The sequence below is a fragment of the Ambystoma mexicanum genome, chromosome 11 (genome assembly GCF_040938575.1).
Source record: "Ambystoma mexicanum isolate Mex_15411 chromosome 11, UKY_AmexF1_1, whole genome shotgun sequence".
NCBI classification, from domain to species: domain Eukaryota; kingdom Metazoa; phylum Chordata; class Amphibia; order Caudata; family Ambystomatidae; genus Ambystoma; species Ambystoma mexicanum.
In genome coordinates, this window is record NC_090934.1 from 844,657,825 (window position 1) to 845,811,257 (window position 1,153,433).

A 1,153,433-nucleotide genomic window follows, 5' to 3' on the forward strand; every position below is an offset into this window, starting at 1 on the left:
CCCACATATTCATGGCAAATGTTTATTCTCAAAACAAGTAGGAACGGACAGCTTCCGTTTCTGGATGAGCTCACTCACAAGACCCTTTCCGGGGTTCCAGGGTTCCAATCAATGCTCGAATTGGTTAACTCGTTATATACATTAAATTTGCTTATAAATCATAATATCACGATTCTGTGTATAATTTTTTGAGTATCGTTATTTATTCCTGACTCATCAGTGTCACATAATTTCAGCCAATGCATTTCGGACTTCCGTCCATCATCAGGGCTATTAACACTGCTACTTATTCATCAATAAAGATCCCATCATCAAAAAATTATACAAGGAATCGTGAAATGATTTAGAAGCAAATTTAATGCATAAAAGCGAGTTAACCAATTCGAGCATTGATTGGAACCCCGGAAAGAGTCTTGTGAGTGAGCTCACCCAGGAACGGAAGGTGTCGGTTCCTACTTGTTTGGATTTAGCCTTGTGCCTAGGCTAAAGGGTGAGCTCCCATAATAATTGTGAAAAATAAGTGGAAGGGTGAACTATTTAAAGATTAAGCGGTGCCCCCCAGTTCCTCAAATGTTTACTCTCACCCATTTAAAAAATTCACCAGCCGCCACTGGAAACAACACCAATTTTCCCACAAAACCCAAAATTCGACTGCTATTTCCTCCCACTTCGACCACTGGATAAAATATCAAATGCCCTTTAGAGTTTAGTGTTGTCAAGGTATGGGGCATTGTTCTATTTTGAGGTGAAGGGGCATCGGTAGTTAGGGAGAATGACAAGCCAACCTCTCTAGTCCTATTTGTTCTTTGTTTTTCAAATTTGTCTCTGTTCCTCTCTAATTCATCGTCTCATCTTTCACATTTTTCTTTCCTGCTGTCTTCTTCTCCTCGTTGCTCTACTCCATATTTTCTTTTCATTCTATACAATTGCGCATTACTTTTCAACACTTTTCCTTGTCATGTTTCACAATAATGTGTCCCCTTATTAACAGGTCTTCCTCCCTTCTTTTGTCTGTGCCCATTTGCCTTCTCTCGCCACCCCCCCCCCACTTCAGTCTTCTCTTCACCCCCCTTCCTTTCTCCCTTCATCGTCATAGTAAGTTTATTTGGAAACAGATTATCCATAAACCACAAAAAACATAGTAAAAATGCATAACAATACAAAAACCAATTCTTCATTTTAAAAGAGGCCATTTTCTCCCTTCCCCCTACCTCCCGTTCCATTGCCTATCTCCCCCCCCCCTTGTCCCCAGCCCACCACCCTGTCTCTCTTCCATTTCGTCTTCCTTCACTCCCGCATTATTTATCCGCCCTCCTTCTCCACCTCGTCCTTCCCGTGTCTCTCTCCTTTTTGTCTTCCTTGTTTCCTACTCACTCTCCGGCCTCCTTGTTGCGCTTTCACACCCTCCGTGTTCACCCTTCTGTAGCTATCTGCGTCACCTCACAGCTCACGCGGTGATTCCTTTGTTTTCTCTTGTTGGGTTTCACGAAGGGGTAAACGCGCGGGGTACATGCGAAGGGGAGGCTGGGACGCCACTAGGGAATTGGGGTAATTCCCGAGGTCGGATGAGACGGTGGGCCTGCAGGGGCAGGTGTTAAGGTTCGCAGCACTGGACATTAAGAAGGAAGACATTACTTGGAGCCTGCCTTTGAAATGGGCGACGGGAAGCTGCGCGGCTGTGCCCTGCGCGGTTGTTTAAGGTGTGTCAGCTGTAGAGATCACGTTACTGTAAGCGAGAAGGCGGGGTGCTACCTGGTACACCGCCGCGCCTCATCAGGTGTCTGCATGCCCATCACACCCACAGGGCACTGATCTCCTTTTCATAGTTTGCTGGGAAAATGTAATTGAAGTGGAAGCCCAAAACCCGAAGTTTATACTTCGGTGCCTTCACCCAGACACACGCACCTGAGAACACAGTACAGGGGGTCACACTGCGGAGCGGGGAAGCCGAGATGCCCCTGTAGAACACGCGCCATGTCCGGGACAGACAGACGCACACCTGGACGAGGAGTTCAGTGCCAGACGGTGACCGCTGCACCTCGGAGCGACAGCGCTGCTGCCACCAGAAGCTCCCACTAGCGGGGCGAGCCCCCCCGTCTTGTTCTTAAAAGGTACATGTACAAGCTAGCAGCATGGAGGGTTTTAGGACTGCGGTATTTACAGTCGCTCGTTTTTCCAAGTAGTCACATCGCGATCCATTGCACGCTTCATGGTCACCATGGGGGGATTGGGGATTTCGTATAACTGCGCCATGTGTGTCCAGGACAGACTCATATTCACTGCAGTGACCCCCATAAACAAACACGAGGGGTAGGGTACGAGGGGGGGGGGGGATGAGGCCAACATTAGATAAGGCGCTCGAGGATCATCTGTGCAGCGACTTTGTACACCCTCCATGCCCCGCCCTCCCACCACCACACCACGCCCCTTCTGACCCACTAGAGTTCTTTGATGTTTTGCCTGGGACCTCATTCACAGGGGCGCAGCGTCACCGATGTATTTGCTGCGCAATATCTGAGTTGTGTGCAATTCCTGCTAAACCCCCGCCGCCCCACCCCCACCCCCCAATTTTTATTTCAGTTCAGCTCTCTTCAAAGTTAGGTTCCCACCAGCACAAGCGCCTCAGTTCCCGCGGACCGCAATATTGCAGCTTTGAAAGTTGAACATCTTGGGGAACACCAGTAGCCCTGCTTCAAAGTTTGATATGAATTCTGTGTGTATGAACAGGTGGCGTTTCTATTCCTTTCAAAGAGTTCAGATACACAGGGCGAGGGGCCGACGGAGAGACGTGCAGAGAACAGGTTCAGCTGGCGATGTCTGTCTGCGAAATACACTCTAGCATGGCTATTCCACCTAGAATCCAATCTCGAGTTGTTATTGTGTAAGTGTCTGAGAAAGTGCAAGAGGTGTTTTGACGCTGTGACTCTAGGCATGAAATCACACAAAATGCATTTTTAATTCCTTTTATCCGACTAATGGCAAATATTATGCAGAGACGGAGCAATGCATTCGCTTTCAAAGTCCCATGCGCACTTCACCAGAGGGGGCGCTCTTTCCAGTTCCTGCAAGAAAAGGCACCGACACTTGGTTTTTAAGCGTCTATGGAAAAAGTCTGCTGGGAAGTGTGTCCTTTGAACAGAGCAGAAGAGTTCACACTATGCACTGAAATACAGGGGTTCACCTGGGCTGCTTTTTAGTTTTGGCTCATTGTGAGGCAACCATTGTCATGTGGGGGAGAGCTGGCATCCTAGTGGGGGCACACAGCCTGCAGGCGCTCTTTGGCTGCGGGCCCGTGCATCGGACGCCTCGGACAATGCCAATCCCTGCGGGCATTCCCACCCTCTCACTGGCCAAGCGATGACGCACACAGGGTCCTCACGTTTCAGGGGCGATCGAGGCTCGATGAACCCTCACAGGTTGGCCTTGGTGGCTACAGACGATGGATTTGCTTGACTAGTAGAGCTCTTCCTGTGTAAGGAACCTAGCGCCTCATTGTAATTGTGGCAGAAATAGCTATGCAAATATGATGTGATATGACATGGCATTTATAACGCGCCTATACACAAGTGTTTCAAGGCTCGACGAGGCAAAGGAGGGGTAAAAAGGGAGGACGGACAACGATCCTACTAGGCCAGGTGTCATTCAGATCACAGAAGTGCGTGGGAAGGGGGCAGGGAGAGTGCAATACATGGGAATAGTTAATAACAATAGGTAAGTCATAGCCAGCGTGTGGGAAGTGCATGGGTAAGTGTATACATCAGGTGTCAAGGGCTTGTAGGGGGACTTTAGGGATACAGAAAAAGTCCCCAAGTGCCAGGGTTGCCAGGTGGCAGTGCAGGTGTGTGACGCTGGCGGGGGAGGGACCTGGGCCCAAGATCAGAGGGTGTCCAGGTAGCCAGTGCAGTTCCGGTAACAGCCAGGATCTCGCAGATAATAGCAGAAATACCGCCAGGCTGTATTACTGTTATCGCTTGCAGTCCCAGTCATTTATCCGGCTATTTGGGGTTTCATTTATTTAATGCTATGAAGTCGCGGTAATTTCGTCTGTACGGTTTGCACTGCTTTTCATGGGGGTATTACAAATCAAGTGACACCATTTCCGCATTGCTCATGAGGCCTCAGGAGTTAATTCTGAGGTGAAAAAAAAAGATTTCCAAATATCGTTAGGCAGAAACAATGTGTAATTTTCATTCTGTGTTTTTAGAAAAAAACTATTTATGGTTATAACTGAAATGAAACATTAAGCATATGCCCATGACTGTCCTTATGTGATTCAGTGTTGGTCATTATCATGGGCGCACAAGACAACGTCACTGTTTTGGGGACTTGCTGGCTCACAGGAAAGGAATTAGGGTGACTCGTACATTGCGTACATTGCGTTGTCGTCGCAGTGCGAGACTAAGGAATGCCAACGACTTCTAGGGTTTGCGCAAGTAGAGAGCTACTTCTGCGAGCGATAGACTAATTACAGTGTCCCTCCGACACCGAGCGCGCCCTCTGTCATGAGTAGGGTGATTCACTCAATCATTGACCGCATTTGCATGGTCCTACTTCTGGCTTAATGGGCAGAGGCTCTAACCAGCTGACCCCAGCAGTGCTCATGCCCACTAAATCCTCTTCTGGCTGTGTTTAACATGAGCATACTGTTGTTATTGTTGATTAATCATTTTGTATCATTTTGTTTTTGTTGATTAATGATCACTTTTCTCTATTTTTCTTTTATGATTTTTTATTACTTTCAAAATGAAGTTAACTTGACTGAACAATTGTAATTTATTTAATAGCATTATTCATGAAGACCTCATGGAAATAGAGCTTAAATTACGTTGATTTTGTTGGTTTCATTTTCATCATTGTCAATTAATCTATTATCTTCAATTATATTGTATTCAATTAATTGTCATGTGTAATCTGAAACTAGATAGTGCTTTACTGCCAGATTCTCAAGCAGTGTCACAAGTGAAAAAAGCGCAGAGGATGCACCTTTTTCCTGGCACCACTTTAAGAAAGGGGCAGATCACCTTATTCACAAAGGCGACCTGCATGTTTTTTTAGGGAATTATAATTAAAGAGTGAGGCTGTCATTGGGTGACCAGATAAAAAGAAAAAAAAAGGGACACGTCATAGACATAGAAGTAGGACTTAAGTAAACACACATAAAACTGTAGTCCTACTTCTATGTTGCTAGTCTGTTGCGGGGGACGGGGGAGGTACTCACACTCCTTGGGGGAGAGCAGCTGAAGAGGGGAAGGGGGAGGAAATTCACACCCCCCATTCATGAGCAGGAAGAGTCATGCTGGGCCCGATTTCGGGATTTCGATATCGGGTGCCCGGCAAAAACTGGGACCAGAGCCACCCACTTTTCCTATCCCGGGACAGGGTTTATCAAATTCAAAAACTGCAGGGACACTGGGACGGAGGGCGATTTCCTGCTACTGTCTCAGGAAAACCGGGACATCTGGTCACCCTAGGGCCTAGGCTGTCGGCAAACACACAATATATAAAGATACCTTGCACAACCCAAAGCAGCTCAGGAAGGACTCAGCACCCACCAGTTGGCAAGCCCGGCCACGAACCGGCACAAGCCGGCTTACACGCGCCAGAGCTCTTGCGCCTGTTTAGGGATAAAGTGCCACGCATGGCACACTGGCAGATGAAGTGCCACCAATATTTATCAACAATAAGAAGGCAGGGACAGCATCCCCTGGGACCCTCTGCAGATAATTAGCTAAGGGAGCGGCAGGAGACCTAATAACTTCTTTGCAATAAGGATTTGTACAAGAAACAAACAAACAGAGCAAGAAGCTCAGCAATCAGGTAAAGCAATCAAAAGCAATCAGTGGCACTCCGTAGGGAAGAACGAGCAAAGAAAGTATAAGGGAGACTCTTGGCTTAAAGCAATCAATCATGGAATGGCTGTCATATCTAGAAATACAGAATGTAGTCCTTGGAATTCAGGGTGATGGGATAAATCAAGCAGAACTAATATTCCAATGCAATACAAACAGCAAATGATCCCAATCTCCCTTTGGCCATGAAAGAGAGATGGAAATGGCACAAATAAGTTGTGCACCAATAAGAAGCTCACTAATGCTTTGATTAGATGTGTGCTGACCACAGATCGGATTACATTACACCGTCAGTTTTGGTTGTTCAGAGAACTTGTTAAACATTAAGATCTGAAAACAGGACCTTTATTTTGGAGAAGAACAGAGCTTTCTGCAGCCCCAGAATGGACGTCATGACCAAACAGGGCTGAAGTCGAGGTACACGTGGGGGACTCAATACACCCACTTTATTCAGAGGGTGGACTCAGTCCCCCCCACCCCCCCCAAAGCTAAAATGGGAAACACTTCACCACTGCATTATATAACCTGACGAAAAATAACAAACAACTAAAGGTGAAATGTCCCATTTTGGTACGGCAAGTACCACGGAAAACATTTGTATTGGTTCATGGAGTTTAAAACATGCACACCTTTTAACGTTTTCAAACACCCTATTAGAATTAAATAGCCTCTCTTGGTTTTGTGTGTGTGTTAATATTATGAAAGGAAAATGCCGTTCGTCCTGTGCTATGTGGGTGGCTATGCAAACCAAATTTAATGAAATGTGCTTATTTCACATTGATAAGCTAATTTCTGGGGACATCACAGCTCATTGTGTTTGTGATTGAGTCTCCCCACTCAAATTTTTAGGACTTGACCCCTGTGATCAAATCTACTAAAGATAACGACGCAAAGATATTTTGAAGGTGTATGTGTAACCCATTTTCTCTTAAGGTTCGTGATAGCAGGGTGGTGGAACCGGACCATGAATCAAACAGTCGGGGAATGACAGGAGAGAGGATGCACGCTCAATGAGACCACATGAGCCCTTTATAGGACCAGAGATGGGCCTGAGATTGCTGGGCTCAGAATCTCCACCGGTGCGGATGTAACTTCACAAGGGATCTAAACGTAGATGCATACCCTTAAACCAAAGAACACAACAAAGAAATATTAGGGCATCCCCAAAAACGTTTAATTAAAAAATATATAGCCAGTTTCTGTGTCTTGAGCTCAATAGCTGCTCCTGGGTGTAGGTCTGCATGAGCGGAGCTGGATGAGCTGCAGGCAGAAGACTGGCAAGGCAGGGGCACAGCTTCATTCGACTGGCAAATCTTCTTCCTGGGCAGCTCTGCTGTTGCAGGTCACAGCGGAAGTTGTCTGGTACTAGGGGGAGCGGGAGAACCCGGAAAGGACAGAAAAGGCAATTCTACCAGGCTGGGAGGTCTGGGGTGCTGTGTTCAGCTCGCTTCTACCTCCAAGGGGAGTATCCTAAGCTTGGGCTGCATTTCTCTACTTGGCTTAGAGTGCGGGCCCAGCACCAAGGAATGGGCTTCTGCTTTTCATTTACAGTCTCTGAAGTAAATGTGGAATGGGCTAAGCACATATATTTTCACCGCGGAGAGCTACGCATGCAGCTTTGTTTTCCTGCTGTAGGATCTGTCCTTATGCGAGTAGATCCCCAGCCAGGCTGCCGACGAGCTAGCAGACCCGCAGCAGGCTGGCCTGGTGTCCTTCAATGCTTTCTTTAGTGAGGCAGAGGGAGGTGACCTGGATAACTAAGAATGCCTGGGGTCGGATAAGGGGGAGCGTTCTCTCCACTGGGACGCTCTCTGGGCTAACATGGGAAGTCCTAGACCACACTCTGCACTTGCAGGGACTTTTCTTTCTTTAAGGGGCACCAGGCAGACTTTATTTTTTCATTTCTTGGCACTGAGAGCAAGGACAAGGGGAACACTTTGTTTTCCTCTCTCCGGTTTAAGGGAGTGGTCATGTAACCTTATGAGTATCGGTTATTTTCCACGGGTGAAGAAACCCCGCCTTTCCTGTGTTTTTGTTGATTTTCAGTACTTTGTATGTGACATGGCTGAGGCTTGAGGGGCTGGGATAGCTACCGTCCTTTTGTGGTCCTTTTGTCGGTAGATATCGGCTGGTCTAGTGGGCCAGCTATATTAAGAACCCCTTTTAAGGGAGTTACAATGACAGAGACCTGATGAATTCCTCAGAGGGGTGATTGTTTATCTCATCACACATTTTCCTTTGACTGAAGAGCGAAACAGACTAAAGGTGAGGGTGTGCTCCTTTATCTATTTCCTATAAATGCTGATAGTCCTTACTTGGCATGAGACTGGTACGGCCTGCAGGGCGTCACTACAGGCTGCCAGTGCTGATCACCAGTGCACTACAGCTTGGCAACTTTCCTTAGCTCCTTTCCCAGGGAACAGGTGTCAATTCCTTTGATGCTCAGGGTGTGACAATAGTAAGGGGGGCTTTGAAGGCTGTACGGCACTCCACCTATCCCTCTTCGGGTGCTGCATGGATTGATGTGATCTCTGTTTCTTTGTTTCACTTAAAAATGTGTTTATGAGTGAAGAATACATCAATAGGCCTGGGCCATGGAGAAAGACCTGAACATCGGCCAATGCTCTCCTTTTTTCTTTTCAGAAGCTCTGACACATGCAAGCAGCCCATTAACCATGTGGTACCTTGAGTGAAAGGGTTGGCTGCTGTGGGTTGGTTCCTCACTTTAAGAAACAAAAGGTGAGGCTGGGCCCCAGCTCTCCTTCTATTTCTTAGTAAGAGAAGCTAACCCCCAGCAGGGAGCCATTACACTAAAGGAGCTGCATGGTTAAAGGGCTGCCTGTGGGGTCACCAATCCCCACGAAGCCATTTAACCATGCATATCCTTGAATGGAAAGGCTACATGCTGGGGGTTAGCTCCTCTCATTAAGAAAAGAAAGGAGGGCTGGGATGCACTGCTATAATACCTGTGGTGAGCCCATCCTCTTCTTTTGTTTCCTAATCACAGGCTCTGACCCCCCACAGGCAGCTTGTCAGTGGGGCTTGGAGTCCGTGATTAAGAAACAAAAAGGAGGAGCCTAGCACACTAAAGCTATGATACCAGTGCGCCCCACATCCCCTGCTTGGCTACCACTGCCTTGGAGCCCAGAAATTGCCAGGTGCCCCCCTCCTATAGATGAGGGGGTTCTAGTTAGAGGGCGTGGCCTAGGAGTGTGGGAGTGGGTTACCCACCCTCGCATACTTAGGCCATGCCCCTAACTAGAGCCCCTGCTCGATTCTGCTTCCCACTTAATGCACTGGTCCGAAGGCTCGGACATCAGGGCAGTCATCCCCTTTTAAGTACCACAAGCACAGAACGCAGAGTGCCTAGAAGCACACGACCTGCAGCTGTCTCTCGCCTCCTCTCTCTCTTTCTCTCCCACTTTCTCTTCACCAGGACTAGACGAAGTGCACAGAGGCTGTGGTACAGAGATCACTGCCCCATGAGGTGGGTGCCTTGTTTCGTTATCATTTCTTCCTTCACACGGCGTATTCAGGGTCCTGAGGTGGAGCACAGATTGCAGAGGAGGGCCCAAACCTATTGTAGCTTTGAGGCCATACAAGGCCTAAGACCGGCCTGATGACACACGTTACAGGGCTGCCTCTGGCAACAACCCAGCAAATGGCAGGATCCCCCCGGCTCTCTCTAGTTTTGCAGGCTTTTGTCCCAGGCACCTGTTTCCCACCGGATCTGCCAGGAAAGGGTACACTATTACCATCTATGCAGGCATATCTGCCCTATAACAATTGCATTAGAGTGGAACCATACATCTATATCTCGCTTAGTCAAGAGGCAGTAATACTGATGACTTTTTAAAATAACATTTTATTTGTGTTGTTGGTTTATATCAAACCTTGCATGATTATAAATCACAATTTACACATACATATATAATATTAAGATCAAATCAAACCATTTCATATACAATGCAAGTCTAAAGTTAAAACACATTATTAATAAAAAAAGCTTCAATACACTTGAAATTTGCATATACATATTACATCATATATAAAATATAATCAATGTATTCTTTTATCTCATACCACTTTCTTTAAATTGTCTTCAAGAAAAGCAACTAAAGCCACTATTATCGAAATCTGTCTCCCTTCTATAATTCAGACCATACATTCTCCGGTAGAACTGCGTCTGTGGAGTATTCAAACTTCCCTACGTGAATAATTCTCCTTTCTAGAAGAGCTGGGCATTTCATTATGAGATGGTAGAGTGTTTCCATTTCCTAATTTTTACAAAAACTACATGTGTGCTCCTCCTATGGGATACCTAATCTGGGCGCCATCATTTTAAATGTATGTATGCAGTTTAAGAGAAATCTACTATACCAATGTATAGTATGCCAGAGGACCGGGGGCTTGCACCACACAGCTTAGCAGAGTACCAAAGGCTCATCAAACCCTCCCCTGGCAATGACGGAGGACTCAGCCACGGGGCAAATTAGAACTGTCCTTTAATTTCCAAACAGGCAGGGATCATACAGGAAACATCAGAATCTCTGGCAATCACAGCTCTTGAGCCCACGTCACTAGCTTTGATCCTGTGGTTGTAAAGACTGGTAGGGGGTGTCTGTACTTCCGCTCTCTATATGGTAGAGGAGAGGCACAGAGGACCCCAGCCAAGATTCTCTGTTATTGGTAACGTAGTCGAGCAATCAAGGCCTAGCTTCTCAGGAGGTGATGCAGGCTGGTTCTTAAGTACAGTGTAGTCCCCAAACCCCCACAAAGGAATGTCCACACACTGTATTACTGAAAACACAGTCTTCATATAATTAATATTCAAAGATATGTACACGATCACAATAACGCACTTCGTACTCGGAAGTCAATAATGATAAATATATACAATTCTAAAGTGGTACCACCAATGTTATCAAATCTCATGAAAGTGTATGAACTGTACGGTTAAAAGGTCACACAGATCAATAACGAGGAAACCAGCAATAGAGATAGGCAGGAACGTAAGATGGTTGAAACAATAGTATTATTTCCTCCTATTAAGGTTTTATCCACCCCAATGTACCTGGTGGAGTAGAGTTCTCCGAAGATGCGTCGACCGATCCTTCTTGAGTGACTCCCTTTAAAGCAGGAGCTACGATCGTCGAGAGGCGTCGAGGAACTCGGCGTTCGGTGTCGGGGAATCGACGGCCCTTCTTGAGTGCCCTCCCTTTAAGGCAGGAGTCACAGGTCGTGGAACATCTGACGGAAAACAGGTTGAACTACGGCAGTGAAGTGGCAGCTTCGTTCCTAGCGGTGCTCTTCGACGACAGAGCGTTGGCGTCCTGCAAGGAAGAGGCGTGCGGGGCACCTCGGTGATGATAGTTCTGGACCGCAAAGAGATGATGAACTGTGGCCCAGCAAGGCCGTCGAGTCGTCGGCGTCGCTGTGGTCTTTAGGTGGCGGGAAACCAACCGGCGGATGCTCCTCAGCGCGTCGACGGTCGGGCCTTCTCCAGCGGGAGAAAGCGGGCGATGATGCAGACGAGAGCGTCCGATGATCAAATGAAGTTCTTAGGCAAACGGGAGCACGGCTGCTCCGGTCGGCGACGGCGGTCGTCGACAGTGGCGGACAACAGTCCGGGTGCTTCTCTTTGAGATTCTGTGGCAGTCCCCGTCTCAGGTCGGCAGCCTGTCGAAGGTCTGTCTATCAGGGAGCTTTGGCAAAGATCAGCTGGTGCACGATGGTCCCTTGTAGCTCGGGAAGAGGGCGCCTTACCAGGTCCTCTCTGGGTCAGTCCTTGGAGGCACAGCAGCTTTCAGATTGTGAAGGAGAGCAACAGCAATTCTTCTCATCCAGCAGGGCTTCAAGGTCAAGCTTCAGTTACTCCAGTTACTCGTCATAGTGGACTTCAGCTTCTGAACACGATTCCTAGCAGTGAGAGGTCCCCAGATATACTGTTGATCTCCCATTCATTCCGCTGGGTAACACTCAAGCATCCAATCACGACTAAGGGCATTCATGCAGGCAGGCAGCCAATCAGGCACACAAGGTATTCAGGCCATTCACTTCTCTCCAGACACTCACAACAAGTAATGTGTATTGGGACAAGTACCGAGCCATTCAACACTCCAAACTGCATTCGTACCGGTTTCGGGCAGGACTGTCTCAGTCATTGTGTCAACCACCAGATACTAGACATCCACAACACAGAATGCATATTCGTCACACACTCTATTCACCCGGGTCCCACCCACAGGAGGTACCCACAACATACATCACTGGGAAGGCTCCAGCTAGTCTGGCCGGGCCTTCACAACAACACCATATATGGCATTTCCATCCAACAGCCAGTCAGGGGGAAGGGACAGAGTCAGGGCTTCCCAGGACTTTGGGAAAACAAGGTAATAGGTAATAGAAAGCAAGAGGCCACAGGGGCCATCTTGTTTTTCATCAGGAATCAACTGATCCCAATGGCAGGGCCGGGATATCCTAAAATGGAGGATGCCCTGCGCACCTTTCAAATTCAGCATGGAGCTGCCACCAGCCCATACCCTGCTCTGCGGGCCACCCACAGGTGCCCAAAAACATACATTAGGGGCACAGGGTTGTACCCCCCACCCATGGGTGCCTTAAGGGTATCCCACGGGTCCGTTCACCAAACCAAAAGAGAGAGAGCTGCACCGCCAGGAGTCCCACATGAACTCCTGCGTGGAAAACACGACAGAACACATGAGAAAACGCAGTAAAGGACAAGGATACGGAGGCCCTGTCCCTCCGATGCATTTCCAGCATCACAGTAGTGATATCACAATCCCCAACCCTCACCAAACAACCTATGAACTAAACCCATTGGGCAGATCGGGCAGTAGCACCTATAGAGATCCCCTACATGAGTTATTCAATTTGTCTTCCCATGTCAAGTGGGTTCACTGGGACTTCCCTAAAAACAATCTATTACATTGTTGCAGGATCGTGGGACGATTATTGGCCATTGCACGATCATACAGCAGCCCAGGATTTGAGCATCTTGATTGGCTGGAGTGGGTATCCCCAGGCCTGGGACCCAGTTCTGTTCACAGCGCTCAGTGTACCTTTTCAAGGTAATGAGAAACACTGTGTGTCCCCATTGTTGCCACTGATATAGCCACCTAGCCTGAGAGAATGCCTGCATGTTTGTGAGATTGCGGCTTCGTTGGTCGCTATGGCGACAGTGGTGTCTTCCACTACATGCTGTTTTGTTACGTTGTTTTGGCAGCGGTCCAGTCTTCAACCAAGATGGTGCCTGTTGCTGCTCGCAATAGTTCAGTACAAGCATGGACCTCAAGTGCAGCGTGCCTCAACTTATGTGAGTACTGGCACTGTGCTTATTATTCCCATTCCTGCCTCTTCAGTCCCCTTGTCCTCTATTTCTCCTGTTGCTGTAATTCTCCTCCCGCTCTGATTTCCTTATTCCCTTCCTTACTGGGGGTTCCTGGATTCCTTTCCGGTCCCGTCCTGCTTTGGAGTTCTTCCAATTACTCCATCTACAGTGATCATTGCATGGAGCATTTCCATCGCTACACCTTCCTCGTGTTAATCCTTCACAAGCAGACTGAACTTTCCTTTGATCATCTGGGACCATTCTTATACCAGCACCAGAGTTTTTTTTTGTTTTTTGGTTTGTCCTTTTCTCTCTGTATACAGCGTGAAACCCTTGAAGCAGGTTCTGTTTACATCCAGACCCCATGTTCAAGGGTGAAGCGCTGGTTCCTCTTTCATCATTTACTGCTTCACGCCTTTACAGGAATAGCAGTAAGTGGGCTGGCTATGCAAATCTCACACTCTTGCAATGTTTGGTGGACAGCGCATGAAGTAATTCTGTCTGCTTCACTGGGAACGGCTTCTCTTCTCACCACAGGAAAATGGCCATTGTTCGGTTTGGCTGAGTCGCGTGGATGAGGACTACAGAACTGAGCTTTTCGGTCTGTAATTAGTGAGTATTTTATTCCATTATTTTGCAGGTGGCTCCCTGCCCTGGACTCAGGAATTTCCCCCCACCCTTGTCCTTGGCTGCGAACACTGGACCTGTGCTCCGCGCTGCAGACTCTGCATCTCTTCTTCCATATTTTGAGGCCGGTGGCTCCCTGTGAATTCACTACAGTCATGCTGTGTTTTTCCTGTGTATTGTAATATTTTTCTTTAGAGGTTAGTAGTACTTGAGCCCTTCCAGGTTTCCTATACATCCCTGTAGCTCCATATGATTAGTTGCAATTCTGTAGGGGATTCCTATGGCAGGGAGGCAGGCATAGGGTGGCAGTGGAAACTCTCCAAAGACCCTATGAGAGGGGTGGATTGAAAGTCCCCAACTTTGAGCTATTCTTCCTGGCAAGTCAACTGAGGCACGTGATGCAATGGATGGCCGATGAAACCACCACAGACACCCGACTTCTCCAACCAGCCCTGCCCCGACTGTTACTCAGAGACTTACTATGGGTTGAGAAGGGGGCACTGCGACATTATACATACCTGGTTAAGCTTGGGATCCAGCTCTGGAAGCAGGCCTGCAAAACAGTGGGGTCACCGGACCCGTTCTCTCCACAGATTCCCATCGCGGCAATCATGGCAAAGCTTTCTTGGGGCCAAATAGAAACACATACCCAGTGGGAACCCTGCGGTGTGGCAGTACTGGGTGACCTTACTCAGGAACAGGAGCTTATGACATTCACCGAACTCAGCGAGGCCACAGGTCTACCCACAGGCCAATTTTTGCTCCGCAGAGCATTAATACAGGCCATAAAGAATAGATGGCCGGAGGCCGCCGACCTGGTCATAGAGAACGAGATCATTGAGACAATGCTAGACACTGCCGAGGGAGGCCACGAAACCTCTACACTATACGAAGCCCTGATGCTGGGTATGACCAGAAACGAACTCAAATGCAAAAATGTGGGAGATTGAATTAGGCCTGGAATTCGAAGATAAAGCATGGGAGGAAATAACCCACTACCACAAGAAAACCTCTAGAAATGCCCGTCTACAACTCATCCAATTATACATCACCAACAGGGCTTACCTTACACCGAAGCCATATCCAGGTTCAAAGGTGCTGCAATCCAGACATGCCCCAAATGCAACGAGCCAAAGGCGGGAATGACCCACATGTTCTGGAGCTGTCCGGTGATTCGGGGGTTTTGGGCCCAGGTGAAGGAAAGGGTGGTAAACGCGAAGATTGAAGTGGATGTTCACGAGCCAGCAGCCTGTATATTGGGTAGATACAAGCGAAGCAGCAAGAACAAGCCCCTAAATAAACTCAGAGACTTGATATACATAACGGCGAAAAGACGCATAGCCATGGGATGGAAAAGCGCCTGAGGCCAGAGCGAGGCCCTTTGGTGGAGAGACCTCAAAAGATGGATAGCTGCTGAGACTGCTGCTTGGGAAACAAACAGCAATTCAGTTACAGAGGCTGGACTCCAGGGAGGAACTACTCCATTGGGTAGCGTTAACTGTGCCACTGCTCCACCCCGGGGCGCCGGACAGCGCCACGGACAGTATAGATAGTACCGGCCCGGCACATGGCCCAAAGAGGACTGAGGATTCAACTGTGGTCTCGGAGGGAGGGGGGAGGGATGAGAGGGATGGGGAATGTTCTTTGGAATTAAGCATATCCAGTGATTAACTGATGATTGTTTGCTATACTTTGTTAAAAAACCAATAAAGTAACTTTAAAAAAAAAAATGTTTAGTTGCAATAAAGTGGTTGCAAGCTTGCTCCTTGTCACCATTGCCTTCTTGCATTTCTATGGAAAAGGAAAGGATTCTGACAGCATGTATATATATCTGTCCTCTACCTATGGAACGGTGTATGTATGTTCTTCATGTGTATATGTGTGTGTCTGCGTAAATTCGTGCAGGGATGCGAGTTTACTTTGTGACTAAGGTTGCTATGTCATGTTGTCACTAATGATGTCAGCACGGCTGGACGTTATCATTAGTCAACCTGATCCAGTCATGAAACACCTGTATCTGCAAAGACATCATCTGGATAGGGTTTGAATGGATGTCTAAGAGAGTATCTGTTCCCATACATGGAATACACTGCCCCCCCTGGGGGTTGACCAAATAGCGACTGGCATCTCTCATTTCTCATCATCCGGGCTGACATGCACATTGGGGACACGAAGGCCATTCCGGGGACCGTCTCTTCAGTTCCCCCTCTGGTTGACTTGTCGTCCACTTCTCCAAACCTATTCACCTTTGCCCTCAGAGCCAAATCTTTGTCACTCCTCCTCGGTGACCATAGAATCTTGCATGGTCATTTAAGCAATCTCCTTCAGTGTTGCACTATACCCATTTTCCCAATATTCCTTGTAGTCGTTGGGGTCCTCGAACATTACTCTGGTCGGGAAGAATAGACTCTCTGTTATTTGTGTCCTTAGGGTGTCTCAAGCAACTATTCTCTTATCTTCTTCAGAAGTTGTTTCTTCCAATATTTTCATTCCTGCAGTTTTTTCTGTCGTCTTTTTGTATTTTGTGATGCATATCCTGATCATACACATTGTCAGTAGTATTAAAATGAATGCTGTTAGCAACACTTTCATCCATTTATGTATCCATGAGAAGATGTATGACAGCCAACCCTCATCTTTCCAAGCACCTTTTGCTTTTTCCTCCATTTTGGCTTGCATTTGTGATAATTTGGTAACTGCTTCAGTGAGTGTCCCATTTGCTGGAATCAATGTACAGCAAGACAATCTGATCTTGGCGGACACATCTCCTTCCATTCCTGTGAGGCGATCCAGAACATATCTGTTCTGGAGGGCCATCAACCTTACTGCTCTTTTTTTATGGTGTTGAAGCCATTGACAGTCGAATGTATTCTTTTCATCAGCTCCCACCTCGTAATCTGGAGCCATTTTGCATTTGTGTATGTCTGTACAGCGGGAACGATGGATCCAAAGAACATTTGTGTTCTGCTGAACAATCGGTGCTCAGGTGGTATGTTGTCTAGAGAGTCTTCTATTGCTGACGATATGTAGTTTCCTCTCTTCACCCTAGTTAATTTGACGGACTGCTTCTTTCTTCTGGCAGAGTCCATTTTAGGGAATTCATCTATTTTGATGTCCTTCTGTGGAACTACTAATGCTGGCATGTTGATGTGTGCCATTGAGCATAATCCTCCCCAAATGGGTGATAGCTTTTCGTATGCCTTGGATCCACAAGCCCAATAGTGATCCATTAGAACTGCTGTTGCAACTTTCATGCCTGGAGCTTTTACTATCTGCTTCCACTCCCTGTTTTCTCCAACCTTCACTGCTACGTCATTCTGGAAACATAATGCTGCCCCTTAAGTGGTATTATGGGCATGGCCCCACCCCTCATTCTCTACCCACATTAGTAATTTTGCATTTGCTTCCCATTCCTTTGGGCATTTGAAATATTCTTCTTGTACTGTATGAACTGGAATGGTTATGAGCGTATGCACCATGCTCCCCACTACTACTCTATCCTTCAGCTGTGTATACCTGGCCATATACAAGTATCTCTGGTCTTTCCCAGCATCCTGGTTGTCCTACTATTTCTATGGGCCTCTTCTTAGGACATGGTCATTCTTTCATCGTTATTGTTGTTGTCTCTCCTTTTTGTGGGACGACAGTGATATATTGTATAGCCTGGTCTTTTTTTCCAGTAACTGTCCATCATGTCTAGTGTTTCTATATAGCTGTCTTCTTAGGGAAATGTTGCCTTGGACATCCATCTTAAGGTTGCTGTTTTTCCTTCGAACCTTCCTCGAGTGGTACACATTGAGAGGTTTATAAGACATTGTGCTCTTGCTGGTGGTATTTCAGTTGCCACAAACATTCTAGAGGCACTCATGGTGTAGGGGATGAGAGAGCAGACATAGCAGCTCTCTCCAGTGGTCTGTTTACCGTCTTTAGTAATGTGCTTATACCACATGTTATTGGATATTCGAGTGGCATTAGTGAGATAGTAATCAACCCCTCCTACATCTATTTATTTTCATTTCGTTTTTGTTTCCTTTTTGTCATATCTCCATTTGTTTTTCTCCTTTTTTATCATCATTCTTCCTGAATTGCTCTCTCTCTTGACACTCTTTTCTGATCAATGTGATGAACAATTTCAGTATGATATTCTGTGATGTGTTATATTTGTTTCATGTTGATTGTGTTTATGAACAATTGTTATTGTTATTTTCAATTTGCAATAAATCTTGTAGATCATTCGATTGTGCCTTCAAAAGGACCTACATGGTCGAAACACGTGTCAGCACTTCTGGCTGTCTAATTAACATAATGAAAGAACTCTTGCGCTTCTTGATCTTGTATCAGTTTTCAATTCATTATTGTATTTTTTTTAAATTAAAATTCCTCAATTCATTATTGTTAAATGCCAGAGCATGCATACTGATCCATTGTTTTCTTTTTACATCCATATCTATATTTACATCTATATCAACACTGCGCCTACCTCTCCTTCCTGGTCTGGCAGTGCTGACCTCCAGACCTGACATGGTAGCCACACCTGCCGGAATTGGGGTTATGTTAGTAGGGGTCACAGCTTTGTTTTCTACAACGAAAGACATTCACAAAAAAATTAGGGCAAAGATGCCAAGACAAAAAAAAGGACACAACTCAACATTATCACACTTTTAATAATGACATTCATTACTTACCACCCTTCGGAACCTTGCGTAGCTTTGAAGAAACTGAACCACCTGAAATGCGCTAGAAATGCATTATTTTGTTGTTAGTACTTATTACTTTAAGCCACATGATTGTGATGTTGTTATACCGCAATAAGCAATAACTCTTCCCACTCAATGTGTATTCTAGGGTCACAAAGAACTTCAAGTCTGGAGAGATTTCCTTGATTAAGTCGTGTGTATGTTTGGAACAAATAGGCCAGGAAAACACAGACAATAAACAGTGAGAGGGTCTTCTTGCACGGTTGGATCTTCTAACAAAGTGGACAAATTGGGATGTGAAGGTCGCAGGGTGAGGGTCTTGGGGAAGCATGGGACAATGGATGGATAACAGTCACAACTTTCATGATGAATACTGTCAGTGTGAGAAAAGAAAAATAATAAACAAATAGTGTATCCTCACTCTGGATGTGTAGGAAGTTATTTCCCTATCTCTTTCGCTCTGGAGCAAGTAATCATGGGTTGGCCTCTGCTGGGCTGCGACTCTTCTTGGTGATCCGTTTATTCTTCCTTTTGCCTAACATTGGCCCTTTTGCTGTCATTGCTATCAGAGGCTGCTGCTCGTCAGGGCTTGATGTCCCCAAGGTAATTCCAAGCCTTCTTGCCTTTCAACTTCACTGCTCGATCTGTGACTTCCTCAATAGTATGGGTACCCGAGAATCTGGGCCTAACCCAGGTCCTGGTGAAGTTGTGCAAAAGAACCGTATTCCCCAGATAAAGTTGTGGTGGTTTCAGTCATTCTTTGTTTGTTTCTGTATTGTTGCCTTCTTCATTTCCTTTGGGCCTCTCCCATTGTGCCTGCAGTTGGTGAGAAATAAAAGAGGCACAAGCCATCAAGGCAGCGGTGTAATCATACATTTCCTGCCCAATACATTAGACATTGCTTGTGCATCTTTCAGATCCCTAGTGGGAGGAGCCAGGGGAAGTTGCATGCGCCAGCCAGTTACCTCAAAATGTAGGGTTAAATGGTGGTCAGGCCCTGGTTTGTTGCACAATGCAAATAAAGCTTAGGGCAAACAGTGTAGCCAGCTCTTATTCAAAGTTATCTTTAATTTGGTTATACTCTTCTTAAGCAACCCATTGAGACACCTACATATCCCGTTAGCTTGCAGGTGGTACGCACAGGATAATTTGTGTTGTATTGCTGGCAAAGTTGTAATGTGATGAAACATCTCATTGGAGACGTGAGGACTGTTGTCAGACCACATGACTTCACACATGCCCCGTTGTGGGAACATTTGTCTAACCAGGAATTTTGCTGGTTGTAAAGCATCAGGATGGGAAAAGAGGCCAGCTTCGATCCATCGGGAGAATGGGCACACAACTACTATCATGTAGTGGTAGTCCTGACATATCTGAAGCACGTCTACATAATCGACATGGAGGTTTTGGAATGGACCCAGTGGGCAAGGTGTAGTTCCTCTAACTACCCTTCATGTCTGGCCTGCTGTAAATTGATTGCAAACAAGGCAATTAGTCATATATTCTGCCACATGTTCTGCCAGGTTGGGACAGAACCAATCTTCTCCAATGTGAGCAGCAAGTACATCTTTCCCCATATGAATAGGATGATGTAGTTGTATTAGTGCTGTCTGTAGCAGTGATAATGGCATCCCTACCTTCTCTGTGCTTTCCTGCTGCTATAGGGCATTTGCTTCCTGCAATTCCATAATTTGCTTCCCATGTGATGTATTGCACCCTTCCTTCAACACCATTGTTCATACATAGTTATGGGCCTGGGATGCGGTGCTTCACTCTAGTGCCAGTATTAGAGCTACCAGCTCTGCAGCTTGTGCTGAAAAAATGTGATGGTAAGTGTGCGCTTACTACCACCTTGCTCGTCCCATTCACCTTTAGTCTCACTACTGCCATACCAGTATGTCTTTCTCCTGTGGTCTCGTCCATTGTTGACGAACCGTCAATATAAAGCACTTCTCCCCCATCAAGTGCATTCTCCATTACCTTCGGGATGTTGTTATGGTTTTCTATGTTTGTGGTCTAGTCGTGTACATAGTCATCCTCCTCTATGGGTTTGGCGCTGAATGTCGTCGGGTTCACAAGTCGGACCCTCACTACCTTGATACCTGGATTGGATAGTATCACCCCATATCCCAAAGCTCTTTATGATGTCAGTGTATTTTTTGGGTCACTCTAGTATTGGGAAGAGAGCATGCTCCACAAACAGAGTGGTGCTGCATCCCATGGTAATACTCGCTGATTTCTCCACTGCAGATACGGCAGCAGCTAGAGCCTACTTGCAATAGTAGTGTCCTCTCATCACTGGGTCTAGTTTCCTGTTGTAATATGATAATGGTTTGTGACCCATGGTTGTTTTCTGCGTAAGCACTGATGTAGTTTCTACTCTGTTGGAATGTGAAAATAAGTAAAACTCGTCCTGATAATCTTGGATCCCTAGCACTGGAAGTGTACATATTGCTGTCTTCAGCTCTTCAAATGCTTCGGTCATTTTTTCTGTCCGCTGCAATGTGCCCTCCCCTCTTTGTGCTTCTTTCAGTGCACTTAACAAGGGTCTTGTGTATGTGCTGTAGTGGAATACCCATTGCTCTGCAGTAATTGCAGTGGCATAAGAGTTGTTGCATTTGTCTTATTGTCATGGATTTTGGTGTCTTGCGAATTGCCTCTGCTCTTTCTGGTGTCACTTTCCACCCTTCTTATGATATCAATTGCCCAATATATAATACTTGCTTCTGGCGATATTGTAGTTTGGCTTTGTCTATCTCGTACCCCTTTTATGCTAGCACAGTCAACATGTGCATGGAGTCATTTCTACATTGTGTTTCTTTACTTTACTTTAATCAATTTGTATCGTGCAGTCCACACCAGCCCAGAGGCATATAGGCACAGAGGATGACGCCTAAAGAGAAAAAAGAAAAAAAGAGCAAAAAACACACACATGATGTGTAACACATAAAGCTAACCTGCCATAACAGAGCAAGATTGCTCTGATTACTTAAAAAGGTAAGTCTTCAGTTTATTCTTAAACCTATCCAGAGTCTTTTCCATTCTGAGCTCTGGTGGAATAGAGTTCCATAGTTTGGGAGCTGTAGTGTAGAACACACTCTTATTGGTTAGAGCCAATTTAACTCTTGGTACCACCAAACAAGTTGGAATTGTCTGATTTAAATTTCTGACCTTAGGCTTCTTAGTTATCCTTTCCACTAGATATTGTGGATTAAAACCCTCTAGACATTTGTGGACTATAGAACGCATACGTCTGAGGTTTAGGCTAAATGTATGGCCTACAATAAATATACTGTCCTGATGAGGGATTATTGCAAGTGCGAAAATGTATGCTGGTTCTGCACAGAATATATGCAAAAAGAAACCTTGCAGCATCTCCAAGTTGTATGTCCACCCTTGATTCAAACATGCTACAAGTACTTTAGATGGTTGTTTGATGATCATAAAATTAAATTGATTACAGGGGTGTGGACGAGTATATTCAGTACTAATAGCACATCGGTTACAATAGCAACTATACAATTTCTAGAGTCTCTTAATTTAAAGGAAACAAATATGCGAAAAATAAGTTGCAAAGGTCAAAAACGCATCTTGAAAAATATATATGGCCAAAGAACGTACGAGGAATTGGAATGAGTAGATCACATTTTTATATAGAATCCATTTATAGTACCGATGAGTATGATGGAATATTGGAATTTTAAGAATTTAGAGATTTTCTTCTAGGTTTTTGATGCTGCTTTGTTAAATAATAGTTTGAATGTAATTATTTAGTGTATAATGTATTTCTATGATATGAAAAAAAATCTTAATTTTTTCCAGTTGACTTATGAAATGATGTACAACTATGATCATTGTGTAAAAATTGAATATTATTTATATGTATGAAGATAAAATTGGAAAGGTTGATTCATCAGCCTAACAATGAAAAAAAGAAAGAAAGCATAAGTAAGTGAATCTTGGCTTCCACTGGGAGCCAGTGTAGACTCCTCCTAACTTCAGAGATATGATCATGTTTTCCAGACTACTGCAGTAATCAATCTTAGAGCCTATTATCGCTCTGACAATAGTCTCTGTGTTCTTGATGGTGAGGTATGGGCGTATTTGAGACAAGACTTTTATATAGGAGGATGAGGTAGAGACAAGGTTATTCACGTGCATTCTCATATTAAGGTTTGAATCCAGGTAACCTCCCAGCATTTTTATCTTCTTTTTAGTGGGAATTTTACAATGTGCTTTGCAAAACTCTGAGAATTCACTACCCAATCTGGGAATTCTGGGACTTGTCCCAATAACCATAAATTATGTTTTATCGTTATTAAATGCAAGTCCCTTTTCCGCCATTCACCGTTGGATGACATCAAACATCTCCTTAATCACAGCATGTCTTCATCATAGTTGCCTGATAGGCGGATGATACACTGCGTATCATCGGCATAGTTAGAAAAGTAAATGCCCTCATTCTGTAATAATTGACATAAGGGGGCCATGAAAATATTGTACAGCGATGGAGATAAGAAGGTGGTAGGACAGGACAGGCTTCTGCATCCTGACTACAGACCGTAACCGATCTGCCCTCCAGGAAGGATACGTATCCAAGCCACAGTATCTTCACTGAAGTTGGCGACTTTCTTCAATGTATGTAATAGGAGAGAATGTTCCACCAAATCGAAAGTGGCTGACAGATCCAATACCATCAGCAGCATAGTTTGGCTGTTATCCATATTATGCAGCATATTTGTCTTCAAATCCAGACGCGCCAGTTCAGTGCTAAAACCTGATCTAAACCCCAGCTGCCATTTGTTAAGGACTTCATGTTTTGTCAGGTGTTCCAACATTCGCTGGTAGGCCACCCTATGCAAAATCTTCAGAAAAAATGGGGAATTCGTGATGGGTCTATAATTTCCTGGTATATCTGGATCCAAGACAGGTTTTCTATGAGCAGCGTTATCCATGCGCTTTTAAGATCCCTGGGCATGTGGCATTCACTCAGAAAGGTGTTAACATTTTTTGTCAGACTGCCTAGAAGAGAGTCTGAGCAAGCCTTAACAAGAACTGCTGCGCAAATATCTCCCTTTCAGATTGTCGGCTTGAGCGTGCATGCTTAAAAATCATACTGAGTTCTTCTTCCATTTTCGTTCTAAAATTCAACTTGTGATAGCCGGTTTTTGTGCACCCGCTATATCATCAGTACTGCTGTCACATGATAACATGTCTAAAGCATCATACTTAGACCTATCCTTCTGGATCTTACATTTAATCCCTCTAGTTTCTTTAGCATGGCGTCCTGAATTGTGGTACGCCATTCTTTATCTTTCGCTAACTTTTCAGCGGAGTTATCCATGGGATTTTCCAATTCCTTCAGCATTGTAAAAAGTTCCTAGGAATCATGAAGTGCTTTCTCTATTTTTAATTCAAAGGAATCCTTTTTGGCCTATATCACCACCCTTTTTAATTTTTTCAGAATTACTGCTTTGTATTAGCTTATTACTATCTGATTGAGATTGTTTCCATATATAGTAACTTTTCCTTTTACATTTTCTAAGGGTCCACAACTCAGGGGAGTACCATGTGTTACTTTTTTTATGTGCCACTAATTTGGTTTTAAGTCGTGCTAATGCATTCATGGCAGTCTCCATTGACATTTGATAAGAATTGGTCAATAGTTCAGCAGTATGCAAGTTGGGGAGATTATTTATTAGCAGTAACATCTGTTGTTGCACATTTTCTGGCTTCATCTTCCCAATTTTTCCCAAAGTGATCCAGGATTTCACTTCTGCTAAAGGCTTTATTTTATTGGGGCAGAGTATGGTAAAATGAATAAAGAAGTGGTCAGACCATGGGCATGGTGTAATCGTCACTTTAATTAGTAAGATGTATGTTGTGATCCAGTCCAGTATGTTGCCTTTTGTATGTGTGACTTCTTCAACACACTGGGAGAGACCTATATTAAATAACATGTTCTCCAGTTCTAAGGCCTGTGTATCCATTTTATTGCCTTTCCACCGATTTAAACCACCCATCAACATAAATTTAGAGGACTGTTTATACAGTGTCAATTTCAAGCTGCCCAATTGGGTTATAAAGTCCTTCATAATTGTAGGGGGCCTGTATATTGACAGAATATTAAATGTTGTAGTGGCTTCAATTTGTAACTTTATCAGGAGGGTGTCACACCCCCCTAGGCTACTGATATTTGGTTCCCAGATATCCAGATGCAGTTTATGAATAAAGGCCACTCCACCCCCATTTTGGCCAGCCCTGTTTCTGTACCGTATAATATAATTATCAGTCGTAGCCATGATCATAGAGAGACCGTCTGCATCATGAAACCACATTTCCTTGATCGCACAAATGTCCACATTGTGTTCACTAATGTAGTCAGCCACTTCAGTAGCATGTTTAACTAACACTCTAGTATTGAGCAAGAGCACCTTCAGTTGTTGTTGTTTGGCTATAGTATTAAAAGCACCTGAGTTGTGGGTCCCTGCGTTGTTGGCTTTGACCCCACATGAGATAGGGGAATCAGCAACAACAATCTGTCTTGCTGCAGATCAGGATGTCATCCACGTTCTGTATGACAACACATTCTAACTGTACATTGGCTAAGTCCATCTGGAGGACCCTGTTGAATATGGAAGGGGACTTCTAGTATCCTTGTGGGAGCCTAGTGTGTTTCCATATTTTGTTTGTATATAGGAACAAAGTTAAATCTTATGAGTCTGGATGGAGTGGTATAGAAAAGAAGGCATTCTTCAAATCTATGACCGTGAAGTAAGTAGCTTCCATAGGAATGCTACTCAAAATTGTCGCTGGGTTTGGGACTAGAGGAAATTCTGCCTCGACAATATGGTTCAAATGGTGAAAATCCTGTATAAAAGGCATTGACCCCCCTGTTGCCTTTTTCACAGGGTACACTGCTGTGTTGCACAGTGACTCTTAGGGTATTAGAATGCCTTGACTAACTATGGCTGCAATGGTCTCGTCAAAGCTCCCATCTGCCTCCCTCGACAGAGGATATTGCTTTGCTCTTGGTAAAATGGCTCCTGGCTTGAGCTTTATCTTTACCACTCCTATTCCTAACAAAAAAAAAATAGAGTGGACCAACAGAACAGGGAATAGATATTCACAGCATTTATTTATTTATCAATACCAATAAATGTTCCATTTGTTGATTTCTAAAAACCTTTATTCAGATATCAAAATTTCATGAAAAATATAAAATCAAATATTTACACAAAAACAAATATCTGCATCACACATTCATACTGATTCACTCCTACCAATCTTTCCACTCTTTACTTTGTAATCACAGCCTATAGATCTTATTGTCTCCTGGCCTCCTTCATGGACAGCCTCCAATTTTTTGTTTACACAGTGGTCAAACACGTCCTCTATCCAATCATATGATGGTACTGCCTGCGTGTTCCTAATCACACAGACCTATGTGCTCCTATTCCTTTCAGAAGCCCCATGTCAAAGGGACTTGTAGTCCATAAGACACTGGGGTCCTTGGCCAAGTCTTCCTCAAGAAATGATGGTGATGCTTGCAGCATCATCGCCATTCTTTGCGGTGCCTCCCTGTAGTGTATTTTCACCCAGTATGTAATACTAATGTCCAATACCATCTCATGATCTGAGCGGTTGTCTTTGAACAAATCTTCGTCAGTCATGGTAGTCAAACTGTACCCTTCTCCCACTACAATTATTGACCAACATGCACGTCTGGTGTCATCTGTCCTGTGTACTGTTATTCTATCTTCTCCACTATTACTGCCTCTAATTAAGGTGGGATCACCGTCCCCTCTGGCTTGTCTAATGGGAGTTCTGGTCTGAACATGTACTCATTTGGAAGGCGCCACAGCTTTCTCTGAATCCCTGTGAGCCATGCTATTATTACTTCAACTCCATATTGGAATAGTTCTTCATCTGCTGGCACCCTCCTCTGTATTGTACGCCCACAGTAAGCTTGAATAATTGTCCTCACGTTTAGGAGGTGAATCCCAGGTGTGGAACACACTATCGTTTAGTCAGTGAATGAGACGGCCATGTTAAGTTTGATCATAATGTCTCTTCCCATTATGTCTACAGGTGTCTGTCGGGAATACAGCAAGGTCAGAGCTAAGTCATGCTTCCCTATACAAAATGTAAGATCGCCTGTAAGAGGAACCAGATCTATTGCCCCAGAAAATCCCTCTGCATTCATGGCATTGCCTGACATTGGATACCTTCTCTCCCTGATGGAGGATCTAGTTGCCCCTGTGTCTACAAGAAAGGAGAAGGTCTCATCACCTATTGTCACCCATGTACGTTGTTCCTCTGCCGGGTTGGGTGTAATCGATAGGATGGAACACATCAGGTCCGTCTGTGGGCTGTCCTATTGTGGGTACAATGACATTCCATTTCCTGTGAACGGGTTGCCCCCCACCACAGTCACCACCAATTTCTCAATGGGAGTCATTCCCATGGAGTCTGTGCGTATCAGTGTCCCATCGTTTTGCTGTGCCGTGTATGGTGACTGCGTATTATTGTTCATCTGCAGTGCAGGTGGTGCCTGTGAGTGTGGTTGTGGGGGAACCTGCATCTGGGGTGTCTGTGTCATGGGTTGGTATTTCTGTTGGTATGCGTCCGATGTCTGAACTTGTCATTGTGTTTGGTCCTGAGCATAGTACTCAGTTTGTTATTCCTGATATGTTGGCTGTTATTGCAGCCCCCATTCTGTTGCGTGACCCCCTGCTCCTGCATACTGGAGAAAAGTGCCCTATATGTCCACACACCCAACACTGGGGTGGTCCTCCCATCTGTCTCTGATATCCCCCTGAAAACCCTTCTTGCTGGTGCTGCATCTGAGACCTGTACCCTTTTCCTCTAGTGTGTACCCCTCTTCCTCTAAATTTGTGGTATGTGTCACCCCGCCACATGAAACCTTCCCCCGCAAATGGGTGTCTGTATTACGCATGCGGGGCACCTTCCATGCTTGTCAACACTGCCCCTTCCATCATGTATTTTGTCAACTTCTTCTCTACTAATTGTGCCTCTTCCTGCTTTCTCTCCTTGCGCTTCTTTCTTGAATTTTCTTGCATTGGCCTACAATAGTGCACTATAGTGAGTTGAATTTTAGAGGACGTTTTGGCCTCCATCCCCACTAACGTCTTGAGCTGCCTTTGCACCTGTTCCGGCAACCCTTGACATAATATATGATAGAATAATCCCACTGCCTTATCCCACGGTTCTCACATTTCAAGTCTCCATTTCTCTTGAATAGCTTAAATTTACTGCAAGTGGTCTTTGTCTTCTCCCATTTTGCGTGCCATAATCGCGCTAATATCTGAGGTGTCTGGGTAATGCACCTGTAGAGCACGCCACAGGGCCACTCAGCAGTTGTTAAATGGCAAACTGTCGTGCGCCATGTTGTGGGCAGTTACTCATGGGTAGCAGGCCATTTTCCATATGTCATCGGCATCCTCCCCAAGAATGGCTGAAAGTAAACATTTCATATCCCCCACCGCTAGTGTCATGCTTGCTGGTAGCCTTCCTACCTTGTATATCCATTTCCCTGCATCCGCAGTCAATGAGGGTAACTTACATCTCACGCTGTCTTTGTCAATCTGTTGCCGTGGTATGTATTGAGGTCACCCCCTCCCTTCTCCTATAGTGGACATTGCATCAGTTCAGTTTCCCTCCCAGTCTCCCGGTGTCTTTGGTGGTGGTGAATTCCCTCACTAATCCTCCCCTCCTTCATGCTGGAAGGTCCCTGAGTCTCTGTATGTATGGAGTGATGCTATCTGCACTGCGTGATATACCCCTTGAGTGATGTGTCATTTCCCCTTTGTCACCCCTTAGTCCAGCAGTGTTCTTAGCTACTCCCCACATTGGGTCTCAGTCTGGGCTCCTCCCCAGAGGAAGATGGACATATCACCCATCTTCCTCATCCTCACTCCCTACTAAGTCATCGTCAGACTCTGTATCTCCAACATCGCTGTCGATATTATCTTGGAAGCTTAGCCTCCTTAATACTGCACCTTTCTGCTGCCCTTCTTCTGTGTCAACCACGCTCCTGCACTCCTCCCACCTCATGGAGGACCTGTCATTTTCTCTGTCTGGCAGCGTGGCTGCCCTACCATGTATCCTGTGGCGGCCTGCCTCAGTCTTACTCTCCTTGCTCCTCTCTCTCCTAGTTGCAACAAAACCTTGTTAAATCCAACTTCACTCACGCTTCCCTCACAGGGCACTCATCCTCTTCCCTGCACTGTTGTTCTCTGAGGAGCCACTCTACTTCCAACTTCCTCTTCTCCTTCTTTATCTGTACTTGCTTTTCCCTATACTCTTCTGCACTTTTTCTTGCCATGTCTTCGAGCTCTCTCTGTCTCAGCGTTTCTCGCTGTTCGCGCTCTCGCGCCTCTGCCTTCTGTCTCTCCCTTTGTGCTCACTCGCACTCTGCCTTTTCCTCTTTTTCTCATATTTCTACTTCTTCCATTTATGCTGCACATTCCCTTGCTTCACATGTGCCCTTGCCACCCATTAATTACTTATTAGGACCTCACACTTCTCCCACTGTCTTCCCGTCTAGTTTGAGCAATATGTTTACACCTAACCACTCGTTGGATACTATACTCTCTGGTCCTTCCTGTCTCCCTTCCATCCCTATGTCAATCTCTTTTATGCATTGCTGGATCTAGTTAAGCTCTCCCTTTTTGCCTCTTGCATCTTCAGCTCCCTCAACTACTTGCCCGGTCTCGTCCTGCCCTTCCATCTTGCTGTATGCTGGAGGTGCAAATACTGGATTTGTGTACCATGCCGCTGATCTCAATTCCCACACTGGATATATCCCTGGACCCCCGCTGTTGCACCTTCGCCTTCATGTTCAGAAGGAGGGGGGTTAGGGGCTGAGGGTTTTCGCCTGCAGCCTCCTATTGGTTCAGCATCCAGTGATGCCGGGCCACATCCCCTCCATAGTCCTGGAACATTTTTCACAGTTCGTATAGAGCCATCCGCTTATTCAATTTCTTCCCCTTGTAGATCTTTATTGATATTGATATTTTATTTGTATTGCGCTCGAACACAAGTGTTTCAGAGCGCGACAAGGCAAGGGAGGGGAACAACAGAGAACAAAACAACGATCTTGCTAGGCCCAGTGACATTGAGAATGCGCAAATGCATGGGAGAGGGAAAGTGCAAGGGAGGGGGGAATGGAAGGTGCTGAGCAAAAGGAATACAAATAAATAAAACATGAATAAATAAATAATAAAAAGCAACAAACAGTGGTAGTGCAGCAAGCAAGTGCTAGGTTTAAGGAAACAGGCAGGGTGTGTCTGATAAGTACAGAAGAAAATGGGGGACTTTAGGGTTACAGATAAAGACCCAGTGAAAGGGATTGCCAGGAGGCATTGCGGGAAGTGGGGGAGGTTGAGCAGCTACCTGGGCCCGAAAGAGTCAGAGGGTGACCAGGTGCACGATGCCGAGACAGAACAGATGAACAGCGGAGAGGAGGAGAAAAAGCAGAAGCAAAGAAGAAGGTCTTGAGGTGCTTCTGGAACCGGAGATGGTTCTCCTCAAGTTTCAGACTGGCAGGGAAGCTGTTTCAGAAGGAGGCCCCAGCTGAAAACAGAGATCTACCCCCAGCTCATTTCTTTGAAAAGCTTGAGCGAGTAATGTTGAAAAATTCTCTGTTTGGCGTATTGGGATAATGCCACTTTATAAAGTGATAGCCTCAGAATATCCCTCTCATCCCTTATTCTATCACAGTTTCTCATTTACGAATTCACCCTGAACTGTCCTACCTCACCCAATACATTTACTTCCGACAAGAACACTTTGCATTCAATCTTCGGATCTAACAACAATTTGGACGATTTTTTTAACATCAACTTCCTTAATTCACCATACAAAGAGCTATCCATACAATCTCTTATTTTCAGACAGAGAGCAAATCTTCATCAATTATAATACGCCCACCAGGATTGCATGCATAGTACCAATATAATAAGGCTAATAGGGACAGATCGAAAAAGCCCCAACACTGCTCTCCAAATCGTCCCTTCCTGGATCTCAAACCACGTCCTGCATTTAAACTGTATCAATTCAATACCATAAATTGACACTGGTATAAACGTATCTCTATACAATTCAATCGGCAGCCAATTGGTGTCAAAATCTTGGTCTCTATTTTCTCCTTGTTCCGTTTTTTGTAAGATAAACACGGGGAACCAAATTCTACGTAAATACATTGTGGCACCACTTCTATTCTACGACCATTAATGAACCATACACATCATCTACATTTCAGCATCTTACTTGAAAAAGGTATCTTGTACTTCTCCAAATTCTTGGAAAGACCATTTTCTGCAATGGAATCTGCCACCCTGTCCAATCTGCACTGCAGGCCAAAAGAAGTCAGATCTAAAAGAATGACGTCATCAGCTTAAGCAAAACAGCCTAACCTGAGCTTGCCTACTCTAGAGAGGAATGCACCGGTTGACAATTCTGCGGCCGACCAATCCGATATAATAATGATGTCATATTGATGACTGAGAAATGAGTGGCAACATTTAAATGGGTCACTGCTTCCAAGTGGCTTGGCTTACCCCACTGCTTTATGCGCTGGACATAGTCACTCAACTGGCAGTCCTTTACATGTATTGCTGTCTTGCAGACATGTTGACAAAGCTAGAAGAAAACTGGTTAAACAAACACTACTGCGATTGGGAATCAGATGTTGTAATGTTGAGTTCTACTTCCTTATGTTGGCATTAGATGATGCCTTAGTAATAATGACGCCCGGGTATTTAAGAAGTGTCCTGATGACTTAGTAATAATGACGCCCGGGTATTTAAGAAGTGTCCTGATGCCTTAGTAATAATGACGCCCGGGTATTTAAGAAATGTCCTGATGCCTTGGTAATAATGACGCCCGGGTATTTAAGAAGTGTCCAGGGTAGCAGGAAGATGTTCTTCTGAATACAATTGGCACCCGGCTGAAGCTAGCGTGTGTTTTCTGTTTGAAAAGGTTAGACAGATTGTGTTGATGATTTTTGTTATTATTTTACTTGTCTGTTACATATGGATGCATTAAAGGAATAAGTTATACGTGCAGTGTGATGCTATTATGAAATTGTTACTTTTTGAAATACAAATTATTGAATGATGGATTGCGAGCAACCCATCAGGCTGCTCCAAATACTGGCAGTTAAACCCCTTATTCGAGACAGGCTGCAGGCCTCTTGTATGCATTCTTCGCCATCTCCCACTCCTCCAGGCCACCGTCCACTCTCGCACATCTCTCCCACATTAAAATCCACTCTGATCCTCCTGAAATATGATATCAGTTACCTTAATGGATGCCGCCTTGTCCTCACCAGCCCTGTCAGCGCCAGCTTTCTGCTCCCAACCACTAATTGTGATCACCATGGAAACGGAAGATGGGATCTGAATGAGTTCCCGCCTCCATTTCCATGATGGCCATCTTAGTTTTCTGTGAGCCATTACCGGCACTCACTTGTCATGGCCCGAGTTTCACTAAAAGAGAAATGGTCCAGTCATTTGTTAGGGTTTCTAAAAGTGTTAATGGCTGCTACAAGGGACTGACCTGACTGCTAATGAGCATAAGCCCTTGGCTAGCAGGCTATTACCAGCAAGGCCAGCACCCTGCAGCAGCCATTAGCGCTAAATGGTATCTTGTCATTTTGTATCTGATGGCTATAAAGCAGCAAATATTAGGTATTTACACTACATCACTGCTCAAATTGTGTTCGCTAATTGGATGGTCAAGCGCACATTGGGACAGTGATTACTTTGAATGCTTCAGTTGATATGTATGACAAAGTTGGATTCTTTTTTTGAAAAATCAATAAATTAAGAATGTTTTAATGTCACGAGTTACACATGAATTTACAGCATTTACTTGTTGCCAATACCACCTTCTCGCAAAATAAGCCTATGTCTGTGTCACTTGATATCTAACTAGTGGCATCACCAAGAAAGAACACCTTTATGTGAGGTATAATGCCCATGAATAAATTATTCTCAAACTTTACATTTATTTTGAAGTTACTTTATGTTGAGGCACAGACTGCGTGTTCCTGCTGAGAATCCCAGTGAAGTAAGCTCTGAAATTGTCTTTTTGTCTTATACCGTAGCTGATATTGCCACTGTGCTCACAGATTGACCCAGCAGAACGACATATTTAAATATTTAATTGTTTAGTTGTTGCACATGACTAGCGGCCTACTGTCCTCTCTGACGTTAAAAGAGTTTTCAACTTCAAGGAAGACAGCAGTTTCTGACAGTGAGCTCTCTCTTGAAGGGCGGAATTATATTGTGCTACAGAGACTCCCAATTCAAGCTAGTGGTTTTGTTCTGATACAGAGTCCCTACTTTCATGGGGCAAGTCTTATTCTGCTACAGAGTCTCCTGCTTGAAGAGGGGGGTTCTATTTTGGTACAGGTCTCCCACCTGAAGGGAGAGGCATGATTCTGCTGCAGAGTCTGTCCTTTAAAGAGGGAAGGTTTACACTGGAGTATTCTCCTTCAATAGGGAGGCTATTTCACATAGCTGCCCCCTTCAAGGGTGTGATTTTATTCTGAAACAGAGTCTACTCTTCATGTCTCCCACTTGAAAGCGAGGGGAGCTGTTCTGACAGAGTATCTCCATTCAAGGGACAATTCTGATTCTGACACAGGGTTCCTACCTTCAAGGGGGAGTTTGTTTGGCTCCAGGCTCCCGTGGGGTATTCTGCTACACAGCATCTATTTTCAAGAGGGATCATTTATTATGCTAAAGATTCTCACCTTTCAAGTCAGAGGTTATTTTCTGATGCAAAGTCCTCCTTCCCCTCAATGGGAGGTTTTATTCTGCTACACAGTCTCCACTTTCCAGGTGGAACATGTATTCTCACATAGATCGCAATTCACCAAAATGCCAGGGGTAGCGGAAGTGACACCACACACCTGATGGCATCATAAGAAGTAATGTCATATGTCCTTTAATCCTGATCAAATCACATTTTGAAGTGACGACGGTGTAAAAAAGGTATATAAACTGACATTTCAGAAAACACCAAACCAGTTCTAAAGCAGACATAAGACTTTTTAGCAACCAAACACAATTTAAGTTGGATGCTGCCTTGATATTTCATGAAGGGGGTCATGTTATGCCAGGGGTAGACCCAGAAGAATCAACATAGGCCAGGGACACTGTAGTGCATGTGCCTCGACAGCCTCATGTGGCCATGTATCACCATCTTATACCATTTATAGCTACATATGTCAAGTGCTGCCATAATACAGTATGTCAAATATGGCCTCTATTTGAGACTACTGCCATCTTATGTCTGACTTAATCTTTCATCATTGGGATAGCCAAAATATATTGGTAATATCTTTATATATCCAGTTGCATCTATCATATACCAAGCATATCCTGAAATCTTCAGTAATGCCACCCACTGACTGTTAATGCCTCATACACCTGGTATGGTCACCATATGTAATTGCTATCAACATATGATATGATATGGCATTCATAACGTGCCTATACACAGGTGTTTGAAGGTGCGATGAGGCAAGGGAGGGGAAACAGAGGGAAGAAAGAGACAGCGATCCGATTAGGCCAGGTGACATTGAGATTGCGCGTAGGGGAGGGGGCAAGGGAAAAAAAGCGAGGGGTAGGGGAGGGGGCAGTGCAGTTCATAGGAAAACAGTAAAATAAATAAAAGTACTGCCAGGAGGCAAGTGCAGACATCAGATGTCAAGTGCTAGTAGGGGCTGTAGGGATACAGAAACAGTCCCAGAGTGCAAGGGTTGCCAGGGGGGAAGTGTGGTGTGCAGCTGGCGGGGAGGGGCCCTGGGCTCGAGATCAGAGGGTAGCCAGGTAACCAGTGCAGTATCAGATTCAGCCAGGAGATCAGCAGGGGAGAGGAGGAGACAAAGCAGAAGCAAAGAGGAAGGTCTTGAGGTGCTTCCGGAACCGGAGATGGTTCCCCTCAAGTTTCAGTGAGGCAGGGAGGCTGTTCCAGAGGGAGGCCCCAGCAGAAGAAAAAGATCTACCACCAACTCGCTGCTTGGAGAAGCGACTAACCCTGAGGGAGTTGGAGGCGGATGAGCGAAGAGCTCAAGAAGGAAGATATTTTGGAAGGGAGAGTTGAAGGTATTGAGGCCGCAGGCCCCAGAAGGCCTTGTGGACAATGAAGAGGGTTTTGAACTTAATCCTCGCCACCACTGTGAGCCAGTGCAGAGATTTCAGCCTTGGAGGGATAAGATCCCTGGGCTTGAGGCCAAGGACAAGTCTTGTAGTCCTGTTTAGGAAGAGTTGCAGAGGGCGGAGAGTAGAGGCAGGCAGATTTAGAAAGAGGCTGTTGCAGTAGTCCAGCCTAGAGAGAACCAGAGCTCTGGAGACAGTGAGCGTCTGGGGGAATGAGAGGAAAGGAAGAATACCTCTGAGGAGGTGCAGCTGGTAGTGTGACTTCTTAGAGGCATCAGAGATATGAGGAGAGAAGGAAAGGGTGGAGTCGAAGATGATCCTGAGGTTTTTAGCCTCACAGGTGGGAGCAGGAAGAGGGCCAAGAGAGGTCAGCCAGAGAGTGACCGGAAAGGAGGGAGCAGGTGTGCTGATGAGGAGAATCTCGGTCTTTCTGGCATTAAGGCAGAGATCATTGGCAGCATACCTGGTTGGCGGACAGACAGTCAGAGATGAGAGAAGGAGAAGAGGTGGCAGAAGGGAGCCTGAAAATGATTTGAGTGTCATCCTCATAGCACTGAAAGTTGGGGCAGAGAGCGGCAATGCAGTGGGCAAGAAGTGCCAGGTATTGGTTGAACAACCAGGGAGAGAGGTTAGACCATTGGGGAACACCAAAGGTAGTGTAGCATCAAATGCTCCAGTAAAGGCATTCAATGTTTTGTTATGCATGGTATAAGGTACCATATGTGCAGCCTCAAGTATAATTGATTCCATTATGTGCCAAGCTCAAAGGCAAACGGTCCATTAAACCCCTTATTTCTAAACATGCATGGCAGCTTTCCCTTGGGTGATGTGCATCCTCAAACACCCCAGGAAATGCAATGAATGCTTCACGCAAATGGTAAATCACTGTAATGTAATGTGCAAAGCACTTCACATAAAACACTTGTATATAAAAATGTATGTTACCCAGCAACCAAAATTAACATTAATTTCTCGACCGTAGAAGAATGAAAGGTTGAGTAGACCGTGCTAGGATTGAAACCTATGACTTGCAGAACACACATAGATCTCAGCAGTGAGCACTTAACTGGCTTAGCTATCTTGCCAGCTATTTCTCCTTTTAAAGTGCATACCACAGCATTTAGTAATACCTTGGCTCTAGGGGGTTATGGTTCCTATTAGCAAAACGCTTGCAATTACATTGTTTAGTAGCAGGAGGAATATGTCACGCCCACTAGTAAACCTGATAATATAGTTATATTTGCTTTAAAGGTGTCTAGGGGGAACAGGAGAGGATGTCAGGGATGTCATTTCTGGGTCGCCAGGGGTCACGGCTCTGACCCCTGCGTTCTCCCTTGCTACCCCTGCAGTCTCCCTTGTTACCCCTGTACTCAAAATAAAATCCCATCGGGGTGAAGGCTGGGACGGGGCTTGCAGCGCGAGAGGGAAGCACCAACCCCTTCTTCTCTGACTTCCTCATGGCTCCTATACAGAAACAAGGCAGCTCTCCCAGCTTCCTGGTTCCTGTTTGTGAGCAGCACAGCGGAGCCAAGGGTGGCCTGCTGTGACAGACCGAAGCTAGAAAAACAGGTAAGAAAGCTTTAAAAAAAACGTGATGTGGATTTTACATGTGTGAAGTGCGTGTCAGATGTGTGTATGTGATATGGGTCAGTGAGTGGTGGGTGAATGAGAAAAAATTTGATAGTGTGTGTGTTTGAATTTTCGGCGGGATGGGTGTGTACCTGTATGGAGAATGCAGTGAGAGTGGATGTAAGAGAAGGTGTATGAGTGAGTGATTGGTGGGTGAATGAGTATGAGTGTGATAGTGTGTTTAAAGGTTCTGTATGGGTACATGTCTCTATTGAGAATGCAGTGTGAGTGGATGTGAGAGGTTTATGGGTGAGTGAATTAGTAGAAATGTGAGTGTGTTTGTGTGTGTGTGTGCAAATGTTCTGGGTGGGTGGGTGCCAGTGTGAATGTATGTGAGAGAAGGTAAATGGGTGAATGGCTGGTGGGTAAATGGGTATGACTGTGATTGTGTGTGTGAATGTTCTGGGTGGCTGGGTGGGTGCATGCCTGTGTGGTGAATGCAGTGGAAATGAATGTGAGAGGAGATGTATGGGTGGGTGAAATGGGATGCATGCATTTGTGGCTGGGACACTGTGGCTCACTAGATCATTTTTGACACATACCTTATTGACTTTGAATGTTTTACTGGTATTTCCCTGCAAAGTCAAGTTCATGTTTACCTGGCTAGACTGGCATTTTGGTACAGGCAGTCTCGCCATTGCTTACTGTGGCATGACATTTATTACTCAGCGTCTTTGATAAAGCAAGCATGATAAGTAGTATTATCTCACTAGGCTGAGGTTTTGGTGTAGCAGCCTATATATTTCTTACTGTAGCATACCTTTTTTATTAACTGAGCATCTATGATGAGTCAAGGCTATGGGTCTAGACTGGCTTACATTGGAACCAGTTTGGACATGTTTTCCTATTATGACATCTCACTGTGCAATAGCACCTTGAAGCGCTTATTATTCGCAGAATGGGATTACCATACTAAATTACGCCAGACGCAAATAACTGGACAGCCCCAAAGAATATGGCAAAAACTACTTTATTGTCAGTTCAAAATGAAGTAGGGCAATCTGGCGAACAATAAGCAGTAGTTTGCACACTCACATGATATTAATTACACAAATGCTTTATGCCTCAATATGCGTCAGCAACAACGCCAACCTATGTGGCAAACTTAAAACCTATTGAAGGTAGGGAACATATGTACCTATAGTATGTTTAAGTGTTAATATTTTCATTGCCTTCCCCTTATCTAGTAGGCACACCTTGTACTACTTCTAACTATGTTTAATACTGATTATAACAGAATACAGTAGCAGATTGGTTTGTGCAACTTTGTATAGCAGGTTGTTACATGAACCCATATGATTGGTTGGCATTCAATCCCAACCTTGGAATTTTGGCTTGTTAGCAGCACGTAAGAAAAATGAAATCCAGCTGCAGAGAACAAGTCAGACTGCAACCCACTTGCTCCAATTAGTCCATCATCCCTCATCAGTCAGGCCCTTAGCCAAACTTTCTCCTTTGTAGTTGACTTTGCAGACTGTTCTTTGCTCTGGGATCTTTGAGGGAGTGTGGGTGAACCCTTATCTTCATCCAGAGCTTAATGAATGGCCCTTGTTTTCACCCTCTGTGTCACGTGTGAGGAGACCAGGAATTTGCCCATTTCAACCTCTTATTTACTGCTATTTAAATTAATTGTACTAGGTGCTATTACTCCTCTTGGCCTCTGGAGATGTCATCACTCCATCTTACATGTGCTTTCTGCATTTTTAATTATCTAATACTTGGCGCTTGTGGATGTTTTCTTTTTAGCTTAATCTAAGTTAGATATGTGTCATGTCCATGGCTTATCCTCTTGACTCCCTTTGTACCTTGCAATTATTCCTTGATCGACATCATTGATCCCAAGCCAAGAGTCTCCTCTCCATTCTTCACACAAAGCTGTTTTCCAGCGTATCCCATCCCTGCAGCCTTGGTCTGTTTCTGAAGTAGCTCGGTTAGAGTCAATATGAGTCTGATGTCCATCTTTTTTCCCATGGCCGCTTTAGTCACATCATGGGTTATATGGCTGCAAACTTCTATATCTCGCCTCTACCTCGCGTTTTGCGCATATTTACATTTAATTATTTACTTCACCTCTTCTCACTTGTTTCCTTGACTCTTCAGACTTCATTACATGTTTCTCTTGTTACGTCAGTTACATCTTTTCATCTTTTGAATATTGATAAATTGTTTCAGTGAGTCCATGTTTCTTTACTTCAAGACATCACTCTGCAGCTGTTAGATTCTCTTTACAGTTCTTCAATGTTCATTGCGGTTGTCTGAGTGCATAATGTCTCTCGGACACTCAATGCGGCATCGGGACATACCTGGTGTCATTCATATGATTTTTCACTGTTGTTGCAACACGATGGAGATGAGGGGGCAGAGCTTAACAATGATGTATTTGTCTGCTGCTCTACGTTCCACCCTCTAGTCGAGTCCTCAACCACCTCCTCTTCCTCAATCTTCTTAATCTCTTCTGTGAATCTTGACTTCTTTGGGATCTACATCTTTGTCACCCCCCTCAGGTCACCTACATTCTTTACATGGTCATCCGCACTCCAGGTCCTGTGGCAACATTCCCCGGTGGGCTGGCAGAATATCCAACATCCAACTTAGTTCTTACAATCCTTTGGGTAGTAGAACTTCATTCCTGGGTGTGCCAGAAAACTTTATCTTTATGTTCTCATGGGTGGTGTCTTCAGTCTGCTTTGTGTGACCACCTTTCACATCGATCATTATCTTCATTCCAATAGCTTTCTTTGCAGTTTTCTTGCATTGTCCTATAAATATCCTTGTAAGACAGAATCCTAGCTATATCAACACTAGTATTGCTCCAAGGAGTTTGAAGGCATTCGCCATCCAGGTCCGAACCCATGAGAACCAATCATCTTCATCTAACTAGTCAGCTTCTTCTTCCATTTTTGTATGCAGGGTTGTCAACATAGTTTTCACCTCTGTCAGGGTTTGATTTTCTCCTTTGTGGTCAGGTGTGAATGTGCAGCAAGAAGGCCTGATTTTTGCGCATACTCCTCCTTCCATTGCTGTAATGCGGTCCAAAACATACCTGTTCTGGAGGGTCATCAGCCTGATTGCCCTCAGTTCTCCTCTGAGTGTGTTAAATCATTTTATTGTTATATTGATCATTTGTAGCAGCTCCCATCTAGTGATCTGCAACCATTTGGTGTGATGTCTGTAGTCCTGGCATGAATTAGATGTAAATATTACTGCTGTCCTGCTAAAAAATCTGTGCTGCACAAGAATGTTGTCAAAAGCCATCTTCTGATTTAGTTGAGGAATAGCTCTCTCTCTTTATTCTTTGGAGGCTAAGCACCTTCCGCTTCCTCTGGTGTGCATCCATCTTTGGAAACTCTTCAATATTTAGGTCACTTTGGGAAATCACCACTGCAGGAACATGTATGATCAAAATAAAGCATACGCCCCCGCCAATCTTTAGGCAGCTGCATTTAAGCTCTGGATCCACAGGCCCAATAACAATAAATTAACACAGCAGGTCCACCATTCTTTCTTGGTACTTCAAGCACGTGCTTGCATCCTTTATTTTCTCCAAATGGAACCGGGCCTTTGTTCCTGAAGCATATTGTCCCATTCTGTATTTGTATTATGGACACTGGTCTGCTTCATTGTCAACCCATGTTTGTAGCTTAGAATACTTGGGCCATGACTTTAGGCATATGTTGTTTACTATTTGCACTCTGCTTACTGATTCCTGCAGTGGATAATAACATTCCTCCTTCCCATCCTGTGCTGGTGGCAACTCGTTCATATACCAATAGCTGAGGCCTCTCCCAGTATCCTGGTAATCCTGGTTTTTATTGTATATCTGCACATTCCAGCCTCTTCATTTCCGCAATCCTTATTTGTTTTCTGGTCAAGGATGAATTTTGGAGCATTCTGCTCAACCAGTCTATGTCTTTCTCCATCTTCTGTGTTTTTGCATAAGCATCTTCATATGGAAATGAGCACATCGATCGCCATCGTAGGGTTGCCCAATTTCCTTCAAATTGTCCACTTGTTGTGCACACTGCTCGATGGCTGAGTCACTTCACATCGTATGCAGGTATTTCTTTTGCAATAAATGTTCTGGCTGCATTCATGGCATAAGGGGTAAGGAGCATATGTAGCAGCTTTCATATGACGTTCTCTCCCCCACCAACTTCATGTGCTGATCCCACATATTGTTCTTTAAATGGCTGAATTATCAAGATATGTATTTATTTTTTCATGATCTCCTCCAACATCTCTTTTGGATCGAGCAATTTGTTCAAATATACCAGGGAAAATATTACTCGTACCTTTGTTAGGGAGAGAAAGAGATTTCTCATTTTCAGTTATTTCACTTGACCTGACATAATGCGTAAATCTTAAAGAAATACATAAATGTCATAAAACAAAGTGCAACTAGAAGAAGCAATGCCATGTTATTCAAATGCCACATTATGTCTTGCGGAGTAGCTGGTCTCCTTGTCAATGTGTGCTTTATATACTGGAGAATTCCCATTTTTAATTCAGTTTATTCGCTTTCACCAATTTATTTGATTGTATATTTGGCAGTATCAAATACTCGATTCAAATAGCAACAACAATTTTGCGAACAATAGGACCGTTTTTAGGATCCTCAGAAAATGTAGCCACATCTCTGTGTTGTCTTATTAAAGCCGGATAAGACTGAAAAATATAGGTGTAAAGTACATTCAGAAAAGTGCATAATGTTACAATTCTGAGCTTCATGAAAAGATATATACAGATATAGTACTGCTTTCTTGTTGACTCATTGTTCTGATATCACTGTAATATCTAAAGCAGTGTAAGGTGTGCTCTGTAATTGTTATTTCTACTGGTTGTCACATAGCCTGTTTTGAAGTTTAATTGCCAATAAGTTTCTGGAATGGCGGCAAGGCCATTCACTTCCTACTTAAAATGTTAGGGAATGTCTCTTCATTCCAGAATGTTTTTTCTTTAATCTGTAAATTCTTTATCCTTTCTCTTGGTAACCGATCTGGTCTGTATGATCGGAAATTCTTTTCTTGCTTCACAATCAACGGCTGTCGGAGAAGTCAGGGTCTCTCCTTTGTAGATCCTCACGTCAGTCAGGTGTAACCAGGCTCTTCTTCCCTTTAGTTTGACGGCAGTGGGTGTGACCTCTTCTACTAAGTATGTTCCTTCGAAACAGGGCTCATTCTAGGTATAGACACAAAGCTTTGTGCAATCACCTGGTCCCCTGGGTAAAGACTAGGCTGCTTAAGTAAAGTGTCAATATCGCTGGGTTGGCTATCTTCAATCTTCTTCGACCCTTCCCTCCATTGTTTGATCTGTTGAGAAATGAAAGAGACACTAGAGGTCATATTTTTTAAATAATCATGCATTTCTTAACCTAAAGCCTTCGCTACACTGTGGGCATCAGTTTCCACTTGAGTGGGAGGAGCAAGGGGTGTTCTCATTCGACGTCCACTCATCAACTCATAAGGAGTCAGGTGGTGATAGGAACCAGGCTGGTTCCTCAGGGAAAACAAAGTAAGGCACAGACATTGAAGCCACCCCTTCGTCACCGTCAATGTAATCTTAGCTATCCTCTCCATAAGGAGTCTGTTTAATCATTCACAAATTCCATTCACTTGTGGGTAATAGGCAAAAGAGGATTTGTGCTTTATGCCTAATATGAGCACTATCTGCTAGAAACACTCATTTACAAAATGTGGTCCATTGTCAGACCACAGGAATTCACACACACCCATCTTGGAAATACTTTGCGCATGAGAAACTTGGCAGCACCTGCGGCATCAGGGTGTGTGCCTGCACCTGCCTCAATCTATCTTGAAAAGGGGCATACTACTACCAGCATGTACCTATAGCCATTGCATACTTGCAACATATCCACATAATCTATATGTAGATGCTGAAAAGGACCCTCAGGCCTTGGGATTGCTCCTCTCACTGTTCTTTTGTTCTTAAAGTGTGTCCTGCTGCAAATTTCTGACACGCAATGCAATTTACAATAAACTGTGCCACATGTTCCAATACATTTGGTGTGAACCAGTCTTCTGCAATCGTGGCAGCAAGACTCTCTCTTGTGATGTGCACAGGGTAGTGAAGCTGCTCCAGCGCCACCTTCAATAATGCTAGAGGCATAACTGACTTTCCAGTACTATATTGTCTCCACAAAGCCTCTGTGGGTGAAGAAGAACAACCCAATTTTTTCCAAAGATCCTGTTCTTCCTGTGGTGCACGACTGTGTAACTCAATTAATTGTACAATAGATAACATATTAAACCCTTTGTTGATTATCATGCACCGTCCTGACAATTGTTTCACACTCTCTGTTTCAAAATCAGAAATGGTTGGGAAATATGCTGCCTTTTTGTCTTCTATATCTGTGGCTTTGTTACCGAGAGAAATCATGTCTGCTCTTTTAGTATGAGTCATGGAGATTTATTTAGGACCTCAGCCCTCTTAACAATAATTTTGAAGCAGAGTTTCCTCTGGTTCCGAAACCAGATAAACTATTATGTAATTTCACATCAATAGCCAAGTATTTTACTGTATTAGATTTAAAAAACGTGTTCTTCTCAATTCCTCTCCATGAGGACTCACTGGATCTGACTTCATTTTCACATAAAAATAGCTGCTTGGAACATACTTGTTTGCCGCAGGGGTGCTGTGAGTCCCAAGTGGATATGGGTAATATACATCACTTCTGCGATAACCAATGGAAGTTTTATTACTTTAATAATCTTATCCAATAGCAGCGCATGTTGCATGGGCGAGCTGTCTGCAAGGAGGAAACCCCTACTTTTCCAATGTGACAATCCTGCATGTACGGCTGAGTCAGAGTAAACTGTCACTACCTCATCCTTGTATCTCTCGAGTGCATCGATAAGCACCACTAACTCTGCAGCCTGTGCTGAATAATGCAAAGTCAATCTCGCACATTTCACTACCTCAAATTCACCCTCCAGATTCAATTTCACTACCGTCATCACAGTATGCCTTTTGCTGGTTGTTTGGTCAAGTTTTGAAGAACCATCAATACATAGAACCTCCCCCGCTGCAAGAGCATTGGTGGGATATTAAATAATATTGCAGCTGGGTTCGGAACCAGCGGAAACTCTGCTTCATCAATATTATTAAGAGGGCGGAGGTCCTGAATAAATCTCCATGACCCCCCTTTTTGATTTATTCACAGGATACACAGCTATGTTTCATGAAGAGTCTGATGGTACCAATATTCCTTGCTTCATTAAAGCGGAAATGGTTTCAAATAGGCCATCATTAGCTTCTCTCGGACATGGGATACTACGTTGCTCGTGGCAAGATAGCTCCAGCCTTAAGATACATTGTGGCTTCTCCTATCCCCTTCGGTAGACCTACGTCATAAGGACTACTAGTCCACAAAATACTTGGTACCTTTTCTAAATCCTCCTAGAAGTATTGCAGATTCTGTCTCACTAATGCCATCGCTTGTGGGATGTCTCTGTTTTCTACTTTAATCCAATAGGTAAGGCTTAAGAAAAATACCAATTAATCGTCTGAATAATCGTCTCTGAATAATTCCTCGTCTGTCAAATCTGTCAATCTGTATCCTTCTATGAGAACTATTAATGCTCTCCATTCACTTCCTTCATCATCTGTCCCATGAACAACTACCCTTTCCGTGCAGGACAAGGCCTCAGTTTTGTAGGATGCAGGTACGCAGGAGACGTTGCCCGGTGACACGTAGCATACAATGCAACTTTCCACACTCCCGAGCCTTTAAGAACTGAGGATCAGACCTTCTTTGGCAAAGCCCTTGCAGGACAAGGCTGCAGTGTTGTGCGATGCAGGTATGCAGGAGACGCCGTTCAATGGCACGTAGCACGCAATGCAACTTTTCACATGCCTGAGCCGTTAAGAACCGAGGGTCAGACCCTCTGTGGCAAAGCCCTTGCAGGACAAGGCCGTGGTGATGTGTGATGCAGGTACGCGGGAAACGCTGCCTGTTGACACGTAACACACAACGCAACTTTCCACACTCCCGAGCCTTTAACAACCAAGAATTGGACCCACTGCGGCAAAGCCCTCACAGGACAAGTCCTCTGTGATGTTCAAAGCAGGCACGGAGGAGACGCTGCCCGGCCACACATAGCATGCAACACAACTTTCCCTGCTCCTGAGCCTTTAAGAACCGAGGATTGCACCCTCTGTGTTAAAACCCTTACAGGACCAGGCCACAGTGTTGTGCAATTCAGGTATGCAGGAGACGCTGGCCGATGACACATAGCACAGAATGCAACTTTCCACGTTCCTGAGCCTTTAAGAACCGAGGATCAGATCCTCTGCATCAAAGCCCTAGCAGGACAAGGCTGCAGTGTTGTGCGATGCTGGTATTAGGCAGCAATGGGGTAGTGGTGCAGATTGTGACAGTGGATGATTTCACCCTAATCTACATCCGCAAGGTAAGGAGGTGCCGGGTGGGAGAGTAGCATTTGCTGCATTCCACGCAACTCCCTGACCTGCGCGTCTGTCCCATTCTCCCTTTTCCAAACACACATCCACCTTGCTTCCTATGCCTGTGCATCCGACTTTCTGCCTTCCCCACGTTAGCTCCCTTCGAACTTAGGCCCTGCTGCCCCCGCCTGTGCACCCGTCCCTTCCCCCTTTCCCCATGTGCATTCCTTCACAACTTAGTAAGCGCTCCCCCTTCTAGCATGCCACATGCGCTCCCTCGCAACTTAGGGCCAGCTTCCCCAATTCTTTGTGCCACGTGTGTTCCCTCGCAATTTAGCCCCAGCTCCCCTGTTCTTCACGCCACATGCGCTCCCTTGCAACATAGGCTCTGTTCCCCATGTCTTTGCGCCGCTTGCGAACCCACATGCTACCTGTCCTTCTTCCCCGACCTAGCACATCCTGTCCCTGAATTGTTCCCCATGCAACTGCCCCCACTACCCTGGCCTTGCTCATTCTTCTCAGCAGTGCTCCCACGCAACCCAGTCCCTCTTCCCTCCTCTCCTTCCTCTTCAGGCTCCCTTGAGCCATGACCAGTGTATTGTTCCTTGTTTGTGTATCTGCATTCCATGCTTGTTCGTACTGTAAATATTGTATTGTCATTCCACTGCATTGCATGCATGTTCCTCTTACTTCCAGGTCTCCTTGGATTACTAGTGTTTGTGTATGTGTTTACAGTGTTACCATTGTATCATTTAAGTGCTGCTTCATGAGCATGTCTCTTCTTCCCCTCTAGGTCCCCTAGGACTGCCAGCGATGTATTCTGTTTTGTACTTGCATTCTCATGCACTTGAGTGCCATTGTAGGGTACGTTTGTTACTTGCACTGTTTTCTCCACTCACACTAGGGCCGAGCAATGTTCCATTATTCTTGTTCTGTGGTGTACTTACTGGTGCTCCCTCTATTGTGTGTGACCCACTGTGTGCCTCCCTCCTGTTTGCCCCTAGTGTGTGATCCCCTCACGCTCCTGCTTGGGCTATCCCCTGCCCCTCTCCTACTCTCCGCCCCCACCCTCTCTGTTGCTCTCTGTCTCCCCTATCTTGTCTAACTGCTATTCTATCGACTATCCTATCCCTCTCACTAAGTCTGGTAGGAAGAAGCTCAAAAGGGACATCCTGGTCTCCAACCAGGACTCCCTATCGCTAATACCTACATCAGTGCTTCCTCCAGACAGACCATCACTGACATCCTCTTTGTTGTTCCCTCTCCAGGACAATGGACCCCTCTTATGGCCTCTCTTCTCTCTCCTTTTTCCTCCTCTCCTATTAATCGTGGCACCCGGTGGGAGGCTCTCCTGGCCCCCATCCACTCTTCAAAGACCGTCATTAATGTTCACTTAAATGGCACCATCTTGTTCCAGGGCCCTCAGGCCAAAGTCCTCCTTTGCGATAGACGCTTCCAGTGTCTTATCAACTTCATCCTTCTCCTGCTACTCCTACCTACCCCTCTCTGGCTCCTCTGCCACCTCCTTCCTCTGCCACGACTCTGGCAACCTCCACTGATTCTTTGACTGATGGCCGCCTCCTTCCTCCACCACCTCTCTGGCACCCTCCACTGCTTCTTTGGCCGCTCAGCTGCCTCCTTCCTCCACCACCTCTTTGGCACCCTCTGCTGCTTCTCAGGCCACTCTTCTTCCTCTGTGCCATCTCCTCCTTCCTCCTCTGCCCATTCTTGGGCATCTTTAACACTTCTGCAGGGCCTATCTCATGCATATACCCCTCCACAGATCTGCTCCACATCACCACTCTTAACCCACGCTCCAATGTCAAACACTCCTCGGACGTCTGCTGTCTCCTCGAAGAGCTTGATTTGGATGTACTCGGTCTCACTGAGACTTGGTTCACGGCCAGCTCTGTCACAAGTTTTCACACTCTACTCAATGATGGCTTCAAGATCCTCTACAAACCCAGAACCAACCCTCCAGGAGGGGGAGTAGCCCTGATCTTCCCGGAGCGGATCCCTGCTTCTGTCATTCCCATGACGGCCTGCTCCTCCTTTGAATGCCTGGCGTGGAGGCTTGCTATCTCTCCTGGACTCTCTCTCCCTGTGGCCACCATCTACAGGCTACCTGGCCAGGTTTCCCACTTCCTCTCCTCAATGGGCTGACCTCTCCTCTTCCCTCCTTGCCTCTACCTCTCAACTTCTCTTCATTGGAGACCTCAACATCCACCTCGATGCTTCTAGCCCCTCCTCTGGGCTCTTTCCCAAACTCTGCAAATGTTTCTCACTCTATTCTTCCCTCTAGCCTGTCTCACTCTGCAGGGCACACCCTGGATGTTCTTATCTTGTCCGACCTCCCCCTCTACAACCCTCTCATTACTCCTCTCTCGTGCACTGTCCACTTTCTTCTCTCCTCTCACCTGTCACTCTCTGCCACTCAGACTAAGCATACTCCAGCAATGCCACCCACCTTCTCGGTCATCCAGCCCATGAAGCGTGTCTCAGTGGAGGCGTTTGCCACTACTTTCTCTCCTCCTCCAACACCTTTGCTTGACTCACACACTGACACAGCCCTTTACAAATCTACATCTCTCAATATCTAACACTCTGGATCTCCTTGACCCTGTCATGAGGATTTGTTTGAAGCCTGCATCCAAGTGCAACTCTTTGTACAATTCTGACCTTGCCACCCTTAAGTGCAAGTGTAGGGTGGCTGAGGGGATGTGGAGGTGAGTGTAAGGCCCTTTGGATAATGTGCATGCAATGGATGGGGATGCAGAATAACTCCAACACCAAATAATCTAACCAACTCAGGAAGATAGCAAAGATTGCTGTTTTAAAATCAATTGTCTAAAACAGGGAGTTACAACGGACATCAACAGACGTTTGCTCGAGCTATCAGCAAAATTCACATAAAAACACTTTTATATACCAAACATTCATCATAGGTGACATCATACTACATGGAAAATGAGAAAAACCTATGAGGGGGTGTTATAGGTTCAAGGGGAACACCTAAGTATACTTTATATAAGCGGTGGGATTGTGATTGGTTATCTACTGTCAGGTGGACAATTTATGCCTACCTCTAAAACATGTAATCTCTAACACTATTAAGTACACGGTATATCATTGGCTCTCAAACTATAAGGCCCTTCATTATATGGCCCTCTACAATTGGTTGGCACACTCGTGCCATGCCTGGAACATTCGGCTCACTTAGCAGCATGTAAGCTCCAACCCAGGTGCCAGGAGTTGGACATGACTTTACATCCCCACCCAATTAGCCCACCATTTCTCACCACCAATGCCTTGTGCCATGAAGATTGTCTTTGAACTTGACCTTACAGAGTATTCTTGTCTCTGGGAATATAAGGGAGTGCGAGCACGCTCTATCGCTGTTCTAGGACTCCAAACTCAACTGTGTTTTCATCCTTGGCTCACGTGACAAGAGACCACGATTTGGTCCATTTTGCACCACTTAAATGTCTTAAATGAATAAAACCTGGCACGCCTTCAGTTCTTTCTTTGCACCTTAACAAGGGATGATTCAGCTTCTCATGTTCAGCCCCTTCAAGAATAGATAACTGGCTTTGGCTATCTCAGCTTTGACACCAGGCCAGACAGCCTCGCCATTCATTTTCACGATCACAGCTTTATTCTTGCTGCAGCACAGTTCTCTGCCTTTCCTCTCCATGGGTCCAGGCTTACTAAAATTCATGACACCGATGTCCAGTTTCTATACAACGGCGGCTCTGTCTGCAGTCTATTCATTATGTATAGCTAGCTTCTATGATCACTTAGTCTACTTATATTACAGCAGCTGTACAGTTATTGAAAGGCTTGCATTTTCTGCAGTGCGTCACACACATGCGATCTTCTTTTCACATATAAAAGTTTATTTGATTCTTAACTTCATCATCAGTTTCTATAAGTTCCATGCATTCTCTTCAGCCAGTATTCTCAGGATGTCATGCTCGTCTTTGGTGATGTCATCAGCTCCTCTTTCACTCTTTTTCAAATTTCTTCAGGGAATTCCTCCCTCAGATTGTTGTCTCTTTGGGAATACATTTGAAGGTTTTTTTTCAGAGGGTACCTTCTTTCAAATATTAATCATGCTATGGTCACAACTGCTGGTGTCAAGCATGGCACAATCTCAGGCTTCCAAGATACGGGAGGTAGGGGGCGGGATTTCCCCCAGAGGCATGCAGCTGCTCCTCTACATTCCCCCCTCTGGTCGAGTCCTCGCCCACCACTTCACCGTTTTCCACATCTTGATACTTTCTCTTGGAGAAGTGCTTCTTCAGAGTCCAGACCTTCATCACCCTTCTCAAGGTGCCAGCTGATTTTACATGTTCATCCACACTCCACGTCATGTAATTGCACTGTCCATTTGGATTGCATTAGACCCATCATCCTACATACTTTTTACGATTCTTCAGATACAGGAACTTCGTTCCCTCAGGTGCTACGATGCTGGCCTTTTTTTTGGTATTTTCTGACATCTTCATCAGTCAATTCCTTGGATGCAAACCCTGATTCAACATCGATCATGATCTTCATTCCTACTGCTTTCTTTGTTGTCTTCTTACATTGTGCAATTAATATCCTCATCACACAGAATCCAAACATCACCATCTTGAAGATGTTTTCCATCCACTGTGGAATCCATAAGCAAACCAACTGTCATCCGCAATGTCCTCTGTCTCGTCTTCCCTCTGATTATGCAGGTTCATCAGAAACGTTATGGCCTCTGTCAAAGTCCCATTCTCGTCATCGTGAGAAGAAATTAATGTGCAACATGATGGCCCAAATTTGGCACAAATCCCTCCTTCCATCGCTGTGATCATGTCAAGGACATATCCGTTCTGTAGGATCATCAGTCGTATGGCCCTCACCTCTTCCTTGATAGCATTGAATCCCTTAACAGTGATGTTGATTGCATGAGTTCCCATCTTGTAATCTGCATCCATTTGGCATTGTCCATCGTCTGGATCCCAGGCATGAAGATAGTCGTAAATATTGAAGCAGTCTTGCTGACCAGCCTGTGCTCATAAGGAATGGATTCAAATGCTTGACTTGGCTGAGAAGTAGTTCTCTCTTCTGGCTCGATTGGAAAATTCAGGTGCTCTTCTTTTTCTCAAATGGGCATCTACTTTCTGAAATTCTCCAATGTTGAGGTCACTCTGAAGAATCACTGATGCTGGAACATGAATGAGCACCAAGGAGCATGTCCCTCCCCAGTCCTTGGGTAGCATCATGTAGGCTATAGGCCCACAAGCCCAATATTGATCCATCAAGATGGATGGCCCTGCTCCCATTATGGAAACACCTACTGTAGTGTTGCAGTCTTTGTTGTCTGCCACATGATTCGTTCCATGTTTTCTGAAGCATAATGTTGCATTTACCAATGGGATCACAACTATTGGACCCAATTCATCTTCTACCCATGTCAGTAGTTTGGCATGCTGTGCCCATGACTTCAAACACCCATTGTTTACTCTCTGTACCTCTTGCACATATTCAGACTTCAGTAGATGAGCTGCGCAGGACATCAGTCCTTCTTCCCATTTCTTCTTGGATTTCACCCATCCATAGACTGAAACCTGAGTTTGTTCTCAACATCCAGGCCATCCCTCTACTTCTGTTCTATCAGGGCAGTTAATTCTCTTCTTCTCTTCAATGACTACCTCTTCCTGCCCTGTCACAGGATACATAAGCATCTTGCTCTTCCATTCAGGTTCCTTTTCCTTCTGTGTAGTCTTGATGTAATCATCCTGGAATGCAAACGACCATTTCGATATCCATCGTAAAGTGGCCCAACTTCCCTGGAATTTTCCCCTGGTCATGCATGCTGCAAGATGAACGAGGCACCTGGCCAGCACGGACATGTTAGTTGCGCCATGCCGGTAATGTCCGTTACTTACCGCCAGGGTTGTAATGAGGCCCATGGTCACTAGGCAGGAGCCCAGCCCTCCACTACATACAGGGTCCCAATGGACCCAGTCTTGGCACCTATGGCACCAAGCTCATTTCAAAGTGTGCTCAGCACACAGTATATCAGGGGCACATGCATCAATGCCTGGCGGTGCCCAATTATTACAGGGAAGGCACGTGCAGAAGGCAGAAGGAGGAGCTAGGTGGGGCCATCAGGTGGAGCCTACAGGGAGTGGCTGGGGCCAGGCTATATAAGCCGGCCCCACCCGAATACTGTCACTTCGCGTTAGTTTGCTAACTGCAACGTAACTCCTACCGCCGACCAGAAGACTCTTAACTGATCCAGCACGTGTGCTCCCAGTCTCCGGAACCTTCACCACCTACCTGGTTCAACACGCGCACCTCCAGCCACCTCGACCATTTTACCTGGAACGCATCATCGTCGGGAGCATTGACACTCGCTTCTCCCTTAAGAGTCGCTGCACACGCCTTACCTGAGATCGCATCATCGTCGCAAGCACCGCCATCTGCTCCCGACTTGCCCGCAGTCATACTCACCTTCCCGGAGTCCTCGACAGGTATATCCCAGAAACCTTACCTGTTCCGAATTCTATCGACTCAGGACCCTCTTCGGATGCTGACTCCACATGGATCTTCACCTCCAACCACCATCAGGAGCCGGATACTCTCCTCCAGTCATCGCCAACCTGCCACACCTGCAAAGAGAGTATGAGACACAAGGTGAGCCATCGCACAGACCGTAACTCGCTAAAAACGGCATTATTTACGAACTTGGTGCAGTCTCAGAAACCACCCACATACCTACCAATGGTGGAAACTCCCGGAGCTGCTTCCTTTGTCATCACGCGCTCCTGGGTCATCTTCATTGCTACATGGGAGAAAGAACAATATACCATTACGAACAATATCCCTTGGGACAGTGTCGTTACAAGGACACGGACAATAAGAAAATCATAAACATTTACCTCCAAGACGGAATGGTCGCAACTGGTCTGGACTTCCGACATCAGGACCAGTGACGTAACTAGGTCCATCCGCAGCACCCCTGCTGAAGGAAAGCAGGACAGAGAGCTTGCCCTTAGATATTATCAGGTGAGCCTGCATGGGTAAACTTCTGTGCACCACATTTTGGCACGAAAGGGCGGAAGGGACCCGCGACTCCACTATGCTAGCCTCATTCTATCTCATCCTCTCACCGGAACAGGTCAAGTCTTCCATGCCCACGAAAAGGTAGCCATTGGGGGAAAGAAGCAACCAGAGGGAGTCAACTCCAAGGAGGGCTCCAACCGTGCCTCAATGCCCCCGCAGAGACCAGGTGAGCGTAACAATATGTTGTTACCCCTTTCCCCATGAATAGCTGCCAGGAGACCTTTTATGACCCCTGTTGCCAGCATGTTTCCTCTTGTCATTTTTTCTAACTCGTATATCCATTTTCTGGTGCCCAAAGTTAAACTCGTGAGCTTACACCTTAAATTATGCTTGTTCATCCGCGGCCATGAAATATACTGTGGTCTTGCACCCCCTTTTTCCAATAAGGGAAACTGTGTAAACCCCAACCCACAGTCGGTTCCCATCGTTAGTCTATCCATGGCAGGGACGATCGTCCCTCTCCACCTCCTTGCCGGTAGCAAAATTAATCTGCTCACATATGGCGGCGAATCTCCCTTCTCACTATGCGATCATCCTCAGGGATTTCTGGATATGCCATCCTATCCTTAGGTTGTTGCAGATCCAATCATCTTACTTCTTTATCTAATTGCAGGTTTCCTTCGGGGGTGCCTGCAATCCCTCCTCCTACCTCGAGGATGAACTCTCTTTTCTCGTCTGACATGTCTTGTCCCCAACCATTGTGACTATCATCCCCTTCGCCTTTGTCTAAATTCAGTCTACTTAAGAACAATGCTCTGTTTGTGACTGAATGGAATTTCTTCTTCGCTTCGTAATTGATATGACATGGATTGATCCCTCCTCCCTCGATTACCATAGTTGCTACCTTCCTTTAATTCTTGATGGGCCTTATCGATCCTCTCTCTGATGCTCACTGCATCAAAGTGTTCTTCTTCCAATACTACTGTAGATGTCCCTGATGTTGCTTCCTTTATTGGAAGGAACTCTTCTGTTCTATCCCATCATAGTTCTGGACTTGGCCCTACTGGTTCTTTATGAATGAGACTGGTATCAAGACCCTGCTGTCTTCTTCTTCGTTCTATTTCTTCATCTAGTTCTCTTCGTTTTCACACTTCCCTTCTAATTCTTTCTTCCTCTTGCCTTCATTCTTCTCTCCTTACTCCTTCCCTTCTTTCCTCTTCATCCCTTTGTCTCTGTATTCTTTTGTCCCTTAATTTTTGCGCTTACTCCTCCTCTCTCTTCCTTTCTCTTCTATCCCTGTTTTCTTTCACTCTCTGTCTATTGTCATATTTTCTTTTTTCTTCTTCCGGTTCTTCTTTTCGCTCTTGCTCCTCTTGATATATCTGTTCTTGTCGCTCCCTGTTCTTCCTTTTGTGCTCATCTTCTTTCAATCTTCTTTCTTGTTCGTCCTTATCTTCACTTTGCCTAACTTCCTCTATGCTTTTCCCACCTCTCTAAAGTAATATCTGTCCTCCAATCCATTCCTTCGGCATGAGCGCTATCTTATCGGCTTTATCCTTCTCTCCTTTCCATCTCTTAATCTCTCTTTCTATTTTGACCACTCACTCTTTTTTTCTTTGTCTTGTATATCTTACAGATCTCTTCTTTTCTCTTATTATCCTCTGAACTATCGTTGCTGCTATAAGCGGGAGGTTCGTATATTGATTTCTGTTACATCCAGGGTTCATTCTGTTCCTCACTGCATGCGGTATCCTCATGTTAAGGAATGGGTCTTTTTCCATAAACATCGGGCTTTGCCTTTCTGGCAACGTTGGAGGTTGTCCAGGAAACAGAGGTGGGTGTTCAAGCGTCATGTGATCCATAAACTGACTGCAACATGGACTTCCAAACTGACGCGGACCTCTAAGCCACACCCCTTACAGTAATAAAAGAACCCAAAGCATTTGCAGCGGCACTTCTAATTAGCGTTACTTTGATCCATTTCAACTTGCTTGCTGTCTTTCTCCTTCGTGTTTTGACCACAGACTTCCAAATCGACCTGTCTTCGCCTCTCCCTCTGGTTTTGTCCTGAACTGCTGTTGTCGACCCGGAACGCTGAACCAATCCTCTACCTCCTACCGTTCTTTGATACTGTGGACCTGATTACTGGCTAAATTTAATACAGAGCCTGTGTATTCCACTATACGCCCTTTCCTTTAGCTACTTATTTTTGTTTGCCGGTTGTCAATTGAACACAGAGCGTCTTCCCCGATTCAGCTGACACGGTGGAGTTTCTGCTGGTTGCTTCTGTGTACATCTGCAACCGCTTTGTTCACCTGGGACTCAGCTGCACGTCACTCTGTCCAACTACCCGGTAAGCCAAAGTCTATTCTAATTACCTATTAAGACATACTTACTTTCAGGTATCCATCCTTAAGCCCTCAGTCTTAGAATAGAGCTAAAGAGATTCCTATGCTTTTCCCTTGGCTCATCCCTTATTGTACCAACCAGCATCATCCAGGTAGTTATTCTACCAGTAGATTAATAATTGTGCCATGTTATTTCCGGAATCAATTGTTTGCATTTTCTTCGCAGCTTGGTGTAGTGGTGTGGGTGTTCCACACTCTTTTGGGTAATCTATCGCTCTGTCTGTATTCACATACACAGCAGAAAGGTCTATTACCAAGAAGAGTTTCCTCAGTTAGAGGAGGTCTGGTCTGGGTTATCCCTTAGGGGGTACCTTCCCAGCAGTGGCTGAAGTATTGAGTCTTGAGAAGCTTACTCTCATAGAATTCTGAGAAATGCCCTGGCCTGCCTGCACAGTGGTGTGTAACAGAATTAGAAGTCTCAAGAAATATAGTATCAATGGAACCCGCAGAACCCTTGTCGCCAATCTTGCAGATGGTCTCTGATTTAAGGGCAGAGATGACCACTGCGCAAGAAACTCTCCATCAACGAATCGATGCAATCCAGGCTATGGTGACTACATCTGGAGTGCAAAGAGCAGAGGCATCAGGAGCTTCTGCCTCTGGCTCCAGTTTTCCACCATCTAGGCAGGATCCTACCACTGTAGTAGTTTCCACTCAGTTTCCCCTTGCTCCTCTGGAACGTTTTCTGGGGATCCGAAACAGTATCGCACTTTTTTCAATCAATACAAGAAGGGGGTGAGATGAGACCAACACTCCCTCCCTTCGTCTCAGACTCTTCACTTTCATCCGGCTCTGTTCCTGAACTGATGCAAATCGGAACCATTAAGGGTCTGTTCACACCTACTTGGAGGAAACATCACAGAAAAAACAACCTCTGCATGTATTGAGGGTCCTCAGACCACCTATTACCTGAATGCACTAAAAAACCCCAGAAGAAGGCGGGAAACGCCAAATACCAACAATAGACAGAGTCCCTATGTCGGGAAGACCTGTTTTGAACTCATTTATTGCCAGTCCGCCTTAATTGTTTCATCTTATGGTTACCTTTTCAATGGCATCTGTTCTTTCATTTCCTGCATCTGCCATCATCGATTCTGGAGCCATAGGAAATAACATAGACTATGAGTTTGCCACATCCTCAGGTATTGCACTTGTCTCCAAACCCCAGCCTGAGATGGTCAGTGCAGTAGATGGTTCCTCTCTTATCTACGGTCTGGTGACTCAACACACAGTACCTCTTACTATGTGTACTACAGACGGACACACTGAAGAATAACATTCAATGTTATTAAGGCTCCAGTTTACAGAATCATTCTAGTTATACCCTGGTTATAACAGCACAATCCTGCGATCGATTGGGCTCTGGGTGTTATTCAATTCCCCTCTGATTTTTGCAATGGTCAGTGTTTGACTACCCACAGGGTTACAACAGTGCCGCCTAGCCAGGCTTTAGCTACTGTTTCAACCTCTATTGGAGCTTTATCGGCTGGACCTATCACACAAATACCTCCTGAGTATTCATCTTTCTCCGATGTATTTGACGAGAGAATGGCCGAGAAATTACCACTGCACTGTATCTATGATTGCCCTATAGAGTTGGTCTCTGGGACAAAGGTTCTTCAGGGATGGTATATTCATTATCCTTAAAGGAAGACAAAGTCCTGAAAGAATACCTGGACAAGGCTTTGGCTATGGGTTTTATTCGTCCCTCTACATCGGCCGCTGCCTCACCACTCTTTTTTGTGCCTAAGAAAGAGGGTGACCTCAGGCCTTGTATAGATTACAGAGCCCTTAACGTGGTTACTATAAAAAACCAATACCCCCTCCCGTTGATCCTGTTTTTGCTCGATCAATTGGATAAGTCTAAATTCTTCACCAAATTGGATCTCCGTGGGGCGTATAACCTAGTGTGCATGAAAAGCGGAGACAAGTGGAAGACTGCCTTCAAGACTCGTTTTGGTCTTTTCAAATACTTAGTGATGCTCTGGACTTTGCAACACACAGGCAACTTTCCAGGCATTCATGAACAATGTTTTCCATGACATCCTAGATCAATATCTAGTAATATATCTGGATGATATATTGATCTATTCCCCCTCCATTACTGAGTGCATTCCACAAGTTTCTGCGGTGTTGCAACGTCTCAGAGATAGCCAACGGTTTGTGAAGGCAGAAAAGTGCATGATTCATGCTACAGAAGTCGAGTTCCTTGGATTTAACCTTACCAACCATGGGAACCAAATGAGCTCATCCAAAGTGAAAGCGGTACTAGACTGGCCTCTCCCTAAATCAGTCAAAGCTTTACAATCCTTCTTAGGATCCGTGAACTTCTACAGATGCTTTATACACTCTTTCTCCTCTATAGCAGCCCCTCTTACAGCACTAACAAGCGCTATGGTACCATTTACTTGGTCTGAGGAAGCCCAAGGGGCATTTGAGCAACTGAAAGCCGCCTTTACCACAGCACCCGTGTTACAACATCCTAATCCTGATCAGCCATTCCTTGTGGTGGCTGATGCCTCGGGATTTGCTATTGGTGCCATACTTTCCGAGGCTTGCTCACAATCTGGGGACATACATCCAGTTGCCTACTTTTCTCGAAAACTCACCGCATATGAAAAGAACTATGCAATCACGGAGCGGGAACTGCTGGCGATAAAAGAAGCCTTCGTCGATGGAGGCATCATCTTTTAGGAGCCAAGCATCAGGTTACAGTGTACTCCGACCACAGGAGTCTCTTGGCATTCAAATTCATGAAATGCCTCACAGCACAGCAGGCTCGCTGGCATGTGTTTTTCTCCCAGTTTCATTTTACTATAACATACCCACCTGCATGGCTACAAGTCTCAACAGACACCTTATTCCGTTTACATACAGATGAACAACGGTCACTCAATGAACCGATCCCTCCTTTCCAGAGCAATGTGATTTGTGGTTATTCTGTCCAACCCTCGCTGCGTACTCTCCTTGTGGAATGGGTTTTGTCAAACCCCACCGAAGTAGCAAATCTCAATCTTGACGTCTTACATGGTCTGCCTTTTATCCAGGGAAGAGTTTTCATTCCGCCCGGGCAGGCACGCACACATGCTATACAATGGGCCCATGATTCGATGGTCGCTGCACACCCTGGCCAACAGAAAACAATCAAATCTTTGCGTCGATGGTCATGGTGGCCCTCCATGTCTCAGGACCTAATTGACTATCTAGCTTCCTGCGTCATCTGCGCCCAGTGTAAAACCTCCAGGGACAAACAGATAGGCTAATTACAACCTCTTCCGGTTCCCTATAAAAAATGCCAAATGGTAGCGATGGACTTTGTGGTTGAGTTGCCTAAGATGAAGGGGTTCAACACCATCCTTGTGGTAGTCAACTACTTTGCTAAATATGCAGTATTTATTCCATGCTCGGATCTTCCTACTGTGCCTACTCTGGCTGATCTTTTCTTGACTAACATCTTCAAGTGAATTGGTCTGCCTTCTATCGTGGTTTCTGACAGAGGGTCCCAATTTACCTCTCGGTTCTGGAAGGCTCTTACTGTTGCCTTACTTATTGATGATCGGTTCTCGCCATCTTATCATCCACAAATGGATGGCCAGACTGAGCATACCAATTCGACTATGGAACAATACCTTTGTTGTTGTGTCTTCAATTTCAGCAGTCATGGTTGACGGCATTGCCACAGGCTGAGTTTGCGTATAACAAATCTATGCACTCAGCCACAAAGGTCTCTCCGCTCTATGTGCTTTATGGCTATCATCTGTGTTCTCTACCACTGGACCCTACCTTGCCTGTTGACAATCTTGCTGCCCTCGCCTGTGTGAGAGACTTGGACCAGTTACATTGAGATATACAATCTTATCTGTTACGCGCTCAAGTGAGGGCTAAGAAGTATGCAGATGCCCATCGTACCCCAGCTCCTGTATATAGCGCAGGGATGTTTGTGTGGTTCTCTGTGCGCCATCTGCGCATTCCTGGAAAAAGATTGCTGTTGCCCCGTTTTGTGGGTCCTTGCAGGATCGAATCCCTGGTTAATCCAGTGGCTGTTCGCCTGTCATTGCCTGTTACCTGGCGTGTTCACCCGGTGTTTCACATCTCTTTATTGAAACCCTGTCCAATTGGAACCCATCTTCCTACGTGCCCAGTGCCTGTTCTGGTTGATGGGGAGGAAGAGTTTGAGGTGTTGCGTATTTTGGATGTTGAGGTGTCCAGGGGTTCGGTCTTCTATCTGGTTGACTGGAAGGGTTATGGCCCTGAGGACCACACTTGGGAACCTTTGGCTCACATTTATTCACCTGACCTCTTACGTGCCATCCATACCTCTAGGAGGTTGCCGCTGTCTTTGGAGGCGGATGCTGTTACATCCAGGGTTCATTCCATTCCTCAGTGCTTGTGGTATCTTCATGTTAAGGAGCGGGTCTTTTTCCATAAACATTGGGCTTCTCCTTTCTGGAAACGTTGGAGGTTGCCTAGGAAACGGAGGTGGGTGTTCAAGTGTCACACAATCCATCAGCTGACAGCAACGCGGACTTCCAAGCCGACGCATGCTTCCAAGCCAAACCCCTTACCGTAATAAAAGAACCCAAAGCCTTTGCGGCAGCGTTTCTAATTCGCATTGCTTTGATCCATTTCAACTTTCTTGCTGTCTTTATCTTTCGTGTTTTGACCTCAGACTTCCAAACCGACATGTCTTTGCCACTCCCTCTGGTTTTGACCTGAACTTCTGTTAACGACCCGGAACACTGAACCAATCCTCTACCTCCAACCATTCTTTGATACTGTGGACCCAATTATTGGCTGAGTTTAATATGAAGCCTGTGTATTCCGTTACACGCCCTTCCCTTTAGCTACTCCTTTTTGTTTGCCGGTTGTCAATCGAACACAGAGCTTCTTCCCCGATTCAGCAGACCCGGCAGAGTTTCTGCTGGTTGCTTCCGTGTAGATCTGCAACTGCTTCATTCACCTGGGACTCAGCTGCATGCCACTCCCTCCAGCTACCCGGTAAAACAAAGTGTATTCTGGTGACCTATTACAGTGTTGGAACCCGACATCTATCTCTTTTATGCCCTGTGGAGTGTTTACTGTGAACATTTGATTTGGAATTCTACTAGTGCATTCTCCGAACGCTTTGCAGTCTAAATACACCACCCCAGACCTAGTTGCGACCCCCGTTCCACCTGGGGAGGCACCCCATACTAATCATCCTGTTTGTTATTTTCTCCTGTCATTTCCCTTCATTCAAGGATTTCCTTTACACTTTAGAGGGTAAGACATATTTACTTCTAGATATCCATCCTTAAGCCCTCAGTCTTAGAATAGAGCTAAAGAGTTTCCTATCCTTTTCCCTAGGCTCATCCCTTATTGTACCAACCAGCATCATCCACGTAGTTAGTATCCCAGTAGGTTAATGCATATGCCTTGTTATTTCTGGTATTAATTGTTTTCATTTTCTTTGTAGCCTGGTGTAGCAGTGTGGGTGTTCCCCGCTCTTTTGGGTAATCTACCGCTCTGTCTGTATTCACATACACAGCAGAAAAGTCTATTACCAAGAAGGGTTTCCTCAGTTAGAGGAGGTCCGGTATGAGTTATCCATTAGGGGATACCTTCTCAGCAGTGGCTGAAGTATTGAGTCTTGAGAAGCTTACTCGCATAGAATTCTGAGCAATGCCCCGGCCTGCCTGCAGGGTGGTGAGTAACAATTATGATACCCTGTCACCGCTTTCAACTCCTTTAAAGGATACAATCCTACTTCTTCTATACTAGCACCTTTTACTTTAAGCGAGGTAAGGGGAGCTAAGCGCTCAACACCTTCCTCCTTACGCTGACTAAGCATCCACTCCTCAGGTGAAGGGTATTCCCTCTATTCCTGATACATTTTCCAGAGCTCTAGAATCGCTGATTATTTCTCTAATTTCTTCCCCGTGCACAGAGCATGCAAGTATGTGGACATGTGTTACAATACCGCTTTTGACAGGGGATCACCCTTGTGGCCACAGCATGAACATTTTATCTGCCGTGCCTTTCACCCATTCCACACTATACTGTCTGAGCTTGGGCATGTGCTTTGGTAGTGTCTTGCATAAGTGCATCAGAGGAGTATCTCCACTATTGACAAGATCGAATTGACTTTATTTAATTGTCAATACTTACCAGACTTATAAAATAACCTTTATACCTTTGCTTAAATCACCACATTTCAACACCTTTAAAACAACAAATACAAGCACTCACCATCAACTGCCGCTCAAGCCTCTAATGTCTCAATTTGCTATCTCTACCTTTTGGATTGGTATCAAGCACTTCGCTAGCTTTAATAACTATTGCTCCTTGAATTTTTCTCAATCGCTTCACAACTTCTATCGCTCTTCGATATTTTTACTCAACAAACAATATACAGACTAGTTGACTTTACACATTAATAAACACTGTGATCACCCTTTTCTCTCTCGCCTTTACTTAGTACCCTAAACAGGGTTTAAGACCTCCCCTTACGTGAACCTGTTCACGCGTTATATATTTCACTCTTCTCCCATTGGAGTTTGAGACGTCTTCTTCTGAACTCCATTGTGTTAGGACTCTAGGCAATATCTTCTCTTCACACAATATTTCCCATTACTCAAAAATGATCATAACCCCATTCCCTTCATTTACCATTCCCCTTAGTCTACCACCATCCATTCGTTAATTGACTCGAGGCCTTCATTATCGACTGCTCCTCCAATGCGACCACTTTGCCTTCCTTCCACAGAGCGCCTTTGGAAACCGGGCAGGGATTTCATCAAAGGGGGACGTGACCACCGTCTTGGTTTTTCTTGCAAGTTTATTTCAATCGGCACAGGAAACACTGCGATCTGCCGGCTAATGGCAGAGGATGCTCGAATGACTGAATGACTGAAAGACTGGCGACAAACCAGTTTCGATCTTTAAACCATCCGCACTGCTTCCACATGAGCATAAGGCCCTTTGGATAACGTACATGCAATGGATGGGGATGCAGAATAACTACAAAGCCAAATAATAATATATGATAATATAATTAAAAATAATTGAAAAGATTACTGTTTTAATATCAATTGTCTAAAAACAGAAATCAACGGACGTTCACTCGAGCTCTCAGTAAAATTCACATAAAAACACATTTATATACCAAACATTCATCATGGGTGACGTCATACTATCCGGCAAATGAGAAAAACCTACGAGGGGTTGTGATGGGTTCAAGGGGAAAATCTAAGTATACTTTCTATAAGAGGTGGGATTGTGATTGGTTATCTGCTGTCAGGTGGACAATGTATGCTTACATCTAAAACATGTAATCTCTAACACTATTAAGTACACGGTATATCATTGGCTCTCAAACTATAAGGCCCTTCATTATATGGCCCTCTACAATTGGTTGACATGCTCATGCCATGTCTGGATCATTCGGCTCACTTAGCAGCACATAAGCTTCAACCCAGGTGCCAGGAGGTGGACTTGACAATACCTCCCCGCCCAATTAGTCCAACTTCTCTCATCACCCATGCCTTCTGCCATGAAGATTGTCTTTGAACTTGGCCTTGCAGGGTAGTCTTGTCTCTGCAGATATAAGAGAGTGCAAGCATGCACTATTGCTGTTCTAGAACTCCATGCTTACCTCTATTTTCATCCTTGGCTCATGTGACAAGAGACTACAATTTGGTCCATTTTGCAGCATTTAAATGTCTTAAATGAATAAAACTTGGCACACCTGTTGTTATTTCTTTGCAGCTTAACAAGGGATGATTCAGCTTCTCACATTCACTGCCTTCAAGAATAGATAACCGCCTTGGCTGCCTCAGCTTTGCCACCAGGCCAGACAGTGTTGCCATTCATTATCACAATCCCAGCTTTATTCTTGCTGCAACACAGTTCTCGGTCTTTCCTCTCCATGGGTCTGGCCTTACTAAAATTCATGACACTGATGTCTAGTGTCTATACAATGGCGCCTCCACTTGCAGTCTATTCACTACATATAGATAGCTTCTATGATCACTTAGTCTACTTGCATTACAGCATCTGTACAGTTATTGAACAGCTTGCATTTTCTGCAGTGCGTCACACATGTGCAATTTTCTTTTCACATATAAAAGTTTACTTGATTCAATAAGTTCATCATCAGTTTCTATAAGGTCCATGCATCGTCTTCAGCCAGTATTGTCAGGGCATCACGCTCATGTTTCGTGACTTCACCAGCTCCTCTTTCACTCTTTTTCATATTTCTTCAGGGAGTTCTTCCATCAGATTGCCATCTCTTTGGGAACACATTTGATAGGGTTTGCTTAAAGGGTGCCTTCTTTCAAATATTCACTGTGGTATGGTCACAACTGCTGGTGTCATGCATGGCACAATCTTAAGCTTCCAACATACAGGAGGTAGGGGGGTGGGATTTCCTGCAGAGGCATGCAGCTGCTCTTCTACAGAGGGCATCCGGCTCATCCTCTGACAAACTGGCCCACCGCTTGCTCCAAAGGCAACACAGACTCTCTGTCCTTTGTAAGAAGAGAGCATACATCCAAGCCTGCGTCTCAACAGCCTCTAACAACTCGCGCACATTTTTCAAAATCAGCAAGGAACTGACCAATCCTGCTGCAGTCTACACCTCTCCTGTTCCCTCCCAGGCCCTTTGCATGGCTCTGGTATCTCATTTCACCACTAAAATTCAGGATATCCTGTCCACTTTCTCCTCTTCAATTCCTCTCTCTGACCAAATCGCCTCCTCCTTTCTCCTCCTTCTCCCTGTTCATTCCAGACAAGGTTTCTAGACAAGCCCAATCTATTAAAGTCTCTTCAAACAGGTGCTCTCCTGCTCCCCCAGAACCATCAAGGACCACATTTACACCCTTGCTCCAGCCCTGGACAATTTCTGCAGTCACTCTTTTGCCACTGGACCCTCCCGCTTCCACTTAAGCACTCCCTTGTGCACTCCCTCCTTAAGAATCCTTCTGCCGATCCTTCCGCTCCGTTAAACTATCACCTGATCTCCATCACTACTTTAATGGGCAGACTCCTGGAAAAGCTGGCCATCCCCCAGCTTAATAAACATAGTGAATCTGTTGGTTGTCTCCATGGCCACCAGTCTGGCTTCACAGCAGCCAGAATCACATAAACTGCTCTCCTGAACACTTTTGAAGACTTTCTCTGTAATTTAGACTCTAACATTCCTTCTGTCCTCATTCTCCTTAATCTATCCTCTGCTTTCGACACAGTCAACCACGCCATCTGGCTCAATCACCTCTGTGACAACCTGCGATCTCTGGTCAGACCTTAGCTTGGTTGACCTCCTTTCTCTAAGGTTGACCCTCCCAGGTCCAACTTCAGTCTTTCCTCTCTTCTATCCCTCTCTCTACTTGTTGTGCCTCCCATGGGTATAACCTCTCTCCCTGGCTCTTTACCCACTAACTGGCACCACTGGCTCACCACATCTCCACAGTATCCACTGCTCCTTCTCTCATACCTGAATGTCTGTCCGCAACTCAGGAATGGTGTGTTTCCAACAATCTCTGCCATAATGCCAGCAAGACAGAGATCCTCCTCATTGGGACACCTGCTCCCGCCTTCCCTCTCTCACTCTGGCTGCCCACACTGGGCCCTATACCTACACATTCCTGTGAGGCTAAGAATCTTGGTGCCATCTTCAACTCCACCCTCTCCCTCTCTCCTCACATCTCAGAGTTATCTAAGAAGGCACACTATCAGCTGCACCTCTTCAGAGGTATTCTTCCTCTTCTCACTTTGCCCCAGAAGCTCACTGTCTCCAGGGCCCTGGTCCTTTCTAGGCTGCAAGACTGTAACAGCCTCTTTCTAAATCTGCCTACCTCTACTCTTCGCTCTCTTCAACTAATCCAGAACTTGACTGCAAGACTTGTCCTTGGCCTCAAGCCCAGGGATCATATTTCTCCAGCCCTGAAATCTCTCAACTTGCTCCGTGTGGCTGCAAGGATCAAGTTCAAGTCCCTCCACATCATCCACAAGGCTTTCAGGGGCTGAGGACCACACTGCATCCAACTCTTCTCTTCCTACACATCATCCTTTTTCAACCCACCGCTCATCCACCTCCAACCCTCTGAGGGGTACACGCTTTTCCAGGCAGAGAATGGGGGGTAGATCTCTGTCCTCGGCTGAGGCCTCCCTCTGGAACAGCCTCCCTGCCTCTCTTATATTTGAGCAGGACCACCTAAAGTTCAGGAAGCAACTCAAGACCTTCCTTTTCGCTTTAGCTTTTTCTCTCCCTCTCCGTTGCTGACGTCCCCATATGCTGCGCACACTGGTTACTTGACCACCCACTGAATTTACGGGACCGGGCTCCCTCACAACCAGTTGCCCTTGCACTGCCTCTGGGCCTCCCAACCACCTAGGGACTTTATCTGCAATCCTACAGTCCCCTGACTCTCTGAACTTATGATCCACCTCCCTGCCAGTACTTATGAATTCCTTTTCACGCCCCCCCAGGCACTTCTCCCCCTTCCGCACCACTGCACTTGCACGATCTGAATGACACAAGGCCTAGTAAGATCATTGTTTTTTCCTCCTTCTGTTTTCCCTTCCTTGTCTTTTCGTGCCTAGAATCACTTGTGTACAGGCGCGTTATAAATTACGTATTATATCATATCATTTCTGACCACTGCTGCTTCTAACTCTAGAGGAATTATCTGCTCATCTTCACTCTCCATAGGTATTTCTAGTCTGAACAAAAATTCATCACTTATTCTCAATATTTGACCCACTACTCAGGGGAACCAAATTAACAGGACAGTTACTCCATACAAAAATACTTCTGGATCTAGAGGAACTCCTCTCAATGCTTTATTTTTGCAAATGCTAATATAACTTCTTTCATATTTCTCAAATATATTCCTAGAGTAGAACACACAATCCCTTTGCCCGTAAAATATATTGTCATGTTTAATTTCATCATTAAGTCACACCCTTATATGTTAACTGCCATTTACGTCATGTTCTCCTATAGAAATCGGTAACTCATCAGTGAAAGGAACTAAAGTTGTCACCCCAGAAAACCCCTGCGCATTCATGGCAATGCCAGACATTGGTTATTTACCCTTTTGAACACAGGAACGAGTCACTCCAGTGTCTACAAGAAACAAAAATGTCTTGCCTCTTATTGTAACCTTGACCCTTAGTTCCTCTTAGGGGTCTGGTGCCACTGATAGTACTGAACACATCAGGTCATTCTGTGAGCTATCCTATAGTGGGTATAGGTTCATCCCAGTACTCGTGAAAGGATTTCCTCCTACCACAGTCACACTCCCTGTCCTGGGTGTAGGTGCCGGTGGAGCCCCTGCATTCGTGTTTCATTGCGGTGCCCCTGTTTGCTGAGTCTGTGTTTGCTGGTTTGTATAAGCGCTTGCTGCAGATACCCTTGTGGCATCCACACTTGTGCTGGGCTTTGTTGTACTTTCTGTATTTGCAGCATATGTGTCTCATTCTGTGTGTGATCTTTGGCATAATATTCTTGTGGTTCTGGATTATACTGTGGAGAGTAGCCCAGACCCCTCTTGGAGCCTGCCAGTTCTGTTGCATGCCCCCTTCTTTTCTCTGTCGCATTTGGGCTATATGCACCCTTCTCCCACAATTCTAACATTGCTGAGGCTGTCCTCCATTAAAGCTTCCTACTCCTCCTTGAGAGTTCTGAAATCCCCCTCGCCCTCCTCTGAATGCATTCCCTCTTCCTAGTGGCCGAAAGTTATATTCACGTTGATCCATAGGATACCCCCACATTACCTGCCTGTACTGGCTGCACCCCTTGTGCTACCACACTTTAACTACTTGTCAATACAGCTCCTTCTTTGCCAAATTGCAGACATTTTTTCTGGACTAACTTTGCTTCCTCTTGCTTTCTACCTTTAGCTTTTTCTTGTAACAATCGACAGTGATGTAAAATGGTCAGTTGTATTTCGGGCCAAGGATTTGCATCCATTCCCACCTGCTTCTTCTGCCTTTGCACTGGCTCAGGCGGTCCCTGACATAAAATGTGGCAGAGAATGGGGGGTAGATTTCGGTCCTTGGCTGGGGCTCCCTCTGGAACAGCTTCCCTTCCTCATCAAACTTGAGCAGTACCACCTAAGGTTCAGGAAGCAACTCAAGACCTTCCTTTCTCTTCAGCTTTATCTCTCCCTTGCTGATGTGCCTATCTGCTGCACACAATGGTTACCTGGCCACCCACTGAACTTGCGGGACCAGGCTCCTGCCTGACCAGTTGCCATTGCACTGCCTCCAGGCCCCCCAACAATTTAGAGACTGTATCTGCAACCCTTCAGTCCCCTGACTCTGCACTTATGAGCCACCTCGCTGGCAGCACTTATGAATTGCTTTTAATAACGCCACTGTTTTGTCCCACAGTTCACGAGTCTCAATCCTCCAGCATTCTTGAATCTCTTGAATAAAGGCAACAGGGTCCACATCCTCCCCCATTCTTCTAGTCATAATTGCATCTATACCGGAGAGACCCCCGGCCGGCCCATAGGGTCAGGGTTTTCTCTGCAGTACTTTAAGACAAGATAGCTGCACCTTGAGATGGATGGGGGTGCATGTTTTCTTACTCCAACACCAATCAATAAGGACAACTCAATGGTTTGGCAAAGGGGAGTCCATTTAATGACAGGTACAAAAAATGGGGAAACATGGAAATCAACAGTGATGCGATAGCCCGTCTCGCTTCAACTCCCTCAAACTTCATACAAAACAGTAACACTCATACCCAAAACTCATCATCATTGACGTGTAACACTCAAAAGTTAACATGCAATTCTATAGGTTAGGAAAAGGTAACTTTACTATAGGTACTATATCTGTATATGGTAGCGGAGTAAGAGGATTGGATAAACACTATCAGGTGGGCATCTAAGTCCTTCCTTCTAACATTACTCTAGTAGGCGTCACTATGAGTATGATGTCTCATTGGTTCTACTATCTACAGAACCCTAGATTATTTGGTCCATTGTGATTGGGTTGGCTTCAACCCCATGCATAAATCTCCACTTTACTTAACAGCACGCAGAATGGTCAACCAGGTGAAGGGTGCCCTAAGATTCACCCGGCCTTCCCTCAATCCATCATTACTTTAGTGGCTATGTGTCAATTAGTTGGCTGTGGTCGGCCTCGGAAATGTGTCTTCTTGTCTCAGAAAAGTTCTGATATCTATGTCTCGGCGGATGCCAAGTGTAGGTCTGAAACTGTGCCTCTTCTCGCTTGGCTGGTCATGTGCCAGCATACCATGCATTTACCTCATTTCTTTCAATTTGTGCATTTGATTTTCATTTCACTGCCACCTGCCTCTGCCTTCTTATCTCGATCCTTCAGTGGCATGATATTCTGGTCTTAGCTTCAATTAAAGGTAGCTACTGTTCATAGCCTCTATTGATATGACCTGGGCTTCCCCGGCACAAGATGCCTCTGTCGAGTTTCGATTCAGCCTTTTTCCTGGTGTTAATATAATATGAAATTTCTTGCGTTTGGCCTATAATAACTTGGGTTGGTTCTGCTTTTTATGTCAAAGTGGACTCGCACTTGTATAACATGATTCATTTTGAGGTAGATTGTGTACAATGGTGCTTGCCACTCTATTCTTCTACTTAGCATCGCAAGCCGCACTGTTTCCTTAGCTTTCTTGCAGTTACAAGCATATGTACAGGCATTAGTTGGTTGGATATCTTCATCCTGCTTACAGTTTAAGCTCCTTTGTATTCTAACATCGCTTTCTTCTTATAGGTTCATGTGTCATCCTTGGATCGTCATATTTTCTATGGGTGTGTTAGTCCAGGCCCTCGTGATGTCACCATTCATCTTCCATTAAGGATTTTTTGGTTTCTTCCTGTACAGTACTTAAGCAATCTTCATTTCGTTTCATTTGCTGGTAGGGTTTTCTTAGTGGATACCTTACTGTCCATGGTTGTCTGGTTATTGGTACTTCAATAGGTATTGTTCTTCTGATAGGTAATGGGCAGAGCCCTACTGCGGCTCTCTGCTGACTTATTTGCTCCTCATATGTCACATATCTCGGTGTGAACATTCCTGGTACTTCAAAATGGGCGACTGGAGTGCAGGCTTTATTTGGGACCACCTCTACACATCCATATCTGATGTGTCAGGGTACTGTATTGTAAGTGCTCATCATATGTCTGCTCTAGAATTATTGAATGGCGCTTCGTCATGTGTTGTGGTGCTGTTAGGCTTGCATACCCTGCTTGCTTCCAAATGTCATCAGCTCTCTCCCCTAGAATCACTGCCAATAGACATTTTATGTCACCCAGTGCTAACATCATTCCCGCAGTAATTCGTTCTAACTCATACATCCAATTTCTTGTGTCTGCCGTCAAACTAGGCAATTTACACTTTAAATGTTCCTTATCTATCTGTGGCCACGGAATATATTGTGGTTGACCTCCCCCTTTCTCTAATAATGGGAATTCTGAAATCCTTTCCCCATGATCATAGCCACCTACACTCTTCATTCTCCAGTTGGGGTTAGTTTCGTCTATCTGTCTTCGGTCTGGCAGTGAGCTTAATTGGCTAACATATGACAGTGATGTATCCCCTGCACTGCGCAATCATGCTGGTGGTCATTCAGAATATGGTGTTGGTTCTGGTGTTTTTACTTTGGGGTCTTCGAAATCTGTAAATGTTACCCCTTTTTCCATGCTTGGCTCTATTGAAAAACGCCATGCACCTTCTCTTGTGCCGTGTTATTTTCTTCCCTCTCTTCATCCAACAACATTATTCCCCAACTCGTATGACTTTCATCCCTTTCCTCTTCATCAAGATCCAACCTGCTTAAGGATAATGTCCTATGTTCATCTCTCACTTTGTCCCCCAATCTGCTTCATGTTCCTTCCGGCAATGACCTTCATTATTTCCCTTAGTTTTGTAAAAATTCTTGTCCCTCATTTGACTATACAGATCTGCAATCCTTTTCCCTATGTCTTCTGCCCCAGGCTCATCAGCCCATGTCTGTATTCTTGGTATATATATTATAAGGGTACCTGTAATACCACAAGTTCTCCATGTAAGTAGTACAATAATAAACACAATGGACCTTGGTAATGAGGTTGGAAAGATATTGTTAACAACAAATTATCATGCAAAAATATTCAAAAACATCACATTTATTGATAAAACAATTGTTACATTTTTCAACACTGTTTGCTCATAGAGCACATGAATCCATATACAATAGACATCATCAGATTCATTCCATCATACACACTAAGGGCCTCATTATAACCCAGGCGGTACAGGGTTAACGGAGCCGTTAAAGGTGCCGCCAATAGCGGCATGGCTACCGCCGAGATTGTAATGAGGCTCAAAGTCTCACTCATACACATCCAATGATCTGTTCAAACAAAACAGCGGGTTTACAAGACCCTTCATAAAACACACATCAGTGTATAATTTGGTTACACCTAGATCGTCTAACAGTATCCATTGCCGATCAATAGCACCTCGGCTTATTATTACAATCTACATATGTTTTGGTCGTTGCACAATGGCTTTTCACAATTAGCCATACATTTCTCAACCTTCTTCAGGATATGGATAGATCTTCAATATTGCCCAACCCAGATAACATCGTCCAATGGAAGTTGTTTTCCAGAAAAAATCTAAAAACAAAATAAACAAACAATGCTCAACATATTACTAACCAACCTCTTAATTCTTTAGACATAGATAAGTTATGTGTATAAATCTTGATTGATTATACTAGTTCACACTCACATCCAAACACAATTTATGGGGGTAGTGTCAACTGTGGAACTAATCCTCAATGCTCCCAAGATATAAATTCAGAGAAGCCTGAAAAAAGAGAGGAGACACAGGTAAAGAGTGAACGAGGATCTCTCTCTCTATGGGTCGAATTTCTGCTTAGGACATCGAGATCTATCCCATCCTCTATGGTCCCATCACTTACTTTTGGTGGAACAGGGTCTATTATTCACATTACTTTCATCCGTCAGCGTCACAGATCGCCAATCCGCTGATTTTACACACGTGCATCACATGCTGCTACTCATAATCTGGTTCCCTATAAAAAAAACATATGATGGGCACAATTTTAAAATCCCAGAAACCATACATCTTCATTTCTGCACAACCACAACCGTTTTCCCAGTAAATTCGGCCATTTCTATGACTTAGCAAATTACATATCGGGGATAGAGAGGTGATTTACTCACCGACATCACAGTATAAGTCCCGATTTCCGGTGTGTCTAGCTTTTCTTGCTGGCGCAACAATCGTCTGCTATAGCAGTATTGTTTTCTTTATTTTCTACACTTCCATGTGTTCAGCTCTGCTGGATGGAAGACAGAGTTAGCACATCTAAAAAGATGTGTCCTAACATTCATCTCACCCCATTCGCATAATTCAGAGCTCATACTATTTCCTAGGAAAGGGCGTTCTTTCTACGCGCTGTTCCCCCATCCCGTCAATGTTTACGGCTAGTGGCGAGTATGCACTTGTCTTTTCCTTCATATATAGAGACTATGCTGGATGTTAACGGAGTGTTGAAACATGATCATAAAATATTGCTTAATCAGTTCAGCATTCAACTTCATTATCCATGACTCATATTTGATCTTCCCAGTATCTTACCTCCGTGGTACAAGACCGCTGATTTTTCTCTCCCTTGGTTGTAAGTCCGTGCAGGGCATACCCCTAGCCCTGCCACGGCTTAATACATGCTGTGGGTCTATATAGAACAGCGTGGACACGGTACAACCGCAAAGTGCTAAATCACTAAAACTCACGCAGAACTTCATCAAGTCTGACCGAATCCCCCAACAAATCCGGGCGCATTCAAACGAAACTTACCTGAATCATCCCTCCTGCTCCTAATAGCGTGTTAGTCCCAGTGGCCACGTTGGGTGGTTCGTCAAGTGCCCAAGTGAAAAATGTGCCTAGGGGAACGTCAGGACTGACTGTTAGTGGCAGTAGAAAGAAGACTCCATTTCCACCATAGGATCCCTGATTGGTGTGTACACATGTAGGTTTAATTCATGCCCGATCCATGCGGGATGCATTTGTCAGGCATCCTAATTGGGAGGAACACTCCAGCCTCCCATATTTTGAATACCCCTAGATAGGGGCCATTTATTTAATAAAGACCATCTGCTACCAAATATTGAATATTGTTGTCACGCTATCATCTATGCAGACGTTGGTTCTGTTGACTTATAGTGGCCCACACTCATTACCTCCAGTGTAATAGGAAATTACATCTCTTATCCGCTCAGACTCTAATATGCAGTCCATCGTGCAGTGAGGGATGCACGCTCCCATTCATGCATTCTTGGTCCCACATATTTACCGTTCGACAACAAGTTTGTTCCACTCAACGGATACGTTGAGACCACATCTTACCGTATCCAGTGAATATATCCACCTCTGCTCAACTTTGTGCAACATGGTGGATACATCCCCTCCCCGCGTCAGTGTCTTTATGGTCTGTAGTACAAACTATTTCACATCCCGATCGTTATGGCCAGCTCTGCTGAAGTGTTTGACCAGGGGTTTGTCTTGTACTCTATTTCTTATGTGATATGATATGATATGGCATTAATAACGCGCCTATACACAAGTGTTTCAAGATATACAAGATATACAAGATCGATGTTCGGAAATCCTTTGGCTAATTGTGAAAAGACCTTGTGTAACGACTGAAATATAAGGCCTGATAACTAGTTAATTTTATTACTATTGTGTTATGTGTCTTAGTTTATACACAATAAATGTTTTATATTGACATATGTATAACCCCAGAACTTCTGCACTTTTCTTTTCCTCTGATGACTTTCCTCTACCTACCCTCAGTAGATGTATCTCATCTAATTCTTTTACTCCATTTTTGAGTGTAATACGTAAGCTTCATATTGGCAGTCAGGAATCCTTATCATATACTCTATTTGGAGTTTGGTGTGTATTCTTTGGTTCGTCTTGGGACCTGTAATCGAGTTATCTATTTCTTTAAACACAAATTCATTTATTATATAATTACACTTATAATATGGCTCCTCCCCTTTGTTTGCCACCTTCAATGCTCTACTTACATCTATGGCTCAGCTCGAGTCCCTTGGCATAGACTCTCCTCCAATTGACCAGTTTGCCGTCAGTCCGCGAGGCACCTGCGAGGACCGGGCAGGGATTTCTTCAAAGGGGCCCATGCCAACCAATTCTTCCACATGTGTGATTATATGCTGATCTCCACAGGAAGCTCCACGATCTTCTTGCTAATGGCGGGAGTCGCTGATCGTCCGATCGTCTTGCTCTGGGCCTAGGTCTTGAACAATCCGCAATAGCACCTTGAAGCATTTATTATGCGCAGAATGGAATTACCATACTAAATGACCCCAGACTCAAATAACCGGACAGACCCAAAGAATATGGCAAATATTACTTTATTGTCAGTTCAAAATAAAGTAGGGCATTCTGGTGAACCACAAGCAGTACACTTCTCTCCACACTCACATAATCGGATCAAGATTAGACTACTGTAATGCCCTCTTCCTAGGAACTTCCAATAAAAATCTCTCCAAACTACGGACAATCCAGAATAATGCCCTTAGGGCAGCCACCGGCATCTCCAAAAGAGAGCACATCTCTGACACAAGAAAACAAGTCCATTGGCTCCCCATCAAGGAGAGGATAGCCTTCAAAGCCCTGGCCATAACACACACATGCTTCCACAACCAGGCACCCCAATACCTGGTGCAAAGGAATGTTAAGCAAGAACCTACGAGACCCACCAGATCAGCCTATGCTAACAGGATATCCGTTCCTAAAACAAGGAGAGCGTGAGCAGGAGGATCCAGCTTTCCAGTTCTGGCAGCAACACACTGGAATGCCCTCCCTACACACGCTAGGAACACTGTATCTCACCTGGCATTCAGGAAACTAATCAAAACCCTGCTGTTCACCTGAGCCCTCCTTAGATCACCTGACTAATGCACTCTATAACCACAAGCTAGTGCATTCTCCTGTACCAATTTCTCCACTTGTAACTAATGCAACATTGTTTCTTAAGCTCAATGTAACCTAGAGCTAATTATTTCTTCATAACTAAGCTAAATATGTGCACATAAGACAATCTTTGCAACAGCGCCTCGATGCCTGCGGGCTGCTCGTGCGCTTTACAAATACAAATAAATAAATAAATAAATAAATACATTTTAATGATTTTAACTACACAAAGGCTTTATACCTCAATATGTGTCAGCTATGACACCATCCTATGTGGCAAACCTAAAACCTATTGAAGGGAGGGGTTGGTTAAGGGAACATATGTACCTATAGTATGTTTAAGTGTTAATAACTTCATTGGCTTCACCTTATTTAGCAGGCACGCCTTAAACTACCTCTAAATACTTTTAATACTAATTATAACAGAATACAGTAGAGGATTGGTCTGTGCAACTTTGTATAGCAGGTTTCTACATGGACCCACATGATTGCTTGGCATTCTCTACCAACCTTGGACTTTCGGCTCATTAGCAGCATGTAAGAAAAACAAAACCGAGATGCAGAGAACAACGTTAGTTTACAACCCACTTCCTCCAATTGGTCCATCATCGTGTATCGGTCAGGCCCTTAGCCAAAGTTTCTCCTTTGTAACCTTTGTAGTTGACCTTGCAGCCTGTTCTTTGCTCTGGGATCTTTGAGGGAATGTGGGTGCACCCTTATCTTCATTCAGAGCTTAATGCATGGCCCTTGTTTTCACCCTCTTAGCCATGTGTGAGGAGACCAGGAATTTGCCCATTTCAATCTTTTATTTACTGCTATTTTAATTAATTGTACCAGGTGCTATTACACCTCTTGGCCTCTGGAGACTTGATCACTTTGTCTCACATATGCTTTCTGCATTTTGAATTATCCAATACTTGGCAGTTGTGGATGTTTTCTTCTTAGCTTAATCTAAGAGAGATATGAATCATGTCCAAGGCTTATTCTCTTGACTCCCTTTGTACCTTGCAATTATTCCTTGATCTACTTCCTTGATCCCAAGTCAAGAGGCTCCACTTCATCCTTCACACTAAGCTGTTTTTCCAGCGTCTCCAGTTTCTGCAGCCTTGGTCTGTTTCTGATGCAGCTCGGCTAGATGCAATACAAGTCCGATGTCCCTCTTTTTCCCCATGGCAGCTTTAGTCACATTACAGGTTACATCGCCACAAGCTTCTATATGTCTCCTCTACCTTGCGTTTCGGCATATATTCATTTAGCACACCTCTTCTCACTTGTTTCTTTTATGCTCATGAGTTCTTCAGACTTGATTACATGTTTCATTTGTTGCTTCAGTGACATATTTTATTCTATTGAATATTCATAGATCGTTTCAGCGCGTCCATGTGTCTTTACTTCAAGACATCACTGCAGCTGTTAGAAGTTCTTCAATGTTCACTGTGGTATGTCAATATCCATCTTCTGTCTCAGTACAAAGGTACATCCTGTAGAGGAGCAGTTACATGCATCTTGAGGAAATCCCGCCCCTACCTCCTTTATGTTGGAAGCCTGAGATTGTACCATGCTTAACACCAGCAGTTGTGACCATACCACAGCGAGTATTCGAAAGTAGGTACCCACTGAGACAGCCCTGTCGAATGTATTCTGGAAGAGATGATAATATGAGGGAGGAACACCATGGAGGAATATGAAAAGGAGCAAAAAGAGAAGCTGGTGACGTCACGCAAGATGAGCATGATGCCCCGAGGATACTGGCTGAAGAGAATGCATGGATGATACAGAAACTGATGACGAAGTTAAGAATTGAGTTAACTTTCATATGTGAAAAGATTGCACGTGTGCGAAGCACTGCAGAAAATGCAAGCCGTTCAAGAACTGTACAGATGCTGTAATGCAAGCAGATTAAGTCATTTTAGAAGCTGGCTAGATGTAGTGAATAGACTGCAGGCAAAGCCGCCATTGTGTAGAAACTGGACATCAGTGTCATGTATTTGCCAGGACCCATGGAGAGAAAAGACGAGAACTGTGTTGCAGCAAAAATAAACTGAGATCGTGGAATCATTGGCGTGGCTGTCTGGCCTGGTATCAAAGCTGAAGCAGTCAAGGTTGTTTATCAATTCTTGAAGGCTGTGAATGTGCAAAGCTGAATAATCCCTTGTTAAGGTGCAAAAAAAGAACACCAAACATGCCAAGTTTAATTCATTTAAGACATTTAAATGCTGCAAAATTGACCAAATCGTGCTCTCCTGTCAAAGGAGCCAAGGATGGAAATAGAGTTGAGTGTGGAGTTCTAGAACAATGATAATGAGTGCTTGCACTCTCATATATTCCCAGAGACAAGAATACTTTGCAAGGCCAAGTTCAAAGACAATCTTCATGGCAGAAGGCATGGGTGATGAGAGGTGTTGTGCTAATTGGGTGGGGAGGTAAAGTCAAGTCCACCTCCTGGCACCTGGGTCTGAGCTTACATTGTGCTAAGTGAACCCAATGTTCCAGACATGGCATGAGCGTGCCAACCAATTATAGAGGGCCATATAATTAAGGGCCTTATAGTTTGAAGACCAATGATAAACTGTGTACTTAATAGTGTTAAAGATTACATGTTTTTAGAGATAGGCATAAGTTGTCCACCTGTCTATGGGCAGCCATCACAATCCTAGTTGCTATGCAATGTATACTTAGATGTTCCCATTAAGCCTATCACAGCCTTTGATAGGTTTTCTATTATTTGCTATGTAATATGACATCACGTCTGATGTATTTTTTGCATATAAGGATGTTTTTATGAGAAATGCACTGAGAGCTCGAGCGAACGTCTGTTGATGTCTGTTGTAACTCCCTGTTTTAGATAATTGTTAATAAAACAGCACCTTTGCCATCTTCCTGAGTTTGTTTGATTATTTGGTGATGGAATATTCTGCATCCCCATCCATTGCATGCCCATTACTAAAAGGGCCATTTGCTCAATTCGATACGGTTGTCTGAGTGCATAACGTCTCTCGTACACTCGATGCGGCATCGGGACAATGACTGGTGTCATACATACGACTCATTCACTGTCGTTCCAACATGATGGAGGTGAGGGGCGGACCTTAACAATTACGTATTTGTCTGCTCCTCTATTTCACTTTTAATGATCAAACCAGTGGGAGTATTTTCTTACATAGGAGTACTGGCATATATTGGCAGAGCCAACTTTGTGCCTAGTTCCAGTAATGATACTATAAAGACATCCCAAAGCGAACATGAATATGTTCTTATATGGGAAAAATAGCATATGTTGGTGGAGCCTGCATGGAAATCTATGGGCACAGCCAGAATTAACATGTTTTTTTATACTGGCATATATTGAAGGGACCGGAATGACAATGCATTGGTAAATGTGCTTGTTCACTTTTGGTAACTTGCATCTATTCTACTTTTTTATGAGTTACCCTGCACCCTACAAAACCGATTGCAAACTTTCTGCCCTTTTACCTACATTTTCACAGAAAGTGTGCTGTGTAATGTACCATTTTAACCCATTATACAAAACATTTTCTCATGGGAGGGGGAGGAATCCCCCTGATCCTCCCAAACCCATCTTCGTTAGTTCGAGCCTCCTCGCTATGCTCGGTTGCAGTCGCATACTTGTGGAAAATATTTACACCCTCCTATAAAAAACTCACCTACCACCACTGTTGGCTGGTATATTTGGGTGACGAGGCACTGTCCCCTTCTTTCTTCGCTAGGTGAAACATTTAAGCTTTGATTAAAAAACATATTTACTTTTTTCACTTGGAGTAGAGCATGCCCCTGCAGTGGCATAATCTTCATGGAAATTGCACACATGTGGTGGTCTGGGCTGGCCCTGGGTGTGCCCTACCCTCTGCTTTGTTAAGGCGCTTGGGGGGAAAGGGCACTCAAATTGAGTGCCACGACACTGATTGGGCCTTCGCACCTTGAACAGATTCAAGTGCGATGTGTATGGTTGAGAGGGGCCGCAAAATCAAATAGGAGCCTGCTCTGGTGCAACACTGTTTAAGAATATAAGCCCTGGACACGGATGCTCAGAAGTGAAAGAGCCATAGAGTGACCCACCCCTCCCTACTCAAACTCCTTCTTGGAAAGGGCTTTGTGGAGGCTTCATTGACGGGCCTTTCCTGGGGGGATCATTGAATAACGAACCTTCCACATAGAATTCTGAAATCGTAGCTGCATTGAGCCCCACTCTTGAGGGAAGTGCAACCACCCTCCCTACACCTCACCCCGTTAAAAAAGATTGAAGAGGGGATTCCAAGATAGCAGCTAGCAAGGGAGGACCTGTGTGATCGTTGCTCCCCATTGGGCCGCAACAGAAGTCAACAAAGAAGCTACGTGTGAGATAATGAGGGACACTAACTTCCCTCTGCAGCTGTAACAGGGAGACGGAAGCCATACACAATCAACCCATCGAGCGACCGAGCACAGAGCAATGATGTAAAATGAGGGCAAAGTATACCGCTGTACGCAAGGAGCAGCCGGAACATCTTGCAAGCAAGATTTGCACCCAGAAGAGAAATACCGGTGGAGTGGAAACAGAGACACACGAGGGCTGCACAAAGGTGAGAGACTTCTGCTGCGCGGCAGAGAAGGTGACCGCGGAACAGACCCAAACCAGAGGGAACGTCACAGTGGACACTGGCAACAGTGCGGCAGGACCAGAGAAGGAGGCCCCATCAGCAAGCACACCAAGGGGAGGGGAAAGAGTCCAGGGAGCGGAACCGTAACAACGAGGCCTCCTGGGCACAGCAACACTAGGAGAACGTGGGAATATATTTTAAAAAATACCGGAATATACAGAGCTCATGCAGCAAGGGTAAAGCCTCCAACACAGTGTTAAAGGAGAGCTGAGGACATAGTACCACAAGATCTAAGGCAGAGGGAGACCAGTCAAGGTCAAAGGCAAAGGAGGCACCCCCCACCCAAAAGAAAGAATCAAAATAGACTCTGAAAAAAGAAAGTAGAGTACCCCGGAGGGTCCATGGCTGAAAAAGACGGGGGCTTGTAACCAATCAGAATGAATACCCCCAGGAAAAGGAAAACATTAAAATAAGGGAATCACAACAGGGGGCAGGGACGGAGCTGACCATCAACAAGACCACCGAGTTGGGCATTAAACTAGAGAGCAGAGAAACAGTAAAAGGGCCCCAAAAATGCCTACATGGCCAAGACAAGGGAGAAAACAGTATCACCAACCCAACAGACACACCAGGAAAAGCAGGAAACAAGCATCAAACAACTGTGGAGCTTGGGAAACACAAGCCACCCCAGGAGAGGAGAAAGAAGTCAGAACCCACCCACACTGGCAGGCAGAGAAGAGGGAGCAATGGCATATAAAGAAGATAAGCAGAGCTGGTTCAAAAAGTTCCAAAGCCAATTCATGGCCCCCTTCCAGACACAATTCGGGTGTCTGTAAGACAAAATGAAACAATCATGTCAAGAAGTGAGAATCGATGTAGCAAAACTAGAGGAAAGAACAGATACACTGGAAAAGGCAGGTCAAAACCTAGAAGAGGACATGAAAAAAAAAATAATGAAACATTGGAACATCTGGCACATATGTCATAGAATCTTGAGATCCAATGTGAGGACCTTGAAAATTGCTCACGGCGTTGAAAATATTTGGATAAATACCTATCAGAAAAAGTGGACAAGGATCTGAAAGGTACAGCCCAGTAGCTTTTCGCAGAAATGTTGGCAATAAATAAGGAAGAAATAATCCAGGTGTACAGACTACACCGAGTGGGCCCACGGAGAACAGGAGAGCCGGTCACATGACTGAGGGATGTGTTGGTGGCAATAACATCTTATGGCCAGAAGGAACAGATATTACGGAAAGTGAGACTAGCAGGGCAAGTGCGGATAAATGGAGAAGCGGTGCCAAGACCTTGCACAATCCACACTCACAAAAGGAGGTGGATGGGCCTATTGGCGAAATTCCTAGCGACAAAACAAATAAGATAGAAATGGACGTTCCCTTGGTCTACTCTTCCCATGGGAAGAACGACAACACAATATTAAACCTACAAGGAGAACTTGGAGAAGAAAACAAGGAACAAAGGAGGGGGAGAGAAATGATGTAAGAAACTATGTGGATGGAAAGCAGTGACTAAAAAGGTCAAAGGTGGAACCAAGACCTGAAAGAGTAGCGCGATAAACGAGGCCGAGATTGAGAACAATGGAAGGGAAGTGGACCATAGTAGGAGGAGAAGTGAACATAAGACGCATCCCGGAAAAAGGGGTAAGACTGAATCACGTAACATAGGTTTGCAGCCCAAGGGACTGAGAAAGGAGGCCGTAGCTAGGAGTCCTTAGTGGTGCTTAGTACTCCCCACAATGTTTTCTGTGGGATGGTATGAGGGCCAGACGCGGCTGACACATCGTCCGAGCGACCATAGGAACCTGGGTCCTCCTCAGGAAAAGGGAGGGATGGGATGGGGCTGTTCAAGGTGGTTGTGTTTGTTGAAGGTTGGGGGGAGGGACACAGAAAGGGGTGGGAAGGGGGAGTCAGTGTTGGGAAAACAAGGGGGTAAGAACCCGAGAGTTAAGGGGTAAAGGAAAGACAGGCACCAAGATGAAGGATCTTAAAGTGTTAACGTACAATGTAAGGGGACTCAAGAGCCCAGTAAAGAGGAAAAGTGTGGAACAATATCTGCTGTGAAAATAAGTAGACATTCTCATGTATCAAGAGATGCACATATGTAAACTAGACAAGAGGAAACTTAAAATTAAAGGATATGCACAAATATACCAAGCAAACACGCGGGAGAGGAAATCAGGGGTCCTGATTGCATTACACGATAGGGTTGGAGCACAAGTAACAGACTCCATATCGGACAAGGAAGGAAGGTACTCATTTCTAAATGTTGCCATTGGAGACCAAATAGTCACACTGGTGTTGATATACGCCCCAAACATGGGACGGGACAGCTTCTTGTGGGACATCCTGTCAAAATTAGAGAACTTTGCAAAATGGGAAATCATCCTAGGGGGAGACTTCAACATGGCATGGGTCCCCTGTTAGGATAGGAGTGGGAAAACAGTACAAGGAACACAACCCCCATCCAAAGCATTATGGTGGAAGATGGCCACATTGGCCCTCCAAGATGTCTGGAGGGCAATAAGTGGGGATGACCAGGGATTTACCCACTACTCACATGTACATCCCTCAATGTCACACATAGATTATATTTGGATCTCCACAGGGCTACTGGGGAAAGTAACAAACATAGAGCTAGGATCCATTACTCTATCAGACCATGCCCCGATATGGATGAACATTACGGTGGGAAACGGGAAGGGATGACTATGGAACTGGAAGTTCCCCACAGACATCCTACACTACCCGGTACAGGCTGAAATAATCAGGGAAAAGATAGAACAAAATTTTTGAGACAATGAAATAGGGGACACACCACAAGAAATGATATGGGCCGCTTTCAAACCAGCAATGCGGGGACACCTTATAGTGCTAAAATCAGGGAGGGATAAACAGAGATGGCAATGGGAAGCAGAACTGAAGGTGAAGCTAAGAGATATACAGGGGGAAATATTAAAAAATCTGAATAATAAGCTAAAAAGGGCATTTAGACACCTTCAAGGACAACTAGAGGCTGTTAGAACGAACAGCATTATTACACTTGAAGCAATGGCACTGTGTCAAAGCAACAAAGCAGACAGAGACCTAGCCAGACAATTAAAAGAAAAAAGGGGACCCAAACAATCATAAAACTCTGAAATAGCCAAGGGCAGGATAAGACGGCAAACGAGGAATTTTTGGGAAATATTTAGAGAATACTATCAGTCTCTACACAAATCAGATAACCAATTGGAAAGTAAACAACAGGAATATCTAGCAAAACGTCCTCTCCCGCAGTTATTGGAAGTAAAAAGGGCATATCTAGATGAGGAAATGAGGGAACAAGAAGTACAGAATGCCATTTAGAATTTACCAAGCAACAAAGCTCCGGGGCCCGACGGATACCCGGGCAGATTTTATAAAAAATATAAGGATATACTGACCCTGATCCTCAATAAATTATACAACACATTTAAAACAAAGGGGGCAATCACGCATTCCATGAATGAGGCAAAACTGAAAGTGTTCCACAAACAGGGTAAGGACCCATCATGGCCAGGATCATATCGTCAAATAGCGCTGATAAACCTGGATGCAAAAATATACACCAAAATATTGGCAATCAGGTTAACTGATCTATCACTGAAATTAATAGGGCAGGACCAATCAGACTTCATACCATCAAGGCAAACATTTTACCATGAAGGCAAACATTTGGCAACACCCACAGAATATGTCATCCAATAGAAAAGATGGGGATAACACAAGACCCTGCAATACTAATTTCATTAGATGCAGAAAAAGCTTTCAACAGAGTCGAATGGTCCCTACTATATATTGGATTTGGCATGACATTTCTACAGATGGTGCAGGCAATCTACAATTCATCAACAATACATATAGCCCTCAATGGAGTAGTCTCAGAAAAAGAAACTCTAGGAAGGGGTACAATACAAGGCTGCCCACTATCCTCGCTGCTACATGCAATCTATCTATGATTAGGATTCATGAACTGGAGCGACTGACAGGAACAGAAATGTCAGGAGAGCCTCATAAAGCAATAGCATTCACCTACGACATGCTAGTAGCTTTATCGGATCCGGAAAGATCATTACCAAAATTAATGAAAGAATTGGAAACATTTTGGCCGATATCACGACTAAAAATCAATAGGCAAAAATCAGAAATCTTAAACTTAGCAGTGGCCCTGTTACGCTCACCTGGCTCCCACAGGGGCGACGGTCGGAACTGGATAGCTGCGGCCTCTACCAATGTGAATTGTAGTGCAGAGATGACTGACTGGACTGGCCTGCTCAATTTCGTCTGCTTGACCCGTAGGAGTATTCTCCTGAAAGCGGAGAAAAGGAATTAGCCACCCGTGGATTGAGCGAGCGCTCCCCCCCCCCATTTTCCCACTAATCACCTCCGATATTCCCTTTCACCAGCCTCACCTAATGGTTTTGAATGATGAGCTCTCCATCCTCCGTGGAGTGCAGGGGCGCATAGATAACCAGTTACTTCACTGGTCCGAAGCAATTGGGTGAGTTCCAGACAAATATTGATTCTGAGGTAAGTGGCGAGGAGCCGTAAGTATTTGGTTCTTAAGAGTTCAAAATGTCTGTTATTCACTTTTGTCCGATTCCTTCCTTTGTCTTGCAGCTTGATTCGAGAGGAGGTTGCCTCGTAGCAGCTGATTGCGTTTAAGTAAGAGTCTGTGTTACCCAACACTGTCTGGTAAAAAATTCCAGTGCTTAACCTGCTGCTTTCTTTCTCCTTACAGGTGCAGCGTAGGACGATGTGGCGTGTAGAAGAATAATATCTCCGGCGATAACTCGGTAAGTCTATAGTGATTATAGAAATTGTCTTTGTTGGTTTTCTCAGCTCACCTTATTGTCTTTCTTCGTCCCCTTAGGTGCTGGGAGTTTGGCGATGAATGATGGAGCAGCGCTGGGTCTAGGAGATGCTGTGAAGACTGGTAAGTATAACGCGGCGCTGCAGCTGGTGGTGCGATGCGCACAAAATAAAGTCTTTTTCCTTGTTTGGATGCGCGAAGGATCCAGGATCAGATGAAGATTGAAGGCAATGTTCTTGCTCTAACCTTTTCTTCTTATTTCCCTTCTTTCTAGGAGCTCCGGATTCGAGACGGGAGTGGCAGAAGACTGGATGCTGGACTGACAGGCATGGTGACCGTTACGCTGAAGGATGCAGAATAACGCGAAGCGTGTGCTGCTCATCGGGCGTGGTTTAAATAGCCTCCAAAGTAGTTCCAGGTAAGAAGTTCCCCAAGACCACACCCGAGTAAAAAATAGTCCCTGAAACAAAGTAGTTCCTTCCAGGCCTCACGTTGGCTTGGATTCTTTGCAGCATGGTCTGCATGAGGTAAGTTTCTTCATATGAGCCTGGCGCCAATGGCACCAGGACTGATCCCATATATGAGCCTGGCGCCTACGGCACCAGGACTGAACCCAGATAGCCCCTAGCAGGGGGGGCCTGAGTTTTCAATAGGCGTCTGGATGCCTGCTCCCTGGACTGATGGGCTTGGTCTGGATGTCCGGGGGTAGGCATCATGACAGCCCCCCGACATGATAAAGAGACGGGGTGGCGGGAATGCAATAAAAATTGGTGGAAAAAAGGTATAACTGATCTAGGCATAACTCTCACAAAGAAAATAGAGCAAATGTACAGAGAAAACTACTCTTAGTTGCTAGATAAAATAAGAGCAGATCTCATGAAATGGAACCCTCTTATAATCACATGGTGGGGGAGAATGTGACGGTAAAAATGGTGGAACTACCAAGACTTCAATAATACTTTCAGGCACTATGCATCAGGATCCCCAAAACCATTTTTCTATCTCTTATTATAATCATTTCATCATACATCTGGAGAAAAAAACTCCCATGGTAGCAATGACCTCATTTACAGCCCCAAAAAACAGAGGAGGCCTCACTTTCCCTCACCTCTATAAATACTACGAGGCGGCCCATTTGTGGGTCCTCGGGAAATGGTTATCCGGAGATCGACATAAAATATGGGCATGACAAGACAGAGTGGTGGCAGGATCCACCCTCTCAGGGCTTATGTGGCTAAATAAACACAATAGATACCCTAATGTAAGGATCAGTGAGATACTGGGGGTAGTGGTGGAAGTATGGGGCACAGCCATCGAGCGGGGGACACCGACGGTGAAACCATCTCCATTCTAACCAATGTTTGGGAATCCAGAATTCCAAACGGGGATGGAAAAAGATGGCATTCAGAAAGTGGCAAAAGGTGGGCTGCCAAAAGATATGAGACATGCACCACTTTCAGACCATTAAATCGTTTGAGGAATGTGTTCAGGACATAGGCCTGAAGGAGAATGACCGATTTAAATATAACCAACTGAAACATTGGTTAAATACCCCAGCTACTAGCGAAGCGGCCACAAGACAGCTGACACCCTTTGAACAATACATAACCACCCACTCAGGCTCAAAAAGACTGGTCTCGAAGCTGTATAGATTATTGAGAGATTAAGATGAGCAGGTTCAATGGAGCTATATGAGGAAATGGGGAAACATTGGGGCAAAACATCACAAAAAGACAGTGGAAATATCTATTGTGAGTAATACCAAAATGAACATGCTCCATCCAGGTAAGGGAGATGTGGATCAAGGTTCTTCTACAATGGCACTATACACCACAAAAGATCCACACAATGTTTTCCCAAGCATCAGATCAGTGTTGGAGGGGATGCAAGGCGGTGGGAGATTGGTTACACATCTGGGGACAATGCCCGGTGCTGCAACCATTCTGTGTGGAGGCAAAGAACCAAATGCAATAAATGTCTCAGGGATTAAAACAAATGGGGGACAAGATCTGGATGTGTGGGATGTGGGATGTGGGAGCCGGGCTTGAAAGACACAAAAACGAGGATTTATGGTTCTGTTGATAACAGCATGGCTGGCAATAGCCCAAAAGTGGAAACAGCGAACAGCACCAGTGATCCAAGACTGGCTGCAAAAAGTCCGGAATTTTGTAGCACTCGAATGGGTGACATATAAAATACAGGGGAATCAGGATGCATTCAAACAGAAATGGGGCACAGTAATTACCTACTTACAGAGTGACTATATGGCACAATGGTGGCCACATAGGATCAGAATATCTTGGACTTACTGTGAACTTAACAAAGAATGAACTAAGAAAAGATCAATCTCACTTCTGGCTGGGGGGAGGGACAGAGTGGGGAGTTGAAGTTGGGATGTTTGAATTGATATTGCTAGATTGAAGAGCAATCACGTATCAAAGTCTAGGACATTAAGGTGTTATGTTCGGCTATGGGTTGTGGGAGACAACATGTGGTTGCTTGTCACAAAGCTTAAAGGTAAATGCACACAGAGACAGATGGCCTCACTTTACACCGCACAATAGGTTTCTTCTACTCATAGATATATTTATAACCAGGGATTTTGTTGATGATTAATCCTGATAATTTTCAGGCCTTGCTCCTGCACCATTTTGCTCCTGGGTAAACAGATAGCGTGCGCCTCGCCAGGTCAGTGCTTTGTTGGCTTGTTTAACACATCAATGCCACAGATAACGAGTACTTCTGTGTCCATTGATCTATAGATGTTTAATACACTAGCTGTAGTCTGCGTTAGAGAATTCAGTACCCCTTTTACTAGTACTGCATTATGTATGTTTTACAATTACGCCCCACATCGAATCTGGAAAAGATATTCCCCAAATGTGTGATTGTGGACAAATCATGCTGCCCTCTCTGCCTCGGTTCTTATATCTGACTGAAATTAGAGCGCCTGGAAACAAAGATGTTAGAATCATCTGAAGGTCATGTGCCAACACTTCATGTGATGTCATCAGAGGTCAAGGGTCATGTGATGTCACTTCCACTACCCCTGGCATTTTGGTGAAATGACGTCCCTGGAGGGTGGTAGCAAGATATCCTTGTAACATTTTTTAACTGCACAATTAATTAAACAACATACTGTGTCACAATTGCACAGCTCAGCAAATTAAAAGCTCAACTCTGGCATGTGCCAGCCTGCACTTTCCAAATTCATATTTCAGCTGGACTAAATCAGCCAATATCATGTTTACAATCTAGGCCACAATAACTTCAAAAGCAAATATTTTCACACAAATGTATAGACTTCACAAACATGAAACAATCACGCTAACTCGAAATGGGAATCTCTGGGTGTGGGACACACAATCTGCAGTTTCTATGTTAAAAAAACCCTAATCTCGAGCTGCACGTTTTGAAATGCAGCCAATACAGACAGTTATAATTCACAGAGTGACTTCCAAGTATAAAGATGACTCAGAGAACGCTCTTTATTTTAATTTTAGTTTATTATGTTGAGTTCATTGAGCTTTCCACAAAACATTTACAATCTTAAAATATATGTACAAATATACAAACAAATTAACATCCATTCAGATCCATTAATTTAAAAAAATCTATTAGAGTCCATTACAATTAAAGTCCATTATATTCAATTGAGGTCAATTAAAATCAAAATCAAAGTCTGAGTCAAAATTAATCTTCACCCAGATTGATGTATTTCATATTTTCAACAGTTTTTTTTTTTAACATCCAGCCATATACGATATACAGCGTTATGCAAGGAAGTGTTCCCTGAGTACAGACAGTAGGTCCAACATTACCTGGTTTTAATCGTTTCGGAATCACAGACAAACTGGTCTAAATTGTATATGTATAAAGGACCAAGCATAACGCATTCTGTCAATAAATGTTTAGCAGTTTCTAACTTATGTGCTAACTTGCAAATCCGACAGATTCCTTGCTCAGCAGGTATATCTAACTGAAGAGGCATACTGTAAGAACAGGGAGCTGGTTAATGCGCAATAGAAGAATTAACTTGCGGACGGCCTGGCTAGGGCATAGTGTAAGATAGTACTGTACTCTCTTGAATTTATGCACTACTGCAGATGTATTTATAGTTATGTAATTTTGATAGGCGTGCATAATTGTGATTCCAGTCCCATATATCTAACTTCTTTTCTTAGTAAAAACGTCCTTGAGCAGATGGTAGTTATTCTCATTATCAAAGTGAAGTTCCCAATTTATACCAAGTGTAATTCTTGGTTTGACTCGGACCTAGCTGCACTCAAAAGCAAGCGTAGGGAGGCCGAGAGGAAATGGAGGGCCTCTTGCTCATCCTCTGAAAAACTGGCCTGGCGCCTACTCCAACAGCACTACCGTCTCTCTGTACGTACCAAGAAGCGAGTCCATATTCCAGCCCGTATCTCTGCGGCATCCAACAACTCGGTCGAATTCTTTAAAATCTGCAAGGAGCAGGCCAACCCCGACATAGAATCCACCCCTCCTCTCGCCTCTCAGGCTCTTTGCAATGACCTTGCCTCACACTTTATCTCTAAAACCCAGGACAACTTGTCCTCACTCTCCTCCTCCCCTGCTCCTCTCCCCTCTCCCTCTCTGCGTGCTGACCCACCCTCAGCTACCCCTCCTCCCTCTTTCTCTGCCTTTCCTCTTTTCTCCCCCGATGAGGTCGCTAGACAAGTCCGATCCATGAAAGCCTCCTCAAGACAGGTCCATCCCTGCTCCTCCAAATCTCTTAAGGACCACATCGATACCCTTGCTCCGGCCCTTGCCGACTTCTGCAATCTCTCCTTTGCCTCTGGAACTTTCCCCTCCCCTCTCTAGCACTCCCTTGTACATCCTCTCCTCAAGAAACTAACAGCTGATCCCTCTTGTCCGGCTAACTATCGCCCAATTTCCATTACTCCCTTTTTGGGTAAGCTCCTGGAAAAGCTTGCCATCTCTCAGCTTAACCATCACTCGGACTCAGTTGGCTCTATCCATGACCACCAATCTGGCTTCAGAGCTGCCAGAAGTACGGAAACTGTTCTCCTGAACATCCGTGAAGAACTGCTCTCCAACCTTGACTCTAACATTCCCTCTGTCCTCATCCTACTTGATCTCTCCTCTGCTTTTGACATGGTCAACCATATCACCCTGCTAAATTGTCTCTGTGACAACCTGGGTATCACCGATCAGGCTCTGGCCTGGCTGACCTCTTTTCTCTCTGATCGACCCTCCCAGGTACAACTTGGGTCCTTCCTATCCTCCATCTCTCTCTCTACCTGCGGTGTTCCCCAGGGGTCTAACCTCTCACCCTGGCTTTTCAATCAATATCTGGCAACTCTTGCCTACTGCATTTCCATTTTCTGCTCAAATTTCCAGTGCTATGCTGACGACACCCAACTCATTTTCAGGCTTCCCTTGGCAACCTCCTCTCTTCTCTGACTGCCTAATCGCCATTCAAAATTGGTGTGCTGCAAATGATCTTTGTTTAAACGCCAACAAGACTGAGATCCTTCTCATTGGTACACCCCTTCCATCCTTTCCCTTCACTCTCTGGCCAGCCTCCCTTGGCCCTTCTCCTGCCCCTACCAGCGAAGCTAAGAACCTTGGGGTCATCTTTGACTCCACACTTTCCTTCTCCGCACACATCTCTGATGTCTCCAAAAAGTCTAACTTCTTACTGCGCTTCCTTAAAGGTACTCTTCCTTTCCTCTCCTTCCCTCGGAAGCTCCTTGTCTCCCAAGCTCTGATTCTCTCTAGGTTGGACCACTGTAACAGCCTTTTTCTAAATCTACCTGCCTCCACTCTCCGCCCTTTACAACTAATCCAGAACAGGACTGCGAGACTTGTCCTTGGCCTCAAGCCCTGGGATCGTATCTCTCCAGCTCTGAAATCCCTTCATTGGCTCTCTGTGGCTGCTAGGATTAAATGTAAAACCCTCTGCATCGTCACCAAGGCTTTCTGGGGCCTGGGTCCAAATTACGTTCAACTATCCCTCCGTAAATACCTCCCCTCTAGAGCCCTTCGCTCCTCTACCTCCAACTCCCTCAGGGTCAGTCGTTTTTCAAAGAAACGAGCTTGTGGTAGATCTTTGTCTTCTGTGGAGGCCTCCCTCTGGAACTGCCTACCTGCCACCTTGAAACTTGAGGAGAACCACCTATGGTTCCGGAAGCTCCTCAAGACCTTCCTCTTCGCCTCTGCCTTTCCCTCTCCTCTCCTTTGCTGATCTGCTTTCTCTCTCAGCAATACTGCACCTGGCCACCGTCTGCCCTTCGTCCCTGATCACCATGTCGCCCTCCTGCACTGCCACCTGGCCACCCCTTGCACTGGGGCCTTTATCTGTACCCATACAGCCCCCCCTCCACTCTTCGTCTGCACTGATCAGATACTCCCTATCTGACTAACCTTGCACTTGGCCCGCACAGGCTTGCACTACCACTGTTTCTGACCACCGTATTTATTTATTTATTTACTTATTATTTATCTTGTCCTCTCTTATGCTTCTGCACTTTCCAATTTCTCCCCCTCCCATGCACTTTCCCCTTCCCCATGCACTTGCACGTTCTCAATGTCACTGGGCCTAGTAAGATCGTTGTGTTTGTTCTCCACTGTTCCCCTCCCTTTGCCTGGTCGCGTTCTGAAACACCTGTGTATGAGCGTGATATAAATAAAATATCATATCTTATCATACGTTCAAAGAGTTCTCTATGTAGATCATCGTGATTGTTGCACTTGTTGGTAAGCTCAGTGTCGTAATTTGCACCTATTCCTGACAGCAAGGGACATATTGGCGAAGTTCTGGACTTGATGTAAAGCCACCTAGCATTTCAAAGGCCTAGTCAAGTAAATATATTCACCCCAGCTCTAATCTAAGATATTCCATGCAGTGGCTAATGGCACATTTAGAACTTTACACCAAAACTGCCCTTCAGGCATGTTCAGCCACTGGGTATCTCTCAGTGTTAGAGCCTCAAGTCCAAATAGTACTGCAGTACAAAAGACCTCTAGACTGTATCCAGCCATCTGGTTTCCAAAGCTACAGAATAGAGAACCAAGTTGGCTCGCCTTTGTACTTTTAGCAGCTATCATACCTGCATAATCACCATGAAGGCTTATCTCTAAACCTAAATAGGGATAGCTATTTGCATATTCTATTATACCTGCAGACACAACCACAGAGAGCCTATTGATCTTTTCACGTGCAATCAGCATTTTACCTAGGTTTATTGCCAGGTCGTCATCAGCAGCAAATAACAAGGGGGGGTCCTGGGAGACTCTGCCAGACACGAGTCCTGGTTACCCAGAGTCTTTAGCTCACTATCTTTCACAGAGAAGAAATATCCCAAACATATCAGTCTTTGTCCTGCCCTGGGGCAGTCCAGCACTGAAATGCTAGGCAATTCTCCTCTGAACAAGAGTACCAACAGCAACCCCAGACACGTGTTTCGGTCTGGTTGAACCTCATCAGTAGGGTGTAGCTGTGCCTCTCTAAGAATAGTGAGCAAGGGGTCCACGTCTGGATTACCCTAGTAACTTAGGGTGAGACCCAAAGTCACTTGAAATATGCAAATAACAAGGGGGTCCTGGGAGACTCTCTGCCAGGCATGAGTCCTGGTTACAAGAGCCTTACCCAGAGTCTTTAGCTCACTATCTTTCACAGAGAAGAAATATCCCAAACATATCAGTCTTTGTCCTGCCCTGGGGCAGTCCAGCACTGAAATTCTAGGCAATTCTCCTCTGAACAAGAGAACCAACAGCAACCCCAGACACGTGTTTCGGTCTGGTTGAACCTCATCAGTAGGGTGTAGCTGTGCCTCTCTAAGAATAGTGAGCAAGGGGTCCACGTCTGGATTACCCTAGTAACTTAGGGTGAGCCCCAAAGTCACTTCAAATATGCAAATAAAAAGGGGGGTCCTGGGAGACTCTCTGCCAGACACGATTCCTGGTTACAAGAGCCTTACCCAGAGTCTTTAGCTCACTATCTTTCACAGAGAAGAAATATCCCAAACATATCAGTCTTTGTCCTGCCCTGGGGCAGTCCAGCACTGAAATGCTAGGCAATTCTCCTCTGAACAAGAGCACCAACAGCAACCCCATCAGCAGCATACAACCATAAAGCATGTACTGGTCTCTTCATTCCCATGAAAGTGTGGTCGAACAGGGCCAAGTCATCAGTATATAAAATGCTGGCAATACATTCCCCAGCAATCTTTGGCAGACAATTTATTTATTTTTATTTATTTATTTATTTGCATTTGTAGAGCGCACTTGCAGCCCATGGGCATCGAGGCGGTGTTACAGGATTATGTGAGAATTTTTGAATAAAGTTACAGGCAACTAGAAGTCTCTTGGTTACAGAAAGCAAGAACAGTTTGCGAAAACAACATGGTTACAAACAGAGGCATATGAACAGTGGTTGAATATACACCTGCATGAGGACATAGGTTTTTAGATAAAGAGTTTAGTTTTGATGGCCTTCCGGAAAGCTTGGTGGGAGTCTATCATTCTTAGGTGGGAGGGAAGAGCATTCCAGTGAGTGGCTGCTGGGGGGGGGCTAGATCCTCCCGCACTGTCTTTCCGAGTTTTGGGCGTGATGATCATGTTATAGAAGCACTTCCTGAGGGGTCTTGTGGTGGGTGCTTGGTGATTCTCTGAGCAAGGTACAGGGGTGCGAGTTCATGTAGGCATTTGTGCGTGATGGCTAGGGATTTGAAGACAATTCTTTCTTTGACAGGGAGCCAGTGGGCCTGCCTTCAGACTTCGGATATGTGATCTTTCCTGGAAGTTCCTGTAGCTGGCCTAAGGGCGCTGTTTTGGACAAGCTAGAGTTTGCCACATTTTTGCAAGATGTCCCTAGGAGGAGGGCATTGCAATAGTCCAGCCTTGAGCCAATTATTGCCCTGGCAATTGTGAGGCAGTTCTGGCGTGATAGGTAAGGTCTGGCTGCGTTGAGGACTTTGGAATAATAGGCTGATGAGGCTGCGATGGCATTCACCTACCTGTCTATGGTGAGGTTTGAGTCAAGGTATACTCCAAGTGTCTTTACATTGTTTGAGACCTTGATGGAGTTATTATCAATAGTGAAGGATAAGTACTGTTCATCAAGCTTGCTGAGTGTGGAGGGTGACCCTATGAGCAGGAGTTCCATTTTTTCACTATTGAGGCAGAGCCAGTTATCTGCCACCCAGGATTGGATAGTAGAGTAGATGGTGGTGAGTGTTTTAGCGTCTTCCTCATAGTCCCCAGTGAGTGGGATGAGCACCTGCGTGTCGTCCACATAGTTGGTATACGAAATGAGCAGGGAGTCAAGGATACTGAACAAAGGCCTCGTGAAGAGGTTGTAAAGTGTGGGCGCAATACAGGAGCCCTGTGGCACACTGCATTTAATGCGGCTAGGGGTAGCAGAGGCTGAGTCAGAAAAGACTTTCATGGCCCTTTCTTGGAGAAAGGAGGTAATCCAGTCACAGGCTTTAGGGGAGAAGTTAGCTGCAGTTGCCAGATGGTGGCACAGAGTGTTGTGATCCACTAAGTCGAAGGTTGGGGATAGGTCAAGGAGCAGAAGGAGTGCAGGTTTGCCTGTGTCTCTTAGATCATCCATTTGATTCTTTCGGTCCAAGAGAGCCGTTTCAGTGCCATGTTGTGGGTGGAATCCAGATTGCTGCAGGCCGAGAATCCGGTTGTCTTCAAGGAAGTTTTGGACTTGCAGGTAGGCTGCTTTGTCAAAGGTTTTAAGTAGGAAGGGGATGGTGGTGATGGGCCTACATTTCCCAGGGACCAATGGGTCTAGGGAAGGTTTTTTTAGGAGCGCTGTTGCGCCGTAGCGCATAACCTAGCAGGCAGGTCAGCGAGATATAAGTTATACAACAGGGGAGCCAGCAGAACGCCCTGCTTGCCTCTCCTGTTGACCGATATCGGTGAAGAAGGAAGACTTTCACTACTCAAGCAGACCTGCACCTTTCTATCACAATGCAGTAGTTTAATTAGTTGCAGTAGGCTTCCAGGACAGCCCATTTTCGCCAGCTTGTACCAAACACTGCCCGAAAGTCTACATAGGCTATATACAAGGAAAGACTCCCCTTCCTGCTTGCCCTAATAATTAGCCTGTCTAATAGCCTTATATTGTGCACCGTGGAGGAACCGGGTCAAAATCCGCTCTGAAAGGTCTCTAAGAGGTTATTTGCTTTCGTCCAATTTTGAAGTTCTTTTAGTACGAAGGTTGCGAATATCTTCCCTGAAATATCCAGCATGAACAGTAATCTGTAATTGGCCGGATATGTTCAAAGGCCTTTTTGGTTTTGGCGCTTTTTGGCATAATCCGCAAATATGCCAAAACATTGCTACTGTAATGAATGGAGAAAGGGGAGTTTGGGAACTGTGTATGGCATTGTCATGGCAACGTTGATGCTCAGCGATGAAATGGCCGAAGAACCAGCTGGGCTTTCACGCTCTCGCTTACGTCTGCTGGCCTTCTGCTGTTGCCGGGGAGCTGTGTGGCACTCTGAAGTTGGAGCAAAATAAATGCACAAAACTAGATTACTGTTATAGTTTTTTGTTTAGTATGCACCAATGGTTAATGTTAGTTGAATTTATGTCGGACTGTGTCCGCTGCGGATTGATCTCTTTTCAAGCCGAGCTGAAGCTGCAGCCATTTGCAGCCTGTCGCTGCTGCAGGATATCAGTGCAGAGTTTCTATTGGCTGGCGGCACGAAACTCATTCAATTCATTGGTTGTTCCTGAGAATGTACCGCCTTTTCTTTTGGTGTCTGATCCTGTTATTTGTCCTAGTCTGACTCTGCAAGCTTCCGAAGAAACAGGGGAGTGATTTCACGATTTCAAGATTGTAGGCCTTAGCCACAAAGCTAGGCACTTCTTTCCATACCAGAAGACCTTTGGTCAAGGCCTTTGGTCAACCGCCAAAAAAACCTATGGGCTTTCCAACACCCAAAGCCCATGCATCTTACTGAACCAAGCTTAATTTCCTTTCAAAGCATGGCACTGGCACCGAAGGACGGCCATGCCCAGCACCCAGCGTTTGCTAATAGCAATATTAGCTGGACCACCTGTGTAATACTAATTGTTAGGAGACAGTAGCCCTCCTTATATGCCCTAAATTCACTTGGCCCATAAATCCAGTTGTTGTGCTCTAAATTATGAGTAATGGGCACTATTACTTAACTGCATGTCTACGGGAGATTGAGATTCTGTATGCATTTGTTGGTTTTGCAATCACTGCATTTAGGTTTATGCACTTCACTATTTTATTAAAAACAATTTATTCTGAACCAAATAATCTGCTCTTTTTTTGCTATAGCAACTGCCTGTGTGCTTCTTTTAAGTACACGTGACTCCTCAGGACCTTTCCACAACCTATGCGATTCCCTCTCCCTCTAAATCTTACCTTCTGTTTTCACACACATAGCGGGACACACTTTGGATGCTCTCATCTCTACCGACATCCCTCTCTCTATCCCTCTTACTACCCCTCTCTCTCTTGGACCGCTCTCTTCTGTCTTCACACTTAAAGCTCTCCTCTCCTCTCCTCTTGCATCGGCACAGCCAGCGCGGCCACTCAGATTCAAAGTCACAAGACCAATGAAAAGAGTGATAGCGGCTGCCTTTGCCTCTGTTCAGGAGGAGAGGAATTCTCTGACGGGCCCACAGGTCAGCGCTCACCCTCTAGGACTTGTAAGACAAGATAGCTGCACCATGTGAGGGCAGGGGTGCAGGATTCACTTACTCCAATATGACTCAATAATGAGGACTCAGTAAGCTGGCAAAGGGAAGTCCGTTTAATACAAGTACATCAAACAGAGAAATAAATGGAAATCAGCAGCATTGCGATCACCTTTCTTGCTCCGACTTCCTCGAACTTCAGTCGAACATTCATTGTTATAGGCAAAACTCGTCATCACTGACGTCTAATTCTATAAAAAATCATCATGCAATATAATTGGCTAGGAAAGGTAATTTAAGTATAGGTGTTATATCTGTATATGATAATAGGGCATGCGGATTGGATAACTCTTATCGGGTGGGCGTCTACGCCCCTCCCTCTATTTCACATGTGATTGATGTCACTACAAGTACGACGTCCTATTGGTTACAGTATCTATATGACCCCAGATTACATGGTCCATTGTGATTGGGCAGGTTACACCCCTTGACATAAATCCCCATTTTAATTAGCGGCATGCAGAATGGACACCCATGTGCCTGGTGTCCCAAGTTTCACCCTGCCTCCCTTCCATCAATCAGTGTTTTAGGGCTATGTGTCAATTAGTTGGCTAAGGATGGTCTCGAAACGGTAGTCTCTTATCAGGAAAAGATATGGCATCCTTGGGTCCTGGATGACATCAGGCAGTGGTACTTCTTCGCGCCTGGCAGGTCACGTGTTAGTTCACCATGAATCTGCTTCAGTTTCCAGCTTTTAGTGCATTTAATTCTGTTTCAGCCTCGCCACCTGCATGGGCGCCCCTTATCTTGACCTTCATGAGGCAGGCTGGTACGCTCTGAAGTTTGAGTCTTGTTAACTGACGCTCTTCTCCCTTTCTCTGGTTGACCTCGATTTCCTAGGCATGAGCCGCTCTTTGTTGAGTTTTGATTCCGTTCCTTCTCTTGCCTTTGGCTGGGTTACGAAACTTGGACTGTCAGGCCTCTGGCAGCCTGGCTACATTTCTGTTTTTACAAAATGGAGTCGCACTTGTATAATGTGCCTTATTGAGGTAGATATACGGTTGGCACTTGCCGCTCTAATCTTCTACTAAGCATTGCAAGCAGTATTGTTTCTTTTGCCTCTTGCGTTCCAAGCCTATTTACACACGTTTGACAGGTGGGTTGCTCCTATCTTGTCTCGTAGCAACGTTTCCTCACGTTTTAACATTGTCTCTTCTCTGTGTCCATTACATTTATTTTCGTAGTTACTCGCTCTGGCGTGCCATCTTCGATAGCTGCTTTTGTTCATTCACGAGTCTGTTCAGGCCCTTGAGTCATTTCCACTGGCCTTCCATTAGGGCTCTTTGGGTCTCTTCATGGATCGTCTGTAGGTACTCTTCGCTTCGTATCAGTGGCTGGTACAGCTGTCTGATAGGGTACTGTGCTGCCCAGGGTTGTCTGGTTATGGGCGCTTCAACAGGTATGGATCTTCTGATGTATACTGGGCAGAGTCCTAGTGCAGCTCTTTGTTGGTTCATTTGCTCCTCATACGCCACATACCATGGCGAGTATGCTCCTGGTACCTCAAAATGAGGGGAAGGGGTGCAGGCCATGTCTGGGACCCCCTCTACATTAGCTGGCCTTTACAAAGTCTCTTATTTCTTCATCAGTCATGTCTCTGGGCTTCCACCCTGGCTCGACATCAACCAATATTTTCATCCCTATGGCTTTCTTCCCAGTTTTACTGGCACTATGTAATGATTATCTTGATAGCACAGAATCCTAGCAATACCATTGCTAGTAGAGCTCCCAGAAACTTGAATATATATGCCATCCATTGTGGGACCCACGAGAATAGGTCTCCAAACCAGCTGTCATCGTCCACTTCATCACTTTCATCGATCATCTGGTTTTTCAGGTTTGTCAACATGCTTATGGCCTCTGTTAGGGTTCAGTTTTCTTCACCGTGTTATGGTACAAATGTGCAACATGATTCTCAAGCACATATCTGTTTTGGAGGGTCGTCAGTCTGATTGCTCGCAGCTCTTCTTTGATCGCGTTGAATCTTTTTATAGTGGAACTGATGGTCTGCAATAACGTCCATCTGGTTATCTGCAACCATTTAGCATTCACTCCAACTTGGATGTGTGGCAGGAGTAGTGTTGTGAATACTGTTGAGGTGAGGCTGAACAGCCTGTGTTTGTACGGGATTGCATGGAATGCCTCTTCTGATTTGGGAGAAAAGCAATTTTCCCTGTTCATCCGGGATACCAGTTCCACAGATCTCCTTCTTCTTAGATGAGCATCTGCTTTCGGGAAGCTGTTCAACTTCAGGTCATTCTTAGGGATCACTAGCGTGGGAATGTGGATGTTCACTAGTGTGCATATGCCTCCCCAGTTTTTCGGCAGCCTTATGTATGCCTTGCATCCAGACGCCCAGTAATGGTCCATAATAACTGCGGTTCCCTGTGTCATTCCTGGAGCTTCAAAGATTCGTCCGCAGTTTTGATTCTCTCCCATCTTCCTTGTGCCGTTGTTTCTGAAACATAGTTTCGGGCTCTCCAGTGGCACTATCTGCAGGGGTCCCCCTCTATCTTCGACCCATGTTAGTAAGTTTACTAGCTTTGGCCATAGGGGGTTGCACAGTTTTTGAGAGATTTCTATTGCTTCTTTGCAGGCTCCAAGGATCATCCAAGCTCGGCAGATTACTACTCCTTTTTCCCATCCATTTGGGGAAACCACTGTTCCCCGGATCTGCATTTGGCCTCTGTTCTTCCAGATTTGTGCCTCTTCTGCAGTTTTTCCGTGAATGTTTAGTCTCTGGTTTGTCACCCATCGTGTCCCTGATCCTTTGACGTCAGGATTCTCGTATCGGATCACGTGATTCCTTGTGTGCACCCTCTTTCTTGTTCTAATGTCCTGGACGTAGCCATCTTCATCTGGGTAGTCCTTTTCGGTGGCCCATATCAGTGAAGCGTCTCTTCCCATAAATTGTCCTCTGGTGTTGCACATTGCTACGTGTGACATACAGTGTGCTGCAGGGCCATCAATTTCTACAGCCACGAAGATCTTGGATTTTCCCATGCTGTATGGTAGGAGAGCACAGACGAAGCATTTTCCATCCGACTGCCTTTGCCCTACTTCCTTCATGTGCTGGTACCATATATACTCCCCCTCTCTGCTGCCTTCGTTGGAGGCTCTGTAGCCATTGACACTTGCCGTTGTCTGTGTGCATCCTGTGTGTGGGTGCGTGCAGTGGTCAGTGCAGCGTTTTCATTCATTTTGTGCTGACCCTGTCTCCAGCTTTTCTCTTCATTTGTGACCTCAAATGTGTCTAAATTACTGCTAATTACATTTAATTTTAGTTTGTTACTTTTATCATCAGGTTTTCTTGGGACTGGAATGACTATATAGGGTCTGGTGTCATGCGACGCATTGGACACTGGCGCCTGTGGCCCCGTATGTGTCTCCGCACTTCCTGATTCCCACCACCCCTTGGTCTACGTGCACCCAGCAGTCTAGTTCTTTTTCCAACCGGATGCACGTAGTCCTATTTTAGACACACCCCCGCGTACAGTCCTTGCGTTGCAACCTTTCGGTCAGCTGTTTTCCTTTGCTGCCGCAGTTGCGCTATGCTTTATCGCTCGGTTTCCTCTCGGAGTAGATTTTTCTTTACTCCTTTCTTGTCCACTTTTACCCTTCCCTTCTCTCCTCCATAATCCCTCTCTCTCTTTGTCAGCCTTCCCATATGTGGCATTGCGCATATAGGCCTTTCTTTACGAGCGGTGCTTCAGCTTCCCTTTTTCCCCTGGCTCAGTTCTACTACTACTCCTTATTCCCGCCAACCCTTTGGCATACCAGCCGGAGTACCTTCTGCTCCCAGTACCTCTACCCTTGGTGGTACGTTTGTGATTTGACCATTTGGATTCCATTGCTGAATACTCACCATACTCTGCAGTCAGAGACCATCTTTTGTACGGAGTCCTGCTGTACACCGGTCAGAGGTTTTTGGACTACACATCCCACAGATCTCTGAGCCCAGTGTAAGAAGACGCGGATTGCACAGGTGAGGAGGTGGAGGAGGGAAGCTGAGACATTCCACACCAACAGGATAAGGAACCTGACATCTGGGTGCTTTCGTAGGCCCCAGACGTTTATTATCTGGTGGGTGAACTGAGATTGGGACACTTCGTGCATCAATATAGAAAGCAGTTCTGATTGTTAATGACAGAAAAACAATAATAATAACTATACATATACACATAATCATTTGGAATGACAATTTGCAGCATTTTCTTCCAGGGAATTGGGGGCAACCTTCTGCTGGGGGTAAGTTACTGTTCTGGGCACCCATCTTGAATGAGTTCATAGCCAGTTATTTATTCTTTCTCTTCCTCTGGTCTCGTAGTTCGAGAGTTCATTACTATTAAGTGAGGAGTGCTTTTCCAAATGTCCCCCCTCATGTGAGTGATGACGGTAGTCTCTGGGTATTCAGTACAGTTCCTGTGCTAGACTATGGAAAAGGGTTAGGCTAGCAACTTTGGTACATTACATTCATTATGCATATCTATAATAGGTAAGGTCCCAGTGCACTCCTCAAAGTTGCTTTGGTCCTGAGGACATGCTGGAACTTGCTCAATGTGAAGGAATGAAGAGATGGAACTGCTAAAAATCACACAAAAATAAAATGTTGTAAAAATAAAATAAAATAAAAATAATAGTGAACATATGAAAAATAGGAAAAAATGAGAAAAATGAAAAAGGAAAATAAGATGGTGAAGTTCTTGGGTCTGCTCCTTTCGCTCGGTCTCTCGGCGACAAGTTGAAGAACAGTGTCTCTCTCCCCGATCTGCTCCACGGCAGAAAGATGCCGAAAAAGGATAATAAGAAAAATAGAAGAAAAAATAAAAAATAAACTAGGAACAAGATGTCCTAATCCTCATTTCTGCTCTTGTCGTTCTGTCCTCGCCGGAAGAATGAAGAACTGTGTCTTTGTCTCCTTGATCTGTCGTCGGCGGAAAGTCTCACTGGAATCCCCTTAGGAATTCTCGCTGGAAGTTGGACAGCTCCACTAGGAGCATTATACCATGGAGAAGTGTGCCCATGTGTGGGGCGTTGGCCGGATCTCTAAGGAAGGTGATGACGTCAACATCTGTTGGCCTTCCTACAATTTCTGGATAGTCTGTGACTAATCTAAACAGGACATTCTGTGCCAGTCCGGTGTCCTCGGGTGATAGGGACATTTGCCCTGTTTGGCTGTGTCCTGATCACAAGCTTTTCTTTTGATTCGCACAGTCTTTGCACCTTCCCGTTGCATGGATTACCACCAGATTGTGTAGTTTGGTCCACAGTTGAATTAAACGTTCGATATGTCTTGGGGCCCTGATGAACGTATGGGTATCAGTTGTTCTTCCAACGAGTCCTGGGCAACTTTCAATTATGCGGAAGAACAATGCGTAGGTGAGTTCTTCAACGTCTGTTTGCGGTGGAAGCATTTGTGTCCTTCTCACTATGCTCTGGTAACTCAGCAAAGACCTCTGCGATGATGGTTAGCAGCCGCCTGATTACTTTTTTGTTAGCTGGATCTTGAATAAAGTCTGTGACACTGGCTCCTCTCCCTATGAGTGATGGGTATGATAACACCACAAGTTGAAAATAGGTTAGCACATCCCACTTGAGACTTCTGCTGGAATGTACCATAAATTCTGTGAACAAAGTCTCAATACTGGTCGCATCAGGATACTGTGTTACACTCTCAGAGAATATTTTGTTTACAGTCTATCAGAGTCTTGATTCTTTGTACTACTTGGCATGACGTGCTTTCAAAAGTTTGTTTCATCAATGTTGTTGTGGCTTTGGATGTGCTTCTCTTTACCCTGCAACTGGGATGTACAGAGTGTTCGTTATGTCCTTATCCCCCTTTGCTTGGGGAACCTGTCCAGTTTCATGCCCCAACTTGCATCCGGGTTCTTTGTCTTGGTTTTCATGTTCATGCGTCCTTCTTCCTCGCCATGGATTTTTTCTGCACATGCTGAGGTTTTTCCCCGTTGTCTATGGTTTCTTCGCAGTTGGATGCAGCAGGAGGACTCTCCCCTATATACGATTTAATGTCATTAATGAAGATCCATGCCCTTCTGCCCTGGAACTTGACGGCGGACGGGGTGCAGTCCTCTACGATGAAGGGGCCATTAAATTTTGGCTCGTCCCACCTCTCCCTGGTAAAGTTCTTCACAAGCACTCTGTCACCAGGGAAGATGAGGGGCACATGTAGACTTTGTGCGGTGTCGGCTTCAGCACTTCCTGATGTGTTTTGTGCTGCACTGTCCCCTTTTCGCCGTCACTGCAGCTGGCCTGAAATGACAGAGGCGTTGGATGTCATACAGTTAAGGTACTCCTGCATCTCTGTTCCCAGAACCTCTCTAGTTGGCTGGGCATCACATCTAGCTCTATCTCAGGGGGCAAGAAGGGTCCTCATCCTTCTGCCTATAACTATCACGTGTGGCGTAAGATGATGGTCGGAGCCGGGTTGGTTCCGAAGTGCATACAATGCCAGTGCTAGACAGTGCAGCCATCCCTTTTTTAATGTGAGCTTCAACTTGGCTATCCTCTCCTTTAACAGGCCGTTGAGCCGCTCACATATCCCATTCCCCTCCGGGAGATACGCCAACGAGAACTTGTGCTTTATACCAAGCAACAAGCTGATCTGTTCGAACGCTGCATTAACAAAGTGAGCCCCATTATCTGATCTCATTACTTCGCAGACCCCCCATCTAGGGAACACTTCCCTCACTAGGAATTTGGCAGCACAGGTAGCGTCTGGGTGTGTACAGGGACCTGCTTCTATCCATTTTAGGAATGGACACACCACCGCAATTAAATACCTGTACCGTTGCACACTTGAATCATGTCGACATAGTCGATATGCAAGTGCTGGAAGGGCCCATTCGGCCGGGGGATAACTCCTCTCACTACTTTTAATGTGTTCTCAGCGGTGAACTGTTGGAAGATAATGCAGTTCACCGTGAAAAATGCAACATGCTCTGCTAAATTCGGTGTGAACCATTCTTCTGCGAGCGTTGCAGCAAGATTTTCTTTTGACATATGGATGGGGGTAGTGTAGTTGTTCTAATGCTACCTTTAGCATGGCGACAGGCATCACTGGTTTACCAGTGCTGTCTTGCCTCCACAACCCGTCAGAGGGGTTTAAAGAACACCCTCGACGCTTCCACAAATTTTTCTCTTCCTGAGGTGCCTCCCCTTGGAGTTCCATTAGCTGAGTCTGCCCACGTTACTATAGGCCTCAGGTGTGGCTCGCGCTACCATCATCCTCTCATGGGTACGTGCCATCTCCACGTCCATGATTGTTTCAGTTTTGGATGCCATGCGCTTGGCTTCTGTGTCCGCTTCATGGTTTCCACGTGACACAAAATCTGTCCCCTTGGTGTGGGTGGTGCATTTCACGACCTCTATGCCCACTGGGAGCTGTAGTGCTTTTATCAACCTGTCCAGTAAGGCTGCGTGTTGCACTGGCGTGCCGTCCGCTCAGAGGTAGCCCCTCCTCTTCCAGCGCACTAGACCTGCATGTACTGTGGACGTCACATAGGCGGAGTCACTGTACACAGTAACTTGCTGATCTGCATGATTCTCAATGGCGAGTATCAGCGCCAACAGTTCTGCAGCTTGCGCAGAATAGTGAGACGGTATTCGTGCACTGACAAGTATTTGGAACTCTCAATTTGCTAGGTGTTTTACCACGGCCACGCCTGTATATCTTTGTCCGTCTTCTTCATCGATTCTTGAAGAACCGTCAATGAACACGATTTCGCCACCTGCCAGGGCATTTTCCTTTACCCTGGGGATTTCATCATAGAATTCCTCATAATTCGCTCAGTCATGTATAGGTTCTCCTTCTGCGACTGGCTCAGCTATGAATGTAGCAGAGTTCACGTTTTACATCGCACTATTTTTATCGATGGGTTAGAGATTATCACTTCATATGCGGATGCCCTCTGGCGTCGGCGTGCCCTTTGGTTTTTCTAATATGGCGAATAACGAGTGCTCGACGTACAATGTCATGGAGCACCCTATCACAATAGATGACGCCTTTTCAATGGCGAACGCGGCAGCAGCTATATTTTGTTTGCATGGAAAGTGGCCCCTCATGACCGGGTCCAGACTCCCGCTGTAATATGCTAGGGGCTTGTACCCCAGCGAGGTTCGCTGCGCGAACCCTGCCGTCATAAATTGACCATCAGAGTGTAAGAACAGGTAGAATTCCTCTGCATAATTAGGAATCCCGAGAACTGGGGCCTTACAAATTGCCCCCTTAAGTTCTGCAAACCCCTTCTCCATTGCCTCAGTCCATTCAATTTCTTCTTTTGTTGCCTGGGCGTTCTTCAAAGCCTGAAGCAGGGGCTTAGTATACGAGCTGTAGTCGAACACCCATGCTCTGACATAATTGCACAGGCCTAAGAAGCTTTGCATTTGTTTTATCGTGAGTGGTTTAGGCGTGTTCATGATAGCTTCAGCCCTTTCTTGGGTTACGTTTTTCCCTTCGTGTGAGATTAGCTTGCCTATGTACAGCACCTCTCGCTGACATTATTGTAACTTTTCCTTATCAACTTTGTATCCTTTATCAGTCAGGATTGTCAGTAGCTGGACAGAGTCGCGCCTGCATTGTTCCTCAGTGGTGCTGCAGATCAGAATGTCATCCACATACTGCAAAACAACACTGTCTACTGCAATATTGTTTAGGTCCATCTGCAGGACTCTGTTGAAAATGGATGGAGACTCACAGTACCCCTGTGGCAACCTAGTGCTTTTCAGGTGCATTTGTCTGAAAGTAAATGACGTCAGATCTTGAGAGTCATGGTGCAACGGGATTGAGAAAAACACATTTTTCAGGTCAATCACCGTGAAATATTTTTCTTTATTTGGTATGTTGCACAGAATTGTGGATGGATTAGGGACTAGAGGGAATTCGGCTTCAACTATATCATTTAATGCTCGTAAATCTTGGATTAAACGCCAAGACCCTCCCTTTGATTTCTTGACAGGGTAAATAACCGTGTTGCAAGTTTATTCTGACGTCACTAGGATGCCCTGCTCCATCATGGTGAAAATGATCTTTGCAATCCCCTCATCTGCCTCTCTGGACATGGGATATTGTCGCGCTCGTGGTAAAATTGCTCCTGGTTTCACTTTAATTTTTACTTCACCTGCCCCCTTCAGGAGGCCTACGTCATAGGGCCCTGTAGTCCATACCGCGGCAGGCACTTGGGCCATGTCGTCATCAAAGTATTCTGGACGTATCAGCGCCAACATCATTCTCTGTGGCACCTCCCGTTTGATCATTTTGACCCAAAATGTGAGACTTACTTCCACCCTCTTCTCTTCCAGGTCAGAGTGTTCTTCGACAGATCATCATCAGTGACGTCAGTCACTCGATACCCTTCCTCAATGGCGATAATAGTGCACCATTGTCTTCCTTCGTCATCGTATCCTTCTACCAGTACCACTTTCCCTCGCACTGCGGCATATTGTATTATTAAGGAAAATACCTGTCCCTCCTCTTCGTGCATAGGTATTCTGGGTCTGAATAAAAACTCATCAGGTGTCCTCATAGTTCCATCTGCGAGGCCTGGCAATCCCGCCATGAGCACCCATACCCCATATGCGAAGACTTCTGGCTCTAATGGTATAGCTCTCATGGCTATATATCCGGAATATGCTCTGATCATTTTGCACACGTTTTAATAATGCATTCATGGAGTGGAGCACACTATACCATTCTCGGTAAACGAGATTGTCATATTCAACTTAGTCATTAAGTCCCGACCCAGGATGTTTACTGGGTTCTGACGTGAGTATAATAAGGGTACATTCATTTCACGCTCTCCCACAGAGACTGGGAGTGCGTCTGTAAAGGGAAATCTACTGTTAGCTCCCGTGAAACTCTGAGTATCTATGGCCTCGCCAGACAAGGAAAACTTGCCTTCTCGTATACACCCGTGTCAACTAAGAAGGAATATTCTTTACCCCCTATGACGGCATCCACCCTAGGTTCCCTATTAGGGCCTGGTGTCACTGATAGGATAGAACACATCAGAGTCCCCCGTGAGCTGTCCTATTTCATATATAAGTTCGGCCCACTGTATACTTGTTGATTTCCCCCATCGCCAGGGTTGACTCCCCCTCCGGAGCTAATGCCCTGTGACATTTGCGGTGGTGCCTGCTGGGATTGTCCCTGCGGTATGTTCCCCATGGGCGGGGGATGAACCACTTGCTGTAGGCCTGGCGCCTGCTGCTGCACTGTGTGATTTTGTGCAGTGCCCTGCTGCGGGACGGTAGGCTGATTCAGCATGCCTGCCCCCATCCCTTGGCTATTTTGCCACATGCCTTGGCTTCTGCACATACGCGCCACGTGCCCTGACATTCCACACAGCCAACACACTGGCGGTGGTCGGGCCATCTGTCCATCTGGCATAGCTGGACCGCCCATCTGTGCGTCCTGAAAGCCATTTTGATTATTGTGAAAGCCTCCCTGGTTACCTCGAAACCCTCCCTGATTACTCTGCCATCCTCTTCCTCCAAAACCCCTTACCCTCAGGTAAAATCCTGCGTTACCCTGATTGTTCTGCGATGGGTTAGTTGCTTGCTGTGCGCTTGGCTCAGCTGGGCTTGTCAGCATGGCTCCCTCGAAAGCATACTTTGAGAGTTTCTCTTGCACCAGCTTTGCCTCCTCACCCTTCCGGGTTGCTTCCTTTTTCCAATTCTTTTCTTGCAGCAGTCTACAGTAGTGTGCAATTGTCAATTGTATTTCGGGCCATGGTTTTGCTTCTACTCCTACCAATTTTTTTAGATGCTTCTGCACCGGTTCAGGCAATTCCTGGCATAATATGTGGTAGAATACAGGGATAGAGTTCGTCCAAGACTCATGCGTTTCGAGCACCCACGCATCTTGAAAATTCTGGATATAGATCAACGGATCCTCTGACTCTTTCATTTTCCGAGTCATTATAGCCCCCATATCAGAAGTGTCTGGATATAGCATTTCCAGCGCTTTCCACACTGCTGCCCTACAGTTATTAAATGGTGATCCGCCATGGGAGGTGTTAGTTAGGGTTACCCTAGGATAGCCTGCCCATTTCCATACATCATCTGCTCTTTCACAAAGTATGGCAATTAGGAGGCCTTTAATGTCCCCTATAGCTAAGGTGACACCCCCTGTCATTTTCTCTAACTCATGTATCCACTTTCCGGCTCCTGATGTCAGCATTGTATTTTTAAGGTTCTCTCGGTCCATGTGTGGCCATGGAATATATTGTGGTCTTGCTCCCCCTTTTCTAGCAACGGGAATTGGAATGCACAGTCCTCCTTTTCCGTCCTCATAGCTCCTCTGTCTACTGCTGGGGTGGCATTCCCGCTTGCCGTCTTCCTGGCAATGCCCTTAATCTGTCTGCATAGGTAGGTGCTGCCGCCCCCCTCTGACCGTGGGGTATTCCTTTTTGTCAGCCGGACTGCGCAGCAGACTTCGGTGCCCTACTTGTGGACCCGCTAGCATCTGACCATCGTAGCCCTCGGTCCCCTGAAAGCAGTTTTTTGCACCGTCTCCCTTCTTCATGTGCCACATCCTCCGTTTCCCCACCGGAGTCAGATCCTGAATACTCCCAGTTTACACAACTCCTTGCATCTTCTTCATTCTGCCCAATCTCCAGCTTGTCTAGGGACAGTCCCCTGCTCCCACTACTTTGGGTGACATCCTCAGTGTCATATAGCTGAGTGCTCTCTAAGCGCTCATCTTCCCTTCCCCCATCGGATATCTGCTCTAGCCCCATCTCATCGTATATTTTATCAATTGTTTCCCCGATGCTTCTGGTGTCGAAGTAATCTCCAATATTTGTCCCGCTTGTACCTGGTACCGCATTGCTTGCAGGAAAGAATTCTTCTATGTCTTCCCATTCTACTGTAGGATTGGGTTTAATGACTTCCCGCTCCAAATATTCAAGATCCCGTGCCCTCTGTCTGCGCTTACGTTCCATATCCTCATTTACTTCCTTGCGCTTCTTCTCTTTTTCTCTAGCCTTATCTACTTCCAGCATTCTTTCGTTTCTATGTTCCTTTGCTCTTCTAATTTCCTCCTCTTCTCGTCTCTTTGCTCTCTTCTCACGTACCCGTTGCTCTTCTTCCATCCTTTGCTTAGTCTGTCTGTACCGGTCGTAGGCTACCTTTTGTCTGCGATCGAGCTGTTTCTCTTGCTCTTCGCAATATAGTTGTTCTCGCCTTAGCCTATCTTTCTTTCTTATCCTTTCATCTCTCACTTCCATCACTTTCTCTCTCTCTCTCTCCTTTGCATCTCATCAGACCGCTCCCTTGGCCTCAAATCATCACTTCCTTTTCAATCCAACTTCAATAATATCTGACCTTCCATCCATTCGTCTTTCGCGAATGCTATCTCATCAAGTCTACCTTCATTTCCCTTACGTTTATTTCCCTCTTTCTCCTTATCTGGAGGTGCACAACTCTGTGCCCAATCTTTTCCTTCATCTTTGCATCTTGAGACCGTGGAGGCGATATTGTTTTCCTGTTCCTTTCCCTTATTATTGTCACTACTGTACGTAGGCGACTCATATGCGGGGTTGCTATACCTCGTGGCTGCCTTAAGTTTTCTTAGTGGGCAAAGCCCCTCTGTTTTACTCCCTTCAATGACTGGCTCAGGCGGGGCTGGTGGCGCGGTAGGTGTCTCACCCCCCTCCCGTCATACATTTAGTATCCAGTCTGTGGGTGGTTCTTCCACTTAGTTTCTTCAAACAACTTCCACAATTCTAGAACCCCAAGACGTTTCTCTAGCTTTTTGCCTGTATATGTGGCATGTAGGAAGGTCGTCATATGCTGTAAAACAGCCTTAGAAAGGGACCCATTCTGTGGCCAAAGCATGAACATTATGTGGGTGGTACACTCAATCCACTCTGTGCTATACTTCTTAAGTTTTGGTGCATGCTTAGGTAGTTGCATGCACAGATGCGCAAGTGGAGTGACCTCCTCCATTTTTGATTCCACCACCAACAATGTTTATACAGTGTTTTATCGTTCCAGTAGTATGAGCAAGCACCAAATGCATGCTCCGATCCAAGCTTTTCCCGTCAAAATGTTATACCAACAATTTACTCAAAACCCATCAATTCAATGGCGATTCCCTCTTAGTTACAGAATCGCGTAAAGCCAAAATGCATTTCAAACAATCATTTATACAATTATTTTACATTTGACATACAACAAGACACGTATTACAGACACTTGACAGACTGGATGAACACCAGCTGGTCATACGTATACCTGCCTTCTAATCAATACCCCATCATGGGATTCAAACGAACTCCCTTGATGACGTCTTTAAAAGTTACCGTAGCCTAATTGTCCCCCCACTGTGGGCTCTGAGTTCACGTTTCTTCTGACCGCTGTATTAAAGCGCAGGAATAAGGCAAATCCTTTACGTTTTTATTTCAGGTGCCCCCCTGGTAATTCTTACGTTTTTATTTCAGGTGCCCCCTTGGTAATACATACGTTTTTATCTCAGGTGCCCCCCTGGTAATCCTTAAGTTTTTATCTCCGGTGTCCCCCCGGTATCCACTCTTTATCTCTTATGCTCGAGTCATTACCCCTAAATATATAGAGTCTTCTCTACTTCTGACTATTTAATTTTTTCTCCGCCACCCACTGTTACCTTTCCCTTTCTGGCTCTAATGCCTAGGACATCTGCCAAAGTTACAAGTTTGTTGTTTCACTCACCGATCGCATCTTTTCCTCTCTGGAACTTCAGGATCCCCGCCCCTTCCTCTTCCAGACTTTTAAGGTTTTTTCATCCGATTGGCTGTCCGTGGGAATGAGAAGGGTTATGCTTGGAAAGGCGGGTTCCTTAAGACCCACTGCAGATTTTTTATGGACTTACTCTATCATTGTCCACGGGGAGCTTCTCAGTCTACTCAGCCGGAATGGCGAAAGGACTTGTGATATTGCCGAAGGCCCGGAGTTACTTTGTGCCGTCAGTCTAAGGTGTCTTAGTATTATATAATCAATAACTAATGGCCGAAACCATCCTCACGCTACCAGGTGTTCAGGAGGAGAGGAATTCACTGACGGGCCCATAGGTCAGTGCTCACCCTCTAGAACTTGTAAGACAAGATAGCTGCACCATGTGAGGACAGGGGGTACAGGATTCACTTACTCCAATACGACTCAATAATGAGGACTCAGTAAGCTGGCAAAGGGAAGTCCGTTTAATGACAAGTACATCAAACAGAGAAACAAATGGAAATCAGCAGCATTGCGATCCCCTGTCTTGCTCCGACTTCCTTGAACTTCAGTCGAACATTCATTATTATAGGAAAAACTCAACATCACTGACGTCTAATTTTATAAAAACTCATCATGTAATATAAATGTTTAGGAAAGGTAACTTAAGTATAGGTGTTATATCTGTATATGATAATAGGGCATGCGGATTGGATAACTCTTATCGGGTGGGCGTCTACGCCCCTCCCTCTACTTCACACATGATTGACGTCACTACAAGTACGACGTCCTATTGGTTACAGTATCTATATGACCCTAGATTACATGGTCCATTGTGATTGGGCAGGTTACACCCCTAGACATAAATCCCCATTTTAATTAGCGGCATGCAGAATGGACACCCATGTGCCTGGTGTCCCAAGTTTCACCCTGCCTCCCTTCCATCAATCAGTGTTTTAGGACTATGTGTCAATTAGTTGGCTAAGGATGGTCTCGAAACTGTAGTCTCTTATCAGGAAAAGTTATGGCATCCTCGGGTCCTGGATGACATCAGGCAGTGGTACTTCTTCGCGCCTGGCTGGTCACGTGTTAATTCACCATGAATCTGCTTCAGTTTCCATCCAGCCTCGCCACCTGCATGGGCCCCCCTTATCGTGACCTTCATGAGGCAGGCTGGCACGCTCTGAAGTTTGAGTCTTGTTAGCTGACAGTCTCCTCCCTTTCTCTGGTTGACCTTGATTTCCTAGGCATGAGCCGCTCTTTGTTGAGTTTCGATTCCGTTCCTTCTCCGTTCCTTCTCTTACGAAACTTGGCCTGTCAGGCCTCTGGCAGCCTGGGTACATTTTCTGCTTTTACAAAATGGAGTCGCACTTGTATAATGTGCCTTATTGAGGTAGATATATGGTTGGCGCTTGCCGCTCTAATCTTCTACTAAGCATTGTAAGCAGTATTGTTTCTTTTACCTCTTGCGTTCCAAGCCTATTTACACACGTTTGACAGGTCAGTTGCTCCCGTCTTGTCTCGTAGCAATGTTTCCTCATGTTTTAACATCGTCTCTTCTCTTTGTCCATTACATTTATTTTCGTAGTTACTCGCTCTGGCGTGCTATCTGTGATAGCTGATTTTGTTCTTTGGGTCTCTTCATGGACCGTCTGTAGGTACTCTTCATTTCGTATCAGTGGCTGGTACGGCTTTCTGATAGGGTACCGTGCTGCCCAGGGTTGTCTGGTTATGGGCGCTTCAACAGGTATGAATCTTCTGATGTATACTGGGCAGAGTCCCAGTGCAGCTCTTTGTTGGTATATTTGCTCCTCATACGTCACATACCTTGGCAAGTATGCTCCTGGTACCTCAAAATGAGGGGAAGGGGTGCAGGCCATGTCTGGGACCTCCTCTACACCTCCACCTACTCTCTACCTCCTACTCCTGCGGCTGACTCCCACCCTGACACAGCCCTCGATTACTTCCATCTCTCTCTATCTCCAACACCCTTGCATTCTTGCCCCTATCATGAGATTCCGACTGAAGCCTTACAAAAAGTGCAACTCTTGGTACGACCCTGATCCAGCTGCCCTTAAACGCACGTGTAGGGAAGTTGAATGGACATTGAATGCGTCAGGCTGGCACTCTGAAAAACTGCCCTGCCATCTCCTTCAAAGGCAATATCGACTCTGCATCCGCACCAAGAAAAGAGCCTTTATTCAAGCCTGCATCTCCGCAGCATTAAACAACACAGCCAAACTTTTCAAAGTCTGTAAGGAACTGGACAGTCCTGCAGCAGTCTCCTCTTCTGTTACACCCACCATGGACCTGGCTTCTCACTTGTCTGCAAAAACCCATGAGATCCTTTCCTCTTTCACTTCCACACCACATCATACGCCAAAACGCCTGGAACCACCCTTGGCCCCTCCAACACTTCTCCTCTCTTCTCTCACTCCCATCTCACCTGTTGAGGTCGCCAGACAAGTCTGGTCTGTGAAGGCCTTGTCCAAACAGGTGGACCACTGCCCCTCCCAAACCATTTAGGACAACATTGACTGTCTCGCTCCAGCCTTGGCTCATCTATGCAATCTCTCTTTTGCCACTGGAGTTTTCCCAACTTCTCTTAAGCACTCCCTTGTGCAACCTCTGCTGAAGAAAACCTTTGTGAACCCCTCCATTATGGCCAACTAGCGCCCCATCTCTCTCACCCTTTTCCTGGGAAAACTCCTGGAGAAGATGGCTATCTCCCAGCTCACCCTGAATCTGCTGGGTGCCTCCACGACCATCAGTCTGGCTTTAGAACATCCAGAGGCTCGGAAACTGCTCTTCTGAACACCTGTGAAGACCTGTTCTCAAATCATGACACTAACACTCCATCTGTCCTCATTCTTCTTGATCTCTCCTCTGCCTTTGACATGGTAAACCACAGCATCCTGATCGCACGTCTCTGTGACACCCTAGGAATTACTGGCCAGGCTCTGGCATGGATAACCTCCTTCCAGTCTGACCGCCCATCCCAGGTGGAACTTGGTACCTTTCTCTCCACTATCACTCTTTCAACCTGCAGCATACCCCCAGGGCTCTAACCTTTCCCCCTGGTTCTTCAATGTCTAAATGGCTGCCCTGGCACGTGCGATTACCAGTTTCACCTCTAATTTTCAGTGTTATCCGGATGACACGCAACTCTGCTTCAGGCTACCCTCAGCCACCTCCTCTACCTCGCTCATATCTGACTGTCCACAATTCAGGCATGGTGTGCTGCAAACGACCTCTGCCTTAACGGTATTAAGACTGAGAATGTTTGCATTGTGACTCCTGCTCCCGCTTTTCCACTCTCTTTCTGGCCGGCCTCCCTTGGCCCAGCGCCCGCACCCACATGCGAGGAAAAAAACCTTGATGTCATCTTCGACTCCACTCTCTCCTTCTCCACTCATATTTCCGACATCTCTAAAAAGTCCAGGTACTCTTCCTTTTCTCACCTTCCCCCAGAGGCTCACTATCTCGAGAGCCCTTGTTCTCTCTAGGCTAGACAGCCTCTTTCTCAACTTCCCAGCTTCTGCTCTGCACCCTCTGCAACACATCCAGAACAGAGCTGCAAGGCTTATCCTTGGCCTCAAGCCCTGGGACCTCATCTCTCCAGCACTGAAATCCTTCCACTGGCTGCAAGGATCAAGTTCAAGACCCTGTGCATTGTTCACAATGCTTTCTGGGGCCTGCAACCCACCTATCTTCATGGATGCCTTCCTAAATACTGTCTCTCCCGAACCCTCGGCTCATCTACCTCCAACCTTCTGCGAGTGAGCCAGTTCTGTATGCAGAGATTTTGAGGGAGATCTTTATCCTCAGCTGGGCTTCCCTCTCAAATGGCCTCCCTGCCACCGTCCATCTTGAGCCTGATCACCTTATATTCCGGAAACTACTTAAGACATTCCTCTTCTCCTCTTCCTTCTCTCTCCCTCTGCCATGCTGACCTCTCTTTACGCTCTATCCCTATCTCCCCTCCATTTCCATACAGTATGCCGACTGGCCGCCAGGAGTACCTCAGAGTCTCACAGGTCCCTGGCACCCTCACCAGTCCCCCAGCAGTTGCCTCAGGGCTTGCACTTGGCTCTTTGCTGCTGCACTCGGTCAACTATACATTGAGAATGGCATCTCTCAGCATTTACCCAGTTTCTGACCAACTGGGTGCATCTGGATACCCCTGCCACCCGCACTTGTCCTCCTCCCCCTCCCCTCTCTTCCTCCGTCTGCGCACTTGCAAGATCTGAACATCCCATGCCTTGAAGCTCGCCTATTGTTTCCTCCCAGTCTCCCTTCCTGCTTGGTCGCGCCTCTATGCTCTTGGAAAAACTGCAGAATCGTTGTCAGACCTATATGTTGTTATCTACACTGTTACTTGTATTGTATGCACTTACTCTGCCTGGCAGACCGGTTATCATTCAGAAACTCAAGGGCTCTGAATGAATGTTGTTTTTCTCCCCTGTTCTCTCCCTCCTTGAACGTCTTGAAACACAGGCCTTGTGTATAAGAGCTTTACAAATAAACATTACCATTACAATGTAGGTTCTACTGTTGCTGAACACTCATGCGAAGGGTGCTAATCAGTGTGCCATGCAGGGGGGCGCACAACACTAGCGTGCACAGAACAGGTACCTCATCCGAGACACTTGAACTCCGACTTGGGCTCCGAAAATAGGAGAAACACTCATTGCAGAGAAATCCGAGGAAGTCAGCAATTAGGACTAATTGACCAAGAGTCTGCAGACAACGTGTTCAAATTGCATAATTAAACAAAATTAACCTTACGCACAATGGCATAATATTTGAATAATTACATTTCTTAGGTGAATGTTGTACTTTTTTTGCTGATAAATGGCAAGCGAGAGTATCTCCTGGGGTCACTTTGGCATTCGGGGGACTTTTTTTTTTTTCCATTACCACAAAGACAATGGGCCTCATTACAGGTCGGGCGGTCCGGAAATAACAGTGGCGGTAAACCCGCCGCCACTGTTAATTCCGGACCGCCCGATCCCGAGTCCTGCAGGCGGGAGGTGGCGTTCACGCCAGGTCTGACCTGGAGGGTTTACCACCGCCCGCCTGCAGGCGGACGAGGAAAAACTGGCACCATCACGAGATGGTGCCAAGTGTTTCCATGATCCCCATTCCCATTGAGTCCCATAGGAATCAATGGGAATGGGGATTTACAACATTCCGCCTCCGGAATTCCCGGGACACCGGGGTTGTAATGCCCCAGAAATTCCGGGAATCACAGAGGCGGAGTGGTAATACGAGTCCGGCGGTAACCGAGGCGGTAAAACCACCTGGTTACCACTGGACTCGTATTCTAGCTCCTTACTTATTGTGCAACATTGGGCCTCATTACGAGTCCGGCGGTAACCGAGGTGGTAAAACCGCCTGGTTACCGCCGGACTCATAATGAGGCCCAGTGTTGCACAATCAGCGCCTTAGCAAGTGAACAGGATATAAGGAGCTAGAATAGATTCATGAAGGAGATTACTGACAAGTGTAGGAATGAGAAAGGGAGTACTGCAGGGCAGGGCGGTTCACTGGGCCTCATTACGACCCTGGCGGAAATCGAAAAACGATGGCGGAAATGCAATACCGCCATCGAATAGCGCTCGGTGCGACTATGACCCGTCACCGCAAAGTACGATGCCATTAGCGACACCGTAGTGAACGCCAACGCTAACTGCACCAAGTACGCGCGCGCGCGCCATGCCAAACCGTAAATACCACCATGGCGCAAGGGTACGCGAATTCCGACCCTAGCGGACATGTACCTAACGCCATCAAGCACGGCGGAAAGTACCATTCCGCCATGGTGAGAAGTACGGCATCGCGAATCAACCGTAAACGGCCCCACTGAGTGCCTGTACACCGCTCCCTGCCCACATAGTACAACTCCCCGTAGGTGCAATGAAGTCACAATGCAACCAGTGAAATGTACAAGTCACCCATGCATGCCAACGAACAAAAGAATCACAAGAGGGGCCAATGGGAGCTGCAGGGCACAGATGGCACGAATACAGAAGCCATTCCAATGGACATGACCACAGTCCCCCACCAAGAAACGCACGCAAACACAGGCACCTGTGACCAGCAATATTCCGAAAATCACATCATTCCACCAGTCCACCTGGCTGACCGGCATCTGTTACACAAAAGCTAATCCCCCGCCCCTGAGCATGACATCATTCAAACAGTCATATTGGCAGCCCTCATCCCTGACCTCACTGGGCTTCGTAGGCAAACGCGCCCAGCACAGTACCATGCAACTATACTCCGAAGCTGGAACCCAATGCAGATCTCCTCACAATACATCGCTCCCCAAATAGGAATATGCCACATCACTTGCAAAGAAGAACGCTACACGGCCCATATCAGAATAGAAATTTAATGCACAACAAAATCACCAAGCCCATACAGCCATTAGGCCATGAACTCCAAAACACATTTCACCATTGTGGGCTGCATCTGCAAGAAATGACCAGCCACTACTTGTGTGACGCCCTGTTCCATCATGGTACACAGAGCCACATTCACGTACGAAAAGGCAACATGGAAGCGCACAGAACCGCAGGGCCGTCCCAATGGGGAGGCACTAGTCCAGCTGAAAGGCCGAAATGTTGCTCCGAGCCACTAGTACTGCGTAAGGGCATGTGGCCCATTGGCGATCGTCCCATAAGATCGTAATGCTGCTCCACTGATTAACACGAAGCAGCAGGTGTCGGGAGTAAAAGCCATCTGCAGGAGTGGCATACAGATGGCAGTGGCAAAAGGGGAGGAGATACCTGTCAACCAAAAGAAAAGAAAAAGAACAGAATGGCCATCAGAACTACATTCGAACAACTCACTTCAATGATCACACTAAATCCACAGCCATATGCATGCTAGCCCACTCCAAACGATCATCACCACCCCAAAACCACTTGCGACTCATAACTATCTATATCGAGGTGTAAACACCATCACAAACGAGTGTACCTGTGCATGCGTCTGTGAAAACAGAATCCATCTGATGGGATTGTTAACGTGCATGGACACAAGTGTCTGAAGGCGCGTCGAGACAGGGAGGGCTCAACAAGGCCAGATAGACGATGGTCCCACTATGGCAGCCCTGCATCACATAGCGCAGGGGAGGCGGACAGATTCCAAGAAGCCCTGTACATGGCAAACTCTGTATCAAATCATCTGCCCATGCATCCATTCATCATTCCCTCATCCCGGTATAAAAACGCCTGAATATTTACTCACATAACATTAGAAATATCCATTGAGTCTGTGCGTTATGCAGCCTGCAAAATCCACAGTGCCCCAGCCCGTAATTCCAGTGTTGTGAAGTAACATGTATTTGGGAACGTCCAGCCTCATCGCCCACGTCGCTATTGCGCATCCCAAACTATTCATATCAATCATTGCATCCTCGCCATGGCCCCTGTCTCAAGGACATTGAACAATAGAACGTTATATTTGCAGTCAGACCTGTGGGCATCTCCTCGCCGCTAGCTGATAACCGAAAGCGCCGCCCTTCGAATTCCTCATTTGCAACATCACGTCGAAAAGGCATCTGTGGCCGCTTGAAATCACAAATTAATCCATCTAGTGCGGCTGTGTGTGAAAATGGCAACTGCCTTCACTCACAAATGGGACGCCCCGCCCGTCGGTGCAACTCGGTACAGCGATGCATGAGGGTCCACCGTTACTCGAGTACTACGTTCCACTGACCCTTCACAAGTCTGTTCGCGACTGCAAAGATTGTATGTGAAACAATGGGACCATAGCCGAATGAACATATCAACCAATGTTACACGGCCATCGGGTACAAATACATGATTGCAATAGCAAGATGCCATTCCTCGAATTGCAGCGTTGTGTGCGGGACGTGCTCGGCCAAAGGGGAGAGCAGCTTGCGCAGGTGGAATGAATCACCACAGGTGGAGGCCATACAGCCTGAAAACACATAAATTGCACACCCAGTCTCCTCCCACAACCACACCCACTCCGAAATGCTACCGGCAGGACTCGCGATGTTGGCCCTGGGGGACCTGATAGCACTGCAAGTACTCCAACTCCAAGAAGAAGACGAACACCAACTACAACCGGCCGCACGGAGGAGACGCAGGAGGAGGAGGAGGCCAAGGCAGGGCCAGCAAGGGCCGCCAGCACAGCCACTACCACCACGCAGGCAGCCCGCAATCCCACGCCTCCAAGCACATCCGTTCAACCTCACTGATGAGCAGATCCACACCCTCTACCGTTTGGACCGGGACACCATAGCCGCCATTGTGGACATGACACAGGCTGACCTTGTCAGCATGATAGATAGCCCAACCGCCATCCCACCCCTACTGAAGGTGGTGTCTGTACTCCACTTCCTGGCCACAGGCACCTACCAGCACACAGTCGGACAGTTGCATGGCATTTCTCAGCCACTGTTCTCACGGACACTATTGCAAGTGCTCGATGCCCTCCTGCAGCATGCAGACGACTACATCTCTCTACCACGCTCGGAGCAGGAAATTACCAACACAAAAGTGGGATTCTATGCACTTGCCGGCATACCGGGTTGCCTTGGTGCCATCGACTGCACCCATGTGGAATTGGTCGTCCCACATGCCATGGAGGCCCAGTACCGCAACCGAAAACAATTTCATTCTCTGAATGTACAAATGGTGTGTGACTCCAACAGGATCATTACACATTGTTGTGCCCGATTCCCTGGATCAACCCATGATTCTATGGTCTTGAGGAACTCTACTATACCACGCTACATGGAGCGACACGCAGGGAACAGATCCTGGCTACTCGGTGAGTCTCATTTCATGCATGATGATGTGGGGTATGTGATTCGGCAATGACCTGGCAGGAAGGGGGGGGGGTGTGTGCGTACGTAGCAATGGCATTCCACATTATACGTTTATCGTCCACATACAGGTGATGCTGGATATCCACTGAAGAGATGGCTCCTCACACCAGTCCGGAACCCACGGGACCAGCATGAGGAGGACTACAACCATGCCCACTCACGTACCCGTGTAGTCATTGAACAGGCATTCGGCCTACTGAAGACTCGTTTCCGCTGCCTCAGCAGGTCTGGCGGGGCACTCCTGTACCGCCATGAGAAGGTTGCAAAGATGGTCATGGCATGTGTCATGCTCCACAACATGTGCGTACGTAGAAATGTGCCCATGCCCCCTGACGCAGAACTGCAAGCACCTGAAGATGGTCATGATGAGGGTGGGGATGTGGCAGCACCTCAAGGAGTCTGCGAGGCACAGGAGGGCCGTGACATTCGTCAGCATCTCATAGATGCATGCTTCTAGCACTCACGCCTGGTGGCTGATACATGGACACGGTACTCGTGGCACTGTGTGTGTCTGGTACATGCACAATATGGACTGTACGCCTATGATGGCCTAGTACACAAAGATCATTGTCCACACATCTCATTGGTTGATCGTGCATTGTTTATGGCATATGTGATATCATGTTAAACACCCTATCGACCCGCCACCCAAGTGAGCCCATCACACCCCCTCCACCCTCCTACCTCCCCCCCGAACACCAGTGTCCAAAGATGCTCATTGTCAGTGGGCAGTCGCTATTGCAAGCCCCCTCTGCGGGTATCAGGGGCACCCCTGCCTGTGGAGCGCAGGTTCCTCCCAGATCTACGTTGGGGGCTGCCCTGGACGGAACTTGCAACGGATGATGTCTCTGCCTGCTCACGTCCATGCATGTCCCTAAGGGTTTGTGAGAGCTCAGTGAGCACACGGCGCACTGCGGCAAGTTCGGCACATACGTCTTTGGACGTCGCATGCAGTTCCCCCCTCAGGCTCTCGGTGCTTCTCTCCATTTGGACTCTCAGGCTCTCGGTGCTTCTCTCCATTTGGACTCTCAGGCTCTCGGTGCTACTCTCCATTTGGACTCTCAGGCTCTCGGTGCTACTCTCCATTTGTGCCCTTAGTGTCTCTGTACTTCTCTCCATTTCTGCCCTAAGTGTCTCAGTTGATGTTTCTATGTCTGCCTTAGTGCCCCCACATTCATCGGCATGGTCCTTGAGGAGCGTGGCCAGTTGCTGCTGTTGCACGATTAACTGGTCGAGGGACTGTTGCCTCTGCTGGGCCATGGCCATTTGCGGTGGTGTCACAGAGTGGCTGTTCGCCTCATGTTGCCCTGCCACAGGGCTTGTGGGGGATGGCCAGTCGTCGTCTTGTGGGTGCCCCTGCGTGGTATCCTCATGTTGTACGGGATGGGACAGACAGGGGGATTGGGACAGGTCATGGATGGATCTGACTTCGACATCCCCGTCTTCTGTGTCGGAGCATGCTGCCATCAATGGGGTGTCACCTATGGTGCTGCTGCCACCAGAGGCAGTGCCTTCTGTGGCATCCATTGGGGGGACCTGTGGTGCTGCTGTTGTGGGCATGCTGGCTGCTGGGGTGCCTGTTGATGTTCCCTCCTCTGTGCTGCCACCTGATTTGTGCTGCTGCCGTGTCTTGATGCGTGCAGCTGAGGTGGAGGGTCTTTGGCCGTTGGTCTTGGCCCTCTTTGCAGGTGTGCTGGTAGGGGTGTCCTGAAGCTCGTCGTTTGGATCGGACCCTGTGGTGGAGTAAAGGAGGGCGAGGGTTATTTATGGGTCTGTGGGAATTGGAATGGCATTGTATCACATGCATTGGGGTGGTACCTGAGGGTGATTTGGGTCGGGGCCTTGGAGGTGCTTTCATTTGTGTGTGGAGTGAGGGTGCAGTTGTTTGGCAGCCTGCAGTTAGGGTGTGCCTGCTGCACGTGTAGTGGGTGTTTTTGGGGTTTTTAATTATTTATGTATTTATTCTGAGTTTTAAAGTGCGCTATCAGGCCAATGTGTGTGAACGTTCTCCTGGACATGTGTTTCTGTTGCACTATGTGGACACATGGTACTTCACATGATTGGACATTGTGGATTTAGCTTTGTTTCATTTGGGCCACCTACCTGATTCTTCGGATGTCTGCACTCCTTTCTCCATCCCTCCGACTCCCTCTATGCTCTCCATTCCAATGGTGGAGGCACAGATTTCTTCCCAGGGGGTCAACTTGATGGGTGATTCCGATCCTCCCCCGGTGGCTGTGGCAATGTTGCGGTTGGCAGAAAGTATGCTACGGACGCGTATCCGCAGGTCGTCCCATCGCTTTCTGCATTGCTGTGGGTTGCGGGGTGCGGTCCCCACCGCACTTACCCGCTGTGCCACCAGAGCCCATATGGCCTTCTTGTTCGCAAGTGCCGTCCTGGTCATTTGCGTGGAGAAGACGGCGGCGGCATTCTCCTGGAGGGTCTCTGTTAGCACGGTGAGTTCCTCACGGGAGAAGTGGACCTGCCGCTTGCGGTCGCACGCTTTCTTCGCTACTTTTCCCATTTTTCTTGGTTTCGCTAGGGTGGATGACGGGTTGGGGTGTGTCTCAGGGTAGTGTTTTTAGTGGTTGTGTGGATTTTGTGGTTTTATAGGTGTACGGCGGGATGTTTCCCGTTCCGGGCCCATGTTTTTACTTCCGTTTCCGTATATTTACGGTCACCGTACTTTCCGGTTGGCGCTCACTGCGGTGTCCGCTAAGATGGGTGGCGGTATTGCACCTAGGGCGCCGTACGGCGGCGGTGTGGGCCGTTTTGGGGTCATTTCCGCCATCGCGGACTTTGCACTTCCGCCATGGCGTGGTGCTCGTGCCCGATGGGTCGGAATGAGCCGCACTTTGCTCCATCGTGCAATGGCGGAAACGCTATTTACGCTGTGGCGGTCCGGTCAGTCACTTTCCGCCAGGGTCGTAATGAGGGCCACTGTGTCTATAGCGCTTCAAGGTGCAAGCCTCCTGCTTCTAAGTGCTGTAATAACAGGTGCTGTTATTGTCTAATGTAATTGTACTCAATGTATCGTCCTCAGAAGGATTTGGAACCGATGGAAGATTGCGAAACAGGCGAAAACATCTCAAAATTGGGATTCAAGATTCACTATATTGATAATTGGAGACATTATACAAGGCGCGCAATGCCATTGAGCTAATCAGGCTCCAGATCCCCCCCTCCCGCTCCCCACCGAAATGCGCGCTTCTGATCAATCCTGTGGCTGGGATCCCAGGCATTCACCACAACGCAGACTGCACCTCCTCTTGCCTGGCATAGGAAAAACAGGCACAATGCATAAAACAGGCCAGTACACAGGGATCTGAAGGGCGTGAGAACTTCCTGCGTGCTGCAGACACCTTGCGTGGGAACCACAATGGAGAGATCCTGTGCAGTGATCTTGCCTCGTGCAGGAACTCTTGAGGCTTCACCAGAAAGACAATGAACAGATACCAAGGAAAAAACAAGGACAGCACCTTTTGATCCCACTTTGTCTACCCCACACACTCTGTCCCCACTATCTCTACCCCATTCGCCCACCCTGACCCCACTCTCTCTACCCCACCCACCCTATCCCCACTCTATACCCCACACACCCACCCTATGCCCACTCTCTATACTTCACCCACACTACAACCAACCTCCCTACCTCACCCACCCTACCCCCACTCTCTCTACTTCCACCCACCCATCTACCCCCACTCTCTCTACCCCATCCACCTGCCCTACATCCTCTCAGTCTATCGCTACCCCTGCTCTACCTTCACCCATCCTATCCCTTTTTTCTACTCAAGCCTAACCCCTCTCTCTTTACTCTCACCACACACCCTATCTCCCCCTCTCTCTCTAGCCCCACCCTATACTCTTTATTCCCCAACAACCCACCTACCCCACACCCCCCTCTCTGTTGCCCCACTCACTTTCCCCCTCTATTCACCCCTCTCAATCTGCCCCTCAAGCTCTCGCTTTATTTCTTACCCTCTAACTCTCGCCCTTTCTCGCTCATGTTTCATCAATGGCACCCTCTATCAATGGCTTCCTCCCTTGCTTGATTCGCCTCTCATTCTATTGCACACCTGCACCCCTTATCGCATCCTCCTTTAAACCTTTGCACTCTCCTCCTTGCACCCTCGTGCCTAGCAATTCAAAATGCAATGAACATCAGTAAACGCCAAAACTATTGGCATTGCCAATGCTTGTTTATAGATTGGAATTAAAATGGATTCCCGCCATTAGTCAGGGATAATACGTCTTGAGCAAATGTTTCGTAAAGAAGTTGAAGTAGAATAGACCACCCCTCAGGATCTTTCTTAAGCACCATGCTAGTTAGCCTGTCAGGGCTCGCGCTTTGGAACTTTTTGACATCATTATGACATTTCTGATGCCCTCCCGATCTGCATGTATAGGCCAGCAAACCACAGTGCTACAGTCTCTTCCCACAACAGGTTCAGATACACTCATGTTCACAATTGTATGTCTCTTCCAGTCTTCCTCGCTGTAAAGACTGGAGGGGGTGCTGTACTTCGGCTCTCTATATGGTAGAGGAGAGGCACAGAGGACCCCAGCCAAAATTCTCTATGTGGTAGCTATGGTCGAGCTTCTCAGGAGGTGATGCAGGCTGGTTCTTAAGTACAGTGTAGTCCCCAAGCCCCCACAAAGGTTTGGCCACACACTGTATTACTGAAAACACAGTCTTTATATAATTAATATTCAGGTTATGTACACTATCACAATAACTCACTTTGTGCTCAGAAAATCAACAACAGTATATATATAAAGTTCTACAGTGGTACCACAAATATCATTAGATCTCATTAAAGTGCATCAACTATACTGTCAAAATGCCTAACAGATCAATAAAGAGAAAACCAACAGCAGAGAGACGAAGGAAAGCAGGATGGTTGAACAATTGGAAGATTACTGACCCCTACCAATAGACACAGTTCTGTGTGGAGATCCCCCCACCTGGGCAACCTGTAAAATAAAGATATAGCACAAGCCCAGTCCATATATTAATCAATAGTCTTATTTTCTCCTATAATGTTTTTACCCCCCCAATGTACCTGGTGGAGCAGAGTTCTTCGAAGAAGTGTCGATGGATCCTTCTTGAGTGACTCCCTTTAAAGCAGGAGTCACGGATCGTCGAGAGGCATCGAAGAAGGTGAACTTGGTGTTGACGGCGTCAATGAGAAGTTCGAGGGTGCCGAGACCACGGCGTCGATCCAGGCGGTGCTCGTCGGCAACGTCCTGCGAGGATGAGGTGTGCGGGGCACCTTGGCGTTTGATAGTTCTGGACCTCAAAGAGTTTCTGAAGACCTGTAGGCCGTCAAGGGCGTCGAGTTGTCGAAGTCTTTGTGGTCTTCAGGTGGCAGGAAACCCACCGGCAGATTCTCCTCGGCGCGTCAGCGTCCTTGACTTTCTCCGGCGGGAAAAAGAGGTCGACGGTGCGGACAAGGGTGTCCTTCGATTCAACAGTCTTAGGCAAGGGAGCAGGCGGCTCCGGTCGTCGGTGGCACGGCGTCAAGCGCTCCCCTCTACTGAGGCAACATGGCTTTGATGGGCCTCCAGCAGTTACGGCGATACTCCGAACCCTGGGCGACGGCAATGGACTTCGACGACGGTTGCTTCACTTCGTTTTCCTCGGCGGTCCCCGTCTCCGGTCGGCAGCCTTTCGAGGGTCTGACTTCCAGGGAGCTTCGGCGAAGGTTAGCGGTGCTTGATGGTCCCTTGGAGCACGGGAAGAGGGCGCCTTACCAGGTCCTCTCTCGGATCAGTCCTCGATGAATTCGGCAGCTTTCAGATCGGGTCGAAGCAAATGCAGCAGCAAGTCTTCTTCTTCCAGCTGGACGTCGAAGATCAGCAGTTCCAGTTACTCTTCAAGTGTAGACAAAGCTTCTGAACAATTTCCAGTGGTGAGAGGTCCCCAGATATACTATTCTGTCTCTCATCCACACTGCTGGGTCACACTCAGCAGCCAATCATACGGAAGGGCATTCATGCAGTCAGTCAGCCAATCAGGCATACAGTGCATTCAGGCCATACTCCTCCCTCTCAGACACTCACAACAAGGAAGGTGTATTGGGACAAGTACCCAGCCATTCAACACTACACACTGCATTCAGGCCGGTTTTGGGCTGGGCTATCTCAGTCTTTGTCTCTCATACCAGAAACCAGGCAGCTACAACAAGAAGTACATATTGGTCACACACTCCATTCACCCAGGTCCCACCCACAGATTGTACCCACAACATACAGTCATTGGGAAGGCTCCAGCCGGTCTGGCCTGGACTTCACAACAACACCATATATGGAACTTCCACCCAACAGCCAGTCAGGGGAAAGGGAAAGAGACAGGGCTTCCCAGGACTTTGGGAAAACAAGGTAACAGGCAATAGAAATCAAGAGGCCACAGGGGCCATCTTGTTGCCTATGAGGAACCAACTGATTCCAATGGCAGGGCCTGGGTATCCCAAAATGAAGGATACTCAGAGCACCTGTCAATTTCAGCATGGAGTTGCCACCAGCCCATACCCTGCTCTGTGGGCCACACAGAGGTGCCCAAAAACATACACTAGGGGCACAGGGTTGTACCCCCACCCCTTGGTGCCATAAGGGTATTCCATGGGTCTGTACACCAAACCAAAAACAGGAAGAGCTGCACTGCCAGGAGTCCCACATCGACTCCTGGGCAGAAAACAATACAGAACACACATGAAAAAGGACTACAGGACAAGGACAGGGAGGCCCTGTCCCTCCAATGCATTTCCAGCATCACACTCGCTAATAGGATTTACAATGAAAATGAGCTTTTGCACCCTTTGCAGTATCCAATAGCTGCTATATAGAGTGAGTATTTAGACTTTTTATTACAGATAGCATACGCTGCCATTGAGGCCCCTATTCTGAACTTGGTGCAGTGAAGGTGCTAAACAGCATGATTCACTGTGCCAAAAGAGGACGCCCAGTCTCCACTAGTATTCTCAAGTGGGCCTGGGCGTCCTCGTAGAGCACAACACTGCACTGTGTGGATTGCACCTGTTTTTAGTTGTAGCGGGTGCAATCCAATCTCGGCAGCATTTTTGTAAAATAACGACTATGCTGCCGAGAACACAGGTGTGTATGAACACGTTTCTATACACCAAAGTGAGCAGCTTCAACATTGCAGGATGTTGAAACTGCTTATTTTGGTGTATAGGAAAGTGTTCATATACACCCGTGTCTATGAACACATTCATATACAACACACGGGTGTATATGAACACTTTCTTTTACACCAAAGCGAGCAGCTTCAACGTTGCAGGATGCAGGTAGAAGCTGCTCGGTTTGGTGTAAATTAAAGTGTTCATATACACCCGTGTGTTGTTTATGAACACTTTCATGTACGCCAAAGCAAGCAGCTTCAATGTTGCAGCAACCTTGAAGCTGCTTGCTTTGATGTACATGAAAGTGTTCATATGCAACACGGGTGTATATGAGCACTTTCGTTTACACCAAACAAGGCTTCTTGTGGCACTCCTCCAGTTTAACGCCACCAAAAGGGTAACGTATACGTGCACTAGTTTAGCGCACATATTAAACTGGCAGAGTGCCACAAGAGTAGGCTTGCAAAAAGCCAGTTTACGAATGTGGCAGTTGCTAGGTTGGTTTCCAACCCATCCCAGCAACTGCCACATGTATTCCGAAAGTGGGGCATTCCTTCAGACTTCGGAGAAATGCGCCACTTTCAGAATAGGTCTTAAGTACCGAAAAGGTCGTTAAGCCTTTTAACGTCCTTTTCGGTACTTAACACTTGGATGTGAATAGGTCCCTGAGTGGTCACTGTACTCACTAGAACACATTTCAAATTCCCTTAAAAGTTCTAGTAAGTCATTGCTACCAAAGAAGTAGACAAGGGTGGCCTGATTGCATCCACGCCTCCAGGTGTATTTCTAACGTCAATATCCCTTGGTCCGACCATTTAGTAAAATCAGTTCCCTGTCTTTTAAGCAATCTACCCACAATTTACCTTGCAGATTAGAAATTTTCAGAGTCAGAACACTATTCTCCCTAATGTTCTCAAAGGTGGCACGCAAATCATCAATCTTGCATCTCGCATTTAAGTCACCCCCAAGCGCAATCGCTTTGTGTTTATCAGTTGCTGCCCATTTAGTCATAATCATGCCAATATATTAAAAAATCGCATCGGTTTAAGCAGCACCAAGAGGATCATACACATTCAGTACTAACATACGCTTTGGTACATTACCAGATCTAATCCTAACTTCAACTGCTACTACATTTCCAAAGCTGTCTCTGGGAACTATAGCAGTACACCTCAAACCATGCCCTAATCCAATCAAGGAGCCTCCATCGGTTCCTGGCATAGTTGTTATCCGCTGTTATGAATGGCTGTGTTCAGCCAGGTCTACTGAAGCAAAAATATACAATGGCTAATCAAGACATGAAAGAACTCAGCTTTGGATACAAACTTTGGATAACCTCGTGTGTTCCAGGAAGCAATTCTACATACTGAGCCGTTGACAGATGGCAGTGCTGGTGAAAAGCCAAGTAGCCACTCCCAGCCCTGCTTGTTTTAATTTCCAACCAGACTCTGAAACACTTGCGTACGAGTGCGATATAAATAAATTATCATATCATATCATATCATATCATATCATATCATATCATATGACTAGGTGCTATCACTTTTTTTTATCTTTGTTAGAAAAGGCCTTCAGCGCTCCTGAACATCTATCACAGTACGCGGGTGCTGCGGAGCCACTCAGTTTGAAGTCCAAGGAGTATCTGCCATAGTTCAATGGATCCGAGAAATGTTTTCTCCACCTTGTTCGAGAGGCTCCACAAACACAAAATCACTCGAGTAGAGTACTCTCAATGTGGGAAATATATGCAACAAATTGAATACGTCTGAACGATGAATTTGCCTTTTTGTCTGGTCAATTGAGTAAGACTTAATTGTGAATATCATAGCATCTAAGGCTGTAAGTTCAGTTCTCAAAGACATGTTCTTTCCATCTATCAGGGGCTCCTCCGTCTTATTCGATTTCACTGGCCTGATACCTTTATTGCAGTTTGCAGACAAGGTAACAGCAGTGACCGGCCCAGGTGCAGGTGGACTTGACATCTCCTCTTCTTCGATTTCACCTTCTTGGCCTGCAGCACCGTCTTTCAACAACCAGCTGGTCAGAGTTCCTGTTATTTCTGGTAACCTCTTTTTGCGCTGGGACTCCCTCTTTCTCAGTTTCTTTGTATTTTTCTCGGTTATAGTTGTAGATATAATAGTAGAGTTGAATGGCTCTGTAATCATATTTTTCTTGCAGACATTCATTTTTTGAACCTGCTGTAGCTGACGTCTCTCCTTATGTGTTAATAAATACATGTCTACTGATTCCAATAAAAAAAATAAAAAAAATCTCCATTAAATTCACCAGTTGTGCCACTGATTTACCCTGAGTTTTTAAATCCTCTTGAACTCGAAGTTTTAAAAGTATTTTAACTGCAAATTGCAATACACCAATGCTAGGATTAATGCTTGCATTCGTTGTCTCAGTTATTGTTTAACAATCAATAGCATCTAACTTCTCCTCCTCTGGATCTGGATATAAGTTAGGTGTAGTGGTCATGCTGTGCGGTTTTTCCTGTCCAGAAGGCAGAAGTGCTTTGTCAGCATGTGTGGGAGGAGTGGGAATTACAGTCGCATTACAATTGGCAGTTGGTACAGCCGCTCAAAACCAGGAAGAGGGATTTGGACCTAACGGACAGGGAATAGCCGCTTAGTACATTTATTTTTTCATAAATACCAATAAATGTTCAAATTTCATTTCTAAAATTTATTTATTTTTATAAACAATTCATATATAATGTTAAAATATTTAAATAAACAATTCAATATCAATTCAACTCAGACTGATTCACTCCTACCATTCATACTGTTTTTACTTTTTGGAACACACTACTAACATTTATATTATAGCCTTATATAAAAAAAAATATAGTAGTTGGTACAGCCGTGCAATTCCACGTTACCGAACTCTATTTCTTTGGGGGAGGCATGCAGCGGATCACATCTGGCCAAATCACTAACACCAGATTTTAAGTTATGGTCAGCCTTGCAATAATGCTTTGTTTTCCTTAACTTGTAAGTCCTGGTCTCGATGGTAACCTTTCGGGTATTTCAGTTTTGTTTGTAGCTGCTTACCACCAAATGATTAAATGTTCCACCACACTGCGTACAACAAACGCAAGCCAGCACCCACACTCACTGCCGAGCTACCGAATTGTGCTACACCTGCACAGCACTTGCTTTGGAGTGCGTCCCCCGTTAATGAAACTGTAAAGTCTTGGTGTAAGCCTTGTCCCACAAGCAGGTAGGGCAAGCCTTTACACAAACATCAAAACATCAGGTGGGAAGCCGGACCTATAACACTAAAGTAGGCTGCTTCAGACACACGAACACATAAATGAGTTATCCTTTATACCACTGAAATGTGGGTATTCTGAGCTTCCTGCTAAATGCCCACGAGTTGAGCTCAGAACATAAAATTCGGCGGAAACAGAATATCAACGGAGAGAGCAGAACCACTACTCCGTAGCAGCAGCTCTTGTCCCGAAAGGACACGCTCAGAAAGAGCTTGAATAGCGGACTGTAAGAATTTGTTTATCGCCACCTTTGTGTGACTATTTTTTGGGAACATTAGGCCTTATACTGCACTAAGCACACCAAATTCAATACTGACTGCACTGGAAACATCAGACTTCAACAATATATATTGTGAATTAAATAGGCCACACAATAACAGACTGCTGCAAAACATTTAGTTTCACATCTTTATATGCACATCTTACAAAAACGTCACCACAATGAGAGACGTTTACATGCACTACATATTTCAAATCCATCACCAAGACACCACTTCAACCATGCATTTTGTTGTAAAAAGAAAACAGAACATGCAATTTCACACTGACATTTTCTTTGGGTTTTAAAAGCATTTTATAGTTTATAGTTTTTTTATTGATATACATATAACAAAACAAATGTTTTATATATCATTGCTTTCACATGTACATTTTAAAAACAGACAGTTGATCTAACATTATTACAGTTAAAAACATCTCAGTTGCTATTACATTAGCCATTCAAAAGTACATTTGGATAGTACGAAATACATATAGTGTCACTTAAAATTGTCTCACATGATCAGACAATACACTGTATAATTAAAACAATTTTAGTATAGAATAGCACCATAAAATACATTAGGTTTATATCGTTTCCACTCATAAATAGTGACCATAATGTCTCAATTTCATCAGACTTAAAAGTGTTATTATATGATTTCATATGTCGATACCGAAGGGCTGGTAAACTTTCACACACAATTAACAAGTGGTGTAACGTCTCTGTGACATTATTACCACATAAGCGGCAATATCGCTTGTCACAGGGAATACCGAATTGAGAGCCTTTTACTTCCAATGCCTCGGATATATTGAATTTCAATAAGAGATATTGCCGTACTGTTTGTGGACTGGGGTAGGCATGGATGTAGTTTGGAGTCTGACCTCGAGACATGCGCTCATTGCAATAAGTCCCGCTGTGAGTTTTAGTCAATAGGTCAGACAGCTGTTGTTCATAGCTTACATCTTTCAATATATTTTTCAGGGTGGATTTCACAGAGTACAAGCTCATTTGACTAAATGAGGGAATTGAACTGGTCCACTTATTGTGAAGTTGTTTCAACTCACCCATTGTTCCAAAAGCATTGATGTTCACGAGTTTCATGTATGCTTTCACATATCGACAAGTGATTGTATCAGTCTTGATACGTGACAACTTTTCATAATTTAGTACACAATGGTTAATGAATACATGCGATAGACCTATCAGATTGAATTCTAGGTACATATATTCGACACTTACACATTGTGGAAGACGAAACAGTTTCCGAAGTAACAAGGCTTCAAACCGCACAACCAATTTAATGAAGTTGTGCCCCCATATTATAATGGCGTACAGTAATATTGCTCTAATCTTAGCAATGTAAATAGTCAATATCGCAGATACCGAGTAGCCGCTATTTCTTCCAATGAAGATACTCAGAGCGTTGGTAGCAACCAGACAGCGGGCCTGTAGTGCGGACCAATGAGCGTGCCATGCTAGGCGATCATCAACGATGATGCCTAAATATTTATAGGTTTTAACTTGTTCTAATGGCTTACCGTTCATTGACCACAATTATTTTTTGGGACACCGTTTCTTAGTGAAAACCATTACCTTACTCTTGTTGATATTAATAAGCAAACCATTGAGAGTGCAGTAACTGCTGAGTGCCTCTAACATTAGCTGGAGACAGGCAGGTGTATAATCAAGCAAAATAAGATCATCGGCATATGCCAGCCATCCGATAATCACCTCCGAGATCTTTACGGGATTTGCCGCAGCAATATTGAATACATTATCCATATCAGCCAAATACAGATTGAATAATATTGCTGCAACCATACATCCTTGTTTAACACCACTGGATGTCGGCATTGGCACAGACAGTCTACCTGCAGCATTCAAACGGATGCGTACGGTGGTGTCTAAGTGCAATAGCATCAACATCCCTAATAGGCCCAATGGTATACCCCAGTCAGACATGTTTTTCCATAACCTACCTCTCTGCACTGTATCGAATGCTGCAGAGAAGTCGATATATGCGCAATACACATTAAGGTTACGTCTAGTCCATGAGTGTTCAATTGCAGTAGATAAGAGCAAGAGCCCATGCATTGTACTAGAATTTGCACGGAAACCGATTTGATTCGGGGGTAGTATTTTTTTCTCAGTAATCCACAGATTTAATTCTAGTAGTAGGACTTTTGCAAATATTTTCGATGAAGTATCTAACATTGCAAGCATCCTAAAATTACCTGGACAGTCCCATGCTCCTTTTTTATGGACAGTTAGTATGTGACTAGATTGCCACGACGGAGGTATTACACCTGCTGTACCTATATGGGTAAATAATTTGTATAGAGCAGCGGCCCATAGGTCAGGTTGTTGTTTTATTAGTATGTTACAAATCCCATCAGGGCCAGCAGCTCTTCAGTTCTTCAGCTTAGATATAATCACTATTATATCTAGTACATCGGCTCAACACTCCCACGGCACGGTAGGAATGCATATTACAGTCTCTAAAGAGATGACCCGACCTAAAGTGTTGCTAATATTACATTGCCATTGCGCTTCGGTAATACAGTTAATGGTGAGTGGGCGCTGTTTAGACTGTCGGAGTAATTGCCATATACCGCCAGTGTCACCAGATTTAGCTTTTATGGCAATCTGCTTCCACAAGTGGGCACCACATGCCGACCTGTGTGCGGATAGCCATTTTTTATATCTCCTTTTGACAATTTTAATTTGCAAGGAAACACCCTCTGGTTTAGGATGAGTAACATTCTCCACTAACACAGTCTTGATTTCAGTTCTCATTTTTGTTTTTGCTGCGCTAATTGCGGCATCAAAACCAACACTTCGCTTAAACGGTATATTGGATTGCTCACTCATGCCGGTGTGTCTATGTTATGAGCATTTTAGTATTCATTAAAAACGCCTGCAGCACAGATTAACATCCCTTACCATTTCTCCCCTGCATACTATTAATAGATTGGGGCATGCAGTTCAATGGGATAAGTTACCTTTTATGAATAAGCCCCACCTACTGTCTACCCCTTACCCTTTTAGTCAAATGTCAGGTTACTCTGATATTAGAAATAATGGGATCTTTTGCAAAACATAATTATTTTCATAATCAATTTAGATTAAGAAAGCTTCAGTGGTTTTTGGTTACCATGAAAAACAAGGACATTCCCTTAAAGGTCAGTTTGACCTGGCCAAAACAAGATTCCCTTGCAATACATCCCAAAACAATACTTTGGTGATCTATATTTATGCTTACTCCACTTAAATTGAAACTCTCTGCGACCCAGCTCTGCTGGCCTGCCTGCAACTCGGGCTCCCTTCGGCAGCCACTCAAGTATATTGGGACTACTGGCAGCCTTTAATGCCTCTGCCAGGCTTGGCACAATACCTTAGGCTCCGAGGACACAGTTACGGCTTGGCTCTCACACACGAGAAAAGTCTTTCAAAAATTTAAAAAACATGACTCCAGGATTTTGCTCAAAATCAGGCCTAGTAAAATCTGAAGACCTGCTCTTTCCAAATCCCAGCAATGCGGTAGACAGAGGAGGCTCTGTCGAAACCTATGTCATAGGCTTATGAAGGAAGCCTGAGTCAAAAGTTCCCCATGCAAAATTCACTGGCCCAAAAGCCTCGCGAAATCCGTAACTTGCAACAACTCCTCATGGAATCCACACCAGACAAAAAGCCAGGAAGGCAAATGTTTTGTGTAATCAACAAATGGCCACAAGCCCCACCTTCAAGCTTCCAGTTCCTCTTATAGCTTCTCCCAGATATCCATCCCTTCTCCTATATCACATATGGAAACTGCACATTTCACCCATCTATATCGGTATCACTTCCTTCAGTTCCAGCCCATAATGACACTAAACACGTGACAGACCCTTTGGGAATATTCCATTGTCCTCCAGGCCCAATCTCACCCTCCTATGGCTTTTGGCAAATTGCACCCATCACTTCCAGCGCGGCGTAAGAAAATGTTACATACCATACTTTCTTCCTGCATTTGCTCTGCAAGAACAATGGACAATTATTTTTCAAGGCCCTCACATTTTGCCACTCTGTGCAAATCACCCTTTAATTTCTCTGCTTATAGTTTCTGTTTTTCTCAGACTAATCCTCGCAAGTAAACTGTTTTTACAAACAAAGCTGTCCATGCACATGCTGAAATGTTAATATGTTAATGCTTGAAGCCGCCAAATCAACCCCACCTTTGGTTTACCCTTAGTGCCACACATCAGTACTAGTATCCTAAATCACACACCTAACACATGCTGCAACGTTAGCATCATTTGAAACTGGTGCAAACTGTCTCTGTTGAAATCAGTGACCCTGTTGAAATGAGTGCACAGTTGATATTAGTGCACTGTTTATCTAACATCTCCCTGCTTCTTATACATAAGCCTAGTTAACAAAGGCCTTTGCAAAAGCATGAATCCTAGATACACCTCATCAAACCATGTGATCTTCGTCTAACAATGTATGTGTTTTGCAATTTCTTTTTCTTTTTTTAAAAAGAAATTGATCATAAATTAAAAACAAATTAGCAACAATTGTCGATAGATTAAATAAAGCCATAATTCCCAAATGTTCATGTCATTAACCATGTGAGTATGTGATTTGCTTAATATTGAAGTCTCAGCAAATGAGTTTTAAAAAAAACAAAATAATAATTGTTCACATATTTCAAAAATTAGCAACAATTGTCCATGGGGTAAAGGTAGAACAGGAACGAATATAGAGAAACAAGAGAACAAGAAAATGAATGACTCTTCAGAGTGGATGTGACATTTTCTGCAGAAAACACTGCACAAACATGGGTACTTCGCAGAATGCTAATCTCCATGCCTCAAAAGACATGCACTCCACTCAACTGAATGTTTCCTCTGTCAACCCCCAACAAAGCAAAAGCCATGACATGCAACCTGATCGTCGTGAGCACTATCAACCACACAAAGATGGATGCTATGGACACACCTACGATCACCAAACCGTCCTCTCTGCAAGTTCCCCACGTGTAAACATCACCATCTGTCAAGGCGATGTCACTCGTTGTGGTGTTGTTCTAACAGATGTTTAGTTTAATTGTATGCACATTTTGGTGCTTCAATAAATACTCAATGTCAGTATCTATGAGAACCCTATTTCATTGGAGAATTTCAATATTTTGCACTTTACCTTCCCACAAGTCCCCATTGACATGAAACAATGTTAACGCTCCCCGACTGTCACCACAGTGTCTTTGGGAACCGACAAATAAAAAACATTTTATTCTAATGGCTTGCAAACAAACAAACCATGATTCAGATGGGTGACTCTAACTCATCAGGTTTTGGGCTACTTATAGACACTGCACACCCTTCAGAAATGCCCTGAGCCGCCCACAATCCACATATTGCACTTGTTGCATCAGGTAAAAATGGTTTCCCAGAACATATATAGTTTTGCTCTTTGAATTTTATACATGTATCTAACTTTGGGTTTAGATACAAATAAGGCTCCCAGGTTTGAAAAGCCACCATTTCAGGAGTACAATTTTGATTAATAGAAAACCTATCTCCATCCGCCCCATATGTATATACAGGGGAGCTGCACTCCCCATTTCAAATGCAATTTTCTCTTGAATTGTTTCCACCTATCTTTGTCTGATCCATGCCATCATTTGACGGATGATGTCAGATGACACAAAATACAAAGGAATGTGACCATGTAACAGTTGAGCCCCGCTTTGAAAGTCTGGTTAAGAATTAGAGACAAGGCGCGCACTCTGTTGTCAGTCAAGCTTTCCTGCATTGACTTCTCCTCCAAACGCAAGTTTTCATGACTGCATCAATCTTCAGGGAGGCTGTATTTCTTTACCTTTTCAGGCGTGTCTTCATTTCCTTTTCAGGTGTAGCAGATTAATTGACTATAGTGACTCTAAGGATTCTGGTACTTGTATTTTTTGCACGCACTTTATTTCTCTTGCAGGGGACTGGAAACAACTCCCTCCATAGCACAAATCTTACCCTTGATAGGGGAAGGGGAAAGCCATGTTTGTGGCTCTCCATTGTAAGGCATGATGGCCCTGGTGCTGCAGCCTTTTGAGCCCGGGACTCCTGGAACATAATGTTTAAGAATTAATGACAAGGCACGCACTCTGTTGCCAGTCAAGTTTTCCTGCATTGGCTTCTCCTCAAAACGCACATTTTCATAACTGCATCAATCTTCAGGGAGGCTGTATTTATTTACCTTTTTAGGCGTGTCTTCATTTCCTTTTCAGGTTAGCAGGTAACTTGACTATAGTGTCTCTAAGAATTCTGGTACTTATAAATTTCACACTTTATTTCTCTTGCAGGTGACTGGAAACAACTCTCTCCATAGCACAAATCTTACTCTTGATAGGGGGAGGGTGAAATCCATGTTTGTGGCTCTCCATTGCAAGGCATGATGGCCCTGGTGCTGCAGCCTTTTGAGCCCGAGACTCCTGGAACATAATGGTTAAGAATTAGTGACAAGGCGCGCACTCTGTTGACAGTCAAGTTTTCCTGCATTGACTTCTCCAAACACACGTTTTCATGACTGCATCAATCTTCAGGGAGGCTGTATTTCTTTACCTTTTCAAGCGTCTCTTCATTTCCTTTTCAGGTGTAGCAGGTTAATTGACTATAGTGTCTCCAAGGATTCTGGTACTTGTATTTTTCACACTTTATTTCTCTTGCAGGGGACTGGAAACAACTCCCTCCATAGCACAAATCTTACCCTTGATAGGGGGAGGGGGGAAAGCTATGTTTGTGGGTCTCCATTGTAAGGCATGATGGCCCTGGTGCTGCAGCTTTTTGAACCCGGGACTCCTGGAACATAATGGTTAAGAATTCGTGACAAGGCGCGCACTCTGTTGCCAGTCAAGTTTTCCTGCATTGACTTCTCCTCCAAACGCACATTTTCATGACTGCCTCAATCTTCAGGGAGGCTGTATTTCATTACCTTTTTAGGTGTGTCTTCATTTCCTTTTCAAGTGTAGCAGGTTAATTGACTATAGTGTCTCTAAGAATTCTGGTACTTATAATTTTCACACTTTATTTCTCTTGCAGGTGACTGGAAACAACTCCCTCCATAGCAGAAATTTTACCCTTGATATGGGGAGGGGGAAAGCCATGTTTGTGGCTCTCCATTGTACGGCATGATGGCCCTGGTGCTGCAGCCTTTTGAGCCCGGGAATCCTTGAACACAATGGTTAAGAATTAGTGACAAGGCGCGCACTCTGTTGCCAGTCAAGCTTTCCTGCATTGACTTCTTCTCCAAACGCACGGTTTCATGACTGCATCAATCTTCAGGGAGGCTCTATTTCTTTACCTTTTCAGGTGTGTCTTCATTTCCTTTTCAGGTGTAGCAGGTTGACTATAGTGTCTCTAAGGATTCTGATACATGTATTTTTTGCACTTTATTTCTCTTGCAGGGGACTGGAAACAACTCCCTCAATAGCAGAAATCTTACCCTTGATAGGGGTAGAGGGAAAGCCATGTTTGTGGCTCTCCATTGTAAGGCATGATGGCCCAGGTGCTGCAGCCTTTTGAGCCCGGGACTCACTGGAACATAATGGTTAAGAATAAGTGACAAGGCGCACACTCTGTTGCCAGTCAAGTTTTCATGCATTGACTTCTCCTCCAAACGCACGTTTTCATGACTGCATCAATCTTCAGGGAGGCTGTATTTATTTACCTTTTCAGGCGTGTCTTCATTTCCTTTTCAGGTGTAGCAGGTTAATTGACTATAGTGTCTCTAAGGATTCTGGTACTTGTATTTTTCACACTTTATTTCTCTTGCAGGTGACTGGAAACAACTCCTTCCATAGCACAAATCTTACCCTTGATAGGGGAGGGGGAAAGCCATGTTTGTGGCTCTCCACTGTAAGGCACGATGGCCCTGGCGCTGCAGCCTTTTCAGCCCGGGACTCCTGGAACATAATGGTTAAGAATAAGTGACAATGCGCGCACTCTGTTGCCAGTCAAGTTTTCCTGCATTGACTTCCCCTCCAAACGCACATTTTCATGACTGCATCAGTCTTCAGGGAGGCTGTATTTCTTTACCTTTTCTGGTGTGTCTTCATTTCCTTTTCAGGTTTAGCAGGTTAATTTACTATAGTGTCTCTAAGGATTCTGGTACTTGTATTTTTCACACTTTATTTCTCTTGCAGGTGACTGGAAACAACTCCTTCCACAGCACAAATCTTACCCTTGATAGGGGAGGGGGAAAGCCATGTTTGTGGCTCTCCACTGTAAGGCACGATGGCCCTGGCGCTGCAGCCTTTTCAGCCCGGGACTCCTGGAACATAATGGTTAAGAATAAGTGACAAGGGGCGCACTCTGTTTTCAGTCAAGTTTTCCTGCATTGACTTCCCCTCCAAACGCACATTTTCACGACTGCATCAGTCTTCAGGGAGGCTGTATTTCTTTACCTTTTCTGGTGTGTCTTCATTTCCTTTTCAGGTTTAGCAGGTTAATTTACTTTAGTGTCTCTAAGGATTCTGGTACTTGTATTTGTCACACTTTATTTCTCTTGCAGGTGACTGGAAACAACTCCTTCCATAGCACAAATCTTACCCTTGATAGGGGAGGGGGAAAGCCATGTTTGTGGCTCTCCATTGTAAGGCACGATGGCCCTGGCGCTGCAGCCTTTTCAGCCCGGGACTCCTGGAACATAATGGTTAAGAATAAGTGACAAGGCGCGCACTCTGTTGCCAGTCAAGTTTTCCTGCATTGACTTCCCCTCCAAACGCACATTTTCATGACTGCATCAGTCTTCAGGGAGGCTGTATTTCTTTACCTTTTCTGGTGTGTCTTCATTTCCTTTTCAAGTTTAGCAGGTTAATTTACTATAGTGTCTCTAAGGATTCTGGTACTTGTATTTTTCACACTTTATTTCTCTTGCAGGTGACTGGAAACAACTCCTTCCATAGCACAAATCTTACCCTTGATAGGGGAGGGGGAAAGCCATGTTTGTGGCTCTCCATTGTAAGGCACGATGGCCCTGGCGCTGCAGCCTTTTCAGCCCGGGACTCCTGGAACATAATGGTTAAGAATAAGTGACAAGGCGCGCACTCTGTTGCCAGTCAAGTTTTCCTGCATTGACTTCCCCTCCAAACGCACATTTTCATGACTGCATCAGTCTTCAGGGAGGCTGTATTTCTTTACCTTTTCTGGTGTGTCTTCATTTCCTTTTCAGGTTTAGCAGGTTAATTTACTATAGTGTCTCTAAGGATTCTGGTACTTGTATTTTTCACACTTTATTTCTCTTGCAGGTGACTGGAAACAAATCCTTCCATAGCACAAATCTTACCCTTGATAGGGGAGGGGGAAAGCCATGTTTGTGGCTCTCCATTGTAAGGCACGATGGCCCTGGCGCTGCAGCCTTTTCAGCCCGGGACTCCTGGAACATAATGGTTAAGAATAAGTGACAAGGCGCGCACTCTGTTGCCAGTCAAGTTTTCCTGCATTGACTTCCCCTCCAAACGCACATTTTCATGACTGCATCAGTCTTCAGGGAGGCTGTATTTCTTTAACTTTTCTGGTGTGTCTTCATTTCCTTTTCAGGTTTAGCAGGTTAATTTACTATAGTGTCTCTAAGGATTCTGGTACTTGTATTTTTCACACTTTATTTCTCTTGCAGGGGACTGGAAACAACTCCCTCCATAGCACAAATCTTACCCTTCATAGGGGGAGAGGGAAAGCCATGTTTGTGGCTCTCCTTTGTAAAGCATGATGGCCCTGGTGCTGCAGCCTTTTGTGCCCGGGACTCCTGGAACATAATGGTGAAGAATTAGTGACAAGGTGCGCACTCTGTTGCCAGTCAAGTATTCCTGCATTGACTTCTCCTGCAAACGCACGTTTTCTTGACTGCATCAGTCTTCAGGGAGGCTGTATTTCTTTACCTTTTCTGGTGTGTCTTCATTTCCTTTTCAGGTGTAGCAGGTTCATTGACTATAGTGTCTCTAAGGATTCTGGTACTTGTATATTTGTATTGTTCGTGAAAGTACCACAGGAACTATGTTAACAGACTTTTCTGTATTCATCACATTCAAAATGTCTTCTAATACCCTATCATATTAACCATAAAATTGATGCTATGATCAAGTATTGTTGATTGCTCATTAAAGGTCAGGATGTTTTGATTTATGTATTGAACCACCTCTTTCTGTTCAAACCTGATTTTGTCCAGCCTCTGTTGGATTAGTTTCAAGCCTTGCCCTAACTTTGGGCTTTGTCATCCATGTTCACTGACACTGCATTAGCTGTTCATTCAGTTGTCCCAACAATGAACTCCATTATTATCACAGCAATTGCTGCAATCAGATAACCAGCCATTCTTCACCCCCTCTTCTTTATAGAATGGGATGCATTTATAAAAGTATTTTCCAACTGCAACATGATCTCTTTCACTGCTCTTTGAGCCCCTTCGCAACACATTTGCACCCATTCACTTGGGCAGACTTAACCTCTGAGGCATTAAAAAATATTTCCAGGATCAGATCCGGGTCCATACTTTTGTAAATGTTCGGTTATAACATTCTCGTGTTTCCTAAAATGAAACCATGGGCCTCCTCTACTAAAATACCTGATGCAGGTCCCTGTTCTAACAGCACTTGACAATTTACTGCCATAGCATATGTCGCGGTTAAGAAGCATATCAAAAGCAAAATGTTTTTGAATAAAAGGACGCAATGTTTCTTCCCACATAATATGGGCTGCTGTGTCGTCATCTGGATTTCTCTCCTTCACCAGTGAGTATCCTACTGTTTTTTCCACCTTTTCATCCAGCAGACTTTACCTTTCTCCGCCTTGTATCCTCCTATGTGGACATCCTGCTACAGATACCCCCACGGACCACTGATAAAGGAAATGAGTTAGAGAATCTAAACAAGATGAGAGGTTAAGTACCAAGCAAAAATAACTTTTCCTTTAAAACTCATCTTATCTTTTAATTATCTGGAAATAAATATCTACATTATCTATATTTATACATTTTGAATATCAGCATACTTCTCATTCATACCGCCAGGCACACCACATGGTACACACCTACTTACTTGCTCCGATGAACCCCTTTCTTTCCTTGTACAAGTTAATGACCTTTTTGCCGTTCACTGACTTACCTTGATTTTAATGCGACTGTTCTACCTCTCATTCCCTACTGGTTTCTCCAGACTGTTCCAAACTTTGAATCTAGTTTTTCAGGTGAGACGGTGGTTTGATCTGGTTCATTTGAACACATTTTCCACAACTAGGTTACAGTCCTTAGTCAATATTCTGTACACAGCAGGCACATTCTTGTCCACAATTTTGAATGGACCACTCCAGGATGCTATAAATTTGACCTTTCTTATTTTTTCCTTTTGAAAAATTGAATTTATACAGCTGATCACCTACTTCATACTCCTTAATAGATGATTTCCTGTCATAATCTGATTTGGCACCCGCACCTTCCCTTTACAAATTTCGCTCTGCAAACGAAAATGCATGCTGCAAATACTTTTTCATTTCTTACACATATTCATGAATTGTCAACAAATTCACCAAGACTTGCTCATTGCTTCTGTACAACAAATGTTGGGGCAAAACCATTTTCCTGCCGGTCATGATTTTATGTGGACAGAGACTTATAGACTTTGATGGTGTTTCCCTAACGGCCATTAATACCAAAGGGAGTCTCAAATCCCATTTAGGCCCTGTTTCAACAACACATTTTTTAAGAATATTGATTATTGATTGGTGGCAATGCTCCACACCACCACTAGAAGATGGCCGGTGGGAAATATGTAGCTTCCTTTTCACTCCCAAAATATGCCACATCATAGTCCTCACTGGGCTAGTAAAATGACTTCCACTGTCTGATTCTATTCTTTAAGGTAAACCAAAGCTAGAAAATATGTGATTCACCAGCAAAGTAGCTGTCGTATGCACACTACAGTCAGGTGCTAGTATGTACTCCAACCATTTAGACATTAAACAGGTAACTGTTAACATTTACTTATTTCCTTGTGATGATATTTGAACTGTGACCATGACATCTATTTGTAAATCTGGCCGGGGTAGTGTCCAATCTCTTTTCATTAATGGTGCCCTATGTGTTGCGGAGGCAGGCTGAAACTGTGAACACACAAAATACCCCCAAGTTTACAACTCCACATCTTGCGACAAATGTGACCAATAAGTATATTCTTTCAAAATGTCCAATTTTGTCTGTGAACCTCTGTGTCCCGCTGTGATTGCATCATGGGAATGATGTAGCATAAACCCCCAAAATTACATGGGGACAACCCAGGGTATCTGACCTGAAATGAATTGTTGGACCAACAGTTGATCTTGCTGTTGAAATCCCGTGTGTATCCTTTAACAACACTGTCAATACTTCACTTCCTTTGCAGTCCTCCTCCATTAAAGTATTTTGCACTGCATCTGACAGATGATTGTACAAGAGCCTATGATTGGGTCTTCCCTCTGTGCCTTGATTAAGTCCTGATTAAGTCCTGGTCAGGCATATCAAAGCACCATTGCACCACCAGTTGATCACTTGTTCCCTGACATTTGGAACATGTTACCACATCCACTTGGATCTAACTGAGCAAATGCTCAATGAGAAACAATTACCCCATCGCTGCTCCAATTTTGGCCAAGTTTTGTCATTCCCTTCCTTATCGTTCACAGGTATTCTGGAGTGCCCTTGTATCTTCGTCCAGTGAATTTACATCACATTCACTGAAACAAGATTGTCAATTGCCTGAATACATTTTCCATGTCTGAGTGTTTTTGTTACTTGTGACCGACCATTCCACTCAGCTTCTACCCTGATAACTACTCTACAAAACTGTTCCGGGCATAATCAGAGTCGCTAATCATAGCTATTTCTTTTCATTTGTTTTCCACTGTTGTGGATATTGCTTTGTAAATTTCAGTCAATTCTGACACTTTACTACTTGCGGGACATGTACGCATGCTAACTCTTGGTATACCATCCCATTTGACCCAAACATTCCATATTCCTGCCACCTGTTATTTTTCAGGATCACCCCCCACATGATATGCACATCTAAATACATACACAGTTGGGAGATTCCTTGTGGTGTGATTGTTCATATTCAGTCAGATTTGTTTATATTTCTGTATCATCTGTAGCACCCACAGCTGCATAGTCATGTACGTCTGCCAGCCCCTACCCTACAGGACTCTTTATATTGTGCCCATATCTCACTTCACTGGGAATCCGTTTAATCCAATGTCATGATGTAATTCTTGGCTGGACTAAGTTCCCTGATCAGATCTTATTCTTTCACTCTGCACGAATTGCAGGGGCTGATGATTAGTTTCCACAATCACACGCTCCCCTGAATAATGGGGTGGAAATATTCTAAAGCCGTACAGTAGTCAAAAGTGCTTTTTCACATTCATTACATTTTGTTTCAACCTGTGACAATGCTTTGCTAGCATATGCAATGGTTTTGTTATTTTAATCATGCTTTTGATATAAAACCGCTGACATACACCGATCTGTGAACCCTATCTCCAGAAAGAAATCTTGGTTCTTCTTTGGATAAGCCAGGCATGGGGACTTTATTAGACAATCTTTCAATATGGCTACTGATTCACATTGCTCCTGCCCCCATTTGCAGGGCACTCCCTGCTTTTTGTAATGTAATCAATGGTTGTATGATTTCTGCATATTCTTTAATGAATTTCCTGTTGTAACTTGTCATCCCTAACAAACACTGCAAGCCCTTCAGATTTGTGTGATCTTTTAGTTTTTGGATGACCTCTACCTTTTTCTTTTGCAGGGTTAATCCTTGCTCTGTAACTTCATGTCCCAAGAAATGTACCCTTTTCCTACACCTCCGTGCCTTCTGTGATGACACTTTTGCCCCAGCCTTTTGCAACGGGCTGAAAACATGTCTAATTTCATTTAAGCAGCTTTTTATATCTTCATTCACATAGCCCACAGCACCCCTCTCAGCTGCATCTGGGAGTGCTTTGTTCAGGAAGATAGCAAACTCACTATCATTATTGATGAAACCAAATGGAGTATGGCTCCATGCAATTGAGACCCCTTAAACAAAAAGACAAATAGATTTTGAATGTCTTTATCTAGGAGCACACACCACTATCCTGCAGTTAGATTTAAGGTAGTATAAACCTTTGACCCATGGATCTGTGTAAGACCTTGATAAATAAATAGGAGCAGCCACCTTGACACAGTCACCTTCCTATTTAATTTTCTCAAGTCTTCATACAAATGCCTTTGCCCATTGCGCTTTAGCACACCTAACATGGGCGTGTTTGAGGTACTGTGAATGGGTCTAATAATTCCTCTGGACTTATTATTTCTGCCGAGGACTCAAAAAAGGTCAAGGTATTCTATATTGTTGCACAAATACAGGTTCAGTACCATAGCCTTCTGGCAGTGTAGCAACATACAGACCAGTACGCCCACAATCTTAGGCGTCTTTGAAAATGCCTCCTTGAACACATGAATACTTTTCTCAATTGGTATTTCTCTTCTTCAGCCGATGGGGAGCAAGTGCAGGTGCAAGTGGATCTTGGTCACCTGGCCTAAGCCCTGCCCACCTGGTGCCTTCCTGGTTGCCGCTCTTTTTCCCCACTTACCAAGCCCCACCCACCTGGTGCCTTCCTGGTTGCCACTCTTTTCCCTATTTAAGGAGCCCTCCAGCCTCTTTTTCTTTGCAGATGGGGAGCAGGTGCAAGTGGATCTTGGTCACCTGGCCTAAACACCGCCCACCTTCTTAGCCCTGCCTCTTCCTTCCTGCTCTTAACTCTTAGATCAATAGTGTCTTTTGCCCGGGGCATCCGAAGCGAAGGGCAGTCAAAGAAAAGGGCAATTTCTGTTTGGACCTGTTCGGACCAGGAGGATCCAGAGCCCGAACCCCTGCTCAGACAGCATGTAAGCATGCACCAACATGTGGTTACTCCCTCTGTCCCAACAGGCCATCCTCACCCCTCTGGTCCCCCTGTGATGTTCCCTTGTGTCCCCCCTTTTTGCGCACAGGTGTTGCCTGTTTTGCTTGATTCTTCTACCCTGCCCCCCTCCTCTAGCCTTATTCTGCAGGAGTCTGTCCTGATACATTCTGGTTTCAGCATCACCATCTTGTGGCCAATGCTGGATTGGACTTTTATGGACTTCATTGATTCACTCTTTTTGACTGCTTACTCTCTGTTCTCTCCTCCTCTCCCTTTCTCCCTTTTCCAATCTCCTTCCCTCCTCCCCTTACTTTCTTCTATGCACTTACTCTATCAGAATTTTCCCTGGACCTAGTATGATAGCCACCTCGTCTGTCTCCTCCCCCGTCCCCTTACTTGTTTCACCCCCCCAAGCACTATCTGAAATGTTGTCAGGCCTAGTACGATAGTCGCTTGTTTTGTTCCTCCCCTCCCTTTCTGCACTCCTCTCCCTCACCTTTTGTTTTCTCCAGCTGTACTAGAAATGTTGTCAGGCCGAGTACGGTAGTCGCCTGTCTGTTTCCATTTCCTTCCCACTCTCCCCTTCCCTTCCTTATCTATGTCTTAGCTCTTGCACTATCTGAAATGTCGTTAGGCTGAGTACGATAGTTAATTTCACATCCTTACTGTTCATGGCCTGTAAGAATGTCATTGTATTTTCCCATGTTCCCTCCCTTGCCATGAAGCACTTTGAAACGCATTGTGTATAGGCGGTATATAAATAAACTATCATATCATTAGTGCAGCTATCTGCCATCTCGACTTGCTCCTCTAGCATTTTAGAAAATTCTGGAAAATCCTCCGAAGGAGGAATTTCTTTGCTTTCTTCTAACTGTATGACAGTATCTCTTTGGAGAGATGGCACACTCAAGTACCTTGGCACTTCAGCCTCCTCCTCAATTTGCTGTTTTTACTTCTCATGTTCATCTACCTGAAATAAGATGCAATCGTCCTAATAACAAAAAATCACATCTTTTGGTTCATAAGAGTATACTGACTGAATTCTGAAAATCCCTTTTGGTTTTCAATTCAAAGACTCAGGCAGTTCACCCTGTGAGGGGACATAACTTTCAGGAACATTCCTAATAACTGGGTTGTTTAAATCTGCCTTGAAGTATGATTCCTGCATTGCCATCCCAATGGTATACCTTCTTCCAAGTAAAAATGTCCTGACATCCTTTGTTATTCACCAGTATTTCAATGGACCATCCCCAACTTTCACTAAAGGAGTGTATTCACATTCTGGCCCCTGCATCCTCCTGCATTCATTGAGACACACAAATGCATCAGGCTCCTTGAATTGTTGTCCCTCCCTATACTTCAATGCCATTGTGAATTGACTGGTGAATGCGGAAATGGTAACATCCTTCTTTACTTGAAGCTCAATTGCACAAGGCATCATTTGCGCACAATGGTTGGCTTGCCATCTATCCTCAAATTCAGGTGCTCCTCCACCCAGTCTGGACCAAACTTTTTGATTCATGAAATCTAAAACCATACGCATTCTATGCATGTGATTTCCCAAACAGAATTTGGCTTTGTTTCCAATCAGAATCCATATGTTGTGATTAATTCTTTTGGACCCTATTGGGTAAACCATACACTTGCTGATATTTAATTTTAAAACTTAGTACTTCTTCTCTGTAAAGCATTTGTTTGAACATTAATACAAAAAAGGCAGCAAGCACCCCTCTTTAGAAAGAACATGGTGTGATAACCTGTTCAGTGGCTTTTACCCACTTTGAGAGTCCGCAGCCGTCGCTTTTTGCTCACTGTACTTTTCACAAAGGAGGAATATCCATTTGCATATCAGTCTTTGTCCCGCCCACAAGGGCAGTCCAGCACCGAAATACCAGGCAAACCTCCTTTTAACAAGAATACCAAGAGCAACCCCAGAAACGTGTTTCAGGCTTGTTGGGCCTCATTAGTGAGGTGGAGCTGTCCCTCTCTAAGCACAGTGGGCAAAGGGGTCCACATCTGTGTTACCCAGGTAACTTAGGGTGACCAACCCCAAGTTCCTCGCAAAAATACAAAAAAGGTAGCTGGCACCTCTCTCTAGAGGGAAAATGGCATGATAACCTGGTCAGTGGTTTTTGCCCACTTTGAGAGTCCGCAGCCATAGTCCTCCTTTTTAAAAAGTACAGTGAGCAAAAGGTGATGGCTGCAGACTCTCAAAGTGGGGAAAAAAACCACAGAACAGGTCATTTCTTGCCATGTTCCTACTAGAGAGCGGCGCCAGCTACCCTTTTTTTGTATTTTTGCAAGGAACTTGGGCTGGTCACGCTAAGTTACCTGGGGAACCCAGACGTGGACCCCTTGCTCACTGTGCTCTGAGAGGCACAGCGCCACCTCACCTCATTGTTTTGAGCTCATATCCCTGGGGAATAATGCCAATGGGGCCTGTTCTGACAAGAGCAAATGCAGTCCCATTGGGGGCAAGTTTGGCAATGCCCTCCCTGCCTATGGATATTAATCATTGATATGGCATTACCTAGATGTGGCAGTATTTGTTTTGCCCTGTTTCACTTTGATTCCAAACTTGTTCAAATTATCATTTTGTGTTTGTTACTTGATGCTTAAAATTGTGTTGTGAAAACATTTATGGGAATTAGCTGAAATAAAGTTGACGAATGAATGTAATGTTTTTCTATTTTCACCTTTCATTTAATTAATTTTGGTTTATTTTATTGCTGAGGCTTTCAGTGCACCATTAACCCTGTAATGGTCTACTTGGCCACTAACTATCAATTGTGCAAAGGTGTTTTTTTAGATTGTGTTTGACCCTTTGCTCTTTGGGTTCTTCCTGTGCCTTTCTCTTTTCTTCTTCCTCATGTTTACACATCTGAATGGTTTGGTTTAATTCTAAATGAAAGCTCACTCCTTTCTTGTGTGTGTTTTTGTTTCCTATGTTATCATCGTTTAGTTGTTTTCTTAATTTTGAATCAGTAAACAATTCAGTTTGTTCAGTCAATGGTGGATTATTTGTGCTTTCAGTGTAGGAAGCCTGGCTGATTAGTCATTTGTCATTAGTCATTTGTTTCTGCATTGTGCACTGTCACTCTTATGTTCTGCATTCTCGCTCAGCTACTGTTTTTGCCCTGTACTCAGTCTTCCTATCGGCTCAGCTAACAGTTTCCCTTGTGCCTCTAAGCACTGGAATCTGTCCAGATTCCTAAAAGTATCACCCTGAATTCTAAGCCGGCACTGGTTGGATTAATATTTGTCAAACCAAATCTGGTTTCTTTCAGGAGACTAATTCCTGTTGGTATTTCCCCTGAACTCCCGGGACAGAGGAGGTGGGGAGCATGGGATGACTGTTCTGTGGCAATGGTCTCCCTGTGGGGGGGCCTGAACATAGGAGAGAGGGCTATAGGTTACATTTGGTCTCTCATTTGATTGATAATGCTCACTTTGCTGTTTTCCGTTTTCAATAAATCTATCTACATATCTTGGCCCTGTTTGATTTCATATATCATTGTCACAGGGTTATCCCAAACCTGGGCCCCAAATGCCTGGTAGGGTCCATTATGCATTCGACATTGGGTGTAATTAGATGTAATTAGGTCCCACCATATCATATTGTCTTTTGCTTTGATTCCTTGCTTTTAACCTCACTATGTGAAATGATCTAAAAAATATTGGTTGACTGAATCCACTGCAGGCTTTTGTCACTAGTGAATTCACAAGCTAACTGGGAGGCCACCTCTTGCTGCAGGCCGTAAACAAACGTGGTTTTGAATTCTACTGAGTTTACATCACAGATTATGTCAAATCGTGAGAAGGCTCATTTTGGGTTTTGCGAGAAGTGTCGTGCTGATTCATCTGGCTGTGCTGTCATAGTATATTCCACCTTTTTCTCATCCTGAATGGACCGAAATGGAGAGAAGGGTTTTCAAATCTCCCTCTCTAAGTCATCCCATGGTCAATTTTCCTGTTTATTCAGGCCCCTTATATAACTAGCAGCACTCACATCTGGCATGAGATGAAAAAACCTAACATACTGAGTTTTAGGGATGTCCAAAGTGCGAAATAATTATAGGATAGATTCCAAATGTTCTTCAATAGTCACACCCAAATCTTTATTAAAAGGTTTAATCAGACTCTTAATATTTTTCAGGATTTTAAGTGGATTAAACTGTACCTCATTTTGACTCATCTCTCTCTGCTTCGCAGAAGTGGGCCCAGTCTCTAGCACTGGACTGTAGCCAGCTCTTGCCGAGCGCACATCAGCTGACAGAGTTCCCAGACTGTCGCTTGGCACAGCCTCAATGACAGTCATGCCCTGCTGTCCACTGGGTCCTGAGAAGAGCTCGGGATTTCTAAAATTTACATTTTGTCATTTAATGTAACTCTTGTGTTTCTTTATAAAATGCAGAGCTTTCTTACTCAGTTTGACTATTAACTCATTCATATCTGTGATTTGAATTTTGTAATCATTGATTGCTTTTAATCTTCTATCATCTTCAGGCATTGACCTAAATACCTCATCTTCTAAGGATTGTAGTTCCCTAGAAGATTGAATACTATGTTTGCGTAGTGCCTGCACCTCAGAGAAAGCAAGATCTCTGTCTGCCAGATACTTTCTAAAACTGTTTTTAAATGGTGAATTTCCTCTTCGATTTGCATTTTGTAATCATTGATTGCTTTTAATCTTCTGTCATCTGCAGGCATTAACCTAAATACCTCATCTTTAAAGGACTGTAGGTCTCTAGAAGATTGAATACTATGTTTGCGTAGTGCCTGCACCTCAGATAAAGCAAGATCTCTGTCTGCCCGATACTTTCTAAAACTGTTTTTAAATGGGAAATTTCCTCTTCACATTCCCCCACTTGCCTCTCTCTTTGCGCAATCTCCAGATTTAAAGTATAAAATTTTGCCTGCAATTGCGCACTAAGCTCTCCCTTTTCTTGGCTCTCTTCTAATTGAGATACTTTTTCACGCATGACCACCAACTCACATTGCAAGCCTGAAATTTCTTCCTCATCCTACATTCTCAGAAAAATGATCTTGTATAAAATTAACCATGTCTTCACTTAAAGGCGAAGTAAACAGTCATGTTGTGATTTTTGGTCCTTGGAGTGAAAGCGCCTAAGTAAGCATGAATGAGGTACAGTAGCCTCAGCAAACAACTGCCCTGGGCATTCCTTTATCAACTTGCAGCACTTTTCGCTCTTGACATCGCTAGACAGTTTCTGATGTCCAAGTTGCTAGAGCAAATAATGTTGCTTCCGTGTATATACAATGGTTACTAATTTTAACCTCTGCCATGCCTGTAGTGTGCCAATGTTACTTAACCCACAGTACCAGCAGCGGGAAAATATTAATGAACACACAGTACCACTAAGAATTATTCACCAGTACAATTCAAAGCGTGCCAAGCACACCAGAGTATGACCACTATGAAGTACCATGCTTAACAAATGCACTTAGCCAAACCTGCCAGCATTCTCCACCAAAAGGTAAGAATTTGTTTATCGACAACTTTTTGTGACTACACTTTATTTTGGAATCCTTGGCTATGCCTCATTAGGCCTTATACTGCAATACGCACACACCAAATTCCACACAGACTGCACGGGATACACCAGACTTCATTACTGTGGCCCTCATTACGAGTCTGTGGGAAACCCGCCAGTGATATCAGTGGGTTACTGGTAGACTTGCCTTACCATTACCGGCGCCCAATATCAAGGTGTTAGCGGAATATTACGGGTGCTGGCAATGGAAGTAGTCCCATAGGACTCCATGGAATGGGCTTGCCCCTATCACTGGCGCCAGTATTAACGGTGCCAGTGATAGAGGCAATTGTTTGCCAGTAGGGGCCTGAACTCCTGGAAGGTCAGGCCTGCCGTTAGTTCACTGACCCTACCAGCAAATTCGGAGTCTGCCTGTTCAAAAAATGCCGGATGCGGTATTACCAGATGTTTTACCAGCATTTTTCCTGGACCGGCATACTCATAATGAGGCCCATATATATTGTGAATTAAATAGGCCTCACAAAGACAAACTGCTGCACAAACCTATATCTTCACATGTTTGTATGCACATCTTAAAATATCTGTCACCACAATGAGAGTTGCATACATGCACAACATATTTCAAAACTATCAGCAAGACATCACTTCAACCATGTATTTTTTTGTATAAAGAAAACAGAACATGCAATTTCACACTGACAGTTTTCTTTGGGTTTTAAAAGCTTTTTATTATTTATTAATACCGCCTGCAACATACATTAACATCCCTTACCATTTCTCCCTTGTATACTATTAATAGTTTGGGCCATTTTTTTTTCTTTTATTATGCATTTAGTCACAAAAATTGACTTTTTACACATTTTTTATCAAAACATTTTACAAATTCTTTAACTCTTTAGTTACATTTCAGTAAATCGACTTTTGAAAATAAATTAATACTAAGATTATATCTCTATTACTCAACCCAAAATCATTTAGAACATATTTGCAAAGTAACAAAACATTTCTCTCGTAATAACATAGGTACACATATTCCACAACATTTGTTTCTTCTTCTTGCTGTATTATAAAGGAAGAGATATGAAATGTAATTTGTTCAATACCCTTAATAAGGCAATAGACAATGAGACTCACTTTCCTGATGATAATCTGTACCAAAATTCTTGTGTTGAGATCCATCCGATATTGTGTACACGTTTTGCAAAATATTTTTCTCTCCGAGTAAGGGCGGATGAACAAAAAATCAATATATGACGTACGTCTTGAGGATCTCCCTCTCCACATAGGTTACATTCACCCATGATGGGATCAGATTTGCTCCAAATTTGTTGCGACTCTTTAGTTTTTACTAGCCCCAGACGAAATTGCAACAACTCATTTCACCACTTGGAATTTGGAAACCTTCTAATGTATGGTAACATGTACAAACTTGGAGGCCGATTCATGGAATTAATGTGCGCTGAAAATTCCTGTGCAAGCGTGCGAATCGCAGCGCAAGTGCGAAAATCGCAGCGAAACCCGCGCACAGCGATTCATGGAAGTCCGTGCGCGTGTAAATCCATGGATGTGCGCTAAAATCCTGCATGGCGCACGCTGGCGCACACGTCTTCAAACAGCGTGCGCTACACGCTCAGCACACAACAAAAGTAGGCGAAACACGGGGCGTAACACATGGAATGGGGAACAGCGTGTGAAAATGTGGGCGTCACGGGGGAAGTACAGGAGGCAAATGCACGGAACGGCCACACGCGCGCCTACAACACATATTCATGGAATCGAACGGGGCTAATGCGTGCGCCAAAAAAGACGCGCTAATCCAGAAACACGTACGCCAGCAGGAAACAGGTGTACCTGGACCCGCGCAGCATAAAAGTGTGCACAAACAACAAACAAGCTCAGATGCCAAGATTAATATACCGTTCCTCGCAGCAGTGGTCGTGAGATAACGCAGGAGGAGGGGGATAGTCAGGGCCAGAATTTTTACACCCAGAACCAGCCTTTTTGGGATGCCTGATGACCAGGTGTATGGGAGGTACAGGTTTCCACCTCACATAATACTCGACCTGGTGAGTGAATGGGAGGATGACCTCACATCACCCACCCTGTGCTCCCAAGCACTGAGCCCCTTGGAAAAGGTGCTCAATGTACTGCACTTCTTGGCCAGTGGTTCATTTCAGCGGACAACTGCCATAGTGGGGGGGTCTCACAGGCCATGCAGTCACGCTGCCTGCACCAGGTGTTGGCCATCATGACTGCACGCCCATCAGTCCGCTGGCACATATACCTGCCCAGAACACCTGCAAAGTGCTAGGTGCAATTGACTGCACTCATGTGGCTCTACGTCCTCCCAGGGCAACTGAGCACATCTACATAAACCGTAAGCACTGGCATTCCATCAACGTGCAGGTAGTATGTGATGCCAAGGGAATCATCACCTCAGTATATGCCAACCATCCAGGGTCCACCCATGATAGTTTCATTTACAGAATGTCAACCCTAAACCGGGGCCTAGAGGCTGGGTGGCATGGCGATACATGGCTGCTCGGTGAGTATAAATGCCCCTGCACATGCATGCATGTCAGATACTGAGTACTGTCACAACCCCACTAATGATACCCATCATCACCTCCCCAGGGGACAGTGCCTACCCACTGAGCACCCACATGATGACGCCAATTCGGAACCCCACCACACCACCCGAGGTAAGATACAACACAGCCCATATTGCAACCCGGACCATAGTGGAGCGCACATTCGGGGGGCTCAAGTCACGTTTTCGCTCCCTTGACTGCTCTGGTGGGCAGCTGCTATACGCGCCTCCAGTAGTGTGCAGGATCATAGTGGCAGCACGTGTCCTGCACAATGTTGCAACACGCCGGGGCCTGCCGGTGGACATGGTGGTGCCCCGACATCCCCAACCACAAGCACGGCCGCTGTGCATGGGAGGGGAAAGGGCACGTGGTGAGGCAGCCCGTATGCAGCTGGTGGCTAATTACTTCACCTAAAATCACACCCCTGTGGAGTGCACACAGCCCTGGCACATACCAGCTGACAATCAATGATGATGACATAAGGGACAGTCAACTGTCAAAACCATACCAGCCTGAGATTGGTCACCTGGAATTGTTACATTGTGTGCATCCCTACCTGCCGAAAGACAACCAATGCTGTGTCACAACAAAAAAACACACATTTATGCTGCATAAATGACTACCCCCTTGCAAAATACAACACGGAAATAGCGTCATGTCACCCAACCCCTCCCCAGCTCCACCACCCAACACACCATGGCATGTCATGCAATGTGAAAGCAAACAAAGCAATGCACAAGACCTGACACAAGTGTCACAAAGTGCACTGTCCCAAATGGAAACAGGCCACAGACAATATGCTCCCAGTAATCAATAACAAACAGCACACATGAACAAATACTTACCACCAACACAATACAGCAACACACCATGAAACATTGCAAAAACATGACAGTACTAAGTGAAAGTAGTGGTAGTGTTACAACCTGAATAAGGCAGCACATCGACCCCTTCCAACTGTAGAGTGTTTCTGCCACACAAATGTGTCAGTGTACTGCATAAACATGAATTCCATCTGCAAAGGAGACGGCCTTGTGAAGACATGAGGAAGGAACCTGCAAATTAGGAGGAAGACATGGATGCACAAGCACATATCAATACACCATGCATTGTATAATACAACAACAATACCCACTAGGGATGTACACACAGTATTGACTACAGACTTCCCACACAGCTCATGGGAGCCCAATGTCACTGTGTAAGTCACTGTCACTTGGTTGCACCCTTTGCAAGCCCATGGAAACGGGAAGCAGGAAGGGTGTGTGTGTCACAAACCCAAGCATCTAACCCAAACTCAGGACAAGCCTGCATGTGCCCAGCTGGAATACAGTGGATGCCCACGGGAGCCACACAAGGCAACACACTGTAAAAAAAAATTAAAAAAAAATATCAAAAATGGCCATGTGGGGGCTAGGGGGGGAGGCCTCCCAGGAGGTTCGAGGACAGGGTGCACACCAACACCCACCTGTGTGGATGTTGCGAGAAAAAAAAATACCTCCATGGGCTCATGGCCTGCACGGCTATGCCATTGTGGGAGAACTGCTGTCGCTCTCTTCACCCTCTGCTGCTGCATCAGGAGGTGGTGGCACTATGGGAGACAGCCCACGCAAAGCCCTGGTATGGTCTTCCATGGCAGCATGCATGTGGGTCTGGAAGGTCTGATTCTGGAGGATTAAAGTGCAGAGATCCCCATGCAGCACGTCACGGGTTGCCTGCACTTCTGCACGCATGGCCCTGCGGGATGCCCGGATCTCCTCACGTGTTGCCTGCAGCTCAGCTGAGAGCGAACGTGTGAGCTGCTCCAGCTGCTGTTCTGCCCTAACATTTTGTGAAGCCTCAAGTTCAAGCAGACTCTGCCTGAGGTTATGGAGTTCCACCCTCAGGGCTTCCCTGTGGCCTTGTGACTCTATTGATATGGATTCGCGCAGAGTCTCCAGTGCCGCCCGTCGGTCCCTGTTGGACGCCAACATGTCTTCCCTGTGTGATTGGCAAATGGAGTCTGTTGCCTTCTGTTGTTGCTCGATCTGCCTTTCAGGGGGGATAATGGAAGTGGCCACCCTCTCCATTGCCTGAGCCATCATTTCTACTGATGCTGCCTGTTGGGTTGCCATACCGTACATGGAGTTTTCCCATACAGTATTGCCTGGTGGCGCATGGCCACCTCGTCGGCGGGTACCATACCTGTTCGGGGCAAGGCGATCTGCACCTTGCTGTGCTGGCACTGCCTGAGGCTGCAGGACTGCATTCCCCCTCTCGTCTGCTGGCCCAGGAACAGGATCAGATGCTGTGGAGTGTGACCCTGCATCCGTAACCACCAAAGGCGGACCTACCAACACTGACATCCCCATAGAGGGTTCTAACCCTGGTGCAGGTGGGTTGGACAGAACAGAATCCCTGCCAGAAGCACTGACCTGCGACAGCACATAAGTCTCATCATCCGACTCAGCACCTGAATAGAGGTCTGGGGAGCTGCACCCGGAGGTACCCCTCGACAGTATGGTCTGCAATACCAAAGAGTGTTTTCACCCACCACCACACCACGTCCCCCACTGGTGCATGATCGTGGCTGAGAATCCTCCTGGGTCTGCACCATCTCCTGAACCTCACCAGCATCAAGTGAGTCGTCACCTGCGAAAACATGAAACACAAGAAATGGAAACAGGCATGAGAACCATAGCACACACATAGGCTGCATAGGATCCTGTACATGGTTTACACATGTCCCACATGACTATAACCCTGGCATGCATGCACTGTCAATGATTTTGAAGGGGAGTAAAAAAGGCAGACAATGAGGACACCAAGATGGAAAAGCAACACATTTGCAGCATGTTGTGTAACACTGGCATCACACATCAGCCTGCATGTCCAATACACATACATGACACATGCCAGCACACAGATGTCATGTAGCATAGCCATGGTAAATTAGACAACTACAGAGATATGTCAGTGAATGAGTACTGTCACACATCCATGTCACATGGACATGATGAGAAGATTAATGCAGAATAGTGTCGCAAAATATGCATGTGCCGCACACTGCAACACATCCAGTGTACAATTAGACAGTGATTTTAGGCAGATGTACACATCAATGGTTGGTCACTTCAACATGACAGGAAACAACTATCATGTTCTAATGCAAACAGGCCCTAAAAATAAATTTCAGCAGGCCAACACTCCCTAGCCCTGAATTGTTTAATCATTCACATAACCAGGTAACTAAAGTGGCACAATGTGGGGTGTAAACAATGACAGAAGCATGTCACATATGTGGCATTAGGAATGAAAAAAGCATATGAAAATATGGATATTCTAAACAATCAGCCTGAATGAACACAGAAAAAACAGAACAATGTTGTTGCAAGATGATAGTTCAAGTGCAACAGCAGTAATGTGGGGCTAATTGGCTACTGTGGGCAGAAGGGATACTGTCATACCCAAATCAAAGGCACGTGAATGTATTGGAGGAAGCACATGGGTGACCCATAACACTCAGGAGTACACACCCTCACCTGGCACTCAATCAGAACCCGTCACCCAAACAACATACACATGGATTACACTCACATGCATGGGCACTCACCGGACAATGCCTCGTAATCAGGTAGCTCTCCCACACCTTGGATCTGTTCCTCTGTGAGGAAGGTCCCAGCAACAGACTCATGTTCAGTGAGTTCATTGTCCTCTGGTGGAGACCCACCGCCAGTCACCAGAGTAGCGGCATGATTTGAGGCCAGCTTGTTCTTTGCTCTGCGTTTCGGGTCATTCCACCGCTTGTAGCAATCATCAGCTGTGCGCCTCACAAATCCAAGGTCACTTATGCTTTCCGCGATGGTCTGCCAGTGTGCCCTACGTTGACCAGGTGTGGTCTTCCACCCTACAGTCACCACCATTTTGCGGCTATGTGCTGACACATAGGTCACAAGTGCATCAAGTTCGAGGTCATTAAAGCTAGCCTTCCTTGACGTGCCGGACTGTTTAGCCGTGTCTGGGGTCTCAGCCTGTAGTGCCAGAGCACCCTTCTTCCTCTTCTTCAAAGGTGGAGCAGAGCCTGAGTGGTTTGCGCCACTCTGGTCAGTAGGGGCAGAAGCGCCTACTGACCAGAGCAGAAGCGCCGGTGGACTGGGTACTAGGAGTTTGCGAATGCACAATGACCATAGGTCTTGGTGCAGGCATTGTCTGAAGTGTGATGTTGGCAGGGGCAATGTCAGTTTGATGGACCAGGACCGACACTGTCCCGGCTGGGAGACTCAGAGCTGGGGTGGATAGAGCTGCAGCTGCCCCTGCAGCCTCCCCACCCTGCCTACTTGGGGCAGCAGATGACATCGCTGCCCCAGATCCACGTGGCCTGGTGACACCAACTTGCACCGGCACACGTGGCTTAGACTTGCTGACCTGGAAGTCAGCCTGTGAGTCATCCTGTGCCGGGTCAGGTGCCACAGTGGGCTGGTCCAACAAGGACTGAGCTGGGATGGTGTCAGCCACGTTTCCCTCAACCATGGGGGGGGAGCATGGGTGTCCCTGATTGGTCATCCACACATGGGGGTCTAGGGGCAACCTGCAAATCCTGGCCACGTCCCGTATCGCGCCCACCACGCCCACCTTTTGGAGGTCAGCCACCTTTGCCTCCCTTACCGCTTGGTCGCCTCCCAACCATGGCACTGATATTGTTGTGTGTATGGGAATTGCAGTAAACAATTGTCCTGGGCAATTGGGGGTGAAAGGGGTAGGGTACTAGATGGAATTCATACCCTAGTGCTCTAGCAAGGCTGTATGTGACCCCTGGGGGAAGATGACGGGTCACGCAACGCACAGGCACTGCGAAAACAAAAAGTAACGGACACGCAACCCCTCGTAGACCACGTGCGTGGAAAAATGAACCTGCACTATGCTGTGGCACCCAGAAACACAAAGATAAGCGTACGCGTGTTGCACGCAGCCTACAATGACCTCTGAAGGGGTACGCGACACACGGTGCAAGCACAGTTGGTAAATGCATGCGCGACTCACCGTCTGCCTTGGAAAAATAACGTGAAAAAAATGCACGTGTGTGCGTAGGCAACACCCCCGCCAAAAGAAGATTTGTACGCTGTCTGAGGAGACAGGTGAATGCTGTTTGAGGAAACAGGCCCAAAAAAATAAAGAACGCTGTCAGAGGTAACAGGGAGTACGAACTTGAAACGCTGTGAAGTAATCGCTTGTGAACTCACCCACTCGCTCTCCACGAAAAGCACATACAAGGGAATGAGGTCCTACACGTACCTTTTCAAGCGGCCCAGACGTACAGCGTCATGTCACTTACACACGTAGGCCCTTTCCTCAGAATACACGCATTCACACGCGGACGTGCAATTTTTTCACGCACGCTGAACCACTATGCCCACGTCACGAGGGAAACGACCGCGTGAGTCACGTCAGAGAAGCGCTTACGCGCTAAGGACCCTTGGTCCAATGAATCCGCATACGTGTGCTGACGCGCTTACACACGAAGGACCTTTCCTCGAATTACATGCTGATGTGCAAGATTTTCATGTGCCAAATCACTCCGTATCAAGCTGGCCACGCAACAACACATGTATGCCCAGCGCTCCACGCCCAGATCCTTCGGAGGAAGACCCGTCTGGAGTTGAGCAGTAAGTGGACAAGCATTGTTGTGTGAGACAGGGCACGTTGCAGTGTGCTGGTAGTCTGATACTTTCCTGTATGTGTGACATGAGCCATGTATGGATGTGTGTGTGCAGGGACATCATGTTCATGCATGTGAGACCAGTAATGTGTGAACCACATGGTTGGTGCATGAGTTCCAATGCAACATGGGGAGCTGTATGGCAAATGCACACATGAAAGCATGCCAGTGTCTGTTCTTGCACATGGTGGGGGTGTGAGGGATGGGTGCTGCTGTCATGTACATGTATGCTGCACATGTGTGTGTGTCTGAGAAGTGTGTCTGTGACTTTGATACGCCATGGATTCATGACACATGTGCGTGATGATGTGTACATTCACTCATGCAGTGCGGTCACCGTTGTATGCACTGTTTCTATCCAATGTGTCTGTGATGTACAAGGCATGATGCATGACCCTCCGGTGATGTGTATGCATGGGATCAGTGTGAGCCATGATGCATGTGAGTTTGAAGGCAACATTTGGATTAATAGAGGCCCTTTTACATGGATGCTCATGTTGATTGCAGGCGCCGTGCCTGTTTATGCATGTGTGTTGCGTGCATTGACCCATGTGTTGTGGAGTGACAGGATGAAAGTGACGTTAGACACTGCCACTCATGTGTTATTGCTTCCTGTCTAGGTGAATATTGTACTGTACCCTGATGCTTGTGTTTTATGTCTCCCTCTATGCAGAGTCAAGTGAAGAAGAGGGCGGAGACGGCGCTGTGGAGCCAAGCGGCGGGGATGCCTCCACTGGGCGGCGACGCAAGGCCCAGCCACCCTCCCAGGACTGCCATCATCCGGGAGCGAGGGGGCTGGTGCTGCGTCTGCCACTACGGCTGTGGTGGAAGGGCCGGGTGAGCCCCACAGGGGCTTGCAATGGTGGAAAACGGTACAGAGACATCCAGGTTGGTGGTCTCCACAGAGGAGCAGGAGCCCGCTACTGAGCCACACATGGGGCCTGGTGGGGGTAGTACCACTGGTGCAAGTGGTGCAGTCCAGAGCCAGGGTCAGGAGGCAGCACAGGTCACCGCGGAGGGGCCTGTGCTTGTCCCTGTACTTGACCCTGTGACTGCACCACCATGCACCAGCAGGGATGCCCCGTCCCAGGCCTGTCCGAGGTAGAGGAGAGTGCCATGTCATCTGCCTCTCCACTACCTGCGGACGAGGGGTCCAATGAACATATGGGCTCCGTCCTGATTGGTGTCGCGTTGCGCACTCATGCAATTCGTGATGACATGCGTTCTTCCTGGGTGGAGAACGCACGCCATCACGAACAGCAGCGTCGCGACGTGGCACTGTTGGGAGGGGCCCTGGTTGGTGGGTTCCTACATGTGATGCCCACTCTGGCAGACCTCTCCTGCTCTGTGGAGACTATGCGCCAGTCGTTCTCCCTGCAGTCTTCCGGCCCAGATTCCACCAGGGCCCCCTGTGAACCTGGCCTGACCAACACAGATAGCTTGGTGGAGATCCCATCCCTGCTACAGTCGGGAGTCGGCGGTCCAGCAGGGGTGGACACCACAACTAGAAGCTGGTCTCTATGATGTGCAGGCCTCATCGGACAGGGCACATGGACAGCAGCAGCAGCACCAGCAGGAGCAAGCTCTAGGTGGGAGCAATGATGGCTCGGGGCCATCGACATCAGGGGGGCAGGCATCGGCCAGAGGGCAGGAGAACCCTGGAATGGATGTGTCTTCCGTGTGGCTGCAGTTGGGCCAGCGTATAGGTGCGGAGTGGCGGCAGGTGGAAGAGGCATGGTTCACCATGGTCAGGGTGGAGTTCTCCATGCTTCGGGCGTTGAGGCGGGCAGAGTGGCTTGAGGCGACTCGCAGGAGTTGGAACAGGCCATCAGTGCCTCCCTGCGAGACCTCAGGGCCAGGAGAGAGGCCCGCCTCCAGCAAATAGACATGGAGTTTGATGATTCCCTGGCCGAAAACATCACTGAGTGAGCCGCAGGACTTGCCCGTCGCCATTGTAAATAGTCTATAGTGTTAGGTTTCCTTCTTTTTTTTCTTTATTTTGGGGCTTTTGGACTATGCCCCACACTTTTGTAAATAGTTTTTTTGTTAGGTAGGTTATTAGATAGGTTTCATTTTTTCGTTGGGCTCATGGACCCTAGGAAAGTTGATTGTACATAGTTGGACGTTGGATTGATTTTGATTTTGGACATGGATTAATGGATTTTTCTTTTGGACAATGGATTGTACATTGAGGGAGAGTTTGGACAATTTTTCTTTAGGATTTCTTTGTATTGGTTATACTTTTCATTTACTCTTCTTTCGCACATGCTTTTCATTTCATGTTTGCTATTTTGTTATGCTTTCATTTTATTGATTTATTTTTGTACATAATTTTCATATTTTCGTTCCATGAGTGGGATTTGCTCATTGGGTGAATGCATGTGAAAATGTGGGTTTACACAATCAATGCCAACGAGTGTGTGTGTGTGACGGACATGTGTTGATGTACATAGTTGACTTTTGGTTTGTGTCTTGAGATGGGCATGTCAGTGTGGGTTTGATTGGGAAATCATTGCATCTCAGTAATGGGGTGGCGTGCTGTGGTATTTTGGTATAGAAGTGGGCCATGATTGTGCATCTTTATTTCATGTAGGGGGGGACATGTGTGGGGGCCTGCTGGCAGGTTCCCCTCACTGATGGGGGGTGGGGGTGCAGGGGGACATGAGTGGGACATGTGTGGGGGCCTGCTGGCAGGTGCCCCTCACTGATGGGGGGTGGGGGTGCAGGGGGACATGAGTTGGTCATGTGTGAGGGCCTGCTGGCAGGTGCCCCTCACTGATGGGGGGTGGGGGTGCAGGGGGACATGTGTGGGGGCCTGCTGGCAGGTGCCCCTCACTGAATTGGGGTGGGGGTGCAGGGGAACATGTGTGGGGGCCTGCTGGCAGGTGCCCCTCACTGATGGGGGGGTGGTGCAGGGGGACATGAGGGGGAGGGCCTGCTGGCAGGTGCCCCTCACTGATGGGGGTGTGGGTGCAGGGGGACATGAGTGGGACATGTGTGGGGGCCTGCTGGCAGGTGCCCCTCACTGATGGCAGGTGGGGGTGCAGGGGGACACGAGTGGGACATGTGTGTGGGCCTGCAGGCAGGTGCCCCTCACTGATGGGGGTGGGGGTGCAGGGGGACATGTGTGGGGGCCTGCTGGCAGGAGCCCCTCACTGATGGGGGGTGGGGGTGCAGGAGTACATGTGTGGGGGCCTGCTGGCAGGTGCCCCTCACTGATGGGGGGGTGGTGCAGGGGGACATGAGTGGGACATGTGTGGGGGCCTGCTGGCAGGTGCCCCTCACTGATGGGGGTGGGCGTGCAAGGGGCCATGAGTGGGACATGTGCGGGGGCCTGCTGACAGGTGCCCCTCACTGATGGGGGTGCAGAGGGACAAGAGTTGGTGATCACTTGTGCAACGTGACACGTGGCCTGGCTGGGGGACATGGCCATGGTGGACGGGCTGCCTGTGGGACATGTCCGGGGGTGCAGGGTAGTCCCCTGCAGTGTGGGCTGCCTGCAGGGGCCATGGAGGGGGTAGAGGGGACACATGGGAGGACCCACACTGCCAATTCACGTGTAGGACTCCCCGCGCACCACACTGGATACACGTACCCCGCTCTGACAGCAAATTCACGTGTGAAAGTTCCCGCGCACCCCAGTAACACACGTACCCCGCTCGCACAGGGCCAATCGCGTGGGAAAGTTCCCATGCACCCCAGTAACACATGTACCCCACTCGCACAGGGCCAATCGCGTGGGAAAGTTCCCGCGCACCCCAGTAACACACGTACCTCGCTTGTACAGAGCCAATCGCGTGGGAAAGTTCCCACGCACCCCAGTAACACACGTACCTCGCTTGCACAGGGCCAATCGCGTGGGAAAATTCCTGCACACCCCAGTAACACACGTACCCCGCTCGCACAGGGCCAATCACGTGGGAAAGTTCCTGCGCACCCCAGTAACACACGTACCCCGCTCGCACAGGGCCAATCGCGTGGGAAAGTTCCCGCGCACCCCAGTAACACACGTACCCCGCTCGCACAGGGCCAATTGCATGGGAAAGTTCCCGCGCACCCCAGTAACACACGTACCGCGCTCGCACAGGGCCAATCGCGTGGGAAAGTTCCCATGCACCCCAGTAAAACACGTACCCCACTCGCACAGGGCCAATCGCGTGGAAAGTTCCCGTGCACCCCAGTAACACACGTACCCTGCTCGCACAGGGCCAATAGTGTGGGAAAGTTCCCGCGCACCCCAGTAGCACACGCACCCCGCTCGCACAGGGCCAATCGCGTGGGAAAGTTCCCGCGCACCCCAGTAGCACACGCACCCCGCTCGCACAGGGCCAATCGCGTGGGAAAGTTCCCGCGCACCTCAGTAACACAAGTACCCCGCTCACACAGGGCCAATCGTGTGGGAAAGTTCCCGCGCACCCCAGTAACACACGTACCCCGCTCGCACAGGGCCAATCGTGTGGGGAAGTTCCCGCGCACCCCAGTAACACACGTACCGTTCCCGCGCACTCCAGTAACACACGTACCCCGCTCGCACAGGGCCAATCGCGTGGGAAACTCCCCGCGCCGGGGTGTACATGTATTCGGAGGGGTGCTTGGGGAATTTTACTGGCATTTTCCTGGTTCGTGGCCTGTGCGCCATGTTCCGGATTTGTGCGCTGTGCATGGCGCACAGGGAGGGCTTGGGGGCGTAACTGGCACTGCTGCAGGGTCGCTGCGCTACTCTGCACCACGGCCGGTTTTGGATGCTAAAATCCATGAATACGCTGTGCGCGGAAATGGATTTTAGTGCACGTGGCTGGCGCAGATAGTCGCACGTGCACACTGTGCGTCAGCCGCGTGCACCACTTGTTCGCTGAATTATCTGAATTACACTGTTGATTTCTCCCACAACGGGAAGTTTTTATTACTTTTTAAGTTACCAATCAATGATCTTGTCTTAATCCAATCTGAGCGCATTAGCGCTTGTTTCACTTTTTCTGTGTTTTCCATGAAATTTTGCGGTGTGCATTCACATTGTGCTAGAATCTTTTCAGCATCATCATGTAAATTGTTAAGAATTTTTTTTTGGGGTGTTTATTAAACATTTTGGTATGTCGTCATGCAATGACCAATCTAGTGGAATTAGGATCAATCTTCACATAGTTAATATTTTTCAGTAATAGTGTGATGGTAAGGAATGTAGTCTGAGTTCATATCATAACTTAATAATTGGTAAGGATTATGGGAGATTTAATGTTTTTTTCCATAACCTGCCTTCCAAGCGATCCCAGTTGATGTTACACGAGTGAGAAGTGCACTCCATTTCATATAACAATGCTGGAATCATTTTTCCTTTATATTGTTTAATTAGAGGTATCAAGGAGAAACAGCAATATGTATTTAGTCGTTTTTTCCATACATATTGTTGTACTTTCTAAGTCTTAGGTTAAAGCTTGTAATGATGGCTGTGATCTAAGATGAAATCCCAAATATTTTACATCTTTGACAGTCGGAATCGCTTGTTGTCCTATTTGCCATTTTACTTTTTGCCTTATTATTTGCTTTTCCAAAGATGATTAGATTCGATTTTGTTGAATTCATTTTTAGGTCGTTTACCATGGCATATTCTCCTATAGCTAAAAGAAGGTGTTTTAAACCTAAAGGGGGGTTATCTATTAATGCTATATCATCGGCGTAAGCAATAAGATGGACTTTACAATTTCAGATTGTGGGAGATGCAAATATGTAGTTTTTTGAAAAGGGAACCAGATCTGAAAGATATAGTTTAAACAGTAGGGCTGCTAAGAGACACCCTTGTTTTACTCCATTGTTGGTGGCAATATTTTAAGGGAGATCTCCCTGTAGGTTAAATCTAACTCAGATCGAAGTCTCATTATGTAGTGCAATCATTATTTGTAGTAGGCCTTCTGGAATATTCCATGATTTTTTATTTTTGCCATAGCATAGTCCTGTTCACTATGCCAAACTCCTTCCATAAGTCAATAAAGGCTATGTAAGTGGGAAGAGATTGTCTTTCTTGGCTTTGGGTTTGTAGAATGTTTATCACTAACCCACTTAAGATGGTTGATAGGCCCTTTCTAATTCCCACTTGGAATTTAGATAGGATTTGCTGTTTTATGACCCAATTTTGTAATTCCTGAAGAATGACATGAGCAAAGATCTTACTATCTCAATCTGTGAGAGCAATTAAGCGATAATTTGCTGGATCAGATATAGTGCCCTTTTTGTGAATTGGAATAGCTATGGCTTGTTTCCAGGAGTTCGGTATTGTTTTGCTTATTATTATTTTCTTAAACAAATTCTTAAGAAGTGTAGACCAACTGTGATGGTCAAGTCTGAACATTTGGTCTGTTAATCCATTAGGTCCGGCAGCCCGGGATTTGGAGGAAGTCATTATAAAGTCTGAGCTATCTTCTTTTTCAAATTGCAGGGTCCACTCAATTAGATTATCAATATAAGAGCAGTTTGATAAACTCTTAATTGTTTGGGTTTCATAGTAAGTCTCCCATAAAGCCGATGGAAGATTACATATTTGTTGGATACTTTGGGATTTTTTTTATTATTATCACTGCCCAGAAGATATTTGTTTCTCATGGCAGTAAAGTTTTTAACATATTCTGTCCATCATTAATCTTGCGCATTAAACAATATCGACAAGACCAGTATTTGTAGTTCTTTTTTTATTTCATGTTTTCAATATTCAAAGAGATTATGTCACTTTCCTTTTTTTTATTCTCTCAAATTCCTGCCCAACTTTTTTTTTGTATGTAAGTTTGTTGATGAAATGTGTTTGTATGATTATTTTATTGATGCAGTTATTTTCTGTGGTGGGTTTAATTTCCACAAACATTCCACATATGTACTTGGTGTCCTTAATGTATTAATTCTCTGTGTTGAACCTTGCACTAGTAGATTTTTTAATTTTTGTTGAGATCTTGACCTTTATTTGTAAAACCAACTATGTGATTTCCTTTAGCATTCAGGTGCAATATGGCATCATAAGTCCCATTATTTTCGTATTTTTCTAGAGATAAAGTGATTTGTAAAGCATTATGATCACTTTGTCTCCTGGGAAGGACTCCAAAACATATGCACTGGTAAAATAGTTCTGAAGATGCAACTAAGTAATCTATTGTGGAAGAGTTTGTCTTATTTGACCAAGTTGTTGCAGCAGGGCTATCAGAACTAATATTGCTGTTTATTATATTTAAGTTTCAATTGTTAAATAATTGCTCCCATGACGAGGGCGCTATAGGGCTGACCAAGATGGCCGCTCCCCTGTGAGCTCCCGGCTGCCTCCCGCATGAATCTTGATTAATCGTGGCAATCCTATGGTGAAACCACTAAATCTGCAAAGAATAATATATCCTAGCACGGCATCTCATCCCTGTCGAAAATTCGGAGTGAATCGGACTCGCCTTCCGTGAGAAACTCGCTGCGTAGTGCGGCCTGCACAGCCACGCCCTGCGTGGGGCCTAGGAAACCCGACCCGCCTGCCCAAAATCCTTTGCAGATGGACAAGTGCCACCCGCGGGACCTGTCGCGGCCACCTCCAGCGGAAAGCGGCACGGGGTGAATCGCGCGGAGTCGGGGCGCACACAGCCAGCACGGGGACGGTGGTGGAGCGAGACACCTGCAGGTGGGGAGCGGGAGGCACGCGGAGACCCACAGAAGCACACAAAACAGGCGAGATAGCGAGTCTACGTTTCGCCAACAAACCGGGGTCGCTCCGTGGCGTCCCCGCCATTTTGACCCATAGCGTCTCCCCGCGCGTCTGGGTCTCGGCCCCTCGCACACCTTCAAGAGGCCAAATCTGATTGCCTCGCCCGCGCCTTGTCTACACCCCTACACCGTAGCCAAGTTCAAGATGGGGAAGCAGGACAAGTCCCAGAAACGACTCAATTTTGATGCAGGCCCAGCGCCTAAAACACCCAGGCCGGAACACCGCCCAGAATCCCCGAACAACCAGTCGGAGGCAGAATTGCAGCAACAAACGGACATTAAGGAAATCCTGATGGAATTAAAAGCTGGGATAGGTGGCCTGGACAGCAAGATAGACTCGCTCTCGTCCAAGGTGGACCTGTTACAACACCGGCTCGACAAACACAGCGACAGGCTCGACTCGAACAGAGAGTGTCAGATATGGACGACGGCACATCAGCACTCACTTCCCGGGTCTCCACGCTTGAGGGGCAAATGAAAACTGTACTCACCAAAAACGAGGACTTGGAAGGCCGCTCCAGACGAAATAACATCAGGATAGTCGGAATCAGAGAAAGACAACTACCAGTCAGAATGGAAGAACACATCGAAAAATTATGTACAGAGCTTTTTGGTCCCACAGTCCTATCGCAAATGTTCGTAGTGGAAAGAGCTCACAGAATCCCTGCAACAAGACCGGCGCCGGGAGCCCCAGGCCACCCGCGCCCCGTGCACAGCACGCATTATGTTCCAGTTGGGGGGGTGTTCCAAACGGACGAGTTGGAGGTTGTCCGTGTAAGGAAATTGGTTTAATTGTTGTTGTCGTTAGAAACGCGCTCAATACGCCACTGCCTAACCGCGGGCCTCACTCAGAGCCCCGCCACCGTCCCTCTCGAGCCCTCCCGCCTGACGCTGCTCCATGCAATCCAGCCGTCCCATGTGTCCGGACTCCGACTCCGATCTTGCTGCAATCCGGTGTCATATAAATCATCACTGGCACATTCAAAGTAGCTACCTGGAACATTAGAGGGGGCAACATCCCGGCTAAGACACGCAAGATCCTGCAATTACTTAGACGCCACAAGGTCTAGGTGGCAATGATTCAAGAAACCCACCTTTTGCCGCAAAATGAGCACCTTTGGGCCCGCGGCTGGGGTTGCCATTGATGCTTCTCTTCATATTCATCCTTCCTATGCCAGGGGAGTCGCTATTCTCCTTCACTCTTCACTGGGGTTTTGCCTGATCCAAACAGAAAGAGATAACGAGGGAAGGGCTCCTTTGGTTCGGGGAATAGTGGAGGGAGAGAAGGTGGTGTTCGTCAACTCCTACGCCCCCAACACAGACATCGCAAACAACTTTGACTGGGTGCTATCCCGTCTCTCGCAAGTGCGAAACGCTACCATAATCTGGGAAGGCGACCTGAATACTCATCTCGACCCACAAAAAGATAAATCAAAGTTAACAACAGCACACCCGTCCAAAGCCAGCCTACAAGTGCAGGAGATCTGCAAAGCGTTTGACCTATCGGACATTTGGAGGACCCAGAATTGGGAAGCCAGAGACTACACATACCACTCAAGTGTTCATAATACGAACTCTCGCATTGACTATCTGCTAGTCTCCGCTCACAGCAACTGGCAATGGGGCGCATGTCAAATACTCCCCAAATCCTTCTCAGACCACGCCATGGTAACACTTGAATGTCACCTGCCGACCACCAGGCCACAACCTCCACAATGGCGTTTCAAACCCAGATCCCTCGCTGATCCGACATTCGCCACTGAGCTAAGCGAGGAAATCAACACCTTTCTTGACATTAACCAAGGCACCGTCAACTCTGCCGGAGTGCTATGGGAATCTTTCAAATGCTACGTAAGAGGCGTCTGTCTAGCCAAGGAAAACGGAATCCTGAAACTTATCAGATGCGAACTAGAGACCTGCGAAACGCACCTGAAGGCATTGGAAAAGCAGCAAGCCGCACACAATTCAGTCCAAATCCAGGCGAGGTTGAAAGAAGAACTTCTGAACTTTAGAAAACTGGCTGAATGGGAGATTACATTTCTGGGGCACAATCACAGAATTAGACAATACGGCGAAGGCCAGAAGCCTGGAGCCCTTCTTGCTCGCCTTATAGCGGCAGACAGGAGGCCGACAAGGGTGGACAGCATCCGGACACCGCAGGGAAATATGCTGCACAAAGAAGCAGACATAGTCGAGGTATTCAGGGCTTTCTTCCAAGACCTATACAGCGCCGGGAAACCAGCAGACTCTGATGCGATCCGGAACTACCTCAACAACACAGAACTTTACTGGGTGGAGGGGGAACTCCGTGAGCCACTGAATGCGCCCATAACGCTGGAAGAGATCCAAGAAGCCATCAAAAGTCTACCGCCTTCCAAAGCCCCGTGGCCAGACGGGCTAACTGGTGAGTTTTATAAACACTTTGCCCCTCTCATTGCCCCTCTCCTGCTAAATGTCTTTGAAGAAGCGATCGAATCCGGCATTCTCCCACAGACACTAAGAGAAGCTAACGTAATACTACTACACAAAAAAGACAAGCCTCCCGAAGATTGTAAGTCCTCTCGCCCCATATCATTAATTAATCTGGACAACAAAATCCTGGCCAAGATCCTCGCTATTAGGCTTCTCCCATTAATGCCTGCACTGGTACTCGCCGACCAAGCGAGATTCGTGCCTGGCCGAAACACCACATTCGGGATGCGCAGAATGTTTGGGGTTCTGGCAGCACTTGACCCTGATCAGCAGGCAGTGGCGGTGCTGCTGGATGCCGAAAAAGGCATTCGACTCTGTTGAGTGGCCCTTTATGTTTGCCGTGCTACAGCAGCTCGGACTTGGGAAACAGTTTATCAAGCTGGTTTCACTCCTCTATAACCAGCCCCTTTCAGCAATCACACTGGGGCCGACTCTCTCGGCACATATCAACCTCCAGCGTGGCACTAGGCAGGGATGCCCACTATCCGCCATGATATTCGCCCTTGTGATGGAGCCCTTAGCAGCGGGCCAAAGGGAACGTCATATCCAGAGAGGTCTTAAAATAGGACCTCGACGGCTAATAATATCACTCTATGCCGATGACATAGTCCTGTTCATGCAAAACCCCTGCGAAAACCTTAACTTTAACCTTAACCTTAACCTTAACCTTAACCCGATCATGCGAGAAATAATTAAGTTTGGGTTGGTATCTGGCTTGAAAATTAACCAATCGAAATCAATCGTCTTTCCCTTAAATACAAAAACCAAAATAGTCCAAGACGATTTTAACTTCCAGTGGGAGACAGCTCACATCCAATATCTAGGAATTAGAGTGTCCCTAAACCTACAAGATATTTTCAGAGACAACCACGAAAGCACACTGAAATTATTAAGAGACAAGGTAAACAGGTGGAAATCGCTACCGCTCACTCTCTGGGAGAGAGCCTCATTGGTAAAAATTATAATCTTACCCAAACTCCTGTACCTTTTTCGCCAACATCCCCATCCTGCTGTCCCGGCACTTCCTGGGTAATCTGAGAAGCCTAGTTCTGGAACTCATATGGTCGGGCAAACCTGCAAGGGTGACTTACTCATCCCTCGTGCTTCCTGTCAATAAGGGTGGCCTAGCTCTACCCGATCTAGAACGGTACTACTGGGCGGCACAAGCTCAGTTTCTCAGTCATTGGTACGAACCCCAATTCGTAAGACCGCATGTACAGGTCGAACGGGCACTAACCTCACCCAACTTGCTAAGGGCCGTGATTATCAGCAATCAAGCTGTGCCCCACACGACGCTGAACATAGTGCAATCCACTTTCACAATATGGCGGAAAATGGCCCAAAAGTACAAGCTTCAGCTTAGATACTCTCCTCTTCTACCCGCGAAATTCATTCCCGGAATCCCACTCACCGCCGAGAAAGTGTATCTGATCTGGGCAGACAAGTGCAAAATAAAAACACTTGGCGACTTCTTCATACAAGACACCTTCATAACACCCCAGCAGGTGAGGGAAAAGTGAGGCACGTCCTCCCTTGACATCTTTTTGTACTTCAGAGTGCGGTACACCTTGCAGGCCCTCATCCCAACATTCCCACAACAACCTCCCACCTGGCAACTACTGCATTGGACCATTCAGGCACAAGGGGAGGGCAAACTAGTCTCATCCATCTACAAAACCCTGCTCACAGACACTCTTCCCTCGAACCCCAAAACAAAGACAAGATGGGAAACCATGCTTCAAACCCCCATTCTCGATGAAGACTGGAGCTATATCTTACAACAGACTCAAAAAGTGGCACTCAATTCCCACTTCAAACAAATCCACTTTAACTATCTGCATCAAACCTATTATACCCCTAAAAAGGGAAACAGACACCACCATGGGTCCAATGCATCTTGCGACCGTTGCGGGTCCCCGGATGCTGACTTCCTGCACCTAGCGTGGAGTTGCCCGCCAATGTCTAAATTCTGGTCAGATGTGCTGGACGAAACTGATGCAATAATCAGCTAGAGAGTGGGACACTTACCACTGGTGACGCTCCTCGGCCTAACAAGACCCCTGTCCTCACACGTCAGGAAACTGGCAAGCATGTTATTGGTTTTGGCACGTAGAAGAGTAGCCATGGCGTGGGGGCAAGGCACACCCCTCACTCTTGCGAACTGGAAGAGGGACATCACATACAGCCAAGAAACGGAAGCAGAATTCATAAAGACACTTCCCCACCACACAGACCCCCAGATATATGGGGCCTGTACATCTCGCACCTCCTCTCTAGCGCAGCACCAACCGAGACAACTGATCAGCCACCACAGACTTCCGTGTAAATGTAAATGCGTTAACTGCCCGTTGTGTGATGGGACTGTCGGAGGGTGGGGGGGCGGGTGTGAGAGGGGAAATCGGCGGCATGTTAGTAGCCCACTGTTTGGGCTTGTTGGTACACATGTTTACTAAAATGCAAAAATAAAGTTTTAAAAAAAAAGATCTGGTGGCTGACATCAAAGCATTACATGCCGATATCTCCATTCAGGTGCGCCTGGACCAGAAGGGTGCCCTGAGTGAGCCCATAATCACGACTAATGGCTTAAAACAACGGTGTCCGCTGGTGTCAGTATTATACCATTTTGATATGCTCGATATCAAAGAGAGAATGGAGCCACCAAGAACATGCTCACCGAGACTAGCTGGGAATGCCATTGGACATCTATTATATGCTGACTACCTTATTCTGCTAGATACAACGGCAGTTGGTCTACAGCGAAAGCTTGAAGCTCTTGAAAAATATGTAGAAAAAAACAAACAAAAGGTAAACGCAGAAAAATCTGAAATCTTAACAATCAAAAGGACTCGAGCTAGGGTGAAAAAAACGTTCAAATGGTGTCTTGGAGATAGATCTATACCCATAACGAACAGTACAAAATACCGAGGTCACATAATTAGCGCTGATTGGGGAGATAAACCGTGGATTGAGCATTTGCAACTAATAACTGACCAGTTGACGGCGCATACTCGAGAAGAAATTTTGCAAATTCAAGATAAAATCATTACTGGACTTTTATAATGCAAAAGTAATGCCAACAATAACCTATGCAGCGGACACCGGTTTGAGAATCCCTTGGAAAACATGGGATAAACTTGATGCAAGGGTTTGGAAAAGAGTACTGAGAATACCAAATGCTGGAACTGGGCCTTCACTCACTGCATGTACAAGTAACTTGGAAAGCACTCTCTACATTTAGGAAAGTCGAGTGTTCAGACTGTTCTGCCCAATATAAAATCATGAAGGAGGAAAATGAAAAAAATGCCTATTGGCCTCTAAATGAATGGAGAAAAGATGCATTGAGATCCTGCACAACATAAAGGCGTAAACACAGATACCCTGTGCAGTAACACAAGGAGGGTAAAAAGGTTACTGCTATCTGTAGACTGCGCCCAATCAGAAACTGCATGGTCGATTTCCAAAACTCATAATTTATCAACAAGGATAACTAATAATTCTGGAATTTTGCTGACATATCTCAGAAAGAGTGTAAATCCAAAACATAGAGATCTGGTCCTACCATTCAGACTCAACATTCTACGCACGAAAAAAGAATCTACTAAATTATGGGCTGGAAAAGGATAACATCTGCCGCCTATGTAATCAAGAGGAAGAATTGTTACGGCATCTCATATTGTTCTGTCAAGAACTAAAAACGGAGAGAACAAATCTATTATGTAAGATGTTAAGCCCTGCGTGTGACCTTGATGGCAATTTATGGTGGGAAGCAGTGTATGACGATCCTAATCAGAGGACAATTAGAGCAGTAGGGACCTTCCTAGAAGTGATGTTAAAAATACTATTGGGCCCGGAAGAAGATTTTCTAGAAAAAACTTGATTAAACTTAATGACAAACCCTAGACCCAGAGCCAAATTGACAGCAAACCTGGCCAGTGCTACAAAGAAGAAATATGGATGGTTTACAGAGACTGTAAATGACAAACTGGGAAATGTGACTCTTTGGAAATTATGTGGCTTGGCCAGGCTTTGTATGGTGGGAAATTTAAAGCAAAAGTGTGTATGTATTTACAGTGAAATTTAAAAAAGGGTCACCTTTGTGCTTTATCACTGCTGCTGTCCTGCCGTCCTCTAATGTCACTGATAAGTATTTCATTGTTGTGCCAAATCGAAGTGCTCTGTTTGCAGAACTAATCCTGACACCAAATTTGACCACTGCACCTGAGAGTTCAGAGCTTCCTTCACCGCATCCCTCAGTCAAGTTTCCCTTTGGATCCTATGTCCTCCAACTTGTTGTTTGCTGATTTTTTTATGAATTGTTCAATGTTATTAACAGCTTTAACACTTCTCTCAACAAGTGGATGCGTTGTGTCCCTACTGCAGAGTGTGTACTACTGATTTTAATGTTTTTGTCTCTTTTAGAGGCCTTTTTGTTTTTATATGTACTGTTCATACGTTCTAAATTACTTGTATTCTGGGGATGTTTTGTAATGCCTGGCTTTATAATAAAGGGTATATTTTTCGATAAGTGTAAAAAAAATATATAAATAAAAAATAATTGCTCACATAATTCACCATTACCATTGCTAATTCTAGATTTGGAGAGTAGTCTTGCGGCTGATGCAAGGCATGCATTAAAGTCCCCACCTGTGATAATTAGATCATCCAGGAATTTAATGTTTGTTGCAGTTAGAATTTGACAGAGAACTTCAAGAAAAGGTGGTAATTTGCAAGATGTGTGATTCCAATAGATATTAAATATTAGCCCTTTAGATGTAGTTTTCCACTTTATGTTACATCTAGACAATAGAATGCCTTGTATTTAATTACTGATGCATTCAACATTATAAGCTATTATATTTTTCACTGCAATCAACAAACCCTCTGATGGGCGTCCCTGAACAGAACCAAAAGCCAATTGAGAAAGAATTGAAAAACCATCAAGATGCAAATCAGTTGTAAGCCACGTTTCTTCAAATAATACAATGTCATAGTCTTTCAATATTATTTCAGCAATTTCCTTATGCTGGAATGCTAGGGGACCTCGAATATTTCATCTTAGTAATTTGGGAAAAGCAGTTCAAATGTTATGGCAGCAATTACCGTTTTTGAATCAGCCCCACCTACTGTCTACCGCTTGCCCTTTTGGTCAAATATCAGGTTAGTCTGATGTTATAAATAAAGGCATCTCTTGTAAAACATAATCATTCCCATAATCAGTTTAGATTAAGAAAGCTTCCATGTTTTTCTGGTACTGTGAAAAACAAGGAAATTCCCTTCTGGGTCAGTTTGACCTGGCCAAATCAAGATTCCCTTTCAAGAAACCCTAAAAACAATTATTTGATGATCCCTATTTATACTTACTCCACTTGAATTGAAACTCTATTCGACCTCAGCTCCATTGGCCTGCCTGCAACTCAGGCTCCCCTCGCAGTTACTCCCTACTTCCAACCAAGAACTCTTCAGGACACCATAGCTCGGAAATCTGTCACATTTCCAGACACATAGTTATTGGGTCTGTTTGCAGCCTTCAATGCCTCTGCCAGGCTTGGCACAATGCCTCAGGCTCCGATTATACAGTAACGGCTTAGCTGTCGCACACAAGAAAAGCTTTTCAAACATTAAAAAAACACAGCTCCAGGATTTTTCTCAAAATCAGGGCTTGTTAATCTGAAGCCCTTCTCTTTTAATACCTCAGCATGCTAAATACAGAGGAGGTCCTGTCAAAACCCATGTCATAGGCTTCTGCTGAAAGCCTGAGTCAAAAGTGCCCCATGCAAGATTCACCGGCCCACAAGCCTCGTGAAATCAGCAAACTGCAACAGCTCCTCATAGAATCTGCACCAGCCAAAAAGCCAGTAAGGTAAAAGTCTTGTATATTCAGCAAACGGACAAACGCCCCCCCCCTTCAAGCTTCTAGTTCTTTAAATAGCCTCTCCCAGAAATCCATCCCTTCTCCTATACCACATATAGAAACTGCACATTTCACCCACCAATCTCAATGTCGCTTCCTTCAGTTCCACCCCATAGTCACAATAAACATGTGACGGATACTATGGGAATATTCCAGAGTCCTCCATGCCTCATCTCACCACCTCTGGCTTTTGGGAAACTGCACCCATCTCTTCCTGCACTGCGGAAGAAAATGTTACATAGCATATTTCCTTCCGGCGTTTGCTCTGTTCGAACAATGGACATGTATTTTAAAAGGCCCTTACATTTTGCCACAGTATGCGCAAATCATCCTTTAATTTCTCTGTTATTATTTTCTGCTTTGTTTTAATCCCATCCTCGCAAGCAAACTGTGTTACAAGCAATGCTGTCCTTGCAAATGCTGGAATGTTAATATGTTAATGCTTAAAGCCCCCAAATCAACCAGCCTATGGTTTACCCTCAATGCCACACATCAGTACTAGTATCCTAAATCACAAACATAACACTTGCTGCAACGTTAGCATCATTTGAAACTGGTGCACACTATCTCTGTTGAATTCATTGGCCCTGTTGAAATTAGTGCACAGTTGAAATAAGTGCACTGTTTATCTTACAGGACCCAGAAACATATCAAGCCGCACTGCAAAACAATAACTCAATTAGTACTCAGCTGTTTCCGGCACAGCTTCTGGGAAGATTCTGTGAACTGCTATTTATTTTTGTTTGCACGCTGCTTCTGCAATCGTTGACCACGGGTCGGAGAGGCAGTGACAGAGGTTGCAGAAGACGTACATGTATTCCTGTACTGAGTCTTTTCTTCATGTGGGAGATCTTATTGTCATACAGTGTTGCAACCTTCAAGGGGGAGAGTTTATATTCCTACAGAGACTCACGACTTTAAGATGGATTTCCTATTCTGCTATGGAGCCTACTGTTGTGAGGTGAACAGTTTATTCTAATGAAGACACTTCCCTTCAAGTGAGATGTTGTGTTTTAATACAGTCTCAGTCTCTTTTTTATCTGCTACAAAATATCTCATTGGGAAACAGACCCGCCCTGCCCCCCTTTAAGGGAGGTAGATTATTCTGATAAAGAGCCTCAACCCTCTAGGGCAAGGTAGTATTGTGCTATAGTCTCCCTTTTTAAGGGTAGGATTTATTTTTTTATACAAAGTCTCTCCTACAAGTGGAGGATTTGTTTTGATACAGTGTCCCTACCCTGAATGGGAGATTGTATCCAGCTACACAGTCTTCACCTTCATGTGGGAGTTTTTTCTGATGCAGAGTCTCTCCAGTCAAGGTGGAGAGTTCATTCTGATACAAGGTCTCCCCCATCAAGGGCATGGTTTTATTCTGAAATGCAGTCTTCCTGTGAATAGATTATTCTGTTACACCCCTGTGATTAAAGAATGTAATCTAATACAGAGTATCTGCCTTCAATAGGGATGTTTAGTCTGATACATTGTTCCCCCTTCAAGGGGGGGGCAGGTTTTGGGTACGGAGTTTCAACCTTCAAGGGGGAGAGATTATTCTTGTACGTAAAACCCCCTCAAATGTGAGGATGTATTCTGATCCAGAGTCCCTCCCTTTAAACATGAGGTTCTATTGTACTATAGAATCTCTGAGTCTAAGGGCGGGATTGATTATTCGGACAATCTTTCCCTTCAAGGGAAAGAGATTGTTGTAATACTACCATTTAAAAGGACAGTCAAATCTAATACACAGTCTTTGCCTTCAACAGAGTTTTTCTTCTGCTACATTGTACACCACCCTCAAGGGTAAGATATATTCTGCTACAAAGTTTCCTCATTGAAAGGGGAGGGCTTATTCTGATATAGTTTCCCCTTGAGGCGGAGGTTTCTTTTTGATCTAGAGTTCCAGTCCTGCCCAACTCGTAAGGGCCAACTTAACACAGCGGGTTTGTCAAGTTCTTCATGGCATTGTTAAGGAAGTGTGGGATTTTGGTATTTTTTTTTTACATTTTGACGGGTCATGGGTGTGGGGTATGTGAAGCTTTCCCTCCATGAAAATGCTGCAAAACATGTGGGGAAACAGCTGCAATGAGTTGCCCACCTATGAGTTGTACCAGATCCATACAGTTCCTGTGGGCTCAATGGGAAGGGGGAAGGTGGCAATAACGGTACCGTAAATTATGGTACCGTTATTGACCCCGGAGTCCCTTTGCGGGTCCCGTCCTTAACGCCTGCTAAAAGCAGGCGTTAAGGAAGGACCCGCAAAGGGAACTTGTAGTAGGGCGGTAAGGGTTTAACGGCACCGGTCTTGTTACCAGTGACCGTTAACCCTTACCGCCCTACTCGGAATGAGGCCCAATATCTCTTATTTCGAGGGGGAGAGTCTCTCCTTCAGTAGGGACATTTGTTTCTGCTACCTAGTCTCCCCCTTCAAGAGGGACATTTTACTCTTTTTATTCTGATACAGAACCCCACCTTCAAATGTCAGAGTTGATTCTTATACAGAGGCTCGCCCATCAAGGATGTGTTCTAGTCTAATACAGAGTCATCTCCATCAAGGGGTAGGTATCTATAATGATACAGAAACTCCCCTTCAAGGGAAAGTTTTTTATTCTGACAATGTTCCTCCCTTCGTGGAAGATGTATTCTGATTAAAAGGCCATACCTTCAAGGAGAGGTTTTATATGGTAAGAAAGAGGTTAGTGGATCATTTCTGAAACAGAGTGTCCTCCTTCTAGTGGGAGGTTTCACTCTGCTACAGAGTTTCCCCTTTCAAGGAGGGGCGTTTATTCTGATACAGAGCCTTCCCTTCACCTGGGGGATCATGTTCTGATGCAGCATCCACACCTTCAAGGGGGAGAGTTAAATCTGCTGGAGTATGACCCCTACAATAGAGACCAATCGTATGCATTCCAAAGAGAGACTGTATTCTGATACAGAATTTCCCCTTTCAAGTTGTAGTTTATTTTATGACTCTGAGACTCACCCTTCAAGGTAAATATTTCAATCTGTTACAAAGTCTCGCCTTTGAAAGATGGACATTTATTCTGATACAGAGCCTTCCCTTTAAGCAGGCGATATTGTTCTGATAGAGCCTCCTCACCTTTTAAGAATGAGAGTTTATTCTGATACAGACACTCCTCCTTCAAGTGGGACCTTATATTCGAATACAAAGCCCACCCCTTCAAGCGGGAAGTTTTAATTTGCTACAAAGTCTCCTCCTTAAACAAGGTTTTATTCTGATAATGAATCGACTCCTTCGAGGAGATGGTTGGATCTGAAACAGAGCTCTCTCCCCACTTAAAGGGTGTTTCTATTTTGAAACAAAGTCTCCTCTTTAATGAGAGAGGTGTTATTTTGCTACAGAGTGTATGCTTTCATGGGGAGCATTTATTTTGATGCAGACTGTACCCCAGCAAGAGGTAGATATTTTTCTGATAGAGGGTCTCTCCCCTTCAAGTGAAGAGCTTTTTTAATTCAGAGGCTCTGCCTTCAATGGTGCGGGTTTATTCTGATACATAGTCCCCCCACTCACTGGGGGTATCCTGGTACATGATCTCCCCTTCCAGTGGGGAGGTTATTCTGAGGAACAGGTTATACCTTCAAATGGGATTGTTTATTGTGCCCTCAGCGGGGGATTTATTCAGACACAGCCTCCCCCTTCAAGGGGGACCATCTTGTGTGCTACAGAATATCCCTTATGAAGAGGGTACTTTTATTCTGATAGTCCCTACCCTCAACGGGACACGTTCATTATGATACAGAGTCTACCCCATCAAAGGGGAGTGCTTATTTAGTTACAAAGTTTATCCTTGAAGGTTTTTTTTTCCTGACATAGTGTCCCCTTTCCGGGAGGAGAGTTTATTCTGCTTGAGAACCTCAATGGGAGGTTGTATTCTGCTACAGCATCTCCTCTTCAAGGGTCCTCCCTACCTGTAAGTGTGGAGTCTGCTCTGCTGCTGTCTCTGCCTTCAAGGGCAGAATATATTCTGACACAGCAGCTCCCAAAGGGGAGAGTCAGTCACCTCTGCTACAGAGGAGGAGGTTTTATTCTGCTACAGGGGACCAGATTCTGGCAAGTGAGAAGATGCGTTAGCACTTCTCTTGTGCTAAAAAAAAAGGAGCCGTTCATTTCCCTTTCCCCCTTTGAACATCTGCACAAATAATGGTGCATTTCTTCACATTTAAAATTGCATCCCGAATTCACAAACGGGATGCACCTTAAATGCACAGAAATGAGAGTCATCCCCCAGCAGCTGTTGGGAACAGGCCCATGGAGAGGCGCAAATCATGCTATTGTACAGCTATGTACAGCTATGCAAGTCACCTTCGAGAATAAGGGGACCTGTGAGCTTTTCAGGAATGTCTGTTACGTCAAAGGGATTATTTCATGACACCCGCGCATTCCCAGCTCTACCTTGTTCCACCAGTATGGAAAGCAGTCCCTCATTGCAGGGATGCCGCGACAACCTGCGGAACGTGTCCTGGCGTTATGTTGCTTCATCTGCTCTCTCCTCTGGCTACTGATTTGTTGTGAGGAACCTGCTCTTACTCATGCCTGAGGCCTGGGGCCTGTCAGCGCTCCTGGGGCCTGTGTGCTCTTCAGTGGGGAGTAGCCGTGTCTTGGAATTAAGAATTACCCGAATACCCATGGAAGAGCTCCATCCCCTGGCTGTCCCAGTGCCATGATCCTCGAACATGTCACAGGCCGGCCTTTCTAAGCCTACCTCAGCCCAAGGTGCGCAGTCGCCTCAGACTTTTTCCTGACCAGTTATTTTCCGGCTGGACACAGGCCCCCTCCATGATAAAATATCCATTGCCCTTAGTGTTGTGAAGTCGTGGAACGCCGGTTACGTGAGCAGGAGTCAATGGAAAAAGTGAGTTAATTGCCTATGTACTCTCTTTCTTTCTTTCTTTCTTTCTTTCTTTCTTTCTTTCTTTCTTTCTTTCTTTCTTTCTTTCTTTCTTTCTTTCTTTCTTTCTTTCTTTCTTTCTTTCTTTCTTTCTTTCTTTCTTTCTTTCTTCCTTTCTCTCTCTCTTTCTCCCTAAATGTTCCCACATTCATCCCTTAGCTCTACAGTCCCGTATTTGCAGGTGTTTATTTCCCCCTTACCTTTATGTGTCGCTGTTTTCCCTTTCGCCTGATTTGCTCCCTTCTATGTACGATCTACTCCACGTAGCTTGTTCTATTTTGAGGTGGAGGGCGTGGATAGTTAGGGAGAACGACAAGCACCTCCCTAGTCCTATTTGTTCTTTGTTTTTCATATTGTTTCTGTTCCTCTCTAATTCATCGTCTCATCTTTGTCACCTGGTACACCACTGTGCCCCTCATCAGGTGTCTGCATGACAGATCACAAGAACAGGGAGCTGGCAGAGATGTCCTTTATGTTGCATGGGGGGCCTGCTATGGGCAACCAGCAGGCCCCAGGTTGCTATGGGGCATCTGCACCTTAGAGGCCCAGTGCGTCTGGAGTTTAGGTCTGCTATGGGCATCTAGCAGGCCCCAGGGTGTCATGGGCATCAGCACTGGAGAGGGTTGCCGTGGGACACCTGGTCTTGAGTGGGGGCAGAGCGAGACATACCTATGGCCATGCAGACCTCAGCCACTGTACTGGCACAAGGGTCCCACAGCATCATGGCCTGCAGGCCCGTACTCACATGGTGTGGGCCTCCAGGCCTAAATGAGAGACGGACCAGTCGTTCCTCTTTGGGAGTCTGCAGCCATTCTCATGCACGTGCTTGCACGGGCTCCTTTTAATAGCTTGAGCCTTGACACAGTCATGGCCCACATTAAAAGGGCCATACACATGGGAGGGACACTTTCCCTTAAAGGGGCAACACAGTTGGGAGGGTCATACACCACACTTAACACAGGTTGCCTGGAAAATCTAATTGAAATCGAAGCCCAAAAACCTACGTTTTTACAATGGTGCCTTCATCTAGACTCACCTCTGAACATAGTACAAGGGGATTACACTGCAGAGCGCAGCAGCCCAGATGCCCTTGTAGAACACACGCCATGTCCGGGACAGCCAGACACACAACTGGATGAGTAATTCACTGTCGGACGGTGACTGCTGGCAAAAGAGGATCCCATTAGCGCTGCCAGCTCACCCTTGTTCTTAAAAGGTACATTTATAAACATTCAGCAGGACACACAAAACATAGATGAGGGGTAAGATATAGTAAAACTGTGGGGGGGGGGGGAGATGCCAACATTCAATAAGGAGCTTGAAGTTCATCTGTGCTGCGACCAGTGGTTAAAGTGAGAGGGAGCGGTTGGGAGCGGTTCTCCTCTACTTTTTTAAATTAGGTTTTACTGTTCCTATACATTTATTTTGAAAAGAAACCATTCTGAATGGTTTGTTTTAAAATAAAAGTGTAGGAAGAAGTTGAAACTTGCCCTTTCAGTGCTCTGCACTGAAAGTTCCCTTAAGAAGCAGGCATATGTGTTTGAGGGGTTGTATTGTATGTGGGAGGAGGCATGGCGATGGGGTTTGTGGGGAGCGGAGGCAGGCCATAGGGAACATAGTTCCACTACTTCTTTTGAATACACTTCGACCACTGGAGGCGTCCTTGTACACCTCTCCATACCCCACCCTCCCACCACCATGCCACACCCCTTCCGACTGAATAGGAGAACTTCCACCCCTTTAAGACGGGTCAACAATACATTTGAGAGGAATGGGGATGCAGAGGTTACTCAAACATTAATAAACAAAATGACTCAGGAAGTTGGCAAAAATATAACTGTTTAATATCAATTATCTAAAACAAGGATTACAAGGAACGTCATTGGAATTATCATAGCAAGGTCTCTCCGAACTTTATAAAAAAGCACACTTTTAAACTAAAATCTCATCATAGGTGACGTACAACCTGCATATTACTAACGTCATCCTACGTGGCAAACTACAAAACCTACTAAAGAAATTGATAAGGTCTAAGGAAACATCCAAGTATATAATCCATACTCGTCTAATGGGCGTGAGAAAGGTAATAGATTTCTTAACATCAGGGGGGGCAACTTAACATCAGGTGGGGCAACTAAGCACTTCCCTCGAAAAAGGTCACTACGAGCGTCACTAAATACACATCCTCTATCATTGGTTGGCTTCTAACCTTCGTCAGCATCCTTCAGCCTACGATATCCGCATGCAGGCCAAGCTTCCAGCTGCTGGTGAGTTAGTCTTAAACATCCGCTTCCCGCCCTCGTGCATAGGTGTGACCATCCTGCTCGTCCAACTCCTACTCCCCATGTGACTGAAGACCACGAAATTGAGCTTTCAGTGTATTTAAAATGCTATTTTCTAATAGACTTCTGATATCTTCTTTGTTCTCTCCAAGCTTCTGAACAGGAGGTTCATTCCTTCACAAGATTGTAACTAATTTCTGTTCTTCTCAGCCGGATACAACCTTGGATTCTTGGCTCATTCAACGTCGCCTTTCTGAAATTCGCTTGTAATTCATTTGTTTTCTAACTGCGCCTTGCTGAAAAAAGTGTCCTTTCTCCTTTATCTCAGCTCTGCTTATAGTTCTTAATGGGACCATCCATTCTTTACTCATTCCTATGTATACATAGATTGGTGCTTGCCGCAAACTATTCACTATAAAGCAAGACTCATGAAAACTGTGTCTGCTTGCGTTACTATGCATCTGTACACGTGTGAACTGGCTTTAACAATTTCATCATTTCTGTAGCATAAGCCTCTTCATCTTGAGCCTAAGATGTTGCTTATCTTTGATACTTCTTGATGCCTTATAGAATATCTGCATTCTTTCGTCTCTTCATCTCTTCTATGTACGTCAACTCGACACAGTGTGAAGTTACCAATCTGCTTCATCATTCAGGCGTCCTGCTTCTTCTGGGATTTCGTTTAAATAGCTATCATATTGTCTTGAATTCAGGTATGGTTTCCTCAACGGGAACCTTGCCACCAGGATTTCTTTTGGCATTGGTTGTTTCAATTTTTCTGCATATGTTACATACTCTGGTTTCCAACATGTAGGCATTCTGGGTAAAGTGGTTGGGGTCGGGGTACCTAGCTCCTTCTCTACACTCCCCCCTCTGTGCGATTTATTGATCACTCTCCCTTTCTCCTTCGTATCCAAACATCCTCGTCTAAAAAAATGTTTCTTCGGGACCCATATCTTTATGAACCTCCTTCAGGCATCCAGCTGTCTTCACATGCTCATCCTTTTTCCAGGTCATAAGCATGCACTGTCCACTTGGACGGCAGTAGATCGTTCTTCCCACATACTTCTTATGGTCCTTTGGACACAGGAATTTCGTTCTCTCAGGTGCATGAATACTGGCCATCACAAAGTCTCTGATTTCCTCATCTGTCGAGTCCTTAATGTTCCATCCTGATTCAACAGTGATCCTGATCTTCATCCCTATGGCTTTCTTTGCTGTCTTCCTGCATTGTGTGATTATTATCTTAATCACACAGAATCCTAGCAACACTAACAAGAATGAGTGCTCCAATAAACTTGAACATATCTGCTATCCATTGTGGAATCCAAAAAAGAGTGCTCCAAACCAGCTATCATCAGCAATATCTCCTACTTCCTCTATCATATGGCTGTGGAGTTTTGTCAGCATTTCTATGGCCTCTGTCAAGGTGCCATTCTCGTCTGAAGAGTCATCAGTCTTACAGCTCTCAATTCTTCCTTGATAGCATTGGATCCCTTTATGGTTGTGCTAATCGTCTGCAGCAATTCCCATCTGGTAATCTGCAGCCATTTGCTATTTGCTCCAACCTGGATTCTCGGCATGAAGATCATTGTGAATACTGAAAAGGTCTGGCTGAACAGTCTGCGCTCATAAGGAATAGAGTCAAAGGCTGATTTAGCTGAAAAATAGTTCTCTCTCTTCATTCTACTTGTCAGCTCTACAGATCTCTTCTTCCCCAGGTGGGTGTCTGCTTTTGAGAAACTGTCAATGTTCAAATCACTTTTTGGAATCACTAATGCTGGAACATGAACATTCACCAGTGACCACATTCCTCCCCAATCCTTGGGTAGCTTCATATAAGCTTTGGCTCCACAAGCCCAATAATGATCCATGTTCACTACTGTCCCAATTTTCATTCCTTGTGCATCAAAGATTCGATCACATTCTGATTCTCTCCAATTTTTCTTGTGCCATTGTTTCTGAAGCACAGCTTTGCATTCTCCAACGACACTATTTGCAAGGGTCATCCTCTATCTTCGACACAGGTCAAAAGTTTAGCAAGTTTCGGCCATAGTGGCTTGCACAGCATCTGTGCATTCTTAATAGTTGGCTGGTAGTGACCCATTATTATCCAATCTCTGCAGATTACCACTCCTTCTTCCCATCCATTTGGTGAAATTACTGATCCCCAAATCTGCATCTGGCCTTTGTTTTTCCATTTACGATTCTCTTCTGCATCTTTTCCTGGATTCTTAACTCTTTTGTTTACTTCCCATCTGATTCCAGCCCCTTTTACTTCAGGTGTTTCATATCTGATCACGTGATTCTTAGTGTGCTCCCTATTTATTGTCTTCGTATCCTGGACATAGTCATCTTCATCTGGATCTGTCCATGCAGTTGCCCATATAAGATAGGCTGTTCGTCCCTTGAACTGGCCTCTTGTACTGCAGAATGCAAGGTGCGATATACAGTGTGCAGTCAGGACATCTATTTCAATAGCTATGAAGATCTTAGACTTCCCCATACTGTAAGGCAGGAGCGCACATACAAAGCATTCCTCCTTTGATGTCCTTCTTCCTACTTCCCCCATATGCTGATACTAAATGTTATTCCCCAAATGCGCTGTACTGTCCAGATAGTTATTCAGCTCATAATCATCCTCCTTAGTATTTCTTTTTGGTCTTACTTTTTCCATATGGGCTTCTATTATCAAATCATGAAGCATTTCAGTATAACTCTTCCTTCGATGGAGCATTTGTCAGTGGACTGGGTGCGTTTAAGAGTGGTATCTGTGTAGGGGAATGTGCAAAAGGCCTCTCCCTATCCTGCTGATTGTCTAGCAGCAGCAAATGATGGCCACACAAGGTCTGCAAAAACTTCCATTTGTGTTATCTCTACAAAGGGTAACTTAGGTTCAATTATCACAGGATCAGGTTCCTCCTCCTACTTCCTGTCAATTATGTTAACAAAATGCGCACTTCATAGTGAAAAAACATCCAGTTTTTTAAAGACATCCCTCGTGTGCCCACTCGTCCCATAAATGCCATAATAAACTCACTCATGCTCAACCAGTGTATTCCTAATATAAAAACACACCATACTATAATTAGTAAAGCAAAATCATCATGTTCAACTTTTCTGCTACTAAATCTCAATCTATGATACAGATAAGTGTCTATCTTAACTATAACCGTGGCACAGACATGTCACACTCTCCAATAGAGACTGGCACATCTTCAATAAATGTAACTCTCCTTACAGCTCCTATAAAGTCTTAAGTATTTGTGACATTTGTAACATTTCCAAACATCAACATGTCCCCTCTCTGGTACATGTGTGTTTTGCATCGGTTTCTTTCTTAAAAAGAGTGAAAAGTTTTTACTTCCCAAGTCAATGTTGACACCCCCATTATTCTAAGAATCATTAAGCGTCCTGTACTTATGCTCTGCAGCATCTACATGGGTGACTGCCGTGGCTACCTTTATAGCAGTGTCATTGCCATCTGTCTTTTCTAAAGCCTTGTAGCATCCTCTGCACTCGCTTTTGCAGCACTGTCTGACCCTGAGCAAACCAATTTCCATTTCTGCTGAGAATATGCATGCAGGCTTGTCGTCCCCCCTCTGTCTCCCTTCCTTAAATGTTTTTATCGTCGAGTGTTTGAGCACAATCTGACCACCTATCCTTCATCATGTATGGGTGCTGACCCATCAGTCCTTATTCTTCGTTTTCTCCTGTCGCTTTATTTCTTATCTCATGTCTGAGAATACACTTGTCCTATCGCCAGTCGCTTATCTAACTTTGTCGCGTATATGCAGCATGCAACCATGTTGTCATGTGCTGCAAAAAAATTACTTTCAATCCCTTCTATGATCACGGCATGATCATTCGGTCTGTGGTCTCTTTACCCCTTCTGCACTACACTATTCAAACTCAAGTGTATGGTTGCAGCAATGTATAAATGGAGCAATGCTCCTCATTGTTGACTCGTCATTCTTGACAGTCAATACTCACCTGTACACTTTGCAATTTCATAAAAATAATGTGTTTTTCAAAAATATCATAATATGAGTTTGCACCCATTGTCGCATTCTCCAATCCTATGTACGTTAAATTTTTCTCGTTTACTCTATGTTGCCACTAAGCACCATCAATACAATATCAGAAAATAAACAGTTTTAAATCACTTTATCATATTCTAATTTCCTTATCTATCAATGTCTCCATTAGTTTTTCACCATCTACATACTCACATAAAACGAACAGAAAAACAGACATACTTGACTGGTCACACATATCAGTATATATTTTTAAGACGCATCCTCATTGTACCCCTAAAAAATACTCTGGTTGAGTGTGTCTGCCCTGTTTAAACTGTTCTTTAAAACAAGATTGTTTTCTACGTCACCTGTAATAGGGCTCTAGGGACCAGATCCTGCTGACGTTCTTTAAAATTCAGGAAAACTGGGCATAACCCACTGTGACGAACCTCGTCCCACAGGGTTTGTTGCTTGACACTCATAAGTCTCAACTCAACTGTCTTAAATAACTTGACGCTCTCATCGTCTCGAATCAATTATCCCCATTAAACTCAGCATTCATCGTCTCAAGTTGACCATCCCTTTCCAACCCGCCATTACTCATTTTTCCCCTTATCACTCTTCTTTCCCACTGCCCATTCATAACTTTTTGCCATCTTGCTCAGTTTGTACTCTCCATTCGTATGTTTGGCTTCCGGCCATCGGGATTGCAACGCCACCTTCTGCAGCTTCTCCAACCTTCTGTTCATTCAGCTTCCTGTAGATGCTGGGAGGGGTTATCGTGGAAACCGGGGAACCCATCACACCCACGCTTGTACAAGCCTTAACTTATTCTAAACTGCTATCCACAGGGAGCTTCACGTCCTTTCAGCCAAATGGCAGAGGTCGTTTGATATTGCTGGGGACCCCAAAGCTTACTTATCTCGATGAAAAGCTAACCATCCTCTCCACTACCATGTGAACTGGAGAACTTTCAGCCCTTTAAGACGGTCAGCAATACATTTGAGAGGAATGGGGATGCAGAGGTTACTCAAACATCAATAAGCAAAATGACTCAGGAAGTTGGCAAAAATATAACTGTTTTAATATCAATTATCTAAAACAAGGACTACAACGAACGTCATTGGAATTATCATAGCAAGGTCTCTCCGAACTTTTTTAAAAAAGCATACTTTTATACTAAAATCTCATCATATGTGACTTACAACCTGCGTATTACTAACGTCATCCTACATGGCAAACTACAAAAACCTACTAAAGAGATTGATAGGGTCTATGGGAACATCTAAGTATATAATCCATACTCGTCTAATGGGCGTGAGAAAGGTAATAGGTTTCTTAACATCAGGGCGGGAAACTTAACATCAGGTGGGGCACCTAAGCACTTCCCTCGAAACAGGTCACTACGAACGTCACTAAATACACCACGTCCTATTGGCTATGAAATTATAGGACCCCTAATCATGCGATCCTCTATTATTGGTTGGCTTCTAACCTTCGTCCTTGGGAGTGTTCTTTTGCTCTGGAAGGTACAGGGGAGTAGAGGTGTGCTCTGTGCTCGTGCGTAGGTGTGACTGTGATGCTGGAAATGCATTGGAGGGACAGGGCCTCCATGTCCTTGTCCGGTAGTTCCTTTTCAATTGTGTTCTGTATTGTTTTCTGCCTCAGAGTCCATGTGGGACTCCTGGCAGTGCAGCCCTTCCTGTTTTTGGTTTGGTGTACACATCCATGGGTTACCCTTATGGTACCCGTGGGCGGGGGTACCACCCTCTGTCCCTAGTGTATGTTTTTATGTTTTTGGGCACCTGTGTGTGGCCCACAGAGAAGGGTATGGGCTGGTGGCAGCTCCATGCTTAATTTGACAGGTGCTCTGAGTTTCCTCCATTTTGGGATACCCAGGTCCTGCCATTGGAATCAGGTGATTCCTGATAGGAAACAAGATGGCCCCTGTGACCTCTTGCTTTCTATTGCCTGTTACCTTGTTTTCCCAACGTCCTGGGAAGCCCTCACTCTGTCCCTTCCCCCTGACTGGCTGGTGGGTGGAAGTTCCATATATGGAGTTGTTGTGAAGTCCAGGCCAGACTGGCTGTAGCCTTCCCAGTAACTGTATGTTGTGGGTACACCGTGTGGGTGGGACCTGGGTGAATGGAGTGTGTGACCAATATGCACTTCTTGTTGTGGATGTCTGGTTTCTGGTGTTTGACACAATGACTGCGACAGCCCTGCCCAAAACTGGTATGAATGCAGTGTGTAGTGTTGAATGGCTGGGTACTTGTCCCAATACACATTCCTTGTTTTGAGTGTCTGAGAGGAAGGAGTATGGCCTGAATGCACTGTTTGACTGATTGGCTGACTAACTGCATGAATGCCCTTCTGTATGATTGGCTGCTGAGTGTGACCCAGCAGTGTGGATGAGAGACAGAATAGTATATCTGGGGACCTCTCACCAGTGGAAAATGTTCATAAACTGAGTTGACACTTGAAGAGTAACTGGAACTGCTTATCCTTGACGCCCCGCTGGAAGAAGAAGAATTGCTGCTGCATTTGCTTCGACCTGATCCTAAAGCTGTCGAGTTCATCAAGGACTGATCCGAGAGTGGACCTGGCATGGCACCCTCTTCCCGTGCTCCGAAGGACCATCAAGCACTGCTAACCTTCGCAGAAGTTCCCTGGAAGTCAGACCCTCGAAAGGCTGCCGACCGGAGACGGTGGCCGCCGAGGAGAATGAAGTGAAGCACCCGGACATCGACGCCGTCGAAGTCCATTGTCGTCGACCAGGGTTCAGAGTATCACGTAACCGCTGGAGGCCCATCAAAGCCGTGTTGTCCAGAAGAGGGGACCGCTTGACGCCGTGGTGCCGACGATCGGAGCCGCTCACTCCTTTGCCCAAGACTGTTGAATCGAAGGACTCCATTGTCCGCACCGTCGACCGCTTTATCCCGCAGGAGAAAGTCGAGGCTGCCGATGCGCCGAGGAGAATCTGCCGGTGGGTTTCCAGCCACACAAAGACCACAAAGACTTCAACGACTCGACACCCTTGTGGGGCCACAGTTCTTCAGAAACTCTTTGTGGTCCTGAACTATCAAAAGCCGAGGTGCCCTGCACACTTCATCCTCTCAGGACGTCGCCGACGAGCACCGCCTCGATCGACACCTTAGTCTCGGCACCCTCAAACTTTTGATCGACGCCATTGACGCCAAGATTACCTTCTTCGACGCCTCTTGACGATCCATGGCTCCTGCTTTAAAGGGAGTCACTCAAGAAGGATCCATCGACGCCTCTTCGAAGAACTATGCTCGACCAGGTACATTGGGGGGGGGTAGAAACATTATAGAAGGAAATAAGACTTCTGGAACAATATTTAGACTAGGCTTGTCATATCTTTACTTTACAGGTTGCCCAGGTGGGGGGGATCTCCACACAGAACTGTGTCTAGTTGGTAGGGGCCAGTACTCTGCCAATTGTTCTAATCAACTGCTTTCCTCCTTTATCTATTGTTGGTTTCCTTTATTAATTTGATCTGTGTGACATTTAACCAGAGTACAGTTGATTCACTTTAATGAGATCTGCTAATAATTGTGGTACCACTTAGAACTTTATATATTTGCCATTATAGATCTGCTGAGCACAAAGTGAGTTATTGTGATAGTGTACATAACCTTGAATAATAATTATATAAAGACTGTGTTTTAACCAATACAGTGTGTGGACATTCCTTTGTGGGGGCTTGGGGACTACACTGTACTTGAGAACCAGCCTACATCATCTCCTGAGAAGCTAGGCCTTGATTGCTCGACTACGTTACCAATAATAGAGAATCTTGGCTGGGGTCCTCTGTGCCTCTCCTCTGCCATATAGAGAGCAGAAGCACAGACACCCCCTCCAGTCTTTACACTGGTGGCATCGATGGGATGCTTATGGTTTTAAGAATCAGTGTATAACTGTGCCACTTACAAAATATCTGCACTTTGTTAAATTGAGGTTTAGTTGTGTACAAGATAACTACATTACATGCAATGGAGTCTATTGCAAATGATAAATTGAATAGGATGAGCTTAGAGGCTCTCCAGAGTGCTTGTGAAGCCAGGGAGTTAGCCTTTGTGGATAAGTCTAGGGCTGAGCTGATAGCTGCCCATATGGACTACCAGACTGATGGTGAAACTCTTGAAGGGGGGATGCAACCAATGAGGACTCTGCCCCTGGTGTTTTTGCTGAATCCGATTCTGGGAATGCCACCCTTCCTGCTGCCTCTGTTCCAACCTCCAGCAATGCTTCTTCAGAGAATGCCTTGGAACTTGAGTTATTAAGGATGAAATTGGCCTTTGAATACCACAAGTTGGAAATAGAGGCTGAGCTTAAGAAAGAGGAGTTGGCACAACAAGTGGAGCTCAAGAATAGGGATCTTGAGCTAAAAATAAGGACCTTGAACTCAAGAACAAGGACACTGATTGTCAGAGAATCCAGCTAGAGAAAGCTAGAGTGGAGACTTCAGCTAAGCCGGTTGAGAGTGTCAGGTCCCCAGCCAGCAAGTTTATGAAAGATTTGGTTGGTGTGTTTGTCTAGGGTTCTGATATCCTCCAGTGGATTTAAGCTTTTGAAATGGCTTATGCAATTCATCATGTGGATAAGAGAGGTTGGGCTAAGTGTTTGTTAAGCAGAGTGCCTCAAACTGGATATGACTGTATTCTGAAACTGAGCGTGGAAGAAAGGGGTCAGTATGAGTGCATTCAGTCTGCTTTAATTGCCAAGTTTGGCAAGACACCTACCCAATAGCTTAAAAGGTTCAGAGGTTTTAAGAAAAGAGAGAATGTGTCTTGGGTTGACTGGGTGAGTGCTGCGCACATGAACATGATGGGGTGGACTGATGGTTACAAAGTGAAACCGTTTGTTGAATTGTCTCACCTTTTGTTTTTTGAGCATTTTTCTGAAACCTGTTCACCAGAACTGCATCAGTATGTTGCTGACCGGAACATTTTGGATCCCTTTAAGCTGGCTAGGTTGGCTGACAAGTGGGTCTCCCACTGGGTGTCCCCTAAGGACTCCAGTGGGAAGGACAAGGACAAAGAAAAGGAGACCTCTCAGAAAGCTGAGGACTCCCAAAAGCAATCACAGTCGAGTAAACAAACACCTTCCTTTCCTAAAACCCAAAAATCTAGTGGGGATAAGTCATCTGTGGGTGGAAATAAGAGTAGTGGTCCACCTGCTGCAAAGCAGGCTCCAAGTACTGTACACCACATTCCTGGCACCTGTTGGGAATGTGGGGCTCTGGATCACAAGAAGGGTGACTCCAAGTGTAAAGGTAAGGCACTTGGAGTACAGGCTGTCAGCCTGAGATACCCTTACCCCATGTCTGAGGTGGAGGCCACTGTCCTCCCCTCCTCCACAGGGATCACCTTCGGTGCTCCTGTAGAGATTTCCTTAGTGTCCCTTGGGGCCTGGGACCAGTACGCAGAAGTACTGGTGACTATCCCACAGAACACCCATAGGTTTTTGAGAAGTGTCCTCTTGAATGGCCAGCTTTCTACTGGTTTGAGAGAGACTGGGGCAAGCATGACAGTGGTGGACAGGACCCTGCTTAAGCCAGAGGACTATGTAGGTGCTCCTCTGACAACCACCAGGTTAGCTGGTGGGCCTCCCAAATGATCACTTGTAGCCTTAGTCACATTCATGATTGGAGACAAGACAGCAAACCTTCCTGTCCTGGTTCAGGACAATGTCCCTACTACTATTCTGTTAGGAAATGATCTAGTGGAGTTTGGGTGGATCTCGGATGGTCTCCCCCTGACTGCTGCTGCAGTCACTAGGTCACAGGTGACACAGGGTCTGGCTGTGAGTCAGGTACCCGAGCCAAAGGCGAGGCCTAAGGCAAGAAGACGGAAGGGCAAGAAGGCCACCCCTGCAAAGGGGGCTCCTTCTCTTCCTGCTTTTCCTACAACACCCATTGGGAACCATGCTCTGGACAGGCTGGGTCCAGTAGAAAAACCAAACTCAACTCCTGAGGGAGAAGAGACAGAAAATTCTCCTGTGGGAGAGGTTCTCAACCCGGAGGATCATCCCGACCTTCAATGTTTGTTAGCTGAAGTGGGAGCCTCCCAGGCGGACTTCTGTAAGGGACAGAAAGAGTCCCACTCTCTCGAGGGTCTGAGGAAACAGGCCCTGTCCCAGACACAAGGAGAAGTGCCTAGGACCTTCCGAATCTATTGGGATGGTGAGCTCCTTGTTAGTGAGCCCAATAAGCCTGAACCTGGTGCCCTCAAGAGGTTGGTGGTACCCCAGGTTTACAGGCCCTTCCTGCTGCAGTTGGCGTATGAGGTGCCCTTAACTGGTCATCTTGGTACCAAGAAGACTAAGCAGAGGCTCTCTGGCCATTTCTACTGGCCTCCGTTGGGAGTAGAAGCGGAGGTCCCACTGCAGGAGCTGCCCAACCTGTCAGTTGTCTGGCAAGACTGGGGGCAGTGTCATTGCCCCACTACAGCCATTGCCAGTGGTTGACACACCGTTTGAGAGGGTGGGCATCAACATTGTTGGTCCCCTTAACCCTCCCACTTCAGGTGGACATCGGTTCATCCTGGTCTTGGTTCATCATCCCACCACGTACCCTGAGGCTATACCCCTTCGGACAGTTACTGCCAAGGTGGTTGCCAGGGCTCTCCTGGGCATTTTCACCTGGGTTGGATTCCCTAAGGAGATAGTCTCTAACAGAGGATCCAACTTCATGTCTAGTTACATGAAGACCATGTGGAAAGAGTGTGGGGTAACCTACAAGTTCTCCACCTCTTACCAACCCCAGACCAATGGTCTGGTTGAGAGATTTAATACAACTCTCAAAGGCATGCTAGGCGTTTTGGAAGAGCCCCTAAGGAGGACATGGGATCTCCTCCTGCCATGCCTGCTGTTTGCTTACAGAGAGGTACCTCGAGAGGGTGTTGGTTTCAGCCCCTTTGAGTTACTCTTTGGACTTCCTGTGAAGGGTCCCCTTGCCTTGATCAGAGAAGGTTTGGAAGCCACCCCTCCAGGTCCCGCCAAGCAAGTGGTGGACTATGTGTAAGGCCTCAGAGGGAGGATGACACTGATGATGGGTCAAGCAACAGCGAATCTGAAGGCCAGCCAGGAATTAATAAATACTGGCATGACCTTAAAGCCTTGCAAGTGGATTGGACTCTGGGACAGGAAATCCTTGTGATGGAGCCTCCCAAGCCTAGAGCTTTGGCAGACAAGTGGACTGGACCCTTCAGGATTATCTCTAAGATGTGCAAAGTCAATTGTCTAGTTGACATGGGAGTCCCTGGGGTAGCCCCAAAGGTATTCCATGTTAACAGGCTCAAGGCTTTCCAGGCGAGCAGAAGTCTCATGTCTCACGCTGGCTTCAGAGCAAGAAGAGGATGAGAGTGAGCCCCTTCCTGATTTCCTGCATAGCAACCCTCAGGATGGCTCACTGGAGGGAGTGCATCTCTCTCCCGATCTGACGACAGAGCAACAGAAGGCCTGCAGGGCTTTGCTCCGGCAGTATGCCTCTCTTTTCTCACTGACACCAGGCCTTACACCTAGGTGTAGGCACGAAATTGACACTGGTGACAGTGTGCCTGTCAAAAGCAGTTGCCAGATACCGTTAAGAACCACATCCAGGCTGAGGTCGCCAAGATGTTGGATCTGGCTGTTATTGAACCCTCAACCAGTCCCTGGTCCAGTTCAGTGGTTCTTGTCTGCAAGGCAAGTTCCCAGGCAGGTACCAAGGATTGAAGGTTCTGTTTGGACTACTGAGGAGTCAATGCCGTCACCAAAACTGACGCACACCGATTTCCCAGGGTTGATAAGCTTGTGGACACCATAGGCGCTGCCAAATTTGTGAGCACCTTTGACCTTACCTCAGGCTATTGGCAAATGGCTCTGACGGACCATGCCAAGGAAAAGACGGCGTTCTCAATACCTGACGGACTCTACCAGTTTAGGGTCATGCCTTTTGGGTTGAAGAATGCCCCTGCCACCTTCCAGAGATTGGTCAATCATGCACTCAGTGGGCTGGAGGCCTTTTGTATGGCCGACTTAGACGACCTTGTCGTCTACAGTTCCACCTGGGAAGAGCATTTGACACATCTGGATAAGGTGTTGCAGGCCTTGAAAAGGGCTAACCTCACTATCAAGGCCACCAAGTGCCAGATAGCTCAGGGGAAAGTCACGAATCTTGGTCATGAGGTAGGAGGGGGTCAAATCCAACCTCTCCCCAGTAAAGTACAGGATGTACATCACTGGGAGACTCCCACTGCTCAAACCCAGGTGAGAGCCTTTTTGGGCCTCACTAGGTATTATCACAATTTCATGATAGACTATGGAACCATAGCAGCCCTTCTGACAGCTCTGACTTCACCCAAACAGCCTAGGAAGGTTAATTGGATGGAAGACTGTCAGGGCCTTTAATGGCTTGAAATAAAGTCTGTGTAGGGCACCTGTGTTGTTTGCGCCTGACTACAGCAAACCATTTATCGTCCAGACAGATGCCTGCAACACCAGGATTGGAGATGACTTGTCCCAGTTAGATGACAAGGGAACGAACACCCGATCATATTCATCAGTAGACAACTCAAGGGTAGAGAACGTAGGTTGGCTACTGTTGAAAAGGAGTGTTCAGTATAGTTTGGAGCCTTAGGCGTTTTAGGCCCTACCTTACGGGGTCTACCTTCAAGGTCCAAACAGACCATAAGCCCCTGAAGTGGCTTATGCAGATGAAGGGTGAGAACCCAAAACTGCTCAGGTGGTCCATTAGCCTGCAAGTGCTAGACTTCACCAAAGAGCATAGACCAGGGAAGAGTCACGATAATGCAGATGGCCTTTCCAGAAGGTATGTTGCCCGTCTGGATGAGGGTGTCTATCTCGTGGGAGATTAAGCACCCTAACCTATGTCTGGGGGGGGCAACTGTGATGCTGGAAATGCATTGGAGGAACAGGGCCTCCATGTCCTTGTCCTGTCGTCCTTTTTCATTTGTGTTCTGTATTGTTTTTTGCCCTGGAGTCCATGTGGGACTCCTGGCAGTGCAGCTCTTACTGTTTTTGGTTTGGTGTACAGACCCATGGGATACCCTTATGGCTTCTTGTTGTGGATGTCTGGTTTCTGGTGTTTGACACAATGACTGAGACAGCCCTGCCCGAAACTGGTATGAATGCAGTGTGAGTATGGCCTGAATGCACTGTATGCCTGATTGGCTGACTGACTGCATGAATGCCCTTCTGTATGATTGGATGCGTGTGACCCAGCAGTGTGGATGAGAGACAGAATAGTATATCTGCCAGCCCCCCCACTGGAAATTGTTCATAAACTGAGTTGACACTTGAAGAGTAACTGGAACTGCTTGTCCTTGACACTCAGCTGGAAGAAGAAGAAATGCTGCTGCATTTGCTTCGACCTGATCCGAAACCTGTCGAGTTCATCAAGGACTGATCCGAGAGAGGACCTGGCTAGGTGCCCTCTTCCCGTGCTCCGAGGGACCATCGAGCTCTGCTAACCTTCATCGAAGCTCCCTAGAAGTCAGACCCTCGAAAGGCTGCCGAATGGAGACAGGGACCGCCGAGGAGAACGAAGTGAAGCACCCAGACATCGAGGCTGTCGAAGACCATTGCCATCGACCATGGATCGGAGTATCGCCGTAACCGCTGGAGGCCCATCGAAGCCTTGTTGCCCAGAAGAGGGGACCACTTGATGCCGTGCTGTCGAATCGAAGGACTCCCTTGTCCGCACCGTCCACCACTTTATCCCACCGGAGAAAGTCGAGGACGCCAATGCGCCGAGGAGAATCCGCCGGTGGGTTTCCCACCAACCAAAGACCACAAAGCTTTCAATGACTCAATGCCCTTGTTGGGCCACAGTTCTTCAGAAACTATTTGCGGTCCTGAACTATCAAACGCCAAGGTGCCCCGCACGGATCAACGCTGTGGTCTCAGCACCCTCGAACTTTTCATCGATGCCGTCGACACCAAGATCACCTTCTTCGATGCCTCTCGACGATCCGTGGCACCTGCTTTAAAAGGAGTCACTCAAGAATGATCCATCGATGCCTCTTCGAAGAACTCTGCTCTACCAAGTACATTGGGGGAGGGGGGAGAAACATTATAGAAGGAAATAAGACTTCTAGAACAATACATAGACTGGGCTTGTGATATCTTTACTTTACAGGTTGCCCAGGTGGGGGGATCTCCACACAGAACTGTGTCTAGTTGGTAGGGGCCAGTATTCTGCCAATTGTTCTAATCAACTGCTTTCCTCCTATATCTATTGTTGGTTTGCTTTATTAATTTGATCTGTGTGACATTTAACCAGAGTACAGTTGATGCACTTTAATGAGATCTGCTAAAAATTGTGGTACCTCTTGAACTGTATATATTTGCCATTATAGATCTGCTGAGCACAAAGTGAGTTATTGTGATAGTGTACATAACATTCAATATTAATTATATAAAGACTGTAGAATTGTGAATATTGGCCTGTGTCCCATCTAGATAGGACTTTGAATGTTAGCATGACCGCACCTAGGTGAAACCTGGAGACTGGCACGTGGCACACTTGGAGTTGTGAACATTGGCCTGCGTCGCATCTAGATAGGATTGGGAAGGTCAACAATTGCCACACTAAGACAACTGTAAATGTTATCATATTAAAGGTCAGGTAACCCACTAACCAATATAAGCTCAAACTCTGCCTACTTATCTCACTCAAAAAACTCACACAACCATTTCTCGCACAACAAGCCGCATGCACTTCACAACACTGCAACAACACATAAGCCGGAGCACCCGGTGTATACTGAGTTGAAGCTGCCAACAGAACACCACTCCTCTCACTATCCTACTCCCTCTTCACCTTACTAACCCATCCCACCTTATCATTTACAGATCCGCCAGAGCGCCTGGGGACCAATTCTTTTGGTGACGGTGCCAGGTACAAATACCTTTAACATTTAACATTTAACTGTGTTTTAACTAATACAGTGTGTGGACATTCCTTTGTGGGGGCTTGGGGACTACATTGTACTTGAGAACCAGCCTGCAGCACCTCTTGAGAAGCTAGGCCTTGATTGCTCGACTACGTTACCAATAATAGAGAATCTTGGCCGCGGTCCTCTGTGCCTCTCCTCTGCTATATAGAGAGCAGAAGTACAGACACACCCCTCCAGTCTTTACAGTGACCATCCTGCTCGTCCAACTCCTTCTCCCCACGTGACTGAAGACCACACAATTGAGCTTTCAGTGTATTTAAAATGCTATTTTCTAATAGACCTCTGACGTCTTCTTTGTTCTCTCCAAGCTTCTGAACAGGAGGTTCATTCTTTCACAAGATTTTAACTTATTTCTGTTCTTCTCAGCCGGATACGACCTTGGCTTCTTGGCTCATTCAACCCTGCCTTTCTGAAATTTGCTTGTAATTCTTTTGTTTTCTAAATACTACCATGCTGAAAAAAGTGGCCCTTTTCCTTTAGCTGAGCTCTGCTTATAGTCCGTGATGGGACCATCCATTCTTTACTCAATCTATTAATTCATACATTGGCGCTTGCCGCAATCTATTCACTATAAAGCTAGCCTCATGAAAACTTTGTCTGCTCGCATTACTTTGCATCTGTACACGTGTGAACTGGCTTTAACAATTTCATTGTTTCTGTAGCATAAGCCTCTTCATCTTGAGCCCAAGATATTGCTTTTCTTTGATACTTCTTGATGCCTTATAGAATATCTGCATTCTTTCGTCTCTTCATCTCTTCTATGTACGTCAGCTCGACTCTGTGTGATGTTACCAATCTGCTTCATCATTCAGGTGTCCTGCTTCTTCTGGGATTTCATTTAAACAGCTATCATACTGTCTTGAATGCAGGTATGGTTTTCTCTACGGGAACCTTGCCTCCAGGATTTCTTTTGGCATCTGTCGTTTCAATTGTTCTGCATATGCCACATTCTCTGGTTTCCAACATATAAGAATTCTGGGTAAAGTGGTTGGGGGGGGGTACTTTGCTGCTCCTTCTCTACATGACCATTAGAGTTTTTTGATGTTTTACCTGGGTCCTCATTCACAGGGGTGCAGTTCCAGTGATGTATTCAGTGTGCAATATATGAGTCGTGTGGAATTCCTGCTAGATCCCCTGTCCCAAAATATGATTTCAGTACAGCTCTCTTGAAGGCGGATCCCACAAAGGCCATTGTAGGGGCGGAGTTTGGAGGAGGGGTGGAGTTACGATGAGGCAGAGTTCAGAGGGGCAGAGCTGGCAGTTGATCTCTGATCAAAGGATGTTCGAAATAGCTTGAAAAGTACACAAACTATAGTAAGGTACCCACACACATATAGGTGTGCGTATCTTACTGTGGTTTGTGTACTTTCCAAGTCATCTTCTCAAGACTACAAATAACAGAATCTGTTTGGGAAAGGCAATGATCACCAAGCCCCCAGCTTTGCGGGCTAGATAAAGCACTGCTCTGTGTGCACGTTGTGCTGTCACAGAGCAGTTTACCTTACCGAGCCCGCGAAGCTTGGGGCTTGGTGATCATTGTCTTTTCCAAATGGATTCTGCTCTGGGTGCACAGTGTGGGTTTCATTTATTTCATGCAATGGAGTCGCAGTAATTTCATCTGTACCGTTTGCACAGCTTTTCATGGAGGTATTACAAATCAAGTGATACCATTGCTGCATTGCTTGTGGGGACAAAGGAGCTAATTCTGAGGTTAAAAAAAAGATACCAAATATCGTTACACAGAAACAAACAATGTGCAATTTTCATTCTGTGTTTTTAAGAAAATACCTATTTATGGCAAGAACTGAATTGAAACATTAAAAATATTCCCCGATGACACTTCTTATGTGATTCAGTTTTGGTCATTATGTTGGACACAAGACAATGACACCGAGCGCTCCCTGTGTCAAGAATAGGGTGATTCGCTGTAACAATGACCACATGTGCATGGTCCTACATCCGGGGCTCTAACCAGCTGCCCCCATCAGTGCTCATACCCACTAAATCCCCTTCTGGCGGTGTTTAACATGAGTATACTGTTGTTAATTTTATTATTGCTTGTTGATTAACGATCACTTTTCTCTATTTTTTCTTTTATGATTTACTTTTTACTTTCAAAATGAAGGTAACTTGACTGATTGACTGATATACGCATTTGGCACCGCTAAACAATAGTCATATATTTAATTACATTATTCAAAAAGTACTCTTGGAAATTAAGTTTAAATTACATTGTTTTTGCTTGTCTCATTGTTATCATTGCCAATTAATCTATTACCTTAAATTATATTTTATTCAATTAATTGTCATGTATACTCTGAAACTGTATAGTGCTTTACGGACAGATTCTCAAGTAGTTTCATAAGCAAAAAAACGCAGAGGGTGCACGTTTTTCCTTGCGCCACTTTAAGAAAGGGGCGGATCACCTTATTCACAAAGGCGACCTGCATGTTTCTTGGGGACTTGAAAATCAAAGAGTGAGGCTGTCAGCAAACACGCGATATGCAAAGATACCTTGCACAAATCAAAGCAGCGCAGGAAGGACTCAGCACTGACCCGTCGGCACGCCCGCTCATGAACCGGCACAAAAACGGCATACACGCGCCAGAGCCCACACGCCTGTTTAGCGATGAAGTACCACGCAGGGCACACTGGGAGATGAAGTGCTACCAATATTTATCAGCAATAAGAAGGCAGGAACAGCAACCTCTTTGACACTCTGCAGATAATTAGCTAAGGGAGCGGGAGGAGACCTAATAACGTCTTTGCAATAATGATGTCTACAAGAAACAAACACAAACAGAGCAAGCAGCGCAGCAATCAGATAAAACAATCAAAAGCAATCTTTGGCACTACTTATGAAATACAATTGCAACCGAAATTACACAATTCAGGAAGTTTTGAATCTCCCATATGAACTAACGAGTAAAGAAAGAATAAGGGAGGCTTCAATAATGGAATGGCTGTCATACCTAGAAATATACCATTCAGCCTTTGGAATTCAGGGCCATGTGATAAATCAAGCAGAACTGATATTCCAATGCAATACAAACAGCAAATTATCCCAATCTCCCTTTGGCCATGAAAGAGAGACGGAAATGACACAAATAAGTTGTGCACCAATAAGAAGCTCACTAATGCTTTGATGAGGTTTGTGCTGACCACAGATCTGATTACATTAGACTGTCAGTTTTGGTTGCTCAGAGAACATTTAAAAAAATTAAGATCTCAAAACAGGACCTTTATCTTGGATAAGAACAGAGCTTTCTGCAGCCACAGAATGGACGTCATGATCAAATCTGCTAAAGATAACAACTCAAAGATATTTTGAAGGTGTATGTGTAACCCATTTTCTCTTAAGGTTTGTGCTAGCAGGGTGGTGTTGCATGTGTGAGTGGGAACCGGACCATGACTCAAACAGTCGGGGAATGACAGGAGAGAGGATGCACGCTCAATGAGACCACATGAGCCCAGTATAGGACCAGAGATGGGCCTGAGATTGCTGGGCTCAGAATTTCCACCAGGGATGTGGTGAGTTCTATCCAAACGTAGATTCATACCCTTAAACCAAAGAACACAACAAAGAAATATTATGGCATCCCAAAAAAATGTTAATTCAAAAATATATAGCCAGCTTATGTGTCTTGACTGCAACAGCTGCTCCTGGGTGTAGGTCTGCATGAGCGGAGCTGGATCAGCTGTAGGTAGATGACTGGCAGAGGCTGGCGGGGCAGGGGCACAGCTTTATTCTACTAGCAAATCTTCCTGGGCAGCACTGCTGTTGCAGGTCACAGTGGCAGTTTTCTGGTGCTAGTGGGGCGGGAGAACCCTGAAAGGACAGAAAAGGCAATTAAGACAGCTACAGTCTTTGGAGGGGAAACTGAATTTCACTGGTAAGGTTATTCCAGCGAGCAGGGTGTTTGCCTAGGAGTATTGAATTGAAGACAGTGGGGCTGCAACAAGCATCTCAACACGTCCGTCTGGGCACGAAAGTAAAAGAGGATCTGAAAATGTGGCAGGGTTTCCTGGACAGATTTAATTGGGTACTTCTCTGGAGGGAGCAGTGGGCAAGTAGCGACAGTATGAGGCTTTTTACAGATGCATCAGGCGCTCACAGGTTTGGGGTGGTCCTGGATAAGGATTGGTGTGTGCAGGCCTGGCCAGCATTATGGTATGAAGAGGGTGTGACCAAGGACAACACGCTGCTGGAGTTGTTTCCTATCATAGTGGCTTTTCGGCCATGGGAGACGTCACTGGCCAATAAAAGGGTGATTCTGTGGTCAGACAACCTGGCAGTGGTACAGATAAAAAATCAAGGGACATCTAGCAACTTGAGGGTCTTGCGGTTGCTCAGGGAGCTGTCAACGAGCTTGCTCACTTTCAAAGTGGAAGTGAGAGCAAAGCACATACCAGGTGTAAAGTACGTAGCAGCTGACTCTCTCTGTCGTTTGCAGATTCCAAGGTTTCAGGAAGACAGACCAGATGCAAACAAGAGGATGACCCCATTCAAGAGCCAGCGGTGGGGCATGATTGGGAAAATGTGAGTACACTGATCAGTGCAGCCCTTGCGCCAGGCACAAGGAGGTGATACAAGGCGTGCTGGGCGAGATTCCTGAGTTTCAGGGAAGGTTTTCTGGCTGAGCACCGGGGAGGATCTGTAGTGCACGCCTTCATTGGGTGAGTTTGGCAAACACAGAAAACAAGATCCTGGGTAGCTTTCCATCTGGCACCAATAGCCCACTATAACAAATTGGCAGGGAAGCCAGATCCCACCAAGGAGCACTATCTCATGATGGCAATGAAAGGTTGGGCTAAGCGCACAGAGAAGAAAGAGGATCCCAGGCACACCATGGACATGTTGAAGCTTCATAGCTTAATAGGAATACTGCCAAATACATGCAAGAATGACTTTGAGGTTGCCATGTTCAGGGTGGCGTTCACCTTGGCCTTCTGTGGGGCTTTTGGGGTCAGCGAGCTGGTTCCAGAAAACAAGGAGGGCCAGAGGAAAAGGTTTTTTGTGGCTGGAAGATGTCATGGTAGCAGAGGATTGGGCAAGTTACACCTCAGGAGGTCTAAGACGGATCAAAATGGGAAGGGGAGAACAATTACACTCTACTGTGTTAAGGGGAGCCCATGCTGTCCAGTAGTAGATCTAGCTACATTCCTTAGCATAAGACCTCTGGCAGGAGCGGATGCAGCTCTCTTTCTGCACAGGGACGGGACAGCCCTGAGCAGGTATCAGTTCAAAAGTGTGATGGATTTGGCATTAAAGGGCATAGGTGCGACAGAAGGGTTTTAGGAACCCACTCATTCAGAATTGGTGCAGCTACACTAGCAGTGGGGCTGTGCATTAGGCTGGAAGCAATTAAGTAAATAGGGGGATGGAAGTCTAACTGTTTTAGAAGATATATAAGACTGGACAACATTTGATGGTAATTTAGCCCATTCTCATCTCCCCCAACAAACAGCAGCCATAAGGAGGAAACTGTCAGTTTGGGTGGTGGGGCGCTCCATCGTAACAAGGGCCAAGGATAAATGAACCCCATAGAGGGAGAGGATGATGGCAAGCGAGTTTAAGATCTGGTGGCATGGTGTGACGGAGATGACATGAGGTCAGCTGGAAAGTCAGATGCAAATGCTGTTGAGGAAACACCCCAAACCCGACGTGCTAATAATTCATCTGGGCCGAAACGGCCTCACAAATTTGGCTATAGGCTCACCAATGAGGGAAATGATGGACACCCTGCACAAATTGTGGCCTCCCGTTAATGGAGACGGAAATCCTTTGGTCAGAGGTCATACCGAGGCAAAAGTGGAGAGGAGCTGAGTGTCATTCAGCCGTGGAAAAATCAAGAAGGAAGTAGAATGGGGCAATGGCCAGGTTTTGCAAGGGCAGAGGGTTCACCCAGGTCAGGCACTGCTTGATTAACTTAAAGTCACCAGAGTATTATGTTGAGGATGGGGTGCATCTGTCAATGGCTGGCATGGATTTGTTTTTCTGGAACCTGTGCACAAAGCTGCTGGAACTATGAGGCACGGATGGATAGCCATGGATGGGTGTGGAGCCATCAGTGGCGTGGTGGTGTGTTAGTGAACAGTGACACTGTAGGTATTACAAATGAGCTATAGAACATTGAGATATATAACAATGAAACTGTAGGTACTACAAATGAGGTTGGGAAAGCGGTAGGAGTTTTCACTCCTCTGACAATCAGCACTCCTCTGAGGCCTAGCGGCAAGGGCACTAGGGGTATCTAAAAGGGCTTTGCTTCCCCTGGCAAGAACGGCACTCCTCCAGCCCAGAATCACCTGCAACTGCAGGTGGAGCACAGACAATAACGGTTTGAGGAGCTTAGGCCTCAAGAAAGCACCCTGATAACGTGGCCACGTACTCTATTCCCCCGTGATAGGGGGGAGTGGGCGAAAGCCTGTGAAATTAGGCCACCAGCCCGCAAAAAAGGAAGGGGGCGGGATGCCCGCAAAAATGGGCAGCAAGTCTTTGAAGGGAGAACAAAGGGGAAGAGGGGTGATGCAGGAAGTATAAGGAATTGTACCTCCATGCAGCACCATCATTTGCAGCGACGGTGCTGGAAGGAAAGAGTCCCTGAGCTGTTTTCCCTCCCACCCACCCTACATAAGGAAAGATACGACGAAGGAACTCAGAAAGTCTTCACTGTTGCAGTTGCAGGACGGTGGGGCGGTGTGTTAGCAACCAGTGACACTGTAGTCACTACAAATGAGCTTGGGAAAGTGGGAGGAGTTTTTGCTCCTCTTGCGATCAGCGATCGTCTGATGATTAGCGGCAAGGGCGCTGGAGGTATCAAAGAGGGCTTGGCTTCCCCCAGCAAGAATAACACTCCTCCAGCCCAGGATCACCTGCAAGGACAGGTGGAGCACAGACAATAACGGTTGGGGGAGCTTTGGCCTAGAGTGGAATTGGTTGGAGATGTGGAAGCAATGTAGAGATGGGGAAGTCGGCTGGTCGCCGCAACTTGAGAAAGATTTCACAAAGAGTGTTTCACAGTGATGACAAACATGTAGTGTTTAGTGATTTGTGTGATAATAAACCATGCAGCCTTTTATGCCAACAAAGAAACAAATGTCTCCATCTGCCTTTTCATATATAGTGGGAGGCAAGTGTATCAAATGGAAAAGCGATTGTGTTGGTATATTCCATGGACAAGTGCCCAGGTTATCCCTGAGGCCGGACAAGGGGGAGCTTTTTTTATACTGGAACTCCCTCTGTGCTAAGATTGGAGGTCCTAGATCACACTCTGCACTTGCAGGGACTTTTCTTTCTTTAAGGGGTACCAGGCAGACTTTATTGTTTCTCTTCTTTGCTTATGGAGCAAAGAAAAGTGGTTAGTGCGAAGGGAGTGGTCATGCGACTTTATGAGTGTGGTTTCTTTTTCTCGGGTGAGGAAACCCTTCCTTTTCTGTGTATTGGGTGATTTGCAGTACTTTGAAGATGGCATAGCTGAGGCTTGAGGGGCTGGGCTAGCTACCGTCCTCTTGTCCCTTTGTCGGTAGATATGGGCTATTCTGGTGGGCCGGCTATATTTAGACACCCTTTTCACAAAGTTATTCTGATAGAGTCCTGATCAATTCCTCAGGGGGGTGATTGTTTAACTCATCACACATTTTCCTTTGACTGAAGAGCGAGACAGACTAAAGGTGAGGGTGTGCTTCTTTATCTATTTCCTATAAATGCTGATAGTCCTTACCTGGCATGAGACTGGTACGGCCAGCAGGGTGCCACTATAGGCTGCCAGTGCTGATCACCAGTGCACTACACCTTGGCAGCTTTCTTTAGCTCCTTTCCCAGGGAACAGGTGTCAATTCATTTGATGCTCAGAATATGACAATGGTAAGGGGGGCTTTGAAGGCTGCACGGCACTCCACCTATTTCTCTTCGGGGTGCTGCATGGATTGATGTGCTCTCTATTTCTTTCTCTTAAAAATGTGTTTATGAGTGAAGAATACATCAATAGGCCTGGGCCATGGGGAAAGTCTGAACATCGGCCAATGCTATCATTTTTTCTTATCAGAAGCGCTGACACATGCAAGCAGCCCACTAACCATGTGGTGCCTTGAGAGAAAGGGTTGGCTGCTGTGGGTTGGTTCTTCACTCTAAGAAACAAAAGGTGAGGCTGGGCCCCCAGCTCTCCTTCTATTTCTTAGTAAGAGAAGCTAACCCCCAGCAGGGAGCCATTACACTAAAGGAGCTGCATGGTTAAAGGGCTGCCTGTGGGTTCACCAATCCCCACGAAGCCCTTTAACCATGCAGATCCTTGAATGGAAAGGCTACATGCTGGGGGTTAGCTCCTCTCATTAAGAAAAAAAGGTGAGTTGGGATGCACTGCTATAATTCCTTTGGTGCGCCCAGCCTGTCCTTTTGTTTCTTAATAACAGGCTTAAACCCCTGACTGGCAGGTTGCCTGCGGGGCTCGGAGACTGTGATTTAGGAACAAAAAGGAGAACCTTGGCACACCAAAGGAATGATATCATAGGGCCCCAGCTCCCCTTGCTTAGCTCCCAGAAACTGGCACTTGCCCAACCACCCCCCAGGGGTGAGGGATTTTCTAGTCAGGGGTGTGACCTAAGTATGGGGGAGTGGGTTACCCACCCTTACATACTCAGGCCATACCCCTAACTACAGCCCCTGCTTAATTCTGCTTCCCACTTAATGTACTGGTCCGAAGGCTGGGGCATCAGGGCAGTCATCGTCTTTTTTGAGTACCACAAGCACTGAAAGCAGAGTGCCTAGGAGCACACTACTTGCAGTTGTCTCTCGCCTCCTCGCTCTCTTTCTCTCCCACTTTCTCTTCACCAGGACTAGACGAAGTGCACAGAGACTGTGGTACAGAGATCACTGCCCCATGAGGTGGGTGCCTTGTTTCGTTATCATTTCTTCCTTCACACGGCGTATTCAGGGTCCTGAGGTGGAGCACAGATTGCAGAGGAGGGCCCAAACCTATTGTAGCTTTGAGGCCATACAAGGCTTAAGACCGGCCTGATGACACACGTTACAGGGCTGCCTCTGGCAACAACCCAGCAAATGGCAGGATCCCCCCGGCTCTCTCTAGTTTTGCAGGCTTTTGGCCCAGGTGCCTGTTTCCCACCGGATCTGCCAGGGGAGGGTACACTATTGCCATCTATGCAGGCATATCTGCCCTATAACAATTGCATTAGAGTGGAACCATACATCTATATCTCGCTTAGTCAAAAGGCAGTGAGATTGATGACGGTTGTTTTAGATTGTATTTGCGTGGATGGTTTATATCACACCGTACACAATTAAAAGCACAATTTACTAATACATATATAATATGTTAACATCAAATCATTTCATATAAAATGCAAGTCTGAAGTTAAAACATATTAATAAAAAAGACTTCAACACACTTCACATTTCCAGATATATATTACATCACATGTAAAATACTATTAATTTATTCTTTTCATTCATACTCAAGTCCTAAAAATGTCTTCAAGAAAAGCAACTACAGCCACTATTATCGAAACCTGTCCCCCTTCTATAATTCCACACCATACATTCTCCAGTATAACTGCGTCTGTGGAGTATTCAAACTTCCCTACGTGAATAATTCTCCTTTCTAGAAGAGGTGGGCATTTCATTCTGAGATGGTAGAGTGTTTCCATTCCCGCATTTCTCCAGAACCTACATGTCTGCTGCTCCCCTGGACTCCTGATCTGAGCCCTATAATGTCAAGCGTATGTAGGCAGTTTAAGCAACATCTTATATATCAAGAACGTATTTTCTCTGATGGAAACTTGAGCGAGTAAGGTCTAAGAATTCTCTGATTGGTGCATTGGGCAACACCATTTTATAGAGTGATAGCCTCAGAAGATCCCTCCCATCCCTTATTCTATCAGAGTTTCTCATTGGAGATTTCACCCTGGACTGTCCTACCTCACCCAACACATTTACTTCTGTCAAGTACACTTTGCATTCAATCTTAGGATCTAACAATAATTTGGACGATTTTTTTTAACATCAACTTCCTTAATTCACCATACAAAGAGCTATCCAGGCCATCTTTTATTTTCAGACAGAGACCAACTCTACGCCACTTATAATATGCCCACCGGGATTGTACGCATAGTTCCAATATAATAAGGCTAATAGGGATAGATCGAAAAAGCCCCAACACTGCTCTCCAAATCGTCCCTTCCTGGATCTCAAACCACAGCCTGCATTTAAACTGTAGCAATTCAATACCATAAATTGACACTGGTATAACGGTATCTCTATACAATTCAATCGGCGGCCATAACGAATATGCGCATTTCTTTTATTTTAATCAATTTCATAAGAGAAATAGGTGTCAAAATCTTGGTCTCTACTTTCTCCTTGTTCCGTTTTTTTTCTAAATGAACGCAAAAATAAAAATCCTAAATAAATATTTTGTGGCACCACCTCTATTCGGAACCATAAAAGACATCTACATTTCCGCTTCTTACTTAAAAAAGGTATCCGGTACTTCTCCAAATTCAGGGAAAGACCATTTTCTGCAGTGGAATCTGCCACCCTGTCCAATCTGCACTGCAGGCCAAAAGATGTCAGATCTAAAAGAATGACGTCATCAGCATAAGCAAAACAGCCTAACCTGAGCTTGCCTACTCTAGAGGGGAACGCACCAGTGGACAATTCCACGGCCCACAAATCCGATATAATAATGATGTCATATTGAAAGTGGTCGGGGGCAGATGGGGGCGGTGCTCCTATACTTTTTTTTAATTAAGTTTTACATCTCCTATACTTTTATTTTGAAAAGAAACCGTTGCGGAACTGTTTCGTTTTAAAATAACAGTATAGGAAGAGGTTGAAACTTGCACTTTCAGTGCACTGCACTGAACATTCCCTCGAACTGCAGGCAAATGTGGTTGGGGGTTTGTATTGTGTGTGGGAGGGGGCAGGGCGAAGGGGATTGTGAGGAGCAGGGCAGGCTAGCAGGGAACATAGTTCCACTAATTCTTTTCTGACACTTCGACCACTGCATATTGATGACTGAGAAATGAGTGGCAACATTTAAATGGGTCACTGCTTCCAAGTGGCTTGGCTTACCCCACTGCTTTATGCGTTGGACATAGTCACTCAACTGGCAGTCCTTTACATGTATTGCTGTCTTGCAGACATGTTGACAAAGCTAGAAGAAAACAGGTTAAACAAATACTACTGCGATTGGGAATCAGATGTTGTAATGTTGAGTTCTACTTCCTTATGTTGGCATTAGATGATGCCTTAGTAATAATGACGCCCGGGTATTTAAGAAATGTCCTGATGCCTTAGTAATAATGACGCCCTGGTATTTCAGAAATGTCCTGATGCCTTAGTAATAATAACGCCCGGGTATTTAAGAAATGTCCTGATGCCTTAGTAATAATGACGCCCGGGTATTTAAGAAATGTCCTGATGCCTTAGTAATAATGACGCCCGGGTATTTAAGAAGTGTCCAGGGTAGCAGGAAGACGTTCTCCTGAAGCTAGCGTCTGTTTTCTGTTTGAATGTTTTTATTTTTTTTTATTTTGGATGACGTTTTGGATTTTTCAAATATTTTACTTGTCTGTTACAGATTGATACATTAAAGGAATAAGGTATATGTGCAATGTGATGCTTTTATGCCATTTTCTCATTTTGAAATAAAAATGATTGAATGATGGATTGCGAACAACGCATCAGGCTGCTCCAAATAGTGGCAGGTAACCCCCTTATTTGGAACAGGCTGTAGGCCTCCCATACGCACTCTTCTGCATCTGCCCTTCCTCCTGGGCACCGCCCACCTCACAGCAGCCATTAATGCTGAATGCATGTTATCTTGTCATTTTTCATCTGATAGCTATGGCACAAACACATATTAGGCATTTGTAGTGCATCACTGCTCAGATTATGTTCTCTAATTTGATGGTCAAGGTCACAATGGGACAGTGATTAATTTCAGTGCTTCAGTTGATATGTATGACAAAGTTGGTCTCCTTTGTAAATAAATCAATAACATAAGAACGTTGCTGTGTTACAAGCTACACATGAATTTAGAGCATTTACTTGCTGTCAATTTCACCTTCTAGCAAAATAAGCCTATGTCTGTGTCACTTGATACCTCACTAGCGGGGACACCAAAAAAGAACACCTTTATGTGACGTATAATCTGCATGAATACATTATTCCCAAACTTTACATTTTTTTAAAAAGTTACTTTTGTTGAGTCACGCAGTGCGTGTTCCTGCTGAGAATCCCAGTGAAATAAACTCTGAAATTGTCGTTGTGTTTTTATACCGTAGCTGCTATCGCCACTGTGCACACAGATTGACCCAGCAGAACTACATATTTAAATATTGAATTGTTTAGTTGTTCGCATGACTAACAGCCTACTGTCCTCTCTCGCTTCATAAAGAGATTTCAACTTCAAGGAAGACATCAGTTTCTGACAATGAGCTCTCCCTTCAAGGGGGGAATTATATTGTGCGACAGAGACTCCCAATTCAAGCTAGTGGTTTTGTTCTGATACAGAGTCCCTACTTTCATGGGGCAAGTCTTATTCTGCTACAGAGTCTCCTGCTTGAAGAGGGGGGTTCTATTTTGGTACAGGTCTCCCACCTGAAGGGTGAGGCATGATTCTGCTACAGAGTCTGTCCTTTAAAGAGGGAACAATTATTATGATACAGGACCTCCGCTTCAGCAGGGAAGTTTCACTCTGCTAGAGAGTTTCCCCCCTCAAGGAGGAGAATGTATTCTGTTGCAGAATATCCCCATTCAAGGTAAAGGTTTTGTTCAGATACAGAACCAAGTCTGCAAGGGAGAAACGTCCCTCATTGCATGGGGGAGGTCTTAATCGGCTTCCGAGTCTCCCCTTTGAAGGGGGAGGATCTATTCTGATACAGAGTCTCCCCCTTCATGGCAAAGTTTCATTCTGTTACATAGTATCCCCCACCAATGGGGAAGTTTATTCTGATGCAGAGGCAAGCGATTCACGCGTAAGGGAATATTTTTATTTTCCCCTTCAATGGGAGTTTACACTGGAGTCTTTTTCAATAGGAAGGCTATTTCTGAAACATAGCTTCCCCCTTCAAGTGTGAGATTTATTCTAAAACAGAGTCTTCTCTTCATGTCTCCTCCTTGAAAGGGGGGTTATTCTGACACACAGTCTCTCCTTTCAAGGGAGTAGTATTATTCTGATTCAGGGTCCCTACCTTCAAGGGGGATCCTGTTTAGGTCCAGGGTCTGTTTTCAAGAAGGTTCATATATTTTGCTACATATTCTCGCCCTTCAAGTCAGAGGTTATTCTCTGAAACAAAGCCCCCCTGCCCCTAAATGGGAGGTTTTATTCTGCTACTTTCGAGGAGAAACATGTATTTTTACAGAGACCTCAATTCAACAAAATGCCTGGGGTAGCGGAAGTAACACCACACTGTCAAATGGCCTGTCATCACTTCAAGTGACTGACGTGTGTAAAAAAGGTATATAAGCTTGCATTTAAGAAAACACCAAACCGGTACTAAAACAGACAAAGGACTTTTTACAAACCAAACAAATTTTAAGTTGGATGCTGCCTTGATATTTCATGAAGTGGGTCATGTTATGACAGGGGTAGACCCAGAAGAATAAAAAGGGACACTGCATGCATATCCTACTACAGCCTCATGGGCCCATTTATCGCCATCTTATACCATTTATAGCTACATATGTCAAGTGCTGCCATAATACAGTATGCCAAATGTAGCCTCTATTGGAAGCTACCGCCATTTTATGTCTGTCTTAATTTCACAGCATAGGCACAGTCAACATATATTGGTAACATCTTTATATATCCAGTTGCTTTTATCATAAGCCAAGCATAGCCTTAAATCTCCAGTAATGCCACACACTGACAGTTAATGCCTCATACACCTGGTATGGTGACCATATGTAATTGCTACCAACATATGTGAAGTGTAGCCTCAAGTGCCCCAGTAAAGCCATTCAATGTTTTGTTATGCATGGTATAAGGTACCATCTGTGCAGCCTCACATATAATTGATTCCATTAGGTGCCAAGCTCAAAGGTCCATTAACACCCCACAGTTCTAAACATACATGGTATCTTTGCCATGGGTGATGTGCACCCTCAAACGCCCTAGGAAATGGCAATGAATGCGCTGTGTCATGGTCAATCACTGTAACGTAATGTGCAACCCCATACCCAGTTGCTGCCGTCCTATGACAATGAAATGCCCCATGGCATTTTCTTGACCACCAGGCGTCTTCAGCCTGTGGCTAATCAGATCAAATCAGATATTTTGGCCCATGGCTTCCATGCTCCCTCGCAATTAACTATGCTGTATAAGGCTGATAGGAGATGCAGTACAAAACACCAGGAAAGGCAAAGGTGGCATTAAAAAAGTTAGCACAACATTGAAAAAGAGTGTAATATATTTCATATACACTCTTGTCCATCCCCGTCTTTACGGCTCTGCCCTTCCTACCTGAAATCTGCCATCTACCATTACTCCCCAGCTAGGTTGCTGCGCTCATCTGACCTTCTACACATTTATTGTCCTGCATTTAAACATTCTAGAGGTCTATGAAGATCTTTTCCAGTTCGTGCTGCCCAGCTCTCTAACTCCCTCCCACCTAAACTGAGACTTGAGGAAAACATGTTCATCTTCCGGAAAGTGCTAACAGCTTTGTTCCTCAAACAATAGGTTTCCATAGTTCAACCATTTCTGCACTGTACTGACCTGAAAAGTCCTGTCTTCCTCTTGTTGTCCTTGTGAATTTGTGTGACCCGATGCCTGCAGGCTGCTGGCGCGTTAGAAATAAACAAATAAAATAAATAAATAAACGTTGTTAAAGGGACGTATGGTTACAAGTAAAACCAAAAACCACCAGAAATTCGCCAGTTATGGTAAGCTAAGCAACCATAACTCGCGCCACCACCGTGCACTGCTAAGACAAACACCCAGTACATAAAACATGACATCACAAATGTCATTGATGAAATCACTGATGAAATCACATATCTGGGCCACTTGTTTTTGTTCACTGACATGTGTAGGCTAGTTTTCCTTTTTATAAAAATTGAAAAGGTGCTATATACAAACATTAACCTTCTTATATCTTCTTAAAGAACTTTCTATATAGTTTGATTTGACGTCATAGTGCACATACATGGGGCAATAAGCAGGCCTCAAACACACAATTAATTTGTGTACAAGGTAATCAACTTTAATGTAATTGTCATTTTTTGGTGCTGTTGTTTCTTTCTTTCTTACTTTACTTTCCCTGTATGTGGCTCTAATTTGTAGGCATTCTGGATTTTTATATGTATTTTTTGTACTAACACAAGTGGTTCATAAGTTTGAAATTATTAGCTATTTATTCAATGTTTAACATTATGCAAAACTTTGATAAGGTATCATTTATTATTTTACTATTGGAAATTACCAGATAATATTGTTCTTCTTTGGTACATGCTGCAACCATTGCCATGTTTATGTATGATTAGGTTCCTGTATTAACAACAAAACTCAAATATAAGGTTTTCTTTAGATGAGAACATTCTTTAATACATTAAGTGCTTTTTGATGTAACTCCCGATCACCCCTGACATTTTGTTATTTATTTATTTATTAAACTTATAGTGCGCTTTACTCCAAAGCGCTTTACATTACAACTGTATGCATGGAATAAGTGGAAGCTAAAATGCAAAAAATGAGACAAACCATCAAAACAATATACAGAACAATTTGTCTAGGACAGTAAAAGGGAAACAGAACAGAGGACAAGAGAGAAGAGAAGATGTTAACATGGCGGGGAAAGGAGAAGGTGAGATTTCAAGGAGGAGCGGAAGGAGATGTATGAGGAAATGGAGCAGATTGAGAGAGGAGAAAGTTCCAGTGTAGGGGGGCAAGGAGCTGGAAGGATCAGGGGAACAGTAAGAGGGAGGAAGAGATCAGCAGTACGGCGGGGGCGAGAGGAAGAGTAGAATGAAAGGAGAGAGGAAAGGTAGGGAGGGGCGAGAATTTCAAGAGATTTAAAGATGAGACAAAGGAAGTTGAATTTAAGTTTAGAGGGGAAAGGAAGCCAGCCAAGACGAGAGAGCGAAGAAGACATGGAGTCATGAGGAGAGAGAAGGCAAAGGGTATGGATGCAGAGTGATAGAGGGATTTGAGCGGAGCAAGATGGGAGGCATGGAAGCCAAAGGGGAGTGTGGAGCAGCAGAAGAGACGAGAGAAGATGAGGGAAGATATTCATAGTTTGGTGGCATGGAGGTGAGAGAGGAACAGATTTCGCGAATATTGAAGAGATGGCTGCAACAGGCACGGGAGGTAAGAGAAATGTGGTGGGAAAAGGAAAGGTAGGAGTCAAGGTGGAGGCCAAGATTGCGAGCGTGGTCAGAAATGGGGAGATTAGAGGGGGAAAGAGAATGAAAGGAGGGGGAGGGGGAAAGAATAAAACTTCAGTCTTGTCAGTGTTGAGGGAGAGGAAGTGGGATGACATCCATTTTTTTATAGCAGTGAGACAGGAAGAAAGATTGTGGTGGATGTCAGGTGTGAAAGAAGAGAATGATAGAAAGAGCTGGGTGTCATCAGCATAGAAATGGTGAGAGATACTGAAAGAATAGATGATGGGGGCAAGAAGGGCAGTGTCAAGAGAAAAAAGGAAAGGACCCAGTACAGAGCCTTGGGGTACACTGAAGTCCAAAAGGAGAGTAGAGGAGGTACGAGCACCCCAAGAGACAGCGAAAGAACAGTTGGAGAGGTAGTATGAGAACCAGTTAAGAACAGGGCCTTTGAAACCAAAGGAAGAAATGGTGTTGAGAAGCAAGGGGTGGTCAACAGTATCAAAGGCAGCAGAGAGGTCGAGGAGGATGAGGACAGAGGATTGCTTGGAGTATCAAGTGGTAAGGAGAGAGTTGAGAACAAAGGTGAGGGTGGTCTCAGTGGAGTGCTTAGGGCGGAATCCAGATTGAAAAGACGGGAGAAGAGAGAGATTGGAAACAAAAGCTGAGAGTTGAGAGTAGACTAAGCATTCGAGATGCTTAGAAAGGAATGGAAGGAGAGAGATTAGACGAAGGTTGGAGGCAAGGTGGGGGTAAGCAGAGGTTTTGTTTTCAGGATAGGGATGATAGTGGCGTGTTTGAAGGTGGAAGGGAAGGAGGCAGAAGAGAGACAAATGTTGAAGAAGGAGGTGAGGTAAGGAATATAGGTAAGGGTATATTTTGGATATAAGAGGGGTGTGGAGAGTGTCAGAAGGGCAGCGGTAGGGTGACTTCTGGACAGGAGGAGGGAAACATCAGAAGGAGTAACAGGGGAGAAATTAGACATGTAGGAAGAAGGAGTGGTAAAAGAGGGGGGAGGAGGGGAGTAAGAAGGGGAGCGAAGAATGACTTGCCACAGAGTGAGAATTTTGGAAGAGAAGAAGTTAGCGAAGTCGGAAGGAGAGTGAGGTAGTAGAATGGTCAAGGGTTGGTGGAGAGAGAAGACATTCTCAACATTATAAACACTAAAGAGACTGTTCATCAAAATTATTTTAATACTAGCTGTCCACGGCCACGTGTTGCTGTGGCTCAGAATGGTTAAATGGAAAAGAAAGAAAAGAGAAAGCGCACGTTTCTAATATGTTTAATTTCACAATGCTTGTGGGTATACACTATGTTTTGTTGTTCAGTTGTTTGTGCAGATGCAGAGATTGTCTGGTTTGCCGATTGTAGAACACGCAACATATAATTGTCCATGTGAGAAGCAATCCGTGTCTATATCTAAACCGCAGAATTCCAACAATTGGCCTTGAGCTTTGTGGATGGTGATTGCAAACGCAAGTTGGCATGAATTGAGTTGTTACGATTTCTGTGCCGAACAACGTCATTTGGAAGCATGAGTTGTATTTCCTGATGTTAGATAGGGAATGCTTTGATTCAGCGGTATATCCGGCAAGCAGAGTTTTTAATGGCTGTGGCGGTTCTGCAAGTTGAGGCAGTTTAATTTTCCCAGCGGGGCAACACATTCCTTTCGTTTCTCCATTAAATTTCAAAGCCTTGCAATAAGGATACACTTCAGTCATGGTGCCGACGATGAGAACATGCTGGTTTAAACTATAACCATCAGCTGGGTTGTACCGGAATGCAAGGCGATTGTAATCGCGTGATTGCTGAGCACAGAGTTGTGTTTGACACTGATCTGCTGTTTATTGTTGACTTCTTTCCGCCACTCTCAGCCTGTCGTGTTCATTCTGTTGAGAACGAAGCAGATCTGAAGTTGCAGAACGTGCTCGCCACGCTCGCCACCCTACATCCTGAAGTCTAGGTGCACGTCGCTCTGCTGCTTCCTCGGCACGTATTTGAGCCATTCTAAATCGGAAACATTGAATTAGAATCGTAAAATATTCAGTATAGCGTGTGTTGCTTTTACGTCCAACGGATGCTGTTTTTCAGTAAAATATTTAGTATAGCGTATGTTGCTTTTACGTCCAACAGATGGCGCTGTTTTTCAGAAAAGGCATGTTTTTACCTGTCACAGGTGTGACATCTATGTATAGCAGGTATATAAAAACACGTGCCTATTCGAATGCAACATTGTGTCAAAATTTCAAAGCAATCGGTGAAGAACTTTCAGAGATTTAAGATTTTGAACAAACATTTACATTTTTATTTATATAGATGTGATGTCATCAGTTATGTCATCAATGACATTTGTGATGTCAAGTTTCATGTATTGGGTGTTTGTCTTAGCAGTGCATTGTGGTGGCACAAGTTATGGTTGCTTAGCTTACCATAGAGTAAGATCAATAGCTGAACAGATCAGTCTGGACACAGTCTCTTTGTTAGTCTTTTAATTGAACTCAGCGTACAAGATCAGATATAGTAATATTGCAGGAACGATATGTAGGGGAGAGGGACATCCACCAGCCCCTCACTCTGGGCAGGTCTTAATCAACTGTCAACCACCAAACCCAGAGTGAAGAACGTTCCAACACATCAACATTCCATTCACATAGGACTTACCCAAACAAAGCTCAGTTAGAATATAACATATCGTCCCCCTTTAAAACATTGAAAAGATAGACCAAACAGACCCTCAATGAAAACCACCTAAAGTAACATACAACCAGCTACACATAACCTATAATAAAATTCCCCCCAAAACTTGCCACCTTCCACATCCAAGCATGCAGGCCCTGCAGCCGAATCGCCCCGAGGAGACCAGCTCCAATCCATCTCTCACAACCAACACGACCAACCACTTCAATCACCAATAATCAACCAACCCCACTACCAGACAGCAATTCAATCTCCACACTGGGGACTGACCCAGCCATCCTGAAATATGCAGCACTTCCCTCTGCTGCACCACAAAATTAAACACTCAGGACCCAAGCCGGCCATTCTGGAAACTACAGCACCCTGCCCACACCACAATATTAAACACTCAGGAACCAACCCGGCCATCCTGGAAACGGCAGTGCACCACACCATCAAACACTCAGGACCCAACCCGGCCATCTTGGAAACTGCAGCACCCTGCTGTACCACAACATCAAACACTCAGGACCCAACCCAGCCATCCTGGAAACTACAGCACCCTGCCACACCACAACATTAAACACTCAGGTCCCAACCCGGCCATCCTGGAAACAGCAGTGCACCACAACATCAAACTCCCAGGACCCAACTTGGCCATCCTGGAAACTGCTGCACCCTGCTGCATCACAACATCAAACACTCAAGACTCAACCCTGCCATCCTGGAAACTGCAGCACCTAACTCTGCTGCACCACAATATTATACACTGAGGACCCAAACCGGCCATCCTGGAAACTGCTGCACCACTACTATTCCCACTGTGGCACTTCACAGCAACACCTCACTGCATCTTAATCAATTCACACAGCAAACCAAAATCAGTAAATTCCCAACACCATTTTCTATAGTCTATAAATTACTCGACGAACCTGTTAATAATTGTGTCATTAACAGAACCCCATACACCTTAACTAGAACAGAGGTCACAACATACAACCCACACCATCCTCACTCTGGCACAATTCGCATATGCACAGGTTGTATTATCAATTTCAAGGTACACAGGCCTCACATCACAAGTCACGCATAGCTGTACCTAAGTCAAAATAACAGCAAAAATCCATTTAATAGCTCGGAAACTACTCAATGCTAATTGCTCTTTTCGCCGAGAGGAAAATTCCCTCGTAAAATAAAACAAATGGCCTAGACTTCACATAGCAATCAACCTCGCTGTGACTCCTCCTCCTGCCAGATCTATAAAAGTACCTCTGGAGACACGCCCCCCTCGCAAATCCCCATGTCCAATATGATTTCTCTTCAGTGAACCCTTTATTGTCCTGATGGCTTACACACAGCTCTGCGCAGCAACCAACCACTAAATTATTTGTCCCAAGTTGTGCAAAACTACTACATTACATCCGCTGTCTGCTCCCTTTCGTTAAATCGTTATAATGGACATCATCACGCCGCATATGCCACTTGTAAATACGAAACATCAGAGGAAAGAACCTCAGGAAAAACGGACGCAAAGCTCCAGGAATGCCGTAATGCATACTTGCCAACCCTACAGATTTAGGCAGTAGGCTACTGCTTTTTAAGCAGTCCTATCACCTACAGATTTGGGCGACAGATCCTACTGCTTTTTACAGTGGCAGGTGATTTATGTGACTCTAAGGCAGGCTGCTTGAGGCTAAGCCCAGGACAAAGCATGCAACACATTTATTAGTCTATCTGTACAGTGGGCTGGTAAGTGATTAGTTTGATTGGGCTCAGATCAATCCACTGACCTGACATCTATGTCACTCTGTCCTGCATTCTTGCCAGTACAACCCTTAGGTGAACCACCAGTGAAGGCAAGTGGCAGAGCGTAACAACATCACACTGCATCTGCCTATCAGACTGAGGGGGGTATCAGTCTCCATGACATTCAGTGTTCAACTTGCACTGCAGGAATACATATGTATTACCCAGTCTGCTGCTACAGAGCAGTGGCAAATGTTGCCTACCAGCTCTGTGGGATTATCTTCTGTGTAATTGAATTTAGTGTTAATTTACCATTCAGAATAATACATTTTTAACATTTGAACATCTTCCCATGTCGCGCTGTTTGATGGGTTGGGCATTTTAGAATGCTCAAGTGGTACCAACAATGTATGTTTTGTATTTTCCTGTGGAGAAATAGTTATGCGAAGCATTATTTTTGAAATTGGAAAAATCCTACATCTTGTTGGTCACAGAATGTTGGCAAGTATGCGTAATGTCGCAGGGTTCTTTTCTTCCCCGCAATGGGACCTCTCCTCCCACTGCTGCCAGACACCAAGTCCCAGAAAACACACGATCGCAACAGTGCCCCACCTCCAATTCTTCAGGAGCATGCATGCAGCTCCTTAGACCACATCCTCTGCCTCACTGCTGACAGGTAAGGACTGCTACCACTTGCTTGTAATCTCTGTCAGCACTACTCTCTAGATAGCTCCAGTCTGGATGCTGATTGCTGCGCTGATGTCCCTCAGTGCTGTTTCACTATTTTTTCTCTATATAAAAGAGAACTGTGCACCTTTCTGGAAGCCGCTCTATCTATTCTTAAGCCGCACCCCCAAATGCCCCTAGTTGCTTAGGGCCCACTCTCCCAATAGTCAGGTGTCTTCTCACTTTTGGCAGCCTGGGGTCGCTCACCTTTGGGGGCCCTAGGGCCAGTGGATGTCTCCTCCTTTTCCCTTTCGTCCTCACCTTCGGCACTGCCCACAGCTCTGCTGTTTTTTTCCTTGCTGTTCTCAGTTTCTCTTCCTTTTTATTTCCTCTGGCCTCGTTACACTGTTCTTACGAATCCTCATCTCCACTGTAAGATCTATTGCTGAACAGGTCAGTCTGGACACAGTCTCTTTGTTAGTCGTTTACTTGAACTCAACGTGCAAGATCAGATATAGTAATATTGCAGGAAGTAAGCTATATAGGTGGGAGAGACATCCACCAGCCCCTCACTCTGGCCAGATCTTAATCAACTGTCAACCACCGAACCCAGAGCGAGGAACGTTCCAACCCATCAACATTCCATTCACATAGCACTTACCCAAACAAAGCTCAGTTAGAATATAACACATAGCTGGCGAATTGCTGATTTTTTTTGTTTTACTTGTAACCATAACGTTCCTCTAACAAAGTTTTTCATAGGTTTTTATTAGTGCAACTTGACCATAACATCCCTTTAATTAAGTTGTTTCAGTGAATTTCCTAGGTTTTTAGCAGTGCACCCTAACTTGCTACAATTTACTAATATCATACTTACCGAAAATATAGCAACATTTTTGTCCAATTTAGGAAGTTTCACCTTAAAGCTCTGCCATTTCACACCTTCTAGCATCATTTTAACCCCCCTAACACTTTTTGCAACTTTTTGCAACTTTTTGCACTGCTTTTGTGTTTGCTGATGTTTGTGAACATGTGCCATCATCGCGGACTATCCGAACAGTTTAGTTTAGTTTATTATTTGATAATGCGCTCCAAAACCCAGGGGTAGCCGGGCGCAGCAGTTACAAGAATACTTAGGCTTAAGGTTGCGTACATACAAAAGGATACATACAGAATATGCATTATATGAGTTATTAACATATATACAAAACCAATGTCATGTGACCATGCACTCACGCACAGCATTCAGCAAATCAGGCTGTAGCCGCAAGCAGAAGATTTCTTCCGATTCAAACCTAGGGTTCGGCCATGCTGCATGCCCCAATAATGAAATCAGAGTACACTGTTATCAAATAATTGCAGCACAGTAGAATGGGTAGATCACTGTGCTTCATCTATTACTTTAAACAGATTACTGCTGCTAATGGGGTTCTTTTGTGAAGGTGCCCTTCCTTCTCAAGTGTTAGGTTTCGAATACGAGAGTGACCCCTGTTCACCTCAGCGCTGAGTTATTAAATAAGTAACTGTAGTCGTAACGAAGCAGTCTTCCAAACCATTCTTGATGCTATATTTATTGTTAGAAGTCAGCTGACACCTGATTCGACTCATTAGGGTCTTTCTCAAGGCATGGGGATTGTGGGCCAGTCATTGCTGAAAGGTTGTGGAAATGAGTACGGCATCCAATTCCAATATCTTGTCCCACTATGGTCGCAAATAAGGGTGGTTAATGATTTCAAGGGGTGGCTTGGTGACCATGTGGGCACCTGGTTTGTCGTACCTGGTAATTATCTGCTGATTAGTATTGTCTCGGAGTGTATGCCGAGGTAGTCACAGCGATCTGTTAATGCAATCCTGTACAGCATTTTTAGCCACGGGCAGAATTTATTTTCCCATTCAAACCTATCCCGATTTTGAAAAACATAACCACATTGACAGTCCCTGTTGACCATGACCACATTAACCCCATTGCCAGTGCCTCATGGTCATGGCCAGTAGCCAGATTATCCTGCCCATGGCCACAGGCCATGCCTCGAAATGTCTGGCCACTGCCCATGGCCACTGGCTAAACCTAAGTCACCAAAGTTATATCACAATGTTTTGTACTTACATGATGACACTTTTCAAAAAATAAAACACAGACACATTTGCAAAACCATGCTTTCAAGTCCTTGTCAGTGCTCCTTGCACAACTTTCCTGCAAATCCATCAATATTTTATTTTTTGAAAAGTTTCAAAATGTACATACATAAAATAGTCATATAACTTAGCTCCCACTTGACAAAATCCATTCAGACTTCACAGACAAATTCAAGGTTCAGTCTATAATCATTCTAAAATCTTTTGTGCACATTAATGAAATGGTAACAAAGTTATAACCTATCTAAAAATGTTAAACCCCCCAATAATTTAGCCCGCTCTTGACAAAATCCCACCAAACTTTGCAAAAGTATTCAAATATGGGTCTTAAATCGTTTTGCAAAATGTGTGCAGATTTGGGACACCCCCTCTAATTTTGTTCCCTCTTGGCAAAACAGATACGAAAGAAAGAAGTAGATCCAAAATGGCAAGCCTCCCATCCCTTGCACACTTTCAATATCCCATTCCAAGACGGTTAAGCATTTCATATTTAGAAGTGTCAATATATATCATTAAGTGACAGTTCAAAGAAAACAGTTTATTTAAGTTAAAGAACACAAATATTTAATCACTGAGCAATTTCATCAACTAAGTTACATATGAGAAAGTCCACAATATGTGGCTGACACGTTTCGAGATTGCATTCTCTTCTTCCTGAGCCAAAAATGAACTGTGGACAGACAATATTGATGAAAACAATGTGAGAATGTTTCCCTTCAAAGAGAACACATCTAGAATAATTCAGACCCAGTGGGCCTTATTACGAGTGTGGCGGTAAGGCGTTAACGGCGCCGGTAAGGATGCCGGTGCCGTTAACCCCCTATCGCCGCATTCCGAGGTCCCTTAGCGTGTCCCACTAAGGCCGGCTGGTTTTACCAGCCGCCCTTAGCGGGAGCCGCTAAGGGACCAGGGAGCTAATAATGGCCCGCTATTTGCGGGCCTGTTATTAGCTCCTTCCCCATTCCCATTGAGCGCTATCGGGGCTCGAATGGGAATGGTTTTCAGAATGGGGACTTACCGAGTCCTCCAAGGTTGGAATGACCCGGTAAATCCCCATTGCGACTACCCGGACTCGGACACGAGTTTGGAGGCAGCCATGTCGCTAATAGCGCCATGGCTACCTCCAAACTCGTAATGACCCCCAGTATCTTAATAAACACTACAATTGATTGCCCAATCTAAGAGGCTACTACATACTCTGAACCTGGGCCTCCTTTTGTAAGTCAATTAGTAAATATACAATCAGTGAATATGCAATTAGTAATCCTCCAACCAGAGAAAGATGGCAACCTATTCTGGATTAATGTAACCTTGAGAAATTAGACAGTTCATAATGGGTAACATACTTCTCATTCTGAATATATTAGAGTTATGAGTTCACCAAAATGGATGTACCTTAAATCGATCTTGTAATGCTACTTCTAATCAAGGGTAGACGTTTTGTGTGGCGAGTAGAGTGGATATATGCACATTAGTTTCTGCCATACTCTTGGCAAAACAGGATCAAACTTTGTAGAACCATTGAAGGTCATGTCTAGAATGATATCACAATATTTTCATTGAGTGGCGCCAAAGTTATACACCATCCAAAAAACTGCTTTTCACCAACCATGTAATGCAAAAATATAAAAAAATGTCCTTGAACATCTGAGATATTTGCGAACATCACAGGGCTGTCCCTGAACTGTTCGCAGACACCCGAGATGAGAAACCACCAGTTTTTGGCTTTATATGGCCATATCCCATCCCATCCTCAACACCCCTCACCTCCCCAGATATTGTTTCATTAGTTTGACAAGTGCAATGTTGTGTTTTTAAATATGTTTTTACCTCGATGATCCAACATGGCCGGAGTATCCCAAAAATATGATCCACCTCATGCTTTTCACCATCCAATCACCGGGTGCATCCGATTTATCAGGACAAAGCTGCCACTCCTGGTGCAAATTTGGTGAAAATCCATCCAGCGTTTCGGGCTGTAGGCGCAACCAATTATTATATCCATTTCATCTATGGGAAAAACCACACATTTTGGGACCGCCCCTATAACTTTGTCCCCCCTGCACAAAGCTTCAAAAACTTTGATGAATCAATCTGACAGGGCCATATACTATTTTTTCAAAGTGTTGTGAGGATTCGTCCAGGCAGAGTAAAGTTATAAGCCGCCCAATAAGCGCTCTTCCTATGTGTTGAGCAACTTAACCATAACTACACGCTGCTACCGCAGGCCCTGTAAAATACATTATATATATATATACATATATATATATATATATTCAGTGAAAAAATTTTGTTAAACGGACGCTATGGTTAAGTTGCACTATGAAAAACCTATGAAATTCAGTAAAAAAACATTGTTAAAGGGACGTTATTGTTCAAAGTGAAACCGAAAAACCCCTGAAATTCAGCAGTTATGGTAAGATAAGCAACCATAACTCACGCCACCGTGCACTGCTAACACTAACACCCAGGACATCAAAGATGACATCACAAATGTGAACCATAACGTCCCTTTAACAACATTTTTTTACTGAATTTCATAGGTTTTTCGTAGTGCAACTTGACCATAACGTCCCTTTAACAAAGTTTTTTCACTGAATTTCATAGGTTTTTAGTAGCACAACTTAACCATAATATCCCTGACTTCATATAGAACATACTGAACCCCCACGTAGTGATTATGATGTCCGTGGACTACCGCCATGTCCGCGGACATATCGAGAATCTGAGCGTGGTGAATGTAAATTTAAATAGTGTGCCCCATTTCCCCTTTGAAGTTGGCTCTGAAAAGAGCCGTTTTTTTGTTTTTTTTACAGATGCTTGACAGACACCTGTTATTTTGTATTTTTTTTCTTGTTTTTTTTTCTTACATTACTCCTAAAATCTTCACATAACCTTCTCCAAAGCAACCCTTACATTCCAAAATAGAAAGGCATTTCCCGTAAAAGATAAAGAGATGCCATCTTCTTTAAAATTAACAGTATAACTGGCATCAATATTCTCATTATTACAGAAGAACATACCAGCTCTAAGCATGAAGGCACACATGCCTCGGTTGATGACACACCTAGCAATGTTTTGCTGAGGACAAAACATTGAAATATTGTCCCATATTGCCCTAGTTAGTAATCCAGAAAAAAATTACTTTCGCATTTGGAAGGATCTTCATTACGGCTTGAACCAAGCGTTCCAAATCAGCCAACAAAGTAGGGGCACTGACGTTGCCCAAATGGAAAGCACCATAGTGCAAAACTACCACATGCGGACTGTTCATCGTGGCCATATCCTCACAAACTTGTACAATTCCCTGTAAATTACAATCAGGCTTAGTGCTCCACACCACCTCCACTCCTTTCACCTCAAAGTTCTTTTCAACATGCCTGCATCGAGCGTACTGTTGTAAACCATGCACAAACATATCTCCAAGCACCAACACCCTGACTTTCTTTACTTCTGCCATCTTCACCACACACAGTCTCTTTCAACACAAATCCACAACCTCGACATCTGATTGGCTAATCCGTACAGTCTACTTTCCATGTTGGATTTGCTGGAAAACCCCGGATGTAGCACGCCCTGTCCACGGACAGCCGCGGTGTTCGCGGACCGCGTAACTCTTCGACACCCCTTCTACCATTTCCACTTTACTCTCTGTGCCATTCCCTCATTGCATACAGCTAAGCAGTCACGCAATACGAAGAACGTCCTCAGAACACTCACATTTTGTTTATTTTCAAACATTTCAGGACAATTATCATTTAATTATTTAACATATTAACATTACAAATATTATACTTTCATCTTATACGCTGCACACAATGCTATGTTTCTCCATTAGTAGCTAAGTATACTAGATAGAACCCCATAATACAATGCTATTTATATCAATGCATCGTTCAAAGCACTAATTACGGTATGATATTTATTGCAATGATCCTTGACACTTTTTTCGCAACATTATAATAAAAATCCCTAGTACACAAATTTCATGAAAAGTAAATGCGCATGTGATGTCATCAGTGATGTCATCAATGACATTTGCAATGTCATCTTTGATGTCCTGGGTGTTAGTCTTAGCAGTGCACGGTGGTGGTGCGAGTTATGGTTGCTTAGCATACCATAACTGGCGAATTTCAGGGGTTTTTCGGCTTTACTTGGAACCATAACTTCCCTTAAACAAACTTTTTTTATTAGCACGCAAACAATATACAAAGATGTAGTGTAAACAGCAAGTTCTCAAAGATGGCTTTACACAGAATGTTGCAAAGTAAGCATTTATGCTCGTTCACAGTGAAGGTCAGCTGCTTCCATTTTTTTCTCGCGGCCCGGAGAGGCCCACGACTCCCAGTATAAGGTTCTATTTTTTTTTTACCTTGACAGACAGAGATTGTGCTGAAAGACTTCTTTTGAAGAAGTGTGGCAAAAACGTAAGACACGATAAAGATGACATTTCTGAAACGAAACCACTTTTGTATATTATATCACTTTGAGAAAAGATCGTTTGGCACACGCGGAGTCGTATTTTGGGACTGCACTACACTTGGACAATGTAAAATGCAATTGTAATGTAAGTAACCCTTTAGATTATTTTATACCGGAATATAATAACAATAGCGTGGCATTAAAGCCCGGTCAAGTTGTACTTGTTCGTTCAATGTGGCATATTGTTTTCTACCGCGCACTATCACTGCCAAATTGATCCCCTGTCATTTAGAGGGCTCTGAAAAAGGCAGACGACACAGGGTGGGTTAATAGAAATAATTTAACCAGTCTGTAGCCGGTCAAGTGCTCTACTCGCTGTGCCACTTCACTGTAGCCGGTCAAGTGGCACAGCGAGTAGAGTGCTCGCTTTGACATGCGTGCACAGCTTGCTAACGCAGGTTCGAATCCCGGCACGGCCAAACTCAGCCTTTCATCCTTCCGAGGTCAATAAATGAGCACCACACACTGTTATCATTTTATTATTAACATACTCCGTTGCACTATCTTCGCTAGAAAATAGTTTCATGCCCTAATAAATAAAATGAATATTTTTAATAAAGATCGGCTGGTGAGACTAATTTAGGTTTTTTAAAACAGGTATGTTGCCCCATTTTGCCAATGTCACGATTTTCAGACTCCAGCGGATGGATTTTTCAACTGCCAGGTGCAGCTCCATGTAAGCAACTTCATGACCCTCACCATTTTATGGGACAATCGCCAAGGACCAATATGCCCTTACGCAGTACTAGCGGCTAGAAGCAACATACCAACCATTATGGTGGTCTAATGCCTCGTTGTTGGAGCAACCTTCCGATTATCAGTGCGACCATTTACTGCTTTTATCATAAACCAACAGCCTATCTACCGCAAAGGAACAGCGCGTGGCTCAAAATAAACTTTTGATGATCGACAGCAGAGACAATTGCAAATCGCTAAATATTCACTAAACATTTCATGTGAAATAAATGTACTTTACCAAATGTACAATCTTGCTGTTTACTTTTAAACCACAGTTTCATATTCCGAATTGTGGTGCACTGTGTTCTAAGCTGATCTAACACACTCTGTACTGCAAAGGAACATTGTGTGGCTCAACATGAACTTTTGCGGATCGACAACAAAGACAAATGCAAATCACTGAATATTCTCTAAACATTTGATGTCAAATAAATGTACTTTACAAAATTTACAATCTTGCTGTTTGCTTTTAAATCACAGTTTCATATTCCGAATTGTGGCACGCTGTGTTGTGACATAATGTGTGTTGTCTTCCGGGTTCTGTGTAAAGTCGCATAGGACTGGAGACGACTGAGCGCGTTTGATGACGCACCCTGTAACATCACGGCGAGAGGCAGGGAACATGAATGCTTTCATAATGTCAGGCTTAGGGGCGGGAGATATAATTTAGTGTCACAAAAGCAAGTCAGCCAGGTCAATAGCGCCAGTCATAGGATTATCACATAATGTCGGCGCACACCAGCCTGATTTATCGTTTCTTTAGTGGACAAAAAGTCGGGTGAGGCCCATAGGAAATTGTACTATCAGCGGACAAAAGGAGGGTTCGTAGAACACTTTCAACCTGACAATGAACAATAAAAACAACGTTCTCAGAACACCCCCATTTTGTGTAATTGCAACCATTTTGGGACACCGCAAGTGTTCTTAGAACACATTCAACTTGACAGATTACAATATGGACAGCGTCCTCAGGTCACCCCCAGTTTGTGTATTTATGAACATTTAAATACACTGCGAGTGTTTTTAGCTCAATTTTACCTTCCTTGTGAACAAAAATGACACATACTCCGTCCACTGAACACCCCACCATTTAGTTTATTTACAAAATGTCAGAACAGCCGTGTTCTCCGCGGACAAATCGAACACAACAAAAGCGTATAGCACATAAAAAAACAAAACATTGAACCTATCTCATACTCCCCCACCCTCCCCAAACACTCTTACACACAATACACTCCACTAAATACAATTATTAATCCCAGTTTCACTGCGCTGTACGCGGTCTACGGCGAATACAAGATGGCGGGCGCCACAGAAAATCTGACGCGCTCCACGCCCCACGCCATCCAATCTGCAAACACGTTGCATGTCCGTGGACATGATGCAAGCCCATGGTCCAATCAGGGTGCTGTCCGCGGTGCGAACAGGGAAGTCCGTCTGCGAAGCGAACACAGATATCACTATTTTTTTTGCCTTACATTTTGGTCATTTTTAAAAAAACTACTTGACGGATTTACACCAAATTTGCAAAAGCATGCTTTCGGGAACAAGCCACCGCTCCTGCCGCAAATTTGGTGTAAATCAAATATACTTTTTTTGCAAAGTTTGGTGAGGATTCGTCCAGAGGGAGCGAAGTTATAAGCCACCCAAAAAGTGCTCTTCCTATGGAAACACCAACTTAACCATAACTACATGGACGCTACCGCGTCCAGTTAATATATATATATATATATATATACACACACACACACTTATGAGATGAGTGTTCTTCGTCTGGGCTTTAATTAGAATGCTAAAACATCTTGCATTCTATTTAGCTCTAAACTTTTTTTCTAATTTTTGGCTGTCTTTGACTATGACTTTCGGGGAATTGGCACTTACCTTTGCTGCTTTTTCGTCATATTCTTCTGACCTTGTATTTGGAGTTATCTACTCTCTACTCTCTGTATATAACTTTTACACATCGGTGTCTTCTTTAAGCACATTTCGTCTAGGGAATTACGGTGCTATAGTTGTACTGTTAACTACTATTCTGTTGTTATTCAAGACCAGTAGTTACTCAGGTGTATGTATCTCTTCATGGGCCTTAAAATCATTGATTGATTATTATCTTCACCTGTATGCGACTACTGTACAGTCGTCATTGTAGTGTGTTTGAGTGTATGCACACCCAATATGTTTTGATCTCCAGATGAGATAATATGATCTCCCTTGTACCTGTGTATTCATACTGTACTTTTGAGCTTTTATCAACATTGATTGCATTTATATTTCTATGTGACCTAGGCCTCTATGACTACAGGCTTTGATGTTATGCTGGTATATTTGCCACTGTGGTCGCACTTTATCTTTGGGGTCGCTTACTCTGATTGCATTTGCACTTTATACAATGCATCATGGATCTACAAAATATGTTGCTATACTCGCCACTATGTTTGCGATCCTTGGAACCGGCAAGCCTGATTGCATTTGCATTTTATATGATATATTATGGATATATCAGTATTTTAACTTCGATTCGGCATCACAGTTCCAACTATGCATTTGCACTTTAATTTTAACTAGGGTTGTATCCATTCCACCACTTACGAATATACCAATATGATTTGATGTGTTTGTGCAGCATTTACGTATTTAATCTTGGACATTTACAATGTTATTGTATTCTGCCTCTATGTTGCCCTAACACAGTCTCAGCTATTTTTGTGCACTATGCACTGGTTTTCGTTGTTCCCACTTGGGCAGGCTGGATATTATTATGATTTGCACTATGTGTATTTTAGTCCATGTCAAGATGGCTGCCATGCCTATTACACTGCGATGCAGCCTGATGTGAGAGTGGACGAAAGAGTAGAAGGACTACATGTCATGCTTATATATAATTCATTTCCCCGTACGTGATCAAGCACTCAGTGTAGCGTGAAACACGTTGTGTTGCAGGACTTGCTGTACAGCATTCTGCCTCTGTTTGTTGCTGTCCTGTGTTCTAGTTTTTTTTATTTTTTACACCAATAACACCAATAAAACTTGTATCTACCATGATGTGTTTCTTTTTCCTTTTCCTTTGGAGATGTTCTTTTGGCTCGCGGGGAGTGCAGTTTCTTTTCCGTCTTGTCTTCTGATATATATATATATATATATATATATATATATATATATTTCAGTGAAAAACCTTGTTAAAGGGACGTTATGGTTAAGTTGCACTAATTAAAACCTGTGAAATTCAGTGAAAAAACGTTGTTAATGGGGCGTTATAGTTACAAGTAAAACCGAAAGTCCCCAGAAATATGGCAGTTATGGTAAGCTAAGCAACCATAGCTCGCGCTACCACAGTGCGCTGCTAAGACTAACACCCAGGACATAAAAGATGACATCACAAATATCCTTGCTGAGATCACTGATGGCATCACATATCTAGGCCACTTGCTTTTGTTCACTGACATATCTAGGCATGGTGGCTTTGTTAATTGACAGTCTGAATATGACAATTCAAAATGTGCTATGTTAGATGATTGTCGGAAGTGGCTGACTCACTTGTCTGTTTCAGTTTGTCAGTGCGGCTTGACGATCAGACGGGTGTTGCGTAAGGTCCTTTCCTCTGGTCTACTCCTTGGATTCAGAAGTCAGAGCAGCGCCAAAAGCTGAGGACGAGCTGAAGACGTGATTGATCGGAGCAGAGCGGCACACATACGGTTGAGCATCATTCCTGCAGTCAGCTGCCCGCGGAATTGTCGTGTCTTGGACTTTCTGGGGGTCCTCCTGCACCTTGTCGGGCTTGTTTGGCGGTGGTGCTTGGAGGCAGCGGGTTGGAGCTGGTAAGTGCGGGGGGAGAGGACCATTGGCAGCACCTGCAATTTCAAGCTGAGCAGTGCTAGATAAATGCAGGCAATGTGCTGCACACTGCATGCGCTGTATGTGGTGATTAAGCTATGTATTGTTCAAGTGGTGCTCAAGTGGTAAAAGCAATCCACAGCAGGAGACGCTGCTTGATGTCCATGAGTATCTTTTGGAGCCGGTGTGTGCACTGTCATTAACATTTGACAACGTGTGTGTTTTACACCGTGCCGGGGACGCAGTGTTGAGAAGAAGAGCTCCATCCCCCCAGGGCTCAACAGGTGGGACGAGAACAGGGACTGCAGGGCTGGGCCCTTTGACCCGGATCGTAACTCCACCTGAGAACAGAGTTCTTTGTGGTCGTGGCTCTTAGTAAAGGACTGATAAAGTAGTCCATCTAGAGATGTGCGAACAAGAAACTATACAAACAAGGAGACTGACCGAGGTGCTCCAGCCACTAGATCTCCTATTCACATTGGTCATTCTTCACCATCGGAGCCTCCGCTGGGTGAAACTGTAACCTGTGCGGGTGGGGTGTAGAAGTACAGGTCAAAATAGGAGCCTCCACTGCCTCATTTGTGAATACACTGGTGCTGGAGCGGCGTCCTCCAGGGGAATGCGAGACTGGGGAAACTTTAAGGGTGGGAGGGGCAGCAGCGCCAAGATCCTGCCCCTCCCACCCTACCCCTAGTAATGGATTGTGAACTACTAGCTGTGGATGTGCCTTCACAGCTGCCCTCAGAGGTTGAAGCAACGAGGTTGACCAATGAGACCAAAGGGCACAGAGCTCTTGATTTGCAGGTGTTTACCTGCGGTGTCTCTAAGAACACTAAGTCACCAGTAATAAGACAATATCGGCAAGCCATGCTCAAGAAAGTGTGGCACCGCAAGAGCCTTATGGTGGGTCCCCTATCAAAACAAAGGTTCTTTTTATAGAAAACCCGAAACGTTAGGGGAAACAATAGGGGAGATCTGTTTGAACAAAACAAGAAATGTGGGGGTAGCACCTCTGGCTACCACTACCATCCTCCACAAGAGGCAACAAACCATGGGAGGCCCCACATCGATTGAGACGGAGGACAAGGAGGCTACCAACTTAAATTGCCCCCCTCTTGCCGGCACTTGGTAGAAATGGTGGGGCTGTATGTGCCTTAAGCCAGAGCTTGAGTGCTGAGGGGGAGGGCTTTGTTATGCAGAGCCCCGTTCAGGGCAGGACGGGTCAGTGGGATTACCTACAACGGGGGAATGTTCCTGTGCAGGACGCATTTGAGGAATGGGCAAAGGACATAGAACTCTCGAGAAAAAGGGCACGTCTAGTTCTGCCTGAATTATCTACGTCCATGCCAGGAATTGGTAAGAGGGAAAAAACAGGCCCGGACAATCATTTCAAGAGTCAAACAGGTGGAGATGGAAGGCCTGGCACAATAGAACTTGGCAGACATTGAGTTGGTCATCGATAGCATGCCATCGGACGAGGACCTTCTGATGGACATGGCGGTGGCCCAAGTTGAAGACAAGCCTTTTAATATGCCTCCCTCCAATTCTGGTATTGACGCAAGTACTGTTGCTGCATTGGCAGTTACAATGATTCCCTTCATAAAGTGATATGAATCTCTTAGTGATACATTGAAGGACCAGATGACAGTCTTAGCAATGTTGCACTCCAAGATGATCATTGTGCAGGGCTTCATATCAGCCTTGCTCTGTAACCTGGACAAAAATACCGTCCAGATTACTGAGATTCTTCACTCCATCATAGATCCTATCATCAAGGATAAAGACATTTGAAGGCGGGATAGAGTTAATGGTATGCCTGGAGCAATTATAGCCAGAGAAGAAATAATTAACAACGAAACCTGCCCAATGACATTTGTGATGTCATCTTTGATGTCGTGGGTGTTAGTCTTAGCAGTGCACGGTGGTGGCGCGAGTTATGGTTGCTTAGCTTACCATAACTGGCAAATTTCAGGGGGTTTTCGGTTTTACTTGGAACCATAACGTCCCTTTAACAAGTTTTTTTCACTGAATTTCATAGGTTTTTAGTAGCGCAATTTTACCATAGCGTCCCTTTAACAAAGTTTTTTTCACTGAATTTCATAGGTTTTTAGTAGCGCAACTTAACCATAACATCCCTTTAACAAAGTTTTTTTACTGAATTTCATAGGTTTTTAGTAGCGCAACTTAACCATAACGTCCCTTTAACAAAGTTTTTTTCACTAAATTTCATAGGTTTTTAGTAGCGCAACTTAACCATAACGTCCCTTTAACATATTTTTTTCACTGAATTTCATAGGTTTTTAGTAGCAAAGACTAACAATAATAACTTTGACTTTATGTACATGTAATATAGAACATACTGAACCCCTTCTACTGAATTTGACGTCCGCACACTTTTTTGATGTTCGCAGACATGTTTGGACAACAGTACACCTGCCTAAAAAGTCTGGGGGGGGTATGTTCAATTGTTATATTATAACATAGTAACATTTAAAAAATTCACAAAGTAGCACACATACATATTATATGTAGTAATACATAAGAAATGTAACCCATATATGTGACACACTAACCATTCATTTAAATACAATATGTTCTAAAATGGAATATACCAAATGAAGAAAAATTGGCTTCCAACATAATTACCTCACAGACACTCCACAACTAAGAGCAAGACCAGACCTACAGAGGACTCAGAACATATATTACCTGACATAGTAAGTGTACTTCATTTTACTCATATATTTATAAACTTTCTGTATTAGATTAAAAAAAAATATATTATCTTTTTTTTTTCTCACAGAAATGTCTAGTACTCTGGAATGGTTAGAGGAGCACTTCCCACATGACGAAATGTCAGAAAATAGTGAAGCTAATGGTAGACACTTTACAATATAAACCATTTACTTATTATCATATGATATATATTTAACATATATATACTCTTGGAAACATAAAAGAAAAAATGGATTTATTGTTGACCAATTTTAATCATTTGAAAACTTTTGTTGAGGATTATTTTAAAACAAAAACCTCATACCATTGTCCCACATGTACTTGTCCCCCTCACCATATGCCAGTCAATTAACCCCAAACCCTCTTGATAACCCAAAACGTTTTGATGAGACTTCCATCCCTTCTTCACCTGATACCAATCATGTTGAAAACCCTAATTCTCCTGTTTTTGTTTCCGTTTCTGCCTCACCTTCTCTGTCATAAATTGTAAATATATTTTAAATAAACTTACATTTTTATATTGTGTTGTAATTAGTTTCAGTTTTAAAAAAAACAACAATTTAGGTGTCCGCGGACAGCGCGGTTGTTCTGAAATGTTTGTAAATAAATGAAAATGGAGGTGTCCTAGAGAACACTTTACCTGTCCGTAGTGTTCGCTAGCAAGTTAAAACTGTTCTAAGAACACAAGTGGTGTCCTGAAATGTTCGTAAATAATCGAAAATGGAGGTGTCCTGAAGAATACAATACCTGTCCGTAATGTTGCCTAGCATGTGGAAACTGTTCTAGAACACACGCGGTGTCCTGAAATGTTCTTCAAGAAACGAAAATGGAAGTGTCCTAAAGAACACTATACCTGTCCGTAGTGTTCGCTAGCAAGTTGAAACTGTTCTAGAACACACGCGATGTCCTGAAATGTTCATAAATAAACAAAATGGGGGTGTCCTGAAGAACACTATACCTGTCCGTATTGTTCGCTAGCAAGTTGAAACTGTTCTTAGAAGACATGTGGTGTCCTGAAATGTTCGTAAATAAACGAAAATGGAGGTGTCCTGAAGAACACTATACCTGTCCCTAGTGTTCGCTACTAAGTTGAAAATGTTCTAAGAACACAAGCGGTGCCCTGAAATGTTCGTAAATAAACGAAAATGGAGGTGTCCTGAGGACGCTATGTCTGTCCGTATTGTTTGCAAGGAAGTTAAACTGTTCTAAGAACAAACGGTTGTCCGTAACTGTTCGTTTGATGTGTGACGCACTTTTAATTACTTCAGGACCCGACCAGTGTCCGTAGGACATCAACACGCATGGGCAAACCAATGTCCGTGCATTTGGTGTCCTGCGGACAGCCGCTTCCTTCGCGAACATGTTCGCGGAACGATCATGTGACCGCGCCCCAGCTGATCGCGTGTTCTGAATGCGGACACTGTTCGTGTCCCAGAACAATTTAAAAGTACATTTTCAAGTAATCCAAAATATTTCTCAATAAAAACTCACCATAGCACAAGTCCCACGTACTAATCCTGAGTTTCTACATACTTTTTGAAACCTTTTGAAACTTTTATTGTGTTCGATCTGTCCGCGGACATGGTGCATGTCCGCAAACCGCGAACAAGCACCCCTATAAATGACCACGCCCTAGAGCTTATTCTCATTGTGTTTCTGGCTATTCTTCAGAACACAGTGATTTTTGCTGCCACCTGCAGATTACACCATCATCGAGATGGCATCCATGGCTGAACTACTGCCACCTGGTGCTGCACCTGCTTCAGCACCACCCCCACCCCCTCCACCACCACCACCTCCCCAAGGGCCTGAAGAGGGGAACAGGAGTGAGGATGCAGAGGAGGAAGAAGAGGATGACGAGAATGAGGTAGTGGAAATCCCTTCTACCCGCACTTGGCGTGAATCTTGGGTGTGGCGGTTTTTTGACATTCATGGGAATGGTCCATAGGCTTGTGCGAACCGAATCATCTGTAATGAGTGCAAAATGGTACTCAGTCGCGGGAGGCATGGTTCGTACAGCTTTGGGACCACAACCATGAAGTGACACCTCAAGTAATTTCACTCTGGGGCCATTCGCAGGGTTGTACCTTGCGAGGAGCGTAGTAGGTTGATTTCCTCTACTTCATCCTCCGTTTCCGATCCTGTCACCACAAGGGACACAGCGTCTTCTTCAAGCTGCCTCACAGGCCATACATAATGCTGATGACCCTTACCTTTCAAGGGTCACAGTTGTGTGTATGTACTGCGACACAGTACTCTGCAGGGGGGAGCGACTTCGTAGTGCTTTTGAGACTATCGTCTCAGAGCACGAGAAGATCTGCTCACTACCCAAATAAAACCCACTCTACATCTTCCTCTCTCAGCTCGCCCTTTCTTATCCCCGTGGTTGATGTCCCCCCATTACCCTCGTTTCCCCTCCTCTCCTTGTGTGTCGTGTATAAAAAACCAAAAAAAATAAAATAACAAAAATAAAAAAAATAAGGCTCTTTTCAGTGCCGCCTTTCACAGTTAAAAAGTAGAAGTGAAAATAAATGAAGCAGGGCCCTTTGTATTTCTTTGAAGTCCGCGGACAGTCCGCGGACATCTAAAATTTTGGGGTGCTACCCTATCATAAGCATTGCAATTTTCTCTGGGAGGAAGTGGTGGCTCTGAAAAGAGCCTTTGGGAGGTGTTTGTGTTTCAAAAAATATAAATACTCAACAACTACTTCAAATGGATGCTGTAATTCTAAAAAAGGTTGCAATGCATTTTGTATGTTTCTTAGAAAAATCTGATTGCCAGCATAAGTTAGATGTACTCCATCTCCGCGAAAATTGTTATTACTACGAAACATAATATTTTCATTGTGAAAAGAGGACATGCCAAAATCTCTTAAAAAGGCACAAACAGCCTTATTGACATTGTGCCTTGCTTTCTCCATTTGTGGACCAAATGAAGAAGAACAAAGCCACATTTGTCTATGCGCAATCCGTGAAAAAATTACTTGAGAATTTGGAAACATGTCCATGACCTTCCCAAGTCCTTTTTTGATTGCAAATTGCAAAGAAATTCCAGACACATGACCTAAACTGTTCCCTGCACAATGCATTATAATTATATCTGGATGTTGCTCTGTCTCCAAAGTAGCACAGAGAGGCAACAAGTCCAACCACTTCATTCCACGTACTCCATGCCAGTGTACTTCCACATGTGGGAATCCAAGATCTACAGTTACTCCACAGGTTTCTGCATGCACCTTCAACCAATGTATCCACAAGTCTCCCAAAATCCAAACAATCTGTTTTCTGAAAAACACAAACATAGCTATCTGTTCTTCTCTCAGCAAAAAGAGTATCTGAGAAACTCTCTCCTGGCACAACACACCCGCTAAATGTCCTGACCAATCCCTTTCAGTGCTCATTCTCATTTGCATGACTTCTGAACCCAAAAATCCCCGGATGTAACACCCGATGTCCGCAAACTACTGCCATGTCCACGGACATATCGTAACATGAACAGCCCTTCTACCATTTCTACTTCACTCTCTATGCCATTCCCTCATTGGACGTAGCTAAGAAGTCACATGTCCTTCCACCAATCACATTCAACACCTCTACATCTAACTGCATCATCATAGATCAGCACTGCAAATGTACTGTGAATCTCTCAGAGTACAAGTGTCATATCATTGGCAAGCACCATCTACAAGAAATACTGTACAAGTCTCCAAGATTTCTACTTGCAGCTCCATGCATATCCATATGCATGAACACAAACTACAGGTATGCATATTTTCTGTACAGTATATGAACACATTTTCTAACTGACTTTTAGCTTGTATAATCTGTAAAATGAATTTACTGTCTTTTTTTCAATCTCCTAAAATCAACTGTCACTTACAAACCTTTATACTATTTAATTTCTTTATACACACACACACACACAAAATCATGTTAAACTAACATTTTTGAAATTAAATATATAGACTACATGTAGTGAAACAAAATTGCATGCACACTCTATATTCAGATCTCAAATAATAATACTTGTACAATTACATATTTTTTAAATTTCTTTATTTACTTAGTTACTTACATTTATATAGGACAAACAGCCCATTACACTGAGGCACTATTACTTGTAAGAGCTTAGTTACAGGAATAATGGTATTCAGTGCTACATTATAAATTTCACAAGACATAGTAAAGATATTTTGTTGGCTACAGTTAGTAATTGAAATACAATTTGTTCATTAAGAACATATCAAATGCTTTCAACTGGTGCGACGTATCTTATGTAAATAAGATAGTTTTAATGGTTTTGAGAAAGGCGCTGAGGATGCCAATTAAAAATGAAAAACAGTGCTATATACAAACAAAATCACTAATTTCTTTCTTTTACAATTGCAGTGAAGACCATTCTCCTGAAAAGAAGCAGCTGAATTTGAAGTACAAAAAAGAACTAAGAAGTAACCTGCTCATTTTAGAAAAAAAGTAAGTAGAATATCACCATCATATTTGTATTATTACTCAAACACACTGTAAGGTTAATTCATGCTATTTCTGTGCCTGAAAATAGAGATTCTGCACCATTCTGTCCACAAATCCCCATGTCTTAAACAGCGTCTTACAGTCAGAATGGCCCACAATTCCTATTTTTGACACACAAATTACCCAACTCAACTGCTACAATTTAGAATTATAGAACAAACAACTGTTTAAATTGTATAGCATTAGATATACTATTTATACTTCTCCACACCACTAGCTTACTTTTTTCTGTCCTCTGAACCCCAGTTTAGTAACACATTAATTCAATACACCCATCCCTACTAGTTGTAGTTCCCAATGCACAATCACACACCATTACATACATCTTTATCATCTTACTCACACTCATGCACACAGCACACATACATTGCAAAACACCCCAACCCATACCTTCTTTATTTTTTTCAACAGACCCTAAAGAATGCCTACCAAAAATCAAGTCCGTAGAAAGCAACGCAGAAGTAGAGCAAATGAAAATAAAAGTGTCCAACATAAGCATCCATCTCTAGCACAATTTGTAAAAAAAGTTGAAAAAAAACATTTAATACAGTCATTTAGTGAAACAAAAGAAGTTTCAAGTACAAAAACTTTGCCTCCTCTATCAAAATGTAAACCAAACCAAAAAACAATTAACAGAAAATCAGCTATCACTACAGATAAAACTGCTTCTTTAAATCTTGATATAGTTCAAAGTAATCATACCAAGAAAAGTATTTTAGCCTAAAAGTTTCAACTTGCTAGCGAACAGGGCGGACAGGTATAGTGTTCTTCAGGACTCCTCCATTTTCATTTATTTACGAACATTTCAGAAAAACTGCGCTGTCCGCGGACACCTAAATTGTTTTTTTTTTTTAAACTGAAACTAATTACAACACAATATAAAAATTTAAGTTTATTTAACATATATTTACAATTTATGACAGAGAAGGTGAGGCAGAAACGGAAACAAAAACAGGAGAATTAGGGGTTTCAACATGATTGGTATCAGGTGAAGAAGGGATGGAAGTCTCATCAAAACGTTTTGGGTTATGGAGAGGGTTTGGGGATAATGGACTGGGATATGGTGAGGGGGACAAGTATATGTGGGACAATGGTATGAGGTTTTTGTTTTAAAATGATCCTCAACAAAAGTTTTCAAATTATTAAAATTGGTCAACAATAAATCCATTTTTTTCTTTTATGTTTTCAAGAGTGTTATCCGTAATAGTTTCTTCAGAGGTATTTTCTATTTTGGTATGCTCTGTACAAAAAAAATATATATGTTAAATATATATCAAATAATAATAATTAAATGGTTTATATTGTAAAGTGTGTACCATTAGCTTCACTATCTTCTGACATTTCGTCATGTGGGAAGTGCTCCTCTAGCCATTCCAAGGTACTAGACATTTCTGTGAGAAAAAAAGATAATATATTTATTTTTTAATGTAATACAGAAAGTTTATAAATATATGAGTAAAATGAAGTACACTTACTATTTCAGGTAATATATGTTCTGAGTGCTCTGTAGGTCTGGTCTTACTCTTAGTTGTGGAAAGTCTGGGAGGTAATTATGTTGGAGGCCAATTTATCTTATATATATAAATATTGCATTTTAGAACAAATTGTATTTAAATGAATGGTTAGTGTGTAACACATACATTTCTTATGTATTACTACATATAATATGTATGTGTGCTACTTTGTGAATTTTTTTTTTAATTTTTTTAAAACTTGTATTTATTAGTTTTACATAGATATTACATGAAAAAAGATAACATTGAATCTTATAACATTCCCTTCCCCCTCCCCCCTCCCTCCCCACGGGTCGGATGGAGTCATTTTGTCCAGGGATCCTGTTATGCGTTGAATATGTCTGAGATTTTTATGTTATGGGGGCACCATTGTTCCATAAAGTCTGACTGGAGGTATTGCAGGGTCCCTTCCCATTCTTTTACAAATTTGTCTCCTGTTCCTTGAAGTTTGTGAGTAATTTTCTCCATTGTTATATGGGCCCATACTTTCTGTAGCCAGGTGTAGGTCAGTGGGGTATTTTTATTTTTCCAGTTCTGTGCAATGGTGGTCCAAGCTGCTATGAGTAGTCCCATGAAAGATCTCCATTGCGTTTTGCTGTATTGCCTTGCTGTATCATCTCTGATTCCACAGAGCCACACCTCCTCCCCCATCAACCCCACATCCGGGAATATTTTGCCCATCTCGTTTTTCACTTCTTCCCAAAAGGGTCTAATGCATTTACAGTCCTGCCATATGTGTCTCCATGTTCCCACTTCGTCACATCCTCTCCAGCAGTGGTTGGATGTGTTGGGGTACATTGAGTGGAGCCTCTCTGGAGTGTAGTGCCACTGTGTCATAACTTTGACCCACATCTCCCTAGTTTGTGCCGAGCGGGTCATTCTGGGGATCTGTTTCCATAGGTCTTCCCATTGTTTATCCGTTGGTTCCACCCCCAATGTTCTGCCCCATTTTATTCTGTATGACCATTTAATGCTTTCCCCTTGTGAGTTTATGTATTTGTATAAAGTTGATACCCACTTTTTTTCCCCCGTGTTGGATATGATGTATGTTTCGAACCCTGTAAGGTCCCTGGTTGCTGCCTCGGTGATTATCGGAGAGTTTAGCCAGTGCTTTAGCTGTTCATATCTATATCTATCGATTTTAGGGATTCTCGTGCCTGCCAAGCACGACTCCAGGGAGATGATTTCCTTGTCCACAAACATCTCGCCTATTTTAGTAATGCCCACCTTCTCCCAGGTGTCATATGCCCCTTGTTCCATCCCCAGTGGAAATAGTGGGTTTCTACAGATGGGTGTAAAGGGTCCAATCGCCGTGGTCATTATGCCTTTTTTTGTTTGGCTATCCCATGCTTCAAGCGTGGTTTTCATAATTTCGCTTAGCCTTAGATTTTCATGCCTGTGCTGCCTCTGTTTCCAGAGAAGTTCTACCAGTGGGGTCCTTGCTACTGCTCTGTCTTGTTTGGCCCATATCTGTTGCGGATCCTCCCCCACCCACTCCCTCAGAACTTTAAGCTGTGCTGCCTGGTAATATTTTCTAAAATGGGGGAGCGCCATTCCTCCTTCTCTGGTTGGGGCCGTGAGGACCATCCTGGCAATTCTCGGTGTTTTCCCTTTCCATATGAAGGACGATACCAGTTTTGTTAAGGTTTTGAAGAACGTGTCTGGGACCCCCACCGGGAGAGCCTGAAAATAATATAGTGCTTTTGGGAGGATGGTCATCTTGATTGATTGTATTCTACCCCACCAGTATATCTGTAGTGGGTTCCATCTATTTAATTCCCTTCGGATGTTTGTAAGTAGCGACGGGTAGTTTTCCCCGTAGAATTGTTCTATTTTTGGGGGTACATTTATTCCCAGATATTTAATACCTTTCTGTACTATCTTGAGGTCTAGTATTTTTGCCTCCCTTTCTATGTTCGTTCTATCCCCTGCCAGGATGAGGATCTCTGATTTTTTTCTATTTATTTTTAGGCCAGAGATAGTCCCATAGTTTTCTAGTTCTTTAACTATAGCCGATAAAGTGGATTCAGGGTCCTCTATGGTTATTAGCATATTGTCCGCATACGCAATTACTTTGTGTTGCTGACCCGCCATTTCTATCCCTTTAATGTGTATTGACTCCCGAATTTTAATTAGGAGGGGTTCTAAGAAGAGAGCGTACAATAGTGGTGATAGGGGGCAACCCTGTTTCGTTCCTCTCGTTATCGTTACCTTGCCAGTAAGCTCTCCATTAATGGCTATTCTACTAGATGGGGAATTGTAGTTTGCTCTAATACTCGCGATATATTGTTCCCCAAACCCCATGGATTCCAGAACCCTAAACAGTATTGACCACTCCACTCTATCGAAAGCCTTCTCGGCGTCTACTGACAGTAGTATCGCTGGGGTGTGGGTTATCCCTATTTTTTCGACCAGGTGGGCTAGCCTCCTAGTGTTATCGTGGGTTTGTCTGCCGGGAATGAAGCCTGATTGATCCTCACTTATCAGTTTAGGGAGGAGCGGGGATAACCTTGTTGCCAGGATTTTCGTATATATTTTTGCATCTAGATTGATTAGGGAGATTGGTCTGTATGATGCAGGGTTAATTGGATCTTTGCCTGGTTTGTGAAACACCAGCACCTTCGCTTCATTCATTGTGGGGGTCACGTTACCGGTGTCCTTGAATGAGTTTAGGAGTTTTGTTAGGATCGGAGTCAATATGTCTGCATATTTTTTATAAAATGGGGCCGTGAACCCATCCGGGCCTGGAGCTTTGTTACTTGGGAGTCCTTTTATGGCTTTATTGACTTCCTCTTCGCTGATAGGGGTCTCTAGTGACTGTTTGTCTTCTTCTGAGATTTTCAGGATCTTTAGGGCCTCTAAGTATGAAGTTTGGGCGTTTATATCGGGGTGCTCTGTGGAGTAGAGCGTTTGATAATATTGCCTCAGTGTTTCCCCCATGTCGTGCGTAGAGGTTTGAATGACCCCTTTCGCATCGCATATGGCCTTAATCGTTGTTTCTTTTTGTTTCGCCCTTAATTGTCGCGCCAGGAGTCTGTCTGCTTTGTTCGCTCTTATATAATATCTCTGTTTCAGATAGAGTAGATTCCTTTCTGCGCCCTTTGTACGTAACATCTCTAGTTAGCCTTGTGTGTTTTTCAGTGTTTTTTTTAATATCTTTGTGGGTTGAATCGTCAATTTCTCTTGGATCTCCTCAATTGTTTTTTCCAGCTCTTTTTCCCACTGATCGCTTTGTTTATCTCTCGTGATTTTCATCGCTATCATCTTCCCCCTCAAGACTGCTTTAAACGCATCCCAGACTGCGCTCATTGCGACCTCCCCTGTGTCATTTTGTATGAAGTATTCCTCTATCATTTCCCTTATGGCCTCCCCTGCAACTGGGTCATGGATCAACTCCTGCGGTAGTCTCCATTTCCATAGCCCACTCTTCCTCCCTGGGAGAGTCACGTCCAACCATAGAGGGGCATGGTCCGAGAGGGTTATAGAGCCCTTATCTAGCCCTTGTATCTTTCCCAGTAGTCCCACTGACACCCAGAGATAGTCGATCCTGGACATAGAGTTGTGAACATGTGAGAAATATGTGTACCCCCTCTGTTCACCTTTCAGTTCCCTCCAAACATCATTCAGAGCCATTTGGTCCATTTGCTGTTTCAGACGTTTTGATGGCGCTCCCTGTCCATGTGTGTTTCCTGTGCTCCTATCTAGCTTTGGGTTCCACGCCAAATTAAAATCCCCCCCCCAATATCACTTCCCCTCTAGCGAAATCTTCCAGTTTCGATAATGCGCTTCTGAGAAAGCCATCCTGTCCCTGATTGGGTGCATATATTGAGGCGAGTGTTATGCGACATCCTTCGATTTCTACATTGGCAAAGGCGTATCTCCCTTCCTTATCGGTTATAGTGTCTAGTGGTTTTATGTTCTTTCCTTCTTTTATCGCTATCAGGACTCCTGCTTTTTTCTCTGTTGTCGTTGCCTGTGCCCATATTTTGTATCCTTTTATCCGCATTTTGTGCTTATCCTTAGTTTTGATATGGGTTTCCTGGAGGAGTAGTACATCCGCCTTCCCCCTTTTGAATTGTTTCTCCAGTTTCGCTCTTTTTGTTGGGTGGTTCATGCCCCTAATATTGTAGGTCATAAAGCGTATCATCCCCATTCTATTTTGTTTGTATGCCATTGCATCCGGTCCCCTTCTGTTCTCGATTCAACTCTTTGATTCTTCCGATCCCTTCCCCTCCCTTGAACTTCCCTTCCCCCCCAACTTTGAACTTTAAACCAACCAAACTGTCCCCCGAGTAGGGCGAGGGTTCCTATTGACGCTTGGGCGTTGCGCCCTTCGCTCCCTGCCCTCCATACCCTCGGGGGGTATGTTGTGGGGATTCCTAAACCCCACTGAACCATTTGTCTTTACCTGGTTCCAGACCGTTGGGTCTCGACCAGACCGCCCTCCGTGAATTGTCCGTTCCGCTCCGTTCCCATACTCCCCCCCGACTGGGTCTCAGTGGCAGCGTTTTCGTGTCTGTCCCCCTGGCATATGTTTTTCTTGTGTTCCTCATGGTACCTTTCTCCGGGTGTCTCTCCCTGGATTTGCCTTCTTCTGCTTGCTGGATTCCCAGCCCATAGGTTTTCTCGTTCATTCTCTCCTGTATGTGGCCTCCCCCTGCTCCATCTGCTCCATCTCTTCATCTTGTAGTCCCATCGTGCTGAGGCCTTCTTCCAGCGTGGTCACTCTTTTCTGTTTTCCTTCCCATGTAAACAGTAACCCAAATGGGAAGGTCCATTTGTAGCGGATTTGTTTTTCTATTAGCACTTTCACCAGTGGGGCCATTGCTCTTCTTTTTTGGAGGGTTATTAGTGCCAAGTCCTGATACAGTTGGATGTCTTGCCCATTCATTTTAATATGTTCCAATTCCCTGGCTCTCCTGAGGATCTGTTCTTTCTGCGGGTAGGAGGATAGCGCCACAAGGACATCACGTGGTCTTTCCCGTGGGGCCCCCGCTCTTTTCGGTCCCACCCTGTGGATTCTGTCGACTCCGATATCCTCGATGTCTTGTGTTCCCAGAATGTCTCTGAACACCTCCTTCACCGCTTCCTTCAGATCTTTGTCTAGCACTGATTCCGCCATGTTCTTGATTCGGATGTTGGAGCGTCTAGAGCGGTTCTCTAAATCCTCACATTGTAGTTCCAAGTTGTGAGTGAGTGTCACCAGGTGTTCTTGCGTTTCGCTTGTTTGTCTCGTGTCTTCTTCAAGACTTTGCACCGTTTTTTCCACTATATCTGTTCTTTCTTCTAGGTTGTTCATGTCAATTCTCATGTCTTGTACCGCTTGTTTCATTTCGTTCTTCATGTATGTAAATTGTTCCTGGACTGTGGACATGAACTTTTCCTGCAGGTCCATGAACCAGGTTTGCATGTCCTCCCTGGTCAGTGGTTGCTGTTGTTGGGATAGTGGTTCTGCCTCCCCCGTGGAGTCTCCCTGGTTTCTCCCTCTCGGTTGTGGTGTCCCCTCTGTTGACCACATTTGTAGAATATCGGCCCCTTGTTTCGCTGTTTGGGGAGTCTGCTGGATGGGGTTCCCCTTTCCTTTTGCTCTAGACATGATAGGGCGCTCCGTCAGATAGTCTATGTGGCTCCTGCGCCCTCTTGTAGCCCTCCGATGGGGCCCCCTCGCTTTCTTGTCCTCCGAGATGTTCTTAACTGTTGGGGGTTCTGCGGTAATGTGTTTCTCCTTCCTGAGTTTCCCCCCTTTCCTCACCCCTGTCTTGTGGGCCTTGGATCCAGCCTGCGTGGGTGGGGGGGGGGACTTGCGAGGTGACTCCTTGTGTCCCAGGGGAAATCTAGTTGATGCCCGAGAGAGGTTCTTTTTTTTTTAATTTTTTTTTATTTTTTTTGTGAGTCCCCCCCCCGGGGTGTGTGCGCACGGGCGGGCGCCTTATTTCTGGACCTCCCCCTGGGCCGGCTCACCTTTAACGCTACGTCCTCTTGTGTGCTCCGTGCAGGGCGGCCCCCGCGGCTCCTCTCCTGCGGTCCGCCCTGTCCGCACTGTTTTCTCCCGGCGCCGCAGCTGCTCCGCTGCACGCCGCTCTCCCCTCACCTCGGGGCGGCGTGAGGGCGGTTCTGTTCTTCGGGTTCCGCTGTGTCCCTGATCCCGCTCTCTCGCTGGCCGGTGCCTCCCAGTCGCCCAACGCCGCGCTGGACGGCCCCCTGCGACGCGGGAGAGATTCCTTCGGCCCCGATGGGGGAGGGGGCGGTCTGCCTCGCTCCTCGTGTTTTCTGCGGCGCACGCTTTCCCACAGCGCCTGCTTCCTCGCTGGGGGGGGGGTGTATGGGGGGCAGCTTGGTAATCGGGGGGGCCGAAGGACGGTCCGTCACGGCTTCGGTCGTGCTATTTTCGGCGGCCCGGGCGGAGTGCGGTTTAGCTGCGACTCCTCACCCCGGCGGCCATCTTGGAATAACTTTGTGAATTTTTTAAATGTTACTATGTTATAATATAACAATTAAACATACCCCCCCAGACTTTTTAGGTAGTGGTACTGTTGTCCGAACATGTCCACGGACATCAAAAAAGTTCGCGGACATCAAATTCAGTATAAGGGGTTCAGTATGTTCTATATTACATGTACATAAAGTCAAAGTTATTATTGTTAAGCTTTGGTACTAAAAACCTATGAAATTCAGTGAAAAACTTTGTTAAAGGGACGTTATGGTTAAGTTGCGCTACTAAAAACCTATGAAATTCAGTGAAAAAACTTTGTTAAAGGGACGTTATGGTTAAGTTGCGCTACTAAAAACCTGTGAAATTCAGTGAAAAAACATTGTTAATAGGATGTTATAGTTACAAGTAAAACCGAAAGCCCCCAGAAATATGGCAGTTATGGTAAACTGATCAACCATAGCTCGCGCTACCACAGTGCGCTGCTAAGACTAACACCCAGGACATCAAAGATGACATCACAAATATCTTATATGAGATCACTGATGACATCACATATCTAGGCCACTTGCTTTTGTTCACTGACATATCTAGGCATGGTGGTTTTGTTAATTGACAGTCTGAATATGGCAATTCAAAATGTGCTACTTTAGATGATTGTCGGAAGTGGCTGACTCACTCGTCTGTTCCAGTTTGTCAGTGCGGCTTGACGATCAGACGGGTGTTGCGTAAGGTCCTTTCCTCTGATCTACTCCTTGGATTCGTAAGTCAGAGCAGCGCCAAAAGCTGAGGATGAGCTGAAGAGAGTGATTGACCGGAGCAGAGCGGCACACATACGGTTGAGCATCATTCCTGCTGTCAGCTGCCCGCGGAATTGTCGTGTCTTGACTTTCTGGGGGTCCTCCTGCACCTTGTCGGCGTGTTCGGAGGAGGTGCTTGGAGGCAGCGGGTTGGAGCTGGTAAGTGCGGGGGGAGAGGACCATTGGCAACACCTGCGATTTCAAGCTGAGCAGCCCCAGATAAATGCAGGCAATGTGCTGCACGCTGCATGCGCTGTATGTGGTGATTAAGCTATGTATTGTTCAAGTGGTGCTCAAGTGGTAAAAGAAATCCACAGTAGGAGACGCTGCTTGATGTCCATGAGTATCTTTTGGAGCCGGTGTGCGCATTGTAATTGGGAATAACATTTGACAACGTGTGTGTTTTACACCGTGCCGGGGACGCAGTGTTGAGAGGAAGAGCTCCACCTCCTCCAAGGCCCAACAGGTAGGACAAGAACAGGGACTGCAGGGCTGGGCCCTTTGACCCGGATCGTAACACCACCTGAGAACAGAGTTCTTTGTGGTCGTGGCTCTTAGTAAAGGACTGACAAAGCAGTCCATCTAGAGAGGTGCGAACAAGACCCTATACAAACAAGGAGACTGACCGAGTTGCTTCAGCCACTATATCTCCTATTCACATTGGTCAATCTTCACCATCGGAGCCTCCGCTGGGTGAAACTGTAACCTGTGCGGGTGGGGTGTAGAAGTACAGGTCAAAATAGGAGCCTCCACTGCCTCATTTGTGAATACACTGGTGATGGAGCGGCGTCCTCTAGGGGAATGCGAGACTGGGGAAACTTTAATGGTGGAGGGGTGGGCAGCAGTGCCAAGATCCTGCCCCTCCCACACTTCCCCTAGTAATGGATTGTGAACTACTAGCTGTGGAGGTGCCTTCACAGCTGCCCACAGAGGTTGAAGCAACGATGCTAACCAATGAGACCAAAGGGCACAGAGCTCTTGATTTGCAGGTGTTTACCTTCAGTGTCTCTAAGAACACTAAGTCACCAGTAAGAAGACAATATCGGCAAGAGATGCTCAAGAAAGTGTGGCACCCCAAGAGCCTTATGGTGGGTCCCCTATCAAAACAAAGGTTCTTTTTATAGAAAACCCGAAACATTAGGGGAAACAATAGGGGAGACATGTTTGAACAAAACAAGAAATGTGGGGGTAGCACCTCTGGCTACTACTACCATCCTCCCCAAGAGGCAACAAACTGTGGGAGGCCCCACATCGATTGAGACGGAGGACAAGGAGGCTACCAACTTAAACTGCCCCCCCCCCTTGCCGGCACTTGGTACAAATGGTGGGGCTCTATGTGCCTTAGGCCAGAGCTTGAGTGCTGAGGGAGAGAGCTTTGTTATGCAGACCCCCGTTCAGGGCAGGACGGGTCAGCGGGATTACCTGCAATGGGGGAATGTTCCTGTGCCACACGGATTTGTGTAATGGGCAAAGAACATAGAACTCTCAAGAAAAAGAGCACGTCTAGTTCTGCCTGAATTATCTACGTCCGCGCCAGGAACTGGCAAGAGGGCAAAAACAGGCCCGGACAATCCCGAGAACATCATTTCAAGAGTCAAACAGCTGGAGATGGAAGGCCTGGCGCAATTGAACTTGGCAGACATTGAGTTGGTCATCGATAGCATGCCATCAGACGAGGATCTTCTGATGGTCATGGCGGCGGCCCAAGTCGAAGCAAGCCTTTTAATATGCCTCCCTCCAATTCTGGTATTGACGCAAGTACTGTTGCTGCATTGTCAGTTACAATGATTCCCTTCATAAAGTTATATGAATCTCTTAGTGATACATTGAAGGACCAGATGACAGTCTTAGCAATGTTGCACTCCAAGATGATCATTGTGCAGGGCTTCATATCAGCCTTGCTCTGTAACCTGGACAAAAATACCGTCCAGATTACTGAGATTCTTCACTCCATCATAGATCCTATCATCAAGGATAAAGACATTTGAAGGCGGGATAGAGTTAATGGTATGCCTGGAGCAATTATAGCCAGAGAAGAAATAATTAACAACGACACCTTGGAGGGCCCGGCCAATTTGAGAAAGGATACAGTGGTCCCTGATCAGAGGGCAGAAGGAATGGAACGAAGGGCAAAAAGCCATCTATCCATTGATGCATTTAAAACATCCCTAGAAGTTATGAATGAAGCTGCTCACGATGAGGGGATGACATCTACTGGAGCTCAACTCAGGGCGGATCAAATTGACCCATCCAAAGGTATGGGGCCGATTCAGGCCTATCATCCCCAAAAGGTGCCAAGTGTGTTTAAAGACCCAGGAAGGAACATTTTTCAGATCTTCTCAAAACTAACAGAAGGAAAGGAGGCTACATCAACTATGGACCTTTCACCGCAAACTAAAAGAAAGGCCTTAAAATTAAGATGGTCTAATAATAAGAAGCAGGAATTAAAGTTGCTGGCAGTAAAATCCTTTGTGTTCCAGGGCCCTTCAACTAGGAACAAATTTCAATTCTGGAACTTGGCTTCCACAGTTTCTAACAATGAGACCTCAAGGGGAGCCCCGCCCCCTCAAAGTCTGTATTCCTGGGGTAGTATTACCTGCGCGACTTCCCCAAATTCCTCCTCAGGATACTGGTAGGATGGAACAACAACCTGACGATGACGTCAGCATGGATTTGATTAATCTTTCAACATACTCTGACTCTGATGTGGAATACCTTGATGAAGTGCATAGGGCAGTGATCGATTTGCCGCCCCAGACAGGGGGGGTCAAACAAAACTTTTGATTATCACTTCTCAGTACAACAATGGGGAGGTGAGCCCCTGGGACGTGATGAATATGGAGTAAATCTGTCAAACTTAGAAGAGGCGCCCAACAAAAATGGAAGGATAGTCTGTTTACAGAAAGGGACTCCCGAAGTAAATAGAGGCTGACAAAGCTTTATGAATACACGTCCTCCAAGACTCTGTGACACCTCTGGATATATATATATATATATATATATATATATATATATATATATATATATATATATATATATTCAGTGAAAAAACCTTTGTTAAAGGGACGTTTTGGTTAAGTTGCGCTACTAAAAACGTATGAAATTCAGTGCAAAAAACTTGTTAAAGGGACGTTATGGTTCCAAGTAAAACCGAAAAACCCCTGAAATTCACCAGTTATGGTAAGCTAAGCAACCATAACTCGCGCCACCACCGTGCACTGCTAAGACTAACACCCACGACATCAAAGATGACATCACAAATGTCATTGATGACATCACATGTCTGGCTCACTCTTTTTTCTTTTGCTAACATATATAGGCCACATGGTTTTCTTCAGTAATAGTCAGAAACTAAAAATGTTATTTTATTTGTAGACATATCCTTCAAGTAGGTTCTTACAGTAATTCCCTTAGAGTCCAGACACATCATATGAAACATATACATGGCGGAATACAAAAGCTTGAAAGACAGCAATCCTTTTTGTGCATAAAGATAATCAATAGACTTATCAGCACTTTCTGATAGCTCTGATGTTTTTTTATGGCTGTACTTTCCCTGTATATGGTCATATTTGTATACATTGTACTCACACTACTTTCCTTAGGGTCCAATCACATCAAGTGATACATATACATAGAGTAAATAGCAGCTTTGAAACAGAGCAATCATTTATTTGCATGAAAATAATCAGTTAGGTTATGAATTGTTTCTGCTACTACTTGTGCTTTTTTGCTAACTTCACTTTCCCTGTATATACCCATATTGGTATGTGTTCTTGTCTCTTTGTGTTTTGTCTATAGTAATGCAATTATGTAATACATGGGTTTTATTAGCTGCTTATTACATATTTCACAGTACACAAAAATCTATTAAGAAAATAATTATCATTTCATTATTCAACATATTAACATTATGAATATTATACCTTTATCTTGTAAGCTGCACACAATGCTATGTTTCTGCATGAGTAGCTTAGTATACTAGATAGAACCCCATAATAGAATGCTATTTATATCAATGCATCGTTCAATGCACTAATTAGGGTATGATATTTATTGCAATGATCCTTCACACTTTTGTCGCAACATTATAATAAGAATCCCTTGTACACATATTTCATGAAAAGTACATACACATGTGATTTCATCAGTGATGTCATCAATGACATTTGTGATGTCATCTTTGATGTCGTGGGTGTTAGTCTTAGCAGTGCACGGTGGTGGCGCGAGTTATGGTTGCTTAGCTTACCATAACTGGCAAATTTCAGGGGGTTTTCGGTTTTACTTGGAACCATAACGTCCCTTTAACAAGTTTTTTTCACTGAATTTCATAGGTTTTTAGTAGCGCAATTTTACCATAACGCCCCTTTAACAACATTTTTTTCACTGCATTTCATAGGTTTTTAGTAGCGCAACTTAACCATAACGTCCCTTTAACAAAGTTTTTTTACTGAATTTCATAGGTTTTTAGTAGCGCAAGTAAGTGTACTTCATTTTACTCATATATTTATAAACTTTCTGTATTAGATTAAAAAAAAATATATTTTCTTTTTTTTTTCTCACAGAAATGTCTAGTACTCTGGAATGGTTAGAGGAGCACTTCCCACATGACGAAATGTCAGAAAATAGTGAAGCTAATGGTAGACACTTTACAATATAAACCATTTACTTATTATCATATGATATATATTTAACATATACTCTTGGAAACATAAAAGAAAAAATGGATTTATTGTTGACCAATTTTAATAATTTGAAAACTTTTGTTGAGGATCATTTTAAAACAAAAACCTCATACCATTGTCCCACATGTACTTGTCCCCCCTCATCATATGCCAGTCAATTATCCCCAAACTCTCTTGATAACCCAAAACGTTTTGATGAGACTTCCATCCCTTCTTCACCTGATACCAATCATGTTGAAACCCCTAATTCTCCTGTTTTTGTTTCCGTTTCTGCCTCACCTTCTCTGTCATAAATTGTAAATATATTTTAAATAAACTTACATTTTTATATTGTGTTGTAATTAGTTTCAGTTTTAAAAAAAAACAACAATTTAGGTGTCCGCGGACAGCGCGGTTGTTCTGAAATGTTCGTAAATAAATGAAAATGTCCTGAAGAACACTATACCTGTCCGTACTGTTCGCTAGCAAGTTGCAACTATTCTAGAACACACGCTGTGTCCTGAAATGTTCGTAACTAAACAAAAATGGAGGTGTCCTAGAGAACACTTTACCTGTCCGTAGTGTTCGCTAGCAAGTTTAAACTGTTCTGAGAACACAAGTGGTGTCCTGAAATGTTCGTAAATAAACGAAAATGGAGGTGTCCTGAAGAATACAATACCTGTCCGTAATGTTGGCTAGCATGTTGAAACTGTTCTAGAACACACGCGGTGTCCTGAAATGTTCTTCAAGAAACGAAAATGGAAGTGTCCTAAAGAACACTATACCTGTCCGTAGTGTTCGCTAGCAAGTTGAAACTGTTCTAGAACACACGCGATGTCCTGAAATGTTCGTAAATAAACAAAATGGGTGTGTCCTGAAGAACACTATACCTGTCCGTATTGTTCGCTAGCAAGTTGAAACTGTTCTTAGAAGACATGTGGTGTCCTGAAATGTTCGTAAATAAACGAAAATGGAGGTGTCCTGAAGAACACTATACCTGTCCGTAGTGTTCGCTACTAAGTTGAAAATGTTCTAAGAACACAAGCGGTGCCCTGAAATGTTCGTAAATAAACGAAAATGGAGGTGTCCTGAGGACGCTATGTTTGTCCGTATTGTTCGCAAGGAAGTTAAACTGTTCTAAGAACAAACGGTTGTCCGTAACTGTTCGTTTGATGTGTGACGCACTTTTAATTATTCAGGACCCGACCAGTGTCCGTAGGACATCAACACGCATGGGCAAACCAATGTCCGTGCATTTGGTGTCCTGCGGACAGCCGCTTCCTTCGCGAACATGTTCGCGGAACGATCATGTGACCGCGACCAAGCTGATCGCATGTTCTGAATGCGGACACTGTTCGTGTCCCCGAACAATTTAAAAGTACATTTTCAAGTAATCCAAAATATTTCTCAATAAAAACTCACCAATGCACAAGTCCCACATACTAATCCTGTGTTTCTACATACTTTTTGAAACCTTTTGAACCTTTTATTGTGTTCGATCTGTCCGCGGACATGGCGCATGTCCGCAAACCGCGAACAAGCACCCCTATAAAAGACCACGCCCTAGAGCTTATTATCATTGTGTTTCTGGCTATTCTTCAGAACACAGCGATTTTTGCTGCCACCTGCAGATTACACCATCATCGAGATGGCATCCATGGCTGAACTACTGCCACCTGGTGCTGCACCTGCTTCAGCCCCACCCCCACCCTCTCCACCACCACCACCTCCCCAAGGGCCTGAAGAGGGGAACAGGAGTGAGGATGCAGAAGAGGATGACGAGAATGAGGTAGTGGAAATCCCTTCTACCCGCACTTGGCGTGAATCTTGGGTGTGGCGGTTTTTTGCCATTCATGGGAATGGTCCATAGGCTTATGCGAACCGAATCACCTGTAATGAGTGCAAAATGGTACTCAGTCGCGGGAGGCATGGTTCGTACAGCTTTGGGACCACAACCATGAAGTGACACCTCAAGTCATTTCACTCTGGGGCCATTCGCAGGGTTGTACCTTGCGAGGAGAGTAGTAGGTTGATTTCCTCTACTTCATCCTCCGTTTCCGATCCTGTCACCACAAGGGACACAGCGTCTTCTTCAAGCTGCCTCACAGGCCATACATAATGCTGATGACCTTTACCTTTCAAGAGTCACAGTTGTGTGTATGTACTGCGACACAGTACTCTGCAGGGGGGAGCGACTTCGTAGTGCTTTTGAGACTATCGTCTCAGAGCACGAGAAGATCTGCTCACTACCCAAATAAAACCCACTCTACATCTTCCTCTCTCAGCTCGCCCTTTCTTATCCCCGTGGTTGATGTCCCCCCCTTTACCCTCCTTTCCCCTCCTCTCCTTGTGTGTCATGTATAAAAAACCAAAAAAATATAAAATAACAAAAATCAAAAAAATAAGGCTCTTTTCAGTGCCGCCTTTCACAGTTAAAAAATAGAAGTGAAAATAAATGAAGCAGGGCCCTTTGTATTTCTTTGAAGTCCGCGGACAGTCCGCGGACATCTAAAATTTTGGGGTGCTACCCTATCATAAGCATTGCAATTTTCCCTGGGAGGAAGTGGTGGCTCTGAAAAGAGCCTTTGGGAGATGTTTGTGTTTCAAAAAATATAAATACTCAACAACTACTTCAAAATGGATACTGTAATTCTAAAAAAGGTTGCAATGCATTTTGTATGTTTCTTAGAAAAATCGGATTGCCAGCATAAGTTAGATGTACTCCATCTCTGCGAAAAATGTATGTACTACGAAACATAATATTTTCATTGTGAAAAGAGGACATGCCAAAATCTCTTAAAAAGGCACAAACAGCCTTATTGACATTGTGCCTTGCTTTCTCCATTTGTGGACCAAATGAAGAAGAACAAAGCCACATTTGTCTATGCTCAATCCATGAAAAAATTACTTGAGAATTTGGAAACATGTCCATGACCTTCCCAAGTCCTTCTTTCATTGCAAATTGCAAAGAAATTCCAGACACATGACCTAAACTGTTCCCTGCACAATGAATTATAATTATATCTGGATGTTGCTCTGTCTCCAAAGTAGCACAGAGAGGCAACAAGTCCAACCACTTCATTCCACGTACTCCATGCCAGTGTACTTCCACATGTGGGAATCCAAGATCTACAGTTACTCCACAGGTTTCTGCATGCACCTTCAACCAATGTATCCACAAGTCTCCCAAAATCCAAACAATCTATTTTCTGAAAAACACAAACATAGCTATCTGTTCTTCTCTCAGCAAAAAGAGTATCTGAGAAACTCTCTCCTGGCACAACACACCCACTAAATGTCCTGACCAATCCCTTTCAGTGCTCATTCTCATTTGCATGACTTCTGAACCCAAAAATCCCCGGATGTAACACCTGATGTCCGCGAACTACCGCCATGTCCACGGACATATCGTAACATGAACAGCCCTTCTACCATTTCAACCTCACTCTCTATGCCATTCCCTCATTGGACGTAGCTAAGAAGTCACATGACCATCCACCAATCACATTCAACACCTCTACATCTAACTGCATCATCATAGATCAGCACTGCAAATGTACTGTGAATCTCTCTGAGTACAAGTGTCATATCATTGGCAAGCACCATCTACAAGAAATACTGTACAAGTCTCCAAGATTTCTACTTGCAGCTCCATGCATATCCATATGCATGAACACAAACTACAGGTATGCATATTTTCTGTACAGTATATGAACACATTTTCTAACTGACTTTTAGCTTGTATAATCTGTAAAATGAATCTACTGTCTTTTTTTCAATCTCCTAAAATCAACTGTCACTTACAAACCTTTATACTATTTAATTTCTTTATACACACACACACACTCAAATCATGTTAAACTAACATTTTTGAAATGAAATATATAGACTACATGTAGTGAAACAAAATTGCATGCACACTCTATATTCAGATCTCAAATAATAATACTTGTACAATTACATATTTTTTAAATTTCTTTATTTACTTAATTAATTACATTTATATAGGACAAACAGCCCATTACACTGAGGCACTATTACTTGGAAGAGCTTAGTTACAGGAATAATGGTATTCAGTGTTACATTATAAATTTCACAAGACATAGTAAAGATATTTTGTTGGCTACAGTTAGTAATTGCAATACAATTTGTTCATTAAGAACATATCAAATGCATTCAACTGGTGCGACGTATTTTATGTAGATAAGATAGTTTTGATGGTTTTGAGAAAGGCGCTGAGGATGCCAATTAAAAATGAAAAACAGTGCTATATACAAACAAAATCACTAATTTCTTTCTTTTACAATTGCAGTGAAGACGATTCTCCTGAAAAGAAGCAGCTGAATTTGAAGTACAAAAAAGAACTAAGAAGTAACCTGCTCATTTTAGAAAAAAAGTAAGTAGAATATCACCATCATATTTGTATTATTACTCAAACACACTTTAAGGTTAATTCATGCTATTTCTGTGCCTAAAATAGAGATTCTGCACCATTCTGTCCACAAATCCCCATGTCTTAAACAGCGTCTTATAGTCAGATTGGCCCACAATTCCTATTTTTGACACACAAATTACCCAACTCAACCGCTAGAATTTAGAAGTTATAGAACAAACAACTGTTTAAATTGTATAGCATTAGATATACTATTTATACTTCTCCACACCACAAGCTTACTTTTTTCTGTCCTCTGAACCCCAGTTTAGTAACACATTAATTCAATACACCCATCCCTACTAGTTGTAGTTCCCAATGCACAATCACACACCATTACATACATCTGTATCATCTTACTCACACTCATGCACACAGCACACATACATTGCAGAACAACCCAACCCATACCTTCTTTATTTTTTTCAACAGACCCTAAAGAATGCCTACCAAAAATCAAGTCCGTAGAAAGCAACACAGAAGTAGAGCAAATGAAAATAAAAGTGTCCAACATAAGCATCCATCTCTAGCACAATTTGTAAAAAAAAGTTGAAACAAAACATTTAATACAGTCATTTAGTGAAACAAAAGAAGTTTCAAGTACAAAAACTTTGCCTCCTCTATCAAAATGTAAACCAAACCAAAAAAAAACAAATAACAGAAAATCAGCTATCACTACAGATAAAACTGCTTCTTTAAATCTTGATATAGTTCAAAGTAATCATACCAAGAAAAGTATTTTAGCCTAAATGTTCCGTCACAAAGTCCTTCAAAATCTAATAAAAACAGGAGAGAAACCAGGTTCAACGCTTAAAACCTATCGTAGGAAATTAATCTTAGAAGCATTGATAGACAGTGCAATTCTTCTCAAAAGAAAGTTATTTATTTTAGTGTTAAACAAAATGAAACCACTAACAAAACTAATAAATAAATTACCAAAAAAACTTCTCAATGAACGAAATGTTAAACAGAAAGAACTTCTTAAGTATCTGCGCAGGTGACTGGAGTCACACTACGAGCACAGAAGTGCACTTTAATGAGGAAGCGTACACACAAAAGCAAACAAATACAATTGCCATGCATAGCAGTGGTTGAGGTTATGAAAAAGTTAATAATACCATAATGGACCAGAAGTACTCCTTACAAAAATATGCTCTAAAAACGTACCCCTCCATTCAACTAAATCAGAACGTCTAGTGTACAAATGGACATGCACGTCAATGTGTAACCATCCCAGACAATTTTCAAGTCTTTACGCCAAGTCCTTAATCAATATGTGAAAAGCAAAGACAAAATCAAAATTAAACTACTGCAAAATATGGATACCTGTCCAGTACGCAAGTACACAGGACAACAAGGACATTCATTGGCCTGCATTACAGGACCTACTTGCAAAACCACCTTCCATGATGTCAAAAGGATATCAACACATCATTCAACTATAAGAAATCTAGTTTATAAACTGTACTATGCTAGAAGTCCTGCTTTAGCACTAGCCAAATTAAATAACATTCTTCTACATGGTACAGCAAAAGACCTACTAGGAGAAATCGACTATATTCAGAAAAAATATTTTGGAAGTGAAACCCACTTACAGAATGAAATAGCTGTAAACCAAATTAGTAACAATTCTACACATGGCAACCTTTTACTACACACATACAAAAAAGAAATTCTAAAATTTAAAAGTACATCAGCTGAAGTACCAAACCATGTGTGTGTATGTTGCCGCAGAACTTTTTATAAAAGTAACACAAAAACTGTAGACCTATCATACAAAATAGAAGACAATGAAGGTTCTAAATGGTTTGAATAAGCTCTCTACCTTATAGCAGAAAACAAATACGAAATAACTGACCCCGTAATACTTTGTAGTTACTGCTCTACAAAACTTGACAACAACCAAACTCCTTCACGTTCTATCACAAATAATTTGGAATTATATCCACTACCAAAACCCCTTCAACAACTTAATTTATATGAGAGCATCATAATTCAAACAGTGCACCCATTTCAATCAATAATACGCCTTCAACCAAAAACTGCAAAATTACCACCCTCTGAATTAGTGAAAGGTATTTGTGGAAAAGTAGTGTATTTACCATTAGATCTAAAAGAAAATGTGCACACTCTAGGAGTGCAACGTCCAATGCAACAAACTTTAATTATCTTGGTAAATGGAGTACCTACAAAAGACAAAAAAAATTGTCAACAGCTGGTAGATTTACATAAAGTTAGAGAAGCCTTGCAATATCTTAAAGAGAATAATGAATATTACAAAGAAATTAATATTGAAGAAAACTTGAAGAATACAACTGAAATAATTCAAGAGACACAAGAAGCTGGTCAATTTGAGCTACTAGATCCTGCTACAATATCAAACACTTTAGACCATTATACAATTCATCCATTGCACTCTAATGACACATTAGAAGATGCACTGGAAACATACCAAATGCGTCAAACAAAAGGATCAACAATCAGCATATGGGAAAAAAGTATAGAAGCATGTTCTTTTCCTCTACTCTTTCCTACTGGCAAAGGAGGAAGGGACGATGATAGACCATTCAAATATCAGCATCAGAATACCGCTCATTACGGATGTATTCTGAAGATCCCAGATTTAGACAAAATGTGGAATACATATTCCACTTACTCTTTGAAAGTGAACTAGCAACTTTATATTACGGAGTTGCACACATATTAAAATCAGGATCACACTTTTAAAATATGACAGCTTCACAATTATTACAAAAAGTGCAACAAAAAGATGAGGTTTTACAGTCAAATATTACAAATCTATTAGCGAATATGCGTGGTACTAAAGAGTACTGGTTTCGACGTCAAGGAGTTGTATGTTGTATGATCAGAAACCTTGGGCCACCCACTTGGTTTGTTGCATTAAATTGTGCAGAATATGCATGGGAAGATTTACATGATTTCCTACGCATATCAAACAAAAACAAAACAAACATAGACATACTAACACCTGGAGAACTTTGTTCTCTGGATCCTGTTAATGTTTCAAGATATTTTCACATCACTTCATTCCTATGCTACATTTTATTTGTAATAAAACTGTTCCTCCACTTGGAGAAGTTCAACACTTCTTTTGGAGAAAAGAATACAAAGCCAGAGGAGCACCACATATCCACATGCTTTTATGGATTAAAGATGCTCCTAAATTTCTGTCAAAACAGTGATGCCACTGTTTTACAGTTTATTGAAAAATATGTCACTTGTGAAATTCCATCGGAATCCAAAAATAGTGATCTTCATGCACATATTTTACAATTCCAAAGACACAAATGTGGCAAATATTGTCGTCGCAAATATAAAAACAAAGGGAAATACTACACCAAATGCTGATTTGGTTTCCCTAGACCAGTTACAAATACAGGTCAAATGAACAACCTCATGTCTTCAGTTAGACATAGTGTTAAAGGTAAGTCACCTAAAAATACATATTACATAAAAAGAAAAGAAGAAAAATATATCAATGATTACAATGCAATCGTTGCCCACTTATGGAATGCAAACATAGATGTGCAGTACATTGCAGACAATTCTACTGCAGTTGCACGATATGTCACAGCACACTTAACCAAAGCAGAAAAAACAGTGCTGAAAGACCTCTGGAATTACCTGTCATCAGATAAAACAGTATCTCAAAAATTATACAGCTTGGGCATAAAAATGCTGTCCCATAGAGAATGTGGATCCTATGAAGCAGCTGATCGTTTAACTGGTACTGCATTGTATGGTAAATCTGAAAATATAGTATGGCTAAGTCTTGGTTCAGTTAAATCTAGAAAAAGAGTTCTAAAATCATACAAAGATATAGAAACAATAGCCAAACATGATCCCAACAGCCAAGACGTTTTAAAAAACAATTTATTGGACACATACTACCCAAACAGGAGTACCACTTTGGAAACCATGTGTCTATACCACATAGCCCAAAACTACACATAAAAAAATAATATAAAACCTGATGAAAAAAAAACGTGACAAACTGTGAAGGCAGCTTAGTAAAACTCACCAAACCAAATTTAATTAATCATATCAAATTGTCAGAAAAGACCCCTCAACATAAAGAAGTATATTACATGTCCCTGCTACAACTCTTTAAACCATGGAGAAAAGAAGAAGAAATACTAGATAACTATGACTCATATGAAGACGCTTTCAAAGCAAATGAAAGCACTATAACTGATGTAAACTTTACACAGTACAAAACAATGTTGCACAATGAACAGCAACACGAAGGAGAACTCCAGGCCCAACTAGATAAGGACACTCCTGACAGTAGTCAACCTTCTGTAACAGGAAGCCAAGAACCACTGGAGAGCCACTAATAGCAAATGAGGCAGAATTAGCTGTGACAGAAGTAGAAAACACCATGGGCCTCATTATGACCCAGGCAGAGGACCATGGTGCTACTAGCACCATGGTCCATGCCGGTGTCCGCCATGGCGGAATGGGGAATTACCACCCCATTCCGAGGTTGGTGGGGCAGTAATTCCCCATGCTGCCATAGCCCTTCTCCATTCCCATTTTTGCCCCATAGGGCTTAACGGGAATGGGGAAGGCGCTAATAACGGTACCGCAAATTGCGGTACCGTTATTAGCGCCGAAGTCCCTTTGCGGGTCCCTACTTTAACGGCTGGAAAAACCAGCCGTTAAGGTCGGGTCCCGCAAAGGGACCTCGTAATCAAGCGTTAAGGGTTTAACGGCACCGACACCTTTTACAGCACCGTTAAACCCTTAACGCCAGGGTTGTAATGAGGCCCCATGTGTCAATATGAAGATAAAGAAGACTTAACTATACTACAATCAAAACTAAACAATGAGCAACGTAGCATTTTTCAAGAAGTAACAAAAGAAATTGCACATGGTGTACAACATGAAAACAAAGAATGCACCTGCCAAAATTACAAACCTATACTATTGTACGTCTGTGGTGAAGCTGGTTCTGGCAAAACATTCCTAATCAAAATCATCAGTAAGTTCCTTCAACAATTGACAAACAACAAACTGTCAGCTGTTGTCACAGCCCCCACAGGTTTAGCTGCCTACGGCATAGGTGGTATCACTTTACACTGATTACTACTCCTGCCAGTAGCACACCAAAACAAATTAGACTATTACAAACTTTCTACAGAAGCTGCAATGGAACTACGCAGAGTATTGAAACAAATGAAAATGCTACTAATAGATGAAGTGAGCATGGTGTCCAACCTAATGTTGGCTTTCATTCACCTCAGATTACAAGAAGTACTCAAAACAAACTATGAAGAGCTTGTTGCAGGAAAACACATTATTGTTTTCGGAGATCTTCTTCAATTGACACCAGTAAAAGGTGAGCCTATTTTTAAAACATTAGGACACAAACTCTGCCGTAAAACTGTTAGCAGCATTGGAAATGTCAACCTTTGGCAACATTTCCAATACAGAGAATTAACAGAAAAAATGCGGCAATCTACAGATCTCACTTATGCCAACATCTTAAAAAGTATCAGAATTGGTATACTTTCTAAAGAAGCAGAAGCAATATTGAAAACCCGACACATTCATGCACTTTATGGTGATAATGCATGTGCTACAGATGTTATGGAACAATTAGCCCACAAAAATGTCAATTGTATGGCCTTAATGCCAACTCTTGCAAGCTGTTTAAAATTCAATTAAATAATGTTAAGTAAAGAAATGCAACGAATAATGGAAATTAGCGCCACAGACAAACTAGATGTACATGGTATGACACTACCCATGTGTGAGCAAGCCACAACAAGACTAAATAGTTTAGAAAAATCAATCTCAAACACAGCAGGCTTGGAAAAGATAATAAAATTATCCTTAAATTGCAGAGTAATGCTTAAACATAACCTTGATGTGGATCAAGGACTAGTTAATGGAGCACTGGGTACAGTTGTTGGCTTTCAAACATACCCACGTGACAACAAAATTCTGTTTGCCAATATTCTCTTTGACAAACTTTCAGAAGTAAAAAGGATAGGACGCTCAACAGCTCGATTCCTTCTCTTCAAAGACATGTATGTACGCAGAGAACAATTTTCTCTAACTCTTGCATACGCAGTCACCATTCACAAATCACAAGGTCTTACCCTAGACAAAGCAATGAGAAACATTGGTAACACAGTCCTTAAAGAAGGCATGAGCTAGGTAGCACTATCACGCTTACGTATACTTGACAGTCTATTTCTAATCAACTTTGATGCAAGTAAAGTAAACGCTGATATTCCTTGCATTTTAGAATACAATAGACTTCGCTCACTATACACCCCATCTAAACACATATTCTGTACCACAAAAAAGTAAAACGTTCTAAAAGAAAACTAAATCAAATAGAAATGCAACAGGATTTCACTGCAAATCCTCCAAAGAGAGTAAAAGAAACTAAAACTTCATCAGGTACCACAAACATAAAATAACCCATTAGGGAAAGTAAACCAGGTACTTCATCAAAGAAGGAAGACAAACTAAAAAAAATCAATCAGATACAGAACTACCTGGTCCATTTAAACTCTCAAATATAGTTGGAGTAAGTTGCTTCGGAAATGTAGCAATGAATATTCTATTTCAATTGCCACCAATTGTTGACAACATTTACTTACACAGTGCAGACCAATTGTGTTTGCAAATGTTAGTACTTCACAGAAATGCAACAAACAATCCTGATAACACGTATAGTGTTTATGGAATAAGACAACAATTGGACTACTGTGCTGGAATGGTTACATTCACTATAAACTCACAGGAAGATCCACAAGAATTTCTAATGTACTTACTACAAGTACTGGAAAATAAAAACATACCTATAAATGAAATGTTCCAGATTTCATACATGTGGAAACATACATGCCCTCTTTGCAACAATGTGACACAAGAAGAAATCCCCAATGAACCCTTCATATATATATCAATACCTAATTGTGAATCCATTCCATTTCAGTAACTTGTACAAAATGCAAACCATGGTAGATTATGTACTACCTGCAATTCTGATAATCGCTCCACGTTAGTAATACAAACACATAGTAAATACCTAATACTAATGCTTCTACGTTACAATGCAGATGCTACCAAAAACATCTGCAAGCTGACTGGATTCACACATGGTCAAATATCACTTGGTAAGAAAACCTTCACAACAATAGGTATAATCTACCACGCAGGAGCCACAACCAATTTAGGGCACTACACTGCATATATACAAAAGAAATGTGGATGGTTTGAATGCAATGATAGTACCATTACTCGAAAGCAGAGATTACCAGCAAATCTTACAAATGCTTATTTAATGTTCTTAAAACCAAAATTTGATAACTAAACTGTACTTAAACCTTATGTTAACTTGTAGTAAAACAATATAAACTGTTAAAATATTCCAAAAGCTATCTAACTGCCCAAAGATTCCACAACAACTAATCAGATAAATGAATACCACTAAATTAGAGCAAAGAAATAGACAGTTAGAATACGCCAATTGGTATCTAACTGTTCCAAAATTTAACAATATCCAAACATGTAAATCAATACCACTAAAATATAAAAAAATAAACAGTTAGAATACGCCTACTGGTATCTAAGTGCTCCAAAATTTTACAATATTCAAACAAATAAATAATATGTTACTGCTCCAAAAAACCGCAACAAACCAAAGTATAAAGCATTAGCCAGAAACAAGTGAACACTGAAAACAAACAAACAAATAAACTGTAGCATAACAGAAAAAGGTTTTTTTTTTAATCCAACATGGTTTTTTTTTTCTCCCACAGACCCAATGATTTTATCAACAAACACAGAAACTGAGCAAATTGCACAGTACTCACCTACTGGTATCTAACTGCTCCAACATTTTACAATATCCAAACAAATAAATAATATGTTACTGATCCAAAAAACTGCAACAAGCCAATGTTTAAAGCATTAGCCAGAAACAACAAGTGAACACTGAAAACAAACAAACAAATAAACTGTAGCATAGCAGAAAAAGTTTTTTTTTTATCCAACATGGATTTTTTTTCTCCCACAGACCCAATGATTTTATCAACAAACACAGAAACTGAGCAAATTGCACAGTACTCTGGTTTGTAATCTACTAAATATGAGGGTCCATAAAAAAATGTTAGTTATACAATGTAATAAGTCATTACAAAATACTATTACTAACATACTATTTTCTTTTATCACAGAAATGAACAAAAAAATACATGTACTCCAGTTACTAAACCAAACAGTAAGTATATTATAATAAGTACAACCATCGCAGCATATCACACCCATAATGGCTTATAACTTTGTTCCTTATAAATTTCTTTTTGACTCAAAGATATAAGCAACTATAAGTGTGATATGCTGTGGTGGTTGTGGCCAGGGTATAGAGTCTTGGGTGCATGGCCACAACCACCACAGCATATCACACCCATAGAGTCAAACATTTCAACTATGGAGTATGGAAACTTTAAATGTCCGCAGACATTATCAGTGTTCTTAGAACACTTTCAACTTGCCAGCGAACAATACGGACAACGTCCTCAGAACACCCCCATTTTTTTATTTGTGAACATTTCAGGACACCGCGAGTGTTCTTAGAACACATTCAACTTGCCAGCGAACAATACGGACAGCGTATTCAGGACACCCTCTACGAACATTTCAGGACCCCGCGACAGTTCTTAGAACACTTTCAACTTGACAACGAACAATATGGACAGCGTCCTCAGAACACCCCCATTTTGCTTATTTGCGAACATTTCAGGACACCGCGAGTGTTCTTAGAACACATTCAACTTGCCATCGAACAATACGGACAGTGTCCTCAGGACACCCCCTATGAACATTTCAGGACACCGCGAGTGTTCTTAAAACACTTTAAACTTGACAACGAACAATACGGACAGCGTCCTCAGGACACCCCCATTTTGTTTATTTTTGAACATTTCAGGACACCGCCAGTGTTCGTAGAACACATTCAACTTGCCAGAGAACAATACGGACAGCGTCTTCAGGACACCCGCTACAGACATTTCAGGACACCGCGAGTGTTCCTAGAACACTTTAAACTTGACAACGAACAATACGGACAGCGTCCTCAGGACACCCCCATTTTGTTTATTTACGAACATTTCTGGACACCACGAGTGGTCTTAGAACACATTGAAATTCCCATCTAACAATACGGACAGCGTCCTCAGGACACCCCCATTTTGTTTATTTATGAACATTTTAGAACACCACCAGTGTTCTTAGAACACATTCAACTTGCTAGAGAACAATACGGACAGCGTCCTCAGGACAACCCCATTTTGTTTATTTATGAAAATTACAGAACACGAGTGTTCTTAGAACACATTCAACTTGCCAGAGAACAATACGGACAGCGTCCTCAGGACACTACCATTTTGTTTATTTATGAACATTTCAGGACACCGCGAGTGTTCTTAGAACACATTCAACTTGCCAGAGAACAATACGGACAGCGTCTTCAGGACACCCTCTACGAACATTTCAGGACTCCGCGACGGTTCGTAGAACACTTTCAACTTGAAAAACGAACAATATGGACAGCGTCCTCAGAACACCCCCATTTTGCTTATTTGCGAACATTTCAGGACACTGCGAGTGTTCTAAGAACACATTCAACTTGCCATCGAACAATACGGACAGTGTCCTCAGGACACCCCCTATGAACATTTCAGGACACCGCGAGTGTTCTTAGAACACTTTAAACTTGACAACGAACAATACGGACAGCGTCCTCAGGACACCCCCATTTTGTTTATTTTTTAACATTTCAGGACACCGCCAGTGTTCGTAGAACACATTCAACTTGCCAGAGAACAATACGGACAGCGTCTTCAGGACACCCGCTACAGACATTTCAGGACACCGCGAGTGTTCCTAGAACACTTTAAACTTGACAACGAACAATACGGACAGCGTCCTCAGGACACCCCCATTTTGTTTATTTACGAACATTTCAGGACACCACGAGTGGTCTTAGAACACATTGAACTTCCCATCTAACAATACGGACAGCGTCCTCAGGACAACCCCATTTTGTTTATTTATGAAAATTTCAGAACACCACGAGTGTTCTTAGAACACTTTAAACTTGACAACAAACAATACGGACAGCGTCCTCAGGACACCCCCATTTTGTTTATTTACGAACATTTCAGGACATCGTGAGTGTTCTTAGAACACATTCAACTTGCCAGAGAACAATACAGACAGCGTCCTCAGGACACCCCCATTTTGTTTATTTACGAACATTTCAGGACACCACGAGTGTTCTTAGAACACATTCAACTTCCCATCAAACAATACGGACAGCGTCCTCAGGACACCCCCATTTTGTTTATTTACGAAATTTTCAGAACACCACCAGTGTTCTTAGAACACATTCAAGTTGCCAGAGAACAATACAGACAGCGTCTTCAGGACACCCCTACGAACATTTCAGGACACCGTGAGTGTTCTTAGAACAGTTTCAGCTTGCTTGCGAATAAAACAGACACATATTGCGTCCTCGGAACACCCCCCCATTTAGTTTATTTAGAACATTTCAGAACAGCCATTTTGTCCGCGGACAAATCGAACACAACAAGAGCGTCTACCACATAAAAAAACACAACATTTAACCTATCTCATACTCTCCCACCCTCCCCAAACACTCTTACACACAAACACACTCTACTAAATACAAATTTTAAACCAAGTTTCACTGCGCTGTCCGCGGACGTCCGCGAATCCAAGATGGTGGGCGCTACCGAAAATCTGATGCCTTCCACCCTCTGCGCCGTCCAATCAGCGAACATGTCGCATGTCCACGGACATCACGCAAGCCGATTGGCCAATCAGGACACTGTCCGCGGAGCGAACAGGGAAGTATGTCCGCAGACCGAACACAAATATCACTAATTTTTTATGACCTACTTTTTGGTCATTTTAAAAATAACTACTGGACGGATTTTCACCAAATCTGCAAAAGCACGCTTTCGGGACCAAGCCGCTACTCCTGGTCCAAATTTGGTGAAAATCCATCCAGCGGTTTGGGCTGCAGGCGGGAGCAAAGTTTTTTCCCCATTCAGTCTATGGGGAAAAAATGTTTTGGGACCTCCCCTATGACTTTGCCCCCCTGGACGAATCCTCACCAAACTTTGCAAAACAATTCAGAGTGGGCCATATACTTTTTTTGCAAAGTTTAGTGAGGATTCGTCCAGGGGGAGCAAAGCTATAAGCCGCCCAAAAAGTGCTCTTCCTATGGAAACAGCAACTTAACCATAACTACATAGCCACTACCGTGGCCATGTAATTCAGTGAAAAAACTTTGTTAGGGGGACATTATGGTTAAGTTGCGCTACTAAAGACCTATGAAATTCAGTGAAAAAACTTTGTTAAAGGGACATTATGGTTCCAAGTAAAACCGAAAAACCATTGAAATTCACGAGTTATGGTAACGTAAGCAACCATAACCCGCGCCACCACCGTGCACTGCTAAGAATAACACCCATGACATCAAAGATGACATCACATGTCTAGCCCCTTCTTTTTTTGTTCGCTGACATATCTAGGCCAGGTGAGGTTATTCACGGACAGTCAAAAACTTAAAATTCAAAAGGTATTACATTTGTAGACGTTGCTATTCTCACATGTTCTTACAGTACTTTCCTTAGAATTCAATCGCATATTATGATGCACATGCATAGGGGAAGAAGCAGGCCTGAAACACAGCAATCATTTCTATGCATAAAGATAATCATGTTGGTTATACACAGTGGCTCATGATACTGCCTCTTGTTTACTTACTTTACTCTCCCTGTATTAGCCCCACATTTGTATACATTGTGATCTTTTAATGTTTTGTGTGTAGTAGTACAAGCATGTAGTAAGTGATGCATTATTACCTACTTATTATATGTTTCACAGTATGCAAAAGTGTGATACAGAAGCATTCACCGTTTTACTATCCAACATGGGAACATTTTAAATATTACATCTCTATGGTGTATGCTGCAAGCCAATGCCTATGTTTCTATTCCTGTTATAGAAACAACACTGCAATGGAATGTTCTTTGGAGCAATACATTGCATAATCAAGTATGTAGTTCATCACACATCTCCAGATGACCCCTGAAACTTTTTTTCCAACATTACATTCACAACCCCTTGTAGGGACTTCCTATGAAAATTAAATGCACATGTGATGTCATCAGTGATGTCATCAATCATATCTGTGTTGTCATCTTTTATGTCATGGGTGTTATTCTTAGCAGTGCACAGTGGTGGCGCAAGTTATGGTTGCTTAGCTTACTATAACTGGCGAATTTCAGGGGTTTTTCGGTTTTACTTGGAGCCATGACATCCCCTTAACAAAATAGCTTTTTAGTAGTGCAACTTAACCATAATGTCTACAAACATCTGACTTCATTGCAGACCATCCGGAGAGTGTCACATGACCGTATGCTGGCGCGCACCATGATGACGTGTCCGAGAACCCATGCGCACTTCACAATAAGATCTGTGCTTCGCAGACATTTTGGAACTACATTTTCTACTGATCTAGGAACTTTCAACTTCAAAATTTCCCTTGCACAGCTCCAACACCTATTCCTACTCATCCATTAACAATCTAGTACACAGTGCATACTTTTAGCAAAACTGCTATTTATCTTAATATGGCATCAGCTAAGTCCATCCCTTCTCCCCAAGAGACACCATCACTGCTGTAATCAAGGAGCATGAGAAATACTGCCCCTACCTTAGAAATAACACACGTGCAACATTTTCCCCTGTCCACCTGCCCCTCCATATTAGTGTCTGGTGCCTCTTCCCTCATTTCCCTCCCCACATTTCGTTCTAAGTTCTCCTGCCAAATAAAATCCATCCAAAAACAAAATAAATGTTCCTTTACGAACCACCTTTCACAGTTAATAAATAGCACTAAAAAAAACGCCTAGACTCCATCTACTTTATATTTCTCAGTAAAGTACATAGACTCAATAAGATTTTCCAACATTTCCATTTGCATTTTGTGTTATACTAATGGGAATATTGGGGCGTTCATCCTCCATTCCAGGGACTGGAACGATGGATGCCAGCCCAGCAGCCCAACCTATCAGCCCAAGCGAAGCGAGGGTGGATAACAAGGTCTCTGAACCATTATCTTCCCATTCCAGCCCCTGAAATGGGGTATGAAGGCCATTACCAGCCTGTGGTACTAAAAAAGAGGCGTTCCAGTTTAGGAAGGAAAATCCTTTTCCAAGATGGCCACCACGGAAAGGGTGGGCGGGGTTCCATACAGGGCCCCTCTTCGCTTTCCATGGTAGCCTGCAAAAGGCAAAAAGAAAACCCTATGACCATATTACCACAAGCACATATTTCTTCTCTTTCAAATCTATCCTAATTTCGAATAACTTTACCACAAAACCAGTCCCAGGTGGACATGGCCACTTTAATCCTATTTCTTGTCCCTTCTGGTCATGGCCAGTAGCCAGATTGTCCGGATCATGACATTATTCCATGACCCAGACATTCTGGCCACTGCCTATGGCCACAGGCTGCCAAGTCACTAAAGCTATACCGCTATTTTTTTTAACTACACTATGACACTTGTCAAATAATAAAACACTGCCACATTTGTAAAACCATGCTTTGTAGATCCTTACCAATGTGCCGTACGCAAGTTTGCTGGAAATCCACTCACGTTTTATTTTTTCCAAAAGTGTAAAATAAATGCACATACAATCGTCATATAAGCTACCCCCACTTCACAAAATCCATTCAGACTTTACGAAAACATTTATATCTAGATCTATAATCTTTTTGCAAACCTTTGTGTACATTTCTCAAATGGCACCACATTTATAAGCCTGTCCCGAGGGTTCGGGCATGTATTTTTATACAAAAGTTGATCTATCCCACAAACATTTCCAATGCACATTACCTGACTTTTCCTCTTTTATAAACATGCGAAATCTGGCAGCAGGGCGCGGCCATCTTGTGCAAATCTTATCCATTGCTGCATCAGCCTAAGGTAAACTGCCCTGACGTCACTAAATCATATGCCCCTCCCCTGAACATCACATCACCAAACCCAGTGATATTCTCCACCTTTCTCTATGACGTTCCTCATCAGCGTAGCCAAACGCGCTCATAATAACCTACGTGACGTGACGCAGAACCTGAAAATCAACACACATCGACTCACAACATACCATGTCACAATTCGAAATATTAAACCATACTTTAAAAGGAAACAACAACACTGTACAATTTGTAAAGTACTTTAATTTCACAATAAACGCTCCGAGAACATCCAATTATTGCCATAATCAATCAAATTGCAAATTTGTTTCTTCGCTCGCGATCCAAAATGTTTATCGTGAGGCACGCGTTGTTGTTTTTGTGTACACAAGGTGTTCGTTTTCGGTAAAAGAAGTGCTTGGGTCGCACAGTGAATTCCAGGGCTTCTGCATCAACTTGGGGCTAGACCACCGTAAAGGATGTTATGTTGCTCCTAATCGCTAGTACAGCGTAAGGGCATATCGGCCCTTGGCGATCGTCCCAAAAAATAGTCACTGTGATCCAGGAGTTCACAACTATGTTCAGCTGCCGGTTAAAAATCCGTCAGTTGGCATCTGGAATCTATGACAATCGCAGAATGGCAGAATGTACCTGTTTCAAAAACATAACAGAAATATGTCTCACTAGCCGATCTTTATTACAATTTATCTATTGACTTATTAATGCGGCATAGAGTTTAAACTAACGATTAGCACAGACATGAAACAATCTCAACAGAGAGAAAACAACGTGGAAAGTGGTACACAATTCGAGATGGTCATATTATGGCATTTTAATGAAATATTAGCGTTGAACCTGGGGGAACTGAGTGGTGGTCTACATGCACCTACATAGATCCTCAATGCCGTAAAGACCACTACACACAAAGGTTGTACTTGCGTTTCATTGCAATATGCCACACAACACAAACAAATACAATGTAACCCAGAAACAATGTTCAGATAATAATAACTTAATGCTCATTCGGTTGGACAATCGTCGAAAATCAAACTTACATTATATTCACCATTTCCATTCTCTGGGCGTAACTCAGTCCGTAATGCACACTGCAAAGGTAGCGGGCACCCCTCTCTCGATAGAACAAGGCTTGATAACCTGTTCAGGTTATGAAGCCTTGTTCTATCGTGAGAGGGGCGCCCGCTACCTTTGCAAACCAAATTTCAAGGAACCTGGGATTGGTAACCCTAGGTCTCCTGGGGGCAACCAGATGTGGTCTCCCTCTCACTGTGCTTAGAGAGGCATCAGCTTCACCTCACTGATGATCCCCAACAAGGGTGAAACACGTGTATGGGGTTGCTGGTGGTACTCTCGTTCAGGTTGGAATTGCCATTGCATTTCGGTGCTGGATATGCAAATGGATATTTCCCATCTGTGAAAGGCACAGTGAGAAAAAGCAGTGGCTGTGAACTCTCAAGTGGTTAATAACCACTGAACAGGTTATCAAGCCTTGTTCTATCGAGAGAGCGGCGCCCGCTACCTTTGCAAACCAAATTTCAAGGAACCTGGGATTGGTAACCCTAGGTCTCCTGGGGGCAACCAGACGTGGCCTCTCTCTCACTGTGCTTAGAGAGGCATCAGCTTCACCTCACTGATGATCCCCAACAAGGGTGAAACACTTGTATGGGGTTGCTGGTGGTACTCTCGTTCAGGTTGGAATTGCCATTGCATTTCGGTGCTGGACTGCCCCAGGGCAGGACAAAGACTGATATGCAAATGGATATTTCCCATCTGTGAAAGGCACAGTGAGAAAAAGCAGTGGCTGTGAACTCTCAAGTGGTTAATAACCACTGAACAGGTTATCAAGCCTTGTTCTATCGCGAGAGGGGCGCCCGCTACCTTTGCAAACCAAATTTCAAGGAACCTGGGATTGGTAACACTAGGTCTCCTGGGGGCAACCAGACGTGGTCTCCCTCTCACTGTGCTTAGAGAGGCATCAGCTTCACCTCACTGATGATCCCCAACAAGGGTGAAACACGTGTATGGGGTTGCTGGTGGTACTCTCGTTCAGGTTGGAATTGCCATTACATTTCGGTGCTGGACTGCCCCTGGGCAGGACAAAGACTGATATGCAAATGGATATTTCCCATCTGTGAAAGGCACAGTGAGAAAAAGCAGTGGCTGCGAACTCTCAAGTGGTTAATACCCACTGAACAGGTTATCAAGCCTTGTTCTATTGAGAGAGGGGCACCCGCTACCTTTGCAAACCGTAATGCACACTGCGTTCGCACCAACGATTCTTCATAAACTGAATTTACATGTTTCTTAGCCTACTTTTGTAATGCATAACCTTATCATATCTTCATTATTACAAACCTCCTTTCAATCAATTCCTTTCGGAATGGTCCCTTTCTCTGAAGGTCAAAAAACAATTGAACCTTATACTGTGTGTCCGATGCGTGGGCTTCCTTAGCTCGCAAGCAAAAATTCAAAGCGGGTGACCTTCACTCAGAATCAAAATACATTCTTACTTTGCAACAACTTGCCTCACCGCATCCATGAGAACTGTTATTCTGATCCGTGTGCATCAGGCACTGCAGGTGGCTGCCTGAGGTGCCAGGCTCTAGGGGGCGCCAGTCTGACTCCGTTATTATTTTAATTACATTTTAACACGAACATGAATAGCCCTTTATTTGCCGTGCTCTGGGTGTAGCACCAACACATCAATTTATAAACATCAAGTGTTTTAATTAAGAGTGTAAAATAACCTGAAATGCTTCTATTTAATATTAATAAATATTGGGCAACCAATATAAACAATATAGAGGAACTGGCATTCGTAATGTAGTATTACTCTGTAATACCAGAAGGTAAGGTTGGGGTTGCAGACTGCAGAAGCAACAATGTATGTTTACAAATCCACAATTCCATAATTATCCATCTCTATCCCTTGAATGCCAAATTGCAATCTCTTTCGCCTGTACTTTAGGCACATATTGTGGAACACCTCCAAATGTACAGTTTGACTTTTGCGACAAAAAAACACCCGCCTTTTCCTTCTTGCAGCCATATCTGATCCCATCCTCATCACCCCTCACCTCCCCAGAGATTATTTGATAAGTTTGACAAGTGCAATGTTGTGTTCTTTTAATTTGTTTTTACCGTGATGTCCGCGGACACCAAACACGGATCCAAGATGGTGGGCGCATTGAAACAATCCGACGCACCTCACGCTTCATCCCAACCAATCAGCGAACACGTCCCATGTCCGCAGACATGACGCAAGCCGATTAGCCAATCGGTGTCCTGTCCGCGGAGCGAACAGGGAAGAGTCTGTGCGGAGCGGACATAGATATCACTAATTTCTGTGACCTACTTTTTAATTGTTTTAAAAAAAACTACTGGACGAATTTTCACCAAATTTACAAAAGTACGCTTTCGAGACCAAGCCGCTGCTCCTGCAGCAAATTTGGTGAAAGGTTTTTTCCCCATTCAGCCTATGGGAAAAAAAAAATGTTGGGACCCCCCCCTACAACTCCCTCCCTCCGGACCAAACCTCACCAGACTTTGCAAAAAAATTCAGAGTGGGCCATATACTTTTTCTGCAAAGTTTGGTGAGGGTTTATAACGTTGCTCCCTATGGAGGAATCCTCCCCAGACTTTGCAAAGAGAGTAGTTGGCTCACTCTAATTTCTTTTGCCAAGTTTGGGGAGGTTTCGTCAAGGGGGAGGAAAAGTTGTAGGGGGTCCCAATTTTTTTTTTTTTTCATAGACATAATGGGAAACAAAATTTGCTCACACCTACAGGCCAAACCGCTGGACGGATTTTCCTCAAATTTGCGGCAGGAGCGGCAGCTTGATCTCAAAAGTGTGCTTTGGTGTAAATCCGTCCAGTATTTTATTTTAAAATGACAAAAAAGTAAGTGAAAAAAAAATAGTGATATCTGTGTTCCATCCGCTGACACATTTCCCTGTTCAGTCCGCGGACAACACTACGATTGGTCCAGCGCCTGCCGTCATGTCCCGGACACCCGACGCCGTCATTGATTGGCTGGAGGGAGGCGTGAAGGGCGTAATCATTTTGAGAAACACCCACCAACTTGTGCCCGGAGATATCCGCAGACAGCGTAGTGGTGAAAGGGCCTTAAAAACATGTTTTAGGTCATTTCGTGTTGGGAAGGATGGCTGGAAAGGGTGGAGGAGTGAAAGGTGGATCATAAGGTGAATTTGTTTAAGTGCGAGACGGCACTGTTGTGTTTGCAGTGTCTGTCGACATGGCAGATGTCCGCAGACAGATCCTCAGGCAAACAGTTCCTTTAGTGATTGTAACAGGCTTTATTAGGTTATGGGAGTGCAGTATATGGTTTAGGTGTTTGTACTGTGGTAAGTGGGCAGATATTTATTTGTATGGCTGTATTATGCTGCGGTGGTTGAGGTCAGAGCCTGGAGTCTTGGGCCGGAGGCCATGCACCCAAGACTCCAGGCCCTGATGTCAACCACCACAGCATAATACAGCCATGTAGGCAACATTTTCATGCTGGTATAAGGATTGGAGAATTATATGTAGAGAATGCATATTTTGAAATTATAAAGAAGTGTGACATCATTAATTGTATACTCATTGTTTTGTTGAGGGTCTCTGCCTTAGGCTGTGAGACTCGTCGGAAGTGGCGGTAGCTCTAGGCTAACGTGCGGCTTGACGTTAGGTTAGGTCCTTTTCTCTAACCTCGTCTTTGACAGCGGTGTGTTGTATGCACTGCGCGCCGGCCGGGCGCCCACTCTCGGATACGGCTGCGGGTCTACCTCAACCTAGAAGGTGAACCCGGGAGAGCCACGGAGTGTTGAGCGTGAGAGAAGGCAGGAGTCTTCCCGCCGCCTTTCATACAGCCCAGCCCAGCTAGGCACCCGCCAGGAAGGAGTGCGGCAGAGCAGGACATTTCTTCGTGGGGTGCTCGCGGTGTCCTGATGTGGCCCGCACAGGACGGTGTCCTGCTGTGGTAAGAACCCCAAGCGGATTTCTCCTTTGGGACCATAATACCTCTACAATTCTTAATACCTCCATAATACATAATACCTCCACAAAGGAGGGTTGCTTTAGGACTGTCTATATGTGTATTATCACAGTCAGAACTTAAGATGATGAGAATCAAGTGCACATTTTGCATCTAAATGAATACTAGAATGTTATTTAAGAAGAGGCGAGTTAACCACATTACAACATTGGACTTGGGAGTCCCAGTGGTCTCTATGGCCTCATCACCAGGCATAAACAGAGACCGGGTATCAGAGGTCTTAGTGCTCAGTGAGCGCAGGAGACTGAGGGTGCTTAATAATCAGTCTAACTTTCTTGTGTTAAAAATGTCCTACTCCAAAGACCCTGTTAAGCCCTCCCTTCAAGAAGCAGGATGTTCAACCCAGGACAGGGTGACCTTACCGGTGAAGTGCAGTCCAGCAGCCCAAGCAGCCCAAGTACCCTTAACTAGCACCACGGAATGCATGATGCCAGATCCAACTGCAGATGTCTTACCCACGGTAAGGCATGAAATGTCCATCTCTCCGAAAATCCCTGTTCGCCTAGGAAGGGTCTTGCCTAATCTAGTGCAGGCTGATGCTGTTGGCCCACTCCATTGGCCTGAGCTTATGGCCAACATTGCAAAGGAACTTCTTTTATTTAAGGACCCATTTGATCTTGGCATTTTGGCCAATGCCATGAACGATCTTGCTCTGAGCCCACGGCCTACTAAAGTGGACACTGCCTCGCAGACAATTGAGCTCATTAGGTCATGTACACCTTTACAGTCTGTTGGAGTTGATGTGGCCTGTCAAGCCCTCACTCAAAGGGACGTGGTATACCAAACCACTCAAACTCATCTGTGTAGGGAGGAAACATTGATACCTTCTGAGTCCTGTACGACTCATAATAAGAAAGCCTGCACCCCAAAAATAATGGGAATACAGAAAACTCCCCCAGTGCTATTGCCATCTGAGACTAATTGGTCTCTTAAAGAGCCCAAACAGATCACAACAATGAATTCCAAACTGATGAGGGCTCTGTCACGGAACGTTCAGGTAAAAAAGTCACAAATGCCATCTATAAAAGATAAACACACATCTGACTTTATTATGGATCAGAGAAATCTCATCGTAGCCCACATTCCAAGAACTGGAACCAAAGAGTCGAATGAATCCCTGCGCAACAAGGTACTTGCCTGGATGCGGCAAAGGACAGGGCAAGGGATGGTCAGACGGACTGACCTGATAATCATTCGCAGGATAGATCTGAGTGACTGGTGCTCGATTCCCGAAACTGACTGTATCATAGTGGGTGTGGGGCTAGCACTTTACCTGATTTTCTTAGAAACTGTAATTATATGCCCAAAGGTGCATCTCACTGTAATTTAATTACTTAAATACGCTAGGTACCCTCTTCTCGACATTTTTACCCTCAATCATTTTTTTGTTTAATTGCCTGATGAATGTCACCTGTTGTTTATGTTTTTGTTGTTTTGTCTTGTATGCACCATCACACCTGCGGGTCCATTGAGCGCTTTACAAATATAATAAAGTAAAAGTAAAGTTATTTTTCATTGTTTTACACATTTTACTTGTTACTCTTTGTTTCAGAGTAATGGACGTATCATTGCATTCAAACCATCCACATTTCTTTTTAATGTATGCAGCATAGTGACCTGCATTGGTTGTGGTGCCTGTGTGGTAGATTATGCCTACTGTTGTGAAGGTTTTCTTGCCAAGTGATACTTGCCCATGTGTGAAGCTAGTAAACTTGCAGTTATTTTCGGTACCATCAGCATTGTAACATAAAAGCATTATTATTACGTATTGGCTATGCGATTGTATGTGTAAAGTGGAACAAATATCGGAATTGTAAGTAGTAAATAACATGCCGTGGTTTGCATTTTGCACCAGGTGTTGAAATGGAATGGATTCACAGTTAGGTATGGATACATACACAAAGCGCTTGTTAGGGATTTGTTCCTGCACTACATGGTTGCAGAGAGTGCATGTACATTTTCACTTGTATGAAATCTGGAAGATTAAGAGGCCGATTCATGGAATTAATGTGCGCTGAAACTTCCCGCGCACCCCTGAAATACACGTACCCAGGCCAATCGCGTGTGAAACATCCCACGCACCCCCGTAATACACGTACCCCACTCGCACAGGCCCTTTCGCGTGTGAAAGTTCCCGCGAACCCCGTAATACACGTACCCTGCTGAAATCGCGTGTGAAACTTCCCACGAACCCCAGTAATACACGTACCCCACTCGCACAGGCCCTTTCACGTGTGAAACTTCACGCGCACCCCAGTAATATACGTTCCCCGCGTGGCATTTGCTGTTTGGCAGCTCTGTAAACTGGTCCAGGGTTAGCGCAGCCCTTTGCGCTGAATTTGGAATTTTGATGGCTTTTCCTTGCGCAAGGGCGTTCTTGGGGTCGTAACTGGCACTGCTGCAGGGTCGCTGCGCCACTCTGCGCCACGGCTGGTTTTGGAGGCTAAAATCCTTGAATACGCTGTGCGCGGAAATCGATTTGCAGTAAGTATATTAGACATTCTTGTGGATCCTTTTGGGTGTTTATTGTGAATTTCACCATTCCTGCACAGTAGTCTAATTCCTGTCTTATTCCAGAAACACTGTAAATGTTGTTAGGATTGTTTGTTGCATTTCTGTGAAGGACTAACATTTACAAACACAACTGGCCTGCACCATTTAAGTAACTGTTTTCAAGAATTGGTGGCAATTGGAACAGAATTTTGATTGCTACATTTGCATAGCAATTTACACAAGTTGTATTGGAAAATTTGAATGGACCAGGCAGTTCTATGTCTGTGTCATTTGATGGAAGTCCATGAGATTTGTTTGCAGAGGTAGTTTTTGTTTGAGGAGTTGGGTATGTATTTGATTTTTCAGTATATCCTTTTGTGGTTTTAGTAGATGGACTATTAGCTGATTTCAATTTCTTTGGTTGTACTATTGGGAGATCCTGTGTAGGTTCTGATTGCTTGAGTTTTCTTTTACAAAGTTTGTATTTTTGAGGAACAGGGTACATTTTGAGATGGGATGTGTAGAGTGCACATAGTCTATTGTACTCTACGATACAAGGAATGTCAGCATTGACTTTACCTACATCAAAGTTGACTAGAAATAGCACTTCAAGTGTACGTAGGAGTGATAGTGCTAAATAACTCATGCCTTCTTTTAAAACAGTGCTGCAAATATCAATCAATGCTTGATCTTGAGTTAGACCTTGAGATTTATGAATGGTGACTGCGTATGCTAGAGACAGAGCAAACTGTTCTCTGCGTACATAAATGTCTTTGAAAAGAAGGAATTGGGCTGTTGAGCGTCTGATTTTTTTTACTTCTGAAAGTTTGTCGAAGTGAACATTGACAAACTGAATGCTGTTGTCACGTGATATATTTGGAAGCCTACAACTGTACCCAGTGCTCCATTAATTACGCTTCAACATCACTCTACAATTTAAAGACAGTGCTAATATTTTGTCTAAACCAGCTGTGTTAGAAATAGAGGTTTCTAAGGTATTTAGTCATGCTGTGGCTTGTTGACACATAGGTAGTGTCATACCATGCACGGCCAATTTGTCTATGGTGTTAATTTGTACCAGTGGTTGCATTTCTTTTTTCAGCAATGTTTCATTGAATTTTGCACATCTTGCAAGAGTTGGCATTAAGGACATACATTTTATATTTTTGTGTGCTAATTGTTCCATGACATCAGTAGTACATGTGTTATGGCCGTATAGGTCATGGATGCATTTAGTGTTCAAGATAGATTGTGCTTCCTTAGATAGTACACCAATCTGAAACATTTTCAAAATATTGGCATAGGTGTGGTCTGCAGGCCGACACATATTTTCTGTTATTTCTTTGTATTGGAAATGTTGCCAGAGATTTACATTTCCTATGCTGCCTAGAGTTTTACGGCAGAGTTTGTGTCCTAAGGTTTTAAAAATAGGTTCTCATTTGACTGGTGTTAATTGAAGAATATCTCCAAAATAATAACAAGTTTTCCACCAAAGAGTTGTTAGTAGTCTGTTTTAAGGACCTCCTGCAATCTGAGGTGAATCATAGCCAACATTATGTTGGAGGCCATGCTCACCTCCTCTATTAGGAGCATTTTCATTTGTTTTAAAACTCTGTGCAGCTCCATAGCAGCTTCTGCAGAAAGTTTGTAGTAGTCTAATTTGTTTTGGTGCTCTACTGGCAGAATTAGAAATCGGTGGATAGTGACACCACTTATCTTGTAGGCTGCTCTGCTAAACCTGTGGGACAGTTACAACTGCTGAAAGCTTGCTGTTTGGTAATTGTTGGAGGAACTTTTTTGATGATTTTTATTAAGAATGTTTTGCCTGAACCATAGTCTCGACAGGTACAAGTTTTACTTTCATGCTGTATACCATGTTCAATTTCTTGCTAGGCTGCTGATTGTTTAGTTGTGATTTCATTCGAGCAAAGTTTTCTGTAGATTGCTCATACTGATACATGGTGTTTTCTACTTCTGGCATGGCTAATTCTGCCTCATTTGCTATACGTGGTTGTCCAAGAGGTTCTTGGCTTCCTGTTAGAGAAGGTTGACTGCTCTCAGGAGTGTCTATATTTAGTTGTTCTTGAAATTCTTCCTCAAGTTGGCGTTCATTGTCTAACATATGTTTGCACTGTGTAAAGTTTATGTCTGTTATGGTGCTTTTAGTTGCATTAACAGCATCTTCATAGGAGTCATGGGTGTCTAATAAATATTCTTCCTTTCTCCATGGTTTAAAAAGTTGGAGTGAGGACATGTACTATAGTTCTTTATGTTGAGGAGTTTTTAAAGATAGCTTCATATGATTAATGAGGTTGCTTTTCTTAGGTTTAACTAGGCTGGCCTCACAACCTTTTACTTTGTATTTACCTTTTTTCTCATCTGGTTAAATATCATTTTTGTATGAGAAGTTTTGGGCTATATGGTTTAGGCACATGGTTTCGAAAGCAGTACTTCTCTTTGGGTAGTACGTGTCTCATATGCCGTTTTTCAGAATGTCCTGGCTGTTGGGATCATTTTTGGCTATTGTTTCTATATCTTACTTTGATTTAAGAACTCTTTTTCTGGATGCAGCAGGACCAAGGCTGAGCCAGACTATGTTTTCAGATTTCCCATACAAGGCGGTGCCGGTCAAACGGTCTGCGGCTTCGTAGCAGCCACATTCTCTATGGGAGAGCATTTTTCTACCGAAGCTGTACAATTTTTGTGTCAGTGTTTTGTCAGATGATATGTCATCCTAGAGGTCTTTTAGCTCTGTTTTTTTTTGCTTTAGTTAGGTAGGCTGTGACATATTGTGCAATTGCAGTGGAATTTTCTGCAATGCACTGCACATCTAAATTTGCATTCCATAGGAGGGCAATGATTGTATTGTAGTCATTGATGTACTTTGATGCTTCAGTTCCTTTTATGTTGTATATGTTCTTAGGTGATTTACCTTTCACACTTTGTCTAGCTGAAGACATGCAGCTGTTCACTTGGCCTGTTGCTGAAACTAGTCTAGGGAAACCAAAGTGGCATTTGGTGTAATATTTTCCTTTGTTTTTATGTTTGCGCTGGCAATATTTGTCACATTTGTGTCTTTGAAATTGCATATTTTGGGCATTTAGGTCACTCTGTGAAGTTTCTGAATGAATTTCACGTGACTTATTTGTGAATGAAGTCCAAAACAGTGGCATCCCTGTCTTGACCAAATTTTGGTGCACAAAAGCATGTGGATGTGTTCTACTTCTCTGAGGGGAGGAATTGTTTTATTACAAATGAAGTGGAGCATGGCAATAAAGTGATGATGGAAGTACCTTGATACGTTTACTGGATCTAGAGAACAGAGTGTTTTTATGTCAATACCTGCTTTATTTTTGTTAGCTATGTGTAGGAAGTTCTATGCTGGTGGTGTGACAACCCTCACCTGTGCAGATGTTTCCAAAGTTATTTCTGCTGATATTGCGTTTGTTTTGAAGTAGTTGTTGGTGGTTTCATTCTGTTTGAAGTTAATATAAAAATGTTCCTTTTCAGCAACATTGCACTGTCTACAAGAATCAGTTTTCTGCTGTAAGTTTTAAGGGTTTAGCGTGGCTTTTTGCCTGTTTTTAAAAGATTCTGAAGGACTCTGTTGTGGAACATTTTTTGTAAAATTAATTTTTTGGAATGTTTTCTTGAAGCTATATTAACATTGGTAAGTGCACTATTACCACTAGTGGTTGTTGAAAGCTTCTTAGTGAATTTCTTTTTAGTCTTACATTTTGAAAGAGGAGTCACAGTTTCTTTCCTGCAAGGTGTTTGAGCTTGGCTTAGAGAATGAAATAGCTGTTTTGTTTGAACCTTTTGGATAAATTCTTCTCTATTTTTGCATTGCTTTCTACAGAGTTGCTTTTTGATGGGCATTCTTTGGTGTCTGTTGGAGAAAACAAACAGTGGGGTTGGAGGTTGTGCATTGTATATGTGTGCACTGTGTATGAGTGTCTCAGTTTGAGAGTAGGCATATATGTAGAGGTCCGTGCTTTTGCAATAGCCTGTATAGGTTGGGAAGGCTGTACTCGTATCTGTATGTTACTATGCTGGTGGTCACATGATAATACAAAGTGTGCACCTGTTGAGGTGCAATTAGTAATACTGCATTAAATAAGATTTAGTTTATACAATTGTATGCCTTTCTATGTCTTGCAATAAAAGAACAGGACGAGGTAGAACAGTACAATAGTGTTGTACTTACTTTGTTGGCTGTAAAAGGGAGGTTTCTTCTGGGTTCTGTTTTGCACTTGAGGCAGCACTGGCCTTTAGGAGTGTGGTCTTCACTGTAATTGCAAAAGAAGGAATTAGTGTATATATATATATATATATATATATATATTCAGTAAAAAAACTTTGTTAAAGGGACGTTATGTTTAGGTTTCGGTACTAAAAACCTATGAAATTCAGTAAAAAAAACTTTGTTAAAGGGACGTTATGGTTCCAAGTAAAACCGAAAAACCCCTGAAATTCGCCAGTAATGGTAAGCTAAGAAACGATAACTCTCGCTACCACCGTGCACTGCTAAGACTAACACCCAGGACATCAAAGATGACATCACAAATGTCATTGATGACATCACTGATGTCATCAATGACATCAGTCTGTTTTCTGAAACACACAGCCATAGCTATCTGTTCTTCTCTCAGCAAAAAGTGTATCTGAGAAACTCTCTCCTGGTACAACACACCCACTAAACTTTACTGACCAATCCCTTGCTCTCCTCATTCTCATTTGTTTGCCTCCCCATCCCAAAATCACCGGATGTAACATGCGATGTCCGCGGACTACCGCCATGTCCGCAGATATATCGTAACATAGACAGTCCTTCTACCATTTCCATTTCACTTTCTGTGCCATTCCCTCATTGGATATAGCTAAGCAGTCACACGACCATCCACCAATCACATCCAAGACCTCTACATCTAACTGCATCATCATAGATCAGCACTTCAAATGTACTGTTAATCTCTCTGAGTACAAGTGTCATATCATTTGAAAGCACCTTCTTCAAGAAATACTATACAAGTCTCCAAGATTTCTACTTGCAGCTGCATGCATATCCATATGCATGAACACAAACTGCAGGTATACATATTTTCTGTATAGTACATCTACAATTCTTATAGATTCATATAAACAAATTAACTGACTTTTAGCTTATATAACCTATAAAATGAACTTACTGTCATTTTTTCCATCTCCTATAATGAACTGTCACTTCCAAACTTCCAATCTGCTATTTAAATTCTTTTTACACGCACATTTGCAAAGCATGTTGAACTAACATATTTAAAGTACAATATAAAGAGTTAACATACTCAAACAAAATTGCATGCACACACTATGTTCAAATATCAAAAAACATTACTTGTACAAAAACATAAAAATCAATGAATTAAAATCAGTGCTATATACAAACAAAATTAGTAATTTGTTTCCTTTATAATTGCAGTGAAGACCACTCTCTTGAAAAGAAGCAGCCAAATGTAAAGTACAAAAAACAACTAAGAAGAAACCTGCTCATTCCAGAAGAAAAGTAAGTTAAATACCACCATAATATTTGTACTATTACTCAAACACACTGTAAGGTTAATTCATGCTATTTATGCGCCTAAAAATAGAGATTGTGCACCATTCTGTCCACAAATCCCCATTTCTTAAACAGAGATTTACAGGCAGAATGGCGCACAAATTCCCATTTTTCGGCGCACAAATGACACAACTCACCCCCTAGAATTTTGATATTATAGAACAAACAACTGTTTTAATTGCATACCATTAGATTTACTATGTGTACTTCTCCACACCACTAGCTTACTTTCTACTGTCATCTGAAACCCAGTTTAGTAGCACATAAATTCATGAATACCCATCCCAACTAGTTGTAGTTGTCCAATGCACAATCACACACCATCACATACATCTTTATCATCATACTCAGACACTCATGCACACAGCACACATACATTGCAGAACACCCCAACCCAGACCTTCTTTATTTTTTTCAACAGACCCTAAAGAATGCCTACCAAAAATTAAGTCCGTAGAAAGCAACGCAGAAGTAGAGCAAATGAAAATAGAAGTGGCCAAAATAAGCATGCATCTGTAGAAGAATTTGTAAAAAAAGTTCAAACAAAACAGCTAATACAGTCATTTAGCGAAACAAAACAAGCTTCAAGTACAGAAACTTTGCCTCCTCTATCAAAATGTAAAATGAAACAGAAAACAATTAACAAAAATTCAGCTACCACTACTGATAAAACTGCTCCTATAAATCTTGATATAGTGCCAAGTAAGCATACCAAAAAATGTATTTTAGCAAAATTGTTCAGTCACAGAGTCCTTCAAAATCTTATAATAACAGGTGAGAAATCAGGCACAACCCTTAAAACGTATCATAGGAAATTAATTTTAGAAGCTTTGATAGACAGTGCAATCCTTCTCAAAAGAAAGTTATTTATTTTAGTGTTAAACAAAATGAAACCACAAACAAAACTAATGACTAAATTACAAAAAAAGACTTCTCAATAAACGAAATGTCAACAGAAATAACTTCTTAAATATCTGTGGAGGTGAGTGGAGTCACACTACAAGTCACACTACAAGCACAGAACCATATTTTACAAACAAAAGCAAACAAATACAATTGCCATACATAGCAGTGGACAAGGTTATGAAAAAGTTAATAACACCATAATGGAAAATGAAATACTGCTTACAAATATATCCCCAGAAAACTTAGAATTACCTCTCAATTCAACTGAACCAGAACGTCTAGTATACAAATGGCCATGCACGTCAATGTGTAACATTCCCAAAAAATCTTTCAAGTCTTTACGCCAATTCCTCAATCAGTATGTGAAAGGCAAAGACAAAATCAAAATTAAACTACTGTAAAATATGGATACCTGTCCAGTGCGCAAGTACACAATGGAATCAAAATTATGAGCAGTGCATAATGTAAAATTACAGAATGTAATAGCTTTAAAACAAATTAGCAACAATTCTATGCATGGCAACCTTCTACTACACACATACAAAAAAGAAATACAGAAATTTAAAAGTACATCTGCTGAAGTACCAAACCATGTGTGTGTATGTTGCCGCAGAACTTTTTATAAAAGGAACACAAAAACTGTAGACCTAACATACAAAATAGAAGACAATAAAGATTCTAAATGGTTTGAATTAGCTCTCTACCTTATAGCAGAAAACAAATACGAAATAACTGACCCCTTAAAACTTTGCAGTTACTGCACTACAAAACTTGACAACAACCAAACTCCTTCACGTGCTATCACAATTAATTTGGAATTATTGCCACTACCAAAAAACTTACAACAACTCAATTTATATGAGAGCATCATAATTCAAACAGTGCACCCCTTTCAAGCACTAATACGCCTTCAACCAAAAACAGCAAAATTACCTCCCTCTGAATTGGTGAAAGGCATTCGTGGCAAAGTAGTGTATTTACCATTAAATCTAAAACAAAATGTGCACACTCTGAGAGCGCAACGTCCAATGGAGCAATCTTTGATTATCTTAGTTGGTGTACCTACAAAAGACAAAAAAAAATTGGCAACAACTGGTAGACTTACATAAAGTTAGACAAGCCTTGCAAGATCTAAAAGACAATAATGAATACTACAAAGAAATTAATATTGAAGATAACTTGAAGGAAACCACTGAAATAATTCAAGAGTCACCAGAAGCTGGTCAATTTGAGCTTCTAGATCCTGCTACAGTATGCAATACTTTAGACCATTATACAATTCATCCATTGCACTCTAATGACACCGTAGAAGATGCACTAGAAACGTACCAAAAGCGACAAACAAAAGGATCACCAATCAGCATATGGGAAAAAAAAGTATAGAAGCACGTGCTTTTCCTCTACTCTTTCCTACTGGCAAAGGAGGAAGATACGATGATAGACCGATTCAATTAACAGTTTCAGAATACCGCTCTTTACGGATGTATTCTGAAGATCCCAGATTTAGACAAAATGTTGAATACATATTCCACCTACTCTTTGAAAGTGAACTAGCAACATTATGTTACGGAGTTGCACACACATTAAAATCAGGACCCCACTTTCAAAATATGTCAGCTACACAATTATTACAAAAAGTGCAACAAAAAGATGAGGTTTTACAATCAAGTATTAAAAATCTATTAGCAAACATGCGTGGTACTAAAGAGTATAGGTTTCGACGTCATGGAGATGTGCGTTGTATGATAAGGAACCTTGGCCCACCAACTTGGTTTGTTACATTAAGTTGTGCAGAATATGCAATGGGAAGATTTACATGATTTCCTACGCATATCAAACTAAAACAAAACAAACATAGATATACTAACACCTGGAGAACTTAGTTCTCTAGATCCTGTTAATGTGTCAAGATATTTTCACCATCGCTTCATTGCTATGCTACAGTTTATTTGTAATAAAACTGTTCCTCCCCTCGGACAAGTGCAACACTTCTTTTGGAGAAAAGAATACCAAGCCAGAGGAGCACCACATATCCACATGCTTTTATGGATTAAAGATGCTCCTAAATTTGGTCAAGACAATGATGCCACTGTGTTACAGTTTATTGAAAAATATGTCATTTGTGAAATTCCATCAGAAACACCAAATAGTGATCTTCATGCACAAATTTTACAATTTCAAAGACACAAATGTGGTAAATATGGTCGTCGCAAATACAAAAACAAAGGGAAATACTACACCAAATGCCGCTTTGGTTTCCCTAGACCGGTTACAATAACAGGTCAAGTAAACAACTTCATGTCTTCAGTTAGACATAGAGTTAAAGGTAAATCACCGAAAAATACATATTACATAAAAAGAACAGAAGAAGAAAAATATATGAATGATTACAATGCAATCATTGCCCACTTATGGAATGCAAACATAAATGTGCAGTACAGTGCAGACAATTCCACTGCAGTTGCACGATATGTTACAGCATACTTAACCAAAGCAGAAATAACAGAGCTCCAAGACCTCTGGAATGACCTGTCATCAGACAAAACACTGTCTCAGAAATTATACAACGTGGGCATAAAAATGCTCTCCCACAGAGAATGTGGCTCCTATGAAGCAGCAGATTGTTTAACTGGTACTGCTTAGTATGGAAAATCTGAAAATATAGTATGGCTAAGTCTTGGTCCTGCTAAATCGAGAAAAAGAGTTCGATATAGAAACAATAGCAAAACATGATCCCAACAGCCAAGACATTTTAAAAAACAATTTACTGGACACATACTACCCAAACAGAAGTGCCACTTTGGAAACCATGTGTCTATACCACATAGCCCAAAACTTCACATACAAAAATAATATAAAACCCGATGAAAAAAAGGTAAATACAGAGTGTCAAATTGTGAAGGCAGCTTAGTAAAACTCACCAAACCAAATTGAATTAATCATATCAAATTTTCATTAAAGACTCCTCAACATAAAGAACTATATTACATGTCCCTGCTACAACTCTTTAAACCATGGAGAAAAGAAGAAGACATACTATATAACTATGACTCCTATGAAGACGCTTTCAAAGCAAATGAAAGCACTATAACTGATGTAAAACTTTACACAGTACAAAACAATGTTGCACAATGAACAACAACACAAAGAAGAACTCCAGGCCCAACTAGATAAGGACACTCCTGACAGTAGTCAACCTTCTGTAACAGGAAGCCAAGAACCACTGGGAGAGCCACTAATAACAAATGAGGCAGAATTAGCTATGACAGAAGTAGAAAACACCATGTATCAAAATGATGATAAAGAAGACTTAACTATACTTCAATCAAAACTAAACAATGAGCAACGTAGCATTTTACAAGAAGTAACAAAAGAAATTGCACAAGGTGTACAACATGAAAACATAGAATGCACCTGCCAAAATTACAAACCTATACTACTGTACGTCAGTGGTGAAGCTGGTTCTGGCAAAACTTTCTTAATCAAAATCATCAGTAAATTCCTTCAACAATTGATAAACTACAAACTGTCAGCTGTTGTCACTGCCCCCACAGGTTTAGCTGCCTACAACATAGGCGGTGTCACTTTACACCGATTACTGCTCCTGCCAGTAGAACAGCAAAACAAATTAGACTATTACAAACTTTCTACAGAAGCTGCAAAGGAACTACGCAGAGTATTAAAACAAATGAAAATGCTACTAATAGATGAAGTGAACATGGTCTCCAACCTAATGTTGGCTTTGATTCACCTCAGATTACAAGACGTACTCAAAACAAACTACGAAGAGCTCTTTGGAGGAAAACACATTATTGTTTTCGGAGATCTTGTTCAATTGACACAAGTGAAAGGTGAGCCTATTTTTAAAACCTTAGGACACAAACTCTGCCGTAAAACTGTTGGCAGCATTGGAAATGTAAACCTTTGGCAACATTTCCAATACAGAGAATTAACAGAAAACATGCGGCAATCTGCAGATCTCACTTAAAAAGTATTAGAGTTGGTATATTATCTCATAAAGCACAAGCAATATTGAAAACCTGGCACATTCATGCACCTTATGGTGATAATGCATGTGCTACGGATGTTATGGAACAATTAGCCCACACAAATGTCAATTGTATGGCCTTAATGCCAACTCTTGCAAGCTGTTTCAAATTCAATGAAACAATGTTAAAAAAAGAAATGCAACCAATAATTGAAATTAGCACCACAGACAAACTAGACATACATGGTATGACACTACCCATGTGTTAAAATTCAATCTCCAACACAGTTGGATTTGAAAAAATATTAAAATTATCCTTAAATTGCAGAGTAATGCTTAAACATAACCTTGACGTGGATCAAGGACTAGTTAATGGAGCACTGGGTACAGTTGTTGGCTTTCAAACATACCCACGTGACAACAACATTCAGTTTGTCAATATTCTCTTTGACAAACTTTCAGAAGTGAAAAGGATAGGACGCTCAACAGCTCGATTCCTTCTCTTCAAAGACATGTATGTACGCAGAGAACAATTTTCTCTAACTCTTGCATACACAGTGACCATTCATAAATCACAAGGTCTTACCCTAGACAAAGCATTGATAGACATTGGTAACACAGTCTTTAAAGAAGGCATGATCTACGTAGCACTATCACGGTTATGTACACTTGACGTTCTATTTCTAATCAACTTTGATGCAAGTAAAGAAAATGCTGATATTCCTTGCATTTTAGAATACAATAGACTTTGTTCACTATACACCCCCATCTAAAAACATATCCTGTTCCACAAAAAGCAAAATGTTCTCAAAGAAAACTAAATCAAACAGAAATGCAACAGGATGTAACTGCAAATCCTCCAAAGAGAATAAAAAAAATGAATACTTCATCAAGTACCCCAAACAAAAAAGAAACTATCAGGGAAAGTAAACCAGGTACTTCTACAAAAAAGGAAGACAAACTAAAAAAAAAGCACTCAGATACAGAACTACCTGGTCCATTTAAACTTTCAAAGTTACTTTTTGTAAGTTGCTACGGAAATGTAGCAATAAATATTCTATTTCAATTACCACCAATTGTTGACAACATTTACTTACACAGTACAGACCAATTGTGTTTGCAAATGTTAGTACTTCATAGAAACGCAACAAACAATCCTGACTACACGTATGGTGTTTATGGAATAAGACAACAATTGGACTATTGTGCTATAATGGTGAAATTCACTATAAACTCACAGGAAGATCCACAAGAATTTCTAATGTACTTACTACAAGTACTGGAAAACAAAAACATACCTATAAATGACATCTTCCAGATTTCATACATGTGGAAACATACATGCATTCTCTGCAACAATGTGACACAAGAACAAATCCCCAATGAGCGCTTTGTGTATGTATCAATACCTAATTGTGAATCCGTTCCATTTCAGCAACTTGTACAAAATGCAAACCATAGTAGATTATGTACTACCTGCAATTTGGATAATCGCTCCACCTTACTAATACAAACATATAGTAAATACGTAATACTAATGCTTCTACGTTACAATGCAGATGGTACCAAAAACAACTGCAAGCTGACTGGATTCACACATGGTCAAGTATCACCTGATTAGGAAACCTTCACAACAATAGGTATAATCTACCACACAGGAGCCACAACCAATGCAAGTCACTATACTGCATATATATGAAAACAATATGGATGGTTCGGATGTAATGATAGTACCATTACTCTAAAGCAGAGATTACCTGCAAACGCCTATTTTATCTTCTTAAAACCAAAATGTATTAACTAAACTGTACTTAAACATTAACTAAACTTATATTAAAAAACTATAAACTGTTACAATATGCCAACAGCTATGTAACTGCCAAGAAATTGTACAACAACTAAACAGATAAATGAATACTAGTAAATTATATCAAAAAAATAGATTTTAGAATACGCCAACTGGTATCTAACTGCCCCAAGATTTTACAATAACCAAACAGATAAATCAATACCACTTCATTATAAAAAGCTATAAACAGTTAGAATACGCCAACTGCTATCTAACTACCCCAAGATTTTCAATAACCAAAAAGATAAATTAATACCACTACATTATAACAAAGAATAGACAGTTAGAATACTCCAAATGGTATCTAACTGCCCCAAGATTTTACAATATCCAAACAGATAAATCAATACCACTTCATTATAACAAAAAATACACAGTTACAATATGTCAACAGGTATCTAACTGCTCCAAGAATCTGCAACAAGCCAATAAATAGAGCATTAGCCAGAAACAGCAAGTGAACACTGAAAACAAACAAACAAATAGACTGTAGCATAACAAAAAAAGGGTTTGTTTTAATACAACATGGATTTTTTTTCTCCCACAGACCCAATGATTTTAGCAACAAACACAGAAACTGAGCAAATTGCACAATACACTGGTTTGTAATCTACTAAATATTAGAGTAAAAAAAAAAATGTTGATTATTCAATGTTATAAGTCGTTACAAAATACCAATACTAACATGATCTTTTCTTTTATCACAGAAATGAACAAGAAATACATGTACTCCAGTTACTAAACCAAACAGTAAGTATATTATAATAAGTACAACCATTGCAGCAAATCACACCCATAGTGACTTGTAACTTCGGTGCTTATAAATTTGGTCTTGTCCATGCACCCAAGACTATAGGCCCTGCCCACAACCACCACAGCATATCACACCCATAGTGGCTTATAACTTTGTTGCTTATAAATTTGTTCTTGGATCCCAAGGTTATTAGCCACTATGGATGTGATATGCTGCAGTGGTTGTGGCCAGGGCATAGAGTCTTGGGTGCATGGCCATATGGCCATGCTCGCAAGACTCTATGCCCTGGCCACAACCACCGCAGCAAATCACACCCATAGAGTCAAACATTTTAACTATGCCATATGGGCATTTTTAATGTCCACGGACATGATGAGTGTTCTTAGAACAGTTTCAACTTGCCTACGAACAGTACAGACAGGCATAGCGTCCTCAGGACACCCCCATTTTGTTTATTTATGAGCATCCCAGGACACATGATGTGTTCTTAGAACACTTTCAACTTGCCAGCGAACAATACGGACAGCGTCCTCAGGACACCCCCATTTTGTCCATTTATGAACATTTCAGGACACTGCATGTGTTCTTAGAACAGTTTCAAATTGCCTGCGAACAAAACGGGCAGGCATACCGTCCTCAGGACACACCCATTTAGTTTATTTTTGAACATTTCAGGACACCGCGTGTGTTCTTAGGACAGTTTCAGCTTGCTTGCAAACAATTCGGAAAGGGCTAGCATCCTCAAAACACTCTCATTTTGTTTATTTACGAACATCCCAGGACACTGGATGTGTTCTTAGAACAATTTCAACTTGCCTGCGAACAGTACGGACAGGTATAGCCTACTCAGGACACCCCCATTTTGTTTATTTACAAACATCCCAAGACACATGATGTGTTATTAGCACAATTTCAACTTGCCAGCGAACAATACGGACAGCGTCCTCAGGACACACCCATTTCGTTTATTTATGAACATTTCAGGACACCGTGAGTGTTCTTAGAACAGTTACAGCTTGCTTGCGAAGAATACGGAGAGATGTAGCGTCCTCAGAACACCCCCATTTTGTTTATCTACAAACATCCCAGGACACTTCATGTGTTCTTAGAACAATTTCAACTTGCTTGCGAACAGTACGGACAGGCATACCGTCCTCAGGACACCCCCATTTTGTTTATTGACAAACATCCCAGGACACATGATGTGTTCTTAGAACAATTTCAACTTGTCTGCGAACAAAACGGACAGGCATACCATCCTCAGGAGATACCCATTTAATTTATTTTTAAACATTTGAGAACAGTTTCATCTTGCCTACGAGCCATACGTACAGGCGTAGTGTCCTCAGGACACCCCCATTTGTTTATTTAGGACATCTGTGTTGTCCGCGGACAAAGCGAACACAACAGGGGGTTCTACCACCTAAGTAAATACAACATTTAACCCATCTCTTACTCCCCCACCCTCCCCAAACAGTCTTACACACCAACACACTCTACTAAATAGTATTTTTCCACCAGGTTTCACTGCGCTGTCCGCGGCGGACGTCCGCGAATCCAAGATGACGGGCGTTCCCGAAATCTGACGTGCTTCATGCTCTTCACCGTCCAATCAGCGAACACGTTGCATGTCTGTGGACATGACGCAAGCCGGTTGGCCAATCAGGAGCGAACAGGGAAGTGTGTCCGCGGACCGAACATAGATATCTCACATTTTTTGTGACCTACTTTTTGGTCATTTTAAAATACTACTGGACGGATTTTCACCAAATCTGCAAAAGCACGCTTTCGGGACCAAGCCACTGCTCCTGGTCCAAATTTGGTGAAAATCCGTCCAGCGGTTTGGGCTGTAGGCGCGAGCAAAGTTTTTCCCCCATTCAGTCTATGGGAAAAAAATAAGTTTTGGGACCCCTCTTATAACTTTGCCCCCCCTGGACCAAACCTCACCAAACTTTGCAAAAAAAAATCAGAGTGACCCATATACTTTTTTTGTTTGGTGAGGATTCGTCCAGGGAGAGCAAAGTTATAAGCCACCCAAAAAGGGCTATTCCTATGGAAACAGCATCTTAACCATAACTACACAGCCACTACCGCGGCTGTGTAACATATATATATGTTAATTGTGAAATAATTGCTTTTGAAAAATAGATGAGTTACATTTTAAGAAAGATTTATTGTGAAGTTGAGGTACTGTATGTGTTAAATTATGGAGGTGTATATATGAATGGGTAATTTGGAGTTCTAGTATCATTGTAAGGTAGTTAGTGTTGTTGCAGTATTTATTGTGTAAATATGTTAGTGGAAGTGGTAGGAGGGTGAGAAAAAAAGGTTTAGAAAGATATATAGATAAACATGGATTCATCTTTCTCTATATATATGATTTCAATAATGGTGCATTTTCTTAGTTGTGCAAAGGTCTGGTTTATTAATATATATGTAGTTTACTTTGTTTAATAAGATACAACTTGTTCCCAGTTGCATGTCTATTGTATCTATTTGATTACATCTGTTTAAAGGAGTAAGTGGTTGTGAAAATGAGCAATAGAAAGAAGAAAAGTATAGTTTGCATATTACAATGAGTGATTTTGGTAAATGCGAACTAGTAAAACAGATAGATTTGCAAGTGAAACTTGATGATAGGATGTGAGAGAAAATACAGTATGTTTTTTTGTTGGTTTTGCAGGGTAATGGCAGGTATTTTTTTATGTGCATTTATAATAGAGTTGCAATTCTAATATACAGAAAGTGTTCATACCTGTATTTTGTGTTGATGTATGTAGATGTAGATCAATCTGGAAGCAGAAATCTTGGAGAGTATTACAGTAGTTTTTGCTGTAGGTGTTTTCCAGTGACAGAAGACTTGCAGTGAAAGTATTCAACAGTAGATCTAATCTGCTGAACTGTGATGATAGAGTAAGATATAGAACGTCTTGGATGTGGATGGTGGATAGTTGAGTGACTGTTTAACAGTAGCCAATCCAAGAGTGTTGTAGAGAGTGAAGTGGAAAGGGAAGAAGGGCTGTCTCTGTGTTATGATGTCCGTGGACACTGCGGGAGTCTGCGGACAGGGCGTGCCACATCCGGGACTTCTTAGTCTCCCGTGCGTGAAAATGGGAGTATATTTGAGGATTGGCCAATCAAATTTTAACACGTTGTTGTATAGGAAGGGAGGGTAGTGAAGATGACTGGTGTTGAAGAGAGACAGAGTATTACTGTTTGGATAGAGGGAGATATTTTTGTGCATTATCTGAAGAGGTATGCTGAGGGAAGAGGCATTTCTGGAGATCTTGGTTTTCCTGGTGTGCAGGCTTTTTGGAATTTTGTGCCAAGCCGTAATTTGCAGGCTTTGTTTGATTTGTGCAGAGATATGGCTACTGTTGGTAGATGTTTTCAAACTGCACTGTCGAGGAGAGCATTTGGGATATATTAGTGCAGGAAGTTTGCTTCTCGACTTAAAGCAGTTGGTGTAGCAACTGATCTTGTTGTTTCCTACTGTGAAGGTGTTTTTTTTTATGGAACACCTAGAGCACTATGGACTAATCCAAATGTACTATGTCCCCAGCAAAATGTTGCAAGCAGTGTTGTTAACAGGGGAATGTCTGCATTTGTTTGCATGTGTGGAATTTTCTCCTGTGACAATGACAACATTAATCCTCAGAATTTGAACTTTTTCAGTGCAGATGGCATTTCTCTATCCACTATTGGGAATGCAATTTGGTTGTACAATCTAAGGGATGCTTTCAAAAGGCTCCTATAAGTCTGTGGAAATGTGAAGAGAAAAATATGAAAACATAAAAAAGTAAAGGTGTTTGTTTACAAGTACCTTTAAAAAAGGCTCTTTTCAGAGCTACCTTTACATTTAAATCTCTTCCCCTTTTGAACTATGTATCTCTATTCCCACAGATTGCACGATATGTTCCGTGGACAGTACGGTAGTCCGTGGACAGCACGTGTTGTGGTTGGTAGGCATGGATATGGGACTCTGCATGTTGGGGGATTGGTGAATAAGGTTTACTGGGTGTGGTTTGGAAGGAGAGATTGTGTCAGAAGATCTGTTGCTTAGAGGAGAGCAGATGCCTATGACTATGGCTATGTCTTTTAAGAAGCAGAGTGTTTGGATTTTGGGAGACTCGTGGGTAAATTGGTTGGAGGTGCATGCACATAAATATGGAGTGGCTGCAAATTTTGGATTCCATCATGTGTATGTGCAGTGGTACAGAGTGCGCAGAATGAAGTGGCTGGATTTGGTCCCTCTTTGTGCCACTTTGGTGACACACCATCATCCAGACATTATTATTATTCAGTTTGCAATGAACAAAGGACTTGGGAAAGTGATGGACATGTTTCCAAACTCCAGAGTAATTTTTTCTCGTATTGCGCAGAGACAAATGTGGCTGCGCTCTTCTTCATTTGGTCCGCAAATGGAGAAAGCGAGACGCAATGTCAACAAGGTTGTTTGCGCCTTTTTGAGAGATGTTGGCATGTCCTCTTTCCACAATGAAAATACTATGTTTCTCAGCACAAACATTTTTTGCAGGGATGGAGTCCATCTGACTGATGCTGGCAATCAGATTTTTCAGTGAAATTTTCAAAATGCATTACAGACCTTTTTGGAAGTATAGCAACCATTTTTGCACTAAGAGTTGACCAATTAATCTTTTCTAAAAACAAACACCACGAAAAGGCTCTTTTCAGAGCCATCTCTTTGACCTTGAAAAACAGTGCAATGTTTTTGATACCCTTGCGGCAAATTGTTTTTAAAAGTCAGCGGACTGTCTGCGAATGTTTAAAAATGCATAGGGCCCTGCAGCATTTCATTGGCACTTGTATTTTTAAACTGTGAAAGATGGCTCTGAAAAGAGAAGTTTTTTTTGGTTTTTGTGAGTTTGTATTTTTTGGGTGTTTTTTTACATGACACACAAGGAAAGGAAAGGTACGGAGGGTCGGGAAGGGACACCAACCACAGGGAAAAGGCAGGTGGAGATAGGAAGATGTAGGGTGGGTCTTACTTAGGTAGTTGGCAGTCTTTCTCATGCTTCCGGACTACAGCCTCAAAAGCATTTTGAAATGACTCCCCCCTTCAGAGTACTGCGTCGCAGTACATTTATAATACAGTGACCCTTGAAAGGTAAGGGTCTACTGCATCATGTATGGCCTCCAAGGCTGGTGCAGGGATGCGCTGCCCCACAGGAGTGTCTCTTGTGTTGACACAAGCAAATCCAGAGGATGCTGTAGAGGAAATCAACCTACTAGTTCTATTTTAGGGGACAACCCTCCGAAGCGCTGCCTTACGGAACGAGTTTAGATGTCGCTGCATGGTAGTGGTCCCATAGCTATACAAACTTTGCCACGACTGAGCTCCGTCTGGCACTCAGTGCAGTGCACCTTGTTTGCACGTGCCTTGGGTACCCCTCCAACGGAGGTAAATAACCTCCACACCCAAGACTCACACTGGCCGGCCCTAGTAGTTATTTCCTCTACCTCATCCTCGTCTTCCTCTTCATCCCTCTCTGTATCTCCATGCCTGTTCCCCTCTCCAGGCCTTTGGGAAGGTGGTGATGGTGGAGAGGATGGGGGTGGTGCTGAGCCAGAAGCAGCAGCAGCAGCCATGGATGCCATCTGCAAAGTTGTCAGGAACCACCAGGAAATCAGCAATCAGCAGACAGGAACGAGCAATCCAGCAATGTGGAGCAGTGTCTGTTCTGGAAGTCCAAAAACAGGATGAGGAGCAGCTCTGGGGTGTGGCCTTTTATAGGGGTCCTGGGGAGCGCTTCACAGACAGTGACACTTCATACACCAAAAAGGGCTGAAAAAGTTCCAAAAAGTATCCAGATCATTAGGGGCATGGTCTGTGACATGTGCAATGGTGAAGTTCCACAGTAAAACACATTGGATTGCCCAAAAAGACACTTTTTTGGTGCCGGGGGCCCGGACAGTGTTTGCGAACAGGGCCTATGCTCAGCGTGGGTGCGGTCACATGATGATGTCGCAGACACGCTCGTGAGTGGGGTGTCTGTCCGTAGGACACATATTGCGCAGCATCGGTTGTACCTAAGCGTCCGGGTGTTCTACGGACAGGGTATGGGTCCCCGAACTATTTAAAAGTGTGACACACGTGCAGTGGACAGTTACGGACAGGTGCAATGTCCATAGGACCCCGAGGGTGTGATGCGCATGCGGACAAGTGTCTGTGGATGAGGTTGTGGTCCCCGAAATAATTAAAGGTGCGTCACAATTTTGCAGACATTAGGACAGGCTCTGTGTACTACGGACACCTCCATTTTGATTACGGACAGCACAGACAGATGAAGTGTTCTTAGGACACCCACATTTTGGTTAATTATGGACAGGCAAACAGGTTATGTGTCCTACAGACACCCTCATTTTGATTGTGAACAGTATGAACAGGCAGTGTCCTTAGAACACCCCCATTTTTGTTAATTACGGACAGGCGGACAGGTTATGTGACCTACGGACACCCTCATTTTGATTACAAACAGTGCGAACAGGCATAGTGTCCTTCGGACACCCTCGTTTTGGTTAATTGTGGACATCCCAGATAGTCGCGCTGTCCGCGACTCCCAAACGGCCTTTTAAAAAAAATGGAGTGTTTTTTCACTGAATGAATATATATATTTATTCACAGAAACAACTTTGTTAAAGGGACGTTATGGTTAAGTTGTACTAATAAAAACCTATGAAATTCAGTGAAAAATCTTTGTTAAAGGGAGATTATGGTTACGTGCACTAATAAAAAGCTATGAAATTCAGTGAAAAATCTTTGTTAAAGGGACGTTGTGGTTACTAGTTACAATTAAAAGCAAAAAACCACAGAAATTCACCAGCTATGGTAAGCTAAGCAACCATAACTCGCGCCACCACCGTGCACTGCTAAGACTAACACCCAGGGCAGAAACAATTACATCACAAATGTCATTGATGACATCAATGATGGCATCACATAACTGGGCCACTTGCTTTTGTTCACTGACATATCTAAGCCAGATGGTTTTGTTCACTGACAGTCAGACTATGAAAATTGAAAAGGTGCTATAGACGTTACCCTTCTTGTATGTTCTTTAAGCACTTTCATTAGGGTTGGTCTCAGCTGATGGCGCAGATGTATGGGGCAATAAGCAGTCCTCAAACACGCAATTCATTTGTATACATGATAATGAACTTTATGTTATTGACATTTTCTGGAGATGTAGTTTCTACCTTATTTTAGTTTCCCTGTATGTGCCTCTGATGTGTATGCATTGTGGGTCTTCATATGTACCGTTTGTACTAACGCAAGCATGTCGTAAATCTTGAATTATTAGCCATTTATTCCTTGTTTAACATTATTCAAAACTCTGATACTGTAGCATTAATTATTTTACTCTCCAAAATTGGCAGATTAAAAATATTGTTCTTCTATGGTGCATGCTGCAGCCATTGTCTATGTGTATGGATGATTATGTTCCTGTATTAACAACAGCACTTCAATATAATGTTTTGTTTAGATTAGTGCATTCTTTAATACATTGAGTAGTTCATGATAGATCTCCCGATCACCCCTGACATCTTGTTACCAACATTATTAACACAACCCCTTGAAGGGACTTTTCATTCAAATGAATTTCATATGTGATGTCAACAGTGGATGTCCTGGGTGTTAGTCTTAGCAGTGCACGGCGTTGGCACGAGTTATGGTTGCTAAGCTTACCATAACTGACACATTTGAGGGGGTTTTCAGTTTTACATTTACCAATAACGTCGCTTTAACAAAGGTTTTTCACTGAATTTCATAGGTTTTATTAATGCAATTTAAACATAACATCCCTTTAACAATGTTTTTCACAGAATTTCATAGGTGTTTATGAGTGAAAATGTTTCATGATGTTACATCACTGTATATAAGTTATTAATTATTGCTCTTTTAACATATATGAAGGAACTGTAAACCTCCTTTAACAAACATATTTTTTGCAACGCATCCTGATTGTGTGTCGGTATCAGCAGCGCATGCTGGGGATGCAAGTCATGGTTGAATTACCTAGGGCTTGCGGCTCGACCATGACCCCAGCCCCACCAACCCACCCCCGTTATCCACTCCACCTACCTTGCATCCTAGTCCAGTGTCCACTATACCCTCATAATGTGATTAATGACCAGTGCTTATGGCTTGCAGCAATGGCCAGTTTCCACAATCCATGTGCCATGGGCTTCAGCCATGCCACAATCCCCAGTAAGCAAATCAGAGTAGACATTTGTCCTTGCTGAGGGACAGGCTCACTGCCCAGGCAGCAAAGTTATATCACTATTTTTTGTAGTTACTTTCTGACACTTTCAATAAAGTAAAACACAGGACAGATTTGCAAAAGCATGCTTTCTGGTCCTTGCTGATGCTCCTTGTGCAGGTTTGTTGTAATCCAGTGCAGCAGCACTTCATGCTGTAGCCGCAAGCAGGATAAATTTTCGCATTCAAACCCAGAGCTTCTGCCATGCTGTATGCCCCAATAAACAAATCAGTACACATTTGTCCTTGCTCAGGGCCAGGCCCATTGCCCAGGCACCAAAGTTATATCATCATTTTTGTGCTTACATTTTGACACTTTAGAAAAAATAATACACAGGCCAGATTTGCAAAACCATGCTTTCAGGTCCTTGATAATGCCACTCATGAATGTTTGCTGCAATCCTGTCCAGCACTTCGGCTGCAGCCACAAGCAGAATTCTTTTTCCATGTCAAACTTATCCCGATTTCGAAATACTTTACCACATAGCCGGTCCCTGGTGACCAGATTGTCCAGGGCATGGCCTATGGCCGCAGGCTATACTGCAATCACCAAGGTTACATCACTATTTTTTGTACATACATTATTACACTTTTCAAAAACGAAAACACGGACACATTTGCAAAACAATGCTTTCAGGTCCTTGCCAATGCTCCTTGCATGATTCTGCTGCAAATCCGTCCATGTTTTATTTTTTGAAAAGTGTCAAAATGTATGTACATAAAATAGTTATATAACTTAGCAGCCACTTGACAAAATCCATTCAGACTTTGCACAAACATTCAAGGTTGGGTCTATAATCTTTCTGAAAAGGTTTGTGCACATTCGGCAAACAGCAGCAAAGTTATAAGTCATCTAAAAATGTTGAGACCCCCTCTAATTTTGCCCCTCTTCATAAAATCCCACCAAATTTGCAAAAACATTCAAAACTGAGTCTTAAACTGAGCAGATTTGTCAAATGACACTGCATTTATAAGCCTTTCAAATATTTTGTCCCCCCTCTAATTTTGCTCCTTCTTAGCAAAATAGCACCAAACTTTGAAGAACCATTCAGGATCAGGTCTAGAATGATACTGCAAAGTTTCATTGAGTGGCGGCCAAAGTTATAAGCCATCCAAAAACTGTGTTTCACCAACCCTGTAATTCAGAAATAGTCATGGATGTCCTGGAACATCTGAGATGTTCGCGAACATCACAGGACTTTCGCAGACATCCCATCCTTATCACCTTTCACCTCCTCAGAGATTGCTTCATTAGTTTGACAAGTTCAATGTTGTGTTTTTTAATATGTTTTTACTGCTTTTTGCCATCTGGGACTTCACACAAGGCCCTGATAGGTCGGGAGGGGTGTCCGCGGACTGAATAGGGAAGTGAGTCCACAACCGGACCCAGATATCAATAATAATTTTTTACCTACCTACTATATATATATATCTATATATATATAGATATATATATTCAGTAAAAAAAACTTTGTTAAAGGGACGTTATGGTAAAGTTGCGCTACTAAAAACCTATGAAATTCAGTAAAATAAACGTTGTTAAAGGGACGTTATGGTTCAAAGTAAAACCGAAAAACCCCTGAAATTCACCAGTTACGGTAAGCTAAGCAACCATAACTCGCGCCACAGTGCATTGCTAACATTAACACCCAGGACATCAAAGATGACATCACAAATGTCATTGATGACATCACTGATGACATCACATGTGCATTTACTTTTAATGAAAACTCTGTACAAGGGATTCTTATAATGTTGAGCAAAAAGTGTCAAGGATCATTGGAATAAATATCATGAGCTAATTAGTGTACTGAGCAATGCATTGATATAAATAGCATTCTATTCTGAAGTTCAATCCAGTATACTAAGCTACTCATGTAGAAACATAAGCAGTGTGTGCAGCATACATGATGAAGGTGCAATATTCATAATCTTTCCATGTTGAATAGTGAAATGAATATCTGCTTTTTTATTAGAGTTTTGTGTACTGTGAAATATGTAATAAGTAGCTAATAAAACCTACTTAATACATAATTGCATTATTAAAGACAAAACACAAAGAGACAACAACACATACAAATATGAGTATATGCAGAGAAATGATTGCTCTGTTTCAAAGCTGCTACTTACTGTATGTATGTGACTGGACTCTAAGGGAAGAAGTGTGAATACAATGTATACAAATATGGTTATATACAGGAAATTACAGTATGAGAAAGTACTGATAATCCTAATGAGTATCTTCATGCACAGAAAGGATTATTTTCTTTCAAGCCTGTGTCTTCCGCTATGTATATGTTTCATATGATGTGACTTGAACCTAAGGGAATTATTGTAAGAACGTAATTGAAGGATAAGTCTACAAATATAGTATATTTTCAATTTTTAGTTCTTGACTGTTACTGAACAGAACCATGTGGCCTAGATATGTCAGTAAAGGAAAAAAGGGTGAGCCAGACATGTGATGTCATCAGTGATGTCATCAATGACATTTCTGATGTCATCTTTGATGTCCTGGGTGTTAATGTTAGCAGTGCACGGTGGCACTGTAACACACTAACCATTCATTTAAATACAATATGTTCTAAAATGGAATATACCAAATGAAGATAAATTGGCTTCCAACATAATTACCTCACAGACACTCCACAACTAAGAGCAAGACCAGTGGGGAGGGAGGGGGGAGTGGGAAGTGAATGTAATAAGATTCAATGTTATCTTTTTTCATGTAATATCTATGTAAAACTAATAAATACAAGTTTTAAAAAAATAAAAAAATAAAAATTCACAAAGTAGCACACATACATATTATATGTAGTAATACATAAGAAATGTATGTGTAACACACTAACCATTCATTTAAATACAATTTGTTCTAAAATGGAATATTTATATATATAAGATAAATTGGCCTCCAACATAATTACCTCACAGACACTCCACAACTAAGAGCAAGACCAGACCTACAGAGTACTCAGAACATATATTACCTGAAATAGTAAGTGTACTTCATTTTACTCATATATTTATAAACTTTCTGTATTAGATAAAAAAAAATATATTATTTTTTTTTTTCTCACAGAAATGTCTAGTACTCTGGAATGGCTAGAGGAGCACTTCCCACATGACGAAATGTCAGAAGATAGTGAAGCTAATGGTACACACTTTACAATACAAACCATTTAATTATTATTATTTGATATATATTTAACATATATTTTTTTTGTACAGAACATACAAAAATAGAAAATAACTCTGAAGAAACTGTTATGGATAACACTCTTGAAAACATAAAAGAAAAAATGGATTTATTGTTGACCAATTTTAATAATTTGAAAACTTTTCTTGAGGATCCTTTTAAAACAAAAACTTTATACCATTGTCCCACATGTACTTGTCCCCCCTCGCCATATCCCAGTCAATTATCCCCAAACCCTCTCCATAACCCAAAACGTTTTGATGAGACTTCCATCCCTTCTTCACCTGATAGCAATCATGTTGAAACCCCTAATTCTCCTGTTTTTGTTTCCGTTTCTGCCTCACCTTCTCTGTCATAAATTGTTAATATATGTTAAATAAACTTAAATGTTTATATTGTGTTGTAATTAGTTTCAGTTTAAAAATAGGTGTCCGCAGACAGCGCGGTTGTTCTTAAATGTTCTTAAATAAATGAAAATGGATGTGTCCTGAAGAACACTATACCTGTCCGTACTGTTCGATAGCAAGTTGAAACTATTCTAGAACACACGCGGTGTCCTGAAATGTTCGTAAATAAACGAAAATGGAGGTGTTCTGAAGAACACTATACCTGTCCGTATTGTTCGCTAGCAAGTTGAAACTGTTCTTAGAACACATGTGGTGTCCTGAAATGTTCGTAAATAAATGAAAATGGAGGTGTCCTGAAGAATACTATACCTGTCTGTGGTGTTCGCAAACCAAGTTGAAAGTGTTCTAAGAACACAAGCGGGTCCTGAAATGTTCGTAAATAAAGGAAAATGGAGGTGTCCTGAGGACGCTATGTCGGTCCGTATTGTTCGCAAGGAAGTTAAACTGTTCTAAGAACAAACGGTTGTCTGTAACTCTTCGTTTGACGTGTGACACACTTTTAATTACTTCAGGACCCGAACAGTGTCCGTAGGATATCAACACGCATGCGCAAACCAATGACTGTGCATTTGGTGTCCTGCGGACAGCAGCTTCCTTCGCGAACATGTTTGTGGAGCGATCATGTGACCGCTCCCATGCTGATCGCGTGTTCTGAATGCGGACACTGTTCGTGTCCCCGAACAATTTAAAAGTACATTTTCAATTAATCCACAATATTTCTCAATAAAAACTCACCATAGCACAAGTCCCACATACTAATCCTGAGTTTCTACATACTTTTTGAAACCTTTTGAACCTTTTATTGTGTTCGATCTGTCTGTGGGCAGTGCGCATGTCCGCGAACCGTGTACAAGCACCCCTATAAAAGACCACGCCCTAGAGCTCATTCTCATTGTGTTTCTGGCTATTCTTCAGAACACAGCGATTTTTGCTGCCACCTGCAGATTACACGATCATCGAGATGGCATCCATGGCTGAACTACTGCCACCTGGTGCTGCACCTGCTTCATCACCACCCCCACCCCCTCCACCACCACCACCTCCCCAAGGGCCTGAAGAGGGGAACATGAGTGAGGATGCAGAGGAGGAAGAAGAGGATGACAAGAATGAGGTAGTGGAAATCCCTACTACCAGCACTAGGCGTGAATCTTGGGTGTGGCGGTTATTTACCATTCATGGTAACGTACCTAAGGTGCGTGCGAACAAACTCTTCTAAGAACACAAGCTGTGTCCTGAAATGTTCATAAATAAACAAAATGGGGGTGTCCTGAGGACGCTATGCCTGTCCGTATTGTCCATAGGCAAATTGAAACTGTTCTAAGAACACATCAAGTGTCCCGGGATGTTCGTATATAAACAAAATGGGGGTGTCCTGAGGACGCTATGTCTGTCCGTATTGTTCGCAGTCGAGTTGAAACTGTTCTCAGAACATACGCAGTACCCTGAAAAGTTAATAAATAAACAAAATGGGGGTGTCGTAGGACGCTAGACCTGTCCGTGCTGTTAGTAGGCAGGTTGAAATTGTTCTAAGAACACATCAAGTGTCCCGGAATGTTCGGAAATAAACAAAATGGGGGTGTCCTCAGGACGCTATGCCTGTCCATATTGTACACAGGAGAGTTGAAACTGTTCTAAGAACACAGGCAATAGCCTGAAATGTTCATAGATAAACAAAATGGGGGTGTCCTGAGGACACTACCTGTCCGTACTGTTCGTAGGCAGGTTGAAACTGTTCTAACAACACATCAAGTGTCCCGGGATGTTTGCAAATAAACTAAAACGGGGTGTCCTGAGGGCGCTATGCCTGTCCGTATTGTTCGCAAGCGGATTGAAACTGTTCTAAGAACAAAAGCCTGTCCGTAACTGTTCGTTTCACTTGTGTCGCACTTTTAATTAGTTTCAGGATGCGAACAGTGTCCGTAGAACAGCAACGCGCATGCGCAAAACAGTTTCAATGAATTTGGTGTCCTGCGGACACCCGCTCCCTTCGCGGACATGTTTGCGAAGCCATCATGTGACCGTGCCCATGCTGAGCGTTCGTGTCCCCGAACAATTTAAAACTACCTTTTCAGGCAATCCACACTATTTTCAAATAACAAATCACCATAGCACAAGTGCCAGACAGTACTCCTGACTTTCTACATACTTTTTGGGACTTTTTGAACCTTTGTTTGGTGTTCGATCTGTCCGCGGACAGCGCGGGTGTCCGCGAAGCATGCACAAGCACCCCTATAAAAGGCCACACCCCTGAGCTCATCCTCATTGTGTTTCTGGCTATTTTACAGAACACAGTGCATTTTTGCTGCCAATTTTCCAGATTTATTTCTGAAACCTGATGGCATCCATGGCTGCACTATTGCCACCTGGTGCTACATCTGTCTCAGCACTACCCCCACCCCCTCCACCACACCATCTCCCCAAGGGCCTGAAGAGGGGAACCGGAGTGAGGATGTAGAGGAGGATGAAGAGGATGACGAGAATTAGGTAGTGGAAGTCTCTACTACCAGCACTCGCCATGAGTCTTGGGTGTGGTGGTTATTTACCATTCATGGTAACGTACCTAAGGCGCGTGCGAACAAAGTCACCTGCAACCAGTGCAAAATGGTACTGAGTCACGGGAGGCCTGGTTCGTACAGCTTTGGTATGACTACTATGAAGCGACACCTGAGGTCATTCCACGGTGGGGCTGTTCGCAAGGTTGTACCTTGCGAGGAGCGTAGTAGGTTGACTTCCTCTACTACATCATCCGTTTCTGATCCTGTCACCACAAGGGACACCTCTGTGGGACAGCGTCTTCCTCAAGCTGCCTCACAGGCCATACATAATGCTGATGTTCCTTACCTTTCGAGGGTCACAGTTGTGTGTATGTACTGCAACACAGTACTCTGCAGGGGGGAGCGACTTCGTAGTGCTTTCGAGACTACGGTCTCAGAGCACAAGAAGACCTGCCCACTACCTAAGTAAGGCCTACCCTACATCTTCCTCTCTCCACCTGCCCTTTCTTATCCCCGTGATTGGGCCCCCCTTACCTTCCTTTTCCCTCCTCTCCTAGTGTGTCGTGTGTAAAAAAACAAAAAAAATAAAAAACAACAAAATTTAAAAAACGCTCTTTTCAGAGTCACCTTTCACAGTTTAAAAATAGAAGTGGATAATAAATGGAGCAGGGCCTTGTGTATTTTTTAGAAGTCCGTGACAGTTCCTGGACTTCTACAATTTTGGGGTGCTGCCCTATCATAACCATTGCACTTTTGTCTGGGGGGAAGTGGTGGCTCTGAAAAGAGCCTTTTGGTGGTGTTTGTTTGTGTTTGAAAAACTTGAAATGGTCAACACCTACTGCAAAATGGATGGCTGTAATTCCAAAAAGGGTTGCAATGCATTTTGTACATTTATCAGAAAAATCTGATTGCCAGCATAAGTAAGATGGACTCCATCTCTGCGAAAAATGTATGTGCTACGGAACATAATATTTTCATTGTGAAAAGAGGACATGCCAACATCTCTTAGAAAGGCACAAATAGCCTTATTGACATTGCGCCACACTTTCTCCATTTGTGGACCAAATGAAGAAGAACGCAGCCACATTTGTCTCTGCGCAATCCGAGAAAAAATTACTTGAGAATTTGGAAACATGTCCATGACCTCCCCAAGTCCTTCTTTCATTGCAAATTGCAAATAAATTCCAGACACATGTCCTAAACTATTCCCTCCACAATGAATTATCATTATGTCTGGATGATGCTCTGTTTCCAAAGTAGCACAGAGGAGTAGCAAGTCCAACCACTTAATTCCATGTACTCCATGCCAGTGCACTTCCACATGTGGGAATCCAAGATCTACAGCTACTCCTCAGCTTTCTGCAGGCACCTTCAACCAATGTATCTACGAGTCTCCCAAAATCCAAACAATCTTTTTTCTGAAACACACAGCCATAGCTATCTGTTCTTCTCTCAGGGAAAATAGTATCTGACAAACTCTCTCCTGGCACAACACACCCACTAAACTTTACTGACCAATCCCTTGCTCTGCTCATTCTTATTTGCATTCATCCCCACCCCAAAATCCCTGTATGTAACACATGATGTCCGCGCACTACCGCCATGTCCGCGGACATATCGTAACATGGACAGCCCTTCTACCATTTCCACTTCAATCTCTGTGCCATTCCCTCATTGGATATTGCTAAGCAGTCACACGACCATCAACCAATCACATCCAAGACCTCCACATCTAACTCCATCATCATAGATCAGCACTTCAAATGTACTGTTAATCACTCTGAGTGCAAGTGTCATTTCATTGGAAAGCACCTACTACAAGAAATACTGTACAAGTCTCCAAGATTTCTACTTGCAGCTGCATGCATATCCATATGCATGAACGTAAACTACAGGTGTGCATATTTTCTGTATAGTACATGTACAATTGTTATACATTCATATAAACAGATTAACTGACTTTTAACTTGTATAACCTATAAAATGAACTTACTGTCATTTTTCCCATCTGCTATAATCAACTGTCATTTCCAAACCTACCTTCTATTTAATTTCTTTTTACACACACTTTTTCAAAGCATGTTGAACTAACATATTTAAAGTAAAATATAAAGACTGCACATAGTCAAACAAAATTGCATGCACACAATATGTTCAGATATCAAACAAGAATACTTGTACAAAAACATAAAAATCAATGTCTAAATTAACATCAGTGCTATAAACACACAAAATTACTAATTTGTTTCCTTTACAATTGCAGTGAAGACCACTCTCCTGAAAAGCAGCAGCAGAATTTGAAGTACAAAAAACAACTCAGAAGAAACCTGCTCATTCCACAAAAAAAATTAAGTTAAATACCACAATAATATTTTTACTATTACTCAAACACACTGTGGGGTTCATTCATGCTATTTCTGTGTCTAAAAACAGAGATTGTGCACTATTCTTTCCACAAATCCCCATTTGTTAAACAGGGTTTCACAGGCAGAATGGCGCACAAATCCCAATTTTTTGGCGCACAAATGACATAACTCAGCGCCTAGAATTTTAATATTATAGAACAAAGAACTGTTTTAATTCTATACCATTAGATTTACTATTTGTGCTTCTCCTCACCACTGGTATACTTTCTACTGTCATCTGAACCCCAGTTTAGTAGCACATAAATTCAAGAATACCCATCCCAACTAGTTGTAGTTGCCCAATGCACAATCACACACCATCACATACATCTTTACCATCATACTCAGACACTCATGCACACAGCACACATACATTGCAGAACAACCCAACCCCTACCTTCTTTATTTTTTTCAACAGACCCTAAAGAATGCCTACCAAAAATTAAGTCCGTAGAAAGAAACGCAGAAGTAGAGCAAATGAAAATAGAAGTGTCAAAAATAAGCATCCATCTCTAGCAGAATTTACAGAATTTAAAAAGTTCAAACAAAACAGGTAATACAGTCATTTAGTGTAACAAAACAAGCTTCAAGTACAGAAACTTTGCCTCCTCTATCAAAATGTAAAACGAAACAGAAAACGATTAACAAGAATTCAGCTAACACTACTTTTAAAACTGTTCCTATAAATCTTGATATAGAACCAAGTAAGCATACCAAAAAAAGTATTTTAACAAGAATGTTCCACCACAGTGTCCTTCAAAATCTTATAAAAACAGGAGAGAAATCATGCACAACCCTTGAAACCTACCGTAGGAAATTAATCTTAGAAGCTTTGATAGACAGTGCAATCCTTCTCAAAAGAAAGTTATTTATTTTAGTGTTAAACAAAATGAAAGCACTAACAAAACTAATGACTACATTACAAAAAGACTTCTCAATAAACGAAATGTCTCAAAAATAACTAATTAAATATCTGAGGAGGTGAGTGGAGTCACACCACAAGCACAGAATCATATTTTAATGAAGAAGCATACAAACAAAAGCAAACAAATACAATTGCCATATATAGCACTGGACGAGGTTATGAAAAAGTTAATAATACCATAATGGAACAAGAAATACTGCTTACAAAAATGTCCCCAGAAAACTTAGAATTACCTCTCAATTCAACTGAACCAGAACGTCTAGTATACAAATGGCCATGCACGTCAATATGTAAAATTCCCAAAAAGTCTTTAAAGTCTTTGCGCCAATTTCTCAATCAGTATGTGAAAGGCAAAGACAAAATCAAAATTAAACTACTGCAAAATATGGATACCTGTCCAGTGCGCAAGTACACAGGACTACAAGAACATTCATTAGCCTGCATTTCAGGACCTACTTGCAAAACCACCTTCCATCATATCAAAATGATATCAACACATCATTCATCTATAAGAAATCTAGTCTATAAACTGTACTATGCTAAAAGTCCTGCTTTAGCACTAGCCAATTTAAATAACATTCTTCTACATGGTACAGCAAAATACCTACGTGAAGAAATTGACTATATCCAGAAAAAATATTTTGGAAGTGAAAGCCACTTACAGAATGCAATAGCTTTACAACAAATTAGCAACAATTCTACGCATGGAAACCTTCTACTACACACATACAAAAAAGAAATACTTAAATTTAAAAGTACATCTGCTGAAGTATCAAACCATGTGTGTGTATGTTGCTGCAGAACTTTTTATAAAAGTAACACAAAAACTTTAGACCTAACATACAAAATAGAAGACAATGAAGATTCTAAATGGTTTGAATTAACTCTCTACCTTATAGCAGAAAACAAATACGAAATAACTGACCCCTTAATACTTTGCAGTTACTGCACTACAAAACTTGACAACAACCAACCTCCTTCACATGCTATCACAAATAATTTGGAATTATTCCCACTACCAAAACCCCTACAACAACTCAATTTATATGAGAGCATCACAATTCAAACAGTGCACCCCCATTCAAGCAATAATACGCCTTCAAACAAAAACAGCAAAATTACCTCCCTCTGAATTGGTGAAAGGCATTCGTGGCAAAGTAGTGTATTTACCATTAGATCTAAATCGAAATGTGCACACTCTGGGAGTGCAACGTCCAATGGAACAATCTTTAATTATCTTAGTAAATGGTGTACTTACAAATGACAAAATAATTTGGCAACAACTGGTAGACTTACATAAAGTTAGACAAGCCTTGCAATATCTAAAAGACAGTAATGAATACTACAAAGAAATTAATATTGAAGGAAACCTGAAGGAAACCACTGAAATAATTCATGAGTCACCGGAAACTGGTCAATTTAAGCTTCTAGATCCTGCTACAGTATCCAATACTTTAGACCATTATTCAATTCATCCATTGCACTCTAATGAAACCATAGAAGATGCACTAGAAAAATACCAAATGTGACAAACAAAAGGAGCACCAATCAGCATATGGGAAAAAAGTATAGAAGCACGTGCTTTTCCTCTACTCTTTCCTACTGGCAAAGGAGGAAAGTACGATGATAGACTTATTCAAATAACAGCATCAGAATACCGCTTGTTATGGATGTATTCTGAAGATCCCAGATTTAGACAATGTGGAATACATATTCCACCTACTCTTTGAAAGTGAACTAGCAACTCTATGTTACGGAGTTGTACACACATTAAAATCAGGAACCCACTTCCAAAATATGTCAGTGAAACAATTATTACAAAAAGTGCAAGACAAAAATGAGGTTTCACAATCAAGTATTACAAATCTATTAGCAAACATGCGTGGTACTAAAGAGTACTGGTTCCGACGTCATGGAGATGTATATTGTATGATAAGAAACCTTCGCCCATCCACATTAAGTTGTGCAGAATATGCATGGGAAGATTTACATGATTTCCTACGCATATCAAACCAAAACAAAACAAACATAGATATACTACACCTGGAGAACTTTGTTCTCTAGATCCTGTTAATGTTTCAAGATATTTTTACCATCGCTTCATTGCTATGCTACACTTTATTTGTAATAAACCTGTTCCTCCCCTCGGAGAAGTGCAACACTTCTTTTGGAGAAAAGAATACCAAGCCAGAGGAGCACCACATATCCACATGCTTTTATGGTTAAAGATGGTCCTAAATTTGGCCAAGACAATGCTGCCACTGTGTTACAGTTTATCGAAAAATATGTTACTTGTGAGATTCCATCGGAAGCAACAAATAGTGATCTTCATGCACAAATTTTACAATTTCAAAGACACAAATGTGGCAAATATTGTCGTCGCAAATACAAAAACAAAGGGAAATACTACACCAAATGCCGCTTTGGTTTCCGTAGACCTGTTACAAAAATAGGTGAAGTGAACAACTTCATGTATTCAGTTAGTCATAGTGTTAAAGGCAAATCACCTACAAATACATATTATATAAAAAGAACTGAAGAAGAAAAATATATCAATGATTACAATGCAATCATTGCCCTCTTATGGAATGCAAACATAGATGTGCAGTACATTGCAGACAATTCCACTGCAGTTGCATGATATGTTACAGCATACTTAACCAAAGCAGAAAAAAACAGAGCTTCAAGACCTCTGGAATGACCTGTCATCAGACAAAACATTGTCTCAGAAATTATACAGCTGGGGCATAAAAATGCTCTCCCATTGAGAATGTGGCTCCTATGAAACAGCAGATCATTTAACCGGTACTGCTTTGTATGGAAACTCTGAATGTATAGTATGGCTAAGTCTTGGTCCTGCTAAATATAGAAAAAGAGTTCTGAAATCATACAACGACATAGAAACAATAGCCAAAAATGATCCCAACAGTCAAGACATTTTGAAATACAATTTGCTGGACACATACTACCCAAACAGAAGTACCACTTTGGAAACCATGTGTCTACACCACATAGCCCAAAACTTCACATACAAAAATAATATAAAACCTGATGAATAAAAGGTAAATACAGAGTGTCAAATTGTGAAGGCAGCTTAGTAAAACTCACCAAACTAAATTTAATGAATCATACCAAATTGTCATTAAAGACTCCTCAAAATAAAGAACTATATTACATGTCCCTGCTACAACTCTTTAAACCATGGAGAAAAGAAGAAGAAATACTAGATAACTATGACTCCTACGAAGATGCTTTCAAAGCAAATGAAAGCACTATAACTGATGTAAACTTTACACACTACAAAACAATGCTGTACAATGAACAGCAACACAAAGAAGAACTCCATGCCCAACTAGATAAGGACACTCCTGACAGTAGTCAAACTTCTGTAACAGGAAGCCAAGAACCACTGGGACAGCCACTAATAGCAATTGAGGCAGAATTAGCTATGACAGAAATAGAAAACACCATGTGTCAGTATGAAGATAAAGAAGACTTAACTATACTACAATCAAAACTAAACAATGAGCAGCGTAGCATTTTTCAAGAAGTACCAAAAGAAATTGCACATGGTGTACAACATGAAAATAAAGAATGCACCTGCCAAAATTACAAACCTATACTACTGTACGTCAGTAGTGAAGCTGGTTCTGGCAAAACATTCTTAATCAAAATCATCAGCAAATTCCTTCAACAATTGACAAACAACAAACTGTCAGCTGTTGTCACTGCCCCCACAGGTTTAGATGCCTACAACATAGGCGGTGTCACTTTACACCAATTACTACTCCTGCCAGTAGAACACCAAAACAAATTAGACTATTACCAACTTTCTACAGAAGCTGCAATGGAACTACTCAGAGTATTAAAACAAATGAAAATGCTACAAATAGATGAAGTGAGCATGTTCTCCAACCTAATGTTGGCTTTGATTCACCTCAGATTACAAGAAGTACTCAAAAGAAACTACGAAGAGCTCTTTGGAGGAAAACACATTATGGTTTTCAGAGATCTTCTTCAATTGACACCAGTGAAAGGTGAGCCTATTTTTAAAATCTTAGGACACAAACTCTGCCGTAAAACTCTTGGCAGCATAGGACATGTCAACCTTTGGCAACATTTCCAATACAGAGAATTAACAGAAAACATGTGGCAATCTGCAGATCTCACTTATGCCAACATCTTAAAAAGTATTAGAGTTGGTATACTATCTCAAGAAGCACAAGCAATATTGAAAACCCGGCACATTCATGCACTTTATGGCAATAATGCATGTAGTACGGATGTTGTGGAACAATTAGCACACAAAAATCTCAATTGTATGCCCTTAATGCCAACTCTTGCAAGCTGCTTCAAATTCAATGAAACAATGTTGAAAAAAGAAATGCAACCAATAATTGAAATTAGCACCACAGACAAACTAGACGTATATGGTATGACACTACCCATGTGTGAGCAAGCCATTACAAGACTAAATAGTTTAGAAAATTCAATCTCCAACACAGCTGGGTTGGAAAAAATATTAAAATTATTCTTAATTTGTAGAGTAATGCTTAAATGTAACCTTGACTGGATCAAGGACTAGTTAATGGAGCACTGGGTACAGTTGTTGGCTTTCAAACATACCCACCTGACAACAACATTCAGTTTGTCAATATTCTCTTTGACAAACTTTCAAAAGTGAAAAGGATAGGATGCTCAACAGCTCGATTCCGTCTCTTCAAAGACATATATGTACGCAGAGAACAATTTTCTCTAAGTCTTGCATACGCAGTCACCATTCATAAATCACGAGGTCTTACCCTGGACAAAGCATTGATAGACATTGGTAACACAGTCTTTAAAGAAGGCATGAGCTAGGTAGCACTGTCACGCTTACGTACACTTGACCGTCTATTTCTAATCAACTTTGATGCAAGTAAAGTAAACGCTGATATTCCTTGCATTTTAGAATACAATAGACTTTGTTCACTATACAACCCCCATCTAAAAACATATCCTGTTCCACAAAAAGTAAAATATTGTAAAAGAAAACTAAATCAAACTGAAATGCAACAGGATGTCACTGCAAATCCTCCAAAGAGAGTAAAAGAAACTAATACTTCATCAAGTACCACAAGCAAAAAAGAACTTATTAGGGAAAGTAAACCAGATACTACTTCAAAGAAGGAAGAAAAACTCCAAAAAAAGCACTCAGATACAGAACTACCTGGTCCATTTAAACTTTCAAATATAACTGGTGTAAGTTGCTATGCAAATGAGGCAAAGAATATTCTATTTCAATTACCACCAATTGTTGACAACATTTACTTACACAGTACAGACCAATTGTGTTTGCAAATGTTAGTACTTCATAGAAACGCAACAAACAATCCTGACAACATGTAAAGCATTTATGTAATAAGACAACAATTGGACTACTGTTCTGGAATGGTGAAATTCACTATAAACTCACACGAAGATCCACAAGAATTTCTAATGTACCTACTACAAGTACTGGAAAACAAAAACATACCTATAAATGAAATCTTCCAGATTTCATACATGTGGAAACATACATGCACTCTCTGCAACACTGTGACACAAGATCAAATCCCCAATGAACACTTTGTGTATGTATCAATACCTAATTGTGAATCCGTTCTATTTCGGCAACTTGTGCAAAATGCAAACCATTGGAAGATTATGTACTACCTGCAATTCGGATAATCGCTCCACTTTACTAATACAAACACATAGTAAATACGTAATACTAATGGTTTTATGTTACAATGCATTTGGAACCAAAAACAACTGCAAGCTGACTGTTTTCACACATGGTCAAGTATCACTTGGTAAGAAAACCTTCACAACAATAGGTATAATCTACCACGCAGGAGCTACAACCAATGCAGGTCACTATACTGCATATATAAAAAAAAATGTGGATGGTACGAATGTAATGATAGTACCATTACTCTAAAGCAGAGATTACCAGCAAATCTTACACACACTTATTTAATCTTTTTAAAACCAACATTTATTAACTAATCTGTACTTAAACATTAACAAAACTTCTATTAAAAAACTATAAACTATTAGAATATGCCAACAGCTATCTAACTGCCCCAGGATTCTACAACAACTAAATAGATAAATGAATACCACTAAAATATATCAAACAATAAACAGTTAGAATATGCCAACTGGTATCTAACTGCCCCAAGATTTTACAATATCCAAACAGATAAATCAATACCACTTCATTATAACAAAAAATAGACAGTTAGAATATGCTAACAGGTATCTAACTGCCCCAAGATTCTACACCAACTAAACAGATAAATGAATACCACTAAATTATATAAAAAATAAACAGTTAGAATACGCCAACTGGTATATAACTGCCCCAAGATTTTCAATAACAAACAGATAAATGAATACCACTACATTATAACAAAAAATAGACAGTTAGAATACGCCAACTGGTATCTAACTGCCCCAAGATTTTACAATATCCAAACAGATAAATCAATACCACTTCATCGCAACAAGAAATAGACAGCTAGATTATACCAACAGGTATCTAACTGCTCCAAAAATCTGCAACAAGCCAACATATTGAACATTAGCCAGAAACAAGTGAACACTGAAACCAAACAAACAAATAGAGCGTAGCATAACAAAAAAAGGGTTTTTTTAATCCGACATGGATTTTTTTCCCTCAGACCCAATGATTTTAGCAACAAACACAGAAACTAAGCAAATTGCACAGTACACTGGTTTGTAATCTACTAAATATGAGGGTAAAAAAAATTGTTGATTATTCAATGTTATAAGTCATTACAAAATACCAATACTAACATGATCTTTTCTTTTATCACAGAAATTAACAAGGAATATATGTACTCCAGTTACTACACCAAACAGTAAGTATATTATAATAAGTACAACCATCGCAGCAAATCACACACATAGTAGCTTATAACTTCAGTAATTATAAATTTGGTCTTGGCCATACACCCAAGACTCTAGGCCCTGCCCACAACCACCGCAGCATATCACACCCATAGTAGCTTATAACTTCAGTGCTTATAAATTTGGTCTTGTCAAAGCACCCAAAACTCTAGGCCCTGCCGACAACCACCACAGCATATCACACTCATACTGGTTTATAACTTTGTTGCTTATAAATTTGTTCTTGGGTCCCAAAGTTATAAACCACTATGGGTGTGATATGCTGTGGTGGTTGTGGCCAGGGCATATAGTCCGTATGGCCATGCATCCAAGACTCTATGCCCTGGCCACAACCACCGCAGCATATCACACCCATAAAGGCAAACATTTAAGAAAATGTTTAACTTGCCTGCGAACAGTACGGACAGGTATAGCGTCCTCAGGACACCACCATTTCATTTATTTATGAACATTTCAGGAAACCGCGTGTGTTCTTAGAACAATTTCAACTTGCCTACGGACAATACGGACAGCATCCTCAGGACACCCCCATTTTGTTTATTTATGAACATTTCAGAACACCGCGTGTGTTCTTAGAACAGTTTCATCTTGTCTGCAAACAATACAGACAGGCATAGCGTCCTCAGGACACACCCATTTCATTTATTTACGAACATTTCAGGACACCGTGTGTGTTCTTAGAACAGTTTCAGCTTGCTTGCGAACAATACGGACAGGTCTAGCGTCCTCAGAACACCCCCATTTTGTTTATTTACGAACATCCCAGGACACATGTTCTTAGAACAATTTCAACTTCCCTACGAACAATACGGACAGCGTCCTCAGGACACCCCCATTTCGTTTATTTACAAACATTTCAGGACACCACTTGTGTTCTTAGGACAGTTTCAGCTTGCTTGAGAACAATACAGACAGGTCTACCGTCCTCAGAACACCCCCATTTCATTTATTTACGAACATCCTAGGACACATCATGTGTTCTTAGAACAGTTTCAACTTACCTATGAACAGTACAAACAGGTATAGCGTCTTCAGGACACCCCCATTTTGTTTATTTACAAACATTTGTAAAGAATGATCAGAACGAACACAACGGGGTGCCTGCCACCTAAATAAATACAACATTTAACCCATCTCTTACTCTCCCACCCTCCCCATACATTCTTACACGCCAACACACTTGACTAAATAGTATTTTTCCACCAAGTTTCGCCGCGCTGTCCGTTGATGTCCGCGAATACAAGATGGCGAGCGTGCCCAGGACATCTGATGCACCACACGCTCTCAACCACCCAATCAGCGAACACGTCTAATGCCCGCGGACACGACGCGCATCGCCCAGCCAATCAGGTGCCTGTCCGCGGTGTGAACAGGGAAGTGTATCCGTGGACGGAACATAGATATCACTAATTTTTTGTGACCTACTTTTTGGTCATTTTAAAAAAAAACTACTGGACGGATTTTCACCAAATTTGCAAAAGCACGCAAATCCGTCCAGTGGTTCGGGCTGTAGGCGTGAGCAAAATATTTCCCCTATTCAGTCTATGGGAAAAAAATAAGTTTTGGGACCCGCCTTATAACATTGCCGCCCCTGGACCAAACCTCACCAAACTTTGCAAAAAAATTCAGATTGACCCATATACTTTTTTTTTGCAAATTTTGGTGAGGATTCGTCCAGGGAGAGCGAAGTTATAAGCAACCCGAAAAGGGCTCTTCCTATGGAAACAGCAACTTAACCATAACTACACAGCCACTACCGTTGGCTGTGTAATATATATATATATATATATATATATATATATATATATATATGACACGGCCCGCGGTAGCAGATGTTTAGTTATGTTTAAGTTGCTAAACTCATAGGAAGAGCACTTTTTCAGCGGCTTATAACTTTGCTTCCTCTCGACTAATCCTCACCAAACTTTGCAAAAAAAGTACATGGGTTGCTATTTTTCACCATGTTGGGTGAGGTGTTGTGCTGGGGGGGGGGAGTTATAGGTGGGGTCCCACATTTTTGTTTTCCCATAGATTGAATGTGGAAAAACTTTGTGCACAGCTACAGGTCAAACGGCTGGATGGATTTTCACCACATTTTCGCCAGGAGCGGGGGCTTGGTCCAGACAGCTTGCTTTTGTGTGTTCGTGGAAATCAGACCTGTACATTTGTTACAAAACACTGAACTGTACGTCCCAAAAAATGTGTGATATCTGGGAGTGCTCCGCAGACCCATTTCGCTGTTCGCTCCGCGGACAGAAGTGTCAATGGATCGTGGTACGGCTTGGTGTCTGAGAAGTTTGGACGCAGCCGATGGTTGGCTGGAGGGAAGCGTGCTGTGCATCAAAGTTTTTGGGGAAAGCCGCCATGGTGTATCGGAGGACAGTGCGGTGGCAGCAGGGTCTGGAAAATATACTGTACGCATTGTGTTGGCGGCCATAAAGGAAGAAATGGCTGGGGGAGTGAGAAGTGGTTTATATGTGACATATGTAGGCTAGTATTTTCTGTGGTGATTGGCGGCAACTGTCGTAATGATCCCTTAGCTTCTGCTGCAACCTGTTTGCAGCAAACTCTTTTCGTGTTGAGTGGTGGCAGGTCATTTGCAGATGGGGAGTGAATTGCACATGATATAGGTTGGGTGGGAGCGCTGGTGGCGGTGCGCAGCAGATGGAATGCATTAGTTGGGCACATGGAGGCATGCATGGGTGAATGAAGATGCAGTGGGTCTGTGGAAGGATTACACTATTGGGTGCATGGCCGAAGCCCGTAGGCTGTAGGGCATGCACTCAAGAGCGTAAGGCTGCAACATACACACCGCAGGAAGGCATGTTTCAGTCTGCATCCGGTACAACGTCGTACTTGTGCTTGCGTTGTTTGCCGATTGGTTGGAGTAGCGTTAGTGCTGCAAACTGAATGTGGGTAGGTTGGCAGTGACACAGTACTTTGTGAATGGGAGTGGGTATGCCTATAGTATGTGAATTCAAATGTATTGGGGTGCAGGAGAGAGTGTTTTCTTTCTGCATTGTTTTACCTGTTGCAATTTGTTGCTGCATAGCTACATGGTGGTGCACAGGTTGGGTAGGACTGCTGGTGGCAGTGGTGTGTATGTCGATGGTCGTAGTTGGTGAAATGGTGAAATGCATGGCAGCATTACATTGCGGTAGGTGTGTTCAAGGCCTATGCTGTGTGCAGAATTGTTGAAATAGTCTGAATGTTTTTAAAATGTTGTGGTTCGTGACATAATACTTTGTGAATGGCTGTGGGTAGAGGTGGTGGAGGATGTGGTATGTATGTGCATTCTGGTAAGTGCGACCTGTGTTTGTGATTGGGTGTTTACGGTGTGGGGGAGTTGGGGTGAAGTGCTGCTACCTACGAGTGGCACGTTTGTGCAAAATGGTAGCTGCCCACATGGCCATTATGTTAACTGTTGCCATTTGTTGCTGTGTAGCACCATGACGGTGAACAGGTTGGGTATGAGTTTTGGTGGCATTGGGGTCTATGTGGATTGTCGCAGATGCTGATATGGAGACATACATGATGGCATTACATTGCTGTGAGTGTGTTCAAGGCCTAGACTATTGGATTCATGGCTGAAGGCCGTAGGCCATGCATTCAAAAGCCTAGGCCTTGAGGACACGCATGCCAGTAAAGCATTTTTCAATGTGCATGAGTTAGATGGTGGTGACATGTAAGCAATGGGTGTGGAGCCCATTTAAAATAGATTGTGGGTAGGTTGGCAGTGGCACAATACTTTGTGAATGGTAGTGGGTACGGTGAATGGTAATGGGTACGCCCATAGTATGTGATTTAAAGTGCACAGGGTTGCAGGAGAGAGTGTCTTGTTTGTACATTATGGTAACTGTTGCAATTTGTTACTGCATACGTCATGAACGTGGACCGTGTCGTGGTGCACTATGGAAGTGCATAGTTGGGTTACATGTCATGTGGATGATTAATCCGTCTATTGATGAGGTTGCTGACCGCAGTGATGCATATTTTCCCTACTGCAAGGTGGTTTTCTCATGCATAGCACCAAGAGCAGTGTGGTCCATGACGGTGTAATTTGTCCCCAGCCAGCGGTCGGAAGGTGTGTTATAAACAGAATTATGCATCAGTTTATCAGACTGCTGGCATGTTCTCCACCCACTATGAGATCATGAGGTCGCACAATATGCAGTGGTTCCGTAGAAATGGCATTTATTTGAGCGCCATTGGCAATGCCGTTTTCTTTCACACTTTGCAAGAAGGATTGACCAGAATGTTGTAAAAATGTGAGGACAGGCAAACAGAAACGCATATAAAGAGAAAATACGAAATGAATATGCTTGCAAGCGTGTAAAAAAAAAAAAACACTTTATACATATACGCTGGAAGATTGAATCCCCTGCCTCGTTTCATATTGTTTACCTGCCACCCCAAACTCCCCCAACCTTCACTATCAAGAAAAGGTAATGGATTATGCTGGAACTAGGATGTCACGTGCCACATCCTGGGTAGCTATGTGGATAGATGCGGATGGAGAAAGTGTGCATACTTTCATTGAACTTTGTAGTGGACGTGCTTTGGAATGGCACATTTGTACTGTAAATGTGCAACAGTACATTTCAAGTGTTGTACAGCAGTGACAGTGTTCGATGATGGCGGCTTTAATGCGATTGGTGGATGCGTGTGTGCCTATTTACCAGTAACCTAATGAAAGAGAGCTGCAGAGAAGATAGTGCAAAGGAAAGAAGGACTGTTCCAGTTTTACAGGGGTGCGGCCCACACGCTACTTTGGGAGGCGCACGTGGCAAAAGCTGCCCTTTACACCACCTTGCCCAATTGCCATGGCAGTGTGGGGATTAGCCAATCAGATAGTGTGGGTGTGGTTAACAGGAAGGGGAGGTGAAACGGTTGCACATTATACTCTGCGTTCTGAGGGTGGCTGACATGGCAAAACGTATTGTGTTGCCTCTAGGTGATCCCTTTGTAATAGGTGTGCACAACTATGCTCTGCAAAGAAACTTTGACGGCATTTCTCGTTGAAAGGAGTGGATGCATTGTGGAACGCTGTTCATGAGTGCCATTTCGTCGATATGCATGCACTTTGCAAAGACCTCGCCACGTTTCCAGTAGTAGGTGTTATCGTACCTCATTATGGCAGCATGTATGTGGGTTACCTGCCTTACTACATTTGTCCAGTAGACTGAGCAGGTTGCTGGATGTCGTGAGAAAGCTTTTTCCCACCGCCAAGGTGCTTTTCTCATCTATAATACCATGAAGAGTATGGCCTACTGCTCATGGATGTTGTTCTGAGCCAGACGAAGGAATGATCAACAGAAGCATGTATTTTTTTTAGTCCGCTCATGGAATGTTCTTCTTCAACACTGACCTTATTACTTGTGGGCATGCAAAGTGTTTCCAAGAAAATGGCATTTTGTAGTCATCCATTGGCAAAGTAGTTTTGTTTGCTCGTCTACAGGATGCAGTGAAGAGTCTGCTGAACTAATGTGTGTAGAAGAAAATACAAAAGCTACTGAAAACAGACAAAAAAAGTGTTTTTGAGGAAGGATCTACACACACACAAACAAAACAGACTCGTTTAAGAGTCACCCCTTACTACAAACTCACTTGCTCTGGTTTCAAGTTATTTCCCCATGACCGCATGCAGGGATTTTGCGGGTGGGGCGACGAAAATGGAACTGTGGGGATTGTCCAATGAGTTGCTTAGGATGTGCGGCACTAGGAAGAGGGACTACTGCTGCACTGGGGACTGGCCCTCAACATACTTGGGGACCCACACGTGCCTCTTTCGACGCTCATCACCATGCTGTCCTATGGAAATGGGACTCTAGCGATTGTCCTGTCATGTGCTGCTCAGGGTGTGCGTCAGAGGAAATCGCACCAATAGGAAGAAGGACTCCTCTGGCTTTACTGGGGTGCAGCCCTGGTGGTACCTGGAGAAAGGCACATGCCACATTCTGCGTTTGCGAGCATGCTGGCCAATAGAAATTGTACTATGCCCTTTGGCCAATTAGGTGGTGAGGGTGTACCTCACAGAAAAGAGCACCAACAGGGATAAGGAGTCTTCCTGCTTCACCGGGGCACATCCCTTGTGGTGATTGGGGAAAGGTACGTGCCACATTTTGCGTTCTCACCATGTTGGCCAATGGAAATGGGACTATGGCCTTTGGCCAATCAGGTGCTCTGGGTGTGCATCACAGGAAAGGGAGGCATTCACTTTTCCAGAACTTTGTGTACTGCGGCTGGCAAACATGGCAAGACGCACAGTTCTCGTTGAGGGTGAAAACTTTATGGAAGATCTGTGCGTGTATGCCCTTCAAAAAGACTTGTCTAGCAATTTAGGTTTGTAGGGAGTGGACATTTTGTGGAGTGGTATGGAATCGTGCTGTTTCGGCAGACTGCTTCTAGAATGTTGATGCGTGACCTCTTCGGCAACTGTACATGTTGTGATTGTGCACTTTGGAAGCTTCTTTTTGGGTTCCATGCCTTGTTCCTGTGTGTTCAGTCAGCTGAAGATTTTGATGAAAGCAGTGCAGCACATTTTTCCTACTGCGAAGGTGCTTTGCTCATGTATACTGCAGAGAATCACGTGGCATTATTCCAATGCTTCCTGTTGCCAGCGAGAGGTCGGAAGCGGTCTCTTCAACAGAAGCATGTTTGACTTCTTGAGTACTGCTGGGATGTTCTCCTATGAGAATGAGAACATTGGTTCCCGATACATACACCTTTCCAAGGGAAATGGCATGTCTTTGTCGGCCAGTGGCAATGAAATGTTTGTGCACAATCTACAGACTGCACTAAAGACCCTACTTTAAGAATGTGAGCTGAAGTTGAAAACACACATTCACATATGAAAACCGCAAAGAAAATGTTTCTAGAGAAGCATCTTTAAAAAATCATTTTAGTTTTTTAAAACACAAAAATAACGAAGGTTCTTTTAAGAGCCACCACAAACAATGACATGCGCACCCCTGGTACAAAATTATTCCCCCACTCCTGCACACGTGCAGCACGAAAGGTCAGCGAATATCGCAATAGTTGCAGGGTGGCACGTGGTACATCCACCCCTTTTGCAGGTGATGCCCATAGAAATGGGCCTGCCGAGGCTACGGGATTGGGCAATAAAGTGTGTGGGTGTGGTGTGTACGGACCGACGGAGCTACACTGTGTATTTGTTCACAGAAATGCAGAGGATGTCGTTATGGGTGTGTGTTTTACGAGGCACAGCGTGCAGATTTTAGGATATGCCAACATACATTCAGTGAAAGTAAATGTAAAACACTGTGCACTTGCTACTCATTTACCAATTTATGATGTGCATGTGTAGTGCTATGGACTAGGTACAATGAAGAACCTGATTTTAGTTTGTGTGTGTGATACGCAATAATGACGACATTATTGTTGTTCATTGTGCAGGGAACATTGCACAGCATGTTACACGGGTTTCAGTGCCGTTTGCGATGAAGGAAGCACTGGCCCAGTTCATGTGTTTCGTTCCGATCTCTTGCATAACTTTCTATCACAGTATGCCGCTACCGATGTGGCAGCATCATTTTCTATTTGGTCCGTCAATGGATACAGCACGGTACATTGCAAAGAAGTGTATTTGTGCATTCATTTGTCACAACATAACATATGCCAATGGCATACTTCGCCCATGACATTATGACGTTCACAGCACAAATACTTTTCTCTACCTACAACGTTCATCTTACTGTGCCAGCTATCTCAATTTCTGCACACCCCATCTAAATTGGCTTGGTGCCTTTCTTGTAAGTAGTGATATTTTCTTGTAGTTAAGTGTTGTGCAGTGACTCACTTGAAAATGCTCTGCAACACGCAAAGAAACCTCTTTATACAGCTCACTCCTTTCTAACCAACTGAACTGCAGTGTTCTCCACAATGCCACGCGTCCCACCCTGATCCGTGCATTGGCAATTCTGTTGTTCATCTGTGAAAGGTGCTTTCTTTTTTAACTTTTTTTGTTCCCTGGTGCATCTTTATTTATTATCGTGTTCTCACACACGCCACAGAAGGAAAGCCAGGAAAGGTCCAGTACAGAAGGGGCAGCACCTGCCTACATACTATAGGGGACGTACCGGGAGACGGAATTATTGGGTGGCCCTCACCTATATAGGCGGCACTCATTGTAATGCTCCTGTAACAGCCCTTGCAATGCACTTCCAAGTACCTTCCCTGTGTACAGTAGTGCATTGCACTACATTTACAATACAATGCCCTTTGCCGGGTAAGGGTCTGTAGCACAGCACATGCTTCGGAAATATTGTTTTACAGATGTGCTGCACTACAGGAGTGCCCCTCTTGTTGCCCTCAGCAAATGTGGCAAATGCTGTACATGAAAGTACCCAACGTCATACTTTGAAAGGCGGTAGCCAGCCCACTGCTCCTTTGACCTTTAATTTGAGTTGTCGTCACATGCAGTACAAACACTTTATGCTGCGCCATTACTTTTAACGGTACCAGGGTTTCTTTGAGAAAGGGGGTTGGGGGGCGCTCTTTTTTGTTAAAGGGGGCCTGAGTCATGAGGGTAAACACACTGGGCAAAGAACTGGGGGGACTCGGGCTACCTCTCCCTCTAAACATTTACAGGTGTATTACACAACACATCTAATAGATTTTGAAAGGATTAATCTGTATTTTCATTCAGTAGATCACCACTTTTTTATGGTACAGAACGTTTACTTTATTTTCCAAAACAAGGAAAAAAAGATTTTTTGCCTTAAAAACAACCTTGTTAGGAGTTATTTACATATTGTGTATATTTTATCAAACTAAACAACCAAAAGGTTTAGTGCCCATGTTTTTGCATTATATTATACAATCATATAATGTCACTGCGGTATAACAACAGACAGTGTGAGGGTTAGTATTGAGTGACTTAGAGTGCAGTTCTTATAGTAATACACCTATCAAGTGAACACATTTTGTGTTTCCAGCATTGAACATAACCATTATGTTGATGAAGTTGTAATGTTCATAAGCTTTCCTCAGGACTGGTATGCAAAAGGGGCACTGAGTGGTGACTGGCTCATCCACACTTTATCTTGGTTGAACACAGGACCGTATGGGTCAAACAAAGTTAAAAATTAGGTGTATCTACATAAAGGTGAAGACTCTTTTCTGCTTTGTGTGTTGTCAAACATACCTGTTTTAATTACTTTTGTGTTTCGGGTCTGTGACTGATTTCTCGGGTCCTGGCGTGCCTTGTCTGCCGAGGGTGGGGAGCTGTTCTATAACTCAGGTTGCTGTCATCTTAGTCGATCTGCAACACATCATGTTATTTTGTAAATGTCACAAGTCAGCCTATATACTAATGGCTGATATCAATTACTTTCAAACTTGCCGGGAAAAAACCTGTGCGCTTTTGCAGCCTATTGCTGCCTAGGTCTATGTGAGTAATAGACCCAGCATAACGCCGTGTACGGCGTCCAACATAATGCGAAAAACATGGCGTGAGATATTTACACGTGTTCATGCAAAAAAACATTGCGTGAGATATTTACTCGTGCTCATAGAAACCGCTCGTAGTCTATCGAGATACCTTGGCGGTCGCTTCGTTATTGCATTTGCTTACCTCTTTTCGCTGCTTTACTCTGCGAGAGAGCTGTAGTCACTGGAAGCCTCCGTCCGTGTACTGCCATGCGTACTATTGGACATAGGCTACGTGACAGATTTTAGTAATGAAATGGTGTGTACATGTTGCTAGGCAATGGTACACTGCTTAGCTGTGTTGTGCGCATGTGTCTTAGTGCTGAGGGGTGTGTATGCTTGTGGGCTTCTGATTGGGTGCCTGGCTAGTGTATCTCTGTTGATGATTCGGATGTACATAGGGGGATGCCTCCTCTTATTCTGGGTGGGCGGAGCTTTTGCTGTGATATTGGATGTTGTATATACAGTACTTATGAACCATGTTATAGATTCTTACATACATTTCTTACCAAAATAAGCATTTTTTACTGGTTTTCACCCATTGAAGGATAAAATCTGCCACCTCAGATTTCAACATACATATTTCTTTTATAAGCAATTTTGGCATTACAAATAGACACATTTCACTTTTTGCCAACACGTGTTTCATAACTACTTGTGATTATAAATCTCTGTGATGCTTGTTTGGTGCACACCTGAAGCTACAGATGCATATGACTTGTTACAGAATTTCAATTCATATTGATGACCAACTGATTTTTGTGGTTCGACTATATGGGGCTAAGGGATATGGTGCTGACACAGAAGCTCTTTGTTAGAAAAAATGTTCTCTTTTGTTGCAAATTCTATGTAACTTCTTTTAGTGGTCAGTGTGTTGCTAGAAAAAGTGTGTTACTAGAAAACAGTGTGTTACTAGAAAAACAGATTCCACTCTATGGAAACATTAAGTCAATTTTTTACCGTATCAAGCCAGTGGATCCATTTCTGCTCAAGCTTTCTTAATGCCAGGTCTCGGTCTCCTCCTCTGGCTTTTTTGCTGATTGCTTGGATGATAAACCATCGGAGTTCAGTGTATTTATGTTTTAGATTTACGAAATGAGCCACGATGGGTTTCTCCTCTATTCATTTTTTTTTAATTTTTTTTTTTTAGGCAGATGCATTGTCTGATGGGCATCTTATTGAATAAATGCTCCATTTTGTGAGACAGTTAGTAAAAGTTCTGTGTTTCCACATAATACCGTTTAGGGAAATTTCTTTTTGGTCCTGTGTTAGGCTGCACACTGAACATTTCCCACATCGGAAATGTCCGATCACTCGGGGTAGGTTCCACAGGTTGGTTTGACCTCCTCTTGCTGGGCCCAGTTCTGGGTATGTATGGACCAGGCGTCTCTCAGGTTTTGACCTTTTAAAGGCGAATCTTGGTTTTTCTGGGTGAAAAGTATCAATTTGTAAGAGATTCCAATTTGTCAGGTTTACTTTTCTGATGTCATTGCTGACTGGTGTAAACGTGGTGACACATGTCATTATTTCTTTGTGCTCTTCTCTTTGGTATTTCGTGAGGCATGTTTCTCTGTTAGTATCCCTTGCTGTCTTGCGTGCCCTTCGTATGATTTGTGATGGATACCCCCTTGCTTTCAGTCGGTCTTCCAGTTCTTTTCCATTTCGGTGATATTCTGGCAGTGTGGTGCAGTTTCTTCTTATCCTTAGAAACTGACCGAATCGTAGATTTTCTATACAATGTTGTGACCAGAGTGCCATTGTCCATTGCTTGAATGTCTAAATCAAGGATGGGAATGTGGTGCTTATCCGAATGCATAGTGATCTTTATGCATGGATCTATTTTGTTGAGCCACATATGGAATTCTTGTAGCTGGCCTTCCGTTCCTCTCCAGATTGTGAAAATATCATCAATGTATCAGACCCAACCAATCGTTTTCTTCTTGTATCTGTTATTGTCATTGTATATGTGAGTGGTTTCTAGGTGGTCCATATACAGATTTGCCACATCCGGTGTGAAAGTGGACCCCATACTGGTGCCTCATACTTGTTTGTAGAAATGGCCTGGACACATAAAGACATTTTCTGTAAGTGCTAGGTGTATGCACTCCAAAATGATGTGGGGGTAGTCTGATCTGCCCTTTTGTCCAGGTAGATCTTAGGTACTTCTATACACTCTCTTTGTGGAATACTTGTATAAAGTGCTTCCACATCAAAGGTGACTAGGATGTCGCTTTGTTCCATTTTCAATATTGGCTAGATAGTGAATCATTGCTGTCGTATCTTGGATGAAGGACTTCATTTTCTTAACAAAGGGGCATAGGAATACATCAGTATAGATAGTTAGAGGTTCAAGGAATTAGCCTATCCCTGACACTATCGGTCTTCCTGGGAGTTTTGTGGTATGTTTGTGTATTTTCGGGATGCAGTAAAAAGCTGGGGTGACCGGATGTTCTTTGGTGAGCAACGATTTCTCGTCTTCATCTAACCATCCCTGTGTTTCAGCATAAATCATCAGGCTTGTGATTTCTTCTGCTATGCGTGTTGTCGGATTAGTATCTAGGTTTTTGTAGAAACGTACATCGTTTAGTTGTTTTTGTAGTTCTTCCTCATACAATTGATTATCCCATAAAACTATTCCGCCTCCTTTGTCTGCTGGTTTTATTAGGAAGTCTGCATGGTTTTCCAATTTGTTCAAAGCCATTCTCTCCTGTTTTGTGAGGTTATCCCTGTAGTGGTTTTTTGATTTAAAAATAGCCTCCAATTTCCCTCAGGATTTTGTTTTTGAACGAGAGTATCTCTGGACATATCATCAACGTCACCAGTGTGAAGGTGGCTTTAGGTTTTAGTCCAGTTATGGTAGGGTCTTTGGTTTCCCTTGAATTTAATTGCGGAAGAAATATTGCAGGCGTATTATCCTGAAGAATTTCCTCATTTCAACTTCTGTGGTTAAAAGGTCTGCCTTACTTTTTGGTACAAAGCTCAAGCCTTTACTTAGTACACTAATATCGTCCGGGGTGGGGTTGTAGTTGCTCAAGTTGAAAACTGGTATTACCAAGTTTGTTGCTGTGGTTGAGGTGCCCACTGTCATGTTCTCATGCCGTGGTGTCCTTGCTGGTGTGGTCTGCTTTGTTTGCCATGTCCCTGAAAAAACTGTCCTCTTTTAGCGGTACCATTCACGGATATACATACATTGTGGAATACAAGAATGTTTACAACAGTGCTTTTCTAAGCATTAGTAAGTTAGTTTGCGCTCTGCATATACTGCTGTTTCCTTACTTGCCATTACATGCACTAGTATGTGCATGCGGAAGGTTCACGTGCTTTACAATTTTGCAGCCTTACTACAAACTGTCCCACTTGCAGTTACATGTTTTCTTCAACTATATAACCGGCATGCAACCTGTTCATACTTTACATAACACTGCTGAGTGCACCCACAATGGATCAGTTTCACGGGTCATGGAAAGGGAAGCAGCAGCTAAATCAAAGTAATGCCACATTTAACATGCCCACATCACAGTGCAGGTTGCTGTTCTTTGTTTACCAGTGGCCGTTATACAGTTAGGAGTTCTTAAGCCACACATTGCTAAGTTTGCAGAGCCTCCCATGAAGTGGACAGCAATACTTTAAATGCGGTAGCCTACTGCATGAATACGTAGAGCTGGCGACAGGGGAGCTGTTATCAGCATACAATGCATGATCTATGCATGGGTCTAGGTGTGGAACGTAAACACATTTGCTTCCACAACTACTTAAAAGTGCATTTGAAGATGCGGACATACGGACACAAATGTAGTCCTACGGATACTTGCCGTGTAATTGCACATACGCCTACCAGGTGAAGTCTATACATCTTACTAAAAACCTTTTCCCTTTACTGAAAAAACTACCCTAAATCAATATTATGCTTAAAGTGCCCTACTAAAAACATATGAAATTCACTAACAAAAAAAGGTTGTTAAAGGGACGTTATGGTTAAGTTGCACTACTAGAAAACCTGTGAAATTCAACGGAAAAACGTTGTTACACGAATGTTATGGCTACAGGTAAAACTGCAAAAAAAACAAAATTTGACAGTTATGGTAAGCTAAGAAACCATAACTCGTGCCACCAGTGTGCACTGCAAGGACTAACACCCATAACATAACATAAGATGCCATCACAAATCTCATTCATGACATCACGGATGAAATCACATGTGCATTTAGTTACAATTGGAAGCCTCCACAAGGGATTGTTATTGTAATGGTGGGAGAAAACTATCAACGAATATTGGAAGAACTATCATAAGAGAAGTAGGTCATGGAGGAATGCATTGCTATGCATACCATTGTATTACACACTTCTTGACTGCTCATGAAGGAACTCATGTGCAAAGGTAGTCATTGTCTGCACCATGCCGCCTCCCCCTTCTCTCGTTTTGATTCCCCTACCCATCATTACACCTTCCTGTCGCTTATCCTAATTCGGCCCTACACTTTTCACGCTATACCACAGCACTCAAGTTAATTGTTGTAATTTGATGCATATAATGTTTTGTGTTACTTGATTCACATATGTTGCAATGCTTATTGTATTCTATATTGTCCTCTTGTAAAGCGCTTTGGCGCAAAGCGCTATATAAAACTTTTATAAATACAAAATACAAATGCAGTGAAATCATGAATGCATTGGTTTTAGAGTGTCGGGGACTGTGAGACATGTAAGAAGTAGCTACCATTGCCTTTATAATTACATAATTGCACTTCTGCAGAGGAACCATACAGACACCACAATGCATACAAACATGACCATATACAAGGAAATTAAAGTCAGCTAAAAAGGAGCAGTATTACCAGAAAATGTTCCTAACATAACTGATTATCTTCATGCACAGAAACCAGTGCTGTGTTTTACGCTTTTCTCTTCCCCTATATGTATATGTATCATATGATGTGAGTGAACCGTAAGGAAAGTAGTTTAAGAACATATGAGAAGGGTGCTGTACAGAAATATAGAACCTTTTGCATTGTTTGTTCCTGACTGTTAGTGAAGAAAAGCACCTGCCCTACATATGGTAGTGAACAAAACAGAGGGAGCCACACATGTGAAGTCATCAGTGATGTCATGAATGAGATTTGTGATGGCATCTTTAATGTCATGGGTGTTAGTCCTTGCAGTGCACACTGGTGGCACGAGTTATGGTTGCTTAGCTTACCATAACAGTCGATTTCTTTTTTTTTTTTGGTTTTACCTGTAACCATAACGTTCCTGTAACAACGTTTTTCCATTGAATTTCACAGGTTTTTTAATAGTGCAACTTAACCATAACGTCCCTTTAACAAGGTGTATATATATATATATATATATATATATATATATATATATATATATATATATATTCCTTATTCTAATGCATGTATAACCCTGTCTAATTAATAAGGCATTAATAATAAGCCATTACTTATATTGCACTTTAGCCAAAGCACTTTACATCAAACACTGTTATGTAAAAATGTATGTTACCCAGCAAAATAAATTGATATTGTTATTAATTTGTCAACCTCAGAACCTCAGAAGAATTAAAGGTTGAGTAGACCTTACTACAATTGAAACCTATGACCGGCAGAACAAACATAGATCTTATCAGTGAGCACTTAACCCGCTTAGCTATTTTACCAGCTATTTCTGCATACCACAGCATTTAGTAATGCATTGACTCTAGGGTTTATGTTTCCTATTAACATAAAACTTATAATGACATTCTTTAGAAGCAGGAGGAATATGCCATGGCCCTCTAGTAAACCTGATAACATTATTGTTATATTTGCTTTAAAAAGGTTTATAGGGAACAGGAGAGTATTAAAAGCTGAACTCTGATATTTGCCAGCCTGCACTTTCCAAGTTCATATTTCAGCTGGACTAAATCCGCCATTCATATTTCTGAGGTTGATAAATGAAATACTATTATATTTCGTGCCAATAACACCTATTTTTACAGCCCTTACAAGCAGGAGAAGTCAGGAGTAAGGCATGAAGTGCTATACATTAAACTATGATATTCATTTTATTTATTGTAATGTGATATGGGAAAATCTAGGCCACAATAACTTCAATAGCGAGTATTTTCACACATACTTATATGCTTCACCACCATAAAACAATCAAGCTAACTTGAAAAAGGAAGCTCTGGGTGTGGGGCATACAATCTGAAGGTTCTATATAGAAAAATACCAATCACCGGCTGCACTTTTTAAAATCCAGCAGATGAGAGACACATAAACTTCACAGAGTGATTTTTGTAAGGTGTAATGTTTAATCTGATTCAGTCTCTCCCCTTTAAGTGGGATGTGGTGTTCTAATACAGTATCCCCATGTTTTTGTTTGATACAAAATATTTAATTCTGAAACAGAATCCCCCTCCCTCCTCAATTCAGAGAGTTTATTCTGATAGCAAACTTCCACTCTATAGGGAAGGTTTTTATTGTGCTACAGGGCTGTATTATAAGTGTGCTGCTCTGGAAATAGGGTACCGATAGCAACGTACCGGCACCCTTTCCGAATACCACACTCCGACTCTGCGGGCAGGGACCATTATCAGACCTGCCGGGCGCAATGGCACCTACCCGCATAGTTGACACAGAAGCACCAGCACCGTTAACAACGGTACCGGTGCTTCCATGAACCCATTCCCGTGAGGACTCCATGGGAATGGGGACTTACAAAATCCGCCGCCTGACTTCCTGCTCTGCTGGGACTTGTAATGTCCGCTGGCACTAGGAAGTCAGGGGGCTGATTTGGTGTTACGAGGACAGCAGAAACCCGCCGGTAGAACCAGCGGTTTACAACCATCCTTGTAATGGGGCCCTCAGTCTCCCTTTTCAAGGGGGAGCATTTATTTTTACACAAAGGGCCCCATTAAAAGTGTGGTGTTCCGGAAATAAGGGTGCCAGAGCAACGTACAGGCACCCTTTCTGGACCACCACACTCTGACTCTGTAGGTAGGGGCCGATACATCCAGCAGGTCTGATCTGCTGGGCGTAGCGGCACCCGCCTGCAGAGTTGTCATGGAAGCACTGTTAACAACAGTGTCTGTGTTTCTGTGAACCCATTCCTGTGACGCCATCGAAATGGGGACTTAACAAATCCGTTGCCGCTCCACAGGGACTTGTAATGCCCCGGTGTCACTGGGAAGTCAGGCAGCAGATTCAGTGTTACAGGACGGCGGCAACCAGTCGATTGCACCAGCGGGTTACTGCTGTCCTCATAACGAGGCCCAAAGTCTCTGCTACAAGGGGAATTTTTCTTTTGATATTGTGTCCCTATATTGAATTGGAGAGTGTATCCAGCTACACAGTTTCCACCTTCAAGTGGGAGTAATTTGTTCTGATGCTGAGTCTCTCCAATTAAGGCAGAGTTTATTCTGATACAGGGTTCCCCCATCAAAGGCAAGGTTTTATTCTGACATAAAGACTCCCCATGAAGAGATTATTCTGGTACACCCTTGTGATTAGAGATTGTACTCTAATACAGAGGCTCTGCCTTCAATAGGGAGTTTTATTCCGATAGATTGTTCCCCCCTTCAAGGGGGGGCCTGATTTGAGAATCAAGTTTCACCCTTCAAGGGGGAGATATTATTCTTGTACATAAAACCCCCTTCAAAGGGGAGGTTTAACTCTGATCCAGAGTCCCTACCTTCTAACATGAGGTTCAATTGTGCTACAGAGTCTCTGCGTCTAAGGGGGATGGGAGGTTGATTTTTCTGACAATCCCTCCCTTCAAGGTGGAGAGATTATTATAATACTACCATTTAAAAGGAGAGTCAAATCTAATGCAAAGTCTTTGTTTGCCTTCAACAGGGAGTTTTTTCTTCTGCTACCTGGTACACCACCATCAAGGGGAAGGGTTTATTCTGTCTCAACTTTCAAAGGGCGCGGGGGGCTTATTTTGATATACAGGTTCCCCTTGAAAGGGAGGTTTATGGGAGGTTTATTTTTGATGCAGAGTTCCAGCCCTGCCCAACTCATAGGGGCCAACTCATCGCAGCCATTTTGTCACATTTGTCGTTGCATTCTTAAGGGAGGGTGGGATTATGGTATATATTTGTTTACATTTTGGGGGGGCATGATGGGAGTGGGGTATGCAAGGCTTGCCCTCCATAACAATGCTGCAAAAAAATGCAGAAAAATGGCTGCAGTGAGTTAGCCACTTATGAGTTGTACCAGAGCCGTACAGTTCCTATCTTCGAGCGAGAGTCTATTCTGACACAGAGCTCCTACCTTTAATGGGGAGAGTTTATTATTATACAAATAACCCTCCTTCCAGTGGAAGGTATTATTCTGATTCAGGGTCCATACATACAAGGGGGACTATTTATTCTGCTTCAGAGTGTCACGCTTCAAATAAGATGCTTTATTCTGCTGCATAGTTTTTCCTTTTGAGGAGGGAGAGTTTGTTCTAAAACAGTGTCTTCCACTTCAAGGTGGGTTCTATTCTGACACAGACCCACCCCACACCAAGGGGGGGTCTGTTATTTTGCAGTCTCTCCAATTAACTCTGCTCCATTGTAAATAACTTGCTCACTTCAGGCACTTTCCCAGTGGCCTTCAAAACCTTTCATGTCAAGCCACTTCTCAAAAAACCCAGCCTCAACCCACTCTCTCCATTAAGCTACCGCCCAATCTCCAATACCCACTCCATTCCCAAAGTAATTGACTGTGCCGCATATAAGCAACTTGGCCTTTTCACAGAACCCAATAGTCTCCTTGACCCAGCTCAATCGGGGTTCCAGAACCTCTGTGGAAAGGAATCTTCTCTGGTCTCCATCTGGGATGAACTGAAAAGAACTTCAGACTCAGAGGGGTGTGCCGCACTCATCCTCCTGAATCTATCTGCGGCCTTTGACATAATCAATCACACAATACTAGAGAACTGGCACTTCTTCACCCTAGTCATCAAAGACTCTGCCCTTAATTGGATCACCTCATTTATTTCTAATTGCTCACATATCATTCCCCTCTCCTTTCTCCTCTGCCCCTCGCCCAGTTACAAAAGGTGTTGCCGCAAGGAGCCTCCCTTAAACTACTCCTCTTCAACCTCTACATAAGCCCACTGCCAGCTCTCATCTGCTCACTACAACTATGTAGACAATACACAGATCTTTTTTTTTTAACCCAAGATCCAAGCCATCGCACCTCCCAGCATCACCTCCCATTGGATGACTAACATCCACCTAATTCTCAATCCAGACAAATCAAAGATCCTAATGTGTGGCAAAACTGCTCTGATCCCCCAAGTTTTACTGTGGCCAGTTGCCCTTGGAGCCTCACCTGCCGCCTCCAACTCTGTCAAAAATATTGGATGCACCAGGAACGCAGGCCTATCCCTCCCCAAGCACATCAACTCTGTATCCAGCTGCCACTTACACTTAAGCATCCTGCAACAAATCTGCATAAAAGTAAACGACAAGTGTGTGAATTCTTCAAATGTCTGCCCACTTTTCTTAATCGAGCTCTCTGAAGCTCTTGAGATACTGTTCTTCGGTTTTACAGCACTTCCTGATGAGGTCTGCCTTCATGCTCTCATAAACGGGCCTTTCCTCAGTAGTTAAATGAAGAATTGCATCAGTCCCCGGTGCCGGTAAAGGACTCATCAGAACTGAACCCCACAGTACCTCATCCACCTCCTGTAGCTGGAATGCCAGCTTGAGCGCTTCAAACCAGTCGGAAATATCCATCCCCACCTCCTTAGCCTGTACTAAGTCTTTGGGGATGTGCATTCAGGGCTTATCTCGGGCACTCTGGTTTGAGCCACAATGGTTGTTCTTGCTAGAGGCGGACCTGTTGGCCTCTTTCTGCTCATCAAGTGCCAGCTTGCGCAGCTCTATGATGACCATGTCCCGAAGTTTCTGTTCCTCTAGTGCTAGTCTCCTCTCCTTGAGCAGGAGCTTTCTAGCTGCTACCTCATTAACAGTCAGAACAATTATTGGGCCCCTTATAGACTGTACTGAGAACTGGGACCGGCGGGATGCCCCACTACCCCCTGTCCTCACTGACAATCTTGAGTGTTGAGAAACCACACTTGCCCCCCGGCAGGATGATTGGCAAGAAACACAGTTCATGCCGTTGTCCTCGTCATTTACCCCCACCGGAAGGTCTTGTACATTCGGGTACACAGGGCCTAGCCCGTCCCCTGGGGTCTTCTCTCCAACCACCCTCGCTTCTACCCAAGCTTGGAGGCTGCTCAGCAACTCAGGTTTATTAACCTTAGTGCTGTGGTGAAGTCCCCTCTCTTGACATAAGGCGCGCAGGGCATCCTTGGTCATGCCTTTTACAGTCTCCATGTCAAGCTCCATGACTATTACTATTACCTAGCAGTGACTAAATGTTGCCTGCAACAGTACTTTTATCGTTGGGTGACTAAGCTGTGCACAACGCTCCAAATGATCCGACCGCTTGCCACCAATATGACGGATCAACGTCAGGGCGCCAGTGGTCCAGGAATATATATTCATTTCTAAACCATCAATCCACTCCACACTTCTAGTACACCAGAAAGGATCTGAACAGACTGGAATACAAGTGAATTATAAGTCCTCCTTGTCCAATTTTGGTAACATGGTCAGAACTGCAGGCTTATCTCCGCAAGGTCGTGGATCGTTGGTTAGTTGAAACACAGCGAAAATTCAATTATTACCCAATGATAAAAGGGACTGTCCAGTCAAGCTTTTATAAAAAGATCTACTTTATAATTCTACAGCAGACAGTTCTAGCATGCTACAAAATACAACCCACCCTTTAAAGGAACACAGAGGACTGACTGTTTCACAAAGGAAAGGGATGCACTCTGGATACTGACAGGCGGGTAGTTGGTAAAGTAATCAGTCTTACTATTCAAGGTTATTCGGCTCCAGCACCAAAGGGGCAAAGGGTTGTAACTTTCTCTAGGGGCCTTCGGAGAAGGACCAGGGGGGCAGAACCACAATGTACCTGGTGCTGAAGACGTTCTTGGTGCTTGACAGTGTTGAGGCATTTCCAGGGCACTTTGCAGTCCTTGAGACAGAGTTATTGATGGGAGAGAGCTGTGGGTGCCAGGCAGCAGGCAGTTCTGCAAGCGAGACGGGACGTCTGCAGGCTGTCCGGCATGCCGGCTCAGGGCCAAGAATCATTGTCTATGTGCCGGTTGGCAGATCTGGAATGCTAGTCAAGGTGGCTCAGATGGCTCTTGTCAATGCGGCGTGACAACAGTAAGCGGGGCAGCCGGATGTGGTTCGAAGACCAGACTATCGCAAAAAGGTCCATAAAAAATGGACGCTGGATGATGCTTGTGTGGTACTCCTCTGAGCTTCTTCGCAGGGCATGTGTCCTTTCAAGGCAGACGGCCCAAAGCTCAGGAGTGTGATTTCAGACAACAGACTTGTCCTTTGTTCAGAGACTCTCTGGCACTTCCCAACTAGGAAGCTTGCTGACAGAACCTAGCAGGGCACCCTGTGCACTGGCTGAGAACCGGTTCTGAAGCTGCTGGGCGGGTCCTCTGAGTCCAGTACCTTCTCTGTTCTCTGGGAGAGGTTATAGGGGAGGGATCTTGCTTCCCCCTTGGAACTTGTGACCTTCCTTCACTGGCAGAAGATGTAAGATAGACTGTACCTTCAGCTCAGGTCCAAATGAGTCCTTCATCTTACTCCTTTCAAAGTCTTCAAATGATCTGCTAAGTGAGGGGTGCAGCCCTCTTTTAAAGCCAAATGGGCCCCAGTAATTGGTGCAGGCTAAGCCTGCCTTAATGAACCAATCCTGGGTCCCCACCAACATTCTGTTATGCATGAAGTCAGGAGCATAGTGCTCTGCAACAGGACAGAAAAGGGGGTCATAACATATACCTAAATCCCACCCATCTCCCTGTCTGTTGTAGAGCAAAGTGTCTATCTGGTTAAATGAGCCCTCTGTGACTCTTGATTAAAGTGCAGGGTTCCCTTGAAGTTTGTGCTGGGAGCAGACTACCTTTCTCCCCCAAAGTTCAAACATTTCATACCAAAGGGGTGTTAGTCTTGCCTTCCTGTTGTCTACTTCAGGAACCAAGCCCCTCCAGGATTGCTTCAATTATCTCTCATTAGTATGCACTGCCACCAGCCGGAGGACAAAAGGAATGCAGATCCATAGACCCTTTGGTATTTAAATTAGGCTGCTCATGGCTGCAGGAAGGTGTGCCTTCCCCCTTCTGGAGATGCGTTGATGTACCCGGGACTGTCATATGACAGGGGAAGTCGGCGCCTGTAGGCTGTCTTCCCAGAGTACATGTGATTGTGTTTTGTGCGGGAAACAGACGAACTGTGCAGAATGGCCTCACACAGTCCTCGGAAGTTGACCTCCCATCATTCATTTTCATTTATCAAAAAGCCTAAGCAAGTGCATTCTCCCCATGTGGATGGTCGAATTCCTCACATACGGAAAACAGGGAAATTGTAACGATAGTGGTCGAAGCATCGTTGTGTGATAGAACCACCACCATCGCAATCGTACAGATTTGGATGCATTGTGGGGTATTGTCATGGGCAGCCCATGGTAAAGGTGCTGTTCACGTATTCTATGTCTACTGACACCAGACTAAGCCTCATTACCTCTGACAGCAGAATGCAGTTCGCACCTATGACAAATTCGGGCACGCTGAACACATAGCGAATCTCTAGCACTGACACCACCCCGACTCCTCTCAACACCCATCCACATGCCTGACTGCATGGGTGCTTCTCTACCGGAGCCTGGCCAGTCCTGCTAAGCCAATTTTGGCAAAATGCATAAATGCATCCTAATCGTACTCCATGACCTACAACACTCTGGACTTCGGTCCTCCAAGGGCGTTCCCACTAACAGTGCATTGAGACTCTAATATTGGTAAAGGGCGCTATACAAATGACAAGTACAATGGAATACAATACAAGTAACAGATTTCTTTTTTCTGATACATAGACTTCTATTTTGAGAGGGATTATTTTGACACAGACTGTCCCCAACAAAGGGTGTGTGTGGTCTTATTCTGATACAGAGGGCCTAATTCCAAGTTTAGTGGTGCAGGAAAAAAGTGGAGGTAATTCTGTTAAGTCCATTTTTCCCGCACTGAAACCACCAACGGAATTACCAGGTGATAATATGCCAATTTTTGGATGGAAAGTGGAGGAGCTACCTCTAGATCCTCCACTTTGCACTTAAAAATCAGCAGTTTTACCACCTGGGATTCCGCTGGTGGTAATACTGCCAAAAATCCCCAATGGAGTCCAATGGACGCCATAAAATGGGGATCTACACCACCAAACCGCCAACTGCGGTGGCATCCAACAACTCGTACGAACTCTTTAAACTTTGCAAGGAGATGGCCAATCCTGCTGCAGTCTTTACCTCTCCTGTCCCCTCCTAGGCCCTTTGCACGGCCCTGGCTTCTCATTTCATCTATAAAACTCAGGACATCCTGTCCTCACTCTCTCTTCCTCCACTCCTCCTCCCTCTACTCCCTGCTCCTTCGCTGGCCCTCCTTTGGACAACCCTCCTCCCCCCTTCTCTGCCTTTGCCCTGTTCTCCTGATGAGGTTTCTAAACAAGACCGATCTATGAAAGTCTTGTCTAAACAGGTTCTCCCCTGCTCCTCTAAAACCATCAAGGACCACATTGACATCCTGGCTCCTGCTTTGGCCGACTTCTGCAACCACTCCTTTGCCACTGGAGTTTTCCCTCCCCCACTGAAACACTCACTTGTGCACCCTCTTCTTAAGAAACCCTCTGCCGACCTGTCCTGCCCAGCTAACTATCGCCCAATCTCCATCACTCCTTTCCTGGGCAAACTCCTCGATAAGCTGGCCATCTCCCAGCTTAATCTCCACACTGAATCTGTTGGTTGTCTCCATGATCATCAGTTTGGCTTTGGAGCTGTCAGAAGCACGGAAGCTGGTCTCCTGAACATCCGTGAATACCTGTTCTCCATCCTCGATTCCAACACCACCTGTGTCCTCATCTTACTTGATCTCTCCTCTGCCTTTGAGATGGTCAACCAAACCATCCTGCGCAACTGTCTCTTTGATAACCTGGGTATCACTGATCAGGCCCTGGCTTGGCTGACTTCTTTACTCTCCCATCGACCCTCCGAGGTCCAACTTGGGTCCCTCCTCTCCTCTATCTCTACCTGTGGTGTTCCCCGGGGGTCTAACCTCTCTCCCTGTCTGTTTCACCAATACCTGGCACTTCTTGCCCACCGCACTGCTGTTCTCTGCCCAAACTTTCAGTGCTATGTGGATGACACTCAGCTCATTTTCAGGCTCCCTTCAGCACCTCTTCACCCTCTCTCATCTCTGACTGCCTGTCTGCTATCCAGGAGTGGTGTGCCGCCAATGATCTCTGCATTAATGCCAGTAAGACTGAGATCCTCCTCATCTGCACACCTGCTCCCTCCTTTCCTGTCACTCTCTGGCTGGCCTCTATTGGCCCTCTTCCTGCACCTACCTGTGAGGCTAAAAACCTCGGGATCATCTTTGACTCCACACTCTCCTTCTCTCCTCACATCTCTGATGTCTCTAAGAAGTCCCACTAGCAGCTGCACTGCCACAGAGGTATTCTTCCTTTCCTCTCCTTCCCCCAGATGCTCACTGTCTCCAGAGCTCTGGTTCTCTCTAGGCTGGACTACTGCAACAGCCTCTTTCTAAATCTGCCTGCCTCTACTCTCCCCCCTCTGCAACTCATCCAAAACTGGACTGTGAGACTTGTCCTTGGCCTCAAGCCCAGGGGGTGCATCTCTCCAGTACTGAAATCTCTGTACTGGCTCTCAATGGGTAAAAGGATTAAGTTCAAACCCCTCTGCATTGTCCACAATACCTTCAACTCTCTTCCTAAATATCTTCCTTCCCGAGCCCTTCACTCATTCGCCTCCAACTCCTTCAGGGTCAATCGCAGCTCCAAGCAATGAGTTGGTGGTAGATCTCTTTCCTTGGCTGGGGCCTCCCTCTAGAACAGCCTCCCTGCCTCTCTGAAACTTGAGGAGAACCATCTCTGGTTCCGGAAGCACCTCAAGACCTTCCTCTTTGCTTCTGCTTTCTCTCCTCCTCTCCCCTGCAGAACTCCTGACTGAAACTGAAATTGCACTGGTCACCTGGCGACCCTCTGTTCTTGGGCCCAGGTCTCGTCCCCACCAGTTGCACATCTGCACTGCCCCCTGGCAACACCCCTGCACTTGGGGGCTGTTTCTGTATCCCTACGGCCTCCTACCTGACACCTGTTGTCAGCACTTACCCCTGCACTTGCCACCACTTGCCACCACTTGGCTGCACTTCTTATTTATTGCATTAATTGGTTTTATTTCTTATACTGTTATCCTATGTTCCGCGCTGCCCCCTGTCCTTTCCCCTCGCACTTTTCCCTATCCCCCCTCCCCTGCACTTGCACGTTCTCAATGTCACCTGGCCTAGTAAGATCGTTGTCTCTGACTTCCCTCTGTTCCCCCTCCCTTTCCTCGTCACGCCATAAAACACTTGTGTACAGGCGCGTTATAAATGGCATATCATATCACTTGTAATCCAGCAGTATTACCGCTGGAGGTACTAGTGCCAGTGGTAATACAGCTGGACCAAGTGGTGGTAACAGTAATGCCGTTCGGTGGTATCTCATTGGTATTACAGCCGAGATACCACCAAACTGGTAAGGAGGCCAAGTATCTCTTATTTCAAGGGGAGCAGTTAATCTGTGATGTTATATTATGATACAGAGGCTCTCCTTCATTAGTGACATTTATTTCTGCTACCTAGTCTCCCCCTTTATGGGGGAGATGTTACTCTTTTTATTCTGATACAGATTCATACCTTCAAATGTCAGAGTTCATTCTTATACAGAGGCTCACCCATCAAGGAGGTGTTCTAGTCTAATAAAGAGTCATCTCCATCAAGGTGTAGGGGTCTATTATGATAGAATCTCCCCTTCAAGTGGGAATTTTTATTCTGACAATGTTCCTCCTTTCATTGAAGATTTATTCTGATTAAGAGGCCATACCGTCTCCTAGGTAAAGTTAGTGGATATTTTATGAAACAGAGTGTCCCCCTTCTAGTGGGAGGTTTCACCCTGCTACATAGTTTCCCTTTCAAGGAGGGGCTTTTGTTCCGATGCATAGCCTTCCCTTCATCTGGGAGATTACGTTCTGATGCATCATCCACACCTTCAAGGTCGAGGGTTAAATGTGCTGGAGTATCACCCCTACAAGAGAGACCAATTGTATGCATTCAAAAGAGAGACTTTATTCAGAATTTCCCCATTCAAGTTGGAGGTTATTTTCTGACTCGTCCTTCAAGGTGGCTATTTCATTCTGGTTCAGAGTCTCCCGTTTCAAGGAGGGGCATTTATTCTGATACAGAGCCTTCCCTTTAAGCAGGCGATGTTGTTCTGATGGAGCCTCCTCACCTTTAAGCGCAAGAGTTTATTCTGATACAGACACTCCTCTTTCAAGTGGGACCTTATATTCTAATACAAAGCCCACCCCTTCAAGCGGGAAGCTTTAATTTGCCACAAAGTCTCCTCCTTAAACAAGGTTTTATTCTGATAGCGAATCTACCCCTCCGAGGGGAGGGTTGATTCTGAAACAGACTACCCCCCCTTAAGGGGTGTTTCTATTTCGTTATTTCGATACAAAGTCTCCTCTTTCATGGGAGAGGTGTTATTTTGCTACAGAGTGTACACCTTCAGTGGGGAACATTTATTTTGATGCAGACTGTACCCCAGCAAGAGATACTTTTCTGATAGAGGGTCTCTCCCCTTCACGTGACGAGCTTTCTTAATTCAGAGGCTCTGCCTTCAATGGTGTGTGTTTATTCTTATAAATAGCCCCCCCCACTCACTGGGGGTAGCATGGTACATGATCTCCCTTTCCATGGGGAGGTTATTCTGAGGAACAGATTATACCTTCAAATGGGATTGTCTATTCCGCTTTCAAGGGGGATTATCCTAATACAGCCTCCTCCCTTAAGGGGGACCATCTTTTGTGCTACAGAATATCCCTCATCAAAGCAGTGATTTTATTCTTTTAGTCCCTATCATCAATGGGGCAATTTTATTCTGATTCAGAGTCTCCCCTGTCAAAGGGGAGTGCTCATTTAGCTGGAAGGTCTCACCTTTAGGTTTAATTCTGACATAGGGCCTCATTACAAGTGAGGCAGTAAGGGGTTAATGGTGCTGGTAAGGGTGTTGGCGCCATTAATCCCGTACCGCCTCATTAGGAGGTCCCCTTGCGGGATCCGCTCTGGATGTCTGGTCAGACCAGACGTCTTTTGCGGGTCCCGCGAGGGGACCAGCATGCTAACAACGGGCCCGTCATGAATGGGCCCATTGTTAGCATGCTCCCCATTCCCATTGAGCCCTATGGGGGCTCAAATGGGAATGGGGATGCTCCGGGTCTGGTTCCCTGAATGGGGAAATACCGGGCCCTCCAAAGTCGGAATGGCCCAGTATTTCCCCATTCAGGGAACCCGGACCCTAGTTTGGAGGCAGCCATGCCCTTTTGGCTGCCTCCAAACTCGTAATGAGGTCTAGGGCCTCATTACGAGGAAGGCGGTAGAGGGTTAAAGGTGCTGGTAGAGCTGCCGGCGCCGTTAACACTCTACCGCCTTATTATGAGGTCTGCTCACGGGTCCCGCTAAGGACGTCTCGTAAAACCAGGCGTCCTTAGCGGGACCCGATAGCAGACCAGGATGCTAACAACAGGCCCGTTGTTTGCAACCTCCACATTCCCATTGAGCCCTATGGGGGCTCAAATGGGACTGGGGATGTACCGGGTCTGGGTCCCAGGAAAGGGAATTAATGGTCCCTCCAAGATCGGTATGGCCCAGTAATTCCTCATTCCTGGAACCGAGACCCGGTACCCAGTATGGGGGTAGCCATGCCGCTAAAAGCGGCATGTCTACCTCCATACTCGTAATGAGGTCACAGTCTATGCCTTCAATATGGAGGTTTGCATTCTAATATAAAGCCCTCCACATCAAGGGGGTGGTCTTATTCTGATACAAAGTGCCCCCCCTTCAAGGAGGAGATTCTATTCGTGTACTCTTCAAGTGGGGGATTACCCCCATTCAAATCCTCCCTACCTGTAAGTGTGGAGTATGCTCTGCTGCCGTCTCTGCCTTCAAGGGCAGAATATATTCTGACACAGCAGCTCCCAAAGGGGAGAGTCAGTCACCTCTACTACAGAGGTTTTATTCTGCTACAGAGGACCAGATTCTGGCAAGTGAGAAGATGCGTTAGCACATCTCTTGAGCCAAGAAAGGAGCGGCCAATTCCGTTTCCCCCCCTTTGAACAGATGAACAAATAATCGGACCTTTCTGCACATTTAAAATTGCATCCCGAATTCACAAACAGGATGCACTTTGCACAGAAATTAGGGTCACCCCATGCAGGTGCCCGGAAAAGGCCCATGGAGAGGCACAAATCATGACGAGGTAAATTCTAACACTATTGTGATTTTTACTTTCAGCGTGAGAGCCGCTCTTTAAAAACGGCTGTCAGGGACATCATTTCACCAAACTGCCAGAGGTAGCGGAAGTGACATCCGACGACCTTTGACCTCTGATGACATAACAGGAAGTGATGTAATTTGACTCCCACCCCAAAGTGACATCAAGGGAAGCGATGGAACACAACTTTTCACCCCCTAACAAAACAGGAATTGACATTGCATATCATTGTTCCTAAGTACACTACGAAAAATATGTTTACAATATCACTGTAATGTGATATTTCATACAAGAATGAATCACCATATGTATCATTAATATCAGTGTGCATAGGCCCACATTACCAAGTTACTGTAAATGCAAGCAGACGCCAAAGGCTAAATGATAATGATGTGTTAATCTATAGCACTTACGTTTAAGCGATTTATATAGAACAAATATACATACAATATCACCCAACCTGTGTTGGTACTCATTTATCGACCTCAGAAGAATGAAAGACTTAGTTGAGATGTTTAAGGAACAGACTAAATCAGTAACTCACCCCCTGAATTGTGCCTGAAAAAAACCTTTAATGAGTCTAGCAATTATTAGAAAGAATTCCAGTAAGACAAGTTATTTGTTATTCCAATTCTTTCTTATTTAGGGTCACTGCTCAAAGTTTTACACTTGTGAAACCCTTGTTTTTTTTTTAAGAGGCCTTAGCAAGAAAGTCAACCAATCCAATAATAAAGAGCGTTCACATTTATTTTATTTTTTTAACCGTTTGAAAAAAAAAACTTTTAGGGGTAGCAAGGGAGACCTCAGGGGACGTAACTGCGTCCCCTGGTGACCCCCAAATGACATTGCTGTGGGCTGTTAGCTTCTATTTCCATCGCCCAATGGCTGGAAATGCTTTTTTCCTGAACATTTCACAGGGCAGCCCCTAAGGGCCAGTCTCTGTGAAATGCGCTCCAAGCAAACGCGTGGCTGCAGGCAGACTGTCAAGCATTAGTGTCGGATGTTAGGGGGCAGGACAGCGCATCTTTATGCTGTTGTCCAGCCCACCCTGAAATGTGCAGTTCACCTTCGAGAATAAGGGGACCTCTTAGCTTAAATTTCAGGAATGAGGGCAAATCAACAAAGCGCATTCTCGGTGCTTTTTCCACTTGCGCTCCTTTTGAGCATCTGCCCCGGCGCCTGTCCCTTTAAAGGACGAAGAGGAAGGTATTTGGAACCAGAGACAGCACTTTTTGGGATGAGCTTTTTTTAACACTTTCACAGGAAGGGGGAACTCTTTATTTAAAAATGACACACGAACGTGGATTTTAAATAGACGTTTTTTTATTTTTTATCAGGGGGCATTTTTCTCAGGGTGATATTCAAATTTAGAATACATTGTCCCAAGGAGACTTCAATTAAGAATAAAGTCTCCAGGATGGGCTTGTTACGTGAGAGGGTTTATTTCAAGACACCCGCGCATTTCCAGCTTTACCTTGTTCCACCAGTTTGGGAAGCAAGCTCTCTTTGGGAGGGATGCTACGGCAACCCGCGGAACGTGACGTGATGTTACGTTTCTGCTTTCGCATCTGCGCTACTGTTGTGTTGTGAGGAACCTGCTCGTCCACATGCCTGGGGCCTGTGAGCTCTTCAGAGGGGAGTAGTCGTGTCACTGGCCGCCAGCCCAAGTCCACCTCAGCCCAGAGTGCTTTGTCGTCTCAGTGTTTTTCCTGACCACTTATCATTTCCCGTACATAGCCACCCTCTATGATAACATCAGTGATCAAAGTGAGCAGGAGTGCTGCTCTACTTTTATTTTTCAAGGGTCACCATTCTCATACTTTGATTTTAAAATGAAACTGCTCTGGGACTGTTCTTTTTAAAATACAAGTATAGGAAGAACGAGACGTAAATTAGCACGTCGCCTGCAGCAATGTAAAGGTCACGATCACACAGTGCTAATCCTTGGCCAACGCCTACGTATTGAGCTTTGGTGACTCTGCCCCTCGCCAGCTGGGGAGGGGCGGCGTCACCATTAAGGCTGAAACGGTGAGGCTGCTGGAAGCTGAAGCCTTTTGTCTAAAGACTGAAACTCCCGCGAATACGAATATGTGGGAGCTTCAAGATTAAGAAAGCAAAGCCTCGGCTCCCAGAGGCCGCACGTTTTCTCCATAATGGCGGCTCCGGCCCACGGCCATTTCTTGCTTAAAGGGATGCCTCACAGGAGCGCTGCCACTATTATGGCTGAAAGGCATTTTTTTCTGAAGCCTGAAGCTCTCGCACACGAGCGAGAGCTTCAGGCTGTCGAGAGCTTCAGGCTGTAGAAAAAAAACCTTTTTGTGTAGTGGCCGGGGCTGCCAGAGCAGATTAGTGGGCCCCGGCAGGGCCCCGCCTCAAAACAAAATTTCAGAACCCCGGCAGGCCCCGACCCACTTAAAGCCCTGACTGTGGGCCAAGTCTAAACAACGTGTTAGGACTTCAAAGAAATCGAATCGATCATCAGGTCTTTCACACAAGCCCTACACAGCCAGGTACATCAATGTGTGGCCTGGCCGACCTCCCTGTATTGATGGGTGTGACTTTTTTGTCCCATGCTGCGCAGACATCCTGCGTGACGCAAGAGTCCCACGTTTGCTTCAGGCGGCAGGCCTGGCCTAATGGAAGCCTTTTCATCTCTTCAGCTCGTGTTTGACCTTATCCCCCCATTTCGCCACCTACTGCCATCATTGTATTGCCTTGTAAGGTATTACCCAAATTGTTTGTTTACAATTGTTCGAATGAACTATTGACCGGGCCACAATTGACCTTTTCACAATTGACCGAATATATATATATATGTATATATATATATATATATATATATATATATATATATATATATATTGAAAAAAGAGAAGAGGGGCGCACTCCAGTTCCCTGCACAGTAAACCTTCTCAGCTACAGGTGTTCTCCTCCGACCGGTTTCTGTGCCAATACACGTCATCAGGGAGGCTGTCTTAACTTGCAGCTCACAGCAAGTGCAGGTGTTAACACTTAGTGATGATTCTGCTGCAAGGACTTCTGGTAGCTGTAGTCATCAGGTTTGCAAGGAACAAACTCACACCCAATCCCATAAATGGGGAAAGGGGGGGGAGTAGCCTACAGTGAGGCACTCCAAAGTTGGGCATATATTACCCCGGTGCAGCACCCTATAAGATTTCTGAAGATTCTACCCTTCAGAAAACTTGCAAATGTGTTGAAAAAAGAGGAGAGGGGCGCACTCCAGTTCCCTGCACAGTAAACCTTCTCAGCTACAGGTGTTCTCCTCCGACCGGTTTCTGTGCCAATACACGTCATCAGGGAGGCTGTCTTAACTTGCAGCTCACAGCAAGTGCAGGTGTTAACACTTAGTGATGATTCTGCTGCAAGGACTTCTGGTAGCTGTAGTCATCAGGTTTGCAAGGAACAAACTCACACCCAATCCCATAAATGGGGAAAGGGGGGGGGGAGTAGCCTACAGTGAGGCACTCCAAAGTTGGGCATATATTACCCCGGTGCAGCACCCTATAAGATTTCTGAAGATTCCACCCTTCAGAAAACTTGCAAATGTGTTGAAAAAAGAGGAGAGGGGCGCACTCCAGTTCCCTGCACAGTAAACCTTCTCAGCTACAGGTGTTCTCCTCCGACCGGTTTCTGTGCCAATACACGTCATCAGGGAGGCTGTCTTAACTTGCAGCTCACAGCAAGTGCAGGTGTTAACACTTAGTGATGATTCTGCTGCAAGGACTTCTGGTAGCTGTAGTCATCAGGTTTGCAAGGAACAAACTCACACCCAATCCCATAAATGGGGAAAGGGGGGGGGGAGTAGCCTACAGTGAGGCACTCCAAAGTTGGGCATATATTACCCCGGTGCAGCACCCTATAAGATTTCTGAAGATTCCACCCTTCAGAAAACTTGCAAATGTGTTGAAAAAAGAGGAGAGGGGCGCACTCCAGTTCCCTGCACAGTAAACCTTCTCAGCCACAGGTGTTCTCCTCCGACCGGTTTCTGTGCCAATACACGTCATCAGGGAGGCTGTCTTAACTTGCAGCTCACAGCAAGTGCAGGTGTTAACACTTAGTGATGATTCTGCTGCAAGGACTTCTGGTAGCTGTAGTCATCAGGTTTGCAAGGAACAAACTCACACCCAATCCCATAAATGGGGAAAGGGGGGGGAGTAGCCTACAGTGAGGCACTCCAAAGTTGGGCATATATTACCCCGGTGCAGCACCCTATAAGATTTCTGAAGATTCCACCCTTCAGAAAACTTGCAAATGTGTTGAAAAAAGAGGAGAGGGGCGCACTCCAGTTCCCTGCACAGTAAACCTTCTCAGCTACAGGTGTTCTCCTCCGACCGGTTTCTGTGCCAATACACGTCATCAGGGAGGCTGTCTTAACTTGCAGCTCACAGCAAGTGCAGGTGTTAACACTTAGTGATGATTCTGCTGCAAGGACTTCTGGTAGCTGTAGTCATCAGGTTTGCAAGGAACAAACTCACACCCAATCCCATAAATGGGGAAAGGGGGGGAGTAGCCTACAGTGAGGCACTCCAAAGTTGGGCATATATTACCCCGGTGCAGCACCCTATAAGATTTCTGAAGATTCCACCCTTCAGAAAACTTGCAAATGTGTTGAAAAAAGAGGAGAGGGGCGCACTCCAGTTCCCTGCACAGTAAACCTTCTCAGCTACAGGTGTTCTCCTCCGACCGGTTTCTGTGCCAATACACGTCATCAGGGAGGCTGTCTTAACTTGCAGCTCACAGCAAGTGCAGGTGTTAACACTTAGTGATGATTCTGCTGCAAGGACTTCTGGTAGCTGTAGTCATCAGGTTTGCAAGGAACAAACTCACACCCAATCCCATAAATGGGGAAAGGGGGGGGAGTAGCCTACAGTGAGGCACTCCAAAGTTGGGCATATATTACCCCGGTGCAGCACCCTATAAGATTTCTGAAGATTCCACCCTTCAGAAAACTTGCAAATGTGTTGAAAAAAGAGGAGAGGGGCGCACTCCAGTTCCCTGCACAGTAAACCTTCTCAGCTACAGGTGTTCTCCTCCGACCGGTTTCTGTGCCAATACACGTCATCAGGGAGGCTGCAAGTTAAGACAGCCTCCCTGATTACGTGTATTGGCACAGAAACCGGTCGGAGGAGAACACCTGCAGCTGAGAAGGTTTACTGTGCAGGGAACTGGAGTGCGCCCCTCTCCTCTTTTTTATCATATATATATATATATATATATATATATATATATATATATATATATATATATATATATATATATATCTCGGTTTGGTAATATATATATATATATGTATATATATACACATAGGGGTTTTGGGGGGTTTGACATTGGGTGTGGGGTTGTGGGGGGTTTCCCCCCACATATATGGTACAATTGACCTTCACAATTCGGTCAATTGTGAAAAGGTCAATTGTCATTCGAACAGTTGTAAAACGAACAATTCATATACAACCCCTTGTACATGTCCCTCTCTGCCTTTCACGTTTATAGATGTTTCCTTCATGCCATGTGTCCATTTGTGTCTTTGCATTTCTAGTGCATGGTTTCTGGTTGCCCTCTTTGTCTGTTTGTTTGTTTGTTTGCGATTTCCTTCGCCCGTCCCTTTGTCCCCATTCCTTTCATTTTATATGTTGTTTTGCTCCCTCTTTCTTCCCTTATTATTACTTTGCTATTGTTTGCTCCTTTCGCTGTTCAATATTTTGTTTCTGAATATTTTGTTCTCTCTTGTCACCTTTGTGTTAATTCTATTTTTCTGTGTTATTTTGAGTGGCTTTCATAACACGCACGTACACCATAGGCAATGTCTTTGCTGTGCAAGTTTTCTTTTGCTCTGCTTCCCACCGTCATTTGTATTGGTATTCATCCCGTCGTTTCTTCCTCCCTCACTTCCCTTTCTCCTTTGCATCCTACCGTGCCCGATCCTGTTCCAGTGGCATTGCTTATGCTCAATCTTCTTCCAACTCTCCCTCCTCCTTTACCTGCACAGTGACCTATCTCCCTCTTTCCCATTCAATCTTTGCTTCTTACCTGCACACCTTCACCCCCCTTTTTTTACCGTCACATTTCCCCTCTTCATTCCCTTTTCATTTCTTTCACTATATTCTCTGCCTCTTTTCTCTTGTACCCTCTCCATTCCCCCTTTAATGTTGCTTCCATAGCACCTTTACTTGCCCCGACTTTCGTGTGAAAGTAGGAGCTAAGCAGGGCAGCAGAACGCCACTCCCCTGAGTCTGCAATGCATCCATGTTGCTCTGTGTCAACACAGCATTAGAATGAGAACAATTAGGCCCTGATTAGGGAGGGAGGGGGTACTGTTAGCAGGGACTTCAGCCCTTAAGAAATGTGAAGGGTGCAGAGCCGGCCTTAGGGCAGGGCAGGCCGGGCGACCGCCCGGGGTGCCATGCCCCCCAAGGCCTAATTAGCACCCTGCTGCGTCAGCTCGAGGGAGTCTTTCAAGGGCTTGCATAGTGGGAGAAGGCATGGCAGGTGCCCCTTTGTTATTAAATGTGCCCTCGGCGGCAGGTTGCATTTTATAACAATAGGGTGCTGATGCTTTGCATCAGAACCCTATTCAGTGATTACCTCCCAACTCTGATGCATCCCAATCCAGTTTTTAACTGCCTTCCAGGTGCCGGAGCAAGGAGGTCGATAAAAATGCGGCGCATCCTGAGCCCCCCAAGCCCATCCCCCCGTTGAAGCTAAATTCATACTATTTTTCTTCAACATGTTTCTTTGACAATTTACATAGTGTAAGGTTAGTTTGTTATGACATGCTATTTTATTATGTTGTGCGCATTATTTTTAAGGCATTTCTTTAAACAAAGTCTTAATAACTACATGAATTAAATGTGGAACGTTATGTGGTCAATTGCTTAAATGACCCACATCCTGTTTTTACCCCCTGACCAAAGTCTGCGATCCCGGTCACATCATTTACTCTCACTATGTTTTAACTGGAGTCTCTGTAAGTGATTTAGTGCATAGCTTATGTTATTATATCATTATGCTATAATGAGCTATCCTCAATCATGGTTTAATGACTATAGAGTTGCATCATGTATACTAATATTGTCAATGTATTTCACACCACAAAGTTATTCACCACATAACTATTTTATGGCAACCTTTTCTTAAGTCCCTTCTCATGACATCTTCGCATCAAATTCTGATGATGCTTCTTGCAGTGCAATTCTGTGAAGTCACTTATGTTGGTGTCAACACGTATACAAATTTTGATGTTTGCATGTATTTTGCCCCACAGGGCATGGGCAAAGCTCTAACAGATGAGTCTCCTGCTTCTATAATGGTCCTACAGTGTTTAGTGCTTTGTATGAGTTAGAAATGGCTCCTGCGAGACATTATTTCTTGTTATGAATGGCATTTTATACTGGTGTTAAGGGCAGAGCCAACTAGATGTTCTTACGTTTTAACAGATTTTACGACACGGAACACTCCATCCAGAGACTTCTTCCACTGACTCTGAAGGTGGCGCACACTAAAACACGCCTTTTTATTTTTATTTGAACCCTGGATTCTTTCTTGAAGAGGCACCCAACCGGTCTCACACCCACCTTAGCAAACACCACGTGTCGCAAGGGACCATGAACCAGGCTGGTGTGTAACAAAGAAATATTCATTTATTTTATGACTCAAATGAAAACCAGAACAAAACAAAATGTAGGGCAACAACCACCATGGTGTAGCAACACAAATGCACAATCTTATAATACAAATAATTGTACTTTCTGACATCATCTACATAAACCTTAAATAGAAATGGAAACAAAATCTATTTTTTTCAATATCATAGATGGCACTTATGTTATGCACCCCCCCTGCAACACTCCCCCAAACACCTGCTAACTAGATCATGTGTGGATGGAAAGCACTGGCAAGGAGTCAGCAAGAAGAGGGAAACATTGTTTTATTTTTTATTTTTTTAAATTCGACCCACCACTCCAGAATGGGAGGCCAAAAACAAAAAATTAAAGCCTTCAAAATGAGCAAAATAGCATACTCGGATTGCACTTGTTACTTGTAGATCATTTTACACTTGCTGTAGGATAGATCGGACAGAGATTCCTGTGGCTCCACTAAAGAGAAGGAAGCTTACAGGCTACTATGCAGGGCACTAAAGCAACATGAACACAGGTGAGAATATCGATTTTGGGAGGGAAACAATGCAACAAAAATCATGCGCGGCAGAATTGCAATTTCTTATTTCACAGGGGCTTTAAACTGGCAAAAAGCTAAGAATATGGGTTTAGCAGTCAAAATCGGAAATTGTTTTTTGGGATGGGAAACAAAGGTACAGAACAGATAGGATACTAATAGGATAATAGTATGTTTTTTTTATGGCACAATGATTAGTTTTACTGAGACTTTATTATAAAGACTATAATTGTTAAAGAAAGGCACTTGTCATGAGGAGGTTGAGTTCGAATTACAACCAACTCACTGTGAATCTCTTTACAGGGAATTTAATTTAGTTATTCCAAATTATACTAGGGACTTACACAGGTAACTGAAGGAAATAAAGAGAAGAAATATGGTACAAGATATGGACTCACACAGATTCTTCTAAGGAAAGGATGAACAGAGGATACTGGCAATTTGGGAATTGACTGGTGGTTTAATGGGATGTTAATATGGTTTGAACAGGATGCAAGGTAAAATAGTGGGATATGCAGTTTTTGAGTACTTGGTGATGGGTTACTTACAAGGCAAGCTTGGGTTTGGTAATTTGGACAGCCAGCAGGGTGTCAGGCTTCGCCCTTGGAAGCTGTGGCATGCTTTGAAGCATTAAGGGACTACTGTTGGAACCAGAAGAAGCAGTCTGGTCCTCAACCAAGATGCCCGTTTTATGAATAACTCTGTGGCACTCCCTCCGGAACAGCGCATTGTATCCGTCCACCAACTTGGACAGTGCTGCTGTGTGTTTTCACAGTACCCTCTCCTAGCCTACCCGCTTTGGATTCTCTCACTTGTTTTTTGCCCTCTTTGTTCCCATACCGGTCTTCGGAACGTAGCAGCCTGCCAGCCCTTGCCTCTCACTTGGGCCGCCTTTTTCCTTTTATTCTTTTCTTTCTGCTTCTTTCCTGAATGCTCTCTTCAGTCTCCTTTTTGCACGGATTCTTACTGCTGCTTCTACTTTCCTTATCTGCTTCCCTGTCTCTATTCTTTCTGCCTCCTCGCGTCTAAACCTGCCACAGCGTCTGGTGCTGTCTCTGCCTCTTTCCGATCACCGGAGCTTTAGTCTGGTTCCCCGGAACGATGATGGTCTACCTTTACTATCGCTCTCCTTCTTGTGCAGACATACTTACTCTTAACAAACATAGCACAGACTCTTCTACAAGTGCTCACCTTGGTACACGGTGTACCAGTGCAGTCATCCTTCAAGGACTTCGACTCACAGCTTCCTGTGGTGCTACACCAACGTAGCACAGACTCTTTATCCTCAGAGACATCTACCACCTATGAGTCTTACCCGCCTTCATCAGCCAGAAAGTCTCCTCTTTTGGAGAGACATTTCAGCTTCCAGGGTTTTTTGTTGCCAACCGGCTTTTTCCCTGGTCTGGGGGTTTGGCTCCTCAGAGTCCTCCGAGAGTAGGTTCCTAATCCTGCTAAGGTGGCCTCTGAGGGAGCCAGACTCTACTTGCACAAAAAGGACAAGAGACAAAAGGAGAAGAAGGATCAAGACCCAAGGAAGACACGCAAGAAAAAGACATCGGATTTCAGGGACAGCTTCTCTGAAGGTCAAGGTGAGGAGGTGGTTCGGGAGGGTAGGCAACAGTCTGACACAATACAACACCCAGAAATTCCAATGGCGTCCTTGGAACAATAGCAAGAATTGGCGGTTGCCATGCAGAACCTTACGGCAGAGGTACAAGCCTTGCATGCAGAAACCGTAACCATACGCCAACAGGTAGTGGTGCGTGATGAGAACCAAGGTGTTCTGCTCCCTATGGCCTTGTCATTTGGGAAATATGATGGTAACCCTAGTTATCTGAAGGACTTCTTGGACGCTTACCACGTTCACTTTACCTTTAGACCTTGCACCTATGAGACAGCCCGGTCCCGAGTGGGTTCCATGATCCCCAATCTGATTGGCAATGCTTTGACTTGGGCAACACCACTGGTAACCAATAACGATCCTGCCTTAAACGATTTCGACCACTTTCTGGGTCTATTCCGGGAACACTTTGACCGACCTGAGGTCCTCTACACCTCTTTTGAGGCCATGCTTGATGCACTCCAAGGAGCCTCAGAAGTACAGTTGTATGTTTCCCGTTTCAAGAAGCTGGAGGCCAAGGCAGGATGGCCGGTCACAGCTCAATAAACCATTTTCAGACAGGGATTTCATGAGGATATAAAGGACAAACTAGCCAGAATCGCCCGACCTGCTACCTTTCAAGTGCTGGTGACGCTATCCCTGCAGATCAAATACCAGATGGGAGAACGGCATCAGGAAAGAAGACCTCAATTCTACCCTCCTTCGGGGCCCTTTCTGTCCTCACAAAAGGAAGCACTACCAACCGAAGAACCTATGCAGATCGGCACTACTCACGGGCCATTGACGCCGGAGGAATGCAAAAGACGCGAAGAAGCCGGACTTTGCATGTATTGTGGTTCCTCTAAGCACCTGCTTAGGAATTGTCCTGAAGTCCCTCGTAGGCGTAAGGGAATCGCCAGCCCCCGATCTTATGCAAGGGAGATTTCGGGGGAGACGTATGTAGTCCTTACAACCACACCAGATCAGTAGAAGAAACAGAAGACAACTGCCTGATGGTTTTTCATGTTCGTTTATGGCTGACCGATCCTGAACCCAAGGAGGTTACTGCTATGCTAGATTGCGGTGCAGCCAGTAACTTTGTTGATATAGATTGGGAAAGGGAAAACCAAGTACCCTTACAGGTTAAACAGAAGCCAAACCCTGTAGAAGGTGGAGATGGTACCCCTCTATCTTCTGGACCCATCATTAAGGAAACAATTCCTCTAAGGATGATGTTGGGAGTACACCAAGAACTCATGGTGTTTGATATCATCAGAGGAGCCCATTTCCCAGTCATGATCAGGATTCTGTGGTTACGCAAACACAACCCTCACATCGATTGGACTTCCAACCGGTTGAGTTTCAACTCCCAGTTCTGCAGAAACCACTGCATGGAAACACCTTGCACTCAGGTGGAAGTGGAGAAGACCGACAACACAAGAACCAGGACAGTCTCCTCAGTCCTTCTAGACTATGAGGAATATGCAGAAGTCTTCAAGGACACCTTGCCCTGGAAACTACCTCCACACTGAGCCGAGGTCTGTGCCATTGAACTGGTACCTGATGCAACAGTACCATTCGGACGGATGTACCCTCTATCCTTACCTGAAAGAAGGGTGTTAAAGGAATACCTAGAAGCCAATATGCAAAACAGTCTCATTCAGGAATCTAAGTCCTCTTGTGGAGCCTCTCTTTTCTTCATCCCTAAGAAAGACACGTCTGAACTCAGACCGTGTATTGACTATCGAGGGTTGAACCGGGTGACAACACGAGATAGATATCCTATGCCGCTCATTTGGGACATTTTGGAGGCAGTGAAAGGTGCTATGTGCTTTACGAAGCTCGATCTCAGTGGGGCTTACCACCTCCTGAGGATAAGAGAAGGGGACGAGTGGAAGACTGCCTTTTCGGCCCCCATAGGCCTGTTTGAATGTCGAGTGATGCCATTTGGTCTTGTGAATGCCCTGGCAATATTCCAAAGATTCATCGACAACAATTTTGCAGACATGTTATTCTTGTCAGCGGTCGTATACTTAAACGACATCTTAGTCTTCTCTTCGAACCTGCACGATCATCGTAGACAAGTAAGAGAAATGCCAATTTGAGGCCACATCAGTGTCATACTTGGGATTCATCTTTTCTCGTGATGACGTCTGTATGGATCCTACTAAAGTGAAGGCGGTTTTGGACTGGAAAGAGCCACAGAATGTCAAGGAAGTTCAGAAGTGCTTAGGGTTGGCAATATTTTACCGACGATTTATTCCGAACTTCTCTAAGATTGTATTGCCAATCATTGCCTTACTCAAGAAAGGAGTCATGTTTTTTTTCAACCAAGAACCCAGAGAAGCCTTCTGACTCTTAAAAAGACCCAGTTTACGACAGCCCCAGTCTTGGTGCAATCGGATCAGGATAAGCAGTTTATCCAGAGACCGATGCCTCTGTCGGGGTTTTGGGTGCAGTACTGTTACAGAAGATAGAGGATGGATTGGAGCATCTGGTGGCCTACTACTCGAGAACACTGACGTCCAGTGAGTGCAATTACTCTGTCCTTGAGAAAGAACTGTTAGCCATTAAACAGGCATGTATGGAGTGGCACCATTTGCTTCAAGGGGCAGCACATGCATTTCTGATACACACTGACCACCAGAATCTGCGTGTTCTTCAACAGATGGACTGCGCCAATTCCCGCCATGCTCGATGGGTGTATTTCTTCTCGCAGTACGAATTTCAGATAACCTACTTTCCAGGTTCCGAAAATCAGGTGGCAGAGACCTTGTCCCGCAGCCACAGTGAAGACACTGGGATCCATCAGGGTCAGGAACAGTTACATCCTCAGTTGAAGATAGTCTCTGCAATGTCCCCATTTCTGCAAGAACTTCTACAGCAGTACAACAGGCCATTTGGTCCATCCGATGACCGGGCACAGTGGTTTTCTAAAGATGGCCTCTACTACCATGGAGATGCATTATGTCTTCCTTCTGAGTCTCTCTGGACCCAAGTAATTTCCTGGTGCCATGATTCACCCCTGACAGGACACACAGGAGTCAAGAAGACTCAGGATTAAGTCGGCTGACGCTTCTGGTGGCCTTCTCTCAGGAAGGATATCACCAGATATGTGCTCACTTGTCGATCTGTGCAGGCTGCAAGACGGCGGCCAGCAAACCAATAGGTCTGCTACAACAACCATCAGTGCCTAGCTGTCCATGGGAACATATCTCTACAGACTTTATTGTGGACCTTCCCAGATCTAATGGAATGACGACGATTATGGTAACGATAGACTCATACAGCAAGTTGGCTCACTTTTCGGCCCTCGCTCATCTTCCTTCAGCACCAGAAACCGCAGCGATTTTCTTACGTGATGTTGTCCGCCTTCTTGGATTACCTAGAACAGTAGTGTCAGACACAGGTACACAGTTTACTTCTACGTTTTGGTCCTCCTTGTGCCAACAGCTAGGAATACACCGAGCTCTCTCGTCTGGATACCACCCCCAGAGCAACAGCCAAACTGAAAGGCTAAACGCTGGCCTGGAGCAGTACCTTAGATGCTTTTGCAACATGGAGCAAGATGACTGGGCGTCCTTCCTTTCTCAGGCGGAGTTTGCTTATAACAACACAACACACTCTTCCATCCATATGAGTCCATTCTATTGAACATATGGTTACCACCCACAGCACCTACCATGGACTGGTCTGACAACTATCAGTTCACCCACCACAGACAGACTCCTCACTGAACTACAGAATGTAGAAGCCACTGCAGTCAAATCGTTAGAAGCTAGCAAACAAGAACACAAGAGATGGACAGACCACAGTAGAAAACCAAGCCCAGACTGGGGTCTGGGTAAACTTGTCTGGCTATCTACCAAGTTCCTTCCCAGATGGGACCATGCAGGCAAAGTCGCTCCTCGCTATATCGGACCTTTCCCAATACAAGTACGGATCAACCCTGTGGCCTTTAGACTACGATTACCAAGGAGTCTTCATCGGGTGCACCCAATTTTTCATATCTCCTTGCTTAAAGAACACAAAGAGGACCTTTATCAGAGAAGGGTCAAAAGGCTAAGGCCTACGGTACCCCGTGTCCTTGGGGAATATGAGGTCTCCTACCTGGTGGATTCTCATTATTGAAGGGGTCTCATGCAGTATCTTGTGCACTGGAAAAGGTACATGGTGGAAGAGAGGACGTGGGAACCCAGAAGCCACATCCATGCACCCAGACTTGTATGTAAGTTTCATCAGCTGGATCTGGGCAAACCTGGGGGTCCCCCGAAGGGAAGGGGGTATACTGTCAGGCTTCACCCTTGGAAGCTTTGGCATGCTTGGAAGCATTAAGGGACTACTGTTGGAACCGGAGGAAGCAGTCTAGTCCTCAACCAAGATGGCTGTTGTGTGTATAGCTCTGTGGCACTCCCCCCGGAACAGCGCGTTGTATCCGTCCACCAACTTGGACAGCTCTGCTGTGTGTTTTCACAGTACCCGCTCCTAGCCTACCCGCTTTGGATTCTCTCACTTCATTTTTGCCCTCTTTGTTACCGTTCCAGTCTTTGGAAATGTAGTAGCTTGCCAGCCCTTGCCTCTCACTTGGGCCACCTTTTTCCTTTTATTCTTTTCTTTCTGCTTCTTCCCTGAATGCTCTCTTCAGTCTCATTTTTGCATGGATTCTTACCGCTGCATCTACTGTCCTTATCTGTTTCCCTGTTTCTATTTTTTCTGCATACTTGCTTCTAACTCTGCTACAGCATCTGGTGCTATCTCTTCCTCTATCGTATCGCCAGAGCTTCAGTCTGGTTCCCCGGAACGATGATCGTCTACCTTTATTATCGTTCTTCTTCTTGTGCAGACATACTTACTCTGCTCTTCGTATCCTTCCTGCTGTACTTCCATCCAGCTGGGGCTGAGTGTTGGCTGCTAACATTCGCATGGAGATACTTCTACAAGTGCTCACATTGGTACACTGCGTACCAGCGCATTCATCTATCAGGGACTTCGATTCCCAGCATCCTGTGGTGCTAACAAACGTAGCACAGACTCTTCTACAAGTGCTCACCTTGGTACACAGCGTACCAGTGCATTCATCCTTCAAGTACTTTGACTCCCAGCATCCTGTGGGGTTACACCAACGTAGCACAGACTCTTTATCCTCAGAGCCATCTACCACCTATAAGTCTTACCAGCCTTCATCAGCCAGAAAGTCACCTGTGTTCGAGAGACATTTCAGCTACCAGGGTTTTTTGCTGCCAACCAGCTTTTTCCCTGGTCTGGGGGTTTGGCTCCTTGGAGTCCTCCGAGAGTAGGTTCTTAATCCTGCCAAGGTGGCCTCTGAGGGAGCCAGACCCTACTTACACGAAAAGAAGGACAAGAGACATAAGGAGAAGAAGGATCAAGACACAAGGAAGACACACAAGAAGACATCGGATTTCAAGGACAACTTCTCTGAAGGTCAACGTGAGGAGGTGGTTCGGGAGGGTAGGCAATAGTCTGACACAGGGTCTCTAGGTGGTGGGGCCAAGGATCTGGTCACGGGCAGCGGGGTCAAGAGAAATGGTTACTGGGTCAGCTGGGCTCTCCTGGTTGAGAACAGCTGGGCAAAGTCTGGTCACTGTGGACAGCGGGATGGGTCAGCTGGGCAAAAGGTCTGGTCACTGGATTCTCCTAAAGGCATCAGCTGCCATTCCTCCTTGCTCCCTGGATTATTGGGATGAATGTGGTTCTGAATAGGTGGTTCTACCTGGATCTGGGTCAGCTTCCTCTGGACCTGGTTCTGGAGTCTTGGAATCTTGCAGGGTGATTTTTGAATGTTGAATCTCCCTGTGTCTCCCTGTCTTCCTCTTAAATAGGCAGAGTGACATCATAGAATTTTACAATATGGGCGGAAGCAGCCAAGAATTAGTCCTATCCTGGGATAGGCCAGCCTATCGGTCCTCCCACCTCCCTCCGATCTTATTGGTTCCGGGGAAGAGACATCAGTTTAAGTGTGTGCGTTTTTATGACTTGCTTTGTCTCACCATAGTTACTTTTTACCAACATAAGTTATGGAACAAAAACCTAATTTTTACAATAGTGACGACCATCATAAAATCAGGTAGGCAGATCCCATATTTCACAAGGAATATGCTGGTTCGAATGCCAATTCTGTGCAATGTTGCATCGTCCCTGGGCACAATTTTGCCATTTTCAGGAGAAACATATTGGGCCTCATCACGAGTTTGGCGGTAACCCTTAAATGCGGCAGTAGCGCTACTACTGCCGCATTTAAGGGTCCGCCAGATCATGATCTTGGCGGATTTCCCCCCAGCTCGGAGCTGGTGGGAAATCTGCGGCAAATTTGCTGATTTTTGACGCGTTTACCGCCAGCAGGAAATCCGCCGGCAGTAATAGTGTGAATTTTCCCCATTGGGCCCAATGGGGAATGAGGAATTCCCGAATGGGCCCAATGGGGAATGGGCAATAACCGTTCCACCAAACTTGTGATCCAGGACTAATAGCACTGGGGGTTTGTCTGTAGGGCTATTAGCGACAGCGCTAATAGCGCCAGCGTTACTGCCCAACTCGTGATGAGGCCCATTATCTAAAATTCTGCAAATGGCTACCCATATGCATAATAATATTTGGCATAGTTTCCCCAAGTTTAATATCTGTGTCATTTAAGCCTCCCCCAGAAATGCATTTTCCCACCATTTCCGTTCACCACGTGCCAGAGAGATGCACAAAGTCTTATTGTGCTTGTCCAAAAATCACATTAAAACTGTCATAATATCATATTACTGCTTATTCAGATTGCGGGGGAAACATTTCTTAAGGCATACATTTCCTGCATTGTCAATTAGGTGGATTTGCCAAAGATGTGGGCATGGCTGCCACCCCCACAATCCAAATTGTCTCCCCTGGGTCAGCTTGCACAATGGTTTCCATGACTCCCCTTTGAAGTCCTCCAGTGGATACTGGGAAGCAATATAGAGGAAATCACACCTCCATAGCTCTAGGAGGCAAAGCATAGGGATCCACCCCCATCCTTTGTCCTTGGGAGCAGTTCTTCCTGGCAGTCGGGGAGAACCTGTACTTATCACACAGTCAGGTCCATATGAGCAGGGCACGTGCCCCTGCATTATCAGTTCATGGGGAGGTGCGACATTGGCCTTTCTGCCAAACTGGTTTGACAGAAATTCCTGGGCCTCAGCCAGGATGATGTGTCTTTTGGGGGGAAAAACATAGCACAATATAGATATCTTTAGAGCCCCTCTCCCCACATGTACAATTGTGTTTCTGTGCGAGCTACAGTATTATTTCACATTTAGCTTTTCCAAGGTCATTTTATGCTTGGCAACAACAGATTTACACGTGTTCATTTGTTTTTCTCATGTTCATTTCACAAAATGTGTTTTTTTTGTATTTTGCATTTACTTTCTGAACTGCTTTTTATAGATCTGGTCAGTTTCTGGACACAGAGATATGCTTGAAAATATTTTTTTGGTAATTGACTTGAAGCAAGAGAGAGAGCATCTTTCCTTTGAAGTACTTTGAGTGTGTTGGTTTATTTCAAAAAGTAAATCCAAGCCGTGTGGACTTGAAGCAGAATTATTTTGCTTTTCATGCACTTTTCTGATCGCCAGGGGACCACTCCGGTGGTGATAGTGCGCGGTACAAATGTCCTTTAACATTAACATGAAACAATCCCATTCTGGGAGGGATAGACTTATTTGATGGTGTTCAAAATGAAATACATGGACAGGGCTGTGTTTTAATAGAACAAAACTGTGTGATGTTAAAAATGAAAGTAGCACCAGTGCGATGCTGTTTGAAATGCAAGTCATTTTCCTGTGCAGCCTTGAATGTTTCACTGACAGAACAGCAATGCACAGCCATTCTGAATTTGAGTTGTTTTCTCTGGATTCACGTGAATGACAACAAAATGCAGCTATTCTTGGGGTGGCTGTGTTCATCTCTCGCGCCATATGTGCTCAGCAGACAAAAGCACAGCCATTTTGGGTGACTGCTGAAATGCAGTTTTTGTTGTTGGGGGTTCTGCCTTAGGCCTTAAATGTACCCAACAACATGGCCAATCTAGAAAGGTTTTCTTACTATGGCATGGCATTTTGAACTGTGTTAAGAGGGTAAATCCATCATGAAGAGTATTCATAATATGGGCGGTGTGGGCATTTGCAATTTGTGCTTAGCGGGGACATGTTCTATGACTGTGGTATGCCATCTTAAACTGGCGTTAAGGGCAAAGCCAAAACCCAACATGATGAGTTTTTCCTATATGGCCTCACCAGCCAACACAGTGCAGCCAGTCAAGACAAGTTTCAAACATGCCCTTACTGGCTACACCAGGGATGGCCAGCATAACCATGCACGAATACTGAATACAGAAATTCTTCTGTGCATTTTGGTGACTTGGCAATGGCATCAAATCGATTTTTCATGACTTACCCTAGGAATGTATTTGTGAACTTTGTAGATTTCTACCCAATTTTTTCTCAGAAAATGTATTGTAAAATCCACCATTTAACCCATTATTCAAAAAAAAAAAAAATGATCCCACCCCAATCCACTTCATTTGTTTTAAGGCTTCCTCGCTACAATCAATCTTTCATCCTTTCTTTCTTTCTTTCTTTCTTTCTTTCTTTCTTTCTTTCTTTCTTTCTTTCTTTCTTTCTTTCTTTCTTTCTTTTTCTTTCTTTCTTTCTTTCTTTCTTTCTTTCTTCTGTTTTTGTTGTTTTCCAAATGCAGTGCCCCGACCCATGGTTTCTAAGTTATTCAGGGGGGTTTCACCCCCAGATTCCCCCTTTCACGCTCCTCCCCCCTCCTGTCCCGCAGCACACTTTCCATCACACTCACACCATTCATTACTTTAAAAAATACTTTTTATAACCTGCACCCCTCCCATTCCCACTACATACATTCACTTACCTCTCCCTCACATACATGTACACAAACATGCACACACCCAAACACTTACCTTGCTTCCACGATGTCCCCCACCCTTGCACTTGTGTGCATCTCATGCTGCAGCTGTTATTCCCAAAATGGCTGCGCACCGAGAGGACAGCATCGACGGAGCAAATTAAGTGCGGGTGTGGGGGGGTTGAAGGGTGAGTGGAGATAGAGTTTAAGGTGAGTGAGAGGGGTTTTAGGATCGATTTAGAAAGACCGAAATATCATTTTTATTTGGTCTTTGTAAATCGATGTTGTTTTTGTTTCCGTCTGGTGAAAACAATGTTTTCACCCAAGACCTTTATTTTCCCCTTTACCTTTATATGTTGCTGTTTACCCTTTAGCCTGATTTGCTCTCTTTTATATACAATCTACTCAGTGGCGTACCGAGCGGGAGGACAAGGGGGGGGGCATGCTGCCCCCCACAGGCTCCTTTGAGAGCCTGATCAGGAATTTTGTCACTGGGACAGCTCTAATGTTTGGCACCTCAATTAGGGTCCCCAACTGGAAAGGTGTCCCGCTGGGAGGACAATGTGTGCCGAGCAATTCCTGCTCAGCACAGTCTTTGTCCTGGCAGCAGGACACCTTACCTTTCCAAACGGGAGAGGTGTCCCGCTGCCAGGGCAATGTCCCATGGAGCTTTGTGGGCTAATGTTAGCCATGGAAGGGAGGGGGACTATTAGCAGGGACTTTTGTCCCTTTAGAAATGTGCATGAGAGGGAGTGATCAGCAGTGCGAAGGGTGCGTAATGCTGCAGGCTTATGAAATAATGACTATGGCTTTGATGCTATTGCCACTGGGGAGAATAAAACTAAAGCCATCCTCGTATTGCTCAATATATTTCTATAATGATGTATATAGTGTAAAGTTAATTATGAAAGGGTAGTTTCTTATATAATGCGCTTTGCTTCCAAGGCCTTGCTTTAAATAAAGTATTATTTAAGCACATGAAATGCAAAGGGAAACCTTCATAAATATCTATATCAACTAAACCTGTGAAGATGTGCTCAGTTGCTTAAATTGTCCACATCCCAGTTTCACTATTTAACCAAAGTGTGTGATCCTGGGCCGATCATGTAATCACACAGTGTCTTATCTGTCCTCCCACCCCCACCCTGCAATGCTGGACCTACTCCACATAGCTTGTTCTATTTTGAGGTGGATGGGCGTGGATAGGTTGGGAAAACGACAAGCCAACCTCCCTAGTGCTATTTGATATTTTTCATATTTTTTCTGTTCCTCTTTAATTCATCGTTTCATCTTTCACATGTTTCTTCCTCACTGTATTCTTCTCCGCCTTGTTCTCTCCCATATTTACTTTTCACCCCCTCTAATTACGTATTTCTTTTCAACAATGTGTGCCTTTTCCTTGTGTTTCACCTTCATTCGTCCCCTTATTATCAGGCCTTCCTCCCTCCCTTCGTTTGTGCCTGCCCCTTTGCCTTCTCTCGTCCTTTCCTTTCTCCCTTCAGACCTCTCTTCATCCCCGTCCTTTCTCCCTTCCCCCTACCTCCCGTTCCATTGCCTATCTCCCCCCCTTGTCCCCAGCCCACCACCCTGTCTCTCTTCCATTTCGTTTTCCTGCACTCCCGCATTATTTATCCGCCTTCCTTCTCCACCTCGTCCTTCCCGTGTCGCTCTCCTTTTTGTCTTCCTTGTTTCCTACTCACTCTCCGGCCTCCTTTTTGCGCTTTCACACCCTCCGTGGTCACCCTTCTGTAGCTATCTGCGTCACCCCACAGCTCACGCGTTGATTCCTTTGTTTTCTCTTGTTGGGTTTCACGAAGGGGTGAACGCGCGGGGTACATGCGAGGGGGGAGGCTGGGACGCCACTAGGGAACTGGGGTAATTCCCGAGGTCGGATGAGAGGGTGGGCCTGCAAGCCTCGGGGGCAGGTGTTAAGGTTCGCAGCACTGGACATTAAGAAGGAAGACATTACTTGGAGCCTGCCTTTGAAATGGGCGACGGGAGGCTGCGCGGCTGTGCCCTGCGCGCTTGTTTAAGGTGTGTCAGCTGTAGAGATCACGTTACTGTAACCGAGAAGGCGGGGTGCTACCTGGTACACCGCCGAGCGCCTCATCAGGTGTCTGCATGCCCATCACACCCACACGGCACTGATCTCCTTTTCATAGTTTGCTGGGAAAATGTAATTGAAGTGGAAGCCCAAAACCCGAAGTTTATACATCGGTGCCTTCACCCAGACACACGCACCTGAGAACACAGTACAGGGGGTCACACTGCGGAGCGGGGCAGCCGAGATGCCCCTGTAGAACACGCGCCATGTCCGGGACAGACAGACGCACACCTGGACGAGGAGTTCAGTGCCAGACGGTGACCGCTGCACCTCGGAGCGACAGCGCTGCTGCCACCAGAAGCTCCCACTAGCGGGGCGAGCCCCCCCTTGTTCTTAAAAGGTACTTTTATAACTTGCAGCGTCAAAGGACTGCGATATTTACAGCCGCTCTTTTTTCCAAATGGTTACTTTGGGATCCATTGCACGCTTCATGGTCACCATGGGGGGATTGGGGATTTTGTATAACTGCGCCATGTGTGTCCTGGACGGGCTCATATATTCACTGCAGTGACCCCCGTACACCCATAAACATACATGAGGGTGAGGAGTAGGGAATGGGGGGGGGGGGTGAGGCCAACATTCGATAAGGCGCTCGAGGATCATCTGTCCGGCGACTTTGTACACCCCTTCGAGCCCAGCCCCCCACGCCCCGCCCCCCACCACCACCGCCACCACCACGCCATGGCCCTCCGACCCACTAGAGTTCTTTGATGTTTTGCCTGGGACCTCATTCACAGGGGCGCAGCGTCACCGATGTATTTGCTGCGCAATATCTGAGTTTCCTGCTAGACCCCCCCCCCCCCACCACCTGCCCCCACCACCAAAACATGATTTTAGGTTTAGATAGCGATGTCTGTCTGCGAAATAAACTCATGGCTATTCCACCTGCAATACAATCTCGAGTTGTTGTTGTGTAAGTGTCTGAGAAAGTGCAAGAGGTGTTTTGACGCTGTGACCCTAGGCATGAAATTACACAAAATGCAGGTTTTGATTCCTTTTATCCGACTAATGGCAAATATTATGCAGAGACGGAGCAATGCATTCGCTTTCAAAGTCCCATGCCCACTTCACCAGAGGGGCGCTCTTTCCAGTTCCTGCAATAAAAGGCACCAACATTTGGTTTTTAAGCGTCTATGGAAAAAGTCTGCTGGGAAATGTGTCCTTGAACAGAGCAGAAGAGTTCACACTATGCACGTTGCCGGCCGCTGACCTACCCTCCAGGGATGAAGGTTAATAGCCATTCCCACCCCCTCCCTGGCCAAGCAACGACGTACACAGGGTCTCACGTTCCAGGGGCGACCGAGGCTCGATGAAACCTCACAGGTTGACCCTGGTGGCTACAGACGATGGATTTGCTTGACTAGTAGAGCTCTTCCTGTGTAATGACCGCGGCTTGAGAAACCTAGTGCCTCAATGTAATTGTGGCAGAATTAGCTATGCAAATACCGCCAGGCTGTAGCCTGTATTACTGGTACCGCTTGTCAGTCCCAGTCATGTATCCGGCTATTTGGGGTTTCATTTATTTCATGCTATGAAGTCGCGGTAATTTCGTCTGTACCGTTTGCACCGCTTTTCATGGAGGTATTACAAAGCAAGAGATACCATTCCCGAGTTGCTTGTGGGGCCAAAGGAGCTAATTCTGAGGTGAAAAATCAATGTGTAATGTTCATTCTGTGTTTTCAGAAAATACCTATTTAAGGCCCTTATGTGATTCAGTATTGGTCACTATCATGGCCGCGCAAGACAACGACACTGGTTTTGGGGACTTGCTGGCTCACAGGAAAGGAATTAGATTGACTCGCAAATTGCGCTGTCCTCGCAGTGCGAGATTAAGGCACAGGCGTTGCTATGGTGGAGGGGGGGTACTAAGGGGGCTATAGCCCCTGATCTTTTGGTTGTAGCCCCAGATAGAATCTCAGGAGCTACAACCAAAAGGCTAGCTAGCCCCCAGTCAGCGTAGCCCCGGGTTTTTTCCAGGCCTAGCAACACCCCTGGATTAAGGAATGCCAACGATTTCTAGGGGCTGGGCAAGTAGAGAGCTGCTTCTGCGACAGATAGACTAATTACAGTGTCCCTCCGACACCGAGCGCGCCCTCTGTCACGAATAGGGTGATTCGCTCAACGACCGCATTTGCATGGTCCTACTTCCGGCTTAATGGGCAGGTGCGCTCCCTCGGTCATGAGTAGGGTGATTCGCTCAATCGTTGACAGCATGTGCATGGTCCTACTTCCGGCTTAATGGGCAGGGGCTCTAACCAGCTGCCCCCAGCAGTGCTCATGCCCACTAAATCCTCTTCTGGCTGTGTTTAACATGAGCATACTGTTGTTATTTGTATTATTGTTCTTGTTTATTAATGATCACTTAGTCTCTATTTTTCTTTTATGATTTTTATTGCTTTCAAAATGAAGGTAACTTGACTGGTATAAGCACCGCTGGACAATTGTCCTTCATTTAATTGTATTGTTCATGAAGATCTCATGGAAATAGAGCTTACATTACATAGATTTTGTTGGTTTCATTTTCATCATTGCCAATTCATCTATTATCTTAAATTATATTTTATTCAATTAAACTGGATAGTGCTTCACGGCCAGATTCTCAAGCAGTGTCACAGGTGAAAAATACACCCATTTTCCTTGCGCCATTTAAAGAAAGGGGCAGATCACCTTATTCAAAGGTGACCTGCGTGTTTCTTGGGCTTGTGCGGCTGTGCAAAAAGATGTGTTGGCCAGCTCCTTGCCCACATTCATTTTGGGAATGTTCTCCCATTGCTTATGTACTTTACAGGCGCCCTGGAAGGACCAGTCATTGTGAAATGTTAACAGCAAATAAAAGCAATTCTATCTCTGATTGGGGGATGGGAATGCAAGTGTGACAGCCGCCGGTCAGGCTGCTGCTGTCCCACTTCCTGAAAAAAGAATGACAGGGTCAACAATCGCCCTCACTTACTTTGCGCCTCCCCATGCGCCTGTTCCCACCCGGCGTAGGGTAATGGTTCTAATTTTTACGCATTCCAAGGTGCATCCCATTTGCGAATTAGCGGTGCGCATTGAAATGTGCAGAAACGCCCCTTTAATTGTGCAAATGTGCAGTGGTGCGGGAAAGGGCATCTTAATGTGCATATCTCCGATGTGTACATGCAGATGACTTTTGAGAATAGGCCACAGGTGTTTTTTGATACAAGTGATGAGCTGCACGAGTGCATCTCCTCAGAACCTGGCCCTTGATATTTAAGTGGTGGTAAAAAGCTCAAAACAGCCTGGTGACTTTTAAAAGTAGATGATGTGTGATATCTTATGCTAATTAGTATTTGTATAGTGCATATCTGCCATATGAGGGTAGTTAGGTTTCAGGTGGATCCGGCTGCTGCTTCTTAGGAATGTCCTGAGTAAGGGTTCAAGGGGGGGGGGCGGTGTGTGCTGCTGCCTGAGCCGTTAATCCACAATAAAGACATGTAACAGATTAGTGAATGTGCCCGCTTTCTGTGTTTCCAGTAGCGCTTCAGTGCGCTTTGCAGAAGAAGGTTGCCCTGGCATAGGAACAGAGTCTCACATGAGAAGAGGCATTGAGTTCCAATAACAAACCAGCAACGCACAACATTCATACATACAACAAAAACATTGCAGCACAAATCATCTCTCACACATAACCAATTATAGTGCAATTAGTTCAAATCAAAACTACATGAAGACAAGTTGGTATTCCCAGGAAAGACGGGTTTGACGTTTTAAGCTTGGCTCCTGCATTGGGGCGCGTGCCCATGTATTATGGATGGAGAGTCTTAGTGGTAGGGAGTTGCAAACTATTCAATGTGGGCGGCACGCTTTGCAGCCGGTCAAGTGGCACAGCGAGTAGAGCGCTCGCTTTGACATCAGTGCAGAGCCTGCGAACGCAGGTTCGAATCCCGGCAGCGCCAAACTCAGCGTTTCATCCTTCCGAGGTCGATAAATGAGCACCACACACCGTGGGTAATAATAAGCAGCGCTCAGATACCTAAGGGTTCGTAGCGCTATATAAATGCCAAATTATTAATTATTTTTATTATTATTATTAAGTTCGAGCATCATGAAAGGCCAGGCCCCTTCTGGAATAACTCTGAAAGTCTTGCTAGTCATCGTTTCGTATTGTCTGCTTGCTGGCAGAGCTCTCCCTGTAGTGGGCGCAGAGCTGGATGAAGTACTGCATGTCAAATATGCTATGCTGTGTGCAACTTGGCACACTCACTGAAGTTCCATGCACACAGGGATGAATGCCTAGGCGAGCAATGTGGCCCTTTCATTATAAAGAGCAAAAGGATTCTGGGGCTGAACATTTCTTTTCTTTACATCTCAAAGCCACTGTACAATATCTGGCCAATGATATGATAGATTATTTATAATGCACCTAATACTCATAGGTTCCTAAGCACGGACCTGGGGATCGAACCCGTGCTGCTGCGTGTTGTCTTGCTTCCAACATTCGCAAGTGCACGTAGGAAGGCTGCCTCCTAAGTGGACCACCTCAGTGTCGGAGAGCACCCGGTGTTGCCCATACTGGTCCGTCCGCAGCGCTGTCTCAATGATGTGAACACCCGGGTATTGAGTGATAATAGAAGACAAATTGTCCTTGCAATGTCTGTACAAAAGTCAAAACTATTGTCTTTATCAATGCGTTCATTCATTGCACTGTGCCCTGCTCTCTATGCTTTGGGCAGTGAGTGTAATGTTTCCTATAGAAAGAGGCAGACAAAGTAAGGTCTTGGGACTGGACAATAACATAATCCTGACATCGAGCCAGAAATGTCTTTCAGGTTAAAAGGGAGCTTGTCGACTCAGTGAATCCCTAGACCGGGGACTACAACCTTTGGCTTTGCAGATGATTTGGACTACATATCCCATACGCCCTATTCAGCATATTCAATGTTGAGAGAGGTAAAGGGAGGCACAGTCCAAAACATCTGGAGAGCCCAGGTTTCAGACATCTGCCCTAGACCTATGAGTGGCAGCCAGGGAACAGCTAAGCGAGGGACAATTAAAAATCAGGGGCCTTTGGCAGTGACACAAACCAAATTGCTGCTGGTCTGAGTCACAGTCTGCATACCCAGTAATATGCCATTTGCTGGATTTATTGCCACCTTGATAAATGCAGTTCACTTCAATGAAGTTACAATCCATCTGCGCATTGTGCAATCCGTAAACATGATTATCAAGGAGTGTTCATGTTTCCTGCTGTTTTGTATTCTTTTCTCCAAGACAACACAGAAGCACCTCGTCTCCAATCATCACACTACGGATATTAACAGCATTCCCTTCCAGGCCCAACATGCACAGAGTGGGGTTGGCTTGAGTGAGGGAATCACCTTGCTAAGTCTGATTACTGCAATCTACAGAAAAATGGTGGGCAGGTCAACATGCAGATCTGTTATCCTGTAGCCCCAAAAGCGGACGTCCTTGGCTCCTCCCTGTGCACGTTTCATGGCTGAGCAGGTGGTAACTGGCGGATTAGCTCATGGATAGCTGTATCTGATCTCTAATTAAATCATGGGAGTCAATGTTGATCTCCTTTCAGCCAATCATAATGGTCGGATTGCAGCCAATAACTACTGATACAGACTGCCTTCTGGATATTCTGACTTTAAAGCAGACAAGGACACAACCATGCAATTTCCAGGCAAGACATAATTTAGTAAAAACCTTCCCGCGTTTGGAAGATCTTTTTTTTCATTGCAATACCCAATTTAACGAACCAAAGAGAACGTTAAAACCTATTTTCACTTTCTTATAGAGAAACCATTTACTTTTACATTACACCTAATGCAGGCTCATGTTAAAGGGCCTCATTACACGGTAGGCGGAGAACCATGGCGCAATTAGCGCCATGGTTCATGCCGGTAAAATACCGGTACCGCTTTGGTGGAAAGGGGAATTACCGCCCCATTCCAAGGTTGGAGGGGCGGTAATTCCCCCTTCCACCATTGCCCTTCCCCATTCCCATTTTTGCCCCATAGGGCATAATGGGAAAGGGGAAGGTGCTAATTACGGCACCACAAATTGCGGTACCGTAATTAGCTCCCTGGGTCCCTTTGCGGGTTGGTTTTTAACGCCTGCAAAAAGCAGGCATTAAAATCCCCAACCCGCAAAGGGACCTCGTAGTAAGGCGGTAAGGATTTACCGGTACTGGTAAAATACCGGTACCGGTAAACCCTTACCGCCTACCGTGTAATGAGGCCCAAAATCTTTCAATTTTAGTCAAGTTTGCCATTAAAATGATAAACTTATGTAGATAACTGTGTTATTTAAATCTTAGAAAATAAAAGACCATTTAATTTACTAACACGGTTTGAGTATTTTTTTTTACTCATTACTAAACAACATATTCTACTGTAAAGGAGATTTATTTCTTAGCCATAACTCCTCACAGCCATCCATCCCCGGAAATAAATACACACTGTGTAGGGAAGAGACATAAAGACAGCTGGCTCGGAGCAGCTTACAAGCTGAAAAAGAATATCTCACTGCATTTTGGCATCCATCATAGTTTTATAGATTTTAAAATATTGTATCAGTTCTGTTCTAATATGAACTGTATAATGCAATTGGTCACATTTCTTCAAACAAAGTGTACTGACCCTTTTTTATTGGATATACACACTTCCTGAAACACATGATCATTTCCTGTCACAATGACATCATGTTATGCTAATCAGAATGACTTTGCTTTTTTTCAAAACTCACTAAGCCACAAGATATATTTCACAACCTTAAAATTTGAAAAAAGCAAAAATGACACACATTTCCAGACTCCTTACAACTTCTGTCCAAGGTCATTTCGCCTTCTTATCTGCTTCAGCCTACCACCACATTTTATTCATAAAAAAATTTGAACACCAATGTTAGAAACTGTATATTCATACCATTTAAACTGCTGAATCTCTGCATACTGGCTCCTGCACAAGCACTCCCTTTCTGAGGTTGCCTACAGCACTATATTTCTGTGCTTCCAGCACTTTTGATTTTATATGAGAGTTAAGGCATACTGCCATCTCTAATGCATGATGTGACATTCATTTTGGGAAAAATGGCTGCCTTTTGCTGATCTATATCTTTTTCTATATCAGAAATCTAAAATCTGTGCTAATTATGTTGTGCGCACTGTAAGCATGTCTTTGTTTTTATGTTTTCCTAAATAGATGTGTGCGGTGTCACCTATTTTCAAATGTACCTGCCTTTACTAACGGCTGCCTGTCTGCTTCAATGAACGTTGCAGGAAGGTAGTGTACGTGCCTTAAATGACATTTTCACCTGTCTATCACCAGAGAGAGGAAGGATCCACTCCTCTTCACTACTTTAGATCCACAGCTCAAAAAACGATATTGCTAGGGCCAGTATGTGCAAATAGCCTTATACACCAAGAAAGGATAATTATCATTTGAGATAGTGACTTTTCCGCAGTTTATGGCCTTCGGCTTCACCTACGGTCGCAACTTGTGGGTGGGTCCTTATTCCATGATAATGACCCCTGCCTCAACCTATAAGGTTGCATTAAATATGTGTACAAATAAGTCACTGTGCTTCCTCTGACTCAGCAGCTTTTGGAATTTTGAGTGTTGGGAGCACTTTTCAGAGGTAATTACAGAACAGATATACAGTGGGGTGTAGGCTACAGAGGGGCACACAGTAGGGGTACAGCTGGAGCGGCCGGTGGGGAAGAGAGGGGCGGACGACCTCTAGCGCATCAGGGGGCACGAGGAGCAACGTGATGGCCTCGGTATTGCGGAGCAGAGACTCCTTGAAGAGGTGGGTCTTGAGGTCTTTTCTGAATTGTACGAGTATAGGGGCGAGTCTGATGCTGATGGGGAGGAGGTTCCATTGTCTTTTGGCATAGGTAGAGAAGGCTTGTTTAGCCTGTATTTACAACAGCTTTAATGAAGCAATTAGACGTTACACACAATCAAATATAGTATAGTGTTAAATCCTACGCGGACGGGCAGATATAGTTGGTAATAGGTATTATAAGAAGAGTCCGCGCTAACGAAAAAATGCATAGGCCAGCATTCTTATGAGCAGAACAGGCACACACAGGTAGGAACACGGATTCGAGCATCAGTGTGAAAAGTGAGGGGAAGAGCATGCATACATTAATCTGGTGCGCTTATGATCAGCTTAAGCGTGCTTAATGTGATCAGGGTGAGGCGAAAGGCTTGATGTGGCACAAGCAGCAGTCTGAAACCCAGCCAAAGTACACCCAAGATATTTTATCTGGAGAACAGAAAACAAGGAGACAGCAGTGAAGCAATTCATTTGCAAAATCATTTCTGTCTGTTCCATTAAAGTCAGACCCCTTTTCAGTATACACGGCCTCATCATGAGTTGGGCGGAGGGGTTAAATGCAGCAGTAATGCTATTACCGCCACATTTACCGCTCCACACAATCTCGAGTTGCGTGGAAAGTGGGAGTTTTACCTCCAGGTTTTTGCTGGAGGTAAAAATCTCCCCTTTCTGCCTGTTTTTTGCGCTATTAGCGCAGCGCTTATCGCTGGGATACTGCCCAACTCAGGATGAGGCTCATATTCACTACATTTACAAGAGAGTGGCAGGCTGAGCTTTCGGGACATATTAGAGATCACCATTTCAGGCAGACTGATCCAGTGTAGCCATTTAGGCCCTGATCATTATTCAAGATCTTCATTAGCAGGTTTATCTACAAAAGGCTGGGACGTTTTAGAGTTGAATCTGTCACATTTCAGTTATATGGGTGACTTGCTGGTGACTGGCCAAATCTTAATGCCACTTCAAAGTTCTGGACTTTAAATATGAGCTTCCTCCCACCTCCTAGGCTGACCATCCTTCCATTAGAAGAATACACATTAGTGGTAATGTCGGATAGACCTGCTTCAGGCATACTGTCCTTGGCATGGTGAAATGGGCAAGTGATTGACACTTATTTATTTGGACCTTCTCCTGGGTCTTCTTTGGCTGGGGTTCTGAATTAATTTTAATTTGCTATGCCTTTCGAGAAATAAGCCATCTAATGGCAAGGTTAAAGCACCCTGGATTAGAAACAGCACTTAATATGAAAGAATAAATGGAAGAGGTACTTACCATTTTTGTATGAAAGTAGCGCTCCAAAGAACACGTGGTCATGCCAAAACATGCCAAAACATGCACTGGTTTTCTTATGGAGTTTTGAAATATATTTACCCCTGCCCATTGTAAACACATTGTTGAGAGAAAAGTCTCGGATGTGTAAAATCTTTATTTTAAAAAGTGTCTGACGGTGACCGTTTCAGGAGGAAGTGTGATTACAAAGATTTTTAAACCATTCAGAACAAAAGACAGATTATATTTTGATCATCTAAGAACAGCTAACATGGAATTTGCTAAATAAATACTGGAAAGAGGGGAGAATTCTAAAAATGGTCAGTAAGTAATATCCAGAGAGAGTGAAGAAGGAGCAGACGGGGCACCAAAAGGACATTGAGGGAGGAGGCATTAACAAGATATGATATGATACGATATATGATATGATATGATTATATGATGGCATTTATAACGCGCCTATACACAACTGTTTTTAAGGCACGAAACTAGAAGGGAGTAGTGGGGAGGGTCCTAAAAAAAGCAAAGAAAAGAGCCTGATAAAAAAAGGGGAGGAAGAAAGGACACGAAAGGAAATTGAGAGGGTATAAGTAATTTAAATTGAATTTGAAAACTATAGAGAAGTTGCAAACGTAACTTGGCTCAAAAGAGGGGGCAGATGAGGAGTAGGCGTGGTGTTTCATGATGTTTTTAGCGCATACATATTTTGACATATGAGTAAATATTCCTCAACCTGTGATGCTATAATCCAACCCTTTTCTGTTGTATATTTGCTTGATAGAAAACTGTATCCTTTCCCACGAATGATAATCTATTACAACAATTGCACATTAAATGCGCAAATGTTATAATAGATTATAATTAATAGTAATGAAAAATAACAACAGTATCCGTACAAATGTTGAATACTTCGAGGGCTGTTTGGAGATAAGAAGAGGTGGTATATGGAATTAGGTTCCTTAGCATTATAAGATATTGAGAGATGATTGGATGCATAAAACGCAGATGAGTTCAAGGGGCCCTGACTTCCTTCCAGAAACAATGAGATAATGAGTAGTAACTCATGTATCATTTTAAGTGAATATAAGAAGAGTATGACATTGTTGAAGTGAGGTTATAGATGTTGAATGTTCATCATAAGTGTTTTTTTATTATAAGATTCAATACAAATTAAATATTTGTAATGCATATATTAAAGTGTTGAAGGAATTCATTGAGATTAAAGGTACAAACTTAATCTGCAAAAGTATTAAGAACACTGCCCTGTACTGAACGTATTGATCTTGAATGGGGGTGGGCGAGTGTTCCTCCTATAACAATCCCACTTCAAGCACACAATTGTACTGCCAAAGTAAACTTATTTAGTGTATATTCCTCACTCTAAAAAGGGTCACAAAAAGTTCAAATGAAGACTAAACAGTTCCAGTGCCCAAGGAAACAACCTAATATATCCAAACCCCAGGGCTCAGCACAAAAGAAACAGTGGTGCAGTACAGAAACACAATAACAAAAAGGGAGCGACATCTGAATGTGGTTAGAGGTACTTCATCTGAACTGAATCAAAAAAACTAATCACAAAATAGGAGTCTATGTAAGACTGACCACAGCACAACCTATTTGTGGGCGAAAGTTACAGCACCAGGGTTAAGCAAAGCACATAAATCGAAGCACAGATATCTGTATGTAAAAAAGGGGGACGTGCCGGGGAAGACCAGTCCAGGCAGCAGACAACCCTGAGGGGCTGTAAAGGAGGGGGATATGCCCTAGGCCTGTAGGATACTCAGAGGAATATATTACTGGAAGTGTGAGGAAAGATCAAAGATCTTCCAGCCTTTGGAATGCCTGGGAGAAGGTTTAATGACGGCACAGAACACTAGGGTCATCCTTGCTTATACTAATGTGTGCAGAGGCAGTGTTTCAGAATTTCGAACGGAGAAAGGGGCCACGGCTGTAAAAAGAAAGGCCAGGCAAGCGCAGTGCAGCAAAGGATGTGCAGTGGTGCCAACAGTGAAAATATATTAACGTGTGTGGCTGCACACATTGTGCTGTAGTGGTTGCAGGGTTAGCGCCACTGTAAGATATATGCACCCTCCCTCTCCTGCTAGGTCAACCCAGTGTTCATCATAGGTCTCGGGGTCTGGCAAGGGAATGGTGACCGTGCCTGGGGAGGGGGGGTGAAGACGCTGCTCTGCCCTTATCATGCAGGGCATGCTTGGGTCATCTGTTTGTACCTGGGTGTCTTTTGTACCGCAAGGTGCACCATGTACCCCAATTGAAATCATCATCATTGCACTGCTAGGTATTGCTTTCGAACAGCATCAAAGTCCCATCAACCATGTGCAGAAGATCACCAACATGAACAAAATAACTGGAACCAGTATTTTCACGATCACCCCCTTCCACATTGGTGCCCAGGAAAAACGGTAATCGAACCAGTCACTTTTCTGCATGACGGCCACTGTTTGCATGTGGGTGCCGAGAGTGTGCAGGGATTCCCTTATTTGTGTGAGAAATCGATTGGTGGAGTCGTTTCAGGGTATGCATGTGCAACATGAATCCCCAATTCTTTTTTAGAAACAAATCCTTCCATTGCTTTCAACAAGTCCAATAGATAGCAATTTTGCAATGTCATTAACCTGACTGCTTGCAACTCAACCTTTAACGCATTCAACCCATGTTCAGTGTAATTTGCCAGCTGTTTCACTTCCCAACAAACTATTGAAGCCACTTAGCATTGGCAGCTGCGCATACTCCTGGCAGTAGTAATGATGCAACACATCATTGAAGGAGCATGATTGAGTCCCTCCTGCACTGTTGTTCATCATTGCTGCACACTGGCAGGTTGTCTACATATTGAATTATGGTACTGGGTACCTATATTCTTCCTAAATCTGCATGTAAGATCCTATTAAAGATACTGTGATAACCCTCGCCCAAAACCCCCTCTGGCGAACCCATTGGCCAGGTGGAATCAGGACTCGGGCCTCTAGAGCCTGGCAGCCTCTTCAAAAGCCCTCATGGGGCCAGTCCTGGCGCCTATCGCGCCAGGCTCATACACCATGAAAAACAATGTGCTTGGGAACTACTTTATTGTATTGTCAGCCAACATGGAGGCATCCACATAGCTTGGTTCCTAAGAACCAAGCTATGCGGTCTAGTGTTTTGTGTGTGGTAGCCTAGGGACTACCTTACCTGGACTATTTTGTTGGGGCTATTTAAACCACACCCGAGCAAGACAACACGCTTCGCATTACTTTGCAGCTTGCAACGTGACGCTCACCATGTCCAGCTATTCCCTCGAAACTCGGAGAAGCAGAACCTGCAGGGAGACAAAAGGAACATCATTAGCAGCAGCATCTTACCTGCAGTCTTCATCTTTAAACACTCGCAGCTACTGAGAACAGCTTCCTCAAATCTGCAAGCCTCCCGGACAGAACGACCTTAAAGAGGAAGATAGAGGCAACATTAAAGAAAGCAGTAGAGACATTTACAAATTACGAACTGCTCAAAAGGCTTACCAGGCTGGTCGCCTCTCGGCTGGCACCACTTCGGACATTCCACTCGCTCTGAAGAACACTGCGACCTACAAGGTTAGCAAAGGCAAGACTGCGCAGCGCTGCGTACAGCGCTTACTTACCACATCATAGTGCTCTTAATGCGCCATCATTTACCAGCGGGGCTCAACCAAGCCAGTTTGCCGCGCTGAAGCTCTGCATACCTAAGGGAGAAAAAAGAGACATTTTAAACAAAGAAAGGCATGCAGGATAGCAACAAAACTAAAGAACAACAGACCTACCTGAACAATATCAAACGGGCCGGTGTCAGTGAAGTAACTGGACCACACTCGCCCATGAAAGACAACGCGCCCCTGCAAAGAAGGCAGGACGGAGAGCACGCCTAATTCTACCACAAGGTGAGGAGAGGGTGCCAGAGAGACAGAAATCATACGGGGTGGAGGGAGAATACTTACCCCAGTCGGTCAGTCTTGAACACAGTCCTCCTGCATTTTCAGGCAGAACCTTCCCCCACAGACCACATCAGGGCAAAGCTGAGAAGCATACCAGCAAGTAACCCGGCTGGGTGGCGTCCCTTTGGATACCAGGTGAGCGTAACAGAACGTGAAGCCTACCATAACAAATCCACCTGGGCGCCATGGAGACATCAGAAATGGACCAATTGGCCCAATTACTAGGAGAGCTTCGTGCTGAGGTTCATTCTGCCCGACAAGAGACTAATGCCCTCCGGAGAGACCTAATAGTGACCAAAGAACGCACTGAAGAGATTAGCAGGCAATACTTGCAAACACAGGCAGGACAGACGCCTCTACCTGGAAGCAATCCAACGATGCAAAACACTGCCATACCACCCACTCCGGTACAGATCACGTTACCTGGGACAGTGCCCCTGGCACCACCAGAAAGGTTCTCAGGCGACCCACGCAAGTATGCAGCATTCATCAATCAGTGCTGCCTTCATTTTCTTTGTAGGCCTGGAGCATTTCCAAACGACCAAGCTCGGGTAGCTTTTGTCTTATCATACCTGAGTGGTAGTGCAGCAGATTGGTCGGTGCCGTTGGTAACCCATGACGATCCTCTAATACATGACTTTGGGGGGTTCCAGAGAGAAATGGAAAAAAACATTTTGCTCACCATACCCAGGAACAAGCAGTAGACAATGAACTCTTGTCCCTCCGACAGGGGAATCAGGACTTGTTAACGTACATTGCTACCTTCAACAGACTGGTTGTCGAAGCTAGGTGGCCAGAAAACAAAAGAACCACGTTATTTCATCGAGGCTTACGAGGCGATTTAAAGGACGTCTTAGCCCAGGTGATTGATCCACCCAGAGACTGTGCAGAATTCATAAATCTGGTCGTGCAGCTTAACCACCAGCTGCAGGACCGAAAGGCAGACCGGTCTAAGACGGACCCTCGGACCGTGTATGTTTGACCAAGGGAAAACACACCCCAAGCACCTGCAAATGCTATAGAACCCATACAGATTGGAGGGATACGGCCTCCATTAACAAAACAAGAGCGGGACAAAAGAAGACAACAACAGCTCTGTTTGTATTGTGGGAAACCAGGACATTTCCTGAAGGACTGTCCAGTAAAACCCCCAAGAAGAACAGTCAGGGCCACAGAGAAGGATGAAGCTAAGGAATTGGAAAACTACCAAGCTCGACAAACGTAGAGGTCAGTTTGTCGAGTGAGAAGAAAGAGTTGCTGACCTCGCACTTTGCAATACCAGTGATCTTAATTAACCACCAACAGTCGCCAAGAATGCATGCCGTTGAAGCATACATCGATAGCGGAGCAGTTGGAAACTATATTGATCAAGAACTGGCAGCAGAGATGGGGCTTCCTTTGTGTTCTAAGCCAACTATGGACAAGGTAACCACCGTGGATGGGACAGAAATCGCTTCTGGACCAGTAACCCAGTGCACAGCCAGGGTAACCTTGCTGTGCCAGGACAGACATCGGGAGTCTATTTCATTCGATCTCATCAAGGCACCTCAGTTCAGGCTAATACTAGGGATGCCATGATTGGTTGCTCACAACCCTTTGATAGACTGGCGGGCATAAAAATTAACCTTCCCCGGTGACTGCTCCCCTGCCTGCTATTACCAAGAGGAGAAACCTTACGTCTGTATCCCCATGACTCCCAGAGCGACAGTATCAACCCTGTGAGCAACTAATACGTTGCCAAGTGAATACCATGATTTCCAGGATGTTTTCTGAAAGGACCAAGCCAATACATTGCCGCCGCACAGGCCCTATGGCTGTCAGATCGACCTTGTTCCTGGTGCACAAATCCCTTGCGGCAGGATCTACGCTCTCACAGAACCAGAAAACCTTCATTTGAAATCCTATTTAGACCAGTACCTTGCAAACGGATTTATCCATCCTTCGAAGTCCCCCGCAGCCAGTCCTTTGTTCTTCGTACCGAAAAAGGAAGGAGACTTGAGAAGTTGTATTGACTACCACGCATTGAATCAGATCACTGTGAAGAACCGCTACCCCTTGCCACTTATCCCTGAGATGCTAAACCAAGTTAAAGATGCCCAGATGCATACCAAATTGGACCTTTGAGGAGCGTACCACCTGGTCCCAGTCAGAAAAGGAGATGAATGGAAAACCGCCTTCCGTACTAAGTACGGCTTGTTTGAATATCAAGTCATGCCCTTCGGGTTATGCAACGCTCCTGCGGCATTCCAGTATTTCATGAATGACGTCTTAACAGAGTTAATTGATGTGTGCGCCTTAGTGTACATAGACGACATCTAAGTATACTCAGCCTCGGAACAAGATCATGTCAGGCACGTTCGTTCAGTCCTCACCAAGCTCCGTCAACATCACTTGTTTGCATAGCTTGCAAAATGCTTTTTTCACGTCACAGAAGTAGAATTTCTTGGTTTTATCCTTACTCCAGGAGGCATCAGAATGGACGTGCACAAGGTAGATGCCATTCTGAAATGGCCTTCACCGATGTCTCTGAAAGGGGTACAAAGCATGCTGGGCTTTGCGAACTTCTACCGCAGGTTCATCCCAGACTTCTCTCAGGTTGTGCACCCAATCACAGTACTATTACTAAAAAACAATAAAAAGTTTGCGTGGACCGAAGAAGCAGAAGAAGCCTTTCAGGAACTTAAACAAAGGTTCACCTCCGCTCCAATCCTGCGACATCCTCGTCCAGACCTCCCTTATGTCATTGAAACTGATGTGTCTAGTCTCGCAATGGGGACTGTTCTTTCACAGAGAGACCCGGAAACCGGCCAGCTACATCATGTGGCCTTCTGGTCAAAAAAGTTCTCACCTCCAGAGATTAATTATGCCATCACGAACAAGGAACTCCTGGCTATCAAATCCGCCTTTAAAGCATGGAGGCACTACCTTCTGGGGGCCAGACATATCATTACAGTCATCACTGACCACCGAAACCTGCAATATCTCAAAACAGCCAAGGCCCAGTCCTCGCGCCAATTACGGTGGGGTCTTTTCTTTGCCGAATATGATTAAGTAATCACATTTCGACCAGGAGTCAGAAATGGAAAGGCGGATGCCTTATCTCGCATGGGCATAGATGAAATAGTATATACAACTCCAGACCCTGTACCTATTATACCTGACGACAAACTCTTGGGTATCATGACAGCCTTAACACAAGCAGAACTATGAAAAGAAATCCAACGGACAATGAATCCTGATGCCTACCTCGCATGGCAAACTCAAGGAGAGCAATATACCATCAAGGACCATCTACCCTTTTTTAGGGATCGCCTATATGTACCCAAGAAGGAATTACAACAGCATATTATTTCAAACTATCACAATTCACTGATCGAAGGGCATCCTGGGATCACCAAAACCCTAGCTAATGTGAAAGAGAACTTTTGGTGGCCTACCTGGTGTAAGGACATCATTCAGTATATTCAGCCCTGCGGTGTCTGCGCACAAAATAAGTCACAGAAACAAAAACCATCTGGTCTCCTACAACCATTGGACATTCCTCCAGTTCCATGGCACACTCTTTCCCTTGACTTCATCACTGATCTACCTCCAAGCCAAGGGTTCAACACCATCCTTATAGTTGTGGACTTATTCTCGAAGATGGCCCATTTTATTCCTCTCAAAGGCCTCCCAGATGCAGCCACTTTAGCAAAAGTGTTCCTGGAGGGCGTGGTTAAGCTACATGGCTTCACTTCGGTTCTGGTCTCTGATCGAGGCAGCCAGTTTGTTTCAACCTTCTGGAAAAATGTTGTGCAATGGTGCAGACCGACATTCGGCTATCTACCAGTCACCATCCCCAAACGAACGGTCAAACCGAGAGAACCAATCAGACACTCGAGCAATATTTACGGTGCATGCTGCACCACAAACAAAGGAATTGGAAAGACCTACTATGGATAGCCGAATATGCATATAACAATTCTTTGCATTCAAGCACGGGAAAAACGCCCTTCTATACCCTTCATGGCAGACATCCACCTACCTCTGAACTAGACCTTCCAGCCATCTTGGAAATGCCAGCGGTAAAGACTCTATACACAACCATTACTCAGGCTTTCAAAAGGGCAAAGGAACACCTTATTCATGCCAAAGAAAAACAAAAGAGATTTGCCGACCAGCACCGGAAAAGCCCCCTGATTATCAAGTAGGAGACAAAGTTTGGTTTGCCGCTAAATTCGTACCCATCAAGGGAACCCGGACCTTTCATCCCAGATTCTTAGGACCCTATACCATTAAGGCAATTATCAACCCAGCAGCCGTGAAACTGGATTTACCACCTAATCTACACATCCACCCGATATTCCATGTGTCCCTCCTGAAACCAATGCAACCCGGCACACCGATTGGGACACCACCTAAGCCCATACTTGTTGACGGAGAACCAGAATTCAAAGTAAAAGATATCTTGGACTCTAAATACTCTGGGACCAAGCTATATCATCTCGTAGATTGGAAAGGATTTGGACCACAAGATAGATCCTGGGAGCCCAGTGAGAATATCCACGCACCACGTCTAATCAGGAAATTCCATCGGAACTTCCCAACCAAACCTGGGCCAGACAGAAGGAACACCATGGGAGGGGCCTTAGGGAGGAGTGCTGTCATGACCCGCGCCCAAAACCCCCTCTGGCAAACCCATTGGCCAGGTGGAGTCAGGACTCGGGCCTCAAGAGCCTGGCATCCTCATCAAAAGCCCTCATGGGGCCAGTCCTGGCGCCTATGGCGCCAGGCTCATTCACCATGAAAAACAATGTGCTTGGGACCTACTTTATTGTATTGTCAGCCAACATGGAGGCATCCACATAGCTTGGTTCTTAAGAACCAAGCTATGCGGTCTAGTGTTTGGGTGTGGTAGCCTAAGGACTGCTTTACCTAGACTATTTTGTTGGGGCTATTTAAACCACACCCGAGCAAGACAACACGCTTCACTTTACTTTGCAGCTTGCAACGTGACGCTCACCGTGTCCAGCTATTCCCTCGAACCTCGGAGAAGCAGAACCTGTAGGGAGATAAAAGGAACATGATTAGCAGGACCATCTTACCTGCAGTCTTCATCTTTAAACACTCGCAGCTACTGAGAACAGCTTCCTCGAATCTGCACGCCTCCCGGACAGAACGACCTTAAAGAGGAAGATAGAGGCAACATTAATGAAAGCAGTAGAGACATTTACAAATTACGAACTGCTCAAAAGGTATACCTGGCTGGTCTCCTCTTGGCTGGCATCACTCCGGACATTCCACTCGCTCTGAAGAACACTGCGACCTACAAGGAAGGAAAACACAGGTTAGCAAAGGCAAGACTTTGCAGCGCTGCGCATAGCGCTTACTTACTGCATCATAGCGCTCTTAATGCACCATCATTTACCAGCGGGGCTCAACCAAGCCAGTTTGCCGCGCTGAAGCTCTGCATACCTAAGGGAGAAAAAAAGAGACATTTTAAACAAAGAAAGGCATGCAGGATAGCAACAAAATTAAAGAACAGCAATAAGACCTACCTGAACAATATCAAACGGGCAGTGAAGTAACTGGAGCGCACTCGCCCAAGAAAGGCAACGAGCCCCCGCAAAGGAGGCAGGACGGAGAGCACGCCTAATTCTACCACAAGGTGAGTAGAGGGCACCAGAGGGACTGAAATCATACAGGGGTGGAGGGAGATTACTTACCCCAGTCAGTCAGTCTTGAACACAGTCCTCCTGTATTTTCAGGCAGAACCTTCCCCGCAGACCACATCAGGGCAAAGCTGAGAAGCACACCAGCGAGTAAACCGGCTGGGTGGCATCCCTGTGGATACCAGGTGAGCGTAACAGATACTGGGGGACTCACAGTACCATTGTGGCTGTCTTGTTTGTTTGTATTGCATTCTGCTGTATGAAACGCAGTGAGGTACTGAGAATCTCGATGTAAGGGTATTGAAAAGAAGGCGTTTCCAAGTCCACGACATTGAAATGGGTCACTTGCTTTGGGATACTGCACACAATGGTCACAGGGTTAGGAACGACAGGACATTCTGCTTGTACAATGTCTTTTTGGGGTGGAGATCTTGCATCATCCTCCAACTGGACCCCTTTGCCTTTTTCATCAGGCAGTTCGCCATACATCAGAGTGAATTAGAGAGTATGATAATGTGCAGCAATGGTGTTTTTTATTCCCTTCTCTGCCTTTGTGGATAATGGTTACTGTCTCACTCGGGGTAACACTGGTTTGAGTGTAATTTGCCTGGGGGTCACTCCTTGTAAAAGACCAACATCATGGGCATTTGTTGTCCATAGCTTCACAGGGCCCTGTGGTAAGTCATTCTCCAGAAAAGAGGGGCTGCAATTGAGACCATCATGGGACATTGGGTTCTGCGGTATTGTACCATTATGTCACAGGGTATGCAAATAGCCAACACTATTTTGCCATCACCATCCCTGCCTTCAAACAGCTCCTCATCTGTCACTTCCTACAGGGGGATGGTTTGCTCTATGCACAATACGGGTCACCACCGATGTCCATCTGAATCAATTCCAATTACGACAATTCTCTTATCTTACACCACTAACCCCTCCAAATCCAGTGAAATCACTGTTTGTGCGACAAGCTCTGGATACACAGCTGTTCTAAAGATGAAATCAGACAGCACCTCGCAAACACACCTTTCCAATTTGGGGCACTGCATCAATTAGCACAGTAATTCCCTACATAAACAAATTGCGATCAACAGGAATGCCATGAACTACTACCTCCCTTCCAATGGCCTGTATTATCATAATTGCTCTCATGATACACATCCCTGTGTTGCACACACTATACCCTGATCTGTAAAGGAGATGGTCATGTTCAATTTACCTAAGAGATCCCAACCTAACACATTTACTGTGTAGGTCTCTGAGTAGAGCAACGGGGCGGGCAGTATTGTGCCCTCTATTTTGATGGGTAATTCCTCTGTATAAGGAATTGTTTGAGTTATTTGTATTGTACTACTGGGTGAAATAAATCATATCAAGACGCAGTTGTTAACCCACATTGAGACTTGCAGTGCCCGAAGGGTCCAATATACTGAGAGCTGACCGCCTGAATGGGAAAGGCGGGGATGTTGCCCTGATTTACAACATGTCTTGTGGAGAATATTACTGTAGCAGACTGTGAAGTAATATGGGCAAAGCTGGAAATTAACCTCAAAGCAATATTGAACATCTTTCTCATTTAGAGACCTCCAAATAGTATGGCTGATTTCCTGCTCAATCTAAGTGGCGTGATTTCACCTAGTCTCAAACTGAAAGCAAGAATTCTCATTTTGGGAGACTTTAATCTCGGTTTTGCGAATGAGTCAGACTCTCAGTCCATATTAGACCAAACTACATTGCTTGACATGGGTTTCTGTCAGTATGTCAAATCACCTACCCATGACACAGGAAGGATACTGGATTGGGTTCTCACTCATAACCTCACTCTGGAAAACATAGGTAGTAATCCTTGCCCTTGGTCCGATCACTACCTTCTGGAATAGAGCCTGTCAACATCCATTAACCACAGAAATAGACCAGAAAAGGACTGGATCTATTATAGAAATCTTCATAAACGGACTCCTGCTGCTATATCTTCTTTTATCCCAACTACGATTAACAACCTATCAAATCTGAATACATCTTGTGAGCTGGCCGTGGCATATTGCAATACTCTTGAGAATGCCATCAACTGTTTGGCCCCGCTGAAATCACTCCTGGCGAGAACCCAGCCTAATAATAAATTGTATTCTACTGATATCCACACTCTGCAAACAAATAAGATCAAAGCCCTGAAAGAATGGAAAAAAGCATGCTTCATTGGAGATAAAAGCACCTACTCTGTAGCAGCTAAAGCACACAAAGAAGCTATATCAATGCTAAATAGTGCTTTTTCGACCAGATAATTGCCGGAGCAACCTATTTAGAATCCTTAAAGAATTCGAGGACCCACATCCTCCTCGTTCACAAGTTACTAAAGATTCTATATGGTGTCTATCCACCAAAGAAGCCATGGCAAACAAGTTACAGAATATTCAAAAAGACATTGCTGCTAAAGGAGAGACGAAAACAACAGTTATTCTGGATTCAAAATCCCCAAATACCAATGATAAATGTCCCAGATTCGAATTCCAGCCTATTAGCGAGCAATACTTAGCTGAAGATTTGAAGAAACGAAAGACTACGAATTGCAAGATGATCATGTTATGTGCCCCGCAGTAGGTACCTGTGATCACCATATTCATAAATGCATCTTTTTTGGAAGAATCCCTTCTGTTAACATAACAAAGCATTGCATTTCCCCACTTACTAAAAAACCCTCCCTGGATGCTAGTGTGCCAGGTAATTATGAGTCATCGCAAATGTTCCCTACCTTTTAAAAATACTAGATAATGTGATGCAGCTACAAATTGAGGAGTGTCTGTATTGTCACAATATTTTGGGACAGAAACAATCTGGGTTTCGGCGTGCTATCAGCACAGAGTCAGCCCTTCTTCATTCCATACTGGCAGACTTCTCCACCTCTGCTGCAGGCTGGGTAAAGTCATTTGTATCAGACCGTAAGGCCAGAGTCTTCTTTCAAGAGTCTATGGTAGAGGAGTTCTTGGTCACATGTGGTGTCCCACAAGGCTCATGTGTGTCGCCGACACTATTTAACATCTTTATGCTTCCATGATTCAATCAGTTGGATGCAGCCGGCATAATATATTCCAACTATGCGGATGACACACATGGCTTTGTTCCGCTCTCTGGGGACTCCATCATTGTCAATTTTACCTACAGTCTGATCCAAACTTGAATGCAAGCTAATAAACTTGCAGTTAATGACTCTAAAACTGAGTTCATGGTCGAGGGACCACTCCACAACTACCGAAGCTAGGCTCCAAATACTGGCAGTTCAATATTGCAGATTGTTTCAAAAAATGTATCAGGCGCTCCTCTCCAGAAAGAACGTGGCATGATAACCTGTTCTGGGATGAGAGTTTGCAGCACACGCTTTTTGCTCACTGTACCTTTCACAGATGGGAAATATCCATTTGCTTATCAGTCTCTGTCCCACCCACATGGGCAGTCCAGCACCGAAATGCTATGGAAATTCCTCTCTGAACAAGAGTACCAACAGCAACCCTATACAGGTGTTCAAGCCTTGTTGGGCCTCATCAGTGAGGTGAAGCTGTGCCTCTCTGAGCACAGTGAGCAGGGAGTCCATGTCTGGTTGCCCCCAGGTAACTCAGGGTCACCAACCCCAAGTTCCTTACAAATATTTCAAAAAATGTAGCATATTGTAGATTGTACAGTCAAGATCCAGGATAAGGCTAAAACTCTGGGAGTCCCCTTAAATCAATATATCTCCATGAAAGCACAGGTTAACAGCCTGGTCTTCAGTTTGTCACACCATCTGAAGTTGCTGGCTCAGCTACGTCCCTTTTGGAATACTGCAAACTGTGCTACTATTGCACGAGCTGTCATAGAGGCCAAGTTGGATTACTGTGCCAGTCTTTTGCTGGGTATCGCCAAGGGTGCGCTCTCCCAGCAGGTCATCCAGAATAATACTGTGCACATTTTGGAAGGGCTGCATATAGCAGACCATGTCTGTGTAGCTAGAAGAGCCGTGCACTACCTCCCAGTGAGTAACAGGATACTGTTCCGTGTACATTGCATCAGGCATCGATGCCTGAATGGGCAGGGGCCCAAGTACCTGTCCACCTACATTTCTTGCCTACCAGCTTGCAGAACAATGCAATCTAATAACACCTCTCTCCTGGCAACCACGTGGACCAAACCTCCTTGTGTGCCGCAGGGTCCAACCCACATGCAGCTCCCAAAATCTGCAATGCTCTCCCCTCCGACCTGAGAGCTTGTGAATCGTTATACATCTTCAAGCAAGGGCTGAAAACTATTATTTTCTCAGCTTTGTCGCCTCTTAGTTTAGCTACATCTATCTGATTCATGGTGACTGTTGCCTGTCCTGTTCTAGCAACTTTATTCCTCCAGGCTGTTGTTCCATGCTATATAAATAAAATAAATAAATAAATAAATACATAAATAACAAACAAAGAGGCTCTAAAGTGAATCATCAAGTCATCAAATTTGCTTTCGCATCCTGTGATACAACATTATCACAGTACGTTTTTTGTTTTTTTTAGAAATAGAGAGATTCCAATTTCCTTATCTCCAGTGGGAGACTTTTCCATAACTTAGGCGCAAATACAGAACATCTACAATCATCTCTAGATGCGCAACGTGTTGGAGGAATGGTCGGCAGGTGCCTGTCCTTTGATCTTAAGGGCCTAATAGGTTGATGGTAGTTAGGCTTATCAGCCAGGTGCCTAGGGGCTAGATTAGTCAGACATTTAAAAATCAAACATATGATTTAGAATTTGATTTGATCCTGTGTGGCCAACCAATAAATTGATCAGCAAAGCCCTGATATATGTGTGGATTTTTTTACCTTAAACAGCAATGTGACCACAGCATTTTGGGCTTTTTGCCACCGTATTTGTTTGGCAGGAGCCCCAGCCAGTAAGCGGTTACAATATTCCAACTTAGAATTTACTTGGGCTCCTACCACTGCTGCATGGTCTTTTTGTGGGGCATACGGAAAAGCCTGTCGAAGCAGCCGCCGTAGATTATAAAAAATGGCCTGCACTTAGGATGTACCAAAGAATCTCCCTCAAAACATTGACACTTACCCACAAGTGCCTTTCCAACCAAGCTCCAACATATCTCTCCAATCGATTTACACATCGCACCTCCACTCGACCGCAGAGATCTGCACAAGCCAACTGCCTGACCCTCCCTAAATTTAAGCGACAGAAAGCGGGCGGCTGTAGCTTCCCTGTTCCAGCAACCAAACTTTGGAACACTCTACCTCTCACACTCAGGTCCGAACCCTCACGTTATGCCTTCAAACGCAAAATACCAAACTATGGCTCCAGAACAGTGACAACTACCTCTGCTTCCTGTCCCATGTCTGCACTGCTATCTTTGCCACCCTGCATATGACGTGACTGTAAATATTGTAAACATATTGTAAACGTATTTTAAATAGAGACTATACGTTCCTTATATGATGTACAATGCCGCCATTTATATGCCTGCTGTAACCACAAATATGCGCCAACATGCCCGAGGGCAAGGCGCGCACTACAAATAAAATTGAAATTTTAACCTGGCCTTCATCACTCAGGTCACTCTACCAAATGCACCCCACATGTCTTACCTTAACAGCAAATTTTAGTTCTGCCCCCAGAAAGCAAGGTGTGGGGACATACATTTATTCCTGTGCTTCGTGCCAAACAGAATTACCTAGGTCTTGTTGAGATTGAGTTGGCGCAAATTAGTGGAAATACATCCTCCTACCTCTTCCAAACACCTGCTGACCCGTAAAAGAGATTCCTCAGCATTATTTAATCTGAGAAAGACCTGGGTATCATCTGCATATGATTGGACTCTAACCTTTTGACTTCTCTGGATGTCCAATTAAGGGTGTAGCTAGAGATTAAATAACAATGGTGAGAGCCATGATCCTTGGGGAACTCCACAACACTGTGGGAGGGTATCTGAACAGAAACCCCCTGACTTAACCTGTTGCTGCGCCCTGTCAAAAAAAGAGGAAAACCTTCTGAGAGCGCTTGCTGTCCCATTCCCTGTTGTTTTTAATCTCTCAATAAGAAGTTCATGGTCCACAGTATCAAAGGCTGCGGAAAGGTCTAACATTACAAGTATGGACAGTTCTCCTTGATCTTCCACTTGCAATCGTTCATCCCAGACTGCGACCAATGCAGTTTCGGTTCCAGATTTCGGGCAGAACCCTGATTGCAATGCATCCAATAAGCCTTCTCTAGCCACATACTCTTGTAACTGCATTGGGAACACTTTCTACAAATGTTTCCAGGCCAGGGAAGGCCTGCCACTGGTTGATAATTCTGGCAATTGTCAGGGTCTAGATTGGGCTTTTTTAACAATGGAGAAATTATAGATAACTTCAATTCATTAGGTACTATCCCCTGACTTAAAGGTGGTCAAGAAAGGAGAGATATCTAGTGCTATGTATTTTGCCACACATGCGGGCAGAGGGAAAAGGGCATTGTTTGTAAGTTTGAAGGCCTTTAACAGGGTACAGATAGTATCTTCTGACACTATATTGAAGCAGAAAAGGGTACCATTTGCTTAACTAGGATGAGGTACCCATATCAAGATGGCTGAAGGCCTCCCTTGCCTTGACTTCCCTATCCTGTGTTATCTTCTCTTGAACAGCTTGTATCCTGTCCATAAAAAAGTGATTAAATGCATTGGCCTTCTCTACTGATGGCAGGTACTGTTTTGGTCGGACCAAATTCAAGTTGATCGAGAATATTTCTCGTGCATGCTTTGCAAGCTGTTTCTATTTTTCCAGTTAGGAAGTCAGACTTTGCTCTGAAGATGGCTATTTTGTATTTTTTAGGGCTACTTTAACCCTTTCTGGCCATTCTCAATTTCTAAATCTATGCATGTTCTCTCTACTCCTCTAGAGATTTTGTTCAAGTCTGATAAATTCGAAGTAAACTAGGGTTTGGACATTTTCCTTGATTTTACTCTTAAAGGAGTGTTTTTACAAAACAAAGGAATGTTTCTACAGCCCCAGAGAACCCCTGTGTGTCGAGTGTTTAGCCCGATAATGGAAATTTGCTTTCACTGATGCATGATTTAGTGGCACCTGTGTCAACCATGAAAATTAATGATTTGTTTCTTGTCTCAGCACCCACCAAGGGCTCCTCGTCTGGGTGGGTAGTCATGGACAGGACTGGACATGCAAGAGCTTTCTGTGGGCTGGCCTAATTAGAATATGTATTTGTGCCTGGGAACGTGAAGGGGTTCCCCCCCTTTCACAGTCACTCCTCGATAATGTGTCATTGTCCCATTTGGAACAATGATACTGTTGAGTACATGGACAACATGTGATTGGGCCCAAAGTGCTGGTTGTGGTAAATGGGCAGGCGGGGTGGGCATCTGTGCATGAGGGGGTTATGTCGGTAGCTGTGTGTAAGCTTGGTGTATTTCATATGGTATTGATGTAGGCATGGGGGCGCTTGGAGGTGTTGCTGCTGAGGGAGTGGCAACGCAGGGGCATATGGGTTATATTCAGGCCCACCCCTACTTCTGCACTCCCTTATGAAATGACCCAGTTTACTGCACCACAAAAACTGAACTGGTCCTGCTTCTCCCCTCAATCTCTTTCCCCCAAAGCCACTTCTGCCTCCCCATTCTCCTGGATACCCTCGTTTTCCTGGTTTGTTGACCTCACTGATACCACTGAGAGACTGTGGCTGGGACCCACAGTTCTATTGCCCATGTTCTGCCAAACTGCCGCCATTCTCTCATCCGCTCGTGGTGCTGTCTGCTCTGCTGAATCCGTTTGGGTCACTACTACAACCGCTCCCTCAACTGACATTTTTTTTCATTTGTTCTGCAATAGTTCCAGTTCCTCAGCCTGCATCCTCTGTGCTGTTTCTTTCTCTCGCTCTCAAATCCGTTTACAATGGTGTACAATTATGGTCTGTATTTCAGCCCACTCCTTTGCTTCTATGCTGACCATCTTGTTGATAGCCTTCTATACTTCCTTGTGCAATCTCCTCTTAATAACAAAGTAGAAAAGCAGAACTGATCAGTCACACTGCTCACCCATCTCCACCAGCCACATCTATTGCACCTTTAAAATGTATTCAGCAGGGTCCTCATCATCCCCCAAGGTGGATTGCATTATGAACTGAACATCTGGTGTGTCGGGGTATGCCTGCCACAGTGCGGCCCACACCTGCACTCTGATATCTTTGAAGTGGGCCCCATCATGAGTCTCATCATCGTCTATTTTTACTCCCGGTTATCCTGCCTTAACCCAAACTCTGCGCCTGTTTGCAATGAGCAAGCTTTTTATTTCTCCCACTGCCAAAGGGATACCTGCTGTGTGTTTTTCAAATGCATATATCCATTTCCCAGCCCCTGCAGTGAGGGCCCATGGATCATACTGCGCTTGTCCGGGGCCTTTATGCAGTAATGGCAGCTGGGCACGTAACCCTTCTTTCCCTCTCCTGCTGTCACTCGCTATTTTTCTACTACCGCTGTCCAGACAAATCTGTTCCTCAGCTTGGGCCCCACAAACTCTCTACCCTTGGGGTAATTGTCAACACTTTCTCTTCTTCCTCTAGTTTATCCATCGTATCTCACTCTTCCTCCTGTAGTTCCATATTTGTATCACCATCTCACCTCATCATCCCGTAAACTACACTTCTGGCCCCTCACTTGTCACACTTCCCCTTCTCCTTCTCAATGTGCACGTCCTTAATCATGGTACTATCCAACCTAAATAAAATGTCTCCAGCCCTCAATTCGTCTAGTCCGCACCCCTCCTTATGCCTCTTCCAACTCCTTCTGTGATTTCCGATCCCCCTTATTCTCGGCCTTTAACAGTGTAGCAGGATTAGTATTAGTGTGGTATGCGGGTGGTGCTGTGGCTGGTGATGGCACATATGTGGGGTTAGTGTTTCCGGTGGTGGGAATGGTTGGATAGAATCCCACTGGGGTCAAAGGCAATGGCCGCTCCACAGATGGTGCTACCATATTTTGAATTGGACCATCACCCTTCTGGGATTTACACTCATCACTGTCTTCTAAATCCTCCACCATTTTCCATAATTCCGAAATCTCTTTAATCTTGCATTTAGCAGCTAAGAATGTATACATGTGTTCCAATATACCCCTATTGTTCTTAGCCTGCTCTGGCCATGGCCGGAATATCCCACCTTGTGTCTCGGCCACCCACTGTCTGTGATACTTTTCAATTTTTTTCTTTATATAGTGGCAATGCGTCACACACTCCAACGGTGTAACTACCCCCATATTAAACCATCTCTATGCAGAAAGATATAAAAATGTATACACAATATGATTTTGTCTTGCACAATCCTGCCAGTTGGTCATACCCTTCCTCGTCGCCTCTAATCACGTTCCCCTCCCCTTTCTTTCTTCCTCACTCCACACCCATAGACACTCCCCACACACACAACACCCAAACTGTTCTCTCACAGGCCCCCCTTTGGCCTCCTCCTACCACAAAACATACATTGAAAAATGCTAAAACAACCAACTAAAATAATAAGCTAAAACAACAACCAATACTGTGTTCCCCTGCACGGAATATATTGGCCACAGGAATTCGAGCACTCTAAATATACAGAGCCCCTATGTTTTATATTCTCTTCTCCTTACTCAAAAAATGGGGGCATCTTCTTCCCTAACTTGGAAAGGATTACACTTCTCTATTTCTCTTCTCCTATATAATAACAATAAAAAACATACCAGCCACGTGGTCTATCACTCAACACACTGCGCAATGGCACAGTCTCACCTTCTCCCCAATTCGCTCTTGCACTCACACACTTCTTCCCTGTTTCCCCAATCCTCTCTCAAAGTCCTCTCCCACTGTTCTCACCCACAGAGGGTGTACTCACAGGCGCATGTTCACCCATGCTCCTCTGTAACAGGGTCCTATTAACGGCCTACACATGCTAGGTGCTGCCCTCCACTTCAAAGAGCAGAAAGTACTTCTGTGAAAACGACCCCTGTACACCACTACGGGTTGCACGCTTAGGAATGGTCGCTGCAGGTGGGCGCGGCCACTCCAGATGTGCTGTCAGGAATCCTCCATCTGTCGCAGAAAAATCGGGGTATCACGTCGGGGTCACGAGTTTGGCTGGCAGACCTCCATTGCACACACTTAGAAAATAATACAACCCACTAGGCAAAATCCTCCAGGACACCTTTTGCAAGGAGAACAAGGTTTAATCACACCTAAGAAAAATACATGCCAGCAAAGAACTCTGCCAACACGGAGTGCACTGATAAAAACAGCATAAGCAGTAAGTTATAAAGGCACACAGTGTCATAAGTGATGTAAATTGCATAGTTTACAGATCCAAGTGGCTGGTTGATACGACATTATACATATACTGCCTGCTCCATAAGGGATGCCAGGTCATTGGTCCTAGCCCCTTATATTAATCTTTTTCCAAGTGGGGTTTTTCTTTGTACATCATCAGCTGTGAAGCTCTTAATTGGCAATTATCCACACAAATCATTGCATTCCCTATCTGTGCCCTAATGTGCACCTGCTACTGAAGACATGGGTGCAGAGGATACTTTTCAAGATCACAATAACTTGCAAAGCCTAGCTCAATCCCAGACACGTTGGCGCCTTTAGAAATCTTTCCACCCTGGTTTTAGGTTTGTTACTTTTCCCCCCTTGCACCTAGCAGCACAAATCACAGGGACCCAGGATGTGGTGAACCCACCTTTCTACTGTGATCTTCATGACAAATTGGCACTCTAACAGTTTTATGGTCTGGGGCTGGCTGGTACACTGGAATGCTGGGGTCTTGGGACGGAGACCTCTCAGCACTATAACTTAGGGTTTGGACTGGTGAAGGTCAAAGGCTCGTGCCTTCCTTCTCTTAGGAAAACTGTTCACAGGGAGCTCTCGGCCCCCTTGTGGCCTTGCAAGGCACATTCCTTCTAGGATACATGTGCTAAATGGTATGAAACAATGAGGGGTTTATGAATCTCAGCGGATTTGTTCTTTCTCACTGCTGCCTGCGCTGCAACCCGTACCCGCATGCACACACCTATTTCTATGCTCTGCTCCCAGGCCTACTGCCCTGGCTGCAGCGAGGCGCTAGGCCTCAATTTCAAAATGGCTGCCAGTTTCTAAAATGGTGTTGCACTTCCAACGCAATCTATACCAAATATATGATAAGCTACCCATAATGCAGTTTTAATCGACACCTCCTCCCACCTATAGCCTCCCCAAGCACCTACAATACACTGTTATGCCTCAGCCTTATACAGAACCTCTTTTGGACCAGGGACGATCGTCCCCGCTCCCCAGCACAATACCAATTCACAACTTTGATTGTGGTGTTGGGTGAGAGGGTGGGGGCAGGGAGCACCAGAATCTAAAACCAGCACATGGGAAGGAGGTGCAACATCCTCCCTGGCACCACCGATCATTTCAGAAATTACCCTCTTTATAAAATATGAAGAAGGGAATTGAAATGAGTTAAGTGCTTCTGGCAGGTAAATGTGTTCACCCCTGTAGCTAGTCATAGGTTTGTATGCAATCAGCAGATTCTCAGACTTTCACCCTTTTCAATTTTGATGTACTAAATAACATTATGTTGGATAAAAGTAAAACATGTTACTGAATATAATACCAAATACAAAGATTATGTTAGCAAGTACTATTGAGAAAACAGGAGAATAAACCATCATTGTTATACATAACAGGTTTCTAGATCTGGGTCTGTGGCTCATGGACTAATGCATTCACTACAGGCACCTGTATTTAACCTCATGGTCATAGGTCTGAATCCCGCCGTAGCCAATCAAGCACTCATCCTTCTGAGGTCATTAAGTTGGGTAACAATAAACACTGGTTGGCTGTCAATAGCGCCAAGTTGCTCCTCTGGGGAGTGAACGCGCGCTCTACAAAGACACAGGTTATGTAGAAAGATGTCTTTAATATTTTCAGTTTGGCTTAGAATGGGTGTTGGGTCTTTGCATATCATGGGTATAAACACAACTTGCTCTGCTCACGAATGACAGCAATGCATCAATAACTGCATGCTTGCGCTCACTTAAAAATGTGATCAAGGGCGAGATGCAGACTATGGGCTAATTTGGGTCAAAAGGAAAAAAGAGAATGGATACACTTTGAGTGTCAAAGCAGAAGGGATTTATTTCTGACCAACCGTATTTTTCTCTGAATAATAACACATTTTGTCATGTGACGTATGTACAGATGAGTAATGGCATTTGTTATGTATGACCTTGCTGCAATTTTGGACATCTTGGAATTCGACAGACCGTACGAAGTGTGAACTACTGTTGTAAAATTTCAAAGTCATAGAATACAATTGTTTTCTTTGGGAAAAAACCTTGAATCACATAATACGCATTATGTATAACTTGGTTTGCTCATAAAAGCACAATGTGCAAAGTATCTATTAAAGGGAGAGAGAAAAAAGGTGTACTATACCTATATGCCTACTAAGCTGAAGCCTTTGATGGAGAATTTCTCAGCAAACATAGTAATAACTCTGAGATTTCAGCATATTTTGCGGATTCAAAAATGTGCAAATGAAATACTGTGACGCCTATTCAGCTATTCTTGCACACATCAAAAGTCAACAACAGAGGAAGTAAGTGGCAAGTAAAACAGGCAGGGAATACCCTTCCTTCTCTTGTGAAAATGATAATGCCAACTTGAGACAGAAATGATGAACTACTTGCCCTTGGGATACATGAAATGTAACTGGCTGATAGCGCAGTCCTGCAAGAAAGTATTTCTGTGATATGAAGAGTAGCAACAACTTTTATTTATTATTCTTAAAGAAAATATTTTGCAGGTTTTGAAATACTCCGGAGTGCAAACACAAGTGCAGTTCGGCTGTGAGAATCTGCTCAAATCAAATCAGATTGACTCCTGTTAGGGACATTATACTGTGGACTACATGTGGATTTTTATTTAATTGATTTTAAGGCCACGCCCCCTTTGGCCAGATCGTATATTACCAGGCACCTATGCGCACTTGCGTGCGTGCACCCCAGAGTGCACACACGAGTGCTGATGGACTGTGAGGCTCTGCTCAAACCAAGTGAGGTACGCTGGAAGATTTGAATGTTTGAACGCATCCCAAAACCTCACTGCTGCCAATGACATTCGGGACAGTATTTATTACTGATCTTTCTTCCTTTCTTTTTTTTAATACAGATGTACTGATGTTTGGGACATTATACTGTGGACTATATGTGGATGTTTATTTAATTGATTCTAAGGCCATGCCCTCTTTCGGCAGATCGTATATTAAGAAGCACCTGCACGCACCCGAGGTGCACACACCAGTGCTGTTCGGGCGTTCAGCGGTTTAGCGAGCAGCAGGTAACTAGGGTTAACATGTTTATTCTTTTCAGTTACTTCAGAGGCGTGTTTTGTTTGAATTAGTATACCGGCTGCAGGCGGATATAACACCTTGAAAGCACGACCATGTTTGTAATTCCTGACGTTGTTTGAGCTTAGTAACACGTTATTGTTAAGCATTTTCTGTTGCTATTGCATACTACGTAATTGAATGTACATGAGGGGTGCTAAGTGAAGAGTTTCGATGATGTTGTATGCTTAAAGTCTAAAAACCACCATACCACAAAGAGAGTGGATGAGAGGCACTGGGGGGGATGACAATGAGAAGGCTCCTGTGGGAAACGGCCAGGGCATTAGGTACCAGATACTCTTGCAACTAAAACGACAGCTTTTGGAGTGCTGTGCGAAATCTTTGACCTCAGACGTTTAGAGGTTACTGGCCTAAGGTACGTGAGAGACAACACCTCCTACTCCCATAATGAAAGATTCATCTTTACATACTTCCTTATAACATTTATTAACTGTGGGAAAATCAGAGGTTCTCTTGATACATTTTGAGGAAATGCTCGACTCAGCCCTGGTACCAGAAGTTAGACAAATGGAGCAAAGTGACCAGTAGATTCAAAACAACAAGGTCACAGAAATGTTGTTAAATGATATTGTCCCGGGGAAGGAGGCAATTAGGGGTGAATTGCATCCGCCCTAATCACGGAAATTCATGTCCATTTTAGAGAGAATTCTGAGACGGTTACTCTATGCTCAAGATTTAACAGTGACACCAAAGACTTCCATTAGGGAGCAAATAAATGAGAAAATCTGAACTGCTCAGCGCTTGAATTTATATTCCCTCTTTGTCTCTACCCCTCTTCCGTCACCTTCTATGTTAGAGCAAGTATTGATGCAAGAAACTCAACCAATGGAAGGGAGAATGGTCCACCCACTACATTTATCGGGATCACCAATATTACATCCAGAATCTTTAAATTATACAGTAAACTCCTCATCAAACCCTTCTCTATCTATTGCTATGCCTACCGCAAGAAGGTAATTTGGTCTGAATCAGGGGGCCATTCTGTTATTGGAAGTATCATTAACAGCCATGAATAACAGGATCATGGTGTTGACAATACTATTTGAAATCATAGAAAAAAAATCAGATGAACAAACAATCTGATTGACTACGCTTTTAGGAAAAATTAACCAAATGGAAAAGAACATTGGTCAGCCAATAATAGAGCATACCTTATGGGAGGGTGATCTCGAAGAGATAAAAAGATTGATATCTACATCTATATCAAATTAGCTTACACCAGAGGTGATTCATAGCAGATCCCCTATTGAGGGGAATGTGCATATAGAGGACGACATACCCCTATTCATCCAAGAGCACTCTATTATTGATGTAGAACATATCCCAAGGCAGCAAGAATGCTTGCAAGATATTAGGGAGAATATGGTTGAAACACAAGAACCCCTATTGAAAACAGTTACAAATCAGAGGGTATTGTTAAATGCTAGGCCAGCCGTGAATAAAAAGATATCTAAAAACAAAGCTCCATTATTAAAATCAACGAAGCATGGTTCAAGGAAGTTCCTAAGAGCACAGACTGTCCTTCCTTTTGTTCAAGATGATGCTAGAAAAGAAAACTAAAACTGGCAAAAAAGCCATACAACAATAAAAAAAAACATAAATCGTTAAAAATTGTGATAGAGGAGATAGTCAATAACTTTGAAACTAACCAGAGTCAAATTAATTTGGGTGAGACTTCAGTTCAAGAGGATGATTTAGTAAATCTTACCACATATTCAATAATCAGTGATTTATTTGACCAAGATCCTACTACTTATGTTCATAATTAATCAATTGAGGCATCCCAGCATGTAAAGTGTCAGATAGGGAAAGCTAAGAAGGAAATTGAGAAACAGATAGGAACATTTTATGCATTAGAACAAAGAAGGTTGGGACCATGTAGCTGATTTACATCATGAAACAGATGATGCTTATACGGGTCTTGATAAGCAAAGTGTTGGGGAGAAGCTGGACCCCCACCAGGGCTGTGGGGGGCCAGCAGCCATACCCTCACCAGCTATGGGAGACCCCAACACCTCCCATATGGCCCACAGAAATGCAACAGAGACCCCAGCAGGCAGCCACATGTTCCAATCTGCGTTTATTTCTGGGCAGCAAAAAAAGAAAAAAAAAAACACGCAGAGCATCGTGCACATCGAGAGTTCAGGCGCCGTCTCCCCCGGGGCTGGCTTGCAAGCCAGCTTTGTAATCACACTGCAGGCTGACCTCACAGAATTGGATCAGCTCCCAGAAACCTATCTCCTCCTGCTATTGGCTGCTAAGTGATAGGTTACCTATGTAGCCCTTATAGAGAGCCTGACAATTGGATGTTAGCCTTTTGTGTCAGTGGGTTGGTTTAGCTGTGCCAGCCCCCCATTACCTAATTCTAACTTGTTGCATTATGACTTTGTTCCCATAACTTTTTAGCTGAAGCAAGCAGTTCGCACCTGAGCTCTGAGCGCTGATTGGCTGGGCTGAGCCATTCTTGTTACAATTATGTTTCAAATGTTGTGCGAGTCTTTGCGAAAATGTCTTTCTTTCCCAGAATGAAAAGAAAAAAACACACTGGGTTGCCGTGGTTTATTCGCATTTGTGGAGAATTAAAAATGTTTGTCTGCAGAAAGCAATCTTATCTTGAATGCGCAACCTTGGCTGCTCGTGTGTTTTGCGAGGAGCATTGCTGAAGGCTTCTGCAGCCAGTGTTCAGTGAGAGAAATGAACTTGGCTGTAATTTTCCTGAAACATGGCTTTACACTGTGCAATTAGACCATGTTAATTCATATAGGCATTTGCAAGCCTTTAAAGAGGGATTTTTGTGTTTGTAGATTCTGATATTGCAGCATTGATTCTAATATAGCATGGAAGTTGCACTGTTGGTGAAGTGGGTGTGTTTCAGCATATTTGTCACCCATGGGTGCGCTGGGGCCTGGTTCAAATGATAAGTGCGCTCCTTGTTCTTCCTGCTGTTCTTCTGTATATGCGCCTGGGGTGAGGGGGCATGGGTTTGATCTCGATTTTCCCTCTTCAGTCCCCCCTCTGGTCGACTTTGTCGACCACACCACCAAGCAACATTCACCTCCTTCCGGTCTGCATATCTTTGTCAATCCCTTGAAGTGTCCATAATTCTTTGCATTGTTGTTGATGAACAGTACATATAGGAGTGTTCTCCTTCTGTGTTCCACCACACTCACTTCCCTTCGTACTTCCTCTGATCACAGGGAGTGGCCACCTTTATTACTGCTGGAACCATGTTGCACACTGCTATCTTCTCCCTTAGTCCGGCTCTTCCTTTCACCATGTCTCTTATTTGCATTCCGATGTCTTCTTCTGTTGTTCTCTTACATCTTGCAATGTATCTCTATCTTGCACAATGATGCTGTGCTCGGTACTAGTCCTTCCGTTATCACCTTCAATCAACCAGGCAGTCATGATGTCATCCATTACCATGCAAGCACTAGCTAGTTCTTTGCTTTCTCTTTTCAGATGCATTTTTTGCTGATCATTCTTTAGTATGCTGGTACTTCACCCAATCATTCTTCTGCCTCGCTCGAGAAGTAATTCCCCCCTCTTTTTACTCCTCTGTCTGTTTCTCTTCTTCCGTTGTTTTCCATCTTGGTGAATGTGTCACTCTTCACATCTTCCTTGGTCATCACCAACAAGGGCATGCTGATGCGCACCAATGAACACTCTCCTCCCCAATTCAGTGGTAGTTTTTCTTGATCTTTAGATGCATGTGTTCAATAGTAGTCCATAAGCAGTGATGTTCTTGCTCTCATCTCGCAACTTCTCTCAACCTTCTTGCATCCAGAATGATTGTCCACTTCTTGTCACTGTTGTGCTGGTAACATAACACTGGTACCTTAACAGTATACGTCCTTCTTCATTCTCCACCCAAGTGACCATCTTCGCTCTTTTGTCTCACTCCGTTAGGCACTTATCATATTTTTCTCTTTTATTTTATTTTTTCTTCTCTCTTTTTGTTTTTCTTTCTTCTTTTATTATTTATTTATTTTTTTTCTTTTTCTCTTGCAGCTTGCTCACTTGTGCATCTGCTCGTTGTTTCTTCTCTCTCTGGTCACTTTCCACATACAGTTGTTCTCCAATTAGCTGCTTTATGTAATCATCTTCCACAGGGGATTACCCCCCTTTTTCTTTTTTAAATGTATTATTTTTTTTTTTAAATCAATCTCAATGTTGCTGTCTTCCCTTGCAATCTTCTTCGCACCTTGGAATACATGGGCGTCGTGCTCTGCTGTAGTGATTTCTGTTGTAATCAATTCTCTTCCGGCATATGTTAAAGAACAGTCAGGACAGCTCTCTCCAGTGGTGTCCCTACCAATTTTGTACATGTGTGCATGTTGTTGGTCACTTCTGCTATGTGTGTTATGTGTATGTTTTACTCCCTTTGTGTCTGCCCTTAACTCTCCTTACTTTAGCAGCAGCTTTTCCTCACCCACTGACGCCGTAACTCTTCCTGCTTAGGTTAGGGAATGTTAGCAGGGGATACAGCGGTAATGCTCACTATTACAAATAATTTTCAAATTACCACCCCCATTATTTCGTTCATCATTAATAGTCCCATCGTGAAGGTAAAAGTCCTTATTTGCTTGCCCATAACCACTTACGCTGCTGGGTCCTTGCAGCTGATGAGATGATAAAGTTGCCCGCCTGAAAATCTCAAGAAAGGCGTTAATACGTTAGTACTTGTTAGTAACCTCAAGCTCCGCGAACTAAACAATCACTAAGGGCAAAAATCAAACCTCCCCCTGGACATTTCGTGTTTTCAAAATTTCTCAATATGGGTAGGGAAAATCTTGGGCTGTTTATTCAATGGAAGCAAGGAAATATACTTCAGGGAAACATGCTCTAAGGGGTCTGAGGTTCCTGATAGGGTGGGCAATTGAGTGGGGAATGCTTCACGATCCTTTAATTAGTAGTCCTCAGTGTTACTAATGGAAGATAACATTAAGGAAATTTCCTACACATTTCTAACAGCATACATACGCAACAACCTGCATGTGCGGGGAAAAGAGAAGGAACAAAACAGTGTTACAGCTGTAGGTGCACAAAATGTAATATGAAACTCAATTAAACTTTGGACATGGGTGTGTCAGTCCCTATTCTAGTTGCTAGTGTGCGTTGGACCATAGGATGGCCATGTTTCCCTAACTCGGGAGTGTTCGTGCTATTTTGCAGTTCATGAAAATGTCTTGCGTTGGCCCTGTTGATCGTTCCTCCCTCGTTGCCAGGGTGGCCACCGCTTTGTAGGGCTTGACGCCTCACACATCTAACAAAGTCTGTCAGGAGGGCAAAATGTCCCACTGTAGTCCATAGCCATTGGGTGTTGGTTGTCCGTTGTCTTCAGGCCTGCCCTGGGTCCTTTATATCTGGCGAGAAATTAAATGGAAGCGCTTGAGACCTGAGCATTTACAAATTCTTCATTTTCTTGACCTAACCTCTCTGCACTACTCTTGCACTATTCAGTGTCCTAGTGGGAGGAGCCAATGGTACATTTATGCACCATCCTGTCACCACCTGGTGGCGTTCAATGACGGTCTGACCGTAACTTGTTGCACTATTTGAAATGTACCCGGAAAATGGGTTGGCACTTAATTTATGTGAAGATACTCATTACACACTTGGATCATATATACGCAATTTAGGTGCGAGTGTACAAATGGGCCTTTGGATCTTTATATTTACTGTGCTTTTGTTGTAAGCTATTTATAGTGCGTGCCTTTGTCCCGTGGGCATTAGGCACTGACAAGCTAAACAGGGAAACATCAGGGTGGTAAATTTGTCATATAGGATGGCTGTGTTTCTAAATTAAGTGGACCATGTTACTTAGTATAATCGCAGGGTTTTAAAATCTTTTTTTCTATGGCTCCTCTCTCAACTTCTCAGGGCATGTCTCACAGTGAACTGCAAGCACTTTCAGCCGGTGCTAATGAAATTCACTACCAATTATTCGCTACCTGTCCCTCCCCCCTCTTTGTGTTTTATTTATTTATTTATTTATTTATTTACTTCCTCTTTTCTTTCAAACCCAACCGTCACAATTTACTCCCATTCGCTCTATCCCACCCCATGTCCACTTTTTAAACCCTACCTACTCTGTTAATTACTCATTTAGTCTAGTATTTGATTACTCCACTACTGTAATTACTGTTACATTTAAACAATATATTTATCCCCCCCATTATCTGCTCTCAAATTTTAATACAACCATCATTCTCTGGTTCGTGCAGCAATGACCTATTTCCCTATGTGTGTTGGTTAATGCATTTGTGCCAGTGCTATTTTCAAAAGCGCTAGTGGCATTACCACTTGCACTGTTATTTTGTCGCCAAATTAATTCTGTTGGGAACATGGATCATCCACCCTTTACCCCTATTTCTCTCCTCCCGTGGTGAACTGTCAATGAAATGTAGGCCTCCCCCCTCAAGTGCACCTTCTTCCACCTTGTGTGTCTCATTTAATTGTTCTGTGTTATTCGTGTATTCATGAGCCCAGTCTCCTCGCTGAAAGATGTGTGCTCAAAATGTAGCTAAATGTACTCTCTTGTGATGCGCTATCATTATGCACCCCCCTCTGTATCGTGCACCCCCATTATGCTTAAACAATCTTCCTTACTTTCAACATGTGTATGTCTGGTGTTTAACAAGTTATGGATTTCGCTGTTAATAAGGTGGTCATATCTACATCGCTCATGATGTCACAAATGTCTCATCCCTAATGCATGGCCTGGTCGCCCCACTGTCACCCAGAAAAGAACATGTTTTGATACCTATCACCACCCCTATACAATTGTCCTCTGCATAATTGAGTGTGCGTGAGTGTGTGTGTCGGCGTGCGTCTCGCCCGCTCTGTCGGGGAGGTGGAGCATGAGTGTGTGTGGCAGAGTGAGTCAAATCAAGTTTGTCTTGGGCTGTCCTATTAGCCATATAATGTCAATCTATGTCCTTTGAAAGGTTTGTTCCCCATCAGGAAGACCCCTCCCAGTCATGTAACCGGTACCATTGCTATTGTGTCAGTGTTCTGTATGGGTGCTGGCTGCTGTGCAGTGCCCCTGTGTTGTGATTCTTGTCAGTCCTGGGGTAGTGGTGCTGTCATTTGTTGTGTCTGTACATGTAGTGGTGACAGTGCCTGCGTTGGTGCTTGTGGTGTCTGCTGAAATGATCCCGTCCTGCCCCATGTATCCTCCCCACATGGGCGGTGCATATTGTGGTGGTTGTTGACACTGCTATTGTGATTCTTGTGCGTGTGTGTTGAGGCTGTTTTTAACTGCCCCTCCCATTGCATACTTTAATAATTTATTTTGTGCCTACTTGTCCTCATCTGCCTTTCTCTGCCCCTGCCGTTTTATTTATTTATTAACCGTCTTCTCTTGCCACAATCTACAATGCACACAGTCAATGCCTCGCGCGTTATCCTTCCTTCCTCCCTTCCATAACCCCATGCATGCTGCACCACCCCTTACTGATCCTCTATCATGTTTGGCTGTGCTGTCTCGTTCAGTCCTTCTCTCCTCCTCCAATCCCTTTCTTCCCTTTCCAGTTCCCCCTCTCTGTTGCTATTGTTACTCCTTGCACCTCCCCCGTTATCTTCCCTTTAAATTGAATTCCTCTGTACCTGTGCCTTCAAATCTGCTTCCATGCACTGCAGCCCTCCCTTGCTCACTCCTGTGCTGCTAGTGGGTTGTTCTGCACCTTCCTGTTTGTTCGCTTTAGTGTATTGTGATTGCGTGTGTGTGTGTGTGTGTGGTGTTTAAATGTCCTTCTGCTGTTTTCAGTTCTCTCATGCAATGCATTCCTTGCTTACCATCTGTGTCAGCAAATATTACACTCCCAGAGGTTCAGAAGGTTGAGTCCCCTCTTCCCTCTGCTCGTGCTGGTTCAGCATCAGCTGACCCCTCGCATCTTCCCTTTTCTTCATGCACACAGTTCAACTGTAGCCATGTGCTTTTAAAGCTATTCCCGTGTAAGTGCTGTGTATGTGTGTCCTTAGCGATTGCTGCACGCTTCTGGAGAAGCCGCCTATGAGCAGCCATGGTCTTTTTTAATTTACCTTCAGTACTTTTGAATCTTTGCACACTATGTTTTACTGACTTATTTCGGCATGGAAGCTGTGTGCTACACAACAGGTGAAGGGGAGTCATTTCTGTATTGTGTGATACATTTTACCTCTATTCAATTTGAAAATTTCGATAGTCCGCTGTTCAGGGAGCAAAAGTTAAAAGATAATTGAACATTTTTCAACTTCTGTGAGCCTTCTTGGCTCCGCACCTTAGCCAGTGCACTCCACGTGCAGCCCATCTTCACCAAACCATTGCCTTCTCCGGCACACCCCCACAATCTTGCGCATGTGTCTTCCACACACCGCCTCTGGGTCACCTATTCTCCAAATCCAAAACCACACCACTATCTCCTCACCATCAAAACTCTGTGTCCTATGCATCAATCTGAAGGTGACGTCACCAAACTAAAAACACAGTGCAAATGAACAGACGAAATGTGCATACACAAAACAATAACCCATTTCTCCCAACCCCACAAAAATCCCAGAATAAAACCCCACAATCCCCACAGCTGTCTTCCTGTCTCAACTGGAACAAGGTAAACCACAATAAAAACTCTTATAATTGGACTGCGCACACTGCGTCGCCTCGCGTGTGATACGCTCCTCACCAGGGGACCTTAACCAGCCAACTATCTTCCGCACTCGGGAACAATCTAGCTACCTCCTGCAGGGAAACATCATCCACTCACTGAACTAAAACGCTCAATTAGCAGGGAACCTCATCTACTCATTGATCTACAACGTCAATTCATAGGAAATCCATACCCCTGTACATGAAATCGCCATCCGAACCAACCAGCGCGGCACTCCTTTCTATATGTGGGGAGTCGCTACCCCACCCAATATCCTCATAAACACAAGAAGGGACAACTGCCACCGCTCCAGTCCCAACAATTCACATGCCGATCACCACCAATGCGCCAAATTTTGCGACAATGTACAATCACCCACCACCCAATTTACAATGCCTCCCCCTGTTTCTACCCAAACAAAAGAACTTAACATTTCTGCAACATACTGATCAACAATGCATCATAATACTTTAAACATTTCCCCCCCTCAAAGCCCATGTTGCTGGTTGACTTACATTTCCTATGCTGCACTGGCACTTGCTCTGCTGCTGGACACCCCCTCAAGGCGCTTCACCGGACCCCTTCTCCTGCAGGGCTCTCACCTGCCCTCAAGCAGGGCATTTCCAAGTGGCCCCCGATGCCTTTAGCCGGTTACGCGCTTTCCAGTGGTCTTCAGGTGCAGGCGAGGGTCCCACGGCTTCCTTGAGTCGGTGGCAGGGAGTGCAGTTCAACGCAGGGCTTGCGCAGGCAGTGCTCATTCACCCATGTTACAATCAGCAATGAGCCTCACAGAGGGCACCAACTTGTTGGGGAGAAGCTGGACCCCCACCAGGGCTGTGGGGGGCCAGCAGCCATACCCTCACCAGCTATGGGAGACCCCAACACCTCCCATATGGCCCACAGAAATGCAACAGAGACCCCAGCAGGCAGCCACATGTTCCAAACTGCGTTTATTTCTGGGCAGCAAAAAAAGAAAAAAAAACACGCAGAGCATCGTGCACATCGAGAGTTCAGGCGCCGTCTCCCCCGGGGCTGGCTTGCAAGCCAGCTTTGTAATCACACTGCAGGCTGACCTCACAGAATTGGATCAGCTCCCAGAAACCTATCTCCTCCTGCTATTGGCTGCTAAGTGATAGGTTACCTATGTAGCCCTTATAGAGAGCCTGACAATTGGATGTTAGCCTTTTGCGTCAGTGGGTTGGTTTAGCTGTGCCAGCCCCCCATTACCTAATTCTAACTTGTTGCATTATGACTTTGTTCCCATAACCTTTTAGCTGAAGCAAGCAGTTTGCACCTGAGCTCTGAGCGCTGATTGGCTGGGCTGAGCCATTCTTGTTACAATTATGTTTCAAATGTTGTGCGAGTCTTTGCGAAAATGTCTTTCTTTCCCAGAAAGAAAAGAAAAAAACACACTGGGTTGCCGTGGTTTATTCGCATTTGTGGAGAATTAAAAATGTTTGTCTGCAGAAAGAAATCTTATCTTGAATGCGCGACTTTGGCTGCTCGTGGGTTTTGTGAGGAGCATTGCTGAAGGCTTCTGCAGCCAGTGTTCAGTGAGAGAAATGAACTTGGCTGTAATTTTCCTGAAACATGGCTTTACACTGTGCAATTAGACCATGTTAATTCATATAGGTATTTGCAAGCCTTTAAACAGGGATTTTTGTGTTTGTAGATTCTTATATTGCAGCATTGATTCTAATGTAGCATGGAAGTTGCACTGTTGGTGAAGTGGGTGTGTTTCAGCATATTTGTCACCCATGGGTGCGCTGGGGCCTGGTTCAAATGATAAGTGCGCTCCTTGTTCTTCCTGCTGTTCTTCTGTATATGCGCCTGGGGTGAGGGGGCATGGGTTTGATCTCGATTTTCCCTCTTCAAAAGGCTAAAACATAAGGACAATGGAAGGAGAAGAGACTCCTCAAGGGAAGAGTCGAGAGACTTATAAGAACATAAGAAAATAAGGAAAGTTTCAGCTTCCTCAAATAAAATACAAGGGTCATGCGAGACACAGCAGCCAAAAATTGATGAAAATAATTGTTTATATTTATACATAAAGGAAAGACAAAAAGAGTCCAATCACAAATAGAACACACATTCTAAGATTAATGGTGACTACCCCAGGCCTAAAGGCTATCCAATCTAGTGATATTGATCAGGTGGAATTAATTGATAACCAGGTTCTTGATAAAGTCAGATTGGTGATCCCCTTGCGATTGGCCAGGGAAATATTGTGGGGCAAAAAACATTTTAAACATTTGGGCTCCAGGCTAGATAAAGGCAATGAGTATCATACTATAAGGAAAACTGATTCATACCAGATAGCACCATCGAAGGTGATGAAAGTATCTACTTTTAAGAATTTCCTGTCAAGAGGGCCAAGGTAAGAGGGTTAGAGAAATTGAAGCGGATGAGGAACCAGATTGCTCACAGATACAGGGCACTCTAACAGGGGATACAAACTATCATCAGCATTAATGCCCATCTACCAAAAAAAGGTAGAGAGCTGATGTTGGCTTCCTAGAATACTCTGGGATTTAAGCATTTATTCACCCAAATATAAATAAACCTGAACTCGGAGAATGGGTCCTTTAAGACGAGGTAACAGTATCTGAGATGGATGGGGATGCAGATCTTACTCAAACATCAATAATCAGACCAACTCAAGAAGTTGGCAAAAGTCAAAGCTTTTTTAATAACAAGTCCTTAAAACAGGGAGTGAAAAGGATGCTGCACGAATTCTTTCACTCGAGAACGCAACATGTTTCATAATAAAACACACATTTATAGTAAACACTCATCATCATTGATGTCACACTATGTGGCAAAAAAGAATAACCTACAGGGAGTTGTGGTTGGTGAACAGGGAACATCTGCATATATATTTTCTATGGGCTACAGGGACGTGATTGGATCTCAAAGTTCAGGTGGGCCACTAAGCCCATCCCAAGTGCAAGTCATCTTCTGTGTCATGAAAATATACAACATACTATTGGCTTCTCAAACTATAGGGCTCCTTAATACGTGGCCCTCTATAATTGGTTGGCACACGTGTACTTCTGTAATATTCCACTCGCTAACAGCACACACTTGGGACTCCAGGTGCCGGGGTGTTTGGCCTGGACATGCCTCTACAACCAGTTAGCCCAACATTCATCATCACTCCTACGGTCTGCCATTCATTTAAAACCTTTGAACTTGGCCTTGCAGAGGCTCACTGTGCCTGAGAATAAAAGGGAGTGAAGCATGGTCTTATCTTCTGGTCTCGGTGTAGCTCGCCCCAAAGTTCATTCTCATATGACCATGTGACTGTAGACCACGATTTCGAGCTCTTCATTGTATTTTAATACCATTAAATGAAGAAATCTTGGCACCCTCAATGGTTTCCTTACACCTCAAACAGGAGCTGAGCATGCTTCTCACATTTTTGTATCCTCTCGAGTACATGGCTAGGCTCTCGGCAGCCCGACTCTTGACACTGGGCCAGGCGTGCCTTTCTCGAATCTTCCTTCACCGTCAGCTATCATTCTGCTATTATTCTGCTGCGCCAAACTTCTAACTCTTTTATTCACGGGGTCCAAGTTTGCTAAAGTGTGTTGTGGAACATCCAGATTCTATATATTCCTATGTATATATATTGGCGCATCGCCGCAATCTATTCACTACATAGCCAGCCGCAATCTATTCAATACATAGCCAGCCTTATGATTATTTTGTCTACTTGAGTTACTGCGTCTGTACAATTGTAAAATGATTTTGCATTTTCTCTGGTGCTTCTCCGTAGGTGCAATCTTCATTTTGCTACCAAAATATTGCATACTTCATTACTTTGTCATCAGGTTCTATAAGATCTATATCTTACTTCATTTATATCTCTTCTGTGTGCCTCACCTCTACTTCATGTGACGTCACCAGTTCCTTCTTTCATTCATTTTCACACTTCTTCCGGAACTTCCTTCAAAAGGCCATCATTTCTTTGTTGATATATATGGGGTTTTCTCAATGGATACCTTGTTTCAACTACTTTTCACAGTATTGGCATTCTCGCTGGTTTTGCACATGTCACAATTTCCGGTTGCCAACATAGAGGCAAAATAGGGGCAGAACATCAGGTAGAGGTACTTGGCTCCTCCTCTACAACCCCTTAGCAGTATTTGACATTGCTTTATTGCAGGAAATGTGGCTTCTTCATCCACCTCTATGGAAGGTGCATGCTATATGTTGGATTCCGGCTATTAAAGATTTAAAGGGGAGACCAGCTGCAGGCCTGTGACAGCCTGTAAGCTAGAATATGGGCCTAACGTTGAAACCATGAGCTTCCCTGACTCAATTTATTCAATTATTGGAATCACTGATGACATTATTATAGAGGCTGTTGAAACTAGGCTTGATTTATGTCTGGGTGAGGCAAATATTAACAAAGCATTTATTGCAGGAGATTTGAATATGAAATGTATACATACAAAAAGTATTTCACTAACGCCACGAGCATCTAGATTGTTAAATCTAATGGACAATAGAGGATTTATAATGTTAAATCGAGCACTGAAAGGGGACATTCCTCCTCTTCCAACATGGAGAGGATTATCCCAGGTTGTTATCATAGATTATGTCTTTTTATCGAGAATGATTTTCCCTGCCGTGATTGAATTCCAGGTCTTGACCAGCATAGCAGTGATCATGACCTCCTAGTGTTAACTTGGGAACTTCCCATGATTCCTTCTCTGAGATCATATTATAACCATAAATTGGAGATGAGGGGGGCAGATTTAAATGGACAGAACCAAGGCTGGAAAGCTTGAATACTTGCCTAGAGACAGATTCAAAGGGTTAGTGAGGGAGTTAACTATGTGGCTGTAGTTTTAACCCTTTTTGTTAAAAAAATCCAATTAGGAGCTCATCCATCATTCAAGCATAAACATGTCTTTGATTTGGAGGTGAGAGATAAAAAAATCAATGCCGGAAAGAGATAAATGCTTTGGCGTCCTGGCATCCCATAATTAATGGGATCTTGATAAAGAAATTGAAACACAATTATACGAATTGGATGCAAATGTATAACACCAAAATGGTTCATCATGATGGAGAAACCATGATTTATTCAACAGTAGTGCACAGGTTTGGTCACTGCTAGAAAGTGGGAGTAATGATATGCAATCACCATTGATGATTAACACAATACAAGAAGAAATTTTGGATGGCTTACTTCACAAAGTTGTATGTCGGTCCGAACATTTGTGACCCTCAGATAGAAGATGATTTAGATAAGTGTGAAGCTATGATGTTTGATCAGGATGATATCCTAATGTAAATAAAAAAAGTTTCAGTACGTGTAGTCCCTACTCCCGCTCGATGGCAGACAATTATTTTCTTTTCTTTTTTCGTTTGCGAAAAACACTGGTGTATCTCGCAAGCGCAAAAACAAACTATTAATGCTCCGGTTCCATCTCCGTTGTGAACATGGGTTTGAAATTAGCATGGTGTGACTGACCACATACACATGCATAACTCAAATTCTGAAAAAGAAAACAAGGACTATTCGTTAATTGCGACTTACTGCTTGTAATAAAAAGGAAGGGAGGGAAAGAGGGAGAAAGAAAGAGAGAGATAGAGAGAGAGAGAGAGAGAGAGAGAGAGAGAGAGAGAGAGAGAGAGAGAGAGAGAGTGAGAGAGAGAGAGAGAGAAATAGAGAAAGACAACCATTAGCACAGAGTGGCAGACCGATTATAGCGAGCACCTCCTCTATGACAGATTGTAAGAAAGTAGGCTAACCATTAGCAGTGTGTGGCAGACCGCTTAGAGCAAGCACCTTCAGAGTGCATTTAATTCAAAGATCGAAAGAAGGTTGTCATTAGAACAGTGTGATACTGCTTAGAGACAGATATTTACTAGGGATTCAAGGGAGTGGATGGCAGAACAGAGAATCCCACGCTGGAGGACACAAACAATACTTTTTAAAATGCTGGTCTAATTGCATTATAATAGCTTTTTTTACTGCTTTGTATTTGTGTGAAGTCTAAAAACGTTTAACCCTTCAAACACATTCACCTTAGCCCCTTCCTTTCAAGAGGTTAAACACTCTTCAGTCAAAGAGGTCTAGGATGCTAAGTTCTATAGTGCTTTTAATAAACTACCAATAAACTCATACCCGAATTTGAGCAGCCATCACAAAATAAAGAGGATTTATTGATTACCAATCCTAGTTAGCATTAAAAATCCATCACCCTCATAATTCTGTGTGGTGCTGCTGTTCCCTCTGACCTTATCAGATTTCCAGAAATGCCCTGGTTGTTTACTTCGTATTGTCTGGACAACTGAATACAGACAGGTTGACTTTGTCTATCAAAGTGCAGCTTAAAGATTGTACGATCACTGGAGGAGGTGGACTGCATGGTAATGCTTCCAGACTAAGGACTGACTGACTATTCACAAATATATAGTCCAGGTGGCTTGCAACCCTACCATTAGTCCAGGTCACATTGTCAATGGAAGCCTTACTACCCACCGGGTTAAGGTATTCCAACCCATATGCATTCATAAAACTAGTCCACCTAGCCCCTTCCTTAATTTGAAGGAAGTGGTATGTTGAAATGGAAAGTGCAAGATGTACTCCTGCTCCAATGGCCCTAACTTGCCAATCACAATAGGCATTGAAATCCCCACATATAATATCACCACCAGGATATAACCAATTCCATTCAGTAAGTACTACTGCAAAGAAGTTCATGATTTTACATCCAGAAGCTCCTCCAGGAGGATCATAAAAAGTAACCAACAATACAATCTTGGGCACTTAGCACAAACCAGTTGGATACTCCTACAGCACATGCATTCACCCTCATGGAGGTCCTAGCACCAATAGCCAAGCCCCCACAATGTCTTCCAACCCTACCCTTGGTTGCTTCCCTGGTAATAGAGTCATAACCATCTATAACAAGCTTGGCGGTTAACCAAGTTTCCTGCAAAAGAAAGAGAACACATTCCAATAATGTATCAAAACCCGGGCCACCATTTACAAAATGATCATGCCCTCTAATGTTCCAAATGATTATAGAAAGTGAGCCTTGCTTGAACCTCTTGTCATATCAAGGTTACCCATATCACACAGGGTGAATGGCCTCCAGACTCATTCTCCCTGTAGATCCCCACTCTGTAGGCGGGCCCATATTGCTTGTGGGCTTCCCAAAATATTTAGCAGAGGGAGCAGAGATTTTAGGCTCTGTAGACAGGTTTCCCTCATGACCAGACTTGTGATTAAAGCCAAACTCAAACAGATAGCCCTTTTTTAGGAAGTGAGTAAACATTGACCTAATGAATTCTGTGGCAATCCTGTTGTGGAAGTGAAGACAAGACCAATTATCATCCATACTGGTTTCTGGAATCTCAACCAGAGCCACATCCTTTGATGTAATAACCCTCAATTGAGGGAAGATGTGTAACAGCTGAAGGGCTTGTTGGTGGATTTAGGAACAGACTCTCGCAAGTGGAAATTCATTTAGTTAACATAATAATTTGTTTCTTCACCAGATTTCAACACCAGGAGGGCACGATTGCTTACTACATTTGGAGCTAATGGCTTACCATTTTCTGCCCCGATAAGTGGACTCAGCAGGGGCGGACAAGTGGGGGCGGGGGTTGATCTACTTTCCTTACTTCTTTGTCCACAGGTGAATTTGCCAACGCTTCAAAGTCCTTGTCATCAATACATGACTGATGCTCCTGAATTGAACCTTCCATGAACTCTGTAGGCTTGTTTGCCAATACACGTATCCAGTGATCCAGGGTCTCCACAGTTTTCCTTGACATTGTAAAGGTTATCTCTTCTTTGCCTGCTTTGGTCTCAGTTCCCGATCCACCAGGTCACAGTCACAGTCAGTCTCAAGGTTGTTGCAACTGAGCCAGGAATCCGACAAGAGCACCGAAGGTTCAGCATTCTGTTTATAAGAGACTTGACTAGCATGTTTTTTTTTAGTTGAGCAGCCATATTTAGATGCTTTTTCCTTTGCTGCCTTCTCTTTCAGGGTTGAAAGACGTCAGTGTTAGATGCAGATTTCCGACCTGCACCACCACTAGCCTGTGGAAAGGAAACAAAGGTGGCACAAACCTCCCCAGGGAGCGAATCCTAGATCAAAATATGCATTGCCCTATTGTGAACCCCCAGGCCACCATGCTCCACCTCAGTACCGTGTTCCACTGAGATACTTTGAATCAGGGTTGAAGAGTAAATCACTGGTACCCCAATGGCCATGTTGATAGATTTAAGCATGGCAAGGTTCACCTTTTGCCCCTTTGAAAATCTCTGTACAGATCGATAGTACCACTTCAAGCAAGGTACGCAGATTGTCAAGCTCTGCTAAACATTTGTCCACAGAGACATCACCATTACTAAAACATTCACTTGTATGACAACTGCTCATATCAACAAGCTTCTCCAAGTCAGTGGTTGCAGAAAAATGACATCAAATTAAAATTGGGATGCTGTGATAGTGCAGCCTTCTGTGCCTCCAAATGGGATGCCTGCCCTGCTGCAGACTGTAGCACAGGTTTAGGAGGGAATTGTTGTCAATAGACAGAAGAGATTCCAAAGAGTCACCTTGCAAGATTGTACCATCATCTTGGGGGCCCGCAAGACATGTGCTGGGGCCATTCCAGCTGCCCAAACGTATGCTGGGAAGTAGGTCATAATTTTCCCTGCAGAGGGCGCTGCCTCCGGTGGTTCTTGGTCATTTAATACCTGCTCTTTGGCCTGTATGTCCTTGTTTCTCTTACATAGAAAAATGTTCAACATGCTTTCAGTGGGATCAACATCTTTAGAAAGAGCCACACGGGTCCTAATGCGAGTATGATATTGTACACTACCCTAAGCACGGTGAATATTAGGCAAGGTATGGAAAGCTCCTACCAACGTAGATTGTTCTTAGTCACCTGTTGGCCTTCAACTACTGACAACACTTGCCACACTTACTGCACAAGTAGGGTTCACTACAATTAACACAACTGGCACACAATAAATAGAATGACAAGTAGTGCTGTGTCCCCCTCTCATGGCAATCATTACAAAGGTGAGCAAAATTGTGAGAAAATAACCATGAGCGGGTGCCGCCCCACAGAGCCTCCCAAAAACAAAAAGCATGTGGGACATCAGATGCCACTGGAACCTCTCACTGTTCGCCGGACCACCTTAATTCACTGGTTGGAGCTACAGTTCCAATGAACCTTGTTACCCAGCCTCAACCACTCTACCTACTCTCATTCTTACGCTGATTACTCCGACAGACTCTACCAGCTTGCCCTGGAACCCGCAAGCTCAGGCTCACCATTCAGTCTCCGGAACCATGGCTGATGCTCACTGCTCCGCCATGGGGCCACTCTCCACTCTCTGCTCACCGTGGCTCACCGCAGCAATCTCAGAGGAATGAACCGCTGTACGTAACATACTTGTCAAGCCAACAATAACATTTATTTTGCCTCAACAATTGTGTGTATTCCAGCTCTGATGGGCCATAAAATCCCAACACTAACAAAGTTTCTATTATACAGATATTTACCCTGACCTAATCAGATTACCGCAAGCCCAAAGTGCTCAGATAAGAAACCTAGAAGGTGGCAGCCCTAATGTGCAACAAGTTTCCATCAGCCTTCATATTGCTGTCCTACCATTTCATTAGCAGTAGAAAATCACTTTTACCTGTCAGCCAGAATAGAAAAGAAAATATCTGCCGGATTGGGGTAAGGACACAGTGGGTGATTTGACATTTCATCTGCATGTTAGTGAGATTTGCCTTAAGCCCTGTTGTCAGGGTCTTTAGGTATTTCCTCCGGACTTAGGTACTACTAGTGATTCTCTCAAGCACACCAGGTGGTATTCATGATAAGATAATTCTCAGGAGGTGGAGTGAATTGGTGCAGTATACCTTTCTTATATAAGAAATGGAAAAGAGAAAAATGACTTTAATTTCAGGTAAGTACACTTTTCAGAATACAAGATACCGCGATATAACAAGCAAGTAAAACAGTTTCAGAGTTCAGTTAAACAGTGTTTCCTAGAATGAAGAATGCATGAAAGGCAAGTAACACACATGTCCGCAAAACATTATTCATACCTGGGCTAGAAAGTTAGTAAAGACCAAGGGCGACCATTAAAAGTGATTTGGGGTAGTCTTTGGTGGTAGAGAACTACCTTTTGTGAACATAGCCCATGAGGCAGTTTCCACAAGGTCCACAAGAGTGAGACCAATGGGATAGCATTGATGAAGAAGAAGAGGCCAAGCGATGAAGAAATGGTTGAAGAAGAGGTTCATCAGTAATTTTGGAGTATTAGGAGAGCAATACCCTTGGACTGAAAAAGCAGTTCTCCAGCAGGCAGTTGGAGTTTTCAGAGGCGGTCCCTGTGCATGTTATTTGGTGAACACCTAAGGTTGCAATGATGACACACCAGTGCAGGAGAAATCCAAAGACCCTTGGGAAGAGTGATTATTCATGATTCAGTGATTCCCAAGTCTAGGGTCAGAGCCACAAGAGCTGAAATACAAAGCAGACATGGCGGGTGGTAGCCTTCGATTTTGGCTCCCATACCATCCTTGGGCACATGATTTGGCTTCTGAGGAGGGGGTCAGCTTGCCAAGACTCCCAAGGAAGAATGCATGATCAAGATTTGTTAGTAGAGTCACACTGGAGAGCAGGTAGTCACCAAAGAAGGATTGGGAGGCAAGATCAGCATTGCGGTTGCAGGAGCGGAAGCTGAACAGATTCCTTGTGCTTTGTTGAAGGGGTGATGGAACCAGAGTGCTAGCCTGATATCCTGGGACAAAGAGTCTCTGGTCAGCTAGGCACAGTGCCTTCAAGCATGTGGTGTGAACCAGTTGTCCCCACCACATCAGGGGAAAGTTTCCTTCTGGTCATCCAGGAGAGGGAGAGCTTTGCTGTCAGATTCGTTGGAGCATCAAAGTATGCAAATACAGAGCTTCAGTTCTGCCTCAAGCATCAGGACTTCCAGAGAATGGGTACAAATTTCCCATAAAAGATAAGGTGAATGGGTAAAGGGGTCTGCTTTTAGCTCCATCAACAGGAGGTAAGTGAGCACAGTGTCCATTCACACCCCAAGAATTATTCCAAATGCGGGTTGGTCAGCCAATGACCGAACAGCCCTCCAAAACACAGCCATGCATTTAGGATGGGTGCTTCACACAAAGGAATGAATCCATGCTATCCAAGACGGGCATGATTACATGTGATTTTAACAAATCACAAAACAACACATTCCTTTTTAATGAACAAGAAAGTCTATAAAAAAAATAACATATTTTATTTTTGTTGTATTTGGCGGAGCTCCCACAAACCCCTCTCTCTGACCCCCTCCCAAATTCCCCTTTTTAAAATTAATACCCCCCCCCACAAAACTACTATTTCCATTACCAACCCCATGTATATAGTTTTAAAAAATGTGTTATTTATTTTTTAGACTTTTCGGTTAGTTAAAAATGCAATTCGTTGTTTGATATTTGTTAAAATCACTGCATACCGACAGGCATCTGCATATACTAGTCATAACTGTTATTTAGGCTGACTACAGGATCCGCTCCCACAAACACACACACAGAGAGACTAGGGACAATCATGGGCCCCTCCGGTCGTCAAGGCAAAGAAAGACAACCTCCATTTTGTGAAATGGAGAAAGTAGGTAAAAAAGGACACAGCAAAGTAAAATGTATTCCATCCAGTAGAACCATTTTACACAGGGGATAATCAAGCACCAGCCTAGTCCCCGACTAACAGAGATGTGGTACCCTCTATGGGACACTAAAGGGTAACTTTGGGGTACCCATGCCATGGGAATTAAAAAAACCTCTTAAGGCAGAGCACATCTAACAGAGTTGCATGCTCAGTCAGGCTTTGCATTAAGCCTGATTGGGAGAAAAATATGTTCCTAAACCCAGAGTACCCAGCGAAGCCTGCAGGGGGCTACCACATAGTGGAACACAAAAGTAAAGGAAAATGGTTTTACATGTGTCTCGCACATACATGCTGCCTGAATTACCCAGTGCTCCAAACAGTTGCCATTTCCAATTTTCCACTATCGTTAAGCACCAATGAACATTTTAAAAAGCACCATCAAGGGCAAGATTACAGAAACGTTGCACCAGTGGAAGTGCAAAGTTGCAGGGTATTAACAGCAGGGCATAATATGCCCTAGTTCTAACAATGCGGGGACATATTAGAAAACCATTGCACCATGACAAGTACAGTTTGGCATGGTACAAGCACAGGGCAATAATTACCCAAGTTCAAAATAATAAATGTTTGCACCAGGGCAATGTTTTCCTTAGTGCTAATAGCATTCCATATTAGCACTAGGGCAAACTTCTAGGCTCTCTTGTTATCAGCTCAGCTTGGTCTACAGCCTCACTTGACCATAGTTTGCTTGAAGTTTTTCTTACCCCTTTGGAGGGTTTTCTGCCAACCAACCCTGTATGGGCTATGGACTCATTAGACCCTGTTGCGATTGCAGTTCTGCTTACCCCCTTCAGCGGTCTTTGGCTTATCAGCGCTGCATGGACTTCTGCACAGTCTCCCCACCCTCCAGCCATCACTCATACAAGGCTGTGTACCTTCTCTACGGGGCTTTGCTTGAACCTGCTGGTCTCTCAGGCATTTGCGGATCAGAGTACTCTTCCTGGTGGCTACTGCATGGTTGATGTCTTGGTTCCAGTTCCCTGCTTTGGTGGCAGAGGGTTTTCCCTCCCTCGGTTACCTCCGGCTGTTTACCTTCTTGGCATCCCCGGATTCATCCGGGCCCCTGCCTTGGTTGGAGCAGCAGTCATCGGCAGGCTTAGAACTGCATGGCTTTCCTCACGGGTTCTTCCTTCAGGAAGGGACATCCTCCTCTGCGGTCTTGCGCCTGCTGGCTTTTTTCTGCTCTCCAGCCAGGTCTCTCCCCTTCTCTGGCATGACAGGTTTATTTAGGTTCTTCTTCAGAGGGGAGAGAAAGATCCCATTGGTCCTCAGGTCCACCGAGCGGCGGCAATTTAGGTAGATCAGACAGCAAGCCATTCACCTTAAAGGATCTATGTACCTCGTAACTCTGTTCAGCTTCAATTTAACCCTTGAATGCTTGGTACACTGTCATAAGGGAAGGTGGAGGGGAATACTTCTTTGGGAATTCTTTGTCTCCAAAGGGGGGAGGGATCACCCCAGTGGGCTCCTGCTTGCCCATCCTAAAGGTAGGATATCGCATAGCTTGCACACCCCCAGTTTCAAAGGGGTGCTCCCTTGGGGAGAAGGGACACATTACCTGGATTCTTTATAGTAGTCAGTCTGTCAATCTTGGATGGATGAATGGCTGAGCCGGCAATGCCGAGATTAAAATCTTGAGGAATTGCCATCCGGCAACGGTGTAGAAACTCTGGCTTTTTTAAATTAATTAATAACATGATACGAGTAATTCAATTTCTGAAGCAGTAATCTGCCAATTAGATTCCCCTTTCATAAGAGTAATGCTAAAAGAATGGTCTAAACCTGTGCCCTGCTGAATCAGTAGCCTGATCTGCAGCGCCTGTTCTTCAGTGGCCCAGAGGAGTTTCAGGGTACACAAGTGCCCATCTGATAGCTCAGTGACAACCAATTCCCTGCAGCACAGGAGTGGCACTAAAGACATACACTCCTACAGGACTCAAAATTAATATGGATAAGCAGGGGAAACAAGCAGCTCCTGGGTATCAAGCAGTAACCACTCCAAAGGAGTTACCACTGGGGAATGAAGAGCTAGAGCATAGCATTACGCAAATGTAACTGCCACATAAAATACAAACACATAATTGTATCCATTATTTATGAAAGCTGATGCTTTAAATGTCATATAGATGTGTCATAATGTTTATTTATAGATTGTCCCAAATGCACAGATTTAAATTGACATAGTTGTGTTTGTTCGGCATCAGTTGGCTTGGGGAGCCAAAGGTTGCCCCTGGTAACTGTTTGTTTTAAGTCAAAAAGGCTCTTCTAGGCTATAAGCAGGAGCTAGAAAGCTCCCAGCTCCCTCAATGTCGAACCCTGCTACTGTACCAAACCTTCTAATTATGAGCTACTATCCTGGTGGCAGAGACATCCTTAAATATAAGCCATACCTGAGAAATGGTATTCTCATAAATATTCCAGCCACAGTAGTTTTATATCACACATGTGACAGCCCTGTAAGCCCATTTTAGCTGTAAAGGGATTATGTGTATTCTCCACAGACATGGCTGTCACTGCTACTGCCAGGAAGATTGTAGCCCTGGTTATTGCCTCTCTTTCATTCCTTTGCGAGGGGTCGTAAACCCTCTTCAGAGAGACAGACACCCCACAATAAGCAGTACTGGGAAAAGGAATCAATGGGCACACCCATTCACACAGGAGTAGCCTCACACCAGGGTGCTGCATATCTAAGGGCCTTTGCTTCTATTGGGAAGGCAAGGATAGGGTTAATGTAGACTGTGGACGCTCTTGACAACAGGAGGAAGGTTCCACCATATTTTTTCTCTATGCCCCTATCTTTGATTCCTGCCCCCCCCCCACTTTCCGTAGCACAAAACACTTTGAGTGTGATGTCAGGAGGAAAGGTCAACTGGATCTAAGGCCAGGGAGTGGACCCCTAAGACAGACTAGCTTTAGTCCAATTGTCTGGGGGCAGTTTCACTTTGGAACTAACACCAAAGAAGAATTTCGTTGGACCTCTGTTGGGATAGTTGACTTTCCAGAGCCCTCCATCAGTGAGGTGAAGACTGAGTGTCCAATGCAGAGGTGAGCTCTCTTCCCTACCCATCCACGGGACACTATGGGTGTGGACCTACTGCTGGAGCAAGACCTACAGCTCTGCCAATTACACTGGTGCCACAACCTTAACTTGGTGAAGGACCCCTGAAGGACCCCTGAAGGTGTGCCCCAGGCTGCATTGCTGGGAGCCCTATAAAAAGGACTGAATTTGTCCCTGAGACCCCAGAGTGGGGCTCACAGTATCTGCAGAGCCAATCCAGACAAGAGACCTGTGCTTCATCAAACCGGTCAAACTGTTGTTAAACCGGGTTCATTGCATGGCAAACCATTGAGGGCAGCCATTGGCACTCACCAAGAGCTTTGAATTCGAACTGCACACTCAAACCTGTTTGCTGCCGCACCGTGCTCGCTGAGCTCATTGTTGCCTCTGGTTGAAATGCAAGGTCTTTGTTGCATCTGCCACTGCTGCTCGCACCACCTGCATATTTGCTGCCAATTGTCATTGCCAGTGACGCTGGCCGATCCTCGTGCCCTAACCATCAACAACTTAAACTAAACCTGTGCATCCAGCATATTTGCCATCTACTGAAGCATCAAACTGACCATGGTGGCCCCCACAGTCCACATCTCGTTGAGCGCTTTATAGAATCGAACCCGCAGACTAGCGCAACCAGTCACCAGCCTCGAAATTGTTGTCAAACTATGGTTGCCCTCATGATCCATTTGCCTCATAGCATTGATCTCAAACCGCAATGAGCTCCCACTTGACCGCTGCTTGATATTGCTTCCCACCTTGGACAATGCGACCACCACTCCCGAACAGCCTCGAACAGCACAAACTGCACCTGACAGCATGGTTCCCTCCAAAGAAGGCACTATTTGTCCCTAACTGCCCTCTTGGTCCATTGTACGCCATAGAGACTGGTTGGGTCACCTGTGCCCCTTTTCCCAAGACACATCATTTTACAAAGAAAATAGTGGCAATTGAAATTGCCTTTTCACCTGTAGAGCAGACCACCGGCAACCAGATAAGTAAAAGACAATCATCTAAGGAAAAATGCTTGGTGCACCTCTTGCAAGGATAATATGTTTTTTTTCCTCATAAAAACATGACTTGTGAGTAGGGGCATTCAATCCCGACTGCCATGGAGCGCACTGGTTAGTTCAAAGCAGGACAGTACATTTTAAATGAAGTTGTCACAAATGATCCAAGCAGAATACAGTATAAAGTCCCCAAGTTCATTGGCCATATCCTATGTACATACCACCACTCCATATGGGATACAGAGCGATTGGTTACCATTTATCTGTGTCCACCCCCTTCCACATGGTCTTTGCCCATGTAACTCTAGGCCTCAGAGATATGATTGGATCCTTAATTGAGAATACTTCTCTCCCCACGGACAACTCACATGATGTGCACCTGGTAATTGGACATGAGCTCAGTGGAAACTCTCAAGGTCAAATTGGACCTCTGAAATGCAAGGTACACCATTGGATCCCAGACACATAGGCACCCCCACCGTGCCTCCCCGGTACTGACCTAGATGTATCATCCTCACCCTGTGCACCTCGCAGTACAAATCACAAGAAATCCTGCTCTATAGTCCCCCCTTGGCAGCAGCCCCCTCCCTGGACATTCACCTGGGCTTTGCCATGACCACACTAATCAGTCACCGAGTGAGGGATTTAAGTTTTCTAATGGGCATCTGGTGGATCAAATAGAGTGACCAACATCATGGGGGCACAGGGGGACTAAATCTGAACTGTGCTGTTTTGGCAGCTCAAGAACTCTGGCTTTGCTCCCAGGAGATCGTCCTTCAGGGACAGGTGCAGCCCCGCTCGTGCTTGGCTATTCACTTTCCTTTCTAGTTGCATATATCTGACGCGTGAGACAATGAGAGGGTTGTATCTATTCTTTGTGAAGGCTCTTCAGCCTGCTGCCTGAGCCGGGAAGGGGGATGGGAAAAGTGTACTGGTGCTGAAATACCAGGATATGCTATTGCTGATGCTTGGACCTGGCCTTTTTAGGCCTCAATCTTAAGATGGCGATAGGGTGCAAGGGACTTGGATATGCATCCCAACACACCCCGGTATTCTCAACCAGAGTGCTGCATTCTCTTTTCTGCAAAATATCTGTTCTTCCTACAGGCCGCTGGGGTCGTTTTTTTGTATAGTTTTTCTATTTAGTTTTCTTACAGATGGTAAGTTTAAATATATAAATAAATATATTTGTTTTGAGCTGTGACACTTTTCTGCATGCGTCAGTACTGAATCACATTCACACCCCTTTTAAGAGTATAGCCTTCCCTCGGTCCATGTTACCACAAAAGGCAAAGCAGGTGTCTCTTGAATGTGCCTGTTTTACCTTTATGATTGGGATCACTATTGGTTTGAAGACGTCTAATAGCTGAGTAGGCGGTTTATTCACTACTCTCCTCAACACTACTGCAGAGCAGAATTAATTTTGTCACAAGCACAGATATCTCAGGCGAGCATTTAATTGCTGAGCTCAGCTCAGTTATCTGCTCTTATGAAAGATGAAAATGCTGAAAAGCACAGAAATCAAAATATTGACCTCTGCCATTAGCAAAACGGCGTACATATGTGATGTCCAATCGTGATTTTGAATATTCCCAGCATTATACCATCTCAGCAGAAAATCCTTCCTGTGAGTCATATAAAAGTTATCAAGAGTGAGAGAAAGAGAGGCAAGAGGGAGTGGAAAGAGAGCAAGAGAATGAGAGAGCATACAAGTCTGAGTGGTAAACAATTGAAAACAGTGTTTCTTCTTCTCTTTGTTGGAACCACCTCATATTCTTTGTTAAACATGTGTGGCTATGCCCTTTTCATTTCCACTGGCACGTTAGCCCTTATGATAATAGATGTGTTCATATGTTGCATCTGAAATAGAACCTATAAACTGAAGATCACACATATCTTTGCAGCAGGTGTATTTACCTGCTCAGCTATGTTACACACGGCTTACACAGAGATCTCTACGTCCATGGCATCAATGCAAACCAGTCTCTACAATAAGTGCAGCAGTCTATTTTAGTAGATGCATTCCCATCTGGTTATATGCAGATTCCTGAAGATCATACTTTGACCAGCGATCGAGTTAGAGTCATACCTCCAACGGAGTGTACACAGAGCTCCAGAACAGAAACATTCCCCAATCAACTTTATTATTGTGAATAATTGGCATTTACGTTGCTCACCATTAACCTTCATCCTTCTGTCATCGCACATACCTGATATATCTTATCAACCTCACCACTTCTGTCGCTTTTCACACTTTTGGCCCTTATTCTGGCCTACCCTTTTCTGTGTCACCCACTGTATCATTGTTCTTTTCCCCTCTGTTGCTGTGCCACCACACTCCTCCTTTCCCAATGTCCAAAAAGTCTCACAATCAGCCCCTTTCTCTGAACACATACCTTCATTTCTAATTCCTATATTTAAGCACTGACTACATTACATGTCTCCCTTTCTCCCCCACATCCATCCCTTCCCCTTATAAGCTCAGAGTGGTCAAAAATCGCTTCTGTGAGATGTCACAATGCTTCTTAATGCCTTTTAAAACAAAGACACATACCCATTTAAAAATTGTTATAGACATTTTCTTCTAAACATATAAACCAACGGCCAGGCTATCGACAGGGAGGCAATGTTTTTTTATGTGGCCAGACACAGCACAAAAGCCTCATTCTTTTTGCCCATAGATCCAACTACAGTTTTTGAAAAATAGCCCCGTAGGCATTTCATTTAAACATGATGTATTTTTAGAGTAATGTTGCATTACTATTCCTGCCGCTGAAACCTTTAAAGCCAATGAATGGCACTTGGTGGTGCTGGGCAAGCAATTAAAATTAAAATATAAGCGTCACTAAAACAAAACAGTACACATGCACCCACAGCAAAAGAAAGGAAACTTTATTTCAGCATTGATAAAATAACTAGGTTTGGCTCGTCACAATTGTGTTTTGTTCAAGCATTTCATGTACCCCTCTGCTGCCATACTCACTGATACTGTGTCTTGCACTGGTCTGAGCCTGGAGTGTGAGGATCCCCGAGTGGCACGCAGCGCCTAAGAATCCTGTTGCGAACAGCAGCAGGGCTTCTTCCCACCGATCCTTCTTTTGATTTGCAAAGCTAGACTGCAATACAGCGCATGGCTCTCACATGCGCTGTGAAGGGGGCAGCAGCCTCCCTTGCAGATAGCTTCTAATTACAGCTATCTATGAAACTAAACGACTGCTTTTACAGTGAACGCATGTACTGTAGTGATAAGAGTGTCAGTTTGCTGCCTTTAGAGGCTGAAATATACTTGACAATACTGTAGGAAAGTATATTAGAGATACAGTTAAATGTGACTTAATCCTGTTTAGATTGTTTTGGTCCCAGCAACACGTAATTGAATTTCGAGCAAGAGGCATGTCAACAAATAGTTTTCTGTACTTTTTTTGTTTGTACATATTTGCAAGTGTTCATTTTATAATGATCTATAACATCCTTACATAAAAGCACACTTTCACCACCACCGATTCGGAGCTTGCAAAGTAAAGGTAAAAGAAAATATCAGGATATTTAATATTGCAGAAGTTTGGAAAACCAGAGAGGCTACATCTTCTAATGTACTTTTTGTGTCTTACCCTACTGCTTTTATTTAATCTTACTACCAAGCACGGAAAATAGCAAGCTTTGGCAAAGCCAACCGGTCTGGCTTTTTTATCTGTGTTATTTATGGGTGGACGGCAGATGAATGGATGAGTTTGATTGTCTGAATGGAGGATGAATGGGTGGGTTGATCAGTGTGACTGTTTAGATGGATGTTGAATGTCGCAATGGGAATCAGTTACATTGAATGTGTTGGTATATTTTTGTCCTGCACTTGACAATGCCACCAGGCTTTGCTGGGGCTGGGCATGTCATACAGGGCTAGATTGTGCAGCAGAGACTTAGACAAGCCATATAGTTGATGTGTGTGGGGCAGGACAAGCCAAGCCAAACAGGTTTGTTGTGGGGGTAGGGGCACAGGACAAACCTGCACATGTTGGTACACAAGGGGTGATAGTCACATGGCAGAGGGCTTAGTATGTGTGTTTGCAGGTGAGAAGGGGTTAGATGTTGGGAGGCCATGTAGCCGGTCATTGGACATGCAGGGTTTGGGCATGCCTCTTGGGTGTGTATCTCTTCAAACGTTTGTGCGACTGCAGAAGTGGGCATGCTGCAGAGGAAGTCAGCACAGCAGCTAGTGATTTTACAGAAACTGGTGATAATATAAACTGGATCTCGCCACCAAAATTGACCCTAACTTTAAAGATGCCACACATGCTTACACCTGGATTATTGTCACTTTGTGTACCTGCATTCCACAATACATTAAAATCAACATACTTGTCTTTAATATGATATAAAATATAATTATTCTCCCCCTAATCTCGACGTTCCTTTATTCAAAGTATTAATGTGTTACTGTGTATTTCTCTCAAACCTGCCTTGCCTTGATTGCATGCCTATTGGTGCCAGAACGGAAGAACCCATTGCCTACCTGTCTATGTAACAAACACATGGGCCATAAGGACCGAGTCCAACCCATAGCACATAATTGCTCTTTTTGAATGGTGAGATCGGGTGGGGGGGGATTACGTCTTAGTTCTTGTGACCCATGTGTTATCTATTTATGCCCTGCTTGGAAGGTGCAGCCAAGCAGTAGCTTGTTTAATGGAGTGTGGCCCTCTCACTTGAAATGAATCTTCAATATAAGTAACCATATTGATCCTTCAGTAGGGGGGAATGGCTAGTTCCTGACAGTGACATGCCAATGCTAGGATTAATGTGCAGATAATCCTTGTGGTCCACCTGTTTCCATGGAACTTTAATTGCAGGGAGACCTATAACAATAGCTGATGCTGTCACCAACTCGCTTAGCAGGTTTCTTTATAGAAGTTATTTCAACAGAGAGTATTCTGGCCAAGTGTTCAAGTAGCATTTAGTCCACATTCACAAAAAGGGAACTAGTATGCTTCTGTAGCACATATATACTGATCCAATACCTTTCCCAGTCACTTTACACTCTACTCACGTTATACCACATTTTTCACCCACAACCCTCTGAATGCATCACAGTTGTTTTAATGCAGACCCATGCATCCACTATCGTTTCTAGTATGGAACTGCAGTTTTTGTTATAGTTTTCACAACCCTGACAAACCTTTAAGAAAACAGATTTGAATTTTTTAAAACACGCTAAAAATGCGAAAATTCCATTTATAAGGTTTACAGATTTTTGCAAACAGAATGTTCACTCAAATTGTGTGGAAAAACTAATACTTTACTAGTGTTCTAAATCATGTTTTCTGTGGTTTACAAAATCTTCAAAAACATTTTAAACCCTACCTTTACTATGGTTTACGAATATACACAATATAGTAAACATAAGGTTTGCTTATTGTTTATATCCTCGTAAAAATTTTGTAAATGGAATGTTCACTGAACGAAATGTTGTGGGACCACTGAGTAAACATCAAGTTTGCAAAACGTTTGCAACAATATTGTAAACGGTTGTAAATCTCTGGTTTTGCTATGGTTTACAATTTCCAGAAAATGTGTAAACCATTGTTTTCATGCAGTGAGTTGCAAGATGGAGATAGCAGAAGCACAAGATTCCATTATCCATAAGAAATATAGTAAATTCACTTACTTGCCCGTTATCACATTCTAAAAGCAAAAAGTAGTCCCTATGGTCATCTATGGGGCTCAAACAATGATGGTCAAACCTGGGTGTGATGCTGGCTGCTGTTATTACGTTATGTTAACAATGTTAGCAATTCTTGTAAGGCACACGTTCACCGTAATGTATCTTGGTGCTAGGATGCTAAGGTAAGAACAACATGTCAGATTAGAAGAGGAGAGTTTTTAAGAAGTGGTGAAATTGAAAGTGGTTCTCCATGCTCCACAGAGCTATTGGTATTTCATTCCAGAGAGTTTCTGTCACCACAGAGAAGGCTTGGCCCCAAACCGTGTGCAGCAGAAAGTGGGGATTACCACAAGATTGTCTGTCCTAGACCACAACAGATGGCCTGGATCGAAATTTATCCAGCAGGTATTCTGCCCCTTGAAGACAGAAGGCTTGGTATACCAGGCAAAGGGCTTTCATATGATCCTTTGTCCACTGGCAGTCAATGAAGTGAACGGAGGACCGGGCTAATATGAGCACCATAAGGAGAGCCCATAGTCACCAGGAAGCCATATTTTGCAACCGCTGCAACCTCTGGACCAAACCTTTCAGCTGGGCCTGAGAGCATTGCATTAGGCAATGGGGCTAGTAACCAGGGATGCCACTACCTGATGACCAAGGGCAGTTGGAAGAAAAGGAAGTATTCTCTGGAGTACCTTCAGGGAGTGGAAGCCCATCTTACAGACCACACTCACCTGAGTAGCCAGTGACAGGGAGAAGGATAGATAGATGGCAAGGTTCTTCACCGAGGACAAGGGAATAGGAAAGTCCCTGAGAACAGATGGCCAGCAGGAAGAACCATGAGGAAGCTATCTCAGAGGGACTCACCACCAGTACCTCCATCTTGTCCCCGTTCGGCTTTAGCCAGTTGCTGTCCACCCAGCCCCCTACGGCCATCAGACATTCGCCCAGCCGTACAGAGACCTCTGTCTGATCCTGGTCAAACCTGACCAGAATCTGGGTGTCGTCGACATTGATGTAGCATCTAAAGCTGCGAGAGCGGATGAGAGCAGCCAGCGGCTGTACAAAGATGTTAAACAACAAGGGGACAAGGCAGAACCTTGGGGAACACCACATGATAGAGAGTGCGAACTAGAAAGAAAAGGTGGCAGACATAGTGTCTGGCAACGATCATATAGAAAAGAGGAGAACCAATCCAGGACGGTTCCCAAGAGGCCTGCTGCAGACAGCCAGGCAAGAAGGATGCTGTGGTCAACTGTGTCAAAAGCCGCCAATAGATCAAACAGTATAAGGGCTCCCACGCCACCTTGATCAACCAGCACAGTAAGGTTGTCTAGTACTGACACCAGGACACTCCTGGTCCCTCGACCCGGACGGAAGCCTGATTGAAAAGGATCGAGGTCAGAGGATTGTTCCAAAACAGATAAAAGAAGGGGTGCCACCAAAGACTCCAGAAGATTCATGAACAAGGCAGAAAAGAGATAGGCCTGTAATTTGCAAGAGTTACGGGATCTAAAGAGCGTTTTTTTCAAAAGAGGGAGAACAGTAGCTTGCTTAAGCTCTGGCGGAATGCTGTCTAGTTTACACAAAGTGTTTACTGCAGTTGTAACCCAGGTGATCATTGCAGGAGGAATCTCCTGAAGCACTACCATTGGGATCGGATCTGTAGGGGCGGCAGATTTCAACAGGATAATCGTCCTACCCACCTCTGCAGTCGACAATTCTGGGAAGCAGGACCATTAGTGCTGAACCTGTTTACTAGCTTTGTCACTATCAGTAGTGCTACCGGTCACAGCATTTAACTGTATGTGATCCCGGATGCCTGTGACTTTGGTAATAAAATAATTAGCCTGTGAGTCCCACAAAGTTTGAGAAGGTGACACCAATGGCATTATTTGAGCTGTGGATGAAAAAGATTTGAGCACGGTGAACAGCTCTTTAGACTGATTTAGGGCCGACAAGACCCTACCTGTAAAAAACACCTGCTTAGTCAGTTGGATAGAGGTATGATAGTAGTTAGTCAGCCTATGAAAAATGCCTTTTTTTCCGACAGGCCATATGAATGGTGCCATTTACGTTCTGCTTGCCTGACCGCCAGGTGAGTAGCTTTGAATTTTGTTGAGAACCATGGCACAGAAAGGTGCTTGTGGGACAAAATGGAGCTTGAGAAGAGCAACTGAGTCAGCAGCCTGCTCTAAAAACAGGGCTAATGACAAAAGATTTTAATAAGATGCTGGCATACATTCCTTAGTGATGTTGGAAATCAGTGCGTTAGGGTCAGCTGTTGCCAATTGCTGCGATAGGTGGTGGCAGGGCATGGCTTTGTAGAAGAAGTACTAACCAGCATTGTAAAAGAGACAAGCTGCTGATCAGACCGAATATCTGGGCTGATAGTGTGACTATGAGCGTTGGGATCAGTAGAAAAAATAAGATCCAGAATGCCTCCAAGGAGATGAGTGGGCTCAGTTACCAACTGAGCCAGCCCTAAGTCTGCTAGAGACTCAAAGAACTCATCGAGGCGAGGGGCCTGGGAAGGTTGTATCTAATATTGAAGTCCCCTAATACTAATAAATTAGCGAAGTCTGTTTGAAGGCCTGCAATTAGGTCAACAAAAGTATCCACGAAACCACGAAATGGTCTGGGAGGGTGGTAGACAATTAAATAGCACATAGTGGAAGAGGGTGAGACTTTAAAACGCACCAGAAGAGCTTCCATTTTTAGAGTGTGAGAGAAAGGGATACGTGCAAGCACTAGCTAACTGTACAATAGTCTCTCTTGTCAGCCTGCCCAGTCCGGACGGGCAGGGACGGCTTGACTTTGGTGCAACTTCGGCATGAGAGGCACATTCCCACTGCGCCCGACCGCTGCTCCTCTGTCGGTGGCCTTCCCTGTATTCAATGCACATGGTATGTATGTCAAAGTAGACAGCTAGGACAGAGTAACTCTTCACTACGTGGGTGGAATGGGAAAGGAAAAGTCAGCAATCCACCGAGCCGAGCACCGGGATGCCTTGAGTCCAGGCATCCTCAGCGAGAGGGGGTCTGGCAATACAAGGGAATTAAAAATTAAATTAAAACAAAATAAATTAATGAATTAAAACAATCAAGTTAAGATAACAATGATATTACGTTAGAACTGTTAATGGCAAACCCAGATCGGGCAAAACTGAAACTGGAATTATGACTGGAGGAGGACTTGGGAAGAATGTAATGAATATAAATTGTTTTAAACTGGATATTTTATAATTAAACCATTGAACCAAATTCCCATATACCTACAAACATTTCCCTGTTACAAATGCCGTAGGCTGTTCTTAAGACTTTGTTTTAATTTATAGTTCACTAGGAAAGTAGTGGGTATTCGTTTAAATGGGTCCGAGGAACAGAGATCATGAACATTTTGTCAGAATGGAAACGAAATGGAGACATTGAAACATATTTTAGTATCTTGTTTGATGCGTTTACCTCAGAGGAGACTATTTTTGTTTTAATATTTTATCGATTTTAGACTGTTAACTGAAGATGTATTATGCAATACGATTTTTAATTGGCAACATATTTCTTTGATTCTAGCGGTGGTGAACTTTTATTATGTTTAAAGCTTTTACCAATGGCCTCTGAGGATTCATTATATATATGTAACTAGGAAAGGTCTCGAGAAAAGGAAGTCTGGAAGAATGGAATTGGTTAAATGATTGTAATGTAAATGTGTGAAATGTAATTGTAAAAATAAATGTCTATTATGTTTTAAATGTTGAAAGGTTGAATTTTTCAGCCAACTGCGGGCCCTTGTCTTGGTTTTCTTCAGTCACTATTTCATGCTCCTGGAAAGCCTTGAACACCAAACTCACCAGATAAGGGCAATATAGCTATTAAAGAGATATAACACTTCTGCCTAAATACGTAGATATTTGATGTGCAAGTAATTATTTTCTTTGTAGTAATATGGAAGGGGGAAGTAAAAAAAATAAACCAACATGCTAGTATTTCATCCCATGATAGATGTAAACTTCAACTGTAAAAATAATTACTTTTCATTTTCTAAAACATCTGGGATGAAGGCCTATCTCCAATGAAGAAAAAGAGCAGCTAGGTTCCTCACGTGTGCAAACAAACACTGTGATCTTGGAATCATCATGGTCACAGAGAATGTGGATTTTTAAATACAGTTATATATGACCAAAAATATCTCGCAATATTCAAGCCAAGCAGCTCTTAGTGAGCGAAAAATTTGTGAAAGAAAAAAGAGATATGACAAAAAGAAAAGATTTTTCTGATTTTTTCCATGGCCTCACATAACTAAGATGACCATTGCATGAAAACTGTGCATTACATTGCAGTGAAATAACATTTTTTTTGGCAGAGATAACTGGAAGTGTAACATTTGCTTTAACAGTTCTGTGTTAGGCGGGGAGTACTTTGCACTTGACTATGCCAATGAATTATTGATTGCTGCCATGGCAATTGAATTTGTGTCGTGGAAATCCACCTGCTATTATTGTTAGCAAAATCTGTTCTGAGGTGACTAACCTAAGGTAACTTATTGCAATCTAGCTGATATTGAAATAACGTCACAGCAATTCACCTTTGTCACCACATAGAGTTCTGAGGATCTTGTTGCTCATATAGCACTCAGCTATAACCAGGGGAGCTTCACGCCCTAGCTGACCACTTGCCAATTGTCTTGTGTTTGACATCAACAGATATCTCGCCTTCAAAAAGCGCATAGCAAGGAACATTATACGGCTTGGTACCAACTTTCTCACCTGCAGTAAACAAGCCCTTCACCCCAGAAAACAGCTTTATTTTATTTATTTATTTTATTTCTGCTGTTTGTATAGTGTGCCTAACCCGGAGGCATCTGGGCGCTTATTTTACATAAGACAGGCATGTGGTACATTTCATTGTTAGTTACAAAGAGCATAATACAGGTTATTGAAGTGTACAATTTAGTTACTTCACATAGTTACATGAGTTAGTTACAACGCCCAGGTGGAAAGAGGTGGGTTTTCAATTGTTTACGAAAGGTTCAGAAAGAGTTTTCGGCTTTCAGTTTGTTCAGTAAGACATTCCATTGTTTAGCGGCTATTGTGGGGAAATTACTGCATCCTGCTTTTTGTAGGTTGAATCTGGGTGCAGCTATTAGGTGCATGTTAGCTGAGCAGGTGGGCCTGTTGGTCTGAGATCTGATTACTTTGTCAGCGATGTAAGAGGGTGCTACTTTATTTATGCATTTATGTGTTAGGGTGAGAGTTTTAAATTCGATGCATTTTTGCACAGGTGGCCAGTGCGCCTTTCCTCTAATGTTGAGATGTGGGCGGCTTTGTGTATGTTGAGTGCCGCTCTGAGGGCATTATTTTGAAGTACTTGAAGTTTTTTTATATTTTGGATCTTTGTGCCCGCGTAGAGGGCATTGCAATAATCCAGTCTAGACAATATTAGGGCTCTGGCCAGCATGATGCAGCTGTCAGTTGACAAGAAAGCTCTGCAAGCATTGATGAGGTTACAGGTGGATGCAGTTGCTGACGCGGTGGCATTAACTTCTTTGGTTAACGTGAGTGAAGAATCCAAGTGGAATCCAAGGGTTTTAAATTCTTTGGCTACTTTTATGAATTTACCATTAATGCTGAATGTTTTGAATGCGTTGTTTAGTTTAGTTATGCAGAGTTGCGATCCTATGAGGAGCATCTCCGTCTTTTCATCATTCAGACACAGGCCATGGAGTGCCATACAAGCTTGGATGGTTAGATAGATGGCATTAAGAGTGGCAGATTCAATGACATGGTCGCCTGTGATAGGGATGAGAATTTGGGTGACATGTGCGTAGTTTGTGTAGGTGACACCCAAGTCATCGAGGCGGTCAAAGAGAGGTTTAGTAAAGATGTTGTATAGCGTTGGGGAGACGCAGGAGCCTTGCAGTACTCCACAGGTGACCGGGTTGTGTAGATCTTCATCACTAGGGGAGAAGACTCTCATTGTTCTGTCTGACAGGAATGATAGTATCCATTGAATGGCATTGTGGGAGACGTCCCTTGTGGCGGACCCTTAAGATATCCCATGAAAGGGTGGCCTTAAGTATGTCGGTTCCTTCCTGTGAGTATAGCCGTTAGGCTGCTGCACAAGCAGTTATTAGCCCTGCCAGAAATTCTAGGGGGTTCCTGGGAGCATTGTATTGTTTGAGCCCCTTGAAGACAGTTGTTGGCCTCCTGGAAATAAACAGCACATATACCACCCTGTTCAAACCACGTTGCTGTGCTGCTGTTGTGTGTCTATGTCAACAAGTGGCAAACGGGTGAATCTAGATAATTTGGGGACAACAGCTCTGTGTCCATGGATCTTGGTGGTCCTCTCCCACCTGGATGACGTTTTGGAAGGCATTCCAGCGACTACCCTGGCACTGTTGAGATGTGTCCTACATGCGGCAGCATGACTCATCAAAGCACTGTGCAAATTTGATCAGATCACCCAACCCTCATCGAACTGCACTGGCTCCCACTGCAAGCATGTATCATCTTCAAATGCTGCTGCATCATCTGAAGTCCCCAAGCTACCTCAGTGGGATCATCTACTATCCACCAGAAGGAAATATGTAGCCTTCAATTCCACTGGTGCATACAATAAAGAACCAGAAGACATGCCTTCTTTGTCTACATCCCCTGACTCTGGAATCCCCCCATCAACATCAGATCAGTCCCCTCGCTTTTACAGTTTAGGAAGGAGCGCAAGACCCTCCTCTTCAAGGAATGGCTCCTCTCTAACACCTATATCTGCCATTCTATTCCCGATCCAAACAGAGACTCAGGGATCTTCTCCTCTGCTGGTTGATTTTAGATCCCTTACTGCCGAATTGCTCTTCTTACCCCCTCCCCTGTTGACAGCTCCCGGTTCCCATGTATCTCTGCTTCCCTCTGCTACACTCACTGGGTGGTTCTCCTTTAATTTGCAAAGTTTTCTGTTGCTTCCCGAAGTAAGGTCCATGCTCCATAAATACTCTAATAATAATAATAATAATAATAATAATAATAATGACATATTAGCACCAGGGAGGGGAGCCAACCAATCAGGTTGCTTGGATCGTGGGCTGAATCCATGATCCAAGCCCGCATTCTGAGCAGCCTGAAATCTGCTCCATTGTCCTGCTATCTTCCGCACACACTACCCTCTCATCATATCACTGTTTCCTCCCTTCTCCATCCTGTTCCCAACATACATTATTCTTTTGGTAGCTTTGCAACCGCCACCGCCCTCCTGGCCTATGTACTGGGCCGCCATTGAAATGGAATAGGGGCTCTCCACGGCAGCCATCTTAAGCCAGAGACTTTCCATTCATTAAAGAAAAACACATTGCTGTCTGCATCCCGGGTTCTCGGAATGAAAACCAGGGCTCCTAATAGTAATAACAGCCTGTTCCAGTGGTTTTGGTGCTGAGGCCAATCGTTAAAGCCCTTGCACCCCAGGCCTTAAGCACCTGATCTAGTGTTATTGCTATAGTAAGGACATCTCACAAAGCTGAGGCTGAGGAGCAGGGTGGTGGTCATTGTGGCTGCATCCCAACAAGGTAACCACCTACACCAAATGCTCATTACTGGAGGGCCCCTCATCCACACATTTCCAGTTGTATAGTTGGGAAAATGTTGTGATCCTTAAGATATCCCATGCAAGGGTGGCCTTAAGTATGTAGGTTCCTTACTATGAGTACAGCCGTTAGGCTGCTACATGAGTAGTTATTAGCCCTGCAAGAAATTCTAGGCGGTTCCTGGGAGCATTGTGGTGTTTGGGCCCTTCGAAGACAGTTTTTGGGCTCCTGGAAATAAACAGCATATAAACCACCCTGTTCCAACCACTTCGCTGTGCTGCCGTTGTGTGGCTAGGTCAATAAATGGCAGAAGGGTGAATCCAGAAAATTTGGGACAACAGCTCTCTGTCCTCGATTGCCAAGTATGCACAAATAAATCAGTTTTCGACTTCAGAATCTATCAGCATTGGCCGGTGCTTGCAAAGACAGTGAGAGGATTAACCAGGGGTTTACTGAGGGTTTTAAATGGCCCAACGCTAGCCAGGGCTTAGCCCCAGCAGTCTCCAAATAGTTCCCTGAAGCAGGGGCTCTCCAGGACTCACCAAAATGACTTTCCCGGCCAGATCTCCTACCATCACGCCAGTCCAGCTCATGTCCTATGTATGTTTTGCACATAGTTTTCTATGTGCATCTCTCATTGCAATATATCGGATTTCCTAGTTCTTCCTCCTAATAGTGGGCACCCCCCCATAACGCCCAGCCATTTTCCACTCCCCACCACATACTCTTCTCACTCCTCGTCCGGGGAACACCCCTGAAATCGTTGCACTTCCAGGTCCTGTCACTCCCAATTCTGCTTGCTCCCTCTCCCTCTGTTTCCCCGCTCCTCAAGTGGTCCAAGCACCCAACCAGCTCTGCTGGCCTATATCCTCTGCTCTATGGTCCTTTGTTACATGTACAGCTAGTCTGCACACACACAGGACTCATGCGTAATGGACATTTCTCACTCTATTACGTGCCGGTACTACTTTTATAATAAACACTGAGAACGTCCGTCTCTATCCAAATGCAAAAATATGGCATCACTCACTTATTGTGTTTAGCCCTCATTATGGTAACTTCTGCAGGGTAGCCAAGTTATCAGCTACCTCTTTCCAGGTTTCAGGTTGTGTGTAGCAAGTGTCGGTTTGGAAGCGTGGCAACGTCCATCCATGCCTTCCCCAAACCTTCTCCATCGTCTTCTGCTTTCTTTTGAGGATTTTGTGGGTTTATTTCATGGATTTGGTTTGGTCCTTAATTCCTTTACTCTAACAGTCTTTAAATGTGGCACTGAATCTCACCGCAATCTTGGAATCCTTCCAGTGCACGGAGTTATATCTGTGATGTTTCACGTCTCCAGACTAGTGCTGCACTGTGTTTTGATGCCCCTCTCCCCAAACGCGAACACAAGGGCCATCTCAAACACTTTTTGTTAGGTAAACTATGGAGCTCCGCTGTTCAGCTTGCGTTTACTTTGAGCTTTGATTCCCAAACGCTGTGCAGGTCAAGCCATATCGCATTCTCTCATAGTCAGTAGGGTTTGTAACATGGGGAAATGCATGCTCCAGTACGCTCTAGTTGTGACGCAATTACTGTAGGAGTATTTGGAGTATTATGCAAGCTAGTATTGTTGTCATCTACAGGGTTTGATTAAAAATCCCAGAAAATATTCATCTGAGTGTTTTGGACCATGGATATGTAACACCTTTGAGAGTGAACTACAAGGTGGTGGTGGTGAGCCCGCACAATCTCACTCCTTCCACCCTTTGGGAGGCACATCTGGTAGGGGCTGAACCAGCACAGTTCCTAGTTGCTCTCCCTACTCAGATAGTAATATGGGGAGATAGGGGAAAGGGGGGATCTAGGGTAGAACACTACTGTGCTGAGCTCAATTTGTGTTCTGATTGTCTCTAATAGTTCAGGGCAAGGTCAAAGGTGTAAAAAAGGTGAACCCAGCACCTTTCATAGTGGAAAAGTAGGAGTTCTCGGATACCTTGCTGTGGCTAGTTCCAATAGGGACTTGTGATTGCAAGAATGTACACATTGGATGCAGTTTCTGAGGATGTGTTTTTTATTATACATTAGACACATAGGGGGCCATTACGAGGTAGGAGGTAAGCATGCCGCTATTAGCGGCATGGCTACCCCCTTACAGGGTACCGGGCCGGGTTCCTTGAATGAGGAATTACCAGGCCATTCCGACCTTGGAGGGCCCAGTAATTCCTCATTCAAGGAACCCGGACCCGGTACATCCCCATTCCCATTTCAGCCCTCATAGGGCTCAATGGGAATGGGGATGATGCTAACAACGGTGTTGTTAGCATCCTCGTCTGCTAGCGGGACCCTGGTTTTACCAGGCGCCCTTAGCGGGTCCCGCGAGCAGGCTCGTAATAGGGCGGTAAGGGGTTGACGGCTCCAGCACCTTTACCGGTGCTGTTAACCCCTTACCACCTATCTGTAATGACCCCGATAGTCTTAAGAGTGGTCAGCCGACACGTGTTTCGAACCCAAATGTTCCTTCTCAATTCAAATGAATTAGCAATCGCGGATGGACGCCCAGGCACCAGCCTTGAAATCTAAGCAACCCAGATACCCTTACCATACGGTAACTAAGAATCAACCTTCATTGTCAAACTCAAGACCTATGATTACCACACTTGTCTTGAGAAGGAACCTTTGGGTTCAAAACACGTGTTGGCTGACCACTCTTGAGACTATGGGCCTCATCACGAGTTGGGCTGTATTCCTGGCTGTAATACAGCCGACTGTAATAGCCCTAACACCGACCAGTCCGGTGGTATTACCACCGGATCACGAGTTGGGCCTTAACAGTAAATCCCCTTTCCTGATTGGGTCCATTTTCGGCGCCAATTATGCGGGCTAATACAGCCAGCTGTAATACAGCCGAAAACAGGGATTTTCACCTCCAGAAAAAAGCTGGAGGTAAAACAGTCGATTTAGCGCCCAACTCGTGATAGGGCCAGCCCTTAAATGCGGCTGTAATACCGTTACCACCGCATTTAAGGGCTACAGCCAAACTCGTGATGAGGGTGTCTACTCTATGCATAATAAAAAAACACACCCTTAGAAACTGCATCCAATGTGTACATTCCTGTAATCACAAGACCCTATTGAAACTAGCCATGGCAAGGTATCCAGGAACTCCTACTAGTAATATGGGGAGTTTGATCAACTCTCCACACTTGCAATAAATATTAATGTCCATATTCATATTCCATTTACACTGAAGTGATCTGTGAATGTTTAGATCAACCTGTAACCAGACTGGAGTGTGATCCTATATGCCAGAGGCCTGCATATCACAAATGGTTCTGTTGAGTATGAAAGGCTAGGAGGCAACAAAGTAAAACTATTCCAGGTACGGAACCATGGTGACACATGACATTAAAGTGAATTTCTTTCTGTGTGTTGAAAAACTCCCCAGGATTTTAGTGGACAATTGTCCTTAGATATTTTTCTCAATATATGCCTCTTTCTCTGTTATGGGTAAAATCTCAATTATTAGTCTTGTCCAAAAATGGCTCCTGTATTAAATTCAAGCCTCCCCGTATAGTGATAAGAGTGTGCTTTGTTTCAGCGATAATCATATTCATATATGTAAAAAATGCACTTTCGTCTCCATTGGGGACAATATAGAAACCCACTATTGTTGTCCTGTCTGCTAGTTTCCTATCTTTCCAAAATGTGGAAACCTTACAATGCAGGTGTTTGCTAATCAAAATCAACACTCCGCACATTTGGTCCTCGTATACAGCTCCATGTTAAACATTTATGACCCAATCAATCTTTAATTTGAAAGCTTTCGCCTGGTATAAGATGAGATAGGGGCAGTGGCAGTAATTCAGGACCCTACTGGCAGGTTTTTCACTGAAGCACTGTTACTAATGGTGCAGGTCCTTCAGTGTTCCCATTCCCGTGGAGTCCCATGGGATTCCACGGGAACAGTTTGTTGAGAAGCTTAGATGGGGCTTTGGTGTGCATGGCTTTGAATACAATATAAAATCCTTTGAAGTCAACTCACTGGTGTACAGGGAGCCAGTGGAGCTAGGTGATAGCTGGGGTGATGTGTGGGTGTTTGGGTAGGTGGAGGATGAGTCTCGCTACTCTGTTTTGGATGGCTTGCAAGTGGGGGCAATGGTGCTTTTAGGAGGTTCAGTGAGGAGACCATTACCATAGTCCAGCTTGGACAGAACCAGTGTCTGGGCTGAGATGCCAAAGTCATCGGGGAAGGATGTGTCTTATCCTGGGTAGGAGGTGTAGTTGTGGATTGCATGTTTTGGTGACAGTAGCTATATGGTCTGTGAAGGAAAGGCGGGAGTCGTGGTGAAAGGTCTGGAGAGGAATAGGTCTGCGTTGTCTTGAGTTAATTCTTTGATCCAGGGGTTGGGGTTGGGTTTGTGCCTGGGTGGGGAATGAGGAGATATTCAGTTTTGGAATGGTTGATTTTGAGGAAGTGGGTGGCCATCGTGGTGGCGTTGGTGGAAAGGCAGCTTTTGAATGTGAGGAGTTGTGATGGATGAAATTTAGAATTTGGAAGTATGATATGAAATAATATGATGTGATATGATATGGCATTTGTAACGCGTCTATACAACGTATATTTGTTGTCATCTGTGCATTGGTGGAAATGGACATGGGTTTGGTAAGGGTCTGTCCGAGGGATTCTACATATAGGTTGAAGATGAGTGGAGACAGAGAGTGTGGGACCCCGTACTTGACTGGAGTGGGATCAGATTGATAAGTGGGTATGGAGACAAATTGTGTTCTATATGTGAGGAAGAAGTGGAACCAGTGTGGATGGTGCCTGAGAGTTTCATCCTGTGGGATAATATGTTGAGGAGAATGATGGGGTTGATGGTGTTGAAGGCTGCATGGAGGTTGCAGAGTACAAGCAGGGCTTTTCATCCTTTGTCAGTGAGGAGGTGGAGGTTATTGAGCATGTGACGTGTCCAGGTAAAAAGCCAGATTGGAAGGGTTTAACGAGGTTGAGGTAATTTGTTGTTGGAGTTGGGTTTTGTTGAAGAGTTCCATGATTCAGCTGAGGTATGGTAGAAAAGTGATAGGGTGATAGTTTTCAGAGAGTGTGGGGCTGATGCATGTTTTTTTTGATCAGGGAGGCGATTTGGACATTTTTGAGTCTGGATGGTACACTACCATGTGAGAGACATAAGTTAATGATGTTGAGGAAGTGAAGAGTGAGAGTTCTGATTCAATTGAATGCAGCTTGAAGTGGGCAAGCATCATCCAGGAAGTGTGCAGGTTTTGTTTTGGCAGTGAGGGGGATGAGGGTGTCTCTGTTGATGGGGTGGAAGGTGTCCCATGTATTGGAATCTTTGGCAGCGGTGGGCAGTAGTGGACAGCAAAGGGGAGTGCTAGTCTGATTTGGTGTATTTTTGAGTTGAAGTAGTCCATGAGGGAGATGCATACTGAAGTGGATGGGGGTGGGAGGGGTTGTATAGTGGTTTGGAGAGGAGTCTGACAATGTTGAAATATTTCTTTGTATAATTGGTGGAGAATTGGAGTTCTTGGGAGAAGGGGGCGGCTTTGGCATTGCATGTGGCTGGTGTGACAATGATCACTACCCAGTCCATACAGGGTAGTAATCATTAGATGGGATAGACAGTGTTGTTGAATTTGGTAAAGAAGAATTCAATGGAGTGTGCAAGTGGAGGAGAAAGAGCTTGGACAAAGATGTTGACTTGGTCACAGTAATAGACCACGGATTAAGGCTCAAATGTATGTTTGGTGATAGATGAGGGAGGGCGATGGGAGGGTGGGGGAGGAATGGAGATGGTGAAGCAAATGAGAGAGTTGTCAGAGGGTGAGGAGTCAATTGTGGGAGCAAAGGAATCCAGGTAGGAAGAAAGAAATATAAGATGTGGAGAGTTGCCCAGGGTGTGGGGTAGATTTGTAGATTCACTAGTAAGCTGTAAGAGAGAGTGGTTCCATGTGTTAATATCCCACAAAAATATCGCCATACAAAGATATTGCCATATTTATGTGGCAATATTAAGGCATGGAACCGGCGGGGGACACCCCTGCAACCCCTGCATTATTTTTAAAGGAGTGGGGGACACCCCTGCAACACCTGCTCCTTAAAACCCCAAAAATTATCCCCCCTAAAAATATTGCCTATGGCAGTTTCAGACAACCATAAATACAGTGATATTTTTGGTGGGGATAATATGTAGTGATACCGAGAGATTGGAGTCAAGTTAGAGCTATTGGACCTTAGTCATATTGGAAAGGTTAACGTCACTCATTAAAACAACAGGGACGTCGGCTGGGAGCGTTTTGACTAAGATGTCAAGTTCAGAGAAGAAGTTCAGGGCATCTCGTGGACAGTAGAAGAGGAGGATAATAAGAAGGGTAGGAACAAGGAGTTGGACCGAGATATGCTCAAACGAGAAAGGAGTGAAATAAGAGAGGAGGATTGTGTTGTGTACTTGTTAATCATGCAACCAACCCCACTGCCTTATTCAGAGAGACAGAGCGGGGCAAGGACGATGTGAAGGGTTGCTAGGGTGGGATGCATCTAGATTGGGATTTAATGGAGCCCTAGGGTTGGCAGGGTCAGTGCTTGAGCTGCCTGCTTCCAAAGCATCCACTCAAGTTCAAAGACAAGGCAACATGTTGGTCCAAGTGCAGGAATTTTCTTCACCTGATCTTCAGTTCCACCAGGCAGTAAGCAGGTATTGTTGGTGCTGATTGCAGGCTTCTGACTTCTGGAATGCACTGAGAATCTCACTGATTTACAGGGTAATGCTTATATAAACTAAATATGCAAACTTGCAATCATGTGGGATGGAGGGGCACTTTTAAACCAGCTAAATGTCAGTCTTCAATGTCATTTTAACAACCGTCATTTACATTAAAAAGTACTTGATGGGCATGTTTACCATTATGCCCAATGGGCTAAACCGGAGGATTTGTGTTAAATGGGAGAAATATTGTTCCAACTCAGGAGTAATTCTCAGCATAGAAGATTAGGTAATGGATGAAGCATTTTCCCACAATACATTTGAAACTATATAGGGGCTCATTACGAGTATGGTGGTGTGGTAAAAATGTTGGTAATGCGCTAGTCATTCAATTACCACTGAATTACCGTACTGATGCACAATGAGTTTGGCAGTAGGGAGATAGTATTACCTACTTCTTCCTTACTGGCAAAACATAGCGGAAATACCGCTGGTTGTAATTCCACCAAAATCCCCATATAGTCCTATGGACTCCTAAATGTGGATTTACACTGCCTTACCACCACTTGTAATCCCACGGTACATCTGCAGTCCCAAGTCGCAGTAACAGTAATTCCATTTGGTGGTATTTCAGCTAATTTATCACTAGAAAACCACCAAACTTGTAATGAAGTAGGGCCTCATTGCGAGTTTGGAGGCAGCCATGCCCTTAATAAGGGCATGGCTGCTTCCAAACTCGGCTCCGGGTTCCCTGAATGTGGAAATACCGGGCCATTCCGACCTTGGAGGGCCCCTTATTTCCCCATTCAGGGAACCCGGACCATCCCCATTTCAGCCCCCATAGGGCTAAATGGGAATGGGGAGCATGCTAACAATGGGCCCTTTAATGACTGGCCCGTTGTTAGCATACTGGCCCCCTCACGGGACCCACTAAGGACGTCTGGTAAAACCAGATGTCCAGAGCGGATCCCACAAGGGACCTCGTAATAGGGCGGTATGGGTTTAACGGCGCCGGCAGCTCTACTGGCACCATTAAACCCATACCGCCAGATGGTAATGAGACCCATAGTCTTTTGGGCAGGCTGCTCCAGTCTGAACTCCACGGCTCCCTTCCACCCTCACATTCTGCAGTGCTCACTAACAAAATTCTCAGTAGCTTGACATTAGTACACCACGTGCATGGCGGTGCACTGCTGTGAGTTTGCAGCCAAAATTGGGAGCAAAACCCAGTTTTGTGGCATGTAGTGCTAAATGCTGGATGCCAAGACCCCTAGCAGGGTTTCTGTGCTATTTGGAAGCACACGGCAACTGGCATCCTCCATAAGGACAGCCATTCACGCCAATACTTTAAATGGACAGACAACAGCTTTTCGTGTTCTACCTCATTTGTTACTGCTGTGCCCGGTTCTAAATTGGGCACTCACCAGACTGCCGAGTATTCAGATTAAGCCCGGAGACTCTGGTTTTTTACACTCTTCTCCAAATCGTTAAGGAAGAGCATTTAATCTGTGGGTTTTCTGGCAATCTGAGAAATGCAGTTCATGCTTCCATGTGAGTGGCTGCTATAGGACTTTCTGTAGTGAATCACATGGGGGTAAATTGCGCTCATATTGGGCATCCTGAACAGTATAGTAACACTACAAGGTAGTCAGGTTTTTTTTAATGTCTAAATTTGTGGGCAGGCTGGTGTGCAGAGCTTTGTGGAGACGTCGGTGCGGCTCTGGACAAAATTATCTGGGTTTTTGTTTTTCTAATGAGAGCAGGTCTGGGCATCACTTCTCTCTATCATCCAGTTGTGGAAGTGGAAAAAGGGAACTAGTGGTACTCTGGGTGCATCCAAAAAGGAGGAGTGGGATGGCGGGACAGATGGGCGGGAGAATTGGGGGAGGGCCAGTTTGGAGCAGGTTTGGGCTTGACCTTTGGTTTGCAATGTTCATTGGCTCTTTTTGCATTATGGCAAGACTTGGCATCGGCCGGAATAATAAAATCATGGCACTAGATTCGTCCATAACAGAAATATCAAAACAATATATTCATAAATAGAAATCTTTGTTACAACTCTGCATGCAAGTTAAACAAAATGTGTTTTGACGCACCTCTCTTTATAACATGTTTATTAGTATTATCTGTGAATCATCATTTACAGTAAAACACACAATTACAAATATAGTTTAAACATATTTTGATTGGCAATAAAATGTGAACAGTGTAGCTTTCAATACATTGTCAGTAGGTAAACATGTAATTTTCCTACATGGATAGTATGGGAAGTTAATCCATCTATGACATGTGACAGTTTAATGTTCATTTTCAATTACTGTATCTTTTCAATTAATCAATACCCTTATTTATAAGTAACAGTAATTGAGCAAAAAAAGAAAATCAGTACTTTGGATGAGCCCATACATGTACCTTAAATTCAATACGCTTTGTATTTATTTATTTATTTATTTATTTATTTATTTATTTACTTATTTATTCACATTTGTTGAGCGCACAGCAGGCCGAGGACATTGTGGCGCTCGTTACAGTGTTGCTTATACTTAGTTACATACAGTTCATGTCCGTACGGTTACATTGGACGATATATACTTTTTCAGATATACATTGAGCAGCAGTAGAACATGAGAACGGAGTTAGTTGAATAGGACAGTTTTGAGTTTTTTTCGGAAGGAAAGTAGAGATGGATCAGCTCTGAGGTCAGAAGGCAGAGAGTTCCAGAGTTTGGGTGCGAGGAAGGGGAAGCCTATGCCTCCTGCCTTGGTTCTGTTGATGCAAGGTATTGCTAGTTGATTGGTGTATTGAGATCTTCTTGGTCTCGTGTAATGAGATCTACCTATCATGTCAGATAAGTAAGGGGGAGCTGAGAGGTTGATGCATTTATGGGTGGTTGTGAGAATTTTGAAAGAGATACGGTCTTTGACTGGAAGCCAGTGAGCTGTCTTTCTGGCTTGTGTGATGTGCTCTCTTTTTGGTATGTTAAGGGCTGCTCTGAGAGCGTTGCTTTGGGTTGTTTGGAGCCTAGATAGGTTTTTTTTGGAGGTGCCGGCTAGGAGCGCGTTACAATAGTCTAGTTTGGCTCCTATAGTTGCTCGGGCGATGGAGAGGCAGTTATCCTTGGTTAGGAATGGTTTTATTGCGTTAATGAGTTTGGTGCTCAGTGCAGAGGCCGAGACTATGGTGCTGACTTGTTTGTCCATAGATAGTGTGGTGTCTATGTGAACCCCCAGTGTTTTGACTGAGGATAGCACTGGGATGATACAATTGTCTATGTTGAAATTGATGTACAGTGAGTTGAGGTTAGAGAGGGTGGATTTCTGTCCTAGTATGAGGATTTCGGTCTTGTCCCCGTTCAAGCAGAGGCCGTTGGTAGCCATCCATGCTTGTATGGTAGCGTAGATTTGCTGTAGGGTAGTGGCGTCTTGGTGATAGTTCCCTGTCAAGGGAAGGAGAACCTGCGTGTCGTCGGCGTAATTTGTGTAGGTGATCCCTAGCCCGTCTAGTTTATCAAAGAGAGGCTTGGTAAAAAGATTATAGAGCGTGGGGGCAGTACAGGAACCTTGTGGGACACCACAGTGGATAATGGAGGGTGCTGCATGTGCTGTGTTAGAGTACACTTTCATAGCTCTGCCCTCTAGGAATGAGGTTACCCAAGATGCTGCGTCATTTGAGAAGTGTGCAGCGTGTGTAAGGTGACTGGTAAGTGTAGTGTGGTCTACCAAATCAAACGCAGCTGAGAGGTCAAGGAGAAGGAGGAGAGCGGGCTTGCCTTTGTCTAGGATGTTGGTGATTTCGTTTTTTAGGTCTAGAAGTGCGGTTTCAGTTCCGTGTCCCTTGCGGAACCCAGATTGTCTTTTTCCCAAGATAGCGTTAGATTCGAGGTATAGTTGAATCTGTTTGTGGTCGGCTTTGTCAAGTAGTTTCAGGAGGAAAGGGACTGTGGTTATGGGTCGGTAGTTGTTAGGGTTGGCAGGGTCTAGCGTCGTTTTTTTTAAGAGAGGGCGAACCCAGGTCTCTTTAAGGCTGTCGGGAACTATGCCTGTTGTGAACGATGCATTGATAAATGCTGTGAGAAGAGGGGCGAGTGGTTCAGCGCAGTCTTTGATGATTTGAGGGGGGCATATATCACCCTTGCATTGTGAGGGTTTGAGGTGCCTGAGGATGTCTATGACTTCTGCTTTGGAGATTTTGGTAAATGCAAATTTGGGTATGTTTCCTACTTTTACCTTGGGTTTTATCTATGCATGCGCGCTTTGCTTAGGTAGAGTATTGAAGTGGTTGGATATTTTGCTTTGGAGGAGGTTTATTTTTACAAGCATGGCTGATTGAATGCCTGTACACCATGCCTCGTCTTTGATGATTTCATCAGGGCATGTAGGTGGTACGGTTAGTTCTTTGAATATATTGAAAAGTTCTTTAGAGTGAGAGTTGGCAGAGGCGATGCGGTGGTTGTAGGCTTCAGATTTGGCAAGGAAGATTGCGTCTTTGTATTTTTTTGCTATGGATTTGAAGTCGGCTTTTGTGGTATCGCAGGGGTTAGACTGCCAGTTTTTGAGCGCCATGCGTTTGTCCTTGCGCAGGGTCTGAAGTTTCTCTGTGAACCAGGAGTTGGAGTGGAAGGATTTTTTTTCTTTCTTGTTTTCCAATGGGGCAACGGTGTTAACAGCCATAGTAATGGTGTCTTTGAATATTTCTGCGAGGATGTTGGGGTCTGTGGAGAACGGGGGCGCTAGGCATGGCATATTGAGGAGTGCACCGACGTTGTCAGCGGTGAGTTTTTTGGCGCTTCTGGCTAAGGTCGCTGGTGCTTTAGTAGGCACTTTGGGGCTTGATGTGACAGGGATGTCAAATAGGAGAAGGTTGTGGTCTGTCCATGGGAGGCTGGTATTGGAGGTGATGTCTGTGTTACAGTTATGGTCTATAATCCAATCTAGGATGCGTCCTTTTGTGTGAGTAGGCGAAGTGATCTTTTGGGAGAAGCCTAGGTCTTGGATGTCTTTGGCTAAGGAGATAGCAGTTTTATCCTTGGGATCATTGAATCCTAAGTTAAGGTCACGTATAAGTAGTAGTTGCCAGTAATCATCTGGCTGCTGTCCCTTCAATTGGATCCAACCTCCTGCAAAGACAGCATTTTTGGCTTTTGTGTAGGCATGGGATAGGCATTTTCCAGGCACTGCCGTAATGGGACTACCTGACTATGAGATGCAACAGCTGGAACATGGTGTGGTTATCTAGTCATGTGAGTGTCTGGCATATGTCTATCTATTACAAGACAAAACTGTTCCATTTAATGTTTGTTTAAACAGGGCCTGAGTGCAAGGAACATATATAAAGTGGTTGAATATATAATTGTTCAAGACATTTTTATTAAACCTGTAGCTCGTTTGCAGCTGCAATTAAGCCATTAACACTTAACTCTCAGCAGACTACTTATAAATAACACTGACAGGCCAATGTCTGATATTACTGCTTGATAGAGTTAGCTCCAAGACATTCGAGGAGGATGTGTTTTGGGTGGCGAGGGAGGAACCGGTAGTGGGTTGGAATGGCCATGGAGACCAAAAAGGCCATGGCCAGTCAAAAGGTTAGTAAAAAACTATACCAAACCCTCAAATTGTTTGTCCCTCCTCACATGTCCTATCCTTCCTAGCTTTACTCGAGTGCAATGCTTTCGGCTTATAAGCACCACCTAAAATCCAAACCTAAAAATGGACTCCAGTAAAACTACAGTACAAGCAAACCTCTTTGGTTAGGTGTCCCTCTGGTTGTCGCCCCTCTGTTCCTTAAATGTTGTGGTGAGTCACTCTCTTCTGCTCCTTTTCTGCCTTTGGAGCTGCTCCTCTTGTCCACCCCTTGTCTGGTCCTTGATTCCTGGTGAGTCACTGTCAAAAAGAACCTGAAGCAAAAGGCTAACATTATCTGTGTGCTGTTCCTGTTTAAAGTGCATTTTGAATACCTCAAATTCCCACTGTTGCATGGTGTGTCAAAGCAATCAAGTTTGATTTGCGAAAGATATGGTTACAATAGCCGCTTCAAAATCACTCTACCTCCCACCCTAACTGAAAATACATCGCAGCACACGCCCTGTGCACCGGAAAAAAAACGTAGGTTACAAAATGGAACATACACCATCGGAACGCACGCATATGCACTAAATTTCCCTAAACACTGAACTAAACCACCACAAATATGCCAACACAACTCCCCACACTCCTTAAGTACCACTTTGTGACCCACAGACAAGCACACAAACAAGTACCTTAGTAACCTGGAGTGCTTATTAATTATTGCTCCAGGCAGCTTACAAAATAACTAAAACTTACACTGCATAGAGCCACATCTTCAGCAGTGTAACAAAGCAATCTTGCCTGGTCCCTTGCTACTGCATTAGTCTCCTAACCCCCCCCCCCCCCCCCCGCTTGCAGATCTGAAGCTCCTGGAAAGTGAGAAACTGGCAGCAGGTGTGCTACAAAAGGTGCAATAATAACGCATAACACAACATGGGAAAAAGTTTAGCTCATTCTCCTGTGGGGTAGTACACTGGACAGCCCAAGCAACATTTGTGAGTGGCAGCAACAGGGTAGAAGATTAATATTGGCTCTGCAACGGTTAGTGTAGCTGAGATTCTAGTGCAGCGGACTGACTGGCTGCTGAAATTATGGGCCTGATTCCTTGAATATATGCCTGGTTCATGGAATCATGCCTAGTGTATTTTTGCAGTGCAAAGTCCAGGCAAGGTCAGCACCTTGCACGGCTAAAATACACTTTGCACGGTTCCATAAATCAGGGTTTGTGTCGGCAGTGCAAAGTCACTTTTCAGCAATGCAAATTCACTTGGCACCGGGCAAATGTTCCATGAATTGGGCCCTAAATATTTACCTGTCAAATTAAGTGACACAGGACTGAGGGAGGGCCAGTGCACCAGTCGTGAAATTCCAGGTGTCAGCTTTGGCTTCCACTAAGAGAGGAGCACAAGTGTACACTCTTTTCTTCCTACTCATTAAATCTGTCCCATTGAAAGGGTGTCATTTATTCACACTATTTGAAATAAGAACTCACATTGTTGCAGTTTAGTCAAGTGTGATTAAATAATTGACCAGGATCACACACTTTGGCTTAACAGTGAAGCTGGGATTTTAACCAACTCTGCAGATTCAACACATACTTTCCAATCTTTATCTGGTACACAAATTTAAGTTTTGGTTCAACACCTACAATAACACTGACTTATAGAGTTTACTTAAAATACACAAATTGCATAGTAAAGCCACATGCCAACCGTAATATATCAATAGCAACATGTCAAGCCAGAAGAGTATCATTGTGGCTTTAATTTTCACAACTTGAAAGGCAACCTAGAAGTCCAAGTATGCAATATAATGCAAATCTGAAAACTCTATTTACCGCCATTGTACGTTCTGTGATTTAAGACACATGATTAAAGAAGTTGTGTAATAAACTCATACAGAAATGGAGATTCTTTTTCACAAACTTCCTTCTCGTTGTTATTCATGATGTTGGGAACATGTGATTAGTGACAAAAAAGCAACTTTCTATTTTTGCATGTCAGTCTAGCAGACATCATGGACATAAAGAAACATTGGAAATGCTTTGTGTTGCTCACTTTAACTATCGTAGATTTGCAAAGTAACTGGTGTTTTGCAAGGTCTTTCAGTTGGGAGTGTTTGTGAGGTGCTGAGGTGCTCAAGCTGGACGCTGCGCGCATGTCTATGCCTGGCCGTGACTTGGGAGACGGCAGTGCTCGTATGTCCCTCGGCTGATTCTAGATTTGGCTCAGGAGAAAGAAAAAACGCCCAGAATCCTTTTCTTGAGCCTTTGAACTACCGGTACGCTTTGTAAGAAAAAGTAAACCAACTAGTGCTGCGGTGAACCATCGATTTCTATGACACTCCCATCTCTGCTCTCATCACATTCTAAATGAAAAATACAAAGGCATCCCACCATAAAGCAGAGAACACATAAAGAACCTGTTTTGGAAGAACAAATGGTAAATGATTCTTTTTAGACAGCACCTTCCAGGTGGTCTCATTCTAAAGGTGTTCAGAAGTTCACATGCCTGAAGCTTTCTAGGGAAGAGAGACCAGTTAATCGACTTAGCCAGGGCTGCGCCGGGATCTGCCTGTCCTTGTGCAGACGACAACAGTGATGTCCTGCAGTCGCTAGACTGATCTAACAGGAAAGACGACACGCGATGAGTCAAAGGGCAGCACTGACAACAAGAGGGCATGTGGGCAAATGAGAGGACGTTCATGACGCTGTCATGCCACAATACGTCAATACAACGGGTGGGAATTAGGGAGGAGTTACAAAAGAGTGCTTCAAATCAGAGGGGGGAAAGGGTGGGAGCTGAGGTCAAATAGGGAGAGAACTAAAGAGTATGACGTTGCTTTACTTTTTGTGGAACTCAGTCATCGTTCCCTTACTTTATTCGACCCAGAGCACCGTGCCAGGACGGCAGTCTGGAACACTTTTATTTATTTATTTATTTAACGTCTCCCAATCTGGGGATTTGAACCTTACCGGTGCCTGTAACACACCAGCCTCACCGGAGGCGATACTAAGTGGGCGGGGAGGGACTTAGGGGGCTATAGTCCTGGGTCTTTTGGTTGTAGCCCCGCCGAATCTCGGGGGCTACAACCAAAAGGCTAGCTAGCCCTGGGTCCCGACAGTCCCGACATTAGAGTAGCACCTGCTCTTTTCCAGACCTAGCCCCACCCCTGAGTCTCACACATATCTTCCGGGTGCTGTGCAGCTCTTGTTTGTTTGCACAGCTGCCTGCGACATAACCACAAAGCCCAGCTCGGCAGTGACCTGCCTTCTGCAAATAATCATGGATTGCTGCAGACACAGCTGGGCGGGGTGCGGTCTATAACCCTAGGAGTCTCCTTTAAGAAGTGGGAATGGTGGGTGATTGGAACGTTGAGGCTGCTTAAAGCTGCATGCTGTGGGGGACGATGGCCAACCAACTAATGGTGGTTATTTAAGTGCATTTTCTTTCATTGTGTGGTTTTGTTGGTCTTGATAATACTGTTGTAAACACATCAGTGTGGGTTGGGGTGGAGAAATGGATGGCATGGTGTTTGAACTGCAGGGGAAGGGTTGCGAATGGGGTCTATGGGGAGCACGGGGAGGGTTAATCGGGGGAGGGGTGGAGAGGGAGCTGTACAGGGCGGGGCAGGGGGAACACAGCTCCAGTATTTATTTTTTTACACTTCGAATACTGGGAGGCAAACGAGTCGAAAATACCGACTGAATTCAAGGGTCGAATAGTAGTTCAAATGTTTAGGACAAATGAATGGCTAGCTTGTGCAGTTTTACATAACAGAAATGGCCTTTGTTGTGAGAACAATAAAGCCAAGCACATTTTTGACGACGTGAATAGTCATAATTTGGAAGGAAAATGAAAGACCATTTTTATAAGAAGCACTGGTGAAAATAAATAGGCTAAGATATATTTTGACAGTTTAGAAATGGAAAGCTGGCACAGTTTCCCCAGCAGACAGTAAAACAAAAATGCACTTGTTATTTGATGAAATGGTATCGAGATTGAATATGACGCTAAGATGGCGTAGTACTTTTCCCTCTCGAGCAAGGGGCGGAGCCTTCGTCAAGCTTCTTTCCGAGAGCTCTCAGTATGGGCTATGCGTAACAAATCTCCAAAAGGGGGACCCCGGGGGGAACGCAAAGCGTTTCCCCCCGGGGAGTTTTTGGCGCTGCACACGGCCAGCGAGTGGCCGTGGTGGGCAGAGCGCCTCCCGGGGGTATTTAAGGGCTCAGGGAAGGTTCGGGAGGCAGGCGACGGTTAGGACTTGGTGATTGTCTCAGTCCTCTCGCCTGCTCCCGAGCCTTCCCTCAGTGTGCTGGGCCTAGCAGGGCGTGGTAATGCAGTGCAGGTGAGGTAGGGGATTTGTGGGGGATTTAGGAATTGGAGGGCGGGTATATATAAAAAAAAAAAAAAAACAATTTCGTGTCGGCGATTCTCGCCTAGCCGGGGGTAGCGTAAATAAGCTACCCCCCCCTCCTTACTTGGGCTGCCGTCGGCGTTTGCCGTGCTCGGCAGGGCGGTGGGGGTTGTGGGGTCGGTGACCCTTACCGGCTTTCTTTGTCTGGTGACCCGGGGCGCGGGGCGGGAGCGGGGATTGTCTTCGGCGGGCCCATCTGCGGCGTTGCCTCCGGCGCTCGGGAATAGGAGGGAGCAGGCCTGGGCGGGCGGCGTTACCAGGAGGTGCCGTGCGGGATCTGGGACATTTCCTTGCCCGCTTCCCTCAGCGCCGGCCCTCTTCCTGCAGGTCCTCCTGGTTTGCGGGTTGGTGGTGGGGGGCGAAGCGGCTCCCCTGTGTCCCGGTGCGGTGACAGCCTCCTGTCAGAGGGGGCAGGGCAGGCACCTTAAAGGGGCCGCGCTCATTTTTCTAGTTAGGCTGGGGGTGCGGTGCAGCTCGTGTGCCACCAGGGGCAGGCTGGGCTGTCCTAAGTGCATTTTCTCGCCGGTTGGTCCGGGTATATAAAAAAAAAAAAAAAAAAAGGGGAAAAGAGTGGGGTTGGCATCAGCAGTGGTGGGGGCTCCTGGGGGGGGGTGCATGTATCGAGGGAGGAAGGGGAGTTAGGAGTGGGGGGTTTCTCTTGGGAGAGGGGTATTTTAGGCGCGGGGGGCTGTCTAGTGTCAGTGGGATCATACCTGGTCAAGTGGCACAACGAGTAGAGCACGCGTTTTGACATCAATGCAGAGCCTGCTACCGCAGGTTCGAATCCCAGCAGCGCCAAACTCAGCCTTTCTCATACTTCCGAGCTCAATAAATGAGCACCACACACCGTGGGTAATAATAAGCAGCGCTCAGATACCTGAGGGTTCGTAGCACTAGATAAATGCCATTTTATTATTATTACTATTAAAGGGGCAGCTCTATTTTTCCTTGATTGCGTTACAGTGCGGTGCTTCTCGCGATACACCAGGGGGCAGTGTGGGAGGTATTGTGTTCAAGTGGATCTTGTGTCTGGTGGGTGTAGGGTTTTTGCTGGGCACTGTAGAGCAGGTTTGGGGGGTCTCTGAAGGCGAGGGCATTAAGAGGGGGCAATATTTAGGGGGATAAAATAGGAAAATTAATAAAAAATAAATAAATAAATAAATAATAAAAAAAATTATATAAATAAATAAACAAATATACTATTTTGGTTTACATATTACCAGTGGGTTTTTATGAGGTGTTAATTTTACGCTGTTCAAAGATAGCAGTTTTGGCATTTTGGGTATAGGTCCACGGGTAGGTTTTGGCTCGGGGGCGTAGTTTAGCTAGTTTAATTGTCAGGGGGCATATTTTTAGTGCACAACCAGATTATTGGTGCACAAAAGTGGGCCAGGGAGCTAGCAAGAAGAGTTTGGTTGATGCTAGGGCTCTGAGGGAGGACCTGGAAATTATTAGCAGAGCATCTAAGGCCCAATTGGAAGGGGCGGTAGGGGAAGTAACAAGAGAAGGGGAGGTAGGTGGGGGCAGGCCGCAGCGTAGAGCTACGGCTGATGGGGCTCTCGCGGTAGTGGTGGCTTGCACCCCCGCAGCAGGGAAAGGGGAGGTTTGGGAATCCAGGGCCAGGAAGATGAGGAGGGAGATAGACAGGAGGGCGTCCGGGGGAGAAAGGGTTTTGGGTGGGGAGCCAGTGAGGGAGGGAGTGAATGATAGACCTAGGGAAGCTGGGAATGCTCAAAAGGAGGTGGCTCGAGGGAACAACAGTGGGGGCAGGGATGGGGCACAGAAGGGGGTGTCAGGGCAGAGGGGAAGAGGGGGTAAATACCTGCAGAAGAGTGCAGGTGGGAGAAGGAGGGAGAGGTCCCCATCAATAGAGGAAGGTAGAGCGGGGCGCGGAACGGCCCCCCCCGGGTAGGAGGAGTGAGGGCGGAGAGCACTGCGCAGCCCCCGCTGGGCAGGTGGAGGTAGAGGGTTTCAGTACGGCCCCTCCTTGGTCAACGCAAGGAGAGCCTAGAGGGTGCAGCACAGCCCCTAGCAATGAGGATTCCAGGGTGGAGGACGGAACGCATCGCCCGAGAGAAGAGGACCAGGCAGGGGTTTCCACAACCCCGCCGAGAAGACGTCAAAGGAGTGGCGGGGCGGACGCCCCGGGCTCGCAAGAAGATCATCAACTCAACTCGGGCATGAGCTCGCATCCGCAATGTAGGAGCCCTCTAAGAAAGGAGATGAGGAGCATCGGTGTGGACGCCAGACCACAGGCGTAAGGTGTTGAAAGAGGTGAGCGGGAAAGGGAATGGTCATCTGCATGGCAGAGAGGGGTCACAAGAAGGGGGACAGGGGACGAAGGGTCTGGACTGCAAGGTGTAAGGAAAGAAGTTGGTGTGCAGGCCATTGGAGCCGCAGGGGTTGAAATGAGCATTTGCTCAGTGGAGGCCTAAACGGACAAAGTGGGGGAGCCATGGGTGCTCGAAGTGCAACCTGGAAAAGATAAGGAGGTTGAAGTGAAAGGAAAAGAGAAAAAATGGCCATACATGGGGATAACAAAACCATTGGGGGCGCACTTGATGGCAGCGACCAGGGAGAAGATTGAGGCGGGGGAATTTGTGGATGTCTTTAAATTGCTCCATAGGGAAGTGAGAGCAAAGGAGGGGTCTAAGGAGGAAGAGAGGGAACTGGCTTCACGCCCAAGGGTCCCGGTGACTATTGAGAATTGGATGTCGGCGTTTATCATTTATGCCAGTGTGTATTGCGATAAATTCCCGGAGCGTGCGTGGCCCTGCTTAAATATATGGATGTAATAAGGAAGGCTTTCACAAGTTTTGGGGGTTTTGCCTGGGTAAGGTATGATGAGGAATTCAGAGCGAGAATGGCAGAGGACAGTCAGGCGGTCTGGGGGGAGATAGACAAGGATCTCTGGCTGCAATGGATGGCCCCAACGAGGCCTGCCCCGACATTGCACACAGCAAGTGGGCTGCCCGTGCCTTTCCGGCCCTTTCTTGGTCGCCCCGCCCATGGGGGGGCGGGGGGAGGAGGCAGTGGACAGCCCTCGACAGCATGTTGGGCGTTCAATAAAGAAGGCTGCACGAGGTGGATGTGCAAATTTAAACACGAGTGCAGCAGGTGTGCGGGTCGGCATCCGGTTACAGATTGTTTTCAGGCAGGGGACAGTGGGTCAGGGTGAGGAGCGGGGCAAGTAGGGTGGGAGGGAAGGACCGCCTGCCAGGTAAATTGGGGTGTGCTGGTAGGTCGGGCGCAGTTTATCGTAAAAGGAGGGGGGGCACAAGGTTTGATGAAAGGTTTTGGGGGGCAATTTAAAGGGGGCAGGAGAAGGGTGAGGAGGAAGACGCGTAGGTAGGGGAGGGCCGCAGGGGGGATGTAACGGTGGAAATTGTTAAGGGGAGGTAGCTGTCGTTTGGAGGGCATGGACGACGGTGGTGAAGCCCTCATGCTTGCCGCACGACAAGGTGAATAGGCTTCAGGCTGCATGGACGGAGGTGCGGGAGCGCCTCTGGTGCAGCAGGGGGAAGTGAGGAGATGGGTCTGCATGGATGGGGGTGCACTAGGGCCCCTGGTGCAGCTGGGGGAAAAAAGTGGAGCAGCGAAGCAAGGTGCTCGAAGAGGAATTTATGTGGAATGGTCTGCATGGACGGGGGCGCAGGTTTGGCCCCTGGTGCAGCGGTGGAGAGGAGTAAGGCAGAAAAGGGGCCTGCATGGACGGGGGTGCACTAGGCCCCCTGGTGCAGGTGGGAAACAGGTGGTAATGGACGCAAGTAGCTTGAAGATTGTGATATGGAAGGAACTACATGGACGGGGGCGCAGGTTTGGCCCCTGGTGCAGCGGTGGAGAGGAGTAAGGCAGAAAAGGGGCCTGCATGGACGGGGGTGCACTAGGCACCCTGGTGCAGGTGGGAAACAGGTGGTAATGGACACAAGGAGCTTGAACATTGTGATATGGAAGGGACTGCATGGACGGGGGTGCAGGTTTGGCCCCTGGTGCAGTGGCGAGAGGAGTAATAAAGTAAAGGGCCTGCATGGACGGGGGAGCACGTGGGCCCCCCCGTCCATGCAGGGGGGACAACGCAGGACTGTAAAGCAATAAACTGGGCACAACAAGTGGAACAAATGGTTTATTGCTTGTAGGGGAGCTGTTTGCGACTTGTTTTACGTGGTTATTGTTTGGGGGCTTTCAGGGTTTCTGAGTTGGTCGGGGGAAAAGGGTGGGTAGGGGGACTGCAATGGGAGATGTTCAAATTACCGAAGAAGGTTTAGACATCAAGATTAAAAGGTTTAAGACGGATCAGAAGGGAAGGGGCTCTTGGGTCCGGCTGGGTCGAGGGAGCAAGGTCTTATGCCCAGTTCCAGGTGCTAGGGGTATTGCGGAAGGCGCTGGTGGCAGTGGGAGAAAAGGCAGAGGATTTTGGGACTCATTCCTTTAGGATGGGCGCAGCATCTGAGGGTACCAGGTGGGTTTTTCAGAAGACAAGGTGAAAAGATTGGGGCGTTGGAGGTCTGGGAAATACAAGGGGTACGGCAGGGAGTTTGATAATGGGGAATGTTGAAAAGGTGGAGTAGGACTTTGTGGGCCAACTGTTGTTTTTGAAATATTTTTGACTTGTCAGTGATTTTGTAATTTCTTTTTCAGATGCTGCGCGAAAGAAGGGGGAGTTGGCGCAGGTTTTGATTTGTTGGCCATTCAATTGTTAAGTGGGCTGGGGAAAGAGGTGGAGAAAAGGGTGTTTGGAAGGTAACGGGGTTGCAGTTACATGGAAGTGGTGGGGAGATGGCACGGGTTGGGGGGCCTGCGGTGGGATCAGCTGCTTCCTATATTGGCAGGGATGAGGGAACGCTTGGGGTTTCAGAGGTGGTGATTATGCATGCAGGGGAGAATGACCTGGTGAGAGATACGGGGTTGGCTCTGCTAAGGAAAATGAAGAGGGACTTAGTGTGGGTGCGGGAAATGTGGCCTCAAGCAGTGGTGGTATGGACTAAGTTGTTGCCGCAATGAGTGTGCAGGGGAGTGAGAAGTGGGGGAGCAATAGAGCGGGCCAGGAAGGGGATAAACAGAGAAATGGTAAAATTTTGTGCCTCGGTGGCAGTGCAGGTCATGGTCCATAAGGAAATAACATATGAGGGTCTCCTTATCTTTAGAGAGGATGGGGTACACTTGTCCGTGTAGGGGAATAATCACTACCTGGCGGACTTGGGTTCTTGGTTGGGAGACTGGGTAAAAAGTTGGAGGTAGAAAAAAAAAATAATAAATAAATAAATAAATAAAAATAAAAAAAATTGGGGGTGGGGGGTGGGGCAGAAAGAACTCCTCGGGGGAGGGTTTTTCTGGTGCCGGGGGCATGGCCCCTTTTGATGTGGGGGGAGGGAAGCACAATGGGGGAATGACACGGGAAAGGATGGTGTGGCGCTGTTTGCACAAGCAGGTCACCCCAGGGGAACAGGTATTGAGCCTGGAGGGGCATGGCCCCTGGGAGAAAGCGGGACGCCTGGAAAAGGGGCAAGGAGACGGTAGGGTCCAAGGGATAATTAGGAGGAAATGGGTTATTTAATTATTTAATTGTTGGGGGAAAATGAAAATGAAAATGTTTTATTTATTTAATTGGTTGTTAAAATATTTCTTTAGTTTGTTAGGCCATGGAGCCAGTTAAGCGTTTTGATTGTAAGCTTTGGCCTGTCACATTAAAGCGACCTTTTCCACTTTTAAATGAGTCTGGGTTTTTGTGCAGTAAGCCAAAAGGGAGGACCCGGGGGGAACGCAAAGCGTTTCCCCACGGGGAGTTTTTGGCGCTGCACACGGCCAGCGAGTGGCCGTGGGGGGCAGAGCGCCTCCCGGGGGTATTTAAGGGCTCAGGGAAGGTTCGGGAGGCAGGCGACGGTTAGGACTTGGTGATTGTCCGGCCCTCCCACCCCTTCATTTTGGTTAGGCTGGTGTTTGGTTATGGAATATGGGAGGGTCCATTGTTCATGGGATTATGCGGGGTGTTTTAGATGACATGGCGAGTTTTTTATGAGTTTTGGGGTCTGTTAGGATGGTAGGGGTTGGTAGTTTTGTGTGACAGGTCAGGGCATTGTGAAAGTTTGTGTGTAATATATGTTGCTGATGTGGCAGGTCAGGCTGGCTGCAGGTCATAGGAAGGGGGAGTTTGGTGTAGAGGGGAGTTTGAAGGGTGTTGAAGTGGGTCGGGGCGCCGGGGGCATGGCCCCTTTTGATGTGGGGGGAGGGAAGCACAATGGTGGAATGACACGGGAAAGGATGGGGTGGCGCTGTTTGCACAAGCAGGTCACCCCGGGGGAACAGGTATTGAGCCTGGAGGGGCATGGCCCCTGGGAGAAAGCGGGACGCCTGGAAAAGGGGCAAGGAGACGGTAAAGTCCAAGGGATAATTAGGGAGGAAATGGGTTATTTAATTATTTAATTGTTGGGGGAGAATGAAAATGAAAATGTTTAATTTATTTAATTGGTTGTTAAAATATTTCTTTAGTTTGTTAGGCCATGGAGCCAGTTAAGAGTTTTGATTGTAAGCTTTGGCCTGTCACATTAAAGCGACCTTTTCCACTTTTAAATGAGTCTGGGTTTTTGTGCAGTAAGCCAAAAGTTCCCATTTTAACTTGTAAAGTGTATTTGTGATATGGTGAGTAGTTGGAAGTCGCAGGTATTCATGTCACCTAATGAGGTCACAGTCTCTCAAGTTTTCGGATGGGCATTGTACTCTGAAGCGGTGGTAGCGAGGACTCAGCCGGGATTGGATTTCTCAGTCACTGGAAGTAGGTGTGTTACTGCTGACAGCCATTTCAGGACTGTAGTCTAGATGATAATGTTCCTCATTATCTTGATGTTCGTACTGGATTCAGTATCTCTTCTCAGGGTCTCTCGCGACAGTTTGCCCTGTAGGCTCTTGAAGTGAAATTTCAGGTGACTGTCAGTTGGCCATTGCCAGGAGTTACCACTGACCTAAGGCAGTGTTTTCCAGGCTCTTCTCCCGGTTTCCGGGCAAGAGCATGGAGTCTCAGGGTTTTCCAGGAGTGCCAGCACCCACTCCCACACCTTCATGTGATTGCTAGAATCATATTGCTACTGGCCAATCACATGGAGGTGTGGGTGGATAGACAGCAGAGTGAGCAAATCCCACCACTTTTCTGGCATCACACCGTGGTGTTTTCTTTTTTTTTAGCCATGTGTGCGGGGCTGTGGGCAGGGTAAGTGGGCGGGGCTTGGATGGATATGGGCGGGGCGTCAGGTGACATGGATCTGCAGGTTTCTCTTTTTTAAATGTAGGCAGGTCTGTTTAGTGGGTTAGTTTTAAAAGGCATTTTCTCCTTTTCTTTTAGGTTATGGTTCCGCACAAGCACAGGGTCTCCAACCTCTGTGTCGGGTACTTGGCATCTGTCAAGCACAGTAGATGTGGTCATTGGAACCATTGGAATGTTGTCGCTGAGCTCTTCTTTCATCTTTCTGCTGATAAATTATATCCATCAGCTGTGATTATTGGATACCGAGACTTGATACTCCATCTTCTCGGGTTGAGTATCTAGTCGTGGGATTCTTCATGGTCTGTGTGGACTTGTCATAGTAGGGCTGATTTCACAGGATCTTAGTCGTGATGGGCCGTCGCTGAGCTTTCTCTGCCTCCAAGCTTTGAGCAGTGGTGGACATTGACAAAATGTACCAGCGGGAACTCAGTACATGTCTTTCGTGTAGATGGAGGTGCTACCCGTTCGTTTCGGCACCACCATCTACACAAAAGACTTCCGATACCTAAAAGGTTCACACATGATCTTAGCCTTTATCCAAGGCAACTTCTCACACAGGACTCACAAGTACTGATGTCTTTTAAGAACTTGGAAACTTTCTGAATAATTTCACCACTGAAGTGTAATGACTTTAAGAGCCCATCCACAAGAAACACATGGATGCAATTGTGATCCAGGCAATTTGCAAATAGTTCAATGACTTTAGGAATGCACAGGTTCAATGTATCTAAATGTACAAAAATGACAATCTGTAACAAACCATTCCACTGATCTGAGAAATGAGGTTTACTAATGAGATTTAACTGTGACTAATACAACAGGCTTTCCCTGCTTATAACAAGTGTTCTTATTGTGTAACGCCTTGACAAAGCCTGAAAAAGAGAGAAACATTTTGCACGTGCTACCATCAGGTTAATGTTGGCTCAAATGCAAAGGTTTCCAATAAGGCCTACACACCAGTTAGGTCTGGGGCACAGTACCTAATGATTCTAAATGGACAATTAATACATTCTAAAATGTTTACATAAAACAATCTTGTTTTGACTTTCTACAAACCGAGGCGCAGTACTTCACCCAACTTTCTTTGCACTGCAAGACATAAATATAGCTTTAGACCATTTTTACTATTAGCACTTGTCTGGTAATACAATTCTTCTAGCCCATTTCCTTCCCTGGTTTCTGAGCAACAGGGGACTATGAGGGAAGTGGCAGGATGGTTGCGGCTACCACCTGGTTGCTGAGCAGAGCTGCCCTAATGTGCAAGAATTGATACAGCTCGTAGTATCTTTCCCACTTTCTTTCGCTATGAGAACGATCTTGTTCAGGGCACGCGTGTGGTGCTCAGCATCTTCATTTGCCTGTGGCCAGAAAGGTATGATCTTTTGATGCAGGAAACTTAGATGCTTGAGGTACTCCTTAAATTCATTCCCTTGGAAAAGAGGTCCATCATCCATCTCGCCTGAAATCCCCATGGCAGCAACATTCTTTTCCATCTTTGGGATGTTGGCATTTGTTTTTGTTCCATGTACCACCTCCTCCTCCAAGTAGCAAGAGTGAACATCAATGTGGACCACCAGATATCTGCCGTCTGCCAAGAGGTAGATATCGGTACTCACTTTGCTCCAAGGCAGGACATCTAATTCCTGAAGTCTGATTGCTGGAGGATGGTTTCCTCTTTTGGATGCTTGGCACATGATGAATATGGATATCATTGCCTGAGCCTGTTGATCGATCTTGAGAAACCACACTTGCTTCCACAACTTAGCTTTAGGTATAAATATGCCGTGCTGGCTTCCACGAGCCAGCTGTATGATCCTATTAGCTAGAGTATCGAGCAACACGATACAGGTGCCTCACAGGAGGAGCCCTTCCAAGCCTTGCACAGCTCTCGGCAGATGGCCATGGTTGCTGCCAGGCAGCTCCTGCACATTGGGTCTGATGAGCTTGATCTTGGAGCAAGTTCTCCTTTCTCCCAACTCAGTGGCGTGTAGGCATTTGTCTTTCAGCGTCTCTTTCACTATTTCATAGGATCTTATGGCTTTGGGAGCCGCTGCTTCGATGACTAGGCATGCTTGCTCTTCCCTGCTACGCCTCCCTAGCTTTCTTTGAATTGGCTTCAAGAGGGTGACGGGAGAGCTAGTTGTCAGGTTATTCATTCCTGGCCTGACCTCAATTAGAAAGCATATCATTGCAGCTGTAGTAACCCCTTTTCGATCCAGGTGGGCGGTCTGGACATGGATCCCCGGAACATGGGCAGCAATGGCTTGTAGTTGAAGGGGTGCCTATGTGAATAGAGATGGAAGTGCCAGACTCAACAGAGGATGACAATGGCTTCCTTCTCGATGTAAGAATATCTGCTCTGTTGGTTTGAGGGAATGGCTAGCATATGCAACAGTCAGTGAGTGACTTGAGGTAGCTAGCTGAGTCAGGACAGCTCCAAGTCCACGGGACCTGGTGCCCACTGGAAGTTCTGTCTTCCTCTTGGAATCATAATGGGCCATTGTGGTCCTGTGCAATATGGCATCTTTCATGCAAAGTTTGATGGTGGCCAGCCCACTCCCAATGTGTTGGTTTGGTCATGGTGGCCAAATGTGAAACGAAGCATCCGTGGTAAATGTTATGCTTGGGAATCTGTGTATCTCAGAGACAGTCTTTGGGTTTGGGGCAGAGTAAAGGTTATTCACTTTTTGGGGATCAGGCCGCATGCTTTGACAGACATAAATGCAACCAAAAAACCTGAGCTTGAGCATGAAATACTCACACTTCATATTACAGTGCGAGTTCATTGTCATTTAGACAGTGGAAGATAGTTCTCAAACAGTGAACATGTTCATCCTCAACGACAGGGTATACAAAAATGTCATATCTTATGCCTATGACCCCTTCTAGGCCAGCAAGTGTGCTTTGTATGACATTTTGGAACACAGCGGCTGCTCGGGATATGCCAAAACTCAGTATTTTATAACATTTCATTCCCACTTAAATGAAGAACGTTCTTATTGCCCTTGAGTCTTTGCACTGCTTCAACTGGTGGTACCCTAACTTCATGTCAAGTTTTGAGAACACTGTACCTCCACTCAGGTCAGTGAGGAGGTCAGTGATGTTGGGTAATGTGTGCCATTCTCGCCAAATTACCTTGTTTTTACATTTTCCAATGAAAATCAGAGAAACCCCGGGAGTGGGTCGAAATACCTATTTATTATTCCACACGGGTTCACTTGTGAGACTGGAAGCATGTTCACAGAGGCTCCAGTATCCCTCACAACCAAAACCCTTAGATTGTTAATGTGGACTGCTCATCATCGTGGAAATTTGGCCCACTCACTTCCAACCTCTTCTCATCCATGGAAGGCTCCACCATTCCTATACTTGGTGAATTAAGGTGTTTCCGCTAGATGATGAACTGGATCGGCGTTCTTGGTTGAGTTTGTTGCAGGTCTCACATTCAAATCCTCCAGCCTTTCAGTCTTGTAGGCGGTGTGGGCTTTCACCACAGGGTGAGCATGTGCTTCAGGAGCTTGTTGCGTTTGAGTCTTTTTTCTGAGTCTTGCTTACGACGACCAATCAGGAAGACGCATCTTGCCTGGATGTGGCAACCTGTCCTGCCAAATGGTCTGATCACGCTCTAGCACTCGTGCATGTTCCATTGTCGTTTGCCAAGTGACTTGTCCATAGCAGTGGCACTGGAATTGGACAGATTGTGGTTTCATGCCATCTGAAGTATCTCTTTTTAGAATAATGTGTAGTTAATGTAACATGTGGCAGCAAAGCTTCACCGAAGTGCAGCCTTGGATCAGTTGCTCCCTGATGTTGACATTTGTGTCAACTTGTTCTGATGATTTAGCAATGTGCTGCACCCTGGTGTAAAACGCATCAAGGAATTCACCTGCTTTCTGAGTGGCTTATTTTCGTACACATCCTTTGTAAGTAGAGTTCATTTGAGATTGGAAATGTGCCAATACGGAAGTCGTTGCAGCTGTTTAACCATTCTCATCACCCATGTTCGGTAGGGAGGTGAACAAAGGCAACGCCTATCCAAAATGGAGGGTCCGCTGGGTTGGGTGGGCGGTGGTGGCAATGGCGGAAGGGGCACGCAGCCTCTAGGAGGACCACCTCTCTCATGCTCAGGTCGACTTGTGGTGCCCGTCATCGCGCCCCATTCCCTGGACTTTCGCCACTCAACTCATCTAGTATGACGAAACGCGTCTGGCGGGAAACAACCTTGCGTGCCGACTGGCGTGAGAAGTGGGAGCATGGTCAGGCCACCCTTGGCAGGTTTTCTCGGGGCAAGGAGAGTGGCCGAAGAAGGAGAATCACGATTTAAGGCCAACCTCAGGACGGGTGGGCATCGGCCTCCCCCTCCTTGGATTTCCCGCCACCGGTTACTGATCTTCTCCTACTCGGCAGCAACTAGTAGGACGCCACATTTCCATCTCACCCTTCATGATTATTGTGGCGGTGGCAGGTGGGGAGGACCATATGGACAGTCATTTGCCCCGTTCAGGGACCCCGGGGCCAGAATAGTACAGTGGCGAGGGCTGGCTGCCTCTCACTGGGAGGGAGTTGGGAAGTTGGGGGTCCCGGGGGCTTGGGCGGAGGGGTGGGAGCAGGAGGCAGTTGGTGCAGGTACAAAGTAAGGGCCCCCCTGGTAGCGCCCCCAAAGAGAGCATGACGGGGAGGCCAGGCGGTGGTTAGGGCCTCACAGCCATGCACCGCCCAGGGGGCGGAGTGCATTGTCTCCCTGGACCACCTGTCAGTATGGACTTAACATGTTGATATTGTGATGTTGTGCTGTTGCAGAGTCTATGGATGGTTTTGAACTTTACGGGTCAACTTTAATGTGTGGAGGGTTCTACCGTGAAAATAAATGTGGCCGGAAAAATCCCCAAAGAATGGTGTCTTGTGTTTTCTTCCGACCTTGTACGCTGCCACATTCCAGGCCCACAGGTCGTGGACTCGCAGGTGCAGCAGGGCGTGGAGCCTCCTTGATTAGATGCGTGGTGATTTCTGATGTCACCTGCCCCTGATGACTGAATGAGACTGCCATTGGAGCTGAGAGCGCTATACATAAAATCGCTGTCTACTTTTTGGGGATTGATAACGCAGTATGATTCACATAGCTGAAGCGCACTTAAACAGAAACACTTTCATAGTTGCTGTCCTGCTATGGGGGATTTTAAATGACCGCTTTTCAATTACTCTGAGCTGCCCACTTTTGCTGGAGTCGAGCGTAGTGGCATTTGGTTCACATCATCAAATGACAAAAAGAGATTCTGCGGCTGCGCATGTGTTACACGCACTCACTTAGCACTCCTAAATACTTTGTTTGCAACCCTTTGCTGCACTGTTTGAATTACAGAATTAAAACAGAAACATAGGACGCTCAAATAAAATATAACATGGTGCAGAACAGCAACGTGCATGGAGGTGGGGGCATAAAGTAGTACTTTGCTGAAAACATATAATATGCTGTAGGTGTCCACTTCTTAACTTTAAACAAACACCTTCTAAAACTCACCACGCGTGTCATTCACATTGTTAAAAACGTATCCGAAATGCCTCTCTGTACCTCTCGCAAAACCAAGCCACAAAGGCAGAGGCGTTGCTAGGGGGGGCTCTCAGGGGGCTATAGCCCCTGGTCTTTTGGTTGTAGCCCCGGATAGAATCTCAGGAGCTTCAGCCAAAAGGCTAGCTAGCCCCCAGTCCCGGCAGTGCCGACATCAGCGTAGCCTCTCTTTTCCAGACCTAGCAACTCCCCTGCACACAGGTAAATGCTGGCTGTATGCATCTCTGACAGCACGGCTGATTTTCTTCTCAAGGGCGGGCTACTCAGGTGGCCTTCTAACACTCTTCTTTGGTCGTGCCAGGTAGCTCGAAGCTTTGAACTACATCCAGCTGAAACCAAGACTGTCATTTCAAATGTGTACATTATAGCTCCACTTTGCTGTGATTTCCTTTCCTTCCCATTAGTCTGTTCGAGTGAATGTAAACAGGTGAGCCATGATGAGGCGAGGCAGAGACGCCCGAAACGACTACCCCTGCAAAGCCATACAGGTTACCATACTACCGCCCCTGCAATGACTACCGCCCCTGCATAGCCACCCATGTTATCATAACTACTGCCCCTAAATAGCAATCGAGTCTAATGTACTACCACCCTTGCATAGTCACCAGGTTATCATAACTACCGCCCTTGCATATCCATCCAGGTTACCATACTACCGCCCCTGCATAGCCACCCATGTTATCATAAATACTGCCCCTGGATAGCAGTCGAGGCTACTATACTACCACCCCTGCATAGTCAGCAGGTTATCATAATTACCACCCTTGCACAGCCATCCGGGTTACTATACTACCAACCCTGCAATAACTGTGGCCTCTGCATAGCCACCAGGTTATCATAACTATCCAACTTGAATAGCCAGCCCAAGTTACCATACTGCATTAACTACCACCCTTGCACAGCCACCCAGGCTACTATACTAGTGCCCCTGCAATAACTACCACACCCGTCATAGTCAACCAGGTTACCATACACCTGCCCCTGCATAGCCACCCAGGTTAGCATACTGCACCCCCCTGCATAGCCATCCAGGATAGCATACTACACCTCTGAAACTACTATCTCCCCTGCATGGCCATCCAGGTTATCATAAATACCACCTCTGAATAGCCATCCAGGTTATCATTCTATCATCCCTGCAATAACTACCACCACTGCATAGCCATCTGGGTTACTAAACTACTGCCCCTGTATAGCCATCCAGGTTATCATAACTACCACCCTTACATAGCCATTGGGGTTACCATAGTACTGCCCTGCAGAGCCACCAGGTTATCATAACTACTGCCCTTACATAGCCACCCTGGTTACTGCCCCTGCATAGCCACCAGGTTATTACAACTACCACCCCTACATAGCCATCAAGGTTACCATAGTACTGCCCCTGCATAGCCACCCAGCTTTCCATACTACTGCCCCTGCATAGCCACCAGGTTATCATAACTACCACCCCTACATAGCTATCAAGGTTAACATACTACCCCCCTTCTGCATAGCCACCAGGTTTTTATAACGACTGCCCTTGCATAGCCGCCCAGGTTACCATATTACCACCCCTGCAATGACTATTGCCCCTTCGTAGCCATCCTGGTTACCATACTACTGCCCCTGCATGGCGATCCAGGTTACCATACTACCACCCCTGCATAGCCTTCCAGGTTAGCACACTACCCACCACACCCCCTGCAAATCCATCCAGGTTATCATACTACACCCCTGCAATGACTTTCTCCCCTGCATGACCATCTAGGTTCCCATTCTACTGCTCCGGCAAATACTACCACCCCTGCATAACCATCCAGGTTACCACACTACAACCCCTTCATAGACACCCAGGTTACCATACTACCACCCCTTCATAGACATCCAGGTTACCATACTACCGCCCATGCATATCCACCCAGGCTACCATACTACTGCCCCTGCATAGCCACCCAGGTTATCATAACTACCACCCTTGTATAGCCATCCAGGTTACCATATTACCACCCCTGCAATCACTATTGCCCCTTCATAGCCATCCAGGTTACCATATTACCACCCCTGCAATCACTATTGCCCCTTCATAGCCATCCAGGTTACCATACTGCTGCCCCTGCATGGCGATCCTGGTTACCATACTACCCCCTGCAATAACTACCAACCCTTGGATAGCCATTCAAGTTACCATACTACTGCCCCTGCAGATCCATACAGGTTACCATACTAAACCCCTACAATGACTATCACCCCTGCATGGCCATCTAGGTTACACACTACTGCCCCTTCAATAACTACAGCCCCTGCATAGCCATCCAGGTTATCATGATATCGTCCCTGCACTAACTACCTCCCGTGCATAGCCATCCAGGTTACCATACTACGGCCTCTGCATAGTCATCAAAGTTGTCATACTATCGCCCTGCATACCCATCCACGTTACCATCCTACCCCTCAGTGCATAGCCACCAGGTAATCATAACTACTGCCCTTGTATACCCATCCAGGTTACTATACTTCAGCCCCTGCATGGCGATCCAGGTTAACATACTACCACCCCTGCAATAACTACCGACCCCTGTATAGCCATTCAGGCTACAATACTACACCCCTGCAATGACTACCTGCAACGACTATCACCCCTGCATGGCCATCTAGCTTACCATACTACTGTCCCTTCAATAACTACATCCCCTGCATAGCCATCCAGGTTATCATAACTACCACCCCTGCTTAGCCAACCAGTTTACCATACTACGGCCTCTGCATAGTCATCCAGGTTACCATACTATCCCTTCTCCATAGCCATCCACGTTACCATACTACCCCCGGTGCACAGCCACCAGGTTATCTGAACTACTGGCCTTGCATAGCCATTCAGGTTACTATATGACCACCCCTGCAATGACTATCGCCCCTGCAGAGCCATCCTGGTTACCATACTACCCCCATGCATAGCCACCAGGTAATCATAACTAATGGCCTTGCATAACCATCGAGGTTACCATACAACCGCCACTGCAATGACTATCGCCCCTGCAGAGCCATCCAGGTTACTATACTATCCCCTGCAATGACTATCGCCCCTGCAGAGCCATCCAGGTTACTATACTACCCCCTACAATGATTATCGCCCCTGCATGGCCATCTAGGTTACCACACTATGGTCTCTGCATAGTCATTGAGGTTACCATCCTATTGCTCCTGCAGAGCCATCCATGTTGCTATACTACCCCTTAGTGCATATACACCAAGTTAATCATAACTACTGCCCTTGCATAGCCATCCAGGTTACCATATTACCACCCCTTCAATGACTATTGCCGCTTCATAGCCATCAAGGTTAACATACTACCACCTTTGCATGGCCATCCAAGTTAACATACTACCATCCCTGCATGGCCATCAAGATTACTATACTACCATCCCTGCACAGCCACCTAGGTTATCATAACTATTGCCCCTGAATAGACATCTAGGTTATCATACTACCACCTCTGCAATAACTACCACCTCTGCATATTGAAATAAAGCTGGATACCACTCTACTTGAATGTAATTGCAGTTAACTTTATTGATGAAAATGAACAGGGTATAAGCCGGCTGCAAACTGCTCCTTCCACTTCACTCTCTCGCTCTCACTGGCCACTCATTCCACACTCTAGAGCTTTCACCCTGTCTTCAAGCAGCACCATTCCAGGGGGACGATGTAATAGCCAAGCAGCACCATTCCAGGCCATCAGGGGAACAGTGTTATGGCATACATGCTAAACTATATAAAACACCTCTCTTCCTTGGGCAGTGAAATAACACAAGAATGACCCTGGGCGGTTTGACCCTGATTTGGTCACCTGTCATCATCTCTCTCAATTTGCACCCATGATTGACGTCATATCGCATTTTGAAGGCTAAACCACACTCCTTCACCTTCTCACCAACACTCCTGACATTCATACAGTGGTTCATTGTCGCTAAGGATTTGCGAGGGCAAACCTTCCCTCCAAAACAGATTTTCAAAAAATGTAATAACATTCATTGAAGTTGCATCTCTGATGACCCCCAACTCGGGACTTTTTGAAAGCAGATCCATCCCCACCACTACGTAGCTGCTGCCCCTGGAACGAGCAATGCCCAAACGACTCAACAGATCAATTGCAATGGTGCCCCATGGCAACAATGGCACATGGGGAACCACTATGGGTGGCACACATATTTCCAACATGTCAATGCTGCAACACGCGTCACAATCCTTGACCCGCATCTTTATGAAGGCGTCCATGGTTGGCCACCAGAAATCCACACAAATGATAGATTATGTCCTGAAAATCCCCATGTGCCCTCTATGGCCTGATTAAAAAATGATCTCCCTCATTTCTAGCGGAACCAAAAGTATCTTTCCCCGACAAACAAACCCTCCTTCAAGTCTCAACTCCTCCTTCACACTCCTGTAGGCATCAAGATTGGCACCTAGCAAGTGATTCTCACCCCTCCACCTGTCTTTGATCAACCTCTTGACAATTTGGTACTCCTCATCCTCTAGAAATGCTGATGCCCAATGACTTTCCTATAATCTGCCATCCATCATAAAAAAAGTCTTTGACATCTTCCTCAATCATGGTCTCACCCCTAATCTCATCACTTACCGGGTTAATAGAGAGCATCGGCAACCACGTTTTCACTCCCACAAACATGTTCAACCATAAAATTGAAACCCTGAAGTTTCATGATCCATCTCGAAATCCTCCTTTCCACCCCACCTAGACCTTTACTGTTGAAAATGGAGACCAACGGCTTGTAATAGGTGCGTATCACAAATTGCCTACCAAACAAATACACTCTGAACTTAAGAACGGCTTAGATCACAGCAAGTACATCCTGCTCTATAACAGAATGGTTACCCTCAACATCCTTCAGCATGTGAGAGGCAAATTCATTTGTGTGCTGTGACCTGCCCGACTCTTGCGTGAGCACTGCTCCAAAACCAAACTCAGAGGGGTCAGAGTAAACTACCATCTTCCAAATCTCTGCATCCCTGCAACATAGGTGAAGACATAATGCCCTGCTTGACCACCCAAATTCCTCTTCAAGGGCAGCTGACCATTCAAATTTGACTCCTCTCCTGATCAACCTCCTCAAAGCCACGTTTTTATCAACTAAACCCCTTACAAACTTGAACTAATATTCAGAGTCCGAAACATGAGGCTGCTACCACTGCCTTAGTCTTGGGAGGTGACATATCAGAAATTGCCTTGGTGGTGCTAAGCTTGGGCCTCATGCCCTCACCTGAAATGTTGCACCCTAGGTAATCCACTGAGGACTTCCCAAATTTGCATTTCTCCAATGTCAAAGTTAAACCAGCGTCTCCTAGTCTCTGCAAAACCAATCTTAACCTTGCATTATGCTTGTTCCTATCACAGCCCCACACCAAGATGAAATCCTGGTAAAACCTCACCCCCTTGATATCACCCAGGAGGGTGTGCATTTTTCTCTGGAAGACACTGGCTGCAGACACCAAACCGAACGGCATTCGGACACACTGAAACAACCCAATATATTAGATAATTGTCAGTATGTCATAGGAGTCTTGATGCATGTGAACCTGTTGGTATGCCAATTTCAAATCCAACAAGGAGTAAACCCTTGAACCAGCTAAGTCTGAGCTCATCCCATCAATCTTTGGCAATGGGAATCTTTGTGCCACAACATTCCTGATGACCTCCCTGAGATCAATGTACAAACTGATGATCGCATTGCTCTTTCTTACCATTACAATGGGGCTCACCAATTCTGAAGCCTCTGCAGGCTCTATGACACCATCCTCTAGTAATCTCTTTAATTCCAAATCCACCTCCGTTTGAAGTGATAGAGACACGGACCTGAGTTTGGCTGCAAAGGGAATTGCACCTCCCTTCAACCGGATCCTGGGGATGAACCAACTGAGACATCCATGGCTCCTTTCAAACACATTGGGTGCACGCTTAATCATCTTTGTTACCATCCAATGCTCCGACAGCAGAAACATCAGTGTTTTCCCAGAATAAACTAGTTCAACCGCTTGTGCTTGATAAACACAATTCTGCATAGCTGAAAAAAACATATTCTTAACAAATGATATGCCATCAATTCTGTTATTTAAAGAGAAAACATTAATTCAGGGAAAAAAACATTTGTTTAAGCACTGTTAAGGTGAAATGATCTGATCCACGAAATTTGGCAGGTGCTGCAAGCTATGCCATCCTAACAATGAGGCCCCTCATGCAAAGGAGGATGCCTTCCAACTATTCATGCCAGTCAATCTGTGCTTCACCTGGAGTCTTGAAGCAGCCTACCTCTTTGTGCCTGGTGGTGATCTACATGGCGTGGCTGTGAGTGTTGGTTCCCTTTCCTTGGTGGTGAGGAAAGAAGCACACGTTCGCAAGCACAAATACGTGAGCCCAGGACATGTGCATCTACCTAGGGGCCTGGCCAGGGTCATCTTCCATTCACCATCTTGGTGGTGAGGAAAAGGGCACACATTCGCAAGCACAAATACGTGAGCCCAGGACATTTGCATCTACCTTGGGGACTGGCCATGGTCATCTTCCATTCACCATGCTCAGTCTGCTAGGCTGTAAGAATAATGTTAAAAGACGTACGTTTATTCTTATCTGTAGACATCACATGATGGAGATGGCTTTACCAAGACACATCTTAGCCCTTGCCATTTGTAGGTCTTACACCAAAAACACTAGCTCAGTACAGCTGATTATTTGGTTCCCTTCTAGCTCTTACACTACTAATCCTCACCTCTTCATATACCTGATATATTTCTTCTTAGCTCTTTGATCTGATTAACAATTTTCTTTTAATGATATTTCTGATGATTTTATCATTTTTGTTTTTCCTTTGTGTCTTTTTACTTTTTTTTTTTTTACTTTCACTTATTTTGGTGTTTTTTGGTAAGATACTGATTTCCACCATTATGCCTTTATTTGTACCTCACTTTGATAAGATAGAAAGTTGAATAGTTGTTGAAGATTGTGGGATTGACTGTCAGCTATCATGAGATTCAAACGTAATGCCATTTCATCAGCTCTGGAGTAATTAAATTCCAAGCATGGGTGGTCTTAGGCTCAGCCATTGCCCATTATGCACATATGTCTGCCCGCAACATGAAGTTACATGCATAGCCCATTATTTTATATATGGACATACATTGCACATGGCACTTTACACGCTGGATTCCCATGTTAGAGGCTTAACATGATATATATATATGTGTATTGCTATACATGAAGCTTTTACTGTGATGCTGGAACTGATATATCTTTTTTATCCAGAACCGCATAATGCATTTTACTTAGGCAATATTGTACGTTCATTTATTGGCACATAGGTTGCTATGGTTGCGATGCCGGGATTGATATTCGTGTACACCAGTACTGAGCACTTTGCCTTTTGCCATGTGTGCGGGTATAACTTATTAGAACCGCACTGGGCACTTTATCTATTGACATTTATGCTGCTGGAATTGTGCTGCTAGAATCGCACTAGCCACTTAATTTATTGCCATGTACACTGCCAAAGTTGCGTTGCTTGAATTGTTACCTATCCATTAGGCACTAGGCACCTTACTTAGCGGATGCACACGCACTGATTTGTCATGGAAATCATTCAGATTTCATTCTTGATGTTTGAGGTCTACAGTGCTAGACATTTCAGGCAGCAGAGATGGGGCAGTTGAAAGGAACGTACTAGGCTCACAACCGGATGTTCAGAACAGTATGACACCAGATTCTATTTCATAATGTGTAACCTCGACTAGCAGGTCTTCCTCCCGTCGTTGCAATGGAAAGCACTGTGCACATTCGTTTTTTTTCCAATTATCCTCTATAGCATATGCTGCATATATAAGGAGATGGCAGTATGCACGCTGTGCATAGAGTTTGAGATCTGTCGGGGCAGACCTACACACAGCTAATGAATGGGGAGCGTTGTTGTATTATTTATTACCCATTGCAAAATGGTTGACATATTTTGTGTATTTCGGAATCCCTTTTCACTTTCCATTAACCTTTGTGCATATGTAAATGACATTCACGTGTGGGGGAATATTGTGAAGAAGCTACGGGATCGTAGCGAAATGTGCCATGCTGCCAGACTCCCTGGTAAATTAATTTAGGATTACAAAGAATTTCTGGACCCTGGCAGAGAGTGATTGAATTTAAGGTTCCTAAGGTTCCGGGAGCGCAACACACTGCACGGTGTAATTGCGCTGGAAAAAGAAGATATATATGTATCTCAGGGGTCGAAAATTAAGATTGCAAAAGCAGGAGGTAAAAACAGCTCCTGGGTGGCCAGCATTAGCCAGTGACCAGGAGCTACCAATGGGGAACGAGGATCTAGTTCCGCAAATCTAGCTTACACATAAGATGCACATATTTTGACTATTATTTATGACCCCTAATGCTTTAAATGTTGTAAATTATCCCAAATGCACACAGTTCATTTCACATAGATGTGCTTATTCAGCAGCTGCTGGCCCTACAAGCCAAAAGTAGCTCCTGGTAGCTGTTGTTATCAAATTAACCAGGCTCTTGTAGACTACAAGCAGGAGCTAAATAGCTCTCGGCTGTCCTCAATTTCGAAGCCTGCCTGCATTATATTTAGATCAGCAGGAATCTGCAAGCATCTCATATAATTACCACGTGTAGTGCAAAAGTAATGAGAATACAAGGCACTACAGCCAAGACCAATATGGCCACTCCACTTACCAATACATTCTAAGTTTGTTTTCCTGGGATCCTGCACATACATCTGTACTCGACATGACACATTCCCTGTGACTAAACACATCCAGCAAAGGAGGCCATACATGGTATGCTTGGCAATGATCCTGTTTTTGAATTTTGTTTTGTACCATTTACTCACTGCTTCACACATTGCACACATATATTTTAACTAGGGGGCTGCCTTGATATACCATGGGTGCACTCATGATTTGCTAGGGGTACACCTGCATATCATAGGCAATGGGCTCTGCCTTTATATGCCACTAGAGCCTCATGTGGTAGATCCTGCCATCGCATGCCAGTGATATCCTCACACACCAGGCAAGGTCATCATACGTAACATAAAACCTGCCAACCAAGGCAAGAAGCAATTAAGTAATGCAGTGAGTGAATTACTAATACATGAACAATCACAATAGTCTTCGAAATGCAGGACTCCATTCAGTATTAGCTTTGTAAGCCAATTAATGCATCACAAGCCGGCATGGTCATCATATGGAGGGAATAGCTTCTAATGTCCACGTTTTACCGTTGAATGCCAAGGGCAGCCTCAAACGCTCCAGTGCTGGCATTTTATTTCTAATGATGCCTCATATGTCTGGTATAGACATCATAAAATGGCAACACTGGGCAGACCCAAATGCACCAGTACTGCCATTTTGTAAAGGAAGATATTGTATTGTGCCTTTCATTTATATAGAGTATTCTACCATTATTATAGTCTCAATGCGCTCTTAGTGGGAATGCCTACGGAGGACCGAAGTCTAGAATGTTGGAGGTCATAAAGTGACATTAGGATGCATCTGTGCATTTGGCCAAATAAGCCTTAGCAGGGCTGGTCAGGCTCTGGGAGAGCGTAACCCATGCAGTCATGCATGTGGATGGGTGCTGAGAGGAGTCAGGAGAAAAAGGTAGACACTCACTATGTGTTCAGCGTCCCCAAATTTGTCATAGGTCTTCGCTGCATTCTGATGTCAGAGGTGTTGAGGCATAGTCTGGCGTAAGTAGGCAGAGAAATATGTGAGCAGCATGACCACATTTTGTCATAATCCTTGATGTATTTTGTATGTGTGCAGAGTGGTGCGTTATACGTGCCTAGCAGAGATTGGTGATGATTTGTTGTTTGTGCGCCCGCTCGGATAATTGGATTCTTCTGTCTAATCTTGCAGCTGCAATAAAAGGGTTAGCGACAGTCTATGGTCCAACTATTTGCAACAAGAGGAGCACGGGTTGTACTTCCAGGTTCGTCTAGGAGGATGCCGTGGAGAGTCTACCCAGATATCGAGCGCTTTCTGAACCTTTTCAGTTGTTACCTTTACCATGGGGGGCCCATCCTATAGTTCATACATGCGCAATACCTGCCCATCCCCCATTCCTTCCAGAGCGATTCTGGTGCTGCTTCTTGATAGCCCTCCTGGAGTATTGCACAGGGGACCATGTCACTGACAATTGTTTTGTTAATTGATTTCATATATTTTGTGTTACAGAAGACCAGGAAATCTAACTCTGATATATTGGGTTATTAACTTCCTCCCATCCCAATCCATGAATAATGAACTAACCAAATATTCCACGTGCAAGTGTCTTCGAATGTCAAGTCAATGAAAACTGCAGTGTGTTGTGAGAGACAGGGGTAAACATCACTTACAATAGTGAGTTGAAAGAGATGAATACATATGAGGCTTTGCACAGCTTTGAAAAGATCTTGGGACGCTGAGGAGTGTAAAGCAAACAAAGTGCACATGGCGTCAAGGGCAAGCCATGTTTGCTTTCTAGTTATGGCATTGCTCTTGTAATCTCTGCAGTGGTAGCAGAGTGTTTCCATGTGTGTTTAAATGCATGTAATAGTATTATATTTGTATTGGAATACTTTGAACATTTTTCCTGTTTGTTTAGCAACTCATTGCCTAACTCTGCATCCATAACCCTAATTTAATATAAATATTACTAATCGAGCAATTAGGCAACACAAAGCCAATGAACAATTGGGGAAAGCAAAATGGCGACATTAAAGCTTTAAATATTATATGACATTGTGTGTGTAAATTGGAACAAATAGTATGGTTTGCCATATCATGCAGCAGCAGTCAGTGGTGTCGTGATGGTGCAGCAGTGCTTTCTCTTGGGCATGACGTGGTGCTGCGACTGGATCAGAGGAAGCACCTGTTCCACCGACCTTCTGTCACTGCCTTGGACGTACAATGGGATCAGCAAGACAATGCAATTGCCACATCGGGAATTAACCTCTGCTGTTTGAAGGCTGACGGATGGGCGAAGGTGAATACCGGTGTCTGGTTAGTGAATGATCCAGTCCTCTGCTTCAAATATACAAAAGTCAAAATGTGTTTGTTTTTTTTTTTAATGTGTTAATTGTATATGGTTTCAAACAAACTGTTACAATCTTTCACAGTAAGAACACCTCAACTCAACAAAATATTAAAAGCACAAAATGCATATCTTATAAAGTCTAAAACCCACATTAACATAGTTCACACCCCTCTTGAAATCTAACAACGGCAAGTGTTAAGGGCACTGATCCACCCCCAACATCGTCAGCTAGAATTTATCTATATCAACCCAAGCCAGATTATGCCCACCTATTCCAAAAATTGAGATATCATGTGTCATCAGAGCTGGACAAACTAACAATAAATGTTTCAAATGTTACCTCTTATTCAATTTCTGACAAAACCTACAATATGCCGTATCTAGAGATAGGACACTGCAAATGTACACAATTTCATTTGATGCCATTGCATTAAAACAAAATTACATAAAATGATTGCATTGAGCTCTATCTGGAAATTTCATCACATAGGGTTCAGGCTGGCCCACTATTGTATGTGCGAATCTCAGGTGTGCATACAGCGTAAGACTCCCCACTGCATCCCCTATGGACATCCAGTCCCTTACTAACACTCCTAATTTTACTTTAAAAGGATTTAAAACCAAAGTATCCTTGGTCACATCCAAGGAGCTGTTTAGAAAAATTCTCAGCAAACCCTCTTATTGGAAGGCCCGTCAATGTCGGAACGTATCTGCCTACATGTGCTTACAAAGTAGGAGGTGGAGAGCACAAGAATTTCTGTAACAGAGTCAACTGCCTCCATAACACTCTTCTCTAAAGGGATTGGAGTCCCAACTGGTGGCGAATACCACAAGTGGGACACACTTTGGGAGAAAAAAGAATACCCTCCTCCAGATCATAACTTCATAATAATACAATTCTTCCATTAACCACATGGGGATGACTTCCAACCCATAAAGCAGCTTAGGGACATCTTTCCCAATATAACATTTTAAAACTGGCGCTAAAGAAAATGTTCCAAATGTATTGTTTATCTTCTTCATCTGGGTGGCTTAATAATATAGGGTGGGTAGAGCACCAGAATTCACAGATCACTGTGGTTATCTTATGAAAGTAAGTAGAACCTGCGTCCGGTGAGGGGCTTCTCACGATACAGTGCTCTTCTGTCTTGGCAAGGGATAGAGTGTATTTGGGTGAAGAACCGGTATCACCCGGGTGATGGTTCATTGAAGTAATGACTCTTTGTATGATTGTATACAGATTCTACAAAGAATTAGAGCAGTCTTGTTGCTTTATATTTGTTGATGATTTATTAATACACTCAGCCGACACGTGTTCCAACCCAACATGTGTTTTGATTCACCGAAAGATCGCCGTGACTGCCCATCTTGATGCAGTGCCCACTGGCCCATAGGTTTATACAACAAGAGTCTATTGACAGAGATCATCAAACATAATATATGCTTTGTGATCACCACACACACCTTGAAAAAGACCCATGTTGGGTCAAAACCTGTGTCGGCTGAGTGTATTAACCGGAAACTAGAACATGAATGGTGAAAAAACTGCAACCAAGCCAAAAGAATAACTTATGAAATACAATCCGAGCATACAAAAAGGAAATTCTTAAAGCAAAAAAGAAATACGACTGGATCACAAAAGCCACCAATGCTCAGAAATAACTATTCATCAGCCTAAACGAGATGAGAAATCCCCCAGATGCAATAACACACGGTTGCCTTCGTAGAAATTATGCAATGTTATTGCAGATAATTTTAAGAATAAAATCACTGACATACACTGGATTATACTGAGTAGACCAATGAACTAGGCCGTGCACCATCTCCTACCAACCCTGGGATCAAAGAGCAGACTGAACAGCTTCACCAAAATGTCAAAGAGAAAAGCTACTCAGCTTGGTGAAAAACGCAACAATTCACGCTCTCCAATGGACCCCTGTCCACCAGACATCTATAAGTCAATCCTTACTCAGGGCACACCATCGGAATGCTACCTAAACCTCTTCAATCTATCACTCTCAACGGGGAGAGTACCACAAGCGTTCAAAATGTGCCTATATCAAGCCACTCCTCAAGGATACAATGAGCAATGTGGAAGACCTCGCAAACTACAGACCAATCTCAAACATTCCTTACCCAGCAAAACTATTGGAGACATATGTCTACGAACAAATATTGGAACACGTAGAAAATATCCAACTATTGGACCAGGCACAGTAGGTTTCAGAACCATGAGAGGGATGAGAGGGATGGAGACTGCACTACTCTCTATATGGGACAACCCAAAGGCCAACGCAGACTCGAACACGAAATCAGCACTAATACTAATCGACCTCTCCACAGCATTTGATACATTCAACCATAACCTCCTCACCAAGAGATTGAAAGAAATATGGATCATCGACACTGCGCTGCTCTGGATTAAATCTTTCTTGTCTGAAAGATCAGAAACAGCCTGGATAAAGCAATTCAAATCCACACCGCAGGACACCTCATATGGAGTAACACAAAGCTCCTCCTTATCCCTGCTACTCTTCAACACCTATATGATGTCACTGATCAACCTCATCAAAAGACACAGCTTCACTGGCTACAACTACGCAGATGATACCCAAATCATCTACAAAATCAGCAATAAACAAGAAGGGAACACAACGCTAATACACTGCCTCAAAGAACTCTACCAATGGATGAACACTAATAACCTCAAAACTAGGGGTTTACCAAACTTCGGCTTTGAGTAAATATTCGGCCGAATTCTGGGTGAAAATCAGATATTTAGCATTCGGCCGAATACTTACTGGAATCTTAGTCGAATCTGCAATATTGTTCTGTTAAGCACATGCCGAACTTTATTCTTATTACAGCTTGCATGAAACTGTGAGCTATTATTATTATTGATCAGCAGGTGACAGCATTGCATCACCATTCACAATCACAAATCGGATGGGCTTGTACACCAGTAGAAACTGCATAGTGCTGTGTACCTATTTAAACAAACCCTTCTGTTTATGATCTGTGTCTTCTGTGGGTAAGGGACTTGAAGCGCAACCATGCCTCCAACAGGAAACTAGCACGGATGCAGTCTGAACAGCAAGTCAACAGTTTTACATTTTGTGTTCTCTGTCACCAGTTGTAAGTATTGTAGGGGTCTCGAGGCTACAAGGGTAAAGCCACTGTAGTTGTCAATTCTGTAGTGGCAAGATGCTTCTGACCCACACACTTGAAAAAACATTTTGGAAGCCCACGCCAAGAAGCCTGACACCCCGTGCAGAGGGCGACCCGGGAAGTACAACATCTAGCGTAAATTCGACACATCTTCCTACACACGAGACAGCAACCATGCAGACAGACCCTTTACAGTCAATTCTCCTTAAATCTTTTAGGGGAATCCGATCAGATCTTTTCAAAGTTGTCTAGTCCTGCTGTTTTATGAGGACAAATGACGCCTTTCTAAAATACTCTCCCCCAGTCTCTTGTTTGTGGCCTCTTTCTAAGCTGGCTTTGCTCTCCCTAATGTGCTTGCTTTCCACAGCCCCCTTATCTGTAATGTTACTCTTTATAACAATCGCTGGGTCAAAGATTACAATTGTGCCACTAGCAGCAGTTTTTATTTTTTACTTTTTACTCGGAGGACAGCTTGAGTCTTGAGTTTCACAGCAGAGCTGCTGATGGTATTAAGTTGGGTGCACAAAGAGGTTGTTAAGTCCGAACAAGCATAGAAAACAAAGACATTTTGCATTTTAAACCATGGCAAGCAAAAAGGGAATTACAAGTGGCGCAGTGAGCTCTGCAACTGGAGCACTTGTCAGGGTATAAAGGTGCCGCTCGTTCTACCCTCCCCAGAAGCTCTAATTGGCAGTAACTGAAAGCTGGAGAAAGACTGAGCAGCGACACAGTTCCTGGAGTCTGGCTTTTGCCAACAGTAATGACACTGCAGAAGGCTGGCCATGATGACCCACCATCAAAAGTCCATTGTGCACTCCCAATTACCCCAATTATACCACACCCTGGGACAACCTGTTTTGAATTCCAACCGTATAATGCAACAGGTAGACAACTCCCTGCAATACAATGAAAACATTAAGCAAATATGCTCAAACATTCTCGGTCCAAGAGGCAGGGTTCTGCTGTGCAAACTCCTGAGATGTTGTCCCTTGCTTGGGAATGTGACCACTGCTCATACTTTCATTTTAAGAGAAGGGGTAAAGTTGCAAGCACTGTGCAAGTAGGACTTTATTCTACCAGGTTCAGAGACTACAATTAATTCATGCTCTGTTTCTAGAACAAAGCTCCCGAGGAGATTTGCACATTCTAATCACCGCCCTCCCCACCGCCCAACTTGCCCAGACCCCACGGTAAGCTTCAGTGTGCTTAACTTTAAAGCCAGAAAATGCATTGCAGATTTGCCCCAGTGAACGACATATTTGAACAAGTCAAACAGGAAATAAGTCTTGAAAGCCAGCAGATATTCTGAGATGTATTCTTTTTAAACATATATTTTCAAAGAGTTTTACAGTGTAAATAAAAGTACATACTAAAAGGAAAAAACGAGACCCATATGGGCAAATTGTACAGCTTGAATCAGGCTAAGACCAGCCTCTAGGGCAATAGGGCAAATCCTGAAGTGCTGAAACCACATTCTATGTGTGCTAGCTCGTTTGGTCAAAGTGGGCAGTTATAAGCTCTAAGTGTGCCCTTCACTGAACTCCTGTTAAAACAAGCATTCGCAAAGCCAACAGTTTTGGCTTGTTATGCACTGCCATTTTTTATGCCAAGGTACTGACACCATTTTCCACCTTTATATATAGTACGGCTATATCAAGTTCCTTCTATCCATTTTATTTTGCAGGGCCAATTCATGAAATGAATGTAATTTTACTATTTTTATTTCAAAGGGAGCAGTTCTATACATATATTGACATATTTTGACATATATGACATATATTGACAATTGTCTAGTAGTAAACAACTATTCGGCTGACTATTCTGTTTGACCGAATACTTAGGTCAACTATTCGGTATTTGGTCGAATAGTAAATTTACTATTCGGTACACCCCTACTCAAAACCAACCCAGACAAGATGGAAATCATGATTACATCAAACATCCAAGGAAATAACCAGTACATCCCATGGCCCTCAGAACTGGAAACCCCACCCACTCCATCCAAAGTTGTCAAAAACCTTGGACTCCTAATGGGCAACTTAACCCTAGAACTGCAAGTAAACACGAGAGTTAGGAAACGCTGCTTCCATCTACACACAATCAAAAAGATTCAACCATTCCTCTCCTTCTTGTACAAAATACTGGCCATCATATCCCTCATCCAGGGTATATTACGCCAACAGACTATACCTTAGAATGCTGGAATACACTGCCACAAATACAGAATTTGGCTGCCGGACTTGTCAAACTCTCACAAAGGGACCACATCACAACAACGCTAAGGATGCTGCACTGGCTCCCAATCAAAAAACAAATCACCTTCAAAACAATGTGCATTACACACAGAGCAATTCATGGCAAAGGAGTGGAATACATACAAAAGAAAATCACCATCTACCAGCGACTAGAAGCTTTAAATCCAGCGAGGACACACTCTTAGAGCCTAATCCATACACAAGAAAAAAAACTGGTGGAAAGGTATTCCCTTGTTTAGCCGTAAAATTTTGGAACTCTGACAGCAAAGAAATACGAAATATGAAGGACCATCTAAAATTCAGAAAACTTCTAAAAACCTGGCTCTTCAGTTCGGAACGGGATGCAAATGACTGAACAACATCCAAGCAACATGAAATGAGCACACTATTCTGAAGGAATTGGTAGTCGGCCAGACCGGAGTGGAGGGCAGAGGAGAAGAGAGGTATCTCTGAATGGAAAGTGGCTATGAGACCTGAATGTACCCATTCGAACAGAGGACCAAAAATGGAAACAGGGGAGGGAGAGGTGTTTGACTTTACCTGACCACTGATAGGGTGCCTAAGTTGGAAACAGGATATATGTGATGTTTTTCACACCCACGAATCAAGCCACAGTGGGTGTGAAAAAAATCACATATAAAGGAAAAGGGTCAGACGCAGAATCCAGGCAACTGACGGGCCGATCTGAGGGCAAAGGGAACACACCTCCCCTGGAGGAAATCGTGGGGGCGCTAATTGCCATACTCTAAAATGATCGAAAGGGAAAGGGATAGGAATCACAACTTGTCAATACAGCAGGGGTAGGTAATGTACTGCCACTAACACAACCGTACTAAAAATTCATCCTTCTGCATACACCCCTCAAACTCTGAACTAAAGACAACCATACCTCTACAGCATCACAAACCGTACATACTTCACAACACAACAGCAATTAAACAAACCACACATAATCTCGCCCAGCACCACATGGTGGCCACCAACTGTAAATCACACCTATCCTCAGTGAATCATGTAACTAAACTGAAGCTGCCAACAGCATCTCTCTTGCTCTTAATCCTACTAATCCACCGCACTCCCGCTTTCCGTACATTACAGATCCACCAGAGTGCCAATAGACCATGCGGGTGGCAACAGTACACTGTATAAGAACCTTTAACATAACATAACATAACATAACATAACATAAACGTGTGCAATAAAAAGTCTTACATGGCTGGGCCAAGATCGGAAGACGCAAATACACAAGATTCTCCATAATCTCCAATATCTTACCATTACATTTCTTCTGCTTACTGCAGATCTTAATCTATTTGGCCTTCGATGGATGTGCTTGTTTGTTTACTCTTTGGTTTACACAAATAGCTCACATTTCCAATGCAAAATAAGCCATCTAATTGATAATTGTGGAAGCAAGAATTCTTTTTTTAAGTGTAATTCCTACCTTATTCATGGGTGGGTCTTTAGCCAGTCTCCAACATAGCAATTGTAATGAGATAAATGTCAGTTTATCAGCTAGATTCTTAATCCCCACTACTAAAAGTCTCACATTTCTGGTGCTCAACTCAGAGTGACAGATGGTTCTGTGTCTGAAACCCTTTCAATGAATGCCTTTTGCATTTCCTAAAATGGATTATCTCAAATTCAAGCCCACATAAAAGCATGCATTTCTGTGGGACATAACCAAGAATTGTGGGCTCAGCAGTTTCATACCTCTGAAGCTCTGCGATGGGGGACCATACTCAATGCCCCCTGCTCACCTGCATCAATCAACCTGCGAGCACCCAGTCTGGGTCACACATGTACTGTGGGGGCACACGTTATAACTTGGAAGGAGAAGGCTTGTTTTGGCCACCTTGGAGATTGAGGAAAGCTCTGGAGCAGGAACTCGGCTCCAACAAGATGGCATTGCTGAACATCAACAAGGCATCCCAATCCGTTTGTGGAGAATGCATCATTTTTCCAAAAGATGTTGCGAGGTGATAGGTGAGGAGTATTGCTATAGAAGAATGGCACAGGCTGCTTTCACCCTGTGTAAGGAGAGCTTGGTAGAGGAGAACTGGCGAGGGGGCCAATGTAAGCTGAAGCGGAAGCCGACTTTGCATTGTAAGACATTGGTGCCATGCTGCCACTCTTGATCAAAAGCCATTCAAGAAGAGATATGCAGGGCACTACAGGCCCTCTGTGTACATCAGTCTCCACAGGGAGAGTGCACTGCACCAATATCACACCGTGGCAATTGGGGTCAGTATTTCAAATCTTTTAAGGTGTCAGGGTGTATGGCTGCTGCTCCAGGGGATCAGCATTGGGTGCTCTGGAAATAGGAAAGAGTAAACAATGTGTGTATATGTAGCATTTTGGAAGATTGGTTCAAAGATGCAGGTAGGGTATCTCTGAGCGGGTGCAGGCAAATATGGAGTAGTGAATGGCCTTGAAAGGGTAGAGACTGAGAAACAAGTTGTTGAAGTTGTGATGCCTTGATTGGCCTGCGCGACTGATGGAGGAATGGCAGAGTACACTGAGGCATTTTGTACCACCTGAAGCTTTATCACCTTAGAAAAGGAAGTAGATAAAGCAATATCTACAGCTCCAGCTCATATATGCAGCATCTGGTTTCTCTGGTAATGCTGCAGGCACTTTGTGTCTTTTCACTGCAAATCAAGAGATGGACTACGAAGGATACATTCAAAGGTGGAAGCTAAAAGGAAATAGAAACATCATGAGGTCGAAGAGGTCTGATCAGGCCTACTTCGTCTGCTCAGAATTCCTCCTGCTATCCAAACCCAAAATCAAGTGAATCATTCCCATCAGAAGTGTACCCTCCCTGGTGGGGCCCCAGGGATGGTTTCTGAGGGAGCAGAGCAGTAAGCAGGGCAGTCTCTCACCAGACAGTTATTTTAATCTGCCCTGATGCTATTGAAATACAATTTAAAACTGTCCCCAAAAGAGCAATTGGGTTTATTACTTAGAAAATGTCCTAGACCCATAGTTGACAATAAAGCACAGATTAAGAAATTAATTAGGGGAGAGAATCAATGTAAATGATAGGGCCATCACTGGGCTCAAAGATAGTGTCCCTGAAATTAATAGTGACATAGGAAACCTTCCAAAACCTTTGTGTTGCCTCAGCAACAAATGTGAAGACATAGGAAAGAGGTCAAGGGGAAAAAACATAATAATCAAGAACTTTCGAAGCTAATACTCGAAAGTGAAGCAGGAAAAAGGGGACTCACAGAGCACATAGATTTGACAAAGCAGTACAAGACTCCTCTCAGAACTAACTACATGTTGTCTTGGTGAAACTCCAAAGTTACACTACGAAAGATAAAATAATGATTGCCACAAGAAAAAGACGCACTGTAGAATTTCTGGGCAACATATTAAGGATCCCTCTCTTTAGACATTGTTCAGAAGAAAGGGACTGAAATCCATTCACACTGTTCTTAATGACCTCAAGATAAAATATTGTGGGTCTTTCCTACTCTCTTGCTGTTCTGCCTCGATCAATTGCAAAGAAGTAACAGCTTTAAAGCTGATGGAGGCAGTTTATATTAGGATTGCCTGCAACAGTTGAAGAGTTGATGCAGGAAGAGGATAGCAGAGAACAAGGACCCAGTTCTGAGGTCCTCCAGGATGACATGAAATACTGGAAACAGAATAAGCTTCATGGTGCTCAGTACAGTAGCATGAAATGAACAATAATTAGTTTCAAAATTTTGATCTGATCCATGAATTTGGGTTTTCGCTAAACTGAATTCCGTGAATACATTTTTTTGTTGAGTCATGTTTGTTGTTGGTTTTAGGCTGATCTTCGTGTTGAAGCATTGCACAGCAAGTCAGGTTTTAGTGCTTTTCCTTCCATTCTCGTTTTGCAATCTGTGCCTCTCTGAGTGGCATTTTTATTCTTCTGAGTGGGGATCTCAGACCCCTGGAGGTAGGACAGCTACGGATCTGACAAGGGTAATCGGTTGCAGGGGGAGAATTGTGCAGCAGTGGATTATGTGAATCATTTGGGAATTTGCTCTTTAAATATGGGCTTCAATGGAAAGTGGAGAGGGGCATTGGGATGCAGGGATTAAACACAATGGTTTAAATACTACTATGGAATAGCTTCTCTCATGCAATTGATGAACAAGCGACGAATCAGTTCGATTCAATGTTATTAGTTCAGTTAAAAGAAGTGGCATGGCTATACCTGCTCACAGGAATATTCAGTGAGTAGTTGCAGCAGTAAATGGAGACATGGGTATGTACACTGTGATTAAGAGAGATCGGCACATCCACACCGCCATTATGCTATTACTATTAGTCAGGGATTATGGGCTTATCTGAAAAAGGTTACTCTAGTAGTCAAATCATTCTTTAAGGGTACATTGAGTTGTGTGGGGGCCTCGACATACTTTGGGACTGATTGTAAAATAGGTGATATTTCACAACCATTTCATCCATGGACATCGTGTCAGTCTCCCTGAAACTAATATAGGTGGCAATCTATTGTCTCCTGGTGGACAGTTGAACACACAGAGCACAAATATCCCCTTAAATATCGTGTACAGAGATTCTATTCTATGAATGTTTACATACTCCTAAACAATAATCTCCTAATGATCAGATTGAACTTTGATATAGGCTTGTCCACTGTTATCATATCATGCCCCAATAACACTCTGCGTGGGAATGGGGAGTCATACACATACACCCAGAAATTAAAGGTCAGACGATTTTCTTTTAAGGCATTGAGGTTACAGAAATATTGTAAGGTAAGAAGTGTCAGTCTTCCTTCAACACACCAAACCTAAGACAACCCAACTCGATGTGGTCTGAGACTCTATGGAGGCAGTGTAAAAGGGCTAATGTATCAAAGTGTTGATCGTTAATAGGAAACTCAGAGCCCATATGGCAGAGGGAATTAACAGCAGAAAAAAATGGGCCAACCATAATTTACAGAAAATTGGTAACCCTTAAGGGCCAATTAGGTACTATAATAACACACAAGACCAGGGGTAGCAAACCTCTGATAAAAACAATTGTTTATGAACAAGTCATCAGAAAAGGGGAATCCTTGTATGCCCGCTTAAAGCAAAACAGAATAAAGCATGCATGCACACAATGGCAAGATCCTACAGGTCTGAGGGGGTACCCACAATTGGTAAATTGGTTGAGTTTCAGAAAGATGTTGCTGCCCTATACTCAGTGGACCTTTAGGATGTTGGGATCCAATCCAATTATGTCTGGGATCTGATGTGTGTACAGTAACCTTTTTATGAACAATTTGGCTAAATCCCAGCATATATTGGATCTATTTACATTGTTTAGAGAAGCAGGCAGAAACCTGACTCTAGGGAGGGTATTTGACAACTGAATTGAGAGCATGCTTCCTAATCTGATAAGGTCTGTTCTTCTTGCCTTAGATGCTGAGAAGGCATTTATCAGATGAACTAGGCATTGATGACTTTAAAGCATATGGATTTTGGGGGATCTATTACAAAGAAGGTTTTGGCTAAGTACTGTATGCCCAAATGAATTGTAGGGGTCGAGAAAGCATCTTCTGTCCACTGAGGTACACAACATGGCAGTTCCTTGCCCCCTCTTCTATTTGCACTTCTTATACAGCCATTTAAAACACACATTGGATCCAGAATCCAGAGGGTTACTTACTTAGTGGCTACAGACAGAAACACAAAATATCTCTCTTTGCAAACGACATTATTCTGGCAGTGGCAACATTGGCAAAGTCTTTCTCAGGGGTTGTAAAACAAATAGACACAATTTCAAAGGTGCTGGAGATTCAAATTGAATTCCTCTAAATCTGCGGTTCTACACATAACAAAAAGAGAGATGGGCAAATCTAGAGATTTGGTGCATTTTAGGTTATCAGGGAAGGATGCAACTTGCTTTGGAGTTAGTATCAGCTCCTTAATCTAGACATCATATTGGGAAAACTGCTCAAGGCTCCTCGATTCCATTGAACTAGACCTGTCAAGGTGAAGGCAACTATATATTTCATAGATGTGGTGGATAATAGTAGTCGAAATGTATATTCTACTAAGGCTACTGTATTATTTTCAAGCACTGTCAGCGTTTAGCCCCAAATCCAGCGCAGTTCCACTCCAACACTGGCTCCTCCATTTTGACCAGAATGGTAAGAAATACAGTGTCAATAAAAGAAATGGTGTAAAAGCAGCAGCCAGCAGTGGGGAGTGTGATGCCCTGATATCTAAATATGTTGTGAATGATTCGAGCCGAGAGTTCTGGTCGAATACACACAGGTATTGAATGTCTGAAGGTACTCACACAGGTAGCTAAATAAAAGAGGCAGATCCAGATGCCCAGGAATTAACCAAATAAGGAAGTGTATGTTACAGATATGGCATAAGGGGGGACTTCTTACATCCTATGCCTCCTCCATTTACGCAATTATTCAACGACCATGCCTCATACAAAAGCTGCGTGCTCCAAATTGGACAACCCATTGAAGGGTGGTGAGATCAAATCCCTTTTAGAGTGGAAGGGGGGTGAAGAATGGAGGGAAGTCTTGGAATGTGTAGAATGTCTGCATAAGCTTGCAATACTACACTGAGATTATTTTACCTGGATACTACATGCCCTTAACAAGGAGAGAATACTCAAGATGGAGTGGTCAGATGATTTAAACTGTATGTGCTGCAGGGGGCATAAGGCGTCACTGCCTCCTAGTATATGAGGGTGTCCAGCTTTGAGGGTTTTCTAGGAAGGAGTGTTGCTGAAGTTCGAAACAGCACTTTTGGGGATTTTAGGCGATTTCACAAACTACCCATTTTACAGAGATCTGGACATATCTGGGCCTGATAGTAGCACAAATGGAGATTGAACACATTTATAGGAAGTTGCCCCACTGATACTAGCCACACCACTCAGAGGGATCACCTGTGCAAGACATCAGAAAACATAGAGTATGGAGCCAGAAAACTGCAGAAATATGAGGCACCTAAAAGGTCGATCCTACCATGTAAGATGGAGTAGAATAGCAAGCCACTTGGGAAGCCTATGCAGTTGGGATTGAGATACAGGATGATGGGAATGATGTGTGATGTACCAGCAAAACCTATGACCATACCACTAACATAGGCTATTGGGTACATTATTCGAGATGAAATAGGAATGCATGGCATTCACATTCCGTTTTTGTGGGCCGAGGTTTGCCGCTCAGGCACATGTACCTAATTGTTGTTTTTTTTCTGCAGTTTTCATATGGTCTAGGAAAACACCTAATAAAAAGTTTTATACCAAATAAAACCTTGAGGATGGATGGGATTTGGAGGGGTAGGTAAGGCCCTAAGCTAGCGTTTGTGAATCACTTTTCTGACAAGGTATGTCACAAAGCCGAATTGACTATTCAAAAGGCACAACACAGAACTAAGTTTAGTAGTTGTTTATTAGGGATATTTGGGAGAGGGAAATTAACAAAGATAAGAAGATACATCAGGGTGACTTGAATCTTCTTCATTTTAGAAAGCCTGTTTCTCAAAAGTCTTCCTTGGCTTTTGTATCTATCCCCTGCATTACTCACAGTCTCATAAACCTCTTCACACCTCTGCTCAGGCTGTTCCAGCTTCCCTTGTTCCTGCTTCAGATGAAGGATGGGGACCATTTGAATTCCATGTCTGGAAAAACTGGTGTCACTTGGTTCTGCCCCCCAGAGTCTGGACCACACTTGCAGAAGGTCCCACAATCTTTGCCACCATGGGGGGCATCTCTCTGGTTTTACGGGGTGAGCTTGAGGCTCGTGACCATCTCTTTCCTCAGACCCACCACACCCTCTCACTTTCTTCCTCAAGATCTCACCACATGCTATGGGGACCTCTTCTAACTTTCAATATGCTCCTGTCATACTATGTTCTTCCTCCTCCCATCTCTTTCACACATCCCTGCAGCCTTTCGGTGCTTAGGCTTCTGTCTCATTCTCACCGGTCTCTATTTTTCACCCTGTTATTCTCGCCTCCCCAAGAGGTAAGGTGTGAGTATCCTATGATATGATATGATATGATATGATAGGTTATTTATAACGTGCTCAATACCCAGAGGTATCTAAGCATGGACCCACGGATCGAACCTGTGGTGCTCCATGTTGCCTTGCTTCCAAGGAGAGCACGTTGCACCTGAGCTACCCTCCCGAAACTCGTTGCTTGCAAGACATCTATCTTGCTCTCTCGCACCAACCTCAGCATCACAGCGATTCACATTTGGTTTCAGTAAAGGGACAATATATATATAAGTGCACTATGCAGTGATCCCCTGTCCATCACACATGGCATTGTAGGGTTAGCCAGGGGATCCTCCTCATGCTGCCCCCATGTTCAGCATCAAGGGGCTCATGGTGGCATCAGACCCTCTTGGTGACCCCATAGTGATGCTCCGGCATTGGACGTCATGTCAACTGCAAACTTTGTCAACAAGGAAAGAGAAACAACATAAAAAAATGCATTTAACGACTTCGACATTCTTATCACTATTATGGACCAGGAGTAACTGTATCCTGAAAGGACCATATTCCTCGATGTTAGTTAGAATCCACGATATTCACAGGAAATCAACAAACAACTTCATTACAAGAACAATAATGCAACTACTTCTCAGTTGCTTAGGCAACTGTAACACTGTGTATAGAGTTTCAATTACATGGCATTATTCCTTTGGCAGCTCGTCCAGTGTCCAGTACAAAGTCCACCGGAGCACCAATCTTAGAGACCAGAATGTACTCAAGAATGCACGCTTTTGGGTCAGTCTCACCCACGTGTATACAGAGTGGTGCACAACTCTCAAGTCAAGAATGCCCACGAGAGTGGACACAATCAAGTCAGCCCCTCAAACTCCTGCACACCAGAAATGGAATATCAACACCACCAAAGCTACACAAAGGCCACCATTATAAAAACAAAGGACCATAGCACAAGCAAAGCCAAAAAGGCACAGCCACCACAGAGACTGGAATTCTCAGTGCCCTCTAAAATGGCCAAACAATCATCATGAAACCGGAAGCAGCACAGCATAACCTCCCATTCTAATACTGACACTACAAGACCTCGTTGTTTAGCCAGGCAGCACACTGGTACCACACTGGATCAGTCTAACTTTTGAACGCCAAAGAGGGGTCCTCAAAAAGCCCCCTAAATAGCCCTCCCTCCCCCAATTAACCCACACCCTGCTCAGTCTGCTATCACCCAGGGTAAACAATTAACCAACACGTCAGTGGTTGCGGATGTGGCATTGCACCCAATGACATCGCAGGACGTGATATCACATGAGCATTAACCATAGTGATATCAGATGAAGTGATGGCATGCAACCTTCGACCCTGCTGACCTCACTAAAGCAAACATGTTTTTTAGTTAAGAACAATATGTACATCAACTAAATTGCTGTCTTAAAGTACTGGCGTGCACCCATGATGTACATTGGACAAACACACACCCTCAATATATTGAAAGATGACTGTAAATGACATTGTTTACATTATTGGGCTGGTGTTTCTAACATCCAAATAGTGCCTCTAGATTTTGGGAAAATGCAAATAATGCAACACAAGACCATTCGAGACAAGATCATAGTTTACTATTCTTGGGGAAATGAAGCTGCAGGATAAATACAGGGTAGTATGCCAATATTTCACACGTGAAACACATTTAATTAAACATGATCATACATTTCTTGCACAGTAGATTTTGCAATGTAACCCTTAAAGCATTGAAGCCTAATTTCCCTACTGTGCCGTGGAAGGTCTGCCTTTGTGCTATAATTTATTAATGCTCATTAATGCTAGATCCCTCCTAGCTCACGCTCTGGACATTGCGAATCTCATCACTACCAATGACCTAGACCTCCTTGCAATTGCAGAAACTTGGTTGCACCCTGCAGCCAGACCTGCCCTTTCTCTGGCCATCCCAGTTGGGTACACCATCCTTAGGAAAGAAAGAATTGCCACCGAAGGAGGAGGAGTTGCGATCATTGCTAAAAACAACCTTAGACTGAGAGAAACCCCCAATCAAGCCTTCCCGTCAGGAGAACTCATCTCCATTAAATTCTCCCTTTCGGCCATGTCTACCTTCATGCTCCACCTTATCTACAGACCCCGAGGCCCTCTAGCATCGTTCGAGGAAGACATTGCACTACTCCTTGCCACTAACACTAAGCCATCATCAAAATGTATCATTCTGGGAGACTTTAATTTAGGCCTCAATGACCCTTCAGGCCTGCAGGCACTCGCCCTTGCTAACACTATTGAAGCACAAGGCTTCGTCCATCGAACCTCCAACCCCACGCATGACAAAGGATGCACATTGGACTGGCTTGCAGACCTCAACTGCCTCGCTAACATCCTAACCAACAACCCTTGCCCCAGGTCAGACCACAATGTCATAATATTCTTTATCAGTGACCTAGCTCAGATGACCACTCCACTTCAACTCATCCCGGCAGCACTCTCAAGAAATCAGCGGAATATCACCCCAGACAATATGCTCCCCTTGCTTCTATCACTAATGACACACTCGAATTCCATCTCTGATGCCTCTTTCATAGTGACACTCTACAACCAAACCTTCCAAATGGCCATTACCAAAGTTGCTCAGTTAGACAACCATAAAGCTAAATCAATAGCCCATAAAAATTCCTGGTTCACTCCTGGCCACAAAGAACTATGCACCACAAAAAGAATTACTGAGAGCGCTTGGAAAAAAAACCCAACCCACGCAAACAAATTGCATTTCAATACTGCAGCCATGGAATACAAACAAGCCACCATCCAAGTGAAAAGCAATTCATACAATACCAGAATAGAAAACGATAACTCAATCACGAGGGAGTTCTTCTCATATTGCGTGAGCACGAATAACCAGCCCCACCTCCTGACCACTGCACCAAAGTATCTACCATGGTGTCAGAACATACAAAATGCCCTCTTGGGCAAAATAGCCCTACTCCAAAACAAAAAGAATGACTAAAAAACCAAACTCGCCTCAGCCGACCAATTCCAAAACCAACCCCCCACATCACAAACCTGCATTCCCAGATTCGAATTCACCCCAGTTACCACTGGTGAAACTAAAAAAACCATCAAGGGACTGAAGCCCTCAAGATGTCCAGGAGATACCTGCCCAGCCTCTCTCATGAAAGACCTTGCTGAACAATGCGCTCCATTCATCATTGCGTTGATCAACAACTCCTTCTCCTCAAGTAATGTTCCAGAAAACTTGAAGGAAGCCTTGGTACTTCCACTGCTCAAAAAACAACTCTGGACCCAAACATCCCTACCAATTACCGACCTATCACAATGGTACCTTTCCTCCTGAAAATACAAGAAAGAGTAGCGCACGTGCAAATTCTAAAACATTTGGAAACCCACAACCTCCTAGCACTCCGCCAATCATGTTTCCAACCTGGTCATGGCACTGAAACCGCCCTCCTGGACCTCAAAATACAAATGGACCAGATTAAAGACAAGGAAGATCTGGCCATTCTCCTTCTTCTCAATCTATCCACAGCCTTCAATTTAGTCAACTATAACATACTTTGCCAACACCTTTGCCTTAGCTGACCACTTCTCAGCTAACACCATTAAATGGATTGAATCCTTCCTCTCCAACCGGACCATGAGAGTCTCTCCCTGCCCCAGTCACATGTGGGTCCCCCAAGGCTCTTGTGTCTCGCCAACACTGTACAACGTGTTCACTAAGCCACTTTTCGACCTCCTAGACAATTTAGGAGTCACATATACCAATTATGTGGACGGCACTCAAATACTACTACCGATCAGGGGAAATATCAACATCGATTCCAATCTACTGAACAAAATGTACCTCACCAGTCAAGCCTGGATGGCGCAACACAAGATTTGTCTTAATGACGAGAAAACTAAACTGCTCATTATTGGCAGCCAACCCAGACTAAAAAACCTACCTCAGTCCTACAAATCCTTCACTATTGACTGCAACATCATTATGGTCGCTAAAGAGGTAACGACACTAGGAGCTTACTTGGACTCCACACTCTCCCTATCAAGGCAAGATAACGCTATTTCCACAGCATTGGCCGACACTGCCAACCTGATCATCACCAGCAGACCTTACCTACCCACTGACAACTGCATCACCCTAGCCAGAGCCCTTATTCTGTCAAGGATTGATTACTGCAGCTCAACTTTCACAGGCACTAATACCCAAAACATCAACAAACTACAAATAGCTCATAACATTGCTATAAGAGCTGCCCTTAACATGCCAAAAAAATAACATATCTCTGCAGCCAGATGTAATATCCACTGGTTACTGGTTCGGGATCATATCAAAGTAAAAATCTTATTATTAACCCACAAATGCCTATCTAATAGCGCCCCCCATCTATCTAGCTAGACAAATCTCCAAAGTTCAGTCCAACAGACCTACCCATTCAGCTTACTCCTACCACCTTGCCATTCTAAGATTTAAAAGGCAAAAGCAGGAGAGTGTAGCTTCCCTGTGCTGGCAGAAAAATACTGGAACGCCATGCCCTGGACTTGAGATTAGATCCTTCAATTTGGTCCTTCTGCAAAGGATTCAAAACCTAGCTATTTTGTCAAGACACCTAATAGCATCCCAACCATATATTTACACTTACCCTGCACCAACCTCTTACTACTAAAAACCTCAATCAAACCTTTCTTAGCCCCCTGCACCTGACTTAGAACCACTCCAAAATGGGGAAACTAACATGCAATATGTAAGTTCCTTGAAGTATGTAATCACTGTAACTAACAACTTCAACCTATGTAAGCAATGTCCAGAACAGCTATCTCGGCAAGCTACAAAATGTGTAAATCTAACATGCAATATGTAAGCTCCATGAAGTATGTAATCACTGTATCTAACGCATATAACCAATGTAACCAATGTCTGGAACAAAATTCTATGCAAGTTACTACTGTAACCGACCTGATTAAGCAATAAGTGTCCAGATGACCCCAGGCTTGGCACGCTATACAAACGTCAAAATAAATAATTTGCACCACCAGCTTAGAAGCATCTTTTCGACCCAGATGAACTCTTTAACACATTCCTCATTCTCCTTGCACTTTCAACCCTCCTGCATTCTCCTTCCTCTCTTCAGGATATTCTCAACCCCACTCCTCTATCTTTCCCTCTCCCACAACCTTCCACTAAACTCATCTTTCTCTCTTTATATGTTCTTCCTCCTATCTCTTGTGCGCTCATTGTTCCTTCAGTCTCTCTCTCTCTCTCCATCTCTCTCTCTCTTTCTCTCTCCCTCTTTATATATAAATATATATATACATATATATATATACACCTTGATGCTCCTCCTCCTTTTTCTTTTCACTCTATATTGCACCACTCTGTTCTCTCCCTTGTTTGTCTTCCTCCATCCCCTACCTTTACATCTCTTTGTTCTTCATTATCTGACTTCTAACTCCAAACATCTGGGTCAGGCTGGGCCCTGTTTTAAGCCCCTCCCCTCTCCATGACTGCTGGACTAAAAATGTGAACCAGGTTATTAGCTACATCCTTGATTGCTTTTGTGTGTTTCATCCCTCCTCTTCATGTGTTACAAGAAAAGGTTATAATGACTCTGTCCACAAGCTGAAGGTTTACAAGGCCAATTCACCGTCTTGAAGTCAGGCAGCCAGAGGCAAGTGTGTTTGGCATAATGAGTGTTTCAACACCTGAAAGACTTCCTGGCTCACCGTAGTTGTGTAAATGAGGGCCGTGTGACCTCTGACGGGCCTATAGAATCAGAGCTCGCCCTCGAATACCTTAGGACAAGGTAGCTGCACCTCGAGGAGGTTGGGGTGCAGGATTCAAATAATCCAACAAAATTCACTAAAGACCCCTCGAATGGATCAGCACAGAGACTGTTATGTTCATAAGGGTTTATTTCATCATAGCTGACAAAGCGCAGCCCTATCTGCTGTGGTCAAGTTCCCTGTCTCAAAAAGAACCCCCTCCCAGCATTACACAGAGCTCATTTATAGCAAAATGGGAGTGAGCAAAATGCTCCCACCGCTCCCTGCACAGTCTTAAGCAACTACCTTGTTAAACATTAGCTCATTGGGCAATTAAATTTAATTGGTCTAACCCTTCAGAATGAAATATGCTCTAGCATGCATGTCTGACTTGTCCTCCGGTGTTCTATTCAATTTATAGTTGAGGCAGCTTGACTCTTTCAGATAAGGCTTCAGCCACAGCCTCATTAAAAGTCTAGGTTTTTGTCCATTAGTCAAGTTACTGAAAGCATGGTGTCCTCGAACGTCTCAACTTTAAAATGATCTCATCATTACACACTTTGAGCACTCCTCAGTTTCTTCTTGTTCGAGCCACATTTTGGTTACATGTATTTCCATTGAAGGCATTTTAGCCATAATGATTTTTTGTCTGTGTACAGAATATCTCACTGTCCATTCTGTGCTTTTCCACCTTATTACATCATGGTAATGCCATTTTCGACATTATAAACACAATGGGCCTCATTACGCGGATGGCGGTAAGGATTTACCGGTACCGGTAAAATACCGGTACCGGTAAATCCTTATCGCCTTACTACGATGTCCCTTTGCGGGTTGGGGGATTTAACGCCTGTTTTTTGCAGGCGTTAAAAACCAACCCGCAAAGGGACCCAGGGAGCTAATTACGGTACCGCAATTTGCAGTACCGTAATTAGCGCCTTCCCCATTTCCATTGAGCCCTATGGGCCAAAAATGGGAATGGGGAAGGGCAATGGTGGAAGGGGGAATTACCGCCCCGCCAACCTTGGAATGGGGCGGTAATTCCCCTTTCCGCCAAGGCGGTGCCGGTATTTTACCGGCATGAACCATGGCGCTAATAGCGCCATCGTTCTCCGCCATCCGTGTAATGAGGCCCAATGCCTTTTGAATACTAGTATATTGCATCATTATAAAAAAAACATTTTCACATTATTGCAACACCATATAAATCCCTTTGAATTTCTCTGGTTAGGTTTAAGTGGGCGGGGGGCTCCACTTCATTCAGCTGTGGATTCAATATATATATATAGGTCGGGACCTTCTTTACACTCCCCCGTCTTGAAAGTTCAGTTGTTTGTAAAATAACAACTTTAAACCATATTCTATTTCCATTCACCTTAACATTTATCTAAACATTTCTTAACACAATCTTATAATTTGGCACATACTAACGTATTGTCATACTAAAAACAAACATGTGTGTGTCATCTCCTTCCATGTAAGCCCTACTTCCTGTAATTGTGTGCCTTTAATCTAACTGTATGCCTTCGACTATTCACAGCCATTGTGAGACTCAAGAGGTTTGGTCAAGCTTTGAGGTAACCTATTAGCCCATTGGGCCTCATTACGACCCAGGCGGTAAGTTACCGCCTGGGTTGTACCCTTACCACCATGGTGTAAACTACGTTTACACCATGGTGGATGGCGGATTTACCGCCCCATTCCAAGGTGAGTGGGGCGGTAAATCCCCATTTCCCATTTTACCCTTCCCCATTCCCATTTTTGCCCCATAGGGCATAATGGGAGTGGGGAAGGCGCTAATTACGCCACCGTAAATTACGGTGGCGTAATTAGCACCATGGTCCCTTAGCGCCATGGATTTTAACGCCTGCAAAAAGCAGGCGTTAATATCACCAAGGCGCTAACGGACCTTGTAATCAGGCGTTAAGGGTCGGCGCCGTTTACGGCGCCGTTAACCCCTTAACGCCTGATTCGTAATGAGGCCCATTGTCTCTTCGTATGTCACACCTTGTCTGCAACTCCCACCCCAACAAAGTACAATCTCTCCTTGTGCATCTTCTCCTGCCCATGAATATCATTTCACTTCGTCCCTTCCTCTTGTCCACACTTTTTCCTGTTCTGTATCTTCCGTTGTAGTTGTCATGAGTTTGGCGTTAGAGGACCGTCTGTATCCTGTTGCCTTTTCGTTTCCATTGTGCTGTTTTCACAGTCGGTCCACCAGGTTCTTTTGAAGCTTAGACCAGAGGTCCATTGTTTTTTTCCTTTTCACATGAAGTTCACTTTTTCCCAGAGTGTTTCTCTTTCAAATGGGTTCACTGTTCGATAGGTTCACAAGAGGGGACGGTTCAGCATGGGGATGCAGGGTTGGGGAGTCTCTTTGCAGACATAATTCAGCGTCAGGCTTTCACTGGGTTCCTCTACGACCTCCCTCTCTCCTCAAGCGGTTCAACGTCAATTTTCCAAGGCATACAGGTCCCTCGACGTATACCTTTATATAAAATGGAATGAGTTTCTTTTGTAAAATAAACGGGTCTCTACTAATCTACACATTTCCTAGCAACCCATTTCCTTAAAACCTCTTTTAGCATTGGCTATCATACCTTATTCCCTAGAATTGAGAAATTCCCTCTTATTTGACATCCCTGCCTCCTAGACAAGCTACACAACATTTCCCTTTAAACATTTCCCTTTTGTGGGTCATTTTTACACCATAACTAAAATACCCCCCATTCCTAGCACTGTGTGAGCTGGCTTAGACAATGATTTTTGTTTTCAATACCACTCAATACATTACGTCCATCATGGGACACATTTTCCCCTTCCGGGTGCCACATGCAACCCTAGAGAGACAAAACAATTAAACAAAGATGTTGTCCTCTTTCCTGGTCTTCTAGGCACGTCCGTATTAGATGATAGAAATGTCCTTGGGGATCCCTGTCGTCTGTAGAAAGTCAAAATAAAGGCAAAAGTAATTCGGGCATTTGCAAGGGGTTAGGTTTTCTTCCTGACTTTAACCCCCTTCCTCCCTTTCTGCTATCAAAAAAATACTCTCTGGGTCATTTTCCCCTATTCTTTGGTGCACATAAACAACTAATTCCCAACCACTCCGCGGGGATACTTAGTTTCGGCTGGGTTCTTTGCTCAGTTTAGCTGTATTCTTCCAGGTTAGCTGCACATACTTCTTCAGCTTAGCAGCAAATTCTTCCTGGTTAGCTGCACATACTTCTTCAGCTTAGCAGCACATTCTTGCTGGTTAGCTGCACATACTTCTTCAGCTTAGCAGCCATTCTTCCTATTCTTTTTTTTCGTTAGTTGGACCATGGTCTATGCTTGTGCTTTGTGTTCATACTAGGGAGATAAAACAGAGGCGTTTTGCTGCACACCGTCCCTGTCTAACTTGATCTAGCCTACCCCTGTCTTCTAAGACTATGGCACCAATTCTTACTACGTGCCTTCACCTTTATTGTTCCCATTAATGTTTTGTCTATTCTAATACTTGCATCCCTCTATCATAACAATCCTTTTGACATTATGAGCATGAAAATAATTACTCACCTTCAATTTTACTTCTGTTTTCTGTGGTTGTCTGGAATGGCCATGCTGTTTATCTATTTCTCTACTGTTTCCGCACCTGATTATACCTATCTTGGGAAAAACAGCTAACTTGTGAAGACCTTGTGTCTCTTGCTACCTTTTCCTGTTACTCATCTGGATCCCTTTACCTTTAGTGTTGATCAATTGCGTGTTCACCCTTTTGGCGTGAACTAGTACTCACCTTTTTTCTCTTTTCTCCCTAATTTAAGGCCATGCAGACAATTTCTTGTGCTTCCACGCAAGAGGTCCATAGCTTGTCCGTAAAATAAATCAAAATTGTTACTGCATTCACAAGTTGTTTTGCTTATTTCACCATATTTACTTAAAATGGCTTGTGCGAGTTTCCTTCGTTTAATTGACCCAATTTTATCAGCCATACTCCTTTTCTTGGTCTTCATGGTCTCCTGATGTTTTTTTTTAAAAACAAATTATTTATTGTCCAATGCTCCTTTTTTTCTGTTAGCCAGGAAACCTCATAAGTGCTATTGGTTTTCAGCTTTTTTCTTTTTTTTTCTTTATGCTTTTGAGTGCATCCCTTATCCTTTTATTCATGTTTTATTCAAGATAACCACCATTTTCAGTGTTTCCTGATCTATATATTTATTTAATTATTTATTTATTTCTGTGACCACTCCTTTTGCGCCTCCTCGCCTCTTTTCTGACCCTATCTTCTTCCTTTTCTCTTATCTCTATGTTCATTTTTTTTTCTTTTAACTTCCTTATCCCTTCTTTCACGTACCTTTTGCTTTTCTTCTAACCTCTGTTGTTTCTGTCTAACTCCTATTTAGGCCTCCCATCATCACATCCTTTGTAAATGCTATCTCATCAATTCTCTCTTCACTTTCTTTCCTCTTCTTTCCCTCTTTCCCCTTGTTGAGAGATGCCCTTGTCTGTGCTTGATCCCCTCCTTTATTAACGCATCATCGTGTCTCCCCTTGTCCCTTGGCTAGGGATGTGAGATTCTTGTCCTTAACCGTCTCTTGATTTTTTACTACTACTGTATGAAGGTGACTCATAAGCGGGGTTACTATAACGTGTGGTTGTTTTTAGCTCTCTTTAATGGGCAAAGTCCCTTAGACTTACTTCCCTCAGCTCCTGTTTCAGGTGGGGCAGGCGTTGCTGCAGGTGTCTCATCCCCCCCCCCCCAGTGCATATTTTTTAGCATCGAGGCTGCTGGAGGCTATTCCTCCTGTCCTTGTTCTTATATTTTTCACAATTTGAGAACAGCATAGCGTTTTCTAACTTTTGCTCGTATATGCGGCATGCAAGCAAGTTGTTATGCGTTGTAAGATGGCTTTAGATGAAGACTCAATTTGTGGCCGCAGCATAAACATCTTGTGGGTGGTACCTTTAACCCACTCCTCTAATTGGAGCAATGTTTTCCGGGCGTAACTCTGTTTCTGTTGATATCCTTATGTGAGTCCAAAACTCCCATTACAATGAGCGAGTATCAAATGCACCAAGCTCCAATCCAGTCCCTTCCCGCCAAATTATTTATACCGCCAATTTACTCAAGAACATCAATCTATGTGCGATTCCTTCTCAACTGCAGAATCGCATTGAACGTTAACGAGATTTCAACCAACAAGGAGACATAATTCCTTACATTTGACATACGGCAGGAGACTTGACAGACACTTGACAGACTAGACAAACACCAGCTGGACACACACACACCTGCCTTCTAATCAATACCCCGTCATGGGATTTGAACGAACCCCCTTAATGATGTCTTTAAACGTTATCGTAGCCTAAATTGTCCCCCCACTGTGGGCTCTGGGTACACGTTCCTTCTGAAAACTCTTTAAAGTGCAGTAACCAGGCGAATCCTTACGTTGTCTCTCGGGTGCCCCCCAATATCCTTTACGTTTTATCTCGGGTGCCCTCCCGGTACTCTTTACATTTTATCTCGGGTGCCCCCCGGTATTCTTACTCGAACCACTACTGTCTTTCATGCTTCTTATTTCATTCTGCTTGCTCTTTTATTTATTTGCCATTATTCCCTATTTTATGGCTGTCTTTATTTTTCTGGAGGCCATCTGTTTCTACCTTGTGCCTGCAAATGTTCATAATTCGCAGCCTGTGCCTGAATTTCTTCACCAGGTTATACAGCTGGCTACATTAATCACATTGCACACATACCAAAATCTTTTACTTCTCACTCACCCAATCTCATTTGCCTTCTGCCACTTTCATGCCTTCAAAATTGCTTGTGTTTAACTGGGTTATGCCCTAAATAATCTTGCTTTCCTTGGTAACCCCAACACTGTCATCATGCTTTCACGCTTTGTCATTCAAGCCTTTTTTCATTTACCTAGTTCCTACGATACCAAAATCTCAACCGGCCGTCTCAAAACAAGAGTTTTTTTCCCATTTAATAAAAATATTCTCCACTCCGGCTGGCAAGGCCTCAAAATTGTAAACTACCACCCCTGGTATGACTCTATGCAGACTGTCCTACCAGTCATGGTGGGCCTCCTCGAAAAAGCCTTTAGGAGCACCCCAAAAACCCCCTTCACTACATGTGTGCTATCCCCAAAATTCCTCAAAAGCAGGTCAGAGATGATCCAGTAACCTCCTTTAATTTCAGGGGGCATTCTAAGTCAAAAATGATAGAACGCATGAATGGCAATGGACCATTCAGCTATAGGGCAGTGCCTGCCCCTGTCTGCACGTTGTTATTAAAACCTCATGTTAAATCACTTGCTCCTCATCTCATAAAGTTTATTACTACCTCTTTTAATTCTAACACTACTTTGGTAGCTGTAAAATAGCCCTTGCTCATACCATGCCAGGTTACATGCTACACTCTGTTTGCTGCACTTTTATCGTTACAGTGCCATTTCAGGGACGTCATTTGGGGGTCGCCAGGTGTTGTGGCTACACCCCCGGAGGTATCCCGTGTTGCCCCGCGGTCCCCTTTGCTACCCTATAAATTGATAAAATGTTTAAACCTTTTCCTATAGTGGTATCATCAGAGGTCAAGGGTCATGAGATGTCACTTCTGCGACCTCTATCATTTTGGTGGAGTGACGTCCCTGTGCCATTACTTCCCTTTCACTATCTCATTTGCTAATGCCTCCGGCCCTTTCCTTTCCCTGCCATACTTACACCACCTGCTCATTCATTTCTCGTGTCATTATCAGTGTTAAATTGTATTACTGCAATGCCATTCTTGCAGGCATCTTACAAAATCTTCACAAGCTCTAAAAGTGCAGAGTGCCGTAGTATGCAACTCTCAATATTCTTTGAAAGAATACATATGACTTTGCGCCAGATGAGCTGCTCACTGGCTATCCATGGAGCAAAGGCTATTTTTTTAAAGTCACAAATGCAAGTCTTACACAGTGCTGGCATATTTAACTGATGCTGCTGCTAGGGTCAGCTCAGCCCAGTGGCATCTGGTGACTTGGAAGTTGGTGGGGCGTACATATCTTGGTGGGAAGCAAACTAGGCCACCTTAGACCAACCAGTGTGCCGATGGCTACTCCCTCTGCAAGGTATTTTGGAAAAATGGCTTCCAAGATGTGCATTTTACTGTCCAAGCCCTACAGAAATATGACATTACCAATCATGGCCTAATTATGTGTGTAAACAGCCTGGAATCCACTGAAATGTCGGCAATGGTTTTTTCCCAGCTCACGGACACCTGGATTGGACTAATGTGAAGGCATTCACAAATAATGCATACAAATACAATTTCTAAAATAAAACACCTATCAATACCCCCAAAGGCAGTTCAAAACCTGGGAACCCTGTGCCTCTGCCATACAACGCAGATACACAATAAACTTAACTAAAAGTACACATATCAGAAATATAAGCAATATCAGAGCCAAGGTGTCTGCAAACAAAGGGTATGAAAGCCACGTGTCCAAACAGCACACCATTGAGTGTCATTTATGAGGCCGGTGGCATTTAAAGATATGCACAGACATACTCTGCCCTTTAAAGGATCTCTGCTAGCCTAGAAAGGGGTTGAGAGCGAGGAGACAGCTAAATTAGACTATGACCTCCATTCTCTAGCTCCTTCAGAGCCACGCATGCTATAGAAAGCAACATTCATACACTGGCTGCCATATTCCATTTGCCTAAGTTGCTGGCAGTCATGCATGTATGTGCCACTGGGACTGCTGGCACAATGATCCAGCCAATATTTTCTGTGATGCTCGGCCAGGGCCAGGTTATCTACCTGCACCGGCTGCTTGCCATCCCACAATATAAAGGAATAGAAATGGAGCTAAGACCTGTTTCATTGTCATCATTGGTTTCCCCATTGGGTGCACAGGATGGTCATACACAACTTTGAATTCTCCCTTCCCATGCGAGGATAAAAATCCTCATTTAACAATTCAGTTATGCGCTCAACATGCAACATTAGTGTTAAAAATCACCACTACAGCTAGCATTTAGTTTCCATACAGCACTTAACAATACATAAACACATACACATGCGTCACTGCAGGGCCTGCCTAGGTGAGAAGCTTTTCCGACATGCAATGCGAGAAGCAAGCATTTCTTAAATCTTGCGCTACTCCCCAGTGCTCTTGCTCATGGACTCCTTGTTACCCACTGCTGTCCCCATTCACCAAAAAGGGCTAATGCCACAGGGCTAAGCTCCCCTGTCTTGTCCCCAAGCCAAGGAATGCTTTTCTAGTGGATTTGGTGCAGAACCATCCCTTCTTATTTCTCGCAAAATTGTCAACCCTGCTTTGGTTACCTACCTCTATCATTTCCCTCAGCAGTGTCTGTACTTATCCCCCTTTTGCTAAATTAACCACTATGCTGTGTTTTACTTAATATATTCTATCCAGTGTGAGCTTTACATGCAGCTCATCCATAGTAACTATAATATATATCTATTTGTCTTACAACAACAGGCGATGCTTCATCACGCAGCCCCTAGTGTATGCCTTTTACTGTAATTCTGCAAGCCCCTTCTTTTCAATAGCACCACAATGTCTATGGGCTTCTGCATGCTCCATGCTACTAGGAATCGCTCATTCATGCCACACAACAGTAGACCCCAAAGACATTTTTATTGGAGGGCTCATGGGGTGGCTGCCCAGAGCCCCCACAATGCTGCCTGGTCTAAAGCAAGATTCCAATTTACATTGGGCTAAAATAGCTCATGCCGGGAACATTTGATTGCAGGCTGCTGAGGCTTCAAACCCATTGCCTGTCGGTTTTGACGAGTACATTCTGCCTTGATCAATTAAAAACGGAAACTGCCTTTCATTTTCATTGTGGAATACATAGTTTGGGTAACACGATCTTTGTAGCGTTACTTTCCCCCTGTGGGAATGTTGCTGATCGTGTGCAATAGCCAAAGTTAAAATCCATATTCATCCACAGGGGTTCAGAAGTTGTCTCAGTGTGTTTAGCACTTATTGTAGGGATATGTATTCATGTGAAGGATCAGAAGGGCACATCCCAGTGAGGCTGGCTGAACCGTTTTTAAATCTGAAGTTCACAAATATACCTGCACAATTACTTGGGTTTGCAGCACAAGCGGCACGATTAGCAGCAGGGTTCCTGCACCAGATAAGGGTTAAAATTAGTTTGCTCAGCTGGACAATCCTAGAACCTAATCAATCCCTTAAAAGATGTGCATAGAATATCTGTTACGCTCACCTGGTTCCCACGGGGGCGTCGACCGGAACTGGGCCGCTGTTATTTCCACCAGCGTGACGTGTAGCGCCGAGATGACTGACTGGACTGGCCCGTTCAGCCTAGTTTGTCTGGCTCGCAAGAATATTCTTCTGCAAAGGAGAAGAGGAATTAACCACCCGTGGAATTGAGTGTCAACCCACCTTCCCCACTCCCGTTGTCTTCCCACTGATCACTCTTGATGTCCCCTCCTTAGTCTCACCTGATGGTTTGGAAGGATGAGCTCTCCATCCTGCGTCGACCGCAGGGGCGCGTTGATGACCAGTTACTTCACTGGTATAGAGGAATTGGTGAGTTCCAGTATTGACTCTAAAGTCCAATTGTTCATAAGAGTTCAAATGTCTGCTCTTCACTCTGTCCAATTCCTTGCAGGTTGCCGATTAATCCACTCGAAGATTTCCAAATGGCACTCGGTAAGATTCAGGTAAGTCTATTGTGTTTTTCCCCTTAGCGGCCGGGGTACGGCGATGAAGCAGAGTTGACTGCGCCGACCCGAAATGAGGTGAGTACCTCCCGTGGTAAATCAGGTAAGTTCTTGGGGGTAGCTTGTATGGCCTTAGCGAGTCCCCTTGCTCACCTTGTTGTCTTTGTCTCCTTAGGTGTCGGAGGGCGGCCGCGAGATGGAGAGAGCGTGATGGAAAGCTGAAGTACCACCAAGCAGGTGAAATCAGCGCGGGGCCGTAGAAATGCGAAGCGATGCTTCAAAGACTTCTGTCTTTCAGTTCTGTGGCAAAATGGATCAGGATTCAGGTAAGGATTAAAGTTAAAACTCCTGTTCTAACCTTTATCCTTTTTGTCTTCTTGTTTCAGGAGTCCCAGGACTGAAGCAGGCGTGGCTGAAGACTGGAGCTGCTGAAAACACGGTGAGCGTTACGTTGCAGCAAGCAGAATAACGCGAAGCACGTGTGGCTGTCCGGGCGTGGTTTAAATAGCCTTGGAAGAAGATCCAGGTAAGTATTCTTCCACAGCCCCACCCAAGTAACAAAATAGTCCCTTCAGTAAAATAGTCCCTCCTAAGCCTCATTTGGCTTGAGTCTTCATGCAGCATGGTCTGCCTCAGGTGAGTATGCAGCATGGTCTGCTTCAGGTAAGTTATCAATAATGAGCCTGGCGCCCATGGCGACAGGACTGACTTTATCTTTATGAGCCTGGCGCCATAGGCACCAGGACTGTATCCAAACAGCCCCTAACTGGGGCTTTTGGGCATGATGCCTGCCTCCGGGGCTGCTGGGCCTGGTCTGGTCTTCCGGGGGCAGGCATCATGACAGGACTCCCCCTCAAGGCCCCTCCTAAAGTCGTTCTCCCCTTGGCCGTGGTTTGTCTGGAAATTCCCGATGGAACCTCTTCACTAAACGAGGTGCATGCACGTGGTCACTAGGTTCCCAAGACCTTTCCTGTGGACCATAACCTTTCCAGTCAATTATGTAAAAGAGTTTTGATCTCACTCTTTTTGAGTCCAAAATATTCTTGACTTCGAACTCGGGCTCCCCGTCTATGAGGATAGGTTCAGGTGGAGTGGTTAGCCTTGTTCCTGGTTGCACTGGCTTCAAAAGAGACACGTGGAAAACGGGATGGATTCGCATATGAGCAGGTAGGTCCAACTTGACGGCCACTGGGTTAATAATTGCCTTGACAGAAAAAGGTCCCAAATACCTGGGGTTAAAGGTCCGAGTCCCCTTGAGTGGTAAGTGCTTAGTGGCTAACCATACTTGGTCCCCTATTTGGTATTGAGGAGCTTCACTTCTGTGCTGAGCCGCATCCTTTTTGTATTTTTCCTTAGCCTTTTGCAAATGGATGGTTGCTTCTTTAAAGGCTTGTGTAATAACAGCGTGGAGATGGTCCACTGCGGGCATCTGTAAATGCTGGGGAGAGTCCAAATCCGAGGTTCGAGGATGGTGCCCATAATTGGTAAAAAAAGGACTTTGTCCAGTTCCTGAGTGTACGGAATTATTGTACGCATACTCTGCGATCCACAGAATGTCTTTCCAATTCCCCTCAGACTGATGTAGCATACAACGGAGGTACTGTTCAAGAGTCTGGTTGGTCCTCTCCGTTTGACCTTCGGTCTGAGGGTGGTGACTGGTCGAAAGCCTAACATCAATTTGTGCCAGTTGGCAGCATTTCCTCCAAAAATGTGAAATGAATTGACTGCCCCGATCTGAAATTAACACTGAAGGAAAGCCATGCAGGCGGACAACATTTTCAAGGAATTCCTTGGCCAGGATTGAAGCTGAAGTATCCCTTTTAAAGGAATGAAGTGGGCCATTTTAGAAAAAAGATCTACAATAACTAGAATGGTATTGTAACCTTGGTACGGGGGTAAATCCGTGATGAAGTCTAATGACAAGGTATGCCATGGGGTAGGTGGTATGTCTAATGGTTGCAATAATCCAGCAGGTTTTTTCTTTTGCCCTTTATTTTGTGCGCAAATGCCACAAGATATGACAAATGACTTGACATCCTTTCGCCAGGTAGGCCACCAAAATTGCTTCCTAATTTTAGCTTCGGTTTTTGCAATTCCCGGATGCCCTTCTATTAAGGTGTCATGGTAATGGGAAATGACAAGTTCCTGTAGTTCCTTTTGCGGTAAAAATAGCCGGCCTTGGTAATAAGGTAAATCATCGATGACAGAGTACTCTGGATCTTTCTTTGCCTAGTCCTGTAGGGCAACGGAATCAAAGAGTTGGTGGATCTTGTTTTGAATGTTCTCCAGTGTCTGTATGGAAGTCAGGCCAAGGATTCTCTGTTCCGGAATTATGGGTACGGGTTCTAAAGTTATTTCTGCTTCTCCCATTCCAATCCGGGACAAGGCGTCTGCTTTACCATTCTTACAACCTGGTCGATAGGTTATTACAAAATCAAACTCGGCGAAGAACAATCCCCAACGGAGTTGGTGCGAAGATTGGGCTTTGGCTGTCTTTAGGTACAGTTGCGGTGATCGGTGATGACCGTGATGGTATGTCTGGCACCCAGTAGATAGTGCCGCCAAGCCTTCAAGGCGGACTTGATGGCCAGCAGCTCCTTGCCGGTTATGGCATAGTTTAATTCGTGGGCTGAGAATTTTCTTGATCAGAACGCCACTGAGTGAAGCTGGTTAGTTTCGGGATCCTTTTGGGAAAGGACTGCTCCCATGGCTGAACTGGATGCATCTGTTTCCACTATGTAGGGAAGCTCGGGGCGCGGGTGTCTTAATATGGGAGCAGATGTGAATTTAGCTTTTAACTCTTGGAAGGCGTTCTCGGCTTCCTCTGTCCACACAAAGCGTTTGTTTTTTCGCAATAGTGTTGTGATGGGATGTACAATGTGCAAGAAGTCCGGGATAAACCTGCGGTAGAAATTGGCAAAGCCAAGCATGCTTTGAACTCCTTTGATTGAACTTGGCGAAGGCCAATTAAGAATGGCATCCACTTTTCGTGTATCCATCCGGATTCCTCTCGGGGTCAGAATAAATCCAAGGAATTCCACTTCCGTAGTGTGGAAGATGCATTTTTCCAGTTTAGCATATAATTTATGCTGGCGTAACTTCTCTAGGACCGCTCGGACGTGTTTTACATGCTCAGATTCTGATAAAGAGTATACTAAGATGTCGTCGATGTAAACAACCACACAAACGTCGATAAGCTCTCGGAGGATATCGTTCATGAAGAACTGGAAGGCTGCTGGTGCATTGCATAGTCCGAAGGGCATCACCTGGTACTCAAATAGTCCGTACTTGGTGCGAAAAGCAGTCTTCCATTTGTCACCCTCTTTGACACGTACCAGATGATATGCCCCCCGAAGGTCTAGTTTCGTGTATATACAAGCGTCCTTCACCTGGTCTAGTAGTTCTGGGATCAAAGGCAGTGGGTATCGATTCTTGATGGTTATCTGATTCAGTGCGCGATAGTCTATACATTTCTAAGATCGCCTTCCTTTTTCGGTATAAACAATAAAGCTGAAGATGCAGGGGATTTGGACAGGCGAATGAAGCCATTAGCAAGGTACTGGTCTAGGTACTGGCGCAAATAAAGATTTTCAGGTTACGTAAGGGCATAGATTCTGCTGTAAGGTGGTTGTGCTCCAGGTACAAGATCTATTTGACAATCATACGATCTGTGAGGTGGTAAGGTGTTTGCCTGTTCCTTTTGGAAGACATCCTGAAAGTCTTGGTATTCAACAGGTAATTGCATGGCTACTGGAATTACTGGGGCCAGGACTGAGTTTTGAGTTTTCCTTGGGTAGCAGGTGTGAGCACATTCTGGGAAGGTTAGTCTCTTCTCTCGCCAATCAATACAGGGATTATGTTTCTCCAACCAAGGTATCCCCAGTATCAGCTGAAACTGTGGGGCCTTGATTAAGTCAAACATCATAGCGTCTCGATGCCCATCTTGACTCAGCAATGTCATCTCTGCAGTGGAATGAGTTACGGGTCCAGAGGCAATTTCCGTTCCATCTACAGTGGTGACAACATCGGCCGTGGTCTTGTGGGTGAGAGATAGATTCATCCTGGTAGCCAATTCCCAGTCCAAGTAATTTCCTATGGCTCCACTGTCTATGTACGCCTTTACCGCGTGCATGCATGATGGCTGCTCTGGATCTACAAGGACCATGGGTATGGTGAAATGCGAGGTCAGAGTGTCCTTCTTTAAGCTCGGCAAGCAGACCTTTACGCTTGCCGGGCGTGGTCGTTTCCCGAGTCAGATTTCACATGGTTTTCGTCTGCTGCTCCTATAACTTTCTTGGGTGGTTTTACAGGGCAGTTCCGAAGAAAATGACCAGCAGTTCCGCAATATAAACATAATTGCTGTTGCCGTCTTCTATCTCTCTCTTTTTGGGTTAGGGGTCCTTTAACCCCCCCGATTTGCATTGGTTCTGAGACATCTACTCCCTTGGAGCTTAAGTGGGTTTTTACCAACACCATGTTCTCAAACTTGGTTCGGTCAGCCTTCCTGGTTTGAAGTCTGTGATCGAGGTGGACCACTAGATCTATATATTCAGCACAGTCTTGAGGCGGGTTCACGATTTGGGCCAAAACATCTTTGAGTTCTCCTCGAAGTCCTCGATGGAATAATGTGATTCGCTTGGCTTCAGGCCATTCGGTTTCCACTACTAATCTATTGAAAGTTGCAATGTAAGATAAAAGATCCTGGTTACCTTGACGTAGGGATAAAAGTTTGTTGTCCAAAGCCTGTCCTCGGGAGTGTCGGGCGAATAGTCTTTCCATGCTTGTTCGAAAACCCTGGAAATCTCGAAGAATCGGGTCATCCTGGTTAACTAGTGGAATGGACCAATCCGCTGCACTGCCGCTGAGATATGACAGTACAAAGGCTACCTTGGCCTGATCGTTTGGGAAAGCTCCAGGTCTACATAAAAAGTGCAAGCGGCATTGATTCATGAATGTTGCAAACCCTTTTGGGTCTCCGGCAAAGCGTTCAGGCGGAGCCAAAGGAACGGCTCCAGGTAAATTTATCTGCACCGGGTTACTCGATGGTACAGGAGCTGGACTTGCCCCAAGTCCTGGTAGAGGTGTTTGTCCAGCCTGGCTCTGTAATAGTTGTCTGGGTAACTCATCAGTTCGTTCTTTTGACACTATCAGTTCCCTCCTGAGGGCATTGGTTTCTTGGCAGGCGGAATTCACTTCGGCCCTTAATTTCCCTAATAATTGGGCCAACTGATCAGTTTCCGAGGTCTCCATGACGCCCAGGTGGGTATTTGTGGGTAGGCTTCGCGTTCTGTTAAGCTCACCTTTTTCCATAGGGGCGTCGACCGGAACTGGGTCGCTGTTATTTCCACCAACGTGACGTGTAGCGCCGAGATGACTGACTGGACTGGCCCGCTCAGCCTAGTTTGTCTGGCTCGCAAGAATATTCTTCTGCAAAGGAGAAGAGGAATTAACCACCCGTGGAATTGAGTGTCAACCCACCTTCCCCACTCCTGTTGTCTTCCCACTGATCACTCTTGATGTCCCCTCCTTAGTCTCACCTGATGGTTTGGAAGGATGAGCTCTCCATCCTGCGTCGAACGCAGGGGCGCGTTGATGACCAGTTACTTCACTGGCGTAGAGGAATTGGTGAGTTCCAGTATTGACTCTAAAGTCCAATTGTTCATAAGAGTTCAAATGTCTGCTCTTCACTCTGTCCAATTCCTTGCAGGTTGCCGATTAATCCACTCGAAGATTTCCAAATGGCACTCGGTAAGATTCAGGTAAGTCTATTGTGTTTTTCCCCTTAGGCGCCGGGGTACGGCGATGAAGCAGAGTTGACTGTGCCGACCCGAGATGAGGTGAGACCCCGTGGTAAATCAGGTAAGTTTTGTGGGGGATAACTGGTATTGTCCTTGCTTTCTCCCCTTAGGGGCCGGGGTACGGCGATAAAGCAGAGTTGACTGCACCGACCCGAAATGAGGTGAGTACCTCCCGTGGTAAATCAGGTAAGTTCTTGGGGGTAGCTTGTATGGCCTTAGAGAGTCCCCTTGCTCACCTTGCTGTCTTTGTCTTCTTAGGTGTCGGAGGGCGGCCGCGAGATGGAGAGAGCATGATGGAATGCTGAAGTACCACCAAGCAGGTGAATTCAGCGCGGCGCCGTAGGAATGCGAAGCAATGCTTCAAAGACTTCTGTCTTTCAGTTCCGTGGCGAAATGGATCAGGATTCAGGTAAGGATTAAAGTTAAAACTCCTGTTCTAACCTTTATCCTTTTTGTCTTCTTGTTTCAGGAGTCCCAGGACTGAAGCGAGCGTGGCTGAAGACTGGAGCTGCTGAAAACACGGTGAGCGTTACGCTGCAGCAAGCAGAATAACGCGAAGCACGTGTGGCTGTCCGGGCGTGGTTTAAATAGCCTTGGAAGAAGATCCAGGTAAGTATTCTTCCACAGCCCCACCCAAGTAACAAAATAGTCCCTTCAGTAAAATAGTCCCTCCTAAGCCTCATTTGGCTTGAGTCTTCATGCAGCATGGTCTGCCTCAGGTGAGTATGCAGCATGGTCTGCTTCAGGTAAGTTATCAATAATGAGCCTGGCGCCCATGGCGCCAGGACTGACTTTATCTTTATGAGTCTGGCGCCAGGACTGTATCCAAACAGCCCCTAACTGGGGCTTTTGGGCATGCTCCAAATGTCATGATGCCTGCTTCTGGGGCTGTTGGGCCTGGTCCGGTCTTCCGGGGGCAGGCATCATGACAATATCTGTCCAAGCAGCAAACAAGTATGCACATTCGAGACTGCGCAGCAAATGTGTTCATGCTTATATCCTGGCTATGCCAGCAGATGGTACAGTGATCCTGGTCAAAACATATAGGATCCCTTGCATTACTGTGCTGTTTTCTGCGAGGTTTTACCTACTTGCATGCAGGAAATTCCCTTGATCATGGAGAACTGATCCTACCATCATTCCCACGTTGTGTAACCCCCTTCTGTAATTTTTTGGTTTTAAAAATTGTCAGGTTTGGAAATGCAGGTTGCGTACTCTTGCAAGTCAGTTTTATAACGTTAGATTGTTTTAGATCATGTTGAGAGCTGGAATAGAAAGTGCTCAACTGCTTGGAGTTGCAATATTGGCACAAATCCCAGCTTCACCCCTTATACGCTGTGTGATCCTGGGCATCTCATTTAATCTTTTATACATTTTAAATGCTTGTCTTAAGTGCTACACGGCCGCATAGTATGTCTCACTGAGAGTATGGCCTCCAAGCAATACTGAATTTTCCCACACAGATGCCTCTCATAACCCGGATGAGGCGCGCACAAGCTATCAGTAATAATGCATTTCTTGTTATCCTCATTGGCAGCGCACAAAAGATGTCTTTTCGTCCGTGCTCATTCCGCCTTATCAGAATTAATCATTCTTGTTAGTTCCCCAGACCCTCCATGTCATCCCAACAATGTATGCCTATTCTTGAAACTCCACAATGGGGCCTGGCTTTTAGTCATCCGCTCCTAAGAGCTGGGATGTCCGCTCACCAGTACTTAAATGAAAGAATCTTGCAGTGCTTTCCACAACAGGCCGGACGCATTAATATGCAATCAAGCCCTTTTCCTACAATTGCTGGGGCTGCTCTGCCGTGAGACACATTCATTCTGCATGCAATGCACTCTGTCTTTGAAATTAAATGCAATATCTAACACACATGCACTCAAACATTCTATAGATCACTGAAATAACCTCACAATTACATTGGCTGTTAGCATGCCCACCACGAGTCAAGAATAACAAAACTGTGATGACCCAGCCAGATCAGAGCCCTGCATTTCCCAGCCATCCCTCGGAAATATTTAGCTGTTGTTTTCATTAATAAATATCCCCTTAGCGCTTGGCTAATACATGTAACTGCACTAGTGTATTTCCCCTATCTTTAAATGTGGGCCTTTTATTCCATAATTCACAACAATGCTCAGAATGATTCTTTGCATTTTGTGATCTACTTTTCATACCTTGTTTCCACGAGACCTACAGCCTGTCTTTTTTTTTCATACAGCCTTGCAAGGCAGGGTCATTTGCCGGGCAGTGTTTTATCTCAAAACTGTCTTTGCACATTCCTTACTTGACAAATCACTGCTCACTTTCGTGGGCCATAAAGCAAGCATGTTTTCATTTCTCTTGTCGCGCTCTCAACGCACGAGAACAGCACTTCCTTAAATCTCTACAACTCAGCCATTTCAATGCTAAAATCCATTGTTCTTAGCAGGATTTATCAGTTATCTTGTCTTCTACAAAGACATCACAAAGTTAACTCCATAGCTGCTGGTTTGAAACAAAATATATTTGCTTAAATGTACCAACTTTTTTGCACTTTTGACAGGTTGTCTAACTATTTTTGGGCTGCAATCACCACAAATTTGTGTGTTTTAAACTATAATATCTGACCACTTTTTAAATGCACTTTTTTGCTATTTCAAAACCTTGGCTTGACGCCAATTTTTTATTCAGTTTAAAATATCATTTTATACTAGTTCCACTGTTTTAACTGCACACGCAGACAGTTATACCACGAAGCGAGCCACATGAACAGCCACAACATACAAATTTAGACACATACATAGCGTGCCATGTAACAAAGTCAAACACAAACTCCGACCACCTGCATGCATGTCCCTCATTAATATTTTACTCGTGTTATTGATTTTTAAGTGCAGGTAATGTTTTTGGTTTGTTACCAAATCTTAACTGCCATTAATTTTTTTCCATGTGTCCCAGTCTCTCTCTATCGGCTACGGCAGCTTTCATTCACCTTCTGTTCTCCCGCCGCCGTCCCTTTGCGATCACTGCCTTCTTCAGGTTTTTCGTCTGGTCTGCTGGGATGTGCCGGGTCCCTTCAGGCCCACCGCCTGCAGTCATTCTCTATGGGGAGCTTTACAGTCTACTCAGCCCGAAATGGTGAAGGACTCGTGATATTGCCGAAGACCTTAGAGTTACTTTGTCAACGGCCATTAAGTGACTTATTTTAACCAATAGTTGATGGTCAAAACCATCCTCCTCGCTACCAAATGTAAACGAGGTCTGAGTGACCTCTGACGGGCCCATAGAATCAGAGCTTGCCCTCGAATACCTTAAGACAAAGTAGCTGTACCTCGAGGAGGTTGGGGTGCAGGATTCAAATACTCCAACACAATTCAATAAGGACCACTCAAATGGATCAGCACAGAGACTGTTAAGTTCATAAGGGTTTATTTCATCATAGCTGACAAAGCGCAGCCCTATCTGCTGTGGTCAAGTTCCCTGCCTCACAAAGAACCCCCTCCCAGCATTACACAGAGCTCATTTATAGCAAAATGGGAGGGAGTAAAATGCCCCCACCTCTCCCTGCACAGTCTTAAGAAACTACCTTGTTAAACATTAGCTCATTGGGCAATTACATTTAATTGGTCTAACCCTTCAGAATGAAATATGCTTTAGCATGCATGTCTGACTTGTCCTACAGTGTTCTATTCAATTTATAGTTGATGCAGCTGGACTGTTTCAGATAAGGATTCAGACACAGCCTAATTAAAAGTCTAAGTTTTTGTCCATTAGTCAAGTTTCTGAAAGCACACTTTGAGCACTCCTCAGTTTCTTCTTGTTCAAGCCACATTTTGGTTACAAGTATTTCCATTAAAGGCATTTTAGCCAGAATGATTTTCTGTCTGTGTATAGAATATCTCATTGTCCATTCTGTGCTTTGCCGCCTTATTACATCATGGTAATGCCATTTTCAACCTTATAAACACAATGCCTTTTGAATACTAGTATATTGCAACATTATAAAAAAACATTTTAACATAGTTGCAACACCACAAAAGTCCCTTTGAATTTCTCTGGTTAGGCTTAAGTGGGGGAGGGGGCTCTACTTCATTCAGCTGTGGATTCAATATATATATATAGGTCGGGACCTTCATTACAGTTGGTTGGGCTGGAAGGATGTATGTGTTTTTTTCGAAAATATTTCACCTAATGGAGATTTCACCGAATTAATTTCACAAAAAACGAAATTAAATTGTTACTTTTTCTACTTTTTCTTTTTTTATATGTAGCGAGAGAGCCCCCAAAGCCCACTCTCCCTACCCCACCTATTATGCATTACATGTATAGCATTTCCCCTACCACTTTCGGTGAAATAAATTCAGTGAAATCTCATTAGGTGAAATGGTATTCAAAGACATGTACGGTAACAGGGCTGGAATACTTTCAACTGGCCTATTAGTGCTCTGGCGACTGTTGACGATCTGGTGATAAAATGTAGATAGTAACTGGATACATTTTTTAAATGCTCAAAGTTTATTTTTTGGGGCCTGGAGTGGAAATGTTTGTACCCTTTTAGCTTCCCCTTCTTGGGGCTGGATGAGGCATTTTCTTACTTGCAAGACTAGATACTTGTACTTGAAACGGTCAAGAGATCATCAAGACTTTCTAGGCAACTTCTGAGAAGTGTTAGAAAAAAACAGGGTCAGTGTGAAAGAAACAGACCCTCCAAGATCACCCTCTGGGTTTGAACACCAATCACATTTTCCATCTGCTCACACTTGGTTGTAGCCACTAGGGAAGTGCCATGATATCTTCATTCCTTTAGCCTGGCAAAATAATAGAAATAACAGACCTAGTAAGGTTTGGTCAGTTTAGTTGCTGTAATTTAAGTAACTGGTTACTTTCGTAATGATGTATGGTCCATGTCACTGGAACAGCAGTTTATTCTACGAGGTGTCTCCCATCTTGAATTTACATATATGAGCCTGGCAATTGTATAGCCATTTCTGCTTGACATGGAGCTGTCATTTATATTGATAGGGACATACTCTCTCCGTCCGCTGTATAAATTAAGCTGAATTTGAAACAGAATCTTCATGGCTTTCCCAGTTTCCTTTCAACATGTCTAAAGCATCCTGAGGTTATTTTCTATAAGCCAGCTCGAAGGGCATGTGGCCAAGATCTAAAGGTCCACTTTTCCATCTTGAAGTCAGGCCGTCAGCTCCTATGGCTACCAGGCCCCATGATGGCGGCAGTCGTCTGTCTCGTTGCAGAGCATTTATGTGTGCATGCCCCTCTACCACTCATGGCTTGCTCTGCAAGCCTTTGTATGCTAGTGATGGGAAGCCATGCAGGATGGTTCGGGAGCCTGGCTCACACACCTTTCATCTGTAGCTGCCTGACTCCCAAGGGACTCCGAGGTATTCAGGATGAGGCATGTAGTCCCATGACTAGGGACTACCAGAAGACTCTGTTTAGATAATTATCTGCATCCAACATGCATGCTACATCCAATAGTGGGGTGCCAGGGAACCTGATTTAGGTTGTTACATGGTTGGAAACCCAGGTGGTTAGGGGTGGGGGGGTTCTCTGGGGCCAACATACAGTGTAGGGGTTGGTCCCTGCTACCAGGGACCCCAAAAATGCACCCCTGGCCTATCCTGATTGGCTTTATGCCATAGTCAACAGTTTATATGGTGAGTCCTTCTATGTCCATGGCATTGGCCCTGCAGTTCCTGGCTCCAATGTACAGCCTACCACTACAGAAAGTTCCCAGTATCTTCAATCTCTCTATGCAGTGCTGAAACAAGTCTCAGTTCTTAGCTCTGTTCTGCTGGTGTTCCAAACGCTGAAACCAAGCCACACAATAAGCAACAGTAATACCTCATTGTCTGCTGGCACACTAGGCATTTGTGTAATCAGAATTAACCACTTGTTGGTAGGCAGCAGCGGGTCTCCAAATCTTCGGGAATCTTTGGGAGAGAACCTTGTTAGTTTGTGTATATTTCAAAATAAAAGGTTCATAGAAGCTGTGCTTCTATTTTGGAGGAAGAGCTTTCAAAGTTATCCTAGAAGATCTGAGTGCTCCAGCAGTTTAGGAGCAAAGTTTGAATACTTTTGACGCTTTTTAAATTAGTGCATTGTTAGAAAATCTTACTGACCAAGAAGTCTTGCTCTTTCCCTCCAGGAGACGGGGTATGGGGCAAAGTAAGGCTAGATCGAAGCCTTTGCAGTCAAGGATCTACATTTCCCTTTCTTCTACCAGTACAGTGGGTGGGATCTAAAGCAGAATGGACAGCTTCAAGGAAGTGACTTGCACTAGATGTAGATGACACAAGCACCAACGTATCAGAGATGTGAGCAGCATCCAGGAACTCAGTTCATATAGCTATAGCCAGCACTCGACAAACAACCTGGAAAACATGTGAGTAAGATGAAGGAACCCATTTGGAAAAGACGCGGGCAACACATTGCGACTCATTTTGTAACGATATTGGCAGTACAAATGAATTGAGATTTGTCATCAGAATCCATGAACCAAACTAGCAGAGAGATTTGCAGCATACAAAGAAAAGCAAGCAGCAAAGTCATGGGCAGTAACCATGCTAGCAAAGAGGTCAGAGCAGCCAGGAGCCAACCTGCACAGTTGTTTAAAGCAGCTAGAAGTATGTCTGACAGGGATGTTCAGAGCCGCTAGGAACCTTTTTTGTAATATGTGGCCAACACACAGCTGTCTAAGTTGGAAGTGATTTGGGCACCATCAAGTAAATAAGAAAAAGGGAAGTGGAAAGTATCCAGCGACCAAGCTGTCCAAGATGTGCTCTGCCCCTAACTAAGAGAGATGTGGGAAGTGTGATGACGCAGATAAGATCAGCACAAGGTCTGGCCCCACCCCCACCTGTTCCTAGAAGTGAACGAATGTACAAGCTGAGAAGTGACCTCTAATCCTTACTAACCAATAGGACAAGTGAATACAAGTGTTTTCTTATCACTAACTGTGATGCCATTTGTTATATTGTTGAGAAAATGCTGTGTTGCATGTGCTCCCTGCCGTTTATATTCGAATAAAACTGTGTTTTCTCTTGCACTTTGTGTTACTCAATTTATTTCGTTATTGATCACCTGTTATCGATTATCAGTGACTGGGACCACCTTAACTGCTGTATAGAGGAACTACAGTTGCATAGACTAAGACCAAGAAGCCAAGCGGGCAGAGATGATGGCAGCATGTTAGCTGAACCCCCAAAGAAGGAGATTGGCAAGTATGTGGGAAAAACAATAATCAGAATAGCAGAGATGTGGGAATCATCCAGGAATGAAGCTGAATGATTTCAACAAAATTCAGGAACCTAGGTGTTGGAGATGTTGGGGGTGGTACTCAGCTGGTGGATCCCATGGGGAGGGAATCCCTCTATGGGACCAGTGACGATCACTGTGGTGAAAGCGCAGTGTTCCCCTCCTTCATGCCCGCCACTCCTTCCTTTAAAACCACTGAGTACCTTGTAGCTCCCCACACCTCTATCTATCTGTGTAGAGTTGAGGAAACTAAGTTCCAAGAAACTACTGGGACCAAGTAAAGCGCTATCGAACTCCATGGTGATAAGCATTTCATTGGAGCAGGTGGTAGCCATTTCCTCTCAGCCACCCTGTACTTGCTTTTAAGGGTGACGAAGTCAGAGTCATACCAGGAGATGCACTTGTCTTTGGGCTTCAAGCGGATCCTCATGACAGGGGCAAGAACATCAAGAGTATCAGACATTGAAGAGTGGAGCATGGAAAGGACTGTGTCAGGATTTGAGACAGCCAGCAGAGGAGGAGGGGCAGAGAACGTGGTGGCGAAAGCCTCAACTGACACACGCTTCATGGGTCGAATGACCCAGAAGGTAGGTGACAGTGCTGTAGTTGGCTTGGCCTAAGGGGTAGAGAGGGAGAGATGGGGGGAAAGGAGAAAGTGATCACTCCAGGAGAGAGGAGTGGTGATGGGGATAGAGAGAGGGCGGTCTGAGAAGATCAGAATATCCAGAGTGTGCCCTGCAGAGTGAGTCGGGGTAGAGGGGAGAATAGAAAGAGAGAGCGAATCACACAGGCCATGAAACAGTCCACAGGAGGGACAGGAAGCATCCAGGTGGATGTTAAAGTCTCCAAGAAGGAAGGATCAATGCCAGGAGGGTCGAGGAGAGGTCCGCCCACTCAGAGAGGAAGGAGGTGATTTGACCAGGTGGCCGATAGATAGTAGCCACTGTAAGAAAGTGGCCAGGAGAGTGAGAGAGCCTGCAGACAAGGCATTCAAAAGAGTAGGCCTGCATAGGAATGACAGAGGCAGAAATCCACTCTGGGAAGATCAAGGTTACTTGCCCTCCGGAACGGTTGGTTCTGGGTGCGGAGAGGATCTTGTAGCCATCAGGGAGAAGAACGTCAAAGCTTGTGACAGGGCTGGCCATGAGCCATGTCTCGGAGAGACTGAGGACATTGAGATCAAGTTCTTACAGGAGGCGACAGATGTCAGAGGAGTGTTTGGCAACCTTGAAATACTTTCGGGGAGGGGTACAAATCAGAGGTACGCCCTGCAGAGGTTTAGGAGGAGCCCAAAGGGGGGCAGAAGTGGAAGGAGGAGAGGGCAAGGTAGCCAAGGAGGAGGCAGAGGGGGGACACAAGGAAGCCGAAGAAGGGAGATGAGGGCAGCAGGAGAAGAAAGGAAATTGATGAGGAGCGGGAAGCATCTATCAAAGAGGAGAAGGTTGGCCTGAGGGCATGGACCAAGAGAGTGCCATTCAGGTAAACATTAATGAGGACCTTAGAGGAGTAGAAGGGGGCCAGGAGGGCCTCCCACTGGGTGCCACCATTAATGGGAGATGAAGAGAAAGAATAGAGCACAGAGACCTTATGAAGGGTCCATAGGTCTGGTGAGGGAACGACAAAGAGGATGTCGGTGAGATTCTGTCTGGAGGAAGCACTGGTATAGGTGTCAGCGATAGGGAGGCCTGGGTTGGAGACTAGGATATCCTTTTTGAACTTCTTCCTACCAGAGAGCAGGATAGATGATAGAGAAGCTATTTGAAAAGGTAGTAGAAAAAGAGAGCACCATAGAGTAGGTGGGGGAAGAGGAGAGAGGGAGAGGGGTGGAGGGGAAAGTTGTAGGCGAGACACTAGGGGAGGACAAAAGGAAGGATGCAAGCAGACGAGACAGAAAGGGACAGGGCAATAGTGGACAATTGACTAAGTAGACAAGAACTCAGATAGAAGAGCAGGCAGAAAACAAGACAGTCCAGGAAGCAAATAATGTTATCAGGGCATCAGAAACAGAGCAGTCATTAAAAAGAGAACCTAGAGGAGGGTGGACCACAGCAGAACAAAGTTTTAGTTGTTGGAGACTGCCTATGGGTTATACAGAGTACAAATCAGAAGACGGACTAAGCCATTTGTCAAGCCTACCCCGGACGAACTGAGAGCAAAGTTTGAATGCTGCATACAGAGAAACATGGGAAAAAGCTGTAGACTCGGAAGGCAGTGGAATGAGGCTGCCATCTGCGAAGGTGCTGCCAAGAACTGGCAGACCATGAGAAGCAGACGAGAATCAACGCAAGCAGAAGACTTGGGATGCCTTGTGGTGTGAAGCCTGACGAGCAGAGAGCATTGGAAGGTCACCCAGAGAGTCGGAGGAGCCAGAAGAGAATACAACGCAGCAGGAACCCATAGACAAGGTACTGGGAACCGAACAAGGGGAACCTAACAAGGGTTGATGATCCAATAAGAGTCGAAGTTAATAATCCAAAGGTCAAGGACCCCAAGAGAGATATTAAGAGAGATATAAAGACAAAGAGACATATGGCATCAGTAAACACTTGGCAGAAGAATAACCCAAGTGTCCTGGAAGGCCACTATAAATGGGTCTGGGACCGGAGTGAATCACAGAGGCAAATCCGGGTTAGAGACCCGAAAGAAATACAAGGGAGAAGAAAAGCAGAAACAATCTGTGTAACATATCCTGTGTGGAACAGTAACCAGCAAGAGTGTACACCACGTCTGTTCAGCCGGACAGAGCAACACACCAGGGTCTGGTACCCATATGAAGGTGGGCAAGGCACACAAAAGCAAGCCACAGGGTCAGTGACCCATACAAGAGGAAGAGACACTTTCAAGGGGCTGAGGCTCAAAGCAAGTCGCAGAGAACCTGAGGGGATAAAAAGGTGTCTGTGACACACACAGGAGACGAAGGACTGGCAGAACAAGTTGAGGAGCTCCCGAGAAAGCCCAGAGGGATCTGGGACCCATGTGAAAGCGTCAGATTGAACCTGAGACAGCTCACAGGGACCTGGGACCAATGTGAAAGAGTTGCGGAGAACCCGAGAGAGAGAGAAAGAGTCTGGGTGTATCCGGCGCAGACCAGAGGGATTTGGGACCAATGTGAAAGAGTTGGGGAGAACCCCAGAGAGAGAAAAAGAGTCTGGGAGTACACGGAGCAGCCCAGAGGGATCTGGAACCAATGTGAAAGAGTCGGGGAGAACCCAAGAGAAAGAGAAAGAGTCAGGGAGAACCCGAGGCAGCCCAGAGGGATTTGGGACCAATGTGAAAGAGCTGGAGGGAACCCAAGACAGCACAGAGGGATCTGGTACCCATGTGAAAGAGTTGGGGAGAACCCGAGACAATGCAGATGGATATGGAACCAGTGTGAAAGAGTACAAGAGGTTGAAACAAGGGGTTGAGGACCAGTTTCAAAAGGAAGAGTCATTTGCTGGAGTTCTGAATCCTATAGTCAGGCCAGGCAGGATAGTGTACCAGACTTCCCAATACAGTTTTGAGCTGGAGGAAGAAACAAGGGGGAAGAGACTCCATCCCCTTTCATACTTGGGAACTGTGCCTCTCATTGTGTTTTCACACAACAAACTGAACTGAACAGAGAGCGAGAGAAGCCTCCTTCTGGATCAAGACACCCAGTGTTTCCTTAGTTAGTTTAGTGCAAGGGTACGGAAATAGGTTTGCACGCAGGACGGTGGACACTTTCTTTTTACAGACATCCTGAAAGAGTCCTTAGTGTTTTTGTTGAGGTAGGGCAACCCCTTATAGAAATAGGGCAAGATAGGTTTTCCCTCTTCTTTACTTTTATAATAAAAGTACTTTCCAACAAGCATGCTTCCACTCTGTCAGAGTCATACTTCTGCACCCTCACACTGTAGTTTGGTCAGTGTTTCCCAACTCAGCTGCTGGAAATGTGTATGTGCGCACTGCACAAATGCATTTGTCTGCTTTTGGTCACCTTGTTTGGGCTTCTTGTTCTATGTGTCCTCTTATCCAACCGCCTGGGTCCCAGCTTGGCTTGTTTCAGGCCCACGTGACTGGGCTGCCCTACTTTAGGGGCCTTACTAGGGCAGCCTCTACCCAGACAGCCAGCTAAGGGCCATAGCAAAGGGCTGCACCTCTTCTGGGAATGTCCAGTTACCTGCTTTCCCCTATTAGCCGTAGTTGTTGTGTACTGTAACCGTTGTACACCACCTCAATGCCTCCGGGTTTTGGTGCTCTAGTAATGAAATAAATAAATAAAATAAAATAAATCTAGGCCTGCTTTGCACACAGCGTATGCGTTGATTTTAAATATACTTTGCTCACAGCGTATATTCTCAATCTAGATGTATTTGCTCACAGACTATATTCTGAACGTTGGCGCATTTTGCCACAGTGTACAGCACCTCGATGCCATTGTGTTAGACCTTGCTGTGCTTTAACGATAGACACTATATTGAACCTTGCTGTACTTTCTAGTTATCTGCTGTCTTAAACCTTACTGTGTTTCCAGTTAGCTATTGTGTTAAACCTGCTGTACCTTCCAGTCAGCCAGTGTTTTAAACCTTACTGCACCTTCTAGTCAGCCCAATATGTTGAACCTTGCTGTACTGTCTGTCCTCGCTCTCTCATCTTGGCTGGCTTTCCTGACATTCCCAACTTAAATTCCACTTCCTCTGTCTTGTCTTTAAATCTCTTCATGATCTTGCTCCCCCATATCTCTCCTCTCTCATTTCATTCTACACGCCCTCCCGCTCGCTCTGATCTACCAATCTCTTCCTTCTCTCTGTCCTCCCGTCACCATGCGCCTCCTCTAGTTTTCGTTCCTTTCAGCTCCTTGCCCCCCTTCACTGCAACTCCCTACCACTCTCTATATGTTCCATCCCCACCTATTCCTCCTTTCGTGTCTCCTTGAAATCTCTTCTTACCTCTCCCCTCCCTTACACTCCTATCCCTTCCTTCCACGTTCCTCTCTCCTCCCTTTTACCCTTCTATTCTTACCTTTCTCTTCCTGCTCCGTTCCTCTTAAGTCCCCTCTCCTCCTCTCCCATCCTCAGCCTATTCCTCTTCCTGTTTCCCACTTCCTTCCCCTTGTCCACCCCCTCCTCTCTCGTTTATCTTCACCGGCAAATTGTTCTATTTACTGTTTTACTGGTTTGATCAATATTTTGTAATTGCTTCTACTGTTTTTATTGTATCCTTGTTGTTATAATGTAAAGAGCTTTGGTGTAAAGCGCTATATAAACACAATAAACATAAACATAAACATAGTTAGACACTGTCTTAAACCTTGCTGTGCTTTCCAGTTAGCCATTGTATTAAACCTGCTGTACTTTCCAATTAGCCATTTTGTTAAACATTACTGCACATGCTAGTCAGCCAAGGTGTTGAACCTGGCTGCACTCTCCAGTTACCAACTGTGCCAAACCTTGCTGCTCTTCTAAGTAACCATTGTGTTAAACCTTGTGCCTAGTTCCTAGTCAGCCACTGTGTTGAATCTCACTGAACAACTCAGATAGCCTGCTGGTCAGCCATTGTTTTTAGCCTTGATGACCCTTACTGCATTTTCCCAGTGATCCAAGGAAGTACCCACAACAACTAATTACATAACCACAAGCCCCCACTACGCAAAGTAAAACCGAAGTAATCACGAGAAGGCTTTCGCAACTGTGAACCAATAAATAGACAGGTCATCCCAGGAAGAACATCTCAACAGACAACTCATTACAGCTAACTCTGCGAAATATCTGGCCAATATGCCACGCACCAGGAAAGTCTGACACACAAGAAACATCCAAAACAGAACCAATGGAATGGAGCATTCTGAGAATACCACACCAGGAAAAAGACACACACTTTGGGACCACACACCAACCCGCTCAACGAAACTAAGTCCATCTGCGGAAATGAGACTAAAATCACTCTACCTCACACCAGACATGTGAACCCACCACCCACTCGAACAGTCACTGATACTCAAGAACTAGCAGCACATCAGCAGAATAAGAGAACAAGGGAAAAGATGTGAAACACACTGAAACAAAAGAAAGTAACACTACCATTCATCACCAAAAACGTGCACAACCGACGACCCCAGCAACCACAACAATGAGAAGAACACAAAGAAGACATCAACCCAATCCGCCACCTAACTGAACTACTCAATGAAGAAATAGACTATGCAGACCTAAAAAGGTGAAATGATAGCATCAACGAATACCAACATGAACACCAAGGACACAGCTGAAGACTACAACAAATAAAAAGAAACACTGCATCCCAATCAATGCGAGATCGATGACAAAGCACACAACTAAAATCTATGACCTGCTATGCGACAGAGGGCTAGACATCCTATTCATCACTGAAACCTGGCTAACTCAAAACTACAAGGTCACTGTGCAAAACGCACAACTGCCTACCTGGCAACTTCAAAATCAAGCAAGCCAACAGGGAAGGAAAACAAGGAACAGAACTTGCGGTGGCATACAAGGACAACCTAAAAATATCAACAACTCAACCACTAAACATCCCAAACTGTTAATAATTCATTGTAAACCTAGCCCCAGACCCTCAAACTAACCTCATGTTTGTACTCATCTACAGACCACTAACCTACGACTTCACATTCGTAGATACCTTTGTGGACGCACTCACCAAAATGGCCATTAAACACAACCACCAAATTATGATTGGAGACTCCAAATCTGGTTTGAATAAGAGTACATCAACTCAGCCAACACTCTAACCAACCAACTAGCAACAATGCAACTGCGTCAAATGGTAAAAGGAGTGACGCACAAAGCCAGCCACACTCTAGATGCAATCTTCGGCAACAGAAGCCTGGTCACAACTGCACCATCAATGGAAATCCTTTGGAGTGATCACCTCATTATACCATTTGTGGTCCATTTTCCATCTAGAACACGCAACACACCCTCTAATAATCCTCCAACCTTGAAAAGAAATTGGAGAAGTAGTAACAGTGTGGACCTAAATGCCAAACTAGTGGTAACACTGTCGCTCAGCACCCTAGATGTAATCGACATTCAACAAAGAATGGACACAATCCTAAAAGGGAGCAAGGAAATAATTGATGACATTGTGCCAGAAAAAACGTTCATCCCATCATGCAAACAATCAGTGGCAAGAAAGTTCTCACCCCACCTCACAGCAATGCAAAAATTCAAAGCAACAAAAAGAATACTGTAACGAACTGATCGCCAGAGCAGGCAACACACAAAAAGAAATGTTAAGTATCATAAATGAGAGAGAAACCCATCCATGTGCAACAACTCACCAATTCATGCACCAAAACTATGCAACCATCTCGCCAACCATTTTAGGAACAAAATGGCCAACATTCAGCAACTCATTCTAAGCAGGCCAAATAACCCCAATCACCAACCCAGCCAGCCAACACTGGGGCCAACAACCAGGCTAAACCGCCTCTCTCCAATCTCAACAAATAGATTCAACTTCCCGGTGAGCAAAAGCAACAAAGCTGGCTCCACAGCAGATCCCTGCCCACCGGACATCTACAAAACTGTCCTCTCCCAAAAACACCAGCAGAATACTATCAGTCTCTTCAATCTCTCAATAGAAACAGGAACTGTGCCACGAGCCTTCAAATCGGCCTTCATCAAACCACTCCTTAATGGCACCACTGGCAACATGCAAGACCTTAACAACTACCAACCAATTTCAAAGATCCCATACACAGCAAAGCTACTGGAAAGCTATGTCTATGAACATATGGTGGAAAACGTGGAAAACAATCATCTGCTAGATCAGGTACAAGTAAGCATCAGACCTATGAGAGGAACAGAAACCACCCTACTGTCCAACTGGGAGGATCTAAAGACCAGCGCTGACACCAACACAAACTCAGCACCAATATTACTCGATCTCTCAGCAGCCTTCGACGCAGTCAACCATGACAACCTCATCAAAAGACTAGAAGCTATCAGGATTGGCACCACAGCTCTCCTCTGGCTAAAATCATTCCTGAGAGAAGGAAATCAAACAACTTGGCTAGCACCCTTAAAATGAACACCTCGAAAAACAATACATGGAGTCCCACAGAGCTCTTCGCTGTCACCATTACTCTTTAATCTCTCTATGAAACCCCAAACTAACATCAACAAACGTCATGGCCTCACCTGCTAAAACTATGCAGACTACACCAAAATCATCATTAAAATCGAAGCCAATGAAGAGGGAAACAAAACACTAACTGGTTGTCTCAAGGAACTAAACCAATGAATGATGACCAACAGCCTTAAACTAAACTTGGACAAAACTGAAATTATGATTACACCCAAAGCCATGGCAAACAACCAGCACTTTACATGACCGTCTTAACTGGGAAAACCACCCGAACCATCCAAGGTGGTAAAAAACCTTGGGATCCTAATGCACAAAGAATTAACGCTAGAGCCACAAGTCAATGCGATAGTTAAGAAATGCATCTTCCACCTGCACACGATCAAGAAGATACTTCCATTCTTCCCCTTCACACACTGAACACTTGCCATCATCTCCCTCGTCATGTCAAGAATAAACTATGCCAATAGCATCTACCTGAGAATGCCACACTACCTCTTGCGAAAACTACAACAGATACAGAGCGCAGCGGCAAGACTACTCCTTAAACTCACCAGAATAGACCACATCACACCAGCACTAAGAATGCTACACTGGCTGCCAGCCAAAAAGCAAATCTTCTTCAAAACAGTGTGCATAACACACAAAGTGATCCACAGCCAAGGAGCAGAGTTCATATAGGAATAATTCAGGAACTACAAACCAGCATGAACACTAAGATCCAGCAATGAAATCTGCCTTGAACCAAAACAATACTCAAAACAAAAATGTGGAGGATCAGCATCGGATCAGGAAACCACTGGAAATACGAATGACAGAGGATCACCTCAAATTCAGGAAATAGTTAAAAACATGGCACTTTAACACCCCAGAGCAACAAACTCCATCCACTACAAAAGAAGAGAAATCAACTAGAATAAAAGTGCTGTAAAGATATGCCCTGACGCAGACAAATTCCTCCATTGAGAAATGTACTGATCGTAGGTGTGTACCAGGGTGGCCAGTGCTTTGGCTCCGGATGTGTTAAAGGGTATACAATGGTGAACTTGGGTATGGCTGAGGATGATCAATGTGGAGGACCTGGATTCAACTTAAAAATAAACATTGTGCAGAGTCTGGATATAATCCTAGAAGGTCAGGGTAACACATTTGAGTGTACCCCATGAGTAGTGAATGGATGAGGCTGTCTGACATGAGGGGGACACACCAGCCCTTGAGGTAAATAACAAATCTCATTGTATTCTGCTTACTCATCCTAAACGCAAACTATATAAAACATACCTTTACTGCAATATAACATAAGACCATCACACACCACAACAAGCCACACAAACCACACAACACTGAACAAGAAAATGAACCAAGCACACAAACTAGACACACACCCACACACCCAGCACAGTAAAACATCCTCCAAATTCTGCAAACCACCACACAATGACCGGTTTTCCGAACTGAGGCTGCCAACAGCACATCAAAGCTCCTGTACTTTCCCTATGTACCCACCAACAACCTCCCCCCATGCCCTCCTTCCTTATTGGATACACGGGGGTACCAGGAGACCAAGCGGGTGGCAGTGATATGCGATAACCATTGTCTTGAACCTGGCTGCACCTTAGAGTTATCCATTGTGTCAAACCTTGCCACGATTACAGCTGGCCATTTGTGCTGATCCACGCTGCGCTTCCCGGTTGGTAATCCTGTTGAACCTTGCAGCACTTTCCAGTTGGTGACTGTGCTGAACATAACTGTGCTTCCCAACTAGCAATTGCGCTGAACCCCGCTACGCTTTCCAGTTAGCAACTGTGTTGAACCATGCTGCTCAATTAAGGCCCTGCCACCTTTATTGGCAGCCATCTGTGTGCTGCACTTGGCTGTATTTTGGGGTGGGAAATGTTTTGCAACTGGATGGACTGTTGGGAATGGGAAAAAGGTTGCACTTGGCTGTATTTTGGGGGGTAGGAAACGTGTCTCACTTCGATTGATTGGTGGGCGTAGGAAATGTGTCACACTCAGATGGATTTTTGAGGATAGAAATTGTTTTGCAATTGGTTGTATTTAGGGGGTAGAAATGTGCAGCACCAAGATGGATTACTGGGGGTAGACAATGTGTCAGCTTTAGCTGTATTCTGGGGGTAGGAATGGTTTTGCACTTAGAAATACATCTGGGGATATGAAACGTGTATTTTGGGGGTAGGAAATGTGCCGCACTTAGATGGATTATTGGGCATAGGAAAAGTGCTGCACCTAATTGAATTTTGGTGGTAGAAAATGTGTTGCACTACCTAACCACACCAAAAACTCAATATTCTGCATACTCACCCCAAATGCTGAACTAAACACAACCCTACCTCTACCCCTACCACACCACAAACCACACACACTTCACTACACCCAACATGACACCAAACACAAGTACACACAAAGCACACATGCACAATCATATCTCAACACCACATGACAGCTACAGACCAAAAATGCACCAACGCTCAGTGACTGTTTTTTTCCAAACTGAAGCTGCCAAAAGCACATCAAAGCTCTCTTGCTCCTCTAACTCTCAATCCCACTAACAAACTTCCCCCCACCAACCCTCCTTCCATTGCAGATCGGCCAGAGCGCCAAGAGGCCACACAAATGGCATCAGTGTGCGGTACAAAACCACACAACATAACATAAATGTCTTTCCTGAGTTTCAGACTCAGAGAACATTCTTCATGGGGATAGTCTTAATTTATGTTCTGTTCAGGATCTCGTGTTTTTCTTTCTTATATTTTTTTGTGTGCTTTTAATGTATGGTTTCAATTTTAGAACCTCTGGTATTGGGGTGGGAGTCACTCAATTCCGACGGGAGGAGTAGCTAAGTGCTTAATGGCAGCCTGAGATCTGGATGTAGGTTTCCTGAGTATAGAAAGGCCAGAGGTTGCTCTCAGGAGGATACACTAGAACTCTCTCCCACAGAGTGTTTTTTCTGAGATCCTCTGCCCCATTTGTGTTCTTGTTCTCATGTGGGCAATGATTTTGTTTGAATAGGAATGAGGTAAAATGTATGTAAAGATTCAAAGATCAAAAACTCCACCTTGCTTCCTTAATGATTGACTTCCCCCTTCTTTCTTTTCTGCAGCCCCAGCCATGGAGCCGAAATCGCAGACATCTGCAACGCGAAAGATCTTATTTCTCTTCTTCTTACAATTCTTCACTGTCATGTGTGTGTTCAGCTACATCCGCATATCCAAGGAGCCAGGTATCAGTATCTGCCTGTCTGAGATGACAAATAATACCACCATTGAAGAACGGGCGGAACCCAAAGTGGTCATCTTGCTCTGGACATGGCCATTTGGGGAGAGATTTCCTCTGGATAAGTGTGATTCACTTTTAGGAATCTCAGGTTGTTACTTCACAGTCAATCGGACCTTGTACAAAAAAGCAGATGCAGTCATTTTCCATTACCGTGATTTGAGAAGTTCTAGAGAGGAGCTGTTTCAAGAGCCAAGATTCACCTTTCAACGCTGGGTTTGGTTCAATATGGAGTCCCCAAGCAATTTAGGAAACCTAGAACCATTGAACAACCTGTTTAACGTTACCATGTCCTACAGACAAGACTCTGATATTTTCACACCTTACGGTTGGCTTGAGTTGCTGAAGGAACCAGAGAACTTCACTATCCCACCTAAATCCAAATTAGTGTCTTGGGTGATCAGTAACTGGAACCCAAACTCAAGGCGTGTGCAATATTATGAGGAACTGAAGAAACATGTCAAGGTGGATCTTTTTGGGCGAGTGGCTCAACCCCTGGCCAAGATTAATAAATATTCCACTATTTCGCAGTATAAGTTCTATCTGGCATTTGAAAACTCTGTACACAAGGATTACATTACTGAGAAGCTATGGGATAATGCTCTGCTTTCAGGCACAGTGCCCATTGTTCTTGGCCCAACACGGGAGAACTACGAGCGCTTCTTGCCCAGCGATGCCTTCATCCATGTGGATGACTTCCCGAGTGCTCAGGAACTGGCATCTTATTTGAAACTTTTGGACTCTGATGATGAACAGTACCAACGCTATTTTAAATGGCGAGGTCGATTTCAGGTTAAGGGTGATGCCAATTGGCCAGAGTGGTACTGTAAAGCCTGCCAGTACTTGAGCCAGAATCCATTTTACAGGATCACCCCTAGTGTGGCCAAGTGGTTTGCATGAGCAGGACTCAGGAGCTCCAGCAATGCAATGCAATGTGGCCTGTGTTACCCCTGATCAATCCTGGATAAAAAAGAAAGTTGCATTCCACTCAGATACACAGCACCAGGGATTCCGTTTCCATGGTGAGCAATGACATGAACGCCCACCTGGTAAAGTGCAGTGTGCACTGCGTGGGACTTTCCTTCGAGCGTGGGTGATTCTCTCCTGAAGTGGGGGATGTTGGATGCATTTGTTGTTAAACTGGAGTTGGGGCATGTTTGGAGGGGAGGGGCAGTGAGTGAAATGGTTACATTTGCTGAAATCCACAGGAATGCAGGCCACCCAAAAGACAGCCAAACTTGCCTATTTGGCTCACCATTCGCTTCTGTGTCTCTTTTAATCAAATGGCATACCTGAAGCAGGGACTCGATCATATGTGTCATGTCAGAAATAGACTTTGCGCTTGATGTGCCTGCTTACAGTGGAGCACAGTGAGACTACATGCGTTACGAGGGCTTATGCATTACAGTGAACAGGCCATAGAGACTGATGGACACAAAACTTCACTCGGAGGCCAACATGCACAATCCTAGTAAGCAGTGGTCGAAGTGGGGGGTGGGGGGTAGTTGAACTGTGGATATTATGGAAAAATTGGTGGCGTGGTTTCCAGTGGCGGCTGGTGAATTATTTTAATGGGTGAGAGTAAACATTTCTTATGAATACGTGGGAGTGACCGAGCATAGTATAAGGGGTTTGAGGGATGGAGGTTTTTTTTTATTTTTAAATAATGGGTTTCATGGTGTATTTGACAACACATTTTCTGAGAAATATTGGGTAAAAAGTTACAAAGTTTACAAACAGATTTCTAGGGTAAGTCATGAAAAATCGATGTGACGCCATTGCCAAGTCACCAACAGTGCACAGGAGCATTTCCCAATGCATTTTCATGATGCCTTTTCCCACTACAATGCATATTCTGCCATTGTGACAAAAAATAATGCTGCCTGTGCCCATACATGCCCATGCTGGCTAAACCAATGTATGCTAGTATTTACATGCAAGACCGTAGAAATGCTTGCTTTGACCATATTACCAGTAATGATACTATAAACATTTCCATGCTGGCTCTGCAAATATATGACAGTATCGACCAAGCAAGAACATACTCCTTTTGGCTTTTCCCTTGAAGCCATTAAAGAACACCATGCCACAGTTAGAACATATATTCAGATTTGCTGCAACAATGTGGGCCAGTAAGGCCACATCATTTATTTTTTTTATTTATTTAATTTGTAAAGTGCACAAACAACCCTGAGACATTGAGGCACTGTTGCAAGTACAAGTCAAGGAAAACAACTTTGTCATACAGTTAGCAGATTACGTCAGTAATGAGTACAATGGAGTGGTTACATAGAAGAGTCAATAGAATCATGCATGTTGGTGAACAGTGTGCTGATATTATTTACAAAAGTAAGGGGTGAGTGGCAGTTAGGAGAAGAGCTGGGTTTTGACATTCATGTTGGCTTTGCTCTTGATGGCAGCAAGAAAATGCCATGTCACAGTAATAAAGTATTTGTGCATGGTTATGCTGGCCGTCACTGGTGTAGGCAGTAAGGACATGTCTGAAACGTGTCCTGACTGGCTGCACTGTGTTGGCTGGTTAGGCCATATAGGATAACCACGTCATGTTGGCTTTCAGTTTTGCCCTTAACATCAGTTTAAGATCACATGCCACAGTAATAAAACATGTCCCTGCTAAGCACAAATTGCAAGCCCACACAGACCATATTATAAATACGCTTCATGATGGATTTTCCCTCTTAACACAGTTCAAAATGCCATGCCATAGTAAGAAAACCTTTCCAGATAGGCCACGTAAGAACACTTAGTTGGCTTTGCCCTTAACACCAGTATAAAAAGCCATTCATAATAAGAAATGTGTCGCAGATGGCATTTTTAACACATACTTAGCACAAAACACTGTAGGACCATTATAGAAGAAGGACACTCCTCTGTTAGAGCTTTGCCCAGGCCCTGTGGGGCAAAATATATGCAAACATCCTGATTTGTATACACATTGACACCAACATCAGTGACTTCTCAGAAAGGGCACAGAAAGGGCACTGCAATAAGCATCATCAGTATTTCATGAGAAGATGTCATGCGAAGTAACTTCAGAAAAAGTTGCCATAAGATAGTTGAGGGGCGAATAACTTTGTGATGTGAAATACATTGACAATATTAGTATATGTGAAGCAACTCTGTAGTCATTAAACCATGAGTGAGGATAGCTCATAATAGCATAATGATATAATAGCATAAACTGTGCGCTGAATCACTTATGGGGACACCAGTTAAAACACAGTGAGATTAAATGATGTGCCCAGGATCACACACTTTGGTTTAGGGGTAAACACAGGATGTGGACCATTTAAGCAGTTGACCACATAACCTTATTAAGACTTTGTTTAAAGAAATGCCTTGAAAATAATTCAAATAATAAAGCAGCTTGTCATAATAAACTAACCTTACACTATGTCAATTGTCAAAGAAAGATGTTAAAGAACAATAGTATCAATTTAGCTGTATTTTCCCCATCCTGCATGAAAGATCACAGACAGTAGCAGCAGGCAAAGTAATGTGAGCCCAAACAATCTCACTTGGGGTTTGAAACCAGTCTTATTTCACACAGTCAGCATGCTGCATTACGCACCCTTCACATTTCTTATGGGCTGAAGTCCCTGCTAACAGTACCTCCTCCCTCCCATCAGGACCTAATTGATCCCATTCTAATGCTCTGTTGACACAGAGCAACGAGGATGCATTGCAGAACCAGGGGTGAACAGTTCTGCTGCACTGCTTAGCGCTCACTTTCACAAGTGGTGGAGAAAAGAAAGATGCTGTGGAAGCAACATTAAAGGGGGAAGGTCGAGGGTACAAGAGAAAAGAGGCAAAGAATATAGTGAAGTAAATGAAAAGGGGATGAAGAGGGGAAATGGGGCGTTAAAAAAAGGGGAGCAGTGGTGTGCAGGTAAAAAGCAAAGATTGAAAGGGAAAGAGGGAGAAAGGACACTGAGCAGGTAATGGAGCAGGGAGAGTTGGAAGAAGATTGAGCATAAGCAATGCCACTGGAACTGAATTGGACACAGTGGGATGCAAAGGAGGAAGGGAGAAAGGAAGAAACAACCAGATGAATACAAATACAAATGATGGTGGGACACAGAGCAGAAGAAAACTTGCACAGCCAAGATGTTGCCTATGCTGTACTAGCGTGTTATGAAAGCCACTTAAAATTATACAGAAAAATAGAATGAACACAAGGGTGAAAAGAGAGAAAGGAATAGTCAGAAACAAAATACTGAACAGCAAAAGGAGCAAACAATATTAAAGTAATGATAAGGGAAGAAGGAGGGATAAAAAAAACAAAGGGAGGGTTGAAGGAAACCGCAAACAAACAAAACGACAAAGAGGGCAACCAGAAACAAGCAGTAGAAACGCAAAGACTCAAATGGACACACGGCATGAAGGAAACATCTACACATGTGAAAAGCATAGAGGCACATGTACTAGGCAGAACAATGATGACAAGTAGGGGGCGAAATGGGAAGATAAAGTCAACCACGAGCAGAGGAGATGAAAAGGCTTTCATCAGGCAGGTCTGCCAGCTGAAGCAAACGTGGGACTCTGGCGTCCCGCAGGATGTCTGCACTGCGCGGGCAAAAAAAGTCACGCCCATCAATATAAAGAGTGTGGGCCAGGCCAACCATTGAAGTACCTGGCTGTGTAGGGCTTGTGTGAAACACCTGATGATAGAGACTTGGCCTGTGCTTGTGCACTGTGAGGGCACGTGCAGTAACCGACAGTGCAAACGTCGGCAACTGCTCAATGCGCAGGCGTGGGCCAAGGCTAAGCATTGTGTGCCCGTGACCCTTATATTGCTGGAGGCCTGCTGCAGGAGACGTTCTGATTTACCTTGCGTTCTTCCTATACTTTTATTTTAAAAAGAACCGACCCGGGGCAGTTTCATTTTAAGATAAAAGTATGGGAATGGTGACACTTGAAAAATATAAGTAGAGGGGCACTGCCCCCAGCCGCTCCTGCTCACTTCCATCACTGCTAATAAGGTAATGCCAGTCCGAATCCCCTTTCCACTTGAAGGCCTATAAAGCTCATAGCAGCAGGTGGTTTGCCCTTATTACTAGTGCCCACCAAACACATACCTGGAGAGTTCACACAAAGGTGATTTAATTGAAGCAGTTCTGCACCTTCTTCCACATGCAGCACATTTCTCAGACAACATTCAAAAGAGTTTGTAAAAGGGTATTGGCTTAGGAGGGCCGGTCAATCCAGGCGACATAAATATGTTGAACATAGAGAATAGTTTAGCTCAGGTATCTAAAACCAAAAGTCGCGTCTTACTGAGTGGTGGTTAAAAAACCAAACAAACCACTGCCAATAAGTACATTTAAAGAAATACTCAGATAACAGACTGCACCAAACTAGTGTTCCAAAGTATATTTAATCATGAATGCTCTTGGTGATGACACGTGTTTCTGCTTAAAAAAGCCTTTATCAAATCAGGGCTTGTTTCTTGATACAAGTCAATCTATAACGATCACAAGTAGTATTCGACAGTAATTTCCACATCTGTGCGAGACATAAATAAATAAATACACATTGAATGTTTAAACCATAAGACAAACGTATAAGACAAAAATATATGTTGATGCACATATTCCCATTTGTGCAATAAAAAGACAGAAAAGCAGGGGTTGGTAGCGGGGAGAATCGATGGGTTAAGACAAATGCAGAAACAAAAATGAGAGAGAGAAGGGAGAAACGAGACAAAACAATTGGGGTGAGTTAAGCCTTGTAAAATGGTCGTTTGCATATCTATGTAACGGTTCGTAATAGATAGGTTTTGTTACCTTGTTGTGTGAGTCTCAGGTATATTCTTAAGTTGCTGCTTTCAAAATAGCTGGGTTAAATCCCTGTATATGTGAGAACGTGCATTAATAAATGTATAATATAATCGTTTTTGGTCTGAGTGTGCAAGATGCGTGTATTATTTCAGACATTATTTGACCTCCTTGACTAGTTGTGTTTCATCTAATTTATACTCCTTCATACAGACATTAAATTAGCTTTAGGGTTGTATAGCTGTTGAAACCAACTCATTAGCGGCAAACGAGTGTATATTAGTCTCATGTTCTGCGTTGAGAGGCTTTTGCAAAAAGTAAAAGATCTTTCTGAGAGTTATTCGAACGAATTGCATCATTGTCTATTTCAACAGCTTCACGTGCGCTCTGCCAGCTATGCATCAACGCTTACAGATTCGAGTTTAAGCAAAGTTGTACTTTGCTGACGGTCTCTTGCCGTTTGTAATTATCCGATACTAGAATCTGCACGCCTCGGCTGGTGACTGGGACGCCGAATGGCGCCTGAGTCATGTATTTAACATTGTTGTTATGTCGTCATGGTAACGTTCCCTCAGACGTCTGTTTTTTGTTTCTACTGGCGCTAGGATAATACGAGCACCATATTTTGGGATTGGGTCATTGTGTTACCAATAAATGCGTACCAGAAGTTTCCAATCGTTGTAAGAAATGTGTTTAAGAAATATATATAAACCCGGTGACCATGAGTGTTCATAGTTGATGTTGAATTGCGCAAATTTAATTAATACATATTTCACTTTATTTAAAGATCATCATCCTCAGGGACAGCACAAATCCATAATGGATTGCAAAATAATGGTGTGTTTAATTTGGTAGTTCTTATCTGTACATTTCATATTGGTTGGCCTGTGTAAAGAGGTGGATCGATCTCCTGCAAACCTATGCGATCATGCTTACAAGCTTCTCACATAAAATGGACAGACACGAATGCGGTGCGTATCAACACGTCTTTATTTCTTACAGCCTTTTCTGGAACTGACTGAATCCACGTGCTTCCCGTCCCTCCCCTTCCCGTTGCCCCGTGTCCCTTCACACGTGACCAGGGAGTGAGTGACGACATCACCCCCCCCCCCCCCCCGATACTAAACATAAAGTTCGGGATCATGACATTTCTTCAATGAGGCGATGTGGTTTTCTGCGAGTCCTTTGGGGCCTCCAGACGTTTCTCTCGCTCGATTCCTGGGAGAGCCAACATGGCTCCTCTGCGCCGGAATCCTCTCCGTCTCCTTCGTAGGGTGCGTCCTTTTCCCATGTGCTTCGGGGTGTGCGAGGTTCAACTAGCGGTACGATTCCTGGCATCCTTTTGAAGTGGGAGCTATTTCTTGTCAAGACATGGGTACTGCCTTCAGCCGTGATGAGAGACCCTTTCCTATGCGTTAAGGTGAGGGGCTCTTCTCTGAAAGCTGCCATGTTCTTGCGATTTTGCGGCTGCCTTGCAATGACGATGTCTCCCGTTGTTAGAAGATTCTCTTCAGCCCTTCTTTTCTTATCAGCTGTTTCTTTCATGTCCGATTTCCGTGATGCATCTTGCTCTCTCATTTCCGCGTCACCTTTGTAGCGTTCTTTTTCCAGCCCCATGTGAGGTAGTCGGGTTCTTACATTTCTTCCAAACATGACTTCGGATGGCGATTTGCCTGTGGTGCTGTGGGGTGTGTTGCGATAGTCCCTTATTAATTGGCACAGCAATTTCTCCACCGATTCTCCTGTCAGGCGAGCGATCTGCGTGGTACGCTTGATGTTCTTCATGAATCGTTCGACAGTACCATTGGCTTGAGGCCGCAACCGTGTTACTTTCCTGTGATGGAAACCCATGTATTCTGCAAAGTTTCTAAAATCATGTCCAGTAAATGGGGGTCCGTTATCGGATTTCAGTATTTTTGGAATGCCATAAATGGCGAACATCCGATCCAACGCAGGAATGGTATGGTATGCCGCTGTGGACGGTATGATTTGTACGTCCGGAAATCTGGAATATTCATCAATGGCCACAAGGATATATTCACCTCCCTCTAATGGGCCATAATGGTCTACTGCAATTTCTTCCCAGGTCCCTTCCGGCAATTCCGTCATCCTGAGGGGTTCTGGTCTGGTTTGTGGATTGAGGACCACGCAGGTGGGACAGTTTTTTAGCAGTTCTTCTACTTGAGTGTCCAAATGAGGGAACCATACTCTTTGACGCAACATTCTTTTGGTGGACATTATTCCACGATGTCCTTCATGCGCCAGCTCTAGGATTTTTTTTTTCAGGGTCTGTGGAATAACTAACTTGGTTCCTTTTAGTAAAAGTCCTTCCTCAGTTTTGGCAAGCTCCTCCTTTACGGCCAGTAGACACGTGATGTCTTGTTTAGTCTCATCTCCTACATTCTCTTTGAGTTGTTTTGCATGTTTCCAGCGGCCCTTCTCGAGGCATCTCATGATGATTTGTATTGCTTGGTCGGTGTTGGTTTCTCTGGCTATTTGCTCCATGTCCACACCTTGTGGGGCTTTTCCCTGTACTAAGTACATGATGTATTGATCCGCTATAGAGGGGTCTGGGCTGCTATCCTGGCTGGGGTGACGCGAGAGAAAATCTGCTGGATTTTGCTCTTTCCCCGGCCGGTGAATGATGTCAAAGTGATAATCTTGTAACCTTAAGGCCCATCGAGCTATTCTCGGGGGCATCTTAGCCTGAGCACTGCCGTAGATGACCAGTAATGCCTGGTGGTCGGTCACTATTGTGAATGGTTTTCCATAGAGAAATAGATGGAAATGCTCACAGGCCCAAACTACAGCCAAACCTTCCTTCTCAGCCTGTGAATAGACTTGTTCAGTTTTTGAGAGGCTGCGACTTGCATAAGATACCACGTGTGCTGCTTGACCATCTTTGCGATCAAGTTGAGTCAGTATGGCTCCTAGGCCAACTGGGCTTGCGTCCACGATTAGTTCTGTGTGTCTTTTGGGGTCGAAGTAGGCCATGTTTTTGGCATCCGCAATGCGGTTTTTAATGATTTGGAAGGCCTGTTGACACTCGTCTGACCACTTGAATTCTGCATTGAGTTTAGTGAGGGCTCGTAGGGGTGCGCTGACCGATGCAAAATCCTTGATGTATCTTGTGCAGTAGCTTGCCAAGCCCAGAAATGATCGCACATCGGTAACGGAGGTTGGTGGTGTGGTGTTTATGAGGGCGCTGACTTTCTCAGGATCCGGTGTCATTCCACTTTCAAAGAAGATGTGCCCGAAGAATCGTAGCGTTGTTTTCCTGAACTCACACTTCTCTTTGTTTAGTGGGAGGTGTGCTTCTTCCAGTGCCATGCACACCCGCATGAGTGTGTCATCGTGCTGTTCTTGAGTCTGTCCGAAAACCAAGATGTCGTCGCTATAATTTAGGCAGTTTGGCACATGTTTGATTACGTTGTGAATTTCTGACTGACAGATTTCTGCTGCGGAGGAGACTCCAAAACTGAGTCTCTTGTATCTATAGAGACCCAGGTGAGTAGCAAAAGTGGTGATGTACCTGGATTTTTTATGGAGTTCTAGCTGATGGTAGCCTTTGTTGAGGTCCAGTTTTGAAAAGACAGTGGCACCATTGAGGAGGTGTACCATATCTGTTATTCGGGGAGATTGATGACGTTCTCTTAATATTGCTTCATTTGGTCTTCGCATGTCCACGCAAATGCGAATGTCCGGGGAGTCTTTCTTTGGTACGGGTACTATGGGGGACACCCAGGGTGTCGGACCTTCAGCCGGTTCAATTATGTCGGCTTTTAGGAGTTTGATCAGTTCGTTTTCTACCTGTTTTTGTATGTTAATGGGAATTCCTCTGTAGTGTTGGGCTACAGGCGTGACGCATGGTCTATGTGTAGTTCAATTTGCCTGTCCCTCAATTTTCCTAGACCTTTAAATAGTGCGGGGAAGACTTGATCAATGCTTGAAGTGGGATCCAAATGCTTGTGCATCATGAGTCTGTATAGAATATGTATTAGCCCCATGTCAACAGCCGATTTGTAGCTGAGAATGCACCCACTATGTGTGGCGGCTTCTAGGACATGCATGGGTATCTCTTTCTCGTGGTCTTTGTATTTGCATGAAGCCAGGAAGAAACTCTTGCACGCAAGGGGTGTTGTGGAGCCATATGGAAAAATAAGCGCTCGGGCTGGTTGCAGGCGTGGTGCGTTTGGCATGCTGTTATAGACTTCTTCACTTACTACGTTGACCGTGGCTCCCGTGTCCACGAGAAATTCAACAGCCACCTGGTTGACTTGTATTATGAGAGTGGGGCTGTTCTCTTTTGCTGTGGGGTTCCCAAGTGCGCATAAGTAGCCTTTCACCCTTGATTCTCCTTTCCGTGGTTGCAGTTCATTTTTGGGATTGTCTTCTGAAGAGGTGTTGGAGACGCTGTCCGACTGTGATTGTTCCACTAAACACCTGACGTATCTCCTCGGGCGCCTTCTTCGTCCGGAAGATGCCACTTTGTTGTCTCTCCACTCTCGTGATGACCTTGCTCGTCTTCGGTCTGTGGGTTCCTCACAAAATCTGTGGCGTGGCGACTCAGCTTTGTTGTGTGAGTCACGACTGGGACTTGGGCGTCTCGGCTATCTTTCTGGCGTGGATCTTCTGTTCCTTCCGCTTCCACGCATTTTGCTGCGATATATGAAGCAAACAGCCTTGTAATGGTTTTCTCCCCCACATGCAGAGCATATTTGACCTTTGGCGGGGCACGTGCCCTCTTGTGGGTACTCATGCCCGCAACGATAGCAAAATGGGTCTGTGTTCCATTTAGGGGTGTTTTCCAGTTTCCCATGGGTGATGGTGATGCCATCCAGCCCTTCTACCTGTGCTGTTAAGGCTGCTTCTGATCGTGCTAGGCGTAGGATCTCTTCCAGACTTCGTGGTTTTTGCAATAGTCTTTTCCTGAAGTCACCACTTTCACAACCTACTATTATTTGTGAGCGAAGTGCTTCCTCATTGGAATATTTGTTAAAGTCGCAGTGCTTCATCTTTACTCTCAGTCTCATCACGAACGCGTCCATTGTTTCACCTTTTATTTGTTTCGTGATGTGGAAAACGTGCCGTTCATAATCCACATTGGTGTAGGGCGTGAAGTATTCGGTGGCGCAGTTCTTAAGTTGATGTAGGTGTCTATGGTATCTTCAGGCATTTCATCTAGAATGTCTCTTACGTTAGATCCTATGGCATGAGTGAGCAGACTATGTTTCCTTTCATCTTCAAGAGGGCCCACTGCCTTGAGGCAGACTTCAAAATCCCTTAGCCATTTCTTCCACCTGGGCCCTAGCGTGCTGGAATCACTGAGGTCAAAATTGGGGGGCAGTTGTGAGATCAGGCTGTCCGTCATTTTTGAGCGAGTTGCCCGGGCAGGTGTTAGTTGTACGGTAAGTGACTCCTCTGAGGAGTCATCCAGCATGACACAATTATTGTTTGCTGCAGTGAGGCTGGTGAAAAGATAATGCGAGGAGCCAGTGCTCTCTTCCCACGTAAGAATTTCGTTGATGAGAGACGAGATGGGGGAAGTAAGGATAAACGAAGAACAAGGAGAGTCTTAAGCCCGTGGGGAGCCGATGTGCTCCACCCACGTGGATCGCGGCCTACTTGGCGGGAAACTGTGGTGAGGAGCCAAGTGCACTCCCTTCCCGCGCATCCACCTCTGGCGAGTGATCTGGGAGAAACTGACAGCCTACCTTCACGTGGGGAGCCGACGCGCTCCACCCACCGCTGTCTCCTTTCTCCAGTCGTGGGCAGCTTCTTTCTGTCTGGGGCCTCATGTCGCTGGTGGGATGGCCCACCCCTACTGCAGGGAGCCGACGCGCTCAACCTGCTGGGCGTTTGTCGCCATCGTAGGGAGCTGGCGCGCTCCACCTACCGGGTGTTCGTTGCCGTCGCAGGGAGCCGACGCGCTCCACCTGCCGGGTGTTCGCCGCCGTTGACGGGTACGTGCAGGTACCCCGCCCGAAATCCTACCAAGGATGGTGGCTGGCGGGGAGTTTACTCACTCTCACCCGCCTTACCTTCACCGTCACGTCTTGGTAGGGCCGCAGCCTGCTGCTCCGTCTGCACTCGATGTCTCCGAGTGCACGGTGCTGGGACTTGCGTGGCTGTGCTGGCGATGGTTCTTCCGCCTCGTCGCCAATGTAAAGAGGTGGATCGATCTCCCGCAAACCTATGCGATCATGCTTACAAGCTTCTCACATAAAATGGACAGACACGAATGCGGTGCGTATCAACACGTCTTTATTTCTTACAGCCTTTTCTGGAACTGACTGAATCCCCGTGCTTCCCGTCCCTCCCCTTCCCGTTTACCCGTGTCCCTTCACACGTGACCAGGGAGTGAGTGACGACATCACACCCTGTGATGCACATTGGCTCGATTTTTCGTGACAGTGCTAATAAAGCAGTCTATTTTTATAATATGTCAGAAACCTATTATATACGCGAGCCGTCTACCATCTCCTGGGTCAGTTAAAAACACAGTGGTGGATGTTAAAAACACAGTGGTGGATGTTATGCATTACCCAAACATCAAAATATATGAACAACATTTGAGTATTCGATCAGAGTGCTATTTGTACTGATCACATTAGGTGTAAACATGTTAGCTCACATAATACAGGTAATAAGTCATTTTAGTATTTGTACATGCAGTGTTTTCTGCACGTCATGTGCGGCACTTATTTGGTACGAGTAGATGTGATTCACCCATAGAGGAAATTATTTATAAATATGAGTTTTTGTTCATCAGTGTTCAAATGTGTCCATAATTAGCTACAAGAAAGACACCATCTCGTTGTCTGAGTTCAGGCCCAAAGCTGTAGTGTTGAGTTTACATATCATTCTTGCTTCTGCCTGATGTAGCGCTTTCTCTTTGTTACCTCCTCTTTTCCCGATTGTGATTTTTTGGAGTCCTATGAATCTGATATCAGATTTGTTTTCCATTTGGTGCTTATTCTGCCAATGATGCCTGTACAAAAAATTGCGGAATTTGCTGTGGTTTGACCCGTTAAAGGTGTGCCCCATTACTCCATTGAAGGGGAGCGGGGGTTGCGGCAGCAAAACCACAGTCTTTTTGCCATGAAATTTTGTGTCCACGGCCATTTTTGCCTCGATTTTAACACATGGAACCGATGGCAACGCACAGCAGCAGCATGGAATGGGATCCTTACCAGCCATTTAACCAAGGCAGTGAAACATTGCAAAAGACAGCAGAAAAACCTTGAGCAATGCAACCTAAACTTGAGGAGAACCATCTCTGGTTCCGGAAGCACCTCAAAACCTTCCTCTTTGCTTCTGCTTTCTCTCCCCCTCTCCCCTGCTAAATCACTGAAACTGTACTGAATAAGCAACTCGGTCCTTGGCCCAGCCACTTCCCCTGCACTGCCTTCCTGGCAACCCCTGCACTGCGGGACTGTCTCTGAATCCCTACAGCCCCTCCTCCCTGCACTTGTCTGCACTTATCTTGCACTTGCCACCAGCTGGCCCTTATTATTTATCTTGTTCGTTACTAACCCTGTACTGCACTTTCCCCTCTCCCTTTCCCCTTGCACTTTTCCCGTCCCCTCTACCCATGCACTTGCACGATCTGAATGACACCTGGCCTAGTAGGATCATTGTCTGTCTCCCCTTGTACCCCCTTCCCTGCCTCGTCGCGCCTTGAAACACTTGTGTATAGGCGCGTTACAAATGTCATATCATATCATATCATAACCACTGTGCACAACATTATGCCACCACAATCACAATCACACTTATTCTTGATGCAATGGACCTATGAGGCCATCATTAGTGGCCAATTTTCCAACATCAACACCCCCATTCAAGAGCCTGCTGAAGTGTTCCAGCATGGCGCCCCTGTTGCAGGGACCGCCATGATGAACCCTGAATGTACATATGATTGCTTTGGGTCATTTCCACCTCATTTTCATAACAAAGAAATAGCACTGTTTTGTCTCGTATCAAGGCTGTTGAAAACACGACATGCTTGTGTTTTTTCAATCTGTCTCCATGCATTAATGTGGCTATGTGGTATTCTATGCAGTGAACCAACATTTATATATTTTTCATGCATAGGCTACTTAGCAGGTCTTTCTGGCTGGTTGCTTCATTGGTGTTGTGTGTCTACTCAACCCATGATTTCACATCGGCACTTTTTTTGCACTATGAGGTCCTCTCAGGTTATTTCTGGACCAATAAATAAGCAAGGCCCTGTGTTATTCAGTGTATTAAACTATCCGTGTTCGAATCATTTACTAATGGGCCTTTTAGCCAACCTCTTCCGAAACTCTGAGCTGTCCCTTCATTGGGCGATATGAGTACTACTGTCCTACCGAAAGCCAAATTGATTTGTGAAACTATAAAGGCAATCCATGAACACATTCAAAAGCTAATCCTTGCTATTGTTGGCGTCATAGAAGGAAAAGTGAACTTGTGCAGTCTCATGATACCTGGGCTCAACACTTAAACGCACATTTATGACAGTCAAGAACAGTTCTGGGACGGCCAGGCAACGAGACCTGGTTGATTTGTAACTTGGGAACGTGCTGAATGGGATCTGGACTCCAACCTCTCTAGGCAGTGTTCTGTACTCTGGGATGACCAAGGTCTTCAGTATGTCTAAACCTCGGCACATGGTTGAGGCTGACTGTACAGGAGCTTCATTTGTTTTCATTCCTCACAAGGGTCCCCCAATCATTATCCATATTTGGGTAGCTTGAAACATCTCAACTATGGGGCCAGGTTCCCTGGTGGAGCACATGTAGCCATCTCCTGTAACTGTGGAAGCCCTGGTACACAGCCTTCTGGAGGCGCTTTGCTTTTACCACCTGGCTGATGGGGACTGATGCCACAAGTCCTGCAGGTGGTGTCTTGGGACTGATGCCACAAGTCCTGCAGGTGGTGTCTTGGGACTGATGCCGCAAGTCCTGCAGGTGGTGTCTTGGGAATGATGCCACAAGTCCTGCAGGTGGTGTCTTGGGACTGATGCCACAAGTCCTGCAGGTGGTGTCTTTTGCGCATGGGTGTTGTGAGAAGTCTGCAGGTTAGCAAAGAGGTTAGGGTTGCTTCTCCCATTCATACTTGGCCATAAATGTATGTTGCGTGATACCCCGCACATCTCCAGAAACACCTTTCAAATGCAATGCTGGTGGTTTTACACATGGTAGAGTTACTTGGCGCATCTCTATTGCTGATCCCGTGCATTCAGATACTTTCTCATAGGGCCTCTACAAATATGTTGAAAACAATGGAGACAGCATCTAGATTTAGCAGGCTTTATAGTAATAAGCCAAGCAGGCCAACTGCTGGGTCCTATCTGCAGAAAGGAAGCACTTTACTCAAGAATGGTGTCTCGAAAGCCCAGAGAATATGTGACACAATGCACCAGTTTTCAATCATTTTAAAGATATCTCACAAATTCAACATAGGCAATGGCTAGGAAAGTGCAATTAGATGCACCTACAATGGGGTCTTAGTGTTAGGGCGAGTGCAAAAGTGAATTGTCAAAGTGCCAATTGATCCAGGAGAAACCTCTAGCTGGACTGTGATGACTTTAAAAAACAAAAAACCTCAATAAAAGAAAGGGGCATCTCTTGATTGATTTATTATCTGTATTTATAGAGAACTGTTCCCACCCCATGGGCAATGGTGTACTTCATAGTATGGCAAAGGAGAGTTTAACAATAAGTAGGCAGTGCACAGAACAGCAAATGCTCTCCCAAACGATGAAGAATGAAATAGGGACAACAGGAAGAAAGAGGAAGGACATCAACCATAAAGCTATCTCTTCGTGAGCTCAGTTGGGAAGAGGTGTTTGGGGGGTTTGTAAAATAGCAGCTGTTTGGGTGATAAGCACATATCTTTTAGAAGCAGAGAGTAAAGCAGCAGAACACTTGGATTAGTGTTCAATTTCCTCATTAGTGGAACTGCCAATGTGAAACATAATTTACTAATGTTGCCAGTGGATCCTCTAGTATTTGTGGGTATATATTCTGTCAAGCAATGTGGATATTTGAAAAGGCGATACTCCATTTTTAAAACCTACAGACACTTCTATGGAGAGACATTCAATATTGGTGAGGAGGGTGGGCAATACCTGCATTTTTTAACTTGAGTGCTGAGGCAGATATCTGAGTGAGAGATCGGTTTGACAGGTGCTTGTGACTCTTATGTGACGTGTAATATTACCAAATGTGTACCTCCGCAGGGCTGCCATTGGTCAAAGTGGTTTAACATTCGGGGGAAGTTGGAAGTTGATCTGAATGGGCGCCAATGTATAATTGAAGAGTCTGGTCATAGCGCTAGAAGAAATCAGGTGATTTGTTGCATGCAACTAAAGTGAGTTTCACTACAAATGGAGAGAGTTTTTCCAGCCTGGATCTTATCAGGTCTGAGGTATCCTCGCTGTATAGAAGAATCTCGCCTTGAAAGATATGAGTCGGAGATAAGGGGCGGCTACACAGATTTTACGGGCTGCAGATTGGATGATTATGAAACCACAATAAATACATGAACAAACATCAGGTTGGGAAGGGGCTGCTCGCAGTCTCATTAGCACCCTACGAGGGAGCATCAGCCAGTCAGTAGCTTGGAACACGGGCTGTATTCACTTGTATTAGCCTTCGTTCTGAGCAACCTAAATGCTGCTTGGCCTGCAAACTGCACCCCATCTCTCTCCTCACTCCGTCTCTGCCACCCCTTCGCACCTGCGAAGATCTTATGCAGGTGCTAGGGGCATATACATTTTTTAAAAAAATGTTACTGGTGCTGCCTAACTCTGCCCAGTGTTTCTAAAGTCCATTATCCTTCTTGACGATGTCATGGTCATGAACTAGGAAATCTGACTTTTTAAATAGATCACTGCGCCGGGTAGCACCGGTAAGATTTTTTTTTTTAGCAAATGTACCTTGAGCTCCTGCGTGTTACCTACGTGGGTACTAAGGTCAATATGACCCTCTCCGGTGAGTCAAGCAGGCTGGTAACGGTGCCACCACCCACATTAAAGGACACCCGCTTTGCTGGTGCCCTTATCTTGGGTGGGAAGCTGTTTCTGGCAAGGTAGGCCCGCCGCTGAGGGCAGTGCTTCATTTGTAAATAAATAAGTGTCAGGGCCCAAATGTTTTCCAGACCCTGAATGTGCCCGCTTGGTGCCCCCCGAATGTAGAGGCTGAGCATACCCAAAGTCATACTGAGACTGGCCCATATACCTATGCATGCTAGCATACCCGCTGAACTAGTAAGCTTCAGTTGGTATGGCTGCCAGGCTTCTGCCCGCACCACATACCCAAGCCACTTACCCTGCTGCACCTGTGCTGCTAGTCGGCGAGGCTGGCTGGAGTAGTTTTCTGGCATGACCAGCATGAGCAGCCAGAGTTGTCACCTTCCGGCACTTTGTTATACATGAAACTGGACACTAGCATAGCAGCACTGGTGTGGTTCACACTGCTGTTGCTTGTTGTGCAACTAAGACTGAATGACAGGTAAAACAATGAAGTTGCCAAAACACACCATCATGATTGAACTGAGTCTGAGACAATGAGCGCCCTTGCTCAGAAATAAGTGATGGGGCTCAGCCCTGGCAACCTCCCCCACAAATTAAGAAAAGAAGTGCCAGGGCCCAAATATTTTCTAGCACACTTGTGACACTGCGGGCAGGCAGCCCCCACCATTGATGCCACCACCCACAGCTGCTCCCAACAGTGTCGACACATTTGGGGTTGAACTACAGCTCGCACCTGTTCATTGGGGTTGATGGATGCTCTGGCTATCATTACTTCATAATCAATCTGATTCTGAGATGATACGTGCCGGGGCTCAGAAATAAGTGCAAGGATTGTGCCCTGGCAAACACCCTCACAAATTAAGAACTGGTCTTTCTCCCTCTGCCGTAGTTGAAATCTGTGTTCTGAGTGGGTAACCATTACTCAAATGCGCTGGAATTTAAAGTGTTCTGCCCTTCATTCTTGGCCCTTGCTGTGTCTTCCTTTGTAGTTTCTGAAGTCAACTGTGTCACATGTTGATTCACCTACCACATGACCCTACCAGACACCCTCTGCACTTCTGATGGGTGTCAGGCAAATGCACAGATGGCTAGACCGCAGGGGTTATTAGGTTTCCCCACCCAGCACTAATGAGTAACCTTGCCTTTCAGACCCCCAAGATCTTTGGTGAAAATCTTAGTCCCCCAATCATTGTCGTATTTTTTTTTCTTAGAGACGAGGTTTCAGGGAATTTCACCCACTTTCCCACTTTCCAGCTCACCTCTTTCTCTTCCACCTCTTTCAACTATCCTTCGTTGTTATTTCTCGTTCTCATGACCACTCCTTGTCCTCAACTCTCTTTCTCTTCTTCAACTCAACCCTTTTTCTTTGTTCTCTCATTCTCTCTTCCACTCTCCCACTCTCATCACCTCCTCTCTGCTCTGTCACACCCCTTTCTCTCCTCTTCTTCCCCTCATTTCTCCCCACCTCTCTCCTATCTGCCTTCTCCTCTCATCTCACTCCTTCACCTCCCTACCTCCTTGCAGCCATGCCATTCGCTACTGGCACGTTTGACAACACCAACTGCTTCACACGTCATTTGCTATCCTCAACAATTGCCTGTTGCTCCTGAGTGCAAAATGTATGTCCGCTGCATGTGTGTTGTGATCGGGTCTTGCCATTGTCTGAGAGATGAACAAATGACTTTACTCGGCCATTTGGCATTGTGCAAAAGGCAACTGCACACCTCTGCATGCAGTGAGGTGCATTTAAAGGCCCCAAATGGAAGTCCCGTTCACATGAAAAGCAGGATTGTAAACACTGAAACAAAAACAGTGTGGCCTTTGTTTTTGTTTTTCAAGTAAAATTAAAGAGCCATGTGGAAAGGGGCCTACCTTTCATTACCAAAGGAAAAGCAGCATTTTCGTTTACAAAAGAAGGAGGAATCAAAGATCCCTTTCACATGAACAGCAGGATTTTAAAAACTGAAACAAAAACGGCTTGGCCTTTGTTTTTGCTTTTGAATTAAAATTAAAGAGCCATGTGGAAAGAGGCCTACCTACAAAAATGTCAGGAAAACAAAGCATGATGTGCGGGTTAACAAAAAGCAATGTATATTATGTCTTACCTACAAAACTCCAGTGACATTTGAAGAGCCACTTAGTCTTCATGGAAAAATGTCAGCCCAAGGCAGCTCCTTTTGCTGGCTGTGGGCAGAACTTCACAAGGAAATCTCCCACTCACAGCCTGGATGCTGCAGCTCCCATCTAATTACCAATTGCAATAAAGGGTACTGCTAAAGGTGTCAAAATTCAGTGTTCTCCAGACCTGGTTGTTCTGAAAGCATTGATTGCAAGAAAAGTTCATCTTGGCTGCAGCACGACTAATAGTTGTGAAATGGTGGAAACCACTTCAAAGAGCAAGCTTCCAACAGAAAGGAGACTGATAAAAAAAACTTTGGGTACAGGCTGAACCAGTGAAAACAAATGGCCAGAAGACAGGAGGAGGGCCATTTGTCCCACATGAAGATTCACAATGAATTTAAAAGGACTGTTATCATTTAAGCCTTTTCCTCAGCCTTCATAAGGTGGATGGATTTCATCTGTGTATCATATTTTATGTAATTTCCAGGCGATTTTGGGGATATAAAATTCATATGCCTATGACTCAGGGAATTATAATGGCCAGTTAAACTAAGTTTCTGGTTCATCTGAACATGTTCCAAATGTGAGAGTTGGTGAGCAGGTGGAAAATTACATTAGGGATATGCTTAATAACCTATATATCCATGCCTCTTGTGCTTTTTATGGACACAGCAGAAATGTGCCACATGGGCGTGCTACATGGTACGGACTTGATGGTCAGCTTACCTAATTCCCCATGATTAGCTGAATAAGAAAATATGCATATTAAGGCAGTTGATATTAGAATTATGAAGTTGTGATAGATAACTATTTTTTTCCCAAAATTTGAAAGGAGACCAAATGGCAATTGCAAGTGGAAATTGCCATATTCTGCTCCAGACCCCTAATCCAATCCTAACATGGAGGCTGGGTTTGGGAGGAGAGAGAAGGGTAACTGCCCAATCCTCATGGCAGGAGTTATTGCAGGGTACTTCCCCAAGATTGTAAAATTGGTGGTGTCATCAATGCTATATCAGGGTGACTGCACTGGAGAGAAGAGGGAGAGAAACAGGCAGACAAGAGACAGACCATCTGGAAGGCTGCTGAAACTCACCATCTGGCAGCTGTAAGGAGACACCAGAGGAGATTGCTGAGAGTGCATCTGGGTGGAGCTGTCTATCTCTAGGAAGGCCTCAATACTGACTGGGTCCTATAGTGGAGAGCGGGAGGCCATATTTGAGAGTGGAGTGACCAGACCCCTGCCATATCTTTCCAGAGTGTCTTGAGATGCAGCTGGCTTTCCTGAACCTTAAACAGAGGTTTGCCATGTAAGTAGAACTGAGCTCTGGGAAACCAAAAGGTGGGGGGTGTCTGCTTGCCTTGAATCCTTTCCCTTTATAGTGGGCGGTGTCAAAACTGTGTAGATCATTAGCCAATTTAACCAGAAATGTAAAATTAATTAAATCCCCATTTGGCAGAACATTACGGGGTGAATGATGTTAAAATTAAAAATGAAAAAAGCTTACGTCCCAGTGGGTGCTGGAAACTATAGCATATACATTAGTTGGGTAATCCTTGTTGTTCAGCTGACCCCGACTTCTTTAAGGAAGTGGGGTGTCTTTGTTCTTAAATCAGTACAACCTTTTTACCCAGCTTCCCCAACACAGGCCTTTCAGTAGGGGGTTCTAACATTCAAAATTACCCAAATCATTCCAATCTTTCTGTCTGACTACCCAATATAGGGCTAAAGAAAAGAATCTGTTAAACGGTTTGTTGCATAACCACTTGAGTGGGGAGGGACGAAACTCCTCATGTTTAGGGTGGCTTCTCAATAAACTCTTACAATTTGGGTGCTCATCCGGGGTCTAGCTTCCTATTCCTGACCCATGACAAGTACATTGTGACAGACCATTCATTTTGATGCAATTGCATTAAGGTGGAAGGCAAGTCATCTTTGTTTTGTTAAAGTGCCGCAAGGACTTGATCTCTGAGTTCCAGAGAGGTGTATAGGTGAACAATTAAGAGTGTGTAAGAATGTATTTGTGTGAATGAAATCAAGCAGGAACAAGGTGATTCTTCCCCTGCATAAAGAACATTTTACTAAATTGTAAAAAGCCAATTATGAAAATGACTACTGTACAAATTGCTGAAGCCAGGGGACATCTCCAGGCTAAATTATTTCTTGAAGGAGAATAGGTTGAGGATGATGCAGGAAACTGGCAAATTAGAATTGTGTGGGAGGTTACCTCAGTAAGCAATGATATTTGGCTTGAAGGAGGAATATTGCACGATGCACTTGAGGCATTTTATATGACCAAAACTGCTTGTGATGAACAGATACAACTGGCTCAACTAACCTCTCAGTTATATTTTCATTTACTTTTAATGGAAGAGCTTTGGCAAAATAGTGAGGCCAGTATGATGAATCAGGCTGCAGACCTGTCACAGGCCCATAATCATGTTCAACAACTCAAAGATGAGCTGAAAACAATGCAGCAAGAGAGTGCAGAGCGTGAAACACAGTTCTGTGCACTGAAAAATGCACATAAAGAGTGTGTGGATAATCTGAGCAAACTGAAACACAAGCTAAATGACCAGGCTGCTTATAATAGAGTCATTTCAGATAGCATTATGGCCTTTCAATTGCAAATAAAGCAATTGAAACATAAAAACAGTCAGTTAATTATCAAAGGGGTTGATTCTCAAAATGACTTTGATCAGATACATCAGCCGGTAAGTACTCTGAAACAACAGAGGACGCAGCTGATTGAGGAAAAACACCTCTTGAATCAGGATAACAGCGTCCTATTACAGAGGATAAATCAGTTGGAAATGGGTGTAGAAAAGGGACACTCAGGTTCTCAGGAACAGACCAGAATGAGAGAAGAAAGGAATTAGTTAGTAGAGCGAGTGAGGCAAATAGAAGCAGAACTATCCGAGGCAGCGAATGCCAGGGATGATCAAGAGAAAGAGATTAGCCTACTGAAGGAAAAGCACCTTGAATATGCACGCAGCTTACAAGGCTCACAGAGGGAAAATAAATCACTTCAGTACAAGGTGCAGCAAACAAAGGATCGGTTGGTAGCTCTTAGTAGGGTGCATGGGATTAATCAGGGCTTAGTGTCAGGATTAAAAAGCCAGCTCTCTGACTGTCAACAGCAAATAAATAGAGACAGACACCGGTGTGAGAGCCTCACTAAGGAAATCAAAAATTATAATCATGACCTGAGGCACCCTGACCAATCAGGATATGGTACAAGACCCACTGATCAAGGGGAGGCACCTGTCCCAACAGGGGCCTCATGCCAGTCATGTACAACCTCTCATGCACAAATGGCAACCAACTTCATGCATGCCAGCTATCAAGAACAGGGTGACATGAGGCAGTTAAACTTACCCAGGCCTAGCCCAACTGATCAAGAAGGCCACTCCCTGCCTGATATTGGTGAGTATTCATCTCTACCACACAGAAGGGAAAGTGGCTGGACCAGTGTGTTTTGGAAAGTAAGGAATAATACAGTAAGTACTTCAGACCATGAAAACTCTTATGAGGAGAACGTCAGGGAGTTAGATGGGCTGAAGATGCGACTACAAAGAGACCACCTTGCCCGCTACACTGAAGGCGAAATGCCAGACCCTCAGCCTAGGAAGGGCATACTAAAAACCTCTGTATATTCTAGCGAAGGGGGAGAATTCCCAGGCTCCCTGGTAGGACAGATGAGGAAACTGGGTTCTATCCTGGACTTGAAAGGAACTCCAGGGAGTGTGACCCTGAGAGTTCACTTTGGTCCAGGTGAGAGGTGTCCATGCCCTGTGATTCTAGAAGATGTCCCCACACTCATAGAGACAGGGAGCACCTAGAAGACAGAGAAGGGAGTACCACTAGCAGCTCTGAGTCCGAAGGTGAATGGACTCTGGTGCAGAAGAAGAAATATACAGCGAAACAGAGTAATGGTTTTGTGAAAGACTCAATAAGACAAATCAAGGCCATAAAGAGATTCCTGACCCCATACCACAAGAATGCCAAGTATTCTGTCTGAGAGCACTTGGAACAGTATGAGCAGATGATGGCATCAATCGAGATCAGGAATTATGTGAATTGTATAGCATTTGCTAAATGGACATTCTTACCTGAGTACTTCAGTTTCTTAGCAGGACTCGAGGGCCATGATGATCATAAATGGTCCACTTATAAGGGGGCCATACTGAAACATTTGTCCACCCATAGGAACCCACAAAAGGCCCGTAAGGCTGCATATAACATGCAGTGTGGGGAAGATCAGGTGCCTAGGGAGTTTGTGCAGGAGTTAAAGCAGGCATTTGCTCAGACTTCCCGGCAGGATCACACCAATAGTATGGAGTTCATAACTAGATATTTCCATGCTCTCCCCAAATACATAATGACTCAGTTGGTGCATGACTTTCACAAGCATAGGCCGTTGCATTGGGTGATTGAATAGGCCACCAGGATGTATGAGGTCCAAAAGCCTGCTGAGAGTAAAAATATTGTCAAAACCCCCAAATCATAAAAACACCCCTGCTGCTGCAAAGTTGGCACAGGTAAAAACTACCCCTTAATTTGATCTGGAGATGGGGGGCCTACAATTAACCCTCCTGCCAACAAGCAAAATGGAATGCAGAAGGGAATCTCAACAAGGCCCAATCGAATGATAGTTAGGCATGGGTCCAGAACAATGATCCCTCTGACTCTGCCACCTATATAAGTCCTAGGTACAATGGTACTAAACCAATACTGGGTATACACTCCCCCAGCCCAAGGGGGGAAACTAATCAGGTAATTACAGCCCCAGGAAACATCCCTCCAAACTTCCCTGAGGAGTGAAGTATCATTCCATGTCCCAATCTGAACTTTTTCCCCAGATATCCCCCAAACCAGAACTCCAAAACAATCCTCCTCTGTCTCCCTGGTTCCAGGACTATAGATCCCCAAACCTGGGAGAAGGGAGATTCTGGATGACAAATTATCGGGAGAATTTCCAGTACCCAAGCTACCCCGGGAGAATGGACAGTTACCCATTTCAAGAGCAGCAGAGGTATGATTTGAGACCTTCCTATCACCCAGACAAGGTCTTGCAACTGGAGCAACAGGTCCAGCAACTGACCAATGATCTGGGGCGCATGCTGAGGGCTCAGTCCAGCTCTCAACCTAACCCTGCTTCCCAGAATTCCCCAACACCCAGGTCTGATGCCCCAGGGGGAAATGACGGGAGGAGACCTCCAACAAACCACAGGTTCCTGAGGAGGGGGCCCGGGTGGAGCGGATATGCCAAACCCTTGAGGAAGCTTCCTTTCTCACTAAAACAGAACCACAAAAAACCTCTCGGCCTGAAAGAGTCTCTTCTACCCCCAAAATGCTAGAACCCAAAGAGAAAAGGGTAATTAGGAGAGGCCAAAGAAGAACCCACTTTTTGGAGGAACTCTGGATTATCCCCTTTGACAGAGAAGAATCCCTGGTGGATCCAGGTAAACAGACCTTCTCTTTCAAACACAGGGGGATCCCTCCCAAAGAAAATTGGGCCCCAAAAGACCCTGAGAGGGACAGGTTAAATATGGAGACCAACCCAGAACCAGAAACTATTCAACCCCAAACATGTACTACACAGAAGTGAAAAAGAGGGGGGGACCTTTTTCTGAGAACTGTTGCCAGGTAATGGGGGACAGCCAAGGAGCCAGGGAAAAGGAGGATTCCCTAACAACTCCCATTGCGAGTTGCAAAGATTTTTTTACAGATTCCCAAACTCCGACACAGAAAATTGCCCAAGATCACATAGTGTCAGAATTCAATATTAAGAAAATGTCCACTGGGCTGTCAAATAACTCTTTCTTTGCAGCTTGGAGGAGAAATAAGGGCAATTTTATGCACCAGTTACAGTGCAGGTCAGTGTGAATTATCAGCTCTGGTGGATACTGGATCCCAAGCCGCCCTCCTATCAAAAAGGGCCTTTGACCAACTAAACTCAGGATGGGGGAGGGCCACCAAATTCCACTCACACCACTTCCCGTACAACTCCAAAATTTTGATGGGAATGATATTTCCGTCAAAGGGACTGCCGATATAGACATACAAATTGGACTGCACCGGCTGAAACATCTGTTGATAGTTGTGACTCCACAGGGCACACCTTGTTTACTGGGGAAAGATCTCCTGAGGAGGTTATCGCCTCTGAGTGACTGTGTAAACAAAGTCCTCTAGACTCAGACTAACTGCCACCCAATCAAATAAAAAATGAGTACCAATCATGTAAGCCTGAATGGTGCCTGTCACGTAATTAATCAACGCTCTGAGAATGTAGAGTTCGATTTAAAAAATAATGAAGTCCAAGACATCACTGTCATCTCTATAGGAGAACAAACTGGTGATGAGAACCCTTCTCCATTCTTGAAAAACAACCTTCCTCCCAGTTTTAATTGGCAATCCCGAATTGGTCATAATCACTCACTCTAATTATGTCAGGAATGGGTTTGTGGAGCACCTGATTAACTGGAAGAATCGAGGCCTGCTTTGTGCCAACAACAAATCCCTAAAGCATGCCAAACTGATCTAGTCAATTGACGATCTGGTGACCTCCAACAAGATGACCATCTATTGGAAGAAGATAAGAGGTAATTCCAAGATAGATTGGCCAGATAAGACTGGGAATGACCTGGCTGAACAGCTGGCTAGAACCAGAGCTCTGCAGGGGGATTTCATAGAAACGGAATCCCAGCCGGGTGAAATCCAAATGGCAGCTGTCACTGGGTCACAAACTCGGGCTGAAGCTGTAGAGGTGGAGCCACATACCCCCATCCAGAGCTCCTCCCCGATGTTGCCTATATGTTAGCAGCCAGAGTGTGAGACACGTGCATTACCACTACGAATACCTATACCAAAGAGAAACCTGGAAGTAAGATTCCCATTGAGAAGGCCATGTCATACATACACGACAATATGATGGCCATTTGAATTAAATCCCAGAGGGAGTGTGAAAACTGAGCAAAAAGGAAGACTGGTGACGTCATGAAAAGCAGAGCTGATGCACCCAGAAAAGATGCAGAGACGAGAGAACATAAATATTCTATAAGCTCTAAAAAGGAGGTGTTAAAGATGAGCAACATTTCGGGCTTTAAATGAAGATGCTCATGCTACAGAAATAATGAAGAAGATATCAAGTCATTTTAAAATTGTACAGATGCAGTAACACAAGTAGACAAAGTATTCTTAAAGGCTAGCTATGTAGTGAATAGATTGCGTCAATGCGCCAACGTATATACATAGCAAATGTAAGGACTATGGATGATTCCACAACACACTTTAGCAGAGCTGGATCCCGTGAGCAGAAAGACTTTTTCAGTGTTAGAAATCGGGAAAACTTAACCATGGAGGTGAATCAAATAAAAGGCTTGGTTGGATCAACACCAAGAAGCGAAGGCCACCGTGGGCCTAGATGTGCATACAAACAATTACAGAACGTGTGAAAAGAATAAACCTTCTGTTTTAAGTGAGGGGCGAGACCATTGAAGACATCAGAGGTTCATCAAATAAAAGTATTTTAAATGCAGTAAGACTTGAAAAAACGGTCTACAGTCTCGTGATCAGATGTAAATAGACACTATGATGAGCTGTATCGAAACCAAGAAGACAGAATATGCTATACTCCCTCACATTCTTCAGCACAGAGAACATTTCCAAGGCCGAGTTCAAAGCCTTAATTGACTAGTAGGCTGCCAGAGTGATGATGGATGCCAGGGCCAAATTGGTGGGAAGCTATTGTTATGGCCAGCCCACCAGCACCTGTGTGCCAGCCTGCATGCTGCTTGCGTAGGTGGAATATTACAGAGGGGTACAAGGGTGCCAACCAATTATAGAGTGTCACGTAATGGAGAGCCCTATAGTTTGTATAACCAATGGGACGTTGTGTATTTGATGACGTTTGAAGAAACCTGCACTAGAGGAGGGCTTAGTTGCCCCACCTGATGTTAGACACCCAATCACCTTCCCTGACAAGTATGGAATGTCTACCTAGATGTTCCCTGTAAGCCTATCACCATCCCAAGTAGGTTTTTGTAGTTTGCAACGTAGATTGACGTCAATAATGACGAGTTTTTAGTATATAACCTGTGTTTTTAAGTGTTGCATTGAGCGTGAAGATCAAGCGAACGCGTTGATGTTCGATGTAACTCCCTGTTTTGGATAATTGATTTTAAAACAGTCGCACTTTGCCAAATTCCTGACTCAATTTTGATTATTGATGTTTCAGTAATTTTCTGCATCCCCATCTGTCTCTAAGTATTGCTGCCTTAAAGGACTGGGTCTGATACCCCAGTTCACGTGGTAGTAGAACTGAAAGTTAAAAATCCATCGACCTAGTGAGCTTTGGGGTCCTGGAAATATCAGACGTCCTCCGCCATTTAACTGGAAGAACGTGAGGCTCCCTGTAGATAGCAGCCGTTAGTTTAAAAACCTTGCAAGTACAGGTGGGACGTCTCCTTCATTTTCAAGCGTAATCCCTTCCCAACGTCTACCAGAAGCTGAGCAGACTGAAGGCTGAAGCAACTGGTTTGAGGAAGAGACGATCCCGAGGGGCAGATGTCAAAAAAGCGAATGGTGAGTAGCCTTAGTGAGTTGGCAAATTGAATGAGCACTGAGTGGGAAAGAGTGATAACTTGGTTAGGGTAACGGAGGGTTGGTTGAGGTATTTTATTATTTATTTAAAGATGAGAAGCGTCATAGTGTGAGATGATGAGCATCATAGTTAAAGGTATATAGACGAGGAGCGATCCATATAGTAAGCCTGTTAACCTACGTCAAGGATGTTTAGAAGGAGCTCGTCCTAGAGTCCAAGTGGACATATATTGGCTATGCATGACCAAGGTGTCGTTAAAGAGGACAGCTCATACTCCATCGGAGTCATTTTAGGGGCAGAAAAAGTCATGAGGAGCGCTGATGAAGATATATGTGGGCCGGCCAGTCTGTCAAGTATTGTCTGTTTGTCTGAATATTGTATATGATATATGTGACAAAGAAATGAAATATTGAGAAACAAGAAAATAAATAGACTATGGTGGAAACGAGATTTGAAATTTGATTATTTATTTATTAGTTAACTTATAATGTTCAGTGAATAGGTAGATTGAAGTAAAACGCGATATAGAGTCTTGGAGCTGCGACGATTGGTGCACGCTCATATTGTATAATTTTTCTGGAAAGTAGTTATTCGTGTGAAATAACAGTAAGTAGTGACAGTCAATTGTGACTAAGTCATGATGGAGGATATTACTCCATTCATACACTTGTGCAAACAGCTGCCGAAACACGCACCCAAGCTTAAACAATACCGTGCAGAATGGGTTAAGGGTACGGCAGATTAGATGTTCATGCCATGGCCACAAGAGGGATCACTGTCCAAAGTGGTCCTGCAACATATGACGACATATTTGCATGCAGCATATACAGGCGAAAAGTTAGAAAAAAGCTTAGCGAGCTTAGAGCTCTGGAAAATGTACCAGGAGGAAAGGGAAGACGCGCCTCCTGAGGACTGGATTCTTAATCAGTGTAAAGAGGGGTATGAAGAGCCTTCTGCTCTCCCTACCGTGCCTGAAGTAAATGGCGATAGTAGAGAGCTCAAGGCAGCAACGGGGTATAGTAATCCAAACTATATGTCGCCTGCATGTAACAGTGACGAGAGTCCCGAAAAGACTCCAGAAAGAGATGCGATTCCTAAAGTCCCACGGGACAAGGAAAGAAGGGTATCTGGTCATTGCATCGAATGCCATTACATCTAATGCCATTCCATCGAAATTTTTCCATCTAAAAAATGTCCATTGAATGCATATTTTTGGGGTTAATTTTTGTTCAGGTGCATTTGAAAGGGTACAAAAACAGGGGTTGTGGGGGACCCCCCAAAAAAAAGAATAAAGAAAAAAAAAATCATTCGATGAACATTTTTGAGATGGAAACATTTTGATGCAAATTCATGTCGATGCAAAGATTGATGCAAAGACCATAAACCGAAAGAAGTAACAGACCAGGCATGTCTCTCGACATAAAGAGAGAAATAAAAAGAGGAAAGGAGAGAAAGACAAAGCTGACGAGGTAGCGCTTATACAAAATTAATGGATGGGCAGTGAGATATTGCTCAAACTTGATGGAAAGAGCATTGAGGAAGTAAGGCAAAAGGAAGATCAGGACGAGCAAGATAGAAAAGATGAAGAAAGAGAGAAACAATTGAAAGAGGACGAGGCCAAAAGAAAGAGTAGACAGAGACGGGAACAACTGTATCAAGGTGAGCAGTTGAAAAAATGTTCTGACTTGAGTGTCGTGTAGACCGATGAGACCTCCATCCCCAAATGACGCACAGGGGAACTAAAAGAAACCCTCTGTGCGACCTTTGAGGCCACAGGTGGGAGATGACTTCCCAGATCCACGGAACCTCTGGAACACTGATGCTGCTGTCAAAGAGGAACGAGGTTAAGTACCAGGCAATCACAATACATATTAAGTAAACCAAAGGATCTAAAAGGTCTTACCTATCGGGTGTTAGGAAAACCCAGGAAACCTAGTAGAAGTTCGAGACTCAGATGATGCAGCGGTCCCTGAAATGGTAGAACCATAGGTTAGCGTGGATGTAGGATCAGCCACCTGTAGGAGTGAAGGCGTGACTTGAATCCCCAGAAGGGAAATGGCGTAGGAGTTCAGTGAGGTACCAAGGGATGATCCAAAGACAAGTCAGGATATAGTCCAAAATCCGGCAACAGGTAAACAGTTCCAAGCAAAGGTACAAAGGGGTATCCGAAGGAGTCCGAGGTAGAGTTCCGTGATCAAAGGTAACAGTGGAGCAATACGTAACGCCAAACAGAGTCTGAAGACAGCTGAGAAGCAATGAGTGTTCTGTCTCTCAGACCTTTATACTGTGCGTCTCTGGGTCATGTGACGTCTCTGGGTCATGTGACGTCCACCAAGGTCACGTGAGGAACGCCACTCTGGATCACGTGATCGACGTGGAGACGTAACACCGCCCCTTCTGCTATACGTTCTCCAAGGCAATTGCCAATGCAGAAAGGGTTGCAATCGAGCCCGTACACCATAGCTGGTACGGAGTTTTCGGTCCTTTGGGTTCACCGAATCACTTGAGCCTCGAACCGTGGGAGGAGATGTTGGGGAAATGTCAGCAGTGTTCTGGTGTGTAGTGGACTGGTGTGCAGAGGATCGCCTAACATAGCCCCCCCCAACGGCCCACGACCCCGTGGGCAGGACGGATGATCCTTATGGAAGCGGGCTACCAACCGAGGGGTGTCTAGATCCAAGGCGGAAACCCAAGAACGCTCCTCCGGGCCGTAACCCTTCCAATCCACTAGATACTGGAGCCTACCCCTAAACCATCGGGACCCCAAAATGGCCGACACCTCAAAGACATCAGGAGAGGCCAGGGACACCGGCGCAACAGGGGCTCGGAGACGGACAGAATCGGGACAAGGCTTGAGGAGGGAGACATGGAATACAGGATGGATACGCCAAGAACTAGGAAGCACTAGACAAAAAGCCACCGGGTTCACAACCTGAGAGATCACATACGGGCCGACAAAGCGAGGCAGCAATTTCCGGCAACCCACTAGGCGAAGATGACGTGAAGACAACCAGACCCTAGAACCCACCACCAAAGGAGGAGCAGCTAGATGTTTGCCATCCACACGGGCCTTCATAGAAGCCTTTGCTTCAGTGAGATGGACCACAGTACTAGCATGTACAGCAGACAGATCCCTAAGACATGTCGTGGCCGCAGGATTCGAAGAAATAGAAGCATCAGGGACCGGCAAGACCTTGGGATGTTGGCCATAGAGGGCGTAGAAAGGCGAATAACCTGTAGCTGAATGAGCCGCGTTATTGTATGCGAACTCAGCAAGCCGTAAAACGGCCAACCAGGAGGTCTGGTGTTGCAATATAAGGCAGTGAAGATACTGCTCCATGGATTGATTCGTCCTTTCAGTCTGCCCATCAGTCTCAGGATGATAGGCCGAAGAATACTTGGTATGAATGCCCAACAATTTAGTCAATGACCTCCAAAAACGAGAGGTGAACTGCGATCCTCGATCGGATATAATGACCGAAGGGAGTCCAAATAACATGAATACGTGTTCAAAAAACAAGTCCGCCAAGACTGGAGCCGAAGGAATACCTTTACAAGGAACAAAACGAGCCATTTTTGTGAACGTGTCCACCACTACCCAGATGGAGTCAAAACCTTGTGACTTGGGGAGATCGGTAACAAAATCCATAGACAGTGTATGCCAAGGTCTGGGAGGTACAGAAAGCGGAAGTAGTAACCCAACCGGTCGGCCTCTCCGATGTTTAGCCTGAGCACACACTGCGCACGAATTGACATAACACTCCACATCGCGCTTAATAGAGGGCCACCGACACCAGCGCTTGAGAAGATCTAAAGTGCGCTCCTCAGCGGGATGGGCATTAAAAGGAGCATCATGAGACCACTCAAGGCCAGATTACGAGTGTCAGGTGTGGGAAGAAACAGGCGTTCATGCACGAAAGGCAAACCATCAGAATACACGGGGTCCCATTCTCACAACTGTTCGGAATGAATGCTAGTCCAGGATCGGACCGAGTCTAATAATGACAATGAGGGTGTACAGAGACAAATTACATGACTCTTTCCGAGAACAGTGTCAGGGAAGGTTGGCAACTCGACCCCACCCGGGGAACGTGACAAGGCGTCTGCTTTCCCATGTGAAGTTCCAGGACGATGCATAATATGAAAATCAAAAGAGGAAAAGAAAAGATGCCACCGAACCTGTCTGCTATTAATGCACTTCAATGAAGCCAGATCCTGTAAATTTCGATGATCTGAGTATACAGTGATTGGATGTTTAGCCCCCAGAAGATGATGGCGCCAAACACGAAAGGCGTCCATGACAGCCAGGAGTTCCTTCTCCGTAACGGTGTAGTGAGTCTCAGTACTGGAGAACTTACGGGAATGGTATGCCACTGGGTGTAATTTACCTGTTGTAGGACATGATTGAGACAATACCGCACCGAGAGCAAAAGAAGAGGCATCCGCCTCAACTATGAACGGAAAATCAGGATTGGGGTGCTGGAGCACCGGTGCGGTAGTGAAAGCGGTTTTCAAAGCCTCAAAAGCCTCCTGATGTTCCCTTTGCCAACGATAGGGTACCTGAGGGCTGGTCAGGGCCGTGAGCGGGGCAACGATTGTGGAAAAGGAGGAAATGAAACGCCTATAAAAGTTGGCGAAGCCCAAAAAGGCCTGCAAGGACTTGAGTGTTTGAGGTACTGGCCACTCTAAGACTGCTTTGACCTTGGAATCGTTCATGGATAAAGCTCCCGGAGTAATGTGAAATCCCGGAAACTCAACAGACGTTTTATGAAACTGACATTTCTCAGGTTTGGCAAATAAGGAATGTTCTCTGAGACGGGATAGTACTTCTCGGACATGCTTTACATGGTCATCAAGATTACGAGAAAAGATCAAGATGTCGTCCAAGTACACAACCATGTATACATCCAAAATATCCCTGAATATGTCATTCATAAAGCGTTGGAATGTGGCCGGGGCATTACACAGACCGAAGGGCATGACTAGGTATTCATACAAGCCGTAACGAGTACAGAAAGCAGTTTTCCACTCATCACCCTCGCGAACGCGCACTAGATTGTATGCGCCGCGCAGATCAAGCTTGGTGAAAACAGAAGCATGTGATAAGTGGTCCAGAAGGGGTGTGATTAACGGAATTGGATATCTATCCTTTTTTGTGATGGCATTAAGACGCCGATAATCCACACAAGGACGTAAATCCCCCTCTTTCTTAGGTACAAAAAATATAGGGCTTGCAGCTGGTGAAGTAGAGGGGCGGATATGTCCTAAACGAAGGGCGTTCTGTACATACTCTTTCAATGCTTGTTCCTCCGAAGGAGATAAAGAATAAATCCTGCCCGAAGGAATAGTGGAATCAGGGATTAATTCGATTGGGCAGTCATATGGTCTATGTGGAGGAAGTACCTCGGAAGAGCCACGATCAAAAACTGATTCGAATGCTTTGTACTCAGATGGAATCCCAGACACCAACCCCCCAACGGTATGAGGATTCACAAGCTCAGATCCATCAACACTCAGCGTGAGTTGAGCTTAGGCTCCCAAGGCCCGAGAAGGGGTATCAGTTGTTTGATGGGTCGGGAGACAATAATTCTGACAGATCTCGGATTCGAAGAGCACAGTGCCTGATTGCCAATTAATTAGCGGATTGTGTTCACGTAACCATGATATCCCTAATATGATACCGAATTGAGGTGTGGTGATTAAGTCGAAACTTAAGGTCTCTGTGTGAATATCTTGTATGGTCAACAAGAGAGGTGCAGTTTGGTGTCTAACAGGACCAGAAACTAACGCAGAGCCATCTACGGCTTGAACAGGTTCAGGTCGGGTTTTTACCACTAAAGGTAGATTGAGGGAATGGGCTAAAGCAATGTCTATGTAATTTCCAGTAGCACCTGAATCAATGATGATTGTGACTGCATGAAGAAGGCCTGTAGAGGGACACAGAGTAGCGTTTACAGAGACGGGTTGAACACGAGCAAAGGCAAGAGGGGTACCCGGAGATGGAGACTGAACACTCGACCTGCTCTCCGGATCTAAGGTCGAGCTGTCCGAAAAACCTGGCTCTTCTTGGGACGTCGAGGACACTCTTTCACATAATGTCCCGTGGTGCCACAATAAAAGCATGCATTATCCACCCTTCTACGTTCCCTCTCAGATGTTGTAATAGCGCTACGTAAACCTCCCACTTGCATAGGTTCTTCCGTACTGGAAGCAGGAGTACTGGCAAGTGTAGGATGGGAAGAAACCCCCAACTCGGTTCTACGCTCCGATCGCCGTGCATCTACTTGCAGGGCAAGGTCAACTAGTTCCTGATACTGAGTGGGCATAGAAGGTATCACTGCTAAAGCATCTTTCATTATGTTACTCAACCCTCTATAAAAGACAACTGCCCGCTTGCTTTCTGGCCATGATGTTTCAGCAACTAGTTGATTGAACCGGGTGATGTATTCTATCAAAGTCCTTCTACCCTGAGTTAGTTCTAACAACTCCAAATCCCTAGACTGTGCCTTGTGTCGGGTATCAAATACTCGAGACATTTCTAGAACCAACAGATCAAAGTCATAAAGGACTGGGTTATTATTTTCCAACAGAGGATTAGCCCAAGCGGCAGCTGTCCCGGCTAAATGGGAAAGGGCAAAGGCGGCTTTAGCAGTGGAAGTAGGAAAGGCCAAAGGTCTGCACAAGAAATGTAACTTGCACTGATTAATGAAGGTCCTGAATTTCTTGGGGTCACCTTGATAACGTTCAGGAGCGGCCAGGGGGGAAGGGGTTGGGAGGATCACCGGAGTTGGGACTGTAGTATTAGCCAAGGGAGGAGGTGTGGTTGAGGAGCTAGCATCTCCGAACTCAGGGTCTGCAGGAAGGGAATGCTGAACACTCTGTATGGAGTCTAACCTTTGGTGGATCACCGTATTTGCGGCGGCCATATCTGCCCTTAATACTGTAATCGCATGGACTAAAGCAGCTATGGGTTCTTCCGTGGATCCCTGCATTGTCTTAACACGACTATACGGCTTCTTTGTCTGCTCTGACTTGAGTGTCGTGTAGACCGATGAGACCTCCGTCCCCAAGTGACGCACAGGGGAACTAAAAGAAACCCGCTGTGCGACCTTTGAGGCCACAGGTGGGAGATGACTTCCCAGATCCACGGAACCTCTGGAACACCGATGCTGCTGTCAAAGAGGAACGAGGTTAAGTACCAGGCAATCACAATACATATTAAGTAAACCAAAGGATCTAAAAGGTCTTACCTATCGGGTGTTAGGAAAAACCCAGGAAACCTAGTAGAGGTTCAAGACTCAGATGATGCAGCGGTCCCTGAAATGGTAGAACCGTAGGTTAGCGTGGATGTAGGATCAGCCACCTGTAGGAGTGAAGGCGTGACTTGAATTCCCAGAAGGGAAATGGCGTAGGAGTTCAGTGAGGTACCAAGGGATGATCCAAAGACAAGTCAGGATATAGTCCAAAATCCGGCAACAGGTAAACAGTTCCAAGCAAAGGTACAAAGGGGTATCCGAAGGAGTCCGAGGTAGAGTTCCGTGATCAAAGGTAACAGTGGAGCAATACGTAACGCCAAACAGAGTCTGAAGACAGCTGAGAAGCAATGAGTGTTCTGTCTCTCAGACCTTTATACTGTGCGTCTCTGGGTCATGTGACGTCTCTGGGTCATGTGACGTCCACCAAGGTCACGTGAGGAACGCCACTCTGGATCACGTGATCGACGTGGAGACGTAACACCGCCCCTTCTGCTATACGATCTCCAAGGCAATTGCCAATGCAGAAAGGGTTGCAATCGAGCCCGTACACCATAGCTGGTACGGAGTTTTCGGTCCTTTGGGTTCACAGAATCACTTGAGCCTCGAACCGTGGGAGGAGATGTTGGGGAAATGTGAGCAGTGTTCTGGTGTGTAGTGGACTGGTGTGCAGAGGATCGCCTAACAAAAAACAAGAAAGACCAGAGGAGCAAAGAAAGTATGATAATAGATAAAGAGCAATCAAAGAACAATATAAGCTAGAAATGAAAAAGGAGGAAGAAGAAGAACAGAAGTTGAAGGATAGAAGGATACAAAGACGAAGAGATGAAGAAGTGTGTAGGGCAAACGAAAGAAGAGAGGTAAAAAGACAAGAAGTGGAAAGTGTAAGAGAGGAAGTAAGGAAACAAAGAGAGCTTGATGAGGAAATAGAGCTTAAGAGAATACAAAGGGCACGTGACATTGATCGCATAGAGAAAGAGTTAATGGAACCTAATCCAGTAGTAGCATGGGAGGACATAGAAGAATTCTTCCTGGCACATGAACCAATGCCAGGTCCTTCTAGAGCAAATCTAAAAGATGATTTGATATAAGAAGCATTGGGGAGAAAATTGATAAGGTTTATCATGACATGAGGACCAAAAGCGGATAAAAAAATAAGGGAAAAACGATTGATTTGAAAGTTCACAATCGCAAGGTAAAGAGGGAAGTTTGTTTTGCCTCGAGCATAGAGCTTTGTCTTTGGACAGGCTGAGTCTGAATAGAGATGAGAAAGAGGGAAGTCACAAGATTTGGGGACTGGATATGTCAGACGAAGATAGAGAAACCTTCCGTGGGGAGGAGGGAACTAATGTATATGGTTCTGAAGGCTATTCTCCGATAGACAGAGAAGTAAGATGGTCAGATCTAGGCCTACCTAAATCTCGAGGGTCAGAACCTCTGGCGTGGCTAGATCGACCTAAAGGATGGTCCCATAGTGTGAGGGGGGCCAGCCACCTTAAGTGAGTAGCTTAAAGTCATTACTGGGAAGAAGACGGTGTGGAACCAATGTCCCTGCTCTAGACAGACAGACGATGGGTGATGAATGCGAATTTGGGATCTCACAATTCCCATTGTGAGAGAAAGGAGGAGTCAGACCACAGTATATTCCTTGAACCCAGATGGATAAGAATAATTTAAGGTGTAAACTCCCGAGTTTGACGTCATGTGCTTGAATATGTGTCTATGAATTATAGAAAATGAAAGGAGGAAATGCATTAGCTGTAGGGGACATTAACGGTCTTCTAGCAGCTATACTTGGGGAGAGAGCTGATGACATTTGGTCGAGAGCAGGATACGCAGGTGTCACTGCTCAGACCACTGCTCACAACAGAGCACTCTTTAATAATTGTAGAGTTGCAGTCTGGAAAGCGCTTTGAGTACGGTATCCAGACACGTCGGACATGGGAGCTATAATGGCAACAAGATGCAGGAAGGGGAGGATCCATTGATTTATATTCAGAATTTTCTAGAGCAATGGAGCTTGGAAGCATGTGACCCATGTGGCATATCTATACCTGTATTCTATCATATATTATGTCAAGGGATACCAGACAAGGTGCAGAGACAGCTCAAGAAATTGGTGGGTATGGAGGCAAAACCTTAGCCAGAAATACAGTTGACGATAGCACATCATTGCCGTTTGTTACAAGGGAAAAGCCAAAAGAAAGAAGAAGGTAGGAAGCTTAAGGAGGCTAAGTTGGTACAGAAGATGCTATCGAAGTATGCTATAGAACGGGCAATGTTAACTAGTGGAGCAGGGCAGGGATTGCAGCAAACAGTAGGTATGCCGCAGGTGAATAACCAACGACAGTTCGATCAAGGAGGGAATGGATTTATACCATGAGGGAGAGGAAACTTTCACAGAAAAAGAGGTTTTCAGAACAATCAAGGGAACTTTCAGACTAACCAAGGTGGGTTTCAGCCTATACAGAACGATAATCAAGGCATGCAGGGAGGACAAATTAGAAAGCTCCCTTCCAGAAAATAGGGATGGGTTTGCCCAAGATCAAAGTGTATCGAGCACATGCGCTGAGAATACAACAGGCTTTGCAACCACAGCAAGCAACATTGAGTCCACCACAAGGGCAGTCACAGCATGCACCCATGCAAATACAGCAAAGCACCAACACAGGACAGTTACTGACTCCTAGGATAGAGGGTGTCACTGTCGAGGGAGGGAATCCTTTCACGGGCACAGGAATAAGCATGTACCCGCAATAGGACAGCTCACTCGTTGACTTGATGTGTTCAGTACTATCAGTAACACCAAATCCTCAAGAGGAACAAAGGGTTGCTGTCACAATAGGAGGCAGATCTTTTTCCTTTTTAGTAGACACAGGTTCAATTCGCTCACGTATACGAAAGGGAACATTTTTACTCTCAGATAATGCCATGAATCCTCAAGGTTTCACAGGAGCTAGAAGTAGAGTTCCTTTTAATGAAGAATTACCAGTCGCTATAGGAGAATGTGATATGTCTGTACTATTGTTGTATCCAAAGCGGACACCAGTTTATATACTGGGTCGATATTTAATGACACAGCTGAATATGACAATTTTGTTTTCTGATGAAGGAATAGTGTGTTCAACACCAGGAATACATTATTTAAATGTGAGTGAATTAATTATGGCATTCACAGGGCAAACAGCCATACGAGGAGTACTGTTAGAGCCAGAAGTGTTTCATTATGGGGTACACATTCTGTTAACATGGCTGCCTGGGTTAGTAGGTAAGACAGTGAGAATTCCTGATGAGTTTCTCGTCAGACCAGAGATCCCTATGGACGAAGAAGGGGGACAGATTATTCCCTTAGAACAGCAAGCACCTTTGTACGAGGGGTTTTGGCTATGCTCATAGGATTTGATGACAATGGCAGATCATGGAGCACAGTAATTGCTATCGGAGAAGGTTACAGATTAACTGACATCGCTGATGAGGAGATGTTTAAAGATGACTCATCTGATGATGAAGTGGTGTTTGAGATAAGCATTACATATTGGGTTACATCAGAAAAATGCGAAATCCCACAGAGAATGATGATAGTGGGACAGCGTCCTGCATTTTTTGATGAAGACATGGCGAAAGTGCCAGATTGTTTATGGACTACGGGCCCCTATGTTGTAGGCCTATTAAAAGGGGTTGGAGAAGTTAAGATTAAACTGAAGCCAGGAGCAATTTTACCTTGAGCACAACAGTATCCTATGTGTCGAAAGGCAGATGTGGGTATTTTTAAAACGATATCCGCCATGATGGATCAAGGTATTTTAGTGACGTCAGAGTCATCATGTAATACGGCTGTGTATCCTGTCAAATAATTGAAGCAGGGTTTGTGGCATTTAATTCAAGACATGCGCCCAATTAATCATATTGTGGAGGCCGAGTTTCCTCTAGTTCCTTATCAAACAACGATTTTATATAGTATCCCTGTTCAGGTGTGATATTTCACTTTGATTGACTTGAACAATGCATTTTTCTCTATCGCATTGCATAAAGATTCTCAAGATATGACATCACTTATGTCCAGACAGACTAAGTTAAGAAGTACAACATTACCTCAGGGGTACTGTGAGTCCCCATCAATTTTCAATAGAGTCCTGCAGATGCACTTAAGCAATATTGATTTGCCAATTACCGTGCTGCAATACGTGGATGACATTTTGGTCTGCAGAATGTCAGAAGAAGAGTGCAGACATGATTCAGTTCAGCTAATGGTTATTTTAGCTGAGAAAGGATATAAAGTGGACAAAGAAAAATTGCAGTAGTGCAAAGAAGATGTGTTATACATATGCCAGTTAATTTCAACTGAAGGGCTGAGGCCATTTTGAAGACAGAAAAACCACACACACGGTCAAGCATGTGCAGCATTTTTTGGGACTATGCAATTATGTGAGAGCATGGGTATTTGATTATAGTTCATACACAAGGCCATTGTTGCAGGCCCTAAAAAAGGCTAAAGTAAGTTAGGAAAAGATTGTATGGACTGAGGAAATGGAGGAAGGGTTTGACGAGTTGAAAAAGACAATTTGCACAGCTCCAGTTTTGGGGATCCCGAATAATTCGCAGGAATTCTTTTTATTCTTGCACACAAATGGAACAGTTATGACAGCAGTACTCACGCAGAGAATTACGTTGGGGTACAAGCCTTTAGCGTATTACAGTGGGATTTTGGACCGAGTAATGAGGGGTCACTTCCCCTACAAACAATCTTTGGCAGCCGCTCTGTTCGCTATTGAGAAGTCTAGCAGCATAGTAATGCGGCGTTCCATGATGATGTTTTTTGAACATGCATTATTTGCTGTTTTGGACAGACCTAGAGGTACACTGACGTCTCAAAGAACTCCTGCTTATGAGGTGTTTAAATCAAATTCAGCGTTTAAAATAGTTAAATGTAAAACAATGATCCTGCCATGTTTGTAGCTGAACCACTGGTAGAAGACGAGCATTCACATGATTGCTTGAATTAGAGGAATTCTATGATGAGATTCCGAGAGTGAAAGAAAATGCTCTGGCAGCCAGGGAGACCCTCTTTATTGATGGTTTGTCACAGATCGATTAAGCCTATGGACAAAGATATTCAGGTGCCGCTGTGGTAAGGCACATGACTAACATGGAATTTGAAGTTATGACAAGTGCACGACTACGTCTCACTTTTCAGCACAAGCTGCAGAATTAGTGTTGCTGATTGTTGTGCTCGAGAACCACGCAGACAAGGAAGTAACTTTGGACAGTGACTCTGCCTATGTGACATCGACAGTACATGCAGGGTTAGCATGTTGGAAAAGGAGGGGCTACCTCTGAACAGACGGCACTCCAGTGCAACATGCCGCCTTATTGGGCAGACTTATTAAAGCACTACAGCTCCCAGCATTCATTGTGATCGTTAAATGCTGAGAGAGCAGACTTTATTTCACACAGAAACCAAGCCGCAGATGAAGAAGCAAAATGAGTTGCATATTGAAAGGATATTATGAGCTTTGATACGCCTGATGTGAATGAAAAAATGGTGGTGATGATGATAATAAATGAAAGTTTTAATAACTTGTCGAAGACACAATTATTGGAAGTTCAGGGTGAAGCACCACTTTATGAAAAAAATCTGTCGACACGTAGGGGGTGTTCTTTATCCCCTTCTGGGGCATTGTGGCATAAGGAAAGCACAGGTAAACCGGTGATGCCTGTAGGCTTATTAAGGGTGGCATTGGAACAGCTACACTACCCAGCACATGTCACTAGGGAAAGCCTTGCAGTAACTATTGCGAAGGAATGGTTCTTACAAAATTTGTTGGAATACATTGCATTTTACGTAGTAAATAGCTTTGTGTGTCAAAAGTTTACTGATGGGTACACGCTGCAAACAGTCAGAGGAGTCATACCTCGACCTAATGGTCTTTTTCAGTATTTACACATTAATTATGTGGACATGCTGCAAGTCTGTAATGGCTATAGATATATGATAGTGGTGGTGGTGTACCCATCTCAAGGTGGGTCAAAGCTGGCCCATGCACACATCCAGACGGCACTTGCGCTGCAAAGTTCCTAGTTCGAGAAGTATTTTCGATGGGGAATATGTGAAGTATGAAGATCAGCTAATGGCCCACATTTTGTGAATGAAGTATTCAAGCACATCTGCTTATTGCTCAGTATAAAGCATATGTTTTCTTCGTCTTATCACCTGCAAGCCAACAGAATCTGTGAGATACTCAACAGCCTGCTTAAAGAGAGGATAGACAAGCTTAAGTTAACGTTGAAAAAATGATGGCTGCATTACCTGTCTCTTGAATTATGTGCGTTGAGGAATCAACCAGGCTCTGACCATCATCTTACCCCCCATGAACTAGTAATGGGGAGGCGAATGAAAACGCCTCTCACTCTTCCATCGAGGACTAGAAGTGATGCCCAGACAACAGCAGAATTGTTAGGAGATGAGCTATGTGCGTATTTAACATGTATGACTACAAGTATTTCTGTCATTTCAGACCAAGTCAAACAGATGGGGTGTCGGTCTCAGAACACAGATGAAGACCATACAGCAACTGGATCAAATTAACTTCTACTGCCAAAGATTTTTCCCGGAGATCAGGATCTGATCCAGAACTTTGTCCACAAGTGGCATCAACCCAGGTTTAACGGTCCCTTCATTGTCGAGAACGTTACTCAATCAGCAGTCAAGGTGTTAGGAAGACCCGCTTGGATATTCCTGGGAGGCGTGAAGATCTACACCGGCGAGACCACTGCTCCCCCACCCCATTCAGAAGCAAGCCACAGAGAAGTAGTTCAGCATGTGCAGACTAGATCAATGAAGAGGAAGAATGACGCAAACACTGTCCAGTATACAGATGAAGAGTTCATTGTACTGTGGTTCGTTTGAGACACTCTTTGTAGCTGCTAAACAAGGAGTGAAAGGAAAAGCTATTGTTCTGGAGCCACAGGAGCTTGTTAACATTGGACTAAGGCATATTGAAGTCTTGAAGGAAAAACAAATGCCAGACCTAGAGTTAAACTTTGACAATTGGAAAAGGGAGCAGTACCCCAATTCCTTCCTCACTCAGTTTCTCTTTCGAAGTACCCATGGTGGTGCCTAATGGCAAAGTTCACCGGATCATTCTTACTGTTTTCCTCTTCATTCTTCGTTCGTATCCTAATTTGGTTGGGAGAACTAATGACGTTTAGACATTTTTGCAAGATCCTAAAAATGGTCCTGTGGTGAGGAGATTGCTCGCAGCCATAATAGAGCAAATCCTCCAACTGCCTGAGTATTGTATCGAAAACACAGATGCCTCTGTCTGACGAAGACGCTCATAAACTAGTTGAAATGGTCTTTTATTCCTTGATTGAGGGACGCCCGCAACTTGTTGGACTTCAAACCAACACTTGTCTATTCCTGAGAGACTCTAGAAATCAACCGGCAATTAATCAATTGCTACGTGATATAATTGAGCAAGTTTGTCTATTGTCTGAGACAACACAGTGCGCATCCTGATGAGCTTATCGAGTGAGGATATCCATAATTTGCAGACCTTCATCGTTTGCTATTTGCTGGAAGTTCATCCTCATTTTGTTTGGCAACAAGACAACCTCTTTGTCTTTATCTGAAATCCAGTTAATCGTCCTACAATCAGCCAGCAGCTTGTGGAGCTTGTGGAAAAGATTTGACAGTTGCCAGAATATTGAATGAGATTGCCCAATTAACGTTTGATTTTTCCTTCCTTAAAAGTAAAAATTGAAAATGGGCAACATTGATAGCAACAATAATGGTGCAAGCAACGAGAGACCGCCATGACGTACAAGAGGCTATTGTTGTATATGTTGGACTTACTGGTACATTATCTACACATGTATTATGTTCATTATCATTCAACTTTCTCTCACAGTATGTACTGTCTATTATGTAGATCCAAACAAGGCAGTAGTTCCTGTATATCTTCCTATGCAGCAGGAGGGTACAGAAGTGACTAGTGTAAGGCAACCAAGGTCATATGTTATTGTTCCTACACCAGCAACACATGTAAAGACACAGATAGTAGTGACGAATGTCCCTATGATTCCCCCAGTGGGAAGAAATTATGCAGATGTACTACATGAGATGATTATAAAAGTTCATGAGGCGAGAAGGAGACCTAAGAGAAGTACAAGGGAAGATGATCATGACTTGAATGATTATCTAGATAGCACACCTTATTTGGGAAACAATATGTGGTATCAGCACATGAAAGATGTAGGCAAAAGTACCTCAAAGGAGGGATGCTAAGTACGTGCACTCCTGCCTTATAGCATGGGGAAGTCTAAGATATTCATAGCTATTGAAATAGATGTTCAGACAGCACACTGCCTATCTCACATTGCACTCAGACGAGTAAGGGGTCAGTTCATTAGCCGAACAGCTTATTAAGCATGGGCAACTGAATGGACAGATCCAGATGAAGATGACTATGTGCAAGACACAAAGACAAGAGCAAGAGCCCACACTAAAAATCATGTGATAAGACATGAAAATCCTGGAGTGAAAGGGGCTGGAATCAGATGGGAAGTAAACAGAAGACTTGAAAGTCCAGGAAATAAGCAGGAGACATTCAAAGATGGAGGAATAGAGGCCAGATGCGGATTTGGGGATCAGTACTTTCTCCAGATGGATGGGAGGAAGGAGTGGTCATCTGCAGAGCGTGGGTAATAATTGGAGACTACAAACCAACATTTGACATTCTACAAAATGCATGCAAATCTCTTTAATAGAGACTTGCTAAACTACTGACATGGGTTGAAGACAAAGGAGGGCCCTTGCAGATAGTGCCTCTGGAAAGTGCAAAGCTATGCTTTAGAAATAATGGGACAAGAAAGCTTGGAGAAAATCAGAATTGTGCTAGAATCTTTGACGTGCCAGGAATGAGCACTGGAACAGCAGTGATAAAGGATCACTACTGGGCTTGTGGATCCAGAGCTTACATGAAGCTGCCCAGGTATTGGGGAGGACTGTGTTCTATAGTGACTGTTCATGTTCCAGCACTGGTGATTCCTAAAAGTGACCTGAACATTGACGAGTTTCCAAAAGCAGATGCTCACCTTGGGAAGAAGAGATCTTCTGAAATCTTGAATTGAATGAAGAGAGAGAACTATTTCTCAGCCAAGTCGATAGAAGCCTTTAATTCTATTCCATTTGAACATAGATTGTTTAGTAGCACTTCATCGATATTCACCATAATCTTCATGCCCAGGACCAAGACAGATGCAAACACTAAGTGGTTACAGATAACCAAATGGGATATGCTGCAGACAATCAACATGACTGTCAAGGAATTTAATGCAATCAAAGAGGAGCTGAGAGCCATTCGACTGATGACTCTTCAGAATAGATATGTCCTGGACATGATCACAGCCATGGATGGAGGTGTTTGCGCCAAAAATGGAGAATCATGTTGCACGTTCATACTGCTCATGGCAACGAGAATGGCACCTTGACAGAGGACATAGAAATGCTGACAAAGTTACTTGTCCAAATGATAGACGAAGTGGAAGACATCGCTGATGACAGTTGGTTTGGATAACTCTTTTCGTGGGTTCCACAATGAGTGGCAGATACATTCAAGTTCCTTGGAGCCCTGATAGTGATGGTATTGCTTAGATTGTGCTTGATTAGGGTAATAATCTCACAATGTAAGAAGACTGCAAAGAAAGCTGTGGGAATGAAGATCATGATTGATGTTGAATCAGGATGGAAGACGAAAGAGCTGACAGACGAAGAGATCAGAGATTATGTGAAAGCCAGTGTCCATGCACCTGAAGGAACGAAATTCCTATAGCCAAAGAATCAAGAGAAGCATGTGGGAAAATGTATCTATTGCAGTCCAAGTGGGCAATGCATGCTCATATCTTGGAGTAAGGATGAGCATGTGAAATTAGCAGGATGCCTGAAAGGAGTCATAAAGATATGGGTCCCAAAGAAGCATTTCTTCAGACAAGGATGTCTAGATGTGAAGACTGGTGAGAGAGTGGTCGATGAATCGCCCAGAGGGGGGAGTGTAGAGGTCGACCCAAGTACCCCCATCCAAAGCTCCTCCCCCATGTTGCCTATATGTTGGGAGCCAGAGTGTGAGACACATGCATTACCAGTAAGAATACCTATACCAAAGAGAATCCTGGAAGTAAGATTCCCATTGAGAAATCCATACATGCATACACGACAATATGGCAGCCATTTGAATGAAATCCTGGAGGGAGTGTGAAAACTGAGCAAAAAGGAAGACTGGTGACGTCATTAAAAGCAGAGCTGATGCACCCAGAAGAGATGCAGAGACGAGAGAACATAAATATTCTATAAGCTCTAAAGAGGAGGTGTTAAAGATGAGCAACATTTTGGGCTTCAGATGAAGATGCTCATGCTACAGAAACAATGAAGAAGATATCAAGTAATTTTATAATTGTACAGATGCAGTAACGGAAGTAGACAAAATATTCTTAAAGGCTAGCTATGTAGTGAATAGATTGCGGCGAAGAGCCAACGTATATACATAGGAAATGTAAGGACTATGGATGATTCCACAACACACTTTAGCAGTGCTGGATCCCGTGAGCAGAAAGACTTTTTCAGTGTGTTGCAGTTAGAAATCGGGAAAACCTAACCATGGAGGTGAATCAAAGAAAGGCTTGGTTGGATCAACACCAAGAAGTGAAGGCCACCGTGAGCCTGTGTGTGCGTAAAAACAATTACAGAATGTGTGAAAAGAATAAACCTTCTGTGTTAAGTGAGGGGCAAGAACGTTGAAGACTTCAGAGGTTCATCAAATAATAGTAGTTTAAATGCAGTAAGACTCGAAAACATGGTCTGCAGTCACGTGGTCAGATGAAAATAGACACTATGATGAGCTGTATCGAAACCAAGAAGACAGAGTATGCTATACTCCCTCGTATTCTCCAGCACAGAGAACAATTCCATGGCTGAGTTTAAAGCCTTAATTGACTAGTAGACTGCAAGAGTGATGATGGATGCCAAGGCCAAATTGGTGGGAAGCTTTGGTTATGACCAGCCCACCAGCACCTGTATTCCAGCCTGCGTGCTGCTTGCGTAGGTGGAATTTTACAGCGGAGTACAAGGGTGCCAACCAATTATAGAGTGACAAGTATTAGAGAGCCCTATAGTTCGGATAACCAGTGGGATGTTGTGTATTTGATGACATTCAAAGAAACCTACACTAGAGGAGGGCTTAGTTGCTACACCTGATGTTAGAGACCCAATCACCTTCCCTGACAAGTATGGAACGTATATCTAGATGTTCCCTGTAAACCTATCACCATCCCATGTAGGTTTTTGTACTTTGCAACATAGACTGATGTCAATAATGTTTTTAGTATATAACCTGCTTTTTTATGTGTTGCATTCAGTGTGAAGATCGAGCAAACGCGTTGATGTTCATTGTAACTCCCTGTTTTAGATTATTGATATTAAAACAGTCGCACTTTGCCAACTTCCTGAGTCAGTTTTGAATATTGATGCTTGAGTAATATTCTGCATCTCCATCTGTCTCTAAGTATTGCTGCCTCGTCTTAAAGGGCTGGGCCGGACACCCCAGTTCACAGCAAACTCTCAACAGCCCAGTGGAGTAAAGATACCCCAGATGCAGATTTTATCACTGCACAGAAAGAGGACCCGATCATTGGGAAATGTTATCGACACATTGAAGACCCTGTAAGCTTTCCTCTAAAAGAGTCAGATTATGCCGGCAAAGAGGATCGCGCGGTGTTGATGAAGTTTTCCAAGATGTTCCGGATCCGAGACGGTTTGTTGGTAAGGAGAGCCCTATCTGGCAGTGACCAGTGGGTGGTACCTACCTCATTCCGAAGCCTGATGTTGAGCCACGCCAATGACCATGGGCCAGGACCTCAACACTTACCTAAAGCAGTGTCTTGTGTGTACTCAATTCCAACCCAGTCCACTAACACCATTCTCCATTCTTGATAATCAACCTTCCTCCCTGGAAAGGAAATCCCTAAAATGTTACAACTGTTCCAAATCAGAAGAAACCTGACGGAGATTCAAAAAAAGGGCACGCTGTTGTTTTTCCCCCATTCAGTTAAATGAAGGGGAGGAACCAGTGCTGGTCAGAGTATTCCTGAATAAGGAAAGGAGCTTCATCAGCGAAGAATTATTCAGGAAACACCCAAAAGATCAGACCATTCCCACATTTAAATTGATTGACAAATGGGAAGTAAGTCTGGAAACCCCAAATTGCAAACATCTCCTGCCTAGCAGGTGTATTCTAAAAATTTCTATTGGTAACAAAAGCATAGGCCATAATTGTTGGGTCGTGAGAGAGGTCCCTTCCACCTTTTATCTGGGAAGTGACATTCTCAACCGATTCGCAGTCAATTTGGACCTAATTAATAATAAAGCCTGGTCCCGACTGGGGAATAAAATTGAAACGCATTCCGGTCAGCGAAATTGCTGCCTTATGCAGTTGAAGCTTAAGTGTCTGAAGAGGTTGCTATTCCAGGACAGGTGTGACAATTTACTCGTCCCCTCAAAATTAAGCGAGGACAGAACCTCAAACATCAGCATGCATATATAAATCTAAATTCCCGTCTCCAACAACAAAGTTTATATTTAAATCCCACCCCTCTAGTAGACCTAGAGCACAACACCATTTGAATATTGGTGGATAACAGCAACCCTCAAAGTATCACTTTGGGCACAGACACCTTTATTGGAACGGCGGTTGATGGCCAACATTATTCTATTGATTTAGGTAATGAAATCATGGGACCAATCCCAAACGACTGTTTCTACATCAGCAACGGCATTCCTCCAGAAAAGATTTTTTACTAGGCATGGGGGGACTTTCCTGGTGTACTCTTCACGCACCTATGGTATGGAAGAGTTGACCTGTGACATTAGGAGGGAGGAGGTAGTGTTCAGAGTCAAGGAGCACTACTTCGCATAGCCTGTCCAGATCAACACCATCAAAAGTGATCTCTCCACCCAACTGGAGGATACCCCTGAAATTGCCAAGCCCAAGGTCTTTCCAGGTTTCAAGCAGATGGTCGAGGAAAGTATCAATCTTCCTGATGCCTGTGAGACTGAGGAGCAAATGCAAAACCTAAAACAGGCCTTCTTGGAATTCCAAGATATCTTTTCAGTGGACTCATATGACTGTGGACGCACATCCATTCATTCAATCACCATTCCCATAGACCCACCACTGAGATGGCTCCAGTATTTGTGACACAATACTAGTTACCTCTCGCATCTATGGAGTCACTGATTATTAAGAATTTAGAATCCAACAACCTAGTACTGGGGCTCCTCAAACCAAACAGCCAATGGAGACTATGTGCAGATCAGAGGGAGTTCAACAAACAGGTCCACATTTCAAGATGGCCCCTTCTCTACATAGATCAGGGACTGGCCCAGATCCAAGTGTTAAAGGTGTACACCATTGACCTGACCAACTGTTACTGAACAGAACCCGTGAGTAGGGAAGACCAATACAAGCGTTCCTTTACCTTTGGGGGGCAGCAGAACACGTGGAGCCGAACCCCCTTTGGATACATAAACTCTGGTAATGAGTTCAACATCTTCCTACATAAGGTCATGCCTGATTTGGGCGAAAGGGGAAACCTGGCCTATGTAGATGATGTTTTGATCAAGAGCTGAACTGCAGAGGAAAATATAGCCGAAATCTGGTATGTAGTAACTCAGTTCTAGAAAGCCGGAGCAAAACTGTCCTTTCAGAAGGCACACTGGTGTAATACCCGAGTGAACCTCTTAGGGCACGAGATCACACCTGAGGGTCTTAAACCCCAGGTGAATAAGGTGGAAGCCTTATTGACATTAAAAGACCCTACCATTCTGCTAGAATTAAGAAGCCTTCTTGGATTTACTAATTATAGACAAAAGTTCATTGAAGACTACGCAGGGGTCACTCGACTCTTGGTCCATTTATGAAAGGCTGGAGTCAAGTGGGAGTGGGGTCCGGAACAATCCTAGGCAGTTAAACAACTGAAAAGAAGCCTTTCCCAGGCTCCTTGTTTGGCTTACCCCATAAAGAACAATGAGTTCTTCTTGGAGACAGGGTTCTCATATACTTGCCTAACAGCGGTATTATACCAAAAGCAAGACAAGGTCAACAAAGTCATATCATACATGAGCAAGACTTCGTCCTCTGTGGAGAAAAAATTAATTGACTGCGAGAAGGCACTCATGGCAATGGTGTGGGTGCGTAAATATTACAGCCCATTCATACAGGGGGAGCACATCATTGTCGAGACTCCTCACCAACCCTTTCAATATCTACAAAGTGACAGAATACGGGCGGGGAACGTTGGTAAGTCCAGAATTACTTCCTTACTTCCGGGATTCTGTCCATGCAAGGCTTTCCTGTTGAGGTCAGATATGGCCAAAACAAGAAGAGTCTCCCAGCACAAGGGTTGATGGACTTGCATGATTGTGGTCATGAAAACTGTCTCGAGGACAAATGTCTAACGACCAACAACAACATGGAGGAGTACTTAGCTTCCCCACACAAGGTCTATGAAGAAGGCACCTGTCAGGGGACACCCAAAGTTTATGTGAATAGGTGTTCCTACCATGTTGATAACAAAGGGGAAAACGAACTGGTGACTGGCATTGGGAATTCCTGGGTGAATGATACCCCAGAACCCTCTGTTGGGTATAAAATAGGACCAAAAAGTAGTCAGGTTGCAGAGTTGATGGCTGTTTATCAAGCCAACCTCATTGCAGTGCACCACTAATTCAATGAACTGGTCATAATCACTGACTCTGATTATGTCAGGAATGGGTTTGTGGAGCACCTGATTAACTGGAAGAATCAAGGCCTGCTTTGTGCCAACAACAAACCCCTAAAGCATGCCAAGCTGATCCAGTCAATTGATGATCTGGTGACCTCCAATGAGATTACCATCTATTGGGAGAAGATAAGAGGTCATTCCAAGATTTATTGGCCAGATAAGACTGGGAATTGCCTTGCTGACAAGCTGGCTAAAACCAGGGTTCTGCAGGGGGATTTCATAGAAACGGAATCCCAGCTGGGTGAAATCCAAAGGGCAGCTGTCACCAGGTCGAAAACTCAGGCTCACAGCGAACTCTCAACAGCCCAGTGGAGTAAAGATACCCCAGATGCAGATTTGATCACTGCACAGAAAGAGGACCCGATCATTGGGAAATGTTATCGACACACTGGAGACCCCCTACGCTTTCCTCTAACAGAGTCCGATTATACTGGTAAAGAAGATCTCTGGGTGTTGATTAAGTTTTCCCAGATGTTCCGGATCCGAGATGATTTGTTGGTAAGGAGAGCCCTATCTGGCAGTGATTAGTGGGTGGTACCTACCTCATTCTGAAGCCTGATGTTGAACCACGGCCATGACGCGGCCACTGCCGGTCATAGGGGGTTTCATAAAACATTGGAAATCCTGTGCGAGGTTGCCTACTGGCCACACATGGGTCAGGACCTCGACACTTACCTAAAGCGGTTTTTTGTGTGTACCCAATTCCAACCCAGTACACTCACACACAGAGCGCCCCTACAAAAAAGGGGAATGACACTGCCTTGTTCAGATGTGCAAGTAGATTTCATCGGGCCAGTGATTCGCTCCTCTAGAGGAACACTTACATGTGACTGTGAAATGCTTGTTCACGAATTGGGTAGAATGTCTTCCAGCTCCGAATTGTAAGGCAGAGACAGCTACTGCACTAATGATCAACCACATGTTCTCTCGTTTCGTCCTCCTGGAAAGGATGGAGTCGGACTGAGGTAGCCATTTTACCAGGGAGTTGATGGCAAAGATGTGGGAGATTCTTGGGGTAAAAAGACAACTCCACATTGCCTACCACCTGGCCTTAAGTGGGGAGGCAGAGAGATACAACAAAACAATTGTGAGTATCTTAAAGATGTTTGTGGCAGACTCTGGGCCCAGTTGGGACCTCCGATTGCCACTTGTCTGGGTGGCTATTAGGTCTACACCATATTCTTCAACAAAGATGTCACCATTTCAGCTCATGACTGGACAGAAAATGCTTTTACCACAGCATCTGTTCAATAGTACTCAGGAGAAGACACTAATAAATGCATCCACTACTCATAAGCATCCAGCATGCTTTTGCTTATGCTCAGCACAATTTAGAAAAGTCAGCTGAAGGAATGAAGTAGGTGACACGGTTTAGCTGTACAACTTTCAAAGGAATCAGGGCAAGGAGAGGAAATTCCTCCCATCCTGGTGTGGTGCCGTTGAAATTGTAGATAAAATATCACCTGTTGCTTACAAGACCTGCACCCCAAAAGGAGAACCAACAGATAAAAAATGGGTCCACATCATTCAGTTGAAAAGCTGTCATCCCAGACACGCTTTACGACTGATTGATGAGCCAAATGAAAGTCAAGCAGAGGAACCATCTGACGAATGATGAGGAAGGATGAAAAACTGGATGGAAACCAAGATGAATATATATATATATCTATATATATATATATATATATATTTATATAAATATATGTTCAGGAAGTAATTTACTTGGAGTTATTGTACAAAATAAATGTGTTTACTGAAATTGTGAAAATGTTAGGTTGTAATTGCATGTTGTTGTTGTAAATTCTATGTAAATCTTCTGGGGAAATATGTGTGCAAAAAGCATTGAAACTCATTTTCTACATTTTATTAGAGAACTAACCTCCTTAACTTCCAGCCTGGAGGTGAGAGCGGAGTCCGTTGAGAACCCCAGGGACCTGGAAGGGTAGAAAGTGGGTGACGTGCCACACCCTCAAACCCAAAGATGAAAGGGGAGGCTGGAGTGCCCACTCCCAAAAGAAGGAAGAAAAGGGGGTGCCATGCCATACCCCCAACTCAGAGATGGAAGGGTAGACTGAAGTGCCCACTCCCTAATGAAGGAAATTGCACCAAATGAAACCCCACTCTGCACTGCTCTTCCACAACAAAGAGTCCTGGAAGAACAGGGGTGGGGGCGTGTGGGGTGCATTTAAAGGCCCTAAACAAAGGTCCCTTTCACATGAACAGCAGGAGTTTAAACACAAACAAAAACAACTTGGCCTTTGTTTTTATTTTCAAGAAAATTAAAGAGCCACGCGAAAAGGGGCCTAGCCAGAAAAATGTCAGGAAAACAAAGCATGATGTGCGGCTTAACAAAGGCATTATATATTATGTTTCACCTACAAAACTCCAATTTGAAGAACCACTTTGTCTTCATGGAAACATGTCAGCCCAAGGCAGACCCTTTTGCCAGCTGTGGGCAAAACTTCACAAGGTCACAAGGAAATCTCCCAATCCCAGCATGGATGTCACATCTCCCATCTAATTACTGATTGCAATAAAGTGTCATGTTAAAGGTGCCAAAATTCAGTGTTCTCCAGACCTGCTGGCTCTGAAAGAATTGACTGCAAGACTAATAGTTTAGGAATGGGGGCAACAACTTCAAAGAGCAACCTTCCAACACAAAGGAGACTGGTAAAAAAAACTCTGGGTGCAGGCTGACCCAGTGAAAACAAATGTCTTGAAGGCAGGAGGAGGGCGTTTTGTCTCAGGTGAAGATTCACAATTAATTTAAAAGGACTATTATCATTTAGGCTTTTTTCTCAGCCATCATAAGGTGGATGGGTTTCATCTATGTGCCATTTTTTGGTAATTTCCAGGTTATTTTGGGGAGATAAAATATACCTGCCTGTGATTCAGGGAACTATAATGGCCAGTTAAACTAGGTTTCTGGCTGATATGAACATGTTCCAAATGTGAGGGCTGGTGAGCGGGTGGAAAATTACATTAGGGATATGCTTAATAACGTACATATTCATAACTTGTGCTTTTTATGGAAATGGCACAAATGTGCCACAAGGCCCTGCTACACGGTACGGACTTGGTGGTCGGCTTATCTAATTCCCCATGATTAGCTGAATCAGAAAATATACATATTATGGCAGTTGATAGTACAATTATGAAGTTGTGAAACATAAATAGTTTTTCCAAAAATTTGAAAGGAAAGCAAATGCTGATTACAAGTGGGAATTGCTATATGTTGCTCCAGACCCCTAAACCAATCCTGACTTGGAGGCTGGGATTGAGATGAGAGAGAAGGGTTACTGTCCAATCCTAGTGACAGGAATTATTGCAGGGTACTTCCCCAAGACTATAGAACTGGTGGTGTCATTGCTGATATATACGGGGGACTGCACTGGAGAGAAGAGGGAGAGAAACAGACAGACAAGAGACAGACCATCTGGAAGGCTGCTGAAACTCACCATCTGACAGCTGTAAGGAGACACCAGAGGAGATTGCTGAGAGTGCATCTGGGTGGAGTTGTCTATCTCTAGGAAGGCCTCAATACTGAGTGGGTTCTATAGTGGAGAGCGGGAGGCCATCTTTGAGAGTGGATTACCAGACCACTGCCCTATCTTTCCAGAGTGTACTGAGATACAGCTGGCTTTCCTGAACCTTAAACATAGGCTTACCATGTAAGTAGAACTGAGCCCTGAGAAACAAAGTGTGGGCAGTCTGCTTGCCTTGAATCCTTTCCATTTATAATGGGTGGGGTGGCAAAACTGTGTAGGTCCTTAGCCTATTTAACCAAAAAAAGTAATTTCATTAAGTCCTCATTTGGCAGAACACTAGAAGGTGAATTTTGTTAAAATTCAAAATAAACAAAGCTAACTTCCCAGTGGGTGCTGAAAAGTATAGCCAATATATTAATAGGGTAATCTTGTTTTCCAGCTGATCCCAACCTCTTTAAGGAAGAGAGGTGTCTTTGTTCCTAAATGAGTCCAACCTTTTTGTCCAGCTTCCCCAACACAGGACTTTCAGTAAGGGGGGTCTGAAATCCAAAATTCCTCAAATCATTCCAATCTTTCTGTCTGAATTCCCAACATAGACCAAAGCAAGAGGGCTCTGGATAGCTGCCATAATCTTCTCCATCAGGTATATTTCCTTTGCCGTGTGGACCCATTCTTTCAATGTGGGGAGGGTTGCCCTTTTCCAATGTCTGGCCTGGTTCGCCCGGGCTGCCAAGAGGAGGAAATGCACCAGTGGTGAAAGAGCATACCACCTGTCCCCTCTTTTCTCCAAACCCAAAATGTATCAACATAGGATCCAGTACAAATTCCCCCCCCCATCTTTTATCCACCCAAGGACCTTGGACCAGAATACCTGCACCCTAGGGCAATACCACCACATATGCCAGTAGTCTGCCGTGTCACTGCATCCGTGCCAACACTGGGGATATGTAGTGGGGAAAATTTTGGACAGCCACCTCGGGTCATATTGCCATCAGTGTAATAATGTCACCCCGTGCAGCTTGTATTGGCAGGAGATCTGTTGCCAGAGGTGTTCATCCAGTTCTAAGCTCAGGTCCCTTGCCCATCTGTCATGCAGCCCATGCACCGCCTCCCCCCTGGACTCCAAAAGGGCTCCATAAAGGCGTGATATGAGGCCCATCATCTCTGTGTGACAATCTAGGACTCTTTCCATTGGTGTGAGGGTTCTCTGAATAGCGTCCTTCTATTTTTTGGCTGTGAAGACCCTCTTTAACCTAAGGTAGAGGAACACCAAATGTTTACCTATGCCCAAGGCTGCCTCCAGTTCCTGAATACTCACAAATTTCCCATTCTTCCACAACTGACCCACTCTGGAGAGCCTGCCCTCAAACCATGGTTGGTACCTCAAGACCTCTGGTATATCGTCCCGAACCGGTGGCGCCCATATGTGACTCATCAGTGAGGGCCATGTTGTGATCTCTCCTCTTCTCCCTCCGATGCTCAGCACCTCCCAGTAGACCCCAATAATGGATGTTTGCAGATTCTCCTTGGGAGCCTCGCTCTCGGGACCCAGAGCCATTCCCCCACCGTGGCCGGATCATGTGTTGGTTTTCCAAGAATACCCATTGTTTCTCCGGTCCCCCCTCAGGTGCCTCAGGTGTGGGACCATTACTCTAAGCTGTGCTGCCCTGTAATATAGCATGAGGTCTGGGAGTCCCACGTCCCCTCGGTCCTTTGGTAATATTAGCATCTTGTACCCTATCCTAGGTTTCTGATGCTACCACAGGGACCACAAGATCCGTGACATAGCCTCCCTTAAATGTGCCTCTGGAGCCTGCACTGGGAGCATTTGGAAAAGATATAATACTCTCGGGTGGAGATTCATTTTTATAGCATTCAATCTTTCCGTCCACGATAGCTGTCCCTTGCCCCAGGTTGTCATTTCTGTGAATAATTTGTCAAAGAGGGGGGGTAATTAGCCTCGCCCACGTCCTCCCCGTGTCTAACGATCTTGACTGCCAGATGCCTTATACTATCTGCAGCCCCAGTGGTTCTAGTATTTTGGACTGCTCAGGGTCTCCCCTGGTAATCAGGAAAATCACCGATTTGTTTTTATTAACTTTAAACCCTGAGAACTGCCCATATTCCTCAATTATCTCTAGCGCAGCGGGGACCGTGCAGGCTGGGTTCTCCAGGTGCAGCAACACATCATCTGCATAGAGTCCCAGCTTGAACTCTCTAGTGCCCACCCTAATGCCCTCCCCCATCGGGGCCCCCTTTAGCCGCTCTGCCAAAAAATCCATGGTTAGTGCGAATAGGAGAGGCGAAAGTGGGCAACCGTGTCTGGTCTACCTGTGCAGTTCAAACACTTCAGACATCCGCCCGTTCACTGTCACTCTTGTCACCGGGCCCATATATAGCACTTGTATCCCTCTCATTAGTCTTTTTTCTCCCAGCACGACTTTTTGTAGAACCCCCGTCAGAAACCTCCTGTCTACCTGATCAAAAGCCTTTTCAGCATCAAGGGCTGCCAATACGGGATTCCCCCCACCCATTGCTGCCACCTCCATTGGGTGCAATGTCTTTTGCAATCTGTCTGCGCCCTGCCTGCCTTTAATAAATCCCAATTGGTCAGAATTAACCAATTTAGGCATGAGACTCTCCATTCATGTGGCTAGAATTCTAGTGAAGATCTTTGCGTCCACATTAAGCAGGGAGATGGGACGATACGACTCGCAGAGCTCAGGATCCCTGCCTTCCTTTGGGACCACTGTGATTAGGGCTTTTCCAAATGATGGGGGGCCTTCCCTGTGTCCAGGATGTGGTTAAACAGGCTGGCCATATGCTGCGCCAGTGACCCTGCAAAGCTCTTGCAAAACCCTGCTGTGTATACATCTTCTCCAGGGGCCTTCCCCAGTTTCAATCCTGCTATCGCTTCCATGACTTCCTCCTGCGTAATCCCCTGCTCCATTCCCGCCCTATCCATGTCCTGTAAGCTCAGAAGGGGCACCTCCCCCAGGTATCTGAGCAATTTTTCATCTGTCTTCTCCCCCTCTTGCCCGTAGAGCCTCTCATAAAAGTCAGCAAATTTCTGGGCCACCTCCTCTGGAAGGGAGTGTAGTCGACCCTCTGAGTCTGGATCCCTGGTACCCTCCTCTCTGCCCGTTGGCCCCTTAGTCTGGCCACAAGTAGAGCATCTGCCTTGTCTCCATTTTCATAGTACTTCTGTTTCAAGAACTGTAAGCTGGCGAACACCTTCCCCACTTCCAGCTCCAGGCTCTTTTCCCCTGCCAGTACCCGGTCGCCTCCCATCTCCTCCTCTCCTTTACCCTCCACCGTCTCTAGTTTCCGGATCTCACTTCTTAATTTTTTGGCTTGCAGGGTCCTAATTTTCTTTTTGGCTGCCCCTTCCTGGATAACGATGCCCCTCAATGTTGGTTTGGCTGCATCCCAGGTCATGCCCAATTCTACCTCCCCTGTATCGATCAGGCAAAAAAAATTCCTCTATAGCCTCAAGCATTTCTTTTGCACAAGCCACATCCTTCAACAAATTGTCTTTACAACGCCACAGAGATTACCGGGGCCTCAGCCCCATCAGCACAATTCTCATAATCACCATGTCATGGTCTGACCAGCTAACCAGTGAGTGTTCACTAGCGGTAACCCTATTAGCGTGCCTCAGTTCCAGGAACCAGTAGTCAATCTGGGTTTGTGTGCCATGAACTGGGGAGGAAAAAGTGTAACCCCTCTCTGCAGGATGACCCTCCCTCCATACATCTACCAGCTCCTGGTCTCACATGTAAACCTGAAGACCCCCCTCTTTGTGCCCCACATCAGTCTCTGCTGTGTTGTCCCCCCCATTGTGGTCCATAGCCTGGTCCACCCATATGTTAAAATCTCCTCCCAACAGCAATTGGCCCTTTGCCCGATTAAGGATCTCTCCCATGGATTCAATTAGAAATTGCACCTGCCCTATATTAGGGCCATATATCACTGCAATGGTTAACTGCACCCCTTCCAGTGATCCTGTGACCAAAAAGGCTCTCACATCAGCCCTTTTGTAGATCAGGGAGCTCACAAGCCTAGCCCTCCGGTTAAGTAAAATTCCCACTCCCCCCTTCTTGGTAGGACCCGAGGCCCAGAACGCCTGACCCACCTATACCCCTGGGATGCATCTCTCTTCCCCATGCAGAAACCTTGTCTCCTGCACTAATAGCAAATCAAGGTCTCTGTTTCGCATCTCCCTACCCAGCAGTGAACACTTGGGGGAGAGTTCAGTCACTTCACATTCAGGGTACCCATTTTAAGAGCCTCGGCCTGTCCCCTCCGTTCAGTTCTCAAAATTTGGACTTATAATTCCCTGCTCTCTCAACCCCTTCAAATGCACTGTGGCTTTCCCTGGAATCATTTGCCCCTTTAACCTTTTCCCGACCCTCCCTTTTCCCCTCCCCCATCCCCCCCAACCTTGTAGGTCTCCCTTCTGAGACGCCCACCATAAGATAAGCCACCAGGAGTGAGTGCTTGCCCGAACCGTTGTTCAAAATACCACCACATCTCCCCCTTACATCATAACCATTCATGCTTTCGTCACTTTGCCCTGTTTCCATTTTTCTTTATGAGTTCCCCATGTTCTCCTGTGGTGGGGTATTACGTTTTTTGAATTTTCTGCCGCCTAACACCTTCTTCTTCATGCTTCGTGGGCCTTCTGGCCCACGATGTTCCGTTGGTGCCACCGTCGGCCCTTACTGATCACCACCGGAGTCCTCACCCGTGAGAACTTGGAGAACCTGCTGTGCTTCTTTTCCACTGGTCATTCTGTAATCAGCCTCTCCCCTCTCAAAGGACAACGCAAATGGGTAGGACCAATGGTATTGAAGTATGCGAGACTCGAAGATAAGTAAACTTTTTTATTTACTTATTGTATGAACCGGCGCCCCGCACTACGTATCACTTCATCCACTCATCATCTCCAACTAACGGTCTTCTTTCAAACACTCACTCCACTCCCAGCATTCTCATTCTCACAAACATTCTAACTCACGCGCAGGCAAGGAGCCGAGGTAACTTACATATAAAACATTAACATTATCAGAATACATGAGAATACTACATCATCCCCCCCTTTCACAATATTGAGCAGGAGAATTGATATACATTTCAATTTTTAACACATAAGTGCAATTTCATGAAGTCAAGAACTTCAAACATAACACATTTGTGCAACGTGCACAATTCATAAACAATCTTGAAATTCTTTAAACAAACCCTCTCTAAATAGGGGGAATCCTTTAACTCTGCATGACATAATCTCTGGACCAAAACGGTAACCTCCTTTCTCTAGAACTACGTACACTTCTATTTTCAAAAGCTACTTCACCTTGCTGAGCGCTTGCATCTTCAACTTGTCTCACCACATCACCATTCATATTCATATTTTCAAATCCATATTGAATATGATCATCTCCAAATAAATCAATCGCTCTTCTCTCAAATTTGATTTGTTTGTCTCTTTCAGTCTTACCCTTCCACATCCATTTACTAACCCTGTCCATATTCCATACCGATCCTCCCACAACTCTCACCGCTCTCCTGAACACTTGTATCACCTTAACGGGACTGCTGCATTTAGAGTCACCCTTCTTACCATTGTGTCCGAATTAAATTTGCACCAAATCTCCTGGTATTATCCTCAACTTACTCTTTTCTGGAGACTTAAACATTCCTGTATATATTTTGCTTATGTCCACATCAGAATTTTGTAGCCTAGTACTAACACTTCTCCTGTGATTAACCCATTCAGGATTTAGCAAAGTATTTGGAGCTCTTCCCCTCATTAATTCAAAAGGAGAGACTTCCATTCCTCTTCTAACAGACATCCTAGTGCTCCATATTCTCTCATTAAGAACTTTGTCTACCGGCATATTGTTACTCAAAGCCAATTCTACTGCCTCAACAATTACACGGTTATATCTCTCCACTAGCCCATTGGTTTGTGGGTGATACAACGACGAAAATCTCCACTCAATTCCTGATCTCTTAGCAAATTCTCTCATTTCTCTACTTCTGAACTGAACTCCATTATCACTTATTATTATTTTGGGAAATCCTTCCCTTCTGCAGATCTGCATTATTTTTTATTTTTTTTTTCGATTTATTTTGTTCAGAAAAGAAAATCTGAAAAATGTATCGAACAATTTGACGCTTCTTCTTCTTTATCTTTATCTTTATCTTTGTCTTTGTTTCCTTCTGTCGTTATTTCTTTGTCTCTATTTCTCGCCTCGGATGTAGGAACCCTGGCTATGTGGCCCTATTCAAAGTGTACGTGCACAGAGTTGTTAGATATTGTTTGTTGGTTGTTTATTCGTTTGTCCTTGGGACCGACGTCTCCCTATCCTCTGTGCCCGAATCTTCTACTACACTTAGAGTCACTGTTTTCAGGGCTTTCTCTTAGCTGCTTTAAAGTTGCCTCAATTAAGTTCGCCATGGCCATCGACCACCTTGTAGATTCTCCCGAAATCAGTCTATTCCATATCTCTATTTCTTCAAATATCCATGGATTTTCTGCCAAAGGAAGTAGGTACGTATTTCTGTTCTGTTTGTTATTTTCACAGGTAAGTATCAGGTGCTTTAAGGTTTCTTTTGTATCTGGTTTGTTACATAATCGACAGTTTGCCTCCTCTGAGGTCGATCTAATCGAAAGTATTTCTTTGGTAGGTAGGTATAATCTTGCTTTTAAGAGCAGGGTTTGTTTCCTTTTATCTGGAAATTTTTTGCAATATTTGATTGGCGATTTTACTTTATTGAAAGTTGGGGGGAGGTTGGTGAGGAGTTTGTTTTTTGTTGCGAGATCTAGCGTTCTGATCCAGTCCATCATGACTACTTTTTTCTTTATTCTGTCAGGGTTTTCTTTCAGTTCTTTCTCTGAGCACGCAATTTCTAGTAATTTTGCTCTTCTTTTTTCCTTCCATACTTCCAAAGCTGCACATGTGGCTAAATCCATCTCCTATTTGATCATGGCGATGGCTGTGGAGCACTCCTCCAGGATAATTTTCCTGAAAAAGTTCATTGCCGCTTGATCCACCATGGATTCGAGTGATACCAAGCCCAGCTCCCTTCTTATCGCTGCCATTGAGGTAGAATTTGCGACTCCCAAAACTGATTTCCACATTAGGCCTTCTAGTTTTGTCCAGATGTTTGTTGGCATTGAGAGTGATACTTCCATTCCATAGGTCAGAGCAGGGATCACTTTTCCTTTATAGAAGTTAATTGCAGGTATCAGGGAGAATTTCCCAAACTTCTTATCGACCAGTCGGGTCTGTGATGCTAGCCGCTTTGCTTTATCCCATAGAGTCCGCTGCATTGTTTGAGCTGTTTTGGTGCTGTCCAGGTCGACTCCCAAGTATTTGATCGATTTAACTGTTTCTAGCTTTTCTTTTTCCAAGTAGAGTATTTGTTGTTTGTTTTTCGAACTCTGTGTTTTTTCGAGAATCAACACTTTTGTTTTGTTCTTATTAATGATCAGGCGGTTTTGGTTGATATACTTCGCTAGGTTGTCTAGTTTCCGCTGGAGACCTATTTTTGTTTTGTCTATCAAGATAATATCGTCGGCGTATAGTAATCTTGGTACCGTGGTGTTGCCTATTTTTGGTGGGAAACACCTGATTTCTTTTTCAGCGTGCTGGAAATCGCTCAGAAATGAAATGAAGAGGGTTGGAGCTAGGGGACATCCCTGTTTGACCCCGCGTGTTATCTTGATTTCTTCTGACAGAATTCCTTCCTGACTGAGTTTGATTCTGAAAGTGTTATCTGTGTGCAGCGCTTTAATAGGTTCCAGGACTGACAGTGGACAGTTCCAGCTCTGGAGTTTTGCCCACAGAAGATTTCTATCTATTTTGTCGAAAGCCTTAGATAGGTCGATAAAAGCTAAATAGAGCTTTGGGGCCCCTTCTTTTATCTTGGCCGTTAGGATGGTGATAATCATGATGTTTATTCCAGTGGATCCATTTTTTTGAAAGCCCACTTGTAGGTTGTCTTTGAAATTGGCGTTTTTTTTCCCAGAGCCTGAAGCTGTCTAGCAGGAGAGATGCATATATTTTGCCGATGACATCTAAAAGTGCGATTGGTCTATAGTTAGCCGGGTCTTCGCGGGCGCCCTTTTTGTAGATCGGAACTATAACCGCTTTGAGCCACGATTCTGGGATTTTCTTAGTATGTTCGCACTCTTCAAAAATTTCACTTATTACCTCTGACCATTGTGTGGGAAATTGTTTTAGCATTACATTGCTGAGCCCGTCCGGTCCCGGGGCTCTGGAGGCCTTTAGCTTCATGATCTTTGCTTTTATATCTTCCTGACTTGTTACATTTATCCAGTTTGTTCAGAGGTTTTCCGGTACGAGAGATGTTGGATTTTCAGCCTCTTCGAATTCTGATGAGATATGGGTTATCCATTTCTCCTCCGATACTGCATTACACAGAGGTGCAGATTTCACAATGGTCGATTTGTTAAGAAGGGACCAAAATGCTCTTGAGTTTTTTGACTCCAAAATTTTCATCATCGCCTCTGCATCTATCTGATATTGAAGTGCCTTATGTTGTTTTAGCCAGTTTGCATATTTCTTCCTCTCTTTGTGCCAAAGTTGCCAGTCTGACTCGGCATTTGATTTTTTGGATCTTCTCCTTAGAGTACGGCTCAGTTTTCTTTGGTTCACCAGTTCACTGTTGAAAGCGTGTTGGTGGTTGAAGACCTGATTAGATTTTCCCCTTTGTTTTCTGTAGAGTACTAGGAAAGGTAAGTAGTCTGGTCTTTCTTTTATATCTTCCTTTTTGTTTGACTTAAGTTTGTTTCCCCATGCAAGCCTACATTTCTTTATATCCTTTTCTGTGAGCTTTAGTCTGGTGCTCTGGTTATTGGCTTCTGTTTCTAGGGGGTATCTTAGTTTTGTTATTTTCGTACCTTTCCACGAGCAGGTGACCAGGTTGTGATCACTGTTTCTAGTTTTTTCAACTCTAAAACTCGTCATCGAGTCAATCAAGCCTGCTGACATGCAAATATGGTCTATTGAGGCTTTTGACTCTCCACTTTCCCAGGTCGGAATATTGATTTGGTTTGGGAATAGCATTGCGATGTTTTGGATGTCTCTTCCAGAAATCAGTTTGTTCCACGCTTTCCCTCGGTTTTGAGAGTGGTCTGAACGTTTCGGAGTTGTGCTGTTTGTCTTGCTGCAATTCGCGTTTAGGTCACCGCATATGATGATATTGATGTCCTTGAATGCTTCGTATAACTGATCTATCGTACTCCCCATATTTAGACAGGAGGTTTCAGTTAACATCCTCTGGGGATTCCAATAGCAATTAATAAAGGCGAGTTTTTTTTTGCACTTTCCTCTTTGTTTATTGTTTTGGGCGGGCCAAGTGGTCAGCGATACCAGCATCTCATATGCTTCCTTCCATTTCTTTGGCTCATCCATGCCCCGGCCTGTTTTGACTGCTGTCGAAAGGCCCGCTGAGGGCCTTCCCAGAAGGCCTTTGACTGCCGGAGAAATCTGAACCGTGAAGCCATCAAGTGTTGGTTTGGCTGATAGCCAGGTTTCTTGTAGGCATAATATGTCATAACGACCCAGATTTACGTCGCTTGTCTGAGTAAGATGGTTATATCCTCGGGTATTCCATGATCCCAGGCTGTAAATCTCGTTAGTGGGCCGACCCTCTTTTCCTACAGGGCTCTTGCTGTTTTGGAGGACTGGCCCTTTTCGTTGCTATTTGGTGTTGTTTGCGTTTATCGTTGAGCGTAACCAGTTCCATGGACCTTGTAGTTTGCGCACTGGCGGCGTGGATTCTCTCTGTTTCCTTGCTTCTGGGTGTTCTGCCGCGTCTTTATTCCCTTGTAGGTGTAGGTCCTGATGATTCTGGCTATTTTCTTTTATATGATTTTTCTTGTTTGGATTTTGTTTTTGTATGTTAAATAGTATCTGCTGGTTTCCTTCATTTTTCGTTTTCTGGTTATTTAGATCTGTAAGCAGAAAGCTCATCTCTTTCAGTTCTTGATAAGCTTTTAATCCTATTTTTTTCCTGCTATCTGCTTCAATGTGTATGTATGCTTTAGGTCTGTCTTGCCTGTGGTAGGGTTCGACTAATTTGATGTCTTTCGTCGTCAGATGTCTCAGCTCCTTTGCACTGTTCATTATCTGAAGTATCTTTGGACGGTTTAACGGTGCTCTCTCCTTCGCTGCATTGCGTCGTTCCAGCTTGAATAGGCCATACCATTTGGTTTTTGCCGGGACTTCGTCGGCCTGATCTGTCGATTTCTTTTTTATTATGTCTTTCTCTGCTTTTCCCTCTCTGGCCCCTTGGCCAGGTGCTTGGTATTGCTCCTTCACCATTTTGTAAAGCTTGTTCCTGTCAGTGTCTTTTGTGTGGTTCTGTGGGTCAGGAGTCTGTATTTTCGTTGGTGTGTTTTCCGAACTTGTTTTCTCTCCTTGTCTTGGGTCATTGCCTTCAGTTTCCTCTTTTTTTTTTCCACGGTTGCCACTTCTGTTAGTTTAAAACCCATTTTCTACGTTTCTTCAAAGGCTGTACCGTCAAGTTTTTCCACTGCTTCGCTTTTGACATGTAAACACGCTTTAGCTAACTTTTTTCTGTGATAGGGTTCCACCCGCTTTATGTCTTCTGTTACCATGTTCCTCATAGATTTCGTTTTCTTCATCAAGTACATTACCGTCGAACGGTTTAGGATCAGGTGATTTTTTCCCTCTTCTTTTTGCTCCAGTTTGAAAAGGCGTATTTTGTTCTTATTTTGTTGAATCTGAGAGGTCGCCTTACTTCTCCATTTCGTCCTTGGTTTTTCTTGGGAACTCACTGGAACTGGTCTTGGCCCTCTAGGCGATGTCGCTTCTAACTGTTCTTTCGTTTCTGCTCCATTTGATATAGCTTGTTCAGTCACTTGTGTTATTTTGTAACGGCTTGCTCGATTTGGTGATGATTTTCCCGTGTTTAGGGGGAATTGTCCTCTTCTGGGCTAATTGAGATGTTCGCATGTTGAGATATATTCACTAGGGTGTTATCTAGCAGGAAGTCTTCTATTGTTCGTGGTGAGCTTATGGTAATCTGGCCCGGTTTCTGTGTTTCTTTCTGCTGTACTGTTTGTTCTATGCTAGTGTGCCTAAGGTGAACAACTTCCTCTCTGACTCTGCCTGACACCATACTCGAGCCAGGGCAGGTACTTACTTGGAGTAGTTTTGTCCCCTGGTTTGTAAACGCTTACGGCCTTTTTTCTTCCCTTTTTCCTCCCGCCGGCTGTGATCTTGTTGCATCTTCTCCCGACCTCCTCTGGTCGACTATGCGTCCTTCTAGGTTGCCGATCTTTTTTTCCAGCTCTTCGATTTTCTTAGTCATAAGATGTTTTGCACCTTTTTCCTGGTCTTCGATTGCCGTTATATAACTCTCCACGCGTGTGATCTTTGCGATTTTATTCATCAGAACCGCTGTGTCGTCTCTGATGTCTTCTTTCATTGCCTCGTATAGCTTGCAGAAAGGAGCTAGCACCACTGTCATTGCCGACATTATTGCTATCACATCAGGTTTGTCACTTGTGGTAGCTTTTTGCAAACCTACTGCGATGTCGCTGAGGCGGCGGTTTTTTGGCGTAAAGGGAATGTTCTCCGTCCTTTTTTGTAGGATCTCATGGTCATGGTTGCCCCGATCAATGGATCTGTTTTGGTCTTGTTCGACTCTGTTTAGTTTCTTTGTCGACTTTTGTTTTTCTCGGTTGTAAGGACTCTGTTTCCCTAGTTGTTTCTGAGGGGTTTGTTGGAGACGTTGTTGGTAGATGCGGTGAGGTCCATGCGTGTCGTTGTTCTATTGGGCCTGTTTGCCCGTTTACTGATTGTTCGGTTGTAAGGCTCTTTGGTGTCGTTGTCCTGTTTCCTGCTTGCGCTGGCCCCATTAGTTTGTCTTGCCCTGGCGTATTTTCAGTTGGTAGGCTTGGCGATTTATCATTGATCGTGATTTTGCCCTCGCTTCCCCTTGCGGTCGAGGGTACACTAGCTTGTAGGTGATTGTACGTCCAAATTGATTCTGTATGTTTCTGTTCGGAGCTCTTTGTTTGTTCAAGAGTTAGTTCCAACATTTCGGCGTCGGAGACTTCTAATTCAGCAGTTAACTTTCTTTTGTATTGTTTAGTGAAGAAAGACTGCAGTGGACGTGAGAAGAGCGGATTTGGTAAGTTTTCCTTTGTTTTTCTACTTCTTTTAATGATCTTTACAATTTCGTGCTCACTTGGGGGGAGATTCTGTTCCTCCCCTACGGTTTCTGGACCTTTTTTTGCTTCTTTCCTTGTTGGTATGGTTCTTTTTCTCGGCTGTTTTTTGTTTAGTTTTCTGCGCTTTGTTTGTGTGGTTTTTCGAGCTACTACTTGGAGTTTTTCCCCAGAGTTTCTTGCCGGAACTGATTCGTTTTTCTCCTGATCCTCTGTGGTGATTTCTTCCGCCTCGCTTTGCGGGACTGCGCAGTTATTTGTTGGTTTTGATGTCTGCGTTTTTGCCGTTTTCGGGGGGGTCGTCATTGTGATGAGCGCTTGGTTTTCCAGTGTTATAGGTAGCCTGGGGTCGCCTATGTCCAGGGCATGACATTGTGCTATTATTAAATGTCCCTTTCTGGACTGGTCTGTGCCCGTTGGTCTCGGCGCCTGGTCGTTACCTTTTTCGTTTAGCTTCTCTGTGAGCCCTAAATCTTCGGGACTCTGCGGACTCGGCTTTTTACTGGGTTTTACTCGGTTTTCTTGTATGATGATTATCCCGGGCGTTACCTCTTGAGAGTCCTGTTCAACACCGGCTTCTGTGATGGTTTTTGCCGGCTCCAGACTTTCCCGGTCCATGGCTGGGAGGTCGCCCGCCCCGCCTGCGCTCTGGCCAGCCTCGAGCGTGGACAGTCCTCCGACCGCTCCCCCGCTCGGGGCGCTCGCCTCTAGGGCGGTACACCGATCTCTGCTGGCTACGGGCGGGCAGCCTCGAAACTCTGCGAACACGTCGGCGGCGTCGGTGGGCCTTGCCTCTCTGGCTCCCCTAGACGTCTGAGGCGGGGTCCGGGAACTAGTAGGTGCTTGCTCCCTCTCACCGGGTAATTTTGCAGGGTCCGGGGGGAGGGTGTTGTCCATCTGGGCCGCACTGGTTTCGGCAAGGTTTGCTTTGTTTAGACCTGTCTCACCCCCTGTGTTGCGGGGTGGGATTACCCCCGGCTTCACAATGCTTTGCTGCGTTTTGTCATTCACAACCAAATCCGTCTCCTGTACTTTCTCCTCCGTACATAGGCGTTCAGGCTCGACGAGCAGCTCCTCCTCGATGATTATTTTGGTTACTTTGTTACCTCTTACGGTGTTAGTGGGAGGCATGTTTGAAGCTCTGCCTGATTTCTTCCCCGGTCGGACCTCAGGTTCCATGCCGGTCCTGCTCCGGGTCTGCAGTGGAATGCTGCAGACTGCTCCACTAACTCGGCTCCTGAACTCCGCTCCCCGCTCCGCGGGTTTGTTCGGGTTAATAAAGATCTGCTTCCGCAAAAGGACGTCGAAAGGCAGTGACTGCTGCAGACTGCTCCACTAACTCGGCTCCCGAACTCCGCTCCCCGCTCCGCGGGTTTGTTCGGGTTAATAAAGATCTGCTTCCGCAAAAGGACGTCGAAACGCAGTGACTGCTGCAGACTGCTCCACTAACTCGGCTCCCGAACTCCGCTCCCCGCTCCGCGGGTTTGTTCGGGTTAATAAAGATCTGCTTCCGCAAAAGGACGTCGAAAGGCAGTGACTGCTGCAGACTGCTCCACTAACTCGGCTCCCGAACTCCGCTCCCCGCTCCGCGGGTTTGTTCGGGTTAATTAAGATCTGCTTCCGCAAAAGGACGTCGAAAGGCAGTGACTGCTGCAGACTGCTCCACAGATCTGCATTATGAATTTTATCACCTCATTGGTATCAATTCAACTCACCGCCTTGACTTCCACCCACCCCGAGTAATAATCAACTAGAACTATCAGGAACCTCTTCTCCCCAACCAACCTCACATATGGTCCAATGATATCTATTCCTACCATCTCCCATGGCGCATTACCTTTGTCTATGTTAATCGGCTTAGACTTGACAATCCTACAGCTCTTGTCGCTGTTCTGACATGGCCAACAATTCCTGATAAACCTCTCGATCATAAGATCCATACCTGGCCACCAGTATTTCAAACGCACATTGTTCTTCGTGCCAGTGATACCAGGATGGCCCAGGTGTGCCTTCTCAATTAACTCACTCCACAACTTGCGCGGGGGAATCAATTTATCTCCCCTCACTAAGAATCCCTCCTCCATGGACAATTCATCTTTAACTTCCCAATATTTCCTACAACCTTCACTGATTGCCCTTTTTTCCGGCCACCCTGATTCAATGTATCTTCTTATCTTTTGTAATTCATCATCTTTACTCAATTCTTCAATCCACTCATCCTTGGACGTAACCTCAAAAATGACCGCCACCATTTCTTCATCCAATTCCACACTTGTATCACCACTCTCTAAAGGTAATCTAGATAAATAATCGGCAACTACATTCCTTTTCCCTGGTACATATTTTACTGAGAAATTGCAGTCCTGTAGTTTTAGACTAAGTCTGGCTAATCTCGGCGAAACTTTACACATTGCTTTCACCGTAAGATCTTCAATTAAAGGTTTGTGGAACATTTATATAAAACATTAACATTATCAGAATACATGAGAATACTACAGGTATCTTATGCTTCTTTCCGTTAACCATTGTATAATGGGGTGGCAATCTCTACAACGGGCCAGGGTGAGTCCCGACAGGTCCTGGAAAACCCTGATCATGTCTCCTTCATATTGGAAGCTTCCCAACCATTTGGCCTTCTCCAGGACTTCAATTTTTTCTCCATATCTCACGAAACGTACCACTATGATCTTGGGCCCTTTTCCCCTCCACCTCCTCCTTTGTGTGCCCTTTCCAGTTGCACCTCCTTGCCTCCTTCTAGGGCGAACAGCTTGTTGATCAGCCCTTGTACCTTCCTTCCCACCTCAGAGTCCAATTCTCCTTTCTGCTCACTGACCCCAACAATGTGGAGGTTGTTCCGCCATTCCCTGTTTTCCAAATCGTCCAGTTTCAAAATAACTTCTTCCTCACGCATCTCCAGGTCCATCAGGCGTGCTTCATATTTCATATCCAGGAGGTCTACCTGTATGTGGTTGTTATCCAAACCTTCCATTTTGTCCTCCAACTTGTCCACCTGGCCCTTCAGGTCACATATTGAGGCTTGAATGTCTGTCTTTATCGCCTTTATTTCTTGGAGGATGTCCTTGAGGTCATCTCTGGTTAGGGCCGAGGCATTGTTTTTCCCACTGCTGCCATCTCAGCCTGGGACAGTTGGGTCCCCTCCCCACTGCCGGCTGGGCTTCTCCTAAAGTGCTGGAAGGATTGCACACCCGTTTGTATCACTCCTCAGTATGGCTTCCGGCTATGTCCTGGAAGGTTCCGCCTTCTGAGCCGCCCACCATGACTCTTCCTTGCCTTTGCTGTGTGTCAGTGCCAGGGCCGTCGCCCCTCTGGGTCTCGCTCTGGTCCATGGGTGTTTTGTTTGCTGAGATTGCTGTGATCCGTGCCTCTCTGTCTGTGTATCAATCGAGAGTTTGCGATCCAAAGTGTGTCTCCTCTCTTTGGACTGCGTGCCTTGGAACTTAGGATACGAGCTCCCCCTGCCCCTCCCTGTCTTTTTGCCCTCAGGGCTCTTTAAATATTTCCCAGTGTCCTGTTTCCCTCTTCGGTTGAATCCAGTCGTCTCTGTATTTTTGACACACTACCAATGAGGGCAAGATCACCCCTTTTGTGTGGTCAACGCATGCTGGGGTCGTGACTGGGGGGGCATTGTCCCTGCTCCCGCCGGTTCTCACCAGGGCTGGTGCTCCATTTAGCTACCACTGGCTTCTCCTTGACTTTATGAGCCGCTTCCCTATGCCTATGAATATATTGTCCTGGGTGTCCCACAGGGTCCTCGTTCCTACTTGTTTCTCCTGCCCTTGCGGCGGGCTCATGAGCCTTATATGGTAAGTTCCTTGAGCAGCGGGCCTCTACTGTGCAGGCCCGACTTTGGCCTGACTTTGGGGCTTTGTTCCACCCCCCCATGCTAGGCTGAATCCAGCACACCAAGGCGTCCCCTACATTCGCAGGGGGGGTAGTTTCATCCAACAACAAGAGTGTTGTACTTTGTGGCCGGGGCCCCAATTTGTCTGCATAATGCACTGGCTCTTACCACGTGTCTTTCTCCTCTTTCATGTGTCGTCCCTCTGAGTCTGGGGATGTTATCTCCGCTTTATGCCCTTATGGGTTGGTGTCAGCAGAGTTGGTAGGTGTGTACAGTGTGTGTCACTCGCAGCACTCCGGCAGGGCCTCTCCACAATTCTCCCTCTATTGTTCCTTATTTTTCCCAGAGCACTTACTGGGCCTCCTTGCCCACCACCGGGCCTCTGTCCGTTAGCTACCAGTGGGAGGGCGGGCCGCATTGCTGCAACCTCTCCTTTCACCCCATGAGGAGTGTGGGACGGAACTAAGCTCCCAGCGTGGGTCAGTACCTCCTGCGCCTGTTCCGCCCTCCCTCTTGCCTGGTGCTGGGATGCCCGTCTTCCCCTCTGGATGGCACCTTCGTTGCGGCTGTCGGGGTGGCCAAATCCACTCTGCCCCGGATCTGGGCCGTGCCACCGCAGCTCCTCCTCGCCTCTGAGCACCCCAACTTCCTCGTGTTCTGGACCTCGCTCTGTCCGGGACCCAGGCTGCGCTATCGGCCAGCCTCCACCAATGTGGGCTCTGGGTCCTCATTGCCTCCTTCTTCTCGATCCATACCTTCGAGGAGGTGCTGGGCTCTCGCTCAGGGCACGTACTCGACTTCCGCACCCTCTGCACAATGAGGCCGCAGGAGCCACTTCGACTTTTATCCTCTCGCAGCCCCCAAGATAAGGGACACCCATGGTCACTGTCTCATTTATGTCCCCGGGGGTGTCTCAAAACTGCACTTTGTGGCGCTTATAGCCACTGGGGAGCACAAATAGCCCAAATCCAATGGTGTCCGGACAGAGCTGCAGTCTTACGTGGCCATCTCGGTCCGTGCCCCCTGGTGGTCTCCATTTCCATTACTTTTAACTTGAATAAATACCAATACATTTCTCATACACCGGCTGGTTCTTGGCTCATTCTTTGCGTGGGGGGAGAGGGATCCATTGGGCATGATATGTGTCTTAGTTAGGGCTAAAGAAAAGAATTTGTTAAACAGTTTGTTGCATAATCACTTCAGTGGGGAGGGAAGGAACTCCCTGTGTTGAGGGAGTCTTCTCAATAAACCTTTACACTGCCAAGGTAATATATTGGTGGTCGCCCACCCTGTTTCTAGTTGTCTCATTCCCTGATGGCACCTATGACATCATCCTCTTTTATAATTATGAGGGTTTTAGACTCCCAGAGGAATGGGTCAGGTGTGTTTCCCAATAGTTTCTTACAACCATTTCAAGTAACAGCAGGGTTCTCAGATGGGCATGGGATTGCCAACCACAAGACTAGGGATGGGGGGGGAGACCCCGGGGACCCCCTCATGTACCGCATCCTAGTCCTGAATCCCAGAAAGGTTATTGTTCCCTAAGGTCACTCACTCCTCTCCCCTAGCCTCCAACCTCTCAGAGCAGTTTAGAAAAAGAAATCGTGTTGCACCAGAAACCCCCAGAAAGTAATTGGGCAGCAGAAGCAATAAACAGCAGAGAACAACCAGAAGCTGCATCGCTGCAGAAGCACAAGCCCATTTTATTCAGCGCTGCCAAAGTGTATGTCTTATATGATACCTTACTTGAAAGTACTTCACAGGGCTCGTTTCTGAACCTTTTTGTACATTCCAAAGAGTGAGAAGGGAAATAACCTTGTTGGGCTCTGCAACAATTCATGCAAATATGCTGGCCAGCCCCTATCAAAGACAGCACAGACAGCAGTAGGCTCTCGTTTCTCTCTAATTTCATGATTGTGAGAGTGGCTATCAATTCGGACAATGTTTTCATACGGCAGCAGAGGCACGCATCACACAGAGTGAACAGCTTCCTTATCCACTTCACCAATCATAGACAAAACGTGTCTTCCATAAGCAAAAGAGATGCTGGTCACACCCTGCCCCCACTTCACTGCAATGTCAGTAAGGGAATGGGAATTGGGGGGACACGTCAGATGTCGTGAGGGAGGTGCAAGAGAGGAGCTTGCAGGAATCTGGTATGTGGACGTGTTGTACTACTGCTTTGGGGAGGGTCTTATGCTTGTCACTCATGTTTGCAGTAGCGTTTCATAGTTAGTGTAAAATATAGCTGTGTTGACCCGGCCGAGAGTGTATGATTGCAACACCGAGGAAAATACTGCATTGGTGATGAATGATGTGATTTTCCCCATTCCACCGAAGAGCAAGGAAATAGCACACACCAACTATACTGGGAGCGGCACCACTTCCTCCATTCTGGGTGATCGGTGGCAATACGCCCATTATGTGGAACAAATGGCCTCTGCCCTAAAAGACATGCCGAGAGCCCGTGGGACATACACACTACAGTCTAGATAGAAAGAAGGCCAATCTGCCGAACTCAATGGGGCAGACAGTGAAAAGGGACGGAACAGCATGGTGGATTACTTGAGGAGCATTCTGAACGGGTGAAGTCAGACAATCTTGGGCCTCATTACGAGTCTGCCGCCGGACTCGGGAATTTTCCCAGTGCCTGGCTCCAGGGAAACACGGGGTATTATGACCCCGGTGTTCCTGGAAGTCAGGCGCTGGAAAAATGTTAATCCCCATTCCCATATGAGTGCCATAGTGGGAATGGGGATGAGGGAAGCACCGGCACTGTTAATAACAGTGTCAGTGCTTCCCAGAATGTCTGCAGGCGGGTGCCGTCCCGCCTGCCAGGTCAGGCCTGGCGGGCGGGACGGCACCCGCCTGCAGACTTGGAGTGCGCCGCTCTGGTAACAACAGTGCCCATAGGCTTACCAGCATAGTTGCTACCGGACGGGCACACTCGTAATGAGGCCCAACGTGTTTTAAGATGGTCATGAAGAGAAGACGAGCAAGATGCTTTGATAAAAAGGAAATGTGAAATTGTATGGAATAAAGTTCTACTCGATAGCACGAGTCAGCAAAGTATTACGTGGTCAGTCTAGGGAACTGGCTCTAGCATGCAAGACTTAACAGACTTGATGATCCAAGACATCTGATAGTTCACACATGCAGCAATAACATCTAAAAGAAGTACATTCAAGCCAAAGAGCTGGCACTGGAGGAAGCACTTCATTCTGCTCCACTAGTGGACAAAACTACCCATCGACAACAAGGAGAGTACGGGAGATGAAGATGCTAACGAAGTGTGTACAGCAGGGTGAATCATCTAGTCAACCTCCAGATGGTTAGCCCTGGAACTGTCATGATGTTTCACCAATGACAATGATGGCCGGGACCGGAGGGAGTTATAGGGCAACACATCTGGAGGGCGACCCGTTGGCTACCACTTGTGAGCATCCTCCAATGAGGCAGCTTGTAGGGGCCATGGCCAGCTGATGCTTTAAACAGAAGGGGCCAACTTAGAAATGTGAGAGCAAATCAGCCGGATCTATGATAAAAAGCCAAAATTCCAAATAGCTCGAGGCTCAAAATTGCAAAGCCGACTTGCTCGCATTTTGAACCTTGAGCTTTTCGGATTCTGCTGTTTTGTCCCCCCTCACCATTTAATGTATGTGGGGGCACACCCCTGCATGCCCCCAAAGCCCATAATGCCGAACTAGGTGAGCGAGTGACACCCTGACAACCCCTGCTCACCTAGTTCGGCATTTTCGTTCTCTGCATTTTGTATCATGCAAAATGCGCAATTAAAGTGCATTCTGCATTTTATTTATGTTTTTGCATGCAATACCAATCTGTCTGCTTCGTGCAGCACATAGGGCCCAGTGAGAAAATGTAAATGTGTGACACCATGTGACACCATGTGTGCTTGGGGTACACAGTTTCCAGAGAAGGGATTAGGTCAAAGTTGGAGATCCTCCGCACTATCACAAAAGCTCCATCTCCATCTCCTGACACGAAAAAGAACAAAAAGGGGCTCATTACAAGCATGGAAATGTAAAAAGGAATTGGCAGTAACTCTAATACCGCCACTTTTCCTGCAGCACCATACTGCGAGTATGGACCTGGACTGAAGGATTTACCTCCAGCATAATTCTGGAGGTAAATCCTCCCACTGTACCCTGGAAAATTGGCAAAATTGGTGGAATTACTGCAGCAGTAATTCCGGCGGCATTAATTGCGCCAAAAAAGCCCCATGCAGTTCAATAGACGCTGAAAAATTGGGATTAATTCCGCCACCGCCATTTATAATCTGACAGTTATTCCGCTGGAACAAGTGGCAGTAACAGTAATTCAGTTGGGTGATTTTCTGGCAGATTGAGTTAGAAGAGCTTTAACTCGACTTCTCAAAGAACACTGGATCAGTGCTGCATCTTTGGAATCAAATTCCTCATTTCATGTGGGAAAAAGAACAAGAAGGAGCATTCATCAATGCGAAATAATGCACAACTTGACATGTGTATCATAGCAGAAGCGAGTTACTGTGGTATTAGGACAACCCTCACACAGAAGGAAAAGGGATTGTAAAATGCCGTAGCATTTCTGTCCAGCGCCCAATGACTGTCAGACTAGAACTATTCTGCAAAGAGATGCTGGCATCCTTCAGAATGTACATCTTTGACAGAGCAGATAGTATTCTGAGGGAAGAAAGCCATATGTCTCGGGAGGATAGCACAGGTTCGATCCCCTGGGTCGGCGCTTAGAAACCTCTGTGTTTTAAGCGCATTATAAATAACCTATCATATCATACATCAGATGAAAGTGGAGCCCAACATTTTTATCAGAGGTATTTGACTCAACTACAGGACTTGTCAGAAACATTTGTAATGTCCGATATGCGATGTACCCTTTGCTGTGATGCAAGATGCTTTGTCTCGGTGAGCAGCCTCTGGTAAATGCACCTCTTTTACCCATTGCTTACAAGCTTTAAGAGAAATTTACTGCACCTCTCCACTCTTTCTTTACTGAGCTTGTGCTGGCGTATGATGACAAAGTGTGCTTTTGCTTATGTACGAAAGTAAAGAATTCGTGGTCATGACATTTGTTCTGTAGCTTCGGGGTTTGGGTCCTCTCCTCCCAATAGCGAACAGCCAGGGAGACGAGTCTCTCCATTAATGCCATTTAATAAAAAGCCAAAAATGCACTACATTTAAAAAAATATTGAATTTCAGCTGTAGCTTTATTCCCCAATTAAAAAATACTAATAATGAACTGTGCCGTACATTTTATTTAATGATGGAATAACATTGGCTCATAGCTTGGTCGCCCAGGGGATATGTCACTGCACAGGTAGTCTCAGGATCAAATAAATCGTCCCCTCCTTCGCTTAACATAATTGAAAAACAAACAGTTTATTGAATTGGGCCTCATTAGGACCCAGGCGGATTTCGCGGTGCTAAATGCACCGCGAAGCATGGCGGAAAGCCGCCGATAGCGCCATGGGGGTTGGCGGATTTACCGCCCCATTCCGACCTCGGCGGAGCGGTAAATCCCCAATCCCCATTCTGCCCTTCCCCATTCCCATTCTTGCCCCATAGGGTATAATGGGAGTGGGGAAGGAGTTAATTACGCCACCGTAAAATACGGTGGCGTAATTAACAACGAGGTCCCGTAGCGCCATGGTTTTCTCCGGCTGGTAAAACCAGGCGGAGAAAACCTCCATGGCGCTACGGGAACTCGTAGTATGGCGGAGAGGTACGCCATGCACTACGCTGGCGTAAAACCCTCTCCGCCAGGGTCCTAATGAGGCCCATTGTCTTTTATTTTGATTAGAGCAACACATCACATAATGCATTTGGCAAAGAAATGAATTGAAAGCCTAGGATGATGTTGTGATTAGCCAAGATGGCGCTGAAGCACGTGGTGATGTAAGGTTACATGCTGGGCTGTGTCTACCCTAACGTACACGTCTACTAGCTGCATCGTCCTGCCATTGGTAGAATATGGATTTCAATGATCTCCCCTCTGAGGTGCCTGAATTTGCATCTCACCTCCTTTAATGCCTTTTTTCTTTTTGCATTGCTCTAAAAAAAAAAGCAAGCAATGACGATTATTTGTTTCATTTTGTTGATTTTCTTCTTCACTGTAAACACAATAGAGCCAATGGACAGTTGCCCAACAATACCGGCTTAGGTACTGATTGACTGACATCTTTGCTATTGTAAAACATAAAAAACAATATGTAACAAGAGGTAAATTAAATGCAGGTGCTAAAAGAAGGAGCAGAATTGTTCAATAATATTTCATGTTCTACTACTGGCCAACTGAGCTGTGCTCCATCCTCTACACCTCCAGCTGCATTGTCCTGACTGGGGGATGACTAACATGGAGTCATAAAATAAGCTCATGCAAAGCCTCAGTACTGCAATGAGGCCTGGTGCCCTTTGTCCTCTTGTCTTTCGGAAAGCCTGGATTCTAACTTTGGAATTGCAGTTTTCTGTTTCGTAGTCGTGGCCAAGAGCAGGCCCCTTCTCAAGGGCCGGCCTCAGCTTGCAGCAACTAAGCAAAATAAGCAAATAAGGGGAGAGACACAGACTGATGGTAAATCAAGCTTCTTGTATTAGGCAGCAAATACACAGTTTACAGAGACATTATCGGTGGGGAAGCAGGAACACAGCAGGACAAGTGTTCAGGTAGTTGGCACACAGAGCTCTCTCTCTAGCCCCACACCCCCCAGAGTGGCGGTTTATATAGCATATCATAGGCAAACACTACATGTTTCTGTACTTTCACAATGGGGTTATTACTTGCTACAATATTGCAGACATTCGACATCTCAGTTGTGATGTTGTGATGCAGCCCTGCAGGGACATTGTGTTGTATTATGAATAAGCATCATTTGCAGAAACCCTACTGTTATCTCCCATATATGTGGCTAATGCTATACTTGAAAAGAATAAGCCAAAGGGAAGGTCTGGCGTGTCCTCTGCCCTGGGTGGAGTTTGGACCTGTCCCGGGTGCTGCGTCCAGTGGAAGCAGAGGGAGGCAGAGGGAGGTGACATGAAGGGTCTGAGGCCTAACTGTATGCAAGAGCCTAATATAGCATATCATAGCATAACATAGCATAGCATAACCCAGACTAGCGTTGCATAACATATGATAGCATAGCATTAAACAGCATAGTGTAGCATAATATAGCATAGAAATCCTGCCGAGCATAGCATAGAAGTCCTGTATAACATAGCATAGCAAACCAGCTACATCAACAGGATGCAAAGATGTTGTAAATGTGAGGTGCAACGCAATGAATCTGGTACAACAGCTTTGAGTACATCAGAAGTAATACAACTTCTCCCCCCTGAGGACAGGCCAGAATGGGCACCAAATACCTTAAACAGAACCCCAAAAACAAGGGTTGGACATTACATCAGCACCAGTCAATAGTATATATTTCTATTGCTTTAACACTTCTAGCTACCACACATCACACACCTCTCCCAAATGTTACAGGTTGAGAGAAGATCAAAAATGAGAAAAGGGATGGAATGTGGGAGGGGAAGAACAAACAGTGGAAGAAGCTATGCTGGATATAAACAACTGGTACTAACATTATGTGCCTTTTAACACTTCGTTTTTATGCCATACCTGACCATTGTCTGATTCTAGGATGAAGTCTCTAATCCTCCCTACAATAAAGATAGTTAGGGTCTTCGGCACATGCATGGCTTTTTTTCCTCTCACAATGTCACCCACTCTGATGCACGCTGCCCCTACTCATCTCTGTTTGGCAAATGGCTCTGACTGATACTTCTTATCTTGCAGATGTGTACAGAAACGGTGGGGATAAGCACCCCCCATCCTCGACTGGTTCAACGTTGATGGGCACAGCTTTGAAATGGCTTTTCTGTCTCTCAACAATTCGACATGCATTCTACAGATAGCAGCATGAGGCGAGAGCTGCATGGCCACTACACATGTATGATTTCTAGCCTCACAAGTCTATCCCTGGCATTTGTAATGTATGTATCTTATGTTAAAGCCCTATTCACTCCTTCAACTTTACCATTTGATTCCAGGTGATACATTTAGTTAAATGTATGCACAATTCCATTACTTTGCCAATAAAGCTGCATTGCCCTGGTACACAACTATGATCCATTATCCAACATGAGCACTACAGGGAGACCTTCCCTTACAAACACATGATCAAGAAACCTTACGACCCCATCAGATGTCACTTTGCGTACTAACTTGTATTCCACCGATCTGCAGGAAACATCCACCATACATACGTAAAAATTACACTCCAGGTTCACAGGACCAGGATGTCCAAAGCAAAGCGTAATCCTACATTGATCGACCAGGGAACATCATATGGCCGAGGGACTGTGTCCTTAACTTGCAGATTATTTTCAGAATGTCAGAATCTTGCACATCTCAGATTGCTCCTGCATATCAAATCCGTGTCACCAATAGTCAGCCCGTTGCAACAACTTTGTCCTAGTAATACCAAGTGACCTACAAGTGCTAAATCAATAAATTATTGAACGACACCCTATGAAATCACAGTTCTGCCCCTCCTGAACAGCATGTTATCCTTGTAACTATTTTGTTCTGCCACGGTCCAGAATTCCTAATGCCTTTCTATAGAATTAACCTTATCAGGCCACCTCTGTTCCACAAATGTGCATACTTCCTGCAAAACACTATCCAACTGTGTTCAGTTATTTGTACTTCCTTACTCAATATGCCCTCATCTATGATATACAATAACTCATCCCAACAGATGGGTTGTACCTCTTCCTGTACATGAACATGGGATCATCGTCAAATGTATTCAATTCACCTGGAAGGTAATTAACTTTGAAATTACTGCACCGTGTTATTGCCACCCAGCTCACTATCCTTTGCAGAACACTACTCGGACCCTTATTTTAAAAAAATAGATTTCAGCTGTTTATGAACAGAGCAGAGGATAGATGATGTTCCCCATAAGAAAGACCTAACTGACTCTATAGCCCAGAAACACATGTTGGCTTCTTTTACTATTACTGTGTACCATTTGTCAGGTTCTATTACCATCCTGAAAGCATAGGCCACAGTGTGCTCCTGCAAAAGCACAGAACCTGAACCACAATCAATTGCATCTGTCATGGGAATTGTCGGTAATCTTGGGACAAATGTCCTAACATTCTGACACCTCTGTCTGTCATTTTACCTTCCCAAATTACCTTTGGCAAGCATCAGATAATCTAAAGGCCACTTTTTTTCTTACTCAGTCTATCACACTGCTTGTCCTCTTGGCAACGATGGGTACACACAATTGGTAGTTCTCAACCATTCCTAAAACAGCTTCTTTAACAGTGTTCACTAGACTTCCTTGGGGTTAACCCCTTCACCACTTATGAAGTGTACCAGGTACTTTGTTTGCAACATCGTAAAGTGGCATGTGTTCCATTCCTGCAAATGATAAAATGCTGGTCATGTAGAACCTTCAACACATACTCCATGTTTTCATCATGTTCCTTCACAGAAGCTCTGTAACCAGAACATCACCCTAAAACACAAAACAGTCTTGTGACCTTCACATTTTCTGAACATCGCCAGCTGAAAAACTGAATTGATCAAAACCAGGTCAAAAAGAATTTGCATAAACTGGAAAACTCCATAGGTGACCAACGCTATCAATGTCTGAGAACCCAAGTAAAGCTTAATTTGATGCGAGAGGAAAGTCAAATCTAATCTGGCAAAGAAACTGCTATCACCAAACTTCCTCAATAAATCATGAATGTTGGGCAAAGGTTGCCTTTGCACTAGAACAGATTTGGTGAGGTTGATACACAGTCAACTTTCCCTACTTGCTTTGGGCCTCAAAACCATCTGGAGAAAGTCATTTCCACCACATTACCTCTGCCCGTAATTCTCTCGTCGCAGAGCCTTGTCATTCTATTTTCATGGCATCCTAGAGAGCTAAAGGCACACTTGCAACTTTGGATATCTTGGGGATGGTATTCGACTTTAACTGAATGTGATATAGGAGCACTTGTAGACACCATGTGCAATGGCAAGCAAATGAGGGACGTTTTACTCCCATTCCCCCTACACTTGTCATCTAGAACTGTAACTTGCTCCCTAGCTTTAGGATCTAGCTTAAAGGAATGGTTCAGTCAAAATATGTTATTGTCCCTGCAGGTCGGCCATGTGCTTTTAAGCCTAAATCACTCGATTTTAGAAAAATTTCCTATGGACCTTACCCGAGTTTTCGTCCATTAAACGCACGCGAAAACAGGCACCAGGGTGCTGCCATTTTGTGATAATCCTATCACTTGCCCCATCGCCCTGGCTGGCCTGCTTTTGCGGCACTAAATCATATCCCCCGCCTCTGAGTCTGTCATCAGTAGACGCGTACTGCCCATTTCACAACGCCAAAGCACATCTCGTGTCAACAATCGCTGCGCTTCAGCTAATGACGTGTCGCCATGGAAATGGCAAGACGCCTCTTTCCTCAATAAGTATAAACAGACTGTTTCACAACACGCAGCAGCAGATTTTCGATTCCATTCCTCTCTCTGTGTTAATTTGAGTTTTCTGTGACTCGTTTCTGTGCTCTGTTCAGCTACCTTCACCGCTTGTAGTCCATGTGAACACCTGTACCATCGCTATAGATTATTTTAGTTTGTTTACCACACAATAGCTACAATAATGCCCTACATGTACGAGCCCGAGGAGTATACCGAGGAGGAACTACAGGAAAGGGAAACACGCGAAACCGATGGGGCTTCGGACGGCAGTTGGCAGGACGAATCAATGGATGAAGACACTGGACCTAGTCGCATGGATGGTGTTTCCACCTGGTGCACATGCAATCGATGCGAGCTAATGCCAACCAAGGAGGAGAACTGCTGCTGCTGTGAAAACTCGGGATGCGTGGCCTACATTTCGGAAGGCGAGCCACGACCACAATGCATCACCGAGCTGCCTCACACGGTCCGTGTTGACGATAATGATGATGCTTATGCACGAACTTCGCGCAACTGTTCGTCCTCGTAATCCGAGTAACGAGTAAGTATAATCTGCTTGTGATGCCACTACTATTTCATGGTCGTCTCGTATATCCAAAATGACATCTACATATCACTGTAACGCATGAAAGTCGTTCAATAGTGTGCAGTGTCTAGATAGCATTTGTCCGAGCAGAATGCCATTAGTTACAAGAATTGTCATTGACAACCAACGTTTAATCAACTTATCTTGGTCATTAAAAACAGTTTGTATCATTATTTTTCAGAGGTGGTACCGGCTGGTGGCCTATCATTCCTTACATGGTGGCTTCACGGGAGGCTTGGACACCGCGTTCGAAGAGTAATACCCGCCTGTGCCGTTCGTGCCATAAGAGAAACTTTCCCGAGTGACAGCAGTCAGTAGAGGGTATTTTACCTCGCTGTGCTGCAACCTGACCTCTACAATGTGTAAAGTTTTGTATTTTTGTGCCATCAAAAAAAGAAACAAAATAAAACACCACATATATTTTAACAATGGTTGTTTCAATTTCAATCAAGTGTGCCTCCATTCAGCAGTCTTCCTGTGCCTTGTCTGCACGCCCACCGGCCCATCCATTCATCCACCCCCCTCCCCCTCCCCTATCAAAGGCGAAGTATAACTATATAAAGTATAAAAAAGTGGTTAGTTTAACAAAAACAAAAGTCCATAACAACAAGTCCAGTGGGTGCGCGCTGCCATGGGGGGCCGTCAGGGGCGCGAACGGCCGAGGTGCCAAACAGCATGTACACTTCAAAAGGTATCCCACGCCAAGGGCCCATCGCTCACATGGCCTCCTCAGACTCCGTGTCTCCAGGCAGGGCTCCCCCTTGAAGCAGGCCGCCCCCCTGCAATCCACATAAGTGTGTCTCCATTCGGCAGTCTTCCTGTGCCTTATCTGCATGCCCCAGGCCCATCCATCCCACCCCCTCTATCAAAGGCGGTTCGCGCCAGTGGATGCACGCTGCCATGGGGGGCTGGCTGTCTGGGGCGCGAAAGGCCAAGGTGCCAAACAGCATGTACACTTCAAAAGGTATCCCACGCCAAGGCCCTATCACTCACATGGCCTCCTCAGACTCCGTGCCTCCAGGCAGGGCTCCCCCTTGAAGCAGGCCACCCCCCTGCAATCCACATAAGTGTTTCTCCATTCAGCAGTCTTCATGTGCCTTACCTGCACGCCCCAGGCCCATCCATCCCACCCCCCTCTATCAAAGGCGGTTAGTGCCAGTGGATGTGCGCTGCCATGGGGGGCTGTCAGGGGTGCGAACGGCCAAGGTGCCAAACCGCATGTACACTTCAAAAGGTACCCCACGCAAAGGGCCCATCGCTCACATGGCCTCCTCAGACTCTGTGTCTCCAGGCAGGGCTCCCCCTTGAAGTAGGCCACCCCCCTGCAATCCACATAAGTGTGTCTCCATTCAGCAGTCTTCCTGTGCCTTATCTGCATGCCCCAGGCCCATCCATCCCACCCCCCTCTATCAAAGGCGGTTCGCGCCAGTGGATGCGCGCTGCCATGGGGGGCTGTCAGGGGCGCGAACGGCCAAGGTGCCAAACAGCATGTACACTTCAAAAGGTATCCCACGCCAAGGGCCCATTGCTCACATGGCCTCCTCAGACCCCGTGTGTCTGGCCAGGACCCCCCCCTCACGCTGGCCCCCGGCAAACCACATAATACCACGACATACACACGCCATTCATTCACAAACACACCCCTGTTTGTAATACTTTATAAACCACTTGATATGTCTCATGAGACCATCTTTGTGCTTTGCAAGTCAACTCCTGAATGTGCTACCTGAGAACCACTGAGATCTTTGCTAATCTGCTCGTCGTCGTGCTATCCGTGAACTTCTGTGACCGCTTCGAGCAAACTCGTCAGTGTGCTACCTGTGGCCATCTACCTGTTCTCCTGCAACATACTGCTCTGCTTGCTGAATCCAACTGTTTGTTGGTCAAGGTAAGGCCATGTATCCTAGTCATATTTCGTTGATTTTTTAATTTCTATCTATTTGCGAGTAGAGTACTCAATAGTGCTATGTTCATTGGTCTCATTGATATTGACTTGAGTTTCTATTGTTATGCTATCAATAGATCTATTTATTTTCATCTGTGTCAATTGTCATCGAATTGCATCCTTCGGGGGTCCAGTCTATAATGTAAGCATGTTTCCTTCTCGTGCAAGACAGAACATCCAAGGGACGAGTCACATGTTCAGAGTTTAGTCACATCATTTATACATTTCTGCAATTTATGCAAATACTAAGCCGCACATGATGAACTGGTATAGTTCCTGCGACCAAAACAAACCTTGCATTGAACATTGTATGGTTAATTTACTTTTGTGTCACATTTTTATTCATCAAGATTGTATAATAATGTTGATATTTACTTTTCAGAATTTTCAACAATCCCTGCCTGTTCGATTAGCGGTTGCCCTTCGAAGACCCATGCTAAATCTGAAGGCACTACAATGCATGTATTCCCGAAAACTATTGATCGAATAAGAGAATGGGCCAGACATTGTGGATATCCACTGGATGAGCTGGAAAGTAGAGTCCAATAAGTCTTAGAGGACAAGAGGGGTGATCGATACCGCATCTGCAGCCGGCACTTTTCCTCGAACATGTACACAACATCTTGGGTAACAAAGAAGAATAAACGGTGAACGACACGAAAATTGCTCGCGAACGCTATTCCCACTCTATTCGTCCACATTCCGCCACTGGTGAGTCAAGTGTCCGGATTTAGCTTTAGGCCTTGCAGTAGTGTGTAGGTAGCCGAATGGATTCATTGATATTTTAGGTGTTGTGTCCCTTGTAATACTTTCGGCATTGATATGAGTGTATAGCTTTTTGAATAATGACATTTATCAATATATTCTTTTTCGATTTCATAACCCACAAACGAAATCTATATATGGGCACAGGGAATTTTCAATAGCATTACTCTCAAGTATTCTGTCTTCTTACATGGCAATTTTTAATATTGGCATTTCATTTTCAATCAATAATTTACCTTTACAACTGCTTGACTATCCCTTGACCGCTACAGACTTGTTTTATGCATGTCAAGTAATATTTTTATTGTATCGTGTAATTATTTTACCAAATGTTTGGTTAGTGCTTTCCAATTGATATACACCTTAGTTATCGTCCACTGGTGTTTGTTTTTAGTTATGATTAGTGTTATCCATAGTAATGCAAGTACTGTCTTTCAGGGAGATGCTGAAGCGTCCACCACATTGACAACATCCCTAGATGTTCTTCAGCAGCACGAGGTATGGATATTGACAGCTCCATCGAACTAGATCATCAGAGCTGGAATACTTGTCGTTTGATTGTTCTACACAATGTTTCATTCGTGGTTAGCCATTGATATGTACCTGTGCGGTCGACCCCAAGTGTGTGTTATGTTTTCAATATTGTAATCCTTACTAATGCAAGTACTATCTTTCAGGCAGTTGATGGAGCGTTAACCCCTGCACTTGATGCAGAGTGTAGGGGAGGAGTGGTCCAAAAGACCCCCCTTGCCTACACCTCCACCCCAGGTGAGGGCCATGGCTCATCGTGTGTCCCCTCCTACCACCAGCGCCCAGGTGGTGGATGGCTCACCTGCTGAAGACATTGCCCGCAAGTATTGAATTTAGCTAGGCCTTAGAAACCATTTTGTCTACTAAAGATGGTGCGAGCTCAGCGCACTGTAGCGCGGCTCCCACCCTCGGAGAGTTTCAGTTATCCCTGTCGCCGCAGCACCCTGGCAGATCCGCTGTGAGCCCGTTCCCACGAACAAGACGGACATGAGCTAGCATAAGATACTAACATTGTAACAGTTCAACTTCCGCAGTGTATCATCGCTCCCAGCGTGACCCGGCCAGCAGGCCTGGGCGATGAAAAGAACGGTAAAATGGTCATCAGATGGCAGAAAGTCTCTACATATTAATGCCAAGACCACTTGCAAAGTATGCTTTTCTCCACAAAACCCCTTATATTACAAAAACCTGTAAAATGTATAAACATAGAAAGCATGCTTCCATGATATAAGCAATGGCGAGCCCACACCCCTGCAGTTGGGTACTAATAATGAAGGAGCGTTCCAGGGATCTATTTGTTACGTGTATCACTGGGGAACTTACACTTCATGGTTTTGCGCCATAACCGAACTAATCCTGCTAGAGTACACGAGAAGACGAATGTAACCATACAGAGGGCTCATGTGAAGGATGCGCGAGAATGCACTTGTCATGTGTGTATGTCTAAACCCTCGTAAACCCCACAACCCACCGGATCATCTTAGACTTATGGCCCTGTGCAATCAGGACACCCAATACTTTGACAACACACAGCGGCACATCCATAACAACTTCTAACAAGACAGAATGACCTGTACCGCCCGTCCCAGGCCCTGAAGCTTAGCACCTCGACCTATGGCCCCGGTCAACAGGACACTGGTAACCATGTCCTGACGTATTACCATCACACCCCTCACAAGGTGCATTCCTCCTGTGTTGCACTAACCTGTAGAATAACCTATTGGAAGATTTACTAAAGAAGATAATATTGCAATGAGTGAATGACTGCGGTGTGCATGGCCTAGGGCAAATAAGTCAGGAAAAGACATTCATCTCTGACACTGGCCGCGATGGCTCAACAACACCGCCCGGATGAACTCAGCCAACCTGCCAGGCCCAGCCCAACCCACGAGGCTGACCAGTGACGTCCTCCAGTCAAGGCCAACCACATTGCAGCAGCACCTATAGCTAGTCATCACCACCCAATCCCATTGAACTTGTGCCCCCTATAGCATGTAGGTTCTTATGACGTTTTTTGTAAATATATACGCCTGTCTTTGCTATTGTCAGACAGAGCGCTCTCGGAGTTTGCAGAGTTCTTTGCATGCCCTATTCTGATTGATAAACTCCCATTTAAGCTCACCCGCACTCTGTCTTGGCTTTATTCCCAACTTGGGAGAGTCCGTCATTGTCTCTCATTGCGGGGAGGATCGTGCTGGCTGGGGACGCTTGCCTTCAGTGGTGACCCCGAAAGCGTGATTATTACTATTATTATTTTTTCCCGACTTAACATTACCGTCCCCTTTTTGCACGAGAATCTCCAGTCGAAAAGGGATACGCACGGTGAGCCGGTTCCGGGAGGCTGCCCGCCAACGGCGACCGGTACACTAAGAAGTGCGCACTCAAAAGAGAGAGGGTACGGGATCCCAGTTGAAAAATCCCCTTTGAGTACCGCTCGCCGGAGCCGGGGCTGACTGTTGAGCGGACGGCAACACTGCCTGGACGGACCCAGTTTCGGAGACTATCGGTTCAAGACGGGCACGTGAGTATTGAGTGCGAGCGATCATAAAGAGAGTGGAGGAAGTAATCTAGGACAGAGAACGAAGAGGGGTAGAAAAGGGGGTACGAAGATCTACTAAGGATCATCCTAAACTTTCTTTGCTTTTTCTTTGCATATGGCCATTAGGATTAAGAGGTGAATAAGAGATAAAAGTGACGGGAACCTAGCTCCGAAAGGGGGTGGAAGGCGGCGCCGCATAGTGCTATCTTGACTAGTACTGGGAATATATGAAGAAGTGGATAATAAGTTAAAAGTGTCTGGCAATGGGGGACACGGAGAATATATTAGTGACTGCTATTTCTTTTTTCTATTCTTTTCTTTAAGGTTGGGGGGAAAATAAAGGTGAGATCAGTACAAACCGTTAGGGAGAAAGTAAGAGACAGAGAGTTCTACTAGAAGAGGGAAAAGTTGATCAAAATATATATATATGCGCATCAATATATCTGAATAAGATGAACAGGGACAGCCGGCTAGGGAGGAAAGGGAGGGGAGCCTAAATTGTGAATAGAGTGTTACAGAGAGGTGTATGCACCTCGTATGCGTCAGAAGATAATTTGGTAGTGCGAGTGTGTAAAATGGCTATAAATGCATAGTAATTGAATGGTCATGGTAAGTGTGGCCGGATAAAGCTCATTGAAGATAAAAATGACAAGGTGAAGTGAGTGTGTACCTTTTTGATTTCCGGGTTGATATTGTCAAAATCACTGATGGTTTGCTCTTGTACGTGCCCCCCCCCAAAGAGGATAGAATAGAAATGGTGTACAGCCAGTTTTGTATTGTGCAGGCAGGGGGAAGAGCACAAAGGAGCCCATTATTGAATGTGAAGTAGAAAACGAAAAATAATATTGGTAATACATCTACATTATAGTTGCGGACACATAGAGACACACAAGTACTAGGAGGGCACAAAGATGGGGGCCGAAACACCCTTATCACATATTTGTAAGAACCTACCAGGGTACGCGGAGCGGATTAAGAAATATCATGACCAATGGATAACAGAGCTGAAGGGAGAGGGGTTACCCCAGATATGGCCCGAGGGAGGGTCATTCGATAAAAGCATTCTGGATATGGTAGCCACATGCATTTGTTTAAAATACAAGGGGAAGCATTTGCACAATAGGAGGGAAATATTGGATCTCTGGAGGTTATTTGAAGAGATACCACCGCCTAAAGCACCAGCAATAAATCCTGACCTACCATCCACCACAGACAATCCACTGATGATACAGAAAGATGCTAAAGAATTGTCAAATGTAGAGCCACCTATAGACGTTATAAGCTTGTACCCGATATTAAACAAGCCTGTGCCCGCAGAGGGGTACAGTGACCCCACTTATGTGCCTCCCCCGACAACTACTACACCCCACCGACCAACGGCACCCCCACCATATGAAAGTACAAGGGAGCGAGCCCAGGCAAGTACAAAAAGGGTGGACATAAAAAAGCTAACAGATGATTTACAATCACGGCTCTCAATAGCGAAAGATGAGCTCTCAAGGATAAAAGACATATGTGAACAAACAGCACTTAATGCAGTACGATCAGGGCGCACGTCTAGAGCGCCGAGTGAGAATAGAACACTCGAAGACGGGTGGAAAAAAGGTGAGATCCTGTTCAGAATTGAGGAAGAACCGACACGAATAATTGAAGTAGGGACACGAGAGGGAGGTATTGATAATGAAGATAGGCCTATAGGGGACAGAGAGGAACTACTATGTGATATAAGGGACGATTTGGAAGAAAGCGACAGGTTGAGCCTGGCAATGGGAGGGGGAAGTGAAGGGGTGGATGGTACATGTTCAATGAGAACACTGGATGATGAGTGGACAGGACGATTAAGGAACAGGGTGGGGAAAATGGCATCACTGGGAACATCAGCAGCCAAAATGGGTGCAGATGCAACGACAAGAGGAAAGCTACAGCTCCCATTGATACATAGGGGAGGAGGGAGGCCGAATTATATCCCATGGGCTCAGATGGATAAAGCCAATTTATTAAAGTTATTGCCCCCGTTATCGGGAGGGGCAAGTAAGTGGATATGCGCCGTTGAGAAACATACTGCCGGGGTACCCCTAGCAATAGGAGATGTGAAGAGCTTGCTCGTATCAGCAGCGGGGGATCAGGCTGAGAGAGTATGGGTTAAGGCTGGTTTCCCGGGAGTAACATTAGACTGCGACCGCCATGACGGAGCTTCCTTTAACAGAGTGCGTGCCAGGGTGTGGGATGCCTTGCGAGAAACGTTTCCAGACACACCAGACTTACAGTCAGTAATGCAGTGTACAATGAATGATGGGGAGGAGGCTATGGATTACATTTTTTGGGTCCAAGAGATGTGGAGAGCAGAAACGGGCACGCCCTGGTATCAATCGACATCTTTATTTTACTTCATTATAAAAAGAGGGCTCCCAAAGGAAGTGCAAAAGGCGCTCGACAAGATAGCAGGTATTGAAGCGAAGAGATGGCCTGAGATTCAGAGCATAATAGTGCACCATTGTAAGAGAATAAAGGAAAGGGAGAAGGAGGTGGCGCAGAAGAGATTGGCAGACGAAGCGAAATTAGTGCAGACAAAGTTGGTGAAGGTCGCAGCAGCAGTAGCCGCGCTCCCACACAGCAGGGAGGGAGATGAGGAGGAGGAGGGGCTGATAGCAATACAAGGAAGGGTGGCAACTAATTGGGTTGGAGCAGGACAGCGGCAGTGGAACGAGCAGGAACAAGGTGGAGGTCAGCAGTGGCAAGAGTGGACCCCTCGAGGGGGACGAGGTGGGTACAGGGGCCGAAGAGGAGGTGGACCGGGGTACGGGGGAATGGGAGGAAATGGATGGCAGGGCCCTAGAGGTGCCCAAGGGAGTTGCTGGAACTGTGGAAGATGGGGGCATTATTCTAGGGAGTGCAGAGCCAGACCCAACAACGGGTTCCAAGAGGTAGAACAGTATGGCCATCCCCACCCGGGGAGCCCATATGGTCTTCTAATGGGACAACAACAACCGAGAAACCCAGGCCAAGGTAATAATGAGCAGCAACAGGGGCACCAGTATAGAACACAGAACCACCCACAAAACAATGACAACATGCAGTACGCGCCAGGCAACCCTTTCGCGACAACAGCAAACGGGGCCCCCGCACCAGCACCCTACAACGGCGTGTCAGTAATCTCAGGTAGTGTCTTTAATCAAGGGGGGGGCGATGAGACACCCCGCATAGGACAGCCCACAGAGAACACTTGCGTGTCCAGTTCTATCTACCACCTACAATGCAGCAGAGGAACCATTGGTAGGGGCGCAGATAGGAGACAAGCAGTTCATATTCATGGTTGATTCGGGAGCGGAGAAATCATGCATTAGAGAGGGCCGGTTCCCGTTATCTAACCGGAAGTTAGAGACGCAGGGGTTCTCTGGGGCTGTAATTGAAGTTCCTTACACAGAAGCATTGGATGTAACAGTGGGGGGTAAGACTGTAAAAACACCTTTGCTGTATTATGAACACTCACCAATAAATTTATTAGGGCGGGATCTCCTGAGTAAACTCAACATGACCATATCATTCACTGAGAGAGGTATAGTGTGTTCAACACCCGGAATATGCCCATTGCGTACAATGTTGGTAGTACAGGCCCACACAACCACACAAGAAGTACGGGGGTTGCCGGAAAATGAGGAAATGTTCATCGAAGGGCTAAAGACATTGGCTCTCATAATTCCAGAGCTGAGAAAGATGGACTGGAGGATTCCAGCAGAGTTCCTCTTCCGCCCCATAGTGTGCCCCGACACAGCACCAGGGTCAGTGGTATCATTAGACTTGCACGCTGTACAGGTATCATCGAAAAGGATTGCTGTGATTGGATTAGATATGGAAGGATGTGAGTGGCGTACAGTACTGTGCACGAATGCCAACATCGCCCTAAGAGACTTAACAGACGAGGATCTCTTTTCAGATGCAGAGGGGGATGGTGAAATTGTAATGGAAATAGCGATGCCCTGTGACATTTTGATTCAAGCTAGGGAAATCCCCGCTCAACTGATGGCAGTGGTAGGAGCACCGCCGTCATTTTTTGATGATGACATGAGACTCGTACCAAATAATTTGTGGACAACAGGCCCCCATGATGTAGGGCTGTTGCATGGAGTACAACCTGTGATAATAAAACTAAAGCAAGGAGCAATTTTACCCCGAGTGAAACAGTATCCATTGTCCCGTGAAGCTGAAGAAGGGATAAAAGAGACAATAAATGCACTACTAGCACAAGGGATAATAGTGCCTTCAAACTCCCCATGCAACACATGTATTTATCCAATCAAAAAAGCAAAGGGAGGGTCTTGGAGGATGATACAGGATTTACGCCCCCTAAATGATGTAATTCAGAAAGAGTTCCCTTTGGTCCAGAACCCTGCATCAATATTATGCAGCATCCCAAAAGCGGCATCACACTTCACAGTGGTAGACTTGAAAAACGCATTTTTCTCAATCCCTCTGGCTGAAGAGAGCAGATACCTGACAGCATTTACATTGGGGGGAAAAAGATATGAACACTGCAGATTACCGCAGGGTTACTGTGAGAGCCCAAGCATATTCAACCGCATATTGCATGAAGACCTGGGAAACCTATCAGTTGAGAGTACAATCATTCAGTACGTAGATGATTTACTAGTGTGTGCACAAGACAAGGAAACATGCAGAAAAGATTCAACAACACTCCTAACACTATTGGCCAACAAGGGGTACAAGGTAGACAAGGGAAAGCTACAGTACTGCATGACAGAGGTCTTATACTTGGGACAGCTGATATCAAAAGATGGAAAGAGAATAATACCTGATAGGGTAGAAGCTATAAAATCAGTAGGAGAACCCACAACAGTGAAAGACATGCAGAAATTCTTGGGAATGTGCAACTATTGCCGAGCATGGATACTAGACTATGCAGCATACACGAGGCCCCTAATACAAGCACTTAAAGAAGCACAACAGGAAAATAAAAAAATCGAATGGTCGGAAGAGATGAGCACATCATTCCAATCATGGAAAGAGTTAATTTCAAGCGCTCCAGTGCTAGCGAATCCTGATTATGGACGCAAATTTTACCTATTCTCACACTGCAAGGGAACACTCATGACAGCTGTTCTGACACAAAAGACGTCCCTAGGACACAAGCCTTTAGCTTACTATAGTGGTACGTTAGATGCTGTGATGCAAGGCCATTTCGCGTGCGAGCAATCACTCGCTGCAGCCGCGTTCGCGATTGAGAAAAGTGCGACAATAGTAATGGGTTGCCCTGTGACATTGTTTGTGGAACATTCATTATTTGCAACACTTGAGAGGTCAAAATGCACACTGACAACACAGCGGGCAACAGCCTATGAGATCATATTGTCTAGCGCCAATATCCATGTGGTGAGATGCAAGACAGTGAACCCCGCCACATTCATTACAGAAGCGTGCACACTAGAGGACATGCAGGACCACAATTGTGCTACTTACACAGGAGAAAGAGGGGAGGACACAGTGGTGTGTGAGAACGCTCTGAGCGAGGGGGAAGTGTACTTTGTGGATGGGTCTGCATCGATTGACGTGGACACGGGAGAAAAACATGTTGGTATGGCAGTAGTGAGGTTAGAAGACGGTGAGTATGAAACACTAGTACAGTACCGCCTCCCATCACATTACTCCGCACAAGCAGCAGAACTGGTTGCTCTCATAGAAGCACTACATGCTGCAAAGGGTTGCGCAGTGACAATATATACAGACTCAGCTTACATGACAACGACAGTACATGGAGGTCTAGCAAGATGGGGGTGGAGGGGATTCCGACAGGCAGACGGAACACCAGTACAGCATGCAGAATTGTTAAAAGAGTTAATTGAGGCCCTACAAACCCTACTGCAGTAGCAATATTGAAGTGCCAAGCACATACACCCAACACAGACGTTGTGTCTTTGGGAAACGCGGCAGCGGACGCTGCCGCCAAGGAGGCTTCCTATTTTCAGAAATATGAAGCAGGTGAGTACATGTTGCAGCACAAGACAAACGGAGAGCTCCCAGAAGGCTACAACATGATGCCTATCTCACAAATACTAGAATTGCAGGAAGGAGCTAGTGCAGACGAAAAATTGATGTGGACAAAACGAGGGTGCAGCAAGTCGGCAACAGACTTACTGTGGCGACAAAACAACTCAGGGAAAGTGGTAATGCCAATCAAGTTATTAGACATTGCGTTTCAACAACTACACTTCCCTGCACACAATACCAGACAGCACATCGCAGCAGAAATACAGGAAGAATGGTTCGTGCCCTGTCTCCAGGAGCATGTATCTCGATTAGCGATGGAATGCACAACATGTCAGATATATAATTCAGGAATGACATTACGCACGCTCCGGGGAACAATTCCAAAACCCATTGGCCCATTCAGAGAGCTACATATTGATTACGCGGACATGGGGGAAAGGTGTAATGGAGCACGTTACATGATCGTGGTTGTATGCCCATTCTCAAGGTGGGTAGAAGCAGGCCCATGTGCACGACCTGATGCCAAAAGCGCTGCAAAGTTCCTAGTTAGGGAAGTGTTTCCGCGCTGGGGAATTTGTGACGTGATTCGCTCAGACAATGGCACTCACTTTGTAAATGAGCTTTTCAAGGAAGTTACTACATTATTGGGAATAAAACATAAATTGTGTTCGATTTATCATCCTCAAAGTAATGGCGTAGTGGAAAAGATAAACGGACTGTTAAAGGGCAGGTTATCAAAACTATGCTTCTCATTGAAAAATAATTGGATTTACTGTCTGCCCCTTGCGCTATTTGAGCTGAGAAATCAGCCAAGCAAAGACCACCATTTGTCCCCGCACGAGATCGTGACTGGGAGACGAATGAACACAGCACACTCCCCACTGCGTGAACACTCAGATGCACACAGAAGCGCCGGGATATTGGGAGATGGGTTCACAGACTATTTGAAGAAATTGACAAGGGCAGCGCGCGCGATATCAAAGCAGCTCTCTCCACCCTTCACTAGAGAGGAGGGAAACATAACAGGGTCTGTCACGGAGCCTGAACAACGGCTACAGCTGATGCCGGGCGACACAATTTATGTCAGAAGTTTTGTGCGTCGATGGAATGCACCACGGTTCCATGGCCCATACGAGGTAGTGTTCTGCACGCCCACGGCAGTGAAAGTAAAGGGCTTGAGGTACTGGGTGCACTTGACAGATGTACGAAAAGCATATAGTAACGTGCAGGAGGAGGTGGATGAGGAGGCACAGACAACAGCAAACAATGCAACTGAACAGGATGTCTGAATATGAACTTGTGTATGTGTGACAGTAATGGACCTGAATGGGAATATGGTTGATAAGTATACTTGCATTCCTTTTTTTTTTTAAGATGTTACAAAAAAAAAAAAAACATTTTTTCTTTTTATCTTGTGGACTTATATGTAATTAATGAAGTGATTACACCCTTGTCTGTGCATCCCCATCCCTACAAACCCTACCCGCTTCCGGACCCTGTCAATATATATTGGCACTAATAGTGCCAACAAAATGTTTACATGCATGCACTTAATGCACTTTTATATCTCAAACAGGAGCTACCATGGCATCTAACGGGCAGCCTGCATTGGATAGAATTAGTAGAATGAGAGAATTATTACATGAGAGATGCAGATATTCGTATGAGTGTGGATTATCTGTGTGCATTACGTTGTTTTTTATACTAATGTTTGGCCTGGTTACATATTGGTTTGTAGCGTTCATCTCTATTGAGATGAACGAGGGGGGAGGGATTAACAGCACTGGGATTAATAGCACTACTGGGACCAATACAACTGCAAGTGTCAATACTAGGGAAGGTGATTTTTTGGTATGGGACGGAACTAAACTTGTATGGGGTTATCATACCACACCATCCAGTGCTGTCATCTTACAAAAAAAAGAGCCACAGGGTGGAATGCAAAACAACATGTCTCTACCAGGGATATCTAATTACAATGCCCGCAGTTTAAATGACCGAAACCCGTCTGCCATATCATGGTTGTATAACACCCCCACCAGCCAGCCTGCCCCCATACTAAAAAACAACCTGCAAGATAACGTCAGGGACGAAAAGGAAAAGCTGCTAGCAATACACGAAATATTATATGATGCATGGGCCAAGGGGGGGCGGGAATGAGAAAGGGGGGTCTATTTTGTCCCTCGCCCAGGAGGCTGGGAAGTACATGAGGAACAAGAATAACTGTCAGATATATCTTCCTCTGCTTGTGAAAAGTCTAATCCCCTGCCCGCCCCTTCCTCCTCACCTCTGATCTTTCGATGTAAAGCAAGCTTCGGATTATCTTGTGTTCGATTCTTTCCCTTTTTTTTTGCAGGGGAGGACGACCGTGAAAGGACGCCACAGTGACACCCAATGGGTGAACTGTGGCTACCCTCCTCAGCCGTAATACTGTGGGGAAAAAGCCGGCGGCATAAAAAACCCCAGAAAGGAATGCTTCAACTGAAGAGATGAGTGAACTCGGAATCTCCGGATTAACTTGAGTAGGTCCAGTAGTAGTAAGTTTGGATCGCCACAACAATGTACAGGAAAAGGCAGGCAGTCCGTAGGCAAGCAGGAGTCAGTGCACAGGAAGAACAACAAAGTCACTGGGATAAAGCAAGGCAGTCCGTTACACAGAAAGTGGTCGATACACGGGAAGTAAACTCGTAGGTAAGGCTGGAAGGAGGAAATGAAAGAAGGTAAGGCTGAGGTAAAAACACCAGACGGGAGGACGGGACAGGAGGAAGAAGGGAGCGGAAGATAGAAGGAGAAGGGTAAATGGGACGGATGCGAAGAGATATGGTGGAAATACAAAGAGCAAGGACGGAAGGAAAACAAGGCGAGAAAGAGAGGGCAAAACTCTGTAGAGCGAGTACAAGGAGTACGGTAGCGCAGGCGAACAGGGAAAACTGTTCGTTACAACGCATCCGACCCCGGAAGTGAGTTGCTTATAAACGGGCGTAGGAATGCGTAAAAAAGACTAGACTCGTACTTTGCGCTTCGTGGTACATGAAGGAACCAGTAATGGCGGACGCAGTTTCCATCTAGTCCACAACCGCCAGGTACCTTGAGGTGTAACAATAACAGACGAAAGAGGGAAGCAGGGAGGAGGAAGTATGATGAGTACTATGGGTTAGGACTAGATAAAATGGAAGACCCACGACACCCCCACCAGACAAATAAATGGTATGCGGATATGAGTGCCACAGCTAAACAAACAACAAACGAGAGCTGTTATGTCTGCTCCCTCATTCCTCACGCTTCAGGTACACCCAAAGTACTGCTACCCAAAGAATTGCCAATCATAGATGCCCAATGTCTCCTTCATCTCACGTTATGCAGGATTAAGAACACCTTCCAGGCACATGAAGTTACTTTTCAAATGCTGCAGAACGAGAAAACTTGCTACCCAAAAACGGCAGGGGTGGTATGTCTGGAAGAACCATTTTTTGTAATACAAGGGACACTTTTTTCGGACAACAAGTGGAAGGATGAAGAAGTAATGTGTAAAGCTGAAGCACTGAGAGGTGTGGCACCAGAGAAATTGCAGTGGATAGAAGAAACATGCACACCAGTGTGGAAGGAACACATTTCAAAACTAACTTGGGTAACCGCCATTGAAAAACCCTTCAAACTACAGAACGAAATAGACTATGAATTATGTTTTAAAGGAGAGGGGAAAACCTCCATGGGGACGAACAAGAACTGTAACAAGACCCTCACCATCCCAGATCTAAGAAAAGGGACAGCGGCCCTGATGGACACGTACTGGGTATGCGGCAACCAGGCATACCTGCACCTCCCCCTGTCATGGAGTGGCAGCTGCTCAATGGCCACTCTGCACTCAGCCCTAATGGTGATACCAGAAAGCCACATCGATGGGAGCAAAAGGACACAGGAACGCATGCAACAGAGTGCGGCCCAACCAACTGCAGAGTCACAAATGTATGTCCTGTCTTCCGGAAGCAAGGGAGAGGTGCGGACCCGTAACAGACGAGCATCAAATTACATATCAAAGGCATCATCAGAACTATTGGCTCAGATCCCAGACAAATATCGATTATTCAGCTCAGCAGAAACATTCTTTGCCTCACTCGTCTCAAGTGTCCAAGCAAGAGCAAACGCAAAATGGCTCCAGATAACACGCTGGGAATTGATTCAGCTGGCAAACGACACTGAAGAAGGGTTCAACGTAATAAAAGTGGAACTAAGGGCTTTACGACTGATGACCATGCAAAACAGGTATGTCCTGGACCTGTTGACGGCAATGGATGGAGGTGTTTGCCGAAAAATAGGAAGTTCCTGCTGCACTTTCGTACCTTCTGAAGACGCAGAGAACGGCTCCCTGTCCCATGTGATCGAAGCAGTCCACAACCTAGGAGAAAAAATGAAAATGGAAGGCGGAGCAGAAGACAGTACGTGGTTTGATAACATCTTCTCCTGGGTCCCCTCATGGCTTGGAACAACTGTGAAATTTTTGATGCCAGCTGTGGTGTTCCTCCTTTTAATTTTTTGCCTGTGCCAGGTGGGTCTTCGAGTTTGTGCTAACGCAGTACCAAAGGGTGCAATGATGACGGTGACAATGGGCAACACCCGTGGGACAATGCAAAACATGCAGGAAGTGCAGGTACAAACAGGAACAGATGACACACCAAGATATCAGCTAGTGCCTATCTATCACGACAAAGATATTATAGATAAAGCATGGCACACCACCATTAGAGAGCCCCGTGTACTAGAATGGTACCAGGAGGTGTGGGTGGATTTGGCGGGAGATAGCGGATTCATATACCTGACTTGTACCCCAGATGAATATGCCAGAAGAGGGGAAAGCTTACGGGGGGTGTGCAGAGCATGGATGCCCATAAAAGGCACACCTGCATGGGACGAGGCAGTGATGGACGAAGCAGAATGTAGAAGGCTGGAGGACTTAAAGTATTCGTTACTTAAGTAACGAAAGGGGGGGAAATGTAGGGGAGGAGTGGTCCAAAAGACCCCCCTTGCCTACACCTCCACCCCAGGTGAGGGCCATGGCTCATCGTGTGTCCCCTCCTACCACCAGGGCCCAGGTGGTGGATGGCTCACCTGCTGAAGACATTGCCCGCACGTATTGAATTTAGCTAGGCCTTAGAAACCATTTTGTCTACTAAAGATGGTGCGAGCTCAGCGCACTGTAGCGCGGCCCCCACCCTCGGAGAGTTTCAGTTATCCCTGTCGCCGCAGCACCCTGGCAGATCCGCTGTGAGCCCGTTCCCACGAACAAGACGGACATGAGCTAGCATAAGATACTAACATTGTAACAGTTCACCTTCCGCAGTGTATCATCGCTCCCAGCATGACCCGGCCAGTAGGCCTGGGCGATGAAAAGAACGGTAAAATGGTCATCAGATGGCAGAAAGTCTCTACATATTAATGCCAAGACCACTTGCAAAGTATGCTTTTCTCCACAAAACCCCTTATATTACAAAAACCTGTAAAATGTATAAACATAGAAATCATGCTTCCATGATATAAGCAATGGGGAGCCCACACCCCTGCAGTTGGGTACTAATAATGAAGGAGCGTTCCAGGGATCTATTTGTTACGTGTATCACTGGGGAACTTACACTTCATGGTTTTGCGCCATAACCGAACTAATGCTGCTAGAGTACACGAGAAGACGAATGTAACCATACAGAGGGCTCATGTGAAGGATGCGCGAGAATGCACTTGTCATGTGTGTATGTCTAAACCCCTTATGTGCCACCACCGTCACGTACAGTGGCGGGTCATTTTCTATGTACTCCACCAACCTCAATACTACCTCACTTACTGCAAATGTATATGCATATAACTAAATACTGTAATTGTTAAAACATAGTGTACGAATAAGGTGCTCAGGCTGGATATAATCGAGACACATCCAGCAAAGTTGAAATGCATGTTTTAAAGTGATTTGAATAAGTATTACAGAGTGTTCAAATGTTTGTGATGTTTTTACCTAAAGTCGGCAACATACGAGGAAGATACCTTTTGTGAATATGTGCAAGGCCATTCCCCCTCCCACCCTGCGAAGACTGCCAAACATGAGAGCAGAGGCCCGCGCCGCGCTGCTCCACCTCCCCCAACCAGACTGGAGCCGCTTCAAAGATTGGTAGCCCCCTCTGCAGCACCCAAGGCCATGGCCCGCCACCTGCATTATTTACAGCACAGCAGTAAACCTCTGCCTGAACACACACTTCCAAAGGCGCCCCCTCGTAAACCCCACAACCCACCGGATCATCTTAGACTTATGGCCCTGTGCAATCAGGACACCCAATACTTTGACAACACACAGCGGCACATCCATAACAACTTCTAACAAGACAGAATGACCTGTACCGCCCGCCCCAGGCCCTGAAGCTTAGCACCTCGACCTATGGCCCCGGTCAACAGGACACTGGTAACCATGTCCTGACGTATTACCATCACACCCCTCACAAGGTGCATTCCTCCTGTGTTGCACTAACCTGTAGAATAACCTATTGTAAGATTTACTAAAGAAGATAATATTGCAATGACTGAATGACTGCGGTGTGCATGGCCTAGGGCAAATAAGTCAGGAAAAGACCTTCATCTCTGACACTGGCCGCGATGGCTCAACAACACCACCCGGATGAACTCAGCCAACCTGCCAGGCCCAGCCCAACCCACGAGGCTGACCAGTGACGTCCTCCAGTCAAGGCCAACCACATTGCAGCAGCACCTATAGCTAGTCATCACCACCCAATCCCATTGAACTTGTGCCCCCTATAGTATGTAGGTTCTTATGACGTTTTTTGTAAATATATACGCCTGTCTTTGCTATTGTCAGACAGAGCGCTCTCGGAGTTTGCAGAGTTCTTTGCATGCCCTATTCTGATTGATAAACTCCCATTTAAGCTCACCCGCACTCTGTCTTGGCTTTATTCCCAACTTGGGAGAGTCCGTCATTGTCTCTCATTGCGGGGAGGATCGTGCTGGCTGGGGACGCTTGCCTTCAAGAGCCTGACATTCAAGTAATTCCAGGGGAAGTGGAAGCGGGTCCTTGCATATACAAATCGGCGCAACAGCTTTCAGAAGTGCACACTACATTTACAACATCCCTACATATTCTTCGGCAGCACAAGGTATGGATACTGACAGCTCCATCGAGCGTCATCATATAACGTGATTCCATTTGCTATACTTTCTTCCCTATTAACGCAAGTACTGTGTTTCAGGGAGACAACGGAGCTTCCACTACAATCACAACCTCCCATTTAGATGATGCAGATGTAAATAAATCGGAGAAATAAGTCGATGAAATCTGATCATATTTAGATATTCCTTGATTCTTTTACACAATGCATCATTTGTGGTTATCTCTTTATATGTACCTGTGCCGTCGACCCCAAGGGTGTGTTATGTTTCCAATATTGAAAACCATACTAATGCAAGTACTGTGTTTCAGGGAGTTGCTGATGCCTCCTCTCCAATACAACCATTCATGGCAGTCCATGCGGAGCCAGAGGTATGGATACTGACAGTTCCATCGGACTAGATCATCAGAGCTCGAATACTTGTCGTTTGATTGTTCTACAGAATGTTTAATTCGTGTTTAGCTATTGAGATGTACCTGTGTGTTCGTCCTCACGTGTGCTTTATGTTTTCTATACTGTGATACATAGTAATGAAAGTACTATGTTTCAGGGAGTCGATGGAGCGTCAGTCCGTGATGTCTATGCGGATCCAGAAAATATAGTCGTTGCAGCGCAAGAGGAAGGGAAGACATGCGGAAACGAATTGGAGCAACAACGTGCAGATGTTGAAGTTTGAGTCAAGAAAGTTGCAAAGAAAAGAAACAAAAATAAGGGTAGTTACAAACCGTTCATAATTTTAGGAATTGTTTTGTTTTGGGGACTATATTATGTTTTCTTCCTGTCAATTGTACTATACTTTATATTGGGCCTCATTACGACCCTGGCGGAAATGGAAAAATGATGGCGGAAATGCAATACCGCCATCGAACACCGCTCGTTGCGATTATGACCCGTCACCGTAAAGTACGATGCCATTAGCGACACCGCAGTGAACGGCAACGCTAACTGCACCAAGTACGCGCACGCGCGCCTTGCAAAACCGGAATCACCGCCATGGCGCAACGGTACGCGAATTCTGACCCTAGCGGACATGTACTGAACGCCATCAAGCACGTCGTAAAGTACCATTCCGCCATGGCGAGAAATACGGCATCGTGAACCAACCGTAAATGGCCCACTGAGTGCCTGTACTCCACTCCCTGGCCACATTGCACAACTCCTGGCAGGCGCAATGTACTCACACTATGCAACCAGTGAAATCTACAATTCACCCATGCATGCCAACGTAGAAATGCATGCAGGGGCTCAAAGCGCCCCGTGAGTGGGCATCCATGTACGGCATGTCACCATAGCCGTACTGATGCAGCACAGGCATGTGAAGGTACAATACATCAAAATGAAAATCAAGAACACATGACACAAAACAACAGTAGTCCCCCATCGCTTGCCACCAGCGCAAGGCAACATCCAAAACAGCATCCTGAGGGGGATTGCACCAGGCCTGTACTCCTGCCAGTAAACAAACCAACCATCAGCAGAAGCATGTACCACACAAGTTGGCAGAGTGACTGAGCAGCCAGGCTCATCCCAAGAGGGGCCGATGGGAGCTGCAGGGCACCGATGGCATGAATACAGAAGCTATTCCAATGGACATGACCCCAGTCCCCCTCCAACAAACGCACGCAAACACAGGCACCTGTGACCAGCCACATTCTGAACATCCCATCATTCCACCAATCGACCTGGCTGACAGGCACCAGTCGGCCAAAAGCCAATCCCCCGCCCCTGAACAGCACATCATGTAAACAGTCACAATGGCAGCCCCTATCCGTGACCATACTGTGCTACGTAGGCAAACGCGGCCAGTACTGTACCACACAACTCAACTCAGAAGGCGGAACACAATGCAGATCATCTCGCAATACATACCGCCACAAATCGAAAATCGCCACATCACCTGCAAAGAATAACGCAACACGACAAATATCGGAATACAATTTAAATGCACATCCAAATGACAAAGGCCCCACAGCAATTTGCAAAATAACACCAAAACATCCATCATCACCGAGGTCTGCATCTGCAATAATTGACCAGCTTCCACTTGTGTGACGCCCTGTACCATCATGGCACACAGGGCCTACATCAACGTTCCAAAAGGCAACATGGAAGCGGCAAGAACCGCAGGTCCGTCCCATGAGGCAGGCACTAGTCGAGCTGAAAGGCCGAAATGTTGCACCTAGCCACCAGTACAGCGTAAGGGCATGTGGCCCATTGGCGATCGTCCCATAAGATCGTAATGGTGCTCCACTGATTCACCCGAAGCTGCAGGTGTCGAGAGTAAAATCCATCTGGAGGAGTGGCGTAGAGATGGCATCTGCAATAGGGCAGGAGATACCTGTCACCCAAATGAAACACAAAATAACCGATTGCATTACGGGACTCATGATGCATTACAATCTTCATTCAACACACCAAATCCACACCCATATGCATGCTAGCCCACTCCAAAGGAATATACACACCCCTAAATCAGTATCGATTCATAACGAAATCAATCGAGGTAAATACACCATTGGCAACGTCGGTTACTGTGCATGCGTCCGTCAAGATAGAACCCATGACATGGGATTAGTAACGTGCCTAGACACAAGTGTATGAAGGCGCGTCGAGACAGGGAGGATCCGACAAGGGCAGATAGACGTAAGTCCCACTATGGCAGCCTTGCATCACATAGCGCAGGGGAAGGGGAGTGATTCAAAAAACCCATGTACATGGCAGACCCTAAATGGAATCATCTGTCCATGCATCCATTCATCATTCCCTCATCCCGCAATGAAAACGCATGAATATTCACTCACATAATATGTGAAACTTCCATCGCGTCTGTGCGTAATGCAGTCTGCAAAAACCACTGTGCACCTGGCCGGATCTGTAGTGTTGTGAAGCAAGATGGATTTGGGAACGTCCTGCCTTATCGTCCACTACGCTATTGCGCATCCCATTCAATTCATATCATTCATTGCTTGCTCGTTATGGGCCATGTCCCAAGGACATTCTACAATAGAACGTTACATTTCCAGCCAGACCTGTGGGCGTATCCTCGCCGCTACTTCAAAACCAAAAATGCTGGCCTTCGAATTCCTCACTTGCAACATTACGTCGAAAAGGCTTCTGTGAACGCTTGCATTCACAATTACATCAATGTAGTGCGGCTGTGTGTCATAATGCTAACTGGCTGCAATCACAAATGGGACGCCACGCCCGTCGGTGAAGTACGTTACTGTGCTGCATGAGGGTCGGCCATCGATCGAGCCCTACATACCACCGACTCTTCACAGGTATGTAAGCGGCTGCAATTATAGCATGTGTAACAATGGGAGCATAGCATGAAAATCAGTCAAAGTACATCACACTGCCATCGGGATTTGATACATGATTCCAATCCCAAGATGCCATGCGGCCAAATGCAGCCTTACGTGCGGGACGTGCTCGGCCAGAAGGGATTGCATCTGCCACAGATTCATTCAATCAGCACAGGTGGAGGCCATACAGGCCGACAGCACATATATAGCAGACCCAAACCCCTCCCACAACCACTCCCACTCCAAAATGCTACCGGCAGGACTAGCGATGTTGGGCCTGGGGGACCAGATAGCACTGCAAGTGCTACAACTACAAGAAGACGACGAACAACAACAGGTACAACAACCGGGCGCACAGGGGAGACGGAGGAGAAGGAGGAGGAGGAGGGCAAGGCAGGGTCAGCAAGGCCCACAAGCACTGCCACTACCACCACGCAGGCGGCCCGCAATCCCACGCCTCCGAGCTGATCCGTTCAACCTCACTGCTGAGCAGATCCACACCCTCTACCGTTTGGACCGGGACACCATAATCGCCATTGTGGACATGACACATGCTGACCTCGTGAGCATGATAGATAGCCCAACCGCCATCCCACCCCTACTGAAGGTGGTGTCTGTACTCCACTTCCTGGCCACAGGCACCTACCAGCACACAGTGGGACAGTTGCATGGCATTTCACAGCCACTGTTCTCACGGACACTCTTCCAAGTGCACGATGCCCTCCTGAAGCACGCCGACGACCACATCACACTACCACGCACGTACCAGGAGATTACCAACGCTAAAGTGGGATTCCATGCACTTGGCGGCATCCCGGGTTGCATTGGTGCCATCGACTGCACCCATGTTGAATTGGTTGTCCCACATGCCATGGAGGTCCAGTACCGCAACCGGAAACAATTTCATTCAATCAATGTGCAAATGGTGTGTGACTCCAACAAGATCTTTACGCATTGTTGTGCCAGATTTCCAGGATCTACCCATGATTCTATGGTCCTGAGGAACACAAGAATACCACGCTACATGGAGCGACACGCAGGGCACAGATCCTGGCTACTCGGTGAGTCTCATTCCATGCATGACATCGTGGCCCATTTGATGCGTCAATGACCTTGCAGGAGGGGGGGGGGGCTACTTAGCACTATCATTCCACTGACACCCTTTATTCGTCTCATACAGGTGATGCCGGGTATCCACTGAAGAGATGGCTCCTTACACCAATCCGGAACCCACAGAACGAGCATGAGGAGGACTACAACCATGCCCACTCACGTACCCGTGTGGTCATTGAACAGGCATTCGGCCTACTGAAGGCTCGTTTCCGCAGCCTCAGCAGGTCTGGCGGGGCACTCATGTACAGCCATGAGAAGGTTTCTAAGATGGTCATGGCATGTGTCATGCTGCACAACATGTGCATACGTAGGAATGTGCCCATGCCCCCTGACGCTGTACTGCATGCACCTGAAGATGATGATGATGATGAGGGTGGGGATGTGGAGGCACCTCAAGGAGTCCATGAGGCACAGGATGCACGTGCAATCCGACAGAGCATCATAGATGCATGCTTCTAGCAACCACGCATGGTGCCTATTACACGGAAAGGGGACCTGTGGCACTGTGTGTGTGTAGTACAGGCACATTGTGGACTGTACGCCTATGAAGGCCTCGTACGCAAATATCAATGTCCACACATGTCATTGGATGATAATGAGGTGCTGTATTGTTAATGTGATTTGATTTATACACCCTATGGACCCGCCACCCAGTGAAGCCCAACACACCCCCTCCACCCTACTACCTCCCCCCCCAACACCAGTGTCCAAATATGCATGCTGTCCGTGGGTAGACGCTATTGCAAGCCCCCTCTACGGGTATCAGGGGCACCCCTGCCCGTGGAGCGCAGGTTCCTGCCAGATCTGCGTTGGGGGCTGCCCTGGACGGAACTTGCCACGGATGATGTCTCTGCCTGCTCGCGTCCATGCATGTCTCTGAGGGTTTGTGAGAGCTCCGAGAGCACACGGCGCACAGCAGCAAGTTCAGCACAAACGTCTTTGGACGTCGCATGCAGTTCCCCCCTCAGGCTCTCGGTGCTTTTCTCCATTTGTGCTCTCAGGCTCTCGGTGCTTTTCTCCATTTGTGCTCTCAGGCTCTCGGTGCTTTTCTCCATTTGTGCTCTCAGGCACTCGGTGCTTCTCTCCATTTCTCCCCTGAGGCTCTCACTACTTTTCTCTATTTGTGCCCTGAGTGTCTCGGTGGATGTTTCCATGGCTGCCCTGGAACCCCCGCATTCATTTGCATGGTCCTTGAGTAGCGTGGACACTTCCTGCTGTTGCTCGATCAGCAGGTCGAGGGACTGTTGCCTCTGCTGGGCCATGGACATTTGCGGTGGTGTGACAGGGGGGCTGCTCAACACATGTTGCCTTGGTACAGGACTTGTGGGGGTTGGCCAGTCATCGTCTTCAGGGTGCCCCTGCGTGGTTTCGTCATGGTGTAGGGGATGGAACATGCAGGGGGATTGGGAAAGGTCATGGATGGTACCTACGTCGCCAGCACTGTTTTCCGTGTCGGAGCATGCTGGCATGACAGCTGTGTCACCTATGGTGCTGCTACCACCAGAGGCAGTGCCATCAGATACGTTCTTTGGGGGGACCTGTGGTGCTGGGGTTGTGGACTTGCTGGCTGCTGGGGTGCCTGTTGCAGTCCCCTCCAGTGTGCTGCCACTTGATTCCTGCTGCTGCCGTGTCTTGATCCTTGCACCTGAGGTGGAGGCTCTTGGGACGTTGGTCCTGGCCCTCTTTGCAGGCGTGCTGGTAGGGGTGTCCTGCAGCTCGTCGTTGGTATCGGACCCTGTGGTGGAGTAAAGAGGGGCGAGCGTTAGTTATGGGTCTGTCGGATTTGGAATGGCAACGTATCAAATGCATTGGGGTGGTACATGAGGCTGATTTGGGACTGGGCCTTGGAGGTGGTCTCATTTTCGTGTGGATTGAGGATGCATTCATTTGGCTGCCTGCAGTTAGGAGGTGCATGCTGCACATGTAGGGGTTGTTTATGGCATCTTGATTGATTTGTTTATTCATTCTGACTTTTAGAGGGCGCTGTCAGGGCAAAGTATGTATTGCACTATGGGGTCACATGGTACTGCACATGTTCGTGTTTTGTGGATTTCGCATTGTTTCTCTTGGCCAACCTACCTGATTCTCCGGATGTCGGCACTCCTTTCTCCATCCCTCCGACTCCCTCTATGCTCTCCATTCCTATGGTGGAGGCGCAGATATCCTCCCAGGGGGTCAACTTGATGGGCGACTCTGAACCCCCCCCGGTAGCTGTGGCGATGTTCCTGTTCGCAGAAAGTATGCTGCGTACGCGGATCCGCAGGTCGTCCCACCGCTTGCGACATTGCTGTGGCGTGCGGGGTGTTGTCCCCACCGCACTTACGCGCTGTGCCACCAGGGCCCATATGGCCTTCTTGTTGGCAAGGGCCGTCCGGGTCATTTGACTGGAGAAGACGACGGCGGCATTTTCCTGGAGGGTCTCGGTGAGCACGGTCAGTTCCTCTCGGGAGAAGTGGACCTGCCGCTTGCGATCACACGCTTTCTTGGCTACCTTTCCCATATTTATTTTTTTAACTGGGGTTGCTACCGGGTTGGGATGTGTGTCAGGGTCGGATTTTTAATGGTTGTGTTGGGATTCGGATTTTATAGTTGTGCGGCGTGCTGTTTCCCGTTCCGGCCACATGCTTTTACTTCCGTTTCCGTATATTTACGGTGCCCGTAATTTGCGGTGCCCGCTCGTTACGGTGACCGCTCATTACGGTGACCGCTAAGATGGGTGGCGGTATTGCACCTGGTGCAGCGTACGGCGGCGGTAAGGGCCGTTTTGGGGTCATTTCCGCCATCGCAGCCTTTCGGATTCCGCCATGGCGTAATGCTCGTGCCCGATGGGTCGTGATTAGCCGCACTTTGCTCCTTCGTGCAATGGCGGAAACGCTATTTACGCTGTTGCGGTCCGGTCAGTCACTTTCCGCCAGGGTCGTAATGAGGCCCATTGTGTTTAAAATGAACATCCCTTTTCCAATCTGTCCTCTAGTTACCCGTGGGTGTACAAACTATACATACACAGACAGTGAAGCAAATGAGAGATGTTGCTTGCCAAACCATTTACACTATGGAGAAACTATTAATTCAGACGTGGCGTGTAGAGACTTGAGATGCTCATGTCCAATGGCCAGAACATGAATTGAATGTGTCCGGAGAATCCAGTAAAGTTGTATTGGACCATTGCTACAGTTCGACTGCACCACCAAAAGAAGATGATACTGAATGTATTGAAGAAAGCTCTGAAGTAGTCGCAGATCAATTCACACAATCTACACCCGCCAGAAAAATGGCACCCAAAAAGCTGTCGACATTGTTGGGTTCTCCCATCAATGCTGAAGTAACAGATGTTGAAATGACAGAGAATGAACCAGCAGCAGCACCCAACGACGCATCAGAACTTGATATCAGCGATATTTCTTTCAAATTTGTTTATATGTCCTCAACGGCACAGTCCGAAACAACTTTCATGCCGGATGACAGTCTAATGAAAGAGGGCAAATACATAGTATTCGACAGTTGTTTAATGGATATTATAAGTATGCTGAAATGTGGGCATTCAGTTGGAGGGGAAGTATGTGGGGAGCAATTGATTCATGTGACTCATCAAAAACAAGGCAGTAACGTCAAAATACATGCTGCCTGTAGATTAAATCATGCGTTCTCATGGTCTGCACAACCGATGCTGGGGAAGCTGCCAGCAGGCAATCTACTGTGGCAGCTGCATCACTTTTTAGTGGGTCCAGTTTTAGAAAGTTAGAGTCTTTCTTTCAGTTTGTTGGACTCCATTTCATTTCTAAAACGCAGTACTACAAATACCAACATGATTATCTGTTTCCGGCCATTAGTGATGCTTGGAAAATTTAACAATTGTCTCTAGCAAGGACATTCGAAGGGAAACGATTCAGGCTAGCTGGTGATGGACAGTGCGACAGATCTGGATTTTCTGCCAAGTACTGCACCTACCACTTTCAGGACATGGATAGTAAGAAAATTGTGAGTTTGGTGGTCGTGCAGGTGTCCCAATGTAAATCCTCAGTGGCCATGTAGAAACTAGGATTTATAAAATCATTGCAATATCTACAATCAAGGGGAATGCACATCGACCTCATAGCCACGGACAGACACGTTTCAATTGCCAAGACAATGAGAGAGCAGTTCCCACATATTAAACATCCATTTGACGTATGGCATCTTGCTAAATCAATCAATAAGAAAATCTCGGCTGCAGGGAAAAAAAAGGTTTTGAAAGTATTTTACAGTGGTCCCAGTCTATCAGCAACCATCTTTGGTGGAGCTCCAAAACTTGTGAAGGGTCAGTGGAAATCCTACTTGAAAAATGGCAGTCACTGATGCACCACTGTATCAACGTTCACCGCTGGCAGAAAACCAACATTTCCACCAATGTGAACATGGCCCTTTGTCCACAGAGGAGGCACGGAAGAAGAAGTGGTTGATTGCATCTTCATCTACACACAAAGCCATTGAGAAGATTTTCGATAAAACTCTATGAAGAGATTTGAGGGGACTGACAGAATTCTGTCAAACAGGAGAATTGGAGGTGTTCCACAATATGTGCCTAAAGTACAGGCCAAAGCGATTGCATTTCAGCTTACAGGGCATGAAACATAGGACTCTACTAGCGGTCTTGACCCATAACGAGAATGTGGGCCGTGAACAGTCTAGGACTATGGGAAATGTAGGGATGCCTCGCAACACTACGACCTTTGGAAAAAGAACTAAGAAATGGGGGGTAAAACCAGTACATGAGGAAATGGAGTTCGACTTTGTTAAAGGCCTTATTGTTAGTGTACTAGAGAAGCACAGATATGGAATTTTGAGCGTTTCTGTGCAGAGTACTGACGCATTGCCACCAAACATTGCCACTGTGCCATGTCCACCCAAAGCAGAGCTTGTTGCGAAGTTCAAATCCCGGTTTAAATAAATCATTGTAATCTGATTGTCTTTTTGAAAATAATGTTATTGTACAGTGTGCATATAAAGTATGCAAACCCTAAACCCTCCATTCACCATCCTAGGTGGCGAACAACATGGGTGTCATCTTTGACTTCTCTCTCTATTCACCTCATATCGCTGACCTTGTGAATATGTGTATGTATATATTTCTGTTTCTGTAACTAAGTTTAGCAATCTCATGTAAATGCTGCGCACTGTTAACCGAGGGGAGGCTTGCATATTGCAAATAATAAAACAAATAAACAATAAATCTCACTTTCAACTCAACTCCTCGGGTACTTTATACTTTCCCTGACCTTCCCCCAAAAAGTCAATGTCTCCATAGTTATGGTTCTCTAGGGTTGCAAAGCTCGCGGACAACGAGGACAAAATTGGGGGCCTTAGAACGCACCAAGCAAGGCGTTTCAGATGGGAGAGAAGCCAGTTTGCATTTGCACATTGAGGCCTAGAACAAACATGGAGTCGAAAATTCAAGTTCTCACAGATGGCTTTAGACGGGATGTTGCAAAGTAAGAATGTACGCTCATGCAGAGTGAAGGTCAGCGGCTTTGATTTTTTGCTCGCGGGCTGAAGAGGCCCGCAAATCGCACTGACAGTATAAGGTTCTATTGTTTTTTGACCTTGAGAGACAGGGACCATGCCGAAAGGAATTCATTTGAAGGAGGGGGGCAATAACGTAAGAGACGATAAGCCTGAAAATTCTGAAACTAGACTGAGTTTCATGTTAGTTCAGTATATGAAAAATCGGTGGCACGAACACAGTGGGATTTACAGACTGGATTATGCAGAGATACAATGGAAATGGCAAATACAATGTAAGCAACTCTTTAGAAGCTATTATACCGGAATGAATGAATGAATGAATGAATGAATGAATGAATGAATGAATGAATGAAGAGCAAGGACAACATCGTCTTTCTACCGGGCACATGGGCATGCATGTGCCCATTCGACACGCATGTAGACAAACAGTCGTTTCTCAGTGGTTTAACGGTAAAAAAAATCATTAGTTTGTGTGTTTCCCTCGATTTATTTTGTTAGTTTTCGCATTGCTTTTAGAGCCGAACATACTCCATTGCACTATCCTCGCAAGCAAATAGTTTCAGCTCGCCCGTAATAAATAAAATGAATAATAGTAATAAAGATCGGCTGGTGAGACTAATTTCAATTTTTATGTTTTCTAAACAGGTACATCCTACTGTACTAACACTGCCACCTATTCCAAACCCCGGCAGACAGATTTTTCAACCGCCAGCTGCAGCTTCTTGTAAACAACTGCACTACATTGACCATTTTATGGGACGATCGTCAAGGGGACACATGCCCTTATGCGGTACTAGCGGCTAGAAGCAACATATCGACCTTTACGGTGGCCTAGTGCCTAGTTGATGGAACAGCCTTGTAGTTCACTGTGCGTCCAAAGTGCTTCTTTTAACGAAAACCAACACCCTGTGTACCATAAAGGAACAGCGCATGACTCGCGATAAACTTTTCCGGATTTGCGGATCGAGAGAAAAGAAAAAAAATTCCATTCCTATTTAATATGCCAATTGCTGAATATTCTCTAAACATTTAATGTCAAATAAATGTACTTTACCAAATGTACCGTATTGCTGTTTGATTTTAAAGTACAGTTTCATATTCCGAATTGTGGCGCGCTGTGTTGTGAGTTGATTTGTGTTGGTTTCCGGGTTCTGTGTGAAGTCGCTTAGAAGGCGACTGGGCGCGTTTGCCTACGCAGCACAGTAACGTCACGGAGAGAGGCGGGGAATATGAATGTTTTGATAATGTCAGGCTCAGGCGCGGGGGATATGATTTAGTGCCGCAAAAGCAGGTCAGCCAGGGTGATGGGGCAAGCGATAGGATTATCACAAAATGGCAGCGCCCTGGTGCCTGTTTTCGCGTGCGTTTAATGGACGAAAACTCGGGTAAGGTCCATAGGAAATTTTTCTAAAATCGAGCGACTTAGGCTTAAAAACACATGGCCGACCCGTAGGGACAATAACATTTTTTGACCGAACCATTCCTTTAAGCTCAAGGTTCTTTACTTGAATACCAGAACAGTCTTGGTGTGTCTAGCTAGGTCTATGTGGGCCTTGTTATTGGGTCCAAAAGCTACCTATGGAGCCAGCAAGTCCTCTTTTCTTCCACCCAATTGATAAACCAACACGTCCCTTGACATCAATGTCATAATGTCCATAGAATTGTTTATCATGCTAATTTCTACTCCATTTATGGTTAAACGAACTGTGCGCCCGTCATACAACTCTATAACTTTGTTGTCAGGACTACCATTCTGTGACACTACCACATGGGATGCACTAATCTGTGTGCACTCACTAACAAGCACATTGTCATCCTTCTCATCAGTATCATCGTGTCCATTGACTTTGTTATACACACTTTCACTGCCCACCCTTGGGTGTATGACATTAACATCACCTGAAAGTCTTTTTTTTATCTTGACTATTCTTGCAACCTATAAAATGCCCCCTGTGTTTGCACTTGTTGCAACCAATCCTTATTCCCTGACAAGGTTCTAAATTGGCAAAATGCAACCTACTCCTGCATCGTGCGGCAGTTTAGGCATTTAAAGGTAAACTGCTTTCATGTTGCCGTGAATTCCCACCCTGACGATGGGGAGTGTTCAGGAGCATGTGAATCCATGAAAGATACCAGTGCTGCAGAACAGGAGTTACAGGTAAGTCACTTGTTCCTTATAAATCAGGGCAGCAGCATTTCTTATAAGTTAAAAATTAAACCCAGGTGAGACCCATTACCGTTGCAATAAATATCAGATTACTTTCCAGCAATCTTCATTGTCCTGAGTCCAGGACTTCAACCTCACAATCCTTGCTTATTTCCCCCGCCCGTCCACATGACTGCAAATTCCCACTGTGAGGTCGGTATTGTGGCGAGAGTTCAGCTGGGAAGAGTTGGAGTAGGGGGTAGAGCTACTCGTACTTTTGGATATAGAAAGGGGACTTTGGCTTTTTCTGCCCCTGGTGTCTATTTAGGATTTGCAAAGGGTAGCAACCAGAATTTCTGAAGAGGCCTACACCATATACCCAAGACTGGCACAAGGAGGTCGGAGAGGGAAGTAATGGTTCAGCTTCACTACCCATAGGAAGATTTAATTTGGGGAAGAGTTTTCTACATATAATTGAATAGTGTGTATTATTTAACTTTAAGAAATCAAGCAGTCTTGCTTTTAAAACAAGCCAAATTGCTGTAAAAGAAAAACATGCCCTTCCGTGAAGAGCTATGGGTCGCTTTTATGAATAGCACGCACGCAGTTCAAAGTCCAAAGCCAGGCTGAGTGCTGCGAACGTCAGTGCTATTTTATAATCATAACTATTTCCTACTGCGCAACAAAGTCCATTAGAAAAGCCTGCAAACGTTTTCCGGGATCACCCTTCAACTGTTCAAATGGCCGGATGATATGCGCATATTTTCTTTTCACAGAATAACACTGATTTTCATCTATGTGCATAGTTATCGGGGTTTTTCTGTGGAAATGGATAAAATGAGAAGCCTGGAATTGTTATCATTATTAGAAATCATAACACCCATTAGAAGAATAGACTATCTGTAGAGAACCATTATCCATTATTAGACTCACTGTTAGAGAATCATTAGAATTACCATTGCCTTCATTGTTACACTTTGCTATGGAATCATTCCATTATTGCATTCTGTTTAGTTCTGATTAGTACATTGCTGAAGTAGACACTGTCCACATATTAGACTGTCACCTTTGTATGCATTTGCAATATGCTTTTAGAATGATATTGCCTCATATTTTGCTTGCCATTAGGAGAGAAACATGCTGCCACTTTGCACTTTGCCATTTGAAATAGATTGACACTTGCACTTGCACATATTTGAAATGCCATGAAAAGCCATTTAGTATAGCACACATTGTTATGCTTTGTAGAAACACATTTAGAGATATGTTTGGTATGTCATGTATGTATGTATGTATGTTGAGTCACTTAGAATGAGTTGCTTTATAGTGCCTGGATTTGCGGTAAACACTAGAGAGCATTAGGCTGGCATTTGAATCCATTTGCTGATGGAGAAAGAGACTGTCCTCAGTGCGGAGAATTGTTTTGTAAACATTGGCAGAGAGTACAGATAACATGGACCCTTGTCCTAGTAGAGACGGCCTAGGAAGCTTATCAGCTTGGCTGGTGTGCTTCGAGGAGACAACCCAAGGGTGTGGGCTGCGTCAAGGGAGTGACGATGGAGAGATGGACCGGTGCCTTTTGTATGAGAGGGGCGGGGCCTAAAAGAGTGCATTTTGTAATACAGAATGACGCCTACAGTGGAGAGAATGGAGAAACAGGGAATAGATTATGTATTTCGCAACATACTCGGAAGGCCAAGGCAGAGAGATATGAGGTCACGCTGACAGCACACGAAGCAACAGGACATGCCGAGACAAGTGACACGCAAGGAGACAGGCAGGCACTACCCATAGGAAGATTTAATTTGGGGAAGAGTTTTCTACATATAATTGAATAGTGTGTATTATTTAACATTAAGAAATCAAGCAGTCTTGCTTTTAAAACAAGCCAAATTGCTGTAAAAGAAAAACATGCCCTTCCAGGAAGAGCTATGGGTCGCTTTTATGAATAGCACGCACGCAGTTCAAAGTCCAAAGCCAGGCTGAGTGCTGCGAACGTCAGTGCTATTTTATAATCGTAACTATTTCCTACTGCGCAACAAAGTCCATTAGAAAAGCCTGCAAACGTTTTCCGGGATCACCCTTCAACTGTTCAAATGGCCGGATGATATGCGCATATTTTCTTTTCACAGAATAACACTGATTTTCATCTATGTGCATATTTATCGGGGTTTTTCTGTGGAATTGGATAAAATGAGAAGCCTGGAATTGTTATCATTATTAGAAATCATAACACCCATTAGAACAATAGACTATCTGTAGAGAACCATTATCCAATATTAGACTCACTGTTAGAGTATCATTAGAATTACCATTGCCTTCATTGTTACACTTTGCTATGGAATCATTCCATTATTGCATTCTGTTTAGTTCTGATTAGTACATTGCTGAAGTAGACACTGTCCACATATTAGACTGTCACCTTTGTATGCATTTGCAATATGCTTTTAGAATGATATTGCCTCATATTTTGCTTGCCATTAGGAGAGAAACATGCTGCCACTTTGCACTTTGCCATTTGAAATAGAATGACACTTGCACTTGCACATATTTGAAATGCCATGAAAAGCCATTTAGTATAGCACACATTGTTATGCTTTGTAGAAACACATTTAGAGATATGTTTGGTATGTCATGTATGTATGTATGTATGTTGAGTCACTTAGAATGAGTTGCTTTATAGTGCCTGGATTTGCGGTAAACGCTAGAGAGCATTAGGCTGGCATTTGAATCCATTTGCTGATGGAGAAAGAGACTGGGCTCAGTGCAGAGAATTGTTTTGTAAACATTGGCTAAGAGTATACAGATAACATGGACCCTTGTCCTAGTAGAGATGGCCTAGGAAGCTTATCAGCTTGGCTGGTGTGCTTCGAGGAGACAACCCAAGGGTGTGGGCTGCGTCAAGGGAGTGACGATGGAGTGATGGAGAGGTGCCTTTTGTATGAGAGGGGCGGGGCCTAAAAGAGTGCATTTTGTAATACAGAATGATGCCTACAGTGGAGAGAATGGAAAAACAGGGAATAGATTATGTATTTCGCAACATACTCGGAAGGCCAAGGCAGAGAGATATGAGGTCACGCTGACAGCACACGAAGCAACAGGACATGCCGAGACAAGTGACACACAAGGAGACAGGCAGGCATTTTGCTAAACGCTGAGGGAGAGACATTCTTAGACATTCTGTGCGTCATTGGAGTCTATACCCAGGAGGGCTGGAGAGAATAGGACGAGAGAGTTGTGGGAGTCTGCACGAGAGGGGACTGCACGAGAGATCGAGAGTTGGCCAGAGAGATTGGGAGAGCCACAGAGAGAGAGAGTTGGCTGGAGATGGTGCTTGGTGCAGCAGACTGATGGGCCTTGATGAGATCTTGAGAGGCAGACACTGACTGACCTGGCACATGCAGAATGGGAAGTATGGGTTTGGCCTAGGCTTAAATTGATTGATAAGAACAGACACACACAGACACAGGTTTGGGTGAAGGTGAAAATAGACAGGGATTGTCTAGAGTGAGAGTGTGGATTGATGATGTGGATTTGCCCATGAAGGTGATGGATGACTAGCGCTTGCATCAGATTGCATTAGAACCACACATTTGCAGCACAGGCTTACATTAGGAACCTAAAAGGCTTATAGATACTGCATGGTAGCTTTGCACCAGAAGTATAAAAGGTGCAAATTAGACATAGCATTAGAACTGCCTGCATTGTCATGTATTATGCTTAGCTGTGTGTATATAAATAAATGTATCCCATTGTTATAAATTGAATCGGTTCTTTGTGTTTTCTTTGCGTCTTAATGTTATTTGTTATTTGTGTAAGTGTAACAGTGCACATAGGGCCTGATACGAATGCAGTCCAAAGGGGGTGTATAGTGATCCATAACCCCCAATAGGAGATTGTCAAAGATTGTCTGAAGACCGGAGAGCGTGCTTGCCCATAAAGTGGGGGGCAACACGACGGTTAGGGGTTTGTGTTTTCAGACGGACAAAATGGAGGGGACACCCGGATTTTTCACTCAATGCTAACTGATAGAGATAGATGTTTTGCAGCTGGTCTGCTGGCATACTTATCGGTTTTGCAACAGTCGAAGTTTGAACATCTTGTGGATGGAATGGAAGGAGTCATGCATTAAGCATGCATGCATTATGATGCAGGGAGAGACAGGCCTAGTGAGACAATAGTAATATGCACTGACACATTGATGAGACACAGGGGGAACTAGCATGAATGCCATTGAGAGACATGGGAAAGCGTAGGACTAGCAGATGCGCAGTTTAACGCACAATGAGAAATGCTGTTTTATTTTGGGCTTGAGAAACACTGAGTAAGACTGATTCTTGCAGTTTTGTTTCTTTGCATGAAATCTGGAGAGACACCTTGACCAGACGGGATGGCATCGCCGCATGAAATGATGAGACCATGATTTGGAGCAGCATGCCTGAGAGCAGATGTCCAGATGACCGGCATGATGACCGAATGAAATGACCAGACCGAAATGACCAGACCTTGTTGACCTTCTGTTCGAGATCAATGATGGCTGACACCTTGTGACTTTGCATGGCTGTTTTGAAGCAGCTCCAGAGAAAGAGACTGGCTTTTGTCACAGTGCAATGTGACTTTGCATCATTGCTGTTTGTTTGCAGCAATGATGAGATATTGGCATCTGACATTGACGTTTTGCAGCAGCACTTTTGGGGAATGCCGACCGACCGCCTTGAGGCCTTGGGGTGTTGCCTTGTCCAATGGCTGTGCTCTGAGAATGTACCCAGAAAATCTGCTGCTAGTGAGACTTTGTGGCATGACACCTATTGCCATGGAGAGAAATGATTGTGACCGACTGTTCAGAGAGAGAATACACCTTGCAGCATCCTGTGCCAAGTGATGAGAAGTGAAAGAGCAGAAGAAGAAATTTGAATTGCTTTGTGAGCAGCTTTTGTAATCTGCAGCGAGAAGAGAATCCATTTGGAATGCCTTTTGCACCAGACAAGTTTGGCCTGAGCAGAGAAAGAGAAAAATGCAGCAATGAGCAGGAAGACAAGCTCTGAAAGCATTTCTTGCCTGATCCATGTTTGGAAATGCAGTGAAGCTCTTGTTCTCTTGAGTGAGGGAGACAGAGCATGGTGCTTTGAAAGCATTTTGCACTTGCATTTAACGTTGGCTGTCCCTCATTTGAAGAGCATGGGACTGGCTGGCATGAAATGAAACAGCATGACAACAGCATGACCTGGCAAGAGAGGAGAGAATTTGAACCTGCTAGAGATGGGCCCATGGGGAAGGGCCACACTGTGTCCAGAGGAGAGTAACCACCTGCATTGTCTTGCAAACACTCTGAATGAGTGCACCTGTTGCCTTTGTTCATAATGTGAAGGGAAAAAGGGAGCGTAAGCATCGATTGGCATCAATTGAAAGTTCTGACACGCTGTTTTTCCCTGTGCTACCTTTGAAGTGAAGGGCATATGTTGATCACTCCATGGGGAGAAATGGGGCTCATATGGTACCTGACACTTGCTTGCTCCTTGATGGAGCCCTGTGCGAAAATCTCATTTAGCTTGCTGGCATTTATCAAGCAGGCCAACCTGAATTGGCTTGTACACGTTTCTGCTGCCTGAACATTGATTGCCTGAACAATATTGGCTTGAACACTTTGCTGCTTCACGTTTGTTCACACGTTTGCTGTTGTGGAGAACACTTTGCAACCTGAACTTTGACCTTTTGCTGAACACTGATATGCTCGTTGTGAACACATGATCGTTTGTGAACACTCGCTTTGTTGACATTGCATTTTTGTTGACATTCCTTGGCTGAAACCTTTTTGCATTAGAACTGAATTTGTACTGTGCACGGTTGTGAGGACACACATACCTCATGAGTGACTTGGAAATACCTTGGACTGGAATATATGACCAATACACTGCATGTATACACTGATATGTATGCATTGATCAATGGAATGTTTGGCCTGCTTGGCTACTGACATCTGTACTGACCTTTGACACATGTGAAAGTGATTGTTATATTTTGTGCTTAACACATTGAAATGGAAACACCTGTATACACAGTACTTGTGCATTGATTCTATGCATTGCATTTTCGTTTTCTGCTTTTAGAGACACTTTCACACCTTTGGCTTGTAGACACTTTTGACTTCTGACTATTTGCTCGACTTTCGACCTTTGACATTTGACTATGTTATTCTGATTTCTGACACATTTGCAGCTTTGCATTTGATATTTTAGCTTGCCACTGACAGAGTGAAATGCTTGCATTTTTAGAAGGGTTTTATGCATCATGATACATCCTTTTTCCTTTTTTTCAGTAACTTTGCTTGGTATTAGCATACCACGATTGCTATGCTATGTTTTGTTATGTTATGATTTATCTTATGATAAAAGGGAGGATTGTGGAATTGGATAAAATTAGAAGCCTGAAATTGTTATCATTATTAGAAATCATAACACCCATTAGAAGAATAGACTATCTGTAGAGAACCATTATCCATTATTAGACTCACTGTTAGAGAATCATTAGAATTACCATTGCCTACATTGTTACACTTTGCTATGGAATCATTCCATTATTGCATTCTGTTTAGTTCTGATTAGTACATTGCTGAAGTAGACACTGTCCACATATTAGACTGTCACCTTTGTATGCATTTGCAATATGCTTTTAGAATGATATTGCCTCATATTTTGCTTGCCATTAGGAGAGAAACATGCTACCACTTTGCACTTTGCCATTTGAAATAGAATGACACTTGCACTTGCACATATTTGAAATGCCATGAAAAGCCATTTAGTATAGCACACATTGTTATGCTTTGTAGAGACACATTTAGAGATATGTTTGGTATGTCATGTATGTATGTATCTATGTATGTTGAGTCACTAAGAATGAGTTGCTTTATAGTGGCTGGATTTGTGGTAAACGCTAGAGAACATTAGGCTGGCATTTGAATCCATTTGCTGATGGAGAAAGAGACTGGGCTCAGTGCGGAGAATTGTTTTGTAAACATTGGCAGAGAGTACAGATAACATGGACCCTTGTCTTAGTACAGACGGCCTAGGAAGCTTATCAGCTTGGCTGGTGTGCTTCGCTGAGACAACCCAAGGGTGTGGGCTGCGCCAAGGGAGTGACGATGGAGAGATGGAGAGGTGCCTTTTGTATGAGAGGGACGGAGCCTAAAAGAGTGCATTCTGTAATACAGAATGAAGCCTACAGTGGAGAGAATGGAGAAACAGGGAATAGATGATGTATTTCGCAACATACTCGGAAGGCCAAGGCAGAGAGATATGAGGTCACGCTGACAGCACACGAAGTAACAGGACATGCCGAGACAAGTAACACGCAAGAAGACAGGCAGGCATTTTGCTAAACGCTGAGGGAGAGACATTCTTAGACATTCTGTGCGTCATTGGAGACTATAACCAGGAGGGCTGGAGAGAATAGGACGAGAGAGTAGTGGGAGTCTGCACGAGAGGGGTCTGCACGAGAGATCGAGAGTTGGCCAGAGAGATCGGGAGAGCCACAGAGAGAGAGAGTTGGCTGGAGATGTTGCTTGGTGCAGCAGACTGATGGGCCTTGATGAGATTTTGAGAGGCAGACACTGACTGACCTGGCACATGCAGAATGGGAAGTATGGGTTTGGCCCAGGCTTAAATTGATTGATGAGAACAGACACACACAGACAAACACAGACACAGGTTTGGGTGAAGGGGAAACTACCAGGGATTGTCTAGAGTGAGAGTGTGGATTGATGGTGTGGATTTGCCCATGAAGGTGATGGATGACTAGCGCTTGCATTAGATTGCATTAGAACCACACATTTGCAGCACAGGCTTACATTAGGAACCTGAAAGGCTTATAGATACTGCATGGTAGCTTTGCACCAGAAGTATAAAAGGTGCAAATTAGACATAGCATTAGAACTGCCTGCATTGTCATGTATTATGCTTATCTGTGTGTATATAAATAAATGTATCCCATTGTTATAAATTGAATCGGTTCTTTGTGTTTTCTTTGCGTCTTAATGTTATTTGTTATTTGTGTAAGTGTCACAGTGCACATAGGGCCTGATACAAATGCAGTCCAAAGGGGGTGTATAGTGATCCATAACCCCCAATAAGAGATTGTCAAAGATTGTCTGAAGACCGGAGAGCGTGCTTGCATATAAAGGGGGGGGCAACACGACGGTTAGGGTTTTGGGTTTTTCAGACTGACAGTTCGGACACTCTTTTTGTAAACAAAGGCACTTTATTTTGCGGATACGCAGGTCTGATTCTTTAGAGGTTTCCTGGGAGCCCCGTGCTGGTGATGAGAAAGGGGTCAGTAAAAGGTTTACGCACGGGTTAACCTACATTATTAGGGATACCGTACATGTCTTTCCAATGCTTGTTCCCATATGAATAGCCCTTACAAACTGTTATATTACGATGAAGTAAGAAATGTCTTGCTGATCACAGGGCACTGCTCACATCATGAATGCTGCCCAAGGTAGGGTGACCAGACGTCCCTGTTTTGCCAGGACTGTCCCAGTATTTGGTGCTCTGTCCCCCTTTCTCGAGAATATGTTCCCATTGGAAACTGCAGTGGTCCTGCTTTTTTTGTAGTAGGTCTTCATAGCTGGCAGGCAGGAATACACCATCTCACACAGAAGAACTGCTGCATTTTACAACTTAAGATACTGTTAGTTTGTGGTAAAGTAATTATAATATATGTTTCTTTGAACATTAACACTTAAACGACCTTCTCCTCCAAACCCTACTGTAGTGTAGTGCCTTGACAGCCACTTTGATGAATTAGTCCTACTTTTATGTTAGTTGCCCTGTCCCGGTTTTTTACTTTTTAAATCTGGTCACCCTAGCCCATGGGTTCTTTTTTTTCTAAGCATGTTGCTTTTTGGCCTCTTCAAAGCATGTGGATTTGGAGATTTGTCACCAAGAAGCCATGCAACCACAAGCTGCGCTATGTAACGCACAATAACATAACAGCAAAACATGAAGGGTTGCATTTTCAAGTTCACTGTCATTTGACGCCTGGGACCCGTTAGCTTTACACTGTAACGTTAGAGGGCCCCCGCCGGCAAATTTTGGTTATTTGAGCTGCGGGATGCAAATGTGCAGGGCATAAAGTTGTGTACAAACGCTGCCTTTTGGCCTTCACATTTGCACTCCACAGTGCATAGTGAGTAATGCCAGGCAGCTTTTACTTTTGATTGGAAGGAAGCATGTCGGACAGCATTTACAATGGATCCCTATCGTGTCTGCCTCTGTTGCCCTTACTCTCACACTGATCACTCATCCATGATACCGCCTAAGAAAGACAGGAGCCATTCTTAGTTCCAACTTCTCTTTATTTCTTCCCTCTCGTAAATAACTGCCCTTCCCTCTTGTCCCTTCCCTTCCGCCCTCTTCCCGCCCAGGCGTGCTCTCTCCTCTTAAAGGAGCCGCCTCCCTTTATTCAGTCACAACATCTCCCCGGTGCTTAACATAAAAGCTGGGAGTTTATATCTGCTCGATAAGTCTCGCAGGTCTGCCCGGGGACTCTCGGGTTTCACCAATTGTTTCAGTCGGAGGGCTTACATTCTCTTCGGATCCTGGGTCCTCTGTCATAATCTCTGGTGCTTCTGGGACTTTGAGGTATAGTCTTTTGAAGAATGACGCATTCCGTGTTATCTCGCCTGGTTCTCCCATTGCTGTTATCATGGATCCCTTTATAGCTGTTATGAACCGAGGTTCTGGGCTGTAGTGCATGACTGTTTTCCTCAATTGTCTTTGTCGGACTAGGACTGTCTGCCCTACTTCGAGCTGTGACTCTTTTGTGTTTCTTTTCTTGTCGGCCCATTCTTTGGCCTTTGCTTTCTTCTCAGCATCTCGTTCTCTTACGTTTGCTTCTTCTTCCGGTGTATAGTCCTCCCGCTGAGGGATTTGTATTTTACCATTAGTTCTGCCGGTGTTTGCCCTGTCGCATCATGCAGTGTGTGCCGATAGCTCCTGAGCAGGCAGCAGATTGTCTGTGGATGTGGCATTTGATCTGCAAGGGCCTTCTGTCGGGTTAGCTTTATGATCACCATGAAGCGTTCCACCATTCCATTGGCCTGGGGCCAGAGTGGCATGACTTTTTGGTGATGGAAGCCGAGGTGGTCTGCCAGTTTGGCGAATTCTCGTCCCTGAAATGGGGGACCGTTTTCCATTTTTACAATGTTTGGAATGCCCCATTCGCTGAAGAGTTCATCTATGATTGGCGCTGTCTCATAGAACAATGTCGATGGTGTCTGTTTCATTAATGGAAATCGTGAGTACTCATCAATTGCTACGAGCAGATATGCTCCTTCCTCTATAGGTCTGTAAAAGTCAATTGCAACCCTTTGCCAGGGTCTTTCTGGAAGTGGTATCGGTTGCATCGGGTTTGGGTCTGTCTTTTTCGCTGCTTGCTGGCAGGGTATACAGTGTGCCAGGATGTCCTCTACTATGATGTCCATGTAAGGGAACCATGTGTGACTTCTTAAGATTTTCTTGGTATTCTCGATCCCCCTATGTCCCTCGTGAGCTATTGTTACCAGTGTTTTCCGGAGGTCCTTTAGGGCTTCTAGTCAGCTACCTCGTAGCAGTATGCCTTGGTCAGTGGCTACTAGGTCTGAGTGTTTGTTGGCTAGGCGGCTAATGTCTTTCTCGTCCGCCCCCTCCGCTCCATTGCCTCTTTCGTGCATGTTCTTCCATTTGTTTGTGTGAGTGAGGTATTAGGCCGGTTTGATGGTGGGGGCAGCCTTGCTTCTGGCTGCGAAGACTGCTGTCGAGATGGTAGAAGGCATGGCATTGGAGGACAGGTATGCGATGTACTCTTCCGCCTCGCAGATTAGTGAGTTGTCATTTTCTGCTGTCAGTTGTCTTGACAGGTAGTCAGCCGGGTTGGCATTGCCACCTGGTTTGTGTATTATGTTGTAATTGAATTCTTGGAGTCTTATCCTCCCAGTGTTCTATTCAGGGGGGGGGGCATTTTCGTTTTGGGGTTTCCAAATAGGGATAGTAATTCCTGATGGTCTGTGACCAGTGTGAATCTTCAACCAATTACGAAGTGGTGGAATTTTTCACAGGCCCACACGAGTGCTAAGCTCTCACTTTCTGCCTGTGAGTAGGCCTTTTCAGTGTGGGATAGGACTCTGCTGGCATAAGCCACTACCGCATGTTGGGCGTTGTCCTTGGGGCTGGTTTGGGCCATAATGGAACCGAGGCCGACCGGGCTGGCGTCAACTGTGATGATGGTGTTCCATTCTGGGTGGAAGTACGCTAGTTGACGATGGTTGGCGAGGTTTTCTTTGATGGCCTGGAAGGCTGTCTGGCACCGTGAGTCCATGTTGAAGGGGGTGTCCTTCTTTAGGAGGGCTCAAAGTGGGTCAGTGGTGGTAGCATAATTTTGGAGGTTTCGTGTGCAGTATCCTGCCATTCCTAGGAACGACCGTAATTCCGCCATTGTTGTGAGGGCATGAAGGTCGGTGATGGCTTTTATCTTGTCTGGGTCGGCTGTGATGCCTTTGTCAGCAAATATGTGCCCAAAGAATCAAATGCTGGTTTTGTTGATGTCACATTTGGGGCCATTGAGTGATAGACCAGCTTCTTGTAGAAACTTACATACCGCTAAGCGTGCCTTGTCATGTTGCTCCCGAAGATCAGGATATCATCGCTGTAATTTAAGGCGTTGACCTCAGATGATATTAGTCATCTGATGGTTTCTCTGAAGATCTGAGCGGCTGAAGATATGCCAAAGTTGAGGCGTTTATATCTGAATAGCCCCTCATGTGTGGCAAAGGTGGTGATTGGTCGAGAGGCTGGATCTATGACGAGCTGGTGGTAGCCTTGGTTGAGGTCTGATTTGGAAAAGTTTGTCGCTTGGTTTAGCCGGACGAGCCTGTCTTCTAAACTTGGTCCAGGGTGCCTTTCCCTTTGGATGGAAGTATTGGGGATGTGCATGTCAACGCATATGCGCAGTCGTCCGTTGTCTTTGGGGACAATTACAATGGACAATTCGTTGGACACTTGTGCTTGGAGGTGGAAACCCACTTTGTGGGGGTGTTGCGGCACCGGTGTTATCATGGGGTCAATGTTTAATTTAATGGCGGAGTCCTTGAGCATCCCTACCCGTTCAAATAGTTTGGGGAACTGGGCTTTAAGGGCATCTTTGTCGAGGGGCCGGCAGGTTATTGCCATGACTTCACACCTGTCTGACGGGTAACCCTTTATTACCTCCGTTGGTTCACATTGTAAGTCGATGAGTGCTAGGGCTCTGGCTGTCCTGTAGCTGAGGAGGCATCGCCCCACTGAGGGACTTTGGATGACATGTATTGATGCAGTCATTGTGAGGTCTTTGTGGGTTAGGTCGCATAGGAATTGACCTTTGGATATCAGGGGTAGTGCTGCTCCCCACTGGAAGATGTGTGTTTTTGATTGGCGTAGGGGATAGAGGTCCGCTATTGTGTGGTGTAGTTCCTCGTTCATCAAGTTGACAGTTGCTCCAGTGTCAACAACAAATTGATTCCGGGTGTTCCCCATTTGTACTGTCACTTTGGGAGCAGGTGTGTCTTCGGTATCTATGCTGAGGAGTCTGACTTATTCCCTATCATAGCCATCTTGCAGGTATAAAGGTTGTTGTACTTCTGCACTGAGAGACCTCGGCGGAGAGTTGTTGTACGGGTCACTGTCTGATGTTGTAGGGTTTATGCGGCTTCCTTGTACCTGAGATGTTGAGTGCTCCCTCATGTAGGCCCCATCCAGGGTGGTCATTTGGGTTTGGTCGTAGTGTTGGTAGTCATGCAGTTTGTGAGGTTTCCTGTCAGGCTCAATTTGTAGGCCTTCTAGGGCTCTCACAGTGTTCGGGCGATGATGGGCCATTGTGGGGTACGTCATCCCTCTCTCGACCGGTCGTCGGTCGTGATGTTCTCTTTGTGGTTCTGGGAAGCAGACGGGGTTTCATGGATTTTGTTGACGGCCTGGTCCTGTTTTGGGAGTTGTTCTTTGCACATGGCTTCGAAGTGGTTTTCTTGGCCAATTGCGGGGAATGGTCCCCTGTGGGGGTATTCAAATCCGCAACGGTAGCATTGCCTGTCACTCTGAGGGCACTGTGTGGGGTTTCTGAAGGGTTGTCGCTCTGTGGGCCTTGGTACCTGGTTATGGTGTCATGGCTGCGATGATGTCTCCTTTCTTTGGGTTTTCGATGGCCGCAGATTGGAATTCTATCCGTTCATATACCCTGGCTAGGTCGAGGATTTCCTTGAGGGATAGGTTTTTTTCAAGAGGTGTTTTCTAAACATGGCGATATGCACGCTTCAATGATTCGTAGCCTAATGGCTTCATCGTCATTGAAGTTGGCAAAGTCACACTTTATGATTTTTCTCTGGAGGCGGATGACGAATTCACCTATAGATTCATGGGCTAGTTGGTCACATTGGTTGAAGGTATAGCGTTCATAGTCTCTGTTGGGTGTTATTACCAGCTTCTCATTGATGGCTTCTAGAAGATGTTGGTATGTGGCTCATTCTTGCAATGGGATTGTTCATATTATGTTTTTGATTTCTCTTCCTGCAACATTAGTGAATATGCTAATCTTCTTGGGAGGATCCTGCGTGCCGATGGCACCTACAAAGTCTTCAAATTCCTCAGCCCATTCTTCCCACCGTTGTCCCTGATCATGGTGCGGATGGAGGGTGGCGTGGGATGTGGGGCCAGCATTGGCAGTTGAGGGTGTCCCAGCGTCAGCGGCCATCTGTGCTTGGTCGGTCATGGTTGTTTGATTGGGAGTGTGGCGGAGGCTGTGGGCAGCTCCTTTGTCTGTTGGAGCTGGTAGCGGTATTCCAATGGAGGGGCCTTTTCCAAGTGTTCCTTGGAGTCCCGTGTTGAGTGTTCTCTTTTTGTCTACTTGTGTGACACTCTTGTGCTGAAGGTGTCATGCGTTGGTTTGTCTCTGCGTGTTGTGCGGTAGTTATAGTCTATCGACTACTTGGTGTGACCGGATGGCAGGCTGTTGTTAGGAGGGTCTCTTCAGGCTATAGGGGGGGTTGTCCTCCTGTTGTGCTCTAGGAGGTCGGTGTGCCCCGATGTGGGCCTCCCTCATCGAGGTATGCGGCTAGGGTTTGTCATTGGCACCCCCGGGTCTACTCCAGGCCTCGGGTAGTTGTAATTGCTTGCGAGGGCTTCACGCAGCTTGAGCTGCTGGTGTGTGGGCGTGCGTGCGTTTGGGTCCCTTTCTCTCTGTTGTTCTCCCGCTGGTTCTTGTCTACCATGCGGCGGTGGGGGAGGGGCACGGACTCCTTACCTGTGCCTGGTAACTCCCCTTTAGGGCTGCTGCAGTCTCGGGTCCTCTGTCCTTCCTTGGCTGCTGGGGTCCTCCGGCAGCAGTCTGCTCCGTATCCTGTATCTGCACCGCAGCGGCCCTCTTCTGTAGAGGTAGGGTCGTGTCCCGCGTTGCACCGTCCGCTTCACTGCTGGGCTTGGCACTGCTGCGGTGGCCCTCCTCTGCTGCGGGCTGGATGTCCGATTCGCTGCTGGGCTCGGCGCCGCTTTGGCAGCCCTCCTCTGCTGCATGCTGGATGTCCACGTGACTGCTGGGCTGGGCACTGTTGCGGTGGCTGTATGTCTGCTACACTGCTGTTGCTGCTGGGCTCTTCCGCCCTGCTCGTGGTGCACCGTGTGTGCGGCGGCCCTTGCCTGTCTGCTGGGCTTGCCCTCCCGACCTGCTGCATGCCGTGGGTACGGCAGCTACACCGGTGTCCTGCTGAGCACACAACGCCCTCCCTACGGCACACCTTGGGTACGGCGGCTTCCTCTCCAGTTGTTGGCCTTACTCTCACACTGATAACTCATCCATGATACGGCCTAAGAAAGACAGGAGCCATTCTTAGTTCCAACTTCTCTTTATTTTGTCCCTCTCGTAACTAAATGCCCTTCCCCCTTGTCCCTCCCCTTTCACCCTCTTCCCGCCCTGGCGTGCTCTCTCCTCTTAAAGGAGCCACCTCCCTTTATTCAGTCACAACAGCCTCCTTTATGCTGGTGCGTGGTCCTGGCGAGACCCATAGGGATCACCAGCATGTGCGCTGACATGAAATCCGTAGCATTGCAAATGCTGGTGCATTTGTATGGCGGAGAGGAAGAGAGGCGGCGGAAACACAAGTTGCCTTTCACTCCACTTCTCCGCTATACAAGTGAATGAAAATGGGGGTAATGAAGAGAACATGCATAAATGCTTTTACAAAAGGCTTTTACACATTTTCCTTAAATTATGCCCCCACGAACATGAGCCCTAAAGGGTTTCCGGTGGGTTATTTCACCTCCCAGTAGCACAGAGTTGACTGCAAGATGTCAGTTTAAACTCCTGTCCAGCATACACCTTACCCAGGGAAAGGTGTTGCATTACTTAGGTGAGGTTGCATCGGGGGTTCAATGAGTGCCCACGTAAAGCAGTGTTCAGGCGATCTTTCGCCAAGATGCATCCATACCACCTTTAGAAGCAGATATTTAAGGCTACTCTAACCGCAGCGGACAAGGATGCTGCACTACTGTTGGTCTGTTGGGCTGCTGGCGGCAAGGGCATCAGACCCAGCAATTTAAAATAGTTTGGGAGGTGGAGGACGAGACACAGGGCATGATGGGTGCCGAGGCTCCGAAACTGATAACAGGGAGCTTTGGTAGCTGATCTGGTCTGGCCCAGATTTCCTAAAGGGAAATCGTTGGAGGCTTGTGAGTAGTGTGTGCCCTGTGATATAATCATGGTTGGAGCCACTTGCATAGTGGGGGCCCCCACGCCCCTGTGGGGTGGGGGTCCCCTCCAGTACATGTCCTGGGAGAGGCCCCCCCCAGACTTAAAAAGAAAAATAACATTTAAAAAAAAGAATTGTCACTCTGCCTTCATAAAGACATTATTTATGTAACATAAATTATTTCTTTATGAGGGCAGAGTGACTTAAAAAATAAACAATTTATTTTTCAAGTCTGAGGCCTCCCTCCGCTCCACACCCCATGACATGGATGCCTCCAGGTTGGAGGCCTCCATGTCATGGGGTGGGGGGATCCCTATGACTTAAAAAATAAATAGTTTCTTTTTGAAGTCATTCTACCTTCATAAAGACATTATTTCCATTACGGTTTTTTGAAGTCATTCTGCCTTCATAAAGGAAATAATTTCTTTCTGACCACTTATTTTTGAAGTAATAGGGCTCCCCTCCACCCCACGACATGGAGGTCTTAAGATCCTCTACAGATGAGGGGGAACACGTGTTCCTGGCTGCTGCAGGGAGCTGAAGGCCTTGTTCCCTGGACCAATGGATTAAAGGTAAGAACATTTATTTTCTTCTAATGTGTGTGCGTGCACCCAAGTGTGTGTGTATATATGTATATAATGTAATGCGCATGATGTATGGGTGGCTAGGTTTGCATGTGTGAGTGTATAGTCAAAGGGTGCACACATACATGTATGGGTGGCTGGGTGTGCCTGTCTGGGTGTATGGTGAAAGGGTGCACACTTAAATGCATGGATAACGGCCTGGGTTTGCTTGCATAGTGAAAGGGTGCACACTTAAATGTATGTGTGGCTGCCTGGGTGTGCATGTGTGGCAAAAGGGTGCACACTTAAATGTATGGGTGGCTGCCTGGATGTGCATGTATGGTGAAAGGGTGCACACCTAAATGTATGGGTGGCTGGCAGGGTGTCTCTGTATGGGGAAAAGGTGCACACTTAAATGTATGGGTGGCTGACTAGGTGTGCCTGTGTGACGAAAGGGTGCACACTTAAATGTCTGGGTGGCTGCCTGGGTGTGCCTGTATGGTGAAAGGGTACACACTTAAATGTATGTATGGCTGCCTGGGTATGTCTATATGGTGAAAGGGTGCACATGTAAATGTATGGGTGGCTGACTAGGTGTGCCTGTGTGAGTGTATGGTGAAAGGGGGCACACTTAAATATATGAGTGGCTGGGTGTGCATGTGTGAGTATATGGTGAATGGGTGCACACTTAAATGTATGGGTGGCTGACTGGGTGTGCCTGTGTGAGTGTATGGTGAAAGGGGGCACACTTCAATGTATGGGTGGCTGTCTTGGTGTGTCCCTATGGTGAAAGGGTGCACACGTAAATGTATGGGTGGCTGACTGGGTGTGCTTGTGTGAATGTATGGTGAAAGGGGGCACACTTAAATATATGGGTGGCTGGGTGTGCATGTGTGAGTATATGGTGAATGGGTGCACACTTAAATGTATGTATGGGTAGCCGCCTGTGTGTGCCTGCATGGGGAAAGGGTACACACTTCAATGTATGGGTGGCTGTCTGGGTGTGTCTATATGGTGAAAGGGTGCACACTTAAATGTATGGGTGGCTGACTGGGTGTGCCTGTGTGAGTGTATAGTGAAAGGGGGCACACTTAAATATATGGGTGGCTGGGTGTGCGTGTGTGAGTGCATGGTGAAAGGGGGCACACTTAAATGTATAGTTGGCTGGGTTTGAGTGTGTGAGTATATGGTGAAAGGGTGCACACTTATATATATGGGTGGCCAGATGTGTGTGCCTGCATGGTGAAAGGGTGCACACTTAAATGTATGGGTGGCTGCCTGTGTGTGCCTGTATAGTGGAAGGGTGAAAACCTAAATGTAGGGGTGGCTGCCTGGGTGTGTGTGCTGGTATGGTGAAAGGGTGCACATTTAAATGTATGGGTGGCTGCCTGGGTGTGCTTGTATGGTGGAAGGGAGCTTACTTAGATGTATGTGTGGCTAACTGGGTGTGCCTGCATGGTGAAAATGTGTACACTCAAATGTATGGGTTGCTGCCTGGGTGTGCCTGCAAGGTGAAACTGTGCACACTTAATTGTATGGGTGGCTGCCGGGGTGTGCCTGTATGGTCAACTGGTGCACACCTAAATTTAGGTGTGGCTGCCTGGGTGTCTCTGCTTGTAGGGTGAAAGGGTGCACACTTTAATATATGGGTGGCTGCCTGGGCAAGCCTGTTTGGTGGAATGGAGCATACTTAAATGTATGAGTGGCTATCTGGGTGTGCCTGCATGGTGAAAGGGTGCACACTTAAATGTATGGGTGGCTGCCTGTGTGTGCCTGTATAGTGGAAGGGTGAAAACCTAAATGTAGGGGTGGCTGCCTGGGTGTGTGTGCTGGTATGGTGAAAGGGTGCACATTTAAATGTATGGGTGGCTGCCTGGGTGTGCTTGTATGGTGGAAGGGAGCTTACTTAGATGTATGTGTGGCTAACTGGGTGTGCCTGCATGGTGAAAAGGTGTACACTCAAATGTATGGGTTGCTGCCTGGGTGTGCCTGCAAGGTGAAACTGTGCACACTTAATTGTATGGGTGGCTGCCGGGGTGTGCCTGTATGGTCAACGGGTGCACACCTAAATTTAGGTGTGGCTGCCTGGGTGTCTCTGCTTGTAGGGTGAAAGGGTGCACACTTTAATATATGGGTGGCTGCCTGGGCAAGCCTGTTTGGTGGAATGGAGCATACTTAAATGTATGAGTGGCTATCTGGGTGTGCCTGTATGGTGAAAGGGTGCATACTTAAACTAATTGCATGGATGGATTCCCAGGTGCGCCTGCATGGTGAAAGAGTGCACACTTGAATGTATGGGTGGCTGCCTGAGTGTGCCTGCATGGTAAAAGGATGCACACTTAAATGCATGGGTAGCTGCCTGGGAGTGTGTGCCTGTATGGTGAAAGTGTGGACACTTACATGTATGAGTGGCTGCCTGGGTGTGCTTGTATTATGAAAGCATACACACAGAAATGTATGTGTGTTTGTGTATGGTGAATGGTATGTGTGCTTGTGTTCACGGTTGCCACAGGACCTACCTACATTTTGGGGGGCTAACCTTCCAAATGTTGCAAGAGGCCCTAACTTCACAGGCAGTGGAGGAGGGGCACATGTATTTGTGTGGGGACATCTAACTTCTTTACGCATTCTAATTAGACTATTCTAGTGCAGCTTCAATGTTACAAGCAGTTACCTCTCTGTCAAGTCTGAAAGCACCCACTTGTGGTCTGCTGTGAGAATGCCCAGTTTCCTTTCCCCTCTCTAACCTTCCAACCACTCCCCTGGTATGCAAGTACTAAACCTACATCATGATTTCATTTGCCTAAAAAATTAAGCATTTGAATGCAGGTACTAACAAAAAATGCTTTACGTTAGTAATTGCCGGACCTTTGTTAACACCAAAATCCAGGCGCCGTTTAACATCTGTGTCCGGCAATGGCTTTGTAGGTCAGCCATGTCCAGTCAACATAGCCCAGAGATTTTCTTTTTTTTTTGGGGTGGGGGGAGAGGGGCTGGGTGTTGTACCACTGGTTCTGTTCAATGCCTTGATTACTTATTTTTAATCTTCATTACTCCTAGCCATATTCATCCTCATCCCATTACTTGTGTATGAGGCATTTTGCCTCATACACAAGTATTGGGATGAGGTAGAGGGACATGGAGGTAATGCCCTAGCCCCACTCTTCCTCATCCCTGTACCATGAGGCAAGGCGCCTCACACGTAAGCACTGCGACAAGGAAGAGGGACATGGAGATAATTCTGGGATGAGGAGCTAATTTTGGGCGTTGGGGCAGGGGTGGAGGGAGAGAGGATGTGTGGGGGGTGGGGTGAGGCAAGGATTATGGGATAAATCCGAATTGTTATCCATGCCCATGGTAAGCAGGCATGATATGTGGTGCAGCCAGTCAAGTCATTTCTTAGTTTGGCTTGACATTTTTGTAACAGGGCACCTCTGATAAAGCCATCCTGCTAAGTGTAATTACCTTGCTAGACTGGCACCTGAGTGCTGACAGTCTAGCCATTTCTTACTGTAGCATTGTATATTGTTCTGGGCATCTGTGATAAAATAACCATGATAAGTGTTAGTGCTTCAACTGGCATTTTGGTGCAACCAGTCTAGGTATGTCTAAATGTGGCCTGGCATGATTTACTGTAATTTGTTATTATGTGTCTAGACTGCTCTACATTGTGCAGCCAGTTGGACATGTTTTCATTGTTACATGGCATTTTTAATTGGAAAGCATTACATTAATTAAAGCATTAATGTTCCTGTGTACTGCTGGTGACTTACATGTATTGGATTTTTGGATTGGTGTTACCCTACAAACACACTGTGGCTTTTTAGTCAATTTATTTGCAGAAAGTGTGCTGTATAATCGATTAAAACACATATGTATATCTTTCTCCTAGTGCAGTGTTCACCGTACCCCTGCATCAGCACGTTTGTGCATATTGCTCAAGCATGGTAATTTAGGCCTGCCCAGAGTGTGGTGTGACCTGTGATTTGTTTCTGAGCTAGGGGGAGGGACGGCCCCACTCAGCATGACTTGCAGCGGGCCACCAAATGTCCCATGGTTGGAGCCCCCAAAGTGGAGTGAAGTTGCAGGTTAAATCCCAATGCATGTTTACTGTGTCCATCATTTTTCTAATTACCCTACCATTGGAGCTACGACTGTTACCATTAGTCTGGAATTGACATGTGAAATCACGCTCCACATCCGTGCTTTCCATGTGACTTTGTTGTTGTTTACATTTTATTCATCTCTACATTGGATGTGGTATACTGGACCAAGGATCCAGGAGCCAATGGAAGCTATGTATTAATCTGTCAGGCAGGGACATCATTTCACCAAAATGCCAGGGGTAGCAGAAGTGACATCACACAACCTTTGACCTCTGATGACATCACAGGAAGTCATGTTAATTGACCCTCCTTACCCACCTCGAAGTGACATCACAGGAAGCGATGGAACACGATCTTTCACCCCTTGACAAAACAGGAAGTGACATCACATATTGTTTCTAAGCACACTACGAAAAATATGGTTGCGATATCACTATGTTACATACATTTCATACACGAATGAATCACCATATTTATCGTTAATATCAGTGTGTATAGCCCCATATTACCAAATTACTGTGAATGCAAGCAGAAGTCCAAGGCCCAATGATAATGATATGTTATATAGCACTCACGCTTAAGCGCTTTATATAGAACAAATATACAATATCATCCAACCTGTGTTGGTACTTATTTATCGACCTCCGAAGGGTGAAAGGCTCAGTTGAGGTGTTTAAGAACAGGCTAAGTCAGTGACTCTCCCCTGAAGTGGGCCTGGAACTAAACCTTTATGAGTCTAGCAATTATTGGTTAGAATCAAGAAAGACAAATTATGTGTTACTCCTATTCTTTCTTATTTAGGGTCACTGCTCAAAGTGTTACACTTTTGGAACTCCCTGTTTTTTGTAGGAGGCCTGAACAAGAAAGTCAGTCACTCCAAAAATAAAGAGCCACATGACGCTGGCCACAGCCCAAAAGCTTACATTAAAAAAAAAATCTTTTAAAAAAAACATTTTTATTTAGGGGTAGCAAGGGAGACTACAGGGTAGCAAGGGATACCTCAGGGGTTGCAACTGCAACGCTTGGTGACCCCCAAAGGACATCCCTGTCCACCATTGGAAAAACTGGATAGGGCTGATGGGTGTTGTCCAAAACATCTGGAGTAAAAGGTTGCAGATCCCTGCACTGGATTCTCCTGTAGTCAAGCACTGGTTGTGTGCAGTAGCACCTGCAGCGTTTCAAGTGCTGAATGGTATTACCAAATAAATGATCTCAGACCCAAATAATCAGACAGACTCAAAGAATATGGTAAAATACTACTTTATTATCAGTTCAATTAAGTAGGGAACTGGGCGAACAAACAGTTTGTAGCTCACACACTCTTAACGCATTTCAATTATGCAAAATGTTTTATACATTGATGTACGTCAGCTATGATATCATCCTACGTGGCAAACCATAAGACACTATTGGGCGGAGGGATTGGTTAAGGGAACATATTTACCTATGGTCTATATAAGTGTTAGTATCACCATAGGCTGCCCCTTATCCGGTAGGCACGCCTTCAACAACCTCTAACTACGTAAAATACAGATAAAAGCTTAAAAACAGCAGCAGAAAGGCTTCTGCAACAATGTATGGTCCACCATTACATAGGCCCTCATGATTGGTTGGCCCTCTCCTCCAACCTTGGACATTCGGCTGTTAGCAGCATGTTAGCATCGAAACGCAGGTGCAAGTAAACAACGTCAGACAACTACCCTCTAATTAGCCTACTATCCCTCATCAGTTAGGCCCTAGGTCAAGGCCTCTTCTCTGTAGTTGACCTTGCTGACTGTTATCTTCCTTGGAACAATAAAGGGAGTGAAGGTACATTGCTATCTTTGTCTAGAGCTTTATGAATAGGCCTTGTCTTCTGGTCTTGTACAACACGTGAGGAGACAATGATTTTGTCCATTCTGTCCTTTCATTTAGTGCTATTTGATTCAATTATATTGGGTGCTATTTCTCTCCTTGGCCTCTGGAGACTTGTTTGCTCCATCTTGCACGTGCTTTCTGCATCTTTTATTGTTCAATACTTGGCACTCACAAATGTTCACTCATTTACTTAATCTAAGAGCAATGCGTCTTATGTACATTGCTTATTCTCTCTGACTCCTTTTGTGCATTGCAGTTGCTTCTTGATGTGGCTTCCTTGATTCTGAGCCAAACAAATATCCTTTTTTCTTGTACATGTATGTATTCCAGTGCCTGTCAGCTCTGCAGCCTTGGTTTCCCTTCTTGAGGTTTCTCGCTTACTATTATACAATGCTGACGTCCATTTTCTTAACATGGCTACTTTACTCGCGTTATATTTCCTACATTAGCAAGCTTCTATATCGTCTCATCTAACTTGCACTTCTGCATATATACATCTACTGCATCTCTTGTTACTTATCTTGTAAGTGTACAGGATACATTACTTGAATGTAAGATAATGTATATTAGCGTTTACAGGCTAAAAATCATTGAGAGGAGTTCCTTTAGACCCAGAAGTATTTTTCTATGGAGTAAATGTTTTGTTGACATGGCTTCCTGGATTGATAGTTAAATTATTGAGGATACCTGACAAACGTTTGTTTAGGCCACAAATACCTATGGATTTCGAGGAAGGACAGGTTATTCCCATAGAGCCAGTGGCATCAGTGGTAAGAGAGGAAAGGGTAGTTGTTCATGTGATGGATGATGAAGGAAAAGCATTGATAACAGTAATAGCTTTTGGCGAAGGATATAGACTAAGAGACTTTACAGACGAGGAGTTGTTCATAGATGAAAATTCATATGATGAATTACGATTTTTCATAATCCTTACATATTGGATTAAAGTTGAGAAATGGAAATACCACAGAGAATGGCATTGGTAAGTAAGAAACCGTCATTTTTCCTGAAAGATTTAGAAAAAGTGCCAAGCATCTTATGGACCAGCAGCCTGCATGGCGTGGGTCTATAAAGCGGAGCAGGAGCAGGTAAAATGAAGCTTAAGCCAGGAGCAATTTTACACCAAGCAAAACAGTACCCCATATCCATAGAAGCAAATGAAGGTATATTCAAAACCATTTCTGCTTTGGTACAGAAGGGAATATCGGTACCATCAGACTACACATGTAACACTGGTGGGTACCCAGCAAAGAAATGAACAAGGGGGTCATGGAGATTTATTAAGTATCCATGCACCCTAAACAATATTGTCGAAGCAGATATTCCTCTGGTTCCAAATCCAGCAACAATATTATGTGACATCCCAGTTACATCAAAATAGTTCACACTAGTAGATTTAAAAAATGCTTTCTTTTCAATTTCCCTTCATGAGGACTCCCAAGATTTGATTTCCTTTTTGTATATAAATCAGTGGTGGAAACCTACAAGATTACCACAATGGTACTGTGAATCCCCATCGATCTTTAATAGAGTCCTTCAGATGGACCTAGGTAAGATATAACTTGAGAGCACAATAATTCAGTTTGTAGATGACATATTAGCGTGCAATGAGAGAGAAGAAAAATGCAGAGAAGAATCAGTCCAGTTACTGACAGTATTGGCAGGAAAAAGATACAAGGTGGACAAAGAGAAAATACAGTATTGCCAGGAAGAGGTCCTGTACATAGACAGCTAATCCTTCAAGAGAGAAGAAAATTGACACCTGAGTGAGCAGAAGCAATCATGAAAACTTCAAGACCCGAGACACTGAGGGAAATGCAGCAGTTTTTAGGCCTACTTAATGATTGTAGTGCCTTTTGATTGCAGTACATATATTAGACCACTTATTTTTTTAAACTTTATTTATTGTTGCACAGGGTAAGCACATACAGAATTATGAATAACCAGCATTTAACAATGAATGAATGCAGGTTATGTTGCTTCCGCTTCAGAATTCTCAGTTTCAGCTTTGTCTGCTAAGTATTGTTTGTACCTGTCCATATATTCCTGGGTCTGGTCGACCACTTTTGAAAGGACTTAAATAAGCACAGATAGGTAAAGATGATATAAGATGGACAGACGAGATGACAGAAGGATTTGAAGAGTTAAAAAAGCGATTTGCACATGCCCTGTGTTAGGGATTACAGATTATAACAAGGAGTTTTATTTATTCTTGCATTTAAATGGAGTGGTAATGACAGCAGTACTTACAAAGAAGACACCAATAGGACATGGACATAAACCATTAGCTTATTACAGTGGGATTTTAGACCCAGTAATGAGAGGGCATTACTTTTGCAAACGAGCATTACCTACTGCTTTTGCAAGTGAAACAAATCTGCAAGTATTACAATGGGGTGTTCAATAATGTTATACATCGAGCATTCCTAATTCCCCATTTTGGAGAAACCCAAAAGCACGTTGACTACACAAAGACCATCAGGATATGAGGTGATCATATACAACTCAGCAATCAAAATTGTTAGATGTAGAGTAGTGAATCCAGCGCCATTCATAGCAGAACCAGTAGAGAAGGAGGATTATGTATTTGATTTCACAAGGTATACTGAGTTTACTGATGATATTCCCCACATTAAAGAAAATGATGTAGGCGGGGGGAGAGGGGGATGCAGGGATTCTATTCATTGATGGTTCTATGAAAATAGATTAAGGAGAAAGGCATATTGGATTGGCAGTAGTGAAATTAAATCAGAATGGTGAATTTAAAGTAGTGACAAGTGTGAGATTACCTTTACATTGTTCAGCACAGGCTGCAGAATTAGTGCTGCTTATCACTGCACTTCAGAGATATGAGGTCTGACTCTGCCTATGTGATGTCAACCATACACGCAGGGTTGTCACGCTGGAAAAGGAGGGTTTCCTCCACGTGGATGATACACCAGTGCCACATGCGTCGCTATTGGACACACTTATCAAGGTACTAAAGCTCTCATTGGCTATTGCTGTGGTGAAATGTTCAGCCCATAATAAGAGGGCAGACATGACTTCTCGTGTTAATGAAGCTGCAGACATTGAAGTGAAAAGAGCTGCATATTCTCCAAATATTTCTTATTCTGAAGTAGAAAGTGTTAAGCAAATGTCAGAATGTTGCATGATGATAAAGGAATGTTTTAATATGTTATCCCTTGTACAGTTACTTGAGCTGTAGTGTCGAGCTCGGTAAGAAGAAGAAGAATTATGGAAAATAAGGGGGTGTTCGTTATCTCCCAGAGAGGTTATATGGAGACAAGATAGTACTGGAAAGCCAGTTATGCCTCTAGCATTATTGAGAATTGCTCCGGATCAGTTCACTATCCTGCGGATACAACCAGAGAGAATCTTGCTGACAAAATCGAAGAAGACTGGTTGTTGCCAACACGTTGCACAGTTTATTGTGGGCTGCATTGTCTGTCAGAAATTCAAAGCAGGGCATACCTTGCAAACAGTGATAGGAGCAATACCCGGCCATAATGGTCCTTTTCAGCATGTACATATAGATTGTGTGGATATGTTGCAAACATGCAATGGATACAGATATATGTTAGTAGTAGTGTGTGCTTTTTCCCGATGAATTGAGGCAGGTCCATGCATGCATCCCGATGCTACATGTGCTGCCAAATTTCTTGTACATGATGTGTTTCCCAGATGGAGTGTATGCAAAGTCCTGTGGTCTGATAATGGGCTACATTTTGTAAATGAGATGTTTGAACAAATCACTCTTCTATTAGGAATAAAGCAAAGGTTTTCATCTGCTTATCACCCACAGGCAGATGGTATTTGTGAGTGTTTACACTGACTCCTTAAGGAGAGGAGTGCCAAGATAAAGATGTCTTTGAATGAGCGATGGCTATATTCCCTACCCCTTGTTTTATTCGCATTGAAAAACCAGCATGGCCCAGATCACCATCTAACTTCTCATGAGTTGGTGACTGGACACTGCAGGAGAGTACCACTTTCTCCTCTCAGTTGAATAGAAACGGATGCCCATAGTGTAGCAAAAACATTAGCGGCTGAGATGCATAATTATTTGACAAATATGACAGCTAGTGTTTCTTTTATTTCCCAACAGATCAGAAATCGGAGGGAAGGGCCGAAGAAGATTAAAAAGGCATCAGCCAAATGATCAACCCTATTGAACTGTTTAAAAAGCCACCTATTTTGTATCCAGGGGACCAAGTGCTCATTAAGAGTTATGTCTGCACTTGGAATAAGCCCCATTTTGAAGGACCGTACCTAGTAGAGGGGCTCACCCCCACTGCCATGAAGATCCAAGGAAGACGAGCTTGGCTGCATCTGAATGTCATAAAGCCTTACAAAGGAGAGATCCTTACCCCTCTGGCACCTGTTGATAGTGAAGCAAGAGAAGAAGTTCCATAAATGCAGACCAGATCGGCTACAAAGAGCCAGCAAGAACCGATGAAATTAAAACAATTTGAATTTTCAATCATTCACAAATTTAAAGTGAAAAAAACAAACTTTTCAGAGTTCACAGAACAATTCTTGATAGGTTAAAGAGACAATGTTTTAAAGAAAGAAAAAGAAGAAGAGCACACAACACTTTATGCTGCCTACAAAATTGCACACATTCTTGTATGGTATTTTAACTCATATACTTCAATCCTTTCCAGCTCTATTGAGATGAAACGTTAATATTGTCACCTTTTTGGAAATCTTAAAACAGACCCTATTATTCATAGGATTATCATTGCAATATTATTACAATTTCTGTTATAAAAAAGTGTGGTTGTTATAAAGAATAACAAGAACAAAACATTGATTGAAAGAGAATGGGCATTTTCCAATCCATGAGATACACATTGCTAGCAAGAAGACCGATTAATACGGAGATCGCAGTAAGACGCATGAATTCTTTTGCAACATTTCTTGTAGCCACGTTTTGTACAATGTGTAGACTTTACTTCCTTATTCTTATAGCATTTTGTCAATTTATGTTTTACAATATAGATGAAGTGTCTAACAATGAGACAGCTGTTTCTGTCCCTATCAAAAGCATGAGTGATAATTTCCTTGATATTTCCAAACACATTAACTGACTTAACAGGGATTCTGGAGAAGGTTATCAGGATATAAATACATACCTTGATAATTCAGTCAATTTAAAACATAACAACACATCAGCACATGAGTGAGGGGGGAAGAAAACGTCAGATGAGAGCTGCTATTACTGTTTTTTCATCCCTTATGCCATGAGCACAGCCAGAACATTTCTAGCAAGAGAAATACCTACACATGATGTGAAGTGTCTCAGCCATTTAGCAGCATGTATGACAAAAGGACAATTCAAAGGGAAATGGGCAACCCTACAATGGATGTCAAAGAGAACGTTCTCATATGAAGATGCTTACATAGAAATGCAGAAGATGACAAAAGACGCCAGCTGGAAGAGCAGAATGCTCCTGTACCTGTCAGTTGTCCGAGTTGAGGAGAGATGAGGATTGTTGATCAAAAGTGACTGGATTTTGCAGACACATGGGAAACACCAGGATTGCCAGGATGCTGGGAGAGACCTCAGCTATTGGTACATGAGCAAGCATCTACCAGTACAGGATGGGAAGATGGAATGATGGCATGCAGTGCACACTTATTGATGACAGCACCCATAAAGATAGTGTAAGTAGTAAATGATGAATGCCTTACGGAATGGGCCAAGTTTTCGAAGTTACTAACATGGGTTTAAGATGAAGCAGGACCAGTGTCCATATTGCAGATGAAGAATGCAACACTGTGTTTCAGAAACGGTCTTACCAAAGTTGGAGAAAATAAAGGATGTAAACAAATTTGATGTGCCAGGAATGGAAGGAGGTACTGCCATGCTAATGGACCATTATTGGGCCTGTGGATCCAAAGCATATATGAAGCTACCTAAAAATTAGGGAGGAATAAGTACTATGGTGATAATACATTTTCCTGCATTGGTCATTCCCCAAAGCGACCCCTACAGTGCTGACTTTCCAAAAGTGGATACACATCAAAGAAAAAAGAGGTCGCTCAACCTAACACGACAGAAGAGAGCGAACTATTTTTCAGCAATACTGAAAAAAAAAATGTTTGTTTTGTCAAACTTTCTCATTAAAATGGCTACTAAGTCAAAACAGTAGTCAACCAGAGTTATTGCTTGCCCACTCCAGATTGGTGCCATTGCCTCTAAATGGGTCAGCCGGAGATATAGACTTATTGATATATCCAGAGTATTGTTTGGGTTCTACATTTACTGCCTTTGGAGGCTAACTCTATATGAGCCTCACCCGTAGTAAAATAATCACACCAAAATTAGTAGTGTGTAAAACAACCCGTGTTGGTAGGTCAGCTCTCCCTTTGTATACTAGTGTTTGATGCCCTTTTTTAACCTTCCCAGTGTATAGGGCTTTCCCTTTTGTTTACCCTGAACTTAATTACAGCAATGGAAGGAGGCATGTGGGCCAAGATCGGGCCTTCTTGCTGTACATACACACATGCCCATAATAGAGAAAATGGAACCCTTACAGAAGCAATAACTATATTGTCAGCCCTGCATATAAAAATGGTGGAAGAAGTAGATGAAGATTGGTTTTCATCTCTATTCTCGTGCGTTCCAACCTGGATGGCAACTGACTTCAAAATGTTGGGATCAATAGTAGTGTTAGTGTTGCTGGGTTTCTGTTGTATAAGAATAAGCATAGGACAATGCAAAAAGACAGCAAAAAAGCTATTGGGATGAAGATGAGATCAATGTGAATGTTGTGGCTGACAAACACACAGACAGAAAACACCACCATGAGCACCTGAATGGAACTACTGTGGCACCCACAGGGAACACATTTTCAATATACTAAGGACCATACGAACTATGTGGAACATGCGGACGTTGTTCACCAACTGGGAAATGCTGCTATGTGACCTGGAGTGTTGATGAATACATAAAGAATGCAGGTGACCTAAGGGGGTGACAAATATATGGATTCCAAAGAAACCACAGTGTGAAGAAAACTGAGGAGGTGGTTGAGGACTCAACTGCAGTGGGAAATGCAGAGAGGCAGATGTAGATGTCATCTATAGAGCCCACCCCCTCACCTCTGTCCTATTGGAAGAACATAAGAGAATGATGTGCATGGCACCTGGTATCATCCCAATATCACATTCAATGTACAAGAGATGTTATGCACTGAGACAACCTTACTGAATGTATCCCCAAACTGATGTGGTAGAATGAGCCTACAGACCCCACTGTACATAGAAGAGCTATAAGTAAATTCTGACAGGTGTGAAGTGACGTCCTGAAGAAAAGAAGATATGTGAGAGCACTAAACCTGATGTATGGATATACAGAGAATGAACATTGGACTAAAGTGATGAAGTAAACATATATGCGAATCATATTATCCCTTTGTCAGTAAATGATATTGTCATGTTAAGTTTTGTCACTAAGTCACGTCCTAAAATGTTAACTGGTGTCTGTCTCGAATTTAATAGTGGCATAGATATGTCATGTTCTCCTATTGAAATTGATAATTCATCAGTAAAAGGAACCAAACTCATAGTCCCAGAGAAGCCCTACATATTCATGGTGATGCCAGACATTGGAAACGTTCCCTCACAAACACAGGAACCAGATGCTCCTGTGTTCACAAGAAATGAAAATGTCTTGCCTCCAATCTTTACTCTGACCCTCGTTTACTCTTGGGGTCTGGTGTCACTGATAGTACTGAACACATCAAGTCGCTCTGTTGGCTTTTCTATTGTGGATATAAATTCATCCCTGTACCCATTACATGATTGCCTCCCTCTACTGGCACACTCCCTATATTGGGTGCAGATGTTTGTGGGGCTCCTTTATTCGCATTGCATTGTGGTATCATCACCTGTTGTGTAGAGTATACTGTTGGGTTGATACTTTTTGTGTTTGCATAGGCGCATGCTGTGGTTGCCATTGTAGCGACTGTGATTGCAGCAGAATTTGTTGCATTTGCTGTACTTGCAGCGCATGTGTCTGATTCTGCATTTGTTCTTGGGCATAATACTCTGGTGGTTCTGTAATATACTGTGGAAAAAAAGCCCATCCCCCACATAGAACTTGCCAATTCTGCTGCCTGCCCCTTTACCTCTACACATGCGCGCCATATGTCCCATTCTCCCACAATACCAGCACTGTTGTGGCTGTCCTCCATTAAGTCCTCCTCCCCCTTGAGGGTTTTGAAATCAGCCTCCTCATCCTCTAGGACCATTGCCTCTACCATATGGCCAAAAATAGTACTGGCCCTGATCTACTTGGTATCCTACATTGATTGGCTGTGTAGTCTGTAACTCTTGTGTAAACACTCCTTCACAACTCGTCAGTACTGCTCCTTCTATGGAAGCTTTTGACAATTTTTTCTGAACTAAATTTGCTTCCTCAAACTTCCTTTTCTCTGCTTTTTTCTTATTCTTCTCTTGTAACAATCGACAATGATGTTCAATAGTCAACTGTATTTCTGCCCATGGCTTTACTTCCATCCCTACCTGTTTTTTCATCTGTCATTGCACTGGCTTGGGCAGTCCCTGGCATAAAATATGATAAAATAATGCTACTGTTTTATCCCATGGTTAACTTATCTCAAGACGTCAGCGCACTTGAATCTCTTGAATATACGCAACAGGATCTTCACTCTCTCCAATTTTCCTTGTCATAATCATGCCCATGTCTGACGTATCAGGATACTGTACTCTTAATTGCCCTCGATACGTCTGCTCTACAATTATTAAATGGCGCTCCATTGTGTGTGGTGTTTTGTGCTGTCACACTCGCATATCCAAATGTCATCGGCTCTCTCCCCTAGAATAGCTGCTAGTAGGCCTTTCACATCGCAAAGCGCTAAAGTAATTCCCGCTGTCATTCTTTCTAACTCATAAATCCACTTACCTGTTCCTGCAGTCAAACTAGATCATTTGCATTTTAAATTATCTTTATCCATCTTTGGCCACTGTATATATTGTGGTTGTCCTCTCCTTTTCTCTAATAATGGGAATTGCGAGAACCCTGTCCTTCAATTGTATCAACCTACACTTCTTGTCTTCCAGCTGGGGCTAGTTTCACCCACTAGACATTTCCCCTATACTATGCAACCGTCCTTGTGGTCATTCAGGATTTGATATAGGTTTTGGTGTTTTTGTCTCTGGTTCTCCTAAATCTGGCCACTTTACCCCTTTTACTATGTCTGGGTCTATAGAAGATCCACATGTGGCCTCTTTTTGTGCTCTCTGGTTTTCTTTCCTTTTTTCGTCTGACATCATTATACCCCAACTGATATGGCTGTTATCCCTTTCTTCGTCATCAAGGTCTAGTCTACTTAGGGACAGTGTCCTATGCTTGTCTATCAGTTCACCATCCAATCTACCTCTTGTTTCTCTCAGTGGAGATCTCCGAAACTCTCCCTAGTTTCATAACCATCTGTTTTCCTCATCTGTCTATATAATTCCCTGATCCTTTTCACTATGCCTTCAGCCTCATGCTCATCAGCCCATGTCAGTACTCTAGGTATCTTGTGTAGCTCCCTGCAGGGCTGTTTTGACCTACTCTCTTCCTCCCATCTTTCTCATTCTTCAACTAGTATTACACATCTGTTCACAATGTGAACTATTTTGCCCTCCCTTTGTTCTCTGCTCCTTCTCATTTCCTCTTGCTCTTCCCCTCAACTCATCTCCCTCTACTCTTCTTCCACTCATCTTCTCTGCAATCTTCTTTCTATCAATCTCTGTGTTTCCTTTTTCTCTCTTACTTCTCTTTCTCTAACTTTGTTGATACCCTTTCCGTCTAATTTAAGTAATATCTGTCCTCCCATCCACTCATTCTGTAAAATTGTCACTTCATTGGCTTTGTCTTTATTTATTTAATTTATTTATTTATTGGTCATTTACATGGTGCCCATGCACTGAAACAAGCATTTCAAAGTGCTCCAATGTGGGGGGGGGGGGGGGGGGTAAAAGCTGCAAGGATTAACATTCTTAGTAAGCATTGGAATATTTAGAACGGGCAAGTGCAATACATTTAAAGGTACAACGTAAAACAGGAGGAATACAATACTGATACAACATATGACAGGAATATTGCACGTGCCTGACGGTCATTACAAAATGTAAGAGCTAAACATAAAGAAGGAGTTGGGAGGTGTTGGATAAAACGCACAAGAAGAGGGGTGGGGCGAGGGGAGGGAACAACCAGACACAGAAAAATGGCTGCAGATGTGAAACCCCTAAATTCGATTTTAGGCAGGCACTCTAAAAAACACATGACTCAACAGTGGTTGTGATGTTAAAACACCTAAAATCAACAGTGCCAACAGATAAAGGTTTCGGTGATGCATGGAGAGATGTATTGGCTACTCACAGGGAGGACTGCATGTCCTGGGTAGGCGAGGATGGTCTCCAACAACCCCAAGACTATGTGTTTAGCACAGAAGTACTGTGGTGGGGAGAGAGATAATGTGGGGGGCCCAACCAGACCGACCATGCCCAGACAGGTACAGACAGGGGCCTTAGTTCGTGGGCATTGGAGGTGGCCAGGCATTTGCCTACAGGCCCGCCTCCTTCTCTCCTTTTTGTCTCTTGGTCTCTTCTTCTATCTCTGTCAGTCTGTCTCTTCTCTCACTACGCTCTTCACTTTTACTACATCTGGACTTATAGTTGCGTTCTTTAGCCTTGCTTTCTTCTGTACTGTCGGCACTACTATAAGCGAGGGTGCATATATCAGATTTATTTACCGCACTGCTGCTTTTAAATCCTTTAGTGGATAGAATTCCTGTTTTTCAGCAATTGTACTGTTATCTTTTATAAGAAGAAAGGAGCCGAGGCGCTGAGCCCTCCTCTTCCTGCTGATTAGACATTCACTCCTTTTTTTTGGGTGGGTCTTCTTTCTCGCTCTGATACATTTTCCATAGCTCTAGAATGGCTAACCTTTTTTGTAACTTCTTCCCTGTGTACACAGCATGTAAGTATGTTGTCATGTGTTGAAATACTGTTCTTGATAGGGAATGCTCTTGAGGCAAAGACATGAACATTTTGTCAGCTGTGCGTCTGACCCATCCAGCATGATAGTTCCTAATTTTAGGTGTGTACCTCGGTAATGTTTTGCACAAGTGTAGAAGAGGAGCGTCCTTCATGATAAGTTTTTAACTGTCAATACTTACTGGAACTTTTATTCTGCTCTTACTTTAATTATATCACAATAATCAATTTGAGCAAGCACCATCAATTGCTACCCATTTCCCCAAAAATGATTCTTAAAACTAATTTTCAAGCCTAAACAATAATATTCTCTTTAATCCTTTGTTATAGTTCTATCGATTCTCACTGTCCAGATATTTTATTATTGATAATTGAAAAATCTTCTTTTGCTATATTTTTTCTCAACTGTTACCCTTCTATGATTGGCGCCAATCACTTGTTTTTAGGGGTCTGAATACCAGCCAAATTATGACTTTTGTTCTATATTTTCAGTTTACAACCTATTTTATCACAATGACACTAACATAAACATAACCCCAACGAAATGTGCACAGCAAATTCTACAATCGTTTTTCTTTACTTTCTCTAGCAAAAGTATCTCATCTGCTTTTTAGCCCATTTTGGCGTGTGAAATGCATTCGTCATATGAGTCTTGCCTCAGGAATTCCTAAAAATACCCCACTTGGAGTTTAATGAGTTCCGTTCTAGCGCCTTGAGAATAGGTAATGAGGTAATCTCTTCTTTAATCAATACCATTACTGTTCCCCACTTATATATTTACACATACAATACAATCCCTACCTTTTTATTTGCCACTTTAGGTGTTCTACTTAAATCTGTTGCTCAGTTCGAGCCCTTTGGTATCGACTCTTCCCCAATCAACCAGTTTGCCTTCAGTATGCGGGGTGCCTGTGGGGAGCAGACAGGAATTTCTCCAAAGAGGCACCTGCCGACCATCCCGTTTTCTACGCGTGTTTTCTGCGCTCTCCACAGGAAACTCTGCGATATTCGGGCTAATAGTGGAAGACATCAAGAATCCGAAAATCCGGATCTGAACCATCCGCAACGCTACCCTGGAGTGTTCCAAGTGTAGAATGGGATTACCAAATAAGTGATCTCAGGCCCAAATAACCGGACAGACTTAAAGAATATGGCAAAATACTACTTTATTATCAGTTCAATAAAGTAGGGAAACCTGGCAAACAAAAAGATTGTAGCTCACACACTCTCAATGCATTAAATTACGCAAAAGGTTTTATACCTCGATGTATGTCAGCTATGATATAATCCTATGTGGCAAACTATAAAAACCTATTGGAAGGGGGATTAGTTAAGGGAATGTATATACTTATAGTCTATATAAGTGTTAGTATCATCATTGGCTGCCCCTTATCTGTTAGGCGCGCCTTGAACAATCGCTAACTATGTAAAATACTGATAATAGCACAAAACAGCAGTGGATAGGCTTCTGCAACAATGTATGACCTACCATTACATAGACCCTCATGATTGGTTGGCACTCTCCTCCAACCTTGGACTTTCGGCTAGTTAGCAGCACGTAAACAACAAATCCCAGGTGCAAAGGAAGAACGTCAGACAACTGCCCTCCTTAGCAAATTAACCTACCCTCTCTCATCCATTAGGCCCTAAGTGAAGGCTTCTTCTCTGTAGTTGATCTTGCTGACTGTTCTCTTACTCAGAACTTCAAAGGGAGTGAAGATACATTGCTACCTTTGTCTGGAGCTTTATGAATAGGCCTTGTCTTCTGGTCTTGTACCAAGGAGACCATGGTTTTGTTCATTCTGTCCATTCATTTATTGCTATTTGATTCAATTGTATTGGGTGATTTTACTCTCCTCTGCCTCTGGAGACTTGGTTGCTCCATCTTGCATGTGCTTTCTGCATCTTTGATTGTTCAATACTTGGCACTCACAAATGTTCAATCCTTTACTTGATCTAAGAGAAATATGTCTTACTTACATGGCTTATCCTCTTCAACTCCTTTTGCACCTTGCAGTTGCTTCTTGCAGTGGTATCCTTGATTCTAAGCCAAACAAATATCCTTTTTTGTTGTAGAAATCTGTATTCCAATGCCTATCAGCTCTGCAGCCTTGATTTCCCTTCTTGAGGCTTCTCACTTACTATTATATGATGCGGACGTCCATTTTCTCAACTTGGCTACTTTACTGCCGTTATATTTCATACTTTAGCAAGCTTCTATATTGTCTCATCTACCTTGTGTTTCTGCGTATATACATCTACTGCATCTCTTGTTACTTATCTTCTAAGTGTATATGGTTTTCTCCATATTCGCATATATGATTAGTTCATTCGATACATCAGGTTAGTGGTCTCAAATATCTGCTCTTTTTCAGGACGTCACTTCTCGTCTGTCAGACTTTACTCAGAGCTCTTCTATGTCCAGTGGTGTCTGCAGGCCCGTGTCTACTGCATCAGTTCGGGGATACATTTGGTAAGATTGTCTCAGTGCATAACACCTGTCGTAGCTTCGGTGTGGTATTGGGATGATACCAGGTGCCATGCGCAGTGTTCTCTTGCTGTTCTTGCAATATGACAGAGGTGAGGGGGTAGGTTCTATAGATGAGGTGTACATCTGCCTCTCTACAGTTGTGTCACCTGCTCACTGCCAAGGTGAATGTGCTCAAACGAAGTCGGAAAACGTGTGCATTCAGATGTTTTGCTTACAAGTAGCACTGTACGCTTGTGGTGCCAATGCGGTTTTTAGCAAGAACGTTAGAAGGGCACTCCCTCTCTAGTCTTGCATGGCACAGTGATACAGCCTGATCCCCGCGCAAACAGGGCATCTTGTGCCTGAACGAAAACATTTCCATATATCAACCAGGCCTGCATCCATCTACAGTGGCAACTGGCGTGAGCATCACATGCAGCGTCATGTGGATGGCAAGATCCTTCAGCAGTATGCAAATCATCTAGAGGTAGGGGGTCGTCCACACATATTTTGCCATCAAAATTGTAGAAAGCAATTTGCCCAACTAATGAGTAACAGCAAGCAGGTAGGGTGGTATTGCAAGGAGGAAGGGGCGGTATCCATTGCTGAGTTACATTCTGAAGATGCCGGTAATTTCTGCTTGTGTCCATTGTTGTAAAGGTGAGGAACACACGCAAGTAATCATGTACAAAGGCTTTATCTGAATACAGCTAAATAAATATCAGTTGTCTCTGTGGAGGCATGCAGGAACTAACAGCCACTGACATATGTGCAACCCCAAGTAAAGGCTTCTACATTACATAAACACCTGTTAAACATTATAATGCTTTAACAATTCTGTGTCCTATAAAAGGCCAATTAATTAACTCTGATTGTAAAGCAGCACGATGATATAGCTCTTTTTGTTCAGTGTATTGTGAGGACTCGAGACCCATGGTACCAAATGAACCCAGTAAAGACTCCCGGCATCTTGCAATACGCAATACTGTGCAGATATAGAAGGGGAGGGGGGAGATGATGGGCAGTGCAAGGGCTGGTGGTAGGACTTCTGAGCACGTGACAGGTCTATTCGCGCCACTTATTCTATGGGAATAACTTTCCCACATCCTGCAAAACTACCGCATCCATGATGTGCTCCCACAGGCCCAATGCCACTTTATAGTAGTGTTAATGTGCTCCAGGCAAGTTGCACATTCTAAAAAAGGCCATGTTGATCGTGTTGATTAGAGAACTCCCCAGTGTTGTGTCATGTTTACTCGCATCACTTGAATACGATCCTCTGCCATGGATACTGCTGTCCTCGCTTCTGTAATTAGGTACGTTCTGGGATGGGGTAACGTGTTTTTGAATTATGGATTTTAAGGTATATATAGCAATAAGGTGTACATATTTTCTCTTTTTGTAGCACTTCAGTGATATTGAAGCAGTTTAAGGCAGCAGGCTCACTGCAGACATCCTTTCATTTTATACTGCTTAAGGCTTGTTTTTTTATAGCTATGATATAGTACAGTATAGAGTACACTAGTAGCTTTGTATAGTAAATTAATACTTTTATAGATATTCCTTCTTCTGTCTGTGATGCAGAATTATCACGCCTGCCAATTGCACGAATATCCTCATGTTACCTGTACAGCTGCCAATATAACAGGCATTAGACCTACTGACTTTAAAAGTGAAAACACCAGTCTGCCAGGCACATTCATTCTAATACTTGAGGCCATTATTCAATAACTGGTACCAGAGAGAGTGTATTGTAGACATAACAGTAGGATGTATCTTTTTCTTACTGTATAACGGTTTTGGGGGTGGGGCATGGGGCAGATGTCAGGACATGGGGTCTGGCAGCACTCCTTTGTACGACAGTTTTATTGAACTTTTAGCCTGCAATTTATGTCAGCACAAGCCACCATAGACAATGGGCAGGGATCATGAAGTTCTAGTCCTAAACATCTGGAGAGTCGCAGGTTGCAAACCTTTTTCATAAATGTCCTTGGTTGATTCCTACATCGACCACAGCCCACAGCATCAGGTGAACCCTTTGTACACAGGCTGTCTATTGTACTGCTGCATTTACATGATGTTTAATAATGTTTAGAAATGTCAAGTGGAGTGAACTTTTATAAAAAACAAAATTGTGTAGGTCAGTGCCCTAGTACTCATGATCACAGACAGGGAGTTGACAAACAGAGAGTTGCACTATTTATTTGTGTTTTATTTGCAGATATTCATGGAGCAGGAATGTTACCAGGAATGCAAATATAAACGAGCATACAAATGAGTCTGCATCGAATGGAATATTCTGTCATGATGGTTTGTGTTTTCGTCCTAGATAGTCATTGTTGTGGAGCGATTAAAGACAGTCCTCCTTAAACGGAAGACGGCCTTAAAGGAGGGAAAGGAAGGACTAGGCACAGAGCCGAGGGAGGAAGAGGAGGGGCTACTAGAGCCCAGGAGGCAAAAGCATGTAGAGGGAAATAAAGGAGGTTCTACCTTCAGCTGGCTCCATTGTGTTATTGGGACACAATGCCCACGGGCACTTAAAACGTGTTTAGCCTGCCCCATAATTCGGGGTCTGGCCAGTGACCACAACACTGGAGACAAAGGGAATTTTTTCCCATGCACATGGAGACTTCGCCCACGATGAGTAAAACTACATCGACAATACGCTGTTTGGAAAGAGGACTAGCTGCCCTCAACAAGGAAGCAGCTGAAGTCTCCGCTCCGTAGACGGCAGTCTTCTGCAATTGAAGAGGAAGGGCAATCCACCCCAATGAATATTGGAAAACGTCAGTCCACCTCAATTGGAGAGGATGGCCAATCCGCCCCACTCAATATTGGAAAACGGCAGTCCTTAAATGGAAGAAGAACCTAAAGGAGGGAAAGGAAGGACTGGGCACAGGGCTGAGGCAGCAAGAGGAGGGTCTACTAGAGCATGTAGAGGGAAATAAAGGAGGTTCTATCTTCAGCTCCATCTGTATTATTCCGACACAATGCCCACGGGCACTTAGAACAGTGTTTAGCCTGCACCATACTCTGGGGTCTGACCAGTGGCCACATCAGTCATTAGAGTTTGAGGAATGTTGAGCGTTTGGTGTGAGCTGGATCGTAAAGAGACTTGCCTGATTAATGTGGGATGGGCAGAATGGTGGTCAGTGTGTCATTGGAGCCTTCTCAAGAATGAATCTATCTTGCTGTGTTGAATCTTCAAGGGACAAAGCACATAACCATCGTCCTCAGATTAAGAGGCAGGGGTGCCTTCCTGTCTGACCCATCAAAGTTGACTTCTTTTAATCATTCTCGCAACTGCTTACATTTCATCAAATGTTTGAAAAGGAAGTGCATCACCTCTGAGTGTTTGCAAATGCTAACAAGCACTGGCAAAGCCAACAGTTTTGGATAGTGCATATGTATTAGGCATTTGTCAGACACTTCTATTATATGCCCAGGTACTCGCACCATTTTGCAGCTGCTACTATCGATGGATAATTAATACCATGCTTGCACAAAGGCAAACACTGTTGGCTTTGCCAGCGCTTGTTGTACCGTGCACTTTGGCTGTGTTCAGCAGATGAAAACGGTGTCTTTCGGAGATGCCATTATTGTGTGCTACCCTCATCGTTTGGCACATGAAACAAGCATGCACCGACATTTGCCATCACATTCCACTGGCAAAGGATGTCAAACAATTTTGGTGCTGGCCTGATTTAGGGGTGTGAAGGGGTTATCTGATACATGTATGGGCTGTATTATTCATACTGCAGGATATGGTTATAGAAAGATGGGATAACAAATTCATCCCTACTTACATACATGGCAACATTACTTATTTCATTTTAGAGATACTAGTCATCTTCTGGTTTTAACTTTGTATTCTGGTACTCGTAATAATGGAGTTCCCCATTATAAATCCTAGAGTACAAGTCCCAGAAGGCAAAGTCAAAACCAGGAGGAGTAGACTTTCGTCTCTGGAATGGACAATGTTGGCACTCGTGTTTAACCTCTTGCATGAAGAAACACGACAATGACTGAGATCCAATGACCATCTATGCATGTTTTACGAGTAAGCAGGTTTTTTTTATTGCATTTATTATACGCCCAAAGCCGGCGGCATAGGTTACAGAAGGCTTACATCTGGTTATAGGGAAGATAAGTGTTACAGTACAATACATAGTACAATACAGTCTATATACATAGGGCTCGCTGCCTGATCGGTCTGGGACTTTAGGAAGATCAATGTTAACATACAATACATAATAAGTTACACTATATATACATATATATACAAGGGCTCCCTTCCTCATTGTGTTGAGCCTTTATAGGGTCTTCCAGTTTATACAGCATGGCGGACAGTGGGGTGGGGCTGCTATTTACTTAGAATTTATTGAACAGCCAAGTTTTGATTGATTTCTTGAAACGCTGATGTGATGGCTCGTTTCTCATGATTATGGGGAGAGAATTCCAGATTGTGGGTGCTGCTACTGAAAACTGCTGCCCTCTGCCCTAGATCTCTTGAAGCGAGGAACAACTAATTGGGTACTGGCATTGGATCTTAAAGATCTGGTAGCTATGCTATGGGAGATGGCATTGTTGAGATACGTGGGGGTTTGCTTGGAGATACATTTGTGAGTGACACAAAGAGTTTTGAAAAGGATTCTGGCGCTAATGGGAAGCCAGTGCGCATCCCTCCTGGTCTTAGAGATGTGGTCAGACCTTTTAATGCCTAAAGCATTCCAAGTGGTTTTGATTTGGCATGTAAGATATCTTGTTGATTACTTTGAGCAAAAAGGGAACTGTAGTTATGGGTCGATAATTCATAGGTATGGTGGGGTCCAAAGAGGGTTTTTTGAGGAGTGGGGTGACCCAGGCTTCCTTAATACTGGCTGGGACAGAATTCTAACAGAATGAAGCATTGACAAATTTAGTGATTATGGGGGTTAGCGTGGGTGCACAAAGTTTGACCAAATGTACAGGAAGCGATCTCCTTTACAATTGGATGCTTTTAGTGTGGAAATGGTGTTCTATACCTGGTCTTGGGTGACCGATGCAAATTTGAACTGCATGGCTGTGGTTTCATAGCCTTTGTCCAGGGCCGGTGGGGGTGCTCTTTTGTTGGCAAGTATATTTCTTTTGACTAGAATTTTATCTTAGAGAGTGTGTATTTTGGAGGCTAGCACGTTTTGTATGGTGGTGCACCATTCTTTACTGGAATTAGTGGTAAGGGGTGGGGATGAGACGGGGACTCTAATTCTCTAAGTAAAATAAAAAAGCTCTTTGGCGTGAGAGGTGGCATTGTTGATGCGTGTATTAAAGGCATTGGCCTTGTGTGAAATGATAGCTGACTTGTATATTTTGTTAGCTTCCAGGAAGGAGGAGGCTGATTCGGGGGATTGGGTCTTTTTGTGTAGATGTTCTAGGGCTCTTATATTGTGTTTGAAGAATCACTAGTTCTACGTTAAATCAGAAGTTTCGAGTGCTTGGCCGACTGCGGAGTTTTAGTTGTAAGTGGCGCTAAGGCATTGATGGTTGCCTTGAGGCAGTTATCGTAAGTATCCGATAGATGGTCAGGGTTAGTAGTGATGGAGAGATGGGTTTGTAGGGTCTCTGTTAGGACAGGTCGAGGCTGTCTAATGTGAGGTTACGTATGTTTCTTAATTTGATCGGGATGGGTGTGGTTTGAGGAAGGCTATGTTTCTCTTGTGTCATAACATTGAAATAGATTAGGTGGTGGTCTGTCCAGTTAAGTGCTGTATTGGATATGATGGATACTTCAACATTGAGTGATAGTATACAGTCAGGGATTCTGCCTTTCTCATGTGTGGGAGCCTTGACTAATTGGGTGAAGTTAATTTCAAGGAGGGCTGAATGGAGGGCGCTGGCTTTATGGTCCAGTATATGTATGTGATGCTACATTTGGTGTTGAGCTTGAGGTACGGAGTGACGAGGAGTGGGATATCTGTTTCGGGATGGTTGGTGTTGTTAGGGGCTTTGTTGATGATTAACATGGTGATAGTGGTTTTACGGTCTGTAGTTAGTTTGAGAAGGAGCCGTTTGTAGCCATCTATGGTGTCTATGGGACAAGTTCTGATATGGAGGTTGGCTTTGGTGATGATGGCAACCCTGCCACCCATTGTGTTGGGACGGTCAGCCCTAAGTATCCTGAAATCCGGTGGGATGGCTAATGTTAGAAGAGGGCCAGACGCATTGTGTAGCCAGGTTTCTGTCACCACTAGAAAATCTAGTTAATGGTCGAGAATGAGGTCATGTGTTTTGATGGCGTGTGCTCCTAGCGACCATGCGTTGAGGAGGGCCTCTTTGAGGTTAGGGCGGGGCTCAGGCTGGGGGAGAGTGGATTCTGTGTCCTGAGCAATTTGTTTATGATCTAATTGCTTTGTAGTTCCAGAAACATGTTGTGGTGTGGTCACTACAGGGGTATTGTTGTGGTCAAATATGTTGGGTGTGGTGGTCTGCGCAGATATCTGGAATGTCTGCCCGGTGGGGTGCTTCATAAAGAGGCAGGCACTGGTCTGAGAGGCAAGTCTAGGTAGCCATGTGGATCCTAGAAAAGGGTGGGTGGCAATGTCAGGGGCTGATGGTAATCTAGATCTAAGGCGTGCTAGGCATGAAGCTCCTATACTAGGGGTGGTACTGCAAGGCTGTAGAGTAGTGGGCTTGGATGGAACGTTTTCATAGAGCATGGGGGCAGGCATGACCAGGGGATTGTGCCTGGGTTGGTTCTGAATGGTCTTATTGAGCACTATGTTTAAATTGCTGAAGGGGGAGATTGTGGGTAGGAAAGGGGTGGGGAATGGCAGGGGGTGGTGTCTGTAGCACCCGTTCTTGGCCAGGCCATTTCGGAGCTTGGTAAAGGTACCTTTGGTACAGGGTGGAGGTATAGACATAATGGAAGGGACGGTGCTGCTACTGCACAAGTAATGTCTACACTATTAGTTTGGGAGGGGAAACTTCAGGAAGGCCCTGAAAGTTGTGATTGGAGAGGTGCTGCAGTAGATGCTACGGATATGAGGTGGGCTATAATAGTTAAAGATAACCTATGAATTATCGTATAAACACCGTCAGCTAGTCAGGTCAGATAGTAGGTTGGGGTGTCTATTGCTGAACTTTCTGGAAGGTAGTATAACACGGTGTAAGCGGCCACAGGGGGAGTGGCTACCTAGAGTGTGATAAGGGTTACAGTAGATAAGGGGGAGCTTAGAAGGAGACAAAGTGTTGCATATAATGGTGGGTAAAACCAGCGAACATTTTGTAAACAATAAATTGAGGTATCACTAGACATTAGCATATGATAACAGACATTAGAAGCAGGACAAGCAGTCATGTCATTCGTAATGCAGGAGAAACAAAACACTGTAAGGACACAGGAGAAGATATTGCAAGTAACGTGACACCGAATTAGCAATGGGTGATAAAGAATGGCCTGTTGAATGAGGTACAGTAATGAACAAACATGTACGTTAGACTACATGCATCGAGTGGCTGGCAGGCAACGAGGGCAGGAGGCTGAGGGTAACATGTGGTAATCGGAACAAAGTTCTGGGTGGTGGATACACGATACTTGCTGGTTCAGAGTGCGGCGGTCTGGCTAGGGAGAAATAGTTCCAAGAGTTTAGTGATTTTAGTAAGTCTTAGATGTATGGGATGCACAAAGAATATGGACACAACCAATAAGATGAAACATTATTAATTAGTGCAACTGCTCCTAAACCGCCCCCTTCATTCTCACAGCAATCCTGTGCAGTTGGCACCAGTGCTAAATGCAAATTATTAACTGGGGGGTTGCATCAGTGGCGGGGGGGTGATTGCTGTAAGTTAGTGGGGCTCCGATTTTCTCATTCCCCCCTCTAAGTAAACATTTCCATGTCAGGAGAATTTGTAATACATTTTTAACAGCGGGAAATTAAACCAAGAAAGGAGCAGCCTTTCAAATAATGTTGCAAGCAAATTATAAAAGGTGCAAAGATGTACTTGAATATTTTTTTTTCGCAGAGTACAATCCTAACAAGCATATTCACCAGTGCTCTCACAAGATGTTCCAGTAGTCTAGTTGTTTGGTCGACTTTTGTCCAGGTGGCCAGAGTTCGAATCCTGGCTTTTGCGGCATAAACAAATCGATTACATTAAAGGGTGCAAAACGAGTTACGGGGGGAACATTTTTTGCAGGATTTCAGATCCAGGAAAATCCGACTAAGTGACTAGTGCTGACTGGTACAGGGTATTTTACACGGTGGTGGCACCCTCAGTCTAGTTGTACCCATGCTTTTCTCCATTTTTTTTAAAACACCCCCTTTCCTTGTTTTCAACATTCATTTTAATCACCCTTTATTTCCGAAATCAAGGAGTCCATAAAACAATTACAACACCCTGATGCTTGCAATTTTCTTTCCTGCACAAGGCAACCAGACATTTGTGAATTGGCCTATTTGTCTTCACATCACAGGATTGTTTCACACAAGCATCTTGTGACTAAAATGTGCAGGCATTATTACCACACTGTTTTCATGTCAACAAATTGCACACATCAAATACTAGCATGACAAATGAGGTTCATGTGGCGCAGGGATATAGAGTGCAGTATACACAGAATGAGGAGCTTTGGAATGATAATGGCCCCTTTCCAGTGCATGGTGACTTATCAGAGAAAGGGGCCATTAGCACTCTCCATTTCACACGTGTGTCTGCCCCAACCCAGTAATGAAAGATAAGGCTTCAAAGAAACAGACCTGGGGAATGTCATGTGGCTTGTGAAGCCCAGCTAAACTTCATCATCTCATTATGTAAAAACCCTCTATAGGTGCCAGGTTGCATATACAAAAAAGCAATCCCTTTGTTAGTATTTCACAGAGGCAGACATCCATGCTTCATACTTTAAAAAAGCACCCTTTTCTCGTTTTCAGGGACGAGCATGCGTACGACACAGCAATTTAAGTGCCACCACCAGGGTATTTTACTACCGGCTTTGTTGCACTACAGAATCCCCTGCAATGTGCAAAACTATAGTAAATCAACGCTGCCAGTTAACAGCTTAGTTCCTGAAGCGTGTAAATAGACTGTTGTCCAAAGCACTTTACAGACCAAGCTCTTTCAACTGTATTGAAAGCACTCACCTTTCACAACAATAGCATCCATGGATGTGACTTCATTCATTGCACTTCAGACAAAGCCGTTAAAGCATAAGTATCCAAAAATCTTTACAGACCGAGTTTCAAACTGGATCCCATATCCTTTCCAGAGAGGGACGGGTTATACAAACTGGGTCACAAAACACTTAATAGATGCAGCTCTTTACTACAAGCAGGTGACCTGGGAGTTTTACAGATGAGCACTCAACTGTTTACACAACAGAACTGCATGTGGAGATTGATTCAAATGACTTTACTGGTAGACTGCTGCCTTTTAGTTTTGGCTATTAGGTGGCGCTGAAAGCTCTATCTATGAAGCCGAAACTATAGTCATTAAAATAAGACCTTTAAACATAAGAGCTTGAAATAGGGCCTTTGAATGTAGGTGTGTAATGCTTTTCAATGCAGATGACAAATGAGGATGGATTTATGTAGTACTTGCAAAATGGTGGCCACCATCTGTTAATGTTATTTAAACGTTTTTTACTTGATTAATGCTTTAAAATATATGTATTGCAGCTTTCAAGTTATGTTACACATTTTACAGTATTTTCTATTAAAAAATAAACAAGGTAGTGTAATAGTATGTTTTGGTTTAAAATGACACAGACAATGTACATATAGTGACTTGTGGGGGTTGGTTGTGTGTCTTTGATGTAAGGAGCACATGATAGGCTGTGCAGTGTGTGTTTGTTTCTCTAAGTAAGCCATTTTGTTTCCTCTTTTTTCCAATCCAAACCACGGGAGTGCATTTATTTGCCAGATAGAGCCGGGTGTCCCATCGAAGCTCTGATGGTAGTGTGTTTAGAGTCGAGGACAGCATGTGGAGCAGACGGGAGAAGAAATAAAGTAGAATTGTTTTTACAGCTTTAAATGCATAACATGCAACAGTGAAAGTACATTATCACAAACTGTCCTCAGTCAGATCTACGAAACCAGATTGACACTGTGCAATCATTTATCTGGGTTCAATCTCAAGTGCCAAGGACGAGCATGTTCAAATTCTTTGCATAGACTTGCAGTTAAGGGGTTAAGACGTTATCCAAGTACATAGAAAGACAACTGAACAAACACTACTTTTGTTTGCGAACCTTCCGCAGTCCTCATGCTGTCTACTACGTCCTAATTCCACCTGGAAATAATCAGAGGCCCGCCCGTGAAAGGGTAAACGTCAATTCTGCTGCGATCAGTGTAGACATGCAAACATGCAACACAAAAGCACTGTTGCAAGTATCACCCTATCAGTGCCAGGGTGTTTGCAGACTCTCAGACACCAGAGGGGCACACGTTTCCTATGCTCGTGTTCTAGCACGTTTGCAAAATTTGCTTGCAGTGCACACAAAAAAACGATGTTTTTATTTGCCACAGCAATTCCGCATTGTCAAGTCCTCCACATCAGTTTGCAAATTGAACACATAAAGGAAAATGTGATTTTTTCAAATTGTTTATCAAAATTGCTCAGTATTTTGTGGAATTTCTGACATTCAGGAATATTGGAATGACAATGCAGAGCGCGTTGTCTAGGTGTCCTGGCAGTGTCAAAGCTATGCTTATGCGTATAAGTAAAATATCAAAAGATAATTGGTAATGTTGCATTCTTCACTCTTCAGTTGGTGAAAGGACCTCGGAGAACAATGAAAAGAAAACCGCATTTCTTCAAATTACACCCACCACACTGGTAGGTAAACTTGAAAAGCATGTCTCCCACACGCAGGTACAGACATGTCAGCTGTGAAGCTGGATATGTTGTTTGTTTACCTTTTGTGCACCAGGATAAAACTAAGGTGTGTGTGAGATGACCACAGGCTTTAAAACAGACACTATGTACATTAAAAAGGGGGTGGCAGAAAGCATTAGCTTTCAAGCTCATGTAGACTTCTTCAACCGAGGGTGGTGACCAAATGAAATGAGTAACAAAAAAACACAGTGCTCTAGACAACGATCTAGACAGTGATCTAGCTTGCTGTCAAGACATTTCTTTCATATAGGAAAAAACCATTGGCAAAGGCAATAGATGTGGCTTTTGTATTGGTGTTGTATAATCAGTGGATGTATTGTGACAAATCAACTTCCGGAGCACAAGTGGTCCAGGGCGGAATATCACTTTCTAAACCATCAATTAGACCCACACCTAATCCTACTTGTCCAATTTTTGGTAACGTGCATGGAATGGCAGGCTTATCTCCGCAAGTTCATGGATCGTTGGTTAGTTGCAACACAGCAAAAATACAATTATTACCCACTGATAAAAAGGGACTGTCCAATCAAGGTTATATAAACATATCTACTTTGTTATTACTAAAACAGACAACTCTAGCACACTACAAAATACAACCCACTCTGTAAAGAAACACAGCGGACAGACAGTTTCACAAAGTAAAGAGATGCACTCTGGACACTGACTGGAGGTTAATCAGTAAAGCAATCAGTGTTAACTGTTCAAGGTTATTTGGTTTCAGCACCAAGGGAGCAAGGGGTCGTAAATGTCAATAGGGACCTTAGGAGAAGGACTAGAGTGACAGAACCACAATGTACCTGGTGCTTGAGATGATCTTGATGCTCAACAGCGTCAAGTCGGCCCCAGGATGCTTTGCAGCGCCTGCAACAGAGTTCAAGATGGGAGACAGCTGCGGGTATCAGGCGGCAGGCAGTTTGCTAGCGAGGCTGGATGGACGGCTGCAGGCTGGCCTACACAGCAGCTCTGGGTCAAGAATCAGTGTTTCAGTGCTGGTTGGCAGATCTGGAATGCTGGTCAAGGTGTCTCTGGCGGCTTTAGTCTCTGCAGCATGACAGCAGTCAGTGGTACAGCCGATCACGGGTTCGAGGGCTGACTTCCTCGAAAATGTCCTTAAAAGATGGACACTGGTTGATGCTTGTTGTGGCACTCCTCCTAGCATCTTTGCAGGGCACGTATCGTCCTTTAAGGCAGATGGCTCAAAGCTGAGGAGAGTGTTTGCAGGCAACAGCCTTGCCCTTCGTTCAGAGACTCTCTGGCACTTCCCACCTAGGAAGCTTGCTGGCAGACCTAGCAGGGCACGCTGTGTGCTGGCTGGGTACTGGTTCTGGAGCTGCTGGACAGGTCCTCTGAGTCCGGTATCTCCCTCTGTTCCCTGGGAGAGGTTTAGGGGAGGGATCTTGCTTCCCTCTTGAAAATCCTGGCCTTCCTTCACTGTCGGAAGCTGTAAGGTAGACTGTACCTTCAGCCAGGGTCCAATGCTGAGTTCTTCTTTCCTGCTTCTGCTGACGCCTTCAGATGATCTCATAAGTGAGGGGCTCAGCTCTCTTTTAAAGCCAAATGAATCCCAGTGATTGGTGCAGGCTAGGCCTACCTTACTGAACCAATCCGGGGTCCCCACCAACAATCTTCTGTTATGTGTGCGGTCAGGACCATAGTGCCCTGCAACAGGAAAGGTAAGAGGTGACAACATGTACTCCTACGTTCCTCCCATCTTCCTGTCTTTTGTAGGTCACAGTGTCACTATGGTTAACTGAGCCCTCTGTGGCTCTTGATCCAAGCGCAGGTCTCACTTGCAGTTTGTGGTAAGGACAGACCTCTGTCACCCTCAAATCACATACTTTTCTCTGAAAGGGAGTTTACCTACTGTAAACAGATGTCTCAGACATGACATTCACTGCCTTTCGTACAGAGGAGTCGGAGCTAGCTTCAAGGTGACACATTGCATATCAAAGAGGTGTTAGTTTTCCTGCCCATTGTTAAGTTCTGTGACCAGGCCTATTCACAGGACTGCTTCAATTAACTCTCATCAGTATGCACCGTGACCACACAGAACGTAGACAATATAACAGGGTTGATCCATGGAGCCTTTGATATTTAATTAGGCTAGCCATGAGAGGAGGAAGGTGTTGCCCTTCTCCTCTGGATGTTTTCGTGCACCCCTCGTAGTTACCTGTCAAATAAATGTGAGAGTTGGACTGTGCCTGTAGGCTGTGTCCCCCAGAGTACACTGGACTGTGTGTTTGTTGTGCAGCGAGCGTTAGAAAATGTCTGCAGTTTAGCCCCACACATTTTTGGAGGTTGATCTCCCATCATTCCATTTTACTAAAAAATCATCAAAAAAAGCCCAGGCGAGTGTACATTCCCCATGAGGATGGTCGAATTCCTCACATGCCCCTCAGTCTCAACATATGAACCACCACCCTACTGATGGTCTGACTACTCATCAAGGCGAAAGTACCGGCTGAGGCCATCTGCATTTCCCTGCTGGGAGCCTGTATTGTGCAGGATGTCCATATCTAATCCCTGTGGTGATGTGGCACAATGCAAAAGCGAAGGGTTACCCCCTTGCATAGCCATTAACCATTGCAGAGGCCGATGGTCTGTCTGGATCGTAAAGTGAGACCAAACCAAAAGATGTAGGGTTTCAGATTCTTTATGGCACACATGACCGTGAACGCCTCTTTTTCTATGACAGCCCAGTTCCTTTTCCTTTTTGTCAACCGCCTGCTAATGTAGGCGACAGTTTGCTCTACCCCTTCAGAGTTCAGCTGCGCTAACACTGCTCCAATCCCAAAACTCACAGGTGTCTGTCTGAATAATGAACTCCTGACTATAGTCTGGCACTTTCAGAACCGGGTCCCTGCACAATCCATCTTTAAATCCTGAAAGGAGGTTTGACAGGCGGGGTTCCAAGTTACCTTCTTCAGCCGCTTCTTAGAAGTTACATCATTCATGGGCATGGCAATGGTCCCATACCCTCTGATGAACGACGGGTAGTACCCGGTGAAATCTAAAAAGGCTCTCACCTGCATCTGTGTGGTGAGGATGTCCCAATCCTTCACAGCCTGTACCTTTGCTTCGAGAGGTTGTTTCTTACCTCCACCGACCAGGTGGCCTAGGTAAGTGACAGTAACCTGCGCTATCTGGCACATCGTGGCCTTGATCGCCAGACCTGCATTCTGCAGCGCCTGAAGCACTTGTTCCAGGTGGGATAAGTGATCCTCCCAGGTGTGGCTGAAGACAGCAATGTTGTCAAAATAGGCAACACTGAAGTTTTCCTCACCTGACAAAACCTGGTTAACCATCAACTGAGAAGTGGCTGGGGCATTCTTCAATCCGAAGGGAATCACAGTGAACTGATAATGTCCTTCCGGGTTGAGAATGCTGACCTCTCTCGCACTCCATCTGTCAAGCCGAACTGCCAATACCCTGATGTGAGGTCAAAGGTACTCATGTACTTGGCAGCACCAAGCTTGTCAACAAGCTCATCTGCACGAGGAATGGGGTGAGCATCTGTCTTCATGACAGAATTCAGCATCCTGTAGTCCAAACAAAAGCAAATTTCAGTCTTCCCATCACTCCTAGGGACAACATCTTGGAAACCTCTTCCTTGATGGTGTCCCTGACCTTATCGGACATCCGGTGAATCCTACTCTTCACCGGCTTACTGTCTCCAGTGTCCACATCATTGGTGCACCAATCTGCAGTAAATGGCAACAGTTTGTCAATTGCTGTTCTGAGAGGTCCATTGCAAGGTTGACACCTTCAACTGACACATCTGTGGCTCCTCAGTCTCTCCATCAGTCACTAATGCCATGACCAAGTCATTCTGGCTACAATGGGGTTTTAGCCAGTTGACGTGAAAGACCCTGCACATTTGTTTAGGTTCTTTCACGTCAATGAGATAATTCTCCTTGCTGCCCTTTTCCTGCACACAGTAAGGCTGAGTCAAATTGTCCTGAAGGGCACTGGGTTTGACAGGCTCCATAATCCACCCCCACTGGCCTGGAGAATAGACTGTCACTGGGGCCTTCTGGTAGTGCCTGTGCTTTATTAGCTCCTAACTGGCCTTTAGGTTCTTGGTTGACTGTTCCATGTACTTTGCCATTCTAGACCGAAGGCCGAGTTTGCTCTCCCATTCCTCTTTCACTAGACTGAGGGGACCTCATAAAGGGTGTCTAAACAGAAGCTCAAAGGGGCTAACCCCTACTCCGTTCTGTGGCACTTCCCTGTAGGCAAACAGAAGGCATGGCAGGAGAGTATCCAATTTTCTCCTCATCTGCACTTGCAAGCCACCTATCATGCTGCCTGTCAGGGTCTTTTTGAACCGTTCAACGAGCCCATTGGTTTGTGGATGGAAGGATGTAGAGAACCGGTAGGTGACTCTGCACTCTTCCCACATAGCCTTCATATACGTTGATATGAAGTTTGATCCCCTGTCAGAAATGACTTCCTTGGGAGAATATCCCATTCAGAGCCTTTACAACCACGAGGATTCTATGCTCCTCAGAGGGACAGTCTCAAGGCATCTTGTGGTGTGGTCTACTACCCCAAAGATATATATGTTCCCCGAGCTGGTTTGAGGATCCAAAAGACCCACAATATCCATTACTATTCTCTTGAAAGGCCGCCCAAACACGGTTAGTGGAATTAAGGGGGCCTTTGTGGCACCACCTGACTTGCCAGAAGCTTGACAAGTCTGGCAGCACCGGACAAATTCCTTAACCTTTATGCCAAACTGCAGCCAGTAAAAGTGCGCAGACAACCAGTCTGATGTCTTCGTCACTCCCAAGTGACCCACTAAAGGGATTTGATGAGCCAAATCCAAAAGGAACTTTCTGTGGCATTGGGGAATCACCAACCTTCTGGTGCCCTCGCCATCAGAGTCTTTTAACTCACTGTACATGAGTCCATCCTCCAAGTACACTTTTAAAAGTCGAGGGGCCTCACACTTAGCCTGCTCCTCCACCTGCTTCCACAGCCCCAACAGAGTAGGACACTCTTTCTGGGCTGTGAAGAAGTCAGTCTGACCTGGGCCACGAGCTGATGTGAACACATCCAGCTTGGGCAGGCCCTTCAGATCCTCACCTACCAGGTCGTCCACCTTAGGTTCCTGCACCAGGCAACTCTGAAGTCACTGAGTCCCCTGCTACCAACGTAGGGCCTTCAGTGGCTACTAGCCCCTCTCCCACAGGAGTAGGTGACTCTGTAGTCTGTGGAACTGGACTAGGGGCTACCGGCCACACCAGTCCTTCCAACAAGAGCTCTAGAAGCAGTCCAGGCCCTAAAGCCCTGAGAGTGCTCAATCTGGCGATCTTGTTGCCCCTCATTCGGGTAGCCGCTGCGACTATCTCGGGATCAGGACGATCATTACCCAACAAACATGGAACAGGGATGAAGTCTTTCACTGCTACACGGCACTGGCTCGTTTCACCTTACCAGCTGAACTCTAATATCACCAAGGGGCTATTACTATTTCCATCAAACCCACTTATGCTACAATCACGCCCGTCAATATACTGGCCTGGCTGTACCCACTGCCGAGTAACAGCAGTGACGCTAGCCACGGGGGCTCAGACCGCAGGAGTTTTGTGTCCATTGATATACACATGTTCTATATAGTGGTGGGTATTATTGGGAACTGGGATATCTTCTGGAGACCTGGTACAGTTCCCACTCAGTGTAACCAATTTGCATTCAGCCACTCCCTGGCCTAGTAAGAAGTCCTCCTCTAAGAGGCCCATACTAATGATGGCAGCTTCCATGAGCCCAACATTCACTATGGCTTGCTTGGGTAAGCCCTTGAAAGTAGGATCCCCTTTCCTATGGCCCAGCTTCTTACACACAAAACAACGCTTGGGTGGTGAGAACGCAGATATATCAGTGTTAGGGGTGCCTGCACTCTTCTTTTCAGTGTGCACAGCTGAGCTACAGTTTTGGGATCTCCCTTAATTCTTTTTGGGACCTGACTTCGAATAGGATTGGGTTGGACCTTTGCCCTTCCCATCTTTGTTTACTTTTTTGTCCGCCGATTTTTAATCCGGTTTGGGTGTGCTCGCCTGAGTCTTTTTCTGGAATTGAGTACTCACAAACCTGTCAGCAGCCTTTGCAAGCTCCTTAGGGTCTGTGATAGTCTAGTCCACTAGATGCTGGTATAGGTCAATCTCGCAATTTTTCAATACATGCTCACACGCAATCAAATTGTACATCCCTTTAAATGTGTCAACTTTTATTTATTTTATTTATTTTAATTCTTGATAACGCGCCAAATCGCCCAAAGGCCTCACGGCGCACCAGCCACCCACCCACCAGCCTTTGCTACCAGCCACCCACCCGCTCAGATATTTCAACGAAAAGTGTGTGAACGCTTCCAATGTCTGCCCACGTTTCTTTCCGAGCTCCTGAAGCTCTTGAGATACTGTTCTGGGGTTTTACAGAACTTCCTGAGGAGGGCTGCCTTCATGCTCTCATAAACTGGCCTTTGCTCGGGAGTTAACTGAAGAATTGCACCAGTCCCTAGTGTCGGTAAGCGACTCATCAGGGCTGCACCCCACAGTACCTCATCCACCTCGTCTAGCTAGAAAGCCAGCTTGAGCGCTTCAAACCAGTCAAAAATATCCTTCACCACTTCATAATCCTGAACTGAGTCTTTGGGATGTGCCATTGGGGCTTATCCTGGGCACTCTGGTTTGAGCCACTACTGCTGCTTTTGCTAGAGGCAGATCTATTGGCCTCCTACTGCTCTTCAAGAGCCAGCTTGCACAGCTCTATGGTGATCGTGTCCCACTGTTTCTGTTCCTCTAGTGCTAGTCTCCTCTCCTCGAGCAGGAGATTTCTAGCCGCTACCTCATTACCAACTGTAACAATTACTGGACCATTTAGAGACTGTGCTGAAGCCTGGGACTAGCCCCTGTCCTCACTGACACTCTTGAGTGTTGAGAAACCACACTTGCCCCTCGGCGGGATGATTGGCGAGAAACACTGTTCATGCAGTCGTCCTCGTCATTTTCCCCCTCCAGAAAGTCTTGTCCATTTGGGTACACAGAGCCTAGCCTTTTGCATGGGGTCTTCTCCCCAACCGCCCTCGCTTCTACCCAAGCTTGGAGGATGGCTAGCAGCTCAGGTTTATTAATCTTAGTGCTGTGAGGAAGTCCCCTCTCTTGACATAAAACACGCAAGACATCCTTGGTCATGCCTTGTAGAGTCTCCATGTCAAGCTCCATAACTATTAGTAATACCTAGCAGTGACTAAGCATTGCCTACAACAGTACTTTTATCGTTGGGTGACTAAACTGTGTGCAAGGCTCCAACTGATCCGACCGCTTGCCACCAATGTGACAAATCAATGTCTGGTGCACCCGTGGTCCAGGAATGAATATCGGTAGTGTAGAGAGGGAGTCAAGTACCCCTACCTCCTGCATCTCGCCCATGTTGCCTATATGTTGGGAACCAGAATGTGAAATACGTGCAGTACCAGTGAAGATAACAATACCAAGCAGAATCCTGGAAGCAAGGTTCCCATTAAAAAAACTATACATGCATACACAACAATATGATGGCCATTTGAATAAGATACCTGAAGAAGCGGAAAAAGTGAGCACAAGAGCAGATTGGTGATGTCACACGAAGCAAGACTGACGTACCCAGAAGAGATGCATAGACAAGAGAACGTAGACATTCTATAGGCATCAAGAAAGTATCAAAGATAAGCAACATTTTGGGATCGAGATGAAGATGTTTATGTTACAAAAACAATGAAGATAGCAAGTCATTTTACCTGTGTACAGATGCAAAGAAATGCATGCAGACAAAGTATTCTTTAGGCTAGCTATGTAGTGAATAGACTGCGGCATGCACCAACACATATATATATATATTCAGTGAAAAAACTTTGTTAAAGGGACGTTATGGTTAAGTTGCGCTACTAAAAACCTATGAAATTCAGTGAAAAAACTTTGTCAAAGGGACGTTATGGTTCCAAGTAAAACCGAAAAACCCTTGAAATTCGTCAGTTATGGCAAGCTAAGCAACCATAACTCGCGCCACCACCGTGCACTGCTAAGACTAACACCCAGGACATCAAAGATGACATCACAAATGTCATTGATGACATCACTGATGACATCACATGTGTAAGTACTTTTCATGAAATATGTGTACAAGGGATTCTTATTATAATGTTGCGAAACAAGTGTCAAGGATCATTGCAATAAATATCATACCCTAATTAGTGCATTGAACGATGCATTGATATAAATAGCATTCTATTATGGGGTTCTATCTAGTATACTAAGCTACTCATACAGAAACATAACATTGTGTGCAGTGTACAAGATGAAGGTATAATATTTGTAATGTTAATATGTTGAATAATGAAATGATAATTGTTTTCTTAATAGATTTTTGTGTACTGTGAAATATGTAATAAGTAGCTAATAAAACACATGTATTACATAATTGCATTACTATAGACAAAACACAAAGACACAAGAACACATACCAATATGGGTATATACAGGGAAAGTGAAGTTAGCAAAAAAGCACAAGTAGTAGCAGAAACAATTCATAATTTAACTGATTATTTTCATGCAAATAAATGATTGCTTTGTTTCAAAGCTGCTATTTACCCTAGGTATATGTATCACTTGATGTGATTGGACCCTAAGGAAAGTAGTGTGAGTACAATGCATACAAATATGACCATATACAGGGAAAGTACAGCCATAAAAAAAAAACAACAGAACTATCAGAAAGTGCTCATAAGTCTATTGATTATCTTTATGCACAAAAAGGTTTGCTGTCTTTCAAGCTTGTGTCTTCCCGTATGTATGTTTCATATGATGTGACTGGACTCTAAGGGAATTACTGTAAGAACCTACTTGAAGGATACGTCTACAAATAAAATAACATTTTTAGTTTCTGACTGTTACTGAAGAAAACCATGTGGCCTAGATATGTCAGCAAAAGAAAAAAGAGTGAGCCAGACATGTGATGTCATCAGTGATGTCATCAATGACATTTGTGATGTCATCTTTGATGTCCTGGGTGTTAGTCTTAGCAGTGCACGGTGGTGGCGCGAGTTATGGTTGCTTAGCCTACCATAACTGGCGAATTTCAAGGGTTTTTCGGTTTTACTTGGAACCATGACGTACCTTTGACAACGTTTTTTCACTGAATTTCATAGGTTTTTAGTAGCGCAACTTAACCATAACGTCCCTTTAACAAAGTTTTTTCACTGAATTTCATAGGTTTTTAGTAGCGCAACTTAACCATAACGACCCTTTAACAAAGTTTTTTCATTGAATTTCATAGGTTTTTATTAGTGCAACTTAACCATAACATCCCTGTAACATTTTGTTTTTACTAAATTTTAAAGGTTTTTATTAGTGCAACATCACCATAACATCCTTTTCAATAGATGAAGACCACTAACATCTTATGTCCTCAAAGTGGGAACGCCGGATGGTAAAAAAAACAAAAAGATTTTCCATCCTACACCGGGACGCCGGCCACCATGGAAAGGGAAGGCGGGGTGTATAAAGAACACAACAGGGAATGAGCGGGGGGTGGGGGGAACAGGGGAGACACATAGGCATGAGCGGGGGGTGAGAGGGAACAGGGTACAAACGGGGCATAAGCAGGGGGTGGGGGGGAAAAGGAAGGAAACAAGGTGCATGAGCGGTGGTGGGGGAACACGAGAAAGACACGGGGCATGAGCAGCGGGTGGGGAGGAACATGAGGGAGACACGGGGTATGAGCGGGGGGTGGGGAGGAACACGAGGGAGACACGGGGCATGAGCGGGGGGGTACAGGGCACACACGGGACATGAGCGGGGGTGGGGGGAAGGAGAGAGACAAGGGGCATGAGCGGGGGGTGGGGGGAACACGAGGGAGACACGGGGCATGAGCAGGGGGTAGGGGGCAACAGGAGACAGACACGGGGCATGAGCGGGGGTGGGGTTAACAGGAGACAGATACGGGGCATGAGCGGGGGTGGGGAGAACAGGAGATAGACACGAAGCATGAGCGGGGGGTGGGGGGCAACAGGAGACAGACACGGGGCATGAGCGGGGGGTGGGGGGCAACAGGAGAGAGACACGGGGCATGAGCGCGGAGTGGGGGGTACAGGAGACAGACACGGGGCATGCGTGGGGAGAACAGGAGACAGACACGGGGCATGAGCGGGGGGGTGGGAGGCAACAGGAGACAGACACTGGGCATGAGCGGGGGGTGGGGCGCAACAGGAGAGAGACACGGGGCATGAGCGCGGAGTGGGGGGTACAGGAGACAGACACGGGGCATGGGTGGGGGCAACAGGAGACAGACACGGGGCATGAGCGGGGAGTGGGGGGAACAGGAGACAGACATGGGGCATGAGCGGGGGGTGGGGGGCAACAGGAGACAGACACGGGGCATGAGCGGGGGGTGGGGGAACAGGAGACAGACACGGGGCATTAGCGGGGGGGCAACAGGAGAGAGACACGGGGGATGAGCGGGGGGTGGGGGTTACAGGAGACAGACACGGGGCATGAGCGGGGGGTGGGGGGGTACAGGAGACAGACACGGGGCATGAGCGGGCGGTGGGGGGCAACAGGAGAGAGACACGGGGCATGAGCGGGGGGTGGGGAGAACAGGAGACAGACACGGGGCATGAGCGGGGGGGTGCGGAGAACAGGATATAGACACGGGGCATGAGCGGGGGATGGGGGAACAGGAGACAGATACGGGGCATGAGTGGGGGTGGGGTGCAACAGGAGACAGACACGGGGCATGAGCGGGAGGCTGGGGGGCAACAGGAGAGAGACACGGGGCATGAGCGCGGAGTGGGGGGGGTACAGGAGACAGACACGGGGCATGGGTGGGGCAACAGGAGACAGACACGGGGCATGAGCGGGGAGTGGGGGGAACAGGAGAGAGACACGGGGCATGAGCGGGGGGTGGGGGGAACAGAAGACAGACACGGGGCATGAGCGAGGGGGTGGGGGGCAACAGGAGAGAGACACGGGGCATGAGCAGGGGGTGGGGGGTACAGGAGACAGACAAGGGGCATGAGCAGGGGGTGGGGGCAACAGGAGAGAGACACGGGGCATGAGTGGGGGGGTGGTGGGGTACAGGAGACAGACACGGGGCATGAGCGGGGGGTGGGGGGCAACAGGAGAGAGACATGGGGCATGAGCGGGTGGGGGAACAGGAGACAGACACGGGGCATTAGCGGGGGGGCAACAGGAGAGAGACACGGGGGATGAGCAGGGGGTGGGGGTTACAGGAGACAGACACGGGGCATGAGCGGGGGGTGGGGGGGTACAGGAGACAGACACGGGGCATGAGCGGGCGGTGGGGGGCAACAGGAGAGAGACACGGGGCATGAGCGGGGGGTGGGGGGTACAGGAGACAGACACGGGGCATGAGCGGGGGGTGGGGGGCAACAGGAGACAGACACGGGGCATGAGCGGGGTGTGGGGGCAACAGGAGACAGACACGGGGCATGAGCGGGGGGTGGGGGGCAACAGGAGACAGACACGGGGCATGGGCATGAGCGGGGCGTGGGGGGAACAGGAGACAGACACGGGGCATGAGCGGGGGGGTGGTGGGGTACAGGAGACAGACACGGGGCATGAGCGGGGGGTGGGGGGCAACAGGAGAGAGACATGGGGCATGAGCGGGTGGGGGAACAGGAGACAGACATGGGGCATTAGCGGGGGGGCAACAGGAGAGAGACACGGGGGATGAGCGGGGGGTGGGGGTTACAGGAGACAGACACGGGGCATGAGCGGGGGGGTACAGGAGACAGACACGGGGCATGAGCGGGCGGTGGGGGGCAACAGGAGAGAGACACGGGGCATGAGCGGGGGGTGGGGAGAACAGGAGACAGACACGGGGCATTAGCGGGGGGGTGCGGAGAACAGGAACTAGACACGGGGCATGAGCGGGGGATGGGGGAACAGGAGACAGATACGGGGCATGAGTGGGGGTGGGGGGCAACAGGAGACAGACACGGGGCATGAGCGGGAGGCTGGGGGGCAACAGAAGAGAGACACGGGGCATGAGCGCGGAGTGGGGGGGTACAGGAGACAGACACGGGGCATGGGTGGGGGCAACAGGAGACAGACACGGGGCATGAGCGGGGAGTGGGGGGAACAGGAGAGAGACACGGGGCATGAGCGGGGGGTGGGGGGAACAGAAGACAGACACGGGGCATGAGCGAGGGGGTGGGGGGCAACAGGAGAGAGACACGGGGCATGAGCAGGGGGTGGGGGGTACAGGAGACAGACACGGGGCATGAGCAGGGGGTGGGGGCAACAGGAGAGAGACACGGGGCATGAGCGGGGGGGTGGTGGGGTACAGGAGACAGACACGGGGCATGAGCGGGGGGTGGGGGGCAACAGGAGAGAGACATGGGGCATGAGCGGGTGGGGGAACAGGAGACAGACACGGGGCATTAGCGGGGGGCAACAGGAGAGAGACACGGGGGATGAGCGGGGGGTGGGGGTTACAGGAGACAGACACGGGGCATGAGCGGGGGGTGGGGGGTACAGGAGACAGACACGGGGCATGAGCGGGCGGTGGGGGGCAACAGGAGAGAGACACGGGGCATGAGCGGGGGGTGGGGGAACAGGAGACAGACACGGGGCATGAGCGGGGGGTGGGGGGAACAACAGAGACAGACACGGGGCATGAGCAGGGAGTGGGGGCAACAGGAGACAGACACATGGCATGAGCGGGGGGTGGGGGGCAACAGGAGACAGACACGGGGCATGAGCGGGGGGTGGGGGGCAACAGGAGACAGACACGGGGCATGAGCGGGGGGTGGGGGGCAACAGGAGACAGACACGGGGCATGGGCATGAGCGGGGCGTGGGGGGAACAGGAGACAGACACAGAGCATGAGCGGGGGGTGGGGAGAACAGGAGACAGAAACGGGGCATGAGCGGGGGGTGGGGGCAACAGGAGACAGACACGGGGCATGAGCGGGGTGTGGGGGGAACAGGAGACAGACACGGGGCATGAGCGAGGGGTGGGGGGAACAACAGACACGGGGCATGAGCGGGGGGTGGGGAGAACAGGCACAGGGCATGAGCGGGAGGTGGGGGGGCAACAGGAGACAGACACGGGGGTGGGAGGAACTGGAGACAGACACGGGGCATGAGCGGGGGTGGGGAGAACAGGAGACAGAAACGGGGCATGAGCGGGGGGTGGGGGGCAACAGGAGACAGACACGGGGCATGAGCGGGGTGTGGGGGGAACAGGAGACAGACATGGGGCATGAGCGGGGGGTGGGGGGAACAACAGACACGGGGCATGAGCGGGGGGTGGGGAGAACAGACACGGGGCATGAGCGGGAGGTGGGGGGCAACAGGAGACAGACACGGGGGGTGGGAGGAACAGGAGACAGACACAGGGCATGAGCGGGGGTGGGGAGAACAGGAGACAGACACGGGGCATGAGCGGGGGGTGGGGGGCAACAAGAGAGAGACACGGGGCATGAGCGGGTGGGGGGAACAGGAGACAGACATGGGGCATGAGCGGGTGGGGGGAACAGGAGACAGACACGGGGCATGAGCGGGGGTGTGGGGGGCAACAGGAGATAGACACGGGGCATGAGCGGGGGTGGGGAGAACAGGAGACAGACACGGGGCATGAGCGGGGGGTATGGGGGGCAACAGGAGACAGACACGGCACATGAGGGGAACAGGAGACAGATACAGGGCATGATCGGGGGGTGAGGAGAACAGGAGACAGACATGTGGCATGAGCAGGGGGTGGGGGGAAGGGGAGAGAGACACACGGGGCATGAGCGGGGGTGGGGGAGGGAGAGAGACACACGGGGCATGAGCGGGGGGTGGGGGGAGGGAGAGAGACACACGGGGTATGAGCGGGGGATGGGCGGGAGGGAGAGAGACACACAGGGCATGAGCGGGGGGTGGGCGGAAGGGGGAGATACGCACGGCGCATGAGCGAGGGGTGGGCGGGAGGGGGAGATACACACGGGGCATGAGCGGGGGGTGGTCGGGAGGGGGAGAGACACACGGGGCATGAGCGGGGGGTGGGCGGGAGGAGGAGAGACACACGGGGCATGAGCGGGGGGTGGGCGGGAGGGGGAGAGACACGGGGCATGAGCGGGATGTGGGCGGGAGGGGGAGAGACACGGGGCATGAGCGGGGGGTGGGCGGGCGGGAGGGGGAGAGACACACGGGGCATGAGCGGGGGGTGGGCGGGAGGGGGAGAGACACACGGGGCAGTAGCGGGGGTGGGGGGGAGGGAGAGAGACACACGGGGCAGTAGCGGGGGTGGGGGGGAGGGAGAGAGACACACGAGGCATGAGCAAGGGTGGGGGGAAGGGGAGAGACACGGGGCATGAGCAGGGGTGGAGGGGAGGGAGAGAGACACACGGGGCATGAGCGGGGGTGGGGGCGAGGGAGAGAGACACACGTGGCATGAGCGGGGGTGGGGGGGAGGGAGAGAGACACACGGGGCATGAGCGGGGGGTGGGGGCGAGGGAGAGAGACACACGGGCATGAGCGGGGGTGGGGGGAAGGGGAGAGAGACACGGGGCATGAGCGGGGGTGGCCGGGAGGGGGAAAGACACATGGGGCATGAGCGGGGGTGGGGGGGAGGGAGAGAGACACACGGGGCATGAGCAGGGGTGGGGGGAGGGAGAGAGACACACAGGGCATGAGCGGGGGTGGGGGGAGGGAGAGAGACACACAAGGCATGAGTGGGGGGTGGGGGGAAGGGGAGAGAGACACACGGGGCATGAACGGGGGTGGGGGGAGGGAGAGAGACACACGGGGCATGAGCGGGGGTGGGGGGAGGGAGAGAGATACACGGGGCATGAGCGGGGGTGGGGGGAGATTGAGAGACACACGGGGCATGAGCGGGGGTGGGGGAAGGGGAGAGAGACACACGGGGCATGAGCGGGGGTGGGGGGAGGGAGAGAGACACACGGCGTTCGTGTGCAGGCGGCAGATCTCGCTCCTCGGCCCTCTGCTGGCCACCGTGTGCCGATGGCGTGAGCGGGGGGCTGGAGGAACAGGGGAGACACGGAGCATGAGTGGGGGTGGGGGGGACAAGAAGGACACATGGGGCATGAGCAGGGGTTGGGAGGAACAGGAGACAGACACAAGATTTACTGTGCAGGCGGCGAGGAACAAAGATGGCGGCCGTCTCTGAAGCCAGACGCACTGCACGCTTTCACCGCATCCAATAAGGGAGCACGTCAGATGTCCGCGGACATCACGCAAGCTGCTTGCCCAATCACCGTCCTTTCCGTGGAGCGAACAGGGAAGTGTGTCCGCGTCTGTTGCAGTCTCTACCTCTCCTGTACCCTCCCAGGCCCTCTGTATGGCTCTGGCCACTCACTTCTCTGCTAAAATTTAGCACACCCTGTCCTCTACCTCCTCTTCCTCTCTCTCTTCCTCTCTTGGCCCCCCTTTGGCCATCTCTACCTCTCCTCCTCCTTTCTCCTCTTTCTCTTTGACAACACATGACGAGGTTTCTAGACAAGTCCGATATTTGAAAGTGCTCCTTTGCTCATCCAGAACCATCAAGGACAATATTAACACCCTCGCTCCAGCCTTGTCCGATTTCTGTAATCACTTTTTCACCATTGGAATGTTCCCTTCTCTCCTTAAGCACACCCTTGTGCATCCACTCTTCAAGAAGCTGTCTGCAGATCCTACCTGCCCGACAAACTATCGCCCAATTTCCATCACCCCTTTCCTCGGCAAACTCTTGGAAAAGCTGGGCATCTCCCAGCTTAATCTCCACACTGAATCGTTGTCTACATTACCATCAGTCTGGCTCCAGAGCTGCTAGAGGTACAGGAACTGCTCTACTGAACACCCGTGAAGATCTGCTCTCTAACATTGATTCCAGCATTCCTTCAGTCCTAATCCTCCTTGATCTTTCCTCTACTTTTGACACAGTCAACCACGCCATCCTGATCAGTCGACTACGTGAGAACCTGAGCATCATGGATCAGGCTGTGGAGTGACTGACCTCCGTCCTCTTGGACTACCCCTGCCGGGTCCAACTTGGTCCCTTTCTCTGCACCACCTCTCTCTTCACCTGTGGCATTCCGCAGGGCTCTATCCTCTCACCCTGGTTTTTCAACCTCTACTTGGCCCTTTTGGCCCACCTGATCTCTACCTTCTCCTCTAACTTTCAGTGTTATGCGGATAACACTCAGCTTTCCTTCAGGCTCCTATCCTCTCTCGCTCATTACTGACTGTCTATCCACAATTCAGGATTGGTGCACCTTTAACGATCTATGTCTTAATGCCAGTAAAATGGAGATCCTTCTCATTGGGACCCCTGCCCCTGCTTTCCCTCTCACTCTGGCTGCCCACCTTGGGCCCTCTTCCTTCGTTTTCCTGCGAGGCAAAAAACCTTGGAGTCATCTTCGACTCCACTCTCTCTTTCTCTCCAAACATCTCAGATGTCGCCAAGAAGTCCCACTACCAGCTGCTCCTCTTCAAAGGGACTTTTCCCTTTTTCACTTTCCCCCCAGAAGCTCACTGTCTCCAGAGCCCTGTTTCTCTCTAGGCTGGACTACTGCAACAGCCTCTTTCTCAATGTGCCTTCCTCTACTCTCCGCCCTCTGCAACTAATACAGAACAGGACTGCAAGACTTATACTTGGCCACAAGCCCAGGGATCGTATCTCTCTAGCCCCGAAATCACTCCACTGGCTCCCAGTGGCTGCAAGGATCAAATTCAAGACCCTTTGCATTGTCCACAAGGCTTTCTGGGGTCAGGGCCCACACTACATCCAACACTTTCTCCCAAAATATCTTCCTTCTCGAGGCCTTACTGCAGCTACCTCCAACTCTCTAAGGGTTTAGACACTTCTCCAGGCAGAGAGTGGGGGGTAGATCTCTCTCCTCTGCAGGTGCCTCCCTCTGGAATGGCCTCCCTGCCCTTCTCAAACTTGAGCGGACCACCTGAAGTTTCAGAAGCAGCTCTGCTTTCTCTCTCTCACTACCCTGCTGACCTGCCTGACCTACCTATCTGCTGCAGTGCTCAAGTCCAGGGACGGAGTCCCCCCACTTTATCCAGAGGGTGGACTCAGTCCCCCACCAGTTAAATGAGAAACATTTGATGTCCTCTTTGAATTTATGAATTAAAGCCAATCTCAGGGATCAAGCCTGCAGTCATCAGGCTTGTAGTCTGGACACTTCACCACTGCACTATATATAACATGATGAAAAATAACAAACAACTAAAGGTGAAATATTCCATTTCGGTACTGCAAGTCCCAGGGAAAACATTTGCATCGGTTCTTGCAGTTTAAAACATGCACACCTTTTAACATTTTCAAAAACACTATTAGAAGAAAATATCCTGTCTTGGTATTGTGTGTGTGTTGATTTTATGACAGGCAAATGTTATTAGTCCTGTTCAATTTGGGTGGTTATGTAAAGCCAATTTAACAAAATGTCCATATTTCACCTTGATATGCTAATTTCTGGCGATGTCATATCCCCTTGCGGTTGTTGATGAGTCCCCCCACTTAAATGTTTAGGACTTGACCCCTGATCTGCTGTAATGACTGGTTGCTTTGCTACCTTCAGAGTCTCACTGAGTCCAGGCTCTTTCTTGATCAGTCACCCTTGCGCTGCCTCCGGGCCTACCATGCACTTAGGGGCTGTAACTGTAACCCTACAGTCCCTTGTTCTCCGTGCACTACCCAGAGTCGCACTGCCCTTGCTGCACTTACTCAGAGCATTACTCTCCTGTTTTCCGTCCCCTCTTCCTTGCTTTGCCCCCTCCCTTTCCCCTTGCATTTCGCGTTCTTGCACATACTCGATCTGAATGAAACAAGGCGTAGTAAGATTGTTTGTCTTGTCCTCCCTCTATCTTCCCTCCCTTGGTAGAGAGGGAACAGGAGATCTCTCATCTCACAGCGGTCCATAAGTGGGTGCTTTCAGACTTAAAGGAGAGAGTTAACTGCTTGTAACATTGAAGCTGTACTAGAATAGTCTCATTAAAATGCATGAAGAAGTTAGATGCCCCCGCACAAATCAGTTTGCCCCTACCCCACCACCCATGAAGTTAGCGCCTCTACCAACATTTGAAGGATTAGCCCCCCAAAAAGTAGGTTTTGTTGCGCCCCTGAACACAAGCACACACACCATTTACCATATACACACATGCCCACCCAGCCATCCATACATTTAAGTGTGCACTGTTTCACCATACAGGCACACCCATGCAGCCATCCATACAGTTAGATGTGCACCCTTGTTTCCATACAGGCACACCCAAGCAGCCACCTGTACATTTAAGTGTGCACCCTTTCACCATAGAAGCACACACACCCAGGCACCCACCCATACATTAAAGTGTGCACCCTTTCCCCATACACTCACACAAGCAGCCACCTACACATTTAAGTGTACACCCTTCTACAATACACTCACACATGCACACGTCATGAGGTTGAGGGGAGCCCTATTACTTAAAAAAGAAATTGGGCCTCATTCCGAATCCGGCGGTAACCCTGCTGGGTTGCTGCCTGACTCGGAATTATTTATCGGCGCCTAAATTCCCGGTGCCCCGGCGTCCCGGATAGTCAGGCGCCGGTAAATTGTAGTTCCCCATTCACATAGAATTCCATAGGGCTATATGAGGATGGGGAACACAGAAGCACTGGCACATTGTTAATGGTGCAGGTGCTTCTGTGACGGTCTGCCTACCTTGGCTGCTGTGCCTGGCAGGGTCCGACCTGTCAGGCACAGCGGCTCCGGCAGGCAGACCTGTAGTGGTCCGGAAACAACGGTGCCTGTAAGCTTACCGGCACTGTTGTTTCTGGACCGCCATACTTATAATGAAGCCCATTGTTTCTTTTTGAATTCATTCTGACTTCATAAAGAAATTATTTCCGTTAAGGACCGAACCATAATGGAAATAATTTCTTTATGAAGGCACAGTGACTTCAAAAATAAACTATTTATTTTTGTAGTCATAGGGCTCCCCCACCCCATGACATGGAGGCCTCCAGCCTGGGGGGCCTCCATGCCATGGGGTAAGGGGACACCTCGGGCTTCAAAAATAAAGTTTCTTTTTGAATTCACTCTGCCTTCATAAAGAAATTATTTCTGTTACATGAATGCAGAGTGAATTCAAAAAGAAAATGTTTAAAAAAAATGTAATTTTTTGTAACATTTTTTTTAGCAAAGTGGGGGCCCCTCCAGGGGACATGTGCTAGTGGGGCCCCCCACACAGCGGGGGCTGCAGGGCCCCCATTATGCCAGTGTAGCAATGAACATTTCCAAGGCCAAGTTCAATGCCATAATTGACGTGCAGACCACAAGAGGTGATGATAGATGATATGCTAATTGGTGGGAAGCCATGGTCAAGATCAACTCACCAGCACCTGGAGGGCAGCCTGTGTGCTGCTGGCGTATGTGGAAAAGTACTGATGGATATAAGTGTGCCAACCAAATATAGAGGGCCACGTAGTAAAGAGCCCTATAGTTTGTGTAACCAATGGGACGTTGTGTATTTGATGACGTTCCTAGTGACCTGTTTGAGGGGAGGGCCTAGTTGCCCCACCTTATGTTAGAAACCCTATCACTCTCTTAGACAAGTATGGAACTTATACCTAGATGTTCCTTTACACCCAATCACTTTCTCCAATAGGCTTTTGTAGTTTGTCACGTAGGATGACGTCAGCAATGATGAGTTTTTACTATATAAGATGCTTTTTTATAAAAATTTGTTGAGAGAGAGCGAAAAGATCGAACTGTCGATGTTCGTTGTAACTCCCTGTTTTAGACAATTGCAAATAAAACAGCTTTCATTTGCCAACTTCCTGAGTTAGTTTGTTTATTGATGTTTGAGTATCTTCTACATCCCCATCCATCTCAGAGTATTGCTACCTCGTCTTAAAGGGCTGGGTCGAGAACCCTGGTTCAGTTCCTAAACCAACGATCAGCCTCACACCTCTAGTACACCAGAAGGTATCTGAACAGATTGGAACACAAGTAAATTATAAACCTCCTTGTTCAATTTTTGGTAATGTGGCGGAATGGCAGGCTTATCTCCACAAGGTTGTGGATTGTTGGTTAGTTGCAACACAGCGAAAATACAATTATTACACAATGATAAAAGGGACTGTCCCGTTAAGGTTATATAAAATATCTACTTTATTATTATTACAACACACAGTTCTAGCACACTACAAAGTACAACCCACCCTGTAAAGGAACACACAGGACAGACAGTTTCACAAAGGAAATGGATGCACTCTGGGTACTGACAGGAGGGTAATCGGTAAAGCAATCAGTCTTAACTGTTCAAGGTTAATTTGGTTTCAGCACCAAGGGATCAAGGGATCTTAAGTGCCGCTATTGGCCTTCAGTGAAGGACCAGGAGGACAGAACCACAATGTACCTGGTGCTTAAGAGGATCTTTATGCTTGACAGCGTTGAGTCGGTTCCAGGATGCTTTGCAGCTCCTGAGACACAGTTCAAGACGGGAGACAGCTGTGGGTATCAGGCGGCAGGCAGTTCGGCAAGCGAGGCTGGACGGATGGGTGAAGGCTGGCTTACATAGCGGCTCAGGGTCAAGAATCATTGTCTGTGTGCTGGTTGGCGGATCTGGAATGCTGGTCTAGGCGTGTCGGGCGGCTTTAGTGACTGCAGAGTGACAACAGTCAGTGGTGTAGCTGATCGTGGTTCGAGGGCTCGACTGCCTCGAAAATGTCCTTAAAAGATGGACGCAGGTGGATGCTTGTTGTGGCAATCCTCCTAGCTTCTTTGCAGGGCTTGTGTCATCCTTTAAGGTAGACAGCCTAAAGCTCAGGTGAGTGTTTGCAGGCAACAGCTTGTCCTTTGTTCAGAGACTCTCTGGCACTTCCCACCTAGGAAGCTTGCTGGCAGAACCTATCAGGGCATGCTGTGTGCTGGCTGGGTACCAGTTCTGGAGCTGCTGGACAGGTCCTATGAGTCTGATATTTCCCTCTGTTCCCTGGGAGATGTTATGGGAAGGGATCTTGCTTCCCTCCTGGAATTCCTGGCCTTCCTTCACTGGCGGAAGCTGTAAGGTGGACTGTACCTTCAGCCAGGGTTATGATGCTGAGTTCTTCTTTCCTGCTTCTGGTGAAGCCTTCAGATGATCTCCTAAGTGAGAGACAAAGCCCTCTTTTAAAGCCAAATGGGCCCCATTGATTGGTGCAGGCTATGCCTACCTTAAGGAACTAATCTGGGGTCCCCACCAACAATCTTCTGTTATGCGTGCGGTCAGGACCAGAGTGCTCTGCAACATGAAAGGTAAGAGGTGACCACATGTACTCCTAAGTCTCACCCATCTTCATGTCTGTTGTAGATCAAAGTGTCTCTCTGGTTAACTGAGGCTCTTGATCAAAGCGCAAGTCTCCTTTGTACTTTGTGGTGAGAAAAGACTTCTGTCTCCATCAAATCACATACTTTTTCCCTCTGAAAGGTACTGTAAACAGTTGTCCCAGACATGACATTCACTGCCCTTCGACAGAGTGGTGAGAGGTAGCTTCAAGGTGACACATTGCATATCAAAGAGGTGTTCGTTTTTCTGCCCATTTTTAAGTTCTATGACCAGGCCCATACGCAGGTCTGCTTCAGTTAACTCTCATCAGTATGTACCACCACCACACAGAACTTAGACAATAGAACAGGGCGGATCCATGCAGCCTTTAATATTTAATTAGGCTGGCCATGGGAGGAGGAAGGTGTTGCCTTTTTGTGCACCCCTCGCTGTCACCTGTCAAATATATGTGATAGGGAGGACTCCGCCTGTAGGCTGTGTCCCCCAGAGTACACTGGACTATGTGTTTGATGTGCGGCGAGCATTAGAAAATGTGTGCAGATTAGCCCAACACATCTTCAGAGGTTGATCTCCCATTATTCCATTTCCTAAAAAATCATCAAAAAATCTGAGGCGAGCCGACGCTCCCCGTGTCGATGGTCGAATTTCTCACATGTATACATGGGAATATGTGCAGGATGTGGGATTATGCACAGTGTGTGGACATTTGTGCAGCGGTGTGTGGATTTTGTGAGTGTATGTCCTATCAGAGCATGTATGTGTAGTATGAGTGTGTGCAGTATTAGAGTACATGCAGTGTGAAGCAGCATTGTGCACATGTATTTGCACTCTTTTGCAAGGCATTACTTAATGTGTGGGGGGGACTATTTGCGTGCTGTGTCGGGGTTAATTGGAAGTGGGTCAACGTTTATGTATATGTGCACTCTGGATTCATGAGCAGTGTGTGGATCCGTAGGTAGTGTGAGAGTGCATGTGCAGTGTGAGGTTGTGCATGTGCAGTCAGAGCACGTATGTGCAGTGTCCCTAAATAATAGATACTTTGCCATTCCCAGAAATCTGCCTCTCTGTCAAAATAAATCTGTACAGTCAGGGATGCAACTCTGTGATTGCTCCTGGGATTCCCTTGGTCTGTCAGGATTAGAGTGTCTGAAAGGTTACGTGTCACTTGGTTGACTCTAGGTGCTTATCAGGCTGGTAGCAGTTTATCCCAATTCACAAATAGTGGGATTTTGCCTTCTGAATCCATGGAGGCTCTAATAATCACTCCAGTGTTAAAAGTTTCACATGGATTGCAAAGTTATCCTTGCTCCCTTAGTGGATAGAACCATATACCAGGATCTGTGTCAGCTTCAGGAGGTACCTAGGTGGATACTGGAATGTTGTCAGAGCGACTGAGCACTCTTGTTATTGAAACCATGAATTAACGAATACCTTAAGAGTTTGATTGGTACTCTGAGGAGATCACTGCTAGCTTGAACTCTGGCCAATGGGAGACTCCTGAACCTGCCTGGTGCAGGAACAATGTGATTAACTGTACAGCTGCACCATACCTTGAATTTTGAATTCATTGAATATTTATAAGGCGCACTACAACAGCAGCATGGTGTTTCCAGGCGTCACAAGACAAAGAAGGGGTTGGGGGGCAGCGGGGGAGAGAAACAATAGCAACGGTCCTACTAGGCCTTGTGACATTCGGATTGTGCAAGTGCAGTAACAGGAAGTGCAGGGGGGAGGGGAGTAGTGGAACGGGGATATATTTTGAAACTTTGATTGGTGTCAAGTTCTGCAACTTATCCCGTTGATCAGCAGTCACCCTGCTTTCTTGCAGTGCCACTACTGAAACAGGCTTGGGGGCGGGGGAACCAAAAACCAGTGTGTGCCTATTGCAAAAACAGGTATTCACGAAGGAGGCTGATTCTCAACATTAGACTTAGACCAAAAGACTTCCTAGGAAAGTCTAATCAACTGTGACCTACACAACAGTACTTTCCCGCAAAGAATATAACGTCTATTTTAATAAAACATTGTGAGGTGACAACTTCTCACTGAACCCCATGTGTGGGCCAAACTGAACAGGAGCCATGCTATTCCCATCCTAATACTTGCACTTGACTGACTGCTCAATGCATTACCACTAGGTGTGCACAGGTAGGTGTGAACCTAGCCTGACCACTGCCACTCTAATTTAAAAATGAACCATTCATTATCATCCTTTGTATAATAGTGTACGGTCACAGTGCATGCATTTTTTCGCTAAAATTTCCCTTTCTATGTCAATTTCGCATTTTTGAAATGTGTTGGTTAAAGTTTTACAAAACCTTCATTAAAGGAAGCAAACGAATACTAAACAGGAATATTTTAAAAATTGCAATTAAATGCCATCATTCCGCTGAAAACATCCCATGAAAATAAGGGATCTTAAAACATTCATGGAATTTGCAACATGAAGCAGGAGTAAGAGAACCACACACGTGTGGGAGTTGGGGGGGGGGGGTATTCAGTGGGGCCCGGCCATCCAGCCAAGGACAACTACGGGTCGTCTCTACTTTGCGCAAGCCAGAAAACTGAAGCCGACGCACGGAGACTGAAGCGAGAACTTTTGAGGTGGGATTCTAACCCGGGACCTGTAGGAATCAAGACTTCACTTAACAACGAATGAATACTAAATGGACACTAGTGAATGAGATATATTTCCTGATTTGAGAAAGGCTCTTGAGGAGCCAAAACACGTATCATCACAAACTTTTTTAAATCAAACTAAATTTTAAATCAAACTAAAAACTGGTGCCGCAGTTCTTGTGTGAAAACAACAAATCTATGATTTGTGTAGGCCTGCTTTCAATGACTTGTAAATATGTTTCCCAAATTATAAAATGTTCCCAGAAATACCAGCATGTACTAAAAGGCCAGGACTGGCTGAAAGTGCCAGGCATGATGTGAGCTAACTTTGAGGCAATGCGAAATGGACTGCTCATTAGGAACTACATATTTTTTTCTGCTCAAAATTATTATTGAGCCCTCAAAACATGTGCTAATCGCCCCATGCGATTGAATATCATGTCATGAAAGAGATGAGACCTGGAAAACTAAAATGACAAAGCACGTATTAACTGAGTGTGTGGGGTGATCCTCTGGCGAGTGAAGAGGGCTGTGGGGCCCGTTGCTGAACTGCAAGACTCTAACCTAAGGTGGGTGCCAGGTCTGCAGCGTTGAAGCATTGTGGGACTATCAGTCAAGAGCGAGGTCACAAAGAAGTGTGTGTGTGTGTGTGTGTGTGTGTGTGTGTGTGTGTGTGTGTGTGTGTGTGTGTGTGTGTGTGTGTGTGTGTGTGTGTGTGTGTGTGTGTGTGTGTGTGTGTGTGTGTGTGTGTGTGTGTGTGTGTGTGTGTGTGTGTGTGTGTGTGTGTGTGTGTGTGTGTGTGTGTGTGTGTGTGTGTGTGTGTGTGTGTGTGTGTGTGTGTGTGTGTGTGTGTGTGTGTGTGTGTGTGTGTGTGTGTGTGTGTGTGTGTGTGTGTGTGTGTGTGTGTGTGTGTGTGTGTGTGTGTGTTCAGATGCCCCCTACTGGGAGGTGTGGTTATGGGTGGGTCGAAGTAGGGAATGGCCCTACCTGAATTGACTGTGCATATGTGATAGGAAATAATGTGGAGAAAAAAAAGAGGAGGCATAGTCAGAGTTTGGATTGTGACTCACCGATAGCACAGCAGGTGAGCAGCCGCAATGGGAAAGTCGGCCAACTCTGACCCAGCGCCAGCATTTGTTTTAATTTTTATTTTATTTGCTTGATTCAACTAATTTACAGTTTTTACAAGATAAAACATACAGGTCCATGAAAGAAATAGGAAGAAAAAGAAAAAGGAAAGCTTCTTTACTGTCTTCATCCAAAGGTAAAAGGATGAAAGACCATGAAAAAGTATAAGAATAAGAATAAGAAGTGGAAAGGAAAATGTTCATGTGTTTGTTTCCAGTTGGTTCCACAATTTTAATAGTCCCTGTGTTTGGCGTTCGTAGTGGTTCTTCACTCTTGTCCTAAGGATTTATTTTGAAAGAAGCATGCCACCGCTATGACGTATGAGGTTTTTTCTCCACTCATTAACCGGTTCCACCAGGTCGTTTCATCTAGGACTCGATGTTCAGCAAAAAAGATGGCCTAGGAAAGTGGTTCTCTTTCCACTAAAGCCTCGACATGACAGTAAAATATGTCTTAATGTTTCTACCTGGTCATGATGGTCTCATTATCGACATCCATTTGATGACGACTTTCCTCTGATAGCCATTATTTCATTTGTTGCCATTAAATCGAGACGTGCTCTCAAGAAGGTGATTCTATGAGACCGACTTGGGAGCTTCTTCATGTATTCCGGAAGATGGTTTAGCCTTCTTGTAGTTACTGGACAATCAGTTGTCAGTTTGCAAGACCTTGCCATATCGTTAGTGTTTACCGAGTCGTGTTCTTCCAGGTTTTTTAAAAAAATTCTTGTTAGGTTCGATACAAGGTCATCCTCCAAACAACCGATCTGTTCAAGAGTAGTCATATTTCGTTTTGACCATGATACCAACAACCCGTTATTTCCGTTAGCTAGTTCTGCGTTGATGATGTTAAATATCTCTGGTCTACTTGGTAGAAATAACTTCCTGTATAACATCAGAGTATTCCGTTTTGGCATTGCTTGCATTGAGCGCAAGCTCAGATCTTGGCGAATCAGAGCTAATGGTGTCGATCTCAGGAGCCCCAAAAGACGACACCAGAAATAGCCTTCCAACCTTGGGCATATCTTTTCTGGCATGAATAACATTGCCTCCACTCTGTACGTTACTGACGGAATTACCTTTGCTTAATAGAAATGAACAACTGGTATAATAGAGAAGCAACCAAACTTTTTGCCCACTGCTCTTGTTTGTGTGGCCAGTTTGTTTACTTTTTCAAAAAGTGCGGTTTGCATACCAGCTTCTACAATGCTGTTGTTTAGAGTTACGCCAAAGTACTTGAATTCTTTAACATGTTCTATCAAAGATCCTTCCAAATACAGTTGTGGTGTTTTTTCTACAGTCATGATTTTGGTTTTTTCCTTGTTGATTTCTAAATTGTTGATTTTGACATAGTCTGTCAGGCTATCGAGCTGATGTTGAAGTCCTATGGTGGTCTGATCAACCAGGATCAAATCCTCTCCATACAGGAGTTTTGAGACTTTAACACCTCCAATAGTCAGGGGGAATGATCGACTTCTCTTCCCTTGGTGTTGAAGATTGGCCAGGTAAGCGTTAAACAGGGCTGGAGCAAGTGGGCAGCCATGCTTTACTCCTCTAAATGTCTTTATTTCAGCCAGTAGTAAGCCATAGCGATGTAATCGTACTCTCAATGAAGTTTCAGTATATAAGTCTTGGATGGGTTCCAAGATCTCCCGTGGGCATTTCTGGGTATGTAATTTCTGCCATAAGGATTCACGGTTGACCTGTTGAAAAGTTTGGACCAGGTCATAAAAGCCAAGTGAATCCTTGCTTTCCCATCGATGACTTTCCCTTTCAACACACTTAGGAGTAGGATGTTAGCTGAGGTTCCCACAGCTTTCACAAAACCGGTCTGGAAAGGATCAGGGCATCCAGTATTTTTTTCCCATAAATGAAAATGATCAAGGGCCAGAGATACAAAGATGTTTTCAATTGCATCCAATAATGCTATTGGCTCATAATTCTTGGGGTTATCTTTCTTTCCCTTTTTAAAGATCGGGACCACGGTAGCGTGTCACCAAGAGTCTGGAATTGATCTTGTATGTATACATCATTGTAGGACCTCGCTGATAAAATGTGCCCATTCAATCAGATGTTGTATGAGGTAGCATTGGTGATCCCGTTCGGGCCGGGGCCCGTGACTTATTCCGCTTGATAATTTTTGCAATTATTGAGTCTAAGTCAATCTGGATTTCCCAGGGTGTTGAAGTTTTTCCTTGGCCATTATCCCAAGATTGGGGTGGATGTTGGAAGAGGGTTGAAAAGTGGTTAATCCATGTTCTTTCACCTATGTTATTTTGCAGTGTGTCATTAGTTGAGTTAAAAGTTGTTTTCAGCAATGACCAAAAGTATTTTGGTTTTCTAGAGCATACCACTCAGATCGTTTGTTCCTAGTCCATTTGGTACATCTACAAATGATGTCCTGTCAACCATTTTTTGAATATTTTTGGTGCTGAAATTACTTTTTCTCTAAATACTGTAGAGTTGGATTTTTTCACCAAACGCTTTACTCTTCTCAATTCTCTTCTTTTTTCAATGCTTGCATATCAAATGTGTGGAATCTTTGATTTGAAGTTGTCAAAGGTTTATTTTTGCTGTGATAGGCTATGAGCTTGGGAGCATAGCCAACTAAATGATTTCTCTGTTTCAAATGTTTTAATGTCGTGTTTGAGGTATAATCCAATGTTAGATTTTTGATAGCGTTACCACTGAGTTTTAGTCGGGTTCCTCTGCTGCATGCTTCTATTGAACAGAGTTCCATTTTAAAAATAACCAAGTCCCAGACATCACTGACATTCCTGTAGGAGGACAAACTGGTGATGGGAAACCAACCTACCTCCCAGTTATAAGTGGCAATCCACACTGTAAGGGAACAACCTAAAATGTTCCACCAGTCTGAAATCAGAGAACCCTTTGAGTCCTGTGAAACCAGATAAGGAAGAAACCGCTCAAAGTCTTACAGACATTCAGAAAAAGGGTGAACAGTTGTTTTTTCACCCTCAGTTAAATGAGGGGGAGGACCTGGTGCTTACCAGAGTATGCCTGAATAATGGAGCTTCATCAGTGAAGAATTATTCAGGAAACCCCCAAAAGATCAGACCATTTGCACAGTTAAATTCAGTGACAAATTGGAAATAGGTCTGGAAACCCCAAATTCCAAACATCTACTGGCTAGCAGGTGTATGCTAAAAATGTCCATTGGTGACAGAAGCATAGAACATAATTGTTGGGCTTTGAGGGATGTCCCTTCCACCTTTTACCTGGGATGTGACATTCTCAACCGATCAATTTAGACCTAATTAATCATAAAACCTGGTCCCTACTGGGGGTACCCCATGGGCTTTGAGAACATTGAAAACGCATTCCAGTCAGCTCAATTGCTGCCTTATGTGGTTGAAGTTCAGGGTGCTAGAAGACATTACCATCCCAGGACAGGTGTGACAATGTACTCTTCCCCTCAAAATTAAGCGAGGGCAGAACCTCAAACATCAGAATGCCTATATAAATCTGAATTCCCATCTCCAAAAACAAGGTTTGTATTTAAATCTGACACCTCTAGTAGACCTAGAACACAACACCATTCGAATATTGGTGGATAATAGCAACCCTCGAAGTATCGCTTTGGGTGCATTCACCTTTATTGGATTGGCGGTTGATGCCCATCATTATTCTGTTAATTTAGGTAATGAAATCATGGGACCAATCCCAAATTACTTTTTTGACATCAGCAACTGTATTCCTCCAGAAAAGATCTTTACTAGGCAAGGGGGGAATTTGATTGTGTACTCTTCCTGCCCCTATGGGGTGGAAGAGGTGACCTGTGACATTAGGAGGGAGGAGGTAGTATTCAGAGTCAAGGACCACTAACTCGAATCCCTTGTGCTGATCATTTCGAGCAGATGGTCAAGGAAAGGATCAGTCTTGCTGAATCCTGTGAGACCGAGGCACAAAGACAAAAGCTAAAACAGGTCTTCCTGGAATTACAAGGTATCTTTTCAGTGGACTCATACGACTATGGATGCACCTCCATTCATTCAACCACCATTCCCACGGAACCCAACATCGCTCCAGTATTTGTGGAACAATACTGGTTACCTCTCCCATCCATGGAGTCACTCACAGAGATTATTAAGAATTTAGAATCCTGTGGGATAATTTGTCCAATCCATAGTATCTTAAACAACCCTGTACTGGGGATACTCAAACCAAACAGCCAATAGAGACTATGTGCAGACATGAGGGAGTTGAACAAACAGGTCCACATGTCAAGATGGCCCCTTCCCTACATAGATCAGGAACTGGCCGATATCAAAGGGTCAAAGGTGTACATTGCCATTGATCTGACAAACGGTTACTGGACAGTACCCGTGAGTAGGGAAGACCAGCACAAGCATGCCTTTACTTTCGGAGGGCAGCAGTACACGTGGACCCAAACCACCTTTGGATACTTAAACTCCGGCAATGAGTTCAACACCTTCCTACATAAGGCCATGCACGATTTGGGCAAAAGGGAAAACCTGGCCTATGTGGGTGATGTTTTGATCAATTGATATTGATATTTCTATTGTGCTCGTACACAAGTGTTTCAGAGCGCAACAAGGCAAGGGAGGGGAACAGGGGCGAACAAAACAGCGATCTTACTAGGCCCGGTGACATTGAGAATGCGCAAGTGCATGGGAGAGGAGGAGAGGAAAAGTGCATGGAAGGGGGAGAAGTGGAAAGTGCGAAGCAGAGGAGAAACAGTTAAATAACAATAAATAAATAATAAAGGCAACAAACAGTGGTAGTGCAGCCAGCAATATGCAAGTGCTAGCTTTAAGGTAGTAGACAGGGAAGGTCTGATAAGTGCAGGAAGAAAAAGGGGGGTCTGTATCGGTACAGATACAGACCCCAGTGCAAGGGGTGGCCAGGAGGCAGTGTGGCAAGGTGGCAGGGTGAGCAGGTACCTGGGCCCGGAAGGAGGATCAAGAGCTCAACTGTGGAGGAACATATAGCAGACATCTAATATGTTCTAACCCAGATGCAAAAAGCCTGAGCAAAACTGTCCTTTCAGAAGACACAGTGGTGTAAGACCCGAATGAACTTCTTAGATCACAGACTGAGGGTCTTAATCCCCAGGTGAAGAAGGTGGAAGCCTTATTGAAGTTAAAAGACCCTACTACTCTGTGAGAATTAAGAAGCCTTCTTGGACTCCCTAATTTTAGTCAGACGGTAAGTGAAGACTGCAGAGGTCACTCGACGCTTGGCCCATTTATTAAAGGGTGGTCTCAAGAGGGAGTGGGGATCAGAACAATCTGAGGCAGGTAAACAACTGAGAAGAAGGCTTTCCCAGGCTCCTTTTTTGGCTTACCGCATGCAGATAAAGGAGTTCTTCTTGGGGATGGGGTTCTCAGATACTTACCTAACAGCAGTGTTGTATCAAAAGCACAACAAGGTCAACAAAGTAATCTCATACATGAGCAAAACTTTGTCCCCTGTGGAGGAAAGATTCAATGGCTGCGAGAAGGCACTCCTGGCAATGGTATGGGTGTTCAAAAATTACCACCCATTCATCAAGGGTGAGCAAATCATTGTCGAAACTCCTCACAAACCATGACCAGTGGATGGTACCTACCTCATTCCGAAGTCTGATGTTGAACCACACCCATGACACGGCCACTGACGGTCATTGAAATTTTGACAAATTAGAAATCTTGTGCATGGTTGCCTACTGGCCCCACCTGGGCCAGGAACTCAACACGTACCTTAAGGGGTGTCTTGTGTGTGCTCAATTTCAACCCAATTCACTCACACAAAGAGCTCCCCTACAAAAAAGGGAATGACACTTCTTTGGTCAGATTTGCAAGTCGATTTCATCAGGCCAGTGATTCACTCCTCTAGAGGAATCAAGTACATGTTGACTGTGACATGCTTGTTCACAAAGTGGGGAGAATGTCTTCCAGCCCAGAATTGTAAGGCAGAGACAGCTGCTGCACTATTGATCAATCACATCTTCTTTCATTTCGGCTTCCCGCAAAGGATTCAGTTGGACCGAGGAAGCCATTTTACCAGTGAGGTGATGGCAAAGATGTGGGAGATTCTAGGGGTAAAAAGAAAACTCCACATTGCCTACCACCGGGCCTCAAGCGGGGGGCAGGAGGTAGAGAGATACAACAAATTAATTGTGAGTATCTTACCGAACTCAGGAGCAGACGCTGATAAATGTGTCCACGACTCATTAGTACATTGAAAATGTAAGAAAGCACCTCCAGCATGCTTTTGCTTATGCGCAGTGCAAATTAGGATGAAAAACTTTATGGAAACTGAGACTAATATATATAACAAGGAGTCATTTACTTGGTGATGATTGTAAGAAGGAAGAAAAGAAATAAAATGTGTTTTGTGAAGTGGTGAAAATGTATTTTTATACTGAACCACTTTTTCTTTCTATTATTAGAGAACTAACCTCCTTAACTTCCAGCCTGGAGGAGAACAGGGAGTCTGATGAGCACCCCAATTACCCCATGAAGTAGGATGAAAGGGGGTGCCGTGCCACACCCCCAACCCAAAGATGGAAGAGGAGGCTGGAGTGCCCACTCCCTAATGAAGGAAGAAAGGGGGTACCATTCTATACCCCCCCAACTCAGAGACAAAAGGGAAGACTGGAATGCCCACTCCCTAAAGAAGGAAATTGAGCCAAACAGGCTCCAACAGAAAGAATAAATATGGTGAAAAAAATAGAAAAGGAGACTTTTATTGCAACCCCTCTCTTCCCCACCAAAGAATCCTGGAAGAAAAGAAAGGGAGGAGCATGTGGGGTTTAATCAAAGGCGTCAAACTAGCAGAACTAAAGGGCCATGTGAAAAAAGACCTACCTGTCATTACCAAAGGAAAAACTGATTTTTTTGTTCATAAATTAAGAAGAAATTCAAGGGTCCCTTTCACATGAAAAATAGGATTTTTCAACAATAACAAAAAATTGCTTTGCATGTGTGTTTGCAAGTTAAAAGTGAAGGGCCATGTGAAAAAGGCCTACCTTTCATTACCAAAGGAAAAGCAGCGTTTTAATTCACAAAGATAGAAGATAATCAATGGTCCCTTTCACACAAAAACAGGATTTTTAAACAATGACACAAAAATGTCGTTGCATGTGTGTTTGCAAGTTAAAGCAAGACATGAGAAAAATGTCACCCTGCCAACATAAAAATGTCAGGAAAAAGACATGGTGCATGTTGACAAAAAGAAATGTACATTATGTCTTGCATGCAGAATACCAGCAAACATTTGAAAATAAGAGCCCACTTTGTTTCCTTGAAAAGTTTCCTTATGCCCAAGGCAGACCCTGTTTGCTTGCTGTGGGACAAATGTCACAAAGAACTCCCCCCCGGAAAGCCTAGCTTGCATTCCAGTGGTTTGCAACAACAATTTTCTTTTTTTTTATTGTGTTAGCTTATTACAAAACATTTTACAAAAAAAACACATTCATTCCTATTCCATTATTCATCATCAATCAGAACAATCACAACAAACTCAGTTAAATCAGGCAAATCAAATCAAATCATCGCTTTAACTGTAAAAGGCGGAAAAAGAAGGAAATAAACAGAAAAAAATCACAAAGGAAGAGAAAAGATTAGTCAGCGCATGTAACTTTCATTAGCCACTCTTCATTCTTTAGTTTGAGCTTCCTGTTGCCAATAGGTTATCAAGCTAGTCAATGACGGCACACGTCAACATCAGGTTGTTGCCGGACAGAACAACAAACCACCAGTCATCCATATTTCCATTTAATGGAGCAAATTTCCCTAGTGCCATAGTTCTTACTCTCTTTGTTGCCGAGCATTCAGCAACCAGATGCTTCAATGATTCCACTTCATGTTTGAAAAACCGACAGCAATTATTCAAATTATTTTGATCTTGTTTTAACAGGATCATCTTTTTAGTTGGTAATTGGTTCAACCTTTGACGGTAAAACTGATCTCGATGATATCTTGATGGAAATCTTTGTAAATAGCTTGGGATTTGCTTTGTTCCTCGGGCTTCTGCATTCAGTACTAGGCTTCATTTCAACTTCACTCTAGAATTGATAGTGTCAATCCAGTCACAGTAAATCACCTTTTTTTTAACTGCACATGGATTGTTGTGTAGTAACTCAAGATTGGCACCGACATGCAGTAGCTGCTTTAGCATTTTGATTGGCCATTCTTTTAGCAGGCCTTGATAGCTTTTTTCAGTAGTTTCTTTTAGTATCTCATGTGGAGGGGCTGTGTTTTTCATTGTCATATTTCTCAGTAAACAAATTGTTTTCCACAAAACTGATGAGTTAAGGGATTGTAGCCCCAGGTCGTACCGGATCGCAGCCATTGAAACATTTTTCAGAAGGTGAAATACCTTTCTCCAAAGCTGTCCTTTTAACCAAGTCCATAATGTGTTGTTAATGTTAAAGCCAGATTCGCTTCCGAAGGTGATAGAAGCTACCACTTTCTGTTGGTAGAACATCAGTACTGGGATAAGTGTAAATTTGCCGAATTTGTGATGTCATATGGCACCTTGTAATTTCGGATTGGTCATTTTTCATATCAGGTCTTCTGTCCATTGCCATTCTCTTATTGAGTTATTATTATGAGTTATTGAGTTATTAAATATGATTCCAAGATATCTGATGTTTTGTGTTCGCTCCGGTTGTTTCCCAGCTGCAAACCATTTAAAGTCACTCCCCTTTTTCCAAAGCTTGGAGCCAAAAACCACAATCTTTGATTTATCGACATTAATTTCCATGTCGTTTCGCTGTAGATATGACTCTAGCTTTGTTAATAGACGTTGCAAACTGATTTGTGTCGTGTCGGCCAGCACCAAATCATCAGCATGGCATGCCCAACTGATCTGATGACCATTTTTTCTTGTTGGAAAGGTCTTGCATTCGGAAAGGGCATCAGGCATGTCAGCAATGTATAGTTTAAAGATCAAGGCCGCAAGAGGGCAGCCTTGCTTGACGCCCCTTTCTGTTAGAATGCTTCCTGTTAACTCACCATTAGCATTTACTCACACTCGAATAGCTGAGTTAGAATGAAGTTGCATAATGATTTGCAATAAATCATTTGGACACTCCCAACTTTCCAATTTCTTCCACATGATTGCTCTGTTGATCCTGTCGAATGCTTGACGAATATTGATAAATGCAAAAAAAGTTGTTGTTTTTTATAGTGTCCAGTTTCAGAAGAGCAGGTTGAGATTTAACTCCACACCAACACCCTTGGTGAAGCCTGTCTGCCTTTCAGCAATAATTTCTGCCTCCATTGCCCATTTCTCCAGCCGTTTTTGCAAGAATGAGGCAAACATTTTCCCAATTACATCGAGCAGGGCAATGGGACGGTAGACGGATCTGCTTGGTTGCCTTTTTTCGAAAATTGGCACCACTACCGCTGATTGCGAGGAACTGGGAATTTTTTTTGTCAGTGTAATTGTTCTGAAAAGAGTTTCAATGAAGACGTCCCACTGGGATTTGTGTTTCTTTAGCATTAAGTTGGTTAAGCCATCAGGGCCTGCTGCTCCATAGTTTTTTAACTTGGCAATTGCGTCCTCTATTTCATCTCTTTCCCAATCGATCTTCCACGCAACTGTCAGATTGATGAGCTGCTTGTAATCTTGTGCATTAGGATCATTAAACACTTAGGAGAAATGTTTAACCCACGATGATGCATTAACTCCAACCATCAGCTTTGTTTCCTGGTTTAATGATCCTGAATTTATGATTGCCCACGTTTCCCAGCATATCCTTGCGCATATCACGTTTATCATTTCTTCCGCTTGTTCTTGTTCGCGGAGTTGTTTAAAACAAGTCAACCAATTGCGATATTGTTGATGTTGTTTTCTTTTCTTTTCCAGGAAGACATTTGGTGGAAAAAAGATTTTAAATCTCCTGAGATCGTCATGCATCTTTTTTTCTCAGCTAGTACTCTTTGACTAAATGGGCATCTGTGTTTTTGATGGTCAGTTTTGAAGCTGCTTCTTGTAGTTTTAAATTGAGAGAACTTTCTCCTCTTAAGTTATCATTTGCAATTTTTATAGTTAACTCTGCAATCTCCATTGGCCTTAATCTTAGCTGATTTAAACCTTGATGTATCTCTAATGTTGAAGTATAATTATCATTCACTGATGATAATGGTGATTTCGTTATGCAGCACATGGTTACAGCATCATGGTCACTGTTGTTCATCTTAAGAATGGACATTCTGTTGATTTTTTGTGTAAACACATGTGAAGCCCATATATAATCAAGGGTTTTGTGGGAATTGTTGCTGTGCCAAGTGGGTTGTGTGGGGATGTCGCCCTTAGTTTGTCCGTTCAACATCTCACAATTCCTGCTGGACAGTTCATTTAACCAACGCTTTCTTCGAGCATCGATCAGGTCATAATTGGTCTCTTTGATGTTTCCAAGACTATCAACCAACGAGTAATTCAGGTCACCGCACACAATGATGGAAAAGTTGTGGTAATCCAATATGAAATTGTCTATTCATGTCGTTATAGAAGTTAATAGTTTAGATGTCAATATTTTTGCGGGATTCCAATAGACATTCACCAATAAAATGTACTCGCTCGAGCACCCCTCATCATGCATTAATTGAATAACTGTCCCTTGAAAAAATGCATTTGGATCAAGTGCTTTCAACACACACCATCCTGGATTGTTCTTTACCAAAGTCAGAAGTCCTGAGAATGGGCGTCCTCGCTGGTTTTTCAGGGTCGGGTTTAGAGTTAGGGTGTATCCTTCACATATCAGGGCAGTTCGCAACCAGGTTCCTTGTAGGCAGATCATCAAGTAATTTCCTTTATTTAGCTCATTGTCTTGGAATAAATGGATGAAACCTTGCGTGTTCCATGATATTAAGGATCCCTCCTTTGTGTGGTTTGTTAGTTTATGCCAATGATGTTTCAAATGGAGACCTTTCGCCTCCAAAGATCGAACTTACTTTTTCGTGTTGAGATCGATTTGGCACACCCTCCACTCTTCCTTGTTCAAATTGCTCTTGAAGAGATCTTCTTCTAAATTTGTTTACAGTTGAAGCACTCATTTTTAGTGACTTATCGTCATTAGTTTTCCCCTGTGGTTGTCTTCGCTTTTGTTTTGGTCGGTAGAACATTGAGATTGGTGGAGCAGTTGTTAGTTTCCTTATGAACTTCTTCGAACTGTTTGATTTTTTTGTTTTGGCCAGTGCCTCTTTTTGTTGTGCCTTTTACCAGCTCTTTTAGGGGCTGATTCATGGAGCAAACGTGAAAACACAGGCGCACGCACATGCGTGCGATTCATGGAAGTCCCTGCGCGTGTTTCCCTCGGGATGTGTGTCAAACCGGTGTGTGGCGCAAACGGGCGCACACGTCATTGCAACATCCCGAACGCTGTGCGTGACGCGCACAGGGAAAGCGCACAACATCTGCGCACACACCAAAAAGTGGGCGGGACACGGGGCATAACACGCGGAATGGGGAAAAACGCGTGAAAAAGAAGGCGTAACTGGGGAAGTACTGCAGGGAAATACACGGAACGCCCACACGCGAGCGAACAACTCGTATTCATGGATTCGAATACAGGAAACCCGCGCACGGCAAAAGATGCGCATAGGTGTCAACGCGTCCGCCACACGAAGGCAGGCGGAAGCATCCCCGCACACAGTAGAAAAGAGCGCGCAAACAACAAACACATATATACAGCTACGATGAATGTCCCATTTGTCGCAGCACTGCTCATGGGACACCGCAGGAGGAGGAGAATAGCCAGGGCCCGCATTTTATTTCCCCGGACCAGCCTTTTTGGGATGCCTGACGACCACGTCTATGGTAGGTATAGGTTTCCACCTTGTATCTTTCTAGACCTCGTCAGGGAGTAGGAAGATGACCTTACATCCCCCACCCTGTGCTCCCAAGCATTGAGCCCCTTGGAGAAGGTGCTCAATGTCCTGCATTTTTTGGCCACTGGGTCATTTCAGTGGACTACTGCCATAGTGGGGGTCTCACAGGCCACGCAGTCACGCTGCCTACACTAGGTGTTGGCAATCATCACTGCACGCCCCTCAGTCCGCAGGCACATATACATGCCCAGAACACCCGCAGAAAGGCAGGCCGTGGTCCAGGACTTTTACAGGGTGGCACACTTCCCCAAAGTGCTCGGTGCCATAGATTTCACCCATGTGGCCCTACGTCCACCTAGGGCCACTGAGCACATCTATCGAAACCGCAAGCACTGGCATTCCATCAACATGCATGTTGTATGCGATGCTAAAGGAATCATCACTTCTGTCTATGCAAACTACCCTGGCTCCACCCATGACAGTTTCATACACAGAATGTCCGCCCTGAGCCGGGCCCTGGAAGCTGGGCAGCATGGCGACACATGGCTCCTAGGTGAGTACAAATGCCTGTGCACATGCATGCATGTCACACACAGACAAATACCCAAACCCTAATAATCTCAACTATTATCACCTCCCCAGGGGACAGTGCCTACCCTCTGAGCAACCACATGATGACACCAATCCGGAACCCCACCACACCACCCCAGGTAAGATACAACGATGCCCATATTGCAACCAGGGGCATAGTGGAGCGCACATTCGGAGCGCTCAATTCACGCTTCCGCTCCCTTGACCGCTCTGGTGGGCAGCGACTTTATGCACCCCCAGTAGTGTGCAGGATCATTGTGGCAGCATGTGTCCTGCACAATGTTGCAACATGGCGGGAGGTACCGGTCGACATGGTGGTGCCCCCACATCCCCAACCACAGGCACAGGCGCTGCCCATGGGAGGGGACAGGGCACATGGCGAGGCAGCCCGGACCCAGCTTGTGGCCACATTCTTCACCTAAACTCCCACCCCTTCGGAGTGCAGACAGTACTGGCACATACCAGGTGACAATCGATGATGACAAAGAGACAGTCAACTGTCACAACCTTACCACCCTGAGAATGTTGCCACGGAAATCCTACTTTGTGGGCATCCCTAGCTACTTAAACATAACCAATCCCGTGTGACCAAAAGGAACACATGCAAGGTGTGTATCACACACCCCTGCAAAACAGTCCATCACAATCCCTGGTATGTCACCCAAACCCTCCCAAACCACATCACCCTTGTCTGCTACACCATGACATGGCATGCAATAGCAAAAGGCCAACACATGACCAATAATATACAATGTGACATGTCATAAATGAAAACTGCCATGAGACAATGATGCCTGACATGGAATCAGATGAAATGACTGACCAACAACCTCCCACACATACAAAGTCAAACACAAATGTTTTCCAACAGTCGTAGCATGAACCCAACACTGAATGCCATTCATATGCACATTGGGCATGGTAAAGTCCCAACTCCCGAACACGTGTGCTGTGTGTGTCTCCTGCAAAACACTGCTCAGCACACAGCACTTTGAGCAGCCATTGTGTTGCAGATACACCTTAAGCATCACATGAAAAAGACTAATGAAATCTATAACCAAATGACGCATGTACAGGGTACCCAAATGGTAATAGATCATGTGCTGCATGGACACCGCGGGCCTGAGAATGCAATCTGTGTGCACCTGTGGCCATGGAAGGGTGGATGTACGTGTGGTGGATCATTGTGCAACTGTGTGTGTCATTGGGTACATGCACTCAATAGATGCATGTGAAATCAAGTGACCCTCAGTGTCCTGTACACATCACATGTGAACATTGGCCATGTGACCACCCCAGCATGTCAAACCACGCCATTCCCCTGACACCTGAAAAGTAAAGACAACACAGGGACAGGCATTGAGCAGCACAACACATCATGTACATAGTACCCCACAATTACAATGTCAGAGTGCCCAAAACACTGTAGGCCAAGCCAACTGTCCAACAATAAAAGGCCCTCCCTTACACATCACCGTGACCTTCTGAACAACTGTCTCTGGGGTATTTAGCCTTCTCCCTTCAAGTCTACCTTGCTACAGGATCACTCTACCCCTTGGTCTCCATGTTCCAGCTTGCGTGTAAATAGGGTCCAGCCTCCTCAGAGCCCACCTTGACTGGTGAAAATGCCAAATCGCAGAGAACTCCAAGTAGGCAAACCCACAAACCAGGGAAAAAGGCTGTAGGCAACAAAAAACCCTGGAAGAGTCTCCAGTAGATGACCTGAAGTAGCAGGAAATGTCAAAGCACATGTACAAGTAGAATGATAGAACAACCAAGGTAGCACAGTTGAACAATGGTCCAACAGGATGGGTACCATCTACGGTACATTACATACAATGATGATGCAACAACTGATGGGTAGTGTCACAGCTCCGGTGTCCAGGTGCAGGAGTGGCACGAACCAACCATCCCCTCTGTGGTCTGGGCACCTGCATGGTCAAACTAACACAGGCCTCTGAGACCCTGGCGGGGAATGGGGGTCAGGGATATGTTGCATGGACAGGCATTGGTATTCAGGACAACCGGAAAGAGGGGCAGGAGAGTGGATGTGGATTTGCAAGGGAAAGTAGGCAAAATACAACTATTCACAAAAACACATGCTCAATTAGAGAAAACATGTTCATCATGCACATTGTACCAAATTAGTCAAATGCAAGCCAAAGAGACACTTATCTCTGGGGTGAGTGCTGGCCTCCTGCCTGCGCACTCTCAGGTCCGGTAACAGGAGCACTTCAATGCTGCAAAGAGAGCGTGAGTTACTAATCTGAATGTGTGTTTACAACACACACACACAATCCCCTCCATGCCCCAAAGTAAGTGACTTCTCCACAAACAAACACCCCTGTCTGCTTCTATGTACCCATATGTTAGCTTGGCCCACCGATGGTACATGCACTGTCAATGCAGTAAGGCCGGCGCATGTGGCCGCGTGGGAAATGGAAGACCAATTGGCCAAGAATCAGACTGATACAATGGTCCCTGAGTGAGCTGCTAGACGCGTATAGCAAGGTGCAACTTCAGTACAAGTTGTGTACTGGCTGCTGCAGATTTAAATATGTAGTGCACATGGCAATGTGCACATGCAAATGAAATGCACTCACCACGAGTCTGAGCCTCGCTGGTTGTCCCTGTGCGCTGTATCAGTTTCTGGGTATGAACGCTACTACCCTAATTACTCTGCTTCAATGAAGCAGGGGGAACTCGAGGATATGTTTGATGGCCCCTGCGTGTGCCCCTGACAACTTGTAAAGCCACTTGGCATTTGGCCCTCAACTCATGTCAGCTGTACTGTTTGCTTCTCCAACAATGCCTGGCAAAGCTCCCCAGCACTGGTGCTACTTAGCATCCATGTGCAAGTGGACTGGTGGAAGGTAGGCTGCGGTGTGTGTCCTTGTGTTGCTCACCTTGCCAGGAGCTCCTGGAAACATGTCTGCTACTGTCGGACGTCTCAGCGCAAGCCCTGTGCTTCTGCTTGTGCACATATCCACATGTCTGCACCACCGAAAGTGGCTAGTTTTCTGGATTAGTCGTCCCTGTATCTGCTGGCAAAGGTAGTCTGGAGGCTCATCTTCCTGCAAAAAGGGCATAAAATACATTAATAAGGCTGGAAAGTTCCCTGTGTGTGTGTCTACATGCTGGTTGTCACTGGGCCAGGTTAGAGAGCTACATCCAAACTCCTCCCACCATCAGTGTCACTTTGACAGGCCAAGGGTGCAGGCTACTGTCTACAGCATGAAGTGCATCGAGAACATATACAGGCAAGAAAATAACATACATCACAATCCACATCAATTAATGGAGACATCAATCACATACTCACCCAAATTCGTTACAGACATGGGGTGGATGAAATGCAACCAATCCCCACTAGGGGTGTTAACACAAATAGCACAGCAGCAGACAGACCACAGTTATTAAGAAAGTCCAAAGCCCTTGCGTACTATTTTGTAACACCGAACCATTCTAGCGAGCCCATGAATAAGGGAAACAGGAGTGGCCTATGTGAGTCAGGACCCCAAGCTGCAAACACATACACAAGACAAGCTTGAAGGGCCCAGCTGGAACAGACAGTGGATGCTTTCAAAAGCCACAAAGCACCACACCATCACATGAATGCACAATAAACAAACAATATTAAACTATATTAACTAATTAAACTAACAATGAACAACCTACATAACTTAATTAAAATAACTATCAAATAGTTAATATTAACTAATTAAACTAAAAGCAAAAATCATAAATGGCCACATACGGCCTGGGGGGGCACCCAGGAGGGGGGAGGTACAGGGTGCACCTCAACACCCACATGCGATGATGTTGAGACAAAAAAAAACCCTCCATGGGCTCAACGCCTGCACAGCGTGACCTGTGTGGGAGATGTATCGTCGTCCGATTCTGCCTCATCCTGAATAGGAGGACGTGGCCAGGAGCCTGACCACGCCTAGGTGCAGCTTGCCCCTCATCGGCAGCAAGTCTGCCGGACGGGTGAGCCTGGTTCTGTGCAGCAATGACAGGCAGGTCTGCATGCAGAACGTCCCGCGATACACGTGCTTCCTCTTGCAAGGTAACACGTGTAACATGGAGTTCTTCCTGTGTGGTCTGGCTGGACAACTGATGCACCTCCCAGCAAGCATGCAGCTCAGCTGAGATGGTACACTCACGCTGCTCAAACCTCTCCTCTGACCGCACCCTCTGGGACGTCAAGAGGGCACCCAGAGTGGATCTGAGGGACTGATACTCAGCCCTCAGGGCCTCCATGTGTGCCTCTGCGTGAGCAGTAATTGCTTGACGCAGAGACACCATTTCAGCCTGGCGTGCCCTGTCCGAGGCCGCCATGCCCAGCCTGCGTGAGCGGGCCGTGGACTGTGCCGCCTGCCGCTGGAGAAGCACCTGCCTAGCAGGGGGGAGCACGGATTGGGCCACACGTTCCATGCTCACAGCGATGTTATCAAGTGCTGCCCCCTGACATTCTGAATTGGCAGTCATGTCTTGCTCCCACTCAGTATACCTCGGTGGCGCGTGGCCACCGTGTTGCTGGGCTTGACACCTGCGGGACCCAAGGACCGGGCATCCTCGTTGGGTTGGTACCGCCCGCGGCTGCACGACTACATGCCCCCGTCTACGTGATGCCCCAGGCACATCAGCGACTGGTGTGGAGGGTGACCCTGCATCCCGATCCACCACAGGAAGATGTCCCACCACTGTCTGGCCCCTCAGTGCAGGTGTCATGGACAGAGGAGTGTCCACATCAGAATCACTCACCCCTGACGTATGGACCTGATGCACATCTAACTCGACATGGTAGTCAGAGTGGTCATCTGGGCTGGACTCATTGCCAGCCAAAGACAAGATGGTCTGTAGCACACGTGGGTTTTCGTGGTCTATCACCCCACGACCCCCACTTGTGCCGGGTTGTGGTTGTGATAACAACCCTGTGCCTGGCATGACAACACCATCCTCTGGCTCCATTGCGTCATCATCTGATAAGTGGAGAGAAGAAAACATTAGTACACATGTTAGAAGCACATAACACAGTCACACATGGACATCACACAGACAGCCAACACATGAAGCAGACATGTCACACACAAAAGAGAACCTGCCATGCATGCCTTGTCAATTTAACATTGCAACAGTGAGTACGCATGTAGAACGGTGTTACATGGCTCAGAAGTGTGTTGATGCAGTGCAGAACATGTGTACATTACTCACTATCTACATGAACAAGTACTTCAAGAACTGTACCAAAAAACGTGAAGGAAGTGCATGGGCAAGTTCAGGCATCACGTGCAATGTTCATGCATTGGGTTGCATGGCTACAAGCAAACCTCCCCCCCCCCCGAGTGAAAATGCAGGGATGCCTTGCATGGTAGCAAAAGGGTGACCAGAGACCTGTGTATTGCCAGCCGGTGTTGACTAGCATCAATGGCATCATCTGAGTCAACTGACAACACAGCAGATGATGATGGGACAGTAAGCAGGACAGCAGGACACATGACGAACCCTCAGTACTACACCCATGTGTGCAAAACCCACTACACCAGTTGGACAGAGTTAGTGGGCCTGAAACTGGGGGAGGACTGTGCCCCAAACAGACGGTGACACCCTAAACATTTGTGTGATGCAGGACTGGGCCAGAGTGGGCATGGGATGGCTGAAGATATGCCATGAAATGTTGCTCATCTGAGACACATACTACAATCATCATCCAGTCAAGGACACATAGGGGCATGCATGGAATGTACATGGAGCATGAATGGGCACTCATGTCCCTGCGGAGCATCTGCCATCTGCACAGTCCAAGTGAGACACCCTGCATGAAGGGCAGAGGATGTACCCCACTGCATGTGTCTGGCAGGTTGGCTGGTGGAAGTTAGCATGCACACAGGAGGCTTGAACAGGCCATTGCAGTACGCCAAAATGATGCACAACAGTGCAATGGTGTAATTGGGGTGCAGGGGGGGTGGAGGGGCAAGAGGGCATGCCTACGTGGAGTACCCACATGCAGGCAGAGGACACTTGCACGTCAGTCATGCAATGACATAGTCCCAGTGCTGAGAGGAAAACCACCCCGGGCTACATGCAGAAGGGCCAGAGAGCAGGAACATGGACCGGTGGGGCATCTGGGTGACTAGCATGTGAGTAGGGTGCAAGTGTGGTGATGAGGACAGTCCCTGTCCGCTCCACATGTCCACCATCCTGCACATTAAGCACGCATCAGTGAAGCATTGCATGACTAGCACATGAGAAGCATGTAAACATAGCATGTAGTGGCAGCAAAGCACAGCACATCACACATGCAAACCACACATGGGCTGGACATACACGCAACCACACTCACTGGACTGGGCATCAAAGTCCAGCATCTCTCCCACTCCTTCGACCAATTCTGTTGGTATGAACTTCGCAACGAGTGACTCGTGCAAAGTGAGGTCATCCTCCTCAGGTGGTGGCCCACCACCAGTCACCAGAGTCATGCTGTAATTAGAGGCACACTTGGCCTTAGTGCTGTGTTTGAGGTCATCCCAATGCTTCTTGCACTCGGCAGCTGTGCGCACCTCATGGCCGAATGCACTCGCATTATCCACGACATGCTTCCAGTGGGTATTCCGATGGGCAGCCGTAGTTTGACAACTCGGCCCCACTAGCATGTCACGCCTGTGGGCCTGCACATAGTCCACAAGGGAGTCCAGTTCCTGCTTGCAGAAAGGCTTCTTCCTTGATGTGCAGGAGGCCGTGGCTGTGTCTGGGGTCCCAGCCTTCCTCCTCTTGGATAGTGGCACAGACCCTGGCTGGTGAATGCCGCCCTGATCAGTATGGACAGTGGGACTGGTGGATTGAACCAAGGGAGTGGCAGGTTGAAGAACGACTGAAGGTCTGACTTGCGTCAGTGGCTGCTGGGTGCCCTGGAATAGACCCTGCACAGCAACATCCGCTGTGCCAGGGTCATTGACTGCGACTCTCCTGGTTGGTAGACTGACAACCAGGGTGTTATTGGCTGCATCTGCCCCTGCACTTGCCAACACCCGGCTGGTCGGGGCAGCAGATGACATCACTGCCCCAGGGACACGTGTCTCGGTCAGGGCAGCCCTGCGTGCACCTATGGTGTTCCTCCTGACCAGCTGGAAATCCTCCATGGACTCTGCAAGTGCCAACGCAGCCTGCGCTGGCAGACCCTGAGCCTGGGTGGTGGTGCACCTGCAGCTACCACTACCCTTGGGCCCGTGGAAGTCAATGAAACGGACTGCTGGGTCACACGGACACCAGTGCCAGATGCAAGAACTGCATCTCCTGGAGCCACAGGGGGTGGTGGCATGACTGCACCAACATGTGGCACAACATTGTCCCGCGCTGGCGCACCCCTGCCTCTTCTCCATCTGCAGCCACCCTGGACACCCTGGAGTCCCCCTACTGCCTGGTCAGCCCGGCCACGTCCCTGACCACGCCCGCCACGAGGAGTACACCCAGCTGAGGCGCCCCTCACCTTTGGTGGCCTCCCAACCATGGCACAGATGGAGAAGTGCCAATGGGAGGTCTACACGACAATTATCCTGGGCAATTGGGGTGAAGGGGGTGGGATACAAGATGTTATAAGCACCCCTGCACCTGCAAGTCTGTATGTGACCCCGGTGATGAATTGACGGGTCACGCAACGCTCAGGTACCCCAAAACTGCAGTAAAACCGTGCACCCCGGTACCCCACATGTGTGGAATTAACCTGCCGCAGTACGCGGTGGCACCCGGGGACACGAAAAACACGTACACGTGGGACACGCAGGCAAATATGACCTCGAAAACGGGTACGCGATACACAGGGGCACCCGCAGTGAGAAAAATAGCATGCGCAACTCACCGTCAGACTAGCGTGATAATGAAAAACATGCATAGCCAATACCCCTGCCAAAAGAAGAGGTATGTCCTTGATCCGCTGTGAAGTAGTGATGCTGCGCGAAACAACATGAAGTAGCAACACACACGTCGGTCTCCACGAAAGGCACGTACAGCGAACTGCCGGGACCCGCTCACCTTTAACCCGTGCTGAGAGGAGCGCCCGCGCGCCTCACGTCACTTACGCGCATAGGCCCTTTCCTCGGATTACACGCATTAACACGCAGACATGCTGTTTTTTCACATGCTGCATCATTATGCACCTGTCACTAGGGAAACGCCCACGCGCGTAACGTCACAGACGCGCTTACGCGCTAAGGGCCTTTCCTCGAGTTTCACGCTGACGTGCACTTTTTCACATGCCAAATCACTCCGTATCAAGCTGGCCACGCAACAACACATGGAAGACCACGCTCCTGCCCAGAAGGCCATTTTCCTGCCCCCCGGAGCCCCGAGCATGCTCCCACCTGTCATCTGCTGCTGCCTGCCTGCCTGCAAAACACCTGCCCTGCTCTTTGGTGCCTGCACGTCAGCCATCTGCAGGGGTCCAGTTGCTGTGACCACCCCTGCTGGAACAGAAGACTCCCGACTGGGATACCATCTCTCCACAGCCCAGCCCCAGGACCCATTTGCTCACCCACACCTGCCTCTGGGGTTGCCATGTCGGACACAACACCATCTGTCACCAGTGGCAACCCCCCAGCAGGGAGGCAGAGGGCTACCAGATTCAGTGCCAGTGAAGTTGGTATTCTGGTGGAGCAAGTCCTGGGGCAGTATGATGCCCTCTTTGGAAGTTTGCACGCCGACTATGAAGGACGGAAGAGGATCTGGATGGACATTGTGGCTGCCATCAACGTGGAGGAGGTGGCAGCCCGCAACATCAAACACATCTGGAAGCGCTGGGAGGACTTCAGGTGCAGGGCCCTCAACAAGGCCCGACGCCTCTTGAAGTCAGCGGATGCTGAGGGGTGCCGGGTCCGCCTAACCAACAACCAGATGAGGGTCCCGGAACGTATACACCCAGCTCTCCACATCCAGGTCTTTGAGAGGCAGACCCGTCTGGAGTCGAGCGGTAAGTGTATATGCGTACTGATTGGATGCTGTGCATGTTGAGGTGTGGCAGGAGTGTGCAGGTTGCACATATGTCTTTGTAGGGCCATTTATGGATGTGTCTGTACAGGGACGTGAGCCCGCCACATGTGAGTCCTGTCATGTGTGAGACACATTGATGGTGTATGTGTTGGTAAGCATGCTGGCCAAATGCAGGTGTGGGTGCGCACATTTTTGAATTTCTGTGTATGTAATGTGGCATGGTTGTGGTGTCACACATGGATGCTGGTTCCACCTGCATGTATCTGCACTATGTACATGTGTGTGTATATGACAAGCGTGCAACTGTGATACACCATGGATGCATGTGACACTGACATGTAGGAGGCTGATTGCGAGATGTGACATGGATGGCGATGTTATCACTGCAACAGGTGGTGGAGATGTACAGGTGCATGTATGTCTGGTGGCGTGTGTGCATGTGTTCTGCACTCCCCGTGTTGCATGTGACGTCTGGCTCACCTTCGGCTACTCATGCTATTGTTTGTGTATGGATGGTGCTGCCTGGTGCAATATTCCTTTTGTTTTGCTCATGTGTGTGAGTTGAAATGACATGTGTGTTGGGGTGTGTGATGCCATGTCTGAAGTATACGACTGCCACCCATCTGCAACTGTCATGTGTGTATCAGACCATTGTACATTGCCCTGATGCCTGTGTTCTGTCTCTCCCGGTCTGCAGCATAAACTGATTAAGAGGGCGGAGACGGTGCTGTGGAGCACAGCAGCAGGGATCCCACCGCCAGCCGGAGATGCAAGGCCCTGTTCCCCTCCCAGGTTGACATCTCTTCGAGGAGTGAGGAGTCTGGTGCCGCATCCGCGGCCACAGCTGCTGGGGTTAGGTCCAAGAGGCTGAGGTCGGAGGTGGCTCCTCGGCAGCAGAAGGGTCAGCTGAGACCCCACAGGGGCCTTCGGAGGAAGATGGCACGGAGTCATCTAGGTTGGTGGGGGGTTGGGTTGAGGAGGAGGCCATGGAAGTCCCACGCACGGGGCCTTGAGGGGGGGATTCCACTGGTGCCAGTGGTGCAGTCCAGGGTCAGGGACAGGAGGCAGCACAGGCCACCAGGAGGTGCCTGTGGGTAATCCTGTCCCCGATCCTGTGACTGCATCATCCGGCACCAGCAGGGATGCCTTTGTCCAGACCCATTTTCAGGGAGGGGATAGCCGCACAACAACTGGCCTTCCTCTCCCTGAGGATGTGGCAATCCGGGACCATGTTTAGCCTGTCCTGGCTGGGGTGGCGTTGTGTGTTCGTGACATTCAGGGTGACGTGCAGGGATCTCGTGAGGACAATGCACATCATTTCGAATGCCTCGAAGACCGCATCGACCGGCTAGGAGGGATCACCGGTGCTGGGTTCCTCCATGTGCTGGAGCTTCTACCGACCCCCTCCTCAACTGAACCCCCTATGCGCCAGCATTCCTCCGTACCATCTTCCTGCCCAAGTGTCAACCGGGCACCCTGTGGAGCTGGCCCTGACCCAGCGGACAGGCTGGTGGAGGAGACATCCCTGCCACAGTCGGGAGTCGGAGATCCAGCAGGGGTGGCCACCACAACAACTGGATCCCAGCAGGAGGAGGACGTGCAGGCATCACAAAGCAGGGGACATGCACAGCAGCAGCAGGCTCAAGGTGGGAGCGATGATGGCTCAGGGACATCAACATCAGAGGGGCAGGCATCGGCCAAAGGGCAGGAGGACCCTGGATTGGGAGTGTCTTTTGTGTGGCAGCGGTTGGGCCAGGCCATAGATGCAGAGCGGCAGCGGGCGGAAGAGCCACGGCTCACTGTGGTCAGGGCAGAGAACTCCATGCGCAGGGCGCTGAGGCGGGCTGAGTGCCTCGAGGTAATTTGCAGGGATTTGGAGGTGAACATGGCGTTATCCCTGTGAGACCTCGGGGCCAGTGAACAGGCCCGCCTCCAGGACATTGAACAGGAGTTCGATGATGCCCTGGCCCGGGACATCAACAAGTGAGCCGCTGGACTTGCCCGCTGCCATTGTATATAGTTCATAAGTGTTAAGTTTCCTTTCTTTTTTCTTTAATTTGGGGCACATGGACTATGCCCCACATTTTTGTATATAGTTATTTATTAGGTAGGCTTTTTGGTAGGTTTCATTTATATCGTTGGGCTCATGGACCCTGGATTTGTAATTTGTATATAGTTGAACAGTGGATTTATCATCATTATTTTTATTTTTCTCACCATGGAGCAATAGATTCTACTTATTTCTTTCCCTTTGGATTTGCTTTGTTTGACGGAGACTTTCGACACATTTTCATTTGGATTTTTTTCCATTTTGATTTCAGATTTGTTCTCATTTTGGAACATGCAGCATTTTATTTCTTATTTCTATTATTGTGTGCTTTCATTTGAATCACAGCATTTTTGTTTAATACATTTTTGTTTCATGCTTCAATGTGTGGTATTCTCTCACTGGTTTCATGCATGTCACAATGTGGGTTTTCACAGTCACTTGCACCCATTGTGTGTGTGTGACGGACATGTGTTGATGTACATACATGCCATTTGGGTATTTTCATGTAATCTGCATTTCAATGTGGGGTGTATGTAATACTTGGTTGGTTCTTTCGGCAGGGGTGGCGTGCAGTGGGATTTGGGTGGCAATGAGGGCCATGATTGTGGATCATGATGACGTGTTGAGGGGGGGACATGAGTCGGGGCCTGCTGGCAGGTGCCCATCACTGCTGGGTGTGTGGGTGAGTGGGTGGGGGGACATGAGTCGGGGCCTGCTGGCAGGTGCCCATCACTGCTGGGTGGGTGAGTGGGTGGGGGGACATGAGTCGGGGCCTGCTAGCAGGTGCCCATCACTGCTGGGTGGGTGAGTGGGTGGGGGGACATGAGTTCGGGCCTGCTGGCAGGTGCCCATCACTGCTGGGTGGGTGGGGGGACATGAGTTGGGGCCTGCAAATCTTTCTGCTGCAGAGAAGCTATTAGTCTGGAGTTCCATTTGAGACAGTTTCTTGCATTATCTATCTCAAAATCACCTTTAAAATGTTCAGCAATTCCTCTAATATGTGGGAATCATCGTATTTCCACTAGGTTATTATCTCTAGCTGAGGTAGGGGTAACTTGAAACGCGGCTACTAGCTTATTCGCATTATCCAAAATAAACACATAGTCTAGAATAGAATGACTTCTGCCTCTTGACCATGTCGGACACAGGGGACCAATCATTGGAGGATGATCCGTTTAACATAGAGACATTTCTTATTTCCATTAGAGCAAGCCATTTTGCTGCCCTACAATTAATGCCAACTTTAGATGGTGAACAGAGATTCATATTGAAATCACCAGCAATGACCGTAGTTACAATATTAGGATCCATTAAAATTTGATCTAGTATGTCTTCGATCTTATCCATAAATTGGGCTTCAGTAGGTGAAGCTGGATTCCAGTATATATTTATTACTACCATAGTTGTATAAAGAGGATGTTTTTTATTAAGTGTGAGTAATATGGCTGCTTGAAAGCTACAGTCAGGCGACATCCATGGTTCAAGAGTTAGTTCAGAATCATTTCTTATGGCTATAAATGAGCCAGCAGCCGGTCGACCCCTGGTGGCTTTAGAAGCCGATATTGCAGCAACCTGATGATCAGTCCACACTGGGGGCACATCATCCAAGTTTTCTGCAGTAGTACTAGATCAAAGTTATTTAATGTTGTATTTTTAGATGACAATGGATGAGAGAATCCTCTTGTATTCCTCGAAACAAGAGAACACTTGTGATCAACAACAGAGCAATTGTGCTACTGCTCGGTTAGTTCCTTATCTCTATGCTGGGAGACCCAGGTCCATTTTTATACCTGGGCATGGGCAGGTTTTAAAGAGATGGACTTGCAGTTACAGCAGACATGTGAAACTGCATTTTGGTTGATGCCAAGTTTAATGTCCTGTCGGCACTTAGGGTGTTTGGATGGTTTTGCTCACATTCAATAGGTTCTGGTGGTGAAATAGCTTCTAGAAATAGCCCTTTCTCCTGTAACAGATGTCTTTGTTGCCAAACATGATTCTTGACAATTAGGGAGTGTATATCTATTTCCACAATGTCCTGCTGCGCAGGTTTAGGGTAGCGTACAGCTTTAATGTCGGCAGAATTAATGTGTCTTAATGGGCCTATTGCATGAAAAAACTATCAGCAAAGTACGCCTATTCAGAAATGGAACAGAATATACCCTGTCTATCATTGTGATTCTCAGGATTTACTCTTGTAAATTCTCTGAAATATAGGGGTCTTTATTACAAGCATTCGGCATCATTTCTTGTGAATCTTCAGCCAAATCTTTTGGGATAGGAACTGACGATGGAAGTTAATTCTGTTACTTTCTTTTATGACCAAGGTATTAGAATTAGCAAGCTTACAGATATTGCCATTAGCAGTCAGACCACTTACTGTAGACGGGGATTCAAGCTTGCGAGGTGAGCCTTTATCGAAAGGTGCTCGTCTAAGTAAGTCACACATTTTTGCTCAAGAGTTCTAAATGGTAAAGGGTCATAATTTAGATTAACATAGAATGTGGTGCTTTGAATAAGGAGAGCTGAGTTATCTTCATGTAAACCGTGGTGAATGGTTTCAACAATGGATGTATTATTGTTTGAGTACACTGATAAATTCATAGGTTCTTCAGTCGTAATTGTCTTATTTATAGGATAACATAAGTAATAGACAACTTGTCAGTCTGAACATTAGCCATGGCAAATTTAATAGATGTCTTACCTTTGGATGAAGCCAACACAGCACTGAGAGGGCATGTACCTTCAGTAGGGACAACTAGTATTTTTCCTTGATTATTAGGCAGAATGTTCGCCACATGAGGCTCAGCAATAGAGATGTTGGCCACAAAAGCTTTGGTTTTAGATTTGATTTTTACATTTTTTTTGGTACAGATAGATTTTTTGTTTTTTTCTTTTTCTTTTGCTCTACAGAGGAGTTTTTATCAGAGCCACTTTCAGAAGTACGCTTCCTGTTTCGCTTTCGTTTCCTTCTCTTGTTCTGAGAGGGACGACAGAATACATCATGTAAAGACAATTCCGAATTAGACTGATTGGGAGAATCCAGATGAATACACTCTTCTCCCGTAGGTGAGGAATTATTAACCAGTGTCTGGTCGGTCGGTAGCATGGGATTAGGGTCTGTGCCTAAATCCCCAACACAAGTCACCCTCTCAGGTGTTGGCATATCCATAGTATAAACAAAACCGAAACATGGTTTACAGAGTCAGACACAACATTTCCTGATACGGTTTTTAACATAGCTGGCAGATTCATCACAAGCCAGTCCAGCTTATTAGTAAGGGGTTTTAACATCATATCTTGAGTTGTGACTCTTAACTCAAGAACTTCAAATAGATTAGTTAATGTGAAAATAGTTGTAGTGTGGCCTCCAATGCCAGATTGGCTACAAAAGGAAAGCCAAATGAGGGGCGTGGTATAAGCTTTGCAAAAGAGGCAGCCACAGATGAAGTTGAGTCAGAAGGAGAGATTATGTTGTTAGGGCAGTCTGTAGGATAGAGTTCGGGAGAGTTAGATAGTCTGGTTTGCATGACATTTCCCAAGGTCACGTTATTATTAGTTATAGTGTTATATAAAAAAAGAGTTTGTGTTGATTGCGCAACTGGGGGTGGATGCTAGAATCCACCCTTGCATTCAAGCATCTGAATTGCTCGTAAAGAGAGCAGCTTCCATTGCATTCGGGGGACCTCTCAGGACTTGCGAGTACAGTGAGAGTGAACTAGGGGGAATAATAGGTTGAGTTAAGCCTGAGGGGTGCTTGTTGAGGTGGTCCGGTAAAAAACTAGGTGTATGAAAGGACTCACTAAAAGGGCTCAGCGCAGGATCAACAGCGCAATCTTGCATAGTTCTATCAGAAAGGAATGGATCTTGAATAGGTTCAAAGGGTAGATGAGGAGCATTTACATAACTTGTAACAAGCTGTTTTGTTAGGTTCAGGGAAAGAGTGCCAGTCCCATTCACAGTGTCATAGTTTGCGTACGTGATTCTCTGGGTCCCATCTATCAGGGGGACAGTTGGAGCCCCGGGTGCAAGTTTAATGGCAGCCTCTGGGGATATCGAGGAGGAGGGAAGGGCATGCCAGTTGTTAAGCGCAACATGTTTTTACAGAAGGGTGAAATAGAAGAACAGAAAAGGAGAGTCGGGGCAAGACACATAGCTGTAGATCACAGCAAGGTGAACACTTGCCTGACGTTAGATGTTCAGTGCCACGTCAAGTTTGCGCTGACTGCTGATTGAGTGATCGCAATGTCTAAGATTAAATAAAGCGGCGGCTCGCACATAATTGGCTATCAGAAGGCACCAGTAGCACGGCACCACAGGACAACGGTCAGCAGACAGCTGACAGTACTCATCAGGTACTCAGTCTAGGTGCGCTTTGTGTTTATCATTGCCAGTAAGGTGTTCTGAACTTTTATTGAGTCGTGCAGTGATTCATAAAGCTTCACCAATGGTATCAGAGACGTTGACGTGGCAGCCATCACGTTGTTGTAAATCTGTAAACCGGCTGCCGCTGACAAGTGGTGTTTGTTTAATTGTTCTTTTTCAACATCTTGCCGCTGTGACATATTTGAATTTCTACATAAGTTGTCAATGCATGTCACAATGTTCAAAAGCACAACTTGTGTCATCGTCGCAATCACCTTGGTTGCAGGGTGCGCTGGTGTCAGGATTGCATCAGCGTTGCAGCAGGAGCTTCTTGTAGGTTAAAGGACCCGCATCAGGCAGTCTTACCATTATTGGAGACAAGCTGGTAGATCCTCTCATGACCTCTCTCGCGTCAGGCTGAAGTACACAGGAAGTGTATACTAGAGGTCTTGTGCACCCGGGCTCCCGGCAGCCCCAAAAACTCAAAGACTCTATCTTTGACGCCACGTCTGCTCCACGGATGGTTAAGGGTTTTAAAGCAGTAGATAGCAACAACAAACTGCAGCAGCACGTCTGTCCACACGGCACCGGCAATCCAAAATTAGCCCAAAGACTCTACGTCTGACTGTGCAACAACAATAAAAAGTGGCTTGCCTGAAAAGTGTGGAAACCAAGTGTCCTTTACACTTGTTGTCTCTGCCGGTCCATTTCTATTGACTGGAGCATGACCAGAAGATTTGGGGTTGAATGACCGAGGTAAAAATGTTTGAGGGAGAAATGACCGAAGGTCATTTGTTCGAAATAACCTTAGGTCTTTTCAACCCTGAACATTTGCCACTTGGCCAAACCCCCACCCACACCCTCAACAAACACCCACCTCCCACCCTCCTACTTACCTTTCATTCAGATGTGCTGTGTCCCTGTAACGTCTGTTCCCTTTCACTTTCGTGATCAGGAACGGGCCCCCGCAGGGACCTTTCGTTTTTTTTTTCTTTTTTTGTGACTGCGGGCCAGCTGCAGGGGACACACCAGCTCACAATATAGTGAGCAAGGGTGTGGTGGACACCCTCACAGCCCCCAGCACCGAATGCGTGATCTGGTCGAACTTTTCAGCCGTTCAGAATTTCTGAACCGCAAATTGGCCAAATCATTCGGACATTTGTTTGCAGACATTTTGGCCTAAACGGACCAGAATGTACACAGGAGGTGTAAAGACAGGGGCTACAATCGAGGAAGGCTGAAACTCCAACTTCAAAGTGCAAGCTTCAAACACAAAGAGACCAATAAAAAAAAAACTTTGGTTACAGGCTGGCCCAATGAGAACAAATGGCCTGGAGGCAGGGCAGTAGCCATTTGTCCAACACAAAGATTTACTATTAATTTAATATGACTGTTATCATTTAGGTCTTTTTCTCAGCAACCTTACATCGGATTTACTTTACTTATGTTTCATTTTTCAGATCATTTCCAGACAATTTCAGTGATATAAAATACATCCACCTGTGACTTAGGGAAATGAAATGGACAGTTAAACCAGGTTCCTCGCTGATCTGTAAATGCTCCAAATTTAAGAGTTGGCGAACTGGTGATGGGTGAAATTATGAATGTGTAGAGTAAAATGACATGTTCAAAACTGTTATGCTTTCTGTGAAAACGGAGGAAAACTGTCAAACAGTTGTGAAAAATGACATGGACCTGGCTGTCATTTTATTTAATTCCCCATTATTAGCTGAAAAGGAAAACATATATACTATGGCAGCTGCTAGTAAAATGATGAAGTTTTGCCACATAACTAGTTTTGCCAACAGTTTGACATGAGAACAAATGGGGAGTGCAAATGTTGCTTCCATATGTCTGCTCCAGACTCTTAAACCAATCCGTAGAGAGATGGGCTGAAGTTGGGAGTAGAGAGAAGGGTAACTGTCCAATGCTAGTTGCAAGAACTCTTGCAGGACACTCCCCCAAGATTGTAAACATAGGGCGGTCATTGCTGCTATATAAGCGGGAATGCACTATGAGGCAAGGATAGAGCTGCAACAAATTACCATTTGACAGAGCCGCAGAAATATACCATCTGAGGTTGCAAGGGAACACCAGAGGAGATTGCAGAAATTGCATTTGGATGGAGCTGTCTGTTGCTGGGGGGGGGCTAAAAAAGCTCACTGGACCCTATGGTGGAGAGCTGCAGACCATCCTGGGAGAGGAGTGACCAGATTTCTGCTCTATCATTCCAGAGGGCCCTGACATGCAGCTGGCTGTCCTGAATTTTAAACAGATGTTTTCTATGTAAGTAGAAGTGAACCATTTACCACCAAAAGGTGGGGGAATCTGCTGGCCTTAAATCCTTTCCCTTTATAGCGGGTGGGGTGGCAAAACTGTGTAGATCCTTAGCCTATTTAACTAAAAATATAAATGTAATTAATTCCCTCTTGCCAGAACACTATGGGGTGATGTTTGTTAAAATTCGAAATTAACAAAGCTCAATTCCCAGGGTGCACTGAAAAAGTATAGTCTATAATTTAATTGGGTAATCCTTTTTGTCCAAAGACACCCAACTTCTTTAAGGAAGAGGGGTGTCTTTGTTCCTAAATCAGTCCAATCTTGTTGTCCAACTTTCCCCTGACACAGGCCTTTACGTGGGGTTGGGAGTATGAAATCCACAATTATTCAATCAACCTAATTTTTATGTCAGACTTCCCCAACCCAGACTAATGTAGGGGGTCCAAAACAAACTGCTAAGTCACCCTGTGTTTATTGTAAACCAAAGGTGTGGGTCAAATCATAATGGACATATGCAATTGTTCAAATCTGAAGAACAAACTACTAGCCTTTCAAGCGTGCAGGAAAATTGAAATTGCACAGAACTATGTCTATAAATTGTATTCACTGACCAATGCTAATTATTTCTTGAATTGAAATTGAGATTGAGTATCGTTATTTGTGTAAAAACTTATTTATATAATTGATTTGTTTAACAATAAGTTAATGGTGAGCTACAAAGAAAGTGGTTGGTGTGTGTAGTTTGTGTGATTTTTCATAACATCTAATTGAAGTAAACATAAATATATTTCCTGTACACCGGACTGGATCTTGGTTCATTGGTAGCTCTGGGGGAGGGATCCAAGGGGTATTGGATGCATTGGAGATAGGGCTGAATAAAATAATCCATTAAACAGTTTTGCGTGACACCTTGAGTGGGGAGGGAAGGAACGCCCCGTGTTGAGGGTGGCCCCTCAATAAACCATTACGCCACAGTGGAATGCAGGCTTATATCGGCTATTCCAGCCCATGTTCTAGCCAATGGACTTGCTCAGCAACCCTCCCCAGGGTGCTAATGCAAATTGAGTCTGAACAAAAAGATAAGGAGTTGTTATGCCAATCGTCACTTCTGAAGGAAACCATGAACTTTCACAAACACAGCTTTTCCCCCCTCCACACAAGATACATGAATATGGTATGGAAGTAAAGATACCTAAGAGTTCAGGGAACAAATATGAATGTTTCATTTACAGGTTAAGGATGTCCAAGGGTGAACGTCTGCGCTCTGGTGTGAGATTACCACCATAGGAGTGAGACTTGCTCCAAGATGTGAGGTTGCCACACAAAAAATGACACACAGGGTGTGTGACTCGGACTAAATACGTGAGACAGTTATCAAGAGAAAAATCCCACCCTATGAGCCAAGGTTTAAGTTTCGCATTTAATGAGTTTGGCTGTCCTCCAATGAATACAATATAGACAGTGAGTCATCGTGTCTTTCATATATTTGTCATTTGCACCAAAAGAGTGTGTTTGGGCTCCAGGGTATGAGCTACAGGTTCAATGTGTATTTACTCTGAATTCTGGCACACTCACACACACACAGACACAGACACTAGGTGAGACTGTGGTCAAAGTTGTGCGATTAAACCCAGTAGGTGAGATGATGTTCCCTGGATTGAAGATCACAAGCCATAGGTCAGACAATGTTCCAAAATACGACTCCACCCCTGTGAGTGAGACTGTGTTTCCAGGTGTGATATTCAATCAATGATTAAGACTGTAAACCCAGATGTAAAACCCATGCAATGAAAGAGACTCTTCCAAGGTGGGAGATTCTTGCTCCAATTATTGAAATTTTCCTTGAAGCTGTCAGAATCCAACACATGATTCAGAATGTGTCCTAAGAGAGCAAGACAAAGCCAATGAGAGAGACTTAGTTGCAAAGGGCGAGACTTTCACTAAGACAAAGTGCTCATAATTGTAAATCTCACACTCAATGAGTGGCATCCAGTGCTGCGAGTATGACAACCAAGGAGATGAACTGTCTTGCAGGGTGTGAGCCTTTCACCCAATGACTGTACTGTTTCAACCTTTTCAAAGCTTCCTTTAAATGAGTGAGACTGTGCTGCCAAGAGTGCATCTCACATACAACATTTGGGAAAGTACTCCCAGAAGTAAGACTTACGCCCAAAAGAGAGAGACAGTGCGACGAGGTGTGAGACTTGCACCAAATGAACAATACTCCTCTAAGGTTTGATACTCACTCCCAGTAAATGTTACGGTTCTACACTTTGTGTGAATCACTCTCAATATGTGGGATAAAAGAGAGAGACAGTGCGACGAGGTGTGAGACTTGCACCAAATGAACAATACTCCTCTAAGGTTTGATACTCACTCCCAGTAAATGTTACGGTTCTACACTTTGTGTGAATCACTTTCAATATGCGGGATATTTGGACAGGTTCTCACGAAATGGAACTGCCATCCTCGAAGTGAGCTTTACATCCAAAGAGCCAGGCCACACTGTCACATGTGAGATTAATGCCTAACCACCGCCACAAACTGTGTACATTTTATGAAGGGCTAGAGCAGGAGAGGAGGAAAGAGGCGACAATGGGATGGACAAAGCCTAAAAGGACACATGGATGCTGCCATGATTGAAGCGGTTTACTCTGTCTCACTTGCCTGATCAACAAGGCCTGTTTACTCCCATGCATCATGTCCGCCACACAGAGCTTTCTCCAGCCAGACCAAATACTAGGTGTGCGTTCTATGTACGGAAAAAGACAGGGATAATGTTAATGCACAGGAACAGACCAGGATGGTCACTGAACGTGGCCAATAGTCATTGGCAGATCTATGAATATGATAGGGTTGCCTGCACAGTATCAGCCGTCCAGGGATTTAACACAGTAACCAGTTGCCAAGCAACGGAGAGTACATTGTGGTAGGAAAATGTGGCACTGTAACTAGAGATTGCAAAATCCTTTCGGTGGAACTGGTGGACAGGCATTATGCACAGAGCAATTCATGGACCTGCATTCTATTACATAACACGTAGTAGCTATGTGCAGCATAGTAAGTGACGAGCAGGCCTCCTGTATTACAATAACTGATGGGCAGGCATTATGTGCATAGCAAATGGTGGGTAAAAGAGCTCAGTAAGTTAAGTGCCTGCCTCAGACAATTATGCTGAGCCTGTAGGACACAGGCTCATATCCTTTCCTTTTTACGAGGTCAATACATTGTCTACCATTAGACTGGTAAGAATGCTTCCTGCTATTATAGGCCCGTGGAGATGGAGGGGGAGAAGTGGTGAGTAAAGTGGCTGAGTCCCCGGGAGGTGGTTGGGATCGGTGCAATCGATCCGGGAGAGGCCAGTGGGTGAGGTGGGCCGAAGCCCGGATAGCTTGGGAGTCTGGGTTGAGGCCACGGCAAATCCACTCACTTCACCCCGCTCCTTACCTCGTGTGGTCTGCTATGGCGGAGGTGGCAATGAAAGTTGAGGCATTGGGGGCTCCGGGAAGCGAATGATGCCGTGGGCCAGCATGGCAGGCCAGGAGACTCCCGCCCCGGGTCCGTAGCCGCAGTTGAGGGTTGTTGGATCTTACGAGATGAGGGGCCTCCTGTGGAACTGTCAAATGCGGATCAGGGTGCCGGTTCGGGATCAGGATGGTGAGATGAGGCTCAGCGAGGTTTCCTTCCCTCTGCCCGGGGCCCCGGCTGATGTTGGCTGATGTTGGGACCTGTGTCCTGCTGGCAGCGCTCGCTGATGGAGGAGGCTGCGGCCTGCAGATGGGGGTCCGCTGCTCGCTGGGTCCCCTTACCCCCTTAACCCAGACTTCTCTCCAGGCTTGTCCCCACAGAACTTCCATGCATGGAGGGAGGGCGGCCTACAAACAACCGGTGACTTCCTTGAGGCAGGTACACCCATCTCATTTGAAAGATGCAAAACTAAATTTGGGGTGAACGAGCTAGAGAGATTCCACTAAGCCCAAATCAGACATTGGCTATCCCACAGAGCGACTAAAGAGAAATGTTCCAGAGAACTAACAGCATTGGAATTATCTCTCATAACCCCCACTAACAAAGGCAGAACCTCGATTCTTTACCGATTCCTATATAGGGCTGACCCCTCCACAAAGAAAGATACATGCTTGAATGGGAAAAGGACCTGGGCAAGGAAATCGATATTGAAAACTGGGGAAAAATTTGGACTAGGCTGCATAAAAGTTCGCAATGTATCACAAACAGGGAGGGGGGCTACAAACTTTGCTATAGGTACTACATCACCCCTGCTCAAATTAACAAGGCCAACCCGAACATCTCTGGTTCATGCTGGCGCGGGTGTGTGATGCCGGGCTCTCTATTTCACATGGTCTGGTCTTGCCCGAAAGCCGAACGATACTGGAGAGAAGTAATTAAACATATCAAAGATATCTCTGGCCTATCCATTCCCTGGGACCCTGGAATCATCCTACTGGGCGATACTGGCGAGAGCGCTCTCCCACTCTCGGGCCGCATCCCCCGGCTATGCTCTCACCTTCTCCTAGCAGCAAAAAATCGCTATGGCCAGGGTTTGGAAAGACAAAGATGGGCCCTCAGTGGCACTCTGGTGAGTGAAATGCTGGGACATAGCGGTCGGCGAAAAAATCACAGCAATCCGCCCTGGCCTTAAATATATGGGACCCATTCATGGACTATGCTGCCAGATATCCTGCCCTCACCAGAAGACCCCAATTAACCAGATGGCTACAAATGAACCCACTACACTAATCATCAGCTGCGGACCACAACAACCCGGCCTGCCGAAGCCCCCCCCTCAGCAAACACGAACATTACGGCCCTCGAATGCGAACACTCGCTGCCCCTAGCAAGAGACATTGGCACTCTTTTTGATTTACGATTGTTGATCTGTTGTTCTGATATCTTATGTAATGCTCACTTATGAAAACCCAATAAAATGTTGTTATGAAAAAAAGAATGCTTCCTGCTATTACAGCACTTCGACGCAGGAGTAATCCACATGAAGTGCAAACTTACAAAGAAATATGTGGATATTGAATGAGGGTGGGGTATTTGCTGGCATTGCAGCTACTGGTTAAGTCTTACCTGGCACATTAACTGATGCTCAGGCATTCAGGAATAGGGTAGCGGGTGGGCATTCTGTGGCGCTGTGACTGGTGGGCAGGGCATGCCGACTGTGGCTCAGACGGTGAAGTTGAGGATTTTAGAGCAGAGTAACTGACATTCATTGTGTGGCACTTCGGCGGATGGGTAGGCATTCTGTGTTACAGTCAGAAATGAGCGTGTTTATTAATGTAGACATGCTCATGCATATAGGAAATGCTTACATAATGATATGGCAAACCAGTTGTGTTGCCTATTTTCTTCTGTGCACAATTACTCATATGTGCATAGCCGTGGTACAGGCGTTATCACTGGTGTATGCACTGGCACAGGAATTGTGATGAGCATATTGTTCTGGCACATGACCTATGATGGACATTATTTAAAAAGAGCAGCAGTAGTGTCTGGTGGACACCTAGTTCTATCTTCTGCTGCAGTCAGCTACGCCATCTGATAAAGCCATGATAGATGGTCAAATATTGGCTTGCATCAGGGGAGATTCATCCAAGCCTGTCAATCAATAGTCAAAAAGTGATTTAAATAAGCAATATGGCCCTAGCGGCGGGGGCATTACCGACTCAGGTAATGACCCAGGGCCCATAGTTATAGCCCTGAGCGAAGCGAGGGCCTTAACGAAGGCCCTGGGGCATTACCTGAGTTGGTAATGCCCCCGCCGCGAGGGTCATATAGCTTTTAGTACCCCGGCCCGCATTATGTGCGTGACCGGGGCACTAAAAGCATTTTTTTCTCTCCCGAAACGCTGCGCAGTGTTGCCAACTCCTCAGTGAAGAAAGTAGTTATTGGCTCCCCTAGAAGTCGCCAGAAGTAGCTAGATGACGTCACTGCCTAATTTGCATAATTACCTCCACTTTCCCCCCTGCGATTTATGGCTTTTACTGTGGCCCCCTCCCCTTTTAACACCTCCCTTTTAAGTTATCAGTGTGTTTTTGCATTACTCCCGTCAGAAAACGGGCAAATGACCACACTTTTTTCAATTGATTTGGAAACTTGCATAAATGAGCAAGTCTCCAAACCAATTGAAAAAAGTAGCTAGATTTCTCGCTAGCCGCTTTTCAATGAAAAAGTCGCTAGGGGGGCGTACTTTCTCGCTAAATATAGCGAGAAAGTCGCTAAATTGGCAACACTGACGCTGCGGCGTTTCGGGACAGGAAAAAAAATAAATAAAAACGACCAAGAAAATGGCCACCATGCAAACGGAAAACGGAGTCCGTTTTCCCTTTCCATGGCGGCCATTGGGAGCGGACGCGCTGGGAACACAAGTGTTCCCAGCGCGTCCGCTCCCGAAAAAGAAGCAGAAGGTAAGTGTGGTTTAGAGGGAGGGGTCCGCTCCGAGTCTCCACACTGCTGGAGGCTGCTATCGTCCCCCACCGGGGATGCAGGAGCAAGCAGGTAAGTGGGGTGGGGAGGGCAGGGGGGAGGGAGGGAAGGGAAGAAAAAAGAAAAAAAAAAAAAAAGCTTACCTGAGTCCCCGGCGGGGGACGAAGGCAGCCTCCCAGTCGTGGGGAGGCTCGGAGCAGGGATGGCCCCGCTTTGAGCCTCCTCATTGGTTGAGGGGCTGCCACGCCCCCCGCCGAGGACAAGGAGGCTTTGATCCCGGCCGAGAATCGAAGGATTCTCGGCCGGGTAAGGACCCGGCGAGAGCCAATCAGAATGCGTGTTGCATTCTGCTTGACTCTCGCCGGGTACTAAAATGCATCATAGGCTGTAATTCTGAGAACATGCCAGGCGAGGGGTTCACGCCGCCCCACTTACATTCTCACTGTGCTGTCAGGTGGCAAGGTCTGTCGCCAGGTGCAGGACTGATGCCCTCTTCCTCTCCCCTCACTCAAGGAGATGAGGGGACCCTTTGTCTGGCCTTCCCTGAATTAGAACCTTCACTCCTTTTTCATAAATCACTTGGTAGCACAATTCTCGTCATTTTATGCCTCTACAAATAAGTCCAAAATGCATAGACTTCATAACTCTGGCCAGCTGACCAGACACTGCCCAGACATTTGAACCTGTGAACTGCATTTTGCCGCAAACATTTGACTCACCGAGCTGTCTGCTTTGAGATTGTGGCTGGGCAGCGACCAGGCATTTGGTTCCATGGGTGACTATAGGGTGAGGTGGGCAGCAGGTGCCAGCAAATAGAGAATGCCACAGTGGATGCCTTTATTAGCCTGGCCCGAGGTTGATTGTGTTCTCTCTCTTATGTGGCCCTTGCCTTGATAGAGAATAGGATAGCTGGTGATGACATCCAGCCCTAATATAGCATAATACCACCTCTATGGGCTGTGATGAACATTTAGCAACTCCTGGAAGAGCCCGCGCAGTGTTCTGAATGACCAATTCAATATTGGGTTTTATTTAGCTGTGATATGTTTTTACAAAATGTTTCACCGTGTCCACCTTTATGGCAGACTAGATATTAATTGCTTCTTCTCAATGATGGTTACATTGTCTGCTCTGCTAAAAAACTGTCTCCCTACCTGTAGTACTCAAAAGTTGATGTTGTATACTGCTGTAAACAACTTAAGGTGAAGTGTGCAGAAGGTAATTGGTGAATATTAAAAGTCATAGTAAAAGGTCATTTTAAAGAATGTTGAGGAGGGAAGGCGAACTCTGAGGTATTCTCAGTTGCATCACAGATTCGGCAGCATCCCCTGGTCCCAAAGTCTCCGGCTTTTTCCCAACGCGTCTTCTACATGTGATTTTGTCACATTAACCTTTGAATCTAGCAGAACAGATACGCTTAGGCCTGAAAATAGCAATCACCTTTGACCAACCCTAAAATCATTCCATACAGAATCAGATTCAAGATTCTATACCCATGCACAAGTTCAGAGCCAGGACTATCCACTGGCTCAAATCTCTCGACTCATAATGACCTTCCGATGCCCAGATGCGCTACTACCATGTGGCTCCTTACCTCATTGAATGTAAATATGTATATAGTACAGCCTACAGTGTTTATGTCCTACCCTTCCTATTTGGCGTGATACGTCCGGCACTGTAACCGCAGCTGGACCTCACCCTACTATATGTAACTAAGTTTTGCAACCCTCTTGCTGCCTTTGCGCCTGGCTACCCCTGGGTTTGGTGCGCATTATAAATAAATAAATACAAATACAAATAAATACAAATACAATGGGTTCTGGAGTACAGAGCCGAATCGAAAATGTGCCTCCTCTTTGCAGATGTTTTGGACTGCAGCTCCGATCAGCCCTCGCCAGCATAGTCAATGTTGAGGCATCATGGGAGTCTTAGTCCAGAATATCTGGAGAGCATGGAGGTTGTGGATTCCTGCAGTTTGCCCCATTTTCCAGCCCTGCAGTCCTTCACTAACCGAGAATATCTTGGGTCACTTGCGCAATATCTCTTTTTTTCTCCCTGCAGGACCATTACCACATTTCCTTCCTTTACCACACCCTTCTTACTGAGCAAAGTTTAGCTGGACACACTATACGTTATGCTTCTTCTGCTGATATATGCTGCTTTTTTCAGAACAAACCACAGAGAACGAAAACGCATTCCCATGTAAAATAATTTTGGTTTTAGTATTTTAATGGTAGTGTCAATCCCTCCACCTCCTGCAATGCTATCAAGACTGTCTACATATCTGCCTTTCTTTCCACAAAGGGGCAATTCCAATTGTGGTGGGCTGCTTCAACCAGTAACACAACTTTGTTCTTCAAGCTAGGCCTGGCTATAATGCATATCTAGCCTACAGCCATTATAACGCTGTCTCTCAGATGTGCAAAGTACAATAGAGTGAGTAAAGGTAGGGTGACGGGTGTATAGAGAGTTTGAATGGTGGTTGGGAGTAGGGAGAGTGGATGTAGGGTGAGTGGGGTAGAGAGAGTGGTTGTTAAGGTGTGGGTAGAGGTAGAGAACGTGGGGGTGTGGTGGGGTTATAGAGAATGGAGGTAGGGTGGGTGGGGGTAGAGGAGTGAATGGGGGTAAGGTGGGTGGGGTGGCGAGATGGGGTAGGGTGGATGGGTAGAGAGAGTGGGGGTAGGTTAGGTGTGTGGGGTGGAGACTTGGGTATAGGTTAGATGGGGGTAGAGAGGGTTTGGGTTTAGGGCGGGCAGGGGTAGAGAGAGTGTGGTGTAGGGTAAATGGATTGTGGTAGAGAGAGTGAGGGTAGGGTGGGTGGGTGTAGAGGTAGTGGAGGTAGAGTGGGTGGGTTTTTGTAGAGAGAGTAGGGGTAGGGTGGGTGTTTGGGGGTATGGAGAGCAGGAGTAGTATGGGTGGGTTGGGGTAATGACAGTGGAGGTAGGTTGGGTGAGTGGGAGTAGAGGGGTGTCAATTGGGTGGGGGTAGATAGGGTAGTTAGGGTGGGGCGGGGTAGGTGTCTGATGGTAGTTTGTAGGGGCAAAAAGCATGAAGAACAAAGCAGTTTCTGGAGCACTTGACAAAAGTAGCCGGAAATAGCCCAAATAAAGCCCAACCAGCACACGTAATGGGGGTGAGGTGGGTGAGTGATGGCAGAGAGAGTGGGAGTGGGGTTGGTGGGGATAGAGTGAGTGGGGGTGGGGAAGAGAGACTGGGCATGGAGTGGTTAGGTGGAGAAAGGTGGCCTCAGGAAGACAGAAAATAGATCTGGTATCAAACATAGCCCAAAAACAGCCCACACATTCACACACATAGCCCAAAATCACCAAATGTGAAATCACTGCACAGATGGGAAATGGAAAGCCCAGCCTCCGACTTGCTTCTTACAAAGCTGCTGATTGGAACAATGTTATGGAACTTCTCATTGGGTAGTACAGCGGAGGAGTTTGGGAAAAGAGACCTTAGTGATTTGGCAGGTTTCAAATATGGCCTTGCCCGTTGCTATGCCAACCAGATATTCTAGTTCAGAAGTCTCATGCCCTCTCTCTCCTGTAATAATGGTTTCATCAATTTTGTGGCACAAGTGCCACAACATTTACCAAGACTAAAAAGTGAACATTTAAACTAAGTGATTGAGTTAGCCATATTGTGCTATTTTCCCAGATTTGGTCTATAAAACATCCATTTGTATTGAGAGGCAAAAGAAACTGGGAAAGTGATTTACAGCAAACCATCTGAGAAAAGGTGGAAGCAAATCTCTTTGGGAATCTCACAATGGCAGGTGGATTTGTACTAGACATACACACAGCAAAAAAGAATGCATCATTTAGATTCATCACCTTGGAAAATGTCGTTTTCTAAATTGATGCCAACAGATAATTGCTGGTTTTGTAAATTGGCTGATGGCGGTACAACTGTTCATATGTTTTAGTCCTGTAGAAAAATAGAAAGCGTTTGGGAATGTAGTGTCAGAGTGGATATCATTTTTGGTTTCTGTCTGCCTAGATTTCCCACCTCGTGTATAATAAGTATATTGACTCAAGTGTCATGCTTAAATACATATAGGAAAACATTGTTACATTGTTATATAGACCATCTACTTGTTGCAAAAAAACAAATATTGAGATTCTAGGAAAGTTCCGCAAAACTCTCTAATGAGGACTGAGTTGAACTTTGTTATCTACGAGAGAAAAAATCTCTTTTCAAAGAAAAGATAAAATTGAAGAGTACGGTAAAATATGGGGTGCCTTTAATGACCTATATGGGTGATATGCCTGACATTTTAATGACTTGCCTGGATAATGAACTGAGTCCCCCTGTTTTTTATTTTTTATTTCCCTCTTCCTTTCATTGCTGTAATATATTCACTTCATATATAATGTATTGTTATTACATTTAAAAACAAATATAACATGTAGAAGAGAAAGAAAATCCAGTTGTGTATAAAAGAAATGGTAGCATGTGGGCAGTTTGGCTATTTGGGATGAATTAGGCTACTTCCCACCTGTATCCATCTGAGAGAATATATCCAAGATAACAATTACTCTTTTTGTGGAGGGAAAGTAGAAAGTCATGCAGTGGAGATGATGGGTTGGGTGAGGTCCATTGGACAGGGAGGCATAGTCAGATTGACTATTAAACAGAGTGGGCTGCCCGGCAGCATCTTACCCTCCAGTTTGGCCTCCTCCTGGTTTAGGGCCGCCTTTCTGCATGGGATAAGTAATCTTTTACCTCATGGCAAAGCCATTCAATGGGTGCGAAGGGTTTAGGTTTCTGTTACTGTGGCAGTGTTTTCTGAGTAGAGAGGCATCCGATTAGTGTATGTGGAGGGGAGTTTAGCCTTTTATTAGTAAGTATACTGATGAATGTGTTATTTTTCTCAAAGTGTTTATAAGGTGTTCTCGACACACAACCATCGCCAGTCTTGGCGGCTGCCTTGCAGAGAGGATAGTGCATGTGCAGACATCGCAAACGGTTCCATGTCAGGTGGGCTGGCGTATTAAGTCCTGGTTTTGCTTTGTAATCTGGGACATGTAGCGATTTGTTTAAATAAAAATGTGTATATGGTTTATTCAAACCTTTACAAAAGGCTTTACAAAAAGAGGAAAAGAACATCAGAGAATAGTAGCATTACTCTTGTAAAAGAGACAAACATACAAAAACATATCAATACTTACACGCAACTTATGAATCCCTTTACCCACTTCTAGAAAATTCCTCAGAAGCACATACTAAAAACAACATCCACCTCCTTTCAAAATTCCTATAATAATTGTTAATCTATATGCATACAAAAATATATGTACATAGTAATATTAGCATAATTGTATAGAGCACTTTACCGAAACAAAGACACATAAGAAGTCATAATTAATATCCCCAGCGATAATACTTGTACTTAAAGCAGTTAAAATGTAATGCAATAATAGGTTTAAGACAAAACCACCTCAATTCAAAATTCATGTTGGAATGAGACTCAATAATTCAACACTTCTGTGCACAACCGTAAACTGTAGTCAAAATGAATTTTTGACCAAGATAGCATTAAAATATGCCATAGTTGCGAAGATTAAGGGTGTCTGTCTTAGAATTCTATCCCAAAAACCACTGGTTAGGAGCGTTTCTGTTTTTTGTACAAATGTACCAGAAAAACTATTTAGCTTTTCTGTTAGTTTAGAACATTCCAAAGTAAATGCTTTAGAGTGTTGACAGTTCCACACATTCCACAATATGGACATTCCCACGTCAGTGAGGCAGCCTTATTCCGTGGGTAAACGATTATTTGCCTGTTAAGAATGGCAGAACGGCGTGCAAATCACTGTTTTACACGCAAATAATGTCATGAAAAAGGCCCTGAGCTTTGATCGCAAATAGAAGACTCGATAAATTGAGTTTGATGCTAAACACATCCAGGGCAGCAACGGATTTAGCCTTCTCTCATCCCATCCCATGTGACTGCTTTAGGAATAACATCGAGCTACGTATTTTATTCACTTTCCACTCAAGGAAAAGACTTACTTCATGCACGCTCAAATCATTAAGGGGGTAATTCATGGATTATTTGCGCCGAGAAAAACGGGATTTGTGCGCCATTCTGCCAGCAAATCCCCATTTGTTAAACAGGGATTTGAGGGCAGAATGGCACACAAATCCCGTTTTTTTTCGGCGCAAAGAATCCATGAATCAGGGCCTAAATGTCATGTTTAGATATGCAAAGTTGTACTACCTGTGCCTTCAGGGAACACTTTTTTTATACAGTAACATTGATGTTGATGTGTCTGCATAATGTTGGGGTAGATTTGGGCTCTATGTTGCGCCCACGTGGGATATAAAAGAGGTCCCATTTCTGGCAACCCACTAAGTAATCGCGCTCTATCGTTACAATGTTGGTAGGTAAAAACATCATTACGTTTAAAAGGCCCGTGTTATACTTGCCCCCAATAAATACATAGATATGCAGGTCTTGTTTAACAATCCGCGCACGCGTGCCTGTGTGTGTGGGTGATCTTCTGTGCCCAGCATTGTCCTGGTCTATCATGTCATATTCCCTCTGCTCTTCCATAACTCTTTACTTGCCCACATAGCAATGTCGGTACAGGGTGGCGGCAGAGGGAGGAAGGAGGGCAGCTGCCTCCTTTTGCACCTCATCCCAACGCTGGTGCATCCCCAGCTACAAATATACAATTGCACTGGTCCTGGCGTGCTTGTTTTGAATTGTATGCACTGTGTGTGTATGCAAGAGCATGAATGCGAAAGAGTGTGTGTGTGTGCGTGTGCGTGTGCGTGTGCGTGTGTGTGTTTTTTTTCATGTTTGGGGGGGTGAGTGAATGTGTGTGTTAGTGTACATTGGTAATGGTGTCGTGTATTAAGTGGTGCCATTATGAACGTTTTTAAAGTGGCAATACTTCCATAAGTTATGGGCACAGCCATGATACAAAATGTAGAAAGTGGCTCATGTGAACTGTTTGTTACCTGCCATCTTCGGTACATTTTTCATGTGTTACCCAAATGAACTAATTATACATCGCAATGCTCTGCACGCTATTTGTCTACAAAACTGTGCTGTGCAATATAACATTCCAACCCATTACTTCACATATTTCTACGGGGTGTGGGGAGGGATCGGGGGTCTGCCCCAAATCCCCGTAGGGGTTCCCTCATTCTGCTTGGTTACTTGCGCGCATTCAGAGGAAATATTAATGGCCTCCACTGAAAACCTTGCAGGGCACAACAGTGTTCAATGCGCACATCCTAGGGCAGGGAAGCTTTCCGAATGAGCAGCTGAAGGACACCTATCACTCTCCCCACAAATGCACACTGTGTGAAAGCGACGGAGGGCAGCTGCTGAAAGACCTGCATGTATTGTGCCTTATTTCAGGCTTGTGTCGGGTTAGCAGATGCTCGTTCACTCTGGTACCACTGCGCCTTGTGTTGTGTGCCCAAGGCCAAACTTGTTAGTTACTGTGCAGTAAAGCGTGGGGTCATCTGATGCATTCTTGATGTCAGTTTCACCCTGCTGCTCACACTCTCACACTCACTCGCCTATCCTGTCAGTCTCATTGATTCACCAAACCCCAGACATGTATACATCCTTACATGGATAATCAATAATTCATTTATCACACGTATGTATTTTTCCATCCCTCATTCACTCATCCTTCTTCACAATCTTTCATTCATCGCTCCAGCACCATACCCTTGCACATTAATCTAGTCATAATCATTCATTCGCATAATCCCCTCACTCATTCATTTATAATTGTTCACATTCATGTTCATTCATCCACCCCTCCTGTACCCTCCCTCCGCTTCGTCTGCCCTCCCCCCTCCCCCTCTCCCAGGATAGGCCCCAACTGCTTAATTGTGCATGAACTCAGAAAATGTGTTCCTCATGAAACCAACAAAACGTTTGGCTTCAATGCTGACGATTATGGTTGTCATGATGGATCGGGAACCTTGTAAATGTTTTTATGTAAGGCTCCCAAAGCGAATTGTTGCATTTCTAAGCACGAGAGCAGTGGAAGAGAGCTTTCGCAATAATGGGCTTGTTCTGCCTTCCGAAGCAGCAGATTGACAACAGGGTGGTCCCTCTAATTAGGCAGTAATCAGTGGGCTTCCCGGGCTGTACCCGGTTGAAACACTGGGCTTGAGTTTATTTGAGCCGTTTACAATGGTTGTTGGGACGCCTGGGACCAGTGATCATTACTATTAGCACCCCACATTTACATCCCTGGGAGCCAATAGGAATGTATTTGGTTGAAACAATGGGTTGCGCTGACTGCGGGACCGGTTGTTTCAAATAAACAGTTTCGCAACATGGCTGCCATGGAAATGGCAGTTTGAGTCCAAACAGAGCCTCTCTTCCATTTCCACAGTGGCCTGCGGGAATGAGATGAGTGGAACAGTGGCGTCACAACACCACATGGATGGAAGTGGTAGGCGGGAAGGCGAGGTGTACGCTGGGGAGGAATCAGTGGGGATGCCGAGGCTAAGGAGGGAAGATGGTGGGTGGGTGTGAGCAGTGGTGACGGTGCAAGCAGTGGTAAGCTTACTCAGAAAGCAGGATTGAATCGTATGTGCATTTTCAAGAACACTGGCATAGACCAAAGTTCTTACTGGTCAGAATTAAAAATGACCATTTGTTCCGAGCCCCACCAACAGTTTTGTGACCCTGGCTATCGTGCCTTACGATCTATCTGCATGCCACATGGTGTTTGCATAGCAACAATATTGCATGTTAAATTGCAACGTGGTTTTAAAGTGCCTGGGCAGATTTCTGGACCTTTAAACAAACTGACTTTGAAAGAGATGACAGAAAACAGCACACATCCTTGTGATCTCTCTTACACAGTTCGATGAGTTTTTAAGTCCCAACTGGAGCTGGTTTATTTAACGTCTCAGTGTAATATACCGGATGAGACAGTGGCACTGAATCAACAGTTAGCTGTGAGCACTATATTTGTGCTATTAGAAAGTTATTACCGTTCCTTTTCCACGGCCAATGCTTCTTAAATTCTAAAGGCTGGCCCTATCAAGAAATCCCATCAACGAGGGATCCGAGTACCAAATATCAACTTGAACCGAACGCCATAGGCGTCCCAAGAGGGGGACAAAGTGGGGCAATTCCCCCTCCCATATGTGTTGCATTGCCCCCCTAATAGGTTATAGGCTCCCGACCTCCCCCCAAATCCCTCTGCCAAAGAACACTTTCCAGGAGTCTTGAAGGTGCTCCTTTTGCTCAGCCGTCATTCCCACGATTCCAGGCTGTATTTGCTTAGACTGGGTTCTTTCTACACCACGGGAATCTATGGGCCATGAATATCACTTGGGTGGAGGCACTGGTGTGTCCAGAATCTATTGACTGGGGCGGTCCAAGTGGGGCACCGACTTATTCAGGGGTGGCATGAAGTACAATCGCACAACCCTAAAAAATGACCATAGTTTAGGATAATGGGGTGGCAACTGGGGTGGCCAGTCAAATTCCAGGGGTTGCATGTGCCGCCCCAGCCCACTCACTGGACATGCCTACGGGTGGGGGCCATCACTGTTCAAAGAAGGCTACCTACTTGCTGGGCACACTATTGTTGTTTTTCAAATGTGCAGATTACACTTGCATGGGAAAAAAAACTAAATAAAATTCAAAGTGAAACATGCTTCTTAAACTTACATTCGCTAGTTTTCTTTATAATGTCTTTATGTCTTTGTCGGACTGTCACACAAATACCCTGTGATGTTTGTGCACCATGCTTTATGTATTCTCAAACGATATAGTTCATGCTTGTCAAACTGCTTCATCACAAATGAATGCTTCTTTCCTGAAAAGGAAATTAAACTGTGCGTTAATGGGTGCCAAATTTTGATTTTCAGTACCTCAGAAAATGTTCCCCCACCCCTGCCATGAATATAAGCAAGCGACCAGCCCTACCGATGGCCAAACACATGTTATAGCACTTTTATAAGCAATTGTAAAAGTGATATGATTTACAACCAGTTTTAAATTTACAACGTCTCAGCAACAGTCTATCAACCTGCTGAGCTACCCTGGTAGCCTTCCACTGCAGGGCGTATTCATGGATCCATAAAAGTGCTAAAAATCACTGCATTACCAACAGTGCAGTTCATGTACATTGTTTCTAAGTCAACAGTATTTAATCTCCAGCCACACGGACCCTGTGCATAGATTCATTGAGGGTGTACCAGTGGTGGCTTTTTCATAATGGTCGAAGGGGTGCCAACCCATGGGAACCCTGGCCGATTATGGAGGAGTCAGCCCAGTGTAAACACTGAGCACTCCCTCAGCTGCTTTTTGACAGTACTGTTCCCCAGATGTGCAGGTCCAATGGGCCATGCAAAGCCAGAGCGTTTGACTTCCCCGGCCTTGCATGGCCCATTTGGGATGCCGGCTGGGGAACTGCTTGTTTGTATATCCCTGCACATACAAATGGAGCTCTTGCGCGCATGTGCAGGAACCATGATGAGCTTTTTGCTTTCTGGTTTCTGTTGGTGCTATGTAGGAGCTGGAGCGCTGGGAGGAAACTTCAGGACAAGGGCAGAAGGTAAATTAATTTATATATGTATGTATGTGTGTATACTTGTGTGTAATGAGTGAGTATATGATGATTGGTGTGTGTGTGAATGAGCGAGTGCATGCTATGTGTCAATGTGTGTGTGCGTGTGTTTGTGTTGGGTCTTGGGGCTGACTTGTCCACTAGGTAGCCTAAGGGGGTATGGTATTTTTATTACTAGGAATCTGTGTTAGATGCCTTGTAAAAAAAAAATCCATGCCTGCCCCTTGCACCCTCCAGCACCTTGCATGCCACATAATCACATCAGGTGTGTGCAAGGAGCTGAGGGGCTCAGGGGTAGGCACAGCGTTTATTTTTTTTGTGGCATGACATTTTGTAGTGGGAATCTTTGATAAAGCAAGCATGATGAGTGTTATTAAGTGGCTAGACTGGCCTTTTGGTGCACCCAGTCTAGTCATTCTTTAATTTGGTATGCCATTTTGTATTGGGCATCTTTGATAAAGCAAGCATTATAAGTGTTATTATGTAGCTAAACTGACATTTTGGTGCGCATATGTTGGTGCAGCCAACTTGGAAATGTATGGGCACAGCCAGCGTGAACATGTTTTTGTACAGGCATATATTGTGGACAAAGGCATCATGAAAATGTATTGGAGAAATGCTCTTTCTTTTATTGTCTTAAACCTTCTAGGTGCATGCATCATGGCACATTTTCTGTCACTAAATATAGGTATACACTTAAAACAGTTTTGCCTGTCGACCTTTATTTGGTGTGCCACCACCCCGCCCGCCTTGTTGTATTTCTGCCGCCTGGTTTGCCTGCCCAATAATGATTTCTAGTGACGCCACCGCTGAAGGCGCGTCTTCACACAATTGAGCCTTGTTGCCCAAGTTTCATCAGCGGACACAAACCCCTGGAAACCAAAGATGTGCTTACTGTTTTGAAACTCCAGAAGGTACGCCCAGGGTGATAATACCTCAGTGTGAGAATTCGACGTGATTAACATACTTGGAACTGCCCTGCTCTCATCATACAGCGTGGTCCACGACACGATGGGCACATATAGCTTTGCTTCGAGAGGTTTCCAATCCCCGTGGTATATATGGGCTGTGCGCCTTTATAATAACTAGACCCTCGCTGAACACCTCCTCTTCTGTGCTCTGTAGCATGCCCTGCTCTGCCTTTGTCCAACCATCTATCCTCCAGCAAAGGGTACCGAATTGATGCAAACACATTTTATTTACAATATTTGTTGTGCAGTGATACCTTTTAGAACAGTAAAATTAACGTTTCTTGCAGCTGGCAATCCGGAAACAATCTCTTAAGTAAATAAACGTTAATGTTGCAGTTCTATTCGGGAAATGATTTCATTTCGAGTTCTTAATTCTAAAGCTGAACTGCTACCATCCTTGATCTGTTTAAGAAGTCACTCTGCAATGATGTGAGCGATATGATGAGAATGGGCGCCACCTAGTGTTAATTGCATTTTATAAAGCATGTTTTATATCAAACGTTGCCAGTGTCTGTTGCAATGCATGTTCCCTGTCCCATTTCAATGGTTCACGCAGGGCCTGCAGATATTGCTATGCCCTTTCCCTGCAAGGTTGCTAGAAACTAATAGATGGGACCTAATTGTGCTACACCATTCTTTCTACAAAATATATACAATGAAAATGATTTCTCACGGTTTTGTCCAATATGGTTTTTATTGCAGCTCTCTTCTGGCTGTCCCTAGGGTTCATCGTGCGAGAACTGGAGGCCGCTCTTCCTCGGTCAGAGCTTCCGCTCTTCGGAATGCTCTTCCTGCCAACCTGTGTATTGTATCTGCCCATGTTCTAAGTATTGTCTCTCTTTTCACGTGATGCTCGGTTTCAGCTTTAACGCCAGGTTGCCTTTTGGTGTTGGTTGCGCTACACCCTCTAGGGTGTGAAAAACTATAACATAACACAACATAACATAACGATAGCTGTAGAGCATTGCCACCTGGCAAGGGTGAGGAAGCCCAGGAATTTCTGATTTTTTATTAATAGTAAAATGATGCAGGTAATTCTATCTCAGAAAGGGTGGGCTGCCAAGGCGTGGCCGGGAGCCACACGAAGCAGGTGTAGCCTTGCGGTGCTCCATCTTAACACCCAGTGATATTCTTCTAATATCTTACATTTCTCTGTGATTTTCTTTAAATATGATATTGGAATGCGAGGGGGGAGGTGCTGTTCTCTTTCCCTCCACCTTTGTTCTCTGGGAGTGCCACAGCGACTGTTCAGGAGTGCGACTCGCAAGAGGGAGTCGCAACCATTTTGAACTCGCAGCGCTTCAGAGTCCCAAGAAAGCCACGGGAAGCTCCACTTGGTGCAGACAAGAGGACATGGGTGCAGGGCTCTTCGGCGGGAAAAGCTGTTGCGGATGTTGAATGGTAATCACCGGAGCAGCAGAATGGTGAAGGGCCACAGCAGAGGATGGGTCGATTTGTTGGCACTAAGGGCAAGCATGGCAAACACTTGAAATTAGAAGCTGGAAAGGATGTTTGGCAAGAATCCCCAGCCACGCAGGTCACAATGGAGGGCCTGCTTGCTGCTATCCAGGAATCCAGCCCATGAATCCAGGTTGTCTTTAGAAAGTAAGGTCCAAGCCGTGGGAGTGGATTTTTCATTGGTCAGGGCAGAGTGATTGGGCAAGCTGGAAGATACTGTGAAGCTTTTACTCTCCAAGATAAGGGCCTTGCTACTGGCACGAGAGTGTTCGAGGACAGGGCGGAGGATACGGAAGACGCTCTCGCAGATGCAATGCAAGAATTGTGGGATTGTCACAAGGTGAAGAAGGCCACAGCATGGAATAACTCCTGAAATGTTTGCTCATGGACACCTGTGGGCTGTCTAAAATGTTTACGGTGGAGAGAGCTCATAGGGTCATGGCAGGTGGCCGCCTCCTGGTGCTCCCCATAGGCCGATTGTGACGACATTTCTGAACTTCAGAGATGCTATCTTGCAGGGTGCACAGCAGTAAGGGGCCTGACAGGTTGGGGTGGGGCGGTTTACGGATGTCACACAGGAGGTTTTGAAGCAACATAAGACATTTGATGAGATACAGGGAGACTTGGGATGTAAATACATAATGTACTTCCTGGCAAAATTAAATGGTGCTATTGGTTGGCAAGGTGCATTTCTTTGAATCCACCAAGGATGTGTGGGACTGGCTAGACAACCACTCATTGAAAAGTGGAATCAAGGAAAGGGTAGGGTTTAACGCTCGCAATGCATCCCACTCTGAAGTGGGATGGAGTGCCTTTGGGACGTCTGGATGAGCCGGGGCTGGCGACTGGACTAGAGTGCGAGTTGCCGAAGATGGCACTCTGGCTTTGGAAAAAAGAGCATTGGATGGCGATGGAAGCAAGGGTGCCTGAGCAGCCCAGTCATGCTTGTCATTGGGATGAGTCGTCATTTCATAAAGAGGAGTGGAGGAGGCACTTGTAATTCTGCGTAGATGATGGTTTTATGGCTATGTGAGACGTTGAGGATTATAGGGTATTGATGCTGAGAATGGGGGGGACTGAGGGGTGTATGGTGATAAGTGTCTCAGTGAGGAGAATGTCCCTCAGGCTGCTTCTGCTCTCCTTAGGCCCTGCTCCATTGCTCTTTTGTCACCTCTACTATTGAGTGGGACACGTCAGAATAGAAGGTGGGTGAAGTAATGTGGTTGGCCTGCTCAACAACCTTGCTGGAGTCAGGAGGTAAGTTTATTGGTGAGTTTATTCCCTGACTGTGAGCACAGGTAAGATCAATGGACAGAGCACTGGAGCATCCATCCTTGCCAGCTAGTGTCCTATAACTGCCACTCTCAGAAGTATACATCCTGGTCACCCAACACACTCCAGCATTCCGCATCACGCCACACCATTCCGATGCACACACCAAAGCCCATTACAACAGTGGGGTTGTCTCTAATTTCAAGTTTTAAGTTTCAATATTTGTTTGAAGGGGGTTTATCACATGTCCTCACAGTTTGTGCTCAGGCATGAAGTAATGGAGGGTGGTTTATTGGAGGACACCATCAGGACTGTGGAAGGTACACTAAACTGGGAACCAGAGTGCACCCCGGGTCCACCGCCCAACACCCCTTGCACCCCCTCCATGCCCACAGAGTGAGAAACTATTTGGGAGCTTCGGACGCCAGAGGGGTTCGGGGAGCTACACAAGGGTAAAGCATTCCCCACTCATGAGAGCCACACCGCTGGTTTTGCACCCCTCCCCACACTGTGAGCTTACACTGTGTAATTGGATGGAGAGTTGTTTCCTGGCTGCCTGCATTCACTACAGTTACCAGAATCACCTGAAGCTACAATTGGGATTAACCAGCAACACCTTTATGGACTGCCTCCCTGAAGATTACAAGAGGCATGAAAGCGCGCTTGGAGAAGAACACCATCTGGACTGTGGAAGGTACACTAAGCTGGCAACCAGGGTACACCCTGCAACCCCCCTTCACAGTGTGAGAAAATGTTTGGGAGTTCGGGACTCCAGAGGGGTTTGGGGGAGCTGCACAAGGGTAATACATGCCCCACTCAGGATAGCCACTCTGCTGGTTTTCCACCCCCCCTCACTGTGGGCTTACAATGTGTAATTGGAGGGAGAGTTGGTTCCTGGCTACCTGCATTCACTACAGTTACCAGTATTCCCTGAGGTTACAATTGGGATTAACCAGCAACACCTATATAGAATGCTTCGCTGAAGATTGCAAGAGGCATGAAAGCGCTCTAGGAGGAGAGAACACCGTCTGGACCTAAGCTGGGAGCAGGGAACCAGAGTGCACAAAGTGTGAGAGAATATATATATGAGAGAAAAACAAAACTGCAATTGCGCAGTTCACAGCGGCACTCCTCCATTATTGGTCCAAGAATCACGCCTTAGCCGCTTTCACCATGGTAAGAGTCCTTTATTAGTTGATAGGTGGACAGGTACAGAGAACAAACACACAATAACGCGTTTCACCCAAACTGGGATTCGTCAGATTGTGAATGGTACAATGGATTTTTTTGCATTTAACCTGTGACTTGTCAAAGCCCTCCTTTACTTGGAAACACTAGACTGCAAATTCATTTTACACTCCTTGGCCTCTAAGGGCAGCCATGTTGGATGTCCCATAGAGTTTACCATTGTCTTAGTGACACATGCATTCCTACATCTGCTGATGTAAAATTGCTTGGATTGTGTAGTAAGCGAAATATATATCATGTTAACATTTTATATATTTCATGGGTTTTTACCAGTGCATGCTATTTTCCTACAACTTATTAATATCATACTTAACCAATACAGCAACATTTGTGTGCAATTTACAAAGTTTCACCTTAAAACTCTGCCATTTGCCACCTTCTAGCATCATTTTTAACACTTCTATACACTTTTTGCAACTTTTTCAACTGATTTTGTGTCCGTAGACGTCCACGAACATCTGACTTCATCGTGGACATTCCGGACGGTGCCATGTGACCATACACTGGCGTGCGGCATGATGATGTGTCTGAGAATGTGTCTGCACTTCGCGATCAGATTTGTGCTTCGCGGACAGTTCGGAACTGCATTTTCTACTGATCTAGGAACTTTCAACTTCAAAATTTCCCTTGCACAGCTCCTACACCTTTTTTTTTTTTTTTAAACATTTTTTTAATTTTATTTTTTTAAAAACCAAACAAAACACCGCACAATACAACTGTTTCCGCATGTAAAAGCATCATCAAACCATCATATTACATAACATAATTCCCCAACTCCCCCCTTCAAACTAGAGCCGGCTCCTCTGTGTCGTCTGCTGGAGCACTATCGGGTGGCACAGTGCTTATGCGCTCATCGTCCGAGTCCTCAGATTCATTATGACCCTGGTGTGGATTAGCCATAGAGGCCACCAGTTGCCGCCAGGCCAGCAGGGGCCCTATTTCCTCCTCACCCCCTCTAGTGACCGCTTCAAACCATACTACGGATTCCGCCTCCACCCACCTCAAGAGGTCCACCCACCATAGCTCCACCCTGGGCCTGTGGGCCGCCTTCCAGCTCATAGCAATCCTGCGCTTGGCCAGAACATAAGCCAAATCCTTCATCTTGCTTGTGTGCCTTAAGTCCCAGGGTCTGGGAAAGATCCCAAGCATACATGACCAAGCTGATCCTACGTCCAACACCACTCCCCCACCAGCCAGTTTCATTTTAACCTCCTCCCAAAATCTGCACACTTCCGGGCAGGCCCAAAACATGTGTAGTAGCCCCGCTTCCACCTCCCCACACCTGGGGCATTTCTGCGTAACCGAGCCTCCAAACCTTGCAATCTTCTGGGGAGTCAGATAAGCCCTGTGAGTAACATACAGCTGGAGTTGTTGGAGTCTCGCGTTTCGGGACACCTTTTTATGATACCTCTGGACTCTCTCCCACTGCCCGTCCGTCATGGGTCCACCCACCTCCTCCTCCCAATCCTGTCTCAATTGGAGCAACTCCTTCCCAGCCTTCGCTCTCAGGAGCTCGTATATCCTCGATATTTCGTGCCCGCCCTCTGAAACATCATACATGGTTTCCAGGGAGGCATCAGGGTCATCTGCCAATGCCGTCTCAGGCCATCTCTCTCTTACCCGTTTCACAAGCCTAGCGTAGGTTATGTATTGGCCTCTGTGCACCCCTGTCTCGTCTTGCAGCATCTGGAAGTCCAATGCCTCCCCTCCTTGCCATATGTCCCCAAGGGTGGCCAGGCCCACTGATTCCCAATATCTACGGACTGGCTCAAATTATTGAGAGTCGTTACCACACTACGCCACCAGTGGGGCCTGCTGGGAGAGCGGCTCCGACTCACCCATCATTTTCCATGTTCTGTGCCAGACCTCCCATCCCAGCCTCAATAGCCGCCCCCTTCCCATTAGTTTATCCTTTTGTAACCACACCACTTCCCTCAGGAAGTATGGGGCCGAGTCTTCCCGCAACAGCCTAGAATCCACCGAATCTTCATCTGACAGCCACCTGGCCACATACAGCAGCTGCCCCGCCAGATAATAAAGTTCAAAGTTTGGCAAGCCTATGCCCCCCTTATCGCACGGGTTCTGAAGTTTCCACAAAGCCACCCTGTTTCTGGAGTTACCCCACACGAAGCCCCTGCACATGCTGTAGAGTCGCACAAATAGGCTCCTGGGAATCAAAAACGGGACATTCACAAAGAAATGCAAGAGTCTGGGCAGGACCACCATTTTAAGCAAGGCCGCCCTCCCCATCATGGACAGGGGCAATCTAGACCAAAATACCATGCTGTTCCTGACCCCTTCTACGGCTCTCTGTATTATGTTTGTGCTCTGCCTCAATCTTGTGGTAGATACTTACTCCCAAATACCTAAATGTCTCGGTCTGCCATGGTATTGGCAGGATAGGCAGCCTTTCCAACGGGACATTCTTATATCTGCCCAGGGGGAACAGACTAGACTTTCTAGGGTTCACTGATATGCCTGAGAGAGTGGCGTAGCAGTCCAGCACCTCCAGTACATACTGCAGGTTCTCCTCCGGATAACGCAAATAAAGGAGCATATCATCTGCATACAGTGATATCAGGTGTCTACCGCTCACTGTGCTAATACCCACCTCCCCGTACTGTTGCTGCAGGCATATAGCCAACGGCTCTAGTGCAAGTATGTATAACATGGGTCACCAGGGGCATCCCTGCCTGGTCTCCCTGCTGAGTTGCCAGACATCTGAGACTATGGCTCCTGTTTTGACTCTCGCCATCGGGGTGCTATACAACAACTGGACCCACCTGATATACCCAGGTCCCATACTGTATCCCCTTAGGGCCGCTTTAAGCCAAGGCCATCGCACCGAATCAAAGGCTTTGACAGCGTCTAGCGACACGATAACCAGCTCGCCCGTGTCTTCCTCAGTTTGGTCAATAATGTGGTGCAGCCTCCTATGCTTATCAGTAATGTTTCTACCTGGGACATAGCCCGTCTGATCTGGGTGTATCAGCTTACCGATCACCTTCTTCAGCCTATTAGCCAGCACTGCCGTGAGTATTTTGCTGTCTTGGTTGAGCATGGACAAAGGTCTATAGGACCCGCACTCCGCGGCCGGTTTACCTGGTTTCAGTAGTGGGATAATCACGGCCTCGCGAAGGGACAATGGAAGTTCTCCCTGCTCATAGGCCTCATTAAACATGGCAAGCAGTGGCTGAAGCTGCTCCTGCGTATATGTCTTGTAAAACTCACTGGGCAGCCCATCCGACCCAGGCGCTTTACACGTGGGGAGGTTCCGGATCACCACCTCCAGCTCGTCCGAGGTGACAGGGGCGTCCAACTCCTCACGTTCTAGGTCATCCAGGGTGGGCAGCTCAATATCCTCTAGTGTGTTCAGTATATCTTGGCACATATCCTCCCCGGTGTCCTCATACAAGTGTTTGTAAAACTTGAGGAACTCCTCGTTCACCCCTTCCTGGGTATTGCAGATGCAACCTCCCTCACCGCTAATCTCATTGATCACTGACCGGGGGGTCTCACTCTTGTACAGACAGGCCAGCAATCTGACTGGCTTGTCGCCCCCAGCGTGTAACCGCTCTGTATTTCTTGTAGTTTAATCTACACAGTCGATCCCAGAGTGCGCTACAGGCTAACTGAAGGTTTCTTACCTTTGCTCTATCATCATGGGCGGCGTCCTCGCGTCGTGCGAGGCTCTCCAGCTCCCTTTCAATGTCCTGAAGTTCCCTTTCGATACCCCCTTGGAGCCCTTTAGATTTGGAAATGGCTACTCCTCGCACCACCGCCTCAAAGGCCTCCCACAGCGTCCCCACAGAGCGCACACTGCCCGTGTTTATCTCAAAGTATTCCTCAATGGCATCCCTCAAATCCTCCCGGAACCCCTCATCCTGCAGTGCCTCTGTCCTAAGTCTCCATGTTGGGATCCGAGGCCTGGGCGGCTGGTGTCGCCATTCCACCACCAGAGGCGAATGGTCAGATAATACCCGGGCTTTGTATTCCGCTCCCACCATTTCTCCCGCTATCTCAGCTGCCACAAACACATAATCTAGCCTCGTGTACAAGTCATGTGGTGCTGCGTAGTGCGAGTACTGCTTATCCGTGGGGTGGAGTCTTCTCCACACATCTTCCAGGCCAAGGTCTCCCAACAATGTCCCAAGCGCTTTGGCCGCTGGTGACATTTTCCCAGTCCTATCAACGGACCTGTCCATTCTGGGATTCAGGGTGCAATTGAAGTCCCCACCCCACACCATCGCACCCCCAGCCAGGGGGCCAAGTTTACCATAAATGGACCTAAAATAAGCTGCAGTATCGTGGTTGGGGGCGTACAGATTTAAGATGTGCACTTCCCTGTTTTCCAGGAGCCCTGTTACTGTCACCATTCTGCCTTCCGGGTCTACCGTTGAGCTAAGCACCTGAAACGGCACATGCGGGGCCACCCAGGTGATAACCCCTCTAGCGTACGCTGAGTACGTAGCACCCACCACATTACCCCTCCATTTCTTCTTGACCACCTCCAACTTCTCCCTGGTGAGATGAGTCTCCTGTAGCAGGGCTATGTCAACACGCATCATTTTTAAATACAGCATTACTTTATTCCGCCGTTTCAGATAACTATTGAGGCCCCGTACATTCCAGGTCACTATACGGAGATTACCCAATGCCATCTATTCGGTCTGTTCCCAACCCCCCTCCCCTTAATGCTCCCTTTAACGATCCTCTCACCGGCTCTCTCCTTTCCCCTTCCCAACAATGCCCCCCCTCCCTGTTTCTCAACTTCACACCACAGCACACAACCCAACCCCTCCCCCCACCCTACCCTTCGCCAAAAAATGCCCAGCTCCATCCCTGGATCTCAGGCCCACCCGCGTCTGGTCCTGTCTCGTATACGAGGACTAGGACCCCACGGGGCGTCACCGATCTAACAGTGACCTAACTAAATATACAGCTATTGGGATCAGGGGGTGCCTCCCAGGAGCTCCCAAGTATTTATTTCAGGGGAAGTGCATCTAACAGGTCCAGCCGGCTGACACCATGACTCACTTCCCAGGAGCATTATACAACTCTATATTCAAGTCCCAATGTCTTAGCTATGTCACCCCGGGTGCCGCAACAGCATGCTACTTAGCTTCCGTGGCTTCCGTCTGGGCATCTGATTCCTGAGGTCGGCCCTGCATGTCCAGCCAATCCATCGCCTCGGACGGCGTCTCAAAGAAAAGGGATCTGTTCTGATAGAACACTTTCAGCTTGGCCGGATAGAGCAACATCTAACGATGGCCAGCTTCTTTCAGTCTTCTTTTCACCGACCCAAAGTTCATCCTACTACGCTGTACAAGCAGCGTATAGTCTGGGTACGCCGTGATCCTTGCTGATCTTATCTCATTCGTTCCTCCCTTGCGAAAAAATTCAAGGATCTTCTCCCGATCCCGGTAATTCAGGATCTTTGCGATCATCGGTCGCGGGGGGGCTCCTGGGGCCGGTCTCCTTGTCAGGGCCCTGTGCGCCCTCTCCACCGCGAACCCCTGGGTCAACACCCCTCCCGTTATCTCCTGCAAAAGCAAGGTTTCCACGTATTCTGTGGGGTTTGGCCCTTCAATTCCTTCCGGTAGACCCACTATGTGGATGTTATTGCGCCTAGCGCGCCCCTCTGCTTGCTCAGCTCTATCTTCCAGACTTCCCACACGTTGCACTAGGGCATGTAGCTCCTTTGCATGCGCGGCGCACGCCTCCGTAGTCGGGCCATCTCCTTCTCCAGGGCCCCGGTGCGTTCCGCAATTGTCCGCACATCCTGCCGCAGCAGGTTCACTTCCTCTTGGACCGTTCCGATCTTGAGGTCCAAACCCACCTGCAGTTCTTTCATGGCAAGGCCCAACTTCATCTCCCAGGCCATCTTTAAATCAGCGATCGCAGCCAGCACCTCCTGGATCGTGCCCGGTGTTTCCGCCGCCGCCGCTGGGGTCTCCTTACTTTTGCCCCCTTCCGCTCCTGGGGGCGACTTGGCATAGGCCTCCATCGTGGGCTGCTTGATCCTGGGTCTGACCACTTTGGAGGACATCCTACTGTGTCAACGGGGCGGAAGCCTTTCGTGCCTCTCACCACCCCAATGACCTCATGGTCACAAGTCCAGCGATCCAGACGTGCGCTTGTTACTCCGCTCGCACCCAGAGTTGGCTTTGTCCTCCTCCGTACACGTGCACCCGTTTGAATTGGGTGCGTGTGGAATCGGTGTGGGCCTTGGCACCTATCAAGTGTCCCTACTCCGGTGCATCTCCTCTCCGATCTGGGTTTGGGCTTCCGGTTTTCTCGCCCTGATTATGTTCCCTCTCTAGGTTTCGGGACCAGGCAATCAGTCTAGTGCCCCCGGCAAGGGAACGGGGGGTCTTCTGGTTGCTGTCGGGTCCCGGAGTGTCCAGGGATTACTCTGGTTCCAGCCTCCTTCCTCAGCACCTGGGTCTCGGCCCAGCCTGCCCAGTTGTCCCCTGGGGCCCGCACTCATGGATCCCCCCCCTGGTGCCGGCCTCAGTTACCGGCAATTAGGGGTTTCCGTCGGCCAGCTCACCCACCTTGGGCCCCACCTCTGCGGTGCCCTCGCCCCACCAACCTGCCCGAAATCCACCAAAAAGTTCCAGGCGTGCTGTGCCCACTGTCCCGCCGTCTCAACTTTAGTGGCGGCGGTGCCTCCGGGTGCGCCTCATTCCCGGGACCCCCCGTTCAGGCCTAGTAGGGAGCGCCCCATTCCGGGGACTCCCCCGCCCCGATCCAAGGTCACAGCCCAATCCGCTCAGGCGTTCACCAGGTCCCACACCCGTGGGCTCCCTCACGGTCGTCAGAGTTCGCCCCCCGTGCTCCAGCCCCTCTCCTGCCTCCTCTCCCCTAAGTGGCCCGGGATACGGCCGGTTGGCCCAGGGTTTGCTGCACCCGCTGCCCCTCCGCAACGATTGCCGTGGCAGGGGGCACTCTGCCTCGGCACCCCACAGTGGGGTGAGAGATGCAGGTATGGTCTCTCACCCTGTGTCCTGGATGTCCCGGGCTTCCGTGGGCGTCCCTCCGTTCTGCTCCAGTCGGGACCCAAATCCAGCTCACGGGCCGGGCATCCTCAGAGGTCCGATGTCCGGGCGGGCTCGTCTCCCCCCGCCTTCGCTTCTCTCGCGGCTGCGAAACTTCTCCCAGGCCCCCTCCAGCTGGGTGCCTAGGGTCGCAGACCGGCCAGGTTGCTCCAGGGATCCACCGTCGCCACGGCTGCAGTCTCAGCTTCACCAGCTGGTGTGGCGGCGGCGACCTCGCAGCTACTTTATGGCCCTTTGTTCTGCGTCGGCCATCTTGCTGGCCTCCAGGTCTCGGGTTCCCTGCTAGTATTTCGATCGTCGTAGCTTCCTCGTCCCGCTGCGTTTCGTTCCTGTTTTGCGCTCGGTGCAGACACCATCCATTCATGCATCTGCAGGTGTGTTGCCGGAAAGCTTTATTTCCCTAAAAGCATGCGTTTTTCCCAAGGATCGATGTCGGATCAGGGGAGCTCCTCCAGAGCACGTCCCTCTACGTGGCCATCAAGCCACGCCCCCAGCTCCTACACCTATTCTTACTCATTATCCATTAACAATCTAGTACACAGTACATACTTGGAAGAATGTTTGCAAAACTGCTATTTATCTTAAAAATGGCATCACCTATTGCCCGCCCTACTCCCCAAGAGCCACCACCACCAACAGCTGGAGGACCTTCACAACAAAAAAAGTGCAGTACTTCCAAAAAAAAAAAGGAAGAGGACCAAGAAGATGAGGTAGAGGAGGTGCCTGCCTCCAGCACCCAGAGAGAATCATGGGTGGGGCAGTTCTTTACCACTGTTGTACCAAAGGCTAAAGCTGCCGAAGTGAAATGCACTGTACTCAGTTGCAGTCTCTGCGGACAGTACTCCTGCAGGACCACTTCCATGTGCTGCCACGCCAAATCCAATGACCGCAATGATCTCAAAAAGGTTGTTCCTTTCTTAGCAAGTAGGAGGCTATCTTCCTCCACCTCATCTTCCACAACCAATATTATAACCACACTGCCTACTTCTGTGGGACACCCCACCAGCTACCTTGTAAGCAATAAAAAATGCTGTTGATCCATATTTTTTTAAGACAACAGTCTTCTGTATATACTACAACACATCATTCTGTAGAGGGAAGCAATTTCGAAGTGCTTTTGAAGCGGTAATCAAGGAGTATGAGAAACACTGCCCCCTACCTTCAAAGTAACACATGTGCAACATCTTCCCCTGTCCACCTACCCCTCCATATTAGTGGTTGGTGCCTCTTCCCTCTTTTCCCTCCCCACCTTTCGTTATAAGCTCTCCTGTCAAAAAAATAAATACATCAAAAAACAATAAAAGAAATGTTCCTTTAGGAACCACCTTTCACGGTTAAAAAATAGAACAAAAAAAAAAAATTAGACTCCATCTACTTTACATTTCTCAGTAAAGTACATAGACTCAATAAGATTTTCCAACATTTCCATTAGCATGTTGTGTTATGCTAATGGAATATTGTGGCGTTCATTCCCCGCTCCAGGGACTGGAACAGTGGATACCAACCCGGCAGCACAAGTTATCAGCCCAAGCGAAGCGAGGGTGGATAACAAGGTCTCTTGACCATAATCCCCCCATTCCAGCCCCTGCAATGGGGGATGAGGGCCATTAGCACCCCAGGTTCCCAAAGCGGAATCCTGGGGTGCTAACATTTTTTTTATTTTTCTTCCTACACCTCTGGCGTCCCTGTGTAGGAAGGAAAATCCTTTTCCAAGATGGCCACCACGGAAAGGGAAGGCGGGGTTCCATTCAGGGCCCCTCTTCGCTTTCCATGGCAGCCTGCAGAAGGCGAAGAGGGAACCCTATGACCATATTACCATATTACCACAAGCACATTTTTCTTCCCTTTCAAAGCTATCCCACTTTCGAATAACTTTACCACAAAGCCGGTCCCAGGTGGACATCGCCACTTTAATCGCATGTGTTGTCCCTCATGGTCATGGCCAGTAGCCAAATTGTCCGGATCATGACCTTATTTCATGACCCAGACAACGTGGCCTCTGCCCATAGCCACAGGCTACACCTCAGTCACCAAAGGTATATCACTATTTTTTGTACCTACATTATGACACTTGTCAAAAAATAAAACGCAAACATATTTGCAAAACCATGCTTTAAGGTCCTTGCCAATGCTCCTTACACAAGTTTCCTGGAAATCCACCCATGTTTTATTTTTTCAAAAGTGTCAAATGTATGCACATACAATAGTCATATAAATCCTTTTTGCAAACGTTTGTGTAGATTCATCAAATTGCACCACATTTATAAGCCTTTACAATATTTTTGGATCCACCCTCTCATTTTGCCCCCTCTTGACAGAATCCCACCAGACGTTGCAAAAACATCTATATCTAGATCCATAGTCATTTTTGCAAACCTTTGTGTAGATTCATCAAATGGCACCACATGTATGAGCCTTTGCAATATTTTGGGACCCCCCCTCTAATTTTTCCCCCTCTTGACAATATCCCACCAAACGTTGCAAACACATTTATATCTAGATTTATTATCAGTTTGCCAATGTAAGTGGAGGTTTGTCAAATCGCACCTCCTTTATAAGCCTTAACATTATCTTGGGACCCCCACTCTAATTTTGCCCCCTCTTGACAGAATCCCACCAAACTTTGCAAACCCATTCGTAATCAGGTCAATAATATAATTGCAAAATTGTATACAGTTTCCCTGAGTGGCGCCAAAGTTATAAGCCATCCAAGAACTGCTTTTCACCAATCCTGTAATACAGAGGTGTCCGCGAACTTCACAGGACTGTTCATGGCCTTTTACAGCGAAAACAACAGTTTTTTTGCTTCTTGCAGCCATATCCCATCCCATCCTCATAACCCTCACCTCCCCAGAGATTATTTGATAAGTTTGACAAGTGCAACGTTGTGTTTTTCAATATGTTTTTATTGCGATGTCCGCAGACACTGGCCGCTGTCCGCAAATCCAAGATGGCAGGCGTTTCCAAAAATCTGACGCACTTCACGCTTTTCACCATCCAATAACTGGGCGCGTCCGATGTCCGCGGACACCACGTTGCCTTTTAAGCCAATTGCAGACCTGTCCGCGGACCGAAAAGGGAAATGGGTCAGCGGACCGAAACCAGATATCGCACATTTTTTTGCACCTACTTTCTGGTCGTTTAAAAAAAAACTACTGGATGGATCTCCACCAGATTTACAAAAGCACGCTTTTGGGACCAAGCCGCTGCTCCTGCCGCAAATTTGGTGAAAATCCGTCCAGCGGTTTGGGCTGTAGGCGTGAGAAAAGATTTTCTCTGTTCAATCTATGGAGAAAAAGAAATTGTGGGACCCCCCGTATAACCTTGCCCCCCCCTTGATGAAACCTCACCCCACTTTGCAATGAAATTCAGAGTGGGCCATATACTTTCCCTGCAAAGTTTGGTGAGGATTTGTCCAGGGGGAACGAAGTTATAAGTCGCCCAAAAATAGGTAATGAAGAAATGGTCTTTCTAGATTGGCATGCCCTAGACATTACCCCATACCCTGCCCGACGCCCTTCCTTCCACCCACCTCACCATTTCCAACTAGCCCAGACTATGCCCACAATCTTAGCTTTACCACCAGGATCCCCACTCAAGAGCCTGCACTCTTGAATCATACAGCAGACCACTCGCTCACCCCTAAGATTTCAGTAGATATCAATACCAACCCCATTGATGGAAACGATAGGACCCTTCACCTGAGATCACACACTAAACTACTCCATGTTCACCACACACTCCCCTTCAGAACACCTAATCCATCCAAAACTAATGACCCCTGGCAAAATAGAAAACAAAAGCCACCTACCGCCTTGACCCCTAATAGAACCCCCAATGACCCTCAGCCTCAGACGACCAAGATTGTTACTGTAGCTGAACCGAAGCCACCCTCTAGCTTCAAAAGTGCCCTCATCAACGCCAGGTTACTAGGGGCTCACGCTATCGAAATTCATGACCTTATCACTGAACAAAATCTGGACCTACTGGTAATCACAGAATCCTGGCTTCACCAAGCCTCGGGACCTCTACTAGCTCTGGCTATACCGCCCGACTACAACATTATCAGAACTGACAGAACTCACACCACAGGAGGTGGTGTAGCCATCATAGCTAGGAGTAATTTACAACTTAGATCAACCCCCATCGAATATATCTCAGGTTATGAACTTCTGCTAGTTAAACTCGCCATGAATGAGAAAACCACAATCAATATTGTAGTGATATATAGAACACCCAGTTCCAATAGTCACCCTGAAACAGATATCCCACTACTTCTTGCACCACTCATCAAACCCAACATGAAATGCATTATCCTTGGAGATCAGAATCTAGGTTTCAACGATGACCAAGACCACAAAGCTGCAATCCTACATTCAGCACTCACAGACATTAACTTTACCCAACTGGTGAATGCTCCCACACATATTAAGGGCAGAATCCTTGATTGGATCCTGTCACTTAACCCCACACTAACCATACATTCCATTACCCCACCTTGGCTGGACAGACCATTTCTGCATAAATGTCACCCTCATGAGTGATGAACCCTGTCCTCCGAAGACTAAAATAATGGACACCTTCGAAGCCAGAAATCCCCGAAAGCTCACTGTAGAGAACTTCGCCCCTATCCTTAACAAAACTTTTGAAACTAATTTAGTCTCCAGCAATGACCCAAGTATCATTGCAGACTACTACCATAAATGCCTCACCCTTACTATTGACGAAGTAGCGCCTATTACAACTAAAATGTGTTGTACCGACAAAATGACCCACTTCTGGTTTGACGAAGAACTAGTTTCTCTAAAAGGACCAAACACTCCCTTGAACATGCCCACCATAAACATCCCACCCCTGACTCCCCTAAAGCCATCAAGGACGCCAACAAAATCTATAAATCAGCCATTATCTCCCATAAAGCTAACGCATACAACACACGTATCAGTAATGCCTCATCAGATTCCAAAGAGCTCTTTTCTATTCTTAGAGAATTAGAAAATCCCACTCCAATCACGACCCCTGCCAACTCCAGTAATGAATGGTGTACCACCATTCAAGACGCACCTTCCACTAAAATTGCTCTGTTTCAAAACAAAATAACTACCAAAAGATTGTTATTAGCAGATAAAAATGTCTCAACTACCAAACCCCTTGCCACCCCCATTGAAAATCCTAACTCCCTATTCCACTTCGCCCGGTCACCCAATAACTAGTACTCGACACTATCTCTAAACTAAAAGCTTCCAACTGCAAAGGAGATAGCGTCCCAGCTAAATTAGTGAAAGCATGTGCATCCACCGTCACCCCCACCATTACTACCTTTGTCAATTCCTCCTTCAGCACAAATACAGTCCCATCCAGCATTAAAGAAGCCTGGGTCACCCCACTTCTAACAAAAACAACACTGGACTCCACAGTACTCACTAATTATCGGCCAATAACAACGGTCCCTTTTTTACTTAAACTCATAGACAAAATAGCATACACACAATTTCAATCACACCTCGAACAGAACCAGCTCCTCGGAACTAGACAATCAGGTTTTAGGCGAAATCACAGCACTGAAACGGCCCTCCAGGATCTCAAAATCCAGATGGATACTATCAGAGACTCATGGAAATTCTGCATTCTCTTGCTGTTAGAACCCGCTGCAGCATTTGACCTTGTGGATCACGATAAACTGTGCACATCACTAGCCAATGAATTCAACTTCTCTAATGATGCCACCATGTGGGTGAAATCTTTTCTCTCCGAACGCACCTCCAGAGTGGTCATATGCAAGGAAGCTGCCGATCGCATACCAGTACCCATAGGAGAATCCCAGGGCTCATGCCTCTCCCCAACACTCTATAATGCAGGCACAAAGCTCCTCTTCTCTGCTTTAGACAATATGGGTGTCATCTAAACCAACTTTGCAGATGACACTCAGATCCTCATACCCATCTCACAGAACTATGACCAGGACAGTTTGACCATTAACAAAATATACGCCATCATCCAAAACTGAATGGCGCTGAATAGTCTCTGTCTCAATGATGAGAAGACAGAAGTTCTCATTGTGGGATCACCAACTAAAATAGTTGCCCTTCATCCAGACTACACCTCTATTAATATCGACGGCACTCTGACCCCAGTGCTCAAGCAAGTAAAAACATTAGGCGTATACCTAGACGCCAACCTCACTATGACCAAACATATTAGTACACTCTCATCATCCACGACTTATACATCCAAACTTATCTCACTAAGTAGAGAATTCCTGACTCCGACCAACTGCCTCACTCTGTCTAGAGCGTTGGTATTATCCAAGTTGGACTATTGCAATGTGCTACTGCTAGGGATTTCCAATACCAACATCAGCAAATTGCAACCGATGCAAAATAAAGCCTTAAGGGCAGCATTAGGAATAAAGAAGTTTGATCATATCTCCAAGATCAGGAAGGATGCCCACTGGCTACCCATCAAAGCCAGAATCATCTTTAAAACTCTTTGCATCGTGCACAAATGTCTTGCCAAAAAGCCCCAATTTATCTTAGCAACGCCTTACAGAAAAAAGAAATCACCAGAATACTGAGATCTAATAACAATCAATTTCTAGTGTCACCCCGCTACAACAATACCAGAGTAGGGGGCACTAGCTTCCATGTCCTAGCCCCCAAACACTGGAACTCCCTCCCCCACAAAATCAAAAAATAGACTTTGTTCCCCGGCTTTAAAAAGCAGTTGAAAACCTGGTTATTTAACCAATACTAGTATGATGCAAGAACATTTATCAGTATAACCATCACCTGTTTAACATGTAAATAATGTTTATGAGTGTTTTGTATGATCTGCGGATTGGAAATAATTTCTGTACGTTGTTCAAATGTATGACCAATGACTAAGATGTCCGTAACCACGCCGTGATACCCCAGGGTCTGGGCGTGTAACAAATGGGAAAATAAATAAATAAATAAATTACTGAACCTGGCTGCACCCTGCAGCTGGCCCGTCCCTTGCACCTAGCCTTTTGATGGATTCTAAAAACAACACTGTTTTAATATATCTGCTCAATCACTAAAATTGTCCATCACGCTACTAGCGCCAAGATGCCTTTGGGCGTACGTGCGCTTTAACAAATTCTGTTAACATAACATAACATTGCCTTTCCGGATGGCTACTCCATCATCAGGAAAGACAGAACCACCTCAAAAGGAGGAGGAGTCGCCCTCATTTCTAAAACAAACCTTAGCATAAGAGAAATATCCAACCAAGCCTTCCCATCAGGAGAATTACTGTCTGCCAAAATAGCTCTTTCTGCCACAGCATCTCTCTCATTACACCTCATCTATAGGCCTCCAGGCCCTACCTCCTCCTTTGAGGACGACATAGCTACTCTACTGACTACGGACATAAAACCTACCTCCAGAGTTCTCATCCTAGGAGACTTCAATCTAGGACTCAACGATAGCACCGACAGCCAAGCCATGGCTTTGACCAATACCATAGAACCACAAGACTTCACCCTGCGTACCCCGGGCCCAACACATGCCAAAGGCTGCACTCTGAACTGGCTTGCTGACCACAATTGCATCACCAATATTTCTGACAACGACTCTGGCCCCATGTCAGACCACAACATCATACTGTTCTCCATCAGCACACCCCAGGATCAAGCATCGGTATCATCCTTGCTCCAGCGACCCAGGCACACAACCACTGTAACATCACGCCTGCCAATATGCTCCCACTACTCTCACCATTCATCGCACACATGGATAACGTTGCCAACCATACATCCTTGGTAGCCACCTATAACCAGACTATGGAGGCAGTCATTAACGAAGTAGCACCCTTAGGCATCCCCAAAGCAAAACCCATAGCCCATATCAACCGTTGGTTTACCACAGAGCTTAAGGATTTACGCAGTAAAATAATAAATGCAGAAAGTAGCTGGAAAAAAAGACCTACTCACAACAACAAACAACAATTCATCACCCTTGCTACAGAATACAAAGAACAAAGAAGCTGCATTCCAAGCTAAGAGCAACGCATGCAATACGCGTATCGAGAATGCCAACTCCGGCACCAAAGAGCTCTTCTCTGTCCTTCGGGAATTAGAATCACCAGCACAGACCCCTGACCATTGCATTAAGGACCAAGTCTGGTGCAAAAGTACACAAAAGGCACTCATGGACAAAATCTCATCCCTCCAACATAAAATTAACTTTAAAAAAATTGAAGCTTGCTTCATCTGCCCAACCCACTACTGTGGAACACAATCCACCTAAATCACACCCTAGGTTAGAATTCACACCTATCACCATACATGAAACTATTAAAATCATAAAGGGCCTTAAACCTTCGAGATGCCAAGGCGACATCTGCCCAGCCACGCTGATCAAAGAATGCGCAGACAACCTAGCACCGTTTATTACAACACTGATTAATAACTCCTTTGCCTCCAACAAAGTACCAGAAAACTGAAGGAAGCAGGGGTACTCCCACTGCCTAAGAAACCCAGATTAGGCCCCAATGTGCCAACCAATTAGCAGCCCATTACAACAGTTCCGTTCTTATAAAAACTATTAGACAGAGTAGCCTCTGTACAAATTCAGAACTACCTCGAAACTCACAAGCTCCTTGGCCTCCGCCAATAAGATTTCCGCCCAGGCCATGGCACTGAAACAGCCCTGCTGGACCTTAAAATCCAAATGGATCAAATCAGAGATAAGGGTGACTTGGCCATTCTTCTCCTACTGGACCTCTCAGCTGCATTTGATTTAGTGAATCACAACATCTTGTGCCACCACCTACCCAGTGACGCTCACTTCTCCGTTAATGCCATAACCTAGATTGAATCATTCCTATCCAGGCGTTCAATGAGAGTCTTCTCCTCTACGGCGGCAGCGCCTCCCACCCCAGTGACATGCAGAGTCCTACAAGGTTCCTGTGTCTCCCCACATTGGGCAATGCATTTACAAAACCTCTCTTTGACCGCCTAGACAAATTGGGGGTCATGTCACTCTCTGGCCGGCCTTCCTTGGCCCTCTTCCCGCTTCCACCTGTGAGGCTAAAAACCTCAGGGTCATCTTCGACTCCACGCTTTCCTGCTCTACTCACATCTCTGACGTCTCTAAGAAGTCACACTTCTGCACCTCCTTAAAGATATTCTTCCTTTTCTCTCCTTCCCCAGAAGCTCACTGTCTCCAGAGCTCTGGTTCTCTCTAGGCTGGACTACTGCAACAGCCTCATTCTCAATCTGCCTGCCTCTACTCTCCGCCCTCTGCAACTCATCCAAAACAGGACTGCAAGATTTGTCCTTGGCCTCAAGCCCAGGGATCCTATCTCTCCAGGACTGAAATCACTGCACTGGCTCCCAGTGGCGGTGAGGATAAAGTTCAAAACCCTCTGCATTGTCAACAAGGCCTTCTGGAGTCTGGGACCTCAATACCTTCAACTCGCTCTTCCTAAATATCTTCCCTCTTGAGCTCTTCACTCATCCACCTCCAACTCCCTCAGGGTCAGTCGCTTCTCCAAGCAGCGAGTTGGTTGTAGATCTCTTTCTTCTGCTGGGGACTCCCTCTACAACAGCTGCCCGACCCTCTGAGACTTGAGGAGAACCACCTCCGGTTCCGTAAGCACCTCAAGACCTTCCTCGTTGCTTCTGCTGTCTCACCTCCTCTCCCCTGCTGATCTCCTGATTGAATATGAAACTTCACTGGTTACCTGGCTATGCCCTGATCTCGGGCCCAGGTCCCCTCCCCACCAGTTGCTCACCTGCACTGCCCCCCTAGCATCCCTTGCACTCGAGGACTGTTCTGTATCCCCTACAGTCCCTACAGCCCCTCTCAATGTCACCTGGCCTAGTAGGATCGTTGTCTTTGTCTCCCTCTGCTTCCCCTCCCATTCCTCATCGCACCTTGAAACACTTGTGTATAGGTGTGTTATAAATGCCATATCACATCATATCATGTGCACAAAGTACACTAATGAAACCCAAATACTACTGTCAATCACTGGTAATCACGACACAGACTCTAAATCCCTTAATACCATCTACCTCGCCATTCAAGCCTGGATGGCTCAATACAAATTCTGTCTTAATGACAATAAAACAGAGATTCTGATCGTAGGTAGCCCTTCAAGTCTCAAGATCCTCCCACCAGCATACAGATCCTTTGACATCGATGGCAACAATATCATGGTAGCCAAAGAAGTCAAAACATTGGGTGGCTTATCTAGACTCACCTCTAACCCTCAGCCAACAAGTTAATGCCATCTCCTCAGCCTCAGCATGTACAGCCAAACTCATTACTGCATGCAGGCCCTTCTTAACCGCTGAGAACTGCGTCACACTGGCCAGAGCATTGATCCTTTTGAGGAGTGACTATTGTAATGCCATTTTCGCAGGCTCTTCGGCAAAAAACATCAAGAAACTTCACACAGTTCAAAATAATGCCATCAGAGCTGCACTCAGTATCCCCAAATCAGACCATATGACACCAGAAGAAACATTCATTGGCTCCCGGTAAGAGATTGCATTAAATTCAAAATACTATCACTCACACAAATGCTTATCCAGTACCGCCCGCGCTATCTCTCAAACCAGATCCCAAAAGCACCCACCCGATCTGCCTATATTGGGCAACTGACCTCACAAATATTCAAAAGACAAAAAGCAGGAGGCTCCAGCTTCCCTGTTATCGCAACCAACTACTGGAATGCAATGCCCCTGGAGCTAAGGACAAACCCTTCACTATGGTCCTTCCGTAGTAAACTCAAAATCTGGCTCTTCAACCAAGACATCTAGTATCTACCCTACACCACCACGGAGCACTAGGTACCCCCTAGCCTTTGCCTGTACTTTGCAGCCAAGGCAAGCACAGTGGAACTAGGAAAGTGTATTCTGTAAACTTAAGAATGTAATGAAATGGAATAAGATTGAAACGCAACCGTAACCACTGATGGTAATTTAACTGAATAAGCATGTTCTGAAACTATACATGCAATCAGCATTGTAACTGTATAATCAAGCTTTATAATGTAACCATATTCATAAGCACAAGCGCCCAGACGCCGAAGGGTTAGGTGCGCGATATAAATGTAATAAATAAATGTGCATGTTTTTTTTCCTGCTGAAGTGGGAGAATGGAAGACCAGGCTCCCGTCCTTCACCTCTCGCGCTTGGCCTAAAGGGTCACGACCCAGACACCCGCCACGAGAAGAGTTTGCCCATCTACCAGACGACCAAATACCCTGGTACAGGAACATACGGATGTGTCCATCTGCCTGCCCAGCAGGCCGCACTGGCCATGCCGACACCTGCGGCACGGATCAACTAGACTAAAACCTACACGTAGTTAGAGAAGCCATGACAACCTAGCCAACGGTCAGCACACCTGTACAAATATACACACTGGACACTCCCGCACCAATCTACACGAAGAATATACTCAGTGCTATGACGTAGGCGACAGATATACTCACGGACGTGCATCTTTATTATTTTCCACATAGGTTTTCAAAATGCAGAAACGCAAGACGCATCATGAATTCATCTAAAAAAGCTTGCTCACGCTTCTCCTAAAACCAGTTGCCACAATGAGAAATATAATGAAGACACGATACTGGTCATAAGACAATATGGTACTGTAACCTAAAGCGCCTGTGCACCAAGCGGCTCCACTTATACACCAGGCCTAAGTAGGCGGCAAGCAAGAGCTTCCATGGACGTTAAGAGAACAAGAGTCAGATTGCTGATCCTGCAGAATGAGCCCGGCGAAGCAACCAGCCAAGGTCGCAATGTTGCCAACCTACATTCCGAGAGCAAACCATCAAGGGCACGATGTTACAACCTCGCACGCCGCACACCAACGTTAAAGTCACACCGGCAAATTAAACCAGGCACACAGTGGAAAAACAATATTAATTGTGCAGAATTCTGCCTCAAACACGGTCCCACCTCACGTGACCAAGCCGAACCTGACAGGATGCCAAGCCCAGGAGGAAGAAAGCGTCTGGATCCCTCGTTACAAGACATAGGCAGATACAATTAAAAGGCTCAATGGACATCTGCGACAGTGGGAGTAGTCGGCCTTCCAGCTATGAATAAGTCCTCACATTATCTGCACGTACCCATAGTGAAACATTGTTGCAAATGACAGGTACACCGAGAGCTGGGAACAGCGATGGTCCCAGGCTGGGAAGCTCGCGGGCGCACCAATCAGAACATGGGGCTCCTATCACTGACGCCATTGACTTCAACCAATCATCAGGGGTCTTCATGTAACAATTCTCATGTATCTAATTGTAGGGACAACCCAGATATATCACCTGACTAACCCTTGACCACTAACATTGTTCTCTATATGTGTGCTATACTAACCCCACCACTCGAGCAACCAATTAAGAGTGGCGTTAGGTTTTTGTTAACTTTCCAAGGTGACGCAAGTAGCGCGTCATAATAAGGTAAAAAGGGCCTGCGAGCCCTACGATTGTGTGTGTGTCAGGACGGACGCGTACGCTCCTTGACCCATCCCTGCCGTTTTTGTCTAATAAACAGCAGAGTCACCTTGCTTCTTGTGTGTGTCTCATACTCTATCTCTTTTGGGATATACGGGAGGAGTTGGGGCCTCCCTGTCCGGAGGTCTGCGGACGGCCCGGCCGACCCCGGCAGAATTTCCCCCCGTCAAGTTAGAGGCACTGCTGAGATCTGTTTAAGATCTGCCTTTTTATTTTACTTTTTCCAGGCACTCCCGCTGCGAGGAGGCCCGGCGGCGCGGCCCCCTTCTGAGGACTACAGGACCATCGCGGAGCTGCGAGAAGACCGGACAGCGCAATCCGGATATAGGCCCTCGGGAGCCGGTTGAGAAGTATCCCGCCCGCGGTTGGCGATTGTCCAGACGTGGTCCAGACGAGGGGAGGTGACGAGCCGCTTGGAGGGGTGCACGCAGTCGAGCGGCCCCGCATCAAGAGAACTTGGTGAGCATAACACGCACAACAAGCAATGCGAAATTGTGAGGGAGGGGGGAGGAATTAAATAAGGGAGGAGGGAGGTGTTGCACAGGTGCGCGGCGAAGGTTTGACAATTTAGTGTTGGCAATGGAATGAATGGTAGTGAAATGAGTGCGAGAGCAGTCGGCTACGTCACGCGAAAGAGGGGGGCGGAGCACGAAAACATCACGTGCGGCCGCTCGTAGACACTGATTGGCCTAGGTCACGACTACGTGTAAGGGTGGGTGTGTGTGGTTTCCTACGATTTGGCATTTATTGATCAATGAGTAGATGAGGATCCCTATTGTTCGAGCAAGAAACTCGATAGGTAGATGACGTTTCCCTGTAGGCGGTAGCTAGTTAGTTGCCCAATACGGAAGATAATTGGCTGGTTAAGCCCTCCTGTTGAGGGGCGTATCACACGCGAGGCGACGCAGCGTGCGCAGTCCGATTATATTACTGATTTGATTACCTTGTTCCAGGAGTGACAGGAAGACAGCTGTAGGGTTAACGGGGGTAGAGTGCAAGTGTATTTTGAACTTAAAGAATATACGAAGAACTTACCAGTAGCTCGAAGAGATCGGTGATATCATAGGATATCGCGAGCACAAGGCATCTTCGTTTTAAGAGTGGTGGGGAAGAGAAATATGGTAAGGGAGTGGAAACGGAGATAAACGGTAAATGAGTTGATCGGGGAAAGGAGAAAGGGGGGCGTGGCTACGTACGGAGAACGCCGGCCACGGCAAGTGTAAAAGGGGGAGGAGCACGTGAAAATAGGACGACTGTATAAGAGCGTCATGAGGAGTACGCAGCCGCAGGGGGCTACGTGCGCCTCGGCCGCAGGGGGCCGTAAGGGTGTCGTATAAAGAAAGAAAGACAGAAGGAAATATACAAATGTAAAATACCATATTTTTTATAATTTTCATTAACGGATTGTCGTAAGTCCCCAAACTTACGGGGCCAGGTAAACAATATAAGGTTGTATATTGTAAACTGCTAGTGAGATAAACTGCTACCAGATAGGGGAAGGGTAACAAGTGGAAGGCTACTATGTCATACGGGACAGGGTCGGGAGGGTGGGGGAACACCCTCACTACCCCACTACAACACATATGCACAACACTGCCACCCCATAGGGAGAAATTAATTAAGTACAGCATAGAATGGACCCAGGGGACGGATAACAAAATGCTAACACCATGGCCGCCTAATGGTAGCTTCGATCCATATGCCCAACATTCACTGCTAAACCATCTGCACAATACATACAAGGGGAAGAAGTTGGCAAACCATGTGGAGGTGTTTAACTTATGGAGGATGTTCCAGGGGTCCCGACCAGGACCAAATGGAATGTTCACTATGGGGGAAAAACCGGAAGAAAAAGAGATTAAGGAGGAAGGAGAGGATGGGAAAAAGGGGAGTGAAAGCAGAAAGAACACGGGGAACGGAGGAGAAGGAGGAGAAAAGAATAATAAATTAGATGACATAAAAAAGGAACCGAGCAACGAGATACCCATAACACAGGAAGTGAAAACAGAGGGAGGGGAGCTGTACCCCTTAAGAGAATTAGGAGAAATAGAAAGAGGACAGTTAAGGGCGGCTGAGGGATACTCGAACCCGGCATACAGCCCTCCACCATATGTGGCTCATAGGAAGATGCCAGTGGGGGAGGGGAGGACTGGAGAAGAGCAGACTGTGGAGATAGGAAATGATGAGTGGGTAGCTGCACAGATACTATTAAAATTACGAGGTTCACTAACTGGAGAAGAGAAGGAGGTAGTAAAGAAAACAGACGAGGATAGTGCCAGGGAGAGTGAAATGAGGGGGGAAGAGCTATTACGGCAAAAGGAAGAGATTTTGGAGGAACGACTAGCAAAGCTAAGGGACGAGCAGAATGAATTGATCAAACAGCTCGAGAGGGAGGAGAGAGAGAGAGCGAGGAAAAGGAAAGAAGGTAAGAACGAATTGGACAAAATAAGGGAACGGAATGAGGAGCAAAGGAGAGAAGCTGAAAGGGTAAAAGCAGCAGCAGAAAGGGTATCAAGAGTAGTGCTGCGAGAGAAGAAGAGGGAAGAGGAAGAAAAAGAAAAAGAAATGGCAATGTGGAAGAGGAGGTTACTATCAGAAACAACTAAGAAATATGAAGAAGGGAAGGTAATAGAGAGTATAGTAGAAAGAGAAAGGGTGAAATGGGAAAGGAAGAAAGAGGATGAAAGAATATTGGAACAGATGAGCAGTGAAGTGATGGAGGAATTAAAAAGGAAAAGGGAGGAAAATAGTAGGTAGATGGAGGAGAGAAGTGTAGGAGAAAGAGAAGATAGGAGTAGGGAGAGTGAAAGATGGGGGATGTATATAGAAGCACAGAAGTAGCGACAACATCAGCACAAGGGGGAGCAGTTGGTAAAGGAGAAAAAGGAGAATTGGACCTAATAGACTTACAAACAGTAACAATAAAAGGGAAAAAGACCGAGTGGGGGTGCCGTTTATGACTGACTTTTGTAGTGAGGAAGAGGAAGGAGTGGAGAGGGAAGGAAGAAAAAGTGAAAGGGAAAGCTTAGACAAACTATACCTCACCCGAACCAACATAGACTCGCCATGGATCAGTAGGAGAAAGGATGAGCTGGAGAGAAGTGAGGAGGGAGAGCAAGGACTAGCGGAAAGACCGACACATGAAGCCACACCATCCCCATCACCATCACGCCCTCCCCCATCGCACCCTACATGCTCAACCACCTCACGCTCGTTGCGCAAAATAAAACTCGCGCCCTTCACAGACGAACTGACATCCTATGCATGTCGACTTAGAGACCTCCCTAGTCGCAGGCAGGACAGACGAATACACATGCCCACATTAAATACAGGAAATGATGGAAGGAGGGGAAAAGATGGAGAAGAAAGAGTTACAAGCGGGGGTAATAAGGACAAAGTTGAAGATGTAGAAGAAAGGGAAGAGGAGGAAGGGTGTGAGGACTCGATATTATGGAACATAAAGGGTGAAACGGGACACAACTTAATGCCACTTTTGGAGAGAGGAGGGGTTAGACCACAGTATGTCCCTTGGAAGCATACAGATAAAGAAAATATAAAATGCAGGCTTCCATCATTAAGTGGAGGTGCGGGTAAGTGGATATATGAAATGGAAAAACACACCGCAGGACAGAAACTGGCAGTAGGAGATGTAAAGGGCCTTTTAATATCAATATTAGGGGATAGAGCGGATGACATTTGGAAGAGAGCAGGATTCCATGGGGTAACAATAACAAACACATCGCATGATGGGGCACCATTCGCAAACTGCAGACATGCACTATGGCAGGCACTGAGGGTACAGTACCCAGACACATCAGACATAGGAGCAATTACCTCCCGTAAGATGCGTGAGAATGAAGATCCTGTTGATTACATCCAGGAGATCCAAGAGAAGTGGCGCATGGAAATTAGAGAGCAATGGGATAAAACACCAGCAATATTTTATCATATACTAGTACAAGGGCTCCCAGAAGGAGTTCAGAAACAACTAAAGAAAGTAGTGGGAATGGAAGCAAAACCATGGCCAGAAATACAACTGACTATAGTACATCACTGCAGGACATGGCAAGGAAAAATGAAACAAAAGGAAGAGGACAGGAAAACGGAAGAGGCTAAACTAGTACAGAAAAAACTTACTAAATACACAATGGGAGGGGCACTAATAACTACGCCCACAACAATGGCCCAAAGCCCCACACAAGTAGTGGCTGCACAAGATTCCGCCCAAATACCACCTTCACAGACTATAACACAACAGGCGCCGCCACTGCAACCATACACAACCAACATGGGAGGAGGGTACCCAATGCAAGGAGCTGGGTATTATAATTATAACAGGGGGAGAGGAGGATTTATGAGAGGGAGAGGATACGGATATAACACCCAACAGCAGGTGGGAAGACTTAGAAATTCCTACCCCACAGGGCAACCAGTATACCAGGACAACACAGGGAGCTTCCCATGGCAAAGTAGGGAACCACCAGTGTGCTGGAGTTGTGGATTATTAGGACACATGTCACGCACGTGTAGAGTTAGGCCAGGAACACCATCATGGAGTGAACAGGGACAACCAAGGCCCTCACAAGAACAGCAGGGCCTACAACAACAGCAGACGTTGCAACAGGGAAATGAACAACAACAACAAATAACACAACAACAGCCACAGACATATTCACTGCCACAACAACAGGTAGCGATGACACAACAACCCCAAACACAACAAACACAATTGGGTAGGGTGACGGTCTTGGGACACAACCCTTACACAGGAAATGGCCAATCATTGTACCCTCAATAGGACAGCCCACAGACGGCCTTGGTGTGTCCCATCCTGTCAGTAACACCTAATAGTGCGGAGGAGCCACGCATAGAGGTAACGATAGGTGACAAAAAATTATCATTCCTTGTTGACACCGGGGCGACCCGGTCTTGCATAAGGGAAGGTAAATTTAAGATGTCAGGCGAAGCCATGAACACCCAAGGATTCTCTGGGGCTAGAGGGTTGGTTCCCTTTACTGATAACATTCCCTTATCTATTGGAGATTATGATCTGTCAGTTCCACTTTTATATTATAGTGCCTCACCAGTAAATATACTGGGGAGAGACATAATGAACAGGTTGAATATGACGATCTCCTTTACAGAGGACGGCATAATTTGCTCTACTCCAGGGATTAACATGCTCACAGCACGACAGATTATGCAAGCATACTGCGGACAGATAGCGATTAGGGCGGAGCCAGTAGATGGCGAACTATTCCAGTATGGAACAGATATGGCATTTGCATGGATGCCAGGGATAGAAGGGAAAATATGGAGGAGGCCAGCAGCCTATCTGTTCAGACCAGAAACACCTGTTAATGAACCAGAAGGAAAGGTGGTTCTAATGGACATTGAGAGCATTATTGCAACAGCTGATTATATTGCTGTGCATGCCCAAGACAAGGAAGGAAGAGCATGGAGGGCAGTGATAGCACTAGCAGAAGGATGTAGGCTAACCCAGGTGTCAGATGAGGAGCTGTTCTCAGAAGAAAAGGAGGAAGGTGAAATGGTGTTCATGATGAGTGTAGAAATATGGCTAAGAGTGGCTCACAAACAAGTAGCACAGAAAATTGCGATGGCACTTGAGGCACCCGCACGCACCCCAGTCCCCTTCTTTAAGGAGGATATGTCAAAGGTACCCAAATCATTGTGGACTACTAGCCCTTATGACGTGGGGTGCATAAAAAGCATAGGGGGAGTAAGGATAAAATTGAAAAAAGGTGCAATACTCCCCAGAGTGAAACAGTACCCACTGTCAAAAGAGGCAGATGAGGGCATATATGAAACCATAACGGCCCTTATAAATAATGGCATATTGGTCCCCTCAGAATCACCATGCAACACGGCTGTGTACCCAGTGCGCAAGGCTAAAGGGGGGTCTTGGCGCTTCATACAGGATCTCAGGCCTTTGAACAATATAGTAGAAGCAGAATATCCCGTAGCAGCGAACCCGGCCACAATATTGTGTGGCATTCCAGCAGAAGCATCACGATTTACAGTGATCGACCTTAAAAATGCTTTCTTCTCAATACCATTGCACCCAGACTCACAAGATCTGACAAGCTTCACTTACCGAAATACAAAGTGGAAACATACCAGATTGCCACAGGGGTATTGCGAATCACCCTCAATTTTCAATAGAGTAATACAGATGGATTTGGGTAACATTGAAGTGGAAAGCACAGTGTTGCAGTATGTGGATAACATAATAATTTGCAGTACAAACGAGAGTAAATGCAGAGAGGACTCATTAAAGATGTTGACAATATTGGCTGAAAAAGGGTACAAGGTAGACATGGAAAAGATACAATACTGTCAAGAACAGGTACTTTACATTGGTCAACTTATATCCCAACATGGAAGAAAGATTGCACCACAAAGAGCACAGGCCATTTCAAGCACTCCAATGCCACAAACTGTGAGGGAACTGCAGCAATTCCTGGGGCTGTGCAACTACTGTAGAGCATGGGTATTTGATTACAGCTCATACATAGGACCCTTGCTTGAGGCTTTAAGGGAAGCTAATAAAGGGGAGAAAAAGTTGGGGTGGACTATGGAAATGAAAGAGGCTTTTGATGAATTGAAAGATGCGATATCAACTGCTCCAGTACTGGCATCCCCAGACTATGAGCGACAATTTTTCATATTTTCACATTGCGACTCAGCAGTAATGAAAGCAGTGTTGGCTCAAAAAACAAGCATGGGCTACAAACCAGTAGCATTTTACAGCGGTCACTTGGATCCTGTGATGTTAGGTCACTTCCCTTGCGAACAGAGTCTTGCTGCAGCTGCTTTTGCAGTGGAAAAAGCATCAGCAATCACCCTGGGGTGCCCAACTACACTGTTTGTGGAACATGCACTATTTGCAATATTGAATAAACCTAAGTCCACCCTAACCACGCAGAGGGCATCAGGTTATGAGATCATTTTATCTAGAGCTGAACTATCAATTGTTAGATGTAGCACGGTTAACCCTGCAAGGTTCCTAGCGGAAGTAATTGAGGAGGGAGATTATGCCGATGAACTGTACGCAAATAACTGAAATGTACTCATGTACTAGAAAGGTTGAAGAAAACGCACTAGAGGGAGGTGAGCTTTTGTTTATTGATGGGTCATCAACTATTGATCAAAGAGATGGGATAAGGAGAACTGGGGCAGCAGTGGTAAAAATGATGGAGGTACCGGTGTGTGTGGCTATGAAATGTGTACAATTACCACAGCATTACTCCGCTCAAGCAGCGGAACTGGTTGCACTAATCTTGGCATTGAAGGAAAGCTTTGACAAACGAGTAACCATATACTCCGACAGTGCATATGTTACATCCACTGTCCACTCAGGGCTGTCGAAATGGAGAAGAAGAGGGTTTAGGAGAGCTGATGGCACTCCAGTGCAACATGCCCTATTATTGGCTGAACTAATTGAAGTAATAAATGACCCCCAAGAATTAGCCCTAGTAAAATGCACCGCACACACCAATGGTGAAGACCACGTCTCAAAGGGGAATGCAGCAGCAGACGCACATGCGAAGTATGCTGCATACTTTGGTGAGATATGGAACCCCCCAGAATCACAGAGAGGGAGAGGGAGGGGAATGGCTAAGGAGATGTTGATAAGAGAAGGGTACACCCATCTCCCAGCCACGCAGATTATGGAGCTACAAGCGGCTGCACCAATGGCCGAAAAAGAAATATGGGTAAAAAGAGGATGCACAATGTCACCAACCGACGCACTATGGCGCCAGGGTGGCACTGGAAAGGTTGTAATACCATTGGCACTTTTGAACACCGCCCTGAGCCAACTACATCACCCAGCTCACACAGGCAAGGAAGTAATTGCAGCACGAATTAGAGAAGATTGGTTCTGCCCCGAGTTAAATTCTCATGTGTCAAATTTTATCAGCAATTGTCTCACATGTCAACAGTTTACGGCCGGCCATACCCTAAAAGTAATAAGAGGTACTATACCCCGGCCAGAGGGACCTTTTCGGCATCTCCATATTGACTATGTTGATATGATCAACATATGTCAAGGTAATAGGTATATGATTGTAGTAGTATGCCCATTCTCTAGGTGGATTGAAGCAGGGCCCTGTTCACACCCAGATGCATTTAGAGCAGCTAAATTCCTAGTGAGGGAGGTCTTCCCCAGGTGGGGAGTGTGCGAGGTGTTAAGGTCAGACAATGGCCCACATTTCGCAAACAAAATGTTCCAGCATATCACATCCTTGCTGAACATAAAACATAAATTTGCATGTGCCTACCACCCACAGGCCAACGGTGTATGTGAACGCCTGAATGGCCTATTAAAGGAGGCAATTGCAAAGATACAGCAAACAACAAAGAAAAGCTGGTTATATTGCCTTCCATTAGCCCTATTTGAACTAAGGAATAGACCAGGGTCCGACCACCACCTCACCCCACACGAGGTGGTTACCGGACGTCAAATGCGCCTTCCCCTAACGCCAACATCAAGAGCATTTACCGACCACGAAAGCACAGCAAGTGTTTTTGGTGATGAAATGTACCAATATGTGTCTTCTTTGATTACTAGTGTAGTGTTTGTGTCTCAACAGCTCGAGCGCACACGGGGCGGGTCTAACAGCAATCAACAAGAAGACGCAGATAAAGAATTGGAAAAGGAAAACCTGTGTAAAATTGCTAAAGGTGACCACGTGCTACTTCGCAATTTCAACAGGAAGTGGAATAATGCACGATTTACTGGCCCGCATCTGGTAGAGGAAGTATCAACAAGAGCAGTAAAGCTACAGGACAAGCGTGCCTGGAACCACCTACATGATGTAAAGATCTACAAACTGCAGACCCGCCCCAGCGCCACCGACAGGTCCATTGGGAGAACAACAACAACATCACCAACGGAGGAAGAGAGTTCTACCACAGCCAACGACCCAATTATTCCCATACCCTGTCACTCCCCAGATCCCCCAGAGACAATAACTGACGAAGAAAGGGGTGATCCCCGTACTGCCCACCCCATGGTCACACGCTGAAAGAGTAAAAATACTTCCGCCAGCTAAGCCCAAACCCCCTGCCCATTGACCCCTACCCCCAATACAGTAATAACCGAACTGAAGGACATTGCCTTGCACACGTACACATGTAAACACGTGAATGCTCTCTTTTCTCTTCTCTCGCACATGCAGGAACTGCGTATTATTGTATTGCTAAAAAAAATAGATAACTAACAAATTCACTGCCCAGGAGTAGATGGTACCCCCAGACGATAACTATCCGGAAGAATTGTCACACCAATTTGTATATGAAATAAAAAGGCCAACGTACCTGAAAAGGAGAAGGGTACGTGTCTACTACACAGCATTCCTCTTGGCCATAGAATATTCAATGCCCCACCTCCACCCATACTTGCCTGTCCTAAGAGATAGATCACTTAGAGTAGCGTGGGAACAGCTCTTCGCCTGGGCACTGAATGACTATTTGATAGGGAGAGCTTAAAGAAAAACAATAACTAACATTTAATAACCAGCATTTTGAGAATTTTCAGGCGGGCAACTTTAACGTCGCAAGAATACGCTGCCAGGACTGCAGCAAGGTAAGAGCAAAATGCCGGTGAAATTAGCATATGTAATAAAACTAATAGGGATTTTGATGATCACCGGGTTCTTGGCTGCCTCTGTATGGCAGTACAGCTATGCTATTAATTTTATTGCTGCACCCAAAACTAATACACCCCCATCCCCTGCTGCAACAGGTGTTACGTCAGGTGATACTAGTAAAATTGCACACAAGCAAAATAGAGTTAAACGCAGCACATACTCAGATAATAAAGGTATTGATAATAATATACAAGATTCAGCACACGTCTCAAACAACATATGGTACCAACACATGACCCGCATTGGTAAACAGACAACAGAGGACAGCTGCTACGTTTGCTCATTAATACCATACGCCATGAGCGCTTCTCGAACATTTGTTGCCACAGAAATAGATGAAAAGACAGCACGATGCATCATATACTTGGCACTGTTCCAAACAAAGGGAAGATTCCAAGGGACAGTGGTGCATATGGTGTGGAAAACACGAGACTCATACCCATATGAAAACAACTTCCTCAAGACTTATTTGAGTTACCACAAGAGCAGTCTACATGCTGAAGCATTCAAATACATAACAAGTGGTCCTGCAAAAGGGGAAACAAAGAAAGTAACACTGCAGTATCTACCATGTGATTGGTACGCCACTGAAGTTCCTGGTAAACCAGGATGTTGGTAACAAAAGAAACTATCTCAACTATCGAGGCACACAACCACAGATGTTGGACGACGTGGATCAAGTACGTACCCATGCTCACGTGGGTGGAGACAGATGAAGACCCAATAACAATACTGCCGCTGACTGCGCCCAAGGTATGTTACCAACATAAAGGAGAGGTGGACGTAGGATACAACACCAACTGTGCAAGCGTGATGGAGTTACCTGAGGGGGGAGCAGGAACAGCAGTAATAATGGACCATTATTGGGCTTGTGGAGAAAAGGCATACCATACACTGCCTCCCCTGTGGAATGGTGTGTGCACAATGGTGCACGTCAATGTACCATCACTAGTGGTACCCCAGAAGCATGTGAATGTGGCGAACTTTCCCAAAATGGATGAAGGGGACAAAAGAAGGAAGAGATCTGCACCACCTCAGGAGGAGCAAGGGAATAGGACCAACAGCAATGATACTGTTCTAAACAGAAGGAAAAGACAAGGAGAACCTTTGACAGGAAATTACCTGTGGGGAAGGTCGGAAACGGCACTCACTTCAATCCCGCCAGAACACAGACTATTCAGCAGAGCAGCAATGTTTTTCTCTTCAATCATACATCCGGGACTGCAGGCCTACGCAAACGCAAAATGGCTCCAGATAACTAGATGGGAACTAATGATGACCATCAATTCTACAGTAAATGGATTCAACGCAATAAAAGAAGAGCTGCGAGCTATAAGGATGGTAGCACTCCAGAACAGATATGTATTGGACCTCCTCACAGCCATGGAAGGAGGAGTTTGTGCAAAGATAGGACAATCATGCTGCACGTTCATTCCTGCCAACGATGCTGACAATGGTACACTGACAGAAGCAGTTTCACAATTGGCCCAGATGCACTCCAAAATGATGGATGAAAGTAACGGTGTAAACAAGGATAAGAGCTGGTTTTCACTATTATGGTCATGGATGCCATCTTGGCTGTCAGATGGACTAAAAATTATAGTTGGTTGTACTATTTTGGCTGGAGCTACACTGATCATAATAAGATTTTGGAAGGCCCGGAAGGCACGCGCCACTGACGAGTTGCTTGAAATGGTCGGTATGCACCCCTTGATGCCAGCAGATGACGGCCATCACACAGGCATAATAATACAAGAGAGGGAGAAGTTGCGCAACCAGATCATCACCAACCATCTGGACCCACCATCGGTGAAGATCGAGAACCCAAGAAACCCCAGGAGCTACATAGGGAAATGGGTATACTGTACTCCTGGAGGAACCTGTGAATATATGTATTGGTCATTTGAAGATCATGTGAACCACTATGGACATTTAGGAGGAATAACTAAGATATGGAGAGTAAGAGGAGACAACGAAAAGGATATGTTTGTGGTCGACAAGTCGACCAGAGGGGGGACTGAAGTGGGAGAATGGAAGACCAGGCTCCCGTCCTTCACCTCTCGCGCTTGGCCTAAAGGGTCACGACCCAGACACCCGCCACGAGAAGAGTTTGCCCATCTACCAGACGACCAAATACCCTGGTACAGGAACATACGGATGTGTCCATCTGCCTGCCCAGCAGGCCGCACTGGCCATGCCGACACCTGTGGCACGGATCAACTAGACTAAAACCTACACGTCGTTAGAGATGCCATGACAACCTAGCCAATGGTCAGCACACCTGTACAAATATACACACTGGACACTCCCGCACCAATCGACACGAAGAATATACTCAGTGCTATGACGTAGGCGACAGATATACTCACGGACGTGCATCTTTATTATTTTCCACATAGGTTTTCAAAATGCAGAAACGCAAGACGCATCATGAATTCATCTAAAAAAGCTTGCTCACGCTTCTCCTAAAACCAGTTGCCACAATGAGAAATATAATGAAGACACGATACTGGTCATAAGACAATATGGTACTGTAACCTAAAGCGTCTGTGCACCAAGCAGCTCCACTTATACACCAGGCCTAAGTAGGCTGCAAGCAAGAGCTTCCATGGACGTTAAGAGAACAAGAGTCAGATTGCTGATCCTGCAGAATGAGCCCGGCGAAGCAACCAGCCAAGGTCGCAATGTTGCCAACCTACATTCCGAGAGCAAACCATCAAGGGCACGATGTTACAACCTCGCACGCCGCACACCAACGTTAAAGTCACACATGCAAATTAAACCAGGCACACAGTGGAAAAACAATATTAATTGTGCAGAATTCTGCCTCAAACACGGTCCCACCTCACGTGACCAAGCCGAACCTGACAGGATGCCAAGCCCAGGAGGAAGAAAGCATCTGGATCCCTCGTTACAAGACATAGGCAGATACAATTAAAAGGCTCAATGGACATCTGCGACAGTGGGAGTAGTCGGCCTTCCAGCTATGAATAAGTCCTCACATTATCTGCACGTACCCATAGTGAAACATTGTTGCAAATGACAGGTACACCGAGAGCTGGGAACAGCGATGGTCCCAGGCTGGGAAGCTTGCGGGCGCACCAATCAGAACATGGGGCTCCTATCACTGACGCCATTAACTTCAACCAATCATCAGGGGTCTTCATGTAACAATTCTCATGTATCTAATTGTAGGGACAACCCAGATATATCACCTGACTAACCCTTGACCACTAACATTGTTCTCTATACGTGTGATATACTAACCCCACCACTCAAGCAACCAATTAAGAGTGGCGTTAGGTTTTTGTTAACTTTCCAAGGTGACGCAAGTAACGCGTCATAATAAGGTAAAAAGGGCCTGCGAGCCCTACGATTGTGTGTGTGTCAGGACGGACGCGTACGCTCCTTGACCCATCCCTGCCGTTTTTGTCTAATAAACAGCAGAGTCACCTTGCTTCTTGTGTGTGTCTCATACTCTATCTCTTTTGGGATATACGGGAGGAGTTGGGGCCTCCCTGTCCAGAGGTATGCGGACGGCCCGGCCGACCCCGGCAGAATTTCCCCCCGACACTGCAAATAGCTTTTTTCCGGCATTTCGTTTTACCATATCCTCGGCTATAACCTCGAATATCTCATCCATCGAGAGAAAAAGAAGATGGCGGTCGTTTCATTTCTAAAAACCTCTGGTTTCAGGTAAATCCCTGAGATATAGCTATCTATTTGTGAGAAGGGGGCACCCCCTTCTCTGTCAAATATTTAAATAACTACTGCACAGAACAACCCCAAACCATGAATGGATCGGGAGTTAAGTGGTTTGGGCTGTACGCTTTGGCAAAATGGACCATGTTTGTCTATGGGAAAATGAATGGGAAGTAGGCTGCACTTTTGGCAAAAAAAATGTTTTTGTCTTCTTAATAACTTTTTTATTTTGTAAGGAATCTTTACGAAACTTTGCAGTCCTGAGGGGGGTGCAATGTTGGTGTTTGCTATGGATATTTCATGATATAAATGTTGCAAAGTATTCATGATAACTGTTGTTGCCATGGCAACTACTGGATTTTTTAATGTGTTACTCTAGGGAATCGGTTGTAAATTATATGGATTTTTATCCCATTTGTCTTAGAAAATGTGCAAGAAAAAGGAATCATTTCAAAACACTTGCACTGCCTACATTACATAGTGCTCCCTCTAAATGCTTGGTTGCTCACACTAAGTTATGGGAGATGTTCATGCCCCCCACTGAAATGATTCTCCTGACACTACTGACCTTCATAGTTTACATTGCCAGTGCACCATCCTCAGGAGCCGCCCAACGTCTTGGCACCAAAATCTGCCTCCACTGCTGGCATGTGCCTAATGTTACTGGCTGCACACAGTGGTGGCTGGTATGCTTGGGCGTCAATCACAGCACCCTTGTTTCTACACTAGGTAAAAGATGTAAGGTTTGATTAAAAAGCATACATTTGACACCTTTCACCTAGTGTAACGCTGAGCGCGCCCCTGCAGTAGCATGATCATTGTGTGCATTTCACATGCGTGGTTGCTTGGGCCAGCCCTCAGAGTCTGTGCAATGCCTCGTGCTTCTTTAAGAAGCTTGGGGGAGGGAGGGCTCATCAGTAGTTCTCATTGGGTAGCCCCTGCTTTTTGTGCTACGATTCTGGTTGTTACTATTAAAATCTATGGCTGCCACTGTTTGTGTGCCTAATAAATGCAGCTAAAATGGATTGGAAGCCTTGTGCGTAATTCTTTACTAGACCCCAAATTCTTAATGGCATTCATTATAAAAAGTGAGGCACGACTGGCTGCCATGGAGCTTTTTAGAAACCAGGAAGCCCAAGGCACCTTAGCCCCTCTTAAATCACTTTGTCCTTGCTAGTGTGAAAGAAGATACATCCCCTCTGCTTTTGTGATGAAATGAATTCTGCTCTGGAGGTGTATAAGGATAAGTAGTGGCTGAACCACCTACACAGCCCCCACACTTCTATAAACCAGCAGTGATCCCAATCGTAAAGGTAAAACAGTCACATCTAAGAGATATACCTCCTTCACCTTTTGTGGTAACTTGGGCTGAGGGAAGGCTATACTCTTAGAAGGAGTGTGAATGTGGTCTAGCATCAACCAAAAGAGCAAAGTACAACAATCTAAAATAAAGGAATTCCCAATCAAGGTTGGTACAATATATACACTTTAATTAAATAATACCAATGTACAAATAACTATTAAAAATGCTATTAAATAACACCCTGTTGAGAGAACACAGAATATTCAAAAGATCGAAAAATGCAGCACTCTGAGTAATGGACCATGGGTGAAAAAGGCAATAAGCAACCACAATGAATCTGAAAGACTATGGGCCTCATTACGACTTTGGCGGTAGCCATGGCGCTATTGGCGGCATGGCTGCCGCCAAAATCGGGTCCGGGTTCCCTGAATGGGGAATTACCGGGCCATTCCGAGTTCGGAGGGCCCGGTAATTCCTCCCTCCAGGAACCCGGGCCCGGACCTTCCCCATTCCCATTTAGCCCCTGTAGTGCTCAATGGGAATGGGGGAGGGAGCTAACAACGGGCCGATTACAGCCGGCCCGTTGTTAGCTCCCTGGTCCCCTCGCAGGACCCGGTAAGGACGCCTGGTTTGACCAGGCGTTCCTTACCGACCTTGTAATGAGGCGGAACGGGTTTAACGGGTCCGCCTCCTTTAGCAGAGCCTGTTAACCCGTTCCGCCTCAGTTGTAATGAGGCCCTATGTCTTGGCAGAGAAGAGGGATCAAAAGTGACGCAGTCTGTAGGGCCCCAAGAAAGACCAGGGTGACTAGGTATGTTCAAAGTACCCTAATTCAATGTTTGGTGGTCAACGGCATCAAGCTTGGCTTTGAGTCATTGTATTTGTGAGTCGAATTGGTGTCGGAGCTATCGAATTGTGTTGATCCAGGCAGTGAGTCGGGTCGAGCATTTCTGTGCAGTTCTGAAGCAGCATCGGGCACTGCAGGCCGAAGGGATAATCAGGAGCTGGTTTGACAATCGAGCGTGTTTCGAAATGATGAGTATCTCTGGTTTTGTTTGATGTGTGATGCAATGATCAAGCTGTTCGAGGCGAGCTGTAATGCAAAGTCCTGGTGGTTCAATGCTGTGTCCAAGGCAGCAATTAAGAGTTGAATATGCAATGCGCTGATGCTCAAGCCAGGTAAGTGACAAGAGTCTGCTGGAGCGCTACGGGCGGAGCCGGTTCGGTGATGTGAGCGTGGTGGTTCGAAGTCGAGCAAGTGCCAAAGGTAACAATGGTGGTTCCTGTTGGCTTGGCATCATCGAAGGTGGCTCGAAGGTTGCTTGAAGCGGTTTGATAGCAAAGGGACGTTTTCAAGTAGAATGGCAGGTCCTCGTCCTCAGCAAGAGTAACTCCCAATGAACTCTGCGAGTGGGCAGGGATCAGTGCTTGCCTCTGCCTTTGAACCAAACACACAAGGTCTCCCCAATCTGAGTTTTCAAGGTACATGGGTTCAATGGATGATCAACCAAAAGCCAACAAACTAAAGGGGGTCCCATGCGACCATTCAGTGTAATAATACATAGGCTACAGGCAATCTGTAGAAAGATTAATTTAATGCAAAAGCTGTAAATTTACACACACAATTTTAAAAACAATGCACAGAGAAAAGACTTGTTCATACAAGTTGTACACTGACAAACCATAACCCTACACAGAAAACCCACACTTCAGTCATACCTAGACGATCCTGCATACATATCGACAAAAGCGAAACGTATATAAACAAACACAATTAAACAAAAAGAAAGACAGTGGCTATACCTGTCTGGTCCTTGCTCAAGGCCAAGTAGATGAACCAAAATATTTCTAAGGCTGTGGTGAGTGAATTCACCCCTCGGGCATGTCAGTTCAAAAATAGCACACAGGTGTTTCAAAATGATGGATCACTTAATAAAGGCCAACTCGAGTTTTGGCAGGGGGGTCAATACAGTTCCACAAACCCTCTGCCTTCACCAGGGCCAAAAGAACCCACTTCTTGTAGGGGGTCGAGTTCTGTCAATAAAGGAATAACATATCACTAAAGTCTGTCACAATCTGCATATTTCTGCATCACAGTACCTGCACATACAGACACCATTCTGCATGATGTGCCCTCCAGTGAGCACCCACTCACTAAAATTAGTTACAAACCACACAGCCTGTGCTACCTACCAAGGGTGGACCACTGGTGCCCCCCAGAGGTGCCACCACGCCAGAGGACCATGCTCCCCAACCTCCACCGCAAGTCTCTGATTGTGGCTCAAGTGAGAAAGGAGGTTTTGTGCATGAGCACCCCTTTATTTGGTGCTTTTCTTACCAGTTCACTATATCCAGTTAACTCTCACGTCCTTGTGTGTGTGTACGCACTCAGGTTAACGCGATGGAAGTCAAGGCCAAACCTGTTAAAAAGCACAAAGCCTTATATATCGTTTTTCCTTCGATCTAAGGGCCATTTCCTGCACAAACGTGCAACCTCTTACCTCAGAACAAGGAGGTTTGCAGCTGCCCTTTCTACTCCAGTTCTGCATATGTGTGTCTAACATTGATTTCCTGTTGTCATGCTGCTTGGACAGCATGCCTCGAGGAGGGGCCAACCTTTTTTCCCAACTTTCGCGCCTAGAAAATAAATGTGCAGCCCATGACATGAATTAGCAGTGGACTAGAGTATCGCCATGAATTCCGCCGATCATCATGTCTGCCATGCTTGCTAAAGTGGCATGAGCGTGCACATGGCATTCACTTACCAATCTGCAGCTGATCAAGAGGGATTTGCCGGCACTTCCGCTTTCCTTCTACCTCTGTTTTTTGTCTCTGCACACTATTGTGGAGAGACGTATCTTTTACAACAAAGCCGAGTGTCCTGCTGACATGCAGGGATATGTCACACAACCTTTTTGGATGCAGGCTGCCGCGACAGTCTCTGTGTCCACATCTTGGTGTGGACATGTGATACTGTGGGTGAAGCCAGTATCTAGCACTCCCGATGAGATACCTATGTTAATGGCTGGCAGAGTTCAATGATTGAGTGCTATACAGTGGCTGTAGCCATTCTAAAATATTGATGAAACCGTCTTGTCATGTACTAACATTGGGTATCCCATTATTACCAGCACGGGCATGAATGCTTTGGCGTGTCTGTTCTCCCATCTCTGTCAGGTCAGGAGTGCAGACCATTGAATCCCCTCATTGAAGCCACCTTCGTGGGACCTAAGGCAATTGATCTATTTTTGTTCCAGTTTAAGCAGCTAATTTGTCATAGGATAACCATGGATGTCCGGCCTCAATAGGTCTATAACAACCCACACAAAGTCCACAGGCCCGTGATTTTGTTCTACGAAATGTTGCACTAAGGGAGCTGTGAAGACCTTGTTCCTGATCTTACTACGGTGTTCACGTATCCTCACAGCTACCTTTCCGGACGTCAGGCCAATGTACAGCAAATCACATCAGCATTTGATACCATAGATGACATTCACCATGTTGAAATTCGAGAACTTGCTGAGTGTCCAATGAAAAGAGCCATGGACAAATACCCTCCTGGTATTGGTGAGGGTGCATATGCTGCAATTTACGCATGGATGGTGGCCAACAGGAGGAGCCACTTGGGATGTCCAGGCAGCTTGAATAGTGTTCTGCACCATATTCTCTTGTGTTGAGCCGAACCTAGTGTGTACCAGCCTGTCTCAGAGATTTGTACCCCTTTTAAGCGCAAAGAGTGGTTTGCTATGCATCCCGTTTTGGTCACCAGCCGGCAGTATTTTTATCACAAGCTTTTGAATGCGTGTTGTGTGTCTGATTGTCAGCCCCTTGGGGCTGAACCTCCCACAACTCCAACTTTCCCTCTTTCTCTTCCTCCTCACCTGACAAACAGTCCAGAATTGCAGAGATCTGAGGTCTTCGGGCTCGATAATCCTTCCTCTTCTTCTTCTTTTTTTTTCTGAGTAAGTGTCTCTCTCCCGGAAGGAAGCAACAGTGTTATGCTATTAACAAGCACTGCCTGCGGCCCCTCTTCCGAAAGGGACAGAATGGGCAAAAAGCCCACTGGGCACAAAAAACCCCAACAGCAGATGAGAAATAGTCGGCGTCAGGCCGTGTGGATGCAGAGTGGAATATGGGCTCCAATGGACTCCGGAGAATAGAAATGCTGGATAGTCCTAAACAACAATCTCAGTACAGAGTATGGGATGAACTGGAGCCAGCGGTCCACCAACAAAAGGTAAGGAAACAGCAAAGGCAGCGTGCTCTGGGAAACAAACAGGAACGAGGAAGAGACACAGAACACGCGGAGAGAGAGAGAAACACTAAGGGCCTCATTACACGGAAGGCGGTAATGGTTAACGGCCACCGTTAATGGTAACGGTGACCGTTAACCATTACCACCTTACTATGAGGTCCCTTAGCGGGTAGGTGCTTTAACGCCTGCTTTTTGCAGGCGTTAAAAACCAACCCGCTAAGGGACCTCGGAGCTAATTACGGCACCGCAATTTTGCGGTGCCGTAATTAGCGCCTTCCCCATTCCCATAGAGCCCTATGGGGCAGAAATGGGAATGGGGAAGGGCAATGGCGGAAGGGGGATTTACCGCCCCACCAACCTTGGAATGGGGCGGTAAATCCCCTTTCCGCCAAGGCGGTGCCAGTATTTTACCGGCATGAGCCATGGCGCTAATAGCGCCATGGCTCACCGCCTTCCGTGTAATGAGGCCCTAAGAGGTAAGGAGGCGGGGGAGGGACCCCGTAGAGAAGAATAGAGGTGCCGCAGTGCCCAGAGAAGGCAACCGCCCGGAGAAAGTACCGGAGAGGAAACGAAGGAAAGATAGGAAACTAGCGTTGTGGCAAATCGAGAAGCACAGCCGCGAACGAGGCTGACCGAAGCGGGTTGCAATGCACAGTGAACAGGGAGGGCGTGGCTGATAAGCCTCCCCGTTCACTGCTGCAGCAACACTAGACCGCTACCACAACACTGGGAAAGAACGTGGTGGACACCTCAATGGCGGCTAGCAAGCTATGACCGGGACCACAGAGTCCACGGGAGGCAGCGCGTGACAGAATGCCCCCCACCAATACCACCCCCCCGGCTTGCCGGGGTGCGCCCATTGGAATCTCCTAAGCAACACAGGGGCTCTGATATGTGAAAAAGGTTCCCATGAATCCTCTGCCGTGGAATATCCCCTCCAATGTACCAGATATTTCAGACGACCCCGCCTATAGCGAGAATCACATATTTGGGACACCTCAAATTCTGCATCGACCTGCGGCAGGGCCCGTAATGGAAAAGATCTAACAGACGTGCCCTGAACTGCTTCACGAAGCAAAGAGGAGTGAAAAACCGGGTGAACCCGCTGCAAGCCAGGGGGCAATTTTAAGCGGAAAGCGACCGGGTTAACCTTAGCCACAATTGGATAGGGACCAATGAAGCAGGGGGAAAGTTTAGAAAGGACTTGTCCACCGAGGTACAAATTTGGTGGAGAGCCATACCCTGGTGCCCACCTTCCACTCTGGCACCTCCAGCTGGTGACGATCTGCTTGAGTCTTGTATACCACTTGGCTTTCCATAAGACTACGTCTGGCCGTCTTGTGAGCATCCTTAATCTTGAACAGAGTCTCTTCTACAGCAGGCAGATTAGAAGCAGTAGAGACGATGGGAAAAATGGTGCTGGGATGAAACCCATAGATACAGAAAAACGGGGTGAGACCAGAGGCAGAGTGCTGAGAGTTGTTATACGCAAACTTCGGCGTTGGAAGAAGCGTCACCCAATTGTTTTGTTCCTGATTGACATAACAGCGTAAATACTGTTCGAGTGTGCCGTTTAATCGCTCTGTCTGCCCATTGGTCTGTGGGTGAAAACCCAAAGATAGTGCCTTTTCGATACCCAACTGACGGCAGAATGCTGACCAGAACTTAGAGATATATTGACTGCCTCTATCAGAAGTGATCTTATCTTGGAGGCCGTGGAGACGAAATACATCTCTAAGAAACACTCCTGCCATTTCAGCAGCCGTGGGTAATCCGGGAAGAGGAGAGAAATGTTCTAATTTTGACATAGTATCAATGGTTACCATGCTGCAGGTACAAGCGTGAGAAACTGGCAGGTCCACAATAAAATCAGTGGAGATATGACTCCACGGAAGTAATGGCACAGAACTATGTTCAAGCAAACCCAAAGGTTTGGTGGTGCGGTATTTACTCTGTTACAGACGCTACAGGACTGTATATATTTCCTGACATCTGACTGAATCCCAGGCCAAAAGAAATATCTCTTGATCAGATCCACATTATTGGATTGCCCTCTATGTCCGGCCGTCTTGTGATCATGACACCACATAACTACTTGATGTCGGAGGGAAGTTGAGGGTATGAATAGTCAATGATCATGAAACAAGAGACCATCTTTTTCCGTGAGCTTTTCCTTTACTTCACCATGTTCTGACAAAACTGTAGCCTCCTTAACTTGCTGGAGGAAACTGGCCGCCTGAATTAGCACCCGATTTCTGGGAAAGAGTCTTTCTGGGGGCTGTAGTCGGGATCCTTCCGACACTCCCTTTCGTGACAATGCGTTGGCTAGTATATTCTGACTACCAGGAATATATGCAATCCGAAAGTCATATTGGGCAAAGAAGTGTGCCCATCGGGCTTGGCGAGAATTGACACAGTCCATAGTTTGGAGCACCTGCAGATTCTTGTGGTCTTTACGGATGGTGAAAGGACAACAACTTCCTTGTAATAAGTGCCTCCATTCTTCAAATGCCAGTTTCATGGCCAGAAGCTCCCGCTTGATGACTGAGTAATTCTGTTGAATTGGGGTACGAGTCCGTGACAAATAAGCTATGGGATGTTCTTCCCGATCTTGTTCCTGTAGTAAAACAGCTCCCACAGCGGCGGCCGATGCATATGTCTCAAGTATAAATGGTTTACTCTGGTCCGGATGGCGCAAAATGGGAGCTTTACAGAACAGTTCCTTTAACTGCATGAAATTTTCTTCGGCCTTGTCGTCCCAACAAAAGGGCAGGGAGGTTTTTTTCAGTAGGCGAGTAATGGGTAACACAACCTCTGAAAAGGAGGGAATAAAACGTCCGTAGAAATTCGCCACCCCCAGGAATTTCTGTACCTCCTTCACCGATTTGGGGGATTGCCAACTCAGGATCGCCTCCACCTTACTCTTATCCATCAGGATACCCTGGGGTGACAGGATGTACCCCAAATAAGGTACTGAGCTGACTCCAAACTGGCATTTCTCCCTTTTTACCAAGAGTTTGCCTTTCTTAAGCCGGTTTAGGACTTTGGTAAGATGAATCTGATGTTGTTCTGGGTGTTTGAAAAATATCAGGATATCATCCAGGTAGACAATAACTGACACAAACATGAGATCTGAGAATACCCGGTCCATAAACCTCTGAAACACAGCTGGTGCATTGACCAGCCCGAATGGCATTACATGATACTCAAATAATCCAAATGGAATACGGAATGCCGTCTTCCATTTGTCACCAGAGTGGATCCGTAAGAGGTGGTAAGCACTGCGCAGGTCTAGTTTAGTGAAGATCGTAGCTCCTTGTACTGCCTCCAGGATGTCTGTGATGAGGGATATGGGATAACGATCCCTGATGGTGACTTTGTTCAATCCGTGATAGTCAATACATGGTCGAAGGTCAAGGGAATCTTTTTTCGGAATAAAAAACAAGGGAGCTCCCACCGGGGATTTCGACGGGCGGATCAGTCCGTTTTGTAAGTTGTCATCCAAATAAGACCTGAGAGCCTTCTTTTCAGATTGAGACATTGAGAACGTTCGACCAAAGGGGACTAAAGCGTTGAGAAGGAGGTCGATTGAACAATCTTCTGGCCTGTGTGGGAGTAGTCCGAGGGGGTTCCTTTCTGCAAAGACCATTTCAAAGGACGAGATGTCCATGGGAAGGGAATGTACCCCAATCGTACTGACTGGAAGAACAATATGTGCCTTAACTTCCATGTAAAGTAGGTCTTTTAAACAAGCCTTTTGACAAAAAACCGAATCAAAACTGATACTGTTAGTGGACCAGTTGATCTGTGGGTTGGGTTTGTGTAACCATGTGATTCCTAAGATTAGTGGAAAGTGTGCTGCACGAATAATGTCAAACTGAATTGTTTCCGAATGTTGCTGTATGGACATCTTTAAATATTCTGTAGTCTGCGTGATGGGTCCAGACCTAAGTGGGCTACCATCCACACCTTCCACCTTCTGGTCTTCTTTCCGGTCAATTCTGTGTAGGCCATCCTTGTCTGACCATATGGTGTCTATGAAATTGCCGGCTGCCCCGCAATCCAACAGGGCCAACGCATCAATCTTGCGTTGATCAATCATCAGTAGTACTTTAAGTACCATCAGTCACGAATCCTCCAATGGATTAACAGGACCCACAGATAATGATACATAGGGACTGGCAGTGCCCCCTTGGCTTCCCGTCCCTCCTAGGACCGAGGGTTCTCATTTCCCGACTTTCGGGAAGGAATCTCTGAGCAATTCCGTAGCTGATGTTGGTCTGAACCACAATATGCACATAAGCCCAGATCTCTCTGTCTCTTTCTTTCTTCAGAGGTTAAAGAAGGACGAGTGATACCAATCTGCATAGGTTCTTCCGAGCATATAGGAGCAGAGGACGAGGAAGGAGGGAAATTGGTAGAGAAAGTCGGATTGCGGTTTCTCCGTCTTTCTAGTCTTCGCTCATGAAGCCTATTTTCAATCTGTACGGCGGCTGCCAACAATTCGGAAGAAGAAGCAGGTCGGGGTGGTCTGGCTAACTTATCCTTGATGTCTTCTCGTAACCCTCTTCTGAAAATGACGAATTGTGCTTGCTCTTGCCATCCAGCTTCTGTGGCCAAACGTTTGAAAGCAGAGATATAAGTGAGGACGTCTGTCTGGCCTTGGCGCACATCGAACAGATCTTCGCCTGCTGCAGAAGTTAGTTCAGGCCTCTCAAAGTTCTGTTTTAGTCTTGCAATAAAGGCCTCATAATCTTGAAGTACCGGATCTGCTCCGGACACTAACGGGGTAGCCCAGGCTAAGGCATTTCCGGACATATTGGAAATCATGAAACCCACCCGAGCATGATCGGTGGAAAAGGTATTGGGCCGAAATGTGAAATGGATACTACAAGCCTCCAAAAATTCTTTTAACTTTTTAGGTGTTCCATCTTATTTCCCTGAAGGTAGGGCCATGGGTGGTAAATCTACCGGTCTGGGTTCTCGGGCAGTTACCAGTTGTTTCAGCACATTATTTTCAGTCCTTAATGTCTGTACCTCAACAGATAGGTTACGTACCTCTGCTGAGAGGTTTTGGACAGCTGCTACCACCTCCTGCAATTGTTCAGTAGTCGCCATCCTTGGATTTGGGTGTTGCAAACTGTCAGCCCCTTGGGGCTGAACCTCCCACAACTCCGACTTTCCCTCTTCCTCTTCCTCCTCACCTGACAAACAGTCCAGAATTGCAGAGATCTGAGGTCTTCGGGCTCGATAATCCTTCCTCTTCTTCTTCTTTTTTTGTACTGAGTAAGTGTCTCTCTCCCATAAGGAAGCCACAGTTTTTTGCTATTAACAAGCACTGCCTGCGGCCCCTCTTCCGAAAGGGACAGAATGGGGAAAAAGCCCACTGGGCACAAAAAACCCCAACAGCAGATGAGCAATAGTCGGCATCAGGCCGTGTGGATGCAGAGTGGAATATGGGCTCCAATGGATTCCAGAGAATAGAAATGCTGGATAGTCCTAAACCACAATCTCAGTATAGAGTATGGGATGAACTGGAGCCAGCGGTCCACCAACAAAAGGTAAGTAAACAGCAAAGGCAGCGTGCTCTGGGAAACAAACAGGAACGAGGAAGAGACACAGAACGCGCAGAGAGAGAGAAGCAGTAAGATGTAAGGAGGCGGGGGAGGGATCCCATAGAGAAGAATAGCAGTGCCGCGGTGCCCAGCGAAGGCAACCGCCCGGAGAAAGTACCGGAGAGGAAACAAAGGAAAGAAAGGAAACTAGCGTTGTGGCAACTGGAGAAGCACAGCCGCGAACGAGGCTGACCGAAGCTGGTTGCAATGCACAGTGAACAGGGAGGGTGTGGCTGATAAGCCTCCCCGTTCACTGCTGCAGCAACACTAGACCGCTATCACAATGCTGGGAAAGAACGTGGCGGACACCTCAATGGCGGCTAGCAAGCCGTGACCAGGACCACAGGGTCCACGGGAGGCGGCGAGTGACACTGGTGAACGTTGTGACACATACAACTCTATCTTGTACTGCGTCCCCTGCCTTGGGCATCAAATGAGCATCTCTGTTGGCAAATCTGGCTCTTTGGCTGCATGCTTTATTGACTTCTATGGGTATCCTCTCTGTGTGAGCCTAGTTGTAAATGTTTGGGCCTGCTCTGTATAGTCTTCCATCAGGGTGCAATTGCATCATAGGTGCAGGAATTGTCCCACGGGTAAGTTGCCCTTCAGCGATCACGAATGTTGGCTTCTATAGAAAAGCCACGTGTTTTGGTCTGTCGACTTTCTATACAGTTTGGTGTATAGATATCCTAACCTGTGGATTATGAACAAGTCAAAAAAACATAAGCCATCTACTGAGGTACATGTGAACACCAAGCTCGGTTTGCATTGTTTAAGCCAGGTGACAAATTAATTCAGTGAATCCATGGAGCCTGACCAAATGAAAAAGATATCATTGATAAATCAATACCACCATGTTATAGTAGCGCCATATGGATTATTTGCGTACACATGGTTCTCTTCAAAGTGCACCATATATATGTTTGCAGGTTGGGGGCAAAAGATGCTCCCATAGTCGTGCCCTTCATCTATAGGTAGTATTGCGACTCAAAGGAGAAAATGTTTTCACAGAGGGCCACCTTCAAAAATTCCATGATAAATGAAGTCAGGACTGGTTTGCAGCCCAGGCCTAGGCTTAAGTCTTTCTTCCACAATCACCAAGGCTTAATCTTGGGGTATATTAGTATACAGTGACTTAATGTAGAGCGCCACCAAGATGTTGATGTTCGAGTTGAATGGAGTGTCCTCCAATATGTTGATGGAATCAGTGCCGTTGTTGATGTATGACCTGGATTCTGACACCAGAGGCTGCAGGAATCTATCAACATATTTGTCTTGCTGGTTCCAATATAGAGCCACAAAAGCTGATGATGGGCCTACCTGAGGGGTCTATGACACGTTTATGTATTTTGGGCAAAGCATAGAACATCGGACAGAGAAATTCACTTGGAGTCAGTAAAGCAGCGACATTGGGAGTTAACACCCCTTCTTCCATCCCTCTATTGCACACTTCTATGAGTTCTTGTCTCCATATTTTGGAAGGATCTGAATTGATCTGTTGGTAGTGGCCTGGATTGCCTACTAGCACTTGGACCATGTTAGTATATTGTTGGCTGTTCATAATGACAAAGCCCCCGCCTTTGCACGTAGGTTTTATGACAATGTCCATTCTGGCAGTCAGCTTCTTGAGGGCCTGATGTTCGTCTCCACTCAAGTTGCTAGATTGCCAAAGTTACCTCTGCGTGTAAAGATGGCAGGCATTTCTCTCAAAATTGAATTCTCGAAGGTCACAATCTCGGGTGGTGTCTCCGAGTCATTGGATGTGAACATGGACTTGGGTCTAAAGTCTGTGTTGGAACTGTCCTTCTCTATATCCAATATATTACGTAAGAAGGCCCTCAATCTAATAGCACTAAAAAACCTTTTTAATTAGATTTCAGTCTGCATCAATGATATAACGTGAAACCTTTTGCCAAAACCTGAGTCTCAGTTTCAGTTAGGGGAAAAAATGATAAATTAAACACAGCGCTGTTCAACTGGGGTATTCCTTCCTCCTGCTGTTGAAAGTGTATAGGCCTCCTTGTTGCTCATAGTCAGTCATGCCTCGGGACGGATGGCAGCCATGTGGCTGTCCCTGGTCTGAAAAAGAATGCCTAGACATGCTGGGCTGGTCAGAGGTTCCCTGGGCACTAGCTTCATCTGCCAAGGAGCTGCTCGTATCCGAGAAGATCACCCACCTTTTTCTCTGCTTCCCTTGTGAATAGTAATTTTTCTGTGGTGGTTTATATTCTGGCTGGAGATATCGCTAGACTTTCTCTTTGGAAAATAAAATCATGTCCCTTTTCAGTTTGTTTGATCTTTGTGTGCAAATTAGAAGTTTAAAATTCTTCCACCTCCCGATTAATGGAGTCGAGTTTCAGAGTACCGGCAAATCTACTGTGATCAGCTGCATATTGGTAAGTGAATGCCATGCGCAAGCGCAGCTCACTTTAGCAAGCACGGCGGACATGATGATCGGAGGAAATAATGACGGTACGCTAGACAGCGTCTAATTCATGGCATGGGCTGTACATTTATTTTCTAAGTGTGCGAGCTGGGAAAAAAAATTGTCCCAGTACTCGAAACATGCGGTCAAGGCGGCATGACAACTGGAATTCAATGTTAGACACACGTATGCACATGTATGCAGAACTGGAGTGGAAAGGGCAGCTGCAAACTCCTTGTTTTGAGGTAAGAGGTTACACCTTGGGGCAGGAAATGGCCCATAAATCATTGGAAAAAAAAGATCTAAGGCTTTGTGCTTTTTCATAGGTTTGGCCTCGGCTTCCATCGTTCCAACCTGAGAGTGTACAAACACACTAGGATGTGAGACTTAGCTGGATTTAGTTAGCTGGTAAGAACAGCACCAAATAAAAGGGTTCTCATGCACAAATCTGCCTTTTTCACTTGGTCCACAATAAGACACTTGTGGTGGAGGTTGGGGGAAACGATCCTTGGGCGTAGTGGCACCTCTGGGTTCACACTCGGTATTTGACAGGGGCACAGGCTGCGTGGCATTTATCTAATTTTAGAGAGTGGATGCTCACTGGAGGGCAAAGCATGCAGAATGGTGTCTGCATGTACAGATACTGTGATGCAGAACGTGATAGCCTTTGGTTATACGTGTAATGCCCGCGCCACTTGCGCACGCATTGGCAACCATCATGGACTACTTGGTACTCATTTATCCTCCTAATACTCCTTGAACAACTCCTTTTCACGCCTTGGACTTTTATTTTCATTTGCTCAGCTTTGGTTCTTTCTTATTTTATTCAATTAACTACATTTAACATAATGCACCTGGCTGCAGTCCTCAATTCCTGGCTATTCTCATTCATCGTTATTGGGACCACAATCCCCAGAAGCCCTAGCGGCCAGTGCTGCTTCTACCTGCTCAGGACCAGAGAGGGAGGAGGCAGATTGTCTTCAGGTGTGCTGCTACAGGTGCTGTCAATTAGCCTGCCTCAGAACAGGGCAGGGCTGTATATAAGCAGCTGCCTGCAGGAGCAGAGTGTCTTGCATCTTGAGTTCTCACCGCTCCTGTTTGCCTTGACCCTTTACTTTGTATGCTGTTCCTGTTGCTGCATTATCCTGTTTTGTTCCAGTGCCCTTTCCGGGCTCCCTGCCTTGCAGCCGATCACGCTCCGCTGCCTTCTACCTACAGCCCTTGTCCTCTGGGCTTCCTGCCTTGCAGCCTATTACAGTCCTCTTCAGCCCTCTATAGTTAGCGGCCCTGCTCCTCTGGGCTCAGTCCTCTGCAGCCCTGCTCCTCTGGGCTCCTTGCCCTGCAGCCTGCCTCACTCTGGCTGCCTACAGTCCTTGTCCTCTGGGCTCCCTGCCCTGCAGCCTACCTCACTCCGGCTGCCTACAGTCCTAGTCCTCTGCTGCCTGCCTTGCAGCCTGCCTCACTCCGGCTGCCTACAATCCTTGTCCTCTGGGCTCCCTGCCCTGCAGCCTGCCTCACTCCGGCTGCCTACCGTCCTTGTCCTCTAGGCTCCCTGCCCTGCAGCCTGCCTCACTCCGGCTGCCTACAGCCCTTGTCCTCTGGGCTCCCTACCGTGCAGCTTGCAACCTTCTGCTGTCTCCAAGCCCTTGTTCCCTGGGCTCCCTACCTTGCAGTCTGCACCTCTTTGCTGCCTACAGCCCTGCTCCTCTGGGCTCCCTACCTAGCGGCCCTATTCTTTTGGGCTCTCTGTCGCCTACTACTAATCTCTCTCTGACCTGTTCTTCTGAACTCCCTGTCTTTCAGCCTACTACAGTCCTCCGCAGTCCAATACAGTTTGCCTGCACCTAGTGCCACTCTTGACTGCAGACCTGCTTCCTACTTTGCAGCCTTCTGTTTCCCTGACTGCTGCTCCTTGTTCTCTTCCTTGAGTCCTCTGTACTCCACCTTGGGTTATCTATTTCAGTCTAACTGCCTTTCCTTCATTTCCTTCTGCTAGATTGCTCATTGACTTCCTTTTCGGTGGATATTTCTGTTCTTGTCTTCTCATGTGTCTTATGTAATCCCTTTGTACAGAGCTTGCCTGTTGGTTTCAGGCAGGCAACCTCTGCCCCTTCCTTTGTCGCGTTTTCAGTGTTACAGACACCCACTGCTGTTGTTCCCAGCCATGAGCATACAGCGTGGGCCTCTGTTATAGCAATCTGTGCAGAAGGCTGGAGTTTCCTAAGGTTCGTGGAACACTCTTTCCCATTTCAGCATACACCCCAAGAGGGAATCCAGTTTGTTTGTACCTTTGTATCTTTTGCCCCTTTTGGCTCACAGCTACTGTTTCCTACTCTTCTTTCTTGTTGAACTTACTGCTGTGTGTGCTTATCTGCTACCTTACCTCAGCACAGCCACCCAAACCCTAGTTGGGTACCCTGTGCCACTCTTGACAGAGTGCCATTCTTGACAGAATGCAAGACCAAAAAGATTCTTGTTCCATAGGCAGGAAGGGCACACACAGACCAAAGATGCTTTCTTTTCGGTTCAAGAAACCTCTGCAAAAATCTAAAGTTTTCTTAAGGACTGCAAACAAAAACCATAGTTTAAAAGACAGACTCGCCCTAGTAAACAAAGGTTTACAAGCACAGTACTACACTCACTGGCTCGCTGACCCTTCCATGTTTAACTACTATGACATTTGCAAGTATGATCCGCAGTCTCTATCTATAGAAGAGCTACAGCAAGAAAATGAATTCCTGCTGATTTTGTTAGCCCAACCAGTGGAAAACACTCATGCGGTTTCGGCATTTCTTCTGACACTACATACGACATTCAGCCGGTACACAAACCTTGTATTCCTTTATCCCAGGCTACCCTGTCTCAGGACCAATGTCGTAACACTGCTACAGCCAAGGATATTGCACTCATTGTGGCAGACTCTCAACCAGAGTACGCTGTTGCCAAAGTGATATGCTCAAGATCAGCTTGGCAAGCTACACAACCTCCCCTGACTGCTGTAAACACTCATTCAACCGGACAAGGCATTCAGTATCCTGAGGTTAGTGCAGCTGGTCCTGGGTACAAAAAACCAATACTGACCATCGGTTGTCTTAATGCTTCCCCAGTAACTACTAACCATGATAACTCTAAGGTCAGTCTTCCTATTGCAACACCCACATTTTCTGCTGCACCAGATTCTGAAGCTGTAGAACAGGCTAATGGAACATACCTGTTACAAGAACAACTCTTAAGCCTTAAAAGACAAACCGAAGACCTCTATGATGAATTTGTCTATCTGCATTATAAGAATCTAGCTAAGGGACACAATTTACCAGACCATCTGACACTATGTCCAACACCCGACATTCTGTCTTTAGAGTTTAACAGATTAAGGCCTGTACTGGTAACACAGAAGAGGATACAGACTTATACAGAGCAGTTGGAAGACCTGAACTTGGCATATACATACCAGTTAAAGCTTGACACCGCTCATTCACTTACTAGCCACAGTAACACAGGCTGTCGTTCAGATAGTGAAGAATGGACTCCTCCAGTGGGCCAGATCGCTCACACGGCCATTACACCAAAGATCAAGTGTAATCATCTGACTGGACATTCCGCTGAGTCAAAGGATTGTTCCATTCTTGCCCTTGATGTCAGTCCTTTACTCCCACTTATATCCTCTACTGAAGTGACCAGATCTGAGATGTATTCTGCTTCTATGAACATTGGCACTCCTGACCAGGAGTCAGATCCTGAAACATACCCAGTACCTGTCTGGAATCCAACTTTGCCTACTGTCAATACCCCAGATCCATGTATCAACTTGGGCACACAAGACTTTGCAGGCCAGCCTTCGGAAGGCTTACCCTTTCCTGGTCCTACATCCACCATCCTACTTGTTACAAGATCTGCTAGCCCAATCTCTGCTGCTCCCCCTGCTAGCACTCCTGAATCTGCTACTGATGCCTCATCTCAAATCACTCCTACTGCAGTCGAAGCACCCCCTTCCTCTCTGCCTGGAAGGACAGTACCTGTTGCAAAGCCACTTAAAAGTTCTCCTATTAAGGCTACAGCTCCGGTAGATCCTGTTGGTGCATCTGCAGCACCTAAACTACCAGTCACGACACCATCAGTCTCAGTTGCGTCCCTGTCGGCTGGTGCTCCTGTGACACCTATACTTCCAGCTGTTACAGTATCTGAACTTCCTACCGCCATTCCTGATCTTCCTGCAACTCATGGTGTTCCTGCAACATTTGTTACTCCTGAAGTCTCTGTCACTAATCTTCATGTTGCCATTGCTACTTCTGACTATTTGGACGACTGTCCTAGAGCAACCAATTCAGCTGAATCTCTGGTTCCACCTTTCAGCACTGTACCATTGCCAGTCCTAAGGAAGACCACTTCTTTCAAAGCAATATATGCCATGGAGTCTGCAGCACATCTCCACAGTTCCTCAGTTCATGAACGCACTGTTGGGTTTTTGGTCCCTAAGAAGTTGTCTTTTCTGAATTATACCTCAAAGGTTCGAAACATTGGTAATGTCTCCTCCCTTCAAGACTCTCACCTTGCAGCATTAAACAGTTTTTGGTACTTCATGATGTGCCTTTTTGGTATAAGACTCTCTCGCGGTGTGACAGGCCTTGGACGTGCTCTTCTTGTTGGTCAGTCTTCAGGGGGCCTGGAGAGGGGCATGGAGAGGGGCATACTGTCATGCCCGCGCCGCTTGCGCACGCATTGGCAACCATCATGGACTACTTGGTACACATTTATCCTCCTAATACTCCTTGAACAACTCCTTTTCACGCCTTGGACTTTTATTTCCATTTGCTCAACTTTGGTTCTTTCTTATTTTATTCAATTAACTACATTTACCATAATGCACCTGGCTGCAGTCCTCAATTCCTGGCTATTCTCATTCATCGTTATTGGGACCACAATCCCCAGAAGCCCTAGCGGCCAGTGCTGCTTCTACCTGCTCAGGACCAGAGAGGGAGGAGGCAGATTGTCTTCAGGTGTGCTGCTACAGGTGCTGTCAATTAGCCTGCCTCAGAACAGGACAGGGCTGTATATAAGCAGCTGCCTGCAGGAGCACAGTGTCTTGCATCTTGAGTTCTCACCGCTCCTGTTTGCCTTGACCCTTTACTTTGTATGCTGTTCCTGTTGCTGCATTATCCTGTTTTGTTCCAGTGCCCTTTCCGGGCTCCCTGCCTTGCAGCCGATCACGCTCCGCTGCCTTCTACCTACAGCCCTTGTCCTCTGGGCTTCCTGCCTTGCAGCCTATTACAGTCCTCTGCAGCCCTCTATAGTCAGCGGCCCTGCTCCTCTGGGCTCACTCCTTGCTGCCCTGCTCCTCTGGGCTCCTTGCCCTGCAGCCTGCCTCACTCCGGCTGCCTACAGTCCTTGTCCTCTGGGCTCCCTGCCCTGCAGCCTACCTCACTCCGGCTGCCTACAGTCCTAGTCCTCTGCTGCCCGCCTTGCAGCCTGCTTCACTCCGGCTGCCTACAATCCTTGTCCTCTGGGCTCCCTGCCCTGCAGCCTGCCTCACTCCGGCTGCCTACCGTCCTTGTCCTCTAGGCTCCCTGCCCTGCAGCCTGCCTCACTACGGCTGCCTACAGCCCTTGTCCTCTGGGCTCCCTACCGTGCAGCTTGCAACCTTCTGCTGTCTCCAAGCCCTTGTTCCCTGGGCTCCCTACCTTGCAGTCTGCACCTCTTCGCTGCCTACAGCCCTGCTCCTCTGGGCTCCCTACCTAGCGGTCCTATTCTTTTGGGCTCTCTGTCTGTCGCCTACTACTAATCTCTCTCTGTCCTGTTCTTCTGAACTCCCTGCCTTTCAGCCTACTACAGTCCTCCTCAGTCCAATACAGTTTGCCTGCACCTAGTGCCACTCTTGACTGCAGACCTGCTTCCTACTTTGCAGCCTTCTGTTTCCCTGACTGCTGCTCCTTGTTCTCTTCCTTGAGTCCTCCGTACTCCACCTTAGGTTATCTATTTCAGTCTAACTGCCTTTCCTTTGTTTCCTTCTGCTAGATTGCTCATTGACTTCCTTTTCGGTGGATATTTCTGTTCTTGTCTTCTCATGTGTCTTATGTAATCCCTTTGTACAGAGCTTGCCTGTTGGTTTCAGGCAGGCAACCTCTGCCCCTTCCTTTGTCGCGTTTTCAGTGTTACAGACACCCACTGCTGTTGTTCCCAGCCATGAGCATACAGCGTGGGCCTCTGTTATAGCAATCTGTGCAGAAGGCTGGAGTTTCCTATGGTTCGTGGAACACTCTTTCCCATTTCAGCATACACCCCAAGAGGGAATCCAGTTTGTTTGTACCTTTGTATCTTTTGCCCCTTTTGGCTCACAGCTACTGTTTCCTACTCTTCTTTCTTGTTGAACTTCCTGCTATGTGTGCTTATCTGCTACCTTACCTCAGCACAGCCACCCAAACCCTACTTGGGTACCCTGTGCCACTCTTGACAGAGTGCCATTCTTGACAATACGTTTGTCATGATCTCTGCTTCCAAAAGGTCAGGGTTTTCCCAACTCCCTTGGAAGCAGATCCATAACCCAGGTTCCGAGTGCCAACCAGTCCCAATTGGGACCTTTTGGACCCAGTCCTGGCGCCAGTGGCACCAGGCTCATAAATATGCCCAGTCCCAGCGCTGGAAGCGCCGGGCTCATAATGCTTGGGTGGACTTACCTTCAGCAGACCATGCTGCTTACTTGCCTGCCAGTTGAGCCTCTGATCCTCTTCTGTTTGGAACTACTTTTCCTGTTGGGTGGGGCTGGAGCCACTCCCTAGATTCAGAACACTGGAACTCTTCCGGAAGGCAGGAACTCTTTTCTTACCAGGAACTCTTTTCTTACTTAGGCGTGGCTGTGGAAGGAGACACCTAAGCACTACAGGAGGCTATTTAAACCACACCCGGTGGATGAATCTTGCTTTGCGTTATTCTGCAACCTCTGCAGCAGAACGCTCATCGTGTCTTCTGCATCCGGTCCTGGGCCTAAGGACAAAGGCTTACCATCCTGAATCCAGTCTTCAGCAACACCTATAAAGACAAGAAAGAACAGGTTAGCATTCCGGCATCTGAAAGGCAAAGGCTTACCATCCTGAATCCAGTCTTCAGCAACACCTATAAAGACAATAAAGAACAGGTTAGCATTCCGGCATCTGAAAGGAAAAGGCTTACCTACTCTTCGTGCGCTCCGGAGGTCTTCACACTGCATTCCGGCATCTGAAAGACAAAAGTTTACCAACTCTTCGCACGCTCCGGAGGCCTTCGGCGCTGCATCCCGCATCTGAAAGACAAAACAAGGTGCGTTTAAAGACATTGGGGAACTTTAATACTCACGTGCCATTACTCCTTTCCACATCTAATCCAGTGGGTATTCCGGCACCCTGCAGCCGCTCCGAACTCGTACCTGCAAAATAAAAAGACAGTTAGAGCGCATAGTGAAGCAGGCAACAAGCGCTTACTTACGTGCTTCCAGGCGCTTCTATTCATCACACGGGCTCCATCTTCAACTCACTTCAGCCCGTCATCCGCCATCGCCGGAACCCTGCAAAACAAGAGACATCATTACTAAAGACTTTAAAGACATTTGAATGACTCGTAACTTACCGTTCGTGCAGTAAACGACGGACAGCAGTCCTCTGAAGTCAAGAGGCCTGCGCTACCTATCCAGTGAAGAAACTGGTTACAGCACCCTGCCCCGAGGCAGATGGAGAGCTCGGCATTCACTTACCTAAGGTGAGAGCGTTAACCTTTGGGGGTCTACAGGAGAGGAGAAGAGGAAAGAGATAGGGACACCCCAATAACCCCAGTTCATTAATCCCATATTTTCTATCTGCAGACATCTTACTCTACACGTCAGGCATACAGTGCACAGAGGTCCAGCCCAAAGAGCCAACCGGGTGCTACACATCACCTTTGAAGATACGGTAGTCGCCCAGTCAAGACCGGCGCCTCTGCGAGAATCAGGTGAGCGTTACAGAACGCAAAGCCTACCGCAAAACTCTCGCCCAGGCGCTATGGAAACCTCGGATACTGACCCCCTAGCCCGGTTACTTGGGGAACTAAGGGCAGAAGTGCATGCAGCTCGTCAGGAAACGAATGCTCTAAGAAGGGAACTAATTATTTCCAAGGAGAGAACAGACAATCTTGCTAGACAAGTGCTACAGTCACAAGCCGGACAGACCCCGTTACCCGCATCAGGGGCAAATCTTCCTTCAACATCCTCTATGAATCCAGTGCAGATCAACCTACCTGGGAATGTACCTCTGGCTCCGCCCGAACGATTTTCTGGTGACCCAAAGAGGTTTGCAGTATTTATCAATCAGTGCCGTCTTCTTATGCCGGCCAGCAGCCTTTCCAACTGATCAAGCAAAAGTAGCTTTTGTACTTTCGTACCTTAGTGGCAATGCGGCAGACTGGTCGATCCCTCTAGTTAATCAAGATGATCCGGTTCTCCATGATTTTCAAGCCTTTCAGCTTAGTATGGAAAAACTGTTCGCAAGACATTCACAGGGGCAGGCCTTGGACAATGAGCTTCTTTCGTTGCGACAGGGTAATCAAGACCTTTTGGCTTATATTGCATCTTTCAATAGACTAATAGTGGAAACTCAATGGCCTGAGGACAAAAGGATTACGCTGTTTTATAGAGGTCTACGTGGAGAGCTCAAAGACGTTTTAGCCCAAGTAGTGAATCCCCCACAAGACTGTTCGGATTATATAGACTTGGTCGTTCAAATAGATCACAGGCTGCAGAACAGGAAGGCCGATCGGTCCAAGTTTGATGCTCGAGTATTTTCCAAACCGCCAACTCCTTCCAAAGGAGTAGACTCCGGGGAACCCATGCAAATAGGGGGTCTGAAAGGTCCTCTAACACAAAGGGAGTGGGAAAGGAGGAAACAGTTGCAATTATGCCTATATTGCGGAAACTCAGGGCACTTTCTTCGAGACTGTCCGGTGAAACCTGCCAAGAAGGCAGTAGGAGCTGCAGTTACCAAAGTTACAAACTCTGAGCAGGGAAACGACCTCGCCCGACAAGAATAGAGGTCCTCTTGCCGAGCGTGAAAACCAGTTCCGTGACCTCGCATTTCGTGATACCTATGGTCCTCATTAGCCCTGATAATCCGGATCGATTACATGCAATTGAAGCTTACGTCGACAGCGGTGCCATCGGCAATTATGTGGATCATGAAATGGTTTTGAGGATGAATCTAACTCTTTGTCCCAAGGCTGTAAAGGACGTCATTACTACGGTGGATGGTACGGAGATAGCCTCCGGGCCAGTAACGCATACCACTCAAGAGGTGACGCTAGTAAGTCAAGATGGACACCATGAGAAGATCGTGTTCGATGTGATCAAGGCCCCTCAGTTTCAGATTATTCTAGGAATACCTTGGTTAGAGAAACACAATCCTCTAATCGATTGGCGAGCAAGAACGGTCCAGTTTCCAGAATGTGTCTCTACTTGTCACCCTCCACCTGGTGTTGCACTGGCCGCAATTTCTTCAGAGACTCCCCAGTTACCTCCCGAATACCTAGAATACCAAGATGTTTTCCGGAAGGATCAGGCTAACTCTCTACCTCCTCATAGGTCTTATGACTGCCAGATAGACCTGATACCTGGATCTACTCCTCCTTGTAGTAGAATTTATGCCCTCACCGAGCCTGAGAACCTTCACCTTCGACAATACCTAGATCAATACCTGGCAAATGGGTTTATTCGTCCTTCCAAGTCCCCTGCTTCTTCAGCTTTGTTCTTCGTTCCAAAAAAGGAAGGAGACCTTAGAACTTGTATCGATTATCGCTCCCTGAACCAGATCACCGTTAAGAATAGATATCCGTTACCTTTGATCCCTGAACTCCTGGACCAAGTCAAAAAAGCATGCATATATACAAAGCTGGATCTTAGAGGAGCTTACCACTTGGTACGAGTAAAAGAGGGCGATGAATGGAAGACGGCCTTCCGCACCAAGTATGGGCTATTTGAATATCAGGTCATGCCCTTCGGACTTTGCAATGCCCCGGCCGCCTTTCAATATTTTATGAACGATGTCCTCAGAGAGCTCATAGATGTATGTGTTGTTGTTTACATTGACGACATCCTCGTTTATTCTTCATCGGAATCTGAACTTCGGAAACACGTGAAAATGGTCCTCGAAAGATTGCGTCAACACAAACTTTTCGCTAAGTTGGAAAAATGTGTTTTCAACGTGACTGAAGTTGAATTCTTGGGATTCATATTATCACCTGGCGGAGTGCGTATGGATTCAAAGAAGGTCGATGCAGTTCTCAAATGGCCATCACCATCCTCCGTAAAAGGTGTGCAAAGCATGTTAGGCTTCGCTAACTTTTACCGCAGGTTTATCCCCGAATTCTCTCGAATAGTCCAGCCCATCACTGCCTTGTTAAAGAAAAACAAACGTTTTGAATGGTCTGCCGAGGCGGAACAAGCTTTCCAGGATTTGAAGACTAAATTTATCTCTGCACCAATCTTAAAACACCCTCGCCCCGAACTCCCCTACATCGTGGAAACTGATGCTTCAAGCCTTGCCATGGGGGCAGTTCTATCACAAAAGGACCCGGTAACCAATCAGTTGCATCCCGTGGCATTTTGGTCCCGCAAATTCTCGCCTCCTGAAATCAATTACACGATTACTGACAAGGAACTTCTGGCTATCAAGTCTGCCTTTAAGGCTTGGCGGCATTATCTGCTGGGGGCCCGACACACCGTTACTGTGATTACGGATCACCGAAACCTGCAATATTTGAAGACCGCAAAAGCCCAATCCTCTAGACAACTCCGTTGGGCATTATTCTTTGCCGAGTTTGACTTCATAATTACCTATCGACCTGGTACAAAGAACGGTAAAGCCGATGCCCTTTCTCGGATGGGAGTGGAAGAACACTTGGTCAACCCTAAACCTGTACCAATCATTCCCGAACAAAGAATTCTGGGTGTAATCGCCACAGAATCCATAGAGGAAGTTAAGGATAAAGCCAGGCAACTTGTAACTCCAGCAGACATACAGAATTGGCATCTGCAGGGAAAGGACTTTGCAGTAAAGGACAACTTATTGTATTTCCAAGAACGATTATACCTACCCAGCACAGATTTACAGAAAAAAGTAATCTCTTGTTATCACGACTCTTTAATGGAAGGTCATCCCGGTATAGCCAAGACCTCAGAAAAGATCAAGCGCTACTTCTGGTGGCCGTCTTGGAAAAAAGATATCAGAGACTTTATAATGTCCTGTGGAGTATGCGCCCAAAACAAGAGTCAAAAGGAAAGACCAGCAGGCCTCTTACGCCCTATTGACATCCCACCTCGCCCTTGGCATACGCTTTCTATGGACTTCATCACCGATCTACCTCCATGCTCCGGATACAATACGATTCTAGTAATCGTGGACTTATTCTCCAAGATGGCGCATTTCATTCCGCTCAAAGGCTTGCCAACAGCAGCAACTCTGGCCCGAGAATTTCTCGAAAACATCGTCCGACTGCACGGTTTTCCTTCGGTTCTAATTTCGGATCGAGGTAGTCAATTTATTTCTCATTTTTGGCGAAGTTGCTGTCGGTCGGCTCAAATTGATGTGAGACTATCGACCAGTCACCACCCTCAGACCGACGGACAAACCGAGAGGACCAATCAAACTCTGGAACAGTATTTACGCTGCATGCTGCAACAAACTGAAAAAACTTGGAAAGATATCCTTTGGATAGCCGAGTATGCCTACAATAACTCTGTCCATTCGGGAACTGGGAAAACCCCGTTTTTTCTTTTGTACGGCAGTCACCCTCGAACCTCGGAGTTGGATCCCCTCCAAGATCTTGAAACACCAGCAGTAGACTACCTGCATTCTACAATCACCCAAGCCTTTAAGGAAGCTGTTTCTCACCTTCAAAGGGCTAAAGAACAATACAAGAAAGGAGCAGATCAACATCGGAAGGAAGCCCCTCACTATCAAGTAGGGGATCAAGTCTGGTTATCCACCAAATATCTATCTCTAAAAGGGCCACGCACATTCAACCCAAGATACCTTGGTCCCTATTCCATCACTACCATAGTAAACCCAGTAGCGGTCAAGTTGGACTTGCCCCCGCACATGAAGATACATCCGGTCTTCCACGTCTCTCTATTAAAACCCGTGCAACCTCAAACCCGACTAACCAAATCTCCAAAACCTATCCTAGTGGATGGAGAACTCGAGATTGAAGTCAAAAGCATTCTGGACTCCAAGATCTCCAAATCTAAACTATTCTACCTAATTGACTGGAAAGGCTACGGCCCCCAAGAGAGATCCTGGGAACCTGCTGAATATGTCCACGCTCCTCGCCTAATCAAAAGATTTCACCGAACATTTCCTGACAAGCCAAAACCCCCGGAGAAGCCCGGTTTGGGAGGGGCCTTGAGGGGGGGTACTGTCATGATCTCTGCTTCCAAAAGGTCAGGGTTTTCCCAACTCCCTTGGAAGCAGATCCATAACCCAGGTTCCGAGTGCCAACCAGTCCCAATTGGGACCTTTTGGACCCAGTCCTGGCGCCAGTGGCACCAGGCTCATAAATATGCCCAGTCCCAGCGCTGGAAGCGCCGGGCTCATAATGCTTGGGTGGACTTACCTTCAGCAGACCATGCTGCTTACTTGCCTGCCAGTTGAGCCTCTGATCCTCTTCTGTTTGGAACTACTTTTCCTGTTGGGTGGGGCTGGAGCCACTCCCTAGATTCAGAACACTGGAACTCTTCTGGAAGGCAGGAACTCTTTTCTTACCAGGAACTCTTTTCTTACTTAGGCGTGGCTTTGGAAGGAGACACCTAAGCACTACAGGAGGCTATTTAAACCACACCCGGTGGATGAATCTTGCTTTGCGTTATTCTGCAACCTCTGCAGCAGAACGCTCATCGTGTCTTCTGCATCCGGTCCTGGGCCTAAGGACAAAGGCTTACCATCCTGAATCCAGTCTTCAGCAACACCTATAAAGACAAGAAAGAACAGGTTAGCATTCCGGCATCTGAAAGGCAAAGGCTTACCATCCTGAATCCAGTCTTCAGCAACACCTATAAAGACAATAAAGAACAGGTTAGCATTCCGGCATCTGAAAGGCAAAGGCTTACCTACTCTTCGTGCGCTCCGGAGGTCTTCACACTGCATTCCGGCATCTGAAAGACAAAAGTTTACCAACTCTTCGCACGCTCCGGAGGCCTTCGGCGCTGCATCCCGCATCTGAAAGACAAAACAAGGTGCGTTTAAAGACATTGGGGAACTTTAATACTCACGTGCCATTACTCCTTTCCACATCTAATCCAGTGGGTATTCCGGCACCCTGCAGCCGGAATACCCACTGAACTCGTACCTGCAAAATAAAAAGACAGTTAGAGCGCATAGTGAAGCAGGCAACAAGCGCTTACTTACGTGCTTCCAGGCGCTTCTATTCATCACACGGGCTCCATCTTCAACTCACTTCAGCCCGTCATCCGCCATCGCCGGAACCCTGCAAAACAAGAGACATCATTACTAAAGACTTTAAAGACATTTGAATGACTCGTAACTTACCGTTCGTGCAGTAAACGACGGACAGCAGTCCTCTGAAGTCAAGAGGCCTGCGCTACCTATCCAGTGAAGAAACTGGTTACAGCACCCTGCCCCGAGGCAGATGGAGAGCTCGGCATTCACTTACCTAAGGTGAGAGCGTTAACCTTTGGGGGTCTACAGGAGAGGAGAAGAGGAAAGAGATAGGGACACCCCAATAACCCCAGTTCATTAATCCCATATTTTCTATCTGCAGACATCTTACTCTACACGTCAGGCATACAGTGCACAGAGGTCCAGCCCAAAGAGCCAACCGGGTGCTACACATCACCTTTGAAGATACGGTAGTCGCCCAGTCAAGACCGGCGCCTCTGCGAGAATCAGGTGAGCGTTACAACGTTACTCCTTTATTGACAGAATTTGACCCCTCCCTACAAGAAGTGGGTTCCTTTGGCCCTAATGAAGGCAGAGGTTTTGTGGAAATGTATGGACCTCCCAGCCGAAACTCGAGTTGGCCTTTATTAAGTGATTCATCGTTTTGAAAGATGTGTCTGCTATTTGTGAACTAACCTGCCCAAGGCATGGATTCACTCACCATGGGTTTAGAAATATTTTGGTTCATCTACTTGGCCTGGAGCCAGAACCAACCAGGAATAGCCACTGTCATTCGTTTTGTTTATATACATTTTGCTTTTGTTGATATGTATGCAGGATTGTATAGGTATGGCTGAAGTATGGATTTTGTGTGTAAGTTTAGGGTATGTCAGTGTACAACTTGTGTGAACAATTCTTTTTTCTTTCTATTGATTTTAAAATTGTGTGTGTAAATTCACAGCTTTTGCCTAAAATGTATATTTCTACAGGTAGCCTATGTATTATTACACTGAATGGTTCCATGGGACCCCTTTTTGTTTGTTGCGTCTGCCTTTCTAGCACTCCTTCTTTAGCTCAATGGTTGAGGGCTTTGAGAACTCTCTCAAAAAAGGTCCAAATACATTCTTTCTTGAGTCTTGGATGGTTCAAAAGTAAATCAAAGAAGGAGTGGGGGGGCTGTTTCATTTTTGGCAAAAGCCCACATGTGATTGGACAAAAGCAAGCCTGCTTTAAGGGGTCCAATCCCTACCCTTGTGGCAAGGGGATCTTGACTTCTTGTATCATACACAAAGTGATTTGTTCTAAAGGAAGTGGAGGGGACAGGAAGGATTCCACTGTTGCCCATTCTTCATAGGTAAGCTCTGTATCTGCATCTACATCCTACACATCTCTAATGCTTGAGTTTCCCATCTTTTTTTTCCCTGGAATCGCCCTATAGAGCTCAGAGACCTTCCTCCCACTAAGCCCATCAACGTCTGATTCACTTGATGCAGTACCGGTTTATTTGGAAACCCCGGCCAGAGCCTCCTCAAAGCCGCCATCAATCTGGCATATTCCAAATAATGTATCTGCATTGAACAATTTAAATTCCTGGTATGTTGCAGCCCTGTATTTATTTTATTTTTTTACATTTATAAAGCGCACAAACCCTAAGTCACCAGGGCGCTGTTGCGAGACCAGTTACATGATACAATCTTAGCAAATTAAATAGTACATTTCACATTAAAGGCTAGAACAGCATAAATAGCAGATTAACGACAGCAAACAGTGTTAAGAGGCCAGAAGGCCAAAGTGGGTGCTTATCATTTAGGGGAAAAGCCATGTTTTTAGAGCTATGCACAATATCCAGTAGGAGCTCTCAGCTCTTAGTTCAGTGGGGAGAGAGTTCGAGTGGTTGGCTGCTATCGTTGGGAAGCTCACCCCTCCTCCTTTTGCTCTTTTGATTTTAGGTAGGGTGAGGCGGTGGACATACGTGGACCTTACCGGTCTATTGGATTTGGATCTCTCAATTTTCTGGGCTAGTTATTGCAGTGCTGAATTGCTCAAATATTTGTGAGCCATCTATAGTGTTTTGAAAATGATCCTTTCTTTAATGGGGAGCCAATGCACTTTTCTTCTGTCGGCTGGTATGTGGTCTCTCCTTGGGAAAATTAGGGCTGCTCTAAGGGCATTGTTTTTGATTATTTGGAGTTTATTAATGTTCTTTTTTTAAAGTTCCTCCAAAGAGAGTATCACAATAGTCCAGTTTTGCTCCTCGCACTGCTCTGGCGATGGTTAAGCAGCTCTATGGGGTTAAGAATTGTCTTGCAGCGTTGATAAGTTTGGCTGTGTAAGCTGCTGAGGAGGCGATTGCATCAACTTGTTTGGTGAGGGAGAGCTCAGAGTCTATGTAGACACCCAGTGTTTTTACTGTGGCTGATACTGTGATCTGGTGTCTTTCTATGATGAAGGCAGTTTATTGGGGACTGAGTTTCTGCAGCATTGCAGGTGGGCTTGCCAGTAGGATCTCGGTCTTATGATCGTCTAGACATGGGTAGTTAGCTGTCATCCATGATTGTATTGTGCAAAAGATTTTGTTAAGCAAGCGTCTCCCGGATACAAATCTTCAATTGTTCCCCTGAGCTTGCCACGGGGATCACCTGTCGAAGCGCTTGGTAGAGGTACACCATATACAACTGCTACTCAACCACATCATAGTTAATTATGTCAGCTTGTGTGAGGTGGCCCCTTTTTGCTTGTCTCTAAACACTTAACAAGGTGGACACTGGAGCTCATCTGTGTGATATGGGTGTGCACCACAATGACAAGAGAGTTCAGATAAGTGAATGTCACAGCAGACAGCACATGTACAGCCCACCTGTCAAACAATTACAGTGGCATTAATTACTGCTATGGTGACAATGCTCTTTATACAAGTTAGTTGTGCTAGGGAGGACTAACGTTTTATCCCAGTGACATTCAGTCATCTGTCCACCTTTCACACAAATTTGCTTTACCATGTAACTTCCGAGAGAGAGAGAGAGAGAGAGAGAGAGAGCGAGAGACTGAGACTGATGAAACTACATGATTTTCAGTGACAATTACTTGCATCGATTGTATACACAGTATGATAAAAGTGATTTGCGGTCACTATACCTCACTGGTGTTTTTGAGTCTGGGAGTTAAATTAAAACTAAAAAGAAAAAATGCAAGCCAAAGCCAACATTTTAACCCAGATCCTCAAATTTCATGAGCAGAAGTGTACACAATTCCCACATGAGTCTTGATGGAAACAACTGTGAAAGGTTTCGTATTGGGAGTGTGCTCTTCACGGACTGCTACATACAGATTCTTGGATTTAAAAGGAACATGTAATGTTAATGGAAAATATCCTCTCATATGTTGTTTTTCAGGTATTGATTAATCATTTTCTTAATGACAAATTCATTTTTGTCATGTGCACTTTCTTTGATTAGGAAAGGCAAATTGAATCAACTTTACATATTTCACTTTAAGATATGTTCACTTTCCCTTGTGTATATTAATGAGTGACCCCACTTTTTTGAAGACTTGTGCCCTGAGATTGTAGCTGCATCTTCATGAAAGTTATTTACAATGTCCATTAATCGCAGAGATTGTGGGGGCAGCTTTAGGAAAGTTATTTAGAGTTATCATTACAGGCATAGATTGTGGCCACAGCTTCACATAACTTGAACAGAGTTCGTATAAATTTTATTGAACCCCAATAAATTGTGATGACCCCCCAATAAATTATATACACATTTTATATATGTTTTATATACATTCTATATGAATTTGAGAAGAAATTTAGTTTGCAAAGGTAGCGGGCGCCCCTCTCTCGACAGAACAAGGCCTGATAACCTGTTCAGTGGTTGTTAACCACTTGAGAGTTCGCAGCCACTGCTTTTACTCACTGTGCCTTTCACAGATGGGAAATATCCATTTGCATATCAGTCTTTGTCCTGCCCAGGGGCAGTCCAGGGTTGCTGGTGGTACTCTTGTTCAGGTTGGAATTGCCATTGCATTTCGGTGCTGGACTGCCCCTTGTTCTGTCGAGAGAGAGGGACGCCCGCTACCTTTGCAAACTAAATTTCAAGGAACCTGGGATTGGTAACCCTAGGTCTCCTGGGGGCAACCAGACGTGGTCTCCCTCTCACTGTGCTTAGAGAGGCATCAGCTTCACCTCACTGATGATCTCCAACAAGGGTGAAACACGTGTATGGGGTTGCTGGTGGTACTCTTGTTCAGGTTGGAATTGCCATTGCATTTCGGTGCTGGACTGCCCCTGTGATAATAATTTTATATGAATTCCAATGATTTGATATAAACATACAACTTTGAGAGCACCCCTATAGTTTGACTGGGTCTATGTGCTACATAGTCATGTGTCTATGAGCGGTGTTAACCTTCTTTTTTCACTCCTACTTCCGGCTGAAGTCCTTGCCTTTGAAAAGATTGTGCTTAAGGAACTTGCTAAATGTCTCGAGAATCCCAGAAATAACATGAGGCCCAATCTTCAACTAGCTGAATTTCACGCCATTGAATCTCTCTCACAAGATCCATCCATTGTGATAAAGAGTGCTGACAAAGGCGGAGGTATAGTTGTTTGGGATTCGGGGTCATACGATCAAGAGGTCTTTCGACTTCTTAACATTCCAGGCCATTACCGTAAAATGATTGCCGATCCTACTGCTTTGATCAAAAAGAAGATTTCTAGCCTTTCTGAAAAAGCACTTGAAGAGGGAATATTGTCTAAAAAAGAATTTGAGTTTATTAATTTCTCAGAGGAAAGAACTCCCCTTTTTTATATCATCCCTAAGATTCATAAAAACACATCTAACCCGGCTGGTCGTCCAATAGTCTCGGGATGCGGCTCTATTTTAGAGCCGTTATCCAAATATATAGACGTGTTCATTAAACCTTTGGCAATGGCGACGCCTACATTTCTGCTAGATTCTAGGGATGTTATTAATTTGGTGGAAGGCCTCCCATTTGATGCCTCCAAACAGATCTTGGTGGCCCTAGATATAGAGGCTCTTTATACCAATATTCCCCAAGATAAGGCTATTCAGTGCTTACAAATTATGTTGGATCGCCGACCATCTGCACATACGGTTCCCACTAACTTTTTGACCACATGTGTAGAATTGGTTCTTTGTAACAGTTTTTTCAAGTTCAAGGATGAGTTTTTCACTCAAACTAAAGGCACGTCAATGGGCTGTGCGTTTGCCCCCAACTTGGCTATTATTTTTATGGCCTTGTTTGAAGAGAATTTTGTCCTTAATGATGGTAATCCCTATATTACTAACATCAAGTTATACCGTCGGTATATTGACGACATCTTATTGCTATGGGAGGGTGATATTGCCACACTTGAACTTTTTGTTCAGTGGCTTAATCAAGTAGATATTAACATCAAATTTACCCTGGAACACTCTACCTCCCGTATCGCGTTCCTAGATCTATCTATTTACAGCGAAGATGGGTTCCTGCAGACTGAGCTCTGTAGAAAACCCACAGAAAGGAACATGACACTACAGTTTGAAAGCCAACACCCTAAAAGTCTTTTACGTAATCTCCCTTATGGGATGTTTTTACGGTTACGCCGCAATTGTTCCAACCTTATACAATTTAATACCCATGCGGACGTATTACAGACTAGATTGCTAGATCGCGGATATCCGCGTAAACTTATCAAACATTCAAGAAAAAGAGAGCGATATACCAATCGGGATGCCCTTCTAAGACCTAAAAACAAAACTGTGGACAAGGAACAGTTGGTTTGTGTGTCCACTTTTTGCCAACACAGTGAGACAATTAAAGCTATTGTTTTGAAAAATTGGAGGATCCTTAATTCCACAGATCTTCAGTTAGAGAAACCTTTATTTGCTTTTTAAAAAAAGCAAAAATTTAGGGCAGAAACTAACCCGGGCCTCTAGACTTCCTGTACGCATTAACCAGGTCAGAGATACTAACCTGAACCAGGTTAAAGGCCACTATCCATGCACTTCATGCGCAGCTTGTAAATTTTCTAAAAAAATTACAGACTTTTCTTATAATGGTAGATCTTGGGCACTACGTACATTTACTACGTGCAAAAGTAAGAATGTTATTTATGCTATCCAGTGCCCGTGTCAGCTCTTGTACGTAGGAAAAACTTCTAGGGAAGTCCATCTACGTATCAATGAGCACCGGTCTAAAATTAGAACACGCAACCTTTCGGCTCCACTAGTGATTCATTGCGTAGAAATGGGACATAACCCAGACTCCTTAATTTGGTTTTGTTTGGAAAAATGTTTTGCCAATAACACAATACAACTGGCTAATAAATTGTCCTACAAGGAACAAATGTGGATGTTTAATTTAAAAACACTCCACAAAGGCCTGAACACATTGGAGTCGTGGGACTTCAATAGTCGTTAGCAAGTTTGTTCTGCATTTCTCTATTTGCCCTCTATGGCTATTACGATTGTTTAGTTATTTAGTTTAATTGACACAATTTAACATCATTTATATTAGATTATCGTCTTTCAGCCAAAGCTTTCTTACCATCTTTCTTGCCTATCTCTGGTTTATAAACACTCTTTTTGTCATTGCATAGTAGCTTTAGAATTGCTTAGAGATATGGCGCTTGTTACATAGTTCTGTAATATTTTAGAACCAACTAGTAAACTATTGGATTGTACATCAAGCCTATATTGGACTACAACTCCCAGAATTCACTTGGTGTGGTGATGGCAGCCCAAAATTTATTTACGCTGTTTTTTAGTCCGATATATATTTATTTATTTTTAGTGTTTACTTATTATTATTTTTTCTATCAACAGCGGCGCCTTTCATTATTATTTTCTTCTAATTTGGGCTGCATTATTTGCGCTTTGTTTTGCTCGTGCAATGTCTTTACTGGCAGCACTTGCTGACATGCGCAGTCAGTCTTTAGCTTTGCCTTTTTAAAAAAAGGCTTCTGTGTACTATTGGCTGTAGCCAGTCACTCCTTGCAGGTCTATACACGCATGCGTAGCGTTTCGAATTTGCAATTAGTTTTAAACAAAGAGATTACCATCTGGTCTCTCTTTTTGCTGGACAATTTTATTATACAGCAACCGTCCTGCAGGTAAGCGTGTGGCCAGCCTTCCTGCAATGTTAATAGCTTTTCAGCTACAGCCCTCTGCACAATTAACTTTGCAGCGTCGCCCTTTAGACTGCTGTTTGTTGTCCTTTGAGCTCGTTATCACATTTTAATCGTACGAGCCGTTCCAATTGATTTATTTGACACTTCGTGTGTTTATATTTAAACATAGCACCGCTTATCTTAGACTGCTGCCATTTGCCTTTAAGTTTACCTTCTTATTTCAATTGTGCTCGTAGCTCCATCTGATTTATTGGGCTTTTCGTGCCTTTATATTTAAACACCTTTTGGACTCCTCAGAATGGCGTGGTTGTCCGTAGGCTGCCTCCCATTCTATTGGTGATCTTTAGATGTATTTCATGCAGTGCCCTTGTACTCTGGTAAGCCGTGGGTCACTGCTTGCCATTTAACATTGTAATGGAGCTCTTGTGCCATTTTTGCAGTGATTTGCAGACGGCGTTGAAGGCTAAGGCTAAGTGGCGCTGCCTCTTTACTTTTCAAATACATGTATTGCTGGATCATCTTAAACTGCATGGGGCGCCCTTCAGATGAGCTATTAGTACTTTTGCCTCAGTTATAGACACTCCATTTTGAATCTAGGTTTTTCATTTACCTGACCTAGTGCATTCTGGTCTTGTTTCTTGTTTCAGGTTATGTTTTAGTCCTGAATTGTTTCGTGTGACTGGCCACACTACACTGCATAGATTGTTGCAGCAGTAAGGTTTTCATCAGGTTAGTCCACTACTAGTCCTTTCTAGACACAGATATTACTATTGGTTGGTCTTTTTTGATATTTAGATATATATTATTATATATACACATTCTTGTTGTCGATTCACCATGGTCCTGAAGGTTCCCTCCCATCTTGCACGGTTCTCTTTTGGGAGTCACTTACCCTTTTGTTCTGGTTTACACAGCTGTTGTAGCGGGGGCCGTATATGCTTATTTTCACTATGGTATACACGGTTCTTAAATTGTTTTCAACAATTCAGGCTGCTAGCCAGCAGTCCTGTTTCTCTTTTTTAATTGTATGTTATAGGCAGTCGGCAAAGACTTTTCATGTAGTAGCTTATAGTCGCTTTTGCGTACTTGTTTTTCAGAATGGTAACATCCACCTCCTGAGGAAGACGTTCAGTTAACCACTACTACACGTCGAAACCGGTTGAGAGAAAAATTCTACAGGGATGTGATCTTTGCATTTGTTTTTTCTATCCACCCTGACAATAGATTGTTTGAGAATTATTTCTATTGTTTGTAAACACCGCAATAATGTGTGTTATTATGGGGACTAGTTATGAATTCCTCTTCCCCATTGGTTTTTAGCATGTTTTTTGGTGTTTTTTAGTACTTTGGATGTGTGCCACGGTATGATGAGTTGTGTGTGTATGAATGAACTTGGTATGTTGAGTATGAGTGATGAAGTTTTAGCCGATTTTCGGCATATTGTTGCTGCTGTTTTGCTATGTTAAAATGATTAGTGTACAATAACTTTGTGTGATTTATTCACCAGTTTTCAATTTTTGTATCATCTTTAATAAATTTGGATACATTTTTTCTAAATATACTTTGCTCTGGACATATCTTTTCTGTTTCTTGATGTTATTATAATACTCTGGTCCAGAGGCTAGAGTTACCCTGCTCTTTTCAGTGTTTGCATTATTTCAGCCCATGGCTGTGCAGGTTTTCCTGTTTGTTAAGTAGTTTTTGTTGTCTGGGTTTGAATTCCCTTTTAATAATTTACTTCAGCTTTGTATTTTCCAGAACCAGATCCGTGACTAGTCTAGTAGAGGGAACCAGATAGACCATGGCTGAATCGGACACTATTTCGTTTACAGAAGCCCAAATAGCCGAGCTTATAGAGGGTCCTTCATTCTTTGATAATTTACAATTACCCAACCAAGAGACTAATATCTCGGGAGATGCGGTCCTTAGACTAAAAAAGAAGCAGTTTCGCACTGAAATGCATGGGCATGTTTTAAAACAATATCTTAAATCCAGTATTATTCCACAGGGTTTACAAGTTAAAATTATCCCGTGCCTATTCCTGGACGATACAGAATATAAGGTAGCATTTAGTCAGGTTGCTACAAAATGCAGTCGTGACCTTCTAGTTCTCACGATTACTACCGCTCAGAGAGTCAGCAAGAAAATTATGGAGACAGTGTTGGAGCAAGAGCAAGCCTTCTTATCAAATCCTCTTATCTCCGAAGCCAAACAAAAACTTGAACAAGTTGAGAAATCTTTCCAAGAATTTAAAAACATCACTATAGAAAAAAAGATCAACAAACTAAAAAAAGATATCTCAATGTTCAAAAAAGAGATTGTATACCCTTATTTGACTGAGGATTTTAACTTCCAAACGTTCTGGAAACAATCCAGCATCCAGAATGTGGGGACGTACAGAAGACGTGGGGTCACCTTTTCTGATACATCTTCCAGTTCCTCTAGTAATGAAGATTCTACTAATTCGAACTTGGGGAACCACCCTTTTCGAGGAAGGGGCGGTCACAGAGGCCGCAGGCACTTCCAACAGGGCAGAGGCCCCCACAGGCAACCTCATCCGCAGGCCTTAAACGCCCCTCCACAAGGCCAGGGGCATCGCGATTTCCAAACCCGCAACCGGTCGTACCGGTGGTGAAAGAGGCCCTTCCTATTTTTAATTTGTCTTCTCGAATTATTTCTGAACCTGAGCTGGCAATCCTAAAACGCGGCCTCTCTTTCGTTCCGACACAGACCCCGAGTGCTATGCACCTTACTAATGAAGTCCAACAATTCCTCCGTAAGATTAGGCTAAGAGCCTTTTTTTCTGACAAAGAAAACACTTCTGAGCTTAATAAGTCAGGTCTGGTCAGACCTTCTTTTTTCACTCCTACTACAGCGGAACTTCCGGCTGAAGTCCTTGTCTTTGAAAAGATTGTGCTTAAGGAACTTGCTAAATGTCTCGAGAATCCCAGAAATAACATGAGGCCCAATCTTCAACTAGCTGAATTTCACGCCATTGAATCTCTCTCACAAGATCCATCCATTGTGATAAAGAGTGCTGACAAAGGCGGAGGTATAGTTGTTTGGGATTCGGGGTCATACGATCAAGAGGTCTTTCGACTTCTTAACATTCCAGGCCATTACCGTAAAATGATTGCCGATCCTACTGCTTTGATCAAAAAGAAGATTTCTAGCCTTTCTGAAAAAGCACTTGAAGAGGGAATATTGTCTAAAAAAGAATTTGAGTTTATTAATTTCTCAGAGGAAAGAACTCCCCTTTTTTATATCATCCCTAAGATTCATAAAAACACATCTAACCCGCCTGGTCGTCCAATAGTCTCGGGATGCGGCTCTATTTTAGAGCCGTTATCCAAATATATAGACGTGTTCATTAAACCTTTGGCAATGGCGACGCCTACATTTCTGCTAGATTCTAGGGATGTTATTAATTTGGTGGAAGGCCTCCCATTTGATGCCTCCAAACAGATCTTGGTGGCCCTAGATATAGAGGCTCTTTATACCAATATTCCCCAAGATAAGGCTATTCAGTGCTTACAAATTATGTTGGATCGCCGACGTTCTGCACATACGGTTCCCACTAACTTTTTGACCACATGTGTAGAATTGGTTCTTTGTAACAGTTTTTTCAAGTTCAAGGATGAGTTTTTCACACAAACTAAAGGCACGTCAATGGGCTGTGCGTTTGCCCCCAACTTGGCTATTATTTTTATGGCCTTGTTTGAAGAGAATTTTGTCCTTAATGATGGTAATCCCTATATTACTAACATCAAGTTATACCGTCGGTATATTGACGACATCTTATTGCTATGGGAGGGTGATATTGCCACACTTGAACTTTTTGTTCAGTGGCTTAATCAAGTAGATATTAACATCAAATTTACCCTGGAACACTCTACCTCCCGTATCGCGTTCCTAGATCTATCTATTTACAGCGAAGATGGGTTCCTGCAGACTGAGCTCTATAGAAAACCCACAGAAAGGAACATGACACTACAGTTTGAAAGCCAACACCCTAAAAGTCTTTTACGTAATCTCCCTTATGGGATGTTTTTACGGTTACGCCGCAATTGTTCCAACCTTATACAATTTAATACCCATGCGGACGTATTACAGACTAGATTGCTAGATCGCGGATATCCGCGTAAACTTATCAAACATTCAAGAAAAAGAGCGCGATATACCAATCGGGATGCCCTTCTAAGACCTAAAAACAAAACTGTGGACAAGGAACAGTTGGTTTGTGTGTCCACTTTTTGCCAACACAGTGAGACAATTAAAGCTATTGTTTTGAAAAATTGGAGGATCCTTAATTCCACAGATCTTCAGTTAGAGAAACCTTTATTTGCTTTTAAAAAAAGCAAAAATTTAGGGCAGAAACTAACCCGTGCCTCTAGACTTCCTGTACGCATTAACCAGGTCAGAGATACTAACCTGAACCAGGTTAAAGGCCACTATCCATGCACTTCATGCGCAGCTTGTAAATTTTCTAAAAAAATTACAGACTTTTCTTATAATGGTAGATCTTGGGCACTACGTACATTTACTACGTGCAAAAGTAAGAATGTTATTTATGCTATCCAGTGCCCGTGTCAGCTCTTGTACGTAGGAAAAACTTCTAGGGAAGTCCATCTACGTATCAATGAGCACCGGTCTAAAATTAGAACACGCAACCTTTCGGCTCCACTAGTGATTCATTGCGTAGAAATGGGACATAACCCAGACTCCTTAATTTGGTTTTGTTTGGAAAAATGTTTTGCCAATAACACAATACAACTGGCTAATAAATTGTCCTACAAGGAACAAATGTGGATGTTTAATTTAAAAACACTCCACAAAGGCCTGAACACATTGGAGTCGTGGGACTTCAATAGTCGTTAGCAAGTTTGTTCTGCATTTCTCTATTTGCCCTCTATGGCTATTACGATTGTTTAGTTATTTAGTTTAATTGACACAATTTAACATCATTTATATTAGATTATCGTCTTTCAGCCAAAGCTTTCTTACCATCTTTCTTGCCTATCTCTGGTTTATAAACACTCTTTTTGTCATTGCATAGTAGCTTTAGAATTGCTTAGAGATATGGCGCTTGTTACATAGTTCTGTAATATTTTAGAACCAACTAGTAAACTATTGGATTGTACATCAAGCCTATATTGGACTACAACTCCCAGAATTCACTTGGTGTGGTGATGGCAGCCCAAAATTTATTTACGCTGTTTTTTAGTCCGATATATATTTATTTATTTTTAGTGTTTACTTATTATTATTTTTTCTATCAACAGCGGCGCCTTTCATTATTATTTTCTTCTAATTTGGGCTGCATTATTTGCGCTTTGTTTTGCTCGTGCAATGTCTTTACTGGCAGCACTTGCTGACATGCGCAGTCAGTCTTTAGCTTTGCCTTTTTAAAAAAAGGCTTCTGTGTACTATTGGCTGTAGCCAGTCACTCCTTGCAGGTCTATACACGCATGCGTAGCGTTTCGAATTTGCAATTAGTTTTAAACAAAGAGATTACCATCTGGTCTCTCTTTTTGCTGGACAATTTTATTATACAGCAACCGTCCTGCAGGTAAGCGTGTGGCCAGCCTTCCTGCAATGTTAATAGCTTTTCAGCTACAGCCCTCTGCACAATTAACTTTGCAGCGTCGCCCTTTAGACTGCTGTTTGTTGTCCTTTGAGCTCGTTATCACATTTTAATCGTACGAGCCGTTCCAATTGATTTATTTGACACTTCGTGTGTTTATATTTAAACATAGCACCGCTTATCTTAGACTGCTGCCATTTGCCTTTAAGTTTACCTTCTTATTTCAATTGTGCTCGTAGCTCCATCTGATTTATTGGGCTTTTCGTGCCTTTATATTTAAACACCTTTTGGACTCCTCAGAATGGCGTGGTTGTCCGTAGGCTGCCTCCCATTCTATTGGTGATCTTTAGATGTATTTCATGCAGTGCCCTTGTACTCTGGTAAACCGTGGGTCACTGCTTGCCATTTAACATTGTAATGGAGCTCTTGTGCCATTTTTGCAGTGATTTGCAGACGGCGTTGAAGGCTAAGGCTAAGTGGCGCTGCCTCTTTACTTTTCAAATACATGTATTGCTGGATCATCTTAAACTGCATGGGGCGCCCTTCAGGTGAGCTATTAGTACTTTTGCCTCAGTTATAGACACTCCATTTTGAATCTAGGTTTTTCATTTACCTGACCTAGTGCATTCTGGTCTTGTTTCTTGTTTCAGGTTATGTTTTAGTCCTGAATTGTTTCGTGTGACTGGCCACACTACACTGCATAGATTGTTGCAGCAGTAAGGTTTTCATCAGGTTAGTCCACTACTAGTCCTTTCTAGACACAGATATTACTATTGGTTGGTCTTTTTTGATATTTAGATATATATTATTATATATACACATTCTTGTTGTCGATTCACCATGGTCCTGAAGGTTCCCTCCCATCTTGCACGGTTCTCTTTTGGGAGTCACTTACCCTTTTGTTCTGGTTTACACAGCTGTTGTAGCGGGGGCCGTATATGCTTATTTTCACTATGGTATACACGGTTCTTAAATTGTTTTCAACAATTCAGGCTGCTAGCCAGCAGTCCTGTTTCTCTTTTTTAATTGTATGTTATAGGCAGTCGGCAAAGACTTTTTCATGTAGTAGCTTATAGTCGCTTTTGCGTACTTGTTTTTCAGAATGGTAACATCCACCTCCTGAGGAAGACGTTCAGTTAACCACTACTACACGTCGAAACCGGTCGAGAGAAAAATTCTACAGGGATGTGATCTTTGCATTTGTTTTTTCTATCCACCCTGACAATAGATTGTTTGAGAATTATTTCTATTGTTTGTAAACACCGCAATAATGTGTGTTATTATGGGGACTAGTTATGAATTCCTCTTCCCCATTGGTTTTTAGCATGTTTTTTGGTGTTTTTTAGTACTTTGGATGTGTGCCACGGTATGATGAGTTGTGTGTGTATGAATGAACTTGGTATGTTGAGTATGAGTGATGAAGTTTTAGCCGATTTTCGGCATATTGTTGCTGCTGTTTTGCTATGTTAAAATGATTAGTGTACAATAACTTGGTGTGATTTATTCACCAGTTTTCAATTTTTGTATCATCTTTAATAAATTTGGATACATTTTTTCTAAATATACTTTGCTCTGGACATATCTTTTCTGTTTCTTGATATGAGCGGTGTTAAGCCTATGACAATATTAGGGGGGTGGTCTCACAGTACGGATATATAGCTGTTAGTGTAGGCCTCAAACATGTGCACTCTTCAGACTTCTCAAGGCTATCAAGCATGGTGTCAGGGAAAGTGTAGAGTTATGACTGGGAGAAAAAATCCCCCGGTAACGCCAACGATCCTGATTACGGTTATTTACCTATTTCCCTTAGAAGAAGATGATATGATATGGCATTTATAATGCGCCTATGCACAAGTGTTTCAAGGTGCGACGAGGCAAGAGAGGGGGAACAGAGGGAAGACAGGGACAACGATCTTACTAGGCCAGGTGACATTGAGATTGTGCAAGTGCAGGCGAAGGGGAAGGTGAAAAGTGCGTGGGGAAGGGTGAGGGGGCAGTGCAGTACATGGCACAAACAGTAAAAATAAATAGAATAAATAAAAGCAATAAGTAAAAGGTGCGGCCAGCTGGTGGCAAGTGCATGGGTAAGTGCATACATCAGGTGTCAAGTGCTGGTAGGGGGCTGTACGGATACAGAAACAGTCCCAAGTGCGGGGGATGCCAGAGAGGCAGTGCCGGTGTGCAACTTGAGGGTGGAGGATACCTGGGCCTGAGATCAGTGGGTAGCTAGGTGACCAGTGCAGTTTCAGTTTCAGCCGTCTTGATGCAATGGCGGACCGTGAAGATTGGGAGCTCAGTGAGAACATGTCTACACTTTGTGTTTGCAGTCAGCCACCTCTCATCGCCACTGTCATGGGGCGGTCTGTTGGAGATGTCATCCAAAATGCTCAGGCGAGTTTAGCTGAAGATATGGCAAATTTGCAAATGGTTAACGGTCCTGACGCTGTGGTTCTTGAGCAGCCCACGGCATAGAGCCGATACAATCATGTTTAGATATGCAACATGCTGAAATGGAGTCTAAAGACAATGGACACAAGCCTATGATCATGCAGAATGATGAAGCTGAGGAGTGGATGAGTGACCCCGACCCCCACAACATTAGGCAAATAAAGAAAGACATGGAGCATTGATTTGGACGTCGTGTATTTTAAAGCAAACACTTGTACCTTTTTGGGGGGACACCTACATGGGCATTAAAACTATGCATTTCTGTTTTTGTCTACAGCCTGTAGCTGATGAAATGGACGGCAATGAGGAGAGCCAAGCTGTTGCTGACACTGTCAATATTTACTGTGTTTGCTGTTCAAATCAAATTGAAAATGCGTGGAATCCCAATAATAGACTTTATAATAATTGTATCTCTATAATAGTGACCGATAATGTTAAAGACGATGCAGTCACAACAGTTGTGACCTGGGCTGATGTCCTGGCCATTAAGAGCTTCACAGCCATAGTGGTGAAAACATGTTTAAAACAACACTTTTACAAATGGTGCAATGGCCATACAATTGATGATCTGCAACAGGAGGCTCATGAATGTTTGAAAATATCCTATACAGATAAATAGTTACTTAAAATATGCTACATGTTGAGCCTTATATGTCTTGTAAAAATGATGCATCTAATACAGCGGTCAGCCAAGGGTTGGGAAAGGGGAGGAACAATCCATGTCTAAAATATTGTGGGCTATACAATTGGCGTATAAGCCCCTTTTGAAAATGAAGCAGTTTAGATGGGGATGCTGGCTATGTGTTATAAGTATAATTGAGAAAACAGTTCGAGAAAGTATATTTAAGCAATAACAACAGAGAAATGTACATGGTGCCTCGTAAACTGACCTATGAAGATTGAGAATATAGATAATTTACATCTATTTACAGCAAATACAAAATGAACACCTGTTGAGAAGCTGCCAATTTAATGTGAAACCCGACAGTGGATGTGTACAGCAATTAATGCCGGCTTTACCTCAAGAGCATGTAGCCAGTATATTCCCAAAGGATGTTGTACTATCTGCAAACACCACCGTGGGCATACAAAAGTGAATGTAACAATGTTTTATGTATCACAGACATATGTTCCAACAGATGCCACCGTACAACAGACATCTACTGGTGAAATCGCTACAAAGGGACTTTCAAAGATTTAAGGCTGCCTGTGGAACATTCATTGAAGCTGGTGGTGTATGACATGCAACATAATTTCCTAGCCATTAAAGGATATTTGGCTTTTTTTTTTTTTTTTTTTTTTTTTTTATTTTTTATTTGATATGGTTAAAAATTTCAACCTTTCAAATTCAGAGTATCACAAGTTTGCCACACTTTAAACAATAAATTATACAAAACAAAACCAAATTACAAAATTACAAAATTACAACTATATGTCTATCAGCTTATCTTAAAATAGATATATTGCTTCCATAAGCATAAGAAGGTATAATGATTTCATTATATTCTGTTACAATTTCATAAAAGGATTTCTCAACATTCTTTCTAAAGTTAAGGGATCCTTTTGATTAAAAAGCTGGGGGTTGCGTAACTAAATTTTAAAAGTTGACTCTAAAACACACAACTTTAGAGGAACTAAACAATATAAAAGCACTTTGACATCAATTGATGTTTGGCTTTATGAAGTTCTATCAGCCACACCTATACTGGGTATGTTTGTTTATCGACGCGGTGAACGGCAGAGCAGAGTGTGTATGAAGTAATCAATCATACAGCACAATTTGCAGCCTGATTGATAACCGTACAACAGCAAATATACCCAAATATTAAATGTGAATACAATTCTGAGTTGTAAATGTGAATACAAATCTGTTGTTTGTAAAATGTAGTTGTGTCTTCATGTCCATCAGCTATGTGGTGAACATGGTCTGCATAAACCTATCCAAAATATGTTATTAGGAGGAGCTATTGGTAGTAATGTAGGTGTAAACTGAGAACTGATGGCTAGAATGTGTCAAGGAGCGCTGTCAAGATGTGGTTATCGGATCAGTAGTGCTAGGCGCTACACAAGCCGATTCAAAAAAAAAATTAAGCGACGAATGACCATGGTATCTGATACCAATCAACAACGGTAGTCTGTTATTATCGATATGAGCGAGTTCCAGAGAGACAATGAGGGCTTTAGATATATTCTACCCGTCATCAATATCCTATCAAAATAGGCCTATGCTAAGCTTTTAAAAGACAAGACAGCGCCCAGTGTAGCTGAAGCTTTTAAATGCATATTTACGCTAAACTAGACACTGGTAAGGAGTTTCTAAATAAACTGCTGCAGATACTTCTAAAACTACAAAGGGTGTACCATTTCATAACACATTCCAAAACTAAAGTCTCTATTGTTGAATGTTTTATACAAACTTTTAAAACACATATCTGGCATTTCTTCACAGCTAAAAACACCCGTAGATATGTGGATGCGTTACCTGCATTTATAAATATGTATTACAACTCACATCATAGATCTATTAAAATCACCCCTTTAGCTGTAAAACCACAGAATTCCTTGGAGGTGTGGAAAAAACTTAATGCTAAAATACATTTTGAAAAGGAGGCAAGAATTCCCCTTGAAAAGGGTGATAATGTACAGCCCTACAAACTGAAGGCTGTCTTTAAAAGGGGTATGAGCAGAACTACAGCGATGAGATCTTTATCATAGATGGAGTGACACCCTCGGAAGGTATTTATATATACAGACTAATTGATTATGTAGAGGAAGCTGTTCAAGGTGTTTTTTTATAGGGAGGAGATCCAAAAAGTTAGCGAAGAACAACACAATTTATAGAATAGAAAAAAGCCATAACTAGATAAGGATGAAGCTCTAGGAAACAATATCTAGTGAAATGATGTGATATGATATGGCATTTATAACGCGCTTATACACAAGTGTTTCAAGGCGCTAGGAGGCAAGGCAGGGGAACAGAGGGAAGACAGAGAAACGATCTTACTAGGCCAGGTGACATTGAGATTGCGTAAGTGCAGGGGTGGGGTGAAGGGGAAAAGTGCATGGGGGAGCGGGCAGTGCAGCATATAGGATAACAGTAAAAATAAATAGTAAAGACAATAAATAAAAAGTGTGGCTAGCTGGTGGAAAGTGCAAGGGTAAGGGCAGACATCAAGGTGTCAAGTGCTGGCAGGGGGCTGTAGGGATACAGAAACAGTCCCAGAGTGCAAGGGTTGCCAGGGGGCAGTGCAGGTGTGCAACTGGTGGGGAGGGGACGTGGGCCCGAGATCAGAGGGTAGCCAGGTAATCAGTGCAGTTTCCGCCAGGATGGGGTGGCCTGTGAAATTCAACAGTTGGGTGCATGGCAGCTCTCTAGAGGCCATGGGTGTACAGCGGGAAAGGCATTGAGCCTATACCTTTTTACATTTTGCTCACCAGCAATGCCTCTGCATATACATTCCCAGAGAGCATGATCTCTTCAGTGTACCGCCGACCCAAACAACATTAAGAACAGTTTTTTCATGGAGGTGTCACCCCTGGCACTGCTATCGCTGCTAGACCCCAAATAATTCTTTGTATCAGGGTCGACTGACACATATCCGGATTTGAACGACACATTATTGCATCTAACTTGTAAAATTACAAATGCTGATGGGACTGACCTCGTGGTTGGTGCACGAGTGGCTCTGATCACATACCCCAAAGCCACAATGTTCAACCAGGTGGACACAATACTGGGCGATTGATTGAAAACACAGAGTGATAATATGTATGCCTACAGGGCCTATAGAAAGGGCATATTAAATTATGGACAGTTCGATGCCACTGCTCTGGATGGTCACAACACAGGGTTTGTGAAGAGAGGCCACTACACCACTCTCAGTAGAACATTTGATTTAATAGGACGTCTGCATTCTGACCTTTTCTTCCAGGATAAACTGTTGATCAACGATGTTAACTTTAAAGTGAAACACGGATGCTTTCTCTCTCATCAGCAGGGAAGCCGAACTATACAAGCTAGTCATCTTATTGGCTAGTTTGTGCGTTAAACATGTGTGTGTCTCCCCAAACCGTAGATTAGCACATAGAGAGGCTTTACAAATATCTAAAGTGAAGTATCCATTTCAGAGGGAAGTCTTCAGCATTCCTACTAGTAGCCGGGGTACCAGTCAATAGAACCTGTCCCTTGGGCAACTACCAAAATAAATCATCAAGGGGATTGTTGAAACAGCGTCACTCACAAGCACATATGCTCAAAACCCCTTTGACTTCAAACACTGTACCATGCACAGTGCAGTGTTGCATAAGGATGGTGTCTTGATCCCAGCCAAAGCACACACACCTAACTTTGGACTTCTAAACCTAATCAGGGTGTACATGGGGCAGGTGTCTATTACAGGGAAGCACATGCCTGATGCAGATGTTGCATTCCCACACAATTGGCCTCATTACGAGAAGTGCAGTAAAAACGGGGTCATTACCCGCATGGAGGAACTAGCAGGTCCGTGCTCGTTTGACGCCGCTAATAGCGGGTGATTACGAGTGTGCAGTAATGGCCATACCGCCATGGCGCTAAAGGCCCTCCAACCCCCCGATAGCACCATCACGGGACCCGCCGATACCGCCTCCGCCTAGGAGGCAGCCCTTAATACCGACCCGGTAATAACATCATGCTAATACCGGGGTCGTAATACCGGACCCGGAAGTAACGTCATTGCGTCGGAACGGGAAATGCGCCGGCGGCCATCTTTAAAAACACAATCCATTGCAATCCTCCCAAACCACCAGTTGTGTACAGGAGAGACCAGTGCCAATCTATTCAACATGTCTAAGGCTACCAGGAAATCAAACCCTCGCCTGCGCAAGAAGCGTTTTTTGGACGAAGAACTCAACATGTTGGCGGACACCCTTGCTGCCCATGCTGAGGAGATTAACCAGCACAACCTCAAAAGGGAGGTGCAGCAGAGAAAAAAGGAGATTTGTGAGGAGGTAGTCTGCAAGGTCTCGGCAGTCGGCACCACCCCACGGACAGTCAAAGACTGTAAGAAAAGGTGGAATGACCTCCGCCTCAGAGTACGGAACATCCTGGCCAGCAATAGGAGGGAGGCCATGGTCCCCACTCACCCACAAAACTAATGCGCTGGAAGGAGACGTGCAGTACCTTCATACAGATGGAGTCCATCGAGGGCTTTGGGGAGATGGAGAGGGGTGCCGCAACATCTGGAGATGGAGGTGAGTGACCCTGCAGATCCCAGTAGGGGAAACCATGATGTAGCACAAGTGATCTGGAATAGAGTCTAGGCAAGGCAATGCATGTCCACACACATCAACATATCCTTGTCCAGATGGAGGCCCAAACCCTGCCACACTGAAATGCATGCTGCCAACACACACGGACTGTGCCCATGTTATAGATCACACAAACCCCAATACAACGGCATGCCACCTGCCATGCAGCATTCCTGAATTGAGATGTCACGGAAAATGCCAAAATGCCCCCTTCATACTACCCTGTGTGACACACCTGTAAGAAATGAATGCATGATAAATGAAATTCTCCACAGCACCATATAATGCATCTTGCATGTAACACCATCACTGATGCCCTGCATCTCTTCTACCCCCCCAGGCACCGATGGAGAGGATGCCAGTGAGGAGACACCCACAAGGGCATCAACGTCCCAGCACAAGACAACTCCCACAGGCAAGACCACCTCCGGGGCAGCCTCGCAGGCCACACCAAAACCCAGGGCGAGTGCCCAGGCCATGGCCGTACATGAGGGCCCCACATCTACACCTGAGACTGGGACCACAGATCTGGCGACACCAGTGGAAGGCGAGGCCAAGGGCACACATTCGGCAGCAACAAGTTTGGTGGGCGAGGCAGCAGCCACTGCCCCACTGAGCGACATTGAAACTGCAGTGGAGGGGTATGTGGACGAGGATGGAGTAACCCATGTGGCATGTCCACACTCCCCAAGCCCCATATCCACCCCCAACCCCACACTCAGGCCACACCCACCAGGAGCATCGCAGATCCTTTACTCCACAATTCGGACCTCAGCACCCCCCCCCCCCCGAGGACAGCCCTGCCAATGCACGCCCAGTCGCAGCACCCTCAACCACTGCTGCTCCCATCAACCTTGAGGCACGGCTAGCAAGGGTGGAGGCTTTACAGGACTCAATGCTGGACCTTGTCTGACAATATGTTGCGGAGGGAGAGGACACGAGGCGTGAGATTGCGCAGGCCATAGCGCGAACACAGCCGCCATTAATGCCTCTGTGTTGATGATGCGAGACAGTCTGGGGGGCGTCACGCAGGTCCTCACCTCAATCCTTCTGCACATGCAGCAGCAACAACCCGCACCAGCCGTGCCAATCACCACGGCTTCCACCCCATCTACCACACCCCCATCCTCCACACCCGCTTCCTCTGCACCCTCCAGCCCTGTGCGTCCGACAAGACGGAGTGCGAGGCAGTCAGAAATGCTGCCCCCGGACAGGAAAGCAAGGAAATAGTGTGGGGCTACAATGAGAGTGGGTCAGATGGTGTTGGTGGTGTATAGGTGTATTAGGGGGAGTTCATTGGGGGGTATGGGGAGTTCATTGGTGGGTATGGGGTGTTCATTGGGGGTATGGGGAGCTAATTGGTGGGTATGGGGTGTTCATTGGGGGTATGGGGAGTTCATTGGTGGGTATGGGGTGTTCATTGGGAGGTATGGGGTGTTTTGGTGTTGTGTGGGGTGTGGGTGGTAGCACATTTTTGTAGTTGATATTAATACACCCGTTGTGTGCAAAATCATTCAATGCCTGGACATTGTTCATTTCGTGTGTATACATTTTATTCATGACAGTGCACAGTGCCCAACTCCCCACATTCCCTATGTGCATGTCCACATGGACCCAGTGTACAATGTGTTACTGACACATATCCATCAACGTCCCTGTGGGTCAGAAGTATTCGTCAATCAGTGATTGGCGTACTGCACGGCCATCTTGTGCATCACGTACTGGCAGGGGTGCTGCTTCTCCTCCCTCTTCATTCTCATCATCCTCAGCCGGTGCATGCATGTCAATGTCAGGTGGCAGTGGTACATTTCTCCGGACGCACATGTTGTGCAGCATGACACAGGTCATGGTGATCTTTGCCACCTTCTCAGGCCTATAAAGGATGCTCCACCAGACCTGCTTAGGCAGCGGAACCGCGCCTTCAACAGGCCAAAGGTCTGCTCAATCACAACACGGGTACGGGTATGAACCCGATTGTACTCCTCTTCATGGCTGTTCCGCGGGTTTCGCACAGGGGTAAGTAGCCACAGCTTCAAGGGATATCCTCCATCACCTGCAAGCAAATACAAATAGATCTGTGTCAGTCACTCTGAGCTGCCACCTTCAGGATTCATAGCCATGGCCGCAGCAATTTGGTGTTGACATGCACATGTCCCTGTAAGTATGCACAAATATTATTTAGGTACATTGTTTACTGCAATATGGTGTGGTAGTCTGGATGGCGTTGTACAGATGATGCAGGGTGATTTCTTGCATGCTGATGAGGACGTACTGTGGATGCAGGACGATGTTTTGCCTCCCATTATTGCTGTGTATACTACACTGTGCATGATCACACTAACCACATTGGCACAGTTGCAATCATGTTTAGTCATGCATTGCTTGACATACCCATGGTGGCCAGGTTGTGGGTCTTACATGTTGTCATTGATATACGGCATTGATGCAATGTGTGGCAGTGATGTGTCATGTTCGGGTTGGGAGGTTCAAGTCAGGAGTGTTTAGCTCTGCATGCATTTTCCACTCACCGCCCATTACCACCCTGGTGGAGTATGCATCCTCCCACCTCTCAACCCCGATGCACTGCCATGGGCCAGTCAGGCAACTCACCAAGCAGCCAGGCACGTCGTCCAGCATGTCGCTCCATGTGACGGGGTAGCCTGGAGCTACGCAGCATCATGTGTCGATCCGGGATATCGGGCGCAACAATGTGTGATGATCTTGCTGGAGTCACATACCATCTGCACGTCCGTGGTAGGGATATGTGGGTGCTAGCGTGCTTCAGGAGGGCATCCAGCACTTGGGTCAGCATGCGTGAAAATAGTGGTTGTGAAATGCCATGGGGCTGGCCCACTGTGTGCTGGTAGGTTTCTGTGGCCAGGAAGTGGAGCACAGACACCACCTTTAGTTGCGGGGGGGTGGCAGTGCGTATTTCTATGAGGCTGACAATGTCATGTATCATGTCCACAATGGTGGTGATGTGTCCCGGTCCAACCGGTGCAGGGTGTGGATCTGCTCAGGGGTTCGATTGAATGGACTGGGTCTGATGCAAGGGATTGGTGGCTGCCTTCGAGGTACTACTGGCTGCACTGGTGTTAATTGCTGGCCCTGTCTCACCCTCCTTCTCCTCCTGTGCTGCCTGTTGCTGTAGCTGTAGTTGTTGTTGTAGTTGGTGTTGTTGATGTAGTTGTAGCAGTATAGGCATGTCCTCCAGCCCCATGATTGCAACAGCTAGTGGTATCATTTTGGTGTAGGAAGGGGTGTGGTGTGTGGGTGTACTCCTTTTATACTGGGACAGGCTCCATTGACTCCACCTGTGGTTATTGTGTGCAACTGTGGCAGTTGCCTTGACTACAGGTTTCTGTTTACGGGTGGTCCGCGATGCCTGTATGGCCGCCATCATGCAGGCCCTAATTACCGCCTTCGGGATGCCGGTAATTGCATGCCTGCATGAGTTGTGATGTCCTCCTATTACCGGCATCCCGGTATTTACTCCGCGAAGGGGCGCGTGTACGCGTGCTTACCGGTATGAAGGGGCATGATACGGGCAGTGGCGGTATTGGCGGGTTGTCAGATCGTAATGGCCCGTACCCGTTAACAATTCCATTCCGCCTTCCTTTTTTCATTACCTCCATTCTCGTAATGAGGCCCAATGACTATGCCCACGGATACATGCTACAGGCCTTCATCCTAAGAACTGACAACGCATCATCAGGACATTTCAACCTATTGAGGAGTGGAAATTTATGAGCTGATATGAAGTTTGAAAGAAACCTAGCAGCTACGCACTTGCTTCTAGTGTCAAGCATTTTCGATAGCATTCTTGAGATCAATGCGCAGCGAAACATACTCTTTGATATGTAATGGATAGTCTACAGCTAAAAGGATTCCTGATTAACAGTAGACACGCCAGTGATACATGCCCCACACGACTATCCTGCAGTCGCCCTGTTAGCCTTGTGGTGAACACTTATCCGCAGGCCTGAGATGGAACGCATTGGATAGCTCTGTGGTTGGCCGGGGGTTACGCTAACACTGTTTGACAGCTTGGCACACTTTCTGCAAACACCCTATATACGCCAGAGTTTTAATGGATTATGTGAACAGCATTGCAAAGGATTTACGTTATACCACCATCCAGGTCCTTCTAACACTGTATATTCTTTATCAGTCAAATGGCGGAATGGCAATCGCTGTAGGCTTTTTGAAAATGTACTTGAGCAATCACAAGCAAACCGATCAAATGGTGATGACATTCATTAATAATAAAACATTGCACATCGTGTATCGATCTCACAGACGTTTTACCCTGCAGATGTGTGTGTTCTATTTAGTGTTATCTTGTATGAATAAAAGAACTTTTTTTTTTTAAATCAACATGTGTCGTGTGTTATTATACATAGATGTGGCACCATAAGAAACAATCAGTCTGTTTTATTATTTGTAAACATATTTATTTATAAAAGACATATTTAATACAGAAAGGAGAAAATATATCAGTAACACCTAAACAGTCATTTTTAATACATAGATGATAAAAGGCGCAGATATAATTAAAACAGTCATTTTAATACAGAGTATAAAAGGCAGCAGTTATGCTTAAAGCAGTCATGTGTAATTATGATATGATATGATATGGCATTTGTAACGCGTCTATACACAAGTGTTTCAAGGCGCGACGAGGCAGGGGGGGGAACAAGGGGAGACAGACAACTATCCTACTAGGCCAGGTGTCATTCAGATCGCGCAAGTGCAAGGGTAGAGGGGAAGGGAAAAGTGCATGGGGGAAAGGGAGAGGGGAAAGTGCAGTACAGGGTTATTAGCATACAGCATACAGGATAAATAGCAAGGGCCAGCTTGTGGCAAGTGCGAGGTAAGTGCAGGCAAGTGCTGGGAAGGGGGGGCTGTAGGGATACAGACACAGTCCCGCAGTGCAGGGGTTGCCGGGGAGGCAGTGCAGGGGAGAAGTGGCTGGGCCAAGGACCGAGAACGGTAAGTGGCCCAGTTGCAGATTCAGTGCAGTTTCAGTATTATTAGCAGGGGAGAGGGGGAGAGAAAGCGGAGGCAAAGAGGAAGGTTTTGAGGTGCTTCCGGAACCGGAGATGGTTCTCCTCAAGTTTCAGGGAGGCAGGAAGGCTGTTCCAGAGGGAGGCCCCTGCAGCGGAGAGAGATCTGCCCCCAACTCATTGTTTGGAGAAGCGGCTGACCCTGAGGGAGTTGGAGGCGGATGAGCGAAGAGCTTGAGAAGGAAGCTATTTAGGCAGAGAGAGTTGAAGGTATTTTGGCCCACGGCCCCAGACGGCCTTGTGGACAATGCAGAGGGTTTTGAACTTGATCCTCGCAGTGACTGGGAGCCAGTGTAGTGATTTCAGTCCTGGAGAGATACGGTCCCTGGGCTTGAGGCCAAGGACAAGTCTCGCAAAGGGCGCAGAGTAGAGGCGGGTAGATTTAGATAGAGGCTGTTACAGCAGTCCAGCTTCGAGAGAACCAGGGCTCTAGAGACAGTGAGCTTCTGGGGGAAGGAGAGGAAAGGAAGGATACCTCTGAGGAGGTGTAGCTGGTAGTGTGACTTCTTAGAGACGTCGGATATGTGAGGAGAGAAGGAGAGTGTGGAGTTGAAGATGACCCCGAGGTTTTTTGCCTTGCAGGTAGGAGCAGGAAGAGGGCCCAGAGAGGCCGGCCAGAGAGCTGCAGGGAAGGAGGGAGTGGGAGTGCCGATGAGTAGAATCTCAGTTTTACTGGCATTAAGGCAGAGGTCGTTGGCAGCACACCATTCCTGGATAGCAGAAAGACAGTCAGTGATGAGGGAAGGAGAAGAGGAGGCCGAGGGTAGCCTGAAAATGAGCTGGGTATCGTCCGCATAGCACTGAAAGTTGGGACAGAGAGCAGCGATGCGGTGGGCGAGAAGTGCCAGATACTGGTTGAACAGTCAGGGAGAGAGGTTAGATCCCTGGGGGACACCACAGGTAGAGAAAAAGATGTCAGAGAGGAAAGACCCCAGTTGGACCTGGGAGGGTCGATTGGAGAGGAAAGAGGTCAGCCACGCCAGAGCCTGACCAGTGATACTCAGGTTATCACGGAGACGGTTGAGCAGGATGGTATGGTTGACAGTATCAAAGGCAGATGAGAGATAAAGCAAAAAGAGGACACATGGAATGTTAGAGTCAAGGTTCGAGAGCAGGTCCTCACAGATGTTCAGGAGAGCAGTTTCCATGCTTCTGGCAGCTCTGAAGCCAGACTGATGGTCATGAAGACTACCAACAGATTCAGCATGGAGATTAAGCTGGGAGATGGCCAGTTTCTCCAGGAGCTTGCCCAGGAAGGGAGTGATAGAGATTGGGCGATAGTTAGCTGGGCAGGAAGGGTCGGAAGAGGGTTTCTTAAGAAGGGGGTGCACACGGGAGTGCTTGAGAGGGGATGGGAAGACTCCAGAGGCGAAGGAGTGATTGCAGAAGTCCACAAGGTCAGGAGCCAAGGAGTCGATGTGGTCCTTGATAGTTTTGGAGGAACAGGGGTGGACCTGTTTTGATGAGACTTTCATAGATCGGACTTGTCTTGAAACCTCGTCAGCAGAAAAAAGGGGAAAGGCAGAGAAGGAGAGAGGAGGGGTGGCTGCAGAAGGGCCAGAGGAAGGGCAGGGAATAGAGGGGGGAGGTGATAGGAGGAGAGTGAGGACAGGATGTCCTGAGTTTTTGAAATGAAGTGAGATGCCAGTGCCATGCAGAGGGCCTGGGAGGGGACAGGAGAGGTAGACACTGCAGCAGGGTTGGCCAGCTCCTTGCAGATTTTAAAGAGTTCGGCCGAATTTTTAGATGCCGCAGAGATGCGGGCTTGGATAAGGGCTCTCTTCTTGGTGAGAACAGAGAGCCGGTATTGCCTTTGGAGCAGGCGACAGGCCAGTTTGTCAGAGGATGAACATGAAGCACGCCATTTCCTCTCTGCCACCCTACACTTGCGTTTAAGGGTGACAAGATCCGAGTCATACCAGGAGTTACATTTGGCTTTGGGCTTCAGGCGGATTCTCATGACAGGGGCAAGGATATCAAGAGTATCAGATATAGCAGAGTGGAGAGTGGAGAGGGCTGTGTCAGGGTGGGAGTCAGCCGAAGGGGGAGGAGGGGGCGAGAAGGTGGCAGCGAAAGCCTCAACTGACACGTGCTTCATGGGTCGGATGACCGAGAAGGAAGGTGGCAGTGATGGGGGTGGCTTTGCCTGTGGGGTAGGGAGGGTGAGGTGGGAGGATAGGAGAACGTGATCACTCCAGGAGAGAGGAGTGGAGAGAGTGTGCCCTGCAGAATGAGTTGGCCCAGACGGGAGAATAGAGAGTGAGAGCGAGTCGCAGAGGTCGTGAAAGAGTCCAGAAGGGGGACAGGAGGCATCCAGGTGGATGTTGAAGTCTCCAAGAAAGAGGAGTTGAGTGGTTGAGGACAGGAGTGAGGATGAGAGGTCCGCCCACTCGGAGAAAAAGGAGGAAATTTGACCAGGTGGCCGATAGATAGTAGCCACGGTAAGGGAATGGCTAGGAGAGAGAGAGAGTCGGCAGACAAGACATTCAAGAGGAGTAGGTCTGCGTGGGAGTAACAGTGGCAGGAATCCACTCAGGGAAGATAAGGGCCACACCCCCCCCAGCACGGTTGGGCCTGGGCACGGAGAGGATCTTGTAGCCGTCGGGTAGGAGTGTGTCAAAGCAGGTGACAGAGCTGGCCGTGAACCATGTCTCAGTGAGACCGAGTACGTCAAGGTCAAGTTCCTCATGAAGGCGGCAGATATCAGAGGAATGTTTGACGGCAGAGCGAGAGTTAAGAGTGGCAATGTGGAGAAGGTTGCCATCTTTGAAGGACTTCCGGGGAGGGGTACAGATCAGAGGTACCCCCTGCGGAGGTGAAGAAGGAGCACGAGACGGGGTGGGGAGGGAGGGTAGAGGCAAGGTAGTCGAGGACAGAAGAGGGGGCACAGCAGGAGAGGAAAGGAAGTTGATGAGGCATGGGAAGCGTCTATCGAAGAAGTGAAGGTTGGCCTGAGGGCCTTGGACCAAGACGGTCCCATTAGCGTAGACATTAATGATGGCCTTAGAGGAGTGGAAGGAGGCCAAGAGGACATCCCAACGGGTGCCACCATTAATCGGAGAAGAGGAGAAAGGAGAGAGCACAGAGACCATATGAAGGGTCCATAGGTCAGGTGAAGGCACGAAAAAGAGGATGTCAGTGAGAGTTTCCTTGGAGGAGGCCCTAGTGTAGGTGTCAGCGATAGGGAGGCCTGGGTTGGAGACCAGGATGTCCTTTTTAAACTTTTTCCTACCAGATTTAGTGAGGAGAGCAGGATAGTCAATTGAGAAGCAGTTAGAAAAGATCGGTGAGATAGAGAGCACCATAGAATAGGAGGGAGTGGGGGGGAGACAGGACAAGCGCAAGCAGACAGGAAGAGAGCGGCAGGCCCTAGTTTACCACAAAAAGCAGAACACAGTGAACACAGTAAAGCGTATCAGGTACACAGTGGAGAGGCCACCTAAGTTTGAAAATCCTGCGGGGGAGAAAAAACCCTAATTTACCACAAAAATCGGAACACAGTGAACACAGTAAAGCGTATCAGGTACACAGTGGAGAGGCCACCTAAGTTTGAAAATCCTGCGGGGGAGAAAAAAAACCTAGTTTAACACAATTTCAGAACACAAAGAAGTGTAGCCAAACTGCGAGGAAGTGAACAGATAGGGGTGGGGTGGGCCGGGAGAGCAGGTGGAGCTCACAATTCATAATTCACAATTCATAATTCAGCTAGACAATGGGCCATTCAAATTAATCAGCCAGCCAACTTGAACATATATGTCTTCTTCGAGGCGTAGGTGCTTCAGAGGTATAAGTAGCAGGGTCATCATAGTATTATGATGTGGTAGGTAAAGAGTCTTTAAAGCCCAAGGCATGCCACCTTGTATCAGGGCTGGGCGATTGGGAATTGTTTATAGGGGTGTTTGACCTAGATGTATTTACAGGCCTGCGTTGGTGTGGGGTTAGCAGGACCAGCAGCTTTAACTTCTCCAGAATGCGTTGTTGGGTAACATTACTTACAACGGATATCAGTATATTTAAATAAGCAACCGCTTGCATGAACTCGTTCCAGCCGCTCGGTGCATCTGGGTACAAGACTGTCGACTTGTAACACTCCATACCAGATCATGCATGTTCGAGCCCCTTACAATCATACCTCTGTAGATAAATTTGACCCTATGGGTCCACACCACCACATCCTTTTCAAGCCCCATTTATGTAGCAGTAGCCCTGCATTAGGTCTACAGCACTGGCTAAGTGTATATACCACTTCCGTTACCACTTCCGCCACAACCGGGTCTACTGCCTGTGTAACCTTCACAGAATTAGATTCACTGGGTGGCATGCATCATGTTACTTTATTTTCTGCATCACTGTGTTGTGGGATGTTTTTACCCATGCATCCGAGCCCTACCTCAAAAACTGGGCAGTACTGGCGTTGAAAACATCATGGTGGCCAGAACTTCCCAGAAGATGCCCAGGGAAGTGCATGAAGAATAGGCTGCCACCCATTTTGCCGATGTTATGGGCACAGAAGGGCACTGCCTAAAACCACCATTGGACTACCCGCACAGTAGTCTGAAACCATTGGGAATGGCAATGCTGATTGCCAAAAGCCACCTGGAATTGTGGGGAATTCATTTTTCTTGAATGTCAAATATGGCAAAATCATGGGCACAGAATTAATTTACTTCAGAAACACACCAATGCCATGTCCTGAACATGGACAATATACTCCATGTAATATCACTTGCTGAAATGAATCAATCTAAAAAAAAATCCCAAGGAGGGATGCAGTAACCGCAAAATCCTGAGGGTGGCGGTGGCGGTCTAAACTCTGACAGGAGAGCTGTCTTGCAAAACTGTCTAGTGCAAAGAAAGGGGTCTCATTTCATCAAAAGTTCAAAGGGGTTGCCTGTCCTGAGAACTCTTGACACTTCAGAACTCAACACAAGAAGCCAGGAAATCACAGGGTTCTGTTAATTAAATGCAAAGTGGCTCCCTGGCCTCCTGATGTCAGCTTCCCAGAGACCACACAATGGCCCCTCTCCTCTGAAAGGAATATGTTGATTTTACTGTTTTACTGTCAACAAAGGCCTGCCTGCCAGAAGACATGTGACTGACCCACCCAAGTCTTGGAGGCGGACTCCAACACTCTGAGGACTGAATTGAAAGTAAAATATATATTTTACAAAAACACTGATAACTCTTTGTAATCAAATGACAGAAATGTATAACTTTGAGAGACTTAATTTAAAAAATGTACCTTTAATTCAAGCCCAAACTCCAAATTGTGGGATATTCTGGGACAAAACCCTGCTGTTTATTAATATTACAGACTCCCTGTTTCAGCTAGACAAACGAAAATGCATTGGTATGTGGGTAGATATGTGAGGAACAGTTGTATAAAATTTAATGAAGATCCAATGTTGTTTAGCACATTAAAAAGTGCTAAAAGTTGACATTTTTGAATGCAAGCTCTTAGAAACAGCAGATTTGGGACAGAGTATACCTCATGTGATATGTGACATGGGTATGTAATTTCAAACAACTGTGTAACTGTGAAATATGTATTTTGATCATATATAGATTTGGGTGCACAGATGACAGGGGAGTTTTTTTCAAGAGATCATAAATGGCTGACATCACTCTGACACAACTTAGCTCCCCCAATCAGGGGAGAAATGAAAGCTGGACCAATGACAAGTGAGAGGGGCAAGTTTAGTTATGACCAACACACACACCCACTTGCAGAACATATAAATGGACCACTGAAACTTAGGTAGAGACATTCATTTCCATCTGCAGCGGGACGCTCTGCCGGAAAAATCCATACTTACCTCCATCAACCTTCAAGGAGCCAACACTTAGACTCCAAGATAAACAGAGACTACAGAACCTTAACCAAAAAGGCCACTGCCAGCAAGAGTATTTGTCAACAGGCCTGAAAATCTTTTTGCAACTGAACTCTTCAGACAGCCGGCTGACGCCGTCTGAATTTTGCCAAGAACTTTTGCAAGAACCCGGTGACAGAAATATCCAAAGAGAAGGCAGGACCCGACCCAGAGAACCGGTGCCTAGCAGAGACCAGGCCATTGTATCCAGAGTGCTGACCCCGATGCTGTGAGCAGTTCCAGAGGCCAGGCGCTGTGAGCGGAACTCGGGAAGACCTGACCAGACTGAAGTCCGTGACCAAGTCGCTTTCCGGTTCAAAATCTCTTGTGAGTACTCAGCAAAACTCAGAACACATCTCTTAGTTAAAATCATATAATTCAATCCATTTTTAATCTAAGTAGAACTGCAGTTTAGCAATTGTGTTATTCTGCCATCATTTTTAAAGCTGAAAAAGTGTTGCGTTTAAAATTTGCAAAACCAAAAACGACCTTCACTAAATCGCTCATATCTCCGCGACCGTTTGTCTTAGAGACTTGCAGTAACTTTCATCTGAAAGCTTAGAATCTTAGCCTATAATCGCACCAAGAACCACATTCCTACCCCTTATAGTTTTACCGCAATCGCGGAACACGCATTCGCAAATTTTGCCACGATTTGCAAATTTCTTCACGTGTAAAAATCTGCTGCTGCTTGCCTTCCATTTGCCAGAAATTCGTTTAACCTGCTAGTTAATCCTAGATCATTGCTAGTGTGAGCCTGGACTAATATTAACTTGATTTCACTCACCCTGAACCTCCTAGAGGGAATTAAAAGCATTTTAGTATATTTTTCACTTAATTGCCAGCACATATCAAAGCATTTTGCCTGTGTTGTAAACTTCTGTAGTCTAAATTGCTGGGGTGAACTGAATTACGTTTGAATTGCATTTCTGAGAATTGTGTGCCTTCATTCCATTTCCTTGCATTGCATAAAAGGGGGGGGTAAATTGTCCAAGAAAGTGATTACATTGTCTTTTGCTGAAATTCTATCAAGTTATTTCTTTACTGCATTTCATTCCACATTGCATCCATTTGAAACCATAAAAGTATTGTTGCTATCTTATCCATTTCATGTCAACTCCTTAGTGATTATCAAGAAGTGTGCTAGTGCCAGATTCTCCGTTGTTAATCTTTATCATATCAGATTAAGTGTGATATTCAATTATTAATTTATTATAAAGCGTGATATATATATATATATATATATATATATATATATATATATATATATATATATATATATATATATATATATATATATTGTTTAAGTTATCAAATAAACCTTTTAACTTGCAAAACAGAACTACTTCTTGGCTCAGTGGGGTCAGGGGGATTCCAAGAGAGGGGTGTTATATAGGGGTAGTCATCCAGAACGCATGAACTGGACATAAAGATATATCAATAAGGGTTTTCATTCAGTATTATAGACTAGGCGTTGACTTAGCTGTAGTGTTGAATTGAATCCTCTTACAAATTGGGGGCTCGTGCCGGACGTTTGGATTAGATCTATCACTTGTGCAGATTAATACAGCGTGCCAGCTGACCAGATACACATATCCGGTCGGAGCACACGCTGTGTTACGCTGTAAAGCACTCTTCAAAGGAACGCTCTAAGAAAAAGGTCTGTTTTGCAAAAATAAAATACTAATTTCTGTAAGTCAGGACAGAAACCAATCTCTAGAATGACGACCTTAGGAGACATGAAAATAGCCAGAGAGCACTTCTTACATAAGTTATTTGTGAGAGGTGAGTGGACTCACCAGGACCGCATGGTCTGGTTGCAGGCCATCACGCAACAGGTCACTGAAACAGGGTCAGATACATGGGGAGATCAGGGTCCCCTACATGTGGCCCTGAGTGAACTATACATGGCTCCTGAAGCTAAGGATGAACAAGACAAGATGGTTAGGATAGCCGCATATCTGTACTTATATATGGGAGACATGCAGGATAAATGTACTGAAAGCCAAGATCTGGCGAATAAGCGACAGATGGCGTTAGAGAAGGTCCAATCTGACCTGGTCTCTTCTGAGCAGAGGCTGCAGGGGAGCCAGGAGTCAGAAAATGAGAGTAGACAGCACATCATTAAAATAAAGAGGGATATGGACATCCTGCAACAGGAAAAGGCTGACCAGGATACCAGATTTCTGGCCTTGCAGAAGGAGTACCAAGAAGGTTTGGACTCCCTACTGCAGAGCCAGAAAAAGCTGGAGCAACAGTTAGACTTCAATGGGGCATGTGCTGAGCAGGTAGTCACCCTGCAAAGCCACCTAGATAGGGAAAAGGCAGAGAGCAATAAACTGATTTTGAAAGACCTGGATACCCAGGCAGAATTTGACCAGGAGCGCCAGAAAGCTGGTGCCTTCCAAAGACAAAGGGACGACCTGGCGGCACAGATGCAGGCTCTCAGTCAGGAAAGAGACACTTTAGGCCAGGAAGTCTGCCACTTAAAAAAGGAAATTGAAGAAAATCACCTGGCCCTCCAGGGGCTGGGTGACCTCCAAAAAGAAAACCGGAACTTGGTAGAGCACACCAGAAGGGTGGAAGATGCTCTGGCAAGAAAGGAGCAGGCCAGTAGGGATGGGACTCAGGAGGTAAACCTCCTGCAGCAAAGACTGGCCCAGTTCTCCAGGACCAACCAGGAAGCACAGAGGGAAAATGAGGCCCTCTGTCAACGCAATGATAGGCTCCAACAACAGGTAGCGATGCAGGAGAGACTGATAGAGTCTAGTAAGGCCTTGACTGAGGAACTGAAAGCACAAATGCAGGCTCTTGCATTGCAACAGGGAGCAGGGGCGGATAGAGATGAGGTCCGCTGGGAAAGAGAGACTCCTGACCATAACCTCAGGAGCCCTAACACCAGGGGCCTTCATCTCTCCCAGTCCCTGGACTCTACCACCCCCATGTCCCCTGGCGCACATGAGCACAGGGCCACAGGGATGGCAGATTACTATCCAGCTAAAAGTATGGGGCTCATAGGCCAGTACCACTCAGGAATGGAGGGGTGGGCATCCGGGTATGGGCACCCAAGTACAGTACAGTTCAGTGGGGAACCCCAGGAGAGTAGGCCCCTTAAGGGCATCCTGAAAACCTCTGCCCAGTTAGGTCAGTGGGGGGAGTACCCAGCAAATCCTGGCAGCAAGGAGGGATCTGAGGACTCCTCTGAGCACCACAGGAAACAGGAGACCAGGTCCCCACATTCTGCCAGCCATTCCCAGGCTCGCAGAATCCGGGAAAACCTGGAAGAACAGACAGGAACCTCTGGGAGCAGTGCCTCTGAGTCAGAGGATGAATGGACAAGGGTTACCCGAACCAAAAAGGCCAATAAGGCAAAAAGGGCCTTGCTTAAGGACCCCTTAAAGCAAATTAAGGCGATCAGGAGCGTCATCACGCCTTACCATAAGAACGCTAAGTATTCTGTTTGGGAGCACTTAGAGTTGTTTGAGCAAATGATGGAGACTTTCCATTTGAAGGACAGCCAAAGCTGTATTCAATATGTAAAGTGGACCTTCTCCCCGGAATACTCCAGTTTCTTTGTGGGGCTGGAGGACCAAAATCATTTAAGATGGTCCACCTATAAGGCGGCCATCTTGAAACATTTTTCTATTCATAGAAATCCTCAAGAGGCTCGCAAGGCAGCCTACAATTTACAATGTGGGGAGGATCAGGCCCCACAAGAATTTGTGCAGGAGTTAAAGCGTGCTTTTGCGCAGACCACCAGAAGGGTGCGCACAGACAGTAGAGAATTCATTAATACATTTTTTCATGCCTTGCCCAAATACATAATGACCCAGCTCGTGAGGGATTTTCACGAGAAAAGATATTTAGACTGGATCATTGAACAGGCTACCCGGATCTATGAGGTGCAGAAACCGGTAGATAGCAAAAGTAATGCCCAGAAAAACCCCAAAGCCAACAGCACCCCTGCTGCTGCCAAGGTGGCAGAGGTAAAGGTCACCCCCGTTTTGGATTTGGAGATGGGGGGGGCCTAAAAACCTACCTGCACCTAATAATGCTAGGCCCAGAAGGTCCTCGGGCCAGTCACAGGCAGGGAGCCAGGGAGGCAGCCCCACAAATGGGGTCCCTCGCTCTCCTGATTATGTAAGTCCCCGTTACAAGGGAAACAGACCCATCCTGGGTTATGTGTGGACTCCTCCAGCCCAAGGGGGGGGATCCAGCCAAGCACCTAACCCAGGGAACTTCCCTCCTAACTTCCCACCGGAGGGCAGAAACTCTCCAAACCCTGGGCAGAACTTCTTCCCCAGGTATCCACCCAATTTCCAACCCCAAAATCATCCATCCTTTTTTCCCCAATTCCCTGAGCCCAGACAACCTAATCCGGGAGAGGGGAGGCCAAGGGTGGAGGGGTACCCAAATCTTCCCAACCCGGGGTATTACCAGAGGAGGGACAGCTACCCTTCCCGGGATCAGCCCATGGGAGAAAACAGGGCCCCGTATCAGCCTCTGCGGGTTTCCCAGTTAGAGCGCCAGGTTCAAAACATGGCGCGGGATCTGGGTCACATACTGAGGGCTCAGCAGAACCCTCAGATGGGCGTGCCGGCGCAGAACGCACCCAACTCTGGACCTGGTGCTCCGGAACAATGACGGGGGCAGCACCCCGATAACTCACCGGTTCCCAGGGAGGAGGCACAAGGGGAAGGGGGGTGTAAAGCCTTGGAGGAAGCTTCCTTCCTCACTTGTAAACAGCCCCTGGAAAACCCAGGAACCGGAAACAAAATCTCTTGCCCCTGAAAGTCTGCCTCCTAAGGAGCAGAGGGGTGGTAGGAGAAACAAAAGACCCAAACAGACACAGTTTGAGGAGGAGGTACAGATCTTCCAATTTGAGGGAGAGGGGTCCTCAGAGGATCCTGGGAAAAGGATCTTCTCCTTCAGAGAGAGGGGAACTCCTCCCAAAGAAAAATGGGTCCCTAGGGATGCAAATCCAGACTGGGGAGATGTGGAGACTGAGCTACCGCCGCCCACCATCTCATCCCAGAACCAACAGCAAGAAAATCCCCTGGTTCAAACCCATCCTGGTGACTGCCTCCAAAAAGGGGGGGCGGCCCGGAACCGGAGCCAGGGGAACCCACAATGGCTCTGATCTCCAGTTGCCAACTTTTTCTTTCAGATTCCCAAGGCTCTCCACAGAATTCCGCCCAAATCTCTTCTCTTGCAATGTCCAAAACCAGAAAAACCAGAAAGTTAGCCCACCAGTTGTCCAAAAATGTGCATTATCTGTGCCCCCTTGAGGAGAAGGAGGGAAGATACTATGCCCCGGTACAAGTACAGGGGCAAGGTACAATTTTGGCACTGGTGGACACTGGATCTCAAGCCACCCTTCTATCCAGAAGGGCCTTTGACGAATTGAATGCAGGAAGGGGAGAGAATTACCAAATTCCTCTCACCTCTCTTCCTGTCAAGGGTATCGAGAATCTCCTCTTGATCCTGTAGGATCTCGGCCTCCCTTACTTCCCTTTCCTCCTCACCTCGTATTCCCCGGCGTAGGTTCAGGGTCTGGTTCTCCTTAGGCTTGGCCTTCCCTTTTTTTTGTAGATGAGAGCGGCCGAAGGAGGCCGCCACCGCGACACCCCAAGGGTGAGCGGTGGTGACCCTCCGCGGCCGCGGAGTTGGGGGGAAAAAAGCCAGAGGCTGAAAAAACCCCAGAGATCTGTAGATGAATCGTCTGTAGTAGGAAGCACTTGACACTTGCAGGAGCTGAATATCTGCTGGAGAAGAGGCACACACCCTTCCAGAACTGGGCAGCAGGCCTCCAAGGAGGAATAGCAGAGGCAGGTAAGAAATCGGAAGTCCGAAGTATCAGCAACAAGGTAAGAGGGCTAGGCAAGGCAAATCCGAAGTGTATTACTGGGTACGGTACACAGAAGGAGCCAATAAACAAGAAAAGGCGAGTGGAGGAAGGTAAGTAAGAAAGGCGGAAGGATAGAAAAGACGGAAAGGCAAGAATAGTAAACAAAGGCGGGCGGAAGGGGAGGTAAGGAAACGGGAACAAAGTAATAGAGGGAAGTTAGTTAGGCGGTAGGACGGGAAGGGAATGGAGAACGGGAGCGAGGAAAGGGGGAGAGGGAGGAATCAAGAATCGGAGCGAGCTCCGGAAAGAGAAACCTGGGAAGGAGAGTACCTAGAGCCGGAGCGGGGTGACCGGAGAGGGTACAAGAAAACTAACAAGGAAGGGGGGGTTAGAGTACGGAAAACAAAACGGTAGCAGGGGACACGAGCACGAAAGACAAGCAGCAGCCGAAAAACAGGAGCGTTGCAACGCACCCGAACACAGGAAGGGGCGGGCTATAACCTGTGTCGGGATACGTTGCTGAAAAGACTAGACCGCTGCACTGGGTAGAGGAAGCGTGATCGGGATATCCGTACGCCGCTTCCACCTATTCCAGAGCTTCCAGGCTCCCCGAGCCGTGACAGTATGCCCCCTCCTATGGTCCACCCCTCCTGGCTTGCCAGGGTGACTACGATGATATTTGCGTAACAAGAGGGGCGAGTCCAGATGTCCTTTAGGTTCCCAGGAGTCTTCTGATCGTGGGTATCCTTTCCAGTGGACCAGATACTCTAGACGACCCTTGTGATAACGTGAATCGCATATCTGAGAGACTTCAAAGATGTCGGTCTTTGGACCTTTTGGCACAGGAGAGGCAGTCTTCCTACGAGACCATTTGTCCTCATGAAAGTCTTTAAGCTGAGAAGAGTGGAAAACGGGATGTATACGATGTAATTGAGAGGGTAATTGTAAGCGGAAGGCCACTGGATTAATTATCTGGGTTATCTTATAAGGCCCTATGTATCTGGGAGACAACTTGGAAGGGCGCACCCACCTTGGCAAATATTTGGTTGATAGCAGAACCTTGGAATCCACGTCCCATTCAGGAACTGATCTCCGATGTTTGTTCGCCTGGTAACGGTGTCTGTTTTGAGCTTCCTGGAGCCCTAGTTTGGCCTTACGATGAGCTTCTTGGAGGCTTTCCGTAATGGATTCTACAGAAGGGACTGTGGATTCAATGCCGGTCAAAGGAAGTAAGGCACGGGGATGGTAACCGTAGGTGCAGAAAAAAGGACTCATACCGAGGGCTGAATGACAAGAGTTGTTGTACGAGAATTCGGCCGTCGGCAACAGTTGAACCCAGTTATCTTGGCGTTGATTGACGAAACACCTTAGGTATTGCTCAAGTGTACCATTTAGACGTTCAGTCTGGCCGTTTGATTGGGGATGGTACCCGGACGTTAAAGCCCTCTCGATGCCTAGTCTTTCGCAGAGAGAGGACCAAAATCGGGAAGTATATTGGCTGCCACGATCAGAGATGATCTTAGTAGGAATCCCGTGCAGTTTGAAAATGTCTTTTAGGAACACCTCGGCCATACCTGAAGCGGTTGGTATGCCTGGTAGGGGGGAAAAATGGGCCATCTTGGTGAATGAGTCAACGACAACCATGATACAGGTACAACCACTGGATTCAGGTAACTCTACGATGAAGTCGGTAGAGACAGTGGTCCATGGACCGGTAGGTATAGAATCCGGTTCAAGCAGACCTAAAGGTCTTTGAGTGGAGGCTTTATTGCGTAGGCAGGTAATACATGACTGGACGTATAGCCTGGCTTCTTCCCTTATTCGAGGCCAGAAGAAATGGCGCAGTAGGAGTTCCTGAGTGTTGTAGATGCCACGATGACCTGCCACCTTGGCATCGTGGCACCAGGAAAGAGCTTTTTCCCGGAGAGAAGGGGTTGGTAGATACAATCTTTTGTCCACAATGTATAGGCCGTCTTGGATAACATAATTCTTCTTCTTCTTTAGACCGGTATCGGCCTCAAACCTTCCGGTAGAGTCTTCCTTGACTTGTTGTAGGAACGCGGATAACGTTCCTATGGTACGGGACTCAGGAAACATTAGCTCAGGCTTGGTCTCCAGTTCCATAAGATAGTCACTACGTCGTGATAGGGCATCGGCTACTACATTCTGGTTGCCCGGAATGTATGTGATGTTAAAGTCAAACTGCGCGAAGAAATGCGCCCATCTTGCTTGTCTAGTGTTGTAGCATTCAAACTGGCGTAACACCTGGAGATTCTTATGGTCCGTTCGGAGTGTGAACGGGTGCATTCCCCCTTGGAGTAGATGACGCCACTCTATACAGGCCAATTTCATTGCCAGCAGTTCTTTCTCAATCACAGAGTAGTTACGTTGACTGGGATTCAAAGTCTTGGAATAGTATGATACCGGGTGTTCCTTCCCTTGGAATTCCTGAAGTAGGACGGCTCCCACAGCGGCTGAAGAGGCATCAGTTTCCACCACAAAGGGAAGGTTTTGATTGGGTTGACGTAAAATAGGAGCCACACAGAAGGATTGTTTTAGCAGCTGAAAGTTTCTTTCTGCTTCGGTAGTCCACCGGAATGGCGAAGAGGTCTTTTTGAGGAGAGAGGTCATCGGGAGCACCAATTGGGATAAGTTCGGAACGAACTTCCGATAAAAGTTCGAGAGTCCTAAGAATCTCTGAATGTCCTTCACAGAAGCAGGGGATGGCCACTCCAAAATGGAACTGACCTTGCGTGGATCAACGGCTATCCCTGCCGAAGAAAGAATGTATCCCAAATAGGGTATAGTTGATGCTGAGAAAACACATTTCTCCAACTTAACTGAGAGTTGATGGTCCTGGAGTCTGTGAAAAACTTCCCCTACGTGTAGACAGTGTTCTTCTTGGGTGCAAGAGTAAACCAAAATATCATCGAGATAGACGATGACCGAGTTGCCTAGGAGATCCGAGAAGAGCCTATCCATAAAGCGCTGGAAGATAGATGGAGCGTTGACTAACCCAAACGGCATCACCTGGTACTCGTACAACCCAAAAGGTGTCCTAAAAGCCGTCTTCCACTCGTCTCCGGTTTGTACCCTGAGCAGGTGATACGCATTGCGCAGGTCCAGTTTAGTAAAGACAGTGGCAGAATGTACGGCCTGAATGATCTCGGAGATGAGGGGCATGGGATAGCGATCTTTGATGGTGACCTTGTTGAGACCCCTGTAGTCAATACAAGGACGAAGTTCTTTGGTGTCCTTCTTGGGGATGAAAAACAATGATGCACCGGCAGGGGATTTAGAAGGTCTAATGAGTTCGTTGGCTAAGTTCTTGTCCAGGTATTCCTTCAAATGGTGTTTTTCCTGGAGGGTTAGCGGGTACAGGCGACCAAACGGAACCAAGGACCCTGGATGAAGATCAATGGCACAGTCTTCTGGCCTATGCGGAGGAAGATCCAGGGGGATCTTCTCTGTAACTACGTCGGCATACTCAGCGAGATAAGCAGGCAAACAATGGATAGTTTTGGGATCTTCACCACAAAAGGTGTGTACTGTAGAGAATTCTGTTTGAGGTAGACAGTTGGTCTTGCAAAAGGTGGATTGGAAACTCAAAACGTTCTCGGACCAGAGAATGGTAGGATTGTGTCTTCGGTGCACTCTGGAGAAGTAACAGAAAGGGTGACAAAGGGACTAGCTTCGCTCCCTCGGTAATGCGTCCCCAGCTTTACCGAGGGTGTTCGTTTCCCGAACGCCTGGGTGGAACGTCGGGGCAATCCCTGAGCAGGTGAAGCGGCGATCCGCAATACATGCACAGGTTCCCTTCTCGTCTTCTTCTACGTTCCTCTGCGGTGAGAGGGGAACGTGTGGTTCCGATCTGCATAGGCTCTTCTCTTGTGAGACGAGTGGAGGTAGGGGGGAAGGAAAGAGAAGGGCCAGGGGGTATTGATGTACTGCTCTTAGTCTTGCGGCGTTCTGCTCGACGTTCTGCCAGTCGGAAATCTATCCGGAGAGTAGCCGAGATCAGGTCAGCAAAGGTAAGAGGACGTTCTATCCTGGCTAGTTCGTCCTTCAACTCCTCACGCAGCCCCCTTCTAAAGATGGCATACTGTGCTTGTTCTTGCCATCCTGCTTCCGCAGCGATTTGCTTGAAGGAGGTGATATATGACATAACATCATTGTTTCCTTGTCTGATGTCTAGCAGATCTTCGGATGCCAAGTAGGTACTCTCGGTACGTAGAAACGTCTGTTTCATCAAAGTCTTGAAGGCCTCGTAATCTAGGAGGACGGGATCAGATCTGTTCACTAGAGGAGTGGCCCAGGCCAAGGCGTTACTGGACATATGGGTAATCATAAACCCCACCTTGGCGTGACCAGAGGTGAAAGTATGTGTACGGAATGAAAAATGCAGATGACATGCATCCAAAAATTCCTGGAGTTTCTTGGGGGTTCCATCAAATTTTCCCGACACAAGAGGTAAGGGAGGCAGGTCGGTGGACGGAAGATCTCGTTCTGCGATCCGTTGCTGTAGTGTAGCATTGGCCCCTTTAAGATTTTGCACTTCTAGGTTGAGGTTTTGAACTGCGGCTATCAGTTCTTGGATCTGTTGAGGGGAGGCCATGGCGGTATTGAGGCGTTGCAAACTGTCAAGGGTATCGAGAATCTCCTCTTGATCCTGTAGGATCTCGGCCTCCCTTACTTCCCTTTCCTCCTCACCTCGTATTCCCCGGCGTAGGTTCAGGGTCTGGTTCTCCTTAGGCTTGGCCTTCCCTTTTTTTTGTAGATGAGAGCGGCCGAAGGAGGCCGCCACCGCGACACCCCAAGGGTGAGCGGTGGTGACCCTCCGCGGCCGCGGAGTTGGGGGGAAAAAAGCCAGAGGCTGAAAAAACCCCAGAGATCTGTAGATGAATCGTCTGTAGTAGGAAGCACTTGACACTTGCAGGAGCTGAGTATCTGCTGGAGAAGAGGCACACACCCTTCCAGAACTGGGCAGCAGGCCTCCAAGGAGGAATAGCAGAGGCAGGTAAGAAATCGGAAGTCCGAAGTATCAGCAACAAGGTAAGAGGGCTAGGCAAGGCAAATCCGAAGTGTATTATTGGGTACGGTACACAGAAGGAGCCAATAAACAAGCAAAGGCGAGTGGAGGAAGGTAAGTAAGAAAGGCGGAAGGATAGAAAAGACGGAAAGGCAAGAATAGTAAACAAAGGCGGGCGGAAGGGGAGGTAAGGAAACGGGAACGAAGTAATAGAGGGAAGTTAATTAGGCGGTAGGATGGGAAGGGAATGGAGAACGGGAGCGAGGAAAGGGGGAGAGGGAGGAATCAAGAATCGGAGCGAGCTCCGGAAAGAGAAACCTGGGAAGGAGAGTACCTAGAGCCGGAGCGGGGTGACCGGAGAGGGTACAAGAAAACTAACAAGGAAGGGGGGGTTAGAGTACGGAAAACAAAACGGTAGCAGGGGACACGAGCACGAAAGACAAGCAGCAGCCGAAAAACAGGAGCGTTGCAACGCACCCGAACACAGGAAGGGGCGGGCTATAACCTGTGTCGGGATACGTTGCTGAAAAGACTAGACCGCTGCACTGGGTAGAGGAAGCGTGATCGGGATATCCGTACGCCGCTTCCACCTATTCCAGAGCTTCCAGGCTCCCCGAGCCGTGACACTTCCTGGACAACTCCAGAACTTTGACGGGAAGGAAATTCCCGTCGAGGGGACGGCAGACTTGGACATTAAAATTGGGCGACACAAGTTGAAACACCCGGTCATAGTTGTGACTCCAGAGGGCACCCCTTGTTTACTAGGGAATGACCTCCTGAGAAGGTTGTCACCCCTAATAGATTGCGTAAACAAGGTCCTCTGGACCCAGACTAGCCGACCAATAAAATTAAAACAGAGTGTCAACCATGTTAGTTTAAACGGCACCTGCCACATGGTTGAACAAAAATCTGACCAAGTAGAATTTCACTTCCAGAACAACCAGATTCCAGACGTGACAGTAATAGCAGTAGGACAACAGACTGGTGATGGGGGGTCCTCTCTATTTCTGAAAATCAACCTTCCTTCCAGTCTAAAGTGGTACTCCACGCTGGAAGGAAACACTCTGAGATTCTATACTAATCCACAATCAGAAACTCCCACTCCTATAGTCCAGAAAGATGTGAAATCAGCTCAGAGCCTGGCTGATATTCAGCAAATTGGAGAGCAGTTGTTCATCCCTGTCCAATTAAATGATGGGAAGGACTCTGTTCTCGCTCGAGTGTGTGTGAACAACGGGAAGAGCTTCATCAGCGAAGCCATGTTCCGCCAACTCCCAAAAGATCCAGCCATTCCCACCTTCAAACTGATAGACAAATGGGAAATGGACCTGGAAGCACCCAATTCAAAACATCTCCTGCCAAGCAGGTGTATGCTCAAAATCTCCATTGGCAACAAGAGCATAGTCCATAACTGTTGGGTCGTGCGAGACGTCACTGCCGCCTTTTATTTAGGCAGTGACATTCTCAATCGCTTTGCCATTAGTTTGGACCTAATAAACTTCAAAGCTTGGTCCCGATTAGCGGATAATCCCATGGGCTTTGATGATCCAGAAAAAGCATTTAGGTCAGCTCAATTGCTACCTTATGCAGTTGAAATTCAGATTAAAGAGGAAGTCACCATCCCAGAAAGGACCCGACAATTCTCCCTGGAAGTGAAAGCTAAAAGAGGACAATATTTGCAAAACCCTGATGCTTACATACATCTAAATGCTTCTCTCCAACAGCAAGGGTTAGGGGTAAACCCAACACCATTAGTCAACATAGAACATGACACCATTCCAATAGAGGTGGATAACAGCGACTTGAAGAGTATTACTCTAGCCGCAGGCACCATTATTGGAATGGCGGTTGATGACCGACATTTTTCCATAGACTTAGGGAATGAACTGTTAGGGCCAATCCCCAAGGACTGTTTTGACAGTGACAGTGAGGACAATACAACACCAGACAGGATTTTTACCCGGCATGGGGGGTACTTCCTGGTGCACACTTCTTGCCCTTATGGTAAGGAAGATGTGACTTGTGACTTCAGGAGGGATGAGGTGATTTTCCAAGTCCATGAGGGCTGCCTTTCCCACCTGAAGCCTCCAGTCCAAATCAGCACTCTGACCAGGGACTTCTCCACCCAGCTGGAGGAGGCCGCTGAGATAGCCAAACCCGAAGTCTTTCCAGGCTTCACGCAGATGGTGGAAGAGAGAGTCAACCTAGCTGATGCATGTGTGACTCTGGAACAAAAGCAAAAGTTGAAACAAGTTTTCTTGGATTTCCAAGATCTCTTTGCGGTAGACTCATATGACTGTGGTCGCACCGACATCCACACAACAACAATCCCCACGGACCCTGGCATGACTCCTGTGTTTGTGAAGCAATATCGCTTGCCTCTCGCATCAATGGAGTCCCTTACTGAAATAATTAAGAACCTTGAGTCCCGGGGAATAATCCGTCCAGTCCACAGCACCTTCAATAATCCGGTGCTGGGAATATTAAAGCCAAACGGCCAGTGGAGACTCTGCGCTGACCTTAGGGAGCTCAACAAACGGGTCCATACTTCCCGATGGCCGTTGCCCTACATTGACCAAGGGCTGGCCCAGATCCAGGGGTCACAGGTATTCACTGCAATAGACCTGACCAATGGATACTGGACCGTGCTTGTCAGCAGGGAGGACCAATACAAACTGGCTTTTACCTTTGGGGGCCAGCAGTACACATGGACCCGGACTCCCTTCGGATACCTCAACTCCGGCAATGAATTCAACATTTTCCTACATAAGGCCATGCCCGACCTGGGTGCGAGGGGTAACCTGGCTTATGTAGATGATGTCCTCATCAAAAGTTCATCTGTGGAGGAACACATAGCGGAGATCCGTTATGTTCTGACACAGTTGAGGGCCGCCGGAGCAAAACTTTCCTTTCAGAAAGCACAGTGGTGTAGAACCCGTGTTAATTTCTTGGGGCATGAGATTACTCCTCAGGGCCTCTGTCCCCAGGAAAAGAAAGTGGAAGCATTTCAGAAACTGAAAGACCCCACAACTCTGCGGGAACTAAGGAGCCTCCTTGGACTGACCAATTACAGCAGAAAGTTCATTGAGGGCTACGCAGAGATCACCAGACCCCTGATTCATCTCCTGAAGGGGGGGGTCAAGTGGGAATGGGATCCAGAACAAGCCGAGGCAGTAAGACAACTCAAAAGAAGCCTCTCACAAGCGCCCTGCCTAGCTTACCCTGTCAGAAACAAGGAGTTCTTCCTGGAGACGGGGTTTTCTAATACGTGCTTGACGGCAGTATTATACCAAAAGCATGACAAGGTCAATAAAGTAATCTCCTATGCGAGCAAAACTTTATCCTCTGTGGAGGAAAAATTCAACGATTGTGAGAAGGCACTCCTGGCAACGGTGTGGGCATTGAAGAATTACCGCCCGTTTATCCAGGGGGAACACATCATAGTGGAGACTCCACACCAGCCTCTGCAATATCTCCAAAGTGATAGAATCCGGACCGGAAATGTGAGTAATTCCCGAATTACTTCCTGGATTCTGTCAATGCAAGGCTTTCCTGTGGAGGTCAGATATGGCCAAAACAAGAAGAGTCCCCTCGCGCAAGGTCTGGCTGACTTGCATGATTGTGCCAGAGAAAACTGTCTCGAGGACGAAAGTCTAAAAATAAAGGACAACATGGAGGCATACCTTAATTCCCCACACAAAGTCTTTGAAGAGGACAAGTGTGAGGGAATGCCCACTGTCTATGTGGATGGATGCTCGTACCATGTTGACAACAACGGGGAGAAAGAACTGGTGGCCGGCGTAGGAAATGCATGGGTGAATGAGTCCCCAGAACCCTCCGCTGGGTACAAAATTGGACCCGAAGTAGTCAGGTGGCAGAATTGATGGCTGTGCATCAGGCCATCCTCACTGCTGTCCAGCATCAACTCCACGAACGGGTCATAATCACAGATTCGGATTATGTACGGAACGGGTTCGTGGAGCACCTGCTTAATTGGAAAACCAGAGGCATGTTATGTGCTAACAACAAACCCTTGAAACATGGGAAGTTGATTCAAAACATTGATGACCTGGTCACCTCGAATGAGATGACCATCTATTGGAAGAAGATCAAGGGTCATTCCAAAGTAGAGGGACCAGACAAAACTGGAAATGACTTAGCTGATCAGTTGGCCAAAACCGGGGCCATCCAAGGGGATCTAATTGAGATTGAGTCCCTGTTGGGGGAAATCCAGGTCACTGCTATCACTAGGTCCCAGACAAATGCTCACAACGACCTTTCAATTGCACAATGGAGTAAGGAGACCCCTGATGCTGATTTGATTACCGCTCAGAAGGGGGATCCAGTTATTGGTAAGTTTTACCAGCACCTTGAGGACCCTGAGAACTTTCCCCTGACGGATACCGATTACACTGGGAAAGAGGACCTAAGAGTGTTGATGAAATGTCCAAAAATGTTCCGAATCCAAGACGGTTTGCTGGTAAGGAAATCCAAAGCTGGCCACGATCAGTGGGTGGTTCCTACCTCATTCCGAAGCCTGATGTTAAGTCACGCCCATGATGCGGCCACCGCCGGTCATAGGGGGTTTCACACAACATTGGAAATCTTAAGAGAGGTTGCATACTGGCCACACATGGGGCAGGACCTCGACCAATACTTGAAGGGGTGTCTTGTGTGTGCACAATTTCAGCCATCATCCCTCACGCACCGTGCGCCTCTCCAAAAGAGGGGGATGACACTGCCATGGTCAGATTTACAAATCGACTTTGTAGGCCCCGTGATTCGCTCTGCTAGGGGGAATAAGTACATGTTGACCGTCACATGCTTGTTCACCAAGTGGGTGGAATGTCTCCTAGCCCCAAATTGCAAGGCAGAAACCGCAGCTGCCCTGATGATTAACCACATCTTTTCCCGTTTTGGTCTACCTCAAAGGATTGAGTCAGACAGGGGTAGCCACTTCACCAGTGAAGTAATGACAAAGATGTGGGAGATACTGGGGGTCAAAAGGAAGTTGCATATTGCTTATAGACCAGCTTCTTCTGGGGCAGTAGAGAGATATAACCGAACCATTGTGAGCGTATTAAAGAAGTTTGTGGCAGATTCTGGGCCAAGTTGGGATATCCGATTACCTCTGGTCCTAATGGCCATCAGATCTACCCCTTCATCTGCAACCAAAATGTCACCATTTGAGTTGATGACTGGGCACAAAATGGTGCTTCCTCAGCATTTGCTCTATAGGACCCAAAAGCAGACACTGATAAATGCCTCCACTACTCATGAGTATGTGGAGAATTTAAGGAAACACCTTCAACATGCTTTTGCTTATGCTCAGCGGAATCTAGAAAGATCGGCTGATAGCATGAAGACCCATTATGACCTGAAAACTTCCAGGAAGGAATATCAGGTGGGAGACCGGGTCTATCTATACAACTTCCAAAGGAACCAGGCCAAGCAGCGCAAATTTTTGCCTACATGGAAGGGACCCTTTGAGATCATCGACAAGATCTCCCCTGTGGCCTACAAAATCCACATCCCCAAAGGTCCTTTGGCAGCGGGGGAAGACAAGTGGGTCCACATAAACCAGTTGAAATGTTGCCATCCCAGGCACGCTCTGCAACAACTGGAGGAATCCTCTGGAATCCTAGCGGGTACTGTCTCAGACTAATTCAGTTCCAACCATAAAACATACCACATCTAGTCTCTAAAATATTGTGATTTGCATGAAACTGTCTCTTAGTTATACTGTTTTTTTTTCAAATTAAGAATGTAATGTTTCGTTATGATGAAATGCATATGCTGCCCCACTATCTCAACAGTGGTGGAAAAACGTCTATGAGTAGGTATTGCCGCTCTTCCTTTGTCGTCCTAGGAGAAAGAAAACCTGGAGACGGGCCAAGGAGGACGATCCGGAGACCGGGAGCAGAGACGCAATGGGCCGGGGTACCGCCCAATATTCCCATCAGGACCGGCGAGGAGAACCGATCGATCCACCGGATGGAGGAAAAGATGCTGAACTGTGCCATCTATTGGAAGAAGATGAGGAAACATCCCAGGTCTTGCGAGTCCCATCAGGAAACAGAATGGCCATCGCAAGAGGGGGGCTTGTGGGATGTTTTTACCCATGCATCCGAGCCCTACCTCAAAAACTGGGCAGTACTAGCGTTGAAAACATCATGGTGGCCAGAACTTCCCAGAAGATGCCCAGGGAAGTGCATGAAGAATAGGCTGCCACCCATTTTGCCGATGTTATGGGCACAGAAGGGCACTGCCTAAAACCACCATTGGACTACCCGCACAGTAGTCTGAAACCATTGGGAATGGCAATGCTGATTGCCAAAAGCCACCTAGAATTGTGGGGAATTCATTTTTCTTGAATGTCAAATATGGCAAAATCATGGGCACAGAATTACTTTACTTCAGAAACACACCAATGCCATGTCCTGAACATGGACAATATACTCCATGTAATATCACTTGCTGGAATGAATCAATCTAAAAAAAAAATCCCAAGGAGGGATGCAGTAACCGCAAAATCCTGAGGGTGGCGCTGGCGGTCTAAACTCTGACAGGAGAGCTGTCTTGCAAAACTGTCTAGTGCAAAGAAAGGGGTCTCATTTCATCAAAAGTTCAAAGGGGTTGCCTGTCCTGAGAACTCTTGACACTTCAGAACTCAACACAAGAAGCCAGGAAATCACAGGGTTCTGTTAATTAAATGCAAAGTGGCTCCCTGGCCTCCTGATGTCAGCTTCCCAGAGACCACACAATGGCCCCTCTCCTCTGAAAGGAATATGTTGATTTTACTGTTTTACTGTCAACAAAGGCCTGCCTGCCAGAAGACATGTGACTGACCCACCCAAGTCTTGGAGGCGGACTCCAACACTCTGAGGACTGAATTGAAAGTAAAATATATATTTTACAAAAACACTGATAACTCTTTGTAATCAAATGACAGAAATGTATAACTTTGAGAGACTTAATTTAAAAAATGTACCTTTAATTCAAGCCCAAACTCCAAATTGTGGGATATTCTGGGACAAAACCCTGCTGTTTATTAATATTACAGACTCCCTGTTTCAGCTAGACAAACGAAAATGCATTGGTATGTGGGTAGATATGTGAGGAACAGTTGTATAAAATTTAATGAAGATCCAATGTTGTTTAGCACATTAAAAAGTGCTAAAAGTTGCCATTTTTGAATGCAAGCTCTTAGAAACAGCAGATTTGGGACAGAGTATACCTCATGTGATATGTGACATGGGTATGTAATTTCAAACAACTGTGTAACTTTGAAATATGTATTTTGATCATATATAGATTTGGGTGCACAGATGACAGGGGAGTTTTTTTCAAGAGATCATAAATGGCTGACATCACTCTGACCAACTTAGCTCCCCCAATCAGGGGAGAAATGAAAGCTGGACCAATGACAAGTGAGAGGGGCAAGTTTAGTTATGACCAACACACACACCCACTTGCAGAACATATAAATGGACCACTGAAACTTAGGTAGAGACATTCATTTCCATCTGCAGCGGGACGCTCTGCCGGAAAAATCCATACTTACCTCCATCAACCTTCAAGGAGCCAACACTTAGACTCCAAGATAAACAGAGACTACAGAACCTTAACCAAAAAGGCCACTGCCAGCAAGAGTATTTGTCAACAGGCCTGAAAATCTTTTTGCAACTGAACTCTTCAGACAGCCGGCTGACGCCGTCTGAATTTTGCCAAGAACTTTTGCAAGAACCCGGTGACAGAAATATCCAAAGAGAAGGCAGGACCCGACCCAGAGAACCGGTGCCTAGCAGAGACCAGGCCATTGTATCCAGAGTGCTGACCCCGATGCTGTGAGCAGTTCCAGAGGCCAGGCGCTGTGAGCGGAACTCGGGAAGACCTGACCAGACTGAAGTCCGTGACCAAGTCGCCTTCCGGTTCAAAATCTCTTGTGAGTACTCAGCAAAACTCAGAACACATCTCTTAGTTAAAATCATATAATTCAATCCATTTTTAATCTAAGTAGAACTGCAGTTTAGCAATTGTGTTATTCTGCCATCATTTTTAAAGCTGAAAAAGTGTTGCGTTTAAAATTTGCAAAACCAAAAACGACCTTCACTAAATCGCTCATATCTCCGCGACCGTTTGTCTTAGAGACTTGCAGTAACTTTCATCTGAAAGCTTAGAATCTTAGCTTATAATCGCACATATCAAAGCATTTTGCCTGTGTTGTAAACTTCTGTAGTCTAAATTGCTGGGGTGAACTGAATTACGTTTGAATTGCATTTCTGAGAATTGTGTGCCTTCATTCCATTTCCTTGCATTGCATAAAAGGGGGGGGTAAATTGTCCAAGAAAGTGATTACATTGTCTTTTGCTGAAATTCTATCAAGTTATTTCTTTACTGCATTTCATTCCACATTGCATCCATTTGAAACCATAAAAGTATTGTTGCTATCTTATCCATTTCATGTCAACTCCTTAGTGATTATCAAGAAGTGTGCTAGTGCCAGATTCTCCGTTGTTAATCTTTATCATATCAGATTAAGTGTGATATTCAATTATTAATTTATTATAAAGCGTGATATATATATATATATATTGTTTAAGTTATCAAATAAACCTTTTAACTTGCAAAACAGAACTACTTCTTGGCTCAGTGGGGTCAGTTGGATTCCAAGAGAGGGGTGTTATATAGGGGTAGTCATCCAGAACGCATGAACTGGACATAAAGATATATCAATAAGGGTTTTCATTCAGTATTATAGACTAGGCGTTGACTTAGCTGTAGTGTTGAATTGAATCCTCTTGCAGTGTCTAGCGTGATATAAGTATCTGTGCAGAATATTTGCGTATAAGGCCTCTTTATCATCAGTCATTAAATCAGGCCTGTTTAAAACATCCTTAATTTCACAGTCGACGCATGGTTGCAACCTCCTGTATATATCCCAATCCTCCAGTGGTGTGGGTGCTAGGCTTTTCGAGTTAGCGTTTGTCCACTAAATACATTTTGTGAGTGTTCACCATCATTGGTTCCCAAGCAATCTGGTGATTCGTGGTAAGGCTATGCCTGTAAGAGATCCTATGAATCCACCGGCCTGAGAGACCACTTTCCTTTTAGCCCATATGGAAAGACACTTATTAACCAGTTTCTTGATGACAGCCTTCTTATTTTTTAACACACTTACTTGGCATTGTGTTAAGAGGAAGTTCCCCTTTAAAGTGTTCTGGCAATCTCGGAAATAACAGCCACTAAATCATCGGAGGCCGTATCTAGAATGACCTTACATTGCTGGATGGTGGCATATACAAGCATTTGGAGCAGTGCAATGTTTCTCCTGTTAAGGCAGTCTCAAAATCCCAAATACACCCAGAGGAATTGGAGTCAGTCCAAACCAGATTAAATGACAGAGTAGACAAAGTGCATGGTAAAATCTAGCTTTATTCACATCAAAACAAAGCTTATTAAACACTTGTCGCTCTCGACATGTTAACCAAAAACAATTGCTTAATTATTACAAACGTGTCATCAATGACGTCACACCAGGATATCAGTTCACAAAACGTTTGGGGACTGGGGATAGGTTAGTGGGTTTGGCTAAATATAGATGTGAAAAGGGCTAAATATTTCATTGGGTTACAAGTATATGATGGCTCCACCTGGAACCACCCCTATGTTGATGTAGGTTAAAACACATCGGGCCTCATTATGAGTATGGCGGTAAGAGGTAAAATTGGCCGCTATGCCGAATGATAAGATCGGGCCCTGGAGTGGAAGATTTACCTCCATGAAAATCCCAGAGGCAAATATTGCCGCTCACTGCTGAAAAATCAGCGGAAAAGGCAGAACTACCATGGCGGAAATTCTGCTGCAGTAATTCCACCCAAAAAGCCCCATTGAGTCTAATAGACTAAAATAAAATGGGGAATTGCACCACCACCGCCACTTGGAATCCGGCGGTACTTCCGTCAGACCAAGTGGCGGTAACAGTAATTCAGCTGGGTGGTATTCCAGTGGATTTACTGCTGGAATACTGCCCAATTCATCATTACGAGGCCAGTCATTTCAACAGCAAGTGGTTGGTTGGCATGCTACTTCTTAGGCGGCATAACACTATGGATTTTGATAGGTTGGCTCTCAGCTAACTAACCATGGACACTTAACAGGATGTCAAGATATGAGCCAAAGGTAGAGTAGGGGGAGCGACGTCATAGGCTGTTCTTCTTACAATTAAAAGTTACCATCCCTCCTTCTCAGGCCATGAGACCGGGCAATCCCTTTGTACTTGGCCTTTTGTGGCCCTCATGTCTACGTATGCGTTTGGGGAGTTTGGCAGGTATTCTATCTATGTTTGCTCATAATTATTGGCTAGTGTTCTCTGTGTATGGGTCACATGCTAAGAGACCGTGTATTAAATCGAATTACCTTCTATGTATTGAGATTTCAGCTATTATCAATCGCAAGGGACACTCTTTATTCTTCATGGAGTCTTTTTGGCTTCCTGCTTTACTACACCTGGCTATCAAAGGCTGTGTGTGCTCTTATAAAACCTTAATTAATCTGGGAGAATACTGCTTTCATCTTGAGAATTGCTATCTCATGTCTTCGTTCCGTTGTTCTGATCCTCCCTTATTTCACTTTAACCTTTTCATTTGTTTCTAGCCACTGTCTGAGCTCTGCACAATTATATACTACTGTGTATTTATCCTTTTGAGCTCTTCTGAGGCCTTAAGACCTGTGCTCATTCAAAGACATGCAGCGGCCTCCATCTTTGGAAAGATAGCTGCCCAATTACACTTTAGTTTCCATATTATTGAGAAATATTTGCTTGTCATTCACCTTATATATTGGTCATGTTAGTGTTCTTCATGTCTAAATGCATATATTACCTTTTATGTACATGTTCTTCATGTGGAATGTATGTTTACTTCTTGTATAATGCATGCTCTTTTACTGTTACAATGTTAGTTTGAATGCTATTGCCATCTTCAGTTCAAATTGTCCACAATCCCTGCTGTACCTGTGGCGGATAAAGCCGGAATGGCTGTTGCCGTGAGTAATGTCTCTCACCTTGTATCTGCCTCCCAACACTCATTATGCGTGCCAACATGTTGAAAACTTTAACAACTACTGATGAGGTATTGTAGCAAAGGGTGTTTTCTATATGTTTTATATGCCTTTTTAGTGGTGCAGACAGAGGGTAGACCGGTTGGGAATATATCAGTGCGCAATCTATCATTCTCTAGATTGTCTATTTTTGAATTAACCAACAGATATTAATAGGGTTTACTGGTAGTGTCTTCAAAAGCATCCATGAAGAAACACATTTTAGACAGATACATCTGTAGAGCTATCATGGCTAATTGTTAATCATCACAGGGGTTTTTAAATAACACTATATAACTAGCGTTTAGTGTTATAGATCTGTTGTTACTCCTACCCTTGTTGAACATATTTTGCACAATATAGCAAATGCTTAGATTGTGGTGATTTGAATTCTGTGTTAAGGCTTTTTCTAGTTCCGTGCTCTGACCACCCTCCATCATTAAATCATCCTTGATGACCATATTCACTATGCTCAGTGGTAGTAAGTGATCATCGATGAGACTCTCCGACATACCTTCTACGAACTGGAGATGCTTAAACTTGTGTTGTAAAGTTGTATAGAGAGGCTGCCAACAACTATATAGTCAATGTTCATTGGCACGTTTGACATTGCTGTGTTCACATTTTCTAGAACGTTTCAGACAAAATAACTCTTGCTGGACCTGGAGGGTTCAGCCAGCACACCCACAAATGTGGTGTAGTCTGGTATTCAGAACACCTTGTAATCAATAGTCATGGCGATGTGTCAAGCATTCTTGTGCTAATGTCCTTTTATCAAACAGATGCTTAGAGTCTTTTGTAGACAATGCAGCGCAACACAGGTTTGAATTCCGATCCCGCGCTTAGAAACCACTCGCTTCTAATAATAATAATACTCATGCTAATTTCCCATTGCTTTTTGTCACACACGATGCACAGCTGTGTAATGGCAATACTCCTCGGATTGTTACACACATTTCCCTGTGTGTAGGACTATACAAGATCTTTCAAGCTGTCAAAATCGATCTCAGCTGTATTGTTAATGTTAGGTTTTATGCCTTTGTCCTTTATACTGACAGACCCTAGAGATGTGCGATAGGCGTATGTTTTAGGTCCTGCAGATACAAACTTCACAATGTACTTGCCTGGTGCTAACTCGGAAGTTTGATCCCTTAGGTAAAATCGCCTGTCGCTGGATTGACATCCCTGTGTGCGCAGACAAAGATTGCACTATCGGTATCATTATACAGAACCCACTCTTGCAATTGCTCCATCACAGTGTACAACTTCAAGCGTGCATTAGCTGTTGTTGAATGTGGCTATCAATAGATTGGTATTGTCAGAAGTTGTAGGATATTCCCCTGTGTATCGCCAGCACAAACAAGCTGTTTCATTATCTTTCAGCATGCAGCTTCTCACGTCATAAGAATGATCAAATAAATAAGCATTAAGCTCATTGGGGTCTGTAATGATGACTGTGTATGACAAATTAACTCTTTGTGCAAACTTGCCTCATAGTGAATGAAGACATAGGGCCTCATTATGAGTCCAGCAGTAACCCTGACGGTGCTACCTGTTGGTTGCTGCTGGACTCGTAAAATGTTTCTGTCCACTGACTTCCCGGTGCCACCGGGAGATTACAAGTCCGGCGGCCCGGGAAGTCAGGCGCCGGTAAAATGTAAGTCCCCATTCCCCTGGGAGTGGGAACTCAGAAGCTCTGGCACTGTTGTTAATGGTGCCGGCACATCCATGAAGGGTCTGCCTGCTGTGGACGCTGCTCCCGGCAGGGTCAGACCTGTTGGGTGCAGCAGCCATGGCATGCAAACACGTAGTTTGCCAGTCCAGAAACAAGGGTGCTGATGAGCTTACCTCCACCCTTGTTTCTGGACCGGCAAATTCATAATGAGGCCCAAAGTTTTCTTAACAGCTGCCTAGCATGGTTGTCCGCTATGTGTTCCATTAGCAAACGCATGCCCTGATGTTTGTAGTAATCGTCCATGTAGTCCTTTTTAGTGGCATCATCCACACAAAATAAAGGAAAGCAAGAGGCCTTCTGTTTGTGTTGTAGGAACATTTGAATGTACAGCAAATGAGCGGCAGGGTGATTGTTTTAAATGCCATATTTCGTGTATGCGCCCCAGTCAATAGCGACGTTTTAAAGTGGCCTGTAACTCGATTATATGCCAAGTGCCTGTCAGCACATGCTCTTCACCTGTGTGTTTACACCCCACCTGTTTTGTCTCAATGTATGCATGATGAAGCGCGAACATTAGCTTGCCACCCTATCTATAGGGCAACACAGGTAAGTAAAGACCTCTGAGTGGATAGACCTCACACCCGATGACACCAAAATACTGGTCAATATCTCCAAAATGGTCGCAGACGATCTCTGGGTGTCTTAGAGGATATGGTTTTTCATTGTTTACAGCCGGGTATAGACTTGTGAAATCTAAAAAGTGTATTTGCTCACCCTCTGAGTTGCAATGGTGTAACCTTAAAGCATTCATACGACCTCCATACAATGCATCTCAGGTTGCATGGAGTTCGGCAGTTTCTAATCTGTAAGAAAACTAGCCACTTTTGGGTTGTTTTGTACCATTGCGCGCCAATCATGTTCCCAAATACTGACAGCACAAAATCCTTGACTGGTTAGAAATATTAGTTTCAACAGGGTGCATCTACACAACTGCTCACAAGTAGTGCCTGTCAGGGTGTTTAATCCTGGCTGGGTAGCATTCAGGACACCTGTGGTAAAAACAATCATTGAATTCATAAGCTGCTTCCACACTATGAACCAAAGCATATCCATCCAGCCAGTATTTACTGTTCCGTTTATCACCGTTACCTGTTAGGACGTGTTGCATGAGGATGTTTTTGGTCTCTGCTATGCATCAGATCCATTAAATAGCTACTGTTCAATAGCATTTGTGGCAAATCCTGGAACAGCAGTGCAATCATTTCCGGCTTTAGAAACAATTGTCTGTAGATCTGCATACAGCAACTATCCAGTGTGACACTTTGAAAAGGATCGACGTATGACACGTGTAAGCTACCCTATATAGGTCTTTCCTGTGGGGTTGTTTGAATGACCTGATCCCTGAACAAATTACAAGCCTGTCTTAAAATGTTGGCATCTTCTTAGCAGTAAACCGCTTACTCCTAGCAAAAGTCAAATACGCAATGCTCGTTTGCCTTATACCACGTTATGAATTGGTCTTTCTCGCTAGGCATCATGTACTGAATGCCAGACTGATCAGACCTACATAAATTTAATTAGCTGCTGTGTTAAAAAGAAGTATTAAAAAGATGTGGAAAGAAGCCCTTTAAACCCGAAAAACTAAACGTTTTTGGGAGTTTACTGAGTTTCATGAGCCGGAAGTTCGAGGTGTCGATAAATGTATTTTCAACAATACCACAAGCATTGACATGAGTTTAGCACCCTGTGTGATAAGTTCCACTCTAATTCACTCCTTCAGGAATTTTTTCACTATAAAATAGCTCCTCATACCCTTTGCCAGTATGAGCTATAAACGTGCAGCCTGTGAATTTAGTTGTTACAAAAGTGCTAATAAAATCACTCATACACAAAACACCTTCGAACTCCCAACAACTATCACCTATTAGATCTCTGGCATAATGGTAGCTTGGCTGTTGCAATATATGTTCCTGCCTGGCTTCCATGTCATAAACAATATAATGCTTGCTTTTCTTTTGAGGTCTACCAGGTGTCATATAATACAATTCTTCAGCCATGTTGGAAACAGGCACCATACAAATTAACCCATTGCATTTATGACACTTGGGTGTACATTTCCTGCATGTGGGACAGTCAAAAGGTAGCTCACACATGACAGCCCTCATGGCCGATTTCTCAATGTGAATGTTTAGTCAAACACGTGACCTAGCAAAGGTGTGACATTGCAGACATTTTGTAGGTCTCTCGTTAAGCTCTTTGCACTTGTATTTTAAACACAGGCGACAATGATACTGACACCTGTGCTTCTTTTTTCTTTGAAAGGACAGTGACAATGCTTACAGAGGTTTTTAGCCCCTAGGAGGTTTTGTAGATTTGTTATATACAACATAAATTGTTGTTGTGATGTAAAACATACAGCATGTTTTCTGCTGTTTTAGGCATTAGCAGGAAGTATCGTCTATTGAAGTACAGTATTTTGATGGCTCTAGCGAAATTGCGCTCAAAGAGAGCCGACTGGCCAAAAAGTACAGGTGTGTCTGACAGAATACCCATCTCTCTATGGGCTTTCAATGGTTTGTCACGTATATCTATGTCTGTACAACACTGGAGTTCAATTAAACCTATGAGACTAGATGCCTGACACAGAATTTATGTCCCGTGATTGAAATTTAATGGTCAACTGCTTTTAGATTTTATAATATGACTGTACATGAGTTTGTTCAAAGGTTTGTAATTACCTCCGGAGTGAGGCCTAACAACTACCACAACAATTCTTAATGGTGCAAAACACATAATTTCGGTCTTACTCTGCATGAGCTGCCTCAGATTTAGCAAAAATTGTAAAATGCAGAAGACATTGCGCATCGATAACCCTGTAAATAAGGGCCTGGTTAAACCATCAGCATCCATGCTTATCTGTATGAAATTGTTGTGCCCAACAGTTTTTAATATACGCATGACCAATGTTTCTATGGCTTCTGTTACAACAGCTAAACCGTGTCCCAAGGACCGTAACTGATCCAAGTTTACAAATCGTAATTGCTTGTAATACTCGATGGCTGAAAATGTTTTACACGCCCATTGATATGTCTGTACCCTTTCTAAGCACATAGGAGCATCAGGCTCTGTGGTTTGGGGTTGTGGCATGTTAGGACGATCACGTCTAATTATAACCAGCCTGGCATTTTTGAAGATTTTAAATAACCAACATCGCTGGGCTCCGGATCTATGCCATTTTAAGGATCATTCAGTGTCATTATGGTCCCTCTGAAATGGGTAGCCACCCCTACTCTTTAGAAACATACGGATGTAACAGTGCTTGTGTTTTCAAACTCACACATTGGATCACGCCTCACAACTGTGGAACAAGCTGCCCGTTGAATTGAAAAATATCCATAATCATTTGGTTTTGACGGAAGGCTCTTAAAACTCATCTTTTCTAATCTGGATGGCTATAGATATGATGGTGTGTGCTTAGGGCCTCTTTCTCCTCTCTAGCGCCATGATGCCTTTGGGCGTCCGTGCGCTATATAAGAAACCCTAACATAACATAACTCCTGTTACATTGGCCACTGGTTAAATGCAAGCATGCACTAACGGTTTCCTGGCTGTTTAGAAGATGAGCCTGTTTTGTGACAGGCCATTTTGTTTTCAAGTGTGAGGTATTTACTAGTCACAAGCATTTGCTGTTATTTTACCCTGTTACATCTGATGGTTGTGATACCCCTTGAGCGGGTATTGGTGTGATAGCAACTGTACTAGGGTTTAGGCATCATTATACCATCATTTTCAGTTGTTGTCAGTAGTGTAGAAGATGCGTTATGGCTTTCAAACTGGCCGGGCCCCACATCCCCTGTATGAGCATGCTATGCTGCAAATTTTGAGCATTGCATGTTGCGCTACTAGGTTAGTCGAGCTGGATTACCAGGGGTGTCTCACAATGCCTGCCATTAAGGCTGTAGTGCTATCATCCATCCATTATATCAATGTTGGAACTACCAGTTCCACATAGTGACAAGAGTCCCTCATATCAGGTTCCCCCAATTTACTTTTACAGAAGTGCTCCCAAGTTTTCACGACAAACAACATTTTCGTATAGCTCTGTTTTAAGGTGGCGGCAGGTTTTTTCTGTTCCTTTTTAATGGAGTTGGCATGTTTGGCACCATACTAGGGGCTGCACATATGATGGTTGTATAACTGTATACATCGGCTGTGTCATCAATAGTAATTATACTAGAGTTAATTTCATTTTTAATGTTAGCGGGTCCACCTGGCAATTATCACCTCCTCGCCCCCTATGAGACATTAACACTGTTCTTCTGAGTTTCTGCGTCAGGATCAATGTATGCGTTTGTGTAATTTAAAATGGGGATACTGATGGCACCACCATCTTGAATGTCAGTGGGGACAGCATGGGTGTTATCACACACATAATCTGAATCACTGACCCAGTTGTTTTGTGTTTCAAAATCATGATCATTATGTGTTAAGTGGTTGTATCTGGGTCATCGACAAATGCTTCAGGGGACATTTGAAAGAGATTGTAAGCCATTACACAAACCTCCTGAGTGCACATATTAGTACATGGTTGTAACTCATCAGCCCTCAGAGCACCCAGCACTGCATCTATACAATCAAACTGCACATCCTCATTAACAGGCCTATCACAAGCCCCCACAAAACATCTTCATCCTCCCATGGGCTGATGTCTTCATACGGAGGGAGATCATGCCCAGACTGGTAAATAAACCTTATTTGTGCTGGCGAATGATCTCCCAGTGGTCTGGTGGCGCTATCGGATGGGTTCATTGGGACATTGACAACAGTATTTGCAATTATTTGATCTTTACCGTTACCTATATAATTTTCTAATTCATAACTAATACCTGTTACACTTTGCCCATTAGTTAACATTGTAGACTGTGTTTTATCAATCAATGTGTTACATGCTATCACAGCATCATCATCATCGCTGATTACCACAGGTCGGGCTGAGTCATCGCTCTGTTGTATACGCATGTGTGCCACCCGGCTACAGCAATCGTCTGTTGTTGCCATAGCCTGAAGACCAGATGCATTAGCACAGTCCATAGCAATGCATCGTAAAACCCCCTGTCCCACTTCTAGGTGCATATTTACTTCTTCATTTAGACCAGGGGTGCACAAGTGATTTTGACAGAGGGCCGAAAGTACCTTACATGAGGGCTATAGTGGGCCGAAAAGTAAATGTGGGCGGGGCGGTAGGCGGGGCAGGAGGCTTTTTAAACCCCCAATTTGTACTAAACACATGGAAAAAGAATGTTTTTGAGGGGTAACGATTTTTATTTGCATTTCAAACTTACATTTTGTACTACACATTTTCCATTGTTATAATTTATTTCTATTTAGTTATTGTATCTCGCCTGTTTAATTAACTTATATATATTTTATTGACCCTAGATACACTATGCCCCATGGCCCCCTCACCCCCAACCAAACACTATGCCCCATGGCCCCCCCACCCCCAACCAAACACTATGCCCCATGTCCCTCACCCCCAACCAAACATTATGCCCCATGGCCCCCTCACCCCCAACCAAACATTATGCCCCATGGCCCCCTCACCCCCAACCAAACACTATGCCCCATGTCCCTCGCCCAACCAAACACTATGCCCCATGTCCCTCACCCCCAACCAAACACTATGCCCCATGGCCCCCTCACCCCCAACCAAACACTATGCCCCATGTCCCTCACCCCCAACCAAACACTATGCCCCATGTCCCTCACCCCCAACCAAACACTATGCTCCATGTCCCTCACCCCCAACCAAACACTATGCCCCATGTCCCTCACCCCCAACCAAACACTATGCCCCATGGCCCCCTCACCCCCAACCAAACAATATGCCCCATGGCCCCCTCACCCCAACCAAACACTATGCCCCATGTCCCTCACCCCCAACCAAACACTATGCCCCATGGCCCCCTCACCCCAACCAAACACTATGCCCCATGGCCCCCTCACCCCCAACCAAACACTATGCCCCATATCTCTCACCCCCACCAAACACTATGCCCCATGGCCCCCTCACCCCCAACCAAACACTATGCCCCATGTCCCTCACCCCCAACCAAACACTATGCCCCATGTCCCTCACCCCCAACCAAACACTATGCCCCATGGCCCCCCTCACCCCCAACCAAACACTATGCCCCATGGCCCCCTCACCCCCAACCAAACACTATGCCCCATGTCCCTCACCCCCAACCAAACACTATGCCCCATGGCCCCCTCACCCCAACCAAACACTATGCCCCATGGCCCCCTCTCCCCCAACCAAACACTATGCCCCATGGCCCCCTCACCCCCAACCAAACACTATGCCCCATGGCCCCCTCACCCCCAACCAAACACTATGCCCCATGTCACTCACCCCCAACCAAACACTATGCCCCATGTCCCTCACCCCCAACCAAACACTATGCCCCATGTCCCTCACCCCCAACCAAACACTATGCCCCATGTCCCTCACCCCCAACCAAACACTATGCCCCATGGCCCCCTCACCCCCAACCAAACACTATGCCCCATGTCCCTCACCCCCAACCAAACACTATGCCCCATGGCCCCCTCACCCCAACCAAACACTATGCCCCATGGCCCCCTCACCCCCAACCAAACACTATGCCCCATGTCCCTCACCCCCACCAAACACTATGCCCCATGGCCCCCTCACCCCCAACCAAACACTATGCCCCATGTCCCTCACCCCCAACCAAACACTATGCCCCATGTCCCTCACCCCAACCAAACACTATGCCCCATGGCCCCCCTCACCCCCAACCAAACACTATGCCCCATGGCCCCCTCACCCCCAACCAAACACTATGCCCCATGGCCCCCTCACCCCCAACCAAACACTATGCCCATGTCCCTCACCCCCAACCAAACACTATGCCCCATGGCCCCCTCACCCCAACCAAACACTATGCCCCATGGCCCCCTCACCCCCAACCAAACACTATGCCCCATGGCCTCCTCACCCCCAACCAAACACTATGCCCCATGGCCTCCTCACCCCCAACCAAACCCCCCAACTTAGCACACACACACAAACATGCACCAATACAGACCCGAACCCCCACCCCCCAACTCAGCACACACACAAACATGCACCCATACAGACCCGAACCCCCCACCCCAGCACACAAACATGCACCCATACAGACCCGAACCCCCCACCCCCCAACTCAGCACACACACAAACATGCACCCATACAGACCCGAACCCCCCACCCCCCAACTCAGCACACACACAAACATGCACCCATACAGACCTGAACCCCCCACCCCCCAACTCAGCACACACACAAACATGCACCCATACAGACCCGCACCCCCACCCCCCAACTCAGCACACAAAAAACATTCAAATCAAAACATTCATACACAACCGACACACATCCGACACCCCCCCACCCCCGCATCTCAACATACACACAAAATACATTCAAATACAAACATTCACACACACCCCCCGCATCTCAAAATACACACAAAATACAAATACAAACATTCATAAACATCCGACACAGCCCCCCACCCCCTCATCTCAACATACACACAAACACACAAAATACATTCAAACACAAACATTCATACACATCCGACACACTCCCCCACCCCCGCATCTCAACTTACACACAAAATACATTCAAATACAAACATTCATACACATCCGAAACACCCCCTCACCCCCGCATCTCAACGTACACACAAAATACATTCAAATACAAACATTCATACACATCCGACACCCCCCCACCCCCGCATCTCAACTTACACACAAAATACATTCAAATACAAACATTCATACACATCCGACACACCCCCCCACCCCCGCATCTCAACTTACACACAAAATACATTCAAATACAAACATTCATACACATCCGACACACCCCCCCACCCCGCATCTCAATTTACACACAAAATACATTCAAATACAAACATTCATACGCATCCAACACACCCCCCCCCAACATACATACACAAACATAAAGCAAAACAAACCCGACACACAAACACAAACAGAGCACTTACCAGAGACGTGCTGGAAGGCTGGAAGGCAGGTAAGCTGGAACGCTGGAATCGTACTACGGCTGGCGTGGTCCAAGGCTGAAATGCCTTCCGGCATCAAGCCTTATGGACCACGCCAGCCGTAGTGCTGGCCCTCCATTGGTGCAGCGCACACGCATTACGTGGCTCGTAGGAGCGACGTGGTGCGTGTGTGTGCTGAGCCAATGAGGGCCAGTGTTTTGTCCGGCCCGGAAGACAACAAAGACTTTCCGAATGTAGGGCGGCCGCAGGCCGCCCTCCATTAGGAAAGTCTTTGTGCCTTGCGGGCCGGTCAAAAGGGCATGGCGGGCCGCAACTGGCCCGCGGGCCGTATGTTGTGCACCCATGATTTAGACCATACCCCTACTTCAACAACATGTTAATTTGTAACATTGTTCTGAACCACGGCTTGAGGCTTTTGTCTTTTGCAAAAATTAACTGTTTTTGTATCTACACACCCCATCTCTTTCTTAAACTCAGATCTTACTTGAGTCTGTTGAATGCTTGAATGCTATTGAAGAGTGGTTTTAAGCCCATACAATCTGCTGTCCTGCATGATGCCATGGGATTTGAAGACTGCCCCAAGTCCATTCCTACACTCCTAGTAATGGATTGCACATGTAAAGGAACTGCCGATCTACATCGATTGGATATTTTGATCTTAGGACACCGATTAGTGCTTGACATAAAGACATTGTGTGGCATTGTAGGGGCCCTGGTTCCAAGGACCCTTGGTGAAATAACAAGGCTGTGACCAGCAGAATCCCTATGATGTAGAGCAGCCCCTATACAAAAGGCATGCTGATCTGTTCTAGGGACCCCTTTTCCAAGGGTCATTGGTGAAAAAGCAAGGCTGTGACCTGTCAGGCCCCCAGAATGCAGGTCAACCCCCATACAAAAGGCACACTGTTCTGTTGTAGGGACCCCTCTTCCAAGGGTCCTTGGTGAAATAACAAGGAGCCTGGGGGCTCCTGTCGAGCCCCCAGGATGCAGATCAGCCCCCTTACGAAATGCGCTCTGATCTGTTGTAGGGACCCCGGGTTCCAGGGGCCCTTGGTGTAACAACAAAACTATTCCGATCTGCTACACTGTTAGTAAGGATCGATGTAGTATTCACCACACAGTAGCTGGAGTTAGGGGGCATCAAAGTAGTCTTTGTCTTCTTTTAATGGATCTAGGATTGCTGTTGATGGGTACGCTCCATTTCCTGCTGTTAGCCTCACTCTGTGGATCTCCCACTGATGGCCGTGCAGCCCTGTGAATGGAATTTAAGAGTACAAGCTTTAAGAGTACAAGAGAGTTTGGATTTGAAACACGCTCTCAGCATGTCTTCAAAACGGCTGTATTTAAAAGTTTAAAATAGCTATACACTAATAATATAAGGCATGCACTCTGGCTATTTTAAGGAACATACTCTTACCCATGATTATAATAGTGCTGTCCAGTAGCGATGCAATGCTCGTGGTTTGCAGCTATGTCCAGTAATGTGGGCAACTATGAAGCCTTGTCGGCACACATGCACCAGTGCTGCATCATGCACAGTGGTCAAAGATTCTGAAGGCTTGGTATCTTTACAGGCCCAACCCGGCGGCAATCTCTGTTTGGCAGATAGCAATGTCTAAAGTGAAAAACAAGGTTTGGATTTGAAAATATGATCTCAACATGTCTATAGAGCAACTGTCTTCAGAGGTTTAAAACAACTTTAGATTAATAACGCACGGTCGGACCTCTGGCTATCTTAAAGATTATTGTCTTACCTATTCTCACAGGACGGTTGGAGCCTGGGTCAGGAGCCAGTCAAGTCTTGCAGGGATGTCCTTTAGAAGGGCTATGATTATATTTCATCTGTACATGTACTTTAGCACAGGGCCGTGCTCTGGACACGGTTAAGAAATTTGTTCTTCAAAGGGTCCAGCTCATTGTTATCACCATGGGGCTGCCCAATTGATGTCTCAGTGTGCCACCCCACAATCCTGCCATATTTTAAAGGCTATGTTAATGCCCTGTTAAGGATTATCAGATTGTGCCCACATGTCATACATGGGGTAGCAAATGTGGTGTCTCTTGTGACCCTCCAACGTAGCTTGAATTCTTTTCTTTTAAGTATGCCCCTCTAAAACTTAAAGACGAACAAGTTACTTTCTTACCTGGTAACGTTCTTTCGATGGGATGGTCCGACGACGTATTCCATATCTATGACAGGTAATCACCACAGCTGTGCTGCTTCGGAAACTTTTCCGGCGTCTGCGTCCTGCGTCGATGACGTCGATACGCCGACGTCGAGGACCTCCTCCGACGTCCGACGTCATCCGATGTGATAAGTAGGACGCACGACGCCTGTAGCCTCAGTTGTAGTTTTTTCCCCCAGAACGTGTGACAGAAGTCAACTGCCAGTCAGACACAAAGCCTTGCGGAACGTAAGCTGCAATCGCAAAAGAAATTCTGCAGCGGGGAAGGCAGGGCGGGAGCGATATGGAATACGTCGTCGGACCATCCCATCGAAAGAACGTTACCAGGTAAGAAAGTAACTTGTTCTTCGAGGGGATTGGGTCCTCCGACGTATTCCATATCTATGACAGACTCCCAAAGCAGTACCAGAGCAAGGAGGAGGGAAAGAATTTATAAACAAATTTAGAATAGCCAATCAAATAGCAGAGCAAAGGACCGCCTTGCCAAAGGCCAGATCCTGCCCTCTGATGGAAACGAGGGAATAATGCCGTACAAATGTATGTACTGAAGCCCAGGTGGCTGCATCACAGATGTTGCGAATAGGAACACCCCTCTGCAGGGCAGTAGATGCAGCCATGCCCCTGGTAGAATGGGCCCGCAAGCCAGCCGGTGGGTCCTTACCCGCCAAGCGGTAACACTCCGAGATGGCCAAAATAATCCAGCGGGACAAAGTCTGTTTCGTCACAGCTTGCCCCAAACGCTTACCAGCGTAACCAATAAAGAGTTGATCGTCCACTCTGACCCGGGACATGCGTGAAACATAAAAGCTTAAAGCTCTCCTAGGATCAAGCCTATGGAGCCTCTCCTCTTCCTTACCAGGATGCGGAGGAGGATAGAATGCCGGAAGAACAACCTTCTGGGCTAAATGAAATTCCGTCACTACCTTCGGAAGAAAAGAAGGACGAACACGAAGGACAACCCTGTCCTTGTGGAAAACAGTGAAGGGTGGCTTAACTGAAAGTGCCTGTAACTCACTCACTCTGCGAGCGGAAGTAACCGCAACTAAAAACACAGTTTTCAGAGTGAACAGCCTCAAAGGGCAAGAATGTAAAGGCTCAAACGGAGCACCCATAAGAAACCTAAGAACAAGGTTTAAATCCCAACCGGGCACCAGGAAAGGTGACGGAGGGAACACATTAGTGAGCCCTTTCAGAAACTGTGAAATTAAAGGGATCTTAAAGTAAGAACACTCATCAGACGAGCGCTTAAAGATGGACAGCGCTGCCAGGTAACCTTTAATGGTACCCACTTGCAAGCCCCTGTGGGCCAAAGAAAGCAAAAAGGACAGAACCATGGGGATGTCACATGCAAAAGGATCCACATTCCGAACTCTGCACCAGTCGCAGAACTTACGCCAACGGCAACGGTACAGAGACTTAGTCGCTGGCCTTCGGGCCGAAAGCAACACCTCCATCACGTCTTCAGGGAGGTCCCAACCCCTATACCTCAACCTTTCAGAAGCCAAGCGTGAAGGTTGAGGGATCCGACCTCTGGATGGAGAACCAGACCCCCCTCCCGTGAGAGCAGATCGTCTCGGTAGGGAAGACGACGTGGAGGGCAGATGGACAAGTCGAGAAGGTCCGGGTACCACGTCCTCCGAGCCCACGCCGGAGCAATGAGGATCATCCGGGAACCGAACTTCCGCAACCTCCGCAGCACTTGCGGGATGACGGGGACTGGAGGAAACGCGTACAGCAGCGGGAACGACCAATCCACCACGAACGCGTCTCCTAAGGCCCCTCTTGGAGGAAATTCCCGCGAACAGAACCTCCCGCACTTCCGGTTGACACTGGAGGCGAAGAGATCCAATTGAGGGGTCCCCCAAAGGGCGAAGATCTCCAGGAGAATCTCCTGAGCCAACTCCCACTCGTGAGAGATCGCGCTCTGCCTGCTCAGAGCGTCCGCCGTCACGTTTTCGACTCCGGCCAGATGAACTGCCGAGACCGAAACTTCCTGCTGGATGGCCCAGAACTCGAGCTGCATCGCCTCCCTGCACAGAGGAAGTGACCCTGCCCCCCCCTTTTTGTTGAGGTAGTGCATGGCCACCGTGTTGTCCGTCAGGATCAGGACATTCCTTCCCCGCACAGTCGGCAGAAAAGCCTTCAGGGCTAGCCTGACGGCCCTCAGCTCCAACAGATTGATATGGAGTCTGGACTCCGCCGGAGACCAACGACCACTGACTGTCAGCTCGTTGGCATGAGCTCCCCATCCCGTGAGGGATGCATCCGACACGATCGTCACCTCCGGCCAGGGAAGCCAAAATGGAGCCCCCTTCATCAAGTTGCCTTCGACGGCCCACCACAGAAGGTCCTGGGCGACCGAGGGCGGCACCTGAATCGGGTCCGACATCCTGCCGGAGGACTGCGACCATTGCATCTTGAGTGCCCACTGCAAAGATCTCATGCGCAGGCGAGCCTCTGGCACCAGAAGAATGCAGGATGCCATGAGGCCGAGCAAACCTCAAGAACTCGAACGCCGGGAGCGTCTGGGCATGCTGAAACTTGTGCACCATCTGCTGAATGTGAAGAGCCCTCACCTGGGGAGGAAAACACTGCCCCAGGGAAGTGTCGAGCACTGCTCCGATGTACTGGAGCCTCTGCGTTGGCGTCAAATGGGACTTCTTTAAATTGAGGGAGAAGCCCAGCCTGTGGAGGGAGTGGCAGGTGACGGACAGATGATCCAGGACTTGCTCGGGAGAGCTCCCCCTGATCAACCAATCGTCCAGGGTAGGGGTAGACGTGAATCCCCCCTTGCCTGAGATGCGCTGCCACCACCACCATGAGCTTGGTGAAAACCCTCGGGGCGGAGGTCAATCCGAACGGCAGGACCCGAAACTGAAAGTGCGAGTCGCCAACCGCGAACCTCAGGTACTTCTTGTGCTTGGGATGGATCGGCACATGGAAGTAAGCATCCTTGAGGTCGAGTGACACCAACCAGTCCTGAAGCTGAAGGGCCTGGAGGACTTGAGAGAGAGTAACCATCTTGAACTTGTCCTTCCTGAGGAGTTTGTTCAAACCGCGCAAGTCCATGATGGGTCTCAATCCCCCGTCTTTCTTGGAAATCAAAAAATAAGGGGAATACCATCCCTTGTTCCTCTTCGCTACAGGCACCAGTTCTATAGCGCCTTTCTCCAGCAGGGCTTGAATTTCCTGCGCAAGGAGCGGATCCGGACACTTCAAAGAGAGGTTCCCCGGTGGATTGTCGCGAGGCCTGTGCCGAAAGGGAAGACAGTAGCCGTGGGCTATGATCTCCAGAACCCACACATCTGAAGTAATGGCTTGCCACTCTACAAGATGCTGCGCCAGCCTTCCCCCAACCGGCGAACCATGGGACATGGCCTCATGACTGAGTAGGAGCGGCTGCGGCGTTACCCGAGGGCAAAGAGGCAACTGCCCGAGCGGCCCTGGCACCACGGGTACCCTGTCGTCCACCTCTGGTACCCCTGCGTTGGCCTCTTTGACTGCCAGCTCCTCTCGCTCTACTGAAGGATGAGTAATAGCGAAAGGAACCACCCCTCCACTGCTGTCCCCTAGGACGAAAAGGCGGAGGTTGGCGAACTGCAGCGCCCAACGACTTCGCTGCAGCTTTTGAGGTCTGCAACCTCTCAAGGCTCTCGTCAGCCTTGCTGCCAAAAAGGTGTTCACCATCAAAGGGCATGTTGAGGAGCCGGGACTGCACATCAGGAGCAAACCCCGACTTCCGCAACCACGCAAACCTGCGTATCACGGTGCTCGCCGCCATGGACCTACTGACGCATTCAGCCAAGTCCAGACCCGACTGAACGGACTCACACATGGCATCCTTACCATCCTGGACCATAGCAAGGAAACCCTCCCGTTCAACCCCTTCGGGAATATGTTCAGCCGCTAACGCAACACAGTTCCACAGAGTGTGCGTGAAACGTGACAAGGCACAAATGGAGTTGGCCGCCTGAAGCGCCATACCACCAGAAGAAAACACTTTCTTCGCCCAGCCATCAAAACGTTTGTCGTCCCTATCAGGAGGGATGGTAGGGTACGACGCCTGCTTTGCCGGGGCCGTGGCCGCCTGCACCACCAAACTCTCCGGAGTGGGGTGCCTGGTCAAGTAGCAGGGGTCGCTACTGGCTGGACGGTATTTACGCGACAAGGATCTTCCCACCGCCGGGAGACTCTCCGGAGCAGTCCAAGCCGCCGCCACCCTTCTCTGTAAAGCCATATGGAACGGCAGTACCGGGTCAGTTGGGGGACCAACATCAAGGATGTCCGTCAGATCATCCTGCACAAACTCCCCTGGGGGAGCAGACCATCCCAAATACTCAGACACCCTAGCCATAAGGCGCCGGTACGAGGAATCGGCATGGGAGCCAGGCTCAGGCCTACAAAAGTCCACCTCCGGGGAGGTGTCCAGTCCACTGGCATCATGCAGTGACTGCCTCAAATCGTCAAACTGACTATGGCCCGAGACAATTTCATCAGGCACCAGACTAGGAACCAGGCCATCAGAATCCTCATCCGCCTCCGAAATAAATTCCAGGTGGCGAAAAGGCACCCGAGAGTGCTTGCTCTTAACCAGAGCCTTCCTAGGGGGTACACCCGTGACACGGGGCACCTCCGACACGAAAGGCGTCGATGGCGTCGAGCGAATCGGCGCCGACGCCGAGAAAACCGGCAACGGCGCTGAGAGGATCGGCGTCGACGTCGAGGAAATCGGCGTCGACGTCAGATGCAGCGCCTCCAGTATCGGCGGCGTCGACACAGCCCTCGAGGCCGGAGCCCCGAGCGTGTCCCTCGACGACCTGAACGTCGACGGCCTCGACGACGTCCTCGAAGCCGGAGCCTCGAGAAAGCCTGTCGACGCCCTCGACGCCTCAGACGTCGACGTCTTCCTCGAAGACTTCACAGGAGCACACGGTCTCGAACGCGTCGAGGACCGGGACCTGGAACGGGTACGGCGAGAACGAGCCTCCTTGTCCGAACGGGACCGCTCCTGTGACTCGTGCCGACCACTCTTGCGAGCGGCGTCTCTCGACCTCACACGGCCGACCCCACTCGGGGGCGCGGACGGCTGAGTACCCTGCGACTCAAGAATCGCCAACATTTTCTTCCCGAAGGAAGCCCATTCCTCCGGCGTCGCACGGCTGGTGGGGTAACCGACGTGCCGGGCAGAATCCTCGGAAGAGGACCTGGAAGGCGACCGGTGACGGCGCTTCCGAGAACGCCTCGAAGAGGCTGAGGAGTGGCGAGACCCACTCCTAGAAGAAGACCGACGAGACTTCCGACGATGACGCGGAGAGTCACCCCTCGAATCATCCGTCGAAAGCCCCGCCGACTTCGACTTCCGGGGCTTGGACACCCGACCTACCGACAACTTCTTCTTATGTTCGCGTAAGGCTTTGGACGTGAGCGACAGGCAGTCAACACAGTCATCCGTGTCGTGGGCCTCCCCGAGGCACCAGAGGCAGGCGTTGTGCGAGTCAGTCACCGACATCTTGGACCCACACTCCCCGCACTTCTTAAAGCCCGGACGCGGGGTTGAAGACGAGGTGGAAGACATCGCCGAAATTCACAAACGAACAGGTTCGAAGAACCAGAAAGAACAGAACTCCAAAGAGACGAGGCTTAGAACCGAGAAACACGAAGCAACACGTTCGCGGAAAAAACGGAACTGAGGCTACAGGCGTCGTGCGTCCTACTTATCACATCGGATGACGTCGGACGTCGGAGGAGGTCCTCGACGTCGGCGTATCGACGTCATCGACGCAGGACGCAGACGCCGGAAAAGTTTCCGAAGCAGCACAGCTGTGGTGATTACCTGTCATAGATATGGAATACGTCGGAGGACCCAATCCCCTCGAATGCATGTTTTATTGTCTGCAGTAACATCTATATAAACTTACTACAAGCACCTACAGTCAATGTCGTTTTACTCTAAATACTGGTAGACACACATTTATTAACAGCTATCACATGTATAACAGTAGTTATAAAAGTTATGTATTGCTATAAAGAGTATTGATTTGTTGTGAAATACGTAAATATACCTGTGCGATGTGCTAGCAAGTCTGCGTAAATATGTAAAACATCCTAAATCTGTTGGCTGTCTACCAAATAGCTAAATACTACTATGAAATGTGTCAAATACTGGCAATAGTATGTATTAAATGTGCGCTTTTTAAATTTATATTTTAATATCAAACTGATAGGGGTGCTCTCAAAATTATATTTTTGATATCAAAATTCATTGGAATGCTTATCAATTTTATATCAAATTTGTATACAATTTATATAACATTTATTGGAGGTTCAGTTACATTTATATCAAATTGTATATACAGTTTATTGGGGTTCTTATCAAAATTATATCCAATTTACATAAAATCTATGTAAACATTTTGGGTGGTCATCAAATGTAGTGGGGTTCATTTAAATCTATAGGGGTTCAATCCAATGTATATCACATTTTTCTATCAAATTCATTGACATTCTTATCAAATGTATATAAAATGTATAAACAATGTGGTGGGGTTTAATTAAATTTATAGGGGTTCCGTCAAATCTATAGCAAATTATATACTCACTACAGCAGGGCTTGTATCGAATTCCTATTGAATTTATCTAAAATGTATATACATTTTTTGGGGGTGTAGAGGAGCAGCTGCATGCCTCTGCAAGAAATCCCTCCCGCCTACCTCCTATATGTTGGAAGCTTGAGATCGTGTCGAGTTTGACCCAAGCAGTTGTGCCAATACCACAGCGAAAGAAGATACCCATTGAGACAACCCTATCGAATGTATCCCGAAGAAACGACAATCTGAGGGAGGAACTCCCTGAAGGAATATAAAAGGAGAAAGGGAAGAAGTATGTGACATCATAAGAGAGTATGAACGATGTCTCATGATACTTGCTGAAGAGGATGTATGGATGCTAGAGAAACTAACGACGAAGTAAACAATCGAGTGAACTTTTCAATATGAAAAAGAAGATTACACGTGCACAAAGTGTTGCAGAGAATCAACCATTCAATAATAGTACAGATGCATAAACGCGAGGTAGTATAAGTCCTCATTGGAGCTGGCTAAACGTAGTGAATAGAATGCAGGTGAAGCTGCCATTGTATAGAAGCTGGACATCAGTGTCATGTATTTAGTAAGCCAGGACCCCTGAAGAGGAAAGGGAGAATTGTGCCGCAGCAAGAATAAGCTGAAATCGTGGAACTGCATGGCAAGGTTTTCTGGCTTGGAGTCAAGACTGAAGCAGCCAAGGTCAGCTATCTATTCTAGAAAGGAGCGTAAGTACAAAGGATGAATCATCCCTTGTTAAGGTGCAAAGAAGGAAAGCCCAGAGTGCCAAGTTTATTCATTTAAGACATTTAAAAGCTGCAAAATTGACCAAATCCTGGTCTCCTGTCACGTGAGCCAAGGATGAAAATAGAGTTTAACTTGGAGTCCTAGAACAACGATAGTGAGGGCCTGCACTCCCATGTATTCCCAGAGACAAGGATACTTTGCAAGGCCAAGTTCAAAGAAAATCTTCATGGCAGGAGGCTTGGGTGTTGAGAGATGCTGGGCTAATTGGGTGGGGAGGTAGAGTCAGGCCCATCTCCCTGCACCTGGCTCTGGGTTTACGTGCTGCTAAGTGAACCGAATAGTCCAGACATGGCACAAGCTTGCCAACCACTTGTAGTGGTCCAATCAGAAACTGTGTACTTGATGTTTTTGAAGATGACATGTTCTAGAGATAGGCATATATTGACCACCTGACAGTGGGCAGCCAATCACAATCCTAGTTCCTATACAATGTGTACTTAGAGGATCCCCTCAAGCCTCTCCCAGTCCCCAGTAGGTTTTTCAATGTTTGTCACATAGTCAGACATCACCTCTGACGTATTTTTAATATAAAGCCTATGTGGCGTGAAAAAGTTATTGAGAGTAATCGAGCGTACGTCTGTTGATGTTCTTTGTAACTCCCTGTTTTAGATAATTGTTAATAAAACAGTACTTTGCCATCTTCCTGAGTTGGTTTGGTTATTTGGACTGAGAGTTATTCTGTGACCCATCCATTGCATGGACGCTCCTGAAGGGCCCTAAGCTCTCGGGGGTCACTAAATTTTTAGCGGTTCAATCAAATTTATAGTGGTTCTGTTAAATCTATTTCAAATTGTATACACAATATAGCAGGATTCTTATCAAATTCATATCAAATGTATATAACATTCATATAACTTTTTAGGGGTCATTAAATGTATAGTGCTTCAATCAAATTGAGGGGTTCAGGGGTGTGGCCACCTGTCATTTGTAATGCTTGATGAAATGTATCCCACTCTTCTACTGGGCTCCCACACTCTTGTTCAATTTGTAAAACCTTGGGTTTTACCCTAAGTAACCCAGAGTAATCCAGACGTTGTGCCCTTGCTCACAGTGCCTTAGAGAGGCGCAGCTTTACCTTACGGAGGAGGCCCAACAATGCTGAAAAACATGTGTGGGGTTGCTGATGGTACTCTTGTTCAGAGGAGAATTGGCTAGAATGTTGATGCTGGACTGCCCATGTTGGTGGGACCAGAATGATATGCAAATAGATATTTCTCTTCTGTGCAGAGTCGGGGAGCTAAAACATGGTTTTAGTCCCTCCTGAATGGAAACAATTCTATAGAACAGATAATTTGAACCATGTTCATTCTTAGTAGAAGGGTTCCTACACTGTTGTTATTTGCAATTAGCCTGCTGAGAGTTAGTGGCTTAATTGAATCTATAAATTGATTACTGGTGCAGCTAGACTGCTACTCAGACTCAATGTGAAGGAACACATAACACCAGTTCTCAGAGCACCCCACTGGCAAGCAATTAAGAAAAGGATCCAGTTCAAGTCGTTTTGCATTGCCCATAGAGAACTTGAACAGCAAGGAGTAGAATTCCACCAAAACAAATTCTCACTCTACCAACCAGCCAGAGGTCTAAGGTCGAGAAACGACATACCAGAAACCAGATGATTTTGAAGAAAAAGAGACAGAGGCTGTTTGTAATCACTGTACCATGATACCAAAGGAAATCCACATGCTAATGGACCATGACAAATTCAGGAAATGTCTAAAAACCTGGCTCTTCAATGCTTAACAGAATGAAAGTTTAACATACTCTCATCAAGCAGCAGAAACAACACTTCTCAATAGTTTGACTTTGATACGTAGACACAGTGTAATCTCCTGACAGTCTGCCCAGAACACATTGTATGGCACTCAGGAAACTTCAATGACTGGGACACATCACAACAAGGCACATCATAACACCCTTAGAGAATGTCGTCCCTGTATCCCAGAATATGTAAACCTGAACACATGTCAACCACATGCATCAGCCACTAAAGAAAAGCACCTCTCACCATAATGCAGCTGACAAGACCAATAATTTGAAAGCACTACAGAAACCCCAAGAACAATCCGTACTTTTTGACTTATGCTCAACTTCGCTTCACTTTACTGACCATACACAAATGAAAAATAGCCAGTCACACATGGCTTTTAAAAAGAGACCCTCTCCACAAACCTACACCTCAACATTACACTATTAAACTCAGCCCCTGGCCAACGCACAGCCACATTGTAGGCTTGGGGCTGCCCCTCTGGACATAACAAGCAGAGATGAGGGGATTTCTGATCTGCAACCTCAACACAAAGCATTGCAATCTTGCCTTTCCCTCTCCTCTCAACTAACCAAACCCACCCACTCTCTGCCAGACCTGACTGATTGCCTGGAGACTATGCAAATGGCAGAGGTGTATGGTTCAAATCCTAATAGGATAACGGAACAAACAAATAGCTTAACAAGTGTGTTTTAATTGCTTGCTCCCTTGCACTGAAGTCCTGTTAAAAACAAACATTGCGTGTGAGTTTGGGCAGGTGTTCCAGTCGTAATCCAGTGTTTGGAGTGTGAGGAGTACTTGCTGTATTGGAGCCGTGGAGCTGTGTTTTCAGTGCTTTGTGACTGTTCCTTTAACTGTTCAGACCGCTCTTATAAACTCATCACAGGCGCGTAGCGCCACCCGTGAGTTCGGGCAGGAGTTCTAGTCGTAATCCAGTTAGAGTCCAGGAGGAGCAATGGAGGACTCTGACGGACTGGTTTCCTCATTGCGACCAAACACGAAGGACGACGGTGAGAGAGAACCATTCGTCAGCACTACTATGGAAATATAGAAACAAGCACAACTCCTGCGGATGCTCTATAAGTGAAGCTAGCGGAGTGAATGGTGAGTGCCGTATTACACAGATAAACAAAAATATACCTAAATACGGAGGTACTGACCTTAGCGAGAGTTCTACGAATGTTAAACCTACTACTCCCATAACTGACATTACACATAAAACCATGGTAGAGAGTAGTAACAAAATTGGAGTCATGAACGTCACAGACGCCGAGCTAAGTAAACTCGGAATTCTTGTTGGTACACACTGTGCCAAGACGGATAACTCAATGCTAACAAACTTGGGTCTGACGGTCGGTCGAGTCTGCCAGACCGACGTGACCTCTTTTGAAAAGACTTCGACCTGAGTTCTGATGAAATAGTGACAGCAACAGCTACGTCAACTTTTACACAAGTAGAACCAGTGATACAACCAAAGATCAATATGAACCAGCTTCACAATCAACCTGACCCAGCTGGAGAGCTGTTCTCAGGTACACAGCCCAGGGTGAGGAAATTGGCGAAGGCAGATGTGGGCGTGGCTGATGCTCTGGCGAGCTCCGGAGGAGCAGAGACACAGATGGTTGCGATGGTAGGTACTCCAGTGGGCGGTTGTGACACAGTGGAATCACAGATGGGAAAAGCGGCAGTGACCTGGTTGGACGGGCTGCCGGCTGAAAGTAATGAGAGACTGCCGAAAAACCTATTGGCACATCGATAAGATGTGCGAGCTCCCAACGAAAGTGATGAGATCGAGAAAGATGAAGAAGGAAAAACTACCATAGTAAATGAAAGTGGAATGAACCCCGCTAATAGGGATGCGAGGGAAAGCAAGAAACAAAAGCCTACATGAAATCTCGATTGCAGAGGAAATTTGTGAATTGGATGGGCGAGAAAACATTATAAGCAAAATAAAAGCCAGAGACAATCCATGTATAGACAACCAAGATGCTGTGAACCTGAACCCTCCTTCCACCACAATACAACAGTGCAACATGACTGAATGAGAAGGTAATAAAAGGTCAGAAATGAACAAAAGTATATATATGGGCTCACAAAAAAATGCTGGGAAAACAGGTTTGGACCAACGACAACGAAACACAATTGACACAGATGCTCGGGTCCAAACTCTAGCAAAGAAACATAACAGGGCACAGAGAGAGGAAACTGAGAATCAAATATATGGAGCACTAACTGACAAGAAGATGTACGAAGATCGAGAAAGAAACTCACAATTCCTGTCTACTGACTGTGATGCGTACAGAGCAAAAGTATCTGAGGAGAAATCAATCACAGCTGAGACAAAGGAAGCAGATCTTGCAGGTGAGCAAACTGCGCCATGTAGGACACACTCCTCTAATAAGCAGCCATTAGGAGAAAAGAAACAAAGAGAAGAAGACTCTTTTGCAAAATCATCTGGAAAAAGCTAACTATTGTTGTGGGGATCCTGATCCACAATAACGTTATGGCGCACTATCAATCTCCCTCGCCCCATACACTAAGTTGCATGAAACATTAAACGAGAATATAAAGGACAACACCAACCTGCTTCTTCAAATACAGTCCAAACTAACAAATCTGGAAACATTCTCTGCAAAACTGGAAAATCAGTTAAATCAAGAGGCAGAGAACTCAGCCACATGGCAGAGGAGGCTCTGCGATCTAGCTAGCGGAAATCAAGACAAAAAATCAACTCTCACACAAGCTCTACTAGACTCATTAAAATGGATGAGGAAAACTGCTGAGTCCAACGAGAGAGTGTAAAAGTAGGCATGACGTTGAGATTGAGGTGGCATTAGGACACCAGGCGTCATCATCCATTCAGCTTCCAGTTCCCCCAGTGGCTATCAGAACAACCACAATACAGAACATTCAAAGACCCCAGAGCACCTTTACGGAAGTGAAAATTATAAATGATCCCTCCAAAAAAGTGAAAGACAAGCCAACGATAGGAATAGATGAAGGCCCGGTTTCCTCAAACTTGATTACACCATCGAATCTGGGGATTGCCGGTACAGAAAAAAGGGCAAAATTCCACAAGCAATGTAACAAGTAGAAACGTGCAGATTGGACAAAAGTTGTGCCCCAAGAAACCAATAGAATCGAAGCAAGGAACTGTAGCAAAGGAGTGCCTCTACCCCATCTTTAAAACAAATCAAGGACCTAATCCTGAAGCTATAGAAGCCAAGGAAGCAACCTTGGTAAATCAAGTGATACTGCAAAACAAGAAACAAGAAAAGAGCCCAAAGAGAAATCTAAGAATATCAAAACAGGGACATGGAATAAGGCATCCTGTTCAAGGGCCTTTTTGAGAAATATCCAAGTGCTCCCATCGTCTGAAGTGTTCAAAAGAAAGAAGCACTCCAAAGAAGAAACGAAAACTACGAAATCTGTTGAAGCAATAAGAGCCGTAGTACTTCTAAGTGACCCAGAGGAGGAAAAAGGCATGGACTCAGAAGGAGAGGAAATGGAAGTGCAACATGACTTAATAGGTGTTGCATCTTTCTACATTGACGAAAACCACACTAACTCAGATACAGATTCAACCAATGAAACAGAAACAGCAAGAACAGTGATGACAGAAAAAGAGCCAACCCCCAAACAAAATAGAGAGATTGTGATCACGGATGTTGAAAAGGAAGAGGTCTCAGAAGAGGATGATCATTCTTTTATCAAAATGGAACAAAAACAAAAGAGAAGACAAACACAAGAAACAAAAAAAAAGTAACACAGGAAACAAGGAAAAGACAAAATAAAACCTCAAAAAATTGGAATCCTAAGAAACCAGCAGAAAACTTGAGCAATTCAAATCTAAGCTCTAATATTGAACGAAAAGACTCTTCGTCCAAGGAATACAAACCAAAAATTAGGATTGAAAATATCCTTAGTGACAATGACGACACTAACTTGAATTGAAAAAATGTGATCCACTTACTTCACTGATTGTCATCACTTAATTATATTTCATCAGATTATATTGCAGTTGTTGAGTATAAGGACGAGAACAGAGTGGATGAAGTCATTTTACATATGTTTTCTTCAAAGGTAAAAAGCTAAATTCTAAAAGAAAGGAGTAAACTAAGAAAATTGGGCTACGATATACATGAACATAAAATGAAGCCGGTGGCAAATGAAAAAACAAAAACTAAAAATAACGGAAAACCGGAGGACAAACAAAAAGTTCAGAAAAAAGATGTTCTTGACGAAAAGTGCACGAGAGGAGAGAATTTAAGGGTAACGCTTGAAAATAACACTAAAGAACAAGAACAATTGCAACAAAAGCCGTCCATGAAAGAAACATCAACCTTCAATGAGGATTGTGCATGGTTAGCAAAATTTCTGACAACCCAAAAGAAACATTAGCAAAGAAAAAAAAGAAGATGGTGTTGTGAAACAAGAGATGCTCATCTCATGGAATACTAGGGGTTTCCATCATCTATTGAACTGTACAAATAATGATCTGAAGGAAGCCTCAATTATTTGTCTCCAAGAGACTTGGATCCGGGAACTAGCTCGCTGTGAAAACTACGAGGTATACATGAATCCTGCTCAAAAAGGTAAAAATGGAAGACCTTACGATGGTATGTTGCTCCTGATTAAGCAAGGCATGGGTATTTCCACACTAAATAAAGGGAACCCAAATCGATTTTTACAATGGCCAATAATAGAAACCAAAGACCAGGACTCGGAAAATGAACAAAGATCATTGCTAATAAACATTTATTGGAACCCACAGAGAATTAAGACCGAAGTACTGCTGAACAAAATTGCAAACATAATCAAGAAAGAAAGAGCAAAAGCTGCAGACCTTGGTGTGAAACTGTGCAGTGACTTAAACAGCAAATGCTTGAATGCCCAGGGACTCTCAATTATTAACAATTTAAGTTCTGGGAAATCGGATGCAGAAAAATGGGTCCAGGTGGCTAATGAAAACAACTTAATTATGCTAAACGGGCAAGTGAAAGGGGATACTCTTGGGAAGTCAACTTGGAAAAATGGAACGGTCAGCTCAATAATAGATTTCATATGCATATCGAAGAGTCATCTATACAAGATTGACTGAAATAAGATTATCAGATTGGGCATATACTAACACGATCATAAATCCACGCCAGACAGGTTTCACAAAGGGTACTGGCACGGACCTGAACGCATTCATTTTGTCAATGTTAAAACTTACTGCCATCAAAGCAAAGGACAAACTTCACATAGCCTTTATCGACTTAAGACAAGCCTTTGATGGAGTTAACAAGCAGAAACTTTGGAAAAAATGGGGAAAATGCAACTGTCCCGAAGGACTACTGCAGCCAATCAAAGCACTCCATTACAAGACTTCAACACGAATAAGGATCAATAACAAGGGCAGCCTAACCACAGATGACTTAATTAATAAAGGAATAAAACAAGGGTGTCCGCTTGCAGCACCACTTTTCAAGCTATATATTTCCGACTTGCCTGAGTCCCTAATCCACACAAGACACTTTCCTCCGAAAATTAATAATCAGGAGATCTCTATGATTTGTTATGCAGATGACATTGTACAGTTAGATCGTACTCAAATAGATCTCCAACGGCTACTAACCAGTTTGGAAAATCAAAAGTCCTAACAATAGGTGAAACCAAGAAACCCAGCGAGAGAAGATTTACCTGGAAAATTGGAGAGGATACGTGGGAAAAGTAAAAGAGATTCGATACTTGGGAGTAAGAGTAAACAAATTATTTGCAGAGAAAGAGTGGGAAGATGATCTCCTCTCAAAAGTACAAATTCTGCATGCCCAAGGTTCAATCTTGAATGGAAGATTTGGTAAATTTTCCCTAACACCTGTCTGCTCATTCTACATTCAAAAAGTGACTCCCATTCATACTCATGGCGGGGAGGCAGGACGGAACCTCTCGTGGAGAACTTGGGCAAAACTTGAGGCACTATTTGGGAAGCCAATACTAAAGGTACCCAGATGCACCATAGCTGCAATTAGAACAGAGTTAGGGCTTCAATCTCTGTACTCCATAATAAAATGGAAATCCCTAGACCTGTTAAGATACATCTTGCTGGAATCTCCGGTGTTAGGATACCAGATACTTGCACTACAAGATGTGGGAAAGAGTGCCGCTCTGCTTAATTCATGGAAAATAGAATGGGGGAAACAACTTAACACTTTAGACTCTGCAGTTAAAGAACTAATCCAAATCGAGTCGAAGAAAAACTGAAAAGACACAACTGGATTCTCCCAAGAGAAGCAAAACTCTCCTATAAAATGTACAATTCTGCAGCCAACGAACACAGAAAGAGAGACACTGTTCGACAATACGTCAGAAGATTCCCATCCATGCATCTTCAGGAGAGGCTGATGCAAATCAGATTGTGAGTTTTTCCAACAAATGAATTTAAACATAAAATGGGCAAGCGTGGAATAATTGAAGGTTCATGTAGATTCTGCAATAACTTGAATAATTCAGAATTAACAAAACACCTATTACTTGAATATAACACATTAATCGCAGAAAGACAGAAATGCCTTGACAGCTACATGGCACCATTCCAAACGAAATCCTTGGATGAATGGTGGGAATACTTCACAGGTGGACGAAATGAGCGATTTACCTGTGTTGGAATAAACTTCTTGGACAACCTTCTAAAGTCTCAACAACACGCCTTAACAAAAACAAATTAAGGAACTAGGAACACTGACTATAAGAGATAACAAACACAAGCAGCAATGAAAGCTTTGGTCGATATAGACTTGAAGGAGAATGAAACTTCACGATTTTATGACAGTTTTATGAGGGTCTGGGCTTGAGATGAGAATGGACAAACGACGTCTGGGCGAATTGTAAAGTGATAATATTTGTGTTTGTTTAAAACTCAATCACACGAAAAAAAACAGAAAAAATAACAAAAACAAACATTGACAAACCCAACCATTTGGGCTTCTGGATAAGTATTAGATAAGTATTTGCCAGGCACTGTTATCATATGCCCAGGTAATTTCTCCATTTTCCAGCTGTTGCCATACTATAAACAGACCAGGTAGTAATGCCGGTAAATTCCTTAACAAAAGCCAGTGCTTGTTTTCATTGTCACATCAAAAAATCTTCGCATCAGATGCAGCAGCCAAGACTGCAAGTTCTACCTGTACAAATTAACTTGTGTGCACAGGACTGCTCTCTGACTACTTTCAGTCTGTGCTCCAGCCAGCCCTACATACAAATTACATATGTCTTGCTGATGATGCTCGTGGGTCCATTCCTGCTATTTAAATGGCCCAGATATGCCAAAGCAGTAATAGGAGGCACCACGCACATGCGTATCGTTAAAACATGTTTGTATTTGTGGCAACAGATGTGTATCTTTCCAAAAAGGTAACTGAACAGTTGAGATTCACAGTGATACATTTGTATCTTTCAGAATGTTTAGTAACAGAAATGCCAGAATTGCTGCCATGTACACACGCCACAACAGAGTGATTTTTAGTGCTTCCTAAACGGACCTGGTGGGAGATATTGTGCGACATGATGGATTCTGGCCTGAGCGCGGGTCCGTGTTTTGAGCCTGTGCTGGCCTCGTAGTCTTGTTTCCAAGACAAATATGTTGACCCTGAGCTATACTCCTCTTCCCACACACATTTTCTTGTGGCGGCACACCAAGATGATCCATGTTGCCTTCAGAAGAGGGTCGCAAGTTTGGTGGCCATGAATCGTTCCACCATCCCATTGGCCTGGGGCCAGAGTGGTGTGATCTTTTGGTGGTGGAATCCTAGGTGGCTCGCAAGCCTTGCAAATTCTCGTCTTTGGAATGTGGATCCGTTGTCTGTTTTGACGACGTTGGGGATGCCCCACTCGCTGAATAGTTCGTCTACAATGGGGGCTGTTTCCGTGAATGATGTTGAGGATATTTGCTTGATGAACGGGAACCTTGAGTATTCGTCTATTATTACTAGCAGGTATCCCCCTTCTTCTAGTGGGCCGTAGAAGTCCATTGCTACTTTCTGCCAGGGCCTTGTTGGTATTGTGGTTAGTTGGAGGGGGTTCGGGTTTGGTCCTTTTGCTGCCAGTTGGCAAGGTCTGCAGTGCATGAGCATGTCTTCTACTATCGCGTCCATGTATGGAAACCAGACGTAGTTCCTGAGCATTCGTTTCGTGTTGTCTATTCCCCTGTGGCCTTCGTGTGCCAGTGTTACCAGGGTCTTCCTTAGGTCTCTTGGGGCTACTAGTCGCCTCCCGCGCAGCAATATTCCTTGGTCTGTGGCTACGAGTTCATTGCGTACCTTGGCTAGCCGATCAAGCTCCTTCCGGTCTGCATCCTCCCCCTCGTTACCTCTTTTCTGGCGCTCTCTCCATTTGTTAGAGCGGGTGAGGGAGACGGCGGCTCTGATTGTTGGGTCAGCTTTGCTCCTTTCCTCAAATGTTATAGTTGAAATCGTTGGTGGCATGGCGTTCGAGGACAGGTAGGAGACGTAGTGGGCCAGGGTGTCATCCTTGTCTACCAGGGGGTATCTGGACAGGTACTCCGCTGGGTTGGCGTCTCCTCCAGGTTTGTGGACTATTACGTAATCGTATTCTTGCAGTCTTATTCCCCATCGTTCTATGCGGTGTGCCATCTTGGTTTTGGGGTTTCCAAATATTGATAGGAGCGCCTGATGGTCTGTCACTAGAGTGAACCTCCGGCCGATGATGAAGTGATGATATTTCTCGCAGGCCCATACTGCAGCTAGTCTTTCCCTCTCCGCTTGTGAGTAAGCTCTTTCTGTGTGTGATAGGCTGGCATACGCTACTACTGCATGGTGAGTGTTGTCCGTGGCGTTGGTCTGGGCAAGGATCGCTCCTAGTCCCACTGGACTGGCATTGACTGTAGTAATGGTGTGCCATTCTGGATGAAAATATGCCAGCTGGCGGTTGTTGGTGAGGCTTTCTTTTATGGCCGCGAATGCTCCTTGGCAGGGTGCGTCCCAGATGAAAGGTTGGTCCTTCTTCAGGAGGGTGCGAAGTGGGTCAGTCATTGTGGCATAGTTCGGGAGGTAACGTGCACAGTACCCTGCCATTCCTAGGAAGGAGCGCAGTTCTGCGGCATTCGTGGGGCTTTGGAGGTCAATGATGGCCTTTATTTTGTCTGGGTCGGCTGTGATTCCTTTGTTGGAGAATATGTGCCCAAAAAATTTGAGACTGGTCCTGTTGATGTCGCATTTGGATTCATTGAGCGTCAACCCTGCCTCTTGGAGGATGTTGCAGACAGTTCTCAGGGCTTTGTCGTGCTGCTCTCAGTCTTTCCAAAATATTAAGATGTCGTCACTATAGTTTAGTGTGTTCATTTCAGATGCTATCAGGCGTCTGATCGTCTCCTGGAAAATCTCTGCCGCGGATGATATGCCAAAGTTTAGTCTTTTGTATCTATATAGTCCGTCGTGGGTTGCAAAGGTAGTGATGGGTCTCGATTCTGGGTCCAGGACGAGCTGGTGGTAGCCCTAGTTGAGGTCTAGCTTTGAGAAGAACCTTGCTTGATTTAGCCGTATTAGCATGTCTTCAAGGCTTAGGCCTGGGTGTCTTTCCCTCTGGATGGCAGTATTTGGGATGTGCATGTCGACACATATGCGGAGACGTCCATTGTCCTTGGGCACAATTACTATTGGGGATACCCATGGCGTTGGTCCCTCTGCCTTTTCTATGATGTCATTGAGAAGGAGGAGTTGGATTTCCTTCGACACCTGTTCTTGTAGGTGGAAGCCCACCTTGCGGGGGTGTTATGGTACTGGCGTGATGGTGTCGTTGATGTCTAGCTTGATTGGTGAATTTTTGAGCATCCCCACCCCTTCAAATAGTTTGGGGAATTGGCTTTTGAGGTCTTCTTTGCCTTGGGGTTGGTCTATTATCGACATGATGGACTCACGTGTCGATGGGTGACCTTCTATTATTTCCGACTGGTCGTAGCGTAGGTCAATTAGGGCCAGGGCGCTGGCTGTCCAGTAACTGAGGAGGCAGCGGCCGATGGATGGGCTCTTTACGACATGTATTGTGGAGGTCACCGTGAGGTCACGATGTCGTAAGTCACATTGGAATTGTCCTCTGGAGGTCATGGGTAGGGCTGCCCCCCATTGAAAAATGTGAGTCCTGGATTCTCGTAGGGGGTATGAAGGGGCGATATCTCGGTATAGGTCTTCGTTCATGACGTTTACCGTCACTCCAGTGTCGATGATGAATTTGTTTCTGGTGTTTCCCATTTGAATTGTTACTCTGGGAGCTGAAGTGTCTTCCACGTCGACGCTGAGGAGGCGGACATACTCCCTGTCGTAGCCATCTTGTAGGTATTCAGTATGTTCGTGTTCCCTTGGTTGATATCTTGGTGGGGAGTTGAGGTACGGGTCTACGTCCTGTTCGTGGGGAAACAGGGCTTCCCCCATGTATGTCGCCCCTTGCTCGGGCATTTGCATGAAGTCCCGCTGGCGGATGTCGTATATCTCATGGTCTTTTCTGTCTGGTTCGATCTGCAGTCCTTCAAGGGCCCTTACGGTGTTCAGGCGTTGGTAGACATTTGTAGCGGATGGAGCGTTTCTATCTGCAGGCAGATGTTGTTCTGTGTGTGTCTCTATCATGCGGTTGGTGGGCCGCTGGCGGGCCACGTTTCCTTCGAGTAGGTGTTCCTTGCACATCACTTGGAAGTGGTTCTCCATTCCACATTTTAGGCAGCGCTGCCCGATGGCGGGACACAGACCTCTATGTGGGTACTCGAACCCGCAGCGGTAACATTGTCGGTCGTTTTGTGTCCATTGAGCTGTGTATCTTGTGTTTGCTCTGTTTTGTGAGGTGGGGTAGCGGATCTAGGGGTTTACGGCTGCGATAATGTCGCCCTTCTTGGGGTTTTCAATAGCTGCGGCTTGAATGTCCACTCTTTCGTAAACTCTGGCCAAGACTAGCACTTCTTTCAGGGATAATGGCTTCTTTAGGAGGTGTTTCCAGAACATGGAGGATATGCATCCCTCAATTATGCGCAGCCTGATGGCTTCGTCGTCATTAAAGTTGGCGAAATCGCACTTGGTTATTTTTCTTTGGAGGCGAATGACGAATTCTCCAATAGATTCATGGGGGAGTTGACCACATTGATTAAAAGTATATCGTTCATAATCACGATTGGGTGAGATGACAATGTTCTCGTTTATGGCTTGTAGGAGCTTTGCATATGTGGTGCGGTCCTGTAGGGGAACCGTGCGTATGATGTTTTTTATTTCTCTCCCTGCGACATTGGTGAAGATGCTGAGTATGTTGGGTGGTTCTTGGGTGCCGATGGCACCTACGAAGTCCTCAAATTCCTCTACCCACTCTTCCCATCGTTGGCCTTTATCGTGGTGCGGGTTCAGTGTGAATGGGGCGGGTCTCCTCATCAGACTGGTGTGGGAGGAGGGTGTACTTGGTGGCCTTGGTGGTTGGGCATTGGGGTTCGCTGCGTCCTGATTCGACATGGTGGCGCTGCTGGGTGCGCTTTAGTGGCACAGGTGGCACGTGTATGCCGGTGGTTGTTGTCTCCTGCGACACTGTGGTCGCTTGTCTGCCTGGTTGGGTTGGTCGGTTGTGGCGTTTGGCTTTGCCTTTATCGAGGGTAAGCGTGACTAGGTGGGAGGTATGGGTATAGTCCTGTTGGACCCGTACTACATGCACTTAGGCGTGTCACGTTGTGGGAGACACGGGGCTTCCCGCCAATTTCCTCTGTTCTGGTGGCCCTGGCCCTGAGTGGGAGGCACAGACTAGGCCCTGCCAGGCCTGTGGTTCGTTCCCTTTTGGTGGGTGTTATTTCCACCTTCTGTAGTGTCACAGTGAGGGAGACGCGGGTTTCCCACTGTAGTTTATTGGAGAAAAAAAAGTTCCTTGTGTCACTGAGTGGAGATACGGGGTTAACCTCGCTGGGCTCTATCGGTATTTTGGCAGTTGTCACTCTGGGAGACACGGGCTTCCCTCGGCCGTGCCGTCTTGATTTCCCAGCCCCCATTTAAGCTCCTTACTTGGGTTGACGTGGCCACGTTGGTTGCTTCTTCTCATCCGTTCCGGCGGGCGGGACGAATCAGCTGGGCCTTTGGCGCGGTAGCGGACCTCTTCTTCTCACTCCGCTGGCGGGCGCCATGGTTCAGCTGGGCCTGCACCGCAGTCGCTGGCGTCTCCCTTCTCTCCGCTGGCTGCTGGGGCCGCTACTTCTTCGCAGGGCACACGGACCTCTGCGTTCACAGGGCGTGCAAGCCCGTCACGCTCGCTGGGCACACGGGCACTTCAGCAGGGTGCACAGGCCACTGCGGCAGCTGGGCACATGGGCCTCTCAAACTTCCGGGCACACGGGCCCACCAGTGTGGCGCACGGGCCGCTGCTTCATTACAGGGCAAACAGGCCCTTTCAACTGCCGGGCACACGGGCCCTCCAGCAGGGCACACGGCCACTGCTCTGTTACAGGGCACACATGCCCTCCCAAACTGTCGGGCTCACGGGCCCACCAGCAGGGCACACGGGCCACTGCTTTGTTACAGGGCACACAGGCCCTCTCAAACTGCCGGGCGCACTGGCCCTCCAGCAGGGCACACGGGCCGCTGCTCAGCTACAGAGCACACAGCTCTTCAAACCTGTTGGGCTACCAGCCCTCCGCTGCTGCCGACCCGCGAGGGTTTGTCGGCCTCGTTGCCAGTGTTAGGCTCTCTCTCTGACTCCCATGCACTCGCATACAATCATGAGACGGAGTCTGGCCTGCTGTGAACCTTCTTTATTCACTCCTACAACTTAACTAACTTTCTCCCCCTTTCACCCCTCCCCTTCCGCCCTCTTCCCGCTTCCCTCAGAGACTGTGTTCTTAAAGGGGCTGCGTCCCTTTTACTCATGTATAACACAAGTGAGCATGTAAAAGAATTGGACATTTGTGGTGCAATCAAGAGAAAGTCCGGCTAGCTTAGATTCCAGTCCTGAATTTTATGTCCGTGCTGTTGCCAATGAATATAATGTTTGTTTCCACAACAGTAGGCAACATGCACAGAATGCTAAGGCAAAGCAATAGGACTTTTGGGGGAATAAAAGATGGGGATCAGGGACAGTCACATTCAAAAGGAAAAACGTTGTCAACTCTTGTTCTACACATCTGGTGGCCTCCATCAACCCACCGTAGGGGTTGTTTCAGATTCTGCTCGGCCCTTCAGGTCCTTATTCGAGAATGCAGAATCTCAGAATAAAAGTGGCAGTTGTCAATAAAAACACACACTGCAAAAAAAGGAGGCAGCACGTGTTTCAGCATTTTATTTCGCTCCATCAATGTCTCCATTCAAAAATTCCCATCACCTTGGATTCCATTAAAAGCAGCATTTTCTTTTTTAAAAATTTTATTTCCTAAGCCATTTGGTAGTACAGAATCATTTGAAATGGGTTTTTAGCATTGTGTATGGCGTATTCTTTGGTGAGTTGGCTATTTTGAAGAAACATTGTCTGATTTGCATACATGCCAACATGTCCCACTCCATTCGGAGATGTTCTAACTCTATCAAGCGGTAACATCAAACGTTGGACTGCAACTATAATTTGTAACTAGTCGGCTGAGTAAGAGTTAGTGGCTTAATTGCATCTATAAATATATTACTGGTGCAACTGGATTCCTAATCAGACTCAACAGGAGGGGACACATAACACCATCTCTCAGAGCAGGTTGAGAGCAGTTTCATAGCCATGTTCCTTGCTACTGCATCACCAGACAGCTCACGTTCATGTATTGCGTTAGATTTCATCAGTTTCCAGTGGCAGCACCACACTAGGTGATATAGGGTGCAGGCTAGCCCTCTGGGTAGCCTCTTCAAGTGGCTGCAGCAAAGAAAAAAACAATGATTTTTTTTGTTTTTTGTATTTTGTTTCGGAGCATTTAAACCTTTACAAAATGTTTCCTCATTAAGTTCCTTTCTATATAAAAACAAAAACTGAAAAAATAAAAGCAAAATATAAGATAGAAAATGAAAACAGAATAAACAGAATAACATTTCCACGTACCACGATTCTGAACAGCTGTCTTCTATCAGGTCACGGTCTCATGAAATCTTCTCACATTTTATGCTTCTGGATTACATTTGTGAGGTCTCCCTTCTTCATTATCAATGAATCCATTTAAGAGATTGAGAGCCTCATTACTTCTACCACTGCCGATGTGAGAAGGATTTCCTGGCCCGATATCATCCTGCTCCATAAATGCTCAGACGTGAATCTGTCCACCTCCCTAGTGAATCTTCCAAGTTTGTCTCTCCTCAGGGCCAGAGTCCCTTTACATTCCATTAGGAGATGGTGAAGGGTCTGTTCCACTGGGATGGCACAGGTTTGGCAGAAAGCAACCCGTTTGATGGACTGGTGCCGAATTGCGAGTATCTCACTTGTGGGCAATAGATTCAGCCTGATCCTTAGGAAGCTGTTCCTCACTTTGTGGTTGGGATATTTCATCAGGTATCTCGGCAGGTGACCCAGTTTTTAATCAACTACCAAGAAGGAGTTTCTTAGAACCGAGTTCTGGACTTTTGATGTTGTTTCTATCCAGTCTAGTAGTTTCAACTCTCTCTTCACCTTTAAAGGGTCGGTGACAAGAATATCTCGATCTAATATTGTTCTTGCCATAATGGAGAGACCCAGGATGAGACTGCGCCCAGTTTTACAAAAGTGGTTTAATGTATAGAAATGCCCCTTAAGATGACACGTGTTTCGGTCCCTTTATAGACCTTTCTCAAATCAGGGCTGGTTAAAGTATATATTCAACAAGTAAGTGCCAACAGTAACAAAAACATTATGTTAAATCACATATTATACATATAAGAAATGCACGTAAAACAATGCAACATGTTTGATTCATAGAAATCATAATGCAAAAACCCAAAAGTAAAAAATGCAAAAAAGCCAGCCAAAAATAGGTTGGGGAGTGGGAGGGACAGAGAGGGTCAAGAGATAGGTACAAAAAACTCGATTAGTTTGTACTTCATATATGATCGCATTTTAAATTTAGGAATATATAGTAAATATTACTGTTTTACCTCAGTTTCTCTAATGCCCCTTTATTTAGGTTTAGCAGAGATTATCCGCTCTTCCAATGACGGGTTAGATCCCTTCAAGAAAATAAATGTATCTTTTAGCAATAATGCTGCTTTAAATTGCATGCCTATTGATCATGTTATGGTAAGCGGGTTCCACCCTCCACCCAGAATACCATTAGTATAGTTACAGTATGACGGTATAACTCGGTGCATGTTAATACATTCTTGAAACCTCCAGTGATCTACAGTGTTTCCAAAAGTTATATGAAAAGATCTATACTAGCATTTCATTACTCGCGTGTAGCTCGTATGACTCATTCTATATATTCTCCTTCTAATTTAAAAAGTTCGTTCTCGCAAACCCGCCGCCTTAAATCGAGCGTGCAATGTTTTAACAACGCACTCGGGCTCGCGGCATTGAATTGTAATAGAAGAAAAACCGCTGCACTTCTGAGACGGTCTCTCACCTTATTCTGTCTGTCTCGGGTTCAATCGCGTGCAGCCGAATGTCCGGAGGGGGCGTCCGATGGCGTCCCCTTTGTTGTTAATCTGAGGCTCGGTCGCCATGACAACGGACTCCAGAGTAAGTCCGTTTTCTATGGCGAGGGCCAGTGTTTACCTTGTGCAATACGGCGGCCATTTCAGAACGATGTATTTTACAATACTTTTTACTTCTCCACATGTCCAAATTTCAATACTTTTTCATTTTGATACTTCTAAGGTTTACTGATTACATATCACTATTATTTTTACTTCCCCACATGTCCAAATTTCAATACTGTTCCATTTTGATACTACTAAGGTTTACTGATTACATGTCATTACAAATATAGGAGAAGCACAAAATTGATACCAATGAAAGTTACATTCTTATGAAACCAATTAAAGTTAAATTATTAGCGGTGAGATCTGCCCACTGCAAGCAATGTATATTATCATATTCTTCGGATTGGTGGGTGGCATTGTCCCATGGAAGACGCACCATTAATTATATTTTGCGGAATTATATGGTCCCTGATGCCAAGTTAAGATCCCGACAGCTGTCGAGTACGTTTATGCTGCAAATGGACACCTAATTGATGTGGTGTACCATCATTGCGCCAAGCTGATGGCCCTGATCATAATATTTTCTGAAGTTGTGGATTAAGTGGAACCCAAATAATTTAGTCCTGTATCCAAGCCAGTCTATGAGTTATTACAAACATAAAGAGCATTTAGACATAATGATTCACTTACGTAATCTGGTCACAGAGTGCACCATAGTCCAATGAGGTCCCTTTTAAAGGAAAGACACCATTTCATTGTCTGCATTTAAGCCGAGAACTGTAGAATTCAGTTTACAAATTGTTCTCGCTTCTGCTTGTCTCAGTTTCTTTTCCTTGTTGCCACCTCTTTTACCCAAAGAGACTTTCTGGAGACCAATGAATTTTATGTCCGCCTTATTATCCATTTGATGTTTCTCTTGCCAGTGGCATGCCAGTGGTAACCTTGGGTCTTGACTGCCAATTTTGGCTAAATGTTCTCTGATCCGAAACCTTAGTTCCCTGATCATGCTGCCGATATAGACCAGATTACATACACATATGATCCCATATACCACATGTTTTGACCTACAGTTAATGGATTGCAAAATGTTTTGCGTTCTATTGTTGGTGCCAGTGAATGAGTCCGTTTTGTTGTGTGCATATTAACAAATTGCACATGACCCACATTTCCTAAATCCATTTGTTGTTGCTTTTGACAAGGTCAATGATTCCTCCCTGGGTAGGTCTGGTAGATTCGAGGGACTTAGTTTATTCTTCAAAGTTTGTGCCTTTCTATAGATAATCCTTGGTTTCTCATCCACATTCTTTGCAATGTTCTCGTCAAGCTTAAGAAGATACCAGTGTTTGGCTAAGATTTTGTATAGAGTTCTATGGTCACTGCTGTATTTAGTGATGAAGCCAATCGTAGGTTGTTCTGTCACTTTATTCCTGGATGTAAGTGTTTCTTCATGAGTTGTTGCTAGGCTTTAATCCAGAGCTCTCTTCACACATTGTTCCATATAGCCACTTGCCAGGAATCTGTAAAGGGACCGAAACACGTGTCATCTTAAGGGGCATTTCTATACATTAAACCACTTTTGTAAAACTGGGCTCAGTCTCATCCTGGGTCTCTCCTTTTTTATAAATGCTTATATGTGGTATTTTCTTGGCTAAACTACAAACCCAGTGAGACGCGACCTTAGAAAGAAAATATTTGTCTTTTGAAAATATATTGAACTGAAATACCAAATTTGAATTAACATGTCGCCATGTTAGAGCGGACCAACATAGCCAAGAATTGGTGAAACCTTGCCATAATGGATTCCACTTTTTCTTTTAGTCTTCTCAAGTGTCTGGATTTTGGTCTGTCAAACATTTCCTGTATATCCTCGTATAGAGTTTTGTTCTTGGGGTTTATGATTTCTCTATATAGTTAGGTTAACTTCCATTCTGCCAAACATTCTAATGATTTGAGCCCTAGTTCAAAACGCAGATTCCACCATGGGGTGCTTGATGGAAGATTCAATGTCTCTTTCCATATTCTCCCTTCGATTTTGGACCAGTTTTGATCCCAGAGGTGAGGTTTGGCTTCTAGGCCATAAAGTAGAATGGGGACAATTTTCATTGTGTAATATTTGATCAATGGCAAAATGGAAAAGTTACAGTACCTGTTATTGATTCTTTTTCATTTGTGGAACCAATTTCTTCATTTTATTTAGGATGTCCAGCTCCAGTTTGGTGGCCGTCGGGTTAGCAAAGATCTTATACCCCAAATAAGTTAGGTCTGCTGAGTCAGAGTTAGTTGTTTAATTGCATCTATAAATATATTACTGGTGCAGCTGGACTCCTAATCAGACTCAACAGGAGGGGACACATAACACCATCTCTCAGAGCAGGTTGAGAGCAGTTTCATAGCCATGTTCCTTGCTACTGCATCACCAGACAGCTCACGTTCATGTATTGTGTTAGATTTCATCAGTTTCCAGTGGCAGCACCACACTAGGTGATATAGGGTGCAGGCTAGCCCTCTGGGTAGCCTCTTCAAGTGGCTGCAGCAAAGAAAAAACAATGTTCAATACTTGCCACTGTGCCTATGTTAAGTAGGCGCCATCCAGTTGCTGACTCTGGCTATTTCAATAGTCACTACATTGCACTGCTCTCACAATCACTCCAGCATATGCAAGGTGGATAGTCAGCATTGCCGTTTCCGCTCGTTGTAAGGGAGATGGGGGTGCGAGTGCAACTTTTGTAACATATTTTGGGCACTGAAGTGGTACTGGTGTTCGAGTGAAGTAGTGCCTAATCAGAATTCCCCAGTGGGGATCAATGAGGCCAAAGAGCCATCTGAAGCCACATAACGGAGCAGTAGATGTATTGCCAATATTACAGCAACATTGTCATTGAATAGAAACAGCTTGTGCATTTCGTAATATTTCGTGAAATTTTCAAAAGTCTCAGTAATGGCGGACTGGTGAATTTAGGGGGGAATACGTTGTCTGCATGCTGTGGGATCTGTTAAGATGGTTTTCCGACAGGGATTCTGAAATCTGTAAATCAGCCAGTTTCTCTGGTGTAGTGGTGTGGGGTGATGGTCCATATGTGCCCTTTGCATGCAGTTGAAAGGTGGTTGGAGGCTGCTGCCCTGCCCCCCTTTTCTATTGTCATGCATGTGGACTATGTTGTCTCATGTGGGTCGACAGGGAAGAGGTGCCCAAATTGTTGCCCGGTTTCCCAGGGAAGACACCTCACAGGCAGCAAGATAAGCTTGTGCTTTTCCGATGCCAAACAATTGCATGCGCCTGACTTTCTGGGAGGCCTTGTGGGCTGCTTGGTGTACCTTTGCCATGGATGTTGTGCGCTTTGGTCTCTCTAAGGGCACAGTACGCTTGATGTCAATGACTGCAAAGTTGTACTACCAGTAGCATGTGTTTTTCTGGGACGTTTTTCGGAAAGACTGCCCACTGGCACACCCGGGAGTGTTTGAGATTGCTGCCTGTGTACAGTGCTTGCACTTGACAAATGCAAGAGTTCATCGGTGCCTGCAACCAGTGGTCAAAGTGTATGAAAAAAAGTAGTGGAACTATGTTCCTTGATGGCCTGTACCTGATCCCCACAACCCCCGTCATCACGCCCCCTTGTACGCAACATACAAACCCCTAAACAAATGCACCTGCTGCTTAAGGGACCGTTCAGGGCAGCGCACTGAAGGGCAAGTTTCAACTTCTTGCTACACTTTTATTTTAAAATGAAACCGGATTCTTTTTAAAATGAAAGTATAGGAACAGTAAAACTAAATTAAAAAATAAGAGGAGCACCGCTACCACCCGTTCCCGCCCACTTCGACCTCTGCCTGCAACCTCTTTTTTTGACTGGTCTCATTCGCTATCAAGTGTTAATGTCAAAGAAGGCTCAATCTTGAATCAGGTTATAGAGCTTAATCATTGTCATGTTTATCATTGTAATCCGTTTCCTGATCGAACCTCCCAGAAATTCTACGGGTTCAAGTTTTGCTGGAACCGTCCCGCCCATGCTCAATTCACAGCTGTGACGTAAGCCAAATGAGGGGGACGTCCCCTAAAAAATGGTTCTGAGTTTCTCAACGCGAGAGATATAGACATACCTCAGGCCAGTCCGAATGCACCCGAATAGTGGTCTACGCTGCAACACTGGGGGTGCAATTGGTTCTGGCATGACCCTGTCTTCGAGCATGTGCTTCTGCCGAAGCTAAGCACACAGGAGACCGAAAGTTAAAGTTACTGCAGACTGCTGATTCTACTCTCAATGAGATTATCAACAAGGGTGCCGGTGAACTCATCGGCACCCTTGTTGCCCGATTGGTAAACTCAGAGACTGCCTGCCAGAGCCGCTGTGCCTGACAGGTCTGACCCTGCTGGGTGCAGCGGCCATGGTGGCAGACCAGTCACAGAAGCACTGGCACCATTAGCAACAGTGCTGTTGCTTCCGTGTCCCCACTCCCATAGAGTCCTACGACTTAATGGGAATGGGGACTTCCATTTTACCAGCGCCTGACTTCCCGGGCCGTCAAACTTGGAATCTCCTGGTGGCACTGTGAAGTCAGGCACTGGTAAAATTGTACGTCTCCGGCAGCAACCCGCCGGTAACACCAGTAGAGTTACTGCCGGACTCGTAATGAGTGCCTACGTCTCCTTGGCAGGGAATGAATGTTTGATCATTTATCATCCAGGTGTTCTTAAATTCTTCATTTTTTTTTGCAGAAGTGCTTTGCAAATTGCAGCTGTGTTGCCTGCTCTCTTTGCATTCTTGAATGATCTTAACACATTCTTTTGGACTGTGTTGTGCTGGTTCTATGCTTTGGGAGTAGAACACTTGCTGGACTTGGAGAGGATTTTTGAACTATAGAATGGTAGCCGCTAAAGGTACGCAAATGTGTTTGATTGCAAGTTGCATTTCCTCCAATTCTTCATGCAGTTTAATTTTGGAATGCACTATTAAACACGTTTATTTTTCGGTGATTCTTTAAACGTTTTCTTCAGTGCAGTTACTCCTCTCCCATAGTTGTTGGTGGTCCCAGTGTAATGACTGGTTTGTCTGCTTCAAGTACTAATAAAGTGTTTGTTCATACTTCTTTTCAGGGTCTGGTCAAGGGTTCTGCAAGAAGCTGTACCTCTGTGAAGATTGTGAATGCATTGAATAAGTGGTCTCCACAGGGAAGGTGGACTGCACACCATGAATATGTTCTCATTACAGAAAATGCAGTCTAGCATGTAACCAGCTATTTGAGTGACACACTTAACCATTTACAATAACACAATAAAGTCACTTCACTGATACAAGAAGGATACTTGGTGTTCCTCTGGAACATATCATCAAGAGGGAAATGAACAGTGAGAGGAACAACTATAGCAGTACAATGAGAATGTCTCACACTTTCAGAAGCTTGAAAATGATTATAGAGCACATCTGTCAGGCAGGTGTGCAATACTATGCAACCATGACCCGAGTAGGTGTGAAAGTCAAGGCGAGCAACTGATTTCAGACAGGCAACGCGAAAGATAGAAACGCACCGACAGCAAGAAGCCATCGAGTAGGGTGACCAAGACCTGACCCAAAACACAAAGAGCAGCGAGGCAGACCACCTACATCAAGAAGTGAGACAGCAGAGGAAACAGGAATCGGGATTTACCCAGTGAGTCAAAGAAGACACCCAGCACAACTGGAGGTTTTTGTTGCATAGCAGGTAACACCATTCTAAAGTAAGTGAAAAGTGGCATCATTTATGGAATGCCCTGTGTGGTTCCAGTGACTTTATTGACCCAAAGAACAACCGATCATGAACCAGTTATTTGAGGGACACTGATATTTCATACTTGTTTCGAGGGGATGCATGTTGTGTAGCATTTTGTGTAGCAGGCTCATAGCCATCTTAGCAGCAGTTCAAGTCAGATCTAATCAAGAGCCATTGTGTCCCGAAGTTCCTACCCCACAACAAAACAATGAGGTCACTTCAAGGAATACAAACTTTTGAAAGTGGATTGGAGGCCTACCCCTTCAGGCCCCAACAGTCAGCTACTGATGACATTGGGCAGAATTAGAAGACAAGGACTGAGCTACCTGTGTGCTTGGAGTCCATGGAGAAGGAGGTGAGAAACTACACAGGAGGCGAGGCAACCCTCGATCCTAGAATATTGTATGCAGACTGTTTTTGGAGTCGTAGAAGGACGCGGCGCAAAAGGGTAGGCCCTCATATGTCAGCACACAACATGAGGGAGCACTGCGAACTGCCATACTTGACCAAACCGTTTAATCCACAACGTTTGCCCTAGCAACAGGCCAATTGCTCAGCTTGAACAGAAACATTCCTAAAATATGGCAAATATAAATACATATAAACCAAATGAAAGCAAACAGCTAAATTGCAAAATGCAGGGAATCAACACAGCTAAAAAGAAGAAACATAACCAGTCAGTGGAAGGCAAATTGATAAGATGAAATTGAGACATAATTACTAAGTATACATATATGTAGTTTGTCCCAGCAAAACTGCAGTCATATAGTAAAATTCATAGGTAATAGAAGAAAGTAAGCCTGTAACATGTCGCGAATCTTTGGCAGGTTCTCAATGTGGTAAAGTTGATTTCATTAAACAAATAATCATAATTGATGGAGACCCCATGTTGACACAACAAAAAAACAGTAAGACACAGTAATTTAAGAAACAGGATAAAGAAAAGAAGAAACCTAGAAATACGGGAGGGAAAATAGGCTAAAACCTATGAAAAAAACAAAATAATTGTCAATACATATACAACATGGAACACATTAAGACCCTGGATACAAAAGTATCTAGGTAACCACAAGCAGATCTACTCTTCTCTCATTCCCTCCACCTCTCAACTTCTCCTCTTGGGAGACCTCAACATCCACCTGGATGCTTCTAATCCCTGCTCTGGGCTCTTCTGAGCTCTTCTGCAACCTCTGTGACACTAAGCCTGTGTCTCTGCGGCATCTAACAACACGGCTGAACTATTTAAAATCTGCAAGGAGTTGGCCAATCCTGTTGCAATCTCCACCTCTCCTGTTCCCTCCCAGGCCCTCTGTATGGCTATGGCTTCTCACTTCACCTCCAAAACTGAGGACATCCTGTCCTAGCTCCCCTCTTCATCTCCCTCTACCTCTGTCGGCCGCCCTCTGGATGCTTCTCCCTCTCCTCCACCCTTCTCCTCTTTCTCTTTGACAACACCTGATGATGTTTCTAGACAAGTCCAATCTATGAAAGTGTCATCCAGACAGGTGCTCCCCTGCTCCTCCAGAATCATCAAGGACCACATTGACACCCTTACACCAGCCTTGGCCGATTTCTGCAATCACTCTTTCACCACTGGATCTTTCTCCTCTCTCCTCAAGCACTCCCTTGTACATCCCCTCCTAAAAAAGCCTTCTTTTGATCCTACCGGTCCAGGTAACTATCGCCCGATCTCCATCACTCCTTTCCTGGGCAAACTCCTGGAAAAGCTGGACTTTCCACACTGAATCTGTTGGTTGTCTCCGTGACCACCAGGCTGGCTTCAAAGCAGCCAGAGGCATGGAAACTGCTCTCCTGAGCGCCTGGGAAGATCTGCTCGCTAATCTTGACTCCAGCCTTCCTTCTGTCCTCATCCTCCTCGATCTTTCCTCTGCTTTTGACACGGTCAATCATGCCATCCTGATCAATCGACTCTGTGAGAACCTGGGCATAGTGGGACAGGACTTGGAGTCGTTCACCGCCTTCCTCCTGGACCAACCTTCCCAGGTCCAACATGGTTCCTTTCTCTCCACCGGTACAACGTTCTTTCATCGTCAGGCATTTCAAAGCCTCCAGTTTAAAAGTGTTTGCCAGTTCATCGAATTTGTGGGGGGTGGGGGGTGGGAAAGGGTAGATAAGTGATTGGGTTGGTTGGGTATAGGTAAAAATAGGTGCAAGAGAGGGGTGTTGGGGGCGGGAACCCCCGCCCAAAAAAAATAATTAGATGAACTGTCAAACACGTTTAAATTGCAGGCTTTGAAATGCCTGACGATGAAATTACATGGAACCCTCTCCACCACCTCCCTTTCCACATGTGGCATTCCTCAGGGCTCTAACCTCTCACCCCAGCTTGTCAATGTCTACTTGGCCCCTTTGTCCCACCTGATCTCTACCTTCTCCTCTTACTTTCAGTGTTATGCGGATGACACCCAACTATCTTTCAGGCTCCCCATAGCCTCCTCTTCTCTCTCGCTCATTCCCGACTGTCTATCCACAATTTAGGATTGGTGCGTCTACAACTCTGCCTTAATGCCAGTAATACAGAGATCCTGCACATTGGGACCCCTGCTCCCACTTTCCCTCTCTCACTCTGGCCGTCGTCCCTGGGCCCTCTGCCTTTGCCTTCCTGCGAGCCAAACAACCTTGGTGTCATCTTCAACTCCATTCTTTCCTTCTCTCCTCACATCACTGACATTTCCAAGAAGGCCCACTACCAGCTGCACATCCTCAGAAGCACTCTTCCTTTTTTCACTTTCCCCCAGAAGCTCACTGTCTCCAGAGCCCTGGTTCTCTCTAGGCTGGACTACTGCAACAGCCTCTTCCTTAACCTACCTTCCTCTACCCTCCACCCTCTGCATCTAATCCAGAACTGGACCGCGAGACTTGTCCTTGGCCTCAAGCCAGGGGACTGTATCTCTCCAGCCCTGAAATCTCTCAACTGGCCTTGTGGTGGCTGCCAGGATCAATTTCAAGACCCTCTGCATGATCCACAAGGCTTTGTGGGGCGGGGGCTGAGCTAAATCCAACTCTCGCTTCCTAAATACCTTCCCTCTCGAACCCTTCGCTCATCTACCTCAAAGTCTCTGATGGTCAGACGCTTCTCGAGGCAGAGAGTGGGGGGTAGGTCTCTCTCCTCTGCAGGTACATCCCTCTGGAATGGCCTCCCTGCCCTGCTCAAACTGGAGCCGGACCACCTGAAGTTCCAGGAGCATCTCAAGACCTTCCTTTTCTCCTCTGCCTTCTCTCTCGCTCTCTCTTGCCAAACTACCTGTCTGCTGCACCGACTGGTTGTTTGGCTACCCTCAGGGTCTCAATGGGTACCAGGCACCACCATGACCAGTCCCCCCTGCACTGCCTCCGGGCCGACCGTGCACTTAGTGACAAACTGCAACCCTACTGTCCCCTTCCCCTTGCACTTACTTCAGGGAAGAACTGCTCAGAACTGATAAGATGCAAGTAAAAAAACGGGTGTGCCATTGAAATAAACTAAATGAAAACATAGAAGACCTTAATGAGACGACATCTCTTCAAATGTAATTTAACACAATGCAGAATTAATTAACAAAGAGGGCTCAATCAATAGAGTAGGGAGCGTTGATCTAAAACATTCAAGAAATTAAACAGATGAATGACCCCCCCTCCCACTAAGAGAAACAGTTGTCAGATCGAAAAGTGTTACAATAGACATCCCTTCAGAACTTGAAAAAAAGAGGAGAAAGAAAATATAGAAAGTCAACAAGAAGACACGGAGGGAAAATAGGAAAATGAGCTAAAGTTGAACCAGCAAAATGCACCGGTTTTTCTGACATACCCCAATGAGTACTATTTAGATGGAAAATCACAAGGAAAAAAGACACCATATAGGTCCACCAGAGAAACAATTAAACAGCGCAAGTCATAATAACCAAACCCAGATTTGAGAATCCTAAATAGATCACCATACGCACGATTACAAATGATCTACACAATGAAGAAAGAAACAAATCGAAACCGCAAGAACATCGGTGAGATTAACAAGAAGTCAATTTCCCAAAACACAGACAATCCTGTCCACTCTCTTGCCAAGACAGGGCATACCAGAAGAAGAGATTGATGGTATCAGCAAGAACTTTGGGCCTGTTGCAAAATCACTAATGCAAGAATAGCACAGTATCCACTCATTAACAGTAGAGGACATCTTTGATGCAGAGTGTACATCAACAGCATTTATTTATTTTATTTTTATAACACGCTTAATACTAGCAAGTGGTTTCTAAACGCGGGATCAGGATTTGAATCTGTGTTGTGCCATGTTGTCTTGCTTTCAAGACAAACACGTTGCCGCCGAGCTATCCTTCCTACCCATTTGAACCTCTATTGCGGAGATTGTTTGTGAAACATCTGAAGCATACAGCACAGAAACAAGAGCCAAACAGGTACCTAGTTTTTTACAGAGAAACAATGGCAGAGAGCTGGATTAGCTGAATATACTGGGGACAGGAAGACTAAAGCTCCAATAAATAATCCATGATCAGACCCTCCTATGGAAAAGAAAAATCATATACCATAAGGAGGGCAACACCAATAGATGGCAGACAGGTCAATCCGGATAAAACATGAAGCTACATGAAGAAGTCAAATGAACTCCCAACCATAGGGCCAGAGTCATCATGGAGTCACAATAAGAGCATGCCTACAACGCAGGTAAGGAGGTGAAGAGGGTAGAGAATCTCCCACCAGATGCCCCTGACAGTGCTTGACAGGTTAGCACAAAGTGTGCCGCTAATGCAAGCCACAGCAGTAAAGATCACTCACATGGCATCAGAAGAAGTCAGGTCACCGTCCACATCACTCAAATGGCTATATTTCACAGCAGCTTAACATCAAGGTTACAAACAAATGCCATGTTTTGCCATCAGTAACTGCAATATAGAAGGCATGAAATTGCAGGTGGTTTGGAGAAAAACTGCAACAAGAGACTTCATTGAGCAACTACAATATCATGATCCTTTATGATACGTGCAGTTCCTCCGTGGATTCTGTATGCTCAGATTCCACGAATATGAATAAAAATAAACAAACAAAATCCAGGAAGACAATCATGGGATAGAAAGATTTGATGCAGGAGTCTGCCAGACACAAACGAAACAACTACATATTGTACCTGAGCCACATTTTTTATATTACAGTTTGCAGTGCACTGATCTGACTCACACAGCCATTTGCCTTTATGCATTACATAACCCACCAGCTGGGTCCCCCTACAAACACAATTAAACTGTCCATGACATGGAGGCAGAGAGTCCCCCCTTCCAATCCAGTGGGAACATCCTGATTTGCAGTTACCTGAACGTAATAATGGCCATTGAAAGAGACTACATCCCCAATGGGAGAACTATGCATATCATCGCCCACGAAAACGCCGACCTATGCGCCAACATAAAATAAAGAAGCAGTCCAGGCTAGACAGAAATGCAAGTGTCATGGAAAACACTCATCGATCTATGCAAGACACCAAGGATCTATATACTAAATGGACGAACACTAGGAAGCTTGCTTGGGTAACTCACATACAGCTCTCCTCTCATCTGTCTACATCAGAGAACTAGACTTGCATTTCTAGTTCTCAAAGTGAGATAAAAAGACCTGCCAAGTTTAAAGAACCATAGTACAAGTGATAAACGGGGCAGCAGCCGTGGGGCATAAATCATGGTAGTGTCGTCAAGCAAACTATGAACAATGAATTTAGTTCGAGCTACCACACAGTCCTCCCGGTGTCCATGCCTACTCCATTTCCTGGAAGTTGTATCCTAGACAGTGCCTGGTGTTATCATGCAGCCAAGGGCCAGAATACTGCCAAAAAAACAATGCATGCTTCTGCCCAGACCTCATGCATTGGTACCATGATCACATGCTCCATCCACACATGCATAGGGGACCATTGACCCACTTCCGCACATGCATGTTACTGCAGCTTCTCCTGTCACAAATCACATGGTCACTGTCGAGTGGAGCCTCGATCTCGCCACTGTGACAAGGTCAGTAACCTGACCTTGCCACACAGGGATAGGAACTACTCTGAGCCTGGGGTGGGAGGAGGCTAGCAGGATAGAAGCCAGAGCTAGTCCTACCCCAGAGTGGGAAGGTGGAAGTTGAGATTGCCCCAATTCCTGTCCCCTCCCCAGGTGTCAGTTTATAGGGGGGCAGTAGCTACTTGCATCACCCCATAACTCTTGCCATCAATGCTGGCCACGTTTTCTCTCTTTTTCCGAGACTCAAAGTAAACGCTGCAGAAATGTGGAAAGATCAGCAAAGTGAGCATAGCCCATCAATAGCTCACGCTATCTACATCTCAGCACCGGGCTGAGAAATGGCCAGACAAATAGCAGGCAAAGGAATGAGGCGCTTACACGGCTGCCAGTCATGCTGTGTGCCGCTCGCCAGCACGTGCAACAGTTAATCTGTTGCAGTGACCCTAGACCGCCAGGGCCTTACATCAGAGCAACCACCACCAGACATGACTGTACCTACCTTGAGGGAAGCAATGCTAAGTTTCCCTAACAAGAACGTGAACACTGTTCAGCAGAGGCTGTCATTGCAACCTCATGGCAAACCAGTGCAGAGAAAAGGGGTGGAGCTTAATAGGCTATTTGCAACTGTTCTTATTCCCTCCCGTGCTGGAAAGACAGGACCAGAATGGCTAGGGCCAGTAATGCAATGGTAGAAGCTGGGGAGGATAAAAAGAGCAACAGGAAACAGGAGGTTGTGCGTGTAACGCCCAGTGTGACTTGGCAGCAACGCCATGCATCCCTCTATCAGGTTGCACAGTCCTGTTGATAAAAGAGGATGCAATTTGACAGAAGGATTGGGGTGTGGTTGTGAGGGGAGTTCCTGCTAACCTTGCCTTCCTGTACTGTTGGACCCTGCATGTGGCTGCTGATGCCAGTCCTGTAAACAATAAGTGGATATTAGCCTCGTACCTTCAAAATCCCTTAATCTCTTGACACCAAAAAAGACCAAAGTACCAGAAGTCCAGGAACCTGGGGTTGACAGCAACCCAAGGCAGTTAACTGCACTTCCTTGGCTGCATAGACCAGCTGCTTCAGGCATCTTCCCTTTGCAAGTTACTGCACTGGCTTATTCTGCAGCCTTCCCGGTCACTGCACCGGCCCTTGCTGCGATAGTCCCAGTAGATGGCATTGGCTTGATATGTGTCCTTTTCCCAGTTGCTGCACTGGTTTCACTATTGTAGCGTCTTAGGTCAAATGTAACCAACAATCCAATGTCCTCGACTCCTGAATATAGGTTTGCTTTTCCAACGTGTCCCTAATAATGACTTTCTCATTTTCAGATTGAGCGCAGAGGCAGATTTACCGCAAGTTTCCGTCGTTCCGAGCAACAATCAGGGGTGCAAATCAGGTATGTATTATTAGGTGGAAGCGAGTCTTGTAAGAATTCTTACTGATGTGATGTATTGAAGTCCTCTTCTTCTCTCTTCTTCCTTACAGGTGCAGCAATGTCTTCCAGGTCTGTGGTAGCTTGTGGTCTGTTCCAGTGAAAGCAGGATACCGAATCAGGTAAGATCATAAGGTCTGCCAGAATGCTAATCACGGATATGCCGGAGAAAGTGGTTAAAATAACCTTGCTTCTAAGATGGCCCCCGAAAACACAAAGTCTTGTGTGATTACTCGGGATGCTGGGTAATGTAGTCCCCATTCTCCTGGTTCTCCAGTTCTTTACCATTATGACCCACGTGATTGCCCCAGACTCTGAGAACCCCTGGAATGTATACATATGGGGGAGGGGGGTTGTGATGCTGTGTTGGGAGGCATTTGGGGCATGACAGTGGGATGTTCGTTTGAGGTTAGAAGAGCAGAAGGTGGCAGACGAGGAGACTAGCAAGAGAGAGGATGGTGCACCGGAGTATGGAGGCAACTTCGAGAAAAGGTGATGTATTGGTTAGTGAGTGTAAGTTGTACTGTGTTATGAGTGTGCTTGCAAGCTAGTCACGTGTAAGTGTAAGGGGAGTGTAGAGACTTAATGAAAAGTGCTTGTGAGAGTGAAAAGAGAGTGACTGAGTAAAGGGTGGGAGGAGTATTAGTAGTGTGGTGGAGGGAGTAGCAATGTGGAGGAGGGTGTAGTAGTGTGGAGGAGGGAGTAGCAATGTGGAGGAGGGTGTAGTGTGGAGGAGGGAGTAGCAATGTGGAGGAGGGTGTAGTAGTGTGGAGGAGGGAGTAGCAATGTGGAGGAGGGTGTAGTCGTGTGGTGGAGGGAGTAGCAATGTGGAGGAGGGTGTAGTAGTGTGGAGGAGGGAGTAGCAATGTGGAGGAGGTGTAGTAGTGTGGAGGAGGGAGTAGCAATGTGGAGGAGGGTGTAGTAGTGTGGAGGAGGGAGTAGCAATGTGGAGGAGGGTGTAGTAGTGTGGAGGAGGGAGTAGCAATGTGGAGGAGGGTGTAGTAGTGTGGAGGAGATTAGTAGTGCCTTAGAAGTTGTATTCTCGATGGCACTTGGGGTCGTCACATACATGCCACAATTATTAATTCCATTTAGTAGACGCTAGTCTAGTCTTGCTTTTGACTTTGCATTGTAGGATTTGTAGTCCTGGATTTATGATGGGAAAATCCAGGATTACAAGCCCCAGACTGCAAAGTTAAAATCAGGAAGGACTGGACTAACATTTCCTGAATGGAATGGATAATGTTGGCATGTATGTTGTTAATTGTCTGAAGGCCTGGGAATGTCCAGAAAACAATACAGACTTTCATCTGGACTGCACGCACGTGCACCACCATATTACCCCATTCCGACGTGCAGAGAGGACCACCGTCTCACTTCCCGGCATGCATGTTACTGCAGTGGCAAGAGGATCCTCAGTCTCACCTCCAGTCTGGCTACAGTCAGAACGAGAATGTCAGTGAGCGTGAATTATACTCTTGGGAAGCACTGCACTTTGTAGTATCCCCCATCCTCTTCTGCTGCTGGTTCCTCACTTGCTTTCATCTGAGCTCTTATTGTGCCTGCTCCATGTCCCTGCGGGACTTCCTCAGGCCTGCTCTGACTCTTACCCTCTCCTATTAATGGTATCCCTTTGTGCCTGAACACATCCTCTGTAGGTTTCCTTCCCTAACTATCCCTGCAACCTATCCAGGTGCTTCTGGAGCCCCTGATTGAAATCCCTTTGTCCTAAATAGACGTTTTATTCTCGTGCCCGCTTGGATTCTCTGCTCCTGCTCATGCCACCAGTACCTGTGCTTCATTAAGTGCCTTGATAGTGTCCTCAAACCGCAGGACTGATCGGCGGTGTAGATACATGGAGCAGGGAGCCAGCTCCTACCTCACTGGGTGTATACTCACCGGCGGGCTGTATATGCTGTCCGATTTCCCTCCCTCTCTCCCAGAATACCATTGTTTAAACCTCGGTCCGGAAAAAGACGAAACAAGCATGTAACACCTGGAAGAGTAGCACGCAGTGTGACCGTAACTCTTTGCGAATATGTGAACGTGTGTTGAAACTTAATTAGTGGTTTGGTACCCAAAATATCTAATGATTCTGCCTGCCCTGTTCAAATGACGTCGTTCAATCTAAATGTATGAAGAGTCAATACAATGCAAAAAGTGTAAGCGCCATCTAAGAAGGACCAATACATTGCAGACAGTGCAAGAATAATCTAGGAGCGACAATAGTGGGCATTGTATACAACATTATAACATTATGTCTATTCCAAACTTAATTGACAAAAACCACAATCATAAATCATTAATAATGAATAAATAATTAATACATTATTAAATAATTAATCATTAATAAACAAATCTCGCCTAGAAACACTTGCGTACAGGCGTGTTTTAAATGCCATATCATATCATAAGGACCCACTAAACCACTATAAATGGTCAGACCTCGTTTAGAAAAGGTCTTATGGTAGTTTAAGTTTATCCATTTAGATTCTGCTCACCCCAGCATGTTATCCATAGAACCTCCCTTTGAGGAGAAAAATCCTTTGAATTGCAAAGAAACACATTTGTATTGGGCTGAAAGCATATACATTAGGAAACGCGGTGCTTCGGGATATCTGCAATCCATATTTTTAATATATCATAAATACAGTCTTATCTATGCTGTTTTAGCATGCACGGAGTGGCACATACATAATCCAGTCCCCACTGACATGTGATCATGTAAATTACTCTTGTTGACTAGCAGTCTCTCATACCCCTGTTGGTATATTCCCTTGAGTTTTTATTCTGAAAGGATAGCGTGGGTTGGTCAGCAAAATAACCAATGGAACATCCAACACTTTTATCGAAACCAATGTCTTGGATGTTACCCATAATTAGACCTCTATAAGATCTTTAGTTCTACATTCAAAGAGGCTTGGCGTGACCACATTCCTATTGTATGTAATTTGTGATAGGAAATAGCGGGATGAACTGGGAGAAGTGAGGCAAGAGGCAAGAGGTATATCAACATGAAGTAAGGGCCAATGTTTAGCTCAGCTGTAGAACCGACTCTCTCTCTTCATCTCCCTTTTCCTAATGCTGCGGTTTATGGGGCATTACTGTAATGGCTGTGGGACAATCACCCCAAATTCTCCCGTTATATTGCAGGTTAATGGGGGTATAGCTGCACGTCTGTGGACCAAACAACCTCAACCCACTTCCCCTTTAGTCAGTCAGTTATTTTTTCGCTAGCGTCACTGTCTGGGTCAGAGTTCCTGTTCAGTAAGGGGCTCAAGGCCGCTTAGTGCGTCCTCATCCTACTGTTGGAACAACCCCCATGCTCACCCAAAGAGTCATGCACTGTAAATCGTGCGTCATGGCATAGGCCATTTTTTCTTTTATTATTTTTTTTTATTTGTGTTTGGTTATTAAACAACCTTTACAAAGATGTTTCTCATTGCTGCAATATATATATATATATATATATATATATATATATATATATTTAGTTTTTTTTTTTTTTTCTTCATATATCACATATGATTGCAGAACCGCAGTTTGGAAGTACAACAGCACAATAGTTGCATATACATACGTACATCAAAGACTGCGGATACAGAGGTTTATACATACTTAAAGTGGCAAGTTTCAGATGTGCAAATTCACAATTGTGCAAAACAGCAAACTACATTAGCTCGTATACTCACAACATAAAAATATTAGATACATTTCACATGGGTTAAAAGGGGTATCAACCATATGCCAATACAATTATTCACATTACTATCATATGAAGAACAACACTATACAAACATAACATCAAGAAACAAATCTAAAATCATAAGGCTCTTTCTTTAAAAATGCTAAAAGTGCGTAGATCAGTGGTTTACATTGTCCTTGCATTAAGCGGTTCCATAAGAAATCCATGCAGTCATCAAATTGAATATTAACAAATTTCAATAAAATTTTTGACCGTGCATCATTAAAATGGACACATTCTAAAATGAGATGCTTTAGTGTCTCATCAGTTGCATCACATTTGGAAAATCTACATGATTTTGAAGTATAGTTGTCCTTATTTGAACCCCAAAATCTAGTCCGTTCCAATGTTTTCATTTGATTGAGCTTAAAACGCATATAATATCTACCAGTGATATTGCAAGAGAAAATGTTCAAACATAAACAACAACCATCTCGTTTTCTGGAGAATTTAGCATATTCACGGTAGGTACTATATTTGGATAATTCAGAGATAGTATTGATCCAATCTCGTTCCACTAATTTTTTTTTCACAAAGCAGGGACGCATTACCAGGTCGCATTGTTCCACCCCAAGATCTCTAAGTATCACACTCATTCTCACATTGTAGCTCATAAATGATTTTGAACTACAACCTTTTATCATCTCATTGAAGTCACAATAAATGGAATTTTCCAAAGGAGACAGCATCCTTGCATAGTTAGAAAGATCTCTTCAAACTTTACGACATGACAAAGATATAAGACCTAGTTCATGATGTATGATACGATTAGGGATGGATAGTGAAAGATTCAATGCCGATTTAAGCAGTCTGCCTTGAATTATATCAAGCTGCAGATTCATATTGGTAGTACATATGTCTAGAGCATATAGAATTACAGAGTCCACTTTTAGTGTCATATATTCTATTAGAGGAACAACTGAAAATGTGCAGTTTTTAGCAAATATTATTTTCAACTAGCAAGCCACTTTGCTACCTGCATGCTGTCACTCAAAGTCACAAGCCTTTCCACCTAGTGGAAAAGATTGTGGTGGCCTTGCCATTTAACTCTGGTGGAGGCTCACTGCATACCTTTTGGCGTTTCTTTGTGAAATTGCAAAGATGCCGAATTTGAAGATCTTCCTTGCTGCAAAAGTGAAAGTATAGAGATATGACACGAGCTGGAGAAACTGGAACCAATAACTACAACATGCTCCGGGACTTCACTGCAGGATTTAGTGTTGGACACACTGTACAGAATTATCACATTCCAGACAATCACACCAATTGCAGCTCTTTTGTGGGCTACACACATCTTAGCTTTTATTGAGAAGCCCAAGTCTTTCCAAGACTGGAGATCAACAGAGGTCCTCTGCTCAACGCATTTATCAAATAGACTCATTCCCAAAGTCATGTGGCAATACTAAGGGAAAGCAAGGACCTTCATCTGTACCAGAGGTGACACACATTAGATGTTATCATACATTTCTATCAATGTCAGTTTCTCTTTCAAGCCTCAGCTCAGACTTCAACTTCTTACATTACCTTATAGTTTTCTTTTTCGTTCCTGCATTTAGGATGTGGCAAGGCCATTTCTAATAGGTAGTATTTCTCCCTGTCTGTATCCAAAGCTTCCTACCCCACTCTTACTAGCCACATTATATTGTGTGCTTCCTCTTCTGCCCTAAGCTTAACAGAATGGCCCATTCAGGTCCTGGCAGGGACCTTCTTCCATTTCCACCATCAATGCCAACACTTTTTCCTTTGCCTCCATTTCCATTAACCTTTTTGCAATACATTTCTTTACAGTTGAAGAGGAGTAGCCCAAACAAGACTACCCCCTCCTCTGGTGAATGGAAAGGCAAACATGTCATGTAGGGCCCATGTCCTGCCCCCTGGCCTAATATTGCAAATATGAGAAGAGTTATGCACTCAAACAACTGTATTACCAATACCCGAAACAGAAACTGCAAGCATAAACACATTGGGCCTCATTACAAGGTAGGAGTTAGCCATGCGCTATTAGCGCCATGGCTAACCCCTTACTGCATTCCGGGTCCGTGTTCCCGGAATAGGGATTTACCAGGTAATTCCGACCTTGGAAGACCAGGTAAGTCCCCATTCTGGGAACCATTTCCCATTCGAGCCCCCATAGGGCTCAATGGGAATGGGGATGGAGCTAAACACGGGCCCGCTATTAGCGGGCCCGTTATTAGCTCTGAAGTCCCTTAACAGGTCCCTTCCATAATACCTGGCAAAACCAGGCGTTGAGGAAGGGACCCGCTAAGGGACCTCGGAATAGGGTGGTAAGGGATTACCGGCACCGGTGTCCTTACCGGTGCCGGTAATCCCTTACCGCCCACCTTGTAATGAGGCCCATTGTGAGCTAAGGATGACAGAAGTAAGTGATGTCATCTCACCTATGACACATGTAGTCGCATAATAGATAAGGCAGATATATATTTATTACAAAATAACACAGACATTAGGCCAAATTGTGTTTAGAATAAGAAGGATATTACCCATACTCAATATACATTAGAACAGCATCTCAGAATAAGGCCCAAAACAATAGCAAGGTGATCCATTTCTTCTAAAATGAACACCACAGCATGCATTACAAATGGCTACAGGCCTGAAGCCTTAAGGAAATGTAAAAGTATAGAAAACATAGAAAATATAGGGCTGTGTGGAAGCTCAGACAAGAAGCAACTCAAGCCAAAATTATTGAGAAAAGGGAGCACCTGGACAGAAGCCAAGGTGCAGTGATCTGGTAATTTAAATGGTAGGAATATACAGTTTTCAGCTGTGATACTCAATTGGTTGTTATGAATCAAATTTGGCAGTAGGCTAAAGTAGATAAGCTAAGGTGAGGTAAACAATAAAAATGTGGCAACACATTGCATGTCCTAAGCAGAATGTGCCCAAGTCTGCATCATCACAGAACTGCTTGTTTCCAGTTTTAAAGTTGCAAATTATGTCTCGTGTTCACTGAAATAAGGAATAGTCTGAATCATTGTGACAAAGAATAATCATGTGTTTCAGGAAGTGTTTTTGTCCAATGAAAAAAGGAAATACATTTTACCTATAGGACATCTGGCCTATCATATTGTAAGGTTCAGATTAACGTAGAACTATTGTGTAATTCTTGCCATCTTATAAAAGCATGGTATATGCTAAAAGACAGTGAGAGTTTCTTTTTTCAGCTTGTAAAATAGTTCATTAAACAGATGCTTCCAGCCAGCTGTCTTTATCTCTAAGGTGTGTGTTTCAAAGGATGACTGGCTGCATGGAGGTCTGTCTGAGGAATGACCTCTCTTTAACACAGTTTTGCATTTTTTCCAAATTTTTTCGATTTAGACTTGTAGCTGGCAACTTACGCTCAAGCAGACCTCTTAAATCTCAATAATCATATGTTTCCATAAGCACCATATCTATCACTCAGGTAGGGGCACCCAAAATTAATACAATAGCTGCTAATTTACAGTGAAATATTCAACTATCATTTTTAACAGAGGGTTGTTAAAATCATACCAAATGTCCCTTTATGAGTGCAACAGTCTTCAGTCTTGAGCCTGCTAAGAAAGAAGCATTATTGTGGAGGAGCTGTAGGGGCTCTATAGCAGTCAATCTAATTGCTAGAAGAGAGACACTCTGGCCCATCAGAAACACCCCGCTGCAAGAATGGAAGACTCAGCCATAGGGTGAAGTTTACTGTCTTCATTATCTAACAAAATGACAGGGATCACACCACAAAAACATGAATTCTCCAGAGCTCGTGTCTTCTGAGCATGTGTCACCAGGTTTTATTCAGAAGGGATGTCACAAAATCCAGTTCCATCCCCAAAACCTATCTGGTGTAAAGATTGGTCAGTTTAGGTGAACAATATACACGTTCTTTAAGGATCAGTTCTCCTACTCGTTAGCCACATCTGGTGGCTCCTCCTGGGACCACCTCTACATTCTACAAAATACAAAGTTGCTGGACCGTAGGGAGACCATTGACTGCTGCAACATGTTATACCTTCATGTGAAAGGTGACTCTGGATTGGACAGAGTGTGTTCTCCCAGCCCTGGTACCCTGGACGGTTACCAGGCTGGATTTACCTTCTCAAGGCAATGGGAATGACCGTGGAGGTGCTGTGTGTTCCTTAATGTTGCCATCTCTGATCACCTAAGCCTGGGGGTATGCATTCAGTTGTTGGTTCGTGAGCAACACTTGTATCTTTCCACCTCTGGTTCGATGGGATCTACTTCTCCCCGTCTACCTTGATTGAATGGGCATTGTCTTGCTCTGAATGGTCACGTGTATTGAGACCACAAAATGAAGCTCTTCTGCTTGTAATTATGAGGATTTTAGATTGAATTTCTTGCAGGTGGCATATCGCTTTAGTAACCGGGAACTTTCCATCTCCCCTCATCCTTGGCTGGGGTGCATCAAGTCTACCTGCCCCTGGCTGCAATGATTTTGTGAACCCTTCCATGAGTTCGAAGTCTATCTCCCACTTTCCATTAACCTCAACATGGCTATAGCTTCCATGGTCGCCCTAATGGCTTTCATTTACCTACGTGAGTCATAAGCATGTGTTTCGTGTCTTCATGCAATAAACGAATGCATGTTCATGTAACTTCGTGAATGGATGACTATGTACTTCATGTATTAGTGCGGCTACGTCGTGATGTCAGTGATGACATCAGTGATTTCTCAAATTTCAGTCAGTCAACTTGTTGATTGCTGACATCTCCATCTCCACCATATCATCAATTGGGTATGGTCTGAATGGCTGTCTGAGAGAGTAACATTTCTCTCATCTGTGATACATTGAAGATGGCGATGAAGGGCCTAAGAGTGAGGTGCATGTTTCTCTGTCTGTGGCATGAGATTTATTTGGGGGTCATGAGGGCCATACTTGCACCTCCGTCTTCAGTCCCTCCTCTGGTTGACAAATTGACCACACCACCCACATGACTCTCTGTTCATGTGCATCTTCGGGACCCAAATCGTTGTTATCCCTCTGAGATATCCATGGTACTTTACATGGTCATCCAAACTCCATGTCAGATAACTGCAGTCTCCACCAGGGTTGCACCAAACCCATTTCTACCAAAAGTCAGAGGTGCTGAATGGGAACTCGAACACCGTTCCTGTCGTGAACAGAGGATACTGCACCAGTTGTGATATCAGTGTATTTTGTGTCTTGATATGATATGATAAGTCATTTATAACATGCCCGTATGAAAGTGTTTCTAGGCGTGACAATCCTAGGGAGGGAAGACTGAGGGAGGACAAGCCAAACGATCTTAATGGCCTTGTGTCATTCAGATTGTGCAAGTGTGAGAATGAGAATTGCAAGGGGAAGGGAGCAGGGGAAGTGCAAGGGAGAGGGGAGGGGAAAACAGGGCAGCAATGCTCTGAGTAAGTGCAGCCAGGGCAGCGCGGATCTGGGTAGTGCAAGGAGGGTCTCTTTGTCTTTGGTTTTTGTGTCTACCAGAACTTTCATCCATATAGTCTTTTCAGTGGTCTTTAATGGCTACTCTGATGACACAAAAGGAGAATAACAGTAGTATCAATGCTCCTACCAATAATTTCAGTCTGTTGGCCATCCATGTTGGTATCGGGGAGAAGATGTATGACAGCCAGCCATCGTCCTTTCCTACAGTGTTCGCTTCTGCCTCCATCTTGGCATGCATATCTGATAGCCGGGTAATGGCCTCTGTCAGAGTCCTATTTTCTTCATGATGGGAGGATTCATTGTGCAGCAAAAAGATCTGATTTTGACGCAAACGCCTCCCTCCATGGCCTTGAGAAGGTCTAAAACATATCTGTTCTGGAGAGCCATTAAACTCACTGCTCGCCGCTCTTCCTTGATGGCATTGAACCCTTTGACAGTTGAATTTATTGTCTGCATCAGTTCCGAATGCGTTATCTGAAGCCATTTGGCATTCAGGCTTGTTTGGACTGCCGGAACGAAGGACGCAAAGAACATCTCAGTTCCGCGGAACAGTCTGCGCTCTGGCGGTATCGCGTCTAATGCCTCTTCCATTTATGATGATGTATAGTTCCTGTACTTCACCCTGGTCAACCCAACACATCTCTTCTTTCTTTGATGAACATTCATTTTGGGAAATCTGTGTGCCTGTATGTTTTCCTTCTGCAGTATTACCACTGAAACTGTTAAGAGCGCATGTGCTTTGCTCCCAACCACACCATCTTTTCATTCACCTGCTGTGTACACTTGTCCATAGACTAGCATCTGCAGCCTTTCCCAGCATCCTGGCATTCCTCCTATCTCACTTGGTCCTGCCTTTGGGCACTGTAACTCCTTTTGTGTCAATACCTTTGTTTCTCCTGTGGGTGAACCGTCTGTGATATATTCTGTGGTTTTGTCTGTACTCCAATAATCATCCATCATTTCTTGAGTCTTGATATAATTATCTTCATACGAGAACGTCTTTCTGGACATCCACATTAGTGTGGCTTGTGTCCCTTGAAATCGTCCTCTTGTGGTGCAGAGTTATAAATGCATGAGGCATTGTGCAATTGCCATTGGAATTTCGGTGGCTACGAATGTCCTGGATGCACTCATGGCAGAAGGGATGAGAAAAAATATCTAAGCTCTCTTCTGTGGTTTCCTTCGCTACCTTGGCCTTGTGTTTGTACCACATGTTCTTGGAGATACAGGCTGAATCAGTTTGATACAAATGTGCCTGGCTGAAGTGTACATCTGCACTGCGTCTCCTTTGCAGTGCTTATCACCTGCCCAGACATGGCTTCCGTAACAGCATGGATAGGGGTTATATTAGTGGGGGTCAAAACGTGTGCATGTGGAAATAAAATTCTTTGTAATGCAAGGAAGGTAAAGAGTTAAATACAGCAGATGGCACAACATGTTATTACGACATTTTGGATTAGACTTCCCATTTTGTGATTGCCACGTGTTCTTCTGGTTTGTCCGTGGGTCTGTAATACCCACCTGAAAACCCTCAAAATGTGGGATTATGATGTTATTGTGTTAGGTTAAGCTCTACTTTAATAGTATTGTATGAGTGCTGCATAAAACATTAATTCTCAGACTATGCAGATTCTCGAATCACTGAGTAAGTCAATGACGGATGAGTCTCTGTGGGTCAACTGTGGGTAGGTCTGGGCTATACAAAGCAGAAAGGCAGGGAAAAACTATTGAGGAGGAATCATTTGTTCCATTTCCGACTCATTCAAAAATCTAATGAAGTACTCCTGAAAGGACAGATGAAGATATGGAACCATGTTTCTTGAACAGTCTGTACTTTCTTGATGAATACCTAATGTAAAGAAAATATAGTGTGCCTAATCTAGGTGTGCATGTTGTCCTTCCCTAACTCTTTGGTCCTGGACTGGGTTAGCTGTGGTTGTGGTGCTTCTTCTTTGTTTTATTCTTCTTCTTGCATCAAATCGTCTTCGTTCTGGAGGGAGGAGGACTCACCTCGGCAGGGCTTAACACCTCCAATGTAGTTCCACACCTTCTTGTCACTTAATTTTACTGCATGATCTGTGGCCTGCTCCATGACGTACAACTCCTCAAACCTGGGTTTATTCCAGAGCCTGATGAAACTACGTAATAAAACAGTGTCCCCTGGGAAGAGTATTGGCAGATTTAAGAGTCCCTTATTAGTTTCTGGGGTGCTGTCTTCCTCACTGTTCTTTGACCTCTCCCGCCGTGCCTGCAGTTAGCGAGAAATAAAAGAGGCACTAGCCTCAAAGAAGTGAGATACTTGTACATTTCTTTTCCAAATACATCAGAAGTGGCATGGGCATCTGTCAATGCCAGACTGGGACTCAACACTATATGAAAGGATTCTAAGAAAATAGAAGAGTCACGAACAGCAAGCAACAAGAAGCTGGATGCTATGCTGCATTGCAGGACCAACTGAAATGGTCGTCAAAGTCTAGTTGAAAACAATGACAGGCTAACTAGTACAAAAAGTGCAATACATAAGGTTTCAATTGGTGTATCCATATAATGTATAAGATAAGAATTGAAATACTTCTAAAAGACTGTGAAGAGACAGAGGATGTATAGATTTGACAGCTCCTGTAGCACAGATCAGTAACTAGCCTATCCGTAAGAGACAAGAAGGCAGATTTTTGTATCACCCTAGATATCACAGCTTGTCAGAAATGAGCAGTAATCCCCTGAATAAATTCCTTAGATTGGGTCTGAATAAAAGAGGAATGAAACATGTCAGGCATTTCAATAGATACTAGATCTCCAAAAGGATCTGTAAACTAATTGCATTATTTTGCACACATTTAGGTTGACAGAATTGGAAGCACTCTAGCATGGTGGCACTTTGCACTTTTGATTGGTCTTTAAGATGTGTTTTTAAATGTACAGATGTACCAGTGGTCATTCTGCAGATACTTGCTGATAACTCATTTGTTAAACTAAGGGTGTATACGATTTTAGTGAATGAATATTAAAAATACATTTAAATGAATTTAAATTGTTTGATTTATAATTGTGTTAACTAGTATATAGACTTTTCCTATACACGCAGTCCAGGAAGGTATGTTTACTACAAAAGTGTGTTAACCCAGGGATAATCCCCTGCTGCTATATCAAATAAACCCTGGGATTTCTCAAAGTGTAGGTGACCAGGGTGCATACTCCTCCTCTATTTGGGCGGTATCTGCAGGTGAGCTTCAGGCCCAGTGGTAGTCTGTGAATATTGCTGTGCCTCCTCTCATGCCTTGTACCTTAGAAGAGTGTCTCCAGCCTCTGTTATCTCCAATCTTTACTGGACCTTCATCCTGGCAATGTAGTGGTGTTATTCTTGAGGGGCATTCTGGACAGAGGCCTGCCTTGCTTTCTACCCATGTGAGCAGATTGAAATTCCTTGTCCACTCCTTGAGGTATTTATCATTTCCTCTCTGCACCATCTCCACTGTAACTGCCAGGAGTGCTTGTGTAATGCATCCATTCGACCCATTCTCAAATCTCGATTTAAACTCCCTCTCCATTCTCATCCTCCTTGATCTTTCCTCTGCCTCTTCCCTCACATCACAGCCCTTGCCAAGAAGTCCAACTTACGGCTCCACCTCCTCAGAGGCATTCTCCCTTTCCTCACCTTCCCCCAGAAGCCCAATGTCTCCAGAGCTCTGGTTGGCTCTAGGCTGGACTACTGCAACAGCCTCTTCCTCAGTCTTCCTCTTTCCTCTCTTTGCCCCCTCCAACTAATCCACAATAGGACTGCAGGACTTATGCATGACTTATCCTTGGCCTCAAGCCCAGGGACCGCATCTCTTCAGCCCTAATATCTCTACACTGGCTCTCGGTGGTTGCAAGGATCACATTCAAGACCCTCTGCATCATCCACAAGGCTTTCTGGGTCCCGGGACACCTCTACATCCAACTCTCCCTACCTAAATACCTCCCAGCTAGAGCACTTCAGCTCTCTTGCGCCACCTCTCGGAAGATCCGTCGTTTCTCCAAGCAGAGAGTGCCGGGTAGATCTCTATCTTCAGCAGGAGCCCCCCTCTGAAATGGCCTCTCTGAGACTTGACCCAGATCTCATCAAGTTCCGGAAGTGGATCAAGACCCTGCTCGTCTTCTGCCTCCCCTCTCGCCCCCATGCTAATTCCCCCTTTCTGTCTGATGTGACTGGCATCCTGGTCCTTTATGAGTCTTACGGGGCACCAAGCCACTCTCGTCCAGTCTCTTTCTGCACCCACCCTACCTAGCACTGCCTCTCCAGGCCCCCTTCCCGACCAGCCTGGTTGGTCCCCCCCCCCCTGAGTCAAGTCCACCACCCTTTCCCTCACTAGTGGGTGATCCCCACCATTCCCTGGCACTTGCCCTCCAGGCTCCTCATAGCACCTTCCCTCCTGAACTCCCCATAGCACTTGTCCCCTAGGCACCCCATTGCACTGTCCCTGGGACCTCCTGTGCCTGACCCCCCATCTCTGCCCCCTCCCCCTGTACTTCTTCTGCTGCATTTGCATGATCCGAATGTCACAAGGTCAAAAAGGACAGTTATTGTTTTTCTTTCCCTTGTCCTCCCCCCTTTTTCTGTCTTGTGGTGCCTGAAAACACATTGGGCCTCATTACGACCCAGGCGTTAACCGGTTGACGCCGGTACCTTACCGATTCCGCCATGATGAATGGCGGAATTACCGCCCCATTCCAAGGTTGGCGGGGCGGTAATTACCCATTCACCATTGGCCCTTCCCCATTCCCATTTTTGCCCCCATAGGGCTCAAGGGAAATGGGGAAGGCGGTAATTATGGTACCGCAAATTGCGGTACCGTAATTACCTCCAAGGTCCCTTTGCGGGTCCCGACCTTAACGGCTGGTAAAACCAGTCGTTAAGGGAGGACCCGCAAAGGGACCTCGGAAATGGGCGGTAAGGGATTACCGGCACAAGTGCCCTTACCGGTACCAGTAATCCCTTACCGCCCGGGTCGTAATGAGGCCCATTGTGTATAGGCACCATATAAATATGCAATACATAAAAATAAATACATTCTTCTCCTGCAAACGCCTGTCCATGAACTGGTGCAGCATTCAGGCATTCCTCCTAACCCTTCTCTTCCGGTCTTCTGGCATTGCAGTACGCCTTGTGTTACAGTTCCCGCTCTAGCTCTGTCAGGGCCTTTCAATGTAGATATATTGGGCCTCATCACAAGTTGGGCGGTAACGCCGGCGCTATTAGCGCCAGCGCTAATAGCCCTACCGCCAAACCCCCCGGCGCTATTAGCGCCGGATCACGGGTTTGGCGGAAGGGTTATTGCCCATTCCCCATTGGGCCCATTCGGGAATTCCTCATTCCCCATTGGGCCCAATGGGGAAAATTCGCGCTATTACCGCTGGCGGATTTCCCGCCGGCGGTAATCGTGCCGAAACTCGGCAATTTTGCCGTGGATTTCCCCCCAGCTCGGAGCTGGGGGGAAATCCACCAAAGCCATGATCTGGCGGACCCTTAAATGCAGCGGTAATAGCGCTACCGCCACATTTAAGGGTTACCGCCAGACTCGTGATGAGGCACATTGGGCCTCATTATGACCCCGGCGCTAAACCATGGTGCTATTAGCACCATGGTCCATGCCGGAGTCCGCCATGGTGAATGGCGAAATTACCGCCCTATTCCGAGGTTGGCGGGGCGGTAATTCCCCATTCACCTTTGGCCCTTCCCCATTCCCATTTTTGCCCCATAGGGCTCAATGGGAATGGTGAAGGCGCTAAGTACGGTACCGCAAATTGCGGTACCGTACTTAGCACCAAGGTCCCTTTACGGGTCCCTACTTTAACGGCTGGTAAAACCAGCCATTAAGGTCGGGTCCCGCAAAGGGACCTTGTAATCAGGTGCTAAGTGTTTAACAGCGCCGCAGCCTTTTACGGCGCCATTAAACACTTAGCGCCAGGGTCGTAATGAGGCCCATTGTGTCAGAGCATCTGCATTTTCTTTTGTCATTGTTTTTCATGAAACTATCCTCATGGGGTAATATCTCCTGGGTTGTTCATATGTAGCCTGCTTCCTCTGGAACCGCCACAGAAGTCTTGTAGTTGCTCATGGTCTGGAAAGTGGGAGAGCACACGTGGCAGCCCTCCCTTGAAACCTCCCTCCCCACACGGATCATGTGCTGGTACTATATATTGTTAGTGGTGTGGGCCAAATTGGTCATACAAGCACTCACGTTTTTAAAATTGGTATTGACGCTTCATTGGAGCTGCTTCAACCTTTTGCGACACTAGCAAGAGGTCAGGTAATTAATGCAGTAATTCAGGGGACATACTCGTTCAGGTGCATAATGCATGCAAAATAAATTGTTAATTTTCACACTCCTAAGAGGGGACAGAAGTAGAGACAGCAGAATACAGAACAAACATAGATACAATTTTGTACAGCAGTGATTCCCTATGTGTACATTATTGATGTATTTTCCTTTTTAATGCACAATGGATGACCCTTGCCACCTTGAGCAGCGGATGCCACTTAAGTGACGCTCCAGTACTTCTGGTGAGACCCAACAGTCCATTGGTAATGTTTTTTTGGGGGGAAATGTGCCAGCGCAAATTCTTTTTATTTTATTTTTATTTAGTATTACAAACTTTTAAAAAGAAAGGAAAACATTCCAGAATTCACTCAGAAGCGAAAAAACGAGAGCACACCATCAGACTCTCGTGTCATTGTACTCCATTTTTTTCGCCAGTTCTCTCAAGTATGCAGTTAACGCAAATAACAACTGTTTGTAAGATCCTTCTTGCATCAGACTCCACACATCCTCCGTATTTTGGCATGTCTTTATAATGTTCACTTTTTCCAAGTGAATTGTTTGTAGTTGTTGTAAATTTGTTCAAATCAGGACCAGATGTTTTAAGGTTTCATCTTCTTTTGCACAAAAGAGGCACAACATATCGTTTCCATCCGTCTTCTTCCAGAAATGTAGGACTTTTTTGGTGCGGTGCAAATTGAGGCGGAACATAATGAAGCTTTTTCTTCTTATGGAGCAGGGAAATCTCTCTAGGTATTTCGGGAGCATGTTAACCGCCCTTGCTTCCGGTGGAGCATTTTTTCATCTGCCTGTAGTTCACCCTCTGATCTGCAGTTTCGCACCAATCTAGTTCCCATAGTTTCTTCTTTACTTTATTAGGATTTTGCAGGAGTGTCTCGGTATTCGTTTCGAGTTGTCAGAGCAGATATTCGCAGTTTGCCTTCCACTGAGTAAATATAGTGTCCTTTGGTGTTTGAACTAAAGTACTTAGAATTTTAAATTGGGGTAGGTCATCAACCCCCAAAATTCTTCTGTATAGGGTTAGCGCATTCCACTGCTCCCTGGCATTAATTGATAGTAAGCCCAACTCATAGCGCAGACAGACCACTGGGACTCCTCTAGGGAGTTGAAGTACCTTAGACCAGAAAAGGTTCTCGCACCATGTCCAAGTATTGAAAGAGCATCCTAGCATTGTTTCCATGACAAAAATCAGAGCCGGGATTGCCTTTGCTCTGTAAAATTCTACTACTGACTTTAAACTGAATTTACCATACTATTGATATGAGCCCCCAGCATCTTACATTTTCTCTTTATTTTTAGTACCATCAGTCCATCAGTTATGCTGGTATTTATAGGTGCACCAAGGTATTGGACTTGATTCACACATGCAATCGGTGTGCCTCCCATTGATCACTTATAGTTGTGTGTCATTTGTTTTTTTTTTTAAATCCCTAAGATTTTGTAGCACCAACACCTCGTTTTTTTTTTGCATTTATCACTAATCCGTTTCTGTCCATATAACCTTTCAGAGCTGTCAGTTTTCTTTGCAGCCCGATTGGTGTTTGATCTAAAATAACCGTATCATCGGCATATGTCATGTGTCCCAGTTCTTGCCCATTTATCTTTGGCAGAAAGGATCTGACTCTATTCAGATCGTTTATGGCATTTGCTGTGAATAGGTTAAACAAGGTGGCTCCTAAGGGGCAGCCCTGCTTAACCCCCCTTTCAGTTTTTATTGGGGCAGATAGAGTACCTGCATCGTTCAGCCTAATTTTTGGTTTCAGAATACAATTCTTGTATTGCTCTCAACAGCTGGTGAGGGCAATTCATTTCCATAATTTTAGCCCAGAGCAGCTCCCGGTCCATGCTATCAAAGGCGTAGGCCAAGTCTAGGAACGACACGTACACCTTTGTGTTGTTCTTGATCGCTTCCATCTTTATCAGATTTAGCAGTAATAAGTTTAGAGAGCAGCCGACTCCTTTGACAAAGCCTGTTTGCCGAATGTCAAATTGTTCAGTTGACGTAATCCAAATTCCTAGATGTTTAAGTAATTGTGTGGCAAATAGCTTTCCAATAACGTTGAGCAATGCAATGGGTCTAAAGTTTTTTGGATCAGCTCAATCGCCTTTTTTAAACACTGGCACAACCACTGCTGTCTTCCAGGACTTAGGCACTCTCATCTCTGATTGGATGTTCGTAAAAAGGTTGTAGCAGAAATCCGCCCAAGCCTCTGGATGCTGTTTTAGAAGTATGTGTGTGAGGCCGTCCGGGCCAGGTGCTCTTGAGGAACTCAGCGTTTTGTTGTTACACAGAATGTCTTCTTTAGTGATGTTAAGGGTCCATTCGGCCAATTTAGGTACTTTCTCTTCTGGTGTTTGTGTCTGTTTTTTGAAGAGTTCTGAAAAATGGTCTATCCACTTTTGTTCAGTCACAACGCTTGCAAGGAGCGCTCTTTGTGGGGCTTCCATTTTATTTATTATAGCCCAGAACCTGCTCACTTCTCTTGAAGTTATCAAGCTCCTCATTTCTTCACCATCTTGTTGCCAAATATCGTGTTTGTGGTAAGTTAGCGGGCTGTATAGTATTTCTTGCTTTTTTAAATTTTGGCTCCAACATCTGGATTTTTGCTTATCTTTAGAACTCTGATCTTTTTACGTAGCTCTCGTTTTTCTGGACTATTTTCGCATCATAAATGTGCTGATGTTTTAATATCGGCTTCTTTTTTGTAGTTTGATGTTCAATGAACTCCTCAAGCAAGGCGTCATATTCAATCGACTCAAGTTCCAACCTTGCTGAGTGAGTTTGTTATTTTGTTAATTTTTCTCTCGTCTAGCCGGACCCTGTTTCGCCCTGGACCGATTTTTATTTGGTTATTACATGAGTCCAGGGTCTCTATTTGGGCCATCTTCAGGGCCAGTGTGACCAATTTATGGTCACTTTGTTTCATTGACATTACCTTTAGTGAAATCACTGTGCACAGTATGTTTGCGGAGATGTAAAAGTAATCTAAAATCGATCTGCTGTTGCCTCTTTCCCAGGTGTAATTAGCAGGGATGTCTCCAGACACGTTTCCATTTAGTAGCATCATATTCTGTGTTTCAATCTCTTCTGACCAAGTTGTGTTTATTTGGTAATGGGTATTATTTTTTTTGTCTTACTAATTTGTTCTTGGTCATTTGATCATTTACGAGGCCGTTCATGTTCAGATGGCCACATAGAATAATTGCTGTGCTTTTTTCCTCCTCATTGATTTGATCAATTATTTCACATATCATGTCAAGGAAATCAGATTCATCTGAGGCTCTATGCTGCCAGTAAATGTTGATTATGTGCAGATTGTTAGGTGGAATGTCGCCATATGGTTTTACAGTTATCTGTGACACCTGAACATAAGGGGACGGGTTTCTCGAGGAGATTAACTTTATGTTTCTGTCAGTTTTTATTAACGTTAATAGTCCCACCTTTGGTCTTCCTTTGCGTTTTTTTATTGCCAGATTATGTGCTATCTCATAGTTTCCTGCACTGGGTTTGCTCAATACCCTTGTCTCTTGTAGACAAATGATGTCTATATCTAAGAGTTTGTTTGGTTGTCTATTGTATAGGTGACAAAATCTTTGCGTGTTCCATGAACCCAGCGTTAGAACTTCAGTCCTTGATCCTTTTTGGCATTCACTTTTTACTTTACAGTTTAGAGTCTCAGCTAGCCAGTTCCACGTTTCCCTTTTCGCCTTTACCTGATCGTCGATCTCGCACTCAGAGTCTTCTTCGCCTTGTTTTTCTGATTTAATAATTGTTATTTCAATCTCCTCTTTTTTGGCACTATTCAGTGCATTTTGTTCCAGGGCTTGGTCACTTGGTTTGTTCGGTTTTATATCATTTATTTCTCTTCTTCTTCTAATCTCAGTACATTCCTCCTGGGGTATGTGAGCTTGGACTTTTCCTGGAGTGTGTTCAAAAGTCTTTGGCAGATGTTTCTTCTCATTTTCCTGTTGGGGTGACTTTTCGTCTGTTGTTTCCCAGACATCAAAACCTAAAGCGTTTAGGTCAGATTTGTTATTCAAAACAAAGGGGGTCATTACGAGTATGGCGGTAGGGGCTTAACGGCACCGTTAAGGATGGCAGTGCCGTTAAGCCCCTACCGCCATATTCCGAGGTCCCTTAGCGGGTCCCAGCAGGAACGGCTGGTCTGACCAGCTGTTCTTTGTGGGCCCGATATTAGCGCCTTCCCCATTCCCATTGAGCCCTATGGGGGCTTAAATGGGAATGGGGAATGGTTTACTGAATGGGGACGTACCGGGTCCGCATAGGTCGGAATGTCCCGGTAAGTCCCCATTCAGTGACACCGGACCCGGACCCGGGTTTGGAGGCAGCCATGGTGCTAATAGCGCCAAGGCTACCTCCAAACTCGTAGTGACCCCCAAAGTCTCTCACTATCCTTGGTTGGCGGGGCCAAATAGCGCAACGGCACTTCTCCTTCTCCTCTCATGTCTCGTAACTCCAGATACTGAAACAGCTTCCAAATGCTCAGCAGCAGCAGCCAAACAGCAGTCTTGGGTAACAGCAACTCGCCCTTTCCACACTCTGGCTTATTAATTAATCTTCTTCTCCACCCCAAAGTTCTTTCTCTTGTCCCTGTCCCCTTTTGTTATTTGCCTGAACACCATGTTTGTTGTGAGTTGCTCCACATCCAGGAACCTTGAGTCCATGTGCTGGGTATTAGGACAGTCAATGCATGGGGACAAAATGAGTATGAGGGGACACAGGAGTTGGAGAGCACACAATAAGAGAGCTTTCCTTATGTCCCAGCTTAATGACATCTGGGTTTTAGGCTGGGTCCCACAGGTCTTCCTTGCGATGGGGCCTTCTGTCTCTGCTCATGGGCTCGAGTGCGGGCGTCATTCGCTGCGGCCTCCTCTGGTATCTGGTTAAAAGCACCTTTGTGCCTGAAACATATAGAAAATTGGGTGAGCTTCTCAAAGGGTATATACATTTCTTTATTATTACATCCTACCATTGCCTATGTACTTGCTACTAATACTTTTTCCTCTTATTTATCTATTCCTTTCATCTAATTTGCATCTCATATGCCTTACTAACCAATCCACGTCTACCTTTAATTTCATTCATTATGTTGGTGCTCTCCTCATTTCTATGAAGCATTAGCTGTCCCATTTTCCTTTAACCGCATGAGAGTCAAAGAGCACAGCACAAACAACAAAAACATAGTGCTTTTCCAGCCCTTGCCACTTCTGCTCTTCTTCTGGGTACATCCTTGAGCTGAATTAATGTATTCTATAGAGACCAAATGGAGACAAAAAGTAATACTAAACTAATGGGCAGAATGATACTCTCCTTTTAATGAGCTCTCTCTTCTCCTGCGCATGGTGCTTTGGCCTTGCCGCTGTGTGATTCCTCCATGTGATGAGCTGGCAATTTCAGTGCTCTGCCCCAATGTGATGGTGATCGCCTTCATGCGATGTCCAAGATGCTTCCCTTCTTCCAATAACGCTGAACTTGTCCCTTTCTGTTGCTGTGTTTGTTGGCAGGTCTGCATGAGCTGTCTTTGTCTTGGCATTTTCCCCTTGTCCATCTTCTTTATGGTGTGCTGTTCCTGCAAAACATAAACTGTCTTGATGCTGAAACAAGCACATCTGATGTATGTGTGCATGCAGGTGCTAGATATGTGTACACAAGTTTGCCTGCCATCTCCATCACATTCATTTCTGTCCCTTCACCAAAGGCACTCAACACTATATTTATCGTAAAGCATACATTACTTTTCCAACATAACAAAACATAATATTTCAAGGTATGTTTACATCTTCTACATCTCATAAAAAGGATACTTTTCTTTTCTTTTCTTCTCGTCAATGTCGACCTTCTAAGTAGCAAACTTTATCTGTGCCTCTTGCCCTCTACAAAAGATGCTCCTTATTGAAATCCCCTCTAATTCTCTTTCCCTTTCTACCTGTTACTCACTTGCGCCTCCCTCACACCTTTCACCTACCCAGTCCTTATTCACCTTTCCTTCACTTCCACAAGAACCTACCTCCTCATCTGTCGCTCCTTCCAGTTACACTAATATGTTACGCCAACGAGGCCATGTGAAAAATGACATTCCTAAACTTTATGACACATCCAGTGTCCTTTAATAATATACAAAACGTTTTGTTACTTACTTTGATTGGTTGCTTCCTGGCTGACCCTTGTTCTAATTTCTGTTAAACATCTGATTCCCTCGCTCAATCTGTTACTCTATTCATGTTGGAGTTCTATTGTTTGATATCGTGGGGATATCCTTATGTACCATGGGTGTTGCCCCCCCCTCAGGGCCAAAAAGGAGGAAAAAAGAAAAAAACAGACAAAACCCCCCAATGAAATACCCCTCTTTCTCCACATATTTTGTGCACTAAAACCCATCTCTTTCCACACCTCCAACTTTGCTCCCCTCAATTTGTGACCATTGTGTGTGCTATCAGCTCGCAGTATGCTTAGTATCCAAATCCTCCTTGTTTTTTTATTTTTACTTGATACACAAAACTTATATCAAATACCCATTCATTTGGTATGAACACGCCTCCAGCTATCATCAAGAGCTGTCTGCATTCCCCACTTTACTCCCTTATTATTATCCCCGTGTAAAGCCACTCTGTCCTCCCTCACCATTGCAACTCTTGAACTCGCTCGTAGCTGTTTGTCAATTTTGCTTCTCTGTGCATGCCTTTCATCTGAACAAAACCCCCTGTTAGTACCGCTGATAGTCTGCCCTTTGTCTCTGCCAGTCATGCTGACTGCGTTTGTGTTTCATGTGGAACTACTGGCCATTCTAATGGTGCGCTCCCTTGTAGAATGCTGACATGAATAGCGTAAAAAGGACATGTTCTTCTAAAAAACGGTCTCCCCTCTATGCCGCATCACCCCTTGTCCTGTGTGTGTGTGTGTCTGCATTTGCATTGGTGCCTGCAGTGTCCACATTTGTCTGTGGTGTAGATCAACTCACGACGCATACGTCTGACACTGTGTGACCTTGGGCACACTGTGGATGTGGTTATGCACTGTACTGTGAAGGGTGTGTTATCCCCCCTCTCAAATCTCCCTTCCGTTGTTTTTTTCTTGAATGCTTGAAAAACGTGTCCTAATCTTACACGCTCGCTTTCTTCCCTCTCCTACATACTTCTTCTCCTTCCTGTTGTTATGGTTTGTACAGCTAAACTATTTGCATCTATATTCAGGGTTTCTCACTTCCCATAATGATGTCTGTATACAGAGACATTTTTATTGGAGAGCAAAAGGGGCACTTGCCCCAGGCCCCCACCTTGGAGGAGGTCCCCACAAAGCTGCCTGATCTAAAGAAATAAGATTCCATTGTTCACCAGACTTAAAAAGCACACATCCAGATCTTTTATGGCATGCTGCTGAGGCGCTAAACCTATTGCCTGGCATTTTGACAAGTACATTCTGCCTTCATCAGTTCATACTGTAATGCATTCTGTGTTCACTGTGGTATACATAGTTTTTGTGTTCCTTATGGCACAACTCCTGTAGCATTCTTTCCTTCCTGTTTGAATTATGTTGATCTTATGTTGATCATGTGCAATAGTCAACATTTAAATGCATATTGGTAAATTGAGTGCCACAATGGTTCAGAAGCTAGCTCAGTATGTTAAGCACTCATTGCAGAAATATTTCTTTATGTGCAAGATTAGAATAGCACATTACAGCCAGGCTGGCTGAGCCTTTCCAATGTCTGACGTTTATAAAACTGCCTGCATGTGCACTTGGTTTTGCGGCCCAACAGGTGCTATGATCAGCAATGTACCTGCACCAGATAAGGGTTGCTATAAAAACAAGCATGTCACTTGTATGGTGAAGGTCTAGAAATTGGTTTGTTCAGATGGGGTGTTGTAAAACCTTGGCAATCACCTCCAACGATGAGCATAAACTGTTAGTCCAAGAGGTGAATAAGTATCTAAATGCAAGACTGCGGAACCAAAGCATTCATGCTTGTATCCTGGCTTTGCCAGCAGACGAAACAGTGATCCTGGTCAAATCATTCAATATTTCTTTCATTATTGTGCTGTCTTCTGTGAGGTTTGCTTTCTCGCATGCTGTTGGCATTGTTTAGCCCATTACTTGATATTTCTTCTTATGTAGGACATTTGGTTGGAAGCTGTGGTAGACAGAAAAAAGCAGACCAGATGTTACAGGTCTCGGGTAAGCATATTTTAAGGTCTGCTCGCTCAACCCAAAACAAGTCAAAGGTTTTTCTGTACGTTTATAAATGACCATTTCACAAGCCAGTGTTTTGGTAGTATTTAAAGCTTTAAAATACAAAAGAGAACCCCAGATTAAATGTGTTTAAAGACATTGGGCCTCATTCCGAGTTTGGAGGTAGCCATGGCGCTATTTGCGCCATGGCTGCCTCCAAACCCGGGTCCGTGTCCGGTCTGGGTGAATGGGGACTTACTGGGACATTCCGACCTGTGTGGACCCGGTAAGTCCCCATTCAACCAACCATTCCCATTTGAGCTCCCATAGGGCTCAATGGGAATAGGGAAGGCGCTAAATATGGGCCTGTGTATTACAGGCCCGTTATTAGCGCCCTGGACCCTTAGCGGGACCGGTAAAGGACGTGTGGTCAGACCACACAGCCTTTGTGGGTCCCGCTAAGGGACCTCGGAATTGGGCGGTAAGGGTTTAACGGCACCATTCTCCTTACCGCTGACCGTTAACCCTTACTGCCCAACTCAGAATGAGGCCCATTGATAGGTGTACTTGTACTTATATACTTCCCTTGATGATGGAGAGAATGAAGCCAGAATCATTCCCATTTTGCGTAACACTCTTCTATAATATTTTGTTTTTTAAAAATTGTCATGTTTGGTAATGTGATTTGTGCGCTTTCCAAGTCCGTTTTTATAAAATGGGATTATTTTAGTTCATGGTAAGAACTGGAAAGAAAGCGTTCAAATTCAGAAATTACAGAGTTGGCGAAAATCCCATCTTCACCCCTTAACCAATGTGTGATCCTGGGCATCTCATTTAATCTTGTATTGCCTAACTTCTCAACATTGCCAGTCCCTAAACCTTTTAAATTTGTCAACCCTTCAGAGTGATTTCCTTCTCAGGGTATGATTTTCAAAAAAGCTTCACTCATGGTTTCACTGGCTATAGTGTTGCTTCCACTATAATAGCGAGCATTGATATATTGCACACCACAGGCACTTGTCCCTTTGATCTCTAATGGCAACACTATTTTAAAACCATGCCCCACTTCTAATCTCAGTGGGGGTCATTCCGAGTTGGGTGGTAAGGGAAAAATGATGCTGGCAAAGGACTACCGGCATCGTTTCCCATTACGGCCCATTCTGACCCACCAGACTGTTATTTACGGCATCGTAAAGTACGATGCCGTAAATAGCGGTTTAGTGGCACGCGCCCGACACGCCATGCCGTAATTAGCGGCATGGCGTAAACCGGAGCTGATCCCAAGTAAAGCGGACATGGAAAAAACGGCCTCCACAAGACCGCAAAGAACCTTACCGCCATGGAGTAAATACCGGCATCGCCGAGAAGGTGTTAAGGACCCTGAGCAGTGTTTCCAAGAGGAACAGGTGCACTCAATCAGCACAGGTGGAGGCAATGGAGTCTGGCACAGCACAAAAGGAGCACACCCACACACCACACCCCCTCCCACACCAAGATGATACCAATAGTAGCAGCATTCCTGGAGCTGGAGGCCCTGCTTGCAAGGCAGCAACTACAACAACAGCAACTACAACAACCACAACCCCCACCACAGAGGATACACAGGAGGAGAAGGAGGGTGAGACAGGCCCAGCATGCCCTACCGGTGCAGCCACCATTACCACGCCAGCAGCCCCCAATCCCCTGCATCAGAGCCACCCCCTTCAACCTCACACCAGAGCAGATCCACACCCTGTACCGGCTTGACTGGGACACCATTACCAGCATAGTGGACATGATACATGATGATATAGTGAGCCGCATAGAAATCCGCACTGCCATCCCCCCTCCACTGAAGGTAGTGTCTGTGCTCCACTTCCTTGCCACAGGCAGCTACCAGCATACAGTGGGGCACATGCATGGCATTTCACAGCCGATATTTTCACGGATACTCAAAGAAGTGCTGGATGCCCTCCTCACCCACACAAGGGAATACATATCCCTACCCCGTACTCCCCAGGAGATATATGACACCAAAGCTGCCTTCCATGCACTGGCAGGCATGCCAAATTGCATAGGTGCCATCGACTGCACCCACGTGGAATTAGTGGTCCCGCATGGCATGGAGGTGCCGTATCGCAACCGCAAGCAATACCACTCCATCAACGTCCAGATGGTGTGTAATGCCAGTAAATCCATCACACATTGCAATGCCCGATACCCCGGATCAACTCATGACTCCTTGGTCCTGTGGAACTAAACACTACCACGCTACATGGAGCGACATGCCGGACGACGTGCCTGGCTGCTTGGTGAGTCACCTGAATGGGCCATGGCAGTGCATTGGGGCTGTGAGTAGGTCGCCTGCATACTCCACCTGGGTGGGAAAAGGGGGGGGGATGCATACTCCACCTGGGTGGGAAAGGGGGGGGGTGCATACTCATCCCAGTAGTCATCTGCGGCCATGTAAGACTAGTACAATTCTCCACCATGAATGCACAGACAATTACCTCCTTTCCACTTCCATGCAGGTGATGCTGGCTACCCTCTAAAGCCGTGGCTCATGACCCCGGTCCGCAACCCACAGAACAGGCATGAGGAGGACTACAATAGATCCCATACCCGTACACGGGTGTTGATAGAGCAGACCTTCGGCCTGTTGAAGGCACGATTTCGTTGCCTCAGCCGGTCTGGTGGGGCACTCATCTACAGCCACGAGAAGGTGTCCAAGATCACCATGGCATGTGTAATGCTACACAACATGTGCATCCGTCGGAACGTGCCACTGCCCCCTGACGTGGAACTGCTACCACCAGATGATGATGAGGGGGAGGAGGAAGGAATGGCAGGACAGCAGCACGGTGCCGATGCACAGGAGGGACGTTCAGTGCGGCAATCATTGATTGGACAATATTTCTGACTCACAAGTCAGCTGAGGGTGTGAGGGTGAGAGGACATTGGGCACTGGGTGTGGGGATACATGTACACCATGCAATGTGCGACATTAAAAGACACAAGCAAAATGAGCAATGTCCACTCTGTTTTTTGGGAATGAACAACCAGTGTATTCAACATTTATGTAGGAACGTGTACAACAAAACCACCACCCTCACCCCCCTCCCTCTCCCCCCAACTCCCACACACACCCTCACCCCCTCCCCCTCCCCCCCAACTCCCACACACACCCTGACCCCCCACCCCCTCCCCCCAACTCCCACACACACCCTCACCTCCCTCCCCCTCCCCCCACAACAACCCCACAATAGTCCCATCAGTGCAACATAGGCCACATGTGTGTGGCAGTATGGTCATTGTGTACTTCCAGAGCCAGGGGTATCCATGTTCTGGCGGCGGAGTGTGTGCATTGACCGACGGACAGGGCTGGTCTGCGTGGAGGAGCACTGTGAGGGTGGGTACTCCCACTGGGGCTGTGGTCTGGGGGGTGCTGACTCCAGGGCATCAGCGATCCGGCCCAGCACCTCACAGAGCCGGTTTGTGCTGGCAGTGATGACTTCGCCCAGGGCCTGCAGGTCATTGTGGCACTCCGACCTGGATTCACGGTTGTCCCGGATAAAGTCCTCAATCAGGCCTGTGAGGCGCTGGGAGTGCAATCCATCCATGGCCGGTGTGGCAGATGTGCTCGGCAGCCGTGCTGTTGAGCCTGCAGCTCTTTCGGGGCTTTCTGCAGGGGAGGTGGATCCAGGACTGGCAGGTGGTGCTCTCCTGTGAGGCCTGGGGTGTCACTCTCCCCGGAGTCGCTGTGTGCAACTTGACTGTAGGATGGGGTGTCTGGGCTGTGTACAATGTCATGGGGCTCCTCCACGTCGGATACGGGAACTGATGTTGGGCTATCTGGCTCCTCGAGGAGGCACATGGCAGCATTCTCCCCTGCCACACTGACCTCCTCTGAGTGCACCGTGGGGCATGTCTCCATCGGCAGTGCAGGCATGGGTAGGGGTGTGGGTGTGGGTTGTGCAGCCTCCATGGGGGTTGCTGGTGCAGGTGGTGTTGCCTGTGCCTTCTTCCTTCCTGCAGGTTTACGCTGTCCCCTGGCTGTGCCCCTGGAGGTACAGGGCTGCGTGGCCTCCTGGCCCTCACTTTCATGGCCGCTGCCTGTGGGGGGGAAGAGAGAGATGGCATGAGCTATGATTTGAGGGTCAGCATTTCTTCAAGCCTATGGTATAACAATGGGATTGCAGCGTTTTGTTGACATTTGGGTGGGGAGTGGGACAGTGATCTGGGCTTGGATGGTAAATGCATGCAGGTGTCTGGGTCACTCATGTTGGTGGAGTACTGTGCTGACTCACATTGACTGCCTATTTGTGTGCTATGGCCAATATGGGTTGGAGCCTTGCACCTGGCATCAGCCTGGGTCTCACTTGTGACGGCATGATTTGATGGGGGGTGTTCCCATACGTGATGTGACTGCTTGCCCAGCCCTTGGCGGTGCCTTACATTGGGAATGCATTTACTATCTTCACTCATGACACTCACCTCCATCTGCGGATGACGGGGCACCACACTCCATCTCGCCGACCCCCTCTATGGCTTCAGTGCCCATCATGTCCACACACGTTTGCTCCCAGGGCATCATCTTGATGGGAGAAGCTGGGCCTCCTCCTGTCTCCAGGGCCTGTGTTCGGTTGGCCGATAGGATGGCCCGCACCCTGAGACGGAGGTCATCCCACCATTTCCTGCAGTCCCTCGTCGTACGGGGGGTGTTCCCTACGGCACTCACCCTCTGTGCAACCAAGTCCCAGATCTCCTTCTTCCTGGCAATGGTGGGCCTACGCATGTCACTGCTGAATACTGTCTCAGCATTTGCGTGCAGGGTGTCCACCAGGACCTGGAGCTCGTCCTGCTTGAAACGCTCCTTCCTGATGCGGGCGGCACCTTTCTTCAGTGCTTTCGGCATGATACTGGTCAGTGATAGCTTTTTTAAGGGTCAAAATATACCTCCGGCTACTGTATTAAGAGGATGGCAATGGATTGTGTTTTTAAAGATGGCCGCCGCGCTCCTTCCCGTTCCTGTGCGATGACGTAATTTCCGTATCCGTTAATTATCGGTGACCGTAATTTACGGATACCGTAAATTACGGTCACCGCTAATAACGGACAGCAAAGCTTCGGTGGCGGTGTTGTAATGACCGTCTCGCTTCATGCCGCTAAGGGGTTTTACGGGCCCTTTAGCGGTATGCCGCTAGGGGATTTACCGGCATGGCGGAAAGCTTGTGCCCGCGAAGTCGCAATGGCCTGTAAATTGCGGCGTCGTACCAGGCCGGACTCGGTCTTTCCGCCATACCGGTAAAAACCCATACTTACCGCAAAACTCGGAATGAGGCCCAAGTGTGTCTGGATACAGACACCTTCCTGCTAATTTCCAATCGGCATCCACTATCCATGCTATGGTATGTGTAGCTATCTCCTTCCTTCCAATTGGTCCCCTCTATTCATGCTTGAACATGTTGGCATTCTGTGAGGCAGAAAATGTGAGTTATCTGTCTATTCTGGGTTACATGTACATTTTACAGATGGTCCTGCATTATTACTACAGGCGGCATACCTTCCTGGATGCCTGTGCTGCCAAATGAATTGTTTGTTGCGGCCAATCTAATTTGTGTGTGCAATCGAAGGGAATGAACTCTAGTTTGAGAAAATGTGTCACCCATGTCATAAATGTGCACACCCAATTGTAATCCAAATAGCATATCCATATGTAAGCCAATCACTAAACAAGAAGGTGTCTTTTTACCTCATTATCCATGCATACCAATTAAAAATATCCTAATGACTCTACCTTAATACATCACCTGACAACATCAATTAATGCACCCCCTTTTCATTTCGCTTCCTTTGTTACAAACCACTCAATTTTAAACTCTTCAACTAAAATGTCCAATCTAATTGTCCTCAAAAGGTGACCTCCACTGTCAAAACAACATTATTATCCATATATTTTATGAAAGCTTTAATAGGAATAACCAATCCAATGAGTCCTGGCTAAAGGGCAGTATTTAAATGCTGTTGGGGCTCTGGGCTCCGGCCTACTTAAAGCTCCATATTAACAAAACCTTTTTCAAGACATGTCATCATAACCACCCTAATACTCGCTCCACTAGCAATGTCAGTCCAAACAGGAGCCTTATGCACCTGTAGTTTAAGCATACGTTGGCCATGACTGTGATGTGATGTGATAGCTATTCTTGTTAGATAGTATAGCATTCTGATCTTTGGTGTATGTTAGGAGGTGTGATTCCTTACTGGTCACATATGAGCTTGTCTCTCTTGATGCTGCCTCGTCCTTAATTCAGAATGGCTTTTCATGGCAGAATGTAAACATTGGAGACAAAAGTGGATAATATACATTAAAAAACGAAAAGTCACATTGAAAAAAGCACGTATAGGCAAATGTTTTGGATTAATTATGAAATATCTAGCAAATCGCCCTGATGATGCTGCAGGAGCGGAGACACACGTGTGCGGGTATTACTATGTAAACAATTCCCCTACAATTTGTTGAATCTGAATAAAAAGGAAAATGTAAACAAACAGACCGGCCTGTAGCCATACCTAGGATACAGACACATGAAAAATCATATTGAATTAAATGAATTCTCACTATAATGATAGCAGCACAGCAGAAGAAGCTGAAATCCACCAACATTTGAATTAGTATTTCTGCACAGGATATCTCTATTCGATAATTGTATGTTGGGAGGTTTGTTTAATTGCCATGCTTGGGTGGTTTAGTTGGGATTCGTATTGTGTGTTGTAACAAGAAATGTGAGTCTGTTAGTGTGGAGTGAGGACCTCCGTCAGTGCTCGAAGTGGGCAGCAGCGGTTGGGAGCGGAGCTCCTTCTACATGTTTATTGTATTATGTTTTATCGTTCCTATACTTTTATTTAGTAATCGTTCCAGAGTGGCTTCGTTGTGTAGGGGAATACGTTGAAACTTGCACTACGTCCCCTTAAACAGCAGGCGTGTTTGTCCTACTGGGGACTCATACCTGGGTCATGCGGGGTCAGCTTTTACCTCCCATCACAGTGAACTATCGTAAAACGGCTGGTTTGCCTTTATTCTTTCAGTGGCCTGCTTTGGCCAAAGCACATTCCCAAGCCCCAACACTGCCCTGCTCCCACATCATTTTCTTTTCTACATTTAAGCAACGTAACATGATGCCACTGCAGGCACAGCTGTACGTGCAGTTAATGGGTAGGTGGAAGCCGGGGTGGCTGTAATCTTTAGCATGCCGCCCCTTAAGAGGTGCACATTGTGGGTGATTAGAAAGGGGAGGGTGTTTAAAGCTGCATGCTGTAGGCGGCAATGAATAAAGATAATGGGGTTTGTTTAAAATACATTTAGCATTTTCTTTCACTAGGTTTCTTTCAGCTTTCACACAGTGGGGAGGGGGCTGGAATGGAGGCAGGGCAGGACCCAGGAATGGGGTTCATATTGCACATGGTGACGGGGTTTCTGGGGAGCGGTGGCAGACCACCAGGGAACATAGTTCCGCTACTTCCTTTTATAAACGTCATCCACTGACCTCAGTCAGCCTTTGGAGCATTCACGCAGTGTGATCATTCCGAAGCACAGGTAGTGGACCACCTCGGATAGGGCATTGTGAGGGAACGTTCCAAGGCACTCTAGAATGGACTGGTGCTCAGACCATTATACCGAGTGCAGCACCTGCTCATAAATCACACGGTAGAAAGACTGGGGAACAGATACAAGAGCAGGCAGCAGCAGGTACCAAGTCAATAGAGGAGTGATATTGCTCCAGGGGAAAATCCTACAGTGCGGCATCTGGGAGCAAAACATAGTGGGGCAAAATTACAGTCAAACACAAAGGAGCAAAATTACAGTGGGACACATGGGAACAAACGTTCCAGCAAACAAACTGAAAGTGGGACACCTAAAAGCAGAAATGCAGTGCCTCACATGGGTGCAAAGTTAGTTGGACACCACTGAATCCAGGAACGCCGGTGGAGAAAGCTCTACAACCCCTGTGCTAAGAATTGGAGAAAGAGAGAGAGCCATACGCACCAGCGAGGCCCCGAGAAGACCGCCAGAACCAGAGACACTAAGGCAGCCTGCAGAGACAAACATCACCGACATCAGCATTCCCGGCCCTCCCTGGCAGAGAATAGGTATGCAAGCCACAATGGAAGAAATGAGGCGGGTGGTTCAATGCTGCAGGGAAGCCCTAACCCCAAGTCACTCACCAGCTAAGGAGCCCAGGAACAACGTGAGCAAAGAGTGAAGCATCCAGGGCGATAAGGAAAATGGTGGGGACCCTGAAAGCCAAGAGAGCCTTATTGAAGAGTCGCATGAGGAGAAAGGGATGTAAACCCCACCAGAGACAGACCAGATGAGCCAAAGGGTGAAAAAAAACTGTGAATAACCTGCATAAAGGCAGAGGTGCTCTGAGGTACACGAGAACTGATACTAATACTGAAGAACAAGACAACCATAAGAGTGAATTGAAAAGTATAATGCCCACGCTACCCCAGAGTGTGAAAACTCGAGTGAGCAAGTTGGGCTTTATGATACAGCATTGTTGGAGTGGGATAGGTTGAGTACCCCATTGGATCCAAGCATTGAGACCTTTATTAAAGCAAGTAATCTTTTTCACCACTTGAAAACTTTTCATGAACTTTGTAACGAGAGGAACTGAGACACACTTGGATTTTGAACTAAAAGACTGCTTCTTTATCTTGAAAGCTGCTGTGGCGACCCAGGCCAGGAACCGTGTCCTGGGACGAACATTTGATTTTAAAGATTGCCTGTATGTTCAGCTAAGAGGAGTTGGTAAACTCCAGCTTGAAAACACTGTCTCCCATTTTGTTTCCTTTTCATCTAGTGGTGGAACCAGTTAGTTGGGCAGGTCATGACAGAAGACTGATTTTTAGTTATTTGGCATCCTGGCAAGCACCTTTGTTTTGAGTTGCTAACACGGTAAACCCCCTTTAGAAATAAGGATAGTGAGGCATTTCTTTTCATTTGAATAAAAGAGTCTCATAAGAACTTGACCTCTGGTCCGAGTCTTACTTCTCGCTTGCCACAGTGAGTATATTCATGTTTTGAATATCATCAAATGTTTGTGCATTTTCAATTGAAATACTTCCAAATATTGTGGGCACAGCTTTATGACAGGAGTTAACATTGGGAATGCTTACATAAGGTGTGGGCACTTCCTCATGAAAAGGGTTTACAGTGGGAATGCTGGCATATATTCTGGGCACAGTACCTTCAAAGTGAATTACTGTGGGAATGGGTGCATATACATTGTGGGCAAAGCATTTTGAAAGTGTTTTACAGTAACAATGGTGATATATATTGTGGATGCAGGATCATGAAATTATCCACCAGAAGATTGCGTATGGCCACTGCGGAGTCCTCTGTTAGAGACCGCAGAGGACAGGATACCCCTTTCTTAACGGGCTAAGGCCCTTATTCACAGTGTGTTTTACCAATGGGGTTTTGCCATTATAAAACGCTTCTGTGAATTAGGCCCTAAATCGTCTTTTTTTCTATTAGTGCAGGGGCAAAGCTCATTACTGCACACTGTAATCTGTTTTCCCAACTGTATTTCCTCTCCCAGTGCCTCCCGGTGCCTGCTGTGAGGTTTTCAGTGCTGGAGGTTTCTTCCACCGTTTGTACCTGTGTAGTTCAGGGACGTCATTTAGGGGTCGCCAGAGGTCACAAGTGCGAACTCTGAGGTCTCCCTTGCGACCTCTAAAAAAAAATATATTTTTTTTTGCATTGCAATGCAATGCAATGCAAGCTCCTGGGCTGTGGCCGGCACCATGTGGATATTTAATTCTGGAGTGGCTAGCTTTCTTGTTCGGGCCCCTTAAAAAAAGAAGAAAAATAAGAACAGGAGTGCCACAAGTCTAACACTTTCAGCACTGACCCTAAATAAGAAAGATTAGGTATTCCAAATAATGTGTCTTTCTGGAATTCTATACAATAATTGATAGACTCATTAAAGGTTTATTTCAGGCACACTTCAGGGGGTGAGTCACTGATTTAGTCTGTTCTTAAACGCCTCAACTCAGCCTTTCATCCTTCTGAGATTGATAAATGGGTACCAACACAGGTTGGGTGATATTGGGTGTATATTTCTTCTATGTAAATCGCTTAAGCGTAAGTGCTATATAATAACAAATCATTATCATTTGGTCATGGACGTCTGCTTGCATTCACAGTAATTTGGTAATATGGGCCTATACACACTGATCTTAAAGATACATATGGTGATCCATTCTTGTATGAAATGTACATCACATTATAGTGATATCATAACCATATTTTTCGTAGTGTACAACGCTATGTGATGCCACTTCCAGTTTTGTCAACGGGTGAAGAGTCGTGTTCCATCGCTTACCGCGATATCACTTCGGGGTGGGAACAAATGACATCACGTCCTGCGATGTCATCAGGGGTCAAGGGTCGTGTGATGTCACTTCCGCTACCCCTAGCATTTTGGTGAAATGACGTCCCTGGTGTAGTTGCTCACACTCCCTTTGGTCGCTCTTTCTCCCCTTGTCTGTATTCATTCATTCATTTTGTCATTTGTATAGTGCCTTTAACCATAATTATGATTCCAACGTGCTGTTGGTTGAACACCCTTGGAGGAACCATAGTCCAAATCTGAGAGAAATGGGAGGAGGAGCTATTATGCGTGTGTGCATTTCAGCCATTAAAGTTATGTGAGGGTGGCCAAGACCCTGCTAGTCCCCATATATGAATGCTGCGTGGATGGGCGCGGCAGAGGAAAACTATAAACTAACCAGGGGTGGGTTGTGTCTAAGGAGATTGAGGATTATGTGGGAGGCTATATTTAGAATTTTCTGTTGTTTCTGTGGTAGCTTCATTCATATGGCAGAGGTGTTGAGAAATAGTGTTTGTGTTGTATGTGAGTGCAGGGTGTGTGGAAGGAGCCAGCGCCTTCTGCTAAGTTACCAAGGTGCAATGTGCAAGGGGAGAAATGGGTTAGCTGCACAAATAACAATGTTTACATCCTAGGTTCCGTCTATGTACAAAGAGTAGTGCTCGGGATCACATACGAAATAAGTGCTAAATGAATACATAATACTCACCCTCTGAGAGGATCTTAGATTGATAAAGTGCCATCCATAGTTCCTTCTAGTGCAAACAAGAACCCCCCTTCAAGTTTTCTTTCTGTATGCCCTTTGTGACCCTCTCTAGCCAACGCTTTCTCACTTTCACGTGTCTTCTCGCTCTACCCAAAGTGTGCTCTCTCTTTCCCTTGAGCCATATGCTGCTTGCTGCCCTATAGTGAAACAACAAGATCTCACGTGAAGCTACTGGTGAAAAGAGCACCTAGGTTGTACATTTTGATTGAAAAGGGCAAAGTCATCCTCTCCAATTCCCCTGAATAACCCTATCACACTAATCTGTCCTCTCTCCTACCCCAGAATGCTGCTTCTGAGGCAGCTCTCACATCTCACACTCGTACTCTTCGTACTCAAGTCATTCTCAGGCAGCTCTAAGCAGTGGCGTCGTCAAGAATCAAATTTAGGAGGGGCACAGAGGGAGCCAAAGGCAAAAGTAGGGGGGGCACAGACAAAAGTAAGGGGAGAACATGGTCACTGCTCATCTTAGGTAGGGGGGCACGAGGGGGGGCCCCGGCCCCCCCAGACCCCCCTCTAGCGACACCACTGGCTCTAACATCACTCTCAGGGACCTCCCATTTCCGGGAAGCTCTAGCATCACTGCATAACATCTCCAATGCTCCACACAAAGCATTGTGCAAGCAGTGCTCGTATTATTACAGCCTTTCTGTGCAATCCCTAAATAATCAATCTCAGGCTTCTCTCAGCTTACACGGGTCAGGTTTCTCTACAGACCCTGCTCCCCCCATCTGCTGCAGGGCCAGATACCCCCAAAGTGTCCCTTCACCCCTTCACCCCTTCACCCCGGGAGTAGGGCTTTCACTCCGCCAACACTGGAGGCAAGGCAGCATCTCTTCTATGAGAGCGGGAAGACCACACCATTAGGGTGATGGAAGATGGGAAAACACTTACTGCATTCAATTTATTCCTACCAACACAAAAATCACTCACCATAAAAAAATTAACAGGAACAACAGGCAGAGGAACACTAAGAAAGCCAAGAGTTCATTTATTGTGAGTCAGTTTGGAGATGATCAGAAGCCATAAGATCAATGTAATAGCTAGCATCCAATTGAGCGAATGGTCCAGTAGAAGTCAAAATGAAAAGGGGCTACCGTTTATTTGGGGATGAGGGAAGAGATTGGACCCACGTGGAAAAAGTACAAATTAATTGTTATAGGTGTGCTGTTACCCCTTGTGTATAAAGTTTATTTTTCATTGTGAGGAAAGTGTTCACTACGGAATGTAGGCCTCATTATGAGTGGGGTGGTGACAGTGAAAACAATTATTTGGAATACCTACTCAGCCTATTAGGCACGCTGAACCTCACCCAGCACACAACTGAGAGCAGAGGTTAATTTGTGATCCAGATTGGTAATGTACATTATTTGTGTGCTGTCTCTGGTGTCTGTCAGAGTGGTGTTTAAGGAGTGTGGAGAGGTATGTTGATTTATCTGTGGTGGGTTAGTGTGCTGTTTAGGGACATTTGGCCTCATTACGACCCGGGCGGTAAGGGATTACCGCTACCGGTAAGGGCACTGGTACCGGTAATCCCTTACCGCCCTATTACGAGACCCGCAAAGGGACTTTAGAGGTTATAACGGTACCGCAATTTGCGGTACCGTTATTACCGCCTTCCCCATTTCCATTGAGCTTATGGGGGCTAAAATGGGAATGGGGAAGGGCCATGGTGAATGGGGAATAACCGCCCCCGCCAACCTTGGAATGGGGCGGTAATTGCTCCATTCACCATGGCGGTATCGGTAAGGTTTTGGAGGTAACCATGGCGCTAATAGCGCCATGGTTACTTCCAGGGTCGTAATGAGGCCCTTTGTGTAGACATGTGTCTTTGGGTGGTGTGCTGTCCATTGGTTAACCTGTGTTGTTCGGGTGGGGGAGTTGTGTCTGTGTGTAGAGATTTGCTGTTGTCAGGTTAAGGTTGGAGGTGGAGTGATTGTGAGGTGGTTAATGTCACCATATCTTACTCAACAGGCCACATAGGGGCAACCTTTTTCACTTTAGAAACATCATAGTTGGTCACATTTACTTTTATGTAGCCATGCAAAATATAGGTTTTTCCAGCTTTTATGCCTTGTTATGCCATATTATGTGGTATTAGGCTAAGTGATGCTCCCAACAGATGGCACTATGCCATGGACCTCCCTTCTGACTGCCCAGTGACTCGTCAAAGAAACTGGAATTGTAGAGCTGCTCAGTTTTACGTCGGAGTATGGTAAAATGCAGCTGGATTTGCACCATGAACTCGCAACTGACAATGCCAACAACGCACCACAGGGAACCAAGACCAGTGGGGGAACTGATCAGTGGCGAGTGACTTAACAGGGAGCCATGGGACAGAGGGGCAACAGACCAAAGTAGCAACTCACATTTGCTGAGTGGGTCAATGTCATCGGCGTCACCATGAGGAGTACTGGCTTTTCACTTTGTATTCTGGGACTTAAGGGCCCATACTTATATTACGAAGAATGAAACTACGAGACCCAGCATGCAACAGGACATGCCAGAACCTGTGTCAGTCAGGGGCTACTTGGCAGTTAGGCAAAGGAACCAAGGATAATGGGGATGATGGACAATAGAAGTCAAGGACCAGAGGAGAGCTACTCACAAAGGAGCCAAGGACCAGTGGAGTGATGGGCCAGTGAAGTCAAGGTCCAAAAGAGCCAAGTATGCCCTTTTATAAATCCTATAAACACAAGAACTGAAAAAGGGGACACTAATTGTCAGAAAAATATTATTATAATAAAAGCTTTTTGTTCTAACATACTTTGTGTTCTTTCTATGTATGTTTACACTATTGTGTTATGGTTATTCCTTATGAGGCTTATCTGCAGTGTTGTAGGCGTGTGCTTGCCTATTCAGCTTATTTATGGAAATCAGCTTATTTTGAGAAGTTTTTAAGGGAGGTTGTTTATTTTTTTTCTTCTAACCTGGCAACGCTGATCATTGGTAGCCTCGTTATTATCCTGAAACCAAATAAAGAGGATGCGTTGTTAAGAGGCTGCCATGGGTCTCCCTATACTTTGACTAAACTATGACAGACCCCCTCACAATTAAAGCACTGTGTATATGAGGTGACAATCTGGTTTGCTTTGATTTCCGACACATTTGCACTCTTCAAAATTAGGCCGTATGAAGGACTTAAAAGGAATTCTGGGTAGACGCCATGGGTGGCCTCTCACGTCTTTCAACATCTAACATTAAAAAAGAAACCAGAGTGACTTGTGATGTGGATTACATGCAATCTGTTCCTGGAGGTTATTTCATGATAGCGATGGATATTCGAGGCAAGTGTCTCGCCAGAAGCTACTTCTGAGCTATTTCTAAAGGTTTGGGAATTTCAGCTGAGGTGTTGCTAATATGCGGACATTGTTGATACTTGTAATCATGTCTCACCTCTCTGGCTTCAGTGGCATTCAAGTGTGAGAAAGTTAATTTGTAAACGGTGTGTATTTCACTTCCGGACAAGCATGACACCATGGTAAGCAAAGTGTTTGAAGAAAGTAGCAGTCTCTCTCGACAAGCCATAATCACGTAATGCTAAACAGCATTTGTAAAGGCAACGTCTGCTGTGTACAAGGTCTATTGGCACTGATGTCTGTTGGGTGAACAGTAGTAGAGTTGTCTGGATAACTCTTGAGAGGGTTTACTGGACTATTTTACGTTCAACAGACATACCAGAGATGAACATCTGAATGCATCCAGGTTCCTATGTCCATGTTACAAATCACAAATTTCAAGTTTTCTAAAGGGCCAGAGGAAGCCATCGATATAGTAGCAGTATAACTGCATAGTTGCCAACATGATCAATACCAATCTGTAGGTGCTTATCGAGCCCTGTTTTGTCTTTGCATTCTGGGGCTTGTAGTGTAAGTTTTGTAATGAATTATATGGATGTAAAAAAGAGTGGTCCTTTGCAAGTTGGAATTTGCAGGGTTCGAACTCCTTCAAGTCTAGGACTATGAAGGAGGTTATCTTTGGAAAGAAAGAGTTGGTCTTCCTCCTCGAAACTCGGTTGAGTACATTTGATCTGAATGGTTTTTTAACAATACACCAGGTAGCCACTCACGAGAATGGGGGGAGACCATCTGGGGGTCTGACCATCACCGACCAGAAAACATTATTCACTGCTCTGGAGCCTATTCCCGGCACAATGAAGGGAATTTTGGCAGCAAAATTTGAACATTTAGGGAGACCCCAGGGCTTCTCCCTCATAGTCATCAATTTATATTGAAACACGCTAATTCCGACCTTACAATATTTCTGGAAGCATTGTCAGAATTAATGACAAGGATAACTACAGATCACCCACGTGCGAATATTCTTCTGGCAGGCGATCTCAATTCCCAATGTATAGATATGCCACTGCAGCGAGAGAGATTGGGGGAAAAAATGGACAGCCGTTGGAAGACCGTGGGCAGGGGTGTTGCTAGGTTTGGAAAAGATCCGGGGCTACGTCAATGTCGGGACTGGCAGGACTCGGGGCTAGCTAGCCTTTTCTTTGCAGTCCCTGAGCTTCTACCCGGGACTACAACCAGAAGACATGGGGCTATAGCCCCCTCAGCCCCTCCCCCCTAGCAACGCCTCTGACCGTGGGTAACATTTTTTGCCGAATGGAATCTGCAAAGGGTAAATGGAGCGATATAAGGGGATGCTCCACCATCAACGACCTGGAGAAAGGGCGGGCCAAGTTCAGTAATGGGCCTCATTACGACCCTGGCGGAAAACCATGGTGCTATTAGCACCATGGTCCATGCCGGTAATTTACCGACTCCGCCATGGAGAAAGGGGGAATTACCACCCCATTACAAGGTTGGCGGGGCGGTAATTCCCCCTTCCTCCATGGCCCTTCCCCATTCCCATTTTTGCCCCATAGGGCTCAATGGGAATGGGGTAGGCAGTAAGTACGGTGCCGCAAATTGCGGCACCGTACTTAGCACCAAGGTCCCTTTGCGGGTCCCTACTTTAACGGCTGGTAAAACCAGCCGTTAAGGTCGTGTCTCGCAAAGGGACCTCGTAATTAGGCGCTAATGGGTTAACGGCGATGCAGCCTTTTACGGCGCCGTTAACCCATTAGCGCCAGGGTCGTAATGAGGCCCATTGACTACATTTTCTTTACCGCTGGCATTTATGAAAGCTGCTATAACTTTCAGGTCATAGAGGGGGGAGTAGTGATCACAGTCCCCTAGAGGCAACTATGCTGAGGGAAAGTTGAGAAAGTGGGCAAGGTCCTTGGCAACCAGTAATAGTCAATAATGGGGGGAACAGACTGGTAAAATACAGAAGGGATGGAATAGACCTGAATATTGGGCTCTTTAGGTACAGTGATGAAGAGAGTGAGCACATTTTCAAGAGGGGCTGTAGTCCGGGGAACGTTCTAGATTTCCTGTGGTGAGTAGACCGCCCGGGTCTGACCCGCTCAATAGAGCACCCAGTCTGTGCCCATGTGCTTGATGAGGCAACCTGGGTAAGGAAACAGGAACTATGTAGAGTAGTACGAAGAGTAGTAAGATATTTGTTGGCTGAACAGCTCGAAATTGCTGAATACAAAAAAAGAGTAGGCCTCCTGAGGAAGAACTATTGGAATTGGTCACAGGGACAGAGAGCTTGCCGCCTTCAAAAAGACGGAGATTCGATGCTCATCACACTGTTAAATAAGAACTTGTGTAATTTCTGCGGCCTATTAAATAAGAGAGCATCTCTGCAGGGTAGTATCCAGGGGAACGTGGTCTCTGAGGCAAAATGGTATAACCATTTTGCACAACTCTACAAAAAGGTTCTGGAAAAATCTAGCTTTAGGATCCCTGATATACCTTGGGAAACGGACTGCTCTGGGAGCAGTATAATAACTGAAATAATTTGTAGGTCTTCTTCTTCGTGGGCCCTAACGGTTTGATTTATCAGGTCCTGAATGTGGGTATGTGCTCAAGTTTGCTGGCCCGCCAGTACCATAACGTCTTACAAGAAAAGATATTCCTGCCATCCTGGAAAACTTGAATAGTAATACCAATTTTCAAGGGGGGAGAATGTACGGAACTGGTGAACTATTGCCCCGATCTCCCTCCTTGAAGTGGAAAGTAAAATATTTGTGGGGTTGCTGTTGGGAGATGTGGAACGGTGGGAACGACAAAATAACATTCTCTCAGGTTTCCAGACAAACTTCCGGGAAGGCCTTTCAACTTGCCTGAACGGAACAGTGCTGGAAATCTTGGGGGAAGGTTTGTGGGAAAAGGTGAGTCCATTGTTGTTCGGAGCCTGGATAGACATATGCCAAGCTTTTGATACAGTAAATAGGGATTGGCTGTATGGTAAGTGCATTGAACTGATTGGTGTTGGCTAGCCCAAAGATGAACATGCGGCCTGTCAGGTGGTTGGCCTATGCAGATGATATCCTCCTCCTGGATCACACCACTGTAGTCCTTCAGCGCCTCCTGAACTCCCAGGGCAATTATGCCTCCGTCATGACTTACTAATCAACCCAGTGAAGTCCAAGATAATGATCTTTAGGAGGCCAGGAGGAAGGATCCCTAATTTCTAGTGGACACCGGGAGATCACAAAATTCTGGTTGTGACAGAGGTAGTATATTTGGGTTTTCTTCTTTGTGCTTCCCCCTCATTCACTCAGACACAGTTGGTTTTTGGCAGAAAGGTTGCACAATTAACAGCTCAAATGTGTAAAATTTCAGCCACATTCTGTAAGTTCTCAATACTCCCCTTCATTAGATTCTATACTGCTAAGGTTGTCCCTACAATTCTTTATGGGATAGAGGTAAATCCACAGTCTTGGAAAATGAATTGGTCCAGAGTAGAAGGCCAAATATGGAAGAGGGTATTGGGCCTTCTGCAGAGTTTGCCAATAGCGAGCCTACGATAGCTAGGTCTTCAGTCTTTGCGGTCATACGCAGATTGGAGACTGGTCTCACAGTTTAGACTGATTTTGATTCCCAGGGCTAACTCACTATATGAAGACGTTGGCGGATATCTGGCTCAGAGCCCCTCAGCATTCCTCTCATAGCTAAAGTCTGCATTATACGGATGTCATTAAATAGATTCCAATTTAATCCCACAAAGACAGAGATGATACTTCTGAGTCCAAATGATCTATTAAAGAAACTAGAGGAAGCACCTCCATGTGCAAATTTGTTTGGCCTACTCTCCACATATGTCTCCATGGTTAATCATTTTGGCTGCTAATGCCAGTCTGATTTGGGCTTTCACCAACAAATCAATACTACGATTCAATCAGTGTATTACTATCTTCGGCTACTCCGGGTAGCCCTACCATTTTTGGATCACAGAGATGTTCAGTTAGTTGAGGGATCATTAGTCAACTTGAAGCTGGATTATGATATTACTATGTTCATAGGTATTCCTAAATACCCACTTCAAAGAATGCAGTTTGACAAAAATGCAGCAGCTAGAATAATCTATAAAGTATCACTATTTACTACTGTGACTCAGAGGGTCTAGGTAATGTACTGCACATAGATGGATTTTGTGGGTAGGCAATGTATTGCACCTAGATATATTTGGGGGTATGCAATGTATTGAACTTGGAGGATTTTTTGGGTGTAGGTAATGTACAGTGTTGTAATGTATCTTGGATGAGGTGATGACATCACACTGTACATGGAATGTGGTGAGGTCAGCATGAGTGGAGTGTTGGAGTGTTGTTCTCTGAAGCTGGGTTCTATGCTTGACAGTTAAAGATATGCTGGCTTGAAGGGGACATGCCAATGTTGTTCCTGGGTACTACTTTACAATAAACCTACTTAATATCTTACCTGCTGGTCCGGGTGTTCTTCAGTTACCAAGATATTACACTGGCGATGAGGATGGGATTTCTGTCGAGGAGGGGGCAGTCCAGAACCAGGAAACATTGCCCTCCATGGATCCATATCCCATAAAAAAGTTGTCAGCAAGTTTAACGACGCCCAGAGTTTTTGACTGGCCTGTTTATCCTCTTCAGCTGGCCGCGGGTTGCTGTCTTGAGGAGTCCAGTCGGCACTCAGATCGGGGTGCAGCGCCTGTTGGCGTAGGTGTCTTACCCAGTGACCGGGTGGTGCTGGGGATGTTGGAGGCAGTTGCCTGACCCAGTTACAGGGTGGTTCTGGGGGGTGCATGTCGGCACACGGGTCGGTGTGCGTGGCTCTGAGGAGTGTTCTCCTAGCTCCATCTGTCCAGTTCAAGAGCACCCGTGCCGTCAACAGCCGAGTCTGAGCTGCTCGCAATTAGCTGGTGCTGGCACAGGAGGTTCAGAGAGGGAGGTGTCTTTTGCTTTCCAGCCTTGTGAAGAACGAGCGGTTCCCGAGCGGCAGGTGAGCGCTGCGATTTAAGGGGGTTGGCGTGTTCCTTCTTGTTGGCTGGTGGCCGGATGGTCCAGCTGGCAGGAGGTCATGGACTGCATTTGTGTGGGCCCCGGTGGACAGCTGGACGTGTCCGGGTCCACGGGTGTTCATCCCACGCTCCTCAAGGTGGATGGTTCCGGGCCGTTTCCCCATATGGAGAAGTGCAGGACATGCGAGCGTTGCGGTGGCTGCAACGAAAATGATGACGTAATGAGCCATTGTGGGGCCCTTCGTTGTGAACACTGGTCTCGCGTATGGCAAGGGAAGCCGGAATGCGGGCGTGTTCATGGAGGAGTGGCCGGACGCGCAGTTGGCGTCACTGGACGTGTACTGGTTATCACGTTGTCTTGGTTGCGACGTGCGTTCCAGCGCCAACTGCTGGAACGCAAGGAAAGAATGTGCTGCGTTACGAGTACGCGGTTTTCTGTTTATCCTCCGGATGTTGTTCGGAGACTTCAACTTTTGGACAATGCCCACGTCGTGAATGGCCTTGATGGCAGTAATGGGGCCAGTGTGGGCATACGTGAGTACTCTGCACATAATTTTGATCTCGCGTCTAAGGCATTCAGCGAGGAGCATTCAGGGTGCTGCTTTTCCACAGACCAGGTGAAACGGAGGATTCGGCGGTTGGTCTGCGACTGGAGTCATTGTGCTGCATGGGTTTTGGAGAGTTCAGGCCCGATGTTGCGGCAGCTTGATGCGAGCAAGAGGACATTCCTATTTATGGGAAGGTTTCACTAGTGAGAATTTGTGGTATTACCGTTGTGTTTAACTGCAGTGTGTGTGAGTTGCATTGGCCCGTGCGAGTGAGTGAGTGTGCGCGCTGAGAGTTGTGTATGAGTGATTGCTTTGTGTTGTATTGAGAAATTGCAATCTTGTGTGCTAATGAGATGTTCTTGAGTGTGTTCCTGTATTATTTTGCATTAATCTGCATATTGTTTTTAATCTGCATATTGTTTTCTTTCATTAATGATTCTTTGCAAGTGGGACTCAACTTGTGGGATTTGGACTCGTGGTTGGGGGTACTCGCCGTGAAGTTCAGTGGTTGATAAACTTAACTTGTGTACTAAATGGAACTGTTCAATAGTTGACATGTTTTCTTGCAGGTTGGATTTCCATTATTGGCTTGTACGGACTCGTGGGTGGGGGCACTTGTGGGTTGAATTGCTTCATTGAGAACAACATTGTTTATCTTGTGCTGTGAGTATTTTTGATGCACTTACAGTTATCTTTTACCAATAATTGACTGCAATGATGCGTGTGCAATGTTTTGCGTGTATGCCCACCCTTCCTGTGTTTGGGGGTGTGCATATGGTACGTGAGGTGAACATTGTAGAGTGCAGTAGTGGGAGTCGTTGGTTATTGTGGCGTTCTGCGGTGATGCAGGGGGTGGGGACTGGTGTCCTCAGTGGTGTTGTAGTGCCCTGCGGTCACCCAGTTTGGCTGGACCTGGGGTCCAGGGGACTGTGTCTATGCTGCGTTGGTGCAGTTGGCTGGACCTGGGGTCCAAGGGAGTGTGTCTATGCTGCGTTGGTGCAGTTGGCTGGACCTGGGGTCTACGGTGTTTAACGAGATGCAGTGGTGCACATGGCTGGACCATCAGAGTAGTGGTAGGTGTGCTGTGTTTTGCAGTAGGCTGGGCCAGGGGCCCACAGTGTTGTTGGGTGTGCTGCGACTGAGCAGTGGGCTGGGCATGGGGTCCAAGGTAAGTGGTAGGTGCACTGCGTTGTGCAATAGGGTGGACCAGGGGTTCGTAGTGTTTGTGCTGCGGTGGTGCAGTAGGATGGACCAGGGGTCCGTGGTTTTAGTTTGCTGGTTCAGGGTGCTTATGTTTCTGCAATCCTTTTGGGTTGGGTCCTGGAGTGTTCAAGGTTCTTATGGTGTCGGGGTACCCTTTAGGGGTGCTGTGGTGAACTGTTCTACGTTATGGTGCTTGTTGTTGCTCTGGATAAGCTGTGTGGTTCGTGCCCGGGGGTGGTAGCCCTGGTGTCCTAGGGGACAGACTAGGGCGGAAGGATGTTTGTGCACTGAGGGTTAGGAGTGTTAGGTAGTTTATCTGTGTGGACGCTGGGTTGTGGCAGGACCTAGGTTCCTAGGGGCAGCTTGGAACAGGTGGAAGTGCTTAGTTTCTTGTTTTTCATTTCTCAAGGGTTGTCCAGTTCTGTTCTTGGGAGGAGTTAGCCCTCATTAGATTGCGTTGGGTTCCTCACTGTTTGCTTATAGAGGGAGGAGTGGAATTGGAGTTGGAGTTGGGTGTTGGTTGACACGGGGTGTTATGTTGCCCAATTTGTTATGGCACAGTTAGATGGTATCTGTGGGTGTCATGTAGGTATTATTGTGTTCCATGATTTTTCTTTTGGTTGAGCACTTTTCCTGTTTCAAAGATCTGGATAGATCTGGAGTGTCCTTGGAGTGTTCAGGGTTATAGGTGTTCTCTGGAGGCAGTTTCTTGTCGCCAGTGGAGTTGTTAAGTTGGTGTATTACGTGCTGGCCACACGTGTATGTAGGGGTTTGTCCGGTGGTGGTTTTGGTCTGGAATTTCTCTTGTTTCAACAAAGGAAAGGAGGGAGAAGTGTTGTAATGTATCTTGGATGAGGTGATGACATCACACTGTACATGGAATGTGGTGAGGTCAGCATGAGTGGAGTGTTGGAGTGTTGTTCTCTGAAGCTGGGTTCTATGCTTGACAGTTAGAGATATGCTGGCTTGAAGGGGACATGCCAATGTTGTTCCTGGGTACTACTTTACAATAAACCTACTTAATATCTTACTTGCTGGTCCGGGTGTTCTTCAGGTACCAAGATATTACACACTACACCTAGATTACTTTATTGGGGGTAGATAATGTACTGTACCTAGATGGACTTTTGCATAGGCAATGTATTGAACTTAGATGAACTTTTGGGCGTAGTGCGAGAAACCTGAGGGCGTCCTCACATCTACACCCCTTGGGTCATCTTAGGTGGCCAGGGAAAGGCCATCGCTTCTGGATCCTGACTTTGGGGTGGAGAAGCAAGGGAGGATCACCTAGGTAGAGGGTACTTGGGGATTGGGGATGAGATGTCCTCAGGTGAGATGAGGTATTCCACCTTTCCCTTTCAGGACAAACCGTCTCTCGCAGAGGCAGTTATGGGGTATTGCGATTCCAGTCCCACTGACCAAGAACACACCAGGAGATATTACCCATCTAGAAGCACTAGAAAGAGGATGAAGAAGAGAAAGGTTGATGGTAAATGAGGTGAGACATGGTATCTCCCTTTTCCTATTGAAGACCAACCAAACCCTCCCCAAGCCTTTATAGGCTAATGTACAAAATCTCACCTCACTTCCCCATACTTTACCTTTGACAGTACTTGGATGAGGAAGAGGTGACTAGGAGTAGTGAACATTAGCATCTCCTTTCACCTCTCTAGTACAGGGATGAGGAAGATGCCTGCAAAGTACTGTGAAGGTCAGGCATTTCCCTTTAAATATGGTCAGGCAAGTCCAATTGGGAACTTTCACCTACAACCTGCAAAGTGGCTGCAGGTATATAAAAGGAGACCAAAGGAGCAACAAAGAGAACAAAAGGGAGGACTGTGTGGGAGGGACCAGCAGGGGGCCCTTTTTGTGAGGAGGCAGTAGTGGTGGGATCTGAGAGGAAGCCAGGACGCCAGCAGAAGTCCCAGAAGACCTGTGGAGCCCAGAGCGAGGTGGACATTAGACTGCCTCATGTGGGAGCCTCATGATCAGGAGAAAGCAGCTGTAGCTGCGGGAAAAGGAAGAAAGAAGAAAGGAGGCTGTTTGCATCTGGGAAGAGGACCGGAGCTGCTGGCGTGTGCTGGGAAGCACCCGAAGTGCGAGTGGGGCTCGCAGAGACCAGCCCACCAGCCTACAAAGCAGAGACTATGATATGATGAGTATATGATAGGTTATATATAATGGGCTTAATACCCAGAGGTTTCTAAGCGCAGACCCGGGGATCGAAACCTGTGGTGCTCTGTGTCGTCTTGCTTCTAAGGCAAGCACATTGCCCCTGAGCTATACTCCTGAGACTAAGAAGCAGTGGAGCCGCCAGAGAGGAACACCAAGGTCCAGTGAGTGCAGGAGGATGGACTGGAAGCGGGGGCGCTCCTAGAGGCTACACATAAGTAACAAAGTGCAGTATGAAGCAAAATTGAATACCGAACTGAATGAAATTTGAAGCTAAGTTTAATTAAGCTTATTGAATACTGAGTGAAAACTTGTAGCAAAGCTAAATCACGCACATTGAATACCGAGTTGATTGAAAATTGTAGGCAAAGATGTAAGCTGATGAAACTGAAAAGGGGAAGTGCCCATTTCAAAACAACCTTCGGAAAAGAACGCAAGTGTGAAAGAGTGTGACAAAAATAAGGGAAATTAATAAGACCACCACAAAGTGAACTATATGAATGGAGACAGTGTGGCAAGGCCAAAGAATGGCATAAGACGTGAAACACCTTCTGGCAAAGCCAAGAGGCTGACCAGGAGAAGCCAGGAGAGTGTGAACCTGCACACAAAGCCAAGAGGCCGACAATGTGAAGCTAATTGAATGTGAATTTGAAAACAGGACAAATGTAGAAGAACCTGTGTGGGCTGAAGAGCCTAGGGTTCCTGGTTGCACGACCTGTGAGGGGTGGACCATGAGGTCTGACAACTGCGACTAGACCAGGGAGCCCTAAATTGCGAAAAAAAACAAAGAAATTGTAAACCACACCAAGAAGGAGCACTGTAAGTGAACTGTTGATGCAATCCAGAAGAAGGGTCAAGTTAACCTGGAGTTCTATTGAACTTTGAAGACAGGAGACTTTAAGTTGCTACGTTGATGTCTTGGGGAAGGGTACCCTGAGATTTGATGAATTACAGATGTTGTCTTGAGGACGGAGCCGCAAGACCCTTTTCTTTTGAACTGTGTTGCCTTGAACTTGGGGAAGGGAATCCCCAGGATTGTGTGGAACTGTATTGCTTTAAACATGAGAAAGATAATCTTGAGACTTTTGTGAGACTTTCTTGAACTTGGGGAAGGGGAGCTAAAAGGAAGCGAAGAGCTGAAAGAAGCTTAGAACTTTCTGTTAATCACCATTTCTTGTATTATTGACATCTCCTTACATTGTTTAGCTTTAGTTGTGAGGGCAAGGATAGGTTTTTGGACACAGACCGACTTTTAAGTTGAACTCTTTGACTCAGACTTTCCTTAGTTTCTTTTAGGTAGGGAAATCTCACCTTGGCATAGGGAAAGTTAGGCCTTCTACCGTTATTAAATAATTTCTGTTTAAACTTTGAATCTGTTATCTGTGTCTTGCTTCATGATGCCTTCACAGCAGGCAATGTACTGCACCTGGATGGATCTTGGTGGTAGGCAATGTATTGCACTTGGATGATGTTTTGGGAGTAGGCAATGTACTGCACCTGGATGGATCTTAGGGGCAGGCAATGTATTGCACTTAGGTGGTTTTCGGGAGTAGGCAATGTACTGTACCTGAATGGATTTTGGGGGCAGGCAATGTACTACACCAGATAGATTTGGGTCTAGGCAATGTACTGCACCTAGATGGATATTTTGGGGCAGGCAATGAATGGCACTTGGATATTGTTTTGGGAGTAGGCAATGTACTACACCTGGATGGATCTTGGGGGCATGCAATGTATTGTACTTAGATGGATTTTGGGGGCAGGCAATGTACTGCATCTGGATGAATATTAGGGGTAGGCAATGTTCTACACCAGATAGATTTGGGAGTAGGCAATGTACTGCCCCTATATGGATTTTGGGGGTAGGCATTGTACTGCACCTAGATACATGTGGGGCTGGGAAATGTATTGGACTTATATGAATATAACCATTGCTTTTTTCCTCATGCACCTGCGCCTGTGGAATTAGACGAACATGCTGCCACACTCCTGCATGCATCTGCTTCCACGCACAGCTCAAATGACACTTTGTCCAACACCTCTACCATAAGAATGCAGCTACCTTTCATGACAACAATTCAAACTGTAGTTACACACATAATTGTCTATCCTATTGCACACCCCCTTCAGATTAACTTTCTAATGTTCCTCTCTCCACCCATCCACATGCCATTTAGACATGGGTTATTAGCAGGGTCTTGGCCACCCCCTCATTAACTTTAAAGGCCATAATGCCCACACGCATAATAGCATCTCCCAATATCCCTACTTTGTTCCCTCTGAGGGCATTCCACGTACAGCGTGTTGGGACCATACCCATGGTGAAAGGATGAAATGAAATGAAAATACTGAACCTCCTTACACTAGTTGGCAGTTGGTCAATGAATTGTCTTCAAAGTTGTCTGTCTGATGTATAAATGTTTGAATGGATTGCCCCCTCTCCATACTTCCCCAGTAGGATTTATGCCTATCAGTCTACAAGATCACTTAGATCAGAAGGCAATAAACTGATGAAGGTACCATCATCCTGTTTTGCCTAAAAAGGAGATAGACGGTTTTTGGTCTACAGACTACTCTCGGACTCTTTGCCTTTTGAGCTAAGGAACATCACTTCACTACTTTCATTCAGTTAAGGACTAAAAAGTACCTATTTCAATAATGTATTCAATTTCACTTTTCTTTTAGTTCTTGCCTCAAAAGCTAATTTAAAGGGGAAGTTCTCTCAGGAATGTTATTGGGCCAATGGATCGGGTATGTATTTTTGAGCATGGTCCGATCAATCTGACATTTCTTTTCCAATGCATCTTTTTTTTGGTTTTCTCACATTTCCACGTGAGAAACTCACAGCTCGGAAAAACTGCGATCTTGTCATAATCTTATCTGTTGATCCAGTGCCCTAAGTTCAAGTGTCCTCTAGGCAGTTAATCAGATCACCTGCCCATCAAGTTGATACCGATATGTCAAACCGGTATGCTACACCTCTTCTCATGACGTTGATGCACAGTGTAGCCAAACATACCGTCATCACCTACGTCACCATCTAATGCAAATGCAGGAAGATCAACACACACGCAGACACACACCCAGCATAAAAGTTTACTTTCTTTTCACAAAAAGGCGAAAACAATTACACTTTAAATAAAATACGACTAGTCAGGAATGTACCAAGTCGTTATATTAGTAAATTCAAGTTAAAAATAGAATATTACATACAATGGCCCTCATTACAACACCGGCGGTAACCAATGGCGCTATTAGCACCATGGTTGCTGCCGGTATTGTAACGAGTCCGCCAATGGTAAATGGGGAAATACCGCCCAATTCCAAGGTTGGCGGGCGGTAATTCCCATTTACCATTGGCCCTTCCCCATTCTCATTTTTGCCCCATTGCGGTACCGTAATTACCTCGGAAGTCCCTTTGCGGGTCCCTACTTTAACGGCTGGTCCAGACCAGCCGTTAAGGTCGGGAGCTGCAAAGGGACCTCGTAATGAGGCGTTAAGGGTTTAACGGCGCCGACACCATTTACGGCGCCGTTAAACCCTTAACGCCAGGGTCGTAATGACCCCCAATGAGTCGTTGAAAACCTTTGCGAACATAATGAGTACAGGAAAACGTTACGTTGTTTACTACAAGGCATAGTTGCAATGTTTAAGTCGTCTATCACATTCTATCAAATCTTTCACATTACATTCATCAATCTTTTAATCCCTGTACTTGAATTGTGAAGTCAAAGTTCTGTGAGGTAAAATCAAATGCAATTGTGTTCCATCATCTATTTAGTATCGAAGCACATGGCATTCCATGTGTGAGAACAAAGGTCTCCTTTCATGTTGAAATGCAGCAATTTGCCACCCGCATGTCTTCAAACCATAAAGGCTGGCATGTTGCCCCGGATCACTGGCAGTGCAAATGGGCAAACAGGTGCCTCACGAATGTTCCAAAGTAAGGCTAATACAGATCCGTTCTTAATGGTTATTCTTCAGTTCTGGTTAAAGAACCCATCAACAGGAAGATTGTAGCCACAATGCAGAACCCAAATACACCGCCATGTAAATTTGGGAAGGCAAAAATATTTTTCAATACTTTCTAAGTACCCCATGTCATATAAATCCTGTGTGGTCTCAACTCACAATCCTATGTTTAAGCGTTCTTTTTTTTGTTTTTTTTTAAACAGAAGGTACTTAATAACATGTTCTCACCATCACCCCCATTCTCATTGGCCTCATTGTCTAAAATGTGAAAATTGCATGGAGAGAAGGACCGATGTTTCCATGTCTGTGCACTTTGGTCCCATCCATACACTTTTTTGTCAAATTACACTATGAAGTGCAATAAAAAGTGTTAAAACAAACAGAATCGCCTCAGACATTTTTGGACCTGCGTAGTGCAAAAGTGTGAATGCCACAAGCTATGTCTGCATAGCAGTTGGCATGTACAATGATTTCCCTTGGAATCTGCCTGCTGTTAGCAGGCGCTGAAAACAGGTACATTCCATAGGAATCCAATTGTTCCTGCCAGCATGAGAATGACAGGCTGGAGAAAAAACATTTTTTTTTTGCAAGCTGGGCGGCCTTGGTAATTCCATTTCTATGCCCAGACTGCCCGCGAAAAGGCTGAATATCCCATTGAGTGGTAAAACCAGTGTAAAACCAGGGGTAGACCTTTCATCTCTGGGTTTTACACGTGTTTTACTAATACGAGGGTGTCAGAAATGAGCCCCGCTGTGTTTCGAAAATGCAGAAGCAATGAAATAGACTTTTATTTCAGGAATGAGTCGTGGACGAGATGGGTTTATGAAGTTCAGACCTACAAAACCTAATTAATAGGTGAACTGCGCACCAGATTCACAGTACAGTAATTGTATAGTAGTACACATTAAAAATAAATAAATTATAAGTAGTGAGGAGCTAAAGGTGAGCACATCCTGGCATTGTGTGTACTGACAAATTATCAACCAAAGACCTGCAACAGTTATTGGGCCTCATTACGAGTATGGAGGCAGCCATGCCCTTAATAAGGGCATGGCTGCCTCCATACCGGGTTCCAGTAACGGGTTCTGTGAATGAGGAATTACCAGGTCATTCCGACCTTGGAGGACCCGGTAATTCCTCATGCACAAAACCTTGCCCTATTCCCTTTTGAGCCCCCATAGGGCTCAATGGGGATGGAGCTAATAACGGGCCCGTTAATAATGGGCCTGTTATTAGCTCCTTGGTCCCCTTGCGGGACCCGCAAAGGACGTCTGGTCTGACCAGACGTTCTGTGTGGGTCCCGCAAGGGAACCTCGTAATAGGGCGGAATGGGTTTACCGGCACCATTACTGGCACTGTTAAACCCATTCCGCCAGCCTCTTAATGAGGCCCACAATCACTAAAGCAAATCAGTAACATTTTAGTCACTGGTAATGTACGTGAATTCATTCATTAATCTTGAAAGTTCAAAATGTAACAACATTGCTTAACGCATTTTCGGTCATCAGACTAACGAAGACTAATCCTCAGAGGTATGAAAGGCTGAGTATATACATCTCTTTAAGTGACGCAACTACCGCCATTGCTTATTCCGTCCTCCCAATATGATGATACATACTCAAAACTTTGATGAAATCCAACACATCCAAAACCAGTTCACATTCTGACAGCGGCAGAGAAAATATAGTCTAGGGTGAGGTTTGCCCAATCTGTTGTCCATCAAGTGGCAGCACATATCCCTTCCTACATTCTTTGTTGACATGCATTTCATCATCAGTTTCCCATAGGCCCTGGTCCGCCTCAGCACATACACCTGATGGTATTCTGCCCGGCTTCTAAAGGCCAGCCACACAAGAACTGAGAACATCTTTAATTCCACTCTTCCATGTTAGTCTCTGCATGAGTGTCCGTGCCGCCTTGCTCTCTGTTACCCCTGTTATACTTATCAGTCACCCTGCCTCATACTCCTCCTTCACCTCCTGCCTTTTCATCCCGCGCCTCTTCTCATGATTTTTCTAATCTATGCCCATCCCTATATCCTCCTAATTCTGGGGTACCTCCTTCCTTGCATGTCACACTGTATTTGTGTTGCTCCTTTCATGTGCTTCCCTGCTCTCCTTATGTTACTTCATTCTGCAGCCCTCGCTTCTGCTTTTTTTCACAATATCAACTAGTCAGGCTTTTAGCGTCGATTTTAGGCATAATTCTCTGTCCCTCTCACTCCAAAGACCATATGATATGGCATTTATAACGCGCCTATACACAAGTGTTTTGTTGGCGCAACGCAGCTAGGGAGGGGGAACAGAGGGAAGACAAACAACGATCCTACTAGCCCACGTGTTATTCAGATTGCGAATCTGACGTGCATGCTGTGAGCAAAAGAGGAAGCACGCATGGCAATTGTGCATGTTCAATTAAGCTTAGCATTTGCCAGGCAGGATGCTGTTCACTAAATAAGTTTCTATTGTAATTGTAACCCTGGTGTTCCCCATAAATAATGAACTAGGGCATGGCCTGTGTTTGTGTCTGCATGTGTCTTTGTGTCTAGTGCTCCCATAGTCCTCACTCAGAAAATGTTTACATTGGTAATACTGGCACATATTCAGCATAGCCAACTTGGCAGTGTGTTATAACGGCATGCCAGTATTGTCACCATAAAACATGTTCACACTGGAAGTGCATAATGTATATACGCCAGCATGGCACTACATGATCATACTTTAATCCTGAGTGTGACTAATATGTACCATTATTGCCGTTGTATGATATGTTCATGCTGTTTGAACCTAGTAAATGCCAGCATTCCACTTAAAAAAACATGTGTATGTTGCATGAATGGCAGCCTCATTCAATACATGCCAGTATTGACACTGCAAAACTATGGCCAAGCTTTCGGTGTCCACTGTATACCTGCATTGCTGTATAAAACCAGTTTGGTGGTTCCGCTGATCTGACCAACTATTTACTCCTGCCACCTAATTGTGCTTGTGTGAATATGTTTGTGACTGTGAGCGCATTTATGCGTGTGTGAGTGAAAGTGTTGAAGCATGTGTAGCATGTATATGTGTGGGCACCCGTGTGTGGAGGTGGACTTCGGATGATTATGCATGAGTGTGCGAGGGTGTGTCTGCATGTCTGTGTGTGTTCTGTTGGGGGTATTAATGCTCTCACAACCACTGTTGAGCCCACTGACATTCAGAGGATGTGTGACAGCACCAGCCGTTCTCTTACAAAATACACACACGCAGACAACACGTAGAGTCTCTCTAAGTCCCCACACATGCATGCACACCCACACAGATACACGCCCTCACTGTCATACGTATGCACTCACAGTCAAATTACACACGTTGACAAACACATACACATATACATTTATTTTCTTGACACTTAAAATGGTTGGCTCATGGGTCTCTTCAGTGACGTTGTCCTCCTCTCTTCCCTTTAATCCAGTGACATTAGCTCGGCATCAACATTAAGTAGGGGAAAGGGTCAAGGGGCCCCCTTCACCTTCCTTCTCCCTGCTTCGAAAAAAGGCAGGGAGAGAGAGAGCCTTCATTGTGTTCAACGGGCTACAAAGGCCAGTGCCAATTCACCACAATGAAGAATGTGACGTCATTGGCCTCTAGGTCTGCTTACTGCCAAGCACAGTATTGTACTTGCATTAGGGTCTGGGTGACTGAAGGTCCTAGGTTTGATCCATTTAGAACACTGCAGGGTACCAGGGATCATCTTTGCATTTGTAAAGAATATAACAATGTTTAGATTCTTTGTAAAAACAATATTGCACTTGTGCAAAATACATTTGTCTTATGGATGCAAGTGAAAGCGACTTGCATCCTGATGCAAATTACTCTAGTGGACACGGAAGTCGCCGAAAAGTGGAGATATGTGGCACAAGTTTGCCTCCTAGAGGAAAATCACCAATTTAAATGAGGACTGTGAAATCTGCAGAATCTTTGTATTTGTGTGATATATAGGATCTGCCGGCAGTGTTTCCGGTATTTGCTTAGTCCATGTGCATGCAGACTCTGCAATGTCTTGATTCAGTCCTCTCAATGTTGTGGGTGAAGGACTTAGCACAAATGGAAAAGAGGATGGGATGGGCAGCCTTGGTCCTCTCTAGGCTGGACTACTGCAACAGACTCTTTCGAAATCTGCCTGCCTCTACACTTCGCCCTCTACAACTTATCCAGAACAGGACTGCAAGACTTGTCGGTGGCCTCAAACCCAGGGATTGTATCTCTCCAGCCCTGAAATCTATCCACTGGCTCCCTGTGGCTGCGAGGATCAAGTTCAAGAACCTCTGCATCGTCCACAAGGCCTTCTGGGGCCGGGGACCACACTACATCCAACTTTCTCTTCCTAAGCATCTTCCTTCTTGAACCCTCTGCTCATCCACCTCCAGCTCTCTGAGGGTCAGATGCTACTCCAGGCAGAGAATGGGGCGAAGATCTCTGTCCTTAGCTGGGGCCTCCCTCTGGAACAGTCTTCCTGCCTCTCTCAAACTTAAAATACAACCACCTAAGGTTGCGGAAGCAACTCAAGAACTTCCTTTTCGCTTCCGTTTTCTCTGTACTTTTCCATTGCTGTTGTCCCTATCTGTTGCGCACACTGGTTACCTAGACACCCACTGACATTATGGGAGCAGGCTCCTGCACAACCGATTGCCTTGCACTGCCTCCGGGGCACCGAACCACTCAAGGGACTGTATCTGCAACCCTACAGTCGCCTGACTCCCTGCACTTATGTGTCACCTTCCGACTGCATTTACTAGTTACTGTGCACTCTCCCCTCCACCCTGCCCCCGGCACTTCTCTCCCTCCCTCCCCCAACTCCGCACTTGGGCGGTCTGAATGACACAAGGCCTAGTAAGATTGTTGTTTTGTACTTCTTCTGTCCTCTCTTCATTGTCATGCCTAGAAACACTTTTTTACAGGCACGTCACAAATGACTTATCATATCCTAAGAGAAGGAATGCAGTGTTGCAGGTCTGAGACACTGCCCTTGTTTTTGAAAAAAAGCTGGTTATGTATTGGTAATCACCTGTCACAATTGTTTCAGCTTATTTATTTATAAATGTCTGCGTGTAAGTCGGCTTCTTCGCTCTGCATTGCCCACACATGTCCTCAAGCTGCTGGAAGCTATCTAGTGCAAAGTCGCCCATAGGCCTCGGAGGGCTCACAGAGACAGACGACAAGTAACAAAAAGGCTAGGCTGGGGATTAGCAATAAGGGCGTGGAACAGGTTTAGCATCTTGCTAGCTTTCTCCTTCATTGAATAGAAGGGTCTTGAGTTGTTTCTTGAACATAGTAAGAGACGCACTATTCTTGAGCATGGAGGGCATGGAGTTCCATACCATAGGTGCCCAGAGAACAAAAATGGTGCCGCCTACTCTTTTAAGAGTTTGCCGTGGTTGGTACAGATCATAATTGCTATTAGAACAGAGATCTCTTCTACAACATGCTTTCTTTATCTTGTTAGCAATATAGTTAGGAGCAGTGCCAGCTAGGCATTTATAGACTAACTGCACCTTTGAATTTGATCCTCTGTTTGACCGGGAGCCAGTGGAGCCTCCTTCTGGCCACTGATATTCTAGCACGTCGGCTCAGTCCACAAACTGCTCTGACCGCTCCATTTTGTATTGTTTGCATTTTTGTGATATTTGTCTTGGAGGTGCCCATCAAGAGACTATTACAATAGTCTAACTTAAAGTTTATTAAGGCAAGATGTTGCTCATACAAATACGGGCGAATTTGCCAAATTAAATTCGAGTAAAATGTGCAGGCTGATTTCAGGTACGACATGTGTCTCTTAAAGGAGAGATGTGAGTCCATATAGATTCCCAGCGTTTTAACATGATCTGAAACCATAATATTAATATTGTTAATTTAGAAACTTCTGTATTTATCATTCAGTTTTTTTTTAGCTTTTGAGGGGTACCAAGTGTTAGGAGTTCCGTTTTTCCTTCATTGTGAGCTAGTGAGTTTGTCGCCATCCAATTTTGGATGCCACAAAATACCTCCTTGACTCTTTCTGCATTCCTTTCGTAGATTCCAGACAGTTCAAAGACCATAGTGTCGTCGGCATAGTTAGTAAACTGGACACCCAATGTTTGAAGCATGTCACACAGATGCTTAGAGAAAATATTAAAAGCATGACTTTAACAATGTGCTTGTTTGTTCTTTATAAGCACTCCCTTCTGATGCAAATGTTTAGGCAATTGGCATTGTGATGGGACAGTTCCACCTGAAAGACTGCTCACAGCTCGTTACCTAGCAAATAGTTGAACCCTTACAAAACATTTAAAACAACAAATTGAAGCTCCCATTTAAAGGGTAGTCATGATGTTTACCAGCTTGAGATGCAAAAAAGTGGTTGCATTATTTGGATAGTCAAGGGTTCTTAACATCATACATAACAGCAAGCTGTACGTTTGTGATATACATAATCTTTATCAAAGGTCACCTCACTACACAACTGTTTTCACTTTGTATCTTACAGTGATGAATTTACAGGGGTGTAAAAAGAGGTTTTTCATGCTTGCATTAGTTTGCATTCTGAGACTTCTAGATTTCCATTCAGGCTTTACTATGGGATATGTGTATTTTTTCCAAGTAAACTCTGAAAGACTGTATCATTGTAAGCCTTGAAATCCAAAACATAAATATGTGTACCAGGTAGAGCTTGAAAGGTATGTGCCCATGTGCCTGAAGTTCAGAGTGGGTAAAACTCCTAGCCCCACTGCTTATACAAAATTGTGTTGCCTGGGCAATTAATTAAATCTTATGTTGAATTAACTGTAAAAAAAATAGATGTCCTTAGGAGATCACTCTATTTAAAAAAAGGCCTCCCTTACAATGGGGCAGATTTAATGATTTTAGGGACAAAATGACGTCTACCTGTCTCCACTGTTAGCAGGCACTATAGGCCGCCACCAAGAATTACATTTTACAGAAATATATATAGTTCAACCAGTCAGTGCACCAAGAGGTTCTAGCACAGAGGACTGACCTCAGCACAGACAGCATTAATTTCCTACCCTATTGTTGCGAGACACCAAAGTTGTGTGGGCCGTCCAGAGTACTACCACATTGGCATATTATTGAAACACTTTATTACAACTTTTATGCTATTTTAGTGTTGTGTTGTATAGTATGCCTTCTACAATGTTTATGGTTTCTTGGAGTTTCATGTCTGAAAGAGTTAGGGTAGAGTTCTAGCATAGGAGCAGGGCAAGTTTGCTTTGCTGCCATGGCGCTGTATGCACGTCTGAAACAATAGGGTACTCTGTGGTATGTTTCTTTTAGATAGTTTGTGAGTTGTTTGGAGCAATGGTTCATTTGTGATTCAGGTTGGTAATGTACATTGTTTGTGTGTTGTCTCTGGTGTCTGTCAGAGTGATGTTTAAGGAGTGCAAAGTGGTATGGTGGTTTATCTGTGGTGGGTTAGTGTGCTGTTTAGGGACATTTTGTGTAGAAATGTGTCTTTGGGTGGTGTGTTGTTCATTGGGTAACCTGTGTTGTTTGGGTGTGGGAGTTGTGTCTGCGTGTAGAGATGTGTTGTCAAGTTAGGGTTGGAGGTATAATGATTTTGAGCAGAGGTGTTGCTAGGGGAGGTTAAGGGGGCTACAGCCCCAGGTCTTTTGGTTGTAGCCCCAGATAGAAGCTCAGGGGCTACAAGCAAAAGGCTAGCTAGCCCCGAGTCCCGACAGTCCTGACATTAGCGTAGCCCTGGATCTTTTCCAGACCTAGCAACACCCCTGATCTTGAGGTGGTTAATGTCACCATGTCATGCTCAACATGCTACATAATAACTAGGGGCAACCTTTCTCACTTTAGAAACATCACAGCTGATCACATTTACTTTCCTATATCCATTCAAAATGTTATTTTTCTAGCTTTTAGGCCTTGTTGTACTATATTATGTGTTTTTAGGCTAAGTGATGCCCCCAACGGGTTGCCCTATGCCATGGCACTCATTTTGGGCCAAATGTGTCCAGCCAGTTGCCAGGACCTTCCTTCTGACTGCGTGCTGACTCCTCAAAGAACTGGAATTGTAGAGCTGCTCAGTTGTTCATCGGAGTATAGTCAAAACTAGACTTGCACCTTGAACTCGTAACTGACAAAGCCAACAACGCACCACATCACAACCACAGGGAGCCAAGCACCAGAGGAGCAACTCACAGAGGAAACAAGAACCAAGGGGGCTGATGAAGCAGATGAGCTGTGGATCAGAGGGGAATGCCCCCTACCCTAGGGAGCCAAGACCAGTGGGGGAACTGATCAGTGGAGAGTGACTTAACAAGGAGCCGTGGGACAGTGTGGCAACAGACCAGAGAAGCAACCTACAATGGTACATTTGCTAAGTGGGCCAATGTCATCTATGTCACCATGAGTAGTTCTGGCTTTTCACTTTGTATTCTGTGACTTAAGGGCCCACATTTATAATACGATGAATTAAACTACAAGTCCCAACATGCAACAGGACATGCCTGAAACTGTGTCAGTCATGGGCAACTTGGCAGTTAGGCAAGGGAACCAACGATCATCGGCATGATGGACTATAGAAACCAAGGACCAGAGGAGAGCTACTCACAAAGGAGCCAAGGACCAGTGGTGTGGTGGACCAGTGAAACAAGGACCAAAAGAGCTAAGTATGCCCTTTTATAAATCCTATAAACACAAGAACTGAAAAAAGAGACACTAATTGTCAGAAAAATATGATTATATAAAAAAGCTTTTTGTTCTTACATACTTTAGGCCTCATCACGAGTTGGGCGTTATTCCGGCGGATTTCCCGTCAAGCGGTATTAGGGCTAATGCCAAGCCCCCCGGCAGAAAGCCAGACAGATCACGAGTAGGCCTGCACGCGCACAGGGACATGGCGTTAACGCAAATAGCGCTCAATGTAGAAATTGGCCAAGAACCCCGTAAATCCGGCGCACCATGCGCTACCGCCGTGCCAATAGCGTGCGCTAATAGCGCAAGGGAAACGCGTCACCCCCGAAACGGGAAATAAAGCGGTGGCCATTTTGGAAATCACAGTCCATGTAATATCACAGTCCCTGCAAGCCATCCACCCACGTGAGGAGTGAAAAATGTCACAGGAGCGCACTAAGGGCACGTCAGCCCTGGACAGGGTCAGGAAACCCAAATTCAGTGACCAGGAGCTGGCCATACTTGTGGAGGAGTGACCCACCATGAAGAACTATATGGTGCACAGCAGCGCAAGACAAGCGGGCAGCGTCGTGCACAGATCTGGCGGGACGTCAGCCAGAGGGCTTCTGCAGTGGGGCGAGTGCCCCGGGATGGGGAGGACTGTCGCAAGTGCCTCAATGACTTATGTGTCAGAGTAGATGCCATGCTATCCCAGCACAGGAGTGAAAGCATGGGCACTGGAGGAGGGCCACCACCACCACCACCCGAGCTCACGCCCTGGGAAGAGAAGATGATAGCGCTCATCGACATGGGCACCATAGAAGGAGTCGGCGGAACGGAGGCTGGTACCGGTATCCAGCAGGCTGCAGGTGAGCCCACCCCCCAAATGCATGAATCTGAAAGGACAACACATGCAGACCCTGAGTGAATGAATGTGCATGCAAAGTGTGTGAGGCACTGCAGACACCCATAACTGAGCCTTTGTACCACCATACCGTAGCGCCCCCTACACTCCCTGTACGTGCACTGCATAAATACAAGGGCCAGGGGACAGACATCCATGGCCATGGCACAGCTACCTGGAGTGTGAGTGTGCATGAATAAACCCCCAGCACCATGTGCACAGTGCATCCCCATCACGCATGTGATGATGACACACAAACATGTCCATGCAGTGTCCCTCCGCACTGACACATTCCACCAATCACAACATGGGGATTGAACACAATGCAAGTGCAATGCATGATTGCTACTGTCTACAATCCCACTTGATGGCATGAAATGCATGATACTAATGTAGGCCGCCCTGAACTCAATTCACACCCTATGTACACCACAGGCACACAGCGATCACCACAGGATGACGATGAGGAGGCCACTGCATCGCAGCGCCCGAGGCAGCGCTCCTCAAACAGCACCACCACCCCACAAAGGAGCCACCCGGAAGCAAACTGATGCCAGACCCATCCCACATCACCACACCGCAGCCCAACCAGACGGCTGCAGCACCCACATGGCTGCAGGGGGTCAGCGCCTACCTCATCCCAACCCATCATGCAGACACTCGATGTAGAGGGAGTCACCTGTGGGTCAGAGCCCGATGAGGGACAGACACCTACAGCTGCACCTCAGCCAGGACTGTTGTGTTCACCCAGACGCAGCGACACCGAAGGAAAGGCCACACTTCAGGGGAGCCCAGAACCAGTCACACAGGTAGCACACACCCCACGTGTGCATGTGCGTCGTGTTCGCACACCAGAGCCTGACGTTGACACACCATCATATGGCACCCCAGATGATAGGCACTCAGACCGTAGAAGCCCCATCCAAGCTGCCAACATGTCCCCATGCAGCCCCCCCCCCAGGCAGAGCACAGCTGCCAGCCCGGTACCCGTCGTACCCGGGGTAATTTTCGTCACAGGAGCTGCCGTGATGGGACGTCTGGACATAATTGAGGCCAAACAGGCAAAAGTGGAGTCCAGGGCCAAAGTGCACAGCCGGCACATCGAGGCCATCAGCGGAGCCATACGGCATGGCTGCAAGTACATGGCACGATACAATGCGCACACCCGGAAAGTGGTGGAGAGATGCACTGCAGCCCTGACAGGTTTCGGCCAAAGGGTATGGGAGTTATGCAAGGCAGTATTTGCACATGCAGAGCAGACAAGGGAATCCAACAACCTTCTCCGCCAGCAGCTGCAGGTCACCGGGTCAGTCCCATCGACCTTCACTACACCCACGGAGGGATCCCTGGAGCCTTCAACTAGGCACCGTTCATTGCGTAACCTGAGATCCCGCACACCAGAGGGGCCAGGACTTGGAAAGCGCCCGCAACCATCATAGATGGACATGGCATTTTTGTGGGTGCCCTGAGAACATGCATCTACCTGCACTGTTTTGGGGAGTGCACTGGGGGGAGGGGGATTGTGTGCTGGGTGTTCACTGGGGGGAGGGGGTGATTGTGTGCTGGGTGTTCACTGGGGGAGGGGGGATTGTGTGCTGGGTGTTCACTGGGGGGAGGGGGGATTGTGCGCTGGGTGTTCACTGGGGGAGGGGGGATTGTCAAACATATAATAAATCACGTTCAAAACTCATACAAAGCATGGACAGTCATGATTGTGATAAAGTGCTCTTTAACAAACAAACAAACAAACAATAATGTTCAAGTGATATGTGTCAAATGTAGCCATCACCCGTATCAAAAATAATTCTCAATCAACCCATGTCTGGCCAACCTCCCCTCCCTCACCCCATTCCTGTGTACATGTGCAACAGCTTCTGGCACATCATCATCTTCACTGCCATCCCCAGGTGGCTGCACATCAGCATCAGGGGGCAGTGGCACATTCCTGCAACAGCATATGTTTTGCAGCATGGCACAAGTAAGTACGATTTTGCCTACTTTTTCAGGTGCATACATCAATGCCCCTCTCGTACGGTCTAGGCACCGGAAGCGTGCTTTCAGCAGTCCAAATGCCCTCTCTACGCAGATGCATGTACGTCCACGGGCAATGTTGTATGCCCACTCAGCTGGAGTTTGTCGATGACGCACAGGGGTCATGAGCCATGTGTACTGGGGATATCCAGAATCACCGAGAGAATGCAGGTATGAGGACAAGGTTGTTTCAGTGGGTGCACAAGTCTCAGTCATCAATGACATTGGCAGCAGGATCAAGTTTGTGTTGAAGGGGTCATGCTATCTCATTGCAATGCTGGCATACACCCTTTGCCTTCCGGGACATGCATGGTCTGAGGTTGCCATGCAGCTGTTTACCTATGTATATGTGAGTGCTTATGTGTTTCACACTCATGTACTACATGTGCACTAGTTATCATATGGTCAATTACATTGTGGTGTGTGCTGTCCTAGGGGCAGCATTGATTCAATGGACTACTTACTAATAGCACCACCCCTGTTTCTAAATGTAACAGTACTCTGTCCCTTGTCACTGGAGGAGGGGACCCTTCAATCTGCTTGTGCATGCAACATCTTGTTAGCCCATGTGTCATTGGCATCCCCTTTGGCTGCTGTTGCATTTGCTGATTGGGACAATTATGTACAGTCCTCCAGGCATGTGATTGACCAAACAAGGGTTTGTGTTTCAGGGATGTACATTGTCGTGATTCAAACTACTTGTGTGTAGTGCTTTTGTGGATGTGCCTACATTCGCGCACCATTGGCATTACTGTCGGGTGGCCAGGGTTGGATGTCTCTGCTGTGTCAGGGTGAGAAACAATACTGCGACATACACAGGAGGCTTTGTGGTAGTTGGGCTTCCATATGTGACTGTGCTGCCACATGTTTTTGCCATTCAGACTGGGTGTGTTCTGCTGTATTGAACATGTCCAAAGGTGAAGTTGATTTTACTAACGCTCTGTTTATGGTCCCTGGATGATTAGCCTTAATGTGGGCATTGGTTTAAGAATCTTTGGGGTAACATGGTAAAAAGGAAATCAACGGATGTGGGCTTGGGGGGGGAGAATACAAACATTGAAAACTGGGGGGCTTTGAGTCATTTTTAGTTTTGGCTGTTAGGTGGCGAGCTGACAATATTGTATTAGAGAACAGATCGGGAGCAATGGCATATGAAGAGGGGCACACAGCTTGTAGGTGTTGCTTGGTTATTTGCCCAACCATTGACTGCCCATTGCCATGCTTATCCCTATAGCCATTCCCAACCAGTTCTTGCCCCTCCCCTCCCAAAGCACCTGCTCATGGGAACTCTTTGACCTCACATTAGTCAAGCCTCACCATCAAACTTTGCACTCAAAGGACCTGCCAGTCTTATGAGAGTTAATGGGCCTCATTCCGAGTATGGCGGTAAGGGATAGCGGCCACCGGTAACGAGACCGGTGGCGGTAATCCCTTACCGCCATACTCCGAGGTTCCCTTTGCGCCCTCGCCCTTAACGCCTGCTTTGAGCAGGTGTTAAAGTCGAGGGCGCAAAGGGGCCTCCAAGCCAATAACGGTGACCGTAATGAACGGTCACCGTTATTTGCATCTTCCCCATTCCCATTGAGCCCTATGGGGGCTCATTTGGGAATGGGGAAGAGCCTTGGTGAATGGGGAATTACCGCCCCGCCAACCTTGGAATGGGGCGGTAATTCCGCCATCCACCAAGGCGCTGCCGGTCCGGGTACGGCGTCAACCAAGGCGTTCATAGCGCCATTGGTTAGCGCCGTACTCGGAATGAGGCCCAATGACTTAATGGAAGCTGTAAACCGGCTACTGGTGTAGTAAAACTGTCTTAACCAGGTCTGCCTTCAGCCACTCGTTTTATAAGCACTATGCCTGCCCTTCACTGAAGTCCTATTAAAAACAAGCATTGGCAAAGCCAACAGGTTTGCTTGTGTATAATTATTAGGCATTTTCCAGGTGCTGCTATTATACTCACACCATTTTGCACCTGCTACCATCAATGGCTAGTTAATACCACTATGGCAGCGCCTGGCAACTGCCTTTATCATGCCTACACAAAAGCCCAAACGATTGGCATTGCCAATGCTTGTTTAAAAGAGCAGTGGGCCACCTGGAGGATACGATCTTGGAGGCTAAAACATCCTTGAGGAGCTCACTAAACCTCTGACACCAAAATGGTCACTGTCATGTTAAAGGCAGTAAGGTTCAAGAAGAAATCTGCTGGCAGAAATGACAAGGCAAAAGATCTGATCACTAATAGAAAATCTAGGGTAGAAATCAAAGCATTGCTAACTGATTTATTGAATGGGGATACATTAATCAAAGAAAGGAATGGTAAGGAATCATATGCAGAATCCCTTCTGGGCAAACACCTTACACTGCAGCGGTTGCCAAATGGTCGATCGTGAGCGACCAGTAGCTCGCCTGAGACTTTGAAGTCACTCGCGCTCGAATTTCAGAAGAAAAAAAAAATGATGCAAGGAAGTGCTCTGACCAATCACAGGGCTGCAAATCTCTAAAGCATATAGAATGCATCCTGTGATTGGTCAGAGCAAGTTCCTTACTGAAAGCTCTATCCCCATTGGCCATCGTGGTTTCCCTTTGTGCTCTGGGGTTAGTCCAGACTTTCTTATTTAAAAGCACCATGGCGCACGGTAAGATACTCTGTACTGTCAGAATATCTTTTTGGATCTTGGAGCTCCGCTGGGGCTTGGATTACGAGGACGGAGGCTGACTGAAGCTGCACATGAGGCGAGGTCGGGTCGGGGGAGGTGGATCGTGATCATTTTTTTTTTGTTTTCCTGCCGAGCTACTGCGGACCCTCCTCCTTTCATGTGCGCACAGCTGTGTGCACTGTCGTAGAAGCGACGGGCAGCTCGGCAGCAACTCTCTGCAGAAAGAAGCCCAGAGTGAAACAGAGGCATTTAGCTATCATGCTTAATGTCTCAGCTTGCCCTGGGCTCATTTTCAATCATATAAGCTACTTTTAGATGGCAGGGCAGGGATCCAGCGAGCAAGCCCTCTCTCGACTTACTTGCTGGGGCCCTGCCGTTTCTATGGGTAGCTTATATGATTTAAAATGAGCCCAGGACGAAGAGGAGACATTGAGCATGATAGCTAAATGCCTCAGATTCGCCCTGGGCTAATTATCTGTCACAGGAGCTACATTTGGAAGCAGCAGAGCTCTGGGAGCAAGCCCTGCCCTGCTCCCTGCTAATAACACATCGAAATCCTTCTCAGATTACATTGCACGTGCAGTCTCAAAAGAAACGTACAAACGACACTTGTTGAAATCATGGATGCAGAAATAGGTGGACCATCCAACAAAAGGCGGAAGACGTATCATTTTCATCAAGAGTGTGAGACCGATTTCTTTTTCTCAAGCGTAAAAGGGAAGTGTGTGTGTTTAATCTGCAGTGCCAAAGTTGCACTGTGCAAAAAGAGTAATGTCGAGAGGTATTTTGCGACAATGCATGCAAATTATGAAATTATTTTTCCTAAAGGAAGCCGCCTGCAATCCCAAAAAGTAGCTGAACTAAAAGCTGCCCTGCAGATGGAACAATCATGTTTTACGCAACCAGCAAAGAAAGCAAATGTTGCAACAGAGGCATCCTTCCAAGTTGCTAATTGTTTGGCAAAGCACAAATGTACTTTTACAAATGGTGCAGTTGTGAAAGGTGCCATGGCTCTCGTGGCCGAGACAGCTTTAAAAGATTTTAAAAAACTGCCCTAAAATGATGTCTGCCGTTTCAGATGTGCAGTTAGGTGCACACACAATCGCAAGGAGGGTATCAGCCAATTTGATGGGGCAGATAGAAAAAGATTTCAGCATATGCCATTTTTTTTCTCCATTCAGTGGGCCTCATCACGACTTCGGTGGTAACCCTTAAATCAGGCGGTAGCACTATTACCGCCGGATTTAAGGGTCCGCCGAATCAGGGCTTCGGCGGATTTCGCCCCAGCTCTGACCTGGGGGGAATTCTGCCGAAAATTCGCACTATTACCGCCGGCGGGAAATCCGCCGGCGGTATTAGCGCGAAGATTCCCCATTGAGCCCAATGGGGAATGGGGCATTCCCGAATGGGCTCAGTGGGGAATGGGGACTTACATTACCGCCGAACTCGTGATCCGGCACTATTAGCGCCGGGGAGTTCGGCGGTAGGGCTAATAACGCCCGCGCTAATAGCGTTACCGTTACCGCCCAAGTCGTGATGAGGCCCAGTGAGATGAATCAGTTGATGCAAGTGATACTGCCCAGCTGGCAGTTTTTTGCTCAAATGGTGTTTGAAGACTTCACCAACAAAGAGGGAATTCTTTACCTTGTTGCCTCTGAAATCCACAACCAGATGTGTTGATATCTATGAGGTGAAGAATTATTTTGTCAAAACAAAAATTGCATTGAACAAGTTGGTGGCAATAACAACTGATGGTGCACCAGCAATAACCGGGCGTCATTCTTGTTTTGTTGCATGTTGTAAAGCAGGCCCTGATTTCCCTCCATTATTGCACTATCACTGCATCATCCACCAGCAGGCAATTTGTTCCAAGGTGATGGGCTTTGATCATATACTGGCCGCTGTTGTGCGAATTATTAATTCAATTCCTGCAAAGGCCAAACAGCACAGAATGTTCCAAATATTCCTGGAAGAACTAGCTGCGGCACATGGTGATCTATTGCTGCACACAGAAATCTGTTGGCTTAGCAGGGGAAAATACTACATTGCTTTCTTTCACTTTTGCCAGAAATCAAAGACTTTGTGGGTTCAAGAAATGAAGACATCGGCCAACTATGCTGCATTTCTTGGCTACTTGAATTGGCATTTCTGGCAGATGTTACTGAGAATTTAAATCCTCTGAACTGTGAACTGCAAGGCAAAGGTAAAACCATTGCTGACGTGATAAGCGCAGTAAAGATATTTAAGTCCAAACTTAACCTTTTTGAACAAGTGGTGAAAAGGAAAATTTATCATTTTCTTTCTGTAATCCAAATACTGACAGAGAATACAGTTAGCCCTGAACACCTGAACATAGACATATACAGCAGTCTCCTGAGCAGGCTTAAGGAAGAGTTCAGTGACCTGTTCAGGGATTTCAAAAGGATTGAACAGTGTGTGATGTTCATCGCAAACCCCTTCATGGAAGTCAATGTTTGTAAACTTACAGAACAAATGAGTGAGCTGTTTAACCTAAACAGTTTTGCTATGGAAACAGAGATTGTCGGCCTGCAAGGGGACTTTCAATTGAAAAGCAGACAATCTCACACCAATTTCTGGAGCCTTGTTGATTACAAGGAGTACAGTAACGTTTGCACAGCAGCATTAAATGTGACTTCTCTGTTTGGTTCCACCTATCTCTGTGAATCTGCATTTTCAGATATGAACTTCCTCAAATCAAAATTTCGAACCCGCCTGACAGATGAGCATTTGAATGACTCCATCCGAGTTGCTGTATCAAGGTATAAACAAGACTACAGAGCACTGGTGGATGACATGGAGTATCCGCCTACGCATTGAATGTCCCAATCATTTTCCAAGTCTTTTTATGAGACAGCTTCTAATAAAATAGAATGCAATAAAGAGGTTTTTGAACTTATTAACATAATCGTGAAGGTATATGTTATTCCCTCTATTTATAAATGGAAAATTAACAGCTAAAAACAAGGGGCCTCATTAGGACCCAGGCGGTAAGGGGTTTACGGCAGCGTAAACAGCGCCGACCCTTACCGCCTGATTCCGAGGTCCCTTAGCGCCATGGAGATTTTAACACCTGCTTTTAGCAGGTGTTAAAATCCATGGTGCTAAGGGACCTTGTTGTTAATTACGCCACCGTAATTTACGGTGGCGTAATTAACGCCTTCCCCACTCCCATTATGCCCTATGGGGCAAAAATGGGAATGGGGAAGGGTAAATGGGTTAATGGGGACTTACCGCCCCACTCACCTCGGAATGGGGCGGTAAATCCGCCAACCACCATGGCGTAAACGTAGTTTACGCCATGGTGGTAAAGGTACGACCCAGGCGGTAACTTACCGCCTGGGTCGTAATGAGGCCCAATGAGTACAAGTTCCGATGTTTATGAACATCCCGCCCTCCCCGATATCGCCCGCAAATAGCTCTCCACTATTGGCCCTCGTAAAGGTTGGAGACCCCTGCCTTACACTAATGGAAATTATCATTTTCAATATCAAATAACATATGGCCACATTGGAGGTTAAAAGAGATGCCCTTGTGGAAGAGGTAGGAAAGACTGAAAACAGAAGTACCTAACATCTGAATTATTACATCAGATCATTTAAGGGTTGAAAAAAGAAAGCAGGACTTAAAAGCATATTAGATGAGTCAAGTGACTTAATTTTAAGGGGTAATGTATTTGATCAACCAAGAGCAACAGCAAGGAAAAGGGTAGCTTGCCTGCATTCCCACTAATAGACTTCACCATAGTTAGTGAGCGTGAAGACACAAAAGAGCAGTGTATACCACCCAGTAACTTGGAATACATCAGAAGACCACTGCCCAGGACACTGAGGCTCCACCTGTCTCCACAAGCATTGTCTTTAACTGAAGACCTAGGAAAAATCCTCCTGTTACAGAAACCTCAACTGGAAATACAACAGACTTCCTGTGTAAAGCACTACATTGGGTGAATTATAGGTGCCACAGTAAATGACAGTTGAAGAAGGACCTCTTAATGACAAAAGACGTGAGTGAGTGCGTAAAGGGGGAAAAGTCTTCTGAGTGGACTTGCATCATTATAACCTTCAAGAACATTGAAGTTGTTTCTATATCGCTGAACAAGGCTAGATGGGTAAGGGTATTCTGCCATTCATTTCTTTACAAAACAATACCTGAGACTAGACTTTATGCTAATAGAGGAGCACCCTGGACTGTTTTGGGCAAAGTGAAAAAGATGCCTAAATATAGTATTGACGAGATTTCTGAAGGATATAGCAGGCAGGCAAGATACCTATGAAAGCAAAAAAGGGGACCCCTGGAGTCGAGAAATATCGTTACTGATACTCTGCTCTGGGTGATCTGAAGGAGGTACATTGACCCATGACAGAGAGTGCCCCATGCAAGTGCTGTGAAATGATCAACCCGGAAGTGCATTGTAAAACTAAAAACCCATGTATGGGTTGAAGATGACTTGATAGGCCTACTTGTTTCACATGAGGAGCTCTGGACCAACATTAAGGTGTCAATGCATTGCGATCATGTGCATGTGAAGGGTTTACAGCAAATTAAACTATTCTCATGGAATGTAGCCCACCCAGCTCCTAGGGTAGATGATAAGGATGTGTTGGATTTCTAGATAGCAATGACATTTTGCTTCTCCAGGAAACCTGGGCAGTTAATTAGACTGCCAGGGTGCAAGATAGTTTGGGTTCCCAACACCAATATGTAAAAGGTGGGAATCCTGCTGGGATTTTTACAATTGATCAGTTGTATACAATCTAAAATAGTGAGTCCAGTGCTCCAGATAAGATTTTAAAGTGGGAGTATTTTACTCCATCGTTTTTAAAGTTGCGAGTAAAATTAGTTTTTGGGGATTGAAAGAATTAGCCCCATTCCCAATGGGAGTATTTAATAAGTGAGCAAAAATATGTTTCAACTGCAAAACAGAACTCTTTTGTAATAAATATGCCTTTGCACATAATTAGTCATGCACATTAAAATACACATGTTTATAGAAGAAAATATAGGCAACAGTCAACCTTCTGGCGTATCTAAATTATTGTTTTTGTTCATCTAGCTGTCAGCAAAAATGTCCCAGTATTGTGTCTGCCCAATACTAATAAATCTTGTAATTGCTTAAAAGGGTCATTTGATAATGCGCCAGCTTTCAAACTTGAATAAACACTTTGGGACTAATTCACAGAAGCGTTTTATAATGGCAAAACCCCATTGGAAAATGCTCTGTGAATTAGGCCCTTTGAGTCAAAAGGGTGATATGATAGTTTTAATCCAATTTTATATCTTCTTGATCATGACTTCAAATGAAATTTCATAACATCTACACAATGAAGGGCCCGATTCATAGAATTCAGCGCAGAAGTAGCGCTAGCGCCGTGCGCCGAGAGAGAGGGTGCGCCACGCGTGCGCCATCCATGGCACAAACCAGCAATTGCGTGGCTCACGTATTCATGGATTTCCCAAGGCATCAGTAGCCGTGGCGCAATGAACAGCAGACAGCGCCAGTAACACCCCCAACACTGCCCTGTGCGCAGGAAAAAGCTAGTGAAATGGGCAATACCGTGCAGGGCGCTGCGCCATCCGTGGCCCAGAACACAGCCCCCCTCCATCATAATTGTGTGAAAAATTCAGAGCGTACACCGCTCGCACCACCCAAATCGCGTGAAAAGGGCTGCGCGTGCCCTGTCTGCACCCTGCGACATCACATACCCCGCTCGCACCAGCCAAACCACGTGGAAAAAGCAGCGCGTGCCCCCTCTGCACCCCTTCAAAATCGTGTACCCCGCTTGCACAGCCAAATCGCATGGAAAAACCAGTGCGTGCCAAATCTGCACCCCAGCTAAATCGCGTACCCCGCTTGCACCAGCCAATTTGTGTGGAAAAACCTGCACGTGCCCAGTCTGCCCGCCCACAAAATTGCGTACCCTGCTCGTGCCAGCCAAATCACGTGTATAGGGCCGTGCATACCCCTGCAAAATCACGTACCCCACTCGCGCCAGCCAAATCGAGTGGAAAGGACTGTGCGTACCCATGCGAAATCATGTACCCAGCTAGCGCCAGCCAAATCGCGTGGAAAGGGCCACGCGTGCTGCCATCAGCCGCAAACACACCCCACAGGCAGCCCACAGCATAAGGGACCCCCTATCAACCTTGGCCATATGCCACAGGCAGCCCACACCACAAGGGACCCCCATCACCGGTGACCATACCCCTCAGGCAGCCCACACCACAAGGGACCCCGCACCACCTGTGACCATACCGCAGGCAGGCCACACCACAAGGGACCCCCCCATCAACCGTGGCCATATGCCACAGGCAGCCCACACCACAAGGGACCCCCAGCCCCCATGACCATACCCTGCAGACAGCCCACACCACAAGGGACCCCCCATCCCCCATGACAATACCCTGCAGGCAGGCCACACCACAAAGGACCCCCCTATCACCTGTGACCATACCCTGCAGGCATCCTACCCATGACCATACCCTGCAGGCAGCCCACACCACAAGGGACCCCCCCACCACTTGTGACCATACCCCGCAGACAGCCCACACCACAAGGGACCCCCCATCACCCATGACAATACCCTGCAGGCAGGCCACACCACAAGGGACCCCCCTATCACCTGTGACCATACCCTGCAGGCATCCTACCCATGACCATACCCTGCAGGCAGCCCACACCACAAGGGACCCCCCCACCACTTTTGACCATACCCCGCAGGCAGCCCACACCACAAGGGATCCCCCCATCACCCGTGACATACCCCGCAGGCAGGCCCAACTCATGACCCCCCACCAGTGGCGGAAACCTGCAGGCAGGCCGCAACTCATAACCCCCCCCCCACGTGAGATGGCTACCTGCAGGCAGGCCTCGACTCATGACCCCCCACCAGTGATGGCAACCTGCAGGCAGGGCCCGACTCATGACCCCCCACCCCCATCAGTGATGGCAACCTGCAGGCAGACCCAGACTCATGACCCTCCACATTTGTACACCATGCAATCATGTAGCATATGTCCACCAAAATCCCACCGCATGCTGCACCAACACGGTGCACATCAACACTCATCCATTGTTCCTGCTCCCCATTACATGCCCCATGGCATGGGAATCACAAACTCACACATGCATTCATGTTTGCACACACATGAACTACATTGCTCAACAGCAGGGACACATAATACAGACAAGGAAGATTAAAACATGCACCAAAACATTTAGAGCAGACACCACTTGTACTTCAACGTATACAAATGTATTAATGATCCTGAATCCAAATGAAACACATTAAAATCAAAACAGTGAAATTAGCACCATACAAAATCCAAATGAAATGCAAATCCAGAAAAAAAAGAAATTTGATAGAAAAATGAAAGACTCCAAATTGTGATCCATGTCCATTGTAGCATATGAAATTGCAAAGAAAAATCGGAATAAAACCATTGCTCCATTGTAAAAACAAAATTGTTTAAAAACCACAAGATCCCAACTATATACAAAGTTCAAGGTCCATGATCCCCAAAAATCCAACAACATCCTAAAACTACTATAAAAAATAGCTATATACAAGATGCAGAGCAAAGTCCAGGAACTCCAAATTAAAAAAAAACCTACTCCTAAAGAACTATTTACAAAGGCAGTGGGCTAGTCCTACGGCTCACCATTTCCCCCAAGAGTTTCAGCTAGGGCATCATTGAAATCTGCATCTATTTCCTTGAGGATCCCCTTAAGGTTCCGTATGGACTCCAAGGTGCTCCTCTGAAGCTCCCTGTGAGACTCCTTAAGGAAATTGGCCCGCCTCTCTGCCCGATGCAGAGTGTTCTCCGCCCTGGCAATGGTGAGTCGTACTCTCTGTGCTCGCAGCTGTTCTGCTCCGATTTGCTGGCCTATTCGCTCCAACACGGAAGACATCCTCGCGTTAAGGTCCAAGTTTCCCTGCTGCCCGATGCCGATACCTGCTCCTTTGATGTTGAGGGCCCAAAGTCCTGACGCCTACTACGTCGAGCCTGCTGCCGCTGAAAAGCCCAGTGCCTGCACCTCCGGGACAACCTCTGGGATAATGATAACCCGTCGTGCATGTGCCCTGCTGCTTGGTGGCTGCACTTTCTCCATTGCCATTGGTCCTGTTGCTGCGGTGACCACCTCTGATGATCCTCCTTTGACTCCCGACTGTGCCAGGGATGTGGTCTCCACCAGACTGGCCGCCGGGTTTGAGGCAGGTACACAGGGTGACCTTGTGGTATCTGGGCCAGAAGACGGCAGCGAGGATGACTGGTGCACAGAGCAGGAAGAGGAGGAGGGGGTCGCAGCAGTGGCCAGCACACACAGCACATTCGTGACCATGAACTGTGCTAGCCAGTTTATGAGTTGACAGACCTCATAGTGATGATGTGCAAGCCCCTGGTTGGAAGCCTGCACATCATCATGAATGCTGCCTATACGCCTCGCGATACCGGCTAGCACAGGTTCAACCCTGTCACGAATTGCCTCATCCGCAGGTAGTGGAAGATCTGTTTGCGTGGATACATACACCACCTGCGGAAGGATCCAGCCTGAGGCATGCCCGCAGGTGCACACTGGTGCAGTTGCAGTTCAAGGGACAGGAGCAGTCACAGGCCCTTCCACAGTGACCTGCACTGCCTCCAGCCCATGACCCTGGACTGCACCAGGAACACCTACCTCATCACCCCCGCCGGGCCCCATGTGCTGGGCTGATTGGCCTACTCCTCCTCCTCCCGTCACAGTGCACTTGGGGACAAATGGGCCACATGAGTCAATCACGCATTGAGATGCTCATGTGTCATGCATCCATGGGCTTCCCAGTCACAGACTCACTACTCAGAAACACGCACATGTACACCATGCATGTCCATGATGGTGACATGAGCACCCATGTGTCACACCTCTCGCATGCCCCAGTCCACACACAGGTATGCAAACATGGCACCTCGTAACATGCCGATGCGCATCACGCATTGCAACACAGACACCATTGATGTGGGACATGCCTGAATGGACTCACATGCAGCACTGTCAGGGACAGGAGCCATGCCAAACATAAGGCCAAGGTGCACACACCAGCCACATGTCAACATTCAGTATGGTGGACAAGAACACATGAACACTTACCAGTCAACTCCAGACGGAGCACCAAGTCCAAGACCTGGGCGTACAGTGCTGGGTTGATGCGCTCCAGGACCCGCATCTCATTGGTGGTCAACTGGCCCTGCTCGATCCTCACCACCCTGGAGGAGGCGCCGGGCCTTGTTGAGGGTCCTGGACCTGAAGTCTTCCCAGTGCTTATGGACATGCCTGTAGTCGCGGTTGCCACCCCCTCCGTGTTGGTGGCACCCACGATGTCCGCCCAGATCTTCCTCCGTCCTTTCTTGCCGACTTGTGACAGTCCAGGGAAGAGGGCATCATGATGCCCCAGTACTTTCTCCACCAGGATGCCAACTTCTCTGGAAGAGAAGCTGACAGCCCTCTGCCTCTCTGCCGGGGGGTTGCCACTTGCCTCAGATGGAGATGAGTCAGACATAGCAACCCCCGAGGCAGATGTGGGTGGGCAGGTGGTCCTGGATCTGGGCTGTGGAGCAATGTAATGTGGAGCAATTTAATGGCAGTTGGGGGTCCTCAGGATCAGCAGAGGTGGTCACAGCAAGAGGATCACTGGCAATGGCTTCAAAGCAGGCACCAAAATGCAAGGCACGTGGGCAGCAGGCACACAGAGTGGGCTGGCAGCAGCAGATGGCTTGTACGAGGCAGCTCAGGACAGTTGGAGGCAGGTAGATGGCCTGTAGGCAGGAGCGTGGGTCTTCCGTGTTCATTCGCGTGGCCTGCGGAAACAGAGTGACTCTGCACGTGCGTAAACAGCACATTAGCGTGAAAACAGAGGAAAGGGCATAAGGTTGTAAGTTACGTGACATGCGCTGTATGTTGGGCATTGCCGTACAGTATGGGATAAAGGTGTGCATAGGAGAACAGTGCACTGTACGTGCTTGTTGTGGAGACGGATGCATGAATTTAATATTTTTGTGGGTTCACACGTGATTACTTCACTACTGTGGCAGTGCATACTTCTTGTTGTGGCGGGGGAGTTGCCTATGTGCACACGTGCATGTGATTTTCTTCATTCTACGAGGCAGACGGTGAGTCGGGCATGAATTTTTCCAACTGTGGTTGGCCCTGTGTGTCGCATACCCCATTTTTGAGGTCATAGTAGCCTACGTGATCCTCGCGTATGCATTTCTTGTGTTGCTGGGTGCCACAGCATACTGCGGGGAGTTTTTTACTCACACATGGGCTACTGAGTGATCATGTGCACGTTAATTTTTGTTTTGGGGTGCCTGAGCATTGTGTGACCCGTTATTTTTTCATCAGGGGTCACATAGAGCCTGGCTGGAGCACAGTGGTACGTTTTCCATCACGTACCCTGCACCCTCACTCCAATTGCCCAGGACAATTGTTGGGTGCACCTCCTATTGTGTTAGTCTACCAGTGCCATTACTGGGAGGGCTGCTGCAGACATCCCCATCACCGGTGGTCCCGGAGAAGCAGTGCCATCTGCTGTCCAGAGCAGCCAGGGTGTGGAAGCTGTAGGGGCAGCTGTGGCTACCACCACCCAGGCTCAGGGTCAGCCAGCCCGGGCTGTAGTGGTCCCAGCCCAGGCACAGGGTGACTCAATGACCAACTCACATGCGGTGCAGGCTCTTGGCAACAGCAGCCAGCTACCGATACCTGCAAGCCAACCTTCTGTAGTAACATCAGTGGGCGATTCCAAAGGCCAGTCCACCTGTATTACAGCCCCTACAGATCAGAGCAGTACAAGCCACTCAGGGTCTGCACCACCTCGCAAGAGGCAGAAGCGTGCTCCAGCGGTACAGGCTGGGACCGCAGACACAGCTCAGCAATCCCACATGTCAAGAAAGAGGAGTTTCTGTGTAGAGGAACTGGACACACTCATGGACTACCTGTTAGAACACGGCCATGACATGCTGGTGCAGGCAGGGGGCACACATTCACCTGCTCAGCGTATAGCCTACTGGCAGTGCCTCGTGGACTGTATTAGTGCCTTGGGCCATGAGAGGCGCACAGCTGGTGATGTCGTGAAGTGCTGGAATTACCTCAAGTGCAGAGCAAAAGACAAGCTGGCTGCCAAGTTTGCCTCTACTCAGGTGACTGGTGGTAGGTCAGCATCAGAGGATAATGAACTCACTGGACATGAGGAGATCGCTAGTGATTTAATTGCAGTGGAGCAGGTCCAAGGCATGGGAGACCTGCCAATGTATGAGGCAATGTCCAGTGAGTGGTGATGCATGTGTGTCCAGCCCATGTGTATGTTGCTTTGGTGATGTTTTATAATTGTCTTCCAGTTCAGGCTACATTGACATGACTGCCATGTGTGACCCAGGTGATGTTGAACTGATACGTGCTTGTTGTCATGCAGAATTCATACAAACCATGTGCTGCACACAGAGCCAATCCTCATCACCACACCTGCTCCCTCCTTCCATGACTCTCTCTGTCCAGCCTCTCTTGGCCCAATTCTTGCTCCATCCTCTGGTCGCGCATAGCCTGTGATGATATTCCACTCAACAGTCGCCTTCTATTGTCACATGACTGATGTCTCTTTGAGGTCACCCTGCAAGCTGCTCCTCCTCAGTGGCATTCTTCCTTTCGTCTCTATCCCACAGCACCTCACTGTCTCCAGAGGACTGGTAATTCCTATGGTGGACTACTGTAACAGGCTTTGCCAGGATTTCTGTGATTCTACAGTGTTCCCTCTGCAACTCTGCCAGACCAGGACTGTGTGTAAAGACCTTTAGGCTTGGTACAAGGTATCTGCCTAGGACTGTGATGATGGCACAGGCTCACAATGGCTATGAGTGTTCATTTGTGAAACCTGTGCATTCTCAGCAAGTACCTATGGGTCCTCGGCCAGCAAGTCCTTCAACTCCATCGCCAGTATTTACTTCCTTGTCATGGTCTTTCAAAATCCCTTTCATGCTCCCTCAGGGTCAGTTGCTCCTCACGGAAATTAGTTTGTGGTTCTCGTCTGTGTTGAGCTGGGGCCTCCCTCTGGTACAGCCTTCCCGCCTCTATGTAACTGGAGGTGTAGCTTCTCCGGGTGTGGAGGCACTTTTGATGCTTCCTCATGTGTTGTGCTTTCTGTCCTCCTCTCCCCTGCTGTAGTCCCAGATCACTGACAGAATGCACTTGCCACCTGACCACACTGTCTGCTACAACACGGTTTGACATCCATTGTGCATGGCTCATGGACAGTTGTTTTCAACTTCCATCTGAGGTTGGTTGACAGTTCTGGCATGGCTATGCTACATGCAATCTGTGTATGGGAATCAGTCATCTTTGTGGAAGGACTATGCCAGTGACATGCTTGTGTGTGATGCAGGTGCTATGCACCATGCAGTACACGTGTATCTTTTGCCCTTTGACACACATCCATGTCTGCTTTCAGGCTCCCCTTCTATTTCATTGACACTGCGTGCATGCCTGAGATTGCGTCATGTGTGACATGGAAGGTTCATGTGTTGGCTGAAAACATTGTAACCTATATGTGTGTGGCCTTTGGTATTAACATGTGTATTCATGTCTCTTTTTTCCATTTGTGCAGGTGATGAGGCACTGGATGCAGTGGAGGAGGAAGTGGAGGAGGAGATGGTTGAGGAGGAAATGTATTCTGAGCCCCAACCAAGCACCAGTGGAGGATGTGATGTGGTGGCCCATGAGAATCCATTGGTGCTACAGACCATCCTGGCCAGGGGTGTCTCTGAGTTCACCTCTGAGGACGCCTATGCTTCTGGTGATGAATCAGACATGGAACCCTCATTTCTGTCACAGGTGAGTGATTCTACTGTGGATGCTTTTCTGTCCCTAACACCTGCAGGGGGGTAGACCCCTCACAGGGCCAGTCAGTGTTGGTATGTCCGTCTGTGGTGGTTAAGGCTGCAGGGTCATGCTCCACAGTATTGGCTGCTGTTCCTGTGGCAGCTGATCAAGGGAGGAATGCAGTCCTGCAGCCACAGGCAGCACCAGTGCAACAAGGGCCAGGTATCCTTGGGTCCGGCAGGTGTGGGGTCTGGCAACGCGGTTGCAGTGTGCAAGCCAGAAATACTGTGTGGGAGCAATCCATGTATACTATTGCACAGCAACAGGGGGCATCATGTGAGATGTTGGCACAGGGCATGGATAGGGTGGCCAATTCCATGCTTCCCCTGATAGACAGATGGAGCTCCAGCAGCAGGCATTGGAGTCCACATGCCGCTCGCACAGGCTGGACATGTCGGCTAGCAACGGGGACCGACGGGCTGAACTGGGGGCTCTGCGCACAGCCATTGCTGCTGAGGCTGAGGCCCACAGGGCTGCCCTGAGGAAAGAGAACGCCTCCCTCAGATCTACTCTGGGTGCACTTGAGTTGGCCCACAATAGACGGGCAGAACAGCAGATGGAGCAGGTGGCGCACAACGTCTCTGTGGAACTCCGTGCAACCTGTGAGGTCTTGCAAGCGGAGATCCGTGCATCCCATGACATGTGGCAGGCGGAACTCCGTGCATCATGTGAGGTGCTGCATGCGGAACTCCGGGCCATCATGATGCAGAATCAAACCTTTCAGGCTCGCAGGCTTGCTTCCATTGAGGAGCAGACCAGGGCTATACGTGGTCAGGCTCCCTTACCACACAGAACCCCTAATGCTACACCAGAGGGTGATGACAACATCAACAGCTCTCCCACTCTATGCTAGCCGTGCAGGTCATGAGCTCACACATGTGGGTGTTGATGTGCACACTGCACGTCCTCCCTCCTGGGTGCCCCCCTTCCCCTGTTCCACCATGACAATTTTTAATTTTTTTAACTTAATTTTTTGTCTTTTGTGCATTCATGTGACAGTGTGTTGCTTTGTGTGGCATCCGAAGGCATGCACTGTCTGTGCCGCCTGGGCCCATACAGGCTTACCTCCTTGTTTGTGCCTTAGGGTCCAGACACATATGCCACTCCTGCTTCCCCTTTCTTTGGGCTTGCAAGGAGGGCAGCGTGTGAAAGTAACTTATGTATCATGTATATTTTGTATATCTCTAATGTAAATATTGTCTAAACCTGTACACCTTTGATTATGTATCATGTATATTCTGTATATTTTTATTGTCAATATTGTGACTGTAACCTTTCTGTAACTAAAATAATGCACCCTGTTGCCCTCGGGCCTTGTGCGCTATACAAATAAACAAAATACAAATACAAATACACAGAGGCATGGCCTTCCATCAGTTCTGTGGTAAGCCTGAAGTCCAACCTGTGTATACACCCCTAGTGGGAATTAATCATTGTTTGTCCAGTGCATGGTTAGCATACCTTTTTGTAAGGACATTGGTTAATGTGTGTTTTTTCATGTTACATCTTCATGTACTACCTTGACTGTCTTCATTATTGATGCCCTTCCTGCTGTATGTGTTACCCTGCCCCCTTTAGCTAGCAGAGAAACACTAAAGATAGAAGGGGTCCATGTGGTAGTTTTGTCACTTTGAGGCACTTGTGCTATTATGATTGGTCTCTGTCTGACATTGTCACTGTTGGGTCCTGTGTTTATGACATGTTATGCTGGAAGATGGATATTCCATTGTACGACTTCATTTTGATATGTCAGAGTGAGTTATTTCTGACCTACGTCCATTTGTCAAAGTGCACTTTGTGACAGTAGAGTTATGTGTTGGCCATTTATTTGTCACTTTGACATTGCGTGCCATAGCATGGTGTGGCAACCGAGTGACATGTAGTTTGGGAGGGTTTAGGTGATATAACAGGATTGAGGTGTGCTGTTTTCCATGGGATTAGTGTCATACTGCAGTGTCATACTGCATCTGAAATGTGTGCCTTTTGTTCACACGGGATTGGGTTAGTTTAAGTAGCTAGGGATGCACACAATGTAGCACTTCCAAGGACACATTCTCAGGGTGGTAAGGTTGGGACAGTTCATTGTCCCTTTGTCATCATCAATTGTCACATGGAATGTGCCAGGCCTGTGTGCACTCCGCAGGGGTGGGATTTTAGGTGAAAAATTGTGCCACAAGCTGGGTACGAGCTGCCTCGCCATGTTCCCTTTCACCTCCCTTGCGCAGCGGATGTGCATATGGTTGGGGATGTGTGGGCAACACCATGTCCACCGGTACGCCACGCCGTGTTGCAACATTGTGCAGGACACATGCTGCCACAATGATCCTGTATACTACTGGTGGTGCATAGTAGCTGTCCACCGGAGTGGTCAAGGGAGCGGAAGCGTGATTTTAGCACTCCAAATGTGCGCACCACTATGGCCCTAGTTGCAATATGTGCTGCATTGTATCTTACCCGGGTTGGTGTGGTGGGGTTCCGTATTGGTGTCATCATGAAGCTGCTCAGAGGGTAGGCACTGTCCCCTAGGGGGCTGAGAATGGTTGTCATTAGTTGGCTTTGTCTATTTGTCTGTGTCTATGTACACAGGCATTTATACTCACCAATGAGCCATGTGTTGCCATGCCTCCCAGCTTCCAGGTCCTGGTGTAAGGGTGACATTCTGAATATGAAACTATCATGGGTGGAACCTGGATAGTTGGCATATACAGAGGTAATTATTCCCTTGGCATCACATACAACCTGTACGTTGATGGAATGCCAGTGCTTGCAATTGCGATAGATGTGCTCTGTGGCCCCAAGTGGACGTAGGGCCACATGGTTGCAATCAATGGCACCAAGCACTTTGGGGAAGTGTGCCACCCATAAAAGTCCTGGACCACGGCCTGCCTTTCTACGGGTGTTCTGGGCATGTATATGTGCCTGCGGACACAGGGGCGTGCAGTCATGATTGCCAACACCTGGTGTAGGCAGCGTGACTGCGTGACTGCATGGGCTGTGAAACACCCCCAACCATGGCAGTTGTCAGCTGAAATGACCCAGTGGCCAATAAATGCAGTACATTGAGCACCTTTTCCAAGGGAGCACAGGGTGGGTGATGTGAGGTCATCCTCCCACTCAGTGACCAGGTCTAGGATGATATTAGGTGGAAACCTATATGTGCCATAGACCTGGTCATCAGGCATCCCAAAAAGGGAACAGGCAGGGCCTGGCTCCTCCTCCTCCTGCGGTGTCCCACGATCACTGCTGCGAGGAATGATACATTCATCGTAGCTGTATACGCACGTTTGTGTTCGTGCATGCTTTTTGTGGATTGTTTTAGGTGTGCAGTGACGCTTATGCCTGCTTTCGCTTGGCAGATGTGTTTCCGGATTATCGTGTCTTTTCCTGCGTGCCGGGTAGCCCTGTTGAATTCCATGAATACGGGTTGTTAGCGCACGTATGTGCGTTGCAAGTATTTTACTGTGGTACTTCCCACGTAACGCCCACATTTACGCTTGTTGTTCCCCATTCCATGTGTTCCTCCCCCTTTTTAGGTGTGTGCGCTGGACAGCATGCGCCTTCACTGGACGTCTTGCGCAAAATGTTCGGGATGTTGCAGTGACGTTTTGGACCCGGGCGGATTCAACGCAGTTCTCAGGTAAGCCACGTGCAATGTGTCCCATGAATCGGAAAACGGGCGCTTGTGCGCGTTTTGCATGCAATGGCCCTGTTTTCGGCGCCATGAATCGGCCCAGAAATGTCTAACTTTCTTTTAAAATACTCACAATATTGATTGATATGACCCCCAAGTGAAAAATGTGCCTTCATTGGTCTTAATTGGCTAAACAGCAATATTGGAAGCATAACATTCATTATTTCTCTTCCATTCTAATATGTAACAGGGTTTAAACCAGTGATATATTTTCATTACATTTGCTTTCTTCTAATTTTCAACTCTTAAATGTTTCCATGTTCCCATCATTTACCTTAATTTTGAGCATTTATATTGCAAGATCAGAAGGCTATACATACCTGTGCCTAACATTGGATTATTTTCCCTGCTGTTATGGATGATCGTGGCAACTTTGGATGCCGTGACATCATGACGTACAAATGCGTAATGATGTCATCACCAATGCATACACATTGGTGGGCATTTTGGATCGCAGATCCCTTACGGGTCGGCGTTCCGAAAGTGTGAGGACAACTGTATCCTTGAGAAGCCTGAAAGAAGAGGTAAACAAGCTAAAAACCTTTTCTTTCCTAGGGTAGCAAGATACCTTGGGGGAAAGAATGTCACCCTTAAGTATCCCTGTTAAGAACCTGGAAAACGAATACACAATGCGTTTACTACAACATACAACTTTTGTTATTTTTAGAAAACGCCATTTAAACAAGGAGCAACTCTTGGGAGTAAAAGATAGAACATTAGTTTTCAAGAATATTTACAAAAGAGCATCTAAAGGGGTGCGTTTGAACAACATGTATATACTTACCAACTTTGTAAAGAAAAGTGATAAAATAACCGGACTGAAATACTGTAGACCAAATCAAATTTGTAATAAGTATTCACTTTACCTTTATTTCACAGAAACAATTAAGCTGTGACTATCATATATTAAACCTCCTGAAGACACACTGGAACCCCAGTGGGGAAACACGTGTAGAGGATATTACATTTCATTTGAAGTCAGGATCAATGAGACATAAAATTGGATTAAAACTCTCATATCACGGCGCATTATCAAATGACCCTTTTAAGCAATTACATTAAAATATACATCTTTACTTCACCAGATCAGGCGTTAATAATAGAAGAGTTTCTCAATGGAGCTGTGTGGATAAGACCAGGGAGAAGGCTCCCTTGTGTCTGCTTCCTATTTTTATTGAGGGTATTTTTACTCTCTATTTAAATTTGTTGGTAGTATTTGCCTAATTGTAGAAAGTAAAACTGACCTATACACCCCTAATCTTCACGGCTGAGTGAATCTGGTTTATATATCACATCATGTACAGGTAATTGCCTCATAAAATGGGGTCAGATTGAAAATGATGCCTGTACTTTTTTTATATTAGCAAACAAGATGAGAAGAAAATTAATGACATCAGGAACCTAAGACAGCCATTTGAGTGTCTGCCAATCCTAGAGAGTAATGATATTCATTATGAATGCATTAGGGTGATTTAGCTTAATGACAAAGAACTGACACTTGACTGAGAGGAATTAATTGAAAATACTGTGGATGCGTAATAGAGGATTGTCATTTTGGGCCCTAATTCTTGAATTTGGCCACAGAGCAGTTATAGAATGTTACATACCTGCAGAATATAGGTTTAATAATGGCAGTGTTAAGAGTACAATTGGGTATATCTTTCTACCTATTGGCTTAGATCAAAAAGTTTAAAGTTGTTTGCCACCCTAAGAGTGACCACCATCAAATCTGTATTTCTCTTCAAGTTAATGCACAGGGATTGAATGGAATAAGGTAAGTAACACCTTTGATATGTCAGAAAACATGAACGAAATTAAGTGGACACATTTTATGCATTCTGAATGATGTGATAGACTGGTCAAGGGGGTAAGGGGTCTTGCATTGTTTGAATGAGAATGGTAAACAGATAGAGGTATTTGGCAATATGTTATCTAAATCTGGTACCTCAAATGTAAGAGAATGCTAGCTCCAAATGCAGAGATAATTCTATAAATGTTTACATATCCGGGTATCAACAGGGGGATTATTTCTCCCACCATTATGTAAGGTACACGACCATACAATTTGCACGGTAACATTTTCTAGTAGTCATTGTGAATGGCTTAACCTTCCTAGAATTAACTGTATAAAAATATTGATTAAATGCAATAGGTTGAGATGCCTTGCTCTAGATATCTTTAAAACGGAACCCAGTGTACTGCTACCACTGCACACATTGATTTTCAATGTTTGTTTTTTGGGGGGAAAATTGCATACTTTTGGAAAATGTCAGAATCTTATAGACTAATGTCCTTGTACTCAGCTACTTCAGAATGATTTGCCGTATTGATAAATGCTCAGACAACCACATTTATTTTTTTATTTAACTTTTTATTGATTTTTTTTTAAATAATAGAATAATGACAGCTGTACTATATAACGATATCCCACAATTGTAACACATATACTATGATTTAAATATTCAGTCACAGAGCAATCTGACACTGCTGTGAATGAATTAAAGAATATAGTAGAAGCACTGTTAACAAAATCCTATCACATGGTCATTTTAAAAATTGGTGAAAGCTCATATAGATCATTAGCCGCCTGAGTGGGGGTGCTGGCCAATCAGGAGGCTCTGAATGCGGGGCTGTACTGAATGGTACAAGCCCGCATTCAGAGCTGCCAGTGCAGCCAGCACCCCCAGCACCCCCTTCCCATCCATTCCCTGCTCCCCCTTCACGACTTACCACCCGTGTAATTTCCTACACAGGTGCTAATGGTGTCTGAAAAAAACAGAAACGTACCTTTATCCTGCTGAAAGAAAAGAGACATACTTTTATCCCGTGGCCCAGCGCAGTGCTGCTTGTCAGTGAAGCCCGTTTTCATGTTGATGACCTCAGAGTCATCAACATTGAAAACAAAATTTACTGACAAGCAACACTGTGCATAACTGAGCCGCTGGATAAAGGTACATTTTTATTAAGACACCATTAGCACCTGTGTAGCCCACTACACGGGTACGGGTGCTATTGGTGATATGCCCCTCGGTGGTGTGTGAACCCTCCCAGTAATGTCACTGTCGCCCTCGTTAAGGGACCCTTGCTTTGCTCTGGCCCTTAACATGGGCAGCGGGCCGTAACCATCAGTGTCGGCCCGCTGCATCAGAGCCTACCACCTCAATATAGAGTATGTTTTATCCTATTATATAAATACACTTGACATCAAGGCATACCACCATTTAATGACCACATAATGTAAATATAGTATTGTATGTAAATATTATAAAACTAAACCCAACAATTAACTGTAACCCATAACTAGTCACAACAAATATGTTGTGATATTAGATAGCCAGCTTTAATATACAGAGAACTCTGTCCTCATTGTAAACGCTAGCATACGAAGAGACAAAACTAGTACAAACTTTAGAAATAGTCAAGATGTAAGAGTAACCAAGCATATTAAACATATCAAGAAGTCTACATTAGTCATTATAAATAAAGAACTAGCAGAAAAAAGCGTACCCTTCTGCAATGCATTCATTGTACAGTTATACGAAATATGAGTAGAAATTGGAGATAAATCAGGATAAATATCATAGTTGTGCAATCCCATTACACTTGGTGTGCAGTGAAACTCAATGGGACGAATACTATGGTGCAGTATGTCTAAGAAACCTGTGCCATGTTTGTCTGTTCCAAGTCCTGCAGATGATACTTTGCTTTTTCAGGTGTCCATTTTGAGCATTACTCTTGTAATTTTGGTGGAGAAGGTCTTCTCCATTTCCTTAAAGTAGATAATTTGGCCAAAATTATTGTTGTGCAACACCAACTTCACTGATACTCTTTAAATTGAGGTGAATCTATAAAATCATAAAGCAAGGGGGTACATTTATATAAGGTATAATGTACCTCAAGATGTTATTTAATGTACCATGAATATACATATTTCATGTTTTACATGACCACAAAATGTGGTAAATATTTGCATTGAATAGTCTACCTTTTCCACATACTTTCACTGGACAATGTAACGGGTGTCCAGTAAGAGTGATGTAAACGTTTTTATTGGATAACATGTACATGTTCGCTTGCCTCTTTTGCATGCCAGTTAATCCTTCGGGTCATAGACAATGGATCTTCATAGGACAAGTCTCTGAGAGCAGCATAACATGCCAAAGCTATATCTGGCACTGCATCATCAGAGGAGGAGTTTAGCGAATGTGACCGGCTCACCTTCCTATCTTTATAGAGTTTTATTTAGGCAATAAAACCTGAGGTGGGGGGCATTACTGGTTTCAAGGTCTTTAACGAAGGCCCAGTGGCATTACCTGACCGGTAATACCCTCCCCCTCCGGTGGTTATATTGCCATTAGTACCCTGGCACGTTGTACCGGGGACATGATTGGTAGCAAAGGAAATCAGACTAAATACATGACTAGCGCAGCAATGCTAATGTGAATAACATGTGCTTTGCAAATTTCATACATGTCCAAAGAACATTATTTTCAATAAAATCGGAATGATACACCAAAGCACTAAAATATGACAGCATATGGGGAAGTAAAACAAAATGGGGCTCTTGTGCTTCGTTTCAAGACAAAAACGTTGCCCCTGAGCCTCCCGGGCAAGTAAACTTTAACATTCAATTCAAAGATGTTAAAGGTTTTCAGCTAAACAAGTGTCATTCCAAAATTGGCGTGTGCTCTCATGCCTTGGTGTAACCAGCCCTTCCTCCTCAATCGCCCTAGGCTGGATTAAAGTAAATCAAAATGTCATTATTTGTCATTTGATGACACAAAGAAATGTCGCTGTTTATGGTTGCCTATCATAAGGTTTAGGAAAGTGAGAAATATAAGGAATTAAAAAGCAGTTTGCCTAAGATAAAATACATTTGAATTCCAGCCCCATATTAAAAGACTATTTTTAAGAACATTAGGCACTGATCCGAAAGATTTGAAGGGGTAAATCATAACTTCTAACATATCGGAACATCAGATATATATTTAATCCCTTTGGCATCTTAGTCATCCAATAAATAGGGTTCTCCTTTGACTTTCATTGGGCAATCTTCCACAGTGCTGCTTCTTTAATGACCTACGGGTCAATAGGTAGAAAGTTGGGAGTTCCCACACAACTCTGTACGTTGCAAGTTAAGACAGGATTATGAGAAGTCAGGGATACATTGCTGAGTTATATGAGCACTTTTGTAAATGTAACCAAGTAGGTTTACCATCATATTTAGGAAATGTCACAATTGTCAGAGAATCTAGGCTCTCACTACAGTTTAGGGGTAGTAGTAGAGACAAAGGCAGCTTTATTTGTCTTGCAAGATTTTTTCGATCTTTTATACCGATAGTGAAGGAAAAGGGCCTCCCACACTATCAAGTCGATTCAAACATCCATGCAGAAGTATGTCTTCAGTGGAGATGACTGTCGGAATGATCAAGTTGTGCTCCCTCTGAATGCCCCCACTGATAAGGGTCTGCCAACCTTACTTTTCATTACAATCCTTTGCATCTTTTTACAATGTCCATTTTGACTGTTCTTTTCTATACTGAGTTACACCATGTTCTTAAATAAGTCTGCAAACGTCTATTACACTCCTCAATACAATGTATATTTCAGTTCTCATTAGGATTTTAATTTATTTTTCTACTTTTCTACATTGCTATCAGCGATATATATCTCTTGGTCAATCATGGCACTGTAGTAGAACAAGTTCCCTTTGTTGGTGGTTGGAGGTCTGGCGGCATACACATTAACCTTACTGCTAATTTCTCCAAATTTACACCAGCATATTACAAGACCTGTTAGGAGAATTGAAAAGAGTATCCGACTTATGACAGTGACTAGGACTGTTTTTCTAGCACAGTTTCAGTTGTTATGCATATAACATCAGGAGGCGTGCAGAGTGGCAGAGAAGTCTTCGACCTGAAAAGCTTGCTTTTCTTCATCAACTACTATTTCTATTACATGCAACTCTCATTTTACATCATCAATATGTTGTATCTGAGGCAAGATCTCTGAAAGAATTTCAAACCTCTGTGTTATTTACTGAGTGCAGTTCTTCACTAATTTTGGTTTGGGAAATTCGCAGCTCCGATCTTTCCATTAATCAGAAAAAAATGTGCATCTTAATAATCACATTAAGCAAGAAGTGTGTGTCTATTGGTGAAGTCCTAGTCATCTACATACCTTTGTTGTTGGCTCTGAACAGTTCTGTTCCTTGTAGAGTTTTTCCTCCTAGCTAATCCCTTAAAGTCGGGTCCCGCAGAGGGAACTCGTAGTAAGGCGATAAGGGTTTACCGGTACCGGTGCCCTTACCGGTACCGGTACCGGTAAACCCTTACCGCCTAACGTGTAATGAGGCCCTAAGACATTGCAACTGTGGAGGCAGACAGGCCATAATAACCAGTCAGTTGCTAATCCTGTCCAGATGTTCGAGGCCATTCCCGGGGCACTTGTCTGGTATTGGGCTGGTGATCCTGGGACCTTCACTTCCCAAATGACTGTGTAATTTGCCTATTCCCTAATGCAGTCAGCTCATGGACCAGGTAAGATCTCACTGGTCAGCACTCAGTCACCTTTAATGGGTCCTTTCGCTTGGAAGTTGGATAGCATTCAGTGACATCTCCAGCTGCTGTATCAGATTTTCCTCCAGGGTAGCATATCACCAGGTATCGTGAATTCCTTTTTGAGCTCTCTCAGCCTAGCTCTGTGCTACACACCTTCATGCATGTTCACAAGCTGGTCCAGGGGCGTTGCTGGGGGGGGCTAAGGGGGCTATAGCCCCTGATCTTTTGGTTGTAGCCCCGGATAGAATCTCAGGAGCTACAGCCAAAAGACTCGCTAGCCCCCAGTCCAAACAGTTCCGACATCAGCTTAGCCCCGGGTCTTTTCCAGACCTAGCAACTCCCCTGAGCTGGTCATTCTACACAGCCAAAGTCTGATTCACGGACAGTTACACTAGTTGAGAAGTTACAACGAGGATTGTTAACTATTCCTTTTAATTGAGCTGCAGATACGCTCCCTCCAGATGGCCCAAACAAGGATTAATGCCAGTAAGACCTAGATTCTCCTCATCAGCACAACCGCTCACTTCTTTCCTGTCACTCTCTGGATGGCCTCTCTCAAAATTCCTAAGATTCAAGGGACTTTTCCGGAGACCCGGAGAAATGCTTAAAATTCCGGAGTCTCCGGAAAAATTACAGAAGTTAGGCAGGTATGGCCAGGGCTTGTACCTGTAGTCCGGGTAGTTGCAGTCGCTTGGCCTCGTAGATGAAGGGCCGCTTCTCAGCATCTGACAGCAGCTTCCGCCCGGCACGGGAAACCGAGTGCTGGCAAAGTCTGACCCGATGGGGCCAGCTCTTCACCCTGCTTGCTGCCCCCCCACAAGGTGAGCTGAGGACAAGGAAGTGCCTGCCGCACTCCGTGAAGAGCGAGCTTGCAGAGTGAAAGCACTTCTCCTTTGTTCTTGCTGCCACCTATAGCTCTTCTCCCTGCCTCCCAAGCGAGACACGCGGATATATCATACCCAATGCCTATCGGAGGGAGCATCCGCCCTGTTAGCGAGCTGGGGGACAGGAAACGCTCAGAGGCGTTTCTAGGGGCGTGGCTAATGGGGCTATTGCCCTGAGTCTTTATGTTGTAGCCCGGATAGAAGGTCAGAGGCTACAACCAAAAGGCTAGCTAGTCCTGAGTCCCGACAGTCCAGACATTAGCATGGTCCCAGATTTTTTCTAGACCTAGGAACACCCCTGGAAGCGCTTCTCCTCCATCCTCGTTGCCGACTGCCACTGTGTGCTCTGTGCCCCTGAGAAAGACATCTGTATATCTGGGACGCGATGCCTGCAGGAGGGAGCGTCTCTTCATCCCTACAAAAGTTGGCAGCGGAAAATCATGGCTCTGTGCAGAGCGCGATTATTCAAGAAACATTGCATAAAGAAAATTGACTTTCTAGCCCGTATGAAACTATGCTCTGTACAGACTGCAATATTTGGCAATGTGCTTCTGAGTTCCCAGCACCTGATATGTATAGGGCAAAATTGCCTGAGGCAAGTTTCTCTGGCACTGGGCAGCATGATGAAAGGCTGGTTCTGGCCACCTGGTCACCACCAGGTGGTACTTTCCCCACCTTGTCTTCCTGCCCCCATATCCTGACTTCCTTTATTTCCTATTCTCGGGAGGATAGCTCAGGGTCAACGTGCTTGCCCTGGAAGCAAGAGGACATTGAGCACCACAGGTTCGATCCCCGGTCCGCGCTTAGAAACCTCTAGGTATTAAGCACCTTATAAATATATCATATTCTTCCATTCTCCCTTCTTTGAAGTGAGAGGTGTTGGGACACCTAACGCTTCAATGCCTGGCCTCGGGCTGTCTCCCTACTATGACCTTTCATGGTTACTGTGGAGCGGGGAGAGGGAAGGTGCCTGACAGACCCCTACTCTCCCTCCACTGCCCCACTACTTGCGCTAAGCTCTGAGCAGAGTTTCACTAGACGATTTTCCATGACTGTTCTGCTTTTCCACTGCAGATTGGGGTGGTGTGGACAATGTAGCTTGTGCTGAATATTTAGCTTACTGCACAGTTCCTTTATCAGCTGGCCAGTGAACTGAGTTCCTCCATCATTGTTTAAGCTGATTTATACTCCCAAATCCCTAATTAACAGTGTGGTTACTGTTATGTTATCCACTATGCTGCACGGGAAGGCTGCGACTCAGGCTGCAACAGTATCAATCACTCTGAGAATGCTCATAATATTGCAGCATTTTGAGAGATGCACAAGGACGATATGGAGATTCACGAAGGGCCCGCAGGGTCGTGGGTGTGCTCCTGGCAATGTCTGAATAGCGTTTCCTGCATTATTTTCCGGCAGATGACACATTGTTTGCAGTAAGCCTGGTGGAAAAACCTGCAGCAAACCACACTTGAGTGGGGTTGCAATCACACTTCCATTTTCTACATTAGCGAGTCCTTGATAAACACAAGATAGATAGGACAAAAAAAGAAAGAGAGATATGAAATAAAAGACAACACAGTTCAATAGGCCTCATTACAAATTCGGCAGTGCAGGAAAGAATTGACATTTTTCCTGCACCGGCGAACTATGTGCTTGATCTTGAAGAGTGGGATTTTCCTCCAGCATCATAACTAAAGTAATTCAGTACCGATTCGGTAAATCGGTAGAATGACTACAGCGTATTTGCCGTAATTCTGCTGACATCCACATGGAGTCCTATGTAATCCTGTGGTAAACCCTCTGCACCAAGTGGTGGAAATGGGATGCGACTTTGGTGATAATTCAGCGGATCTACTGCCAAATTACAACCAAACTGAGAAAGAGGCCCAATATTAGGGAATTTAGACAAGCTGATTGTTTACTTACATAAAAGCCGTTCAATCTAGGTTTGGTAATCCCCAACCAAAATCCCCTTATTACATTTTGCGGAAATTATCAATTTGACTATTGGGAAATCCCCTCATAAGAGAGATTTTAAAATGTCCATTTAGTAAAAGCCAACATTATTCTTTGCCATAGGATTGTACATTTTTAGACAGTGCATCTTGGACGCATGAGTCAATATAATGACTACATGTTTCATGCCTTTGGCCTGTGAGGTTAGTTTAGAAATCGACCAAAAAAGAGCAGGGTATTTTACAACCTGAAAAGCACAACGCATCTTCCACTGTATCCATCAGTATTATTTCCAAAGATTGTTCTGGAATTGTAACCGTCAGCAATAAGTCATCTGCTCATTGTATGATTGTCATACTTCCTCCAGCCGTTTTCTCTCCTGTGTTTTCATTCTTAGTGTGTGTGGCTACAGAATCCAAGTGCTGCAGAGACTCTGAAGAGCTTAAGGACTTTAGCAAGTCTGCAGATAGGTTCAGAATGGTTATTGGACATGACATGTGGCATCGACTATCACACCAAACAGAAGGGATCCTGCAAAATGTTTCCATCTGTTTGAGTTGAAAAGCTGACAGTCTCCCATCCTTGTCCCCTTTTAAAAAATGTTTTTGTCGCATTTGAAGCAAAGAGAATTCTGCGTTTTTAGTAAAGAAAGTATTCAATTCATATTTTGCATTTATCAATTGGAGCAGAAGTTGCTGCTGATTAGGCTGATTGACGCATTGAAGGGCGAGATCTATCACTTATTGTTTCACATGCCATTCTCTAAGATGTCTTGTTTTTAGAACCAGGGCTTCTCCTTATCAGTATTCTATGGATATATGCATTAGAAGATACCCAGAGTATTCCTGGTGATGTAAAAAGAGCCAGTACTCATGTCCAGATATTGTTTTTATAAATGTTGATTATGTAATAAATCTTTATCAAATGGCATTTTATAGAACTCAGTAGTTATCCTCCAATGGGTAAGGGTTGGTCTTGAAACATGTAACACTAAGTCTAGTGTAATTGGACAGTTATTTGATACATTAATTAATGAGGTGGAAATAATGAAGTCATTTGTTCTCCCACTGGGGACATGCACATGAGAACGCTGAGTATAATCTCTGGTTGTGGGATGAGCAAGGCACCACGGCCCCCACTAGGCCGGGATCTTGCAAACTTTCTTTCAGCACTTATTTGTCTCTATTGACTGCCAGATCAGGTTGATCTGTCTTGGATCGGCTCAGTAGTCAGATTCTACTCTCTACCGGGTGTCTTTGCCACGGTCCACTTCCATGAGGATTGTTTTCCCACAATTGCAAATGGTGAGTTATATTATAATGAAATAAATAGCCTCACAATGCTACTTTGAAAAGTGACATATTTGACATAAAGGAGCATTTCGTTGACCTTCTGGTACCGAGAATTGGTGATTTGGTGAATAGACTGTTTCAAATATAATTTGAAGGTGTTTTTCCGAATGCAGAGGCTTTAACAATATGACTAGCCATGCAACATGGGGGCAAGGGTTGTGAGTGACAAGAATAAGGGCACATAGCATTGTAAACAAAATAAACATGCTAACTAATTTGGCACATTATCTGTAGTAGTAGTGTAGTAGCATATTGATTTGTTCACTTTGGGATTTCCATGCTGTATTTGTATTGATCACATGTATAGAGTGTCTTTCGCCAAAGGCGCTGTACAATAAAAGGATTAAAGAAACAGTACAATCCTAAATGAAACAGATGAATACAAATGTACATCAACAGAGAAAGGAAAATCACTTTGTTTTTACATTTAACAAACTAGAGATGCAAGAAGATAAAGTTTAATATTGGTTTGGAAAATGGAAAGAGATGAAGAAGTACACAGTGAAAGGGGGAGGGCATTCCAATGCTTGCGAGCTAAAAGAGAAAAAGAACGAAAACAAGACGAGGCACAAGGTGGCTTAGGAACAGTCAAAATTGCAAGAAGCACGAGGGAACATAGAATGAAAGTAAAGAGGAGAGATAGAGGGGGTGCAGGCCATGAGTACACTTAAAAACAATCGAGAGAAAGTGATACAAAAGCCGGGATTCAAAGGGAAGTACTGAGATGAATAAAGAAGAAGTAATGGAGGAACAGGGAGGTAGAGAAAAAAGAAGCTGAACAGAGGAATTATAAATAGAACAAAGAGGGAAAAGATGACAAGCAGGAAGACCAAGTAATAACGACAAGCAGTAATCAATACTAGAGAAAACCAGAGAAAAAAGAAGTATTTTAGTGGCATGAAAAGAAAGATAAGCATGTGAACGTAAAACAGAGCATAGCGACAGGAACAAGCAATAGAGGCAATATGGTAGGAAAAAGAAAGAGAAGAATCAAAGATAACACCCAGATTGCACGCCAAAAGAGAGACGGAAAGAGTAAATGGATGAAAAGGAAAGGGGAGGGGGATAAAGGGTGTGAGTAATAGTAGAGTGGGAAAGAACAGAACCTCAGTTTTTGTGGGATTTCGATGCAGGAAAATAGAAGACGTCAAATTATGTACAGCTACAAGGCAGTTGAGACAGTGGCAGTGGAGTGCAGAACAGAGTCAAAGGAAGACAAAGAAAAAAGATCTGTGCATTATCAGCAGAAAGGTTAAAGGAAAGGTTACAAGAAGAGATAAGAGCAGAAAGGGGAGCAATGTAAAGAGAGAAAAGAAGAGGACCCAACACCAAACCCTGGGGGACACCATTAAGAAGAAGAGTAGTGTTGTGAATACTGTTGAGGTGAGGCTGAATAGCCTGTGTTCATATGGGATAGCATGGAATGCCTCTTCTGATTTGGCAGAAAGGTAATTTTCCCTCTTCATTTTGGATACCAGTTCCACAGATCTCCTTTTCCTCAGATGAGCATCTGCTTTCGGGAAGCTGTCCAAATTCAGGTCTTTTTTTGGGATCACTAGTGCAGGAACATGGACGTTCACCAATGTGCATATGCCTCCCCAGTTTTTCGGCAGTCTTATGTATGCCTTGGTTCCACACGCCCAGTAATGGTCCATGATGACTGCGGTTCCTTGTGTCATTCCTGGGGCTTCAAAGATTCAACCGCAGTTTACATTCTCTCCCATTGCTTCTGAAGCATAGTTTCAGACTTTCCAGTGGTAATATTTGCAGGGGTCCTCCTCTGTCCTTGACCCATGTCAGCAGCTTTACCAACTTTGGCCATAGAGGTTTGCATAACCTCTGTGAATTCTCTATTGCTTCTCGGCAGGCTCCAAGGACCACCCAAGCTCGGCAGATCACTACTCCTTCTTCCCATACATTTGGGGAAACCACTGTTCCCCAGATCTGCATTTGGCCTCTATTCTTCCAGATGTGTGCCTCTTCTGCAGTTTGTCCTTGAACGTTCAGTCTCAGGTTTGTTACCCATCGTGTTCCTGATCCTTTGACGTCAGGATTCTCGTATCTGATCACATGATTCCTGGTGTGAGCCCTGTTTCTTGTTTTAATATCCTAGATGTAGCCATCTTCATCGGGGTAGTCCTTTTCATTGGCCCATATCAGCGAGGCATCTCTTCTCATAAACTGTCCTCTGGTGTTGCACATTGCTACATGTGACATACAGTGTGCTGTGGGGACGTCAATTTCTACAGCTACGAAGATCTTGGATGTTCCCATGCTGTACGGTAGAAGTGCACAGAAAAAGCATTCTCCTTCTGACTGACTTCGTCCTACTTCCTTCATGTGCTGATACCATATGTTATTTCCGAGATGTGCTGTGCTGTCCAGGTAATCGTTAAGTTCATTGTTATCTTCATGCGGGCGCCTCTTGATTCTCAGCGTTCTTCTGTAATGTGCTAGAACTATGTCCATGAATGTGTCTGTGATGCTTTTCCACTCTGGGTGTCTCAGTGGAGCAGGTTGCCTTGGCTGTATCGCTGTGGTAAGAGAAGGTTTTGTATTTCCTTTCCTTCCCTTTTGTAGTCTGTCATAGACTTCCTCTAACCACCATTAACTAACCAACCTCCCAACGCATGGCTGTGTTGTAGGCCTGATGCTTGTTCCTTGCGTTGGAGCTGGCGTGCTTGGTACTATGGTCTTTGGAGTTCTAATTTTCAGCTCCTCATGCAATTTCTTTGCTCTAACTATTAACGAGAACAAATGATCTATCAGCGTCTGTGTTTTCTCTGTGAGTTCCTTTGTGGTTACTTCTGTTCTTTTGAGGGATTTTGCTATGCCCTCTCTCTTTGGTTTCTCGCTTGGCTCCTCCTGGTTACTTCCGCTATTTTCTGGAGCTGTTCGTTCTGTAGGCAGTTTCCCCTTCTCTGTTGCCCTTGTTTGAGGCCCTGTTGCCATTGACACTTGCCCTTGTTTGTCTATGTTCAGTGTGCGTGTGTGTGCAGTGGTCAGTGCTACATTTTCATTCACTCCGTGCTCACCCTGTCTCCAGACTTTTTCTTCATTCTTTAAATCAAGTGTCTATGAATCACTGCTAATTACATTTAGTTTTATCTTGTTTGTTTTAACATCAGCTTTTCTGAGGACTGGGATCACTATATAGGATCTGGGTGCTTTTGTAGGCCCTAGACGTTTGTTTTCTGGTGGATGCACTGAAATTGTGATGCTTCGTGCACCAATAAAGAAAGCAGTTCTGATAGTCAACGACAGAAAGATAATGATAATTACTAAGCATATACACATGATAGACTTGTAGGACATATGCAGCATTTTCCCCCAGGGAAGCGGGGGGCGTCCCTCTGCTGATGGTAAAACTAAGTTACTGTTCTGGGCCCCCATGTCCATAGTCAGTTATTTATTCCTTCTCTTGCTCTGATCTCGTAGCTCAAGAGTTCATTACTACTAAAGTGACGAGTGCTTTTCAAGTGTCCCCCCTCTTGCGGGTGATGACGGTAATCTCTGGGTATTCAGTACATTTCCTTTTGCTAGACTATGGAAAAAGGGTTAGGCTAGCATCAACAGGTACATCACATTCATAATGGATATCTATAGTAGGTAAAGTCCGAGTGCACTCCTCGAATTTGCCTTGGTCCTGAGGACTTGCTGGAACCTGTTCAATACGAAGGAATGAAAAGATGGAACTGCTAAAAATCACACAAAATAAAATGTCGTAAAAATAAAAAAAAAATTAAATAACAGTAAACATGGAAAAATAAGAATGTAAATAGGAAAAATAGGAAACGTAAAAAGGAAAATAAGATGGTGAACTTTCTTGTTTCTGCTCTTCTCGATCTGTCCTTCAGCGGAAAATATGGCACTGTGTCTCTTTCTCTTGGTCTGTCCCACGGCGGAAAATTGAAGAACTGTGTCTCTGTCCCTTTGATCTGTCCCACAGCAGAAAGATAAAGCACTGTCTCGCTGTCTCTTCAATTTGTCCCACGGCAGAAAGTCTCACTGGAACCTCCTTAGGTATTCTCGCTGGAAGTTAGATAGCGCCACCTGGAGCATTATGCCGTGGTGGAGTGTGCCCATGTGTGAGATATTGGCTGGATCTCTGAGGAAGGTGATGACGTTAATATCTGCATGCCTTCCAACCATTTCTGGATAATCTGTGACTAGTCTGACCAGGACGTTGTGCGCCAGCTGGGTGTCCTCTGGTGATAGGGACATTTGTCCGGTTTGATTGGGTCCTGGTCACAAGCTTTTCTTTTGATTCGAACAGTCTCTGCACTTCCCTGTTGCATGGACTTCCACTAGGCAATTTAATTTAGTCGACAGCTGGTTCAATTGTGCTAGGTTTCTTGGGTCTCTGATAAAAGTGCGTGTATCAGTTGTTCTCCTGACGAGTCATGGGCATTTCTCGATTATTTGAAAGAACAAAGTAAAGGTGAGTTCCTTAATGTCTACCGGCGGTGGAAGCATTTGTGTCCTTTTCGCTGTGCTCGGGTAGCTTGGCGAAGGCTTCCGCGATGACAGTCAGCAGTTGGGAGATTACTTTCATGTTGGCAGGTTCTCGAATAAAGTCTGTGACACTGGTTTCTCTCCCTACGGTGACGGATATGTTATCACCACCAACTGAAAATATGTGAGCACATCCCACTTGAGATTTCTGCTGGGAGATACCATAAGTTCTGTGAACAAAGTCTCGACACTGGTTGCTTCAGGATGCTGTGTTACGCTCTCAGAAAATGTCTTATTTGCCGTCTAGCAAAGTCTTGATTCTTTATACTACTTGAGCGTGACATGATTTCAAAAGTTCATTTTATCAACGTTGTTGTGGCTTTGTATGTGTAGTTCTCTTCTTCACCCTGCAACTGTGGTGCACAGAGTGTCCGTATTATTGTTCTTTATCAGCCTTCTCTGGTTTGAGGAAATGTCTTGTTTAAAAGCCACAATTTAAAACAGAGTTCCTTTGTCTTTATTTTGCTGCTCATGCGTCCTTCTTCCTCACCATAGATCTTGTCTGCACGTGCTGAGGTTCTTCCCCGTTGTCTGTTGCTTCTTCGCAGTTGGATGCAGCTGTAGGGCTCTCTCCTATATAGGGTTTAATGTCATTTAGGAAGAGCCATGCCCTTCTGCCCTGGACTTTGACGGCTGAAGGAGTGCAGTCCTCCACGATGAAAGGGCCAGTGAATCGTGGCGCATCCCACTTCTTCCTTGTAAAGTTCCTTATAAGCACAGCATCACCAGGGAAGACGAGAGGCGCACATAGACTTTGTGCGGTGTCTGCTTCAGCACTTCCTGTTGTGTTTTGTGCTGCGCAGCACCCTTTTCTTCATCGCTGCAGCTGGCCTGAAATGACAGAGACGCTGGATGTCATACAGTTCAAGTAATCCTGCATCTCTGCCCCCAAGACCTCTTTTGTTAGCTGTGCATCACATCTAGCTCTATCTCGGGGGTAAGAGGGGTCCTCATTCTTCTGCCTGTGACTATCTCATGCGGCGTGAGATGATGGTCGGAACCGGATTGGTTCTGAAGTGCAAATAATGCCAGAGGTAGACAGTGCAAACATCCCTTTTTTAATGTGAGCTTCAACTTGGCTATCCTCTCCTTTAGCAAGCCGTTGAGCCTCTCACATATGCCATTCCCCTCGGGATGATTATACGCCGACGAGAACTTGTGCTTTATACCAAGCAACAAGCTGATTTGCTCGAACACTGATTTGACAAAGTGGGCCCCATTATCTGACCTCATTACCTCGCACACCCCCCATCTAGGCAACACTTCCCTCACCAGAAATCTGGCAGCACAGGTAGAGTCTGGGTGTGTACAGGGACCTGATTCTATCCATCTAGAGAATGGACACACCACCACAATTAAATACCTGTACCCATTGTACACTTGATTCATGTTGATGTAGTCGATATGCAAGTGCTGTAATGGCCCATTTGGCCGGGGGATAACTCCTCTCACTACTTTTAATGTGTGCCCAGCGGTGAATTGCTGGCAGATTATGCAGTTCAACATGAAGAATGCAACATGCTCTGCTAAATTCGGTGTAAACCAGTCTTCTGCGAGAGTTGCAGCGAGATTTTCTTTTGTCATATGCATAGGGTAGTGTAACTGCTCCAATGCTATCTTCAGTAGGGCGACAGGCATTACTGGTTTACCAGTGCTGTCTTGCCTCTACAAACCGTCAGAGGGGTTTGAGGAAAACCCTTGACGCTTCCACAAATTCTTCTCCTCCTGAGGTGCCTCCCCTTGGAGTTCCATTTGCTGAGTCTGTCCCATGTTGCTATAGGCCTCTGGTGTGGCTCGTGCTACCATCATCCTTTCATGGGTACGTGCCACCTCCACGTCCATGATTGTTTCATTCTTGGATGCCATATGCTTGGCTTCCGTGTCCGCTTCATGGTTTCCACGTGACATGAAATCTGTCCCTTTGGTGTGGACAGCGCATTTCATGACCGCTATGGCCACTGGGAGCTGTAGTGCTTTTATCAGCCTGTCCAATAAGGCTGCATGTTGCACTGGCATGCCGTCTCCTCAGAAGTAGCCCCTCCTTTTCCAACGTGTTAGTCCTGCGTGCACTGTGGACGTCACATAGGCGGAGTCACTGTACACCGTTACTTCCTGGTCTGCATGATGCTCAATGATGAGTATCAACGCCAATAATTCTGCATCTTGTGCTGAATAATGAGATGGTATTCGCGCACTAACAAGTACTTAAAATTATCCGCTTGTTGTGTGTTTTATTACGGCCACGCCTGTGTATCTTTGTCCATCTTCTTGGTCGATTCTTGATGAATCGTCAATGAACACAATCTCACCACCTGCCAGGGCATTTTACTTTATCCTGGAGATTTCATCACAGAATTTCTCATACTTTGCACAGTTATGTACAGGTTCTCCCTCTGTGACTGGCTCAGCTATGAACGTAGCTGGATTTACTGTTTTACATCAAACTATTTTGATCAATGGGTTAGAGATGATCACCTCATATGTGGATGCTCTCTGAGATGTCAGCGTGCCCTTTGGATTTTCTAGTATGGCGAATAATGAGTGCTCGACGTACAAAGACATGGAGCACCCCATTACAATGGATGATGTCTTCTCTATTGGTGAACGCAGCGGCTGCTAGAATTTGTTTGCATGGGAAGTGGACTCTCATGACCGGGTTCAAACTCCCGCTGTAATACGCTAGGGGCTTGTACCCCAGCGAGGTTCGCTGAGCGAGCACTGCCGTCATAAAATTGCCATTGGTATGTGAGAACAGGTAGAATTCCTCTGCATAATTAGGAATCCCTAAAACTGGGGACTTACAAATCGCCCCTTTAAGTTCTGTAAACCCCTTTTCCATTGCCTCAGTCCATTCGATTTTCTCTTTTGTCGCCTGGGCCTTCTTTAGGGCCTGAAGCAAAGGCTTGGTATACGAGCTGTAGTTGAAGACCCATGCTCTGACATAATTGCACAGGCCTAAGAAGCTTTGCATTTGTTTTATCATGAGCCGTTTAGCCATGTTCATGATAGCTTCAGCCCTTTCCGGGGTTACCATTTTCCCCTCGTGTGAGATTAGCTGGCCTATATATAGCACCTCCTGTTGACAGTATTGTAACTTTTCCTCATCAACTTTATATCCCTTCTCAGCCAAGATAGTTAGTAGCTGGACAGAGTCGCGCCTGTATTGTTCCTCAGTGACGCTGCAGATCAGAATGTCATCCACATACTGCAAAATGACACTGTCTACAGCAATATTGGTCAGGTCCATTTGCAGGACTCTGTTGAAAATGGACGGAGACTCACAATACCCCTGTGGCAATCTTGTGCTTTTCCGACGCATTAGTCTGAATGTGAATGACGTCAAATCTTGTGAGTCACGGTGCAATGGGCTTGAGAAAAATGCATTTTTCAAGTCAATCACTGTGAAATATTTTGCTTCACTGGGTATGTTACATAGGATTGTAGATGGATTCGGGACTACAGGGAACTCGGCTTCAACAATATTGTTTAATGTTCTTAAATCTTGGATTAAACGCCACAACCCTTCCTATGATGTCTTGATGGGGTAAATCACCGTATTACAGGGTGATTCTGATGTCACTAGGATGCCCTGATCCATCATGGCGGAAATTGTCTTTGCGATCCCGTCATCTGCTTCTCTGGACATGGGATATTGTCACGCTCTCTGTAACATTGCTCCTGGTTTCAATTTAATTTTCACCTCACCTGCCCCCTTAAGAAGGCCTATGTCATAGGGCATGTAGTCCATACTGTGACAGGTACTTGGGCCATGTCATCTTCAAAGTATTCTGGACGTATCAGTGCCAACATCATTCTCTGTGGCACCTCCCGTTTAATTATTTTGACCCAAAATATGAGACTCACTTCCACCCTTGTCTCTTCTAGGTCATGGTGTTCTTCGAACAGATCGTCATCAGTGATGTCAGTCACTCGATACCCTTCTTCGATGGCGATAACCGCGCACCATTGTCTACCTTCATCATTGTATCCTTCGACCAATACCACTTTCCCTTGCAATGCAGCAGATTGTATCATTAAGAGAAATACTTGTCCCTCTTCTTCATGCATAAGTATTCTTGGTCTGAATAGGAAATCATCAGGTGTCCTCATAGTTCTATCTGAGAGGCCTGGCAATTCCGCCATGAGCACACGCACACCATACGCAAAGACTTCTGGCTCGGACGGTATAGCCCTCATGGATATGCGTCCTGAGTATGCTCTGATCATTTCGCACACGTTTGAATAATGCATTCCTGGAGTGGAGCACACTTTACCATCCTCGGTAAACGAGATTGTCATATTCAACTTTGTCATCAAGTCCCGACCCAGGATGTTTACTGGGGTCTGACGTGAATACAATAAGGGTACATTAATTTTGCGCTAGAGACAGGCAGCGCGTCTGTGAAGGGAACTCTACTGTGAGCTCCTGTGAAACTCTGAGTGTCTATGGCCTCGCCGGACAAGGAAAACTTGCCTTCTTGTATGCACGAACGCATTGCACCCGTGTCAACAAAGAAGGAATATTCTTTACCCCCTATGACGACATTCACCCTAGGTTCCCTATTAGGGTCTTGTGTCACTGATAGGATAGAGCACATCAGAGTCCCCCGTGAGCTGTCCTATTTCATATATAAATTCGGCCCACTGTATACTTGTGGATTTTCCCCATTTCCAGGGTTGACTCCCCCTCTGGAGTTAGTGCCCTGAGACATTTGTGGCAGTGCCTGCTGGGATTGCCCCTGTGTCAAGTTCCCCGTGTTTGTGGGTTGAACCCCTTGTTGTGCACCTTGCTGCAAACCAGACTTCTGCTGCTGCACTGAGTGATTCTGTGCATAGCTCTGTTGCAGGACGGCAGGCTGATTCACCATGCATGCCCCATTCCTTGGCTATTTTGCCACATGCCTTGGCTTCTGCACACGCGCGCCATATATCCTGTCATTCCACACCGCCAGCACACTGGCGGTGGTTGGGCCATCTGTCCATCTGCCATAGCTGGACTGCCCATCTGTGCGCTTTGAAATCCACCTTGGTTGGTCTGAAAACCTCCCTGCTTACCTCAAAACCCTCCCTGATTACTCTGTCATCCTCTTCCTCCAAAACCCCTTCCCCTCGGGTAAAATCCTGCGCTACCCTGATTGTTCTGCGATGGGTTAGTCGCTTGCTGTGCACTTGGTTCAGCTGGGCTTGTCAACATGGCTCCCTCGTGAGCATACTTTGAGAATTTCTTTTGCACCAGCTTCGCCTCCTCACCCTTACGAGTTGCCTCCCTTTTGCGGTTATTTTCTTGCAACAATCTACAGTAGTGTGCAATTGTCAACTGTATTTCGGCCCATGGTTTAGCTTCTACTCCTACCAATTTCTTGAGCTGCTTCTGCACTGGTTCAGGCAACCCCTGGCATAATATGTGGTAGAATACAGGGATAGATTTCGTGCAAGACTCATGCGTTTCGAGCACCCACGCGTCTTGAAAATTCTGGATATAAATCAACGGATCCTCTGACTCTTTCATTTTCCGAGTCATTATAGCTCCCATATCTGAAGTGTCTGGATATAGCGTTCGTAGCGCTTTCCACCCTGCTGCTCTATAATTATTAAATGGCGCTCCATCATGGGAGGTGTTAATTATGGTTTCCCTAGGGTATACAGCTCGTTTCCATACATCGTCTGCCCTTTCACCAAGTATGGTGATCAGGAGGCCCTTAATTTCCGCTATAGCTAAGGTGACACCACCTGTCATTTTCTCCAACTCATGTATCGACTTCCCAGCTCCCGATGTCAGCACTGGGAGCTTATTTTTCAGGTTCTCTCGATCCACGTGTGGCCATGGGATATATTGTGGTCTTGCTCCCCCTTTTTCTAGCCGCGGGAATCGGAATGCGCAGTCTTCCTTTTCTTTCCCCATAGCTCTCCTGTCTACCGCTGGGGTGTCATTCCCGCTTTGCCGTCTCCCTGGCAATTCCCTTAATCTGTCTGCATAGGCGGGTGCTGACCCCCCCCCCTCTGACCGTGGGGTGTTCCTTCATGTCGGCCGGACTGCGCGGCAGACTTCGGTGTCCTAGTTGCGGACTCGCTAGCATCTGACCATCGTACCCCTCGGTCCCTTGGGAGCCGCTTTTCGCACCGTCTCCCTTCCTCGTGTGCCTCATCCTCCGTTTCCCCACCAGAGTCAGATCCTGAATACTCCCAGTTTACACAACTCCTTGCATCTTCTTCGTTCTGCCCAATCTCCAGTCTGTCTAGGGTCAGTCCCCTGTTCCCTCTTCTTAGAGTGACCTCCTCATACAGTTGAGTGCTCTCCAAGTGCTCATCTTCCCTTCCCCCATAGGATATCTGTTCTAGCCCCATCTCACTGTATATTTTATCAATCGTTTCCCCGATGCTTCTGGTGTCGAAGTCATCTTCAATATTTGTCCCACTTATACCTTGCACCGAGTCATTTGCAGGAAATAATTCTTCTATATCTTCCCATTCTACAACAGGATTGGGTTTTCTAACTTCCCGCTCCAAATATTCAAGATCCTGTGCCCTCTGTCTGCGCTTACGTTCTGCTTCCTTGTCTACTTCCTTGCGCTTCTTCGCTTCTTCTCTAGCCTTGTCTACTTCCCTCATCCTTTCGTTTCTACGTTCCTTTACCCTTCTAATTTCCTCATCTTCTCTTCTCTTCACTCTCTTCTCACGTACCCTTTGCTCTTCTTCCAACCTTTGCTTATTGTGTTTGTACTGGTCGTAGGCTGCCTTCTGTTTGCGATCAAGCTGTCTCTCTTGCTCTTCGCGATATAGTTGTTCTTGCTTCAGCCTATCCTTCCTTCTTATCTTTCCATCCCTTGTTTCCATCTCTCTCTCCCTCCCTCCTTTGCATCTCATCAGACCTCTCTCTCGGTCTTACATCCTCACTTCCTTTTCCATCTAGTTTCCGCAATATCTGGCCTCCCATCCATTCGTCTTTCGCAAATGTTATCTCATCAGTTCTACCTTTGTTTCCCTTCGTTTCTTTCCCTCTCCCTCCTTATCAGGAGGTGCGCAACTCTGTGCCTGGTCCTTCCTTTCATCTTCGCATCTCTCCTTGTCCCTCGGGACCGTGGAGGCAAGATTGTTTTCCTGTTCCTTTACCTTATTGTCGTCAATACTGTACGTAGGCGGCTCATATGTGGGATTGCTATACCCCGTGGCTGCCTTAAATTCTCTTAGCGGGTAGAGTCCCTCTGTCTTACTTCCCTCGATGACTGGCTCAGATGGGGTTGGTGGCGCGGTAGGCGTCTCACCCCCCTCTGTACATACATTTAATATCCAGTCTGCGGGTGTTTCTTCCTCCTTCGCCTGTTCAAACATTTTCCACCGTTCCATAACAGCGAGACGTTTCTCTAATTTTTTGCCTGTGTATGTGGCATGTAGAAAAGTTGTCATATGTTGTAAGACGGCTTTAGATAGGGACCCATTCTGTGGCCAAGGCATAAACATCTTGTGGGTGGTACCCTTAACACACTCTGTGCTGTACTTTTTTAGTTTAGGTGCATGCTTAGGTAGTTGCTTGCACAGATGCATAAGTGGGGTAACCTCCACCATTTTCAATTCTGTCACCAACAGTATTTATACAGTTTGTTATCCTTCTACTAGTATGAGCGAGCACCAGATACGCAAGCTCCAATCCAATCTTTTCCCGCCAAAATGTATACTATCAATTTACTCAAGAGCATCAATTCATTGGTGATTTCCTCTTAGACACAGAATCGCTTAAAACCAAATTTAATTTCAAACAATCAACGATACAGTTCTTTTACATTTGACGTACAACAGAACACATATGACAGACACTTGACAGACTAGACAGACACCAGCTGGTCATACATATACCTGCTTTCTAATCAATACCCCGTCATGGATTTTAAACAAACTCCTTTGATGCATCTTTAAACGTCACCGTAGTCTAATTGACCCTCATTATGTGGGCTATGAGTTCACGTTTCTTCTGACCACTGTATTAAAGCGCAGGAACAAGGCGAATCCTTACGTTTTTCTCTCTGGTGCCCCCCCGGTAACCTTACATTTTTCTCTTGGGTGCCCTCACCCCCCCCCCCCCGAAACCTTATGTTTTTCTCTCGGGTGCCCCTCTGGTAACCATTCGTTTTTCTCTTGGGTACCCCGCTGGTAACCTTACGTTTTTCTCTCAGGTGCCCCCCCGGTAAACTTACATTTTTCTCTCGGGTGCCCCTCCGGTAACCATTTGTTTTCTCTTATACTTGAGTCATTAACCCCTTATATATATATACAGTCTTCTATACTTCTGACTATTTTATTTTTTCTCCGCCACCCTCTGTTACTTTTCCCTCACTTGTTCTAATGCCTACAAGACATTTGCCAAAGTAACGAGTTTATCGTTTCACTCACCGCTCGCATCTTTTCCTCTCTGGAGCATTGGGATCACCACCCATTCCTCTTCAGCCTCTTTCGGTCTTTTTGTCCGATTGGCTGCCCATGAGAATGAGAAAGGTTATGCTTGGAAAGGCGGGTTCCTTCAGACCCACTGCAGATTTTTATTACACTATCATTGTCCACGGGAAGCTTCTCAGCCTACTCAGCCGGATCGACGAAAGGACTCGTGATATTGCCGAAGCCCTAGAGTTACTTTGTGCCGTCGGTCTAAAGGTGTCTTAAAATTATATAATCAATAGTTAATGGCCGTAACCATCCTCACGCTACCAAGTGTACAGGAGGGCGGGATATTCACTGATGGGCCCATGGGTCAGTGCTCACCCTCTAGTACCTTTAAGACAAGATAGCTGCACTATGTGAGGGATGGGGGTGCAGGATTCACTTACTCCAACACGACTCAATAAAAAGGACTCAGTAATTTGGCAAAGGGAAGTCAGTTTAATGACATGTACATCAAACAGAGAAACAATCGGAAATCAGCATCGTTGCGATCACCTGTCTCGCTCCAACTTCCTCGAACTTCAGTTGAACAGCAACTTTTATGCATAAAACTCGTCATCATTGATGTCTAACTCTACAAAAATCGTCATGCTCTATAATTGGTTAGGAAAGGTAACTTAAGTGTAGGTGCTATAACTGTATATGGTAACGGAGCATGCGGATTGGATAGCTCTTATCGGGTGGGCGTCTATGCCCCTCTCTCTACTTCACACATGATAGACATCACTACTAGTATGACGTCCTTTTGGTTCTACTATCTATAGGACCCTAGATAACTTGGTCCATTGTGATTGGGCAGGTTACACCCCTAGACATAAATGTCCACTTTAATTAGCAGCATGCAGACTGGACATCCAAGTGCCTAGTGTCCCAAGATTCACCCTGCCTCCCTTCCATCAATCAGTATCTTGGGGCTATGTGTCAATTATTTGGCTGGGCATGGCCTCGAAACTGTAGCCTCTTATCTGGAGAAGTTATGGCACCCTTGGATCTGGGTGACAGGCGTTGGTAATTCTTTGCACCTGTCTTGGTCACATGTCTGTTCACCGTGAATCTGCTTCAGTTTCCAGCATTTAGTGTATTTAATTCTGTTTCGGCCTCGCCACCTGCATGGGCCTCCCTTATCTTGACCTTCACAGGGCAGGCTGGTATGCTCTGAAGTTTCAATTCCTGTTAGCTGACGCTCTCCTCCCTTTCTCTGGTTGACCTCGATTTCCCAGGCATGAGCTGCTCTTTGTTGAGTTTGGACTCCTCCCCTTCTCCTGGCTTTGGCTGGGATATGAAACCAGGCCTGTTAGGCCTCTGGCCACCTGGGCATACTTCTGCTTTTACAAAATGGAGTCACACTTCTATAGCTTGCCTTATTGAGGTAGATATAGTTGGTGCTTGCCGCTCTCTTCTTCTACTAATAATTGCAAGCAGTATCGTTTTCTCAGCTTCTTGCATTCCAAGCCGATTTACACGCATTTAACTGGTTGGTTACTTCCATCTTGTCTCATAGCAACGTTTCCTTACATTTTAACATCATCTCTTTCCTGTGTCCATTACATCTATTTTCATAGCTACTCACACTGGTGTGCTATCTTCGATAGCTGTTTTCGTTCATTCGCGAGTCTATCCAGGCCCTTGTGTCATTTCCACTGGCCTTCCATTACAGCTCTTTGGGCCTCTTCATGGACCGTCTTTAGGTACTCTTCATTTCCTCTCAGTGGCTGGTATGGCTGTCTGATAGGGTACCGTGCTGCCCAGGGCTGTCTGGTTAGGGGTGCTTCAACAGGTATGGCTCTTCTGATGTTCATTGGGCAGAGTCCCAGTGCAGCTCTCTGTTGGTTCATTTGCTCCTCATACGTCACATATCTTGGTGAGTACGCTCCTGGTACCTCGAAATGGGGGGCAGGGGTGCAGGCCATGTCTGGGACCTCCTCTACACACCTACGTACCCCGCCCACCCTCATACACACACACACACACACACACACACACACACACACACACGCGAGGAACTAGTCAAACCTTGGTGCCCTCCAGCACATAATCCTTGAACTTGACAGGAAACACCCTTTTGGGCACAGGATGACCCCCATCTCTAACAGACACCTCTTCACCGCACCCAGACTGCAATGACTGTACCTCCACTCCGTTCTTGAACACTAGTGGAACATCACCCCTCTCGTGCCCAGGTTGCCTCTCACCGCCACCACACTTCCTCTCACCTCCACACACAAATGCATCAAAAGCACTCCCCACGTTTCCTACGCCACATGGCCTTACTTCCATTTCCCTTCTTACCACAACAACTCGCCTTTTTCATCCAATTTCACGTATCCCCGGGCCACCTTTACAACACGTCGGGAATCCATATATGAACTGGCCCCATTGGGCACATGTCTGGGATTCTTAATCTGCACAAGATCACCCACTGACACCGAGAGGGGTTTCACACCCCCACACACCCGACTGGCTCTCTCCTGCCTCTGGCGAACCCTTGTTAACACCCTTTGCATGTCCACATCAGTCCACACGCCTCCACCCAGAGCAGCAATTCTCAATCTCGACCCTGGCTTCCTACCTCTCATCAACTCAAACAGTGAACAACTCGTAACCAATGAAGGCGTACACCTGTAGGCATTGAGGGCCTCCGATAAAACATCCCTCCAACACAAACCATTAGATAAAGCCAACTGTACAGCACCTTTCACAAATCTCTTCATCCTTTCCACCAATCCGTTTGCAGCAGGTTTGTATAGTGCAGTCCCATGGTGGCGTATTCCCAGGTGTCTCATGAATTCCTGCATACACTCTGAGACAAATTGCACCCCATTGTTGGTCAAAATCCCAGCCGGTATGTCCTCCCTGTCAAACACCTTACTGAAGAACGCCACCACCTTTTCCGCTGTCACACTCTCTAAAGCAGTTGTCTCTACCCACCTCGAGGTGTAATCCACCAGGACCACTAAGAACCTAAAGCCATTTCCCAACATGTCCATCGGTCCCATAATGTCCACCGCTACTTTTGTCCATACCTCTCCAGGTACCTCCACTGGACATATCGGTTGCACCCTGGGCACCTTACTTTTGTTGCTAACCGCACAAGTGACGCATTCCTTTACCACCACCTCCACATTGCTGTCCATACCCGGCCACCAGTATGACTCCCTTAGCCTCCTTTTGTTAATGACCTACCCAAATGCCCCTCATGAGCCAGATTCACCAACCTGCGTTGTATATTTAAGGGCGGTATCAACCTCTGGCCTCTTGAAATACTCCACAGGCCCTCTGACAACTTGTCCCACAGATGGCCATATCCTTTGTCCAAATCCTTGTCCAAACCACCAGACTTAAGCGTTCCTCTGATCTTCACCAAGGTGATGTCGGCAGCATATTCCTTGTCCCACTCCTGTTTGTCAATAGCAGGAAACACACCTGCTACCACAGTACACTCTTCCTCATTTATCCATCCACCCTTCTCTTCGCTCACAGAGTTTGGCAACCGCGAAAGTCAGCGACTAGATTTCTGGTCCCTGATACAAACTCCACCCTAAAATTGTATTCCTGCATGTCAACCATCCACCTTGAAATTCTAGGGGAAGTATTGGATAAGCCCTTAGTGGTCAAGACATGGCAAGGGGTTTATGATCAGTTTCCAATGTGTACGGAACACCCCACAGGAACATTCTGAAATGTCTGGAAGCCCATACAGCAGCCAAGGCTTCCCTTTCAATCAGCGCATTCCTCTGTTCAGCATCCCTCAACACTCACGAGGTGAACACTATGGGATGATAACCTCCATTGTTCCACTGTTCGAGTACAGCCCTTATGCCCACTTCACTGGCATCTACGGTCAACACAGTTTTATTTCTTGGAGAAAGTGACCCCAGAGATGGCGCATGACTTCCTCTTTCAATCTCTTAAATTCCTCTTGACATCTTTCTGACCACACAAAATGAATTCCCTTCTTCAACAGAGCTCTCATATTCACCTTTTTCTCGGCATATGAGGCAATACATTTTCTGTAATATTCGGTTAGGCCCATGAATGACCTAAGCCATTCCTTGTTAATTGGAGAGGCAGCATCTTTCATCACTTTGACTAGGCCCTCTCTAGAATGTATACCTTTCTCGTTTAGAGTGTGACCCAGATAGGTCACACTCGGAACCCCAACATGACACGTGGCCCACTTCACCATTAAACCACTCTTTTCCAAGATTTCCATAACCTTCAACACCCTGCTGTTGTGTTCTCCACGGTCCTTGCTCCACACCAAGATGTCATCTTGAAAATACTCAACCAGACACCTCCCAAAGAGTTTCTGCATCAATCTTTGGAAAACAGCTGATGCTGAGGCTAGGCCGAAGGGCATCCGACAGAAACAAAAAGCACCAAAGGGCGTCACGAACGATGTTAGTGGTTATGATTCCTCGTGCAACTCTATTTCATGGTAGGCTGAGGACAAGTCGAAGGTGGAGAAACACGTGGCCTTCCCCACGTATGCTAGCAATTCATTTATGTTGGGTAAAGGGTGTCTATCCACCCATATGTTGGCATTCACGTCCCTTAGGTCCACACACATCCTCAATCCTCCATCGGCCTTATGAGCCAACACTACCGGTGCCAGCCACTCAGAACTCTCTACCTCTTCAATTATTCCGGATACTTGGAGCTTCACCAGTTCCTTCTTAAGCCCCTCCCGGGCCAATGTGGGCACCCTCCTCACCTTGTGCACACTCAGCACTGCACCCCTCATGAGCACTATCTTATGTGAAAATCCCTTCAATTTTCCTAGCTCGGTTGCGAATATGGTGGGAAACGCCTCCTTAAGATAATCAGCTGTTACCGTCCGCTCCTTCACTACCACGTACCCGGCACCCACACTTAAAATGGGTATTGGTTTGCCTGGGCGTATCTCAATTTCAAGAGCCGCTTGCTCATCCCAACCTACTACAGGGTCTCCCTTGTGTGCCACATATAACTTCCCTCGGGCGACGCGCCCTTCAAACTTCACTGTGACCCATTCATAACCCACCACCTTGATGGGAATGCGACCATACGCACATGGATTGATGTCAGGTGGTAAGAGTGGACACTTCCTTATGGAAACTTGCTCTGTACAACTCTGGGGAAATCATGGTGTAAGGGGATCCAGTGTCCACCATCATTTGCATCTGTACACCGTTCACAGATAACATGACCCACAGCCCCTTTTTCTTTTGTGGTGCACTCACACTCAACAACACCCCCTGACAGGTTCTCTTTCACCCTAGACCATAGGTTTCATCCCCCACATAACCCACAACTGTCGCATCATCTTCATCTGGCTCCATCATTTTAACAGCTTTGTTGTCCACAGTGATTTTACACACCCGGGCAAAGTGCCCTCTTTCTCTGCACTTTCTGCACTCAGTGTTGGTTGCAGGACATTCCTGTGCTCCTGCGGTATGCCCCTTGCCATCCGCACCTTCTGCATGCTTCCTTTTGGCTGAACGGCCCCCTATTGTCTTTTGCTCTTTCCTTGTATTCTTCCGGTCTCTTCTTCAGTACTATAGCATGCGCTGTCTCGCATTTGTCAGTCATTTTCTGGACACTTCTCTTGGATTCCTCAATAGCTCGTGCTATCTCAACTACTTCGTCTAGGGGAGGATCCTTTTCAATCCAAAGTCTTTCCCTCACCCTGGAATCACTAGTTTTCATCAATATTTGGTCACGGATATACTCCTCCAAAATGCCCGTGAACTTGCATGATGAGATAAAGTACGCAGAGTGGTTATGTAGGCGTTGATTCCTTCTCCAACACTCTAGGTCGGGAAAAGAAGTGATACCTTTCCAGTACCACGTTGGTTCTTTTCCCGAACCCCATCTCCAATTTCTTCAAAGCAGTCTCGTATGCCCTCACCACACCTTCACTCCCTTCTCCATCGCCATCTCCATATCCTGGCACACGGACATCCTCACCCGGAAGATGCCTGAAGATTCTTAGGCCTTCTGTACCCAGACAATTCAGCAGGGCCGCCTCTTTGTCATCATCAGTGTACCTGGCACCCCCTGCTGCTCTCAGGTAGACCTTAAACGTGTCCACCCAAAGATCCCACGGGATTGGGGGTTCGTCAGGACTGGGGAGGAGGGCTGGGGGTGGGCGGGCATTGTTTTGCTGCATGCTGGTTGTTCATGGTGGGAAGTGACAGGTGAGGCAGTTCTGCAAACCCCTTCACAAATTGAGGGAACCCCGATGCAGAGTTCGTAGTGTCTGGGAAGCCTATGCAGTATTATATGAGCTTATGGGAGGCAGTGTCCCCCTTTCTTGCTATGCAGTTTTGCATGTCGCAAAACCCCTTCTTTCTTTTCTAATTGGAGATACGTCTCTGTCTTCACCAGACCTGTTCACTGTATTCACTACATGTGCCTGGATGGTTGTCTGTTTGCACCTCTGCACAAATACATCATTGTATTCCTCCTTCTCATGTCCTTAAGTCGGGCATCCGGCAATACGTTGCTCTCCGCTCCCAGCTGACTGGCGTGGGGAAGCAGAGAGACGTTGCTAGGCAACGCTTGCTTCGGCTGCATTACGCGGTGCCCTGCGTCGCAGCTGGCCCCTCTCCCACGAAGAGTCTCAGGGCAGTGCCAGCTCCCAATTCCTTCACCAGGTATAGCCTGCAGCCTCTCTTACCTCTGGAAGCACGTCTGACCTCAGAGTGGTCATGGTGGCAGCCGGCGAGGAAGGCTTCCCTGCTGCTCAACACCGCAGGTGCCGGTGGACGTGGGCAGGCTCCTGCGTTTCTGGCTCATCCCTCTCTTCTTCCACCAGATCAGAGACTATGAGGCTAGTCTCTCCCCGGACCAACAAGGAGACAGCGGAGACCGCCAGCCCACCGTCGACTGCTACTTCAGCTGCTGGTACGGACAGCTCTGCTGGATTGGTTGATCTTCTTCTGGGCCCCAAGAAGTCGCATGCATGGATGATCGGGGATCTGCAGCTTAATTAGTCCCCGTCGCCACTGTGATAATGGAGGCAGGCATGGAGGAGGAGAAACGTAGTTTATTGGCAATAGAACCCCGGAACCAGCAGACCAGCTTCGGTAAGTAGCTTTCTCAACTGCCCTGCATGGAACCAGGAACTCTGGATGTAAATAAACAACCTAAGGCTACGTCCAGAGTTCCAAGATGTCATCATAACATTACAACAGACTCCAACCATTCAACGGCTGACACTACCATTTTCAGTTTAAGATAAGCCGTAATTAGCTATTTTTTTATCTGCATCAAGTTTAGTAGTACAAATGTGACCCGTGACCGCCTCCCGACTCTGAGAGTGAGCATTGTCTTGCTTGCGCTTAACCACCACCGTGTGCCAAGGAAATTGAGGGTACTGAAAACCCTTTAGGAGAATCAAAATCATCAGAGAAGACGTCGGTCTGAGCCTTGATTGATCGCAAGAATTTAAGCAAACCTTTATTATTTAAAGGGGCAAGCTGGATCTTTTTGCATTCTTGGCTTTCTTTTTGCTTTTGTGACCAGCTTCAACAGACACTACTGACTCACCAACAGTAGATACCATGGCAGAAGACACTGGCCCACCCACAACCTCTGACGGGGGCGGCAATGAGATGTTACTTAAGACCACAGGAGCTTGACTTTCAGTAAACTTGTATGAGGAGCCCTGCGTGCTGATGACCTCCACCTCAGCCACAACTTGTGGCTCTCTCAGCATTACAGGAGATGGACTAAAATCAGCCAGAGAGGTTTGGGTGGCAGCAAAGACCAAATTAGGAACAATTGGAGCACCCCCAATCAAGGAGTTCTTACAAATAACGCCAGGGGGCACTGAAGGCCAGAATAAAACCTTCTATAAAATCCGCCTTTGAAAGTAAGTCTTTCAAAGATGACTGCACTTCTCTCAGTTCATACATATTTATATCATGACCTCGGTCCATAGTATCTAAAATCCTTGACAGAGAGGAAAGGAAAAAGCATCAACCACTGGCTCCTGCTGAGCCTGACGGTCATGTCTCGTAGTTATACAATCTTTAAGGTCATAATCCAGCATCTCATAGAAGGGGGGTGATGAACAGCGTGCTGAGGTAGGGCCAGGCTGATTAAAAAAGTAATGGGCATCAGACAAGTTTGCAGAGCCATGGCAAATCGTAGGAAAAACATCGCCCTCAGACAGTTGGGGCACAGACTGGCGAGGGGGAGCCTTGAAGAGCTGAATCTCATCCATACCTTGTCTGGAGAAAAAGGGGCTTCCCAAATTAGGCTGCACTGAGCAACCACCCAAGGATAAGCGCCCTCTTTTTGTGAGCTCGGAAGAAACAACCGTGCCAGAATAGACACATCCGAGAGAAAGTTTCATATCCATAAGATCTAGTAAATCCTCCGGATTTGCATGGGTTAATGAGAATGACACGTCAGCACTCTTCAACCTGGTAGCATTTCCAGCAGCCCCAGACACGCTACATGGAGTCCCCACAAAAGGGGAGTTCACAACAGGCAAAGAGTGAACCCCAGTAGACATATTAGCACCCTCCTTCTTTTTGGATATCCAGGTGGGGGGACATTAACTTTTCAGAGCTTGAAGCGCCATCCCGCACAGCCACCCCCAACAGCACTGGATTGAACCCTATTAGTTTCCTGTTGTGCAGGCCCTGCATAGTATACAGCAAACAACAACCAGCAATAGAGTGGCACCAGATTTAGCAGTCGCTGTGCACTGTACCTTCAGCTCACTAACTTTATCAGCCAAGCTGGAATCAGAATGCGAGGTGTGTAGCCAAATTAGCATCCCTCGACATCCTCTGGTGGACCACGCAGACCACTTCAATGCTCCACTTTGAACGATCTACGTTCCGCAGTGGAGTGAGTTTAAAAGACATATGCAAGTAACTCACACAGGAAAGGCACACCTCAAGGCAATGGAAATGGTAAAAATCCTCTGGCAGACCACTTCAACGCTCCACTTGACCGTTCTGCGGTGGAGTGAGTTTAAAAAGCAGATGCAAGTAACTCACGCAGAAAAGGCACACCTCCAAGCAATAGAAATGGTAAAAAGACTCTGGCAGACCACTTCAACGCTCCACTTGACCGCTCCGCATTCCGTGGTGGAGTGAGTTTAAAAGGCAGATGCAAGTAACTCACACAGGAAAGGTACACCTCCAAGCAATGGAAATGGTAAAAATCCTCAGGCAGACCACTTCAATGCTCCACTTGACTGCTCCGCATTCCGCGGTGGAGTGACTTTAAAAGGCAGATGCAAGTAACTCACACAGGAAAGGCACACCTCCAAGCAATAGAAATGGTAAAAATCCTCAGGCAGACCACTTCAACGCTCCACTTGACCTAAGGAGTAATAATGTAACCAAAGTGTGAATTTGCAGTGTTGACACTCATGAGGCAGAACTGAATATAGTATTGATTGGTGTGAAGATGCAATAAACCTGCAGCCTTTTTTAAGCGACAAAGAAAAATGGGCCCTGGACAATTGTTATTATGCTTTAATGGGACACTGCAGGTAATGTCACAAATGCATGGTTACAAGAAATATTGGGGCATGTAAGGAATGTGTGAGACAAGAAATGGCCAGGTGCCGAGGTTGTAATCAAGGAGCTCAACACCTTTCTACAGTGTGGCTAAAAGAAAAGGCTCATAAAGGGGTCAGGCTGTCAACAGTAATTTGCCTCCAGAATGTATGGGGGTAATGAAACATCTCTGGCACCCCTAGAAGCAGAGCCACTGAAAGGGGGATCAGTGGTCCCTGCAACTGCTGTTTCGCATTCAAAGAAATGCATTTACGGGTTAGAAATGGCACTACAACGCATTGCACACCTCTGCTCCTCCTCAAATATATGCACGGAAATCAGTGTTTCGATGCTTGTTAGGTAGGGTGCATCCCAATTTTTAAATTCAGGATACACTTTAAAGGGTAAAGAAATGCCCTCTGATTTGCATAGTTGCGGAAAGGGGTGAATGAGGGAATCTGAACAGGGTGCAACATTTTGGGTGCAAGAGATGGAGATGTGCTATTACACCTTATCACTTGCTTTTAACACGAATTGGTATGTGAAAATACGATTCAGAACAACACGCTCAAAGTTAAAATATCTATACAAAAGGTCAAAGCTAATCACTCAATGCAACCTAACATTAAAGCCGAAACACCTCACGTGAATTACATTGGCCTTGTTCCTGGCACTTTGTAAACAGGGTTCTTTGAATGGCTGACATTTCACGGCGATAAAACAGCCCAGTAACAATTTACTTGCCTTTTGGTCTCCTACTGTATTATGTCTCCTGGGTGGCTTTGGTTACTGCAGCTAATGATTAACGTAATCTAAATTCTATAACCATTTGACACGCGTTCCTGGTGTACACTGAGCTGTGCTCTAATGCCTCCGCACACCTCGGCTAACAATGGAGGCTTTTCTCAAGTCAAGTGCTTCCGGTGCCAGAGCTGTTTTTCAATCTTGGCATCTGAATAAAAGGTTCAGAAGCGCTCAAACGGTTTTGGTATCCCGGGGCCGTTGGCTGAAATGCACATTTCATTCTAAATGAACATATAATGTGCGCCGGGAGCTCCTCCACTTTAACCACTTATATGTGCAATTGCCTACCTCTGAGCTCTCTAGTAACCATTTCAATAAGAAAAGAACAATTTCTGAATCACGCGTGTGTTTATGACCGGACCATAGTCACTGAAATCAATAAATAATGTTTAACTCTAAAGTGCCCGCCTGTTATTAGCACATGATAAGTAGGGGCTGTGTCTGTAACTCTACAGTCCCCTGCCTCCTTGCACTTACCACAGCCGACAGTCCTGGAAGCACTTACTCAGGGAAATGTTTCCCTGTCACACTTCCCCCTGCCCCGCCCCCTGGCACTTCTATCCATCACTCCCTCTGTCTCCTGCACTTGCATGATCTGAATGACACAAGGCCTAGTAAGATCCTTTGTCTTGTCCTCTCTTTGTCTCCCCCTCCTTGTCTTGTTGCGCCTAGAAAACTTGTGTCCAGGCATGTTATAAATGACTCATCATATCACATCATAAAACACACGAGGTAATTTCCCATTAAGTGGTGGTAAAAGTGACGGTAATGGTTATCTCCCCTTTTCCCGACCCAGTTATTTTAATGGATTTGCCAAGTGGTTTGGTAAGGCAGCGTGCTTGGCATGCCCGCCGGCTTTACCAATCCGCCTTGAAAGTGCGACAGCATTACGACCAGCATGTGCATTTCATGCTGGCGGTAATGCAGTGGACTCCTGCGGAATCTGTCTGAATATACCACCTGGTAAAAGCAGGCGGTTTCTAAAAGTATTCAACGTAACTGCCTCACGCGACCCTGAATTGCTTGAGACATGGACACTTTTTCCAAAACGGAGTGGAAAAGAGAAGAGGAAAGGCAAATTCGCTGAGTTTTAAGCTTCAGCATTCTTTTTGTAGTCACATTTGTATTTAAGAAAAACAATTCAAATGAAACGTTACATACAATGTTTAAGCTTTACAATTAATCTCTTTGGGAAATGTAGAACATGTGCAAATGTGCACGTTTCCCTCCAGTGCAATTTCCTTTTTTTTTTTTAAATGGCCCCCACACCTAATTAAACAAGCATTGGCAATGCCAATAGTTTTGACTTTTCCTGTTGTTCTTTGCGTTTTGCATTTATGGGCACCAGGGTGCAAGGAGGAGGATCCAAAGTTTTAAAGGAGGATGTGATACGGAGGAGGATCCAAAGTTTTAAAGGAGGATGTGATACGGGTGCAGGTGTGCAACAGAATGAGAAGGTGAATAGAGGAAGCAAGGAGGTCATTGATAGAGGGTGCCATTGGTGAGGAGAAAGAGGATAGAGTATAAGAAACCAGCACCCAGATAGTGACAATACAGAGAGACAGTGTAGAGAGAGAGAGAGAGAGATAGCACGCGCAGAGAGATAGAATGCATAGAGAGAGGGAGGACGAAGAGAGATTGCAGAAAGAGAGTGAGTACAGAGAGAGAGGGAGAGAGAGTGTGGAGAGAGCAATAGACAGCATAGATAGACAGCTCATAGAGAGAGACAGATCGCCCAGAGAGAGAGAGAGAGAGAGAGAGAGAGAGCATAGCTATTGCCTTGAGAGAGAGATCACACGGAGAGAAAAACAGCGAGGAGAAAGACAGCGTAAAGGGAGCCACTGCAGAGAGAAAGAGACAGTACAGAGACCGACAATGAGAGAGAGAGACTGGCAGGACAGAGAGAGAGTGATAGTGCAGAGACAGACCTGGCAGAGAGCGAGACGGAGTGATAGCACAGAGAGAGATGAGTGACAGCGCAGAGAGAGACAGAAAGGCAGCACACAGCACTATATATTTGCTCATGAGAGCAGGGACGGGCAGCGGTTCCTCTTGCGCAGTGCTAGACTCCCTAACTTCACACCACCATATCACAAAAGCTGTATTTCACTGCTCTCATTGTGCAGATTTAATTTTGTGGTGGTCACTTCTTTTAGATACACACAAGCTTCTAATCACCCGTAGAACTGGAGCACAGGTGGCTTTGGAATTTAGAGTGATGCTGTAATCCCGGGCCTACAACACATGGCAGCCTGTCTTTCTATGTGCCTTTCTTTTCTCTTGTTTCAGTCTAAAAGAAAGAAAAAAGAAAGAACGGAATTGCAGTGTTCCTACCTATCCATCACTCATTCAGCTGGGCAATAGAGAACACAGTTGTGCTGGATCTCAACATCTCTTGGCTGGCCTCAGAATGTATCTTCTCCACTGCCATTTACAAGGGACAATGGACTCTTGGAGAGTAAGAAATGGTCTTCTCCATGAATCATTTGTTAAATACAACCATCCAGTGGTTAGACTGCTCCGGGCATCGATGTGCCCTTTGTGGATTAATTTGATTGATATTTTATTTCTATCGCGCTCGTACACAAGTGTTTCAGAGCGCGACAAGGCAAGGGAGGAGAATAGGGGAGAATAAAACAGCGATCTTACTAGGCCCAGTGACATTGAGAACGGGCAAGTGCATGGGAAAGGGGAGGGGAAAAGTGCATGGAAGGAGGGAGAAGTGGAAAGTTCGAAGTAGAGGAGAAACAGATAAATGACAATAAATAATAAAGGCAACAAACAGTGGTAATGCAGCCAGCAATTTGCAAGTGCTAGGTTTAAGGCAGCAGACAGGGTAGGTCTGATAAGTGCAGGAAGAAAAAGGGGGGTCTGTATGGGTACAGATACAGACCCCAGTGCAAGGGGTGGCCCGGAGGAGGCGCGGGAGCGTGGCAGGGGGAGCAGGTACCTGGGCCCGAAAGACAGAGGGTGGCCAGGTGCACAGTGCCAAGAGAGAACAGATCAGCAGGGGAGAGGAGGAGCGAAGGCAGAAGAAAAGAGGAAGGTCTTGAGGTGCTTCCGGAACCAGAGATGGGTCTCCTCAAGCTTTAGAGTGGCAGGGAGGCTGTTCCAGAGGGAGGACCCAGCTGAAGACAGAGATCTACCCCCAGCTCGTTTCTTTGAAAAACGACTGACCCTGAGGGAGTTGGAGGTAGAGGAGCGAAGAGCTCAAGAGGGGAGGTACTTGCAGAGGGATAGCTGAAGGTATTTTGGACCCAGGCCCCAGAAAGCCTTGTGGACAATGCAGAGGGTTTTAAATGTAATCCTTGCATCCACTGGGAGCCAGTGGAGAGATTTCAGAGCTGGAGAGATACGATCCCAGGGCTTGAGACCAAGGACAAGTCTCGCAGTCCTGTTCTGGATTAGTTGCAGAAGGCGAAGAGTAGAGGTAGGTAGATTTAGAAAGAGGCTGTTACAATAGTCGAAGCTAGAGAGAACCAGAGCTTGGGATACCATGAGCTTCTGGGGGAAGGAGAGGAAAGGCAGAGTACCTCTGAGGAAGTGCATTCGGAAATTTGACTTTTTAGAGACCTCAGAGATGTGGGCGGAGAAGGAAAGGGTGGAGTCAAAGATGACCCAGAGGTTCTTAGCCTTGCAGGTGGGGGTGGGAGGGGGGCCAAGGGAGGCCAGCCAGAGAGTGAGGGGAAAGGATGGTGAAGGTGTGCCGATGAGGAGGATCCCCGTCTTGCTGGCATTCAGACAAAGATCATTGGCAGAACACCAATCTTGAATGGCAGTTAGGCAATCAGAGATGAGACAGGGAGAGGAGGTGACAGAGGGCAGCCTGAAAATGAGTTTAGTGTCGTCAGCGTAGCACTGGAAATTTGAGCAGAAAGTGCCAATGCAGCAGACGAGAGTTGCTAGGTAATGGTTGAAAAGCCAGGGCGAGAGGTTAGACCCCAGGGGAACACCACAGGTAGAGAGGAAGATAGATGAAAGGAAGGACCCAAGTTGGACCTGGAAGGGTCGATCTGAGAGGAAAGAGGTCAGCCAGGCCAGAGCCTGATCAGTGATACCCAGGTTTTCACAGAGACGGTTGAGTAGGATGGTATGGTTGACCGTGTCGAAGGCAGAAGAGAGATCGAGGAGGATGAGGACAGAGGGAATGTTAGAGTCAAGGTTGGAGAGCAGATATTCACGGATGTTCAGGAGAGCAGTTTCCGTGCTTCTGGCAGATCTGAAGCCAAACTGGTGGTCATGGAGACAGCCAACAGAATTGGAATGAAGGTTAAACTGAGAGATGGCCAACATTTCCAGGAGTTTGCCAAGAAAGGGAGTAACGGAAATTGGGCGATAGTTAGCTGGACAAGAAGGATCAGCTGTGGGTTTCTTGAGAAGAGGATGCACAAAGGAGTGCTTCAGAGGGGAGGGGAAGGATCCCGAGGCAAAGGAGTGGTTGCAAAAATCAGCAAGGGTCGGAGCAAGGTGTGGTCCTTGATGGTTTTAGAGGAACAGGGATGAACCTGTTTTGACAAGGCTTTCATAGATCGGACTTGTCTGGCGACCTCGTCAGGGGTGAAAAGAGGAAAGGACGAGAAGGATGGTGGGAGGGTGGCTAAAGGACGGTCAGAAAGCACAGATGGAGAGGGGAGAGGAGGGGTGTGGGTGGAGAGGGTGGAAAGGATGTCCTGGGTTTTTTAAATTAAGTGAGAGGCAAGGGCATTGCAAAGAGCCTGGGAGGTAACAGAAGGGGTAGAGACTGCAGCAGGGTTGGCCTGCTCCTTGCAGATTTTAAAGAGTTTGGCCGAGTTGTTAGATGCTGCAGAGACACGAGCTTGAATGTGGACTCTCTTCTTGGTGAGGACAGAGAGTCGGTATTGCCTTTGTAGCAGGCGACAGGCCAGTTTGTTAGAGGATGAACAGGAAGTCCTCCATTTCCTCTCAGCTGCCCTACACTTACATTTAAGTGTAGGTAGGTTAGAGTCATACCAGGAATTGCACTTGGCTTTGGACTTCAAACAGTTCCTCATGACAGGGGCAAGAGCATTAAGCGTATCAGAAATTGAAGAGTAGAGCAGAGACAGGGCTGTGTCAGGATGTGAGACAGCCAGAAGTGGAGGGGGGGGAGAGAAAGTGGTGGCAAAAGCCTCAACTGACACACGCTTCATGGGCCGGATGTCCGAGAAGATAGGTGGCAGTGTTGGGGTAGGCTTGGCTTGTGGAGTGGAGAGTCTCTTGGTAAAATCCTTGTCTTGTTCAATAAATAGATACATTTAGAAAAAGAAAGGTATGGCCGTAAGCACTATATAAATACTACATTCATATTAAACGCTGGTGAAACGAAAAGTAATATAGCAAGATCAGGATTACAGACACTTGATGAAAGATAGACAATTGTCCGTTCATGATGTAGCAAACAAATTTCTATAATCCAGGACAAACTCGCCTCAAGCAGTTTGGGAATTAATACTTTGTTAATCGTCTCCTACAAAAAACAAATGACCATATATGCGTATTCGTAGCACAATGAGTTCACTGAGATGATGGAGAAATAAAAAAACAGGGAACACGCAAAAAGTGACCTAGATTGTACACTGGCACTAGATGAATTTTCAGTGTGTGGTAATGAAATAAACATTTAAAGCTCCAAATGTCCCAGCTCCTATGGCACTGTAAAGCACCGAGGGGGACGTCTGTACTTCTGCTCTCTATAGGCAGAGGAGAGGCACAGAGCACTCCAGGCAAGATTCTCTATGCGGTAGCAATGGACGAGCAATTAAGGCTTAAGCTCTAAGGAGGTGATGCGGGCTGGTTCTTGAGTACAGTGAACTCAGCAAGCACCCACAAAGAAATGTCCACACACTATGTTAGTGAAAACACAGTCTTTATATAAATACGGTTCAAGGTTATATACACAATCACAATAACACACTTTGTACTCTGGCAATAATATAATGACAAACATATACAAGTCTAGGTGGTAGCAATCTTAACTATCAATTCCTTTAAAATGCACCCCGGCTAACCACCACAATAACATACGAATCACATCGTAAGATGAATCAACGATAGACCACAGAAGAAATGCAAGTTAAATCAAGCAATGTCAGAATACTGACTCCTGTTACCTAGAGACATTTCTGTGTGAAGATTCCCCCACCTGGGCAACCTGTAAATAAAGTGTATTGACAAGCCCAGTCCAATTATGTTCAATATAGTCTCAAGTCCTTCTAAAAGGTTCAACAAACCCAAAGTACCGGGTTTCGTGGAGTTCTTCGGTGAGTCGTCGACGGACCCTTCTTGAGTGCACTCCCTTTCAGGCAGGAGCCACGGGTCGTCGAGAGTCGGTGAAGAAAAGGGTGAACACTTTCGTTGTGGCAGCAGCCTCAGATCTTGCTGTGCTCGGTGACGATTGGTCAAAAACTTCCTGCAAGCTGAGGTGTCAGGTGCACCTCGAAGACGAGTGTTCGTTGCCACAAGGAGTCAATGAAGAACTTTGGCCTATCAAGGGCGTCGAGTCGTCAGCATCTCTGCGGACTTCAGTGGTGGGAAACCCACCGTCAGATTCTCCTCGTCATCGGCAGCCTTGACTTTCTCTGGCAGGATGAAAGCAGTTGACGAGGATGAGCAAAGGAGTCCTTGTTTCAATGTTCTTAGGCAAAGGAGCATGCGGCTCTGGTCAGCGATGGCGGTCGTCGACGGTGGGGGACTTCAATGTCGGGGCGCTTCTTTTTGTGATTCCGCAGTGGTCCCCCCATCTCTGGTCGGCAGCCTTTCGAGGGTCTGACGTCCAGGGAGCTTTGGCAAAGATCAGCTGGTCCACGATGGTCCCTTGTAGTTCGGGAAAAGGTCTCCTACACAGGTCCTCTCTTGGATCAGTTACTTGACAGGCACGCAGCTTTCAGATTAGTGAAGGACAGCAGCAGCCGTTCTTCTTCTTCCAGTGGGCTTCAAGGTTAAGCATCAATTTTCGACTTAAGCTTCTGAATGATTTCCATCAGTGAGAGTGCACCAGATATACTGTTGATCTCCCATTCACTCCGCTGGGCCACACTCAGGCAACCAATCGTTCAGAAGGGCATTCAGGTAGTCAGGCAGCCAATCAGGCTCACAGAGCATTCCGGCCATTCTCCTCCCTCTCAGACGCTCACAACAAGTAATGTGTATTGGGACAAGTACCGAGCCATTCAGCACTCCACACTGCATTGATACCAGTTTCGGGCAGGGCTGACTCAGTCTTTGTGTCACTCACCAGATACTAGACACCCATAACACGGAATGCGTATTCGTCACACGGTCCATTCAACAAGGTCCCACCCCAGAGGCGTACCCACAACATACAGTCTTTGGGAAGGCTCCAGCCAGTCTGGTCTGGACTTCCCCACAATACCATATATGGAACTTCCACCCAACAGCCAATCAGGGGGAAGGGACAGAGTCAGGGCTTCCAGGGACTTCGGGAATACAAGATAACAGGCAATAGAAAGCAAGAGGCCACAGGGGCCATCTTGTTTCCTATCAGGAATCAACTTATTCCAATGGCAGGGCCTTGGTATCCCAAAATGGAGGCTACTCAGAGCACCTTTCAAATTCAGCATGGAGCTGCCACCAGCCCATACCCAGCTCTGTGGGCCACACACAGGTGCCCAAACACATACACCAGGAGTATAGGGTCGTACTCCCACCCATGGGTGCCATAAGGGTATCCCAAGGGTCTGTTCACCAAACCAAAAAGAGTCAGCGCTGCACCACCAGGAGTCCCACATGAACTCCTGCGTGGAAAACAAGACAGAACATATATGATAAAGCAATAAAGGACAAGGATATGGAGGCCCTACCCTCCAATGCATTTCCAGCATCACAGGCACAGCCCCAAAATATAAAGAGCTCAGAACTCAGAAGACTTGGCTGATCCCTTCGAAAGGTTTTCCAACCACTTTCTACTTATGGCTGCCAGCAGCAGAGTGTAAAGTGCTGTGTGTGCACTATTAGCACTAGGCACCTTGTTTTCTGCACTGACATGGACTAGAGTATGCCTGCCACTGGGATAGAAACTAAGACAAAAGTATGACCCAATCCAGTGACAGAGGTGTCAAGGTTCACCCAATGGTGCTGATTAATCTGTTCACCGACCCCTCTGCATACAACAAGACAATGCCTTCGATGCACAGGAAGGCTAAGCTCAACATTTTACCTAGACATGGTGGCTTATGTTCCAAGCACCATTTCCACACAGACTTGTCAGGTTCCTCTCAGATGTTGGAAGGAGGTTGCAGTCGCAGCTTTAAGTTGGGCTGCACAGTCCCCAAGTGCCTCCCAAAAGATCTTATTCGCAGTAGCCCAGCAGGCATGCTCTTCTCCCACTCTCTCCTTCCCCTCTGGGGCAGAGTAGGAGAGTAGTTGGGCCTGCCACAACAGCGTTCAACCTGCAGCACACTTTCCTACAGCCCCGTCCCCCAGCACTAATGCTACTTACTTTTCAGTGTTTCCGCTCCCTCAGCTGCACTTCACTTGGTTCGTTGTTCTTTCATAACACCAGCCAATATCTTGCTTGATAAACATAGACCACATATATGTGTTCTTTTGTTGCTCGATTGAAGTATTTCTGAATAAGGTTTCATCTTGCTAAGGGAAGCAGGACCAAATGGAGCGGGTGGTCCCTCTTGCACTGTGTTAGGCTCCCTCATGCAAATGGCTGCAGCTTCGCCTCAGCTTGTAAACTGATTGCTCCACTGTGGATAGTCCATCAGAATTTCGACTAGCCAAAAGCATTGGTGCATACAAATCAAAATATAACAAGCATATAGTTTAGTGCACTCATTTTACTCCTACTTCAGAGAGTACACAGATCCACTGCAACGGCAGCAGGCTGAAAGACGCGAGCGAGAGAGTCAAGGCCCAAACGGTGCTTTGGCCATTTCATGGACAAGCACTGCAAGTTGCTATGCCAATGCCATACACTGCTCCCAAACTCCCCTTTCTCCTTTTTTATATATATTTACAGTACGAATGTTTTAGCGATTAGGTGGCTTACGCCCCCAAAGCGCCAAAACCAAAAATATATGATTTGCCTTCATGCATTTCTCCACCTAGTGCGATGTCAATCAATTACACAGACATCAAAAACTCATCTTGGGAATAATTGCAGGAACTTTGCATGGGTACCCGTTACTTTTTGTGTGGTATTGGCTCAAAGGCAGACATGACCCCGAGTTCAAATATATATTCTTTTAATACGTGTTTGCACCAAGGCAATGTTTGTCCTAGCGCTAACCCCATTCACCATTAGCCCGATCACATTTCATTCAGTGGGCTCCTTATCTCTGCGCGGAGCAGCAGACCTAAGGTCCAAATGTCGTCTCTGAATCTACATGCCTGTAACTTACTTCATCCGGAGTCAAAGCTTCTATTATTGTCCTCAAAATGCTTGTGTCTGCATGCGATTCATTTCGGATTGTATGCTGTGTGAGGGGCATATCAGAGTCATAAACCACAGGCAGCTGTTCTAGGGTTCATACACCTTTGTCGACTTCCTTCTCCTATAGAGCTGCGTCCTTGACATAGCAGGGCCATCCCCTATGACCCCCCACCCCCTTACCGGGGCTCTAAGACATCATGCAATGGTTACACATTACCTAATAATCACAAGGACAATTGGTGCATATTTGGAAACGCATGGTCACATTTATTAGAGTCATGCAGCAGGCTTGAAGACAGGATTGGCTGTCTTAATGACCAAATGCAGTGAGCCTGGCCTTGAATTGAGCGCTAAAAATAACACTTGAAAAACTAAAGTTCTGTTTTTTTAACCTCCCTTTATGAAAAGCACCCCCCTCAGCATTATGTAGACAATACACTGCTGGAACACGTCACATTTTTTGATTATCTGGGGCTTAGGTTCCATGAATCAGGGGGGTGATCTGACCACTTGCACAAAGTCAAGGCAAGCTTGGGAAAATACAGTGGTGGAGTTAATTATCTTTTCAAAAGCGACAGCAGCAGGGGAGTTGCTAGGTCTGGAAAAGACCCGGGGCTACGCTAATGTTGGAACTGTTGGGACTGGGGGCTAGCTAGTCTTTTGGCTGTAGCTCCTGAGATTCTATCCGGGGCTACAACCAAAAGATCAGGGGCTATAGCCCCCTTAGCCCCCCCCTAGCAACGCCCCTGGACAGCAGTAGGCAATCTCGCCAGCTCTGGAGCTCTATGCTTGGCAAGCTCTGCCTGTAGCCCTATATGGGTCAGAACTGTGGGGCCACATTAAAATGTCTGCTCTGACCTGTATTGAGAACACGTTTTTGAAAAAACTCTTTTTGTTACTGATGAGTGCTCCAACATCATTGGTGCTAATGCATTTTGGTGTTTTTCCCATAGCTGATTAGATTGCATTGAAACTTGTGCTTTATTGGGTGAGACTGTGGACCTCTCCAAGGTTATCAACATACTGCAATGCACTAATGAATTTCTTACTTTTGGAGGGGGCACAGGGCTGTGGCTGGTTGGCTCATGTAAAAGAGATACTGTACATGTGGGACATGAGAATTCTTTGGGTCAATCCTACGAATTGCTGGAAGTTTTTCAAAGCAGACCTCAAAGCAAATACCAAAAGAAAATCCTTGGCTCAGCTGGAAATGAAACAAGCTTCCTTGAAGAATTCACCATAGTGTTTTTCCAAGGCAATAATGGGGAATTTAATGAGCCTTTTGAATGAAATGGATCCTGCCTATGAGCGTTCTTTGTTTGTTTGGATGAGACTGGGGATTTTGCACACAGCTTGGTTCACTCGAGCATGGTCAGTTGCGAGATCTGGACTTTGCCCACTGTGTGGTGCTGCTGACGAAACTTTAACACACTTTCTGTTAATTTGCCCTATCACTCTTAATTTAAGGCGATTGTATTTGAAACCACTATTTTAAAAACGAAACGTTCGTAGCACCATTGAAGCCATACAACTGCTAATGTCATCCACGAAAGGGAGTGTTGTTTTTGTATCCTGAAGGTATGTGCATCGCGCCTGGCTACTGAGGCAAGGATTTATGGGAGTTGTTAAAAGTATTTCTGTAAATCTGTCTTTTACCAGTGCTAATGGTTTTTATGCCATATAATGCTTTTAAAGAAGAGTCATGAAACAATTTGGGGGTGGTCCCAGCCATATAAGTTAAGTCATATCTCCTTAGGCATCTAAAGTAGCCCATTGGTTTGTCAGGCTTGTCATCATAAAATGGTTCCCGGGACACTTGCCACTTCCGGTTTGCAGAGTAGTAGCATCTGCTTCTGATTATAAACTGTCAAGCAGTAACTTTCCGGGACCACTGAATCTCGTTGACGAGTAGTCTCAACTGTCCATAAGGGACTCAGTGCCCGTCGTCCAAATTTGGCTCAAGTGCAGCCATCGGGAACCGCTCAGGCCAAAACCACAGCATCAAACTCCTTCCTGGCTAGGACCACCCTATAACTCTGTCACGCTTTGGGGGTGCCTCCCCACTACTCCCCAATGCCCTCATACACTGAAAGTCATACTTTCCCAAGAGCCTAACTGCAACCAGCCTTCAACAACGCCCCCAGTATTGCTCTGAGGAAGAGATCATTCCCCTTGTCGGTTAAATGCACCCCATCAGCATCATAATGAGAAGGGAGTAAATTGAAGCAACCATGTCTAATAAATCCCAAACCCGCAGCTTTTGCAAATTTTTCTATTCCTCTGTTTAACCTCCTTCTAGATTTGTCCATCCCTGCATGGGATGCTGCACCATGTCACTTCAGTCTGGGCACTACTTCAGACCAAATTATCTCTGTGCCGGCAATTCTTGTGCCAAGATGCACAGGGACACTTGTATCTGGGCCAACAGGTAGCCCTTCCCCATGGTGGCAAGGTCATTTCCACCCAAGGGTATCACAATCACTCAGGGTGCGGGTCTCCAATGTAGCTGCTTGTGCACTCACTGCGGGCAAAAAGGAATGCCACCTCATACAGGGTGAGCCAAGTCAAGACACCTTATTCTTTACAAAATCCATCTTTCTCAGCCCAAACTACAAACAAATGCCCCATAATCCATACCACATCATCTGTTGATACAAAAAGGAAAATGGCATAAAAAGCAAACAAAGCCTGATATCAGTAAGTCAAGGGTTCTTATGCTGAGCCCTCCCTCTGCTCAGCACCAAAGGTGAGGTCAGGCTTGCCATGTGCCCTCACATAGAGTTGGTAGCGGTTTGAAATCCATCTCCTTATTTTCTTAATTGCTGGCGTGGGCATCCCTTGCATAAAGGCAATGGTTGCTGCACCTCTCCGAAAACTGTGAGAGGACCAGCCCTTACCATCTATTACCACAGCTCCCAGTGTGGTGGACTGAATTTTTCCAAATTGGTAGTAGGTCAGGGGTGCTCCACTAGCATGCATTAGGACGGGGCCTGGCTTCTGGGACCTGATTGCCAAGAAGGAGCCCAGGAGCAAGACTGGACAGCTGTCACTGCAAGGGGCCCGTACATGTCAACCCACTTTCCTTTTCCCTCTTGGTTAGTCTTGCATTTCCTAAACTTGATCCTCAACCCCTCACGGTTGCCGCTTGACACAAATTCAACATCTTCCAGGGCGAGGTACTTCCCGGAATGGTCCCGCCTGCCAGCTGACACTAATTCACTGACCCAAAAAGCCCCAAAAAATGCCAGTGTGAATGCCGCCCTAAATAATGCCACCTCAAATGCATCCGTGCATACCTTGTGGAGGGCGTTCAATAGCTTTTGCAATAAATCAAAGCCAATGGGTTTTTGACCATCCTGCCTGTGTCCCTCTAACCAGCCCAACTCCATTAACTCCCTGCGTACAACAAAACCTTTGGTGAGGTCGCCTTTTCCCATTAATTTGCAGTGAAAGGCTATGGCTGCCAGGTGCCCCACCACCCAGCTCCTGCTCTTTCCTTCCCTGTGTGTCCACGGTGGTCAGTCAAAAGGCCGAAACAATAATACCGAACGACAAAAATCTCGAAACAAAAATCTCGGAAAAAAAAATATCAAATAATTTAATTATTTATTTGTATGTGTTTTTGGGGGTCAGGTAAGTAAAAAAAAAGGGTTACAATAAAAAAAAATAGAAAAAAAGGGGGTTGGGGGGGAACCCTCCCATTTCGAAAAAAAAACGTCATAAAAAAAAATTTTATATTTTTGTTTTCGGCCTTTTTTTTCGATATTTTTGTTTTCGAGATTTTTGCGTTCGGTATTATCACTATAAACCGTGTGTCCACACTACAAACGCACACACCTGCTCTTCCAGTACACAGTCTGTTTTCTGCAATGCCCTTGATACACTTAAAAACTTATCATAGCCCTGCTGTTACGTGGACCTAATACATGGAGTGAGCGATCGCTCGCCCAAAGTACCAGGGCACCTTGTCCATGACCACAGCTGTCACCAATCGCTCTTGAACTGCGCCCTCTCCTTCTTGGCAGTAGGATGTACTTCCCAGAACATGTGCCACTGAAAACGAGAAAGAGCGTCAGTGGCAACATTAACAACACCCTGCACATGCCAAGCCCTAAACCCAATATTCCTGTATAAGCAGATGTCTACCAATCTCTTCAAGAGGCTCAGAACAGCCGGGCATGAGGTAGACTGTAAGTGTATGGCTTGAGCCACTGCTTTGTTTGCAGACCAAAAATGCATCCTTTTGTTTTCCAATTCCATAGGCCACAACAGGAGTGCTACGACAATCGGGAAGAGCTCTAGCACCGTGATATTCTTTGTCCTCCCCTTCTTGCGCCACTGGGTTGGCCATTTCTGTGCACACCACTCTTGTCCTATAATTACCCCAAATCCTTCATTACCTGATGCATCTGAGTACATCTGTAATTCCCCACTAGTCTTCCACAGTGTTCTCCATAACTGCACACCATTAAACCCTAAGAGGAATGGGCGCCAAATTCGTAAAACTTCCTTTAATCCTGCACCCAGCTGGATATGGTGCTGTCTCTGTGAAACGCCAGCTGTTGCCCTTGCCAACCTGCGTGTGAACACCCTGCCTGCGGGAATAACTTTGGAAGCAACATTTAATTTCCCCAACAATTGTTGGACTTTCTCCAAAGTGGTCCTGTCCTTTGATAAGTTGCTCTCTATCTCAGAAATCAATCCTGCTACTTTCTCCCCTGGCAACCTGCAAGTACCCTTTTTTAATCTATTTCAATACCCAAAAAGTGAATGACTTTGTATGTCCTTGCGTTTTCTCGGAGCTGGTGGAATGCCCATCCTGTCCATCAAATATTTAAAGAAAGATAGCGCATGAGAATTCTAACTGCATACACCTGATACCAGTTAGCTCTCCTCACACGAATAAAAGTCACAACCCAAAGACACAATGTGAGCAAGGTGGAACAGGAGAACGAGCAGGGCTTCTGGGATGATTGCAAACCTATTTGAGCAGAACAACAGACCAAGGGATGAGAGCAGCGGGTCAGAAAACCCCAGAGTTCCCTACCAGAGGGCGTTGCCTCCAACAGGTCATGACAGACACGTGGAGAAGGCTAAATTTCGCAAGTGAAAACTGCATTGTGTTTCAAGGACGCCAGTGACCCACCTGGGTGAACTGCAGAGTTGGGAAGGCGAGGCCAAGCCTGCAGTACTAACCTTGACTTGTGAATTGGAAATCGTAAAGCAAAAAAGAGATGCACACAGCCGGTGTATTGACAAGCAACCTGAAAGACCGGTGTGCATTAAAGTTTGAAATACTAACATTTGATCACAAGTGAAGGCTGCATGCGTGTGAATGAGATGCGAGGAAAGGCAGATCTCTGATTGAATTTTGAAGTGAAAGAATGCTGCAAGTTCAGCGGTACTGAATAACCGAGTGGTCCGGCGAAAGGAAGTAGCCCACTCGAAAGTCTCTGTGAAAGAGGAATTGTTTGAAGAAAGAAAGCGAATGTACAGCAGGAGTAATATAAAGAAGTTGAAGTCCTATAGAAGCGGAAAATAGAAGTTGAACTGTCCATTTTGAGTCAAAGTGGTCATGCAGTGGCCTGAAAAGAAAGCCATGCACATTAGAAAGCCTTCAACATCCGAAAGTGGTCCGAGCCCAAGAGAGGCAGACCCAAAGTGAAGTAAGCTTGGGGAAGGGATCCCTCTTGCAAGTTTGTGGTGAACTTTATCGTGAGAGGTCTGAGCCCGGCAGAGGTGGACCTACGAGAACTGTGTGGTGTCTCCCGACAGAGACCTTTGTTTACTTTTTGCTTGAAAGATTATTTTTGGAAGTCGAGAAAAGATACTTAAAAGTGGAAGGCCAGATGGGCCTTGATGTGTTTATTGTGTTGGAAGCTGAGCCAGATTGTGTCATCCTGTCCACAGGAACAGCCTTACTCTGTGAGGTCTAACGTGGTGAGGTGAGCAGGTTCGCCCACATTGATTCATTTGAACACTGATCTTTTCTTTTGCATACATTTCTCCTTTTTACACGTTTTTGTACAAGAGATATGGCAGGCATTAGGTTTTGTTGGCATAGGCCATTTTGATTGGACAGACTCCACATGGAGTGCGGTATTCATTATTCAATGGTCCAGGCTACTCCCATCTTAGCTATAGGGCAGACACAGAGTTTCTCCAACCCCAACCATATCAATAAAGATTTTACAAATTGTACCCATTGTGTCAGTGTCATACTTGTGATTCCATGCCTCCATTACATATGGTATCAGTAGTGGGATGCAACTCAATTGAGACAATGTGGGACCCTAACATTCCAGAGACTTAGTCACAGAGTCTCAGAACCCTCTACTGCTGTGAATGAATATATAGGCGTTGACATTTTTAGCAGGAGAGAAGCCACTATCCATCCAGGGAAAAGAGGGATGATTCTCACAGACTTATTCCTAATACCTCATGCAGGCTGTTATATAAGATTGGCCCCAAAGTTTGTTTTAGATGTTCTGGCAGGCGTCATAGATCCAGACTTTTGGGGAGACATAAAGGGTCCCCAACAAAACCATGGCAAAACTCCACTTGAAAAACACTTTGGGGACAAAATTGCACAGGGAATTCTGGAGAAGGCTATATTTTCCCATTTTAAGGAAGAAAGTGAACCAGATGAAACTAGGAGAGGTAGCTTAGGCTTTGGAGAGGCTGATGAAACACCAATCCCTCAGGCAAAGAGGGAAGAAGAATCTACCATCCTTCCCGATCTAGCATTTGCTCAGATAAATGATCAAGCACTTGCAGAGGCTTTCTTACAAATGATTCCTGAGGGAGAAGGATAAGAACAGTGGATCCCCTTTTTCTTCCTAAAACAGGGAATGTTATATGGAATGGAAACCTCTAGAGAAGGCCTAAGTAAAACTCATTTAGTAATAACCAAGCCCATCGCAAGATCGTTCTAGAGATTGCACATTCTCATTTGACAGGGGGAGATTTAGGACAATCTAAAACCCAAGCTCACATCTGTGAGGTATCCATGCTGACATAAAGAACCTCATTCAGACATGTGAAATATGCCAGAAAACCAACACACATATTCCCTTACCTGACCCTCTAAACCTCTTAACAATAATATAAGTCCCTTTCTCCCGAATTGGAATAGATATCATTGGACTGTTGGAAACCTCTAGACTGAGTAATAAATAGGTTCTCATAATCACTGATTATGCTACCTGATACAAAGAGGCTTTCCCCATGCAAAACAACACAACCCAGCACATTTTAAAACACCTATTACCATTTTGAGGGTTGGTTTACTCCAAGGAAATTCTAAGGGATCAGGGATCCAACTTCATGAGTAAACTTATGGGTGAAGTCAAATAATTCCTACACATTACCACTTTAAGAACCTCAGTTTACAATCCTCAGATGGGCGGATTGGTAGAGAGATTTAACAAGACCCTTAAAATCATTTTGCAAAAATTGGTAGATGAGGATGGAAAGGACTGGGATCGCATGATCCCATGGGCCCTATTTGCTGTAAGAAAGACCCCTCAGGCATCAACCATATTCTCTCTTTTTGAATTACTTAATGGGTGACAACCAAGAGATGTCTTAGACATGCTCTGGGAGACCTGGGAAGAGAGAGAAGAGGCACCCAGTCCCCTCTCACAGACAGCTACTCAGTTGCAGGAACACATGAAACTCATCCAGAGTCTAGTCCACACTCACATGGAAATAACTCAAGCCCAACAGAAGTCCACCTATGACAAGAAAGTTAATTTAATATATTTTTCAATAGGACAGAAGATATTAGTCCTCTTACCTACATCTGACAATAAACCTGTCTCCAAGTGGCATGGGCTATATGAGGTGCTAGAGCAAACAGGAACCTGTAGCTATAAAATAGCCCAACCAGATAGAAAACAAAAGACCCACAAATACCACGTAAATATTCTAAAGGAGTGAAAAGAAAATCCTTCAGCTGCCACCTCTTCGATATTGTCTTGTTTGGTACCAAAGGACATAGGCAACTCTGAGCTTATTCCCCAAGACCTATCTAGACAGAAACAAGAAGATTTGAACAAATCTATTATGGCATTCCCCGATATATTCTGCGAGAAACCAGGAAGAATACATTGTACTTATCATTATATCAGAACTTAAAAGGGAAAAGTGGCCCATTTGAAACAATATAGACACCCAGAAGCACGAAAACAGATAGTGGTTGAGGAAGTATAAAAAATGTGAGAGGCAATCATTATCAAGCCCTCTTCAAGTCCATGGTCCTCCCCTATTGTGTTGGTAACTAAACTCCATCATTTCGTGGAGGTTTTGCATAGGCCTCAGGCAGGTTAACACCATCTCCACCTTCGACGCTTATCCTATGCCACGCATCGATGAGCTAATAGATAAATTTGGAAATGCCACATTCCTATCAACCCTAGATTTAATCAAGGGATATTGGCAGGTCTCAGTATATGGACCTGATAAAGACAAGACAGCTTTTTCAACACCCCTCGGACCATTCAGTTCAAAGTCCTCCCTTTTGGCCTGCATGGGGCCCCAGCCACTTTCCAATGACTTATGGACAGGATAGTCCAGCCCTACTCCGATATCTGCGAGGCCTATATTGACGACATAGTCATTTATAGTAAAACTTGGGCAGACCATCTTTTTATCTTTCTACTATTATGAAGACCCTCAGAGAGGCCGGCTTATCTGCCAATCCATCCAAACGTAAGCTAGCTCAATTGGTGTCACGCTCACCTGATTCCCACGGGGGCGCTGGCCTGGTTTCGAGTGCTGATGCCTCTTCAATGGTGAAGCGCAGGGCTCTGAAGATGGATAGGACGGGCCCCTCTACTCTGGCTAATCTGGCTCGCAGGAATATCCTCCTGTACGTGAAAAGGGAGTATTACAATCTGGCGGAATAATGCTCCAGCCTCCCACTTCCTTCCAACCCTCCTCGATACCCTTCCACGATCCCCCGTGAAGTCTCACCTTAGGGTCTGAAAGGACGAGCTCTCCATCCTGCTTCTGACGCAGGGGCGCGTTGAACCCAGTTACTTCACTGGATTGAGGTTGGATGGGAGTTCAGGTAAGCTTGATTATACTGGTAAGGCGCTGTAAAAGTTCTGTTGCAAGTTCAAAAGTTCAAGCTTTAAATAATAATGTTCATTGTCTTTTTCAGGTGATGAAAGAAGATTCCTTTGGAGACTTCTTGCAACAAAGCACTAATGTTGATGTCTTTTCCCCATAGGGGCCGGGGTTCGGAATGCTGGAGATATGGCGCCGACCCGAAGTGAAAAGTGCAGTTCCAGTAAAGATCTGGTAAGTCCTAGATGAGCGCTCAGGTAATGTTTTTGCATTCGCTCATCTAATGTCTTTGTCTTTTTTCCCCATAGGGGCCAGGGTCCGGAAAATGCCTGGAAGCAGTAAGACCCGAAATGAAATGGGAATGACCAACAGGTAAGCCTTAGAAGGAAACTGAGCTTTTCCTATTCCCTTCCTTCTCTCACCTTGTGTTCTTGTCTTTTTCTCTCTAGGCTCTGGGAAGTGGCTGCGAATCCGGATGATCGCTGCTGAAGATGGAGGCGCCCAAGAAAGGTGAGTGAAATGCAGCGCTGCAGCGATCGGAGCGAAATGCTTTTAAAAATGATGTCTTCATTTTCAGGATCGTCGGTGAGATGTCTCTGTGATGCAGGTTTAGCAGGTAAGGCCTTCTTCCTCCCCAATTCTCTTCTTATCACCCTTTGCAGGTGTCCCAGGATGCTGACAGGCGTGACTGAAGTCCAGAAGCAAGAGCTGACACGGTGAACGTCCAGCTGCTAGGTGCAGAACAATGCGAAGCACATGTGGCTGTTCGGGTGGGGTTTAAGTAGCTTTGGAAGAAGTTCCAGGTATGTATCCTTCCACCGATCAGGTATGTATCCTTCCCCGACCACACCCGGGTGGAAAGTAGTCCCACAGGTAAAGTAGTCCCATTCAGGCCTCAAGAGGGCCTGGATGTAGCAGCATGGTCTGCATCAGGTAAGTGCACATAAAAACACTTGAACACATGTCCAGCTTCATGAGCCCGGCACCTAAGGCGCCAGGACTGCGTCCAAAGGGCCCCAGCTTGGGCCCGCTGGAACTTCCCTGGGGGGAATGATGCCTGCCTCTGGGGTTGCTGGATCGGACCTGGCTCCTTGGAGGTAGGCATCATGACAGTACCCCCCCTCAGGGCCCCTCCCAAGGTCGTTCCCTCCGGGCGTTTTGGCTTGTTCGGAAATCTCCGGTGGAACCTTTGTATTAATCGAGGTGCGTGAACATGGTTACTAGGCTCCCACGATCTCTCCTGAGGTCCATATCCCTTCCAGTCAACAAGATAGAAGAGTTTCGACTTTAACACCTTGGAGTCTAAAATGTCTTTAACTTCGAATTCTAATTCCCCTTCAATTTGAACTGGGTCTGGAGGCTTGGACAGTCGGGTTCCTAGTTGTACTGGCTTCAAAAGTGACGCATGAAAAACTGGATGAATACGCATGTTGGACGATAAATCCAGTTTAAAGGCCACTGGGTTGATTATAGCTTTGATGGGATAAGGTCCTATGAATCTGGGATTGAAGGTTCGCGGGCCCTTGAGGGGTAAATGTTTAGTTGCTAGCGATACCTGGTCTCCTACTTGGTAAGGAGGAGTTTTACTTCGGTGCAAATCAGCGTTTTCTTTATACTTTTTCTTGGCTTGCTGTAAATGAGTTGCAGCTTCTTTAAAGGCTCAGGTTATTGTGGAATGCAGATGATTTACTGCGGGCATTTCCAGGGTCAGAGGTGGATCTAGGTCAGAGGTCCGAGGATGGTGACCATACAAAGTATAAAAAGGAGTTTGTCCGGTTCCAGAATGCACTGAATTGTTGTATGCATATTCTGCGATCCAAAGGATGTCTTTCCAATTCAACTCGGATTGGTGTAACATGCACCGAAGATATTGCTCGAGAGTCTGATTGGTTCTCTCGGTTTGTCCGTCGGTCTGGGGGTGGTGGCTGGTGGATAACCGCACATCTATTTGTGCTAGTTGACAACACTTCTTCCAAAAATGGGAGATAAATTGACTTCCACAAATCCGAGACTAATATGGAAGCGAAACCATGTATGCGAACTATATTCTCCAGAAATTCCTTGGCCAAGGTGGAAGCTGAAGGCAACCCTTTTAAAGGGATAAAGTGGGCCATTTTGGAGAATAGATCCACAATTACAAGGATAGTGTTGTAACCACCACAAGGAGGCAGGTCAGTTATAAAGTCCATTGACAAGGTGTGCCATGGTGCCGGTGGAATATCCAAGGGTTGAAGTAGGCGGCTGGCCTTTTCTTTTGACCCTTGTTTTGGGTGCAAATTCCGCAAGACAACACAAAAGACTTTATGTCTTTTCTCCAAGAAGGCCACCAGAAGTGACGTTTGATTTTTTCCTCCGTTTTAGCGATACCAGGGTGTCCTTCCATTAATGATTCATGATGATGGGCAATAACAAGTTCCTGCAATTCTTTACTTGGCAGAAACAACCGCTCCTGGAAGTAGGGTAAATCATCCTTAATGGTGTAATGAGGACCCTTTTGACTCCATTCCAGTAAGGCTGAAGAGTCTAGAAGTTGTTTTACTTGCGTTTGGATATCCTCAATAGTTTGCAATGAAGTGAAGCCTAAGATTCTTTGTTCAGGTATGATTGGCACAGGTTCTAAACTCGAATTGGGTTCTTCCATGCCAATCCGGGATAAGGCGTCTGCTTTACCATTCTTGCAGCCAGGGCGATAGGTAATTACAAAATCAAATTCCGCAAAGAATAGAGCCCATCGGAGTTGTCGTGAAGATTGAGCTCTGGCCGACTTTAAATACTGCAAATTTCTGTGGTCCGTAATTACGGTGATGGTGTGTCTTGCCCCGAGAAGGTAGTGACGCCAAGCCTTGAAAGCAGATTTAATCGCCAGTAACTCTTTGTCGGTAATTGCGTAGTTGATTTCAGGAGGAGAGAATTTTCTGGACCAAAAGGCCACAGGGTGTAGTTGGTTAGTTTCTGGGTCTCTTTGCGACAGGACAGCTCCCATGGCTGAACTGGATGCTTCGGTTTCCACAATGTAAGGGAGATCTGGGTGTGGGTGCCTCAATACAGGTGCAGAGGTGAATTTGGTTTTCAGGTCCTGAAAGGCTTGTTCGGCCTCAAGAGTCCATTCGAAGCGTTTATTTTTCTTTAGGAGAGCTGTGATGGGTTGGACTGTTCGGGAAAATTCCGGGATGAATCTTCGATAGAAATTGGCAAAGCCAAGCATGCTCTGAACTCCCTTCACCGAGCTAGGAGATGGCCATTTGAGGATGGCGTCCACCTTTCACGAGTCCATTCGGACTCCTTGAGGTGTCAGGATGAATCCGAGAAACTCAACTTCTGTCTGTGGTATGAAAAACGCATTTTTTGAGCTTGGCAAATAGTTTGTGCTGGCGCAATTTCTCAAGAACTGCCCTAACATGTTTTCTGTGATCGGCTTCTGAAGACGAGTACACCAGGATGTCGTCAATATAAACAATGACAGAGACATCAATAAGTTCCCGAAAAACATCATTCATAAAGTACTGAAAGGCGGCAGGTGCATTGCACAGACCGAAGGGCATCACCTGATATTCGAAGAGCCCAAATTTGGTGCGGAATGCAGTCTTCCATTCGTCGCCTTCTTTTATACGCACCAGGTGATAAGCTCCTCGGAGATCTAACTTGGTGTACACACTAGCGTCTTTCACCTGGTCGATAAGCTCAGGGATCAGGGGCAGAGGATAACGATTCTTAATCGTTATTTGGTTTAGGGCGCGATAGTCTATACATGTTCTAAGGTCGCCCTCTTTTTTCGGCACGGAGAACAAAGCTGAAGAGACAGGAGACTTGGACGGGCGAATAAAACCATTGGCTAGGTACTGATCTAAATACTGACACAAATGCAGGTTCTCAGGTTCCGTAAGAGCATAAATCCTACTACAAGGTAGTTGAGCATTGGGTACCAGATCGATTTGGCAATCATAAGATCGATGGGGAGGTAACGTGTTAGCCTGTTCTTTCTGAAAAATGTCTTGGAATTCTTGGTATTCTGACGGTAGCTGTACAGAGGTGGAAGTTGCTGAGGCTAAACCCATAGCTGGATTTCTTGGATAACAAGTTGGTTCACAATCAAGAAAACTTATCTTCTTTGCTCACCAGTCTATTCTTGGATTATGTGTTTCTAACCAAGGAATTCCAAGAATTACTTGAAATTGTGGGGCCTTGATCACATCAAACACGATTGCTTCCCAATGTCCATCCTGACCCACCAGTGTCAATTCAACAGTGGAATGCGTTACAGGCCCTGAGGCTATTTCGGTTCCATCTACTGTAGTAATGACATCTTGGGTTACTTTCGGGCGGAGAGGGAGCTTAATCCTGGAAGCCAATTCACGGACTACGTAATTTCCAATAGCTCCACTGTCGATGTATGCTTTTATAGCATGCAACTGCTGAGGCTGTTTTGGGTCCACGAGCACCATTGGCATGACAAAATGCGAGGTCAAAGAGTTTGTTTTCAAGCTCGGCAAGCGGACCCCTACGCTTGTCGGGCTAGGTCTTTTCCCGAATCAGGTGTCAATAAATCGTTATCAGTGGCTCCAACCACCTTCTTAGGTGGTTTAACCGGACAATTTCGAAGAAAGTGACCGGAAGCCCCGCAATACAGACAAAGTTGCATTTGCCGCCTTCTCTCTCGTTCCTTCTGCGTTAATGGTCCTTTAACACCGCCGATTTGCATAGGTTCGGATACATCGGCGCTCTTGGAGTTAGCGTGGGTTTTGATCGGTACTCGAGTTTCGTACTTGAACCGATCTGCTTTTCTATTTTGAAGTCTGTGATCAAGTTGAACCACAAAGTCTATGTAGTCTGCGCAGACCTGGGGTGGATTTACTATCTGAGCTAGAACATCTTTAAGCTCTCCGCGCAGGCCTCGATGAAACAATGTGATCCTTTTATTTTCTGGCCATCCAGTTTCCACAACCAGTCTATTAAAGGTGGCAATGTAGGACAGGAGATCCTGATTACCTTGTCGTAAGGATAGCAGTTCGTTATCAAGGGCCTGTTCTTGAGAGTGTCGAGCAAACAATCTTTCCATGCTGGCCTGGAAGCTCTGAAAATCCTGGAGAATGGGATCATCCTGATTTACCAAAGGAATAGACCAATCGGCAGCACTGCCACTGAGGTAAGATAGTATAAAGGCTACCTTGGTCTGGTCGTTAGGGAAGGCCCTGGGTCTGCATAGAAAGTGTAAACGACATTGGTTCATAAAGACGGCATATTTCTTGGGATCCCCCGCAAAACGTTCAGGCGGGGCCAAAGGCATGTGTCCAGGTAGATTGATTTGTACCGGGTTATTCAAACCCATTGATGTGGAAGTACCACCGGAATTTGGTAAAGGAATGTGCCCTGCCTGGGCCTGCAATAACCTTTTGGCCAGGTCATCTGCTCTTTCCTTGGATAGAATCAGTTCTCTTTTGAGAGCGTTAGTCTCCTGGCGGGCTGAGTGCACCTCTGCCCGTAATTCCCCCAAAAGCTGGGCCAGCTGGTCAGTCTCGGAAGTCTCCATAGCGCCCGGGTGGGAAATTGTGGGTAGGCTTCGCGTTCTGTCACGCTCACCTGATTCCCACGGGGGCGCTGGCCTGGTTTCGAGTGCTGATGCCTCTTCAATGGTGAAGCGCAGGGCTCTGAAGATGGATAGGACGGGCCCCTCTACTCTGGCTAATCTGGCTCGCAGGAATATCCTCCTCTACGTGAAAAGGGAGTATTACAATCTGGCGGAATAATGCTCGAGCCTCCCACTTCCTTCCAACCCTCCTCGATACCCTTCCACGATCCCCCGTGAAGTCTCACCTTAGGGTCTGAAAGGACAAGCTCTCCATCCTGCTTCTGACGCAGGGGCGCGTTGAATCCAGTTACTTCACTGGATTGAGGTTGGATGGGAGTTCAGGTAAGCTTGATTATACTGGTAAGGCGCTGTAAAAGTTCTGTTGCAAGTTCAAAAGTTCAAGCTTTAAATAATAATGTTCATTGTCTTTTTCAGGTGATGAAAGAAGATTCCTTTGGAGACTAAGCAACAAGGCGCTAATGTTGATGTCTTTTCCCCATAGGGGCCGGGGTTTGGAATGCCGGAGATATGGCGCCGACCCGAAGTGAAAAGTGCAGTTCCAGTAAAGATCTGGTAAGTCCTAGATGAGCGCTCAGGTAATGTTTTTGCATTCGCTCATCTAATGTCTTTGTCTTTTTTCCCCATAGGGGCCGGGGTCCGGAAAATGCCTGGAAGCAGCAAGACCCGAAATGAAATGGGTATGACCCAACAGGTAAGTCTTAGAAGGAAACTGAGCTTTTCCTATTCCCTTCCTTCTCTCACCTTGTGTTCTTGTCTTTTTCTCTCTAGGCTCTGGGAAGTGGCTGCGAATCCGGATGATCGCTGCTGAAGATGGAGGCGCCCAAGAAAGGTGAGTGAAATGCAGCGCTGCAGCGATCGGAGCGAAATGCTTTTAAAAATGATGTCTTCCTTTTCAGGATCGTCGGTGAGATGTCTCCGTGATGCAGGTTTAGCAGGTAAGGCCTTCTTCCTCCCCAATTCTCTTCTTATCACCCTTTGCAGGTGTTCCAGGATGCTGACAGGCGTGGCTGAAGTACAGAAGCAGGAGCTGACAAGGTGAGCGTCCAGCTGCTAGGTGCAGAACAACGCGAAGCAGGTGTGGCTGTTCGGGTGGGGTTTAAACAGCTTTGGAAGAAGTTCCAGGTATGTATCCTTCCACCGATCAGGTATGTATCCTTCCCCGACCACACCCGGGTAGAAAGTTGTCCCACAGGTAAAGTAGTCCCATTCAGGCCTCAAGAGGGCCTGGATGGAGCAGCATGGTCTGCATCAGGTAAGTGCACATAAAAACATTTGAACACATGTCCAGCTTCATGAGCCGGGCGCCTAAGGCGCCAGGACTGCGTCAAAGGGCCCCAGCTTGGGCCCGCTGGAACTTCCCTGGGGGGAATGATGCCTGCCTCTGGGGTTGCTGGGTCGGACCTGGCTCCTTGGAGGTAGGCATCATGACAATTGGCTGTGAAATACCTATGCTTCTTTCTAGGGAATGGCAGTGTCCAGCTGCAGCAATAAAACGTGAAAGCTGTCCTAGATGACCCCACACCCAAGACCAAGAGAGATCTCAGGGCATTCCTGGGGCTGGTTGGTTATTACTGTAGGTTTATCCCAAATTTCAAAGACAGAACAGCCAGGTTAACAGACAAACTCAGGAATGTGGAACCCCATAAGATTAATTGAGTTGATGACGGCGATGTATTTTACAACAACCTAAAACAAACCTGTGCCAGAACACAATCCTAAATGTAGTAGACTTTAAAAATAAATTGTGTTGCAAACGGATGCCTCTCTCACAGGGTTAGGAGCAGTTTTATCACAAATAAAAGATGGGTTAGAACATCCCATCCTATTCACTAGTCATAAACTCTTCCCATGTGAGAAGAACTACTCTGTGTTTGAATTAGAAGCCCTTGCCATCAAATGGGCCATCATCAATCATAGGTACTATCTTCTAGGGAGAAAGTTAAAACTTATCACCAACCACTCACATTTAGAACGGAGAAGCCAACAAAAAGACTCTAACCCTCGTGTCATGCAATGGTTCTTAGTCCTGCAACCCTAATATTCCATTGTGGAACATTGAAAAGATAAGAAACAGGGGAACATTAATTTCCTTTTTCCATTTTCCCAGTGAAACAGATGCAACTACATCGCATAGGGGAAGGGTATGTGAGAAAACATAGGATGTATCACCCGCTAGTCCCCAGGGATCTCTCTCTCAGGTGACGTGGGCACGGCCATCGTCTTTCAATCCAAACTCTGGGTCTGGACCAGTGTGGGAGGATCACCTGGTTGAGTGGTCTTCGGGGAATCGGGGTGAGACAGCTGACGGGTAGATGCAGTATTCCCCCTTTTTTGTTTATCCAACCCATCCTTTGTTTTAGAATGCTCCGAGGTCCCAACCCCTCCCTTATTCACAAACTTTGGGCCAAGGAAGAGGGTGACTCAGAGTAACAACATTAACTTTCACATATCGACTGGCCATGTCCTGCTAATCGGGTCAGGCAAAGTCAGGCACTTAATTCTAAGAGCATACCTTGATACCAATTAGCTTTCCTCACACGAGTAAAAGGCACAACCCAAAGACACACTCTGAGCAATGCGGAACACGAGACTGAGCAGGGCTGCTGGGACAAAAGCAAACCTATTGGAGCAGAGCGACAGATCAAGGGATGAGTGCAGCGGGTCAGAAAACCCCAGAGTTCCCTACCGGAGGTCGTTGCCTACGGCAGGCAGCGAGAGGCACGTGGAGAAGGCCAAATCCTGCAAGTGAAAACTGCATTGTGTTTCAAGGACGCCAGCAACCATCCTGAGTGAATGGCAGAGTTGGGGAGGTGAGGCCAAGCCTGCAGTACTAAACTTGACTCATGAATTGGCAATCGTAAAGCAAAGAAGAGATGCACACAGCTGGTGAGTTGACAAGCAGTTTGAAAGATTGTGGTGCGTTAAAGTTTGAAATAGCAACATTTAATCACAAGTAAAAGCTGCACATGTGTGAATGAGACATGGGACAGGGGAGACCTGCAAATTAACTTTGAAGTGACAGATGGCTGCGAGTTCAGCGATACTAAGTAATGGAGTCGTGTGCCGAAAGGAAGTAGCCCACTTGAAAGTCTCTGCGAAAGGTGAATTAATCGAAGCAAAAAAAACATTTTCAGCAGAAGTAATATAAAGAATTTGAATTCACAGAGAAGGGGAAAGTAGAAATTGAACTGTGCATTTTGAGTCGAAGTGGTCCTGCAGTGGTCTGAAAAGTAATCATTTCGGCCTCCTCCTCAAACTTATCACTACTGGGACTGTTTAAACTAACACTGATGCTGGCAAACATGTCTGGTGAACCTACTTGTGACATTGCCTTACGTCCTAAAATGATGGGAACAAATTATACTTGATAAACTCTGGGTGATAGGGAAAAGGCGTACAAGAAAAACTCCCTCCCTTGACCATGCAATATCAGGCAACCGTACTTAAAAGAATCTCTTAATGCAATTGTAACTCCTACTTAGCACGTAGACATTGTCTAGGTCTTGAGCATACTCAAAGCCTCTTTTACCCCCTTCTTAATAGGGCAATCTACCCACTAATATCCGGCTCTTCACTTGTACCTTAACTGACCCATCAATAGCCCCTCTGTCTTCTCTGAGTATCGTTGGACCCGTTCTTGTACAGAAAACACATAGGCCCTCATTACGACCCTGGCGGAAAGGGGTTTACGCCGGCGTAAACCATGGCGTACCTTTCCGCCCGACTACGAGTTCCCGTAGCGCCATGGTGATTTTTACGCCTGCTTTTTGCAGGCGGAAAAATCCATGGCGCTACGGGACTTGTTGTTAATTACGCCACCGTAATTTACGGTGGCGTAATTAACGCCTTCCCCACTCCCATTATACCCTATGGGGCAAAAATGGGAATGGGGAAGGGTAAATGGGGATTGGGGACTTACCGCCCCGCCAAGGTCGGAATGGGGCGGTAAGTCCGCCAACCCCCATGGCGGAGTTGGCAGCTTTGCGCCATGGACCATGGTGCAAATTACACCATGGTCCTCCGCCAGGGTCGTAATGAGGCCCATAGTTATTAACACAAAGTGGATCCTAAGGCACCATGACGTTACCGTGCGACTTCGATCTTTGTCCAGGAACCTTTCCGGCATGGACCAGCATCTTCTAAGGTAATTAAATCGAAGGAATTACAGAGTAGTCACACCTGTTTAAAAAGCTACTTATTTGCTCACAATATGAGTGTGGAATGGTCAAACTGCAACAATTATGTAGACCACCCAGTCAGTGCTGCAAATATGCTGGCTCATAGAAGACCTTCAAACAGTGCACGCAATGTCCTGACAAAAGTTCTTTCAACCTCAAATCATTCCTTTGCAGTTGACAAATAACAGAATTTCGTCTATGGCAAACAGATTAAATCACCCATGCTGTTGCAATATCAAAGATGGACCCTGCGGCAACAACGGCACCAGCTGGTACCTTTTCAGGAACCAAACTACAATGCACAAGCGCAATTGCAAATGGACACTCCTCACTATTTCCTTGATTAAACGCTGCCTACCAACAAGCGGAGCCAGCTGGTCATTCTTCATAAATTAAACTGTAAATGCAATAAACGATGCTGGGAATGCTTCACTCTGCTGTGACTCTTAGTAGTTTGCTATAAATGCATAAATGCATTCCTGACCTATTTGAGGTTGTCCCCGTTATGCCTTGTGTAGTTCCCTTCGCATTTGGTCATGCAAACTATACACCTTCTATAGTATGTGCGCAGTGATGCTCTTTGGCCAAACTTATTTAAGGGAGGGGTTGGGGGCAACACACCCCTGATGGCCTCTCTGCACCGACCTCAGACGCCTAGTGACGTCACAGTGATCATCAAATAAAGGAAAAGCCCAACAAGCAGCTTCAATTGCAGCAAACCCATTGAAGCCACAGCAAAGCTCGCTGCTACTTTCCCAGGACCAACCGTACACTCAAACCGGCTTTGAGTTTGTACCACGATGGAAGCAAGAACGCCTGCGGGAGCAGCCACAAAGTAACCGGCAAACACTGTAACATCCAAACATAGCTTAATGCACTGCAGCGCAACGGCCGAGCATGGCAAACTCTTATTAAAACGGAACCCAAAAGACGGCCCCCAGTGCAAAACGCCCTAAAGGGAGGCCCACCATTGAATTGCCTGCACCATTCTGAAAGTAAAACAATGACATAAACCTCACCGGCATGGCAGCCGCACAGTGAAAATACATAGAGAAGGTAAAACATTCTAATAAACCCCAGAGGCACAGCCGCCGCCCAGTGAACACATGTAGTGAAGGTAAAACCTTGTAATCAACCCCAAGCGGCACGGCGGCCGCACAGGGGATACAACAGAGAAGGCAAAATTTTGAAATAAACCCCTGTGGCCGGCACCAACCAGGGGACATATACAGAGAAGGCAAAACATCGCACTACACCCCGCGGCACGATGACCCCCCCAGTGAAAAATTATTAATCGGCCCCCGGCCAACTTCCCCAGCAAAACCCGGTGAGCCGCAGCCCACCAAAACATCCCCCGGGCTAGCCGCAGCATGCCAAAACACCCTCCAGGCCAGGCAACCACGGAGGTCTTGAATACTCCTGGGTGAATACGAAATACTCCTTTCTGCTGCGGTGGGAGACGTCCTTCTGCCGGAGGGGCTGGATACTTCCTGCCCTGGCTGCCTGCTGCTTATATGGGGGGTTAGCCCGCCCCCCTTTCTTTATTCACCCTTCGCAGGTTTTTCCGACGCTTGGCACGCTTCTCATTGTTCCTCCACCTTCTCCAGGGGGGAGGGAGGTGAGGAGGACCCTACCCGAGTTATCGGGGCACCTCCTCCATTTTTGGGGTTTTCTCCTTCCTCACCTTCATAACCCAGACATTTTTCCATTATTATGCCAACATACATTATTATTTTTCATTTCTCTTGGCCTCTTACTTTCCCCAACCAGTAAGGTGCAGACTGAGACATGTTTCCTTTTTGGCATAAAAGGCTGCAGATTTTATTTTGGCACATATAATAAAACACAGCTAACATCTGTGAAAATAGCTCCGAAGGTACGGTGACTGCTCCGTGTCCAAAAACTCGCTTCCCCTTTTTTCTAACACAGTCCATAGCAGGCACAACTCCCCCAGCTCTTCGTGCCTGAGACCCCTGCAGGTGTTCCTGGGCTGGGAGAGCGCCGTTTGTTCGGGGGAAGCTGAGCCTCTCATTGTTACCACCAGATGCCCCTGCCGTTATGCTCCCAAGAGGCGCTAGTCCGAGAAGAGCAAAGACCCTTCAGGCTTTCCCATGGCTCATTCGTAGTCTGTGTCTTGTCACTGGTTGCCAAAACACTGCTACGCCGATGGTGGGTTACCGTCCACCGCAGCTCCCCCCTTACCGACTTCTTAATTCCAGTGGCATACCTTGCAGGAGCAATGTGCGGAGACTGCTCCTTGCCCAGCCACCTGCTTCACCCTTCTGTCCAACAAAGTCCACAGTAGGTAGCGCCAACTCCCCCAGCCCTTTGTGCCTGAGCCCCGCCTGCCCTTGCAGGTGTTCCTGGGCTGGGAGAGCGCCGTTATTTGGGGGAAGCTGAGCCCTTATTTCTACCACCAGACGTCCCTGCCGCTCAGGCTCCCAAGAGGCGCTGGTCACAAGACGAGTCAAGCCCCTTCCAGTTTAGGGGCATAGCTTGCATGAGCTACGTGTGGATACTGCTACTTTCCCAGCCACCTGCTTCCCCTTCTGTCCAACAAAGTCCACAGTAGTTAGGCCCAACTCCCCCAGCCCTTCGCGTCTGAGCCCCGCCTGCGCTTGCAGGTGTTCCTGGGGTGGGAGAGTGCCATTATTTGGGGGGAAGATGAGCCCTTATTTCTACCACCAGACGCCCCTGCCGCTTAGGCTCCCAAGAGGCACTGGTCACGCGAAGAGTAAAGACCCTTCCGGTTTATGCAGGAAGCTGAGCCCTCATTGCTACCACCAGACGTCCCTGCCGCTTAGGCTCCCAAGAAGCGCTGGTCCAAAAGAGTTAAGACCCTTGCAGCCTTGCAATGGCTCATCCACCAACATTTATCTGGCAAATGCTCCCAAACCAACTTATCCTTGCTCTGCCTGCACTTGCAGGAGTTACCATGCTGGCAGAGCGCCGTTTCTGGCAGATGAGGTTGAGCTGTATTCTTTTGCTTGATTTTCCAATAACCACTTTGCCTTCACTGCTCCTTGTCTCACTCCTATCCATTTCTTTATCTTTTAAAGGAAGTCTCCCCCCTTCCATATTCCTTGTCATGTGGGCCCACTTCCCCCCAACCTTAATCCTTAGCGGATTGCTTGCCCTGGCAGGATTTTTTTTTTTTTTTTGGGCTGGAGTAGTGCAGCTCCTGACTTGAAAGGGCTGGGCCCTTCCCTACTTCTATTCCATTAACAGGCTGAACAGCAGCGTTGGACTTGCTGACCTGATAAACCACACTCCAACACTGCCAACCTACAGTGCCAACACTGTACCCTGCTGCCTTGCTTAACACCTTACTTTCAAAATGAACCCTGCTTACATCACCTTGTAGTTTGGTCATGCCAGCCACATGTCCCCCAGACCTATCTTCAGACACCCCACTACCAGACCTTTGCATGACATGGTACACCCACCTTGTCCCGCGCCAGTCTGCCTTTCAATGCCTGAACATTTAGCCCCCTTGGCAAAAATGATTAGCCATATGAAACTTGTCCCTGGCTAGACCACAATTCAGGGCTCAATCCCCCCCACCCCAGTTAAAATGAAAAGCATTGAATATCTTCTTTGAATTCATGAATTAAAGCTGACCTTAGGTCTCAAACCGCAGTTGTTAGGTTTGCAGGCCAGACACTTCACCACTGCACTATATAACATGTTGAAAAATTGCAAACAAGTGAAGGTGAAATGTCCCATTTCGATAATGTGCGTTTCGGGGAAAACATTTGTATTGGTTCTTGGAGGTTAAAAATGCACACCTTTTAATGTTTGCAAAAACACTATTAAGACAAAAATATCCTCTCTTGGTTTTGTGTGTGTGTGGATTTATGACAGGCAAATGCCATTCGTCCCGTTCAATTTGGGTGTTTCTGCAAAGCCAATAAAATGAAATGTGCATATTTCACCTTGACATGCTAATTTCTGGCCATGTCACATCCCATTGTATTTGTTGATGAGTCCCCCCACTTTAATTATTAGGACTTGACCCCGGCAGCAAATTGAACCGCTGTGTGCCCAAACTGGGCACAGCAACAATCCACATCACCTTCACTTCACCCCAAAGGTGGTTTACCCCCAAACTGGGCACAGCCACATCACCTTCACCACCGTTGCTGCTACTCTGATTGTATATACCCCTTTGGTCTAGCGTTTGTACTATGATATTACCAACCTGTGCCATAACTCATTCGCCTGGGAAAGCTAAATGCCTCCTACAGTATCCGATCGAAGCACAAGGGCCTCTATTCGCTTCTCCCTCTCCCCTTTCATACCGTCCTATTTCATGCTACCGTGCTTTAACCATATCCGGCGAATGTACCGAAACTTGGTCTTACCCCAGGGCTTTTGGGCAAATGCTCGATTCCTCGCCCCAGCCCCAGTTACTTCCCTTAACAACTGTGTACCTAGTCTAATACTTTTGCCTACAATCGCATCCTCTCCTACACAAATCCCTGCCACTTCCCAGAGGCTTCCATTAGCGGGAAGCACGCCTTGCCCCTTCGCTATCCCTGCCTTTGAAGAGACGTCCTCCTCTGTGTACACGATGCACCATTCCAGAGGCCACTGGTGCCTGCTACGCGCCTCCATGCAAGTGCCTGCACTTGGTGTATGCACTCCTCCTCCCACCTTCCGGCAGCAACACCTGGCCATCCCCCACACGAACCTGCATACACACTTCTTCGCGCACGCACATAGCAGCTGGCTCCTCCTGGCAGGCCATCGTTCAGGAGTGCAGGATCCCATATTTGGCCCATAAATTGATGCGCAACCGCCTTGCTCTCGTGCGACTACCTCGATGCTGAGGTACAAAGTAATCGTTAAACAAGCCTTTATCCCTTTACCAGACAGTCTGGTTGTCCCTGTGTATCTCGCTGCTCCCCGGTGCTCATTGAAAGTGCTCCCCCGCTCCCATTTCTGTGCCACCTGTGCCGGCCGCCGCTCAACTCCACTAGTCAACCATGCTTTGGGAGTGCACCTCACCCTCGCTCCTAACTACTGCAAAGAACCCTTCTTTTCCACCATATCTCTGCCATGTAACAACCCTTTGTAGCCGGGTTGCAATTTCAAAGCTGCTGAAACGGCCAATATAACATCCCTATGGCACTGACATGAAAAACTCCCCAAACCCGGGCAACAAAATCAAAATTACTGCAACTAATAATTCTCTTTCACCATATCTCTGCCACGAAACCACCCCATGTGGTCGGGCAGCAATTTCACTACTACTGAACTGCATCTTTACAATCTGCATGGCTCCGTCACGAAACACCCCTGTATCAGGGCCACACATTCCAGCTTAATGGCGAACACTCCTCTTCCCCCATAGCTGAAGAGAACAATTTCCCTTCAACATAGTTCAACTCAAAGCCAAGCCCATTACTTATAATACCTGCTTATAAACACATGTTGAACCGCACATTTACCATCTGCATGGCTCCGTCACGAAACACCCCTGTATCAGGGCCACACAATCCAGCTTAATGGCGAACACTCCTCTTCCCCCATAGCTGAAGAGAACAATTTCCATTCAGCATGGTTCAAACTCAAAGCCAAGCCCATTCTCTGCAATACCTGCTTATAGACTAATGTTTTTACCTGGTTCGTCTATAGTTAACAAGACGTTCGGTAGGGAATCGCCAGAGACCAGCCAATTATGTATCATCATTCATGCAGCATACTTGCCCACCCCTATGACGACCACGCGCTTAAGTCTCTAGAAATCACTGATGAAATCACTGATAAAATCACTGATGAAAAGTGCCAGCCACGGGCCAACATAATAATTTATCATTTATATAACGCTACAAACCCTCAGACCTCCGAGTGCTGCTTATTTCCCACAAGGTGTGGTGACCATTTATCGTCTTCGGAAGAATTAATGGTTGAGTTTGGCGTGCCGGACCTGTGTTAGCAAGCTCTGCGCAGCTGTCAAAGTGAGAACTCTACTCGCTGTGCTACCGGACCAGTTGTGGCCCCTCCCTTTCCAGGTGAATCTAACCTCTTACCCACAGAAGCAACTACCTTGATTCTAACGCTTTGCCCTTTCAATCTCAATTCCTACAAATTGTATTGGGGTCGCCTCTACCACAGCACCTCTGTGTAATTAGTTGCTGCTATACATTTGGGTGTTCAAATGCCGCTGCTCATGAACACAATGTGATGCCCATAATGTCTATAACCTCCATACTGAACACGCAATGACCACCGGTACAATTAATTTCACTACCTCCAAGCACCTGGAAAGGCACCTCCTTCCCTCCGACAATATACAACCCGTTTCATTCAAGCGAGGCAGCATGTTGAAAAAAACAGTCATGGTACCTGGTATTTCAATACTGATAAGCAATCGCAATTTCCAGAAGAAACCGGTTTGTCACCGACGCACCCAAGGCGAGCAGTGCACCTGCTGTCGTCCACTCCTGACACATGTAAAGAACTTTATGTATGCCCTTACGGCGAGCAAGTAGGGGGCCACCCATTCTCACCATTACACAACTTTGAAAGGATTGCGCGCCGCGGTGACCCGTGGCTCCGTTACTAAGTATATTGGCTAGTGTTCCTTTCGCCTTGTGCAAAGCGTGGGTTTAGAACATATATAGTTACCGCCAATACCGCATGCTCTCCCGAGCCAATATCGCCTCATCCCACGTGCATCCACAACTGCGAGGCCGCATTATATATACACCTGCCAGCAGCACCTTTCCAGGCCCATTCCTCAAAGGCCTACTCAATCATACACAGAACCCGCACTGCACCCTGGTACTCTTTCCTTAAGGGTAGTTTTAACAGCGACGCCACTCCGCCTGTGGTGAAAATTACGCATGTACAGTCTAGAACAACACCAAGGTAGCCATTTGCCAGTTCTCGTATTATCACCTCCTGATTTCAGAACTTAGACGCGTGCCTACTGCAACCCCAAACTCGATTGGGCTAAACCGCGCATACTCTGCTTGCATCTTGGGCACCACCACATCCAACTAGCAACAAATCGCTCACGAAACCCTTGCATGCGGACCATATGCCCCTTTCCTGCTGCAACTCCCATACAGCATGACATCCCTCCCCAGTGCTCGAACGCCCAGGATGCGGCTGTAATTATATATACCCAGTTTCCGACGTTCTCATTTACCCTGATCCCATACCAAGCCACCACCTCGCATACTTAACCTGCCCTTAGCACAAAACCTTCCCGTTTAAGGTATTTACCTCCTATCTTGAAACGGTTCTCAAAGTTACGATCCCTTTCCACTGGAACTGGCCCTTTCCTTCACTGGAACCTCTGGATCGCCTCACACTGGACCGCTCCCATCACACAAACCGAACCAGGAGCGGGAAACCAAGAGGCAAAACGGAATACTCCTTTCTGCTGCGGTGGGCGACGTCCTTCTGCCAGAGGGGCTGGATACTTCCTGCCCTGGCTGTCCACCGCTTATATGGGGGTTAGCCCGCCCCCTTTCTTTGTTCGCCCTTCACAGGCTTTTAAAGTGCTTGGCGCGCTTCTCATTGTTCCACCTCATTACACAGGGGGGAGGGAGGCGAGGAGGACCCTGCCCGAGTTATCGGGACGCCTCCTCCATTTTTGGGGTTTTCTCCATCATCACCTTCACATGTAGTGAAGGTAAAACTTTGTAATCAACCCCAAGCGGCACGGTGGCCGCACAGGGGACACAACAGAGAAGGCAAAATATTGAAATAAACCCCCGTGGCCGGCACCACCCAGGGGACACATACAGAGAAGGCAAAATGTTGCACTACACCCCGCGGCACGATGACCCCCCAGTGAAAAATGATTAATCGGCCCCCGGCCAACTTCCCCAGCAAAACCCGGTGAGCCGCAGCCCACCAAAACATCCCCCGAGCTAGCCCCAGCACGCCAAAACACCCCCCAGGCTAGGGAACCACAGAGGACTTGACATCCAAAACGTGTACTTGGATCCCCACGCCAGACCGGCTCGCTCTGGGAATAATTACCTCGATACTCCACAATGCTTCCTTCAACGAACTCGAGAGATGACTTGGGGGGCTGCAACAAGAGAAGGAGCCCAGCCGCCCCCTGCCTTATAACTGCACCCCGGACCCCAAGCCAGATGTGGATGGGCCCGGGGACGCCCTCTCATCTCCGAGGGAAGAGGAGAGGTGCTAGATACCCCCAGGGGGAGAGTGGTGGCCAGAAGGGTGGCCTGCTTGGCAGGCTGTCCCTCAAGCACCACCTCCAGGAGCCGGAAAGCCCCTCACTGTGGAGTCACACTTAAGTTTGGACCAACTATCGCGCATCTGGTAACATATGCATCTACGTTGCATGTAATGTTTAGCAGATCTCTCAAGTCTAAAAAGTTGCTCTCGGGCTCCGTACATGCACCCCTTCCCTGCATAGCACTGCACCCCATAGAATACAGCTGAGTACCAAGAAAACATTCTATCCAGCTGTTTGAATGGTCCCTTTCAGCTCGAAATAACCTGTGCCTCTTTTCTGTGCCTCTTTTGTATCCACGCTTTGACTTCCAACCTTTCTAGCATGTTCTTCTATTACGGCTGCATGTACTGGTATGCTCCCCTCTCTAATAGTAGCGGAGGCAGCTTTTGGTGCCAGGGGGGTGGATAATAAGCACCAGTGGGAGGCTCGGGGGCGCACTGGGTGTGCACTGGACACCAGGGGGAACCGGGAGGGGGCGGCCGCCTCCCTTCCCCCACCCTGGCTCTGCCAATGCTCTCTCATCTTATCAGACTGTGCTTTACAGAGGGGCCACCCTACCTACACATATGGCAGGAGGCGCTATGCAAATGCAAGACAAGGTAGCATAATCAGGGCAAACATTGCCCTTGCTCAGAAATGCAGTGAAAGAATACCCTTGTGCTAATACCATCAACAAGTTGCACATGCAGGAGTAGAACATTTCTCTAAGAGTCCACATACGTTTACTATCGACAGATGTATTATTATTTTTTTTCTTTCTTTGTTGGTTTTAAACAACAGTAATCAGTGGACACAATACCAATTACAATGGTCAGAAGCCGGGTGGATATCGATGTCTTGTTTTGGCAGAAGCTGGAAGGCATTTTTTGGAGGCGTGTTCTGAAGCTTCCCCTTTACATCTCAATGATCCCGATAAGGTACGAACTTTCATTAAATTCTCTTAACGCTTGCGTTATGTGGAAATCTCTAACGGCATTGCGCAAGATGAATCTGACCCAGATACCGCCAGCATTTCAAATCTTTTCTGTGAGATCAGGTCCAGGAAAATCAAATCTCTTAGAAAAGTGGAAACAAATAATGGAATCAATCCTACTTAGCGCTGACCTGACCCTGAATGACCTCACAATGAGACCACAACTTGCAAAAAAAAGTTTCAATATTGGTGTTGGATCCAGAACAACGATCAATGCATAAAGATGTTGACTACCTTAGATTCTGGAATAGGAGCGCATAAGTTAAATGTTCCAAGTCGATACTTAACTAACTGTCCCTCTCGACATCATCGCGACCAGTTCTTGAGATTCTGTTTAAACGCCGCGAAAACTAAAGAGATGTTGTGGCTCCGTCATTCTAATGACGCAAACGATAACTTGTGTCGCTTCTGCCTCAATGAGATCAAAACCTCTGAGCATCTTCTCATCAATTCCACGCAGATCATACCAAAATGGATGCAGCACCTAGGAAATTATATTCCTGCAACTTTAAGCGGCTGAGACTGGTGGTCATAATCTGCGGCTGGTCATTGTGTTAGATTGAGCTGTGCTGTAGTCACATTTTTTGGATTCATTATGACTAGAGACAAACCTTTGGCCGTTTTAAAACAATCTCTTTCTTGGACAATTAAGTTGAGGCAGTATATCATGTTTTGTTTCAGTAAATTTAGGAATATGTTTTCACGTTGTAATAAAAGTCTGATGCCCAGTGCTTGCACTGAGGCATAGCAGGCTGATGTTTCAATAAAAAAAAAAAATAATAACAAACAATAACTCCCCAGGTATCCCCTCCTGGCTCCCCAATACAGCACGTAGGATAGCACACATTCCAGTCTAATCGCTCCACAATTAGGGATATCTTAGTGAAATGGAGGTTAATCAGTAATAGCGCAGGCTCTCATATAGTCACAGTTCAGCAGAACGTATACATCGTCAGGTATTCTTTACGTTATTATGAACGACTTTGCCCAAAGTTCGATACTCATGTTATTCAGTTAGTTATTCATGTTACTGATGAGGTAATTTTTTTTCGTTAGTAGGTTAAATCACTTTGCTGGGGGGTTCCCCCAACTACCAGCATGTTTAGTGTCAACTCAGACTTCATAATGCCTAAAAGGGCCCAATATTAATCGGCCTACTACTGACTGGGAGCGTTGAAGCTCATGGAGTTTCGCTTTGTTCACATATATTCATAAAACTTAGCCATCACAGAAAACAAGGTGCTGTACGTTTTCCACATTGTTGCTATTGTGTAACTGGCTGTCACAATAGTCATCCCCAACAGCCTCCTCTCTGGGTGAGGGGCCCCCTTACGCAGTGCCAGCAGCCATAATTCCAGTGTGTAGTTCCATGTGGTCGGTAACATCTCAGACAGCGCCTCCTCAATCTTTCCCCAAAAAGTTCTGAAACGTGGGCAGGACCGTGCCATGTGGTAGAAGTCAGCCGGGTCCCCATTACATCTTTTACAAAGAGGGAATCTCCCAGGAAAGAATCTGAAAATGCGGACCGGAGAAAAGTATACTTGGTCTAGGAATTTAAAATGTATTAGTCTAAATCGGCCCTTTGGAGACAACGTGGGTGTCTGCATAGATATACGTTTCTAATGCTCTTCACTTATCACTGTCCCTTGCGACGCTTCCCATTTCCTCCTATTAGTCTGTCCGCCCACTTCCCTCAACGTTCTGGTCATCTTGTAGATGGTGGACACCAGTTTCTTAGCGAACAGTGGGTAAAGCATATGGTAGCGCAAGGGTGTCGTAAGACACCCTGGCTTGTCTGCTGGCCCAGGCTAGTCCTGCCATTAGGCTTTTGACTCGGGACCAGAAATGTATCGGGGGCCAGATGGGCACGTTGTTGAACATGTAGAGTAGTTTGGGCAAGATTACCATTTTAGCCAGTGCGACACGGGTCGTCTGGAAGATAGGTAGGAGGATCCACGAGTTCACTCTATGTTAAAGCAGCTCTAGTGCCCTCACATAGTTTTCCCTATATAGATCTCCTGCTGAGAGGGTCACTAGGACACCCATGCATTTTAGGCCTTGGGGGCAGCATCAGATGTCTTTTCCTACATCTATTTGTTAAACTCGCAGAGTCAGGGGTAATACTTCCGACTTATTCCAATTTATTCTTAGTCGCAAGAAGTCTCCAAATCTACTCATCCCTTGTGTCAGTGGTGGTAAATTCAGCCTAGGGTGTTCGACATACAGTAATATATCGTCTGTGTATAGGGAAACAATAATGAGTTGTGAGTGTATTCATATGCCCCGATGAGCATAGAAATCTTGTATGTCAAAGGCCAGCAGCTCTACAGCAAGGGCGAACAGGATCTGTGACAAGGGACATCACTGGTTTGATCCCCACATTGGGTGAATATATTCTGATGCCATACCATTCATATACACTGCTGCCCTGGGTCCTGTAAACAGCAGGTGGATCCAGCGTATGAATGTAAGACCAAATCCGGAACGGCAGAGGACTTTGAACAGGAATGGCGTTTCCACAGAGTCGAAGGCCTTTTCCACATCCAGCACCACCACTGCTATGGGGATTTCTGGGTCAATATTATGCATAAGTGTGACTAGGCACCTCAGATTATTTTGGGTCGAGCAACCAGGGATAAAACCCACCTGATCCGGGAGAACAAGTACAGGCATATTTGGGAGGAGTCGGCCCGCCAGTATTTTAGCTGCTATTTTGTTGTCAGTGTGTTAGGGAGAATTCTCAGAAATGTGCTAATTCCCTCTACCTTCGAGACCCCCAGCAACTTTGCTGGATTTTGAGGACTTGATTTTTTTTTAACCTGGAGAGAATGAAACCCTTTTTTCCCACTCATGTATTTTAAATGTGATTTTTGAACTCTGTGTTTCTTTTGGTTATGGAGTCTGACAAACTCCATGGACATCATCTTTTACATTGTGTCACACAGCACCTTCAGTGCAGTGGCACATGGAAGTCTTTCAGATTCCCCAAAGGTTTAAATACCTTCTCTGGGATAAACTACAGGTTCCCAGAGAAGTAAAGTGAAATTGACTTTATTTACATTTGTAACTTTCTAGACCCAGCACACACTATCTTACAATAGGGTGCTGGAAGGGTTACTTAGTATGCCCTTTGTCTAGCATCTCATGTATCATTTTAATGTTACCCTTTTCTCTCTGAATGGCTGGTGGCAGTGGTTTACTTTTAACTACTTTGGTGTGGATTCACAGCTGGAGTAAAGCACCCAAGGGTGTTATTTTTGCCAAAATGGCCCCGGTCTTCTTTTTTTGCCATTTCTTTGTGAAAAGATCCTTCTTAAAATGTACTCTGCGCATCAAACCAGGTTTGGTCCCTTTGTTTGCTTTACCTTTAGCGGGATTCACGAGTGAAGCCCGCCTCTGTCTGCAGGGTGTCTGGTGGGGGCAGGAAGTGAGGGAGGTGTCTGAAACTCCCCGTGCTTAGTCTCCTAAGAGACCCAATTGCACTCTGTAGTGATTGGCCGGCTGACTGTCCGGCAAGGACAGCCAATGTGCAGGGTGACTGACAGCTAGGCTGGAATGAATGGGAGAGAACTTAATTAAAGGCAAGGCTTTTGGCTTGGAAGGCAGAGTCGACCACTGGATGAAGGAACAGAAGAAGAACTTGAAGCGGAAGCCTGCTGCAACTCCTGGACCGCTGGTTTGCCCAGTGAAGCCCTGCTGCTGTTCTGAAGCTCCAAATTTGTATCGACAGAGAAGCCCCTGCAAGGACGACTTCTCCCTTTGAGTTGGTGGGACCAATCAACTCCAAAATAAGCCACCTGGACATTCTCGCAGTGCTGGTTGCATTTCCACAGAGTTGCTGCTGGAAACCGAAACACCAGGGTGAAGAACACCAGATTGTGTGAGTTGCTTTTAAGTTGGCCAAGAGCTCCTGGAAGATACTCTGGACTCCCAGGAAGCAGGACTGACCAAGCTTGAGCCCCCTCAACAGAATGTGGGACCCCAGAAGCAAGGAAAGTCCATCTTGACAGCCAAAAACCACAGTGTTGCTATTTGCAGTAGTCACCAGGAGCTGAAACACTGAAGTGCCACTTGTTTGAAGATTGCCGGTTGCAAGCGGTGGCCGTTCCATTGCAGTGCAGGAGTCCCAAGAAGTCCTCCCTCTTGTCCGCACGACTGAGGCCCATGAACAGTGAGATCTGCAGAGCTGCACAGGAATATAAGTCATCTGCTGCACTTTTTCTTCAATCCAAAGGTACTGTAAAGTCTGAGAGTACTTACCTCTTTTTGTAGAGTTGCTTGCATCTTCTACTACTCGCAAGCCTAACCAGCCTGTGGCCCTACATTGGTTCTTCTTTTCTTCAAAGACTTATACAACATTGTGCAAAGACTTTTCTTGCTTACCTACCAGAAGTGTTTCAGCTCATATAAGACTTTTGCCCACTGACTTTGGCTTAACCTGCTATACTGAATGACTCTGCTTAGGGGATACAAAAGTATTTGGCTGCTTAAGAATATTTGCGAACTCTTGCTTGTTCTAATAACCTTTTCCTTTGACCAATTCCTAAGAGAATTCTAAAGGCAACAGTAAGATGTTAATGCACCCATCACCCTAGCTATTGAAGTCACCTGAGTGGGTAGGTTGTGACTGTGGGCCATCCCAAAAGGGCCTGGACTGATTTAGAAGTTAAGAGTGTGTAGTTTTGAAGAGTATTTGTGTGTTGCTTTTATTTTACTCCCTTCTGAAGAAGGTCTATTCTAACTGACTGATAATTACATTAATAATTGTTTATTCAAGAAACCTGTGTGTAAGGGTTTATTTAAATACTTGTCGCTGTGAATCTCTGTGTAACTTCCCTACAGCTCACATTGACCCTGCTTGAGATAAGCCTGGCTGCTCAACACACTACCAACCTGTGTAGTACAGCCTTATACCAAAGGTTGGGTTCCTATTGCCAGGATGTCAGGGTTGTTGTAGTGCACCCAAAGGGTACTGCATACAATCATGCCTAACACAGTGTTAATTAAAGACATTGTTCTATATGATGTGCATTTTTGGGGGTCCTTTTCAGGATTGAAGAGCACTGTTACTAAGGTAGTTCTCATGGATTTGGGAAGGACGACTGTGGACAGGATGCTCTCATACATATCACGCAGGTGTGGCAGCAAGTAATCTATGTAGGTCTTATATAATTTGCCCGTTATCCCATCTAGGCACCTTTTGGGGAGAGATATAACTTCTTTCCTGATCACTTTGTCCGATATGGGTGCATTTAGAGTCTCCCCCTGGTTCGGATCTAGCCAGTGCAAGGCTATCCTATCTAGGTATTGTGCTATAATGCTGTGTTCTGCGTTTGATCGGTATGTATATAACCCGTTATAGTATTCAGGAGGAGCTATTAATTGCCACAAGGTCCCTAATGAGGCACTCGTTCAGGTCTTCTATCTCCACAATGGATGTCAGTTGGTGCTCTCATTTGATAGCCCATGCTAGCGTCTTGCTGGGACGGTCACCCTCACCATATCCTGTTGCTGGAATCGGGTCTCCGAGAAACTTCTCCTCCCTGATTGCCATTTGGATCAGTTTCTCTCTTTTTGTTCTCAGGGTGCTGCGCCCCTCAGCTGAATCTCAGGTCCCCTGCAGGGTTTCTAACGCTTTAATGGCAGCTTCTAGTATACGCATGGATTTATACAGGGCTTTCAACACTCCCCCTTTCCTTTGATATACAACATCCTCTGACAAACACTGTAAAGGCCTCCAAGACAACCCCTGGGTTGGGGACCGAACCCTCATTGGATTGAAAGTAGGTCTGTATATCTCGTCCAATTTCCCCACTGAACAGGGCATCATCTAGAGCACTGGCTCTGAACCGCCATTGCAGTTTTTTCACGGGCCCTGTTAGTCCTGCAATGTGGATCAGCACTGGGGAGTGGCCCGAAAGAGTTTGGGGGAGCATGTTAGCCTCCACCACACCTCAAGCCAGGAGGAGGCGGAGGATAGCCATAATGTAGTAAATTCTAGAGGAGCTACCATGAACACTTGAAAAGAAGGAGTATTCTAAACCGGCAGGGTGCTTCACCCGCCATATATAATGCAAATCTTGATAATCTGTGATAGGGGTCCATGCCTGAGCTAGTGGTGGTAGAGTGTGCTGTGCTGAAGAAGACCTTTCTAGTTCTAACGTGATGGCCCTATTAAAATTGGCTGCCCATACAGTATCATATTCCGGGAATGTGTGGATATGGTTGGCACAGTGGTGAAAAAAGTCGGGGCAGTCAGTGGTTGGAGCGTATATGTTTATCAACAGCAATTTTAATCCAGAGATTTCTCCAGCCAATATAATATAGCATCCTTCCCTGTCTCCAATCTGGTAGTGCAATTTAAATTCTAAGGAGCGGTGCATGTATGTAGCTACCCCCCTGTAGCATGTGGTATTTGAAGAGCAGTATCTATGGATACACCATCCCGCCAAACTGGGGAGGGACTAGCTAGGTGTGTTTCATGCAGACATAAAATGTTTATATTATGATTTTTGCTATAATTTGAAATTAACCAGATTCTTTTCTGATTTGTAAAGCCATGTCTGTTACATGACATTAACGACATTACGTTGTCCAATTTCCTCCCCGGTATAGGCGTTCCTATGATGTGGGCAATAACGAGAGATGCCTAGGGCAATAATTCCTACATGATTGGACTGTACTCTAGGGGCAATGATTCCTAGATGGTTGGACTGTACTCTGGTCTGTAGTTGGCATGCTTCCATGGTATGCTCCGTGGATTGGATCGCTCTTTCTTGCACTGAACTCGGAGCCCTCCCCTTGTCCGCAGTATAAAATAACTTGATGAACTCTTACTATACCAAACCTTAGCACCAAGCCCTTCCCACTCACACCTAAAACATAAGCCTACCCTACCGGCTCCCACTCCACCCAAACAATCTTCATCAACAATCCCCCAACAGTGCCCGTAGTGTCGAACCGGATATTAAATTATGCCTCCTATTATAACGATTTGTATGTATATTGGCCTACGCCAAGTTGCTTAAGATTGTACGCGAATAACTCTCCACGGCAAGGTCTTGACCTTAGAAATTGATGTAAGCCGCCATCTTGAATCAAGCCTCCATTTTAGGTTAGAACCGCCATTTTGGGGTTTTGTACAAAGTCACCCTGTAATCTAAAATGGCCGTCTCATGTGCCCTTGTTCTTGCCTTAACCTCTCCAACCTCTGTAGGAGAGTTAATGTACAACCTGCCTTCTGGCTACATGTTAGGGTCATGTAGACCTTGTCCTTTGTTTACCTCGGGAGCAGGGGATTACTTGAATTAGCAATGTTAAACTACAAGTATACAAGAACAGTAATGCTATCCGAATATAATATGTGAAACATTTGTTTGGTCTGTATTAATACAGTATGTAAAGAATGTAAATGTTAAATTAAAGAATAATGGAGTGTGTTAGTAAATGTATTCAAAAGTAAACCGCATGCACGAGATATGTAAATTAGGAAAGTGAACCTGGCGCGACCCTAGCCCAGTGTATGATTAACCTGTAAGCAGGGGTGGACTGGGAACTAGAAGAAGCCCTGGAAATAATTACTGGGGACCAAAAGAGGCCCTGGAAATAAAGTTCAAAGTGGCCCCATAGTACACATTTTCAGCAAGCTCAATGCTTTTCCTATGAGAAAATGTAGAAATACCACACAAAAGAAGCCCAGGGTGTAGAGGCCCACCGGGAAATCTCCAGAGTTCCCTATAGGCCAGTCCACCCCTGCCTGTAAGAGGGCTGGACATCATTTTACAAATTGTATAAATGTGTCGATGTCCAGCTAGGAAATTCTGTTCACTGCTCATATTGAACCCTGCTGGTGGTCTCTGTGATGTATTGACGGCCAAATAGCTATTTGTGTACTTTGTTGAATACTGTTCAGTTTTGTAATAAAGATTCTGGGATTCTTTACAAGCCTGTGTCGATGTATTTTCCTTTGCTTGGTGTAACAGCCGTACTATTGTATTTTTTCTGATTCCACAGATGGCGCCCGATTAGGGACCCTCAAGATTGACTTCGTCTCGTTGAAGGTTGGCTCGGCTATCGGACCGGGATCGGACGGTGCCAACAGAAACGGCCACTCTAGACGAGAAGCGAATTCCTCGACGTAACTGCACGATCCGATCCCTGGACGGTGAGCTGTAGCCCGAGACGACGTCTTGACGAGGGTCCATATATTTGAGGTGGGTAAATTTGCCGAAAATCACCAGACACGTGGGTCCTTAGCATTGTCCTTAGTAACCCGATCGGGCCTCCCAGTCCTTTGGTCAGGTGAATCGTGCCACGATTCTTAACCTAACCCTGACAAATTTGAATTTGGGGCATTGTACTCCCGAGCACAATTATTTAACCAGGTAACACCAGAACTTTGATATGCCTGGGAAATTGTCTGCCTGCTTTAGGGCATTATTCCGCAGCGACAGACAATCTTTGGAAGATAGCCGTCCCGCACCACAGGAGGGGTCGCCGGCATGTACTATGTACTGTAAGAAAGGCTTTGGTAGTATAGCATTTAATGACATTTGGCAGAGACAAACCAGACATAATTCTAATCTTCGGTGGCCAACCAATAGTAGTTTTGAAATCCCTCGTATAGAATATTTAGAGTCTGTATTAGTAAAGAGAAAGGCTAGACCTGCAGCATTTGACGCGATGCACAGTTGGAAAACAGAAGCTTTGCAACAACAAAAGAGTAGAGAGAAACACATGCGTAGACATATGACAAGTGTCAAAAAGACACGGTTATATGATCAAAATAAACAATTGGAGTCAGTTAGGAACACGGACAGGGCATTTCAATTAGGCATTCAGAAAATCTACCCTTCAAAAGATTTTCATACGTCAGATGAATTGATTAATAAACTTTTGCATGAACGAAGGCCCGATGCCTCCGCGCCACCTCCATACGTCCCTCTTCCTGGCGCTTTGCCCCTTCCTGTTGTAGTTCCCCCTCCTATAGTTCCTCCGGTCCTCCCTGCTGTTCTTCCTGTTGTTCTTCCAGCCGTCGCCCCTTTGCCTGCCCCCTTGCCTTCACCTGTTGTTATTCAGAATGTGCCTACTCTTCCTCTTCCAAGTTATTCTGCATCGCTTGTAGTAGACCAGGGAGCAAGACCAAGGGTTGTGACTCGTAATACTGTGTCCATAGATAAAAAGAGTGAATTGACTGCTTGGGCTAAACATTGTATGGAGAAGGGTGAACAGGCTGATGTTTTTTCCACACTCGAAAATTTAAAAGATATTCCTGAGACAAATGTTTTTATCGAAGGATTAGGGACTCATTTGAGTATAATGTGGAATGGACTAAATGATGTAGATTTCCCACAAGGGTTACGGGATTTGAACGTCTTAGCGCTGTCCAGAGATACTGCGAAGAAGGTATATGAGCATATTGAGGGGATTTTTGAGTATAGGAAGGAGTTGGAAGAGTGACAGAATGAGGAAGCAGATGGTGATAGTTTAGGTATTATGCACTTACAGAAACGGTTTTCTCCTCGTCGAGAATTAAAAGGTGAGGAAGCGCGAATTTGTACAAAGGACGCAATAAGATGGATTTCGGATATGTCGATAACTGCAGATGAAGTATATGACACATATAGTCAGTATATGTTAGAAATGCAAAAGAAAGTGATACAGGTGATGGTAGAGCACCTACAGAATGAGTGTGTAAGAAGAAAGATTTGTTGTCCCGCAGAATTGTTGAGTGTTTATAAGAGAGCTTTTTTCGATTGATACTTCTTCGACTGCCTTAGCGCTTGATTTGGCTCTGTTGCTTAGTAAGCGTTCGGAGCTGCCTACTTCTCAGTTGCCTATGAGAGAGGTCCCTCCGACATTTGTCCCGAAAGTTGAGATTGCGGCTGATGCTGCACGAGGCATAGTCGCCGGAGAAATTCCTGCACATTACGTTTCACAGTTTGTTCACGTCCCGTTTTCAAGGCAGGAAGTGAACACCATAAAGCAATCTATTCCCGATATAAGAAAGAATCCGACCGGATTCTATAAAGAAATAGAGTCGGTCTTACAGTCGTTGGTATTCACTTTAAGTGATATTGACCTATTATTTCCCGTACTCCTGCCAGTTGATTTGTGGAAACAGATTAGGACTATAGATGACATACCTGGGTTGGGAGATACATGGGATAACATGACTAGGCTAAACAGAGAAAGACCAGCTGGCGAACAACCACCTCAAGTGATATTAACCTTGCCTGATAGAATTATGGTAAAATTGAAAATTATGGTTCCAAAAAAAAGAATCATTTGGGACAAGCTTACGGCCTGTGTCCAAGGAAAGTCTGAGGGTGCTACCGATTTCTTCAATCGGTTCGAGCAGGTATTCTCAGATTTCAGTGGACAAGACTTAGGCACAGAGTCAGGGAAAAGGTTATTTGTCGACAAATTTGTACGTGGATTGCTGCCTGACATCCTGTTACAGATTATGTCTTCTGAAGGCGCTTGGCAGGCGAAGTCCCAATCAGAAGTATTGCATATGGCGCAGTACTATGTAAATACTGAAAAAGAGAAACTTGAGAAAAAAAAGGGTGACCTGAAAACTAAAGTTTTATTACAGCAGATTGTTAGAAACCCTAGAGGGGGTAATCAATTTAGAGGTCAGTACATTCCACAGGGAAGTGCGCTCTTGGCTCCGGTAACCATTAACCAGTGTGCCTATTGCCGGCAGGAAGGCCACTGGCGCGCACAATGTCCGACCTTACAGCAAAGGTCATTTGGGAACATGGGTAGACGATCCAGAGGTCGCCCAGGTGCAGGGGGCCCTGGCAGAGGTCAGTTTACACCAGAATCACAGCAACCGCCTTCACAAGATAAGCAAGTTTCGAATGTGGATAATAGAAACATTTTTGATCACCCTTCTGCCGCATACCTCTCTGAAGAGCTTCCTTTTGATAATATTCTGTTTCGCTAGGATTGCCCGAAGCAGGATTTGGAACCTACGCCTATTCCCGTTCATCAGAAAGGCCCCTACGTTGAGATGGCGGTGGCAAATACAAGCATCTATTTTTAGTAGATACGGGAGCACAGCAATTTTCCATTGATCATTCACGGGTTCCAAATATTCCCCTGTCAGGGCAATCCAACATTTCCGTAGGGTTTTCAGGCACACCTGTAGTTTGTCCGGTCTCTTTGCCGGTACCGATAACACTGGGTCCCTTCACGGAACAGTGTCCATTTCTACTTACCACAAACTGTGGGGAGAACTTGCTGGGGCTAAATTTGTTGAAGGCATTGCATGCAGTAATACATTGTTCTCCGGACGGAATTCGGCTAACAATTTCACCTCAGCAATCACTCGCCTCTCAGTTTTTGACTCGACCTTTACCGCCAGAATTTAGTAATGTTCCAGAATGCTTATGGGCAATTGATGATAATGATGTGGGCATTCTTCAAACTGAACCTGTTAAAATTATTTTGAAACAAGGGGGGCGCTGTTGCGCACGACGAAGATGGCCGCCTGAATCCTGAGCTCCTGCTCCAGTACAAGATCTGTCCAGAAAACATCCGTTTTGGAGCCACCTAAGCACCCACAAATGGCTGTGTAGACGAGCTGAGGTCTGGTCCCCAACGTCTCCAAATCCTGGTGGAAATCGGTCTCTGGCGCCGAAGTTACGCCGCTCTGAATTTGGCCCGATTGGTTTTGGGAGTGCGATCCGGCTCAGAGTTCCAGGCAGAGGCAACGCAGAGCCGTGGACTCTGGCGAGGAGGAGGCCGAGTGGGGGCAGGGCCATTGTCAGTGGCCCGCGCCTGACTCGCACCCACGCTGAGCAGCTGCGGACTGAGAGCTGTTCGGCCGTGAAGACGAGGAGACGTTGTGCCCCCCTCAGGTACGATACCCGCTACTCTTCTGTGGCCCCACACCCCGGAATTTGCGGCGTAGACGCCACTAGACACGGTGGTGACATCTTGTTATGCGGCTGCCCGTGGCTGGGAGCCGGCACGTGGGGTGCGGAGGAATTGGCCCCGAGTGATCCGACACTCCCGGTGGATGGGAAGCCTTCTCTGTGTTACGTGCGGGCCCACGCCCGCTAAGACATTACATAAATTTACGGAGGCCAAAGCCCACGGCTTCGTGAAGCAGCGGGAGGTGAGGGGCCCCTGTGCCAGTGAGGGGGGACTGACGGAAACGCCCTACTAGCGGGCATCATTGCTCCTGATATTACATTGCACGCCCTACATCTGTGTAGTCTGCTGCGGAGTCCTTGCCTCCCGGTCCCCATCCAGAACTATCTGTTTGTCGTGGGTGCACATACGCAGGAGATTACACTACCTTTGGCGACTTCAGGCACGGTCGCCCTAGCGCATGAAGCCCTGTGCTGGTGGCCTGGCCGACCCCACGGGCTGGTGGACACCCAGTCATCTATATAGGCCCTCTTTGGTGTAAAATGTGGCGCGCCCTGAGTTTTGACACCTAACTACGTGGGAGAAAATATCCATCGCTGGTGCCTAACATTGGGCCTTGGTGCCCTGGTGCTGGGGTCCCTGCCGGAAAATCTACAGACGTCTTGGGAGCAAGGGGGGGGTGAGGCAGAGGACCCCTGTTGCCCCAGCAGCAAACTCTGTCGTCCTGATCCAAGTGGCTTCGCTGAATATCCATAAACAACGGGCCGGGGCTGGCACCATGGGCGAGCCGCACAGGGCTGGGAAGGGAGGCAAGACGCCCAGTAACAAGAGGAAAGGTCCTATGGATGTATTTACCGGCAGCCAGGCGCCGGACGCCATAAATGAGGTACATGCTGACGCTAATGAAACCCCACCTGCAGACATTGAAGGACGGGAGGACAAGCTGACCATGCTTGTGGAAAATGGATTCCGAGCAGTGAACATGAAACTGGACGATATATTGTCTACCATTGGCTCCCTGAAGGCAAGAGTTGAAAAAGAGAGCATACGTGTCACTGATGCAGAAAATAGAATTAGTAGTAACGAAGACGCTATCTCACAACATGGTCGTGACATCGCTCAGCTTAAGGAAGCCATGACTAAAATGCAACATAAATGCGAGGATCTTGAATCTAGATCAAGACGTAATAACATCCGTGTGGTCGGCGTGGCGGAGTCATTTGGGAAAGGCCAAATGGAGAAACAACTTGAACAACTGCTTAAAACACTATTCGGTCCTGAGTCATTCTCCGAACATTTCTTGGTGGAGAAAGCCCACCGTACTCTTGCCCCGCCCCCCAAACCAGGTGCTCCCACTCGCACAATAATTGCACGGCTGCTTAACTATAGAGATAGGGACACAATACTGCGGCTGGCCAGGGAGGCTTTTACGCTTCAACACGAGGAATGCCGAATACATATATATCCAGACTTTTCTGCCGGTGTCCAGGCGAGCAGGCGATCATATGAACCAGTCAAGAGACTCCTTAGAGACCGCCAGATTCCATATGCTCTGATGTTCCCGGCAAAGATGAGGATCCAGGATGCGGGTAGGGCGCACTTTTTCAAATCCCCGACTGAGGCCACACAGTATATAGAGACTTCCATACCTCTCCCCCTGAGGGGGGGCAGGCCGGCACAGAACAATAGACCAAGACCCGAGGACTAGGGATCTCCGGCGACCGGATTGGTCTGTATCCTTATGTAGTATCCACTGCAGCCTTATGGGTCCTACAAGCAGGGCGGCTCCATTCCAAGTGACTATTGGAGATTGGAGCCAATCAGGCGGCCATGTGAGGCAACATGGCTACCCCGGGAATGTTCCACGATTGTTTTTGGGTACATCGACAAGTTGGGGGTGATGATGAGGGTGGGGGGAGCTAAGAGGGGTTGGAAATGGGTGTTCTTGGTGTGGAAATTCGGACCACCTGAAGGGGTTTCATTCGAATACAAGGTTGGCTTCTGCCGGAAGTTAGGTCAATGCCAAAACAAGCTCGACCACGGTTATTGAGTGGGTCAATATTCCGCAGTTGATGTGGGCGGTGGGTGGGACAAAGTTGGGGCAGATGTTGTGGGTTCCTGGTGTCAGATCGGGATGGTTTGGGGAGTTTCTGTTTAAAGGAGTTCGATTGTTAAAATCAGAGAGTGGTTGCATGGCAGAATGGCCGCATCACTTGCGACAGGGGCGAGACTACGGACAGATGATTTTTACAACATGCGGGTATGGCACAGGCTGATAGGGGCTTAGAAGTCAAGCTACTCTCCTGGAATATTCGCGTGCTTAACAACCCGGTGAAGGCGAGGAAGGTGGCAGCATATGTTACACGCCACAATCCTCATATTCTTTTTATTCAAGAGACGCACGCACTGGGTAATGTCAATTCTGCATTCCTGCCAAGATGGGGCCCCCAGAGATACTACACAGAATACTCAACACAGTCTAGGGGAGTGTTAACCCTCATACACCCCAAGCTGTGCTTTAAATACCACTCCAGTAAAATAGATCCGCTTAGCAGATATGCACTAGTCTGGGGGGAGTTGGCGGGATACCAATTAATACTTGTTAATACATATGGGCCAAATGTGGACGATCCACAGTTCTATTGTACGATACTTGATATGCTGACTACGTCAGGGGAGGCACTGATAATCTGGGGCGGCGAGCTCAATACTATTTTGGACCAGTACCCTGATCGGTCCTCTACTGCCCCCAGGGCCCCCTCCAGAGCCGCATTGGTTGTGCGGCAGTTGATGGAACAGATGGATGTGGTAGACGCTTGGCGCACACTGCACCCTTCTGAGAGGAAATTCATCTTTTACTCTTCTGTCCATGATTCCCATTCACGTATCGATTACTGGTTCATTAGCTCACCCCTGGCCGGCATGGTCACCAGTTGTGAAATACACCCCTGCACCCTCTCTGACCACTCACCAGTAACACTTGGCATTCAGCTGGGTGATGCCCCTCCTCCAGTTAGACGGTGGAGAATGCCCCCCGCCATACTCAGGGACACTAATATTTGCGAAGCCCTCCATACTGAGATCACGGAATTTATTGAAATAAATGAGGGATCGGTAACCACTTATGCTACTCTCTGGGAGGCATTCAGGGTCTGGATCCGGGGTACTATCCTGGGCAAGTCCACGGGTATGCTTAAAGCTGTAAGACGGGAGCTGGACGCAGTCAAAACTAAAATAGGCCTGTTACAAACTGAATATAGCGCCACACAGGACAAGGCAACACTATCGCAAAGGCATGTCGCGTTGAAGGAATTCAACGCGTTAGCCAGCAGGGAAGTCTTATACATGGCTGCGCCTGCCAAGGCCCGTAGATATGGGGAGAGTAATAAGGCCGGGAAATTCTTAGCCACCATGCTTAAAACAGATAGACATCGGAGCCCAATCCCTGGTATTTTGACACCCACTGGGGCTTTGGTTAATAAGGAGCAAGACATTAATTCCACCTTCGCTGAGTTTTATTCCTCCCTTTATTCCAATCATGACATCAAAAGTAAAGAAGACACGTTCCGGTATTTGGATAGCCTAGACCTCCCTACACTGACCACTGAGACCCGTAACATACTGGATCAGCCCATCACTATTGAAGAAATCGTAGAGGCCATTAAATCTCTGTCAGGGAGCCGCGCCCCCGGCTCGGATGGATTTAGCGCAGAACTATGTAAGGAATTTAGGACTGAACTAGCCCCCCTACTGTTAAAGGTGTGGGAGGAGGCGATGGATTAAGGGAACCTTCCAGAATCGATGCACGAAGCTATTATTACTGTCCTCCTGAAACCCCGTAGACCTGCACATGACATGGGTTCGTATAGACCGCTCTCCTTGATTAATACCGATGCGAACATTTTCGCCAAGGTGTTAGCCACCAGGCTCCTGCCGTACATGTCGATCCTTGTTCACCCAGACCAGGCGGGCTTTATACCAACTAGATCTACAGCTCTCAACCTGAGACGCTTGTTTAATGTTATGGCACACATTGATCCCACAACAAAGGTTGCCGTGGTGGCCCTTGATGCCGAGAAGGCCTTCGATTTGGTGTCCAGGTCTTATCTCTTCCCATTGCTTGAACGATTTGGCTTTGGCTGATACTTCATCAAATGCGTACAGCTACTATATACTCACCCGACTGCTAAGGTTCTGACCAACGCCACTTTGTCCCCCTCGTTTAGGCTCTACAGAGGTACCAGGCAGGGCTGTCCTTTTTCACCTATACTTTTCGCACTTACTATCGAGCCGATGTCGGAACATATACGCCAGAACCACTCACATAGAGGGCTTAGGATGACCGCCCCCCAGATTATTTCACTGTATGCTGACGATACCCTGCTATATGTCCGCGACCCAGTAGAGAACGTACAGCACATAATGTCGGACATACATGAGTTCTCGGAATATTCAGGGTACAGAATCAATGTTCCCAAGTCCGAAATATTTCCCCTTACGGGTTGTACGGGTAACATCGCTGCAATTGCTGGGCTTAGGCCCACCCCGACTCAAGTACGTTACTTGGGTATTATGGTGGCCAGGGACAAACAATTGTTATATACACAGAACCATGGTGAACTGTTACTGAGTTTGACGACCAAGTTCCAAACGTGGGCTAGCCTTCCCTTGTCCTTGTATGGTAGAGTGGCTATTCTCAAAATGGTAGTCTTACCCAAACTCTTATATTATTTTAACAACATTCCGATATGGCCCGGCAAGTCCTTTTTCATGAAACACAAGTCGCTTGCCTCTAATTTCGTTTGGAATGGGAAGACGGCCAGATTGGGGTGGGATAAGATGGTGGAACCATTCTCACGGGGTGGCATTGCTCCGCCAGATTTTGAACTATATTATCTGGCTGCACAGGCTCAATTCGTTAAACACTGGTTTGACCCTGATGACACATCTCCCCACATCCCCATGGAGAAACATGCTGATCGCCCCAATGACATCAGATCACTTCTTCTTAACCCTGTCTATGGAGACACATGCCCGTTTACAACCATACGCGCCTGGGCCAAGATATATAACAGATTAGGCCTTGAGACCCCCTATGACCCAGAGGTCCCCCTGTGGAACTTCTCGAGTATATCCCCAACATTTGATAAAGCCATTCAACAATCCTGGGATCCTAACAAGTTATTCACATTCTGTGAACTCACTGACTTCATCGGGATGGTGGGAGGAGGCCCACTTAAACGCTTTCAATATCATCGTTTGAAAACTGCTTTTGCGGCTAGATGGCCATCTTTCCCGTTGGAACCCCAGGTACATGAATGTATTAGGGCAATAGTATCCCCTAATAGTCACAATAAAGGGTCTCGTTGGTATACTCACTAGTACAAACCCACTCCTCGTCACATAATACGATAAGAGAGACCTGGGAGCGGGAATCGGGCACTCAGATTGATGAAATACGGTGGTCACGCTTCTGTCAACTCACCAGATCTGTCTCTATGAACGCGGGGCTACGGCTGATCCACTTTAAAGTTCTAAATCAGCTCCACTATGCCCCCGCCAGACTGGCCAAATTTGTTGAGAGTTGCACGGGAGCCTGCCCCAAGTGCAATGCACCAAAACGCTTGCCCCTACCACATGTACTGGTCATGCCCTTTGATTATGGAATTCTGGCGGGAGGTGGCAGAACTCCTCGAAGACATAACGTCGATTCCAGCGACCCTGTCCCCGTTAAAGTACTTGCTTGGTGACATTGCTAAGGTGAAAGAAGCTACGAGGCGTTTATTTAATATTTCATGTGTTGTCGTCAAGCGCTGTATCCTTAAATCATGGAAGTCTACAACTGAACCATCCAGAGCCAATTTCTTAAAAGACTTATGTTTGGTAAACGACGATGAAGAACTTTTTGTTTTATCGGTCCCGACACAGTGTCGGCCCAAAGACATTTGGTCGCTGTTACGTATTTATTTGTGTTCCCAGATACCGGACGAGGATGCTACGCCTCTCCCTTCGCCATGATGTGGGATGTTTGATGTGTTTTTCTTGCTACTCTATATATATTTGCCAATACTGTACATGCCTCAATACCTTGTCAAATTCTTTCTTTTGTGGACGGTCTGAATGCTAACCTGCTCTCTTAATAAAATAAATGTTTAAAAAAAAATATTTTGAAACATTGAGTAAAATTGCCTCGCATCCTGCAATACAAGATCTCAGTTGAAGGCGAACAAGCTTTGAAATGTATAGTTTCTGAATTTGTACATTGTGGAGTAATTGAGGAGATTACGGGTAGTATATGTAACAGCCCCATTTTGCCAGGATACAAAAAAGGTTATAATACGATTCCCTTTCGTTTTATAATTGACTTTCGTGCTATTAACAAAATTGTGGCTCCTCAATTTCCTATCGTACCTGACGTTATAAGGATACTAACCATGATTCCGGCTTCTGCCACTCATTTCAGCGTTGTTGATCTTAAAAACGCGTTTTTCAGTATTCCCATAAACAAGGACAGCAGGTATTTGTTTGCGTTTACCCTAGGTGGACGCTCCTTTACATTCACTCATGCACCACAAGGGTACACTGAGAGTCCAAGTATTTATAGTAGGGCATTGAAAGAGCAGCTTGATACCCTCGAGTTGCCTACTACTTGCAGGTTACTGCAGTACGTAGATGACCTCCTCTTGGCTGCTGATTCTGAGAGCGCATGTAAAGAAGGCACCGTGTTATTGCTTTGTCATCTAGCAAAACATGGCCACAAAGCTTCACTTAAAAATGTCCAATATTGTTGCCAGGAGGTCGCCTATTTAGGCTATCTCCTGTCAAAGGAGGGAGGACGGTTGACACCTGAACGAATAAAGACCATTTCTGGCATGTCTGTCCCAAATACGCAAAAGGATGTTAGAGCCTTGATAGGTATGGCTTCTTATTGTAGATTGTGGATCCCTAACTTTTCATTAACGATTAAACCAATGCTGGCTTTGACAAAGAAGGGCATTTCTTTGCCATTGCCATGGACTTTGGAACACCAGACAGCATTTGATTTGCTCAAATCCGCACTGTGTTCAGCGCCTGTTTTAGGAACTCCGAATTATGTCAGGGCCTTTGTATTGTTTGTGCATGAACGTGATGGATGTGCTTTGGCTGTGTTAACGCAGGAACATGGAGGGAAGAATAGGCCGTGCGGCTACTATTCCTCCGCCCTTGATCCTGTAGCATGCGCTTTGCCAAGATGTTTTCGCGCTGTTGCTGCTGCTGCTGCGTCTGTAAAACAGAGTGAGGGAATGGTCCTGGGTCATGCGTTTACCCTAATGGTGCCTCACTCTGTAGATATTCTATTGAATAGAACTCAAACGCAACACCTCACTTCTGCACGATTGACAAGATATGAACTAATCTTGTATGCCCCCCACATTCAAATTCAGAGATGTTGTGTATTGAATCCGGCTGAACTTTTACCTGTCTCGCAAGATACTGTTGATGGTGACGATACGTCACACGATTGCCTTTATATGACAGAACAAGAGACTAAAGGCAGAATCGATCTGAAAGACACGCCTTTGAATAGCCCACAAGGAGAGCTATTTTGTGATGGCTCTTGTTTTAAACTTCCAGACGGTACATCCACGGCTGCTTATGCTGTTACTACTTTAAGCACGGTTGTAGAAACTAAAAGAATTATGCATAACTCTGCGCAGGCCGCAGAAATGATAGCGTTAACTCGAGCTTGTGAACTTTCTGAAGGGCTTACAGTGAATATATATACTGATAGTCAGTATGCCTTTGGGGTGGCCCACAATTTCGGTAGACTTTGGAAAGAACGAGGTTTCTTGACCTCGCACGGAACGAAAATCCAGCATGGCACTTTAATAGTGCGATTACTTTCAGCACTTGCACTCCCTGTTCAGTTAGCTATTATAAAATGTTCAGCACATCAAAAGGTTACAGATGATGTAGGAAAAGGGAATGCTTTCGCCGATCGGATAGCTAAACAGACTGCCACTGATCCCAGTTCAGAAATGTATGCTGTTAAAGAAATTGTAAATGTTTGCACTTTGGGTGAAAGTATCGATGCTGTAAAAGATATTCAAGCAGATGCTACCATAGAGGAAACTAAGAGATGGATCGAGGGTGCAGGGAGATTGGATGACGATGGGTAGACAATATTGAAGGGAAATGGTTACTCCCTGACACCTATATTACAATGATGGTTATTATGGCTCATGGACCGACACATGTTTGTGCGCGAAAATTGACAAAAATGCTACACAGTGTATGGGCCAATGATAAGATTTTCAAAACTGCGGAGCGTTTTGTCCAGAACTGCATGATTTGCTTGCAGCACAATGTAGGAAAAGGAACCTCGACTCCTAGAGGAAGTTTCGCTCCACCTTCTGTCCCGTTTGAGGTTATTCACTTCGATTTTATTGAAATGGAACGGCGTAACAATCTTAAATATGTATTGGTTGTTATTTGTGCCTTTAGTAAGTGGGTTGAGGCCTTCCCGGTTAGAGATGCAACGGCCATAACCACAGCAAAAACCCTGTTGAAAGAGTTTTTTTCCTAGGTTCGGGCTGCCGAGAGTCATCTGGTCAGATAATGGGCCACACTTTATTGCCACTGTAATCCTACAAATTTGCAAAGGATTACAGATTGACAAGCGGTTCCATTCAGCTAGACATGCCCAAAGTGCCGGATTATTGGAAAGGCACAATGGCATTATAAAGAACGAACTCGCTAAAACGTGTGCTGGCACCAAGCTAAAATGGCCGGACACCTTACCGATTGTGTTACTGCCGATGAGAACAACCCCTCAAACTAAGACTGGGCTCTCTCCCTTTGAGGTGGTAATGGGGAGACCTGCTAATATTTGGGGTATGCCAAAAAGTCGCTCATTACGGGATATAGAAAATGTGCTTCTTACAGATTACTGTAACCAGTTGACTAAAAATCTGTTTTCAATTTATCACCAGGTGGGAGAGGCATTACCTGTGCACTACGAGGGTCCTGGTCACAGTCTACGGGGGACTGGATCCTCACGAAGGTTTTTGAGAGGTCATCTTGCCTTGCACCTCGGTGGAGGGGTCCCTACCAAGTCCTGCTAGTCACCCAGACTGCCGTGCGGGTAGCGGGTCGTAAACACTGGATCCATGCGACGCACACCAAACGGATCCCACAACCCGTGCCATACAATACAGAAGACACAGAATCCCTTCCCACTGCTGTAACTAGCGTGCCTGAAACAGCAACAACCAACAAGAGAGAATCGGAGACCGCTTCAGAATCCGCAAGGCCGGACAAAACAGCCATCTTGTCTCCGCACTCCCCAACAGTGGAACTTCCGGATCAATCCTTTTTTGATCCTATTTCCGTCCATTCGCCACTTCCAGGAGGAAGTGACGACACTTTGTTCTCACCAGAAACTGCAAAATATAATTTGCGCCCAAGGAAGCAAACGTACAGCATGGTCTGACTGTGCGATTGAGAAAATAATTTGAGGGCTTGCCTTTTTGGCCCGACTGTGCGGGAAGATTCTGTCGGCTAAGGGTTGTGGGAAAGACATTAAGAAGACGCGCGACTGGAGTCGCCAGCAAACGAACAATTGGTGTTTTTTCGGTTGAAGACTACAATGCCTGCACCCGCTACCGCTCGTACCGAGCTTTTAGATAAACATTTGACTAGCAGAGACAATGGTCAAGCATGTAAGGGGACCCCCAAAGTATATTGTTGCCTTTTTGTGATAATTACTGTATTTTTAGTAACTGTTGGGTTTGGGTTATGGTATCTGGAGGAAGCATATCCGTTAGAGGACTTTTTACCTATTGAAAATGTATCTGTTATTCCTACTCCTCCTGTGCAATTGCATACTTTGTCGCCTAGGGATTCTTTGTATAGACGGAACTATCAGAACAATACCCTTTTGTTAATAATTAATGCCACTCATGCAATTTTTAATAAGACCAATTGCTGGATCTGTACACATCTACCGCAACATGTGGATAAGGGGCTAGGTTGGTATATTTATCCCTTACCTTTGACAACTGCCTGTTACGCTTCTCTTAGAGCACTATTTTTTGGTCGATGGAATGACAGCATCTCAGGGAACTTTGATGGTACAAATTTAAATAGTTTTGAAAAGGATGTTTTGATGCCCCTGGGATGCTCGCTTTTTGCAAATAGAAGTAAGCCAAACGTTGCTTCTGTTAGGTGCTTTGATAGATTGTCTCGTCCCTTTCAGTCTTTAATCTCTTTCAAAATGGCTCCTATAGGCAATAAGGATGCCATGCCTCCATCTTATTCTGTTAATCATATCCCCGATTCAGTATCCTTCTGCATACAGAGGAATGGAACACGGTCAATGGGTAATTTTAGAAAGTGCGCCAACGTTGCGAATTTGACTAGTGAAAACAGACCTCTGTACGTAGGCGAACCTGTCTATTTTGTTTGCGGTAATGTGGCATTTCCATGGTTGCCCAGGGATTGGCAAGGAACCTGTTATTTAGGGATTCTATTACCTGGGGTATTTATTGCCAGTACTATAGAAATTTCAAAGACTCGTCCACGACGAGGTGTAAAAGGGGATACTCCAGCGCAAACTCTAGGAGATATTATGAAATCCTTTGTGCCATTTTTTGGGCAAATTACGAATTCAGAAGATATCAGGGGACTAGCGAGAGTATTGGAGAGAACCATCAACCGGACCACTGACATACTCTATAATATGACGTTAGGGCAGAGAGTGATAAGATTAGTGCCTCTTCAGAACCGGATGGCATTAGATGTCATCCTGCCAGAGCGAGGAGGAGTATGTAAATTAGTGGGGTCTGCTTGCTGCGTTTACGTACCAGACTCCTCTCCAACGATCTTTAGGGCTATCCAAAATCTACATGTTCTTAGTTCAGAAGTACATGTTCCTGAGGGAAACTGGGAACTTGGCACATGGTTTTGGGACCTCCTACGGTCATGGGGATGGAAGTTGTTTTCGGCCCTGCTGATTATCTTGGGAAGTTTTCTGTTTCTTTGTTGTTGTATATAGTGTCTCCCTGGTATATGCTCAGTTTTAGGGGGATGTTGCGCCAAGCAACAAGTGTATTAGGACATAAAATATACGCCCCAAAGGAGGTTTCCAAAGAGTATGTGTTGAAAGAAACTCTGGTGTCAGATCTAATGGCAATAGATATGTCCGACAATGATTTGGGGAGTATGGACGATGACATATGGAGTTACTTGTAAGCAGATCAGAAGTAGTGTCAGCACTTGGCATAGGCCAAAAGGAGGGTTTGTCGAACTGGATATTAAATTATGCCTCCTATTATAACGATTTGTATGTATATTGGCCTACGCCAAGTTGCTTAAGATTGTATGCGAATAACTCTCTAAGGCAAGGTCTTGACCTTAGAAATTGATGTAAGCCGCCATCTTGAATCAAGCCTCCATTTAAGGTTAGAACCGCCATTTTGGGGTTTTGTACAAAGTCACCCTGTAATCTAAAATGGCCGTCTCGTGTGCCCTTGTTCTTGCCTTAACCTCTCCAACCTCTGTAGGAGAGTTAATGTCCAACCTGCCTTCAGGCTACATGTTAGGGTCATGTAGACCTTGTCCTTTGTTGACCTCGGGAGCAGGGGTTTACTTGAATTAGCAATGTTAAACTACAAGTATACAAGAACAGTAATGCTATACGAATATAATATGTGAAACATTTGTTTGGTCTGTATCAAAACAGTATGTAAAGAATGTAAATGTTGAATTAAAGAATAATGGAGTGTGTTAGTAAATGTATTCAAAAGTAAACCGCATGCACGGGATATGTAAATTAGGAAAGTGAACCTGGCGCGACCCTAGCCCAGTGTATGATTAACCTGTAAGAGGGCTGGACATCATTTTACAAATTGTATAAATGCGTCGATGTCCAGCTAGGAAATTGTGTTCACTGCTCACATTGAACCCTGCTGGTGGTCTCTGTGATGTATTGACGGCCAAATAGCTATTTGTGTACTTTGTTGAATACTGTTCAGTTTTGTAATAAAGATTCTGGGAATCTTTACAAGCCTGTGTCGGTGTATTTTCCTTTGCTTGGTGTAACAGCCGAAATATTGTATTTTTTCTGATTCCACAGTAGTGCCTGTAGATATCGGGGCGCTGAGGGCAGCCAGATTGCTTCTCATGGCAACAGCCACATCATGCAATTCTACAACCCGGTCCATCACATCTGGCACCCCCGATTTGTGCTAACTAGACAGCTATGTGGTAGCTCAAAGTAGAGTGCAAAGTTAACATCCGGGGGAGTGTCGAGGTGATCGCTCAGCTGCTTTCTGGAGAGGTGAAGAAGGTCACTGAGCCGTTATAAAGCACCCTGAACTTGGCTGGGCATAACATGGAGTACTGAAATTCCTTTCTTCGCAGGGTATTTTTAACAGACTGAAAGGTTTACCGGTGTTCCTGGACCAATGGACTGAAGTCTGGGAAGAGACGAATTATGACAGACCACCACTGCAGCTCCTTGTTGTCCCTGGCAGAGCAGAGCAGGATATCCATGTCACAATAGCTGAAAATTCTGGCAATGATGGGACATTCCGGGGCCCTGGGGGGGGGGGCCTAGACCAACAGCAATCGATGTGCTCATTTCACCATGTACATGCTCATGAGCGGGTGGTCCCCAAGGACTTCCACCAGCAGTTTCTCCACAAATTTCTCCATATTGTCAATTGGTGTGGATTTCGGTAATCCCAGAATGCAGATATTATTTGATCAGCCACTTCCCACTGCAGGATGGCTACTTTGTCCTCACCCTCACCTATCCTTTGTTCTGCCTCGGTTTCGGCTGCAAAACATATCAATTTGTATGGCTGAGAAATCGACCTTACAGGTAAGGGCATCAATCTTTGCTCCCAAATTGTCTGTGCTACCTTTCAAGGACAGCAGAGTTTGATTTAAGGCTGTCATATCCACCTGGGCTGGGGCATCGTTCTGGTCCAGGGGAGGAGAGGGTTGCGGTTCATCTGGCTGAACCTATTGGTAAATCTTGGCCTGTTTTTTGGGGTTGACCATTGCGCAGCTCTCACTGTGTCACGCCCCCTGTCCAAGTCACTGTGTTGAGTTGTAGTGGTGCATTGGTACAGTGGGTTGCCAAGGGGTCTCGGTGGATGGAGAGTGAGCCGCAAAACCAATCTCCAGCTTGTTTCCAAGATAATGGGTGGTTGCCCACCACGTGCGTCAGTCGTTCTTGGGCAGGTTCGATGAAGTGGCTGCAGGGCTATGCTCGGTCCAGTTTGGGAGCACCCCACCTTTGGTGGGATGGGTACTGTGCAGTGGTCGAAGTGAGCGGGAGCAGTCGGGAGAAGTGTTCCACAACTTTTATTTTTTACTGTTAACAGCTCCACTTCTTTTTGCAACCAGTTTCACGATTCTGGAACTGTTCTTCATGAACAGTTAAAGCACACTTCTCCACTTTACCAACGGATATCAGTTACAGCTAAACTGAAATCGATTTCAACTCAATTGGCTGTAAACCATCATGACTGCAACCCTTGAAAAATGTGTTGCATATTGCTCCTTTCCTTCCTACTCTGTCCTCCGCTGGAGTCACAGTTCCACTACTTTTTCAGTACACTTCTATCACTGGTATAGTGACGGGCCCCCATAGGAGGTTTGCAGTACTGTTCATCTGGGCAGTGTCACCCTTGTTATTAGCAATGTCCCCTCAAGGTGTTGATCTATGTGGTAGTGCCGATTCTGGTGTAGCCCGGGATAGTACAGTTTTTTTTTCAGTTCCCCGATGTGAATTGTGGCGCAGTCACCATCCGTCATTCAGTGCGGGCCTCTGATATAACTGCACAGGTCCAACGGTGCAGGCTCCATGGTGCTGCTTCATTAAACACTTACAGCTTCTTTTACACTCCCCTCAGGCAGCGGGCTGGCTCCTCAAACATGCATTTACCTGGAATATGGGCTAAGGATTTGCTTGTTCCAGGGTGGCCTCATAGGGTAGAGACCATGGGGAAGCACCCGTATTAAAAGCGCGGGGAACTGTTGGCGCACAATGGCTGGGCTAACATCCCCGGGGTTTAGGCACATGACCGGTGTCTTCCTGGTGCAGCAAGGCTCTCCTATGGTGCAGGGATTCACACACGGAGGCAGCGCTCAGCTGGGGATGCACCGTCGTGTGGAGGCGGCCCTCCCACCCACTCTGCCACAAGATTGGGGGCGGGGCAGGCTCTCACTACGAGCCACTATTTCTGGGGAGTTAGTGCAGGTGGGGTCTCACCTGGGATACTGGATGCTGTCTGCCGGTCCTCGGCCTGTCCAGGGCACCCCAAGCACTGTCCAGAAACAGTCTTCAGCACCCTCCACTCTGGTCCCTCCAGGTGTCACATGAAGGGGGAGCAACACAGTAATGAAATTCCTCTGATATAGAAAGGCCGGACCAAGGCAGTCACGATGCACCGCGCCGGAGCTGGCAACCGACCGCTGCTACAAAACGTTATCATGCTGGGCATTCACCAAAAAACACTGGAGGGATCAACACCAAATTTGGAAAATCAGTTCATGTCTGGATTTGAAATTCTTTGTTTGTTTTGTTGAGAATGTGCCTGGTGTTTTTTGTTGTTGTGAAAAACACAAAACGTAATGCCAAAACTTTGTATGTAGGATGTGACCTCATCTTGAAAATAAATAATGGAAAAAAACGGCGGCATGGTCTGAGACTTTGGACGGAGATGCAGAGGCCAAAAACGTGGGACTATGCAGGTTTCTGTATGATCTTGTACACCTATTTATCTATTGGAGATTTGTATAAAATGGCACACAGAAACTAGCCGTTGCCATCCCACAATCAAAATAAGGCGGCAGGCTGTTAATGCCAGGGTCATGATATTGTCAGCAGCTCCTTTAGTGTTCCAGTCCAGCATTGACTCGATGCATTTACAGCCATATTTGAGGACGGAGACTTGGAGCTTATTCTTGAAAGAGTCGATTGGAACAGGATTATTTTCCTCAATTTCAAATAATCTATTAGTTGTCTGTGGTCAGGGCAAATTGTTGGAGAGGTTTAGGTCGACCACATTAACTAGTATTTCTTTGCGCAGGGCTTTGCTGTACTTTGCAGGGGAAAGTCTGCTTGTTGCTTGATGTCAGGTTCCTTGCAGAGGTGCACAGAGTAGATTATGTTGTCTGGTAAAATGGATATGTGACTGAAAGACCAGGAAGTACTAATCTGTAGATTTTTTAGGGCTGAGCTGATGTGTGCCTCAGTATTTAGGACAAGTATCAGTAGGACTGCCTAATTTTCGTGCAGATTAAATAGTTGTATATTTTTAATCGGGATGCCCACATAAAGACTATTACGCAAGTCTGTGCTGGTGTGATCACTAGAGCCTGAGACCAAATGGCTCATCGTTGCATTCTGGCGCAAGGCCTAGTGTATTTTTGATTTTGTTTGCCTCTTTTATCCAAACATTTTCAGCAGAGACCTGGCCATCTGTGTAACCTCTTGTACACCCTAAATCATTCAAGGTAATGGCACAACCACCCTGTTTTCCAGTGTTTGTCGCCTCAAACGGTTGACTGCGTAGACTCCACTGGTTGACTCCAGACATTTTGTGATTATAGTTGGGTGCAGCTAGTTTTACGGAGAGGTTTTCGCTGGCAGGTACACCGTGTAAATTCTGGTGCCGAGCCAAACAGACATTGCTTAAACTGTACACACTGAGTGAGTGTGATATGCAGTCGACCATATATGTCACATTGGCCCTCATTACAACACTGGTGGTAACCCATGGGGCTATTAGCACCATGGTTGCTGCCGGTGTTGTAACGAGTCTGCCCATGTTCAATGGGGAATTACCACCCCATTCCAAGGTTGGCGGGGCGGTAATTCCCTATTGAACATTGGCCCTTCCCCATTCCCATTTTTGCCCCATAGGGCTCAATGGGACTGGTGAAGGCGGTAATTACGGTACCGCAAATTGCGGTACAGTAATTACCTCGAAGGTCCCTTTGCGGGTCCCTACATTAACGGCTGGTCCGGACCAGCCGTTCAGGTCGGGTCCCGCAAAGGGACCTCGTAATTTGGCGCTAAGGGGTTAACGGCGCCGCAGCCGTTTACGGCGCCGTTAACCCCATAGCGCCAGGGTCGTAATGACCCCCATTGACTGCCTGTCTCACAAAGCAAGGGTGTTAGTCGCCAGAATGATATACATTCAGTGGAATGAACAACAGAGAGAACCCCAAGGAAGAGGCCTGCACAAGAGGAATGCAGCCTCTAATGGTTTGGCGGCCTTCAGAATGTAGGAAGGGATGAAACCTGGGAGTATGTTCTGGGCTCCCTCCCTCCAAAACACCTTAACTGAAGGGGTTCTGCTCTCTTATTGTGTCACACCTTGGAAAAAAGTCCCACAGCATGGAGGAAGCCAATGACCCAAAGATGGATATTGAGAAGGTCATGTATCACAAACTGACAAGAATCGTCCTTACTGCTAAGCTCTTCCACGTTATTGGCTGTATCGTAACCACCATTGCCAGAAGGTGACCATGGCATGGTGCCCGCTTCCCTTTACTCAGAAGTATCAGCCACTTCGCAAGGCCATAGGAAATTCTGCCATCAGGGAGCATTATTGCTGTTCCTTTGCCAACCTAATACAACACAAAAAGGCAGGCACATCGAGCTCACTGGCACATAACCACATATGATAGCTGTTGCTGGTAAATGCCCTATGCTACAACTATTGTACGAAGAAACTAAAGTGAGTATCAGCAGTCTGAGCAGTTTTCTTTCCATTCTGGAACAGTTATCTCTGAACACCGTCTGCACTTTCTGCCTCTGGAGATCCTCCACTCCCGAATCATGCAGGTGCGCCACACCCAGGCTTCTTCTTATTCTGCATCTATTCATCTCCAGTGATTCCACTGCTGTCCTGCTTGATTGAAGAATTGCTGACAGTCCATCTTGCATTGCCATCGCAGAACAGAAATATCAGCAACCACTGCCCTTAACGATCAGCAAACCCTACAGTCAACTTGCTACAGTCAGGAACTGCCAATGATCCCCAACAGAGGATTATCATCACACTTGTGAGCGTTGGAAATGTGCCTGAGTGCTCTCAAAGCAAGGTTCTATTTCTAAGTTTGGACCTTATACTTCATGTTGGTTGGCCACTCAGCACCAGAGCCAGTATCTTGAACAATACTTATAAAACACCTGCCCACTCCCTTGCTATTCCCACGGTAGCTTAGCCTGCAGTTCAGTGGACACAGTGTCACGACTCGCTCCCTTCGCTCCCGTTCCCGCCACTTGGGGGCATGTTTTGGGGTTTATTCCCTACTGGACATTTCCTCCGAACCTAATGCTACAGTGCTGTGATGAATTGGGAGCGCTAAAACCTTATTTTCCAAGTTACTTCCCTTCCGGATCCATTCCAGGTTTTTGGCAGCCAGCATGCTACTTTAATCAAATGACTATGCTTCCCAGAATGCCTGGCTCACTGCTTCACCTCCTCCCTTGCAGGACAAGGTTGGGTGGAGGATAGGCAACACCTGTGGCTGCAGGTGCAGCAGGCGGCACACCTGAGGGGTGTGCTCGTTAAGCAGCTTTAAAAGCCTCAGTTTGCTTCAGTCCAGCGCTGGTCATCGTTGCAGTGTTTCTGTTGTGACTAGTCCCTTGTTCCTTGTTCCTAGCTTTTGTGCCTAGTTCCTAGTTCCTGTTTCTTGTTCCTCCGCCCTGGATTTCGGATTCATGTGCTTAATTAATTTCTACTTTTTGGATTTCCCTTTCTGTCTTCCTCTGTCTGCAGGCAGCCTTTCTCTGTACTTTACCCTTTGATGCAGCCCAATTTGCCTGTGTTTTCTGTTTCTTTGATGCTATCCTTTGCTACTGAAAAACTTGATGCATTAGTCTTTCCTTTTTTAGATTTAGCTTCCTGCCTTTTCTCCTTGGATGGGTGGGAAAGGTTTCCTTTTGTGATATCATTTTCCCTGCTCCTGATCCTTACTTCCTATTGGGATCCATTCCATGTTTTCCATTCCACTTCTGCATTTATTTCCCATTTGATTATTTAGGTGTGGGGTGTTGTTGTAACTAGTCCCTGTGTGAATGCCTTTTGTTTTTCTCACTATTTCTTTAATCACAATTCCTACTTGCTCCTTGACTTAGGTCTTAGGTATTTAGTTATCCTCCACCCATTGCTGTTATAGCCTTCTGGGTCCCTGTTGATCAACTGGGTTCGTGGGTTTACTGACATTCAAGTGGTCTTTCCGGTTCTCGTGAGTACTGTTTCTAAGTTCCTTATTCAGTATCATCCAGAGTGTCAGCACACAGATCCTGTCCTTGCTTGCCCTCTACGTGGGCTTAGCGCTGTCAGTATCTGTAATAGCATAGTGGGTAAGGAGTTTGCCGACTTTCCTTTCAGTCAAAGGCTCTCTTAACACTGGTCAGGTTAGAGAGAGGAGGTTCTAAGTGCTTACCCCACATCCCTTTTCATATATTGGTAAATTTGTTTCACTCTATCTGCACTCCTGGGTTTTAGTATATATGAGTCGTAGTTCTTGTGTGCACGTTGTTTGATTCAAGGTTATTCACGGTGCGATTTTGTGCACATTTCCCTTGCCATATTCGCTGCCTTTGTACTCACCTGATTAATCCTGACAGAATGACCAGCCCTAAATTCCCATTGAATATGGCAAGTTTAAGAAAGAAAGGCAGCAAGGCCTCTAACAAGTTTGTACAGAAAGCTTCCCCTACATTTACCTGTGACAATCAAATCACTAGTCCTGACTTAAATGAACTCCTTGTCACGAATGGGCATTTACGTGCAGAGTATTTTTCCCACAGGATGGCACATCTTACATTGCCTGATCCTAGTTCTGTCTTTTATTCTGATCCAGATTCTATGTCAGCACAAGCCTTAGCAGCAGAAAACAACACACTGTTAGACTTATTATACAAGAGTACCTCTGTTGTTGAACCCCATGATTCCAGTTGTGCTTCACCTCAGATTGAGCAGTTTCATGGTACAAACATAAAGAATGGAGGGGTTCCTTGCATAACTTCTGTTTTCTACCCTTAGTCTAAAGCATACTCCTTTGCACAAGTACATACTGTAGTCCCTAATGCCAAGAGGTCTAATGTCAATAGTTTGCTTAAGGGAAACACAGACCAAGTTGGTAAGAGAAAGTATAAATCTTAGAACCTGCAGGCAGTAGATGACAATGTACAATCGGTGCACATCCAGATTGCTAGTGCAGGATCCAGCCCTGATGCCACTATGTCTCCCCCTGTGCCTACTGATAGTGATGTACAGTTAATGCAGGGCATGCTAAGAGCTAAGCTTGAGGAGTTAAGACAAGAATTAATTTCTTTACAAGAAGAGAATAAGACCTTGCACTCTTTACTGAATACACCTCAGACTTTATCTGTTGATGTTGATGAAGTGAACACTGTTCAGCCCCTGAGTGCAGAGACTTCGGTAAACCATGATATTTGTCAATATGTTAGATCTATTGGGAGTGAAAGTCTTTCTTCCAGCACAGTGCTTAATCTGGGCACAGTTTCTGACAATTGTTCTGCTGTTTGTCAGGGATTGCAGTTAGCTGAAGATTTACAAGCCACTCCTTTACCTAAAATTTCCTGTGTAGCAGATTGTCATAATTCTGAGCTTGAACACATACATGCTTCTGATTTCCAAACACAATCCACAATGGTGACATACACAGAATCAGTCACTACTGTAGGCTTAGGTTCTGCACTTGATCTAGCTGCTGAGACTGAAGTAGACGTTCAAGTTGATGTGGAAAACGATGCTACCTCTGTGTTCGCTCTTCCTTCTGCCAATTTTGGTCACAACGAACAGTCAGAGACAGTACAGATTTCAGATTTTGATGGACTCATTCCACAGTATACTGAACCAAAAACCTGGCAGACGATTCCTGAACTGTTGATTGTTAATCTGCCACTTTCAGAAGCTAAGACAGAGGAATGGACAATTGACGAAATCCTGATTAACAGAGACTTTACTATGGTGATTCCTCTGGTTGATATTGGCTTCTACAAAGGAAGAGACTCTGTGCCATCCACTAAGGAGAGGGACTGCAGGGGTACAGCTCAGTCGTTGGTTACTGGTGCCAAGGAGTCAACTGCCCTAAAGGTGTTTTCCATTCCTGAGCCACAAATGTGTCTGTCGACTTCTGGGACTTCAGTCTGTCCTCCTACAACCATTGACTCTTCTATTGTCCAGTCCACAGCTCTGCAGTCATCTTTGACACACGTGTCTTCAATCAATGAACAACTGCCATGTCTGCCATTCACTCAAGAGCCTTCACCATGTACATGGTCAGTGCCAAAGACCTTGACAAGTTTGTCTTCAGCTAACGAGATGGCTCCAGCTTGCATGCCTTCAGCCTCAGAATTTCCTCTGGCATGCCTGTCTTCGGCTACAGTGACTCATCCAGCAGATTATCCTTCAGCCATGGAGCCTCCGGTAGTACATTCTAAGTGCATGTCTTCGGTCCCAGAGCCTACTGCTAGTTTGGCTTCAGTTCATGAGAGACCTGTATCCTGCTCAGCCTCGCGGCCAATATCGGAGGTGTACCTGTCTACACTGTCAGATCCTGCTGCATATTCTTCTGCTCCAGAGATTCCTCCTGAATCCCAACCATTTATTACCGATGCAGGTCCAGCCTGCCCTTTGTATGCTTCAGGGGGATCACCAGATTGCCTGCCTTATTCACATGACAATTCTCCCAACTGCTTGACTGTAGCATCAGAGCCTCCCGAAGATGCAACATCTGAGTCTGAAACCTCTGCCAGCTCTCACTTCAGAAACATCAAGCTGGATCATGACTCGGGAGAGCCTTACATGCGAGGCCATTGGACTTGCCTGGAGTACTACGAGAGGGAGACGGATACCATCCGCCACGGCCCAGTCACCGAACAAGTAGCCGACCAGGATAGCGGGCTGGGTGGTTCGCATCTGGGGTCCGGTTCGGATCAGCCGCTTGACAGCTTTCTTGTTGCCGGATCACGCATGAGCCCGAGGGAAGGGACGGGCATGGCCCCCCAGCAGCAGCACCAGTTGGGTGCTAGTAGCCAAAGGAAGGGAATGACTGCTGCAGTTCAAGATGTGCCTGTTATTGCTCCTGCTACGAGTGTGCCTGATGTACTAAGTACTGCGTCTATCACTCCTATCAGTATGCCAAACGTCCCTGCGGTTGTATCCCACGTGCAACAAGGTGGCTACACGACTGTCACCGGGAGTGCCAGCCTCGAACAACCCATAGGACTTCCAGGCCTCCAAGGCATGGAACATATGCAGTCAAACCTTAGTCACTTTCAACCACAAGCCTTTTCCCAGATGGATGACAGAAAAGGATCCGAACCTCTACCTCGGCTGCCACCTTCTTTTTCTGAACATAAACATTTCCTGAAACCTGCAGTTTCCTCACCTCCTGTGTGTCCACTCTCGGCAGAAAGGCTAACAGGGCTTCTACCATTGTCTAAGGCATGTTGCACCAGCCTGCCTCCCTCCTCAAAGACTTATAAGTGTCCACTCCCAGTGACTGAGCTTCCTGGACCTTCCAACTCTGCTTCAGGTCCTGCAAGTCCTTCATGCCTTTCTTCGAACCATGAGTCTCTTCCTCACCAGAAGCCTGCCTATGATTCTTCTAGACTGCAGCTTGATTCTATTCATTCCAGTCCATCTGCTTTTGCCCACAGGCCACCGTTTCCATCAGTGCCACCTCCAAAGACAAAGCGCTCCTATCATAGAAGGAAGATGTTTTGTGCGGGTGACGGTCGCCTGGAGACAGCCGTGGAAGGGGGTATACTGTCACCACTCGCTCCCTTCGCTCCCGTTCCCGCCACTTGGGGGCATGTTTTGGGGTTTATTCCCTACTGGACATTTCCTCCGAACCTAATGTTACAGTGCTGTGATGAATTGGGAGCGCTAAAACCTTATTTTACAAGTTACTTCCCTTCCGGATCCATTCCAGGTTTTTGGCAGCCAGCATGCTACATTAATCAAATGACTATGCTTCCCAGAATGCCTGGATCACTGCTTCACCTCCTCCCTTGCAGGACAAGGTTGGGTGGAGGATAGGCAACACATGTGGCTGCAGGTGCAGCAGGCGGCACACCTGAGGGGTGTGCTCGTTAAGTAGCTTTAAAAGCCTCAGTTTGCTTCAGTCCAGCGCTGGTCATCGTTGCAGTGTTCCTGTTGTGACTAGTCCCTTGTTCCTTGTTCCTAGCTTTTGTGCCTAGTTCCTAGTTCCTGTTTCTTGTTCCTCCGCCCTGGATTTCGGATTCATGTGCTTAATTAATTTCTACTTTTTGGATTTCCCTTTCTGTCTTCCTCTGTCTGCAGGCAGCCTTTCTCTGTACTTTACCCTTTGATGCAGCCCAATTTGCCTGTGTTTTCTGTTTCTTTGATGCTATCCTTTGCTACTGAAAAACTTGATGCATTAGTCTTTCCTTTTTTAGATTTAGCTTCCTGCCTTTTCTCCTTGGATGGGTGGGAAAGGTTTCCTTTTGTGATATCATTTTCCCTGCTCCTGATCCTTACTTCCTATTGGGATCCATTCCATGTTTTCCATTCCACTTCTGCATTTATTTCCCATTTGATTATTTAGGTGTGGGGTGTTGTTGTAACTAGTCCCTGTGTGAATGCCTTTTGTTTTTCTCACTATTTCTTTAATCACAATTCCTACTTGCTCCTTGATTTAGGTCTTAGGTATTTAGTTATCCTCCACCCATTGCTGTTATAGCCTTCTGGGTCCCTGTTGATCAACTGGGTTCGTGGGTTTACTGACATTCAAGTGGTCTTTCCGGTTCTCGTGAGTACTGTTTCTAAGTTCCTTATTCAGTATCATCCAGAGTGTCAGCACACAGATCCTGTCCTTGCTTTCCCTTCTACGTGGGCTTATCGCTGTCAGTATCTGTAATAGCCTAGTGGTGTAAGGAGTTTGCCGACTTTCCTTTCAGTCAAAGGCTCTCTTAACACTGGTCAGGTTAGAGAGAGGAGGTTCTAAGTGCTTACCCCACATCCCTTTTCATATATTGGTAAATTTGTTTCACTCTATCTGCACTCCTGGGTTTTAGTATATATGAGTCGTGGTTCTTGTGTGCACGTTGTTTGATTCAAGGTTATTCACGGTGCGATTTTGTGCACATTTCCCTTGCCATATTCGCTGCCTTTGTACTCACCTGATTAATCCTGACACACAGGTCCCACGATATCCAAAGGACACCCTATGATAAATGTGTATTTCCAATGACCTGGGACCCTGCGGTTGACCTTAACTAGCAAAGCCAAAATTAACAAAATTAACACATTTCCTGTAAAGGACTTGACACTTAAAAACATGACTTATATGTCAAAAGCCCCTGCACTCTTACTTATCTTTTGCAAGATATAAAGTATAAACACCCCGTGTGAACACCCCTTCATTCAAAGTAATTAAGCTGTAACTCATTCTCAATCCTTGTTCATTTTTCATTCACGCGCCCTAGATTTGTTTTAACCTCCTGACCCTGCTCTTATTTGTATTTGTATTTGTTTTATATGTAAAGCGCAGCCAGGCCCGTAGGCATCCGGGCGCATCATTTAAATACAGGTTGCAGAACATTACAGTTCCATACATTAGATAAGAACGCTACCTACATACGTGTTGCAGATACATACGTAATACAGTTACATACAGTAAATAAAGGAAGATACAGTTAAATAAAACAGTGCAGTATTCCAGTAGAAACAGTAGGGCAGACGAACAGACCTAAGATCAAGGAAGTTAAGCTGTCATTGTATCCAGATCCTGAAGCCAGCGTTCACTTTCTTCTTCACCTTCCTTCTCTCTCTTCTATTCCCCAACTCCTCTCTCTCTCTCCTCGCTGTGCTTCCTCTTTTCCTACAGAAGGTTAAGCAGCTTGAAGGTGGCATTAAGTATTTGACACCATGCATGGAACCTTATTTGGATACAAATGGGCGCATTTCTGATTGAACAGTAAATTGCACAGAAATGATCACTTAGGAATTCCTCTCTATACAATTTTAATTGTTTTTGTGCATGTGTTTATTTTTGACATGAAAATGTGGGCACACCTGCATTTCCATGCAGTTTTAAACTCAAACACATAAACAAACAATAATAAAAACTGACCAACATGTCTGTGCCATGGAACATGGCATGGGCCTCATTACAATTTTGCCGGTCCGGTAACAACGGTGCCGGTAAGCTACAGGCACTGTTGTTACCCGACCAGCAAACTACGAGTTCTGCGAGCAGGTGCCTTTCAGCCCGCCAGGTCCGACCTGGCAGGCGGTATGGCACCCGCTCGCAGACACTGACGGTAGCAACGGCACCATTCTGAATGGTGCCGGTGCTACTGTCCTCCCCATTCACATTGAGTCATATCGGACTCAAATGAGAATGGGGAGTAATTCTTACTGGTACCCGGCAAAGGAGAATTACTGGGTCCGCCGGAGCTGGAATGCCCCGGTAGATCCCATTGCCGGGTGCCGGTAAATTCATGACTCCGGTAGCAGCCGTGCCGGTATTTACCGGCATGCCTACCGCCACAGTCATAATGAGGCCCATTGAGATGAAACCCTATGCAGGTGCAAAAACCAGGCAGCATTCCACGTGGTTTTAAGCCTTGCCCCCCCAAGAGAAAATTCTATGCATGTGTAGATGCTTGCTTACTTCATGAAAATAAATTATGTGGGTCGTGGTTATGGGTCTTATGCTCCAACCATTGCTCTGTGTAGAAAAGACAACAACATTGAATGGTGAATGGTTTGTAATTTCGGGCTCGGCCTCAGGATCCAGCCATTTGAGGACAGCTACACGAGAGCTGCACGTCCGCCGTTTCCTTCAACACGATTTTCACCGTGTTTGTAAGCCATTTGAAGGCGTTTTGAGGAATGAATTCACACAGAGGTTCAGATCCTCTGATTCCAGCTTAAGGACGTCAAGACTATCTGATCAAGTAACCAGGCCACTAATTCAGACTATTAAGGTTCTCAGGTGAACACATAAGACAAATACCAACTTCAAGGCTCTTGTATACTCTGCACAGGAGCGCTTGTAACGATCAACTCCATGGCAAATCCCTGTTCACGGCAGAAAACCGTAGGACACCTAGAATTCCACCCACTTCCATCCTAATGAAGGCATATAACATGCCAGCATCACTAAAAAGCCTGTATTTGGCCGAAACACAGTAGTGTCGACTACATATTTGTTTCTATAGTGTGTAATGTCTACACTGTTATTTGAGCACTGTTTTCTCTGTATTTCTCATACATGTCATCTGTGTATCACAACCATTCTTCATATAAGGGACAATACATGTGTTTTTGTATTTGAATCCAGCAACTTGAACTGGAATGAAAGTATATGTATTATGTACAAAGTTTATGTTACTAATTTGTGTCCTACCCTACAATTTCCAATGTGAAATTCACTTTGTATACATTAAAACCATTGAGGCAAAACATATGTGTTTGCCAACTATCTCAACAAGAGTTATTTTTCCTGTTACTTTGGGTAACGTGAAGTGTGTTTGTTTCTCAATCACCCTGACCACATGTTTATATAGTTCTAAGCCCACCTGGGCAGGTCGGGGCCAAGCCAGGAGCCCTTGTACTCTATGAGACCACGGCCCTCATTACAGTTTTGTTGGTATCCCGCCGCAATTACTGGCTGGATACCGGCAAAACTGCCTTACCGTTTCCGCTGCCCAATATCCCGGTATAGCCAATAGGACTCCATGGGATGGGATTGCCTGAATTATTAAGTGATACAGGCAATTGCTTGCCGGTAGGGGCCTGAACTCTCGGCAGTTCAGGCCTGCCAGTTGTTCACTGCACCTAGCGGCAAAATTGTGGTTACCAGGTCTGGAAGAAATACCGTGACGGAATTACCATCATTTTTTCCAGACCGGGGAAGTTATAATGAGGCCCCATGTCTGCCAGTAAATTATTAACTTCTCCCCTCGACTGCAACCAAATGAGCCTCTTCCTGAAATCAATGCTGATTGATCTGAGTCGTAGGTTTTAGTCATGCCTTTGGGAGGCTTTGTGGAATTGGTCCTTAGTGGTTCGCCAATGGGTTAGTGAGGAGAATGATTCAAGGGAGCCCTTGCGGATTACATTTACTGTGGTTTTTCCACTCTTTCGATGAAGAAAGTGCTCCATACAGGGTGGTCTGACCCTGTTATTTCGGCCTGAGGTTGTATGGGTGATTGCTCATGTTAATTCTGCAGCCCGATGCGGGTGACTAGCCAAAGGCTGCTCTATGGGCTGTCTGTCTTTTTTGTCGCAGGTGGTCTGAGTGCTGCAGGTTGGGCACGTAGCTGCTGGTGGTGTTGTTGGTGGAAATTAAGTTCGATGTTGTTCGGGTTTGGGGTGGGGGCTTCCAATATAGATGAAGGTGCAACTTTTACAGTTTCGGTCCTGTCTCTCTACTCAATGGTGCAGAGCCCTGTTCAGTTGCAGAGTTATATGACAATATTGTTAATTTTAGTAAGTGGCTACATCTGGCCGAGGATTATGTTTTTGCTTTGTGCTTCCATCGTAATCATGTCAGTGTTATTGATGAGTTAAGTTTGTATTTGCAAGGGGGTGATGATCTTAAACACATAAAAAGTATCAACAAACAAAAACAGATAAAAAGAGAATAAAATAATAAATACATACATGATAATAATAGTCTCCATATACATAATCCTGTTATCATAAAATCCAATAAGAAATATCTTTGTCATACATTACAAATAGCCTGTCGTTTAAAAAGACCTATGGTCACAATACAAGGAAAATGTTATAAAAAGTAATCAAATCCTTTAGTGTTCATTAAACTTTTGTAAGGTCCTTTCCCTTACAGGTTGAGCCACTGAAGAGAGAACCAAAGAATCAGCCAAATAAATTGCTGCCCAAAATTGATCAGAACAAATATTGGTGGGAGTACATTTTCCATATCCCTTTAGATAAAAGTCAGCTAGGCATAGACAATTAGTTAAAATATGGCTAGCAGTCTCAATGCATAAATTACACAGGCGCCACATTCTTTGCTCTCAAGGAATACCACCCCATGCTCCAGTATATTCGAATACACGTAATATATTAAAACGCAAATATAATATGAAGCACCTCAAGGTCGGTCTGCAAAGTTTCAAAAGATAGCTATGCAGCTATTCAGGGAGAGAACACTGTTTAGTATAAATCCCATACCTTTTCTAAGCTGTCACTATCGCAATTGATTGGGTACGGTCCCAATCCAAGGTTTTAGATTTGAATTAAGAGGTAAAGGCATTAAGTTCTGCCTAATAGGGTGTTAATCAATAACTGCAAGATGCGTCTTTGCAGTATTAACCAGATCCCAATGAGACGCGTTTCTAGATCACAAATGAGGGTCTTCGGAGAACAAAGCAAATAAACAATGCTCTGTTCCCGCTGCCCATACCATTTTTGCCAAAAATGTACAGCATGCAATTTTCCATAATGACATTAAGGACAGAAGCCCTAATTCCAATCGTAGAGCCTCTGCATGCACCATAATTGGTAATCCAAGTAGAGCGTGCACCAATTTTTATTCCACATCACCAAGCCATTTTATATTGAGAAGGAAGTGTTTCAAGACCATGCATAATACCTACTATGACACCCTTCGAATGTACTTCAAATAGACCTTCTATCGATCCACCACCATTTAGGTTAATTAAACCTCTGATGACCTGCCATTTTCTAATAGTTATGTGCCAATGGTATGTACTTAGTAGGCAGCTCTAACTAGGTATAAGAATCTACAATTTCCAGTTTTTCCCCACCCATATGCCAAGAGAATGAGTATGTCCAATGTTTTCTACCTCCAATCATCATTGTCTTAGTTTTATTCCGATTTATTTTTAGCTTATTAGCGGCCGCATAGAGGTTATATAAAAGAGGAGCAAGCATGCACCCCTGCTTGAGGACATTATTAGTAGCAATAGGGTTAGAAGTAGTGCCATATTGAGTAAGTCTGATAGAGACATAAGTGTTGGAGTATAACAACTTAAGGAAATATAAGTGAAGATTAATGTAATGTAAGGTAACCATATTTAGAGCCCTATCCATGGACCAAAGGCATCTAGGCACTGAGAAAAAAGGACAGAACGGAGAAGACGTACAATTTGTGAGCAAGACAAGGGGAAAACAACCCAAAATTAGAAAGTCTGCACAGTTTTGCAGAACCTAAGAAGGTCTCCCATCTCGCGAAATTGCAATGGAAGGGAGTTCCACATTGAGGGTGCAAGACAGGAAAAAGCTCTGCTCCCTGCGTGGGCTCTCTGAAATCTGGGCACTACCCGCATCTTCTGGGAAGCAGAACGGAGAGTTCTGACAGCGGCGTATAGAGTACATTTTTCTTGAAGATACTCAGCCCTCTTAGAATGGACAGCCCAATGGACGATGCAGAGCACCTTAAATTTAATGCGGCTGTTGACCAGGTGCCAGTGGATTTGTTCCAGAGAATGGGCGAGATGGGTGCCACGAAGGGATAGCAGTGTGGCAGCGTTTTGAAGAAGTTTAAGCCACTAGATTAGGAAGGACGGATGTCCCAAGTAGGTTCCATTACAGTAATCCAGGAAGCCCAAAACAGATGCTGCCACTACTCCAGCTCGATACGCCGAAGGGAGAAAAGGCAGAGTCTTTATGGGGGTTTTCAATAAAACAAAAACAGGGTAATATACAGAGGAAATCTGCAGTTCCCAAGACCCAGAAGGAAGCAATTTTACCCCAAGCTCTTTACTGATTTACTAGGTGCTGGGCATAGTCCCAATGGGTGTAGCCAGAAATCAGTGGTCCAGGCAGTCTCAGCCCCGGTGTGCCCTACCACCATGATCTCCGTTTTATTTCCATTGTGTTTAAGGAAATTTTGGGCCATCCTATTGCTGACAAACATTTTCTAAGCTTGCAAGGGGTGGAGAGTGGGCGATACCGGGGTGTCCAATCGGAAAAGCAGCTGGGTGTCGTTAGCATACGTGTAAAAACTCACATTGAGCTGATAGATCAGGTCGGCATGGATCAGATTGGCAAGTGGCCGAAGGTACAGACTAAAAAGTAACGGGGACAGGGAGGACCCCTGAGGAATCCCACTGGAAAGGACCACAGGAGAGGAGAAAAAGCGAGAAATAGAAACTGTCTGGCAATGGTCAGAGAGAAATGATGCAAACCATGCCAGAGGTAAGGCGAAATTCCAGCATCTTCAAGGCAGCAGAGTAGGATCGGGTGATCCACAGCATCGAACGCCGTGCAAATGTCAAGGAGAATCAACACACCAACCTCTCCAAAAAGCTAGGTCATCCAGAAGCGATATCATAACTGATTCCGTACCCCTTGAAGGCCGGAAACCAGAGTGATATGGATGGAGCAGGAGTTGCAATTCAAGGAAAGAAGAAAGCTGAGGAGTGACTATACTTTCCATCAGTTTGGTGATAAATGGAAGAAGTGAAAATGAGTCTATAATTTACTGGCTGGGATGTGTCTAGATTTGGCTTTTTTAATAGAGGGGAGAAAATGGCATACTTTAAAGAGGACGGAATAAAACCTGTAGAGAAGGAAAAGTTAAGGGCGCAGTAAGCAGAGGAATAAAGATAGAATGTAATGACTGACAGACCCAAAGAGGAATAGAGTCAGAAGGAGATGCTGATTTGAGTTTCTGAAGGGCCCTCATAGACACCTCATAGCCACCTCATTAGTAACCGAATCAAACAGGATTCTCGATGGATACTGCCCTAGGTGTAGGTCTTCAGTGCCCAGTATTACACATGCGACAATGGATTGGCGGATGGCCTGGATTTTCTCATTGAATAAGACGCAAACCAGGTCACATTGTGCCTGATTGCATTGTGCCTGAGTGAAAAGTGGGTCAGTAGGGGGAACCTCAGCTGAAAGTTCATTTTCTACTTTAAAGAGTTCTCGTGAAGAACAGGGGGCAGAGAGAATATGATCTGTATAATGTTGGGTTGTGGCAGATTTGATAGCTTCATGATATAGAGAAACTGCCTGCTTGCCAGTCAGCTTGGAAAGAGTGTTATAGTCCACCCACCATTTATGTACACTCCGGCGACAGGCTTGCTTCAAAGTCCTTAGCTCAGGGGTGAACCACAGTGCAGATTAGTGAAATTTGTCATTCCTTGTTGGAGCAAAAGTGTCAGCTGAGATCGCCATAGCCTTCAGAAGTGCACTACAGGGATCTTGTTTGTCCTTCCCAATAAAGGGCTGGATGATAGAAACCAAATACTCAGAAAGGTCAGTAGGGAAGACTTTGCCCCAGTGCTGGCATTGTTCAGTATTTTTGGAGGAATGTGGTTGCACAGTTCAAGTTCCATATCAGATAGAATGTTGGTCAAATTTGTAGCGTATACGTCCTTAGGGTTGTAAGGTTTCACATTAAAATTTCCCATAAAGATCAATTTAGGATAAGTCAAGACCAAATCTGTGATGAGTCTGGCAAAGTTGTCTGCAAAGTTTCCTAATGATGGAGACGGGTGGTGATAGATTACCAAGACGCACGCCGAATTGTTGGATGACAATTGGAGTCAAGTCAAAATAAGCTCACAGGGCAGATTGTGTGTCAGTTCAACTGTAGTGCAGTTAATGGATGCTAAAAAGGATCTCAAGACCACCTCCTACTGCAGGAAGGAGTCTATCCAAGCAGAGTATAATATATTTCAAAGGGAGCATCCGATAGTGGAGTAAACCATGTCTCAGTCAAACAGAGAAGATCAGGTGAACGGTGATGTCTAGGCAATGAGCCACCACAGACATAGCATTAATTAAACACCCTTTAGAAGGCATCCCAGCACACGTGGGAGATCACCTTTTGCACTTGCTGAGTTTAGCCTATTCAATGTGTACGAAGTGGCAAGAGGGTCTATCCAGCCCGGTGTCAATAACCCAGCCTGTGCAAATGCTAATTTCAGCTCCTTCACAAACTCTCTAGGCGCTTGGTCTTCACCACACTGCAGGTTGTATGCTGTGTTGCCAGGCTCCTGTGGGTTCCTATGGATTGAGAAGTGTTTAAGAATGGCCACCTTATAGGTGGGCCATTTTTTGTGATCTTGGTCCTCCAGCCCTGCAATGAAACAGGAGTATTCAGGGGAGAATGTCCACTTAGCGCATTCCATACAATTCCCATCATTTGGTCATAAAGCTCTAGAGCGTCCCATACCAAGTATTTTGCATTCTTAAGGTAGGGAGTCATGAAGCTTTTGATTACCTTTATCTGCCGAATTGTGTCATTCTCCAGATCTTTCTTCTGTTTGGCACCTTTACTTTTCTGCTGCACCTGAGTCCGCTCATTCTCTGACTCACAGCTGCTACAGTTGGTGGTCCATTCCTTGTCTTCTAGGCGCTCCCTACCTCTATGAGCCCGGGAATACCTCCCAGACTTCGCAGGGTCTGGACTCTTCTCTCCTGTGGGTCTGTGGGCTCTTATGGTCATTTCCCTTATAGTATACTTTTAGCAAAGGAGAGTACTCATCCACCTCATCCATCCTTCCCGAGAGAGTGGGGTTTTCCCCCACATCCCTGAATTTGTGGAGGTTTTCAACATGCTCTTTTGAGGTCTAAACTCCGGTTGTTCTCTTTCTGTAAAGTGGAGCAGCTGGTCCCTTTGTAACTTCATTTTATGCCAGTCCAACTACCTGATCACTTCATCATAAGAGCCCTCCTGGTCAGAAATACATGACAGGGTATTTTTAAATAGACCACTGGTCCGGACACCTTCACTTCTACTTGGTAACCCTGAACCCTCATCGATGTTGGATAAGGACTGGCCTTCTGGATCAGTTGGACTAGGTTTGGTTGAGTCCAGCTGCCTCATGTTTCCCTGTTTTTAAGAATTGGTATGCATGAAGTCAGCTGCACTCTGCACATATGAGGTGGTGAGTTGACTTGAGGTCCCTGTTAAGGAGGTAATCACTCCTTAATCAGAGGGTGCTTTTCCATACCATGACTGGTCAAGGGGCCTCAAAGACTGTTTATATTTGGTTATTTAACTTTCTAACCTCTCAAATTGGTTTTTCTCAGTCCCTATCTCCCAGTGATATGCAGAGGCCTGAGTTTTAGATTCTGACACCAGTGCTTGAGTGGCTTCTAGAACTTTATTTTGTGCCATTAATCAGTCTCTCAGTCCCTTGTTCTCTTCACAATGGGGCTCATTTTCCTTCTGTGAGGCGTTCATATTCTGCGCATATTGAGAGCGTTTCTTTTTCAAGAGACTAATCCCCACCTTTGTACAATTTTGGCCTGTGTTGCCTGCTCTAGGTCAATCTCTGCTTGCCTCATACGTTCCGTTAATTGTGCATTTTGTAACCTACTGTCAGTCATTTCCTGAGAACATGACTCACTTTTTTCCACTTCCATCCTTAACTGATGCACTTTCTGAAACAGGGCACTATTCTCTTGACTTTTTTTTATTTTCTTCCCTCAACTGGTCTCTCTGCTGTTTTAAGGGGTTCAGATCTTGGTGCAACTGATTGAACTCACCCTGACAATCAACCCCCATAAAAATGAACTGGCTGTTTTCAGCTTTCATTTGTTTTACCTGCGATTAAATTATGTGCAAATGTCCTCCAAGCAGGCTCTATTATGAACAACCTGCTCATTTAATTTGTGTTGACTTGTACTCATATTTTCAATACATTCTTTATACTCCCCTTGCAGCGCAGAAAATTGAGTTTCTCACTCTCCATTTTCTTGCTGCTGTGTTTTCAACTCATCTTTTAGCTGTTCAATAATATTTTCTAAGTTTTGGCACTGTTGTGCTTCCGCTTCTAATTGTTTCAGCTCTCTCTGTGCTTGATTCAAAAGCTCAGCCTGGTTTTGCACAAATGCCACACTATTCTGGTGTCTTTCTTCAATGATCAGCACATGAAAATACATGTATGCTGTGAGATGAGCCATTTTAATGTGCTCATCTTTGCTGGTCTGTGTCATATAAAAGTTTGTTAGGGACTGATGTAACAGCCCATTATCCTGCCACTTGTCAACATTTGCAGAGGTAACCTCCTGCATCATTCTGGCTTGCCACATCTCATGTTCGTGTTCTACCCATTCACCTTTAATAAACAATTTAGACAGGAGGTGCTTTCTGGCCATTTTGATTTCTATGATGCTCATTCTGAAATGTGTTCTGCACCTTATATACTCTCTATGCAAAGGCAAACATCTCAAACCTGTTCCTGCTTACTTTCCACTCACAATGACAACTTTAAATCAATACTGTTTTATCTATACACCGCCATGGAACCCAGGGTACAGGTCTGAATGGCACCTTCACAAAGCAACACTAATTTCGACCCACTGCAATGCAATTACATCCAAATGAATACTCTGCTGCTACTGCACTGTCACAAGTGAAGACTCACCGAATCCTGGCCACATCCCCCAGCTTTGTCACAATTTATTAGGCAGTCACCCTCAACTCAGGGAATTCCTATCCCCCCAAGCAAGGTGGCATGCACCCAAAGCGCTTTTACAGACTCAACTTTCATGAGGGCTCCAACTTGTCTCTCATTCCCCAACAAATACCCTCTGTACCATCAATGAGCTAAGAACCAGTCTAGTGTATAGTAAGAATATATATTTATTTAAGGTTTGACAAAGAAGAATAGCAACCAAAACATCAGTCACCAACACTGGGGCACTACACAATGTCACAGTGTCAAATTACTAGCACCAATTGACTGACTTTTATTACTAATGAACTGATACTACAACACACAGGTAAAGTTTAGAGACTGTATATCAAACACACACAGGGAATTTCTTGCACATTAACAATTATGAAACTGGAACAGCCCCAGTGATTGCATGGGTATCACAATGCTCTTCTCTCCCAGCAATCCCCACCCCTAGACATCATTTATATAAGACCCCTTAATTTGAAGGCAAGGTACAGGGAGTGGGAATACAGTAGAAATATCGTTTGGGCCTTTTGTTAAAAAGTAGGGTTTGACAAATAGACACAATGAAACAATTGTTTTGTATTTTTTATATGAAAGACAAAATCAAGAAGGGAACTCAATGGGAAAATCGTGTTGGATTTTTTTATTGGAAAGGCAAAGTCAGGAAAGGAACTCAATGGAAACATATCGGGAGCAGACGCGCTGAGAACACAAGTGTTCCCAGCGCGTCCGCTCCTGAAAAAGGATCAAAAAGAAGGTAAGTGGGGTTAGGAGGGCGGGAGATGAACGGGAATACATTTTTTTTTTAAAAAACGTACCTGCATCCGCGGCGAGGGACGAGGGAAGCCTCCAGCCATGTGGAGGTGCGGAACAGGGATGGCCCTGCTGCGAGTCTCCACACGGCTGGAGACTTCCCTCGTCACCCACCGGGGACGCAGGAACAAGAAGGTAAGTGGGGGTGGGAGGGAGGGGGAATTTTTTTAAAAAAATCATTACCCGAATCCCCGGCGGGGGACAAAGGCAGCCTCTCAGTCGCAGGGAGGCTCGAAATGGGGATGGCCCCGCTTCCAACCTCCTCATTGGCTGAGGGGCTGGCACGCCCCCTGGCGAGGACAAGGCGGCTGGAATCCCAGCCGAGAATCGAAGGATTTTCGGCCGGGTAAGGACCCGGTGAGAGCCAATCAGAATGTGTGTTGCATTCTGCTTGACACTTGCCAGGTACTAATTGTCTTTATAACTCAACTTGTATCCATCACCCAAAATTTGTTTTTGCATGATCCAGACAGGCTTCTGATCCCCTTGTGCATGGGTTTGTTCTCGCTCTTTGTTGCGAAACTAGAACCATTGTTGGGCTCTTCCTAATGGATTAAATAAGAAATATTTGACACAACAGTGGTGATTTGATTCTTTTTACTGTGAAGAATTGGATGATTGGAAGTACTACAAATATCTTCAAAAATAGATAAACTGCTTGTAGTTATTAGGGTGTGCAGCCCACACCGATGGCTCATAAGCCTTGGTCTTTTTCCAGGAGAGGGAAGAAAGCCATTGCCAACAGGAAAACCCCTCTCTCCATCCAGTCCAGTTTCTCCTTCGGGACTGTGAACATCCCTCAGCCTGATCTCCATTGAGTCCTAGATTGTGGGGGACCAGAGGTCATTTTGTCTCAAGTCTCACTCTTCGATTTGTTTAGAGTGGGAATCCATGCTCTGTTTAAGCTCAGTCAGCAAAGTCTCAATTTAAGAGCTTCCACACCTAACCATTCAAGCATCATAGAAGTTGGTGTTCATAACATCTTTTCCCCCAGCAACTGACTCAGTTATGACTGACTGTGTTGCAAGAGGCAGGTGTTCCCTTGCAGGTGGAGAATGTGTGTCCATTTGCAGCTATATCCAGTTTACAACAGGGACATTTCATTATTTCTCCAATAACCTTTGTTACTCTTGCTGGGGAGGAATACAACCTATAGATAGGGATGCTTCCAGTACTTATTATTACCACATACTCCATATCCCTTCATTATCTAATTCATTCACTCTATTTAGAAGAATATAGCAGCAGGACACCTGCCATTGGTCTATTGTCATCATCATAAGAACCTTTCAGCTCAATAATCACTTGTTCTCAACTGTTCACTGTGATCTAAATTAACTTTATAAGCTATTTTTTTTATATTTTGGGGATAGGTTCCCTAGTTGCTCAAACCTGGCCTCCTACAGTGGTCTTGTTAATACCTCATCTGTAATTGGGGACAAGGCATGTAGGCCCTGCAGTGAGTGGAATGTTGAAATTTTAAGGTGCTAAACTTTATTTCTAGGGTCTACCCATGTTTGACACATACCCTTTTCATCTGGCTTTCTTAAAGTTCCTTAGGTATTCAAATGTGTAAATGTATACTCGGTACTTAGCGGACTAGTCATTGCTTTACTTAACTCCTTGTCATATGAACCTTATTCCTCTGTTCCTAAAAAGGGCTTCATAATTTTCATTTGGCCAGCCCAATTATAGAGATTTAAGTGCACTGTGGCCAGCCCCCTCTTTCCTGCCTTTCACGTCAACAGTTTGAATGAAATACAGAGTGATTTTGATGACCAAAGAAATGATAAGATTATCTCTTGACTTTTGATTAGTATTAAGTGCAATAACAAGTTAAGTCTGGATTATCGTTTTGATCACATGTATTCTGCCTCAAAAGGCTACAGGGAGTTGTGCCCACTTCTTACGAACAATATTACTTGAGTTCATCAGAACATACAAACTTTTCTTGAGAACATTTTGTAATGTTAATGGTATTCTTATCTGAATATAACATATGATGAATTTGTTTGGCATTGATAGTACATGTTTATAAAAGTAAGGGAGCCACTCTACTGAGAACAAACAAAGGTCAAATAACCTGTTCCATTGGATATACCCCACTCAGGAGGCGCTCAGCTTCACCTCAATGATGAGGCCTAACAAGGCTGAAACATGTGTCTGGGGTTGCTGATGATACTTTTCTTCAGAGAAGAATTACCTATAATGTAGGTGCTGGACTGTCTTTGCAGGTGGGACTAGAGTGATCTGCAAATTAATGTTTCTACACAGTGAAGAGTAAAATGACCTAAAATGTGGCTGTAAACCCTCCTGAGTGGGATGCATCCCAAAGAACAGTTTATTTAAACCAGGTTTGTCCATTTAGAGGGGCAGCCACACCTTTGTAAATATAGTGTATACGTGTTCCTCTGCATCAGTCTGAATAAATCTTGTACAGTGACTTATTATCGTATTCTCTTAGTACTCTTGCACTTTTGGCTAGACATTCTTAAGTTGGTATGAGCACATTATTAGGTCGTAAACATAAATCTCTATCTTAAAAGATCAATCATTATATTGAAACAGGGGTATTGTTCAGTTCTGATTAAGTGTTACTTTTAGAGGCTCCAAAGTCAGCACAAAAAGAAACAATGACTGTGGGCAACACTGGCTTGTTAATCTCTGGATCCTGGTATTTCCAGAGGTACAGTCATTTATAATGGTTTGAGCAACACGATTATCATGTACGAGTCTTTCCCGGAGTAACATACACCGTTCTAGCATATCTTTAAGGTCAATATCAGTCAGTGATTCATAGGGTCACTTCTGTCCCCCTTCTTAAATATCGGGATTACCACTGATCGCTTCCAGGAAGGGGGCGTATGTCCGTGTGACTTATTAATGGTCACCACCCATCGCTTCCAGGAAAGGGACGTAGGACCCTGTGACTTATTAATGGTCATTGAAAAGGCTAAACGTATAGGTAACTGTCTTCTTTTGAATTTGAAAAGCATGTTTGTATCAGATGGAATGAGATGTATGCACGGGATAAGAACAGTATCTAAGTTCCATCGATTACATGGACCTCTATGATGTGACTTTGATGATGCATAATTGTCAACCCAGTTCAATTGGAGAGTCCCTGTGATGGCATAAAATTGACAAGTAGCATAATTACAGCACATACTTCCAGTTTTAGCTCGTGAGGAGGGATTCTTCTCACAGCTTTTCGCTCTTTAGAGACTGCAACTTTGTACAAGTAGTTAACTGTTCATTGACACTAGAACCTACGTGCCCTGTGTGAAGAGAAGTGTTGGTGGAAAGAAGTAACTTGAAATTATTCCGAATGTTTGCAATAGTGGAAGGTGAAGATAACCGTCCAGAACCATGCTGATTCTGTTTGTTAAAATGATAGCTGTTGTTGAATTGGAAGGCCAAACAGAGGTGCACTTTGCTATTTTGACTGCAGAGGGCAATATAACATTGATAAATTTGATAAATTACATCAGCTGAGTATGGAAACATGCCTAAGCATTTTATATATATATATATATTACACTGAGTGTAGTTATGGTTAAGTTGGTGTTTCCATAGGAAGAGCACTTTTTGGGTGGCTTATAACTTCTCCCCCTCTGGACGAATCCTCACCAAACTTTGTAGAAAAAGTGTATGACCCACTGTGGATTTCTTTGCAAAGTTTGGTGAGGATTCGTCCAGGGGGGGAAAAGTTATGGGGGGGTCCCAAAATTTCTGTTTTTTCCCATAGACTGAATGGGAAAATGTTTTTGCTCGCACCTACAGCCCAAACCGCTGGACGGATTTTCACCAAATTTGGACCAGGAGCAGCGGCTTTGTCCCGGAAGCGTGCTTTTGCAAATTTGGTGAAAATCCGTGCAGTATTTTTTTTTAAAATTACCAAAAGTAGGTAAAAAAAAATTAGTGATATCTGTGTTCGCTTCGCGGACACACTTCCCTGTTCGCTCCACGAACAGGACTGTGATTGGGCAAGCAGCTTGCGCTCATGCTCCTTGTCTCCACTGTTCCTCCAGCCCCCAGCTCACGCCATCGCACACGGTGGTCAGCGGAGGGCCGAGGAGGGGATCTGCCGCACAAACTCATGTCCGTGTTTTTGTCTGTCTCCTGACATACAAACCCCCCCACCCCCCGCTCATGCCCCGTGTGTCTCTCTCCCTCCCTCCCCCCACTCCCTGCTCATGCCCAGTGTGTCTCTCTCCCTCCCTGCACCCCCCACCCCCGCTCATGCCCCGTGTGTCTCTCTCCCTCCCGGCCACCCCCTGCTCATGCCCCGTGTGTCTCTCCCCTCCCCCCACTTCCGCTCATGCCCCGTGTGTCTCTCTCCCTCCCTCATCCCCCGTTCATGCCCCGTGTCTCTCTCCCTTCACCCCACCCCGCTCATGCCCCGTGTGTCTCTCTCTCTCCCCCACCCCCCGCTCATGCCCTGTGTGTCTCTTCCCTCTCCCCCACCCCCTGCTCATGCCCCGTGTGTCTCTCTCCCTCCCCCCACCCCCCGCTCATGCCCCGTGTGTCTCTCTCCCTACCCCCAACCCCCGCTCATGCCCTGTGTGTCTCTCCCCTCCCCCACACCCCCCGCTCACGCCCCGTGTGTCTCTCCCCTCCTCCCCACCCCCCGCTCATGCCCTGTGTGTCTCTCTCCCTCCCCCCACCCCCGCTCATGCCCCGTGTTTCTCTCTCCCTCCCCCCCAAACCCGCTCATGCCCCGTGTGTCTCTCTCCCTCCCCCCACCCCCCGCTCATGCCCCGTGGTGTCTCTCCCCCCACCCCCCGCTCATGCCCCGTGTGTGTCTCCCCTCCGCCCCACCCCCCGCTCATGCCCCGTGTGTCTCTCCCCTCCCCCACCCCACGCTCATGCCCCGTTTGTCTCTCCCCTCCCCCCCACCCCCCGCTCATGCCCCGTGTGTCTCTCCCCTCCCCCCCGCTCATGCCCCGTGTGTCTCTCCCCTCCCCCCACCCCACGCTCATCCCCTTGTATCTCTCCCCTCCCCTCCACCCCCTGCTCATGCCCTGTGTGTCTCTCTCCTTCCCCCCACCCCCCGCTCATGCCCCGTGTGTCTCTCTCCCTCCCCCCCACCCCCCGCTCATGCCCTGTGTGTCTCTCTCCCTACCTCCCACCCCCCGCTCATGCCCTGTGTGTCTCTCTCCCTCCCCCACGCCCCCCGTTAATGCCCCGTGTGTCTCTCTCCCTCCACCCATCCCCCGCTCATGCCCCGTGTGTCTCTCCCCTCCCCCACACCCCCCGCTCATGCCCTGTGTGTCTCTCCCCCCCACCCCCCGCTCATGCCCCGTGTGTCTCTCCTCTCCCCCCACCCCCCGCTCAAGCCCTGTGTGTCTCCCCTCCCCCCCACCCCCTGCTCATGTCCCGTGTGTCTCTCCCCTCCCCCCACCCCCCGCTCATGCCCCATGTGTCTCTCCCCTCCTCCCACCCCCCGCTCATGTCCCGTGTGTCTCTCCCCTCCCCCCAACCCCCCGCTCATACCCCCTGTGTCTCTCCCCCTCCCCCCACCCCCCGCTCATGCCCCGTGTCTGTCTCCTGTTGCCCCCCACCCCACGCTCATGCCTCGTGTCTGTCTCCTGTTGCCCCCCACTCCCCGCTCATGCCCCATGTCTGTCTCCTGTACCCTCCCACCCCCCGCTCATGCCCCGTGTCTGTCTCCTGTTCCCCCCACCTGCTCATGCCCCGTGTCTCCCTCCTGTTGCCCCCCACCCCCGCTCATGCCCTGTGTCTGTCTCCTGTTGCCCCCCACCCCCTGCTCATGCCCCGTGTCTGTCTCCTGTTGCCCTCCACCCCCCGCTCATGCCCCGTGTCTGTCTCCTGTTGCACCCCAGCTCCCGCTCATGCCCCGTGTCTGTCTCCTGTTGGCCCCCACCCCCCGCTCATGCCCTGTGTCTGTCTTCTGTTGCCCCCCACACCCCGCTCATGCCCCGTGTCTGTCTCTGTTGTTCCCCCCACCCCCCGCTCCTGCCCCGTGTCTGTCTCCTGTTCCCCCCACCCGCTCATTCCCTGTGTCTCTCTCCTGTTGCCCCCCACCCCCTGCTCACGCCCCGTGTCTGTCTCCTGTACCCCCCACCCCCCGCTCATGCCCTGTGTCTCTCTCCTGTTGCGCCCCACCCCCCCGCTCATGCCCCGTGTCTGTCTTCTATTCCCCCCACCCCCTGCTCATGCCACGTGTCTGTCTCCTGTTCCCCCACGCCCCGCTCATGCCCCGTGTCTGTCTCCTGTTGCCCCCCAACCATGCCCCGTGTCTGTCTCCCGTACCCCCCACCCCCTGCTCATGCCCCGTGTCTTTCTCCTGTTCCCCCCACCCCCCGCTCATGCCCGGTGTCTGTCTCCTGTTGCCCCCCACCCATGCCCTGTGTCTGTTTCCTGTTGCCCCCCGCTCATGCCCTGTGTCTGTCTCCTGTTGCCCCCCACCCCCTGCTCATGCCCCATGTCTGTCTCCTGTTCTCCCCACCCCCCGCTCATGCCCCGTATCTGCCTCCTGTTCCCCCCACCCCCTGCTCATGCCCAGTGTCTGTCTCCTGTTCTCCCCACCACCCGCTCATGCCCCGTGTCTGTCTCCTGTTCTCCCAACCCCCCGCTCATGCCCCGTGTCTCTCTCCTGTTGGCCCCACCCCCGCTCATGCCCTGTGTCTGTCTCCTGTTGCCCCCATCCGCTCATGCCCCGTGTCTCTCCTGTTGCCCCTCACCCCCCGCTCATGCCCCGTGTCTGTCTCCTGTTGCCCCCCGCCCCCCGCTCATGCCCCGTGTCTGTCTCCTGTTCCCCACACCTGCTCATTCCCCGTGTCTCTCTCCTGTTGCCCCCCACCCCCTGCTCACGCCCCGTGTCTGTCTCCTGTACCCCCCACCCTCCACTCATGCCCTGTGTCTCTCTCCTGTTGCCCCCCACACCACCGCTCATGCCCCGTGTCTGTCTCCTGTGTCCCCCACCCCCCGCTCATGCCCCGTGTCTGTCTCCTGTTGTCCCCCGCTCATGCCCCGTGTCTGTCTCCTGTTGCCCCCCACCCATGCCCCGTGTCTGTCTCCCGTACCCCCCACCCCCCGCTCATGCCCCGTATCTGTCTCCTGTTCCCCCCACCCCCCGCTCATGCCCTGTGTCTGTCTCCTGTTCTCCCCACCCCCCGCTCATGCCCCGTGTCTGTCTCCTGTTCTCCCCACCCCCCGCTCATGCCCCGTGTCTCTCTCCTGTTGGCCCCACCCCCGCTCATGCCCCGTGTCTGTCTCCTGTTGCCCCCCGCCCCCCGCTCATGCCCCATGTCTGTCTCCTGTTTCCCCCCACTCCCCGCTCATGCCCCGTGTCTGTCTCCTGTTGTCCCCCACCCCCCGCTCATGCCCCGTGTCTGTCTCCTGTTGCCCCATCTGCTCATGCCCCGTGTCTCTCCTGTTGCCCCTCACCCCCCGCTCATGCCCCGTGTCTGTCTCCTGTTGCCCCCCGCCCCCCGCTCATGCCCCAGGTCTGTCTCCTGTTTCCCCCCACTCCCCGCTCATGCCCCGTGTCTGTCACCTGTTGTCCCCCACCCCCCGCTCATGCCCCGTGTCTGTCTCCTGTTGCCCCCCAGAACCCGCTCATGCCCTGTGTCTGTCTCCTGTTGCCCCCCACTCCCCGCTCATGCCCCGTGTCTGTCTCCTGTTGCCCCCCACCCCCTGCCCCGTGTCTGTCTCAGTTGTTCCCCCCACCCCCCGCTCATGCCCCGTGTCTGTCTCCTCTTCCCCCCACCCGCTCATTCCCCGTGTCTCTCTCCTGTTGCCCCCGCTCATGCCCCGTGTCTGTCTCCTGTTCCTCCCACCCGCTCATGCCCTGTGTCTCCTCCTGTTGCCCCCCACCCCCCGCTCACGCCCTGTGTCTGTCTCCTGCACCCCCCTCAACCCCCGGCTCATGCCTCATGTCTCTCTCCTGTTGCCCCCCACCCCCTGCTCATGCCCCGTGTCTGTCTCCTGTCCTGTACCCCCCACCCCCTGCTCATGCCCCGTGTCTCTCTCCTGTTGCCCCCCAACCCTCTGCTCATGCCCCGTGTCTGTCTTCTGTTCCCCCCACCCCCGCTCATGCCCCGTGTCTGTCTCCTGTTCCCCCCTCCCCAACGCTCAGGCCCCATGTCTGTCTCCTGTTGTCCCCACCCATGCCCCGTGTCTGTCTCCTGTACCCCCCCACCCCCCGCTCATGCCCCGTGTCTGTCTCCTGTTCCCCCCACCCCCGCTCATGCCCTGTGTCTGTCTCCTGTTGCCCCCCACCCATGCCTCGTGTCTGTCTCCTGTTGCCCCCCACACCCCGCTCATGCCCTGTGTCTGTCTCCTGTTGCCCCCCACCCCTGCTCATGCCCCATGTCTGTCTCCTGTTCTCCCCACCCCCCGCTCATGCCCCGTATCTGTCTCCTGTTCCCCCACCCCCCGCTCATGCCTCGTGTCTGTCGCCTGTTCTCCCCACCCCCCCCGCTCATGCCCCGTGTCTTTCTCCTGTTGCCCCCACCCCCCGCTAATGCCCCGTGTCTCTCTCCTGTTGGCCCCACCCCCCGCTCATGCCCCGTGTCTGTCTCCTGTTGCCCCCCACCCCCGCTCATGCCCTGTGTCTCTCTTTTGTTCCCCCACCCCCCGCTCATGCCCCGTGTCTGTCTCCCGTTCCCCCCACCCCCGCTCATGCCCCGTGTCTGTCTCCTGTTCCCCCCACCCCCCGCTCATGCCCCGTGTCTCTCTCCTGTTGCCCCCACCACCGCTCATGCCCCGTGTCTTCTCTTGTCCCCCCTCCTATGATGCCCCTTGTTTATCTCTTGTTCCCCGCAGCCCCCGCTCATGCCCCGTGTCTTCCTCCTGTCCCCCCCACTCCTCGCTGATGCCCTTTGTCTTCCTCCTGTTCCCTCCCACCCCCTACTCATGCCCCGTGTCTTCCTCTTGTCCCCTCCTCCTATGATGCCCCTTGTTGACCTCTTGTTCCACCCACCCCCCGCTCATGCCCCGTGTCGCCCTTCTTTCCCCCCACTTCCCGCTCATGCCCCGTGTCTCCCGTCTTTCCCCCCCACCCCCCGCTCATGCCCCCTGTCTGCACTGTTGGAACAGGGCAGACACGGGGCATGAGCGGGGGTGGGGGCCCCACCTTGCCCTACCCCCGCTCATGCCCCGTGTCTCTCCTGTTCACCCCCACCCCCGCTCATGCTCCGTGTCTGTCTCCCTCCTTTTCACCCCGCTCATGGCTCGTGTCTCCCCTGTTCACCCCCACCCCCCGCTCATGCCCCATGTCTCCCTTCTCCCCCCCCACTCCCCGCTCATGCCCCGTGTCTCCCTTCTTTCCCGCTCATGCCCCGTGTCTCCCTTCTTCCCCCTCCCACCCCCGCTCATGCCCCGTGTCTCCCTTCTTTCCCGCTCATGCCCTGTGTCTCCCTTCTTTCCATCCCCTGCTCATGCCCCGTGTCTCTCTCCTGGTCTTCTCGACCCCCCGCCAATGCCCTGTTGTGTTCTCTTAATACACCCTGCCTTCCCTTTCCCTGGTGTCCATCTTGGTAAAAGATTTTCCTTCCTACACCGGGACGCCTGCCTGCGGCGTCCCGGTTTTGGAAGAAAAATCTTTTTTTTACCACCCCGGGTTCCCACTTTGAGAACCTAGGATGCTACTGGTCTTCCTCCATTGAAAAGGATGTTATGGTTACATTGCACTAATAAAAAACTATGAAATTCAGTAAAAAAGAAATGTGTTAAAGTGACTTTATGGTTAAGTTGCACTAATAAAAACCTATGAAATTCAGTAAAAAAACTTTGTTAAAGGGACGTTATGGATAAGTTGCGCTACTAAAAACCTGTGAAACTCAGTCAAAAAACTTTGTTACACGGACGTTATGGTTAAGTTTCGCTACTAAAAACCTATGAAATTCAGTAAAAAAACATTGTTAAAGGGACGTTATGGTTAAGTTTCGCTACTAATAACCTATGAAATTCAATGAAAAAACGTTGTTAAAGGGACATTATGGTTCCAAGTAAAACGGAAAAACCCTTGAAATTCGCCAGTTATGGTAAGCTAAGCAACCATAACTTGCGCCACCACCGTGCACTGCTAAGACTAACACCCACGACATCAAAGATGACATCACAAATGTCATTGATGACATCACTGATGACATCACATGTGTATATACTTTTCATGAAATATGTGTACAAGGGATTCTTATTATAATGTTGCGAAAAAAGTGTCAAGGATCATTGCAATAAATATCATACCCTAATTAGTGCATTGAACGATGCATTGATATAAATAGCATTCTATTATGGGGTTCTATTTAGTATACTAAGCTACTAATGCAGAAACATAGCATTGTGTGCAGCGTACAAGATGAAGGTATAATATTCGTAATGTTAATATGTTGAATAATTAAATGATAATTGTTTTCTTAATAGATTTTTGTGTACTGTGAAATATGTAATAAGTAGCTAATAAAACCCATATATTACATAATTGCATTACTATAGACAAAACACAAAGAGACAGGAACACATACTAATATACATATACATAGGGTAAATAGCAGCTTTGAAACAGAGCAATCATTTATTTGCATGAAAATAATGCTGTCTTTAAATCGTGTGTCTTCCCCTATGTATATGTTTCATATGATGTGACTGGACTCTAAGGGAATTACTATAAGAACCTACTTGTAGGATACGTCTATAAATAAAATACAATTTTTAGTTTCTGACTGTTACTGAAGAAAACCATGTGGCCTAGATATGTCAGCAAAAGAAAAAAGAGTGAGCCAGACATGCGATGTCATCAGTGATGTCATCAATGACATTTGTGATGTCATCTTTGATGTCGTGGGTGTTAGTCTTAGCAGTGCAAGGTGGTGGCGCGAGTTATGGTTGCTTAGCTTACCATAACTGGCGAATTTCAAGGGTTTTTTGGTTTTACTTGGAACCATAACGTCCCTTTAACAACGTTTTTTCACTGAATTTCATAGGTTTTTAGTAGCGCAACTTAACCATAACATCCCTTTAACAAAGTTTTTTTACTGAATTTCATAGGTTTTTAGTAGCGCAACTTAACCATAATGTCCCTTTAACAAAGTTTTTTTACTGAATATATATATATATATATATATTTTGATTTGCTGATATTTATGACAATTTCCACAAATCCTGCATTTTCTAGCACATGCCACAGACATGTCCAGCATATTCTATCACAATTTTTCTGCTTTGAACATCATCATGGCTAGTGGTACTGGTGTTACAAGAGTGTGTGTACAAGATAAGATAGTTGCCAATTGGGATGAAGCCCTGTTGGTCAGGGTGTATCACTTTACTGATATTCTATAACTTATTCAATGCTTTGTCAGGGATTTTTGTGAAACATTTATAGTCCATGTGTCAGAACCTTACCTGACTGGGAACTCTCTCGACAGTCAAGAGGAAGTACAGTACAAACCTGTGAGAATTCATCCAACCTGCTCTAGGAACCAGGTGTAGTGATTGCCCCCCAGGTAGGAGCACTACGTGTCATGCCCTCCTTACTCTTGGGAAGTCTTGGCGCAGTATACGTACCCACTAATTAGAGAGAGAGACACACACAAGAAACATAGTTAGCAGAAGAGTCATGGACTCAATAGTATGCCAAAGGGAAAGATGAAGTTAAAGTTACCTGGAACCAACAGGGACAGCGTCTTCATGAAACAGCAAGGCGCTGGAGATAGACCTGGAAGACGAACAATGACAAGGACAAAACACAATAGCGTCAACAAGGAGCAAGAAGACTTTGGAAAATAACAGGATGGTATCTAATTACCTAATATATGAAGGATTCCTTTCCATGGTTTAGGCACCATTGCAAGAATGCCATCCTGGTGTTTTGGAGAGTTTACAATGCTCTCCCATGGATTACCGGAAGTCAGCATGTCCGTTTCCCTATGTGCTGATGTCATATTAGAGGAAAGCACCTCTCACTCTGCAGCCAAAGCCATTAAGATCTATGTGTAACGGAATTCTGATTCAATCAGTGTGTACAATTGATACCCTGATCCTAAATCCAGCAATAATAAAAGAATCCATGAAAAGAATGTACTGGATCAGGACCATAGAAAAAATGAAACTAGCAATAATCTCAGTGTCTCTTACGTCAAAGGATAAACATAGGTCTTGTCTACCACTCTATCTAAAGAAATCGTCCGATCCAGCTTTGAGAACGGAATTCCTGAGGTTCAGGTAAAATTTCTTATTTACTCTAGAAATCGTAAACATTAGAGACAAAGAAAATATCAAATGGATATCTGTGATAAATGGGATGAATTAGAAAGACAATCAACTCAACATCTTTTGTCAAAATGTACTGGGACATGGAATCAGAGAGTGCAAAGATTTCAAAGACTAGTACATGATGTGAGATCCTTGAATTCTGTTATGTTTGGGAAAGAATGGCATTAGGAAATGAAACTTTCCTAAACGTGGAAGTAGTGGGTCTATTGAAGGAACTAGATCTGGGTGAAATGAGGGTGAATTACATCTCGTCCTCTTGAATTTGTTTATTCTCCAATAGTAGAGTCACCTGGTTCTATGAGTTTTGAGTCCGCTCTCCAGGTAATTGTTCTTTCTCTTTTTTTCCTTTCTTTCCTCCATCTTTTTGGTTTTAATTTAGGATGTTTGATTTTTAGCTTTTAGGCAGAGAATCATAATTGTTATAGAATTTTGGATTCATATATATGTAGAGAAATGTTATATGTTATTGCACTTTATGCTTTTTTAATCGATTCAATATGTGATGTTGATATTTATTTTGTATGATAGATGTGTATTCTAAAGAGTTTTGTTAAATGTAATGTGTTAAAAGTCATAATTTTGTCTATGACACACTAAAAATAAAAAATAAATAAAAAATAAATAAAAATGATGCCGCCAAAGCCAGAATCGGCTTGCGGCTATCATCGTGGAATTGTGTCATCCTTCAAGGAAATAGTTAAGCCCCCGTATTGTAACGAGGGTAGCGCAAAGGAGTCCTAACACCATGTTAAGCAGAGAGATGAGCCTATTTGATTCATAGAGCTTCCCATCTGTGTACTCCTTTAGTATTACACACATGTAGAGTAATTGCCAACAGGCGGCTGTTTTTCTGCACAATGTAGCCTGGTTACATATATTTGCTAAAAAGGGAATTATCCCGCTGCAATTATTTTTAGCGATGTTACTATGTATATCGTCAGTTCCTGGTGATTATCTCTTGTATAGAAGTGTGGTTTCTAGCTCATTCCACACCCAAAGAACGAGACTGCTTCCAGGTGTAAGATTCACACCCAATGAGTGAGATTGCCGTCTAAGGTATAAGATTCATACCCAATAAATGAGACTGCCATCCGAGGTATAAGATTCACACCCAATGAATCAGACTGCCGTCCAAGGTATGAGATTCACACCCAATAGATGAGACTGCTGTCCATCGTGGATGAGATTCACACCCAATGAATGAGACTGCTGCAAGGTGTAAGATTCACACCCAATGAATGAGACTGCTGTCCAAGATATACGATTCACACCCAATGAATGAGACTGTCATCCTAGGTATAAGATTCTCAAGCAATGAGTGAAATGGTGCTCCAAAAAGGGGAGACTCAGACCCTTTTAATGAGACTCTCGCCACAGGTATGAGGCACAGATTCAAGGAGTGAGGTGGTATTCCAAGTAGTGAGGCTTGTGCTGAGTGACTATGCCCCAAGGTGTGGTATTCACATGCAATACGTGAGACTGCCCTATAAAGTAACCCACTTATAAGGAGTGAGGCTCTGATTCAAGTTGTGTGGCTTAAACCCCTGAATGTTGGTCTGTGTTGTGAAGAATGAGTCACACAGGCGGACAGGATTGCATCAAATAAGTGACACTCTGCTATGAGGTTTGACATTTACACCAAATTAGCCATACGGTGCCTTGACTTGTCAGACTCACACTATGTGAGTAAGATTATAAGTCTTTCTGAAGGAATGAGACAGTGCTCCAAAATGCCTGACTTGTCCCAAATGATCAAGACTGATCTTCAAAATGTGAAATTCACGCCTAACGAGTGTACAGCAAAAGCGGCCAAAATTGTACTCCCAGTTGTGAAATGCATATCCATTGATTATGACTGCACTCCCAGGAGTGGGAGGCACACTCCTTCTATGAGATTGTGCTTTGAAAGGCGCGGTTCATCCAAGTAAATACATTTTTGATCAGAGTTATGAGATTGTCCCCTAATCAATATGACAAGGCCCTGAAGTGTGAGACTCACACCTAGTACATCTGACTGTGCCCTGAGGTGTAGTATTTACAGCCAATGAGCAAGGCTGTATGGGTGCTGCATGAGACACAACAGCACAATCTTACAACCCACACTAAACTGATACAGGCAGGCAGCAGTTCAAGCATGCCTCACAATCAACACACAGAATACACATAACAATAATGTATTTCTTATATGGGCAACACACCCAACACACCCAAAGGTGTCGGAGCGCTGAAATAACAGAAGACATTATTATTCCATAGAGTGGTACTCAATGTATTGACCTCGGAAGGATGAAAGACTGAGCGGACTTTGCCGGGAATCGACAGGGATCAGGGATCTGCACAGATATCAGGTGCCAGCACTTAGGTCAATTCACTCTCTGACCGGCTATAGTCCCACTAGGAGCAGTTCACTCTGTTGATATACACTGGCTGCAAGAGCAGTGCGCGCTTCTCCCACACTGGGAGGAGGGAGGGAGGACATGAGAAGAAGCAAAATACGCTTCCCATACGCAGAGAGCAGGCACTTCACCAGGAGCAGTGAGAAGAACGCCTGCGCGCGCACCCTTGCCCTAGTCGCATAAATAGTGCTTATATCAGATGTTCGCGATTGCGTCACGAGTCTGAGGCAGAGATTAGATCGACACACATTCTCTTCTATGCGACTGAAATAGCTCGGGCTGAACAAGTAGGTTGACGGAAGCGAATTAATCCTTAGAGTACACGTTACATCAGTTACACTGGAGCTGGACCCACTGGTGCCCAGCACCCAGGCTACAGATTGTTAACTGGCACAGCTGGAGCTCTGGGGTGGGCATCGTTCTTCTTCACGTGCCATTCCAAGCCCTACTTATGACAGCACTCATTCATCCGGATAAGACGTCAGCTCGGCACATTTTGACACTGCTATGGCACAGGCGCCCACTTTGGATATTGGTTGGGAGAATTAGTTCAAGAAGGGGATGTTTGGATGTGGGCATGATTTTGGTCTCCCCGCCCTGCCCCTTTTATTAGGGACGGGCTAGGCCTGTGAGTGGCGGGCTTCGCTCGGGGAATCAGTTAGTGAGGCTTGGGTTTATAGATAGTATACCAGCTACTGGGTAAGTGTGTGTAGATCAAATGCGCCTGGGCGCGCCCTGTCATCATTGTCGGAGCACTGTGTGGGCGGCTGGAGGGTGGCAGGTGTGGCCGGAGTGTTTTGTGTTTGTGTAGAGTTAATATGTATCTGGTATGGGCGGGGCCTAGCCAGTGCAGTGGGTAGGGTCAATTTTCTATGATGTATTTGGTGCGGGCATGTGTGGGCTTAGGGCGAGGATGTGGATTGCCCATAGGGGCTGTAAAAGTGGCTATCTGGACTACTTCAACCTTATTGAGACCAGTGCCTGGGGTGGGGCAAGCGATGGCACCACAGGAGGGGAGGGGAGGGGACTGGGAGGATCAGTGTCAGATAAATCCTTGATTGTGGCGGCTGAAAAGAGTGGCCAAACATAGATGGGTTGAAAAGGTACATGGCCCTTGACAGAAGTGAGGGCAGCATCAGAGGACTTGCCTGGTGCAGTACGTGGCATCAGGGGGCATGGCAGCAGCATTGGCAGCTTGCATCTTGGCCAGGGACCCTCAGCAGGGATGTGGTTCAGTGAATGGCCAGTCTCAGGGTCCACTCCAAAGCCATTGACAGGAAAAAAGATGCTCAGAACCAGGTCGCAGGAACCCTCCGGGGATGGTGCATCTGGCAGTTCAGGGAGTGTGAATCAGGGGCACCGAGTCTCGGGAGGATAGCTCAGCAGCAACGTGCTCACCTTGGAAGCAAGATGACACAGAGCAACACAGGTTCGATCCCCGGGTCCACGCTTAGAAACCTCTGGGTATTAAGCACGTTATAAATAACATATAATATCATATCATTCCACGGGTGGGGCTGTCAGCGCCCGTACAAAAAAAAGTCCCCTTTAAAGAAAGTATAGGAACTTTTACGCAGATGGCCTTTCCCGGGGGTGCTCAAGCCCCGGAGCACCGACATACTCGGCGCCCCTGGTCTGAATATACCCTCTTGATTGGTAAGGTTCCAAGGTAAGTATGGGAGAGGAGTCTTGCGGGATGTGAAAAGGTGGCCTATTTGAGAGAGCTGGTGAGGGGCAAGCAGAATGGTAGTTTGGCTAGTGGGGCCCGTCAACCCCTGTGGAACGTCTGTCCCTCAAAGGTCCAGAGTGCACCAGCTGGGATGGAGATTGACTGTGATTTGCAGATGGAGATGGTGCAAGTGGTTGGGGGGGATTAAAAAGGGTCACGTGAGATAGAGGTTTATGGGAATGGGGCAGAGCATGGAGAGTAGAGTGGGAATGCAGCTGGTTGTAAGGAGGGTATGGCCAACCATGAAGGATTCAGGAAGAACATGAGCTGACAGAGGAGAAGTGCAGGTGGGCAGAGCGGGTTGGTACTAGGAGAGAGTAGGTACAGGAAATGTATTGGAATGGGTGGTTGAGTGGGTGGGGAATGGTGAACTGTTGGGTGGGGGTATAGATTGGCAGGAGGGTTAGGGGAGGGGTTGTGTGAGGATCAGGGTGCAGATCCTCATAAGGAGCAGGGAGTGATAAGCAGTGGAGGTCAGGGGAGGGTTGGGTTTTCCCCCTTAAAAGTATTTGTGGAGTGATGTGGGAGCCAAAGGGGACCCAAAAGGTATGCCTGAGCAAAGTGGTAGAATATGGCAGGATTGTTGTTTGGGGCAGCTCTTAAATTGCAGTGTGAAGTACGGATGGAGTGGACAACCGCCCTGAGGTGAATGGCATTGAGATATCTCCTCTAGAAAGGAATGGTAGAAACGAGCCTCTGGGGAGAGTAGGGGGTGGGGGAGGGATGGGCCCAGGAGCTGTGGGCAGTGTGGGAGGGATGGGCCCAGGAGCTGTGGGCAGTGCACGGTGCCAGGTGGGAGTGGCATGGTGGAAGCCGGATTGAGAAATTAGTATAGATGTGGTTGAAGAAAGGTATGGAAGTAAATTAAGTGCAGGAGAAGGATCAGGATGGCAAGGTTCAAGCTAAAAGTTCATAGACATTGTTTATTGTAGAATTTTCAATAACATATAACACAATATATTTAAAAAGCAGCTGATAAAATAATTATATGAATACAACATAAATAATAATATATATAAAATACTATAATCAAAAACCCATGGAAACAGTACACAGAGAGCACATACACATTTGTGAAGCACATTCTTGTATAAACAACCATTTTACATAACAACGAGCAGAAATGATTGGTGTACTGATTTAAGATGATTTCTTGTAACCAATCATGCTTGCTTCAGATAATTCACAGCTGCAGATGTAACCTCCCGATGAGTTGTCTGCCCCCCGCCCCCACCCCTAGCAGATTACACCCCACCCCAAGTGGAGGCTTTAGCCATTGTTTGCGTGCCCTGCTTTATAGCGGGCAGAAAAAGAAAGCGTGTGTTTCACAAACTTCAGTGCAGTACAAACATTCTGAGTTGGCACAACTCTTCCACTGTGCTGTCACTGCAGGAAGAGGCAGTGCACCAATGCATTCATTCCTATGAATACCTTCCCAAATGCTTGCTCAATGTTATGGAAATAGGGCGCAACCCTGAACATATTGTTCAGCTCCAGGAACTGGGCCCACCGATAGTTGGCCTCCATGATTGAGTTTGCTCTGTCAGGGACCAGATCTTGGAAACTGTCCAATGCTCACTGCTCTTGGAAGTGCGTGTGTGAGTAGGATTAGGGCCTAGACCGACTGTGCCTAGTTCCAAAAGTCTGGACTTAACATATTCTATCCATGGGAGCACTGAGAAGCACCATGGTCACAGGGAACCTCTCTCAGTGCCTCTCTAAAGACACCCCAGACCCGCCAGTGCTTAATTTGTGGGGTGTTTGCCAGGGCCCAGCCCTGGCACTTATTTCCGAGCACAGTCACCTACTGTCGCAGACCTAGTTTCATTACGATGAGGTGTTGTGGTAACTTTATTATCTTAACTGACAGCCACATAATAAACACCTATAGAAACAGAGCAAAATGTAAATGATGAATGTGTTTAAAGAGCCACTTAAACGTGTCTCATGCCAAGACACGAGTACGTTATTTTATGTGTATGTTGATTGGCATGTGTAAATCATACTTCTGCCGTAGTGAGCACATCTGTCAACCAGAATAAGCCAGTGGGACCTGCAGCTGTACCCCCATGTATGTTGACAACATGCAGATCAGCCGTGGCTGGTGTCAACAGTGGGTGGGGATCTGGCCAGCCTGACGTGTCATGTGCGTGGTAGAAAATATTTGAGCCCGTCACTTATTTTTTGCAAATTAAGCATCGGAGCCTCCACACCCTCAGCCAATACAATAGGGACTTGAGTTTAATAGCACAAGCTTTACCCACGTTTGCAAGTTGAACATGAACTGGGATATTGGTTGCGCTTGGAGGCACACACAGTCATTTCTTGCCAAGTGAATTCTCTTCAGTTTCCATTGATTTCAAATTTTACCTACGACAAAGACTCTGCCCCGTAGACAAAATCTCTGCCCCGTAATAGACTTTGGGGAATAACTAGTGCCCCAAAGACAAGTGCGTGGGAAGGGTATTTGCTTTTCTCCCCCATAATGAGATTGGAATGGAAATTAATAAACCAATTGTTTTCTGTGACATCACAATCGAAAATTCTGGTATCAAACACTGATCCTTTTTGATACAATTTGCTAGAACTTCCTAGGCCTGATTTACAACGCACTTTTTTGGTCCAATGAAAAACGCTTTGTAAATGAGGCCCTCTATTTTCTGTCCCCGTCTTCACATATCCCACCTCCTGTCACATTCTTCCTCTGTCTTCTTTGTAAGTAATTCTCTGTAGCACCTCCAGAGAAGGCTGACGGTGCTGCTAGCCCATCCGTTTGGCAATTTCAGTCCAGCTAAGTACAGGGGGTCTACATCCTTTGGCTCTCTAGATATTTTGGACTATAAGTCCCATCAACCCTACACAGCCTAGTCATCAAGGTTGAAGGTTGAGGGGAGTTGTGGTCCAAAACATCTGGAGAGCCAAAGGTTGCAGACCCCTGACTAGGATGTCGGTCTTTGCCTTCTACATTCTGAATCATATCATCCGCTTGTCTGCAAATAGCTGCTCTAATAGAATCCCCACTTGTCATATATGGCTTCATTATTTGTGCCAGATTCTCATAAGAGCTAAAACCTCTACCATCCTAGCTGGAGCCCTCTAAGAGGGGTACATGATCTGCTTTTAATTGAGTGATTAACCTCTTGGTGTCTACTTTGGAACAACGGACATGAGTGAGTTATCTGTTGCAGTCACATTTGGGACCATGTCTTGTTTCACAGAATCAGCAAGGCCGAGACCAAATTGACTATATTCTTGTTGATGTCACCGTGAAAGCGGCCCCAATATTAGAATTCAAAGTAATGAGTTGGAATGTAATTGCACTAATGAGATGCAATAATGACTTTTAATATTAGGGAGTCGTGGTCCCTTTCAACATGTTGCACAACGTCAAAGCTTTCTAACATGCCCCATAAAGACAGGATTATGGTATGGCAGGCTGGACTATCACCTGATACCCTGCTATTGCAGGCTCTTATACTTATGTTATTTAGACAAGGGGCTATGCGTATCACGTTGATATATTGGCGAAGTAGCCTAGGGTTGTGAAGTATAGGAATGCCCATTGCCTCAACCTCTTCCTCCTGCACTTCTCAGAGGGTCATAATACACCTAAAGTACACATTTAGGTCCCCAGCTATTATAATATGTTCTTGATTATTGGAATCAACCTGGTCAATGATGACTAACAGAACATTTTCAAAGCCGATTAGGGGCAATCACTGGCCCGTTTCTGAGTCACAGTTTTAGGACTAAAACATCTTGCAAGAAGATGTTAACTTCACTAAGTTCTGTATTTTAATACATAGAGACTCAAATAAAAAGCCCCTAAATTGAAGTCCTCAGTAAGTAAGTAAGTAAGTATCCGGCCGAATTCTGGCCGAAAATGAGATATTCGGCTTCATGCCGAATACTTAAATAATGATCACTCACAGCCAAATAGTTCTCTGATAAAATACATGAATGCATTAGCTGCGTGAAGGGAACCATACAGGAATGTCATGTTTATTCTTTAAAAAGATTATTCAATAAATGTTGCTGTCACTTTCCTGATTCAGTAAAGGCAGAGCACAGATGTGAGAGTGCAATCAAAGTCTCAGCTCTCCATGTGCTCGACAGACATTCATCTGGTGATGCGCTGGGGAGGTGTGAGCTGAATCAAAACACTCAATATTTTGAATGTGCAATGAGAGGTCTCTACTCTCCCCTGTGTGTATTTTGCAGTTCAAAACCATTGAGCTGAAACAATAGTTTCCAAAGTCGCTATTGTAAATAACATTTCCTTTGGGGGTTTATTGCTTTGCTGATGACCTGTGTGAGTAATCTGAAAGTTACTGGTTCCAATCCCACCAATTCCCAAACCAAGTCATATAAATATGTGAAATATAACTGCTGTGGATATCCACAGAAAGTTTCAAAGGCTCAGTAAAATAGCTCAGGAAGTAATGTGCCTGCTGTAAAGAGCTGTATTCAGCCTGCAGAAGAGGTTATAAAGCAAATAAGATGGCTCAGTGTGCAGATATGCAAATGTAAGATCGAAACATAGGTTGCAATTCCAGCGCTCCAACTTTCTCATGTTGCCATAATGAGTCCATTTGAATTGGGTAAAGTGACACATTTTACAAAAGAATGCGGCTATGAAATACATTGAGAGGTTTGCAAAAAATGTTTAACAAAAACGACCTAGTCAGTAGCAGTAGCAATGCTCCTTCCAACATTAGAGAGTTAAAAAAAAAGATTTGTATTTGTGTAATAATGATGAGGATATACAAGTTTACAATTTGAGAACATTAGACCAAATGAATGAACAACTGACGCAAATAAGTAAAATAGCCACGTGCATGCCAATTAAAGATCAGACAATCAGCAATGCGCCTTCTCTGTAGGTTCAGCCAAGAACTCAGCATTCCCGATATATTTGTGTCTGGTGTCTTTTACCATATTCCAAAACAACACAAACATATGAAAAGACATTATTCAAATGTCTCATCTATTCTCAGTACCACAGATAGAAAGCATGGCTTTAGCATCCTAAAGGTTTGTATTCAGTAGCACTTGAGCCAAAAAGGAACATTTGAAAGTACAAGTAGACACATCCCAGTTTCCCCTCACATTGATTGAATACATGCATGCTATAATTTCGGACCAATCTTAGTTACTTGCGGCCTGCCCAACAAGTGACACGCATGAATGCACAAAAAGTTAAACTGTGCTAATATTGAGCTGTTTGTTTTCTGATAATGTGTTCCTTTCAAGGTTTACACAAATATCTTCTGTAGACAACAAAGAAGGGAAATGCAATAAAGAATAGATGCACATATGTTAAAGTGTGGTTTTTAATTTCCAAAGTGTTTTTCTTGTCTACGTAACTTTATCTAATAAAAGTGCAACTATTCGGCTACAGGTGAATACTTGTCCAACTATTCAGACTTAAATCCACTATTCAGTACCCGCCTACTTATAATAATGGGATAAAATGTGACATAAGAGATAAACAGTGTCCACAATGGATGGACACTCCCATTCTCTGCACACCCTTCTACTGGTAAATACCACTCAGTAGTTATGAAGAATTATAATGAAGTAAATTCAGTTGATAAAGTTAATCCTAACGTTCATTGAAGTGCACCTTTCTTTATATTTTCACATATAAACAAAATTTTGACAAGCAAAACTTTAATCCAAAGATAGATACAATAATACAACACGCTCAACGCGTTTTGGGAAAATATCTATCCCTTCATCAGGAGCAAATTAATGTTCAATTAGACGAATTCAACAATCATTCTTCAGACTCAAGTAAAATATCACATGTCCGGGTTACCGCCGGACCCGTAATGAGGCCACATGTCTCGGTTTCAAGTCAAAAGCCATCACTAATTTGTAAACTGTAATGCAAACAGTGGGTTCTGACCCCATGAAAGTTCAGCACATATTGTACCTTAAAACACACTGACACAACTTTTTATTTACCTTTTAGACTGTCTTGGAGTTTAAAGAATGATTTCTGAATTCGTCTAATTGAAAATTTTTACGGTGAGATCTAAAGATGAAGAGGATCTTGGCCTTGGTAGGCTGCAATTGGAAACAAGGTGATGCACAGTGCAACACCAACACAACCAACACCAACCACAACACCACAGGGGCAACACCTAGGGCAGGGCGCTAATGAGCATAGAGGATTTGGTAACTCTCTGAACACGAGGTAAATGACAGATGAGTATAGAGGTTCCTGTTTATGAGGATGGACTGGGCAGATCCGAAGAGAGAGCAGAGGAGGACCAGAGCAGTGCACAGAAGTGCAGAGATGGAGGGTGGCCAAGGATGGTCACAGACTATCTAGAGGTGAGGACAAGGAGGTGTGGTTGCCTATATTGAGGGGATTGCAACCACAGAAAGGAGGAGCATTGAAAGTGATGGGGGCTGGATGAGAGTCGATAGAGTGTCAAGAGTGGGCGCATCCAAATGGTAAAGGTGGATAGGAGAGTGGGTACAGATGTTTCTGAGCCTCCCAAATGGAAACGTTAGTTAAGTTAAGTTTAAGGATATTTATACTGCGCACTATCACCACCGGAGTGGTCCCCTGGCACTCTGGTGGATCTAAAAACAAGACAGTAGGGTAAGTTAGTAGGACTGAGTGGGAAGAAGCGCAAGTGAGCTGGGATGTGGTGTTGGCAGCTTCAGTTCGGTATACACTGTTCGCTGAGCGCAGGTGTGATGTTTTGGTTGGTAGTTGTCCTGTGCTGTTTGTGTGACTCTACGTGTGGTTTGTTTCGTTGTTGTTCTGTAGTGAAGTGTGTGCGGTTTGTTGTTCAATATAGGTAGAGTCAGCCCTCCAGATAAGGTGCGTATTGTGCATTTTTACGCATTTAATTGTAGCCAATACGGATGATTTTATTTTCTACTGCGTACCGTTCACGCTGTATTTAATCATTTGAAAACCATACTTTCCACCACTAGATGGCACTGTAGCGTTTCTTTTGTCATCAGCAGCATAACTTGTGTTCATACCCATAACGTCTTATAGCTTCATATGCTAAAAAATAAAGTTTACTTCGATGTCTTTAGTTCATTGTGCTTTAACCATACATAACAACACGGTGGAGGTTTGTGACCAATCTCCAAACCTAAGTGAGTTTATGGCAGAAATGTTTTTTTGTGTTTTTAAAGCGCTGAAAATAAAGTGGGTAAATCAGGATATTTTGCCTTTTGCATCTTATAGTTTTCCATTCAGGATGTGGAAAATAAAGATAAAGTGATATTATTTCGGCCAAACATGCTGCTATAAGGATTTGCATGTTGTCATGATGCCTTTCTATGCAATTTGTTTATTTTGCATGTAAACTCTATAGTACAGTATTATTGTAGGTCTTGACACCCAAAACGTTTTTGTTCCAAGTAAAACGCGGAAGAAGGTGGCTGTGCCCAAATTGAAGAGTGGGTTAAAATCAAATATTTTGCTGCTTAGCGTGTGTGATCCTGGGCAAATAATGTAATCTCACCCTGACTTCAATTGCGAAAATTGGAGTGCTTAAAAATGATTAAGTTTACACCCTTACAATAGGACAGTTCTAATAAGTGTAGGGACACATTGGTGTATTGTGGTTCTCCTCTATTTAGTGGCTCGAATGCTGCTGCATAGAATTTCATTATTGCTGCACTGGCCCTTCCCCAGTCTTGTAACACTGGATTTGACAGGCAGACATAGTCTCACCAACCAGTCAGTGCACCAGAGATTCTACTTTAGTGGACTGTGGTAGAACCAACATTACATTTTCTCCCTGTTGCTCCCAGCCACTGAAGTTGCTTGGGCCGTCCAGAGTACTGCTGCACACTCTGCAATGTCCTGTTTTGCTATGACATTGAGTCTTTCCTTGCACACCATCTGCCATTTTCACACTTTCTAGGACCTTCAGGATCTGCAAGAAGTGGGTGTTTCAGACTCAAAGAGAGAGCCTTTAACTGTTTGTAACATTGAAGCTGCTTTAGAATAGTCTTATTACAATGGTTAATGAAGTTAGTGGCCCATACACAAGTAAGTTTGCCACAATCCCTGAAGTTAGTGCCTCTCCCAACATTTGAAGGGTTAGCCACGGCCACATTTTAGCCTAAGTGCAGCCCTGGATGTGCACACTTGCATTTTGTTAGGCAGAGAGGCGAGGGAAGCCTTTCCCCGAAACCGGCAGCGTCAACGTTTTACTATGTTTGTTCAGAAAAATGTACTTGAACAAACACAGTAAAACTTTAAAGCTGTTACTTTCATGAAAGTCCTCCATCACCTCTCTCCATATTGCTCTTTAAAATATACTAATCGATAGTTGGTCCCCACACCAGATCATGGGGGAGGTGGGTAGAACAGTGGGGGCAGAGCCTCCAAGTTTGCCCTGCCTATTTTCTGAAGTGGCCCCTCACATCACGACTTAATTTCTCCTCCCGCTGCCAAATGTAGGTTTTGTTGCACCCCTGCATGGGAGGGAGGTCAGGTAGGTTGGCTCACTCTCACAAGCTACCCCACTGCTCCCCTCAGCGCTGAAATAACACATCTGCAATAATTCCTTTACTTGCTGCACCATGGCCCGTTGCAAACCTGCTCTGTAAAGTATAATTTATAAAGTTATGCTGGCTGTAGTAAGAAGTGTGCTTGCTGTTAGGCTATACCACGAGGGATGGGCTGTTACTCCATGCAGGGATGAACGGTTCCATTACCCTGTACGAGAGATGCGGGGCAGCCCGGGAACTGAATATATTTGCCATTAGCACATGCAGGGACGCCATGTGCCACTGGCACATGCAGAAAAGAGATGCTCAGTTAGCATGTGCAGGGAGGAGATGTGCTTATGCATGTGTACGGAGACTATGCCAATAACATGTGGATAGGGTGTATGTGTTCTTACATAGCACTTTTAGCCAAATTCCTTCAGCCTTTAAGCACTGTGGTAACAGTTATTGTCCCATTTCGAATGGTACTTGATGTATTACAGCAAAACTGAGCAGAATGCCAGGGGAGCACTGTTTTGCATTGTGGTGGGGGTTGGCGAGGAGGTGTTTGAGTCAGGCTGAATAAGGAATGGGGAGGGGGAAAATCGGGTACACATTTGGCCCCAGTACATTTTGTCCATTTCCAGCACTGATAGTAACTTGTGTGAACGGTCATTCTTCATTATTGCATTTCTTGTAAGAAAGAAGCGACTCCTCTGCAGTCTTCCCTCTGCACCACACCCACCAAGGCTGTGTTAGCCCTACACGTAATTGGAACTTGGGAAGTGCAGGCCGCCCTCCTGCCCGGTAGCTTTCCACCCTTTCTTTGGATGCAACGTTAGCATGTGCTTTGCCAACATTAGCCTGTGCAGAAGGGAGCCCTGCCGTTAAGACTGGCAGAGAGGAGATGTGCCATTATAGCATGGGCAGAGGAGATGCTACGTTAGCACTCGCAGAGAAGAAATGTTCCCTAGTACGTACTTAGTAAAGATGTGTCATTTGCACGTGCCAAGAAGAGATGTGCCATTAATATGGAACAGAAGTGCAATTAGCATGCAGAGTCGAGGTGTGCCGTTAGCATGTGCAGAGACGGGATGTGGAGTTTGTACATGCTAACTGCACATCCCATTGCTGCACAGGATGTGCAGTTAGTACGTGCAGGGATGGGATGTGCAGTTAGCATGTGCAGAGAGGGTATGTCCCATTACCATGTGCTTAGATAAGGCGTGTCGTTAGCATGCACATCTCCTCTGTCCACATGTGCACAGTTAGCATGCATGTACAGAGAGCTGTCCCACTAGTATGTGCACAGAGAAGATGCACCATTAGCAGACGAGAACAGATGTGCCAATAGCATGCACAGAGAAGAGATTTGAGGTCACTATGGGTAGAGAAATGTCCTGGCAAATATCAGGCTGGCTAAACATAACTTGTTCTATCAATATGTGAAAACAATGTCTGCCATTAGCAGATGCATAGAGATGTGCTTTTAGCATGCACACGGTGTAAAGGTAACATTTACACATGCAAATGACACAAATTTGCTCTTCAAGTGCTAACAGCACATCTCTGAAAATGCTGAAAGGAGATGTGCCTTTATCCTGTGCACAGAGTACGTGTCGTACTTGTTAGTATGAGTCAAAAGGAGATGTGTAGCTAGCATGTTCAGGGAGGATCTATGCTATTATCAAGTGGAATGATGTGCTGTTACTATGTGCTCACACAGGATGTGCCGTTTACTTGTGGAGTGAAGGGCTATGCGCAAGCCAGACAACTTTGATCTACAACTCTTTTGGTCTACGAGTCTGATTTTATGTATGCATTGGGTATTTTTGTTGGATGCGTTTTATTCTCTTGTAGAGGAGAAAACTCATTTTTACTCACTTGACAATGCATTTATTCTCTAATTTGAAAAATCATGCTTAAAATACTCACACCTCAAAATCTTATCTGGAGGACTGGGTATAGTTGTATTTTGTTTAGAGTTTGAAAGGTGTAAGCAGAGGGATGAGTTTTTAGTGGGTTTGTTAACACCAATGGATGCATAAACCGCTTTGGCCCCTGGCATATCCTGGTGTGCAGCCACCTTTGCCTCCCTGGGCCCCGTGTGGGGGCAGGGGCTCTTCCCTGTGCCCTTCAGCTACCTGAGCTACCTGTGCCCTGAGGTTTATCTGTTTGGTCGCTACTCTTTCTCTTTCCACTCTTAAGTCCTCTGGCTGTGGTTGAACCTAGGACGCTACCATTTCTCTCTTTAGCCTCCGGTAGGGCCCTCCATGGGAGTGTATGCACCAGGGTTTCCCTCCCACTTGTAAGTCTCTCCACCTCCCTGCACTTGACGTAGTATTGTCTAGTCCTCCATCTTGCAATATGTGTGTTCATTCCGAGGGGTGTGGGTGCTGCTCATTTGTTTTCATCCAGTTCTGAGTTGAAGAGCCAGGTTTTTAGGAGTTTTCTGAATTTTAGCTGGACCTTCATGTTTTGCATTTCTCTCGGGAGGGAGTTCCACATTTTTGTGGCTAGGCAAGAGAATGCTTATCCACCAAGTTTTTTCCTTGTATACGTTTTGATTTTCAGGTGGATGTTGTTGCTGGATATGAACATTCTGGTCTGCTAGTAAATGGTGATCTTCTTTTGTAGGAATTCTGCTCCTGGGCTGTGGATTGCTTTGTGTTATGCACATTGTTTTGAATGTGATTCGTTTTTTGACTGGCAGCCAATGCAGCATCTTTAGCGCAGGAGTGATGTGGTCCCTTTGTGAGAGTTTGAGGAGCAGTCTGGCTGCTGTGTTCTGTATACGTTGCAGTTTCTTCAGTAAATTATCTGTCATTCCAAAGTATAGGCTGTTGGCATAGTCTATCCTGGACATGATGAGGGAGACAATGGCTAGTGTTTTGTGCGTAAAGGAGAGGAATGGTAGGATCTTTTTGATTGTGTGTAGGTGGAAGAAGCATTTCTTGATTATTGCATTTACTTGCGGTTCTAGGGTAAGCTTATCCATTAGAATTCCAAGGTTTTTTACTATTTTTGATGGTGTGGGTGCTGTTCTTAGTTCTGTGGGCTATGGGATGTATGGTTGCTTTCCTGATTTTTGGATATAAACATGATTTCTGTCTTGCCCGGCTTGAGTTTGAGACTGTTTGTGATCTTCCATTCGTAGAATTCTTTCAGACAGTCTACTAGCACTGTGTTCTCCTTTTGAACATCTTTGATCACAGTTGTAGCAGGTGAGGGTGTGCCATTTGATGAGGTTGATAAGTGGAGTCAAGTAGAGGTTGAATAGGAGTGGGGAAAGAGAGGATGCGTGCAGTACTCCACAGGTGATGTCCCGTTGCACTGTTTTGAATGTTTTATTCATACTGTTTCTGTTCTTTCAGATAGGAACTATTTAATCTAGAGCAGCGCTGTGTCTGTGATCCATATTTCTTCCAGTCTCTTGATGAGGATGTTGTGGCTAACTGTGTCGAACGCTGCAGAGAGATCAAGTAGTATCAGTGCTGAATTTTGGTTGGAATCTGTGTAAGTGCCATCTTTGTCGTCTCATAGTTCTGAAGCCTACCTGTGCCTGATCCAATAGTTGGTGTATTTCTATGTGTTCCAGTGTTTGTTCATAGACATAGATTTCTAGTAGTTTTGCCGGATAGGGTATGTTTGATATCCACATCCCATAGTATCCTAGAGGAGTGGTTTGATGTATGCAGATTTGAAAGACCGCAGTACTCACCATGTTGAGAGCGATTGGTTGACAAGGTTTCTGTCGCATTCCAATGGCATGCCTTGTGTAAGGATAAATTTATAGATGTCCGGTGGGCGTGGGTCCATTGGGGAGCCTGCATTATTGCTAAGTTTCACCAGCTTGAGGAATCTCTCTACTGATATTTGTGTGAAGCTTTGCAGGTTATTGTGTGGTTCCAGGGTCGCTGGGGCAATTTCCTTTTTGTATGCTCGATTTTGCCCCCCTTCTAGTTCAAGTTTCTGATTTATTTTGATCATTGCACTGAGGTGGGGTGTGAACCATCCTGCCACTACTTTCTTTTGTGAAGGGATGAATGGTTATTCCAGGGAGATGCTGTCTATTCTTTCGGCAACTAATTTCTGGATTAGGTCTGCTTTTTCGTCTAGGTCGGTTCTGTCAAGGCTTGCGGGTGATGGTTTTGACGATTTCAGTTGTTCTTTTAAGTTACTACTTTTGATGGTATTCCAGTTTCTTTTCCAGATCTTTTTTTCCAGATCGCGGGGAGCTTTTTGAGGTGTTTGGCTGCATTAGCTGGTATTGGTGGTGCAGTAGAGATCAGATTATTTTGGCGAAGATTGCTTCGGGGGTGTGTCCTGCTGTATGTGTTGCTCCTTTAACCATCTGGCACAGTTTCATCAGGCCTCAATACGAGTTTGGCGATAAACCCACCAGTTCTACCAGCTAATTGCCGCCAAACTTATAACACTGTTCCGCCGCCTGATATCCCAGTACCACCGGGACATAACAAGTCCCGGTGGCCTGTGATATCAGGTGAAGGAGAATTTTATCGGGCACGCAGAAATTGTAGTGAGGGTATAAACTTTGAACAAGAGTGTAAACTCCTTACAGAGAGATTTCAGAAGCAAGGGTATTACCCAAAAGTGGTTAGAATGTCACAGGACAAGATTCAAATCCTGGACAGATCAGGAATGATAGCCATAACCAATGAATCGTTGTGTATTTTGTGACGATGAAGATAACTTGCACTAGAGGAGGGCTTAGTTGTCCACCTGATGTTAGAGATCCAATCACAACCCCCCCCGTTAGTAAGGAACATATACTTAGATGTTCCCTCTAAGCCTATCACATCCACAAGTACGTTTTTATAGATTGCCACATAGTATGATGTCAATGATGACGAATTTTGATTATAAAAGTTATGTTTTTTTTAAACTTCATTGAAATCGTGCTTTGCACGTCCGTTGATGTCTGTTGTAACTTCCTGTTTTAGACAATTGCAAATAAAACAGCACTGAGTTTTGCCAGCTTCCTGAGTTGGCTTGATTATTGATGTATGAGTAAATTCTGCATCCCCATCCATCTATAAGTATTGCTACCTCGACTTAAAGGACACAGGTCTATGGGTTCACGTGGTAGCAGAGGTAGGATGGGTAAAGGACCGTCGACCCAGTAGGCTTTTAAGGGTTTCGGAATATCGGATGTCCTCTGCCATTTAGCTGGAGGACTGCCAGTCTTCCTGTGGATTGGGGCCGAAAATAAGTTCTTGCAAGACACAATGAGATAGGTGGGAGGGGTCCCTTTTTCACCGAATTCCCCTCCTGATTTCTACAGGCAGCTGAGCGGACCGAAGGCTATGGTGGCTGGTTGCGGAGGAGACGATCCCGAGGGTCAGGAGCTGAAAAGCGAATGGTGAGTAGATTGAGAAAGGTGCCAAAAAATGATGTATGCATATAATGTGGGGAAAGTAATAATGGGAAGAAAGTAACAGGGGGTTGGTAGGGTATTTAGTAAACGACAAGGTGCTTCATAAAGAGGTATATATATAGGACGATGAGCGTCACAGATTAAACCCATAATCCTACGTCCAAAGGACGTCAAGAAGTTATTTCAAAATCCAAGTGGCTATACCTAGGCTATGAGCGAACAAAGGTTCGCTAAGGGAGATAATTTACACTCCAATCGGAGTAATTTTAGGGGTAGGAATAAGCTGCAAGGATCGCTGAGATGAGATATATGTTGGAGCCGGCCAGTTTGTCTGTTTGTATATTGTATGCATTATATGTATTAAGGAAATAATGAAATGTCAAAGAGTGGCAAATAATAGATTGTGGTAAAAGGAGTACATTATTTATTCATTTAGTCACCAATGGTATTGACTGACTAGGTAGACTGAAGTAAAGTGACACATAGAGGTTTGGAGCGGTGCCGATTGGTCCACACTCATATTGTATTGTTTTTCTGAAAAGTATTTTCTGTGTAAAATAACGGTAAGTATTGACAGTTGATTGTGACTTGTCACAATGAAGGCTGCTACTCCATTCATGCACTGTGCAAACAGCTGCCAAAACACGCTCCCATCCTTAAGCAATATAGTGCAGAATGGGTTAAGGGCACAGCAGATAAAATGTTCATGCCATAGCCACAAAGGGGTCACTGTTGAAAGAATTTTTGCAACACATGACCACATACTTGCACGCTGCATACACAGGAAAGAAATTGGAAAAAAGGTTAGCTAGCCTAGATCTTTGGAAGATGTATCAGGAGGAATAGGAAGATCCGTTATATATTGCTTAACTAGTGTAGAGAGGAGGGTGTTGAGCCTTCTGCTACCTCTATCGCGCCTGAAGTAAATGACGATAGTACAAAAGATCAAGGATTGTATCCATTAAGGAAGCTTAAAGCAGCGACAGGATACAGTAATCCGATAATTGAGCTGCCTGTGTATAGCAGTGACGAGAGCCCAGAGAGAACTTGGGAAAAAGACATGATCTCTAAAGTCTTACGGAACAAAGAGAAAAGTGAACGGCCGAGTGTGACCCTAGATATAGAACGCAAAATAAGAGATGGAAAGGAGAAAAAGACGAAGCTGACGAGATAGCGCTCATACAGAACGAATGGATGAGCAGTCAGATATTGCTCAAACTTGATGGGAAGAGCATTGAGGAAGTATGGCAAGGGGAAGATGAAATGAGCAAGATAAAAAAGACAAAGAATGGGAGAAGCAATTGAAAGAAGACAAGTATAAAAGAAAGAGTAGACAAAGACGGAACAAATGTATAAGGAAGAACAGTTAAGAGAGGAAGGGAGAGCAGAAGAGCAAAGAAAATATGACAATAGGCAGACAGCAATCGAAGAATGAAAAAGGTTAGAAAAGAAAAGAGAAGAAGAGGAAGAACAGAAATTAAGAGATAGAAGGATGCAAAGATGCAGAGATGAAGAGGTGCGTAGGGCAAATCAGAGAAGAGAAGCAGAAAAGTCAGAAAGAAGAAAGGGTTAGGGAGGCAGCAAAGAAGTGAAGAGAATTTGATGATGAATTGGAACAAAACAGAAGACAGAGGGCATGCTACATTGATCGGATTGAGAAAGCACCAATGGAACAGAGTCCAGTAGTATTATGGGAAGACATAGAGGAGTTCGTGCCATCATAAGAACCAATGCCAGGACCCTCTACAGTAAACCGAGAGGAGAACTTTGAGAATGGAAGTATCAGAGATAGAATTGAGAAGGCATATCAGGAG

General features: G+C 45.4%; 2 protein-coding genes and 1 long non-coding RNA gene across 6 annotated transcripts; 2 read left to right on the top strand and 1 right to left on the bottom strand.

Annotated features, from left to right (window-relative positions):
• Positions 1-1,757: 1,757 nt before the first annotated feature.
• On the top strand, positions 1,758-530,077 carry LOC138503807 (4-galactosyl-N-acetylglucosaminide 3-alpha-L-fucosyltransferase FUT6-like). Of its 4 annotated transcripts, none has more exons than XM_069623822.1 (3): positions 360,470-360,844; positions 392,469-392,551; positions 523,989-530,077. In XM_069623822.1, the coding sequence occupies exon 3, from the start codon at positions 523,997-523,999 to the stop codon at positions 525,059-525,061; it is 1,065 nt and encodes a 354-aa protein (XP_069479923.1). In that variant the 5' UTR covers positions 360,470-360,844; positions 392,469-392,551; positions 523,989-523,996; the 3' UTR covers positions 525,062-530,077. The 4 variants fall into 4 exon arrangements, with proteins under 4 accessions (XP_069479921.1, XP_069479923.1, XP_069479922.1 ...); XM_069623821.1 differs by lacking the exon at positions 392,469-392,551 and adding an exon at positions 470,614-470,823; XM_069623820.1 differs by lacking the exons at positions 360,470-360,844; positions 392,469-392,551 and adding an exon at positions 1,758-2,111.
• Positions 530,078-831,061: 300,984 nt separating this feature from the next.
• Positions 831,062-832,814, top strand: LOC138504784 (uncharacterized). Its single transcript, XR_011279967.1, has 4 exons — positions 831,062-831,324; positions 831,783-831,887; positions 831,990-832,071; positions 832,441-832,814. It is a non-coding gene; the product is annotated as an uncharacterized lncRNA (long non-coding RNA).
• A 105,973-nt stretch (positions 832,815-938,787) lies between these two features.
• Positions 938,788-1,073,482, bottom strand: LOC138503809 (uncharacterized). The gene is made up of 2 exons (XM_069623823.1): positions 1,073,286-1,073,482; positions 938,788-942,969 (listed from the first exon to the last, which is right to left on the bottom strand). Exon 2 carries the CDS (start codon positions 941,432-941,434, stop codon positions 940,499-940,501), a length of 936 nt encoding a protein of 311 aa, XP_069479924.1. The 5' UTR covers positions 941,435-942,969; positions 1,073,286-1,073,482; the 3' UTR covers positions 938,788-940,498.
• Between the last annotated feature and the right edge of the window lie 79,951 nt (positions 1,073,483-1,153,433).

Bases quoted from the DNA above. Each gene is read 5' to 3' on its own strand.
- LOC138503809 (XM_069623823.1), bottom strand. From the start codon at position 941,434: ATGACCCCCTTTGTTTTGAATAACAAATCTGACCTAAACGCTTTAGGT.
- LOC138503807 (XM_069623820.1), top strand. From the start codon at position 523,997: ATGGAGCCGAAATCGCAGACATCTGCAACGCGAAAGATCTTATTTCTC.